The sequence below is a fragment of the Ahaetulla prasina genome, chromosome 6 (assembly GCF_028640845.1).
Source record: "Ahaetulla prasina isolate Xishuangbanna chromosome 6, ASM2864084v1, whole genome shotgun sequence".
Classification (NCBI taxonomy): domain Eukaryota; kingdom Metazoa; phylum Chordata; class Lepidosauria; order Squamata; family Colubridae; genus Ahaetulla; species Ahaetulla prasina.
Genome location: NC_080544.1, coordinates 96,249,162 through 97,402,594, shown reverse-complemented (window position 1 = coordinate 97,402,594; position 1,153,433 = coordinate 96,249,162). Strand labels below are relative to the sequence as shown.

Genomic DNA, 1,153,433 nt, shown 5'->3' with positions numbered 1-1,153,433 from the left:
GCAGATGTTTGAGAATTGACATTCATTATGATGCCGGTTCAAGCAAGTCTCTTTTTATCTTCCTTGATCTATTGGGGAATAATGTATAAATGAGCCAAGCAAAGATTTAAACTCTACAGCTTTCTGTTTTAACTGCTGAGAGAAGGAGCAATAGTTTTAATAGCAGGACTATCTGCATGCCAGCATCCTATTATTTAACACTTTGCTCAAATGTCATGTGGATATTAGTTTGCATATATACATATTGACTCTTAAGAAAAAGGAAAAGGAAAAAAAGATAGGTGAGAGAAAAATACAGCAACAGAGAAAAATGAAGAAGGAAGCAGAAATTAGAGGCTTGCACAAAGCAAGCTAAAATTGCTATGACTCTACAATAAATTTCATTCCATTATTTTTGTGTGTTTATCGTTCAGTGACATTATAATCTAATTATCCTGTACATGAGCAAAGAAGATTGTTTCTTTTGGCCCAAACATGTAGATTCTCCTTTTTCCAACCTAATTTTCTGAAGTGAAATCATAAATAATTGCCAGCACTCAAGAGTGGGGCATATTTGTGCATTAGTTTTATGCTTTCTGATGTACCAGCTCATTTTAGCCTCTGTTACAACAATTATAGTCATTTCAAAAGGTCTGAGTCATGTAATAGTTCTTTCAGCTGCAACAGGAGGCTCGTAGTATTATAAACCCCTTTGGGAAAATACAGGATGGTACGCAAAAATCTGGACACAAGCCATCTCTACCTATTTCTGTTCACAAAAGATTTTTCATTCTGCATGAAAAATGAGGCCCACATAGGCATTACACTAGGATGGTAATAATAGTGACAAAACTGCCAACAGGGTGGGTGGGTGCCACAGTTCAGTGTAACTGGGTAGCTCAGCAAAAGTTCAATAGTACAATTGGATGCAAGTTTGAAATTTTCCAGCAAACGTGGGAGTGGAGATCTTTGCATTGTTTTTCAAATATATCTAGTAGAGGAAGAACTCTTCCAATAAGTTCTCAAGGACAACCTGTGGTAGAGTCTCCAGCTAGAGTAAAGGGTGGAGCTTCAAATCCTTCCAGGTGTGCTGCCCTGCCTACACATGTATACCTAGTGGTAGGTTAAAAGTCTTTATTGAGTTGACTGAGCCCAAATATACAATCCCCAGCAGTTCTTGAATAACAAAACCCACACATCCCTTCTGAGTCCCACCGGAGGTTCTAATGAGCTAGCAAGAGGAGAGGTCTCAATCCCCGAAGTTAGGCAGAAGCCAGAACAAAAGGCGCTTGACAAGGCAAGAGTTCCAAAGTCTTGAATTAGTCTACTGGGCAAGATGCAGGGTCAAGGCACAAACCAGAGGTCCATATCACTAGTCCAATGCAAGAAACACAACAAGGCAAGAATACAAAGCAAGACAATCGGACAACATCCTTCTCTTTGGACAGGCTTAAATATTTAATGCTGGCATTGCCCCTTACAATGGGTGAAGCTGCCACCTCGTGAGTAGCCTTGCTAACTGCCATTGTTCCTGTCACCTCTCTGACCTGAATACCCTTGAATTGGGGAGAGGGGGTAGCTCCTCATCCACACTGGCTGTGGGCAGCTGCGCTGGGTCCCCATCTGGAGTCTCAAAGCTATCTGCAACTGAGACTCCCTCTGCCCAAGCTCAGCTGCTGCCCATCCAGTCATTCCAGCTGCAGTTGCACCATCGAACTGGAGCCTTCCTGTTCCACATCTCCAACAGTTCCTGGCCTCACTGCCCTGCCTCCCCTGTACCATCAGTGGACTGGCTCATCCACCTCCTCTGAAGTAGCATCCAGAAAGCAGATCAGAGGCGAATCCAGATATGCGCCTGGTGAGTCAATCACCCCAGGCGAGGAAGAGACAGAGGCAAGAACCACCTTAAGTTCCTTGAAGACTTTATCTGCCTGTTCCCAAAATCCTGCAGTGAGTCTGGCAAAATTAACGCAGGCACAAGGAATCAGAACCACACATGAGCTGATCAGAGTAATTTATTTATTGTTGCTATCGTGTTTGCAAGAATTTCACCAGAATAACTTCATAACCAACAGATAATTTTTTTCAAGGATCTTATGGTGTGGGGCAGATCTGGTCTCCATCACTTCCTCCTTGGAGGGTTTGCCAATTTCTAATTCCATGCCTACTTGATTTATTTAGCATATGGCGTACAATGTCAGGGAAACCTACAAATGCTAGACACAATGCAATCCTGAGACAGCCTAAATTACTAGTTCATTTTATCTGGTGCTTGCGTGCCTATCCTTGCGTGCCTAAACACTACAGGGAGTGGTTCACACCAATTGACTAGTGGTGCTTGGGTTGCTGGCTCTTCCAGGCTCCTCTCACTTTGCTTCGCCCTGTGTTTCGTTGTCTTGCCTTATGATCAGCCAGGTCCAGCACCAGCTTCCAGTCTCTGCATACCCAAACACAGCTACCCATTTATCTACACACAATATTGTATGCTTCCTAACTGCTGGGTGGGCAGTAGTCAGGGAATGAGCGGTGGGAGTTTACCCCATTGAGCCATTGGAGTGCAGATTATTTCTGGCTAGCAGTTCCAGTGTCATTAAGTCACTGCACCACTGTGTCCCCCTACTCCAGCTGGTGAGTCCACCATACAACCTGCACTGAACCAGCACTGATGGTACAGATGCTGCAGGGAAAGCCCAGTAGAAGGATTACCCTCATAAGTGATCCTTTGAGATGTAATTGACTCATGGGAAGCCTGCAGGGGTGGTATTGACTTATCTTAACTACCAGTTTGCAAATGTGAGCAACCACCTCCGTGCGTGCCACCTCTGTGCATACGTAGGACCTTCTGTGCATGCACAGAGCATAGAAAAAGGAAGTGATGACGTCCAGGTGGGTGGGCGGAGTCTCCCACAGCCCCAGCTACCAGTTCGCCTGAACCGGGTAGAACCAGCAGAATCCCACCACTGGAAGCCTGGCAGTTTCCCAACTGCTAGAAAGAGAATTGTACAGTATAAAAAATAAAAATCCAAGATACACACTATTTAGTTCCTTTGCAGAGGAATAGATATAAGGAATCACAATCTTCTGTTTTAAAACAATTTCAGAAGGAAATTCTCTTTCATCTAATGGAAAGAGGGCAGATAGGAGGAAAAATGTGTAGGAGAATATCTCTGCCAGGCATTAATAATAATAAATTCTACCTGTGACAGCAATTTGAGACATTGGAAATCTTGCAACTATGCCATTTTGAATTATTCACCACTTGGGAAATGCACTGATATTTCATTTGGCGGCTATGCAAGCATCTTAGGCGACACTCAAGTGCACAGTACAAGACAAGTTACCAACCAGGATGAGTCCATCAAATAGATTCTGACACCTTGGACAAGTACATTTCCCTGGGATTTATGTGCTAGCAATATTCTGGATGATAAAAAACGGGGAGGGAGGGAGATGCGGGACCTTGCTAAAATACCATCCCTACCACAGTGAGGTTAACTTTGGGAAAAGAGAAAAGAGTGCTGGATAGAGAGGGGTCCCCTTCTTTATCAACTGCAATCCAAGCCAGTTATGAAATCTTGGATGTTTGCCTTGGGTTAAAAGGGAAACATTGAAAGACATTAACCTTCATGTTAAGGAGGAAGAAAAGAAGAAAATAGCTGCTCTAAAATATTGCAAAAAAATAATAATAATCTCCCACCCCAACATTTTCCTGCTAATATTGCAAAAAAAGAAGAGAGAGAGACAGAGATAGAGAGACAGAGATACACAGACGGAGAGAAAGAGAGAGAGAGGGGGGGGACAGAGAAACAGACAGAGAGACACAGACAGAGAGACACAGACAGACAGACAGAGACAGAGAGACACAGAGACAGAGACACACACACAGAGAGAGAGAGAGAGAGACAGACAGAGACAGACAGACAGAGACAGACAGAGATAGAGAGACACAAACAGACACCAAGAGAGAGAGACAGAGAGACAGAGGGAGGGACGGAGGGAGGGAGGGAGGGAGGAAGAGAGAAGATTTTATAAGACCTAGACTTGCTAGGATGATATTCAATATTATTCTGCATTGTTATTTATTCTTCTTTCATTTACTACCTGTTTGTGGCCCCCACTCCAGGCAGAAGGCTCTTCAAGCTAATTTTGGCAAAGATGTCCAACCTTGCCAACTTTAAGACTTGTGGACTTCAATTCCCAGCATGGCTGGCTGGAAAATTCTGGGAGTTGAAGTCCATAAGCCTTAAAGTTGTCAAGGTTGGATACCCCTGACTTATAGATCATAGAAGGAAGGCAATGCTTGAAACCGGGATTTCTTCTGAATACCAAGACCCAAAAAGTATTGCCCATTGAGGAAAGTTGGGAAGAATTAAAAGTGCATTGTTTAGCCTGATGTCTTGACAATACTCAGTATTTGGGGAAGGAATGCCTTAAAACTTCTGGCAATACATGAAAAAAAAAATGCACGATGTGAGCTGTCATCTTCCCTGAGTCTTCACAATGCCCGGTGTCAGGTCGGCGCTCGGGGCTCAGGACCCCAGAGAGCACCCCAGAGTTTGGAGAGCTGGTTGAAGTTTTAAAGGAGATTCAGGTTAATGTTAGGGCTCCAAGTAACACCCCCAACGAATGAAGACTCCAAGGCTAGAAGTTCCTCAACGTTCCATTTTATTAGAGATGTCATATTGTCACATCTGGGAAAACCCGAATCTGAAAGCTTCCAGGTTTTTCCCACCCAAAAGAAAGTCCAAGTCTCTTCCCCCTGCACCCACATATCCATCACATGGCCCAATCAATGCACCATCCCAACTGGGGATGCCTCCCAGTTACGCCTCCCCAGGTGCAGGGCAGGTTGTTCCTGACTCTCAGAGAAAGGAATGTTATTATGGCTAGATATCTCCACCACTCCATACAATCCCTCCTCTCAGTTTCCCATAGCACTAAATGTGGCAGCCCTGAAGATCCAAAGAAAAAGATGGCTTCTAGGACTGACATGAGCAGAGGAAAAAGACTCAGCAGGATGCGAGAAGACAGAGTCACAGAATTTCAGGCAGCTTCCTTGGCCTAATAGAATAGAATAGAATAGAATAGAATAGAATAGAATAGAATTTTATTGGCCAAGTGTGATTGGACACACAAGGAATTTGTCTTGGTGCATATGCTCTCAGTGTACATAAAAGAAAAGATACGTAATTAAGAGGGAGCTGAAAGTAATAATCATCATCTGGAAAGGAAGAAAATATTTCCCTATTTTTCAGCTACTTTACACCCCCTTCGTGTGAATGCAACTATGTTAGTTATGTGTCATGTTTTCCTCTCCTCTCTTGAGCTCTTGTCAATGTCTTCATGGCCCTCAGTTTCCAAAGCCCTAGTTATTTTCAGATGACTAGTTCATCATATCACCTATTATTGCATAGAACAGGGGTGTCAAAATGGCGGTCCCTGAGCTGGATGGGTCAAGCATAGGCCACGCCCACCCCGGCTCCGCAAAGGCAAAAAACATCACGATACATCACGTGACGTGACCGAGTTTGACACCTGTGACATAGAAGAAGGTGATTTTTGTACTAAGGACCATTCAAAGGGACCACTTGTATTAACCGTTCAAAGTTACAACAGCACTGTAAAAATTGACTTATGATCATTTTTCATACTTACAACCATTGCAGCATTCCCAAGGTCACATAATCAAAATTCAGACGCTTGGCAACTGACTCATATTTATGAAGGTTACAGAGTCCTTGACTTGTGTGATCACCTTTTGCAAATTTCTGGGAAGCAAAGTCAACGAGGAAGCCAGATTCACATTACTGTAACAACCACGTTACCAACGTAACAACTGCAGTGATTCACTTAACCACTGTGGCACCACTCACTCACGAATGTTTCGCTTAGCAACCAAAATTTTGGCCTCAGTTATGGTTGTTAAGTCAAGGACTACCTATATTTGGGCACTGAGTGGTATGCTGAGATTGAAGCTAAATAGGCTGAGATGGGAAGGATAAAACCAAGATGGATAAATGAGAGAAACATTTCTGTTGGGAGAAAAAAAAGTCTGCATCAATTGACATTGAGGGAAAGCCAAGGAAAATCATTAAAACTGTAAAAAAGCAAAAGTTAGAATATTTTGGACATGTGATGCGACACCCAGAAAATGCAGCATCCTTCACTTAATCCTCCAGGGAAAGATTGAAGACAAATAAGGTCCAGGCAGAAGAAGATGATCATGGCTTCAAAACCTAAGGGACTGGTCTGGACAAAACTCAAAAGCACTTATTTGTGTGACTGTTGATGAAAATAGGATTGCCAACATAATCACGAATGTCCAATGACGGATATGGCACAAGAAGAAGAATCAATTTACAATAGAAAAATACAAATAGTCATCAACTTACAACCGTTTGTTTAGTGATTGCTCGATCTGACAATGCCACTGAAAAGAAAGCCTTATAATGGTCTTTCACCCTCTCCATCTCCATAATCATGTTATCAAAACTCAAACTCTTGGCAACTGATTCATATTTATGTTGGGGTCATGTGATCATCTTTTGCAACCTTCAACCAAGCAAAGTCAATGGGGAAGCCAGGTTCACTTAACAACCCTGTTACTAACTCAACAACGGCAGTTCTTCACAACAACGGTGGCAAGAAAGATTGTAAAATGATGAAAAGCTCACTTAACAACTACCTGACTTAGCAACAAAAAGTTTGTGCTCAGTTGTGGTTGAGTTGAGGACTGGACCCTAATACAACATGTTGTTGGGCTAAAACACCTAGGAATGGATTAATTAGACTTTTAGCGGTTTCTTACTCCTGCCACAATTCATCACCGATTAGGCATATCAGTGGATAGGTCTTCAGTTTAAAAAAAAAACGGCAAAAGTATTAGTTATAAAAAATGTTTAAAAAACAGCAAATTGTTCCCCATGAACCCTGTAAACCAATAGAAATGAACTAAAAGTGCAAATCTCTCCGATTCAGCAACTTTACTAAGTCTGGATAGTGCAACTTTTTGCTGCAATCTTGTATTTTATTGCTAAGTTTAAAATTATTCTAAGTTATTTAAATTGGACAGTATCTGGATAGGAGAATGTGAATAGGAGTTATTCATATAAAAACAGTGGTGAAATTCAAATAATTTAAAAACTGGTTCTCTGCCCTAATGACCAGCTGGGTAGGCGTGGCTCGATGGTCATGCGACTGTGTGGGCGTGGCTAACTCAACATCACTCACGTTGATGGGCGCTTCACGTTAGCTGTTACAATGTAATAAGGGTTAATCACTGAGGCAGTTTCTGTAAGCAGGACAATAAAGATTAGGCTAGAAACAACACCAGAATGTTTCCTTCCTGTCTTCCTTACAGGATTAGCCCTGCAATGCTCTCTACATGGGGCTCCCCTTGAGGGGCATCCGGAGGCTTCAGTTAGTCCAGAATGCGGCTGCGCGGGTGATAGAGGGAGCCCCTCGTGGCTCCCGTGTGACACCTATCCTGCGCAGACTGCACTGGCTACCTGTGGCCTTCCGGGTGCGCTTCAAGGTTTTGGTAACCTTTAAAGATGGTTTTGGTAAACCATCTTTAAAGCGCTCCATGGCATAGGGCCGGGCTATTTACGGGACTGCCTACTGCTACCGAATACCTCTCACCAACCCGTGCGCTCTCACAGAGTGGGACTCCTCAGGGTGCCGTCAGCTAGGCAGTGCCGTCTGGCGACACCCAGGGGAAGGGCCTTCTCTGTGGGGGCTCCCACCCTCTGGAACGAACTCCCCCCAGGACTTTGGCAACTTCCGGACCTCCGAACCTTCCGTCGCGAGCTCAAAACACATCTATTCATCTGCGCAGGACTGGATTAGATTTTAAATTTATATGGGTTTTAATGGGTTTTATTATTTATTATTTATACTGCTTTTTAATAATTCAGCTATGTAAAATAAGTTTTTTAACTGCTATTTTAGTCTGTATTTATATGTATTTTTACTTGCCTGTGAACCGCCCTGAGTCCCTAGGGAGATAGGGCGGTATATAAATATGATAAAATAAAATAAAATAAATAAATAAATAAAGTGGAAAAAAACAGAATAAGATTTCTTCCAATAACTGGTTCTCCGAACTGCTTAGAAAGTTAACAACCAGTTCTCCCAAATAGGTGCGAACTGGCTGAATCCCACCACTGCATAAGGAATATAAGGTTGCCTAATTGCCAGGCTATTCAAACTAGCATAAAATTTAACACTGAAGAAGAACCTCATAGCAAATTGCTGCCAAGGAATACAAAATTTCAAACTGTCGAGGCATACTACTGGGTTTTTAAAAACCCACTGGGAATCCTCTCAGTTAAATAAAAGAAATCCTTAATATTAAGCAGAAACTAAGAAATGCTTGCAGTTAAAATTAAGAGGAAATACAAGCTGCCTCAATCAATTCTTGCCATTCTTGAAGATTTTTTTGCAACACCATAAACCCAAAATTTTCTTTCAAGGGTTGTTCTAGGAAAACCAGATTAGCTTGCTTTGGGAAGCATGAATTAGATTTCAAATCCGGATCAAGTCCAAATCCTTGCTTATGCTTCAAATACTGGCCTATACTACCTATTGGCATAAAATTAATTCAAAATTGCTGCAGATCAAAAATGAGGTAATGCCTGAATAGTAACGGAAACGACTCTTTGGTGCTTACTGTGTACTGGCACACAGAAATTCATGACTGGCTGCACTCCAGTGATCCAAGCAAAACATGTTTCATAATTCTACTAGTTGGTTTAAGCTGTCAGGATTGACAGGCGTTACTTTGAACAACTAAAATATGTGCTGTCATGCGGAGCTACGTCTTTCATAATTATGGACCGTGTATGTCTGCCCAAGACCACCAGTGTTCAGAATATATGAACCAAAGGGCATAGCTATCTCAGATGACCCTCTCTATTCCTTTCTAGCGTGTCTCTGACTGTAGGCATTTGATTGAACTCCAATGGCCTTCAAGAATTTGAAAAGCTGTTAGATACAGAGAGGAAAGACCTGTTCTAGGTTCTCACAAGGACAGTTTTGCATTTAATGAGTGTAAGGCAGGGGTGCTATTCAACAGGTTCTGGAGAACCGGTAGTGGAAATTTTGAGTAGTTCGGAGAAAAGGCAAATGTTATCTCTGGCTGGCCCCAGAGTGGGGTGGGAATGGATATTTTGCAATATTCTTCCCCTGGAATGGGGTAGGAATGGATGTTTTGCAGTATCCTTCCCCTGGAGTTGGGTGGGAATGGAGATTTTACAGTATCCTTCCCCTGGAGTGGGGAGGAAATGGAGATTTTGTAATATTCTTCCCCTGGAGTGGGGTGGGAATGGAGTTTTTGTAATATTCTTCCCTGAAGTGGGGTGGCAATAGAGAATTTGCAGTATCCTTCCCCTGCCATGCCCACCAAGCCACGCCCACCAAGCCACACCATGCCCACCAAGCCATACCCACAGAACCGGTAGTAAAAAAAAATGAAATCCGCCACTGGTGTAAGGTGTAAGAAAAAGAGGTCTGGCTGAACATTAAAAGAAAGGACTTGGCAATGAGAACAATTAAAGTAGTGCTGTGTTGTGTCTCTAGAAAGAGTGAATTGATAAATTAACTATCAGTGCTATGTTAGTGCTGACTTTCTTATACTGAGGATTGGACACAGATTCATTCTGTCTCAGAATTTTAACATTCACACAATTTAGTTTGCTAAGGTACCATTTTAGAACAAAATGATAGGACAAAGAAAAATCTAGAAATGTTTTATCTGGCACTTGTACAAAGCCAATATTCACAGGGAATGCTAGAATTTATAATGTATTGGAAGAACTCATTCCAGATTTGTTGAATTCCTAGCATTCCTCATTTTTGGATAGTTGTTGAGGAATATCTTCTAAATGCCAGGCCAAAGAGATATAATGTAGGGGGAAATATTTTGTGCACTTTGGGGGAGGGGGGCCAGTTATAAAAGTATGATGTATGGTGATTGAATAATTTTAAATCAGATTTGCAAAAGTCTATGTAGCAATACATAATATACATGTATATTATGAGGTTCTCTTGTCTCATCCATGTACGGTTTGTTCCAGTAGCCCACTTATCAAATTGTCCCACATCTGATGTGGACGTTGTTAATCTAGGTCAGTGGTAGTCAACCTGGACCCTACCGCCCACTAGTGGGCGTTCCAGCTTTCATGGTGGGCGGTAGGGGTTTTGTCCCATACTGAAGCACTTTCCTTTTTTTAAAATTTAATTGACTTAAAAAAAAAATTCATAGCATTATTTAAAAACATTTTCATTAGGTTTTCATAAAATTCCCCATGACAATTTAAATTTCTGAAAATATACTATATGTATCGCCCGTATATAAGTTTAGTTCACGTTACGTAAGTGAAACTAAATGGCGCTATAGTGCGACTGCAAACAAAAGAACCTCATCCCAGAATAGCTTGCGCATCTCCCCCCCCACACCACGCAGCTGTAACAGACAAGCAGAGCTGGTAGCCGGCACCCCCCACCCCCCGCAAACCAAATCCACGATGCGCGAGAGGCATGCGCAGACGACGATACACGGCGCATTACTGTGGAACCGGTGGGAGGTTAGAAAATTTTACTACTAACAGAGATACAAAAGTGGGCAGTAGGTATAAAAAGGTTGACTACCCCTGATCTAGGTGACATCTGAGTTTATATGATTCTCCTAGATTATATCACTCTCATAAGATGATGCAGTGGTTAGAGTGCAGTACTGCAGGCTACTTCTGCTGGCTGCTGGCTGCCTACAATTTGGCAGTTCAAATCTCGTCAGGCTCAAGGTTGACTCAGCCTTCCATTCTTCCAAGGTGGGTAAAATGAGGACCCAGATTGTTGGGGGAAATATGCTGACTCTGTAATCCGCTTAGAGAGGGCTGTAATTCAGTGTAAAGCAGTATATAAGTCTAAGTATTGCTATTGCTATCTGCAGTGAGCAAATGAAGTTTTAGGGGTCTTTGCCTAAGAAATCCTACTGGTAACATAGGTACCAGCTGGAACTTGAATCCTGGTCTTCTGCATCAAAGTCCAGTGCCCAAAACACTCTGGATCATTCAGCCACTTTACAGGGAGGCCTCAGAGGCAGAAAGGCCTCAACAACAATATAACTTTTAGTGGCAAGATGCCGACAAGAACAGCTTATAATTGCACAGCACAACCAAGTAGCTGGAACCTTTTTCAAGAATGTCTGTTATGGACTAGATACTCCCAAACATGGGAGATTCCATAGAAAGTCATGGAGAATAGCAAGGCTGAGAACCTGGATTCTTCCAGATCCAGAACAAACCTGGATTCTTCCAGATCCAGGACAACAGGCAGGAACTGGCTAGTCAACCAGACATTTTGATAGAAGACAAGATTGATATAGGGGTCCCAAAGGACAACAACAGCAGGAAGACAGAAAATGAGAAGCTGGAGAAGTGCCAGGGCCTGAAAGGGGAAATAGAGAGGATGTAGGAAGTAAAGACCAAACAGATCCTAGATGTGGTAGAATTGGGGCTGGGCTTCCTAAGCTCCAACAGATCCAGAAATAGCATAAGAATGTTCTATCCAGAAGAGTTTGATGCTAAGAACAGCTAAGATACTGTGCAGAACCTGAAACTCCTGGACCTCTGGTAGAGGACCTGAGATTGAGGAAGACACATACCACTCATAAGGCTGAGAAGGGATTTTGTTTAATTAACAAAACTGCAGATATAATTGATAATATATGTGCTCATGTGCATACACTGTAGAAATAACTGTTCCTCCTTGTTTACTTCCTGCTTCCAAAATTGCTAGTGGTTAATCATTAGCTACTTCTGCTCCAGATTCCAATAGCATGTTGATGCCTTTATCAGGAGCAAAGCACAGAGAAAGCAAAAAGAGAAATTGTTTGCTACCAGAACATTGTATCATGGGTATGGCTTTAAAAACCCAAGGCTGACATGTACCATGAGCAATCAATGGATAATTTCAGTTTAAACCATCCTCATGACTGAGTCTTGCGATCGTCAGAGCCTTTTTTTTTTTACTTTTAAAAGCATTTTTTTACAACCTATTCGGCCGAAAAGGTTGTAAAAAAAATTTTAAAAGTAAAAAAAATGATCGCACGCCACAGCTGGTCACCCCCACACCCCCACACCCGCTGTTCTACTTACCCCATGCCTCCTTTTGGCGTGCACTGTGCATGCACATGTGCACCTCGCATTTGATGTGCGGTGTGCACTGTGCATGCGCGCATGCAGCGCGTGTTTGGTGTGCAGCGTGCATGCGCACCCAGCGAACTGGTAGTAAACCGGTTCAGATTTCACCACTGGATTGGAGATATAGAACACATTGACATATAAGGAGGAGTGTCTGGTTGTTGGTTGTTGGTGTTATCTTAAAAGTTATATACCATTAACATGTTATAAATGTGCAGATTTAACACACTGGTTTTTCTTAAATCAGGAATGAGCAGAAAAAAGGAGATTTGCAATGAATTAAGTCCAGTTGCGTACCAATAATGGAAATCACCACGTATTCAGAGAAGAAGAATACTCCTGGGAAAAAAAATGTTCAGGAAAAATCAAGACTGGACTTGCAAGCTTGGTTTGATACTGCTCATAATTCCAAGGCATGTTCATGCCATCTCTTAAATTTTACCATATATTCATTCACCAGTGTAAAGGTAAAGGTAAAGGTTCCCCTTGCACATACGTGCTAGTCGTTCCTGACTCTAGGGGGCGGTGCTCATCTCCATTTCAAAGCCGAAGAGCCAGCGCTGTCCAAGTGGCCGGCAGGAGTCAACACCAAAGGCGCACGGAACACTGTTACCTTCCCATCAAAGGTGGTCCCTATTTTTTCTACTTGCATTTTTAAATGCTTTTGAAACTGCTGGGTTGGCAGAAGCTGGGACAAGTAATGGGAGCTCACCCTGTTACATGGCAGCACTAAGGATTCGAACCGCTGAGCTGCCGACCTTTCGATCAACAAGCTCAACATCCTAGCCCCTGAGCCACCGCGTCCCCTAAATTCACCAGTGTGTGGTTCCCGAATTTTGGCTAACAAAGTTCTATCATTCCTGGTTTATTCTTATTTTTAGCTGTTATGTTGGGTCATCCTTTTACTTGTATTTTTCCACTGAATTGCCTAGCTACCTCAGGCTGTTTATGTCTTCATGCTCCTTAGGTGAAGTTACACCCTTGTTTGTATTTTGTAAGAGAGAGAGAGAGAGTTAGTTGAGAATGCAGGGGCTGAATACATTTCATAACTCAAGAAGTCGGATCTGCTATTCCAGTCTTGTGTGCCTGCAGCCTTGGCACTTACCAGGACTTCTAATTTTCTTTTTGTTTCAATTATAAGTAAACTAATAAGCAGGTAGTCAGCAAGTTGGAAAGCCAAGCACCATCCGACAACATCTTCTATATTTCCTACAGTGCCTCTGAGCTGCCCTTATCAATTCAGAAGACATAATTCAAAAATAATGACTACAGCGGGCTACAAGCCAACACTTTGCTTGGAACTATGTCTTCCTTTGGAGAAAAAGAACTTTTGGGATCAGGATGCCAAGAATCTCCCAGAATTTTAGAAAGAAGGATGAGGAGCAACCTCGTTAAATTACTTTGTTAGCCCTGGAGGCCATATTTTCTTTAGCATATTCAGGGCTGCCACACTTAGTGCAGTGGGAAAGTGTGAGGGGGTTTGCATTGAGTTGGTAGAGTTATGTAGCCATGACAACATTCTTTTCTCTGAGAGTTAAGGACATCTTGCCCTGCACCTGGAGGAGTGTGACTGGGAGGCATCTCCAGTTGGGATGGTGGATTGATTGGACCATGTGATGGACATGTGGGTGCAGGGGAAGGGACTTGGACTTTCCTTTGGGTGGGGAAAAAACGAGAGCTTTCAGATTCGGGTTTTCCCAGATGTGCCAATATGACATCTCTAATAAAAACGATCTTTGAGGAACTGGTTGTCTCAGAATCTCTTTTGGTTGGGGGTGTTACATACCTGACATACTTTTTAGTAAACACATGTATGGATTCATGTCACAAGAGCTGCCCTTTTATGAATCAATAAAGCCCAATCCATATAGGTAGTCGTCAATTTAAAACTAGTTACGATGGAATACCCCAAGGCTACTTACAACCATGATTCTAAATTTCAACAGCCACCCCTTCCCCATGATCACATGATTGCATTTTGGGCCATTGACAACTGCCCTGCATTTACAACCATTTGCAACATCCGACAATCACATGACTGCAATTTACATTGGGTTTGTTGTTTGCTCTTGCCAAAAATTGGTGTTTACTTCCAGTTTCTGCCCCCCCCCAAAAAAAAGTCCACCTCAGACTATAAATTTATTTAATCACCGTGGTAATTCCAATTTACAACTTTAAGGTTGCAAAATTGAGCTTGGCCACACGGGTACCCGTTTAGTGATTGGCATGACTTATGACCATAATTCTAGGCTTAAGTAAGGTATGGTTCTAAATCGGGAACTATCTGTAGTAGTTGAGAAATGGCTTAACATGGCCTGTTATCAATCTTCCAAATATGCCTGGATCTCAAAAAGAATTTGAATATAAAGATTTCTTTCTTTCTTTCTTTCTTTCTTTCTTTCTTTCTTTCTTTCTTTCTTTCTTTCTTTCTTTTAAAGTATAATAGTTCCATCTTCCATTAAACAGTGTGTCATCTGGGTACCTGTATCCTTTTGCAGTGATAATCAAAATTTACAACAGTATTCATTACATTAATTTTACTTCTCTAATTTTACAATGCTAATATTGAACATTATAAACATATTCACTTCTCCCTCTTAACATACTGTATCTTCTAACAAGAATATTATAGTAATATTAAACATAATAATCCTAACAGTCATAATCATCATCATCACCATCATCATCATCATCATCATCGTGTTTACGTCTCTTTTAACATGTTTTCTATATTTCACTGATCTTCTTCTTTTATTTCCCTATTTTTAACTTCTGTTTTTATTCCCTAACCATCAATAAAATAGTTCCCATGTTATATAATATTCAGCTTGTTCTTTCTCTATAACTGCAAGCGTTAATCTATTCATTTCTGCACATTCTAATATTTTCCTAATCACATTCTCATCCGTAGGGATCTCTTCACTTTTCCAGTCTTGTGCGAATACAATTCTAGCTGCAGTTAATACATGAATAATTAGATACGCATTCCCCTTACTATAGGTTTCAGGTAAACCCCAACAAAAATATTTCTGGTTTGAATATAAAGATTTCTTACGGTTTCATCCTTATCTATGTCCCTATGGGAGAACAGGAGCAAGGTGGACATTTTTGAACTTCTGGTTCAACGTTGCAAATGTATTTTATTTCCATATGTAGCTTGACCTTTCTAGAAGGCACAGCTACAAATCTGAACAGAATAAAAGAATAAAAATCAGCCCTCAGATCCATTCAGCTGGCTGCCTCTTTTTCTGTCGTGCCTTGCAGGAAAATAGAGAATTTCAGCTCCTGCTGCAACAACCAGGCAGGTGCACCTGGAAAAATTGGAAAGTCTCCTAAATCCGAGTGAGTCAAAAGCCCAGAGATAGAAAGTTGGAATTCTCCTCTTTCATTTCCAACTGAAAGGGTTGTACCATTTTGAGGAAAACAGTTTTAACCCTGCCTTCCTTTTCATTTTCTCGCCTGCAAAAAAAAAATCAACATTTCTGTGGGATTCATCCATTAAACTGAGTTTGCTTCAGCCAGACTGAAAGCATAGTCCACTCATTTGCAATTTGGCAATAGCAGATAATCCATTTGCCATTCTATCCATTTAAAACAAAAACAAAAAGACTTCCAACAGTTGGAAACCATATGTTAAGTGTTTGCTTTGCAAGCTTTTGCAAAGAATAAACACGGGTTGGCTTTGCAGGTAATGTGAGGCTTATTCAAAGGAGGAAAGGCCTTCCTGCTAATTTTCAAAAAGATGTTTTCTTTGTTCAGTTAAAGGACCTGTTTCCCTCCTGATAATTTTGGCAATGAACAATGAAAATCAATGCAGAGAAACCCAAACACCACTGAATTAAGTGAGCACGGTGCCCCCAAAATGCAGAAAATAATCATTAATCATAGGCACAGTCAATATTACCAATTCGGTTAGAGAATAGAATAAATCCCATCCTTGCAGGGAAAAAAATGGCATTATTGTGCAGCAAGAGAAGGAAAACAATACCTACTGTAGAAGAAGCCCTAAAATACTCTGAGAATGAGTTAAGAATAAAACAAAAGCCTCTTTCATTGGGAAGAATTTTTTTTTTGGCAGAAGATTATATACCTACCGTATTTTTTGGAGTATAAAAGTGCTCCATGGCTTAGGACCGGGCTACTTACGGGACCGTCTACTGCCGGCCTCTATCTCCCAGCGTCCGGTGCGTTCTCACAGAGAGGGACTCCTCAGGGTGCCGTCAGCCAAACAATGTCAACTGGCGGCCCCCAGGGGGACGGCCTTCTCTGTGGGGGCTCCGACCCTGTGGAACGAGCTTCCCCTCGGGCTTCGACAACTACCTGACCTTAGGACCTTTCGCCGCGAACTTAAAACCTATTTATTTCGTATGGCTGGACTGGCCTGATTTTAAATTCTAAATTTTAAATTTTAATTGTGGGTTTTAAATTTCTGTAATTTTTATGGGGTGTAATGTTATTTTAAATTTCTGGCGAATTTGAATCAGTTTTTTAAGGGTTGTTTTAATTATGGTGTATGTTTCTGTTTGTATTTTATCTGCCTGTTCACCGCCCTGAGTCCTTCGGGAGAAGGGCGGTATACAAATTAAAACATTATTATTATTATTATTATTATTATTATTATTATTATTATTATTATTATTATTATTATTATTATTATTATTATTATAAGACACACTTTTCCCCCTCCCTAAAAGAGGGTGAAAATTTGGGTGTGTCTTATACACCAAATGTAGCCCCGCCCACCCACTGGCCCCCACCCTTTGGCCTCTGCCTCCCAGCAATTTAGCTCCTTGCAGCAAACAGCAAACAGCTTGTTTCAGCTTTAGCACAGCCTCATTAGTACAAGCAGCTGATTGTCGGTTGGATCGGCTTCCCGACCAGGGGTGAAATCCAGCAGGTTCTGATAGGTTCTGAAGAACTGGTAGTGGAAATTTTGAGCAGTTCGGAGAACCGGCAGTGGAAATTTTGAGCAGTTCAGAGAACCGGCAAATACCACCTCTGCCTGGCCCCAGAGTGGGGTGGGAATGGAGATTTTGCAGTATCTTTCCCCTACCATACCCGCCAAGCCACACCACACCCACCAAGCCATGCTCACAGAACCAGTAGTAAAAAAAATTGCTCCCGACCCTCACCTGTTTCAGGCTGCAGGGATTGCCATTGCCTATTGTCGTGTTGGCCTCCGCTGTTTGCTGCAAGGAGGCAAATTGCTGGGAGGCAGATTTTTTTTCCCCCTGTGCTAATCAGGCTGTAATGAAAATGAAAATGAAACTAAAGCAGGCTGTTTCCTGCAAGGAGGTAAATTGCTGGGAGGCAGAGGCAGATTTTTTTTTCTTGTTTTCTTCCCCCCAAAAGGTAGGTGTGTATTATAGTCCGGAGCATCTTATACTCTGAAAAATACGGTAAGTAAAAATCATTGCTGTGAAAAGATTTTGCTGTGCTGTTTTGTGATTCTCTCCTTGCCCACTTCTGAATCCCACTGTGCCTGTACAGGGTGATCATGTCTGTGATTCTATCTCACCTCTTCTAATACTACTCGTAACAGAAGACCTTCTTTCTGTGATTTGTCAGCCTTATTGCTTCTCCATACTGTTCCTATCAATTAACTGGTTCATGAGGAAGGTAGGCTATTTCTGTCTTGTTGTGTTTGGATTAAAAAAAAATCATTGAAATAGGAAAAAGCAATTAATTAAGACATTGCGGCAGGGCCTTGGTTAGCTTTAGTCTCAGTCCATGTGCAAACAAATAGCAATAGCACTTAGACTTCTATAACATTTCACAGTGCTTTACAGCCCTCTCTAATCATTTTACAAAGTCAGCATATTTCCCCCAACAATCTGGATCCTCATTTTACCCACTTCGGAAGGATGGAAGGCTGATTCAACCTTGAGCCTGGTGAGATTCGAACTGCCAAATTGCAGGCACCTGTCGTCAGCAGAAGTAGCTTGGAGTACTGTATTCTAACCACCACGCCAGCAAGGCTCAGTATGACAAGTTGATACATAAAGCATGGATAATGTTGTTGCTAGTATCTGCTAGAACACATTTCTAAACCCTCTTTCTGGATTCAATTACAAGTAAACCCAGTGATGAAATTTTCCAAAGAGAAAGAAAGAGGGAGAAAGAGACAGAGGAGGAGGAAGAGGAAGAGGAAGAGGGAGGAGGATGGGGAAAGCTAGAGAAAAGGAGAGGAAAAGGGAGGGAGAGAAAGAGAAAGAGAGGCTGAATATAGCTGAAAATGATTTTCTAACAGTTTGGTGCACCTTTATTGATTATGCATGAGAGATACCAATTTATATACTTCTCACAATGCATATTATGATCTTTATAATCTTAAAAAGAGCCACAGAGCATTGTGGTATTCCATATTAAGATTTAGAAGAATGTTGAACATACTTGGAAGTTCTATTCTACAACATAATCTCCTTGTAGAATAAACAAAGAGATTAAATTTAAATCTCCTTAAATTTAATGAATACACAAACCTTTCAGCAATGACAATTTGGCATAACATTTGGGACTGGGCTGTCTTTAAGGAAGATTTTGTTGTTTTGAGATATATATATATATATATATATATATATATATATATATATATATATATATATATATATATATATATATATATATATATATATATATATATATATATATGTTTTCTGAGGTTTTCACGGTGTTTGTATGTAGGTCTTTGGTTATTCGGGTTTTCTCCGTAAAATTGGAAGTGTCTTGGCGACGCTTCGACGAAGTCTCATTCGTCATCTTCAGGCTTCAGCCGTGCTTCTGGGAGCAATGTGATCGCAGCTGTTTCTTCCTTTTTAACTGCTAGTGGGGGTTTGAACTGATTGGGTGGGAGCTTGGCTGTGCTCTGATTGGATGTGGGTTTTTTTGTGCTCTGATTGGCTGGGGGTGTGTGCTGTTTGGGTGGGGGCTTGGTTGTGCTCAGATTAGTCTGAGTTGCAGGGGGATTTGAGCTGGTGAGCTGCATTGCTGCTGTTTGGCTTCGTGGTCGTGGTCGTGCTACATCTTCATAGTGGGTGTCTGTCTGCTGTATGTATGGATTGGAGGAGTTTGAAATGGCTAATGTTGCAGCTGCAGTCTGGCTTTTGGTCCTTGGTCCTGCTTCATGATCAGTGTGGGTTTGGGTGTGCTTTCTGGGTGGATGTGTGGTGGTGACATCCTGTGTGGACCTCGTGAGTGTGGGTCTGGTGTCATTCCTCGTGTTAGGGACTCGTTTGTCAATTAGGGCGGGTTTCCAAATGGCTGGTAGGTGGGAGGTATCATCTCGTTTGTTCATGCTGTGTGGGCATTTTTCTATCTCGATGGCTTCTCTGATTATTATGTTGTTAAAGTGTTCAGTTTTGGTGATAATTCTGGTCTTTTTAAAGTCAATATCGTGTCCTGTGGCTTTAAGGTGTTGGACCAGGGAAGAAGTTGGTTCCTCGTTTTTGACTGAGTTCTTGTGTTCTTCAATGTGTGCACTTATTTTTCTGTTGGTTTGTCCGATGTATGTGGTGGGGCAGGCGGTGCATGGGATTTCATATACTCCTTGATTTTCTAACTCAATTTTGTCTTTGGGGTTTCTTAGGATGGTGAATATTTTTCGGTTTGGGCAGAATCCTGTCTTGATGTTGTGTTTGTGGAGGATCTTGCTGATTCTGTCTGTGGTGCCTTTTATATATGGGAGGAGGGCTGTGCCATTTTCTTGTTCTCTGTCTTGGATTTTAGTGGGGGGTTCTTTTTGGATTAGTTTGGTAATCTTATTTCTCTGGAATCCATTGGATGTTAGTACGTTAGTGAGAGTGTGTAGTTCGGTTTTTAGGTGTTGTTCGTCAGCTAAGCGTTTTGTTCTGGAGATGAGTGTCTTGGCTACAGAATTGATCCAACACATACTTCATCTATAACGGACAAAAATACAAACAAAGAGAAGGAGCACCCATGGGATCACCCCGCTCACCTGTCATTGCCAACCTCTACATGGAACACTTTGAAACCCAAGCTCTAGAAAAATCTGATCACAAACCCAAACTCTGGCTCAGATACATAGACGACACCTTCATAATCTGGCCACACGGGAAAGAAAAACTTGACAACTTCCTCACACACCTCAATAGCCTACACCCCAAAATACAGTTCACCATGGAAACAGAAGTTAACAACCAACTTCCCTTCCTAGATGTCTTAGTCTACAGGAAACCCAATGGCTCCCTAGGACACACCATCTACCAGAAGAAAACACACACAAACCGCTATCTGCACACACTCTCACACCACCACCCAGCACAGATCAATTCCGTAGCCAAGACACTCATCTCCAGAACAAAACGCTTGGTGACGTTTCGATGAAATCTCATTCGTCATCTTCAGGCTTCAGCTTCGTGCTTCTGGGAGCAATGTGTGATTGCAGCTGTTTCTTCCTTTTTAACTGCTAGTGGGGGTTTGAACTGATTGGGTGGGAGCTTGGCTGTGCTCTGATTGGATGGGGTTTTTTTGTGCTCTGATTGGCTGGGTGTGTGTTCTGTTTGGGTGGGGGCTTGGTTGTGCTCAGATTAGTCTCAACCAAGCCCCCATCCATATATATATATATATATATGAGAGGGGGAGAGGTTTTTCATGGAATTCACCCAAGATTTAACTGGGGATATTAGGACATGGACTATATGCTCCATATGTTAAGTTCTTCTGTAGTGCACTACTTAGTAGAAAACAAAATTTATGATGAAGAGAGATAGTTGCCTTATATTTTTCTTTTCCTAAAAATGTGCTGGTCCTACACCATTGAACCAAAGACCTTACTTCCTTATGAAATTGTTAGTCCAAAAAGCCCTAGAGCTCAATAAGGAATTTATCCATTTTTATTCAAAGATGGTTGTAAAAGTAGCTCAGAACAAGTGTACAACCTGCCAACATTTCGTATGTGAACATTAGAATGTGGATCACATCACAAGAGAATCCCTGAATTCTGTTACTTGTGGTTGAAAACCATGTAGTCATTGATTCCAAGACTATGTGCCTGCCATTTCCAACTATTTAATTCAGCTACTTGCCATGGCCCACATGAGATTCTCTCACAGCACACATCTTGAAATTCATGTTCTGTTGCATTGGTGCGTGCACAGCAGCTGCTCTAATACATCACATTTCCTCTGGGTAGTAAAATAACCCACTTTCTGATTTGCACAAGACATTAAGCCATCAACGATGTAAATTGGCTGGGTTGGCCGCACACTAAGCCACCCAAAAACAAATAAACAACACACAAAAAATTCAAGGTTAAAAGGAACGAAGCTTTGTGCACTCTGCACATGGAGTCATTAGGTGTTTAACAGCCTTGATTAGATGCGTTGTACAGTATGTGGACAGTATGTGGAAGAATGCTTGGAGTTAAAAGGCCTTTGCAAATTCTGATACAAAATGACCTGACTCCTAAATTAATGTGGCATTCAACCATTAATTAAGTCACACTCTCCATATTTCCCAAGAGTACTACAATGAAAAAAAAGAATGTCAAGACACTTGGAAAGGAAATATTTTCTGGAGGAATTTGATTCAAAATGCATAATTTAATGCAACTTTTACATGACCATTTTCAAAAAGGAATCGGGGGAATGGAATAGACTAGTCTTACTGGTGGACGCATAAAAAGATGGGATGAGCCACAAATTTGGGGACCTGAATTTGTTCACTCAGCCAGTTCCTGAGAATTCCCAGAGCTGCATGCAGACACCATCCCCCACCCCCCGATTTCTAGATACCCCTGAAAAAGTCACAAGACTTCCCACCCTGGAAAACATTACAACTATAGCGGAAATACCATTATAGATTTAATATCAAATCAACGACAACAAAAAATCAACTAAACATCACCTAACCCTGCTCTCAATCCCAAAATACAAAAATTACCCACAAAAAAAAATTTCTGATACAGTCCAGGTAAACTTAATACGACCTCATCTATTTTGCTGTATTATGTCTTACAGCTGCATCAATTGTCAGTTCCCAAATGCTATCAACGGGATGAAATTGCTTAGTATAATCCCATCTATTTTTCCATCATAGCTGCACCTGTCAGGCCCATCATTTCAAATAGGCCAATGCTAGATATCGGACACAACCTAATGGCTAATAAGTAATAAATCTAAATTACAAACATTCAGATGGTCACTTGATAGGAGTACATCTTTGCTGCCATCTCATAGTCCTTTAGATCTTCGCAGCCCAATTCCTGATTACTAGCAATCGGTAAAAGGAAAGGAGGCTCTCTTTGAACTGAATCAAGCAGCCAACAAAAAGTCTACACACTTTCTACTTGTCCCAAATTACACCTTGCTGGCTTCAGGCTAAACCAGGCAACTCTATGAATATCAACATCCAAATCTATAAAATATGTTTTAAAAAATCCTGAAAGTTATATTACTACATTGTTTCATAAATTCTGGAGGAGACAGAGAGAGAGAGAGAAAGGAAAGAGAGAGAAATGACATGCAACAGGACTGACATAAGCCTTCTTCAAAACTGCATGAACGTAACAGATTGTGTGAACCTACTTTGCACACCTAAAAAACGTCATCTGATTGTCAGTCAAATAGATTCTGTTTCTAAATCACCTTCTTATTCAAGAAGAAATCCCTAGAGTCACTTCAACCCAGAATTTATGAGGCACTTGCACTGCATAATCCAGATTGAGGACCAATCAAGAACTAAAAGTATTGTTAAGTCCACAAGCCTATACATACAGATACATATGAAGATCTGTATGTGTAGGTACATGTTCACATGTAAACATATGAAGAACGGCTGCAGGAACTGAGTATGTCTAGTTTAATAAAAAGAAGGACCAGGGGTACATGATAGCAGTGTTCCAATATCTCAGGGGTTGCCACAAAGAAGAGGGAGTCAAGCTATTCTCCAAAGAACCTGAAGGTAGGACAAGAAGCAATGGGTGGAAACTAATCCAAAAAAAAAAAGTGACTAGGTGGCTCGGTGGCTAAGACACGGAGCTTGTCGATCTGAAAGGTTGTCAGTTCGGCGGTTCGAATCCCTAGTCTCCTGCATGAGCAGTGGGTTGGACTAGATCCCTTCCAACTCTGCTACTGTTATTGTTACTTCCAGTGTTGAAGCATTCACAACTTTTACAGGGGTTGTCACAAAGAAGAGGGAGTCGGATTGTTCTCCAAAGCACCTGAGGGTAGAACAAGAAGCAATGGGTGGAAACTGATCAAAGAAAGAAGCAACTTAGAACTAAGGAGAAATTTCCTGACAGTTAGAACAATTAATAAGTGGAACGACTTGCCTGCAGAAGTTGTGAATGCTCCAACACGGGAAATTTTTAAGAAAATGTTGGATAACCATCTGACTGAGATGGTGTAGGGTTTCCTGCCTGGGCAGGGGGTTGGACTAGAAGGCCTCCAAAGTCCCTTCCAACTCTGTTGTTATATTATATTATAATATAATATAATATAATATAATATAATATTATATTATATTATATTATATTATATTATATTATATTATATTATATTATATTATATTATATTATATTATATTATATTATATTATATTATAATCAAGGAGAGAACTAAGAACTAAGGAGAATGGGTGGAAACTAATCAAGGAGAGAACGAAGAACTAAGGAGAAATTTCCTGACAGTTAGAACAATTAATAAGTGGAACAACTTGCCTCCAGAAGTTGTGAATGTTCCAACACTGGAAATTTTTAAGAAAATGTTGGATAACCATTTGTCTGAAATGGTGTAGGGTTTCCTGCCTGGGCAGGGGGTTGCACTAGACGGCCTCCAAGGTCCCTTCCAACTCTGTTTATTATTATATATTTATTTGATAAGATATTTACTGTAGTTTATATGCCATTACATTCCAGAAACTCTGGGCGCTTTATAATAGCCAAAAAAAAAGTAGTGTTAGAAAGAATGAATGAAAGAAAGAAAGCACATAAAAAAAAAACCCACCTAATAACAATATCCAGACCAATGTGCCTACACTTTTGGGGTAACAAGATCCTTCATTTCATCCTGCACCACCCTCCAGGAAAGCCGTTTTAAGTCTTCAAAAAAAACTTCAAGAAGATTGGGCAACCCAAACATAATGGAGTTAGCTGTCCCAGTGGAGGGGTTCATCCCAGAAAATGTTGAACCCCTGGGGTCCTTTCAAGTGACATATGCCATCATACCATGTTGCAACACCGTCAGAATGTATTTCAGAAGGATTGCATCATGATATTGAAGGATCCTTCCTTCATAATGATCCTTCACATATTGAAGGGTTGCTTAATTTCTGTCTTAAGAACTCGGTGAGTAGATGGAAGTAAAGCAATATTATAAACATTCCGTGACTGCTAAGTAGCAAATTGCATTCAAAAAGTTTAGCAAAGGAATGACATCAAAACATTTACCACCAAGGGGGAAAAAACCCCACACCATTTGGTAGGCTACAATCATCTTAATCTAGTCTCCAACCTTGGCAACTTTAAGCCTGGAGGACTTCAACTCCCAGAATTCCCCAGCCAACTTTGCTGGCTGCGGGGTTCTGGGTGTTGAAGTCCACCAGGCTTAAAGTTGCCATGGTTGGAGACCCCTGATCTAGTCTATACAGCAGCAACCAAAATAATTTTCTATAGCAACCAAAAGTTCTGGTCAAAGCATCCACTACCTACCAATTACAGTCTAAAGTAGCCTGTCTTTTGTTTGTCCATCCCCCAGCCTTGGTGTCTTTGCACAGAACTAGCCATTATCAAACTTTATGGCAGTTGCTACAAAAGAAACTAAGTGGCTTTTCTAAATAAGAGTTGGATTTTTTTTATTTTTTTTTGCAGGCCAATCTTATCTCCTCTTCTGATAATAAAAGTGCCGGGTAACTAGCAAATTACTGTGTTTTGTTGCTTATAAGGTATTATCTTCTCACTTACTTGATTCCTCACTGAGAAACATACTCTTGCTTTCCTCTCCTTTCTCTTCCTCCTCCTCCTCAAATAAACCTTCTCCGTGAAATAAAACTGCAAGGTTCCCAAGTCCTCAGAATGTCACATTGACTTCCATCCATTCGTGGCACCTTTTCACTCTTAAAATTTCAGGAAAATCCAACCATCTACTTCCTATGAACTGAAGCAGCATTTCTACCCCACCCCACCTCACCCCACCCCACCCGCCCATCACCACAAAACCCACAAAAACAGCAAGGGTGGGGGTTTTTCCCCTCGTTTCCCAAGAACTTTCACATATACCAGCTAAGCCACACCAAGTATACGTGTCCATGCAGAAAACGGCCCATTAACTGCCTTGAAATTTAATCCTGCTCAGGGCAGACAACCAACATGATCTCATCTGTTACACACATAGAGACGTATGCACAACACACTCACCTGGCAAGGGAGAATTTGGGAAGCCTATATCATTCTCTGCCATGTTCTATGTATAATAGAGTATGCGGTTGTGTGTACTTGTTGGGTTTGCGGAAAGAAGGATCCAGGTAGTGGAATCGGTGACGAAGAAAGTTTGACCTCCTGATTTCCTACGGCTGCATGTAACCGTACACCTTATTTCTTTTCTCCCTGGGAATAATTAGCAGCTTGCCTTTCTCAGTTACCTGGGCTTGCCTGACCTGTTTTGCTATAAAGTGACATCACCTCTTTTGATCTCTCCAGTTGAATTTACATGTTTTTCGGACACAATAACCAGATGACTGACTTTGGACTCAACCTATCCAACCTAGTCCCTCTCTCCTCTCCCTCCCTCTCTCCCTCCCCTCCTCCCATTTTTAATCTGCCCTGGTCTTATTTCTTTTTCAGAGAAAGCTGCCTGTTCAAAGTCTGCGATTTTTCAGCGCCTTTTCTGAGTTACTATGCTAAAACCTAGGGTTTTCTATAAGAAGCTGGAATGAATTTGGACTTGTCAGAAGAAGCCCATGGATATATTTCTATAAAGAGAGGGGGGAATGTAATAGGCTAGATTTAAAACAACTATTTGAAGATTCATTTTCCCGATCAAACTGCACATGCCAACCTTTTTATTCCCCAGAAAGACCTTTTCTCCCTGAGAATACCCTGTGATTATTCTTTTTCTCAGATGCAATGGACCGGGTGGGGGGGAATGCCCATTTTTGCAATTTTTTTCTAAACATTTACTGGAATCGTATTACTAATTCTAATATGATCATCATTGTGGTTAGTGTATTATTGCTAATAATATAATATCAATTATCAATATTATTGTTATTCATTTGGGTGATGCTCCCTGCTTTCCCAGGCACTTAAAGTGACAAAACATAGGAGGAGGATAAGAGTAAGGGTAAGGATAAGGATGGGGAGGAGGAGGTGGATAAAGGATAAAGGACAAGGAGGAGAAGGAGAGGAAGGAAGGAAGGAAGGAAGGAAGGAAGGAAGGAAGGAAGGAAGGAAGGAAGGAAGGAAGGAAGGAAGGAAGGAAGGAAGGAAGGAAGGAAGGAAGGAAGGAAGGAAGGAAGGAAGGAAGGAAGGAAGGAAGGAAGGAAGGAAGGAGAAAGAGAAAGAGAAAGAGAAAGAGAAAGAGAAAGAGAAAGAGAAAGAGAAAGAGAAAGAGTAGGAGAAGGAGAAGGAGAAGGAGGAGGAGGAGATTGATTTACATAAGGGAATATGTTAAGATACTGAGAATGAAGATATGAATTACTGATTTGGAGACAGTCACTAAAAGAACTAAGGGCCTGCAATAAAAATAATTCAATTAATACAGGTAGTCCTTGATTTACACAAGTTCATTTAGTAACCAGTAGAAGTTACAGCAGCACTGGAAAAAGTGACTTATAACCTGTTTTTACATTTATGCCCATTGCAGCATTCCCATCGGTCATGAGATTCAAAATTCAGATGCTTGGCAGCTGATTCAAATGCATGATGGTTGCAGTGTCCCAGGGTCATGCGATCAGCTTTTGTGACCTTCTGGCAGCGATTCGCTTAACAACAACTGTGGCAAGAAAGGTCGTAAAATGGGGCAAAATTCGTTCAATTGTCTTACTTAGTAACAGAAATCTTGGACTCAGTTGTGGGTGTAGGTCAAGGACTGCCTGGGTAGGATCAATAAAGGCTTCCTAGAAGCAGTGAACTTTCATTGATCCTATATAGGCAGTTCTAGGAAGCAGTGATCAGGAAGCAGAAATGGAAATAGATAATGGGCTAAGAAACAAAGATAAGAAGTTGTTAAGAGATAGAATATCAATTCCTAGCCGCAGATGTAGACCTGAAATAGCTAGATCATTTTTGTTTCTGTCTGAACTGAAGGTGGAGCAAAGCTCTAAATGATTCTGCTTCTCATTGCACTAATTACACCACTTACATTCTCCCTCCACTGTCATGCTTTACAACAATGTCTACCTCCAAGTGTGAAATTAAACAACACATCAAGTTTGTTAGCTGTGATAAGAAAGAAAGGAATATTCTTGAGCACATGCAAGCTCTACAGTTTAAGCTTCAGCAATTTTCTGACTTTGGCCGTCTTAATTAATTGGACAGGGGATTACTGAGAAATCCCAGCACTTAAAACTAGATTGGGAAAGAGGAATAGCATTTTAAAAGCAGACAAAGGAAAACTCCTTCTCTCCTGTTGACAAGGAAACTACGTGTTTTGTGTAGTTTACGAAACTGCCACGATTTGAGTTTGACTCACAGGGTTTTGTGTGTTTTATTTTTTCCAATTCTCACCTCTATCTGGATTAGAGGAATAATATTCGAGTATGCTTCAGACTGTCTACTTTATTGCAAATGGGCAATTTTACTTGCACGGTCAACCTAATAAATGAGCATTTGCAAGTGCCCCAGAAGGAAAAACCGATGTTTTTAACAAGCCAAGGAAGAATGTTGCAATAACCATATCAGTTGTATCACGTTTGGGCCAGTTTGTCACTGCCTCTGTCTTTTCTGCATGACCCCAAGAAAAAAGTAGAACAGAAGATAGGATGCATGTGGCTGTCAGCCTTGCGAGATTAGTCCAGGCAAGAAAGACACCTAGAAGTAGAAAATGAATGTCAGTTAGAGGGAGATCCAACCTGGAAATAAGAAGGAATTTCCTGACAGTGAGGACAATTCATCAATAGAACAGCTCACCTCCTGGACTTTCCAGTGCACCATTGCTGAAGGAAGCAACTGTTAAGTTCGGGTATTGACGAGGCAGGAGACCAGGTTAGTGACAACAGCTCTTTAATATAGTGTGACCCAGCAAAACTCTGGAGAAAAACCTCTCCTTATATACACTTCAGCCTGAGGCTGCAACCAATCAGGAACGAGATATTTCCCGCCTAAAACTCCCGCCAAAACTTACAGTAATACATTACACTCCTTCCCTCCCAGAAGGCACTTTGCCAATATTTGCATATTACTTCTCTACGTAGTCCTGCAGGTACGTGGGGCGTCTCCTGACTCTCCCGGACCTGCGCAGTTCACTTTCTGGAGTTGAGTCGAGCTTGCCGGAGGGACTTTTCGTTCCTCTGAGCTCCTCCTCCCGCCATCCGCCCTGGATTATTCGCCGGCTCGGACCTGCTGTCCTCTAGAGGGACCTGAGGGTGTCGCTGGACCTCGCCTGACTCAGATAAGTCTCTGTTTGGTTCTATGCTTTCTGTTTGTTCTCGGCTCCAGTCAGCTGTGGGGTTAATTAAATCATAGTCAGGGCTCGTCTCGCCTAATTCTGCCTTATCGCTCAATCTGTTTCTTAATTGATCTATGTGGCGCCTCCAAACTCTGCCATCGTCTATTTCCACTAGATAAGATTTGGGGCCCGTTTGTCTATGACTATCCCCCTCTTCCAGTTTGGGCCGTCGCTATAATTATGGGCCCACACTGAGTCTCCTATGTTTAATTCCCGGAGTCTATCTGGTTTTGTTTTGAACCCGTCCTGCACGTAGTTCGGGTGTAGCCGGTCTAGCGGGCACCTTAGCTTCCGCCCCATTAATAGCTCGGCTGGGCTGCGGCGGTGGCCACACAGGGGTCCTGTGTTGGGCGGTTAGGAATCGTCGATTTGTGCCTGCCAATCGCCGGGCCGCTTCGTGATAGCGCTTCTTCGCACTCGAACAAAACGCTCAGCAAGGCCGTTCGAGGCAGGGTGGAACGGCGCTGAGAGGGCATGTCGGATGCCCTCTTCAGCCAGGTACCCTTCAAATAATGCTGCAGTGAACTGTGGGCCGTTATCGGACACGAGGGTGTCCGGTAGCCCGTGCGTGGCGAAAAGGTGTTTTAGTGCTGAAATGACAGCTCCAGCGGTTGTGGATTTCATTAGGATGATCTCCAGCCATTTGGAGAATGCATCCACCACAATTAGAAATGTTTGGCCGTGGAAGGGCCGGCAAAATCAATGTGAATGCGGGACCAAGGGCCTTGGGGTTTCTCCCACTCCAACACTGGGGCCGTGGGTGGTAGTGGTCTGGATTCCTGACATACCTGGCATCGCCAACCCTGTCACCGATTTCCTGTCCATTAGGGGCCACCAGACATAGCTCCTGGCTAGCCCTTCATCCTTACAATTCCTGGGTGACCCTCATGCAGTAGTTCCAGGACTTTTTCCTCAGCTTCTCTGGAACTACCACCCTATCCCCCAGAGCAGGCACCCCTTGCACAGACAATTCCCTCTTTCTTTACAAATTCTCTAAAACGGTCGCCCGAGCGGGCCATCCCTTGAACCCAACCGATTACAGTTCTTAAAACAACGTCTCGGTAGGAGGCCGAGCCACTTCCTGCGATGTGACTGGCCCAGAGTCCCAAGAGTCAATTAGTAGAACGGGGTGCCCGGAGTAGGGTCCTCGATTTCCCGGCAATGGGCATCTGCTCAGTGCGTCCGCATGCCCCAGCTCTTTCCAGGTCGATGCTGCAGTTTGTAGAGTAGGCGGCCAAAAGATAGTCCATCTGGTCAGCCGGGTGATAGTGCCACTGGCGTTGGGCGGTCGCCAGCCAGTAACCCCAATAGTGGTCTGTGGTCAGTGATAATGTCAAAGTCTCTCCAAAACGTATTCGTGAAATTTTTCACCCTGACACTATTGCGAGAGCCTCCTATCTAGCTGGCTGTAATTCCTCTCAGCCGGGACATCGTTCGTGAATAGAACGCTATAGGGGCTTCAGTGCCGTTTGGGAGTCTGTGGCTAAGTACAGCTCCTACTCCATAGGGGACGATCACAAACCAATACTAACGGCAGTCTGTTGTTGTATTGTATTAACAGGCTATCGCTTGATAGCAAACTTTTACTGCCTCAAATGCCCTATTCTCTGACTTCCCCACGACCAAACAGTGTTTTTCCAAGCAATTTATGCAACGGTTCAGCAACGGTTGCCTTGTCTTTAAAAACACGGCGTAAAAGTTTACCAGACCCAGGAAAGCCTGGAGTTCTGTCTTGTTTTTGGGTGCTGGGGCTCTTTATCGCCTTGACTTTGCTCTCAGTGGGTGAATCCTTTTTGTCTATTCTATAGCCCAAAATTCAACAGATTCGACCCCTATCTGACACTTGCTTGCTTTAACTTTTAATCCTGCCGACCTAAAATGGCCAAAACTTTCCTTAATCGCTTCCCAGTTCTCTTAAATCTTCCCTGATACCAACACATCATCGAAATAGGGCACGACTCCGGTAACCCTTGTAGGAGTCGCTCCATCAAATTTTGAATAGCCCGGGCCACACTCACCCCAAACTGTAACCGGGTGCACTTAAAGGCACCCGGTGCGTTACAATGGTCTGGGCTTCAGCTGTGCTAGCATCTACGGGTAGCTGTTGGTACGCTTGTGCCAAGTCTAATTTGGCGAAAACTTGTCCGTGCCCTAGTGAGTGCAATAAGTGTTGCACTACTGGAACTGGGTAGGCGCTTTTGCAATGCTTTGTTCAAGGTAGCCTTGTAATCGGCACAAATTCTTATGGACCCGTCTGGTTTTATAGGGTGACGATTGGCGTCTCCCATTTGGCATGGTCAACTGGCACTAGTATCCCTGGCTGACTAATTTATCTAACTCTTTGTCGATTTTAGGTTTGAGTGCAAAAGGAACCCTCCTTGCCTTTAACCTAATGGGAGCTATTTGGGGTCTAAATTGAAGGAGATAGGGGTCCCTTGTACTTGCCTAAACGGTCCTCGAATCGTCTGCGAATTCCTCCATTAGGGCGTTTGCAGGTTGCATCCGCTCGGTGGACGCCAGTCACCCCATTCCCAACGCCTGAACCAGTCTAGCCCCAGCAAGCTTGGCAAGGTTCCTCGACTAACGTGATGGGCAGGGTCTTTTCGTATGTCCGACTTGACCTCGACGGTCGTTGTCCCTCGAACAGGGATGCGGTTGCCCTGGTAATCCTGCACCCGGAGCCGTTGTTTCTGTAGCTTGCGCTGCGATGCGGCAAGGCTTTCACAAAAGTGTCCCAGGACATGATTGTGATAGCTGATCCTGTGTCTACTTCCAGTCGGCACGGTACGCCTTCAATTGTCGGGTTTGTGAAGATCTTTTCTTCGATGCGGGTAGCTGCGTGGTCTATGGTAACAGTCATTCGGTTTGACTTCGCGCTCTTTCTTTCCTGGCCAATCGCGGTCGCCTTGCCGATCTCGCGCTCTGATTGGCTGGTTTGAAATTTCGGAATGTGGGTTTGCATCTCTGACTCAGAGCCGCTCTGATTGGCCGATTTGAATTTTCGCGGAAGGTTGGGGTGCTCGGCAGACTTGAGCCAGGTGCCCTTCCTTTCACACCGCCGCAAATGGCGCCCTGAACTTACATCTTTGGCGCTGATGTCGCCCGCAACTTCCGCATTCCTCCGGTCTTCCCTTGTCGATTTTCCGTGTAGTGGACTTCTTCCTCCTCTTCGCTGGTTGACTCACGATAGGTTTCTTCGTGGTGGACTGTGCTCGGCTTTGCGCCCGCCATCGGCGTGAGTCGCTTTTGTAAGGTGTCTGCTGCATGGTTGGACATCTCATGGGCTCTGGCTTCGTCCAGAGCGTTTGCCAATGTCAGGTTGCTCTTGGCTAGCAACCGTCTCCTCAAACGGATGTCTCTGACCCCCCGTATAAGTTGTTCCAGCAGCTCTTCGTCCAGATCGCGGTACTGCAATGCTTGGAGGCTTGTCTCAGGGCTGCCATGTAGTCGCTGATAGACTCGCCTTCTTGTTGCCTGCGCTCCCCAAACTCGCACCGTCGAACGATTTGGACGGGCTGGTGCGTAGTGATTCTTCAGGAGGGTCTGAAGGGTCTGCCACGACACGGAGTGTAGCGGTGTTGGCTCCACCAGGGCTTCTGCGACGGCGATGACTGCGGACCCACAGTGGCTTATGAAGTAAGCCCGTTTGCGGTTGTCGGAGACTCCTGTAGCTCGTTTGCCTCCAGGAAACTTTCAAACGGGTCATATATATTCCCCATGTTTCCTGGGCAGGGTCAAACGGAGTGGGTGGCGTGTAGCCGGTCATCGCTGCATTCGCTATCACCTTGCTGGGTTTGATTCTCGTAGTGAGTTCAGCTCTGTTCTGGTGCTCTGCCTCAAGATCCCACCTTCGTCGCCAATGTTAAGTTCGGGTATTGACGAGGCAGGAGACCAGGTTAGTGACAACAGCTCTTTAATATAGTGTGACCCAGCAAAACTCTGGAGAAAAACCTCTCCTTATATACACTTCAGCCTGAGGCTGCAACCAATCAGGAACGAGATATTTCCCGCCTAAAACTCCCGCCAAAACTTACAGTAATACATTACAGCAACCATTTGTTTGGGATCCAAAGGTGCTTTCTTTCAAGAGGCAACTGGACTTCCTTGTTTTTCTTTGAAGACATTTCGCTTCTCATCCAAGAACCGTCTTCAGCTCTTCAGTCAGAGCTGAAGAAGCTTCCTACATGAGAATTAAATGTCTTGAAAGAAAAGCAAGGAAGTCCAGTTGCCTGTTGGAAAAAAAAACCCACCTTTGGGACAACTATCACCTGGATGACTGAGAATCTCCACAGACATTTGCCTGGGATGATATAAGGACTCCTGCCTTGGGGAGGGGGTTGAACTAGAAGACCTCCAAGGTTCTTTCCAGCCCTATATTCTCTGACTCTATGAAGTTCTATGAAACCTATATCTTTAGTGTAAGGTTACATTAAAGACATCAAAAACGTCATCAAAAAAGCACAACAATGAATGTTCTTTCTGCGCCATCTCAAAAAGCTCAAACTGCCCAAGGAGCTGCTGATTCAGCTCTATAGAGGAATTATTGAGTCTGTCATCTGCACCTCTATAACTGTCTGGTTTGGTTCTGCAACCCAGCAAGACAGAAACAGACTTCAGAGGATAATTAGAACTGCAGAAAAAACAATGGCTACCAACCTGCCTTCCATTGAGGGCCTGTATATTGCACGAGTCAAAAAGAGGGCTGTGAAAATATTTACAGACCCCTCACATCCTGGACATAAACTGTTTCAACTCTAACCCTCAAAACGACACTACAGAGCACTGCACACCAGAACAGCTAGATACAAGAACAGTTTTTTTCCCGAAGGCCATCACTCTGCTAAACAAATAATTCCCTCAACACTGTCAAACTATTTATTAAATCTGCACTACTATTAATCTTCTCATTGTTGCCTTTACCCATCTCCTTCCATTTATGACTGACTGTAAATTTGTAGCTTGTATCCTTACAATTTATATTGACATTGATTGTTTCCTGATTGCTTATTTGTACCCTTTGACTATCAAGAATCATTATGATTCTTGATGAACGTATCTTTTCCTTATTTACACTGAGAGCATATGCACCAAGACAAATTCCTTGTGTGTCCAATCACACTTGGCCAATAAAAAATTGTTCTATTCTATTCTATTCTATTCTATTCTATTCTATTCTATTCTATTCTATTCTATTCTATTCTATTCTATTCTATTCACATAACCTTGCAAATCTAAAAGTACATTTCTGCCCCTTCTTCTTTACAATTCAAGAAACTAAGGAGGGTCCAGTTTGAGATGCTTGTCACATCCCTATTCCTATATCTTTATACAGTCACATATAAAGATTATATATATATATATACACATACATACATACATACATACATACATACATATATGTAGGTCTTTGGTTATTCGGGTTTTCTCCCGCGTAAAATTGGAAGTGTCTTGGCGACGTTTCGACGAAGTCTCATTCATCATCTTCAGGCTTCAGCTTCGTGCTTCTGGGAGCAAATATAACCTCAGAAAATATATATATATATACTTGTTTTCTGAGGTTTTCATGGGTGTTTGTATGTAGGTCTTTGGTTGTTCGGGTTTTCTCCCTTGTAAAATTGGAAGTGTCTTGGCAACGTTTCGACGAAGTCTCATTCGTCATCTTCAGGCTTAAGCTTCGTGCTTCTGAGCAATGTGTGATCGCAGCTGTTTCTTCCTAGCACTTAAAAGGAAGAAACAGCTGCGATGTATATATATATACACACACACACACACACACACATACATATATATACATACACATGTATGTATGTAAGTATGTATATGTATATATAAATTAATATATATAAAGATAATATATAAAAATATAGGGATATTGTCACATCCCTATATTTATATTTAGGGATGTGACAATATTCCTATTGTCACATCCTTATATATAAAAGATATAAGTGAAATGATTTTATTTACACTGAGAACTTATGCACCGAAGACAAATTCCTTGTGTGTCCAATCACACTTGGCCAATAAAAAATTGTTCTATTCTATTCTATTCTATTCTATTCTATTCTATTCTATTCTATTCTATTCTATTCTATTCTATTCTATTCTATTCACATAACCTTGCAAATCTAAAAGTACATTTCTGCCCCTTCTTCTTTACAATTCAAGAAACTAAGGAGGGTCCAGTTTGAGATGCTTGTCACATCCCTATTCCTATATCTTTATACAGTCACATATAAAGATTATATATATATATATATACACATACATACATACATACATACATATATGTAGGTCTTTGGTTATTTGGGTTTTCTCCCGCGTAAAATTGGAAGTGTCTTGGCGACGTTTCGACGAAGTCTCATTCATCATCTTCAGGCTTCAGCTTCGTGCTTCTGGGAGCAAATATAACCTCAGAAAATATATATATATATACTTGTTTTCTGAGGTTTTCATGGGTGTTTGTATGTAGGTCTTTGGTTGTTCGGGTTTTCTCCCTTGTAAAATTGGAAGTGTCTTGGCAACGTTTCGACGAAGTCTCATTCATCATCTTCAGGCTTAAGCTTCGTGCTTCTGAGCAATGTGTGATCGCAGCTGTTTCTTCCTAGTACTTAAAAGGAAGAAACAGCTGCGATGTATATATACACACACACACACACACACATACATATATATACATACACATGTATGTATGTAAGTATGTATATGTATATATAAATTAATATATATAAAGATAATATATAAAAATATAGGGATATTGTCACATCCCTATATTTATATTTAGGGATGTGACAATATTCCTATTGTCACATCCTTATATATAAAAGATATAAGTGAAATGATTTTATTTACACTGAGAACTTATGCACCGAAGACAAATTCCTTGTGTGTCCAATCATACTTGGCCAATAAAGAATTCTATTCTATTCTATTCCTTCTGTGGACTCAACTGCTACTTATCTGCCTGTTGTCAATTTTGCTGTTCTTCTGCTTGCCTCTCAATGTCACTCCTTATAAACCATTACATGGGCTCAGTTTTCTCCCCTGGGCAGCAAAAGCTGAACTTTTGCAAAGATTATCTCCAAAATCAACACTTACTTTTGCCCCTTAACCGTAAGGCAGATTTAGCTGTAGCATTAGGAAAAGTCCCAGGGCTGCATGAGACTATGAAAGGGAAAATCACATCAGGTATCCTATCTTTCTAAGAAGAAGAAGAAGAAGAAGAAGAAGAAGAAGAAGAAGAAGAAGAAGAAGAAGAAGAAGAAGAAGAAGAAGAAGAAGAAGAAGAAGAAGAAGAAGAAGAAGAAGAAGAAGAAGAAGAAGAAGAAGAAGAAGAAGAAGAATTCAACATGATCTGTGGTATATCTTTTTTCATTTTGAAGAAATATTTTTTTTTTTATTCAAAAAGTTTTACAAAATTTTTCCCCCCTTTCCCCCCCCCTCCCTTCACAACCCCCCCCCTCCGACTTCCCGGAACGAGCACAAGCTATAGTTAAAAATAAAACAAACATATGCTAAAAAATTTTCGTCCCAACTTAATTATACCCCTACAATCATCAATTCATTTTGAAGAAATATTTACTTTTCTTCTTCATCGTATAAGAGGGAAACCCAGTAAAAGGTTTGTATGTGGTAAACTGGGAATGAGCTGCTGAGTTGTTGTTGTTTTTAAACAAAACAAAACAAAGCTCCCAAGATTTATTTTATTTTGGCATTTTTACAGAGCTATCAACTGGAGCAAAGCAAACAGACTTAACAACCTTATTGTGCAAATACCCTGCATATTAAACTAATATATGCTGTAAAATATAGCACTACATAGGTGCCAATAGTACAGTAATTTGTTCCCATTTAGAACACTCTGTAAAATGTCATCTAATTAAGCAGGCTGAGTGTTATTATGTTCCAATATGCAAAGAAGGAAGAAACGCAGCTATTTTAGGTTGCTTTGTCTTGCTGTGTTTTTTCTTCTTCTTCTTCTTCTTTAAATATGGGGAATATTTTCCCAGGATATCATCTTACACACTAACAGAAAAATGCAGGATTCATTATTCTGACTAGATTATAGGAAGATTAATTATTTTATTAACATATATTTGTCACCCACTTTTGGGGGAAAAAATGAAAATAATCCCAACATTTTTGGTTTTTGGTGCTTTGGTGCTTTTATAAATCAGTCATCTTCCAAAGCATTATATTTTCTCATGCTCACGTTAGAGTCAGAACAAACCTATGATTTATGTTAAACCAAGAACAGTTAAATGAGAGAAAATTGGTCCAAGTTCATCAAGCAGCCTTCTTAGCCAAGTCTGACTAGCTTTCTCTGATTAATAGCTTTTTTATTGAAAGTTGTATACTTCTTAACATTATGCTGTGGTTGTTCTTGTTAGCACTATTATTTGCATCAACAAAAGACAGATAAGGACCGGTAGAGCACCATGAAATTTTGAATGGGTACAAGTAATTAAAAAATCCATCGCTTAGTGATCATTTAAAATCACAACAGATCTCCCCAGAGCTACTTATAACTCAGTTCTGAACTTCTGATAATTGCACACAAACACACACATACACACATATACCATGATCACATGATCACATTTTTGGAATTCGGCAACTGACACATAGAACCACAATTTTTGCCAATTTTTTGCTGGTTTCTGGCATTTACTTCCAGTTTCTGGAAAGAAATACCAGTTGAAGAAAACTGGTTCATATAACAACATTCACTTAACAACAGTGGTGGGTTGCCCCCGTTTGGACCGGTTCTATAGAACCGGTTGTAAAACCGATGGGAGGCTCCACCCACTGACCCAAACGTCACCTAAACTCTTCTGCGCATGCACAGAAGCTCGCTTCTCTCTCTCGCACACGCAGGCACAATGGAAACTGGTGGTAAAGGTAAGTAGAATGCACCCCTGCTTAACAACCACAGTCAAAAAGAGTTGTAAAATCAAACACAGTTGTTAACAACTGCATTGATTTATGACCCTAATCCAGGGCTCAACTACAGTTGTAAGGTGAGGACTACTTGTAATTTGATTTGAAGTAAATTCAAATAAATCAGCTCTACCACTGAGTTTCAAAAGGTGACTGAACCTGCAAACACGTCATTGTGACAGCCATTTTAGGATGTAGTCATACACTTCAGATACCCAGGTTTCCTAGATAAATCATTCCATTTCTAACCAATTCCAATTGCACGTGCATTTAGATCATCTTGTTTCTCCATTTGCTAGTGTTTGTTTTAAAATACACATAAAAGTGGTGAAATCCAAATTTTTTTACTACTGGTTCTGTGGATGTGGCTTGGTGGGCATGGTGTGGCTTGGTGGGCATGGCAGGGGAAGGATACTGCAAAATCTCCATTCCCACCCACTCCAGGGGAAGGATACTGCAAAATCCCCATTCCCTCCCCACTCCTGGGGGAACTATATTGCAAAATCACCATACCCACCCCACTCTGGGACCAGCCAGAGGTAGTATTTGCCGGTTCTCTGAATTACTCAACATTTCTGCTACCAGTTCTCCAAACTACTCAAAATTTCTGCTACCGGTTCTCCGAACTACTCAAAATTTCCGCTACCGGTTCTCCAGAACATGTCAGGACCTGCTGGATTTCACCTCTGATACATAAGTATATTTAATCCTACTTATTCTAAAACTTTGAATGGTCTTCTCTTAACAAAATATCAACAGATTTTCTGTTAAGCAACATTTTATATTCAGGAATGTTTTCCAGGCAAGAATGTGTTTATTTGTAATGTTCTCTCCCCCCCTACACACACACACACACACACACACACACACACACTAATACACTAACACATACAATCCTAGAGGGATAGAATCAAGATTATGTGAGGTACTACTGCCGCTCTATAAAGCCTTAGTAAGACCATACCTAGAATACTGCATCCAGTTTTGGACACCACATTACAAAAAAGATGTAGAACCTTTGGAAAGCATGCAGAGAAGAGTAACAAAGATAATCAATGTCCTGGAGGCTAAAACATATGAGCAGCTGCAGGAGCTGGGCATGGCTAGTCTAGTGAAAGGAGAACCAGGGGTGATAGGATAGCAGTATTTCAATATTTGAAGGGCTGTTACAGAGAATAGGAGGTCTATTTTCCAAAGCACCTGAAGGCCAAACAAGAAACAATGGATGGAAACCTATCAAGGAGAGAACCAACCTAACTTTTCTATCAGCTCTGAATGCAATGACTATTTTGAGTGCCTCACATTGCATTCAACTTTCCACCATCTTCTTTCTCCTGGCTCCCATAATCGTAATCAACTTTGTAAGGAAATAAACACAAGAGTTGGCTTCCTCCCATTATTCATCGTAAGCCAATATGACAGAAATTATTATTATTATTTATTATTTATTCAAATTTGTATACCGCCCTATCTCCCGAAGGACTCAGGGCGGTTCACAGGCACATAAAACATTTATATACAATTAAAATAACTATTAAAAAACTTATTCTAATGCCAAATATTAAAAAATAGAAATATAAATCTTAAAACCAAATTTAAACCCTTGTAAATTTAAAAATCTATAAATTTAAAATCTAAATTTAAAATCTAAAATCTAAGCCAGTCCTGCACAGGTGAATAAATGCGTCTTAAGCTCGCGACGGAAGGTTCGGAGGTCCGGAAGTTGACGGAGTCCTGGGGGGAGTTCGTTCCAGAGGGTGGGAGCCCCCACAGAGAAGGCCCTTCCCCTGGGCGTCGCCAGACGACACTGTCTAGCTGACGGCACCCTGAGGAGTCCCTCTCTGTGAGAGCGCACAGGTCGGTGAGAGGTATTCGGTAGCAGTAGGCGGTCCCAGATAACCCGCCCTATGCCATGGAGCGCTTTAAAGGTGGTTACCAACACCTTGAAGCGCACCCGAAGGCCACAGCTAGGCAGTGCAGTCTGCGCAGGATAGGTGTCATACGGGAGCCACGAGGGGCTCCCTCTATAACCCGCGCAGCCGCATTCTGAACTAACTGCAGCCTCCGGATGCCCTTCAAGGGGAGCCCCATGTAGAGAGCATTGCAGTAATCCAGGCGAGACGTCACGAGGGCGTGAGTGACCGTGCATAGGGCATCCCGGTCTAGAAAGGGGCGCAACTGGCGCACCAGGCGAACCTGGTAAAAAGCTCTCCTGGAGACGGCCGTCAAATGATCTTCCAAAGACAGCCGTTCATCCAGGAGGACGCCCAAGTTGCGCAGACCCCTTCCATGGGGGCCAATGCCTCCCCCCCACCAGTCAGCCGAGGACTCAGCTGACTGTACCGGGATGCCGGCATCCACAGCCACTCTGTCTTGGAGGGATTGAGCTTGAGCCTGTTTCTCCCCATCCAGACCCGTACGGCCTCCAAGCACCGGGACAACACTTCGATAGCTTCGCTGGGGTGGCCCGTGTGAAAAGTACAGCTGGGTGTCATCAGCGACAGCTGGTACCTCACACCAAGCCACTGATGATCTCACCCAGCGGCTTCATATAGATGTTGAACAAAGGGGCGAGAGGATCGACTCGCGGCACCCCACAAGTGAGGCGCCGGAGCCGACCTCTGCCCCCTGTCAACACTGCTCATGCGACCGATCGGAGAGATAGGAGGAGAACCACCGATAAACGGTGCCTCCCACTCCCAATCCCCCCAATCGGCGCAGCAGGATACCATGGTCGATGGTATCAAAAGCCGCTGAGAGGTCTAACAGGACCAGGGCAGAGGAACATCCCCTATCCCTGGCCCTCCAGAGATCATCCACTAAAATCTAAGGAACTATTCTCTCTTGTTCGAACCTGCTCAGGTGTGGTCTGCTCTCGTTGTGTCAGATGAAAGATTACATTCTATCTCGAAATCAGATTCCTCTACAAAGCATGCAAATCTTGAAACTATGCAGGGGTTAATTGGAAGACTGTGGGAAACATATGCCAGAGGAAGATGGTATATTTTCCCAGCGCAAAAGGACGTATCCATGGCAAAATGTCTTGCATTTACTTTTCTCTCACAAGCAGAAGGTGAGATGCAGACAAAATGAAGAAATTTACTGACTCCACAAGAGCCGAATTTCCGTGGGAAGTGATTTTAGCAGAGGCTTAATTAACTCTTAATTTTTTCTTAATGTGTTTTTTTAATTTTCATTTAGATCTGACCTGGGCATTTTAGAGTCCCCGGACCTCATCCAGTCTTTTGCTGTCCTTGTCCGGCCCGTATAAGGTTGATCAGAAATTAGAAAATAAATGTAAATAAGACATAACCTGTATTCTTACCAGTAGCAGATGATCAAAAGAAAGGATAAAAAATTTAGATTCATGATTTGATTTGGGATCACTTGATCTGAATTTCACTTGATTTGAATTTCAGGTTTCACGTGATTTGAATTTCAAGTTGATAAAATACTTGATCATAAAATGTTCAAAATATCAAGACACCCGTTACTATTTTTTATCAGAATGGGATGAAAAAAGGAGAAATGCTACAGACTTCACAGGCTTTTAACTCTGCACTGTTTTGGCCAGATTTCCACAAAAAATACTGAAATATTTCTCTGTACTTCCTCATGGAGAGATTTTGCAAAGATGAGGAAAGGACAGTATTGTAACAAGATTGTCCAGCAAGATTCTGTAGAGAAGCTGTGTTGAAACAATGTAGAAAATATCCTAATTTAACATAATTCTTAAAGTAATATTTAAAAATAAGCTGTTAGAAAAGATCAAACAGTACATACACTTCTGGGATACCCATTTTTGAGGTAGCAGTTTTATATACATTGGATTAATGAATACAGTAAACAAACAAAATTTTCTATGTCGCTTATTGATGTGTAAAGTATATTAAGGGATGTGGTGATTCAGTGGCTAAAACGCTGAGCTTGTCAATCAAAAGGTCGGCAGTTCAGCTGTTTGAATCCCTAGTGCCACATAATGGGGTGAGCTCCCGTTACTTGTCCCAGCTTCTGCCAACCTAGCAGTTCAAAAGCAAATCAAAAATGCAAGTAGAAAAATAGGGACCACCTTTGGTGGGAAGGTTCCATGCACCTTTGGCGTTCAATCATGCTGGCCACATGATCACGGAGATGTCTTCGGACAGTGCTGGCTCTTCAGCTTTGAAACGGAGATGAGCACCGCCCACTAGAGTCGGAAACAACTAGCACATATGTGCGAGGGGAACCTTTACCTTTACTTTATAGTATATCATTTGTAAAAGAAGTGAAAAATCACTTTCTTTTTATACTTTTGCTTCTTTTTTATAGTTCTTTTTTTCTGCATGCCGATCCTTTATCTTTTTTCTTTATTATCTCCATCAATCCCTCTTTCTGACCATGTATGTTTGTTAGTTTTTATCTTTATAGTCTGTAAAAAACTTAATAAAATAATTTTTAAAGTTACTTTTTACACATTTTAATAGCACCCATTTCTTACTTTTTCTGTCACTCAAAAAAGTTGCTTTAAGACCATTTGATAGCGATGACAGCTAGATAGCAATAGCGAGTGAGCAACGAGAGAAAATAAGAGAAAACACACAGACACAAAGAGAAACAGTCTGTGCCTGGATCAGAATGTAATAAGTTGAGCAGGCACTTTTACCAACAACAAAAAAGTACATGGTTTGTTTCAGAATTAATACTCCATCGGTGTTAAAAGATAACATCGCTGAAAAACAATTAACTCTTGAGGCCAAATTACATTTTTCCATTGCAAACCATGCATGAGGTCTTTTGCAATTAACTTGTACGCACATGTAACAAAAAATGAATGTGCACCTACTCTTTATATGATAAAACAATCAAGTCTTTGGAAAGACTAGAATATTTAAATTCTGCTTTCTGACCCATTTCCTGAATGTTGGCTAACTGCAACTTGCACAACTATTCTGGAAAGGTAAAAGAAGAGACAAGAACGTGCCCCTCCCCCCAGCTATCTATCTATCTCTTTCTCTCTATCTCTCTCCTTCTCTCTCTCTCTCCATGAAAAAAAAGAGAAAAATGTGCTAAACAAATAATTCCCTCAACACTGTCAACCTATTTACTAAATCTGCACTACTATTAATCTTCTCATCGTTCCCATCACCCATCTCCTTCCACTTATGACTGTATGACTGTAACTTTGTTGCTTGTATCCTTACGATTTATACTGATATTGTTTCCTGATTGCTTATTTGTACCCTATGACTATCATTAAGTGTTGTACCTTATAATTCTTGATGAACGTATCTTTTATTTTATAAAATAAAATAAAGTACATTGAGAGCATATGCACCAAGACAAATTCCTTGTGTGTCCAATCACACTTGGCCAATAAAAAATTCTATTCTATTCTATTCTATTCTAATCTATCCTGTCCTGTCCTGTCCTGTCCTGTCCTGTCCTGTCCTGTCCTGTCCTATCCTATCCTATCCTATCCTATCCTATCCTATCCTATCCTATCCTATCCTATCCTATCCTATCCTATCCTATTTATACTGGGTTTGGTTTTATTTTGCTTACAATACTTGAGTAAGGGTTTGATTAAATATTTCCTAAGTCTTTAACAAGTTACCTTAAACATTATAACATAGTAACAGTTTTATTGTAGAATTCTCTGGCAGCTGCATGCACGGTAGTATACAGTGTCTTTAAATAAATACATAATAGAAAATACATTGGGATTCTAGTCATTATTTTTTAAATTATATTAAACTATGATTTTTCAGAAGCTGTTCAGAACTGTGCTTTAATTTCCTTACCTGGAATCATGACAATGGTATATATAAGAAAACCTGAAAGACCAAGTTAGGGATATATATTTATTGAGAAAAAAATAGATTGTTGCTAAAATTTTACTCTGAGTTAATGGTGTATAATCATTCAAGATTATTCCTATGTTGGAGGGAACTGTATTTTGCAGGTTCATTTTGAAATCTGGTGGGTCCTTTTTCTTTCTTTTTTTAACTGTATATCCTTCAAGAACAAAACTTCCAGGCTCAAGGTCAAATAAAATGGATATAAGAAACATCTAGGGTTTTCTTTGGTGCCCCATGCTGTGCTGGAACACATTAAATTTTCATATATTCACATATAATCTGGCATTTGCAATAGATTTTCCCCAACAATTACAATTTCTATATTCACTGAAAACAGTCTGTGAAGTTCCATCTCAGTGACAGTTGAGTGCCTGTATTTTAAAAAGCATAAAGCTCTTTATATTTTTATAGATTCCACTCCAATGTCACACATTTTTTATTTTGCGCTCTCTACAAAAATGATACTTTTAGCCCCATTATCTTTCTTTTTTTAAAAAATAAATAAATAAGGGCAACTCAACGTTATTTCACACAGTTTGAGGTTGCAGATCAAGTCGCTTATATAAAACATTTTAATTAAGCTGCTGGTGAAAGAAAATAAAGAGTAAAGGGATGGGATGGAAAATAAAAGCAGGAATATTACTGCAAGGAAATGAATGCTATCCCTATATAGCAACAGAAAAAAAGTTTTCATGCATACGTTTTGGATGTACAGCAAAGGATCTGTGAAAAAGCTGCCTCCCTGTCACAAAGCTTCGGCGTGCTGTTGTGCACACAGTGAAGAATTTTCAACATATGAATAGATTCAGATCCATCAACCACATTTCCATGCCTTTTCCCATCCAAGCCAATTCCAGCTTTACGTTGCTGGCCTTCCGTTGCCAGGCGTAGACTTTCTACAACTTTCATATTCTTTTCCAAACAAGTAAACAAAGCAATTTCCTCAAACCAAGAAATCTCATCACTCCTCATTCCTATGACAATATTCTGTTACCGGGGTCTCCAAAAATGGCGATTTTTTAAAAATTTGAATTTATATCCCGCCCTTCTCCGAAGACTCAGGGCGGCTTACATTGTGTTAAGCAATAGTCTTCATCCATTTGTATATTATATACAAAGTCAGCTTTTATTGCCCCCAACAATCTGGGCCCTCATTTTACCTACCTTATAAAGGATGGAAGGCTGAGTCAACCTTGGGCCTGGTGGGACTTGAACTTGCAGTAATTGCAAGCAGCTGCTGTTAATAACAGACTGCTTAGTCTGTTGAGCCACCAGAGGCCCTTATTTTAAGACTTGGGGACTTCAATTCCCAGAATTCCAGATTTCTTAAAAGTCCAAAAGTTTTACATTTACTAAGTTTGGAGATCCCTTTTCAATTAGAATATTCTATTGCTATGTGCATTTGGTGGGGACAGTGATGGGTTGCTGCCAGTTCAGACCAGTTCAGGCGAACCGGTAGTTCCGACAATCAGGTGGCTCCACCCACCCACACCTGCCCTATCTTGTCCTATATTCCCTTCTTTCTGGCTCAGCTGATTCGTGCAACACAACTGATTTCCAAGCCTCTGCTGTTCTACTTACCGGGGCTGCCTTAGAAGGTAAGTGTGTTAGGTGTGTGCACGCAAAGCCTGCATGTGCACATTTTACGTGCACTCACAGAACCGGTTGTTAAACCGGTTGCAGCCCACTGCTGAGTGTGGGTCTCACCAAATGTGAAAACATAGTACAGGAGGGCAAAGTTCTCAGTCCCTTTTTGAGTCCCAATTCTCTACTTATCCATAATAACTATTATAACTATAATAACACAGGGGCCTCTGTGGCTCAGACTGCTAATGCAGTCTGTTATTAACAGCAGCTGCTTGCAATTACTGCAGGTTCTAGTCCCACCAGGCCCAAGGTTGACTCAGCCTTCCATCCTTTATAAGGTAGGTAAAATGAGGACCCAGATTGTTGGGGGCAATAAGTTGACTTATTATTATTATTATTATTATTATTATTATTATTATTATTATTATTATTATTATTATTATTATTATTTGAATTTTTATACCGCCCTTCTCCCGAAGGACTCAGGGCGGTGTACAGCTGGAGATAAAATACAAAATATGTACAATTAAAACAAATTAAAACATATCAAAATTACAAAAACGGCTAATAATTAAAATTAAATTTAAAATATTTAAGAATATTAATAAAACCCCAATTTAAAATCAAACTATTATGCCAGTCCCGCTTGAATAAATAAGTATGTTTTTAGCTCACGACGGAAGGTCCGAAGATCAGGCACTTGACGTAGGCCAGGGGGGAGTTCATTCCAGAGCGTCGATGCTCCCACAGAGAAGGCCCTACCCCTGGGGGCCGCCAGCCGACACTGTTTGGCGGACGGCACCCTGAGGAGACCCTCTCTATGAGAGCGTACGGGTCGGTGGGAGGCATAGGGTAACAGCAGGCGGTCTCGTAAGTACCCGGGTCCTAAGCCATGGAGCGCTTTAAAGGTGGTAACCAAAATCTTGAAGCGCACCCGAAAGACCACAGGAAGCCAGTGCAGACTACGGAGCAGTGGTGTTACGTGGGAGCCACGAGCGGCTCCCATTACTACTCGCACAGCTGCATTCTGGACTAACTGCAGCCTCCAGGTGCACCTCAAAGGCAGCCCCATGTAGAGAGCATTGCAGTAATCCAACCGAGACGTAACCAGAGCGTGAGTGACTGTGCATAAGGCATCCCGGTCAAGGAAGGGACGCAACTGGCGGACCAAGCAGACTTGGTAAAAGGCCCTCCTGGAGACGGCCGCCAGATGTTCATCAAAGGACAGCCGTCCATCCAGGAGGATGCCTAAGTTGCGAACCATCTCCTTTGGGGCCACTAACTCGCCCCCAACAGTCAGCTGCGGATGCAGCTGACTGTACCGGGGTGCCGGCATCCACAGCCACTCCATCTTGGAGGGATTGAGCCTGAGTCTATTTCTCCCCATCCAGACCCGTACAGCTTCCAGGCACCGGGACAGCACTTCGACCACTTCGTTGGGGTGGTCCGGGGTGGAAAAGTACAGCTGAGTATCATCAGCATACAGATGATAACTCACCCCGAAACCACTGATGACCTCACCCAGCGGCTTCATATAGATGTTGAACAGGGTAGGCGAGAGAATCGACCCCTGAGGCACCCCACAAGTGAGGCGCCTCGCGGACGACCTCTGCCCCCCTGTCAACACCGTCTGCAACCGGTCGGAGAGATAGGAGGAGAACCACCGATAAACGGTGCCTCCCACTCCCAATCCGTCCAACCGGCGCAGCAAGATACCATGGTCGATGGTATCAATATGTATAAATTTGTATATAAATATACAAATAGGATGAAGACTATTGCTAAGCCGCCCTGAGTCTTCGGAGAAGGGCGGGATATAAATGCAAATAAAAAAAATAATAGAGTAGGCATTCAGCAGTTACAGGACTAAGAGTTGACCATTTAATTTATTGGTATAGAATTCCTTCCAGTCATGCTACTGAATTGTCTGCAAAAATTATTGCATTATTTCCTTCCATTGTGACTTACAACAACAGAACAGAGCAGAACGGAACAGAACGGAACGAAACAGAACAGAATAATTTATTCGCCAAGTGTGATTGGACACACAAGAAATTTGTCTCTGATGCATTAGTTCTCAGCATACATACAAACAACAGAGTAATATAATCATAAGATAGGAGAAGGTAATAGGAAAGATGAAAAATTATCAGTCATCCAGGTCATGGTTGCCCCAAGAGTGCTTTTTCAAGAGGCCACTGAAGTTTTTTTTTTTTTGGTTTTCCTTGAAGACATTTTGCTTCTCATCCAAGAAGCTTCGTCAGTTCTAACTGAAGTTTCTTGGATGAGAAGCAAAATGTCTTCAAGGAAAAACAGAGAAAGTCCAGTTACCTCTTGAGAAAACACTCTTGGAACAACCATGACCTGGATGACTAAGAATCTCCATAGACATGTCCCAGATACTGTAGCTTTTAGTCCCTTCCAAAGTTCTCACACAAGTCTTAGGCCCCCCAAATATTTCATGCTCTATTTCCTATCATACAACAAAATATTCCTTTTGTCTCTGGCTCTGTGGCAATCTACAAGTAGGAGAAAGTTCAGTTATTCAATTTTTTTATATATATTTACCCTTCTTGAAACTTTCAAAATGGATGTTTCTTTTTAAAGATACAGCTCTAGTTTTTCCCGTCATGTTGCCCTCCATACAGAGCTTTTAAAAATACTTATCAAATGGAAAGTATATAATTTCAATGCTGCTGACACTACAAATGTAGGACGAAATCTACATTCCAAAACTGGTTGAAACAAATTGCATATTGCAAATGTCACTGTAATTTGGAAGGCAGTAGAAATTGGTATTAATGCTGTTGCATGTTGAATTGTTTTGCTATCATCAATAGCATTCACCAAGAGTTTTACTATCAATTTCTTCAGAACTCACAATGCACAATGCATCCAAGGAACTATGTTTCTGCAGAACAGATGAGCGCTATCCATGCATTCTGACAGATTGAATATAATGTCTACTATTCATGTAGAGAGCGGTTGTAGCAACACTTAACCCGTCGTGGCTCTGCTTTTCATTGCTTTTTGAAAAACCTAGGTGCTTTATAATTTTCTCTTACCACCAAATCAGCCTAAATTCCACTTCAGAAGCAGAGCATAATTCTAAGTTTTCCTAACTTTGACTCATTGCAACATCACATTTTTCTAACCGAAAAACTTTCGACAAAAGATAAATGGTCTTAAGATATTCTAAAGACTTTTCTGTTCTATGCAAGGGCCATAGCATATAGGTGAGATCTCCCTCCCTCTTCTCCTTCATTAGATTCCTGCTGTGAGCATCTACTGTCTCTCTAGCAAATTTATTTATTTATTTATTTTGTCAAATACATATAAAATAATATATATAATTATAAGCATGAACTGAATACGTAAAATATGCTTCTGTAACAGAATCATCAGTGCCTGGAACACTTTACCTGACTCTGTGGTCTTTTCCCATAATCTCAAAAGCTTTAACCAAAAACTTTCTACTATTGACCTCACCCCATTCCTAAAAGGACTATAAGAGGCGTGCATAAGCGCTCAAACGTGCCTACCGTTCCTGTCCTATTGTTTTTCTTTTTCTTCTTCCTATATATATATATGTATATATATATACCCACTATGAAGATGTAGCACGACCACAAACACGAAGCCAAACAACAGCAATGCAGCTCACCAGCTCAAATCCCCCTGCAACTCAGACTAATCTGAGCACAACCAAACCCCCACCCAAACAGGACACACCCCCATCCAATCAGAGCACAAAAAAACCTCCATCCAATCAGAGCACAGCCAAGCTCCCACCCAATCAGTTCAAACCCCCACTAGCAGTTAAAAAGGAAGAAACAGCTGCAATCACACATTGCTCCCAGAAGCACGAAGCTGAAGCCTGAAGATGACGAATGGGACTTCGTCGAAACGTCGCCAAGACACTTCTAATTTTACACGGGAGAAAACCCGAACAAAACAAAGACCTACATACAAACACCCGTGAAAACCTCAGAAAACAAATATATATATATGCTTATACTTCCTAATATTTACTCATATACATGTTTATATACTATATAATCTTTTTATATGATACTTATATATACTGTTGTGACAAAATAAATAAATAAATAAAATAAATAAAATGAATACAACTAAAGGGAACATTAGGACAGGGACAGTAGGCACGCTGGTGCTCTTAAGCACGCCCCTTATGTATGTGCTTGTATCCTGTGTTTATTGGGAAACATATCCAACACACTTTCCACTTCCTATTTTCCTCACAACAACAACCTTGTGAAGTGAGTTGGACTGCACCAAGACAAATTCCTTGTGTGTCCAATCACACTTGGCCAATAAAAAATTCTATTCTATTCTAATTCTATTCTGAAAGAGAGTGACTGGCCCAAAGTCAACTAGCTGGCTTTCATGGCTAAGGCAAGACTTGAACTCATGCTCTACTGGTTTCTAGCCTGGTGCCTTTACCACTAGACCAAACTGGCTCATGGAGTTGTCATGAAATCCAGAATTTGAATGTTTTCATACAATGGGGAGGAACTGTCAATCTCTTTCCCCTCCTCACATTTTTAAAACATCCCAGATTGAGCCAGATTATGTTTTAACAACATAAGTATTTTATTTTTGAGAAGATAAAAGATTAATTTTACTTTCTTCATTTTGTTTCTCTCTCCCGCTTTATTTTTATTTGTGCTGTTGTTATTTTCTGTTGTTTTTAAACCATGATACGCCTTTCATATCGGAAAAATAAAGCATCCTTCACTTAATCCTCCAAGGAAAGATTGAAGGCAAACGAGGTCCAGGCAGAAGAAGACCATCATGGCTTCAAAATCTAAGGGACTGGTTTGGACAAAACTCTGCAGCACTTTTTCGTGCAGCTGCTGATAAAAATAGGATCACCAACATGATATGGAAGAAGAAGAAGAAGAAGGAGAAGGAGAAGGAGAAGGAGAAGGAGAAGGAGAAGGAGAAGGAGAAGAAGAAGAAGAATGCCTTTCATACACTTCAACAATCATGTATTTCTCATCTCAAATGAGGGTAAATTCATAATCCAAGGACTTGGTCTATTCAACACATATCTTGGCCTAATTCTGCACAACAGTAGCATGTATTAAAATTAGGAATACATATGACTATTAAGAAGTATAAGCATATAAGCAGTAGAAAGCATTAAATCCTGACTTCTCAAGAAGGAGGAGGGTGCATTCTAGAAGAATAAGAGGCATCACAATCCAGCTATTTTGTATGAGAAAAAAAGGGTGAAGACCAGGGGTAAAATGCTCCTGAATCGGACTGGATTACGCAATCCAGTAGCAATCATGGCCAGTAGTTCGGCAATCCAGTAGCGATGGCAGAGCAAAGCTCTGCCCACCCACTCAGGGAATCATTACTTCCTGGTTTTAACCAGGAAGTAATGTGTTTTTTACTTTCTGCGCATGCACAGAAGGTTTTGCGCATGTGCAGGTCTGAACATGCATGTGACACAGGCGCATGCACTTCCAAACCGGTAAGGAAGGTAAGTAGATTTCACCCCTGGTGAAGACAAACCTTCCCTAGTAGTTCTCGGAGTATGTACTTGATGTAGACAGTAGAGGGTTTCAATTTGGCAAGATTCTGTCTAAAGTGTGGAAAAATAAAGAAATCTATTTAAAAGAATCACCACGTGTTTTTCTTGGTGTTGGAAGCCCAACAGCAAAGCTGAAAAATTATCTAAAATCTGGAGGAAAGATTGAAGCAAAATAGCTTGAGAGATTTCAAGGAAGCCAAATGCTAATTGATTGTTATCATTTGCATGGCAGTTCAGAAGATTTCAAAGGTGGTCTGAATTTGGAGTACATTTGAAAGTTTGGCTGGAACATCTGAGGAACTATGCGAGACAAAGATTGACCAAGTTAGTGAAATTTCTATGAAACTAAATGAAAAATACTTTTACATTCTTTTCAAGAACTGCATGATTCCATCAAGCTCCACAGAAAGAAATCATTGGACTAGATATGACATGCTCTTTTTTTATATAGCATGAATGACCTATTATGCTATTGTGTAAGTCACAAATGTAAGATTAAGGAATGCTGATATGATAGTTGATTGTTCAATTATCTTTAAGTCCCATTAAAGTTGCTAAGACTTCTCTTGTATTAAAAAGCTGAAGAGGTAGCTAAAATGGTATGACAATATTATTAGTAATTGAATTTCTCCAAAAGGGGTTATTATCCTTCAGAGTGATACTCTCTTAAAATCTATTTCACTCCAAGTTCTTTTCTCTCGTTCATGTTCTTTGAAGTCAATCCTCTTTGGGTTTTGTTTTTTTTTAAAGTAAGCTTTAACATAGGTCAGTGATCCATAAAATATCTACATCTGCAAAAAAAATTAGAAACTATTATGTACAGAATGTTGGAAATAGATTCTCAATGCAAGCAGTTGTGTTAACCAAACTCTTTACAGATTTGCCATGGGCACCAGAGAACAATGTCCATAACATTGTAGATAACATAATATCCAATTATGTTATCTTCAAGAGAAAGGAAGTATACTATCTCCGGAAAAAACTTTAACAGAGACGTATTTCATTTTGCTATATTCTGTGTTGGGTTTTTCTGCTTTTTTAATTTGGAAAGGATATCTGGTTTGCACACCTATATATTTTAAGTTATAAATCACAAGGGCCAACGTTTTTTAGCTACAACCCTTTTTTTTTCTTTAGATAAGAAGCTCTGTGTCCACAATTCATGTCTTTCTTGAAGTTATTTTATGGTTCAGGATTTCAGGATGGCTGGAGGTTTTTTTCCAACACAGAATCAAGGGCTGACAGGCAATTACATCTGAGATACAATAACTGCTAACAGATTAATATAACAAGCTTAATGTAAGTATTCAGAAACTAGTCCCACTGAGTTTGGCTGCATGGTAGTTGTAAATGGTCTTGAAAAAATATTGTTGTGAAAATATGTCCTGGAGTTTAAAAGGATGGAGGAGAAAGAAAGACAGCTGCTTACCCCTTTCATTATCAATTTTTCTTTGATGTTTCTCTTGCCCATAAAATTTGGATTTCACCATAATATTAGTGTTGTTTTTAATTTCATGCCAAGAAAATAGATAACTGCCATAAGTAAGCTATATTTCAAAGGGAACATTACAGGCTTTATCTTGACTTTATTATTTTATAATTTTTTTACGTGTATTAATTTGAGAGGATATGTAAGACATCCAAGGTTGATGTAGCTAACAATGAGTATGTTGGCCTGAAGAAACCTCAGTTCAAGTTCATCGCAGATAGCAATAGCACTTAGACTTATATACCGCTTCACAATGCTTTCCAACCTACTCTAAGCAGTTTACAGAGTCAGCCTATTGCCCACAACAATCTGGGTCCTCATTTTACCCACCTTGAAAGGATGGAAGGATGAGTCAGCCTTGAGCCTGGTGAGATTTCAACTGCCATACTTCTGGCAGCTGGCAGTCAGCAGAAGTATCCTGCAGTACTGCATTCCAACCACTGCACCACCACGGCTCCAGATGCATTAGGACCACTCACTTTTGCTCACCCAATCTGAGTTGTGAGCAATGTGGAATAGCCCCACAATCTTCTTGAGTTCTTTACAAGAAAAGGTGGAGTATAAGTGTAAACCCATATAAAGCACATAATTATGATTGAATGGAATAGATCTATTATTCCATCTTTCAACTGAGAAGTGATTTTTCTGGACAAAGTTCCTATTACTTGTTACAGAGCTTAGTCCCAATGCAAGATTTTGAGGAAGAACAGCTGATATAATGCTATATGTCCCTTCTTCAACTTCAAGTTGTGGGTTCAACAGCTAAAAACTCCAGAAAGACTTCCAGACAGGTGGGTGAGAGTGTTGTACAGTACACTTCTCAGAGAGGTGGTGTCTTGTCCCCCTCCCCCTCCGACGACTGGGTCTAGGAAGTCCGTATCAAGCGTGGCAACGAAGCCTCTGCAGCTTATCAAAGTCCTTCTAGGCTTCTCAGGGCAGGCAGGAGTCCAAGTTGTGACTTCAGCAAACTAGATGAGACTTTGCTTGACTCAAGGTTAGAATGCCAAAAGCAGGTCCTTTATATAGGCTGTGGGATATGGCTCCATGACTCAGCATTTATCCAGGCCTGCCCCTCCCTTCCTTTTGCTGGCATCACCTCTCAGATCTCTGGAAGCAAGGATCCTCCCACTTTGAATTCTCTTCAACTGGATCTTGAATTGAATTCTCTTCAATTGGATCTGCTGTTAGTGGCTGGCTTCCTGCTCACACACTGTAGGAGTGACATTTATGAGGCTTATCTGTTCATTCCCAACCTCTTCTTCGGGCATGGGGCCAGAGCCAGGGGCTGGAGGCATGACAGGCCGTTCATCTTCATTATCAGACTCGGAGTCTGATAACAGGCCCGGGTGGATACGGGAGGGGCCCGGCTGAGGAGAGGAGGGAGGACGAGGCACAACAGGTGGTTAAAGATGTGAACATGCTCACAGAAACAGCAGAAGTGGCCAATCAAGAAAGCATCATGGCAAGAGTGGTGAGTGCTGATGACATTGAGCAAAACAGGTTGTTACAACAGGAGTGACTGCCTACTCATCAAAACAAGATATGAGTTACCAGTCAATTCATAGTGGTTGATCTCCAATCCTAATACTGGGTTCTGGGAAGAAACTAAAAAGAAAATTCATGAACTTCAGAAACCACCACTATTGGAAGCAGAATACACAACTTTATGTGTTATGTATCTTTAAATGGTTTAAACGGTTTTGGCGGGAAACAAGCACGTTGCTGATTGGTTAAGACCGCCTGGTAAACTGTATATAACTGTATAGAGGTTTTTCCCCAGCCGCTTCGCTGGGTTCACCCTATATTAAAGAGCTGTTGTCACTACCCTGGTCTCCAGCCTCGTTACTTCCCGAACTTAACACTGGCGACGAAGGTGGGATTTCGAGGTTAAGAGCACCAGGACCGAGCTGAACGCACGGAAGAACCGAACCCAGCAAAAGTTCAGGGCGAAATCGCAGCGATGGCCAGCTACACCCCGCCCGCACCGTTTGACCCATCCAGGGAGAAATGGGGAACATACATGACCCGTTTCGAGAGTTTCCTCGAGGCAAACGAGCTGCAAGGGGTGCCCGACAATCGCAAAAGGGCGTATTTCCTGAGCCACTGCGGTCCCGAGATCATCGACATCGCGGAAGCCCTGACAGAGCCAACGCCGGTACAATCGGTATCGTGGCCAACCCTGCAAACCCTGCTTAAAAACCACTTCGCGCCAACACCGTCCAAATACGTGCGGCGTTTTGAATTTGGAGAGCGCAGACAAAAAGAGGGCAAATCCATCAGCGAGTACATGGCCGCCCTGAGGAAAGCCTCCAAAGACTGTGGGTTCCGAGACCTGGACGAGGAGCTGTTAGGGCAACTCATCCGTAGGGTCAGAGACATTCGCTTGCGGAGGCGGCTGCTAGCAAAAAGCAATCTAACGCTGGCAAATGCTCTGGATGAAGCCAGAGCCCATGAAATGTCCAACCAAGCAGCGGAGACTCTGCAGAAGCCGCTCGCACAAACGGCGAGCACAAAGTCAACCCCGGTCCACCATGAGGAAATCCAAACCGAATCAGACGGCGAGGATGAGGAAGGGGTTTGCCTAACCGAGAGAAGAGAAAAGGAAGACCGGGAAGAATGCGGAAGTTGCGGAGGGCAACACCAGCGTCAACGATGCAGGTTTAAGGACGCTACATGCCGGCGATGCGAGAAGAAGGGGCACCTGGCTCAAGTCTGTCGAGCACCCCAACCTTCCCGCCGAAAATTCAAACCAACCAATCAGAGCGCGGGATCGGCAAGGCGACCCATGATTGGTCCAAACAAAAAGGGCGCGAACTCAAATCAAACGACTGTGATCATAGGCCGTGCCGAAACCCGGGTGGAGAAGAAAATCTTCACCAAACCCAGAATCGAAGGAGTGCCGTGCCGGCTAGAAGTGGACACTGGGTCAGCGATCACAATCATGTCCTGGGACACTTTTGCGAAAGCGTTGCCAAAAGTCGCAAAACGCAAACTGCAAACACAACGGCTACGAGTCCACGACTACCAAGGGAACCGCATCCCTGTTCGAGGGACCACCTCCGTCCGTGTCGAGTACGGACCACACAGGAAGACCCTGCCCATCACGATCGTCGAAGGGACCCTACCAAGCTTGTTGGGACTAGACTGGTTCCGGGCATTGGGCATGGGAGTGACTGGCATCTACAGAAGTGACGTTAACCTTAAAGATGCACTCATGAGTGAATTTGAGGATGTGTTCGAGGACTGCCTGGGCAGGTACAAGGGGACCCCTATTTCCTTCAACTTAGACCCCAGGTAGCCCCATTAGGTTAAAGGCAAGGAGAGTCCTTTGCCCTTAAACCCAAGATTGACAAGGAGATAGACAAGCTCATAAATCAGGGATACTGGTGCCAGTCGACCATGCCAAATGGGAGACGCCAATCGTCACCCCAGTAAAACCAGATGGGTCAGTTAGAATCTGCGCTGACTACAAGGCGACGTTAAACAAAGCCTTACAGAAAAGCGTTTACCCGGTTCCCGTGGTGCAACACTTGCTGCACTCGCTGGGGCAAGGGCATGTCTTTGCAAATTAGACTTGGCACAAGCCTATCAACAGCTACCCGTAGACGCCAACACAGCCAAGCCCAAACGATTGTAACTCACAGAGGGCTTTCAAGTGTACCCGATTACAGTTTGGGGTGAGTGTGGCACCAGGGCTATTCCAAAATTTAATGGAGCGACTTCTGCAAGGGCTCCCAGGGTAGTTCCCTATTTTGATGATGTATTGGTATCGGCAGAAAATTTAGAGGAATTGGGGAGCGTTGAGAAAAGTTCTGGGCATTTTCCGTCAGCCGGTCTAAAGGTTAAAGTGAACAAATGCCAAATAGGGGTAGAATCCGTAGAATTCTTGGGCTACAGAATAGACAAGAGGAATTCACCCCACTGAGAGCAAGGTCAAGGCAATAAGAAAGGCTCCAGCGCCCAAAAACAAAACAGAGCTACAGGCATTCCTGGGCTAGTGAATTTTACGCGGTCTTTTAAAAACAAGGCAACCGTTGCCGAGCCGCTACATAAGTTCTGGGAAAGAATACTGTTTGGTCTTGGGGAAAGTCGGAAGCTAGGGCTTTCAAGCAGTAAAAACCTACTCTCGAGCGATAGCTTGCTAATTCAGTATCATAGCTCATTGCCATTGGTTCTAGTATGTGACGCCTTCCCCTTACGGGTGGGGGCTGTGCTCAGCCACAGACTCCAAATGGCACAGAAGCCCCAATAGCCTTCTACTCCAGAACGATGTCCTCAACAGAGAGGAACTATAGTCAGTTGGATAAAGAAGCCCTAGCTATAGTGTCAGGGGTAAAGAAGTTTCACGAATACGTGTTTGGCAGAGACTTTGAAATTGTTACAGACCATAGACCACTGTTAGGATTATTGGCTGGCGACCGCCCAACGCCGGTGGCACTTTCACCCCGATTGACCAGATGGACTATCTTTTTGGCTGCTTACTCCTACAAGCTGCAGCATCGACCAGGAAAAGACCTGGGGCATGCGGACGCATTAAGCAGATGCCCACTGCCAGGGGCAATCGAGACCCCACCCGGGGCACCTGTACTATTGATTGACTCTGACTCTGGCCCAGTCACATCTAAGGAGGTGGCTCGGCATCATACCGGACATTATTTTAAGAACTGTACTGGGTTGGGTGCAAAGAGGGTGGCCCGCTGCGCCGGGCGAGCGTTTTAAGGAATTTGTGAAGAAGCGGGGGGAACTCTCGGCTCAAGGGGGGTGCCTGCTATGGGGCGATCGAGTGGTGATCCCGGAGAAATTGAGGGAAAAGGTATTGGACCTTCTCCACGAGGGTCACCCAGGGATCGTAAGGATGAAGGGCTAGCGAGAAGCTATGTTTGGTGGCCTAATGGACTCAGAAATTGCTGAGAGGGTAGGGAAATGCCTGGCCTGCCAGGAATCCAGACCACTACCCCAACGGCCCCAGTCAGGAATGGGAAAACCCCAAGGGCCCTGGTCAAGAATCCACATTGATTTTGCTGGCCCTTCCACGGCCAAACCTTCCTAGTGGTAGTCGACGCTTTCTCTAAATGGCTGGAAATCATTCTCATGAGATCCATGACAGCCGAGGCCGTAATCGCAGCCCTACGGCACCTGTTTGCAACCCACGGGCTACCCGACACGCTAGTATCTGATAACGGCCCACAATTCACGGCAACACAGTTTGAGGAATACCTGGCAGATGCGGGCATCCGGCATGCCCTCTCTGCGCCTTTCCACCCTGCGTCGAATGGCCTTGCAGAGCGTTCCGTCCGGAGCGCTAAGGAGGCATTGTCCAGACTCCAGCCAGGCGACTGGCAAACAAAGATAGATTTCTTTCTGGCCGTTCAGCATAGAACCCCCAGCACTGCAACAGGCAGAAGCCCAGCCGAATTATTGATGGGACGGAAGCTCCGGGGCCCACTAGACCGTTTAAATCCCCAGTACACACCAGAAGGTTACCAGGGGGAACTGGGAAAAACTAGAGGAATGGAAATAGGCGACCGAGTGTGGGCACGCAACTATGGGGACGGCCCAAGTTGGCTAGCAGGGCACATCATAAAAGCAACCGGTCCAAAGTCATACTTAGTTGAGTTAAAAGACAACCGAGTATGGAGGCGACACATCGATCAAATACGAAAACGAATAGCCGAACAATCCGAGCTAAATGAGACAGACCCTGACCACACATTATTTGAACCCACAGCTGACCTTAACCCGGGAGAGGCGCAAGACTTAGCTGAGTCCCCGGAGGTCCAGCGACGCCATCAGGTTCCCTTGGGAAACAGCAGGGACGACTCTGCAAGTAATCCAAGGCCGGATGGCCTAGAAAAAGAGTCTGCAAGTAATCCAGGGCCGGATGGCCTAGAGAAAGAGCTGGGAGGAGCAAACAGCCCCTCCGACCAGCTCAACCCACTCCCAAGGACTGAACCGCGCAGGTCCGAGAGAATCAGGAGACGCCCCGGTTATTTACGTGACTACGTCGAAAAATAACATGTAAATAATATGTAAATATAGGTAAAGTGTTTTCTGGGAGGGGAGGAGCTATATAGGGTGAACCCAGCGAAGCGGCTGGGGAAAAACCTCTCCTTATATACAGTTTACCAGGCGGTCTTAACCAATCAGCAACGTGCTTGTTTCCCGCCAAAACCGTTTAAACCATTTAAAGATACATAACATTATGGACCTGTGCTCTAATAACAGAATAACAGAATTGGAAGGTACCTTGGAGGTCTTCTAGTCCAACCCCCTGCTCAGGCAGGAAACCCTACACCACTTCAGACAAATGGTTATTCAATCTCTTTAAAACCTCCAGTGTTGAGCACTTGATTTAATCACTTTTGAGTTCAGCTCACCTCCATAAGGTAAAGGTTCCCTCACACATGCGTGCTAGTCATTTCCGGCTCTAGGGGCAGTGCTCATCTCCGTTTCTAAGTCGAAGACATCGGACAGCTGTCCGAAGACATCTCCGTGGTCATATGGCCAGCATGATAAATGCCAAAGAGGCATGAAGTGCTGTTTTTCTATTTGCATTTTTTACGTGCTTTCTAGGTTGGCAGAAGCTGGGATGAGTAACGGGAGCTCACTCCATTACATGGCACTAGGGATTTGAACTGCTGAACTGCCGACCTTCTGATCGACAAGCTCAGTGTCTTAGCCACTGAGCCACCTTGTCCCAGGCTCCTCTCCTTAAACCAATGCAATTTTCACTATGGAAGGTTACTTCTACTTCTACTTCTACTTCCACTTCAATATTTTCTTGACTTCCCAGCCTTAGCTAAGGCACTAGGTTTCCACAGTGGACTCCATCAGACTCAACCCTGCTCAGTCTTTAAAATCAGAGACGGTAAGCTAGCTGCTACAGCTGCTTAAATAGCAAAGATATTAATGGTCCCTAAAATTCTGTAGACTGAACCAAAGTTGAAGTTATTTACACTAAACCTCATTGTGTTTCATGGCCATATTATACATTTATTTTCTGTTAACACTTCTAACACAATTAATATGATAAAGGTTGGCTATAAAATGATACTGTAGCACCACCACTGAGCATCTCCTTTATACTCTATTTCTGCCTTAGCTTCTGATAATTACCTATTCTGTGCCTTAGCAGGCCATTCTTTTGTAGGCATTTTGCATTAACTGAAATTTCATTATGGAAAACAAGAACACGGTCATCATTTAAATAGCTCTTCTGCCTGTCGTTCTGACGCACAGAGTATTCCAAGTAAATGACTAAACAGGGCTATATTTGTACTTTCCATAGTGTTTGTAGGACTACCAAAGCTTTCCTTGTACGTTTGCTTCCTTATTTGTCCTACAGATCATATTCACTATTTCTTAAGAAATATAATTTTGGGGGAGCTTCTTCAGAACACCATAAAAAAAGCACATTTTCCATTGGTTTCCAAGGCACTTAAGATGCACTCAAGACTCCTTTTCATTTCTTCAAAAGACACACTTGAGGGAGCAACAGGCTTCCTCCCTCAAGCCCAATGCTACAGCCCTTATATACATAATTATACACAGAGATGCTTAATGTGTCTTTAGATTCCTTCCCTTTCATGGCTCCATATCTATCGTTATATACAAGTGCCTCTTATGTGTGTGCAAAAGTTCAAGAGCACAACTCCCAATTGCTGTGTACTCCTCTGTGTTCATTTGTGAAATTCTGGAAGATTTTTTTTTTCTCAGAGAGATAGTGGTAGCTTATCTTTACTAATTTTGTTCATTTATAATTAACAGGTATAAGGATATCCAATTCCTCAATAACGCTGGGTAGAATGCAAATATAAACTATCAAACACAATTGAAAAGGAAGGCGGCCATCCACTGAAAACTGCAACATTCCTCATAGAAGGAGGCCACAGCCTACCCAATCCTAAATCCTTGAGATAAAGGATTCAAGATGGGGTCTTCAAGATGGGGTTAAAAGATAGCAAGGTCAGAGGTGTTCAATTCATGATGTTGTTCCAGAGGACAAGCACCATGACAAAGAAGGGAGGGTTCTTGTGTCCATCAGATGACACTTCAGAATGGGTAGAACTCAAGCATGTTAACCTTAGAGGATGGGAAGAAATAACAAGAGAGAACCTGTACCATGTTGGGTTTTGTAAGAGGGAAGAAAGACTTTGAATTGCACCCAGAATGTATTGCCACTAACAAAGGTGTTAACATGGGAGTATTATTATACACCCATAACGTTGTCAAAATATTCATGACTGCAAAATATTCATGACCAATAATCATGGTAACAAGATCAGCCAATGAATAGGCATAGTAACTAAGTCAGCCAATTGGGAGCTGAGATAGACTGGAGTCTTAGTCTGCAGCTTCTGATTCTGTGCAGAGAAAGAGAAACTGAAACCAAGCAATGTGTGTTAAGCTCTGAGCTGTGAAGCTGTGAGTGTGAACTTGTCTGCTGCTGGAACTGAAAGCAATCTCTCCTCTGCCTGTGAATCTGCTGTTGGTATTGTAAACTTACTTCATGTATTATCATGTATATAAAGAAGTTAATGAATCCTGATGCATCAGTTTATCTGTGTGTGCTTCTGGATTTGATTTTTGCAACAAACTCTGACAAACTTCTAGACCAGGGGTGTCAAACTTAATTTCATTGAGGGCCGCATCAGGGTTGTGTTTGATCTCGGGGGGGGGGGACAGTGTGTGTGTGTGTGTGTGTGTGTGTGTGTGTATGGGCGCATGGCCAGCTCGATGTCACTCATCAAGGCTCCGTTTTTGGCCGCGACAGCCCAGGCTCCGTTTTCACTGGCAGAGGGATGCAGGAGACTGTCATGACTGAAAATGGAGACCAGGTGGCTCCCCAAGCTCCATTTTTATTGGCAGAGGGCTGCAGGCAGCCATTGCAACCAAAAATGAAATCTGGGTAGGCCGTGTGTGGCCCTCTTGAGCTCCATTTTTACTGGCAGGGCACTGCAGTCCGGTCCTTTGCTGTTTCCAGGGCAGGCCTGTGGGTCAGATCTAAGCATCCCATGGGCCGTATCTGGCCCCTGGGCCTTGAGTTTTGCACTCCTGTTCTAGACCAATTAAAACTACTGAGTGACCTTCAAAGGCTGCCACATGGAAAGGATATTACAGCAATCCACACAAAAGATGAGCAAGGCTTAAATACTGCACAGCATCAGAAAGCATCCCAGTCCAGGAATGGTGCAATAACGTAAGACTAGTCTCTGTAAAATCTTTCCCATTCCCCTTTAGTCCATTCAGAACTAAAAATGGAGAATCCCTCAGCCTGAATGGTCTTGCTAAGACTTAAGTCTGTTTCCTCCCCATCTAGATCCAATAAGCTCCAGGCACTGGGGCAAAACCTTGACAGCATCACTTGGTCAGTCAGGCATCGAGTTTCACCAGAGTCTTCATAACATCTGACCTCAGGCCAATGGATGACCTCACTCAACATGCAGATATTAAATGAGATGAATAAGAACAAGTGACATCTCCCAAATCAGAGTCTTTCAGTTTGATCTCTGCCCTCTTGATTCGTTCATAAGGAAAGGTGGAAGACCGTAGAAACATTAAGCAGCAGCACCCCCAGCCTTGTACACTACCAGGCCACAGTTTATTTGGAACAGGGCTAAGCCAGCAGCAAGTAAGCATGTGTGTGGCATAGCCCCACATGTGTGAGTGGCAGGCGCTGATGCGTGCAGCCCCACTCACACAAGTGGCAGACGCTGGTGCATGCAACCCCACTCGCGCAAGCACCAGGCACTGGCATGCGCAGCCCCAGGCACTCATACGCCAATGCCCGCTGCTCACACAAATGAAGCAGTGTGCGCATGCACGTATGGCTGCCCCTCACACATAATTATCCCCTCTTCCCCCAACTGGAATGCTGTTGTAAGCAGTCCAGAAGAATACCATGATCAACTGTATTAAAGTCTGTTGGGCAGCCAGAATCTGCATAACACCCATCTTGGCAACAGCAGCCATCAAGTCTACCCAGTGCCACCACAGTGCTCATGGTATGCCATGGCTTGAAACCTGATTAAAAAGAGTCTAGATAATGTTTCTTCCAGAACTTTCTGTAGTGGGAGCCTCCCCTTTTTTCTGTTCTACACTTGCACCTGCATTTGTGTAAAAATATATCTCTCACAAGGAAAATCCTGATCAATAATGTCATGTTAGATTATTTCACCAGGGGACGGTTTGAAGAAACCATTTAACTTGTAGGTGATATACTTAAGAGGCAATTAAATTGCCATCGTCAAGTATCCAAAGAGTTGTCACAGAAATGAGGAAGCAAATTTGTTTTCTGTTGCTCCATATAGTAAGACCCGAATTGATGGTTTCAAATGACAAGAAAGGAGAACCCAAATAAGCATTACAAACAACTATATAATGGTTGAAGCAATAATAGCTTAGAAATTGGTGGGCTGTCTGTCATTAAAGATTTCAACAGAGTTGGAAAATTCACCTATCAATCTTGCAGTACCTGCACTGGGCTTCCATTAAGACTTCCATCGCTACATATATAACTTTGAATGTAGCTATCCTGGGGAAACCAGTAAATTCCTTTCTGACATATAGTATGGGATTAAATAGGAACTGGAAGGAGAAGAATTTCTGAAAACAATTTTATTCTTGAAGAAGTAGGAGCCATACACAATGAATATACAGTAGTGGCCAAAATTGCGGAAACCTTTTGGGAAAAGTGTATTTTCTAAAATTAGCTAATAACAACACTTTTTTTTGGAATAGTACCATAAAATTATATATCAATGGAAAGATAATTTAATCAAGAATGGAATGCAATAACTTTTATGAAAGATTTGCTATTAGAACAACAGTTACAGTATAAAGAAGAAAAGTAAAACACGTAGAAAAAACAAGATACCATAGAAAAAACGAGATATACAAAAATTATCACCATGTCAGTTAATACTTAATTGGGTAACCTTTAGCATGAATTACAGCCTTACAATGTCTTCCCATGGAGTAAACCATGTCTTTTACTTCTGCAGCTGTTATAATGTGAAACCAAGATTGAATGATTGGTTTGGCTGGAAAGGAGGAAGAATGCTGGGATATAGGACCATTGACAAGTAAAATGCTTGGAAGTTTTTATGCTAATTTGTTATGATAGATACGATTGAATTAGATATTGAAATAACCTATATGGATGAAAGAATATATGTATTTGAAATGTGGTAATTAGTGTAAATATGTATAGAGATAAGGAAGTGTATTAATTATATGACAAAATTTGATGAAAATGTTTAAATCGGAGGTGTCATGTTTTTAATTTGTATTATAAATAAAAAACTTTTTAATAAAAAAAGATTGAATGATTGCTTCTATTAATTGGGTTTTATTGCTAGATCGCTTCTGACTAACAAGTTTCTTTAGTCGGCTCCATAGATTTTCAATTGGTTAAGGTCTGGGCTATTCCCAAGCCATTGCAGCAGTGGAATATGATTATCTTGAAACTCCCCACAAAAGTGATATTATTAGCCATCAAGCCTCAAAAATACACTTTTCCCAAATGATTTCCACAATTGTGGCCACTACTGTAATTTTCTCCACTCTAAATTGAAGTCCTCATGAAGTCTTCTATCTCTGCCAGCCTTTCCAGGTAGACCAGACTGGAAACATGACTAGATGATTTAATTCTACTTTATTGTTATTGCTAGCAGAACCTAGCAAGTCTGAAAACACAAAGCTTCACAGAGCCTGGTAAGTTAGAGAGGGTCCTTTTTGAGTTCCTTTCTCTGTCCATTATATAGCTGCAGGCCTCTATTCCCAGGCAGCATCTCTTCCCCCATCTCCGTAGCCCATTCCTACACATCATTATATCTATTTTATCTATTTATTTATTTTGTCACAACAATATATGTAACTATCATACAGAAAGGTTATATAGTATATAAAGGTATAAGCATATATATATATGTTATCCCCTAGCGGAGTATTATTTGCACGATTCGCCTTTGCTATTCGGTACAGGAGCTCTTGCGCCTGCGAGGTGCCCCCGCCTCGCAGGAATGGCCCGTTTTACCAAGGGCCGGCCTCAATGACGGATCTTGGGATCCACAGAGGTGGCATGCGAAGAGGAAGAGCCTTTGGGGTTTTTTAGATAGGGCATTTTTAAGGGGTGGGAGGGGTAGGGCGGGTGTTGGGGGAAACCCGCCGGGTGGAAACCCGCCGGGTGGGGTATCAGTTCCTGCGCATGCTCATGGCGGTGAGTTAATAGGTCCGAAGGTTATGGGGGGAGTTCAGGTCCCATTGGTAGAGGGTGGTGCTATTTGCACGGTTTGGGGGAAGGGCAGATTTGGCGGAAGCGGGGGCTCGGATCATGTTACAGGGGCGCGCGTTCGATGCTTGCAGGCGATCGCGCGCCCCGAGCCTCCAGACTTCTCCCGTTCCCCGGATAGTCAAGACCCTCAGAGCCTGGGCCTTCGGCTGATGCTGTGTAATGCACGGTCCGTGGCCAATAAGGCCCCCCTAATTCACGATCTTATTCAGGGGGGTGCCGCGGACTTTATAGGCATTACGGAGACCTGGTTGGGCGCAGAAGGGGGCGTGCCCCTGGTACAGATGTGCCCACCAGGTTTCCGTGCATTCCATCAGCCGAGAGCCCAGGGCAGGGGTGGGGGGGTGGCGGTTGTGATTAGGGAGAGTCTGGAGCCGAGGGAGACCACTGTGCCTCAGATTGTCGGGTGTGAATCCCTCCTTGTGAAGTGGGGCCATAGATGTCAGATGGGCTTGCTGGTCGCGTACCTGGCTCCTTGCTACGTGACAGCTGCCCTGCCCGAGCTCCTGGAGGTGCTTGCTGGGTGGTAGTTGAGACCCCCAGACTTTTAGTCATGGGGGATTTTAACTTGCCATCTGCCGGCGCGCCATCGACAGCAGCTCGGGAGTTCACGGCTTCCATGACGGCCTTGGACCTGACTCAAGTAGTTGATGGCCCCACCCACACGGGGGGTGGTACACTCGATCTGATTTTTGTCTCTGGTCAGTGGTTGAGAGATCTGGACTTACAGGAAATAGTCATCGAACCTTTGTCATGGTCAGATCACTCTCTCCTTCGCCTGGACTTTCTGACCGCCATCCAACACCGCAGGGAGACGGAGCCGATGCGCTGGTTCCGCCCCAGGCGCCTGATGGACCCTGAGAGGTTCCGGACGGAGCTTGGGCCATTCCTGAGGGTCTGGCTCATGCACGCCTGAGGAACTTGTTGCGGCCTGGGAACGGGCCGCGCGGGGCCTTAGATCGTGTCGTGCCTTTGCGGCCTCTGACCCGCGCAGGTCCCAACCGCCCTTGGTTCTCCGAGGAGCTGAGGGGATGAAGCGCCGGAGAAGACGCCTAGAGAGCATTTGGAGGTCTAGCCGTTCTGAGGCTGATCGACACTAGTGAAGTCCTATACTAGGACTTACCTAGTGGCATTGAGGGAAGCGAGGCGTTGCTACGCCTCCCTCATTGCGCCGGCAGATAACCGCCCAGCCGCCCTGTTCCGGGTGACTGCCCTCCTTCATCAGGGGAGCGGATGACCCGCTGCAGGACGTGCTGAGGAGTTTAACGGTTATCTATACGATAAAATCGCTCAGCTGCGGACGGGTTGGACCAAAATTGCGGTGACCCTGGTGAGGTGCCCGAGGGTGGTCTTGGTGACATTGTCTGGGATGAGTTTGACCCTGTGGCTCCGAGGACATGGACAGGTTGTTGGGTAGGCTGAATGCCACCACGTGTTTACTGGACCCGTGCCCTCCTGGCTGGTGCTGGCCACCAGGAGGTGACACGAGGCTGGCTCCAGGCGATTACGACCGCTTTTGGTGGAGGGTGTCTTCCGCCGCCTTGAAAGAGGCGGTGGTGAGACCCTCCTTAAGAAGCCTTCCTGACCCGCTGTTTTAGGTAATTATCGTCCGGTCTCCAACCCGCTCGCGAAGGTTGTAGAGAGTATGGTGGCATATCAGTTTCTACACCTGGATGAAACCGTCTATCTAGACCTGCTCCAGTCCGGTTTCCGCCCGGTTACAGCACGGAGACGGCTTTGGTCGTTGGTGGATGATCTCTGGAGGGCCAGGGATAGGGGTTGTTCCTCTGCCCTGGTCCTATTAGACCTCTCAGCGGCTTTCGATACCATCGACCATGGTATCCTGCTGCGCCGGTTGGAGGGATTGGGAGTGGAGGCACCGCTTATCGGTGGTTCTCCTCCCATCTCTCCGGCCGGTCGCAGTCAGTGCTGACAGGGGCAGAGGTCGGCCCGAGGTGCCTCACTTGTGGGTGCCGCAGGGTCGATCCTCTCGCCTTCTGTTTAACATCTACATGAAGCCGCTGGGTGAGATCATCAGTGGTTTCGCGTGAGGTATCAGCTGTATGCGGATGACACCCAGCTGTACCTTTCCACGCCGGACCACCCCAACGGTTATCAAGTGCTGTCCCGGTGTCTGGAGGCCGACGGGTCTGGATGGGGAGAAACAGGCTCAAGCTCAATCCTCCAAGACAGAGTGGCTGTGGATGCCGCATCCCGCACAGTCAGCTAAATCGCGGCTGACCATCGGTGGCGAGTCATTGGCCCCGATGGAGGGGTGCGCAACTTAGGCGCCCTCCTGGATGAACGGCTGTCTTTAGAAGACCATTTGACGGCCGCTCCAGGAGAGCGTTTACCAGGTTCGCCTGGTACGCCAGTTGCGCCTTTCTGGACCGGGATGCCCTGTGCACGGTCACCACGCACTCGTGACGTCTCGCCTGGATTACTGCAATGCTCTCTACATGGGGCTCCCTTGAAGGGCATCCGAGGCTACAGTTAGTCCAGAATGCAGCTGCGCTGGATGATAGAGGGAGCCCTCGTGGCTCCACATAACACCCATCCTGCGCAGGCTGCACTGGCTACCTGTGGTTTTCCGGTGCGCTCAAGGTGTTGGTGACCACCTTTAAAGCGCCCATGGCATAGGGCCGGGTTATTTACGGACCGCCTACTGCTACCGAATACCTCTCATCGACCCGTGCGCTCTCACAGGAGGGACTCTCAGGGTGCCGCCAGCGAGGCAATGTCGCCTGGTGGCGCCCAGGAGGGCCTTCTGTGGGGGCTCCCACCCTCTGAACGAACTGCCCCGACTTCGCCAACTTCCGGACCTTCGGACCTTCCGCCGTGAGCTCAAAACATACTTATTTCATTGCGCAGGACTGAGTTAGGTTTTAATTAATGGGTTTTAAGTGGGTTTTATTTTTATATTTTAATTATTTTAATTGTTAGGCTTTATAATAAGTTTTTTAATTGTTTTTTAGATTGTATTTATCTGTTTTTTAAATGCCTGTAAACCGCCCTGAGTCCTGTGGGAGATAGGGCGGTATATAAATTTGAACAATAAATAAATAAATAAATAAATTATATTTATATATATATATATATATATATATATATATATATATATATATATATATATATATATATATATATATATATATATATATATATATATATATATATATATATATAAATATGAAGAAGAAAAGAAAAACAATAGGACAGGAACGGTAGGCACGTTTGTGCGCTTATGGTCCTCTTAGGAATGGGGTGAGGTCAATAGTAGAAAGTTTTTGGTTAAAGCTTTTAGGATTATGAGAAGAGACCACAGAGTCAGGTAAAGTATTCCAAGCACTGATGATTCTGTTACAGAAGTCATATTTTCTGCAATCTAGATTAAAGCGGTTGACATTAAGTTTAAATCTATTGGTTGCTCTTGTATTATTGCAATTAAAGCTGAAGTAGTCTTTGACAGGAAGAACATTACAATAGATGATTCTATGAGTTAAACTTAGGTCTTGTCGAAGGCGACGGAGTTCCAAGTTTTCCAAGCCCAGGATTTCAAGTCTAGTGGGATAAGGTATTTTGTTGTTTACAGAGGAATGGAGAACTCTTCTTGTAAAATATTTCTGGACACGTTCAATTGTATTGATGTCAGAGATATGGTGAGGGTTCCAAACAGGTGAGCTGTATTCTAGAATTGGTCTAGCAAATGTTTTATATGCTCTGGTTAGTAGTGTAGTGTTTTTGGAAAAGAAGCTACGCAAGATTAGGTTTACAACTCTTAGAGCCTTTTTTGCTATGTATTTGCAGTGGGCTTTGGCACTTAGATCATATCCTTGCATGTTTTCAAGATTTCAGCATGCAGATATGGAGATTTTAGTAAGCCCTCCTGCTTTTCCATATAGAAAATCCTTGGAATAAGTGCGGTAAAAGACTTGAGATATTAAGGTGTCCTTTCTAAACTAGGCCAGAAACTTCATAAATCCCAAATATCTAAGATTGTCAACATGTATAATATATACCAGGTTCCCACTCCTTTTTAACACCCCGCCTCACCTCCCAGCTTAATTTCAGAAAGTAAAAATATATTTTTCTAATTATACTGAAAATATCTACTTTCCTACATCCTTCATCAAAGCCTAGAGAAAAAAGGGGGAAATATAAAATTAACATATCTACAATTAAATTATTAAGATATACACAATAAGACCATGTTCAAATAATTCTTCATCATCTGCTCTAAAAATGACCCCAGTTTGCTGAATCTTCTATTTATTCTTTAGGGACTTCAGTATAACTTCCTTGGTTGCTTGGCAACCAAAACTCAATTGTTAGGCCAACATATTAGACATTAACTCCCACCAACGATGATTTTTCTGGGTTTCATATATAGCAAATAAAAGCAGCTTTATATATTTATGTATGTATATATGTATGTATGTATACACACACACACACCAATCAAGGGGTGTATATATGTATATACATATATACACATTAAGGAGTGGTATTTACCTACTTTTGCTACCAGTTCACAAACGGGAGCACGCATGTTCACTGCCTCACTTCGCTCACACACGCAACCTCCATGCATGTGCAGGACCTTCTGCGCATGTGCAGAGCATCAAAAACGGGATGTGATGATGTTTGGGTGGGTGGGCGGAGCCTCCCGCAGCCACTGAACTGGATAGAACCGGCTGAATAGCACCACTGATTTACATATAAGTAAGCACAGTGGGAAATAAAAATCGTACTCTGATCAAAAGTACTACCAGTTTTTCTTATAAATGTCAAAATGAAACCCTGATAATTGTTGCATACAGGAGAATACATAGTCTTTGGTGCAGCAATTTTTTTCAGGAATTGAATTGAATAGAATACTTATTTGGCCAAGTGTGATTAGACACACAAGGTTAGATTAGATTAGATTAGATTAGATTAGATTAGATTAGATTAGATTAGATTAGATTAGATTAGATTAGATTTCTTTATTGGCCAAGTGTGATTGGACACACAAGGAACTTGTCTCTGGTGCAGAAGTTCTCAGTGTACACACAAAGCAACAGAATCATCATCATCTCAATAAAAAGGGGGAGTAAAGAAGATAATAAGGATAAATAGTAATACTACAGTCATACTACATGAGTAAATTACACATAGACATTAGACAGCATTGTGAGAATTAGATGTTCAGCAAAGTGATGGCACAGGGGAAAATACTGTCCCTGTGTCTCATTGTTTTGGCTTGAGGTGCCCTAGACTAGGGGTCCCCAAACCCCGGGCTGTAGCCCACTACTGTGGCTGAGCTGGCGCATCCCCACTTTTGTGAGCAGTGGGCATGTCTGTGTGTGTGCTCCATTTGTGCAAGCAGCACGCATGCCCACCACTTGCGCAATGGAGCTTTGCGCCCATGTGCTTGCCAACCACTCATGCAGAACTATCTCTCCTCCCTCCCTGATCTGCAAAGCTGGAAAAGTTGGGGGACTCTGCCCTATAGCACCATCCTAAAGGGAGGTGTTGAAGCAGCTTATGTCCAGGATAGAATAGAATAGAATAGAATAGAATAGAATAGAATAGAATAGAATAGAATAGAATAGAATAGAATAGAATAGAATAGAATTCTTTTATTGGCCAAGTGTGATTGGACACACAGGGAACTTGTCTCTGGTGCGGAAGTTCTCAGTGTACACACAAAGCAACAGAATCATCATCATCTCAATAAAAAGGGGGAGTAACGAAGATAATAAGGATAAATAGTAACACTACAGCCATACTACATGGGTAAATTACACATAGACATTAGACAGCATTGTGAGAATTAAATGTTCAGCAAAGTGATGGCACAGGGGAAAATACTGTCCCTGTGTCTCATTGTTTTGGTTTGAGGTGCCCTAGACTAGGGGTCCCCAAACCCCGGGCTGTAGCCCACTACTGTGGCTGAGCTGGCGCATCCCCACTTTTGTGAGCAGTGGGCATGTCTCTGTGTGTGCTCCATTTGTGCAAGCAGCACACATGCCCACCACTTGCGCAATGGAGCTTTGCGCCCATGTGCTTGCCAACCACTCATGCAGAACCATCTCTCCTCCCTCCCTGATCTGCAAAGCTGGAAAAGTTGGGGGACTCTGCCCTATAGCACCATCCTAAAGGGAGGTGTTGAAGCAGCTTATGTCCAGGATAGAATAGAATAGAATAGAATAGAATAGAATAGAATAGAATAGAATAGAATAGAATAGAATAGAATAGAATAGAATAGAATAGAATAGAATTCTTTTATTGGCCAAGTGTGATTGGACACACAAGGAATTTGTCTTGGTGCATATGCTCTCAGTGTACATAAAAGAAAAGATACCTTCATCAAGGTACAACATTTACAACACAAATGATGGTCAATATATCAATATAAATCATAAGGATTGTCAGCAACAAAGTTACAGTCATACAGTCATAAGTGGAAAGAGATTGGTGATGGGAACGATGAGAAGATTAATAGGAGTGCAGATTTAGTAAATATGAGGGGGTCTGCATATATCTTCTCAGTGTTAAGAAATAAAAACTAAGAAATAGAAATATTTCCTTTTCCTATAATAGAGGAAATGCCCTCCAGGACATTTTCTCAATTTTGTGGGTCTTGTGTGGAGTCAATTAATTTTCCTATTTCTTCTGCTACAATTCTTCATCCCATCTCCAATTCACTAGGACTCCCATCCACAGCCCTTATACTTTAAGTTATATAATTGGTAGCCCCCAACCTACCAGGGTTGAAAAAAAAAAAACAATGTAAGGAAGAGAAATTGTTGTAGTGTCCAATGGTGTGTTGATTTTCCTACTCAGGCCACCTCTCATTATTTTATCTCATCCGTGTCTCAAATTCATTGATGGCCGAATATTTTATTCTCAGAAATATCCTAGCAATATACCATATACTTCTGAAGTGAAGGGGGAAAATATTGCTGTGGAGTTTTGGTAGCACAGTGGTTAGAATGAAGTATTGCAGGCTGACTCTGCCCACTGACAGGAGTTCAATTCTGACCAGCTCAAGGTTGACTCAGTCTTCCCTCCTTCCAAGGTCAATAAAATGAGGACCCAAATTGTTGGGGGCAATATGCTGACTCTGTAAACTGCTCAGATAGTGCTATAAAGTACTATGGAGCAGTATATAATTCTAAGTGCTATTGCCTACTGGTATATTGCACATATATTCCTAATTTGGGTTTGTGTGCATGTGAATAAAATTTGTGTACTTTATAGGGATGCGGTGTCTCAGAGGATAAGAGGATAAGCTTGTCAACTGAAAGGTTGGCAGTTCAGCAGTTTGAATCCCTAGTGCCGCGTAACAGGGTGAGCTCCCGTTACTTCTCCCAGCTTCTGCCAACTTAGCAGTTCGAAAGCACGTAAAAAATTCAAGTAGAAAAATAGGGACCACCTTTGATGGGAAGGTAACAATGTTTCATGCACCTATGGCAGTTAGTCATGCTGGCCTCATGACCACTGGCTCTTTGGCTTTGAAACAGAGACAAGCACTGCCCCCTTGAGTCAGGAACGACTAGCATACATGTGTGAGGGGAACCTTTATCTTTACTGTATACATTTACACATGATAAAGGAAAAGTTAAGGAACTACTTCCCTTGAAAGAGCAGCTATGGGGGAGAAAAGAATTTATTAAGTTTATGAAGTTCACAAGAACTAAGGTTCTATGGGGCAATATTCATATTAGAATATTCTAAGAATAGATCACAGACTGCTTTTTAAATAAGCCATTCACTTCTTAAACTAAATTAATCAAATCCCTAGGATTTCAGCAGCTCACTAAACAAAACTAGAATCCAGCTATATTTTTCTTGGGCATGCTTGAAAGCATGATGGCTCCAATTAAATCTTATATCCCTGTGTGAATGACTAATGACATCAAGGGCTGAAAAAAAAATGTAGTCAGGTCTACATGGTGATAATTTGACATTGGCTGGTGTCTGAGAAATAGAATTTAAAGCAGATGGCAGGACCTAAGTGACCTTGGCTATTCCAAATACTAAGCAGGGTTGGACCTAGGTTATAATTGGATGAGAGACCCCCGGGAATCCTGGGTCTGTGGCCTAGAAGGTCAAAAGATGATGGGAAGCCAATTTTTTTGCACCTTGTTGCCTGATAATTATATAGTATATAGTTACCATAAATTGAATTCAACTCAAAGAAGGTTTGGGATAGAGTCAGAAACAAAGTGTAAGTTGGTCTGAAAGATGAGGAAGACAAGATCAAGAAGAAAACAACATGCATAACATGATATCTTCCCAAAATCCCAAAAGCTTCAACCAAAAACTATCTACCATTGACCTCACCCCATTCCTAAGAGGTCTGTAAGGGGCGTGCATAAGAGCACAAACGTGCCTACCATTCCTGTCCTATTGTTTTCCTTTGTTATATCCAATTAATATAGTTATTACATACTCATACTCATATATATGCTTATGTGTTGTATAGTTGTTTCATGCTTATGCTTATATATACTGTGCGACAAAAATAAATAAATAAAATAAATAAATAAATATGACAATTCCCTGGAAGATTTTTCTATTTAAGAAAGACATAGCTGAAATATGCAGTTCTCTTTAATGTATACCAATCCATGGGGATTTAGAGATAAGTGGATGGAATCAGTATAGGGAATTGGTTTAAGCAGTAAGTACAAATTTCTCCCTCCCTCTCTCTCTCTCTCCCTCTCCCTCTCTCTCTGTCTCTTTGTCTTTCTTTCTGTCGCTCTCTCCCCCTTTTTATCTGTCTATTTGTCTCTCTCTCTCCCTGCCTCTCTGTCTCGGCCCCTCTCTGTCTCTGTCTGTCTGTCTGTCTCTCTCTCTCTGTCTCTCTGTCTCTCTGTCTCTCTCTGTGTCTCTCTGTCTCTTTCTCCCTGTTTATCTCTCTCTGTCTCTCTTTCTCTCTCACTCTCTCTCTCTCTGTGTCTCTGTCTCTATCTGTCTCTCTCTCTCTCTCTCTCTCTCACACACACACACACCTATGGCCTGGTTACAATGTGATTCCACAAGACAGAGTAAAGGAATAAATTCAACTTACTCTAGATGTTGACCTTATGTATAGCTACAGTAAAATACCCAACTACTGTATCTACTGTATAGATATAGTAAAATACCCAACTACTCAACTCACAACATTTAGTGATGATTCGAAGTTACAACAGCACTAAAAGAAAGGTGACTTATGACCATTTTTTACACTTCCAATCGCTGCAGCATTCCCATGGTCATATGATCAAAATTTGGACCTTGGCAACTGACTCATAGTTATGACAGTTGCAGTGTCCCGGGGTCATGTGATCACCTTTAGCGACCTTCGGAACAGGCAAAGTCAATGGGGAAGCCAGATTCACTTAACAACCACGTTACTAACTTAACAACTGCAGCGATTCACTTTAACAACTCTGGCAAGAAAAGGGCAAAAGTCACTTAACCAACATTTCACTCAGCACCTGAAATTTCGGGCTCAATTGGGGTTGTAAGTCGAGGACTGCCTGTATACGAACATTTGAAACAAGAAATCCGATCCTTCTTCTGCCTCTTAAACCATCAAACAGATGTGTGTGTTCTTGTTGTTTTTAAAAAAAATCCATAATGTGGAAAAAAACCTGACTGGAAATCAGCCCCTCACAAAGCAAGCAGATAAACAGGCGAATTTAACCTGATCTGCTTCTCCCTTTTTTTTTTATTTACATTTATATCCCGCCCTTCTCCGAAGACTCAGGGCGGCTTACAGTGTGTAAGGCAATAGTCTCATTCTATTTGTATATTTACAAAGTCAACTTATTGCCCCCCCAACAATCTGGGTCCTCATTTTACCTACCTTATAAAGGATGGAAGGCTGAGTCAACCTTGGACCTGGTGGGACTAGAACCTGCAGTAATTGCAGGCAGCTGTGTTTTAATAACAGGCTTCTTACAGCCTGAGCCACACCGCGGCCCTTACTCCCTACTGAGAAGCTGCCACCTGCAGTTCAATGAAGCCCATATGGCACAACTCTGGCTTTTCATTTCATTCTTGCCGCACACGCTGGAGCGATCTACAAAATCATAATTTGTTACAGCCCCATGACACAAACGTCCCTTGTTCAAGACAGCTTGATAAATAAAAGCCTGTGAGGAGGAGAAGCTCTTTCATCCTTTAAAAACTATTCTTCAGTCCGACACATCAGCAACTGCATGACATTCCAGATCGACAGCTAGTTCAGCGCACTAATCACTTCTTCTAATAATTCACACATTGCATTTCTAATTAACTTTACATTCTCATCGCCCATCTGTCTTTTTACATCCCCCACAATTGCTGAAACCGGGGTGGAATTCTACACTCAACAATCTTGACGACACCCTTTTCATTGCATTTCCTTTTCTTTCTTTCTTTTTTTAAAAGCCACATCACTGTATCAATTAGAACATCGTTAGTAGTCATTGTTCCTTCTTCACAAAGCAGAACACTGACATGAATAGAAAAAGACAAGGATTAACCATAATTTCACACTGAAACATTTACTTTACACAGCAAGGTTAAAAAAAATAATTAAAAGCCAGCAATCCAAACCAATGAAATCATAGGCTTTTCTTTCAAACATTTTGGTGAAATTCAATGGTTGGTTACTACTAACTATATCTTTAAAAAATGAAATAATAGCATTGTGTAACAAACGCATTTTCAGGCCCAAGAATTGCATGGGGTTTCCAAAAACATCTGATGGAGCCACCTCCAAAAGTTGTTAGTAAATTATAATTTATTTATTTTAGTCATAGGCCAGCACAGAACTAAAATATAACTATCATCCTACAAATTTTTTTAAAAAAAGTATCATTAGAATAAAATAAAGACAAAATTAGTAATATGAGATTACAAAATAAAGGAATTAAGACATGAGATAAACTCTCTTTTTATGATCCTGTAATCCCTTAGTTCGAGGTAGACTGGATGAGCTGACCGTTTACTGGCCGGATGCCCTTCCTGACACCACATGGAGTTCACAGCAGATATTTTTTTCTTTGAGCCCTAGGAGAGAAGCATCTGCCACTACCTAGGATTGAACTCTCAATGTTCTGAGTGGGAAACAAGTGTCTTTACCATTAGACTACCATGCCGCTCGTTTTTTAGAAAATGAGATAAATCTATAAAATGGCAATTAATTTTACAATAAATAACAATACAGGGCATGTAATACCAGAATTTATAAAACACAACCAGCATATAAAGCTATACTAGCTTAAAAGAGAAAAGAAAAAGGGGCTAGATCAGCAAATTGCCATTTTTAATGTGATAGAAGGGGAAACAGAATTAAATACATAACTATGTTTACTATATTTAATTTCGGCTGAACAAAAACTAAATGAATTTAGTTAAACTAAATTTTGGTTAAACTTTGTAGTGCATAGCAGTGGTGGGTTTCATTTATCTTTGCTACTGGGTTCCTTGCACGTGCGTGGTTCGCTTGCATGCGCACCACTTCTATGCATGCGCAGAGCGTATTTGATGACATCCAGGCGGGTGGATGGATCCTGCTGCCACCGCTACTACTGGTTCTCCTGAACTGGAGTGAACCGGTAGCAACCCACCACTGGTGCATAGACTATTTTGATGTCCCATTCAAAAGACCAGTGTGGTTCATAGTTCAGAAAATGTTGGGCACTTCTGGTAAGACAGAAAAAGGAGCAGAGACCAAAGAAAATGAAAATCAGCTTAGAAACCTGGATACAGAAAAACAAAATGGTAGCATGAAACAACCCAGGGAGACTCTATTAGAACCTGACAGATATTAAGGCTCTGAGGAGAAGGGGCCAGTTTCTTAGTGACTGCCTGACAGCTAAAAGCCTGACAGCTACCAATGTTTGCAAAAACAAAACAACAACCCACTATTAAACAAGAGTGGAGAAAAAGATTTTGCAAACCAGCAAGTTTGATGTTCTAGCCATGTGTATCCTAGTAGCACAAGGCTGCTCATTCACATTAACTGCTTACTTGATTCTTTCAGTCAAAGATTCCAGGAGATGCTGGGATTCCCCCTCACAAAATTTGCATTTCTTACCCTACACCAGGGGTCTGCAACCTTAAACACTCAAAGAGCCATTTGGACTCGTTTCCCACAGAAAAGAAAACACCGGGAGCCACAAAAACCCTTCCCATGCCTGACTATTCCTTGAATGGCCACAAAACTAGCATATGTAGTTGAATTAAACATTCTGTTTTCTTCTAAAACTTCTCTTTTCTTGGATTTATCCATGGTTGGCGTACTGGGGGTTGAAAAGCTCAATAAATAATAAATAAACCTGACTCCATAGTCTCTAATCAAAATCCCAAAATCTTCAACCAAAAGCTGTCTACTATTGACCTCATCCCATTCCTGAGAGGACTATAAGGGGCGTGCATAAGAGCACAAATGTGCCTACCATTCCTGTCCTATTGTTCCCTTCATTATATCCTATTAATATAGTTGATGCATAATTTTAATTATATATATATATATTCTTTAAGATATGCTGTTTTATATATGACATTTGTTTGTGTATACTGTTGTGACCAAAAAAAAAAAAAATTGTGTGCCGGCGGGTGTCGCATATTGGGGGTTGTGATGCATATTTTGAGTGACAGGGAGCCGCAGCAGAGGGTTGAAAGAGCCACATGTGGCTCCAGAGCTGCAGGTTGCTGACCCCTGTCCTACACTGACATTCTTGCCTGGATACACTGATAATGTGATGCGAGCTACCTTGGGAAGATACCCTGCTGTCCTCAGGCTAAACCTGAATTTAGTAGCAGCAGACAAAGGAAACAAATGTGCTCTAGCTTTTAATCCAAAATTAACATGTAATGACGTGTGTATACAAAGGATCACTTGTGGGAACAAACAGCACTATTTATTTCCTCAGGAAAACCATCCATGCACCGGTATTGCGCTGATAACATTTTGTGCAGTATTGTATTCCCTGCAGTAATTCATGGAAGAATTTTCGATAAGTGGAAATCTATGCATATCCAAAATTCTGCAAGATAATCTCTGGCTGAAAGACACGTTTGCAGTCATACTTAAAGCAATGATCGGCTGAAGTGTTTTCCTTCATAAGCCAGGAAGTACTTCTTTCCTTCCCCCGGATGCTTATTTCAAAACCACTTGTAAAAACCATTGAAAATGAAGTAGCCAGTTTGGGACCTACTCAATCACCACTGGGTACTTTCATTAGAGGAGAGATCAGCCAAGCAAGGCAACCCATGATATAAAATATGGCAGTGTTCTCAAAAAGTGAAAGTCCAAGGCAAAGCAATAGTGAAATTTTATTTTGCCCTTCAAAGCGCAGGGTCCTTCAAAGCCCAGGAAGACAATTAAGGTGACAATAAAAATTGAGAGAGTTGAAAGTGCTGAAGGCAAAGGGACGTTTCATCAGATAGAAAGGAGGTGGGGGGGAATTCTCATCTACAAACAGGCCCCTATAGAGATTGTTTTCCTATTATATTTCTCTTTAAAATAAGAGGATTTTGAAATGTTAATGGGTGTAGGCACATTTATTACAAGCACTGCTTAGTTTCTTACCAACTACAGTAGTGGCCAAAACAATGGAAACCTTTTGGGAAAAGTGTATTTTTGAGGTTTAATGGCTAATAACACCACTTTTTTTTTTTTTTTGAGTTTCAAGATAATCATATCCCACTGCTGGAATGGCCTGGGAATAGCCCAGACCTTAACCCAATTGAAAATCTATGGAGCCGACTAAAGAAACTTGTTAGTCAGAAGCGACCCAGCAATAAAACCTAGTTAATAAAAGCAATCCTTCAATCTTGGTTTCACATTATAACGGCTGCAGGACTAAAAGACTTGGTTCCCTCCATGGGAAGACATTGTAAGGCCGTAATTCATGCTAAAGGTTACGCAACTAAGTATTAACTGACGTGATGATTTTTGTATATCTCATTTTTTCTACGTATTTCACTTTTCTTCTCTATACTATAACTGCTATTCTAATAGCAAATCCTACATAAAAGTTATTGCATTCCATTCTTGATTAAATTATCTTTCCATTGATATATAATTTTATGGTACTACTCCCCCCAAAAAAGTGTTGTTATTAGCCAGTTTTAGAAAATATACTTTTCCCAAAAGGTTTCCGCAATTTTGGCCACTACTGTAGCTATGAGATTTTTTTTTTCATGTGTTCAAAATAAGAAGCCTAGTAGGTAACGGGATTAGGATGCTGGGTTGAAGATTAGAAAGCCTTAGTTTGAGACGCAAGGGCTGCCATGGGGCAGGATGTGCTCCCATCCTTTGCTCCATCACCTGCAAGCCCATCAAGAAGCCTGCAACTGGGTGTCCCCCCAGTAAAGTTGATGTCACTGGCTAATCTTTTCAACATGGAAGTGACTCGGTGCTTCTGACATGAATGTGATAAAATGTGCTCAGAACACTGAGACAGGGAAGAATTGAAAACAGCAACATATTCACTGATTGTTCTTGCTTAATTTTTTTTATTTCTTTTTGTCACAACAATATACACAAACATTGTCATAAATAAAACAACATATTTCAAAGAAAATATATATATTTTCTGCAATCAAGTTTGAAGCGGTTGACATTAAGCTTGAATCTATTTTTTGCTCTTGTAATATTGCGATTGAAGCTGAAGTAGTCTTTTACACGAAGGATATTGCAATAGATGATTTTGTGTGTTAAACACAGGTCATGTCGAAGTCGACGGTGTTGTAAATTTTCTAATCCCAGGATTTCAAGCCTGGTGGTATAAGGTATTTTGTTGTTTTCGGAGGAGCGAAGAACTCTTCTAGTAAAATATTTCTGGACTCGTTCTATTGTATTTATGTCAGAGATGTGGTATGGGTTCCAGACGGATGAGCTGTATTCAAGAATAGGTCTGGCAAATGTTTTGTATGCTCTAGTTAGTAGTGTAGAGTTTTTGGAAAAGAAGCTGCGTAAAATTAGGTTTACAACTCTTAGAGCCTTTTTTGCTATGTAGTTGCAGTGGGCTTTGGCATTAAGGTCATTTGATATGAGAACTCCAAGATCTTTGACAGGGTGGGGGTTGTCAGTAAGGTAATGACCATCAAGTTTATACTTGTTGATAGGATTCTTTTTTCCAATATGTAAGACTGAGCATTTGCTGATTTAGATTTGGAGTTGCCAAGTTTTAGACCAATCGGAAATTAAGTCGAGGTCTTCTTGAAGGGTAGAAGTATTATTAGTGGTATTAAATAGTTTGACATTGTCAGCAAAGAGAACACAATAACTTGAGATGAGGTCACAGAGATCATTTATGTATAGTATGAAGAGTGTTGGTCCAAGAACACTACCTTGGGGAACGCCACTTTTGACAGGAACAGGATTTGATATAGCATTGCCAATTTTGACCACTTGTTGTCTGTTTGACAGGAAGGCATTTATCCAATTGTGAAGAGGTCCCGAAATGCCATAGGATTTTAGTTTGAGGAGTAGTTTATCATGTACTACTGAATCAAAAGCTTTGCAGAAGTCTATGTAGATTGCATCTATTGCTTTTCCTTGATCAAGGTTGGTAGTCCATATGTTTTTGCAGTGGAGAAGTTGTAAATTACAAGACAATTTTTTTTCTGAAACCAAATTGTTTATTAGAGAGAAGGTTGTTTGTTTCGAGGTGGAGTGTAATGGATTGGCGTATGATGGATTCCATCAAATTGCTAACCAAACTCTTGATTCATAAATATTAAACTTCTACATAAGGCAGGTTGGAGTGTAGCAAGAGAAGAGAATATTTGTAGCTCATGGTTGAACTGTGGAGTCCTTGCAGACATTTCATTACCCAACTATGCACTGAAAATGTTACTTAGTTTGGTAATGAAACGTCTGGAAAAAAAACAAAAAACAACCAAGCTCAGAGAGCACCAAGGATTCCAAAGGACATATTGTTCTTGTTTTGTGGTTTGCAATTTTATAGCTGCAAAGATGAAGTGTATGATTAAACCAACTTACCTGCATTCCTCTGGTGAAATATTCCAAATAGACTTCTCAGAATAGAGATTTAGAAAGGGAGCCCAAGAGTTAACAATCTATACTGAGAAATCATTAACAAAAACCAAGATTTCATGATACCCACTGAAAGGATTAAGCAAACAATATTATTCACCTATCTTTATTGTAACCATTCAAAGCCACTAAAATTTATTTATTTTATTTGTCACAACATCATATAAAAAGGATTATATAGTATATGAACATATATATGAGTAAATATTAGGAGGTATAAGCATCAATATATATATAGGAAGAAAACAAAAACAAAAACAAAAAACAATAGGACAGGAACGGTAGGCACGTTTGTGCGCTTATGCACGCCCCTTATGGTCCTCTTAGGAATGGGGTGAGGTCAATAGTAGAAAGGTTTTAGTTGAAGCTTTTAGGATTATGGGAAGAGACCACAGAGTCAGGTAAAGTATTCCAAGCACTGATGATTCTGTTACAGAAGTCATATTTTCTGCAATCTAGATTAAAGCGGTTAACATTAAGTTTAAATCTGTTGGTTGCTCTTGTATTGTTGCAATTAAAGCTGAAGTAGTCTTTAACAGGAAGGACATTACAATAGATGATTCTATGAGTTAAACTTAGGTCTTGTCGAAGGTGGCAGAGTTTTCTAAACCTAGGATTTCAAGTCTGGTGGGATAAGGTATTTTGTTGTTTTCAGAGGAGTGGAAAACTCTTCTTGTAAAATATTTCTGGACACGTTCAATTGTATTGATGTCAGAGATGTGGTGTGGGTTCCAGACAGGCGAGCTGTATTCAAGAATTGGTCTAGCAAATGTTTTATATGCTCTGGTTAGTAATGTAGTGTTTTTGGAAAAGAAGCTATGCAGGATTAGGTTTACAACTCTTAGAGCCTTTTTTGCTATGTAGTTACAGTGGGCTTTGACACTTAGATCATTTGACATGTAAACTCCAAGGTCTTTAACGGGGTGGGGGTCATCTGTAAGGTAATGTCCATCAAGTATGTACTTAGTGTTTGGGTTCTTTTTTCCAATATGTAAGACTGAGCATTTGCTGGTTGAGCATGCATCATTCTGAATGATTCTCGTGAATTTATTTGCTTTCCGGAAATGCTCAAGTGAAAACAACATAAAGAGGTAAACACAAAAGCACAGCAAACAACTTTCAGTTTCACTGCATTCTAGATTTTTTTTCTTTGATGATAACTCCAAGATACCTTAACTGAAGCCTATCGAATAGATTAGAAATGGCAGGTTTGGAAGCTGTCAATTCTAGAATTGCGAATTGTGGCCTCCCCCATCCACCAATTGGTAGCACATAGGTAAGATGTTTTAGTTACCTGATTAAACAACCATGAGAACAATGTATCTGAAGAGCAGTAAAGTGGTATGTTAATTTATGTATTTTGAGATTCAACTGTCTGCCTTGACAATAACTACAACCAAGAGATTTTTAACCTATTTTAACTAAATAATGCACAGAGAGAGAGAGAAAGAGAGGGAGGGAGAGGGAGGGAGGGAGAGGGAGGGAGGGAGAGACTAGGAATAAAACAATGTGTGCTCCATAACTTTTATACAACATACTAGTATCATTTTTGTGATCCCAAGAACACCTTAGCAGGGGCAACCCTTTAAAGCTTAGCCTCTTCTGGAGAGTTTTAAAAGGTAAAATACTCCATTAGGTGATGGCATCTAACCAAACTTTGATTGATGTCCCTAAAGTTAAGCGGGCTTAGGCATCACCCATCCTTGGATGGAAGACCAGGGGAAATTCAAGGGCTGTAGGGAAAATTGGGGGGGGGAATCCTTGAAGAAGGCATGACAAATCATTAATGCATTATTGTCCATGAAATTACTGCAGGCAGAGCTCAACTTGAAGACCTATTATCCTTCAAGGGGAAAATTGGCATGTTATGCCTTGCAGAGTTATCTATTTCACCTCTTAGAAATGCAAACTTCTCCAGTCAAGAGGCCTGTTTTGTATCCTTCCCATGCTTACTTTGAGAATATGGTTTTCAACATGCTACAGTATGTGGGGCCTAATAGGACCTCAGGGCAACAGAACATATGCACTCCAGCACAAAATATTTGATCTCTTATATGCTACAAGCATCTTGAATTGGTGCATTTCTTATATAAAATATTTGTCCGATAGTCTAATAATCTGATTGCATCCAGAATGTGATGGCCTTCATTTGTCCCAGTTCCCATAACCATGCAGAGTAGGCTTGGGGCAACCTGGTTGAGCACTATAAGAATTAAAGTTGCTGAGAGTCTTTGTATGATTGTGGCAGAATACAAACACGATACATAAATATCAAAACCTAAAAAAAATTAAAAGGCACCCAGTTGAAGAAAACTGCTATGATAAGGTACCATTAGCTGAAACTCCATGTTGGTTGTGCATCAGGGGTGAAATCCAGCAGGTTCTGACAGGTTATGGAGAACCAGTAGCGGAAATTTTGAGCAGTTTGGAGAACCGGCAAATACCACCTCTAGCTGGCCCCAGACTGGGGTGGGAATGGAGATTTTGCAGTATCCTTCCCCTGCCATGCCCACCAAGCCACGCCCACCAAGCTACACCATGCCCACCAAGCCACGCCCACAGAACTGGTAGTAAAAAAAATCTGGATTTCACCACTGTTGTGCATGTGATACATCTGCCTTATGCAACCACCTGCTGTTCCCAGGTTATTTTAGATTCTAGATCTGGATGGATCTCTTTTAAGTTAAGACTTTGTCGGCCATGCAGGATAAACAAGACCAGAATCACAACCATATGAGTTAATTCTACTTTATTTGTAAAGATACATTGACAAAATCTTGCTAGTTGGAAAGTACATTTCTCTCCCTGCTCATTTTTCAACCCCAAACTTGGAAGGGTCATTCTTGAACCTCTTGCTACACCCACTATTCAGCTGCAGGCTATTATACATCTTGGCACAAATGATTTGTCCCAAAAGGATGTGCTTTCTGTGCAGAATGATTTCCAGAGCTTGGGGTATGAACTTAATAGCATAGGTTGTAGGCTTAACTTTTCAGAGGTTTTACCAGTACATAAGGAACAAAAAGGTAAAGGCCAGCGTGTAGTGGAATTTAATGTGTGGCTAAAGGAGTGGTGTAAATGGGAAGGCTTTGGTTTTATTAGTCATGATGTCTGCAACTGGTCCAATGAAAAATTGTACAAAAGAGATGGATTGCATCCATCAAAGAAAGGGACTGAGTTACTTAGCAATACATTCACAGATTTTCTGGATAAACATTTAAACTGAACAGTGGGGACAGAGAATTAACTGATATAGAAAATTTCTGTCCCCAGCAATCGAAAACTAAAAGGGTTATCAGTGCATGTAACATAGATGTCTGTATGGGTAAGACTATCAACCATGCTATCAAGCAAAACCAAGCATTTAACAGTGAGTGCCATACCATGTGCACTAAACCAACAGGTGGCAAGAAAGTAGGGCAGTCAACACAGGTTATGTAGACAGTAAACACAAGATCAATCCAAATGGACTCAAATGTCTATACACCAATGCACAGAGTATGAGGAATAAACAGGGTGAATTAGAAATCCAAGTAAATGAGGGTAGATATGATATTGTTGCCATTACGGAAACTTGGTGGGATGAAACTGACAAATGGAACATACAGCTAGAGGATATAAATTATTTAAAAGAAATAGACCAAATAAAGAGGAGGTGGAGTTGCACTATATATGAAATAACTACATCTCTACAGAAATAGAGCACAACAATGATGAAAATCATCTTGAATGTATTTGGGTCAATATAAAAGGGTGAAAACGATATTGCCATAGGTCTATACTATAGGCCACCCAACCAAACAGAGGAAGTAGATGAACTTTTGCTAGTCAGCTAACTAAGGTATGTAGGAAGCACATCACAGTAGTAATGGGGATTTTAACTACCCTGACATCAACTGGGAAACAAACTCTGCACCAAGTGGAAGATCCAACAGGTTCCTAACAAACCTAGCAGACAACTTTGTTTCCCAAAAATAGAGAAGGCGACAAGGGATCAGCCATATTGGACTTAATTCTCACTAACAGAGATGAAATGATAGAAGGTGTTGAAGCTACAGGAACCTTGGGGCAAGTGACCACGCAATATTGGAATTCAACATTAAGCAAATACAAGTAGTAGAACAAAGTCAAACTAGAGTCTTGGACTTTAAGAGCTAATTTCAATTAACTTAGAGAGAGCTTGAGAAGGATTCAATGGATGAGAATCCTCAGGGGGAAAACAACACAAGAAGCTTGGGAAATTTTGAAAAGTGAGATTATAAAAGCACAGTCTAACACAATACCAATGAAGAAGAAAAATAGTAGATCTCAAAAGAAACCAGCATGGATGCATAAAGAACTATCTGACAAATTGAAAAACAAAAGGACAAATATAAAAAGTGGAAAGAGGGCAAATAACTAAGGCAGAATATCAGCAAATAGCCGAGCCTGTAAAGATGAAGTGAGGAAAGCTAAGGCTCACAATGAACAAAGGCTAGCGACAAAAGTAAAAATAACAAAAAGCTTCTTCCAACATGTTAAAAACAAGAAAAAGTCAAGGAAACAATTGGCCCATTGCTGGGAGAAAGTGGCAAGAAGATGACAAGCAACAGGAGAAAGCAGATCTACTTAACTCATATTTTGCATCTGTCTTTACACAAAAGGAAAAACAATCCAACCTATCAAAAACAGCACTACAAAAACAGATTAGAAACACAAGTTAAAATAGGGAAGAAAATGGTAAGTGAACACCTGTCTACCCTAGACGAGTTCAAATCACCAGGACGGATGGATTACACCCCAAGGTTCTGAAGGAACTGGCAGGCGTGATCTCAGAACCACTGAACTATATCTTTCAAAGATCCTGGAGCACAGGGAGCTGCCAGAGGACTGGAAAAGAGCTGATGTAGTTCCCATCTTCAAAAAGGAAAAAAACAGATCCAGGAAACTACAGACCTATCAGTCTGACCTCAATACCGGGAAGATTCTGGAAAAGATAATCAAGCAACGAATCACGAACACCTAGAAGCAAACAAAGTAATAACCAAAAGCCAACATGGGTTTGTCAAAACAGATCATGCCAGACTAATCTTATCGCATTCTTTGACAAAATGACAAAATTAGTAGACCAGAGGAATGCTGTGGATATAATTTATTTGGACTTCAGTAAAGCATTTGATAAAGTAGACCATAACCTACTACTAGATAAAGTAGAAAAATGTGGGTTAGACAGCACCACCACCAGATGGATTCGTAACTGGCTGACCAACCACACTCAACATGCAGTCCTCAATTGAACTACATCCACATGGAGGGAAGTATGCAGTGGAGTACCCCAAGGCTCTGTTTTAGGCCCAGTACTCTTCAATATCTTAATCAATGACTTGGACGAGGGGATAGATGGGGAACTCATCAAATTTGCAGATGACACCAAGCTGGCAGGAATAGCCAACACTCCAGAAGATAGGCTCAAGTTACAGAAAGATCTTGACAGACTTGAACATTGGGCGTTATCTAACAAAATGAAATTCAACAGTGAAAAAAGTAAGGTTCTACATTTAGGCAAAAAAACCAAAATGCACAGGTACCGTATATGTGGTACCTTGCTCAATAGTAGAACCTGTGAGAGGGATCTTGGAGTCCTAGTGGATAACCATTTATATATGAGCCAGCAGTGTGCAGCAGCTGCTAAAAAAGCCAACACAGTTCTGGGCTGCATAAACAGAGGGATAGAATCAAGATCAAGTGAAGTGTTAGTGCCACTTTATAATGCCTTGGTAAGGCCACACTAGGAATATTGCATCCAGTTTTGGTCTCCATGAGATAAAAAAAATGTTGAGACTCTAGAAAAGAGTGCAGAGAAGAGCAACAAAGATGATTATGGGACTGGAGGATAAAATATAGGAAGAACAGTTGAAGAAACTAGGCATGGCTAGTCTAGTGAAGAGAAGGACCAGGGGAGACATGATAGCTGTGTTCCAATATCTCAGGGGTTGACACAAAGAAGAGGGAGTCGGGCTGTTCTCCAAAGCACCTGAGGGTAGAACAAGAAGTAATGGGTGGAAACTGATCAAAGAAAGAAGCAACTTAGAACTAAGGAGAAATTTCCTGACAGTTAGAACAATTAATAAGTGGAACGACTTGCCTGCAGAAGTTGTGAATGCTCCAACACTGGAAATTTTTAAGAAAATGTTGGATAACCATCTGACTGAGATGGTGTAGGGTTCCTGCCTAGGCAGGGGGTTGGACTAGAAGGCCTCCAAGGTCCCTTCCAACTCTGTTGTTATGTTATGTTATGTTATGTTATGTTATGTCTTATCTGATCATTCCCATGGCAATACCTCTTGGCCCAATCTTCCAATTCTTTCCTCATGTACCAGTACAGCCATGTGTTAATTTAACTGTGAAACATGGAACTACTTCAATAGGTAATCCTTGGATTATGACCAGTGCAATGACTGTCAAGCAGAAGAAAGTCAGGAAGCCCAGGCAGTTCAAAGCAAACTGATGTTAGATAAGAACAGAATTCAAGTTGGCCTGGACTTACATCTATTGTGGGTACAGGGGATTCGAAACTTATGTTGTGCTTGATCCCTCCCTCATAGACTTTTGAAAATACAAAGGCATCAAATGGATATCATCTACGGGTGTGGTCAACTATCTACCATAGCTATAATCTGGAGCCTAGAAGTCTGCTTTAAAGTAGTAGCTACCTGCTTCCCCCAAAGCTGTGGAGGAGTGAATATTTAAGGAGTAAGAGTCATTAAAATGTTAGTCAATTTTTAGAAAAGTTTTCCTCAACACAAATAACTTTGTATCCAGCCTGGAGCAATGCCATCTGACCTTTCGTTTTCTTTTGAGTTTTGATGTTTTACCACCTAGAAAAGAGTAAACTGCTTTGACAGTGATGTAACACAGAAAAACTTTTATCTGTTTTTTTGGACGGGGAAGCTAACCGCATAATTTTCCCACACAGGAAAATAGAAATATTATATTGATTTCTCTTCTACTGCAAAGGGAATTGAATGAATTTGACAGAAGGTATCTTCTAAAAAGCTTTGACTAGAAGGGCCAAACATTTACACATTGCAGCCAAAGCAAATTTTTAGCAAAATGCAGTGAAGATACTTTTGTTGTGCCTTTTTGCTCATTCCAAGTTAAATCTTAAGAGGTAAACTTCTTTCTATAGTTTCTAAAAGCGAGCGGATGGAAACTGCATGTGAATATCTGCCACCCAACCATACAGCAATCGGGCAAGAGAGCATTATCCACACTGACGTACACAATAATTGGGTGGAGGTATCTAACCCATGGATTGCTCCAAAAGGCTATGTTTCTTTGCCCTCCCTGCACCTACACAATGTGGGTCTGCTGCACTATTTAAAAGGACGGGCTAGAAAAGTGTTGGCAAACCTTTTTGGCACCGAGTGCTGAAACGGGAGTCTGCACATGCGCGTGTGTGCCGGAAACCAGAAGAGTAGCCGCCCTGCACACATGCACGTGCCGGGAAGATGATCTTCCGTTTTCCAGCATGTGCATGTGCACTAGCCACCTGGTCTTCCGGTTTCTGGCGCATATGTGCACGTAAAGACCAAATGGCTGGTTTGCATGCATGTCCTGGAAACCAGAAGATCATCTTCCCGGCATGTGCATGCGCACTGGGCGGCTGCTCTTCTGGTTTCCAGTGCTCCCACGCAGGTGAAGGCCAGCTGACCAGTGCACCAGAACCCAGAAGAGCAACAGGCAACAGCTCGCATGCCGGGAGAGATGTCTCTGTGTGCCACTTCCGGCACATGTACCATAGGTTCGCCATCACAACGCTAGAGGATCACATTGGTATAAATTGCAATTGTTGGGCTGAGCATTTGTTCTGAGCTGGAATCTATTGACACGTTAGAGTCACCTCTTGTGAAATTTTCTTTTTGCCTGTGAAACTCAAGGAAGTGAACAAAGTTCTCTGTGAACTTAGTTCATCAATATAGATCATACAAAGGAACAATGGATTCCATAGAAATAAACAATGAGTATTCTATCTCCATCTACCTCATTTGGGGCATGTTTGTTGCGAACATACAGTTACGGAGGCTCTGGGGGATACAAATTACCTCAGCCTGTGGCAGTCAGGATTCAAGCTCAGACTGTTGTGGTCCGCCAGCAGCCTGCAGACCTGGCAGCAGAGTCGGACAGTGAGGAGGCTGGGGAGGACAATGGACCAGTCCGGAAGTCAGGGGAAGGCCCGGACGAGGGCTCTGCATCCGAGGCAGAGATGGGGCTAGGGCTATCTGGGACCGATGCATGGACTCCAGAGCCTCCTGAGACAGACAGCAGAAAGGCAGAGGAACAGGAAGAACCTGTTCCTAGTGCATGCATGAGAAGAGCTGCCAGAAGGCAACAGCAGCTGAAGCAAAAAGGACGATTTGGAAGTAAGGCCAGAAGATGACTGGCCACACCCATAAGGCTTAAAAGAGCAGCAACAAGCCGTTGGGTTATTTGTGGAAAAGCAACATTGATTCCATTGCTTCTTGTTAGTATTGTGACCCAGGCCCAAGCAGGTAACAGGAAACTCAGTCTGTGAAAAAACAAATAAACTTTATTCAAACAGCTGAGAATTACTTCATTCCCAGCATTGTTCAACTCAAATTAAAACAAATGCCTCCCAACACAAATTCCTCAGTCCTATCACAAACCTTGGTCCAATTAGGCAAACTGCCAAAGGCCTGTCTTGGCAAATGTTCAGAAGTCACAAAAATAAATGCAAGATATAGACGAAGCAGAAGACAAAGCAGAAGACGAAGCTACCAATGTTGTTTTCTGGCAAAGCTCAAACACCGGTGTTGGTCTGTTTTAAGCCTTATGGGAGGGGCCAATCATCTCTTGGCCCTACTCCCAAGTTGTCCTTTTTGCTTGAGCTGCTCTTCTGGCAGCTCTTCTCATGTGTGTATTAGGAACAGGCTACTCCTGTTCCTCTGCCTCATTACTATCAGTCTCTGGAGGCTCTGGAGTCCGCATCTCACTTCCCGATGGCCCTGGCCTCACCTCAGCCTCATTGCTGTCCGACTCCATTGCCAGCTTCGTAGGCTGCTGACAGACCACAACAGTTAGCATCTCTTGAACTTTGTAGGGGTTTTGCTAAGAAAAGCCTTTGGCAGGTTGCCAAAGACAACAAAGGTTGCTGATAAAGCCGAAGGACTGTTTATGAAGAATTTGTTTTGGACTAAGCTGAAAATGAATTGCTTCTCAGCTGTTTTAATAAAATATGTTTGTTTTTGATTGAATTGTGTTTGGTAATCAGTACATGGGCCTCGGTCACAACACAGACATGAAGCACAAACCACATTGGTCGCTGCCTAATCTGTGGCAAGATGTGGAGAGAGAGAACATGTGAATATCATTGTTATCCTAGATGTCTTGGTGATTTTCTGGACTGTGTCAGGGTTAAGAGGTGGAAGCATATTTTTTCTACTCTTACCTGACTGAGAAGGTCCAGTCAGTAACGGCAAGAGTTACAGGTGGACTCCTTGAATGCTCTGCTAAGAAATGCCATCAAGCTTGATTTTCTTTCCTATCCTGTTTAGCATCTGTTTAAAGCTATTAAGAGGAATAATCTATTATTTGGTAGGAAGTATCATCAACACGTTGAAGAAATCCTGTTGTACATCTCCACCCCAAGCCACATGGGAGAGATACTGTAGAAATCCTGACCTAGTTTATGAAAGCAGTTAGACTCTAGTTGGGGAAAAAATAAATTTAGACTCAACTGAAATAAGATGAAAAGCTAACAAAAGCTCATTGATTCCCATTCTATACTATATTTGATGCATTTTCTCAGCAAAAGCAAATTCATAATCTGGGTATTAGAGCTCCTACTAGAGGAGCAGGATAAAGGTCTTGGCTATGAAGCTTTTTTTATTATTTTTCAACTTTACTTGGAACACAGTGCACTGAAAACTCATGCCTACACCTACTCTTTACCTAGATTATTGTAATTTACTCAACATGGGGCTGCCCTTTAGGACCACCGAGACACTGATACAAAATACAGCAGCTCACATGCTTACTGTTGAGGGTCCTCCTACAGGGACTCACTGGTTAGCACTGTGCTTCTGAGTGCAATTCAAGCAGTTGGTTGCTACTTAAAACTCTTATATTGCTGGGCTGTCTAAGAAATTGCCAGATAGGTTTTGACCAAGTGACCCAGAGACCTAGAGATTGCTTGCTATGGATCCCCATATCCAATTGAAGGATTTTCTGGGGAATTTCTGTAGGACCTCCTCTCTTATTGAACACTTTGACACAGTGGTGAAATCTAAATTTCTTTCCTACCGGTTCTGTGGGCGTGGCTTGGTGGGGCGTGGCTTGGTGGTGGTGGGGTCATGTGACTGGGTGGGCGTGGCTATGTGACTGGGGAATCAAAAGACAGAAACACACTAAACATGTCCTGCTGGAGCAGGGTTGGACTAGATGACCTCTAGGTCCCTTCCAGCCCTGAATTATCCTCTGAAGCTGCGTCTAGTGCCAGGTTTGAAGTCCTTCCTTCCTCTCCTTTTTCCTCCCTCCTTCCCTCTCTCTTTCTTTCTTTCTTTCTTTCTTTCTTTCTTTCTTTCTTTCTCTCTCTCTCTCTCTCTCTCTCTCTCTCTCTCTCTCTCTCTCTCTCTCTCAAATGAACACCCACCCCCCATCCCATTTTTTGCCTATACCTCCCATTTTTTGCCTAGCAGGCTTCAGCTTTTTTTAAAAGCATTTTTTAAAAGTCTGATGATCAGGCACCTCAGCTGGGATCGTCAGAGCCTTGTTTTAACCTTTTAAAAGCATTTTTTTACAACCTCTTCGGGTCAAAAATGCTTTTAAAAGTTAAAAAAAAAGACTCTGACGATCATGTGGCTCAGCTGGGCATGGGGGGGAGGGAGGGAGGGATTTTTGCTACCGGTTCTCCGAACCACCCGCCACCATTGCTACCAGATCAGCCGATCTGGTCCAAACCAGGAGCGTTTCACCCCTGCTTTGCCACTATTTAGCTGATCTATTTTTCTTTCTTTGGTTTAACACACATTCCTCTTTTTATTTGGTCCAGATTACTGCAACAGGCAAAGCAATTGCTTATGTGGGAGTACTTATATGCACACAGTAGCTAGGACCAAAATAAGTTTTGTTTGGGCCAAGATGGAGACCCCTTTGGTTTTTAGCTTCCAAAAAAACAGCCTGGCTAAGAAAAATACTTATGTTCAAGCAATATGTCAGGGTATTATATATGGCTGAGTAACGTGCCATTTGTTTACTGCAAGCGAAGTGAGAACAATTTTGATCTCCCAGCAATTATGTTACTTTTAAAATAGTCTTATGTAGCCGTGGATGAATCAGTGGCCTAATTTAGTACAAAGAAATCAACTACACAATCTTTTTTTTTTCTTAATTTATCTAGAGGCAGAAATAGGTTCCTGCTTTCCCTTTGATGCAGCTGAAATTTTCATTTAGTGGGATATTTGGAGAAATTAGGGGGTTACTACAATGTTTTTTGGACTACCAAGAAAAAAAAAACCCAGGAAAAAAATATGACTCTAAAAAACTTGTACTTTGGATGCTGAGTCACGAGAGCACAATCTGAAGATGCTTTGGTACCTCAGACAGACCGGACTGCATATAGCTTGAACGATATTCTCTTCCACCCACTGTTCAATGTAAGGAAATGAACTATGACAAATTTTGACTCGGGGTTGCTACTGCTATTTACTCTACAAATATTTACTCTGCAATGTCTGCAGAGAAGAGATTGGGTTTTTTTTGTGGGGGGGAATTATCTCTGCTAATTGAAATGCGGTTGTTGGTTACACTGTATTCGGCCCAGACCATCTTCATGTTACACAACCAAAGAGAATAGGCCAACCTGCATATTGGGATTCAGGAAAACACAAGAGGGGAAAACGGACAGGGGGACAGCTTTTATCACCTGTCAGTAACAATCCATCACAACGGCATCTCCAGTTTATGAATATGCAGTTCACAGAATGGCACATTTCACACCTGACAGGACATAGATTAGTTTAGTGGGTGGATATAAAAAGCATACAGATTGTGTGAATGAGCTGATCTTCGAAGGGATGGGTTGAAGATGCAGGCTGAGAACAAAGCATACTTTAGGAGGGAATTTGGACAGCTCCTTTACAAACCCACCAATTTAGTATTCTCTTTTTTTAAAAAAAAAGAGGAAGAGGAAGGAGGAGGAGAAGAAGAAAGAGAAGAAGAAGAAGAAGAAGAAGAAGAAGAAGAAGAAGAAGAAGAAGAAGAAGAAGAAGAAGAAGAAGAAGAAGAAGAAGAAGAAGAAGAAGAAGAAGAAGAAGAAGAAGAAGAATCCATCTTATTGTTAAGGCTAATCACTTTTTTAAAAAACCAAAGCTTTTCACAAGAATTCTACAGTTTGCCTACTTGTATAGGAGACAACCAGCACAAGGTCATAAGCAAAGCTGGCTGGGGCATTCTGGTAGTTGAAATCCACCAGGCTTAAAGTTACCAAGGTTGGAGACTCTTGGTCTAGCCTATCTTGAAGTTGGTTGACTCTTATCTGGCACCAATTTGTATTGACCATTAGTAGTTCAGTTTTTTGTTTATAAGTAGCATGGAATAAACTTGTAGTACTTTCGAGCTTTATCCTGGTCCCTAACTTCTTGCACCTGACAATTTGGCACTTAAACATGGGGATGTGAATATCCATGGAAGCATTGCTCAAGGAACCAAGCTCCTATTCACACTATTGCTTGTTTTCATTGTTTCTTTGCCTCTTTGTTTATTATATACTCCCCCCCCTAAAAAACTCTACAGGAATCTGCCTTTTTGAAATCAATACAGAAAATAAATTGATCACTCATTCCCACAATTTGTTATCTCTAAAGATGACTTGGCATCTAATCATCTTTATTGTCCTTCTCATTAATGTTCCAGTTTTGTGCTCAAAATTACACAAAGTTTGAGGTCAAATTTGATTACCGTATTTTTCAGAGTATAAGACACACCTTTCCCCCAAAAAAAGAAGGTGAAAATCTGGATGCATCATATTCCAAATGTAGCCCCGCCCAGCTTCTCAAAAGGAGGTTTCAGAGACTGAAAAAAGCATCAGAAACGAAGCTTCAGAAAAGAAGCCCCCAAACAGAGCTTCAGAGGTTTTTTTTCTGAAGCTCTGTTTCGGAGGCTTTCAGAGGCAGAAAAAAAAAGCAAAAAAAAAAAAAAAAAAAGCAAGGCACAGAGCTCACAACCAAGGAACCTGTTGCTAAAATTCACCTCTGCGAATAGCTGTATGGGGGTATTCTGGGAGGCTTTTTTCTTATTTTCTTCCCCAAAAACTAAGGTACATCTTATACCCCGGTGTGTTTTTTACTCCAAAAAATACAGTAATTAAAGCCTTAAATCTCTCTTATCCAGTAGGAAATGGATCCTTAATTTTTTCCTTAAGTGGCTGGGCTAGGAAAATTCTAAGCAATGTCTTAACATTGATAAGATTCTTGTGTTAATCCTTCTTAGATTAAAAACTGAACATCAAGTTTCCTTCTAGGTAATTCCAATTTTTGTTATTCAGTGAAGAGATTGTCTCTTTCCTTTTGCTTCCCCTCTTTTCTTCTTCTTTTTTAATTACACACCATAAAATACAGCAATCTTTTACACACAAACTGACATCCCTTTGACATAATTAAAATAGAAAAAAAATCACTAGAAACCTGAAGTGTTGTAGCTTGCTGTTGTATACTTCTTTTTACGCATGTAATAAATTATCTTCACAAATATTGCCCCCTTGTCTGTTCAGTATATTCAAAGCTGCACTCCAAGCCATCATTCTTGCCTTGCTTGAAAAATAGCTGGAAACGAATAGTTAAAACGTTTCAGCATAATGTCATAAATGCAATTAAATGATATTTTATTCCTTCATCGTAGTAGGCTAAATATGCAAATTCCCTAGGAAAGTATAAGCCACTTCTTATTTTTTCCACTTTTCTTTATATTTTCAATCAAGGGAAATACAAGAAAGCATTTCCAAAGATATGTTACTTTCCCCCACACTTTTCTTTCCTTTCCTTTTAATTCAAGGAAGCATTCCCAAAGATATGCTAATTTTTTTCCCACTTTTCTTTCATTTAAATTCCTCTGGTCATTTTGCCCAAGACAAGGTATCCAGAGTTTCCCCTTGAGGAATTGCATTTTTTTGAACTACAGGTTTAGATTGGTTATAGGTCACCATGACAGTGTTGACTTTTAGCAACCACATTCATAAAATTCCTGGCTGATTTGTCCACAATCCAATCTTTCAAATTTCTTAACGATACACCTTCTGCTATTATAATCAGGACCATCCTCCTTACTACTGGTTGTCCTATTCTTTTCTTTCCTTCCACCACCAGCATTAGAGCCTTCTTCAGAGATCTAGGTCTTTGCATACTATTTCCAAAATATGATAATTTGAACCTGGTCATTTATTTTATTTTTTTAAAAAAAGTTTTTTATTTTATAGACCAGGGGTCTCCTACCTTGGTCCCTTTAAGACTTGTGGACTTCAACTCCCAGAGTCCCTCAGCCAACAAAGCTGGCTGAGGAACTCTGGGAGTTGAACTCCACAAGTCTTAAAGGGATCAAGGTTGGAGACCCCCGTTATTGACAAACATACATTTAAAACATCAGCAACTTTTCTGTGAACCTGGTCATTTATGCCTACAGTGAAAACTCTGGGTTTGATCATTTGTTTAATAATCTACTTGTTTTCTTGGCTATTCATAGTACTCTTGGGAATCTTCTTCAACACAACATTAACAGAATTACAGAGTTGGAAGGGACCTTGGACGTTTTCTAGTCCAGCTGCCTGATCAAGCAGGAAACCCTATACCTGTGATGGCGAACCTAAGGCATGCGTGCCAGAGGTGGCACACAGTGCCCTCTCTGATGGCATGTGAGCTGTCACCCCAGTTCAGTACTGCTGTGCATGTGCGCACGCCTCCTGCCAGCCAGATGGTCTTCAGGGCTCTGCCAAACATACATGGGGGCGGGGCACATGTGGGGTGTGTGCACACATGCAAAGGGGGCAGGGCGTGGGGGGCCACACATGCATGCATGGGATGGGGCCCATGTAGGGTGCCTGTATGCACATGAACGGGGTGGAGCCAGTGCGGGTGCCCGTATATGCGTGCATGGGAGGCAGGGTGTTAAGAATAGTCTTGTCTCACAACCAATGTTGTGGGCTATTGAGCAGAGTACTCTTTGAGTTTACGCACAAAAATGACTGAGAATGATTGTGGACAATAACAGTTAACACACAAACTGGGTATGTTATATATTGTGATAATATTTTTCTTTTAGGGAAAAAGCAAAATTATAGTCCAAAAACAATCCAAGTCATATACATATAAAGTGAGGTAAAGATCAGTCCAGGGATATTTTTCAAATATAAAGTCTTCTTACCAGTTGTAGAAAAATACAATGAAACAGATCTTCTTCAGTTTCATTCAGGAACAAAGTTCAATATAAAAACAGTCAACAAATATTAAAGAAGCAATAAATAGCCATGATCAAGCCATGATCATGCATAGAGATCAAATATAGAGTTACAGCATATCAGCAGGTAAAAATGGTGTAATGTCCACACAAACCATCATTCAGCTTTCCTTAAGTACATTGGCTACAGAGCTCAGCCAATCAGGATGCATGACGATGCAACAAAGTTTTTAAAGCTACATAATACTTTTAGCTACAAACACAACGTTGGTTTATATATTTCCTGACCAACCAGTTGGGCAACAACAAATTCCTAACACAGGGCACATGTGGGGGGCTGCACACACATGAATTTTGGGGGTTTGGGCATGCATACACATATTCATACCCACTCACGCATGTTTTGGCCACTCAGTCTGGAAAAGATTAGTCATCACTGCCCTATACCATTCTAAATAAATGGATGTCCAATCTCTACTTAAAAACCTCAAACGATGGAGCACCCACAACTTCTGAGAGCAAACCGTTCCACTAGTTAATTGTTCCTTTTAGGAACAATTAATTAGTTAACTTTTTCCACCGGTGAATTCTTCATTCAAAATGTCAGGGGGAAAACTAGAGAAATTAAAACATTAACTTGGTGTCTCATGCAGCCAGATTATGAAATTTGTAATGATTGCAAAACAGCTCTGTCAGTTTAAAAGACTTACAACTGGATTGCATGTTCATAAATGTGTGAAACTTTCATTAGCTGGCCGGAAGAAAGAAAAGCTACTAAGGTTTTGCAAGTAATGAAATATTGCACAGCTCTGCTACTTCTCAAAATGTTTGCACTTAGTAATATGACTGAATATTGGGCTTAACAACAAAAATAGCTGTTCTGACTTCACCTGACAATGGATTTTCCACAGCTAATGACAAAATCTCTTTTCAAAGTGAGAGATTAACAATAGGATCAAACGTAAGTGAAGTATCCCATCTCCTTTACATGCACTTTTTTTTGGGGTGGGGGGAAGCCAGCAAAGTATCTTCCCCACAAATAAAGGTAGACAAATATAGACTGGAACGGAAGGAGAAAGAAGTTGATTAACCCATAGCACTTTCTGGAGAAAGAAACAAAAATGCTAAAAGAGACAGAAAGAGCCTGAGAGGGCAGAGAATGATGAATTAGTTTACTGAATATTTTATCCCCAATTTGTTCTAATGTTATTACAGATAAAAAACTTAGTTTTAACTCTCTAAATTTTCCACTTGCAAAAGTACCCCCCCCCGCCCAATGAAATCTGTGTTTCTGACTCTGAAGAATTGTTGTCTGAAATGTGTACAGAATGTATTTCAGAAATTTGTAGTTCAACACAAAGGAAGCAGAGGGAGAGAAGTTGCTTTGGGGGAAAAAAGCCAATAAAAAAGCAATAACGTAGGACATTTGATGCCCTGTAGCTACTGTTGACTCTTGGAGTGTTTCATAGGACTCAGATCCTTTATAATATCCAGCTATGTTACATAATCTAATACACTAAATTACTGTATCACCAGGTTAGTACCTTTAAAAAAAAACACTCCTGGCACTTTTGTAATGGGTATCATGTACAATGCTACATGTGGAGCCAAAAGGAAAAGGAAAAGGAAAAGGAAAAGGAAAGGGGAATAGAATAGAATAGAATAGAATAGAATAGAATAGAATAGAATAGAATAGAATAGAATAGTTTCTATAATAACAACAACAACAACAACAACAACAACAACAACAACAACAACAACAATGGAGTTGGAAGGGACCTTGGAGGTCTTCTAGTCCAACCCCCTGCCCAGGCAGGAAACCCTACACCATCTCAGTCAGATGGTTATCCAACATTTTCTTAAAAATTTCCAGTGTTGGAGCATTCACAACTTCTGAAGGCAAGTCGTTACACTTATTAATTGTTCTGACTGTCAGAAAATTTCTCCTTAGTTCTAAGTTGCTTCTTTCCTTGATCAGTTTCCACCCATTGCTTCTTGTTCTACCATCAGGTGCTTTGGAGAGTAGTTTGACTCCCTCTTCTTTGTGGCAACCCCTGAGGTATTGGAATACTGCTACCATGTCACCTCCAGTCCTTCTTTTCATTAAACTAGACATACCAAGTTCCTGTAACCGTTCTTTATATGTTTTAGCCTCCAGTCCCATAATCATCTTTGTTGCTCTTCTCTGCATTCTTTCTAGAGTCTCAACATCTTTTTTACATTGTGGTGACCAAAACTGAATGCAATATTAAAGTGTGGCCTTACCAAGGCATTATAAAGTGGTATTAACACTTCACGTGATCTTGATTCTATCCCTTTGTTTATGCAGCCAAGAACTGTGTTGGCTTTTTTGGCAGCTGCTGCACACTGCTGGCTCATATCTAAATGGTTGTCCACTAGGACTCCAAGATCCCTCTCACAGTTACTACTATTGAGCAAGGTACCACATATATGGTGCCTGTGCATTTTGGTTTTTTAGAATATAGAATGGAATAGAATAGAATAGATCTATTGACCAAGTGTGATTCAACACACAAGAAATTAGTTTCTGGTACATAAGCTCTCAGTGTACATACAAACAGCAAAGTAATATGATCATAATATACCAATAAGACAAGGTAGTAGAAAAGATGGGAAGGATAACAGTAATACATCCATATTATGTGAGTAAATATCATTAGACATAAGAGAGTACTGTTGAAAGTACTATTGAAAGTTTATATTGTAAGAGTGATGGCATAGGGGAATGATGATTTGACTTGATGTGATGATTAAAATTACCATTCTTTCATGTGGAATTAGTGCTTTTGATTCTTCTGGATCAATTTAAATCTTCTTGAAAGAATATTTTGGAGAGTAAGTTTCCAGTTTATGGATCTGCGTCAAAGCCATAATTACAATGGGCTAATGACAGAGTGTAGGAGGGACAGGATATTAATCTTCAAAAAGATCAGGACCAGGTTTCAATGACAGCACCCTGGAGACACTTGAAAGAGGCCTATTCCAGCAGAGTATCATTTCTACATCCCTGTTCCTTGTGCCAGAACAAAGTTTTCACCTATTGACTTTCTGAGTTTTTTTTATTATTTGCATTTATATCCCACCCTTCTCCGGAGACTCAGGACAGCTAACACTATGTTAGCAATAGTCTTCATTCTATTTGTATATTTATATACAAAGTCAATTTATTGCCCCCAACAATCTGGGTCCTCATTTTACCTACCTTATAAAGGATGGAAGGCTGAGTCAACCTTATTGGTCAACCTCAGTGTCCTTATTATAGCGATTTTCAAAGAAGACCTACAGTATCCAATAGGATTGAAGAAATATAAATGACAATTCAGGAATGATAGAACCTATGAAGTGAAGGCTGTGTTATTTTAAATTAAGGAAGAGATTTATGTTATCTTCATCATAAAGGTCTTAAAAATCTGGCTGATTTCTGAGATCTTGCGATATGTGATTTGTGGAACGTAAGAGATGATAAGATGGACTTGTCTGGGTACCTGGAATTTTTCTTATTGTTTCTACTGTTGTTTTTGTTTTATATTCTTATTTGATGTAAATTAGAGGTAGCTTGCAACTTACAACAATTTGTTTAGTGACAATTTGAAGTTAAAACTGGGGAAAAAAGTGATTTATGACCATTTTTCACACTTATGGTCACATGATCAAAAGTCATGTAAGTGACATCTATTTATGATGATTGAAGTGTCCCAGGACCATTTGATCATCTTTTGAGGCTTTCTGACAAGCAAATCAGAACAGATTCACTTAATAATCATGTTACTAACTGCAGTGATTCACTTAACAACTGTGGCAAGAAAGGTTGTAAAATGGGGCAAAACTCAATTAACAACTGCCTTGCTTTGCAATGGAAATTTTGGACTCAATTGATAAGTGATAAGTCAAGGACTACCTGTAGGCTTTTGTCTTCTAAATCTCATAAATAAATATTAACATAAGATATTCTTTTCTCTCCAATTATCAAAATAAAATCAACTCCATGAACTGGAAATATTAGAACTGGCTTTCTATTAAGTCCTTTGGTCCATCTTGCTCAGAATTGTTTAATTTTTTAAATTTGTTTTTTATTGATTAAATTTTTACTAAATGCACCTGTAATGGTCTAATGTAGTGATGAGTTTTCTCCATCCATTTCTCAGAAGTCATTGGGGCTTTCTGCATATTAGGAAAGTTCTCTCATATAGATGAAATGTTATTTCATATTTCTGAAAACTGTAATTGCTATATATATATATTTGCGCTGGCAGCTACAGATTCAGTACAACTAAAAGCTTCATCTATTTTCCCTCCCCCCTTGAGACAAACTGGTAGATGTTACACAAGTACTTGTTGAAAATATCATTTGATTCCTTTTCTTTCACCTCCCCCAAACCTGAATGTCAGAAAGAAGAATAGTAGCCAAGTGACTTATTCTACTTTGAGAAAAGTAGTGCAGCCTCAATCAACAGCCAGACTCAGATTCTACAATTCCAGAAACGTTTGCAACATAAGAAATACTTTTACAACTGTTGGATATGTATTGGATCAGCAACAAGGCAGCCCTCTGTTCCTGCTTTCTTGGTCCCTTCAGGAGGGAATCACTTAAAAAGGACATGGAAGGGTTTACCCTGACGTAACTTGTGGGCTTTAAGTGGCCTTCAATTATCTCCCTTGACAACTACATGTCCCCTGCTGTACTCAACTAAAATGTCATTGTAATTAGTATAAAAAAGGACAGCAACATGCTTCAAGGGAACGCACCCAACCTGCAAACTCATATTCATTTTAATGAATGCCTTGGATTTCCCTTTGGCTGTAATGATCAAAATGATGAGTGACTGGTGCTTTGCTTGTACCTACTGGAATAATGACAGTAAGCTACAGAGCACAGAAGGGAACAATTATCACCATGTCTTCTGATTAATTAGTGTTTTGCCTCTGTCCATGTCCTCCATGGTCCCTCTTTTAAGACTGAGAAGCAATCCATGGAAACAATTTTCTTTGAACAACCATGACTGACAATGTCAAACGTGACCTTGGTCATGAAAGGTTCGTGGCTAGTGTTCTCAAGCAATCATCGTTACTTGATTTTTTTTTAATAGGTTAACTACATTTAACTTTTAAGAACAGTCTTTTAAAAGGAGTTGCTGAACATTCTTGCCTCCAGAAGTTGTGAATGCTCCAACACGGGACGTTTTTAAGATGATGTTGGATAACCATTTGTCTGAAATGGTATAGGGTTTCCTGCCTAAGTAGAGTTGGAATGGACCTTGGAGGTCTTCTAGTCCAAGAGAGGGGGGGTTGGACTAGAAGACCTCCAAGGTCCCTTCCAAGTCTGTTATTCTATTTTGTTCTGTTCTGTTCCGTTCCGTTCCGTTCCATTCCATTCCATTCTACGCTGCGCTGCGCTACTCTACTCTACTTCTATTCTATTCTATTCTATTCTATTCTATTCTATTCTATTCTATTCTATTCTATTCTACGCTGCGCTATGCTACTCTACTCTACTCTACTCTACTCTACTCTACTCTACTCTACTATTCTATTCTATTCTATTCTATTCTATTCTATTCTATTCTATTCTATTCTAAGGTGTGTTTTATCATCAGTGTTCATTTAGGACAGGGGAATGTAATCTTTTTCAAAGTAAGGAGATGCTTAGACTTTAAATAGACAGCTGAGACACCACTCCAAAATGCTGACAAAAACTGGAGGTGAGAGGGCAAAAAAAAGAGGGTATAAATCAAGACAATTTAATTAAACATAATTAATATTTAATCATCAGAGTGAAATAAAATGCAACTGAGATTAACATCAAGATGTACCGAGAAAGAGAAGGAGAAAGTGAATAAAGTCATTTTTTTCTCTCCTTTCCAAATCATAAATACGAGGGGTCATTCAGTAAAGCTGAATGGAAAGAGTTTCAAATCAACAAACAAGCACTTTTGCACAGAGCACATAATTAACCTATTGAAATTTATAACCACAAGACACAAGTGCGCTTTAAAAGTGCACTGGGTAAATTAATGGAGGATAAATCTATCTAGGTTCTATTCATTTTAAAGACTCGTAGCTACTTCATGTTGTGGATAGTATGCCTCAAACTAGCACTTAAAGGGAATAATGGTTGGAAAGAGGTATAAATCTATCTTCTGCTTGCAAACATCTCAGCAGCTTTAGGTTGGCCACTGGGAAAAGCAAAATGATGGTCCAAGATGTTCCTTGGACTGATGCTATCATGAACAGAACCAGTCTAGCCTTACTTGTTATATGTTATACATTTTTGTGAGGAACATTAAAGATGTCATCCTGATTTAGAAAACAAAATAACAGGATTCAGGAGTAAACTCTACAATTAGCTCGCTAGGAACTTACAATGTAGATCAAAACTAGGAGATTGTTTGGATTTATCATGTACAATTCGTATTCATGCTTGTAAAATCATAGTGGATGTGTAGAGATGCATATGTGACATCTAAACCTCAATTGGGCAAATACCTCCGTTTTGCCTTGATAACACAAGGATAAAAATAGTGTTTATTAGTTGCCAAAACAAAAACAAAAAAATGAAGAAAGGAAAATTGGCATCCTGTATTAAGAAGTTAAATGTTATTCCAGGGAAGTGGGGGTTATTACTTATGTTTTTGGTATTAATAAAATCACAGGTTTCTTTCTTTCTTTTTTTTTTTTAAGGACAGTAACACTGTCAGATTGTTTCTTGTCACTGTTTAGCCTTTGATGCAAAGCTACAAAGAAAGCATGTAGAGATACATCAGAACTTGAGAGTAAGTCATATTTCAGTATGAAAGTGGCAAGATCAAGCAGAAAATCTGAATATTTGAAGGGCAAATAGTTTCAAGAGGACCATCACAAGTATTTCCGAGCTGAAGGTTAGAAGTTTCAAGAAGCAAAGATGGTTTTCGAGGGAGGGAAAGGAAAGAATTCACAGTCAGAGCCCAAAAATCAGGGCTCTGAGGAGGAAAAAGAAGATGAACAAAATGTGAATATTCCTAGCTCAAAAATACAATCAGGGTCTCATAACTATGAGCAGACACATTCTTGGAGGAAGGGAAAATATGTTTAGGTGTGAAATCTGCATCTCCAGGAAGTGGTTATGATAGGCTTCATAACAAGTTGTTCAAGAATCCTGGGGAAACAGGATTTCCAAGATCTCCCTCCCACCGATTTTGTTGCCTGGAGCATTTTGTCAATGGAGATCTTTAGTGTCAGTATAAAGCAAGAGTGGGAAGTCTGTGGGATCGTAATTCAATTTCTAGCTCCCGGTATCCTTCATGATCGACCACGTTGCCTAAGGCCACAAATATTTATAGTTCAGCAATGCTCGGAGTTGTACACCCAGCCCAGGTGTACAACCTACAGCTATTTTTTTTAAAAAAAAAAACATCATTAAAGGATCTGGAAAAGCAACTTACTGCTTAGATTTCTAAAATGAGACAATTTGCAAGAGAAAGAAAGAAAAACGTTGTAGTCTATGCTCTGAATTTGTTAAAATTATCTACAGAAAACAATGAAAACAATATGTCTCTATTGAATTGGATATATGTGAAAAAGGAATCAGGGAGCAGGGATTCAGAAAAGTCGTAGGACTTGAAAACACTTGCAATGGCCTAGTCATTTTGGCTGATCAATGTGTGAACACCCCAGTTTTTTAAAGCAGCATCCCCCAACCTTTTGGGCACCAGGGATCGGTTCAGTGGACAGAGGTTTTTTTCGTGGACCAGAGGGGGTATGGTTTTGCATGCTGCCTGCATCCCACAGATGAGGCTTTGCTTGTTTGTGAGACCCAGTTTGCTGGTCCGTGGCCCAGTGGTTGGTGACTCCTGTTTTAAAGTATAGCTTTTAGATGGATTTTTATTCCTATTACTTTCATTAGCAATATCAGTCAGATTTTTTTTCCCCTTTAAAACTACCGTATTTTTTGGAGTATGTTGTTGTTAGTTGCGAAGTCGTGTCTGACCCATCGCGACCCCATGTACAACATTCCTCCAGGCCTTCCTGTCCTCTACCATCCTCTGGAGTCCATTTAAACTCATGCCTACTGCTTCAGTGACTCCATCCAGCCACTTTGTTCTCTGTCGTCCCCTTCTTTTTTTGCCCTCAATCTTTCCCAGCATTAGGCTCTTCTCCAGTGAGTCCTTCTTTCTCATTATGTGGCCAAAGTATTTCAGTTTCATCTTCAGGATCTGACCTTCTAAAGAGCAGTCAGGGTTGATCTCTAGAACTGACTTGTTTGTTCGCCTTGCAGTCCAAGGGACTCGCAGGAGTCTTCTCCAGCACCAGAGTTCAAAGGCCTCAATTCTTTGGCGCTCAGCCTTTCTTATGGTCCAACCTTCACAGCCATACATTGCAACTGGGAAAACCATAGCTTTGACTATACGCACTTTTGTTGGCAGGGTGATGTCTCTGCTTTTTAGTACTCTGTCTAGATTTGCCATAGCTTTCCTCCCCAGGAGCAAGCATCTTTTAATTTCTTGGCTGCAGTCCCCATCTGCGGTGATCTTGGAGCCCAGGAAAATAAAATCTGTCGGTGTATTTTGGAGTATAAGACGCACCTTTTTCCCCCAAAAAAGAGGGTGAAAATCTGGGTGCGTTTTGTACTCTGAATGTAGCCCCACCCAGCTTCTCAAACAGAGGTTTCAAAGGCTGAAAGAAGCTTCAGAAAAGAAGACCCCAAACAGAGCTTCAGAAAAAAGGCTCCCAAACAGAGCTTCAGAGGCTTTTTTTCTGAAGTTCTGTTCTGGAGGCTTTCAGAGGCAGAAAAATGTTTTTTCTGAAATGGAGTTTCAGAGGCAGAAAAAAAAAAAGAAAAAAAAAAGCAAAGCACAGAGCTCACAACCAAGGAACCTGTTGCTAAAATTCACCTCTGAGAACAGCTGATTGGGGGTAATTCCAGGAGGCCAATCCACCTGCCAATCAGCTTTTTTTCTGATTTTCCTTCCCAAAAACTAAGGTGTGTTTTATATTCTGAAAAACATGGTAAGTGATTTGAGCCACAAATCTATAAACTTATAAATAACCACCTAACCGGTCAAAAGAAAATACGATCCTAAAGATCATCAAGTACCTTCCAAAAGATAAGCTAAAGTGGTGTCCTCATCTCCTAACTGTAATATCCTTCTATAGTGTTTAGCAATCAAAGTCTTGATTCTTATCAAGAATGGAAAGATTGACTAGATACCACCCAGAGGTCTTTCTGGCAACTGACAGACTCCAAAAGGAACTCTGAGAGAGGCAAATAATTACCTTTCTCTACCTAACTCTAAATTTCTCCCGCTTAAATCAACTGATATAGCCATTTCACATAAATCATCAAAATGAAGGTAAGGCATTTTGGCTTAAGCCTTAAAAATGACATTAAAAGCCAGCTCACATAAATATATATCTCAGATACTTTTTTTTGTAATGAGCTCCATTTATCTAGTAGTAAAGATGATTAATTCTCTCGCAGTGAAACAGATAGAACCTTCTAGAACCGTAAGTCGATCTGGTTTATCTGAAGGCCCATATGTTAGGGTTTTTCCCCCTTACAGGACCCATATGTTAACTTTTTTTCCCTTAGAAACCCACTAAAATGAAAGGCTTAACAATTGCTGCAAGTGTTTAATAAAACCTTTTCTGTATGAGCTGGATTTGGGTGGCAACATTTTAAAAGTGATCACTTGTGGCATGTTTTATTTAGTTCAATTTGTAATTGGACATTTTTACTGTGTTGTGTTAATTGAGCATTTTATTGTGCTTTTTGCACCTCATCGTATCTTCTTGCATCCAGATGAGCCAGAGAAGTCAAGGAAGAAACAAATGGATCAGTTGATGGCACAGGTTAAAGGTATGTTTTATGTATTCCATTGACTTTAATTGGTTATTTTATTTAGACTTTTTTAATGTTATTCACTTAGAGGTTCCACCAATAGGCAAAACAGAGTTCCCAGAGGAAGAAAAATGTCCCATTTTTGTTGTTGTTGTTGTTGTTGTTGTTGTTAGTTGCAAAGTCATGTCCAACCCATCGCGACCCCATGGACAACATTCCTCAAGGCCTTCCTGTCCTCTACCATCCTCTGGAGTCCATTTAAACTCATGCCTACTGCTTCAGTGACTCCATCCAGCCACCTCGTTCTCTGTCGTCCCGTTCTTCTTTTGCCCTCAATCTTTCCCAGCATTAGGCTCTTCTCCAGTGAGTCCTTCTTTTGTCAGGCCTGAGTTTTTTTATTGCAGAAGAGGTTTTTCTGGAACCCTGACATCTTTCTCATTAGGTGGCCAAAGTATTTTAGTTTCATCTTCAGGATCTGGCCTTCTAAAGAGCAGTCAGGGTTGATATCCTCTAGAACTGACTTGTTTGTTCGCCTTGCAGTCCAAGGGACTTGCAGGAGTCTTCTCCAGCACCAGAGTTCAAAGGCCTCAATTCTTTGGCACTCAGCCTTTCTTATGGTCCAACCTTCACAGCCATACATTGCAACTGGGAAAACCATAGCTTTGACTATACGCACTTTTGTTGGCAGGGTGATGTCTCTGCTTTTTAATATTCTGTCTAGATTTACTATTTTTGTTAGATTTATTATTAAGAGCTTTTTCATGTTATCCATAGCGTGTGATGAAACAGAGCTCATGAATGAACAGAAAGGTAGGGCTGTTCCAGAGAACTGGAATCACAAAACAAAAAATCCTGGAGGACAAGGATAACAGAAAGTGTTAACCTACATCAGGGATGTCAAACTCGTGGCCCACAAGCCAGATGGGTCACACGCTGGCCAGGCCCGTGCCCGGTTTAGTGAAGGGGGAAAAGTCATGCTATGTCATGCGATGCTGCCATGGTGGCATGAGTTTGACACCCCTGACCTACATAGACAGGATGAAAACTGGGGTGATGATGATCTAGAATTTAAGGGCACAAGTTCCAACAAGAACCCAAAGAAATCACTGATAGAAAACAACTGTATCAGGCAGAGCCATTTTCAAATCCTTCAAAAAAAGTGTATTTCCGCAACATTACAAACCAAGTTCAAAGCACTGCTCTGGGTCAATAAGAGAGATATGTCTTTGTCCAGGTTGTCCAGGTTTGCAGACCTGTTGCATAAACATTGCAACCATGTGTAGGTCAGCTCTCTTTTCTTCCACCAAAGCAAAATGGCCTCTCGTGAGTATGCTTGTGGAGACAAACAAGAGCAAACTTTACTTTCAACATGACATGACTATAGTATAATATCAGAAGCACAAACAATGAGGCCAGATTTTCTAGTCCTTACGTCACATCCCTGCTATCTTTTACATACAGACTAGCCAGCTACACCATATTCCTTACTTTAAAACTTGAATTACAAGAATCCTTTATCTATGTCTCTTGTATTGGTAGTTGTGTGACTTTTGACTATAGCGCAAAGCAGAACCTTAGCTTCCTAGTATGTATACTGTGTTAAGGTGATTTACTTTGGTTCTTGTTAATTGGAAGGAATATACATTTATTATTATTATTAGTTACAGTCATACAGTCATAAGTGGAAGGAGATGGGTGATGGGAACAATGAGAAGATTAATACCAGTGCAGATTTAGTAAATAGTTTGACAGTGTTGAGGGAATTATTTGTTTAGCAGAGTGATGGCATTCGGGGAAAAACTGTTCTTGTGTCTAGTTGTTCTGGTGTGCAGTGCTCTATAGCGTCATTTTGAGGGTAGGAGTTGAAAGAGTTTATGTCCTGGATGCGAGGGGTCTGTAAACATTTTCACAGCCCTATTTTTGACTCATGTAGTTTACAGGTCCTCAATGGAAGGCAGGTTGGTAGCAATTGTTTTTTGTGCAGTTCTAATTATCCTCTGAAGTCTGTGTCTGTCTTGTTGGGTTGCAGAACTAAACCAGACAGTTATAGAGGTGCAGATGACAGACTCAATAATTCCTCTGTAGAACTGGATCAGCAGCAGAATAGAGGAGTGAACTGAGACATTATCTGTATCAGCCAAGTCTCTCATTTTACTGAAGGAATATTTTGGTAATGATAATAGGATTCCAAAAGGGGGATTGATTGTGAGTCCAGTCACCCTCATTCTGGGGAGTTAAGGGCATCAGGCTAGAAATTGGGACACAATGAGTTCAAGTTCCACCCTAGCCATGAAAGCCAGCTGGGTGACTTTGCACCAGTCACTCTCCTTCAGCCCAACTCAGCACCAAAGGTGCTTTTTATCAGAGCTGAAGAAGATTCTTGGATGAGAAGTAAAACATCTTCAAAGAAAAACCAGGAAGACCAGTTGCCTCTTGAAAAAAGCAACCATAATCTAGGTTACTGAGAATCTCCATAGACATTCAGCTCAGAGAACTGTTGTTGTGGGGGAAATAGGAAGAGGAAGATGTGTTGGATATGTTTGCCTGCCTTGAGTTACACCTGAAAATAATAAAGGTGGGATACAAATAAATAAATATACATCCTCTTAGGCTGATTATCTAGATCTACAGACTCAGATGCCTCTTCCATAGTTTCTGTAGCAATAGCACTTAGACTTATATACCACTTCATTTCATATACTGCTTTAGCCCTCTCTAAGCGGTTTACAGACTCTGCATATTGCCTCCCAAAATCGGGGTCCTCATTTACCGACCTCAGAAGGATGGAAGGCTGAGTCAACCTTGAGCTGGAGAGACTCGAACTGCCAAACTGCTGGCAGCCGGCAGTCAGCAGAAGTAGCCTGAAGTATTGCATTCTAACTACTGCGCCACCATGGCTGTAGTTTAGTCACCATGCAGGACCCTGGTTTAAAATACTTAAAACTAACGTGTTCATAAGCAGCAATAATGTTAAGAGAACGTTAAGGCTGCTGGTGTTGAAACAATAGGCATTTTATCAGGATTCATCCCAGATGTTAAAGCTTCCTAAATAAACTCTCCAGGGTCCTGATAATGCCACACCTTTTGTTCTTAGCATTATAGGCAAGAATTTCATAAGCATTTCCTGCAGATCAGAATTACAGTGGTGCTTTGTGAATTGAACTATCTATCTATCTATATAACCGTACCAGTTACTATTTATTTAAGCAATTTATGTGGTTGCCCATCTCACTACTGAGACAATAGAGAAACCGCAAAACAACTCAAAATAACTAAGAGAAACGTCAACAACAAATATGATATCATGTGCCAGAGCTCCAAATAGATCCTTCCATCTGTCAGTCAGACTGAACATGCAAGCAATGATAAAACTAGCGAACAGGGTTCACCTATCATATTGGCCCAACTGCATTTTAGCAATAAATCATTTTAATTGCACCCTCATGTGCAAACCTGGTCTTTTGCACCTGATAGAAAGCTCTTGAAGGTTAAAAATAAAATAATGAAATAAAATAAAAAATAAACTTTGACAAATTAAATTGTACAATGCACATGTACATTGTACATCCAGAATATCAATCAGAATAAGAATAGAGCTGGAAGAGACCTTGGAGGTCTTCTAGTCCAACCCCCTGCTCAAGAAGAAATCCAGTCTTTTTTTAAAAAAAGCTTCCAGTGATGAATCACCTACAACTTCTGAAGGCAAGCTGTTCCACTGGTTAATTGTCCTCACTGTTAGGAAGTTTCCAGGTTGCTTCCCTCCTTGATTAATTTCCATCTATTGGAAGCTAATATAATATACTGTGGATGAGAATTGCAGCAGGCAACCAAGAGCTATAATCTACTGACCACTCAGCTTTTACCAGAATAAGGAGAAGAAAAAATAACCTTATTTTCTTCTTTATTTTAACAGGTAGCACTTGGTCTTGCCAGGGATATAGGCTGCAGTTTCTTGATCAGCCATTCAACATTCTCTGAGTCTAATTTTTTCCTTCCACTTGATGTTGCCTTCATTTTATCTTCAATGAAATAAACTTAAACCAAGTAAAAGAGAATAACTTTCCCAAGTATCTCAATCATGTATAGTTTTATTTCTAATTCACGAGCACCAGTTGGCATGTTAGCATTATTTTTAAGGTTTGCTAGGAACCAGCTTCTAGCAGAGTTTAAACTGTAATGTCACTAGCAATTGCCAATATAAATCATATTGATTTTTTTTCAAGCATATGCTCTGGAAAAGGGAAAAAAAATCGATATTTCAGGAAGTGGAGCACAGATGACTTCAGAACATCATAACAAATATAAGAAGCAGTGGAGAACTCCCCCAAAATAAAAATAGAAAACCAAGAATAAGAAATGAATATTTCTGAGCATGCTATTTTGATGCACAAAACAACCTGAGACATTTATCCTCCAACCTCATTCTATATGGGGAAAAATGCATTTAACTTGACATCGAATGCAATTTGACTTATTAAAAGGATATGGAAGAGTGAATTATAATCATTTTGCACAGTGAAATGCAGGGCAAAAGAGTTTGCTTCTACCTCTCATTTACTTCAGCCTAATTAAAGGACAATTTCCCTTAAAGTCACTGATGTAAATTTGGTGAGAATGAGATTTCGGATCAAAGCCAGACGTTAACTGCATAATGACTCTAGACTCCTGCTGTTGATAATGTCCCCCCCCCCACTCCCAATCTTTTCACAAGCCTGATGTGCATTTTGTTATGCAGCCAATCAATATAGAAAGCTGTAGGGGAGGTGTCTTGCTAATAAGCCCTCCATATGTAACAACATAAGGACCAACTTGTAGGGTCAAAGCACAATCAGGAACGGAGTATACTCCACCGGATCGGCTTCAGTTTTCACAGTTTGTCAAAATCTGAGTTGAAATATTAAAAGCAAACCCATATGGGTTAGATAAGTCAACATCGGTGGGAAGACGAATGACATAGGCTTGCTCAGGCAGAATATGAAACATACTTGACACGGCAGTGCTTCTGCAAAGGAAATCCCCTGGTTGAGCTTTTCCATCTGTCTAAGCAGAGTTGGGCTAAATAATTTGTATCATTTACTCAAGTTCCAGAATTAGCAAGTTGTGGGAGGCATCGTGTCAATGTATGATGAGATGAGTATGCTAGAATGCTAACAATAGAGGGGAAGAACGGCTGTTTTTAATGACAATTTAATTTATGTGATTGGTGCGGCTAAGTTTTTTCATACACCAGAATGGCATCCATATGTTTCAGGGGCCTCCCACCTTGTTCCTACTCCTGGAACAATTTCCCCTTAAAATATTGTTTGAGTCTGAATAACAAGATTCCAAAAGATTCCTGATGCATCCTATTTTGTCGGGTCCTTCATGAAGATGGAGGAATCAGATCAGGCTCACAATTTTCCATGTGTCTGTGTGTACACACACACATACACACAAAAGCAGATAAATTCACTGATTTAGTTTTAATTTCTTGTGCAATTAGGTGTATGTAATATATAAAAAAGTCCAGTACCTTCAGTAGTCCTTGACTTATAACCATTTGTTTACTGATTGTTCAAAGTTATAACGGCTCTGAAAAAGTGACCTCCAATCAGTCCTCACATTTATGACTGTCACAACATTCCCATGGTCACAGGATCAAAATTTGGGCACTTGGCAACTGTATTCACATGGTTGCAGCAACCTGGGACCATGTGGTAAGCATTTGTGAAAAAATGTAATAAAACTCACTTCTTAATAACCACCTTGCTTAGCAATATGGAATGGAATCCATAACATAACATAACAACAGAGTTGGAAGGGACCTTGGAGGCCTTCTAGTCCAACCCCCTGCCCAGGCAGGAAACCCTACACCATCTCAGTCAGATGGTTATCCAACATTTTCTTAAAAATTTCCAGTGTTGGAGCATTCACAACTTCTGCAGGCAAGTTGTTCCACTGATTAATTGTTCTAACTGTCAGGAATTTTTTCCTTAGTTGCTTCTTTCTTTGATCAGTTTCCACCCATTGCTTCTTGTTCTACCCTCAGGTGCTTTGGAGAACAGCCCGACTCCCTCTTCTTTGTGGCAACCCCTGAGATATTGGAACACAGCTATCATGTCTCCCCTAGTCCTTCTTTTTATTAAACTAGACATACCCAGTTCCTGCAACCGTTCTTCATATGTTTTAGCCTCCAGTCCCCTAATCATCTTTGTTGCTCTTCTCTGCACTCTTTCTAGAGTCTCAACATCTTTTTTACATCGTGGCAACCAAAACTGGATGCAATATTCCAAGTGTGGCCTTACCAAGGCATTATAAAGTGGCACTAACACTTCACGTGATCTTGATTCTATCCCTCTGTTTATGCAGCCCAGACCTGTGTTGGCTTTTTTCGCAGCTGCTGCACACTGCTGGCTCATATCTAAATGGTTATCCACTAGGACTCCAAGATCCCTCTCACAGGTATTACTATTGAGCAAGGTACCACATATACGGTACGGGTGCATTTTGTTTTTTTGGCCTAAATGTAGAACCTTACTTTTTTCACTGTTGAATTTCATTTTGTTAGATAGCACCCAATGTTCAAGTCTGTCAAGATCTTTCTGTAACTTGAGCCTATCTTCTGGAGAATCCATTCCCTGGAGAATCCATTCTGGAGAATCCATTCCCTATCATCCAGTCAGAACTGAAGAAATTTCTTGGATGAGAAGCAAAACATCTTCAAAGAAAAAACAAGAAAGTCCATTTGCCTATGAAAAAGCACCTTTGGGATAACCATGATCTGGATGACTGAGAATCTCCATAGGCTTTTTGCTTAGCAATAGAAATTCTGATCCCAATTGTGGTCAAAGTTGAGAACTACCTGTCCTGGGAAAGCTATAGCAACTGTGGTCCATGTCATGTATCCCTTTAAATCTCTCGTGAAGTTTCAGCAATTATTGTTTTTGTTTTTAGTTTTGGAGAGCAGCTGACTGCTCTCCTTTGGAAAGTTTTAGCAACAGTAACTGATTACAGTAGCATTAAATAATATATTTAAAATTGCATGTATCTTCCAGATGAACTCTTATATCATGGGTGGCCTTCAAGGTGATGCTACACACAGTTTTAAGCAGGTTTAATCAACAAGATCAGTGCACAGATCCTGAGAATTATAATCCAGCAACATCTAGCAGGTTGCAAATTCTGCTGAGTAATGCCATGGATAGCTTCAACTTTCAAGATATGATAAAGGAATTATGTAAAAGCAGAAACTGATGGTAGGTAAAATCAGTAATTACATCAGGATGAGTATTGCATCAGATAGGACATCAATTTTTAGACATTTTCAGCGGGGCAAGAGGCACAACTAACAAAATGTACATTATGATATCTTGGCACAAATCCTACAGCTAACCCTTTGTATATTGAAAGTTGAAGCCATCCAAGTCTCTATAGAAAGCTGAAGGAAGAATTTGTGACCCTCCAGATGTTATTATAGGATCTTTTCCCACTGATTTTGTTGATTGGTCCTGCTTAAAATTGTATTTAGTATCAACCTGAAACCCTCCCATGATATCAGAATGCAAGTCTGGAAAAGTGGGGTTTGTGTAGTGACACACCCTGCACATCAACATTTTTTTTTCATCATCTTAGCTAATGCAGATTCCTCTGATTCAGCCTGAGCATTAAAAAAAGCCAAGGATAAGCATGATATGTACAATTAATCTGAGACGCGTTGATTTTGACTGGACAAAACTTCTGTCTGTTCATTCTATCTAGTTCAGGGCTCTTAAATCCAATTGATTTCAATTGGATTTAATATTTGCCTTAAGCCTTTTCCAGTGTAAGCACCAAAGACAAGCACTTTTGAAGACAAGCACTTTTGAACCCGATGTTCAAAAGCGCTTCTCTTTGGATGGATTATGATTGCTTTAGTAACTAGTTGTTACTAAATATACATACAGAAGGCATTAATATTGTGGTCTGTCAGCAGCCTATGGAGCTGGCAATGGAATTGGACAGCGATGAGGCTGAGGTGAGGCCAGGGCCATCAGGAAGTGAGGTGCAAATTCCAGAGCCTCTGTGGTTCAGACTGGTAAGACAGTCTGTTATTAACACAGCTGCCTGCAATTACTGCAGGTTCTAGTCCCACCAGGCCCAAGGTTAACTCAGCCTTCCATCCTTTATAAGGTAGGTAAAATGAGGACCCAGATTGTTGGGGGCAATAAGTTGACTTTGTATATAAATATACAAATAGGATGAAGACTATTGCTAACATAGTGTAAGCCGCCCTGAGTCTTCGGAGAAGGGCGGGATATAAATGCAAATAAAAAAAAGAGAGCCTCCAGAGCCTGATAGTAGTGAGGCAGAGGAACAGGAGGAGCCTGTTCCTAATGCACACATGAGAAGAGCTGTCAAAAGGTACAAACAGCTCAAGCAGAGAGGACAACTCGTGAGTAGGGCCAAGAGATGATTGGCCCCTCCCATAAGGCTTAAAACAAGACAGCACTGTGTTTCAGCTTGCCAGAAAAACAACGTTATAGCTAGCTGCGTCCTCTGCTTCGTGTTTTTGTGACTTCTGGACATTTATCAGGAAGGGCCTTTGGCAGTTTGCCTAATTGGACTTAGGTTTGTGATAACCGAAGAATTTGTGTTTGGGAGGCATTTGTTTTACTTTGAGTTGAAGGACGCTGGGAATGAAGTAATTCCCAGCTGTTCGAATAAAGTTTATTTTATCACGGACTGAGTTTGTTGCTACCTACATGGGTCTGGATCACAACAATTAATGATAGAGAAAGCATTATTATCTCTCTCTGTTATATAGCAATAACAATGAATTCCCGAGAGATAAAATACCAGAAAAGACAGTAAAAAGACCATTAAAAATATATCATTTTGAATGAATATTTTTGGCCAATATATCAGTTATAAATTCTGATAAAAGAATTCATAGTTACAGCCTACAGGTATTCCTCAACTTAGAACCTTTTGGTGAGAGAGCTTCCGAAATTAAAATGGTACTTGAAAAAGTGACATGACATCATACATACAACTGTTGCAGCATCTCCATGGCCATGTGAACAACATTCAGATGCTTGGCAACTGGCTCCTATTTATGACAGTTGTAGTGTCCCGGGGTCATGTGATCACCTTTTGTGATCAAAGTCAATGGGGAAGCCAAAATCTCATAGTATCATAATAACAGAGTTAGAAGGGACCTTGGAGGTCTTCTAGTCCAACCCCCTGCCCAAGCAGGAAACCCTACACCACTTCAGACAAATGGTTATCCAACATTTTCTTAAAAATTTCCAGTGTTGGAGCATTTACAACTTCTGCAGGCAAGTTGTTCCACTGATTAATTGTTCTAACTGTCAGGAAATTTCTCCTTAGTTCTAAGCTGCTTCTCTCCTTGATTAGTTTCCATCCATTGCTTCTTGTTCTACCCTCAGGTGCTTTGGACAATAGCTTGACTCCCTCTTCTTTGTGGCAGCCCCTGAGATATTGGAACACTGCTATCATGTCTCCCCTGGTCCTTCTTTCCATTAAACTAGACATACCGAGTTCCTGCAACCGTTCTTCATATGTTTTAGCCTCCAGTCCCCTAATGATCTTTGTTGCTCTTCTCTGCACTCTTTCTAGAGTCTCAACATCTTTTTTACATCGTGGCGACCAAAACTGAATGCAATATTCCAAGTGTGGCCAATATTCCAATCTCTTACTAACCATGTTACTAGCTTAACAATCGCAGTGACTGTAGACAGTTAACTGTAGCAAAAAATGTTGTGAAATGGGGCAAATGTTACATTATCACTTAATAATGTCTCCCTTAGCAACAGAAACTTTGGGCTCAATTGTGGTCATAAGTTAAGGACTACCTGTACCATGTGTCCAAATCAATAATTAATCAACCACAGAAAACAATATGGTTTTAAAACTGCACACCCTCCTACATATATACCATTATTATCTATATCATTATTACTATCACCCATCTCCTCCCACTTATGACTGTATTACTGTAACCTTGTTGCTGGTATCCTTACGATTTATATTGACTGTTTCCTAATATTGCTTATTTGTTCCCTATGACTATCATTAAGTGTTGTACCTTATGATTCTTGACGAATATATCTTTTCTTTTATGTACACCGAGAGTGTATGCTCCAAGAGAAATTCCTTGTGTGTCCAATCACACTTGGCCAATAAAGAATTCTATCCTATTCTATTAACTTTCCACACATCCCTACAACACAGATCAAATCTTGGGCCGTGGATAGCTCAGGCTGTAAGGAGCCTGTTATTAGAACACAGTAGCCTGCAATTACTGCAGGCTCAAGCCCGGCCCAAGGTTGACTCAGCCTTCCATCCTTTATAAGGTAGGTAAAATGAGGACCCAGATTGTTGGGGGGGGGCAATAAGTTGACTTTGTAAATATACAAATAGAATGAGACTATTGCCTTATACACTGTAAGCCGCCCTGAGTCTTCGGAAAAGGGCGGGATATAAATGTAAATAAATTTAAAAAAATTAAAAAAAAATCTTAAGTATAATACTAAAAGCATATTACAAAGAGTTGTCATTAAACATTTGTTTCTGAACACAAGCAAGTCATCTCACCATATTAACCATTATACTTTATTATAAAAAGTTATACAATCATTGAAGGAAAGTATTCTGTGGAACATAGGACACTTCCAACGTTACAAGATTGGGAAACTGAAAATTGTAGGAATGGAGATACTCATATTCTACCTACTCATGTATAATGAATTCTAAGTTGAAAAAGAAATGGTTTATCTCATCATTCATGCTTAACTAAACTAATCAAATGCTTAAAAAAGAAAATATTCTGGAGTTGTCAGGGAACTCTTGACATCTTAGATGTCAAACTATTATTATTATTTATTTATTTGTCAACAAGTACAAGAAAACAAGTAACAGAGTAGACATAGACATGGACACATGAAAACAATTGGCACAAAAAAAAGGATATAAATTGGCAAAACATAGCCATAAACACATAGAATGTTTACATATAATTGGGAACAGTAGGACAGGGACGGTAGGCATGCTGGTGTACTTATGCACGCCCCCTTAGGGACCTCTTAAGAAGGTAAGAGGTCCATGGTAGACAATTTATGGTGAAAGGTATGGGGATTAGCGAGACTAACAACAGGATCAGGTAGAGTGTTCCAGTCATTTACTACTCTATTGCAGAGATAAGATAGAATAGAATAGAATAGATTTTTTTATTGGCCAAGTGTGATTGGACACACAAGGAATTTGTCTTGGGGCATATCCTCTCAGTGTACATAAAAGAAAAGATACCTTCATCAAAGTATTGGCCATTAGAGGACCTTGTTAGTGCTTGTTGGTAAAGGAATAGCCAAGGAAAAAACTTTCACTTGATTGCCAGATTTTCATTCGCTCTTTATATTAATTCAAAGCTTAGCTGTATCAGGCCAAAGATGCCAAAAGAGTTGAATGCTCTTGTATTTGTGTGGGTATGGACATAAGAGCCTTCACTGAATTTTGATTACTTAATATCTCTTCTTAATAAAGAGTGTAATCAGCAACTTAGGAAATCCTTAGAATCTGCAGTTGGGAAAACTTGTTCTGAGAGTTATCTCCCATAAAATAAACCAAACCAATCCCATGGATTACAACTCTAGAAAGAGTGCAGAGAAGAGCAACAAAGGCTAGAGGACTGGAGGCTAAAACCTATGAAGAATGGTTTCAGGAATTGGATATGTGTAGTCTAATGAAAAAAAAAGGACGGGGGTGACATGATAGCAGTGTTCCCACATCTAAGGGGAGCCCCAAAAAAGAGGAGGTCAACCTATTCTCCAAAAGACCTGAAAGCAGGACAAGAAGCAACCGATGGAAACTAATCAAGGAAAGGAGCAACCTAGAAATCGGGAGAAATTTCCAGACCATGAGAACAATTAATCAATGGAATGGCTTGACTCCAGAAGTTGCAGGTGCTCCATCACTGGTGAACTTTTTTTTTTAATTTTTACCAACAAGCAAATATTTTTTTTAAAAAAATTAAAAATTTAACACAAAATAGTTTGTCACGGAAGCGACTGCCTGTGAAGGCTGCTGGATTGGGATTGAAAGGCAAAAGCGGAAGCAGTATGCTCTATTCCATATTTGGGTAGACCAGGCTACACCAGTTTCACTGGAAAAACACTGGAAGTTTTTAAGAACAGATTGGACAGCCATTTGTCTGTAATAGTATAGGGTCTCCTGCTTGAGTAGAGGATCTTTTCCAGTTCTGTTATTATGTTATTCTGATATTTTGACTAATGAGAGCATATTCAGACATTCCCTAGTTAGAAAAAAATATAGCAATTTATCAATTTGATCCTTCCAGGAAATGCAGAGTAAAGTAGACCTTGACTTACAATCAGTTGTTTAGTGACCGTTCAAAGCTATGACGACACTGAGAGAAGTGACTGAGAACTGGTCCTTGCCATTACAACTGACAACAGCATCCCCATGGTCATGTGATTAAAATTTGAGAACTTGGCAACCAGGATTTATTTAGGATGGTTGCAACATCCTGGGGTCACGTGAACACCATTGGCAACCTTCCAAGCTGCCTTCCTACAAGCAAAGCCAATGGGGAAAACCAGATTCATTTGATGACTGTATGAGTCACTTAATTTCAGTGCTTTGCTTAATAACCATGGCAAAAATTCATAACATCAGGTAAAACTCACTTAACAACATTCCATTGGTTAGCGATGGAAATTCTAGACATAGATCAAGAACTACTTATAAGTCAGGGAACATCTAAGGAAAGAAATGCATGTTCTTTGGCCATTTCTGTGGTTTTCTCCTTCAATAGATAATTGCAATGCCACCTAACCATATAAACAGAATGAGTGAATTTTCTATAATTTTTTCCTTCATCTACATATCTCTAGTCCCAAGTATCGTAAAAGAAACGTTAATGCCAATTTTTCGCCTCTATGTCGTTTATCATCTTTCAGTGTGATGGAAAATAAATTGTTCTGGTATTTATTTTCCAAAAGAAGGAGAAGGAGAAGAAGAAGGAGAAGAAGGAGAAGGAGAAGGAGAAGGAGAAGGAGAAAGAACATTTCGAAACAATTGCATTGGTAATATAAAGGGATCCTGGAATTATATTTCTTATGAGTGCAATGATCTCTTCTCCTTGGCTTCCCATTCTTCGGGGAAATTATGGGGAAAATTTAAGGGGTGACACTGCAGTGTGCTGAAAACATAAACCCTGTACAAATACTTCTGCAGCCTTTCAGCAAGCAAATAAGCTCAAAACACCATCCAAAGAAAGTGAATCAGAAGCCTTTTTGTTATTCAAATGAAATTTAAGGAAATCTGTAATCCAGAGGTGTCGAACTCAAGGCCTGAGGACTGGCCCCAGCCCATGGGGTGCTTAGATATGGCCCGTGGGGCCACCCTGGAAACAGTGAAAGAGTAGCCCGTGGTGCCTCTGCCGAAAACTGAGTTTGGGATGGCCATTGCAGAGGGTTGCAGGCAGTCGTCACAGCCTAAAATGGAGCTCAGGAGCACGTTTTTGCTGGCAGAGCTCTTGGGCCACCACAGGCGCCCCTGACACGAGTAAGTGATATGAGCTGGTCATGTGCCACCAGCCCCCCCAAGATAAAACACAACCTTGATCAGCCCTCAATGAAATCGAGTTTGACATCCCTGTTATAAGGCAAAAGATATTATAATGAAGGGAGGGAGGGAGAAAGGAAGGTTAGTTCAAGTTTCAATATATCTTAAATCACAAGTCAATAAATTACAGCAAATGTCCAGTTTTCCACACAAGAAATAATATGTGGTATATGTGACATTATGTTTTTCCTGAATAATACAATTCCAACAATTATTCAATGTTCATTATCAGATTGTCGCAGGTGATCACTGGGGAAATCTGATCTTTTTGCTTCATGTACACAAGATTCTCACTTATACTAACATTTATATTGCCTTCATAAACATCCTTCCTGTTCTTCTAGATTAATTACCTCTGAGTCTTCTCATAGTTACAAAGGATCAGCAAATTTCTTAAAGAAACAGACAGTGAATTGCCTTCAAGCTTTCCTTCAGCTTCCTGACTGAATGGGGAAACGGTTTATTGGTGGAAGTAAAATTTGTTAAGAGAAAAATATTACTAATCTTGATCACATCTCTGTTCTTCTAGGAATTTCCTATTTTAGACACCAAGATCAAAGGTTGTAAATGTACTACTCTCTAAATACCTGATAAAAACCTTGTCTGATATTTTTTTTAAAAAGAAATTAACATTAATCCCCAAGTCCCAAGATCCTTCATGATGTCTGTCTGCTTTAAGTGATCACCTTCAGCTTAAAAGCAGACATAAAGTGATCACCTTCAGCCTGAGGGCAACATTCATTTTGGGAATAAGTCCCAGTTAACTCAATAAGCATTCACCACAGCCCTGCTCTTACTCATATAGTGACCAATGTTATATATCTAAAAAGCTGTAACATGGACAACAAGGTGATAATTCTTCCATGTTTGTTCCACAGCAGCTGGTATTTCAGATTTGGTGCCAATGATTCACGAGGTAGTGAACGTTTTAAAGCCTGATTTTCCTGAAATTTATGTAGTACCTTTCAAACTGATGTCAGTGGGCATTATGGTTTAACTCCATGTGCCTACACTGAGAAAGCACACAGAAAATGGTCTTTGTTATCACAGAAGTGCACAGGTCACAATTTAGGGAACAAACGCAAGCCTTGCCCATCTTCTGTGGCTTGCAGAACTGCAAGGAGTCTCGATCATTTTTCTTTATGATCCAGTCGATCACCCTTGAGGCAGCTACCCAGTGGACCTAATAAGAGGTGTCATTAAAAAAAAACAAACTTTTAGCAGCGATCTCCTGTATACTGTGATAACTGGTGAAAGTGACCTGTGATAGTGGGAATGTTGTGGGTCCTATTTGCTAAGAAGATACATCTGGCAGAACCCAGAAGAAGGGCCTTCTCTGTGGTGGCTCCCTCTCTCTGGTACATCATTCGTCTGGAAATTAGACTGGCTCCCACTCTAAGCCCTTCATGGCTTAGGACCAGGTTATCTGAGAGACCATCTCCTGCTGGTCACATCTACCCGACCCATCTGAGCGGGGAGGCAGGGAATGCTGTAGGTCCCATCCCTGAGGGAGATATACCTGATGGGACCCAGAAGAACGGCCTTCTCCATGGTGGCTCCCTCTCTCTGGAACATCATTCACCCAGAGATTAGAATAGCCTCCACTCTAATTCTCTTCTGGAAGGCACTGAAGACCTGGTTCTGCCTGTGGGCCTGGGGAACCCAAAGTGGGATGAAGCCCATGAAATGGCTCGTGTGATCTGCTGTCGCTGGGGGGGAGGGTAATTATATTACATTAATTTAATTTATATTATATGTTAATTAATTAATTATATGTTAATTAATTATATTACATTAATTTACATTAATTAATTAATTAATTACATTAATCCTGGACATAAACTGTTTCAACTCCTACCCTCAAAACGACGCTATAGAGCACTGCACACCAGAACAACTAGACACAAGAACAGTTTTTTCCCGAAGGCCATCACTCTGCTAAACAAATAATTCCCTCAACACTGTCAGACTATTTACTGAATCTGCACTACTATTAATCGTTTCATAGTTCCCATCGCCAATCTCTTTCCACTTATGACTGTATGACTATAACTTGTTGCTGGCAATCCTTATGATTTATATTGATATATTGATCATCAATTGTGTTGTAAATGTTGTACCTTGATGAACGTATCTTTTCTTTTATGTACACTGAGAGCATATGCACCAAGACAAATTCCTTGTGTGTCCAATCACACTTGGCCAATAAAAATTCTATTCTATTCTATTCTATTTATTTGATTTTTTTTTCATTAGTTTTATTAGTTTTTAAATGTGGTTTTATATTTTGTAAGCCACCTTGAGTCGCCATGGGCAAATAGGTGGCAATATATATTCAATAAATAAATAAAATAAATAAATAAACACTGTTTCGGAAGGCCCTGAAAATGTGGTTCTGCCAGTGGGCCTGGGGAATCCAGAGCAGGATGGAGCCCATTAAATGGCTGGTATGAATGTGTGTTGTCACTGCGGGTGGGGGGGTGTTAATATTTTATTATTTTTTTTATTTTTTATTTCTTTTATATTGTGCTTTTATGCCTTGTAAGCCACCTTGAGTCGCCATGTGCAAGTAGGCGGCAGTATAATTTTTCTAAATAATAATAATAATCTTATTTTGCTGCCCCAATTACTCTGCTGACAAACTGACAAACTTTCCACAGCAATATCATCACCACAAGTAGTCCTCGACATACAAGCATTTGTTTAATGAGCTGGCCTGCATTTATGACGATTGCAGTGTCCTGAGGGTCACACACGACCTTCTATGACCTTCTTTGCTTGGTGACCTTTTTTGCTTGTCACCAAAGAACCTTTGGTGACCTTCTGACAAGCAAAGTCAATGGGGAAGCCAGATTCATTTAACAATTGTGTTACTACGTGAACAACTTCAGTGATACGCTGAACGACTGTGACAAGAAAAGTTGCAAAATGGGCAAAAGGCAGTTAACAGCATTAAGTGCACATAAGTGCCTCTGCATGACAGAGTAGAGAAAGAACGTATATGAGGAGATAAATAGCTTTGCCCTTTAAGGTTTCTGCAGGATTCAATAAGACTCCTACTCCAAAAAACTTCTGTAATTAGTGCATTTTAATGAATTTTCTAGCATAATCATCTTATTAACAAAAGCTATCCAATAATAGGAAGGGGGGGAAAAAAGCTAAGATTGTGTAAAATAGGAGTTATTTTGCAAGTTTCATAAATCTTCCCTCACGCCTCCTCAATTTATGAGCAGGAAATCCAAAATTCACTTCAAATTTAACTTTAGGCAAAATTTCACTGGCAACACTAAACCTCACAGTTGTTTATTCTTAGGTCTCAGCATTCCGTGCAATTTAAATAGAGCATGACAGAATATAACAAAGATCCATGTATGACCTAGAGCAAAACAGTGACAGCCTGTGAATGGCAACTTTATAAATATGCAATTTTTAAAAGAAAATAAAGGGGGAATAATAACCTCATAACTATGCCCAGTTCTTCATTATTTTTTTAAATATCTCCTTAGCTAATTAAACGCCAAAATTCAAGAGTCATGATCCATAGAAATGTTTCTCAAATTTTGTAACTTAAGATGTGGAGACTTCAACTCCCAGAATTCCCCAGCCAGTCATGCTTCTGCCCGTGAACCAGTTCTGACTTCGAGGTAAGGACAAAAGATTCAGGGATAAGTTCTATTTAATTTAAAGAGCTATTGGAATATTAGCATGATAAAATATATTACATATAAACATATTCTTAAATATCATTTGATAAGCATCAACATAAATTCATTACCATTATTTGGATTTGGAACTATGTAGGGGCCAGAACGAATTGGAGTTTAATAGGAAACTACCGGAAAGTTCCATATATGTTAGCTAGACTTTGCTTTTGAGTCAGTTTTAACTCCTGATAAGTCCCTGTGGTTTTCTTGGCAAGGTTTTGTGGAAGTGGTTTGCCATTGGGCCGTGGTGGCTCAGGCTGTAAGATAGCCTGTTATTAAAACACAGCTGCCTGCAATTACTGCAGGTTCTAGTCCCACCAGGCCCAAGGTTGACTCAGCCTTCCATCCTTTATAAGGTAGGTAAAATGAGGACCCAGATTGTTGGGGGGGCAATAAGTTGACTTTGTAAATATACAAATAGAATGAGACTATTGCCTTACACACTGTAAGCTGCCCTGAGTCTTCGGAGAAGGGCGGGATATAAATGTAAATAAAAATAAATAAATAAAAATAAATTGCCTGTTTACTAGGGCTTAGAGAGAGTGCCTGGCCAAATCCACCCAGCTAATTCCGTACCTAAGTCATAACCAGAATTCTAAAGACAAAAGAACAGAACAAATTAGAAGCAAATGAAAAACCATTTCCATATTGTTGTCAAGAAGTCACTAAACTGAGTTAGCTATCGATATAATGATAGGAGAGAAAGACAGAGGGGCGGGGTATCATTGCTTCCACCATATATATATATACAGTACATTATACATTTTTCCATTCTTTAAACTTATTGGTTTTCTATTTTTCAGCTTTTTATCAATTCCACTCAACTGTGACTTTCTCAGTTTTTTCTCTTACCCCTTTATCCAAATATTTTTATTTATTTATTTACATTTATATCCCGCCCTTCTCCGAAGACTCAGGGCGGCTTACATTGTGTAAGGCAATAGTCTCATCCTATTTGTATATTTATATACAAAGTCAACTTATTGCCCCCCCAACAATCTGGGTCCTCATTTTATCTACCTTATAAAGGATGGAAGGCTGAGTCAACCTTGGGCCTGGTGGGACTCGAGCCTGCAGTAATTGCAAGCAGCTGTGTTTAATAACAGGCTGTCTTACAGCCTGAGCCACCCACAGCCCAGGCCGTGTTGTATATTATTTATTTTACAGGATCGTCCTCATTCATAATTTTATATGGTCAAACCAATTCAATCTATTTCTAGTGATTGAAAAAGTCCTCTCTGTTGAGCAATCATGCAAAGAGTCACTTCTACTTGATCTTCCTGGAGCTAAAGAAAAAGTTGGGAGTAAATGGTTCCATAGATACCAAGTCTTTGGCCACATAGTTGACAAACATTTAGATGGCAAAGCAGCATCTCGAACTGAACCCTGCAATCAGCTGTAGTACATGGGTGAAACCAGAAGTCTCCATAAATACTTGAGCCATTGCATTCACTAGGTTCAGCTTCCACATGTACAACCTATGCAGATCTCACTCAATAATTTAAATAAAATTATAACTAAGGCCTAAGTTAGAGAATAGAATAGAATAGAATAGAATTTTTATTGGCCAAGTGTGATTGGACACACAAGGAATTTGTCTTGGTGCATATGCTCTCAGTGTACATAAAAGAAAAGATACGTTCATCAAGGTACAACATTTACAACATAATTGATGGTCAATATATCAATATAAATCATAAGGATTGCCAGCAACAAGTTATAGTCATACAGTCATAAATGGAAAGAGATTGGTGATGGGAACTATGAGAAGATTAATAGTAGTGCAGATTCAGTAAATAGTTTGACAGTGTTGATGGAATTATTTGTTTAGCAGAGTGATGGCCTTTGGGAAAAAACTGTTCTTGTGTCTAGTTGTTCTGGTGTGCAGTGCTCTATAGCGTCGTTTTGAGGGTAGTAGTTGAAACAGTTTATGTCCAGGATGCGAGGAGTCTGTGAATATTTTCACAGCCCTCTTCTTGATTCGTGCAGTATACAGGTCCTCAATGGAAGGCAGGTTGGTAGCAATTATTTTTTCTGCAGTTCTAATTATCCTCTGAAGTCTGTGTTTTTCTTGTTGGGTTGCAGAACCGAACCAGTCAGTTATAGAGGTGCAAATGACAGACTCAATAATTCCTCTGTAGAACTGAATCAGCAGCTCCTTGGGCAGTTTGAGCTTACTGAGTTGGCGCAGAAAGAACATTCTTTGTTGTCCTTTTTTGATGATGTTTTTGATGTTAGCTGTTAGAGCATCCTTTTCTAGAAATAGCCATAACTGATACATATAATACATATACATATACATATACATATACATATACATATACATATACATATACATATACATATACATATACATATACATATAATTCTTCTAGACAAGGCATCTTATACTTTCTGCGAAGTATAATAATTCTTCTGGGACAAAAGTGCTCCCATTGCACCTACAGGCAGCTCTGAGCGCAGATTGTGTAGGAGGTTGTGTGCTCAAGGTCAGAAGAGTCTCTGAAAATTATGAGAAAGCAGAGACAATTGTTCTCAGCTAAAAAGCAGGTTCAAAAGCATTCATGCAGTTGTTTTAACATGCAGATGTTATTAAGAATTTGGCAAAGGAAGATAAAAAAGCACACCGCACAATTCTAGTGGCATCAGTTCCTCTTGAAATCCTGTGATCAAATGCTAATTTTCCTTCTAAAAAGGAACAGACTTAACTCTACCACTGAGCTTTCAAATTTTGTTTCCTCCTTCTCTCCTATCTTTCAGTTCAAAAGTCTATATAAAGCTTCACATAGGAAGAATTTCCATAAGAAGAAGAAAGGAAAGGGACATGAGGGTAGAATATGTAAAATAGCCAAATGAAAAAAAAATATATATTTCAAATAAAATGACTACAAATTTCTCACTACCAAGATATTTGCACAGCCCATTGACTGTTTTATATTTGTTATTGTATTCAGACATTACATTTTAACTAAAGGGGAACAAATATCTACTCAAATATAGACCTTGCTACTGATATAACACAGCTATAAGAAATAATATTCTTTTTTAAATTGAAGCTTCATTAACAAAAAAGTTGACTTGAAGAAATCTCCACTGAGATAAAGACCGTGACATTAGTCTTGCTGCTGTATATTTTTTTAAAAAAAACCTGTTCAGTAGAAAGTTCTCTTCCCCTTAATTATTTTAATACAATATACTTGTTTTCAAAGTCCAATTTAAGATGTAATGGTTCAGAGAAGTTTGGGGTTTTTAAAAAGAAACTGGAACAATACAACTAAAAATATTACTGCAGCCGAAAAGAAAATCTATATATGGGCAATTAGCTTTGATTATTTTAAACAGTGACAAACCAGACCAGTAATTAGAAATCATGCACAATATTAGCAAATGACTAAATGCTGTTGATTAGTTAGCAAAAGATTTCTTTATGAGTATTCTGAAGTAAACTGGATTGAACAGGATTTGTTTATTTGTTTTTCTTAACTAAGCCATTGTGAAATAGTGTTTTTATTTCCAATCCATTATAGTTCAGCAGTAGCCAGAGAATTGTAAGTTCCCCATCTTTGGAATAAATGAACTAGAATGAGCTTATATTCCATCATCTGTGTTTTGTAGAATACTGTGGCTTTTTGCTTTTTTTTTTTACAATTTAAAACTAGGTACTGAATATGCTGAAAAACAGAAGCTATGGTAGAAAGCATGTTTATTAAAGGAAGACAGTGCATGCAAAACTGTATATGCAGAGCAAAAAAGAGATGGCAAATGGAAACACAGAATAGAATAGATTTTTTATTGGCCAAGTGTGATTGGACACAGAAGGAATTTGTCTTGGTGCATATGCTCTCAGCGTACATAAAAGAAAAAATAACGGAGAGAGAGAGAGAGAAAGAGAGAGGGAAGCAGCTGAGAGAGAGAGAATAACCTACTATGCTGCTTTTGATGTGGGAGACCAGGGTTCAAATCCCAGCTGGTACCTACCTTATCAATATGGAACCATGGGCAAAGCCCCCACACACAATGTTTCATCTACCTACTTCAAGCATGAGAATGACACAATCTAAGAGAGTCATGCCAGTTTAGATGTTGCCCAGATGATCAAGATCCACAAATGTTAAAGAACTCTATAACAGTAATACTTAAACCCCAGAGAGCGGATATATGAAACGTATGAGGGAACTATGAATGGACAGAAGACCTGCACCCACACTAATTGAAAAACAGCTGCATGTGTAGCCAAAGCCCAAAGCTGGAATGTCACTATTCCCTCTATTACAGAGCATAGTAGCGGATATGTGGCACAAGATCACAGATAAGCTAATTACAGTCAACTCTCAAGACCCATTACCAGTGATCAGTGGAGAAGTACCAAGCAATAGAAGATACTAATAGAGCCCTCACGACAATCCATACAACCACAAACTCTTAAATTTTAAAATCTCTGAGAATAGAATAGAATAGAATAGAATAGAATAGAATAGAATAGAATAGAATAGAATAGAATAGAATAGAATAGAATAGAATTTTATTGGCCAAGTGTGATTGGACACACAAGGAATTTGTCTTGGTGCATATGCTCTCAGTATACGTAAAAGAAAAGATACCTTCATCAAGAATTCTAAGGTACAACACTTAATGATAGTCATAGGGTACAAATAAGCAATCAGGAAGCAATCAATATCAATATAAATTGTAAGGATACAAGCAACAAAGTTACAGTCATACAGTCATAAGTGGAAGGAGATGGGTGATGAAATGATGAGAAGATTAATAGTAATGCAGACTTAGTAAATAGTTTGAGAGTGTTGAGGGAATTATTTGTTCAGCAGAGTGATGGCCTTCGGGAAAAAACTGTCCTTGTGTCTAGTTGTTCTGGTGTGCAGTGCTCTATAGCGTCGTTTTGAGGGTAGGAGTTGAAACAGTTTATGTCCAGGATGTGAGGGGGTCAATAAGTATTTTCACAGCCCTCTTTTTGACTCATGCAGTATACAGGTCCTCAATGGAAGGCAGGTTGGTAGTCATTGGTGGTTTTTTTTTCTGCAGTTCTAATTATCCTCTGAAGTCTGTATACAGTACATGAGTACATGAGTTTGAGGAAGATGCATACTACCCATAGGAATGAAAAGGGATTTTTTTTAAAACAGTTACAATAGAAATTCTATACTTTTCATGACATGTTTTTGTTCTTGTGGAAGAAGGATTCATGGTCAAGTAAATAGCAAACGGAGCAAAACTGAATACAAGGGCCTTTCCTTATAGAACCTGCATACAGTAATTTCTTTTCCCCAATGGAGCAAATTTCTGACAGTTAATTTATTTGTTCAAGGCAACTGGATAAAATAATCAGCCTCTGCTGTTTTGCTGTCCTAAGGGTCTATTTTCTTACTGTTTCTTCATTAATCTGAGATTTTGTTTCTTTAACATAATCATTCCCATGTCAAGCTCTGAACTGTAGCACATAATCAGGGATGAATCAGGATTCACAAAAAAGTTTCTTTAGTGAGTTTTAATGCCAAGAATTAGGGTTTAGAGCACAGAATCTTTACAAGCTGAGATGGGAACCGGCTTCTAGCCCTCTTGTATGAATGATTTTATTATGTGTCTTTTGAACTAGTTTTTCCCTGAAATATTTGCATTAAGAGTCCATTTATTTGATAAGCCTGAAATTGGAACTTTCGTCTCTTGATTTCTTTAGAGATATTTCTATTTCTTGGGCTTGATATTGCTAATATAACAGCTATTTTATTTCCTGAAACAGATTTCAGGAAAGTTTCAGTTCAGGGGTGTCCACCTTTGGCAATTTTAAGACCTGTGGACTTCAACTATTTACAGAGATTCTAAAATATATCTCAATATAACTAGAATACTTCTACTGACAGAGGAAAAGGGTTAGCTACAGGGTTGGTTGGGGGATTTTGGGAGCTGAAGTCCACTAGTTGCCAAGGTTATGCAACTCCTGTTTTTAGTTTTGCTAGAACTCTCTGCCAGATCCCTAAAAATTTCTAGTCAGTTAATTCTGAGGTGACTGGAGATAGGAGACAAACTCCACATCTCTTCTTAACTTGACCGGGCTATTTACGGGACCGCCTACTGCCACAAACAGCCTCCCACCAACCTGTGCGCTCCCACAGGGAGGGCCTCCTTGGGGTGCTGTCGGTTAAACAATGTCAACTGGCAACCCCCAGGGGTAGGGCCTTCTCTGTGGGGGTTCCTGCCCTCTGGAACGAGCTGCCTCCAGGGCTTCGCCAACTCCCCGACCTTCGGACCTTCCGCCGTGAGCTGAAGACTCTTTTATTCCATTGAGCTGGGCTAGCCTGATTAAGTAATTTTAAATGGGGTTTTAGTTTTTTGTATGAGTTAGTTTTTTAATATTTTGGCCACTATTTATAAAAAAAATTAGTCTGTTTTTAATATGTATTTATTGTATCTTTTAAATTGGCTGTTAACCGCTCTGAGTCCTTCGGGAGAAGGGCGGTATATAAATGCAATAAATAAATAAATAAAACCTCAGTTGCCAAATTTTACCTTTTTAAAAAAAGTCCTTCTGTCCAACAGAAGGAGATTGCAATTGTCCTTCATGCAGCTATAGTTGCAGTAGTAAATGTAAATTAAAATTAGGTATGTCTGACTAACAATCAATGAGGAGTCAGAGATTACCCATCTATTCACTATAGCTCTATTTTTGTTTGTTTGTGCCTTTGAATCAATATTGACTCCTGGAGACTGCCTACACAGGACAATGCAGTTTTCTTGGCAAAGTTTTCTTCCTAATACTGAGAGATAATGACTGGGCACAAGGTCACCCATTTGGCTTTGTATTCTTCCAGTTTGGGAGAACCGGATGTTCAATTGCTGGCTGGCCCCACCCCTCCCCTCCCTCCCCTTTCCAGGAGTCCTCATGCACCCCATTTTGGCTCCCAGGTAAGTGCAGGGAGGCCTACTAGGCCCGTTTTTGCTCCCAGGAGGCTGCAGGGAGGCCAAGTGATGGCTGTAACATCCCCTGGCCACGCCCACTATGGCCACGCCCACCCAGCCGGTCATTAGGGCAGAGAACCAGTTGTTAAATTATTTGAATCTCACCACTGTTTGTATCTAAGGTGGGACCAGAACTCTCCCAGTTTGTAGCCTGGTCTCTTAACCATTGTACCAAACTGGCTCACTATAGCTCTCTTTACATCAGCTCCTTACTCTACTCTATTTTAGCTTCCCATCAATGAGGTTTTGGTCACAATCTGACGGCTAGCTTTTCAGTTATTTTGTCTTCCTTAATGCCAATTGATTTTGAAACAATTATGTCAAAGCTGACATAGCATGTCCTTTCTTTTCTAATGTAACTGTACAATAGTTTGAGGACAGGACTTTCTTATGAAAGGGAATGTCTGCATGACTTTTAAGCCAAGTATTTTCAACATCCAGATTTCTGTATATTTAGCACGTAGCACAAGACTGGAACGTGAGTCATAATAAGGAAGAAAAATGTCACTATTGTCCTGATTAGAGTTCCCTAAGGCAAAGTATTGCCTGTTTAAAAAAGCATCTTCCTAGTTATATGGCATGGGTTTCAAATATGATTCAACCCCAACATATCACTTCTTATAAGTAATGTTAATTTGAGGATCTTGTTATAGGTCCCTTGTGCAGCACTACTTAGCCCAATGCATAAGCACAAAGTATCTCAAAAATTAACAGCATTACCTATGCAAGAGAAAAGAGGGAGAGCTAATGATGGTCCCATGTAATCTATGTTTGCACATTCTGCTCTAAATTATCTTGATTCATGACTGTTGGACCACAAATACAAATGTACAATTCTTGGCTGAAGGAAAATCAGAAAACATCAAAATATGTTTTTAAAAATTATTTTCAGAAAGAAAGTCGTGAAATAATCTCCGACAATGTATTTGCACATGAATTACCATGGAGCTTTTAAAATGATAAATTAATAGGCAGATGCAATGGATGGATGGATGAACAAATCTGAAGATTACCAGAAGTGATCAGAAATAAAGTTATCTGACACTAAAAGCCCATCAATATGAAAAAGCTATTGACTGACTCATCTTGAAGAAATTAGCAAAATGTAGCTATCCTTTTTCTTCTGTCAGTAGGAGTACAGTAATTATGTCTGGATACTGAGATAGATTTTAGAGTCTCTGTAAATATTGAACAAGACCAACATGATTAGTGAAATGGTTATCATTAAGACAGATAAGATGTATGTCTAGAACATTTATGCCATCCTCAAGATTCTTCTTCTTCTTCCATGTCTAGCTCAAACTTTAAACTGCAGAATGAACTCAACAACTTGGCTTTGTCATTGGCCAAAAATAAGTCATTATCAGTACATGTTTCTGGGTAGTAGCTGAAATTCCAGCAGATGGGCGGGCTATATGTCTCTACACATTCACATAGCTAAGAGCCACCACTTGATCATATTTGCTTTACATTTAGGCACTACAACTCTCAACATATTCAGAGTCCTCCAAGTAGTATAAGGTAGATGAGATCAGGGGTGAAATCTACTTTCCTTCCCTACTGGTTTGGAAGTGCATGTACCACACGTACTCACTCCGCTCACATGCATGTCACATGCGTGCAGGGACCCTCTGCGCATGCGCAAAAAAAGGAAAAAATTATTTCCTGGTTAAAACCAGGAAGTAATGATGACTGGGTGGGTGGGCATAGCCTCACACTGACATCACTATTGGTTCTCTGAACCACACACCACCATTGCTACCGGTTCGGCTGAACCGGTCCAAACCAGTAGCATTTTAGCCCTGGGTCAGATCCTTCAGCCATATCCTCCTTTAATGTTATTCCTTGCTTGATGGAGCTGCCAAAAAAGTCAACACAGTTCATAATACTGCATTCAGTTTTGGTTGTCACGATGTAAAAATGATGTTGAGACTCTAGAAAGAATGCAGAGAAGAGCAACAAAGATGATTAGGGGACTGGAGGCTAAAACATGTGAAGAACAGTTGCAGGAACCAGGTATATCTAGTTTAATGAAAAGAAGGACTAGGGGAGACATGATAGCAGTGTTCCAATATCTCAGAGGTTGCCACAAAGAAGAGGGAGTCGGGCTGTTCTCCAAAGCACCTGAGGGTAGAACAAGAAGCAATGGGTGGAAACTGATCAAAGAAAGAAGCAACTTAGAACTGAGGAGAAATTTCCTGACAGTTAGAACAATTAATAAGTGGAACGACTTGCCTGCAGAAGTTGTGAATGCTCCAACACTGGAAATTTTTAAGAAAATGTTGGATAACCATCTGACTGAGATGGTGTAGGGTTTCCTGCCTGAGCAGGGGTTGGACTAGAAGGCCTCCAAGGTCCCTTCGAACTCTGTTATTCTATTCTATGGTCTCCTTCCTCCATCTTTTAATTCGAGTTTGTTCTTGTCTACCCTCAGGAATGTTTGTTCTTGCCAAACAGACGTTTTTGGATCTCCAGATGTTGCTGTATCTAGTATTCCTTACTATTGACCATGCTAGCCAGAGCTGATAAGAATTCAAGCAGAGGAACATCTAGAGAGTCCCAAGTTCCCTAATCCAAACAGACTAATATATGTTCTTCACTGTACCATAGTATTTTTCTTTTAAAAAAGGAAATGTCACTTCAGAAATTATACATTTTCTTCCTTTCTAGATTCAGCTTGGGAAACCCATGCTCATATTTGATTCCCCATAATTCCTGATTGTTTCACTAGGAACACAATGGAATCTACAGCACATTCATGAAGAAATATGTCATCACTTACAATTAATTCCAAATGCATCTTCATGTCCTATTCCACTCACCTCCACTCTCAAATTTCTGGTAATAGAAATTTGGTAGAGTTAGAGTGGTCACAGCCGCAGCAAAAAGATAAAGAGAAATATAGATCTTATTGTATGTGCTAGGCATTAGAGCTACAGAATTATATTTCTAAGCGTTTCTGATATCTTGCTTATTATTGCGCCAGATATATCTGATACTAGTCAGTTTTTGGAGAAAGGAGGATTCAACCCAGTGTCAGGGTTCCAAGTAACATACCCATAGCAAAGAAGACTATGAGGCAAGTATGCCTATGATCCGTATTTATTGGATATGTCATCAGCACAAGCTGGTGAAAACCGACTGTGACTACTCCCTCAGTTTTCACCTAATTAAAAGTAAATGTTTTTTCACTTTCTCAAAACAGTCACATGGTCCAATCAGAATACTGTCCAGTTGCTAGGTGACTCCAGTCCCCTCCTTCCAAGCACCTGCAAGAATGTCCTTGGTTCCCACGAGAAAGTATTTGTTTTGACTACTGTCAAAACTGCCTGTCAATCCTGAAGCTGGCCTGACTGAGCCATTTTGAGACTTCAGCAGTGACAACCTGGGGGGCGGGATGCTGGAAGTTCAATGCTACCATGAAATTATTGTGGGTAGTTAGGAAGGAATATTTTTCTACTGTGGCTCCCGTTTGTGAAATAGTCAGCTTACCCAAACTTACTGATTTTCCAAAAGTTTACTGAAAGAAAACTCTTATTACCTTATATATTTTTTCAATATATTATAATGCAAATTATAAATTTCCAAGAGTCTCAAACTTCTCACGGTCAAAAAAATAATCTTAATAAATAGATAAATGTAGGCAAAGGAATATATTTCTCCCAAATTGTGACTTTTGATCTAGTTAGTCTGAACAGGACCATCTGTCTAGAAGGGGGAAAATGTGAAAATTGCTACACAGTAAAATCTCTTCCCCACTTTTTATGTGTATTGCACACATGTTAAAACGGGACACTGTTTTGAACAGGCAATTTGTGTCTGCCAACTTGACATCATTGAAAACATACAAGCGCACACACCATAATGCCCGCACCTGTGAGGTATAACATTAGAATTATCAAAAAGAGGTTGTGACTGGGTTACTCATATTGTGGAAAATAGAGCTACTATCACAGTTAAGTTCAATTTATCTGGGAAAAGAATCCACTTATTTGCTTATTTATTAGCTTTATGTACTGCCCATCTCTAAAAAAATGTTTTGAGGAGGCCTAACTCCTCTTGTAGAATAGTGTAGAATCACTTATTGTATAGTGACCTTTTACAATAAGCTACTCTTAATTTTCAATCACTGTTAAAAAAAGCTATTTGAAAGCTTATTCTGACTCTAGCTAACACGTCTGGTGGTGCTGTAACATTTATGGTTTAATGAAGGATTAAGGGCAAAAGCAGCAACATTTGGAAGGCGTGTAGATAAGGAACTGCAGTTGGTTAAATATTTATTATTTAATTTCAGCCACACTGCACGGCCCCTGCTGGAGATGTTGAAAATTAGTCATGTAAAAAAATGGTTTAAAAGCTATGCTCTGGAAATGCACATTTTGCGCACTTCATTTCCTTTTATAGTCTCCAAGAACTATTACAATTTTAATAAACTTGTATCTGGGATTTGAATACTTATCCTCAAAAGACATGAATTTATTAACTAGAAGACACCCCAAACGGTAATAAAATGAATTCCCCAGTGGCCTGTTGCAAACGGGCTGTAAAAAATTACATTTTATTAATCTGTCACAATTAAAGAATACAGCTGTCCTATTTGCTTGCTTGGGACCACCTTTTTTTTCTTTGTTCATTGTCCCTTAAATTTCCAGACACTGTTTCTCTTCTTTAAAATTGCAAGGAAATTCTCTTTGATATCTTGGATTTTGCAATAAGGAATTGTTTACATATAAGAACCTGAACTTTTCCAAAGGTTTGAAGCAATTTCTCATTTTTGAAAAAAACAATTATATAGAATAGAATAGAATAGAATTTTTTATTGGCCAAGTGTGATTGGACACACAAGGAATTTGTCTTGGTGCATATGCTCTCAGTGTACATAAAAGAAAAGATACATTCATCAAGGTACAACATTTACAACACAATTGATGATCAATATATCAATATAAATCATAAGGATTGCCAGCAACAAGTTATAGTCATACAGTCATAAGTGGAAAGAGATTGGTGATGGGAACTATGAAACGATTAATAGTAGTGCAGATTCAGTAAATAGTCTGACAGTGTTGAGGGAATTATTTGTTTAGCAGAGTGATGGCCTTCGGGAAAAAACTGTTCTTGTGTCTAGTTGTTCTATATATCAGGGGTCCTCAAACTTTTTAAACAGGGGGCCTATTCACGGTCCCTCAGACTGCTGGGGCCAGCTGGATAGGCATGACTAGGTAGTCATGTGACTGGATGGGCATGGCTAGGTCATGTGACTAGGTGGGTGTGGCCAATTTAACAGTCCATTAAACAATGCACACAAATTAAAGTTTAATTTGTTTTGCTCCTGGGGATGTTTTATTTGCTTTTGTTTGCATGTTGCTCTTTTGGTTGACTTTTCTTTAGATCATTTTTTCAGTTGTTTAGGAGTGTAGTGGTCCATTTCAGGAAACTCAGTTTTTCAGCAATTCTTTTCAGCCCCAAGGAGCTTAAGAAATTTCTCTCTCTCTCTCTCTCTCTCTCTCTCTCTCTCTCTCTGTGTGTGTGTGTGTGTGTGTGTGTGTGTGTGTGTGTGTCTGTCTGTCTGTCTCTCTGACTCTCTCTCTCTCGCTGTCTATCTCTCTTTCTCTGTCTGTCTCTGTCTGTCTGTCTGTCTCTCTCTATCTCTCTTTCTCTATGTTCTGGAGGCAGGGGAGGTGAAACAGGCCCATTTTTGGCCTCCTGGGGCATCCCTGTTTTTCACCTCCCCCACCTCCAGAAGCAGTCTGCAGGGCAAAAACAGGCAAAAACAGCCCGTATTTTGGCCAAAAATGGGCCGTTTTTGCCGTTTATTGGCCTCCTGGGGTATCGGTGCACCCCATTTTTCACCTCCCCTGCCTCCAGAAACATTCTGCTGGCCAAAAATGGGCCATTTTTGCCCGTTTTTTGGGGCCTCCTGGGGCGTCTAGGCACCATATTTTTCACCTCCCCCGCCTCCAGAAGTCTCTACAGGCCAAAATTATTGGCCTTACCTTTCAGTTCCAGCCCGCAGGGCTTGTGATGTGGGCGGGGCAGCCTCATGTTCCTATGCGGGCCGGATTAATGGCTTCGACGGGCCACATGCAGCTCGTGGTTCATAATTTGAGGACCCTTGCTATATATGCATGGAAAGCTTTGTTTTCATCCTAAATTTTGAAGAAAAGTGGGTGCCATTTACATAATTTTTGAGCATAGAAATGTGTGTCCTTTTTTAAAGAAACTTCATAGAACTGAAAAGAACCATTTGAGCTGTCAAATGTAATTCTCTGCTTCAGTGTTTCTCAACCTTAGCAAACTTTAAGATGTCTGACTGGGGAACTCTGGGAGTTGTAGTCTACTCCATCTTAAAGTTGCTAAGGTTAAAAAATACCGCTCGGTGCAGGAATTTAAGTGAATGGGCCTCTGGTGGCTCAACAGGCTAATGCAGTCTGTTATTAATAGCAGCTGCTTGCAATTACTGCAGGTTCAAGTCCCACCAGGCCCAAGGTTGACTCAGCCTTCCATCCTTTATAAGGTAGGTAAAATGAGGACCCAGATTGTTGGGGGCAATAAGTTGACTTTGTATATAATTTACAAATGGATGAAGACTATTGCTTGACATAGTGTAAGCTGCCCTGAGTCTTCGGAGACGGGCGGGATATAAATACAAATTTTAAAAAAAGTAATCACAGTCAGAGGACGGTCTATCCTATGCAAACCCACCCTTTGACTTATGCGACATATGAAGGATGTCACATGAAACTTGTGAGAGCTCCCAGAATCCCCCAAACAAGCATCATGTCCCATAAGTCAAGAGCTCAGATTATTGATCTCCAAGGAGTATTTTTGTACTGAAATTGTAACTTCTTTCATAAAGATAATTTCAGACAGATCACGGGCCAAAAGTCAAGATTAACAATGAATGGGAAATTGCTGTGTTGAATTCAAACAATAGGTCTTTTCATGCAAATTTTATTTAGCAATAAGCTGCACTTCCAGTTTTGCAGTCTTAAGTTGCAATATTATATGCATTTAGTTTGAAAAAAGAAAAACCACTATTTTATTCAGCGAACTTGTTTGTGGGTAGGTATATTAGAATTGTCCTGCTATAGATGCCCTACAACAAAAGATATACTGTACATTTTTTTACTCTGAATCATGATTTACTTTTCATCTGTTGTTTTTAAATCAAGGGAAATGACATTGCAGATGGACTAAAATCCTCAGATAGTTTATTGGATCACAGCAGTGCAAAATTTAGTTATTTCTAGAACACTGAATTGTTGTGACACTGAACTTTAAAATGCTAGAGATGGTTAGGTGAACATGCAGCAGATTTAATACAAGGTTGCTTTGCATTTTCCATTATTCTGCATGGGTGAAACTATATATTCTGATTCAAAATACCCAAGGAATCCCTAATGAAAATGCTATGGAAAATTGTATGGAATAAAAATAAGATTGTCTTTCCATACAGAGAAGATCAAGCAAAGACATGAATAGGTGATTTGATAGAGCTTTAATCGGACTAGCATAAACTTACAACTAAATTAATGCAATATAAAAAAAAAATTTTGGTTTTTCTGCCCCTATGGCCATCTTGACAAACCTGGTTACCATCCAGATGCATGAACCAACTCCAAGAATTTCCCATTGCTGAGAAAATTAGGTGTTGAAGGCAACAAGTTGGAGCCTCCTAACCCTTTCTATAAGGGACGGGGTGGCTTAGTGGCTAAGATGCTGAGCTTGTCGATCGAAAGGTCGTCAGTTCAGCAGTTCGAATCCCTAGTGCTGCATAACAGGGTGAGCTCCCGTTACTTGTCCCAGCTTCTGCCAACCTAGCAGTTCGAAAGCACGTCAAAAATGCAAGTAGAAAAATAGGGACCACCTTTGGTGGGAAGGTAACAGCATTCTGTGGGCCTTTGATGTTGAGTCATGCCAGCCACATAATCACGGAGACGTTTCGGACAGCGCTGGCTCTTCGGCTTTGAAAAAGAGATGAGGGCCGCCCCCTAGAGTCAGGAATGACTAGCACATATGTGTGAGGAGAACCTTTACCTTTACCTTTAACCCTTTCTATAGAAAAGAATTCATGTTAATTTCAGCCTCAGTTAATTCAGTTCAGCTATATTGGGAAGAGGTCACTAGAAAACTCCTTTTATTTTATTTTTTTCAACATTTTTTTGTTGTTAATATTGATGCCACTACATTGAGACACATGGTTTCTATTATCTGGTCAACCACAACAGCAATGGTCTAATCTATATATGTCCCATCACTTATCAAGAAATCTCCAGAACGGTAAAGCGTACAAATGTGAAATTTGGCACGTATGTTCCTCTTGGCTTCTAGGTGCTTGCTAAGAAAAGATTTTTTGAAATGACCATCAGATCATTAGTATTTCATATACAGTATTATATTCACACACTTCCTCTCCCTACCTGAAAAGAACTCTGTTCCAACTGCCAGTTGCCTTATATTAATATGCTCTGATGCTACCCTTAGCTACACCGGGCATGGGTGTGGCCAGCATGTGATTCATCCGGCCTTGGGACATTCTACTCCCCCTCCCCTTCCCCCTCTGTTCCAACTGCCAGTTGCCTTATATTAACACGCTCTGATGCTACAGAGTTACATATTCTACATTAAGTTTCAGGCTTTAAGTGTCAATTTATCACACCCAATCACAGAGTTTTGTAGCGAAGCACGGGCATCCAGCTAGTCATATTATTTATTTATTTATTTATTTATTTATTTCGATTTTTATACCGCCCTTCTCCTGAAGGACTCAGGGCAGTGTACAGCCAAGTAAAATTCAATATATAAACATTAAGAGAAATTAAAAATCATATTATGATGTGGCCGAAATTTTAAAACAATTTAAAATCTTAAAATATAAATAACCCCAATAAAATTTCAGTCCAGTCCCGCTTGAATAAATAGGTGCGTTTTCAGCTCACGGCGAAAGGTCCGAAGATCAGGCACTTGACGTAAACCAAGGGGAAGTTCATTCCAAAGCGTAGGAGCTCCAACAGAGAAGGCCCTTCCCCTGGGGGCCGCCAACCGACATTGCTTGGCGGATGGCACCCTGAGAAGGCCCTCTCTGTGTGAGCATACGGGTCGGTGGGAGGCAAAAGGTAACAGCAGGTGGTCCCGTAAGTACCCGGGTCCTAAGCCATGGAGCGCTTTAAAGGTGGTAACCAGAATCTTGAAGCGCACCCGAAAGACCACAGGAAGCCAGTGCAAACTGCGCAGGATTGGTGTTACATGGGAGCAATGAATTGCTCCCACTATTACTCGCGCAGCTGCATTCTGGACTAACTGCAGCCTCCGGGTGCACTTCAAGGGCAGCCCATGTAGAGAGCATTGCAATAGTCCAAGCGGGAAGTGACAAGGGCATGAGTGACCGTGCATAAGGCATCCCGGTCAAGGAAGGGGCGCAACTGACACACCAAGCGTACTTGGTGGAAGGCCCTCTTGGAGACGGCCGCCAAATGATCGTCAAACGACAGCCACCCATCCAAGAGGACACCCAAGTTGTGCACCCTCTCCGTTGGGGCCAATAACTCGCCCCCCATAGCCAGCTGCGGCTGCAGCTGACTGTACCGGGGTGCCGGCATCCACAGCCACTCCGTCTTGGAGGGATTGAGCTTGAGTCTGTTTCTCCCCATCCAGACTCGTACAGCTTCCAGACACCGGGACAGCACTTCGACAGCTTCGTTGGGGTGTTCCGGGGTGGAAAAGTACAGCTGAGTGTCATCAGCGCACAACAATTATTTAATTGTTGTGTTACGGCTGGGCATAGTAAGGTATCTAATCTTAGTTTGTACCCCAGCTTTCACGAGTTATTATATATTATAAGATCAGCACAAGGCATCATGGTCAAGAAACTCATGTGGAAACTCAGGATATTCAAGAATAATCTTTCAACATGAGCAATAATTAACTGTGAGATCTCTGCTCCCTCTGCTTCTTCTTTTTCTACTCATTTGGAACCAGTAAGTTGAATCTGAGTTTTGTTTCCTTCTTAAGGTGAAGCGTATGAGCCAATTAAGACATCTGATGTTATTTTCTTCTCAGTAAGGATTCATAAATTAAGAGGGCTTTGAAGATCATGGTGTAGAGAAAGAGACTAGATGTACGCATTACTCATAGCTTTGATTGTGTTAATCAGGACAGGTTCCCACCTCAAACTGAGCCATAGATGTGGTTCACCAAACATTACATAAAGTCACAAATATACCTAAACATGATCTATGGATCAATTAAAAAAGAAATCCAAGAGGGATGTGGGATTTCAAAGTAGTATTAACTCACCTAAATTTCAAATTGTTGTGACCTGGTATTGTATTACATAACTAGGTGTGTCTTGGGAGCATTCCAAGAAACACAAATCTTTGTGTTTCTATTCACTATTACAATTTTCACCAGGATCTTCCTAGGTTTGATAGTTTTTGCTGTACTGCTTGCTGTATCTGAATTTCAGACTCGGTGACACTCCAAAGATCAGAAACATTCTTATTGATCCAAGAGAGGTTTGCTACTAAACAGAGAAACCAGCACTAAAATGAATGACAGGTTTAAAGAACTGAAGACTAAAAGCAAAAGAAAACATCTAGTTTGGGGAGAAAAGAGAATTAAATCTTAGCTAGAATATACTGTACATTCTGGATGCTTTCTTGTGTAATCCTGATCCAATATGGTTAACTCCTTCATACCATCAGATCATTCAGAAGGTACTAAGATATGCTACAGCAAATAAACAGATTAAGAAAATAGTTAAAGGACCAAGCAGAAAGCTGGACTTAAGAAAATGCCAGGGGAAGCAAAATGCAATGCTCAAGGAGACCTGTCTATGTAGTTTTATTGCATGTAATTAAAATATATAAACATCATATCACAAATATATAAATATCCTCCCTGTGGCTCTCCCACCAGTGTACCAAAGCATCACCAAACCTGTCATAAAAGATGCAATTGAAAACTGTCAGAAATAATCATAATAAAAAATAGTAATAAATGATCCGCATCAAACAAAAGAAACTTGACAATTTTTACTGATCAATTAATGTAGATGAGCTCACAAAAAGTTGCAACAAGTCAGGAGGTCCAGTTATATTCTTCTTGTTCAGGATAACAAGGGAACCAGCCTTTTCTCAGGGTTTCTCAGACTGTTTTTTGGGTTTGGTTTTTTTAAAAAAATTTTTTAATTTTTTAATTTTTTTAAATTTTTATTTACATTTATATCCCGCCCTTCTCCGAAGACTCAGGGCGGCTTACAGTGTGTAAGGCAATAGTCTCATTCTATTTGTATATTTACAAAGTCAACTTATTGCCCCCCCATCAATCTGGGTTCTCATTTTACCTACCTTATAAAGGATGGAAGGCTGAGTCAACCTTGGGCCTGGTGGGACTAGAACCTGCAGTAATTGCAGGCAGCTGTGTTTTAATAACAGGCTATCTTACAGCCTGAGCCATCACGGCCCTTTTGTCTTTTAATGACCCTGTAATCCTTTACATTGGGGTAGAGTCGGGGCAAATGGAGCAGAGTGTTTACTGGCCGGATGCCCTTCCTGTCACCAATGCAGAGTTTGTAGCAGATAATTACTCATTGTGCCTAGAGAGAGAAATATCTGTCACTACCTAGGATCAAACTCAGCCTCCTGATTGTGAGGCAAGAGCTCCACCTCTGTAGCCTGGACTATTCTTCTCTGAGAAATTGAAATACCCATTTGCAACATGGAACAACGAAAAATACCCCTATGAAAAACATTAGAAAGAGGTGAATTGGCAAAGAACTTGTCTCTGAGTTATTAAAACTCTTATGTCCTTGAAAGCTCATGTGGCTCTTTCAAATACCTGCTCCTTGGTATCTCTGCATATTTGTGTATATACAGACACAATAGTGTCAAAGGTGCTTTTTTTCCAAAGGCAATTGGACTTTGTTTTTTCTTTCTTTCTTTGAAAGCCTTTAGCTTCTCATCCAAGACATTTGTTCGCTTCTGAATTGAAGAAGCTTCTTGGATGAGAAGTGAAATGTTTTCAAAGAAAAAAAAACAAGAAAGTCCAGTTGCCTTTTGAAGAAAAAAATCACTTTTGGGATAACCTGTATGATTGAGAATCTCCATAGACATACCGGCAGTGATGAAATCCAATTTTTTTTTACTACTGGTTCTGTGGGCTTGGCTTGGTGGGAGTGGTGTGGCTTGGTAGGTGTGGCAGGGGAAGGATACCGCAAAATCTCCATTCCCACCCCACTCCAGGGGAAGGATACTGCAAAATCCCCATTCCCTCCCCACTCCTGGGGGAAGAATATTGCAAAATCTCCATTCCCACCCCACTCCAGGGGAAGGATACTGCAAAATCCCCATTCCCTCCCCACTCCAGGGGAAGGATACTGCAAAATCCCCATTCCCTCCCCACTCCTGGGGAAAGGATATTGCAAAATCTCCATTCCCACCCCACTCTGGGGCCAGCCAGAGGTGGTATTTGCTGGTTCTCCCAATTACTCAAAATTTCTACTACCGGTTCTCCGAACTGTTCACAATTTCTGATACCAGTTCTCCAGAACCTGTCCGAACCTGCTGGATTTCACCCCTGCATACAGGCACAATACAGACATTTTTTCTGTGCATAAACATAGACACACTGATAGCCAAAACAGCCTTCAAAGCACCTTCATGAACTTTCCAGAGTTCTTTTAATTCTTCATTCACACCACCTTGTTTTATGAAGAACTATTTTTTCCATGCCTTACAGCCTTAAAAGCAATTCTATAGAACATGGAATAGTATGACACGGCACATGTTACTGTATACTTCCAGCATAATATGAAAATGCATCTTACAAAAAAGGAAGGAGCAGCTGCAGTGGATAAAGATTAAATACTCTACACATATCTGTTTATCTAGCATAATAATAGCCCGAGAAAATAAGACAAACTCTAGCAAATCAGACTAATAGCCAGTTTGACTGCTTGCTTGAGTGGAAGAGAGGAAGATGAACACTGCATGTTCAAAATAAGACATGACAGCACATTCCAGTCAAGTTCACTGATATGGCAAGATCTCTTAATATGAACTCTGAAAGTATGCGTGCTCATTGTAGCTAGAAGCCACTGATAGCCTTAAACTCTTGGGTTTTGTTGATTTCTTTTCAAACTCTCCCAGTGGGCGGACATGCCGACTTCTCATAGTGTCAAAATCCATCATCACATTAAGAAAGATTTCCTTTTAGGTGTTGTGAATATCCCACAGCTGAAGCTGACAAATGAGAGAAGTATTTTTGTGGAGCTGAAACTAGAAAGATGAGAGAAGTATATATATATATATATATATTTGTCTTTCAGGATGAAATGTTTGTGGAAACCTCAGATCAGGGGTGGGGTTCAAAATTTTTAGCAAGGGGTTCTCTGCCCAGTTGTTGAGTGGCCGTGGCCATGGTACGCATGGCCTAGTCAGCCTCCTGCACCATTTTGTCACAACAGTATACACAAACATCGACATAAAACAACAACACATCATGTAAGAAAATATATATATAAGCAAAAGAATACAATAACTATGTTGATTTGATATAATGAAAGGGAACAATAGGACAGGAACGGTAGGCACATTTGTGCTCTTATGCACGCCCCTTATAGTCCTCTTAGGAATGGGGTGAGGTCAATAGTAGACAGTTTTTGGTTGAAGATTTTGGGATTTTGAGAAGAGACCACAGAGTCAGGTAGTGAGTTCCAAGCGTTAACAACTCTGTTACAGAAGTCATATTTTCTGCAATCAAGTTTGAAGCGGTTGACATTAAGTTTGAATCTATTGTTTGCTCTTGTATTATTGCGATTGAAGCTGAAGTAGTCTTTTACAGGAAGGATATTGCAATAGATGATTTTGTGTGTTAAATACAGGTCATGTCGGAGTCGGCGGAGTTCTAAATTTTCTAATCCCAGGATTTCAAGTCTGGTGGCATAAGATATTTTGTTGTTTACAGAGGAGCGAAGAACTCTTCTAGTAAAATATTTCTGGATGGACCATGGTGGACCATGGTGGGACCATGGAGGCATTTTTGCCCTCTTCCTTGAGCCTCCAGGAGGGCAAAAATGGGCTCCCCAGGCCTGTTTTTCACCCTCCCCAAATCTCCATGCGCGCCCTGCATCCAAAACAGGCCGCATGGGGACTCCTGGGAGGGGAAGGGAGGGGTGGGCGGGGCCAGCCAGGAGTGCGATTTGTGGGTTCTCCGAACTGCAGACTCTTAGCTAGAGGTTCTCACGAAACCCTGCAAACCCCCAACAGCCCATCCCTGCCCCAGATAGTCTAAAGTTTCATCATAAAGGCATGGTATGTGACTAGTAATTTAATGTACATTCTAAAATACATATTAGATAGATAGATATAAAACCCACACCCCTTATATATCATCTTATTTTAAGGGTTCATTAAATGCTCATGAGTTTGAAAAAGTCATTGTTGTTTTAACAAAGGAATCAAATATGACGGGTATCAAGTCCATCTGCTTTTAGGCCAGGAAAGGAAAGCAGCCCATCTAAAGTTTAATTACCTGAGGAGCCATTCTATATTGTGAAATGTAAGCCTCTGACATCCAGCATCCACTATTAGAACTGCACTGTTTATTTATCTCCTCATCATGCCAGGCAAAGATAAGTACATACGTTCTAAGAGACCTGGTGAAAATTGAAAAAGGATCCTGTATTATAGATAAGTTGGGGGAAAAATACACAACCTCAGGTTCTGCTCAGAATTTTGATTTTGGGAATGAAAAGGAAGTAAAAATGACAATTCATTCACTGGACTTTCTCACTGAACCAGATACTTTTTATTGGATATTCTCCCACCCACCCATCCCGCCGCCAAATTAATGAAGACACATTTATTTATCCAAACTAGAATAAAATAGATTTTTTTATTGGCCAAGTGTGATCGGACACACAAGGAATTTGTCTTGGTGCATATGCTCTCAGTGTACATAAAAGAAAAGATACGTTCATCAAGGTACAACATTTACAACACAATTGATGGTCAATATATCAATATAAATCATAAGGATAGCCAGCAACAAAGTTACAGTCATACAGTCATAAGTGGAAAGAGATTGGTGATGGGAACTATGAGAAGATTAATAGTGCAAATTTAGTAAATAGTTTGACAGTGTTGAGGGAATTATTTGTTTAGCAGAGTGATGGCCTTCAGGAAAAAACTGTTCTTGTGTCTAGTTGTTCTGATGTGCAATGCTCTATAGCGTCGTTTTGAGGGTAGGAGTTGAAACAGTTTATGTCCTGGATGTGAGGGATCTATAAATATTTTCACGGCCCTCTTCTTGATTCGTGCAGTATACAGGTCCTCAATGGAAGGCAGGTTGGTAGCAATACTATATTTGAATCACAAGAGTTTTTGAGTTTTGTTCAGGGAGGGTAGCACTGCCATATCCTATTTAAGGCTGTTCATTCACCTTTGGTTCACACTTTTGGTATCTCCTAGTTCAGTTCTCACCTGAGCTCAAAGAACTTTTTTCAAAGAACCCAAAGGTAGGACAAGAAACAATGGATAGTTGAAACAAACTAATTAAGGAAAGAACCAACCTAGAGCTAAGGAGAAATTTCCTAACAGTTAGAACAATTAAGTAGTGGAACAATTTGCCTCCAGAAGTTGTGGGTTCTCCATCACTGGAAATTTTAAGAAGAGATTGGACAATCATTTGCCTGAAATGATATAGGTAGGGGATTGGACTAGAAGACCTCCAAGATTCCTTCCAAATTTATTATTCTGTTGTTCTGTTGTTAGCTGTAATACACCCAACAGCCACATCCTGAAAAACCATCTCAAGCAGATGGGCTAAACCAAGTGAGGGTAGCTGATGACTCTTCTATTCTTAGTGAAATAGTGAATTTGTTTATCCCAACATGTGAACTCTGACCATGGTGGACTGAATGGAAGAAACAGATCAAATTTCACTTGTACACTTTCTGCTCCATCCTCAGCATTTGTTGGCAAGACCATGTCTCCAACACTAGCGTTGATTCCTCAAATATCAGGGCCCAGATGAATTGGTGAGGCATACAGTGGTCAGAATGGGTGACCACCATATGTCTCACAGTTGCTCGATAACGTACTGGAGTCTGGGAATAGACCGCAAAGTTAACCATGTAAGCATTTCAAAGATGCTGTAGAACAGGGGTGTCAAACTTGATTTCATTGAGGGCCACATCAGGGCTGTGTTTGACCTTGGGGGGCCAGGGTGGGCATGGCTAGCTCAACATCACTTGTGTCAGGGGCATCTGTGGCAGCTCAAGACCTCTGCCAGTGAAAACGAGCTCCTGATCTCCGTGTCCAGCTGTGATGGCCTCCTGCAACCCTCTGCCAGAGAAAATGGACACACGCACCCTCCCAAGCTCCAGTTTTGCTGGCAGAGGCACTGTGGGCCAGTCCTTTGCTATTTCCAGGGTGGCCCTGCAGGTCAGGTCTAAGCACCCTGCGGGCTGAATTCAGCCCCCGGATCTTGAGTTTGACACCCTTGCTGTAGAAGAAACCCTATACAACTGTGACATCCAACGAAAGGAACTAGAAGCTGCAGCTGCTGACAGAATCTACTAGCAAGCCCTGTACGATGAAGTTTCCACTGGCTTTGAAGACAGGCACTGCCACAAACTGATAAAAACTGTGAGCAGCATCACCAAATGGACTTCCAGTACCTCCATTACACTTCCAAACTGGGAATGTAGAGTCACCTCCATGTTCACAGATGACCTGCACATTTAACAGCATGTCTTTTTTGAACAGAAAGAACCCCCCCTCTCTTCTCTTTCTCTCTCTCTTTCTTTCTATGTGTAGGTGGGTGTACACGATCCCTGATTGCAGGAGAAATTGAATCCCAGATGCACAATAGCATGTCTTGTTTTTAACTCTCTTTCTCTCCTTCCTTCCTTCCTTCCTTCCTTTCCTTCCTTCCTTCCTTTTTTCTTTCTTTCTTTCTCTCTCTTCTCTTTTTCTGTGTATGTGTGTGTGTGTCTGTGTGTCCATGTTCACAGATAGACTGAACAATAGCATGTCTTTTTTTTCTCCCTCCACCCTCCCCCCCTCTGTATTTATGTGTGCATTCTTCCAATGGCTTTTATTTCTCAAGTATTAAATTCATTATATTGATGCTTTGAACATCAGGGTGTTTTAAAATTTTCTTTTGATCAAAGAAAGCTATAAAAATAGGATTTTGCCGAAAAAACATTTTTTTAACCACATAGTATAATTTAACCATTTATACGATGGTTCAACATAACATAATAACAGAGTTGGAAGGGACCTTGGAGGTCTTCTAGTCCAACCCCCTGCTTAGGCAGGAAACTCTACACCACTTTAGACAAATGGTTATCCTATCTCTTCTTAAAAACTTCCAATGTTGGAGCATTCACAACTTCTGGAGGCAAGTTGTTCCACTGATTAATTGTTCTAACTGTCAGGAAATTTTTCCTTAGTTCTAAGTTGCTTCTCTCCTTGATTAGTTTCCACCCATTGCTTCTTGTTCTACCCTCAGGTGCTTTGGAGAATAGTTTGACTCCCTCTTCTTTGTGGCAGCCTCTGAGATATCAGAACACTGCTATCATGTCTCCCCTAGTCCTTCTTTTCATTAAACTAGGCATACCGAGTTCCTGCAACTATTCTTCATGTTTTAGCCTCCAGTCCCCTAATCATCTTTGTTGCTCTTCTTTGCACTCTTTCTAGAGTCTCAACATCTTTTTTACATTGTGGCGACCAAAACTGAATGCAATATTCCAAGTGTGGCCTTACCAAGGCATTATAAAGTGGTATTAACACTTCACATGATCTTGATTCTATCAAGATTTAGTTTAGTTTGAGTATGTACTGAGCCAGTGATAAAGGCTGGAAACGTGTCATGTTTTGGGCATGATATGGTGTGTTGGGTTCTCACTTTTGATGTGTGAACTCAGGTAAGTATGCTTTATTCAGTAAACTGTGTTTTTAAAAGTATCGTGTAGAACAATGGAGGGCGCTTAAGCAGAGGGCATTTGCGCTCATGCGCAAAGCTCCTGTTGTGCCTCGCTCACCCCCCACACAGCTGGGCCCCTCTCATCTCCTGCTATCTCAGCCAGAGACTGATAGTACAGAAGAATGTCCTGGCATGCCTCCAGTCCCCAGCCCTGGCACCATGCCCGGACAAACTGAACAAACAAACCTCCCTCTGATAGCATGTGCGCCTGAAGCCAGCCATGAGCTGGGATTACCAACAGCTGGAGACGAAACGATGCAATGGATAGATCCACACTTCCGGAGAATGGAGAGGCGACGTCAGCAAAAGGAAGGGAGGGGCAGGCCTGGATAAGTGCTGAGTCATGGAGCCACACCCCATGGCCTATATAAAGGATCTGCTTTCTGGCATTCTCTGAGTCAGGCAAAGTCTAATCTGGATTGCTGAAGTCACACCTTGGATTCCTGCCTGCCCTGAGGACTCTGATAGGACTTTGGAAGAGCTGCAGAGGCACGCTTGATACGGACTTCCCCGACCCGGCCGTCAGAGGAGGAGTGGGACACGACAGCTCCACTTGCGCGAGTGGAGGTCTCTCGCACATGAAGCTCTATTCACACGAATGGCGCTTCACATGGAAGCCCTCCACTTGTGCGAGTGGAGTTTTATGAATGAATGCAAGCACCCTCCAATCCTGCGAATAGAGCTTTGTGCACAAGCACAAGCAGCCTCCTCATCTCAGAAGTGGAGCTTCACATGAGAGCGCTTGCCCAGTTCTCCTGTGACCCCGTTTTGAACACGCCGGGGCCCAATAGTGGGCCCCAGCCTGGGGCTTGGGGGCCCCTGGTATAGAATGCTTGAATTTCTCCATAGGATGTTCCCCGACATTTGCAAATGTTGTCATTTAGATAAACAACCTTCTTTAGTGTTTACTGTCCTTCAACATTGTACAGGCTCATTTCAAAGAAATTACTCAGTAATAACTTTCTCTACAGATAGTACTTTCATGTCTTTTATAAACTATTTCTCTTGCTCAGGCAGATGCTTTGAACTGTGGAATACAAACATCTAAATAAGGAAAAGGTTTGTACTCCTGGTTTGCCCTTAATACACTTTACTCATACTATATACAAAATTGAATTCTTGGCTGAAAGATCAGTGGAAAAGGTCGGTAGAAAATTTCTTAATTCTCAGAAAGCAAAGGGTTTTTGTTTTCTTTCCAAGACTTTGACCACTACTGAAGGAATTAATGCAACCTCATGTGATCCTTTTCAGATCTTCAGTTCAAAATTGTGCCCAGGAAGAGAATTTCTCTAGCATTCTTTTGCCTACAAGTTCTTAATCAATTTGACCGAAACAGAATTTTCTCTTAAAATTATTTCAGCAAAAAAACAGAATTTCAGATAAATACCCTAAGGTAATTGTGGTTCTCCTGTTTTGAGTTTCCACAGAGTATGTGAAAAATCTCCTGTCATTCATTGTGCAGTTCTCTCTCCAGAAGTCTGCAGTGTGTCCGGTCTTCCCTAATCCTACATTTTCACTGTCAAAGTGTGATGGGGTATTTTTGGGATGTAGCCCCCCGCCCCATCAAGATATGCAATACACATCAAAAAGGGCTGAAACCTTCATTAAGAGCCATAGTAGTGCAGTGGTTAGAATGCAGTATTGCAGGCTACTTCTTCTGACTGCCAGCTGCCTGCAGTTTGGCAGTTCGAATCTCACCGACTCAAGGTTGACTCAGCCTTCCATCCTTCTGAGGTCGATAAAATGAGGACCCAGATTGTTCGGGAAAATATGCTGACTCGGTAAACCACTTAGAGAGGGCTGTAAAGCACTGTGAAGCAGTATATAAGTCTAAGTGGTATTGCTATTACTATCACACTTGTCATGGTTGCCATTTTGAATTTTTTTAACCACAACCTGTAGTCATCCCTGCTTTTATCAGATCTCCAAGATTTCATCTAAAAAAACTCAAGGTGGTGGGCATAACAGTAGGATCAATGCCCTGCTCATTTTGTACATGCATGCAATGTTGATCCATATGCTCTTAACTAATTCTTATAAACTCCATCCTGACTTTTTTCCATCTCCTTTCCACAGATCTTACTGTCTTCAAAAAAAGACATTAGCAGACAACTCCTTTTATATGCTCTGGTGAACATAATGTGGAAATCCTATCCTTGAAAAATTCTGTCAGGATTTCTTCTCCAATAGAAGAAATGATGCAGAAGTCATCAAGCCATGCTTTCCCGTTAACCCAACCATAATTTCCCACTTAAATAGAAATAGTTTTATTTATATTATTTATCAACTTTATTTGCCGCCCATGTTGCAGTACAGGCAATTCTGAGGGGCCTTCATCAAGATAAAATAAACATTTAATGATTATAAATCTAAAACAGATTAAATGATAAAAATCAAACAAACTCAAAAACACAGGTTTGGAGGGGAGAAGTGAGGTGCCTTCTCTGTTAGTGTATCATCCACATCCAGTCAGCAACTTCTCCTTCAGGACCTCATAGCTGGTATAACCAGATTTAAGGCTTTTCCTGGAAGCTAAAAGAGAGAGGTAGATCTTACTTTCTTTTGCAAGAAAGGCCAGGAACCAGGTCAGAAAAGGCACTTCTCTTGGATCCCACCAACCAAAATTCAATGGCTGATGGGATCCACAGTAGGCCACTTTTGCCAACACAAGTGGAACAGGCCAATCTTATTGGGGAAAGACAGTTCTGCAGATATCCTGGATCTTTGCAAATAATTACCGTGGCTAAGACACTGAGCTTGTCGGCAGTTCAGTGGTTTGCATAACTTGTCCCAGCTTCTGCCAACCTAGCAGTCTGAAAGCACATAAATATGCAAGTAGAAAAATAGGGACCACCTTTGGTGGGAAAGTAACAGCGTTCTGTGTGCCTTTGGCATTTAGTCATGCCAGCCACATGACCACGGAAATGTCTTCGGACAGCGCTGGCTCTTTGGTTTTGAAATGGAGATGAGCACCGTCCCCTAGAGTTGGGAATGACTAGCATATTTGTGCGAGGGGAACCTTTACCTTTACCTTTACCTTACTTCATATTTGAAAAAAAATACAAGAAAATTGTGGCTTGTTAAGAAATGAGACTAGATGTTTAACCTTTCTTCCCTGTGAAAGGAGGAGGGAGAAAATTCAAACCTTGATCTCATGGTTGGAGGTTCTCGTAATGCTAATTTGGAGCAGTTCCATATCAGAATACAGATAGCATTATTCAGAATAATTTAACTGACAGCCCTTTGGGGCTTGGCAATGATATAACAACACACTTCACATCTGCATAAATGTTTGAAACCCAATTATCTAAAAACAAAACAACGCTCCTTTGTCCTCTTGGAAAAAAAAAAGTCAACATCAAGTCTGTGATGTGCATACATTTGTGGCTTGTATGCAATTCAAAGCCAGAAGATCTGTGACTCCTAGCAAACAGATGTTGCCTGCAGTCCTGTGGTTTCCCAATCAGTTGTGCATCTTGCATCCAGGAAGAGTGCTCAACTTCCAACAGCTCTCTAGGTGCAGGGTTGTTGTTGTTTTTTAACCAATGCTATTAAGCATGGCCCTCTTGAGTTGACACCGAGTGGAAATATCAGCAAAACATTAGAAGATGCAGTGTCATTAAGTTCTAAATGTGGGACTCCTGAACTAGATTCCAAAAAAAGAGAGAGAGAGAACCCAAATAAAGCTATTATCAACTTGATGCTTGGCATTTCGTGTGAATTAATGAGCAGCTTGGAAAAGTTGATGGCCCAGAGCATAGCCAAGGGCCATTAACCTCAGACAACCATTAATCCCCAGGAAGTGCCCTGTGACAAACAAAGAGAGCATGGCTAGTATGGAGATTTTCGTACAAATGTCATGTGCTAAATTTGTGTGGTGGGTATATGTTTGTGTGTCTAGAGCTATTTATTGACTAGACCTTTTTTATATTCTGTCACCATCTGCAGGATGTACAGCCTGAAGGTACTACACAAGAGACAAGGAGCCTGCCCAGCAAAGACAACAAATCTAAAGCCAGTCTGTTAAGAAAGAGGCAACATCAGGATGCTAAGAGTCAACCCCTGTGCAAAACTGATGGGTAGAAATATTGTGGATCTACATCAGGGGTGGCAAACTCGATTTTATGGAGGGCTACCTCAGGGTTGACCTCGGGGGCCGGGGTGGGCGTGGCCAGGGTTGGCATGGCCAGCTTGACATCATTTGTGTTGGGGGTGCCTGTGGTGGCCCGAGTGCTCTGCCAGCGAAAATGGGCTCCCAATCTCTGTTTTTAGCTGTGACAGCCTCCTGCAGCCCTCTGCCAGTGAAAACAGAGCTTGGGTGGAGCATGTGTGCCTCCCTGGGTCCTGTTTTCAACCATGACAGCCTCCTGCAGCCCTCTGCCAGGAAAAACAAAAACGGAGCTCTTTTTTCACTGGCAGAGGGTTGCAGGAGGCCATCGCAATCCCCCACCCAAGCTCCGTTTTTGCTGGCAGAGGCACCATGGGCCAGTCCTTTCAAGGGCAGCCCCATGGGCCAGATCTAAGCACCCCATGGGCCGAATCCGGCCCTCGGGCCTTGTGTTTGACACCCCTGGCCTACACAGAGGGATGATGCAGAGAGCTTGCCTTCCAAAAGATGGATGAGAGCTCAGGAGAACCGACTGAATTAAAAAAAAATAGAGTTATTCCCAGTCCTCTTGATTTGCTTTATTGGATAGGGCAGGTAGTCCTTGATTTACATCCATAATTGAGCTCAGAACATATGTTGCTAGGCAAGACAGTTGTTAAGTGAGTTGTGCCCTATTTTATTTTATGATCTTTCTTGTCACAGTTGTTAGCTGAATCACTGCAATTGTTAAGTGAGTAACACAGTTGTTAAATGAATTTGGCTTCCTCGCTGATTTTTGCTTGCCAGAAGGTCACAAAAGGTGATCGCATGACCCCTTGAACAGTGAAACCATCTAAATATGAGCCAGTTTCTGAATTTTGATCATGGGACTGCAATGGTCCTAAGTGAGAAAAATGGTCATAAGTCAGTTTTTTTTCAGTGCTGTTGTAACTCTCCTGCGCAGACTGCACTGGCTACTTGTTGCCTTTCGGGTGCATTTCAAGGTTTTGGTTACCACCTTTAAAGCGCTCCATGGCTTGGGTCCTGGGTACTTACGGGACCGCCTGCTGTTACCCCATGCCTCCCACCGACCCGTACGCTCACACAGAGAGGGACTTCTCAGGGTGCCGTCCGCCAAAGAATGTCGGCTGGTGGCCCCCAGGGGAAGATCCTTCTCTGTGGGGGCTCCTACTCTCTGGAACGAGCTTCCCCCTGGTTTACGCCAAATACCTGACCTTCGGACCTTTCGCCGCGAATTGAAAACACATCTGTTCATTCGCGTGGGGCTGGCTTAAGGCTTTTCTTTTAAATTGTTTAGATTTTTTAAATTTTAAATTCTATTTATGTTTTAAATTGGGGTTTTTGGATTTTTAAATATTTTAATTTTTTGGCCAATTGTATAATAAGTTTCTTAATTCATTTTTAATTGTACATGGTTTATGTTTTATCTTGGCTGTACACCGCCCTGAGTCCTTCGGGAGAAGGGCGGTCTAGAAATCTAATAAATAATAATAATAATAATAATAACTCTTAATGGTCAGTAAGTGAACTGCTGTAAATCGAGGACTACCTGTATAGGGTGGTGAATCGCTTTAGAGAAAGAAGGTATTTGGATGACTCTACCATGAGTTTCCTATTGATTGGAGCCTATTGCCTTCTCCATGGATGCAAAGTGATTTGATAAGAATGTTAGTGATGACTTGCCTCTTTGAATGGGGCTGTGAGTCTTTGGCTTCCCTAATGATTCTCTAGAGCTTTACTGTATTTTTTTTTTAAACAACATGGTTCACAAAAGCTGTCTTCATATTAGATGGAAGTGGATCAATATGACCAACTACAGAAGAAGGTTAAGGTCAGACTTTCAAAATTACTTTTTACAAGTCAACAATTTACAAATCTCTCTCTCTCTCTTTCTCCTCCCTCCCTTTCTCTCTCTCCCCACCCCCTCCCTCCCTCCCTCCCTCCCTCCCTCTCTCTCCCTCTCTCTCTCTCTCTCTCTCTCTCTCACACACACACACCTTGTTTTATATTTTTGTAGAGACATAACTGAAGTACTCTGTTATAACCATTTCTTCTCAGGCTTGTAAGATATCATTCCACCAAGAACTGTAAGCTCAGAATTCATCGTCATTTTTCAAGGAAGGTATTCTAGTGGTATGACAGAGGGCAGGGAAAACGCATCAAAAGCTATTTATGAGAATTCATCTGAGAGGGTGGTAGGTGTACCATAAATGTAGTGAGTTACACCGAGAAATTAATTGTACTGAGAGATCTTTATTCCCACAAGTGTAGTTCTCTTCATGGAATAACAGTGACCTAAATAACTGGGCTACTGTAAAGGAGAGCAAACAAGAAACTTGCAAAAAAGAAAAGAAAAGAAAGCTACCCTTATATCAAATGCACAGAAGCATTGTTGGGAAGGGGAGGGGATGCACGAGAGCTGAGCTAAAGGGGCTCACTGCTCAATTCTCCAAATGCTGTGGTTCTGAAAGTGCTTGAGGAAAAGCATTTTGCATATTTAAAGAAAGGCAAAATCCACTTTTGTAAATACGAACTGGATATTAAATAAGTCTGATGTTTACTGGACAGAATCAAAGCTAAGCTATGCTTTAAGAGAGGTATAACTGCTTAATGTGGGGGGGAAAAGTCATGATACTTGGTGTTGTATCTACCTTTAGAGCCCTACATGGCATGGGTCCAGGGTAACCAAGGAGTAGTCTCTCCCAGTTGGGACAAGCCCACCCCACTCATGCCACCAGAACAGGCCTGCTATGGATCCCCTCTGCTAAGGAACGGAAGCAGCTGGGGTTAAGGAGAAGAGCCTTTTCTGCTTGGCCCCTTCCTTGTGGAACATTATACCAGCAGAGATTTTAACAGAATCACACAGCTGGAAAGGGCCTTGTAGTACAACCCCTGCCCAAGCAGGAGACCATACACCCGTGATGGCGAACTTATGGAATGCGCGCCAGAGGTGGCATGCAGCTCCCTCTCTGATGGCTTGTGAGCCACCACTGCAGTTCAGCTCTGCCGCACATGCGCGCATGCCTCTCACTGGCCAGGTGATCTTTGGGTCTCTGCTGTGCATGTGCGGGGGCAGGGCAGGGCATGTGCGGGTGGGGTACGCGAACATGCGTGGGGCAAGATGCGTGTGCATGTGAGCACACATGCACGAGGTGGGGTGCATGTGCATGCGAGCACACATGCACGGTGGGGCATGTGTGCATGAGAAGGGGGCAGGGCGCATGCGCAGGGACCGCGTGCACATTGCAATTTGGGCATTTGGGCTTTGGGCACTTAGTCCGGAAAAGGTTACTCATCACTGCCTTACACCATTTCTGACAAGTAACAGTCCAGACTCTTCTTGAGAGCTTCCAATGATGAAGCTCCCACAGCTTCTGAAGGCAAGCTGTTCCATTGGTTGATTGTTCTCACTGTCAGAGAATTTCTCCTTATTTCTAGGTTGAATCTTTCCTCAATCAGTTTCCATCCATTATTCCTTGTCTGGCCTTCAGGTGCTTTGGAAAATAGCTTGACCCCCTCATCTCTGGTTTTGTGAACTAGCCTAGGCCCTGAAGGCTTTAACTGCTGGAGGTTACTGACATAGAAGAAGACCTCATCCCCATCCCATCTGGCTCTTAGTTCCCTTAGTTTGGTTTTAGTATATCAGTAGCAATATCTAGTGGTGGGATTCAAATAATTTAACAACCGGTTCTCTGCCCTAATGATTTCTTCCAACAACCAGTTCACCAAACTGCTCAGAAAGTTAACAACCGGTTCTCCCGAAGTGGTGCGAACTGGCTGAATCCCACCACTGGCAATATCACTGTGGTGCAGTGGCCACAATTCAAAATTGTAGACTAATTCTGCCCACCGCCAGGAGTTTGATCCTCACCGGCTCAAGGTTGACTCAGCCTTCCATCCTTCTTTGGTTGGTAAAATGAGGACCCAGGTTGTTGGGGGCAATATGCTGACTTAGAGAGGGCTGCAAAGCTCTGCAAAGTAGTATATAAGTCTAAATGCTATTGCTATATATTGCCCCATAGTGTTTTACAGCACTCTCTGAGTGGTTTACAATCTCAGTATATTGCCCCCAACATTTTGGGTCCTCTTTTTACTGATCTCAGAAGGATGGAAAGCTGAATCAAGCTCAAGTCCCATCAGGATTAAACTCCAGGCTGTGGGGTAAAGGGAGACAGGCAGATAATAATTTAATAAACAAATACACTGCCTTGAAGTTCTAAAATAGGCATTTAGGTTGACAAAGCTTTGCTTCAAAGTTTTGTTCGTATGAGAAATACAGGAGGCTTCGCCTTCGGTTGAGTGATTGTGATGTCTCTGAACTTTGAAATTTTATCTAGATCTATCACAGTCTTTCCCCCAAATACCAGGCATGTGTTTATTTCAGGTCTACATTTGCACCATCCTTGTGAACTTTTAATCCTACGAGTTACTACTTCAACTTCTCTGTCAATCTGTGTTGGGTTAGTATTTATTTATTTTATTTATTTATTTTGTCACACAGTATATATAAGCATAAGCATGGAATAACTATACAATATATAAGCATATACATAAGCATGAGTATGTAATAACTATATTAATTGGATATAATGAAAGGAAACAATAGGACAGGAACGGTAGGTACACTTGTGCTCTTATGCACGCCCCTTATAGTCCTCGTAGGAATGGGGTGAGGTCAACAATAGAGAATTTTTGGTTAAAGCTTCTGGGATTTTGGAAAGAGACCACAGAGTCAGGTTGTGTATTCCAAGTATTAACAACTCTGTTACTGAAGTCATATTTTCTGGAGCGGTTCACATTAAGCTTAAATCTATTGTGTGCTCGTGCATTGTTGTAATTGAAGCTGAAGTAGTCTTCAACAGGAAGGACATTGTAATAGATGATTCTATGAGTTAAACCCAGGTCATGTCGAAGGCAGCGTAGTTCTAAATTTTCTAAACCCAGGATTTCAAGTCTGGTGGCATAAGGTATTTTGTTGTATTCAGAGGAGTGGAGAACTCTTCTTGTAAAATATTTCTGGGCATGTTCAATTGTATTGATGTCAGAAATGTGGTATGGGTTCAAGCTGTATTTAAGAGTTGGTCTAGCAAATGTTTTATATGCTCTGGTTAGTAGTGTAGTGTTTTTGGAGAAGAAGCTACGCAAGATTAGGTTTATAACTCTTAAAGCCTTTTTTGTGATGTAGTTGCAGTGGGCTTTGGCACTTAGATCATTTGATATGAAAACTCCAAGGTCTTTAACAGGGTGGGGGTCATCTGTAAGGTAATGTCCATCAAGCTTGTACTTAGTGTTTAGGTTCTTTTTTCCAATATGTAAGACTGAGCATTTGCTGGTTGAGATTTGGAGTTGCCAAGTTTTAGACCATTCAGATACAAAGTCAAGGTCTTTTTGAAGGGTAGCTGTATTGTTGGTGGTGTTAAATAGTTTGACATTGTCAGCAAAGAGAACACAATTACTTGTGATATGGTCACAGAGATCATTAATGTATAATATGAAGAGTGTTGGTCCAAGAACGCTGCCTTGGGGAACACCACTTTTGACAGGAACAGGATTTGATAGAACATTGCCAATTTTCACCACTTGTTGTCTGTTTGACAGGAAAGCTGTTATCCAGTTGTGGAGGGGTCCTGAGATGCCATAGGATTTTAGTTTTAGGAGAAGTTTATCATGTACTACTGAGTCAAAAGCTTTGCAGAAGTCTATGTAGATTGCATCTATTGATTTGCCTTGATCAAGATTTGTAGTCCATATGTTTTTGCAGTGGAGAAGTAAATTACATGATAATTTTTTTCTGAAACCAAATTGTTTATTAGAGAGTAGGTTGTTTGTTTCTAGGTGGAGGGTAATGGATTGGTTGATGATAGATTCCATTACTTTGTAGGTGATGCAACATAGAGAGATTGGTCTGTAATTTTCAGCTAGGCTGGGGTCTCCTTTTTTGAAGATTGGGATGAGCGTGGCTAGTGACCAAAGTTTGGGAAGGGAACTGGTTGTGAAAGCTATTTCAAAGATTATGCTTAGGAGTTCTGCTATATTAGTGGAAAGCTTTTCTAAAAAGTATGCACATAGTCCGTCAGGTCCAATAGATAGGGCTGGTTTCAGTTTGTGAAGAGCTTTTTCAACATTATCTTCTGTGATATTTATTTGTGTTAGGTCGTTGTACTCATTGTTGGTACGATAGGGGAATGTCGGGTATGAGTCATTACTGTTAACAAAGACTGAGCCAAAGAATATGTTAAAGATGTTTGCTTTAGCTGTTTCATCATTATATTCTTTGCCGTTAGATTCTTTTAGTGGTGGGATGGATCTCGAGACTTTAAGTTTGTTGTTTACAAAATTATAAAAAGCACAATTGGAATTTGTGCGCAGAAGATCTTCTTCTTGCTTGGTGTGGTAATTGGTATTCCCTAATCAAGTCATCTTAAGGGCAGGATAATTGGGGAATGCAAGCTTTTCATCACTAAAGTGTAATTAAATATGAATGGGAAATTTTGCAATAGGCCTCCTAGGGTCTCAGATATCTATGGTAAGTCATTTGTATACATTATTCATAAAATAACATGGTGTTCCAGACCACTGGCCAAACATTTATGGGTTTGGGCATGAAGCAAATAGAAGGCTGATGTCTAATTATTATTTTTTTTACATTTTTGTTCCAAAAATGTGCATAAGACACATTTTGTAGACTTTTTCTCTGTATGGAACAATTTAATGATTTCTGCATTAAAGAAAGACCTGAGGAGAATAATTGTTCCATGTATCCACCGCACCACAATCTTTCAATGAGCTTTTCAATAGTGTTTTTATACTATATCCACCCTATTGCAAAAAGTCTTCCCTTTCCAAAGCTGTAGTTCTAGCAATTAGCTGAATGATTACTTTAGCATCTGCAAATCACTGCCAATGGATTGGATTTTCAAAGCTACTTTCAAAGAATGAGCTTTACTCGTGCTGTTCCACTGACCAATTAGCATCTGGCAACCGGCTTCCCCTACCCACTTATTGCTTTAAATCCTGCTTGTTACATACAGAATATATATTTAATGGCCTTTGCTTGGCATCCAGGATTATTATTATTTTTTTGGTGAAGATTATACTTTATATTATATACTTTACGGATTTTGGATTTCTGAACTGAAAACTCTCTAACTCACTCTCATTCTCTCTCTTTCTCCCTCCCTCCCTCCCTTTCTCTCCCTCCCCCAACCACAGAAACATTTATGATCACACACACATTGAACAATGTGGAAGCGCAACTTTATACTAATTCTAGCATGATTTTTGCTGGTCTGCAGCTGCCTCACTCAGCTATTAATTGTTACCATCCAGTGGTGGGTTTCAAAATTTTTTACTATTGGTTCTGTGGGTGTGGCTTGGTGGGCATGGCGTGGCTTGGTGGGCGTGGCAGGGAAAGGATACCGTAAAATCTCCATTCCCACCCCATTCCAGGGGAAGGTTACTGCAAAATCCCCATTTCCTCCTGATCAGCTGGGACTTGGGAGGCAGAGAATAGATGGGGGCAGGGCCAGTCAGAATTTTTACTACCGGTTCTCTGAACTACTTAAAATTTCCGCTACCGGTTCTTCAGAACTGATTAGAACCTGCTGAAACCCACTTCTGTTACCATCTCAAAATTAAGGATCTCAAAATGTCTCAAAACACTCATAAACATATTTTGCAAACAAGAAGATATGCCATAGCTGCTCTCTCAAACTAAACACAGCCTCCAAGATGGTGTCCAAATATCAAAATCTTTTTCTAAAAGTTGAGTCTCTCTCTCAAAAAAAAAGTCATCCTGAATTGTAACAGTTTAAAAATATATAAAATATATATTATATATTTTATTATATATATTATAAAAAAATATAAAAATAGTAATATTGAATCTTCTGAAATTAGGTTAATTTTTTAATTCCATTTTCCAGATACATAATTTGTCTATGCAATATACAAATTATATACACACACATTATATAAAAATTATATACACACACATATACATACATACATACATACATACATACATACATACATACATACACACATACATATATACATACAAAGAAGATACAGAGCAGTTCTGAGCATAGCTTTTGGACAACCCAAAGAAATACAACAAGAATACAAATTGGATAAAGGAAGCAGGCAAAAATAAAATAGAAGCTGAAATGGAAGAACTCATCCCAAAGTTGCTTTTCCAAAAGGCAACTGGACTTCCTTGGGGTTTTTTTCCTTGAAAATGTTTCACTTCTTATCCAAGAAGCTGTTGTGACCCAGGCCCAAGTAGGTAGTAAGAAACTCAGTCTGTGAAAAAAAAAATCTTTATTCGAACAGCTGAGAATTACTTCATTCCCAGCGTAGTTCAACTAAATTAAAACAAATTCCTCCCAACACAAATTCCTCAGTCCTATCGCAAACCTTGGTCCAATTAGGCAAACTGCCAAAGGCCTTTCTTGGCAAACGTTCAGAAGTCACAAAAATAAATGTAAGACGTAGACGAAGCAGAAGATGAAGCTACCAGTGTTGTTTTCCGACAAAGCCCAAAAGCCATTTTGTGGCGTTTTAAGCTTATGGGAGGGGCCAAATATCTCTTGGCCCTACTCCCGAGTTATCCTTTTTGCTTGAGCTGCTCTTGCTTTCTTGCAGCTCTTCTCATGCGTGTATTAGGAACAGTCTTCTCCTGTTCCTCTGCCTCACTACTATCAGTCTCTGGAGGCTCTGGAGTATCTCACTCCCCGATGGCCCTGGCCTCACCTCAGCCTCATCACTTTCCAACTCCGTTGTCAGCTTCACAGGCTGCTGGCGGACCACAACAGAAGCTTCTTTACAACATTTGCCTATCCCAGGTCCTTGGAAAGCACTCAATAGGTGAACAAAATTCCAACTCCAGTCTAAATCTGTTGTGGCATGTTGGCCGCTGGCGTCTCCAGCAGCTGAATCAGATGAGGTGGCGTAGGAGTCAGCACCAGCATTAAAGCAACCTGACAGCTCCAAGGAAAAAGAGGGAATTGAGCTGTCAGAGATAGAGACAGAGGTGGAGCCTGGGCCTTCCATCAGCCCTCAGATAGAGAGTCAATATCCCCGAGGTCTGTATGTGGCTAATGAGAAAGAGGAGGAACAGCTGGGTCCAGTGCCTGATGCATGGATGTGCAGAAGGCAGAGGAGAGGAGAGCAGTGAAAATCTATGGGCCAGTCCTTGGGACCACTTCTAGCAAGGCCCTACCCTAGCTCTGGGGATAAAAGGCAGAGGGCAGAGATGAATAAGTGTGGCAGACAACTATTCATCTCCCTGCCAGACAGACTTGTTAGCCTGCTATGAGAGAGAGAAACTTTTGCCAGGGCTGCTGGTGCTCCTAATAAAGGTTACATTTATTTTAACTACAGAGGATTTGTCAAGTTTGGGAGCCAGGTCAGAACAAAACCTCTGGCTAACTCTGCAACCAACCATAATAATAATAATAATTCTGACATGCAGGGATAATGTCCTTTCTAAGATTTGATGCTCAATCTATACATTGAACATCAAGAGGAAATGCAAGTGTTGGGCCACAAGGAGAAAACACAAGCCTGGTCAATCTTTCATGGGACTATTCAAGAGATAAGCAGTAATGCACATAAAGTGCCAAAGAGTTTATATGAAAAGAAAAAAAATGGTAGAAAGGACAAGTCTTAATTTTATTTGCTGAACTTTAGCTAGCTCCAGCAAAAACCCAGCTCAACATAATAAAAATTACATTATTGACATGTTTTTTCCCACTTTATCATTAATAATTGAAATCAATTAAAACAAAGTGACTATATCCAATTGTTAGATTGATGATGGCCATGGAAACAGTACAATGCGATTATATGATTATTCATCCATTTCATCTACCATTGCAAGAGTATGCAAGGCTAATTCCTAGTTTCTTCAATTGCTCTGCAACATTTTGGTCTGCTTTTTATCTCCAGAAAAGCCCTGTTTTGAGTCAAATTTGGGGGATAGCAAAAGGAGACAACATTTTCTTCTAACAGCAGCATCTATTTTGATCAGGGAGGAAAGGAGGGAGAGAGAGAAAAAGAGAGTGATTCTGAGAGAGAGAGAGAGATTTGAGAGAAAGAGAGAGATACAGAGAAAGAGGGAGAGAGATACAGAGATAAATAGAGAAAGATGAGAGATTTGAGAGAAAGAGAGAGATACTGAGAGAGATGAGAGAGAGATTTGAGAGAGAGAGATTTGAGAGAAAGAGAGAGATACTGAAAGAGAGAGATACAGAGATACATAGGGAGAGAGAGAGATACAGAGAGAGAGATACAGAGAGAGAGATGAGAGATTTGAGAGAAAGAGAGATGCAGAGAGAGAGAGAGAGAGAGAGAGAGAGAGATACAGAGATACAGAGAGAGAGAGAGAGAGAGAGAGAGAGAGATATGATACATTTGAGAGAAAGAGAGAGAGATTGAGAGAGAGAGGGAGGGAGGGAGGGAGGGAGGGAGATGGATCTTACAAATCTTTTTGTCCCATTTAGCTTAAAAATGGCTAAATCAAAAGGCTTAAAAGTAGTAGCTTTATATGACCTGTACACTTCTGTTTTATTTTACCCACCCTGAACTTTTAAACATGGTCATCGTTACCAGTCCCCCCGCCCCCCCCCCGCTCACTTATTTTAATGCCCCACTCCAAAGATTTGCCTCATGAGATGCAGACAGCCTATCAACCATTGCAAAGACTACAAAAAGCTCATCAGATTTTTGTAGCCTTTCCAATGGTCAATTTGCTGCCTGCTGCTCATAAGGCAAATCTTGGGAAGGTTATAAGAAATTTTATTTTCTGCTTCCAGTTGAGTGGAAGGGGGAGGAGAACCCCTGTGCATATACCATTAATGAAATAGGTTGGTAACTCTCTGGAGATGCTGCTGGCCTGAAAAGTTATCTAATTGAGCCACTTTCCAATCAACCAAGCACATGACCATAAATGAAAGGAAGGTAGCGAATTAAGTAGCATTATCACATAAACCAAACCATGTGGGATGCACATACTGCATCTATGATTCAGCTCCTAAACTAAGTCAAGCAATATAGTTACTGAAAGATAAATGAAGACTTTGAAATAGACTCTGAAAGAGATTTAATAAAGGATTGTATGATAAAATGGGCACAGAATATTCAGGAACCAATAATGTTGGAAACATGGGAGAAAATTTGGGTTAGAAATGTTAAATTTACGCAAGCGCAGAATTTAAGGGAAAATTTTTATAACATGTTTTATAGATGGCATTTAGATCCTAAGAAATTATCATGTATGTATCCAGATATGCAAGCGAAATGTTGGAGATGTAACTGTGATGATGCTACATATTTTCATGTATGGTGGACTTGTAAGAAAATTAAATCTTTCTGGATAAGAATTTGGTGGATTATGCAGAATGTTTTGAAGAAGAAGATAAAGTTCCTGCCACAATTTTTCCTTTTGGGAATAATAACAGACTGTACAGTGATAGAGACTAAATTGATTTTGAACTTAATAACAGCAGCAAGACTGTTGATTGGACAATATTGGAAGAAAAAAGAATTACCCATAATAGAAGAATGGATATTGAAAGTTTCCAATTTGGTTGAGATGGCTAAAATCTCAGCCTTCTTGAAAGACAGTACTCAAGAAAAATATCTAAACGAATGGAAGAACTGGATTGACTATATTCAAAATAGATATCAGATTAAGAGATATCAGATTGCCTTTGAATGAAGGATGTCGTTTTTGATTTTAATGGAAGAAGTGAGGATATGTGAAAGAGAAGGATTATAATTGTGTTAGATTCCAAAATTTTAATGTATGAATGTTTGTTTATTGAACTATACCTTGTGTTTGCTCCTGGAAGTCGGGGAGGGGTTTTGGAGGAGGGAGGGAGGAGGGAGGGAGGAGATGGATCTTACAAATCTTTTGTCCCATTTAGCTTAAAAATGGCTAAATCAAAAGGCTTAAAAGTAGTAGCTTTATATGACCTGTACACTTCTGTTTTATTTTACCCACCCTGAACTTTTAAACATGGTCATCGTTACCAGTCCCCCGCCCCCGCTCACTTATTTTAATGCCCCACTCAAAGATTTGCCTCATGAGATGCAGACAGCCTATCAACCATTGCAAAGACTACAAAAGCTCATCAGATTTTTGTAGCCTTTCCAATAGTCAATTTGCTGCCTGCTGCTCATAAGGCAAATCTTGGGAAGGTTATAAGAAATTTTATTTTCTGCTTCCAGTTGAGTGGAAGGGGGAGGAGAACCCCTGTGCATATACCATTAATGAAATAGGTTGGTAACTCTCTGGAGATGCTGCTGGCCTGAAAAGTTATCTAATTGAGCCACTTTCCAATCAACCAAGCACATGACCATAAATGAAAGGAAGGTAGCGAATTAAGTAGCATTATCACATAAACCAAACCATGTGGGATGCACATACTGCATCTATGATTCAGCTCCTAAACTAAGTCAAGCAATATAGTTACTGAAAGATAAATGAAGACTTTGAAATAGACTCTGAAAGAGATTTAATAAAGGATTGTATGATAAAATGGGCACAGAATATTCAGGAACCAATAATGTTGGACACATGGGAGAAAATTTGGGTTAGAAATGTTAAATTTACGCAAGCGCAGAATTTAAGGGAAAATTTTTATAAGATGTTTTATAGATGGCATTTAGATCCTAAGAAATTATCATGTATGTATCCAGATATGCAAGCGAAATGTTGGAGATGTAATTGTGATGATGCTACATATTTTCATGTATGGTGGACTTGTAAGAAAATTAAGTCTTTCTGGATAAGAATCTGGTGGATTATGCAAAATGTTTTGAAGAAGAAGATAAAGTTCCTGCCGCAATTTTTCCTTTTGGGAATAATAACAGACTGTACAGTGATTGAGACGAAATTGATTTTGAACTTAATAACAGCAGCAAGACTGTTAATTGGACAATATTGGAAGAAAAAAGAAGTACCCACAATAGAAGAATGGATATTGAAAGTTTCTAATTTGGCTGAGATGGCTAAAATCTCAGCCTTCTTGAAAGACAGTACTCAAGAAAAATATCTAAATGAATGGAAGAATTGGATTGATTATATTCAAAATAGATATCAGATTAAGAAATTTCAGATTGCCTTTGAATGAAGGATGTTGTTTTTGATTTTAATGGAAGAAGTCAGGTTATGTGAGAGAGAAGGATTATAATTGTGTTAGATTTTAAAAATTTAATGTATGACTGTTTGTTTATTGAACTATACCTTGTGTTTGCTCTAGGAAGTCAAGGGGGGGAGGGGTTTTGGAGGAGGGGGAGGAGGGGAGGAGGGATGGGAGGGGAAAAATTTAATTGTTTTTGTAAAACTTTTTCAATAAAAAAAAAGAAAAAAGAAAGATAAATGAAGACTTTTTGATTCTCAAAATGATTTATGGAATATACATCAGTGGTTGTCCAATATTTTTATCTCCTGTATTACACCAATGCAAGCTTACTTGGAGACTTAGGCTACCGTTCTATATTGGGAACTCAGGCAATATCAGCCTTTGACATTTTTTTTTTTTTTACAGTAGTCTCTGGAGCCTAATTTTAAGCAAGCTTATGGAAAATCAATAGTGCAATTTCTTGCCAATTTGTGGTAGGAAACGCATAAAAACCGAAATCTAAGTGGTATATGAGACTCAGCACATTTTTTGTACGTCGTGTCTTCTTGCATATCCATAGTTCTTATGGAAAAGTATAACAAAACTTTCAAATGTTGCTTGAAGGAAACTTTTTTTTTAGAATAGTAAAACCCACTATCTCTGTGATGGCGAACCTATGGCACACGTGGAACAGGTGGTACGTGGAGCCATATCTGTGGGCACGAGAGCGTTGCCCTAGCTCAACTCCAGCACCAGCCAGCTGATCTTTGGGCCTTCCGGGCCCTCTGGAAGTCGGGAAACAGGCTGTTTCTGGCTTCCGGTGGGTGGGGTAGGGAAGACCATTTTCACCCTCCTCAGGCTCCTAGAAATCCTCTAGAGCAAGGGGAGGGCAAAAAACGGGCCTTCCAGTCCCAGTGAAAGTCAGGAAATGGGCTTTTTCCAGCTTCGGGGGTGGGGAAGGCCATTCTCAACCTCCCCAGGCTCCAAGAAAGCCTCTAGAGCCCGGGGAGGGTGAAAAATGGGCCCAGCAGGCCCACTGTGCCATCAAGTGCCAAAAGCTGGGGAGCGTGGGGGGGGGGTTTGCGCATGCATGCATGGGGCACATTGAATTATGGGTGTGGGCACGCACATGTGGGACCCTCCTGCGCTCCCCCCACTTTTGGCACCTGAGGCCAAAAAGGTTAGTCAGCTCTGCCGCAAATCTCTTTCTGAAGACCTCAGGTGTATTCGTGAGAAAAGTCGCTTTTCAGAGTGTGATGGGTAGTATATAAATTTTATATATACCACCCATCACACTCTGAAAAGTGACTTTTCTCAAGAATACACTGAGGTCTATATAAATGTTATATATACCACCAATATACCTCTGTGTGTGTGTGTGTGTACACACAAACCAATATACACCCATATTTTATGGTATCCTGCTGCGCCGGTTGGAGGGGTTGGGAGTGGGAGGCACCGTTTATCGGTGGTTCTCCTCCTACCTCTCTGATCGGATGCAGACGGTGTTGACAGGGGGGCAGAGATCAACTCCAAGGTGCCTCATGTGTGGGGTGCCGCAGGGGTCGATTCTCTCACCCCTCCTGTTCAACATCTATATGAAGCCGCTGGGTGAAATCATCAGTGGCTTTGGGGTGAGATACCAACTGTACGCTGATGATACCCAGCTGTACTTTTCCACCCCGGGCCACCCCAGTGAAGCTGTCGAAGTGCTGTCCCGGTGTCTGGAAGCCGTACGGATCTGGATGGGGAGGAACAGGCTCAAACTTAATCCCTCCAAGACAGAGTGGCTGTGGATGCCGGCACCTCGGTACAGTCAGCTGCAGATGCGGCTGTCTGTCGGGGGTGAATCATTGGCCCCGATGGAGAAGGTACGCAACTTGGGCGTGCTCCTGGATGGTCGGTTGTCCTTTGAAGACCATTTGGCGACCGTCTCCAGGAGAGCATTTTATCAGGTTCGCCTGATCCGCCAGTTGCGTCCCTTCCTGGACCGGGATGCCTTATGCACAGTCACTCATGCTCTCATTACCTCTCGCCTGGACTACTGCAATGCTCTCTACATGGGGCTCCCCTTGAAGAGCACCCGGAGACTTCAGCTAGTTCAGAATGCGGCTGCGCAGGTTATTGAGGGAGCGTCTCGGAGCTCCCACATAACACCTATCCTGCGCAGACTGCACTGGCTACCTGTTGTTTTCCGGGTGCGCTTCAAGGTATTGGTTACCACCTTTAAAGCGCTCCATGGCTTAGGACCGGGCTATCTACGGGACTGTCTACTGCCGGCTTCTATCTCCCATCGTCCGGTATGTTCCCACAGAGAGGGACTCCTCAGGGTGCCGTCAGCCAAACAGTGTCGACTGGCGGCCCCCAGGGGGAGGGCCTTCTCTGTGGGGGCTCCGACCCTGTGGAACGAACTTCCCCTCGGACTTCGACAATTACCTGACCTTAGGACCTTTCGCCGCGAACTTAAAACTTATTTATTTTGTATGGCTGGACTAGCCTGATTTTTATTTTTATTGGATGGGTTTTTAAAATTTTGTGATTTTACGGGGGAGTACGTTTTTTAACATTTTGGGCATTTAAATTAGTTTTTTTAAGGGATGTTTTTAATTATTGTGTGTATTTATATTTTATCTGCCTGTTCACCGCCCTGAGTCCTTCGGGAGAAGGGCGGTATACAAATTAAATTATTATTATTATTATTATTATTATTATTATTATTATTATTATTATTATTATTATTATTATTATTATTATTATTATTATTATATACATAGGTAAAGGTAAAGGGTCCCCTCGCACATACGTGCTAGTCATTGCCAACTCTAGGGGGCGGTGCTCATCTCCGTTTCAAAGCCGAAGAGTCAGCGCTGTCCAAAGATGTCTCCATGGTATATATTATATACATAATATATATAAATAATTGATATATAAAATAAATATATTATTTAGTTTATAAATAAAAATTCCAATATGCTTCATAGCTCCTTGTTATACATTTTTATTATCCCATGAAATTAACCCTTATTATATATCCTAGGGGTGTGAAAATAATTAAAACGGAGGACACTGGGGGGGGGGAACCTCTACTGATAATTAGGAATGAAAGAAACTGTAACCTTAACAAATACTTTTTTCTTGTGCCACAGCATGTTTGCAGCTGATATTTTTCACTCTTTTCCCTAAATTATACTTTTATCACCATGTATTAGGAGCATTTAGAACTTGGTGTTTTAACCCACGGCAATACAATGCTTTTTTCCAGGTAGCTCATTCACTGGCCAAAAGCAATTCTAACGGCTTGGACATTGGAGCACATACAAATAACCTACCTTGAGTGCATGTTAGCCAGCTCATTCCTTACTATGGATCTAACCAGGGGTGCTATTCAGCAGGTTCTGACAGGTTCAAGAGAACCGGTAGCGGAAATTTTGAGTAGTTCGGAGAACCGGCAAATACCACCTCTGGCTGGCCCCAGAATGGAGTGGGAATAGAAATTTTGCAATATTTTCCCCCCAGGAGTGGGGTGGGAATGGGGATTTTGCGGTAACTTTACCCTGGAGTGGGGTGGGAATGGAGATTTTGCAGTATCCTTTCCCTGCCACACCCACCAAGCCACACCCACAGAACCAGTAGTAAAAAAAAAAATTCATCACTGGAACCAGCCACAGCAGAGCTGTTAGCTTTGATCACATGAAAAAGCTCAACATATTGGTAATCAGCTAAATCTGACAAACACCCTTTTAAGTTCTGGAGAACTGCCTTGTAGGTCTGTTTGCGCCTAGCACCAAAAGCCTCCGGCTAGGAAAATTTTATTCCACCCAACTGTTATATCAAAACTGATGTTTTTTCCTGCCCCCAGATGGATCACTTTTCAGATTATTATTTACTATTTTTCTTTAAGAGGAAAAGATTCAGACCTGCATGCTTAAATGTATGGAATTTGTCCGTGTGCCTTTGGCATGAAAGCCATGGAATGCATATTTTAATAATAAATATAGCAAATAGAAAAGTCAGACTAGTTGTGACTTCACCGAAAACTATACTATTGTCACAGTCCATTGGTTGCTGTTGTGGTCTGCCAGCAGCCTGCAGAGCTGGCAACGGAGTCAGACAGCAATGAGGCTGAGGTGGGGCCAGGGCCATCGGGGTGTGAAGTGCGGACTCCAGAGCCTCCAGAGACTGATAGTAGTGAGGCAGAGGAACAGGAGGAGCCTGTTCCTAATGCACGCATCAGAAGAGCTGCCAGAAGGCAAGAGCAGCTTAAGCAGAGAGGACGACTTGGCAGTAGGGCCAAGAGATGATTGGCCTCTCCCATAAGGCTTAAAACAGACCAGCAATGGCGTTTGGGCTTTACCAGAAAACAACATTGGTAGCTTTGTCTTCTTGCATTTATTTTTGTATCAGTGACTTCTGAACATTTGCCAAGAAAGGCCTTTGGCAGTTTGCCTAATTGGACCAAGGTCTGTGATAGGATTGAGGAATTTGTGTTGGGAGGAATTTGTTTTAATTTAATTGAACTACGCTGGGAATGAAGTAATTCTCAGCTGTTCGAATAAAGTTTGTTTGTTTTTTCACTGACTGAGTTTCCTACTACCTACTTGGGCCTGAGTCACAACAGTTGCTTCTCAGTGTGATCTTTCCTAAAAGATTCAATGAATTTTGCTTCAAATAGGATGTTTTATGACTATGTGTGTCATGCTAATACAATATTCCCCAAATGGAATTGACATTGCTAATCTTATATATTGTTGATACCCTATTTTTTTTTATTTCTGACAGAAGCACCTACAAATTATAGACATATAACATTCAACACCAGATGAATAAAATAGGTATAAAATAGGTCTTAGAAATACAGCACGTGTAAAAAATGCATAGGATAAATAGGATTAAAACTAAATGACTTTTGCCTAGTATTGAACCTTGTAGACAGCATTTGTGGCAAGCCATTCTTCTCCATTTTGGATGCTGAATGGAACACAGTGTGCAACACAACCACCAACTAAACTATGTATAATTATTGTAAATATGTATGTAACTGAACAATACAAACAGTATAGCCTCATATTAATCCCCAAAGCCTGCCTCAAACCACTAATTACCTTATTAATGAAGCAATTCCTTTGGTCTGAGTTTATAGTCGGAATTAAAGCCATCAATAAAGAATTTGTGTGTCTTAGCCACTGCAGCTGCATCAGTCTTAGTTATCGGAAAGGATTTCAGAACAATTATTATATGCTTTAACTTTTTTAGGGTTTAATATTTATATTTCTTTTTTTGTTTTGTTTTGTAAAATAATTTTTATTAAATATTTGTCTTTAAAAACAACACAAAAAACAATCACACATGTATAAAAACAAGACATGTCAAGACATAACATATTAAACATTGCATATCATTAATGGTAATTTTATAGCTTTCGTATCGACTTACGTATTTCGCTTATGTAATTCTCTATTCTATCATTTCTATTTACTACTCAATAGTAGAATAATCGTAGTACTCCAACATATACTCCTTGATTTTGCCCAAACTGAAAAATATCCACCATCCTAAGAAACCCCAAAGACAAAATTGAGTTAGAAAATCAAGGAGTATATGAAATCCCATGCACCGCCTGCCCCACCACATACATTGGACAAACCAACAGAAGAATAAGTGTACGCATTGAAGAACACAAGAACTCAGTCAAAAAAGAGGAACCAACTTCTTCCCTGGTCCAACACCTTAAAGTCACAGGACATGATATTGACTTTAAAAAGACCAGAACTATCGCCAAAACTGAACACTTTAACAACAGAATAATCAGAGAAGCCATTGAGATAGAAAAACGCCCACACAGCATGAACAAACAAGATGATACCTCCCACCTACCAGCCATTTGGAAACCCACCCTTATTGACAAATGAGTCCCTAACACGAGGAATGACACCAGACCCACACTCATGAGGTCCACACAGGATGTCACCACCGCACATCCCCCAGAAAGCAGACCCAAACCCACACTGATCATGAAGCACGACCAAGGACCAGAAGCCAGACCGCAACTGCAACATTAGCCATTTCAAACCCCTCCAATCCATACATGCAGCAGACTGACACCCACTATGAAGATGTAGCATGACCACGAAGCCAAACAACAGCAATGCAGCTCACCAGCTCAAATCCCCCTGCAACACAGACTAAACTGAGCACAACCAAAAACGTCGCCAAGACACTTCCAATTTTACACGGGAGAAAACCCGAACAACCAAAGACCTATATATATATATATATATATATATATATATATATATATATATATATATATATATATATATATATATATATATATATATATATATATATATTTTCTGAGAGTTTTAGCGGGTGTTTGTATGTAGATCTTTGGTTATTGGGTTTTCTCCACGTAAAATTGGAAGTGTCTTGGTGACGTTTCAACGAAGTCTCATTCGTCATCTTCAGGCTTCAGCTTCGTGCTTCTGGGAGCAGAAGCACGAAGCTGAAGCCTGAAGATGACGAATGAGACTTTCGACGAATGAGACTTCCAATTCGTTTCGACGAATGAGACTTCGTCGAAACATCGCCAAGACACTTCCAATTTTACACGGGAGAAAACCCGAACAACCAAAGACCTATATACAAACACCCGTGAAAACCTCAGAAAACATATATACGTAAAAAACACGTAAAAAACTCATTCCAGTTCATAGAGATCATAAAGAAACAAAACTTACAGCCCAGCGACCTACTCGTGAGCTTTGATGTCATATCCCTCTTCACCCAAGTGCCAATCAAAGAAGCCTTGACAGCTATCCAAAACAAATATAACCCCCCCAAGCACATCCTAGATCTGACCAACCACTGCCTATTCAACACATACTTCATCTATAACGGACAAAAATACAAACAAATAGAAGGAGCACCCATGGGATCACCCCTCTCACCTGTCATTGCCAACCTCTACATGGAACACTTTGAAACCCAAGCACTAGAAAAATCTGATCACAAACCCAAACTCTGGCTCAGATACGTAGACGACACCTTCATAATCTGGCCACACGGGAAAGAAAAACTTGAAAACTTCCTCACACACCTCAATAGCCTACACCCCAAAATACAGTTCACCATGGAAACAGAAGTTAACAACCAACTTCCCTTCCTAGATGTCTTAGTCTACAAGAAACCCAATGGCTCCCTAGGACACACCATCTACCAGAAGAAAACACACACAAACCGCTATCTGCATGCACGCACACCACCACCCAGCACAGATAAACTCCGTAGCCAAGACACTCATCTCTAGAACAAAATGCTTAGCTGACGAACAACACCTAAAAACCGAACTACACACTCTCACAAGCGTACTAACATCCAATGGATTCCAGAGAAATAAGATTACCAAACTAATCCAAAAGAACCCCCACTAAAACCCAAGACAGAGAGCAAGAAAATGGCACAGCCCTCCTCCCATATATAAAAGGCACCACAGACAGAATCAGCAAGATCCTCCACAAACATAACATCAAGACAGCATTCTGCACAAACCAAAAATATCCACCATCCTAAGAAACCCCAAAGACAAAATTGAGTTAGAAAATCAAGGAGTATATGAAATCCCATGCACCGCCTGCCCCACCACATACATTGGACAAACCAACAGAAGAATAAGTGCACGATTGAAGAACACAAGAACTCATTCAAAAAGAGGAACTAACTTCTTCCCTGGTCCAACACTTTAAAGTCACAGGACACGATATTGACTTTAAAAAGACCAGAACTATCGCCAAAACTGAACACTTTAACAACAGAATAATCAGAGAAGCCATCGAGATAGAAAAACGCCCACACAGCATGAACAAACGAGATGATACCTCCGCCTACCAGCCATTTGGAAACCTGCCCTTATTGACAAACGTGTCCCTAACACGAGGAATGACACCAGACCCACACTCACGAGGTCCACACAGGATGTCACCACACATCCACCCAGAAAGCACACCCAAACCCACACTGATCAGGAAGCACGACCAAGGACCAGAAGCCAGACCGCAGCTGCAACATTAGCCATTTCAAACCCCTCCAATCCATACATGCAGCAGACTGACACCCACTACGAAGATGTAGCACGACCACGAACACGAAGCCAAACAGCAGCAGTGCAGCTCACCAGCTCAGATCCCCCTGCAACTCAGTCTAATTTGAGCACAACCAAGCCCCCACCCAAACAGGACACACCCCCAGCCAATCAGAGCACAAAAACCCCAACCAATCAGAGCACAGCCAAGCTCCCACCCAATCAGTTCAAACCCCCACTAGCAGTTAAAAAGGAAGAAACAGCTGCAATCACACATTGCTCCCAGAAGCACGAAGCTGAAGCCTGAAGATGACGAATGAGACTTCGTCGAAACGTCGCCAAGACACTTCAATTTTACGGGAGAAAACCCGAATAACCAAAGACCTACATACAAACACCATGAAAACCTCAGAAAACAAATATATATATATATATATATATATATATATATATATATATATATATATATATATATATATATATATATATATATATATATATATATATATATATATATATATATATATATATATATATATATATATATAATATATATATATTCATAGGTTTTCATGGGTATAGGTATGTAGGTCTTGGCATTCAGCTTTTTCCCATGTAAGGTTGAGAGTATCTTGGTGATGTTTCGATGAGGTCTCAGTCATCATCTTCAGGCTGGTACCAGTATTTATAGAGAGACGGCAGCTCCAACCACTCTTTGCTCGAGAAGCATGAAGCCGAAGAAACCAGCCTGAAGATGATGAGTGAGACCTCGTCAAAACGTCGCCAAGATACTCTCAACCTTACATGGGAAAAGACCCGAAAATGCCAAGACCTACATACACACACACACACACAATTATAATATTCATTGTTCTTATCTACACATTCATATTCATTTATATTTACATCTCTTTATTTAATGTTGTTCAGTTACTTTAAGTTTCATCAATATTAAATTAAACATTTCTTGTTTTGATTTTGATTTTTGAGCCAAATGTACATTTTATTCCATATTTCATAATATTCTGAATCCTCTCTCTCTTTCAACTCCATTGTTATTTTATCCATCTCTGCGCATTCTAGAATTTTCCTAATTACTGTTTCATCTGTGGGTACATTTTTTTTGTTTCCATTTTTGTGTGAATGTGATTCTTGCTGAGGTAAGTATGTGCAATATAATGTATTGAAGGTTTTTGTTCATTTTCAGGTCCAGTATATTTATATTTCTAAGCCACCCAAAGAATATGAGAATGGGCAGATACAAACAATTTAAAATAATAAATACAAACAATCTACTTTGCCTTTTCCAGAGGTTTGGATTTGAATGTAGTAAAAACTGCTGGGACTAACAAGTTGAGAAAGTTTTTGAAAATGAGCAGGTTACGATCTTATGGGACTTTCTGATCCAGGAAGCATTATTGTTCATAACATGCCTGATATAACAGTTATTGAAAAGAAGGAAAGTCTGGTTCACTGATGTTGCTATTTCAGGGATTGATATTAGGATTGAGGAAAAACAATTGAAAAAAAATATATCGGGACTTCCTGATTAAAGTTGAACACTTAAAGAAAAAGAAAATCCATAGAGTCACCAATCAATGATTGGAGCCCCCTGGAGTGATACCTAAAGGACTTCTCCAATATCTGGGAATATTGAATTTATCAGACCTGAAGACCCTAATTTTACAAAAAGACCTGCTTTGAACTGCCTATAATCTTAGACACTGCCTTGATAATTCTTAGGTTCCAAATAAATTATTAAATTTCCACCAGTCTTAGACTGTGAATCGAACTGTAGATTACCCGCACATCATAATCTACAATAAGTAATTAATGTTTCTTCTCATCTTTTGACAACTCAATGAAAACTATTCGAATATTATGCCATAATCAGGGACCACGTAGTAAGGCTTAATGCAAGACACAAAGACCTTTACCCTTAGAATGTTGTAAACAATTGATTACCACACTCTTAGAATTTGGTGGAATGAAAATAAACAAGCCAATGTTGAAGGAAACTACACTTCAAAGTGTCCTTACCTTCTCAATGAAGGAAACGTAGACAGTGGTGGGTTTCAATTTTTTTTACTACCAGTTCTGTGGGTGTGGCTTGGTGGGCATGGCAGGGGAAGGATACTGTAAAATCTCCATTCTTTCTCCAATCCAGGGGAAGGTTACTACAAAATCCCCATTTCTTCCGATCAGCTGGGACTTGGGAGGCAGAGAATAGATGGGGGCGGGGCCAGTCAGAATTTTATTACTGGTTCTCCGAACTACTCAAAATTTCTGCTACCGGTTCTCCAGAACTGGTCAGAACCTGCTGAAACCCACCTCTGAATGTAGATATTACAACACTGTCATAATTTTTCTCTGTTTCTTTTTTGTTGTTTTAATTCCCACATGTATATCACACAATACACGATTTGTAACTATAATTCATTTACATTTTAGATATGATCACTTGATATTGTTTTACATACTTTTACTTCGTTGCAATTTTAGAAGTGATCATATTTAATATAAATTTAGTTGTTTACATTAAAATTAAACGTAGCTTATACCCTGATTAATTGTTCTAAGATTCCCACGAACATTTCTTATGATCTTTGTTTTCAGTAATACTAACCATCCATGTTAAAGATGGCATGAGACCCTGGTAGAAACACTTATCCAACGTCTCTACTTACCTGTCCAACTCTAATTTTCATTGATTCATCACTTCCTCTTATGATGCGTAACTGAATAAATCTTCATCTGCCAAACTAGCCTGCACAAAACCAGCACATAAATTCATTTTAAAGCTTGAAACTGAAGAAAAACAACAAATGATTACAATGGAACAATTAGTAGCGGGTTCAGTTTAGAGCATTTCATTTGATGATTATAGGCATAAACGTGACAAGGGATAATAAATATAAATCCGTAGGAATACCATCATATCCCAAAATAAGCCAGAATATCAAGATAAATGTGAAAGTTTAGAGAATTAGGGGTGGAGGGTGCAACTTTATGACCGTCATTAAACCAGCGATTAGCTAATGTAGTATTGATGTCTCCTAACAGAAATCAAATTAAAGTCTAGTGTGCACGTGTCTTTGATTAATTAATGTTTTTAGTGACAGTTGCTTTAACATAAATTTTCTTTAATGCTACAGAATGCAACCATTTATCAGTACAATGGCTCTATCATTCCTTTTAGCAGATTATGCAGTATCTGAACACAAGGTAGCCAAGGTTTACAAGCAATTCCAAGCAAACCTTCTGTTTTTCAGGAAGCCAACAAATTCCTTTGAATTATTTCTCCTAATAATTACACATTTACATGTGTATCGCATTACAAATCAGCTTCACCCCCCACCCACAATTTCACAAAATGTAAAATACATGCTTCTTAATAATATTCTTTGACTCTCTTTTGAAGTACAAATTGCTCTGTAACTTTGGCCATTAATGGCTAAATTGGAACATATTTGCAAATGGGAAACGTCTGTCCTAATCTCCTGAAAGAAATGTCCATGTACTTTCAAATCTGACATCCCTGAAGCCTATTTGTCTATTTAGAATATTCATGTACCGTGCTTTTTAGTCATGGAGCAGTTAATAAAGCAGTATTACACCAGAATATCGAATTATTTCTATAATTTAGAAATGAGAGGGAGGGGGGAGGGAGGGGGGAGGGAGGGAAGGAAGGAAGGAAGGAAGGAAGGAAGGAAGGAAGGAAGGAAGGAAGGAAGGAAGGAAGGAAGGAAGGAAGGAAGGGTGGGTTGCCCATAAGTCATAAGTGGTACACACACAGAAATCTTTTGTACGGAAGAGTTACATTTGCCAACAAAGCCAACATAGTCCTAGTCTGCATTAACTTTGGGATAGAATCAGTGAAATGCATTTACCTTTGCTACCAGTTCGGAAATGTGAGCGCACGCACGTCTTCTGTGCATGCACAGAGCCTTCTGCGCACGCATAGAAGGTCATAAACAGGATGTAATGACATCCCGTCAGGTGGACAGAGCTTCCCGCCACCGCCCCCCGGTTCCCACGAGCCGTATAAGATCCAGCCAGATTTCACCACTGGATAGAATCAAGATCATGTGAAGTGTTAGTACCACTTTATAATGCCTTGATAAGATCACACTTGCAATATTGCATCCAATTTTGGTCCCCATGATATAAAAAAGATATTGAGATTCTTGAAAGAATGCAGAGAAGAACACCAAAGACGATTAAAGGACTGGTGGATAAAAAATAATAATGAAAGAATGGTTGCAGGAATTGGGTATGGCGAATTTAATGAAAAGAAGAACTAGGGGTGACATGATAGCAGTGTTCCCCTATCTAACGGGCTGCTACAAAGAAGAGGGAGTCAAACTATTCTCCAAAGCACCTGAGGGTAGAACAAGAAGCAATGGGTGGAAACTCATCACAGAGAGAATCAACCTAGAACTAAGGAGAAATTTCCTGACAGATAGAACAATTAATCAGTGGAAAGAGTTGCCTCCAGAAGTTGTAGGTCAGGGCTGTCAAACTCCCGGTCCACAGGCCGGATACATCATGTGCTGGCCACGCCCACACCCGGTTTAATGAAGGGGGGGGGGAAAGTCCTGATATATCATATGACACTACCATGACAATGTGAGTTTAACACCCCTATTGTAGGTGCTCCAACAAAAAAGTTTTTAAGAAGAGATTGGACAACCATTTGTCTGAAATGTTACAGGGTTTCTTGCTTGAGCAGGGGGTTGGACTAGAAGACCTCCAAGGTCCCTTCTAATTCTGTTATTCGGTTAAAATCTGCGGTGCTTTTGCAGCCATCACTCTCAATCTAGTTCCCTGGAGATACTTTCAGTTTCAATTTTCAGTGATCTTGGATTTTCTGGATTATTTTCTACATGAGGACCTTGTAGTATCTATTTTCTTCTCTAGCAATTACCTTTGGCTACTCTTTCACTGTCCAGACTTACTCTGACTGTTCTCTTTAACACTTCATTGCTTATTGAACTTTGCAGTTTCCCTTCAAGCTTTTGAAGTAGGATAAGAGGATCTAGTTAAAAATGTAGTCGGTGTACATATCGGTATCAAAATAGAGATCTCGAAACTCATCACAATGTTTTCTGCTTGCAATTACAAGTTATTCTTTCTCAACTCTAGTATATTCACACAAACCATGATATAGAATTCTTCAGATTTTTCCAAACTGCCGAATTTCCCTTATGTCTCACAGAAATGGCTGGCATTGATTGAAGTTCTTGATTCAAAGGACTCTTTCCTTTGAGGTAGCAAGAATGAATACCGTATTTTTCGGACTATAAAATGCACTGGAATATAAGAGACACCTTAGTTTTTGGAGGAAAATAAGAAAAAAGCTGATTGGTGGGTGGATCAGCCTCCCAGAATACCCCCAATCAGCTGTTCCCAGAGGTGAACTTTAGCAACAGGTTCGTTGGTTGTGAGCTCTGTGTTTTGCTTTTTTTTCAGCCTCTAAAATCTCCATTTCAGAGGCTTTTTACTCAGCCTCTCAAATGGAGGTTTCAGAGGCTTTGTTCAGCCTCTGAAACCTCCGTTTCAGAGATTGGGAGGGGCTACATTCGGACTATAAGACACACCCAGATTTTCACCCTCTCTTTGAGGGTAAATAGTTGTGTCTTATACTCCGAAAAATATGATACATGCATACATGAAGTATAAACAGTTTGATTTAATGGTTAAGGTACTAGGCTAAAAAGCAGGAGACTGTGAATTCAAGCCCTTGAATTAGCTGGGAAAGCCAGCTGGGTGACTTTGGACCAGTCATTCTCTTCTCAGTCCAACCCACTTCACAGGGTTGTTGTGGGGAAAATAGGAGGAGGAAGGTGTGTTGAATAAGTTCGCTGCCTTGAGTTATTTGTAAAAATATAATAATGACAACAGAATAACAGAGTTGGGAGGGACCTTGGAGGTCTTCTAGTCCAACCCTCTGCTCAAGCAGGAAACCCTAAATCACATACAAATAAATAAAATAAACTAACAAATAAATACAGCACTTCCTGCTGTATTCTGAATAGGAAGGTTTACTCTTTCTACAGGCTACACTTATCTTTGTGACTGTTATTTTTATTTTTTATTTATTTATTTATTTTGTCACAACAGTATATATAAGCATAAGCATGAAAGTAACTATATAATATATAAGCATATATATATAAGCATAAGTATGTAATAACTATATTAATTGGATTTAATGAAAGGAAACAATAGGACAGGAACGGTAGGCATGTTTGTGCTCTTATGCACGCCTCTAACAGACCTCTTAGGAATGGGGTGAGGTCAATAGTAGACAGTTTTTGGTTAAAGCTTTGGGGATTTTGAGAAGAGACCACAGAGTCAGGTAGTGTGTTCCAAGCATTAACAACTCTGTTACAGAAGTCATATTTTCTGCAATCTAGATTAAAGCAGTTAACATTAAGTTTGAATCTATTGGTAGCTCTTGTATTATTGCAATTGAAGCTGAAGTAGTCTTTAACAGGAAGGACATTACAATAGATGATTATTTGAACAAATACTAAAGATAGGTTATTTCACCCAGTTACAGATTGGACTTCAATGCACTTTCCTTAATGGACAGTCAACATAAAGCCAACCGAAATTCTTCTCAAATACATAAACTAGGGTTACCAAATCTGTAAAGACCACTAGACAGCAAATACAGAGTTAAATTTCTGAATCTCTTTGCTGCCATCCAGTGATTGCCTAGGTTTCTGCAGTCCAAATCTGGAAGCCCCATATAAAACAATGCCTAAAACACATTGTTACCTAGCTGAGATGAAAGACAAACCTTGTCTGCCTGAAACATCTTGACAACGCAGAGGAAGATGGCTGCTTCTAGCTGACTTTGAAGGGGTAAGAATAAAAATTAAGCAAAACAGCACATAGATACCTTACATTGCTAACAAAAGACGAAGAAACCAGTTTATTGTCTGCAAATTTCTTCACTTTTTTAAAAAAAATTGAATTTATATCCCGCCCTTCTCCGAAGACTCAGGGTGGCTTACACTGTGTTAAGCAATAGTCTTCATCCATTTGTATATTATATACAAAGTCAACTTTTATTGCCCCCAACAATCTAGGTCCTCATTTTACCTACCTTATAAAGGATGGAAGGCTGAGTCAACCTTGGGCCTGGTGGGACTTGAACTTGCAGTAATTGCAAGCAGCTGTGTTAATAACAGACAGACTTAGTCTGCTGAGCCACCAGAGGCCCTGCAAAAATAACTTTCACTGCAAAAATAATAATTTTCACTGCAAAAATAACAGCTCCATTTCCCTTCAATTACTGTTTCAGTGTTCTGCACCTTGAAGGAGACATGGATTATTTTCAAACTTGTGCTTTCAAAAGAAAGCATACAAACCAGAGCTGGTATTCAGCCAATTCGGGCCAGTTCGGGCAAACCGGTAGCTCCAATGATCATTTGACCCCGCCCACCTGCCCCCCATTCTATTCTATCAATTATTTCCTGCTTTGTAGCTCATCTCAATCATGCAGCACAGCTGATTCTCCCCCCCTCGCTGTTCTACTTACCACTGCTGACTTGGAAGGTAAGCAGCTGAGCTTCTAAATGCTCCATTTTCAACACAGCACAAGCGCATTAGGCACATGCATGAAGTGCGCGCTCACCAAGCGTGCGATTGTTAAAGCAGCAGCATTGTACCACCGATACAAATGCAATTAGAGAAATAGGTACCACTGGTCAGAAGGTAAAGGCACTCCATAATGTTGTAGGAATTTAGCACCCACCCCCCTCCTAGAAGAATGAAATATTTTAGAAAATATTTAAAAAGGCAGAATATATTTCCCTGGATGAGAAATGGAGAAACATGTTTTAAAGACAAAGCAGCTCCCTGCAACTTCCTGCCACCCCCCACCTTTGTCAATGGGCCATTAAAGCCTCAACCAAGCTCACTCATTTCCCCCCACCTTTGTCAATGGGTCAGAGGTAGAAACTCATTCTCCCTACCTTTGTCAATGGGCCATTAAAGCCTCAACCAATCTCACTCATTTCCCCCCACCTTTGTCAATGGGTCAGAGGTAGAAACTCATTCTCCCCACCTTTGTCAATGGGCCATCATCATCTGCAACATAATAGGACCCATCAAGCAACAGAAACTCACCACATGGCAAGGCTCAGGCAAGCTTGAGGGACAACCTACAATGTTAGCTAAGACCCCTAGACCACCTGGGAGTTTGACGACCAATCAGGATATTCTTCCTGTGCCCCAGAAAGTTCAAAGCTCAGAAAAAGCATAAAGCCAGGGAGCACACAGGATCTCAGCCCCTTTTTCTGCTCAGGAACTCAAGCCATGTGATCCTGACCACCATTAAACCATCTTTCCAAGCAGTCTCCATGTTTCCAGTGTCTTTGTCCCCACTTGGAACTGAACCCAGATGGATATTTCTTCCAACAATGTCATGCTGGCCACATGACCATGGAAATGTCTTTGGACAGCGCTGGTTCAATTAGCATAGCCCCCTATACTCAACAACAACTAGCGGAGTAAAATCTGGAAGGACTCTCCAGATTTCAAAAGGAGGAAGAAGCATTTAATATTTCCATTAAATCCCAGAAGATAATATTCTTAAGGACTTCCCCACCACCACCTTTTTTTTTTTTTTTTAGATTGGGAAGCACAGCCATGTGGAGCTTCGGAATAATAGAGAAATAAATAATAGAAATCAAAGACATTAGCATATATCTCTCTTGGCCATCTCCAACAGTTAAATAAGCGCAAAACTACTATGAGATAAATTTGAAAGAAATGCTGAAGCACCCTGAGAATTAGGCAGAAGTATTATTTTCATAGAGGAAAACTTTTAGAAACTTCCAGAACAACTATAGTACAACATGAGTGAGCAGATGTGTAATATGATCTGCAAAAAAAAGGAGCTCTACGGTTATTAAAAGTGGGAGAACAACATTTCCTGGTTCCCTCTCTCTCCAAAAATACGTTTTGAAATTATACTATTAAAGCTAATCTGATCATTGGGAATATTTTAAAGTGTGTGCTAGGCTACATTTTCTATAAAACTCCACAATGTTGAATATGAAAGCACATGCAGTTGTTCCAATTTTTTTAAGCGGCAAAAGAAAAATACGTGAAAATGTGCAACACTAAAGACAGAATAACTATATTTCCTTGGCATGTTTGTATTAACCCGTTGAATCACCCACAATACACATAATAGAGATAAACATGCATGTATGTGGAAGGCCAAACCATACTTTCCATTCTGTATATAAATTCCAATAAATGTTGGCATATTACCATACTGATAATTTGAATGCATGAATGCACATGTAAAAACATGTTATTTATAAGCTTCAAAAGTCTGCTTTTATGCATCCTACACCTGCTGTGAAAGTAATAAATACAGATTTGCTTCAAATTTATCAGTTCATTCTGGAAACTACTAAATTTGTTTTCTTCATGGACATATCTTGTTTCATTTCTTTCTACCGTCACTTCTTTCCCTATTATTATATATATATATTTTTGATATGGGCAAAATACGGAGGGATGGAATTGCTTTCATAGCAGAGGTGTTTGTCAAATGCCAGACAAATAGGTTCAGAGATTATCTATACATACTTTTGTTTACCATTTGGCTTTCTGAAGTAAACAAGTAATATTCAACATTGGTACATATGCTTGTAAATGGAATAATTAAGCTGATGGCTGATTTTTTTTAATTTCTTTTTGTCATATACACAAACAATTGTCATAGATAAAACAACATATTTTGAAGAAAATATATATATATATGTAAAAAATATGCATCAACTATATCAATTTGATATAATGAAGGGAACACTAGGACAGGAACGGTAGGCACTTTTGTGCTCTTATGCATGCCCCTTATAGCCCTCTTAGGAATGGGGTGAGGTCAATAGTAGACAGTTTTTGGTTGAAGATTTTGGGATTTTGAGTAGAGACTATGGAGTCAGGTAATGAGTTCCAAGCATTAACAACTCTGTTACAGAAGTCATATTTTCTGCAATCAAGTTTGAAGCGGTTGACATTTAGCTTGAATCTATTTTTTGCTCTTGTAATATTGCGATTGAAGCTGAAGTAGTCTTTTATAGGAAGGATATTGCAATAGATGATTTTGTGTGTTAAACACAGGTCATGTCAAAGCCGACGGAGTTGTAAGTTTTCTAATCCCAGGATTTCAAGTCTGTTGGTATAAGGTATTTTGTTGTTTTTGGAGGAGTGAAGAACTCCTCTAGTAAAATATTTCTGGACTCTTTCTATTGTATTTATGTCAGAGATTTGGTATGGTTTCCAGACGGATGAGCTGTATTCAAGAATAGGTCTGGCAAATGTTTTGTATGCTCTAGTTAGTAGTGTAGAGTTTTTAGAAAAGAAGCTGCGTAAAGTTAGGTTTACAACTCTTAGGGCCTTTTTTGCTATGTAGTTGCAGTGGGCTTTGGCATTAAGGTCATTTGATATGAGAACTCCAAGATCTTTGACAGGGTGGGGGTCATCAGTTAGGTAATGCCCATCAAGTCTGTACTTGATGTTAGGGTTCTTTTTTCCAATATGTAAGACTGAGCATTTGCTGGTTGAGATTTGGAGTTGCCAAGTTTTAGACCAATCGGAAATAAAGTCGAGGTCTTCTTGAAGGGTAGAAGTATTATTAGTGGTATTAAATAGTTTGACATCGTCAGCAAAGAGAACACAATAACTCGAGATGAGGTTGCAGAGATCATTTACGTATAGTATGAAGAGTGTTGGTCCAAGAACACTACCTTGGGGAACGCCACTTTTGACAGGAACAGGATTAGATATAGCATTGCCAATTTTGACCACTTCTTGTCTGTTTGACAGGAAGGCATTTATCCAATTGTGAAGAGGTCCCGAAATGCCGTAGGATTTTAGTTTGAGGAGTAGTTTATCATGTACTACTGAATCAAAAGCTTTGCAGAAGTCTATGTCTATGATTTGCCCTTAGTCATTTGTTCCTTCTCTGTATCTTTCTAAAAGAAATATAATTGGAAATTGTGGCAAAGGACAGTCCTATGGATGGAAGGAAAAATATGATTTTGTTAAACCAAAACAGATAAGCAGATATGAGAGATATGAATTGACACCAAGCCATATCACTGCAACACTACTATAGAAAAAAGTAGAAAAAATATTTTTCTTACATCATTTTCATGAAATTTAGTAGCTTTGTCTGAAATTTTTATTAACGTCATTATTTGTGCGTTATGTATGTGCATGCATGCGTGTGTGTATACATATACTGTATATATACAAAAAGGAGAAAAAAGAAAACAAATGTTGTAACAACCACAATCCTTCAGAATTGTGCTGCCCCTTTTCCTTTAATGTTTTATTTATTAGAATCTCATCCGCCTTTATTACTTTATAAGTAACTCAAAGCAGCAGACACACCTAATATTCCTTTGTTCTCCAATTTTCCCCACAACAACAATCATGTGAGGTGGGTTGTGCTGAAAGAGAAGGACTGATCCAAAGTCACCCAGCTAACTTTGGTGCCTAAGGCGGGACTAAGATGGGTGATTGGCTCAGAGTTCCCCAACCAGCTTTCATGCCTAAGGCCAGACTAGAACGGGTGATTGGCTCAAAGTTTCCCATCTATCTTTCATGCCTAAAGCGGGACTAGAATGAGTGATTGGCTCAAAGTTCCTCAGCCAGCTTTTATGCCTAAGGCAGGACTAGAACTCACAGCCTCCTAGTGTCTAGCCTGGTGTCTTAACCCCTAGTTCAACTGGCTCGCATTTTTAGCAAGAAAGTTGATTAATTAGTTTTTCAGAGGATTTAGAGCTCCCCCACAATTATCCCTACTGAAGTAATGGCATCACTTCATTACCCCCATGCCTCTCTGTAGTTTGGAGGCAAAAAATAATGAGAAAAAATAAAATAAAATATTGTCTTCTCTGAAAAATGTTGCCAAATTGTCTATCAACCAAACAGCAACCTGGAGGTTAAGCTTTTAATTTATCTTCAGGATGCAATTTATGGTTGGACTTAAATTCCCCCCTCCTTTTTAAAAAAAGAAAAAAGAAGGTCCTTCGACAGGATCTGTGTTTAAATCATAGAATCATCTATTGCAATGTCCTTCCTGTTAAAGACTACTTCAGCTTCAATCACAACAATACAAGAGCAAACAATAGATTTAAATTTAATGTTAACCGCTTCAATCTTGATTGCAGAAAATACGACTTCTGTAACAGAGTTGTTAATGCTTGGAACACACTAATGCTTGGAACACACTAATGCTTGGAGACACTCTGTGGTCTCTTCTCAAAATCCCCAAAGCTTTAACCAAAAACTGTCTACTATTGACCTCACCCCATTCCTAAGAGGTCTGTAAGGAGCATGCATAAGAGCACAAACGTGCCTACCGTTCCTGTCCTATTGTTTTCTTTCATTATATCCAATTAATATAGTTATTACATGCTTATACTTATATATATATGCTTATATATTATATGGTTACTTTCATGCTTATGCTTATATATACTGTTGTGACAAAATAAATAAATAAATAAAATAAAAATAAATAAGAAGAAGCACCACATTCATCTGTATTATTTAGGGATGGAATGATCAGTATCCATACAATTACTAAAGTAGTGCAAATGCAAATGCAAATGCAAAAAGAAAAAAAATAGCCTTGAAGATTTAACATATTTATTATGGTGTAATTTTTATGGATTGGAGTCCAGCAGATGCAGGGAAGTGTTGTCCTCCAACAGCAATACTTTTAAAATAAAATAAAAAAATTAGAAAGAACAAGGTCAGTCTGAAACAAACAGAAAAAAACCCAGACACGTATCCAGAAATATTTGCATTGAGTTGAAAGGAATTTAATTCTGGGTAGACATGGAAAAACAGGATTGAGCTCTAAATACACATACAAACAATAATACAGTAAGTACTCTCAGAATCATAAATAAATAAGCAAAAAAGTAAAAAAGAAAGTAAATAAATTAATTAATTCCTAGATTTATAAACATGCATACAATAATACAGTAACTACTCTCATAAATAAATAAGCAAATAAGTAAGTAAGAAATAAATAAATTCCTAGATTTATTATGGCCAGGGGCTTGGGGGAATGAGAAGTCTGAGGATTGTATTTTCTTAAATAATTCAAAATTTAGTTATTACTTCCTATGAGTTGATACACTATGATCCTATGATACATCCCCCCCCCCATACTTTTCACACAGTTCTCATTGTGGTGTTTTTTTTTTTTCTCAATACTTTTATATGCAATGGTCAGCTAAATGACAGTATCTGACAACAGAGGTAGTCCTCAAATTACAATCTTTCCCATAGTGACCGAATTTACAGTGACGTATGACCATTTTTCACACTTGCGACCGTTGCAACATCCCTGTGGTTATGTGATCAAAATTTGGACACCTGGCAACTGGCATCTACTTATGACGGTGCCCCAGAAACGTGTGATCACCTTTTGCAACCTTCTGACAAGCAAAGTCAATGGGGAAGCCAGATTCACTTAATAACTCTGTTCCTAACTTATCAACTGCAGTGAGTCGCTCAACAACTGTGGCATTCTTGTAAACTTTGCTGATTTTTACACAGATTATAAAATGGGGCGAAATTCACTTAACGACTGTCTTGCTTAGCAATAGAAATTTTGGGTTCAGTTCAGTGGTGGATTTCAAAAATTTTTACTACCGGTTCTGTAAATGTGACTTGGTGGGCATGGCATGGCTTGGTGGGTGTGGCAGGGGAAGGATACTGTAAATTCTCCATTCCCACCCCACTCCAGGGGAAGGATACTGCAAAATCCCCATTTCCTGCTGATCAACTGGGACTTGGGAGGCAGAGAATTGATGAGGGTGGGGCCAGTCAGAATTTTTACTTCCAGTTCTCCGAACTACTCAAAATTTCCACTCCCGGTTCTCCAGAACTGGTCAGAACCTGCTGAAACCCACCTCTGGTTCAGTTGTGGCCGTAAACAACTAGATTTCACCTGAGCTGGGAAGAGGGTTAGGACCGAAATACCTGGCTCGGAAATTTCAATCCTGAACGTTAAACTAAGAAATCTTGGGAAATAGGGAAGATGCATCATTTCTTCTCTCTTGGATAAAAGAAATAATGTTTTATTATTATTATTCTATAATAATAAGTTGGTTCTTATAAATACACGCACGGTACATAGAGTTATGCATAGAACCTATTTCCCAATGCTCTAATGGCTATAACAAGAAGATTATAATTATGTGGTTTTTACATGCACAAATTCAGATGGAGATTTTCGCATGTTTTTTTCCCCCCCAAAAGCTGAAAGAGATTAGGGTGCTGCTAATGAAAGCTAACAAGTACAGTGCTTTTGCACATTTCTGAAACGCCAGAATTAAAATCCAGGTAATAATCAACATTATCATATTGCTCCCTTCTCCTCCTTTGCCTACATTTGTTCTCCTGAAATGGGGAGGAAGAGAACAAGGGGGTAGGGGGAAGGGGGGGATTGTTACTTACAAAGGGTGGCAAGTGGGAACATGGAACTGGAAGGCACTGATTTAAATTTATTAGAGTATGGCCTTGCATACAGAATAGTTAAAACGGGATCAGCATCTCTTGGGATTTATAATTAAGATGCTTATAATCCGCCGTGGGTTGCGGATTGTTTTAAGAAATTAGCCAAGGGAGGGAAAAAAGACATACTTGTGTTTGTTCTGGAGCTAAACAGCTTTACGAAGTTATCAGAAGAGACAATGTACTTCTTAAGGCAGAGCTACTTCTCTTTCATCACTACTTTCTATCAATACATAATGCAGGTAGTCCTTGATTTATGATCACAACTGAGCCCAAAATTTCTGTTGCTCCATTTTATGACCGTTCTTGCCATAGCAAGATTAAATGAATCAAAGCAGTGTGTTGAAAGAAATATCCTTCCAGTTCAGTTCCAAGCTGGGAGAAAGGCACTGGAGACAAAATGGAGGCTGGAGGCTGTCTAGAAAGAGGGTTCATTTATTGATGAAGTAGACCCACCAAGCACATGTGATTCTGGGTAGCTGACCACATGGAATTGAGAATGGGGGTTATTTATACCTTCTCTTGGTCTCTGAACTTGAGCTTCCTGTTTCTCTGCAAAAAATTCTTGTATTCTATTGGCTGTCGTAGGGGTTATAGCTGGCTTTGTAAGTTGTCTGAGCTATGTTTGGTTGAAGTTTGGCAGGTGATGCAATGTCCTTAGGAGATTGCACAATAAGGTGAGCTCTGCTGCTAGATAGTAGTCAGTTAATCCTACCTTTCTTCGGATCTTGCTGCAGGGAGCAATGGATTACCAAATCTGCATTTCTAAAGCTGCCCCAAGTCAGTATCTGCTTGGGTGGGCAGGGGGCAGGGAGCTGGCGCTAAGTTTCTTTCTCCTTTAAGATTTTTATTTCTTTTAGGGAAAATATTTTATCCTGCCTTTTTAAAATGTTTCTCAAAATAGTTCATTCTCCTAGGAGGAGGGTAGCTTCCCACAACTGGGAATTCCATCGCTGATTGTTGGGGGCGAGTCGTTGGCCCCCACGGAGAGGGCTCGCAATCTGGGCATCCTCCTGGATGTACGGCTGTCTTTAGAAGTACATATGACGGCCGTCGCCAGGGGAGCTTTTTATCAGGTTCACCTGATACGCCAGTTGCATCCCTTTCTGGACTGGGCTTCCCTGTGCACGGTCACTCATGCCCTTGTTACATCCCGCCTGGACTACTGCAACACTCTCTACATGGGGCTCCCCTTGAAGGGCACCCGGAGGCTTCAACTGGTCCAGAATGTGGTTGCGCGGGTGATAGAGAGAGCACCTCCTGGCTCCCATGTAACACCCCTCCTGTGCAGTCTGCACTGGCTCCCGGTGGTCTTCCGGGTCCAATTCAAGGTGCTTGTTATCACCTTTAAAGTGCTCCATGGCTTAGGACCAGGCTATTTACGGGACCGCCTACTGCCACCAACAGCCTCCCATCGACTTGGGCGCTCCCACAGGAAGGGCCTCTTTCGGATACCGTCAGCCAAACAATGTTGGCTGGCGACATCCAGGGGAAGGGCCTTCTCTGTGGGGGCCCCTGCCCTCTGGAACGAGCTGCCTCCGGGGCTTCGTCAACTCCCCGACCTCCGGACCTTCAAACACGAGCTGAAGACATTGTTGTTTCGACATGCAGGACTAGCTTAAACATAGTTTTAAATTGGGGTTTTTAAATTGGGATTTTTAAACGGGGTTTTTAATTGTATTTAAAAAATTTTAGGCCATATATTGAATTAGGTTTTTATATTGTTTTTTAATCTGTATCATATGTATTTTGATTTTACTGGCTGTGAACCGCCCTCAGTCCTTCGGGAGAAGGGCGGTATACAAATTTAATAAATAATAATAATAATAATAATAATAATAATAATAATAATAATAATAATAACAACAACAACAACAACAACAACTGTTAAATCAGTAGCATCAGGGGTGGGTTTCAAATTTTTTTACTACCGGTTCTGTGGGTGTGGCTTGGCTTGGTGGGTGTGGCTTGGTGGGCGTGGCAGGGGAAGGATACTGTAAAATCTCAATTTCTACCCCATTCCAGGGGAAGTTACTGTAAAATCCCCATTTCCTCCCGATCAGCTGGGACTTGGGAGGCAGAGAATAGATGGGGGTGGGGCCAGTCAGAATTTTTACTACCAGTTCTCTGAACTACTCAAAATTTCCACTCCCGGTTCTCCAGAACTGGTCAGAACCTGCTGAAACCCACCTCTGAGTAGCATGGTTGTTAAGTGAATCCAGCATCCCCATTAACTTTGTTTGTCAGAAGGTCGCAAAAGGGGAGCCCACAACCTCAGGACTCTTCAACGGTCATAAATATGAGTCAGTTGCTAAGCATCTGAATTTTGATCACGGGATCATGGAGAGGCTACAATGGTCATAAGTGTGAAAAATGATCCTAAAGTCTCTTTTTTTTCAGGCTTTATAACTTCGAAACAGTTGCTAAATGAACTGTTGCAATTGGAGGACTACCAGTAAAACCTTGCATGCTGGGTTTCCCAATAAATGTGAATTCCACTTCTTAATTTATGGAAGTAGAGTAAAATAAGTCAAATTTTTAGGACATCTTTTACAGTGAATGTAGAAAAGCAAAACTCAAGGATGTACATTGGCCCAGGCAAAGAGAAATCTAGTTCACATCCAAGCACCATTACAGATGCTCAAAAATCCAGCAATTCTCTGCTTTAGCCAAGAGGTGGCGATACTGGATGCGTAATTATTATCAGCCTATTAGGTTTCTGTTGCTCTCCTGCCCTCTTGAAGACTCATTCCGTCCCATTCAAATAACTCTTTTATTTCAAACTTGCCCTACCTGTCATTTTTGTGTTTCACACTCTCAGAAGGTTCTCTGTGTGGTAAACCGTTTTTTCTATTGCCGTTTTCACTCATCTATAAAAGTCGTTTTAGTACATCTGCCCTCGGTCAAAGCAAACACCTGTTGTCCAACCAAAAGCTTCTTAAAGGGAATCCGATTTGCCTTAAATGCTTTTACATATATTCTGCCAGCAACTCACATCAAAGGAACTTCTGTTGCCCCCGGCGCAGACAACGCTGGTTAGCCATTGACTCAGTCCCTTCTCTCAGCATGTTAGCAACATAATCTCAAAAGCTGTTTTGACTCACTGCTGACACACATCAGCAGATGCGCATTACCCTAATAGCAAGCCATCGGTCTCTGAAATCTATCTGCAAAAGCAAGAGAGCTATTCCTCAGACTATCCTCTGACATCCTTGGGCGAGCATTTGCAAATAGCTTGATCAGTATTTGTTACGAGATGATTTGCGACATTTTTCGGGGTGGGGTTGTTTTTTTTTACAAACTTTATAAAATATTACCTTCCCCCCTGACAATGGATAGAAGAATGCATGGCCAGCCACTGAAAATACTCATCACTCTGGCATTTTCTGCGCTACACAAATGCTCTGTAATGTACTTATGTGACCATGCAATCTACGTGAGCTGAGAGCCAATTACTAGGACCAATCTTGTGTTCATGTTTCAATTCTATTTTTTCCAGGCAGAGGTTTTGCTGTTGTTGTTTTTCCCAGCAAACACAAGGCACAGAGGATGCCAAAGAAATCTGCCATGGATTTCAATGAGTGTGAAACAAGAGCAAGCTTCATATAATGGATGATGTTATGGATGGGTAGCAACGAATGACAAATTCACAGCTGTATATCTGACACAATGACATCCAAAAAAGGAAGAATACATAGTGGGAAAAACTGCATACTTAAAAAAGGGCATATGAGAGGAGCAAGCTCCTGGGGAGGAAAGCTATGGCAAATCTAGACAGCGTATTAAAAAGCAGAGACATCACCTTGCCAACAAAAGTGCATATAGTCAAAGCTATGGTTTTCCCAGTTGCAATGTATGGCTGTGAAGGTTGGACCGTAAGAAAGGCTGAGCGCCAAAGAATTGAGGCCTTTGAACTCTGGTGCTGGAGAAGACTCCTGCAAGTCCCTTGGACTGCAAGGCGAACAAACAAGTCAGTTCTAGAGGAGATCAACCCTGACTGCTCTTTAGAAGGCCAGATCCTGAAGATGAAACTGAAATACTTTGGCCACCGAATGAGAAAGAAGGTCTTACTGGAGAAGAGCCTAATGCTGGGAAAGATTGAGGGCAAAAGAAGAAGGGGACGACAGAGAACGAGGTGGCTGGATGGAGTCACTGAAGCAATCGGTGTGAGTTTAAATGGATTCCAGAGGATGGTAGAGGACAGGAAGGTCTGGAGGAATGTTGTCCATGGGGTCGCAATGGGTCGGACACGACTTCGCAACTAACAACAACAACAACAACATATGAGAGGAATCTTGTCTTCAAAAAAAAAATAAATAAGCATGCGTAGGTAGTCCTCAATTTACGAGCACAGTTGAGCCCAAAACTTATGTTGCTAAGTGAGACATTGGCTAAGGGGATTTTATCCCACTTTACGACCCTTCTTGCCACAGTTGTTAAGTTAATCATCGGGGTTGTTAAATTAGTAGTGTGGAGTCAAAGGCCTGCGTGTGAAGAACGGCTGCAGGATTTGGGTCTGGCTAGTCTGAAGAAAAAAATAATTAGGATATGATAGGAGTATTCCAGTATTTGAGGGGTTGCCACAAAGAAGAAGGGGTCAAATTATTCTCCAAAGCACCAGAAGGCAAGACAAGAAACAATGGATGGAAACTAATCAAAGAGAGAAGCAACCTGGAATTAAGGAGAAACAGCTTAACAGCGAGGACAATTAAACAGTGGAACAACTTGCCTTCAGAAATCGTGAGCGCTCCATCAGTGGCGATTTTTAAGAAGAGACTAGACAGTCATTTATCTCAAATGGTATAGGTTCTCCTGCTTGAGCAGGGGGCTGGACTAGAAGACCTCCAAGGTCCCTTCCAGCTCTATTTCTATTTTTATTATTCCTATTCCATTCTATTCTATTATGCCGGTTTTTCAGTGAATCTGGCTTCCCCATTGATTTTGCGTGTCAGAATGTCACAAAAGGAGATCACATGACTCTGACACATTACAACCGTCATCAATATGATTCAGCTCCCAAGCCTCTGAATTTTAATCATGTGACTATGGGAATATTGCAACAGGAGATCACATGACCCTGACACATTACAACCGTCATCAATATGATTCAGCTCCCAAGCCTCTGAATTTTAATCATGTGGAAAAATGATTAATTTTTCCACATTAAGTGTGGAAAAATCAGGGGTGAAATCCAGCAGGTTCTGACAGGTTCTGGAGAACCGGTAGTGGAAATTTTGAGCAGTTCGGAGAACCGGTAGTGGAAATTTTGAGTAGTTCAGAGAACTGGCAAATGCCACCTGTTGCTGGCCCGACTAGGATGGGAATTTATTTATTTATTTATTTGATTTTTATACCGCCCTTCTCCCGAAGGACTCAGGGCGGTGTACAGGCAAGATAAAACAATACAATATACAGATTAAAATACCATTTAAAAAACTTATTTAAATTAGCCTAAAATTAAAAATTTCCATACTAAAAACCCCATTTAAAAATTGATAAAATTTCACATTAAATCTAATTTAAGCCAGCCCCGCGCGGATAAAGAGATGTGTCTTCAGTTCGCGACGGAATGTCCGAAGGTCAGGTATTTGACGTAAACCCGGGGGAAGCTTGTTCCAGAGTGTGGGCGCCCCCACAGAGAAGGCCCTTCCCCTGGGGGCCACCAGCCGGCATTGTTTGGCGGACGGCACCCTGAGAAGTCCCTCTCTATGGGAGAGGAGATTTTGCAATATCCTTCCCCCAGGTGTGGGGAGGGAATGGAGATTTTGCAGTATCCTTCCCCTGCCATGCCCACCAAGCCACACCCACCAAGCCACACCCACAGAACCGGTAGTAAAAAAAAATGGATTTCACTACTATGAAAAATTGTCATGTCATGATTTTTTGGTGATGTGGTAACTTTGAACGGTCACTAAATGAACTGTTGTAAGTCAGCAACTACCTATATATGGAATCTTTATAGTGGGCATTTGAAACAGTGCCACCTCTCAGATTTACAGAAATATTATTCTTGTAAATTCTAACGTCAGATATATCTGACATTAACTTAAAGCTCTGCTCAGCAAAGCAAGTTTTTTTTTTTAACAACAAAGAAACCACAAAGATGAACTTGTGACGTTTTTATACATAGGGCAGACAAAAAGCTGAACCCTGAGTTAATAGATGTAACTTTGTGGTAAGCACTTTAATCTTAAGAGTGAATGATTCAGCCCTGCTTGGACATTGATTTCCTTTTTTTTTTTTCTTCTTCTTTGAAATCAGTGTGTGCCCTAAAGTTCTCTTCCTAATCACCAAAATCCTCTTAGTGTGGAACGATCATGCTTTTATTTTTCTAACTTGCTCCCTCCAAAAGGAGAACAGCTTCTGAAATCCTCGCACACCTGAAGCAAAGGATTTGAGTACTGCAATTTTCAATCAACACTTACTGAAGCACTTCACACATGTTCTAAAGAATTTATCTCTTATGATAGACTCCTGGAATGAGATGGTTCAAAACTGGATAAACCGCAGGACAGGAAGGGACTTTGGGGGTGGGGAGGGGATCATATCTTTATCTTGGTGACAAAGTCAGCAGTTAGAAATGAAGAACACAGGTAAAAATGAAGGTGTACTATATAAAAATAAAAAGGAGGACCCTTGATTTTAAAAGGTCCAGATCCCAAAAGAGGTAGATCGTATATGTACAAGTGCAAAATTGGACCACCCAGAAAGAACTATCGTATAAGATGCTCCGGAGTAGAAGACACACATTAGTTTTTTGAGAGGAAAACAAGAAAAAAAAAAATCTGCCTCTGCCAACCAGCTTCCATCGGTATTCATCTGGTTAGCATCCTTGCAGCAAATAGCAAACAGCCCAGTCAGCTTCAGCACATTATTGCAGCCTGATTCAGCATAAGCAGCTGACTGGCGGGTGGATCGGCCTCCCGGAATACCCCCAATCAGCTGTTCCAGGTTGCAGGGATTGCTACAGACCATTGCTGCCTCCACGCCTCATGGTTTTGGTTTCCGTCCTTCACGTTTTCGGCCTCCGAATGCTCTGTTTAATCCTGTTCCAGGCTGCAGGGATCACCACAGCATATCGCTGCCGATTCGCCACCTCCGCGCATTGCATTTTTGGCCACCATGCGTCATGGTTTCGGCCTCCACATGCCCCAGTTTTGGCCTTTGCGTGTCACTTTTTCGCCAATTCCCGCTGCCTGGAACCACCCGAAAATGCAACACAGAGAGGCCAAAAACGGGGTGTGCAGAGGCCAAAAATGAAAAGCACGGAGACGGCGATGCACTGTGTTTATCCCCGCAGCCTGGAACAGGTCTAAAACAGCATACGGAGGCCAAAAATGTGATGTGTGAAGGCCGAAAATGGCCAAAGGGTGGGAGGCAGCGAGTGAGCAGGGCTACATTCGGTGCATAAGACGCACCCAAATTTTCACCCTCTTTTAGAAGAGAAAAAGTGTGTCTTATACTCCAAAAAATACGGTATTTGGACAACAGTCAAAGAGGAGAAGACACAAATAGAAATCTTTCTTTCTCCCAGGAAATTTTTTTCAGATATTCTTCAGATAAATAAACAACAACAACAAATGGTCTGGGATTCCCTGTAAAAGCAGTCACCCACTGTTATTTTCCACTGAAATTTATTGTCCATGGGGCACATTTAATTGGCATAACTCACAGTGCAGATCACCATCTAAATACTAGGTTAGTAATGGTTGCACAGCCACAGTTAAACCCTCTGGATTACCCCATGAATATTTGCTGGTTAGATGTAGATTCAAGAAAATAACTTGTACTCTTCTTTAAATCTTCCATATCAGTAATATAAATGCAGGTTCATTTGTACACATGGCCTTTCATCAAACATGTTCACTTCAGTACTAGAATGCCCCCACTTTCCCCCCCAAGTCATTAATAGGCTATTAAGACTAATGAAAGCCTATAGAATTCAGCAAGTTTCACTAGTCTGCTCCATAGGGAGAAATGTGTAATCCTTTCCTTTTTATTTTCATCTATTGTTGCCTTAATATGAATAGCTAATTAATATTCAAGGTCTACATGGAGCCAACTGAAATTGTATTAAGACTGTTCCAGAATCACACAACAGAGTTAAATTATTGCCAACTAGTCATGTTTATACATCAGGAGTAGACCATCTGTCGGTGGTTCCAGGGGGTACACTTATATTTTCTTGAAGGGGGGGGGACAAAGAATCATGACACTAAGCGAACCGAACCAGGGATCTATAGAATTCATAAGTTTCTTGGGGATATCCGAGTTTGAATTGGGTTCAGCTTATTTTAAGATGTATATACCAACTGTAATATGCTTCTCTCCATATATGGCTTGCAATATATGGTGAGTGAATATAGATTCCCTGCTTCACAAATTAGTGCAGAGCCCTGATTTAATTTGAAAAGATGTAGTTGTTTTTCCCTGTGTGGAAATTTCTTTACTAAGCTCCCATCCCGCTTTTTCTCCAAACAGCTCAGCATCATACATGCTTTTTGCTTGCTATGTTTTACACTTACAAGAATCTTGTGAAATAGGTTAGGTTCCAAGAGACTAATCGAAGGGATTTATGGATGAGCAAGATTTTGCACAAGAATCTCCTTGCTATTAGACCAATACACCTTAAGCACTATAAGACTATCCATGATAAAGTCAAAAGCTTATTTCCTGAGTGGGGTTATTTACAAACTATGACCTTTGTGATATTTTTTTTAACTGGAAATAATTTTTTTTTTATTCAAAAAGTTTTACAAAAAATTTTCCCCCCCTTTCCCCTAACCCCCATCCCTCCTCCCTTCACAAACCCCCCTCCCCCCTCCCCCCTGACTTCCCGGAACAAAGACAAGGTATAGTTAAAAATAAAACAAACATATGCTAAAAAAATTCCCAAAACTATTATACCAATTTTCCCTCTCTAACTCTGTCTTCCTCCTTACAAAATCAAAATCCTCCAAAAAAAAAAAAATTAACAATTAACAATAATAAAATATATAAATCAGTAGAACAAATTAATCCTAAAGTATTTAAAGCCAGCTAATGCGTAAAAGTCCAATCCAATTCAGAGAATATCTCCCTTATAGCTTCTATAAACATATAATTTTCCCCCAAAATCTTTCTTACATAAGATCTTTCAAGAATATTCTATTTGCAATTCAGTAGAACCATTATATAATTTGAATACAAAAAATTACAGTATCTCAACTTTATATTCAAAATCCAATATAAATCCAAATATTTAGTCTTTTATAATAGATGTGAAACATGTAATCAACCCATTTCTTCCAGATCTTTCTCACATAAAGTCTTTCAGGGACGCTAATATTTTTATCTGTTAATATTTCAAAAAAAGATTCTTTCAAGGATAATACTTTTATCTCTTGCCATTTTATTTGATGCATTAGTCTCTGTCTTTCCTTCATTACTCCTTTTAAAAAGTCAATCACAATATTTCCTAATAGTTCCTTATGTCAAACAATCCACAAGTTACTGCCATATATTCCATCAGTCCGGAAAGAAAACTCTTGGAAAGCATTAACCCTGTGAATTTTTCCAATTTGGGAGACAGCCTCTTGTAACACAGATTCAGACATTTCATCTAAACTTAGATCATCTTGTTTATTCACGATCATATCTTCATTTTTATCCATTTTTGTTTGTGCCTCCATTCCATCCAAGTACTGATTACACTGGTTAATTTCCTCCAAGCTCTCATCCAAAACATCCCCATTTTGTATCAATTCGTATTTTTGAATAATTAAATACATTCTTTCTGTATAATCCTATATAAAGTCACGAATCCATTCTTCTGAAAGAAACTTCATGGCGAAGTTCTTACGGAGAATCCCCTTATGAAATACTTAAACAAACTAATATAATCCAACAGTCCACAGTCCAACACTGTGATAAAATCTCCATTCACTTTCACATTCTCAGCAAATAAACGCCTTTTTTCCTTTAAGTATAGGAGAGCTCAATTCGTTATAATCCACAAATAGTGTTTCCCAGCTTCTTAATTATGCAGCTTGCTCTTTACTTTCACTTCCTCAAACGCCATTTTAAACAATCAGTTAAAGCAAGGGGGAAAAAAAGTTTCAGTTTTTAAAAGGTGGAAGTCAGGAAATCAAAAATACTTGCAATCCAATAATTGTTCACTCGTGCTTCTTCCGTCTGCATATAGAAATCCACAAAAAGAAATCATTTGAGCAGAGGTTGACACCTTCCTCTTTTCCTGCTTTTGCAGGCACGCACTGAAGACCGGAGATAGCAGGATTTCAATGGGATTCAAACCCTTTGGGACTCTGCATAAGAAAAACAAAGCCCCTAGGGGAATCTACCACTCCCCCCTGCAGCTCTATCCTCTCTGTTTCAACCAGAGAGAGAAATCGAAGCCAGGAACAGCTGTTTTTCACTGTTTTTACCGGCTTTTACGATATCCAGTGCGGAGTGCCTTAAGTTAGGCACCCAGCGAGAAAGGTGGGGCCAAACCGGAAGTCCAACTGGAAATAAATTTTGATCAGGTAGTGCATGCAAGCTGCCAATGTAGATCAGGACTACAACACATGTTCACTCCTGAACTTTATTATTGTGCAAGTTTTCTAAAAATGTAGAACACTCAATAGGACTTAGACTTATATACTTCTCCATAGTGCTTTTATAGCACTTTCTGAGCAGCATATGTCATATTTACAATGTCAGCATATTGCCCCCCAAAATCTGTGTCCTTATGGACCTTGGAAGGATGGAAGGCTGAGTCAACTTTGAGTCCATCTGGATCGAACTCCAAGCGGTAGGCAGAGTTTGCCTGCAATACTACATTCTAACCACTGCAACACCAGGGCTCCCATAATATCAAATAAAGTGTCTGTTAGTGTCTGTTTTCTTTTTAAAATAACTGTGATTTAGAATCAAAGTGGTTAGAGAGAGACTTTACATTGTCAAAAATGCACCTTAAGAAAGCGAAGTTCAAAATCAGTGTATTATATAATGAATACAATGTAATCAACCTGTTTTAACTTCTTACGTTGTTTTGAAACCTGCAATCAAATCTCAGACAATAATGCATCCAATTTTCTTCAATCAAAAAAAAAATATTCAATCCTATTTATTTTTTCATTCTAAAATCTTGCAACAATACATTACTACAAATGTATTACTACAAAATGTATTACTACAAAACCTTGTAACTTCATTCATTTTTATTTCCCCTAAATCAAGAAACATAAACTATCCTATATATTTGCAAGACTTCTATACATGTTATTTATAGAATACATTCTACTGTCACATTATAACTTACAAATTTCTGGGCAGAGAGTTCTTGATTGCATATATTAAATAGAGAAAAATTTAAAAAAGGATATATATCCTGTGAAAAGCCTTTAAGATATGTTTGGGTATGGTATGAGCATGGTAAAAGCTCTACAATTATTTAAGAATATAACACTAAGTAAATAGTAGTAAATTATATCAAAATTGTTAAACAAGAATCATGCCCTTTAGGTTGGATTGCCAAAAGAAAAGCCCACAGAATAATACTTATTTTAGGTAATTAGGTTATTAATTAGATAAATCCAGTTAGTTTGGATAAATTTTATACAAAATATTAAGCTTTTACTGATAGGTAGGAAGAGCATGTAGCATAAAGTTATTTCAAAAATAAACAATCAGAATAGTTAAAGTAAAATTCTTTTCATTAGTAAAATGTGATAGTTAAAGTTGGATCCTAAAATAGATAGGAAATTATTTTAAATTATCCAGGCATCCAATCAGAGGTGAAATCCAGCAGTACTGACAGGTTCTGGAGAACCAGTATCAGAAATTTGAGTAGTTCGGAGAACTGGCAAATACCACTTCTGGCTGGCTGCAGAGTGGGGTGGGAATGGAGATTTTGCAATATCCTTCCCCCAGGAGTGAAGCGGGAGTGGGGATTTTGCAGAATCCTTCCCCTGAAATGGGGTGGAAATGGAGATTTTGCAGCATTCTTCTCCTGCCATGCCCACTAAGGCACACCACGCCAACCAATGGATGCATCCAATGGATTATAATGGCATATAAAATGAAGGGAGAGAGGGAGGGAGACAATGGGCAAATGGTTACTAAGTAACAGTCAAGAAGTTCCAGATCAAATCAATTGGTAGGACCATTTGCAAATAAACCTCACAAACTTTCGGAATGCAAAATGAACATATGATAGTTTAGAAAAGATGGCATTTGGCAAGGTTAATGGAAAAGAATGGGATAATAGAGATTGAAGATTTTTTATATAAAAAACTTTACATTGCTTCCTTTTACTTCTAACAGTCTTAATCTTTAGTCTGTTCAAATAAACTTTAATGTCATAGAATTTGATTTATTTTCATTTCTCCTTTGTCCATTTCACAAATTTCTTCAAAGTTTTAACAAGACTGTTTTGTAAGTCCTATATATATACATCCAATGGATTCCAAAGAGATAAGATTACCAAGCTAATCCAAAAAGAACCCCCCACTAAAATCCAAGACAGAGAACAAGAAAACGGCACAGCCCTCCTCCCATATATAAAAGGCACCACAGACAGAATCAGCAAGATCCTCCACAAACACAACATCAAGACAGCATTCTGCACAAACAGAAAAATATCCACCATCCTAAGAAACCCCAAAGACAAAATTGAGTTAGAAAATCAAGGAGTATATGAAATCCCATGCACCGCCTGCCCCACCACATACATTGGACAAACCAACAGAAGAATAAGTGCACGCATTGAAGAACACAAGAACTCATTCAAAAAAGAGGAACCAACTTCTTCCCTGGTCCAACACTTTAAAGTCACAGGACATGATATTGACTTTAAAAAGACCAGAACTATCGCCAAAACTGAACACTTTAACAACAGAATAATCAGAGAAGCCATTGAGATAGAAAAACGGCCACACAGCATGAACAAACGAGATGACACCTCCCGCCTACCAGCCATTTGGAAACCCGCCCTTATTGACAAACGAGTCCCTAACACGAGGAATGACACCAGACCCACACTCACAAGGTCCACACAGGATGTCACCACTGCACATCCACCCAGAAAGCAGACCCAAACCCACACTGATCATAAAGCACGACCAAGGACCAGAAGCCAGACCGCAGCTGCAACATTAGCCATTTCAAACCCCTCCAATCCATTCATGCAGCAGACTGACACCCACTATGAAGATGTAGCACGACCACAAAGCCAAACAACAGCTATGCAGGTCACCAGCTCAAATCCCCCTGCAGCACAGACTAGACTGAGCACAACCAAGCCCCCACCAACACAGGACACACCCCCAGCCAATCAGAGCACAGAAAACCCCATCCAATCAGAGCACAGCCAAGCTCCCACCCAATCAGTTCAAACCCCACTAGCAGTTAAAAGGAAATGTCATAGAATTTGATTTATTTTCATTTCTCCTTTGTCCATTTCACAAATTTCTTCAAAGGAGAAAACCCGAACAACCAAAGACCTATATATATATATATATATATATATATATATATATATATATATATATATATATATATATATATATATATATATATATATATATGTAGGTCTTTGGTTATTCGGTTTTCTCCCGTAAAATTGGAAGTGTCTTGGCGACGTTTCGACGAAGTCTCATTTGTCATCTTCAGGCTTCAGCTTCGTGCTTCTGGGAGCAATGTGTGATTGCAGCTGTTTCTTCCTTTTTAACTGCTAGTGGGGGTTTGAACTGATTGGGTGGGAGCTTGGCTGTGCTCTGATTGGATGGGGTTTTTTTGTGCTCTGATTGGATGGGGGGTGTCCTGTTTGGGTGGGGGCTTGGTTGTGCTCAGATTAGTCTGAGTTGCAGGGGGATTTGAGCTGGTGAGCTGCATTGCTGTTTGGCTTCGTGTTCGTGGTCGTGCTACATCTTCATAGTGGGTGTCAGTCTGCTGCATGTATGGATTGGAGGGGTTTGAAATGGCTAATGTTGCAGCTGCAGTCTGGCTTCTGGTCCTTGGTCGTGCTTCCTGATCAGTGTGGGTTTGGGTCTGCTTTCTGGGTGGATGTGTGGTGGTGACATCCTGTGTGGACCTCGTGAGTGTGGGTCTGGTGTCATTCCTCGTGTTAAGGACTCGTTTGTCAATAAGGGCAGGTTTCCAAATGGCTGGTAGGCGGGAGGTATCATCTTGTTTGTTCATGCTGTGTGAGTGTTTTTCTATCTCGATGGCTTCTCTGATTATTCTGTTGTTAAAGTGTTCAGTTTTGGCGATAGTTCTGGTCTTTTTAAAGTCAATATCGTGTCCTGTGGCTTTAAGATGTTGGACCAGGGAAGAAGTTGGTTCCTCTTTTTTGACTGAGTTCTTGTGTTCTTCAATGTGTGCACTTATTCTTCTGTTGGTTTGTCCGATGTATATGGTGGGGCAGGTGGTGCATGGGATTTCATATGCTCCTTGATTTTCTAACTCAATTTTGTCTTTGGGGTTTCTTAGGATGGTGGATATTTTTTGGCTTTGTGCAGAATGCTGTCTTGATGTTATGTTTGTGGAGGATCTTGCTGATTCTGTCTGTGGTGCCTTTTATATATGGGAGGAGGGCTGTGCCGTTTTCTTGTTCTCTGTCTTGGATTTTAGTGGGGGGTTCTTTTTGGATTAGTTTGTTAATCCAAGCCCCCACTCAAACAGGATACACCCCCAGCCAATCAGAGCACAAAAAAGACCCCCATCCAATCAGAGCACAGCGAAGCTCCCACCCAATCAGTTCAAACCCCCACTAGCAGTTAAAAAGGAAGAAACAGCTGCAATCACACATTGCTCCCAGAGGCACGAAGCTGAGGCCTGAAGATGGCAAATGAGACTTCGTCGAAACGTCGCCAAGACACTTCCAATTTTACGCGGGAGAAAACCCAAATAACCAAAGACCTACATACAAACACCCGCGAAAACCTCAGAAATATCTATCTATCTATCTATCTATCTATCTATCTATCTATCTATCTATCTATCTATCTATCTATCTATCTATCTATCTATCTCCAGGTCATTCTCTTGTCTTATTATTTGTATTTCCCTTTTGATTTTTAAAACATCAATCCATTTCTTTTATATACCTGGTGAGCCTTTAACAATTATTGGCATTGTTTAACCAGTCTGTTAATCTGTTGATGTAAACCACACAATTCTGTCCTGCTCCACATTGTGGTAGCTATAACTTGTGGCTGAATAAACTCTGACATCGAAATGAATTTCTGAATTTCCCATTTTATCACACATAAATGTTTGTCCAAAGTGGTCCACACTGAATGTTCTGGCAGTATGGTGCATATTCCTAGCTAAAATGAATAGAATATCTAAATGACCTTATACCACGACAGAAATACTGTTTTCTTTGGTTGACAAATAGTACATGTCCTTTTCCCAGGAATATAAGTTCATCCTGGAATTAATTGCTTTAGTAAAAAAAAAAAAGATTAAAAAACCCATTAAAACTGTGTTTAGCAGCTGGATTTAACATCTGCCTTGACAAGGCCATTAATGCTTGATTAATTAGTTAATTTATGAGACTGTGGGAAAATATCAAGAGCACCTAAGTAATTTAGGAGCTGTAAAAAAAGCAAAATCTTTGCACCCTCAATCACATAGCTTTTTCATGTCACATGGCAATTTTTTAAAATTGTATCACCTTTCTTTAAATTTACTAACTGTAATTTGGTATCTTGCACATAGTAACAAAAAAAAATATGTTCTATGTAAAATATTTCAGTATCAATGTTATCATTTAGAAAAGCCAGAATATGGCTAAAAATATGTACATTCTACTTTTTAACTATGTTAAAAATTCATTGGGGAATCAAGAGGAAAGTCATAGCTCTTCTGAATATTTTTGAAATAAAAATAAATATTTACATGCTTGGGTAGAACTGATACTTAATACTTATATTTTTAAAAGAAGATAATGTTGGGAAGACAAACACTAACTTCTCTAGTAATTCAGCTCCATACCCCAAACATCATGATTTTAAGGCAGAATGAATTGTCATTATTCCTCCACTTCAAACCCAAAAAAGGCCTTAAATTTTAATTTAACAATATTCAAACTTTATGGATGTGCTTTATTTTGTTTTCAGTTGATCTATTTTCTCTAGGATCTCTGTAAGGGATCAACTATCATAATTCAGCTCATGTGCAAGTTTTCACATGTCCTTGTACAGTAGCCTGCAGAAGATAGATAGGTCGTTGCCATGGGTTTCAAAGAGAAGGATTCTCTTTCTGATAGTTATAATAGAAGAACAGGCTGAGCTGGAAGGTGGGGTCAAATGTGTCATTAGCTTAGACTCATTGCATTGTCACAACAAATCCAGCCTCCCCCCCAAAAAAAATTTAATTGACCCTTTGTTGTTAGTTGCAAAGTCGTGACCCCATGGACAACATTCCTCCAGGCCTTCCTATCATCTGCCATCCTCTGGAGTAGCTCAAGCCTACTGCTTCAGTGACTCTATCCAGCCACTTCATTCTCTGTCATCCCCTTCTTCCTTTGCCCTCAATCTTTCCCAGCATTAGGCTCTTCTCCAGTCTCTAGTTAAGTCTGAGTCTTAACTACTGCCAATTTAGCTTTGACTGTTAGTTGACTAGATTCTTGAATAAGATGTAGCAATAATAAACTCTTACTGTGTCTTGAATTCAACAAATACTCCTGGTATCAGACAGGTGAAGAGGAATACCAATAGGATTTAAATTTCAACAATAAATGTAAACAAATAGACAAGGGATAGGGCTATTCAAATGGATATTAAGCATGAAGGAAAACAGTTACTCTAGAGTTATATTCCTTTTTCTACTGAATTTCATCCCTCACCTTTTTCAGTTTTTGTTTTTCAATTTTGTTTGTTCTGTCAAAGACTTGGCTTTTACTTTGCCTTGTTTGTGCGTGGTTGGGTTTCTTCCAAAATCAATCAATCAATCAATCAATCAATCAATCAATCAATCAATCAATCTATCTATCTATCTATCTATCTATCTATCTATCTATCTATCTATCTATCTATCTATCTATCTATCTATCTATCTATCCATCTCTCTCTCTCCCTCCCTCCCTCTCCCTCCCCCCTTTCTCTCTCCCTCTCTCTCCCCAATTTTTCAGCTGCTGTCTCTTTTCTAGTTGCTCCTGAGTTGTGGTTGTTTATTCAGTATCTTCTTCATGAGAATAGTGGCTGCACAACTTCCAGGCAGCAATCTTGTCTTCCCTTCTCCTCCCCTTTTGTTTGATTGCTTCCTGATAACTGGGGAAGGCTTAGAAGGAAAGGAGCAGCCCAGGTGCTCATACCTGCTCAGGTGGGTTATTATTCCACAGAATCTAAAAATATTAACTTGACATGTCATCACACATTCCCAAGTCTTTTTAAGACACAACCTATATTTGCTCTTAAATAGTTACAAGTAGTATATTTTGCAGATAGTCTACGGAGGGTTATTTGCCTTTCTCCAAAGTACTCCATTTTGGGTTTTTTTCCCCTGAGATTGTCTGTTCCTTGATCCACAGTCAGATTTACTGTTGAATATACACAATCCTTTTCCATCTGTTTTGGGATGTTTCCTATCCGCACAATATTTTAGTTCATATTTTTCTAGTACAACAAATTTCCCTTCCGAGATCAGTTATTGACCTTTTGGCTGTATATACAGGCCTTTATTTTTAGTATCGCTTTCCTGTTAGCATTATCTAATGAATTGCATTTCCTTGAAATTACCTATTTTGAAAGTGATGTGTAACTAAACAGCAATAAAACTGTGGGCTCTTGACTAAATTATCCTATTTTATACAGTTGTAATTAGAATATTCTGCCACTCTCCCACCACCTAAAAAACCTGTTCTAAATTAAAATTATTTTCTGTCTTTTGCAGTTAATATTTAGCTTTGAAGTCCCTGCATTAGTGGGTGGGGGTGTTTCATGTGTGTTTGTGTATGTATTGGAGGGGGATCCTGTTAATTGACCTATGTCTAATAACCCTGATTAAGCCAGCCCAACCATCTGCAGTGGATTAGCCCACAACTCTCACCAACTCTGCCACTATCAGCATGTCTCAGGCAGCTCATTTTATCAAAAAAGAACTTAATGGGTTTAAGACTGGCTGTTTAATACAAGCATTGGTGAGACATCTAAGCATCCCCTACAAAGAAAGAGACAGAGACAGAGAGCATCAACTATTACCATGGGCAAGCACTGTAGAATTATTTATCGTGAGGGATCCTTGGTAATTCTCTGAACTTGGTTGATTTTCTTGCAGAAGTTTCATTACTCAAACTAGGTAACATCATCAGTGCTAGTTCTGATTGTTCACAAAATATCTGTCAGGAAACAATCAAGCTCAGAGAGTAACAAGCATGCATCATTTCAACCCTGAGATACAAATAGTATTTATTAATTGTTACCCAAGAACAGATATGGAGCATGGTGTAACAACACAAGTCCCTGAACAGCAGTTACCAATAATAATGGTTTGGGATCCAACCACTGAATCATAGTTAAGTTGATTGTGCTCTTCTTGCTTTTGTCAAATTCCAGTGCAAGTTAGCCAACCATAGGATCATCTAGAGCCGTGGTGGCAAACCTATGGCATGCATGCCACAGGTGGCATGTGGAGCCATATCTGTGGGCACGTGAGTGTTGCTTTAGCTCAGCTCCAGTGCACATGTGGGCGCTGGCCAGCATATTTTTTGCCCTTTCAGTACCACTGGAAGTCGGGAAATGGGCCGTTTCTGGCCTCCGGAGGGTCTCCTGGAGGGGTGGGGAAGGCCATTTTTGCCCTCCCCAGGCTCCAAGAAAGCCTCTGGAGCCTTGGGAAGGCAAAAACAGGCCTACCGGACCCACCGGTAACCTTTTTGCTATCACATGCCAAAAGCGGGGGGAGCGGGGAGGAGCATTGAATTATGGGTATGGGCACGCACGCATGCCACACCTCTACTCCTCCTACTTTTGGCACACGATGGGAAAAAGTTTAACCATCACTGATCTAGAGCAGGGGTAGTCAACCTTTTTATACCTACCGCCCACTTTGTATCTCTATCAGTAGTAAAAAGTTTTAACCGCTCACCAGTTCGTGGGGAGGTGCGCAAGCTATTCTGGAATGAGTTGCTTTTGTTTGCAGTTGCATTATAGCACCATTTAGTTTCACTTACATAACACGAAGTAAATTTACGCGTGGGCAATACAAATAGTATTTTTTCAAAAATTTAAATTGTCACGGGGAATTTTATGAAAACCTAATGAAAATGTTTTTAAATAATGCTATGAATTTTTTTTAAAAAGTCAATTAAATTTTAAAAAAGGAAAATGCTTCTGTATCGGACAAAACCCCTACCGCCCACCATGAAAGCTGGAATGCCCACTAGTGGGCGGTAGGGACCAGGTTGACTACCATTGATCTAGAGCAAACACTGGCATTTCCCTCGTTCCCTCACTTCAGGGGGGTCAAACTGGTGGCCAGCAGGCTGGATGTGTCACGCGCAGGCCACACCCACCCCAGCTCCGTGAAGGGGAAAACCATCGTGATACATCATGTGACAGCAATGTGACGTTGCAAGTTTGACACCCATGCTCTAGTTGCTATGTGACTTCAGTTGACCTCCACAGTGGGTAAGTAAATGCATATTATGAATGGAACAAAGAACAGATATTATAAACAATTCAGATCTGTTCCGATAGTATTCTCATGACCTCCTGCCCAGGCCCTCAAAAATCTCCAGTTGAATTGTCAATCATCGCTTGACATTCAGAAGCAGTAGACTGATCTCACTCCGTAATAGGTGACGATTTGGAAATAGCAAGAATCTCAATTTTTTTTTCCTGCAGGATGAGAGGGGGAAGTTCTGATTGCCTGTCAAACAGCTTAAATGATTGTTTTTATTCAATAAAACTAATGCTCTGTAAAGATTTTTCGGTCATTTGCTCAGGTTTGGGGAGTTTATCATGAAGTCACTCAATATGTATTTGCAAAGATGTAGCCAAGAAATGTCAGTCTCCCAGAAACCAAATTTCCATGATTACCTACCCACCATAGTGCTCTTTTACTCTGAGAAATTAATCCACTTAGTCCAAGGTAATTTAATTTCCCTTCCTCGGGATGGGTTGCATTGAAAAGACATTCAAAGAGGCAGAAAAGGCTGCAGATAACAGTAGGCAACACATTAAAATATATATATCCCAGTATAACCTTGACTTAAAAAGTGAGTCCTGTTTCAGTTCTGGGGTTCTTTCTTGTCCCACTTTATATCCTATCTTGAAATTTAGAAATCATCTTTTTGTGAAAAATAGGCCCTGAATTGATCCATAGAATTTCTTCTATGGCCACAATGACAGAAGGAGCAAAAAGTCGCAACTGTTAACCATGAATTTAATATTTCTATGGACAGTCTTGACTCTTGAGGGAGCATATGTGCTGATGGCAACCGTTGCTTCTGCAGGCCTTCAAGGTTTATGGAAAGTTCATCAGGAAGCACCCAAAGTCCCTGAGATGACACCCAATGTCCTTGGAAGACCTCCAAGGGAGGCAGATGGCTATTTCTGTACTTAGAATAGAATAGAATAACAGAGTTGGAAGGGACCTTGGAGGTCTTCTAGTCCAACCCCCTGCCTAGCAGGAAACCCTACACCACTTCAGACAAATGGTTATCCAACATCTTCTTCAAAACTTCCAGTGTTGGAGCATTGAAAACTTATGGAGGCAAGTTGTTCCATTAATCAATTGTTCTGTCAGGAAATTTCTCCTTAGTTCTAGGTTGCTTCTCTCCTTGATTAGTTTCCACCCATTGCTTCTTGTCCTGCCCTCAGGTGCTTTGGAGAATAGCTTGACTCCCTCTTCTTTGTGGCAACCCTTGAGATATTGGAACACTGCTATCATGTCTCCCCAGTCCTTCTTTTCATTAAACTAGACATACCAGTTCCTGCAACCATTCTTCATATGTTTTAGTTTCCAGTCCCCTAATCGTCTTTGTTGCTCTTCTCTGCACTCTTTCTAGAGTCTCTACATCTTTTTTACATCGTGGCGACCAAAACTGGATGCAGTATTCCAAGTGTGGCCTTACCAAGGCATTATAAAGTGGTATTAACACTTCACGTGATCTTGATTCTATCCCTCTGTTTATGCAGTCCAGAACTGTGTTGGCTTTTTTGGCAGTTACTGCACACTGCTGGCTCATATTTAAATGGTTGTCTGGAGTTCGCCAGCTTATCTGGGTGAAGTGTGCCAGTGTTTCTAGGTAGAGGTGTGGACAATAGCAAACATATAAATATAAGTGTTAAAGTCTGTTCAGGGTTCTCCCTTGCTAAGAGGGCCCCATCTTTATTCAGCTGAATAAACACATAAAGTTTATTGAGGTAAATATGTAGACTCTTTCTTTCTTTATACCAAGCCACATCTGAAACTGGCAAAAAACAGCATACCATGCATCTTCTTGTGAAAGGCAAATCCCTTTCATCTATTGGCAAATCCCTTTCATCTATCCCTTCCAACTAAGCCAGGAGTGGAATTCATTTACCTTCACTACCGGTTCACAAATGTGAGAGCCCCTCCGCGCATGTGTAGGGCCTTCCACGCATGCGCAGAGCATCAAAAACAGGACATGATGACATCCAGGCAGGTGGGCAGAGCCTCCCACAGATGCCATTATCAGTTCACCTGAACCGGATAGAACCGGCTGAATACCATCACTAAGCCCAATGGAGAATTCCCTAATTAAGAACTATTCCTGTCATAACATAAGAAGAGGTATGTGTTGTGACCCAGGCCCAAGTAGGTAGTATTAAATGTAGTCAGTTCAAAAACAAACAGACTTTATTAGAACAGCTGAGAATTAACTCATTCTCAGCGTAGTCCGAACTAAATCAAAACAAATTCTTCATAACACAATTCTTCAGTCTTATCACCAACCTTGGTCTAATTAGGCAAACTGCCAAAGTTTTTTCTTGGCAAAAGTTCAAAAGCAGAAGATGCCGACAAGAAATAAATGCAGCAAGACAAGGAGCAAGTCTTACCAATGTTGTTTTCCGACAAAGAGCCCAAATGTCATTGCTGGTCTTTTAAGCCTTATAGAAGGGCCAATCATCTCTTGGCCCTACTCCCGAGTCATCCTCTTTGCTTTAGCTGTTCTTGCCTTCTAGCATCTCTTCTCATGCATGCATTAGGAACAGGCTTCTCCTGTTCCTCTGCCTCACTACTGTCAGTCAGAGTGCGGGCTCCAGAGTCCGCATATCACTCCCAGATGGCCCTGGCCCCATCTCTGCCTCTGATGCAGAGCCCTCATCTGGGCCTTCCCTGGCCCTCAGGAATGGCCCATGTTCTTCCTCAGCCTCATCACTGTCTGATTCTGCTGCCAGCTCCGCAGGCTGCTGGCGGACCACAACACTATGCTTGTTTAACTCAAAGAGCTGCAATACCTGGTCCCACATTTTGTTTAAATGCAGAAGGGAGATTTGCAAGGAAAACCTACCTGCCCATCTCCCCTAAAGTGTAATTCAAAACATGTTGCCCTAACCAGGAGCTATTTAACCTTTTCATCCATCAATTTGTATATAATCCTCTTTAAAGTTCTTCGAGTTGGTAGAAATTACGACATCCTGTTATAGTGTGGATCACCACAAATCAAAAAAGAAGTTGAAGAACTGAAAAAGGTACAGAAAGAGGCAAGCAAAATAATCAAGGGACAGAGGCGTCCTTCTACAAGGAAGAATTATAAGCTTTAGGCCTTTTTTTTTAATTCAGTTTTTTAAAATGCAGAAACCCGCGGAAACAGCATGTACCTGTTAAATTGCTTTTGGCTCACACTGATGTGTATTAATAATTTATTCTATGTATAATTTTAAGCTCCCTTAATTTGCAGGAAAAGAAGCTGTTTTTGAAATATTTGGGGTGGCACCTTCCTTAATTATGAGTGGATAAGTCAGTGTGAAAATCCTTTCTTCGTTCACCTTGGTCCCAGACTTCATACTTTATTTTAAAAAATTACCAAAGTGCCTATATTTTATGCAAAACTTAGGCATGCATTATTGTTGCAACTTCTGGCACTGGGAAGTTGGAATCTTTGTAACAAACTTGCCAACACATTTGTTACTGCACAATGCCAAACGCATATACATACATACATACATACATACATACATACATACATGCAGTGGTGGGATTCAGCCAGTTCGCACCACTTCGGGAGAACCGGTTGTTAACTTTCTGAACAGTTTAGCAAACTGGTTGTTGGAAGAAATCATTAGGGCAGAGAACCGGTTGTTAAATTACTTGAATCCCACCCCTGCATATATGTGTTTGTGTATCCACATACACACAAACATGTATACATACTTTTGATAAGAAAAGACATAAATCAACTGTTCTGTGGTTGTCTTTAGCATAAGTTTTTTTTAACATGCAGGCTCTGTTTTAACAGTTTCAGAAGCATTATGTTCATAGTCAATCTAAACTTTACAATTCCCCAAATAAGACTCTCCTATTTTCCAGGCATCTTAAACTAACTTAGCAGAATAACAGTTGGAAGAGACTTGGAGGTCCTCAAATCCAACCCTCTGTTCAAGCAGGAAACTCTATACCAGTGATGGTTAACCTTTCGGGTGCTGAGTGCCCAAAGCATGTGTGAACTCCGAAAATGCAATGCGAGCGCCCCCCACGCAGTCATCCCACCCTCATGCATGTGCACGCATCGCCCATGCATGCAACCCACCTCCCTGCACCTCATTTTGGCTTGCAGATTGGTGCAGGAGGCTTTCCAGGACCAAAATGGGGCATGGGGGTCCTTGTGCTGCACCCCCGTGCCCTGTTTTGGCTTCCAGATTGGTTCAGGAGGCTTTCCAGGACCAAATGGGGTACAGGGGGGATGTGTGTGAACCCCCAAAATGCAATGCAAGCGCCCCCCATGCATGCAAACACACACCCTGCACATGGACTGCAGAAACCTGAAGACCAGCTGGCCGGCAGGAGGTGTGCACAGATGTGCTGTGGAGCTGGGCTGGGACGACGGCTGGTGTGGCCCCAAAGAGGGCTCTGTGTGCCATATACCATCACAGCCCTATACAATTTCAAACAAATGATTGTCCAATCTTTTCCTTAAAACCTTCAGTGATGGAGCCCTCATAACTTCTGAAGAATAGAATAGAATAGAATAGAATAGAATAGAATAGAATAGAATAGAATAGAATAGAATAGAATAGAATAGAATTTATTGGCCAAGTGTGATTGGACACACAAGGAATTTGTCTTTGGTGCATATGCTCTCAGTGTACATAAAAGAAAAAGAAAAAAAATACCTTCATCAAAGGTACAACATTTACAACACAAATGATGGTCATAGGTTGCAATTTAACCCTTAATGATAGCAACAAAAAGTTACAGTCATACAGTCATACAGGAAAATCATTCCACCGATTAATAGTTGTCACTGTCAGGAAATTTCTTCTTAGATCTAGGTTGATTCTCTCCTTGATGAGTTTGTACCCATTGCTTTTTTTTTTTATTTGCATTTATATCCCGCCCTTCTCCGAAGACTCAGGGCGGCTTACACTATGTCAAGCAATAGTCTTCATCCGTTTGTATATTATATGCAAAGTCAACTTATTGCCCCCAACAATCTGGGTCCTCATTTTACCTACCTTAAAAAGGATGGAAGGCTGAGTCAACCTTGGGCCTGGTGGGACCTGAACCTGCAGTAATTGCAAGCAGCTGCTGTTAATAACAGACTGCATTAGTCTGTTGAGCCACCAGAGGCTCATTTTTGTCCTGCCTTCAACTGCTTTGGGTAATAGGTTGACCCCCTCTTCTCTGAGGCAGCCCTTAGATATTAGAACACCGCTATCGTGTCAACTGCTACCTGTGCCATGCTTTTTCCATGGAGTGTAGGGGGAGAAGAATGGGGACAGGACCCTAAAGCTAAAGGTAAAAGCAGGTAGGGACCAACCTAAAGTTACCAGTAGCTGGTGTTTTCATTCTGGCCTTCTACAGGCAACCTGAGTGTGCTGCTAAATGGCAAAATGTCCAGACTCTATACAGGTTGAAATTGCTGCTGATTGCTGTCATTATAGGGAAATGGTTCTTTAACATCAGTATAGTTAACCAAGGTTTAAGGCAATGTCAACTATAGGCCGAAGCCCTGACAGAAGCCCTGAAGAGAATACCAGTGGATGTTTCTACTAACAGGAAGACAAGTGGAGAAAAACCCTTAGACCCACTCATAAGAGTCATGAAATGGCTTTTTATAGGGAGCCTTGTGTTGTAGGCAAAAAAAAAAAATGTTATTCAAGGGAATGGAAACCATGAATGTTAACCTTAACAAAACGTAGTTATAAGGCATACTAACAAGTTAACATCCCCAATTCGGGTCTGAGGCTGATGCTGAGGCCAACAAAGGACTCCAGACATGAGGTGCAGGTTTTGATTGCTTTTTACTGGGGTACCCCAAGGAAAAGGGCTCCTGGCCAAAATGTCAAGAACAAAAGATTAAGAAAGCTTTATACATTTTCACTAAAGAAGAAGGCGGGACAAGGCGGGATAATAAGAAATATCACCTAATAAACATTTTAGTAATAATTCTACAATTTGTTCTATTGGTCTCTAGCTGTCCCTATTCCTAAGCCTTGGGTAATGAATGCCCCAGGAGTTATCTAATACATATTTTATTTGCTACAGGCCATCTCTATTCCTAACTTTTCCTAATCTTCTTCTGCGCATGCGCGTTATGGCGGCTTCCTGAAAATCTTGTGGAGTCGGCGGCTGGAAATCCTTGGCCACGATGCCGTTCAGCCGCTCGCCCAGCTGCTTATCTTCGGGCTCCGGTCTTGCCATCTTCTCGGCCACCGAGCGAGGTCCTTGGGCCTCTTTGAACTCCCGTTGCCGAGCACGGAGCCGGAGTTTGCCCTTAGGCAGCGAACGGCGGCGGCCATGTTGGGGGGGGCTGAACAGCGGCTGGAAGTCCTCGGCTACGATGCCGTTTAGCCGCTCGCCCAGCTGCTTGTCTTCGGGCCCCGGTCTTGTCATTCTCTCGGCCACCGGCCACCGAGAGTGAGGTCTGCGGGCCTCATTGAACTCTCGGCTGCCGAGCACGGGGCCGGAGTTGGCCTTAGGCAGCGGACGGCGGCGGCCATGTTGGGGCCTGGAGACGCCCGGCATGAATCAGCAGTTTTCGGGCCGTTGTGGCCACAGATACCAATTGGACACCAACAAAGGACACTAACAATGGCTGAGGCGCCCGAACACCGACGGAGGACGTTAATGGTGGTATGCTGGACACCGGGTGCTCGGGTTGCTATTATGTTTTGGTGCTGGGACGGGACTCGTATGGGCATGAACAACGCCCCTCCCCCCTCATGGTCATGGACTGGAACATCGCTTTCTCCCTACTCTGACTTTTGTTATGCCCTGCCAACATTCCGCAACCGTCATCAGCGGTTCACCTCTCTTTGAGCTATTTTATTCCATCAGTGACGGAGAGGTGGTCGGCTTGGACAATTTGTTACAGCAGCAGAGCGGCATGTGGGGCCATATTGGGTCCAGAGGATAATCTGCCGACGTAGGGGTGGAGGCCATGGACGGCGTACATCTTGACGGCTAAGGATGGACATTTTGCCACGACTTTTGGGCCTATTTCTCCATGAGATATTCATTTGCCGATCTACTACGACTGCGAGGTTCCCCCGCCTCGCAGGAATGGCCCTCCAAGCTATCAAGGGCTTACCTTATGAAGGTCTTGGGACCCAGAGAGGTGGCATCGCGACTAAGAAGAATTTGTGGGGTTTTTAAATAGTTTTTAAATAAGGGTTTTTAAGGGGAGGGATTTGACGGGTGGGGGAGGACCCGTCGGGAGGATCCAGCCCTGTGCTAGTTCGCGACATTACGCCATCTTGTCTGAAGGCAGGGGAGGACGCTCCAGGTTTAGAGGGCTGTTCGATCTGTACGGTAAGTGGGAGAGGCAGATATGGCGGGGAGGGGCCGACGAGTTATGGGGGCACGTGCTCAAGTTTGAGAGCGATCACGTGCTCCGCCCCTCAGTCCCTACCTGCCTCGGGTGGCCATGATCCTCAGAGCTTGGACCTTCGGCTGATGTTATGTAATGCCCGGTCCGTGGTTAATAAGGCTCCTGATTTGTGACCTTATTCAGGGAGGTCCGCGGACCTCATGGGCATTACGGAGACCTGGTTGGGCCCTGAGGGGGTCCCCTTGTTGAGATGTGCCTCCAGGCTTCCGAGCATTTCATCAGCCGAGAGTCCAAGGTAGGGGTGGGGGTGGCGGTTGTTATTAAGGAAGATCTAGAGCCGAGGAGTTTAGTGGTTATCTATACGATAAAATCGCTCAGCTGAGGGACGGTCTGGACCGAAATTGGGATGATCCAAGCGAGGGAGAGGAGGCACGACTTGTTGAGCACATTTGGGATGAGTTTGACCCTGTGGCTCCCGAGGACGTGGACAGGTTGTTGGGGAGGCTTCACGGCACGACATGTTTACTGGACCCGTGCCCTTCCTGGCTGGTACTGGCCACTCAGGCGGTGACACGAGGCTGGCTCCAGAGGATTATCAACGCTTCTTTGTTGGATGGGGTTTTCCCTGCCGCCTTGAAAGAGGCGGTGGTGAGACCCCTCCTTAAGAAGCCCTCTTTGGACCCAGCTATTTTGGGTAATTATCGCCCAGTTCCAACCTTCGCTTTGTTGCGGCGGTTGTAGAGAGTGCCGTGGCGCGACAGCTGCCCCAACACCTGGATGAAGATGTCTATCTAGACCTGCTCCAGTCCGGCTTCCGACCCGGATACAGCACGGAGACAGCTTTGGTCGCATTGGTGGATGATCTCTGGAGGGCCAGGGACAAGGGATATTCCTCTGCCCTGGTCCTATTAGACCTCTCAGCGGCGCTCGATACCATCGATCATGGTATCCTGCTGCGCCGGTTGGAGGGATTGGGAGTGGAGGCACCGATATCGGTGGTTCCGCCCCAGGCGCCTGATGGACCCTGAGAGGTTCCAGACGGAGCTTGGGCCATTCCTGATTAATAGTTGTCACTGTCAGGAAATTTCTTCTTAGATCTAGGTTGATTCTCTCCTTGATGAGTTTGTACCCATTGCTTTTTTTTTTTATTTGCATTTATATCCCGCCCTTCTCCGAAGACTCAGGGCGGCTTACACTATGTCAAGCAATAGTCTTCATCCGTTTGTATATTATATGCAAAGTCAACTTATTGCCCCCAACAATCTGGGTCCTCATTTTACCTACCTTAAAAAGGATGGAAGGCTGAGTCAACCTTGGGCCTGGTGGGACCTGAACCTGCAATAATTGCAAGCAGCTGCTGTTAATAACAGACTGCATTAGTCTGTTGAGCCACCAGAGGCTCATTTTTGTCCTGCCTTCAACTGCTTTGGATAATAGGTTGACCCCCTCTTCTCTGAGGCAGCCCTTAGATATTAGAACACTGCTATCGTGTCAACTGCTACCTGTGCCATGCTTTTTCCATGGAGTGTAGGGGGAGAAGAATGGGGACAGGACCCTAAAGCTAAAGGTAAAAGCAGGTAGGGACCAACCTAAAGTTACCAGTAGCTGGTGTTTTCATTCTGGCCTTCTACAGGCAACCTGAGTGTGCTGCTAAATGGCAAAATGTCCAGACTCTATACAGGTTGAAATTGCTGCTGATTGCTGTCATTATAGGGAAATGGTTCTTTAACATCAGTATAGTTAACCAAGGTTTAAGGCAATGTCAACTATAGGCCGAAGCCCTGACAGAAGCCCTGAAGAGAATACCAGTGGATGTTTCTACTAACAGGAAGACAAGTGGAGAAAAACCCTTAGACCCACTCATAAGAGTCATGAAATGGCTTTTTATAGGGAGCCTTGTGTTGTAGGCAAAAAAAAAAAAAAAGTATTATTCAAGGGAATGGAAACCATGAATGTTAACCTTAACAAAACGTAGATATAAGGCATACTAACAAGTTAACATCCCCAATTCGGGTCTGAGGCTGATGCTGAGGCCAACAAAGGACTCCAGACATGAGGTGCAGGTTTTGATTGCTTTTTATTGGGGTACCCCAAGGAAAAGGGCTCCTGGCCAAAATGTCAAGAACAAAAGATTAAGAAAGCTTTATACATTTTCACTAAAGAAGAAGGCGGGACAAGGCGGGATAATAAGAAATATCACCTAATAAACATTTTAGTAATAATTCTACAATTTGTTCTATTGGTCTCTAGCTGTCCCTATTCCTAAGCCTTGGGTAATGAATGCCCCAGGAGTTATCTAATACATATTTTATTTGCTACAGGCCATCTCTATTCCTAACTTTTAGCTGAGGTCTGCAAGTTGCTTAACTCTTGTTACTTTTATCAGCTTTCTAACTACCCAGAATAGTTACAAGCTTTACACATGCATATTTTCTTGGATAAGCATTCTTTGTTCTTGCCAGATAGACTCCACAGTTACAGGCTTCCTGATTTACTTTCAAGTGTGTGCCATGACCAGGCTTTATTTTAGCAGGCAGCCCATCACCTTCTTAATACAATTTTTAGATGCTTATTTGTTACTTCTCTTATACTTAGTTTCCATCTGGTCACTTCACTCCAGCAGCATCTCCCAATAAACCTAACCATACCTTTGCTGCATCTCCCTCCCTCCCTCCTCCTTCTTTTTTTTTTTTTTTACATTTATACCCCGCCCTTCTCCGAAGACTCAGGGCGGTTTACATTGTGTAAGGCAATAGTCTCATTCTATTTGTATATTTATATACAAAGTCAACTTATTGCCCCCCCAACAATCTGGGTCCTCATTTTACCTACCTTATAAAGGATGGAAGGCTGAGTCAACCTTGGGCCTGGTGGGACTCGAGCCTGCAGTAATTGCAGGCAGCTGTGTTTAATAACAGGCTATCTTACAGTCTGAGCCACACCGCGGCCCACCGCGGCCCCTTCTCTTCCCTGATTTTAAGGGTTTTACCCCCCTTTTCCTTCCTTCCTGCCTGCCTGCCTTCCTCCCTTCCCCAATTCTAAGGGTTTTAAACCCTCCTCCTCCCTCCTCCTTCTTTTTTTTTTTTTTTACATTTATACCCCGCCCTTCTCCGAAGACTCAGGGCGGTTTACATTGTGTAAGGCAATAGTCTCATTCTATTTGTATATTTATATACAAAGTCAACTTATTGCCCCCCCAACAATCTGGGTCCTCATTTTACCTACCTTATAAAGGATGGAAGGCTGAGTCAACCTTGGGCCTGGTGGGACTCGAGCCTGCAGTAATTGCAGGCAGCTGTGTTTAATAACAGGCTATCTTACAGTCTGAGCCACACCTCGGCCCACCGCGGCCCCTTCTCTTCCCTGATTTTAAGGGTTTTACCCCCCTTTTCCTTCCTTCCTGCCTGCCTGCCTTCCTCCCTTCCCCAATTCTAAGGGTTTTAAACCCTCCCTCCCTCCCCTTCTCTTCTCTTCCCTTCTCTGATTCTAAAGGTTTTACCCCCTCACTTTTCCTTCCTTCCTTCCTTCCTTCCTTCCTTCCTTCCTTCCTCCCTCCCTCCCTCCCTCCCTCCCTTTCTTTCCCTTCCCTGATTCGAAGAGTTTTATCCCGCTCACTTTTCCTTCCTTCCTTCCTTCCTTCCTTCCTTCCTTCCTTCCTTCCTTCCTTCCTTCCTTCCTTCCTTCCTTTCCTTCCTGCCTGCCTCCCTCCCTTCCCCAATTCTAAGGGTTTTAAACCCTCCATCCCTCCCATCCCTTCCCTGATTCTAAGGGTTTTAACCGTACTCACTTTTCCTTCCTTCCTTTTCTTCCTTCCTCCCTTCCTCCCCCCCTTCCCTGCCTCCCTCCCTTCCCTAATTCTAAGGGTTTTACACCCTTCCTTCCTTCCTTCCTTCCTTCCTTCCTTCCTTCCTTCCTTCCTTCCTTCCTTCCTTCCTCCCTTTCTTTCCTTCCTGATTCAAGGGTTTTACCCCTCACTTTTCCTTCCTTCCTTCCTTCCTTCCTTCCTTCCTTCCTTCCTTCCTTCCTTCCTTCCTCCCTCCCTCCCTCCCTGCCTCCCTCCCTTCCCCAATTCTAAGGGTTTTAAACCCTCCATCCCTCCCATCCCTTCCCTGATTCTAAGGGTTTTAAACCCTCCTCCCTCCCTTCTCTTCTCTTCCTTCTCTGATTCTAAAGGTTTTACCCCTCACTTTTCCTTCCTTCCTTCCTTCCTTCCTTCCTTCCTTCCTTCCTCCCTCCTCCTCCCTTTCTTTCCTTCCCTGATTCAAAGAGTTTTATCCCGCTCACTTTTCCTTCCTTCCTTCCTTCCTTCCTCCTTCCTTCCTTCCTTCCTTCCTTCCTTCCTTCCTTCCTTCCTTCCTTCCTGCCTGCCTCCTCCCTTCCCCAATTCTAAGGGTTTTAAACCCTCCATCCCTCCCATCCCTTCCTGATTCTAAGGGTTTTAACCGAACTCACTTTTCCTTCCTTCCTTTTCTTCCTTCCTCCCTTCCTCCCCCCCTTCCCTGCCTCCCTCCCTTCCCTAATTCTAAGGGTTTTACACCTTTCCTTCCTTCCTTCCTTCCTTCCTTCCTTCCTTCCTTCCTTCCTTCCTTCCTTCCTTCCTTCCTCCCTTTCTTTCCCTTCCCTGATTCGAAGGGTTTTACCCCGCTCACTTTTCTTTCCTTCCTTCCTTCCTTCCTTCCTTCCTTCCTTCCTTCCTTCCTTCCTTCCTTCCTCCTCCCTCCTCCCTGCCTCCTCCCTTCCCCAATTCTAAGGGTTTTAAACCCTCCATCCTCCCATCCCTTCCTGATTCTAAGGGTTTTAACCGAACTCACTTTTCCTTCCTTCCTTTTCTTCCTTCCTCCCTTCCTCCCCCCCTTCCCTGCCTCCCCTCCTTCCCTAATTCTTAGGGTTTTACACCCTTCCTTCCTTCCTTCCTTCCTTCCTTCCTTCCTTCCTTCCTTCCTTCCTTCCTTCCTTCCTTCCTCCCTTTCTTTCCCTTCCCTGATTCCGCGGGTTTTACCCCGCTCACTTTTCCTTCCTTCCTTCCTTCCTTCCTTCCTTCCTTCCTTCCTTCCTTCCTTCCTTCCTTCCTCCCTCCCTCCCTCCCTGCCTCCCTCCCTTCCCCAATTCTAAGGGTTTTAAACCCTCCATCCCTCCCATCCCTTCCCTGATTCTAAGGGTTTTAACCGAATTCACTTTTCCTTCCTTCCTTTTCTTCCTTCCTCCCTTCCTCCCCCCCTTCCCTGCCTCCCTCCCTTCCCTAATTCTAAGGGTTTTACACCTTTCCTTCCTTCCTTCCTTCCTTCCTTCCTTCCTTCCTCCCATCTCTTTCCTTCCCTGATTCTAAAGGTTTTAACCCCGCCCACCCACGCACACTTTTCTCTACAATGTGCTTAAAGCTGGACAGCTGACAGTAAGACCTCTGCTGGGTGTTTTTTTTTAATTTTAACCTTGACAGACACATGTAGCATTTTCTTGTTTCATGACAGTTCTCAAGTGCCATAGTGCAAAGGCATATGAAAGCCGTGAGGCCCAAGGAAAGGAAAGGAAAAGAGATCTCGGAGCTTTGTAGTGTTTTGAGCCCTTTTTATTATCTTGTGGCAGAGATCAAGGCCACCTATTTTTCAATTGCACAATAAATCTGTCAGCAGGACTCTTAGGAACAGTAATTTTCTGTCTCCTTGAGGATTTCTATCTCCAAACTGGGCCCTCCTTACACTTCCTCCTCCCAGTCACCTTGAAATGAGTGGCAAGCTTGTCCTTTTCTATTATTATTTTTTTTGGCCTAGGTTTCTTTTTCTTTTCCTTCACAGCAGGAAACAAAACTTCCTCAGGGAATCCAAGTGCATCTTGTTCACCCATTTTAAGATCCTTTCCATCAAGGTACTGCATTTAATTAGCATGTTCCTTTCTCTCCCCTACAGCCAGCCTTTCTCAAACATGACATGTGCTTCCAGGCAGACTAAAGGGATCAAAAACATAGGCACCAACTCTGCACAACTAACCCTGGTTTGGAAATTTTATTTAAGCTGCAGCTGCCTCCTTTTGCCCTGTTGAAATCAGGAACACTGATTTGCTGGTATCAAAAAATAATGTGCAAGGATAATAATAATGCTCTTTTATTTGGAATAGATAGTTGTATCTCTAACTGTAGATGGTAATCAGATTTAATGCATCAGAGCTATTTCTGACTGTTGCTTAAATATTTGTTAGTCTTATAGGAAGTCAACACACACACACACACACACACACACACACACACAGGGGGAGAGAGAGAGAGAGAGAGAGAGAGAGAGAGAGAGAGAGAGAGAGAGAGAAAGCAGGCTTTCCTAGAATCAAATCATTCACTTCTCTCCACTACCAGTAAAACACTCCAGGAAATCCCTCCAACAGTTAAATTTTATGAATGAGATTCTTTTGTATCTATTGAGAAAACTGGAGTATTCCATTCAGTATTCATTTAGAGAAATCCAGGCCAGCCTATTCACAAACAAAATGCTTTCAGCCACAGTTCCCCCAGGCTGGAGATGATGGAATTAAGAATTTACATTCCCCCACCCAAATTCTAAGGACGAGATATGACCTTTAGGACATAACAGGACTTACCTATCACACTTAGAATAGCAAAAGATACAAGGCTCACTACATTGCACAACCTCCCTGGAGCATCTCAATCCCCAAACCCCAGAACCTTATAAAAATCCATCCTCTCAGCCATTTTGTCAGCCATCTCAGAAACATGCTGCTGTCCCTGAAGTTTCTGGAAACCAAATAAACAGAGAGTCTTTTTTCCTTGTAGCCAGCCTCTATTTTATTCCCAGCGTTTTTCTCTGCACAGAAACTGCACAGGATTTTTCTTCCAATGGTCTCACTATATATTTGTAGGCAATTCAGATAACTTCCCTAAGTGTACTTGGTAAAATTCTCAGCTTGGAAGTCTGTGGGAAATCTATATTGCCATTCACTTGTATGGCAGTACAACTCTTTGAGTGACCCACAAAATTGTTTTGGAGAAGTATATCTCAAAATTTTAAGATGTGAGTACTTCAACTCCTAGCATTCTGAAACACTGTTTCAGAGTTTCTAATCATCCAGAGAGAATGTGCTATCATTCAGTGAAAATGGAGATGAATTCTACTTCATACATCCCCCGCCCCCTGCAAATGGTAAGAGTGCTGCATTTTTGCCACAACAGTTTGTAAAATCTGTATGCATCATAACAAACATATTTGGGGATTTAAAATAAATAAATAAAATGGCCTTTAGTTATGTTGTGTTTGTTATGCTGGAGATCATAAGAATGACATTCCTCTTCCTAAATATATTATCCATTATTCTTCTAAGTATTAAGTGTTACTGGTTTATTAAAGCAGAGGAAAAGAATGTCATTGGGAATTGGAGAATGTTTCTCATATAAACATTAATTCTGAATTACTGTGATTTTTTTTTCCAAGTTGAGCAGTGCATTAGAAATTCTCCATGTTTTATTATTTATAAGAAATAAAACTTGATTTCATGGCAGCATCAGTCTCAAGAATGCATCTCATAAAAGCTATATGCTTAACTTTTCTCTCTATGTATCCTTTGTGCTACATAAAACTGTCTGCATAAGAGTGCTTTTTCTATAGTATTTCACCAACAAGACTGTTTCCTTGACTAATTTTCTAAAGCATAATTAAAATATTAATGCAGGGAAAAGCAGACAAGAGTTTTTCTTACATTTCCTTCTATCTTCTTCCAGAGACAAAAAAAAAAAGCATCGGAATGTGGGGTTTAATTTGGTTGGTTTGGGTTAATAAATATTTTTTTTTTTATTGAAAAGGTTTTACAACAATTACATTTTTCCCCTCCCTCCCTCCTAAACCCCTCCCCGGACTTCCCGGAACAAACACAAGGTATAGTTCCTTAAACAAAACAGTCATACATTAAATTTTTAAAATCTAACACAATTATAATCTTTCTCTCTCACATAACCTGACTTCTTCCATTAAAATCAAAAATAACATCCTTCATTCAAAAGCAATCCGAAATTTCTTAATCTGATATCTATTTTGAATATAATCAATCCAGTTCTTCCATTCATTTAAATATTTTCTTGAGTACTGTCTTTCAAGAAGGCTGAGATTTTAGCCATCTCAGCCAAATTGGAAACTTTCAATATCCATTCTTCTATTGTGGGTAATTCTTTTTTCTTCCAATATTGTCCAATCAACAGTCGTGCTGCTGTTATTAAGTTCAAAATCAACTTAGTCTCAATCACTGTACAGTCCGTTGTTATTCCCAAAAGGAAAAATTGCGGTAGGAACTTTATCTTCTTCTTCAGAACATTCTGCATAATCCACCAGATTCTTATCCAGAAAGACTTAATTTTCTTACAAGTCCACCATACATGAAAATATGTAGCATCATCACAATTACATCTCCAACATTTCGCTTGCATATCTGGATACATACATGATAATTTCTTAGGATCTAAATGCCATCTATAAAACATCTTATAAAAATTTTCCCTTAAATTCTGCGCTTGCGTAAATTTAACATTTCTAACCCAAATTTTTTCCCATGTTTCCAACATTATTGGTTCTTGAATATTCTGTGCCCATTTTATCGTACAATCCTTTATTAAATCTCTTTCAGAATCTATTTCTATCAACACAGTATACAATCTCTTTATATGCCCCTGAGTTTGATTTCTAATTAATAATAAATATATTCATTACAGATGAAATAAATTGAGATTTGGTGGATTATAAATGGGCTTGGAGGGATAGGAAGGAATTGTTCTACTTTATTCTGCCCTGGTCAGACTTCGTTTAAAAATATGGTGTATAGTTCTGGTCATGGTGGACATTGGCTTTTGAAAAGAATAATGACAAACTGGATAGTGTTTGGAGGAAGCCAATGATGATAATAAAGGATCTGTAAACTACCGTATTTTTCGGTCTATAAGACACACCTTAGTTTTTGGGGAGGAAAATAAGAAAAAAGTTGATTGGGGGTGGATCGGCCTCCTGCAATACCCCCAATCAGCTGTTCCCAGAGGTGAATTTTAGCAAAAGGTTTGTTGGTTGTGAGCTCTGTGCCTTGCTTTTTTTTCAGCCTCTGAAACCACTGTTTCAGAGGCTTTTTTTTTTCAGCCTCTCAAATGAATGTTTCAGAGGCTTTTTTCAGCCTCTCAATCGGAGGAATATTTTTAAAAAAGGTATCAAACTGGATTTCTTCGAGGGCTGGATCAGCTTTGTAACTGTCCCCCAGGGGCCGGCCAGGGTGGGGGTGGGGAGATGGAGGGAGATGGTACGGACACCTCCGGCAGCACCCTGCCAGTCAAAATGGGGAGTGGGGAACTGCATGTACACCCGGTGCCCCATATTTGGCCTGGGCAGCCTCCTGCAGCCTCCTGCCAACCAAAATCCCCATGGGGGTGCTGCTGGAGACCGTCCAGGGCAAAAATAGGGTCTGAGGGGCATCTGTGGGATTCCCGCACCCCATTTTTCACTAGCAGAGGCACCATAGGCTGGTCCTTTTCTATTTCTAGGCTGGCCTCATGGGCAAGATCTAAGCACACCATAGGGTGGATCTGGCCTGTGGGCCTTGAATTTGGTTTAAAAGATCAGAGTGTACTTAGCTCGCAGAAGTACAGTAGTTTACTGACGGGAGATAGGGCAATGGTCTAACAACTGCCACGAAAAAGATTGTAAAATTGGGTGTGGTCAGGGGAAGACCACTTAACAACCACCAGTATTTACAACCATAACTCCAGATTCAATTTTGGTTGTAAGTTGAGGACTAACTGATAAACACTCCGGTTTAGTTTATGATGAAGCAGGTAGTCCTTGACTCATTCATTTAATGACTGTTCAAAATTGTAACGGCACCGGAAAAAGTGACTTATAACCATTTACAACCATTGGAAAACCCCCGCGGGTTGGCAGCTGGCTCATATTTATGATGGCTGCCGTGTGATCACCTCTTGTGACTTTCCAATAAGCTGAGTCAATGGAGAAGCCATATCCATTTAAGAAACTTGTTGCCAATATAACAACTGCAGTGGTTCACTTAACAACTGTTAGAACGCAGTACTGCAGGCTACTTCTTTGGCAGTTTGATTCTCATCCGCTGACTCAGCCTTCCAGCCTTCCAGCCTTTTGAGGTCGGTAAGATGAGTACCCAGATTTTTGGGGCCAGTATGCTGACCAGTGGTGGGATTCAATTTTTTTTACTACCGGTTCTGTGGGCGTGGCTTGGTGGGCATGGCATGGCATGGCATGGCATGGTGGGCGTGGCTTGGTAGGTGTGGCAGGGGAAGGATACTGTAAAATCTCCATTCTCACCCCACTCTGGGGGAAGGTTACTGCAAAATCCCCATTTCCTCCCGATCAGCTGGGACTCGGGAGGCAGACAAAAGATGGCGGCGGGGCCAGTCAGAGGTGGTATTTACTGTTTCTCCAAACTACTCAAATTTCTGCTACCGGTTCTTCAGAACTGGTCAGAACCTGCTGAATCCCACCTCTGATGCTGACTCTGTAAACCACTTAGAGAGGGCTGTAAAAAGCACTGTGAAGCGGTATATAAATCTAAGTGCTATTGGTAAGTGCTATTAAAAAATGTCTTGGTTAGCCACAGAAATGTTGTCTCTATTGTGATCATACATCCTGGAATAGCTGTACTTTGAATTCAAATCCGATTGATCATATTACATCTTCAGAAAGCTTATTTAGAGTAAAGGTACTGCTCCCGAGTTTAATCTGCCTTCGTGATATTATTAGTCGAGCCTCATTGACTATATAGTCTGGAGCATTGAATAGAAGACTGCCTTCCTTTGTCAGCTCTGCTGTAATGCATCCATATACTCCAGAATCTCAATTACTAAAGAACACAAAAGCCTTCAGCTTTTTCTTCCGATACCAATACTTGGTATTGTGCATTACCCGAACTGCTCCAAGCATTTAAAAAAGACAGAAGTCAGGGGGGGAAATTACAATGAGTAGCCAGTAAAAAAACATAGGAAGTGGGGTTTTTAAAAAAAAACAAAAAAACTTGTCTTTTTCATGAATAAGCATTCAAAGCAGCAATAACTTGAAGAGGTTAATTGTTTTTTCAGGACTTGCATAACATCATTTTTTAAAAAAATATATATATATAATGACCAGAGATCGCTTCTTCCAAAGCCAATTCCACTTCTGAAACTGCTCACTCAACTTCTTGATCCGTCAAATATCTTTGGTTCTTCTCTTCCAATGAGATATGGCTGGGTGAGATAGCAGTAATAATGCTTCGGTCACAGTGAGAAGGAGAGAGATCTGAAGCAGCTCTCTCTCTCTCTCTCTCTTTTTTCCGTAATGCTGAAATGCCAGGATAAAAGTCCTGGTGGCCTTAGAGATGAAATTTCCTGAAATATTTCTGTCATTTGCAGTTCAACCTCCTGTCTCAGCCAGGTGAAAATTATTTAACAGATGGAGGTTTAAATGACTGGGACTATGCTAAGCTTTCAGATGCAGCTGTGGATTAGAAAATGTATGCTAGAGTGTCCAAAATCCTTGTTTTATATTCTTGTAACACATAACCTAGCCAAACAACCTGGCCAAAACCTCAAGTAGCTAGATGGGGAGTTTGCTATGTAAAGAGACCATCATGAATACACAGAAACAATCTCAATTGGATTTCAAATTCAGCTTATGTCTATTGCTCATTGGTCTATTACTCCATGTCTCCAGGATAGGATAGGATAGGATAGAATAGGGTAGGGTAGGGTAGGGTAGAGTAGAATAGAGTAGACTAGGGTAAGAATAGAATAGAATAGAATAGAATTTTATTGGCCAAGTGTGATTGGACACACAAGGAATTTGTCTTGGTGCATATGCTCTCAGTGTACATAAAAGAAAAGATACGTTCATCAAGGTACAACATTTACAACACAATTGATGATCAATATATCAATATAAATCATAAGGATTGCCAGCAACAAGTTATAGTCATACAGTCATAAGTGGAAAGAGATTGGTGATGGGAACTATGAAACGATTAATAGTAGTGCAGATTCAGTAAATAGTCTGACAGTGTTGATGGAATTATTTGTTTAGCAGAGTGATGGCCTTCGGGAAAAAACTGTTCTTGTGTCTAGTTGTTCTGGTGTGCAGTGCTCTATAGCGCTTTTGAGGGTAGGAGTTGAAACAGTTTATGTCCAGGATGCGAGGGATCTGCAAATATTTTCACGGCCCTCTTCTTGATTCGTGCAGTATACAGGTCCTCAATGGAAGGCAAGTTGGTAGCAATTATTTTTTCTGCAGTTCTAATTATCCTCTGAAGTCTGTGTTTTTCTTGTTGGGTTGCAGAACCGAACCAGACAGTTATAGAGGTGCAAATGACAGACTCAATAATTCCTCTGTAGAATTGGATCAGCAGCTCCTTGGGCAGTTTGAGCTTACTGAGTTGGCGCAGAAAGAACATTCTTTGTTGTCCTTTTTTAATGATGTTTTTGATGTTAGCTGTCCATTTGAGATCTTGCGATATGATAGAACCCAGAAATTTGAAGGTTTCTACTGTTGATACTGTGTTGTCAAGTATTGTGAGAGGTGGAAGTATGGAAGGGTTTTTCCTAAAGTCTACCACCATTTCTACGGTTTTGAGTGTGTTCAGTTCCAGATTGTTTTGGTTGCACCACAAGGCTAGTCGTTCGACCTCTCGTCTATATGCGGATTCGTCATTGTCTCGAATGAGACCAATCACTGTTGTGTCATCTGCGAACTTCAGTAGCTTAATAAATGGATCATTGGAGATGCAGTCATTGGTATACAGAGAGAAGAGAAGTGGGGAGAGCACACAGCCTTGGGGGGCCCCTGTGCTAATTAAGGTAGGGTAGAGTAGAATAGAGTAGACTAGAATAGGGTAGGGTAGGGTAGAATAGAGTAGGATAGAGGAAAGGATGGGATGGGATGGGATGGGATGGGGTGGGGTGGGGTGGGGTGGGATAGGACACTTTATTTAATCAAGTATTTATTTAGCAATAGCAGACTTACATGTGCTTTACAGCCCTTCCTACGTGGTTTACATAGTTAGCAATATCTATTACTGGGTAATATATTGCCCAGAACAATCTGGGACCTCATTTTACTGATCTCGGAAGGATGGAGGGCTGAGTCAACTTTCAGTCAGTGAGAATCAAACTGCTGGCAATCAGCAAAAGTAGACTGCCATACTGCATTCTAACCACTGCATCATCACAGGTCACTGTTGGACACAAAGAATTTGTCAGTCTAGTGAAAAGAAGAACTAAGGGTGACATGACAGCAGTGTTCCAATATTTGAGGGATTGCCATAAGAAAGAGGTAGTCAGCAGCTCGCCTTCAGAAGTTGTGGGTCACTGGAGGCTTTTAAGAAGAGAAAGGACAGCCACTTGTTTGGAATGGTTTAAGGTCTTCCGCTTGAGCAGGAGGTTGAACTAGAAGACCTCCAAGGTCCCTTCCAACTCTGTTATTCGGTTAATTTGTCTCTGCTCCAGAAACACTGTACTTACAAAACAACAGGGAAATAACAAGGGCCTCTGTGGCTCAGGCTGCTAATGCAATCTGTTATTAACAGCAGCTGCCTGCAATTACTGCAGGTTCTAGTCCCACCAGGCCCAAGGTTGACTCAGCCTTCCATCCTTTATAAGGTAGGTAAAATGAGGACCCAGATTGTTGGGGGCAATAAGTTGACTTTGTATATAAATATACAAATAGAATGAAGACTATTGCTTGACATAGTGTAAGCCGCCCTGAGTCTTCAGAGAAGGGCGGGATATAAATGCAAAAAAAAAAAAATGACAACAATAATGTGGGCTCAATTGTAGTTGTAGGTCAAAAACTATTCTGGTTATGGATGTTCTTATATATTGTTTTAATCTTAATGCTGGCTGTAGTTGGCAAGCTGCTGAAGGTTACCTATGATTGGATAAGGATACAAGCCTAACAAACAAACCAAGCTACATAGCAAATCTACTTTGATAACTCTATAACATTTCCCGCCCCCTTTATGTGGGACTGTAATAGTTGGGTGTATATTCTCCAGCCTGAAACAATTTTAAAAAGTAGAATACAAGATAGCAATAGCAATAGCATTTAGACTTATATACCGTGTTTTACAGTGCTTTACAGCCCTCTCTAAGTGGTTTACAGAGTCATCCTATTGCCCCCAACAATTTGGTTCCTCATTTTACCCACCTCGGAAGGATGGAAGGCTGAGTCAACTTTGAGCCTGGTGAGATTCGATCTGCCAAATTGCAGGCAGCCGACAGTCAGCAGAGAAGTACCCTGTAGAGAACTGCATTCTAACCACTATGCTACTGCAGCTCCTGGATCCTTTTGAAACCTGGTGTGTGTTCTGCTAAATCATCCGTTTGAACTAGTTCTCTATTTTGTGTGTTGCAAATTCATTCTCAGTTTAGTTTAACACAATGATGCTTTCTATAACCTGACTCATTCTTGCTGAAGATCTCCAACACAGTTAAAAGAGAACCCTTTGTTTTAGCATCTAACATATTCATTTGAACCTAGAGACGCATCTCAATACATTACGCCAACACAATTCTGTAGGGGGGTTCTGGATCTGGCTACAGGTGCTTCTTACACAATTCTTCATTGTCTCTAAAGAGGGAGGGTGAGATAGTCCTGAGAGCGCCTTCAAATAAATCATAGAATTAAGGTAAATGAATGCACAAGCCATGGATCAAATTAGATCAAGGCTGAATCTCTTCTTACTAATGGCCTTTCAGTACAGAATGAGAGAGTTGCAAGGGACCTTGGAGGTCTTCTAGTCCAACCCCCTGCTCAAGCAGGAGACCCCATGCCAATTTCTTTTTTGTCGCTCTTGTCTGCACTCTTCCCAGAGTTTCCATATCTTTTTTATATTTTGGTGACCAAAACTGGACCCAGTATTCCAAATGTGGTCTTGCCAAGGCATTATAAAGCAGTAGTATCACTTCTTGTAACCTTGATTCTCTCTAGCCTAGGATTGCATTGGCTTTTTTGGCAGCTGCAGAACATTGCAGGGGCGGGAATAGCTCAGGCTGGTAAAGCCTGTTATTAAGAACACAAAGCCTGCAATTACTGCAGGTTCAAGCCCGGCCCAAGGTTGACTCAGCCTTCCATCCTTTATAAGGTAGGTAAAATGAGGACCCAGATTGTTGGGGGGGCAATAAGTTGACTTTGTAAAAATATACAAATAGAATGAGACTATTGCCTTATACACTGTAAGCCGCCCTGAGTCTTCGGAGAAGGGCGGGGTATAAATGTAAACAAAAAAAAAAATAATTGCTGGCTCATATTTAAGTGACTGACCATTAGGTCAATCACCAAAATCCCTCTCCTAATTACTGCTGCTGAGCCAAATTTCACCTAGTTTGTACTTGTACATTTGGATTTTTCTTGCCTAAATATAAAACCTTACTTTTTTCTACACGGAATTTCGTTTTGTTAGATAGGGCGCAGTATTTAAGTCTATAGAGATCCATATGGATCTTAATCCTATCTTCTGAAGTGTTGGCTATTCCTGCTAGTTTTGTATCATCAGCAAATTTGATGAGTCTTCCTTCTATTCCCTCATCTAAATCATTTATGTTTATGAAGATGATAAAGAGTACTGGGCCTAAATGAGAACCTTGAGGTCCCCACTGCTTACTCCCTTCATATAGATATACTGTAGCTCCATTAAGGCCTACACGTTGAGTATGAATTATTACCAGAGGTGGTATTCAGCTGGTTCAGATCAATTTGCCTGAACTGGTAGCAGAAATCACGGGTGGGCCTGCCCCCCCCCAGCTCTATGCCATCCTACTTAGACACATTTTTGAGGTCAGGCACATGCACGGAAGGTGCACACATGAGTAAAGCGCATGCTGGAAGGCTGGGTGCATGTGTAGAAGGAAGGCGTACGCATGAACTGGGTGTGTGCGTGCATGAAGAGAGTGTGTGCATGTGAGGTGAACTTGTAGTAACATATGAAACCCACCTCTGATTATTACTTTCATTACTTCACATCCTATCCCATATCCAGTCACGCAATCAAAAAGTTTGTCCAATCGCTATTGGAGATACACTACAATTTTAATATATTTGAGTGGTGCTACTCCTATAGTCAAATCTGCATACTTTTTTGTTACAAAATTCTGCAGCCAGGTATTGGATTAGTTATATGCTCTGTATTGTGTAAAGAAAAATTACACTTTTTTTTTTGTTTGCACATGCTATTTAACTTATCTTTGCCATAGAGAGGCCCAAAGATCAGTGCTTTGACACTGATAATTAAAAACCTGAAATTTCCTCCCAGCTGTTTCTCGATGTTGAACTGATGTAGCCATGAGGGCTACGTTGTTTTTATTTGTTTGTTTTTCAAGATGGCCTCAGGATGTTCTGAACCAGGTTGGCTGAATACTGTTACTAGTTGTTCTTTCTATATTCTTTCGACTGTATTTCACTTATGCATTATATATTAGAGTTTGGATCTCTTTACACCACGGGATTTGAAAGATCTTATGAATACACAAACTTTTGCTCAGCCTGCCTACAGCTAACATCAAAGAATTGCTGCATCAATGACTCAGCCCTGCCTCTGTGCCAAGGAACTTAGATAACCAGAGTTGCCGTTTCTAACAGAACAACAGGTCACACTGGAAACGTCCATGAATTCAATGGTTTCATCAGAAAGCAAAAGGCATAAAACAAAGAGGAAGAACCGTTACCAAGGGAAAAATCAGATGAGACCGCCCTCAGCCCAAACCAGGAAAGTAATCTAAGAAAATATTTCAGACAAGTCCCTAGTTCACACAAAAATAAAGGGAGGCAGGGGGAGAAGCACATTCAAATTTGCAAAGTTCTCTTATTATAGTTTTGCAATAAAAGTAGTCCTTGCCTGATATAGCATTGGTTTTCTAGGCAGCCCTACCAGAATTGAATTCATGGATGTTTCCAAATGTCCAGAATGAGGGTTTCCTGGCTACACAAGGACAATTGTGAAAATCTTGGAATAGTAATAAATTGCAAGCTGATATTAACCAGCAGTATGTTATGACTATTACAGTCAGGCAAGGAGTACGATGAAGTGAGAAAGATCAAATGCAACAGAGTTGTAATTTCAAAATCACAGCACTGGATCATTCCACTGAACAAATAGTCCTCAATTCAAAACCTTTCATTTTAAGGACAATAAGCAATGGGTGGAAACCAGGGTTGGAATCAAAAATTTTAGTAACTGGTTGTCTGCCGGTTGCTGGGTGGGCGTGGCCATGGTGGCCATGGACTACTCGGCCTCCTGCATCATGGCAGGGGGTATTTTCACCATCCCCAAGCTCCAGAAGCTATCATCAAGCCCCCGGGAGGGCAAAACAGCCTCTCCTGGGCTCCAGAGGCCCTCCGGAGGCCAGAAACAGGCCCATTTGCAGACTTCCAGAACTTCCAGGAGGCCCATTTTTTGCCCCCCCAGGCTCCGGAGGCTTTCCTCGAGCCTCAGAAGTGCGAAAATGTCCTCCTCTGTGCTCCAGAGGCCCTCCGCAGGCCAGAAATGGGCCCATTTCCAGATGTCCGGAACTTCCGGGAGGCCCATTTTTCATCCTCCCCAGGCTCTGGAGGCTTTCCTCAAGTCTCCAGGAGGGTGAAAACAGCCACCCCCAGGCTCCAGAGGCCCTCTGGAGGCCAGAAACAGGCCCAGATTTCTGGAACTTCTGGGAGGCCCATTTTTTGCCCTCCCAGAGCCTCTGCACTGGCATCCAAAACAGGCTGCATGGAGACTCCTGGGAGGGGAGGGGCAAGGGCGGGCAGGCCCAGCCAGTCCTTGCAACTACTGGTTCAGTGAATCAGATATAAAATTAGCAACCGGTTAGCCCAAGCCGGTCCAAACCAGCTGAATCCCACCCAATGGAAACTAATGGAAACTAATCAAGGAGAGAACCAACCTAGAACTAAAGGGCCTCTGTGGCTCAGACTACTAATGCAGTCTGTTATTAACAGCAGCTGCCTGCAATTACTGCAGGTTCTAGTCCCACCAGGCCCAAGGTTGACTCAGCCTTCCATCCTTTATAAGGTAGGTAAAATGAGGACCCAGATTGTTGGGGGCGATAAGTTGACTTTGTATATAAATATACAAATAGGATGAAGACTATTGCTAACATAGTGTAAGCCGCCCTGAGTCTTCGGAGAAGGGCGGGATATAAATGCAAATAAAACAAAAAAGGAGAAATTTCCTGACAGTGAGAACAATTATTCAGTGGAATGACTTGCCTCCAGATGATGTGGGAGCTCCATCACTGGAAGCTTTTAAGAAGAGACTGGACAACCATTTGTCTGGAATGATATAGGGTTTCTTGCCTGAGCAGAGGGTTGGATTAGAAGACCTCCAAGATCCCTTTCAAGTCTGTTGTTCTGTTTAGTGACCTTTGGATTACAATGGCACTGAAAAAGTCACTTTAAGACTATTTTTCACACTTATAACCATTACAGCATCCCTGTGGTTACATGATCAAAATTCAGATGCTTGGCAACTGGCAAGTATATATGATGTTTGCAGTGTCCGTGTCCATAGGTGATGTGATCACCTTTTGTGACCTTCTGACGAGCAAAGTCAATGGGGAAGCTTTACAACCATATTACTATGTGTATGTGTACATATGTAACAACTATAGTGATTTATGAGAAACTTCCTAACAATGAGGACAATTAACAAGTGGAACAGCTTGCCTTCAGAAGTTGCAGTTGCTTCATTATTGGTGGTTTTTAAGAAAAGATTAGTTAGCCACCTGTCTGAAATGATATAGGGCCGTGATGATGAACCTATGGCACACATGTCACAGGTGACATGCAGAGCCCTCTCTGCGGGCACGTGAGCTGTCGCCCCAAATCAGCTGCGCATGTGTGGGCACCTCCCACCAGTGGTGGGTTGCATCCGGTTTGCTCCGGTTCTGTAGAGCCGGTAGTAAAACTCTTCTGGCATTTGGAGAACCGGTAGTAATGGCTGGCTGGCCATGCCCCCGAACAGGTTCTCCGATCATCAGAGGTTTGTGGTTTTTTTACTTTTAAAAGCCTTTCTTCAGCCAAAAAAAAAAGGCTTTTAAAAGAAAAAACCCTCTGATGATCGCGTGACTGAGCAGGGATCCTCAGAGGATCCTTTTAAAAACTTTTTTTCCTCTGGCCCACCCAATCCCCCCTCCTCACTTACTAATTAAGTAAGCTCCTTTTGGGATCGCTTTCCTTCGCTTCTCCAATCAGTTGCATCAGCTGCAACTGACTATGCCTTCCTGCAATCCATGTGCCTTTGCTGGCTGAAGAACTCTGGGAGTTGAAGTCCACAAAGTCAACAACTGCTTTGCTGGCTGAGGAACTCTGGGAGTTGAAGTCCACAAGTCTTAAAGGGACCAAGGTTGGAGACCCCTGATCTAAAAAATATAAAATAATAAAATATTTGTGCAGCTTTCTGAGAATTGGTGTGTTTCTGTAGTGTTTCACTCTAACTACACAAACACACAGAATCTCACAAAGCTGTATGTGGCATTTTTTTTTGTGTGTGTATGTCTGTTGTGTTGTGTTGTGTGTGTGTGTAAAGTGTGAAAGTTGGTTTTTGAGCTTTTTGTGGCTTTGTGAGGTTCCTGCTTGTTGCAGGGGCCCTTTTGGGTGAAGTGCAGCTGCTTTTACATTGTGTGTGAGTCAGTTGTGTTGTGTGTATGTAAAGTGTGAAAGTTGGTTTTTGGTACCTCTTATTGTTTTGTATACTTTATTATTTTTATTATTTATTGTTATTGGCCACGCCCACCCAGTCACATGACCGCCAAGCCACACCCAGTGTCACATGACCGCCAAGCCACACCCAGAAAATAAGCCACGCCCACAGAACCAATAGTAACAAAATTTAGAACCCACCCCTGCCTCCCACCAGCCAGCTGGTTTTCGGGTCTCTGCTACACATGTGTAGGGGGTGGGGCGCATGCAGGAGACACGCATGCATGCACAGGGGAGGAGGACACATGCACATGGATCATGTGTGCATGCGTGGGGCAGGGGCGCACATGAGACGGGTATGTGTGCATACACAGGATGCATGCACAGGGGCAGAGCATACACATGGGTCACACGTATATGCACATAGGGCAGGGCGCGTGTGGGGGGGTCACACCCGCATGCCTGGGAGTGCACGCGGGGGCGCATTGCGTTATGGGTGTGCACACACTTTGGGCACTTGGTGCTGAAAAGGTTAGCCATCACTGGTATCGGGTCTCCTGCTTGAGCAGGGGTTGGACTAGAAGACCTGCAAGGTACCTTCCAGATCCAGCCTGATTGATTGATTTACCTAATAACTGTGAAAAGAAAGGGACAAAACTCATTTAAACAATTGTCTCACATTAGCAACAGAAATTTTCAGCTCAATTGTGGTCGTAGGTCAAGGACTACCGTATTTTGGATTGATCAAATCCTACTTTGAGCTTTGTATCCAATTCTGGGCACACCACACCCTTCCAGAGAAAGTAGAGAAGGTTTCTAATTGTAGAAAAGTGCCATTGCAGGATAAAAACTGGGCGTGCTTAACCTTGAGAAAAGAAAGCTCAGGGAGAACACAAAGTGTGTGAAAACTGAGGTCACATGGAAGAAGGTAAAAAAAATCACTCTCTATCCTTTTAGAGGACACACAATATTGTATTTATGTTAGAGGAAGATGGATTCTAATTAAATGTAAGGGGAATAAATGTCCTGACATTTGGAGAAGTTTGACAGTGGGACTAATTATCAAGAAAAGTGGTAGTCTTTCTTCATTGGATGAGCTCAAACCAAGTCTAGACAACAAATGGGTTTTATTTAGATTCTGCATTGAGCAGGGGAGTCAGCGTCAATAACCTAAATAACCCCTTCTAACTCTTGCAATTCTATTATTCTATGATAGAGCTGTGGTGGCGCAGTGATTACGATGCAGTACTGCAGGCTACTACTGTTGACTGCCAGTTGCCTGCAATTTGGCAGTTCTAATCTCACCAGGCTCAAGGTTGACTCAGCCTTCCATCCTTCCAAGGTCGATAAAATGAGGACCCAGTTTGTTGGGGGCAATAAGCTGACTCTTTAAACCATATAGAGAGGGCTGTAAAAGCACTATGAAGTGGTATATAAATCTACGTACTATTGCTATTGTAAAATCTTCAATGTCTGTGCATTGCATCTATCAATGGTACCGCACCTTCCTGGCCAAGCACCACTTCAGTTCTCCAGAAATATTTGAATGTATTGTTATGGTACATATAAACAAGTGAAGAGGGGCTGGATGAAAATAGCAATGAATAGCAATTTCTCTCACATACAGACACACTCAGGCAGAGAGAGAGAAACACACACACAATTAACAGCATGTGCTTCTAGTATTATAGTAATGCAAATGTCCTTGAAAATTCAGTTGCTATGCAGCATCCCATTATGATATTAAATCTCAATAACCAGGAGTTAGACCAAACAATTAATTGATAATATGCCACGGGCACTTTGGGGAAACCATGCAGAAACATATAGCAAATATTTCAAGAGAGAAGAGAATGCACTGGGAGTTAATCCAGATAACAAGAAGTCCACATATCTCTCTCCACAACAACAAAATTCTCCCATTACAAAAAATAAACAAATCAAGGCATCAGCAATGACTTTTTATTGGAACAGGATTATTTTACAAATGCTTTTTTCTCCACACTCTTATTAGTTTAGGCAAAACAGCTCACTGTGGTGTTTTCCATTTATTCAGAACTATTTTTGAACAGTAATCTAATAAAAAAAATTCTGGAGCATCAAAACCTGCTCGTAAAACCAGCTTTAGGAATAACCTCCCCTTATCCACTTTTTAAAAACTATAAATAATGTGGCAAAGATGACCACAAACTACTTATGCCAACTGCTGTTTTTCAGACTATTTTCGTAATTCTACTTGATGATACATATCGTTTTTCATGAAAGTTACATAAATTAAATATGTCAGCTGCCAAACCTCAGGCAAACCTCTGCTTATTATCGGGAGTGAAAATTCTTAGCTGTGTCTGTTAGGTATGTGGAATAATATCAAAAGTTTTTTAAAAAATGTTATGGAGAAAATGTTCCTTATTTCCATGTTCCTTATCACATTTAATTCCATTTTAAAGAAATGAATTGGACCAGGGGAATAAAAGTAGATCTTAATAATACCACTCAATTACATCACAATGAAAAACTTTGTTTCCAGATTGGTGCAGTTTGTCAGGATCCATTTTACCGTTAGCTAAAATTGCCTGATGAATATTCTCTTTTATATTTGATTGCTGCATCCTGAATATTTAAACTAAACATTGCTCTGATTGCCATCTGACAAGCCACACATGAAACAGCCTTTAATTATCTAACTGTCATGGTAATGTATCAAATTATTGTTTGCTTGATGAAATGACAAAAGACAAAACGGCCCAAACGTGTAAGAACAAAAGATCACAGAACCAATCTCTTCATTCACTATCTATCATAGAGTTCATAGAGTTGGACCAGACCAAAACAAAACATCTTAATTGACACATTTCTGGCCCAGCTTCTTTTGAAATAACCAACAAATGTCCATCAATACATGGTTCCACTTGTGCCTGATCTTACAGTCATAAAGTAGCGGACACAGTGGTACAGAAGCTTAATGACACTGGATTTCCTGATCAGAAATTGTCTGCATTCAGGAGTTTGAGCCCAGCTCCATTAGATGGAGTGAGCTCCCGTCCCTCAGTCCCTAGCTTCTGCCCACCCAGCAGTTCAAAAGCATGCAATATGGCAAGTAACAGAATACAGAGTTGGAAGGGATCTTGGAGATCTTCTAGTCCAACCCCCTGCTCAGGCAGGAAACCTATACCATTTTAGACAAGTCGTTGTCTAATCTCTTCTTTAAAAAACCCAGGGTTGGAGCACCCACAACTTCTGGAGGCAAGTTGTTCCACTGATTAATTGTTCCAACTCAGGAAATTTCTTCTTAGTTCTAGGTTGTTTTTCTTCTTGAATAGTTTCCATCCATTGCTTCTTCACTTACCTTCAGATCCTTTGGAGAATAGCTTGACTCCCTCTTCTTTGTGGCAGCCCCTGAGATATTGGAACACTGCTCTCATATCAGCCCTAGTCCTTCTTTTCATTAAACTAGACATACCCAATTCCGGCAACCATTCTTTATATGTTTTAGCCTCCAGCCCCCTAATCATCTTTGTTGATAAATGGGTACCACTTTAGTGGGGAAAAATCTTAGCTGCATTCATGTCTGCAAAGAACAGAAGATGGCGCCGGACCTGGTTGGATGCAAGGCATCATGACATGAGGCAAGGCAAGACTGATGGAGGAGCTTGGAAGAGCCAGCAACCCAAGTACTGCGACGTAACTGGTGTAAAGCTGGTTTGCCCCCAACCCATGATGTACCAAGGATGGGCATGTAATCTCTGAACAGAATGAACTAGCAATCTAGGCTGTCAGGGCTGCATTGAGTATCTAGCGTGTGTAGATTTTCATACGCTAAATTGAATGCCATACGCTAAATAATACTGCACGATAAAGAAGAGGGCCATGAAAATATTTACAGATCCCTCACATCCTGGACATAAACTGTTTCAACTCCTACCCTCAAAATGACGCTATAGAGCATTGCGCACCAGAACAACTAGACACAAGAACAGTTTTTTCCCGAACGCCATCACTCTACTAAACAAATAATTCCCTCAACACTGTCAAACTATTTACTAAATCTGCACTATAAATCTTCTCATCGTTCCCATCACCCATCTCCTTCCACTTACGACTGTATGACTGTAACTTTTTTGCTGGTATTCCTTATGATTTATATTTATATTGATTGTTTCCTGATTGCTTATTTGTACCCTATGATTATCATCATTAAGTATTGTATCATCATCATTAAGTGTTGTATCATTAAGTGTTAAATTTGTACCCTATGACCATCATTAAGTGTTGTAAGTGTTGTACCTTGATGAAGGTATCTTTTCTTTTATGTACATTGAGAGCATATGCACCAAGACAAATTCCTTGTGTGTCCAATCACACTTGGCCAATAAAAATTCTATTCTATTCTATTCTATTCTATTCTATTCTATTCTATTCTATTACAACATAATAATAAATAAATAATTAAAAAGTCATATTTTTTTCCCAGCAATCGATCAGCATTGGCCTTCCTGTAAATGAAGTTAGTTGTTCTATGTTTTGAGATGATAAATAAAATTACAGACTTGTCTTTTTAAAAAAAAAGTTTTTTATTTAATAAACATTAAAAACATTGGACCCAGTGTGACCCTCCTGATCTTAACATATCCATACATATTCTTTCCATAACAACAAATATAATTACTATTTAACATACATGGCTACTTTGTTCTTATATACATATCTCTTGTCTTCATTTACTATCTATAGATAATAAATAGATAGTAGACTTGTCTTTTTTGTGATAGCCCTTCGAATCTTTAATGTCTTCAATAATGGGAGAGGAAACAGCTAGTGCTTTAGGCTGTGATTTTTCAGAATCACAAGGATTTTGACATGCATTCTTCAGGCCTTCTTTTTAGCATTTTATATTGCTGTTATGGAGGGCTCTTGTTTTATTGAGGACTCTCATTTTATTGAGGACTCTCATTTTCAACAGGAAATATACATTCCGAAATGTTTCATATGAGCTACTAGAAGTTCAATTCTGAAAGGATTTTCAAATTATCCTCTCTTTATCAGCAAAGCTATATTGAAACCTATGAAAGAAAACATGCTTCCATATTTACGCTTCCTAAAATTCATAAAATTTCAGTCTTTCTAGGAGCCATTTTTGCAGTGAGAGCTGATGTTCATCTTTATCATAATCTTCCTCACACAATAATTTTTATTACTGATATTCTTCCACTCATGACCACAATAAGGACTAGAACGTGTTTGCTAAATCACATGGTCATTAAGTGAGTCATTCCAGATTCTATTATCTTTTTTTTTTTTTGCTGCAGTCATTACACAAATCATCATAGTTGCTAAGCAAATCCCGCTTCCCCCATTGTCTCTGCTTGTTGGAAGCCAAGAGGGAAGATCACAAATGGAAATCATGTCGTAAGTACATGCCAGTTGCCAAGCATTCAAATATAATAATGTGATCACTGGGATGTTGCGATCATCGTAAATGCAAGGATCCATTGTAAGCCACTTTGTAGTACTATCATAACTTCAAATGAATGGTCATAAATCAAGGACTATCTGCATTCTACCTATCCTATTTGTCATGATGGTCATAAGTCAAGAACTATCTGCCTTCTACTTGACATATTCATCCCACATGAATTGTCATCCCAGGTGAACCTGAACCGGTGGAGATACTGTGCCCACCAAACCTGTTTCAGGGAGAAGCGACGTGGGGTTTGCAGGGCCTCCAGGTTCTTGTGGTCCGTCCAGACCTCGAACAGTTCCCTGGCACCCTCCAGAAAATGCTACCACATCTATAATGCCCACCGGACAGTAAAGACCTCTTTCACCCAGATAGCCCAGGCCCGCTCAGTACCAATCAGTTTAGCGGGACGTGTACACATAAGGTAGCAATTGGCCCTGCTCATTGGGATGCTTAGAGATAGATTGCAGTATTCTGGTCATAGGTTTGTCTTCCCGGCAGGTGACCGTCTAATTGTCACTTGAACATATCCAATGAAAGAATGTTCATTAAGCATCAGAATGCTTAATAGATATAGGTAATCAAGACATAAAGGAGCAAGAAAACTGTGATTTTCCCTATGTTCCAAATTACAATTTATGTCAAGCCAGTCGGCATATCTATCAGTGAAGACTTGTTGGTGGTTGCAATACAATAATATCTAGAGAACCACATATTTTTCACACTGCTTTAAGAAGTACCTTTTCACTCAGTCAACAAGAAAAAACAACAGGCAGTTCCTAAATGAGTAGAAAAAAGCCACCAGAAAATAAACATATCTTTAATACTGATCTCATTATTTCTACTTTAATTTTCTCCTTTGCTTTTTCCTTTACGGTTTATCTGTTTGTCGGTATTCTTTGTCCCAGAATTAATTGCAACAATTCTACTAAAATCATTTGAAATGAGCAACAGGTTTTCTAATTAAATTGTGAAGAAGACGAAATGCTTCCCCCCTCTAGTCTAACTGTACCCAAATTTATATTTAATTAAATAAACTCAGACGAAAAATGTAACCCAACCAAACCCGTACATTCCAAAAATAAATTGTTCTTCTAGCTATGAGTTTGTCCCTTATATCCCAATTGGTTTTCTGATCGCTTATGGAAGTTTTTTCAGTGGCATCCATTTGGAGAGACAGATGGGACTGAATGAAATCACAGCATATTTGAGCTTTGTTTTAATTAGAATGTATTTTAAAAAAAGGGATGTGATGGCTATGACAGTTCTTCCAGATATTGGATGTTATATACTAGAAATCTGAACATGTCACTGGAAGACAAAAATCACAAAACTCCATCTCACTTACTTTGGCCATGTCATGTGAAGGAATTCACTGGAGAAAGCAATTATGTTTGGAAGGAAACCAGACCACCAAAAAACACAATGGCTGGACACCATCAAAGCTGACCCAGCCACAGCATAGAAAACTGTCAGAGTTTGCAACAGCAATCACATGCAGAAAGCACACACAAGTGACTGATTCAGCAGGATTCAATAACTTCTCTTTATATATAATATAACACATGAAATAAATATACCATATCAAAAGCAGGTTTTCCAACGTGGTAGTAAATACAAGCAAAACACAAGCAGAGGAGAGGAGGTTCAGTTTCAGTTTTAGAGCTCAGCACAGCATGCAGCTTTAGTACAGAAGTTAAGCTAAGACACACCCAGGCTCCTTGCTGTCTGAATTAGCAAACAGCTCCCATTGGCTGACCTTGTTGCCATGTCTCTTCCAGTCTGTGAACATACTCATACATTGACATAAACCTCAAAGAAAAAATGCAGAATCAGAAGATGTGGAGAGGCTTGACTCATAGAAACCTCAAGAGTCGGACACAACTGAATGGATAACATCATCATCATCATCATACAGAGCATTGTGAAATGGAGAGCTAAAATGCTGACATCTGTATCATCCTACTTTATTTCCACTCTTTTCTGTTTGACAATACAGCTTACAACTGGGGTGAATAGGGGAATCTGGATTCACTTAACAACCCACATAATTCCTTGAATAACTGCAACGATTCACTTAACTCTGGAGAAAAGGTTGTAAAATCCCGGGCAGCTCACTTAGCAACCGCCTTGCTTAGCAACAGAAATTCTGGTCCTAATTGTGTTCATAAGCTGAGGACTACCTATATAAAATGCAGTGGCCTGATCAAGTTTAATGTATTTGGAGTGAAGATTAGTCTTTCTTTCAGATAAAAAAATAATGTATTTCAACGGAACATGCCTGCCTGAGATGAAAAGTAATGTCCATCTGCAAAAAAAAAAATATTGGGTCAAAATCAGAAAATGGCTGGAAGAAATAACTGACCAACCCATAGACTTGAAACCAGATACCTTTTTGCTGGGAATACTCAATAGGAAATATAGTAAAGAAATAAGGTATCTAATTCTACACATAATAACAGCCGCAAGAATGTCTTATGCACAGAACTGGATAAATGAGAACATAGCATTGGAGGAGAAAGTGATAAGGAAAATTCTGGACTGTGCTGAGATGGATAAATTAACAAATGAGATAAAAGAAAAGAAAGATACAGAATATTATATAGTATGGAATAAATTGTAATTATTGGATAGAAATTAGAAATGGTAAATGATGAAAAAGGGGAAAAGGTCACACACCAAAAAAGGGTAGTGCACGAAAGAAAATATATTGTTATAATGACAGGTATGATGGAATATATATAGAAATAAAGGATAATGGGACAAAAAGATAAGTATAATTAAAGAAAACGAGAGGCGGAAATGTAAATAATAGAGGATTACCGATACAAAGCTGATGTAAAGAAGGAATATATATTTTATGTTAGTGTTTGTTATGTCTTGTTGTTTTTTAAAAAATAAAGTATTTAAAAAAAAAAGAGATGAAAAGTAAGAACCACGTTTCTCTTTGACAACTCATGGTGGTCTGCAATGCTCACCATGAAGTAAAATGAAATAAGAAAGACCACTACATAACTACATATTTTGCCTTAAGAATTTGGCACGTACTATGCCTCTCCGTACCAGACACTACACGAGCTGTTAGATGCTAGAGAACATTCATAAACTTTCTTTCTGTACAAGAAGCCTGAGGACAAAGTAGAATGTGCACTACTAATGAGGAGGAGGTAAGATCGAGGGACTTAGAAAAGCAGCCTTAATACTGTAAAAAAATCACTGGACAAGATGAATATACAAACAAAGTGAAGCTGGGTGTTTGTTTTACTCATAATGCCTCCTCGGCTGGATCTAATAGCTAAATGGAGCTTTTGTGCATGCAATCCAGTGGTGGGATTCAAATAATTTAACAACTGGTTCTCTGCCCTAATGATTTCTTCCAACAACCAGTTCACCAAACTGCTCAGAAAGTTAACAACCAGTTCTCCCGAAGTGGTGCTAACTGGCTGAATCCCACCACTGATGCAATCCACATGTTACTAAACCTATTTTAAAAGGCAGTCAAAAGGTTTCAGGTATTCAGGATAATTCAAGAATGGCCACGTTGATAAGGACAGTGAATAAATAGCAATAGCACTTATACTTATATACAGCTCTACAGTGCTTTAGAGACCTCTCTAAGTGGTTTACAGACTCTGCATATTGCCCCCAACAATCTGGGTCCTCATTTTATCCACCTTGGAAGGATGGAAGGCTGAGTCAACCTTTGAATTTGAATTGCTAAATTTCAGGCAGCCGGCAGGCAGCAGAAGTAGCCTGCAGTACTGCACTCAGACCACTGCGCCACTGTGGCTCAAATGGAGGCATGATGACAGTACATGACCCAAGATGTTACTTTTATTGTAATTCATAGAATATTCTACAACAGGGGTGCCAAATCCCTGGTCCTTGGACTGACACCAGTCTGCAGCATGCTAGAAACTGGCCACGCAAACAACTGAAGCCCCATCCACAGGATGCAGGTAGCATGCAAAACCATGATCCCTCCAGTCTGTGGAAAAATCTTTCTCCACAGAACCAGTCCCTGGTGCCCAAAAGGTTGGGGCCGCTGTTCTACAATTCCTGTCCTGTCCTAAACAGGGATTATATGATTGATTTATATGCCTATATCTTTGGATTAGTAACTTAAAGTGGTTATGTTAATATAAACTGAGTGTAATTATACAGAAGGGATGCAGTGTCAATTAAAACGCTGACAGTTCAGAGGTTCGAATCCCTAGTGCCACGTAACAGGGTGAGCTCCCTTTACTTGTCCCAGCTTCTGCCAACCTAGCAGTTTGAAAGCACATAAAAAATGCAGGTAGAAAAATAGGAACTATCTTTGGTGGGAAGGTAACAGCGTTCCGTGTGCCTTTGGCATTTAGTCATGCTGGCCACATGACCACGGAGATGTCTTCAGACAGCGCTGGCTTTTTGGCTTTGAAACGGAGATGAGCACACCCCCTAGAGTAAGGAACGACTCGCACATATGTGCGAGGGGAACCTTTACCTAATTATACCAGAGCACAAAAGAAGACTATGTGAATTGGTATCCCCTGTCAGCAAGCAAGCAAGCGAGTAGCTCTTCTGCATATTAAACATAATAATAAGAGTTACTTGACTATTATGCATTGCTATATTCAAGTTGATATATTGTGGCCATTTCTCTCTTTCTTTAATAAATGCAACCATTTTAATCAAGTCTGCTCAGGAGGGCAGAAGATTAGTTAAGAAAGGAGGTAAATGCAATGTTAGATTAAGTATCGCTGGGAATTAAAAATACAATTTTGTATTATTAGCAGGTCTATATATTGAGGAGAGAATATGCAGTGTTAAATCAAACTTAGCACCATACAAAAAGAGAAGAAATAAAATGAATCTGATACACAAGACAGAAACAATCATGAATGCTTAAGCCAATTGTGTTTGTGATTAGCTTATTTCATTTTATGTACTTTTATGAAGATCTTCTTTTAATCCAGGAATTTATAATGCAAATCCCGTTTGCTCAACAACTGCAGTAAGTTTTGTGCAGCATATCAGGATCTGCACTCCAAAACTGGTGGAGACAGGACCTCTTTTATTGGGGGTAGAAGCTTGTAAGGGTTAAATTATTTTTTCAACTTTTACTCAAACTCCAAAATATGCAACAAAAGGTTCATGTTTTGGAGCTCCCTCATTCTGGGGGCTGAAGAAAAGTTAGTTAATCTTTGCAGGATTTTCCACCATTTAGTTTCACTTGGTTCACTGGAAGAAAACTTTACAGTATATAAATTACATTTATAATATATAATTTATATTTCTTTATAATATAACAAGCTCATAGACGTTGAGTTAAGACTCTATCATCTAGCTACTCCAATCCTGTTCCCCTTTTTTATGACCCAGTAATCCCTTAATTTGGGGTGGAGTCAGGGCGACTGGATAGAGCTGAGTGTTTACTGGCCGGATGCCCTTCCTGACACCATGCAAAGTTGGCAGCAGTTATTTTTTTTTCTTTGCACCTAGGAGAGAAACATCTGCCACTACCTAGGATTGAACTCTCAATCTTACGAGAGGGAGGACTAGGCCACCACGCCGCTCATCTAGCTACTGCAATATGGCTGGCAATACTTAGCAATACTATCCAAGATTTCAAATTGGATTCTTTCCCATCTTCAAAATGATTAGAATTATACTTTGGATCTTCTACATGTTTTGAGACTATCAACCTTACCAGACAGGAAACAAAAGGAGCTAATTCTACTTTATTGTAAGGCTACATTAACAGAATCTTGCAATCCTGAGACTACATTTCTGTCCTGTCTCCTTTACACCCTGAGAAATAGGAACACTTTCTTCTGAATCTCTGCCCTTTGTCTAGTTGCAGGCTATGTTATCTCTTACCTGACTATTCCCTAGTCAGCAACCTGTGGCTCTGGAGCCACATGTGGCTCTTTCATTCCTCTGCAGAGGCTCCCTGTTGCCAGTCAGCTCCACAATGGATAGGGCTTTCAGTTAGGACAGGTAGAGGAAAAAGGATGCCACGCAGGAGGAGACTCTATGGTGGGGGAAACCAGACTTCCGGCTGGCAGAGGAAAAAGGATGCCGTGCTAGGAGGAGACTCTATGGTGGGGGAACCGGACTTCCGGTCCTGCTCCAGAATTAAACGGGGGGCTTCCGGTTAGGACCTTTGTGGCTCTTTGAGTGTTTAAGATTGCCGACCCCTGTCCTAGTCAGTGTCTTTGTGGCCAGTCTTCCAAGGTCATTCTCAAATGCCACCACAAGTACCTAAACCCCCATCCATGCAATCTACATTCCATTACTCTATGAGTTTATTTTTTTCTTCACCAAATTCATAGAACACAAAATAGTTTCTAATTATCAAATAACCATTAGACAATATGCATGCGGTATGAGTTTGCTGATATAATGTTTTTGCAAGTTGGTTTTGGAATAATAAATTGTCCTTCAGCCTGCCCATAAAACTAGCAATTTTTTCATCAGCTTTACAAAACTGCTGAGTTTATCCATCCAGCATAATTATAGATTTCTATTATTCTGTCTTTAACTCGAGTTCTTGAAATCCATTAGTATCTCTGTAATAATAGTAATACATATTTCAAAGGATGAGGGGGAAAATAGCAACGGTTTGGCTGTTCCTTATGAGCAGTGATACATCTGTCAACAAATGCTTCAAATTAAGCGGCTTGTACACTTTTTTTTTTTCCTTTGTAGTCATGAATACCAATTCTCAATCCAACTCATTGGGCCAACTGGAACTTCGGTTGTCTCTTTGTAGAATTTGGCAGACTTTCTCCTTTCCAGCCTGCTATTTCCAATTTGCATAAAATGCCATGAATACAATATATCTATTATATTGATCAATGATTGTTACACAAGTAAAAGCTAAAATTCTGGAATTTGATGGACCCAGAAATCATAAGATGAGGGCTAGGGAGTGGAGCAGAAAGAAGTTTGAATGTGAACCCAAGGATAGTCCTCTTATTAAATCACAGTTCATTGAATCATTGTTCCACTTTATTGCTTTACTTTACTGTGGTGATGTCAGAAACAAGAAACCAAAAACAACATGAGGAATTTTTTTACTGTTGCTTGCACGTAGATAGGAATCTTGCCAGCCTAAAGCACATAGAATAATATAGTTGGAAGGGACTTTGGAGGTCTTCAAGTCCAAGCCCCTGCTCAGGCAGGAAACCCTACACCACTTCAGACAAATGGTTGTCCAAACTCTTCTTAAAAATTTCCAGTGTTGGAGCACTTTTGAGGCAAGTTGTTCCACTGATTAATTGTTCTAACTGTCAGGAAGTTTCTCCTTAGTTCTAGGTTACTTCTCTCCTGTTGTGCCTCGCTTGCTCCCCCCGCCGCAGCCGGGCTCCTCTTATCTCCTGACGGACGCTGATAGTGCTGAAGAATGTCCTGGCATGCCTCCAGCCCCCAGCCCTGGCACCATGCCCGGACAAACCGAACAAACAAACCTCCCTCCGATAGCATGTGCGCCTGAAGCCAGCCACGAGCTGGGATTACCAACAGCTGGAGACGAAATGATGCAATGGATAGATCCACGCTTCTGGAGAATGGAGAGACGACGTCACCAAAAGGAAGGGAGGGGCAGGCCTGGATAAGTGCTGAGTCATGGAGCCACACCCCATGGCCTATACAAAGGATCTGCTTTCTGGCATTCTCTGAGTCAGGCAAAGTCTAATCTGGATTGCTGAAGTCACATCTTGGATTCCTGCCCGCCCTGAGGACTCTGATAGGACTTTGGCAGAGCTGCAGAGGCACGCTTGATACGGACTTCCCCGACCCGGCCGTCAGAGGCGGAGTGGGACATGACATCTCCATTAGATTCCACCCATTGCTTCTTGTCCTGCCCTCAGGTCTTTGGAGAATAGGTTTACCCTATCTTCTGTGTGGCAACCTCTGATATATTGGAAAACTGCTATCTTGTCTGCTATCCCTAGTCCTTCTTTTCATGAAAATGGACATACCCAATTCCAGCAACCCTTCTTCATATGTTTTAGCCTCCAGTCCCCTAATCATCTTTGTTGTTCTTCTCTGCACTGGGCAGGTAGAAACTGGGGTTCACTCCATTGTGCGGCGCTCAAGGTTTGAATCCAGGCTGTCAGCTTTCCAGTTGACAAGCTTAGCATCTTTAACCATGGAGCCATTGTGCCCCCTGTAGAGGTTTATCTAAGATGCTTGGGCTCCTACATATCCTTCCTTACCACTTTTGATTCCTGAGCAAGAGGTTGGGCTCAATGGTGCTTCCAAGTGTTTGATTCTGTGATAAAAGTAGACAAAGGATTCTTGAGTGGCTCAGGCTGTAAGATAGCCTGTTATTAAAACACAGCTGCCTGCAATTACTGCAGGTTCTAGTCCCACCAGGCCCAAGGTTGACTTAGCCTTCCATCCTTTATAAGGTAGGTAAAATGAGGACCCAGATTGTTGGGGGGGGGCAATAAGTTGACTTTGTAAATATACAAATAGAATGAGACTAATTGCCTTACACACTGTAAGCCACCCTGAGTCTTCGGAGAAGGGTGGGATATAAATGTAAATTAAAAAAAAAATGGAATTGGAAAAAAAGAGCAATTGATAGGATTAACAGAGGATGTTATAAATTCATAAGCGGAGGAAGGATTTTTTTTCCAGCACTAAAGTCCCTTTTAAAAAATGAATATGTCTTTACAGCTTATCTCTATGGAGCATACTGTATATGCCATCGCTTTCAGGCAAGACAGGGTTGGAAAAAACAAATTTCAACTAGCCCATTTCCTGAACTGACACACTGCAATTGCCTAGTCATTTTCCTGATGTCTAGATGATTTTAACATTGCATCTCTGAAAATTTCCTCCTTCAGTGAAGAGTGCCACACCTCCTAAATATGACCGACTGTGCAAATAAGACTTGAGTGCTTATAGACGGTGGTCTAATTACAAATATCTTCCATAAAGTAGCAGTTTAAAGGAAAAAAACTCAGAGGCTTGCTGGAAGGTAAGGAAAGAAAAAGAGAAAGGGGAGGAGGGGAGGAGGGAGAGAGAGAGAGAGAAGTGAGAGAGGAGAAAGAGACAGAGTAGAGAAAGAGAGAAATTAAAAAGAGTGATAAAGAGAGAGAAATGAAAGAGAGAGAGGGAGAAAGAAAGAGAAAGAAAGAGAGCTAGAAAGAGAGACAATAGATGAAGAGAGTGAGAAAGAGAAAAAGAGATGAGAAAGAGAGAGAGAAAAAAATGAGAGACAAAAAGAGAGAGACAAAATAGAGGGCGGAGAAAGAAACAAGAAAATAATGAGAGAATGAGAAAGAGAGAGAGAAATGAGACAGAAAGAGATGTGATAAAGAGAGTGAAAAAGAAAAAGAGAGAAAGGGAGAAAGAGTTTGAAAGAGATGAAGAGAGCAAGAAAGAGTAAAAGAAAAAGAGAGAAAATGAGAGACAGAGAGAGAGAGACAAATGGGGGGGGAAGAAAGAGAGAAAGAAAGATGAGAAAGAGAAAAATGAAAGAATGAGAAACAGAAATGAGTGAGACAGAAAGAGAGATGTGATAAAAGCAACAGAAAAGAGAGAGGAGAGAGAGAGCTGCTGATCCTGTCAATTTTGGTGCTGAAATGTTACCATGCGCCCACTCAGCAGATGATTTCATGAGAATGTGGCCTTTAACAGAAAAGGAGGAGGAGAAAAAGAACACTAATACTTCCACATATAGCAGAAGCATGTTGCCTAAATTCAGCTTTTGTTTGAGAGAGAGGGAGCATGAATCAAGAATTCCAAAGCTTTAGCACACACAAGCAAGTTACAGTGATGAGTTGCTCCCATTCTAAACCACCCTTACAGAAGTGGCTAATTATTCATAACTTCCTTATGAACCCCCCTCTTGGGATTTGCATCCAAAAAGTCCGATTCATCTTGCTATAGCTTTGAAACACAGAACTCATGAGAAGAGAAAGATGTTCGGTTTTGATTTGTTAATGAAATGCTGATGCCGGCTGCTTTCAGATTACGGCGTAGAGGAAGACAGATTGTACACGTGCAAAAGAAAAAAAAACTAAAAACAAAATCATCACTTATCAAGTCCCTTAAGCACAATTTATACTTAGCTGAAAACAGACTCCAGATGTTGGGTAGCGTAGCAAACTAGTAAGGCTGCTCAGGCTTCAATTCAACATACATTTACTGGAAAAGACGAATATGTGAGGACTTAGTGGGAATATAATACAAAATGACCTAATCCTTATATCTCTGCAATTTAAGCAGAGATCCCCTAAATTTGGAAATTCCACAACCTGCTGATTTTGATACACCCAAAATACATTGCCCTCAAGGTTAAAATTAAATTAAATTATTAAAATTTATAAATAGGAGTACAGAAGATTTAGACATGCAAATTTTGAGGAAGAAATTAGGTAGATAAGAAGCATATTTAAGTTACAGCAACATTAACATTCAATAGTCACATGACCACAATTTATGACATTACTTTAAAATGGAAAACAATGTTTACTTCTAGACTTACTTGTGGACAATGGGTTCACTTAATGATATAGTGACCAGACATCCCGCTTTTGGCGGGACAGTCCCGCTTTTTAATAATTTGTCCCACGTCCCGCAGCAATTCCAAAAAGTCCCGATTTTTTTTTTGTTTCACTCCCATTCTGAAAATGGGAGGTGGCAATGCAAGAGGAGGAGGCGGAGAAGGGGGAGTGGCGGAGAAGGGGGCGCGAGAGGGAGGAGAGACGCCGCTTGACTTCACCCGAGAGGAAGAGAGGACCGGAGAGGAGAGCCGAGGAGAGCCGAGCCTGCCTGGAAGAGCCGAGAGGAGAGCCGAGCCTGCCTGGAAGAGCGGAGAAGCAGCAGCCGCTCCTCCTCCTTCAGTCAGGTGGCAAGACTCAGCAGCCCCCCCCACCCCGGTCAATGGTGTCCTGCTTTGCCATCGCTGAAATCTGGTCACTTTACTTAATGACCATAGCATTTCCTTAATGAGAATAGCATTCACTTTATATTTCCTGTATTCACTTAACAAACATTCAAACAGTATCATAAAATTAGATCAGTCACGTTGGTTCCTTGACTTAAAACCATCATGACATAGAACAAAAATTCCAGACTCCATTACGGTCATAAGTCTAGAGCTATGTCATCTAATCCCAGCACTAACATCTGATCCCATCTCCTGACATCAGTGTGTCAGCCAGCAGTGTGCTGCAGCTGCCAAATCAAGAATCAAGATCACTCAAAGTGTTAATACCAGTTTATAATGCCTTGATAAGAGCACACTTATAATACTGCACCCAGTTTTGGTCACCATGATATAAAAAACATGTGGAGACTCTAGAAAGAGTGCTGACAAGAGCAATGAAGATGATAGGGGACTGGAGGCTAAAGCATATGAAGAATGGTTGCAGGAATAGAATAGAATAGAATAGAATTTTATTGGCCAAGTGTGATTGGACACACAAGGAATTTGTCTTGGCGCATATGCTCTCAGTGTACATAAAAGAAAAGATACGTTCCTCAAGGTACAACATTTACAACACAATTGGGTATGTCTAATTTAATGAAAAGAAGGACTAGGAGGTGACATGATAGCAGTGTTCCAATATCTCAGGGGTTGCCACACAAAAGTTGGGTTTCAACCTATTTTCCAAAGCACCTGAAGGCAAGACAAAAAGCAATGGCTGGAAACCAATCAAGAAGGGAATCAACATAGCACTAAAGAGAAATTTCCTGACAGCTAGAACAATCAATCAGTGGAACAACTTGCCTTCAGAAGTTGTGAGTGCTCCAACATTGGAAGTTTTTAAGAAGATATTAGACAACAACTTCTCTGAAATAGTATAGGATTTCCTGCCTGAGCAGCGGGTTGGACTAGAAGATCTCCAAGGTCCCTTCCAACTCTGTTATTGTGTTACTTGCAATATTGCATGTTTTCAAACTGCTGGGTGGGCAGAAGCTAGAGATTGAGGGACAGGAGCTCACTCCATCTAACAGAGCTGGCTGGGCTCAAACTGCCAAGTGCAGACCATTTCTGATCAGGAATTTCAGTGTCATCAAGTTTCTGCACCAGTGTCCACTACTTTATGACTCTAAGGCCAGAACAAGTGGAACCATGTATTGATGAACATTTGTTGGTTATTTCAAAAGAGGCTGGGCCAGAAAGGCATCAATTAAGATGCTTTGTTTTGGCCTTGTCCAACTTTATGAACTCTATGATGGGTTGTAAATAAAGAGATTGGCTCAGTCATCTTTTGTTCTTACATGTTAGCGCCATTTTGTCTTTTGTCATTTCATTAAGCAAACAATCATTCCATACATTAGCATGACAGTTACATAATCAAATGTCTGAAATGGTATAGAGTTTCCTGCTTGAGTAGGGGTTGAATTACAACCATGATGGCAAACCAATGGCACACGTGGCAGAGGTGGCACACAGCACCCTTTCTGTGGGCATGCGAGCCGTCGCCCCAGCTCAGCTCTGCCGCGCATTTGTGCATGCCTCCCGCTGGCCAGCTGGTCTTCAGGTCTCTGCCACACATTCACGGGAGTTGGGCTGCATGTGGGGGGCTGCACTCAAATGCATGGGGGGGGCAGGGTGCACAAGGGGGGAGCGTGCATGCGCAGGGGGCGTGGAGCATGTATGGGGCCGCACACGTATGGGGGGCACACACATTGCATTTTGGGGCTCAGGCACGCTTTGGGCACTTGGTCCAGAAAAGGTTAGCCATCACTGGACTATAAGATCACCAAAGTCCCTTCCAACTCTGTGATTCTGTTATTTTTCACAAATATCATGAAAGCTTCATCAGTCAGAAGGAGGGAAACAATCACGGTTTCCCTGTTCCTTTTCATGTCCTGACATGAAGACATGACCATGTGACCTAAACAAATCTTTAAGTAGCCTGTTAGGAAAACAAACTTTTTTTAAAAAAAAGACAAACACAGAAGTAGCTAAGCCAAAATGCTGTAACAGGCTTGAATTGCAGCTGACATCATTTTGGATTTCATTCATTCATTCACTCACCCAACTTCGTCTCACAACAACTATCATCAAGAGCTCTGGAAGAATAATCTTAAACTCATTGCTTTGTGCAAAATTACTCAGTGACCCAGAAATTAAGGGGCCTTGGTCAAGTGTTAAAGATAATATACACTAGGAGGAATACAAGTTTTCTCTTTCACAAAAGAAAAGACTTACAGTAGTGAACTTTTACATACCGAATACTGATTCTAAGGTTTATAAATTTAAATATTATGTTTGCTTAACTACTGGGAATCCCAATATATCTATCTAAATAATGAATGAACCATGGCTGGCCAAAGTCATTATAAAGAATACAGTTATGTTCAGCTTTATATATTCATTACTCTTTTGCTCACGCAAGCCATTTTGCTTTAATTTCTTCCCCCTATAATATCTTTTGTTTAAATATTTTAAGTGTCACATGAACCCAAAGGTTGTTATTAAAGTTTTTCAGGGAGACTAGACGGGTTCTGAGGCAGAGAAAGGAAAATGTTAATTGGTGTTTAATATGAAACCTGTACAATTTCAGAGGTATGCTATTGAAATGCAGATGAGCTTCGATTATTCAAAATAGTGAAAGAAGCTGAGATTTTGAAATGTTAATTAAAAACACAAGGGACATGAAAGAGCCCAACAAAAACCAATGTGTTGGTTGTGAGGGGGGGGAAAAACCACCTGATTTTGAACAATATAACTTCAGAAACAAAAGACAAGAAGACAAGAAAAGGAGAGGGGAGTGGAGTGGAGGAAAAAGTATACAGTTCAAATTCTGGGTCTGCCTGAGAGAGAGAATAATTGTATTAGTTGCTCATGAGCAGTTTATTTATATAATGTGAAAAAGCACATTAAGTAACTTTCTGCATGATTCCACAGAGGTTAAAATGCATTTGCCTAATATTTGCGCATGCTAGGTTGAGCATGGAAAATATTTTCTTGCTGGCATATAGATTTTATCCATGCTGTGCTTTGCCCATAGATCTATTGTCCCATTCCTTCTTCGGAGGTTATATTCAGATACCAGATACAAAACTGAGAATGTTGTTTTGCAACATTCCCATAAATATGCATATTCATGCAGTCAGTTGTGAAGTTATTTGGAGAGGAGATGGGTTACTATTCTTGCCTGTTTAAATAATATGTATCATGCAATTACTTCCTACATATCTTCATATTCATAGCAGAGGGTGCTTCTTTTCTTAAATGCCTATTTTGTAGAAAAGGAAAGACAGTGGAATGAACTATTTAAAAAAACCATAAAAAATTTACCAAAAATAACAGGAAATCCTTATAAAATTCTATATATGGACAATGGCATTCTTGTTTGCAAGCACCCAAACTCAGACAGATTAATTTTTAATTTTCATTTTTTTACTTACTAGGGAAATTAGGACTGATAGTAAAGATACTGAAGTTGTTGACAGCTTTTGCCTTTTGGGAATCACCTATCAAGAGAAGGAAGGAAGGAAGGAAGGAAGGAAGGAAGGAAGGAAGGAAGGAAGGCTCTCAAGCTCCGTTTTCACTGACAGAGGGTTGCAGGAGGCCATCGCAGCTGAAAACGGAGCTTGGGAGCCTTCCTTCCTTCCTTCCAGTTAGAACAATTAATAAGTGGGACAACTTGCCTCCAGAAGTTGTAAATGCTCCAACACTGGAAATTTTTAAGAAGATGTTGGATAACCATTTGTCTGAAATGGTGTAGGGTTTCCTGCCTGGGCAGGGGGTTGGACTAAAAGGCCTCCAAGGTCCCTTCCAACTCTGTTATTCTATGCTATTCTATTTTATCCATACTCATTCAACCATTTGGTCAGCAGCCCCAGAACCACAAATCCTGGTGTTTCTGTTCACCAATAAACAGACCTTCTTTTCAATCAGCCTCCAGCCTCCATTTTATTTCCAGTGCCTTGCTCCCTGCTTGGAACTGGACCTGGATATTTCTTCCAACAGAAGAATAGTTCCTAACCAATAAAATCTAAATATAAGGCATCCTTCATTACAGTCTCATTCCTGATATCTATCTGCATGTGACCATGTTGTCTTCTTAGTAATGTATGGAAGTGATTTACCACTGTCAGCTTTTCAATTTAATAATAACAGAATAACAAAGTTGGAAAGGACCTTGGAGGTCTTGTAATCCAACTCTGTGCTCAAGCAGGAGACCCTATATCATTTCAGGCAAGTGGTTGTACAAACACTTCTTAAAAGCCTTGCAGTCATTTTTTTTTTTTTTTGCAAGAAAGCTTGAATGCCAAGGATTTATTCTACAGCGATGGGATTTGCCACTCGGTACTTAACCAAGTTTAATCCTGCTTTATACTGAGATCAGTTACTTTTGGATGACAAACAGAACCTTTTTTTAATGTAGGTTTCCCCAATTCTTATCTTTTTCACAGATTGTGTAGGCCTCTGTAAACCCCTCATTTGCTATTTTATATATACAAGGCTTCTTATTGGCAAGACCTATCAGAATGTTGCTAAATATTCTGCCGCTTCTGCTAAGATGTAGTTGGAAAATCAATAGTTTATCACAGCAATCTTTTTTTTTCTTTCTCTCTCTTTTCCCATACCTTCCTGGTAATCTCCACCTGACCTGTTCTGGTTGCTAAGGGAAACTAAAAGACTGCCAAATAAGTAGCACTCAGATAAGAAACAAATGTAGGGCATTTGCTCATTAGTGTATCTTGCATTCATTTCTTTACTATAACAATTGAAAAATGCCTTTCCTCTCAACTTTCATTTTCGTCTTTCTTTTGTTACTAAATGAATTCATACCGCTAGCTTCTGTCCACCAGTTCATGTCCACAGGTAATATGATGATTTTCCTTTCATTTTATAGACTTGCCTAGACAGAAAGCTTGTGAGCCCAAGATTGCATACTTCTTTCTTTCTTTGTGTAATGTAGGGTTTGAGCTATGTTGATAACTATAGTTATTATAAGTAACTAACTGCAAGAAACTCTCTTCAGGTAATGCACGCTTTACAGTCAAAATGTAGCTGGGCCTCCAAAGGAATTCTTAAAAGCCATGCAGTGTTCCAACATCTAACGGGCTGCCACAAAGAAGAGGGGGTCAACCTATTCTCCAAAGTACCAGAAGAAGCAATGGATGGGAATTAATCAAGGAAAGAAACAACCTAGAACTAATGAGAAATTTCTTCATAGTTAGAATAAACCAGTGGAACGAATTGCCTCCAGAGGTTGTGGGTGCTCCAACACTGGAGGATTTTAAGAAGAGATTGGACAATCATTTGTCTGCAATAGTATAGGATTTTCTGCTTGAGTAGGGGTTGGACTAGAAGACCTTCAAGGTCCTTTCCAACTCTGTTAATCTTCCCATTAGCTTTTTATTACATTTCCAGTGGTACACACCAGGGGTGAAATGCTACCGGTTCAGATCAGTTCGGGTGAACTGGTAGTAAAAAATGCTACGGGTTCGGGTGAAATGGTATTTCCAACAATCAGCTGGGTGACGATCAGCTGTGACAATTTATATTAGCTAGAATCGTCAGATTTCCTGCTTTCTAGTTAATCTAAATCACGTGGCACAGCGGATCCCCTCCCCGCCCTGCTGTTCTATTTACCTTTGCAGACTCGGAAGGCTTCAAAATGTTTTTTGTTTTTTTAAAGTGCTGTGTGCTGTGCCTCAGCCACACTTGGTAGCAGACTCACAGAACCGGTACCAGACTTCAGAGGATTTTACCCCTGGTACACACCTTCTATAGACCACTGATATCCTTGTGAGTTGATCATTCTCTTGGATAAAATACAAACATTGCAGAAGAGATAACTGCCAGCTGTTTTACTTGGCCAGCTACTCCAGCCAAATGCAGTGTGCAACCAGTAGAAAACATAATGCTAAATCACACATAGCCAGGTTACCTAAGGAATAGGGACTTCACTTGGTTTACTTTGTTTCAAAAATGCTGGCTTTGACATCGAAAGAAAACACAGTGGTCTACTAAGAGCAGCAGTTGTCACTGTGCAAGATAGCAGAATAACAGATTATGCCCCAAAGATCAATTAACCAAGTTCAAGCACACTTTTGGGGAAGCATTTGAATGAGGTCCTTCATCCACCAGTGTAATATAAACAGTCTTCGTGAATATTGGGCCGTGCTGTTTTCCTTTGAATTTTTGCCTCTCAACTGTAGTTGAACTGGCCATCTGAGAATTATTAAATTAATACCGAGTTTCCCAAAACAGATGTGTTTAACACCAGCTATGGAGTAATGATTACTATCTCTATGGAAATGCCCTAACTTTGCCAATTCCTTCCTTAAAGAAACACAACATTAGTTTCCAACTCCCTTTCATTACCTGAACATTATGCAGAGGGTTGAGATGACAATATAAATCATCCTAGCACAATGCAGGTTTATTGAACTAGGCATGTTGCTGTGATTCTTTTGAGGTACAGCTGGGAGTATGGAAACTAGAGTAGCAGGGTAATTGATCTGTGAATGCAAAAACCCATAGTTCAAATTGTAGACTCTGCTATGACCTCACTTCACAGCCTATAATGAAAAAATGAAGATGTATATCAGCTCCTACTGCACTAGCTTCTACTTTATTTAAGTATTTAAATTTAATCCAACTTTACTTTAGATGGAGAATACACAACGATAGAATAGAATAGAATAGAATAGAATAGAATAGAATAGAATAGAATAGAATAGAATTTTATTGGCCAAATGTGATTGGACACACAAGGAATTTGTCTTGGTGCATATGCTCTCAGAGTACATAAAATAAAAGATATCTTCATCAAGGTACAACACTTACAACAATTAATGATAGTCATAGGGTACAAATTTAACACTTAATGATGCAACACTTAATGATAGTCATAGGCTACAAATAAGCAATATGATATGTAGGAATGCTCTTTGGAGACCAGAAGAAGAGCCCCTGACAGACAAGCTGCAGCTGAATCTGCAGAAGGACTGGGATGGTGACTCTAATGATTCAGGAGGAACCCTCCCTAGTTTCTTGGACTGTAAAGGAGACCAGGGAAAGATTTACTTTCTGACTTGCAAGGTTGTACCAATAAAGAAGCACTCTTGACTAGCATTGATGATGTTACCTGGTTAAAGTAATGAAACATCTGCCAGAAAACAAGCAAGCTCAGAGAGCACCAAGAACACTTCATTGCAAGGTTATTTCAATGTAACCTTACAACAAAGTTAGAGTTAATACTTCTGAGTGTGCCTCTTCTTTGGATCACCTTGGCTGAAAAAGTACAAATCCAGCTAAAAACCAAGCCAATCAAACATAGAGAGCAGACTAAAATAATCTGATAAGCAACAAAGTCAACAAAACAAAACAAGGGTTTTAAATCATAAAGACCAACCCCAAGTGTGAGACCAAGTTTGACTTTTCAAAGCTTTCTGGAACTCTCAGAGACAGGATATCTTCATCTCTGGAGGAGTGCTGTTCCAGAGGGCATGTGCTGCAACAATGGCAACAGCACTTAGACTTATATACTGCTTCACAGTGCTTTACAGCCCTCTCTAAGCAGTTTACAGAGTCAGCCTCTTTCCCCCAACAATCTGGGTCCTTATTTTACCAACTTCGGAAGGATGGAAGGCTGAGTCAACCTTGAGCCTGGTGACAATCAAACTGCCAAATTGCAGGCAGTCGGCAGTCAGCAGAAGTAGCCTGCAATACTACATTCTAACCACTGAGCCACCACAGCTCATTAAATCAAGTCAATTGAAGGCACATTTTCTTGGTCCCACAAAACAGTAACATTTAATGGAAGGTACCTGGAGCCACAACCACTATGCTGGAACATGCTGGGTGGACAGAAATGATTATAGACATAGGGTCTCTCAGATATGCAACCTCCGTGCCATACAGAGCTTTATAGGTAATAATCAGGCCCTTGGATTGCTCTTGGAAGCTGACTGGCAGCCAGTGCAGCTTGCATAGCAGTGAAGACACAAGGGCCCACTGAGAGGAGCCCCTGACTGCTCATGCCACTCTATCATGAACCAGGTATAGCTTCTGAGTTGTCTTCAAGGGCAGTTCCATGTAGAGTGTTGCAATAATCCAAACATGAAGTGACCAGATCATGAGTTTGAAAGGCCTCCTGGTTCAGGAAAGGGTGCAACTGGTGCATAAGATGAATGTCTACAAATACCCTCCTAGACACCTGGTCTTGGGACCCTTCTGCGAGTCCAGAAGGGTCCCAAGGTTGTGCAACTGGGGAAGTGCAGCCGTATCCAAGACCCTGGTAACATCCTTAGGGATCAAACAACTGCAGCCACTTGCAGCAACTTGTTAGGGCTGAGCTGAAGTCTTTTCTGCCACGTTCATTTGCAGTGATTTAGATATTTATTACTTTATTACCGTATTTCACTTAAGAGATTGTATATGAACACTGTGTTCATACACTCCATGCATTACTGCAGTAGTGAATTGATTTGCATTCCTTGGGAATTTTTGTCTCAAATGTGAACATTCATTTTGGAAATCTGCATGATGCTAAATCCTGAAACTTCTGGGGCTATAATTTTTACACAGATTTTGGCAGTGAGACAAAGCCAGAGGTGGGCTGATGCCGGTTGATGTTAAGGATCTGCGCAGTTCAGCGAACTGGCAAATCCCACCTCTGGCTGGCCCCTCCCCTCCTAGGAGTCCCCTGAGCCCCATTTTCGCTTCCAGGGTGGGGCTGGGAGGCCTAGGAGGCCAAAAATGGGGTATGGGGTGGGGGGGCATCACAAAGCCTAACTAGCTGACAGGTAAAAACTGTAGAGCACAGTTCAAGTGAGTACAGGGACAAAAATTACAATCTCGTCTTTGTATATAGCCAATTAGAGGTATATACAATAGCACAGAGTGACAAAAATTACAATCTCACATTTCTATGTAGCCAGTTATTAGGAGGTGGAACCAACAGCCAAAGTTAATAACATTTATTAACATTTAGTAAAAGCCAATTTCTATAGGTACTCAAAGATGTGATAATAATTTGCTCTGCTTTGTAATTTTTGAGAAAAATCTATCAGATTTTAACGAAGACTAATATATTTAGAGAGGGGAAAGGCATAGAGGGCTGGGTTTCCTTGGTGACAACTCACACATTCCTGTAGGCAAGGACCATTTCATCCAACATATGAAATGGATTGAGTAGGCGGTGTGATGACATCCAGTCGAAGAGATACTGATTTTTTAAAAAAAAACAACACAAAATTGCATTTCATATGCAAAAATAAAACAAGAAGAAAGAGGAAAAAAAATGAACTTCACATAGTCGTTTATATTTTCCCCATTTTCCTACAATTTGATTGCATAATGTGACATGAATATATTGGCAAGACTATTTATGAGCATTAATTTGTTGTGAGTTTCGTGTGCGTGTGTGTCTGTGTGTGTGTAAAACACTGTGTTTGGAGTGGAGGTTAGGTGGAGGTTAGGTAGAGGCAAATGATACATGCGGGATGACGTAAGTCAAGTACATAATTGCACTGTCTGCTTGATGATCATTACATTCATGTTGGTTTGTCATTATTTGGAACAGAACGTTGGGTGTTATATATTTTTCAAAAAATAAAACTTTTATCCTTACATATTCATAAATGGTCTGATACATTAAATGTACATATATAAAATGGGACACAGTTTTTTGTCACATATCCCCATTTGTATCTTAGCCTTAACATATAGATCAGAGGTATCAAACTCAAGGTATCAGCTTTGGAAGCCATACTAGGCCGAAGGATTCCATGCGCTGCCACAATTCTCCTCTGTGGGGAAGGAGGGGAGGAGGGTGGTGGTGCAAGGGACGATTAGACATAACAACATTTTTCTGCTGGTCAAGGTCAGGCTGGGTTCGCATCTGGAGAAGGAGTGGCCGGAGTGATGCTTCAACATGGTACGGTTGAGGATTGGAGCATGTGACCGGCAGAGGGGTCATGAGGGTGGAGATTTGGGGTTTGTATTACTGAGGGAGGAACCCGGATCCCCAGATTCGGATTTCATCCAACTGTGCCAGTTTACCTATGCTAGTAAAAGAACTTTGAGAGATGTTGGTTTCGGACTCTTTTCTGCAGGAGGTGTTTTCTGGAACATTGACACTAAACGGACTGGATCCTGCGGGCTGCTTGGATCTGGCCTGCTGGGCCGACCTGGAAACAGTGAAGCCCCTGCAGAAAAGAGTCCGAAACCAACATCTCTCAAAGTTCTTTTACTAGCATAGGTAAAAGCTTCTGCCAGAGAAAATGGAGCTAGGGAGGCCCGCACATGGCCCTTCAAGGCCCCATTTTCGGCCTGGATGGCCTCCTGCAACCTTCTGACAGTGAAAGTCACACACCCTCCCCCCGGCTCTGTTTTTGCTGGCAGAGGACTGCTGGCGGCCATCCAGGTTGAAAACAGGGCCCGGGGTGGGGGTGGGGGTGGGGAAACCACATACATCCCCTCAGGCTCCATTTTTGCTGGCAGAGGGATAGCAAAACAAACTAAAAGCAAAACAAAACAAAAGGAGAAATGTTTCCCCTTTTGCATTTGACCAACCAAGAAGGAACAGGAAAGGAGAAAGCAAAAGAGGAAAGAAAAAGATGGGAAGAGAGCAAAAAAGGGAAAAAAAGGAAAGAGGGAAGGAAGCAGAAGCAGAAAGGAGAATGAAGAGGGAAGAAAAAGGGGAAGGAAGGAAGGAAGGAAGGAAGGAAGGAAGGAAGGAAGGAAGGAAGGAAGGAAGGAGCCATAAAGAAGAGGGCGTCAACCTGTTCTCCAAAGCACTAGAAGACAAAACAAGAAACAATGGATAAAACCATTCAAGGAAAGAAGCAACCTAAAACTAAGGAGAAACTTCCTAACAATGAGAACAATTAACCAGTAGAACAGCATGCTTTCAGAAGTTGTGGGTGCTCCATCACTGGAGGTTTTTTAGAAGAGATTGGGCCAGTGGTGGGTTCTAACCAGTTTTACCACCGGTTCGCAACACACACGTGCTTTGTGTGCGATCGCCGCGTGTATGCACGTTTTGCTTGCACGGGCGCCAAACTTGCATTTTGCGCAAGTGCATTGAGTAGAAAAACAGCTGAGGCATGGCAATCCACTCTGCTGGGTCTTACAGCTGAGCTAAAAACAAAGGAATAAAGATAGGTATAGTGCGGGGGCGGGCAGGAGGGCCCAGCTGATGTTAGGAGCGAACCGGTTCGCTCTTATATCAAGATTTCCACTACCGGCTCTCCCGAACCGGTGAGAACCGGTAGCAACCCACCACTGGACTGGACCAGCGGTGAAATCCAGCAGGTTCTGGAGAACCGGTAGTGGAAATTTTGAGCAGTTCAAGAACTGGTAGCGGAAATTTTGACTGGTTTCAAGAACTGGCAAATACCATCTCTGGCTGGCCCCAGAGTGGGGTGGGAATGGAGGTTTTGCAGTATCCTTCCCCTGCCACGCCCACCAAGCCACATCACACCCACCAAGCCACGCCCACAGAACCGGTAGTAAAAAAAAATTGGAGTTCATCACTGGACTGAACAGCCACTTGTCTGGAATGGTATAGGATTTCCTGCTTTAGCAGAGAGTTGGACTAGAACAGGGGTCTCCAACCTTGGTCCCTTTAAGACTTGTGGACTTCAACTCCCAGAGTTCCTCAGCCAGCTTTGTTGGCTGAGGAACTCTGGGAGTTGAAGTCCACAAGTCTTAAAGGCACCAAGGTTGGAGACCCCTGGACTAGAAGACTTCCAAGGTCCCTTCCAACTCTGTTATTCAGACATGAAAACTTGTATGTAAATAGGGGGGGTGAGTAGGAAATTTGCACTTCAACATTTTTTTTTTTTACATTTATATCCCACCCTTCTCCGAAGACTCAGGGCGGCTTACAGTGTGTAAGGCAATAGTCTCATTCTATTTGTATATTTACAAAGTCAACTTATTGCCCCCCCAACAATCTGGGTCCTCATTTTACCTACCTTATAAAGGATGGAAGGCTGAGTCAACCTTGGACCTGGTGGGACTAGAACCTGCAGTAATTGCAGGCAGCTGTGTTTTAATAACAGGCTTCTTACAGCCTGAGCCACACCGTGGCCCTATTTCCCATTCCTCCTGTCCATTAGTAAGAAGCCTATCTCCTGAAAGATTGAAGCCAACACATCTGATTGAAATTGTTTTATAGTACTGTTTATACTTAGGATTAATGATCTGGCTTTTTTTTCTCTTCATGTGATACGGTGACCACTGAAATTATGTTGTAGTGCCTTCTCTAGATTGTTTTGTATGTCTTCAATTCTGCCCCCCATCTAATTTAAGACAAATAACCCCTCGGGAACCTAGCCTTTCAGTAATTGAGCTGGTAACTAAGTAGTTCTGCCATCTGTCTCTGGAGACCTTGTTAGTGATAATACATCTAAAGACAGATTGAAGTAGTACTTCTCAGGTTTTGAGAGGTACAAATGATTATTGTTTACTTTAGGTGATACGCTATCTCCTTGGCTTTGACAGGCAGTCACATCTTCTGTCTAAGAGAGGTCATTTCCGCCTTTTTGAAATGCTGCCATTAAAGAGGATTGCTTTATTTATTCTTCAGTATGACTCTGAATACTCTACAGATTGTAAGAAGCAATAGGGAAGTACCTCCATTATCAAGGAGGACAGGAGAACCCTTAAGTCTTAGATTAAAATTATGAATGTTTCTCTACTTGGAGATCTTGATCACTGGACCCCCCCTTCTCTGGAATTTCTCTGGAGATTCAAGAAGGCAATCAAAGCTCGGTTATTTCAGCAGGCCATTGAGATTTGCAAAGGATTCCTTCTATGCAGAAGTATACACAGCCGCGGTGGCGCAGTGTCTAACCAAGTAGTGCAATATTGCAGGCTACTTCTGCTGATCACTGGCCGCCTGCAATTCGGCAGTATCAATCTCACCAGGCTCAAGGTTGACTCAGACCTCCATCCTTCTGAGGTGAGTAAAATGAGGACTCAGATTGTTGGGGGCCATAGGCTGATTCTGTAAACCGCTTAGAGAGGGCTGTAAAAGCACTGTGAAGCGGTATATAAGTTGAAGTGCTATTGCTATTGTTATACAGTTTTATGAGCGGTATATTTTTGAAAAACAGGGAGATTTTTTTTTAATGAAATGTTCATTGTTCAGTTTTTTTTCTGTTTTAATCCTGCTTATATATAAGATGAGTGATGATTCATCAAAACTTAGTGACGATTGCAATAGCTAATAAAATAAATAACTTCTTGTAGAAAATGAGATTAGGGTTTTTTAACCATCAACATGAAATGCGGAATGAGTTATAGTTATTCAAGAGCCAAGGCTCTACACTCTACAATTATACTGTAAATACTGTATTTTTCTGAGTATAAAATGCACCTTTTTCCCCCGAAAAAGAGGGTGAAAATCTGGGTGCGTCTTATACGCCGAATGTAGCCCCGCCCAGCTTCTCAAATGGAGGTTTCAGAGGCTAAAAAAAGCATCAGAAGGAGCCTCAGAAAAAAAGCCCCAAACGGAGCTTAAGAAAAAAAGTCCCAAACAGAAATTCAGAAAAAAAGCCCCAAACAGAGCTTCAGAGACTTTTTTTCTGAAGCACTGTTTTGCAGTCTTTCAGAGGCAGAATTTTTTCTTTCTGAAACAGAGTTTCAGAGGCAGAAAAAAAGCCAAAAAAAAAGCAAAACACAGAGCTCACAACCAAGGAACCTGTTGCTAAAATTCACCTCTGGGAACAGCTGATTAGGGGTATTCTGGAAGGCTTTTTTCTTATTTTCCTCCTCAAAAATTAAGATGCATCTTATACCCTGAAAAATACGATACTTGAATGGAACAATGAGAAATTTGTTGTAATTTGAACTTTGGGTTTGTATGGCATGTGGGTGGACACATGATGGGAACTTTAAGTTGCCATGTGTATCGCTTCACTTCAAAAGCATCTAATATAAGAGCAGGAATCTTTTTTTATGGCAAATAATTGATTATAGCTGTCTAAGAAGGGGATGTGCAAAATAAAACAAAAACCCCACAAATTAGCAATTGGAAATCAAGAAACTTTTTTCCCATTAAAATGCAGATAGATTCTGATAGAAGAGAATCCATTCTGCTTAGTTTTTTTTTTTGTCACAACAGTATACACAAGCATCAACATAAAACAACAACCATCATATAAGCATATATATGAGCAAAAGTATGCAATAACTATATTAATTTGATATAATGAAAGGAAACAATAGGAAAGGAATGGTAGGCACTTTTGTGCTCTTATGCACGCCTTATAGTCCTCTTAGGAATGGGGTGAGGTCAATAGTAGACAGTTTTTGGTTAAAGCTTTCGGGATTTTGAGAAGAGACCACAGAGTCAGGTAGTGTGCTCCAAGCGTTAACAACTCTGTTACAAAAGTCATATTTTCTGCAATCAAGATTGAAGTGGTTAACATTAAGTTTAAATCTATTGTTTGCTCTTGTATTATTGCAATTGAAGCTGAAGTAGTCTTTAACAGGAAGTCATTGCAACAGATGATTCTATGTTTTAAAGGTCTTGTCGGAGTCGGCTGAGTTCTAAGTTTTCTAATCCCAGGATTTCAAGTTTAGTTTAGTTTAGTTTAAGCTTAGTTTAGTTTAGTGTCAGGTTTAGTTGGCTAAACCTGAAACTGATTTATTTTTCTAGGGTTGTTCTATCTACAACCATAAGAGTTCAATAGTTCTTCTACTCAGACTTCTACTCTCGTTATGTTGTTACGTATCTTCTACCATAAATAAATAGTAAATAGTTGTTACATATCTTCTACCATAATCAAATCCAAAGGCAAAATTAAAAGAGGTATGTATAAATAAATATCATTAAAGAATTGAGGCTTTTGAACTATGGTTCTGGAGAAGACTCTTGTGAGTCCCTTGGACTGCAAAGTGATCAAACCAGTCAGTCCTAGAGGAGATCAACCCTGGCTTCTCTTTAGAAGCCCAGATCCTGAAGATGAAACTCAAATACTTTGGCCACTTAATGAGAAGGAAGGATTCACTGGAGAAGAGCCTAATGCTGGGAGAGATTGAGGGCAAAAGAAGAAAGGGATGACAGAGAATGAGGTGGCTGGATGGAGTCACTGAAGCAGTAGGCATGAGCTTAAATGGACTCCGGGGAATGGTAGAGGACAAGAAGGCCTGGAGGAACATTGTCCATGGGGTCGCAATGGGTCGGACATGACTTCGCAACTAATAATAACAAAAGTAAAAAAATAGGGATACACTGGATCAATGTTTCTATTGTTTTTCTTTTTCTACTTATGACTAAGTTGGTACCATACCAATTAACTTTATGAAAATAAAAGCAGGTGCAAGATACTTGCTTCAAAACAAATGGACCTTATTTTCTTGATATACCTAAAGCAATTACAATACTCATACTGGGAGGCACATTTTATTTTAAGTAAGAATGTGTGTGCATGTGTGTGTGTGTGTGCTTCCCAGTGGAAATTTGATTATATTAAAGCCACCTAAGCCTACATCATTTAATGTGTTTTCATTTATTAGTGATGCACAACATTCTTTCCCACTAAAACAAGGGAAACAATAATAATCTAAAACTGCAAAAAAGGCAATATATAAAACATGAAAATATAACAGATCTCAATTAAGTTTATGACTAAACCAAAGGATTAGGAAATTTTGATAAGGCAAATCCAACCAAAACCATTTTATCTGATGGTTTTTTGCAAGACCTCTGATCCAAGCCAATTTTCTAAAAGCTAAGCATATTTTAAGATTGAAAGCAGTAGTTGGGGGAAGGGAAAGTAATGGGTTAAGATGGGTTAGGGGCTCTTACTGCACCCCTTAATTATCTCCAGCTTTGGTTATAGCATCATCCAGAAGCTGGAGAAAAAATTTGGAACTGTCCTATTCTTATATGAAAGCATAATTTTAATTAATAGGTAGGAACTGACATGTCTCCTGACACAGATGCCTTTCATAATGTAACAAAGATTATCACAAGTGCATGTTTTCTCTCTCTCTCTCTCTCTCCCTCCCTCCCTCCCTCCCTCCCTCCCTCTCTTTCTCCTAATACTAGAGGATTAATACTAGAGTGAGTCTGCAACCTTGGCAGCTTTAAGACTTGTGGACTTCAACTTCCAGAATTCTGGGAGTTGAAGTCCACAAGTCTTAAAGTTGCTAAGGTTGGAGACCCCTGTACTAGAGTCTAATACTAGAGCCTAATACTAGAGCATTGTTCTCTACCTTGACCATTTGAAGATGTGTAGATTTCCACTCCCAGAATTTCCCAGCCTACATTTTCACTGGGAAACTCTGGGAGTTCCACACCTCTTCAAGCTGCCAAAGTTGGAAAACACTGGGTTTATTTTTATTTTTTTAAAAATGTATTTTTCCACAGCTTTGATTGCTATTTTTGTGGCAGCAGTATCTCCTTCTTCTGGGAGCAGCAGCAGGTCAAAAAAACAAAAGTATTTTTCACTCATCTATTTCATTATAGTTTAAATAATGTTATTTTAGTGTGAAAGCTGGCAAATATGCCCACTTCCTTCAGAGAAATAAAACATGGTTAACATTTTGCTTAAGAAGCCTCCTTTTCAGATTTGCACATGCACAAGTACAGCAGGGGTGGGTTGCTACTGGTTTGCACCGGTAGCAAACCGATAGCAGCGGTGGCAGGAGGCTCCGCCCACCCATCCGGATGCTTCTGCGCATGTGCAGAAGCACCGTGCACCTGCGTGAGTGTGTGCGCACTCACAAGCGAACCGGTAGCGACGGGTTTTGGAACCGCCCCTGAAGTACAGGTAAGGTAAGTTCTTGACTTCCAACCACGATGAAGTCCAACATTTATGTTATTAAGCTAGCCATTTGTTAAGTGAGTTTTGCCCCATTTTACAAGCTTTCTTGCCACAGTTGTTAAATGAATCACCACAGCTGATAAGTTAGTAACATGGTTGTTAAGAGAATCTGGCTTCCCCGTTGATTTTGCTTGTCAAAAGGTTGCAAAAAGTGATCACATGACCTTGGGACACAGCAACAGTCATAAGGGCCTCTGGTGGCTCAGACTGGTAAAACAGTCTGTTATTAACAGCAGCTGCTTGCAATTACTGCAGGTTCAAGCCCCACCAGGCCCAAGGTTGACTCAGCCTTCCATCCTTTATAAGGTAGGTAAAATGAGGACCCAGATTGTTGGGGCAATAAAAAGTTGACTTTGTATATAATATACAAATGGATGAAGACTATTGCTTGACATAGTGTAAGCCGCCCTGAGTCTTCGGAGAAGGGCGGGATATAAATTCAAATTAAAAAAAAAAAAAGTATGAACCAGTTGCCAAGTATCTGCATTGGGATCATATGATCATGGGGATGCTACAAAGGTCGTAAGAGTAAAAAACAGTCAAGTCACTTTTTCTCAGTGCCGTTGTAACTTTGAATGGCCACTAAATGAACTGTTGTAAGTTGAGGACTACCTGTAGAAATACACTTATGAAGGAAGGTAGAATAAAAAAAATCAAGGCAAGAAGCCTCATTGGAATTTAGAAACAGAAGAGCAGAGGTGTGAAACAAGGCCCGTGGACCATATCTGGCCCATGATGTGATCGGATCCAGTCCGTGGGGCCGCCATGGAAAATGTAAGGGGCTGGCTCATGTCGCTTCGGCCTGGTCTACCCAATGCAAAGAGAAAACATGCCAACAGTTTGGGGAGTGGCGTCAAGCTGGCCATACCCATCCAGTCATCCATGCCCACGTGCTCCCTCCCAAGGTCAACCACAGCCCTGATGCGGCCCTCAATGAAATTGAGTGACGCCCCTGCCATAGAGTTATGACATTTGCTATGAAAAAGTCCCTTTTTCCACATTGACATTTAAATGTGCCAGGATTCAGGAAGGGTTGCCAGATATATTGTATATTTAAAAGAGAGTGTAGATACTCTCCGTTTCATCTGCCTTCATTTTTGGTTCCTTTTAATAAAAATATATATATGTCAAATTGGAATCTTTAAAGCAAAAGAGTACCCTGGTAGCCTGTGCCATGTTGACCTAGATACAGTGCTTCTCAATTATTTTCTGTCATGCCCCCCTAGGAAGAAGAAAACATTTTTCGCGCCCCCCGCACGACTGTAAACACGGGGCTTAGCTTGTTATGACAGTGTTTGCCGAGGTCAAACGCGCCCCCCCCCTTTATGGAGCCTCGCGCCCCCCCTGGGGGGCCCGCCCCACTATTTGAGAAACACTGACCTAGAAGGTTATGAATGTTATTAGAAATACACCAAAAAAAATCCATTTTGTTCTAGCTTGAGAATTTGTTTAGTATTTTGCCTATTTTCCCGGAAGGAAGACAAAACTGAGATGTTATTATAGTATCCAAAACAAGGAACTATCAAGGAGGAAATAACAGTGGCAGGGTAACCTATTGTATATAAACAAGGAGCAAACTTTACACACATTAGCACTGATGATAAAACGTCATCAGGTAATGAAACGTCTACAAGCAAACAATCAAGTTCAGAGCACCAAAGACTCCACAACTATTTTCTGTTCCTTATTTGTTCTCATTTTCAGGTAAACATAACATTAACTCTCAAAACTAATAGATAATCTAGTCTTTATGGACCATCATGTCAAATAATATATAATCTGAGGCTTTTAACAAAATGCTTCCTTTATCTCTTTTAAAGCATTTACAGTACCTATAATAAGTGTTTACTTAGATGTGCATTTCCAGTGAAATTTCTTGAACTGATTCTGCTAAATACGCTGTCCTAAATGACAGGGCGAAGGGACTGTCACCCATTACAAATTTACAATAATATTTATGACATTGGTTATTTTTCAAAGCAGTTTTTCCTTTATGATTCACTAATTGCTTTGAAACCATTCCAATGATTCTGAGTTTTAGTGTAAGCAAGCCATTCACAGATGTCAAAAAGTTACAGTTTTGTAGTCATTTACAACTGACAAAATGACATTCCAAAATGACTTATTAAGAATTCAATTTTTACAGTTTTAACTAGATTTATGTTAAACCTACTTTAAAAACGACTCTCATTCCAAGGGAAGAAAAACATGTGGGTGATTAATGATGCAATTTCAAAGTAGGTTAGTTGGTTCTGGCCTAGGCCAATAAAAATGTATCTATTTATTTTACTTATTAAAAAGTTTATATAGCTGCCCATTTCACCAGAAGTGACTCTGGATGGTGTACAACAACCAAATAAAATTACAATATAAAATCAATCACTATAAAACATAATAATAATAAAAACAATCAGTATTAAAAAATTAATATTAAAATATACAAATAAAAGGAGACAGATTTTGGTTCTTTTCACAATATCTGAAAATCATGAAATAAGAAAATTATCATTAATTTATCTTTACACTTAGATTAAAATCCGTAATAGCACATCTCAAGATTCAGATTGCCAAACCAGGACCACTTTTGCGAAGAAAGATAAAGAAGAAATACAATTTCAATATTCTCCAAACTGAGTCTGCAAAGCAGACATCATAAACTGTTCCTTCTAAGTCTGCAATAACATAAATCTAATATAGTAATGCACAATAGTCTTCTATACATTTGTATCTCATAAACCATTGATATTAAGGCAACCAAAATGATCTTTTAATAGGCATATTCAAAGCACTCCTGGAGTTACATTATATTTACAGGGAAAGCTTCATTCTCTCAGAGGATCACATCTGCAGACACAACCTAAAGGCCTTTTAATAAGGCTTTGCCAGGTGGACCTAAAATTCAACTTAGTTTCACTATTTTTTCATGTTAATTCCTGTTTCATGTTATCCATTTTAAAGAAGGTTATAAAATAGTACTGGTTTCTCAAATAACCCAAATGAAGGTTTGCTTTGTTTTTAAATCAAGCCAATAGAATTAGGCTTCAGGTTTGCAATTATTAACTCTTTGGTATCTTCAGCTACTTGTTAAAGTAGTTACTTTAAGCCAATGTTTCTAAATCTTGGCAACTTTATGAAGAGTTGACGTCAACATCCAGAATTCCCTCAGCCAGAATTCTGCCTGGGGAATTCTGGGAGTTGAAGCCCACCCATCTTAAAGTTCCCAAGATTGAGAAACACTGCTTCTTATTCCTTGAAAACAAAAATTAATGCAAACCACTTGATACGCATAGTAACCAATATGAAAACATTCTCAAAAAAATATAGTAACTTGGGCGGGTGGTTGGACTAGAACACTTCCAAAGTCCCTTCCAGCCCCATGATTCAGCAATTCTATGACATAATATCTAGACTGTGCCCTTGGTAGGATGCGTGGTAGTACAGTTAAACAAGGCTTGTGGATTCTAGAAAGGTTCATAAGATTAGAATAGAATAGAGCTGGAAGGGACCTTGGAGGTCTTCTAGTCCAGCCCCCTGCTCTGGCAGTAGACCCTGTACTATTTCAGCCAGTGGCTATCGAGTCTCTTCTTAAAAACCGTCAGTGATTAAATGACCATGATCTCTGAAGACAAGCTGTTGTTGTTAGTTGTGAAGTCATATCCGACCAATTGCGACCCCATGGACAACTTTCCTCCAGGCCTTCCTGTCCTCTATCATCCTCTGGAGACCATTTAAGCTCACGCCTACTGCTTCAGTGACTCCATCCAGCTATCTCGTTCTCTGTCGTCCCATTCTTTTTTTTTGCCCTCAATCTTTCCCAGCATTAGGCTCTTCTCCAGTGAGTCCATCCTTCTCATTAGGTGGCCAAAATATTTGAGTCGAAGGCAAGCTGTCCCACTGGTTAATTTTTTTTTAATTTGAATTTATATCCCGCCCTTCTCCGAAGACTCAGGGCGGCTTACATTGTGTAAGGCAATTGTCCTCACTGTCAGGAAGTTTCTACTTAATTCCAGGTTGCTTCTCTCTTTGATTAGATTCCAACCATTGTGAGTTTCCGTTGATTAGTTTCCAATCTATTGTGAGCAACACTTACACTTTTTTAAAAAAAAAAATCTAAACTAAAAAAAAATTCCAGATTCAGAGTCTGGTATAAGAGTCACATACTTTAATTGAAACATTTTAAGTCTAGAATTCAGTTTTGTTACCACAAATTAAGTATAATCTCTAGCTTACTCTAGCCTGGTGAACAAAAATTTCTTCATTTCACCAATGTGATTTATCACAACACAATAGAAAGAGTTATCCAATGGCTATTTTTTTTTATTGAAAATGGGAAGTTAATATTTATCAATCTGATAAAATATCTCACAGAAATGTAAGAAGGGATCCAGATCTAATTTCTGTCCCTATATCTCATCACCCTTTGATGTCTCATTTGACTGCAAGCAAAGAGGGTCAATTGTTAATTCTTTTACTTTCCCACCCTCTTTTTCTTTTCTTTCAAAACTTTCCAGATAGACAAAATACGACAACAGCAAAGATTGCAGTGCCATTCATATGATCCAAGTAAGTATAAGATAATATAATTCATTTGTCAGCGTTCCAAGTAATACACCCATAGAAAGCAGAACTCTGAGGCAGGCACGTTCCCCAAAGAACGATTTATTGGCTACATCATATTGGCTCAATTGGTGAAAGCTGACTCTGAAAGTTCCTTCGGCTTTCACCTAATTACAAAGTAAAAGTTTCTTCCCCTTTTCCCCAGGTCACTGGTCACACTGTCCAATCAAGGTGCTGGATAGTTGCTTGATTAGTCCACTCCAGTGGTGGGATTCCCCCCAGTTTAACAACCAGTTCAGTGATCACGTGCTTCAGTGAACGCACACTGCGCATGTGAAGTTTGAAGAAATCTTCACTTCTGCATTTCTTCGGAGGAGAAACACAGCTGAGGCACGCCAATCTACTCTGCTGTGCGAATCAGCTGAGAAGATAAAGGTAGGAAAATAGTGTGGGCGGGCAAGTGGACCCATCTGATCATCGGGGCGAATTGGCTCACTCCCAGCTGATCGTTGGAGCTACTGGTTCGCCTGAACCCGTCCAAACCGGTAGAATATCACCCCTGGTCTACTCCTCCTCTGGCCAGCCACCTGTCGGAATGTTCTTGTTTCCCACAGGAAAACTTTCTTGTTTTGGCTACAAAACCCCATCCAGCTATTTCCTCCCTCCCTGTCCCTTCTTCTTATTTTATTTATTTATTTTATTTTATCACATTTATATACCGCCCTATCTCCCAAGGGACTCAGGGCGGTTCACAGGCAGGTAAAAAAGCACATATAAATACAAACTAAAATAACAGTTAAAAAACTTATTCTACATGGCCGAATTATTAAAAAGCAATATAAATAATAAAACCCATTTAAAACCAGTATAAATTTAAAATCTAATCCAGTCCTGCGCAGATGAATAAATGCGTTTTAAGCTCGCGACGGAAGGTTCGGAGGTCCGGAAGTTGACGAAGTCCTGGGGGGAGTTCGTTCCAGAGGGTGGGAGCCCCCACAGAGAAGGCCTTTCCCCTGGGTGTCACCAGACGGCACTGCCTAGCTGACGGCACCTTGAGGAGTCCCTCTCTGTGAGAACTTTGTGGCAACCCTGAAGCCTCCAAGATGGCCTCAACCAGGTTCACTTCAGGGTTGACATCATTGCAGTACATCTTATCTATGCATCCAGATCCAGCTGACCTGGTTCTGGCTGTCAAGATAACCAGCACATCTATTTATTTATTTGTTTATTTTATTTGCTAAATTTGAATTTATATCCCATAATATGGATTAAATGAGTGACTGATAAAATATATACAATGATTAAAATACTATATAATTAAGGGAAAAAAACAAATTGTAAACAAACCTAGTAGTCAAGGTACAATGACGTCAGGCTGAAAATTAATTTCAGTTAATTCTGAAGGTAATTATTTTATCCTAAAAGAATAATCACACGGTCTTATTTTATTTATTAGGCAAAGAAAGAAGCTGTGACAGCTATATGTATGGGGACCTTATATTATTCTACAGGATTAAAATACAGTCTGTTAGAATTAACAGGCTGAGTTGAGAATTACCATACAATGAGAGAAGATTAATTCATTTCTTTTTGGAATTAACGTGCAATGCTAAAGGATTACTTATAGTTCTTTTTAATTACTTTTGATCTCTACTGGAAAATAGTCACTACTTAAAAATATTCTGTTGCCTTATGAGCCCTTTTAAGATACCCCATTGTAGCATTTAAGGCTGTAGCTCCTTTCTGATTTGCTTAATAAATCCATATTTATAAGGCTTAAATGAATTAATTTGAATACTCTAAAATTAGACTGTGAATGAACTTATATGTACAGTAATACTAGGCCAACTCCCTAATATTTTTACACATAGTGTAAAATAGCGTCGAGTACGGACCACACAAGAAGACCCTGCCCATCACGATAGTCGAAGGGACCCTGCCAAGTTTGTTGGGACTAGACTGGTTCCGCATTGGGCATGGGAGTGACTGGCATCTACAGAAATGACTTTAACCTAAAGGACACACTCATGGGCGAATTGAAGATGTTTTCAAGGACTGCCTGGGCAAGTACAAGGGGACCCCTATTTCCTTCAATTTAGACCCCAGGTAGCCCCATACGGTTAAAGCAAGGAGGGTCCTTTGCCCTTAAACCCAAGATTGACAGGAGATAGACAAGCTCATCAGTCAGGGATACTGGTGCCAGTCGATCATGCAAAGTGGGAGGCAATCGTCACCCCAGTGAAACCAGATGGGTCAGTTAGAATCTGCGCTGACTACAAGGCAACGTTAAACAAAGCCTTGCAAAAAGCGCTTACCGGTCCCGTGGTGCAACACTTGCTGCACTCGCTGGGGCAAGGAACGCGTTTTGCCAAATTAGATTTGGCCCAAGCCTATCAACAACTGCCCGGTAGACGCCAACACAGCCAAGCCCAGACAATTGTGACTGACTCTACAGCATGATACTCATTTCTTTGGCTATATGCCACACCTTCCCACTGAAGTGGTACCCATTAATCTATTCCATTTCCATGTTTTTGAACTGCTAGGTAGGCAGGAACTGGGGCAAGTAACAGGAGCTCACCCGTTGCACAGAACTCAGGTCTCAAACCCAGGCTGTCAGCTCTCCAGCCCAGGGATCTCCAACCATGGCAACTTTAAGACTTGTGGACAGCAAAGCTGGCTGAGGAATTCTAGGAGTTGAAGTCCACAAGTCTTAAAGTTGCCAAGGTAAGCTGCTTCATCTGACAAGCTCAGGGTAATGAGTGTACTTGTTTTCTTTCATTCATTTTTCCCATTCATGTTTCAACCTCCTAGCTGTCCCTTTCCAAATTGTAAAAGTCCCCTTTGAAAAGTTCCTTCAGTTTTTATTTATTTTTATTTATTTATTTTGTCAATCATATATAACATAACAGGTAAAAGTATAAACATAATTTGGATACATGAAAAGAAAGTAATATTAGGATAGGGATGGTAGGCACACAGGTGCACTTATGCACACCCCTTTCAGACCTCTTAGGAATAGGTGAGGTCAACAGTAGACAGTTTAAGGTTAAATTTTGGGGGGTTTGGGGAAGAAACTACAGTCAGGTAGTGCATTCCAGGCATTGACCACTCTGTTACTGAAGTCATATTTTCTGCAATTGAGTTTGTATCTATTATTTGCTCAAGTATTGTAGTGGTTGAAGCTGAAGTAGACATTGACAGGTAGGACATTGTGGTAGATATTTTTATGTACTATGCTTAGGTCAGACTGAAGTTGGCGTAGTTCTAAGTCATCTAAGCCCAAAATTTGGAGTCTGGTGGCATAAGATATTTTATTGTGGGTAGAGGAGTGGAGGATTCTTCTTGTGAAATATCTCTGGACTCTCTCGATTGTATTTATATCCGATATGCAGTGGAGGTTCCAGACAGATGAGCTGTATTCAAGAATTGGTCTAGCAAATGTTTTGTATGCTCTAGTTAGTAGTACAATATTACCAGAGAAGAAGCTACACAAGATTAGGTTAACAACTCTTAGTGCCTTTTTGGCAATGTTGTTACAGTTGTTACATAATACAGCTCCTTATTATATACTTATTCCAGATATATCTTCTATGAAGCCCAGTACCTGTAGATTAATGGAGAAGGTGATCCAGAAGAAGAAGAAAAAAACCAAGTTATTTATGGTAGATAACTGCCCTCTAGACATCTCATAACTACGATGAGAACCCACACATCACCTGTGGCAATTTTACTGGAATTTTCTTTACTGGGATTTCAGTTGAAAGCAGTTGTTAAAAATAAAACATCCTTTAAAATCCTTTAGTATGCAGTTCATCTGGTCTAATAGAATGCCGGATTAATTCAGAGAAGCCTAAAGATAATGAACAGGAAATATATTTGAGTTCTGGTAAAGTAGAAAGCATGGGAAACTCAAAACAACTCTGCATTGATAGTGTCAGGGGTAAAAAAGTTTCACGAATACGTTTTTGGTAGAGACTTTGAAATTGTTACAGACCATAGACCACTGTTAGGGTTACTGGCTGGCGACCGCCCAACGCCTGTGGCACTTTCGCCCCGATTGACCCGATGGACTATCTTTTTAGCCGCCTACTCCTACAAACTGCAGCATCGGCCAGGAAAAGAGTTGGGGCATGCGGACGCATTAAGCAGATGCCCACTACCAGGGGCGATCGAGGACCCCACTCCGGGGACGCCCATACTGTTAATTGACTCTCTGGACTCTGGCCCAGTCACGTCTAAGGAGGTGGCTCGGGCGTCATACCGGGACATTACTTTGAGAACTGTACTTGGTTGGGTACAAAGAGGGTGGCCCGCTGCGGGCGGCGTTTTAAGAATTTGTAAAGAAACGTGGGAACTTTCGGCTCAAGGGGGTGCCTGCTATGGGGGATCGTGGTGATCCCAGAGAAATTGAGGAAAAGGGTGTTGGATCTCCTCCACGAGGGTCACCCAGGGATCGTGGGATGAAGGGTCTAGCGAGAAGCTATGTGTGGTGGCCCTTAATGGACTCAGAAATTGCTGAAAGGGTAGGGAAATGCCAGGCCTGCCAGAGTCAGACCACTACTAACGGCCCCGGTTCGGGAATGGGAAGACCCCAAGGGCCCTGGTCTAGAATCCACATTGATTTTGCGGCCCTTCCACGGCCAAACCTTCCTGGTAGTAGTCGATGCCTACTCCAAATGGCTGGAAATCATTCTCATGAGATCCATGACAGCCGAGGCCGTGATCTCAGTCCTACGGCACCTATTTGTAACCCATGGGTTGCCCGACACGTTAGTATCCGATAACGGCCCGCAATTCACGGCAACCCAGTTTGAGGAGTACTTGGCAGAAGAGGGCATCCGGCATGCCCTCTCGGCGCCTTTCCACCCTGCGACGAATGGCCTTGCAGAGCGTTTCGTCCGGAGCGCAAAAGAGGCATTGTCCAGACTCAAGCCAGGCGACTGGCAAACAAAAATAGATGTTTTCCTGGCCGTCCAACACAGAACCCCCTGTGCCACAACCGGCAGAAGCCCAGCAGAATTATTAATGGGCCGAAAGCTCAGGTGCCCACTAGACCGGTTAAATCCAAACTATACACCGGAGGGGTACAAGGGGGAACTCGAAAAAACAAGAGGGATGGAAATAGGCGACCAAGTGTGGGCACACAACTATGGTGAAGGCCCGATTTGGGTAGCAGGAAAAATCTTAAACATAACAGGTCCAAAATCATACTTGGTAGAGTTAAAGGACGGCCAAGTATGGAGGCGCCACATAGATCAAATACGGAAACGAATAGCCGAACAATCCGAGTTAGACGAGACAGGCCCTGACTATACAATGTTTGAATCCACAGCTGACTCAAACCCGGGAAAATCGCAGGACTTATCTGAGTTCCCGGAGATCCAGCAACGTCAACAGGTTCCATTAGAAAACAGCAGGGACGACACTGCTAATAATCCAAGGCCGGATGGCCTAGAGGAGGAGCTGAGAGGAGAAAACAGCCCCTCCGGTCAGCTCAACCCACTCCCAGGGAATGAACTGCGCAGGTCCGAAAGAGTCAGGAGACGCCCAGTCTATTTGCGTGATTACGTTGAAAAATAATATGTAAATATCATGTAAATATTGGTAAAGTGTTTTCTGGGAGGGAAGGAGTGTAATGTATCTTTAAATGTTTTGGCGGGAAACAAGCACGTTGCTGATTGGTTGAAGCCGCCGGTTAAACTGTATATAAGGAGAGGTTTTTCCCCAGCCCGGTTGCTGGGTTCACCATATATTAAAGAGCTGTTGTCACTACCCTGGTCTCCAGCCTCACTGCCCAAACTTAACAGTCACCCATTACAAATTTACAATAATATTTATGACATTGGTTATTTTTCAAAGCAGTTTTTCCTATGATTCACTAATTGCTTTGAAACCATTCCAATGATTCTGAGTTTTAGTGTAAGCAAGCCATTCACAGATGTCAAAAAGTTACAGTTTTGTAGTCATTTACAACTGACAAAATGACATTCCAAAATGACTTATTAAGAATTCAATTTTTACAGTTTTAACTAGATTTATGTTAAACCTACTTTAAAAATGACTCTCATTCCAAGGGAAGAAAAACATGTGGGTGATTAATGATGCAATTTCAAAGTAGGTTAGTTGGTTCTGGCCTAGGCCAATAAAAATGTATCTATTTATTTTACTTATTAAAAAGTTTATATAGCTGCCCATTTCACCAGAAGTGACTCTGGATGGTGTACAACAACCAAATAAAATTACAATATAAAATCAATCACTATAAAACATAATAATAATAAAAACAATCAGTATTAAAAAATTAATATTAAAATATACAAATAAAGGAGACAGATTTTGGTTCTTTCACAATATCTGAAAATCATGAAATAAGAAAATTATCATTAATTTATCTTTACACTTAGATTAAAATCCGTAATAGCACATCTCAAGATTCAGATTGCCAAACCAGGACCACTTTTAGAAAGATAAAGAAGAAATACAATTTCAATATTCTCCAAACTGAGTCTGCAAAGCAGACATCATAAACTATTCCTTCTAAGTCTGCAATAACATAAATCTAATATAGTAATGCACAATAGTCTTCTATACATTTGTATCTCATAAACCATTGATATTAAGGCAACCAAAATGATCTTTTAATAGGCATATTCAAAGCACTCCTGGAGTTACATTATATTTACAGGGAAAGCTTCATTCTCTCAGAGGATCACATCTGCAGACACAACCTAAAGGCCTTTTAATAAGGCTTTGCCAGGTGGACCTAAAATTCAACTTAGTTTCACTATTTTTTCATGTTAATTCCTGTTTCATGTTATCCATTTTAAAGAAGGTTATAAAATAGTACTGGTTTCTCAAATAACCCAAATGAAGGTTTGCTTTGTTTTTAAATCAAGCCAATAGAATTAGGCTTCAGGTTTGCAATTATTAACTCTTTGGTATCTTCAGCTACTTGTTAAAGTAGTTACTTTAAGCCAATGTTTCTAAATCTTGGCAACTTTATGAAGAGTTGACGTCAACATCCAGAATTCCCTCAGCCAGAATTCTGCCTGGGGAATTCTGGGAGTTGAAGCCCACCCATCTTAAAGTTCCCAAGATTGAGAAACACTGCTTCTTATTCCTTGAAAACAAAAATTAATGCAAACCACTTGAGACGCATGGTAACCAATATGAAAACATTCTCAAAAAAATATAGTAACTTGGGCGGGTGGTTGGACTAGAACACTTCCAAAGTCCCTTCCAGTCCCATGATTCAGCAATTCTATGACATAATATCTAGACTGTGCCCTTGGTAGGATGCGTGGTAGTACAGTTAAACAAGGCTTGTGGATTCTAGAAAGGTTCATAAGATTAGAATAGAATAGAGCTGGAAGGGACCTTGGAGGTCTTCTAGTCCAGCCCCCTGCTCTGGCAGTAGACCCTGTACTATTTCAGCCAAGTGGCTATCGAGTCTCTTCTTAAAAACCATCAGTGATTAAATGACCATGATCTCTGAAGGCAAGCTGTTGTTGTTAGTTGTGAAGTCATATCCGACCAATTGCGACCCCATGGACAACTTTCCTCCAGGCCTTCCTGTCCTCTACCATCCTCTGGAGTCCATTTAAGCTCACGCCTACTGCTTCAGTGACTCCATCCAGCTATCTCGTTCTCTGTCATCCCATTCTCTTTTTTTGCCCTCAATCTTTCCCAGCATTAGGCTCTTCTCCAGTGAGTCCATCCTTCTCATTAGGTGGCCAAAATATTTGAGTCGAAGGCAAGCTGTCCCACTGGTTATTTTTTTTTTAATTTGAATTTATATCCCGCCCTTCTCCGAAGACTCAGGGCGGCTTACATTGTGTAAGGCAATTGTCCTCACTGTCAGGAAGTTTCTACTTAATTCCAGGTTGCTTCTCTCTTTGATTAGATTCCAACCATTGTGAGTTTCCGTTGATTAGTTTCCAATCTATTGTGAGCAACACTTACACTTTTTTTAAAAAAAAATCTAAACTAAAAAAAAATTCCAGATTCAGAGTCTGGTATAAGAGTCACATACTTTAATTGAAACATTTTAAGTCTAGAATTCAGTTTTGTCACCACAAATTAAGTATAATCTCTAGCTTACTCTAGCCTGGTGAACAAAAATTTCTTCATTTCACCAATGTGATTTATCACAACACAATAGAAAGAGTTATCCAATGGCTATTTTTTTTAATTTGAATTTATATCCCATAATATGGATTAAATGAGTGACTGATAAAATATCTCACAGAAATGTAAGAAGGGATCCAGATCTAATTTCTGTCCCTATATCTCATCACCCTTTGATGTCTCATTTGACTGCAAGCAAAGAGGGTCAATTGTTAATTCTTTTAGAGAGAGAGAGAGAATTTTTTTTTTTATTGGCCAAGTGTGATTGGACACACAAGGAATTTGTCTTGGTGCATATGCTCTCAGTGTACATAAAAGAAAAGATACGTTCATCAAGGTACATCTTTTACTTTCCCACCCTCTTTTTCTTTTCTTTCAAAACTTTCCAGATAGACAAATGCGACAACAGCAAAGATTGCAGTGCCATTCATATGATCCAAGTAAGTATAAGATAATATAATTCATTTGTCAGCGTTCCAAGTAATGCACCCATAGAAAGCAGAACTCTGAGGCAGGCACGTTCCCCAAAGAACGATTTATTGGCTACATCATATTGGCTCAATTGGTGAAAGCTAACTCTGAAAGTTCCTTCGGCTTTCACCTAATTACAAAGTAAAAGTTTCTTCCCCTTTTCCCCAGGTCACTGGTCACACTGTCCAATCAAGGTGCTGGATAGTTGCTTGATTAGTCCATTCCAGTGGTGGGATTCCCCCCAGTTTAACAACCAGTTCAGTGATCACGTGCTTCAGTGAACGCACACTGCGCATGTGAAGTTTGAAGAAATCTTCACTTCTGCATTTCTTCGGAGGAGAAACACAGCTGAGGCACGCCAATCTACTCTGCTGTGCGAATCAGCTGAGAAGATAAAGGTAGGAAAATAGTGTGGGCGGGCAAGCGGGCCCATCTGATCATCGGGGCAAATTGGCTCACTCCCAGCTGATCGTTGGAGCTACTGGTTCGCCTGAACCCGTCCAAACCGGTAGAATACCACCCCTGGTCTACTCCTCCTCTGGCCAGCCACCTGTCGGAATGTTCTTGTTTCCCACAGGAAAACTTCCTTGTTTTGGCTACAAAACCCCATCCAGCTATTTCCTCCCTCCCTGTCCCTTCTTCTGCTTTGTGGCAACCCTGAAGCCTCCAAGATGGCCTCAACCAGGTTCCCTTCAGGGTTGACATCATTGCAGTACATCTTACCTATGCATCCAGATCCAGCTGACCTGGTTCTGGCTGTCAAGATAACCAGCACATCTATTTATTTGTTTATTTTATTTGCTAAATTTGAATTTATATCCCATAATATGGATTAAATGAGTGACTGATAAAATATATACAATGATTAAAATACTATATAATTAAGGAAAAAAACAAATTGTAAACAAACCTAGTAGTCAAGGTACAATGACGTCAGGCTGAAAATTAATTTCAGTTAATTCTGAAGGTAATTATTTTATCCTAAAAGAATAATCACAAGGTCTTATTTTATTTATTAGGCAAAGAAAGAAGCTGTGACAGCTATATGTATGGGGACCTTATATTATTCTACAGGATTAAAATACAGTCTGTTAGAATTAACAGGCTGAGTTGTGAATTACCATACAATGAGAGAAGATTAATTCATTTCTTTTTGGAATTAACGTGCAATGCTAAAGGATTACTTATAGTTCTTTTTAATTACTTTTGATCTCTACTGGAAAATAGTCACTACTTAAAAATATTCTGTTGCCTTATGAGCCCTTTTAAGATACCCCATTGTAGCATTTAAGGCTGTAGCTCCTTTCTGATTTGATTAATAAATCCATATTTATAAGGCTTAAATGAATTAATTTGAATACTCTAAAATTAGACTGTAAATGAACTTATATGTACAGTAATACTAGGCCAACTCCCTAATATTTTTACACATAGTGTAAAATAATATAGTAAATATAGTATTTATTTATTTTATTTATTTATTAAATTTTTATACCGCCCTTCTCCCAAGGGACTCAGGGCGGTGTACAGCCAAAAGATAAAAAACATAAAAAATATACAATTAAAACAACAATTTAAGACCGAGCATATTAGAAAAATGGCCAATTAAAAGATTTAAAATTTAAAATTACAAACCCTAAAATAATAAAACCCCGGTTAAAAGTTTTAAAAATATTTAAAAATATTAAGCCAGTCCCGCTTGAATAAATAAATGCGTTTTCAGCTCACGGCGAAAGGTCCGAAGATCAGGCAATTGACGCAATCCAGGGGGAAGTTCGTTCCAGAGTGTAGGAGCTCCCACAGAGAAGGCCCTACCCCTGGGGGCCGCCAGCCGACATTGTTTGGCGGACGGCACCCTGAGAAGACCCTCTCTGTGTGAGTGTACGGGTCAGTGGGAGGCATGAGGTAACAGCAGGCGGTCCCGTAAGTACCCGGGCCCTAAACCATGGAGTGCTTTGAAGGTGGTAACTAAAATCTTAAAGCGCACCCGAAAGACCACAGGAAGCCAGTGCAAGCCGCGCAGGATCGGTGTTACATGGGAGCAGCGAGTTGCTCCCACTATTATCTGCGCAGCTGCATTCTGGACTAGCTGCAGCCTCCGGGTGCACTTCACGGGCAGCCCCATGTAGAGAGCATTGCAATAATCCAAATGGGAAGTGACAAGAGCGTGAGTGATCGTGCATAAGGCATCCCGGTCAAGGAAGGGGCGCAACTGGCAAACCAAGCGTACTTGGTGAAAAGCCCTCCTGGAGACGGCCGCCAAATGATCGTCAAATGACAACCGCCCATCCAGGAGGACGCCCAAGTTGCGCACCCTTTCCATTAGGGCCAATAACTCGCCCCCGACAGCTGGTTGTACCGGGGTGCCGGCATCCACAGCCACTCTGTCTTGGAGTGATTGAGCTTGAGTCTGTTTCTCCCCATCCAGACCCGTATGGCTTCCAGACACCGGGACAGCACTTTGGCAGCTTCGTTGGGGTGGTCCGGGGTGGAAAAGTACAGCTGCGTATCATCAGCGTACAGATGGTAACTCACCCTGAAACCACTGATGACCTCACCCAATGGCTTCATATAGATGTTGAACAGGAGAGGCGAGAGAATCGACCCCTGCGGCACCCCACAAGTGAAGCGCCTCGCGGTCGATCTCTGCTCTCCTGTCAACACCGTCTGTGACCGGTCGGCGAGATAGGAGGAGAACCACCGATAAACGGTGCCTCCCACTCCCAACCCCTCCAACCGGTGCAGCAAGATACCATGGTCGATGGTATCGAAAGCCGCTGAGAGATCTAATAGGACCAGGGCAGAGGAACAACCCCTATCCCTGGCCCTCCAGAGGTCATCCACCAACGCGACCAAAGCTGTCTCTGTACTATGACTGGGCCGGAAGCCGGACTGGAACGGGTCTTGATAGATAGTATGTGTGTATGTATTAAGATATACAATAAAGTAAGATTGTGCCTTCATGATTTAGATTTGCAATTTTAATCCTTATCTTAGTTTGATTTTTCTGCAACTTTTGAACCAGATTTAAATTTTGTTTTGATTTTTTGCAAACTTCGGAATGGACATAAGAGTTATCAAAAAAGAAAGAGAAATATGAGGTCTACCAGATATTTCCTTTGGATCAGAAGAATGCAAGTATGGAGAAATGGTTTCAACTGTAGAAGAAACATGAAGAAAGATTCTGCCCTAAATCATCTAAAGTGATAATCTCACTACTAAGGGAGAGAAACATTATCCAAAAATAATGTACAAGTGACTCAATGGCGGGATTCGGCCGGTTCTGTCCAGATCGCGCAAACTGGTAGCGGCGACTGTGGGAGGCTCGGCCCACCCGTCAGGACATAATGCGTGACTACTGCGCATGTACGTGCACCTGCTCACATTTGAGAACCGGTAGGGAAGGTGAGTGAATCCCACCTCTGAAGTGACTCTATCTTCTAATTTTTCAAACTTCTTTTCCCTTTGAGAGAAGCTTCTTTCTGTTTTCTCGGGGGATTAAAATTTTGTTTTATATTATTTCCTGTAGTAAATTTAATTTTACTATATTGTAGTAAAGGTAAAGGTTTCCTTGTACAATTGTGACTGACTCTATAGCATTATACTCATTTCTTTGGCTATATGCCAAAGGTGCACGGAACACCTTCCCACTGAAGTGGTACCCATTAATCTATTCCATTTCCATGTTTTCGAACTGCTAGGTAGGCAGGAGCTGGGGCAAGTAACAGGAGCTCACCCGTTGCACAGAACTCAGGTCTCAAACCCAGGCTGTCAGCTCTCCAGCCCAGGGATCTCCAACCATGGCAACTTTAAGACTTGTGGACAGCAAAGCTGGCTGAGGAATTCTAGGAGTTGAAGTCCACAAGTCTTAAAGTTGCCAAGGTCAGCTGCTTCATCTGACAAGCTCAGGGTAATGAGCATACTTGTTTTCTTTCATTCATTTTTCCCATTCATGTTTCAACCTCCTAGCTGTCCCTTTCCAAATTGTAAAAGTCCCCTTTGAAAAGTTCCTTCAGTTTTTATTTATTTTTATTTATTTTGTCAATCATATATTTATTTATTTATTTATTTATTTATTTATTTTTTTATTTATCAAACTTCTATACCGCCCTTCTCCCGAAGGACTCAGGGCGGTGTACAGCCTCCATTTAAAACAATTAATATACATATTAAAATAACAATTAAAAACTTATTCAATAAAAGGCCAAATTAAAACCGTCGATTGACCATAAAAATACCATAAAAATATAAGATAACAGGTAAAAGTATAAACATAATTTGGATACATGAAAAGAAAGTAATATTAGGATAGGGATGGTAGGCACACAGGTGCACTTATGCACGCCCCTTTCAGACCTCTTAGGAGTAGGGTGAGGTCAACAGTAGACAGTTTAAGGTTAAATTTGGGGGGGGGGGGTTGGGGAAGAAACTACAGTCAGGTAGTGCATTCCAGGCATTGACCACTATGTTACTGAAGTCATATTTTCTGCAATTGAGTTTGTATCTATTATTTGCTCAAGTATTGTAGTGGTTGAAGCTGAAGTAGACATTGACAGGTAGGACAGTTGTGGTAGATATTTTTATGTACTATGCTTAGGTCAGACTGAAGTTGGCGTAGTTCTAAGTCGTCTAAGCCCAAAATTTGGAGTCTGGTGGCATAAGATATTTTATTGTGGGTAGAGGAGTGGAGGATTCTTCTTGTGAAATATCTCTGGACTCTCTTGATTGTATTTATATCCGATATGCAGTGGAGGTTCCAGACAGATGAGCTGTATTCAAGAATTGGTCTAGCAAATGTTTTGTATGCTCTAGTCAGTAGTACAATATTACCAGAGAAGAAGCTACACAAGATTAGGTTAACAACTCTTAGTGCCTTTTTGGCAATGTTGTTACAGTTGTTACATAATACAGTTCCTTATTATATACTTATTCCAGATATATCTTCTATGAAGCCCAGTACCTGTAGATTAATGGAGAAGGTGATCCAGAAGAAGAAGAAGAAAACCAAGTTATTTATGGTAGATAACTGCCCTCTAGACATCTCATAACTACGATGAGAACCCACACATCACCTGTGGCAATTTTACTGGAATTTTCTTTACTGGGATTTCAGTTGAAAGCAGTTGTTAAAAATAAAACATCCTTTAAAATCCTTTAGTATGCAGTTCATCTGGTCTAATAGAATGCCGGATTAATTCAGAGAAGCCTAAAGATAATGAACAGGAAATATATTTGAGTTCTGGTAAAGTAGAAAGCATGGGAAACTCAAAACAACTCTGCATTGATAGTGTCAGGTAGAAGCTGAAGAATTTTGACATTCTTTCCAAATTCTGCTATAAAATTCTAACCCATTCCAAGACACCAAGTGATTCCTATTCCCTAATCATGCCTATTTCAAAATATTAACATATGAAGTGAGGGAAGTCACCCCTCCTAGAAGAATGAAATATTTTGAAGAAATATTTAAAAAGGCAGAATATTATATTTTCTCTAAAGGAGAAACGTGTTTCTAAAGACAGAACTTCAGAGCTTCAGCTCCCTGCCCCCAGCAGATATTTGGTGCCCATTTTTTTAAATTTGCATTTATATCCCGCCCTTCTCCGAAGACTCAGGGCAGCTTACACTATGTGAAGCAATAGTCTTCATCCATTTGTATATTATATACAAAGTCAACTTATTGCCCCCAACAATCTGGGTCCTCATTTTACCTACCTTATAAAGGATGGAAGGCTGAGTCAACCTTGGGCCTGGTGGGACTTGAACCTGCAATAATTGCAAGCAGCTGCTGTTAATAACAGACTGTTTTACCAGTCTGAGCCACCAGAGGCCCTTTGAGAAAGACTGTGCCAATCTATTCCCAAACAAAACATCTTCAACTCCCGATGATGGGATTCAGATGGAGAGGACATGACTTTTAGGACATAGTAGCATTAACCTATTCTAACCATTATAGAATAAAGCATTTTGCTATTCTAACCATTAGAATAGCAAAAGACACAGGGCTCACTATATTGCAGAACCCCCTAGCAGCATCTCAGAACACTATAAAAATCCATGTAATCATCAAATCAATTTGTCAGCTGTCCCAGAACTACATGCTGTTGTTGGTTCTGCTCATCAATAAACAGAGTCCTTCTTTCCAATCAGCCTCCATTTTATTTTCAGTGTCTTTCTCCCAGCTTGGAACCGGACCGGAGCTTTCTTCCAACAGCTTCTTTTCCAAAAACACCACACTACTAACCAGAGCATATAAAACATTTGCTAGACCAATTCTAGAATACAGCTCACCTGTTTGGAACCCTCACCACATCTCTGACATCAATACAATTGAACGTGTCCAGAAATATTTTACAAGAAGAGTTCTCCATTCCTCTGAAAACAACAAAATACCTTATCCCACCAGACTTGAAATTCTAGGCTTAGAAAACTTGGAACTCCGTCGCCTTCGACAAGACCTAAGTTTAACTCACAGAATCATCTATTGTAATGTCCTTCCTGTCAAAGACTACTTCAGCTTTAATTGCAATAATACAAGGGCAACCAATAGATTTAAACTTAATGTAAACCGCTTTAATCTAGATTGCAGAAAATATGACTTCTGCAACAGAATCATCAGTGCTTGGAATACTTTACCTGACTCTGTGGTCTCTTCCCATAATCCTAATAGCTTTAACCAAAAACTTTCTACTATTGACCTCACCCCATTCCTAAGAGGACCATAAGGGGCGTGCATAAGCGCACAAACGTGCCTACCGTTCCTGTCCTATTGTTCTTCTTTTCTTCTTCCTATATATGTTTATATGTGTATATACTATATAATCTTTTTGTATGATGTTGTGACAAAATAAATAAATAAATAAATAAATAAAATAAGTAGCAACCACAAAAATCTACATTTTATGTTTATTATTTAACTCTTTCTCCCAGTTGCTGATCTCCTTCTGCAATTAAGCAACATACATTTTATTGGTTTATATTTAACTTTCTTGACATTAATGAATATGTAATAATAATTGCTTGGTCAGCCTCATGAGTGATACAGTAATTTCTCCTTCTGAGATAATTCTCATGAACATTGACTAGAGCATTACTTATGGAGCAAATCTGCTTGATTGAAAATAGATTTGGTGACCCTATTTTTAAAGACAGAGTCGCATTGTGGCAGATAAATTATTCCTGCAGAGCAGGAAAACCAGCAAAATGAAATCCATTGTTCACTAAAATTCCTGTAATCTTATGCCTGCTGGTTGAGACTGATAGGAATAGTGGATGCTTGTTTAAAGCTATCAAGAAGTATTTCAGTGGTCCTTTTTATTAGCACTTTATTTGAAAGCAATAATGGGCTGTGAAAAATGAATGGTTGCTATAAAAGCATTTAGCATGTATTTTATAAGCAATTAAAAATTACCCTTGAAGAAGCTTTTTTAAATGAGTGTTAATTGACAAGATAAGACAAGCATCCCAAAGTAGAGCAACTATCAAACATCTTCCCCTCCTAGGTTTTTTTTTAATGGCAATCTCATTAAAAGCCACTGTTATCTCTCTGGAATTTCCTTCTAAGAACAGATACATCATATCATCTTGTGTTTCTTTGCTAATTCTACTAAATTCCCACTTGTTTAGTCTCTAATGGTTTTACACATAGATACCCTTCATATAAAACTAGTACCTGTGACTAAAATGTCTAGAGTACTAGCTTTGTTAATGTTAATTTTTGGAATAAAAATGTCTTACTTAATTCTATCTTTGTGTTCCTTCAAATACCTCACAAATCCATCTTCCTTCCTTCCTTCCTTCCTTCCTTCCTTCCTTCCTTCCTTCCTTCCTTCCTTCCTTCCTTCCTTCCTTCCTTTCCACCTTCCCCTCCCCTCTCCAGCAGGCAGATAAGTGACTGCTGCAGGGTGGGGGAAGGAGCGAAGGATTATGAAAATGGCTGGGAAACTGTCATATAATATTAAAAATGCAGATCACATGACTCCATCAAAAGCCAATAGCACTAAAGCAGCCACAGCTTTCCTGAATTCCAGTCTCTTTGCAGTCCTAGGTCCTAGTTTTTGGACACATTCTGTAAGTTACCCCATTTGATTAAAAACAATTTTCCTATGATACATCATTTTGCCCAATCAAAAGGTCATGACAACAAGAGTTTTAGCCACATGTAGATTCAGTTTGTAAACAGTGGTCCATGTCTCCCATTAAAGTTGTACTGACAGTGATGGGACTAATCATATAAGCAAGTAAAGTTTATTTCTCCTTCCAGGTTTATAAAAGTATGGTAATAAGGGTTAATCAAGGTGTTGGCCAGATTAGCGGACCTGCAAAAATGTTGCCTAGCAACCAGAGATGGTATTCAGCAGGTTCTGACCAGTTCTGGAGAACCGGCAGCGAAAATGTTGAGTAGTTCAGAGAACCAGTAGTAAAAATTCTGACCCGCCCCCATCAATTCTCTGCCTCCCAAGTCCCAAGATCCGGAGGAAATGTGGATTTTGCAGTAACCTTCCCCTGGAGTGAGGTAGGAATGGAGATTTTACAGTATCCTTCCCTTGGTGGCCACACCCACAAAACCACGCCCACAAAACCGGTAGTAAAAAAATTGAAACCCACCACTGCTAGCAACTGAATGGAAGCCCCTCCACCCCAAAAAAAACTTATTTGTGATCCTACCTTCTTTCAAATAGTGTGATAAGAACTGTAATTTGTAGGAAGGGTTTTGCTCTAAAACCTGAGGAATCAGCCTAGATTTTTTTTTTTTAAATGATTCATTGGTACTTCCAATCAGATTTGTCAAGTTAATCCACTGGGCTCCATCTGTTTATTCAAAGGTATTCTGCCATAACCTAAACCCTTTTAGGCAACAGAATTAAGGGGTTATATATTTGCTCTCTAAGTCTGGGTTCTGATCTCGGTTTAAGGCTTTCGGCTGCTTGCTGTAAAAATAACTGTTTTAAATGGAATATTTTGTAGACCTAACCAATGCCATACTTATAAACTGATACCACCATTAATAGAAATTAGCTCCCCCAATGAGAGACTGGTGTGTTTCCATACAAGCATGAGTTAAGCATGCAATATCTATATCTTCTATTTAAAATTAAAATCCAGGATTATTATCGCAAGCATAACAACCAATACAAAAAATATATATCTCTTGTATTGTTAATTGAAATTAGGTGTTTTCTTTCCTTCCATTTCTTTTAATAGAATAAAACATTTGACTGTTGAAAACTGGTGGGGGAGGAGTACAAAACATATACAAAGTCTGGGAATGCTTTTAAATTGAGCCAATTTTATTGGGGAATAACATTTTTGTGAGTAGCAGCTCATTCTATTAGATGCATACTTCGTTTTGTAACTTATGGTGAAGCGTAACTTCTTGCCAAGAAAGAAATCACATATGCATAGGATTGCATACATTATTTGCTTACCTATTTATTTAGTCATTTCACCATCTTTCTACGCTGCTCAGCTCATACCACTTGGAGATTTTTTTACAATAATATAAAAAATACAGAAATCAAGCAATCACTTTAAGCTTAAACTCAGCAATAAATAAAATAGCAATAGAACGTTTAGATTCAGATCTTTTTGTAGGTTTTTTTCTTCCAAGCTATCAAGAAAGAAAGAAAGAAAGAAAGGAAGGAAGAAAGAAAGAAGGAAGGAAGGAAGGAAGGAAGGAAGGAAGGAAGGAAGGAAGGAAGGAAGGAAGGAAGGAAGGAAGGAAGGAAGGAAGGAAGAATAAATTTTACAGATAATAAAGAACAACTTTGCTACACCATCGACCAAAGGCTGCTGTTCAGAAATGATTGAAAACTGCTGATGGTTAAATGGAAAATTTCTACTAGATGCCAATTACTCTCCAAACTTAGATGAAACTGTTACATTTTGAATTTTATAATGTTTCTATGGTTGGGTCCATGAGTCTGTAGAGATTCTCAGTCATCCAGGTCGTGGTTGTCCCAAAGGTGCTTTTTCAGGAGGCAACTGATATTTGAAGATATTTCTCTTCTCATCCAAGAAGCTTCTTCAGCTCTGACCGGATGGTGGGAAATGGAAGTATTTATATTCCTTGCAGATATCTGGTCATTTGCATCCTTTTAGAGGGTCATTGAAGCACTTGGAGGTTTATCTGTGTCCTCAGGGTCACCTGAGTAGTGTTCCTGGTTACTGTAGTCTGCAATTTTTTTCCCCTCTGGAAATCCATTCCTACTCTCACACCATTCAAAGAGTGTTCATCCCAAATTGTATAACTAAATCCTTCCATTCCCCACTATCCTGTCAGAGCTGAAGAAGCTTCTTGGATGAGAAGTGAAACATCTTCAAAGAAAAAACAAAGTCCAGTTACCTTCTGAAAAAGCACCTTTGGGATGTTGGTCCATGAGCATGCAAAACAATTTTTTCTCTCGGAGTTTGAGGTCATTAGATAATTACACCTAGATCTAGATCTTCCTTCATTACCTGAAATTTGATAAAAAAGAATAATTATCTTCTTTTTGGCATCTTATTTCATATAATAAAAGAGAAATGAAAACACGATATTCTCTTGTCCTGACTGAGGAAGAGGGGCAGGACAGCATGGGCTAAAGCTCTAGTACTCCTGGAGTACTAGAAATAGCACTTAGACTTATATACTGCTTTACAGTGCTTTACAGCCCTCTCTAAGCTGTTTACAGAGTCAGCATAATGCCCCCAACAATTTTGGGTCCTCATTTTACCCACCTCGGAAGGATGGAAGGCTGAGTCAACCTTCAAACTGGTGGAATTTGAACTGCCAAATTGCAGGCAGCCGGCAGTCAGCAGAAGCAAGCCTGCAGTACTGGACTCTAACCATTGGGCCACCAAAGCTCAGTAGCAATGTGAAAGCTTTTTCTAGATTGAAAATGTAAGTAAATTTGCCATCTCCAAGGCTGGTGGTACTCCTTTCTTTCTGTTCTGGAGGTGAAATGGATCTGTTGATGATCTTGGGGAAAAGAGGAAAAATTTATTTGCTGCATAAAAACAACCTGATCAAAGGGGTAGGAGACTCCGGTAGCTTAAAGGTCAGAGAAAGAAACTTAAGAAGGATTCAGTGTAATTCATCAGACAGTTAAAAGTGGTCTTGGGAATTTTGTACCATCAGGCTTGCAAGATTCTATGGATGTAACTTTACAATAAAGTAGATTTAGCTCACCTAGTCATTTCACCTAGTCAGGAAGACTGACAGGGGAAACATAGAGGGAGAATAATTTGTCCCCTCATTTTATGTTGGCAGCCTCTTTAATGGACTGGCAATAGGATAGCCACTTTAGGAACTAAATTAAGAGTAGAGTAATCCGAGTTGCAGTCCTTCCTGCTTTAGGCATGAAACACCAAGTAGGTGATCTTGGGCAAGCCATTCTCTGGGCCAGTGTTGTAGGGAGAAGGCATACTATTTCTCAAAATATTGCCAAGAAGAAGGGTTTTCAAACTTTTTCTGGCTGAAGATACAGAAGGATCTTGACAGACGAGCATTGGGCACTATCTAACAAAATGAAATTCAACAGTGAAAAAAGTAAGGTTCTGGATTTAGGCAAAAAAAAAATGCACAGGTACCGTATATGTGGTACCTTGCTCAATAGTAGTAACTGTGAGAGGGATCTTGGAGTCCTAGTGGACAACCATTTAGATATGAGCCAGCAGTGTGCAGCAGCTGCCAAAAAAGCCAACACAGTTCTGGGCTGCATAAACAGAGGGATAGAATCAAGATCACATAAAGTGTTAGTACCACTTTATAATGCCTTGGTAAGGTCACACTTGGAATACTGCATTCAGTTTTGGTCACCACAATGTAAAAAAGATATTGAGACTCTAGAAAGAGTGCAGAGAAGAGCAACAAAGATGATTAGGGGCCTGGAGACTAAAACATATGAAGAACGGTTGCAGGAATTCAGTATGTCTAGTTTAATAAAAAGAAGGACTAGAGGAGAGATGATAGCAGTGTTCCAATATCTCAGGGGCTGCCACAAAGAAGAGGGAGTCAAGCTATTCTCCAAAGCACCTGAAGGCAGGACAAGAAGCAATGGGTGGAAACTAATCAAGGAGAGAACCAACTTAGAACTAAGGAGAAATTTCCTGACAGTTAAAACAATCAATAAGTGGAACAACTTGCCTCCAGAAGTTGTGAATGCTCCAACACTGGAAATTTTTAAGAAAATATTGGATAACCATTTGTCTGAAATGGTGTAGGGTTTCCTGCCTGGGCAGGGGGTTGGACTAGAAGACCTCCAAGGTCCCTTCCAACTCTGTTATTATGTTATGTTAAGAAACTATTTATTGGAAAAAAAATCCAAGAATCTCTGATAATGAGAGGTGTAGCTTCTGAATGTCAGCTGACAAGCTGCTCCCTTTTTTTTATCCCCACCCCCACTCACCCACTTCCCTTGTCGACAGTTTTCACCTAAGCCAGAAGAAAAAAAATCTGTACAAAAGATTTAAGAAAAATCTCTCTGTAAGGAACTAAGAGAGAAAATTTATCCTACACTTGTGGAGTTTTCCTTCTGTAGACTCTTAAAGAGAGGGATTCCCCCCCACACCCTTTACACTGCAAACCTTATTCAAATCTTCATGAAACCCAAGGATTCTAGAGACCCCAGTTTGAAAACCCACAGCAGCAGATGTCCACACTTGAGATAAAGAGATAGCTAGGTCTATTCATAGGCAAATGCCCTCACCCAAGATCCAACAAAGACAGGATTAGCCCATCTACCCATCTAGCAACAGAACTCACCACATGCCACCTGGGAAGATTTCATCAACCAGCAAGGCTCAACCAAGCTTGGAACTCAGGACAGAGTTGTCCCTGCATGGCCCCATGGGAGTCTGACAACCAATCAGAATACAAGTTCAAAGTCAACCAAGGCAATCTCAGCATCTCAGCACTTTTTCTGCTCAGGAACTCAAGCCATGTGGTCCTGTTCATCAATAAACCTTCTTTGCAAGCAACTTCCATGAATCCAGTATCTTTTTCCCCACTTGGAACTGAACCCAGATGGACATTTCTTCCAACAATAATGATGCCATTCTGTTTTTTGGTTTTTTTTTAAGGGGGAAACATAACATTCCTTCTCCTGCTCTGGAATGACCATGAAGTATCCTATGATCAGTTCAGCCAATTCAGTAAGTGTTGAGGAAGAAGACTGAAGACCGTAAATTGCAAGTAAGGGGTAGTAGTCTATTTTTCCACCTGAGTTGACTTGATGACTGCATGAACAAGTCCATTCAATAATGCAGATACAGTTTGCCACGGCTTTCTTCTGTTTGTTTGGGTTGTTTGCTTCCAAGTCTAGAGTACTAGAAGTCTCTACCAGGCACTGACCAAACTTGATGTTATTTAGCTTTCAAGCATGAACAAGATCAGACAATGGCTATCATGTTCCCATCTGCTGAGATCAAGCTACAGACATGTAATATAATTTTAATTTTTAAAAATGATGGATATGCCTTTCCTACTTTGTACATTTGGAAACAGCAATTGCTTCCTTCATCGATATCCATCATGTATTGTTCTCTGGAAAAGCACTAGCTGTGCTTTATTTCGTCTAACATTAATTTTGTATAGATCCACTGGCCATTCAAATTTGCTTCCAGCAGGATCCATGAAAAAAATTATTTAGATTTCCTAGGAAGAAAAGATCTCTTGATATCTATGGATCCCTCTTTTCCAAGCAGAAATTTCTCCTCCATCCAATGGGATGTAGGCTGTAAGTCTGTCTGTCTCTGTAGGCTTAAGTCTGTCTGTCTCTGTCTCTGTCTCTCTCTCTGTATTAATTTAGCCTTGCAAATATTTGCACAAACCTGGCATACTTTTTTTTTCATTTAATTACTGTGGTCATTTTGTTTTGCTCTCTTTCAATGACTATATAAATGCTCTTAGTTTTTATTGAGTTGTTATTGTTCTATGTCACCATGCACAAAGTAATCTTTAGGGCAGGGCAGTGTTTCAAAATTAAATGCAAAAAGGTCTTATTCAGAGGTACAAGAGGGCAAACACAGAGAATTCTTAAGAGCAGAGCAATCAAATCTGCAAAAATCAGAATAGCCAACTGATGGCAGAAGAGACCTTTCTCCCGTTGAACAAAAGTTTGGATTTTGGCCATCCAGTGCTGGCATTCCTCTTTAATGAATAATAATAACTTGCTCAGGCTTATGTTGGTTTGAGGAACTGCATGCAACATTTGTTTCACACATGCTGGAAAATATTTCTTTCTACCTGTTTATCTGAAGGGTTGCTGTGCTTTTCAGGTAGTAAATTAATTACCTTAAGAATTAAGAGCTGTCTCCTTAAGACATTGCATTGTGGGAGATGTAGAGAGATTGCATTATGGGAAATGTAATCCAGGACATGTGACCACTTCTGTGTGTCCGATTGGCCACTGAGACTCTCTGCTCGGGCTACAGAACAAAGCCCCAGCCATTATGAGTTGCCATGGAGGAGAGAAGCATGCTTTCTGAACAGGGGGACAGATCTACCATCATTTTACACTAGGAAATGGGACAGATTATGAAGTAAGGATGAACCTCACCTTGACTCACCATAATTGTAAGTCTATGATTTTGAGGACACCCAAATAAACTTGATCTGTATGAAAACCTGTTTGCTAGAGTTTAACTGCCTGTTCCCAGCGAATCCAGATGTTTTGGGGACATAACAGTTGCACAACCCTATCTAACCATCATAATCCATATACCAAAGAGGCAGCATGATGTAAGGTGTTAAAATGTTACTGGAGGTCTTAGGTATTACTAACTTTGGGCCAATCACTCTCCTTCAATTTCACTTACCTTATGGGACTTTTTTGGTGGAATAATGAGAAGAGGAAGTGCTTTGCAGGCTATCTTTAAGTCATCCCTTGCGGTCAGAATATTTGAAGGACCATCTCTCCCCTATTACATCCACCCGACCATCAAGGTGTCAAGGCAGGACATGTTACAGATCCCATCAAATAGAGATGGATGTTTAGTGGGACTATGAAAAAGGGCCTTCTCGGTGGTGGCCCTTTCTTTATGGGATATCATTCCCACCAAGGAGCAGTTGGTCCTCACTCTGTTGCTTTTCTGAAAGGGCCTAAAAACACAGTTTTGTCAGCAGGCCTGAGGACCACAAATGGAGAGGGACCGGACCAAGTGTCTGATTTGGTTGTATAGCTGCTGCCACAAGGGATGGAGGGTTGATTTTTAAATGCTGTTAAGCTACTGAATAAAAACTCCTGAGCAAAAAGGAGTTCTACAGTTCTACAGAATGAAATCTACAGTATAAATACGTAATATACAATTTTTTAAAAAATTGTTTATTCATTTGTAACAGACAATTTCCTACAGCTCTGTCCTTCTGCATAATTTTCTAATGACATAAACATGCAGGAACATTTTCTTTCAATAGGAAAATGCACCCTAAAAGAATTGCCAACGATTAGATTTAAAGAACTGGAATATTATACAGGCAAGAAAATGAATGACTCCTATAAACAAGCAGATGCTGTGTGCAATATCCTTGTAACTGCTCGAAAATGAGAGTGGGATGGAGAAAACCATTGCGAATTATCACCATCTCTTTGCTAACAATTCTGCTGCGAGTACTGTCATGCTAAAATCATGATTGCTTTTCCTCGCCTGGTTACAAAAAATGGAGAGGCCAACCAGGGGAGTCTCTTTGCAGAGCCCCTGGCCCAAATAACTACCCCCAAAGTAACCAAAGATCAGAGACAAAACTCAAGGGGAAAAGGCCCACCACCATCAAAAAGTATTTCCTGATGAAACGGTATTTCCTGATGGGAAATCTGAAAAAGGGGAAGTAACACAGACAGTTGACGACAAAGCTGACACCCTGTATTCCAAAACCAGGAAAATCAGTTGTGACATTTTTCATTTATTTGTAAATGCCTCTTTGGCACGATGTTCACTCAAAATGACAGTTGCATCTTATGGAACTGAGGAAGTGATGGTAAAATAGAAGAACACTGACAGCTGCTTTAATGAGATTCTGTGTTAAGACTACTGTGACACATTCCCCCTCCAACACACATGCACACACACACACACACACTTCTAATTTCAGCAACCAAGCATTTGATGTACAGAAACCCCACCTTGTCCTTTATCAAGATCCCTTCCTAGGTCATTGTGTCCTACTTTTAACCTAGCTCAAACAGTAAGAGTAATAATAATTAAACAAGAAGCTCACAAAAGCGTTTCTGCTCAGAACTTTACAGCAGAACACATGGATAATTTTCTGGCACCATGCCACATTGCTGGTATGTGAATTATCTTACTCAGTAAGCAATTCTGTTAAAATAGGAATTTTGGCCTGTCACTCAGAATTAATAGGTAGCATACAAGCCCACCTTATAACATAATCAGTGTTTAGCTTTCTTGCTCCACTTTGGATATGATTCTGAATTTTTAAAATGCCTACCAAAACATCTGTTACTATTAAGTATCTGTGTTTTGCATTGTGCTGGCTTGTTACCAGGGAATGTATATTTTCCTTTATGGAATTTTTCTCATGTGGGATTACTGAGGGGTAAAGCACCTCCAAAGTTTCCTTCTTTCTGGATATCGATTTGCAAAATTTATTATCATTCTTATTTTTAAAACTGAAGTTTTTCCAAAGTTTTTCACCGGTCCCTCAAATGCAAATAGCCAGATGAGTGTGTTCCAATGAACATTAATTAATTACCCTGTTTCCTTGAAAATAAGATCTCCCCGGACAATAAGCCCAATCAGGCTTTTGAGCGCATGTGTTAAAATAAGCCCCCCCTGAAAATAAGCCCTCCCTGAAAATAAGCTCTCCCTGAAAATATTTAAATGCATGCACAGCCAGTCCCCGCCATTTCCTCTTGTTAGGGTTAGGGAGACAAAGCTGGAAATCACGTAAGATGGCAAGAGGAGCCCCATCTTGCTCCACACACCCCAAAATAATAAGACCTCCCCGAAAATAAGGCCAAGCACTTATTTCAGAATTGAAAAAAAATATAAGACAGAATCTTATTTTCAGGGAAACATGATAGATGTATAGGGCTGCCCATCTCAAATGCATGACTCAATCTGAAAAACAGGTCAGGTCAGAACGAGTTAGGCACATATTAAATACAAAATCCTCAAACCCTGGAACTCTTCACTGGGTTTCCAAAAGTGTATCATGTAAAGATGTACTTAAAGTGGAAGATAGTTTCATAATAAGTTAGAAAAAAATTAAGAATACAGCATTCAAATGTTCTGTGGTAATTATGTCTTCCACTGTTGGTTTAATTGCAAGATATTTTTGACTCCAATTTCCTACCAAGTTTTGCTCAATATATCCAAAATCATTTGAACTATACAGAGACTACGTTTTGTTAACATCCTACAAAAGATTTGTTCTCCGAACAGCTAAATTATCTTTAATTCATTTTTTTTAAAAAAGAAAGCTCCAATAAATCAATGATAATGTGTCCACGGGTTGTCTTAATATTCCCCTTTTATTTTTTTTAATAAATTCAGAAACCACAAAGCTGAGACAAAAAGGAGGAGTTTTCAGTTCACATTTTATTATTACTTTAATTGGTCTACAATTGCTCCTGACTAATTACTGTCCCTACAGGGCAAGATATTAACCCAGTGTGTTGGCTTTTGAAAATGTTACTTTTTAAATAATGAGGCACTATTATTTGATGCTCTTCCTTTCTCCTTCCATGCTAGGGGCCGGCAATGTTTTTCAGGCTGAGGATCACATGTAGTCTTTGAACAGCATGCCTGTGGTTGCACTCCAAAAGAGGTAGGGATGAGACAGGACAGAGCAAGGGCAAAAACAAAGATTCTTCTGAATTAAATTAATACAGAGAATAGGACTTTTCCCGATGTACTTAATCGCTTTAATAGAGCATGAGTTAATAGCATTAAATAGGGGATAATAGCAAGGTTGTTCAAATGGACAAGAATAGTGGCACTTTTGTCATTATTTCACCCTGGACTTCCAATAACACCGGGATATGTATTATTATTTTCTGGAAGTTGGTGGCGATTTGGGGAAAAATAAAACGGGTTGTGAGTATTATGTTGGTTGTTGATTTTTATTTGCCTATTTACCTATTTAGTTGTGTTTGTTGTGCCAGTTGAACTTTAGAGGATGCAACTAGGCTTGCTATTACCATGATTTGTTGAGAAATAATCTCTGCTCTAACTTGCATATCATGGTAAACACTGCAGTTTGTGTGGTCTGTCTTGTTCTCTGCTTAACTTCAAGGACAAAGTAAGTTAAATCTATTACTGCTGCTTTATCATATCACATCCAGAATGAGGGTGAGATCCCAAATTGTGGATCTCTTCCTTAGTTCCATGATTACAAGAGAATCCTTTGGGGTGGGGGAAGGCAATAATAAATCCAACAAATCATCATCACCAACATCATCCAATCTTTAGCAATATTGTATAGGAATGTGTTGTGGCCCGTCAGCTGCCAGCAGAGCTAGCTGCAGAGTCCGACAAGGAAGAGGTTGAGGGAGAGACTTGGCCAGCTTCAGAGCCTTTGGAAGACTCTGATAACGAAATAGCATCAGAGACAGAGAAAGAGTCGGGGGCCTTTCATCCTCCCCCAGCTGGAGAGGCAGCTGCCTTCAGGGCCTGAGCTGAGTGACAGGGAGGAACAGATCGGGCCTATCCCAGATGTAGGTATGCGCAGAGAGGAAAAGAGAGGAGAGCAAAGGAAAGCATTAAGCCGGCTCTCAGGGAGAGGCAGACACAGACAATAGCCAACTCTTCTCTGGATGGGAAATAAATAGGATGCGTTTTGGGAGTGGCCGGTTATCAGAGACAACCGTTCATTTCTAGCATACAGCAAGCAAGTCAGTTTTCTTGGTTCCCAGTTCCCAGGTTTTTTGGGACTAATAGCATTTCCTTTTTTTTTTTTTTTTTGTTCATCCATGTGAATAAAAGACTGTTATTGTCCTGTTATAAAAAAGAGGTTTGTTTTACTCGGGAGTGAATGTCTTATCACTACTTGCGAAGGCTGGGTCAGAACAGAAACATTTGAAGCTGACTTGCTGCCTTGGTTTGAAGACCAAGTACAATAATTTACATTCACATATGGATGAAATGATAGAGTAAGAACAAAAGAATGAGGGCTGCAGTGAATCTAGACTCAGTTTCATGGGATTTAAGTCACAGCAAGGTGTTGAAATTCAAGAACTGTGCCGTAGATTTCACTGAAAAGGTGGCTGTGAGACTGAAGTTAAAGAAAGCAAGGCAGGTGACATCCAACAGGCCAAATGTGAGAGCAGGAGAGAGAATGGGTGGCACTTTTTAAAGAAAGCAAGATAACTCTGGATGACAATAAAGTTGGGAAATGATGCATTCAAAGAAGAATCTCCTAAGAAAAATGAAGGTGACTTCATCTGCCATCACTGATAATGATTCTAAGACTGTCAACAATTCAAAAAAGATCTTTTATCTTCTGTTTAGCAGAAGCATCATTCCCAGTGATAGTGTTACAAATACATTTTTAAATGATGGAAATGAGGCGTGTTGTTTTTTTTTACTAATACATAGCAAAAAGAAAGTCATTTAAATGCAGAGTCTGTGATAAATAATAAATGCTAACTGTAGCTTTAACATCTAACTTTCTTTCAACAATATTAAAGTCAATAATAATAATTTTATATAACAGTTTTTCCTCCCCATCTTTTTTTTCCCCACAGTGACAGGCCGACAAACGACAATTGATTTTGCATATCTCATTTCTCCCCTCAAGAAAAGGTTACATCTAACTTGAAAAGGAGCATGCAGGTTAAAAGCACCGAAAAAATTTCTATTCAAAACTATTTTAAAGCAGCCACATCTTTTCCTAGGACTATGTGGTAATTGTAGAGGGCAACTGTGCCATCCTGAGAAAATCCTTCACTGCTTTAAACAGCCATAGATAAATGCTGTTTGGGCATCCAATCTAACCCTTTTTCAAATTATTTCTGAAGCACCAACAGACCTCAGTTACCCCAAGTAATCAACTGCCATTTGAACATAATTTTCCACCAGAAATGATTTTCAAACAGGTGGATAAAGAAAGGTCAATCCGTGAAGTGGGAGCAGGTCCGTGTAACTGATTATTAGATAAGGTACGTAATTGTACAGCCAGATGAGCTAATAACTTTCCCCAGGGATATAAATGACCTGGTAATTCAAAACTGACAAAGTCAAAAGCAAGGTATAAACTGTTTTTTCCCCTCTTCCCTTCCCCCTTTTGCTCCTCCAGGTTAGGATAAATATAATTTCTCATGGCAGTGTGTATCTCTCTCTCTTAAGCCTCAGGTAGTTTTAACTTAATGAGATTAGTTTCAGCCGAGAGTGAAACCCCGTGAGATAGGATTAGCATCTCATCGGGTTTTGCCTCATCCAGCAAGTTCAACGTAGTCAATCTTGATGATGCTCACTTACAATTGGCATTCAGGCTTTGTTTTCAGATCTAATACTGTCTCCTAACTGCCATCAAAAGCTCTGGTGGAAAGTCAAGTGCTTATTTGGGGGGAGGGAGGGAGGGAGAGAGGGAGAGAGAGAGAGAGGGAGAGAGAGAGAGAGAGAGACAAAACAGCTCTGACTATATCCTTTCTTTGAAATGGATGATTCCATATTACAGTACCAGAAATACGGCAATAGACACGTTTTCAAAGTAAAAGAAAATTCAAAACAAGCCAAGAGATAGCCCTTCACGAGCCTACAAAATAACCAAGAACAACAATGTTTCAGAGAGTTCACATACAACTGGGAAAAAGTTATTTGAGATTCAGTTCCATCTCCAGGCTTAAACTTCAGCGGATGTTGTAAAAATTTTTGTAATAACATTTGGGGATAATTCAACGTTACTAAATAATATTTGGCTTAAGTAACCTTTTTATAGTTATGCAGAGTGTTAGTCCATGACTCTCAGTGTATGCTTGCCTCCAGAAGTTGTGAATGCTCCCAAAATTGGAAGTTTTTAAGAAGAGATTGGATAACCATTTGTCTGAAATGGTGTAAGGTTTCCTGCCTAATCGGGGGCGGGGTGGGGGTTAGACTAGAATACCTCCAAGCTCCGTTCCAACTCTGTTATTCTAATTTGTACAAGCCTGGAAGTAATTTCAGTCTTAAAGATTAGCCACTATGATGCAATGCCTATATTGCTGTTTACTATAACTATTGCTACGTATGGCATATGTTTATAGGCATTGCTGACGAAATGAATATGACAGCCAGTTCTTAGACAGCAGCTACCAAAATAGATCTGATTGTCAGATCTGTCATCTCACTGCTTCAGCCTTGCTTCGCTCAATGGCAGCCTGCCATAAAACATGGGGGGGGAGCTATAGGGAGTGGAGATGATAGAAAACAGAAACAACTCCAACAGTCGGCCAGAGACATAGGTTGAACAATCCAAGGACAAAGGCATGGAAATGGAATGCAACTGCCCATCAAAGAGATGCCAATCCTCAATACTGTTACCAAAACAATTAATCTGAATTTTATTGGACACTAGAGAGATGACCAGAAACAGGGGGGGAAAAAAACCTGGGCTTAAGTGGGGATTTTCAGCTATGGCTTTCTAATGCTGTAATCACTTTAGTAAAAATTTACCTTTTGCTACTAAAGGAGTCAAGAGTCTTTCTTTTCTAAACGCCCAAGCTGGGACTGACCTGACACTGTTAATAGAACATGGAGGCATAATTTCAAACCAAAGGAGGGAAGTTCAAAAGTAATGTTAGAAAGTATTACTTCACAGACAGAGTAGTGGAACCAACCAAATAAGAATTAATTAAATATTAATTAAAAGAAGCTCAAGGGGCTTAATTTCCCATTGTGTAGGTGAGAGAAAGAGGAAAAATAATTTGAATGCTGATTTCACTCTAAACAGGTCGTGTGTTTGATTCACAGCAGCTTCTGGAATTCTTTTGTAATGGCTTCTTTAGGGTTTTCTCCAGAAAACCAATTTTTTTTTTTTACTTGGGAAATCCATTTTTGCTGTTTCTTATATATGTGACCATGGGAACTCTATCTGTGGACAATTATTTCCATTGGATTTACCTGGAAATTATTTCGGTTTCTGTTTTGTGGGACTCAGTGTGGGATAGTGATGAAGGTGTGCAACTAGAACAAAAAGACTCAACTTTATGTCTACCCTTTTTTTTTTTTTATTTGAATTTATATCCCGCCCTTCTCCGAAAACTCAGGGCGGCTTAAACAGTGTTAAGCAATAGTCTTCATCCATTTGTATATTATATATACAAAGTTAACTTTTATTGCCCCCAACAATCTGGGTCCTCATTTTACCTACCTTATAAAGGATGGAAGGCTGAGTCAACCTTGGGCCTGGTGGGACTTGAACTTGCAGTAATTGCAAGCAGCTGTGTTAATAACAGACAGACTTAGTCTGTTGAGCCACCAGAGGCCCTAAACCATGGAACCTTTCATGATGTGTCTGGGCCAGTCACTTTCTGAAACTCATTTGCCTCACAGAATGTAGGTGGAATGAAAAAATATATACTCTGTATACTGCCTTGACCGCTTCATGGAAAAGCAGGTAATAAATTATTAAAATAAATACAGGGATAAATTTGAGCCTAACCCTAAGCCCAAGCTTAATTCTAGATGTTTTAAGGTAAAGGTAAAGGTTCCCCTCACACATATGTGCTAGTTGTTCCTGACTCTAGGAGGTGGTGCTCATCTCCATTTCAAAGCCGAAGAGCCAGCGCTGTCCAAAGACATATACGTGGTCATGTGGCCAGCATGACTGAATCCTTCAGGAGAAGGGCGGTATAGAAATCAAATAAATAAATAAATAAATGACTAAATGCCAAAGGCACACGGAATGCTGTTACCTTCCCACCAAAGGTGGTCCCTATTTTTCTACTTGCATTTTTATGTGCTTTCGAACTGCTAGGTTGGCAGAAGCTGGGACAAGTAATGGGAGCTCACCCCCTTACGCAGCACTAGGGATTTGAACCGCTGAACTGCCAAACTTTCGATTCGAGAAGATCAGTGTCTTAGCCACTGAGCCATCGCAGCCCTACTAGATGTTTTAGTCATTGACAAAGTCAATTTTGCCAGTGTTTTAGCCTAAGTTGGCTCCAATCAGGACTTAAATTATAGAATAAAATGCTAAACATGATTCAGAAATGTTAATTAATTCCTCATACCGAAGTATAACCACAGCACAGAATCTTTATATGTTAATAAATAGTAACTGCAGACATCTGAACAAAGAGCAATTTCGTTTAATTATCAGGGTAGTAATTTTAAGTCATGAATACCTGTGAATAAGACACTGGTAATCATTCCTTATTCCAAAGACTGAGGGAGTTAGAGAACGTAGCCTGAAATTAATACTTCTTTTATATTTTGTACTCACAGTTTAAAAGACTGATGCCTAAAAGGCATTATCTCCAACCTTATGCATGACAACAAATGACTATTAAAATTCAACCATTTTGTTGAATTTCTACATTTGCTTTGGACTTGTAAAGGAGGCAATTTTGAGAATTCGAATAGCTTTTAGCTATTTAGTCTGGTCCTAAACAACATCCTTCAAAAATAGCAGAAGTCCAGAAGAAATAGGTTGAACAAGACATATGTGATAAAGGGTGGAGTTAAGAGAATGGCTAGCTGGGAATTCCTGCAAGGGAGGAAGTGATGGAAATGTGACACTTACACACACACACACCCAAAAAAAATCGTTGGAGCTCTTATCTGGCTGTTCTCGGAGTGTTCAACTGGTCTGGCATGATTTTTGTAAATAGCAAGAAGCAATAAATAAACTTCCCTGATCACTAGTGTCTTCTAGTTCTTTGTGCCTTTGTGCCAAGACATTTATCTTGACAAACTAAATGAAAAGAAAGCAAAGATAGCACTAATCGTAATAGGCACCTTGGTTGCCATCCCAAAACAACTGGAGGATACCCACGGCATTGAAAAAATCACCAGTCAATTGCAAAAGGCAGCTTTCCTTGGAACAGCTTACATCGTGTGGTACCTTTAATATCATCAAACAACATCTACCTATGACAGGTCCTTGGGAAAAAGTCAATATGTGGATAAGAATGCCAAGTCCAGTCTAAAAATCTGACTGACTGCAATCATCCATAACGTACACAACTCTCAGAAGAGCACTGGCTGGCACTCGTGTGCTGAAGATGCTTTTCTGAAATGTGTTACACATTAATCAAGTCCTTTGATTTTGAGCCTCAATTATTCCCTGTCCAGCTAAATTCCAGCTGGCAACAAACATGGAAATCTGATCTGAAAAGCAAGGGTTCTTTTTCCCGAAGCCTGAAAATAAAGGGAGCAGTAGCTACTAGTGTCCCATTTGTATGAAATTAACCAGTAGCTAATTTCATACAAATTTCTTCAGTAGATCAAATCAGGAAGGAAGAGGAAGGAAGATTATTTAGTTTAGCCTCTTTCTAGGCTAGCAAGAGATCTGTTCTGAAATCTGCCTTACCATTTATCAAATGTTTCGTCTTCTGTAGAATAAGTTTCTCCTTCTACTAGACAGTCTTCTAGGTCCTTAAAAATTTCTAATGTCTTTCAGTGAAATTTTTGAGCTTACTTTATTTTGGAGGTGTGAGACATGACCAGGCTGAGCCCAAGGGAGGGGTCAAGGGCATCATCAGTCATGAGTCCCTTCATTCCCACAAGAGATCTAAGTCCAGCCCACTTTGAATTCCTTATCTACCACCAAATTGCTTTGGCCGTTTGTAGTTCAGATTCTTGTAGAGAGCTGAAGCTTACAATAAATTTTTATACCCATTTGAACTGCCTAGATCTCCTGATTTCCCTGGCGCTTGAATGGAGATGGCAGAGGCTGCTAGTGCGGATTGTTTGTGGCTATTTTGTTATACATTTACATTATAAAGTTTCCTCACGTGCCCGCAATTCCCAACATTAAGAAAAAAATAAGCTCTCATAATATCTTATTTGGGAATGTAATTGTAACAGTGGAAATACAGATTGAATACAAGAAAGATAATTGTAAAGTATTGATTGATTTGATTGATTTATCAAATTTGTGACGTTGGACAGTGTACAACAGTCAAATAATAAATAAAAACAATAGATATAAAAATATAAGAATCCATTTTAAAGCATTTATTAATGAAATCTGTACAGTCATCCATCTCACAAAAAGCAACTTTGAGCAGTGTGCAACAATCAAATAAACAGATTACTTATATATATAAAATATTTACTTATAAATACCCTTTGTATACCCTAAATGCTAAATAAATGCAGATCTTTCAAATTCCACCCATGAGAAAATTCAAAACTTCTCCCTTGGAGGGAAAATGAATGGCCACATTCGCTTTCATCATGACAAAAAAGAACTAATACAAATCCTGCATGCAGATGAAATATTACAAAAGAAACATTACAATTTTATGCAACACTAGTTTTAGATAGACCTGTGTCTTAAAATTGAAGAATATGCCAAAGAATTGAAAGTGACAGAAAAATGTGAAACCATATTATTCTTTATAAAATTAGGAGATTAAGAAAATGGAACAATGGAGAATACAAACTGTGCCCGTTCTATTGAGAATACTTTGAAACCAGTTGGATCAAGATCATTTGAACTTTATAATGCCTTGGTTAACACCAGCTTGGAATATTGCATCCAGTTTTAGCCACCATGATATAAATGAGTGTAGAGAAAAGCAACAAAGATGATTAGGGGATGAGGCTAAAACATATGAAGAATGGTTGCAGGAATTGCGTAAATTTAGTTTAAGGACTAAGGGTGACATGATAGCAGTGTTTCAAGATTTGAGGGGTTGCCACAAAGAAGACGGGGATCAACCTATTCTCCAAAGCACCTAAGGGCAGGAAAAGAAGCAATGGTTGGAAACTAATCAAGGAGAGAAGCAACCTAGTATTAAGGATAGATCTTGACAATTAGAACAATTAATCAGTGGAATGACTTGTCTCCAGAAGTTGTGGGTGCTCCAATGCTAGAGGTATTTAGGAAGAGATTGGATAGCCATTTGACTGAAATGAAATAGGGCTTCCTGCTTGAGCAGCAGGTTGGACTAGAGAACCTCCAAGATCCTTTTCTAATTCTGTTATTCTGGATCTGTAAAATTCAGGGAAATGTGAAGGAATCTTTTTAAAATAAGGTGTCGTGTCCCACTCTTCTGCTGACGGCCGGGTCGGGGAAGTCCGTATCAGGCGTGCCTCTGCAGCTCTGCCAAAGTCCTAGCAAAGTTCTCAAGGCAGGCAGGAGACCAGGAAGTGACTTCAGCAATCCAAGGTAGACTTTGCCTGACTCAGAGAATGCCAGAAAGCAGATCCTTTATATAGGCCATGGGGTGTGGCTCCATGACTCAGCACTTATCCAGGCCTGCCCCTCCCTTCCTTTTGCTGACGCCGCGTATCAATTCTCCTGAAGCGAAGATCTCTCCAGTCTCCAGCTGTTGGCAATTCACATTCCTCAGGCTCACATGCTGTGGGGGAGGGGGAGGGGTCTAGTTGCTCCGTTTGCCTGGGCATGGAGCCAGGGCTGGGGGCTGGAGGCACGTCAGGCCCTTCGGCCTGTCTGGGCATGGTGCCAGGGCTGGGGCCTGGAGGCATGCCAGGACATTCCTCAGCGTTCGGCAGGAGATAAGAGGGACCCGGCTGCGGGGAAAGCGAGCGAGACACAACATAAGGCTTACTTTTCAATCCAAGATCACTTAGTGAGCATCTTACTAAAAAGATTTGAGCCCGCCTGTCCTTGCTTTCTCCCCATTTCCCAGAGTCGCTTGACAGTGAGATGGGTGGCAAAGAAAAGAAAGAAAGGAAGGGAGGGAGGGAGGGAGGGAAAAAGAAAGGAAGGAAGGAAGGAAGGAAAGGAAGATGGAAAAAAAAGAAAGAAAGAAGGGAGGGAGGGAGGGAAGGAGAGAGAGAGAGAGAAAGAAAGAAAGACAGACAGAAAGAAAGACAGAAAGACAGAAAGACAGAAAGAAAGAAAGAAAGAAAGAAAGAAAGAAAGAAAGAAAGAAAGAAAGAGACAGACAATATGTTTCCTGCTACAGTGGGAAAGACTATAATAAAATGACCTTCTTCCATGTTCTTAGTATGAGGCCACTGCCTCACTTGGTAGAAGTTTTGTATATAATTACGTGGATTGTGTATACAGATAGTCCTTGACTTACAACCACCATTGAGCCTAGAACTCACTTAGTGTTTTGCTCCATATTACGACTTTTCTTCCCACATTTGTTAAGTGACTCACAGCTGTTGTTAAGCCAGGAACACAGTTGTTAAAATAAATCTGGCTTCCCCATTGACTTTGCTGGTCAGAAGGTGGCAAAAGAGGATCACATGACCCCGGGATATTACAACTGTCATAAATATCAACCAGTTGTCAAGCATCCTAACGCAAACCACGTGACCATGGGGATGCTGAAATGGATGGAAGTGTGAATAATGGTCATAAGTCACTTTTCTCAGTGCCGTTGTGACTTCGAACCATCTCTAAATGAACCGTTGTTAAGTCAAGGGCTATCTGTATACTGAATGTTTTCTTCTCTTTATGATGTTCTCATCGTATGGTAATTAAAAAATAAATCTGCTACGTAGGAGAAAGGGTTCCGTTTTGTCTCCTCAAGCTTCCTCCCATTTAAAAATAGGCTTAAAAAGAAGGGGCTTCAAACAGCAAAGCACTATGTACAACAGAATAAAAGCTGCAAAAGACACAACATGGCCATCCTATTCCTAATCATCTATATCATATTGATTCTTATGTATGATACTGTATGCCCATTACTAGGGATTAAGAATGTTATCTGCTGTGGGCTGATGATACTTGAAGCTTTGAATAGTTGTAGAATAACTGGGGGGCGGGGGACTTCCTGAGTGCTGAGAAGGAAGTTTTCTTCAACAACAGTCATTTGTCATGCTTCAAAATTGGATTTGAAGCCCATTTTAACTTAACAAAGGACATATCTACCTTGCCCATCCGCATTCCGTCTCAAAAAAAAGTCACACATGTACCCAGTTTAAGCCATTCAGTTTAAGAAGAACCTAAAGAATCTTCTTCTTTAGTTTTGCATTCATGAATATGTTTAACCTTTTCCTTTGACACCACATATCCTCTCTCATTGAAGCTCTGGAGATACGGTTTCCCCGTATCTCAATATGCAGCAGCTAAGGCCTTGCCAAGCAACAGGCTGTTGACAGACCACTTTATCAAGAAACACAAAAGGGGAGGATCTCAGTTTGACTGAAACCAGCTTAAAATGAAATTACCCAGATCCAAATAATACAGTCTAATCTTTAGGAAGTGTAATGTATTACTGTAAGTTTTGGCGGGAGTTTTAGGCGGGAAATATCTCGTTTCTGATTGGATGCAGCCTCAGGCTGAAGTGTATATAAGGAGAGGTTTTTCTCCAGAGTTTTGCTGGGTCACACTATATTAAAGAGCTGTTGTCACTAACCTGGTCTCCTGCCTCGTCAATACCCAAACTTAACATTGGCGACGAGGATGGGATATTGAGGCAGAGCACCAGAACAGAGCTGAACTCACTACGAGAATCAAACCCAGCAAGGTGACGGCGAATGCAGCGATGACCGGCTACACGCCACCCACTCCGTTTGACCCTGCCCAGGAGACATGGGGAATATATATGACCCGTTTCGAAAGTTTCCTGGAGGCAAACGAGTTACAGGGAGTCTCCGACAACCGCAAACGGGCTTACTTCATAAGCCACTGTGGGTCAGCAGTCATCGCCGTCAGAAGCCTAGCGGAGCCAACACCGCTACACTCCGTATCGTGGCAGACCCTTCAGACCCTCCTGAAGAATCACTACGCACCAGCCCCGTCCAAATCGTTCGACGATGCGAGTTTGGGGAGCGCAGGCAACAAGAAGGCGACTCTATCAGCGACTACATGGCAGCCCTGGGACAAGCCTCCAAGCATTGCGAGTACCGCGATCTGGACGAAGGGCTGCTGGAACAACTTATACGGGGGGTCAGAGACATCCGTTTGGGGGGGCGGGTGCTAGCCAAGAGCAACCTGACATTGGCAAACGCCTGGACGAAGCCAGAGCCCATGAGATGTCCAACCATGCAGCAGACACCTTACAAAGCGACTCACGCCGATGGCGGGCGCAAAGCGAGCACAGTCCACCACGAAGAAACCTATCGTGAGTCAACCAGCGAAGAGGAGGAAGAAGTCCACTACACCGGAAAATCGACAAGGAAGACCCGGAGGAATGCGGAAGTTGCGGGCGACATCAGCGCCAAAGATGTAAGTTCAGGGACGCCATTTGCGGCGGTGTGAAAGGAAGGGCACCTGGCTCAAGTCTGCCGAGCACCCCAACCTTCCCGCCGAAAATTCAAATCGCCAATCAGAGCGGCTCTGAGTCAGAGATGCAAACCCCACATTCCGAAATTTCAAACCAGCCAATCAGAGCGCGAGATCGGCGAGGCGACCGCGATTGGCCAGGAAAGAAAGAGCGCAAGTCAAACCGAATGACTGTTACCATAGACCACGCAGCTACCCGCATCAAGAAAAGATCTTCACAAACCCGACAATTGAAGGCGTACCGTGCCGACTGGAAGTAGACACAGGATCAGCTATCACAATCATGTCCTGGGACACTTTTGTGAAAGCCTTGCCGACATCGCAAAGCGCAAGCTACAGAAACAACGGCCCGGGTGCAGGATTACCAGGGCAACCGCATCCCTGTTCGAGGACAACGACCGTCGAGGTCAAGTACGGGACATACGAAAAGACCCTGCCCATCACGTTAGTCGAGGAACCTTGCCAAGCTTGCTGGGGCTAGACTGGTTCCGGGCGTTGGGAATGGGGTGACTGGCGCCCACCGAGCGGATGCAACCTGCAAACGCCCTACTGGAGGAATTCGCAGACGTATTCGAGGACCGTTTAGGCAAGTACAAGGGACCCCTATCTCCTTCAATTTAGACCCCAAATAGCTCCCATTAGGTTAAAGGCAAGGAGGGTTCCTTTGCACTCAAACCTAAAATCGACAAAGAGTTAGATAAATTAGTCAGCCAGGGATACTAGTGCCAGTTGACCATGCCAAATGGGAGACGCCAATCGTCACCCTATAAAACCAGACGGGTCCATAAGAATTTGCGCTGATTACAAGGCTACCTTGAACAAAGCATTGCAAAAGAGCGCCTACCCAGTTCCAGTAGTGCAACACTTATTGCACTCACTAGGCACGGACAAGTTTTCGCCAAATTAGACTTGGCACAAGCGTACCAACAGCTACCCGTAGATGCTAGCACAGCTGAGGCCCAGACCATTGTAACGCACCGGGTGCCTTTAAGTGCACCCGTTACAGTTCGGGTGAGTGTGGCCCCGGGCTATTCCAAAATTTGATGGAGCGGCTCTACAAGGGTTACCGAGTCGACTATTTCGATGATGTGTTGGTATCAGGGAAGATTTAAGAGAACTGGGAAGCGATTAAGGAAAGTTTTGGCCATTTTAGGTCGGCAGGATTAAAAGTCAAAGCAAGCAAGTGTCAGATAGGGTCGAATCTGTTGAATTTTGGGCTATAGAATAGACAAAAGGGATTCACCCACTGAGAGCAAAGTCAAGGCGATAAAGAGAGCCCCAGCACCCAAAAACAAGACAGAACTCCAGGCTTTCCTGGGTCTGGTAAACTTTTACGCCGTGTTTTTAAAAGACAAGGCAACCGTTGCTGAACCGCTGCATAAATTGCTTGGAAAAAACACTGCTTGGTCGTGGGGGAAGTCAGAGAATAGGGCATTTGAGGCAGTAAAAAGTTTGCTATCAAGCGATAGCCTGTTAATACAATACAACAACAGACTGCCGTTAGTATTGGTTTGTGATCGTCCCCTATGGAGTAGGAGCTGTACTTAGCCACAGACTCCCAAACGGCACTGAAGCCCCTATAGCGTTCTATTCACGAACGATGTCCCGGCTGAAAGGAATTACAGCCAGCTAGATAGGGAGGCTCTCAATAGTGTCAGGGTGAAAAATTTCACGAATACGTTTTTGGGCGAGATTTCAAATTGTTACTGATCACAGACCGCTATTGGGGTTACTGGCTGGCGACCGCCCAACGCCAGTAGCACTCTCACCTAGACTGACCAGATGGACTATTTTTGACCGCATACTCCTACAAGCTGCAGCATCGGCCTGGAAAGGAGCTGGGGCATGCGGACGCATTGAGCAGATGCCCATTGCCAGGGAAATCGAGGACCCCACCCGGGCACACCGTTCTACTAATTGACTCTTTGGACTGGGGCCAGTCACATCGCAGGAAGTGGCTCGGCCTCCTACCGGACGTTGTTTTAAGGACTGTAATCAGTTGGGTTCAAGGGATGGCCCTGCGCCGCGTTTCAAGGAATTTGTAAAGAAAAAGGGAATTGTCTGTGCAAGGGGTGCCTGCTCTGGGGGATAGGGTGGTAGTTCCAGAGAAGCTGAGAAAAAGTTCTGGAACTCCTGCATGAGGGTCACCCAGGAATTGTGAGGATGAAGGGTTTGGCTAGGAGCTATGTCTGGTGGCCCCTAATGGACAGGGAAATCAGTGACAGGGTTGGCCGATGCCAAGTATGTCAGGAATCCAGACCACTACCACCCACGGCCCCAGTTTTGGAGTGGGAGAAACCCCAAGGCCCTTGGTCCCGCATACACATTGATTTTGCCGCCCTTCCACGGCCAAACATTTCTAATTGTGGTGGATGCATTCTCCAAATGGCTGGAGATCATCCTAATGAAATCCACAACCGCTGGAGCTGTCATCTCAGCACTAAAACACCTTTTCGCCACGCACGGGCTACCGGACACCCTCGTGTCCGATAACGCCCACAGTTCACCGCAGCATTATTTGAAGGGTACCTGGCTGAAGAGGGCATCCGACATGCCCTCTCAGCGCCGTTCCACCCTGCGTCGAACGGCCTTGCTGAACGCTTTGTCCGGAGTGCGAAAGAAGCGCTATCACGGCGGCCCGGCGATTGGCAGGCACAAATCGACGATTCCTAACCGTCCAACACAGGACCCCTGTGTGGCCACCGCCGCAGCCCAGCCGAGCTATTAATGGGCGGAAGCTACGGTGCCCGCTAGACCGGCTACACCGAACTACGTGCAGGACGGGTTCAAAACAAGACCAGATAGAATCCGAGAGTTAAACATAGGAGACTCGGTGTGGGCACATAATTACAGCGACGGCCCTAACTGGAAGAGGGGATAGTCATAGACAAACGGGCCCCAAATCTTATCTAGTGGAACTAGACGATGGCAGAATCTGAGGCGCCACATAGATCAATTAAGAAACAGATTGAGCGATAAGGCAGAATTAGGCGAGAACAGCCCTGACTATGATTTAATTAACCCCACAGCTGACCGGCGCCAAGAACAAACAGAAAGCGTAAGCAAAGAACCAAACAGAGACTTATCTGAGTCAGGCGAGGTCCAGCGACACCCTCCGGTCCCTCTAGAGGACAGCAGGTCCGAGCCGGCGAATAATCCAGGGCCGGATGGCGGGAGGAGGAGCTCAGAGGAACGAAAAGTCCCTCCGGCAAGCTCGACTCAACTCCAGAAAGTGAACTGCGCAGGTCCGGGAGAGTCAGGAGACGCCCCACGTACCTGCAGGACTACGTAGAGAAGTAATATGCAAATATTGGCAAAGTGCCTTCTGGGAGGGAAGGAGTGTAATGTATTACTGTAAGTTTTGGCGGGAGTTTTAGGCGGGAAATATCTCGTTTCTGATTGGATGCAGCCTCAGGCTGAAGTGTATATAAGGAGAGGTTTTTCTCCAGAGTTTTGCTGGGTCACACTATATTAAAGAGCTGTTGTCACTAACCTGGTCTCCTGCCTCGTCAATACCCAAACTTAACAGGAAGCTTACCTTGATTTTCCTTCTTTGTATAGGGCACAGAAACTAAATTTCTTAAGCAATATGCAATTAGCATCAATTCATTAAATACAGCATTTCATCCATAGAAACAAATAGAGAATATTAACTTATCAAAATCCTTCCCTTCTCCTATTATTTTTCTTTTGGTGGAAGGAAAAAAAACCAAGCCTGATCTACTTTTATAACTAACAATCTAGATTATGTATGGCGAATCATGTTACAGGATTTATCTTGACTATTCAAAACTCATTTTGGAAAATCAAGGTTAATTTTCAAGTAAAAGATTCCATTTCAAGGTTAGAATAAAGAGGCAAAACAGAACTAGTAATCAGTGTGTAGAAATGTTTTCCTCTAAAATCACTGAAAGAGCTCCACTCTTTTGTAAGCATCATCAGACCAGTGATTATTACACCAAAATGTTGTTAAATTAAGACTGAACAAGCAAATAAAATCCTAGCAACTTGAAAATGAGTTATCCAAAGGCATGGATATGGAAACACAGCAATTAAAAGTGTCACAAAATTACCTTATGTCACTGTTGACAAAAATATATATTTCCACACTATAATCTAGTGTGAAATCAGCAAATTATTTTCCCTTTTTTTTTTTCCAGCTTATATGGCTCGTTTCTCCCCAAACACAAACAACTAAATTGGCACATATGGAAAAATCAGTAAAGTTTTTCAATTGAAGAAGAGTCCAAAGCCGAACACTGAGGGGAAATATGAAGCCGAGTAACCCTAAATAGAAGCAAACATAAAATTCTGACTGAATACCAACTAGAGGTAGTAGAAGTGGTGAAAGGATTTGCTGGTGACATGACCATTGCCCAGAGGACACCCAGTTGGGGACTCCTTTCGCATCCCTGTGAAGTTGCCTAACGAGGGTACCCATTTCTCTACTTATGGTCACCCATGGGGCAGCAGGAACTGGAGTGTATGATGGGATCTCATCCCATGGCAGTAGCGAGTCTTGAACATGAGCCTGTCGATCATCAGCCTAGCATTCTTACCTCAGTAGCCAATAAATCCAAAAATGCTGGAGAATTTCTGGAAGCCTGATACGCAGACAAATCAGCCATCAACCAGCACACAGAGATAAATAATATCTAGATTCCATTCAAAAGCAATAATCAAAAGGCCAAAAAGGAAATAAAGAGACCAAAACACCTCCTTATCAGCAATCAACACCCAGATGAGCAGAGATCAAGCACTAAGATACCAACAGATACCAACAGTCAAGAAGTAAATACCCTAATTAAGGAACCACCAACTCAAACAACAGTAAACAACAGCCAGATGAAAGAACCAACAAAAACTCCCACCAACACTGGCAGGGAAAGCCACAAGTACACAAAAAAAAAATGAGAGCAAAGCCCACTCCTTTCTAGCACTGATGATGATACCTAGTTTGGAAATGAAATGTCTGCAAGTAAACAGCCAAATTCAGAGAGCAATAAGGACCCCACCATTCAATCCGGGCTATTTACGGGACCACCTACTGCCACAAACAGCCTCCCACCGACCTGTGCGCTCCCACAGGGAGGGCCTCCTTGGGGTACCGTCGGTGAAACAATGTCGTCTGGCGACCCCCAGAGGTAGGGCCTTCTCTGTGGGGACTCCTGCCCTCTGGGACGAGCTGCCTCCGGGGCTTCGCCAACTCCCCGACCTTCGGATTTTCCGCCGTGAACTGAAGACTCTTTTATTCCGTCGAGCTGGGCTAGCCTGATTAAGTAATTTTAAATGGGGTTTTAGTTTTTATATTACTTAGTTTTTAATTTTGGCCACTATTTATATAAATTTTAGTTTTGTTTCTTTTGTATATTTATTGTATCTTTTAAATTGGCTGTTAACCGCCCTGAGTCCTTCGGGAGAAGGTCAGTATACAAATGCACTTAATAAATAAAAAATAAATAAAATAAAAATAAAATCCTGAGCTACAAATATTCTTTTCCAGTCTCAATGCTAATCATTTGCACAGTACAGTTTTGGATTTCATTTACCATCAACTATAGAAGATGTTGGTAATCCTCCTTTGCTTTTACATATTAGAACATGGTCATCTTTCGTTTCTTCAACCGAGTTTCTAAATACAGTCATTATAATCAAGAATGTATCCTTCCCTTTTTTTTTTTTTTTTGCATTTATATCCCGCCCTTCTTCGAAGACTCAGGGCGGCTTACAATGTGTTAAGCAATAGTCTTCATCCATCTGTATATTATATACAAAGTCAACTTAATTGCTCCCAACAATCTGGGTCCTCATTTTACCTACTTTATAAAGGATGGAAGGCTGAGTCAACCTTGGGCCTGGTGGGATTTGAATTTGCAGTAATTGCAAGCAGCTGTGTTAATAACAGACAGACTTAGTCTGTTGAGCCACCAGAGGCCCCTAGGCATGCTTAACCAAATGGCCCTTAAAAGGGGAGCAAGAGGAAAAGGCCAAACTATCAGAAGAGTATAACCGGATGTGAGACAATTTGCGGATGGCTCCATCTTATGTGCTACCTTAATGAGTTCCCTCTTCAGACTGAGGCACTTGAAATCACAGTAGACAGAAAAATGGAAGGTGGAAATCAAGTCAGCTCAATTACTAGATCGATGCCACAATTTAACTCGATATCTCTAGACTGCTTGGGTACTTCCAGCTGAAAACAAAAGGTACCATATTTTTTGGAGTATAAGATGCACTTTATTCCCTCCTAAAAAAAGCAGAAAATCTGGGTGCGTCTTATACTCCGAATGTAACCCCACCCACCCGCCGGCCTCCGCATGTCCTCTTCCTGGCTGCAGAGATTGCCACCAACAATGGCTTGTGTGTTAGGGCTCTCTGCATGTTGCGTTTTCAGCCTCCAAATGCTCCATTTGAGAACCCTTCAAGGCTGTGGGGATCGCCAAAGCACATCACCGCCAATCACCGCCCGAAAACGCGACATGTTTGGAGGCTGCACGGTGCCCAAAATAGCTACCTGGAAGAGCTGCTACCTTCTCTTACCCCTTCTGCGCTTCGACTGCTTTAGTCACTTCCAACGATCAGCTGTGCTTTTGAAGCTGTTTTTCAGCCCCAAGCAATCTTCTGTGTTTTTCCTACTTTTCTAATTGCTGCTCCCTCCGACGATCAGCTGTTTTTCAGCCCTAACCAGCCCCAACCTCAAAACCAGCAAGCGAACTAATGTGCTGAAGCTGACCAGGCTAAGGACACTAGCCAGATGAATACCTGGTAGGCAGAATTTTTTTCTCCTATTTTCTTCCCCAAGAACTAAGGTGCATCTTATACTCCCAAAAATACGGTAGGTCTCATCTGAGGTAAACTCAAGTGGTAATTCCGTGACTATCAAAGCAGTTTTATCAACAATCCAACATAGATTACTTTCTGTGTATTTCTTCTGGGATTTTTATTTTCAATTTTTCAGTGTTGCCTAGAATCCTAGTATGCACTGAAGGTCTCTCATGCAAGTATTAAGCAGCCATGATGTTGCTTAGCTTCATCACCCTTTCTACAAAGAACAGGAAAAGATGTAGCTCCTTTAAAGGGTTACTGACAGGTTTAATGACATGACTGTGGGAGACCCCAAAAACATTTGCCAGTTTTGGACCCAAATAGTGAACACCTCTTTGGCTGATTATCAAAGTAACTTCCAAAATCCAAACATTAGAAACAGATATAAGCAATTAGAACAAGCATACAACATTATTAGTTAAAATTAACAGTTAAGATCAAAGTTAAAACTTTGCACAAACAGTGTTTTCAGGTATACAGTATAACAGCGCATGTTACATTCTTTCGTCTCTTTTTTTTCCCTCCACATAAAATAAAATAAATAAACTGGAGAGAAATGTTGTTTGCAAAGAAAGAAGCTGCAGCCATTAAGGTAATGTAAAGACCGAAGACAACTCTTCTAAGCCTGAAGGGTTGCAGAAAGTTCAAGGGGATGTGAGATAAAAAGGCAAAGATTAAAAACGGACAGAAGATTGTCATGAGATTACCAATACAGGTAGTCCTCGAGTTACGAACCCGATTTGAGCCCAACATTTCTGCTGTTCAGTGAGACATTTGTTAACCCACTTTACAAACTTTCTTGCCTGAGTTGTTTTTTTTTATTTGAATTTATATCCCGCCCTTCTCCGAAGACTCAGGGCGGTTTACACTGTGTTAAGCAATAGTCTTCATCCATTTGTATATTATATACAAAGTCAACTTTTATTGCCCTCAACAATCTGGGTCCTCATTCATTAAGTCCTCATTCATTAAGTGAATCACTGCAGTTGATAAGTTAGGAACAGGGTTGTTCAGTGAATCTGGCTTCCCCATTGACTTTGCTTGTCAGAAGGCCGCAAAACGGGATCGCGTGACCTTGGGAGACAGCAACGGTCGTAAGTATGAGTCAAATTGCCAAGGATCTGAATTTGGATCACGTGGCCATGGGGATGCTGCAAAGGTCATTAACTGTGGGAAATGGTCGTAAGTCACTTTTTACAGTAGCGCTGTCACTTTGAATGGCCACTAAATGAGCTGTTGTTCTTAAGTCTAGGACTACCTGTACCTTCCCACTCGCTATGAGCCCTAGACTTTACTTCATATTGACTGATATACTCACCGTTTCCATTGCAGCAGATATTAGATTAAGAGCGCTTGAACTGACCTGAAATGCCACATTGTATGACAGCTAAGAAAATTAAAAGCCTTCGAGCGGTGATCTCGTCAGGTCTCTGAAGCCAAACAAACTAAAGCGTGTTAAAAACAGAGCAGGGAAGTTGCTTACGGGGCTGGATGTTGCTGAGAAAGACAAAGAGCTGGGAATTCTTCCCCATTCAAACTAGGTAAGTACAAGTCCCACCTGAAAAAAGGGTAAATACGCTGGCAAAATGTTTAAAAAGGATCTTTTCCGTGCAACTGAATGCAAAAGTAGTAACCAACAAAGGTGTTGGTTACCACCTTTAAAGCGCTCCATGGCTTAGGACCGGGTTATTTACGGGACCACCTACTGCCACCGTTTGCCTCCCACCGACCCGTGCGCTCTCACAGAGAGGGACTCCTTAGGGTGCCGTCAGCCAAGCAATGTCGGTTGGCGACCCCCAGGGGAAGGGCCTTCTCTGTGGGGGCTCCTACCCTATGGAACAAACTTCCCCCTGGACTCCGACAACTCCCTGACCTTCGGACCTTCCGCCGCGAGCTGAAGACGTACCTATTTTTCCGCGCAGGACTGGCATAGAATTTTTAGATTTTATTATTGGGTTTTTAATTTTTAATTGGGTTTTATGGTTTAACTGTATTGTAAATTGGGGCCAAATTTGAATAAGTTTTTTAATTATTGTTTTATTTGTATTGTGTTATTGATTGTTGTTTTTACCTGGTTGTAAACCGCCCTGAGTCCTTCGGGAGAAGGGCGGTATACAAATTATATTATTATTATTATTATTATTATTATTATTATTATTATTATTATTATTATTATTATTATTATTATTATTATTATTTCAGAAGCTATGTATGAATGGATTGGATCAAGTTGGATGCCTTCAGACATTGTGGGTGCTTCCTCACTGGAGACTTTTAAGAGTAGATAGGACAGTCACTTGTCTGAAATGTTATAGGACAGTGATGGCTAACCTTTTTGCCATTGCTTGTCAAAAGCGGGGGGAGCGCGGGTGGCTATGCCCCCCCACACCCATAATTCAATGCGCCTTGCCCCCCCCACGCAACCCCACTCCCACACTCCCTCACTTTTGGCACGCAATGGCACAATGGGCCCGATAGGCCCGTTTTTTGCCCTCCCCAGGCTCCAGAGGCTTTTTGGAAGCCTGGGGAAGGCAAAAACGGCTTTCTCCACCCCCAAAGGACCCCCAGAGGCCCATTTCCCAACTTCCAGTGAGTGTGGAAGGCCCAAAAATCAGGTTCGGCATGCACATGTGCAGCGGAGCTGATTTAGGGCCAATGGTTGCATTGCTCAAAGATATGGCTCCGCCTGCCACCTGTGGCACACGTGCCATAGGTTCACCATCATGGTTATAGGATCTCCTGCTTGAGCTGGACTAAAAGACCTCCAAGGTCCCTTCCAGCTCTATTCTGATTCTAATGATTGAATATTATTTTGTCATCATCTCAGTGTTGACTGTTAATGATCCTGTATAGTTTTCTGGCTCTACAGACTTGTGGTGGTGGCGGTGGCAGCAGGGAGGGGAGAGAGGATGTTTCTTTTACACACCACTTGTGCAAACACAGCTTTGCACATATGCCCATTAGCACAGCACGGTTCCTAACAGTTGACGTGCCCAGCAGCGGGCTGTGGACCGGGAGTTGGGGACTCCTGCCTTATAGAGATTTTTCCATGGTGATCAATCTCTTAATCAGCTTTTTCAATAGTATCTCTCTTGCCGTTATTTTAAGAGAAAGTAGTACAGAAGCACAACATAGGCAGGCAAGTTCTGGCCTGAATTTACACAATGGCTGAGTCCCGCCTCTTAATTAACCTGCTTATTGAATTAATCTGTTTTCTGAGTTTGCAAAATGCACTAAGTTAAAACAAAAATGAACAAAGGTCACACTAACTAGGTTGACCATATTGCTCTACCTGACCTTCTTCACTTGACTTTCTGCTAGATCGCTCCTGACTTAATTGAGCATGTGCGGTGAACACAATCACTGAACATTATGTAAACCTTAAATCTTAGCTGAAAGAATATGAATAGCAGGCCAAGGTTTCATCAAAATATGGAGCTTCCCTCCAGTCCACCTGAACAACTATTACTTTAATTACGCAGGTCTGAATAGTACGTTATGGGCAGTGGTGAAATCTGAACCTGTTTACTGCCGGTTCTCTGGCTGCGCATGCACACTGGTTAAGAGGACTGAAAAGAAAACCTGGAGAGATGAAACTGGGAACAAAAAAGTTAAGAAAAAAAAAGAAGACTGTTGAATTAGTTTAAAGAGAAGAAGGACTAGGGGAGACGTGATACCAGTATTCCAATATTTGAGGGGTGGTCCAAAGAAGAGGAGTCTCCAATCTATTCTCCAAAATACCTGAAGGCAGAACAAGAAGCAATGGATGGAAACTAATCACCTGGAGAAGCAACCTAAAACCAAGGAAAAAATTCCTGGCAGTTAAAACAATTGATCAATGGAGGAACCTGCCTCCAGAAGTTGTGGACACTGGAGATTTTTAAGAAGAAATTAGACAACCGTTTGTCTGAAATAGTAAAGGGTTTCCTGCTTGAACAGGAGTTTGGAGTACAAGACCTCCAAGGTCCCTTCCAATTCTGTTATTCTGAATTAAACTTTTCTCTTAGAAAAATGCAGCATAAGTTGTTTTAAAAATGCAGCATAAGACAGAATGTTTGCACACCCATGAAAGTCTATGCACAGATACATCCATACACATCAATTAAAGAATCAGTTTCCTCTACAAGCAAATCAAGTTTTGAGTTGTTAGTGAAAGTGACATCTGAATGTTGGGGAGATGGTTGAAACTACTGTTAATACTTGCACTGTTAGAATTGCACAAGTCTGCCAAACATGGTAGTAGGGACGCGGTGGCTCAGGGGCTAGGACATTGAGCTTGTCTATCGAAAGGTTGGCAGCTCAGCGGTTCGAATCCCTAGTGCTGCCGTGTAACGGGGTGAACTCCCATTAATTATCCCAGCTTCTGCCAACCTAGCAGTTTCAAAAGCACGTAAAAATGCAAGTAGAAAAAATAGGGACCACCTTGGTGGGAAGGTAACAGCGTTCCGTGTGCCTTTGGCATTGAGTCATGCCAGCCACATGACCATGGAGACGTCTTCAGACAGCTCTTCGGCTTTGAAACAGAGATGAGTACCGCTCCCTAGAGTCGGCAACGACTAGCACTTATGTGCGAGGGGAACCTTTACCTTTACCTTACCAAACATGGATTATTAAAAAAAATAATCAATCTTAGTTCACACATTGGGTTTAAGTCATTAAATCATTTACTTACTATCATTTTAGAATGATATAGAACTCTAGTCCTTATGGCTTGGTCTGACCAGCAAATAAAACCACATGGTTTATGAAACAAACCATACTTGAAAACCCTTGTTTTAATATCACATAAAAACCCTGCTTCGTGTGTTATTATAAGCCATTATATATTGCATTTAATTTTAGTGTGGCTTTATGAATCATAATTAATTGCTGAGCATTCTGCCCACCAAGCCAATTGTGGCTTGCTCATTAAGCCTTCGGTTAAAAGTGGCATGGGAATCCAAACACTTTTTGAAAAAAGTTAAAAATAAAACGATCACCTTGGATTTTTTTCTCTGGCACAAAATTGTTTGGATTTTAGAGTATTTCAGATGCCAGAATGAATGCTGTCTCCATATAGTGACCCATTTTCTTACAAAGTAGGACATCATATTCTGCTTCTGCCTGGAGAATTTGTACTTTCTAAACTATGCTATCAAGAATATATTACCAAATGTCCATTGCAAAGATGAAATATTGCCTTCAAAGACATAATTCAGATATTTTTCCTTTCTGTCTCTTCTTTCCTGCTTGTTCCATTGACTTTATCCTTACCTTAAAGAACAGGACGGACTTTCTTCTCTTTTGCAGTCAAAAAAAGAAAAACTCTGCTTACTTTTAAACAAATAAAAACTGGAAGCATCACTCATTCTAGACATCAGATAACCTTGACTATTCAAACTGTCCCTGCCATTTCTTTTACACTCGACTTTCCATGACATAAATAAATAAAAATAAACCCTTAAATGTGACCTTGGACAAAACAATACTCAATTGGCCAGCAAGTTTTCAGAAGCCTTTATTGTTATTAAGTAGCAATTCCACCCCCACCCCCATTTCAGTCTGCCACCGATGCTTGGCAGGTTAAAATTTTTCATTTTCGCACTTGGATGAAGCTCATTGAACTAGAGATTATGGAGATAGCATCTGGTGTTTGGTTTATTTATTTATTTTTAGCTATTTATTTGGTTATTTTGCGGCAGGAACTCTCCACCTCTTTTCTATCGTTAAGGGGATAAAAATCACCAAACACGGTCTCAATTTTAAAGACGGCTCCAGGGCTTTAGTCTACTGCTGTAGCGAAAGGTTTTGAAAGGAGGCTGATATTCCCACCACCGTTCAGTCATCAGAGGAAAAGAAGCCTCCATGTTGCCTTATGTTTGTTACATTTGTGATTATGGCTGTTCACTTAACTGGAGGAATAAGCACCATTTAATTCATCAGCGATTGTTACTGAGGGCCAAATTACACAATACATTAAGTGCATAATCACATGTGATTTGTTTAGGTAGGGAACGCAAATAGGATTGAGATCTTTTCCCTTTCTCTTCCATTCACAAAATATAATTCTGCTATTTGCTACTGGAGGGGGGGAAAAACTATTACCATTGATAAATTTCCTTTTCGTAGCAAATTTAAAAAAAACCATGGTTTTTATTGGGACTCTACCCTCTGGATACTATCTTGTTTGTTTAGTCTTATTTATATTCAGCCTTCCCCATAACTGCTTAAAAACAACTAGGCACATTAAAACACTCATGTTTTGGTATATGATGCAGCACATCTTTTAAAGCCATCCAAATGATCCTCAAACTATTTATAGAATTTCATTAATATTTAAGACAACATCCTTCTTCCCCTACCCCCCTTTTTTTTTTTTTTTTGCTAACATTCAGCACTTATACTCCTTGAGCTCGTCTTTACTAATTTCACTGCACAGGCCAATTTTGCACCAGCAGATTTTTTGGAAGAGGTGATAAAACTTCAGTTCTCTTAATGGCCAAACTTAACAGGAATTCAGGTCCAATACATCAAGAGGGCACTAGGCATTAAAAGGTGGAGGCAGTCAAATTCACCATATTGCTTAAAGAACTCTTGGAAATTCCAGAAGGAGAAAAGGAGTATGGGGAGCAAATAGACATCAATCAAGAAAAGAAACATTGTCAAATCTACCAATAAGATAAAATACAGGAGAAGAGTTGGCAAGAGCTAGAGGGCAGAGTTAAAACCATCACCAGTTTAGAATCATTGCATTGCCACAAGAGCAGAGGTGGGTTTCAGCAGGTTCTGACCAGTTCTGGAGAACCGGTAGGAGAAATTTTGAATAGTTTGGAGAACTGGTAAATACCACCTCTGACTGGCCCCACCCACATCTATTCTCTGCCTCCCGAGTCCCACCTGATCAGGAGGAAATGGGGATTTTGTAGTAATCTTCCCCTGGAGTGGGGTGGGAATGGAGATTTTACAGTATCCTTTCCCTGCCACGCCCAGCTAGCCACACCCACCAAGCCATGCCATGCCCACCAAGCCACGCCCATAGAACCAGTAGTAAAAAAAAATGAATCCCATCACTGCACAAGAGATTGTAAGTCCCTCCCTTCTGGGAATTTCATTGACTCTTATCTAGCACCAATTTAGTGCTGTCTTTTAGTTAACTAGATTCTTGTATATAGGTTTCAATAATTGGTTTGGACTTAAATTATTAAATTCTTAGATTGTGAATCTAACTGTATCAATAACAATAGACTCATATACCACTCCATGGTTCTTTACAGCACTCTCTGAGTGGTTTACAGAGTCAACATATTGCCCCCAACAATCAGAGTCCTCATTTTACCGAGGACCTCTGAAGGATGGAAGGCTGAATCAACCTTGAACCATGTCAGGATCAAACTCCAGGCTGTGACAGAGTTAGCCTGCAATACTGCATTCTAACCACTGTAGACTACCCACAAATCATCATCATCCTCATCATCCAATCTCAGATCTTTGTGAAGGACTCAATAGGTGGATAAAAATGCCAAATCCAGTCTAAATATCTAGCTGATCATGAGACCAACTTTAATAATAATTGTCATGCTTAATCTCAGGCCTTACTTTTTTTTTCTTCCTAAAGACTACTTTTACTTTTATTCTTCCAGTTAGGAAGGATAAACAAAAAGAAGTCCTTTTATTGTTTCATCCTCTCTGGGTTTCATTTTTTCCCCCCCTTAGATAGCACTCTGCATCTTTTCCTTTCCCAGCAGCTGACTCCTAAATCCATCTCCCCAAATCTTCAAAATTTTATTAGGTGCCTGTAAATCCCCAGGCAAGAAGGCAGACGACAACTTTCATAGCACTAAAGAAAAGATATGCATTCAAAAGGGGTCTTGGTTTTTTTTTCTTCCTCTCCTTTTATATATATTCTCAGCGTGAGACTAGGGTTATAAAATTGTTAGCATCCTCTAGGGTGTACTTAAAACCATGCCATCCATGTACAAGATCAATGAAGCTTGTGTTTTTGTTTTTTTGTTTTTGTTTTAAGAAAAGCTAATTGCAAATTATTATTTATGCATAGAATTATCATCAATTCACCCAGGGAATTCAAGTCAGACAGCAATTTCCCTGGGAAGGCAGCTGACACTGAAATTACACAGTGCTTGCTTGGAATCAATATTACTCATAACATAATAACCCAATCTGAAAGCTCTATCTGGGACAGGGTTGTTTTTTTTAATCCTGAATTGTTTACTGGTCCCAGATCAACCAATAGATAACAATGTTGTGCATAACACACACATATAAGGTATAGAATCTTTTTAAGCACTGGCTAGTCATCTCAAAACTTGTTTTCTTTCTTTGAAATTCCCATGATTTTTCAGCCAATCAGCAAAAAAATTCTCATTTCTAATTAAATTCCAAGTTAATTAAAATTGTGTCACTTCAAGGAGAAATCCACTGTGTTCAATCACAATGAAAGTATTACGTACATTTTTTTCCTCAAAGCTCCAGACAAGCTAATCACGTAGATCAATAGAATTTTTTATAAAGATCGGTAAATTTTTCAGCCACCACATAGACCAGGGGTAGTCAACCTTTTTATAACTACCGCCCACTTTTGTATCTCTGTTAGTAGTAAAATTTTCTAACCACCAACTGGTTCCACAGTAATGAGCCGTGTATCGTCGTCTGCGCATGCCTCTTGCGCATCGTGGATTGGGTTTGGGTGGGGGGGGCGCCGGCTACAGCTCTGCTTGTCTGTTACAGCTGGGTGGAGTGGGGGGAGATGCGCGAGCTATTCTGGGACGAGGCTTTTTTGTTTGTGGTCGGACTATAGCGCCATTTAGTTTCACTTACATAACGTGAACTAAACTTATGCGCAGGCGTTACAAATAGTATATTTTCAGAAATTTAAATGGTCACAGGGAATTTTATGAAAACCTAATGAAAATGTTTTTAAATAATGCTATGAATTTTTTTTAAAAAGTCAATTAAATTAAAAAATGGAAAGTGCTTCAGTATCGGACAAAACCCCTACCGCCCACCATGAAAGCTGGAATGCCCACTTGTGGGCAGTAGGGACCAGGTTGACTACCACTGACATAGACCCTGAGAACTCATCATTTCATGAACCAGAAATTTGGAAGCAACGGTAAATAGCAGAGGGTGGGTGGGAGAGGCCTCCTTAAATGAACCCGTTTACAAAAAGAAAGAAAATTCTTTGGAGGCATCCATCAAAAGCATTAATTAAAAAATGGCACAAACATCTGAGATCATTCTCTTTCTTCAGACAGGAAATTTTCATTGTGCTGCTGAAAAGTGGGAGTGAAATGACCCAGGAAAAACCTATGGATGGAACAAACTTGTGCTTTCTGACATCAAGCTAGGACTACAGCTAAGGTGGAAACTGTTGTGGGGCATTACATGTATATCATATAACATGCTACACATGTAACATTACATGGAGGGAAGTATGCTGTTGGGTACTCTAAGGCTCTGTTTTAGGCCTAGTACTCTTCAACATTTTCATCAATGATTTGGATGAAGGGATAGATGGGGAACTCAACAAATTTGCAGATGACACCAAGCTGGCAGATATAGCCAACACTCCATAAGATAGGCTTAAGATACAGAAGGACCTTGACAGATTTGAACATTGGGCGCTATCTAACAAAATGAAATTCAATGGTGAAAAAAGTAAGGTTCTACATTTAGGCAAGAAAAACAAAATGCACAGGTACAGTATATGTGGTACCTTGCTCAATAGTAGTAACTGTGAGAGGGATCTTGGAGTCCTAGTGGACAACGGTTTAAATATGAGCCAGCAGTGCCAAAAAAGCCAACACAGTTCTGGGCTGCATAAACAGAGGGCTAAAATCAAGATCACGTGAAGTGTTAATACCACTTTATAATGCCTTGGTAAGGCCACACTTGGAATAGTGCATCCAGTTTTGGTCACCTTGATGTAAAAAAGATGTGGAGACTCTAGAAAGAGTGCAGAGATGAGCAACAAAGATGATCAGGGGACTGGAGGCTAAAACATATAAAGAACAGTTACTGGAACTGGGTATCTGATGAAAAAAAAGGAAAAAAAAGGAAAAAAAGGAAAAGGAGTGTTCCAATTTCTCAGGGGCTACCATAAAGAAGAGGGAGTCAAGCTATTCTCAAAAAAAGCACCGGAGGGCAGGCCAAGAAGCAACAGGTGGAAACTAATCAAGGAGAGAAGCAACTTAGAACCAAGGAGAAATTTCCTGACAATTAGAACAATAAATCAGTGGAACAACTTGCCTCCAGAAGCTGTGAATGCTCCAACATTGGAAGTTTTGAAGAAGAGATTGGATAACCATTTGTCTGAAGTGGTCTAGGGTTTCCTGCCTAAGCAGGGGGTTGGACTAGAAAACCTCCAAGGTCCCACTCTGTTATTTTATTCTATTCTATTCTATTCTAGCAGACTATAGAGTGACCACAATAGCCTCCTTGACTTACAACAGTTCGTTTAGTGACCGTTCGAAATGACAACGGCTCTGAAAAAAGTGACTTATGGCTATTGTTCACACTTACAACCAGTTGCAATATCCCTACAGTCACGTGATCAAAATCCAGAAGCTTGGCTACTGACTCATATTTATGATAGTTGCAGAGTCCCAGATTCTTTTAACAACCGTGTGACTAGCTTAACAACTGCAGTGATTCACTTAACGACTGTGGCAAGGAAAGTCCTAAAATGGGGCAAAACTCAGTAAGTTTCTGTCTCGTTTAGCAACAGAAGTGTTGGGGTCAATTGTGGTCATAAGTCGAGGACTTCCTGTATTCAGTCCATTCTATTTTACTGCTAGCATGACATATTGCACATTATTTAATGTGTAATGCTGAAGTCCTAAATACCCAATAAAGCTGAGTCCCATCAAGCCTAACTCCTAGGAGTTAGTAGTGTTAAGTACCACGATTTGAAGCAATTTAAGCTCTATATTCAAGCACAGAATATAAAGAAACATTTCAAAGTGCAATGTTTCCTTTAAGGCAGTGATGGGGAATGTAACAGTTACAACTGATCACTTTTTTTTCACATTTTCTCTATAAACAAGCTTTGAAACCTCTGAAATAGAAAAACACCAGCTGCATATCATTCTGGGAAAAGGTGTGAATATATGTAAAAGGAAATTATAATTACAAAAGAACACTTTGTAAAACAAAACTTTAGGTTTTTTTTCTCTTAAAAGCAAATAAGCATTTATTATTTTTGATGCTTTGTGTTTCCCAACATTTGCATTCAAACTTTTTCTTGATTTAGATTTTTGAAGCATGCAATCAACAACTGTAACTGAAGTGTAATGTTTTAATGTTTTAGCAATCCAATGCTCTGAAATCCCATGTATATTATCCATCCAATCCAAAGATGCGGAAGCAAAAAGAAAGGAAAAAGTCCTGTTCAATCGTTTGGGATGATATCCTGACCTATAAAACTACATTTCAGAATTAGCCCAATGACTTTATTAGAAACAGTCTCTCTTGATCTTTTACTACATGGAAAGTCTCGGAGCATAAGAGCTACAAGCATTGGTTGTCCAGTCATGCTATAGCCAATAGAGTGGATAATATGGCTGGACTAGAGCTAGGAAAACTGTAGCTTCTGTCATAAAAACTAAATGAGACAGTCATTCTCTCTCATTCTGACCCAGCAGTCCCCAACTAGTGGTCCGTGGACCACTGGTGGTCCATGGGAAAATTTTGGTGGTCTGCAGAAAAATTATTTGCATTCTTTATATTAGACTAAATGGGGAGAAACAGGCTCAAGCTCAATCCCTCCAAGACAGAGTGGCTGTGGATGCCGGCATCCCGGTACAGTCAGCTGAGTCCACGGCTGACTGTTGGGGGCGAGTCATTGGCCCCGATGGAGAGGGTGCGCAACTTGGGCGTCCTCCTGGATGAATGGCTGTCTTTCGAAGATCATTTGACGGCCGTCTCCAGGAGAGCTTTTTACCAGGTTCGCCTGGTTCGCCAGTTGCGCCCCTTTCTAGACCGGGATGCCCTATGCACGGTCACTCACGCCCTCGTGACGTCTCGTCTGGATTACTGCAATGCTCTCTACATGGGGCTCCCCTTGAGGGGCATCCGGAGGCTTCAGCTAGTTCAGAATGCGGCTGCGCGGGTGATAGAGGGAGCCCCTCGTGGCTCCCATGTGATACCTCTCCTGCGCAGACTGCACTGGCTGCCTGTGGCCTTCCGGGTGCGCTTCAAGGTTTTGGTAACCACCTTTAAAGCGCTCCATGGCATAGGGCCGGGTTATTTACGGGACCGCCTGCTGCGACCGAATACCTCTCACCGACCCGTGCGCTCTCACAGAGAGGGACTCCTCAGGGTGCCGTCAGCTAGGCAGTGCCGTCTGGCGACACCCAGGGGAAGGGCCTTCTCTGTGGGGGCTCCCACCCTCTGGAACGAACTCCCCCCAGGACTTCGTCAACTTCCGAACCTCCGAACCTTCCGCCGCGAGCTTAAAACACACCTATTTATCTGTGCAGGACTGGAGTAGATTTTAAATTTTATATTGGTTTTAAATGGGTTTTATTATTTATATGATTTTTTTAAAAATTGGGCCATGTAGAATAAGCTTTTTAACTGTTATTTTATTCTGTATTTATATGTATTTTTATTTGCCTGTGAACCGCCCTGAGTCCCTAGGGAGATAGGGCGGTATATAAATATGATAGATAGATAGATAAATAAATAAATAAATAAATAAATAAATAAATAAATAAATAAATAAATAAATAAATAAATAAATAAATACTATTTATCTTTTAAAAAATTCATATTAGTGGTCCGCGGGATTCACAATTATAAATTTAGTGGTCCCTAAGGACTGAAAATTTGGTGATCCCTGTTCTAACACATCTTCCACTCTATTGGACAAAACAGAGTGGGGATCAGGAGGAGAAAAAGAAAACTGCCTTGAGCTTCCTGAATTAAAATATAAATAAAATAAAAATATAAATGTAGGAAATAGAGAAAAATAGTGGCCTAGTGGTGAAGACGCTTGCCTCCCACTTGGAAAGTTCATTCACAAGTAGCAGCAGGTATTTCTCTCTTAGGGCACAAAGAAAAAAAAATCTGTTGTGAACTCCACGTAGGCATCAGGAAGGGCATCCAGCCAGTAAACACTCAGCTCCATCCAGTCACCTTGACTCTATTGCAGGGGTCTCCAACCTTGGCAACTTTAAGACTTGTGGACTTCAACTCCCAGAGTTCCTCAGCCAGCAAAGTCTTAAAGTTGCCAAGGTTAGAGACCCCTGCTCTATTGTGAATTAAGGGACTACAGGGTTGTAAAAAGAAAATAAATGAATGAATGAAATGTAGGAAATAAGTGATTAACGTTCCTCCCCAGATCCATCAGAGACTTTTGGATTCTCGCTCAGAATCACATTACCACTTCTTTTATTTTGGTTGGGTTCCAAACAAGTTAAATCTTATACCCTGGTTTCACAGAAAATCTGTTGTGTCCAAAACCACACTGTGTCTAGATAGCAGTTTGCAGTACATGTCCTGGTTCATGCAAATACAAAAAGCAGTTGTATTTGTGCAACATGTATACAAGTCTAACTATGGGATACATAATGTTTGGGAGCTATGTAAAAACAGCCATCCCCATATATTTGTTTGAATGTATTTGGATACAAGGAAACGCAAGTGCAACTTTCCATCAAGTCTCTGCTCAATCCAAGGAGAGGGACAAGACAGTAAAAGTCTTGGGACAGGCTAATTAAGACCATCCACGGACTTATTCTCATAATTTAAATAAAATTAAAATAAAAAGGCATCCTATTGTCTTATCATTGCTGTATGGCTAATAGAGAGCAGTAGATGAAGCGCTTTGAAAAATCACAAATATGCAGCACAAGATAACATGTTGCATTGTTCCACCCAGAGGTGGGTTTCACATAATTTTACCACTGGTTCGCCGTGCACCGAAAATGTGGGTGTGCACAGGCCTTCCACGCATGAACACGGCCTCCCATGCATGCGCTTTGCTCACACGCACTGCTTGCACGCATGCACGTGGCTTAGAAACTTGGCTAAATAGGACAGCATAGTGCCGGGGTGGGGGTGAGTGGGTCCACCTGTAGGTTGCTGCTACCAGTTCACTTGACCTGGTCCGAACCGGCTGGTTCCACCCTGAATTTTATTCTGAGGCTATTGTTTCAGAGCTCTTTAATTTCTTCTGCTGCCATTGTTTTAACACCATCACTCTTAAATGTTTTCTGAAGAACAAAACTAGAATTAACAGAAATGGTTCTCTGGATTTATATATATAACAACAACAACAACAACACAACAACAACAACAACAACAACAACAGAGTTGGAAGGGACCTTGGAAGTCTTCTAGTCCAGGGATCTCCAACCTTGGTCCCTTTATGACTTGTGGACTTCAACTCCCAGAGTTCCTCAGCCAGCTTTGCTGGCTGAGGGCTCTGGGAGTTGAAGTCCACAAGTCTTAAAGGGACCAAGGTTGGAGACCCCTGTTCTAGTCCAACCCCCTGCCCAGGCAGGAAACCCTATACTATTTCAGACAAAAGGTTATCCAACATTTTCTTAAAAATTTCCAGTGTTGGAGCATTCACAACTTCTGCAGGCAAGTTGTTCCACTGATTAATTGTTCTAACTGTCAGGAAATATATATATATACACACACACACATACAAACACACACACACACACACACACACATATATATACACATATACATACATACATACATTCCCATCCATGTACTAAGTGTATCCAACTGTACTCAGTTTTGGCTGTCCATTACCAGCTGCCATGGTGGCATCCCTGACTGAACCTTTAGAAGTTGCAGGGAAAAAAAGGTATTTGCAATTCTAGAATTGCAATTGCAATTCTAAATTTTAGAATTCTAAATAGTAGTAACATTGGATTTATATAGCTTCTCAAGTGTTTTACACCACTCTCTGGGTGGTTTACAGACTCAGCATATTGCCCCTAACAATCTAGGTCCTCATTTTACCGACTGCGGAAAGATGCAAGGCTGAGTCAACCTTGAGACAGTCAGGATCGAACTGGTAGTGGGCAGAGTCAGCCTGCTCTACTGCATTTTAACCACTGTGCCACCACGGCCCCTGGTTTACTTCTAAATTACATTTTTAATTCAGATGTCAGGAAAAGCCATAGTTAAGCACAGAAGTGATTTTGAAAGTCATCATCGCCAGAGGAAAAGTTAGCTTTTCTGTGAAATCCAGATCTACCAACTGCTTAATAGACATTTCTACCTTCAGATAAAGGAAGCTGAATTAGTAATCTCTAAAATATTTCAGTAGCCTTACAAAATTTATTCTGTTTAAGTTGGAGTGATTCTTCATTTTAATTAATTCCTTTTTTTTGGGGGGGGGAAGTCTTATTTTTCCCCACTCACACTTTTTTCTATTTAACGTTTTATTTAATAGTATCTTAGGACCATTAGAAATGGGGGTAAAGATATACAGTATTAGAAATGTTCCTTCTTTAAAAAGAAAGCCAGCAAATATAATATGAATCACTAAAATTGGTAGGGTTAAATATTCATAATCTGCAAGCTAATGGCCCAATTTAAATCAAATTTACATGTTTAAAATTATCATGAAGGACTATAGAGCATGGGACACAGTGAATTGCTTACTTTAGGTTTTTCAGTTGTAGAAAGTTCTACATATTTCAAAAGAACAAGTGAACTTCAGCAATCAAAAAGGAGGAAAGAGAATATTTAGACCCAATTCCTATAGTATGGATGGAATAAAAGGGGTGCAGTAAAAATAACATAAGCCACTGCTCAGTTCTCTTTTGCTTTAACTCTGATTATGTTTGCTTGCACAGCCAGCCAGATGTTTAGACTGGATTTGGCAGTTTTAGCCACCTACCAACTTTTTCCCAAAGTCTTGGGATAGGCAGATGTTGTTATTTGATGGTATTAAAGTTTTCATTGCAGAATGTAAACTGTTCCAAGTGAAGTTGCCTTTTGCAATTGAGTGAAGGTGATTTTGTTAATGCTCAAGTGGTACTCCAGTTTTTTGGGGATTTTTTTAAATATTATTATTTCAATGCATATGCTGGCTGAGTCCCAGCAACTCTCTCTATATTGCCGATGGCAGTTCAGTCCAGTGGTGGGTTTCAAAATTTTTTACTACCGGTTCTGTGGGTGTGGCTTTGTGGGCGTGGCATGGCTTAATGGATGTGGCAGGAGAAGGATACGTAAAATCTCTATTCCCACCCCACTCCAGGGGAAGGATACTGCAAAATCCCTATTTCCTCCCAATCAGCTGGGACCTGGGAGGCAGAGAATAGATGGGGGCAGGGCCAGTCAGAATTTTTACTACCGGTTTTCCGAACTATTCAAAATTTCCGCTACCGGTTCTCCAGAACTGGTCAGAACCTGCTGAAACCCACCACTGGTTCAGTCTCAAAAAAACAAAAACAAAACAGGCTTTGGAGTATTCAGAAATACAAATGTAGCATCAATCTCCAGTATCTTAAAGCAGCTTCACCTTTTCCCAAAACTGTACTGCTAATGAACAAACTATATTGAATTTACTATCACATTGAGTTTAGCATGATTAGGGAAACTCAAGTGATGATAGAATACAGAACTACTTTCTACTAACTTGGTAGAAAGGTAATGTATATCTTTAGAAATATACAGGTGTAATATACTATATACTGTATAATATACTGAAGGGAGCATATATACTGAAATACTAGAATTAGGATTAGTAGAAAACTTACTAATGATATTTGATGTCTTGTATACCTGATTGGTCTCTTGTTTGTATAACACTGACATATATATTGTACCCTTTTGTGGTTAGAACATAAATATGCCATCATGGATGGTTATTGAGGTCACATTGACTAAATTCCTGAATTGTTATTGAAACCTCATCCCAATGACAGTCTCTGGAAATTGTCAAAGTCCATCATTTGATCTCTCCCCACCCCACTCTGGCTGAGAACATGTATGTCATCCTCCAGGAAATCAAGTGGTAATTAAGAAGACAAAAGGGGGAAAAGACAACACTGCAGAAGTATGTAAATCTAGAGTTAGATTACATTAGATTGATTTTTATTATGGGAATACACGAGATACACAAATCAGATTCCAGAATACGCAGATGCCAGAGTTGAGGATTTACGACTTTTTGGGTATAAGAGGACATTGCTTTCTCTCATGAATTCGTATTCCTTCCTAGCATATATCTATGTGTTTGGAACGACTAACCATTTTAATCTGATCAGAATTAAATGCTATTTTACTCAAGCCTCTGTTTATGCCTTATACACTGTAAGCCGCCCTGAGTCTTCGGAGAAGGGCGGGGTATAAATGTAAACAAAAAAAACAAAAAAACAAAAAAAAAAAAGTCTCTTGATTGGCAGTTATGAGCTTAGACATATTAATAACTGAACCTTACAATACAATATATTGTATATTATATAATATACAGTATATTATATATTGTACAGGTATAATGTCCTATATACCTGTATAAAGGTATTTGTCTATCAGAGGACATTTTGTATACTGTACTGTAATGGTACAGCATACCACTTACCCCATCAACTGTGACCATGTTTGGAAAACTGAAGCATATTTCAGATACTTTATTTTGTTCATTTAACACATTTCTCTCCAGTGACAATCCTAAAGATTCTCAGCAGCTAGCAAAGAATATAAAAAGCCGTTTAGGATATCCATAGTGCAAACTTCACAATAGGCACAATAAAGACAATACCAACCAAGTACAAAAATGAAAAAAAAGAGAACCAGAATAAAGATGGCATTATACAATTAATGGATATTTATGCACTAATAACATCCGGGCTGAATGAATCAAACTCCCCTGATGTACTCCAAATGTGGCTGTCATGAAAGATGCTTAATCTTAGATAGTCATTTCATTTGAATGAATCAAAGGAACTTTTCAGTCATGGTATATCCTGCAAATTTACTCTCTTAATGCTCTGTACAATAGCATATCCCAAGGGCACTGATAATTGACAAGCATTTCTAGCCAACTCAGCATTTGAAATCCTATGAAGATACTACTGCATTACTCAGAGCCAAAAGTACATTACTGGACAGACTGCATTTTACTTTTTTTTTTTTTTTGCATTATATTTTATTCTTCTTCAAATGCTGAATACCACATTGAGATACGTTGCATGATAAGTAATGTCTAAAATAAACAAATCATGGGTCACAACCACAGGGGCAGGCTTCACTTGTCAGAGATTGAAGGACACAGCTCTGATAATGTATGTTTACTGCAGATATAGGGAGGCCTTTCATTATGAGGAAAGGTAGCTACCACAAACTAAGATTCAATCCATTTGTATGTCTAAAGGTTGAAATAATTTCTCCTCTCCTGGCCTCATAATGGACTGAAAGCCACTTGTTCTGCAAAGTGAGAAGCTGTTGTCATCTGTACTTTGTCACTTCAGAGGCTAGGTTTCATCTCACACCCTCTTTTCCTAACCTTGGCTTGTTTTAATCCCCATATCTGCATGTGCCTAAAGAACCTCATTAAAAGTAATGTCTACCAGAGGACATTCTGTCTCTGATACTGCAAAGCAGACTTTCATCTGGTTGTATACACAATGGTTACAAGTGGCATGTAATTGCATCAGTTCACAAAGCAGGAGTAGAATTATTTTGCACAGGCATTCTGTATCAACAAAGACTAAAACAGATATTTCTATTTTTAAGCCCTCCTCCCTATCTCAGCTTCATCTGAAATACATCACATGTTTAAAGTTATAATAATAAAATCACATATTCACCCAAAATTATGGTGATAGAAACGTTCCCTGAGGTTGGGCTCCAGCTCGAGTCCGAAAGTTTGGAAGTCTGGTAAGATTACACTACTAACCAGAGCATACAAAACATTTGCTAGACCAATTCTCAGATACAGCTCATCTGTCTGGAACCCACACTGCATATCAGACATTAATACAACTGAGTGAGTCCAGAAATATTTCTCAAGATGAGTCCTCCACTCGTCTGCTCGCAACAAAATAAACAAAATAAATAAAATAAAATTTGAAAATAAAATACCTTATGCCACCAGCTTGAAATTCTGGGTTTAGAAAATTTAGAATTACGCCGCCTTCGGTATGACCTGAGCATAGCTCATAAAATCATCTGCTATAATGTCCTACCCGTCAATGACTACTTCAGCTTCAACCACAACAATACACGAGCACACAATAGATACAAACTTAAAGTGAACCGCACCAAACTTGATTGCAGAAAGTATGACTTCAGTAACAGTTGTGCCTGGAATGCACTACCAGACTCTGTGGTCTCATCCCAAAATCCCCAAAATTTTAACCTTAGACGGTTTACTGCTGACCTCACCCGATTCCTAAGAGGTCTGTAAGGGGCGTGCATAAGAGTACCAGTGTGCCTACCATCCCTGTCCTAATGTTCCCTTTAATTGTATTCATTTTATGTATTCAATTCATGCTTATACTTATATATATTATTTAATATGTACTTGACAAAAGAAAGAAAGAAAGAAAGAAAGAAAGAAAGAAAGAAAGAAAGAAAGAAAGAAAGAAAGAAAGAAAGAAAGAAAGACTAAACCTCTGGCCCCAGGGACAAACCCAGATTGGATCCTACAAGTCTAATACTCATCAGGTTGCTACATTCCAACCTGCTATTCCAGGTTGCTGAATACAAAACCTGAAAGAGGTGCCACATAGTTTGAAACATGAGCATAAATATTCTTTACGCCTACATTTTATGGCTGCATTGTTTCCCTATCATGTTGTACGGTTACTGGTCAACCTTTCTTGCTCATAGTTCAAAGTAGATGGACGACCTCCCTATAATGAAAGCTATTAGCAAAAGACAACTGGGAGCGATCAACTATCCCAGCTTAGGCAAGGTGACAAACTTCACCAAAATTATGTGTGCTTCTATGTACATGGTTTATATTTCAGAACAGAACAAGGAAGGAATGGAATCAGCCAAAGACTATAAGCCATAGTTCTTCTCCTTATTCACCTTATTTTATGGAAGAGAAAGATTAAGGTCTGAAGAATTTTCTACTCATACTTAACTTTACTTGAAGGACTCTCCTTCACAGACGGGTTTTTACATTCATGTCAGGGACTAAAAGAGCAACCAGAATTTTATAGGTGGAAGAAATGTGTCTGTCCATAAGAACCTAATAAAGCATATTTCAAACTTGGCAACTTTTGGCTGGAGAATTCTGGGAGTTGGAAGTCCACATATCTTAAAGTTTCCAGGTTTGAAAAACACTGAACTAGTATATATTGGCTTAATGCTATTCGGTGTCAACAAATTAACAGGGTGTACATTCAAATGTGTGGGACGCGGTGGCTCAGTGGCTAAGATACTGAGCTTGTGGATCAGGTCGGCAGTTCAGCAGTTCAAATCCTTAGCGCTGCATAATGGAGTGAGTTCCCATTACTTATCCCAGCTTCTGCCAACCTAGCAGTTCGAAAGCATGTAAAATATGCAAGTAGAAAAATAGGGACCACCTTTGGTGGGAAGGTAACAGCGCTCAGTGTGCCTTCGGCATTGAGTCATGCCAACCATATGACCACAGAGATGTCTTTGGACAGCGCTGGCTCTTTGGCTTAAAAACAGGAGTTGAGCACCGCCCCTAGAGCCGGAAATGACTAGCACGCATATGTGGGGGAACCCTTTACCTTTTTATATTCAAATGTAGTGCAAGATCCGATGTAGAGCAAGGGTGTCAAACTCATGGCGTCACATTGTCATCACATGATGTATCGCAACTTTTTCCCCTTCCCTAAATAGGGCATGACCGTGGCCAGCACATGACGCATCCTGCCCACAGGCTGCAAGTTTGACACCCCTGATGTAGCGAAACCTGGCCCATAGAATTGCCAACAGTTGAAACACTACTAAATGGATAATATCATCATACTCAGGTGGATACGGAAACAGGAACAATAAATTAGCCAAAATCATTCTCTCTGCAAGGAACTGTAAATGTATACAAATAAATAAAAACAAAGTCTCTGGTTTTCTCTCATTCAAAAGATTCTAAACCTTGACTGTTCTCCTTACATCGCCAGAAATGTGGAGTATTCGATCGTAATTAATCAAAATATACAAAGCCGCCTTAAAAAAATTCTGGGAAGAGTCATTTTTTTTTAAATTGAAGGTGTTTTTTTTCTTTTGTGAAAAAAGTCAAAAGAATACCAGCCAATCAAAATTTTAACTACCCTATTAACCACACAGGTATTTGTTAAATAAACATTTTGGCAAAGAATGAATGAAAGCAGTAAAAAAAATGATACCAAACCAGCAATGTAAGCTAAGAACAAACATCTCCTATGCAGGAAAAGCATTTCTGGCCAAGAACTGGAAATACAGACCTATCATTTATCACCTACAAGCTTTACTATTCTCACTTTCAGCAAAATTATACACTTTGCTCATCCCCCAAAATGTAGCTGAAGTACTTTTCCACAAACACTGGTTGGCTCACTTGCAATGTGCTCAGAAATAAATTAAAAAAATAAACACAATAGTGTAGTGAAAGGGAAGATAGGGTGCCATAACTCTTCCCCCTTATCATCCGTCTCAAACAACTGCACTTCTCGGGAACAAGATGATGTACTCAACACAAAGACCACTGTAAAGATAACATACAGCCACATAAACTTTCCCTTGCACTGTGCTTAGTAAGCAAGCATGTCTCTTTGAAGAAGACAAGCAAAAAGTTATAAAATATGCTAAACTTGACATGAAAACTGCTAAGGCGCATGAGTTTTTCATCAAGACGAAATCCCATTCCTCACTAATTATATTATATAGATATCTAGTTAAAGCTTTGTCAAAATAAACCTTTCTAACCATTAACTATTCAGCAGGCGTTGTACATTTGTCTTTATAATATATGTCTTGCACAATACAGAAGAGAAACTGCATCACAGTTGCTAAAATTTTGCTTTCTTTCCATAAAATCTTATTAGATTATGCTAGATTGTAAAATATGGGCCTTGCTTATTCACTCAGAATAGTAGAATATGTCTCCCTGAACCAAAGCCATTAAAAGGGATAATTTATATATTTACTACCTTTGTATAGCCCCGTCTCATTATTGCAAATACAGGTAATTCTCGACTTAGGACCACAACTGAGTCTACCTCATAACAATTAACAATTTCCATTGTTAAGTGAATTTTGCCCCATTTTATGACCTTTCTTGATCCAATTCTTAAGTGAACCACTCCAATCTCGATTGCAGAAAATATGACTTCAGTAACAGAGTTGTTAATACCCGGAATGCACTACCAGACTCCGTGGTCTCATCCCAAAATTACCAAAACTTTAACCTAAAACTGTCTACTGTTGACCTCACCCCATTCCTAAGAGGTCTGTAAGCATGCCTACCGTCCCTGTCCTAAAGTTCCCTTTAGTTGTATTCATTTTATGTATTCAAATCATGCTTATACTTATATATATTATTTAATATGTTTTTGACAAAATAAATAAATAAAATAAATAAATGAATGACAGCAGTTATGAAGTTAATAACAAGGTTAAGTGGATTTGGCTTCCCCGTTGACTTTGCTAGTTAGAAGGTCACAAAAGGAGGTCACATGATCCCAGGGCAACAAAAACGTTATAATATGAACCAATTGTCAAGCATCTGAATTTTGATCACCTGACCGTGGGGATGCTGCAATGGTTGTGTGAAAAATTATCATAAGCAGGGGTGGGATTGAAAATTAATTGCTACAATTAATTGGTTCTCTGCCCAGTTGCTGGGTGGATATGGCCATGTAGGCGTGGCCTAGTTAGCTTCCTGCACCACGGTTGTGGCGGGGAGGGTTTCATCTTCCCCAGGATCTGGAGGTTTTCCTCGAGCCTCCGGGAAGGCAAAAATGGCCTCCCCTGGGCTCCAGAGGCCTTCCGGAAGCTGGAAATGGGCCCTTCCCAGATTTCCGGTAACCCTGTTTTTCGCCCTTCCCAGGCTCCGGAGGCTTTCCTTGAGCCTCTGGGAGGGTGAAAATGGCCTCCCACAGACTCCGGAGGCTGGAAATGGGCCCATTTCTGGACTTCCAGTATTTCCAGTAGGCCCCTTTTTTGCCCTCCAAGAATCTCCTTGTGGGCCCTGCACCCTGCACCTTGGCATCCAAAACGGGCTGCATGGAAACTCTTGGGAAGCGGGGTGGGGTGGGGATCAGCCAGTCCTTGCAACTATAGTTTGGCGAACCAGATTAAAATTAACATCCGGTTCACTGGAACCGGTCCGAACCGGCTGAATCCCATCCCTGGTCATAAATCACTTTTTCCAGTGCTGTTGTAACTTCAAACAGTCAATAAATGAACACAAGTTGACGACTACCTTTACTGAAGGGGTTTTTGCAATCAAGAAAAAGAAAAATCAAACCCCAACATTTAGAATAAAACAGTATAAAATAACAGGTTGAATTTAGAGAATGAGAGAAAGAAGGAATCTTTAATAATAACAGCCATACATTGTCTGGGTGAAGAGGTTGGCATTCAATAGAGAAATATGTAATAATAGGAGCCTTATGAATTTTAGGATTGGGGAAATGTATTCCAGAATGAATGTACTGATCTCTGAGAAGGTTTCCATGACAGTAAATCCAACATGTTGCTACGTAGTTCATTGACACTCTTTCCAGGTGACCACAGCGATCAATGCTAGCCTAAAACAACAAAGCGACCTATTTGATGCCATTGTTCCAAAAATTGGTTAGAGCAAAATCTCAACTTGCTTGCTAATTCCAGTTAGCACAAGTTTTTTTTTTCAGAAATAGTGTCTGTATGAAAACCAAGTACTTTATTCTGAAATCTAACCACCGCAGAAGAAGCTGCAAATCCTTAACTAAATGCAAAGCATATAGAAAGCATTACAGAAAAGTAAATATAAGGTTAGCAGCCCCTGAATCTCAGTAACTAAGCTGACCTTCTTCAGGAAAGGAAATAGTTTGTCTGTCAAACAAAGCTGATAACAGGCTGTCCTAGATTCAGGGGACTGCCATTGCCAGTGATAGATTTTTGAAGAAACTCAAACTGTAGGAAGCCTCAGGTATTTCAGATCAATTCCTAAGTAGCTATACCTTCAATTCTCCACCTTGTCAATTTAATCTCAGTGCATTGGTCATCATCCCCCATGATGCAGAGCTGGTTGCGGAACTCTGGGAGTTGAAGTCCACAAGTCTTAAAGTTGCCAAGGTTGGAGACCCCTGCCCCATATCATTACCCCTAAACATTGGTTCAGAACATCCATAGCTTCTTCTGTTTCAGGTGCTTCATCATCAGACTTTGAGGGCAGGATGTTAACATGGGGGGGGCTCTGGCATGGTAATTATTAGTATGTGAGTATCCGTTTTGTGATTTTACTTAGCCTTAGTACAATTTCATTTGGTTTTTTTTTTCTCAATTTAATAGAATCATTGGCTTTTATCTTGTTTGCCACTCAGTGTTTCTTGGCTAGATGGGTGGTCATATAAATTGGATGACGGATGACACCTACTACAAAACACTTGAGGACGTCCAGTCCAGTGGATTCATTTGGATATTAAACAATACTGGGGATAAAATTCGGACCAACTAATAATGCACTTCAAGAACTTGCAAGAGTAATAAAATTTAAAATGGACAGCTAACATCAAAAACGTCATCAAAGAAGCACAACAAAGAATTTTTTTTCTGCACCAACTCAGAAAGCTCAAACTGCCCAAGGAGCTGCTGATCCAGTTCTACAGAGTCTGTCATTTGCACCTCTATAACTGTCTGGTTTGGTTCTGCAACCCCACAAGACAGACACAGACTTCAGAGGATAATTAGAACTGCAGAAAAGAACAATGGCTACCAACCTGCCTTCCATTGAGGACCTGTATACTGCACGAATCAAAATGAGGGCTGTGAAAATATTTACAGATCCCTCACATCCTAGACAAACTGTTTCAACTCCTACCCTCAAAACGACACTACAGAGCACTGCACACCTTAACAAGAACAGTTTCTTCCCGAACGCCATCACTCTGCTAAACAAATAATTCCCTCAACACTGTCAAACTATTTACTAAATCTGCATTACTATTAATCTTCTCATCATTCCCATCACCCCTCTCCTTCCACTTATGACTGTATGACTGTAACTTTGTTGCTTGTATCCTTACGAACTATATTGATATTGTTTCCTGATTGCTTATTTGTACCCTATGACTATCATTAAGTGTTGTACCTTAGAATTCTTGATGAACGTATCTTTTATTTTATGTAAACTGAGAGCATATGTACCAAAGACAAATTCCTTGTGTGTCCAATCACACTTGGCCAATAAAAATTCTATTCTATTCTATTCTATTCTATTCTATTCTATTCTATTCTATTCTATTCTATTCTATTCTATTCTATTCTAATCAGTGCTGTGCTGTGCTGTGCTGTGCTGTGCTGTGCTGTGCTGTGCTGTGCTGTGCTGTGCTGTGCTGTGCTGTGCTGTGCTGTGCTGTGCTGTGCTGTGCTGTGCTCCCAGTTCCCAACTGCAGATATAGTCCAGGAAGATAGATGGGGAACTCATCAAATTTGCAGATGACACCAAGCTGGCAGGAATAGCCAACACTCCAGAAGATAGGCTCAAATTACAGAAAGATCTTGACAGACTTGAACATTGGGCGCTATCTAACAAAATGAAATTCAACAGCAAAAAAGTAAGGTTCTACATTTAGGCAAAAAAACCAAAATGCACAGGTACCGTATATGTGGTACCTTGCTCAACAGTAGTACCTGTGAGAGGGATCTTGGAGTCCTAGTGGACAACCATTTAGATATGAGCCAGCAGTGTGCAGCAGCTGCTAAAAAAGCCAACACAGTTCTGGGCTGCATAAACAGAGGGATAGAATCAAGATCACGTGAAGTGTTAGTGCCACTTTATAATGCCTTGGTAAGGCCACACTTGGAATACTGCATTCAGTTTTGGTCGCCACAATGTAAAAAAGATGCTGAGACTCTAGAAAGAGTGCAGAGAAGAGCAACAAAGATGATTAGGGGACTGGAGGCTAAAACATATGAAGAACGGTTGCAGGAACTGGGTATGTCTAGTTTAATGAAAAGAAGGACTAGGGGAGACATGATAGCAGTGTTCCAATATCTCAGGGGCTGCCACAGAGAAGTGGGAGTCGGGCTGTTCTCCAAAGCACCTGAGGGTAGAACAAGAAGCAATGGGTGGAAACTGATCAAGGAAAGAAGCAACTTAGAACTAAGGAGAAATTTCCTGACAGTTAGAACAATTAATAAGTGGAACGACTTGCCTGCAGAAGTTGTGAATGCTCCAACACTGGAAATTTTTAAGAAAATGTTGGATAACCATCTGACTGAGATGGTGTAGGGTTTCCTGCCTGGGCAGGGGGTTGGACTAGAAGGCCTCCAAGGTCCCTTCCAACTCTTGTTGTTATTATTATTAAGATATTGCTATATTGTATAGTGTATTACAGCAGCCCAGAACTTTTTGGCCACCAGTTCCACAGATGATGGTTTTCCCAAGGATCGGGGTATGTGATTACATGTGCTTCCTGTATCCTGCATGTGCGCAGATGTGGCTTTGCTCGGTTGTGCAGCCTGGTTCCTGAGGGCCACTGACTGGTGCCAGTCCACAGCTCAGGGGTTGGGGACCCCTGGTATAATATATAAAGCCACTAGGATACCAAGGATGGCCAAACCATCTCCACCAGAGTGCCATCTGTCAGGTTGATGATGGCTAATTTTGTCCTAAAATAAAGCCTAAATCCAAAATTTCAAACATTGAGGTCATCAGGGGCTCTGCAAAAAACATCTGCACCAAAATTACTCGGGCCACATATTTTGTCCTCTAAAAGGTGTATTTATGACAGGATAAAAGTTAATGGGATTGTCTGGATTCAGTTTCTTGATGAACTTCTCTCTGAATGCCCTCAGGCTGACCTTCTGTGCTTCAACACTGAATCTTTTATTAGACAAATAGGCATGGTGGGGTGCTGTGCTTCTTTTCACCACTATAAATAATTCCTTGGGTATCCCTAATGACTGGCTTTTACCCATTACCAGAAAATTATATGCCACGTTTAATTACGAGCACTTGACTCGGATGTCCTTTGAGAACTTCTTAGTTACTTTAGGTCTGGTTGCTTTACTATGGACCAATGCATTAAAGAACACCATCTCACTGAGAAATATTACAATTTGCTTAAAGGTGCCACTTATATTGACTTTATAGACTTAAGGACAGTATTTGATTCAACACCATGTGAAAGACGGGAGAAAATTAACTACCACTTCAATCAAGTGATGTCTCTTTAAACTAATTTTGATATTACCATTCAAACCAAGTTGGTAAGTGCCTACGCAACCTAACTGAATCTATCACAACTTGCAAAGCATGCAAATTAGGCTGCATCTTTGTCCTACTGTTGTTTAACCTTTATATTAATGGCCATGTTGATGCCAACTCAAAATCCTATTCTCCATCCATTATCCATTTCCTTATTTCTATTTGTCCTTCCTTTGATGATGGGGCCATTTTGTCTGGAGACCTGTTATATTTACGGGACCACCTGCTGCCACCAATAGCCTCCCATCGACCTGTGCGCTCCCATAGGGAGGGCCTCCTCAGGGTGCCGTCAGTCAAACAATGTCGACTGGCGACCCCCAGGGGGAGGGCCTTTTCTGTGGGAGCACCTGCCCTCTGGAATGAGCTGCCTCCAGGGTTATGACAACTCCCTGACCTCCGGACCTTTCGTCGCGAGTTGAAGACGTTTTTGTTTTACCGTGCAGGGCCGGCTTGAAGTAATAGTAATTTTAATAGGGGTTTTATTATAGTTTTATTATTGTTTTTAAGTCTTAACCTGGCCAAATTGAATTAGTTTTTTAACAGGTTTTTTAAACTTTTATGTTATATGTATAATGGTGTTTTATCTGGCTGTAAACCGCCCTGAGTCCTTTGGGAGAAGGGCAGTATAGAAATCAAATTAATAATAATAATAAAAAAAAATAGGTCTCCAAAGATGTCTTAAAGCTTTATTTCTGGGTTATACTAGAGAATTCTTTGAGATTAACTACTCCAAAATAAAGGTAATCTTTAGAAAGGGTTTTAAGTGTGCCCAACTAGGTCATTGAGCAAGTTACCATATTTTTCGGAGTATAAGACGCACAGGACTGTAAGACGCACCTATTTTTTGGGGTGACAAAAACAAGAAAAAGAAATGTGCCTCTGCCTCCCAGCAATTTGGCCTTGATGCAGCAAACAGCAAACAGCCTGCTTTACTTTCATTTTTGTTTTCAGCATAGCCTGATTAGCACAAGAAAAAAAAATCTGCTCCCAGCAATTTACCTCCTTGCAGCAAGCAGCAGAGGCCCAGGCAGCAATAGGCAATGGCAATCCCTGCAGCCTGAAACAGCTGAGAGTTGGGGAAAATCAACTTGTCCTAATTAGGTTGTGCTGAAGCTGAAATGGGCTGTTTCTTCTTGCTGCTGGGAGGTAAATTACTGGGAGGTAGAGGCCAAAGGGTGAGGGCTAATGGGTAGGAGGGGCTACATGCGGTGTATAAGACACACCCAAATTTTCACCCCCTTTTAGGGGGGGGGAAGGTGCATCTTATATTCCAAAAAATACGGTAAATCTTTTAAGGAGTTGGCTATTCAATTTCAATCTCCTACCAGTTGGACAATTTAAGTAAGAGAGTTACTTAGAAACCCCTCAAAAGGATCTCTTTGCAATTGTTAAATTTGTAAGCCATTTTGTAAATATCCCTGGTAGCAATTAAATTGTTTAAAGAGAATGTTTGGGATATGATGCAATATAGTGCTTAGCTGCATATCACTCTATAAGGAGAACCCAAGTTTAGATGTCATTCCATTCCATATTGCAAAGATGTGTTCACCATTTCTTGAATAAAAACAGTCAAAAACTGACCTATTCTTTGTTAGCTCAAATAAGCCATTATGGTCAGAAGTTTAGGAGACCATGATAACAAAGGCCTGGAAAACCCATATCATGAAGAGTTGGACCCAAATTCAATTCCGTTCAGAGTTATGTAAACTTGTAAGGCCAAATAATAGTACAGAACTATGTACAGAAACACTTCTTTACATAGGTTAAGTTTTCAATAATGGCAGTAGCACTTATACTTACATACGCTTCACAGTGCTTTATAGCAGTGGTGAAATTTGGTGGATGTGGCAGGGGAAGGATACTATGAAATCTCCATTCCCTCCCCACTCCAGTGGAAGGATATTGCAAAATTAAAAACACAGGTCCTGAAATCCATTCTTTTCAGAAAGTTGCGACATGTCTCACACCTCATAATGTGTACAAAAAAAATACCCCAAATGAATATAGTATGGCACTGCAAGCACAAACTCTCACCAACAGTGCAAGTTAGGAAAAAACGTCTTCAAAAATACAAACATTGATAAAAAGGTATGAAAAATCATGTTTTTAATTCTGTGTTGATTTTTAGAATGACAAATAAAATGCACTGCACACCAGAGCAACTAGACACAAGAAGAGTTTTTTTCCCAAATGCCATCACTCTGCTAAACAAATAATTCCCTCAACACTGTCAAACTATTTACTAAATCTGCACTACTATTAATCTTCTCATCGTTCCCCATCACCCATCTCCTTCCACTTATGACTGTAACTTTGTTGCTTGTATCCTTACAATTTATACTGATATTGTTTCCTGATTGCTTAATTGTAGCCTATGACTATCATTAAGTGTTATATCATTAAGTGTTAAATTTGTACCCTATGACTATCATTGTTGTAAGTGTTGTACCTTGATGAAGGTATCTTTTCTTTTATGTACACTGAGAGCATATGCACCAAGACAAATTTCTTGTGTGTCTAATCACACTTGGCCAATAAATTCTATTCTATTCTATTCTATTCTATTCTATTCTATTCTATTCTATTCTATTTTAAATAGGACAGGTTTTTCCAATTTGTAAGGTAAAGATTTGGCAGTGAATGAAAGCAATGGCATTAAGATTATCTTCATCTTCATCCAGGAAACTACTACAAATCTGGATACTGAATATATTTTCCTAACACAAGGACAGCCATTGCTTTTCTCTTTTTTTAGCATACCTTCTTTTAACATTACTTTGAAAGGGAGCTACAGTTAGCCCTTGTCACACACACCTGAAGCTATTCTCTTTGCTCTTTTGACCAATTCCTGCATACTATTTCTGTGCAATCAGCCTTCTCCAATCACTGCTTTGTGATCTTAAGAGCTCAGTACGCAAAAATGTCAGCATCGCTTAGCAATCTGGAATGACCCAGGCATATTTCATTTATCTCAATGACCTTCTACTTCTGCTTTACTATGGCTGCTAAAAATCCTCTCCAGAGAAAAAGTGAAGAATTCATACAAGACACCTAACAGCTTATCTGACTTCACCTTTCAACTTGATTTCTGTTCTGGTTGTCAAACTTTAAATGTCAAGAAGTGGTTTAGTGAGTCTTATTCAGAGTCTTCCCAATTCTGTTCATACTTTCCACCAAGTGAAAGGTTCTTCTAGGAATGTGCTAAAGGTATTTACAAATGGATATAGCTCAAAACAGAAATGCATTTCCAATAACTTGTTTGCTAACATTCTGAGAGCCCTTAGCTCAATTCAGTGTCTGAATTCTTAGCAAATCTGGTTCCTGGATTTATAGGACTGAAGAATATAAACCTCTAAAGAAATCAGGAAAACAATTTACTACTAAAATAATGCATCTTCCCATCCGTCCATCCATCCATCCATCCATCCAATAATGGATGCTCCAAATGGCAACAATTCTCCATGGATTGAACTGTCTGTTGAACTGTGGTGAGAGGGCTACTGACAGGTGCTGGTAGATGGACTCTGTGCTTCAGTTACTGTCACTTTGTCATATGAGTAAGACAGTTATGCATGTGCACAACATCTGCAAGCAGCCAATGGGAGCCCCTTATTCATTGTCACTATGGTCACTGCTGCATCTGCAAGGCTTATGCGCGGAGAAGATGGAAAATACTACTTTGACAATGCACCAAATAAGTAAGAAGATAGGAAGTCTGAGCTATGGACTTAGGTATTATATGAAAGCATCAAGAGGGCTCCATAGGAAGAGTGAAAACAATCCACTCACAACAAATACATTGCAATACAAAGTCTTCCCCTTATGTACTATGTACAACAACTTGCTGTGGGCAAAATCACAAATTCAAAAGGGCAGAGTTAGCACTATGATTGCCATGACCAGCTCAGACTCAGAAGATTGACATCAAGGAGTTTGCTCTGGATCAAGAGTGAAATCCAGCAGGTTCTGACAGGTTCTGGAGAACCAATGATGGAAATTTTGAGCAGTTTGGAGAACTAGCAAATACCATCTTTGGCTGGCCCCAGAGTGGGGAGGGAATGGGGATTTTTCAGTATCCTTCCCCTGGAGTGGAGTGGGAATGGAGATTTTGCAGTATTCTTCCCCTGTCACACCCACCAAGCCACACCCATTAAGCCACACCACACCCACCAGGTGTTCACAGAACCGGTAGTAAAAAAAATTGGATTTCACCACTGCTCTGGATGTACTGGAAGTCAGCCTCAAAAGGCAATAAGCAATCTAGCACTCAAGACTGACTTCATCAGCAATTATGAAATGTAGCTGCACTTATGGTCTTCAGGTCCTGCCTGAAGCTCTTGAACATGCCATGCTTGGTCAGGTAAAACAAAGGAACTCTATTGCAACAAAGTTACAATCATAAGTGGAAGAAGATGGGTGATGGAAACGATCAGAAGATTAATAGTAGTGCAGGTTTAGTAAATAGTTTGACAGTGTTGAGGGAATTATTTGTTTAGCAGAGTGATGGCATTTGGGAAAAAACTGTTCTTGTGTCTAGTTGTTCTGGTGTGCAGTGCTCTATAGCATCATTTTGAGGGTCAAGGCCATTGTGCTCTGCAGCTGCCCCAAGAAGGATGAGGAGGTGTCTTCTGTTTCAGAGGGTGACTGATTGGAAGTGTGGTGGACATGCGGGAGAAGGGCGAGGACTTGAACTTTATTTTGGGTGTGAGAAAACCCAGAAGCTCTCAGACTCGTATTTTCACAGATGTGCCAATATCTGTGAAATATCTTTATCTCTAATAAAGTTTAGCTTTGAGGAAATTCAAGCCTCAGAGTTTGATTATGTTGATTATGTTGGGGGTGTTACTTGGAGCCCTGACATTAGCCCAATTAGAAAGCACAGTAGTACCTTGGTATTCATTGTTAATTGGAGGCACAATGAGTACCAAAAACAATGAGTACCAAAAAAAAAATTCCCATAAGGAATAATGTAGTGAGTTACAAGTGAGTACCAAATAAATGATGAGTACCAGGATAACATTAAACGATGAGTACCAGGATAACTCAAAATGAGTTGAGTGCCAAATTTGATGAGTTTCAAAGCAGCTGAATACCAACTGGTACCTCTGTATGCATAAGCAACTCACACAGAAACCTCCCTAACTCACCTGGGAATAAGAAGAATATTCTGACTGGCAAGATTTGGCTACAACAACCATTTTCAATAAAAGGCCCTAATGCAGGAAAAAGAGAAGCAAAGAAAAGAGAACAACCAGCTGTAAGGTGAATAGACTTAGGGGCAGTGGAGATTAGTGCACCGTTGGAAAATCTGAAAGATCAGATTAGGGATTAAGCATCATAGAGAAAATCTATATGGTGGTTTTTGGGGGAAACCCAGCCAGGTAGGGAAGAGGTCTCAAGCAGGGAATTAGCCTTGAATCATTACATAGCTGCAAGAGAGCCAGGAATGTGTGTCCCTGCTCCCACCAAGCTCCATGAAGCTTTAACTAGCTTTTCCCAAAGGAAGACAAGTATCTGCGTACACCCATGTATTATAAGCAGAATATAATAAAGCAATTAGTTTGAAGGTTACATGTGTGGATCTGTTAGCTTGCATTTTACAGGTTGCTATGAGTCAAAAACAACTCGATAGTATATAACCAAAGCAATCTTAGTTTTTCTGTGAAATTGATTCTTGGTCTGGTCTACCCAGCGGGGCTGACATTACATGACCTAGCTACATCTGTTGCTTTGGAATCTCGCTATTCGGAGCTTGTTTGCAGGCCAGCGCATGCGTGATTGGGACTTTACTGAAGCATGCATTAGTTGCACAAACACTCTGCCTGCCATTGCCTGTACCTGTTTTAAGCCTTATCTGTGGGCATGTTTGTGTAGTTGGCTCGGACTAAGGCAATGATGTCATGACCTACATTTTGTCACTTTGGCATTACCCTAATTGGGAAAAAGATGCCTACACTCCTAACTATAGAAATTGAGGCCATATCCAATAGTGTTCTTCACTGCGATAGAAAATGTTTCTCTTCATATAATTGGAGGAACCTACATTTTCACATGTACCTTCTTCCATCAATTTAGAATCCTCCAAACTGCAACAAAATAGAATATGTAACAGCTATCTACAGAAGATAAAAGGATTTTGGGTGTAACAGACTCAAGTTGTATAAATAACAGGAATACTGTCTGACATATCGAGGAAAGCAATGAATAGCAAGAATAGCACAAAGAGTTTGACATTTGTAAGCAAAAAATCATTACTTTGCCAAAAAAATAACTAAATAAATGAATGAATGAATGAATAAAGAAAGAAATAAAGTTAAGCTTACTTTTTCATTCTTTTCGTTTAGGCATAGCATGAAGCAACAGGATAAACCTAACATGTATGAAAATCGAAGAGTTCTTGAAAGCAATGAATTGAAATGTGGCCAAGGGTGGATTCACATAAACATGCTTGTCTCTAGATTGTTTTTCAGTATTATACACAGGATGATTGACATCTAGAGGGGAATACAAAAGCCCATGAAGAACATTGGGCAGATTCAGACAGTATATTAAATCCAGGTTAAGAAAACACAATGGTACTGCTCACAAAATATATCCTGCCCATTCAAATAAAATATACAGGTAGTCCTCAATTTATGATCATTCAATGTTATAACAGCCTCACACCCAAAAAAAAAAAAAGTTGTTACAATCCAGTTTTGAAGTTCTGACAGCATGTCAAGTAAGTTTTTTTATATATATAAACAGCTGCGATCACACATTGTATGGTATTTGAAATTTAGGCTATTTTGAATAAGTTTTTTAAAATGTGTTTTATTGTAATATATTGTATTATTTTATTTGCCTGTTCACCGCCCTGAGTCCTTCAGGAGAAGGACGGTATAAAAATTAAATTATTATTATTATTATTATTATTATTATTATTATTATTATTATTATTATTATTATTATTATTATTAACAGGACTTAAGTGTGCTTGGCAACTGACCTCCATTTATGGTCATTTGCAGTGTGTCACAGTCACTGTTTACCAGGGTTTACTTCTAGCAAAACTTGGCCAATAGCTAACAATGGGTTTGCTTAACAACTGCACCATTGCCCTAACCACCATGGTGTTCACTTTATAACCGCCACATTCACTTAATAACCACTGCAAATAAATAAATATATCATAAAATCAGGTTGGTCATGTGATCACCTACTTTACAATCTTTGCAACATACAGCTAGAGCTCAGTTAGGATTGTCTGTTGAGGATTACTTGTATTGTGACTGAATAGGGCTGCTTGTTTGATAAAATATTCTCAGACAATGACTTGCTCCACAACATGCTGACAGCATAATCCTATTTTAGTCTAGCCTAGCATGTTGCATAAACTCAGTCTGTCAGCATTCCGAGTAATTCACCCACTGAAATCAGAACTCCGAGGCAGGTAAGATTCCTCAAAGAACATGTTTATTGGATACATCATATCAGCACAGCCAGTGAAAACCAACTCCAAAAGTTTCCACGGTTTCATCTAATTAAAAGAATAAACTTCCCCTCTTCCCCAGTGTCATCAGTCCCATTATCCATTATTTTATGATGTAAAAAAGATGTTGAGACTCTAGAAAGAATGCAGAGAAGAGCAACAAAGATGATTAGGGGACTGGAGTGCAGAGAAGAGCAACAAAGATGATTAGGGGACTGGAGGCTAAAACATATGAAGAACAGTTGCAGGAACTGGGTATATCTAGTTTGATGAAAAGAAGGACTAAGGGTGACATGATAGCAGTGTTCCAATATCTCGAGGGCTACCACAAAGAAGAGGGAGTAAAGCTATTCTCCAAAGCACCTGAGGGTAGAACAAGAAGCAATGGGTAGAAACTAATCAAGGAGAGAAGCAGCTTAGAACTAAGGAGAAATTTCCTGACAGTTAGAACAATTAATCAGTGGAGCAACTTGTGAATTCTCCAACACTGGAAGTTTTTAAGAAGATGTTGGATAACCATTTGTCTGAAGTGGTGCAGGGTTTCCTGCCTAAGTAGGGGGCTAGACTAGAAGACCTCTAAGGTCCCTTCCAACTCTGTTATTTATCCTATCCTATCCTATCCTATCCATCACTGGCTCTCCTCCTCTCCTCCTTCACCAGCTACCTGTTACAATGACTTTGGTTCCCACAGGAAAACTTTTTATTTTGTCTGTAAGCTGGGATATCTACTTCCCCCCTCTCCTTCTTTCTCAGGTTTCATGGCAACTGAGGCAGCACAAGATGGCTTCAGTCAGGTTTGCTTCAGAGTCGACACAGCCATTATGAGAAATAATGAACCTGTGTGTAATGAACCCAGGAAAGAATGATGAATAGGTGGTATGTAGGAAGACCATAGAGTGTAGGAAGACCATTTTCCTACCACTATTCTGCAATTTTCTGGGGGAGGGGGAACAAAAATGGATAAAAGGAGAATATTTGTAGTTCAGGGTTGAGATGAGCTTGATTGTTTTCTTGCAGACATTTAATTGCCCAAAGCAGGTAACATCATCAGTGCACTGGGGATATACTAGCACATTATAGAAGAAGGCAGTATCAAAAGCCTACTGAATAAAGAGCACACTTTCTGAAAGCCTTAATATGAGCAGGCATTATATTGATACATTATCTCTATAAAACTAAAAATTATGAGGAAAAAACATGCCTAAATATTGTAACTATGTTTTTTTCTCATAAACATACTGTTGCAATGATAATATCGGAATCTAGGAGTAGATTCTTAATAACAGAAGCAAGGGTAAAAAATTCCACATTGATTTTTGAATGCTTTTGATGACAATCACGATGAAAAGTATGAATTTATTACTATAAAATGCCTTGGTTGTGGTCAAAAGATTATCCAGGTGCACAAAACTGCAATCAGTGTCCATGCGAACAATGAAGGTGTGATTGATTGGGGTTTTGGATATGCACAAAATGGAAGGAAAATGACTGGTGATTCTAGCCATTGTTTGTTTATTCTCCGCAACTTTAGCTGAAAAGAATCAGAATTATTTTTCTACTCCGGAGACCTGAAATTCATACCTATTATATGTAAAAGGAGCTGAACAATGCAGAGTCTAATTTCCTTCCTCACCAAAAGGAGAATTCAGTCTTGTTCATCCAAGCACTGTTCCACAGGTTCAGCTGTGGAAATTTTAAATGGGAAAAGGAGGTGAACACTGAGAAGATTTGAAACGAGCATTTGTTTCCTTCGACAAGACCTGAGTTTAACTCACAGAATCATCTATTGTAATGTCCTTCCTGTTAAAGACTACTTCAGCTTTAATTGCAATAATACTAGAGCAACCAATAGATTTAAACTTAATGTCAACCGCTTTAATTTAGATTGCAGAAAATATGACTTCTGTAACAGAATCATCAGTGCTTGGAATACTTTACCTGACTCTGTGGTCTCTTCCCATAATCCTAAAAGCTTTAACCAAAAACTCTCTACTATTGACCTCACCCCATTCCTAAGAGGACCATAAGGGGCATGCATAAGCGCATAAACATGCCTACCGTTCCTGTCCTATTGTTTTTCTTTTCTTCTTCCTATATACATATATGCTTATACCTCCTTATATTTACTCATATATGTGTTTATATATTATATAATCTTTTGTATGATACCTACATATATTGTTGTGACAAAATAAATAAAATAAATAAATAAACTTCAGCACATTCAGTCCTATAAAATAATAGTCTCCCCCCCCAAAAAAAAATAATATATCCTAAACTTTTGCATTTGCATTTCCTAGACCTTTATTTCAGTAGATATACTAATTGTGTCTCTGGTCTAAGAAGTTGCAAACAGATGCAACAGAAATGTTCTTGTATGCTTCAAGAACCTTTGCCGTTCAATTCTGATAACATTTAAAAGTTGCATAGAGGGACTACTTGGGCATCCTCACACACTTCAAAATGCCTTTTTGCCTTTCAGTATCAAGTGCTGCACAGCCCTTGTTAAATTGATATCAAATTTGGTGGGGCAAAAGGTTACAGTTTGTTTCTTTTTACAGTAAAACGTGTCATCAATCCCATTGCTTGGATTAGTTTGTGCTCCATAGGGTTTTTTTCTTGTGAACCCAAAACAAGTTAACTCAATCATCAGGCTCCATCTATAGTATGTACAAATGCAAAAAGGAAGTAAAAAAAAATACAATGCAACTGATAAAATGTTCCCCATTGGTGCTGTTGAACTGTGGGAGTGTTTATCTGTTAAAATCATCATTTGGAGGTTTTCAAGTAAAGATTGGACAACTGCTTGTATGGTCCATACGAAGATGCTATCTTGGGCAAAATGATGGACTAAAAAATGTTGAAGATGCATCTTATGTTTCTGTAATCAGGTACCCTCCAGATGTGTTGGAGTGTAACTGCTATACTGTCTGGGAGTATGGGAAATTGTGGTACAATAGATCAGGAAGACACTAGCCTGGAGACTTAACCTAGTTCAGTGATGGCAAATCTTTTTTCCTCTCAGGTGTCAAAAGCATATGTGCCTCCCCACACCCATAATGCAATGCCCCCCTGCATGCCCTGCCCCCCTGCGCATGAGCGTGCGACACCCCCCCATGCTTTCCCGCCGTCCTGCACTGGCTTGTGCAACACCCCCCCACGCTCCCCATCCCCCCCACACATGCACACGCGACATCCCTATACCCCGTTTTTGGCCTAGCAGGCCTCCCTGAAGCTTCTGGAGGCCGAAAATGGCCTGTTTCTAGACTTCCAGTAGGCCCGTTTTTCACCCTCCCAGAGCCTCTGTGAGAGCCCTGTATTTACCTGGTATCCAAAATGGGCCGCGTGGAGACTCCTGAGAGGGGAGGCATGGGCATGCATGCACATCTCCCGCGTGTACGGCAGAGACTCAAAAATCAGCTGGCCGGCGGGAGGCGCGCGTGCATGCGCGGTTGAGCTGATCTAGGGCATGCTCACAGAAATGGCTCCATGTGCCACCTGTGGCACACATGCCATAGGTTTTTTCTTGTGAACCCAAAACGAGTTAACTCAATCATCAGGCTCCATCTATAGTATGTACAAATGCAAAAAGGAAGTAAAAAAAAAATACAATGCAACTGATAAAACATTCCCCATTGACGCTGTTGAACTGTGGGAGTGTCTACCTGTTAAAATCATCATTTGGAGGTTTTCAAGTAAAGATTGGACAACTGCTTGTATGGTCCATACGAAGATGCTATCTTGGGCAAAATGATGGACTAAAAAATGTTGAAGATGCATCTTATGTTTCTGTAATCAGGTACCCTCCAGATGTGTTGGACTGTAACTGCTATATTGTCTGGGAGTATAAGAACTTGTGATACAATAGATCAGGAAGGCACTAGCCTGGAGACTCCTGAGAGGGGAGGCATGGGCATGCATGCACATCTCCCGCGTGTACAGCAGAGACTCAAAAATCAGCTGGCCGGTGGGAGGCGCGCGTGCATGCGCGGTTGAGCTGATCTAGGGCATGCTCACAGAAATGGCTCCATGTGCCACCTGTGGCACACGTGCCATAGGTTTCCCATCACAGACTTAGTCTATAATATTTTCTACACCATAATATGTATTAACAAAATAAAATTCACTGCACAGAAAAGTAAGGTTTTACACTTAGTCAAGAAGAACCAGAAGTACAGATACAGAAAAGGTGGAACCTGATTCCATAGCAGTAACTGTGAAAAGGTTCTTGGAGTCCTAGTGGACAATCACTTAAATATGAGCCAACAGTATACGGCAATAGCCAAAACAGCCGATGCAATCCTAGGCTGCATTAACAGAGGGATAGAATGAAGATCACATGAAGTATTAACACTGCTTTATAAAGCCTTAATAAGAACACACTTGGAATACTGCATCCAGTTAACCGTGCCTTCAGAAGTTGTGAATGCTCCATCATTGGAGACTTTAAGAGACTCCACAGCCAGTTATCTGAAATGGTATAGGGTCTCCTACTAGACCAGGGGGTTGGACTAGAAGACCTCCACGGTCCCTTTCAACTCTGTTATACTATGTTATCTAGGATAGGTTATTAATCTATTTAGATGAAAATACATAGAATACAGTTCAATTTGTCTATATCTGCAAAATATTTAATGTAAAAGGCTACATTATCAATTAATCATTAATTGCACATAGATTTAAAAACCATAACCCAAACATATTGAAAACAAATAATTAAATTGCCTTATACATTGTAAGCCGCCCTGAGTCTTCGGAGAAGGGCGGGGTATAAATGTAAACAAAAAAAATAAATACTCTTCTGGATCACTAACTGAAGGCAATGGTGTTAAGCAATAAAGTTAAAATTATTATGACAAACCCACCAATCATATTACCATGAAGTCTATTTGTAGGTTGTCTGGTACCATTTTAATGAATGCAGGACAGCATTAAAATCCAGCATATTAAAAAAAAAAAGAAATACCATATTAAAAATAATATGCCTTTGTGCAGGATGAATCTCATTTATTTGCATTATGCAGATTAATACGTCAGACCAATTATTTCCCAGTTTTCTCAGAATTTAATAGAGCATGAAACAGAACCAAGCAAGCCACATAGCAAGTTGGTATCAGTGGCAAATAAAACTTGGTAGTAAATCATGTTCTGATTGCTGCAAAAATTTAAGAGCAGGATCTTACAGACTTAAGTGTTCTTATTAAGGAGGAGCTTTAACTGAATTCAGATCAGTATTTACTTTCAGAATAAACTTCCACTGGAAACTAGAAGCTTTGCTATTCCAATAGATATCATTAAAATGTTCTATGGCAGAAATTTAATCAACCAGAGCGATTGAACCACATTTAATGAGACTTATTTCAATCACAACAAAGTGCAAATTCCAAGCACATTATAAAGTAAATGCAAACAGGTTATTCACATGTACAAGTAGTCCTCAACTTATAATAGTTCATTGAGCGACCATTTGAATTACAACGGCACTGAAAAAAGTGATTTATGACCGTTTTTCACACGACCATTGCAGTATCCCTAGGGTCACATGATCAAAATTTAACCACTTGGCAAATGACTCATATTTACAATGGTTGCAGAGTCCTGGGGTCGTGTGATCATCTTTTGTGATCTTCTGATAAGCAAAGTCAATGGGGAAGCCAGATTCACTTAACAATCATGTTACTAGTTGTTAACTGCAGAAAAAATAATTGCTACCAACCTGCCTTCCATTGAGGACCTGTATACTGCACGAATCAAGAAGAGGGCCGTGAAAATATTTACAGACCCCTCACAACCTGGACATAAACTGTTTCAATTCCTAACCTCAAAATGATGCTATAGAGCCCTGCACACCAGAACAACTAGACACAAGAACAGTTTTTTCCCGAAGGCCATCACTCTGCTAAACAAATAATTCCATCAACACTGTCAAATTATTTACTGAATCTGCACTACTATTAATCTTCTCATAGTTCCCATCACCAATCTCTTTCCATTTATGACTGTATGACTATAACTTGTTGCTGGCAATCCTTATGATTTATATTGATATATTGATCATCAATTGTGTTGTACCTTATGATTCTTGATGAACATATCTTTTCTTTTATGTACACTGAGAGCATATGCACCAAGACAAATTCCTTGTGTGTCCAATCACACTTGGCCAATAAAAAAAAAAAATTCTATTCTATTCTATTCTACTAACTTAACTGGGGTGAGTAACATCATAAAGTGGAACAAAATTCACAAAATTAACAACTGCCTCACTTAGCAACAGAAATTTTGGGCTCAATGGTGGTCGTAATTTGAGGACTACGCGTACCAGCTGATCCTATTTCATATCTTAGTCAGAAAACAGGATCAGCAATGTAAACCAACTCTTCTTCTTTCTATGAGTTTTACTCTCTACACAACCCCAAAGCACGTTCCTTTGGAGATCTGTTAATTTTCTTCAAAATTAGGTACTAATTCATTATATTCTAATTGACCTCAAGTTACTCCCAAATACATTTATTTAAGGGTATAACTTTATTGCTGTATATGCTCCTAAATAGGTATTGCTGAGGTTAGTTGGGCTTACAGCTTAATAAAGCTGCCACTGAACCATTAAATCCAGTGTGGGGTTTATTTCTGTACAGTCACAAAGTCAGGCTAAAACTCTACTTATATTACTTTCACCTAAATTAAATATGTTCATGTGATATTAATCTCATCTATGCTAGATAAAACCTTGCTTTATACTGACACATTCAATCATAAACTAGCCACAGGTCTGTACCACACCAAATGCTAAATTGTTGTTGGCTGCTTTAGTTTAATGTATTATGCAAAGAGTAATTGTGTTTGACAAAAGGCATAGTAAAACATGGTTCCCCTGGGGATTCAACAAACCACAAATGTTTTGGTTTACATAACCCACCAAATCATCAAATATGGCTAGCAAACCACCATTGACAGATTCTGAAAATACTTCAAACCCACCAAACATTTAATCCCACTAGGGCAGTGATGGCAAACCTTTTCGGCACCAAGTGAAAAGGGAGCTTGCACGTGCAGGTCTGGGCCATAACTCGGAAGAGTAGCTGCCCAGGGCGCATGCACGTGTCCAAAAATGAACTTCCGGTTTCAGCTACTGTACTTCCGGTTTCAGGCAGCTACACTTCTGGGTTTCTGGTGCGATGTGCACACCACAATCGGCTGGCCGGCACACATGCTCACACAGGAAAATGGAAGACCAGTTCTTCTAGTTTCCGACTGCCGCATGCAAAAAGGCCAGATGATCATCGCACACGCATGCACACCAGAAACCCGGAAGAGGAATGGGCAATGCTGCACGTGCCAGGCAGCATGCCTCCATGTGCCACATCAGACACGCATGCCATAGATTCGCCATCACGGCACTAAGGTTTGGCATGTTGAATGAACCCAACTTAAACCAGTCTTGTGCAATCAGAACGCCAATGAAAAAATGCCCATGATCAGAGCGGATGGCACAAACTTGCCAAACTAAATCTATAACCAGAGTCTATGGAGAGAGTCATCCAGGTAATTTTTGTCCCAAAGGTGCTTTTTCAAGAGGCAACTGGACTTTCTGGTTTTTCTTTCAAGACGTTTTGCTTCTCATCCAAGAAGCTTCTTCAGCTCTGATTGGATGAGAAGTGAAACATCTTCAAACAAAAACCAGAAAGTCCAGCTGCCTCTTGAAAAAGCACCTTTGGGACAATTATAACCAGAGCTTCCACAGGAAGATTTTTCTGACGCTCCTGTAAAGATGAAACAAGCAGTTTACCTTTGCTGCAGCAGGAATTCTTCGTCCACAAAAATGGAGATTTATCTATCCTCACACTGAAAGAATGTATAGGAAAAGTAATGGAGCTAGCAAAGATGGCAAAATCAACTGTTTTAATTAAAGAATATATGTAGTTTTCATTCTACTTGGAAATTGCTTCTAAGCTTTGTGCTCAAGACGGGGGGGGGGGAGAGAAATGAAATCTTGACTTTGGGATTTGCCCTTTGATTTGTTTTTTTACAGAAGTGGCTAGTATGTAAAAAGTAAAAACGTGAGGCTCTAATTTTTTTTTATCCTATTATGCTGAAAAAGTTGGAAGTCTGTGCTTTTCTTTTTTTTCTTCTACCCTGTATTTTTCTTTTCCCATTTTTTCCCTATTATGTTTATTTTCGTTTGCACCTTAATGAAAATGTGCTTAAATAAAATGTATTTAATTAAAGAATAAAAGATGAACCTGGAAATTGACAGAGACCAGTTAAAGATTGGTTAAACAAAACAACCCCACAAAGAGGACATGTTGTTCCTATTTACAGTATTTGTTTATTTTAGCGTAGTGGTTATGATGGTAACAGTATGCTATTTGGAGTTGGTTTTAATTGGGGTATCTGATTTAAGTAACTTTTTTCACCCTTCTATAGCACCTATTCATTGGCCTGTACTACAGTAGGTGGCAGCACCTACCCAACCTTGGCCGATCTCAAGAAAGCTGTGCAGCAACAGCCTTGATCAATAGTTTGATGGAAGACCACTAAGAAACCCCGGCATATAAATTCGTTGCAAGAAATCCTGGAGGAGTCCAGCGACCAATATTTCTTGAATTGTTGCTAAGCAAGGACCTACCCTGATTAAACCTCGCAACCTGGCTCTATAAATATATATATAGAGAGAAATATAGATATTTGCAAGCCTACGCTCAACTGAGCCCTACCTCGGAGAGATCTCGTAGGAAAATCAGAACCCAATCTCCGCAATACCCAAGCACAAGATCAGTTTAGCGGACCGTTTCCTTTCCCCCCCCCGAGTTGCATTGCACAACCGCTCCTCGGTTCGGCCAAGAGTTTCAAGTTAATCCCGTTGCCCGATTTAAGCTAGAAGCCGTGGCACGAGCATTTTTACGTGGCTTTTCCTCTCTCTCTCTCTCTCTAGTCTTCTACGGCGCGCTGGACAATTCCCAGCCCGCTGCCCGGTTTCACACAGCGCCAGGTCGCGGAAGGCTCCAAGGGACACGCGTGTTTTTGTGTGTTTTTGTTTTTAAACCAGTAGTTTGCGAAAAGTCGTGTGTAGACCGGTGCGCACAACGGCAACCCTTTACTCTCTTCAAACTCTTCTCAAGGGGAAAAAAATAATCCTCAGACCTCCCTCTGTGCAAAAGAGCTCCGCCGCCTGCATTGGGGTTCGGGGAGTGTGTGTGTGTGTAGGGAGGCAGCTCTAGGATCCTCCACTTTCTCCCCATTCCCCCCCCCCTTCTTCTCACGGCACGGTCGGCTCATTCTAGCCTCTCCAGGGGAAGGGGGAGAGGGAAACGACCCAAGCAAGCCAAGCCCAACCGTGCGAAACCCCTCTGGCTCTGGAAATGCCACTATTACACATATAAAAACGGCTGCTGCAGGAGCAGCAGCGACGCGCGCGCGCCCTCCCGTCGACCTGGTCCCGGAACGTCGCGCGCCGCCGCTGCGCAGCTCTTGTGAGTGAGCGAGCGAGCGCGCGCGCGCCTCGCCTGGACTTCTTCCAACTTTCCGCCCACCAACTATGGTCTTCGGCTCTTCCCTCAAACCTCCCCCCCACCCTCTGCTCTCCCATCCCCTCGGGGTCGCCTGCGTTTACCTTAAAAAGGAAGGAGGCCGGACGCTGTACGGCGACACTGGGCTCTCCGGAGGGGGGGGGAGAAGAGGAAAGGGTTTCAGCAGCCGTAAAGCGGGAGGGAGGGAGGGAGGGAAAGAGAGAGAGAAGCGGTTTTTTTCCCCTTGCTCGCCCTCACGCCGCCCAACACACACACGTACACACACACAAACCCCGTGGCTGCTGTGTGCTTATGGTACAAAAGGACCGAATGGACAGGAGCGGCCAGAGGGCAGCGGGAACTTTCCTCAGCGAGTCGGGAGAAGGGCGAGCTGAAAAGCAGAAAAGGGAACGGAGCTAGCGGAGCCGGAGCGAGAGAAAGATTCCCCAAGTAGCAAAGCTGGTTCCCGAAAATGGAAAAAAACGTTGATTCTTACGTGGGGATTTTCGGACACTTTTTTAACTTATTTTATTTATTTGTCAAGCGTGTATAAGATAACAACTAAAAGTATAAACATGATTTTGAATAGATGAAGAGGATAGGAGTAAAAAGGGAGGTCTGTGCCTACCTACCGTCCCTGTCCTAATGTTCTCTTTAATTGTATTCATTTTACGTATTCAACATACATAACCCACCACTTTTTCCAGCCCTGTGATACTGTGAATTTCATAGATTTGAAGGGACTACCTTGACATAGTTGTCAGGCTTACATTCTCTGAGGAAGATGACAACTGTGCTAGAAGATAAACCATACTGGACAGGTCTCGTCAGAGGAGCCAGAAAAAAAGTGTCTCTCCCATAAACAATATGGTGAAAAGTAATTTATAGAAACCCATACTGGGTTGGTCCTTATCCAAGGCAACAAAGACCAAGCTAGATGTTGGGAGTTCCTGGATGCTGGTGACAAATAGACTGCTGGAGTTAGGACTGTTGGCTGAGCAAACACAACCAGGAGCTGCAGGTCTACTGGAGCAAAAAAAGTGTTACATCATTCTCAAATATAGAAAAACTGAAAATAATAACAAAATAATGATCTGCTATTACAAATAAAATCCAATGAGAAGAGAATACCTAAAAAGAATGTGTCCGTTCTAGAAAGAACAACATTGAGAATCAGAAATCATTCAGCGCCCGATTGCAGAATAAAATAATGTAAACTGTAAGGATGATATTGAAATGGGACTTGGCAGAGAAAAAAAATACTACTCAGAAATGTTGCAATTACTGGAACAGCATGCAATAAAGTTCAACTTCTGTTTTGCTACTCCCCACTCAGTTACTATATTCTTCGCCTCCTTTTCTTTCTCATGTACTAGCCGCTACCTCCTACATACTCCAATCTGTTTTATCTTTTAAAATCTTGGTACATAATTATTATGGCCCATAATTTCTTCCAACTCTGAAGAAAAATAATCAGAAACCATGGAAAACAGCTACATGTGATGCTCTGGGGCCACACATTTTTTTAAATGTAAGAGCAAATTCCTTTGGATTCTCAAATGTACTCCAGAGTAAATAAAAACATTTGCTTTGAAATGAATTGTGACCTGCCTGGATCTTCTGCAAAACAACAAGATTGACAATTCAGAATTCCTTCTGTTTTGTAGATTCATTCATTGCTGCTAAAGTTGCTATTATAATTTGCTACTTTGGTCTCATCCCCTTCTCTCATCCAAGGAACCAGTATATTCTTTCTTGTCTGTGAAAACCACTGTCTGATTAATCACTGGATATCACAGTGTGTTGTTGTATCCTCTGGAATTCACACTCTTTTGAGAAAAAATAGGAAGTTCTTAGGGAGTGAAGGAACAATGAGATTGAACAGTGGAGTTGACAATGGAATTCAATAAATGGAAGAGACAGACGTGTGACATGAAAAAGAAGTATATTTTTAGGGACTACATGATGTGCTCGCTGTGTGAAGTGAAAATGTCCTTTCCTGGTTAGCTGCTGATTGTCCTCCCTACCATATTCTCAATTGTGGAGCTGCTTAGCAAGCAGAGACTGTTGTAAGCCTATAAGACAGTTTGTTTCAAAGGAACAAATCTGAGAATATTAATAGGAGTTTGCTAGGGAATTTTAAGGAAGAAATCCCTTGATATTGTTATTATTGTTATATCTTTTTTATTCATTAAACAAGAAACTCAAGTCAACTGAACATTTAAAAATGTATCACAAATATCATTGACTGGCATTGATGGTTGATACGGGTTGCTGCCAGCATCCTAGGTATCAACCAACTATCTTAAAATGTATGATGTTCTGAATAGCGCAGTTTTTTGCAGTTCCGCTGGTGTTATTGCAGGAAGCTGCAATTTCTTCATCTATTTTGTAAAATTCTTGGACATGGTACCAAGTGCTCCAATGACAATGGGTATCACTGTTACATGTTTCATCCATAGCCGTGTAGTTTCAATGGCCAGGTCGTGATATTTTGTGATTTTTTCCAGCTCTTTTTCTTCACCTCTGGCATTTCCTGGTACAGCAATATCAATAAATTGTATGCTTCAGTTTTCGACAACTGTGAAAACTTGTTGTTCTGGTTATTATTTCTATTATTATTATGTCATTCCTATCACTGTAACAGTGACTCCAGGTGGATTATAGCATAATAAAAAGATACTACAAAACAATTAAAAATTATGAAAAAAAATCCTAAAAAAACAATTGACACCAGGGCAGAGATCTTCTCTCTAACCCATCAGCCATTCCAAGCACTGGGTTGATCACAATATAAGATATTGGGCCCTGTACTAAAATAGTTTTTTAAAAAAATGCTAAAAATGAGAAGTGTTAATTCAAAGCTATAAAATTATGACTTCAATATCTATAAAACTACAAAATAATTGTTAAATTATGTATAAACCCCATGTAAATAATATAGAAGTGTCTATATATTTTAAACAGTACAGTGGTACCTCTACTAGGAGATCTTCAAGAAATTCTTGCTTTTCTTACCAACAAACTTTCTCTTTCACAAAGTGAAGAAAAGTATTTCAGGTTTCCTTAAGTTAATCAGTGTTTGAGTTTTAAAGAAAAGTAAAACTGAGTGTAGCTAAATACACGTTTTAGAGTTTAAGAAACTCAAAGCAATCATAAAGAAGATTACATGGGAAAAAATTAGAAGGAAAGAAAACCACTGAACTTGGAAAGGAGTGCCTAAAAAAGAAAGCACTTGAAAGCAGAATTTTAAATTCCTTCAGTGAAGAAAAATGGAAAGCAGTAGAAGAAACCAATGACATCTCAAACACATTTATTAAAATTCTGAAAATGAATAATAAAAAAAAAAGTATGGGTAATGTGAAGTGTGAGCTCCAAGGAGAAGTAGACGAGTAGCCTGGAATTGTACCGATGGTGTTTGAAAAGCTAAAATTCCAAATGACCTGAGGTACAAAAAGAAGAGAAATAGTAAGTGTATCAGCTGCTCAGCAAAAGAGAAAAATGCTAAGAATTTGCAAAGAAAAGTAGGAAGTAATGGGCCTCTAGTGGCTCAACAGACTAATGCAGTCTGTTATTAACACAGCTGCTTGCAATTACTGCAAGTTCAAGTCCCACCAGGCCCAAAGTTGACTCAGCCTTCCATCCTTTATAAGGTAGGTAAAATGAGGACCCAGACTGTTGGGGGCAATAAGTTGACTTTGTATATAATATACAAATGGATGAAGACTGTTGCTTGACATAGTGTAAGCCGCCCTGAGTCTTCAGAGAAGGGCGGGATATAAATTCAAATAATAATAATAATAAAAAAGTCCTCTTATTTAACCCAGTTCTTAGAAGAGAACATATGCTCCAAACAGGAATTTAATTTTAAAGAAAAGTGCTAAGGATTGAAATTAATAAACCTAAGGAAATTATGTTTTCTTGGATAGTCCTGACTCTCTATATGCCCTTTGAAATCCCACAAGATAAGAAGTTTAAGTTAGTGCGGGGTGATGACAGAAATCATCCAAGCTGACTTTAAAAGACAGATTGTTGTATAAAGGGAGCTGATGATGTAATATCGATATATCCTTCTATTCCAAACACCCAACACAACAGCAAACAGTTAAATTTGTCAGAATAAAGGTTGGGCCCAATGAAATTACTTTTTGAACCATGTTTTCATCTCCCTTGCTGGTTCAATCTAGATACTAATATATTACGAGATACAAGAGACTATTACAACCTACAAGTAGTTCTCAACTTGCAACCATTCATTTAACAACCATTTGAAGTTACAATGGTGCTGAAAAAAATGACTCAATCTTCTTACTTACGAACATTGCAATGTCCCCAATCAAAATTTGGATGCTTTGAAGTGCAAGATATTTGGGAACATCTGGCTGGTGGGATGGACCATATATTTATAACGGTTGCAGCGTCCTAGGTTATGATCATTATTTGCATCCTCGCCAGAGATCTTCTGACAAGCAAGTCAATGGGTGAAGCTCAATTCACTTAATGACTGCATGATTTGCTTAATAGCCTTGGCAAAAAAAAAATGTAAAAAACTGTTCTGACTCAATTCATGACTAACTAGTGGCAGAAGTTCCAGTCCCAGTTATAGTCCTACGTTGAAGTCTACTTGAAGATACTTCCAAGATACTAGACACTATCAACAAAGTAAACACATTCCCACTATCCGCAAAGGTATTTAAATATAATTAATTTGGTAATAAATTTCTTGCCATTTATATGGACTGCAGTCCTTATTTCCATGTGATAGGTACAAAAGTAGAATTTGAACAGTAGGATCCAAAAAGCCACCCCTAAGCCTATTACCATGATCCAGTTTTGGTCACCATGATATAAAAAAGATGTTCAGACTCTAGAAAGAGTGCAAAGAGTAGCAATAAAGATGATTAGGAAATCAGAGGCTAAAACATACAAAGAATAGTTGCAGGAATTGGGTATTCTAGTTTAATGAAAATAAGGACCGGGGTAAAATGATAGCAGTGTTTCCATAACTAAGCGGCTGTTACAAAGAAGAGGGGTGTCAACTTATTCTTCAAAGCCCCTAAAGGTAGGACAAGAAGTAATGGATGGAAACTAATCGAGGAGACAACCAACTTAAAACTAAGGAGAAATTTCCTGACAGAACAATTAAACAGTGGAAAGATTTCCCTCCAGAAGTTGTGGGTACTCCTTCACTGGAGATTTTAAAGAAGAGGTTGAACAATCACTTGTCTAAAATGGTATAGGACAGGGGTCTCCAACCTTGGTCCCTTTAAGACTTGTGGACTTCCTCAAGAGTTCCTCAGCCAGTTTTGCTGGCTGAGGGACTCTGGGAGTTGAAGTCTACAAAGTCTTAAAGGGACCAAGGTTGGAGTCCCCTGATATAGGATTTCCTTTGTGAGCAGGGGGTTGTAGTAGAAGACCTCCAAGGTTCCTTACAATTCTGTTATTCCATGATGAAAAAAACAACAACACATTAGCACATCCTTTGCTAGCAGAAGTTTCAATGTCAGACTGGAAATACCAGAGATTATGAACAAAACCGAATGAATCTACGATCTCCTTTGTTGTAAAGAGGCTTCGTCTGTAAATGATACACCTGGGAAGGGTTTTTGTTTTGCTTTGTTTTTACAAAGTGCAAATGTACAAAAGATAGCAATGGCAATATCAATAATTGATGGTGGCACAGTTACAAAGACGGTGTTTTGTTATCTGAGACTTAGAGGGAAGCAGAACCTTCATTCCAACTGAGCCCTTAATGGCTTTCTAAAACCTAATATCCACTCTGACAACTGTTGCTGAAAGAAAGCTATGTTACAATAATGTAACTTGCATGTCTGCAGTATTTATCACTTCTTAGGCCAAAACAGCTGGAGAGAAGCTTTCAGCTCAGAGAAACCCAAGTCGAGCTAAGAAATGTTAAAATCCCTTCAACTGCTTTGAAGGCCGACAGAAAATGCAATGTTTCTTTCTTCATTTGGAATCAATTACCCATTAATCAATTGTCACCAAGGTTAGACAAGGCTTAGAAGCAAACACAGTAATGCTGATAATACCAGAGCAACCCTCCCTGCAGTATGTTTATTAACTATTAGCATGAATTTTATTTATTTATGTACTTATTCATTCAGTTTACGTGGCTATGCATCTCTCGGCATCAAGATATGGCTTCCGGCCGCTAACAGAGATTAAAACAACATGATAAAACCATCATAATGAAAACAAAATAAAAAACAAATATAAAAGCTGACCTAATAACGTAGTCAACATAACTAAATAGGGGCTCAATCACACACCCTTGGCCCTAGGCCATAGGATTCAGCCAATTTGGACTGATGCAGGAGAACTGGTAGTTAAATTGCTGGGTGGCCCTTCCTTGCCCCTTCCAGGAGTCCCCATGCACCCCATTTTGGCTCCCAGCTAAGTGCAGAGAGGCCTACTAGGACCAAAATGGGGTGCGGGGGGGCACAGTGTCCCCTCCCCGTGGCCTGTTTTTGCTCCCAGGAGGCCGCAGAGAGGCCTACTAGGCCCAAAATGAGGCGTGGGGGCCGCGCCGCATCCTCACCCCCCTATGGCCCATTTTTGCTCCTAGGGGGTGCAGGAGACCAAGTGCTGCCTGTCACACTCCCTGACCATGCCATGGCCATGCCCACCCAGCCAGTCATTAGGGCAGAGAACCAGTTGAATTATTTGAATCCCATCACTGCCTGTAGGTTTAGGTCGGTGTTCTATCCTTAGAACAAAGGTATACCTCAGTCGGCTTGTCAACACGAACTTTTATTAACAGCAACCAAACAGAAGGAACAACATGGCAAGCAAACTATCTGACAGCCGCTTAAATAGCCGGCTGTCAGGCAGAAGAAACCAATGAAAACTCTCCAATTTCCCGCTTCTTTGTTAGCTCGCGCCACAACCAATCAGGGAACCCTAGTAACAAACTCCGGTCGTAACTGCGAGGACATAACACCCCTCTCCTCCTGGATGGCGCAGGCGTAGTCAGATAAATACGCCAGCCTGCGCTGACTCCGCCCTGAGCGTCTTAGTTCTGTAGTGGGCATGGCCATAGGAGGAGAAGGAACTTCACCCTGCGCTTCCACTGGAGGCTGCGTCACCGGACTCTGGGTCAGAACGCCAGGCAAAGGAGTGTCCGAAACACCAGGTAAGTTTTCCGACGAGAACGCTCCGGCGGGTTTTATGGGTTGAGTGTCCTCCGATGGTAGGTGTCTGGTAGGGCTTTGGTCGGCTCTTGTAGTAAGGCCTGGTTGTGAAGGCTCCGGTTCCGGGTCTGTTAATCGTGTTGCGTGGTCCTGTAATTCTAAGTCCGTCATGCCATTCATGTTAGGGACAGGTCGGCGCCGTAGTTGGTTCACATGACGTCTCCAGGTTCGTCCGTCCTCCAACTGGACCCTATAGGAACATGGCCCCGTCAATTGGAGGATTTGTCCCGGTAGCCATCGACCTGGTCCCCCGTAATTTTGGGCAAATACTAAATCCCCCACAGCAAAAACCCTAGGCAGTCCTTGTTCCTTGTGCTGACCACCAGCAGCGTATAAGGGATGCAGGCGGTCAAGTACTGTCCGGAGACGTCGGCCCATTAAGAGCTCTGCAGGGCTGAATCCAGTGGTAGGGCAAGGGGTAGTGTGCTGAGCTAAAAGATATTGGTTGACTCTCTTGTGCCAATCAGCTGGGCCTAAACGGCCTAGCGCCTCTTTGGCCGATCTCACGGCTCTTTCCGCAAGGCCGTTAGCCGCCGGGTGGAAAGGAGCCGTGGTGGCATGGCGAATGCCCAGTCATGCCAGGAAGAACTGGAAGGGTGCCGCTGTAAATTGGGGCCCATTATCTGACACCAAGGTGTCAGGTAGGACATGGGTAGCAAATAGGCGGTCGAGGACCCTTATAATGGCGTCTGAGGTGGTGGATGGCATAAGTGCCAACTCCACCCACTTAGAGTAAGCATCTACCAGAATAAAAAATTGACGCCCAACATATGGACCTGCTAAATCCACATGGACCCTTGTCCATAGCCCTCGAGGCCTTTCCCATTCTTGAACCGGTGCTGCAGGGGGCACCGGCCTGGACTCTTGGCACGCGGAACATTGATCTACCCAGCGCTCAATTTCTTGATCCATTTTGGGCCACCAGGCGTAACTGCAGCCCAGAGCCTTCATTCGAACTACCCCAGGGTGAGCTTCGTGGAGGCATGATAGAACTGTCTTCTTTAGGACCGAGGGGATTACCACTCGATTCCCCCACAACAGACAGCCTTGTAAAACTGACAATTCAAACTGTCTGCTGTGGTACGGTACGAACTCAGGTGATGGTGGGCCTTTTGGCCACCCCCTGCGTACCCAGTCGATGACTTGGGACAAAATTGTGTCCCTAGTGGTCTCTCTACGGATATCTATTGCAGAGATTGGGGAATCCCATTCCTCAATCAACAAAATTGAAGCTGTGGGTGCAGGGTCTCTGATAGGATAGGGCAAGGGGCATCGGCTAAGCGCATCAGCTTGACCGATAGCCTTGCCCGGCTTATAAATAAGATGGTATGAATAAACAGCTAAGAATTCTGTCCACCGGGACATGCGCGGCGATAGGATAGGCGGTGTTGGGCGATCGCCAGCCAATAAACCCAACAGAGGCTTATGGTCCGTGATCAAGTAAAAAAAATACCCATAAACGTAATCGTGGAATCATTTGATTCCTGCAACAGCCGCTAATGCTTCCCGGTCCAGCTGACTGTAATTTCGTTCTGCTGGGGAAAGGGTCCTTGAGTAAAATGCTACGGGAGCTTCAAATCCGTTTGGCAGTAAGTGGCTAAGTACAGCCCCCACACCATGCGGGGACGCATCGCAGGTCAAAATTAAAGGGAGACTGCTGTCATACTGGACAAGGACAGCCTCCGAACTAAGCAGGTCTTTAACAGCTTGGAATGACGCCGCAGCAGCCTTGTCCCAATTCCAAGGGGCTTTGGAATCTAAAAGGCGGTGTAATGGCTCTGCCACTGATGCCTTATGAGGTATGAAAATAGAATAAAAGTTTAGAAGCCCCAGGAACGCTTGCAGTTCAGCTCGACCGGTAGGAGGTGGGGCGTTTTTTATAGCCTCCACCTTCGATTGGGTGGGGTGGATGCCCTGGGCATCCACTAAGAATCCCAAAAACTCTACCTTGGGCACCCCGATTTGACACTTCTCTTTTTTAAGTTTTAGCCCCGCCTTTCTGAGGCGGGTTAGCACTGCCCTTAGTTTACCGACAAGTTCTAATTGATCATTAGCAGAAATTAGAACGTCATCGAAGTAGGGCACAACACCCTCAAGCCCATGGAGCAGACGCTCCATAAGACATTGAAATATGCCAGGGGCCACACAAACACCAAATTGGAGCCTCGTACATTTAAAAGCGCCCCGGTGGGTGACAATAGTCTGCGCCAACGCAGTGGCTTCATCCACCGGGAGCTGCTGATATGCTTGTGCTAGATCTAATTTGGCGAACAAGCGACCTTTGCCTAACGAGTGGAGCAGATGCTGCACCACAGGCACAGGGTAGGGGTTTGCCTGGAGTGCCTTATTTATCATACCCTTATAATCGGCACATATTCTGACAGAGCCGTCCGGCTTCAAGGGAATAACAATAGGGGTCTCCCATGGTGAATAATCTACAGGTACTAGAATGCCCTGGGCAATTAGTTTATCTAGTTCCTTGTCCACTTTAGGGCGAAGCGCCAGCGGCACCCTCCTAGCCTTGAGGTGTATGGGCGCCACTTGGGGGTCTAAATTAAAGGAGATCGGGGTTCCTTTGTAATTACCGAGTTGCCCATCAAAAACGTCAGCAAATTCTTCAGCCAGCACATCAGGAACTTCAAGGCCAGTAGTGTGGACACCAGAAATACTAAGCTTTAAGGCATCGAACCAGTCGAGTCCAAGGAGACACGGTAAATTTCTTCTGACGATGATTAGCGGCAATTTATCTGAAAAGGAATCACAGGTCACCCCGAAAGAACCCACCCCCAAGGTTGGAATTATGTTCCCCTGATAATCTTTCAGGGTCATGGAGCAAGGTTGTAGGCGGCTCTTAGAGAAAGAGGGAACTAGTTTCCTCACAGTGGCCCAAGCAAATAAAGATCTGGAAGAGCCAGTGTCTACCTCCATCTGACATGGTGCCCCTTCGAGAGACACCGTGATGTAAATTTTCTTGCAAGGGAATATAGATGTGGCATGGGTGATAGCTACTTCCGAATGCTCATTATTTTGTGCCTCAGAGATCCAATTCCCTCTGCGGGCAGGTTTCATTTTGGAGGATCGACTATAACCCAGGGGCTCAGGTTTCCAAACAGGATCTGGGAGGGCAGCCCTACAAACTTTAGAAATGTGACCTTTTTTTCCACAACGGCGGCAAACGGCCGCTCTGAAATGACATTCTGCTCGAATGTGATTGCCTCCACAACCCACACAAACGCCCTGAGGCGGCATGATTGGGGCAGCCTTCCTCCGTGTCTGCGCCAATTTTAACTGTCTCACGTCCTCCTCTTCCCCTGAAGAGGTCTCCCAGTCAGAATTTTCGCAATGGACATCCAACATTGGTGCTATAGGGCCGGAATTCGCTTGAAAACTGCGAAGCTCAGCAGCAGATTTTCGGACGACTCAGTAGCCTGCGCTTCATCCAACGCAGCCTGAAATGTCAAGTCCTTGCGGGACAAAAGGCGCCGTTGTATCCTAAGGTCCCTAACCCCACAAATCAGCTGGTCGAGCAACACATCGTCCAGCTCGGGAAATTGACAGTGTAAGGCAGCAGTCCGCAACGAGGCGACGTAGTCGGAGATAGATTCTCCATCCCTTTACATTCGTCTCCGAAAAGCTAGGCGATGGGCTACTCGTGACGGAGCCGGAGCATAATGCTCCTTCAGCCGAGTGATAAGGGTATCCCATGGCAACTCAGCGATTGGTTGCGGAGCAAACAGAGTCTTAGCAGTGGCAAATACCGTACTGCCACAAGAACTGAGGAAGTAGCCCTTCTTGCAGGCAGGAGACAACCCAGTGAGATCATTAGCAAGCAGAAAGCAATCAAATCGCTCCAGATAATCAATCCAAGAGTCGGTCGCTGGAGCGAACGGAGGAAATGTCGGGAGGAATGAGGCCATGGTTCAAATATATATATATATATATATATATATATATATATATATAATTAAAAAAAAATCCTGAGGGACAGGATAGCCCCTAGGTTAAGGATACAATTTTGTGACGGTGCGGCAGGCTTGGCTCGCCACATGGAATCCGCCCGTCCTCGTCGCCAGTGTTCTATCCTTAGAACAAAGGTATACCTCAGTCGGCTTGTCAACACGAACCTTTATTAACAGCAACCAAACAGAAGGAACAACATGGCAAAACTCTCCCAAGCAAACTATCTGACAACCGCTTAAATAGCCGGCTGTCAGGCAGAAGAAACCAATGAAAACTCTCCAATTTCCCGCTTCTTTGTTAGCTCACGCCATAACCAATCAGGGAACCCTAGTAACAAACTCCGGTCGTAACTGCGAGGACATAACAGTCGGGTCTAATCTCTAATTCTATAGGGCAGGCACTACAACAGAACAAGCCTGCCAGTTCACATTTCCTAACGACAGGCTCTGGAACAGGGATGTCTAACCTTGGTCCCTTTAAGGCTTGTGGACTTCAACTCCCAAAGTTCCTCAGCCAGCTTTGCTGGCTGAGGGACTCTGGGAGTTGAAGTCCACAAGTCTTAAAGGGACCAAGGTTGGACACCCCTGCTCTGGAACACCTCTCTTCTGCTAAATCACACATGAGGGGAAGGCAGGGGTGAAATGCTCCCGGTTCAGATCGGATCGCCCAATTCAGTAGCAATGGCGGCGAGTGGTTCGGAGAACCGGTAGCAAAAATCCCCCCCACCCCCAGCCAGCTGAGCCATGCAATCATCAGAGGTTGTTTTTTTTTACTTTTAAAAGCATTTTTTTGGCCGAAGAAAAAATACTTTTTAAAGTAAAAAAAAAAGCCTCTGATGATTATGCGGCTCAGCTGGGATCATCAGAGCCTTTTAAAAGCATTTTTTCTACAACCTCTTCGGCCGAATAATCAAAAAGGACGCGATGGCTCAGTGGCTAAGAAGTTGAGCTTGTCGATCGAAAGGTCAGCAGTTCAGCAGTTCAAATCCCTAGTGCCGCGTAACGGGGTGAGCTCCCCTTACTTGTTCCAGCTTCTGCCAACCTAGCAGTTTGAAAGCACGTAAAAAATGCAAGTAGAAAAACAGGGACTACCTTTGGTGGGAAGGTAACAATGTTCCGTGCACCTTTGGCATTTAGTCATGCCAGCCACATGACAGTGGAGATGTCTTCAGACACTGCTGGATCTTCGGCTTTGAAATGGAGATGAGCGCCGCCCCCTAGAGTCGGGAACGACTAGCATATATGTACAAGAGAACCTTTACGTAATAATCAGAGTTGACTTTGCTTGCCTTTGGAGATCAGTGAAAGTTGAGTACCAAAGGCAGGTGACTAACCAATTAAAACATTAAAAAGTGCAACTATATAAAAAACACACTATAAAAACAACATAAACACCAATTAGTTGTAACTTTTAGTTCTGTTCATGGAAAGGGCAAGATTTCATCTCATTTTCTTTTTCTTCTCCCTTCAACACCTATATATAATATTTTGCATAGTAGAACTGCAAAGATCTTATTTGTTGTTCTGGTGCATGGTTGATTATTTTTAGATAAAAACAAATCAGTTTGCACCTTGCTCTGTAAATCCTATTTTTTAATGTCATTTCTGCAGCATCAGTTCTTTACAGTTAAATAATTCTCAGCTAACTTCTCTAGATAGAAAGAAAAGAAACAGTTTTTATTTTCATTCTTAGGGGCTGCTGAACTCTATCTTACACGTTCAGTTCAAATACTGGAAGTGCAGACTCAGGCTGGAGTGAATGACAAAATGCTTTCATTAATCTGCCTTGAGGAGATTCTTTTCATGCAAATGGAGCGTGCTATAATAGGGTTTGTTAGATTCGAGATCACATTTTTTATACTGACATCAAGGGAATTCCTGTTTCAGCAATGAAGCACATAGCATTTTATAGCATCGTGAAACCATATATAACCACAGAGTCGTGGGTGGTTGGATATTCTTGTTGCTGATTGATTGCCAACATTGCATGTGGAATTTAAGGATTCTGATTGGGGGGGGATTGATTCCTTATGGCAGGGGTGTCAAACTCAATTTCATTGACGGCCACCTCAGGGTTGTATTTGACCTCGGGAGTGGGGGGACGTGGCCAGGGGGGGCATAGCCAGCTCAACGTCACTCATGTCAGGGGCACCTATGGTGGCCTGAGTTGTCTTGTTGGAAGTAATGTCCATCTGGGTTCAGTTCCAAGTGGGGAAAAAGATACTGTAAACATGGAAACTGCTTGGAAAGATGGTTTAATGGTGGTCAGGATCACATAGTTTGAGTTCCTGAACAGAAAAGGGATGAGATACTGAATGTGCCTTAGTTTTATGTCCTCTCTGAGCTTTGAACTTCCTGGGGCACAGGAAGAGTATCCTGATTGGTTGTCAGACTCCCAGGGGGTGGGGGTCTTAGCTAGCTTTGCTGGCTGATGTAATTTTCTCAGGTGCCATGTGGGGAGTTTCTGTTGCTAGATGGGTCCTATTGTGTTGCAGATGATGGTCCATTGACAAAGGTGGGGAGAATGAGTTTCTGCCTCTGGCCCATTGACAAAGGTGGGGGAAGGCAGGAAGCTGCAGGGAGCTGCTTTGTCCTTAAAACGTGTTTCTCCATTTCTCATCCAGGGAAATATAATATTCTGTCCTTTTTAATATTTTCTAAAATATTTCATTCTTCTAGGAGAGGGGTGGGGTGCTAACTTCCTACAGTCTGCCAGTGAAAACGGGCTCCTGAGCTCCGTTTTCAATTGCGACAGCCTCCTGCAACCTTCTGCCAGTGAAACAGAGCTTGGGAGGGCTGCCCTCAGCTCTTCCAAGCTCCATTTTCATTGGCAGAGCCACTGCAGGCCAGTCCTTCACTGTTTCCAGGGTGGCCCCGCGGGCCAGATCTGGCTCCCGGGCCTTGAGTTTGACACCCTTATCTTATGGGTTCTACTCAAGTGCATTCAATGTGTAGAAAGGAAGGCAACATTTATTGACAAACTACCAAGAGACTCAAGGTATCTACCTCATTGCATTATATATCACTAAGCTAAAACTTGTCTCCTAATTGATTGCCTCTTGACATATTTAATAAATAAATAAATATATCACAAATGTAGTAATGTAGTAATTCCAACAAACCATCCAATTTTGTCACAGAAGTGTAATAAGGTAAGGGGGCTGGAATACACACTCATAAATATCAAGTGTTGACATATTAACTGCAAATAAATCATGGTTACATATGGCTAAATTTTAGAAACAGATGTTCATCGCATCTTTCTAAGGTCTTTGGGTAGGTAGCGATATATTACAGCAACTAACCAAATTAAGCCATAGATTTGGGGAAAAAAAGAAAGAATAGTATATATGGTAACGATAATGTCAAAGAAGGAAATTAGAATGATGAGGAATCATTGAATCATTTTTATTATGAGATGTCTCCAGAAGAAAATATTTCCTTAGACAAGAGAAAGCAACTCTCCCAATATGTACTTTTGGACTTAAATCTGAAAGATTGAAATTCTAATTCCCAATGAGCCACTGCTTAAATTTTGGGAAATTTATCACACAGATTTATTCTGAAGCTGACCTAAAATGAGTTTATGAATGTTACAAATTAGTTTCTTGGAAAAGGGGCTCCGAATAATTATGTAAAGAATGTACTGCATATAAAAAAGAAAAACAATGTAGTGAATAAGATACTCAAGGGACCAAGAACTCTTGACAATAATTTGCCCAAATTAAAAAACAAAACAAAACTAGGTCTTGACAATACACATCTAAGTTGTCAGTTTGAGGCTTTTGTATTTTACTATTGTGTGTAGATTTATCACATTCATTTTCCCAAGAAGGAAACTTATCTTTAGTTTAGGATTTCTGTCACTATCCTTGTGAATTTATAAGCCTAGAAAAAGAAAGTCCACTACCATTACATAATTTTAGGTTTGGTTTTTTTAATTGACCAGCAAAACAAAGTTTCTCTAAGTCTTCATCACTACCAGCCATCAGCATCTTGTAGGTTGCTGATAATTGTCCTGGCAATTTAAATCCATTTTCTATTTCTTCTATTGGAATGCATCAGAATGCATCATATATTCTGCAATCCATTTAAATAAGTAATAAGAGGCATACAATCTTCTCTAGCAAAGAGATGTGAACACACCTGTGTCATCCCCACTGCCCAATTTACTTGAACACTTAACTTGAAAAACCATTGCTCAATACTGTTGTTTCACTGATGGTAAGGATCCAGTTTGGGTTTCATTGATATAGGAAAAGACAATCAAAAAAATATTTCTAATTTGAAATGACCCCATGAGTGGGGGAGAGAATGAAGACTGGACAAAAGACAAAACGTGAAGGACAATCAGTACACATGGAACAGTTAATGTTAAAAAGATGGTATATGTCCTTTAATAGAAGAATGTGCTTTTGGTAGCATTGTAAAATGCTAAATTGTAAATTGTAAAATGAGCCATGTAGGGGAACAGAAGGAATTAAAGTATATCTGTAGAATTAAAATGTGGCAAATCTTCAAGAGTTTAGGCCAGTGATGGCTAACCTTTTCCTGATTGAGTGCCCAAAGCGCACACATGCCCAAACCCCCCAAATGCAATGCACACGTGGGCCCCATGCATGTGTCCCTCATGCATGTGCGCGTGGCTCCCCGGATACAGTGTGCTCCACCGCATGCCTGCTCCCCGTGCATGTGCCATGCCCCCATACATGCATACGTGGCCTCCCTGCATGCGCCCTCCGCATGATCATGTGCCCCCCGCATGCGTGCAGGCCTTCCTGCACATGCCATGTCCCCTGTGCATGCACGGCCGAGACCCGAAGGCCAGCTGGCTGGTGGAAGGCAGGAGGTGCGTGTGCATGCAGGGCAGAGCTGAACTGGGGCGACGACTCGTGTACCCACAGAGAGGGCATTGCATGCCACCTCTGGCACACGTGCCATAAGTTGGCATCACGGGCTTAGGCCATGTGGGCTGTGTAAACTTAATCACAGAAAGTGCAGCATTTAATCTCCATTTATTTTGGTCTGGCTGGCGTTGAATGCCACTCTTCTTGACTTGCCTAGTTTCACATATCTGGAGCATTAGAATTTAAACCTTAGCATAAGGTTCCAATTACTGGAATATGTCGTGATGCCTCCTTCTTCCCATTCAAGCACACGGACAAATATACACTTTAGTGATGGAGTTAGCAAATTACACTAAAATCATCCTTGTCTACAACTTGCAGAATGTATTGTTCCTACAGCCTAATAAAAAAAATGAATTATTGATTTTTGTGCGACTTGTTGCCAGGAAAATATTTGCTTTCAATAAAAAATTGATTTGAAGTAAATTAGGTCTCAAAGTCCCTTCCAATTCTGTCACAGAACTCACATGCTGTGCTTTGTACTTCGGACTCATCATCTAGGACTTTAGTCAGTGTAGTTCATAAACAATGGTTTATGGATTACTGTAAACCATGAATTCTGGCTTATTTAACAAGAAGGGTTTATAAAAAATTGCTGCTTATCGTGAAGCATAAAGCCTGTTTGTCTTTAGGCGATAATAAGAAAATGTAGTAGTATAATACAACTGGGTAAATTTAGCTGGGAATATATCACTGATATTGCAGAGAGTATCTGAGAATTATCATTTACTAGATTGGAATGCCTCTGAAGAAGTGTATGAATTGAATGGCTGGATTCATACATTATAAACTATGGCTTCAGTTGGCTATGGCTGGTTGAGCAAATCTAATTGACTCATAACACCAAGTCCTAAAACACATTTTGCAAGCCCCAATGGCTAAATATATACAATTTGCAACTATATGCAAACATATAGCATTAGGACTGTGTTGGAGTGCTGTAAGTAATCTTTTGGAATACCGGGTCCATTTTACATTTTTTGTAGAAAACACAATTGCTACCAACCTGCCTTCCATTGAGGACCTGTATACTGCACGAGTCAAAAAGTGAAAATATTTACAGACCCTTCACACCCTGGGCATAAACTGTTTCAACTCCTACCCTCAAAACGATGCTACAGAGCACTGCACACCAACAACTAGACACAAGAACAGTTTCTTCCCAAACGCCATCACTCTGCTAAAAAAATAATTCCCTCAATACTGTCAAACTATTTTCCTAAATCTGCACTGCTATTAATCTTCTCATCGTTCCCATCACCCATCTCCTTCCACTTATGACTGTATGACTGTAACTTTGTTGCTTGTATCCTTACGATTTATATTGACTGTTTCCCTATGACTATCATTAAGTGTTGTATCTTATGATTCTTGATGAACGTATCTTTTCTTTTATGTACACTGAGAGCATATGCACCCAGAGAAATTCCTTGTGTGTCCAATCACACTTGGCCAATAAAGAATTCTATTCTATTCTATTCTATTTTATTCTATTCTATTCTATTCTGTTCTGTTCTGTTCTATTCTATTCTATTCTATTCTATTCTATTCTATTCTATTCTATTCTATTCTATTCTATTCTATTTGAAAGCATGTTTATTTATTTATTTGTTAAAATTATTTGCTGTCCACCTTGCTTTAGGGCTTCTCTGGACAGCTTACACGAGTAAAAATGGGGAGGAAACGATAACAATGTAAACATAACAAAACTAAAGCAATAAAATAATGAAAATAAATAATGAAAAAACAACGATATGAATTAAAAGATTGTCGGGGAGCAGAAAACTCAAAGGTGGGGTCTGCTAATTGTACATTACATTTAAGAACATTATTTACTATTTATTAATTCTCCAGATGCAATTAAAGGAAAGATGAAAGAACAAAATTTAAGTCAGATGAAAGGAGGGAAAAGTTTTAAAAGATTGAAAAGGAGTTTACTAGAATCAAAAAGCCAGGTTGTTCTAGTGGTGAAGATCAATTCTGAAACCAGGAGTCCGTGAGTTCTAGTCCCTCCTCCGGCATTAAAGACAGCTGGTAACTAGTCACTCTCTTTCAGTCCAATCTACATCACAAAGTTGTTATGGGGAAAATAGAGGAAGAAGGAATATTAGATATGTTTATTGCCTTGAATTATTTACAAAAGCAGTAAAGATAGGATAAAAATCTAATGAATAAATACCAAATAAATAAATAATAAACTTCACTGAAAAATTTCAGAATAGCAGTGATTGAAATCTGCATATTAGGACATTGTATCAGTTTAAAGTTTAAGTCAGTAGTCAGGTAAGTCAATAATAAAGTTAGGTTATTATACACAAAATAAGTTATAACATAAAATCTGAGATAAAAGAACTGGAGTAACTTCTGTCTAGTCTAGAATATTTTGTACATTTTGCAGATTATTTTAAAAAACAGAATATTATGATGTAATCTTAAATTAGGAAAAAATGAAACTTTGTTTATAATAGAAACCTGGTAAGATTGTCATTCAAAAACTGTTTCTTCATTATTAAATTCTTTATCAGATTCTTTTTATCAGATATTTATTTATTTATTTATTTATTTATTTCAATTTTTATACCGCCCTTCTCCCGAAGGACTCAGGGCGGTGTACAGCCTAGTAAAAATACAATGTATAAACATTAAAAAGAAATTAAAAAGAAATATTATAACATGGCCAAAATTTTAAAACCATTTAAAATCATAAGACATAAATACCCCAATAAAATATCAATCCAGTCCCGCTTGAATAAATAAGTGCGTTTTCAGCTCACGGCGGAAGGTCCGAAGATCAGGCACTTGACGTAAACCAGGGGGAAGTTCATTCCAGAGCGTAGGAGCTCCAACAGAGAAGGCCCTTCCCCTGGGGGCCGCCAGCCGGCATTGCTTGGCGGACGGCACCCTGAGAAGGCCCTCTCTGTGAGAGCGTACGGGTCGGTGGGATGCAAAAGGTAACAGCAGGCGGTCCCGTAAGTACCAGGGTCCTAAGCCATATAGTTTTATCACTGATGCATATTCCATAATTTGTCATCCTTATTGAGAAGAAATTGTTCATAATTTCCAAGAAGAAAAGATAAAAATCCCTAGCAGTTGTTACTAATACTATGCCTGTTCTGTAATCATCATAGAAATATATGGTTTAGTAACATTTAATAAGAAAATAACACTCTGAAATAGAAACCTACTATTACAATAGTTTCCAGTCTGTTATAAATTGATCTCCAATATTGCTGAGCTTGCCACCAATATAAAAAACTGATCTTAATTGATTGCTACATTTCCAACAATTTCAAGGAAATAAATTATCTGTTTTTGTGATCAATATTGGAGCAATATGCCATCAGTCAAATGCCAATTTTCTCTAAATGTAATTATCTGTAACTATAAATTTTATCTTTGTTGTTCACTGATTTTCCCGCTGTTGCATGTCAATATATATTTGAATTCATCTATTTAATCATAAAGTGTTTGATAGCTGACTTTCTGAATCATAGTCAACAGCAACTTAAAAATAAGCCGCAACAAATAATCTGGATTTTAGTGCAATAAATTTTTCATATAAAGTAAAATCTCTCAATATGCTGCCTTATTTTTGTGATTCTTTTGGGATTGTAGTACTGTATTCATTTGTAATACTGAAATCAATGAGGTGGTACTGATCTTTCTGAAAGGAAAAAAAATCAAATGATTTCCTTGTTGACATTTTGATCTGCCTATCTAAACTATTGTCCTTCCATTGTTCCAGTTGGGTTTTATACACATAGAAAATCACAAAGTTTAAGCGGATCTTTCTGTAATAAATACTAAGTTCTAAAAGTATGGGGCAGTAGAAAAACAATTAATCCAGATCTTGCTTTGATATTTAAAAGATTAGAGACTCTAGAAAGAATTCAGAGAAGAGCAACAAAGATGATTAGGGGACTGGAGGCTTAAACCAGGGGTGAAATCCAGCAGATTCTGACAGGTTCTGGAGAACCGGTAGCGGAAAATTTGAGTAGTTCGGAGAACTGGCAAATACCACCTCTGGCTGGCTCCAGAGTGGGGTGGGAATGGAGATTTTGCAGTATCCTTCCCCTGCCACACCCACCAAGCCAAGCCAAGCCACTCCACGCCCACCAAGCCATGCCCACAGAACCGGTTGGATTTCACCACTGGCTGAAACATATAAAGAACAGTTGCTGGAACTGGGTATGTTTAGTTTGATGAAAAGTAGGACTAAGGGTGACATGATAGCAGTATTCCAATATCTCAGGTATTGCTACAAAGAAGAAGGGGGGGTCAATCTATTCTCCAAAGCACCTGAGGGCAGGATAAGAAGCAATGGGTGGAAACTAATCAAGGAGAGAAGCAATTTAGAACTAAGGAGAAACTTCCTGACAGTTAGAACAATTAATCAGTGGAACAACTTGTCTCCAGAAATTGTAAATGCTCCAACACTGGAAGTTTTAAAGAAGAGATTGGATAACCATTTGTCTGATTATTTTCATGAAGAAAATAAATATAAATACTATCAAACATCAGTATATATCTTGCAACCTTCTTCAGAAGAAATAAATCCTGAGGTGAGGCACTGGATTTCCTTACCATTCAGAGAACTCCATTTCTTGGTGTGTCTTTTAATAACCCTGTACCGTAATCCCTTGCATCGGGATGGAGTTGGAGCAACTGAATGGAGCTGAGTGTATACTGGCCGGATGCCTTTCCTGTCACCAATGCAGAGTTTGCAGCTGATAATTTAAATCATTGTGCCCAGAGAGAGAAATAACTGTCGCTACCTAGAATCAAACTCACAGCCTCCTGATTGTGAGGCGAGAGCTCCACCTCTAGGCCACTGCACCACTTGTTCAGAGAACTCCAATGAAGTAGGTAAAAGATGCTCACTCAAAGTAATATTCTACAATTATTGTGGTATTTTCTCTGTGAGACATGAAAGCCAAAAGGGCATGTCCAGTTTGCCTGCAACACAACAATGCTTTTGTTCTGATGTGTGAAATGGCATGAAATAAAATTCTGCATTTTTTTGGGGGGGGGGGGAGGGATGTTTCTGCATTTTTTCAATTCTCATTCAATTTGATGACAGTTGACCCTTATTTAGTTAAGTGCCAACCAAAAGATACATTTACATAACCATCATTTTGAATTCATTGGCAATATGAAGCATTTGGACCTTTCGTATTTAAAGCTGATTATATGATAAAGAGAGTCCCCTTTTACTGGGGACTTTCCATGCTGAGATATGTAGGCCCTGAGGAAAACCACAAAGTAACAAAAATTGTTTAAAAGAAAGCAAAAACACACCCAGTAATACATATTACTTCCATTGGACATTTGTAAGTTTACAAAATAATCATTGATAAACTAGCTTAGTTTGATGCTATGGGAAAGAGGCAAATATTCATTTTGGAATAATATTTAAAAATATTGTTTTAAAAATATTATTAATTATTTTTTTAAAAATCAATGCCATATGTTGTGAGAAATACACTCGCGAGTTTCTCAGTTCCCAAGTTGCTTTTGTTTCTAAACAAATAGAAGATATGATATACCGATTACCCTTCCAATATATGTAATGGAAACAATATGTTTTTAAAAAGTAAGCTTTCTTGATTTGTGGATATACTCACCTTGTATGTCCATTATGAGCAAGCTAAAGTTAAATAGACTCAGATTTGGTTTGTCTTTTTCGCCAGCCTCATTTTGGATCATTAGACTCCTTCCAATTATCGTCCAGACCTATGCGACCTAATTTGAACTAATGGAAATTAAAAATTCAACTCACCTGAGAACACCATAAGGAGAAAGGTGACATATTACAGATAGTCCTTGACTTGCAACCACAATGAAGCACAGAATTTCAGTTGCTAAATCAGACATTTGTTAAGTGAATTTTGCTGCATTTTTATTATCTTTCTTGCCACATTTGTTAAGTGAATTACTGAAGTTGTTAGTTTGATAACACGGTTGTTAAGTGAACCTGGCTTTTCCATTGATTTTGCTTGTCAGAAGGTTGCAAAAAGGGGATCACATGACTCCAGGACCAGGGGTGGGTTCTACTTACCTTTACTACCGGTTTGCAATGAGGCCGCACATGCGCGCTTGCTTTGCTCTCCCTCGTGCAATGCACTTCTGCACAGAAGCTTCCTGATGACATCTGGGTCGGTGGGCGGAGGCTCCCGTCGGTTTTGCTACCAGTTCTTGCGAACCGGTCCGAACCGGGAACAACCCACCATTACCTGGGACACTGCAACTGCCATAAATGTGAGTCAGTTGCCAAGCACCTGAATTTTAATCACGTGACCATGGGGATGTTGCAACTCAAGTGTGAACATTGGTCCTAAGTCCCTTTTTTTTTTGGTGCTGTTGTAACTTTGAACAGTCACTAAATGAATTGTTAAGAAGACGAACACATATTCTAGACCAGGGTCTCAATTTCATTGAGGGCTGCATCAGAAGTGTGTTTGACTTCGGAGGGGGCATGGCCAGGGGGTGTGGCCAGTTGAACATCACTCGTTGCCTGTGGTGGCCTGTGGTGGTTCTGCTAGCGAAAACAGGATCCCGAACACCATTTTTGGCTGTGATAGCCTCCTGCAACCCTCTGCCAGTGAAAACAGAGCTCGGGAGGGCTGCATGTGGCCCTCCCGAGCTCTGTTTTTGCTGGGAGAGGCACTGAGGGCTGGTCCTTTGCTGTTTCCAGGGCAGCCCCATGGATCAGATCTAACCACCCTGTGGGCCTCAAGTTTGACACCCCTATTCTAGACTATGACCCATATAGAGGTCTTTTCACCTCTCATCTCATGTGTGAATTTTGCTCTAGCCCAATGGCAATCTTCACCTTGGTCTTCATCTTTTGTTTTCTCTTTTTATACAGGATAATTTACAAGGACTGAACTTCAGCATAAGCATTAACAGATTCCTTGGGGTGCATTGACTGGTTCAAGTCACTCTCTTTAAACCCCAGTCAGAGATGCTTTGCATGCATTCAGCAACAAATATTGGCATTTACATCTTTTTCGATGGCATGCATAATCACTTCTTGTAAAAGAAGAGGCCAAACTGGTGGAAGTGACTCCAATTTTGTCAACTTTATTAGACTTGCATCTGTTCATGTCAAGTCTCAATTTTCTCCATTCCTTCGTTGCCCTTTCCCAATTTCATTCTCTTCACCAGCCAAAATTAAAAGGCAGTTTACTCAATTTAATCTGTTGGGGTTTCTTTTCCCCGAAGAGTTTCTAGCCTGATTCGGTGATCCTGATGCAGGCTAAAGCACTTGAGCTCTTATTAAGCTTTCTAATTTCAAACACACTTTTGTGATTGCTATTTAGATGAGGACACTGGCATCTGAATCCCACTTGATTTCTTTTGTGTTGGCCCTGGCAGAAAACATACTGTAGGAACCATCAAGATAATAAATTGCTTCCAAGCTGATGGTGAGCTGGGAGAAGGTATGTCTGCTTTTTAAAATATACCCTTCTCTCTCTCTTCCTTTTAGAGTATTGGGATCAGCAACAGGAGACATGCTGTGTTTCCAGATGGTGCAAATGAAACGTGGAAACGATTGGAGAAAAACAGAGGAGCAGGAGGTTCTCATAACATCCCATTGGGAATTCATCTCATCTCCAAATCTGATATTGGTTGGTTAATGAAGGTCATTTAGTAATTTCCCACGTCCTCAATTCACAATACTTGTAGCAGGATTTGCTTTTATTTCCAGGGGTACAGTAAAAAAAGTATGGCTGATTAAGGTTTGTTCCTTTTGTTCTACCAATGCATTAAACAGCAGGTGATACTTACAAATTTATTCATCCCCATAGGAGTTATTTGTATAGTGAAAAGATCATTGTGTGACTTGATTTATTTATGTAATGGGTAGGAATGCTCAATAGAAGGAAACTCGTTTTGAGGAGGGCAGATCATATCACAAGAATCTGAACATTGAACATTATAGAACGCAGGACATAGAATCATAAGGCTGGAAGGGACCTCAGAGGTCTTCTTCTCCAACCCCATGCCCAAGGCAGGAGACCTTATCCATCATATGGTTGCTCAATGTTGTCTTGATGACTTCCAGTGATGAAGCACCCACAATTTCTGGAGCCAAGCTGCTCCATTAATTGTTCTTACTGCCAGGAAATGTTTCCTTACTTGTAGGTTGGATCCCTGTTTAATTGGTCGGCAGTTTGGTGGTTCGAATCCCCAGTACAGGTCGCCTGCGTGAGCAGGGGGTTGGATTAGATGACCTCCAAGATCCTTTCCAACTCTGTTACTGTTACATATCTTCCACTGTTACTTCTTGTTCTGCCCATAAGTGCTTTGAAGAATAAGTGCTTTTCTCTTTGACAGCAACTCAATAGTACAGGAAGACTGCTATCGTATTCCCCCTCCTAATCCTGTCTTCAAACAGGCTAGACATTACTTGTCTCCCTCAACCATTCATTTAACCTCCAGTCTTGTAATCATCTTCTCTGCACACTTTCTAGGCTCTTAGCATCTTTTTGTATTGTTATGACTATCCAGAGTTTTTCTTGGCAAAAATCCAGACCCAACACTATATTGCAGATTTGATGTGGCCATGCTCCAGTCTCTCAGCTGAATTACATCTTCCATTTCATGCATATCCCTCCCAGCCAAGGAAGGGCCAATCCCTTAAAAAGCAAGAGGAAAAATCCCATTAAGCTGCCTTATTCCAAGCTGAATTTGCAGGTAAGTATCTTTTAAGCAAAGCAAGGAGACAATTGGCTTAAAAAGAGGTGAAGTCAGACGGAAAGATACTTGTTTATTTTCTGGAGAAATGCTACAGGAGAAAGTATTTAACCTTTCTGTATTTTATTTGTTTAATTTCAGATGTATGATTCCACTTTTTCTCCAGAAGCTCAAGACAGTTTATACAGGAATGTTTCTTCCACATAACCTCATAATAATCCTATGAAATATGTCAGACTGACAGTGAGTAACTGACCCAAAGTTATCCAATGTGTTTCCATGATTAAGGAGTCCTTAAACACTACACTATGGTGTGCCTGTCTACTCTCACAAATAACTACTTTTGAAGACTGAAATTCTAAATTTACCAGGCTTAAGCCCCAGCGAACACAGTGTGATAGCTGAATAAGTACAAAGAATGTTGTTGAAATCTTCTGAGTAACCATAGTTACAGTTCTAGATGCAGTTACCTGAGAGTAAGCTCCTTACAATTTAATGCAAGTTACCTCTTGGTTACCAAGAATTTCTCAAAGGAAACTATAAAAGAGATATCAGCTAATCAGTCTTATAACATGGCAAAATAACTCTTTTCTCCAGTATTCATTTACTGGAGAGAGGACAGAGAAAGTTGTCAATTTTTCAAATAAGAAGGGTTTTTTTCCCCTCTGTCTTCCTTAACCTACAAGTAGTTTGTCAATTTAAAGATTACCAGCGTATCCTGTAATTTGATTTACGGTTTTTGTACAGAAGGTATTTTATCTTGCTTCTTCTCAAGATTTTTGGCAGCAGCAAAATCTTTTTTATTATTTTTATATGTACTGGGCATTTATCTGTAAAAACAAAGACATAATTTTCAAGAAGACTTTCCTCATTCCATAAAATACATTCAAAAATAATCTCCAATGAATGTCATACTAAACTAGAGAATAAAATGCAGCTTGTAGAATAGGCCTGCACACTTGTGAGCTATGAAATTTCACACCAGTTGCTTCTTGTGGCCCATTCGGTATTTAGCACAAATTCTTAGATATGCATCACTTAGCAATTAGGAAAACAATATAAGCCTTGTACTCCAAGCAGATACATTATATATGTGGGATGCCTGATGCTTTCTGAGCTTGGTTGTTTTCTTGCAGATGTTTCATTACCCAACTAGATAACATCATTAGCACTATAAGGGAGTATGGTTTGCTCTAAGTTTTATATATTTTTATTATTTAATTATTTATTTATTTATTTATTTTGTCACAACAATATATGTAGGTATCATACAAAAAGATTATATAGTAAATGAACACATATATAGGTAAATATAAGGAGGTATAAGCATATATATAGGAAGAAGAAAAGAAAAAACAATAGGACAGGAACGGTAGGCACGTTTGTGCGCTTATGCACGCCCCTTATGGTCCTCTTAGGAATGGGGTGAGGTCAATAGTAGAAAGTTTTTGGATAAAACTTTTAGGATTATGGGAAGAGACCACAGAGTCAGGTAAAGTATTCCAAGCACTGATGATTCTGTTACAGAAGTCATATTTTCTGCAATCTAGATTAAAGCGGTTGACATTAAGTTTAAATCTATTAGTTGCTCTAGTATTATTGCAATTAAAGCTGAAGTAGTCTTTAACAGGAAGGACATTACAATAGATGATTCTGTGAGTTAAGCTTAGGTCTTGTCGAAGGCGACGGAGTTCCAAGTTTTCTAAGCCTAGGATTTCAAGTCTGGTGGGATAGGGTATTTTATTGTTTTCAGAGGAATGGAGAACTCTTCTTGTAAAATATTTCTGGACACGTTCAATTGTATTGATGTCAGAGATGTGGTGAGGGTTCCAAACTGGCGAGCTGTATTCTAGAATTGGTCTAGCAAATGTTTTATATGCTCTGGTTAGTAGTGTGGTGTTTTTGGAAAAGAAGCTATGCAAAATTAGGTTTACATTATAAATTAGTTTATATATAAGTGACCTGCCCTGCAAAACCTAGTAGCTTTAGGAAAAAAGTGAGTAATCTACAATTTAAGCTGTCCAAGAGCCACTATTTGGCACAAACAGGGAGAAGACTATCAGAGTACACCCATGAACACCAACTGGCAGTCAGAATGCATGATGAAAATTGATTGCACAATACATAGTCAAACTGCTTCATAGTTTCAACTGGGAGATGGCAAAAAGCAGATTTAATACAGAGATATATATCATAAGCTTTTGCAAAAGGGTTCTCCCAAGAAAGAGAGAGAGCATCTTATAGGTCCAAATACATGGTTTAAATCAGGAGTGTCCAAATTTGGCAACTTTAAGACTTGTGGGCTTCAACTCCCAGAATTCCTCAGCCAGAAAAGCTTTGCTGGATGAGGAATTCTGGGAGTTGAAGTCCACAAGTCTTAAGGTTGCCAAGTTTGGACACCCCTGGTTTAAATACATTTTAGAACAATCAGCAAAACAATTAAAACGCCCCAAACGCCCTCTCTTATCATTGTTTATCAGATGTTACATAAAGTTTTTGGCTTATTCAGCAACATATTCCCCAATTTGATATCCCCAATTCTATATCCCCTTTCCACATGTCCTTAATAAAACAATTAATTGGAACATGTCAGCATCTTTGCTACTAATAAATGAACTTCAGTCAGCCTCGGTCAACCTGACCCAACTCAGAATGTACTAACCAAGTTTATGGCTTTGTTTTCTCAGAAAAAGTGTCATACATAGTTCCTTATCTTAATGCCTTACATAGCTAATTAGCTTACGTTTAGCTTAGGTCATGAGAGGCATAGATATGGAGTCACCAAGGCTCTTGTTCTTTACAGGAATGCTTCTATTTCTCTCAGTGAGCATCCTACACCAAGCTAAGTCTAAAACGTAGAGAATTCTTGGAAGCCTAGTGCACAGACAACTCAGCTATCAACAGACACATATAGATAAACAGCATCTACATACCATTCAAAAGAGACAATCAAAAAGGTCAAATATCACAACATCTGCCAGTAATCAACCTGATAACTAGAAATTAACACTAAGCAGTAAACTATAGTCAAATCAAGGAATCTACCTACCCGGTAATCAAAAGCCCAAGAACGCTCCTACCAACATTGACAGGGCAAGCCACTTTATATAAACAGAGAGAAAACTCCACTGATGATCTTACCTGGCTGGGTAATGAGATGTCTGCATGAAAACAAATGGATTCACAGTTCAACCCTGAGCTACAATTTATTTATTTTTTTTAATTTATTTTGTCACAACAGTATATATAAGCATAAGCATGAAGTAACTATATAATATATAAGCATATATATGAGTATAAGTATGTAATAACTATATAAATTGGATATAATGAAAGGAAACAGTAGGACAGGAATGGTAGGCACGTTTGTGCTCTTATGCAGGCCCCTTAAAGACCTCTTAGGAATGGGGTGAAGTCAACAGTAGAAAGTTTTTGGTTAAAGCTTTGGGGATTTTGAGTAGATACCACAGAGTCTGGTAGTGTGTTCCAAGTATTAATAACTCTGTTACTGAAGTCATATTTTCTGCAATCAAGATTGAAGCGGTTAACATTAAATCTATTGTTTGCTCTTGTATTATTGTGATTGAAGCTGAAGTAATCCTCAACAAGAAGGACATTGCAACAGATGATTCTATGAGTTAAACATAGGTCCTGTCGAAGGTGGCGGCGTTCTAAGTTTTCTAAACCCAAGATTTCAAGTCTGGTGGCATAAGGGATTTTGTTATATTCAGAGGAGTGGAGAACTCTTCTTGTAAATATTTCTGGACACGTTCAATTGTACTGATGTCTGAAATGTGGTATAGATTCCATGAAGGGCGAGCTGTATTCAAGAATTGGTCTAGCAAATGTTTTATAAGCTCTGGTTAGTAGTGTAGTGTTTCTGGAGAAGAAGCTATGTAAGATTAGGTTTACAACTCTTAATGCCTTTTTTGCGATGTAGTTGCAGTGGGCTTTGGCACTTAGGTCATTGGATATGAAGACTCCAAGGTCTTTGACTGGGTGGGGGTCATCTGTAAGGTAATGTCCATCGAGTTTGTATTTAGTGTTTGGATTCTTTTTTCCAATGTGTAAGACAGAGCATTTGCTGGTTGAGATTTGGAGTTGCCAGGTTTTAGACCATTCTGACACAAAGTCAAGGTCTTTTTGAAGAGTAGCTGTATTGTTGGTAGTGTTAAATAGTTTGACATCATCAGCGAAGAGAACACAATTACGTTTAATATGGTCACAGAGATCATTAATGTACAATATGAAGAGTGTTCATAATATTAATAATAATATTAATATAATTAATAATAATAATAATGTATAATATGAAGAGTGTATTCTCTTCTATTGAGCTATGTTTTTTCTAGTGGATCTTGTGCAGTGCAGGCATACTTTCCAAACAGCTGAGAAATTACCAAGGGCAAAGAAAGTCAAATAATAGTTAGACTCACAAGAGGGTCATTTGAGTTTCGCCTAGAGAGTAGCCCCAGCAGGCTAAACATTTGTACTTGGTTTAATAGCATCCACAGCAGGGATAAGAAGACCTAATCACTTCATTAGAATAACATAATCATTAGAGGATGTTTTTCCAATGAAGGGAATATTTTTAGATAAATTCCCTAGGATAGCATGAAGACAAACATCAAGATGAGGAGTGGTGCCAATCTGCAAAGGTCACAAGTCTACTACGCAAGAAAGTTAGTAAAAAGGTAGTGAGGCTTTGCAGCATAGTTCATCTTACCAACTGAAACCTTCATAAAATAAGGAAGGGAAGATGTTTAAAATTTTATCAGAGGCTTCTAATTAAGGCTTAGTATATTGCACTGGAACATTGCATCTCTTTGAAATTTAAGTAGCATATCAATAATTAGTAGATTGTGAGGCCCTGCTCATGCTTTTTCATGCCTTAGTCACCTCCCAATTGTACTATGGCAATGTGTCTTGTGTAGAGTGTCCTTGAAGAGCAACAATTAGCCCAGAATGCAAAAACACAGGTTCTTATGGCTGTTCCCCTTCATTGCTTTAAACTGCATGGATTTACAGTAATCTTGAAGGTGTAATGGTGAAAGTGCTGCCTATCACCTATAACAGGGGTCTCCAACCTTGGTCCCTTTAAGACTTGTGGACTTCAATTCAGCAAAGATGGCTGAGGAACTCTAGGAGTTGAAGTGCACAAGTCTTAAAGGGACCAAGGTTGGAGACTCCTGACCTATAAAACTCCACATGGCATAGAACAAGGTTATGTGAGGAACAGCCACCTGTTCTTGTAGAATAAGGGAGATGACATTGCCCAAAACAGGCAAGAATCATCCAGATAAAGCAAGTTAAAAATACTCTTTAAGTCCTGGGAAGGAAGGTAATATTCTGAAGAGGCTCACATAAACACCTCCCTGGCTTACTGGAATGTAAGAAACATACAGCACAATGAGGCTTATAAGATTTTGTGACTGTGACTATCACAATAAAATACAGTTTTAGTCTTCCTGTGGGGTTGATTTTTATGGTTTGGTCTACCTAATGTGACTGAAAGTTCCCAAAGGTATTAGCTCATCCTATATGTTGCAACAGGGCCGAAGGGGTTATGGTGTATTTCAGCCATTTTCCCCATTGATTGCTGCTTGATAGTAATGACATGATTTATTTTGGTTTGCTTCTACAAGTTTTGACTTTTTTTCATTGCGCATCACAAAAGCCTCATTGTCTGACCTAGGTAGCTATTTAAACGTTTTAAATGCTTATGAAAAGGTGAGTAGGTTTTTAGTGTGCATGCATGTTTGTAAAATATTATTAAATATTGTAGGTTTCAAATATGGAAAGATATAAGCCAGTCAATAAATATTTGAATTGTGCATTTTTGGAAATATATTTAGCAATTCTGTTTATGTAAAGCATCACAGAGAAAACAAACAGTACAATCACCATGTACTTTACTGCTCAACTATATAACTTACAGGAAACAGGAAACTCTATTCAGAACAAAGGAACATAGAGTATATACCACAGATCCAAACTTGTAAACACTGCCATCTACTGGCTAAATACTTTTGTAAGTTGTTGCCTAAAAATACATTCCAACAATGAATTCCAACATTCATTGTAATGAATTCCAACATTCATTCCAACAAGTATATTGGATCTGTACCTGTTCTGATCTAAGGAGTCTGATATAGTGCCATCATAACTTTTTAGTATAAGTTAATGTACATGCAGAGAGAGGGAAAATAGGGGAAAAGAGTTTGGAGGATGGCCCTTACAGACAGAAAGAAGATCCATTTCCAAAACAGCAATCTGATAAATGAGACTTGAACCTTCATTTTTTAAAACTCTCAGAACTGAAGAAGCTCCTTGGATGAGAACTGAAACATCTTCAAAGAAAAACCAGGAAGTCCAGTTGCCTCTTGAAAAAGCACCTTTGGAAACTTAAGTTTATTTCACTGCTTTGTTTTCTGGAAAACATCTGCTTCCTCCCCACCCCTTAAGCTACTACTGAGTCATGGTGTATAAACTTTATTACAATTTTTCCAAACTCTCAGCAAGTTCCATTAATGTGACAAAATCCACATTGATTGTCTTTTTTTTTTTTTTTTGCATTTATATCCCGCCCTTCTCCGAAGACTCAGGGCGGCTTACACTATGTTAGCAATAGTCTTCATCCATTTGTATATTATATACAAAGTCAATTTATTGCCCCCAACAATCTGGGTCTTCATTTTACCTACCTTATAAAGGATGGAAGGCTGAGTCAACCTTGGGCCTGGTGGGACTTGAACCTGCAGTAATTGCAAGCAGCTGTGTTAATAACAGACTCTCTTAGCAGCCTGAGCCACCAGAGGCCCTGTTCTTCTGTAGAATTCTATAAGGGAGATATTTATATCTTGAGAGGCATTACATAAAATACATGCCACTGACTGTCTATAAATCTTCATCTTCAGTGTTCGTATCTACTGCACCAATATAAACAAGATCTTTGGTTGCTATCAAGAACAACCATGAGGGCTAGAATTCTATGTCATTAGGTCAGCAAGGTTAGAGCTGGGTATAGCTTTGGATTCAAAAGCAAAAAAAGTGCTTTGGCACATGTGATTGTGGGCTTAAAGCACCTGCCAGTAGTTCCTTAAAAGAGGTGTATCTTTTCTGGGGTTTATTTCACTTTCCTCTGCAGCTACATCCTAATTCTAGGGGGTGGAAATTTGAATTTGGCTTAAGGATTCAGAGGCATCTGCTACATTCCTACTCCAGCACATTTCAAATCATCTTTGTGTCTTTTGAAATCCAAAGGGCCTTATATCTCCAACATAGATATATGAGGGAATAGTAAAGAAATAGGAAAGGTATAGGAATAGTAAAGACAGGCAGTCCTCGACTTACGACTACAATTGAGCCCAAAATTTTTGTGCTAAGTGAAACATTTGTCAAGTGAGTTTTGTCCCAAGTTATGGCTTTTCTTGCCATGGTGGTTGAGTGAATCGCTGCAGTTCTGAAATTAGGAACATGGTTGTTAGGAAGCGAATCTGGCTTCCCCATTGACTTGGCTTGTCAGAAGGTCACAAAAGGTGATCACAGAGGAATTACTAAATCTGTGATCTGCACCTCTATCACTGTCTGGTTTGGTTCTGCAACCCCACAAGACAGACACAGACTTCAGAGGATAATTAGAACGGCAGGAAAAAACAATGGCTACCAATCTGCCTTCCATTGAGGACCTGTATACTGCACGAATCAAGAAATTCCCTCAACACTGTCAAACTATTTACTAAATCTACACTACTATTAATCTTCTCATCATTCCCATCATCAATCTCTTTCCACTTATGACTGTATGACTGTAACTTTTGTTGCTTATCATTAAGTGTTAAATTTGTACCCTATGACTATCATTAAGTGTTGTATCATTAAGTGTTACATTTGTACTGTATGACTATCATTAAGTGTTGTAAGTGTTGTACCTTGATGAAGGTATCTTTTCTTTTATATACACTGAGAGCATATGCACCTAGGCAAATTCCTTGTGTGTCCAATCACACTTGGCCAATTAAAAAATTCTATTCTATTCTATTCTATTCTACATGACCCCAGGACACTGCAACCATCATCAGTAGGAACCACTTGCGAAGCGCCTGAATTTTGATCACATGACAATGAGGTTGCTACAAAGTGTGAAGAACATAAGTATGAAAAACGATCATAAGTCACTTTTTTCAGTGCCATTGTAACTTTGAATCGTCACTAAATGAACTGTTGTAAGTCAAGGACTACCTGTAATGGGGCAAAAGTTTAGACACCCCTTGACTGAATCCCTTGGATGAGCTTGTGCATTGCTGCTCTTCAGCCAAGGCTAAATTCTCACCTTTATTTCTGCCTCTCTTTTGGCCTTTGCAGTGTATCTATTAAGTTGTTAGCCATTATTTCAAATGGTGAGCTGCACTGACACAATAAGCTATAAATCTAATAAGAAACCAACCAACACATTTAAATTGCCCACTACTTGCAGGAAGATGGCTGTCTGCCAAGGGAAGGAGGGAGGGATGATTGGGAGATTTAGAATAATTTTCCATATCAGATAATGGAATATATGAACTCTGTATGATAAAGCGGAGCCAATTCCGTTTGTTTGTTTAGTTTCCTGATTCAATCTCAAACGTGTTAAATGAGAGAAGATGTCATCTGGCATATCTTTTTTTTCAGAAAATCAGAATTAGTTGAGGAATCACTGAATACAGAACATGACTGGTCTTGCTGTAATTTACAGAAGAGATAGTTGTTGCCATACTGATGTCTTTTTTCATGCCATGAATTTTGGCCTGTTATATATTCAAGAGATTCTTCCCGTATAGTAAATTCTCTTATTTCTGCAATGGTCTTACACATAGAAACAGACCGGTGAACCAATAATGTCAGATTAGTGAGTAGAAATAACATCCACATTATTGCTTTTCAATCGCATCACAGTATGTTGGCATTGTTTTAACAACAGCAACATCAAAAATAATATGTCTGTCTTTTGCTCTTTGCTGCCATTCTCTAAATTATATTCAACTTCTGGCTGAACTCTTACACTTGGGAATAGTTCTACAAAAAAAATATATGTCCCACACAGCTTTTCTTTATTTATTAAATGGGTTTTTAAAATCACAGTAAGATAACAACATCATAAAACTCAGTTATGTGACTATTTTTAGATGTTTCTATCTTCTTTTTAATTTTGTTATTAGGAGAAGCATAAGAGCTCTAAACTCAATCCTTGGTTATTGTAGCCACATGCAGACTTCTCAGTTTGCAAGAGTTCCGTTGTTTCTTAAAATGCAGAGATTATTATTTCATGTAATACTCCAACAGAGAACTATTCGTGCCTTTGGTACTGGGTCTGTATTGTCCAAAGAATAGCAGAGTCTCTCTTCCCATCTTCCAATAACAGCTTCCAATAATGGGAATTATTAATTAATTAATAGACTGCCTTTATTGTTTATTTATTTTTATAAATAAGACAGCAATCGCACAGTATACTTCCTCCTCCTATCCTCCAAAATAATATCCCTGTAAAATGAGTTGAAGAGAGAGAGAGAGAGAGAGAGACTGGCTCTCAATCACCCAGTCAGCTTTCATACCTAAGGCAGGATTAGAACTCACACTTTCCTGGTGATTAGCCCAAAATCATTCAGCCAGTTTTCATGCCTAAAATGGGACTAGAACTCACAGTATCCTAGTAACTGGCACAAAGTTATCCAGCCGGCTTTCATGACTAGGGTGGCACTAGAATTTACAGTCTGTTTGCTTCTAGCCTGCTGTCTTAACCACTAGACCAAACTGGCTCTCTTGATGTTATTTATGTGAATAAGGTCTTGGACTCAGGCTCCATAATTTTTAGTTAGATCTGAGTTGGACACCCCTCTGAAAATAGAGAAGACCTGGCCTGAGCACCACATGGTGCTATTCTGCATAGACAGGACTCACCAGGATGAACCTGAAAATATTTTATAGAGCAAAATTATACATGACAGCTCTGGAAGAAAAAACATGCAAATTTGGAACAAAAAGACCTGCTACTGAACACTTGGTGCTTCTTCAGATTTCATTGCCTTTTTAGAAATCAGTCAAAAGCTCTGATCAATGATTGGTGCAATTAGAAAGATTATTTAAAACTGCAGCAGTGGCAATAACTGGGATTCTGAATGACTTCGTACAACATGCTAGATTTCTCACATTGCTCTGAGTTGGCATCGTGAAAATGGTTGCTGGCAGAAAATTGTCTCCATTACCATTAGGTTGGCTGGAAAGAGAACACTTATAAGGAAAGCCATGGCTGGTCTCCATGTGTCAGCAGCTGCCACCACTGAGTCATTTGCTAAGGGATATGTGTAAGTATTGAACCTAATGTTGATCAATGTGCAAACAAGTCTGGCTGTTGGATTGTGTCCTCCAAGTCACCAGCTGTGGATACAGGAACTGATCGAGCAAAGGAACGCTATTCGGAAGGATGCTTCTTGGTGTGTTTAATGGATGCATATGTGTCCATGAAAACATACTGTGGGAAACCATCACCCAACTTCCTAGAAGAATGAAATATTTTGAGGAATATTTTTAAAAAGGCAGGATAAAATATTTCCCCTAAAAGAGAAATAAAAAATCTTAAGAGAGACAGAAACTCAGAGCCCCAGCAGATATTTTGTGCTCATTAAGAAAGACTGGGCCAGCCAATCAACAAAACAAAAGACCTTCAGCTCTAGGGTGAAGGGATTAAGACATGACCCTTCAGGACATAATAGGATTAACCCTAAAACATAGAGCTCACTACATTGCACAATCTGCTAAGGACATTGCATCACCCTCAGAAACGTCAACCAAATTTAACTCTGACAACCTATTGAGCCAGCTATGTCCCCTAATATAACACCTACATGGCCCCATGGGAGTCTGACAACAGCCAATAGAATACATGTTCTTGCACAGGAACAGGAAGCTCAAGTGCAAAGCCCAAGAGAAGGTACTGTATAAAACCCCCTCACTCTGAACTCCATATGGTCAGCTGCACCAGAACCATGTGCTTGGTGGTTCTGCTTCATCATTAAGCCATCTTTCCAATCAGCCTCCATGTTTCCAGTGTCTTTCTCCCAGCTTGGAACTGAACCAGATGGATATTTCTTTCAACAGTACAAACAGCTCCGATACTATTTCAAGATATTGTTGCAGTTGTATACCTGAGAAGCTAGCATTTCCTGGCATCCTATCAGCTTTGCTATTGTGAGAGGAGAGGGAAGGAGAAGGAAAGGCAATGGCAGGCACTTTTTGGAAGGAAAATCTGTCTTTAATTCTTTCTCTCTTTGGGATTTCTTCTTTTTTTTTCCTTTTTCACTAGTGGGCAGCGTGTGAAACCATTGCACTTTCCCACATTGTAACATTGTGCTTTGATGTCCCCCTCTGGGCCATGTCTCTGCAAAGAAAAAATGTTTAATTTGGTTGGTTTTTCTGCTTGTTACTGGCTGCAGAGCTTCCAAAGTACACATTTCCTTCAATTTCCTCCCACACCTGTTCCAAGGTTGCAGCTTTCACAGGCTACTCTGCCATGCGGTACCTGGCTGAAAAAGGAGACAAGGAAGACACAGCATTTTCTTACCAGCCTATTGTAGATATCAATGTAGATTGATCTCCTATCTAATCTAGAGTCTACTCTATGACCATTGATATGGAGTGAAACATAATTCTTTTACAAGCAGGCATGCATTTTCAATATTTCTCTGGCTTTCAGTTTGTAAGGGAATATCTCTAGCAGTGGGTTTCACATTTTTTTACCATTGGTTCGCTGTGCGCATACGCACCTTCTGCACATGCGCCCAGCCTTCCGTGCATGTGCTTTGCTCACATGCGTGCCTTCTGCACATACGCCCAGCCTCAAAAACATGCCTAAATAGGACGGCATAGCATCAGGGTGGATGGCTGGGCTAAACAAGTGGCTAATTATCTCCGCTACCAGTTTGCCTGAACAGGTATGAACCAAGTGAATACTACCTCTGAATATCTCTAGTATTGTCTTTATGGGATAATAGGCTGCTAAGAAAATTTCAGCCACCTATGCTTTATCCTCCTTGTCTCCTAATTTAGCCAGATTCAGCATGGCAGAGTGGTGTGTAAAAACTGCAACTTTGAAACAAGTGTGGGAGGAGGTAGACGAAAACGCGTATCTTGGAAGCTTGTAGACCTTGTAAAAGACATTTAAACAACTGAAGCACCACTTGAATACCATCAGTCAGTTGCGAAAGGAAGCTTTAGTTGGAACAGCTTACATCCTGCAATGAGATATCTGTAACACTATCAAATATCCACTCATATTTTTTCCCCTTATGGCTCATTATATTGTATGATATTAGAGAACTCTTCTGCAAAGTGATAATTAAATTAACTTCAGATCCTCTTAAAACTTCATTTGGTTGCCCTCTAAAGTTTGGAGTACTATATTTTCCCGATGCAAAAATAGGACGGTTCTGCATTCTTATTAAATACAAGTTTTCTCTTCAAACAGATTAACTGTCAGCTTTGGAAGCCATACTAGGCCGAAGGCTTCCGCGCTGCCACTTTCTCCCATGTGGGAAAGTGGGGGGGAGGGGTTAGTAGGAGGGACCATTAGACATAATAACATTCTTCCTGCCGGTCAAGGTCAGGCCAAGACTGCATCTGGAGAAGGAGTGGTCGGAGTGATGCCTCGAGATGGGACGGTTGGCGATTGGAGCATGTGATCGGCAGAGGGGTCGGGTGGGTGATTTTGGAGTGTGTTTCACTGAGGGAAGACCCCAATCTTCTAGATTCGGATTTCTCCAATTGTGCCAGTTTCCCATTCCTAATAAAAGAACTTTGAAAGATGCTCGCATCGGAGTCTTTACTTGAAGAAGCGGGTTTTCTGGAATATTGACATTAATTGTAAGTTCTCATCGCAGAGAATAATGTGTGATCTAGAATATGTTGCTTGATTTCGATTTTGTAATGAACGCAACTCTGTGAAAAGTGTTGTTAAATGTTCTTACTTCATATCAACAATACAGCCAAAATAAGTGTACGTCGACCCTGAAAACACAGTACTATATAATTGTATATATTGTGTTAGTGGGATGGAGCGGATGTGAGAGAGAACAAATGAAAAATCAAGAAAAAAAAAATCTGTTTCTTCACTTCAGGAGCAAAATTGAAAATCATATGTGTGATGAAGTGAATAATGTTTTATCCCAAAATGCAATTTTCAGTCAACCTTTACCCCCTGGATCAGTCAAAATAAGGTTTTTAAGTAAGGTACTTGTGCTGTTAAATTGCATATTCGCACTTTGTACCCAAAAGGCAATTATAAAAACTTTCTAAAGAAATTTCCTACCTACACTAGTTGTTTATTTTTAGCAAAACCCAATTGTTCTCTCTCCAAACATTAGACAAGTGGCTAATTATCTCCATTGTATATGCAAAAGGATTATTGTTTTCTAGGTGACTATGAAAGGTAGAATCAAGAAAAAAGTTAATGGCAATGCTAAGGAATAGGCAGAGAAATTAAGAAGAGGAATAAAATTAAAAGTAAAGAGCCAATTATGTGATCTGACTTCCATCCAAGTTCTTGAATGAAATGGAAAATTAGCAGTTGATTTTTTTAAAAAATGTTATCTGCAAATGAAATGTTTCAATCAGCTCTGATTTTAAGCTTCTTTTAGTTGTTCTGATATAATCTGGATTATATCAGAACTTCTTTTCCTAAAAATAGACTATTTTTTAAGAAAGTTTTTTATTTTATGGACAAACATACATTTAAAACATCAGTAATTCCTTCCGTGTGACGTCTCAGTGTTTTCTTCCTGGCTCCATCTTTTTATTGTTTCTTCTTTCTTCACTTCAATTTAAACTATTACCATTTTTTTACAAATACATTATTATCATTTTCTTATATAATTATCCATTGCTTATCTGTACCTTTCTTCTAACCAATTGTAAAATTTATCCCATATTTTAAAATATACTGAATTCTCTCTTTCTTTAATCATCAAAATTAATCTGTTCATTTCTGCACAATCTAAAATTTGTGTAATAATTTCTCCTTCCAGGGGTATTTTCTCTGCTTTCCAATTTTGCACAAAAACTATTCTTGCTGCTGTAATTATAGAATTATTTTTTTTATTGGCCAAGTGTGATTGGATACACAAGGAATTTGTCTTGGTGCATATGCTCTCAGTGTACATAAAAGAAAAGATACGTTCATCAAGGTACAACATTTACAACACAATTGATGATCAATATATCAATATAAATCATAAGGATTGCCAGCAACAAGTTATAGTCATTACCTGTATAATCAAATAAATATTTTCTTTACTGATTTTCTTTGGTAGAATCCCCAGTAAGAACAACTCCGGTTTTGAGTTTTTTGAAGCTTCTTTTCCTAAAAATAGACTATTTGAAGTCTATACACTAGGTGCTTTTTTTTATTTGCAATCTCTAAATTCAGGGAGATCCAAATTGAAGATCCCTTTGGTCATAAAAATGGACTGAGTAGCTTCAAGCCAGTCCCTCTCAGTCCATTGTACTTCTCAAGATTGCTTGTGTGGATAAAAAGAGGGAAGGTGGGACTGTTAGCAAGGGACGTGGTGGCTCAGAGGCTAAGATGCTGAGCTTGTTGATCAAAAGGTCGGCAGTTCAGCGGTTCGAATCCCTAGTGCTGCGTAATGGAGTGAGCTCCCGTTACTTGTCCCAGCTTCTGCCAACCTAGCAGTTTGAAAGCACGTAAAAAATGCAAGTAGAAAAATAGGGACCACCTTTGCTGGGAAGATAACAGCGTTCTGTGTGCCTTTGGCATTTAGTCATGCTGGCCACATGACCACGGAGACATCTTTGGACAGTGCTGGCTCTTCAGCTTTGAAACGGGGATGAGCACTGTCCTCTAGAGTCGGGAACGACTAGCAGATATGTGCGAGGGGGACCTTTACCTTTACCTAGGACTGTTATGTGTAGAAGAATATAAAACAAATCTATCTGCTGTGGGTTTTTTTATATGCAGCTGAAACACTCTCACAATTGTTCTCATCTTAACTGAGGGCAGAACTAATTTCCCTTTTCAAATCTCACTGGAAAGGTTTGAACTTCACAGGTCTTCAGATTTCTTTGCTTCCCTGCCTGGCTCAACTTAACAATTGTTTTCCCTTTACTGCTTTCCCCCCCCCCCACTCTTTCCAGTTCTCTTTCCCCCCACCCTCCTTCTCTCCCTTCTTGGTTGTCTTTAAGTTTTTAATACCTGCCACTTGCCCTTTGTTATTCATCTACCTGGGGCCTTAACTCTTCAACTTTGCTCCTCAACAATTCCAGCTGTGGAGATGAATTGCAAGCATCATTTAATACCTCACAGATGCACATTGCCAAAATTGGTAAAGCGGTTTCTTGGCATTTGGAGGCAGAAGACACAAAAATGGAGAGCACAGGGGGACAATGGCTATTGAACATCTTTATGGGGAGCTTCCCTCCCTCTGGGACTATTGTGGAAAGTTAGGGATTGAAGCTGCTGGTTTCTGACCGGCACAAAATTAATGAAAGCTGCATCGTGATCCTGAATATAGGCTTAGCGTTTTTTTTGAAATGAGTCAAAATGATGCTTTCTCCAAAAGTCCTCCAAAACTGCAATAATACATGAGCACACAATAGATACAAAATCAAGGTAAAACGCTCCAAACTAGATTGCAGAAAATACGACTTCAGCAACAGAGTGGTCAATGCCTGGAATGCACTACCTGACTCTGTGGTTTCTTCCCCAAACCCCCAAAACTTTAACCTTAGACTGTCTACTGTTGACCTCACCCCATTCCTAAGAGATCTGTAAGGGACGTGCATAAGCGCACCAGCTTGCCGCCCATCCCTCTCCTACTGTCCCCATTTATTCGTACCCATTTCCTGTATTCATATCCATGTTTATACTTATTCCTGTTATCTCGTACATGTTTGACAAACTAAATAAATAAAAATAAAATAAATAAAACCCAGAGGCGAAAAGTGCAAATCAGAGTCTTGCTCATGTATAGCTAAAGGTAAAGGCTTCCCTGTCCCAGTCATATCCGATTCTAGGGTCTGGTGCTCATCTCAGTTTCTTGGCCAAGGCAGCCAAAATTGTCCAAAGACATTTTCCATGCTCATATGGTCAGCATACCTATATGCCAAAGGCACAAAGATCCCCTGAAGTGGGATACTTAGCAATAGCACTTAGACTTATATACCGCTTTACAGTGCTTTACAGCTGCTCTCTAAGCAGTTTACAGAGTCATTCTATGGCCCCCAACAATCTGGGCCCTCATTTTACCCACCTCAGAAGGATGGAAGTCAGCCTTGAGCCTGGTGAGATTCGAACTGCCAAATTGCAGTCAGCTGGCAGTCAGCGGAAGTAGCTTGCAGCACCGCATTCTAACCACTGAGCCACCACAGTTCAATGGTACCTATTGACCTACTTGCATTTGCATTCTTTTGAACTGCTAGGTGGGCAGGAGCTGGGAGCTTGCCCCGTTGTGCAGCACTCAGGTCTCAAATCCAAGCTGTTGGCTTTCCAGCTGATAACTTGGCATCTTTAACCACTGAGCCATCACACCCCAGACTGATGTACAGGACACATTATTAAAGGCAATACTGTCAGTTGTCCATTTGCAATGCATCCATATAAAGTACTGTATAAAAAAGAAAGAGTATTCTGAAAGATGGGGACATGCTTTTAATGTCATTCAAGCGATCACCTCTCTGCAAGTATTTATTTATTTTTATCCTGCCTTTATTATTTTTATAAATAACTCAAGTCAGTAAGTATCTTCACTCCATTTATACTCTTCAGAGCGGCCCCATGTCAGGCTTATTTGCACCCATATTCTCTTATACATGCACATTGTTTTGCCAGCTGGGGATCATAAGATCTGGGATTCACAGGCAACACAAGTGGAGAAAAAGTAAATTGAAAAATGATAACAGCAATAAACAAAGCAAACTTCATTCTTGGCCAGATCCAGAACTCCCAGAAATGATAGCAGACCCTAAAGCTGACGTGGGTGTAGCACCTTCCCAGGTACCAAGTGTAGGTGAGCTATGGTTTCTTGCTAACTTTTTTACTTTTCACTACTCATTCACCAGGTCTAATTATAATTGGGTGATAAGCTTAAAACTTATACCTTCTTATCAATTGAACAGGAATGAAGGACATTTCAGCTAGAAATACTTTCCCGGGCTTGCATTTGCTTATTGGCCATTCTGCAGTTCAAGGGTGGACAACTATGGCCCCTTTACGACCTGTAGGAAGTTAGCACCTATCCCTCTCCTAGGAAAATAGGATATTTTGGAAAATATTAAAAGGGCAGAAACTCAGCCCTCCCCCACACCTTTGTCAATGGGCCATTAAGGCCTGAGCCAGTCCATTCTACATAATAAAGTTAGGATTAGCCCTCTACCCATCTAGCAACAGAACTCACCACTTGGCACCTGGGGAGATTTCATCACCTAACAAGGCTCAACCAAGCTTGGGGCTCAGGACAGACTACAGAGTTGTCCCTGCATGGCCCCATGGGAGCCTGACAACCAATTAGAATACAAGCTCAGTCAAAGCCCAACAGAAGGCATAAAACCGAGGCACTCTCAGCATCTCGGGCCTTTTCTGCTCAGGAATTCAAGCCATGTGATCCTGTTCATCAATAAGCCTTCTTTCCAAGCAACTTCCATGTATCCAGTGTCTTTTTCCACACTTGGAACTGAACCCAGAAGGATATTTCTTCCAACAGACGGGTGGACTTTAATTCCCATAATTCCATGCTGGCTCGGAATTCTGGGAGTTGAAGTCCACAGGTCATAAAGAGGCCATAGTTGCCCATTTTCTCTCCAGGTGGTCATCCTTGAGGTGTATCAAGTTTTACTAAGCAGGTTCTTTTAAAACAAGGTAAAGGTTTCCTCTGTCCAGTTGTGTCTGACTATAGATGGCGGTGGTTGTCTCTGTTTTCTAGCCAAGGGAGCCAGTGTTGTCTGAAGACGGTGGCTCAGGCTGTAAGATAGCCTGTTATTAAAACACAGCAGCCTGCAATTACTGCAGGCTCGAATACCACCAGGCCCAAGGTTGACTCAGCCTTCCATCCTTTATAAGGTAGGTAAAATGAGGACCCAGATTGTTGGGGGGGCAATAAGTTGACTTTGTAAATATACAAATAGAATGAGACTATTGCCTTACACACTGTAAGCCGCCCTGAGAATATCCCGCTCTTCGGAGAAGGGCGGGATATAAATGAAAAAAAAAGAAAGAAAGATGCTTTTATGGTCATGTGGCCAGCATGTCTATAGGACAAAGCATACAGAATGCTATTACCTTCCCACTGAAGTGGTACCTATTTATCTAGTTGCACTTGCATGTTTTTGAATTGCTGGGTTGGCAGGAGCTGGGACAGGAATGGGAGCTCTCCCATCATGTGGTACTTGAATCCCAAACTGCCAACCTTCCGCTCAACAAATCCAACATCTAATGTCAACCCTGAAGCTGACCTGACCGAAGCCATTTTGAAGCTTCAGTGTTGCCACATTGGAGTTGAGGGATAGGGAGTGGGGAATAGAATTAGATTGGGTTTTTTAGACAAAATAAAATACTTTCCTCTTGGAATTAAGAACATTCTAACAGCTGGTCAGAGAGAGGAGGAATGACGTTACTAGGTGACCGGATGGCACCTTGATTGGACTATGTGACTGATTGTTTAGGGAAGGGAAAAACTTTTACTTTTAATTAGATGAAAACCGCAGGAACCTTCAGGGTCGGTTTTCAATATGATATATCCAATAAAACTATTCTTTGAGGAACCTACCTGCCTTGGACTTTTGTTTGCTATGGGTATATTACTTGGAACCCTGACCAAGTCTATTTCTAAGGATAGACAGATACCTACAAAACCGTTTAATGTACAGAGGCATCTTTAAAGATGCAGCCCACTAAACCTCTTTGCCACTCTCCTGTAGTGTCACTGCACACATTTTCATATATAAATGATCTATCCTCCACAGCATTAAGATTTTAAAATTTCCTACTGGGAAGATGGGAGAGGCTTTCTGTTTTAAATCCAATTGCTACATCATTAGATGAATTCCGGAGAGATCACAGCATGAGAGGAGCAGAGGATTAATTTATAACCCTTCCTTCCCCAGCACTAACATTCACAAAATAAGCACTTAAGAAGGTGGCAAAAAGTCCTTCTCTAACCAGCATTTTTATTTCCCTTTCACCATGTTGATAGGGACCAGCAAAAGATGGTGGACTGCTATAAGAAACCCCTGGCCTTTACTGGGAAACCTCCAGAGATCCATATGTGGACAATAGGAGAAAGCTTTTTAAAGGCCAATTTAGGTGATAGTAGAATATCTCAAATCATATGTTTCAAATTCTGAGGTAAATTATGCTATCTATTCTAGTTACACAGCCTAGAAGCTGAAAAGGCACAGTGCCACTTTAGATGCTTTTAGCTTTCCCAATTTTCTGCCTGCAGAACTTTCAGATGCAACAAGTAAAAACCCAGGTAATAAGAATTCAGGTAGCGCTGATATTTGAAAGGGCATCATCATTTATTTACCACTGATGGCAAATAAAATGCAAAACAAAACGGAGCTTCTCTGAGGACAATGTAGTGATGAGGTAAGATTAAACTACATCAAACAATGATGAGAAATAATACCGCCTGACATATTAATAGATCTCAGGGAAGCTGAGAGGAATAGCTGCTTTCCTGCAGAATTAGTAAAATGGAAACAGGGAACATTTGTTGCCCAGCGAAATGTTCATACCCTATTTCCCTTGTAGTATGAGCAAGAGAGGCTGTGGAAGTGCCACAACCACTTCCTGTCAGGGAGATTTGCTTATTTTATTTTTTATTTATTTGGAAAGTTGGCAGCCCAGGTTTCAGGCCCAGAGCTCCCATCCTCATCCATCTGCAACCTAGTAGTTCGAAAGCATGTAAATGTGAGTAGATAAATCATGTGAAGTGTTAATACCTCTTTATAATGCCTTGGTAAGGCCTCACTTGGAATACTGCATCCAGTTTTGGTCAACATGATATAAAAAAGATGTTTAGAAAGAGTGCAGAGAAGAGCAAGAAAGATGATTAAGGGACTGGAGGCTAAAACATATGAATAACAGTTGCAGAAACTGGGTATGTCTCCCCTAGTCCTTCTTAATGAAAAGAAGGACTAGGGGAGACATGGTAGCAGTGTTCCAATATCTCAGGGGCTGCCACAAAGAAGAGGGAGTCAAGCTATTCTCCAAAGCACCTGAGGGCAGGACAAGAAGCAATGGGTGGAAACTAATCAAGGAGCAAGCCAACACAGAACTACGAAGAAATTTCCTGACACTGACAACAATTAATCAATGGATTCTCAAGAAGTCGTGTGTGCACCAACACTGGAAGATTTTAAGAAGAGATTGGGTAACTATTTGTCTGAAATGGTATAGGGTTTCCTGCCTGAACAGGGGGTTGAACTAGAAGACCTCGGATTCATAACTGGCTGACCAACCGCACTCAACGTGTAGTCCTCAATGGAACTACATCCACATGGAGGGAAGTATGCAGTGGAGTACCCCAAGGCTCTGTTTTAGGCCCAGTACTCTTCAACATCTTCATCAATGACTTGGACGAGGGGATAGATGGGGAACTCATCAAATTTGCAGATGACACCAAGCTGGCAGAAATAGCCAACACTCCAGAAGATAGGCTCAAGATACAGAAAGATCTTGACAGACTTGAACATTGGGCACTATCTAACAAAATGAAATTCAACAGTGAAAAAAGTAAGGTTCTACATTTAGGCCCAAAAAAACCCCAAAATGCACAGGTACCGGATATGTGGTACCTTGCTCAATAGTAGTAACTATGAGAGGGATCTTGGAGTCCTAGTGGACAACCATTTAGATATGAGCCAGCAGTGTGCAGCAGCTGCCAAAAAAGCCAACACAGTTCTGGGCTTCATAAAGAGAGGGATAGAATCAAGATCATGTGAAGTGTGAATACCACTTTATAATGCCTTGGTAAGGTCACACTTGGAATATTGCATTCAGTTTTGGTCGCCACGATGTAAAAAGGATGTTGAGACTCTAGAAAGAGTGCAGAGAAGAGCAACAAAGATTAGGGGACTGGAGGCTAAAACATATGAAGAACGGTTGCAGGAACTTGGTATGCCTAGTTTAATGAAAAGAAGGACTAGGGGAGACATGGTAGCAGTGTTCCAATATCTCAGGGGCTGCCACAAAGAAGAGGGAGTCAAACTATTCTCCAGAGCACCTGAGGGTAGAACAAGAAGCAATGGGTGGAAACTAATCAAGGAAAGAAGCAACCTAGAACTGAGGAGAAATTTCCTGACAGTTAGATCAATTAATCAGTGGAACAACTTGCCTGCAGAAGTTGTAAATGCTCCAACACTGAAAATGTTTAAGAAAATGCTGGATAGCCATTTGTCTGAAATGGTGTAGGGTTTCCTGCCTGGGCAGAGTGTTGGACTAGAAGACCTCCAAGGTCCCTTCCAACTCTGTTATTATTCTATTCTATTCTATTCTATTCTATTCTATTCTATTCTATTCTATTCTATTCTATTCTATTCTGAATAGGTACCACTTCAGTGGGAAAGTAACAGTTCTCAATGATGTCATGCTGGCCACATGACTGCAGAAATGTCTTCAGATAGTGCTGGTTCAATGGCCTTGAAAGGGAGATGAACACCACTCCCTAGAGTCAGCAACGACTAGTGGAGTAAAATATGCAGGGCCTCCTTTACTCTTCTCCCTTTTAATTATTTATCTATCAGATTTACATCGCTACCCTTCTTACAAACATGACTCTGGGCAACTTTTAATAAATGAAGACGGTATGAGAAACTTTACTATGGAGCTGCTCATGGTTTTATGAATACAGTAAACTCACCGCCCGGCTCTGAAGACGGGCAGAAATATCCTTATCAACTCATCATGGATCTGATGGAGAAACAGAAGGAGACAATAGACTTAGGGAATGTCTCGAAGCTATGTATGGCTTACCACCAATCTGTGCTGGGCAGATGCCGTATTAATTTTCTACAGTGCTCCCATTGTCAAGTCATTATTTTTTAGGGGGGAAAGCAAGGCTGAACTAACTGTAGGGTGGGTGGGTGGTGGAAGAGAAGAAGATAATAAGGAGCTGCTGCTTCTGCCTCCACCACACATTCAGGGTTGATCCTAAATGACATGAAAAATGGACACGGGAATAAATAGGTTCCACCTCATCTCTAATTATCATCTTATTTCATCATGACAGGAGATGTCTTAAGTGTGTCTTTCTGAGCCTAAGAACATTTTGGGGAATGTTATTAGCAGAGATGCAAAATAAAGCAGAACTCTTCCAAAAGAAGCACACCAAAGGAGTCTTACCATCTGTCTCACCTAAAGCAACTTTTATAATGAGAGAACAGCCTTTCCCTTCTCCCTGAATATTTTAACAGGAGCTCTGCAAGGAGAAGATGCCTTATTACAAATCGTCCATATTTCCGAGGTCTTTAAGAAGGGCTCTGTCATGTTTTAAGGAAAGCAAGGGCTTTCTCAGCTGTTTTGTTGCCATCGTCTTGGCGCTCTTCCGAGCCGCTTCAGTTTTAAACAGTTTGTTCAGACTTGTTGTATATTTAGAGAAAAAGCCTTACAGCAGCGCAGGATTCAAATTAACTTTGAAAAACAACACAAAAAAGGGCTTAATGTGCTTTGAAGTGCTTTTCCATTTCTGCCTGCTTGCAGCATAACCTTGGCTTTGACTTTTGGGAGGGGGGGAAGCAGTTCGTACATATCCGAGTAACCATCTACAACATAATGCTTGGCACGATTGTCTGACCCATCTGGAATCCTGATCGTCTGTTCCGTCCTCTTGAAACAACTTTGCAGTCATGAATAAGAGACGTCCTAATGGAAAGCAGCAAGATATCTAGCAAACAAGACCCACATCAATATTAATCGTGCGACATGTATAATGGAAGACAAGTAGTAAAACAGGGCAATGGCTTTGGAGCAGAACAGAATGCCTTCGTTTCTGATGAGAAAATGTGCACAGGGATCTCAGCTCCTCATGTGGGTTTTGACAATTTCAAAAATACAATGGTTAGTTCTTTAATATTTGCTGCTATTTGTTATTGGACCATCCAGAGTTGTGTATGGGGTTTGGTCAGAAAAATCAAGGTAATGGTTGCACAATCAAAACCCCAACACCAATTCCTGAGTGATTTTCCATATTATTTTTTTCTTGTATCAGCTTTACGTACAATATTCTGTTCAGATCACACCACGCACACAGTCTCAGATGCTGCAAATGAATAAATAGCATACATTACATGCTAGCATTAACAAATACCCAATGCAGGAAAAGCTTCCTAGGCATGGCATTATGATTAGGGAACTAGAGGTTAAAACATACAAGAAACAGTTGCAGGAATTGGATATGTCTAGTTTAACGATAAGAAGGACTGGGGCAGTGGTGGGATTCAGCCAGTTCGGACCTATTCAGGAGAACCGGTTGTTAACTTTCTAAGCAGTTTGTAGAACCAGTTGTTGGAAGAAATCTTATTTTGGTTTTTTTCCACTTTACAGGGCTAACCCTGTAAGGCAGGCAGGAAGGTGTTCTGTCCCCCCAACCACAGTCAATTAGAAACGTAAACTGACTAGATGTGCCAGCAATTTATTCTTGCCAAGTCCTCATCTATCAGAGCGATTGCAGTCCGAGCTGGAACAATCCCAAAGTTCAGAAGGAAACGAAACAGAGTCCAGGAGCCAAAGTACAGCCAACGTTTTCAACAGTCAATTGTTTTTTCGTCACAAGAACTATAGGGCAGCCCCTCCTGCTTTTATATCCTTTGGGGTGTGGCTCTGTGACTCAGCATTCTCTAGGCCTGCCCCACCCTTTCTTTTGATGTTGCCGTCTCTCCTGTCTGCAATACCAGGGGTCCAGCCACGACTGATTGTCAGCAGCTGGGTCTTGAGGCATGGCCTGAGAGGGAGGAGACGCAGGAGACAGAGGCCTCGTCATCTCCTCCACCTGGCCTGCCTCTGGGACTTGGAGCAGAGCCAGAGTAGAAGGCTCTGCAGAGGGAAGCCCTGTTGGCTCTTCCCCCTTGCTCTCTGAGTCACTTTCTGCCAGGAGGCCAGGTTCGGGGGGGAGGGGCGAAGACACAACAGAAGAAAACATTCTGGTGTTGTTTCTAGCCTAATCTTTATTGCCCTGCTTATAGAAACTGCCTCTTTGGTTAACCCTTATTACATTGTAACAGCTAAGGTGAAGCACCCATCGACCTAAGGGCTGTTGACCATGCCCACACAGTCACATGACCACTGAGCCACGCCTAACCAACTGGTCATTAGGGCAGAGACCCGGTTGTTAAATTATTTGAATCCCACCACTGGACTGGGGTGATATGATAGCAGTATTCCAGTATCTGTGGGGCTGTCACAGAGAAGAGGAGGTCAACCTATTCTCCAAAGCACCTGAAAGCAGGACAAGAAGCAATGGGTGGAAATTACTGTAATCAACCAACCTAGAAACAAGGAGAAATTTCCTGACAGAACAATAAACCAGTGGAATGCCTGAGAAGTTGTGGGTCCTCCAACACTGGAGGTTTTTAGTATAGTATAGCCTTTATTGTCATGGTACATCATGTATATAACGAAATTGGTTTTAGCCTCACTGGTGCAATCCATGACAAAAAGTACAAACAACATAAGTAGTATAAAGAATAATCCTTATGCAAGTAATTAGGGGGGAAAAAGAAAAAGGAAAACTAGTCATACGTTTCCACGTGTGCGCTGAGTGATTGTGGTTGCGTTTAAGAGTCTGACAGCCCAAGGATAGAAACTATTTTTAAACCTATTTGTTTGGCTGGCTGTGCTTGGATGTCTTCTGCCCAATGGTAGAAGTGCGAAGAGACACTGACCAGGGTGTGAATCATCTCTGAGCATCTTGTTAAAGCAGCGAGACCTGACGATGTCATCCAGTGGTATTAGAGGGCAACCAATGGTTTTAAGAAGAGATTGGACAACCATTTGTCTGAAATGGTATAGGGTAGTGGTAGTCAACCTGGTCCCTACCACCCACTAGTGGGCGTTCCAGCTTTCATGGTGGGCGGTAGGGGTTTTGTCCGATACTGATGCACTTTCCTTTTTTTAATTTAATTGACTTTTAAAAAAAAAATCATAGCATTATTTAAAAACATTTTCATTAGGTTTTCATAAAATTCCCCATGACAATTTAAATTTCTGAAAATATACTATTTGTATCGCCCGCACATAAGTTTAGTTCACGTTATGTAAGTGAAACTAAATGGCGCTTTAGTGTGACCACCAACAAAAGAGCCTCGTCCCAGAATAGCTCGTGCATCTCCCCTCACACCACCCAGCAGTAACAGACAAGCAGAGCTGGTAGCTGGCATCCCGCCCCCAAACCTACTTTATAAATCACCATTACTTTTTACTACTAACAGAGATACAAAAGTGGGCGGCAGGTATAAAAAGATTGACTATCCCTGGTATAGGGTTTCCTGCCTATTCCTGACTGACTAGAAGACCTCCAAGGTCCCTTCCAACTCTGTTATCCTTTTTATCTCTGACTCTTTGTAATGTATTAGTGAGTTACAGTACTTGTCAAGTATACAAGAGCTGATTATTGGAATCCATTATTGGTTGGCACTATAGGAGAATTAAATCCAATCAGAAAAAAAAATCAGTTTCAATGATCTATGTTTCAAGGAAGAAAAATTTCTTTGGAGACCACAGATGGAGGGCTAAATGATATTTTTAATTTAAAGTGAAAGAAGAAACATAATTCTCACCCACAGTTGCAGCATGAATCTGTCACAAGCTAGCAGAAAAAATAAAAGTAACACATGCACCCTTACACTATACACAAGCTCAGTTAGGAAGTTTTCCACACTTTTAACATTTATTTTGAAATGGCTGTTTTCACACAAATAATCGAATTGTTTAATGTGCACCTACATTAGATAGCAAACATCTATGATGCCATAAAATTTGCAAGCAACCAACTAGAGGCTAATATTTTGAACAGGAAAAAAGCATTTTATTCTGTCCCCTTGCCTCAGTCCGAGAGATGACTTAATTAGCCAGCACTATCAGCTCTGGCAGCAAACTAGCAAGCATCTGCCAAGTGTCTCTGTTATCTCCCTTGATGCCAATGAGTCAACAAACAGTACTTCAGCTGTAGTCAAGCAGTTGATTTGCCTGCTACGAAGAGGCATAGCAGCCCTTGCTGCTTTTATATCCTGTGAGGTGTGGCGCCATGACTCAGCCCTTCCTAGGCCTGCCCCACCCCTGTTTCTGTTGTTCCCGCCTCTCCTACCTACGAAACCTAGGGTCCAGCCAGACCTGATTGCCATCAGCTGGGTCTGGAGGCTTGGCCTGGGGGGGAAAGAGTCAGGGGACGGAAGCCTCGTTATCTCTTCCACCTGGCCTGCCTCTGGCTCCTGGAGCTGAGCCAGGGAAGCCGGTACTCCCGAGGTTAGTCCTCATGGCCCTTCCCCCTCACTTTCCAAGTCATTTCTGGCAGGGGGCCCGTCTTGGGGGGCGCAGACACAACACATTTACATTGTAGGTGAAATCCAGAAGGTTCTGACAGTTTTGAAGAACCGGTAGCGGAAATTTTGAGTAGTTCGGAGAACTGGCAAATGCCAACTCTGGCTGGCCCCAGAGTGGGCTGGGAATGGAGATTTTGCAGTATCCTTCTCCTGCCATGCCCACCAAGCCATGCCCACAGAACTGGTAGTAAAAAAATTTGGATTTCACCACTGATTTACAGAATAAAAAAAATTAAACCACAATACTGGTGGACATTTTTGGATAAGGAAAATCCTTCTCCTTATCAAAATACTTCTGATAAAATGGCATGTTGAACCAAAGGATTGTCTCTGTTGCAGTGTATTTAAAACTCTTTAAATACATCAACTAAATCCTTTATTCCAAGACTGTAACTGTCTGTCTGTCTACCTATTAATCTATGGATGGTGAATAAAATACACACTAAGAAAAGCCTACTGTTCAATTGCAAAAATTCTATTTCTGAATATCTTTATGGACAATTAGATATTCCAGGTCATCCTTAGCCCATCCACCCTTGCAGGAGAACTAATGCTATTAAAATTTAAGTTTGCTTAAAATTTCTAAAATACAATTTACCCAGCATGTTTACCTGAAATTTCATGTTTACATATAACCATTCTTAATTCTTTTCATGACCCTGTGGAGTTGTGCCGACCAAATGGAACTGAGAATTTACTGGCCGGATGCCCTTCCTGATTCCTAGGTGGAGTTCACAGCAGATATTTTCTCTTTCCATCCTGATAGAGAATCTTCTGCCGCTGCCTAGGATAGAACTCACAGCCTTCCGAGTAGAAGGCGAGCGCCTTCACCTCTAGGTCACAGCATCTGTAGATTTTTCTTTTCTTTATAAGCTTAGACACCAAATACTAGTTCCCTGAATATGAAAACTTGGGAAGCCTTCACACTCTGTGTTTATCACTTGTGTTAGAAGCCATGGTATAGATTGGATGTAATTTTTGAAAGTGTTTAGTTTGGTCACTGAGTAGAGTACTGAGTGGAGCCTTGGTCAAAACCAGTTCAACTGAACAATAAGGCAAGTAGCAGAGTCAAATGAGGTGGCATCTACTGAACCACATTGCACATGGTTTCCCAGTTCATCAGTGAGGGTTATTCATTAATCCTTAATCATTATTTTTTTTGCATGCAACATCACTTCCCATTCCTTTCATTTTAACTGTTGATGTGAACTCAATTTCACACATGGTGACATCGAACTATGGGAAGCAAATCTAGTTCCGTTCAACATAGCAATGGCAATTGCCTTAGATTTATATACCACTTCACAGTGCTTACCGCCGTCTCTAAGTGGTTTACAGAGTCAGCCTATTGACCCCAACAATCCTGGTCCTCATTTTACCAACCTCAGAAGGATAGAGGGCTGAGTCAACTTTGAGCCGGTCAATATTGTACTGCTGGCAATTGGCAGAGTTATCTTGCAATCCTCCATTCTAATCACTACACCACTATGGCTCATACTTTCCACAATCTGACAATAAACATTCCCTTACATACTTGCAAACATTTTTTTTTTTTGAGAGGAACAACAGGGAAGCCTACTTAATTTAACCTTATTGTTAAAAACTTTTTTTGGGGGGGGGTCAGAGAAACAGGTAGCAAATAAGTAGGGAAATGGCTAGTTCTGATTTTTCCGGTGCTTGTTACTAACTTGTGTAGGCTAGTAAAACAAAGAACTTTTCTATCTTGCTATATATTTCCAACTGCTAATATAGTATTTTGATCTTAAATGGCTTATAAAGCAGTCAGTTTTCATTATTTGTGCCTTACAAATACAAGTTAGCATATTTGCAGGCTCTTTACTTCAATGTCATTATTTCCTTGGGTTTTAGAATACCTGATTAACATTGCTGGATCATATCAAAAGCCCGTCTCAGCCAACTTTCTGGTGGCAGGTTGACCAGACAGAAAGCAACCGAGAAAAACAGTTGTTTATCGCTTGAAGGCTGATCGAAGCACATGAAATTGTAGCCATGATGTTTTTTTTGACGGATGAACACCACACAGAGAGGTGTTTCCTGATATATTGTGACTCCCATTTTTGCATCATTTTTGCACTGCTACTACACAATGATGAATGTTGATCAGCATGAATCACCATGGTTCAGAGGTGGGTTTCAGCAGGTTCTGACCAATTCTGGAGAACCGGTAGCGGAAATTTTGAGTAGTTTGGAGAACCGGTAGTAAAAATTCTGACTGGCCCTGCCCCCATCTATTCTCTACCTCCCAAGTCCCAGCTGATCGGGAGGAAATGGGGATTTTATAGTAACTGTCAGGCCTGGAAACCATACTAGGCTTTAGGTTTCCAGACGCTGCCACATTTCTCCCCTGAGGGGAAGAAGTGGGGTTGAGGGGTATGGTAACATTCTTCAAACGGTCAAGGTCGGATTGTGTTCACATCTGCAGAAGGAGGGCAAGAAGAGGTTTCGAATAAAGTGGAAGAACGTTGGACCATGTGACCAGCAAAGGGGTTAGTGGGGTGGGACTCTTGGGGTTTGTATAATTGGGAAAAGAATCCGGAAGTTTCAGTTTTGGAATGTCACTCATTGTGTGCCAGTTTTCTTATGCTAATAAAGAACTTTGAAAGACAATGGCTTCTGAGGTTTTTTTTATTCAGAAGAGGTTTTTCTGGAACCTTGACAGTAACCTTCCTCTGGGGGGGGGAAATAGAGATTTTACAGTATCCTTCCCCTGCCACGCCCACTAAGTCACGCTCACCAAGCCATGCCATGCCCACCAAGCCACACCCATAGAAACGGTAGTAAAAAAATTTGAAACCCACCACTGCCATGGTGGTGGTAGAGACCCATTTGTACTGATTCAGCATGTTTTTGTCATCATCTGCAGAGAGAATTGATTCCTTTAGTTTCTGTCACATTTTCAGCCTGTTAGATCTCATAGAGACAGAATCCATTCACACAGCAGCATTGGGACAGAAGTTGGTCAAACAAGATTTTGGGCTGCTTTCTTACACTTTTTGTTTGTTTGTTTGTTTATCTTGTCCTGGGATGGGAAGAAGTTAATTTGGACGTTTGCTTCCTTTCTAAAGTTGCCAAATTAGTCTTCTTTTCCATACATGTTTTTCTTATTAGTTTGTGAGTCAGTGTATGCATATCAAAAGGATGTGATGACTCAGCAGTTAAAGACGCTTTAACTGGTTCTGGATGCTTTGATAGGTTTGAGACCCAAGTGCTGCATAATGGGGTGAGCTCCTGTCATTTGCTCTAGCTACTGCCCATCTAGCAGTTCGAAAGCATGCAAATGTAAGTAGATAAATAGGTACCAATTCAGTGGGAAGGTAACAGCATTCCATATGCCAGGCCAGTGGTGGGTTTCTACTGGTTCTACCCGGTTCGGGAGAACTCGTAGCAGTGGCAGTTGGCTCCTCCCACCCACCCAGACATCATCACAGATGCTCTGCGCATGCAAACCTATAACAAAGATAAGTGAAACCCACTACTGGCCTAGGCATATAATCATGTTGGCCACATGACTATGAAATGTGTTTGGACAACGTTGGCCCCCTCAGCTAAGAAATGGTGATGCACACTATCCCCTAGAGTCAGCCATTACTGGACAGGTTAAACATTTATCTTTATGTGTGCATCATATATGCATTTAATTTCTTTCTTTCTTTCTTTCTTTCTTTCTTTCTTTCTTTCTTTCTTTCTTTCTTTCTTTCTTTCTTTCTTTCTTTCTGCAGCTGGAAAACTGGGTTTCCACCCTGCTCTTAAATTTTCTCCTGTAAGGATAGTAGGGCCTTATTTTCAAAACATTGTAAAAGGGAGTTGAGGCCTTGCAAGACCTCATGGAGAGAAATGCAACATAAGCTGTTCTGTGGTTTTCCTGCTGGGAAGACAGATTGCCTTTGCTGTTTTCCTCAGCAGAGTTAAAGGCAGAAAGGGTGACCTGGATGGGAAACCAAACTGAACCAGTTTGGGGAAGGCTTCAGGGAGGCAGAGACCTTTTTCCTCTTCATTGACATCTAACAGTCATCCCCAAATATGATTTCAAAGCCGTCACAGAAAATGACCTCAATTTCAAACAAGCCTATATTTTTAGGATGTTCAGTGCTAAATATGATCTTAGTTGGGTAGAACTCAATAGGAAAGAGAGCTTCACTCTCCAAAATTACACTAAAATAAATCCATATCAGATTGTTTCTTTCTTTCTTTCTTTTTTTATAGAAAAAGGTACCTCAAGCAAAATATGCGGAATTGTTGGATAACAAGAAATATGGTGTTTTCCTCATCAAGGAGAATAATAATGCTTCTGGTGGTTTCATATAAGCCAACAGACATTGAGATCTATGGTCTAATTCCAAAATAACATTTTGGTGTATTTTACCAGAAGATTAACTTCCAGAATATCACTATCACACCCCTAAATGGCTGGATCATTGTGGTTTAGAGAATAAAAAGAATGTCCCACAATTCTCCAGAATATTCCATTCCTCAAATGGGATTGGCCTGAGCCAGTTTTAAAGGGTTTTAGGATGCCCAGGTACATTAAGCTCCCAAGCAGAAAGTCTGGATGAAACAGGCTAGGGTAAGGTAAAGGTAAAGGTTCCCCTTGCTAGTCATTGCCAACTTTAGGGGGCGTTGCTCATCTCTGTTTCCAAGCCGAAGAGCCAGTGCTGTCCGAAGACGTCTCCGTGGTCATGTGGCCGGCATGACTCAATGCCAAAGGCGCAGAGAACGCTGTTACCTTCCCACCAAAGGTGGTCCCTATTTTTTCTACTTGCATTTTTACGTGCTTTCAAAACTGCTAGGTTGGCAGAAGCTTGGACAAGTAAGGGAAGCTCATCCCGTTACACGCCAGCACTAGGGATTTGAACCTCTGAGCTGCTGACCTTTCGATCGACAAGCTCAACATCCTAGTCCCTGAGCCACCGCGTCTCCTTAAGCTAGGGTAGAACAAAATAAATCAGGCTGTCAGGTCATGTTTCAAAATGGAGTTTCACTGCATGGTGTCTTTTATATTGCAATGTTTCTCCTAGATAGTATCTTTAATTTTGACTTCACCTTTTCTAGATAATTCATTTAGAACACAAAGCTTTTAACATCTTGTTTTGCAAAACTTTGTCTGCAATATAAATCTTTCACGGAGTCGCCAACTGTTACGTTTTGAATTATGCCTCCATATCCCTTCAGCTGGTTTTCCAGTACAGCATTTAAAAAAAAACCGAGATAGTGATTAATGGTTAAGATGTGAGCTGCAGATTCATATCAAACTGACTATATTTGGACTAATCTTTGTCTATCTAGATTCAAGCAACCAAAGCATAAAGGTCACTGTGGTTGTTAGCCATGAGACATTGCTCATCAATTGATCGCAAACTCTTTTAAACCTGCCCAAGTTGGTAGACATCTGCTCAGATGTAGCAGGCTTTCCTTGTTCAGTCATATCTCTTGACCTATTCAATTTCATCAGATAACCCAAAGCTGTAGCACCATAGTTTTGTTTCCATGACATAGTCAGAGTTAACTCCTTGATGGTTTAGGGAATCAACCAATTTCATACACTACAACAAGTCATAAACACAGGGTTGGCTCCCCCAATGAATTAGATTAGAATGCAGCTCAGAGTTTTATGCCTTACTACGTCAAGCAAATCGATCTTCTGAAAAGACAATATCTTAGGTTCACTCACTTTCTAGAAATTTAATTTTAGAACAGCAATTACATTAGCACCTAGATGTAGATACCACCCCATAGTGATTTATAGCACACTCTGGCTGGTTTACAATGTCACCCTATTTCTCCCAACAATCCAGGTCCTCGTTTTACTGACCTCAGAAGGATGGAAGGCTGAGTCAACCTTGAGACCCATCAAGATCAAACTCCAGGCTGTGGGAAGAATTTGCACACAAAACTGCATTCTAACCACTGCACCACCAGGGCTCCTTCAAAAGCAATTTCAGCAAACATGTTACTTTTCAGAAAACACACATTCAGCTTTAGGCAACACAATATTTCTGTTTCCATCCACCATAGCAATTGCACAAATGGCTAGCCCATTTATTTCAGAACATTAGAACTTGTCCCATAACAGCAAAACATATAGACCAGCAAAGATGCTAGTGTTTCCACCATGTTTAAAATTATAGCTCTTTCTTAATCCTTTATTTTATGCACAGTATCCATCAACAACAATGTAGATAAAGTGATTTAATTGGAATTTATGATTGGATGGGGAGACATAGAACCCAATGAGCATTTGAAAGGCAGAATGGAGAGTTCCAGTCTGTAAGACTCTGCATTGCACTGACACTATGATAGTTGCTCTGGTTTGGGAGACACTGAGATACCTGACTAGGTGGCTCAGTGGCTAAGACACTGAGCTCCTCGATCAGAAAGGTCAGCAGTTCAGCTGTTCGAATCCTTAGTACAGGTCTCCTGCATGAATGGGGGTTGGATTAGATGACCTCCAAGGTCCCTTCCAACTCTGTTACTGTTACCTATTACCTGTCATCAGAAGTAAGGAAAGGGATTTTCTTTCTTTGAGTTGTATTCCATCAAATGTCTTGCAGATGTATTGTCTGAATGGCCTACATTTTCAAAATGCATTAGGAAAATGGATAATGTATGAGGAATCAGTCCATTATTTCAGCTTTATCTTTCTCATGGAAATGCATTATTTTTCCCTCTTCAATAAGTGCAAAACTGTATGTGTGCATAGGCATCAGAGGTGAGTTTCAGCAGGTTCTGACCAGTTCTGGAGAACCGGTAGCGGAAATTTTGAGTAGTTCAGAGAACCGGCAGTAAAAATTCTGACTGGCCCTGCCCCCATCTATTCTCTGCCTCCGGAGTCCCAGCTGATCAGGAGGAAATGGGGATTTTGCAGTATCCTTCCCCTGCCATGCCCACCAAGCCATGCCTACCAAGAACCGGTAGTAAAAAATTTTTTAACCCACCACTGATAGGCATATGAAGAAGATAGGTATGACATGAAATGCTAACTGTAAACTTTCTTTCGTCCATTTCAAACCTTTGGTTGTAGAAATAGGCATGAAAGAAAATGGTATCATTTGCAATTTAATTTTCTGAATGCCGAGGTTTCGAAAAGGAAGGGGAAAATCATATCCACATATCTCCTGTGTTACATTTTTTTGAGCGATTTCTCACCTGTTTATGTTTCAAGTTGATTTTATGTTTAAATGCTAGTTTAGAAGTTTCAAAACTGTATGCTTTATATACGACATTCCACTCTTTTGAATCAATAGGAATAGTAACTAACGAGAGTCACTTTGGATGGTGGGAGCATATAAATTTAATAAATAAATATATAAAATGGAAATAGCAAAAAATACTGTAATGGGTTTTCTACGGAGGGGTGATGGCTTTAATTTCTGTTCTATATGCTTGCACACAAGTATTCGATCTGGTGGTTTTTACAACTCTGCATATTCATAACGGCGTTCTTCCTTTCATTCACAATGGTGTTTGCCTTCCACATCACTTTGTAGATCTGTGGGATGAATCTTCCCTGCATCAAAATGAGTTCATCAACATGTCTACTTGTATGTCAGAATGGGATTCCAAACTGAGCATCTCCATCGGAAATATGACTATTGCCTTCCACTGCCAACTATGCAGGACCGGAATGAGAAACTGTGGCCCTCCCTGACTTTGTGAAAAGAATAACAAAAGGGCCGTGATAGCTCAGGCTGTTAAGAAGCCTGTTATTAGAACACAGAGCCTGCAATTACTGCAGGTTCAAGCCCAGCCCAAGGTTGACTCAGCCTTCCATCCTTTATAAGGTAGGTAAAATGAGGACCCAGATTGTTGGGGGGGCAATAAGTTGACTTTGTAAAAAATATACAAATAGAATGAGACTATTGCCTTATACACTGTAAGCCGCCCTGAGTCTTCGGAGAAGGGCGGGAGATAAATGTAAACAAACAAACAAAAAAAAGCTATCAAACTTATAACTTTGTGTATGCAGGGAGGTGGTTCAAGAACACAACACGCTTTTGATAGAATTGCTAGGAGGGTTATGCTGGAATTTGGGAGGAAACAATACAAAAAAACGGAGCAGTACTCACAGGAAATAAGTCTAATTATGTTTAATTGAAAATAACTTGATGAGATTATGCCCCGTGTTTTCAATCATGTTCTCTTTTGTTATATTGCTATTTACTATTAAGCAGTAAATTCTCTGGCATAATTCAGAGTTGAGTATTTCCAGCATTCTGTTATAATGCAATGATTGATAGATAGACTCCCCACTCAAATCATAGGTTGAGTATGGTATCGTAGTCAGATTTATCTATATTTAACTAAACCAGGGACTGTATATATAGAAAAAGCTATAAATAGACTGGGCTAGACTAGAATAAATAGAAAAGAACAGCATAGAATAGCATATCAGAGCTGGAAGGGACCTTGCAGGTCTTCTAGTCCAACCCCCTGCTCAGGCAGGAAGCCCTATACCCGTGATGGCAAACCTATGGCACGCGTGCCACAGGTGGCATGCAACACCCTCTCTGTGGGCATGCAAACCGTTGCCGCAGTTCAGCTCCACCGCACATGCGCGCACGCCTCCCACTGGCCAGCTGATCTTTGGGTCTCTGCCATGCATGCATTGGGGGTGGAATGTGTGTGGGGGCCACGTGCGCATGCACAGGGGCGGGTTGCATACATGGGGCCACACACGCATTCATTTTGAGGATTTGGGGCATGCATGTGTGGATTTGCGTCCATGCCGGCACGATTTGGGCACTGGAAAAGGTTAGCTATCACTGCCCTATACCATTCCAGACAAGTGGCTGTCCAGTCTTTTCTTAAAAACCTCCAGCGATGGAGCACCCACAACTTCGGGGGGCAAGTTGTTCCACTGATCAATTGTTCTGTCAGGAAATTTCTCCTTAGTTCTAGGTTGCTTCTTGTCTTGCCTTCAGGTGCTTTAGAGAATAGCTCAACCCCCTGTTCTTTGTGGCAGTCCCTGAGATATTGGAACACTGCTATCATGTCACCCCTAGTTTTTTTCTTCATTAAACTAGACATGCCCAATTCCAGCAATCATTGTTTATATATTTTAGCTTTCGGTCCCCTAATCATCTTTGTTGCTCTCCTCTTTTACTTATTCTAGAGTCTCTAAAGAGATTTGTGTCTGGCATGAACTTAGCATAGACATTCATTTGGTACCAATAATGTTAAGAAGTCCACATCAAGATGCTTTCTGATGTATTTCAATGTGTCATTCTAGCTTATGGCCATCTTTATATATACAGAGAGAGATATTATGTACTTTTAGTTGGCTCCCATTAGTCACATTTCAAAATACAACCTTCCAATTCAACAATAGTTATCCAATGGCAAACAGTTCTTTTTATTGGTTTACATTTGGCAGGTCACAGTCACAACCACATCAGGCAGAAATTGCAAATAGACCACCTTGAATTTTGAAGACTTTCCCTGTTTTAACTTCTACTAGGGAGAAACAGGCAGCCGAAAAGTTGATTCATTTTGATCACTGAGATCATCAATCTTAACCTGTATTAATTTTAAATACAGATAAAAGAAATGTTTGGAATATAAATACATACATACATACATACACACACACACACACATATATGTATGTATGTATGTATATGTATATGTATATGAATGAATGTACAGGTAGTTCTCGACTTACAACAGTTCATTTAGTGACCATTCAAAGTTGCAACAACACTGGAAAAGTGACTCATTTTTCACACTTAATAATCATTGCAGCATCTCCACAATCAGGTGCTCAAAATTCGGGCCCTTGGCATTCAATGGAAACAAAATGCTAAGAAGTTATAATATTTATGGAGTTACTGTAGAGAGTTAGCACCCATCGCTCTCCTAGAAGAATGAAATATTTTGGGAAACATTATAAAAGGCAGAATATTATATTTTCCTGGATGAGAAAAGGAGAAACATGCTCTTGGAAAGCAGCCCCACTTTCCTTAATAGTCCCAGCAGGACTGGGCCAGCCTATCTACAAGACAAAAGGCCTTCAGCTGCAGGATGATGGGATTATCCTTCAGGGCAAAGCCATTCAACCACAATAGGAACTGCATTGCATCAGCCCAAGTTTCAACCAAGCTTGACTCAGAAAACCTACAAAGTTAGCTATGAACCCTGCATAGCCCCGTGGGAGTCTGATAGCAACCAATAGAATACATGTCCTTGCCACAGGAATAGGAAGCTCAAGGGCAAGGCCCAAGAGAGGGTATAAATAACACTCATTCTCTACTCCATATGGTCAGCTGCCCAGGGCCTAAAATCCATGTGGTCCTGTCCACCAATAAACCATCTTTCCAATCAGCCTCCAGGTTTCCAGTGTCTTTCTCCCCACTTGGAAATATCCATCTGCCCAGCTGAATATTTCTTCCAACGTTACTTACCAAGCACATCTAAATTATATTAAAGTAACCAAAATATCTTTACAATCCCCAAGGCGTGTTATGACTTTTGAGCACCCTTAACGTCTGGAAATTGAAAGTTGAAAAAATTGACATGCCCTGCTAGGCAATTGACTTGTATTTATGACATTTGCAATGTCCTGGAGTCATGTGATCCCCTTTTTGCAACCTTCCGACAAGCAAAATCAATGGGGAATCCAGATCTATTTAACAACCATGTTCCTCATTTAACCACTGCAACGATTCCCTTAAGAACCAGTGCAAAGAAAGGTCATAAAATGGGGCAAAATTCACTTAACACCAGAAATTTGGGTCTCAATTCTGGTCACAAGTCGAGGACTACCTGTATTTGCCAAGTTTGCTGATCACATTTATGCTTGATCAAATGTTTTCTTTTTGTAGAAAAATGCTTTTTTTTCTGGCGGTGGTAGAAAATATGATTCGAAACCATCTTGCGTGTGTCTGTGTGTGTGAAATAATTTGCAAATGCTTTTTTTTTTTTTTTGCCAATATTTGGAAATATTATTGGGAAATCAAGGATCCTAATCCTATACACTGTAAAAGTTTGGTGACATATCCTACCCTGTAAGTATACAACGGATCATAGCTTATGATTAATGTATTCATAACTTGAACATTTCCCAAAGAGAATTTAATCCAAATATAGGTTGAGGTCTATACAAATATATCTGATCTTGTAGAAGCATACAAAAGTCTTCAAAAGCCAGATTGATCTCAAGAAATAACTCTTTATTCTGAGACAGTTACCATTACTTCATTTTTTAAAAAATGACAAAACAGCAATAAACACTTCGGCTCTTTAATGAGCAGATAACCAGGTCTCTTAGCATTGGAATAATTATAATGTTCATTATTCAGATTAGCTTTTTATTTTTTCACTCAGTAGAGCCAGCGTTAGTGGCCCAGAAGTACAAAGAATTTTCCCCATCAAGTTGTATACAATTTGTTGTATGTGTAATAAGCTTTCAATCTTGAAAAAGAGTAACTGAAAAGAAACATTTTCTGTTACTGCAGTTAGTTTGTCAGAGAAAGTTCTGCGCGTTATCTTACAAACTATCAAAATTGCTAGTCATTTGAAAAAATGCAAAATAAAATAAAAATCACATAACTGTACTCTAATAGAAATATAATACAGGAAAAGAGAAACTGTAATCACCAGGGCTGTGCTCTTTAGTCCATCTTAATTTTTTCCTCTTTTTTTCATATATAAATGTATGATTACACATACAAACTTTTTTTTTAAAATGACCACGGCAGACCATTTTTTAAAAATAAAATAAAATTGAAAAGTAACTGTAAGGGCAAAGGGGCAAAATCATCCTTCATTTTAGCCTCTTTTCGTTTTCAGATCCAGACAATATTAAACAAGATGCAAAATTAAACATTTCCAGATTATTCCACATGATTATTCCAATTGCAGTATCTAATCAAGTACAGGAATCTCCTTCCTTGTACACTCTGTGATTCACTGACAATACACAAAGCCAAAAAAAAAAAAAAAGGGAATAACTTGGAAATTGTGTTAAGTGAATTTGTCCTCATGCAATATAATTGGCCACATGAATACGAGAAAAGTTGTATTTGTTGTGATCATTTTCAACAAGGTCACTCTGGCGACATATTCCTAGCAAATAAATCTTGGAAACTTCCTTTTTCTTTTGATGTTGTTGCGGTTCTGTTCATTGAACTAATTCTGATGTACGTGGAAGAGATTGTAATGAAACTAGAACCCAAATGGGGCTGACTTCATCAAAAGATGCCCTATTAAAATGTTGTAACTTAATAGCATGGTGGTGATGGAGTAGGGAGGCATTATTCTTATTTACCATTACTTCACATTGTTTCACATTATTTAGTTCGCTGCTGAACCCTTGGAGGAGAGTTTCTCAACATGTTGCCCATCAGATATCTTGGACTTCAGTGTCAACTTTCCACCAAAAATAAGCCCAACGCATCTGGAGGACATTAAGTTGAGAAAAACTGACTTGTACCATCAAGTCTCTCTAGAAGCTACTGCAGAGACCTCCATTAATGGAAGGCAGGAGTTTACGTACAATTTCTTTTCTCTTTTTTCCCCCTAGAAAACAAACCTTCCTTCAATTAGGCCAATCAAGGAAATAAGTTTCTGTTGGACACTCCAATGACATGAGAAAAGATTTTAATGACAGCTTAATCAGCAGCACACCCACCAAGCATAATAAATTATCATGCACGTTGTGCGAAAAAAATATTCAGTTCCTTTATTCCCACAATGTTTATAACGACAGCACTTTGTGTGGTCATGTTGAAGCTGCCAGATTTCCAGAACATGGTTACTTTAAAAAAAAAAAAAACCAAAACAAGAAACTGGCAGATCTCAGCACATGAGCCTGTGTCTAAGGCCTTGAACAGCTCTGAAGCTTTGGATACTGATTCAAAGGTATAAATATGGTCTACACAAGAAAACAGTTCCAAATAAAAACCGGTGCAAATGATGTGACATTCCATCAATGTGTCCCTTGTGCATATTTATAGAACTTTTTTTTTTAAAAAAAATTTCAGTTGTAGTTTCTCTCCCACTCCTGTGTTGCACTTGCCTAATTCCATCATGTAACTTAAACCCTCAAAAAAATTAATAGAGTGTGAATGTAAAAAGTACCATTCAAGACAATTGCTTCAAGCAATTGCTAAAGTTATGCTTTCTCTTTTTTTTTAAAGTTCATTTGTATATATGTACAATTCATTTTTCCCCCAACTCCCTCGAGTTCTCGATATGTATATTCACATAATATTCCTCCAAATTTAAATAATAACAGTCTTGTAGGGTTGAAAGCCAAGTTAAGTCTTCAGCAATTATAACCCACTGGAATCCACCCCAAAAATAAAAGTTCATATCCTCTTGTTTGGCTATACCCTAGTTGTTGAATGTGAATGAGGATGTGGCTGGGGCAGAATGCTGTTCTGTCCACCGGTAAATGTATTAAATGTGTGTAAGGGTTGAATCCCAGGTATAGTGTTTGGAATCATTGTAATCGTGTTGGGGGTCATTAAAGGAATATCATCAGGTGACCTTCTCATAGCTAGTGTGTAGTCTGGGGGGCAGGCGGTCCTAAGAACCACCTCATGTGGATGAATGGATTCGCATTCATGACCCAAGTCACTGTGCTTCATCTGGAGGGACATTATTTCCTCTTCTTGTGCGTGGGTGAGATCATTGGCAGTTGTACGCTGAGGACTACATCGCCGATGGACATCATGTCTCCGCTTGTCCTTTTTGTAGTATAACGCTGCAAAGGCTAAAATGTTCAAGAACAACAAGGATGCCCCCACAGCAATGGTGACACTCAACTCCGTGGAATAGTCTCTTTGATCTCCTGAAATTAGACTCGGTGGTTGTTTAGGATCATCTTGCTTGGCTGTAGGAAAAGCTGATGTTACAGGTACCAAATTTTTCCGGGTTGGCCTGAAAGTAATATCAGTTGATGGCACTTTAGTTGTTGTAGAGGTATACTGTGAAATGTCATTAAGATTGTGCAGGTGAGGTACTAGTTCCAACCACAGGTTCACCTTGTTAGCTCTGTAATGTTCCTTCACGCGTGGTTTTAATCCAATGTGAAGATAAAGTTGATCTTTTTGAGAGTATCTGGTCCACGCTACCTCCTCAAAACGATTAGGTTTTGTGTGAATGAACTTAGTATCTTGTGGAACTGGTTGATTGGGATCCCTAGGAGGAAAACGGGAAATGTCAAGCTTTTTTGAAAATTGGTATTTCTTTTAAAAGTATTTTACCTGCTTAGCAGAACATCTCACAAAACACAGTCTTAAACTAGGATGAATTAAGAATATGACTAACATTCAGCCTTAGTCATATTAAGAATAGACCGCATGCAATTAATGGAACTAAATTCACTGCTAAATTAAAGCTCATTATTTGGAATATCTTAAGCATTTTAAATCTAAGTCCAATCTTACCTAAGCACAGAGAAAAATATAATGAAAAGACTCTGTTCAGGTTTCATTATATCATATTCATCATCATTATCATTATTATCAGCTTCATAACAATAATATAAGAGTACAATAATATAATATTGCATTAGCAAAATCAAGGTTCAAACAAGTTCAGAATCATTTTCCTATGGAGCTAGCTAGGTATCTCTAGTGGAAATTTAGTTTGGTCTAAATCAGGGGTGAAATGCTCCCAGTTCGGACCGGATCACCTGATCTGGTAGCAATGGCAGCGAGAGGTTCGGAGAATCTGTAGCAAAAATCTCTGCCCCCTCCCTCCCTTGCCCATGCCCAGCTGAGCTGCGTGATCATCAGAGGGTTGCTTTTTTACTTTTAAAAGCATTTTTTCTTCGGCCGAAAAAATGCTTTTAAAAGAAATAAAAAAAGCCTCTGATGATCCTGTGGCTCAGCTGGGATTGTCAGAACCCTTTAAAAGCATTTTTTTACAACCTCTTCACCTGAAGTTGTAGAAAAAATGCTTTTAAAAGGCTACTCTGGCGATCCCAGCTGAGTTGCCTGATCATCAGAGGCTTTTAAAAGCATTTTTTTAACAATCTCTTCGGCCAAAGAGGTTGTAGAAAAAATGCTTTTAAAAGTAAAAAAAAAAAAAGTTGGCCACGCCCACCCAGTCACATTGCCCACCCACCCCAAGCCATGCCCACAGAACCGGTAGTAACAAATTTTATATTTCACCCCTGGTCTAAATCCAGTCTACAGTGCACATTGTATATTAGTCAAGTCTGACCGTTTTTATTCAAGTTATTTAACAAATTCTGCAATTGTTATTTTTATTTATTTATTTATTTATAATTTAATTTCTATACCGCCCTTCTCCTGAAGGACTCAGGGCGGTTTACAGCCATATTAAAACACAGAATATAAATAAATTTAAAAAGAATTAAAAACAAATATTTAGTAGGCCGAATTAACTAAAACGGTCATAGACCGACATAAAACCCCTTTAAAATTACAATTAAAATACACTTGCTAGTGTATTTTAGTGTATTACCTGCTTATTTCCATGAAAGTACGGTACATTTTAAGCCATCGGTATATTTTTATGCAAAAATCATATTTGAGTGTTTGTAAACATTCTCCAAATATATGTACCTTTCCAAGCTAGACTTCTTTCAAATCCCTGGTTTAGCAAGGTATACCGTAAAGCCAATTCCTGTCCTTGGCTTGTTTATTTGTATTTCTCTCTTTCCTGAAGCTAATTTTGATGAAGATAATAGTTTTGAAAGTGAAGATTTCACTTTACCCAATCTTTCATTAATAATCCATCCAATATACTTTTCAAAAAAACATTTAAAACAATGTTACATTAAATGCAGTAGAAATGGATGTGTTTGCAGCCATCAGTCGGCCAATTATTTTCATGCTACCTGCTGGCAATACTATAAGTACAAGAAGGAAATTCAGAATATTCCAAGATTCTGAATTTATCAACTCATTGTAATCCCTGCAATGACCTTACAATGCAGGGTTATTTGCTCACTTGTCTCAGTGCTGCTGCAGATATGTTATCTATGCATTAATCAATTCAGTGCAGTTTGTCACTTTATAGTCACTGGTACATGTGCTGAAAGTTATTTACCATTAGATCTTGCTAGAATTCCTTCAAATGAGATCTACCCACCTTTCTCAGACATCTGTCTCTTACTCCTTTCTGCCTGAAGCAGAAAAACAAGGAGTTTTTCTATATGAGAGAAAATGGCCAGAGCATTAAAATTCAATCATCTGTAAATTTTAATGATCCTTCATCAGAAATAGCTTTTTCCCCCCAGTGTGTGCTAGTGCTTGTGGGAATATCTGCATTAGATTCTGAGAGTTGCCCTGGCTCATTATAATTTCCCCAAAACTATTTAAAATGTCCATGCTTCAATTTCCACACTGTCCTTCTTTAACAACCTACAAGTACAGATAGTCCTCGACTTATGACCACATCTGAGCCCAAAATTTATGTTGCTAAGAGAGTTTTGCCCCATTGTATGATCTTTCCTGACACAATTGTTAAGCCAATCACTGCAGTTGTTAAATTAGTAACACGGTTGTTGAGTAAATCTGGTTTCCCCGTTGACTTTGCTTGTCAGAATGTCGCAAGAGGTGTTCACGTGACCCTGGGACATTGCAACCGTCATAAATATATGCCAGTTGCCAAGCGTTTTAATTTTTATCAAGTGACCATGAAGATGCTGCAATATTTGTAAGTGTGAAAATGGGTCATGGATCACTTTTTTCAGTATCGTTGTAACTTTGAACAGTCACTAATTGAACTGTTGTAACTCGGGGACTACCAGTATATATTTTTTTCTCTGCAATGTTGTATGGTGCGATGGGGAACTGTGATTTTCTTGATTAGTTCTTGATCTACATTAACATCTAGGTACTCCTCCAGGACTTACCCAGTCTTTGCAAAGTTTGTCCAATATGTCATCACCACCGCACTTAGCATGATGTCATTTTTTGAAAAATTACAAGGAAACAATTCAGTGGGACCAATCATGGGAATTCCTAATACATATGGAACTTCATCTCCATGAGCAGCATCTGCCCATGCAGGAACCTGATCTGTTTGGCAATGGTGATAGAAGGCATAAAAATATGTAGGCGATCCAAAGTTTGAATGAAGATCAGCGGTAGCCACTGCTGGTGCAACCCACTGGTGATCAGTAAATAAAGCCAAGAGTGTTTTTCTTCTTGTCTCAGGATTGTGTCTGTCCGCCCAATCCGTATACATAAATTTAATAGTTTCTCTCAAGATGTCTTTGCCTTCTGGGTACCCATATAAGTTATCGACAAAGTTTGAGACAGCAAAGTCAAAATCACTAGCAGATATGCCATCTTCACTGTCAACAATGTTTTCCACAAATTTGAGCCCTTCTCCTTGGTTAACACCCAACATAATGTCATAATTGAGGAATTCTCCTTGTTCCATCAGTATCTGAGGGTCATCTGGTATCACATCCCCATCAATAACTGGACCAAAGGCTATGTGGTATCGGGCCGGCTGAATATCCTGATCGACAAGTTCTCTATACGGCTTCTTCTGTAGACATTCTACTAATTCTACGGTATCCGATACATTGCAACCAACTTTTGTTGCCAACATCCTGGCGTATTTGGCAGGCTGAAAACTGACTGCCCAGCTGGAAAGAGCTGTTCCACTTTGAGCTATTGCTCTTTGGAAAAGTCCTGTGTGATAAAGTAGAGGATAAAGTTAGGGTAAAACGTTACTCAGTGAGGATAATAGATCACATGCTTAAAGTATCTGAATTAAGATTTCAGCATTACAAAATAATTAGCTGGCAACAAGTACTACTACCATACAGCCGAAGAACACTGGCAGATAGGGGACATTTTGTATAATGTGGTATTCATGATCCAATGATCCTCTCAAGACAACTACTGAGACTGTGTATAGCAGGAGTAGTTGTTACAGCTCCTCTAACATCCTTCACTCTTTCTATGGATAATTAGGAAAGAAAATATAGAGAAGGACGAGGAAGAGAAAAGTAGGAAGAGGAAAGAGTTGATTGTTTGAAAAATGGGCAACTAAACTATACGACATACTTATGTCCAAATATGAGCTACACATAATTATTATAAAATAATCATGAAAGAGAGCACAATCTATTGGAAGGCTGCTTCCATATAAAACTTTGAAAAGAACTATTAGCAACTACAAACATACTGATTTTTTAAAAATTCCAATTATGCATTTAACCCAGCTTTGTGGCACACTTTATTATCCAATTTGAAGGAGCCCCTATTTCAAATTTCTAAACATGGGGTTCATGTTTTATGAAAAAGGCTTCCATCCCAGTTTCCAGAAGACTGAATAAGGAAACAAATAGTGTAAACTACAGTTTTGGTAATAAGCCAAAGTAAGTGTGTCAAGGAATAAAATCTCAGATCATTTTTTGCACTTTTTTTTTTTAATTACAGAGACATTTAACACCATTTTAGTCCATCTATGTGCAGTAGTAAACTGCCAATTCAGAGATATTTAAGTGGGGACAAGAAAGAAAATAAATACATGAAATGAGGCACAATTGATTGCACAGTGTTATTCTAGATTTTTGCATATGGCCTACAGAATTTAGTGCATGTTGAAATAGTGTTGCAAAAAGATTAATGTACAACGATTTGTTGCTCTCTTTCAAGGTATAATTCAGGAAGAATATGCCACCTTTTGAAAAATCATTACACAAAATGCTACAAGAAGTATTTTTTTTAACCAGAAAGCCTCATGAATCTCTGCTTAATTTATTTTATTTATAGCTTGTTGCTTCTCTGTTGGTTACACCACAGAATTTAATATAAACCATAGAAAACCATTCAGTGACATCTTTTCTCATGTTTCCTAAATTTGGATTAAGCCAAAAATTGAACTGATTTTAAAATCTTATTCTAGCTGTCAGGGTTCTGTCAGGGATGCCCTAATTATGGTAAATCTTGAGCCAAGCTTCAAAAGAAATCCAGGTATTTATTAGGAGTTTCATGTCGGCACATTCCCAAGTGAAGCCAGCTCTGACCCTATGTAATTTGTGACCCTGTTTCCACCCTCCCCCCAGGGTGTGTTATCAATCACATTCACCAATGGAGCAATTTCGCAGGTTGCAGAGGTCACTCCCCTTTAACTGCTGCAGGTATCTTTGGGATACAGCCTTGAGGGAGATAAGCATGGAATGTGCATCTGTTTTTTGCTACTGTACAGTTTTGCCAGTTTCCCATCCCCCCGGCCTATGGCAACTGGAGAGCAGGCCAGGAATGCTTTGTGAGTTGACACTATCACTCTGTTCAAGCATGGTAAGGAATATTACAGGTAGTCCTTTACTTCCGACAACATTGAGCCAAACCTTTCTGTTGCTAAGTGAAACAGTTTTTATGTGACCTTTGCCCCAATTTATAATCTTTCTTGTCACAGTTATTAAGTGAATCACTGCAAGGTGTCAAGTTCGTACCATGGTTGTTCAGTGGATATGTCTTCCCCATTGACTTTGCTTGTCAGAAGGTTACAAAAGGTGAGCACATGTCCCTGGGACACTGCAACCACCATAAATACAGGACAGTTGTTTCAAGCCCCCAATTTTGGTCATGTGACCACAGGAATGCTGCAACGGTCATGTGAGAAAAAGGTCATAAGTCACTTTTTTCAGTGCCATTAAAGCGGTTTGCCATTGCCTCCTTCCTACAGTAGTAGTGGCCAAAATTGTGGAAACCTTTTGGGAAAAGTGTATTTTTGAGGTTTGATGGCTAATAGCGCCACTTTTTTTTGGGGGGGGGGAGTTTCAAGATAATCATATTCCACTGCTGGAATGGCCTGGGAATAGCCCAGACCATCACCCAATGGAAAATCTATGGAGTCGACTAAAGAAACTTGTTAGTCAGAAGTAACCCAGCAATAAAACCCAGTTAATAGACGCAATCATTCAATCTTGGTTTCACATTATAACAGCTGCAGAACTAAAAGACTTGGTTCACTCCATGGGAAGATGTTGTAAGGCCATAATTTATGCTAAAGTTTACCCAACTATTAACCAACATGGTGATAATTTTGGTATATCTCGTTTTTTCTATGTGTTTCACTTTTCTTCTTTATATTGTAACAACTATTCTAATAGCAAATCCTTCATAAAAGTTATTGCATTCCATTCTTGATTAAATTATCTTTCCATTGATATATAATTTTATGTTATTACAAAAAAAAGTGGTGTTATTAGCTAGTTTTAGAAAATACACTTTTCCCAAAAGGTTTCCACAATTTTGGCCACTGCTGTAGATCTGAGAGAGGGTGACTGGCCCAAGGTCACCCAGCTGGCTTTGTTTCTGAGGTGGGACTGGAACAGTCTTCCATACCTGTCCAAAATAATAATAATAATAATAATAATAATAATAATAATAATAATAATAATAATAATAATAATAATAATAATAATAATAATAATAATAATTATTTAATTTTTATACCGCCCTTCTCCCGAAGGACTCAGGGCGGTGAACAGGCAGATAAAATAATACCATATATTACAATAAAAACACTCTTTAAAAAACTTATTCAATATGGCCTAAAATTTAAAATACAATACAAAATATAAAATAAACCCCAATAAAATCCATATTTAAAAACCCTATTTAAGCCAGTCCTGCTCGGAAGAATAGATACATCTTCAGCTCGTGGCGAAAGGTCCGGAGGTCAGGAAGTTGTCGAAGTCCTGGGGGAAGCTCATTCCAGAGGGTAGGTGCCCCCACAGAGAAGGCTCTCCCCCTGGGGGTCGCCAGCCTACAGTGTTTGGCTGACGGCACCCTGAGAAGACCCTCTCTATGGGAGCGTACCGGCCGGTGGGAGGCATGTGGTAGCAGAAGGTGGTCCTGAAGATATGGTCCTATGCCATGGAGCGCTTTAAAGGTGGTAACCAGCACCTTGAAGTGCACTCGGAAAACCACAGGTAGCCAGTGCAGCCTGCGCAGGATCGGTGTTATATGGGAGCCACGAGTGGCTCCCTCTATCACCCGCGCGGCTGCATTCTGAACCAACTGAAGTCTCCGGGTGCACCTCAAGGGGAGCCCCATGTAGAGAGCATTGCAGTAGTCCAGGCGAGAAGTGAGTGACCGTGCATAAGGCATCCCGGTCTAGAAAGGGGCGCAACTGGCGGACCAGGCGGACCTGGTAAAAAGCTCTCCTGGAGACGGTCACCAAGTGATCTTCAAAGGACAATCGTCCATCCAGGAGAACACCCAGATTGCACACCCTCTCCATTGGGGCCAATGAGTCTCCCCCAACAGTCAGCCGCGGTTGCAGCTGACTGTACCGGGATGCCGGCATCCACAGCCACTCAGTCTTGGAGGGGTTGAGCTTGAGCCTGTTTCTCCCCATCCAGACCCGTACGGCCTCCAAACACCGAGACAACACTTCAACAGCTTCATTGGGGTGGTCAGGGGTGGAAATGTACAGCTGGGTGTCATCCGTGTACAGTTGATAACTCACTCCAAAACCACTGATGACCTCACCCAGCGGCTTCATGTAGATGTTGAACAGAAGAGGCGAGAGAACCGACCCCTGTGGCACCCCACAAAGGAGGCGCCTCGAGGTCGATCTCTGCCCCCCTGCCAACACCGTCTGCGATCGGTCGGAGAGATAGGATGAGAACCACCGAAACACGGTGCCTCCCATTCCCAATCCCCCCAACCGCCGCAGCAGGATACCATGGTCGATGGTATCAAAAGCCGCTGAGAGATCTAGGAGAACCAGGGCAGAGGAATAACCCCTGTCCCGGGCCCTCCAGAGGTCATCCACCAATGCGACCAAAGCTGTCTCCATGCTGTACTCGGGTTGGAAGCCGGACTGGAACGGGTCTAGATAGACAGATTCATCCAGGTACCGGGGTAACTGGTGTGCCACCACACTCTCAACAACCTTCGCCACAAAGCGAAGTTTGGAGACTGGACGGTAGTTGCCCAAAACAGCTGGGTCCAGGGAGGGCTTCTTGAGGAGGGGCCTCACCACCGCCTCTTTCAAGGCGGTGGGAACAACACCCTCCCTCAAAGAAGCGTTGACAATCCCCTGGAGCCAGCCTCGTGTAACCTCCCGGGTGGCCAGCACCAACCAGGAGGGACATGGGTCCAATAAACATGTGGTGGCATTCAGTCGCCCCAGCAACCTGTCCATGTCCTCGGGAGCCACAGGATCAAACTCCTCCCAGATGGTCTCAACAAGACTAGTCTCCGTCACCTCGCCCGAAACTACCCAATTTTGGTCCAAACCATCCCGAAGCTGAGCGATTTTGTCAAACAGATACCTGCTGAAATCCTCAGCACAACCCTGAAAGGGATCATCGCAACCCTCCTGATGAAGGAGGGAGTGAGTCACCCTAAACAGGGAGGCTGGGTGGTTCTCTGCTGACGCAATGAGGGTAGAGACATAGGCCCACTTGGCCTCCCTCAATGCCACTAGATAGGTCTGAGTAAAAGACCTAACTAGTGTTCGGTCAGCTTCAGAACGGCTCGACCTCCACGCGCTCTCTAGGCGTCTTCTCCGGCGCTTCATCTCCCTCAGCTCCTCGGAAAACCAAGGAGCTGGTTGAGACCTACGCCGGGTGAGAAGCCGCAAAGGCACTACACGGTCCAAAGCGCCCACCGCGGCCTGTTCCCAGGCCGCAACAAGCTCCTCGGCCGAGCCGTGGACCAGATCGCCAGGGAGCGGCCCAAGCTCCATCAGGAACCTCTCCGGGTCCATCAGTCGCCTGGGACGGAACCAACGTATTGGTCCCGCCTCCCTGCAGTGTTGAGCGGCAGTCCAAAAGTCCAGACGAAGGAGAGAGTGGTCTGACCATGACAAAGGTTCAATGACTAATTCTCGTACTTCCAGATCACTCAACCACTGTCCAGAGACAAAAATCAGATCCAGTGTGCTTCCCCCTACGTGGGTGGGGCCGTCAATTAATTGGGTCAGGTCCATGGCCGACATGGAGGCCATGAACTCCCGAGCCGCCGTTGATGACACACCGGCTGATGGCAAGTTGAAATCCCCCATGACCATAAGCCTAGAGGTATCAACTGCCATCCTGGCTATCAACTCCAGCAACTCAGGCAGGGCTGTTGCCATGCAGCAAGGAGCCAGGTACGTGATCAACAAGCCCACCTGCATCCTACGCCCCCACTTCACGAAAAGGGATTCACAACCGGCTATCTGAGGAACAGTGGCCTCCATCGGCTCCAGACTCTCTCTAATAACCACCGCCACCCCTCCACCCCTACCTTGGGCCCTCAGCTGATGAAATAATGAGGCTCATGTTTGCACAAACAAAAAAATGGAAACAATTCTTCCTTCCCTGGTGTGTGTGTATGTCTCTCTCTCCTCTCTCTCTCTCTCCTCTCTCTCTCTCTCTCTCTCTCTCTGTGTGTGTGTGTGTGTGTGTGTGTGTTTAAATAATTTCTAATTTGCTATTGAATCTATCAGGAAATGCATTTGTTATATTGCTCTAGGTTTGCTACACATTCTTTTTTCACCAATTGAAAGTTTTTCTCTTACACATCCATGGTTCAAAGGTGAAACCTCAAAAGCAACCTGGAGTAGATTAGGAATTAATGTTGTGGAGCTAGAGAAAGATTAGACTACTTTATCGATTCAAAGATATGACTGTTTTGCACAGCCCCATATATTTGGAAGCACTTCTCTTGAAGGATTAGAGCAGCATTAAGCAATTAACTGTGGAGGCCAGTCAGGAATTGTAAAATAAGGTATTTTAATTGAATGAATGCGACTTCAAGAACCTGACAGGTGAGAATCAAAAAATAAATTGGAAAATAAGACTCCTTCTCTGCAGGGAAGGGATGATCTCCCTGTCTGGAAACAGGACCATGCAATTTAATAGTTCTCAGCATCATTTCAAGGCAATGGAAAGTTTAAAAGTAAAAAGACCTTATGCAAGTACGGGTTATACCTGATTTGCAACTACTATTTGACTACTATTTGAAGTTGCAATGACACTGAAAAGACTGACATATGAGCAGACCTCACTACAGAGCCTTGGGACGTTATTAAATATTGGCAAATCCTTGAAACTTTGTCAGATCTCCTGATGCTTCTTGAAAGCTCAGCCACCAAAAATTGCTTGTAATCTCACACACGAGAGAACACTGAAGTTAATGATACCTAGCAGAAGAATCCTGAAATCTCAAATGAAAACACGTGATTTCCCCCCCCCCCCATTTTCTCACATGAGATCCTGGAAAATTTCAAGACGACAATGCAGAATCTTGTGAATTTGGGTAATTTGCAGCTGGGCATTTTGCAGGATTGTATGATGGTCCTCAAGGGTTCAAAAGATTTCTGACCAGTGTTTGCTTCTGGCAAGATACATTCATAGCAGGGGTGAAATCCAGCAGGTTCTGACAGGTTCTGGAGAACCGGTAGTGGAAATTTTGAGCAGTTCGGAGAACCGGTAGTGGAAATTTTGAGTAGCTCAGAAAACTGACAAAAACCACCTCTGGCTGGCTCCAGAATGGGGAGGGAATGGGAATTTTGTAGCATCCTTCTCCTGGAGTGGGGAGGGAATGGGGATTTTGCAGTATCCTTCCCCTGACATACCCACCAAGCCACACCACGCCCATCAAGCCACCGGTAGTAAAAAAAAATTGGATTTCACCACTGCTTCATAGGTTTTTGATGCTTTCCACATTTGCAAAAAACCCAGCAACCCCTATTTGAATAAAGGCTATTGATTTTATAAAGCAAAATAAGTTTTAATACAATGCAGATACTCCTCAACTTACAACCACAATTGGGACCTGAATTAACATAAATCTCAAGGCCCTCACTTGACCAAACCCAATTTTATGACATTTTTTGTGATGGTCATTAAGTGATTTCACAGTGGTTAAGCAAATAATGTACTTGTGAGTTTAACCATTTCTTCTGAATAGGTGGTGGTGGTATTTTTGGCAGAAACTGGCAAAAACCATTGCAAATTGTAATCACACGGTTGACGGACTCTGCAAACTGTCATTAAGGCAAACCAGTTTCAAGTGTCCAAAATGAATCTGAGGTGTGAGGTCTGAGTGACACAACACTTTATGACAGCCAGAAGCACTTTATGGACTGTAAATAGCAATAAATAGGATTTACACTTGTGAGTTAGCCTGCAGAAGCAAAACATCTTCAAAAGAAAAAAAAACCAAGAAATTCCAGTTGCTTCCTGAAAAAGCATCTTTGGGATGCGGAGATCTTTCAGAAGTTACAGAATTTCAGTATTAGGGCTCACCACACAGACTAGAAAAGCCTCCAACTCATAAAGTAGAGCAGAGGTGGGTTTCAGCAGGTTCTGACCAGTTCTGGACAACTGGTAGCGGATATTTTGAGTTGTTCGGAGAACCGGTAAATGCCACCTCTGACTGGCCCCGCCTCCATCTATTCTCTGCCTCCCGAGTCCCAGCTGATTGGGAGGAAATGGAGATTTTGCAGTAACCTTCCCCTGAAGTGGAGTGGGAATAGAGATTTTACAGTATCCTTCCTCTGGAGTAGGGTGGGAATGGAGATTTTACAGTATCCTTCCCCTGCCACGCCCACCAAGCCACACCCACCAAACCATGCCCAGCCACACCCACAGAACCGGTAGTAAAAAAATTTTTGAAACCCACCACTGAAGTAGAGGACAAATATATTAGGCCTTAAACCCAATATGTTGATCCCCATCTTTCCCTCTTCCTAGTTACTGGAATGAGGTTGGAATTGTAGTTACCCTCACATAAATGCTTATTGCTGTAATTTTGAATATTTGCCAAGGAGAAGGAGGAGGGGGAGGGGGAAGAGGAGGAGGAGGATCAATAAAAGTCAATAAAAGAGGATCTGTCCTGTCTGAGAGGGAATGAAAGGATTGGAGAAAAAGCAATAGCAATAACACTTAGCACTTATATACCGCTTCACAGTGCTTTACAGCCCTGTCTAACCAGTTTACAAAGTCAGTGTACGCGCCCCCCCCACAATAAAAAGAAGCAAAGAATCCAGTAAAGAGATGGGTTAAACTCTACTTGTTAGGCAGAATATGATTTTTTTTAAATGTCAAACTACAATTTCCATTGGTTGATGTGGTTTTTAGTTTACTAGGTTTTTTTTTTAAATCACCCACTTTACCACTTCTTCTGAATTATGTAGTAGGAAACAGCTAGCAAACTCTAACAGACAGTCATTCAGAAGTGGTTACTGACAGAGCAAGAAGCTTGTTCCAACTACCAACTGCTCTCAGTAACAACTGAGTGGGACTTGGAGAACTTGGAAAAGTTCACCAGAACATTTTAAGGGAAAGTATTTTGAACCTGAGCTCAGAGTTTTACTTCCCTGTCCCATTTTTCCGGCAGACCATCATTTACTAAATACACCCAGTCTTATAAGAGTAATTTAGGCTTGTTTGCCAAATCAGAATTGGTAATAAATCTGTCCCAAGTGATGGTTCTGGTTTGGAGGGCAAATGTCAAGAGACGTAAGTTGTTATTTGAATGTAATTACTAGTCATAGATTGTCACAAAGAGATTGAAATTACACAAATTAAAAGAAGAGAGAAGACAGAGAATGAACAAGTCATTTATATACCAGCTTTAAGTGGAAGCTTTTTTGCATAGGCTTCTATGAAAGGCGCCATAGATTGTTACAACAAAACAATCCACTCAAGAACTAAAAATAGATGATAATTTACAAATGTGATGATTTTGAGAAATATATGTGCTAAATGGAGAAATAAGATAAAGACATGAAATAAGATTAAGATTGGCGGTCAGGGCGGATGGTGATATTGATCATACATTAAATATTATGTAGAGATGAATAATAAAAAAGTAGGAAAAAAATTATGGCAGAAATTGAAATATACAAATTATATTTTTGATGTTATACACTGTATAAATTTTGGCTTGGTCAGTACTCTATTCGGGAAAAAACCGTACTGTTTGTTTGTATGTTTTTGTTTGTTTTAAAAACATTTTTTTAAAAAAAGAATTAAAAATAGACTGAAATATATATAGAAGGGCCTCTGGTGGCTCAGCAGACTAAGTCTGTCTGTTATTAACACAGCTGCTTGCAATTACTGCAAGTTCAAGTCCCACCAGGCCCAAAGTTGACTCAGCCTTCCATCCTTTATAAGGTAGGTAAAATGAGGACCCAGGTTGTTGGGGGCAATAAGTTGACTTTGTATATAATGTACAAATGGATGAAGATTATTGCTTAACATAGTGTAAGCCGCCCTGAGTCTTCGGAGAAGGGCGGGATATAAATGCAAATAAAAAAAAATGATTTCCCATGAAAATCTCAATTTGTTCAAGCTGTGATAATATTGTAGTTCAATACAGAGCATAATTTCCCACCCACCCCCCAAAAAATATTTCAATTTTCTTTATAATGTTGAGCATTGATTTAAACCAAGCTATTTTGGACAACCCTTTATTGTTTAAGTGTTTCTCTTTTAATTCACAATGTTCACAATATCTGTAAGCTTTCCTTGATTCTATGGAAGGGTTGGATTTGATTAAAATAAATCCATATTAACAAAACATGAGAAATCTATTACAGTTTCTCTTCTTGCGAGTGAGTCTGTAGAAAAGAAGAAGTAGGTAGTGGTATTGTTTTTGTTTTTTTAATTTAATTTAATTTAATATTTTATTTTATTATTTTATTTTATGGTATAAATGTGCTAAATAGGAGAGAAAATTATTTTCCCAGGCTTCCAGCTTTTCATGCAGCAAAGAGTCAGACATACTGAGTAAAGGAAAAAGCATAGTAATAACCTTCTGTATCTATAATTTTAGTCTTTTCCTTGGATACAAAGTGAAATTCACAACAGATTCAAAATAAAATGAAATAGGTGCTCGTTTTCTTCATAGTAAATCGGTTTGCCATCCTCCTACTATTAATTGTGCCTTAAATAGGTCTCCAGTCACAAACTAGATTTTAAATGGTGCAAATGTCACTAACTCTCTCTCCAGAAAATGTTCCTTATTACATAACTTGATTGACGTAGATGTAGAAATAAAAATAAAATATATACCCACTTTCTCACAAGAAAAAGTTTTTCTAGCCTGAACTTTATGTTTTCATCAGATTCTAATGAGGATCAGAAAAAAAACACCTTGTTCCATAGTTTAAAGTTTTAAAGTTTAAAAACTTTAGAAAGTGTTGTTGGATCAAACTGAAGGCATAGCTTTTCAAATTGACAGTTTTAATGGAGTCTCAAGTGCTTCTGAAGTACTTTGAAAGATTACAACCTTAACTTGACTTTAAGAATGGGCTTCTTCCAAGCATCAGAAACATCTGGATACTTCTTCCGAGTATTATTAGTAGGCATCAATAGCCATGATTTCATTTAATCCTCATTTCCAACTACCTACCCTGGTGACCATCATGACATCACATCATTGTATAAAAAACGGCCAAATGAAATATCTCCTTTGAATCCCACCACATTGTTTCATTAGATAATGGTGGGTTTCAATATGGGATGGAATTAAAAAAACAACACTTTTTTTTTGCTACACCCAGTATATAATTTAATCATGAAAAAAAGAATCAAACTGAAAAAGCAACTAGCATGAGGGATTCAGAGTCTTCAACCTTTCCTTCATTCAATAAATACCGTAGTGACATATAGCTCAGTTTATTTAGGCTGTATCGTGGATCACAGCTGATAATTTTTCAAATTATTGTTCACTACTTGGAAAATATTCATATAGTTTATGAATAACTGGGACTTATTATGGCATCATTATTTTTTTCTAATTTTTATTTACTTTATTTACTACTTACTGTGAAATACTTTTTGCTACAGAAAAGCAATGTATTAAATAAATAAATTAAAACCTTACTTATAATTTGCATCTGCGCTATTCAGTTCACACTCTTTCTGGAAGTATGACTGAAGGTTTGTTTGTTTGTTTGAATTGTCAATATCCCCTTTTTGTGCTTGTGAAAGTACTTGTGACAGTAATTATTATACATATTCCTGAAGCCTAACTAAATTAGACTAGCTAAACTAAACAAACAAACTAAACTAAATCTATCACACAGAGACAAATGTATGTACATGTAGAGGAGAGGGGGGAAAAACGGTTTCAGCAGAAGAAATATATAGAAATTCAGTGAGCATAAAAGCTGGGGTGTCAAACTTGATCTTATTGTGGGCTGCATCAGGGTTGTTTGACTTCTGGGGGGAGGAGGTGTCGACAGGGTGGGCATGGCCAGCTCGACATTACGTGTGTGGGGCATCTGTGGTGGCCAAGTGCTAAGGCAGGACTTCCCTCAGATCCTCCCTCACTCTCATTATAAACTCCTCCCTTTTCATTTTCCTTCCCTTTTCACTCTCCTTTCTTCTTCCTTCCCCCCTTTCCTTATTTTTCCTTCCTTGCTCTCTTCCAATCTTTTTTTTTTCTTTCCTCTTTCCCTTTCTTCTTTCCTGTTCCTTCTTGCATGCTCAGATGCAAAAGGTGAAACATTTCTCCTTTCGTTTTGTTTTTGGTTTGTTTTGCTAGACCTCTGCTGGCAAAAACAGATGTCTCCGGAGCTCCATTTTCTCTGGCAGAGGGCTGCAGGAGGCCATTGTGGCTGACCCACAACCACAAGGAGGAACGCATGGCCCTCCTGAGCTCCATTTTTGCTGGCAGAGGCACCACAGGTTGATACTTTGCCGTTTCCAGGGCGGCTCTGCGGGCCAGATCTAAGCACTGCATGTGCCGGATCTGGCCCACGGGTCTTAAGTTTGACACCCTTGGCATAAAGTGTAGGTACATAACCTCAAACCAGAAGTGGACTTATTTCGGGGGGGCATTATCTAGATACATCAAGAACATATATGCAAGAGCATCACAGAGTAGGTATGGTGGTGGCATGCAGACACCAAAATCATCAAAATTTGCAACCTGCAATAATACCTTTGGTTGAATTGCTCCAACGGTTACCTTCAGAATAATGGGATAAAGTCAAGAGATTGACACATGAACCACCGGCGCCAGATCCAAAAACAGTTATTCTCAGCGGGTCGCCCCCAAAGAACCCAATATTTTCACTAGTCCATCTCAAGGCCTGAATGAGATCAAGAAGGCCATAGTTCCCTTTAGCTGCTTGATCCCCAGTGCTCAAGAAACCTGCAAGTGAAAAGAGAAGAAAGAAAGAAAGGGTGGGGGGAAAAACAACCATTAGAGTAAAAAAATTACTGCATATTTCAGATTACGGCTGTGCTGTTATCATCAGGTCAACCACTTTCAAATGTATCAGGAGTTAAGCACTACATAAATACATTTTGTTCTTTATCCACTTTGCAACCATTTACAAGTGACTCATCTTTCCAACTACAAATCCTTGGGTATTTATTGTAATAACGCTATGCATTATAAATGACTGCAGGCGCTTTTGAAGAAGGTAGGCTGATTTCAGTACAGAATGGCAGGCTAAACTGACACTTCCCTTGCAATTTGTTTTATCGCTCAGGGAGGCCGTAAGTTGAAGCTCATTAGATGTCATTTACATTTCCCATTGAGGGGACACTGGGAAAACCGGTCTGGCTGAGGTTGTTTTATTTATTTATTTACTTTTAAGATAATAAAGGGAAGAAGCTGGAGGAACAGAGCACCAGTGAATCACGTACAGAAATTCATTTCAATTCCTGACACAAATACAAATAGAAAAATAATAATAATAATAATACAAAATACAAAAAAACAGTAGACACAAACTGTCTACTGTGGACTTCACCCCATTCCTAAGAGGTCTGTAAGGGGCGTGCATAAGCGCACCAGCGTGCCTGTCCTACTATCCTCATTTATTTATTTATTTTATTTTGTCACAACAATATATGTAGGTATCATATAAAAAGATTATATAGTATATAAACACATATATGAGTAAATATAGGAGGTATAAGCATATATATATATATATATATATATATATATATATATATATATATAAATATATATATAAATATATATATATATATATATATATATATATATATATGAAGAAAAAAGAAAAACAATATGACAGGAACGGTAGGCACGTTTGTGCGCTTATGCACGCCCCTTATGGTCCTCTTAGGAATGGGGTGAGGTCAATAGTAGAAAGTTTTGCTTTTAGGATTATGAGAAGAGACCACAGAGTTAGGTAAACAATTCCAAGCACTGATGATTCTGTTACAGAAGTCATATTTTCTGCCATCTAGATTAAAGCGGTTGACATTAAGTTTAAATCTATTAGTTGCTCTAGTATTATTGCAATTAAAGCTGAAGTAGTCTTTGACAGGAAGGACATTACAATAGATGATTCTGTGAGTTAAACTTAGGTCTTGTCGAAGGTGACGGAGTTCCAAGTTTTCTAAGCCTAGGATTTCAAGTCTGGTGGGATAAGGTATTTTATTGTTTTCAGAGGAATGGAGAACTCTTCTTGTAAAATATTTCTGGACACGTTCAATTGAATTGATGTCAGAGATGTGGTGAGGGTTCCAAACAGGCGAGCTGTATTCTAGTCTTGAACAACTTGTAACTAACAATACAAGACTCAACAACTGCCTTGATCTCATCTTCTGCAACAATTCAAACACAATTTATGGACTAAAAATTAAAGAACCTTTTTCCAACAGTGACCACTGCATGATTGATTTTCGTCTCAATATACGTCCATACTTAAATCGTCATAACAACAGTATTCCCAAATACAACTTCAAAAAAGCCAATTACGACCTTATAAACAACGATCTTTCATTTCTGGACTGGCAAAATCTGTTTGCAACCTGCATAACCGCTGAAGACCACTATAGAGTCTTCCTACTTGAAATCAATAGAGTCATTAAACTATATGTTCCACAAATGATTACCATGATCAGGAAAAACAAACTACCCATATCAATAAAAAAGCTTCAATCAAAAAAAAAACCCCTCTGGAAAAGAAACAAAAAAGGCTATGTTGCCAATTTCAAAAACTGCTACAGAAATATATGCAACCAAATAAAAACTGAATGCACAAATTACCACACCAAGCAAGAAGAGAACCTTCTGCGCACAAATTCCAATTGTGCCTTTTATAATTTTGTTAACAATAAACTTAAAGACTCAAGATCCATCCCACCACTAAAAGATTCTAACAACAGTTAAAGCAAACCTCTTCAACATTTTCTTTGGCTCAGTTTTTGTTAACTCCGATAATACATATCCGACATTCCACAAACGTACCAGCAATGATTATGATGACTTAACTCATATAGATTTCACAGAAGATAATGTTGGAAAAGCTCTTCATAACCTAAAACCATCGCTATCTATTGGACCCGATGGACTATGTGCATACTTCTTAAAAAAACTTTCCATTAATATAGTAGAACCCCTAAGTATTATCTTTGATAAAGCTTTCACTACCAGTTCCCTTCCCAAACTTTGGTCACTAGCCACAGTCATCCCTATCTTCAAAGAAGGAGACCCCAGCTTAGTCAAAAATTACAGATCGATCTCTCTTTGCTGCATCACCTGCAAAGTCATGGAATCAATCATCAACCAATCCATTACCTCATACTTAGAAACTAACAACCTACTCTCCAATAAACAATTTGGTTTCAGGAAAAAATTATCATGTAACTTACAACTTCTCTACTGTAAAAACATATGGACTACAAATCTTGATCAAGGCAAATCAATAGATGCAATCTACATAGACTTCTGCAAAGCTTTTGACTCAGTAGTACACGATAAACTTCTCCTAAAACTAATATCCTATGGCATCTCAGGACCCCTTCACAAATGGATATCTGCTTTTCTGTCTAACAGACAACAAGTGGTCAAAATTGGCAATGCTTTATCAAATCCTGTTCCTGTCAAGAGTGGCGTTGCTCAAGGCAGCGTCCTTGGACCAACACTCTTTATACTATACATTAATGATCTTTGTGACCATATCTCAAGTAATTGTGTTCTCTTTGCTGATGATGTCAAACTATTTAACACCATAGACAATACTTCTATCATTCAAAACGACCTTGATCATCTAACCGCTTGGTCTAAAAATTGGCAGCTCCAAATTTCAACCAGCAAATGCTCAGTCTTACATATAGGAAAAAAGAACCCAAACACTAAGTACATACTAGATGGACATTACCTTACAGACGACCCCCATCCCGTTAAAGACCTTGGAGTTTTCATGTCAAATGATCTAAGTGCCAAAGCCCACTGCAACTACATAGCAAAAAAAGCTCTAAGAGTTGTAAACCTAATCTTGCGTAGCTTCTTTTCCAAAAACACCACACTACTAACCAGATTCATACCCATTTCCATGTTTATTCCTGTTATCTTGTACATGTTTGACAAACTAAACAAATAAAAATAAATAAAAAATTTTCTTCTTGAGTCCAACCAGAGGACCAACCAGTGGTGGGTTGCTACTGGTTCACTCCGGATCTGGTGCACCGGTAGCGGTGGTGGCGGGAGGCTCTGCTCACCTGCCTGGACGCTTCTGCGCATGCGTGCACAAGCGAACCGGTAGCAAACTAAATTGAAAACCACTACTGGGACCAACTCCTGTTGGTTCATACAACATGCTGGATTCAGCCCCAGCCTCCCTGGACATTTTTTTTCTTCCCCAAATTGTGTGGATTTCTGTAATTTAAAGGCTTCAACTGATGCCATTAGCAAACTTTGTCTAAAAGACACAGAAAATTGCAAATACTAATCTTTAACCTACAGTTCATACAGTCAAAGCAGAGAACTGGGATTAAATCCTTCAATTTTTCCAGAGGGCAAAAGTTCACAAGTTGCTTTAGAAAGACTAGGACTCCATAAACCTTTCATTAAGATTTTTTTTTCAAATAACATACTTCTGTTCATAACAGGGTTTAATTACAGAAACTGGGGAAGCAACCTTTAATTATGAGGAAAAGAAAAAAAAATCCATTTTATCTGTTAATAAAAAAAATGAGTTGGCATATCTATAATGCCCTTTACATAATGGGTGACAAGAATGATATCTTATTAATAACTGTAATAAGAGAGGAAAAAATGAGGGAGTTTAGGGCTTTCTATGTTCTTGAGCTTAGGGAAGAAAATTGCTCTAATAACTTAAGAACTTCAATGACACATAATTATAGTCTATTGGCCCTAAGCATTTGAACACTTTGCTAAAGTTTGTTCTATGATATTTATATCAAAGCAGTAGATAACACTTGGCAGTAAACAAATATATATATATATATCTGATAAAACCTTTTCAGTTGAACAATAGGAATTCATTTTATGGCTGTAATGCAAACGTTTCCCAAAAACTTATTTTCACACATGTGACATCTGAGAGACATTTGGAGATATCACAAGACACACTGATGAACAAACATTGATGTTTACTTTCCAAAATGTTCTTTAGTAAGCGAAATATATTTTTTAATGGCTCAAATCCTGAGAAATAATTACATCTCCTGTAATTTTTATTTAGCATTTATTTGTTGTGCTATCTTATATGTCACTACTCCATTTCAGAATTCTCTGAGTGACTTACAAATAATACCACAGAATTTAAGATAAGAAAATCACCAAAGTAAGCAGACACCAAGGTTATGGAGGTGCCACTCTTCAGGCAGCAGAACTTTCAATTGTCCCGAAATCTCTCTCTGAAGAATAACAGAATTGGAAGGGACTTTGGAAGTCTTCTAGTCCAACCTTCTGCTCAGACAGGAAACCCTACACCAAGAATCAGGAAGGACTTGGGCTGAATTGAAGGCTGTTCCAATTGCTTTGCTGAGAAAAATAAAAGTTCTATTTTGTTTAATTTCATCAGATTGCTTTGGAGTTGCCAACTACTCTGTTTTATGTGGATGTTTTTGATAATGGAGTGTTCTGCATCATGGAAAACCAACAACGATAACAAAATCCTTTCACAGTTCTGTGAAAAAAAGATACACCACAAAGTTACCAATCATTCCAGACCCTTAAAGGAAACAAAATCCTTACTACTCGAATATATCTTATGTATCTAAAAACTATGCATTAAACTGTGTCGATTGGCCAGGATCCATTAATTTCCAGAATCAAGATCAAAATGGGGGCAAACACCTCACAAACATATTTAGCATTGATATCCCTTATCCAACCAAGTGATGCAACGGCTCTGATGTCTAGAAGAAGAATTCTGCTTTGCTGAAGTTTTGAAAAGTGAATTTTGTTTTCAAGAGAATGAAGTACTCCTAGAAATGACAGTGTTTTCAGCAAACTGTGATCAAACTCAAATAATAACTCACTGGGGGAGATGTCAGCATGCATTGTGTCCTTGCATTCTGACATGTGGCAGAAAAACACAGTTCATTGCATTTCTATGACGATGTTGCTATGCATGTTCTTTATTACCTGAAACTACACCTCTACCTACTCCCGGTGGACACCTATCTCTCCAAAGACGTGCATTCCTACTCTTATTATCATTTATTTAGGTGAAGTCTTCCTAACTCTAGAATCCTTGGAGAAAATTTCTTTGCACGTAAAATCTGCATAAATTAGAGAGGGAAAACACACTCACAGTTCTAGATCTTCTAGGCCAGGAGTGTCAAACTTGATTTCATTGAGGGCCGCATCCGGGTAATGCTTGATCTTGGGGGGCCGGGGTGGGGCACGTGGCTCGGGGCAGGGCTAGCCTGGTATCATTCGAGGCTCTGTTTGTTTGTTTGTTTGTTTGTTTGTTTGTTTGTCAACAAATACAAAAAAACAAGTAACAGAGTAGACACAGACATGGACACGTGAAAATTTTTTGGCACAAAAGAAAAAGATATAAATTGGCAAAACATAGCCATAAACACATAGAATGTTTACATATAATTGGGAACAGTAGGACAAGGGTGGTAGGCACGCTGATGCACTTTTTTCTTGACTGTGATGGCCTCCTGTAGCCAGTGGTGAAATGCTCCCGGTTCGGACGGGATTGCCCAATCTGGTAGATATGGTGCCGGGTGGTTCGGAGAACCAGTAGCAAAAATCCCTGCCCCCCCCACCCATGTCCAGCTGAGCTGCGCGATCATCAGAGGGTTTTTTTTTTACTTTTAAAAGCATTTTTTCTTCAACCAAAAAAAATGCTTTTAACAGTAAAAAAAAACAACCTCTGATGATCACGCGGCAAAGCTGGGATCATTAGAGCCTTTTAAAAATATTTTTTTCTACAATCTCTTTGGCCGAAGAGGCTGAAAAAAATGTTTTTAAAGGGTTTTGGTGATCAGGCAACTCAGCTGGGATCGTCAGAACCTTTTAAAAGTATTTGTTTACAACCTCTTCAGCCGAAGTAAAAAAGTAATTTTTACTTTTTAAAAGTAAAAAAAAAAAAAGTTGGCCACGCTCTCCGAGTCACATTACCCCACTACCAAGCCACGCTGGTAGTAATAAATTTTACATTTTACCACTGCCTGTAGCCCTCTGCCAGCCAAAACAGAGCACGTCATCTCCCTGGGCTTCCGTTTTTGCTGGCAGGGGGATGCAGGAGGCCATTGCGACCAGAAATCGAACCCAGGCGGGCCTTGTGCGGCTTCCCTGAGCTCTGTTTTAGCTGGCAGAAGCACCATGGGGCGGTACTTCACTGTTTCCAGACTGGCCTCACGAGCCAGATCGAAGCACCCTGTGGGCCGGATCCGGCCCCCGGGCCTTGAGTTTGATACCCTTGTTCTAGGCACTCAACAGAATTGGCACTGTGCTACAGAAAGTAAAAGGCTACTGAGCAGAAAAAGATTTTAAATTCCTTTAAATGACAGGATTCAGTTTCAGTCTCCTGTACATTCTACAAATCAGAATAAATGCTGGTTTATTCTGCCATTATAACAGGGGTACCCAAACCCTTGGGCCATGGCCCACTACTGGGCCTTCAGCAGGGGTGGGTTCTACTTAACTTTACTACTGGTTCACAACAAGGCCGGACACGCACATGCACATGCACAGAAGCTTCCAGATGATGTTGGGGTCTGTGGGTGGAGCCTCCCACCGGTATTACAACTGGTTCTTGCGAACCTGTTGTGGCTCCAGCCCCCCCCCCCCGGGCCTGGCCCCCGCCTGAGAGTGACTCAGAGAGTGAGGGCTGGCTTCCCTGGCTCAGCTCCAGGAGCCAGAGGCAGGCCAGGTGGAAGAGGTGATGAGGCCTCTGTCTCCTGTATCTCCCCCCGCCCAGGAAACGCTTCCAGACCCAGCTGAGGACAATCAGTCCTGGTTAGATCCCAGGTTTCATAGACAAGAACAGCGGGAACAACAGAAACAGGTGTGGGGCAGGCCTAGAAAGTGCTGAGTCATGGAGCCACACCCCACAGGGTATAAAAGCAGGAGGGGCTGCTATACTGCTTCGTGACGAACAAATCCAACTGTCTGGAGAGAACTTGAGCTGAAGTGCTGTTTATTCCTGACTTCCTGGTTGACACGCTGGCATCAAGAAAGATAACAGAAAAACCTTGGCAGACGCTCACTGGGTTGCTGCCAGAGCTGATAGCTGCCGTGGACTAAATTGCCAGCTAATTGAGTCATTTCTCATGCCTCCCGGACTGAGGTAGGGGGGACAGAACAGAACCAGTCCGAACCGGGGGCAACCCACCACTGACCTTGAGCCATTTGGAACTGGGTTGCAGGAGTGGCGGGTAAGCATATGCATTACTGTTTGTGAATTATGACCATTCTTCACACTTACGACCATTGCAGCATCCCCATGGTCACATGATCAAAATTCAGTTGCTTGGCAACTGACTCATATTTATGATGGCTGCAGTGCTTTGGGGGGGGTCATACGATCAGCTTCTGCAATCTGCTGGCCTGCCAAGTCAATGGGGAAACCATATTCACTTAACAGCTATGTTACTAACTTAATAGTGACAGTGATTCACTTAACTGGACACAACTCACTTAACAAATGTTTCACTGGGCAACATAGATGTTGGGCTCAATTGCAGAGGTGGGTTTCAGCAGGTTTTGACCAATTCTGGAGATCCGGTAGCGGAAATTTTGAGTAGTTCGGAGAACCTGTAGTAAAAATTCTGACCGTCCCCGCCCCCATCTATTCTCTGCCTCCCAGGTCCCAGATGATTGAGAGGAAATGGGGACTTTGCAGTATTCTTCCCCTGGAGTGGGGTGGGAATGAATATTTTAGAGTATCCTTCCCCTGCCATGCCCACCAAGCCACCCCACCAAGCCATGCCACACCCACCAAGCCACACCCACAGAACTCGTAGTAAAAAAATTTGAAACCCACCATTGCTCAATTGTGGTCGTAAGTCGAGGACTACCTATTGTTGTGGTCCATCAGCAGCCTATGGAGCTGGCAACGGAGTCGGACAGCGATGAGGCTGAGGTGAGGCCAGGGCCATCGGGAAGTGAGGTGTGGACTACAGAGCCTCCAGAGACTGATAGTAGTGAGGCAGAGGAACAGGAGGAGCCAGTTCCTAATGCATGCATGAGAAGAGCTGCCAGAAGGAAAGAGCAGCTCAAGCAGAGAGGACAACTTGGGAGTAGGGCCAAGAGTTGATTGGCCCCTCCCATAAGGCTTAAAACAGACCAGCACCGGTGTTTCAACTTTGCCGGAAAACAGCGTTGTAGCTGCATTGTTTGTCTGCTTCTGCTTCTGCTTCGTGTACGTCTTTGTTTTTGTGGCTTCTGGACATTTGTCAGAAAGGGCCTTTGGCAGTTTGGCTAATTGGACTAAGGTTTGTGAGATAACTGAGGAATTTGTGTTGGGAGGCATTTGTTTTACTTTGAGTTGAATGACGCTGGGAATGAAGTAATTCCCAGCTGTTTGAATAAAGTTTGTTTTTCCATAGATTACATTTATTACTGCCTACTTGGGCCTGGGTCACAACACCTATTCTACACGTATGTCCACACGTAGAAAGTGGTACTCAATAAGATGGACTGTACCGTTTAAACAACAACACTGTTTAGAATATTGCCTGGGTAAAACACTAAGAAGAATCCACAATATCAGAACATGAAAGGATATTCAGATACAAAGCTGTGTAGGCTCTTTTGCAGCTGGGTGTGTATTGAATATAGCATTTGCACTTCCCTTATACTGCCTGCCTCTGGAGGCCCATCAGTTAACCTTCTTCCCCCTGGCTCCATCTGGAGCACTCTGAAAGACACCCCACAATCCTTATTTTGCTTATCTCCCACAAAGATGAAAGACATATAAAGAAATACATAGTAAAGGTTTAATGCCCACCAAGAGTAAATAAAAGAAATGAAATAAACTTTTTACAGAAGCCTTAACAATCTGCTGAAAAAAGGCATAGAAAAAGAATTATCTAGAAAACAGGCTATTTATGGTTTTATTTTGGAAGCCCATCCTTGTTGAAGGAATAAATGAAATTGTTGGCATAAAGTAGCCCTCGGCTTTTACATTTATAATTCAATTACAAACAAGGTGTTCAACAATCTAATCTGTGTAGGATGTACTCAAATGCAACAATTTCCAAGTGAATAGACTTACTTAGAGTCTATAGAAAGGTATTCCCAGTGCAGGCAGTTCTCGACTTACAACAGTTTGTTTAGTAACCGAAGTTACAATGGCAGTGTAAAAAGTGACTTATGGCCAGTGTTCACACTTACGACAATTTCCCGATCACACGATCAACTAACTCATATTTATGACAGTTACAATGTCCTGGGCTCACGTGATGACCTTTACGACCTTCTGACAAGCAAAGTCAATGGGGAAACTAAATTCATTAACACCTGTTTTTACTAATTTAACAACTGCAGTGATTCCCTTAACCACTGGGGCAAGAAAGGTCATAAAACGGTCACTTAACTCTGCTTAGCAACAGAAATGTTGGGCTCAATTATGGTCATAAATTAAGGACTACCTGTAGTAAAGATTGGCAGGCAGGATAGGAATCAGTAAAAAGAGGCAGACATTTTCATAAAAGGGTTATTTTCTGATAATAATAGCAAGAGGAAGCACACTTAGATTAATATACCATTCTATAGTGCTTTACAGTACTCTAAGAGTGGTTTGCAATGTCAGCATATTGCCCCCAGCAATCTAGGTCCTCATTTTACCAACCTCAGAAGGATGGAAGACTGAGTGAGCCTTAAGATCAGGATCCAACTTCAGGCTTTGGGGAGAGGTAGCCTACAATCCTGCATTCAAACCACTGTGCCACCAGGGTTCCTATAAGCAGGGTTGGGCTGCTGGGGGTTTGCAGGGGTTCAGGAGTACCTCTAACTAAGAGTCTGCAGTTCAGAGAACCCCCAAATCCCACTCCTGGCTGGCCCTACCCACCTCACTCTGCCCCTCCCAGGAGTTCCCATGTGGCCCAGTTTGGATTCAGGTAAGTGCAGGGGATGCATGGAAACTTGGGCGGTGGGGGGGGGGGAATGGGCCTACCGGAAGTTTGGGAAGGCCTGAAACGGGTCCATTTCCAGCCTCCAGAGGACCGTCAGAGCCTGGGGGGCTGTTTTCACCCTCCCGGAAGCTCAAAGAAAGCCTCTAGAGCCCAGGGAGGTGTGGTGCAGGAGGCCGACTAGGCCACGCCCACCATGGCCATGCCCACACAACAACTGGGCAGAGAACCCCTTGCTAAAATTTTTGAAGCCCACCCCTGCCTATAAGGTTGATCAGGAACACTTCAGCTCAACAATGGAAAGAGGTTCTGTTCTGTCCTCCCTCGCCTCCGTCCGAATGATGGCTTAATTAACCGTCACTATCAGCTCTGGCAGCAGAATAGCCAACATCTGCCAAGAGCCTTCGTTATCTTTCACGACGTTGATGAGTCATCTAGAAACAAACTTCAGCTCTTAATCAATGGATTTGCCTGTTACAAAGAGACACAGCAGCTCTGGCTGCCTTTTGTATCCTGAGGGGTGTGGCTCCATGACTCAGCACTTCCTAGGCCTGCCCCACCCTTGCTTCTGTTGTTCCCTCCTCTCCTGCCTACGAAACCAAGCCTGATTGCCGTCAGTTGGGTCTGCAGGCGTGGCCTGGGGGGGGAAGAGTCAGGGGATGGAGGCCTCGTTATCTCTTCCACCTGGCCTGTTTCTGGCTCCTGGAGCTGAGCCAAGCAAGCCGATGCTCCCGAGGTAAGTCCTGATGGCCCTTTCCCCTCACTGTCCAAGTCACTTTCTGGCAGTAGGCCCAGCTCGGGGGGCACAGACACAACAGGTTCCAAGATATTTCCCTCACTTTTTATTCAACAACAACCGCAACAAATCCTACCAAACTTACTTTTCCTACTATCCTCATTGTTATGTATTAACAGTTGTGCCTTTAAATATTTGAGCGGGAACTCAGCACGTTGCTGATTGGACGAAGCCTCCAGCAGAACTGTATAAAAGGAGAGGTTTTTCCCCCAGCCTGTTGCTGGGTTCACCATATATTAAAGAGCTGTTGTCACTACCCTGGTCTCCAGCCTCGTTACTTCCCGAACTTAACATTGGCGACGAAGGTGGGATCTCGAGGCTAAGGAGAACCAGAACCGAGCTGAAGCACGCTAGTTCCGAACCCAGCAAACTCAGGGCAGAAACGCGGAAATGGCAAACACGCCACCCGCACCGCATAACCCGGCAAGGAGAAATGGGAACATATATGACCCGCTTCAAAGCTTAGAAGCCAACGAACTACAGGATCCCTGATAACCGCAAACGGGCTTACTTCCTAAGCCATTGCGGGCCCGAGGTAATCGAGATTGCGGAAGCCCTGGCAGAGCCAACGCCGATACAATCGGTATCGTGGCCGACTCTGCAGACTTTGCTGAAGAACCATTTCGCACCGACGCCGTCCAAATACGTGCAGCGGTTCGAATTCCGAGGACGTAGACAGATGGACGGCCAGTCCATCGGTGACTACATGGCCGCGTTGAGAAGAGCGCCCAAGGACTGTGGATACCGAGACTTAGACGAAGTGCTACTCGAGCAACTCATCCGAGGGGTCAAGGACATCCGCCTACGGCGACGACTGCTAGCCAGGAGCAACCTGACACTAGCCACCGCTCTGGACGAGGCCAGAGCACACGAAATGTCTACTAAAGCAGCAGAGACTCTGCAAAAGCCTCTTCAATCCAAGGCGAGCGCAAAGCCAACGCCAGTACACCAGGAGGAGATTCAGTCCGAATCCGAAGGTGAGGGCGAGGATGAGGAAGAGGTCTGCCGGACCGAGAAGCGCGACACTGAGGACCGTGACGAGTGCGGAAGCTGCGGAGGGCAGCATCAGCGCCAACGCTGCAGGTTTAAAGACGCAACATGCCGGCGGTGTGGGAAGAAAGGACACTTAGCTCAGGTTTGCAGAGCGCCCAACCTTCCGCCGAAAATTCAAATCGGCCAATCAAAACGCTGAACCGGAAAGGCGGCCCGCGATTGGTTCAAACAAGAAAGGCGCCAAGTCTAACCAAACGACTGTCATTATAGGCCGCTACCAACCAAAGTGGAAAAGAAGATTTTTACAAAGCCCAAGATCGAGGGAGTACGGTGCAGGCTTGAAGTAGACACGGGATCAGCGATCACCATCATGTCCTGGGACACCCTGGCGAAGTCACTGCCGTCCGTCGCAAGCGCCATTTGCAAGCACAGCGGCCACGAGTGCACGACTACCAGGGAATCGCATCCCTGTTCGAGGGACCACCTCCGTCCGAGTCGAGTACGGCCTCACAAAAGACCCTGCCCATCACAATCGCCGAAGGAACTCTGCCCAGTCTGTTGGGACTAGACTGGTTTCGTGCCCTGGGCATGGGAGTGACTGGCATCTACAGAAGTGACTGCAATTTGAAAGACATTCTCTTTAACGAGTTCAAGATGTCTTCAAGGACTGCCTGGGCAAGTACAAGGGGACCCCTATTTCCTTCAACTTAGACCCCAGGTAGCCCCCATTAGGCTTAAGGCGAGGAGAGTCCTTTGCCCTAAAACCAAAATTGATAAGGAGCTGGACAAGCTCATAAATCAGGGGTTTTGGTGCCAGTCGATCACGCAAAGTGGGAGACGCCAATCGTCACCCCAATCAAGTCGGACGGGTCAATTAGAATTTGCGCTGACTACAAGGCGACGCTTAACAAAGCCTTACAGAAAAGCGCACCGGTTCCCGTGGTGCAACATTTATTGCACTCTTGGGGCAAGGGCAAGTCTTTGCAAAGTTAGACTTGGCCCAAGCCTACCAACAACTGCCAGTAGACGCCCGCACAGCCGAAGCCCAAACGACAGACGCACAGGGGGCATTCAAGTGCACCCGATTGCAATTTGGGGTTAGTGTGGCACCAGGGCTGTTCCAAAACCTGATGGAACGACTACTGCAAGGGCTCCCAGGGTAGTTCCCTACTGATGATGTCCTAATTTCAGGGAAAACATGGAGGAATTGGGGGAGCGGTTAAGAAAGGTCTTGAGCATTTTCCGGACAGCCGGATTAAAAGTCAAGACAAATAAATGTCAGATAGGGGTCGAATCGGTCGATTTCTTGGGCTACCGGATAGACAAGAAAGGAATTCACCCTACTGAGAGCAAGGTTAAGGCAATTAGGAAGGCTCCAGCGCCCAAAAACAAAGCAGAGCTGCAGGCATTCCTGGATTGGTTAATTTTACGCGGTCTTTTAAAGAACAAAGCAACCGCTATGGAACCGCTGCATAGGCTCTTAGGAAAAATACTGTTTGGTCTTGGGGAAAGTCAGAAAATAGGGCTTTTGAAGCAGTAAAGAACCTGCTCTCAAGTGATAGCCTGCTCATCCAATATCACGACTCACTACCCCTAGTGCTGGTTTCATGCGTCCCCTTATGGGGTGGGGCTGTACTCAGCCATAGACTTCAAACGGCACAGAAGCCCCTATAGCGTTCTACTCTAGAACGATGTCCTCCCCAGAGAGGAACTACAGCCAATTAGACAAAGAAGCATTAGCCATTGTATCAGGGGTCAAAAATTCCATGAGTATGTCTTTGGGCGGAATTTTGAAATCGTGACTGACCACAGACCGTTATTGGGATACTGGCTGGCGATCGCCAACGCCTGTGGCACTTTCGCCACGCTTGACTCGATGGACTATATTTTAGCCGCTTACTCATACAAGCTGCAGCATCGACCGGGAAAAGAAGTGGGGCATGCAGACGCATTGAGCCGATGCCCACTGCCAGGGGCGATCAAGACCCCACCCGGGACACCCATCCTCCTTATTGACTCGTTGACTCTGGCCCAGTCACATCAAAGGAAGTGGCTCGGCATCATACCGACATTGTGTTAAGGACTGTACTCGGTTGGGTACAGAGAGGGTGGCCGCTGCGCCGGGCGAACGGTTCAAAGAATTTGTTAAAAACGTGATGAGCTCTCGGCTCAAGGGGTGCCTGTTATGGGGTGATCGTGTAATAATTCCTGTTAAGTTAAGGGCAAGGTATTGGACCTCCTCCACGAGGGTCACCCAGGCATCGTAAGGATGAAGGGGTTAGCTAGAAGCTATGTATGGTGGCCACTCATGGACGCAGAGATTGCTGAGAGGGTAGGGAAATGCCAAGCTTGCCAAGAGTCCAGACCGCTACCCCAACAGCCCCAGTCAGAGAATGGGAAAAGCCCCAAGGGCCTTGGTCAAGAATCCACATTGACTTTGCTGGCCCTTTCACGGCCAAACATTCCTAGTGGTGGTGGATGCATTTTCCAAATGGTTAGAGATCATACTTATGAAGTCCACCACAGCCGAAACAGTAATCGCAACCCCGCGCCACCTATTCGCAACTCACGGGTTGCCGGACACTCTGGTGTCCGACAATGGGCCCCAATTCACGGCAGCCCAGTTTGAAGAGTACCTGGCAGAGGAAGGCATCCGACATGCCCTCTCTGCACCTTTCCACCCTGCGCCGAATGGCCTTGCAGAGCGTTCCGTCCGAGCGCTAAGGAGGCATTGTCCAGGCTCAAGCCAGGTGACTGGCAAACAAAATAGACTTTTTCCTAGCCGTCCAGCATAGAACCCCAAGCACAGCCACTGGGAAAAGCCCAGCCGAATTGCTAATGGGACGAAAACTCCGTGCCCACTTGATCGCTTGAACCCCATTACACACCGAGGGTTACAAGGGGAGCTAGAAAAACAAGGAAATGAGCATAGGCGACGGGTGTGGGCCCGAAACTATGGGGACGGCCCTAGTTGGCTCGCAGGACAAGTAACAAAAGTAACAGGGCCAAAATCGTACGTGGTAGAGCTACCAGACAACCGAATGTGGCGGCGCCACATAGATCAGTTAAGGAAACGAATAACTGACCAAACCAACCAACAGAGACAGGTAATGACCAATACCACTTTGAATCCACAGCTGACAATGACCCGGGAGGCGCAAGACTTAGCTGAGGTCCCAGAGTTCCAGCGACGCCATCAGGTCCCCGAGGGAAACAGCAAGGAAAATTCCAAAATTAATCCAAGGCCGGATGGCCAAGAAAAGAGTCGGCCAATAATCCAGAGCCCGATGGCCCAGAGAAAGAGCTGGGAGGAGAAAACAGCCCCTCCGACCAGCTCGAAACACCACCCAGAACTGAACCGCGCAGGTCAGAAAGAACTAGGAGACGCCCAGGTTATTTGCGTGACTACGTCGAAAAATAACATGTAAATAAATATGTAAATAAGACCAAGTGTTTTCTGGGAGGGGAGGAGTGTTATGTATTAACAGTTGTGCCTTTAAATATTTGAGCGGGAACTCAGCACGTTGCTGATTGGACGAAGCCTCCAGCAGAACTGTATAAAAGGAGAGGTTTTTCCCCCAGCCTGTTGCTGGGTTCACCATATATTAAAGAGCTGTTGTCACTACCCTGGTCTCCAGCCTCGTTACTTCCCGAACTTAACACTCATGGTTTCTCACTCCAGGCTAGAATGAATAGCTTTAAACCATTCTTAGTTCTACTAGGGTTAAACCAGTATTCTTCCCTCATTCCATTACTGGTTTTTTTTTTATTTGCATTTATATCCCGCCCTTCTCCGAAGACTCAGGGCGGCTTACATTGTGTTAAGCAATAGTCTCATCCTATTTGTATATTTATATACAAAGTCAACTTATTGCCCCCAACAATCTGGGTCCTCATTTTACCTACCTTATAAAGGATGGAAGGCTGAGTCAACCTTGGGCCTGGTGGGGCTTGAACCTGCAGTAATTGCAGGCAGCTGCTGTTAATAACAGACTGTCTTACCAGTCTGAGCCACAGAGGCACTTTCTGTTCTGTTGCAGCTTTTGTCACCCACAACTTCAGAAGGAAACCAGGCAACTAAATGAAGAGGAATTGTCAGAAGTGAATTTGAAATTTTGTAAACACAATGTATTCCTGAATACATTTGGATTCTAGCTCTCATTTTTCCACCAGTCCAGCTACAAATAGAACTGTCAGGCCTGGAAGCCATCTTTTTTGTTGGATCTTCCGTCCTGCCACATTTACTGCTATAGGAAACTGGGAGGGGTGGGATTTTATGGAGCAAGGGTGATATATAGTCATAATAGCATTCCTTTCTCAGAGAGTCAAGGACATCTTGCCCTGCACCTGGACAGGTGGAACTGGGAGGCATCTCCAGTTGTGATGGTGCTTGGGTTGGTTCATGTGATGGACTTGTGGGTGTTGGGTTGAGTTGAATTTTCCTTTGGGTGGGAAAAACCTGGGAACTTTCAGATTCGGGTTTTCCCAGATGTGCCAATATGACATCTCTAATAAAATGGAGCTTTGAGGAACTTCAAGCCTCTGAGTCTTATTTGGTTGGGGGTGTCACTTGAAACCTTCACAAGAACATTCTCACCTGGAAGCTATGAACAACATAATTCTACAATGAGCTTTTTTTTTTCTGGGTAAGTAGATTTAGGATTATAGCCTCAGCCATTATTCCTATGAAATAAAACTTTTGTACCAGAAAAAGTGGCAGATTGCATCTCTGCCTAGCATTTTGAGAGGAAAAAATCTCAAGAAACCAACCTGGATCAAACTGTAGAGGGTTTCTGCACAAATGTAAGTTGCACTGGAAATTGAACAGTATCAGAGGTGGGTTTCAGCAGGTTCTGGCCAGTTCTGGAGAACTGGTAGAATAGAATAGAATAGAATAGAATAGAATAGAATAGAATAGAATAGAATTTTATTGGCCAAGTGTGATTGGACACACAAGGAATTTGTCATGGTGCATATGCTCTCAGTTTACATAAAAGAAAAGATACCTTCATCAAGGTACAACACTTACAACACTTAATGATAGTCATAGGATACAAATAAGCAATCAGGAAACAATCAATATCAATAACACTAACTACATGGTAGTGAAAATTTTGAGTAGTTCGGAGAACCGGTAGTAAAAATTCTGACAGGCCCCACCCTCATCTATTCTCTGCCTCCCAAGTCCCAGCTGATTGGGAGGAAATAGGGATTTTTTATTTTTATTATTTCATTTTGTCACAACAGTATACATAAACATCGACATAAAACAACAACACATCATAAAAGAAAAACATATATATAAGCAAAAGTATGCAACAACTATGTTAATTTGATATAATGAAAGGGAACAATAGGACAGGAATGGTAGGCACTTTTGTGCTCTTATGCATGCCCCTTAATTTTGCAGTATCCTTTCCCTGCCGTGCCCACCAAGCCATGCTAACCAAGCCACACCCACAGAACTGATAGTAAAATTTTTCGAAACCCACCACTGAACAGTATGTATAGGTAACCTGTAACTTCTTTGAAGTACATTCCTTTTAATCTTAAAGGCCCTAACAGCGCTTAAGTTTGTAGTTGTATATTATTCTGAACAGAACCTCTCCTGTGCCCCCATTTCTCTTAAGCCTCTCCTGTGTCTCCGCTTCTCTTAAGTAATTTAGGTGAACAAGAACGTGTTTGATGGAGAACCCACGTGTTCCTTTGCTGCTAAAAACTCTGTAACTTGAATATGAATTTTTTTCCAAGAGAATCTCATGCTTCATTCCCTTTCATTTTTGTGGAGCCCAAAAACCCAAAGGTCTGTCCTGAGGGTGGCCTTTGAAACTTTTCTTCCTGAAGACCTTCGGATCCTCGGATCTAATGTGCCCTGTGTGTGCATGTCTTTTCATTATTAATTTTGTTTCTGAGCAGCCAAATAGCGATGTAGACACACCGTTTCCAAGCATCTTGTACAGATCTCCTGTTCCGATACAACCTACATCAACCGTATCGATCTCCCTGGCTTCAGCTGCAAAAGTAACCTAGGAGAAACAACCTTGCCTTCATTTAACATTGGCCAAATTCATTTCCTAGAGGATCGGTTGCTGAGCTTTCTGAACAAGCTGTGTCTCTTTTCTTAAGGGCTTTCCGTGAATTGCTCGGGCAGAAAGATTCCCTGCTGCCAAGATAGAGGACAAAAAAACAAAACCAACAAAAAACAGAGATCTGGGGGAGGATGGATCGAAAAGATGGCATTTACAATTTGCTTGAATTTGTTGGCAGTTCTATCGGGTCCTGAAATAATCCTACGTTGGCAAATAATAGACTCAAAGAAGCTGCGCATAAAATCAAATAAATAATAATGCACTAGTGCAGTGATGACTAACTTTTTCTGGACCAAGTGCCCAAAGCGCATGAATGCCCGAACCCCCAAATTACAATGCACGTGCAGCCCCTGCCCATGTGCCCCACCCCCATGTGTACGTTCCCCTTCCCTGCATCCCACTCCCTGCACGCCCCTGCGCATGCGCAGCAGAGACCCAAAGACAAGCTGGCTGGTGGGAAGCATGCACACATGCACAACAGAGCTGAACTGGGGTGACAGGTCGCATGCCGTCAGAGAGAGCACTGCATGCCACCTCTGGCACGCGTGACATAGGTTTGCCATCACGGCACTAGCGACTAGTGGAGATTATGTGATATAACTTTCTTTGAAGAATGCCTTCAGAAAGGGGGAAATTATACCTTTCTTCCTCCAGCTTTATCTGTTTGGGTCTCCCTCTCTCTGTCTTCATGAACTTCCAAAACAATCCTTTCCACGGGAACACACCTACTTTGCAAACATCATAGGTTGATGGTGTTGATGCTATATTAGTTTGAGGCCAAGAATATATCTTCCTTGGCCGAACTACAGTTATTCCCAGAGCTGGATCAACCACAAGCCAACATGATCATGAAGTATTTACGATTTCAAAGAAGGAAACCTTTTGACGCTAAAGGCCAAAATCTTGCCTGACAGTACATGGCAAAGGTGAGGATCAAGTCTCAAAATACGAACCTTTGAACCAATCTTCCCCTCTGTCATCCCTGCCTCTAAGAAGCAGAATACAAATGTGTGTTTTTCAGACTCCAGCAAGTTTTCTATACTACGTACAGTTTTGTCTGAAGCCAATCTCTGCTACTTTCAAAACCAGATATAGGTTCATGGAGATTCTCAATCATCCAGGACACGGTTGTCCCAAAGGTGCTTTTCCAAAAGGCAACTGGATTTTTTTATTTTTTTTTTGATAACCAAGATAGTCCATTTGCCATTTGGAAAAGCATCTTTGGGACAGATGTATCTCATAAACTGCACCATTGGTTGACATCTACCAAATCAGATGTCAGGCCTGGGAGCCATCTTTTTTGTTGGATCTTCAGGCCTGCCATCAGAGTTTGGAACGTCACAGAAGAAATTGATTGATTGATACGTCACACTTCTTAACTGCCCATCTCTCTTCCAGATACCAGTCACTGGGTTTGGACTGACGTGTTTGTGTGTTGTGTGTATCACAGGGGTGGGGATTCAAATAATTTAACAACTGGTTCTCTTCCATAATGACCGGCTGGGTGGGTGTCGCCATAGTGGGCATGGCCAGAGGGTTTGACAGGCCTCCTGCACACACACCCCGGGAGCAAAAATGGGCCGTGGAGGGGCACTGCCGCACCTCCATGCCCCATTTTGGGCCTCGTAGATCTCGCTGCAGCCCTCTGGGCGCAAAAACAGGCCAGGGGGGCTGTGCTGCACCCCCACCCCATTTTGGGCCTAGTAGGCCTCCCTGCAGCCCCGTGGGAGCAAAAACAGGCCAGGGGGGCATGCTGCACCTCTCATACCCTGTTTTGGGCCTAGTAGGTCTCCCTGTACTTACCTTGGAGCCAAAATGGGGCTCGTGGGGACTTCTGGAAGGGGTGGGGCGGGGCCAGCCAGCAATTTAACAGCCGGTTTGGCTGAAGTGGTGCGAACCGATTGAATCCCACCACTATGTATATGTGTTAGAGAGACATATGGCCTATTAAATCCACATCCATTCTGTCCACGCAATAGTGGTAAAATCAGTTGCGGAGCAATGATGTACTGTAGTCTTCTTTTGTCCAGTTACAGCCTTTTCGTTTGTATTTAAACAGCTGCTTTGGAAAAGAGGCAGATTGCAAATGTAAATTCATGTACCCAATTCAATTGTGTTCAACTCCTAGAGTATTTTTGACTTATATAGGTTTTTCCCAGAGCCACCTGAAAGATATTGCACCATAATGAATGAATACATAAGGGGGAAAAATTACCCTGTTCCACTGAGCAAATGCTTCAGATACAGTCCATAGCAATATTTCTGTCTCTGTGGATAAAAAGTAGGAGCTCTAATCCCCCCCCCCTCTTCCGTACACACACTTTAAGGAAACTTAGCAACAAATTTGTCTTTTATCAAAAATCTTGCCGCATTGGTGGTTGCTCAGCTTACGGCTATTTCAATTTTCACTTAAAGAGAATGGGAATCACTTTTCATAAAGCAGGGGAGTAGATAAAGCATTGATTCAATTTCAACCTCTCTCATTTTAAAAAAAAATCACTGAGATAGAGCTTTATTGTAAAAAAAAAAAAAGAAGAAGATTTAACAGAAGTGTGCAACGGATAGAAATCATGCTGCTCGTTCCTGTTGCTACCAAAGAAAGATAGTAGTGATACGAGACTCCAAACTCTATCTGGGCTTGAAAAAGTGTCTGATCTCATATGAATCTACATAAGTCTTGAAAAAGCTCCTTCGAGGGACACCTGCCAGGAGTGGTGTCCAAAAAAAATATCAAGCTGTTGCATATGCAACCACATGATTGAAGTCTCATCTTTTTAAATGTGCATTGAACATGACACATGTATGTTAAAAAAAAACCAGGGCTTTAACTGCGAAAGTTGTAACGTGACTTTTTTTGGCATCTCCTCCACTGGTTTTGGTTTCTCCTTCTGAGGTCTTGCTTGATCCTCCCCAGTTTATGAGCTCACGGATTGCCTTTTCCCTGATGGTCCACCAATCATAGATAACTTTCCTAAAGATATTTTCCTTCCTTTCTGATGTTATGTTCTTTAATGCTCCTCCTGTGGTATTTTCTGTGATATCATCCTAAATCTGTTTACATATAAAGCTGTGCATGCTCCAAAAATACAGAATAGAATACAGAATAACGAAGTTGGAAGAGAACATGAGGGTTCTACTCGAACAGGAGACCCTACACCAGTGAGGGCGAACCTATGGCATGCAGAGTCCTCTCTGCAGGTGCCACGCAGAGTCCTCTCTGCAGGCACATGAGCCATCGCCCAGATCAGCTCCTCCCTGCATGCGCACATCTCACCCTCCCGCCAGCTGATTTTCAGGTCGCACGTGGGGGACGCACGTGCAGGCACGGGGGGAGTGGGGAGGGTGCGGTGCACCCCCTTGCGGCCCATTTTGAGCCTAGCAGGAGCCCCTGTGCAGGGGGGCTCAGGGGGGTCATGCATGCATTGCATTATGGGTGCAGGCATACATGCACTTTGTCGTGCAATTACACACACACTTTTGTCAGACAACAACAAAAAGGTTAGCTATCACTGCCTTATACCTTTCTGGACAAATAGCTATCCAGTCTCTTCTTGAAAATCTCCAATGATGGAACACCCACAACTTCCATAGTAAGCCATTCCACTGTGTTGGTTCAAGGAGGGTAAGGTTGGGGCTATTCAAATCCCATGAAGGCATATGCTTCTTGGATCCCATCAGATGACCTTCTTTAATAGGTAAGGCCAGGAGCATGTCACTACTGAACATGACATGTAAAAATAAAGGGAGAGAGATAATCTCCAATAATTAGGTGCAAAGCCTTGTATCATTTTGTAGGTGATAACCAGCACCTTGAACTATATATCCCAGAGCTTCCTGGTATGAGTGAATTTGGTGAAGTGGAGATATTACATGGACATCCCATGGCATGGCTTGCCCATTACAGCTTGCACTGAAGCATTGTAGACCATGACTGACTTGTAGAAGTGCCTCATGGTCCAGGAATTGGCAAAATTGGCTCTTACCACATGAATATGAAAGAATAAGCAACAGGTGCTTAGGTGATGGTCCTAAGATGGACCCTCAATCAACTAGATTTGTATAGTCAGAGTCCAAACTCCGAGTGGATGGGACTGAACAATTTTATGTGATACCAACAATATTAAGTGGTTAGAATACAGTACTGCAGGCTACTTCTGCTGGCTGCCAGCTGCCAGCAATTTGGCAATTCGATTCTCACCGGCTAAAGGTTAACTCAGAGACTGCCATCCTTCCGAGATGGGTAAAATGAGGACCCAAATTGATGGGGGCAATAGGCTGACTCTGTAAACGGCTTAGTAAAGCACTGTAAAGCAGTATATATAAGTGCTATTGCTATTCTTCACAGCAGCCCTGGATTCACTCTTTATTTTTCTTCCACAGTATTCTAGATGTCTCTTCTGCTGTTTCAACTCCTACTGTTAAACCTATCTTCTACTATTCTAAAACAGCCTGTTGAAACCAATTTCCTCTGTAATTCTCCATAATAATTTAAGCAAATACAAGATGTCAAACAGTACTCCCATATTCAGAGAGGAACGGAGAGAAAATGAGAAAGAAGTGAGATTGAGAAAGTGTCAATTCCATTCCAATTAATTGAAGTTAGAGTAATTCCCGCTACAAATATGTGAATTACACATTGGTGCCCTTCAATTAAGGAATAATAGTCATGAAAGTAAGTTATGCTCATAGATTAGATCTCGCCTATGAAAAATTACCAGTTAACTCAAAGTACCATATTTTTTGGAGTATAAGATGCTCTGGACTATAAGATGCACCTACTTTTTTTGGTGAGGAAAACAAGAAAAAGAAATCTGCCTCTGCGTCCCAGCAATTTGGCTTTGATGCAGTAAACAGCAAATAGCCTGCTTTACTTTCATTTTCGTTTTTAGCATAGCTTGATTAGCACAAGAAAAAAAATCTGCTCCCAGTAATTTACCTCCTTGCAGCAAGCAGCAGAGGCCCACGCAGCAATAGGCCATGACAATCCCTGCAGCCTGAAACAGCTGAGAGTCAGGAGGCCAATCCAACGGACAATCAACTTGTGCTAATTAGGCTGTGCTGAAGCTGGAATGGGCTGTTTCTTCTTGCTGCTTGCTGCAAGGAGGTAAGTTGCTGGGAGGCAGAGGCCATAGGGTGGGGGCCAGTGGGTGCGTGGAGCTATATTTGTTGTTTAAGATGTACCCAAATTTTCATCCCCCTTTTAGCGGGGGAAAGGTCCCTCTTATACTCCGAAAAATATGCCTCTGGAGTATAAGGCCTCTGAAGTATTAGCAAGTAATTTAGGAATGATCTCATTGCATTGGTTTCCTTTTCTATTTGGTTCTTTTCTTCCCTATATCCTTGGTGACAACATTCAGATTCTCATAGAAATATTAAGCACCATTAATTATATAGCATCTGTTTTCCAAACAGGCATTATCTTTGGTTGAAACAAGCAAACAGAAAGCATAATACCAAGTTGGAAATCTAACTGCTTAATGGCCAACACGTAAAGCAATCAGTCATATATTTCAGACAATCGAGAGCAGAGCCAGTTAAGGCTGAAAAGGGGGTAAAATTCAGCCGGTTCTATCCGGCTTGGGTGAACCAGTAGCGGAGGCTGCGGGAGGTTCCGCCCACCCATGCGGATGTCACAACATCGCTTTTTTGTGACAATTTTAAGCCCCTGTACATGCGCAGAAGGCTTTGTGCATGTGTGGACGTTGCCGCACATGAGTGAAGCGAGCGTGTGCATGGCGCGTGCACATTTGCGAACCAGTAGGGAAGGTACCGGATGCTGTATGTGTGAAAGAAATAGGAAATTCTACAGCACACCTCATATAAGAAGAGCCTAGGGATAGATGTCTCTGTTCCCCCCTCCCCCAATACTAGGTAGCATTAGCCACAGAGGAAGGAGAACCACTACAAAAGAGTGCTTCCAACTCCCCAGAGATGGTCCTGAATGATACTATGGTCAATGGTATTGAAAGTTGCTGATAAATTCAGGAGGATTAGGATGAACATACCTATGTTGCTCAAACTCTCCCCCATAGCAGTGGGGGACAGTTTGAGCAACACAGAGCTTCCCCAGTGAGAGGCCTGGATGAAGAGACTGTGCAATTCTGAGCTGGATGGGGGAACAGGGAAGATATCCAGGGTAGCCACACCATAGAGGTTGTAGAAAAAGTGCTTTTAAAAGTAAAAAAAAAAAAAGGCTCTGATGATTGCACGGTTCAGCTGGGCATGGGTGGGGGAGAAGGGATTTTTGCTACTGGTTCTCTGAACCACCCACTGCCGTTGCTACCGAATTGGCCGAACTGGGAGCATGTCACCCCTGATATACATATACATATACATATACATATACATATACATATACATATACATATACATATACATATACATATACATATACATACACACACACACACACACACACACACACACACACCCCTACAATAGAACTTCTGGTCACGACCATAATTCATTCTATAACTTTGGTCGCAACCCGATTTGGTCGTGACCCGAACCTAATTTCCCTGTTGTAAACAAACAACAGGAAATGTGGCACTTACACAAAACTGGCGTGGAAGGGGAAATCGGCCACAGCCATATTTGATCGCCACCCGAGTATGTGATCGTGACCAGATTCAAAAATTTTGTGAATCTTTTAGTCAGAACCCGATTTGATTGTGGTCAGAAGTGTTTGTGACCAGAGGTTCTACTGTATGTATGTATGTATGTATCAGTGGCGGGCTGCTCCCGGTTCTGTTCTTGCGAACCCGTAGCAATGGCGGCAGGAGGTTCCGCCCACCTGCCCAGATGTCATCATGAAGATCTGTGCATGCACAGAAGCTTCTGCGCACACACACTTCCATTGTAAACCAGTAGCGGAGGTAAGTAGAACCCACCCCTGATATGTATGTATGCATGTATGTGTGTACGTGTGTGTGTGTGTGTGTGTGTGTGTGTGTGTGTGTGTGCGTGTTTATGTGTGTGTCTTATGTATAATTTTTTATTTGGATTGGTGATAATATGCCAACAACAAGCTTTTGCTCATTCCTCTTGTATAAACCTGTTTTTCTCTACAATAATGCCTGTAGGAGATGATCAGGCTGAAACTGAGGGGTCAAACATGTCATAAGTCTTGAATCCCTTCATGCTCACAAGACATATAAGTCCAGTTGACCTTGAATTCCACTGACTCTTATCTACCACAAATTTGCTTTGACCTTCAGATTCTTGTAGAGAGTTTAAGCTTGCAATGAACCTTAATATTCATCTGAATTGCCTGGATTTCCTGATTTCTCACACTTGACACTGCCAAGTTTACTCACTTGGTTTTCCGAGCTGAAAAGGATATTTTTAACATACACTGCAATTCTTCTTCCTCTCCTGAGGCTTCAGTTCATTTTGAATAAATCGTATCCTTCAGTTGCTATAGGTGAATGATGAGAATCATTCACACCATATCTCTGTTATATTTATAAAATCATATTTATCTTCCAATAAGAATTCAAGCTCATCTTATTTCTTTCCCAAACTTCCCTTCTGCCATTTTCACTACAATCACAATAGATAGTCAGGACTGTGCTGTATGTGAGGTGATGACAACTGTAAATAACAAAAAATGCCACAGAACAGAGGTCTCCAACTTTGACAATTTTAAGACTTGTGGACTTCAACTCCCAGAATACCTCAGCCAGCAAAGCTGGCTGAGGAATTCTGGGAGTTGAAGTCCACAAGTCTTAAAGTTGCCACGTTTGGAGACCCCTGTCACAGAAAAAGAATGACACACATACTGGCTATTATCTGGATGTCATTATAAGAAGTAGTTGGATCTAAATCAGGGGTGTCCAAACTCGGCCCCTTGAAGAGTGGTGGACTTCAACTCCCAGAATTCCCCAGGTCAGCAACTTGCTCGTATTTATAGCTCATGTTGACTGGGGAATTCTGGGAGTTGAAGTCCACCACTCTTCAAGGGGCCGAGTTTGGACACCCCTGATCTAAATCTTCATCTTTCAGTTTAGGCTACGAATCTTAGAGAAGATTCATCTTGCTGGGAAAAAAGCTTTCCACCTATACCTGAAAATATTTCAAAAATGATATGGCCAATATGGTCATGAAATTTTAACCTGCCACCTGAGCACCCCATATCACGAAAGTTAACTTCATACTGGTTGGTGAATAAATACAAAATTCATTTATACCAATTTGCCCCAAATAGATAACACACAAATTAAGTACCTAATGACAGTTCTGTAGGGGACCTATTGAGTCTTTTCCAAGGTTGGCTTGATTAATTGTCTAGCCTTTACTTCTCCTTGATTCTACTAAGTGATAGACACAGGTTTTTATATTGCTCCTTCTAGGGAAGTTTTAGCCATCCCTAATAAAGAAACAAGACTCCTGTTTTGAATTGGAGAACAAGAAATGTGACAGGCACAAACAACCAGACCCACATGTTCAGAGTTAAACTAGATTCTTTATTGTTCTATACCTATTCCATGGGAATCTTCTCAAATTGGCAGATTTGCCTCACTAGATAAGGCTCAAAGTCATTTGGGGGGAGGTGTCAGATCTTGCCCTCTTATGTTTCCATAACAACTCCATTCTAATTCTCTATTTGATCCCTCCTCTTGAGTGGGACTGTCAGGGTTCCAAGTATCACCCCCAATGAAAGAAAACTCTGAGGCTTGAGTTTCCTCAAAGTTCCATTTTATTAGAGATATCATATTCCCTCACACCCCATTTTCCCTTCCAGCAGTCTTGCTAGGCAAAGCAAAAAATGGGGTGGGGGGGAGTCGTTTTTCCTCCCAGTAGGCTTCAGGGAAACTTCAGGGAAGCCTGCTGGGAGGAAAAACGGACTCCCCCCCCCATTTTTTGGCTAGCACCCAGCTGAGCTGCGCAATCATCAAAGGTTGTTGTTTTTTTAAAACTTTTAAAGCATTTTTTCTTTGGCTGATGATCGCGCGGCTGAGCTGGGCATGGGCGGGGGGGGGGGGCAGGGATTTTTGTTATCAGTTCTCCGAACCACCCGCTGCCATCGCTACCGGATCAGGTGAGCCGGTCCGAACCGGGATCATTTCACCCCTAGGTTGGAGTAGATGACCTGCAAGGTCCCTTCCAACTCTGTTAATCTGTGAAAAAAAAGGAAACCACCAGTTCTGCTGTCAGGCCTGGAAACCATACTAGGCCTTAGAGTTCCAGATGCTGCCACATTTTTCCCCTGATGGGAAGAAGGGGGGTTGAGGGGTATGGTAACATTCTTCAAGCGGTCAAGGTCGGATGGTGTTCACATCTGCAGGAGGAGTGGCGAGAAGATATTCGAATGAACTGGGAGAACGTGGGACCATGTGACCAGCAAAGGGGTTAGGGGGTGGGACTCTTGGGGTTTGTATAACTGGGAAAAGAATCCGGAAGTTCAGTTTTGGAATTTCACTTATTGTGTGCCAGTTTCCTTATGCTAGTAAAGAACTCTGAAAGACAATGGGTTCTGAGGGTTTTTTTTATGCGGAAGAGGTTTTTCTGGAACCTTGACATTATTCCAAAATGGACACTGAACGCAGATGGGCAGTTTGGGAAAAGGAAGCCTTTGCAGTGCGCTGGGCACTCCTCTCCTAGAGACACTTCCTTGAAGGGGGAAAGGAACCATTCAAGGTGTGGATAGACCACAAAAACCTCGAATACTTAAAAACCTCTCGAAAGCTTTCTCCCAAACATGTTCGATGGGCTCAGTTTTTCAAACGGTTCCATTTCACCCTCAAATACATCCCCGGCGACCAAAATCTACTGGCTGACACCCTATCTAGGAAACCGCAATTTGACAGCCAACGCGAAGAGGTAATACATGTGATGATTCCTGATAGTGAACCAGCCAGCCAAGCACTTACTCGACCGTGATCACGCCGTAGTGCTAACATCCCACCAATAAACTACTAGCGGAATTAAAATCAGCACTCGCTGACGATGCTTGGTTTAAAGAAAACTTGCCAGACCTCACCTTAAGGGATGGATTACCCTGGAAGGGAACCAAAATTTATGTACCCGTCGCTATGTGGCTGCCTATACTACAGAGAAGCCACGACTCTCACCTAGGAGGTCACTTTGTGTTTTTGAAAACTGTCCACTTGGCTAGACGGCAATTCTGGTGGCCAAAAATGAAATCAGATGTCGAAGACTATGTGCAGAGCTGTGCCACCTGCGCCACCATGAAGTCTAGACCTGGGAAACCCCCTGGACTCCTACAACCCATAGCCGAACCCACCAGACCCTGGGAGAAGATTGCCATGGATTTTATTGTTGAACTCCCACCTAGTGGGGGAAATATGGTGATATGGACCGTAGTAGATTTGTTCTCTAAACAGGCCCACTTCACTGCATGCAGCGGATTGCCATCGGCGAGAAAATTAGCAAAGCTCTTCGTGAAACACATCTACAGACTGCATGGAGTTCCTAAAAGAATAATATCCGACAGGGGTGTTCAATTCACAGCCAAGTTCTGGAGAGAGTTCCTACGGTCCATTGGGTCATCTCAAGGACTTAGTTCTGGGTTCCATCCTGAGACCAATGGGGCGGCTGAAAAATTGAACTCGATGGTGGAACAATACATACGGTGTTATGTAAATTACCAACAAGAAAACTGGTCAGATTTGTTACCATTTGCAGGGGTCACATATAATAATGCTGTACACAGCAGCACGGGGTTAACCCCTTTTCAAATAACCACCGGCATGGACTTCGTTCCAATGCCTGAACTCCCCGTGCAACCCCCCACTTCCATTTCCCTAACGGACTGGATGAATTCATTAAAAAAAGGTTGGGAAAATACAAAAAAGGCCTTAGCTGTAACAGCTCGGAATTACAAAGCCCAAGCTGACAGACACCGTTCCATTCAACCCCCTTTTCGCATTGGAGATAAAGTCTTATGATCTACGAAGTATCTGAGGTTGAGAATACCCAGCAGAAAATTCGGTCCAAAATTTTTGGGTCCTTTCCCCATTGTAAAGATTATTAATCCCGTTACCGTCCAACTCAAGCTCCCTCGAATTTTGGGGAAAATACACCCGGTATTCCATAGCAGCTTATTAAAACCTACTAGACAATCTGGACTGAGACCTCAACCTGCCGCTCCCCCACCACCCTTGATAATCCAAGGTGAAACCCACTATGAGATCAAGAAAATCCTTGTCTCTAGACTATACAGAGGTCAATTACAATATTTAGTCCACTGGAAGGGATATCCATTATCTGAATCTACTTGGGTCAAAAGTTGGAAAGTAAATGCGGACAATTTGATTAAACAATTTCACGACACTTTCCCTGACAAACCTAGAAAACCTCTTGGAGGGGGTAGAGGGGGGTAGAAGGGAAGTGTGGACCACTGGCACTCTTCTTTATTAATTCTTTGTTTTCTTTCCTAGGATATAGCTTCTTTTCCAAGGGGGGATACCTGTCAGGCCTGGAAACCATACTAGGCCTTAGGGTTTCAGACGCTGCCACATTTTCCCCTGAGGGGAAGAAGGGGGATTGAAGGGTATGGTAATATTCTTCAAGCGGTCAAGGTCAGATGGTGTTCACATCTGCAGGAGGAGTGGCGAGAAGATATTCAAATGAACTGGGAGAACGTGGGACCATGTGACCAGCAAAGGGGTTAGGGGGGTGGGACTTTTGGGGTTTGTATAACTGGGAAAAGAATCCGGAAGTTCAGTTTTGGAATTTCACTCATCGTGTGCCAGTTTCCTTATGCTAGTAAAGAACTCTGAAAGACAATGGCTTCTGAGTTTTTTTTATGCGGAAGAGGTTTTTCTGGAACCTTGACATCTGCAAACATTGGCTCCCCTGTCCATCTGCTCTTTACTATTTCAATATTTTCAGCAAAGTTCAAGCAGAGTATCCTTCATACAACTTCATGTATTATCTTGACCTTAGGATTGATAGACAACAAATTTTGCCACTGATAAATAATGTAGAAATACAGTTTTATCTTGAGAAATTCTTTGGCAAAAAAGCCTCAGGTTTCCTTGGAAACTCCAAGGAAGTAACTTGTATCTAAGCACCCAATAAATAACAACTGTCAATAATATCTAGTGTCACTCTCCTACTTTTTTCAATTATTTATTTTTTAAAACTGTGGATAGACCTTAACCTTAGCAGTAGATTTTTTTTGACGACATAACGTATTTATTTTAATTATTCCTGTCAGTAGAACCTTACAATAACGAATGTAACAATAATAACCTTGGCCTCTCATCTAAAACTGCTGTTCTCTGCATCACTTAAAAAGGGAAAGAAAAAATCCTGAGAGCTGAGATGATGCAAATGGCAGCTAATTGCATTTGATTTTTAAAATAATTATTGTTTTGTATGCTTCTTAGGGCAAAATGTGAAGCTTATTGTTTGAAAAATCAAACAAACAAACAAGAAAGTCCAGTTGTCCCTTGAAAAAGCACCTTTGGGACAACCATGACCTGGATGACTGAGAATCTCTACAAACTTTTAGCTATATAATTTGGGATGAACACTCTTTGAATGGTGGGAGAGTAGGAATTTTTCTAGAGGAAAAATTGCACACTGCAGGAACCAGGAGCACTACTCGGGTGACCCTGAGGACGCAGAAAAACCCCTTAAGTGCTTCAGTGAGCCTGTAAAAGGATGCAAATGACCAGCTGTCTGCAAGGAATATAAATCCTTCCATTCCCGACTATTCTGTCAGAGCTGAAGAAGCTTCTTAGATGAGAAGTGAAACGTCTTCAAAAGGAAAAAACAACAACAAGAAGAAAGCCCAGTTGCCTCCTGAAAAAGCATCTTTGGGACAACCATGACCTGGATGACTGAGAATCTCTACAGGCTTTTATTATTTGAAATAAAAACCATTTGAAGTTTTAGGTCTGACAAATTATGCAAGGTGTTAATGTCAGCCTTACCAGGTAGACCAGTCAGGAAATATGGACGGATGAACTAATTCTACTTGTAAAGTAATTGTAAAGCTACATTAACAGAATCTTGCAAATTTGAAACTGCAATTCCGGGATAGCTCAGGCTGTTAGAAGGCTGTTATTAGAACACAGTAGCCTGCAATTACTGCAGGTTCAAGCCCGGCCCAAGGTTGACTCAGCCTTCCATCCTTTATAAGGTAGGTAAAATGAGGACCCAGATTGTTGGGGGGGCAATGTTGACTTTGTAAATATACAAATAGAATGAGACTATTGCCTTATACACTGTAAGCCGCCCTGAGTCTTCGGAGAAGGGTGGGATATAAATGTAAATAAAAAAAAAATTCTCCCACCATCATCTTTATAGTCCAATAATTTAGGGAAGGTCCTATCTTGCTCTGCTCACTGAGCAGCGGTGGGCTACATTTCCTCTTATCTGACCATTTCCTAAGCAGCATCTCGTTGTCCTGTCTCTCAGGTCCTTCCCTCATAACATTACATTTAAAGAAGCTCTTTGGGCTTATTGGTTTTAATTAAAAAAAAACCCAAAACCTTTCCTAATTTTAATTTATGCAGCATAATATATCGTATTTTTTGGAGTATAAGACATACCTTAGTTTTTGGGGAGGAAAATAAGAAAAAACCCTCCCAGAATACCGCCAATCAGCTGTTCCCAGAGTGCATTTTAGCAACAGGTTCCTTGGTTGTGAGCTCTGTGCCTTGCTTTTTTTTTTTTTTGCTTTTTTTCCTGCCTCTGAAACTGTTTCAGAAAAAACTTTTTTCTGCCTCTGAAAGCCTCCAAAACAGAACTTCAGAAAAAAAATCCTCTGAAGCTCTGTTTGGGGGCTTCTTTTCTGAAGCTCCGCTTCTGATGCTTTTTTCTGAAGCCTCCTTTTGAGAAGCTGGGTGGGGCTACATTCGGAGTTTAAGACGCACCCAGATTTTCACCCTCTTTTTTGGCGGAAAAAGGTGCGTCTTATACTCCAAAAAATACGGTAATTATTTACAGTGGATAGAGGGTGGGAAGGAAGGATAGAAGTAACAGTAACAGAGTTGGAAGGGACCTTGGAGGTCATCTAGTCCAACCCCTGCTCATGCAGAAAACCTGTTATAGGAATTTGAACTGCCAAATTGCTGACCTTTCTGATTGAAAAGCTCAGTGTCTTAGCCACTGAGCCACCTAGTCAGTCTTAATTGAAACCCTTTTATGTAGTAGGAACACGTAGCTAAGAGCTATGTGTAAGTAAAATAATTGCTCAGCACTTATTTATTTATTTAGCCTATGGCATCTACATAGGTAACGCATCGGTCACGCAATCACTGATATACAAATTCAGTTTAAGCAAAGCATCAACAGACAGACAATAGATAGGCAGATAGATAGATGATAGACACTACACTACATTACACTACAAGAGATAAAATATTACATTAAGATAAAACCATAATGAAATCACTACAATATGGAGCCATAAAATTGCAATGGGTTGGAAGTGATATCTAAGGAAGCTAACCATCTAACTACCCAGAATTAAATAATCATAATAATTTAAAATATATTTTCTCTCAAAGTACACATTTTAAATCTGCAGTTCTGTGCCTCTGCAGAAGCATTTTGTTACTTTTCTGGTAACTCACTGAGAACTACTGTGAAGCATATTTCAAAGTTTCATTTTGGAAGGAGATAAGCAATTTGGTCTGGAATTAATTCACAAATATCAAATTAATCACACCTTGCCAGCCTGACATTTGTTGGTCTCATTAGGCTAACCTTTAGTGGAACCAAAGATTCAGCTTGTGATAGGCACACGGCTGGAGACCTCTTTAAAATATCTCATTTAACCTAAAAGTCTGTTTCCAAAACTTGTACAACCCAGTTATGGAGTGGGGATTAGCATCTAACCAATTTTGGTTAACCTCTAAAGATTAAGCAATTTGGACCTTATTCAATGTCTTATCCAAGATTGAATAAGAGATTGTAGAGCTACTAGATTCTAGATTAAAGTGGGAAATTGGAAAAAAAAAATCCCAGAAAAAGCTAATGGCAAATCATGTAGATATAGTTGCTGAGAAAACAATTTCGCATGTACTTAGGGGTTAAATATATATGTATACTAGCTGGATGCCCATGCTTCGCTATGAAACTAAGTGATCGGCTGTGATAAATTGACACATAAAGCCTGAAACTTAATGTAGAATGTGTAACTCCATAACATCAGAGCGTATTAATATAAGGCAACTGGCAGTTGGGACAGAGTTCCTTTCAGGTGGGAGGGGGAGTAGAATGTCTAACTCCTTAACATCAGAGCATGTGAATATAATACTGTATATGAAATACTAATGATCTAATGGTCATTTCAAAAAATCCTTTCTTAGTGAGTACCTAGAAGCCAAGAAGAACATATGTGCCAAATTTCAAGTTTGTACACTTTACCGTTCTGGAGATTTCGTGATGAGTGAGTGGTATTTTGCTTTTATATATATAGATTTAATCAAGTTCTTAAAAGAAAAGAACAAAAACCCGTTCAGAGAAGGCAGAGACTTTAAATGCAGAATGTTTGGGGTTCAATCTCTGACATCATCAGAGCTAAGAAAAATTGTTTCACACATAAATCTTTGAAACTTGGTCATTCAGAGCAAGGGTCTCCAACCTTGGCAACTTTAAGACTTGTGGACTTCAAGTCAGCAAAGCTGGCTGAGGAATTCTGGGAGCTGAAGTCCACAAGTCTTAAAGTTGCTAAGGTTGGAGACCCCTGAGTCAGAGTAAACAGTATTAAACCAGATAAATCCATCATCACATTCAATATAAGGTAGCTTCCAATATTCCAGACTTTGTCAATCTAAGGCTAAATTTTTGCTTGAGATTTTCTGTACACAGTATATTCACTACAAGAATTTTGATATCCCTGCTACTAATTCTAGTTCCTGCTTTAAGATATCCTCAATCACTGGTTATATTAACTTGAAAGTGGTAAGGTTGCCAAAGCATGGAGTTTTACTTGTAACTTGTTGGATTCCCTGTACAAAATGAGACAAATGAAGTTTCACTAGCTGAGTCTGATGGTGTGCTGTTGTCAGGATCCTGTCAAATTACTGAACGTGGTGGCTTAGTGGGTAAGATGCTGAGCTTGTCGATCGAAAGGTCAGCAGTTCAGCTGTTCGAATCCCTAGTGCCGCATGATGGGGTGAGCTCCCCTTACTTGTCCCAGCTTCTGCCAACCTAGCACTAAAAAATGCAAGTAGAAAAATAGGGACCACCTTTGGTGGGAAGGTAACAGCGTTCCGTGCACCTTTGGCATTGAGTCATGCCGGCCACATGACCACGGAAACGTCTTCAGACAGCGTTGGCTCTTCGGCTTTGAAATGGAGATGAGCACAGCCCCCTATAGTCGGGAACGACTAGCACATATGTGCGAGGGAACCTTTACCTTTACAATCTTTTAGCTTAGCTCAAATGTTTGAAACACAATTCAGAAATGTTGGATTAATAACATTTGATCTCAATAGATGAGCTCATTACTTTTGGCAACAACTGATTTTATATTTTTAAAAGGAAAAAAAAACTATCGCAAATTTGCTATTGCTGAAACTGATTGTGTGAGTGATTCTTAGTGGCACTTAGCATAAAACAAAGTCTTGTATTTAAGAACACCCACATAACATAAAAAGAACAGAATCTCTTTGCTTAGGATCCATTGTAATTTTATTCAGTTGTTCCATACATATTTTTTCTATACATTTTGTACCAAAATCCTTCAGCATTTCATTTCAGCGGGATTAAAGGTTTAAGGAGAAGTGGGTACTTGTTTGGAAATAAATCATTTATTATTTCCGATTCAATCTTCCTGTGCATGTTTATGGCATCAAATTATGCAGGGGTGCCATAAAGGTGATGAATTCATCAAGGCAATGGTCTGCTTCATCCATTTTTAAATATTTGTAACAGTGGCCTTTGGTATTAACTAAATAAAAACGAATGCTTTCATCCAGACATACTTTTATATTAAATCTATTCTGTTCCCTAGAAATAAAAAGCTACTATAGGAATAAAAGGGACGCAGTGGCTAGTGGCTAAGACGCTGGGCTTGTTGATCAGAAAGGTCGGCAGTTCAGCGGTTCGAATCCCTAGAGCCACGTAATGGAGTGAGCTCCCGTTACTTGTCCCAGCTTCTGCCAACTTAGCAGTTTGAAAGCATGTAAAAGTGCAAGTAGAAAAATAGGGACCACCTTTGGTGGGAAGGTAACAGCATTTCCTGCGCCTTCAGCATTTAATCATGCCGGCCACATGACCACGGAATTGTCAGACAGCACTGGCTCTTCAGCTTAGAAATGGAGATGAGCACTGCCCCCTAGAATTGGGAACGACTAGCATGTATGTGTGAGGGGAACCTTTACCTTTACCTTTATAGGAATAAAAATCCCCTAATATGTTAGAAGTTAGACATAATATGATTTCACAAAGTGTATTGGCATTCTCACGAGTGATGTTTTTTTTTTTAAAAAAAAGAATCCCAAATCTTTGGATTGTAGAAATATTTTAAATAAGACCCTTGAGGAAGCTTATTTAAAATATTTAAATAAGGGTCTTATTTAAGGAAGGCCCAAATCTTAAGGTAATAGGCTCTCAGATTATTTTAGAGCTAAATAAAAGGCATTTGGATGGAGAAATAGCATTTCAAATGAAATGTTGGTTACTAAGTACTTGTTGAATATAAGATAAATATAGTAAATCATAACAAGCCAAAACATTTAATTCTGGTCAATTTTCTCCTTTCCTTTCCTTTCCTACTCTTTGTGCAAGAAGATTGTGTATTAACTAACGAAAACCAACTTTGTCAAAGGTTAAAATTGGACAATTAATCCCCATCTCCTGTTGGCAATCCAGTAAGACACCATGGTTGGTGGGATCCAAAAGCTATCAATGGGTTCAAAAGGACAATCATGAGTGCTTTATTGTGAGATCTGTGTTTACATCCAAGAGGTTAATAGTGTGCATGGGACTAGGGCTGTACAAATAACAAAATATATAACACATATTCTTCATTGACATTTTTTGGTGTTGACCTTACTTATATTACAAAGGTAGTGAAATGGCTGTCCATGTGCCATCAGAAGCATAGACTAGTATAATAAATGACAATCAGGAGGATACTGGGAGTGCTTAGGATTGAATTTCCAGGCTAAAGATTTGGGACTCAGCACTCAAAAGGACCTCAAAAAGAGCAACAAAAACTGTTAAGAACACCCTACATCTGCTTTCCTCAGTAGAACCAATCTTGCAAGCAGCTAAATACCTATATATCTACACAATATATACATCATCCCCTTCAACTACAACAAAATGGCTTTTATTCCCAACTCAGTATATCAGCATCAAGGCAGCAGAAGGCAACTCTACTTTTACTGCTACAATTATTATGGGGTTATGATTTAAGTAACCTTATAGACCAGTACTACACATGCTTAGACTATTTGTTCAAAATAAATTCTGGAATGGCAAATGGCTTTTGGTTAGTCCGATTCTGTGTTCTTATGGAGCAGGAACATAGAGGCCACTATGAAGGAGGAAAGGTAGTAGTTAAAAAATGTTAATAAAACTCCCACCCCCCCAAGACTATGATGAATGGGGCTCCACTGATCCGGTATGTTCTACCTTGAAGGGAACCTGTGTTTAAGATAAAAAAACAATGAAATAGATAGTTTTGGTAGAACTAAATCAATTCAGGAGACTGGAAAAGGTGACTGGAGCTAAATCCTGAGTGTATCAAGATTCATATTCCATAGTTCAAAAGTCATTAGATAAAGGTAAAAACTTTAATATTCCAACCCCTGATCCCCTTGAGGTGTTGTGGCCTGCCAGCGGCCAGCAGAGCTGGCAGCAGATTTAGACAGTGAGGAGGAGGTTGGGGAGAAATGTGGGCCAGTCCTGGAGTCAGGGGAAGACTTGGACAAGTCAGAGTCAGAGAGGGGGCCAAGGCCATCTGGTAGTTCTTTGCTGCATCCAGAGTCTGACATCAGCAAGGCAGAAGAACAGTGTCAGCCTATTCCCAGCGCGCACATGCGCAGAGCTTCCAAAAGACAGGAACAATTAAGAAAATAGGGTCGACTTGGGAGTAAGGCTTGGAGATGATTGGCCCCTCCCATAAGACATAAAAGAGAAGTGAACAGGACATGAGCTTTTGGAGGAAGCAATTAGTTCATCTGGTTGGTAAAAGCTCTGTTTGACTCTGTGCTAAGTTTGGCCTTGCCCTGCATTTGGCAATTAGTTCTCTGGCAACATTCCAAAGGAGCAGTGGTGAGTTTCAAAATTTTTTACTACAGGTTCTGTGAATGTGGCTTGGTGGGCATGGCATGGCTTGGTGAGCGTGGCAGAGGAAGGATACTGTAAAATCTCCATTCCCACCCCACTCCAGGGGAAGGATATTGTAAAATCTCCATTCCCTCCCCAATCCAGGGGAAGGGGAAGATTACTGCAAAATCCCCATTTCCTTCTGATCAGCTGGGACTCAGGAGGCAGAGAATACATGGGGGCGGGGCCAGTCAGAATTTTTACTGCTGGTTCTCAAAATTTCCGCCACCGGTTCTCCAGAACTGGTCAGAACCTGCTGAAACCCACCTCTGCAAGGGAGATAAGGTGAGTGTTTGTAAATACTCCCCTGATAGACTGTTTGAGAAGCCTTTTGGACTGGGAATGACAATAATTCACAGCCATTTGAATTAAAGAGGTTTGCCGGGACTACGTTTGTGCTGTATAGTTTCTAAGGAAGCCTAGGTCAGAACATGAGGTTGCCAAAAGAGTAGAGTCAATTTATTTATTTATTTATTTATTTATTTATTTATTTATTTATTTATTTATTTATTTATTTATTCATATTTTTATACCGCCCTATCTCCCAAGGGACTCAGGGCGGTTTACAGCCTATTAAAAACACCAATACATAACTATAAATACAGAAATAAAACACTAATTAAAAAACTTATTAGATAAGGCCAAATTAAAATTTACAATTAAAATAATAAAACCCCATTAAAACTACATTTAATTAAAAACCTAGCCCAGTCCTGCGCAGATAAATAGATGTGTCTTAAGCTCGTGGCGAAAGGTTCGAAGGTCGGGAAGTTGACAGAGTCCCAGGGAAAGTTCATTCCAGAGGGTGGGGGCCCCCACAGAGAAGGCCCTTCCCCTGGGTGTCGCCATTATACTAACAGATAATGCTGAGTTGGGATAGAGATGTTTTCCTAGCTTTTGTTCTCTCTTATGAAATGTGCATTTCAAAGCTACAACAGCTATCTTAATCTGTTCCCCATGTCTGACTGGTGAGAAACTGTGCTGTCAGTTTTCATCAGTCATGTTGCAAAAAAAAAAAAGTGGGCGGGGGACAGGACTTGAGAACTACCTGGGGAGAATCATTTATTTATTTTGCAGTTTAATGTAAATCACATTTGGATAAATTTGCTCTGATAAAACATAGGCCTATACAAAAATTGCATATTTTCCCCCTGGATTTTGTATCAGGAAAAAAAAAGATAAAATTGCTCACGAAATTGGATATATTAAGAAGACTGTGTATGAAAAAAAGTATATTATGGGTAATTGAGGAAAGATTGAGATCTTACTGGGAAATGCGGCATGAAATGCATACATTTTACGGCAGAGTTTATTAATTTTAAGCTGATGCAGAAACAAGAGAGAATGAACTTAGATTGACAATATGAGATGCTGAACAAAACTGAAGTCACAATAATCAACTTGACTTAAAAATTCAGGGACTGAATCACTAAGTCTTCCAGCTTTTTCTGCCTGTTTACCCTGATCATTTGGGCTTAAAATCCCAAAATATATTGCATTTCAAATAGGCAAACCCCACCACCACCACCAATAACGAAGGACAAAGGCAAGCAGAAAGAAAGGGAGAGGATGAGAAATAAACTGAAGTTGTATAACCTGAACATCGCCACAGCCAGTTATTAGAACAAGTAGAATAGAATAGAATAGAATAGAATAGAATAGAATAGAATAGAATAGAATAGAATAGAATAGAATAGAATAGAATTTTTTATTGGCCAAGTGTGATTGGACACACAAGGAATTTGTCTTGGTGCATATGCTCTCAGTGTACATAAAAGAAAAGATACTTTCATCAAGGTACAACATTTACAACACAAATGATGGTCAATATATCAATATAAATCATAAGGATTGCCAGCAACAAAGTTACAGTCATACAGTCATAAGTGGAAAGAGATTGGTGAGGGGAACGATGAGAAAATTAATAGTAGTGCAGATTTAGAACAGAATATTTAGAACAGAATCCTAGGCCTAGAAAACTTGGAACTCCGTCGCCTTCGACAAGACCTAAGTTTAACTCATAGAATCATCTACTGTAATGTTTAATTGTAACAATACAAGAGCAACCAACAGATTTAAACTTAATGTTAACCGCTTTAATCTAGATTGCAGAAAATATGACTTCTGTAACAGAATCATCAGTGCTTGGAATACTTTACCTGACTCTGTGGTCTCTTCCCATAATCCTAAAAGCTTCAACCAAAAACTTTCTACTATTGACCTCACCCCATTCCTAAGAGGACCATAAGGGGCATGCATAAGCGCACAAACGTGCCTACCGTTCCTGTCCTATTGTTTTTTTTGTTTTTGTTTTTGTTTTTGTTTTTCTTTCTTTTCTTTTCTTCTTCCTATATATATATTGAAGCTTATACCTCCTAATATTTACTCATATATATGTTTATATACTATATAATCCTTTTTATATGATGTTGTGACAAAAATAAATAAATAAATAAATAGAATAGAATAGAATTTTTTATTGGCCAAGTGTGATTGGACACACAAGGAATTTGTCTTGGTGCATACACTTTCAGTGTACATAAAAGAAAAGATGCGTTCATCAAGGTACAACATTTACAATACAAATAATGGTCAATATATCAATATAAATCATAAGGATTGCCAGCAACAAAGTTACAGTCATAGAGTCATAAGTGGAAAGAGATTGGTGGAGTAATAATAAAAAAAAGTAGTAATACAACAGTCAGTGATATAATATTAAATATTTCTTTGGTTCCCATTTGAAAATGAAAACTAGGGTTGAAAGAAGGAGAGAAGATATTTAGTTCCATCTTCAGCTTAACGTAATTTTGAAACGGGCCATAGAGGAATGAACACTGAACAAAAAAATTCAAGAAATGAAAATTCAATGAAAAATTTCAATATCTGTTGAAAAAAGGTAATTTCTTTATTTTTTCTCCCCTTTTTTCCTTGCACTTTTTCCATTTCTTTTTTTTCTCGTTTCCTTATTACTTTTTGTTTGTTTTTTGTTGTATGAAAAAATAATCTTAATAAATATAATAACATTCAAGTTGGCATCTCTGATCTCCTGTTTAAAGAAAATGCCTCATTTATTTTTTACCAATAGGTAATCAATTTTGAGCGTTATGATATTTATATTTTAATCGTGCCATGAACAGGTCATTTAGGTAGATGAGATATTGATTATGTTAAAAAAAAACTTTCATAGGTCCATGAAGTTGGAAGGGATCCTGAGGTCTTTTAATTCAATTCCAAGGGAGAAATCTCCATACAGTTAGTCCTCAACATACAACTGTAATGGAACTTGCCCATTATGGTCATAAGTGGTGATGGTGGGTCACCCACATTTTATATTTTTTACAGAATTTAATTGAATCACTCCAGTTGTTAAGCAAATGTCGCAGTCATTAAGGAAATCCGTTGTTCACTACGGGGCGATCTTACTGAAAACTGAAAATAAAACATTTGTTTGGCAAAAATGTCATAAATTGCAGTCATGTGGCTGCAAATGACCACAAATGTTGGCTAGTTCTGAGTACCTAAAATGCTGTCATGTAATTGCATGGGCAGAAGCTGTCAGGACTGACAGGTTCAGAAATGACAGTTGTAAGTCAAGGACTACCTATACCATCCCAGAGAAATGCCAGACCCCTTTTTGTTGAAAACATCCAAGATGAAGCACTCACACATTCAAGAATCAGGTTGATCCTGTCAGGCACAAGAAATCAGGAACCAAGGTTGCTCAAATGAGTACAAGTATATTCTGTGCTATCGCTCTAAAAAATCTGAACTACCAATGAGCAAGGACAATTGGCAGTAGATAAGGACCAATGGATTCAAGGAGGGCTGGACTTAGATCTCTATAGACTCCAAATTAATAACACACTTGACCCCTCCTTCAGGATCAATCTGGTCATCTCCTACAATACTACATGAATTTCAAACAATTCTACAGGATCAGTGCAATGGTGAAATCTGAACCGGTTTACCACCGGTTCGCTGGCCGCGCATGCGCACTGCATGCCAAATGTGTGCTGCATGCACATGTGCGGTGTGCACCAAATATGCGCTGTGTGCGCATACACAGTACATGCCAAAAGGAGGCTTGGGAAAGTAAGTAGAGCAGCGAGGGGGGGGGATCAGCTGTGCCGTGTGATTTAGATTCACTAGAAAGCAGGAGATCCTGCTTTCTAGTGATTTTAAATCCTGCAGCACAGCTGATCATCAGAAATACTGGTTCGGAGGAACAGGTAGCTTTTTTTTTTTTTTTTACTACCGATTCATCCGAACTGGTAGTTTATATCACTACCAGTTCACCTGAACCAGTGTGAACCGGTAGCATTTCACCACTGGATCAGTGTGATCAACAAAAAAGATTTTCAAATAATATCTTAGTGGCCTTTTCTCCTTAGCATATTGAGATCCTTTCTGGATCAATCGGTACAAGTTTAGAAATGGTGTCCAGATGCAGGAATGAATAAATTTGAAGTTAGTATCCAGAGTAAATATGCTGGGAGTTAATTTGAATTTTAATCGTTTTTTTTTTTTTGAAGAAATACAAACTTCAAAATTTGGAAAGTTTTTTAAAGTTTTAAAGTAGACCACCTTGAAAAGTTCTATTATATTTGAAAATGTGTAAACATAAAAGAAAGCTAAAGATGTGTTTCTTCATCAAAACAGTGCCAATTGGGCAAATGCTGTAATTTACATAACTGAAAAAAAAATTTTTTTTAAAATTGTAGTATGTGTGCCATCTTTCAGATCCTCTCTTTTCATACATATGATAAAGGACCATCTCCTTTTTAATTGCCTTTTTTGGTTCACTGGCAGCTGGCAATTGGTTGAACTTTTATAATTATAATGAGATGTGTCAATTGTCATGGAATATAGGATTGGTTCCTGCAATTGACAGAGCAGTTCTGTATTCTGCCAGAAGTTTAAACAGTTTTGTAAAGGAATTTCTTAATGATTGCATTGATATAAATATAAATTCTATCTAGTGTGTCCGAAAGGCTAAGTATATGTTTCATAGATTTTAGTTCTAATCCATTTTGAAATTGGAGAAATATAGAACAGAGGAACAATGGGGCAAAATCCATTCAGAGCAGGAGTGGGCTTCAAAAATTTTAGCAAGGGGTTCCCTGCCCAGTTGCTGGGTGGGTGTGGCCATGGTGGGCATGGCCTAGTTGACCTCCTGAACCACAGCGGGGGGGGGGTGCTGCCCTCCCCGGGCTCCAAAAGCTTTCCTCGAGCCTCTGGGAGGACAGGAACAACCTCCCCAGGCTCCAGAGGCCCTCTGAAGGCTGGAAACGGGCCCATTTCTGGCCTTCCCGAACTTCCAATAGGCTCATTTTTCATCCTCCCCGAGTCACCGTGCGCGCCCTGCATTACCTGCATCCAAAATGGGCCAAGTGGGGACTCCTAGGAGGATGGGGAGGGCAGGGCCAGCCAGAAGTGGGATTTGGGGGTTCTCCAAACTGCAAAGAATCTTAGCTAGAGGTTTTCCTGAACCCCTATGAACCCCCAGCAGCCCATCTCTGATTCAGAGTACAATGTATGTTGTTCTGTTGAAGGGCATCCGGAGGCTACAGTTAGTCCAGAATGTGGCTGCGCGGGTGATAGATGGAGCCCCCCGTGGCTCCCGCATAACACCCATCCTGCGCAGACTGCACTGGCTACCTGTGGCCTTCCGGGTGCGCTTCAAGGTTTTGGTGACCACCTTTAAAGCGCTCCATGGCATAGGGCCGGGTTATTTATGGGACCGCCTACTGCTACCGAATACCTCTTACCGACCCGTGCGCTCTCATAGAGAGGGACTCCTCAGGGTGCCGTCAGCGAGGCAATGTCGTCTGGCGACGCCCAGGGGAAGGGCCTTCTCTGTGGGGGCTCCCACCCTCTGGAACGAACTACCCCCCGGACTTCGTCAGCTTCCGGACCTTCGGACCTTCCGCCGCGAGCTTAAAACATACTTATTTAATTGCGCAGGACTGAGTTAGATTTTAAATTTATGGTTTTAAATTGGGTTTTATTCCTATATTTTTTAATTATTGGGCTTTTAGAATAAGTTTTTTAATTGTTTTTTATATTGTATTTATGTGTTTTTTAAGTGCCTGTAAACCGCCCTGAGTCCTTCGGGAGATAGGGCGGTATATAAATATGATCAAATAAATAAATAAATAAATAAATACAATAATATGCTGGATTGCAAGGAAGTCTATAGATTGGAGCTCCTAGTTTATATAGGATGGTATGAAAGAACATATACTGTACCTGCACATGTAACATACTTCCAAAATGTATTAAACATGTACTGCTGCATTTGGCACGGTTATTATAACTACTGCTGGGAAGTAGTCCACATCTTCTCTATCTTATTAAATACTATTTTGTGAAAGCTTCAATTGATCAAAGCCATGATGGGCAGTGGAGATTAATAGCTGTCAGACCTGGCATATTAAAGATCGAAGCTCGGAAGGTAAGAGGGGTAAATGGAAAGAGCATGAATTAATGGATGAAATAAATAATGTAAATCAGAAAATATTGCATGTTGTTATGAAACCAAGAAAGGCTAAAGATATGATAAATCTGAATGAGACTGATTCTGGATGTTGTAGGATTGATGAAAATGTACAGGAAAGGTAAAGTTATATCTTAATAATGAATGGAACGGCTCCAATGTATGTCAAAAATTATGAATTAGTCTCTGTTAGTATATATGAAAATAGGAATCCATATTTCAGTGATGGTTGCATGTTATCTTCCTGTAAATGGTGATAATGGAAGATCCAGAGAAGAATTGCAGGGTGCTGCTGAAAGTGATTTATGAGAAGTAACATTCTGCTAAATAACATGAATATATAGGAGGAACAAGATAAGGCAACAAAAATGTTTGGGCCATTTTGAAATTCAAAAAAGAATGCTAGGGGTGACTGATGGGCATCTGCTTAGGAAAGAAAAAGTCTGTTTCAAATACATAGTTTAAGCATAAGATTTATGTACACACAGAAAAAGAATCTGCACATTTCTAAAATGTGGTTTGATTGTTCATGGTGAAAGACAGAGAACCAGTGAAGAATATATAGACAATGAGTTCGGAATTAGAGATGAACAAGTTTTGAACAAGGAGAGAACTTGAAAAAATGAACACGGAACAATGGAAAGATATGGAGAAAAAATGAGAAAGAAAGTAAAATGGCTATTGGTAGAGGGGAAAAAATAAGTCCTGCATGAAAAAATTACAGGAAGATTGATTGATTTCCCAGAAGATAAATTTGTGTTCTTTCATAGAAAATATAATATAATATAATATAATATAATATAATATAATATAATATAATATAATATAATATAATATAATATAATAATATAATATAATATAATATAATATAATATAATATAATATAATATAATATAATATAATATAATATAATATAATATAATATAATATAATATAATATAATATATAATATTGTTTAATATATATATTAAACAATAGATTTAAACTTAATGTAAACCGCTTCAATCTTGATTGCAGAAAATATGACTTCTGTAACAAGGTTATTAACACTTGGAACATACTACCTGACTCTGTGGTCTCTTCCCAAAATCCCCAAAGCTTTAACCAAAAACTGTCTACCATTGACCTCACCCCATTCCTAAGAGGTCTGTAAGGGGCATGCATAAGAGCACAAACGTGCCTACCATTCCTGTCCTATTATTCCCTTTCATTAAATCTAATTGATATAGTTATTACATACTTATGCTCATATATATGCTTATATATTATATAGTTGTTACATGTCAATGCTTATATATACTGTTATGACAAAATAAATAAATAAATAAAAATATACTAGGTAAAGGAAAAGGTTTCCCTTGTCCAGTCATGTCCGACTCTAGGGGGCAGTGCTCACTTCATTTCTTAGCCAAGGGAGTCAGCATTGTCCAAAGACATTTGAATGATCATGCGGCCATGATTACATGCTAAAGGTGCATGGAATGTTATTACCTTCTCACCAAAGTGGTACCTATTTATCTACTTGCATTTGCATGCTTTTGAACTGCTAGGCGAGCAGGAGCTGTGGCAAGGAACAGGAACTCACCCATAATGCAGTGCTCGGGTCTTGAACCCAGGCTGCCAGCTTTCCAGCTGATACGCTCAGCACAGGTAAATGGGGAAATTTTAAGGTATGTGAGAATGGAAATGGGTTGTATGTTGTCTATGGAGAAGAATTAATATCAAGAAAGAAGTGAAAATGTCTCCATGTAGAACTTAGGAGTTGTTTAAGCCAAAAACCAACAGAAACATTGAAGACAGTAGGAAGAAAACACCTAAAATTACACATGCTCCTATCAAAGAAGATAAGAGCAAAAACTGATGAAGAATGAATGGATGTGGTTGGATATCAGAGTGAGTGACCAGTATGAAAAAAGCATCTTGAGCTAGTTTGCTCATATGAAAAAACAAAAACAAAAGACGCTTGAATTGCAAGACCAATATAGCTCTATTCAAATTACATTTCTTATTCTGAATCTGTAATATTCTACACATTTAAAACTATAAAAAGGTACTTCATTTAACTTGGTAACATGTCAAGGTTGTACCAGCTTCTGCTTCTTTGTGGATTAAATGAAACACAAAATTTGACCAACTGTACTACGGCTTGCAACTCTGGAGGAAGGAAGAATGAATGGATCAAAAGAAAGAGGTGAGGAATATAAATAGCAAAAGACAACAAATAGAGCATTGGTTAGATGTTTGTCATGATTGGAAAGCATGGAAAGGTATTGTGATGGTATTGGTATAATTTAGTTGTAGTTTTTTCTTATTTCATGACTTTTAGTTAGTAGGTACTCCTCAAATTATAACAGTTCATTTAGTGGCCATTCAAAGTTTACAATGACACTGAAAAAGTTAACTTATGACAATTTTTCACACTTAAGACCATTGCAGCATCCCTATGGTCACATGATCAAAATTCAGATTCTTAGCAATTGATTCGTATTTATGACTCCTGCAGTTCCCCGGGGTCATGTGATCCCCTTTTGCGACCTTCTCACAAGCGACGTCAATGGGGAAGCCAGATTCACTTAACAATCATGTTACTGACTTAACGGCACTTAACAACTGTGGCAAGAAATGGAGCAAAACTCACATAACAAATGTCTCACTTAGCAACAGAAATTTTGGGCTCAATTGTGGTTGTAAATTCTGGACTACTTGTATTTGGGTAACTCTTTTTTCTTTTCAGCACCCTGCATAACACTGCTTAAAGCAAAAAAATAACAACAACCCCCAATGTGCATTCATGTATGTAGCAAAATTGTTCAGAGATAAGATTAGATTTAGGATTAATTTCCTGCGTTACTCTAAGAAATTCTGACAGCCCCCTTTTCCCTGGAACAAGAGATCTGTCAAGGAAATTTTAGGTTTTGGAGATAATTTTTGGCATCTTTATTAAAATCTAAGGAAAAACTCAAGGCACCAGAAAATATTATGTTGCAGTAAAACAGAAAAAACCTGTACTGGAAATTGTAACCAAATAAACTTATCCTGCATCAATAACATGAGAATTTTTGTACGTATTTATTGCTAAAAAAGGTTTGTGTAGTTCTTTATCTAGAAAAGGTTTGTTATCTTTAAGTGAGCATAAAAATTATTCTCCCATATGCCTTTTTAAAAATGGATTTTTTTCTATGAATGTGTTTTTTGCAAGACATGATTTCGGAATGCTATTTTCTCTTAATATATTAATTTCTGAATGTACTTTGTATGCATTTTATGACTGCATCACAAAATTGAGAACAAAAATGGAAAGATAATTTAATTCCACTTCATTTATTGGTTAGGGAATGCAAATTAGTATGATGTAGCCAACACATTTCTCCACCAGAGTCTGACAATTTGGGAAATGCTGTAGTGCAGAAATATGTTTACGTATTAAGACACTGATGCCTCAATTTTTGACCCAACTTATGCCCGTACTGTTTACAATATTGTTTAAACAGTATAATAAAAGCTATTAAAACAAAGCACAACTACAAAAATAATCAGATATGACAATCCAAATGAAAAGAAAGCTGACAAGCGGGACTTGATGAAAATGACAAAAGAAATTACAACTACAGTTAAAAATTAGGAAGTCCCTAAGCTCCTTTTGAATATCTGAGCATAACCCAGAAAATAATCCAAGTTCAATCCCTGCTTCTCCAAATAAGAAAAAGAAATCTACTAAAGAAACACTGTAAATCAGTATTCATACATTACGTAGAAGGAACAATGGTTAAGCTCCAAAAAAAAATCTATATTTCTATGAACTTGTTTTGCCAGCTACCTAAAACTCAAAAGAGAAGGTACAAAGAGAAGTTCCTTAAGTATGAAGTTTTATAAATTTGGTACTCTTCTTAAAATGACTCTTGCCTGATGATGTCCAATCGGTGATCTGAGGACCACCAGTGCTCAGAATATATGGTATATCAAAAATCACAGATCATGCAAACATGGTATTTCCTTTAACATACTGATTTGTATTTAATTTTGGACTCCTATGAATGGTACCTAAGGGGATGGCACATATGCCATGAATTCATAGTGTCAATCCTTGGCTGATATGGTGGCCCTTAAACATATGGAGATTGTCAACCTTTTTAAGCTTAAATCAAATGACCAAAAACTTTTGCTGAATTTGAGTCGTTGGTGCTCACTTGAGATTGGTAGTTTGCTCACAACGTTTCAGAATTCAGCTAGTATCATCATCAATTGGAGTAATCAGTTGTTGAATGTCACTCACTTATTCACCATGATTGAGTTTTAGTAGCATTCTATGTCATTGGCTCCAGAGGTGGGTTTCAGCAGGTTCTGACCAGATCTGAAGAACCGGTAGCGGAAATTTTGAGTAGTTCCGAGAACCGGGAAATACAACTTCTGACTGACCCTGCCCCCCTCTATTCTCTGCCTCCCGAGTCCCAGCTGATTGGGAGGGAATGGAGATTTTACAGTATCCTTCCCCTGGAGTGAGATTTTACAGTAAAATGGGAATGGAGATTTTACAGTATCATTCCCCTGCCATGCCCACCAAGCCATGCCATGCCCACCAAGCCACACCCACAGAACCGGTAGTAAAAAAAATTTGAAACCCACCACTGATTGGCTCACTTCTAAAAGGAGATCTCTATAAATGGCTGGACCAGAAAAAGGAGAACTTAGTAAATATGTTACAGTTGATTTATCTAGCAAGTGAAGCAAGAATTCATATTTTGGGGTAAATGAAGCAACTCACATTCAGTTGATCGCTTAGAGAAGGCTGTAATGCACTATGAAGCGGTATAGAAGTCTAAGTGCTTTTGCTAGTATCACAATAATTTGCATGTTGCATTTATTTATTTAGATTTAGATATTGCCTCACTTCAAAGAAATTCGGGACAACATGTTGCAATTAATATATTTGTAGCATAGATTCACTGGAGATCATGTGCATATGGATATCCTTCAAATGAGGAAAATACACACAAATTCTATCATGAAATTCTGGATGGTCCAATTGCAATGCATTAACATTAGTTGAGGGACCATGTGCACAGTGGTTTTAAGTCTACATTCTCTCCAGCATAATCACATTAACTACACTATATCTAGAATGACTGACATAGAAGAACAAAAGACCTATCTAAATCTACTAAAGTCACCTAACTCTAAATTGGTTACTCTCCAAACGGTTTTTATTCAGAGGCCACCTTATGAAAATGTAGGGAACTGACCCAAAAAGGATTCAGGACAGCAGGTCACCAATTTCATTAGCTCCACTTTTTTTAGTTTCTCATTTGTTATATTCTGCATCGTAACTTTTCTATTTTTTTTTTACTGTTCAAATTATTCTGGAATACTAATCACCCTTTCCTTATCTCTTTTTTTTGCCTCTTTTAACAAATTTGCTATTACTTATTGATCAAGAAAGCAAGTGAGAACAAACTGCGTAGGAGCAGGTGGAGGATGTGGCCAGGAAGGGCTTGCACAGGTCCATTCTGTATGGCCATTCCAGGATCAAAAAGCTCTTATGATGATCATTTATACCCTAATCTCGTGATGGCGAACCTATGGCACGCATGCCAGAGGTGGCATGCAGAGCCCTGTCTGATGGCACAGGAGTTCTTGCCCCAATTCAGTTCTGCTGTGCATATGCGCACACCTTCCATTGGCCAGCCAGTTTTTGGGTCTCTGTCGCGCATGTGCATGCGCAGGGGAATGCAGGGAGCCACACATGCATTGCATTTTGGGGATTCGGGCGCGTGCACGCTTTGGTCTGGAAAAGGTTAGCCATCACTGCCCCAGTAATTTCTCATTCACCCTGTATGAAGCTGCCCATGAAAAGTATTTAGAACTGTAACTCTTCCAGTAAGATCAAGAAGAGGGGCCCAGGGCTCTGATTCCTGACTCCTATGGTATTTTACCATTTGGCACGTCAAAGCAAGCCGTATCAGCGGGCAGCTTTCTCTCTCAATCTGAACAATAAGAGAGAAAGCTTAACCCATCTCTAACAGCAATTCCAGAACACCATTAATTTTGGCTCCTCCAGTGGGTTTTTAAGGATGAAGGAAAGACTGAAAGAAGAATCTCATGCTTCTTTTTTAACAGATTGATAGGGTTGGAAGGTACCTTGTAGGTCACCTAGTCCAAACCCCCACCCAAGTAGGAGACCCTACACCATTTCTGACAAATGGCAGTCCAATCTTTTCTTAAAAGTCTCAAGTGATGAAGCTTCCACAACTTCCGAAGGCAAGCTGTTCCTATTGGTTGATTGGTCTCACTGTCAGGAAATTTCTCCTTATTTGTAGGTTGAATCTCTCCTTGATCAATTTCCATCCATTATTCCTTGTCTGGCCTTCGGGTGCCTTGGAAAATAGCTTGACCCCTTCCTTTCTGTGGCGGCCCCTCAAATATTGGAACACTGCTATCATGTCTTTATCATTTATATATCCAAACAGATTGAACAACAGAAATGTCTAAATAAACAAGGTAAATCCAATGAGAACTTTGCAAACCTAATGCAGCATCATGAATAACATGAAACAGTGGGGATTAGTTAAAACTTGGAAAGTTCATTTCATGATAGCTCTTCCCTAGAGCCCCAGATGGAGCATAAAAGTACTAAAGGGATTACTTTGACCTGGAGGCAGCTAGTAGATATAATTCATCATAGTCGTCTTCCATTCCAACTTACTTAGAAGGGTTTTCTTTTCAGCAATGCAATTGAATGGAAAAAAATAAATAAATCCGATTTTCCCCCTACCCTCCATATAATGCATTACAACTATGTTGCATTTGCAGTCTTCAATGAACAGCACACCACTGTTTAAATTCTATTTTGCTAAGGAAAAGCTAAATTATAATGGATCCCATAGAGAGACGTTTCCAAAGGTCACTTGTGGCTCAAGCTGAGAACAGCTTTGTCTTCACTAAGCTAAGACTTTATATGAGGGGGTTCCTTATAACTATGATTTATTTAAAAAAAAAATAAAAGTGGGATATGTTTTTAATGCAATTGCATGTTTAATTCCTCTACATTTTTCCGCTAACAATGGAGAAATAACAACAAGAAATAGATACTGCATTGTTTCTGCGATACCTATTTCACAAACAGATAGTGTTTGAGTTAAAAAATGTTATCTCCTCCTCCTCCTCTTAGTTAAAGTATCAAGTTATGTTGAAAGTATCAATGGCATTATAATAAACTTTTATTCTTACTAGTCATGCTGAGTTAGAGCTACTGACATCACTGACCACATACTGTTTTCTAAAATCACTTTTATATGAACAAGGATGTTATCTATATCTATAAATGCCAAATAACAGTCACTCATGAAATCTCCAGAACGGTACAGCCTACAAACTTGAAATTTGGCACGTATGTTCCTCTTGGCTTCTAAGTGATTGCTAAGAAAAGATTTTTCGAAATGATCATCAGATCGTTAGTATTTCATATACAGTATTATATTCACACACTCTGATGCTAAGAAGTTAGACATTCTACTCCCCCCTCCCCACCTGAAAAGAACTCTGTTCCAACTGCCAGTTGCCTTATATTAACACGCTCTGATGCTATGGAGTTACACATTCTACATTAAGTTTCAGGCTTTAAGTGTCAATTTATCACGCCCAATCACATAGTTTGATAGCGAAGCACGGGTGTCCAGCTAGTAATACATGTTTCCTTTGTTTGGAAACTCTCCAAATAGGAGAAAAAGGTGGGAATAGCAAAGTACAATACACTGAAAACTGAATGTATCATCATATGTCTGTCAGTTCAGAAATAAGCCCTATTGAGACATAGTCCTGGGTAAGTGTTTATAACCTTCCAATTTTAAGATAAGCCTTCATTGAGATATTGAACAACAACAAAAAAAAAAGATTGGAAATCGTAGAAGGTATTGCAAAGAGAACCATATAATTATGTTGTGTCTTCTATATAAAAATGCTTGAGCACGCAGAAAAACAGCAGAGAACAAAAGATAACAGGACAGGTTAGCCAAAGAGACTGAGAGAAATAGAATTATTCCTGTAAAGAACATAGCCTAAATAACTCCATATTTACACTTCTCATGACCTATGCTAACCCTAAGATAATTAGCTGTGTAAGGAATTAAGAAAGGGGAAGTATGTATGACGCCTTTTCTGAGAAAACAAATGTGGTTGGTGCATTCTGAGTTGGGTCAGGCTGACCAAAGCTTATTTTAATAGTAGGAAGGAAGCTACCATGTTCCAATTAATTGTTTTGTTAAGGACATGTAGGAAAGGTATATCCATTGGGGATTTCTAATCCGGGAATATGATGCTGAAGACAAAACTTTATGTAACGTCTTATAAACAATGATAGGAGAGGGCATTTGGGGCATTTTAATTGTTTTGCTGATTGTTCAAAAATGTATTTAAACCATGTATTTGGACCTGTAAGTTGTTCTCTCTCTTTCATGGGAGAACCCTTTTGCAAAAGCTTATGATACATCTCTCTCTCTCTCTCTCTCTCTCTCCCTCCCCCCCTCCCTCTCTCTATACAGTATAGATAGATAGATAGATAGATAGATAGATAGATAGATAGATAGATAGATAGATAGATATAGATATAGATATAGATATAGGTCTTTGGTTATTCAGGTTTTCTCCCACGTAAAATTGGAAGTGTCTTGGCGACGTTTCGACGAAGTCTCATTCGTCATCTTCAGGCTTCAGCTTCGTGCTTCTGGGAGCAATGTGTGATTGCAGCTGTTTCTTCCTTTTTAACTGCTAGTGGGGGTTTGAACTGATTGGGTGGGAGCTTGGCTGTGCTCTGATTGGATGGGGTTTTTTGTGCTCTGATTGGCTGGGGGTGTGTCCTGTTTGGGTGGGGGCTTGGTTGTGCTCAGATTACTCTGAGTTGCAGGGGGATTTGAGCTGGTGAGCTGCATTGCTGTTGTTTGGCTTTGTGTTCGTGGTCGTGTTACACACCCCCAGCCAATCAGAGCCCAAAAAAACCCCCATCCAATCAGATCACAGCCAAGCTCCCACCCAATCAGTACATACATACATATAACATGAATAAACGTGATGATACCTCCCGCTTACCAAACATCTGGAAGCTTGCACTAGTCAAGAAACGAATCTTAGCTACAAAAATTGACACCAACACACGACAGGATCTCGAACTCAGAACCAGACCAGGGCCCAAAATGCTACTTCCCACACAAACATCCACACATGACAAGTCCTTGAACTCGGAACCAGACCAGGGCCCAAAATGCTACTTCCCACACAAACATCCACACATGACAAGACCTCGAACTCGGAACCAGACCAGGGCCCAAAATACTACTTTCCACACAAACATCCACACATGACAAGACCTCGAACTTGGAACCAGACCAGGGCCCAAAATACTACTTTCCACACAAACATCCACACATGACAAGACCTCAAACTTGGAACCAGACCAGGGCCCAAAATGCTACTCCCCGCACAAACACCAACACATAATAGGACCTCGAACTTGGAACCAGACCAGGGCCCAAAATGCTACTTCCCACACAAACATCAACCCCATTAACCAATTAGCAACACAGCCAACCAATCAGCTTGCAACAGCTAGGCCTGCAATTCAAAACACTCCATTAATCAATCAATATGTAGCAACACAGCCAACCAATCAACTTGCAACAGCTAGGCCTGCAATTCAAAACACACACACCCCCCACCAGTTAAAAGCAGCAGTTAAAATCCACACTTTGCTCACATAAGAACAAAGCCAAAGCCTGAAGATGATGAGTGAGATCTCATCGAAACATTGCCTAAATACTTCCAATCTTACACGGGAAAAGACCCGAACATACCAAAACCTGCATGTATGTATGTATGTATGTATGTATGTATGTATGTGTGTGTGTGTATGTATGTATGTATATATATATATATTCCAATCTCACACGGGAAAAGACCCGAACATACCAAAACCTGCATGTATGTGTGTGTGTGTGTGTGTGTGTGTGTATGTATGTATACATACATACATACATACATACATACATACATACATACATATATATATATATATATATATATATATATATATATATATATATATATAAAATAAATCTGCTTTTTAATTGTTCATGGTCTCCTCATTGCTTTCTATGAGGTTTGTTTTTTTCTAAATCTCACAATTGGCGCCCAATCGGGACTTGAAGACATCCATCTGGAGAGGGATTTTACCTGAGGAGCCGGGGGTACCAACGCTGATCTTAGCGTTCCGGGAAGGACAATTCTTTTCCAGGGGGACTGCTCTTCTTTAACCTGATGTGACGGAGACCTGAACAACAAAGCAGGGGGCTTCCGGGTGGCGCCATCTTTCTCGCTGGGTGCCAATTTATGGCACTCCGCATTGAATACCGTAAAAGCCGGATTTAACAACTGATCCCGGCTTCATTTCTCTCTCTGGTTGAAAGAGAGAGACAGAGCAAGGGAGGTGGGTAGATTCCCTAGGGCTTTGTTTTGTAATACAAAGTCCTGAACGGTGAATCCCCTTATTTACCCCTCCCCCACCTCCAGTATTCTCTGCGCTCCTGAAAAAGCAGGAAAAGAGGAAGATGTCCACTTCTGCTAGCAATTGATTTTTTTTGTGGATACGAAAAGCAGGCGGAACAAATGTGAGGAGCAATTATTGGTTTGCAAGTATTTTTGATTTTCTGACTTCCTCCCCCCCTTCAGTTTCGTTTTAGAGAAACTGAAAGCAGAGCGATACATCAAAGGGAGCTTTGCTGTTGAATCGAAACTGAATGGAGATTTTATCTTATTGTGTTTGACTGTGGACTGTTGGATTATATTACGCTGTTTAAGTACGTTACAAGGGGATTCTCAGCAGGAATTTTGTTATGGAGGTTCTTTCAGAAGAATGGGTTCGGGACGTTATACAGGACTACACAGAAAGAATGTATTTAATTATTCAAAAATACAAATTGATAAAAAATGGGGACGTTTTGGATGAGAGTTTGGAGCAAATTAACCAGTGCAATTATTCGGAAAATGGAATGGAGGATATACAAATAAAAGTGGATAAATATGAAGATTTGATCGTGAAGAAACAAGGTGATCTAAAGAAGTTTTCTTTAAATAGTTTGGATGAGCTGCCTGAATTTGTGCTACAGGAGATTGTCCCTCAAATGGAAAAGACTCACAAGCTTAATGTTTCCCAAGAGTTCTCTTTTTGGACTGATGGAATATACGGCAGTAATTTTTGGATTTCTGGACATAAGGAATTACTAGGAAATATTGTGATTGACTTTTAAAAGGAGCAACGAAGGAAAGACAGAGATTAATGCACCAAAAAATGGCAAGAGACAATAGTATTATTTTTGAAACAAGGTTTTTAAAATATTAATAGACAAAAATATTTGTGTCCCGAAAGAATTATATGGTTATATGGTTATAGAAGCTATAAGGGAGATATTCTCTGAATTGGATTGGATTTTTACGTTTTAGCTGGTTTTAAATATTTTAGGATTAATTTGTTCTACTGATTTATATATTTTATTATTGTTTATTGTTAATTTTTTGAAGGATTTGGTTATGTAAGGAGGAAGTCAGAGCTAGAGAGGGAGAATTGGTATAATAGTTTTGGGAAAAAAAATTTTTTTTTTTAGCATATGTTTGTTTTATTTTTAACTATACCTTGTGTTTGTTCCGGGAAGCCAGGGGGGGAGGGGGAGGGGGTTTGTGAAGGGAAAGGGGTTGGGGGGAAAGGGGGAAAAAATTTTTTGTAAAACTTTTTGAATAAAAAAAAAAAAACAAAGCAGGGGAGCCCGAGCCGTAAGGGACCAGGAAAACAGTGGACTGACCCAGGTGAGTATAAGTACAGGATGCTTAGGGGTGTCTCCCTGGGGTGATCTGACTCCTTGAATGTTTGGTGCTGTGTGTATGTTGAGATGCATTAGACATGATTAGTACTCACGTTGAACATGCTAACCTGAGCTTTCCACTGCAGTTTCGTTTCTGGGTAACTGGAGTGGCCAGAGTTGTTCAGTGGATTGCATTTCTTTGTGGCTATTGTCTCACAATGCCTCCATTTCAACCTCAGCTTTGCTGGTATCAGAAACAATTAGAAAGGAGCCAGATTTATCCATTCAATATCTAAGCTCTCACCCTGACAGAAAAGGGCTACATCTGATTAAAATGTAGAGATCTTTCAGAACTTACAAAATTTCAGTTTTAGGGCTCACCACATAGCCTCGAAAAGCCTTCAGCTCATAAAGTAGAGGACAAATATATTAGGCCTCAAACCCAGTATGTTGATCCCCTACCTTTTCTTCTTCCTAGTTACTGGAATGAGTCTGGCATTGCAGTTGTCCTCAAATAGGGGCATTGGTTGCTATATTGGGTCCTAATTTTGAATATTTGTGGTAGGGGGGAGGTGGAGGAGGAGATGGAGGAGGAGATAAAGTCAATAAAAGGGGATCTGTTCTATCTGAGAGGGAATGGAGAAATAACAATAGCAATAGCGTTTAGACTTATATACCGCTTCACAGTGCTTTACAGTCCTCTCTAAGCAGTTTACAGAGTCAGAATATGGCCCCAGCAATCTGGGTGCTCATTTTACCCACCTCGGAAGGATGGATGGCTGAGTCAACGTTGAGCCACTGAGATTTGAACTGCTGAACTGCATGTAGCAGTCAGCTGAAATCAGCTGAAGTCTGCAGTGCTGCATTCTAACCACTGCACCACCATGGCTCAGGGTCTAAGTGCTCTAACTTAGCATTAAGTTAGCTCCAAAATATGGGTTCCTCTGTGAGGACATTTTTTTAAAAAAAAGCATACTGGAGTTGGGGCAAGGAGAATGTTTTTAACTAAGCCCTTTGAATGTTGCAATACATAAATGTTGTTTGCTAATTTATTTCTACTGCGCATCAAGTTTTTTCAGTAAAATAAAGCAGACCAAAGAAAAGAAAAACCAAACAAGCACATTTTTCTGAGAGGAAATCTTTCTTAAATCACTTAGGCAAGCTTTCAAGCAAAGGCACTCTGTCCAAACAATTTCATAAACAAAAGAGAAAAAATAACTAAGGGACCAACTCCCTGCACCTATGAAGAAAATTCTGGAGTATTGTCTTGATAATACAGCCTGAATATTGAATTTTAGAAAAAAGCAATTGATACAAATCACTGTGGACAGATTTAGTCATATTTCTCTTGGATTAGACTTTTGCCCTGAATACCATTTTTTTTTAAAAAATCTATTAAAGACAAATTACCCACTCTGTTCCCAATTTCTGAAATCCTTTTCATGACATTGACATCAATACACACAGCTGCTTCCCTTTCTTTGAAGATACGCCCAAGCAGACTCCACTAGAGGCTCATCTCTCTTTATCAGCCCCTGTCAATAATGCAATAGATTATTCCAGGCCAAGGAACTTGATGATGAAGCTTGGTTATAGATCTTCAAAGCAGCTGTGTTCTCTGCAGAGCGTGTTCCCTGTGATATCTTGTCAAGGATTTGCTTGACCAGCATGTGAGTTCAAATAACAGATATTACCCCTCTGAGTGTTATTAATGGTTAGCCAAAAGGTGTTTCTTAGCATAAACTAAAGCAGGGGTCAACAACCTGCGGCTCTGGAACTGCATGCGGCTCTTTCATCCCTCTGTTGTGGCTTCCTGTTGCTGGTCGGCTCCACAATTGATAGGGCTTTCAGTTAGGACATGCCGTGCTAGGAGGAGACTCTATGGTGGGGGAACCGGACTTCCGGTCGGCTCTAGGATTGAATGGGGGCTTCCGGTTAGGATCTTTGTGGTTCTTTGAGTGTTTAAGGTTGCCGACTCCTGAACTAGAGGAATACTCCTAATCAGAAAGAGCTACAGTGAGCAGGAAAGTACATAATTGAAGATAGATTTTACAAATCCCACTGGAAAGAAATTACATTTTGTCAGCTCCTGCGGGCTGGATACAAAGGAGTAATATATTTTAAATATTACTAATTATTAAAACAAGTTCCCACATTCAAAATTAGCTCAATGAAATAACAAGGAATATTACCATTATATTATGATTGCCCTTGCTTGGCCATATAGGAAGTTTAGGAAGATAGCTGAGAGCACAAAAAAGGCCCTCTTAATAGTCTTCATTATGGGGAAAATATGCACTGATAGGAAAAGGCAGGTGTGTTGATACACATACACAAATAAGTGCATATGCACATATACATGAAAACATACTCCCATTAAATTGGCCCCAGGAATCTAGCTTCAGTAAAAACATATACTGCAAGGAATAAATTCTTTAAAAGCTCAGGAACATCTCCTGGATGGAGCTGTCAAATATCTTCTCAAAGTAGAATTGTATCAGTTTCCCTAGAGGAAAGAATTCTTGGTTGGGGCAGAAGTAGAATGCAAGCACACCAAAAGGCAAATAAACAGAAAGATTTTCATTTTCATTCCCATGGAAATTTAAGAAGGAAAAGTGGGTTTCAAAACAATCTACTGTATTATTATGTAAAACATATTTTTATCTGCTTTCATATCTGTTCCAAACTTGAGGATCTTGAATAATCTTCTCCTTCTCCTTCTCCTCCCCTTCCTCCTTCTTCTCCTCCTCTTCTTCTTCTCTTCCTCCTCCTCCTCCTCCTCCATCATCATCATCTTCATCATCTGACATGCACACTTATAACAAAGCATCTAGGTAGCTAGTTCCTTGCATGTTCTAGAGCGGGGTCCCCAACAACTGGGCTGCAGACCACTACCAGACCATGGTCTGTTGGGAACCAGGCCACTGAAGCAGTGGGCGAGTGTACGAAGCTTCATTTGCGCAGGTGCAGGATTTAGACTGCGAGTGCAAAACCACCCCCACCTCTGCCAAAAACCACTGAAGCTGATGCCACTAGTTCACAAAAGCAAAAAGGTTGGGGATTCTAGCGAATCTGTTCTCTTGAGAACAGAGGAAAACCCTCTAGCAATCTGCTTTAAAGCATCTTCCCCCTTATTAAGTAGCCATGTTTGATTAGGGCTTGCCCTCCTTCCAAAGTAAGAGCCAACTTCATTTTCATTCAGCTACGCTTAGAATCCTCTTGACCTCAAATCGACAAATCTTATTCCTGCATGAAAAGACATGAAGGTTCCTTCTTGTGTGTTGTACTGGGTTAAAGGATATTCTGTCTAGTATTGAAGTGAACACGATAGTTGTTTCATACTTCATTTCCTCCTCTTTTACCTGGCAGTTGTCCATCACTTTGAATGGTGAGTGTTCATCTGTGCAGACCTTCAGGACTATGAATGTAGCAGCTCTTTTACACCTTCTGAAAGCAGGGTTAACTTTTACCAGGCTTCTTTTCTTTAAAGAAAAGAAGGGGGATTTGTGTTTTGTTTTTTGAAGAATTGGGAACTGGAATATTTTAGGCCTCCGTGGAAAGGATTATGGTGATGAAGACAATGACAATGATGATGATGATGATAGCAATAGCAAAGCAAACTTATATACTGCTTCCTAGTGCTTCAAAGACCACTCTAAGCAGTTTACAGAGGCAGTATATGGCCCCCCAACAATCTGGGTCCTCATTTTACAGACTTCGGAAGGATGGAAGGTTGAGTTAACCTTGAGCCAGTGAGGATCAAACTGCTGGCAGTCAGCCGAATTAGCCTGCAAAACTGCATTCTAACCACTGTGCCATCACAGCTTGATGTCAACTCTCAAAACGACTCTAGTTGAAGCCATATTTTTCTTGCTTGATGATGACGATGACGACAATGATTTTGTAGGGATTCAGTCAGAATCAGAGATTCAATCAGAACTTTTTTAAATTCAAAGAGGTGGCAGCATGCTGCTTGTACCATCATCACCCCTTTAATATTACTTCTTTTGTCAATATTTTCTCTTTTTTCCCCCATCTAGGAAGTAATTGGCCCAGTAAGTGTAAATGGGGGACATGCTGATTTTTATATGCTAACTGACTCATTTTATTGATACCTTGAATGAAAAATATGGATCTATCTACTCTTTTCAAATATTGAATCAAGATTTGAATGGACTACATCCAAGAATAGAACTTAGGACAATTCTGTCCATTGCAATGCATCAGCTAGAAGTCTGTCTGTCTGTCTAACTATCCTATTTAGTTTCTATGTTTGTTATATCAAGAGTCTCTTGATAAAACCGATAAAATCATCTGAAAGATCAAACATAATAAAAGCAGAGACATATAATTGTCCAGTCTTGAATAAAAGAAAAGGATAAAAGAAGAAAAAGTGAGGGGCAAGAATGCAGAGGTGCGATTCACTTACCTTCCCTACCGGTTTGCAAATGGGAGCGCATGCTGAGGGCACTCCTTTGCTAGGATGTACTTCCTCTGTGAATGCCTTCCATGCAGGCTCTTGGCTCGCGGATTACATCCAGGCGGGTGGGCGGAGCCTCCCGCAGTCGCCACTACCGGTTCACCCAAACCGGACAGAAATGGCTGAATCCCACCACTGAATAAAAGACAGCAGAAGTCGAACTGAGGGTGTGGATGGAAAGATGACTTTTCTTGTTACTACTAGTTGCAATTGATTACCGAGGGAGATCCCAAATAAAACACCATCACTAAGAAAACCTCTCTTGCCTCACTAAACTAAGGACTCATAACCAGAGAAAGACTTATCAGCAGTCTGAAGTCCCTGGACACTACCAGAAGAATGACCGATCAATAGAAGAGAATACATGTAGCTGGGAGTGGAGTTCTTGATGCTCTTTGGGCTTGTTTGATTGCTTGTAGATGTTTTATTATCCAACTAGATGACATCACTCACACCGAACTCCACAACAAGGGATCAGCTTGCAAGGATAAGACCAGAAAATTCAATCCATAGCCTCAACGTTTGATACTCACTAGATGCATTTAGGAGTTCAAGGATTTAGTTTATATATACAGAGAGTATACCGCAACCCAAGACTGACAACACTACAAAGCCTTTATGGAAACACTGATGTAATACATTCCTGAAAGGAAGTAGAAGAAACAGCCTCCATCCCCTCAGAAGCATGTCTTGGTTTAATGAAACTGATAGGAATGAAATAACATGTGCAACTCGGAAAGCTGTCCCTTTGTGTGTGAGAAAAAAAAATGTATTACATTTCTTAAACCTTTTCCAGTCCAGTACACAATAAAAGAGTTTAAGGGCAACATCTACACTTACCCAATTTGGTATCTTCCAGCTATAATTATAAAGCAGTGGAGACAAACATAATGCTTTGGTGTTAGCCTTTTTTTTACATTGCTGTTTGGTTTCCCCCCCCCCCCAGTTTAGTAGCAAAAATTGTGAATGTGTCTTTGCACAGGGAGTGAGGGGGATCAAATTCAAAGAAAGAAAGACTTTTCACAGCACAATCATTCTAGCCTCAGTACATAATGCTTTTGATTTTTTCTCAGAAGGCTGAGATTAAAAGAAACTTTAAGAAAACTAGCATATGTTTGAAAGCCAACATTAACAATCATATATCATATTGTTTAGTGCAGGGGTCTCCAACCTTGGCAACTTTAAGCCTGGTGGACGTAAACTCCCAGCTTTGCTGGCTGGGGAATTCTGGGAGTTGAAGTCCGCCAGGCTTAAAGTTGCCAAGGTTGGAGACCCCTGGTTTAGTGGTTAGGGTCGCCTCAAAAACCTCATCAACTTTACCAACTCTATTCTCTATCAAGAATAGGAAACAACAGCCAATGACTTAATAGCTAGTCATTAACACCCCACTCACAAAAACTAAAAGCGACATACAACCAGGCACCATATAAATACTATACATAGAATAGCCCAAAACATACATTCTGTGAGAGCAGGTGTGTCAAACTTGCATTGTCACATTGTCATCATTGTTGTGACCTAGGCCCAAGTAGTTATTACCAGTCACAATCAATCTGAAACAAACATATTTTATTAGAACAGCTGAGAATTACTTCATTCTCAGCTTCGTCCAAATTAACTCCAAAACAAAGTCCTCTAGTCTTATCACAAAACTTTGTCTTCTTTGGCACCCTGCCAAAGGCTTTTCTTGGCAAGTACCCCATGAAGTTCAGAAACAGGAGAAAAAGAAACAATTGTACCAATGTTGCTTTCCTACAAAAACCCCAAGAGCTGTTGCTGCTCTTTTAAGCCTTATGGGAGGGGCCAATCATCTCCTGGCCTTACTTTTGCTTTAGCTGCTCTTGCCTTCTGACAGCTCTTTGCATGTGTGCACTAGGAAGAGGCTCCTCCTATTCCTCTGCCTCTCTGCTGTCCACTTCTGGAGGCTCCAGAGTCTGTGCATCACTCCCAGATGGCCCTGGTCCCATCTCTGCCACCAATGCAGAGCCCTTGTTCGGGCCTTCCCCTGACTCCAGGACTGGCCCATTGTCCTCCCCAGCCTCCTCACTGTCCGACTACGCTGCTTGCTCTACAGGATGCTGACGGCCCACAACAGTCATGTCACGTATTGGGACTTTCCCCCTTCACTAAAATGGGGATGGATGTGGCCAGCATGTGACACATTTGGCCTGCAGGCTACAAGTTTGACACTCCTGCGCTAAACAGAAGTTCCCTGAGGATGGGCTCCAGCATGAGACTGAAAGCTTGGAAGATTAAACCTCTGGTCCTGGTGACTGACCCAATTGGATCCTGTAGCATCAAGAATAGTTTTAAGCATTTGATTGCTTAAACTATGTTTAAATACCTGTATTTTTAAAAAAATTTAGTAGAATCAGCAGGATGCTAATATACCTAATGTTAAGTCTCCTTGTGTAGAGATGGGAGAGCATTTAAAAGAAAAGAATAACCCAAATTGGAATTTATGCAAAAGTGCCACCCACTTTTGCAGATATTTTCATAAATTATGAAAAAGGGAGAGGTATTCCTAGACATGGAAGATGGAAAGAAGTTTTGTGAGTCAAGAAAGCGGAGAAAGATGGCCAGAGGCTGGTTTCCTGTTGTTCTTTCTGAAAAGTTCTGTTGCTCCACTTGTGTTCCATCGTATTACCTTTATTGAAACATGATATAGTAGGTTCGAGAAATATTCAAGAAGTTTGGCCCTAGAAATGCATTCTTCCACATTCATTGTTCTGAAGCTTCACTGCTGACATCACCAAAATGGAACCTTTTATCGTCCTGGCACCTTTCACTAATTTTCTCAATTTTTTCATCACATCAATCAATGAAATCAGCAACCAGATGTATTTTTCATCAGTAACCAATCATGAATTTAGATTTATATTGATTACTTTTTCCTGTGTAACTTAAGAATCATGGGTTAATGATAAATAAATATTCTAAATTAATTCATTAAAACCAACAGACTTCTTCATAATAAGAAAGTATATTCTTTAGTTAATTTTGGGCTAAAATTTTGAGCTAAACAGCCCAATCACTTTTTCTTATCCATCTATCATTCATATAATTTAGAAGAATATTTTGCCCTGAATCAGCTTTTACTTCAACTTACTCCTTGCTTTTCTATTCACTGACATGGAATAAGCAATGATCATCAGTTTCTGGATTCCTAGAATTTGTATGTTAAAATTAAACATATAGTCAACACATCTGGGGGATACAGCTGTGGGAAAAGTCAACCAAGCGTACTAAATTCAACCACAGGTCTGGGACTGAGGTTTTACAGGAAATGGCCTGAATTATGTGATGAAGAAGGCTATTAATAACCATGGATGACAATTGTTCCAATTTACCAGGTGACAATGAGAACAAGAATTAAATCTGATTGTTTACAGAATTCTACATGATCTAGGAATGGACTAGCAATTCTGCTGTTGTTTTCTACCCTGCTGGCTCACTGAAATTTAAAAATCAATGTTACTGCATTTCTATAGATCAGGGGTGTCAAACTCAAGACCTGTCGGCTGAATCTGCCGCGTGGGTGCTTAAAATTGGCCCATGGGGCTGCTCTGTAAACAGCAAAAGATTGGCCTGTGGTGCCTCTGCCAGCAAAAATGGAGCTTGGGAGGGCTTCACATGTCCTTCTCAGACTCCATTTTTGGCTGTGACAGTCTCCTGCAGCCCTCTGTCAGCAAAAATGAAGCTCGGGGGGGAGGGGGGGCTCCATTTTCTCTCTAAGCGGTTTACAGAGTCAGCATATTTCCCCCAACAATCTGGGTCCTCATTTTACCCACCTGGGAAGGATGGAAGGCTGAGTCAACCTTGAGCCTGATGAGATTCGATCTGCCAAACTGCTGGCAGCCGGTGATCAGCAGAAGTAGCCTGCAATACTGTACTCTAACCACACTGCCACTGACAATGTTGTCAGTATATAAGGGTTCATGACTTGGAATAGACATGGTAAGAGGTCAGCCAATGGGGACTATTTGATGACCCAGACAGCATGGAGCCTGGGCATGGCTTAGCTTCACTGATCTGTATCTATTTGAGTGCTTCTGTTGTTCTGTGCTTCTTGATTCTGTACTTCTGAATTTTGAGTTCTGGTTCTGGCTGCTACTGCATGGGTATTGTATACATGCATAATGCTTTATATTACTGTATTTAAAGAAGTTTCTTATATAAATGAATCCTGCTGAATTATTTACTTGTATGCTGGTTGGATTGCTCCAATCTCTAACATATATGGTGTGCACATTGATCAAAGCAAATTTAAGATCTGTCTACTTTTCCAGAAAATATCAACTGCAGCTGGCTTTTATTAAGCTTATGAAATATCTCAACATCTTTTGAAAGCATAAACTTCAAGTTCTCAATGGAGAAACTTTGGCTCACATTTTCCATTATTTCTCCTGCGTAAGCCTCACTGCAATTGTGCAGATTTCATCAAATGTATCTTTTTCTAATACTTTGCACAAATCTGGCCGCTGTAGAATAAGGGAATTACAGCAATCTCGAAGGACAATGCAAAGCTTACAAAGATTTCCATGTGTACCATAGTCCTCGGATCAGGACAGGAAAATCTTTAAAACATTTGTCTTTTTAACCAATCAGCAGAGATGGTTTTTAATCGAGTCTCCTACAACACCACAGGCGTCCCCATAATGAAACCATAATGGGCCAGTTGTGCTTTTAATGACACCAACATAAATCTCTGGCCATTTCATAGACTTCATATGAGTTGTTCTAATTCATACCGAGGGAAATGAAATACGGTCATTATACTTCAATGTGTATAAATATAATTGCTGAAGCTAAGATTGAATTGGGGGGTGGGGAAAAGTCTTCTGCCCAGCCACCAAGAATATTTTGTTTCATTTTTTTTCTTGCCCTTAAGTACAAGATATTTGTTGCGCGGAGTGTTGAGCATCAGTAAATTGATATGCAATGTTTGATTTTATATGATGATAGAATAGAATAGAATAGAATAGAATAGAATAGAATAGAATAGAATAGAATAGAATAGAATAGAATAGAATAGAATTTTTATTGGCCAAGTGTGATTGGACACACAAGGAATTTGTCTTTGGTGCAGATGCTCTCAGTGTACATAAAAGAAAAGATACGTTTGTCAAGAATCATAAGGTACAACACTTAATGATAGTCATAAGGTACAAATAAGCAATCAGGAAACAATCAATGGTGAAGATTAGATTACCCCAAGACCTGGGCTAAAGATCCCTCCCAATTCCTTTCTTGATACAAAGTAGCAGCAGTATAACACTAACTTAAAACATAAAGCTTATAACCTGTAAAGAAATGCAGAGTTGACCTTGGAGAAGATATGAGATAGTCATTAAGGGAGAAAGCATAGTAGAAAGAAGAATTGGGACATTAAGGAAAGCCTTGGATATAATTTTACAAAAGTCCTGAGATTGAAGCAAGTATGAAAAAGAAACTGGAAATAATTCCACCTTGATTTTGCTTAGCATAGATGGGAGAGAGAGAAACTAGGATACGGTTCAAAGTCTTTTTCTTAGAACAGAACAGAACAGAACAGAATAGAATAGAATAACAGAGTTGGAAGGGACCTTGGAGGTCTTCTAGTCCAACCCCTGCTTAGGAAATCCTACACCACTTCAGACAAACGGTTATCCAACATCTTAAAACTTCCGATGTTGGAGCATTCACAACTTCTGGAGGCAAGTTGTTCCAATGATTAATTGTTCTGTCAGGAAATTTCTCCTTAGTTCTAAATTGCTTCTCTCCTTGATTAGTTTCCACCCATTGCTTCTTGTCCTACCCTCAGGTGCTTTGGAGAATAGCTGGACTCCCTCTTCTTTGTGGCAGCCCCTGAGATATTGGAACACTGCTATCATGTTTCCTGCCTAAGCAGGGGGTTGGACTAGAAGATCTCCAAGGTCCCTTCCAACTCTGTTATTCTATTGTAAGTGATTGAAGTTACAGGAACCTTGGGAGGGAGTGGCCATGCAATATTGAAATCAACATATTACAAGCACAAGGAATAGTAAAAAGTCAAATTTAACAGAAGTGCTTGTAAAGAAATTAGAAAATAATCTAATGGGATTTTCAGTTTTAGGCTTATATTCTAAATGAACTAAAAAGACTTTAGAACTTGTTGCTCAGGATTTAGCATCAAGGATTTTAAAATTCAGTTGAGACCCTCAAATGGCTACAAAACATAGAATTTTAAAAAATGCATATTAAATGTTGGAAAACCTTGTATCAACATATTTTGGTAGCCTACAGCAAGCTATTCTATCTGTTATCACTCCATCATTTTTAACATGGGAATAACTTAACTCAAAATCCTCTCGAAAAGATTACTGGACTAAAGTACATAAGCCAGTCTTTAGTACAGCAAACCATATTGTATAAATGGTACTCATCATTATTTTCCTTGCTTTTCTCAGTGGCCTTGTAGAAGAGATGAATTAAAGCAAGAAGAAACTCTGAAAATTTTCAGGATCTCATTCAGAGGCCGAGAAAGTGGATCTGATTATTTATGTGAGAAGGAAGGGATTGTTTGTTCATAGTTACTACTTCTACCACAGCCCATTTTTAATTCCTGACAAAAACCGCCTTCCTGAATAAAAGATAATGGCACCTCACGACAAGGCATCATTTTGACGGTCATTCCAGAAGAAATGAAGAAATGTGGACATTTCAAGGCTTTCTAGATTAAAAACTTTTGACAAGCATATACGTCCCTCTGTTTCAGCCTCAAATTATTCCTTCTGAAAAAATCTTTTAAAAAATGGAAAATGTGTCTTTTTATCAACACGCTGCTATCCGCAATTTGATTTGAATTTGATTTGAGGAAACATTACAAAAATATAAACAATTATGAAATTTTTATGCATGTTTTAATGTCTAGGAGAAAACCTAGACTTTACACTGACACCTACTTATATAGATGAGTTTTAGGACCTTCTAATGTTAAGAAAGGGGATGTGGTGGCTCAGTGGCTCAGATGCTGAGCTTGTCAATTGAAAGTTCGGCAGTTCAGCGGTTCGAATCCCTAGTGCCGCATAACGGGGTGAGCTCCCGTTACTTGTCCCAGCTTCTGCCAACCTAGCAGTTTGAAAGCATGTAAAAAATGCAAGTAGAAAAATAGGGACCATTTTTGGTGGGAACGTGACAGCATTCTGTGCGCCTTTGGCATTGAGTCATGCTGGCCACATGACCACAGAGATGTCTTCAGACAGTGCTGGCTCTTTGGCTTTGAAACGGAGATGAGCACTGAGTCATAGAGTCGGGAACGACTAGCGCATATGTGCGAGGGGAACCTTTACCTTAATGTTAAGAAAAACTCTGCTGGCTCATGCAAAAGGCCCTTTTAATCTAGCATGTAGTTTCTCATGGGACTAACCCAATATCGTGAGTGGCCACAAGCAGAATTTGGTTATCTGGTGACAGATTATACCCATCTAGAAATAAATGGAGGAAAATAGCTCTTCATAGACTTACCTTCCATGTATTTTCCCAAATAATTTTTCAAAGTCAACCAGGTGGCTGTTAAATAGTGAATCATACAAGTTAATTACATGCTATGTCAAGAAGGTCCTCTTCTGCCTGTTAAAGTTAATCCTCGATTTACGACCATAACTGAGCCTTGAATAACCATCTTAAGTTGTTGTGATCAAAAGTCAAGGCAGCACATGATTGGATTCAAAGCTACAAATCTTTTTTGTAAGTTTTTGTGAGAGTAGTTAAGTGAACACAACAGTTGTTAAGTGAACATAGTGATCATTAAGCAAATCCATTTTCCCCAATGGGTGTTTTTGCCAGGAAACCAGCAAAAAACATCAGAAATAACAGTTATGTGACCACAATCAGCTATAAAGGTGAGCTGGTTGCCAAGCACCAATATGTGATCATGTTGACTCTTTGTGTGTGTGTGTGTGTGTGTGTGTGTCCATCATCATTCAAAAAATTATGCTGTACATAGATCTGAGGAGGTCTATCATAATTTGAAATGGTTGTCATGCAACCAGTCGTACCCTGAGGAGAACCTGTAGTGTTAATTAATTATTTACTTTTGAAATTTTATTTTATTTACTTTGGAAAAGTAAAACACACAATACACAATATCTAGGTACAACTTTGAAAATCCACAGATTAAATAAATAAGCATAAACTAGAAATTATATAAACAAAATCTTCTTAAAACCTAACCAAGTTTTGATCTGCTTTCAGAAGGTAGTCAGAGTTGGAGCCAATTGATACTGAATGATTTTTTTAAAATCAGTGCTGATAGTTAAGTTCTTGAAAAAGCTAAGGATTGTATCTATTTAGTCCAAAATACAAAGAAATATGCAGACAACACTGTAGATTAGGGCAGGAAGTTGAAAAATCACATTCCAACCGATGTCCAAACCGGTCAGTCCTAGAGGAGATCAACCCTGACTGCTCTTAGAAGGCCAGATCCTGAAGATGAAACTCAAATACTTTGGCCACCTAATGAGAAGGAAGGACTCACTGGAGAAGAGCCTAATGCTGAGAAAGATTGAGGAGAAAGAAGAAAGGGACGACAGAGAACGAGGTGGCTGGATGGAGTCACTGAAGCAGTTGGCATGAACTTAAATGGGGATGGTAGAGGACAGGAAGGCCTGGAGGATGTTGTCCATGGGATCACGATGGGCCGGATACGACTTCGCAACTAACAAAAAAGCTCAGTTTAAGTCAAAAGTTCTTTTTTAAGGAGATAGTCCATGAGCTGGGGAAACCCAGTACACAATAGGTGTTTAATGTTTATATCCCTACCAATTTCCATAACAGCCAGAAATGGCCTAGTTTAATATAGAAGCCCAGTACTAGCACAGTGAATACTTACATTAAAATGACAAGAACACAATTCTTTACTAGTACAATGATTCCCTTAGGGAAAGACATAAAAAAAAAATTCTCGAGCAGGGTAAATAGGGACAACTGGAACTTAGAAAATAATGTTGCTGGGATCAATGCCAGTTGACGGGGCCAAATTAAATCATCAGACGCAGCATTCACTCATTCTGAGAATGCTACAAACACACCAGCCTCACACACCGAAAGAAAGAGAGGTTTACTGCCAACCACTTCTCCTAATTGGAATTTGGTGACATTGCTTTTAAAGATTTCTACCATTCTATTACAGAACTGCAGCTGAAAAACCCTGGAGAAAGAAAGTCTGATATTTGAAGTGCTTTAAATTTATAATACAGACATATCCAAAGATTTTGTGGGTTTCCCATAAGACTTATCCAAGGCAACACTTGGACAAAGAGAGCTTAACCTAGAAATGTAGGGCAAATGTATTTCTATTGTGGTTGTCCAAGTAGCTATATATTTCATTGAATTTTGTCATATATTTTGCAGTACATAGGTGCTTCGGTTACTTATGGCCTACCATCTATGGACTTTTTCAATGGAAGAGGGACATGGTGAAGCAATGGCTTAATGACACTGGAACTACCGGCCAGAAATGGTCTGCATTCCAATGGTTCGAGCCCAGCTTTGTGAGGTGGGATGAGCTCCCACCACTTGGTCCCTGGCTCCAGCTCATCCAGCAGATTGAAAGCATGCAATATTGCGACTACATAAATGGGTACCACTTTGGTGGGAAAAATGTGTGTATGTGGACATGTGATGCAACACAAGGCAAGTGAGGAGAGACTGGTGGAGGATTATTGAAGAGCCAGCAACCTGACCACTGCTAGAAGCTAGTTCACCCCTTGCGGTGCACCAAGCATAGGCGCACAAGTGCTGCACATGATGAACTAGCAATTTAAGCTCTCAGGACTGCATTGTGTCTAGTATTTGTAGTCCCAGTTCCTCATATGTTTTAGCCTTTTATTTGAATAATAAATTTGAATAATAAATAAATAGCCTCCAGTCCCCTAATCATCTTTGTTGCTCTTCTCTGCACCCTTTCTAGAGTCTCCACATCTTTTTTACATCGTGGTGACCAAAACTGGATGCAGTATTCCAAGTGTGGCCTTACCAAGGCAATATAAAGTGGTATTATCACTTCACAGGATCTTGATTCTATCCCTCTGTTTATGCAGCCTAGAACTGTGTTGGCATTTTTGGCAACTGCTGCAACATTTATTTTAGTGGAAAGGATCCATACTTCTTTTTTCCTGGGTTAACTTTATCAACATCCACATTTTTTCTAGCAGTGAGATGAAATCAACTTGAAGTATTTTTCTTTTAAAGCATTGGTAGCAAAGAACAAAATTGACAGGCTTTCATCCTTAGATAAAGTAAGTCATCCCACCGGTATTTTCAGACCATGAAAAAAAAAAGGGGGAGGGGGTATAGAAGGCCAGAGAAAGAGGTGGAAACAAGGAAGGTGTCTCTACCATCTTCCCAGATGTGTGTCAACTTAAAAATCAGTGGAGGAATTTTTGAAATGCACAGAGAACAAGACACACTAATCTTAAAGTCTCTTTCAAAGGGATGAAACGTGTAAGAAAACAGAAGAGTGACTTTGGCAGGAGAATAACATCGTGGGCTCTCAAAATGAAAACAGTTTTGTCTACCCTCAGCAGGGTTTGAAGAGTTCAATAATTCAGGTTTTAGAGATTAGATGCTTGGGCCTGTTTTTCAACATAACTCTTTTCGTGAACTTTCGAAGATTGGCTGGAATCCATAACCTGGAATGCAGATAATAGGATTAGTGCAGAGCTTGAGGTCATCAGAAAATCACAGGAATATCTTTTATAGACCTGAAATAGACCATTCCTGCCAAGTCTGATCTGCCCTCACATGCAACAATACTCTACACACTTGAAGGTATGTCATTCCCTGCCCTGATACACAAGAGTCACATTGCCGATATTGGTTGAGATGGTATCAAGAAGCTTTTACATAATGGTATGATTAAGAAAGATGATAGATATAGATAGATAGATAGATAGATAGATAGATAGATAGATAGATAGATAGATAGATAGATAGATAATATTAATTACTATTATTATAGTAAATAATAGGCCCATTCTTCAGAACAAGCTATTACCAGAGGGAACAGAACAGCACAGATATGTATACAATCATACCATGAAACATGTTCAAAACCTAATGAAGTTGCATATGAAATGTTTTGTGTTTAAAAAACACACATACACACAAGTCTTGTCACAGTAATTTGGTCTTGTCAATATTTCATTGAGTAAATAACTGGGTGAATAATCATCTCTTACGCTGCTACCTGAAATTAAAAGCATAAATGCAGTTATATTTATCCCAAGATAGAGTTCTATAAAAGGTGTCTCATAATAATAAATATACTATGAGCTAAGCTAACGGGTAAAAACATGAACCAGTCCCCTGCTCAATTGCTTTAACCCAATGATGGCTAACCATTTTGCCATTGTGTGCCAAAAGCGGGGGAGTGCGGGGAGAGGGGGTTCATGCTTACACCCATAATTCAGTGCACACCATCCCCCTGTGCATGCATGCGTGACCCCCGGCACTCCCCGCACTTTTGGCATGTGATGGCCCGGTGGGCCCAGTAGGCCCGTTTTTCACCCTCTCCAGGCTCCAGTGGCTTTTTAGGAGCTTGGGGAGGCCAAAAACGGCCTTCCCCACTCCCCAGAGGTCCTCCAGAGGCCAGAAATGGCCCGTTTCCTGACTTCCGGTGGGCCCGGAAGGGCCGAAAATCAGCTGGCTGGCGCGCACATGCACGCTGGAGCTAAGCTAGGGCAATGCTCACGTGCCCACAGATATGACGCCGCATGCCACCTGTGGCACACGTGTCATAGGTTCACCATCACGGCTTTAACCCATTATTAATTGTTTCAGATTTGGTTTTAAGCACTGCCTTTGTCTTTTTTTGGGGGGGGAGCGGGGTCTGGAACCTTTAAATAAATAAATATAACTAACATAACCTCTGACTTAATCTATGGGCTAAATGGTGTTTTTGATTAAGTATCATCAAATCCTCAAGGATTCTTAACAGCTTCAGATTTTGAGGGTGTTGAGGATGGGATATTTTAAGTGTTTATGATCTAGCAATGGGAAGAGCATTGAACATTGCTAAAAAATAAGGTGGAATAGAGGGTGAAAAACTGCCATAGTCTCTTGTCAACTCGCAAAGCATCCCTGGCCTGCTCTCGAGTTGCCATAAGCCAGGGGTGATGGGAAACTGGCAAAACTGCACAGCAGCCAAAAACAGATGCACATTCCACGCTTATCTCTCTCCCTCAAGGCTGTATCCCAGGGATACCTGCAGCAGTCAAAGGGGAGTGACCTCTGCAACCTGCAAAATTGCTCCATTGGTGAATGTGATTGATGACACACCCTGGGGGGAGGAGGAAACAGGGTCATAATTGAAGTGTAAATTACTTAGGATCAGAGCTGGCTTCACATGGGATTGTGTCGACATGAAGCTCCTAATAAATACCTGGATTTCTTTTGAACCTTGGCTCAAGATTCATGATTTAATTAGGGTTAGGGTTAGGGTTAGGGTTAGGGTTAGGGTTAGGGTTAGGGTTAGGGTTAGGGTTAGGGTTAGGGTTAGGGTTAGGGTTAGGGTTAGGCATCCATTGGAACCCTGACACTCATTTCTGCCTTGGAGGGTCTGATTCCTGAGAATCTTATAACAATTAAAACAAGCATCTTGTGTTAAATCAGATGGCCATTACCAGGAAAGAAGATAAACAGGAACATAATTTGCAATAAAATGTTCATATGCTAGAAAACTCTTCTCCAAAGGATAATTTTGACAAGGATCATCTTACTATGCAAAAGATAACACATTCTGATTCTATATTATCAGCAGAAGGTACAGTCAAGAATAGATTGATGAAGGTATCTTTTCTTTTATGTACACTGAGAGCATATGCACCAAGACAAATTCCTTGTGTGTCCAATCACACTTGGCCAATAAATTCTATTCTATTCTATTCTATTCTATTCTATTCTATTCTATTCTATTCTATTCTATTCTATTCTATTCTATTCTATTCTATTCAAATATTTGTTTCTTGGGAAATGGACTCTTATTATATGATTGTGAAGTCCTTGGTGCTTGAATCTCTGCATTAGCTTGCAGACATTTCTTACCTAGTTAGGTAATGAAACATCTGCAAGCAAACAACCAAGTTCAAAAAGCACCAAGAATTCCCCAATTCAACCCTGAGCTATGTACTGTATATTCTCTTCTCCTGCTATTATTTGAATGTGTTCAGTCCCAAAGGTACTTTTTTCAAGAGTCAATTGGACTTTCTGGTTTTTTCTTTGAAGACTTTCACTTCTCATCCAAGAAGCTTCTTCAGAGCTTCACTGAATCTAAAAAATATCCAAGTAGCACATAAATTTTCTCTTCCTGAAACTATTGTATGCGACCTATCCCTTGACACTACTCTTCGATTCTTACTATGCTACAGAGCCCCCGACTATGACATTACCCATGCAAATATGCTAACCTCAATGCTAACATGGGCTACCTCTTGCCCATATCCTCTCATCTTCCTGGGTGACCTAAATCTACCTCTCATTAACTGGATAACTAATGAATGTTCAACTGACCCAATCCATGCTACACTATACAATGCTGTTACAAACCTAGGTCTTGAACAACTTGTAACTAACAATACAAGACTCAACAACTGCCTTGATCTCATCTTCTGCAACAATTCAAACTCAATTTATGGACTACAAATTAAAGAACCTTTTTCCAACAGTGACCACTGCATGATTGATTTTCGTCTCAATATACGTCCATACTTAAATCGTCATAACAACAGTATTCCCAACTACAACTTCAAAAAAGCCAATTACGACCTTATAAACAACGATCTTTCATTTCTGGACTGGCAAAATCTGTTTGCAACCTGCATAACCACTATAGTCTTCCTACTTGAGATCAATATATATGTACCACAAATGACTACCATGATCAGGAAAAACAAACTACCCATATCAATAAAAAAGCTTCAATCAAAAAAAAATCCCTCTGGAAAAGAAACAAAAAAGGCTATGTTGCAAATTTCAAAAACCGCTACAGAAATATATGCAACCAAATAAAAACTGAATGCATAAATTACCACACCAAACAAGAAGAGAACCTTCTGCGCACAAATTCCAATCGTGGCTTTTATAATTTTGTTAACAAAAAACTTAAAGACTCAAGATCCATCCCACCATTAAAAGATTTTAACAACAAAGAATGCAATGATGAAACAGTTAAAGCAAGTAAAGCAAAGCTTCTTCTTCAGAAGCTTCTTGGATGAGAAGCAAAATGTCTTCAAAGAAAAACCAGAAAGACCAGTTGCCTCTTGAAAAAGCAACTCTGGGACAACCATGACCTGGATGACTGAGAATCTCCATAGACTGTATTCAATATTATTTTAAATCCAGTCCTAATCTAACATCACACAACCAGAATATCCTCCATTAAAATCATTATCCTCCTTTAGATTATTTTTTGAGATGATATTTCTTTAAATCAAATGAAATTTACAAAGTTCTTAAATTGTTGAATTCAGATACACCATGCTAGCGTGGGCAGCACTTGAAAGAATGTTAAGACCTGTCCTAGAATTGGAAATAATTGTTCTAAAGGCAGGACACTCGGCCGCAAAATATCACTTTTGCTTCCATCTACAGAAATAGTGATATAGATAGAACAGAACAGAACAGAATAAAATTCTTTATTGGTCAAGTGTGATTGGACACACCAGGAATTTGTCTTCAGTACATAGGTGCATAAACTCTCGGGGTACATAAAAACTATAAGTGATAAATCATAGATAATAGATAGATAGATAGATAGATAGATAGATAGATAGATAGATAGATGGATGGATGGATGGATGGATGGATGGATGGATGGATGGATGATAAGATAGAGTGTGTCTCATTGGATCTGATAAAAAGCACAACTATCTCCATGCCTCCAAAGAGTTCATCCAAACAGAATAGAATAACAGAGTTGGAAGGGACCTTGGAGGTCTCCTAGTACAATCCCTTGCTTAGGAAACCCTAGACCACTTCAGGCAAATGGTTATCCAACATCTTCTTAAAAACTTCCAGTGCTGGAGCATTCACAGTTTCGGGAGGCAAGTTGTTCCACTGATTAATTTTTCTAACTGTCAGGAAATTTCTCCTTAGTTCTAAGTTGCTTCTCTCCTTGATTAGTTTCCACCAGAGGTGGTGTTCAGCAAGTTCTGACCAGTTCTGGACCGGTAGCAGAAATTTTGAGTAGTTCGGAGAGGTGGTAAATACCACCTCTGACTGGCCCCGCCCCCATCTATTCTCTGCTTCCCGAGTCCCAGATGATAGGGAGGAAATGGAGATTTTACAGTATCCTTCGCCTGCCATGCCCACCAAACCACACCCATCAAGCCATACCACGCCCACCAAGCCACACCCACAGAGCCGGTAGTAAAAAAAATTGAATCCCATCACTGGTTTCCACCCATTGCTTCTTGTTCTACCCTCAGGTGCTTTGGAGAATAGCTTGACTCCCTCTTCTTTGTGGCAACCCCTGAGATATTGGAACACTGCTATCATGTCTCCCATAGTCCTTCTTTTTATTAAACTAGGCATAGTTTAATGCAACCGTTCCTGCAACCGTTCTTCATATGTTTTAGCCTCCAGTCCCCTAATCATCTTTGTTGCTCTTCTCTGTACTCTTTCTAGAGTCTCAGCATCTTTTTTACATCGCAGCGACCAAAACTGAATGCAGTATTCCAAGTGTGTGGCCTTACCAAGGCATTATAAAGTGGTAATAACACTTCACGTGATTTTGATTCTATCCCTCTGTTTATGTAGCTTAGAACTATATTGGCTTTTTTGGCAGCTGCTGCACACTGCTGGCTCATATTTAAATGATTGTCCACTGGGGCTCCTAGATCTCTCTCACAGTTGAGCATGTTACTAATACTACCAGTTGAGCATGGTACTACATATACTGTACCTGTGCATTTTGTTTTTCTTGCTTAAATGTAGAACCTTACTATTTTCTATCTGAATGTTCTATCTGAAAGATGAGAAAGAAGATGGGGATAAAAGTATCTTACACAATCAAAAGTAAACAACCAGCTAGGAGATCAGTTATCAAAACAAAGGACGGATGTGAAATGTATCTTCCATTGAAAAGACAATTGCTTCTAACCCTTCAAGTAGAAAAAAAGAAGTAAAGAAAATGAAATTGACTGCAATATAAACAGCTCATTTTTGATACCGAGCAATTTCCAGAATAACTTCATAATGACCCCATAGTGTAGCTATTATAAATCTACAAATCCTTTGTCTGGTGAGAAATATATACTTGCAGTATTTTGCCTTGTTAATAGAGAATGGCCAGACATATGGTGTTTTTCTGAATTTTGAAAGTCGATACCTATCAAAACTAAATAGATATTGATTGGGAAATATGATTGTAAGTTTAAATTCTTTTTCTCTTGTTCCACCTGTTTAGAAGATAGAATCCAATTAAGAATCACCTTGATGGAAAAGAATCAATTTAAATCCCATTTGGCTGTGATACTATCTAATCTTTAACCCTAATATAATTTCCCTGGATCCTCACACCTCAATTAAATCCCAAGGGAAAATATTTTAAGAGAAGCCCTTCCATGAAAATTTTGTAGAATATAGGATAATAAAAGTAATAGATAAAATATAAATTACAGTAGCATTGTCTACCAACTCTAAAACTCAAAGAAATTCAGAAAATTCATAAGGAAAAATTGCAGACACATCTAAATGATTTGGATTATTTAGACAAATTGCAATTGGCATTTCAACTGGTAAATGGTACTAAGAACCTCCAAGAGTCAAAGAGGGTTGGGCTACATATAAATTCAATTAATTAATTATTTAATTAATTAATAACAATAGTAACTGTTCTGGTGTAGGATAAGGTGTGAAAGAATCTGGGAGCACAATCAAAAGAGGAATCAGTCTAGAATTGCTACGTAGTCACCAATGTATTAAGTCCAGCTCTTATTTATAATGCCTTGATAAGGCACACTTGGAATACTACATCCAGTTTTGATTGCCACATATAAAAATACGTTGGAAAGAGCGCAGTTAAGAGCAACAAAGATGATTAGAGGACTGGAGGCGAAAACATATGATGAAGAATTGCAGAAATTGGGTATGGCACAATGGTTAGAATGCAGTATTACAGGCTAATTTTGCTGACTTCCAGCAGTTTGATTCTCACTGGCTCAAGGGCAACTCAGCCTTTCATTCTTCCAAGGTTGATAAAATGAGGACCCAGATTATTGGGAGTAATATGCTGACTTTGTAAACCACTTAGAAAGGGCTATAAACCACTGTAAAGCGATATATAAGTCTAAGTGCTATTATTTATTTATTTTTATTTTTATTTATTTATTAGATTTTTATACCGCCCTTCTCCCGAAGGACTCAGGGCGGTGTACAGCCAATTATAAAAAACAATACAATATACAATTAAAACAAAGAATTAAAAAACATATTCTATAGATGGCCGAAATTTAAAATAATTAAATTTAAAACCCTTAAAATTCATAAAATTGTAACCCCAGTTAAAAATAATATTTAAAAATTTAAGCCAGTCCCGCTTGAATAAATAAGTACGTTTTCAGCTCACAGCAGAAGGTCCGAAGGTCAGGCAATTGACGCAAGCCAGAGGGAAGTTCGTTCCAAAGGGTAGGAGCCCCCACAGAGAAGGCCCTTCCCCTGGGGGCCGCCAGCTGACATTGCTTGGCGGACGGCACCCTGAGAAGACCCTCTCTGTGTGAGCGTACGGGTCGGTGGGAGGCATAAGGTAACAGCAGGCGGTCCTGTAAGTACCCAGGCCCTAAGCCATGGAGCGCTTTAAAGGTAGTGACCAAAACCTTAAAGTGCACTCGAAAGGCCACAGGTAGCCAGTGCAGTCTGCGCAGGAGCGGTGTTATATGGGAGCTACGCGTAGCTCCCTCTATCACCCGCGCAGCTGCATTCTGGACTAACTGAAGCCTCCGAGTGTGCTTCAAGGGGAGCCCCATGTAAAGAGCATTGCAATAATCCAGGCGAGAGGTAACAAGAGCATGAGTGACCATGCATAGGGCATCCCGGTCAAGGAAGGGGCGCAACTGGCGAACCAAGCGCACCTGATAAAAAGCTCTCCTGGAGACGGCCGCCAAATGATCTTAAAACAACAGCCGTCCATCCAGGAGAACACCCAAGTTGCGCACCCTTTCCCTTGGGGCCAATGACTCGCCCCCAACAGTCAGCTGTGGTTGCAGCTGGCTGTACCGGGTTGCCGGCACCCTCAGCCACTCCGTCTTGGAGGGATTAAGCTTGAGCCTGTTTCTCCCCATCCAGACCAGTACAGCTTCCAGGCACCGGGACAGCACTTCGACAGTTTTGTTGGGGTGGCCCGGGGTGGAAAAGTACAGCTGCGTGTCATCAGCGTACAATTGGTATCTCACCCCGAAGCCACTGATGACCTTGCCCAGCGGCTTCATATAGATGTTGAACAGGAGAGGCGAGAGGATCGACCCCTGTGGCACCCCACAAGTGGGGCGCCTCGCGGTCGATCTCTGCCCCCCTGTCAACACCGTCTGCGACCGGTCAGAGAGATAGGAGGAGAACCACTGATAAACGGTGCTTCCCACTCCTAAACTCTCCAGCCAGTGCAGCAGGATACCATGGTCGATGGTATCAAAAGCCGCTGAGAGATCTAATAGGACCAGGGCAGAAGAACAACCCCTATCCCTGGCCCTCCAGAGGTCATCCACCAATGCGACCAAAGCTGTCTCTGTACTATATCCGGACCGGAAGCCGGACTGGAACGGGTCTATATAGACAGCTTCATCCAGGTACTGGGGAAGCTGCCATGCCACCACACTCTCTACAACCTTCGCAACAAAGCGAAGATTGGAGACTGGACGATAATTTCCCAAAATAGCTGGGTCCAGGGAAGGCTTCTTGAGGAGGGGTCTCACCACCGCCCCTTTCAAGGCGGCGGAGAAAACCCTTTCCAACAAGGAAGCATTTATAATTCCCCGGAGCCAGCCTTGTGTCACCTCCTGTGTGGCCAGCACCAACCAGGAGGGACACAGGTCCAGTAAACATGTAGTGGCATGCAACCTCCCCAGTAGCCTGTCCACGTCCTCGAGAGCCACAGAATCAAACTCATCCCAAACAAACAAGCAATATTACTATTGCTATGTCTAGTTCAGGAGTCAGCAACCCATGGCTCTGGAGCCACATGTGGCTCTTTCATCCCTCTGGTGTGGCTCCCTGTCACAGCCACAATTTTGAGAGGAGCTTTCGGTTATGGGGAGGAAAAGCATGGCACCCCAGGGAGATACTCTATGGCAAGGGGCGGGTTTTCCAGTCAGCCCCACAATTGATAGGACTTTCAGTTAGGACAGGTAGAGGAAAAAGGATGCCACGCTAGGAGGAGACTCTATGGTGGGAGAACCGGACTTCTGGTTGGCTCCAGAATTGAACGGGGGACTTCTGGTTAGGACCTTTGTGGCTCTTTCGAATGTTTAAGCTTGCTGACCGCTGGTTTAGTTTAATGAAAAGAAGGACCAGGAGTGATATCATAGCAGTGTTCCAATATTTGAATGACTGCCAGGAAGAAGAGAACGTAAACTTATTCTACAAAGCTTCTTAAGGCAAAACAAGAAGCAATGGATGGAGACCAATCAAGGAGAGAAACAACTTAGAACTAAAGAGAAATTTCCTAACACTTATAACAATTAATCAGTGGGACAGCTTGCCTCTAGAAGTTGTGGGTGCTCCAACACTAGAGGATTTTAAGAAGAGATTGGACAACCATTTGTCTGAAATGGTATAAAGTCTCCTGCTTGAGCAAGGGTTGGTTTAGAAGACCTCCAAGATCCCTTCCAACTCAGATATTCTATTATTCTTGAATTCCCTTAGCCCTTATCTAGGACCAAAATAGTGCTAACCATTAGTTGAGTAGATTCCTGTGCCAGGCATGAGTTGTAATAAATCAGTTTAATTGGAACTTCATGTGTAGTCCTGGTCTTTTGTGCTTGACATCTGGTTGTCTTTAAAAAAGGTCTAGTTAGTTCTCCTGGACCTCTTACTTGCTTGCAGTAACATAAACAAGTCCTACAAGATGAGGCATTGGGAGCTCTGCTGTTGGTTGTTGACAATATCCCACAGAGTTTCCTCTTGCCATCCATGCTGTTCAAAATCTATATGAAACTGCAGGAGAGAATAAGTGGAGTGTGAGGGTGGGATATCATCAATATTGTGATTATACTAATCTCTATACTTCGTACCATTCAACTCCAAGAAAGCAATGGGTGTTCTCTGAATCCTGCCGAAATTCAATAATGGTATGATGGAGAACAAGATGAAATTAAATCCAGACAAGATAGAGAAGCTGTTGGAAAATAGGCAACCTGTATGTAGAGTCAATATGTTTTCCAAAGATTGCACACCCATGAAGATGGCAAAACATAGTTTAGAAGTGCTTTTGGATCCACAGTTAGTGCCGGATTCATATTTGTCAGTTATGGCAAAAAATACTTTGATAACCATGCCTGTGACAGGCCTGAATAATCAGATCCACATATGAAGAGTTCAATTAGCTATTTCATTGCTCCTTCTTATAACATAGAAAACTTCTCAGGCTGGCAATTTCCACCTATGCCAGACTAGATAAGGTTCAGCAGCAATCAAACTTTGCCATCTTGTGTCTACACAGCTATTCCAGACTAATTCCTTGCTTAACTCTTCCCTCTGGCTCAGCCAGGCTCTCTCCTACAGCTTGATGTCAACTGCGGCTATTCCTAAACCAGTTATACTTAGTGACAATTGTTCTTGCCATAGTTGTATCTCATTTTCACTACTGAAAAGCACTCCATGTGGATCTATGTTGGCTTCAAAATTGCTCCAAAACCTGCAATCATGCAAAATGTTGCAGCTTAGTGAATAACTCTTGCCAAGTTACAAGAATTATATGATACCTATTCTGAAAGAACTACAATGATTTTTGGTTGCTTATTGGGCAAAATCATATTGACTTGAATGATTTAGGATTGGATTATCAAAGAGATTGCTTCTTTCATCACAATCCAGTGGTGGGATTCAGCCAGTTCGCACCACTTTGGGAGAACCGGTTGTTAACGTTCTGAGCAAACTGGTGGTTGGAAAAAATCATTAGGGCAGAGAACCGGTTGTTAAATTATTTGAATCCCACCATTGTCACAATCCCATTAAGATCTTCAGAAAGGGTTGTTCTGAAGATGCCCCAACTGACAAAGGACCATAAGAAGAGCAGGTGGAAAGGACTTATCTAACACACTGCCTGTAAAAATACATCTCTTTTCTAGGATTTAATTTTAATATAATTTTATTAATGATTTCAATGTATGGTTATTTTTATATATATTCTGTTTTCTTTAATAAGTATTTACTGGAGTAGATGGGGTATTCCTCAAATCAATTAATAATAAAGAAATGGAATAATGAATTTCAAAGTACATTGATATAAGAAAAATAGACTATTTATGGAAAATAGACTTAGAAGTAATTTTACCAATAGTTTTTGCAATAGGGTAACCAGATAACGAGAACAGATTAATTAACAGATTAATTGCCATTTTGTGTTGTTTCTGATAAGCAAATCTTCTGGCCTTTTCAATTTTACTCCTTAGTTTGCATATTAGATGTTTTTAATTTTACATTACCTGCTTAATATCAGCTTTATTTTGTCTCCATTCTGTAGGTTTAATTAATTCTTGTTCTCATTAAGATAAATTGAAACCCCTTGCAACATTTGCATGCTGAATATATTATGGTATAGTGTTACTTTTAGCTGAAGAAGCAAAACTGTTCTCTTAAAATATTTAGGTCATTCACCGAGCAAGGACAGCTGATAAAACATCGCCCTTGCCTTTCTTCATGAACATTAATGATTGTCCATATGAAATGTTAAAAAAAAATACAGAAGTTGCATTGCTTTGAGAGGTATATCCCCTTATAATCACTGAAATCAAAGTCATGGACAAAGCCCAGATAATAAATTGGCCTGGATTAATCTTAGAAATTGTATAAATTCTATTTCCCCATTCTTTTTAGGAGTGAAAAGATACCAAGCAAGAATGAAGTGTTATCAATATTTATTTTTTATTTATTTTTATTTTATTTACATTTATATCCCGCCCTTCTCCGAAGACTCAGGGTGGCTTACATTGTATAAGGCAGTAGTCTCATTCTATTTGTATATTTATATACAAAGTCAACTTATTGCCCCCTCAACAATCTGGGTCCTCATTTTACCTACCTTATAAAGGATGGAAGGCTGAGTCAACCTTGGGCCTGGTGGGACTCGAGCCTGCAGTAATTGCAAGCAGCTGTGTTTAATAACAGGCTTCTTACAGCCTGAGCCGCACCGCGGCCCTTATGGGTCATGGAGATTAAAAATAATAATAAATAATACTTTCTTCAAGACTGAAAAAAATGCACCATTCCTGTGAATGTTCATTTTCTCAGTTCTATCACTGGGTAAATGAATTCTATAATGACAACAACAACAACAATAATAATACTGAGCAACCCGTATCAACCATTAGCACCAGTCAATGCTATTTGTGATGTATTTTTGAATGTTCAGTTGACTGAGTTTCATTTTTAATGAATAAAGTAAATAATAATACCGAGTTGCTAAATTAGTCCACTGCTCATTATGTAAAAAATACGACATACCTGTATCCAAAAAGTCATGGGAGCACAAAGTAGAAAAAGTTATTGAAAATGAGACAGTGAAGTTTGTGGGACTTTCGAATACGGACGGATCGTCATTTGGAACATAACAGGCCAGATATCATGGTTGTTGAGGACCGCGTAAAGTTTATTGATATCGCGAGTTGAGTTGAAAAAAAAGAACTGGAAAATAATCAAGAAATATCGTGACCTGGCCATCAAAACTATGCGGCTATGGATGAAATGTGTAACAGTGATACCCACTGACATCGGGTCACTTGGTACCATATCCAAGAATTTTACAAAACACATCAAGAAATTGCAGCTTCCTGCAATAACATCAGCGGAACTGCAAAAAAAAACCCTGCGCTACTCAGAACATCATATATTTTAAGAAGATACTTGGTTGACACCTAGGATGCTGGCAGCAACCCATATAAACCGCCCTGAGTCCTTCGGGAGAAGGGCGGTATAAAAATCTAATAAATGAAATGAAATAAACCATTAGCCCCAGTCAATGGTATTTGTGAGACACTTTTAAATAATCAGTTGACTGAGTTTATGTTTAATGAATAAAAGAAATAATAAATGTATATTAAAGGGACATGTATATTTACCTCTGTTCATGAAAAATAATTAATCTCTTTTTTTCCCCACTTCTCCTACAAACACATTAGGACAAGATAGTGTTAATGGAGTTCCAGAGAAGCAATGGAAAACTAAAGATTGCTCCATGGAGAACAGAACTGGTGACTACAGCAGAACAAGGACTCAGCAAATGGATCAGAATTCCACTAAGGACAAGTAAGAGAATCACATTCCATATAGATTCCAATTGTAAAGCAATGTGAAAAGGTTTAGAGTGGCAGGAGCTAAGGGATCATATCTTGCCCAAGATGTGGTCAGAGCTTTCAAACACACATTAAGTTTGCATACTTCTCTCTCAATCACTTCTGGAAATTGCTTGTTAATGTTTCATTTTTTATATTAAGAAACTTCAGAAAGGCATGTTTCATTGCACTGAGTGCTTCATCCTTCAATCCTTGATGTAAAAAGTTTTATAAAAGTTTTGAGGACTTAAAAGATATTTATTTTGGAATAAACAGCAAAAGGGTGATTAGAACATTGATTTTGGAAATTATAAACAGATTAAGGGGCCAGATAAGACTTTGAAATTAATGACAAGAATTCTTCTTCTGGGTTGTTTTGAATTTTACATTCAAAAAAAGAAGACTTTGAAATCAATTATAAGAAGCCTTCCCATGGGAAAGTGTTGATTAGAGAAAAAAAATGATAAGAGGGGATTTTGAAGGTTGGACTCTAGAGGGAACCAGAAAAAACAAAATATTATAATTAAAGGAGAATAGAACATTAATATGGATTGAAACAAAATATTCTGTGAAAGCTTCAAGGATATTTGAAAACAATGCAGGCAGATGTTTCTTTCAATATTGTCTGCTACTATAAAAATGGAACTTTAAGAGGTTATAGAAGAGGAACAGATTTCACTGGTCAAAACTGAGACAGATGCTGATTTAAATGAAGCAGTTCATGTATTAATAATTTAAAGAGATATACAAATAACAAACCAGAAGGGTGACCTGTATGTTACAAATGAGATCTATTAAAGTTTTGAAGGAGTATTTGAGAAGAGATTAAGAAAAAAAATGAAAAGAAATCAAGCACCGGGACATTATTTAAAGGAATTAAAAATTAAGATCATTAAAAGCAGAGGTAAAGTATATAGAGTCGGGTTATTTGATCAAGTTTGGAATATCTACATTATTGTCTCTGGTATCTCTTAATGGATTTTTGCTGACAAGACTTCAAAGATTTTTTCACAAATAAGAGATATTGGAAGAAGAGATTTTGATAGATTTTTTAGAGAAAGTGATAAATGATTATATTAAAAGTAAAGGAATATAAAATTGGTTTATTTGATTAAGGTTATGTATGTATGTATGTATGTATGTTTACATATAGATAGTTTTGGACTTACAACAATTCACTTAATGACCATTCAAGTTTACAACAGCACTGAAAAAAAGTGACCTATGATTGTTTTTCACACTTCTGACCATTGCAGCATCCCTATGGTCATGTGACCAAAATTCAGAGGCTTGGCAACTGACTCATGTTTATGATGGTTGCAGCGTTCCAGGGTCATGTGATCACCTTGCGACCTTCTTACAAGCAAAGTCAATAGGAAAGCCTGATTCACTTAACAACCGATACTAACTTAACAATTGTAGTGATTCACATAACAACTGTGTCGTGAAGTGGAGCAAAATTCACGTAAGAAATGTTTGCTTAGCAACAGATATGCTGGGCTCCTTTGTTGTTGTAAGTCAAGGAACACCTGTATATTGATATTTCTGCTAACTTGATGGATTTTTGCTGATTGGAATTGAATGACAGGGTTTTAAGAATTTGGGAGAGATATGGGAAGAAGAGATCCTTTGTTGTAGTAGAGGTGATAAATTATTAAAATTATTTGCACTTGCCTTGAAGAGAGAAATTATTTCTTTTTTTCTTATCACATGTTTTTGCATATTTTGTACTTTTTAACATTCTTTTTAGTTTATAACAAGGTTTTTTAAATCTTTGCATTAGTAAACTGTAATAAAAATTATTATGAAAAAAAATAAGATAGTCTCATCAACTTTGGAATTTTTGGAAATAGCAGAGATTAATATTTTTATGTTTGGTCTAGCATCTAGTAAAACAGCCTTCAGCAGACTGACTTTTCACTTAACCCATGGGGCAGACTTCAGGGTTGGCTGAATTTATTTTAAAAGGAGAGAATTTGGATTCAATCTCAGGGCTTCTCAAAATGTCCTTAAGGTTCTTATTTGCTAGTTCCCCTATTAGACACCTGACAGGCTTTAGTGTCGATCGGTTTATTTTTTACAAGGTTGATTGATGCTCTCCACTACTTTAGCAGACACCTGGAGAACTAGAGTTTACCTTAATTTTTCACAAGGTAGTGAAGTTAGAACAACATTTAGGACTTGACCTCTTTCTTGATAGAGTTGGTTAGTGGCGTTGTGACAGCTAGACATCCTTAAGAGTCTGAGTCCCAAATAAAACTAATATCAGCTTATGGTTGTTGAGATGGTACCTCTGAAGCCACTGTGGGACATTTGAAAGTGAACTCTGAAAGCCTGGAGATCCATTGTGATTAGCCGTATCTAGAAGAATAGTTGACTATGTCAGAGTTTGTTCCAGCAGACACAATCAGACAATTCAGCAAGATTCAAAACTTCTTTACATACATACATACATACATACATACATACATACATACATAATAACACATAATACAATACCCTTGTAGGTTTTTCCACATTGTAGAGAAGAGAAATATCAAGTGCAAACACAACACAAAATGGAAGCACAAAATGGAGAAGGCAAAATGGAGAAGAGAGAAGCTAGTGCCCTCAAGCTTATATACAGAACAGTTAAGCCACGCCCAGGCTCTAAACTGTCTCTTTTTTAAAAAATTTACATTTATATCCCGCCCTTCTCCGAAGACTCAGGGCGGCTTACAATGTATAAGGCAATAGTCTCATTCTATTTGTATATTTACAAAGTCAACTTATTGCCCCCCCAACAATCTGGGTCCTCATTTTACCTACCTTATAAAGGATGGAAGGCTGAGTCAACCTCGGGCCGGGCCTGAACCTGCAGTAATTGCAGGCTACTGTGTTCTAATAACAGGCTTCTTACCAGCCTGAGCTATTACGGCCCTCTTATGGCCACATACAACAAATACTATGTTTCAGTTACCAAACAGTCCCCCACTGGCTGACTTTTCATGAATATACTGACAGACTAGCAAAAATTGAAATGAGGGGTGGGGGTGGAGGGCACTTTTTTTTTACCAAAAAAAAAAAAAAAAGCAAAGCTGGCTGAGGAATTCTGGGAGTTGAAGTCCACAAGTCTTAAAATTGCCAAGATTGGAGAGCCCTGCTCTACATTTTCCTTTTTTCGGGGGGTGGGGATAAAATGGTTTCCCATCATCCTGAAACTTAGACAATGTCCTATGTCTAATTGAAGCAGCCAATTTAGCATCTCAGCAAGTTCCATCATCTCCACTATCCATTCCTCCTCCATTTTGAATAAAATTGAATGTTTTCACTTTTGTGCATATTATAGTCCCACCCTAATTCTTTCCAGCTGGTTATCTCACAAGAAAAGTCTCTGGTTTCAATTGTATACAAATCTTTAAAAACATCTATATTGTTGTATGTAATTGAGTCCAAAAATCCCTGCCTTTTTTACATTTCCACCAAACATAATAAAATGTCCCTTCATGTTGATTACAGTTGCAGCAGATATTTGAAGAGCTTTAGGTATTTAGTATCATTAAAACTTAATTAGGGTGTAAGAATTAGTCTTAAGTGAATAATACCTCATTAACAGAACTTTGAAAATTTTTAGTTTCTGGAGACGATGCACAGCCCCTTTTTCTTTGACATCCTAAAAAAAAGTTTAGAATTTAATATAAAACAGACAGTCATGTAGCGTGCTGACTTCAAATCATTCTTGCTACTTGATATTCAGCATATTTATCAGAATGCTAATGCAGATGACATCAAACAAATCACACACACTGTACACCAGACTGGAAAACCTTCAAAATGAAATCTATGATGTGATTGACAGCAGTTTAATCCCAAAAAGAAGAAAAGGTGTTTTTTTTTTAATAAACACACACACAACCATTTTAATTTTCTCTGCGGCTGTGATCAGATTCAATCCAAGTTAAGGTATAGTCCTTTTAATTTATTAAACTTGATAATGTTATTACTTATAGGATATCAATTTTAATTTTAATTGAATTTGCTAATAGTATTAGTATTATTTTAGTTTTGGTTACCATCTCTTTTTTTTCCCCCAGGAAAAGAGAGCTCTACAAATCACAAGGAATGTCTGAAGAAAAATATACGGGGGTATTGAAATCTTAATTCACTTATCTGCCCAGATAACTAATTGGGCCAAAGCAGTGGCGGGTTTCTATCAGTTCGCCCTGGTTCGGGAGAACCAGTAGTGGTGGTGGTGGGAGGCTCTGCCCACTTGCCCAGACGTCATCACGGATGGTCTGTGCATGTGCAGAAGTGCCACACACGAGCGAAGTGAGAGCGTGCCAGAATGCGGTAATGAAGGTAAATGGAACCCACTACTGGCCAAAGTGCTGTGTACAACCACAAGGCCAGTTCAGAGAACAGGAGACATCTGCTATCATTTGTTCCAGGTCCAATTAAAGAATGCAGCCCCTAGGAAGTATATTTACTAAATCGCCACACCTACCCTCTGGAATTATCTCCCTCCAGAAATTGGTGCAATTCCAGCCTTATGTCATCCAACTATTGAAAGGTGGGGAAAGGGTGATTGTAGCACCGACTTTTATCCTTTTACCTGTTTTGTTTTGATCTTTTTGAATATTTTGCCCTTCAAAGCACTTATATCTTTTATATGTAACCTCTCCTTCTCTCTTTCACTCACTCTTTCTCTATCCCTGTCTCTCTTTTACTTTCTCTCTGTATCCCTCTCTGTCGGTCTCTCCTTCTGTCTCTTTCCCTCTCTCTCTCTCTCTCTCTCTTTCTCTGCTTGTCTTTCTCTCTCCGTCTCTCCTTCCCCTATCTCTCTCCTTCTCTCTTTCATTGTCTCTCTGTCTCCCTCACTCTCTCCCTCTCTCTCTCTCTCTCTCTCTGTGTGTGTGTGTGTGTGTTATAATTGTGTTATTTGTTTGGGAATGACAAGTGATGTAAACAGACAAGCGATGTGTTTTGTCATTCTATGTTTTGGGTTAGCTAGTTATGTAAAGCCTAGATAATACATTCTAAACTTGATCAGTAGTCCCAGAAAGTTAAGATTCCTCTAGAAAAGAAAATCAGAGGGAGGAATGGGATGATAAAAGGAAGGAAATATTATAACATTAAGTTGAAGGCCCCATTTGTATGTACTTAACGAGCCATTTCCCAATACCTCTTTGGGGAGCTGGATTGAATGCTGCAGTTGTAAAGGGCTACAATTTTTCTGATATCTCACCCAGCACACTATTTGGCTGGATTGGGAGAAGATGAGGGCAATGCATCTAAAAAGCAATTCCCAGTTTTCTCTTTTGGGGACTGTGTTGAATGAGGCAGAAATGGGAAAGCAGACGGTGAATTTCAAATCTTTCTCTATACCCACCAAATCTATTACTTGGCTGTGGCAGAGCTAAGAAAAGAAGATGGCAGCATACCAAACCCAGTTCAGGGAATGAAACAATCTATTGTGTGAAGTCCTTTGGGGAAAAGAGTAACCAAAATAATGGAGCTGAACCACTCACCCGCCATGAAATTTTACGAGCTTTTAAAAAGCTTAGCAACAAAGACATTAAAACAGTATTTGCCATTAAGAAATATAGGATTCTCATGGCATTGTTTGCCTTCGGTCTCTTCAAATGTATTATCCTGAAGTGAAATTCAAGGGCAGAAGAAGAAAAGAAGAAGAAATCTCTCCCGAATGGATCTGGATTGCTGCCAGCGTTCCAAGAATGCTGCACATGCCACAGCTCTAATAAAAGGAATTGCATTAAGCATTACCTACAAAGAGCTTCCAAAGATTTAGCTCAATAGCCTGCCCCTCCTTGTCTGATGCATAGCACAATAGATGGCATTCAGGGCTACATGCATTTCCATAACCATCATGAGATGGAATTTATTACTCTCTATGCAAATTGGGGAAGTCTTGAAAATTGTATAGCTAGTTTTGGTGAGCTATCAAGAAATTCACTCCCCTCTTTCTTTCCTGATTCCTTCGTTCTCTTTTGAACTGAAGAACTCCAACTGGAATATAACCTAAATGTAAGGACTGATATATCTCTTGACACAATGCTCCTGCTGAAATGAATTAATATTTGAAAATGCTGCAATCATACAACAGCAATAGCAATACTAGGAAGCATTATATAATGCTTCCTGGTGCTTTACAGCCCTCTCTAAGCGGTTTACAGAACCAGCATATTTCCCCCAATAATCTGGGTCCTCGTTTTACAGACCTCGGAAGAATGGAAGGCTGAGTCAGCCTTGAGCAGGTGAGAATCAAACTGCTGGCAGTCAGCAGAATTAACCTGCCATATTGCATTCTACCCACTGTGCCACCACAGCTCTAATAATACAGTGTTGAGCATATGCTTTCACTATAATTAATTAACTGTAATTATTCTGAACAGGATTACCTAGAGGTGTAAGAAGGGAGTGATCTTTGGGAGAAATCCAAGTTTTCTTAGCCCAGAAATTGATGATGGTAATAATGGCAGAAAACAAGTCAAATAGAAACTGGTTTGATTAACTGGAATTTCCTTCCTTCCTTCCTTCCTTCCTTCCTTCCCCCCTCTCTCCTTTGGTAAGGAGCAATCATCCTTAAATGTACAAATGTTTCTTATTTTGACTTTTCACATACATTACCTATTTAAAATTAAATAGTGATTCATGAATATATGTGTTTAGAAATGAAAGCAAACCTCCATCTTATTCCTACAGTTATGGTAGGGCTATTATTTGAGGATAGATGAGGAGATAGGAAGGGATGTTAATTTTATTAAATATTTAAACATAAATGTTATTTTTTTTACCCAATCTGTCTCTTCTTATTTTATTTTCTTCTTTAATGCAGCTATTTATTTTGTTCTTTCAAATATTTTAATAAATAAATTATAGCTAAAAGCCCACCCCCACTGCTATCTATCTACTGCATAAACCTCTGGCCCCTGATTCTTCAGAATTCCATTGAATATCAAAAATGACACTTGTGGTGAAGATGAAGTCTTGAACAAGAAAGCCAAAGGTAGCTAAGACAAGTATTTATCTCAATATCATTGTGTTTATGTTCTACCTTTTCTCTAAGGGTACCACGGCAACAACCGTGTGAGGTAAATGGCACTAAGAGAGATTGACTGGCCTTACGTCACCCTGTAAGCTCTGCGGTATAAGTGAAATTAAGTTGAATTAAAGTCTCCCTAATCCATTATACTATGACTGGGAAATGTTCAGAAAACTGATGGGAAAATATGTTTGCTCAGATTTTCTCCTGCTTTGTAGCTATGAAGAATCATCAAAGCTAGCTATGGGTCAAAGGTTGGTATCCTTAGAGACTAAGAATGGGTGTCCAAGGTTTATTGGCTTATCTCAACTCTTTCCCTGTGTAATATAAAATGACAAATTTGGCAAGGGAAAAAGTCACGGTTAACATACCCATCAGGAGCAGAGAGACCAAGCCTGAAGTAAACCTCAAATCAAATTGTAACCTCTTTTAATGTAGGCTGGCTTGAACTACAGCCTGAAATGGAAGCAAGATTATACATTGTAAGTGGGGGTGTTTTCTTTCTTTCTTTCTTTTTGATAAAGAAAATATGAAATTCTAGATATAAACTCCAGTAAATTGCAATATTCGGTAGAATTGAATTTAATACCTTCAAAATACAGCAGAATTTCAAGTACAGAGAAGCCATCCGAGACAGTATTTGTGACTTCAAAGAAAGCAGCATTAAGATGATCATGCAAATTCATCTGACCTATATTTATATATTCAGAGAAAAAGAGATGTCCATTAATGACTATCTACGTAAAGCCAAGGGTTATAATCAGTGATCTTTCCCACATACCAAAACAGCCCCAACCCTATTGGCCTTCAAACTACTGGGGCAGGATGAATGGTATTTTTATCTCAAGGGGGTGGGATGCGATGATATGAACCTGAGTTCCTGCTTCCTATGCTTATTTGGATTTTTAATTTTTTAGCTTGTTCGGTTTTGGAGGGAATTCTTTGCCAAGATTCAGTGTTTGGCAGCCATGCAAATTCTTTCATTAACTAACTAAGTGACTCCCTTTTTATGACCTTGTAATCCCTTAATTCAGGGATAGAGTTGGGATGACTGAATGGAGTTGAGCATTTACTGGCTGGATGCCCTTCCTGATGTCACATGGAGTTTGCAGCAGATATTATTTTCTTTTCAACCTATGAGAAAAACATCTCCCGCTACCTAGGATTGAACTCTCAACCTGGATGGTGAGCATCTTCTTCATTATGTCACCACGCTGCTCATTAATTAACCAAACAGACATACTAAAAAGAGGCATAATAGACTATAGTGATTCTCAATTTATTTTATATATAGTTTTTAGACTATTTAGACTAAAATTTATAATCTAAACAGTTTATAGTAAATTTATAGTTTTTAGACTATTTAGACTGTGTTCTATTCTGTATACTTTTATAAGTATACAGAATAGAATACAAAATAACGGAGTAGATTGTAGATTAACTAGTCCAACCCCCCGTTCAAGCAGGAGACCCTATACCATTTTTGACAAGTGGATGTCCAGTTGCTTCTTGAAAGTCTCCAGTGAGGAAGCACCCACAACTTCTGAAGACAACCTATTCCATTGGTTGATTATTCTCACTGTCAGAAAATTTCTCCTTAGTTCTAGGTTGAATTTCTCCTTGATCAGTTTCCATCCATTGTTCCTTGTCTGGCCTTCAGGTGCTTTGGAAAATAGATTGTCCCTCTCCTCCCTGCGACAGCAATTATTAGAACACTGCTATCATGTCACCCCAGTCCTTTTCTTCACTAGATTATTCATGCCCAGTTCTTGCAACCATTCTTCATATGTTTTAGTGTCCAGGGCCCTAATCATCTTTGTTGCTCTTCTCTGCCTTCTTTCTAGGGACACAACATCTTTTTTATAGTGAGGTGACCAAAACTGGATGGAGTTTTTGTCACCACGCCACACCCATTCTAGTTGTGGTCTTACTAAGGCTTTATAGAGTGGTATAACAAATTCATTCATAACCATAATGTTATATTAAAAATGTTTCTTGTTCCTACTGAGTCAATACACCTCAAGTGTCCTCCAGAGGTGGGTTTCACATAATTTCACCGCACACTGAAATGCAAGCACGCAGCAGAGGTGGGTTTCAGCAGGTTCTGATCAGTTCTGGAGAACCGGTAGTGGAAATTTTGAGTAGTTCGGGGAACCGGTAGTAAAAATTCTGACTGGCTCTGCCCCATCTATTCTCTGCCTCCCAAGTTCCAGTTTATCGGGAGGAAATGGGGATTTTGCAGTAACCTTCCCCTGGATTTGAAGGGAATGGAGATTTTACAGTATCCTTCCCCTGACACGCCCACCAAGGCACACCCACCAATCCATGCCACACCCACAGAACTCATAGTAAAAAATTTTGAAACCCACCACTGGTTCCAGGGCTTAGAAAACGTGGCCAAATAGGATGCCATAGCACCACAGGTCACCACTACTGGTTCACCCAAACCAGCTGAATACCCACCACTAGTGTCCTTCCCTCCCTGTCATGATATTTTATGCAACTTTGGATGTCTTATTGAGTAGTTTACCCTTAGATTGCATCTTTAAAACGAACGCAAATATCCATATTGAGACCTTTGCTTTTCATAATCTGGGTGTTGAACTGACAATGCAAGGATATGAGATTTATGCTTCCCCATCTAAGTTTGTTTTATGGCAGCCATGTGAGATTTCATTTCACGGAAAAAGCTGGATTGATAAAGAGATTTAATTGTCTGTCAGCATACCTTATGGTGGGGTTGCTGCATTTATTTCAAGATAGAGAATTTCATTACTATTACAATTCTCCAGGCAGCCCTCAATCTTAAAAGCAATGTTTAATTAATGCAGCCTCAGTAGTACAAAGAAATCTGCTGCTTTCTCTTTCAGGTCTTCCTATGAATTTAATAGATTGTTGGTTTTCGATCCCCAAAGAGATCAGATTTCCTCTTCACTCCTCAATCATCAATTTACCTGTTCCATTATCTTGAATTCCTTGCATCATTTAAACTGTCCAATGAGCTGATCGAGGTACAGTTAATAACTTCAATTATCTTCTCTCTCTTCACGGAAACCTTAAGAAAGGCGATTTCTCCCACACTCTCCTATATGTGTCTATATCAGGGGTGTCCAAACTTGGTCCCTTTAAGACTTTTGGACTTCAACTCCCAGAGTCCCTCAGCCAGCAAAGCTGGCTGAGGAACTCTGGGAGTTGAAGTCCAAAAGTCTTAAAGGGACCAAGTTTGGACACCCCTGGTCTATATCGTCGTGTCTCTCCCACGAAATTTCTATTCGTGCTTTCATTTTTCTCCACATTTAGCATCTGAAAAGCCCTTTTATTGCTTAACAACTACACTTGAAAGGATATATATGCTTGTGATTGAAAGCTGGATTGGATTATCTGTTGGGAAGGCATAATTTTGTGCAAAGCCATTACTGCCTCTTTTCTGCACCTGTAATATTTGGAATTAAGATGACCTTATAAACATTTGGTGCCTGTCAAAGCAAACACATTCATCGTGTTGTAGAAAGTTCTTTATGAAATTTGGCTATGCAAGTTTTCTACTCTCTCTGTGTTTGTGTGTGTGTGTCTGTGTGTGTGTGTGAGAGAGAGAGAGAGAGAGAGAGGAAGGGAGGGAGGGAGAGAGAGGAGGACAGAACGAGGAATGGAGAGAGTCAGTCAGAGGTGTTTCATTCATTTTTAAAGATAAATAAATAATTACAGTATTGGAAGAATAGAAATAGGATTATAGACACTTATATCAGTTTGTGCAAAAAGGTAACAAATAGAAGAATAAAAATGCATGCATTTAACTGCTTTTGTGTATTTTGTAAGCTGCCCAGAGTCTAATGGAGTGGCTGGGTATAATACATTTAAATACAGGAACAACAACTGCAAATACCCTCAGAGGGAAAATTCCTGATAGGTTTGCATAATTAAAACCCTGATAGATGTAAATTACCAAAGTCTATGTTTTGTTTAGTTCTAAAGAGCAACGGAGTATTTCTGTCTCCTCTACTTGAGTTTCTAAATAAACATACTGAATTGTACCTTAACCCAGGCAAATGAATACAGCTGAAATTAACTAGAATTTAATTAGCAATAGACCAGCTGGAACTGCCTGCCTTCTTTTAAACTAGTAACAGAAAAGATTAGCCAGCCTGGAAATCACCAGATTGCTTTTTTCCTTTTTTTGAGATTTGTTTTTCAGGGCTTCTTAGGTTCAAAAAGAACAGTTATAAGTTTCCCATCCATAGAAATAGCAGGAGTTACTGAGATTTTACATGAGTGCAAACCCAAGACCAAACAATTTGATGTCATGTGATCAGTGGTAAGCTGCTGCTGGTTCAGACCGGTTTGAACAAATCGGTAGTTGAGACTTGCAGGTGGGCCCACCCCTGCCCACCCCACCCTCCCGGGCACAATCCCCTCCTATATTGCTGTGTTTTTGATGCCACACTCATGTGTGGATGGCGCACAAGAGCCAATTGCCGTGTTTTGTGATGCCGCACACACTCAATTTCCAGTTGCTGGGCAAATCGGTTGTTACAGTATGTGATGCCCACCTCTGCATGTGATCCTCAAAAGTAGTGCTTTTCAACCTTGGCAATTTTAATGTTGTATGTTGGCTGGGGAATTCTGGGAGTTGAAGTCCACACATCTTAAAGTTGCAAGGTTGGAAAATACTGTTAGGAGGTTCATCCTGTGTCCAAACTGAGACTGTGATTTTGACTGGCAACACCATTAGTGACTTGAATTGGGTCTTGGTTCCACACTGGCGCAACAGATTTATTTAACATATAAATATATGGCTCAGACTGTTAAGACAGTCTGTTATTAACAGCAGCTGCTTGCAATTACTGCAGGTTCTAGTCCCACCAGGCCCAAGGTTGACTCAGCCTTCCATCCTTTATAAGGTAGGTAAAATGAGGACCCAGATTGTTGGGGGCAAAAAGGTGACTTTGTATATAAATATACAAATAAGAGAAGACTATTGCTAACATAGTGTAAGCCACCCTGAGTCTTCGGAGAAGGGTGGGATATAAATGCAAATTAAAAAAAATAACATCCATATGAGCTCTCTAAGAAATCCCAGGAAGAGATTTTTTCATGTATTCTCTTATTTTGAGTCCAATTGATGGCCATCACTAAAGAGTTTTCTCTCTGATGGGACCCAGAATGTGGAACTTGTTTTCTTGTTACTTTAAATTGACAGTTTTTAATGAACGTTGTGTTGTTTTTCTAATTTTGTCCTTGTTTTTATCTGTGATTGGCTAATCTGAGAACTAAACAGAAAAGTATACTGTGAATTCAATTAATTCTTGCTACTGTCTCCCATGTGGCCATTTATCAAGATAGATAAGACTAACTAGTGCCCCTCTAGTTAGACTACTTAGACTGCACTAATGATGCTACCTAGCTTGGTAATGAAATGTCTGCAAGAAAACTGTAATGTATCTTTAAGAGTTTTGGAGGGAAATTAGAGCGGGAAATAGCACGTTGCTGATTGGCCGCTGCCTCCGACTGAACTGTATATAAAGAGGGGTTTTTTCTGTTGTTCGCTGCTGGGTTCACTATAAACTAAAGAGCTGTTGTCACTCATCTGGTCTCCTGCCTCGTTATTGCCCGAATTTAACACTGGCGACGAAGGTGGGATCTCGAGGCAAAAGAGCGCCAGGAAAGAGCTGAGCTAACCAGGAATACGCGCACCCAGCAAAATAAGGGCGGATAGCAGCGATGTCCAGCTACACACCGCCAGCGCCATTCGACCCAGCTAAGGAAAAATGGGGGTCATACATGGCTCGTTTCGAGTGTTTCCTCGAAGCGAACGAACTCCAGGGGGTCTCCGACAACAGGAAGAGAGCGTACTTCCTAAGCCACTGCGGTTCGGAAGTTTTCGACACCGCAGAGTCGCTTTCGGAGCCAACGCCGGTACAGTCGGTACCATGGCAAACCCTGCAGACCGCCCTTCGGGCTCACTACGCACCGACGCCATCAAAATTCGTTCAAAGGTTCGAATTGCGGCAACGGATGCAACGAGAGGGCGAATCGATTCGTGTGTACATGGCAGCGCTGAGAAAAGCCGCCAACCATTGCGAATATCGAGACTTGGAAGACGCATTACTCGACCAACTCATTTGCGGGGTCAGAGACATCCGATTGCGACGGCGGCTGCTGTCCAGAAGCAACCTAACACTGGCAGTCGCCTTGGACGAGGCCAGGGCTCATGAGATGTCCACCCAAGCGGCAGAAACCCTGCAAACGCCGATCGCGCCGGGGACGGGGATAAAAACAACCCCGGTCCACAATGAGGAAGTCCAGGCCGAGGAGTAAGGCGAGGAAGAGGAAGAAGTCTTCCACACTGGGAGGCCAGAGAAAGAAGACCGGGGCGAATGCGCGAGTTGCGGGGGACAACACAAACGACAAGACTGCAAGTTTAAGGATGCGACTTGTCGGCGGTGCGAAAGGAAGGGGCACATAGCGCAGGCCTGTCGAGTGCCCCAACCTTCCCGCCAAAAATTCAAACCGAGCCTACTGATTCAATACAATGGCACGCTACCATTGGTGTTAGTTTGTGATGCATCTCCCTACGGGGTGGGGGCTGTGCTCAGCCACCGGTTGCCAAATGGCACAGAAGCCCCTATAGCATTTTACTCCCGAACAATGTCATCGGCTGAAAGAAACTATAGTCAGCTAGATAGAGAAGCCTTGGCCATAGTTTCCGGGGTAAAGAAGTTCCATGAATATGTATTTGGCCGTGATTTCGAAATCGTCACAGACCATACACCCCTACTAGGTCTGTTGGCAGGCGACCGCCCGACGCCCGTGGCACTTTCGCCTAGACTGACCCGATGGACTATCTTTCTGGCTGCGTATTCTTACAAATTGTTGCATCGGCCAGGAAAAGAGTTAGGGCATGCAGACGCTTTGAGCAGATGCCCACTACCAGAAACTATCGAAGACCCCACTCCGGGCACACCCGTCCTGCTAATTGACTCTTTGGACTCGGGTCCAGTCACTTCCAAGGAGGTGGCTCGGGCTTCTTACAAGGACATTACAATAAGAACTGTAATTGGTTGGGTGCAAAGAGGATGGCCCGCTGCGCCGGGCGAGCGGTTTAAGGAATATGTAAAGAAACGCGGGGAGTTGTCGGCTCAAGGAGGGTGTCTGCTCTGGGGGGATAGAGTGGTGATCCCGGAGAAATTGCGGAAAAAAGTTTTGGAACTCCTGCACGAGGGCCACCCTGGGATCGTGAGAATGAAGGGTCTAGCAAGGAGCTATGTGTGGTGGCCCTTGATGGACACGGAGATTAGTGACAGGGTAGGAAAATGCCAAGCCTGCCAGAAGTCCAGACCACTACCACCAATGGCCCCAACTCGGGAGTGGGAGAGACCCCAGGGCCCATGGTCTAGGATCCACATCGATTTTGCCGGCCCCTTCCATGGGAAAACATTCCTAGTGGTAGTCGACGCCTATTCCAAATGGCTGGAAATCATTCTTATGAGATCCATGACAGCCGAGGCCGTAATCTCAGTCCTTCGGCACCTATTTGTAACCCACGGGTTACCCGACACCCTAGTTTCCGACAACGGCCCTCAATTCACAGCGACCCTGTTTGAGGGGTATTTGGCGGAAGAGGGCATCCGGCATGTCCTCTCGGCGCCGTTCCACCCTGCGACGAACGGCCTTGCAGAACGTTTCGTACGAAGTGCAAAGGAAGCACTGTCCAGAATCAGGCCAGGCGATTGGCAATTAAAAATTGACACCTTCCTAGCAGTACAACACAGAACCCCCTGTGTAGCAACTGGCCGCAGCCCAGCAGAGCTACTGATGGGGAGGAAGCTTAGGTGCCCATTAGACCGGTTAAACCCAAACTACACCCCAGACGGGTACAAAGGGACAAACGGTAAAACAAGAGAAATGACAGTGGGAAGTCCAGTATGGGCACACAATTACGGAGAAGGCCCAAATTGGGTAAAGGGGACAATCCTTGAAACAACCGGACCCAAATCGTATCGGGTAGAGATAGAGGATGGCCGGGTTTGGAAACGCCACATAGACCAATTAAGAAAAAGAACAACCAAAAGTCCAGAAACAGGCCCTGACTATCCAATGTTGGAATCCACAGCTAACTCAAACCCGGGGCAAACGCGGGACTTATCTGAGTTCGATGAGGTCCAGCGACACCAACCGGTCCCTCCTGAAGAAAGCAGGGACGACTCTGCAAATAATCCAGGGCCAGATGGCCTAGAGGAGGAGCTGAGAGGAACAAACAGTCCCTCCGGCCAGCTCGACTCACTCCCAGAGAATGAATTGCGCAGGTCCGAAAGAGTTAGGAGACGCCCAGTCTACTTACGTGACTACGTAGAGAAATAAGATGCTAATTTGATGCAAATAGGGGTAAAATGTTTTCTGGGAGGGAAGGAGTGTAATGTATCTTTAAGAGTTTTGGAGGGAAATTAGAGCAGGAAATAGCACGTTGCTGATTGGCCGCTGCCTCCGACTGAACTGTATATAAAGAGGGGGTTTTTCTGTTGTTCGCTGCTGGGTTCACTATAAACTGAAGAGCTGTTGTCACTCATCTGGTCTCCTGCCTCGTTATTGCCCGAATTTAACAAAAACACCAAGGTACTCCTCTGTACAACATTACCTGAATATAGAGTGTATTCAAGTCTAGCTTTTATACTAGACAAGACATATGCCTCCATCCTGAATCCTGAAATATTGTCTTAATTATTTATAGTGCCATTCTTTTAGACATGGTGTTTTCAAAACCTAATGGAAACTTGTTCTATCCCACAAAATCACACTGAACATATCGAAGCATCTCTTTGTTATTTGCATTGCATCTCCTTCCATAGTAGTCCCAGCATCTCTTAAAATGCATAGCTGTTCCATTTATAAAACGCATTTGGGATTCGGAGAGGAGAGAACTTTTTTTTTTAATATTGCCTTTTATAAAAATGGTGGGTTGGTACCATTTGGAAATTTATGTCGGGCATGCTTTATACTTTCATTAAAAGATTAGATGACATACAGTAGGGAGTCTTTTATTCATAATATGCTAGTAGGCTTGAAATTCTTGATTTGGATAGTTTAAAACTGTGACGCTTACGGTCAGATTTACGTATTGTATACAAAATTGTACATAGTAATATTTTTACCTGTAAATGACTTTTTTAGTTTTATTTGTAAATGTAATGCATGTGAACAACCTCTTTAAACTTAATGTAAATTGCTTTAAGTTTGATTATATATAAAACAATTGTAACAGAATTGTCAAAAGTCTGGAATATATTATCTGATTCCGTTGTCTCAGCTAACAACTTTCATAGTTTTAATTCCAACTGAACCTCTGTGGACCCCATCTTCCATATTCAAGAGGTTTCTAAGGGGACATGTGTAGGTAAGTGGTGGGTTTCAATTTTTTTTACCACCGGTTCTGTGGGTATGGCTTGGTGGGTGTGGCATGGCTTGGTGGGCGTGGAAGGGGAAGGATACTGTAAAATCTCCATCCCCACCCTACTCCAGGGGAAGGTTACTGCAAAAATCCCCATTTCCTCTCTATCAGCTGGGACTTGGGAGACAGAGAATAAATGTGGGTAGGGCCAGTCAGAATTTTTACTACCAGTTCTCCAAACTACTCAAAATTTCTGCTACCGGTTCTCCAGAACTGGTCAGAACCTGCTTAAACTCACCCCTGGTGTAGGTGCACTAAGATGCCTATTGTCCCTGTCACATTTTGTTTATTTATTTTTCATTTTGTTTGTTCAGAATTGTAATTTTTGTTCGATGACTAAAGCCAATAAATAAAGAAATAAACAAATACCTTGCAAATTAATCATGCTATTACACATGGTAGACAAGAATGTAATTTTGATTTCAGAAACTCATAGCACATGAGATTATAAAGTTCCCTGCAAGAAAATAGGTGTGTTTCTTCTACACCTATCATTAGGAACAGCACAAAATCTGCCAACTCACTTAGATAACAGGTTGGAGGCTAAAAGGCTCGGTAAAGATCATCTCTTTCATTTCCACCAGGCCTTTAGAGAGCAAATTTTCCCTGCATGTGATTTCCCCCTGGTCTGTGATTCTGAATGACCTGGGCTTGTTGGTAATAAGGCATCGATCTTCAGTTTTTCTGACTGTATTTATATATATATATGTATGTGTATGCATGTATTTCTCTAGGCATTCTGTTTAACTCTCTACACAATTTGCTGCAATTTTAAGTCAGCTGGTTCATTGAATCAAATATAAGTGCACTTAGTAGAACACAGGACAAGACAGAAGCCTGTGACAGCATCAAGTATCCTTTTTACCCTGTGATTTAATCCACTTAGGTAGCCTGGACTGAATCTTCTTTACATAGTGAAATGGTAAATATTTCGCCATATAAAAACTCCAGGAAAAAGTCTCAACTCTCCCCTTAAAAAGAAAAAAAGAAAGAAAGAAAAGAAATGCTAATTTCTTTTTGGGTTAAAATCATTTTTATTTCTACGTAGTTTTGTCCATACTGTTTTTTAATTTGATCGTAGGGAAAATCTTTCTATTATTAAAAGTTATGCTTATTTGCAAGCCCTAGTCTCTGGCTACCATGAGCTATTTCAATGATTCTCTTCAGACCCCTAATTAGTTGGAATGGCTTTGGCCAATCTTGCCAATTTCAGTTTATCCTTCATAGTTTTAAGATGACCCTGTATGCACTTGATCCAACACCTCCAAAGATCCTTCATGACTTCCCGTTAGGATTTGTGCCAATAATTTTAAGATTAATTTGTCTTTAATGTCATGCTCTGTTCGAGCGCCTCTTAAAGCTGCTATCTGCACCTTTTGCTTAAAAAGAAAAAAAAGGCCAATGTCATCCCTTGATCAACCTGTAAATTAATGCCCTTCATTTCCCTCCCCCTGGCTTTTTGATTCTAGGGAATAAAGCAGTACTTTGCCACCTATTGTTGAAAGGTCTCTTTTTGTCACCTTCTCTTCTAAATTTTCTGCAAGTATAATGATAGCCTGGCTATTGAATGAGTGTGTCATTATATGCCATACTGCTGATCAGATTTTATGGACTTGCTTATGATTGGGCGCACTTGATTTGATCTCCTCCTTCAGTTAGAATCCTTTTACTGGAATCAGGTGAAAGTGGTTCAAAGTGAAATTTGAATTGGGTTTTACATTTCAAGCACCCGGATGAAAATTCAAGTACAGTACTAAAGAGTTACAATACCTGAGTTACAAATCAGAAAGTTGTCATAGTTAATAGTAGTAGTGGCAGCAGCAGCAGCAGCAGTAGTAATCATACAGCAGTAGTAGAAAAGGGCCAGATTGGTTCAAATTTTGCAGTTGTCGCCTGATATGTTACAAAGAATCTTTGGGAAGTTCAATAGAACCAAATGAAAACTAGAAATGAAGTTACGCGCAGTGCAGTGTGGCACTCCAGTGAGCTTATAAATGAAGTTACTTCCTTGTTTTCGGTATAGTTGTGCTTGTTGGATACAGTGACAGAAAAAAAATCCAATCCTTAGGGACAAAGATTAGATCTTAGGAGTGTCCTGTTTCTTCCAATTAAGCTTCCTATATGCAGGAATAGATGTTATATATTTATGCCCAGGGATGTGTAAATAAGGACTGAAGAAATCTTTGTTGCATAACAGCTCTTAAAGTCAAATTATTTATTTTATTGCAGAACACTGAACTTTTTCTGTTTTATGGCCTAAAGTTAAATGGATGTCACTCATGGTCTGGGAATAGACTACTATACATTTATATTAAAAATTCAGAAAGTACAGTATACACCAAGGTGCAGTGTATTGCCTCTGCCCATAATTGCATCTTTTTCTCTTTTTTTCTTCTTTTAACAGAAGCCAATGCATTTATTATGAGTGACACCTCAGCCCTTGCAAATCTCACTAAAAAAAGTTGGCTTGGTTTGACATGATGAGAATGACAATGACGATAATACAATATTTTTTAAAGTCCTCTTGGCTCTTTCTTTTGAATTTTTCAATAAAAAAAAGATAATGAAAATACAATATACAGAGTAACATGGTCAACAGCAAAAAAATGCAACATCCCTCTGTCATTTCTCCTTTTTTCCTTTATGGTTAAAATACATGGGAAAATGCCCTTCCCAATTAAAAAGTATATACTTGTGTTGTACATAAAAAGGTATCCATAAACACCTAAACGTAAACATTTTCCTTCTCCAAAAAATATTCTAACCCTAACCCTAATCCTAACCATAGCCCTAACTAATAATAGGATTATGCATTTTTTTGTTTATTTCTAATTTACTTAGTTGATATATCATTCCAATCAGCAAGTGACTCTGAGCAGTTCATATACTCCATTTGGTAATTAAATTTAAATATAGACACAATAGGTGTAACAAACTATGATCAAGCCCAACAAAAAGCAGTGGCTTAACTGGCTGTTAACCATCTAATGTTCAGGGAGAGTAAATAGGTGGTCTATCTTAGAATCACTACATGGGAGAAAGCGGTGGAGGACAGATTTTTGAAGCCTTTGTCTGTCTGTTCCCTAGAGACTGCAGTTAGTCTAGTAAGATTCTTGTAAATAGGTGACCAACAGTAAAGAAACTACTTTCATCTAGTCACAGAGTTATTCTGGTTCCTTGTGACTAACAACAATAAGAAACTATCCCTCTGTTAAGCCCCAAAGAATTGTTGAGATAACTAGAGTGAAAAGGGAAAACTATAGGACACAATGTGATCTCTAAGAAGAGAGATCACAAGGGGAGAACTATTCCAGAGGCAATGATGCTCCTGTGAGTTGGAATTGGGTAAGGAGTTAGATAGAGATCACCTTTCTAGCAGGTTTTTTGTGAGAAGGTGACCCCCAAAATACTAATTCCCAAGCAGGGGTGGACTGCTTGGGGCTTGCAGGAGTTCGGGAGAACCTTTAGCTAAGATTCTGTGCAGTTTGGAGAACCCCCCAATCCCACTCCTGCCTGGCCCTGCCCAACCCTCCCTTCCTCTCCCCTTTCAGGAGTCCCCACCTGGCTTGTTTTGGATGCAGGTAAGTGCAGAGTACACAGAGAGGCTCGGGGAGGGTGACAAACAGGCCTACCGGAAGTTCTGGAAGGCTGGAAATGGGCCTATTCTGGTCTCCAGGGGGCCTCCGGAGCCTGGGAAAACTGTTTTCACCCTCCCGGAGGCTGGGAAAAAACCTCTGTAGGTAGTGGAGGGCAAAAATGCCCCCCCCCCATTTTGCAGGTAGCCAACAGCTACAATGGCCACGCCCACCGAGCAACCGTGAGAAAATTTTTGAAGCCCACCCCTGTTCTCAACCCCTGGATAGCTTGATGGGTGACAACCAACACCCTGAATATCACAAAGGAAGATATTATGGAAGATAATTTAAGCAGTTAATTCATTATTTTAATAAGAGAAGCTTATTAAAGCTTATTAAAAGCTTATTCCTGAAACTTCAGGAATTGTACTAAATTAAAGATTGGAAAACAAATGCTAAACAAAAGAAACTAAAAGCACACTTTGTGTTTTCAATAAAGTTATTGAAATCAATCTTGAATAAGGATATTCAGATCAATAAAATGCTTTAAAATGTCTGTAAATAGTAATGAAGATTTGGGTTTTTTAGGGATGGGATGAATTAGGTTATCTTATTTAGACTTTAATGATACAGATATTAAATTAAATGGGCTACAGAAATCAAAAGACAGATTGCAAAAGCATTTTGATTTCCTGAAAAAACACACCCTTTTCAATCATTTGTTTCCCAAAAGATAGCTCAACATACCATGAGATGATTTAATTTGCTGTTCTTAGATTAATTACATCTTGCTGGAAATAAATCTTGAACTGGCATGAGATTTGAGACTCTTTTGTAAAACCAATTATAATGCTAAAAAGCACAAGCAAAGCAAAACAAACAAATTTCTGAATCCTTAACATGAAAACATAAAAAAGTACTTCTGAATAAATAAAAATAAATTATTTTGAAATGGGAAGCTCAGTTGCTAACTTCAGACAAGAATAGAATAGAATAACAGAGTTGGAAGGGACCTTGGAGGTCTTCTAGTCCAACACCCTCCCTAGGCAGGAAACCCTGCACCACTTCAGACTAATAATTATCCAACATCTTCTTAAAAAATTCCAGTGTTGGATCATTTACAACTTCTAGAGGCAAATTGTTCCACTGATTAATTGTTCTAACTGTCAGGAAATTTCTCCTTAGTTCTAGGTTGCTTGTCTCCTTGATTAATTTCCACCCATTGCTTCTTGTCCTGCCCTCAGGTGCTTTGCAGAATAGCTTGACTCCCTCTTCTTGGTGGCAGTCCCTGAGATATTGGAACACTGCTATCATGTCACCTCTGGCCCTTCTTTTCATTAAACTAGACATACCTAGTTCCTGCCACCATTCTTCATATTATATTGACTGTTTCCTAATATGATTTGATTGCTTATTTGTACCCTATGACTATCATTAAGTGTTGTACTTTATGATTCTTGATGAATGTATCTTTTCTTTTATGTACACTGAGAGCATATGCACCAAGACAAATTCCTTATGTGTCCAGTCATACTTGGCCAGTAAAGAATTCTATTCTATTCTATATTTTTTAGCTTCCAGTCCCCTAATCGCCTTTGTTGCTCTTCTCTGTACTCTTTCTAGAGTCTCCACATTTTTTTTACATTGTGGCAACCAAAACTGGATGCAGTATTCCAAGTGTGACCTTACCAAGATTTTATAAAGTGGTATTAACACTTCACGTGATCTTCATTCTAGCCCTCTGTTTATGCAGCCTAGAACTGTGTTGGCTTTTTTGGCAGCTGCTGCACACTGCTGGCTCATATCTAAATGGTTGTCCACTAGGACTCCAGTTACTAGTAAAGAGCAAGAGGGAGGGAGGGAGGGAACTCAAACTAAAAACTAACTAAATAAATAAATATTCCAATAACATGACATTCCATCTATTTATTTTTAAAATGATGAAAAGGAAAATTATTTTCTTTTAGTTAGGGGTGTTTATTAGAATAGAATAGAATAGAATAGAATAGAATAGAATAGAATAGAATAGAATAGGATAGGATAGGATAGGATAGGATAGGATAGGATAGGATTTGTTATTGGCCAAGTCTGATTGGACACACAAGGAATTTCTCTTGGTGCGTATGCTCTCAGCGTACATAAAAGAAAAGATACTTTCATCAAGAATCATAAGGTACAACACTTAATGATAAGTCATAGGGTACAAATAAGCAATCAGGAAACAGTCAATATCAATATAAATCGTAAGGATACAAGCAACAAAGTTACAGTCATACAGTCATAAGTGGAAGAAGATGGGTAATGGGAATGATGAGAAGATTAATAGTAGTGCAGATTTAGTAAATAATTTGATAGCGTTGAGGGAATTATTTGTTTAGCAGAGTGATGGCATTTGGGAAGAAACTGTTCTTGTGTCTAGTTGTTCGGATGTGAAGTGCTCTATGGGGACGTTTTGAGGGTAGGAGTTGAAACGATATATGTCCAGGATGCGAGGGGCCTGTAAATATTTTCACAGCCCTCTTCTTGATTCATGCAGTATACAGTTCCTCAATGGAAGGCAGGTTGGTAGCAATTGTGTTTTCTGCTGTTCTAATTATCCTCTGAATTTGGTTTTTATTATTATTATTAAATAACTATTGTACATAGGTTTTGTAAAATTTTATCTTTTTAATATTGTAAACCAGCCAGAGTTACTTTGTGATAAGATGGACTGTCAATAAATTTAATAAATAAATAGATAAAATAAATAAATCTTTCATAATAAAAAGTAGAGTACATCAGGGAAAGTTGAAAGTGGGAGACAGAAAGTGAATAAAAGTTAATGAATGTGATGAAGTAATTTGATTAGCTGCTAAAAGGTGGAATTTTGGAGAGAGAATGGAAGAAGCTGAGGTAGAGATAGAGACAGAGGGAGGGAGCTGGCAAAGTTTGAAATTGATTTGCTAGGCAGCAGGGAAAGTTGAAGGCTAGAGATGGAATGGAAGACTGCCAAGAAAAGGTAACAGTTGGAAATCTCATCAAAATCTTACACATTTGTATGAATTAGGTACCACCGGTGGTCCTCGATTTACAATGATTTGTTCCAGCATCCCCATGGTCAGATAATCAAATGTCATATGCTTGGCAACTGGTATGCATTTATGATGGTTGCACTGTCCTGGGATCATGTGATCACTTTCTGTGACCTTCTGACAAGCAACGCAGAAGCCAGATCCACTTAACAACCATACGACCAATTTAACAATTGCAGTGCTTCACTTAACAACTGTGTCAAGAAAGGTCATAAAATGGGGCAAAACTCACCTAACAATTCTCTGTCTTAGCCACTGAAATCTGAGGCTCTATTGTGGTCATAAGTCAAGGACTGCCTGTATTCTTATTCTTCATTTACCCCTGACAATCATAACATTTTTAGTAGGTGTCAGTGGAGGTTGGGCCCGTCCAGCCATGAGATTCACTTACTTTACCTACCGGTTCACAAATGCCCGCACGTGCACGTGTTTGCTTCGCTTCCTTGTGCCTCATCTGTGCATGTGCACTGCCTTCTGCACATGGCAGAACTCGCGCATTACATCCGGGCGGGTGGGTGGAGCCTCCCCCAGTCACCGCTGCCGGTTCGCCAGATCTGCAGAGAACCGGCTGAATCCCACCACTGGGCCCGTCCATTAAAGTTTAAAAAAATAAAATGAAAGAAAAATAGGGAGGGAGACGGGATGCTTCTTAAAGAATGTTCTAGATTGCTGAGGGGAAAAAAAATAGGTCAGGGGTAAAATGATCATTTTACCAACATTTTGGTAAACCAACATTTTGTGAATTTTGAACAACTCTTCACATAAGAGATTTGTAACAGAAAAGCTTGAAAGGTCCATCAGGGACCAACTATAGTTAAAGTCTTCACTGAGCTGGTTTTATCCAAGATAGTGGCTCAACACCAGCACAACATGCAATGAATCAGATATAAAATAATCTTGGCAGACTAAAGCTGTGCAGGGAAAGTCTTTAAAAGCATCTGGGAGAGCTATGGTTTGAAGAAGAGTTACGAATTAATCCCCAGAAAGCAATGGAAAACAACTCTCCCTATAATGAGCTTGGTAGAGTCTGGAGGATAAGAGCTGTCTTAGAACAAAAGATGCTGAGTTGTCCAACATCGTTGGCTGTACTTCCCAGACAAAGAAAAAAGAAGAGGCAAAGTTTGTTTGGAACAACACATTTCCTGGTTTGGCGTGAAGATTGTAAATATAAAGACTCAGGATCCCAGCACAGCTGAACTATTATTCATGTAAAACTTGTTTTTCAGAAAATCACAGATCAGGGAAATTGTTTTCCAAACAATGTATGCTTTGTGCTAATGACAAGAATCATTAAGAACTCAAACGCGTAGAAAGTGGAAAATTAGACTGTTTAAAAATGCATTCAACCCTGGCAGTTAGATTGATTGATACATACCTTCACAAGAGATTTACTTACTTATTTCATGTTTTATCTCTATTATATATAAAAATTAATAAAACAAGTTAATTCAGCGCATAGATCTACTCATGTTTGTATATTGAACTTATGCCTATGAATTCCAGTGTCTTTAAACATTTGGTTAAGAACTGAATGATGAATGGTAGGCCATGATTCCTGATATCTACTAAACCTCCTCTAATGATAGCAGTCTTCAATATTTGAGGGGCTGCTCAAATATTGAAGAGGAGGCCAACTTATTCTCAAAGTACCTGAAAGTAGTAGTAGATGCTCCAATATTGGAGGTTTTTAAGAAGAGATTGGACAATCATTTGTGTGAAATGGTATACGGAAGGGATGTCAAACTCGCAGTCCGCGGGCTGGATGCATCATGCGTAGGCCATGCCCACCCCAGCTCCATGGAGGGGAAAAACATTGCAATAAGGCGTGTGACCGCAATGTGATGTCATGAGTTTGACACCTGTGGTATAGGGTCTACTCCTTGAACAGGGGATAGGACTAGAAGACCTGCAGGGTCCCTTTCCAACTCTGTTATTCTGTAATGCTGTTAAACGCTCAAATATCCAACCTTTTCTAAATAAGTAATTTTGACTAAGGGAGGGAAAAAAACAACACCTCCAGATAGCTAGAATGATCAATGGAGATAAAACTACACATATTTTTCTTGTTCTGATGGATTGATTCAAAATTCTTGTTTTTCAGCACAATTGACTCTAATGGGTAGTAAAGGTCAACAAATACAGCTGAGAGGAGGTCCTCTTTTGTCCCTGGAGAAGTTCAACAACAACCAGATAAATTTTCTGTCTCTTCTATTACTTCTTATCCAATTTTCATCCTCTTCAACTGTAAACTTTAAAATACTTTGAAAGTAAAAGTTGCTACTTCCATCCAAGAAGAAGAAGAAGTACAAGAAAAACAAGTTACTGTAGGACCAACCTCAATTTATTGATGGCCTAAAGATGTTTTCAAAGTTGTGTAGCCACAAAACTAGTCATTAATATCTACAGGCAGACATTAATTGTTCCATGTTCAAAGAACAAGAAGCACTGGTAAGCACAGAGCCACTAAATGCAGAAGAAGATATATCTGAAGTACTGGGTCATTAGAAAAGACGAATGGGGATATTTTTTTTTAATTCTCAGAGAAATAACATGTTTTACATTAGTTGCATGGCCTTATTTCTTCACCATCCCAATTATCTGCATTATTCTGTTTATGTTATTAGGGCTAATGGCACTTGAGACCTCTAAAAGCCAAGTTTACAAACATGATGAACACTTGTGTCGGACCAGTAATTTTCCCTTCAGTGAGAACTTTTAAAGCACCTGCAAGTGCTAGTTTTTGTTTCCAGAAATTAAATCCCACACTAACATATGCCTATGAAATGCATTTAACAAAGTCTTATGTGAGCAAAATTTCCCATCATAAGTACTTAATGTCTAATATAGAGAACTTTCTCATTCTTAACTGGGCTAGAAAACAGTGGTTTTATCATTGTAGCATTCTTATTAAAGCAGGATATGTATGAAGTGGTTCCCATCACAATGGCAAAACTAAGTATGAACCCTGATACAGTGAAGTGTCTTACTTTATAGAAACCAGACATACTTTGAAGGACTAACAGGTATCAGGACTCCATTTGATCTGAAACTTGCAGTTATGAATCTCCATGTTATTTTATTGAAAGACTGTGCTCCTGTAAAGGCAAACACCAATTTGCTATGGCAGATTTAATTTTCTTTTCTTTATTTCAAGACTTTACATGGTTACCTTAGGAAGCCTAAACCTGTCTGGCTGACAAAACAATGATAAAAATGACAGGAAGCTATTAAAAACACAACAAAAACTCTTGGTACCCAAAGGGTAACTCAACACATACCAGCACTGAACTTTAATGGGCTCCACCCTCATTCTATCCAAATGCTGCAGGAAGCTTTTAAGGCTTTCCTGAAATCTAGGAGTGTGTTATGGTAGTCCAACAGGGAAGTGACCAGGGCTTGAGTAAGTGCAAGCAAGGTTTTCCAATCAAAGTCCATGCATAATTGGAGTACAAAATGAATCTGTGCAAAGAACCCACTAGCCACAGCAGCCTACTCCTTAAGCAGGAGTTGTAAGTCCAATTGCACATCATTATTGCCTGTGGGAGTATTGTCTTCACAAAGTCAGAGATGAAACCTCACCAGATCCAGGAGGATCAAAAATCCAAGCAACATTATTTTACTAGGGTTTATTGGAAACGGTTCTTCACAAACCAGAAATTACAGCCTCCAGGAACTGGGCCAACACAGAGATACAGTTCCTTGATCAACCAGGGATAGAGTTGTATAAATGAGTGTCATCGGTGTACTGATTATACAGTACTCCATACCACCATCTATAGGACCATCATGTCCCATAGATATTGGGGTTAGGGATGGGGTGAGAGAGCCAAGTCTGAGGCACTCCACATTAAAGGGGCCTGGCATTTGATTTTCCCCTAGAACCAGCCACAGAGGAACGAGGAAAACCACTGCAGAAAACAGTGTCTCCTATTTTCAAATCCCAAAGCCAGTCCATAGGCTATAATGGTCAGTGCTACCAAACCCGCTCCCCAAGAGATCCAAGCAGAGGTGGGTTTCACATAATTTTACCACTGGTTCACCGTGCACTGAAAATATGAGCGTGCGTGCACGCTCACTTCGCATACCTTCTATGCATGTGTGCGGCCTTCCACGCATGCGCTTTGATCACGCACACAGCTTGCACGCATGCGCGCGGCTTAGAAAATGTGGCTAAATAGGATGGCATAGCACCAGGGTCGCCACAACCAGTTCGCTTGAACTGGTCCGAACCTGCTGAATACCACCACTGGATCCAAGACAAACTTATGAATAACAGTCAATCATCACCCCCTGCCCTGAAAAAATCCCAAAAGGCACATCTTCAAGGGACCCCTTGTGGGGGATTCTAAGTTCCCCCAAACATACATACATACGTGCTTATGTATGTGTAGCACATTACTTTAATTGAATTAGATTAAAAGTTGGCTAAAGTCTACCTATCATTATCCTTGAGTAAAGCCATAAAACTGAGATTACCTCCAATCTAAACGGTTTGAGTGTTACAGCAGAGCTACCTCAAGGCTCCATAACTGACTAGCCGTGCCTGTTACAAAAAATACTGTGTTTAATCAACTATCGTATGACAATCACATTGATCTGCTGTGATTTACAACTGACAAACGGTGTATTTTTAAACATTTCGCTACTACTGAAAAGTTTCATCAAAGAAATCTGATTCCCTCTCTCCTCCCTCCCCCCTCTTTTTGAAGGCTTCTGTGGAAAAAAATAATAACCTGCTCAGTTCTGGGTCATCTTTCTGACAGGTTTGAAACCTCAATTGACTTTTGTATGTTCCCCAAGTTTTATGTAATTGGACACCTGTTAAGTGAACAGCTGTAACATCTTTGTTTATATGCTTTTATAGAAATGTCTGTAGCTGCCTCCCTGAGTACTGTCAGTCATGGAAATACATGAGTGTCACCATCTTTGAGAATGCCTCAAGCACTGCAAATGAGGCTCTCTCTTCTCGCAAGCTTTCTCTTTGATATCTTCAGGCCTTCGCTGTACACATGGGTCCTTTGTGTGCTAAGTGCAGGGATTTGAGTGATGGGTATAGATATTTTGTCACTGGAAGAGCAGCTGTGATGTATTTATACTTGAAAGCCATTTTAAGAGTGTGTCACTTTGCATTAGAAGCACTAATTCCTTGATATTAATATGCTGTCTAGTTGAGCAGTCTTGGAGGCGCTGAGTTGCCTTATTTATTGGCGTATGCAACAAAATCCTGCAAGGTCAAAAGAAAATTTCCCCTGCACATGTACAGATTTTTGTAGGAATACACAACACTTACCAACTTAATCAGCAGTTTTGGAATCATTCAGAATGCAATAACTTTAACTGCCATTCTAAGTCAGCTGGAATAATGTAGTAATAAGGAGTTGGCCTTAGATTGGGAAACTTGGAGTCAGTTCCCCACTGAACCACAGAACTTACTATAAGTCTTTGAGGAAGGAGTTTTGTAACAGTAACGGAGTTGGAAGGGGCCTTGGAGGTCATCTAATCCAAGCCCCTGCTCTACTAGGGGTTCAAACCACCGAACTGCCGACCATTCTGATTGACAAGCTCAGTGTCTTAGCCATTGAACCACCTAGTGAGGCTTTTGGCATAGGACCGGGATATCTTCGGGACCGCCTTCTGTTACCACATGCCTCGCACCGGCTGGTACGCTCCCATAGAGAGGGTCTTCTCAGGGTGCTGTCAGCCAAACAGTGTAGGCTGGTGACCCCCAGGGGGAGAGCCTTCTCTGTGGAGGCACCTACCCTCTGGAATGAGCTTCCCCCAGGACTTCGACAACTTCCTGACCTCCGGAACTTTCGCCGCGAGCTTAAAACATATCTATTCTTCCGAGCAGGACTGGCTTAATAGGGTTTTTAAACATGGATTTTATTGGGGTTTATTTTATATTTTGTATTGTATTTTAAATTTAGGCTTTATTGAATAAGTTTTTTAAATAGTGTTTTTATTGTAATGTATTGTATTATTTTATCTGCCTGTTCACCGCCCTGAGTCCTTCGGGAGAAGGGCGGTATAAAAATTAAATAATAATAATAATAATAATAATAATAATAATAATAATAATAATAATAATAATAATAATAATAATAATAATAATAATAATAATAATAATAATAGTTGTTGTTGTTGTTGTTGTTGTTGTTATTATTATTGTCCTCTTGTTGCCCAGTCTACTTTCCAGATTTTGTGCTGTAGGTATAAAATAAGAGGAAAACTCCATATAACCTGGTTTGACTCTCAAGGGAAAATAGAGGCTATAAATTTAATGTAGTGTTAGCACCCACCCCTCTCCTAGAAAAATGAAATATTTTAGGAAATATTAAAAGGGCAGACCTTTGTCAATGGGCCATTAAGACCTGGGCCAGTCTATTCTACATAACAAAGATCTACCTCCTTCAGGCAGAGCCATAATAGGAATCCCAAAGCCTTTTCATTACATCATCACCCAGCAAGACTCAACCAAGATTGGGACTCAGGACAGCCTACAGAGTTGCCCCTGCATGACCCCATGGGAGTCTGACAACCAATCAGAATACAAGCTCAAATTCAAAAGCCCAGAAAGGATATAAATCTCAGGCACTCTCAACATCTTCCCTTTTTTTTCCACCCAAGATCTTCAAGGCATGTGATCCTGTCCACCATTAAAACCATCCTTCCAAGCAGCCACCATGTTTCCAGTGCCTTTCTCCCCACTTGGAACTGAACCCAGAAGGGCATTTCTTCCAACACTAGATAAACATGTTCCATATGTAGATTTATGGGCCTGACAGTGTCTTCAAAGTTTTAATTTCTTTTGCGGTATCCTCCTGCCACGCCCACCAAGCCACACCACACCACTCCAACCAAGCCACGCACACAAAACCAGTAGTCAAAAAAAATGGATTTCACCACTGGTATAAATGCTTGCCAGGCTGTTACTTATCCTAGATTACATGGCACCTCATTATTATTCAATCATTTATATCCCACCTTTATTTTTATAAATAACTCAAGGCAGCTAACATACCAAATGCTTCTTCCTCCTCCTATTTTCCCCACAATAACAACCCTGTGAGGTAGGTTGGGCTGAGAGAATGTGGCTGGCCCAAAAGTCACCCAGATTACTTTCATGCCTAAAGTGGGACTAGAATTTATGATCTAAATCATGAGTGGGGCCAGTCTTAGGGATTCTTTGGTCAGGCTGTTTACTGAAGGCTCTTTGGCAATTTCTTGACTGGGGTATTGCTTACTTGATTGTTGGTCTGAAGTATTCTATATTTCTCATAAAGAGTAGGCCAGTCAATGGAGCACTTGGGATGTTTATTATATATTGTGAAAGGGAGTTCATGATATTAATTGGCAGAATTGTTTTTTTGAAAAACGGTTTATGATCTATGAAAGTCCTCCTCAACTGAGGCATCACTCATGCCTTCAAGATTCACCCTTTGGTATTGTGGCTGAAGGCTTCTAGGAGTTGACGTTCAGAACTTTGGTGAACACGAGGGGACCTTGGTTCTCTCTGAGTTTGTTTGCTTTCTTGCAAGAATTTCATTACCCAAACTAGGTAACATCATCAGTGTCAGTAAAGAGTGCTGTTTGTTTTATCTTTCTGTGTGAATGGGGCCAGTCTTAGGGATTCTTTGGTCAGGCTGTTTACTGAAGGCTCTTTGGCAATTTCTTGACTGGGGTATTACTTACTTGATTGTTGGTCTGAAGTTAACCTTGGAGTTAATCTACTAATCTGAGTGCTGTTTACTGGTGGAGAGATGCTGGAGTCTTTTGCTCTTTGGGGCCGGTTGATTAGAATAGAATAGAATAGAATAGAATAGAATAGAATAGAATAGAATAGAATAGAATAGAATAGAATAGAATAGAATTTTTATTGGCCAAGTGTGATTGGACACACAAGGAATTTGTCTTGGTGCATATGCTCTCAGTGTACATAAAAGAAAAGATACGTTCATCAAGGTACAACATTTACAACACAATTGATGGTCAATATATCAATATAAATCATAAGGATTGCCAGCAACAAGTTATAGTCATACAGTCATAAGTGGAAAGAGATTGGTGATGGGAACGATGAGAAGATTAATAGTAGTGCAGATTCAGTAAATAGTTTGACAGTGTTGATGGAATTATTTGTTTAGCAGAGTGATGGCCTTCGGGAAAAAACTGTTTTTGTGTCTAGTTGTTCTGGTGTGCAAAGCTGGCTGAGGAACTCTGGGAGTTGAAATCCACAAGTCTTAAAGGGACCAAGGTTGGAGACCCCTGGTCTATAGACGTTGCTAATGTCTATGTGTCTATTGATGGCTGATTTGTCAGAATGCCAAACTTCTAGAAATTCCCTGGCATTTTTGGACTCAACCTGGTCTTGCATTGTCACATTTTCCCAATTGAAACTGTGGTTAAATTTGTCTATATGTTATGAAATTGGTGGATATCAAAGAGCCATGATTTAAAAGCCATTTATTCTTTCCCAAAATTCATACCCGTTTTGTTATAAGGTACAATTGTGCCCAAATGGTCTTTCTAAATTAGTTTTATGCAGTCCGTGTAGTAGCAGCTTCTTTCTGCAAAGCATCATGGGAGAAATTATCTCATGATGTCTTCCATTGGGATATCATGGAAGCATGTGAAGCTACAGAGATAATTGTGCAATAAAAGGCAGATAATTATATCTTGTTTGGATTAGTTGATAATTAAATAAATGAAAGAGCACCACACTCCAGTAACATAATTCTATTTTCTCTTGTAAAAAAAATTCTAAAGAAATCCTCTTTCCAAACTAATCGCCCTTCATTATTCCAATATCTTCTGAACTTCATCTATAGACGCCAGTACTACTTTGATATAAAAACATAATGGGTAAATAGTTATGATGTAAAAATTGTAAAATACCCTGCAGATTTATCTTGCTTACTTTCCTTGTTTAATATAAGAATCTACCTTTTTGAGCTTGGGAGGGGGAAGAGATCTTTCTTACCTCATGGGTCATCTTAACCCAGTTTTTTTTACACTGCGCAGAGCATCAAAACAATTTAGTAACATCATAACATAAATAACATCATCTTAGTTTTAATTGATATAGTAATCCTGAGGCGAATAGGAAGATATAATGTTGGATGGTAGTTGGCAGAAGGTCTTGTTATGAAAGAAAATATTTGCTTAGGAAATATTTATATTTAGAAGAATGACTCTGATGGATGCTGTCAGAAAGGCAGTGGCGGGATTCAAATAATTTAACAACTGGTTCTCTGCCGTAATGACTGGGTGGGTGGGCGTGGCCACGGGGTATGACAGACAGCACTCGGCCTCCTGCACCCTGCTGGAAGCAAAAACGGGCCACGGCTGGGGGGGGAACACGCATCTGTGCCCCCATTTTGGGCCTAGTAGGCCTCCCTGCATTTACCTGGGAGCGAAAATGCGGCGCCTGGGGACTCCTGGAAGGGGAGGGGCGGGGCCAGCAAGCAATTTAACTTCCGTTTCGCCTGAACCGGCCAAAACCACCTGAATCCTACCACTGCAGAAAGGGTATTGTTTCCTGTACAAAATAACACTATGAAATATTTTTATTAAAGACATGGAATACAACCTAGTAATTGGTTATATTGGGTTTTTTTTTTTCAAATTCAGATTAATTAAAAGTTTCCCTCCAAATTGATCAGGAACTACATTTCAGTAAGTTCAATAGCTACTTCCAGTAGGTGGAGGGGTGAAATAAAAGCTATGGATTACTGGCATGTTAGTATGACCATGTTGTTCACCTGTGTTAATCCAGCATTTGGAAGAATTGTGGGTTTAAAATAAAATACGTTGCCCAGAGTCAGATAAATCAGGCAAATCAATAAATACCCAAATACTGCTCACTCTGAGGAAGCCATCAGTGCTGACCATCAACAAGAAACATTTGTCTAGTTTGTTTTGTGCTTCTCTCCTTCCAAACACTAACAACTTCCAGGGAATTTCCTTCAGAATGTAGTGACTTTTCCTGTACTCTATATAAAAATATCTCCTCACAAATCAAGAGGAAGCAGAGTCTTGACTAAGAAGCGGAGAAGATTTACATTCTTCTGCTAGGCCAGTTATTACTCTCCTGAAAACCCCACCACATCAATATAATGAATCCCTCAACCTCTGCCGCCAGCACAATTTTTCTTCCCATCCTCATTGGCTCCCAACTTTCTGCTTGACCTTTTACAATCTGCGCGCAGCAGAACTTCATTACCACCTTTTAATGATGCACAAATGGCACACAACACCAAGGTCACAGCAGATCCAAGGCGAGAACTTTTGAAGCATTAGTAAAACAGCAGCGGGACTTCATTTAAAGACGTATCACAGCTGGGTGGAAGAATAAAACTGTTGCATTAGCAAAGGATTCCCATAGCCATTCCTGCAAAATAGGAGACGGGGGAAAAGGGGAATTTTTAGGATGTCATTGCTTGGCTATCTTTAATAGAGTAACTCTGTTCCTAGAACAGGAAATGGGATTTCTTTTATATATATCTATATATTAAGAATTAATGAATGTACTTGCAATACAATGTAAGAGAATTGTCTGAATGACAGGAAGACAATAGAACTTGGATGGGAACATTCAAATCAATGGACATACAAATGAAAGTCTTGGGTACTTAAGTTTGCATTACATTTCCTTCATTTTACAGTCATGATTACAAGTAAGTTTGATGAGGACAGGAAGAAAAGACTAGGTTGAGGCTAAAATAATTACTTGGTGGCTGAGCTCTATGATTCATGCTTAATAACATTCACTGATTTGAAATTGGATTTTGGTGGCCCAAAGTAAAATGTTATTTTCAAACCATATTTTATTGGTTTGTATGTAATAAGTCTTCCTCCATCATTCTGTCGATGTCCCAAGCAATATGCATGTGAAAAGATACGCAATCATGTTTATTTTGTTGAGACTCATAAAAACTGCATTAAATTCATGGGATTCTGGTAGATTCACTGAACTGAAGAGCAAATATTTTCAAAAGAAGATGTGAAGTCCCAATTCTATATAACTTGAATGAGTCCTCTAATCATCATAATGGATGGGAGGGGAGGGGAGGGGAGGGGAGAGAAGGGAAGGGAAGGGAAGGGAAGGGAAGAGAGAGAAGAGAAGAGAAGAGAAGAGAAGAGAAGAGAAGAGAAGAGAAGAGAAGAGAAGAGAAGAGAAGAGAAGAGAAGAGAAGAGAAGAGAAGAGAATTCTTTATTGGCCAAGGAATTTGTCTCCATGCATAAGATCTCATTGTACATACGTGCAACAAGTGATAAATCATGATCATAATCATCATAAAATACATTCATCATAAATCATAAGATGCAACACTTAGTGATAGTCATAGGATACTAAATAAGCCATCAACATAAACCATAGTACCATGTATCCCTGAAAACCTACCCAAAAAATAAGTCCTAGTTAAGGGGGTGGGAGTGGCCAGCACAGGAGGCAGCCCTTCCCTTCCTCAGTCACCTCATGGCTGCTGGGCCCCTTATCCGCAGCCTGCGGATCAGCTGATCCAGCAAAGCCTGGGAGTTCTGTCTCTTTGGCTGCCTGAAGATGTTTCCAGCGCACTCTTGCTAGCCCCAACAAGAGTACGCCTCCCCATGGCGCCAGGCAACTGTGCAGCTGAAGTCCCCTGTTCTGCAGTTCACCTTGTGGCTATGGTGGCAACCAAGGTTTGCGCTCTGCCAGGCCTGGAGCTCAGGTGTTGCTTAGGCAGAAAGCCATGTGGCCCGTCAGAATTGGCTCCCCACCCTGCCTCTACCTGGCTGCTGCTGCTTGAGAAAAGGACAGGCAATTGTGGAAGATTGTGAGAAGCATGTGCTTATGACAGAAGCAAAGCCCATCCTGTCCCTTTCAAGTGATCAAATGTCTCTCTCTGTGTGAGAGAGAATGAGAGCGAGAGAGCGAGAGAGCAAGAGAGAGAGCAAGATAAACGATGGAAGGGAGTAGCAAGAATTGCAGGCAATACTGTTTGAAAGGGTTTCCTCTCTGCCATCTCTCTCTCTCTTTCTCTCTCTCTCTCTCTCACACACACACACACACACAGAGAGAGAGAGACATTTGATGAGAAATGCCACAGGGCAATTGGGTAAGGGGACTGACCCTTCCCCGTCTTCAGCTCGGCGCCTGCTCAAGGTGCCCCCCCGAGGCATGGCCTCCTGACAAATGGGCTCCCTCGCTGCGCCTTCTCTCTGGGCCTCGCCTGCCTCAGAAGCCAGGGATCCTGCAGGAATCCCGGTCACTTAAATGCCACCCAAATCCTTGGGTGTGTTTGCAACTCAAGCGTCCTGCCACTTTTGGCTGCGCCGGTATGTCAAACCTCATGCTGCAAGGCTTGTTGTGCCATTGCGCAAGAAAGAAAGAAAGAAAGAAAGACCAGGGTCTCTGCTGCTTCTGCTTTTGGCCTGACTTGTTTTTCTCCCCCAAACTCCATGCGGGAGCGGCGGCACCGCCATGAGGTTTGTCATGCCGTGGTAGCCTCTTGGCACAGGACCCTGCAAGGCTTGTTGTGGCATTGCACATATGAACGGCAGCACCACCACAAGCTTCATCATACCTAGTCACCTTTGGCACCTGCCTCATTTGCGGTGGCTCTGCAGCCACCTCGCCTTCTGCCTGGCCCAGCCCACCACCAAGACCCAATCAAAAACCTCTGAAAACCTGAGCACCGCCAGCCTGCCAGGGCCCCTTTGTGAGCGGCCACTGGTGGAGCCATTCTGCCTCACCTGCCACCATCCCACACACAGCCAAAATGAGAGTTGCAGCACCCGCCAAGACCCAAAGAGCACCAGGCTCAGTGTAGATATAGCCCAGTGCCTGCAGCACCAAGTAGGCATGCAGGCCAATGCTCAGCAGCCCTCCAAGGTTGGATCAGATTTCTCTCTCCCCAGTGGCAGTGGTGGAGCTTCAGTGCCTGGCCAGTGGGGAGTTTCTCACCCACCCTGCCGGCTGCCCCAGCTGCTGCTGGGACACTTCTCGGCTCTGCTGCTGGCGTCATGGGTAGAGCTGCCTTTGGGCTGCTGAGCACTGGCCTGCATGCCTATTCAGTTCTGTGGGCATCAGGCTTATAGCTATGCTGAGCCCAGCACTCTTCGGGCCATGGTTGGTGCTGCAGCTCTCTTATCGGCTCTGCATGGGGCAGCATAAACTGAGAAAAGGAAGAAAGGCAGGAGAAAATCCAACCCAATGCAAGCGCTGCCTCCAGCTGCCTCTTCATCATGGTGAAACTTCTCTTTGAAAGGACAATCTCCAGGTGGCGGAGGGGAGATTACCACCCTTGCTGAAGACGGCAGCCTGAGTGACACCTGCGAAGGAGCTGTTTCATGGATGGTGGGATGGTCTGCTGCGACCCTTCAGGAAGCTGGTGCAAGGGGGTGCTGGCCCTCCATGTTGTGACTCCAGCCCCCGAACCTGTGAGGAGGAAGGGCCATCAGGACTTACCTCAGGAGCACCGGCTTCCCTGACTCAGCTCCAGGAGCCAGAAGCAGGCCAGATGAAAGAGATAACGAGGCCTCCTTCCCCTGACACTTCCCCCCCCACGCAGGCCACGCCTGCAGACCCAGCTGATGACAATCAGGCTTGGTTTCGTAGCAGGAGAGGAGGGAACAACAGAAGCAAGGGTGGGGCAGGCCTAGGAAATGCTGAGTCATGGAACCACACCCCACAGGATATAAAAGGCAGCCAGAGCTGCTGTGTCTCTTTGTAACAGGCAAATCCACTGATTGACTAGAGCTGAAGTTTGTGACTCACCAGTGTCGTGGAAGATAATGAGGGCTCTTGGCAGACGCTGGCTCTTTTGTCGCCAGAGCTGATAGTGCCAGCTAATTAAGCCATCATTTGGATAGAGGCGGAGGAGGACAGAACACTCCACCTCATACCAGTACATGGGGTGGGGAATAAGACCCTCCCCAAAAAAAGCCCTAGCCATTTTTTGGGGGGGGGGGTCAAAAGAAAATAAGATCCATTTTTATTTTCGGGGAAACATGGTAGGATACTAAATAAAACAATTAATATAAATCCTAAGATGAGAAGGATAATAATAATAATACAGCCCTACTAGGTAGTTGACAGTGTTGTAGGAATTAAGTTTTTTAGTAGAGTGATGACATGGGGGGAAAAACTGTCCTTGCATCTAGTTGTTTTGGCATGGAATGCCCTATAGCTTCATCTTGAAGGAAGAAATTGAAATAGTTTATGTCCAGAATGTGAAGGGTCTGTAGATATTTTCACAGCCCTCTTTCTGGCTAGTGCAGGTCCTCAATGGAAGGTAGGCTGATAGCAAGTGTTTTTTCTGCAGTTCTAACTATTCGTTGAAGTCTGTGTCTTGTTTGGTTGCGGTACCAAACCAGACAGTTATAGAGGTGCAAATTACAGACTCAATAATTTCTTTGTAGAATTGTATCAGCAGCTCTTTGGGCAGTCTGAGCTTTCTGAGTTGGTGTAGGAAGAAAATTCTTTGTTGTGCTTTTTTGATGACACTTTTGATGTTAGGTGTCCATTTTAAGTCTTGAGATATTATAGAACCTAGAAACTTGAATGTCTCTACTTTGATAGTGTGTTGTCTAGTATTGTAAGAGGTAGTAGAATAGGAGCACTAATAGAAAGGCATGACACAATATCCTATATTAAAAATATCGTATTAGATAGGAGATATCTTTGCAATTTTAAAGTTTATTTTAAATGTGTTTTCATTTATGTGATTAGCTGAATGTCATTATGTTATCTTGGTATTCCAAAATATGATGACCTACTCCATATTGATTTATGTTTTATGTGTTTCATTTATATCTCATCCTTATGAATTTTATCTAAAGGTTATATGAGTGGAAGACTGCTCGTAGACTTAATTCGTTTCTTCCCTACAGTCATCTATAAAATTCACTTTCTATAGCAGGGAAGGGAGAATTTACTAAATTAGCTTTCTTTTATTTCCTTCTATTACTTATTTCTAATTTTTTTCAATCCATATCTGTCATTTTTCTTAAAAAAAAAAGTCAACATAAAAATATGTGTTATGTCAATTTATACCAATATGCATATCTTAATCCAGTATATGCTTCTTGAGCATTTTCTCATATAATCCTTTTTTTACAGACTTTTTCAACACATGAGTCATTTCAATTTTCAGTGTCTTATTTTGTTCTGAAAATTCTATTGCAGAAAAATTGGGATGTGTAACCAAGACACATTTCTTTTTCGGCTGAAAAATGTTAAAGGTTATCATGATCCATTCACTGTAACCTTCCATACTCTATATGTCTATCTTTGCAAGCCAACCCTGCTTTCAATACTTTCGTACCCATATTCATACACTGAGGTTTGGGTCCTAAAGATCTCACTTCTTAGTTTTATAGCATCTCATCAATTCCATCCAAAAACAACTTTCTCGGTCAACGTTTCTCTCCTCTAGTCCCAGTTATTCTTCCTTCATATATTTGTTTTAAGATTTAATTCACATTCCTTCTTTCTGTTCAGCTACACCAGCTCCTATTTTTTATTTGACAAGACCACTGGTACTTCTTTCACAGTGGGTGGTTACTTTTATATTTCATAATGATTTAAGAACTGCAAGTGGTGAAGGACCAGGTTAGGATCATCATGACGAAAATCTATTTATGTGATTGCTAGGAGTTACTAAGACAATGACTTGATGGCAAATAATCATCACCACCCATTAATTCTTGATGCTATTACTTTTTGTTTTGCCTTACATGCATCCTAAGTACTCCAAGCACAATGTGTTCAGTATTTATATTTCTCTTGACAGTCTCAGTTCTTACTTCCACAAAGGATGAGTAGAAACATACTCTTACACACAGCTATTTTTGCTTCATTTGACACATATTTATACTGATACATTGCTGCAGATCATATACTATTCACTACCTTTCTACCAATGTGTGCAACTTAACACATACGTTGATAGAATATGTGAGTTAAGAAAAAAGAAGAGGGGGTTTTATGGGCCATCAATGTTTGCCGTAAGTTGAGGACTACCTGTAATGAAATCTTGATAAGCCTTGGAGCATTTGCAAAAGGGGATCATTGTATAAATACTTGGAACATTGCAAAATACTGACTTCACTGAGACCCGTCAGAGAAGGCCCCTAGAAATCCTTGTAGCATAGAGAAGGTTTTATCCTGAAATCTTTTCAAAAAACCCCACAAAAACAGGTCATAATTGTGGCACAGTGAGAAAAAAGCTCCCTGGCCTATTGATATTAAAGAAAGCTTGTCATCTTTTTAATTTCACCTGTCAGAAATGGTGTAGCATCTCCTGCTTTGGGGGTGGTGGTGTTGGGGTTGGACTAGATAACCTACAAGGTCCCTTCCAATTCTGTCAACCTGTTAATTTAGAATGTATTTAAATTCCTTTATGGGTCAACCTATTTTCCAGAACACCAGAAGGGAAGAAGCAATGAATGGAAACTTAAGAAAGAGAGAAGCAACCTAAAACTAAGGAGAAATTTGTTGACAGTAAGATCAATCAACAAATTTGGCCAGTAAATATTTGCTTTTAATTGTTTTTGAATATTGTTATTTATTATATTTATATTGTATTGGTGTGTGTATTTTAATATTGGCTGTAAACCGCCCTGAGTCCTTCGGGAGATGGTGCGGTATAGAAATGTAATTATAAATAAATAAATAAAGTGGAATAACTTGCCTTCAGAAGCTGTGGGTGCTCCAACATTGGAGGCTTTTAAGAAGGGACTAGACAGCTATTTGTCTAATATGGTATAGGTTCTCCTTTTTGAGCAGGGGGTTGGATTAGAAGATCTCCAAGGTCCCTTCCAACTCTGTTATTCTATTAGTCTGTTTTAACATTTCTTCTTTCCATCCTTAGGAAGTACTGTACATAAATTCTTCTAATTCAGTTCTTCTAATTGCTGTAGTTTATCACCATTTCTATACAGCTTAACTTTGTTAATTCATCGACAATGACGAATCCGCATAGAGACGAGAGGTCGAACGACTAGCCTTATGGTGCAACCAAAACAATCTGGAACTGAACACACTCAAAACCGTAGAAATGGTGGTAGACTTTAGGAGAAACCCTTCCATACTTCCACCTCTCACAATACTAGACAACACAGTATCAACAGTAGAAACCTTCAAATTTCTAGGTTCTATCATATCGCAAGATCTAAAATGGACAGCTAACATCAAAAACATCATCAAAAAAGGACAACAAAGAATGTTCTTTCTCGCCAACTCAGTAAGCTCAAACTGCCCAAGGAGCTGCTGATTCAGTTCTACAGAGGAATTATTGAGTCTGTCATTTGCACCTCTATAACTGTCTGGTTCGGTTCTGCAACCCAACAAGAAAACACAGACTTCAGAGGATAATTAGAACTGCAGAAAAAATAATTGCTACCAACCTGCCTTCCATTGAGGACCTGTATACTGCACGAATCAAGAAGAGGGCCGTGAAAATATTTACAGACCCCTCGCATCCTGGACATAAACTGTTTCAATTCCTACCCTCAAAACGACGCTATAGAGCACTGCACACCAGAACAACTAGACACAAGAACAGTTTTTCCCCGAAGGCCATCACTCTGCTAAACAAATAATTCCATCAACACTGTCAAACTATTTACTGAATCTGCACTACTATTAATCTTCTCATAGTTCCCATCACCAATCTCTTTCCATTTATGACTGTATGACTATAACTTGTTGCTGGCAATCCTTATGATTTATATTGATATATTGACCATCAATTGTGTTGTAAATGTTGTACCTTGATGAACGTATCTTTTCTTTTATGTACACTGAGAGCATATGCACCAAGACAAATTCCTTGTGTGCCCAATCACACTTGGCCAATAAAAATTCTATTCTATTCTATTCTATTCTTTCCATTTCAACCATTGGTCTTTAAAATATTAATTTTCAGATCCATGTACTCTGCTGCATTGTAAAATCTGCTCAGCACAGACTGCAAATCCTTCAGATTCTCAGCCAGCTAAATAGCATTATTAGCATACAAAAGTAGATGCTTGGACAAATTTCGCTCACCGTTATCATTTTTAACCCTCTCAATCAGAATTCTATCAAACGGTTTCCCATGCACATTTAACAAACTAATTCTGATATAGTTTTTGCATTTACTCTTGCTACTTTTCCTTTTATATGAGGTAACAATAATCATATTCTTCTTATCATCAGAAACAGATGCACTCTCTTTAATAAGTGATAGAACTAATCTATAAGTAAACATCATCCATATTTTAACCACCCATCTGCAAATTTTCAGTACTTTCCCAGCCTTTATGATTTCCATTTCATGGTTGCTTCTTGGAAACTAATACTTATAATATATATATTTCATTTCTGTTCTTGGACACAGTGCTAGTGTCCCAACATAAATTTCTAAAATGTATCTTCCAACATTCCCTCAGTTTAGTTCCATCTCAGGTCATTCTTTGATTTTTTTGAATCCGATTTGTTCTGCTGAAGGATCCTAATTTAGGTCTTTTCACCCATTTTGGGTGAAAGGACCGGGTTATTTATGGGACCGCCTGCTGCCACCGGCGGCCTCCAATCAACCAGTGCACTCCCATAGGGAGGGTCTCCTCAGGGTGCCATCGGCCAGACAATGTCGGCTGGCGACCCCCAGGGGGAGAGCCTTCTCTGTGGGGGCACCAACCCTCTGGAACGAGCTACCACCAGGTATCCGCCAACTCCCTGATCTCCGGACCTTTCGACGCGAGCTGAAAACATTTCTGTTCCATCGCGCAGGACTGGCCTAATGGTTTTTAAATGGAGTTTTTATTGGTTTTATAGTGTCCAGCCAACTTTGAATTTTCGCTTTTAAATTGGTTTTAATTTTTGTATCAATTGTTTTATTCTGGCTGTAAACCGCCCTGAGTCCTTTGGGAGAAGGGCGGTATAGAAATTTAAATAATAAATAAATAAATAAATAAAATAATTTTGTTTTCAAAATTTCCATTAAAATGGTTTTGCCTTTACCCTGCGTAGGATGAGCCTAACCTCCTTCACAGTTTCTTGCTAGCTTTTCATGTATTTGTGCACCCAGGTAGATGCCTGCGATGCAACACATTCTTAAGAAGGAGTGCTTTATTCTAGAGGAACAAGAGACAACTCAGTCCAGACAATTTGTGTGAGAGAAACGGGTGAAGATAGCTCCACCCTATTAATTTTCAGAGTAATATAGTAGCTTGCTTTAGTGGGTAGGAGTGGAATAATAAAGGAATCTGTTTAGAAAAATCACAACTGTGCCTTTCTTGGTTTTTATGAGGCTAACAACATGCAACCAAAATAATGCGTACTTGTTTTGTTGATAACTAACTGAGGTAGGTGAAAAGTTGAGTTTCTGTTATCCATAGTTCTCAAAGGAGAAGTGGCATATATGGAAAGAAGAAGTCTTTAAAAAAAAAAAACCAAGGAAATTTTGTTCTACCTACAAACATACAAATGAGGAATAAAGTCTTCAAGGCACGATTCATGGGAAGATGGAATGGTGCAGGACACAATTTACCCATTTGCAGAAGGCCTCAGAGATAATGGATGAGGATAGAAGGAAAGGAGATCAAAAGCTTTCCTTGCCAAATAATCACTAACTGGCTAGCCAGCTGCCAGTTGTTTCAACAATAGGGAGACAGGCAGTGATGGGATTCATATTTTTTTTTACTATTGGTTCTATGGACTTGGTGGGTATGACATGGTTTGGTGGGCATGGCTTGGTGGGTATAGCAGGGGAAGGATGCTGTAAAATCCCCATTTCCTCTCGATCAGCTGGGACTCAGGAAGCAGAGAATAGATGGGGGTGGGGCCAGTCAGAGGTGGTATTTACCGGTTCTCTGAACTACTCAAAATTTCTGCTACCGGTTCTTTGAACTGGTCAGAACCTGATGAATAGCCACCACTGGAGACAGGAAACATTGCTGCTATTACATGTCTGAAAGGCTGTAAAAATATGGAAGAGCAGGAAAAAAACCATGATCTCATTTGTACTTTCAAAGCAGCTATCTTCTCTGAAAGGTAGGAAGTTACTTTTAGAGATATGCAAAGCGATTAGATGGCTTGTAAACTATACTCGTAAAGTTTGAGGCTGAAGAAAGGAAAGTCATTTTGCTGTGTTTTATCAGTGGTTTCATTAAACTGGAAAAAAAATGGAATAGAATAGATTGGCAAACCTATGGCGTGGGTGCCAGAGGTGGCCCGCAGTGCCCTCTCTGATGACACGTGAACTCTCACCCCAGTTCAGCTCCACTGCACATACACATGTGCCTCCCACCAGTCAGCTGGTCTTTGGGTCTTTACCACATATGTGCGGGGTGGGGCACATGTGTGGGGCACATGTGCATGTGTGGGGGCGCGGCACATGCAGGGGACTGCGTATGCATATGTGGGATGGTGGAGTGCATGTGCAGGGCCTGCATATGCATGGGGCCCACACATGCATTGTATTTTGGGGGTTTGGGTGCATGCACGCCCATGTCCGGAAAAGGTTAGCTATCACTGGAATAGAACTTTCGTATGTCAAAACCTGGGAGATTTTTGCAAAATATAGATTAGTGTCACTCTGCATATTAGAAAGAAAAGGCTACTAATAAAATAGAGGGATTTTGGAATATCACTCAATACCTTGTAGCATAGAATCCAGATATTCTAAGTAGGGGAATCCCACAAACTGTCCTACATTTTGGTAAGATAAAAATCAAAACTGTGTATGGTCCATCAAACTGGACATGACCCCAGTATATGATGCAGCTATGAAAAGCAAAAAAAAATCAAATGTAATCTTAGGCTGCTTCAACCAAAATATGGTATCAAGTTCAAAAGAAATCATTGTCCCTTTTTTCTGTACTGCTCAGATCCCACCCAGAATATTGAATTTACTATTGTCTCCTAGAAAGGACATTGGTGAACTGGGGCATGTCAGAATGCCCCGAAGAAGAAAAAAAAATATTGGGTATAATTAGCCCGAAGAAGAGAAAATGATGGTAAGTTATGACAGGTTTCTTTAAATCTCTTAATTGCTATTTTGGATAAGATAAGGCAGAATTGTCCGTGGTTGTTCCAAGGAAGAAGAAATTGTAAGGAAGGAGATTTTGGTTAAAATTCAATAGAAACTTTCTAATACAGGTAGACCTTGATTTATAACCAGAATTGGGGCCAGGATTTTCACTGTTGGTAAATCAGTTGCATCCGATTTTACAAGCTTGTTTGCCATGGGTGTTAAATGAATAGCCGCAGCTGTGATGTGAATCTCATGGCCATTAAACAAATCTGGCTTCCTCCATTGACTTTGACTGGGAAGGTTGCAAATGGTGATTGCATGATCCCATGACATCGCAACTGTTGTAAGTACACGCTGGTTGCCAAGGAGCTCAAATTCAGATCACCTGATCGTGGATATGCTGCAATGGTTGACACTGCAAAGAGAGACTGTAAATCACTTTTTCAGTGCTGCTGTAACTTCAAATGGTTGTAAGTTGAGGACTACTGAGGAACTGGTCGTGGCCTGGGAACAGGCCGCGGCCGGGGCCTTGGACCGTGTCGCGCCTTTGCGGCCTCTGACCCGGCGTAGATCTCGACCGGCCCCTTGGTTTTCTGAGGGGCTGAGGGAGATGAAACGCCGGAGAAGACGCCTGGAGAGCACCTGGAGGTCCAGTCGCTCCGAAACTGATCGGACACTAGTTAGGTCCTATTCTAGGACCTACCTAGTGGCAATGAGGGAAGCGAGGCGTTCCTACGCCTCCACCCTCATTGCATCGGCAGATAACCGCCCGGCCGCCCTGTTTCGGGTCACCCGCTCTCTCCTACATCAGGAGGTGCGGGATGACCCTTTGCAGGGACGAGCCGAGGAGTTTAGCGGTTATCTATACGATAAAATCGCTCAGCTGAGGGCGGTCTGGATCGAATTTGGGATGATCAAGCGAGGAGAGGAGGCACGTCTTGTTGAGTCCATTTGGGATGAGTTTGACCCTGTGGCTCCGAGGGGCGTGGACAGGTTGTTGGGGAGGCTTCACGGCACGACATGTTTACTGGACCCGTGCCCTTCCTGGCTGGTACTGGCCACTCAGGAGGTGACACGAGGCTGGCTCAGAGGATTATCAGCGCTTCTTTGTTGGAAGGGTTTTCCTGCCGCCTTGAAAGAGGCGGTGGTGAGACCCTCCTCCTGGACCCAGCTGTTTTGGGTAATTATCGTCCAGTCTCAACCTTCGCTTTGTTGCGAAGGTTGTAGAAAATGCCGTGGCGCGACAGCTACCTCAATACCTGGATGAAGACGTCTATCTAGACCCGTTCCAGTCCGGCTTCCGACCCGGATACAGCACGGAGACAGCTTTGGTCGCATTGGTGGATGATCTCTGGAGGGCTCGGGACAGGGGTTATTCCTCTGCCCTGGTCCTATTAGACCTCTCAGCGGCGTTCGATACCATCGACCATGGTATCTTGCTGCGCCGGTTGGGGGGATTGGGAGTGGGAGGCACCGTATATCGGTGGTTCTCCTCCTATCTCTCTGACCGGTCGCAGACGGTGTTGACAGGGGGGCAGAGGTGGGCGCGAGGGGCCTCACTTGTGGGGTCCCTCAGGGTCGATTCTCTCGCCTTCTGTTCAACATCTACATGAAACCGTTGGGTGAGATCATCAGTGGTTTGGGGTGAGATACCAGCAGTACGCTGATGACACCCAGCTGTACTTTTCCACCCGGACCCCCCCAGGGAGGTTGGTGAAGTGCTATCCGGGTGCTGGGAAGCGGTAGGGGTCGGGAGGGGGAGAAACAGGCACAAGCTTAACCCCCCCAAGACGGAGTGGCTGTGGATGCCGGCACCCCGATTCAGTCAGCTGCAGCCGCGGCTGGCTGTTGGTGGCGAGTTATTGGCCCCAAAGGATAGGGTGCGCAACTTAGGTGTCCTCCTGGACGATCGGCTGTCGTTTGAAGATCATTTGTGGCCGTCTCCAGGGGGCCTTCCACCAGGTTCGCCTGGTCCGGCAGTTCGCCTTCCTTGATCGGGATGCCTTATGCACAGTCACTCATGCGCTCGTTACCTCTCGCTTGGATTACTGTAATGCTCTCTACATGGGGCTCCCTTGAAGTGCGCTCGGAGGCTTCAGTTAGTCAGAATGCAGCTCGCGGGTTATAGAGGAGCTACGTGGCTCCCATGTAACACCAATCCTCGCAGGCTGCACTGGCTGCCTGTGGCTTTCGAGTGCACTTTAAGGTGTTAGTTATGACCTTTAAAGCGCTCCATGGCTTAGGACCTGGGTACTTACGGGACCGCCTGCTGCTACCACATGCCTCCCACTGACCCGTCGCTCCCATAGAGAGGGACTTCTCAGGGTGCCGTCCGCCAAACAATGCCGGCTGGCGGCCCCAGGAAGGGCCTTCTCTGTGGGCGCCCACTCTGGAATGAGCTTCCCCAGGTTTCTTTAAATCTCTTAATTGCTATTTTGGATAAGATAAGGCAGAATTGTCCGTGGTTGTTCCAAGGAAGAAGAAATTGTAAGGAAGGAGATTTTGGTTAAAATTCAATAGAAACTTTCTAATACAGGTAGACCTTGATTTATAACCAGAATTGGGGCCAGGATTTTCACTGTTGGTAAATCAGTTGCATCTGATTTTACAAGCTTGTTTGCCATGGATGTTAAATGAATAGCCGTAGCTGTGATGTGAATCTCATGGCCATTAAACAAATCTGGCTTCCTCCATTGACTTTGACTGGGAAGGTTGCAAATGGTGATTGCATGATCCCATGACATCGCAACTGTTGTAAGTACACGCTGGTTGCCAAGGAGCTCAAATTCAGATCACGTGATCGTGGATATGCTGCAATGGTTGACACTGCAAAGAGAGACTGTAAGTCACTTTTTCAGTGCTGCTGTAACTTCAAATGGTTGTAAGTTGAGGACTACTTAGTAAGAAAGTGTATTTGTCTCACTATTGGATTCTAACACTAGTGTGGGAGGCATGCTATCTCTGAATTTATCATTAACAGAACTAGCCACCTTCATAGATTCCCACCATTTGCTTAGTCTGTCTGTCTCTTTATCATCTTTCTCTCTCTCCCTCCCTCCCTCCCTCCCTCCCTCCATCTATCTATTTATCTGTTGTGGTCCGCCAGCAGCCTGCAGAGCTGGCAACAGAGTCGGACAGTGATGAAGCTAAAGAAGAACATGGGCCAGTCCTGGAGGCTGGGGAGGCCCGGAAGAGGGCTCTGCGTCAGAGGCTGAGGTGGGGCCAGGGCCATCGGGGAGTGAGGTGCAGACTCCAGAGCCTCTAGAGACTGACAGTGGTGAGGCAGAGAAACAGGAGGAGCCTATTCCTAATTCACGCATGAGCAGAAGGCAAGAGCAACTCAAGCGAAGTGGACAACTCAGGAGTAGTGCCAAGAGATGATTGGCCCCTTCCATCAGGCTTAAAAGACCAGCAACGGCATTTGGGCTTTGCCAGAAAACAACATTGATAGCTTCGTCTTCTTGCATTTATTTTGTATCAGTGTCTTCTGAACTTTTGCCAAGAAAGGCCTTTGGCAGTTTACCTAATTGGACCAAGGTTGGTAATAGGACTGAGGAATTTGTGTGGGGAGGAATTTGCTTTAATTTAGTTGAACTACGCTGAGAATGAAGTAATTTTCAGCTGTTTGAATAAAGTTTGTTTGTTTTTACACTGACTGAGTTTCCTACTACCTACTGGGGCCTGGGTCACAACTCTATCTATCTACCTACCTACCTACCTACCTACCTACCTACCTACCTACCTACCTACCTACCTACCTATCTATCTATCTATCTATCTATCTATCTATCTATCTATCTATTTATCAATCTATCAATCTATCTATCTCTATCCACCCTGGCATCACTTTGACATTTTCAAACAATGAATGCCATTAATTAATCCCATGGGTCATGCAAACTTCTTGATGTTGTCAGTAATACTATGTCATTGGCCTAAGTTCCACTGGTGTGGTACAAAAAGAAAGAAGTGAGCATCCTTAAGCCTACAGTTCTAAAAAAAAAAACACCAGGAAGTTATGTCCTTTCAGTAACATTTAGCAACTTGCTGGTTCTTACCATGCCCAGTATGCTATTCCTGCTTGTACTATATTAATAATGAACTACAGCGAAGATGTGCAAAAATGGGAAAAGACTAAAAGATTTATTGTGCAAAGATGACTTTCAAGAGAATGGAAGAAAATGTCTGATGATTCTATTTATATGCTGACCAAGGTTAGTGCTCATTAAATAGGTCTTTCGATTTCTTGGTCAAAATGTAGGAAATGGTGATGATGTAGTTTCTGTTCCTGATTCTCTACGTTTAGTATTCTCTCCCTGGATAGATCACAGCTCAGCCAATCTAGGAGTTATTACTAAATGTCAAATCAACCCTACTTAATTTTGTTGTGATTAAAAAATACAAAACACACGAGTTATGACTTACTTCACTTCTAATTACAATTTAAAACCAATTTAAAACCAATTATGTTCTGGTAAGTTTTCTTTCAAACACTAATAAACACAAGATAGCAACTGGGACAAATGTTTGTGTGTTTGTGTGTGTGTGTGTGTGTGTGTTTACGCGTATATGCACAAAGAGCAAGCAAACTGAAAAACATTAGCCTACAAACACAATACTTTTGGTAGGGTTTAAAATTATAGAATAATAACGAAATTACAGAATAATAACGAAGTGATTAAGCATCATTAAGCAAAAAAAAAAAAATGGAGGGGGGGGGCTATTTAGCCAGCTATTAAGTAATGGCACTGCATTCATCTTTAAAATAATCTCCCTATTAAAAATGCATGTTTGCACACTCCCAAAAATAAATCAATGATTACACAAGTGATTTTTAAAGCCGGGTCAGGCCTTTAAAAATATGTCAGGGCAAAAAAAGATACTGTGTCCAGCATGAAAGATTTATTGGCTCATTGATAACTCCTCCTCTACAAGACCAAAGCAATTCATATAATGCGTCACTGAAAGTCTATAAGTATTGGCCAAACCTCACTTGAACTTATCATATACCAGTGTTGGTAAATCTTTTCGACACCGAGTGCTGAAATGGGAGCATGTGCGTGCCAGAAACTGGAAGAGCAGACACCCAGTGCGCATGTGCATGCTGGAAAAATGATATTTCAGTTTCCGGTGCATGCATGCACACCGGCCACCTGGTCTCTGGCGCGCATGCATGTGTGAAGACCAGCTGGTCAGTGTGCATGCATGTGCCAGAAACTGGAGGATTGTCTTCCTGGCACATGCATGCGCATTGGGCAGCTGCTCTTCCGGTTTCCAGGATTCCCGTGCATGTGAAGACCAGCTGGATGGTGCGCCAGAACCCAGAAGAGCAACAGGTGATGGCTGGTGTGCCTGGAGAGATGGCTCTGTGTGCCACTTCCGGCGCACATGCCATAGGTTCGCCATCACAGTCATATACCCTAGAACAGGGGTCTGCAAACATGGCTCTTTTAAGACTTGTGGACTTCAACTCCCAGAATTCTGGGAGTTGAAGTCCACAAGTCTTAAAAGAGCCAAGTTTGCAGACTCATGCCCTAGAACATTGTTTCTCAACTTTTTGCAGTTGAAGAAGGGTGGACTTCAACTCCCAGAATTCCATAGCCAGAATTCTGGGAGTTGAAGTCCATCCCTCTTGAAGAGGCCAGAACTGAGAAACTCTGTCCTAGAATGATTCCAGCCTCTCTGCAATGGACAGAACTATTAGGGTCACCCTATATATAAAACCTGCTGTGTCAGATCATTGGTCAGTAAGATCCAACCCTGACTAGGGATAGTCCTTGAATTTTGACCACAATTAGGACCAGAATTTCTGTTATTAAGCAAAGTGATATTAAGTGTGATTCATGCCCGATTTTACAACCTCTTTTGCCACTATTGTTAAATGAATCACACGGTCATTAAGTAAATCCAGCTTCTTCCATTGACTTTGCTATTCAGAAGCTGGCTGGGAAGGTTGCAATTAGTGATCATGTGATACATGATACTGTAACCATTGTCAATACAAGTTTGTCAATACACGAGAATTGTAAAGCACTTGAATTTTGATCACCTGACTGTGGGAATCCTGTGATGGTTGTGAGTACCTGTTGTAAGTCACTCTTTCCAGTACTGTTGTAACTTTGAACCATCGCTAAATGAACGGTTGTAAGTTGAGGACTATCTGTACTCTGACAATAAATAGTTCTCTAGGTTATCTGATGGCATCTTCATTGTAGTATGCTTCCCTTGTCGTTGATCTCTAAAGTTGTGGAAGCCCTTGTTTCTTCTTAGAAATTGTGTACTCTATAAGGAAAGTCATAAAAGGATCATCATAGCTACCAATTACTTCTCCATGGAGCCCTCAAAATCTACAAAGTTGATAAGAATAGCTTTATTAAGTTGGCTGTGTCTCATATGAAGAATGAAATAGATAATGTTCAACTATAATAAAAATTACTAACAATTATCAACAGGGATAGACTTCAAAAATTTTAGTGAGGAGTTCTCTGCAGAGGGGGACAGAACAGACTGGTTACTGGGTGGGCATGGCCATGATGGGCATGGCCTAGTCAGTCTCCTGCACCGTGGCAGGGGGGGTTGCCCTCCCCGGCCTCCGGAGGCTTTCTTTGAGCCTCCAGGAAGGCAAAAATGGCCTCCCCAGGCTCTGGAGGCGAACTTCCAGTATGCCCATTTTTCCCCCTCCCCAAGCCTCCGTGCACACCCTGCTCTTACCTGCATCCAAAATGGGCCACATGGAAACTTCTGGGAGGTATGGAGGGAGGGCAGCCAGGAGGGGTATTTGGGGGTTCTCCGAACTGCACAGAATCTCAGCTAGAGGTTCTCCCGAACCCCTGCAAACCCCCAGTAGCCCATTCCTGATTATCAGTCATCTCCAGACTATTACAGTCAGAAGGTACAGTGAGGAGGATGGTTATAAGCAATGGACTTAGGTCAGGAAATGTTCAGGTTCAAGTCCACTTTTAGAAGCTCATTGTATGACTCTGGACAAATTGTTCTCATTTAGCCCAAACAACTTTGGTACGAAGGGAAAAAATAAAAGGAGTACTATATTCAGTTCTTTAATAACATAGTAATGAATAATGGGCGCAAGGGAAGAATTTCTGTACATCCTGGTAGTTCTCAGAGTGTGAAACTAATGATACCCCGTAGTAGTTCACTGCAAATGACACTATCATCCATAAAAGACTATGATGTCATCAGTAGTGAACCACATGGGGTAATATTCTATCTGTTCCACCTACAATGATGCTGAGATCTCCTGCAGAGAAACACTGGTCTCCAACAGTAGGAGTAATAAATTGATACCATGCTTCTATTTTGCCTCTTTCTTTTTCCAAGAAGGAAATAATAACGAATAAGAAGAAGTGTATTAATTCACTTACCTTCACAGACCTGTTATATTTTCCTCCGCTTCCTTCCAAGTTTGCACGCTTTCCATTTTAAAATATAAGGCCATTTTTATTTCGCTAAACAAACTAATAAATCAAATCATTAAGCCTCTAATTAAGCCAATGGATGGCTGTTATGAAACGCTAAAGCAAGAGAGGAGAACTCATTCTGCTCTATGTGTTTCAGCACTGTGACAAATTTTCCACGTTGGAAAATTTCGGTCCTGCTTTGTTATAAATGATTGTTTTGAGTAAAGTGGGCCAAACAGCAATGCTCTTTAATCAGCTATATAATATCTCAATCAGTTTGTAGAGTTGCAAGTAAAAAAAACCAAAACATTAATGTGCCTGTGATTCAACCAGAGTTCATGCTAATAGATAAATAAAGAAAAGCTGCTTTGATTAGAACAGGGGTGTCAAACTCAAGGCCTAGGGGGCAGATCCAGCCCACAGGGTACTTAGATCACACCCATAGGGCCACCCTGGAAACAGTAAAGGACTGGCCCATGGTGCTTCTGCTAACGAAAACACTGGCAGAAGGTTGCAGGAGGCTGTGGCAGCCAAAAACGGAGCTTGGGAGCCTGTTTTCGCTGGCAGAGCACTCACACCACCCCAGTTGCCCCAACACAAGTGACTTGAGCTGGCCACGCCCACCCTGGTCATGCCTCCTGGCCCCCCAAGGTCAAACACAACCCTGATGCAGCCCTCAATGAAACCGAGTTTGACATCCCTGGATTAGAACAAGAAAGTCTACGCATATAATATCAGTGTACAATTAGTAGGATAATTCACATCAAGGTAATGATTTGGGATAGTGTGGCTATTTACTGTTCTCATCAAGATCATGAGATCCTGCAATATGAAGCTACACAACTGCATGCCAATATTATCTTAATAGCAATGGCACCTAGAGTTATATACCGCTTCATAGTGCTTTTTGGCCCTCTCTAAGCAGTTTACAGAGTCAGCATCTTGCCCCCAACAATCTGGGTCCTCATTTTACCGATCTCAGAAGAATGGAAGGCTGAGTCAATCTTGAGCCGGGTTGGAACAAGCTCCTGTCAGTGGGCAGAGTCAACTTGCAATACTGCATTCTAACCACTGGGCCACCATGGCTTTTTATTGCATCTGATATTTGTCCCTCTGATATTTAGAAGCAGCTCTGATGCAACTGGAATGCAAAGGTTGGACCATGCTCAATAATTTAATAACTCTTAAAAATTCCAAACTAGATATCTTGTATCACATACCGTATTTTTCGGAGTATAAGATGCACTTTTTTCCCTCCTAAAAGAGGCTGAAAATTTGGGGTGTCTTATACTCAAAATGTAGCTTTTTTAGCCCTAACAAGGTGCTAGCGAGTGAAGCGCTTTGCCTGCTCCCTCCAACTCTCAGCTCTGAAGTTTTTTTCCCAGCCCTAATGAGGCACTAAAGAGTGAAGTGATCTCCGTGCTTTGCCTGCTTTTCTCATTGCTTCTCTCTCCAAAGATCAGCTGTGCTTTAGAAGCTGTTTTTTATCCCCAAGCAGGGGATAAAAAAGAAGCAAACTAATGTGCTGAAGCTGACCAGACTAAGGACGCTAGCCAGATGAATACCTAGTAGGCAGATTTGTTTTCCTATTTTCCTCCCCAAAAACTAAGTTGTGTGTTATACTCCGGTGCGTCAAATACTCCAAAAAATACTGTATATTTGGTATGACTTTCACTCTTGAACTTGAGACTTCTTTCTCTGAGCTTAATAAGACACAAGGCTTTATTAATATGGGGATGAATTAACAGAACACTTCTATTCTGAAACTGTTTCTGTATTCAATTCAAGGAATGGGAAATTATGCTTCAATGACACAAAGTAAGGAATGTGTGTGGTAGTCTGAAGTTACACAGCAGGTGATTGAAGCAAATGGTATAAATTTCAGGCTGAAAATAGCCACCTTATGAAGCTTATGAAATAAGATCACAATTTAGAAACTTATTTGCAATACTCGTGACAGCCTTCAGGCAGAATACAACATTATTGAGAGTGAGGATGTTGCTACTGGTTTCATGTTACTATGGAATTTTTGCTTTTTATTCTTTCCAGCTCAAAAGAACATTAAAAATAAATTACCTAAAGGGGATTAGTCTTCTAACCATCTGTCTATCTCTTTACCCCTTGACAAAAATAATGCTCCAAAAATGAAACAGAACTAAAAATGGAACAATTGGTTTGGAGGGAAAAGGTGGAAAAGGACTGGGTTCAAAAATGAGCTGAATCTGACTAGGCCAGGAGTCTGCAAACTTGGCTCTTTTAAGACTTGTGGACTTCAACTCTGGGAGTTGAAGTCCATAAGTCTTAAAAGAGCCAGGTTTGTAGACCCCTGGGCTAGGATATGTCTGTCTATCGCCTCTCTCTCTCTCTCTCTTCCATCAATTATTTATCTATCTGTCTGTCTGTCTGTCTGTCTGTCTGTCTGTCTGTCTGTCTGTCTGTCTGTCTGTCTGTCTGTCTATCTATCTATCTATCTATCTATCTATCTATCTATCTATCTATCATAAAAAATCCAACACATTTCTGAAACGAGAGAGACTGCTGGGCAATCTATGTTTTGGGATACTGTGAACTCATCTATTCTAAGCCACACCCCGTTTCTTTCTGGGCATGTGATCCAGAGTCGTGATGTTAATAAGGGCTAGGAAAGAATTTCAGAAGTCACGTTCTGCATCTTTTCTATTCTTTTTTTTACAGTCTGGTCACTAGCCAGCCTTTTATCACATGCCCAGAATGATGCATTGATGTTCAGTTGTGCTGCTTTATCTTTTGACAGGATGTTTAGCAGTGCCAAAGCACCATATTCTAAAAAAAAAGCATTTCCCATATGCTAAATGCCAACAAAGAAATTTGCTATCTTATTTATTTCATGGTGTTTTTCCCATCAAAGAAAAAAAAATCCCACTCCCCCCCCAATTCAGATTTACCGTTCATTTTTTTAATCTTTTACAGATTTTTGGATGTAGTTCTCTGAACAAGAAATGTCTCTCTCATAGTGGAAAGGAAATGGCGTATCAGGGAACAGGAGTCAAATAAGTTTTTACTACTGGACTAAACTGGTTTAGATTATAATATTATCTGTACACAGCAGTTTCTCATGGTAGGTGCTATCTCCCAGCTAAGCACTGATCTCAAAAAAGCTAAGAAGAGTTAAATCTTGTCAGAATGTGAGTCAAAGATTAGACTTGAAAATAAAATACATACATTAATATATGCCAGAAGACCACAATTATTTTCTTGCATATTACAGAAAAGACCTACTTGGAAGAGTTCATATAGAATATAATTTTTTATTGGCCAAGAATGATTGGACACACAAGGAATTTGTCTTGATGCATATGCTCTCAGTGTACATAAAAGAAAAGATACTTTCATCAAGGTACAACACTTACAACACTTAATGATAGTCATAGGGTACAAATTTAATACTTAATGATACAACACTTAATGATAGTCATAGGCTACAAATAAGCAATCAGGAAATATAGCCACAAAGTCTTTACTTTGTGAGACTCTAGAAAGAGTGCAGAACAACAAAGATGATTAGGGGACTGGAGGCTAAAACATATGAAGAATGGTTGCAGGAACTGGGTATGTCAAGTTTAATGAAAAGAAGGCCTCGGGGTGACATGCTAGCAGTGTTCCAATATCTCAAGGGTTGTCACAAAGAAGAGGGAGTCAAGCTATTCTCCAAAGCACCTGAGGGCAGGACAAGAAGCAACGGGTGGAAACTAATCAAGGAGAGAAGCAACTTAGAACTAAGGATAAATTTCCTGACAGTTAAAACACTTAATCAGTGGAACAACTTGCCTCCAGAAGTTGTGAATGCTCCAAAACTGGAAGTTTTTAAGAAGATGTTGGATAACCATTTGTCTGAAGTGGTGTAGGGTTTCCTGCCTAAGCAGGGGGTTGGACTAGAAGACCTCCAAGGTCCATTCCAACTCTTATTCTATTCTTAAGGAGACTTTACATGTATCCATTTGTTAGTGACTGTTCAAAGTTAGGCACTGAAAAAAGTTACTTATGTCCATTTTTCATATTTACGACCATGGCAGCATCCCTGTGGTCACATGATCAAAATGTGGATGCTTGGCAACTGGCATGTATTTGTTACAATTGCAGTATCCCAGGCCAGGGTCACGTGATCACATTTTGCAATTGTGGGAAGCCCCTCCCCACCCCAGAAGAATGAAATATATTGGGAAATATTAAAAAGGCAGAATATTATATGTCCCCAAAGAGAGAAATGGAGAAACGTGTTCTTAAAAGACAGAAAGGAGACTCCGTCTTTCGTAATACCCACCCAGGCAGATATTTTGTGCCCATTAAGAAAGCCTATGTACAAAATAAAAGATCTTCAGCTTCAAGGTGATGGGATTAAGAAAAACAGGACATGTCCCTTCAGGACATAATAGGATTAACCCACTACCATTTAGCAGAAGACACAGCTCCCTACATTGCACAATTTCCTAAGTGCATTTCAGACATTGCACAACTCCCCCTTGCAGCATCTCTGAAACTTACAAAAATCTATATACGCATCAAATCAATTGATCAACTGACCCAGGACTGCTGTTGGTTCTGTTCATCATTAAACCATCTTTTCAATCAGCCTCCATGTTGTTTCCAGCACCTTTCTCCCAGCTTGGAACTGAACCGGATGGGATTTTCCTTCCAGCACAATGTTCCGACAAGCAATGTCAATAGAGAGGCCAGATTCACTTAGGAACTGGGTTACTGCCATAGCACTGCAGTGGTTCACTTAACAACTGTGGGGAAAAAAAGGTTGCAAAATGGGGCAAAACTCAACAATAACCTTGCTTAGCAATAGAAATTTGGGAGCTCAGTTGATGTTAAAAGTCAAGGACTACCTGTATGCCAGCTGAAGCATAATAAAAAGCAACAAGTCTCAAATGTTTATTCAGGCATGCTTACGCATTCAAACCAGAATTAGTTGTTTTTTTTCCAGGTTACCCTTGGCAACATTCTGTTAGCAGACTCTACTGAGAAAAAACAATCCTTATGATGTAAGGATTGTGTTGTGAGTCTTCAGCACCTTCAAACATTTTCATAACAATAATTAAGAAAATAATATATTACATTAATAAAAGAGAAAAATCCATGCAATTGCTATCTGACTGGCAATCCTTCTGAATCACAAATCTGCTGAAAATAAATAGCATCAGCTACTTAACTTTAATGGTACCATTTATTTTAATGTGTCTCAATATCCTGCAGCTCTGGAAAACAGAAACCAAAAGCAAATCAGTCTATTTTGTTGTCCAGGCAAATGCTGCATTCTCACCAACCTTCCTGCAATCAAATGGAAATGCAGAAACGTAGCTCTTTGAAAATTAACATTTCTGCCAAGAACATTTTTTTATGTACTTGCTTACTATTTAGGTAGTTACTGTATATTTATTTCTAAATAGTAAATTCCACTATCAGCATGTTGGTTTCTAAAAGGGAGTCTGTGTGTTTCAATCAATTTGAAATCAAACTTTTATATAGCAAGATCATGCCAGCCTTATAATATTTTATATTTGGATTTTTATGTAATATGGGAGAAATGGTACAATTGGATCAAAAATAGAAGAAAAAAAAGGAGACAGAACTCTAAATAGAATGTGAAATTAGTATAAATGTATAGAACATAGGTGAATACACAGTCATGTGTAAGCAGTGAATAAGAATTGTTTAACTGTAAAAACCTAATAAAAGAAATATTTTAAGGAGGGGCCGTGGTGGCACAGGAGTTTGATCCTGACCGACTCAAGGTTGACTCAGCCTTCCATCCTTCCAAACTCTGTAAAATGAGGACCCAGATTATTGGGAACAATATGCTGACTCTGTTAACTGCTTAGAGAGGCTGTAAAGCATTGTGAAAGAGGTATATAAATCTAAGTGTTAGTGCTATTTTCAGAGTTGAATGACAAACTGTTGGAAGTTTTCTAATGAAGTAATTAGGACCAAATGTTTGTTGTTGGGCAAATTTATTTAATCTCTTTGATGGAAGCTCTTACCTTATTAACCTTGCGAAGAAATGGTTACAATATGCCACTTTCTGATATCAAATTGAAAAACTGCTGAAATTCAGATCAATTGGCAAAGATTGATCAGTTAATTCTTTCCAACTTCTTATCAATGTTTTATTCAGCATCCACTGTACAGTTCAAGCAATTCCCTATTCATTTATATCTCAGAAATTTTATTTGATTTTTTTTTCTAGTTTGAAAAATGTAATTATTATAGTATTAGTATTGTATAAATTCCACTTCTCCGGAGTCTTATTGTCCCCACAACAATCCTGTGAGGACAATTTGCTGAGAGAAAGTGATTGGCTTAAGGCAGGGGAGTCAAACTCAATTTCATTGAGAGCTGCATCAGGGCTGTTGTTGACCTTGGGGGCCTGGCCGATTGGGTGGGTGTGGCCAACTGGGTGGACGCAGCCTGCTTGATGCCAAACTGCTGGCATGTTTCCTCTTCTCACTGAATAGACCAGGCTGAAGCCACGCTGGACTAATGTTTCCTCTTTGCATTGGGTAGACCGAGTCAAAGCAATGTGGGCCGGCCCCTTACATTTTCCAGGACGGCCCTGCAGGTTAGATCCAAACATATCATGGGCCACATCCAGCCCACTGGCCTTGAGTCTGACATCCTTGGCCTAAGGTCACCCAGCTACTGGGTGCGACTATAGCTATGGACAGTTTCCCAATTTCTAGCTTAATGCCTTAGCCCAGAGGTGTCAAACTCGGGGCCCATGAGTCGGATGCGTTACACACTGGCCACACCCACCCCTGGATTAGCGAAGGTGAAAGTCATAACATGTCACATGACGATGAAATGATAATGCAAATTTGACACTCCTGTCTTAGTCACTAGACTGGCTCTCTCAAATCATATTTAGAGACCACCCTTCTCTGTCATAGAACGACTCCTAAGCCTCTGGGAAGAGAACTGAACATTACCAAAGTACCAATATTTATTTATACTGATATCCCCCCAGGACATAAATATGAGTACAAAGTGCAGTATTTATTATTGTTCTTATATGGTAGCAACTAAAACGCCTTGGTTGCACACAGAAATGTATGCAAGGCATAATGCACAGACATGTTTTTTTATATATATAAATTTTATTCCTAAACACTTTTTTTTGTTTTTTGAAAAACAGTGCATCGTCAGGGTATACCATTTACAAATAAAAAAGACCAAAAAAGGCCCAGACAAGTTTAAAAGATGCAAAAGAGGTAGATCTATTAGTTTCACTTTCTCTCCCACATTCTTGCTTGTTTGTTTCTCTCCATCTCATTTATAATATCTAAACTCTGCCAAGGATTTTTTGCTTGTTTTGCTTTTTTTAAAGAACTGTAATTCCCATTCATGCATACTAGCCAAATTCATTAACTACAGTCATTTGCTTTATAGATAGGGCTATGTTCTACTGCTTGCAATGTAGTTGTTAGTAGAAAAAAAAAAGAGAGAGGAAAATCTAATTCTATACAGCAGTTATGACTGAATACTAATTACACAGGATTAACCCATACTTTAGGGGCTAAACATTTAGAGGCCCCTATATGAATGGATCGATTAGTCACTTTGACTTTCTCCCACTCCATTAAGAGAGGGAACACACACACAAGCGCATGTTCTTTCCTTCCTATTTACAGACATTCGCAAGCTTTGATGGGGACTTCTAAAAAAGAAACAAAACAAATTTATCACTCATCCTTAAAGCATGTCACTTCTAAAAATAAAATACTTTTATTTTGGACCTTTATTAGTACCAGGCTTAAGGCAAACTAATCAAACACATTTTTCTTGGCATAAGGCAATGTAAGTGAATGTGGAACTGGGTTTAACTAGCTACATAGAACAGAACAGAACGGAACGGAACGGAACAGAACAGAACAGAACAGAACAGAATTTTTTATTGGCCAAGTGTGATTGGACACACAAGAAATGTGTGCATATAAAAAGTGTACATAAAAAAGGATACGTTCTTTTTTTTTTTTTATTGAAAGAGTTTTATAAAAAAACAAAAACATTTTTCCCCCTTTTTTCCCCCTCCCTCCCAAAAAAACAAAACAAAACACCCCCTCCTCCCCACCCCAGCTTCGGGTCAATCACAAGGTAAAGTTATACATAAACCAAACATAGAATAAAATTTTCCCTTCCAATCCAAACAACCACATCCAAAGCTTTTCGTCTCCCAACCCCCTCCCCATTACATAAAATAACTTTCTAATTATTCAAAGGCAATCTGATATTTCTTAATCTGATATCTGTTTTGTAAATAATCAATCCATTTTTTCCATTCAATTAAATATCTTTCCTGGGTCACCACGCCTTCTTGAGTCTCTTGAAGTTTTTCTATCACTTCTATTTCGACTTTCAAAACTATAGAAAGAAAATCCTTTGCCTTTAAAACAGTGTCAATTCTATATCTCCTTCCTTGATAGAATAGTGTCAGTCCAACTGGCACCTCCCATCTGAATTGAATCTGATGTTTTTTAAGTTCTTGTGTAAAAAAAGCAAATTCCTTCCTGTCTCTTAACATCTTTGAAGGAATCTCTTTCAACACCTTCAACTCCTGTTCTCCAATTTTTAAAGTTGTCTGATATGAAACTTGCAGAATTTGATTTCTCATAGTCCTTTTCACAAAATAAACCACAATGTCCCGAGGAAGCTTTCTCTGTCTTGCAATCCAAGAATTAACTCTATATATTTTATCAATTTGGTAAGCTACCTCTTGGGGGTCCACTTCAATAAATTCAGCCAGTGCTTCTGATATAATTTTTCTTAAATCTTCTCCACGCTCTTCTCGCATACCACGAATTCTAAGAGCTCCTTCCATAAGTTTATATTGTAATATCACAACCTGATCTTCATTTTGATCCACTTTTTTCTGAACACCTTTCATTTTGTCTTCTAAATGCTTATTTGACTGAGAGATCTGTTGCATTTCCACTTCCAATCCTTCAATTTTTTTACTCAGTCCTTGAACTGCCATAAGAATATCTTCTCTTATTTTTGCATTAAAATTCTCCATCATCTCTTTTTGCCTATCTTCAGAAAGTTTTAATTGTTCTTTCAATATTTCCTCAAGACTTGGTTCAGATCCCCTTCTTCCAGAAGGCTTTAAAGGTTTAGCTGCCATTCTGTCTTCAAAAGAATCAGGAATTCAAACTTAATAACTCTCCTTCCCTCCTTTCAGTATAAAAAAACTCCGTTTGTAACAATCCACAAATAACGCTGCTTCATCGTACTAAAAAATTTTTACTTTCACTTTTAGACGCCATTTTAAAAGTCAATTAATCAAAGACAAAGAAAGGTTTCAAGTTTCAAAAAGGGAGTCGGTACTTGCCGTGCTGATTCTGCATCAAAGATCGAACGCTTGTGAAATTCCCGTCTGCTTGGAATATCAATCAATTTAATAAGCCTTCTAGAGCAGAAGCGACATTCCTCTCCTTTTCCCTGATAAAAACAGGGGCGTGCTGAAGTTGGAAGGAGTGGAATTCGGTGGGGTCATAAATCCAGGAAAATTCGCTCTTGAGAGCAAACCCCCTGTCAGACCTGCCACTCTTCCACAATTCTGATAACCTCTTTCACCCAGAGATTATGCTAAGCTCAGTGAACAGTGATTTATTTTCTGTTTCACTGACTTTTACAATCTTCTAACACGGAGTGCTCTGTTAGAGCACCCAACAGGAGGGTGACGTCACTGGAAGCTCATAAAAAAGGATACGTTCATCAAGAATCATAAGGTACAACACTTAATGATAGTCATAGGGTACAAAGCGCCTAATGTTTGACATTCTCAAATCAAATCAAACAAAATAATCTGTCTGTCAGTCTCTCTCTCCCTCCCTCCCTCTCTCTCTTTCTCTTTCTCTCTCACACAAAAACATCCATCCATCTATCTATCTATCTATCTATCTATCTATCTATCTATCTATCTATCTATCTATATCTATCTATCTATCTATCTATCATCATCATCATCATCATAACCAGATGTATACATAACCTATGTATATGATTTCTAACAGGCCCAGAGGATTTAGAAATAGGCATGCGTAATTATTTGTCTTCACTGAATAATAAATTACTTTTACTGAAATTGAAAAGCCTATTTTTAAAAGAAAAATTAAAAAACAACAACATAAAGATGTCAAATCTATCTTCTAAAGAGTAAGAAAAACATAGAAATTGGCAAAGCCATTGAATAGAATAGAATAGAATAGAATAGAATAGAATTTTATTGGCCAAGTGTGATTGGACACACAAGGAATTTGTCTTGGTGCATATGCTCTCAGTGTACATAAAAGAAAAGATACCTTCATCAAGGTACGACATTTACAACACAAATGATGGTCAATATATCAATATAAATCATAAGGATTGCCAGCAACAAGTTATAGTCATACAGTCATAAGTGGAAAGAGATGGGTGATGGGAACTATGAAACAATTAATAGTAGTGCAGATTCAGTAAATAGTCTGACAGTGTTGAGGGAATTATTTGTTTAGCAGAGTGATGGCCTTCGGGAAAAAAACTGTTCTTGTGTCTAGTTGTTCTGGTGTGCAGTGCTCTATAGCGTCGTTTTGAGGGTAGGAGTTGAAACAGTTTATGTCCAGGATGCAAGGGATCTGCAAATATTTTCACGGCCCTCTTCTTGATTCTTGCAGTATACAGGTCCTCAATGGAAGGCAAGTTGGTAGCAACCATTTTTTCTGCAGTTCTAATTATCCTCTGAAGTCTGTGTTTTTCTTGTTGGGTTGCAGAACCGAACCAGACAGTTATAGAGGTGCAAATGACAGACTCAATAATTCCTCTGTAGAATTGGATCAGCAGCTCCTTGGGCAGTTTGAGCTTACTGAGTTGGCGCAGAAAGAACATTCTTTGTTGTCCTTTTTTAATGATGTGTTTGATGTTAGCTGTCCATTTGAGATCTTGCGATATGATAGAACCCAGAAATTTGAAGGTTTCTACTGTTGATACTGTGTTGTCAAGTATTGTGAGAGGTGGAAGTATGGAAGGGTTTTTCCTAAAGTCTACCACCATTTCTACGGTTTTGAGTGTGTTCAGTTCCAGATTGTTTTGGTTGCACCACAAGGCTAGTCGTTCGACCTCTCGTCTATATGCGGATTCGTCATTGTCTCGAATGAGACCAATCACTGTTGTGTCATCTGCGAACTTCAGTAGCTTAACAAATGGATCATTGGAGATGCAGTCATTGGTATACAGAGAGAAGAGAAGTGGGGAGAGCACACAGCCTTGGGGGACCCCTGTGCTAATTGTACAGGTATTTGATGTGATCTTGCTTAGCTTCACCTGCTGCAGGTGTAGCAGGTGCAGCATTCTGCAGTCTTTAAAGTATTTCTACTGAGAATCAATACTTCTTTGAATGTGTAGTTATACATTTTTATCACATTTATTGTTGACATATAAAGCAACATTATGTTCAGCATTACTATTCTTAGTCTCTTGAGGATGACTTGCTGTTATGTTCTTCTAAATCCAAATTAAATCTCAGTTCTAGAATGTTCTGTCTCACACATTGTGAGTTGAAGTTTGTGAAAAATGTCTTTCTGCACATCAGACCTTTTATAAAATTTCTATCTATTTAGTCCCTTTCTCATTCAACTTTGTCACTGTTTTTAGATAATCATTTGAAGAAAGAATTCCTTTATTTTTAGAAGTACTCCATACATATATATAATTTAATAAAGGGTGATGCAGATTTTCAAATGGATTGTGAAACCTTTCAAGTTATTGCTTCTGCCAATAAATAGTATTTTTATAGGAAGCCCACTGTTACAATACACACACATTTAAGATTGTGTGTTTTTCTAGCACTTTAAAGTAAAAATTAAGTGTGTATTTGCTCTTAATATTTTGTTCATGAGGAATCAATTAGCAATACAGTTAATTACCATCTATAAAACTGTTAATTTTCTCAAATAACAAGTAATGGCCTTTTAATTTGAAAGCATAATCAGCTGAAATAGATATCTCAAAAACACAGATTTCATGGGTTGAAATTTCTGTCAGTGTATCCCCACGCCAATATTTAGAAATTAATATATGCTTAACAAGATGTAAAACTTGTCTACTACTGGAAAGAAGTGATGAATACACATCGAAATATATCTTGGGAAAAGACCAGAGTGGGCAAATGGATTACTAATTAGATTTCAGGTGAATTTTTGAATTGGTCATGTTTGTAGCGTGATATTAATCCAACCTAATTCATCGATGCTATCCAATGTTGGTTCCCTGAGGAAGGATGTGGTATAAACTTGTTAGCAACCATGTTCCCATGGGCAAAATGTATACAGGCAATTGAGAATGTGTAATATTATGTGGGAGACACATAAGAAACTGTTGTGACCCAGGCTCAATTAGGCATTTACAAGACACAATTAGTCTTAAACAAACCTCTTTTATTATAACAGCTGGGAATTACTTAATATCCAGCTTAGTCCAAATTAATTCCAAAACAAGTCCTTCAGAAAAAGTCCTTCGGCCTTATCACAAACCTTTATCTTCTTTGGCACCCTGCCAAAGACTTTTCTTGGCAAAGCCCCATTGTTGTGTCTGTGCCCACCGAGCCGGGCCTGCTGCCAGAAAGTGACTTGGACAGTGAAGGGGAAGGGCCGTCAGGACTTACCTCAGGAGCACCGGCTTGCCTGGCTCAGCTCCAGGAGCCAGAAACAGGCCAGGTGGAAGAGATAACGAGGCCTCCATCCCCTGACTTCCCCCACCCCCGGCCACGCCTGCAGACCCAGCTGACAGCAATCAGGCTTGGTTTTGTAGGCAGGAGAGGAGGGAACAACAGAAGCAAGGGTGAGGCAGGCCTAGGAAGTGCTGAGTCATGGAGTCACACCCCACAGGATATAAAAGGCAGCAAGAGCTGCTGTGTCTCTTTGTAACAGGCAAATCCACTGATTACGAGGTGAAGTTTATTTCTGAGTGACTCACCAGCATCGTGGAAGATAACGGAGGCTCTTGGCAGACACTGGCTATTCTGCTGCCAGAGCTGATAGTGACGGCTAATTAAGCCATCATTTGGACGGAGGCAAGGGAGGACAGAACACCCATGAAGTTCAGAAATAAGAGACACCGACTAGAAACAGATTTAGCAGATTTAGAGTTGCTTTCCTACAAAGAGCCCAAGAGCCTTTGCTGCTCTTTTAAGCCTTATGGGAGGGGCCAATCATCTCCTCACCTTACTCCAGAGTCGTCCTTTTTGCTTTAACTGCTCTTGTCTTCTGGCAGCTCTTCGTATGCGTGCACTAGGAACAGGCTCTTCCTGTTCCTCTGCCTCTCTGCTGTCTACCTCTGGAGGCTCCAGAATCTTAGCATCGCTCCTAGATGGCCCTGGACCCATCTCTGCCTCCGACGCAGAGCCCTTGTCCGGGCCTTCCCCTGACTCCAGGACTGGCCCATTTTCCTGCCCAGCCTCCTCACTGTCCAACTCTGCTGCCAGCTCTGCAGGCTGCTGGTGGACCACAACAGAAGCGATGCTGCATAGGGAACAGTCAGATAAGAGAGTAGATAGCCCACAGCTGCCTAATGGGCAAAAAAAGAAAGAAAAGGAACTTTTCTTCCATTTTCAGGCTGTAAAAAAAAAGATGGCAGGCATTTGTACTTGCAAGCATGGGTTGGATTCAGCCGGTTCAGACTGGTTCGGGCGACCTGGTAGCTCCAATGACCAGGAAATATAATATTCTGCCTTTTTAATATTTCCTAAAACATTTCATTCTTCTAGGAGAGGGGTAGGTGCTAACTTTCTACAATTGCAATGATGATACTATCTAATCATCTCATCCTCAGCCATCCCCTTCTTCATTTCCTTTCAATCTTTCCCAATATCGAGATCTCTCTCAACAAGTCCTCTCTTCTGATTTGGTGGCCGAAATATTTACGCTTCAGCTTCAGTATCTGTCCTTTCAAAGAAGAGTCAGGGTTGATTTCCTTCAGGATTGACTGATTTGATCTCCTTGCAGACCAAGGGACTCTCAAGAGCAAGACTCTCCAAACTTGGCAATTTTAAGTCTTGTGGACTTCAACTCTCAGATTTCCACAGCCAGCATGGCTGAGTGAGGAATTCTGGGAGTTGAAGCCCACAGGTCTTAAAGTTGCCAAGTTTGAAGATGTCTGTCCTAGAGTCTTCTCCAACACCGCAATTCAAAAGCATCAATTCTTCAGTACTTAGGCCTCCTTGTGCTCCAGTTTTACAGCCATACATGATTACTGGAAAATCAGCTATTTTAATCCAGGCCAAACAGGAAAAATAAAATAAAGCCACCTACATCTAAATGCTTTATAAACTCATAGCAGAATTGTTCAATTGTACAGTATATCCAAAGTACATCTGAACAGATGATTCAATTATTTGAATAATTTAATTCAATTTACAAGCTGTTCTATCTCAGAGGATTAGAACAGTTTTGCCACTGACACTGCACATTTCTGCTCTCGGGGGACTCGCCATCATGATAATTTAAGTCACCTAGAACTAACAGCACAATACTGTACACATAAATAATTCCGCTCCTTTTAAAAAGGATTTACTCCTACCTAGATGCATAGTAGATTGCTATCTTCAAGGGGTGGGGAGGGGAAAGTCATTAAGCTCGATATTGCTTAGGTATAAAAATGAAAAACGATGAAGACACTGAACCCTGTCCCATTTCTTAAATCCTTTGTCACAGTATTGCTCAGCCCTCCCTGCTTATGCTTTTAGTTCTAGTTTCTTCCATTCTGTGATAGTGGTGAGAGCAATTAACCAAAGGAATGGCTTACCTTCAGAAGTTCTGGGTATTCCATCACTGGAAGATCTCAGAAAGAGACTGGACAACTGTTTCTCTGAAATGAAATCGGGCCGTGATGGCAAACTTATGGCACGCATGCCAGAAGTGGCACATAAAGCCATCTCTCCAGGCACGAGAGCCGTTGCCCATTGCTGTTCTGGATTCCGGTGTGCCGTCCAGCTAGTCTTCATGCATGCGGAAGTGCTTGAAACCAGAAGAGCAGCCCCCCCCCCCAGTGCGCATCCACGTGCTGGGAAGATGATCTTCTGGTTTCCAGCATGCACATATGCACCATGTGGCTGCTCTTCCAGTTTCCGGTGCTTGCTTGCACACTGGCCAGCTGGTCTTCACGCATGCATGCACGCCAGAAACCTGTTGTGACTCGTCCTCCCTCCTCTCCTCAGCTGGGCCCCTCCCGTCTCCAACCGGGCCTTTTATCAGACTCCGAGTCTGATAATGAAGATGAACGGCCTGTCATGACCAGCCCCCAGCCCTGGCCCCATGCTCGGAGAGGATTCAAGCAGTGAAAGGAGAAGTCCGATAAACTTCACTCATACAGCGTGTGTTCCTTTGGCTCAGCCTTCAGAGCAGGAAGCCAGCCAGGTGGTGGAATTACCTGGGCCTACTCCCTCTGACCCCTCCCTTTCCCAGACACTGACAGCAGATCCAGTGGAAGACAATTCAGAGTAGGTGGACCCTCGCTTCTGGAGATCTGAGAGGCGACGCCAGCAGAAGGAAGGGTGGGGCAGGCCTGGATAAATGCTAAGTCATGGAGCCACACCACACAGCTTATATAAAGGACCTGCTTTTGGCATTCCAACCTTGAGTCAAGCAAAGTCTTATCTAGGTTGCTGATATCAGACCCTATCGCTGAAGTCACAACTTGGACTCCTGCCTGCCCTGATAAACCTCGAAGGCACTTGGCAAGCTGCAGAGGCTTTGTTGCCAAGTTTGTTATGGACTTCCTTGACTCGTTCGTCGGAGTGGGGGTGGGACACGACAAAACCGGAAAACCAGATGCTCAGCATGCATGTGTGCTGGAAACCGGAAGATCATCTTCCCGGCAAGCGCATACACACCAGGTGGTTGCTCTTCCAGTTTCCAGCACACAAACGTATGCTCCCATTTCGGCACTTGGTGCTGAAAAGGTTCGCCAACATTGGTATAAGGTCTCCTGCTTGAGCAGTGGGTTGGACTAGAAGATCTCCAAAGTCCCTTCCAACTCTCTTATTCTATGCTCTATGAATTAAATTAGTTTACCTTATTGTCATTGCATCTCATACAATGAAATTAAATGCCATCGTCAGTGTACATTGCGCATAAAAACACACACACACATCCTCTACATTCTACACAATTGAATTGAAAACCCCTGATATTGCATTAATATTGCACTATACAGTAGAATTCAATATACTGTAGTTACTGCTCTGGGATAGAAGTTGTTTTTCAGCCTATTTGTCCTTGTTTTTATTGCCCTGTACCATCTGCCAGATGGTAATAGTTCAAAAAAAGGGTGCCCAGAATGAGATGGATCTTTAAGAATGGTTTGAACTTTCTTAAGGCAGTGGGAGCTATCAAGCTCTTCCAAAGAGGGGAGAGGGCAACCAATGATCCTCTGGGCAATGCCGTGAACCCTCTGGAGCACTATCCTATCTGCCAGTGTGCAATTGGCAAACCATACACAGGTGCAGTAAGTTAAACTACTCTCTATGGTGCAGCGGTAGAAGGTCACCAGCACTTAAAAAACAAGGATGGAAAGGATAATGGTAGAATGCATGAGAGAACTGCATCAAGATGGCGTAACATGATGTATTCTTCCCAGTCAACCCAGCCTTCTTTCAGGAATATCTATAGTAACCATGTTCATTTAATTCTACCTCCAATGTTCAACTTTCCATGGTCTATGACCATATTTTAACCTTGAATAAAAGAGGGTATTGTGTCATTAGCTTAATGTTACCAGCAAGGTGGTTTTGGTTTTATCTAACTGATGCAAATTTTTGAATATTGCGAGCATAGTGTGAGTTTTCTAACAAAATGGCTGCCAGGGAAATAATGCCATTCAATTAATGGCTGCTGCTATGAGTCATGATCAACTACCCGAATGCAAATTTATCCACCAGTCTTCTTTTCCAATGGGAAAAAGTTACTATTACATCTTACTTTTGTCCTTCCCAAGATATATGGGTGTATTTCCTAATTAAATGCATGATGGGTTGAAAATGCAAATTAAGTTCTTTTCTAAGAAATATGGACACATTTGCAGAGGCAGTTTGTTTCATAGAACGATAGTTTCATATTTCCATTCTTATTTTATTCTTATTTTTTGTATGTAAGAAATCAAAATGGCAGGAATGGAGTGGGCACCAAGGATGGTTTTGGAATACAGTTATTCAGTGTATTTATAGATCCAGTATTAGAAAAGTTATTCAGAGTTTGTTTCTCTGTAGGATTTCAGGCTGAAATTTTCCTAAATCAGTGTTTCTCAACCTTGGCAACTTTAGGACTTCAATTTCTAGAATTCACCAGGTAGCCAGTTGAAGTCCTTAAAGTTGCCAAAATTGAAAAACAGTCTACAGATAGTCGGAATAGATGCTTAGAACCAACATGAAAACTGTTAGGTCGTGGAATTATGATCTATCCCCTTATTCACAAAGAGGATGATCTTGTTAGAGAGTGGGAATATTCATTGTTAGGGCAATGACAAAAATAAGACACTATAGAAGCCCAAATTAGGAACCGAAAATGTCAGCTACTTAAAACTTCAAATAAAAATAAAAGGAAGGAAGGAAGGAAGGAAGGAAGGAAGGAAGGAAGGAAGGAAGGAAGGAAGGAAGGAAGAAAACCACATTTCAGACTGAGAAGATTCTGTTACTAAAGCCAATCTTAGCAAAAGTAGTTTTAGATGCACCTGGCATCTCCTTCTTAGGCTGCCCTCTTCAAATAGTTAATACCTTTTTGCTGATGGAGCTATATTTTTGAGCTGTTCCTCCAGTACTTACTTCAATGCTCTGTTGGTACTAGGCAAAACTGAGGGAGGGCACCTCAATGCTTCATCTGAATCAGCATACTATAGTATCTGGAAAGGTTCTTACTGCTATCTATTCTTGGGCTCCATACGGTATTTCTCCCAACAGCAATGGGCTTCATCAGCTGCAATTTCACTTCATTTTGAAAAAAAAAAAGTTTTAATCCAGGATTTGCGCTTGCTGGCAGGATAGTGCAATGTTGTTCTTTACAAGTGTTCAAACTGTATGATAAACCTAGGCAACCGAAAACAGGAGCCACAGTGGCTTAGTGGTTAGAGTGCAGTACTGCAGGCTGCTTCGGCTGCCAGCAGTTTGGCAGATTGAATCTCACCAGGCTCAAGGTTGATTCAGCCTTCCATCCTTCTGAGGTTGGTAAAATGAGGACTCAGATTGTTGGGAGCGATATGCTGACTCTGTAAACCACTTAGAGAGGGCTGGAAAGCACTGGAAAGTGGTATATAAGTCTAAGTGCTATTGCTATTTCTCAGGATACATTCAAAGACAAAGGCTAAAAATTGGTTAAACTTTACTAACTAATATGAACCAAGGTGTTCTCTCACCACCTCTATCTGCCAATTCTCTGAATTTTTAAGTGCTTCTTTAGTATCTCCCAGTGGATCTCATTTGCTTCTGTACTTGGTAATGTTTAAACACACTGCCTGTTGCAAGTACTGGCAGGGGGAGGGAGGGAGAGAGAGAAATGGGGAGAAAGCGAAAAGCAATTGCTTGCAAAAAGGGACATTTGGGCTGTCTTATGCATTGCAGTCTAGGGTGACCGACAGATGGCCTAGTATAATGAAGCTTGTGAAAAGAGCACAGCTTTATTTAACAGACTGTGTTCCTTAAATAAGCAGGGTAAACAAGATGGGTCTAGAAGAATCATATGAAGTGGGTGAGGCAACTCAAACAGCAAACTGACACTAGTTGTGATGTAACTGTATGATATATTGCTTGAACCATTTGATTTAAAAATAAACTTGAAAAAGAGCTAGGTTTTTTTTTAATAAATTCACCAAAGAAAGAAAAAAAGTATGTCTGGAGAAGAACTAAATGTAGTAGACTACTACATGTACTTTGGCCAACGGATCTCAATGGAAGGCAATACAATCAAGGAAATTGGACGGCATATTAAATGTGGTTGCCAGGCCATTCGGCGAGCTAAGCATAATTTTCGAGAGCAACTTCCCCCAAATGCCTGAAGAGAAAAGTTTTCAATCAGTATGTGCTACCTTTTGTAATATTTACCAGTGAATCACGGACACTAACCACACAATCGATACAAAAGCTACAAGTGGCGCAAAGAGCTATGGAAAGATACATGCTTGGCATTACAAGACAAGATAGAAAGATCCGCACAAGGATTAGAGAACAAAGGAAAGTATACGATATCATCGAGAGAGTAAAGGAATTGAAATGGAAACAGGGTGGCCACACAGCAAGAAGAACTGATGGCAGGTGGACCAAGGCAGTCATAGAATGGATCCCACTTGATAAAAATCATCCACAACAGAGACCTAGAACAAGGTGGATCAATGACATCAGCAAGTATTGAGGACTCAATTGACAAATGAAAGCTCAGGATCATATTGGTTGGAAACATGTGGAAGAGGCCTTCATCCTGCAGTGGATAGATGATGGAGGAGAAGAAGAAGGAGAAGGAGGAGGAGGAGGAGGAGGAGGAGGAGGAGGAGGAGGAGGAGGAGGAGGAGGAGGAGAAGAAGAAGAAGAAGAAGAAGAAGAAGAAGAAGAAGAAGAAGAAGAAGAAGAAGAAGAAGAAGAAGAAGAAGAAGAAGAAGAAGAAGAAGAAGAAGAAGAAGAAGAAGAAGAAGAAGAAGAAACATTACTTAGGATATATACTAAACCTCATCATTCCATGTATCTGAAGAAACTGAGCGGTGTTCAGGGAAGCTTAAGTCTTCTAATCAAATATATTAATTAGAAAAGATGCTACCAGACTTCATTTATTGCACCAATTTAACACAGCTCTTCTCCTATAATGCTAGAATATAAATTCCTAAATCAAATTAAATAAATAAAACCCATTCTTGTAATACCATAGAAATAGAATGACTGTGGCAAAAGAAAGCAAAGGTAGTACCAACTCTAATAGGTGCCTTCAGTGAAAGCTTAAAACACCTGGAGCACCACTTGTACACCATTGGCATTGTACAAATTCACCATCAGTCAATTGCAAAAGGCAGCTTTACTCAGAACAGTTTACATCCTGAGATGATACCTCTGAACACCATAAAACATCAACAACTGCCTATCCCAGATAGGCAGGACTTGATAGGTGAATAAAAATGCCAAATCCAATCTGAACATCCGGCTGACTGTGTGACAAATCATTTTTTTAAGTTTAGGATTAAAGCATTAGTAATTATTAATGACTATTATTTAGTTAAGTTTACATTTATCTATCCCTGTATCTATATTACTAAAGTTTATACTTTATTATTTATTTGTCAATTTTGTATATCAGCCTAATCACATAGACTGAAGTAGGCAATAAGTCCTGTTCTGTGCCATATTGATTTTTTGGACTGTTCAGGTGAGGTTGTGATTTTGATGCAAACCCGTGCAATTTCTTTTATTGGTTGTTTCCTTTCCTCATAGCATTCTGAGTTGGTTTTCTCCATTATATTTCTTCATTCGGGCATACCATCTTGCCCGTTCTATAGCTGATCTTCCATAACAAGATTATGGTATACCCATGCATATCCTTTGGCTTCTGATTGGAGTTCTTTGTTGTCCATTAGATGATTTCCACATTCCTAAGAACCTGATGTTTCCCTCAGTAAGCCTTGCATGGCTATTGATATTCTAAACCATTACTCTTTCCTCTTATATTAAGTCTTTCATCTCCCCATCCATTGTCCTTGTCTCTAGGGGCTTAGACCTTTCCCACCAGCAAGCTGGCCTTTGGTTTTCACCCTAAAATTGCTACTCATTGTTTAATGTCAGTGTTAACATTTAGTTGCATTCTACAGTAACCTTAGCTGAGTCAATTCACAACTCAAGAATGGCTAATCAAGAATCTGGGCTGAAAGCTTTTGCACTCTGCCAATTTTATTTTTGATTAGCTAGACCTCACTTGATTAGCTAGACTTCAATAAAAATATTGAATTATTTTTAATACACATATATAACAGAAGTCTAACAAGAAACTATGCTTTATTACATATTAGCTAGTTGAAAGGAATGATATTCAGAGGTGGGTTTCACATAATTTTAACACTAGTTCACCACACACCCAAAAATGCACATGCATGCCTTCCACGCACGCACGCAAGCATGCGCTTTGCTTGTGCACGCGGCTTATTAAATGTGGCTAAATAGGATGGCATAGCACCGAGGCAGGTGAGCAGGCCCATCCACAGGTCGCCAATACCGGTTCACCCGAACCGGTCTGAACCGTCTGAATGCCACCACTGATGTTATTTAAGCTTAAACTCTTAAATGTCTTGTGAATCAATTATTTAAGCAAGTGCCTCCTTCTGAGCAAGGCTATGTTTTGAAAGCTTCGAGCAAGATCCTCCTTTAGCTACTTTCATTGTTAGGCGTAAGTTATATAATTTTGGAAAAATTATTTTCATTGATGGCCTCCTAGTTATATAAACTCCTATTAAAGGAGTATACTCAGACCAGAACATGTATTTTATTTGGGGCCTGTATATGTATATTTGTTTGTTAGAGAACTCTAACAAAAATACTGACTGGCATATGTCACCAGAGAAATTATCTATAAAGATAATATAAAGGTATTTCTAATTAATGTTGATGTCAATGAGCCCAGCTCTTCTGTTTGAGCAGGGATTTGGACTAGAAGTCCTCCAAGGTAACTTCCAACTCTGCTATTCTGAAATACTTATAAAATATTTGTTGGAGATGTGAAAAACATGAAGGGACATTTTACCATGCATGGTGGACTTGTAAAAAAGCAACAGAAAAAGGTATATATATCTATACATACATACATACATACATACATACATACATACATACATACATACATACATATTTCAAAGAATCAAAGAATCAAAGAATTTTGAAGATTAACACTGAGATAAAACTACCATAGCTAGAAGAGCTGAGATATCTTCAATATCATCTTCTATTTTGTCCAAGTCCAGGCTCTAATTCAGTGGTCTACCATAGAATAGAAAAGAATTTTTTATTGGCCAAGTGTGATTGGACACACAAGGAATTTGTCTTGGTGCATATGCTCTCAGTGTACATAAAAGAAGGATACCTTCATCAAGGTACAACATTTACAACACAAATAACAATCATGCTACATTCCTTGCAAATGTGAAGTCCTTGGTGCTCTTTGAGTGATATTACCAAGTTGGGTAATGAAATGTCTACAAGCAAACAAGTTCAAAAGGTCACAACAACTCCCTACATTTTTTGTCTTAACTGGATTCCTTATAGTCAACTGTTGTCAGTGATCTCTTCTAAACAATACTAAGAAAGACGAAGACAGACAAAGAAAAACAGTTCAGAATGACCAACAAGAAAAGAAAGAAGTTCATAAGGGCCAGTGAAAACAGCAGAAAGAAGGAAGATCAAGTCAAGTTATAGTCGCTTTTCCAGACCTGCATAATAACTATTCTTATTGCACTACCCCTTTTCTCTCTATATATAAGTGTGTGTGTGTGTGTGTGTGTGTGTGTGTGTGTGTGTGTGTTCCAGCATAACTCTGGAATGCCTCGAGCAATTTCAACCAAACTTGATACACAGATGACTTACTCTCTGGAAACAAATATGTGGGGAGTTAGACACCCCTAACACCCCTTGGGGTTTGTGTTCTGTTAAGCTACAGCCTGCTGTGCCTTAAAATGACTACCACTGTACTGCCTTAAAATGGCTTCTACTGTACAGCACAGTGGAGTTGCCATGGCAACGGCTTCACAGTAGTCCACAAGAGGATTCCCTTTGGTAAGGGGGAAAATCCAACATGAGAAATTATGTTTGGTCCAGACATTTTCAACAAGGCTTTGATTATTCTTGAGGACAAATGTATGTCCATGATCAATAAAACATTACTGTAACTCGGCCTGCTTGCACCACTACGAGACCGACATAACATACTTCATGCAGACTACATACGAGAAAAGAACTACAACGTCAAACATCTTAGTGCATATATCGCAGACAAGAAGCCACTATTAAATCAAGATCAGAAAAAAGCATACCAAATGATCATGGATTAGCTACCAAAACAATAAGGTGGTATCATTTTACTTGATGCTTCTGGGGGCATAGGGAAAACATTTTTAACTAATTCTCACCAAAATCAGGGCTCAGCATGAAGTTGCTCTTCCTGTCTAATACAGGATTGGGATAAATAAATATCCGGACAATGCCAGATTATGAGCTAGTTTTAAATAAAAGGATTCAATAAATGCTTGGGAATGATTCATGTTCTCAGTTCCACGACCAGCTGCCAGATTCTTTCTCCCCCTGCCCAAAGTCAAAGAGTTGGTGGCCATGTTTGCACAACCTGATTAAATAATTATTGAATTAGCCCGTTGCTGGGTTATACCACAGATTGCATTATAAGCTAATCAAAAATTGCTGTATGGGCATTGAACCACAAGAAAATCCCAAACCAACCCATTGAGGGTTAACATTATATCACCCTCAGGCTTATTGTATAAACACAGCAACTTGGTCTTCAATGAGTCAATTGCATTGAAAGTCTGTACATATCTATCAGTCTATCAAAGATAGATACCTATCTATCAAAAGCTACTGTCCCTGTTTATGTGACTGTATTTATATGTGCATTGCAGTTTTCCCAGAATATGGCAGATTGTTGAAACAGCTGCACTAGCTGCAAAGTGCCTTCAAACAGAAGCTAAAATGTTTAATATGGTATACAAATAACATTTGCTAACATATTTTCACAGGCCATCATGAAATTAACAGGACAGCATTTTTATGTCCTCCTCTGGATACTTGACATCAACAATCTAATATTATTATTTTTTCTATGGTAGTTTTGTTACTATTTAGCCCTAGGCTTCATACATATTATCTTTCCCTGAGAATCTTAATTTTAAGTTCTTGAATTATAGTTTAATTGGTAGATTAAATAATTGCTATGTGTTATTTATGTAGTTGTTATTTTTTTTTCTTTTTTGTAGGCTGGCCAAAGCTATCTACAATTGGGCATCTCAGAAAATCAATTACAGGTATTTTGGTGTCTTCTAGATGTTTTTGCCAAAAGACTATGAACCACAGTCTTCACTAAATCCAAAGGCATTATTGGGAATATTGTTCTAATACCTGGAGAACATCAGTTTACCTACTTGTGCTATAGATTATGGGTATTAGGCATAGAATCCGAGGGGGCAACTTTAACTTAGTTATCTTAATTTTATTCACTGAACATCCTCCAAATCCTACTGCCCCACCAAAAAAGGAAGGGGATGCAGACTAACCCAAAAGTAAAATAAAGGAAACCAAGTCAAATTGGGGAAAATAGAAACTGGATATCCATAATTTCAAAGAAAAAACAATGCCTGGGACTGCAAGATTAGCCATCAAATGCCTGCCTCAAGATTTTCCATTAGTGGTGAATAATGAGTTAGTGGTGAATAATGAGTTAAACTCAAATAAGATTTATATTGTAGCGCTGTAATTTTAGTAGTCTTTTAGTAGTATAAAGTAGTATAAAAATTAGGGACGTGGTGGCTCAGTGGCTAAAACGCTGGGCTTGTTAATTGAAAGCTCGGCAGTTCAGCGGTTCAAATCCCTAGTGCCGTGTAACAGGGTGAGCTCCCGTTACTTGTCCCAGCTTCTGTCAATCTAGCAGTTTGAAAGCACGTAAAAATCAAGTAGAAAAATAGGGACCACCTTTGGTGGGAAGGTAACAGTGTTCCGTGCACCTTTGGCATTTAGTCATGGAGGCCACATGACCACCTAGACATCTTCGAACAGCACTGGCTCTTCAGCTTTGAAACAGAGATGAGCACTGCCCCATAGAGTCGGGAACAACTAGCACATATGTGCGAGGGGAACCTTTATTTTTATCTTTAGTATAAACCCAATCATTCCAGATGGAGTTGACTCTGAATAGCTATGCTTAGGATTGTACTGTGTAATGTTATCTTGTGGTCAGTGTCCTAAATTAGCAACACTTCCTTTGTGGCCAAGAACAAAAGATTCTCAAGTGTTTCAATGACACAGCAGACCAGCCTGAAGACTTCACCAAACACTGTGTTTCTCCAGAGAAACAGAAATGTCACTACAGATAAGAGTCTGCCATGGTTTTTTGTGATAACGTCTACATGGATGAAAGAACCTCTGAATTTTAAATTCTAAACTGTAATTCCCTTCCTTTTCATGTCAACTTCACACTTATCCCTGTGAATGTGTAAACAGATCAAAGGTTGAAATGAGGGCAAGAGATGTTATCTTAGGATAAATTATGACTTAAATAAGCTTGCATTGTGTCATCCCAGACTTCAGGATAAATAATGGGAGCATCTTTAATACAAAAAGAAAGCAGAGACATGGGCAACACGTAATTAAAACAGTAAAGAAGATGAGTTTTAGTAGATACTAATTGATGTGTTTGGCTGTTAATTACTAGACTGACTTGCTAGCTCTTGATTTCATGTTAGAGATTAACATAAGAGCCTTTTCATGTACTTAAGATTTAATCAAGCAGGCAGTGCCGAACAAGCATCTTTCCAGAGTATTTTTCATTACAGTACACTAAGCAAAACATTTATACTCTTGGATCAGCCTAAGTTATCAGAGGCTTGATGGGATTAAAATAATTCATCTGTGCTAACACACTGGACCATTTCTTACCCTAAAAAGTAGATGAACCCAAGGAAGCCAAAATCTCCCAGAGGAGATGATTTATGCTTTGTTATTCAGCAATTGTGAAGTCAGCAATTGTGAAGTCACTGCATCACCCCGCATGCTAATGACATTCTTGTTGATAAATATTCAGGGTTTTTTTCCCCTAAGTTTTGACGCCACTGAATATTCAGTCTTAGGGGAATCATTGTTTTGCTGGGTTTATGGAGATAATTCCATAAAATGGGTCTCTTCTATAAAGCAAGCATTAATGAGTGAGCCCCCTTCATGGATTACTGCCTTGTCGTTGTGATGAGGTTTGCATAGCTCAATGAAGCTATGAGCTATGCCATGCTGGGCCACTTGTGAGTCCATTGGACTCCAAGACGATCAAACCGGTCAGTCCTAGAGGAGTTCAACCCTGACCGTTCTTTAGAAGGCCAGATCCTGAAGAGGAAACTCAAATACTTTGGCCACCTAATGAAAAGGAAGGACTCACTGGAGAAGAGCCTAATGCTGGGAAAGATTGAGGGCAAAAGAAGAAAGGACTTCAGAGAACGAGGTGGCTGGATGGAGTCACTAAAGCAGTCAGCATGAGCTAAATGGACTCCAGAGGATGGTAGAGGACAGGAAGGCCTGCATGAATGTTGTCCATGGGGTCGTGATGGGTCGAACACGACTTTGCAACTAACAACAACAACAACAACGATGAGTGAGCAACGGGGAAAAATGTATTTGGAATATCTGGATATCTATTATTATTATTCTTTTATTCATTAAACATGGAACTCAGTCAACTGAACATTTAAAAATGTATCACAAATACCATTGACTGGGACTAATGGTTCATACGGGTTGCTTCCGGCATCCTAGGTATCAACCAAGTATCGTCTTAAGATGTAAAATGTTCTGAGTTTTTGAAGTTCCACTTGTGTTATTGCAGGAAGCTGCAATTTCTTGATGTATTCTATAAAATTCTTCGACATGGTAGCAAGTGCCCTGATGACAATGGATATCACTGTTACATGTTTCAGCTATAATCGCATAGTTTCGATGGCCAGGTCATGATATTTTGTGATTTTTTTCAATTCTTTTCTTCGACTGGTGTCTCCCGGTACAGTGATATCAATAAATTATATGCTTTGGGTTTTGACAACTGTGATAGTGGGTGTGTTGTGTTCCAAATGACAATCTATCTGTTTCTGAAAGTCCCACAACATCTTCACCTTCTCTAGATCCCCTCACATTAAGAATAAAAAGATAGGAAAGAATAATAAAAAAGAAAAAAATTTTAAAAACGACTTCCGGTTTGGCTCTGCTTCGTGCAGAAAGCAGCTATGATTTAAAGTAAATTTTTAAAGGTGGGAGGTTATGTATATTTTGCATATTTTAGCTTGTGATTGTTGGTTATAATACCCGGTATTTGCTCTGGGAAGTCTGGGGGGGGAAAGGGGAGGAGGGGGAAGGGGGGGAAATGATACATGGATTGATTATTAATGTACAGTAATTTTTGAAGATATGAAATTAAAAAAAAATAAAAAAATTAAAATGATATTGGGGATGCTCGACTGCCATTTCAGGAAGAAAAGGAGAGAGGAGTAGAAGGAGGGAAGAAAGTAGGTAGGAAAGAGTAGAGAAGGAGGAGGGGAATAAGAAGGTTAGATAGGGTGGAAGAAGGGTGGAAGAAGGGAGGAGTGGAGAAGGAGGAGAGGAAGTAGTAAAGTGAAGGAGATGAAGGATGGGAAAGTAGTAGAGGGTAGAGAGGGAAAGTAGTAGAGGGTAGAGAGGGAGGTTGTGTAGAAAGGAAGTGGCAATCGGGCAGGCCTGAATCAGTTATAAATAAAAATTAATGATTAATGATGGATAATAGTTTGTACATAAATATGATGTTGGAAAATGGAAATAAAAATTATTCAAAAAAAAAACAAAAAAAAAACATCTTCACCTTCTCATTTTTGACAACTTTTTCCACTTTGTGTTCCCATGACTTTTTGGATACAGGTAAGTCGTATTTTTAACATAATGACCAGTGGATTAGTTTAGCAACTCGGTCATGTCTAGCTTTGTAATCAGTTTGCATGATTTTGCTGCACTCACATATTAAATGTGAAACAGTTTCAACTTTGTCATTGCAAAGTCAGCAGTTTGGATTGTCAGTGGATTTTTGTATCTTCGCTTTCATGGCATTAGTTTGTAGTGCTTGTTCTTGAGCAGCAAATATTAAACTTTCTGTTTTTTTCTTGATGGTTCCTCTCTTAAGCCATGCCTGTGTCAAGTTGTTATCACATTTTCCTTCAATGTTTTGCAAATGCTGTCCATGCAAAGCTTTGGTTTTCCATCCATTTAATCTATCATCCAACTGTTTTCCCTTATATTCTGCCTTTGTTTCCGTTGTTTTTATAATGTTCTCCATTTTCACAGCCTGCAGCAATTTTTCTGTACTTTGGTTCACATAGTCATTCAAACTTCATTTTTCTTCTTCTACGGAGAAGAAATATGGATTTGCAATACCCCTCTACCCCCTATTCTTCTTCGCGGGTACAACCTGTCGATGCCAGTTTGTGGATGTAAAGCATGGTACATATTCAAAAGTTTACATGTTTTCTGATCCAAGTTGTCCAGTTCAGCCAAAGTCCAGTTGATGATTCCAGCTGGGTAGTGTATCACTGGAACTGCCCATGTATTAATGACTTATTTTTTTATTATTATAAACTTGTATTCTTTAAACATGAAACTCAGTAACTGAACATTTAAAAATGTATCACAAATATTATTGACTGGAGCTGATAATTGATACAGGTTGCTGCATCCTAGGTAGCAAACAAGTACCTTTTTAAGATATACGATGTTCCTTCTTTTTCTTCTTCTTCTTTATTACTATTACTACTACTACTACTACTACTACTACTACTACTACTACTACTACTACTATTATTATTATTATTATTATTATTATTATTATTATTATTATTATTATTATTATTATTATTATTATTATTATTATTATCAGCATCAATGGAGGATGCTACAGTGGGAAAACTATAAGTTTATGATTTACTAATCCATCTATTGACCAAATACTCTTAAAGCAGTCATAAAAGTTAAAGGGAAAATCAAAATGAAAGCTTTTTTTTTTAAAAAAAAATAGGTATTTAAAATCAACACTGTAATAAAAATCACTGCAGCCTCAGACCTGAAATAATTTGCCTGCCTTAACAGAGATATCACTATGCAAAAATGCATACAGGTCATCCTCAACTTTTAACCCACAACTGAACCCAAAATTTGGGTTGCTAAGTAAGACAGTTGTTAAGTCTTAAGTTGTTAAGTGAGTTTTGCCTCATTCTACAACCTTTCTTGCCGCAGTTGTTCACTGAATGACTGCGGTTGATAAGTTAATAACTTGGTTGTTAAGTAAATCTGGCTTCCCCATTGACTTTGTTTGTCACAAGGTTGCAAAGAGTGATTACTTGGGACACAGCAACGTTCATAAGTATGAACCAGTTGCCAAGCATCTGAATTTTGATCACATGATCGTGGGGATGCAGCAAAGGTTGTAACTGTGAAAAATGGTCATAGGTCATTTTCCCCAGTGCTGTTGTAACTTTAAATGGTCACTAAATGAACTGTTGTAAATCGAGGACTACCAGCATAAAGAAGAGTAGAGTATTATGGGAGGCCAATGATTGTATTCTAAGAGACGGTCTGTCCAAGTGGACTTGTACCGTTTTAAAGCAGGGCTTTAAAACTCACGGCCAATGGGCCAAACGCATCACACGTTGGCCACACCCATGCCCAGTTTAGCAAGGGTGAAAAAAGGTCCTGATACATCACGTGACGACGCAGGTTTGATATCCTGTTCTAAAGGAATATCTTATTCAGTTAGGAGAAGGGGGGGTTATTATAATGCTAAGAATGCAGCTAAGTGACTCAATGATCAGCCAGCAAACCATCTAAGCCTGCTGCTAAAAAGTGATCTAAGCCCGTGATAGCGAACCTGCATGCCACAGGTGACACACAGCGCCCTCTCTGATTGCACAGGAGCCATCGCCCCAGTTCAGCACCGACGCGCATGCGCGTGTGCCTCCTGATGGTCTTCTGGTCTCTGCCGTGCATGTGCGGGGGTGAGGTGGGGCACATGCGGGGGCATGCGTGCATGCAAAGGGGCAGGGTACATGCAGAGGCCTGCACACATATGCGTGGGGGCGCATGCATGGGGTGAACGAGCATTGCATTTTGGGGGTTCGGGCGCACACGCAGGTGCTTTGGGCACTTGGTCCGGAAAAGGTTAGCTGTCACTGAACTAAGCTAACCACGTAGGTGGAATATAATTAGTGAAAATGAATTTTGAAAAGTGCAACTTTTGTGAGGTCAAGTTAAACTTTGAGTGCCTTGTCATGACTGTCTTCAAAGGAGTTTAAAAATACTACGTTCAATTTAGAATTAAGTTGGATTTAATTAAATGTGTTTGAAATGATTAGTTTCCCTGTATTTGACAATTTCTCCTCTTTCTGCCCTGTCATTACTTTGGTTTATTTTGGGAGCTGGATTCAAGTGTTTCGCTTTGTTTTATTTATTTATTTACTTATATCTTACTTTTATTATTTTTACAAATAACTCAAGGTGGCAAACATATCTAACACACTTTCCTCCTCCCTGAGAGGTAAATGATTGACCCAAGGCAGTGTTGGGATTCAAAAAATTTTAGTACCAGTTCTGTGGGCGTGGCTTGGTGGGCATGGGATGTCTTGATGGGCGTGGCATGGCTTGGTGGGTGAAGCTTGGTGGGCGTGGCAGGGAAAGGTTACTGCAAAATCCCCATTTCCTCCCAATGAGTTGGGACTCGGGAGGCAGAGGAGATGGGGGCAGGGCCAGTCAGAGGTGGTAGTTACCAGTTCTCCGAACTACTCAAAATTTCTTCTACTGGTTCTCCAGAACTGGTCAGAACCTGCTGAATACCACCTCTGGCCCAAGGTTACCTAGTTGGCTTTCATGGTTAAGGTGGAACTAGAACTCATGGTCTCCTGTTTTCTAGCCTGGTGCCTTAACCACTAAATTAAACTGGTTTTCTTTCTTTTTTTCTAAAGACAAGAAACAATGGATGGAACCTAATCGAGGAGGGAAGCTACTTGGAATTAAGGAGAAGCTTCATAACACTGAGGACAATTAACCAGTGGAACGGCTTGCCTTCACAAGTTGTGGGTGCTTCCATCACTGTAGGTTTTTAAGAAGAACCTGGATAGCCACTTGTCTGAAAAGCAGGGGTGAAATGCTACCAGATCGGACGGGATCATGCGATCCGGTAGCGATGGCGGCTGCTGGTTCAGAGGACTGGTAGCAAAAATCCCTGGCCCGCCCCCCCTGGCTCTGCTGAGCCGCACCATCTGCAGAGGTTTTTTTTTTTTTTTACTTTTAAAAGCCGGTTTTGCTTCAGCCGAAACAGGCCTTTAAAAGTAAAAAACAGCAGAACCTTATTTGTACTCTTACTTGTAGAAAACATGTTTTCTACAAGTAAGAGTAGAGATTCTAAGGCACTTACCTGATTACTGATGAACGCATGGCTTTTTTTCCAGCCCAAAAGCTCCAGTTTCACTTTCAGCCAGACAGAATCAATCGCTCAGCTAATCTATTTCCTCGGTGATCAACTGGCTGGCTTTGCTGACTGAGGAACTCTGGGATTTGAAGTCCACAATAAAATAAAATAAAATAAAATAAAATAAAATAAAATAAAATAAAATAATAAAATAAAATAAAATAAAATAAAATAAAATATTTGTGCAGCTTTCTGAGATTTGGTGTGTTTCTGTAGTGTTTCACTCTAACTACACAAACACACAAAATCTCAGAAAGCTGTATGTGGCATATTGTGTGTGTGTGTGTGTGTGTGTTAGTTGTGTGTGTGTAAAGTGTGAAAGTTGGTTTTTGAGCTTTTTGTGGCTGTGTGAAGTGCAGCTGCTTTTACATTGTGTGTGAGTCAGTTGTGTTGTGTTGTGTGTAAAGTGTGAAAGTTGGTTTTTGAGCTTTTGTGGCTATGTGAAGTGTGAAGTGCAGCTGCTTTTACATTGTGTGTGAGTCAGTTGTGTTGTGTTGTGTGTGTGTAAAGTGTGAAAGTTGGTTTTTGGTACCTCTTATTGTTTTTTTATACTTTGTTTATTATTTTTATTATTTATTGTTATTGGCCACGCCCACCAAGCCATCTGACCACCAAGCCACGCCCACCAATTAAGCCACGCCCACAGAACCGGTAGGGAAAATTTTTAGATTTCACCCCTGCTGAAAAGGTATAGGGTCTCCTGCTTGAGCAAGGTATTGGACTAGAAACTTCCAAGGTCCCTTCCAACTCCATTCTGATTCTAATTCTTTAGGCTATTACTACAATGGAAAAAAATGATTGGTTTCACAAACGCACATATAAACCCACCCAAATTGCCTTTTCTTAATGTTCAGTTATAGTACTCCTTGGACAGCAGCTATGAAGTATAGCCTTTATATTCAAAGATGCTCCCATTAAACATTTGCCTTCTTTAAATTAGTGGGAGAATAACAACACTTATTTGCTGATGAACCGACCTACTGCTACAGCAACCACCATAGATTTCAGTGCATAATTATCACTGGACTACCTCTGCACCTCACGAGGGTCACTCATCATCTCAAATGTTAACATATTTCCAGTGACACTAGAAAAGCTAATGAAAATGACTGCAGGGTGTTCTGTGCTTATTTACATATTTTAACAAGAAACATGCGGGAAAATAAATTGCATCGAGAAATCATTTATCCACAGGGATTAGAGATGCTTTTGTCCCATTAAACTGTATCACCATTAATTTTAATTGCCTCTCTTTGGTCACAAACATGAAGAAAACAGCCCTGGTGGAAAAGAGTAAGATAAATAGACTTTGAGAACAAAATTTAGTTGAATAGTGTCGATGTTTTCTGTTTATATTCATTGTCTTGCAATTGTGTTAAAATGCAATTATTATATTACAGATTTGGGAAAGTGGTAGTCCCTCTCAATAAAGAGTACGTAATTGCATCTGGGATAAAGTATTCATTTCTGCTTATTTTAATGTTATAAAGTGTTTCATAAATTGTAGAGAAGAAGAGAAGAGCAATTAACATAATTATAAACCTGGAGAGTGACTTATCAAGAAAGATAAGAATTTGTATGTCTGTGTAACTCAATTGAATCATGATTATGTGATGCAGCTCGGGTTACAAACAAGCATTTGCATGCTTAAGAGAGGATGTGAAGGGATATTATGATAATGAACTGGTTGAATAAAGAGGATTTAACAAGAATAGTTAAAGTAATTATAGTTTGTGCTAGGTCAAGTAGAAATGGAAGAAGGAGAATCTTAAGAACTTGAATTGTCTATATTTATTCTGCAAGGGGTTATGAAAGCTTGTTCCTTGTTTTGTTTTGTTCAGATATGTACACCTGTGTACAATGCATTTATGCTGAATATTAGATCAACCCTGACTGCTCTATAGAAGGCCAGATCCTGAAGATGAAACTCAAATACTTTGGCCACCTAATGAGAAGGAAGGACTCCCTGGGGAAGAGCCTAATGCTGGGAAAGATGGAGGGCAAAAGAAGAAGGGGATGGCAGAGAATGAGGGGGATGGATCAGAGGTGGGTTTCAGCAAGTTCTGACCAGTTCTGGAGAACCGGTAGTGGAAATTTTGAGTAGTTCAGAGAACCGGTAGTAAAAATTCTGACTGGCCCCACCCCATCTATTCTCTGCCTCCCAATTCCTAGCTGATTGGGAGGAAATAGGGATTTTGCAGTAACCTTCCCCTGGATTGGGGTGGGAATGGAGATGTTATAGTATCCTTTCCCTTGAGTGGGGCGGTAATGGAGATTTTACAGTATCCTGCCACGCCCACCAAGCTACGCCACACCCACCAAGCCACACCCACAGAACCGATCGTAACAACCCACCACTGGACTGGATGGAATCACTGAAGCAGTAGGCGTGAGCTTAAATGGACTCCAGAGGATGGTAGAGGACAGGAAGGCCTGGAGGAAAATTGTTCATGGGGTCGCAATCGATCAGACACGACTTCGCAACTAACAACAATAAATTAGATCAGAACTGCTTCCATTGATCTGGCTGAGTAAGTTGGCAAAAACCCATTTTAACACCTCATTCAGAACCTTAGAACTGACTTGGGGATTAAAATTGCTACCTTGTTCCTCTCTATCCCATCATTCATTTTGCAATCCTTTAAAGCCTTGTATGGGTAGAGTTGAGAAGCACTTAACTTAAGTGAGCACCTCTGCTTTACAGGAAAACAAGACTACACACTGCATTCTGTATCTTCATCCAGATTGCATTTTATAACTTGAAAACTTGATACTTATGGAAGTCTTTGAAAAGACAATTTATTTCTTTTGAAAATTGACTAAAGAAATACTGTACTGAAGAAGATTTAATGAAGTATGACTGGTCCCATGTCCACATAACTTATTGGCCACTGAGTATTTTATCTGCAAAGTTATTGACAAACATATTTCAAGGACTTGCTATATGATAATGGAACTGATAGAGGGATATATAGGATCACAATGCAAAAAAAGAAATCTGCATATTTGTGAAACCTGAGATCGTTCATTTGGAAAGATCCTAATGAAGTGCTTGGGTATCCATGTTTTAGCTTTACACCACAGGTGTATAAATATGTGTAGCACAATATTCTTCTCAAGCTGTCCTGCACAGAGTTCATTTTTTTCTTTTAACAATTCTGTAATCCCTTGTATCAGGGTTGAGTCAAAGCAACAGAACGGAGCTTGAGCGTTTATTAGTCGAACACCTTTCTTGATGCCTATGCAGCGTTCACAGCAGACTCATTGTGCCCAAAGAGAGAAATATCTGCCACTACCTAGGACTGAACTCACAGCCTCCTTATAGTGAGGTGGGAGCTCCACCTCTAGGCCACTGTGCTGCTTGAGAGTTTTGGTTCATTGATCCCTCTTTATTTTTTATAAGTTAAAAGCAGTTTTCTAAAGTCTGAGAAAATATATATATTTAATTCTTTCCAGAGATCCCTCCTATAGGCTATACTAATGAAACAAGGATGCAAAAAGTTATCACTAGACTATGGCAAAATGAAGTAGAAGTTGTTCTGTCCCCCTCAACCACAACCCAAAAGACATGCGAGCTGACTATATTTGCCAGCAATTTATTCCTACTACAGATATCGGTTCTGGCAACGAACCCGTGATTGCCTGCCATGTCCTTCTATCTCTTCAGTGCAACCGCAGTCCGTTGCTGGAGCAACCCAGAGTTCAGAAATAAACAGAAATCCAGAAGCCAATTCCTTAGTCTCGCAATAAAGCAGCCAAAGTTTCCAAAAGTCAGTTTTTGTCCATCATGAAGCCCAATGGCAGCTCCACCCACTTTTATACCCTATGGGGTGTGGCTCCATGAGTCAGCACTCCCTGGGCCGGCCCCTCCCTTTCCTTTGCTGCGCACATTTCCCTCGGCGTCGCTGCCTTGCATCTAGCCAAGATTGATCCTCCTCAGCTGCCTCTTGCCAGGGAGAAGGAGGGGTCGGGAGAAAGAGTTCGTGTCAGCTCCTCCTCCTCTACCTGGCTTGCCTCCGGAACCTGGAGCGGAACCAGAAAGGAAGTTCCTGCAGAGGGAAGCCCTGTCGGCTCTTACCCCTCACTCTCTGAGTCACTATCTGCCAGGAGGCCAGGTTCGGGGCCCGCAGACACAACAGAAGTTCTCTGAATTTGGGTAACTGAGTTATCATCATGGCTGGAGTAAGGGCAATTTATGCTCTAAATACAGTTCAACTATAGTATCCCTCAATGAAAATGAAGCTATCATGCCGTAAGTTGATTAATTGGTATTCATGGATGTCCTCTGCTAGTCTTCTGCCTGTTTCTCCTACATAGTGGCTGTTTCAGTCTTTACACTGTATGTTGTAGATGACTCCCGTTGTTTTTCTTCTGGGGCTGCTGGGTCTTCTGGTTTATTTAGGAAAACATTACTTGGTTTGTGTGCTATGCTGATTCCATGTGGCTGTAACAGACTGATGGTGGTTTCTGAGATGCATGGCATTATTATAGTTTTACGACTAATAGAACATATCCATGAACACCAACTAGCAGTCAGAAGAATTGATGAAAAGTCTTTAATTTCACAACATATGGAGAGACTTAACCATACTTTCAACTGGGAAAGTGTGACCATCGTAGACTAACATGAGTCCAAAAATTCTAGAAAATTCCTGGAAGCCTGGTACTCTGACAAATTGTCGATCAATATACACGTCAACACGAACATGATTTGCACACTTTGCAAAAGAGATACTCAGCAAGCCAAAAAGGCAACAAAAGACCAAAACACTCCCCCCACACCAGTTATCAACAGCCCAATGAGCATATATTAACACCAAGGTTAACATCAGATCAACAACCAAGAAGTAAACAATACCCAAGTCAAGGAACTGGCAAACAATCTAAACATCCCAACCAAAAACTCCCCCACCAAAACTGAAAGGGACAGGCCATTAGAATATAAATTGAAAGCTGTCAATGTATTCCTGACTGGCAGACACATGATAAGGTCAGCCAATGAATAGGGCTTAGTAACAAGGTCAGCCAATGGGAGCTGAGGCAGTAAGGAGCCTGGGCTTAGCCGTGCTTAGCTCTGAGTGCGGTGCTGAGAATCAAAAACTGAAACTGTTCTCTCCTCTGCCTGTGTTTTGCCTGTAACTACGACCACATTGGAAAATCTGCTTTTGGTATTGTATATTTATTTCATGTGTTATTATGGATATAAAGAGAAGTTAATGAATCCTGCTGAATCGGTTACCTGTGTGTGCTTTCTGGATTTGATTGCTGTTGTAAACTCCCCGGCTCCCTACTAGCACTAGTCTGGGTAATGAAACATCTGAAAGATAACAACCAAACTCAGAGAATAACGAAGTCCTCTCATTTTAACTCTTACCTATAAATATTCTTCTTTATTGGCAACCTTTTTAATGGACTTAAAAAAAAAACTATGTTGAAACATAGCAGATAAGAACAATTACCAAAAAAGGAGAAAAAAAAGCAACTAAAATCAGATATGGCAGTAAAAGAATTGATAACAGCATGTGTGTGTTTGGAACGGTGTGACACCTCCTTCCTTCAGTACCCTAAGCATGTGTTCATTTTCCTGAATGGTTAATACAGGGTTGGGCACCAGAGAAAAGTTTTTGGAGAAGCAAAATGTTTACACATCCACCATATGCTGAAGCGTATCAAATAGGCATAAAGTAGAAGGGAATGGGGGGAGATGAAAGGGGAGAGGAGGGAAGTGAGCAGGAAGGGAGGGAGGGAGGGAGAGGATTAGGGGGAGAAGGGAAGGGACAATCCATGGTATTTTTTCAGGCCTAAATAATGTTTCAATTGCTGGAAATCATGCTAAATATTTTTAAGAGGGGGAACATAACAGTGCTATTCTATGAGAAAGCAACAATCCTAAGCACATATATTCAGATCCATAGCAGTTTCTTCCAACTGAGTATCAGATTTTAACCTCAAAGGTATATATATCCTGAATAAGATACAAAGGCAAGTGCCAGAAGCAAACTGTGTAATTTGCTAAACACTTATCTACAAAACGTCTTTGGTTTGTTCCTGGCCACGTAGTGAAATTAATAAGAGCTGTTGCTATATGAAATAGTCAAGATTACAAATTCATTTTGCAGCTGGAGCAGCTACAGAATGTTTACTAATGTCTGTTTCAAATCAAAATGCCATTACCTCAAGAAGACTTCTATATTGTTACATCTATCCTGAGTTGTGCGATTAATCAAGTTGCCAATTGCATAGACAATTGCTCCACACCTGTAACATCAATCTATGGTTGACAACCAAGATAAAGTGTTACTGACATAACTCATTCACTTTATTCCTACATAGATCTGCCTTTGTGCATCCTTCTTCAAGGGAAGAAATATCCAAGATTGTCAGAAATCCGTCTGTGATGGTTCACTGTAGAATTAATGGCACAACCTAGACAGAAAGGAATAGTTTTCTTAAAATTCAGGCCACTTTCTTAAACAAAACATCCCAATTCTTCAATTGTAGCGTTTCATCCCCCTAAATGGCACTGTTCAAAAATTAAATTGGAGGTAATTTCAATAAAGCTATTAGTAGAACAATATACATATATTTAAGAAAATAATTTTAAAGGAATCCAGAATGGCTCAGTGAGGTCCTGTTGTTGTTAGTTGCAAAGTTGTGTCAGACCCATTGCGACCCCCATGGACAACATTTCTCCAGGCCTTCTTGTCCTCTACCAGCCTCTGGAGTCCATTTAAGATCATGCCTACTGCTTCAGTGACTCCATCCAGCCACCTTGTTCTCTGTAGTCCTTTTCTTCTTTTGCCCTCAATCTTTCCCAGCATTAGACTCTTCTCCAGTGAGTCCTTCCTTCTCATTAGGTGGCCAAAGTATTTGAGTTTCCTCTTCAGGATCTGGCCTTCTAAAGAGCAGTCAGGGTTGATCTCCTCTAGGACTGACTGGTTTGATCGCCTTGCAGTCCAAGGGAGGCCAGTGAGGTCTAAGAATGCTTACTGGGGATAGAAGGCTCAATTCAGAAATACTCATTGAAAGCACTAAGAATTTCGAAGACTAATGAATATTTTGGAAACATAAAACAAAAGAGTTTAGAAGAACCTGTAGCCTGAAAACTTCTACTGCAATCAGAAAAGAGATTCACCAAAGAAAAGATGGACTGATATGATCACTAGTAATTCAAGTAAGAGCATAATAGAACTCAAAGTACTACTTATTAACATATGACCCTGGCCCCGTTATATTCCTCAGAATGTAAAGCAGCTGGACAGTAGCAGTGAACTGATGACAATCTAGCATCTTCTTGAATATATTCAGTAAAGAGGAATCAATGATTGCTATGGCCAATTGGTACATTGTTAAACTATTTTTGTTGTTAGATTGTTTCAAACAATTTGAAAATTATATTTATGTAACTTAAAGGCTATTTTTGTCTTTTTTTTTTGCTTTAAGATCACACTATTGGCTCTTATTCAGTTGGCAATCAAATTACTACTTTAAGATGTTTTTATAAGTACCATTACCAAACCAACTATTGCCATTCCTGCATTTCTTTCTTTGATTTTCATTTCCTAAGTAAAATACTTTGTGATTGCCTTCATTAAATTTCACTTTGTTATTTTCAGTCCATTTCCTTAAATTACCAAGAACATTTTGAATATTTTTTTCTAAGATATTAATCATACCACTTAATATTGTATAACCTGCAAAGGCAAATATGCAGTTTCTCCATCTTTTCATCCAAGTTATTGAAGAGTAGAAAATTTAGATCTAAGGTCTTACTTAATTCTACTTTTGATGAAGAAAACATTGAACATCCGGTAAGCATTGTTTTGAGCCCATTACATCCACTTAATTATCATGTCACCCACACTTTCCTTAATTAGCTTGCTAATCAACATGATACTTTGTCAAATTCCTAGCTGAGAATAAGTTTTCAGTATTCCATGATCTAGTGTAAAGTCATAATTATTTTTTCTTCTATCCTTAATTTTTTTTCTTCATTGGAGTTTTATACTTCTGCTTTTAACATTTCCTTCTTGAACTTTTCCAATTAGCTCATCCTACCATGCAATAGTACTTACTGAATTTATTACAATCCATGTTTCTAAAGTCCAAAACTCCCCTTTTACAATCCTATAATCCCTTAATTTGGCGTTGGTGCGACTGGATGGAGCTGAGCGTTTACTGGACAGATGCCCTTCCTGACACCACACAGTTTGCAGTAGACACTTTTTCTTTGCACCCTCGGAGAGAAATATCTGTCACTATCTAGGATTGAACTCTCAACCTTCTGAATGGGAGGTGAGCATCCTCACCCCTAGGCCACCATGCCAGTTTTTATGCTAATATGAAATTATATTAACATAAATAACTCCCTCATTACACAGTCAACCCCCTCCCATTGTTCTTATTATTTCTAATTCGTCAACTCTTTCCTTATTGTTCAGTATCATCAAGGATAGCTGATCTTCTTGTGCCTTAAGTGGATGGATGTCAGCAACATGTCAACAATTTGCAGAGAAGACCTAGCTAGTCAGAATTTATCTTGTGACAGATGTCAAGGCAACTAAAGTTCCCATTGCTATGACATCATGCCTTTTTGCATGATTTACAGTTTGCTTTTGGGAGCCATGATTTCAGTCGTGGGGTTCAAATAATTTAACAACCGGTTCTCTGCCCTAATGATTTCTTCCAACAACCAGTTCACCAAACTGCTCAGAAAGTTAACAACCGGTTCTCCCGAAGTGGTGCGAACTGGCTGAATCCCACCACTGCATTTATCTCATCTCTGTATTGAACGGTGAAGATGTGGCAAAACAGGAAAGGTAAATCAATAATTAGTAATACAGTATAGACATTCCTCAATTTATAACAGTTCATTTAGTGACCATTCAAAGTCACAAGTGGCACTGGAAAAAGTGACTTATGATCATTTTTCACACTTATGACCATTTCAGGATCCCCAGGGTCCATGTGATCAAAATTCAGACAGTTGACAACTGATTCATACTTTATGTCGGTTGCAGTGACCTAAGGAAGCCCGTTTTGCAATCTTCTGACAAGCAAAGTTAATGGGGAAGCTAGAGTCACTTAACAAGTATGTTACTAACTTAATACCTGGAGTGATTCACTTAACAACTATGGCAAAAAAAAGTCATAAAATAGAGCAAAACTGATTTAACAAACATCTCACTTAGCAACAGAAATTTGGGTTTCAGTTGTGGTCCTAAATCAAGGACTATCTGTAACTAAGGTTACCATCTACAGACCAGTTGCTCTAGCATCTGTAGTCATGAAAATCTTTGAAAGGCTAGTGCTTTCCTACTTGAAAACCATCACGGATCCGCTGTTAGACCCCTTGCAGTTTGCATACCGAGCAAACCGTGGCTCTGCACTACATCCTACAGCATCTTGAATCTCCAAAGACCTATGCAAGGGTCCTTTTTGTAGACTTTAGTTCAGCATTCAATACCATCATTCCAGACATTCTTCTAACTAAGCTAAACCAGCTACAGGTACCGGAACAGACTTGTAAGTGGATCACAAGCTTCCTAACAAACAGGAAGCAGCAGGTGAAGCTAAGCAAGATCACATCAAATACCTGTACAATTAGCACAGGGGCCCCCCAAGGCTGTGTGCTTTCCCCACTTCTCTTCTCTCTGTATACCAATGACTGCATCTCCAATGATCCATCTGTTAAGCTACTGAAGTTCGCAGATGACACAACAGTGATTGGTCTCATTCGAGACAATGACGAATCCGCATATAGACGAGAGGTTGAACGACTAGCCTTGTGGTGCAACCAAAACAATCTGGAACTGAACACACTCAAAACCGTAGAAATGGTGGTAGACTTTAGGAGAAACCCTTCCATACTTCCACCTCTCACAATACTTGACAACACAGTATCAACAGTAGAAACCTTCAAATTTCTAGGTTCTATCATATCGCAAGATCTAAAATGGACAGCTAACATCAAAACATCATTAAAAAAGGACAACAAAGAATGTTCTTTCTGCGCCAACTCAGTAAGCTCAAACTGCCCAAGGAGCTGCTGATCCAGTTCTACAGAGGAATTATTGAGTCTGTCATTTGCACCTCTATAACTGTCTGGTTCGGTTCTGCAACCCAACAAGAAAAACACAGACTTCAGAGGATAATTAGAACTGCAGAAAAAATAATTGCTACCAACCTGCCTTCCATTGAGGACCTGTATACTGCACGAATCAAGAAGAGGGCCGTGAAAATATTTACAGACCCTCGCATCCTGGACATAAACTGTTTCAACTCCTACCCTCAAAACGACGCTTTAGAGCACTGCACACCAGAACAACTAGACACAAGAACAGTTTTTCCCGAAGGCCATCACTCTGCTAAACAAATAATTCCTCAACACTGTCAGACTATTTACTGAATCTGCACTACTATTAATCTTCTCATAGTTCCCATCACCAATCTCTTTCCACTTATGACTGTATGACTATAACTTGTTGCTGGCAATCCTTATGATTTATATTGATATATTGACCATCAATTGTGTTGTAAATGTTGTACCTTGATGAACGTATCTTTTCTTTTATGTACACTGAGAGCATATGCACCAAGACAAATTCCTTGTGTGTCCAATCACACTTGGCCAATAAAATTCTATTCTATTCTATCTAATGTATCAAATTAATTATTTTTTAAACCTCAGACTCCTTTCTAGATTTAACTAGTATGGCAACACACACAATTGCATAATCACTATGTTTTCCTTAATCTGACTCTGTTACTTCTCTGTATACCAATGACTGCATCTCCAATGATCCATTTGTTAAGCTACTGAAGTTCGCAGATGACACAACAGTGATTGGTCTCATTCGAGACAATGACGAATCCATATAGACGAGAGGTTGAACGACTAGCCTTGTGGTGCAACCAAAACAATCTGGAACTGAACACACTCAAAACCGTAGAAATGGTGGTAGACTTTAGGAGAAACCCTTCCATACTTCCACCTCTCACAATACTTGACAACACAGTATCAACAGTAGAAACCTTCAAATTTCTAGGTTCTATCATATCGCAAGATCTAAAATGGACAGCTAACATCAAAAACATCATTAAAAAAGGACAACAAAGAATGTTCTTTCTGCGCCAACTCAGTAAGCTCAAACTGCCCAAGGAGCTGCTGATTCAGTTCTACAGAGGAATTATTGAGTCTGTCATTTGCACCTCTATAACTGTCTGGTTCGGTTCTGCAACCCAACAAGAAAAACACAGACTTCAGAGGATAATTAGAACTGCAGAAAAAATACCTACCAACCTGCCTTCCATTGAGGACCTGTATACTGCACAAATCAAGAAGAGGGCCGTGAAAATATTTACAGACCCTCGCATCCTGGACATAAACTGTTTCAACTCCTACCCTCAAAACGACGCTATAGAGCACTGCACACCAGAACAACTAGACACAAGAACGGTTTTTTCCCTAAGGCCATCACTCTGCTAAACAAATAATTCCATCAACACTGTCAAACTATTTACTGAATCTGCACTACTATTAATCTTCTCATAGTTCCCATCACCAATCTCTTTCCATTTATGACTGTATGACTATAACTTGTTGCTGGCAATCCTTATATTTATATTGATATATTGACCATCAATTGTGTTGTAAATGTTGTACCTTGATGAACGTATCTTTTCTTTTATGTACACTGAGAGCATATGCACCAAGACAAATTCCTTGTGTGTCCAATCACACTTGGCCAATAAAAATTCTATTCTATTCTATCTAATGTATCAAATTAATTATTTTTTAAACCTCAGACTCCTTTCTAGATTTAACTAGTATGGCAACACACACAATTGCATAATCACTATGTTTTCCTTAATCTGACTCTGTTACTTCTCTGTATACATAAGTGATTGTGGTGCCAATCAATTATTCTGCTAGCTCAAGCAACCAACCAATTAGAAAGCATCTCTTGTTCAAGTCCTTAATTTTGATGATTTAGTTGCCTGAAAAATAAACAGATCATTAATGAGATCAAGAGCATTTAAGAGAAAGGAACAGCTACTTTAAAAGAAGGATGTTGATGCATTTTCAGGTGAATATAATATCTGGCCAGTTTGTTTCAAACTTAGGATTTATTTTGTAGAGCCTGTAAATATAAATAATAAATAAAATGAAACTACCATTGATTTAATGATCAGTCCTAATATAGTGCCGGCTAAGAGTAAGTTTAAAGGGACACAGTGGCTCAGTGGCTAAAATGCTGAGCTTGTCAATCGAAAGGTTGGCAGTTCAGCAGTTCAAATCCCTAATGCCACATAACAGGGTGAGCTCCCATTACTTGTCCCAGCTTCTGCCAACCTAGCAGTTCGAAAGCACTTAAAAATGCAAGTAAAAAAAATAGGGACAACCTTTGGTGGAAAGGTAACAGCGTTCCGTGCGCCTTTGGCGTTTAGTCATGCTGGCCACATGACCACGGAGATGTGCTGGCTCTTTGGCTTTGAAACGGAGATGAGCATCGCCCCCTAGAGTCAGAAACGACTAGCACATATGTGTGAGGGGAACCTTTATCTTTAAGAGTAAATTTCTATCATGTTGGCCTCAGGTTTTATTTTTTTTCTTCATGCCTTCTTCCTCAGTGGAGAAGATATAGTGGGGGTTTAAGCAGAAGCATCTACTGTAATATCTTTGTATTTTACAGGTCTCACCTCTGTTCCTCACTCTGTGAACCTTAAGCAACACACCCTGGCAGAGATAATCTTCTCAGGATTTAAAAAGAGTGATGTGTACCACTATGAGCCTGGAAAAAGTAAAAAAGCCAAGTGCTGTGAATTCCATAAGGGTATATCGAAGGCCATGAAGTTTGCTAGAAATTGTGTTTCTAGCTAATATTTCAGAATGCTTTACCTCCCTATCTTTAAAGCCTGCCACTGAGAACTACTTCCTTAGATATATTAACCTTCACTTCTGCCTTCTCACCTATCCCCTCTTGTGTGCGGTATAGAATTTCTTGATATTGAAGGTTCAAGTCAATTTTAATCACGTTTTGATACGAGTGTTTCTGCAAGGGAATTTTATTGCCTCTCACTATCCAGCTTGCATTTGATTAGCCTGTCTGCACTGTTACGGGGCAAACCTCTCACACAAAGTTAAGCATCTGAACATGCAGACACTCATGAGTGGGGCTGCAGTGAACAATTGTAGAGGTGTATTTTTTTCCTACTTCTTGCCAACATTATTGCGAAAATTCAGCATATCCATCAACTCAATCAGAAACACGTAACAATCATGTAACACCCATCCTGCACAGACTGCACTGGCTGCCTGTTGTCTTCCAGGTGCGCTTCAAGGTATTGGTGACCACCTTTAAAGCGCTCCATGGCTTAGGACCGGGTTACTTACGGGACCGTCTGCTGCCATCTTCTATCTCCCACCGACCTGTGCGTTCTCACAGAGAGGGACTCCTTAGGGTGCCGTCAGCCAAGCAATGACGGCTGGCGGCTCCCAGGGGAAGGGCCTTCTCTGTGGGGGCTCCTACCCTGTGGAACGAACTTCCCCCTGGACTTCGACAACTACCTGACCTTCGGACCTTTCGCCGCGAACTTAAGACTTATTTATTCCGTCTTGCTGGACTGGCTTGATTTTTTGAAAAATTTTTAGATGATTTTATGGGTTTGTAATTTTTATTAATTTTTATAGGGTTGATCGTATTTTAATATTCGGCCAAATTGAATAAGTTTTTTAATGTTTGTTTTTAATATTGTATGTGTTGTTGTTGTATTTTATTCTGGCTGTAAACTGCCCTGAGTCCTTCGGGAGAAGGGCAGTATACAAATTAAAATATTATTATTATTATTATTATTATTATTATTATTATTATTATTATTATTATTATTATTATTATTAGTATTATTAGTATTATTAGTATTATTAGTATTATTAGTATTATTAGTATTATTATTATTAGTATTATTATTAGTATTATTATTATTATTAAAAGCACCTGTGAAAAGCTACCAGTTATGTGGTTTCGGTGAACAAAAAAAGCTTGACACTCACTGTGACACAGAAACTGAAACCAATGTTGTACCGTTAAGTTTATACGCTCACAGTGTACACGTTAGAAACTTACTAGATGATTCTTAGAAGCAACTTGGTACAAAATATTAGCTAACTGAGGGCAACTTCATCCCTGGATTTTCGTATTAGCAAACAAATGCTTATGGTAAATAGCTACATGCAGTGGTGGAATTCAAATAATTTAACAACTAGTTCTGTGGGCGTGGCTAGGTGGCCATGTGACTGGGTGGGCATGGCCAACTTGATGTCACTCATGGCAAGGGGGGCGGTACCTTGCTGTGAGTGATGTTGTTGGCCACGCCCACTCAGTCACATGACCGATGCTTCAGAGACTGGGTGATTTCCTACCTCCCCACCCTCCGCCCTTAAGCTGGCAAAATAAAAGCCCATCTAAAGAGTATTGCCTGCCTGATGAATACTGGCAAAAGGAGGTTGGGGGGGGGGAAAGAGAAGGGCCCATGGAAACGCCCCATTTTCCATGCCACGCTGGATCAGGATGGGGAAGGGGGGGAGCAAAAAGTCTACTCAGTCCATATGTACTCGACAGCATGATGGCAAATCTCTCTTCCAGCTTGCCGGTTCAGGCATTGGGAGTTTGGGGAATTTTCTTCCAGCGCTCATGCAGGGAATCCCTGGAACAGCAGCATATTGCATATTTTTCACTCCAAGCAGCCCGGACTGGAAAACACATGGCTGCAGTGCATTTATTGAAATTTTAATTGATCATAGACAGGACGGCCCCCTGCCAACCCCCTGACATACCCATCAGAATTACAGGAACACTCAAAGGCATATATATGTTAGGATAGTGAATGCTGCTTCTTCCTAACTTCTACTGCATTATTTAAGACATCAGTCCATTGCAGAGGTCTTCAAATTTGGCAGCTTTAAGACTTGTGGACTTCAATTCCTAGAATTCTCCAGTCAGCTATGCTATGCTGCCAATACATTAAGATGATCTATTGCTCAAGTCTCTATACAAGAATCTGGTAAACTAAATTTCACTGCTATATTGACACCAAATAGCAAAATTCAAGAGAGGATAGACTTAGACTGTTTGTACCCTGTTTCCCCCAAAATAAGACATCCCCTGATAATAAGCCCAATCGGGCTTTTGAGCGCATGGCAATAAGGCCAAGCACTTATTTCAGGCTTCAAAAAAATATAAGATAGGGTCTTATTTTTGGGGAAACATGGTAGGAACTTAATGACTCTAAACTGATGACATGTTTAATTCCGCTTCCTCCCCCCAGTTCTGCCTGCTCTTCTACTACACATACTAAGCACTAGAATAATATGAACAATTCAGCCAGAGTTGAGTTCTTAATCGTTTACACACAAAAGACAGAATCTTGCCAAACTAAACGTTTGCTACTCTCAGCCTAATGGATATATCCTAGCAGATTCTAGGGACTGGCTATCTAAACTCTCTTCCTCTGCCTGCTATCCAGCCCCAGGCTATGGTGTCTCTTGTCTCCCACCACTTTCTGGAATATGCTTCTTCCTTTCCAGGAAACTGCTGCTGCACTGTAATTCATTGCACTAGCTCCCCCTCTGTGGGCTCCATCTCTTACAATATAGAATATGTCTTAATAGTAGCTTATTAAAAATTGTCAAATTCGTGCTTGAATATTTTATTATAGCTATCCCAGGGATCAAAGAGCCACCACACACAAGGATGTGTGTTGATTCTGAATGCATGCAACTACTGAATTTAATTTTACAGTTTTCATTTTTTCCCCTTTTAACTCTTTATTTTTGCTTTTAAATTCACTCCTCTCTTTTCTTACTTTAAGAGTTCCAATTTGCATATGCTGTAGCATCAACACACATGTGTGTGCAATAAGAATAGTCAAAATATTTGTGTCTCTATCAAGTTATTTCAAGCAATATTTCTACCAGAGCATAATTAAGATAACTGCAGATTTTCACTAATGGTTAAAGATGAAAAAAATAAGATAGGGTCTTATTTTTGGGGAAACATGGTAGGAACTTAATGACTCTAAACTGATGACATGTTTAATTCCGCTTCCTCCCCCCAGTTCTGCCTGCTCTTCTACTACACATACTAAGCACTAGAATAATATGAACAATTCAGCCAGAGTTGAGTTCTTAATCGTTTACACACAAAAGACAGAATCTTGCCAAACTAAACGTTTGCTACTCTCAGCCTAATGGATATATCCTAGCAGATTCTAGGGACTGGCTATCTAAACTCTCTTCCTCTGCCTGCTATCCAGCCCCAGGCTATGGTGTCTCTTGTCTCCCACCACTTTCTGGAATATGCTTCTTCCTTTCCAGGAAACTGCTGCTGCACTGTAATTCATTGCACTAGCTCCCCCTCTGTGGGCTCCATCTCTTACAATATAGAATACGTCTTAATAGTAGCTTATTAAAAATTGTCAAATTCGTGCTTGAATATTTTATTATAGCTATCCCAGGGATCAAAGAGCCACACACCAAGGATGTGTGTTGATTCTGAATGCATGCAACTACTGAATTTAATTTTACAGTTTTCATTTTTTCCCCTTTTAACTCTTTATTTTTGCTTTTAAATTCACTCCTCTCTTTTCTTACTTTAAGAGTTCCAATTTGCATATGTTGTAGCATCAACACACATGTGTGTGCAATAAGAATAGTCAAAATATTTGTGTCTCTATCAAGTTATTTCAAGCAATATTTCTACCAGAGCATAATTAAGATAACTGCAGATTTTCACTGATGGTTAAAGATGAAAAAAAATATAAATAACACAAAATACTAAGGCTGTATCCTTCAATTGTTTTATATAACCCAACTAAGCAAAGCTAAGACTTGCTGGACCAGAAAATAAATGTAAAATCATGGGACACTGCAAGTACCGACATAGCCACCGTTACACATGATTTTATGTTTCAAATGGTAAGATTAGAAACTTCTTTTAGCCACGTCATATGGGGGAATTCACTGGAGAAAGCAATTGTGTTTTGGAAGAGTTAGCTATAAAAGGAAACTAGGCTGTCAAAGTGGCTGGACAATGTCAAGGCTGACACCAGCCAAAGCATAGAACCGCGATGGTGAACCTATGGCATGAGTGCCATAGGTGGCATGCAAAGCCCTCTCTGCAGGCATGTCAGCTGTCGCCCCATCCCAGCTTCACCGTGCATGTGCGCACACCTCCCATAGGCCAGCTGGTCTCTGCCGCACATGCTGGGGGGCGGGTTGCATCCAGAGGATGCGCATTCACAAAGGGGCACGTGCATGTGCGGGGGATGCTTGCATTGCATTTTGGTCCCTCTCGCGGTGCCCCTGCGCCCCGTTTTGGCTTTCAGGTTGCTGCAGGTGGCTTTCCAGGTCCAAAACACAGGGGGCACTCACATTGCATTTTGGGTTTGCGTGCGCGCACCTGCTTTGGCCACTCGGCACCAAAAAGGCTAACCATCTCTGGCATAGAGCAACTCAAAGTAGTAGTGCAAGATCAAAAGACATGGAAAGACCTGGCTCATAGAATTGGCAAGACTCAGACATGACTGAATGGATAATATCAACGTCAGTGAGATGGCATTCAGCCATGAGGTATTTCCAACAATTATGTGAAATATCTATTACTAATGAGTAAGTGGTCACAACCCACAAGGTCTTCAAATTTGGCAGCTTTAAGACTTGTGGACTTCAACTCCTAGAATTCTCCAGTCAGCTATGCTATGCTGCCAATACATTAAGATGATCTATTGCTCAAGTCTATATACAAGAATCTGGTAAACTAAATTTCACTGCTAAATTGACACCAAATAGCAAAATTCAAGAGAGGATAGACTTAGACTGTTTGTACCCTGTTTTCCCCAAAATAAGACATCCCCTGATAATAAGCCCAATCAGACTTTTGAGCGCATGGCAATAAGGCCAAGCGCTTATTTCAGGCTTCAAAAAAATATAAGATAGGGTCTTATTTTTGGGGAAACATGGTAGGAACTTAATGACTCTAAACTGATGACATGTTTAATTTCGCTTCCTCCCCCCAGTTCTGCCTGCTCTTCTACTACACATACTAAGCACTAGAATAATATGAACAATTCAGCCAGAGTTGAGTTCTTAATCGTTTACACACAAAACACAGAATCTTGCCAAACTAAACGTTTGCTACTCTCAGCCTAATGGATATATCCTAGCAGATTCTAGGGACTGGCTATCTAAACTCTCTTCCTCTGCCTGCTATCCAGCCCCAGGCTATGGTGTCTCTTGTCTCCCACCACTTTCTGGAATATGCTTCTTCCTTTCCAGGAAACTGCTGCTGCACTGTAATTCATTGCACTAGCTCCCCCTCTGTGGGCTCCATCTCTTACAATATAGAATATGTCTTAATAGTAGCTTATTAAAAATTGTCAAATTCGTGCTTGAATATTTTATTATAGCTATCCCAGGGATCAAAGAGCCACCACACACAAGGATGTGTGTTGATTCTGAATGCATGCAAGTACTGAATTTAATTTTACAGTTTTCATTTTTCTTATCTAAAATAAAATAAAATAAAATAAAATAAAATAAAATAAAATAAAATAAAATAAAATAAAATAAAATAAAATAAAATAAAATAAAATAAAATAAAATAAAATAAAATTTTACTCAAATTTTTAACACATACAACAGCCATATGGCAAGCAGGTGACACGAAGTAGCTAAGTTTACAAATTTTAAATACGTAATAAAGAAGAGTCAAGAATAAACAGAATATCGTACAAAGAGAATAAGGAAAACCAACACAATCCCAAATATCTTTATCACTTCCTAGTTTTGGATCTCAGAACTCTGGGTTCAGCCTGACCCAACTCAGGGCCGCAACAGCTGCAGCCGCTCTCCCATGATCTATAACCTCCCTTCTTCAATTCCTGGGTCATCTGATTCCAGGAGGGCTTTGTGTTCCTCCACATAGGCCGTAGCCTCCGCAATTGTACTGATTTTTTCGTAATGCCCTCCCGGAAAATCATCAATCCTCTGGCATCAGCCATCTGAAGCCCACTCCTTCTGGTACAATTTGCTTGACAAAAATAATATTTCTTTCTTTTTCACGTACCTGTCTGGGAATCTGCCTCAGAATGGCTATCTCCTGCCCCTGTAAATCAGTGCCCCACTCCTATGTTTTCTAAGAATTTCATCTCTCGTCTCTCTTCTCACAAATTTGACATGAACCTCTCTTTTCTGCACTGCCTGCTTTGGCCACTCGGCACCAAAAGGCTAACCATCTCTGGCATAGAGCAACTCAAAGTAGTAGTGCAAGATCAGAAGACATGGAAAGACCTGGCTCATAGAATTGGCAAGACTCAGACATGACTGAATGGATAATATCAACGTCAGTGAGATGGCATTCAGCCATGAGGTATTTCAACAATTATGTGAAATATCTATTACTAATGAGTAAGTGGTCACAACCCACAAGGTCTTCAAAGGGAAAATATATAAATAACACAAAATACTAAGGCTGTATCCTTCAATTGCTTTATATAACCCAACTAAGCAAAGTTAAGACTTGCTGGACCAGAAAATAAATGTAAAATCATGGGACATTGCAAGTACCGACATAGCCACCGTTACACATGATTTTATGTTTCAAATGGTAAGATTAGAAACTTCTTTTAGCCACGTCATATGGGGGAATTCACTGGAGAAAGCAATTGTGTTTTGGAAGAGTTAGCTATAAAAGGAAACTAGGCTATCAAAGTGGCTGGACATTGTTAAGGCTGACACCAGCCAAAGCATAGAACCGCGATGGTGAACCTATGGCATGAGTGCCATAGGTGGCATGCAAAGCCCTCTCTGCAGGCATGTCAGCTGTCGCCCCATCCCAGCTTCACCGTGCATGTGCGCACACCTCCCATAGGCCAGCTGGTTTCTGCTGCACATGCTGGGGGGCGGGTTGCATCCAGAGGATGCGCATTCACAAAGGGGCACGCGCATGTGCGGGGGATGCTTGCATTGCATTTTGGTCCCTCTCGCGGTGCCCCTGCGCCCCGTTTTGGCTTTCAGGTTGATGCAGGTGGCTTTCCAGGTCCAAAACACAGGGGGCACTCACATTGCATTTTGGGTTTGCATGCGCGCACCTGCTTTGGCCACTCGGCACCAAAAAGGCTAACCATCTCTGGCATAGAGCAACTCAAAGTAGTAGTGCAAGATCAGAAGACATGGAAAGACCTGGCTCATAGAATTGGCAAGACTCAGACATGACTGAATGGATAATATCAACGTCAGTGAGATGGCATTCAGCCATGAGGTATTTCCAACAATTATGTGAAATATCTATTACTAATGAGTAAGTGGTCACAACCCACAAGGTCTTCAAAGGGGAAAATATTGTGGATAATCAGTAGGGTTTTATAAGTAAAGCAGAGATACTTTGGGGTGGGTGGGTTGGCTTTGAATTGACTTTTTGACTCCTAGCAACTCACTGGCAATAAGTACTGCAATTTGCTTGGCAAGGTTTTTTCAAAAATGGTTTGCCATTGTATCCTTCCTAGGGCTGAGAAAGACTGACCATCTTTGATATAATCCAGTTGTGTCTTTTCCTGGATTGTGAGCCCCTATGCTCAAGTCACTCAGGCCTGGTCATCTCACCTCTGAACTACTGCAACACATTCTATTGGGCCTATTCTTGAAGAGTGTTTGAAAGCTACAGGTGACATAAAATGCAGCTGTGCTGACAGTTCCAAGGGTCCGTAGGGTAGCCCTTGTAACACCTCTGTTGTGTTAGCTGTGTTGGATGCCAGTTTGTTTCCGAGTCCAATTTAAGGTGCTGGTTATCACCTTTAAAGTCATTTATGGCATTGGTTCAGGTTGCTTGAAGACCATATAACCCCATTGGGATTGACTCACCCTATTCAAGCTGAAAGAAGGGGCATGCTATGGACCCCATTGATCAAGGAATTCTGGATGGTTGGGTTCAGGAGAAGACCTTAAAATCTGGTCCTGCCAATTGGCCTGGGACTCTAATGGAGGCATTGCATACTGGAAACCAGAGGCAGGTTTCACATAATTTTACCGCTGGTTCACACCGAAAATGTGAGTGCATGTGCGCGCATGGTCTCTTCACTCGCACAAACAGTTTATATGCATGCACATGGCTTAGAAAACATGGCTAAATAGGATGGCATAGCGCCAGGGCAGGTGGGCGGGAGCGGGCCCACCCGCAGGTCACCACACCAGTTTGCTTGAACCAGTCTGAACCGGCTGAAAACTATCACTGCCCTCCACCCTACATTGTTCCTTCTTTAACTAATTTTTGTTCCTTTTAATGTTAATATTTATCATTTTAATGTTTTACATTGTCATTCTTTATCTTGTAAACCACCCAGTGTCACTTGATAGTGAAATGAGAAGCATATAAATATAATAAATAAATAATCATGGCTCCTTACAAAGGTTGCTGCTCAATAACTTCAGCTATAATAAATTTTCAAGTGCTTCTTATAGTGAAATCAGAGCACAAAACACAGAAGGGAGGAAGAATTACACAGACTTCTTTAATGTATTTTTAATGCAAGGAGTAGAAGTAAAGTACAGGATCTTGGAAACCGAGATAGGAATTCCCGGCTCAATTTATTAGCGAGCTCATTAAGGTAGAGTATTTTGAACAACCGAAACATTTCTTCCTGGGCTTTTGGCAGCCCAGACTGAGCTCGTGTTGTGAGATCACCTCTTAATGATCTTCTGTCCCATTTGTTGTTGCTTATGTCTAAGGTTACTTTCCTAACTTTCCCCAAATCTCTCAGAACTAGAATAATGTAAAGCAGAGGTGGGCAACCTATGGAGATAGAAGTGCTTGTGAATCCTGGGATTTTTTTGGGGGGGGGTGTAGGGGGGCAGGCTTCAAAATTCCTCACAGACTATGACTATGTAAAACTGATAGCCTATTTTTCACATTTTGAAGGGGGGAAGAGAACCGAAACTACAACCTAAGATGTTGAATTTATATTTTACTGACAAAGAAATAAAGGGGGACTAGTATAGATCTATTTCAAGCTATTTAGATCTTGTCAGCTAGGTATAAACTTCTGGGCTAATCACAGAATCTGGGCTAATCACAGAAAGGGAATGGCTAGCTGGCTACAGCTAAATAGCTTGAAATAGACCTATACTAAGGTAAAGGTTCCGCTCGCACATATGTGCTAGTCGTTCCTGACTCTAGGGGGCGGTGCTCATCTCCATTTCAAACCCAAAGAGCCAGCGCTGTCCGAAGACGTCTCCGTGGTCATTTGGCTGGTGTGACTCAATGCCAAAGGTGCACGGAATGCTGTTACCTTCCCACAAAAGGTGGTCCCTATTTTTCTACTTGCATTTTTTACGTGCTTTCAAACTGTTAGGTTGGCAGAAGCTGGGACAAGTAATGGGGGCTCACCCCGTTACGCGTCAACTAGGGATTTGAACCCCTGAACTGCCAACCTTTCAATCGACAAGCTCAGCATCTCCCTTTATTTCTTTGTTGGTAAAATATAAATTCAACACAAAAATAGTTTGTTGGGAAAGTGACTGGCTGCAAAGGTTCCTGGATTGGGGCTTAAAGGTGAAAGTGGAAGCAGTATGCTCTGTCCCATATTTGGGTAGACCAGGTTTCACCAGAAGAACACTTATTTACAACCTAAGATCAGTGAAAAACATAAAACGGATCTCTGTACAATACCAATATTTCCCACATGTTAGACTAGTGATGGTTAACCTTTTCTTGACCGAGTACCCAAAGCGTGTGCAGGCATGCGTGCGTGTGCACCCAAACCTCCAAAATACAATGGCCCATGCCCCCATGCATGTGCCCTGCACATGTGCATGCATGCCCCCTATACGCCCCCATGCATGCACGTGCCCCCTGCATGCCTCTGCCCCATGCATGCATGCGCCCCCCCCCACGTGCCATGCCTCCCGCATATGCACAGCAGAGACCCAAAGATCAGCTGGCCCGCGGGAGGTACACTTGCATGCATGGCGGAACTGAACTGGGGGAACCACTCATGTGCCCACAGAGAGGGCTCTGCATGCCACTCTGGCAGGTGTGCCATAGGTTGTCTATCACGTTTGCCGTTTGCACTTCCCACCACACACACGCCAAATTTGAAAAGTATTCCTCGGTCATCGAATGTTTGCCTGCTACTGATTTACAACATGGCATAGGAGTAGATAAAATTTGGATGATGCTGAATTACAGTTCTACTCATTCCCCAATCAATATTGTTGCTAAGGCTTGCTAAAGGTTAGACAACAGGCTTGTCCATCCCATAGAGGGCAAGGGCCAAGTTAAAACCTTAAAAGTATTTGTGGGCTACAAAGAATTTGCTTGTGTACCATCAGATGTTTGGTAGTTAGTGGTGGCAGGGATGGAGCGGATCGTAGTGCTTGGCAGTGTGTCCTTCAAAGCGGAGGTGGCTGTGAAAAAGGATAGAGCAGGGGCAGCTGTGACATTTAACAGCAATGGATTTCTTAAGTTTTCAAAATATGCACTATACTACGCAGGCTTGATTTAGAGTACTGTACAGTAACTGCTCCAATGTTTATTTACAGGCCAGGAATATTTCTACGAGAATAGAAGAGGCAATAACGATGATTACAGCAATTATAGAAGCATAGCAATGCCAACAACAGAGAGGTTGCTTTTGAGCATTTCTCTCTGTCTCTCTTCTCTCTCTCTCTCCTGCCCCTTCTCTCCCTGTGTCTTTCTCTCCCCCTTTCTCTCTCTCTTTCTCTTTCTACATGCACAAACACACACAGACACACATTCTCTTCCCCAAAAAAACGACAAAAAGTTTTTCCAACTCTGCATTTGGTGTTAGAAATAATAGAAGAATTTCTAGGTCATCATGCTGAATAAAACATGCCTCCGTGTAAATTTGACAGGGCTCATTATGCAAGTCTCCGAGTCTGACGTTGGGAGTAAAAAGAAATTGTGAAATTCATAAGCTTACATGGGAATTGCTGAAGCAAAAGCACTTCCTGTGGCTTTTCATTCTGAGACTTTGCTTGCCAGGTGCCAGAAGCAAATGGCATAATCCCCATGCATAAAACATTTGCACCCCGCCTTCCTTTCTCAAATTCAGGGCACCTTAAAATCGCATCTCAAAGAAAGAAACTAAACTATTTTTTTGAGGGAAATTGATGCAAACCATCCTGCATTCCTTCAACTACTGTAGTAGTAAGAAAACTGAAGCATTGTCACAGATTGGCCCTTGATATGATTTGCAACACAGAGAAGAGGCATATGTACCAGAAACAGTCATTTGTATAATAGCCTGCATTTGATTGTTAAAATCAAGCAAAAAGGGGAAGCCTTTAAAATTCAACAAAGGAAGGTGTTGATGTAAGGAATGCAGAGAATGTTGTGTCCTCCCTCGCCTCCATCCGAGTGATGGCTTAATTAGCCAGCACTATCAGCTCTGGCAGCAGAATAGCCAGCGTCTGCCAAGAGCCTCCGTTATCTTCCATGACGCTGGTGAGTCACTCAGAAACAAACTTCAGCTCTTAATCAGTGGATTTGCCTGTTACAAAGAGACACAGCAGCTCTCGCTGTCTTTTATATCCTGTGGGGTGTGGCTCCATAACTCAGCACTTCCTGGGCCTGCCTCACCCTTGCTTCTGTTGTTCCCTCCTCCACCTGGCCTGCTTCTGGCTCCTGGAGCTGGGCCAGGGAAGCCGGTGCTCCTGAGGTAAATCCTGACAGCCCTTCCTGCTCACTTTCCGAGTCACTTTCTGGCAGCAGGCCCGGCTTGGAGGGCGCAGACACAACAGAGAAGTAAAAAAAAAGCAAAAAACCAAAAGCATCAGTTAAGCCGAAACAAATAAAAGAGTCATAACTAGAACATTTCAGAAATGAAGGGACCACTGGGGGGGTGGGCAGGGGGGGTGTTGTCTCTAGGACCTGTACTCCAAATGGGATCACAAGCAAAAAGTTTCTTTAGCTACAGATGTTAATAAGGAATTGGGGAAGCATTGTTTTGATTATTTGAGTCCTACTGTCAGCTTTGGAAGCTATACTAGGCCGAAGGCTTCCACACTGCCACTTTCTCCTGTGTGGGAAAGTAAGAGAAGTGGGGGTTGATACAAGGGGCCATTAGATATAATAACATTTTTCCTGCCGGTCAAAGTCAGGCCAAGACTGCATCTGGAGAAGGAGTGGTCGGAGTGATGCCTCGTGATGGGACGGTTGGTGATTGGAGCACATGATCGGTAGAGGAGTCAAGAGGGGGTGGTCTGGGGTTTTGTACTACTGAGGGAAAACCCGGATCTCCAGATTCAGAGTTTATCCAGCTGTGCCTGTTTACCTATGCTAGTAAAAGAACTTTGAAAGATATTTGCCTCGGAGTCTTTTCTGCAGGAGGGGGTTTTCTGGAACATTGACACCTACGTTGTTTGAAATTTTACATGAAGTGAAGCCTTGTCTAAATGTGGAGATGTGGTGTTGGTTATTTATGAATGTCCATTAATGCAAACGTATGTATGTCCTTCACACAATGACATCATTCTGCAAATGATGCAATTTCCATCCTTTGTGTCAACGGACATCATGCAACATCATTTGCATGATAACATCTTCACCCATCTTTACATCTTTACTGACAGAACATTATTTCTGCCACTCCATAATCAATGTCAGCCAGCACATATGACATGCTTGATATTATCTGCCTAATGATGTCATCACAGGATGGGTGGAAATCTAGATGGAAATCTGATCCATTGTGTTCAACGTACCATTGTACTGACATCTGCTAAATTAAGATTTTAATGTTGTGGAATTAACTCCTTGAGGTGGGCCCAGCCAGGATAGGAATTTTCAGATTGGTGTTATGTGGTCCCATTTAATTGACCCATTTAAAGAATTTGGTAGCTGCCTTCTTCATCAGCTTCCTCCTTGAATTATGTTTATCAGCAGTGAAATCTCCAGGCAATCTTACTGTTGTGCCTTGTCCTCCCTCCTCTCCTCAGCTGGGCCCCTCCCTCCTCCTCCCGGGCCTGCTATCAGATTCAGAGTCTGATAATGAAGAGGAACAGCCTGGCATGCCTCCAGCCCCCAGCCCTGGCACCATGCCCAGACAGAATGTCAGGAATGAACCAAAAAACCTCACTCCTACAGCGTGTGAGCAGGGAGCCAGCCACGTGCTAGAATTACCGGCAGCAGATCCAGAGGAAGGGAATTCACAGTGGTTGGATCCCCGCTTCCGGAGATCTGAGAGGCGACGTAAGCAGAAGGAAGGGAGGGGCAGGCCTGGATAAGTGCTGAATCATGGAGCCACACCCCACAGCCTATATAAAGGATCAGCTTGAGTCAAGCAACTTTGAGTCAAGCAAAGTCTCCTTTAGTTTGCTGAAGTCACACCTTGGATTCCTGCCTGCCCTGAGAAATCTGAAAGGAATTTGGCAAAGCTGCAGAGGCTTTGTGGCCACGCTTGATACGGACTTCCTAGACCCGGTCATCGGAGGGGGAGGGGGACACGACACTTACATTGTAAACTCGGTGCTCTTAAAAAACCATATGTCAGGAGTATCTGCAACATATGTTTTTTTTTAAAAAGGCAAAATGGAAGCCACAATGGTACAATTGAAACTTCTGGTTTTTATGAGTGTCTAGTGAACAGAGGGGACATGGTGGCTCAGTGACTAAGATGCTGAGTTTGTTGAACAAAAGGTCGGCAGTTCAAATCCCTAGTGGTTCAAATCCCTAGTGCCGCGTAATGGGATGAGCTTCCGTTACTTGTCCCAGCTTCTGCCAACCTAGCAGTTTGAAAGCATGTAAAAAATGTAATTAGAAAATTAGGGACCACCTTTGGTGGGAAGGTAACAACGTTCTTTGCGCCTTTGGCAGTTACCATATTTTTCGGAGTATAAGATGCACCCTTTTCCCCCAAAAAAGAGGGTGAAAATCTGGGTACGTCTTATACTTCGAATGTAGCCCTGCCCAGCTTCTTAAACTGAGATTTCAGAGGCTGAAAAAACCATCAGAAATGGAGCTTAGAAAAAAAGCTCCAAACGGAGCTTCAGAAAAAAATCCTCCAAATAGGGCTTCAAAAAAGAAGCTCCCAAACAGAGCTTCAGAGGCTTCTTTTCTGAAGTTCTGTTTTGGAGGCTTTCAGAGGCAGAAAAAGGTTTTTTTCTGAAACTGAGTTTCAGAGGCAGGGAAAAAAAGCCAAAAAAAGCAAGGCACAGAGCTCACAATAAAGGAACCTGTTGCTAAAATTCACCTCTGGGAACAACTGATTGGGGGTATTCTGGGAGGCCAATCCACCTGCAAAATCGGCTTTTTTCTTATTTTCCTCCCCCAAAACTAAGGTGCATCTTAAACTCTGAAAAATATGGTAGTCATGCCAGCCACATGACCACTGAGACGTCTTTGGACAGCACTGGCTCTTTGGCTTTGTAATGGAGATGAGCACCACCTCGCATATGTGCAAGTCGGGAACGACTAGCACATATGTGCGAGAGGAACCTTTACCTTTACCTTTAGTCAACAGAAGGGACTGTGTTGTAGTTCAGCAACATTTGGAGGTTCAAGATATAGCAAGATGCACTAGCAATGGAAGATCATGAACTGCAAATCTGTTTCTTGAAACAGCACTTCTTCGAACAAAATTTAGCTTCCTAAGATCCAGCTTGATGTAGAATTTCATTGTCCTTTTTTTTACCCCTCGCTGCTGTAAGAAATTGATGTAAAATTTATGATATCTGAATATTTATACGAAGCATGCTTCAAACACGGTGGAGAAATGGAAAGAAGATGTGTGGCATATTCTGCAGTTTTCCAATAATTTAAAAGTGATTTGCATTTTTTTTCTTAAATGTACCCTATTGACATGTTTAGGAAAAGTACATATCAAATCTTTTTAGGGGAAAGAAAATCATATAGAGACTAGTATTTCTGAAACCCACAAAAGTGAAAAAGCTTAGTGAAATTAAACTCTACAAAATCACTTTTCTCTTAGCTCTTTCCTAATTCCATATGCACATTTCGTTCCTGCTGGTATATATTGGTATATGTTGTTTGAATCTCGCACACAATGAAATAGGATATTCCTATGTGAAGGTGACAGATTATGGCATTTAAAATAAAGCAAGAGAGAGAGGGTAGCCCACCAATGCGTCCCCCCCTTTTTTTAAAACAGTAAGACATTAATAAATACTTAATAGCTCAGTAGGACTATCCAGACATTTTGGACTGGTGAGCACATCTGGAATTTATCTGGCGTATTTCAAATTGTGGGCACTTGGATGGGTTGTTGAGGGCTACCATTTCCAAGATGACAGCTCTAATGGTCATAAAGAGCTAAAAAACACCACTTTATCAGAAAGCTATCAGCCAGTCTTCCTTTGCTGATCCATTTCACATATGATCTCGCTCTGCTTCCTTCTATCTACTATCTTCCCTTTATCCTTTTGCTCGGCAATGGGTACATTACCTAGCTGGATAATAGATTGCACCCAACCACCACTTTCTTTCTTTCAAAGTTGACAAGGCACATAGAGGGCCAAAAATATACCTGGAAAAAAAAAGTTGATGCTGGAAGTAGCATTTAATAGAATGCCAACTTCTCCTTAAAAATTAAGGAGAGGAGGGTGTCTGGCTCATGTCCCTAATCCAAGGCGGGAGGGGGAGGGGGAATTGTTCTGACCCAGCTCCCAAACACAAAAAACCCTCTGTAGTTAAACAAATGTTCCCTTTATTAGGAGTGCCAGTAGGCCCTGCAAAAACTGTCTGTCTGTCTGTCTGTCTGTTTCTCTCTCTCTCTCTCACCACAGGCTAACAAGTCTGTCCGGCAGGGAGATGAATACTTGTCTGCCACATCTATTAATCTCTGCCTCCTGCCTTTTATCCCCAGAGCTAGGGTGATGCTTTGCTAGCAGCAGTGGCTCTTCCATCCCAAGTATCAGCCAATAGATTTCCAATGCTCTCCTCTCCTCTGCCTTCTGCGCATCCAAGCATCAGGCACTGGACCGAGCTGTTCCTCCTCTTCCTCATCAGCCACCTCCATACCTGGGGGCTGTTGACTCTCCATCTGAGGGCTGATGGATGGCCTATGTCTCTATCTCTGACAGCTCCATTCCCTCTTCCTCCCTGGAGCTCTCAGGTTGCCTTGATGCTGGCCTGGACTCCCTGACGCTACCTCCTCATCTGATTTAGGTGTCGGAGGGGCTGGTGGCAGACAGGTCACAACAGGAATCCTCTAACTCTACACAGCTTTCTCTTCTCTCCTTGAAGGACAACAATACGTCCAATACATGGTAACCTCTTTTTACAATATGGTTTTTCTGCCTCAAGGTCCATGAATAGCATAAAAGACTGAATTCAGTTAGGTATCCTCTATATGGGTTCTTTGCAGCATATTTGATGGGCAGCTTGGGATATAACAGGAAAATAGAAGTGCTTTGCCGTCATTCTAATTTTGGACTACGTGTGAAACATAAGCAGCATGCAATGGAGCACCTAGCTAAGCATGACCAGTAAATAAATAGCAAGCTAGATAGGTGGGTACTGTAGATAGGTAGATTATAGACTGAAAACCTTAAAAAAGGTTTTTTTATGGAGAAAGTTTCATATACAGCTGATAACTAACTAAAAGATTTCCTTTATCTCTTCTTCCCACATTGCACATCATAAGACAGAAAAGTCTTAAAAATATATATTTCTCCTGAAAAGGAAATTCTGCTAACATGCATTGAAGAAAAATTGGGCATGATCTATGGTTCAGCAAGAACTAAATTCCTGCTTCATGTGAATAAATAGTTGTTCATTTTGATGCTCTTAACACTAGATTTAGCAATAGCAATAACACTTGGACTTGTATATCACTCCATAGTACTTTTCAGCCCTAAGTGGTTTAAAGAGTCAGCATATTACCCCCAACAATCTGGTCCTCATTTTACCAATCTCAGAGGATGAAAGGCTGAGTTAACCTTGAGCCGGTCAGGATTGAACTCCTGGCAGTGGGCAGTGTTAGCCTGAAATATTGCATTCTAACCACTGGCCCCCAGGGGAAGGTCCTTCTCTGTGGGGGCTCCTACCCTCTGGAACGAACTTCCCCCTAGCTTGCGTCAATTGCCTGACCTTCGGACCTTTCGCCGTGAGCTGAAGACGTATTTATTTATTCGCGCGGGACTGGCTTAAATTTTAAATTTTATATTTTAAATTTTAATTTAATTGGGGTTGAATTAATTTATATTTAATATGAATTTTAAGGGTTTTTTAGGTCTAAACGTTTTAAATCTCTGCCAATTATATAATAAGTTTTTTTAATTTCTGTTTTAGTTGTACATTGTTATTGTTTTTATATTGGCTGTAAACCGCCCTGAGTCCTTCGGGAGAAATCTAATAAATAAACAAATAAACAAACAAATAAATAAATAAATAAATAAATAAATAAATAAATAAATAAATAAATAAATAAATAAAATAAACTGTGCCACCACAGCTCTTAAGATTTAAACATATAATTGGATATTTTTATCTGGGACAGGCAATATGATGATCAAGAGTATGAAAGGGCCCACAGACACTTGTCATGGTAACTGTCAAGTTCAAGGGAAGGACGAAGGGAGGAAGGAAGGAAGGACGGAAGGAAGGAAGGAAGGTAAGTAGGTAAATGTCAGGCCTGGAAGCCATCTTTTGTATTGGGCCTTCAGGCCTGCCACATTTCCTACTGTGGGAAACTGGGAGGGGGATTGTATGGAGCATGGGTGATATATAGTCATAATAATATTCTTTTCTCAGAGATTCGAGGACATCTTGCCCTGCAGCTGAAGGGCTGGAACAGGAGGCCTTTCCAGTGGGGACGGTGCTTTGATTGGGCCATGTGATGGACTCGTGGGTGCTGGGCAGGGACTTGGGCTTTCTGTTGCATAGGGATTTGGGTTTTCCCAGATGTGCCAATATGACATCTCTAATAAAATGAAACTTTGAGGAACTTGTATCCTCAGAGTCTTCTTTCATTGGGGGTGTTACTTGGAACCCTGACAGAAAGAAGGAAGGAAGGAAGGAAGGAAGGAAGGAAGGAAGGAAGGAAGGAAGGAAAGAAGGAAGGAAGGATGCTTTGTTGTCTCACATGCATTCTAAAAAAATAAATACAGCTTGGTATTTATTTGAAAGTGAACTTATCTACACACTAGGGTATCAAGGTGTTTTGTCCAACACCTTGAGATAAAAAGTAGAACCACAAATATATCTGTTGACTAAATACCTGGTATTGATTCTCCATGCTAAGAATCAAGAACCTAGAATTGTAGCAGCAAGCTACAGTAGATGCGCCCACACTTTGGTGAGAGGAAAACCCCTTAAGTTGAGGAATATGGAAAGCAATAATCTCCTTATCAAATAGTTAACATTTGTCCATAACACAGCTTTGTTTTGTTTGAATTTCAATTCCCAGCCTTAAGATGACTCTTTATGATGACTCAGCCAAGGACAAGGTAGCTGCCTCCCCATACGCTAGCATTACACTAAATCCTGAATTAAGTAGCCTTAATTAGAATAATTATGTAGCAATAGTTGTAATGGAGGAGGAGGAGGAGGAAGAGGAGGTGTAATTTTTTTATTATGCCAAATGAAATTTTTATGGTTGTCATTTCCATGGAACTAATATTTATAAACATTGAAATTTTGACCTTGAGGGATTGCATTCTGGTAAATGATACATTCACTTGTAAATAAATCTCTGCTAATTTTCTCTAGCATCGCTATTACAATTGTATCCATTAATGCATTTTTTATATGGCAGTATGAAATCACAGGGATGAGAGTGGCTCAGTGGCTAAGATGCTGAGCTTGTCAGTCAAAAGGTTGACAGTTCAACAGTTTGAATCCCTAGTGCCGTGTAATGGGGTGAGCTCCCGTTACTTGCCCCAGTTCTGCCAACCTAGCAGTTCGAAAGCACATCAAAAATGCAAGTAGAAGAAATAGGGACCACCTTTGGTGGAAAGGTAACAGCGCTCCGTGCGCCTTTGGCATTGAGTCATGCCAGCCACATGACCACAGAGACATCTTTGGACAGCGCTGGCTCTTCGGCTTTGAAATGGAGCTGAGCACTGCCCCCTAGAGTTGGGAACGACTAGCACATATGTGCAAGTGGAACCTTTACCTTATGAAATCAAATAGCAGAAATTTATGGGACAGAAACAGTGAAAATCAAAGGAGGTTTTCAGGATTGCTAAAAGTAATCCATTACGAACATTAGAAGAAAACAAAATTTCAGTAATGTTGACCTAAATCTTCTCCCCTGCTGAGTTCAAGAGGTTTCAGGAATTTGGGGTATGGAAACTTCCTGCTGTTTAGCATGTGTGATTTTTATGGTGGAGTCAAAAGATACTACTATCAAACTTAATTTAATTTTGTTTGGGGCACAGTAGAATGGAATTCCATATACGTAAATGCTATGCAAGTTGAAAAGGGTGCATTTTCATGGGGACTTATGGGATAAGTCCCCATGAGACATATGGGAACTTAATTTGCCTAAATTAAAGAAAGTTGTGGATGTGTATGAGTAGGTAAATAGTTTCCTGCCTCATTTATATGGGTGTGAAGGACCAAAAACTAGAGGAAACACAACAGGCCAGGAAGACAATGTCAAAGACCTTATGATGAAGTGATATTGAATGGTTGGTCCATGATCTCCTGATCAGTGTCAATACTAAAAGACATTTAGTAAATGGGTTTTGTTTGGATTTTAATGGGGTTTTATATTGTTATGTATTTTATATTAATTATCAGCCAATTTGAATAAGTTTTTTAATTTTGATTTTATTGTATTATATTTATGTATGCTATTTTTACCTGGCTGTAAACCGCCCTGAGTCCTTCGGGAGAAGGGCGGTATACAAATTAAATAATAATAATAATAACAATAACAATAATAATAACAACAACAATAATAATAATAATAACAATAATAACAACAATAATAACAACAACAATAATAACAATAACAATAATTATAATAATAATAATAATTATTATTATTATTATTATTATTATTTCCAGAGACTGAGAAGTTCGTGAGAATGATGAAATGAGCATTACAACGTTGTCCAACATATACCCTGTTTCCCCAAAAATAAGGTATCCCCTGATAATTAGCCCAATCAGGCTTTTGAGCACATGCGCTAAAATAAGCCCTCCCTGAAAATATTTAAATGCAGAGCTGGAAATCAGGTAAGATTGCAAGAGGTGAAGCTGAAATCAGCACTTTTCAACACTGGTTTAAAATTCACCTTCCTTGCCCTTCCTAACAGATGCCAATGAAAATCAAAGCATCCAATTCTCAGGCTACATTTCTTTTCATTCATTAAAGTTGATGGAAGGGAAGAGTGATAGACAAGTGTAAATCACCTACATTGTACTATTATTTTCTTGTGATGTGGGACAAACCATGACATGTCTTGTGCAAGTCTTTGCATCTATCAAACGATGCAAGAGTTAATGTGAAAAATAAACTTTTTATCGAAGGAAAGACTGAACCTCTCTTTTTCATAAAGGTTTATTGTAGTTTGCTGCCTTCAAAAAGAACTGAAGGAAAACTACATCTACCCTATCTTATATTCTTTTTGAACCCTGAATTAAGTGCTTGGCCTTATTGCCATGCGCTCAAAAGCCTGATTGGGCTTATTATCAGGGAATGTCTTATTTTGGGAAAACAGGGTAACAAACTGTGGTTAAAGTCCATAGCCATTTTGTGTTTCATGCTGTATATATTTACTCCTTGGAACCTGTTAATCTAAAAAAATATATCTAAATTTCAACGTTAAATATAAAGTATCAAGGACAACTCTTAATATTGATTTTTATGATTTTTTGCCTGGTTTTTTAAAAAAATATGCCTGTTTCTTCCATTGACTTTCCTTTAATAAATGTTGGGTCCAATATAATTTCGCATCCCTTTAAATTAAAACCTCCCTTTGAATGAATGCTGAATGCTCTAGAACAGTAGGAAATAGAATTCATTAGACTCCATTCTTCAGTGGCAAACTGAGACAGGTAATTGATGGAGCAATATAACTCATTATTAATGGGGCTGCCTCTGCTAATTCTATTGTATGCACGTTTACAGATTACAGAGGTTATTTCATTATTCCTTGGCTTACTATTTTGTTTTGCATGCATATGCCGTGATTTGTTTCAGTACTTCATCCAGTACTGAGAGAAGCAACTTAGAACTAAGGAGAAATTTCCTGACGGGACGGTCTGGACCAAAATTGCGGCGATTCAGATGGGGCGTCTGAGGGTGGTCTTGTTGACATTATTTGGGATGAGTTTGACCCTGTGGCTCCCGAGGACATGGACAGGTTGCTGGGTAGGTTGAATGCCACCACGTGTTTACTGGACCCGTGCCCCTCCTGGTTGGTACTGGCCACTCAGGAGGTGACACGAGGCTGGCTCCAGGCGATTACGAGTGCTTCTTTGTTGGAGGGGGTCTTTCTGGCCGCCTTGAAAGAGGCAGTGGTGAGGCCCCTCCTCAAGAAGCCTTCCCTGGACCCGGCTGTTTTAGGTAATTATCGTCCGGTCTCCAACCTTCGCTTCGCGGCGAAGGTTGTAGAGAGTATGGTGGCATATCAGTTTCCCCTACACCTGGATGAAACTGTCTATCTAGACCCATTCCAGTCCGGTTTCCGGCCCGGTTACAGCACTGAGACGGCTTTGGTCGCGTTGGTGGATGATCTCTGGAGGGCCAGGGATAGGGGTTGTTCCTCTGCCCTGGTCCTATTAGACCTCTCAGCGGCTTTTGATACCATCGACCATGGTATCCTGCTGTGCCGGTTGGAGGGATTGGGAGTGGGAGGCACCGTTTATCGGTGGTTCTCCTCCTATCTCTCCGATCGGTCGCAGACGGTGTTGACAGGGGGGCAGAGGTCGGCCCCGAGGCGCCTCACTTGTGGGGTGCCGCAGGGGTCGATTCTCTCGCCCCTTCTGTTCAACATCTATATGAAGCCGTTGGGTGAGATCATCAGTGGCTTCGGTGTGAGATACCAGCTGTACGCTGATGACACCCAGCTGTACTTTTCCACACCGGGCCACCCCAACGAAGCTATTGAAGTGCTGTCCCGGTGTTTGGAGGCCGTACGGGTCTGGATGGGGGGAAACAGGCTCAAACTCAATCCCTCCAAGACAGAGTGGCTGTGGATGCCGGCATCCCGGTACAGTCAGCTGAGTCCACGGCTGACTGTTGGGGGCGAGTCATTGGCCCCGATGGAGAGGGTGCGCAACTTGGGCGTCCTCCTGGATGAACGGCTGTCTTTTGAAGATCATTTGACGGCCGTCTCCAGGAGAGCTTTTTACCAGGTTCGCCTGGTTCGCCAGTTGCACCCTTTCTAGACCGGGATGCCCTATGCATGGTCACTCACGCCCTCATGACGTCTCGTCTGGATTACTGCAATGCTCTCTACATGGGGCTCCCCTTGAGGGGCATCCGGAGGCTTCAGTTAGTTCAGAATGCGGCTGCACTGGTGATAGAGGGAGCCCCTCGTGGCTCCCATGTGACACCTCTCCTGCGCAGATTGCACTGGCTTCCTGTGGCCTTCTGGGTGCGCTTCAAGGTCTTTTTAACTACCTTTAAAGCGCTCCATGGCATAGGGCCGGGCTATTTACGGGACCGCCTGCTGCGACCGAATACCTCTCACCGACCCGTGCGCTCTCACAGAGAGGGACTCCTCAGGGTGCCGTCAGCTAGGCAGTGCCGTCTGGCGACACCCAGGGGAAGGGCCTTTTCTGTGGGGGCTCCCACCCTCTGGAACGAACTCCCCCAGGACTTCGTCAACTTCCGGACCTCCGAACCTTCCGTCGCGAGCTTAAAACACATCTATTCATCTGCGCAGGACTGGATTAGATTTTAAATTTTATATTGGTTTTAATGGGTTTTATTATTTATATTGTTTTTTTAAAAATTGGGCCATGTAGAATAAGCTTTTTAACTGTTATTTTATTTTATATTTATATGTACCTTTTTTATTTGCCTGTGAACCGCCCTGAGTCCCTAGGGAGATAGGGCAGTATACAAATATGATAAATAAATAAATAAATAAATAAATAAATAAATAAATAAACAGTTAGAACAATCAATAAGTGGAACAACTTGTCTGCAGAAGTTGTGAATGTTCCAACACTGGAAGTTTAAAAAAAACAAAACTAAAGGAAATGGCGGGAAAAGTCAGTATTATGTATTAAGTGGAATCAATTAAGTGGTAGGATTAGAGGATGGATGGATGAATGGATGGATGCTATTCAGCAAGTTCTGACAGGTTCTGGAGAACTGGTAGCGGAAATTTTGAGTAGTTCGGAGAACCAGCAAATACCACCTCTGGCTGGTCCCAGAGTGGGGTGGGAATGGAGATTTTGCAATATCCTTCCCCCAGGAGTGGGGAGTGAATGGAGATTTTGCAGTATCCTTCCCCTTTCATGCCCACCAAGTCACGCCCACAGAACCGATAGTAAAAATTTTTTTGAATTCCACCACTGGATGGATGGATGGATGGATAAAAGGAAGGAAGGAATAGAAACCTTACATGTGGATGAATGAGATGATGATGATGATGATGATGATGATGATAATGATGGAAAGAAGCAACTCAGGGAGGAGAAACAGATAATGAATAGCAAAGTTCAAAGGAGGACATTTACATAAAGTTATCTTCAAATATCATGTTTTTTATTTCAAAGTCTTAACCTGGTGATTGGGTTCCTCTTCTTTGTGCTTAGGAACTATGCAGGGCTTGGGAACACCAGGGCTGATCTTGGGAAGCTGAAAAATGGCCAGTAAAAACCATGCTATTGCCAATAGGATTGCATAGATATTTCTATGTAGATACCAGATGTCTAGCTCACCATCAAACCTCAAAAATACACTTTTCCCAAAAGGTTTCCACAATTTTGGCCACTACTGTACATATTGGCAACATCCACAATTTTGGCCACTACTGTACATACAACCTGAAGTACTGTAGGTCTGGAATTAGGACATAGGATGATTTTGATGGTCAATCAGCAAGCATTTAGGCATGCTTGTTGCTAATTAAAGACATGAATCTGGATGGCTGTTTTTAATCAAACAAAAGTTCCCTTGACTTGATAAAGTGCTGTTAGGAGGAGTTAAAATTAATTTGTAATTTGTTTTGTGCTTACCCTGTTTTGTGGAAATGGACTGCTCTTCAATTTTTCATAAGCTGAATGCAAGCAGCAGAGATTTAATTTCAGGCATCACTCTAAGAGGTCTGGATAGTTTGGTGAACAAATCATGATTACACACCATGATTGAGCATTGAATAATTGGAGTGCCATACTGAACTATGTAGCATGCAAATGCTAACTGACACCCACTGACTGAATCTGTATGATGAGAAGAATTCTGTGATATTTTGGAATAGGCCATTAAGTTGAGATTGAAAATAAAATGTGAAAATGGTCTCCAGATGCTCAGTCACCATTAAAGCTTTTTCTACCTTCCCATGAATAAATTAAAACAGAGGAAAGGATGAGATAATCATAAGCTTAGGTTTTGAAGCTTTGAGAATTCATCAATTACATATTGACAGATACCAGGTTAAAGTAGTGTTTCTTATCTTTAGCCATTTAAAGATGTGTGGACTTCAACTCCCAGAATTCCCCTGCCAGCCATGAAGTGAAAAAGTTATGAAAAACTTGATTCTTCAAAAATATGTGTCCACAAGTGTCTGTTTGTGTGTGTGTTGTTTATTTTAATGTACCAACAGAGGAGATACTGTATTTCAGTGTGTTTGTAATATTAGGTCTCCAAGTGAATTAATTCATAAAAAATGACTTTAATTCATACTGAAATTCATAAAAAATGATTTTAATAGCCCTGTCTAAAATCAAATTAGTTGGAGATGCAATTATTGTTAATGCTATTGTGAACAATAAACAATCTTTATGGAAACTAAGCCAAATCAGTTTATAATCATCCATCATGAATGCTGTAATGTATCTTTAAACGTTTTGGCGGGAAACAAGCACGTTGCTGATTGGTTGAAGCCGCCGGCTAAACTGTATATAAGGAGAGGTTTTTCCCCAGCCCGGCTGCTGGGTTCACCATATATTAAAGAGCTGTTGTCACTACCCTGGTCTCCAGCCTCGTTACTGCCCGAACTTAACACTGGCGACGAAGGTGGGATATCGAGGCTAAGAGCACCAGGAACGAGCTGAACGCACGGAAGAACCGAACCCAGCAAACTCAGGGTGGAAACGCAGCGATGGCCAGCTACACTCTGCCCGCGCCGTTTGACCCATCCAGGGAGAAATGGGGAACGTACATGACCCGTTTCGAGAGTTTCCTCGAGGCAAACGAACTGCAAGGAGTTCCAGACAACCGCAAAAGGGCGTATTTCCTGAGCCACTGCGGTCCCAAGGTCATCGACATCGCGGAAGCCCTGGCAGAGCCAACGCCGGTACAATCGGTATCGTGGCAAACTCTGCAAAATCTACTGAAGAACCATTTCGCGCCAACACCGTCCAAATATGTACGGCGTTTTGAATTTGGAGAGCGCAGACAGCAAGAGGGCGAATCCATCAGCGATTACATGGCCGCCCTGAGGAAAGCCTCCAAGGATTGTGGGTACCGAGACTTGGATGAGGAGCTGTTAGAGCAACTCATCCGTGGGGTCAGAGACTTTCATTTGGAGGCGGCTGCTATCAAAAGCAATCTAACGCTGGCAAACGCTCTGGACAAAGCCAGAGCTCATGAGATGTCCACCCAAGCGGCGGAAACCCTACAAAAGCCACTCACGGCAGCGAAAATCAACCCGGTCCACAACGAAGAAATCCAGACCGAATCAGACGGCGAGGATGAGGAAGGAGTTTGCCACACCGAGAAGGGGCAAAGAAGACCGGGATGAATGCGGAAGTTGCGGAGGGCAACACCAGCGTCAACAATGCAAGTTCAAGGGCGCTACATGTCGGCGGTGCGAGAAGAAGGGCACCTGGCTCAAGTCTGTCGAGCACCCCAACCTTCCCGCAAAATTCAAACCAACCAATCAGAGCGCTGGATCGGCTAGGCGACCCGTGATTGGTCAAAACAAAAGGCGAATTCAAATCGAGCGACCGTGATAGTAGGTCGTGCAGCAACCCGCGAGAGAAGAAAATCTTCACAAAACCGAAAATCGAAGGAGTGCCGTGCCGACTAGAAGTGGACACAGGGTCAGCGATCACAATCATGTCCTGGGACACTTTTAAAGCTTTGCCGAAAATCGCCAAACGCAAACTGCAAACACAGCGGCTAAGAGTTCAAGACTACCAAGGAATCGCATCCTGTTCGAGGGACCACCTCCGTCCGCCGAGTACGGACCACACAAGAAGACCCTGCCCATCACGATAGTCGAAGGGACCCTGCCAAGTTTGTTGGGACTAGACTGGTTCCGTCGTTGGGCATGGGAGTGACTGGCATCTACAGAAATGACTTTAACCTAAAGGACACACTCATGGACGAATTCAAGATGTTTTCAAGGACTGCCTGGGCAAGTACAAGGGGACCCCTATTTCCTTCAATTTAGACCCCAGGTAGCCCCATACGGTTAAAAGCAAGGAGGGTCCTTTGCCCTTAAACCCAAGATTGACAGGAGATAGACAAGCTCATCAGTCAGGGATACTGGTGCCAGTCGATCATGCAAAGTGGGAGACGCCAATCGTCACCCCAGTGAAACCAGATGGGTCAGTTAGAATCTGCGCTGACTACAAGGCAACGTTAAACAAAGCCTTGCAAAAGCGCTTACCGGTCCCGTGGTGCAACACTTGCTGCACTCGCTGGGGCAAGGGCACGTTTTGCCAAATTAGATTTGGCCCAAGCCTATCAACAACTGCCTGTAGACGCCAACACAGCCAAGCCCAGACAATTGTGACTCACAGAGGTGCTTTCAAGTGTACCCGTTACAGTTTGGGGTGAGTGTGGCACCTGGTCTATTTCAAAATTTAATGGAGCGACTTCTGCAAGGGCTCCGGGGTAGTCCCTATTTTGATGATGTATTGGTATCAGCGAAAATTTAGAAGAATTGGGGAGCGTTTGAGAAAAGTTTTGGGCATTTTCCGGTCAGCCGGTCTAAAGGTTAAAGTGAACAAATGCCAAATAGGGGTAGAATCAGAGAGTTCTTGGGCTACAGAATAGACAAGGAAGGAATCCACCCCACTGAGAGCAAGGTCAAGGCAATAAGAAAGGCTCCAGCGCCCAAAAACAAAACAGAGCTACAGGCATTCCTGGGTCTAGTGAACTTTACGCGGTCTTTTGAAAAATAAGGCAACTGTTGCCGAGCCGCTACATAAGTTACTGGGAAAGAATACTGTTTGGTCTTGGGGAAAGAGGAAGCTAGGGCTTTGAGGCAGTAAAACCTACTCTCGGCGATAGCTTACTGATCCAGTATCATAGCACAATGCCATTGGTATTAGTTTGCGATGCTTCCCCTTACGGGGTGGGTGCTGTGCTCAGCCACAGGCTTCCAAATGGCACAGAAGCCCCAATAGCCTTCTACTCCAGAACGATGTCCTCGACAGAGAGGAACTATAGTCAGTTGGATAAGGAAGCTCTAGCTATAGTTTCAGGAGTAAAAAAGTTTCACGAATACGTTTTTGGTAGAGACTTTGAAATTGTTACAGACCATAGACCACTGTTAGGGTTACTGGCTGGCGACCGCCCAACGCCTGTGGCACTTTCGCCCCGATTGACCCGATGGACTATCTTTTTAGCCGCCTACTCCTATAAACTGCAGCATCGGCCAGGAAAAGAGTTGGGGCATGCGGACGCATTAAGCAGATGCCCACTACCAGGGGCGATCGAGGACCCCACTCCGGGGACGCCCATACTGTTAATTGACTCTCTGGACTCTGGCCCAGTCACGTCTAAGGAGGTGGCTCGGGCGTCATACCGACATTATTTTGAGAACTGTACTTGGTTGGGTACAAGAGGGTGGCCCGCGCGAGCATTTTAAAGAGTTTGTAAAGAAACGTGGGGAACTTTCGGCTCAAGGGGGGTGCCTGCTATGGGGGGATCGAGTGGTGATCCCAGAGAAATTGAGGAAAAGGGTGTTGGATCTCCTCCACGAGGGTCACCCAGGGATCGTAAGGATGAAGGGTCTAGCGAGAAGCTATGTGTGGTGGCCCTTAATGGACTCGGAAATTGCTGAAAGGGTAGGGAAATGCCAGGCCTGCCAGGAGTCCAGACCGCTACCCCCAACGGCCCCGGTTCGGGAATGGGAGAGACCCCAAGGGCCCTGGTCTAGAATCCACATTGATTTTGCCGGCCCCTTCCACGGCCAAACCTTCCTGGTAGTAGTCGACGCCTACTCCAAATGGCTGGAAATCATTCTCATGAGATCCATGACAGCCGAGGCCGTGATCTCAGTCCTACGGCACCTATTTGTAACCCATGGGTTGCCCGACACGTTAGTATCCGATAACGGCCCGCAATTCACGGCAACCCAGTTTGAGGAGTACTTGGCAGAAGAGGGCATCCGGCATGCCCTCTCGGCGCCTTTCCACCCTGCGACGAATGGCCTTGCAGAGCGTTTCGTCCGGAGCGCAAAAGAGGCATTGTCCAGACTCAAGCCAGGCGACTGGCAAACAAAAATCGATGTTTTCCTGGCCGTCCAACACAGAACCCCCTGTGTCACAACCGGCAGAAGCCCAGCAGAATTATTAATGGGCCGAAAGCTCAGGTGCCCACTAGACCGTTTAAATCCAAACTATACACCGGAGGGTTACAAGGGGGGACTCGAAAAAACAAGAGGGATGGACATAGGCGACCGAGTGTGGGCACACAACTATGGTGAAGGCCCGACCTGGGTAGCAGGAAAAATCCTAAACATAACAGGTCCAAAATCATACTTGGTGGAGACACAGGACGGCCGAGTATGGAGGCGCCACATAGACCAAATAAGAAAACGCATAGCCGAACAATCCGAATTAGACGAAACAGGCCCTGACTATACAATGTTTGAATCCACAGCTGACTCAAACCCGGGAAAGTCGCAGGACTTATCTGAGTTCCCGGAGGTCCAGCGACGCCAACAGGTTCCATTAGAAAACAGCAGGGACGACTCTGCAAATAATCCAGGGCCGGATGGCCTAGAGGAGGAGCTGAGAGGAGCAAACAGCCCCTCCGGTCAGCTCGACTCACTCCCAGGGAATGAACTGCTCAGGTCCGAAAGAGTCAGGAGACGCCCAGTCTATTTGCGTGATTACGTTGAAAAATAATATGTAAATATCATGTAAATATGGGTAAAGTGTTTTCTGGGAGGGAAGGAGTGTAATGTATCTTTAAACGTTTTGGCAGGAAACAAGCACGTTGCTGATTGGTTGAAGCCGCCGGCTAAACTGTATATAAGGAGAGGTTTTTCCCCAGCCCGGCTGCTGGGTTCACCATATATTAAAGAGCTGTTGTCACTACCCTGGTCTCCAGCCTCGTTACTGCCCGAACTTAACAAATGCCATTTTTACACTATTACTTAGAACAAATTGAGTGATAGTTTTGAGAAAAAGCGATTCAAATTTGCAATATTTGAATCTGGAATTTATCTTCAGTCCCATTATGTGACATGTTTCTGAAATAGTCATCTGGTAATTCTTTAGTATGGTAATGATATTTATACAGATAAATAAACTGAAATATATTTGTAATAAGGGAAAATATCAATGGATTTGCCTTATATGGATGGAATGGGAGTTGTAATGAAGCATCAAATCCACTTGAGAAATATGGGGTTTTGGAAGGCCTTTAACAACTGATAATTTATATAAAGTATTATATAATATTACCAGAAAAATAAGCAGTTAGATTAAACAGATTAGACTGGACAGATAAATAGAGAGATATAATATAATATAATATAATATAATATAATATAATGTAATGTAATGTAATGTAATGTAATGTAATGTAATGTAATGTAATGTAATGTAATATAAAATAAATAGAATAGAATAGAATAGAATAGAATAGAATAGAATAGAATACAAACAAAATGTTAAAAAGTTAGGATATTTATGTAATTACTTACCAAACACATCTAAATTATATTAAATTAACCAAAATAGCTTTACACTCCTCAAGGCATGTCACGACTTTTGAGCACCTCTAATGTTTGGAAATTGAAAAGTTGAATAATTTGACACGCCCTAAAAATACAATACAAATACAATATAGTATAGTATTACATAATATTAAAAACTGACTGAGTGTCTTTGAGCCAGTCACACACTCTCTCAGCCCAACTCACCTCATGGGGTTGTTGTTGTGGAGAAAATAGGAGGTATTTGGTGTGTTCACCAACTTAAATTGTAAAACACTTGGGATGCAGTGGTGCAACACTTTAATGACATTGGAACTACTAGCTAGAAATGGTCTGCATTTTGGTAGTTTGAACCTGGCTCCATCAGACAGAATGAGCTCCTGTTGTTTGATCCCTAGGTCCTACCTACCTAGCTGTTGTGGCTCCCACCCCCGAACCTGGCCCCATGCCGGAAAGTGTCTTGGAGCCGGGCCTGCTGCCAGAAAGTGACTCAGAGCCGGGCCTGCTGCCAGAAAGTGATTTGGACAGTGAGGAGGAAGGGCCATTAGGACTTACCTCGGAAGTACCGGCCTCCCTGGATCAGCTCCAGGAGCCAGAAGCAGGCCAAATGAAAGAGATAATGAGGCCTCCTTCTCCTGACTCTTCCGCCCCCCCAGGCCATGCCTGCAGACCCAGCTGACAGCAATCAGGCTTAGCTCAATCCCAGGTTTCGTAGGCAGGAGAGAAGAGAACAACAGAAGCAGGAGAGGGGCAGGCCTAGAAAGTGCTGAGTCATGGAGCCACACCCCACAGGATATAAAAGGCAGCAAGAGCTGGTGTGTCTCTTTGTATCAGGCAAATCCACGGATTGACTAGAGCTGAAGGTCGTGACTCACCAGCATTTTGGCAGCTATCGAGGGCTCTTGGCAGACGCTGATTCTTTTGCTGCCAGAGCTGATAAGAGCCAGCTAATTAAGCCATCGTTCGGACGGAGGCGAGGAGGACACAACACTAGCAGTTGAAGAGCATGCAATGCTGTGTCTAGATAAATGGGTACCACTTTGATAGGAAAAAAAATACTTGTGTTCATGTGCGCGGACAGCCGAAGCTGGTACTGGTTGGATGCGAGGCATCAATTTGTATTCATTCCATGTATTCATAATCATGTTTATACATTTCATGTATTCATAATCATGTTTATACTTTTATCTGTAATCTTATATATGCTTGACAAAAATAAATAAATAAAAATAATAATAAAATAAATAAATGCCATGAGGCGAGGTGAGACCAGAAAAATCAACAACCTGAGCACCGCTAGTTAGCTGGTGTAAACCTAGTTTGTCCCCATGGTGCACCAAGGATAAGCCCACAAGCACCAAACAGAACGAACGAGCAATTTAGGCTGTCACAACTGCATTGTGTCTAGCATTTGTAGATTTCCCTGACATTGTATGCCCTATGCTAAATAAATGTATATTTTTTTTAAAAGAAGGTCATTAAAAATTTGGTCACACTGCAATGACAATACAGTGCCTTGATTGTAAACGCATCTTGTTCCAATTCAGACTGTGCTTCTAGACCATTCTCAAGATAACGAAGAAGCTGAAATTAGTTCAAAATAGTATTTGGATAAACTCCTGACCACTACCCCTGTTCCTCAGGGATCTTCTTTATGCTGTTTGGGTAGGGGAGCTATAGGTTTATTTTGAAAGAAAGAAATGAAAAGCTATATTTTAATTTATTGTTTAAACCTGACCAAACCTGTATAAGGGGACTCTTTTACAGGAAGTGACGAAGTTCCAGTGACCAAGAAAAGGGCAGATTTGATTTCTGCTCTAGATGGAACAGAGAGATTGGAAAAATAGTAACGCTAAGCTGAATCATTTCCTTTTTTTTTCTTCTATGAAATGTCAAAGCTAATTTGCTTGAGAAATTCAATTAAAAAAAGGGATTGTAAAAATGTTAGTGAATGAGGTAGAGTACTCCTGCATTATTTTTTTCATTCTGAGATGACCAAAGTGAATATATTGATTAATTAATTAATCAATCAATCGATCAATTAATTAACATGTCAATTAATATTCTGTCCTGAAGGAAGATAATCATGAGGGAACGCCTGCTGGTCTATTATCACGTTGGCTAATTATCTTTTTCTTTATCTGGAAATACAAGTAGTCCTCGACTTGCAACCATTTATTTAGTCAGCGTTCAAAGTTACGACGTCATTGAAAAAAGTGACTTATGACCATTTTTCACATTGCAACCATTGCAGCATCCCCATAGTCACATGATCAAAATTCAAATGCTTGGCAACCAGCATGTATTTATGACAAGTTGGCGTATCCCGTGATCATGTGATCACCTTTTGCAATTTCTAACAAAATCAATAGGGAAGCCAAATTCACTTAACTACCATGTTTCGAACTGAACAACTGCAGTGATTCACTTAATGACTGCGGCAAGAAAGGTTGTAAAATGGAGCAAAACTCACTTACCATCTGTCTTCCTTAGCAACAGAAATTTTGGACTCAATTATGGTCGCAAGCCGACGACTACCTGTACTTATAAATCCTACTCATTATTATTTTTTTCTTCCCACAAATTTGATAGAGGATTTCAAAAGGCTATTTGCGACAAGCTTTTGAGAAGAGAGAGTTCACTGGCCAACAAAAGATTCCTTTTTTCTGCCTTTCAATCTCTTCAAAAACAGAGAGAGAGAGAGAGAGAGAGAGAATCAAAAGAGGGAGAAAGCCTTTCAATGTTTTATGCGATATTCTGCCTTGAACTCTTGCGCCTGGTGCCCCCGCCTCGCAGGAATGGCCCGCATTATCAAGGGCCGGCCTCAATGACGGGTCTTGGGACCCACAGAGGTGGCATGAAAAAAGAGCCTGTGGGGTTTTAGATAGGGCTTTTTAAGGGGTGGGAGGTTAAGGCGGGCGTTGGGGTAGCCCGTCGGGAGGGAGCCAGTCCTGCGCCTGCTCGTGACGGTTTTTAATAGGTTCGGAGGTTAGGGGAGATTGCTTCCTGTTGGTGAGGGCGGCCTGATTCCCACGGTAAGTGAGAGGGGCAGATATGGCGGAAGGGGAGGATCATATCGTTTTGGGGGGGCGCGCACCCGATGTTTGCAAGCGGTCGCGCGCCCCGATCCCCCGTCCTTTTCCCGTTCCCCGGATGGTCATGACCCCCAGAGCCTGGGCCTTCGGCTGGTGGTATGCAACGCACGGTCCGTAGTTAATAAGGGCCCCCCAGTATACGACCTTATTCAGGGGCGCCATGGACCTTATAGGCGTTACGGAACCCGGGCGGGGCCCGGAGGGGGGTGTCCCCCTTGTTGAGATGTGCCCGCGGGGTTCCCGTGCATTCCATCAGCCGAGGGCCCAGGGTAGGGGTGGGGGGGTGGCGGTTGTGATTAGAGAAAGTCTAGAGCCGAGGGAGACCACTGTACCTCAGATTGCCGGGTGCGAATCCCTCTTTGTGAGATGGGGCCATAGGTGCCAGATGGGTTTGCTGATCACGTACCTGGCTCCTTGCTGCGTGACAGCTGCCCTGCCCGAGCTCCTGGAGGTGCTGGCCGGGGTGGCAGTTGAGACCCCCAGACTTTTAGTCATGGGGGACTTTAACTTGCCATCGTCCGCTCGCCATCGACGGCAGCGCGGGAGTCCATGGCTTTCATGACGGCCTTGGACCTGACCCAAGTAATTGATGGCCCTACTCACATTGGGGGTGGCACCCTGGACCTGATTTTTGTCTCTGGTCAGTGGTTGAGAGATCTGGACTTAAAGGAAATAGTCATTGAACCTTTGTCATGGTCAGATCACTCTTCTTCGCCTGGACTTTCTGACCGCCATTCACCGCCGCAGGGAGACGGAGCCGACACGCTGGTTCCGGCCCCAGGCGCCTGATGGACCCGGAGGGGTTCCGGACGGAGCTTGGGCCATTTCCTGAGGGTCTGGCTCACGGCTCGGCTGAGGAACTTGTTGCCTGGGAACGGGCCGCGGGGCCTTAGACCGGTCGTGCCTTTGCGGCCTCTGACCCGGCGCAGGTCCCAACCGCCCTTGGTTCTCTGAGGAGCTGAGAGGGATGAAGCGCCGGAGAAGACGCCTAGAGAGTTCCTGGAGGTCTAGCCGTTCAGAAGCTGATCGGACACTAGTGAAGTCCTATACTAGGGCTTACCTAGTGGGAATGAGGGAGGCGGGGCGTAGCTACGCCTCCCTCATTGCATCGGCAGATAACCGCCCAGCCGCCCTGTTTGGGTGACCCGCCCTCCTACACCAGGGGAGCGGGATGACCCGCTACAGGACGTGCTGAGGAGTTTAACGTTATCTATACGATAAAATCGTTCAGCTTCGGGATGGTTTGGACCAAGATTGCGGTGATATGGGTGAGACGGCTGAGGGTGGTCTTGGTGACATTTTATGGGATGAGTTTGACCCTGTCGCTCCCGAGGACATGGACAGGTTGTTGGGGAGGCTGAATGCCACCACGTGTTTACTGGACCCGTGCCCCTCCTGGTTGGTGCTGGCCACGCAGGAGGTGACACGAGGCTGGCTCCAGGCGATTACGAGCGCTTCTTTGGTGGAGGGTGTCTTTCCCGCCGCCTTGAAAGGGGCGGTGGTGAGGCCCTCCTCAAGAAGCCTTCCTGGACCCGCTGTTTTAGGTAATTATCGTCTGTTCCAACCTTCGCCACGGCGAAGGTTGTAGAGAGTATGGTGGCATATCAGTTTCCTTGCACCTGGATGAAACTGTCTATCTAGACCTGTCCAGTCCGGTTTCCGACCCGGTTACAGCACGGAGACGGCTTTGGTCGCGTTGGTGGATGATCTCTGGAGGGCCAGGGATAGGGGTTGTTCCTCTGCCCTGGTCCTATTAGACCTCTCAGCGGCTTTCGATACCATCGACCATGGTATCCTGCTGCGCCGGTTAGAGGGATTGGGAGTGGGAGGCACCGTTTATCGGTGGTTCTCCTCCTATCTCTCTGACCGGTCGCAGTCGGTGTTGACAGGGGGGCAGAGGTCGGCCCCGGGGCGCCTCACTTGTGGGGTGCCGCAGGGGTCGATCCTCTCGCCCCTTCTGTTCAACATCTATATGAAGCCGCTGGGTGAGATCATCAGTGGGTTCGGTGTGAGGTACCAGCTGTACGCGGATGACACCCAGCTGTACTTTTCCACACCGGACCACCCCAACGAAGCCATCGAAGTGCTGTCCCGGTGTCTGGAGGCCGTACGGGTCTGGATGGGGAGAAACAGGCTCAAGCTCAATCCCTCCAAGACAGAGTGGCTGTGGATGCCGGCGTCCCGGTACAGTCAGCTAACCGCAGCTGACCATCGGTGGCGAGTCATTGGCCCCGATGGAGAGGGTGCGCAACTTAGGCGCCCTCCTGGATGAGCGGCTGTCTCTAGAAGATCATTTGACAGCCGCTCCAGGAGAGCGTTCTACCAGGTTCGCCTGGTGCGCCAGTTGCGCCTTTCTGGACCGGGAGGCCCTATGCACGGTCACCACGCCTCGTGACGCCTCGCCTGGATTACTGTAACGCTCTCTACATGGGGCTCCCTTGAAGGGCATCCGGAGGCTACAGTTAGTCCAGAATGCGGCTGCTGGTGATAGTTGGAGCCCCTCGTGGCTCCCGTATAAACACCTATCCTGCGCGGTCTGCACTGGCTACCTGTGGCTTTCCGGGTGCGCTTCAAGGTTTTGGTGACCACCTTTAAAGCGCTCCATGGCATAGGGCCGGGTTATCTACGGGACCGCCTACTGCGACCAGATACCTCTCACCGACCCGTGCGCTCTCACAGAGAGGGACTCCTCAGGGTGCCGTCAGCTAGGCAGTGTCGTCTGGCGGCGCCCAGGGGAAGGGCCTTCTCTGTGGGGGCTCCCGCCCTCTGGAACGAACTCCCCCCAGGACTCCGTCAACTTCCGGACCTTCGAACCTTCCGTCGCGAGCTCAAGACACATTTATTCATCTGTGCAGGACTGGCTTAGTTTTTTAGATTTTAAATTTAGAGGGGTTTTTAAATTGATTTTAATATCTATATTTTTACTTTTAATTAATTGGGCAGTAGAATAAGTTTTTTAATGATTGTTTTAATTTGTATATTGATGTTTTTATATGCCTGTGAACCGCCCTGAGTCCTTTGGGAGATAGGGCGGTATATAAATTCAAACAATAAATAAAATAAAATAAATTCTTCTTGTGCCATATCAGTCATTGGACATTGGCGATCATGTTGGCGATCATATTTCTATCAACAACTCAGTGGTGGGTTGCCCCTGGTTCTGTCCGGTTCTATAGAACTGGTAGTAAAACTGATGGGAGGCTCCACCCACCCGTCCCGACGTCATCAAAAAGGCGGTGCATGGGATTTCATATACTCGAAACGTCACCAAGGCACTTCCAATTTTACACGGGAGAAAACCTGAATAACCAAAGACCTACATACAAACACCCGCGAAAACCTCAGAAAACACACACACACACACACACACACACACACACACACACACATATGTAGGTCTTTGGTTATTCGGATTTTCTTCCACGTAAAATTGGATTCCAAAGAAATAAGATTACCAAACTAATCCATAAAGAAACCCCCACTAAAATCCAAGACAGAGAACAAGAAAACGGCAAAGTCCTCCTCCCATATATAAAAGGTACCACAATCAGCAAGATCCTCCACAAGCACAACATCAAGAAAGCATTCTACACAAACCAAAAAATATCCACCATCCTAAGAAACCTGAAAGACAAAATTGAGTTAGAAAATGAAAGAGTATATGAAATCCCATGCACCCCCTTCAGCACCACATACATCAGACAAACCAACAGAAGAATAAGTGCACGCATTGAAGAACATAAGAACTCAGTCAAAAAAGAGGAACCAACTTCTTCCCTGGTCCAACACCTTAAAGCCACAGGACATAAAATTGATTTTAAAAATACCAGAACTATTTCCAAAACTGAACACTTTAACAACAGAATAATCAGAGAAGCCATCGAGACAGAAAAACGCCCACACAGCAGGAATAAACGAGATGATACCTCCTGCCTACCAGACATTTGGAAACCTGCCCTTATCGACAAATGAGTCCCTAACATAAAGAATGATGCAAGACCCACACTCACAAGTGCCACACACCATGTCACCACCACAGATCCACATGGAAAGCAAACTCAAACCCACACTGATGATGAAGCACGACCACGGACCAGAAGTCAGACCGCAGCTGCATCATTATCCATTTCAAACCTCTCCAATCCATACATGCAGCAGACTGACACCCACCATGAAGATGTAGCAAGACCACGAACGCGAAGCCAAACAACAGCAATGCAGCTCACCAACTCAAATCCCCCTGCAACTCAGATTAACCTGAGCACAACCAAGCCCCCACCCAAAACAGAATACACCCTCAGCCAATCAGAGTACAGCCAAGCTCCCAACCAATCAGTTCAAACCCCCACTAGCAGTTAAAAGGAAGAAACAGCTGCGATCACACATTTCTCCTAGAAGCACGAAGCTGTAAACACTTAGCCTGAAGATGACGAATGGGATTTCGTCGAAACGTCACCAAGACACTTCCAATTTTACGCGGGAGAAAACCCGAATAATCAAAGACCTACACACAAACACCCGCAAAAACCTCAGAAAACACCCACCCACACACCCACACACACCCTCACTGACACATACATGTGTGTGTGTGTGTGTGTGTGTGTGTGTGTGTACACAATATGTATACAGTATCTCTAACCCAAAAAGAATTCCAGAGTACCTTAACAAATCTGAAAACATGAGATATTTCTTCTGCCACCATGGTTTCTTATAACTTAGATTTTTATTTATTTATCAAATTTATTTGCCATCCATCTCACAAATCAGGCAACTGTGAGGGACTTGAATATTTTTTGCCATCTGAAGGCTGAAGCTTTTGTGGAATGATCAGTCTAGCATTTTCTTCTCTGAGATGCTTTTAGCAAAAACTGCTTCATATTAATATTCTTTCTCACTTTTACTAGGCCAACAAATTCTGACAGCTGCCACCCAAGCAACAAACGCAGTACACATGCTTAGTTCCTTTGGGAATGTTAACATTTTTAACATAGTAAATACTTCAAGTCAATAGTGCACCTTACGCTTCACAAGCCCAAATAAAACTCCTAATGACACCTGCAGTTTAATTATGATAATAAAATAAAATGTAATCAGATTGTGATCCAAGTAGCACATGAAATAAACTCTGCTAAATATATAGCAGAAATATATTTAACAAAACCATTATTTGTTTTCTTGAATACATACAGTATTTCAACCCAAGCAAATAAAACCATTTTCTTGCACTAATGGATGGTTGGTAAATAAATTATCCTTTTATTAACTTCTGCATTGAAAGTTTTAACATGTGCATTAAATGGGAAGGCAAGCTTGTCCTAATTCTGAAATATATTTGCCTATTTAATCATCAGTCCAGCTTTAAATATCAGGATAATAAACCCAGTTAACAAAACACTTCAATAAATCACCAAGTGTTTGTTTGGACAGTTAGATAATCTTTGCAATATTTTAAGGTTCAATTCTAGGAGCAACATTTTTAAAGCAATTATAAAGAATGCATATGATTTAACATTGGGACTACTGAGCTTTTGAAGTTTGCTGAACTTGGTTAATTTCTTGCAGAGGCTTCGTTATCAGGTTAAGCACCATCATTGGCACATGGCTTACATGACAAACTTTTTTGTGTTCAATTTATATTTACTGACAAAGAAATAAAGGAAGACTAGTATAGATCTATTTCAAGCTATTTAGTTCTCATCAGCTAGCCATACCCTTCGAATCCCAGAAGGTTATGGCTCGCTGATGAGAATTAAATAGCTTGAAATAGATCTATACTAGTCTCCCTTTATTTCTTTGTCAGTAAAAATATATAATATATGTATAGGTATATTTATTTATTTATTTGTGTGTCAGTATTTATTAACTGCTTCCTTCATAGGTTGCCTGGACTATGCATGTCGAGTATGACTACAGTGTTGGAGAAATTTTTTGGCACTGAATGCTGGAACAGGAGCATTTACGTGGGGGGAGGGGAGCGTTGGAAGCTCCCTTTTGCACAAGTGCAGGAGCACCGGAAACCGGAAGAGCAGTTCCCCAGCGCTCATGCTCACACTGGGAAGCTGAGCTTCCGGTTTCCAGGATGCGCATGTATGCTGGTCACCTGGTCTTCCAGTTTCTGGCACACATGCACGTGGGAAGACCAGCTAGCACGCATGTGCACGCTGGAACTCGGAAGAACAATGGCCGATGTCTGATGTGCCTGGAGAGATGGCTCTCGTGCCACTTTTGGCATGCATGCCATAGGTTCACCATCATGACTATAGTATATCCAAATTAATCTTTAGAAATAAATAAAATATGAGATAATGAATGAATGAATGGAGAGGGAGAGAGCGAGAACCTGCAGAAAGAGAAAATCATGAGAGAAAGAAGGTAAAGATGAATATTGAACTGTCCACTTTAACAAATAGCCACCAAAGGGAATTTAGCCCAGTTAAATTACTTCATCAGGATAGCATAATATTATGGTAATAAGATCAAACACTTATACAATGCTTACTAGATAGTGTAAGTATTTATAAAACTGGAATACTTCCTTTTTTCTTACAGATTAATACTAGACCAACAATCATCTGGTGAACATTACTCCAATCAACGAACTACTCAGACAAAGAATCAAACAGTAAGCAACAGCCTAATCAAGCATTCTCCCACCAATACTGAAAAAGCCACTTATATATAAACAGACAGCAAACCCCATTCCTTTCTAGCAATGATGATGTTATCTAGTTAGGTGATGAAATGCCTGCAAGAAAGGAACCAAGTTCAGAGACCACACCAAAGACCTCACACTTATTCATATATTTACTTAAAAACATTTGCACAACTGAAGCAATCTCTCCACTCAGATTTGAGATCCGGCTTGGATTTTTTTTTCCAGCCCATAAAGTGCTGTATCCATAGGATTACAATATTTTCTTATTCTTTTTTAATTTTTAAAAACAGATTTTTGTTTCATAAGATGTGGTGATAATAACAGAACGCAGTAAGGAGAGTACCATTTTCTGGTCTATAATTACACTGAGGAGAATACAGCTTCACTTAAGGCAATAGCATCATTACAGGAATAACATAACAGTATGTGCACGTATTTTAAAGGCCTGCAAGAATGATAAATGAAAAATGCTAATTCCTGATGCCTAAAGACCGTTATTGCAACATAAAGGTCATTTCTTCAATCTGGTGAAACATCCTCAGCTGAGAATGGTAAATTAAAAACTTTAGCTGCAACAAAGACATACACATGTAGACCCAGGCAAGGTACAAAAAAAAATTAAATTCTTCATCAAGCTTGATTACTAGAATTGTAATGGAAAGCCGAGTTTCAATAATAACTTTTTAAAAAAATAAAACACTCATGAACCTCATCACTAAAGGCAGTATGAAAGCTAAATTAAAGAGATACATTCTGACATCTTTTCTAAGACCAGAGAGACTTGGGGCCAATCACAATTCCATCCCACTGTTTAGAAGTAATTAAAGAGATGGCCTCCCATGAAGAAGGAAAAAGTCTGGAGAGATTAATTATGAGAAAAGTGAGGCAATAAAAATCCATGCCTTAAACTTGAGTTATGTATAAACCCAAATTTAAAAGCTAAGAAAGGAGGATTGAGAAGCCCTTAAATCATCGTGATATTTGACATACGAATCCTACTTTCCTCTTATCCATTCATCTAGTTATTTCCTCATTCAAAGACTGTCTTCACATTTCCAAGTCTAATCTGTATTGGAATGGAACATTTAAAGAATGTGAGGAGAATGATTATTTTTGCTCAATCGTAATGTACCCAATGGAGGAGCTGATCCAATCTTGCGGATTAGGAATGGGGAAATAAACCGGGATAGGTTGACTATAATGACACACACATTTGGAAATTGCACTTCTCCTGAACAAGTTGCACAAGTTGTGATGGCATTTGCAGGAACATCGCAACAGCTACTCTTTCATTCCCATGTGATTCTAATCAGAAAATGCAGGATTTCAAATCACATAAAGTAGGGATATACTGTAACATGGCATGGGTCTAGTCAGGGGTGTCAAACTCATGTCATAACGGTGGCGTCACATGATTATCACGACTTTTTACGCTAAACCAGGCATGGGCATGTCCAGCGTGTGACACATCCGGCCCGTGGGCCGCGAGTTTGACATCTCTGGTCTAGGTTATCTGAGGGACTGCCTCCCCCCATTTATATCAGGATCAGTACAGAAGACAGGCTGTGGGTCCCACCTGCCAAGGAATTACGTCTGATGGATCTTAAGAAGTGGTCCTCCTCTGCTGCAGTGCCCATCTTGTGGAATCTTCTCCATCTGGATGTGAGATTAGCTCGATCCCTTTCAACATTCCATAAATCCCTTGAGACTCGGCTATGCTATCAAGCCTGGGAGTTCCAGGAGACAGGGGAGATTTTGTGATACTCCCTTATTGTGGTTTTAATATCATCCTCTACTGTTTTATAGTTCTTTTTTCATTTTGTTTCTATGGAGCCTCACCAGTACAGAGAAATATGCAGCATGTCAATACCCTGCAGTGGCGGGATTCAATTTTTTTGAACTACGGGTTCTGTGGGCGTGGCTTGGTGGGCGTGGCATGGCTTGGTGGGCGTGGCAGGGGAAGGATACTGTAAAATCTCCATTCCCTCCCTACTCCATTTTGCCCAGATGTTGGGTTGCAGTGCAGGGCTCTTGAAAAGTGAACATGCAGATGATTCCACTTCTATGAAATTCTTTCTTGAGGACAATGAGATGTCTTCAAAGAAGTGTTTGTGTTTAAATGCAGGAAACTGTCTGTTTTAGGTGCTCAGATGGGTTCTCTGAAGGAACTTAGTAGCTTCCAGTATATGGGATGGTGCTATGTGTAATTAATAAAGAAATAGGTGAACAAATGACTGCTTGCTGCCTTTAATGAGTACCATTTCATCCATTGGATTTTTCAACCTTGTCTAAATCGCAGCTCTTCAGATGTGTTAGGAGTGGAACTCCTACCCTAAATTCCTATCCAGACTGACCAAAGGCAATGGCACCTGAGAACTTCAGACTCCAATTACTGGAAAATCTGTAAAATGCTATTTAACATTGGAATGTATTCCACCAAAATGTTCGTTCTGAGTGACATACCATTTTTAAATGCTGATGCGACTGACCAGATCGCATCAACCTACCTTCTATTGCAAAATCAGGAAAAATATTCGCATCTGATTAACGGTGATAGTTTATCTGGGATACTTCCATTGAGGAAAGCTCTCCTGAACCATGTGGAATCAGCCAGAGAAAATAGGGAGGGGGACCAGCTGGATGGGATTGGAGATGAAAAAATAAATGAAACAGAAAATATTTGTGCATGAATTTGCTTAAGTTAACTTAGGATTCAAACAATGGCTGTAGGGTCTCCAAGCAATATCTGGATGCTGCTTTAGTCTCTATCAAAATCAGCAGATTGCCTGCAAGTGTTTGATTTTAGGAATAAAGCCATATCTATGCTTTCAGTAACCTACGCTTCATCCACATTTTTTATTTATCATAAACTTGACTCACAGTTTTCTCCTCTGCTATGCCACACAATTCTCTGCTGAGGATACCACTGCTATTGGGGGGGGGGCATATACAAAGGCACAGTGGGTATCAGTTTTCCTTTGGCATGTAATGAAGAATAGGCTTACTAAATCTGAGCCAAGCTTGCATTTGATGACTAAAAAAGAGCCGAAAACGCATAATTCTTTGATGAATTGTAGAAAATACTTTAAGGATTATGTTTAGACAGATAAGATGTATTATTCTATATGAAAATCATGAACTGAACAGATGGGTCTCACACCATCTGATGTATCAGTCATGGGGTTATGAGTATGTCTATACTCATGAGTATGAATATGTCTTATCTGGTTTTCAATCAATCAGAATAGAGCTGGAAGGGTCCTTGGAGGTCTTCTAGTCCAACTCCCTGCTCAAGAAGGAGACCTTATACCATTTCAGATGGGTGGACTCCTCCAGTGATGAAGCACCCACAACTTCTGAAGGCAAGCTAGTCCACTGGTTAATTGTCCTCATTGTTAGGAAGTTTCTTCTTAATTCCAGGTTGCTTCTTTCCTTGATTAGTTTCCATCCTTTTTTTCTTGTCTTGCTATTCTGGTGCTTTGGAAAATAATTTGATCCCGCTCTTCTTTGTGGCAGCCCCTCAAATACTGGAATATCACTCCCAGTCCTTTTTTAAAAAAAATTGAAGTTCTAATAGAGTTCTCACATTGGAGTTTTCACTCAAGGAATAAATGATCAAGCTCAAGTTATCCTACTTCAGACACATCAGGTGAAGATTCAGGTCCCTAGAAAAGGCTCTAATGCTGAGAAAGGTGGAAGACATGAGCAGAAAAGGACAATCAATAGCAATGTGGGTGAACATAGTTATAGTAATGGTGAGTTCACCATTCGAAGGCATAGTTTGTCTTAAAAAAATCTAAGTAGTCAGTAGGAGTCACATATGAATTGACGGCAGATAATGATGTAGGAAAAGGAAGCAGCAATGATGTTAGCAGCTTTATGTCTAGCTGGATGGCCAAGTCACAATTATTGTTTTTGGAGCAACTTGGCAATTCCATACTACTACAAAAACCAAAGAACTATATTTTTAGTTAAAAGCCTTAATATGCTTTTAGGGTTTACGATTTGCACAGATCCAAGAAATAATGCATGGCTGTGAGAGGTGGACCATAAGGAAGGCTGAGTGTCAAAGAACTGATGCTTTCAAATTTTGGTGTTCGAGAAGACTCTTTAGAGTCCCTTGGACTGCAAGGACATCAAATCAGTCAATCCTAAAGGAAATCAACCCAGCTGAAAGGACAGCTACTTGAAGCTCAAAGACTTTGGCCACCTAATGAGAAGAGAGGACTTATTGGAAACACCCTGTTATTGGGAAAAAGGAAGGAGATGGCAGAAGATGAGATGGTTAGATAGTGTCATTGAAGCAATAGATATAAATTTGGGCAAACTCCAGGAGGCAGTGGAGGACAGGGTGTCTGTGGTAGTATGGTCCATAGGGTTGTGAAGAGTCAATTATTACTTAGTGACTGAACAAGAAAAACAAAAATTGCCTGAGGCGCTTCCAGATTCTTGTCAGCTAATACTAAAACCAACTTGGTTGGTTGGTTGACCAACTTATTAGCTAATACTAAAATAGATTACAATCTGACATCATGTAAGGCAACTTCCAGTTTTCCTAAACTATGGAAAATTTGGAAAAAGCCCATTCTACATCACATTCATTGCCTCAAATCATAATGGAATGCCTTTTCAGAAATGGTTTTGGAGCATCCCACAAGTAATTCTATTTTTTGTCTACTGGTTTGCCAAACAAGTCATTTCAGGCAGTGTTTGGGGTGGGGGTTGGAGTTGGGGGGGCTTTAGGTCTGAAATGATCTCTTCCCTTAGAGCAGCGGTTCTCAACCTGTGGGTCGGGACCCCATTGGGGGTCGAATGACGATTTGCCAGGGGTCACCTAAGACCATCGGAAATATGGGAAGTATACTTGCGAGTCGAAGAATCGCGCTCCAATGGTTGACTCCACAAGCCAGCTGCAGGCTCTTCAAATCGCTAGCCGAATTCGGCTTCAGGCGCGATGAATTAAAAAAGAGAGAAATCTTTGCTCTGATGTCTCCCTCTCAAGCCAGCTGCAATCACTCCCAATCGCTAGCCTAATCTGGCTTAATAGACTTAATAGAGGAGGAGTCTCCGCTTTAATGCCTCCGTCCTCAAGGCAATCGCAAGCAGTTCAGATCGCTAGCCAATACGGCTTCAGGCGCGATAAATTCAAAATGAAAATAATTTTACGGTTGGGGTCGCCACATTGTGGGGAATTGTATTAAAGGGGTCGCAGCACTATAAAGGTTGAGAACCACTGCCTTAGAGGCTGCTCTGGTACATTAGAGCTAATCAAGAAGCTTCATTCTTCTCCTAAGGGTTTAAATAAAGAAAATGGGTTTTTTTTTAAATCTTGCTATAACCCAAAACTAACAACAAAAATGTGGGATGATTGAATAATTAGCAGTCACTATTCTTTTCAAATGACTTTTGAGTTTTACACAGAATAGCCATGTCTATACTACTTTGATGTCTACGTTTTTTTCTTTATTCTTTCCCTATGAAATATAGCATTTCATGTATTTTGCGACAATAAATCTATTATTCTTTACGGTACGTTAAGGCTTTCCTGTTGTTGCTGCTGTTGTTTTGCTGACTACTGATTACTTTAATTTATTAGCAATTGTCTGATCGTTTTATTTAAAGCTTGCCGTAAGTGTTGTTTTAATGTCTATTTTTGTTACAGTGTAGTTAGTCTCCTCAGATTTCTGGTGCCTGTTTTTCCTTTTTTTAAGGGAATTTGAAAAGTAAGGCTTGGTCCAATACCACTCTTGCTCTTCACAAAAACAATGTTACTACCATGACAAACAGCCATGGTATTGTTTTATCCAGCACAACCGATGGCTTCTGGCCTTTACAACTTGTGAAGAATGTGCTATACAGCTTAGTTATTTATTTATTTATTTTATTTATTTTGTCACAACAATATATGTAGGTATCATACAAAAAATTATATATAATATATATATATTATATAATATATAAAAAATATGTTAAAAATTATATATGATATATAGGTATCATACAAAAAATTAGGGGTCCTGAGATGACATAGGATATTAGTTAGCTAAGCAACTTCTTGTGCAAACTTTCAATTTGTATCTCTGCCATACTTAACATAGAATTCAACACAGAATTAAGCTGCTAAGATAAACAATAAAGATTAAAACTGCAAATCAATACATAAACATCTGAAACTGAAGCCAAAACACAATACAATCAACCCTCAAATCATTTACTTGTTAGGGTCAGCCAACATAGTGGCTTGATGCCTGGAGGGAAAACAAAACAAAACAGGTTTTTAAAGTCTTATGGAAAGCCAAGAGCATTGAAGGCCTCTGAATCTCAGGAGATACGGTAACCCAACACAAAAGGAATATCTCCTGCATTCTACCATATGACATTGTCTCATGACATAGAGGGAATCTGAAACATTCCCCATTCTGTTGGCTCTTGAAAGTTAGGCAGATATAATCAGAAGTAGGCAGTCTTATAACTAACTTAGCCTTATGCCATGAAGGGCTTTATAAGTGGGTAATAACCACCGAGTTGAATTCCACCCAGAAAGAGCGCCCAGCTTGTAAGAAGCCAGTCCAGTCTGTGAAGTGGTGATCTTACATGGGTTCTGCTAAGGTGAATCTAGAACTATAGATGACACCACATTCTACCAATTGAAGTTTCTGAAGAGTCTTCAAAGGTAGCACCTTATGCAGTGTGAAACAACAGTCCAAATGAGAGAGAAACAAGAAATGAGTAAACTTGAGCAGAACCTCATTCAACCCATGAATCCATTTCTTTTTTTTAAAAAAAAAAATGGGGATGGTTTTTCTTTTTTCTTTTTTAAAGAAAAAACACTCCACCACAAAGCAGGAAATGCCAGTTGTTTCAGGTCATCCTAATAATAATAATAATAATATCAGAGTTGGAAGGGACCTTGGAGGTCTTCTAGTCCAACCCCCTGCCCAGGCAGGAAACCCTACACCATTTCAGACAAATGGCTATCCAACATTTTCTTTAAAATTTCCAGTGTTGGAGCATTTACAACTTCTGCAGGCAAGTTGCTCCACTGATTAATTGTTCTAACTGTCAGGAAATTTCTCCTTAGTTCTAAGCTGCTTCTCTCCTTGATTAGTTTCCATCCATTACTTCTTGTTCTACCCTCAGGTGCTTTGGAGAATAGTTTGACTTTCTCTTCTTTGTGGCAACCCCTGAGATATTGGAACACTGCTATCATGTCTCACCTAGTCCTTCTTTTCATTAAACTAGGCATACCGAGTTCCTGCAACTGTTCTTCATATGTTTTAGCCTCCAGTCCCCTAATCATCTTCGTTGCTCTTCTGTGCACTCTTTCTAGAGTCTCAACATCCTTTTTATATCGTGGCGACCAAAACTGAATGCAATATTCCTAGTTAAGTTTACTGCAGGAATTAAAAGAACAGCTACAGGTAATCTTCCACTTACAACAATTCATTTAGCAACCATTCAAAGTTACAACAGCGCTGAAAAAAGTGACTTACAGGTAGGTCTTTGCACTTGTGACAGTTGCAGACTCCTCGTGGTCGTGTGATCAGAATCTAGTCACTTGGCAAGCGAGAGAAGTATTTATAATGTTTGCAGCATCCCAGGGTCATGTGATCCTCTTTTGTAACCTTCCCAGTTGGCTTCCAACACACACAGTTAATGGGGGAAGCCAGATCTGTTTAACAACTACATGTCAACTCTGAAGCTGACCTGACTAAAGCCCTTTTTGACAGCTTCAGTGTTGCCACACTGGAGCTGAGGGATCGGGAGGGGGGGATTGAGATAGAAAGGAATCTGTAGTCAAAACAACATATTTTCTCTTGAGAAGCAAGGACATTTTATCACCTGGTGAGGAAGTAAGGTGGAGTGATGCTACCCGGCTGCCAGTCCACACCATGATTGGACCATGTGACTGATGTCAAGCCTGGAAACCATACTAGACTTTAGGGTTCCAGACGCTGCCACATTTTTCCCCTGAGGGGAAGAAGGGAGGTTGAGGGGTATGGTAACATTCTTCAAGTGGTCAAGGTCGGATGGTGTTCACATCTGCAGGAGGAGTGGCGAGAAGATATTCGAATGAACTGGGAGAACGTTGGACCATGTGACCAGCAAAGGGGCTAGGGGGGTGGGACTCTTGGGGTTTGTATAACTGGGAAAAGAATCCGGAAGTTCAGTTTTGGAATTTCACTCATCGTGTGCCAGTTTCCTCATGCTAGTAAAGAACTCTGAAAGACAATGGCTTCTGGGTTTTTTTTATGCAGAAGAGGTTTTTCTGGAACCTTGACAACTGATTGTTTTGAGAAAGTTGAAAACTTTTATTTTTACTTAGGTGAAAATCATGGGAGACTTCCGAGTCGGTTTTCACCAGATATGTGCCAATATGATAATTCCAATAAAAGTATTCTTTGAGGAATCTACCTGCCTCGGAGTTTTGCTTGCTATGGATTTATTACTTGGAACCCTGAATCTGCGTGTGTCACTTAAAAATTGCAATGATTTGCTTAACAACTGTTAGCAAAGAGGTAGTAAAATCAGATGTGACTCCTCTAACAGTCACTTTGTTTAGCAATGGAAATTCTGGTCCCAATTGTGGTGTAAATCAAGGACTACTAAGCATTCAATGCTACAACCATTAATTTAGTAACATTCCAAGTTACAGCACTGAAAAAGTGACTTACGTCTGTTTTTCACACTTATGACTGTTGCAGCAGCCCTATGATCATGTGATCAAAATTTGGATGCTTGTCAACTGGTTCATATTTATGACATTTACAATGTCCCGGGGTTATGCGATTATCGTTTCTGACAAGCAAAGTCAACAGAGAAGTCAGATTCACTTCACAACCTTGTTACTAACTTAACAACTGCAGTGATTCACCTGACATCTGTGACAAGAACTGTGTTGTAAAATGGGGACAAAACTCACTTAACAACTGTCTTGCTTAGCAACTGTGTCATAAAATGGGGCAAACTCAGCGGTGAAATTCAATTTTTTTTACTACTGGTTCTATGGGTATGGCTTGGTGGGCGTAGCTTGGTGGGCGTGGCAGGGGAAGGATACTGCAAAATCCCCATTTCCTCCCCAATCCTGGAGGAAGGATATTACAAAATCTCCATTCCCACCCCATTCTGGGGCCAGCCAGAGGTGGCATTTGCCAGTTCTCCGAACTACTCAAAACTTCTGCTACCGGTTCTCCAGAACCTGTCAGAATCTACTGAGGTTCACCCCTGGGCAAATTCACTTAACAGCTGTCTTGCTTAGCAACAGAAATGGTCTTTCGTGGTCTTAAGTCAAGGAGTCCCTGTATATTAATCTGATATAGGCTACCAGTGGGCATGTTGCTTAAGACCTCTGAAGCTGACACTCCTTCCATACAGTGCAAACCGAGTTGACTTGTTTTATGTACCCCAAATGCAAGAAGGCATGGCAGTTTCAAAATTACAGTGTTTTAATCCTGTAATAATATTAAATTCCAGTTATCATCCCCCCTCCCCAACCCACCCTCGTCTTTCGGTTTGTCTCATTCTGAGCCCTCTTTTCTCAGCTTATGTGAAAGCCATTCCATCTACTTTTCTTCCATTATCCTAAGTACTTAAATTTCATTTTCAATGAAGCAAGGCCTTAATGAATATTTATGAATAGGTCCTGCAGTGTTCACTCAATGTGTAGACTTCCCCCTCGCAGCGGGCTGCAGCTTTACATTATGCCTTTTATTACTAAAATGTTAGCCATACAAATCGATGTCACAATGAAGAAAATAAGAAAATAACAGCTTCTCCTGTAAATTTAACACTTTCGTCAGAAGAGTTTCATGGCTCACAGGGTTTCAGGGCCCGGAGCACAACCCAGGTCATACTTTTAAAATGTGAGACATTTTACTTTTAAAACATCCAAGTTACTAAACATATATATATATATATATATATATATATATATATATATATATATATATATATATATATATATATATATATATATATATATATATATATATATATATATATATATTTGTTTTCTGAGGTTTTCGCGGGTGTCTGTATGTAGGCCTAACCAAAGACCTATATATATATATATATATATATATATATATATATATATGTATGTATGTATGTATGTATGTATGTATGTCTATATATATATGTAGGTCTTTGGTTATTCGGGTTTTCTCATAAAATTGGAAGAGTCTTGGCGGCGTTTCGTGAAGTCTCATTCGTCATCTTCAGGCTTCAGCTTCGTGCTTCTGGGAGCAATTCGTGCTTTTGCTCCCAGAAGCACGAAGCTGAAGCCTGAAGATGACGAATGAGACTTCGTCGAAACATCGCCAAGACACTTCCAATTTTACGCGGGAGAAAACCCGAATAACCAAAGACCTACATACAAACACCCGCGAAAACCTCAGAAAATATATATATATATATACACTCTAAAATTATTTCCTAAGGTTGTCAAATTTCAGGAAGAAAGTTCTCATGTGAAAAGAAAAAACTTCATGTGAATTTTTTTTTTTAAATATAATTAAATGATACCTTTCTTTGATAAATAAAGATACATAAAAATATCACATTTCTGAGAAAAAAAAGAGACTTGGGAAAATCCTTCCATATTATGGGTAGATATTGCAAGAGGTATAGACAAGAAGTTAGGTGCATTCTTGTTTATTTAGTCCTTCTAAACTCTTTCTTTTCATGTTACAAGATACAGAAAGACAGCCTGAAACATATTAACACACATTCTTTTAATGTTTTTATTTTAATTAATTTTTAAATCTATATGCTATTCAACTTACTGTCACATAACTCTGGGTGGCTTACAACATCATAAAACCCAACATACAAAACATTAAGTATTAAAAGGAAGACAGTTTAAAAACCAAAGTTTAAAATGCAATGGGGGAGGGCAGAGGTCGTCAACCTTAAACACAAAGAGCCATTTGGACCTGTTTCCCACAGTAAATACCAGAAGTCACAAAACCCTTCTCGTGCCTGACTATTTCCTGAGCAGCCACAGAACTAGCATATGTAGTTGAATTAAATGTCCTGTTTTCTTCTAAAACTTTTCTTTTCTTGGATTTATCCATGGTTGGCCAACCGGGGGTCGAAAAGTTCAATAAATCGCGTGCCAACGGGTATCACATATTGGTAGTTGTAACACATATTTTGAGCAAAAGGGAGCCACAGCAGAGGGATGAAAGAGCCAGATGCAGCTCCAGAGCCACAGGTTGCTGACCCCTGGGGTAGAGGGTAGGTGGGTGGGGAATCTTCTTCCTAATCCACTAACCACTTCTAGCATTTGCTAATATTCAATCAAAGAGAAGGTGACACCTCAAAGAATTTAGGCACAGGAGATTTCACAGTCATCATTTTGAAAGTCTGCATTTGTACCGTGCTGTTTATCTCACACTTTCTCACTTCTGTATATGTTGAGGCAAATCCATGTTTGCATCTTACTATTTTGATCTCAAGACTGTTGGATGTACACATTTCCTGACACCAACTTGTTTCCTTTTTTAAAACTATTAAATTTCAAAAACAAACATTAAAGTACAAACTAACATAGAAGTAGTGGGGGGAAAGGAAGGGGACTAGCAGGAGACGCTAAAAAGTGACCAGACAAAACACATCAAACAAGTATATAACAAAAGTGATCTCGAACATTTTTCAATACAGAAATAATAAATAATACGATACGACAACCTTTCTCTACGTTTAAATGAATAATATGTTTAAATGGTTAAAATGTTTAAAATATCTTAAAACACTAATAATCAACACTAAAAACCAATATTTGTTTTATATTCTTGTCTTAATTTTAACCCAACACACAATAATGTCAGGCCTGGAAGCCATCGTTTGCATTGGGCCTTCAGGCCTGCCATATTTACTGCTGTGGGACACTGGGAGAGGGGATTGTATGGAGCAGAGGTGATATATTGTATAGTCATAATAACATTCTTTTCTCAGAGAGTCAAGGACATCTTGCCCTGCACCTGGAGGGATGTGGCTGGGAGGCATCTTAAGTTGGGGCAGTGCTTTGATTGGACCATGTGATGAACTTGTGGGTGCTGGACAGGGACTTGGACTTTCCTTTGGGTGGGGAAAACCTGGAAACTTTCAGATTCAGGTTTTCCCAGATGTGCCAATATGACATCTCTAATAAAATGGAACTTGGGGGGGGGTGTTACTTGGAACCCTGACAAATAAATTGACAAACAAGGATATCCATATATTGGAAAAACCAAATATTTCTCTAGTCAAATCAGACCTAATCATCAAATCTCAAAGTCAAAAAATGATTCTTCTCTTTATCTTGTAAGAAATCTACCAGCGGTCTATATGTCGTAAGAAACAGAATCAAATAATTATTCAACCAACTTGTTATTTTCTTGGTGCAGAACACAGAAGGAAACACTTGATGGCCTTATCATTTCTATTTTTGTACTAAGTATATAAAGGGATTAAAGGAGGAGTAATATCACACCGACCAGTGCGCTCTGACAGAGAGGGCCTCCTCCGGATACTATCAGCCAAACAATGTTGGCTGGTGACCTCCAGGGGGAGGGCCTTCTCTGTGGGGGCTCCTGCCCTCTGGAATGAGCTGCCTCCGGGGCTTCGTCAACTCCCCGACCTCCGGACTTTCCGCCGCAAGCTGAAGACACTGTTGTTTCGACGTGCAGGACTAGTTTGAACATAGTTTTAATTTCAGGGTTTTAATCAGGGTTTTAAACGGGGTTTTAAATTGTATTTAAATTTTTAGGCCGTTATTGAATCAGTTTTTTATATAGTTTTTAAATTTGTATTGTACGTACTGTGTTTTTACTGGCTGTGAACCGCCATGAGTCCTTCGGGAGAAGGGCGGTATACAAATATAATAAATAATAATAATAATAATATAAAGCCAACTCTTTGGGATTGCCCATAATAAATACCCCCTGTATGGTTTCCACTGACTCCTTATTCCCATATTGCCACTGGTTTAGTGCTGTTGCTGTTGTTGAATATCCAAGATGGATGGAAGGATGGATGGACAAATGATAGATAGATAGATAGATAGATAGATAGATAGATAGATAGATAGATAGATAGATAGATAGATGATAGACAGACATTTAACTCATTTTAATGTGCTTCCTTTCATTCTATGCAAGCAAAACTATTTTGTTGAAGAATACACTCACTTTTGCCATAGTGAGGGTGCTTACTTCATACATTAAATTTATTTTTTTATTAATTGCATAGTGGATGATGTCAACAAAGGCAGGCTGCCAAGGTTAATGTGAAAATTCAAAGAAAACTAATGATCAGTTACAATGTGGGATGTCCTGCCCATGACAAAGAAATAAATTAGATTTAAAAGCAGGATGACAATTAATCACGTAACGGTCATACTGAGATTAGGAAATGTCTTGCATTGCTCTCATTACTGTTGATAGTGATTGATATTGTGCATTTGTTTGTAGTGTGCTTATGCTTAGTGATGGGTATGCATTACATTTTTTTACCTGTAGCCTTCTTAGTTACAGACATACATAAGCTTTAAAAACCTTTTGCCGTCATCACAAAACCTGCAATGCTATTTGTCCTTCCTCAAATGGCTTTCTACGGATGATGGTGAGAGTGACATTAACTATAATAAACACTGCCAATAGGAAATTATTTTACAAATTTGTCTGGAGAAACATTTCATGGAAATAAAGTTATTTGGGAATACATGTTATATACAACATTTGAGAACTGGACTTTTTAACAGTCAATGTACTTTTCAAATAGACAGCTATTTAAAGTTACAACTTTAAAACATCTTAGGGAGATATTTACATGAGTCAGATTCGAACAGCTCAACACAACGGTCAGATACGGGAGATTCTATTCTATACCCTATAATAGATATCTTTGCGAATCAATATAAAATGTTTTATAGGTGGCATATGCCACCTGAAAAATTGGCAAAAATGTTTAAGGATAAATCAGCTAAATGTTGAAAATGCCATCAGACACCAGGATCGTATTATCGTATGTGGTAGACATGTCTAGAAGTGAGAAATTATTTGGATTAGAATTAAAACATGGTTAGAATAAATTCTTCAACAACATATTGGTTTAAAACTTGAGCTTTTCCTACTGGGTATACTACCAGAGAAAATTTGTAAAGAAAATATATATTTGATTATACATGTATTAACTACAGTGAGGATAGTATTTGGGCAAAGATGGAAAGCAGAGAAAATCCCTTCGGAAGGGGAAGTAATTAAGAAAATATTAAATTGACTGATAATCAAAGAAAAAGAGGGGTTGGAATATTTTAAGATATGGAGACAATTTTACCATTGGTTAGAGAAGAGATATATAGAGAGAGCAAATGTTGTAATGAAACAATAGAAGAAGAAAGGGGAGAGTGAAGATAGATAAATGCATTACTAGTGAGCAAGAGAATGTTACAATAAATGAATAATGTGGGGAGAATGTTATAACAAATGAATAGAAAATATCAAGAAATATTGAAGATAGGAGTAGTAAGAAGTCGTTGTCACAGGAGAAGCACCTACACGATACACTGAATGACTGATTATGTATTGCATGTTTGTTTGTTTATAAAATAAAAAACATGACCCCAAAAAAATAGATATCTCTGCATTTGTGGAGTGGCAGAGATAGAAGACCTGGCTCACATCCTATTTGATTGTTGCCTGTATAAGAGAGTGAGAAATAGGTACCTTGGTCAATATACTAAGCAAATGATCCATTGGAATCCCCATATCAAAACAATTTATCTTATGTGCAGCCAGAATCTGAAAATAATATTTAACCCAGCACAGTACCTGAACAAAATGGTTCAGCTGCGATCAGCAAAAGGGGTTAGATTGTAGAGATGATTGGGGTAGATTGTAGAGATGATACCAAAATATAATTTTGTCATATTTTATCTATATATTAAATTATTGTATTTTATTCCAATTTCATTTTAAATTATATTTTATCCAATTCAATTTTAAACTGTTTTTATCAGATTTTTTAGTGATAATTTGTGTCGGGAACTCTGCACTTTGATATGGCTCAAGAGCTAATCGATAAACTAACAGTCAACGGATTGAACTTGGACCTGGGAAACACGTGTTCCAGTCTTCCTCCAACCACAGTAACTAAGCATGTTCTTTTGCTCAGGCAGTAGGTCAACAACCAGGATTGTCACCTTAGACATACAGGTATGCTACTGGAATAAAAGTAAAACGTAAGTCAACTAAACGAATGTGTTTGATGAAATGGCCTCTAGTGTTTGAGTAGAAGAACTTTTTTGGGGAACAAAAAAGACTAGTCATGAAATCTTTGAAATAATCTTGTTAAATCAAACCTGCATGGATTTGTCACACATCATTGTCACAGTTAGGAAATTGTACTTGTAATCGTGTCATGAATATGTTCTTAGAAACACGATCACGTTTGCAAGTAAATAACATTTCACAGTGATTTCTTTATTTAAAAAAAAGGAATTATGATTTAGGTCCAAAGATTTGATGCAGGCAGATTCCCTTGAACCTGTTTTTCCGTTTATAATGTCAACTAAATATTGACCTACTCAGTATCTATGAAAAACTTCAGACTTTCAGCTCCAAGTTATTGAGGGGTACAGAAGTTCTCTTTGTTTCCTAAAGGTAATCAATACATTCTGGGAATTCTTTAGCAAAAGGCAGAAAATGTGAGGCATGATATTAAATTCATAAAAGGCAAAAGTTAAACTCTCTTTGACAGTATGATAATGCTATTCAAATATTGAGGTGCCTTTATCTTTATTTTTTAAATGCAGGTTTAAAATTATGAGAAGGGACATGGTGGCTCAGTGGCTAAGACACTGAGTTGTCAGTCAGAAAGGTTGGCAGTTCAGCAGTTCAAATCCCTAGCGCCGCGTAATGGAGTGACCTCCCTTTACTTGTCCCAGCTTCTGCCAACCTAGCAGTTTGAAAGCACGTAAAAAATGCAAGTAGAAAAAATAGGGACCACCTTTAGTGGGAAAGTAACAGCGCTCCGTACGCCTTTGGTGTTGAGTCATGCTGGCCACATGATCATGGAAACATCTTTGGACAGCACTGGCTCTTTGGCTTAGAAATGGAGATGAGCACTGCCCCTAGAGCCGGAAATGACTTACACATGTGCGGTAGATATCTTTAAAATTATGAGAGATTTCCTCATCCCAACTTAGGCAGCCCTGATATTTAACAGATATCATAAATTAAACCGATAAAACAAAACATATTTAAACAGAAAGTTCATTTAATTATTGTTTTGGCCCACTGAACCTCAATATTCATCAAGTATGAAAAAATGCTACAACTTAGTTTTTAAATGAGCCAGGAGAATTACAGAAAAACAGGTTTCTGATATCATATTGTACGGAAATATATCTTTCATCCCAAGGACAATAAAGGAAATCAGTACCGTTCTGGTCTCTTTCTGATTTTTGAAATGCAAAAAAAGATGAATAATCCATTTAGAAGAAAATAACTTCTTTGAAACAAAGTCTTCACACGTGGAGCTTTCAGCAGCTTGCTAATGAGACCACCGTTAGACCCTCTGTACCAAATTAAAATCAGTAACTTGCTTTGTCATCCCCTCTGACAATGTCCCTCAGTTCCTAACTACTTCCATTCATCTGTGAATCTTCAAAGACATTTCTTTATGGCTTCACTTATAGAATGTGCCTAGGTTCTTTGAGGTGTCACCTCCTCTTTGATTGAATATTAGCAAATGCTTTATAAATAAATCTAACAGCCAAAGGCCTTTAACATGGCAACACCCAAAAAGCTAAGAACAATTTTGATCAGCGGAGAACAGAGTAACTACTCTGTTGGAACCCATTTCATATTTCAAGCTGTCATAAGATCACTCAGTGTGTTTTGGCTTGCATTTGCCAAACAATAAGGGCCTAATAGAGCTATAGGCTTGATTGAATAAATTTATTTAATATAGTTTATTTGTTTGTTCCCCTCTGTGTTTTGTTTGCCTCTATATATTGCCTTGCAACAGAATACCTTATGCCACCAGACTTGAAGTTTTGGGCTTAGACAACTTAGAACTACACCAACTTCAGTCTGACCTAAGTGGAGTACATAAAATTATCTGCTACAACGTCCTAACTGTCAATGACTACTTCAGCTTCAACCACAACAATACACAAACACACAGTAGATACAAACTTAAGGTAAACCGCTCCAAACTCGATTGCAGAAAATATGACTTCAGCAAGAGAGTGGTCAATGCCTGGACTGCACTACCTGACTCTGTGGTTTCTTCCCCAAACCCTCAAAACTTTAACCTTAAAATGTCTACTGTTGACCTCACCCCATTCCTAAGTGGTCTTTAAGGGGCAGAGTGCATAGGCGCACCAACGTGCCTACCGTCCCTGTCCTAATGTTCCCTTTTATTCATATCCATTTCATGTATTCATAATCATGTTTATACTTATATCTGTTATCTAATACATGCTTGATGAAATAAATAAATACATACATACATACATACATCTTCTTCTTAGAGGATTCAGTGTTGTGTTCATAAAACTCACTTAACCAGGTCAATTACAAATCACAGAATTTTATAATTTTTAATTTTAGTTTGCTTTAATCTTTAAAACTCCAGATCCTGAAGATGAAACTGAAATACTTTGGTCAACTAATGACAAGGAAGGACTCACTGGAGAAGAGCCTAATGCTGGGAAAGATTGAGGGCAAAAGAAGAACGGGACGACAGAGAATGAGGTGGCTGGATGGAGTCACTGAAGCAGTCGGCGTGAGCTTAAATGGACTCCAGAGGATGGTAGAGGATAGGAAGGCCTGGAGGAACGTTGTCCATGGGGTCGCGATGGGTCAGACACGACTTCGCAACTAACAACAACAATCTTTAATCTTTGAGGGTGATACATTCAGATGGTGTGATTAGTTTAGTTTACTGTGTATGAGAGATGAATCTAGCCCATTTTGGTCCACAACTTCATTGCTCATACTAGTAGGTCAAATATCACCTACAAGAAAAAAATGAAACACAAGCGTATCACCCTCTTTTATACCCTTGTTACAGGCATTTTGTGCCCCCAACTCAGAAGAAACTCCAACTTTTGAAGACTAATAGCTCCTAATAGACTGTGCATACTTCTAATGTATATCTGTTCCTAACCAGATACATATGTATTTGTTCCTTTAACCATAATCCAGATAGTTCTCAATTTAGAACCATTCATATAGTGATCGTTTGAAGTTACAATAGCATTGAAAAAGTGCCCTGTGACCATTTTTCACACTTATGACCTTTGCAATATCTCCATGGTCATGTAATCAAAATACCAATTGGCCACTGGTATGTATTTATGACGGTTGCATTACCCTAGAGTCACCTGATCACCTTCTTAGCAACAGAAGTTTTGGGTTCAATTATGGTCATAAGTCGAGGATAGCCTATAATGACAACATGACAAAGCATTCAGGGTACCATTACAAGTTCGATTCATGCTGGTGTTGCAGCTTAGCATATAAATACAGAAGAGACAAAGTTTACACGTATTTCATTTGTTCTTCCTTGTGCCCTTCCTTGAGTGTCCATAATTTGAACCCCCTCGACCCTATCCAAGCCAGCAGCCCATAACTGTGTCTTGCAGTAATGGGTTCCCTTTGTCTCATTTAAATTTTCTTCTGATCAGTTTCATCAATTGACTCTTAGTCCTCCTATTTTATTCAAACTATTCATGATTTTTGAAAATATCTTGATGGTGTCATCTTCCCTTTTTTTTTTTTTAAGGTACAATCATTTTCCATCTTTTTCTTATAGGAAAGGTCTTTGGGGCCACTGATCATCAGGATTGCCCTCTTTGTGACCAAATGCATTCTGGACACCCAGAAAATGAATTAATTTGCTACTCAGGTGAAGCATGTTGGGTAACCCATACCCAATTATAGAAAGCATTTTGTAAGTCAACCGTGGATAGAAAGATATTACAGAGGGTGGTAAGCACAGTACAAAACATTGCGGGCTGTCCCCTGATATCACTAGATGATGTCGCTAGGCCTCGCTGTCTTAGAAGAATGAGGATAATCCTCAGGGATGACTCACACCCTGGTCAGCGCTTCTTTATTCTCCTGCTGTCATGAAGAAGATATAGAAGCATAGGCAGCTGCACAAATAGGCTGAAGGACAGTTTTTATCCATGGGCTGTCAGGCTTCTGAATGGAAAATAACTTTACAACAACATAGTACGATTGACTTGCAGGGCCGGCACGATATGCAATAAGTTCATATGGTGCAGTAGGATTGTGTGTTTATTAGTAGGATTCACTGGGTTAGGGATTTTTCTTTTCTTTTACTGTCTTTCACTGTGAGTTGTATTGTGTTGGGCGTGTCCATGAAGGGAGGCTCAGCCAATCTCATTGCATACTTGTTGTACTCTGACAGTAAAGATTTGTCTTCTTCTTCACCTGCCTTTAAGGTTAGTTCTAGTCTCTTTCCTCCCCATCCTCACCCTTGAGGATTGGCCTTCTTCACTTTTTCTTGTTCTAAAGGGAATTCCACGGATGCAGTGGCTCAGTGGCTAAGACACTGAGCTTGTTGATCAAAAGGTCGGCAATTAAGCGGTTCGAATCCCTAGTGCTGCGTAAAGGGGTGAGCTCCCATTACTTGTCCAGCTTCTGCCAATCTAGCAGTTCGAAAGCACATAAAAAATGCCAGTAGAAAAATAGGGACTACCTTTGATGGGAAGGTAACAGCCTTCTGTGTGCCTTCAGTGTTTAGTCATACCGGCCACATGACCACAGAGATGTCTTTGGACAGCGCTGGCTCATTGGCTTTGAAATGGAGATGAACACTGCCCCCTAGAGTAGGAAATGACTAGCACATATGCGCGAGAGGAACCTTTACCATTACCTTAAAGGGAATTCTGTATAGTTTTGGCTTCATGCTGTCCCTCCACTGTTCCTGTTTCTAATTTGGGAAATTCTTCATCAGCATGACTGGTTCAGCCCGTCTTTAAATAAAAACCCATTTTTCAGGGTAACTTCTAAAGATGGAACTGGAGTATTACTTCCTTCACATGCATGCTTTGTTATCTAGATTAAATAACTGAGGTCAGCCATGCTTTGCTCCTATTAATTTGATCAATTGTATTTATTTCTGGACTAGCTATAAAAAGCTGGTACAAGTCTGATCTCTAAGAGAAATAAATCTGGGGCCAGAATTTCCTTAGCTCAGTGATTCTTGGACTACAGGGTGGTATGTAGACATCGCGGTTCAAGATTGTGTGGTTAAATTTCAGCAGCAATTTATACAATTAGGCTAGATTTTCTGTTTTTGTTAAAATAAACATTAAAGCGTCCACGTTAAACTTCTGATGGGTTATTTTTATTTTTTTTTAAATTAAAAAGGCCATCCAACTGCCGGTGATAAAGAGCTAGCAAAAGCATCAGATTGTAATTACCTTATTTGGGGTTTTCTTAGCAATAGCAACACCTTACTACTGCATTAAATTTTGATAGAGGCCACATACATGCAGACTAATTTGATTTTAGGGCAGATTTTCAGACTTTAACCCATTATGGCTTTCCACCAGTCTAGTTACGCATTTTCCTATGATCAACCAGGTTCACTGGTATATCTGAAAGACAAATTGTGACCATATTTCCAGTATCTAAATGTGGGAGACTATGACATAGCTGCAGAGTTTAGAGTTTTTGGTAGCTCCTTGCTGCTATTTTTTTTTAAATTTGCATTTATATCCCGCCCTTCTCCGAAGACTCAGGGCGGCTTACAATATGTCAAGCAATAGTCTTCATCCATTTGTATATTATATACAAAGTCAACTTATTGCCCCCAAACAATCTGGGTCCTCATTTTACCTACCTTATAAAGGATGGAAGGCTGAGTCAACCTTGGGCCTAGTGGGGCTTGAACCTGCTGTTAATAACAGACTGTCTTACCAGTCTGAGCCACAGAGGCCCTTCCTGCTATCCGGGAGGCCCTCTGGATTTCTGCAATCCAGATGTTGTAGCCTTCACAAAGTAATATACGTAAGAATGGCAGCCTTTTGTAGTAAACATATTCTAAAATAGGAAGCAGAAGAAATCATGTTGTGCCCGAAACAATGAAATGTTTTTCATTGCTTAATCAGGATCATTGAAACATGTTAAATATTCCAGGAGAGAGAGGCAAAAGTTAATTTTAAGCACTTACTGTCAGCAAGGCTGCATAAAGAACCTTGTTGAGATAAGGCAAAAATTCCTTTTCAGAACACTGCCCTTGAGACATTTGATTTAATGGATTACTCTATTAAACTGAGTTACTAAACATCTATCTTCCAAGCCTGTGATTTCTCTTGTGCACAATATGCAAACATTATTTGTGTTGCAGAGTCATATTTCCTACCTGACAACTTCCCTGAAATACCTTCGAGTCCTTTACTCACACAGTTGTAAGCATCTTGGAGACTCAAAACACACACACACACACACACACACACACCCGCCCATAGAACTGTAAGTGATAGGAATTGTTTGGAGTTTTTGTTCTTGATAAAATAAGAACTGAACCACATCCCAACTCCCACATGCCCCTGGCCAGGTGAGTCCTTAAAAAACTTTATCCCTCACACTGTTGAATTATTTATCAAAAGTTATATACAAACAAAAACTAAATAATGCCATTTGAGGGTTTTTTTTCCTTCCAGTAAGCACAGAGGCTACAGGCAGACTGCTAATCTCACTGCAAAATTTTTACCATCTTGCCAGAAAAACAAATGGAATTTTACTCCCCATCCTGGAAAACATAGAAGTGGATATTATTCATCCTCAAAGAAGAATGAATAGTCGGGGGAACTGGTTTTCTTTTTTCCCCCCTTCTTTCTTCTGAGTATCAGAATTTCGGTCGGTAGCAAAAATGGAAATGACAGTGTGAAAGATGCGAAGCAGTGATATTAATAGTCCACTGCTCCCGAGATCTGATCAAAGCAGAGGACTACAAATTTGACCAACCAGGACTGATGGACAATTAATATCACTGCTTCGTTCTTGCAGCAATAGACTCAAGTTTACCAAATCATGAGTTCTAATTAGAGATTCCTTTCCATTATAGATTCAAAGCCAGGTTTGTATGCTGACTTGGAAGAATGCTATACATTCATTATGCTACTTATATCTATATCTAATACCTTATATCTATATCTTATACTTATATCTATATCTTATATCTATTCTATATATCATGACTATTTCAGCTTCAATTACAACAATACACGAGCACACAACAGATACAAACTTAAGGTAAACTGCACCAAACTTAAATGTTTGTTTGTTTATAAAAAAAAAAAGAAAAGAAAGAAAATGAGTAAAGTCAAGTCACTATTTTTGTAAAAAGCACAAAGAGTTTTCCTTGAAATATCAGCAGAAAGAGACTTGACAAAGTGGCATACATTAATTACTCATGGCTCCTTTGTTTATTCTTATATTGGATTATTTTCTTAAAGAGAGCCAAGACATATTGACATTTGGACATCAAATAAAAGAACACAGCAGTCAAATAGGCATAGACCTCTCAAACTATCAAGTTCTAGACACAAAGTCAATAAGGTATGCAGATTTCTTGAGAATAGAAAAAGAGGCCATGAACTGAGAGTTTCTACAAATTATTCAGAAATTCCCAATTCCAAGTTTATAGCTAGGAATCCCATCAATATTTGGGATCGTGTTTTACTAGGAGCAGGGAGTAAAGTCTATGATCTCAGTTTATGAGATTTTGACCATAGCTTCATTTTCCTCTGCTTCATAGCCTCTTCTTGACACAAGAAATCCCATCTATAGAATCATGAAATCAGATTTATTAGCTGTCATTTTTCCACAAGAAAAATGGTGTAAAGTGCTACACTTGATTTTAGCCAAAAGACCAAAAAACTTGCACTTAGTTACGAGATTTAACATATTATAACTATAAAGAATAGAATAGAATAGAATAGAATAGAATAGAATAGAATAGAATAGAATAGAATAGAATAGAATAGAATAGAATAGCTTTATTTGACCAAGTGTTATTAGACACAAGGAATTTGTCTCCGGTGCAGAAACTCTCAATGTACATATAAAGCAGAGGTGAGTTTCAGCAGGTTCTGACCAGTTCTGGAGAACCGCTAGCGGAAATTTTGAGTAGTCCGGAGAACTGGTAGTAAAAATTCTGACTGGCCCCACCCCCGTCAGTTCTCTGCCTCCCAAGTCCCAGCTGATTGGGAGTAATTGGGGATTTTGCAATATCCTTCCCCTGGAGTGGGGTGGGAATGGAGATTTCCCCTGCCACGCCGACCAAGCCACGCCCACAGAACCGATAGTAAAAAAATTGAAACCCACCACTGATGCAAAGTAACAGAGTAATAATCATAATATGACACCAACAAGAGGGGAGTAATAGAGAAAATGAGAAAGAATATAATAATACTACATCCGTACAACATGGGTAAAAAACAATACAATAAGGATTAGGTGTTCAACAAAGTGATAGCACAAGGGGGAAAACTATCTTTGTGTCTAGTTATTTTGGCATATAATGCACTATAATGCCATCCTGAGGAGAGGAGTTGAAACATTTTATGTCCAGGAAGTGAGAGATCTATAGATATTTTCTCAGCCCTTCTGATCCTCACAATATACAGATCCTCAATGGAAGGCTGGCTGGTTGCACTTGTTTTTCTGCAGTTCTAATTATCTGTACCTGTCCTGTTTAGTTGTTGTCCCAAACCAGACTGTTCGTTAAAGTTAGCTTAAGTATTTAAAGGATAAATAAATAAAGGCTAAAGGTTAAATATAAGGATTTATTGATAAATAGTAAGTTATTATTTATAAATAAATCCTTATATTTCACCCATAGATTCTTGAGAATTTAATCTTTAAATCAGTGGTGAAATGCTCCCAGTTCGGACCGGTTCGACCAATCTGGTCACGATGGCGGCGGGTGGTTTGGAGAACCGGTAGCAAAAGTCCCTACCCCCACCCAGCTGGCTGCGTGATCATCAGAGGTGTTTTTTCTTTTTTTACTTTTAAAAGCATTTTTTCTTCGGCCGAAGAGGTTGTAGAAAAAATGCTTTTAAAAGTAAAAAAAAAAAAGTTGGCCACACCCACCAAGCCACACCCACAGAACTGGTAGTAACAAATTTTAAATTTCACCCCTGCTTTAAATACAGTTCCTACTGAGTTGGAAAGGAATTACAGCCAGTATTTCTAGACTGGGGAGAAAAAAACAACGCTAAACTTGGTCTTGGTTAAGAAGAATTGCAGCCATTAAGATTAATTACCAAAACTCAATTTTCTTTTTCAAACGATCCCAATACCTATTGAAAATAAGATATAGCATAGATTTTAAAAAATCAAGTACATCTGGTTTGATATGAGACCAAGTATTAAAATCAAGATTTTACACAATTCAAAACAGAAAGCTAAATTAACAATTCTAAATTTTGAAGTGAGTTTTAATGTTAGTTGTTTAATACGAATTTTAGACTGGACTATATATCCCTTTATGACCTGACTACCTCTGTGGAATGAGTGGGACTTTCAGATGGTCTACATAAATATCTTTGGGTCGTTAGAATCAAGAAACAAATAATGTTTATTTGTTTATATAATTTAATCATTTTTATTAATTTAGTTAGTTTGTCAAACATATACAAGATAACAGGTATAAGTATAAACATGGACATGAGCACAGATAATGAGTACAAATAAATGGGGACAGTAGGACAAGGACGGTAGGCCATAAGGTCCTCTTATGGACCTCTTATGGACCTCTTAGGAATGGGGTGAGGTCCACAGTAGACAGTCTAAAGTTAAAGTTATGGGGGCTTGAGGATGTAACCATGGAGTCAGGTAGTGCATTGACCACTCTGTTGCTGAAGTCGTATTTTCTGCCATCGGGTTTAGAGACGTTGACTTTGAGTTTGTATCTATTGTTTGCCCGTGTATTATTGTGGTTGAAGCTGAAGTAGTCGTTGTAGCAGACAATTTTGTGTACTATACTTAGATCAGACTGTAGGTGGTGTAATCATGTAACACGTAGCAGTGTACTTACATGTCTGGGATAAATATAGAAAAACAATAAGCTCAGGTTTCTTCTCTGTTCTAGATCCTTATCAAAGGGTTGTTTCTATAAAAAGGAAGGCACTAAGGAATTCACTTATTGAGAAACAATTTATGCAGATTGCAAAACTTAATTATATTAATAAGATTAAGATAAAATCTTACGAAACTCCTACATCACAGCAGCCCAGTCCCCCTGAATTAGCTTTGCATAAATTAAAGGCAGAAAGGATATTACACACTTTTTACTGGAAAGGTCATCTGATTCTAGGAGTGGGCTTCAGATCCTTTAGCAACAGGTTCGCTGCTCCATTGCTGGGTGGGCGTGGCCATGGTGAACCAGCCAGGGGTGGCATTTGGGGGTTCACCGAACCCCAGCAATCCTTGGCTAGAGGATGCCAAATCCCCAGGAGCTCACTCCTGTCTGATTCCCTAAATGGAAGAATTCTGGGAGAATGCGTCAATGTCCAGTGTAATTTGTACTTGTGTCTGACACAAAAACATTCCTACAATAAATTCCTAGGCTACAACTTAACACATGGATTTGTAGCACAAACAAAGTTTGGCTTGCTAGATGCAAAGTTTATATTTTAATTTTATATGATATTTAAAACACAACAGATTCTTAAGAATATGGATTGGATTTATTACAACCTACAATTTTGCTCAATATTCATGCTAAGTTGACTGTGGTTCTCAATATTCATTTTCAGCTTAGAGTTTAATAGTGATTTTAGTCAGTTCAAGTGGTGTAATACATTCAGTTACTTACAACTAATTAATGTTTTATTGGAAAATTATAATCACCATGACATTTTAAATCTCTTGTGTATTCATTGGTATTTTCCTTTTAAGTCCTTTCCCTTCTTCTTCTTATCTTCTTTTTATGTTTGTTTATATATCTTCTTTAATGTTTAATAAAAATACAAAAAAGTTAATTATACGCACAGCACAACGAGAACGTATATTGAGATGTAATATTCGAATGAATATGGTTTGTTAAGTACTTAGAATTTTTACTTTATTTCATGCATGTTTCATGGTGTTTACTGCTGAGAATTAGATGCCAAAATTGAAGATCTATTGATGACAGCTTTACGAGGTAGACCAGAGAAGGAAACAGCCAAATGAATTAATTGGATCAGGGGTGTCAAACTGTGACCAGCCATTTCTCTGTTGTAATACTGAGAAATGAAGAAATTTGAACATTATTTCTTGAGAACACCAAAACAAGCAATGGGAACTCTGGCATAGCTGTGTTGTGACCCAGGCCCCAATAGACAGTAGGAAACTCAGTCAGCATAAAAACAAACTTTATTCGAATAGCTGAGAATTACTTCATTATCAGGGTAGTTCAACTAAATTAAAGCAAATTTATCCCAACACAAATTCCTCAGTCCTATCACCAACCTTGGTCCACTTAGGCAAACTGCCAAATGCCTTTCTTGGCAAAAGTTCAGAAGACACGGATACAAAATAAATGCAAGAAGACGAAGCTATCAACGTTGTTTTCCAGCAAAGCCCAAACGCTGTTGCTGGTCTTTTAAGCCTTATGAGAGGGGTCAATCATCTCTTGGCCCAACTCCCAAGTCATCCTCTTTGCTTGAGCTGCTCTTGCCTTCTGGCAGCTCTTCTCATGTGTGCATTAGGAACAGACTCCTCCTGTTCCTCTGTCTCACTAGTCTCTGGAGGCTCTGGAGTCTGCACCTCAGTCCGCACCTCGACCGATGGCCCTGGCCCCACCTCAGCCTCCGACGCAGAGCCCTCATCCGGCCTTCCCCAGCCTCCAGGACTGGCCCATGCTCTTCCTTAGCCTAATCGCTGTCCGACTCCATTGCCAGCTCCACAGGCCGCTGGTGGACCACAAAGTTGTGACTTTGGTGTAATGGCTGCAATAGTCATAGCAGTACCCTGTCATATGAGCAAATTTATTTCCACTGTTGCCATGGTTAATTTTTTTGGCCAAGTTTAAATTTTAATTCCCTTCCAATAAACACATGATGTTCTTAATTGCTCCTCCATGTTGTTTTACCATTTCAATTGATCCTATTCCCAAGTGTGCTTTCCCAATGCATTTCCTTGTTTGTTTTGATTTATTTATGTTAGTAAACAAAACAAAGCATGGACAATTTGGGGACAACCCAATCAAAGGACCCCCAAGGACAGCTGCTGTATCCAGATGAAACCAGTATCAGAATGTAAGGCAATGCTTGTCAATTGGACTGCAAAATGGGAAAGAACATAGAACATTGAATCATATGGCTGGAAAGGATATCAGAGAAATCCTAGTCCAACCTCCTGCTCAAGGCAGGAGACCTTATACCATCTCGACCAAATGGTGGTCCAGTCTACTTTTGAAAACCTCCAGTGATGGATCATTCACAACTCTAGGAGACAAATTATTCCATTTGATCATTGTTCTCATTGTCAGAAAATTTCTCCTTATTTCTAGGTTGGATCTCTCTTTAACAAACTTTCACCTATTACTTCTTGTCCTATCCTCAGGTCCCCTGAAGATAAGTCAACCCCCTCGCCCTACTCTATGACAGGCCTTCCAGTTCTGGAAGAAGCTATCATGCCCCACTTTAAGTCTTTTTTTAAAAAAAAGAAGTCAGACATATCTACCTTCATCATATGATTTAGCCTTCAGACCCTTTATTATCTTTTTTAGTCTTTGCACACATTCTAGGGTCTCAGCATCTTTTTTGTATCATGGTGACCAGAACTTTAAGCAGTATTCCGAAGGTGACCTTCCTAGGATGGTATAAACCAGTATTATCACTTCACACAATCTTCATTCTATCCATCTGCTAATGCAGCCAAGACTTCATTGGCTTTTTCACAGCTGTAGCACACTGCTGACTCATATTTAAGATGGTGGCTTTAAGTATGAGAACAGTAATCACTATCCCAGTTATTACTGTTTAACCATGTACCACCTATTCTATACCTATACATTTTGTTTCTTCTGCCTAAGTGCAAGACCTTACGTTCCTCACCATTGAACTGCATCTTGTCGGATAGGACCCCAAGCTCAAGTCTGTCAAGATCCTTCTGAATCTTGAATCGACCTTCCAAAGTGTTGGAAATTTCCCCAAGCTTGGTGCAAATTTGATGAGCTACCCTTATATCCCCTCATCTAGATAAATTGTAAAGATGTTGAAGAATACTGGGCCCTAGCAGAACTTTAAGATACCCCATTGCGTATTTCCTCCTTGTACAGCACATGCTCAGTTCCACTGAAGACTACACATTAGGTCCCGTTGGTCAGCCAATTGCAAATCCATCTGGTGGTCATACTGTCTATCCCACTGAATTGTCTCTTATCAAGAAGTAGGCTGTAATCTACTTTGTCAAATACCTTACTGAAGTCCATGTCTACTATGTCCACAGCTTTTCTCTGATCCACTAATTTAGTTACTTTATCCAAGAAGGCAATAAGGTTTGATTGGCATGATCTGTTTTTAATAAACCCATGCTGGCTTCTAATAATCATCTTGTTCATTTCTAGGTGCTAACAAAGCCTGTTTTATTATCTTTTCCAGAATTTTCCCAGGTATTGATGTTAAATCAATTGGCTTATAGTTTCCTGGATCCATTTTCCACACACCCTTTTTTTCCCTCTGGTAGTTCCCCTGTGCTACATGAGCTTTGAACTGTGGACAGAACTGTTGGAACTGTGCCCTGAAGGTATGAAAGTTTTTCAATAATAGACCAGAAGGTTTTTATACCAACAGGATTTGGTGGCGTCGCCATCATAGTTGTCATTCGTTCCCAGTCGGCAAGAGAAACACATTTTGGAAGGGTGAATAAATGAGGGCACTTTGTGGGAAAGCAGCCCTTGAAGTTTAACAGAAGCAAACCCAGCCAAGACAAAGAGATGCTTTCATATGCTACAATTTTCTGCCTTTTCTACCAGTATCAATGCAAGAGCCTTTCCTTTCACTTGACAAACAGAGGGAGCTTTGCTGAAATGATACTGAGTCAGAACCAGTCAACAGAAACTGTCATTGGTCATATGATCAGCAAGAACTGTTGTTGCTATGGTGACCACACTATGATAAATTAGTCCTGTCTCTGCTAAGCATTCTGTTTGCCTAGATGACTTTAAAGGTGTTGTGTCCATCTCCCTCTCCCTCTCTCTCTCTCCCTCCCTCTCTCTCCCTCCTTCCCTCTGCCTCCCCTTACTTACCCAATTAAACTTACTAAGAAGATTTGTTGATACTAAGAACACAAACATACATTATTCTTGTTGGTCATGATAGGATCAGTGACTTCATGCTGTCTCAATTGCAGAAGTGTAGAAGGACAGCTGTTTGGGCTACATTACAGCACTAATCGTGATATATGGATTCTTTTTTAAAAAACCAACAACAACAACACAAGGTATTCCTAGCTGGATTTATTTCATGTCTTACTCTTTTTCTATTTGTTAATAATTGAGACAAATGCTAAATTTTAGGAAACTGAAAGGGGAGAGAAGAAGAAGAGTTATAACTTGAGTCACCATTGGTGAATAGACAGCAATATAAATTCAATAAAGAAATAAATAAACTTTTTTTTTAAAAAAAGACACCTATTTGAATCTAACAATTTGAATATGCTAGCTATATATATTATCAACCCTAGTCAAATACTGCAGCATGTGGTCCTCTTCATTTAAGGCTGTGTACCATAATCAATCAACCATGTTAGTCCAGGATTGAGAATGAGAAACCCAAGTCTTACAGTTTACAGACTAGAAATGTTATTGATTTTCTCACTTGACCATATCCACCCAATCAGTTTCTGTGCATGCCTCACTGGAAGCATTTCATTATAGTGAATAAAAAACCCACACAAGTCTAGAAAATCCAAATTGTGTAATTTTTGAAAATACACGAAGTGCCAAACAGATGTAATGTAGTTTATAACAGTTTAAACAATTAAGATTTAAGATGGAGTCCCAAACCGCCTTGTTTCTACATAAGAACCAAATGAAGAGGGAAGGCTGACTAATTCATTTAACTTTCCCTACAGGCCAATGTCCTATTCTGGAGCTGGAAGGGTAATCTTTCAGGTGATGGAGAAAGGGTAAAATGGTGGATTTGCGCTTATTAAAAGAAAATAGAGCAAAGCAAAGTAGGAAGCTTGGAAACTAAATAACAATAAAACAATAAAAATTTATCTTGGCTTTTGAACCAGCAATGTTTAACCTATTAATAATGGATGGAAGATGAACAAAGAGAGACTCAACCTGGAAATAAGTAGAAATATTCTAACAGTAAGAGCAATCAACCAATGGAACATATTGCCCTCAGAGGTTGTGGGAGCTTCATCACTGGAAGCTTTCAAGAAGAGATTAGACTGCCATCTTCAAATGTGTAGGGTCTGCTTGGGTGGGGAGCTGGACTAGCTGATTTTGTTCCAACTTTGGAAGAAGACTTCCAACTTTGTTAATCTTTATCTGACCTGTTAGGTATGAGTTATATGCTATGTCTAGACAAGATCTGACTCTTGTTCCTTTTCTGCCCATCAGTGAATTTCATACACCAGTTGATAATATATCCATTTAATTTGGCTATCTTGAACCTTTTTCCTGACCAAATGAGTTAGGGATGTTGATTAGTAGTTGACAGTTACCTCTGGAAATGTATGCTGTAATCACAATAAAGTTATCACAGCTGGATCTGTCATGAGCCAAAACTTTATGAACATGAAATTTTAACACTAGTGGTAAAAAAGTCCAGGATTTTTTAAAAATCTGACTTAAAAAGCTGCCTGACAAGGCAGCTCAACCAGTAAAAGTGGATATCCTTTAAAAACAGTTACATTGGTTGACATCAGCTGACTGAGATTAGCTAAGAACATACAGTAACTACAGTTATAAACCAACGTTTGTAAAATATCTGAGCCTGATAGACTTTAAGTTAGTTGTTTATGGTTTTGTACATGGTCAGAATCCTTGCTGTTTAGTTAATTTATAATTTCACTGTAGTGGAAGAATCTAGAAAAAAATGTACCTGTTAAAATTACTGATTAATTTCCATGGTTCCATTTCCATGGTTCATGAAATTAGTTTGGTGTACCATCCAGTGATGAATCTAAATTTCTTCCCTACCGGTTCTGTGGGTGTGGCTTGGTGGGCGTGGCTATGTAACCATTTGACTGGGGGATCAAAAGATAGAAACACACTAACAATGTCCTGCTGGAGCAGGGTTAGACTAGATGACCTCCAGGTGCCTTCCAGCTCTGGATTATCCTTTGAAGCTGCATCTAGTGCCAGGTTTGTAGTCCTTCCTTCCTTCCTTCCTTCCTTCCTTCCTTCCTTCCTTCCTTCCTTCCTTCCTTCCTTCCTTCCTTCCTCCCTCCCTCCCTCTCTCTCTCTCTCTCTCTCAAAGGTGAATCCCCCACTCCCCACATTTTTTGCCTAGCAGACTTCAGGGAAACCTGCTGGGAGCAAAAACGGACTCCCCCCACCCCCGCGCCATAGCTGTGATCGTTGGAGCCTTTTTTTACCTTTTAAATTCATTTTTTTACAACCTATTCGCCCAAATTGGTTGTAAAAAATGCTTTTAAAAGTAACAAAAAAAGGCTCTGGTGATTGTGCGCCACAATTGTGATCGTCAGAGCTTTTTTTTTTTTTTTTTACTTTTAAAAGCAGGAAGTAACAACACCCGGGTGGGTGGGTGGAGCCTCACGCCGCCATTGCTACTGTTTCTCCAAACCAATGGTCACCAACTGGTGGTATGTGAGAAAATTTTGGTGGTCCCCAGAAAAATATTTGCATTTTTTATATTGCACTAAATCAGGGGTCCTCAAACTACGGCCCCTTGGATGGATACATCCAATGAATGTTTGTGTTGCTGCAGAGAGTCTTTTTTCGGGGTCTTTTTTTGTGGGGCAGAGGGGGGCAGAAATTCCGAGTTGGGGTCTGCTTCGGCCTCCTGCTGCCAGAGCTTTGGGCAAAGGCTGGAGGGAAGTTGTGCTGGTGGCGAAGAGCCGGAGGCCCTTATTCCAGTGGGACTGCATGATGGCCTGGAACTGGCTGACCATCTCAGCCCGCTGAGCCTCCAGGCGCCAGTACCCGGTCTTGCACTCCCGCAGGTCTTCCCTCTGCTTGGAAAGCCTATGCTCCTAGTCCTCAGTGAGGTGCTTCTGCTGAGCCTCCTTCTCGGTCAGATCCAATTTGAACTGAGCTGTTTTGCCAATTCTTTCTTGTGGTGGCTACTTAGCTCCACCAACTGCTTCCTGTTGGGCCCCTAAGGAGCCCAGGCGGGCAGGCAAGAAGTGGCTGGGAGGGGAGGGGTGAGTAGAGGCTGGCAAGGTGCTCGTCAACATGAGTGACATCAAGTTAGCCACACCCACCAATCACATGACCACCTTGCCATGCCCACCCAGCTAGTAATTAGGCAGATCATATTAGTGGTCCGCGGGATTTAAAATTATGAATTTAGTGGTCCCTGAGGTTGGTGACCCCTCCTCCAAACCACCTGCCACAATCGCTACCGGATCGCCTGGTACTAGATTGCCAAACCAGGAGCATCCCACCCAAATTAAAACACTGGAATTTTTTCCTTCAAACACTTGCATCTTATAAGAGTGAAATGATTGGACTAGAAATGGACACTGTATTTTCGACTTAAAAAAACAAAACAAAACAAAACTCTAATGGCACAGATAGTTTGTTGTGGTTAATCATGATGCTAGAAACCAGGAGGTTGCAAGTTAAAACAAACTTTTTAAAAAAATTATCTTGCTTGGAAATGTAATGGTATTTCAGAGCACAGACCAAATGAATCTCATATCTGATAAATATAGACCATAGAATAATAGGGTTGGAAGGGACCTTGGAGGTCTTCTATATTATTCTGGACAAATGGCTGTCCAATCTCTTCTTAAAAACCACAGTGATGGAACATTCACAATTTTTGTAAGCTGTTCCACTGATTAATTGTTCTCACTCTCAGGAAATTTGTCCTTAGTTCTAGGTTGGATCACCTGTTATTTTATTTTTTCTGATCTCAGGTGTTTTGGAGAATAGGTTGAAACCCACTCTTCTCTTACTTCCTTTTTTATATAACAACAACAACAACAACAACAACAACAACAGAGTTGGAAGGGACCTTCAAGGTCTTCTATTCCAACCCCCTTCCCAGGCAGGAAACCCTACACCACTTCAGACAAATGGTTATCCAACATCTTCTTAAAAATTTCCAGTATTGGAGCATTCACAACTTCTGCAGGCAAGTTGTTCCACTCATTAATTGTTCTGACTGTCAGGAAATTTCTCCTTAGTTCTAGGTTGCTTCTCTCCTTGATTAGTTTCCACCCATTGCTTCTTGTTCTACCCTCAGGTGCTTTGGAGAATAGTTTGACTCCCTCTTCTTTGTGGCAACCCCTGAGATATTGGAACACTGCTATCATGTCTCCCCTAGTCCTTCTTTTCATTAAACTAGACATACCCGGTTCCTGCAGCCGTTTTTCATATGTTTTAGCCTCTAGTACCCTGTGAACATGACAACATGAACTCCCTGTATTTGGGAATGGAAATGTCCCTAAAACTCTCTTAATGCCTTCCTGGGGTACTCACAACTCTCTCTGTGGCCTTAAACAGAAGCCAAGGTATCTTTATCAAGGGCCAGAATGAAGTTAAATGTGGCAAGTTTCTCTTAGTTAAAGTATTTTAATAAAAATAACCTTGACATTTGCACACTGGTAGCTAAAAATAAAGTTTTATTATTTTAGACAGATCTAGGACTTTATCCTAAAGTAGAGCAAGCCTTACTTAAGCAAACTTTCTTTATTCAAATAGATTATTTTGCAGAATGGGGAAGCAACTATCCAGTAAGGTGCTTAATTGCTTGCATGATTGCATTCACACATTGCTTTAATTCATGTAAGAAGAAATTAAGCCTGTTTCCCAGGTTAAGATCTGCATTGATATCAGTATTTGGAATATTTTCATTTTCTCCTTCTGCAGTTAGGTTACTTACTTTGCACCTCACGCCTATCATGGTTATATGCACAGGAGGAAAAAAGAGCAGATTTCATGGATCTAGCAACACAAAATAAAAATAAAAATAATAAAAACACTACCGAAGGAAGCAGCAGGTTAGCAGAGCCAGAAGAAAGAATAATAAGGCACAGAATTACAATAACAGTAGGACTTTTCCTGAAGAAATGTACAGCTCGCAAGCAGGTGAAACACCTATTTTAAAAAAGAGGCAGGGTTTTGATAATCAAGTCAAGATTATCACCTCGACTTTTTTTGACAACTTCCCCTCCATGCAGGCCCCTGTCTCTAAATCTCTGAACCCATTTTGCACACTCAAAAGCATCCAGAAATTGCACCATCAAATAAAACCTAGCAATTTGGGCAGCATTATGTTCGACTTTTTTCCCTTCCACTCCTAGCATGTCTTGGCAAAGGCAGGATTTTTTTTCTCTCTGTACCCAATTCTGCTTGGTCATATTCTTACAACTAATTCCTCCCAATTGATTTGTAAATCTCCTGCTCTGTGAGTCACTGTGAAAGAAAAACTACCGATGTGATGAAATCTGCCTCATAACTTTGCCCAAAATGTACCTATCCCTGTAAAATATGGCTCTGTTTTTCTAGATTATTCTCAGCCTGTTTTGAAATTTCTTCCACATTTCAGAACAGAACAGAATAACAGAGTTGGCAGGGACCTTGTAGGTCATCTAGTCCAATCCCCCACCCCAATGGTTTAGGAGAGACCCTAAATCATTTCTGACAATTGGCAGTCCAGTCTCTTCTTGAAAGCTTCCAGTGGTGAAGCTCCCACAACTTCTGAAGGCAACTTCTGTTCCGTTGGTTGATTGTTCTCACTGTCAGAAAATTTCTCCTTATTTCTAACTTGAATCTCTCCTTGATCAGTTTCCATCCATTATTTCATTCCATCCAATAATTTAACAACCGGTTCTCAGTCCTGATGACCAGCTAGGTGGGTGTGGCCATGGTGTACCTACATGTCCAGTAGGTATGATAGGCAGCATTCGGCATCCTGGGAACAAAAACAGGCCATGGGGGTCACCCCACTACCCATGCCCCATTTTGGGCCTAGTAGGTCTACTTGCATTTACCAGGGAGCAAAAACTGGTTGGGGAGGGCGCCACAACTTCTCACTGCCTGTTTTGGGCCTAGGCGGCCTACCTGTACATACCTGGGAGACAAAACAGGGTGTGTGTGGATTTTTGGAAGGGAGGGGAGGGCAGAGCATGGCAGGGCCAGCCAGCAATTTAATAACTGATTCAGCCGAAATAGTGTGAACCAGTTGAATCCAATCAATGCTCGTCTTGACTTCAGGTGCCTTGTAAAATAGCTTGATCCCCTCCTCTCTGTAGTAGCCCCTCAAATATTGGAACACTGCTATCATATCTCCCCTGGTCTTTCTCTTCACTAGACTAGCTGTGCCCAGTTCCTGCAACCGTTCATCATATGTTTTAGCCTCCAGTTTACGAATCATCTTGCTTTTCTCTGCACTCTTTCTAGTGTCTCAACATCTTTTTATAGTGTGATGACCAAAACTGGATGCAGTATTCTAGGTGTGGTCTTACTAAGACTTTATAGAGTGGTATTTCTTCCACATTTCTTTGGTGGGGTTTGGGGGGTTTCTTTATTGCTGGAAGTGGGTAAAGTCTATTGATGCTGATGCAGTTATTGGCTGCTGCATAATATTGTATCACAGTAAAGTACCTCTGGATAGTCACATGTCAACATCTGGAAAACCTCAACAGGACGAGTTTCCCTAAAATGGATTTAATAGAAGGGTGGAGTAGCTGGGAAGTTGAAGGCCACTGGGGAGAGGATTGCCGTGGTTGCACAGTGGTTAGAATGCAGTACTGCAGGCTACTTCTGCTGACTGCTGGCTGCCTGTAATTTGGCAGTTCGAATCTCACCAGGCTCAAGGTTGACTCAGTCTTCCATCCTTCTAAGGTGGGTAAAATGAGGACCCAGATTGTTGGGGGGGGGGCAATACGCTGACTGTGTAAAAATTGCTTAGAGAGGGCTGTGAAGTGGTTATATAAGTGCTAAGGCAATAGCCTTAGACGTAGAATAACTAAAATTGTCACTTTGAATGTACACTAATCGACATACATTAAAATGAAATTTCATTGCATACAGCTCTCAAAGGGTCTTCACCTTCAATATACACTACATAAACATGACAAAATAAATAAATGAAAAATACAAAATTATGCATATATTATATGACACAGAGAAACAACACAGTGTAGTTCAGATGTATACATGTACTTGGACAGAGAAAAATGCAGCATTCATGCTAGAAACCACAATTCACTCATGCTATTTTCACCAAAATGTCCTTCAACTAAATAAGAACCAGCAGAAAAAAAAAGTGTAGCAGGCCTTAAGTAAATTACTCTGAGAGAAGAATGAACAGGAACAATGGGAAATTCAGATCCAGCAAATAGACCACTGAAGCTTCTAAACATGATTTTGGGACAAACCAGATATGCATGCTGCGTTTCAGACTGACATTTGCACCTTATTTTGGAAACAAAGATGGGGTTTGGATGTCAACATAGCCTTCACTGTTTTCTCCAACCTATGTGACAATTAAAATGAGTAAAACAATGAGTAATGTTAGGTTTCATGTTTCACTCATTTTAATTGTCATATAGGTTGAAGAAAGTAAAGAAAGCTATGCTGTCTGTCTGATCCACTACATTCCCTTTCCCCTTTCAAAATAATGATTTGAGACAAGTGGAATAATTAATGATAATACAATACTAATATTCTAATAAAATCTAATCATAGAATCATAAAGTATTTTTTAAGAACTAAATGAGGTATGAACTGAACACACAATGTTTTAAAGCCATCCATTTATATCATCAGGCTGAAGCAGAGGTGGGTTTCAGTAGGTTCTGACCAGTTCTGAAGAACCGGTAGAGGAAATTTTGAGTAGTTCGGAAAACCAGTAGTAAAAATTCTGACTGGGCCTGCCCCCATCTATTCTCTGCCTCCCAATTTCCAGCTGATTGGGAGGAAATGGGGATTTTTGCAGTAACCTTCCCCTGGAGTGGGATGGGAATGGAGATTTTACAGTATCCTTCTCCTGCCATGCCACCAAGCCACACCCACCAAGCCATGCCACACCCACCAAGCCACACCCAAAGAACTGGTAGTAAAAAAAATTTGAAACCCACAACTGGGCTGAAGGTGTTACTTATGCACTGATGTTAACTACTATTTCTGTCCCAAAGGATGACCCTCTTCACCCATCACTCCACACCAGGGGTCTCCAACCTTGGTCCCTTTAAGACTTGTGGACTTCAACTCCCAGAGTCCCTCAGCCAGCAAAGCTTGTGGACTTCAACTCCCAGAGTCCCTCAGCCAGCAAAGCTGGCTGAGTAACTCTGGGAGTTGAAGTCCACAAGTCTTAAAGGGACCAAGGTTGGAGACCCTTGGTCTAGATATCAATCTCTGCCTTTTAAAGTTCCTATTTTTAACATTATTTTTAGTATTATCCAGGAGAAGCCTGACACACCAGGCTAAGCATGATGTGTGAACTTAGATATCACGTCATGTATATTTTAACTCTGGGCAAGTTTGCCCTTATGCCAACTTGAGTAATTTGTTTTAAAGAAATGCTGCATATGACATCTATCCCGGTTGCCAATAAAATTCCTTTCTTCTCATGGCCACAAAAATATTTAAAGGGGGTTCGTGATAAAGAAAAGGTTGAGAACCACCGATCTAGTGATAACTGGATATTTGCAACTAAAATATGGTAAAAGGGTATATAAAATATAAACATGCATGATAGTCCTTCAAAGGGGCCTCTGGGGCTCAGACTGGTAAGACAGTCTGTTATTAACACAGCTGCCTGCAATTACTGCAGGTTCTAGTCCCACCAGGCCCAAGGTTGACTCAGCCTTCCATCCTTTATAAGGTAGGTAAAATGAGAACCCAGATTGTTGGGGGCAATAAAAGTTGACTTTGTATATAAATATACAAATAGGATGAAGACTATTGCTGACATAGTGTAAGCCACCCTGAGTCTTCGGAGAAGGGCGGGATATAAATGCAAATTTAAAAAAAAGGATTGCAGTGTCTGCTGGTAAATTGAGAACCCAAGAAGCAATTAAAAGCAGAATGAATAATGGAGGAGGATACACTTGGACAAGTAGACAATAGGTAAGATAAGGCTAGAACAATCTTGTTCGATAAAGCATCTAGCAGACATGATTCTGTTGATAATTCTGAAAGAGGTAGATCTAACGGAAGGAAGGAAGGAAGGAGAAAAAGAGAAAGAAAGAAAGAAAGAAAGAAAGAGAAAGAAAAAAAGAAAGAAAGAAAGAAAGAAAGAAGGAAGGAAGGAAGGAGAAAAAGAAAGAAAGAAAGAAAGAAAGAAAGAAAGAAAGAAAGAAAGAAAGAAAGAAAGAAAGAAAGAAGGAAGGTAGGAAGGAAGGAAGGAAGGAAGGAAGGAAGGAAGGAAGGAAGGAAGGAAGGAAGGAAGGAAGGACAGGTGGTATTATTGGATTAAACAATTTTAAAATCAACTCTATGTCAGGCCTGGAAACCATACTAGACTTTAGGTTTCCAGACGCTGCCACATTTTTCCCCTGAGGGAAAGAAGGGGGGCTGAAGGGTATGGTAACATTCTTCAGACGGTCAAGGTCGGATGGTGTTCACATCTGCAGGAAGAGTGGTGAGAGGATATTCGAATGAACTGGGAGAACGTGGGACCATGTGACCATCAAAGGGGTCAGGAGGGTGAGACTCTTGGGGGTTGTATAACTGGGAAAAGAATCCGGAAGTTCAGTTTTGGAATTTCACTCATCGTGTGCCAGTTTCCTCATGCTAGTAAAGAACTCTTAAAGACAATGGCTTCTGAGTTTTCTTTATGCAGAAGAGGTTTTTCTGGAACCTCGACATTATTCCAAAACTCCTAATTTTCTTTTGCTAACGGTACCCTCACCTCCGCTCAGAGGGGGCCCGTTAGGGGGGTGCTGGGCCCCAGCCTCCGCAACCTCCACAGCGGAGCAAAGACCCAGTGAAGATGAAAGAGCAGCAAGCTGAAAACTTAGAAATAGCAGAGAAGCTTGAATCTGACAATTTAATTGAAATCACCTACTTCCCGTCGGAAGATATGACTCCAAAACCCGAAGTGGTAGAGCCTGCTTGTCAGCTTGGAGCACGGCCCAAAGACTCTGATTCATGGGTAAGCTGTCGTTCGGGAGAAAACATTTCCCCGGGGCGGAATGGAGAGCCCCCTCCCTCTTCTCAACCTCACTGGAGGACAGTAAAACCCGGAGAATTGGGAGAGTCACTGGATTGGGACCTGAGAAACCCCCTGAAATCCCAGTCCCTATTAGACCTCCCTGAAACTTTTGAGCATTTGGAAGTGAGGCCTCGTATAAGCTCAGCTCACCCACCTCGAGAGCCTTTAGCTCAGCCTAAATTCACCTTCCCTCCCACCAGAGAGGGAGAAATTACTGAAGCTCAAAGCCGTTCCGATGAACGCAGGAGGACCTCCCTTCCCTCCTTCAGACGGCAGGGAGTTCAGGCAGCACCAGGGACTTGGGGGGAATCGCAACTCCCCCCTCCAATTGACTTTTCCCGCCAACAGAGGCCTACGTTGCCTCCAGCTGCTTCTATTCCTCCTGGCTGGGCATTTTATCCTGGACAAGGGTGGATCCAGTACCAATGGCAACCAGCCAGTTCAGCACCTTTCTTTCCTGGGGGCCCCAGGCCGAGCTTTGCCTCGCAAGCTGAAGCATTTCAAGGACTTCCTTCTCAGCAGCCAGGGGGAATTCCACCCCCCTTCACAACTCAGCAACCAGCCACAACAGCAACGGCCGTCCCCCAAATCCTTCTTCAACCGCAAGCAGGCCAGCTAAACCCACCTGCACCCCCTCACCCAACCCCTCCCCCTTTCAAACCAACCTTTGATGGGAATCCACACCACCTGGCTTACTTTCTCAGCAGAATTGAGGCTTACGTTGAACAATATAGACATCAATACCCATCAGAAAGAAGCCTAATCAACGCCATCTCGGATGGTATGAATGTGGGGCTAGCCTCAGAATGGATAGCTCAACTACACAATGAACGTGCACCAGAACTAAACCATGTTCACGCATTCATGGCACTGCTTCGCAACCGGTTTCAAGATGATGACCTAATTGCAGAATGTGAAACCACCTTAAAAACAATGAAGCAAGGTAACAAGCCCCTAAAACAATTTGTATGGGATTTCAGAAGGGTTGCTGGCAATCTTAGACATTGGCCAGAACGCATTGTCCTCCACTACTTCAAAGACGCGATTGATCAAAACATCAGAAAAGCCTGCTCCACCAGAGGAATCCCAGAACAACTAAATGACTGGTACAACGTGTCCATCGCTCTGGACAGAGAATTCAACCCCCTCCAAAGCCAATCACCAACTACAACTCCACAACGACCACCTACAAAACCCTCCCTCTTAAGACCAACCACACCCTCCACCTTTCAGCCTTCAACAATAATCAAATGCTACCGTTGTGGAAAACTAGGACATCGGGCTTCAGTTTGCCTAGCCCCAACACCCCTCCCACAGTATCGCCCACCAACTGCTACCCAACCACGCAGACCCCCTCGAAGGAATCCGAATACCAGTCGCTTTGCGAGACAAGCCATAAACCTCCCTACTGACCTTCTGTCATCTAATTCACCTCCTGACGACTCAAACCAGGCAGAAAACGACCCAATGGTGAGTGCACCCATTCCTCCATTTGCTATCAAAGTAAATCTGGTAATTCCAGACTATACAGTCTGGATGAGAAACAGCTGCAGTATCTGTGGGCAAATCTGTTGACAATAATATAATAATTTTTACAATGGGGAAAGGACCGAAAAATTTTGGACCAAATTTCCTGCTGGGTATTCTCAACCTCAGATACTTTGTAGATAAAAAGACTTTATCTCCAATGCGAAAAGGGGGTTGAAGGGAACGGTGTCTGTCAGCTTGGGCTTTGTAATTCCTGGTAATTCCAGGGGGAGGGGCCAAAAAAGATTTAGAGGCTATTGTGGACACAGGATGCACCAGATGCCTAACTAATATTCCTTTTTACTTACTCTTTTGATGTATCCAAATTATGTTTATACTTTTACCTGTTATCTTATATATGATTGACAAAATAAATAAATAAATAAATCTTCTTCCCTCCCCCCTCCCTACTACCTACCTACCTACGTATCTTATCTTATCTTATCTTATCTTATCTTATCTTATCTTATCTTATCTTATCTTATCTTATCTTATCTTATCTTATCTTATCTTATCTTATCTTATCTTATCTATCTATCTATCTATCATCTCCACATATCATTTGACTGGAAAGTATACTGCCTTGTAAAATGTAGATATTGCATTGACAGGTTAGTGTCAATGTATTTTCTTAGTTCAGACATTTCGGCTGGTGTCATTGAATACATTTTGGGTTTTGGTAATTTTGCCCCCGGGTGCAATTCAATTGCGCAATCAGTTTGTCGGTGGGGGGGTGTGTGTAAGAGGTTACATTCATCCTCGCTAAAAACTTATCTTATCTTATCTTATCTTATCTTATCTTATCTTATCTTATCTTATCTTATCTTATCTTATCTTATCTTATCTTATCTTATCTTATCTTATCTATCTATCTATCATCTCCACATATCATTTGACTGGAAAGTGTACTGCCTTGTAAAATGTAGATATTGCATTGACAGGTTAGTGTCAATGTATTTTCTTAGTTCAGACATTTCGGCTGGTGTCATTGAATACATTTTGGGTTTTGGTAATTTTGCCCCCGGGTGCAATTCAATTGCGCAATCAGTTTGTCGGTGGGGGGGGTGTAAGAGGTTACATTCATCCTCGCTAAAAACTTCTGATAAATCCATGTATGCATGGACCTCTACGGTTGCCCAATGTAATGTAATGTAAAAATTATTAATCCTCAAGCTCCCTCGAATGTTGGGGAAAGTACACCCGGTATTCCATACCAGCTTATTAAAACCTGCTAGACATTCTGGTCTGAGACCTCAACCTGCCGCTCCCCCACCACCCTTGATAATCCAAGGTGAAACCCACTATGAAATCAAGAAAATCCTTGACACTCTATAATCTTGAATTTGTCTTTAAGGAGTAAAGATAAAAGAATAAGGCAGTAAAAAAATATGATTGTTACGGTTAAAAAGATTAAACATCCAGCTAAACATTGAAGCACAACTAATTATTTAATTTAAAAAAAACTTTAAACTATTTATGCGGGCTGATTTATCCAGCTGCACTAAACCAGATCAAAACAGAAAAAGTCTCAGCACTGAGGCATTTGTGACACTTTTTTTTTTCTTCAGGTGAAAGGTTGCATTTCTGACAAAGTCCTGGGTGACAGAGAATGGCTGAAGTTCCAAAGGATCAGAAAACAATGCGCTGGCCACTTTGACCACAGAAAGCAACATGCCAGTTGCTGTAAATTGTATTTTTCCCTGGAAAAGATTTAAGAGGACCCGGAAAGCATCTTTCCCACATTTTAGTGCCCATCTTCCAAATGTTGCTTAAATAAAAATACCAATTAATACTGGTGCGTTCTGAATTTGGGAGAATATGATGAGATGATATTACCAGGATCGTAGGATTTGAAAAGGGGTTAAATGAATTGAAATGATATTTTTTAATATAATAGACCCCAGAGAAAGAGAGAGAGGAGAGGGGGATGGAAGGAGGGAGGGAGAGAAGGAGAGGGAGAGAGAGAAAGAGAGAGGGAGGGAGGGGGAGGGGGATTGGAGAAGGAGAGAGAGAGAGAGAGAGAGATGGAGGGAGGGAGAGAAGGAGACGGAGGGAGAGGGAGAGAGAGAAAGAGAGAGGGAGAAAGGGAGAAGGGGGAGGGGGAGAGAGAGGGAGGGAGAGAAGGAGAGGGAGGGAGGGGAAGGGAGAGAGAGAGAGAGAGCTGAAAGCAGTCTTCTAATACTTGAAGGGCTGTCACAGGGAAGAAAGTGTTGATTTATTCTCCATAACACCTGAGGGTAGAACAAGAAGTAATGGGTAGAAGCATGTGGAGAAGGAGATGCAATCTGGAAATAAGGAGGAATTTCCTGACAATGGGAATGATTAATCAATGGAACATAGCTTGCCTCCTGGATTTGTGTGTGCACCATCACTGGAGGTTTTCAAGAAAAGATTGGACAATCATTTGTCTGGCAGGGTGTTAGTACTTCTTACAACCATTACCTGGATGACTGAGAATCTCCATAGACATATTAGTACTTCTGCCTTGGGCAGAGAGTTGGACTAGAAGACCTCTAAGGTCCCTTCCATCCCTAAGATTCTAAGAAGTTGAAAAAAATCTAGCCTTTTCCTCAATCTAGAAAGAAGAGAGAGAGATCAAAAAGTGATTAATGTCTAGGTTCTTGCTTCAGTTTACTGAAATATTTGTCTGAGCCCAATTGTATCATTCCTTTTGCAGATAGATACTGTAGGAACTGTTATTCCTTTCTACTGTAATTCTGTGTTCCTTGACAATTTTCTTCACAGTGTTGCATGGCTAAACTTTTAAGGGTGTGGCAGGTGGGGGAAAATGGTAGCAGCAATCCAAAATGTCACCCGCTCTTCCATTTGCACTTCTATTCTTCCCACTTGTCACAGAAAATACTTTCATCAATGCCATGCTTTTTGCACAGATATTCTTTTGAGTCTTTCTCCAAGAACCAGACCAATATATACGCAAAAAACCATTGTTATTGCTTCCTCCAGACATGAGGCTCTCATATTAAACACAGAATGACTTTTAATCAAAAGTGACCTCCCTGCATTTTTTTTTAAATCCTCTGCATGAGATTATATCAGATTTCTGATACAAAAATCTTGACCTTTCTTTTTAGCTTGTTGATTAAATTACTAATAATATTGGGGAAAAGAGATTGAGAAATTAAATCTGGGGAATAAAATGAGAAAATAATAATAATAATTTGGGACAGAAAATGAATGGGTTACCTACCTACCTTACCTACATTAGACAATAAAATCACCAATTCCTTCCTTCAACCCCATCAAAAATGAGCCATCGTGTGTGTTTTTTTAATTTAATACCCCAAAAACAGTTCATACCTCTGTTTTAAATAAAAAACAAAGAACAAATGGTTTTCTTCTCTCTCTCTCTCATTGCCAAAAAGGCACTAAGAGTTGTTAACCTAATTTTGTGTAGCTTCTTCTCTGTTAATTTTGTACCATTAACTAGAAGATACAAAATCTTTGCTAGACCAATTCTTGAATACAGTTCATCTGTCTGGAAGCCGCACTGATAGCGGACATAAATACCATTGAGAGAGTCCAGAGATATTTCACAAGAAGAATCCTCCACTCCTCTACCCACAATAAAATACCTTATGCCACCAGATACCAAATTTTGGCCTTAGACAACTTAGAACTATGCCGACTTCAGTCTGAAGTAAGCAAAGTACATAAAATTATCTACCACAATGTCCTACCTGTCAATGACTACTTCAGTATCAACCACAACAATTCACAAGCAAATAATAGATAAAAACTCAAGGTAAACCACTCCAAACTCGATCACAGAAAATATGACTTCAGTAACAGAGTTGTTAATGCCTAGAATGCACTACCTGATTCCGTGGTTTCTTCCCCAAACCCCCAAACCTTAAACTTAAACTGTCTACTGTTGACCTCACCCCATTCCTAAGAGGTCTGTAAGAGGCATGCATAAGTGCACCTGCGTGCCTACTGTCCCTGTCCTAATATTCCTTTTTACTTACTCTTTTGATGTATCCAAATTATGTTTATACTTTTACCTGTTATCTTATATATGATTGACAAAATAAATAAATAAATAAATCTTCTTCCCTCCCCCCCTCCCTACTACCTACCTACCTACGTATCTTATCTTATCTTATCTATCTATCTATCTATCTATCTATCTATCTATCTATCTATCTATCATCTCCACATATCATTTGACTGGAAAGTGTACTGCCTTGTAAAATGTAGATATTGCATGTTATACTTTAACCTATTAATGAGGATGACTACATTTGATACCTGAATCTCACAATTCAGCAGTGGAACCAATTATGTAGGGTTCACTGGATACATTGCTTGTTGGGGATACTTTATCACTAATTCCAGAATGAACAGGTGTTTCCACTCAATTACCTAAATGGTCCAAATTTATGACAGTGGGAACCACAAGACCATCCAAAGCATTTAAAGAGACACTTGGCAGACTATGTGCTCTTAACAAAGCACTCCACCCTGCTGTATTGCCAAGAGATTCAGCATGGCTGCTTCAAATGCCTTCCCGTCGTTTTCATATGGGTAGACCAGCATAATGGCCTTACTATATTAATAGTTTCAGCAGAGGTGTTGTCTCTGTGTACAAATGTATATAAATACAAGCTGGGAATGTACTTGAAGCAACTGCATCAAGTCAGACTTCTGGAACATATAGCGGTCTCCCAGCTTTAAGTGTGATTTGGTCAAGTCAACCTACTTTGCAAAGTGCCCCTTTCCATTATACATTATAGAGCTCTCAAAAACATCCAAGGACAATTTTACATAAGGGCATATATATAGATGGTGACCACATTCCTGGAGTTCTGGAAGCCTCTTAAAACTTGGTTTTGGTCTCAGAGCTTGGGTTAATAAGATGGAACTGATATGTGTTTTATAGTGGCTGTTTTAGTCCAGACTGTCTTGTCTGTTTTACGTTTTTTGCATTAGATTTTGCAAGCTGCCCACAGTTTGCTGGAGTGGACGGCCATTATAAATTCAATGAAATAAAATAAATTATAAGCTGAACACATCTATCAAAGAACGATTATGTCCATATTCCCCATCTCCCAAGGAAAATAATGCCTGTAGAGTCTCAAACTATTTCAGTGCACTGCCAAAAATAACGTGAACAAAATCATAGGAATATCACAGCCAGTGAAGATCTGAGTAGTGGAAACAACTGAGAACAATCTGCTATAAAGGCAATCTATATATACTGAAATTCACATTGTGTTTATCTGTTTGTCAGTTTTTACCCTCAAGTTAGCTCAAAGAGTGCATTAAGGTAAAGATTCCCCTTGCACATATGTGCTAATCGTTCCCGATTCTACGGGGCAGTGCTCATCTCCGTTTCAAAGCCAAAGAGCCAGCGCTGTCCGAAGACATCTCCATGGTCATGTGGCCAGCATGACTCAGTGCCAAAGTCGCACGGAAAGCTGTTACCTTCTCCCAAAAGATGGTCCCTATTTTTCTATTTGCATTTTTTAAGTGCTTTTGAGCTGCTAGGTTGGAAGAAGCTGGGACAACTAATGGGAGCTCACCCCATTATGTGGCACTAGGGATTCGAACTGCTGAACCTGCCGACCTTTCGATTGACAAGCTCAGCATCTTAGCCACTGAGCCACCACGTCCCATAAGAGTAAATTATACCACAAAAATTTTTGAATCAAGGTACCTAAAATCTGTTAACTTAATGACCCATTAGTCCTATGGAATTAAAATTTCTATGAAGTTCAGAGCAGTTGCATTCACAAAGTTGTGAATATTCAGCATTCCCATCTGGTTACGACTATGATTTTAGACACTTACTGCCAGTGTCCCACAAGTGAACTCAGTGGGGAAGCAGTGGGATGTCAGAAGTCACTCCCCTGTCCACTACTTTTTTTTGTCCACCAGCAGTCTATCGGTTTATGTGTTTAGGTAAGTAAATATTATTTTTTATTTATAATGTATGAAGGACAATGGGACCATCCAGCATTGGGTAAAAAAATATATGGTGAGACTAAAATTTAATGTTCATTCTGGCCACATCACATTGTCTCTCCAAGGATGACCCAGTGGGTCCCAGAGTTGTCTACTATATCCTACTGCTGGTTGACTGTTCATCTGAATAATCAGAAGAAATTGAAAACGGTTTGAATTGCATATTTTAACTTACTGCATATGTTTGTTTGCATTTTTCTCCCTATAATAAATCTCATGCATTGGCCTTGAATGCATATAGCAATAGCAATAGCACTTAGACTTATATACCGCTTCACAGTGCTTTACAGTCCTCTCTAAGCGGTTTACAGAGTCAGCATATTGCCCCCAACAATATGGGTCCTCATTTTACCAACCTCGGAAGAATAGAAGGCTGAGTCAACCTTGAGACTGGTGAGATTCGAACTGCCAAACTGCAGGCAGCTGGAAGTCAGCAGAAGTAGCCTGCATTCTAACCACTGTGCCACCACAGCTCTGTCTCGAGGGTATCATCAAGGTAATCCATTTAAGATAGCATCCAACTCTCTTTTCTGATCTAATCAAAACCTTAAAGAACAGCTATTAAAAAAAAGTCTGCAAGAGAAAGTCACCCTAGACATGAAATGACAATAAAACTAAACTATTCATGTAGAAAAAATATTGAAAAGAAAGTTTATTACAAAAGAGCCAGTTTTTCTTTCTCGTTTGTTATGGTGCTGACAACATTTCCTTTACATAGCATGTTCCGGGTGGTTTGATGCACTTGTCTTGCAGGATTTTATGCTTCTCATGTAGATGACTCTGCTAGAAGGATATTTTCTTTTGGTTCCTGTTTTATCTCATTCTTAATACTATTCTTAAATTTCAGCCAAGAAAAAGAAAAGGAAAGGAAAGGAAAGGAAAGGAAAAGAAAGGGGAAGTGGAAAAAAGGGGAAGGGAAGGGGAGGGAAGGGAAGGGGAAGAGAAGGGGGAAGGGGAGGAGAAAGGAAGGCAAGGCAAGGCAAGGCAAGGCAAGGCAAGGCAAGGCAAGGCAAGGCAAGGCAAGGCAAGGCAAGGCAAGGCAAGGCAAGGCAAGGCAAGGCAAGGCAAGGGAAGGCAAGGGAAGGGAAGGGAAGGGAAGGGAAGGGAAGGGAAGGGAAGGGAAGGGAAGGCAAGGCAAGGCAAGGCAAGGCAAGGCAAGGCAAGGCAAGGCAAGGCAAGGCAAGGCAAGGCAAGGCAAGGCAAGGCAAGGCAAGGCAAGGCAAGGCAAGGCAAGGCAAGGCAAGGGAAAGTGGAAAAAAGGGGAAGGGAAGGGGAGGGAAGGGGAAGAGAAGGGGGAAGGGGAGGAGAAAGGAAGGCAAGGCAAGGCAAGGCAAGGCAAGGCAAGGCAAGGCAAGGCAAGGCAAGGCAAGGCAAGGCAAGGCAAGGCAAGGCAAGGCAAGGCAAGGAGCGGAGCGGAGCGGAGCGGAGCTGCTTGTCCAGGGATGAACTGAAATATTAATCTAAAAAGTCAAGGAAAAAAGGTAAATGTGCAAGTGATTTCAAGACATGATGTCATTTAACCTAAGCTGTGGCCACAATTATTTCATTATAGCTGACCAGCTCAAGGTTGACTCAGCCTTCCATCCTTCCAAAATTGGTAAAATGAGGACCCAGGTTGTTGGGGGCAATATGCTGACTCTATGAACTGCTTAGAGAGGACTGAAAGTACCATGAGGTGGTATATATGTCTAAGTGCTATTGCTATAGCTGCATATAAGTCTTTCTTTCATTCCTGGACATTCAGGGAAGCAAAGGTAAATGAGACAACCATGACAGATCAAGATGCTGGCAAGCAGATAATATGGAGGACTTGGAATTGGCCATAAGCACTCCAAATAGAGGTTTCTCACCAGATGATTATACAAAAGTGGTCTCTAGTGGGTTTTTGTCCAAGTCCCTATTCAGAACCTCCAAATGGATACTGGGTTCTCCCACTTCGTTTCTTAAGCAGTTACAGAAATCTCTTGTGAATTACTTATAAGTCATTAAGTACCTTCAGAATGACAGGTTTTCATCACACCAGGTGAAAAAAGTTTCATGTAACTTTAAGAACTTATTTTTAAAAATATTCTGAACTAAACTGAAAAAGGGTGATTAAAATGTTGATTTTAGAAAGATACAAATGGACCAAGGGGCCAGATGGATTGGAAATAAGATTTTGAAATTAATTATAAGAATTCTTCCTGTGGGTTGTTTAAAATCCTATTAAAAATATATGAAGATTTTGCATCTAAATATAAAAATCTTCCCATGGGAAATTGTGTGGATTAGAGAAAAACATGATAAGAGGAGACTTTGAAGGCTGGATGCTACAGGCAACCAGAAAGAACTAAAAATTATAATTAAAGGGGAAGTGATCCACTAATACAGAATGGAAAAACTATTATAACTTTGCAAGAACTCAAAGGTATTTGTGACCAACGCACTCAGAAATTCCTTTTAAGGCTGCCTGCTACCATGAAAATGGATTTAAAAGATGAGACAGAAGAGGATACAAATGAGAATCAGATTGTTTTAGATTTGGATTTAAAAATGACAAGTTACAAGACTAATACAAGTTATAAATTACAAGAATTATAGAAGTTACAATGGATTTACAAATGAAACTGGCTGATGTTTTAAAAGGGACATATAAATAATAATCAAAAGAGTGAATTGGATTACTTCCCATCTTGGACTACAAAAAAGATGTGTTAGATTTATAAAAAAAAATCCAAAGAAAAGACAAAGAGAAAATGAAAAGAAATTGGCTTGTTGGCCACTATTAAAAAGATTTTGAAATGTAAAAAGGAATATAACATTAACTTATTTGATCAAGATAAAACTAGCTTTTATTTTTTTTAACTAGAACAGAATGACAAGATTCTAAAGATTTGTTTATAGATAAGATCTGGGGAAAGATTTTTCTCACTATTTTTGGATAAACTGATAAGCTATAGTGTTAAAAGAGTTACAAAATTGGTTTATTTGATTAAAGTTAATATATAGATGTTGTAATTTCTGGTATGTGTTAACTTGTGGAGGAGTTTCTGAGAACAGTCAAAGAGAAAATGACAATGAAATTAATTTGTGGGACACTATTTAAAGGAATTAAAGATCAAGGTTCTTTATATATTGTTTCTGGTAGCTCTGAATGGATTTTTCTTAACTAGCTTTGAATGATAAGACTTTAAAGTTTGTTTATAAATAGGAGGTACGATGGGAAGAAAAGATTTTTGTTGCACTTTTAGAGAAAATCGTAAGTTTTTATTATATTAAAAGGAAAGGAATACGTAGTGTATTTTTTGGACTACAAGGCACACTTTTTTCCCTCCTAAAAGAGGGTGGAAATGTTGATGTGTCTTATACATCGAATACAGCCATTTTTGGGCTCCTGAAGTCCTGCCCCGCTCAACCCTTTTTGCAAAAACGGGCCCATTTTTTTGCAAAAACAGGGTGTGTAGAGAGTTTAGGAGGCCTGCAGAATGCTCCTGGGGGCTGGGGAGGGCAAAAACACCCATTTTTGTGAAAAATGGGCCCATTTTTCTCAAAAACAGGGGTGTTTTTGTCCTCCCCCAGCCCCTAGGAGCACTCTGCAGGCCTCCCAAACCCTTTGTGTGGCCCATTTTTTTGCAAAAACGAGCCCATTTTTGCAAAAAAGGGGCACACAGAGGGTTTGGGCAGCCTGTGGAGTGCTCCTGGGGGCTGGGGAGAGCAAAAATCCTTTTTTTTTTCTTACTTACCTCTTTGACATCTTGGTGTATCTTATTAGTCCAAAAAATATGAGTATCTGATTTATTTGATTAATGTTGAAATATTTGAGTTGTCTCAAATGTATGGAAAATAAATAAACAAATGAATGAATGAAATATACATGTTGTTATTTCTGGTAACCTTTAATGAACTTTTACTGTTTAGGACTGAACAAAGAGGCTTTATAATTTATTTATAGATAAAAGATGAGATATGGGAAGAACAGATCTTTTACTGAAATATTAGAGAAGGTGATGATTTAGTCAGATTTTTTTGTACTTGTCTTAATCAAGGAATCACTTCTTTATATGTCTTAATTCTTTTCTCCTTATATCTTTTTTCTTTTCTTTTTCTCTCAACTTTGTTACTTTTTATTTTTTTCTTACAGCATATTAGTTTTTTTTTATTTTTAAACTTTAACCCAAAACAAATATATTAATGAACTCTTTTCCTTCTTTCCAGAACTGTGAGCTGTATGGTTTTCTAATGCTCTGAGATCCTGCGGTGAAAAAAAGGGCAATTGTTTAGGGGAAAAGTATTTCTCACAAATGAGGGCAGAAATGGGAAGTTCAGAGAGGTAAACCATTCCTGGTTCTACCCCTAAAGATGAAATGATGCTGAATCAAATGTTGCACTGAGTCTTGGCAGTGGGATTTCAGGCCAGGTTGGAATTGGGGAAACTTAGAAAATGAAAAATTTATACCCCCAAATGTTCCCACTTCTATTATCAGCACTGAGGACTGAAATGTGGGCCAAACTATGGCTACATTCATCCTCGTGATTGACCAACATTCTAGTAATGTTGCCTGCTGCTCTCCACCTGGTTAGTGGTGCTAGATATAATAACCAGGGACAGCATCTTTTAGTCTGGTGGTCCTTTGCTCTGTCCTTTCTGTTATTCCTCTGTTTCCCTCTATTTCTTCTCTCTCTTATTCTCTGAAAACTTTGTTTCAGTGGTGAAATTCATTATTATTATTTTTACAACCAGTTCTTTCCACCCCACTCCAGGGGAAGGATACTGCAAAATCCCCATTCCCACCCCACTCTGGGATCAGCCAGAAGTGGTATTTGCTGGTTCTCCAAACTACTCAAAATTTCCGCTACCAGTTTGCCAGAACCTGCTGGATTTCACCCCTGCTTTGTTTCCTTTCTTCAAAGCAGCTTGTCTAAGGGATGCTTATTAATAGAAGTTTGCAATGATGAATTGGAGGGATTGGAGAATGCTATCACACCCAAATGAAAACAGTTTCGCATCATTATTAGAACACAGTGCCAGCCATTCATTCAAAAGGCAAGGTATTAGTGTGTCCTCTCATCCATCTTTTCTTTCTTTCTCACACTGGCCCTTCTCATGCATGGTAAAGGAAAACAAACAGATAAAAACAAAACAAAATGTATTTCCATCATTGAGAGACCACTGACGATAATGACTTAATCTGGATCATAACATCCAGCAGTTTGCATCAGAAAATAATGTATGGACAGTTTTACCAGGGTTACAGAGTTAAATAAACCATGAAATGACAGAGGGTGAGAATTGAGTTGGTCCTTTTGGAAAACCAGGTTTTACTGCAAGAGCCGTTATTCATTTCATGAGATCATTCCAAACCAAAGACTTAATGCAACTGCCTGAAAACTTGAAGAGATCCTTTGAATGATAAAGTAATAAATAAGGCAGGAGGGCAGGGAGACAGAGGAAATTAAACACTAGCATTTTATGAGAGCTGAAATGAAAAGTAATGTCTCCAGTATAATAAGACATCAACAGATGATAGTGCACGCACAGCAGAAGCTCTGAGATGTTTTTAGCATCTCTTCTTTCATCTTCTTTGGGAAGAAGATTCTATGAGAAAAGGTTGGATTTTTAGTGTTGATAATATGGATGCCTGGAGTGAGTATTTGTCAGCGAACGTTTAGCAATGCATCATGGTTGTAGTTTTCACAGCTGAAAAAGTGTTTCCAACTGAAAATCATCATTATATGCAGGTTGATTATGGTGCTGACCAGTGGTGGATTTCCAATATTCTTACCACTGTTTCACCACATGCACGTGCTTGCTTCATGCACGTGCGCGCCTTCTGTGCATGCACCCAGTCTTCCATGCATGCTCTTTGCTTGCTTGCGCACCTTCTGCGCATGCACCCGGCCTAGAAAATATGCCTAAATAGGATGGCATAGAGCTGAGGTGGGTGGGTGGATCCACCCGCGATCTCCGCTACCGGTTTGCCTGAACTGGTATGAACCGGCTGAATACCGCCTCTGGTGATGACTATGCTAACATGAGCACTGTGTAGTGTTGGGACCCCCAAAAAATATATATCTGAAGATGGTAAACCAAGATGAGCTGCTTTGTGTAATCAAGAACCTGTAATAGCATTCAACAAGTTTCACTTAAGACAGGTTGATGAACAGATTAAGCAGTATCAGCAAATCATTCAACGAGAAATTGATTTGACAAGCTTGGCACTTTTCACAGGAGCATGTGGGCTATTTTACTGATATTGTTCAATATCGGAAGTTTGTGCATGTTGAGATCCTTACATGCTGACAGGAGAGATGAAAGCTTCAAGAGTTGAAACTGGCCAACAATTGTTGTTACACTACAAAAATGAAGGCGAGGACTTTCTACGCAGCATCGTGATAAGTGACAAAACATTGGCTCATCATTATGACCTAGAAATGAAATGTCAGTCCATGAAATATCATCACAAAGTTTTATCGGTGAGGGAAAAAAAATAAATACACAGGCTTTGACAGGAAGATTTGTGGTAACATTTTTTGGGGGGACACAGATGGTATTATTTCCACCACTGTCATAGAGCATTACATTGCCACATTCATGATCTGAAATGATGAAACAGGGTTTGGAAGCATTTGTTTGCTACAATGTAATAATGCTAGGCCCTCAAGAGGACCTGTAAACTTGTATATCACACTATATCACCCTCATCTAGACACAGTTCAGACTTGGAACCATTCCATTCCAATTCCAATTCCAATTCCAATTCCAATTCCAATTCCAATTCATTCCATTCCATTCGATTCCATTCTATTCTACCCCTATTCTACTCTACTCTACTCTGCTCTCTATATCCTAAACCCTAACTCTATTACCCAAATTGAAGGAATGCCTTCATGATCCTCTTTTTTTTTTTTGACTCAAATGAAGAAGTAGAAAGGACTCTTGGGACCTTATTGAAGAGACAACAAGTGGAGTTATTTCATGATGACTAAGGACCTCTGGTGGCTCAGACTGCTAAGACAGTCTGTTATTAACAGCAGCTGCTTGCAATTACTGCAGATTCAAGTCCCACCAGGCCCAAGGTTGACTCAGCCTTCCATCCTTTATAAGGTAGGTAAAATGAGGACCCAGATTGTTGGAGGGGCAATAAGTTGACTTTGTAAATACACAAATAGAATGAGACTATTGCCTTATACACTGTAAGCCGCCCTGAGTCTTCGGAGAAGGGCGGGATATAAATGTAAATTAAAAAAAAAGGAAGACTTGTGGTAACATTTTTTGGGGGGACACAGATGGTATTATTTCCACCACTGTCATAGAGCATTACATTGCCACATTCATGATCTGAAATGATGAAACAGGGTTTGGAAGCATTTGTTTGCTACAATGTAATAATGCTAGGCCCTCAAGAGGACCTGTAAACTTATATATCACACTATATCACCCTCATCTAGACACAGTTCAGACTTGGAACCATTCCATTCCAATTCCAATTCCAATTCCAATTCCAATTCCAATTCCAATTCCAATTCCAATTCATTCCATTCCATTCGATTCCATTCTATTCTACCCCTATTCTACTCTACTCTACTCTGCTCTCTATATCCTAAACCCTAACTCTATTACCCAAATTGAAGGAATGCCTTCATGATCCTCTTTTTTTTTTTTGACTCAAATGAAGAAGTAGAAAGGACTCTTGGGACCTTATTGAAGAGACAACAAGTGGAGTTATTTCATGATGACTAAGGACCTCTGGTGGCTCAGACTGCTAAGACAGTCTGTTATTAACAGCAGCTGCTTGCAATTACTGCAGATTCAAGTCCCACCAGGCCCAAGGTTGACTCAGCCTTCCATCCTTTATAAGGTAGGTAAAATGAGGACCCAGATTGTTGGAGGGGCAATAAGTTGACTTTGTAAATACACAAATAGAATGAGACTATTGCCTTATACACTGTAAGCCGCCCTGAGTCTTCGGAGAAGGGCGGGATATAAATGTAAATTAAAAAAAAAGGAAGACTTGTGGTAACATTTTTTGGGGGGACACAGATGGTATTATTTCCACCACTGTCATAGAGCATTACATTGCCACATTCATAATTTGAAATGATTAAACGGGGTTTGGAAGCATTTGTTTGCTACAATGTAATAATGCTAGGCCCTCAAGAGGACCTGTAAACTTGTATATCACACTATATCACCCTCATCTAGACACAGTTCAGACTTGGAACCATTCCATTCCAATTCCAATTCCAATTCCAATTCATTCCATTCCATTCAATTCCATTCTATTCTACCCCTATTCTACTCTACTCTACTCTGCTCTCTATATCCTAAACCCTAACTCTATTACCCAAATTGAAGGAATGCCTTCATGATCCTCTTTTTTTTTTGACTCAAATGAAGAAGCAGAAAGAACTTTTGGGACCTTATTGAAGAGACAACAAGTGGAGTTATTTCATGATGACTAAGGACCTCTGGTGGCTCAGACTGCTAAGACAGTCTGTTATTAACAGCAGCTGCTTGCAATTACTGCAGGTTCAAGTCCCACCAGGCCTAGGGTTGACTCAGCCTTCCATCCTTTATAAGGTAGGTAAAATGAGGACCCAGATTGTTGGGGGCAATAAAAGTTGACTTTGTATATAATATACAAATGGATGAGACTATTGCTTAACACAATGTAAGCCGCCCTGAGTTTTCGGAGAAGGGCGGGATATAAATTCAAATAAAAAAAAAGAAGCTTTCTCATTGTTGGCTTAAATGTGTAGCAAATGGCGGCGATGATAAATGTAGATAAAGAAATTTCAAGTTCAACAAAAGAATCTTTTGCAATCCTTTAAGAGATCCTCTTTTTTTTCTAAATTCACTATCCAGTGCATAATCATAATCATTCTTGGGAAATTCTTCTCCTTAATTTAAGGTCAGGGACACTTTAATTTGGATTCCTATCCTCAGGGAAAAAAATTCTTGATGGCCTAAATGGCTTTGCCCAGTTCTAGGATTCCAGACTTTGATGGGTTCTATAAAAGAGAATATATTCTTAAATTCATCATGCTAATGTGAGTTTATTCTTTGCAAATAATAAAATGAAATAACTTTCCAAATGGAAAGTTGTCTCCTCTTTTCTGGTCAGGAAAAAAGTGTCTTGGAAGCAATATTTTTTGTTTTGCTGCTACATCATAGAGCTAGAACCTCCTGGGGTATCTAGTTTGACCTCTCTGCTTTGCTTCCCGCTCCTGTTTGTCAAGCTTTCCAAAGAGATCACCTAAGGTTAGATTAAAACAACAACAGCCATTTTAACAGCCAGTTAAAGCAAAGGAGGGATGCAGAGACAGTTGACCCAGATGCCAAGAAGACACGCTTCCTCATGTCAGCTAAACATCTGGTCTCATGGCTTTGCCTGCAGAAACATAATCTTGGTTCCTGCAAATGATACATCCACTCATGAATGTTCCATGTTTCCAAGACTGATTGATTGGTGTGTGCCATCAACTCTGAGTGACCACATAGATAGATTTTCGGCATGATGATCTATTCATAAAAGTAAATTCAAGTCTGATGAATCCTAGTGACCACATAGGCCAGGGGTCCCCAACAAGCAAAGCCCCATTCGTGGGATGGAGGCAGCACACTAAGCCCCTTCCAGTCCATGGAAAAAAACTCTCTCCACAGACCTGGTCCCTGGTGCCCAAAAGGTTGGGGGCCAATGACATAAACACATCTATATTCTTTTCTCTGGAACCGTATGGAAGTGTTTTTCCATGCCCTCCTTCCTTAATTGTTTTCTGATTTTTCAGTTTAGTGTACAATCCTGGAATTTCTTGGTAATCTCTTAGAGGAATAATAAATCCAACTGCTTAGCTTTCCATATCTAGTCAAGCATAGGACACCTGCTATATGACATGTTTATTATTTCCCTTGATTCCACACATCTGTCCTTCCTTCCTTCCTTCCTTCCTTCCTTCCTTCCTTCCTTCCTTCCTTCCTTCCTTCCTACCTACCTACCTACCTACCTACCTACCTACATTTGTCATTTTCCTTTTCTTTTTTCTCTGTTTTCTTTATTCTGTATTAATTTGTTACTTTTTATATTTTCTTTAAAATTTTTAATAATAAACACACATACATTTACAAAGACATAAATTTTCCTTCCTTCCTTCCTTCCTTCCTTCCTTCCTTCCTTCCTTCCTTCCTTCCTTCCTTCCTTCCTTCCTTCCTTCCTTCCTTCTTTCCTTCCTTCCTTCCTTCCTTCCTTCCTTCCTCCTTTTCTGCCTAGCCCCTGATTTTCCTCAATTTCTTCTCTTAAAATTTCATTCTCTGAAATCTGTCAGTCTCCACCTACCTATTTGATCAAACCTTCTGTTCAATTCCGCTCTGCTTCAATGAAAAAAGCTCAAAACTGCAGGATTTCTAAACATGGATGGCCAAACACCTCCCCCCTCCAATTCTTTTATTTCGTTTTTACAATTAAGTATGGTATTGCATGCCCAGTTCAATTAGCTTTGTTATCATTTGCTTTGTGGATAATGTCATGCTATACCAAAATGAAGACTTAAAAGCTTGCAAACAGTGCTGAGGTCTTCTCTCTCTCTATATATATATATATGCCAGAAAAGGGAGGGCAGCTTAAGACTTGGCTCTCGAGATTGTAAAACGCAGGCTACATTTCTCTTTGATGTCCCCTGCTGGCTAATTTAGAAATGGCATTTGGGAGCTCTGCAGGAATCTCTCCTTTATAAACCTGCAGTTAAATACCTAGCTGAATGATGCATCTCACAAGAAAGTCATAGCTGTGCCCAGCGTTTGTATATAATACAAGCAAGGGAAAACTGACAGTCAAAGCTTCAAATATGATGCATGACCTGCTTCTGGAAGAGACAGCAGAGAGGATCTGCAAAAGTGACCACTATACTGATTCAAAAATAAGGAGACGTTGGAACTGAAAAATATACCGCCTTTTAAACAAAAGGAAGGGAGATCATTATTTATATTCGGGGATCCCAAAACAAAGAAAATATCGGCAAGAATGAAAGAACTGATGAGATCAGAACTCTCTCCATTCTTCCTGCAGTATCTTGAGCTTGCCAGGCTGGTACAGTTCAGGCAAAAGCTGTATCAACAGGCTGGGGACCGCATTATTAATTTATAAGCTTCAGTAATAGGATTTAAAACACAAAGTCAGTGCGATCAGCTAAGTAAGGACAAGAAACACAGGTTGTAAGGAAAGTCAGCTTGCATACTGAAAACGTCAGATCAGAGCTGAGCTTTCTTCACTTTCTGTCAAATTTTCTCTCAGATCTTTCTCCCCTTTTCCCCAGCACAAGGCATAACGTAAGATTATGAATCCCAAAGGTATGAGGATTTGAGCTGGCCAATCGTTTAGAACAGCCATTTATAGGAGGTTGGGTGGGGGACCCCACTCCATAAACTGGAAGGAGGTTGGCTCAGAAAGGAATTGTTAACATTTAATTTCATCAACATGGTACCCAAAAGGGCAGTAAACACAACTCAACCCAGGCAGATTGATAAGCTAAACAAGTCTGAAGAGATTCTCAGTCATCCAGGTCATGGTTGTCCCAAAGGTGCTTTTTTCAGGAGGCAACTGGACTTTCTTGTTTGTTTGTTTTTCTTTGAAGACATTTCACTTCTCATCCAAGAAGCTGCTTCAGCTCTGACAGGATAGTAGGGAATGGAAGGATTTATATTCCTTGCAGTTAGCTGGTCATTTGCATCCTCTAAAACAGGGGTGTCCAAACTTAGCCCCTTGAAACGTGGTGGACTTCGACTTCCAGAATTCCCCAGCCAGAGTGAGCTATAAATATGAGCAAGTTGCTGGCTGGGAAATTCTGGGAGTTGAAGTCCACCACTCTTCAAGGGGCCAAGTTTGGACATCCCTGCTCTGTAAGGATGAGCTTTTTGGATGAGAAATAAAATGTCTTCAAAGAAAAAAACAAGAGAGTCCAGTAGCCTTCTGAAAAAGCCACCTTTGGGATAAGCTAAATAAGGTACAGGTTAAGGCTTATACTTTGAAGGAACTCTCAAAAATTTTAGATTTTTCCCAATTAGTAAGAGATTTATTATAAATCCAAATCTGAAAGTCCTCATAAGTTAAGATCCTCATTAATTGGTCTTATTGATCTTACTTATTGAGTTTGTCTAGCCACCCATCTCGTGTCGGTGACTCTGCCTGCATTTACACCTTCTGTTCAAAGAGGGTCTTCCTCATCCCATCACGGACTTGTTCCACATCTTGGTGGCATTTCTGCCACGTTCAACTACAGGTAGTCCTCAATTTACGACCACAAATCATCCCAAAATTTAGGTTGCCAAGTGAGACATTTGCTAAGTGAATTTTGCCCCATTGTACAACTTTTCTTTCTTTTCTTTTCAGTTTCTTTTCTGTTTTACCCAATCTATCATTTCATAATTGTACATTTATGTTTATAATCATTGTACAACTTTTCTTGTCACTGCAGTTGTTAAATTAGTATCAGGGTTGTTAAATGAATCTGGCTTCCCCATTGATTTTGCTTGCCCGAAGGTCGCAAAAGGGGATCACAATAACCCCGAGACACTGCAACCGTCATAAATATGAGTCAGCTGCCAAGCAGCTGAATTTTGATCACGGGGATGCTACAATGGTCCTAGGTGGGGAAAAATGTGCTTTTTAAATGCCATTGTAACTTTGAATGGTCACTAAATTAATTTATTTATTTATTTATTTATTTATTTATTTATTTATTTATTTATTTATTTATTTATTTGTCAAACACAACAGTATATATAAGTATAAGCATGAAATAACCATACAAATTGGATATAATTAAAGGGAACATTTGGACAGGAACGGTAGGCATGCTGGTGCTCTTATGCATGCCCCTTACAGACCTCTTAGGAATGGGGTAAAGTCAATAGTAGATAGTCTTTGGTTAAAGCTTTGGGGATTTTGAGAAGACACCACAGAGTCTGGTAGTGCATTCCAGGCATTAACAACTCTGTTTCTGAAGTCATATTTTCTACAATCAAGATTGAAGCGGTTCACATTAAGTTTAAATCTATTGTGTGCTCGTGTATTGTTGTGATTGAAACTGAAATAGTCTTCGACAGGAAGGACATTGTAACAGATGATTTTATGAGTTATACTCAGGTCATGCTGAAGGTGGCGGAGTTCGAAATTTTCTAAACCCAAGATTTCAAGTCTGGTGGCATAGGGTGTTTTGTTGGAATCAGAGGAGTGGAGAACTCTTCTTATAAAACATTTCTGGACACGCTCAATTGTATTAATGCCCGAAATAATGTCTGGGTTCCAGACAGGCGAGCTGTATTCGAGAATTGGTCTAGCAAATGATCTGTTCTAAATTGAATATTATCTGTACTACCCAACCTTACTCTTCATTAGCACTTGTCAAATAGAACTTCTAGCGCAGGAGTTCTCAGTCTTGGTTTAAGATGAATGGATTTAAGAGTTCCAGAATTTCCCCAGTCACCACCCTGAACAATAGTCTACGGCTGAAGTTAAAAAATGTGGCTTAGAGCCTCACCTATTCTAAATCAGATTCTGATAAGGTACCACACGCTATTCATGATTGCGTTTATTGGGTATGAGATGCAGTAGGAGTTTGTGTTCCACTTTTGCACACTTACTGCATTCTCTCCCAGAAAATGTGGACAGAGAGCAGAACTCTGAGTACCCAGAAGTTTATTTTGGGTACTTTTTTATTTGAAAAAAAGATGAATCAATAAAGCAAAATAATAAAATACTGACTAAAATTTAAAGCTGCCTATTCCCTGTAGGAGGAGTACGTGGTTCTATAAAAATCAAGCAGGAAGTTTTGCCCTACTCTGGTGTGGAGGATGAGACAGGTGTAACATGAAGGGCATCCTTATTTTTTATAATTACCTTAGCCCTAAGGTCCCCAATGTGGTGTCCTTAAACATACTACAGGTGGCCCAAACAGTGTTGTCTTCCATGATTTCTCCTTTGTTCCTTGCCATACACTAAATAAATCTACCTTCCTTCCTTCCTTCCTTCCTTCCTTCCTTCCTTCCTTCCTTCCTTCCTTCTTTCCTTCCGTAATTCTTCCTCTCTCCCTTTTCTTTCTTTCTTTCTTTCTTCCTTCCATAATGCCTCCCTCCCTTCCTCCTCCCCCTCCTTCCTTCCTTCTGTAATTCCTCCTCCCTCCCTTTCCTTCCTTCCTTCCTTCCTTCCTTTCCTTCCTTCCTTCTTTCCTTCCTTAATTCCTCCCTCCCTCTTTCCTTTCCTCTAACGAAAGAAAAAGATGCCTTTCCTTTGAGAACATTTACTGTTTTCTGCTTAGACCGCAAGATCATTTTATATTTTATTGTGCCTTAGAAATGCTAGGATGATATACATGTTTTGTATATTTTCTCTTCCTTTGGTTGCTTTTTTAAAAAAATTTTTAATAATTAAGTCAATAAGCAAGGTTCTTTTGGCTGTGCTCCAAATGTTTAGCCATGGAATGCTAATAAATCACGGCTCAGCTTTTCTTAATAACTTCAGCAAACTGAGCATCGACCATATTGCGGTCCCCACAGGTGTGTTTTTGTTAGCAGTAAATGTTATCAACAAATCGAGGCAGAGATTTTCAGTGGAAACTATTTGACTACTGTGTTATTGAAGCAGTTTACAGCTGTCATGCCTCTTAATAATAATGATAGTTCCTCTCCTGATGTTTGTGCCTCATAAACTGAAAAATAAATGGATTCGTTATAACAATTTTTTAAAAACTGAATTGCTTTAATTTTCAATAGGAAGTCTACGTGTTACTAATGGATGCTTTACTTCGTTGCAGTTATTTTCCATTTGTGCAATAAAACCATCAAACAGGAGATTATGTTTTTTTGGGGGGGGTAGTAAACAAAATATTGTTTACTAAAATCTGTACTTATCATTAAATGTCAGACTTTCCTTAACTGCATCCCTGGATTTCAAATTAAACCCAAGTAGACAACTCAGAATGATGTACCAAGGTGACGTGAGTCCCTCATAATACTTTATAACAGTGGACACCAACTGGTGGTCCATGAGAAAATTTTGTTGGTCCACAGAAAAATTATTGGCATTTTTTATATTGCACTAAATCAGGGGTCCTCAAACTACAGCCCTTGGGACAGATACATGAAATGAACATTTGTGTTGCTGCAGAGAGTCTCCCCCTTTGGGGTCTTTTTGTGTGGGGCAGAGGGGGGCAGAAATTCTGAGTTGGGGTCTGCTTCAGACTCCTGGTGCGGAGCTTTGGGCAAAGGCTGGAGGAAAGTTGTGCTGGTGGCGAAGAGCTGGACGGCTTCGTTCCAGTGGGACTGCATCATGGTCTGGAACTGGCTGACCATCTCAGCCCGCTGAGCCTCCAGGCGCCAGTACCTGGTCTTCCCTCTGCTTGGAAAGCCTATGCTCCTAGTCCTCGGTGAGGTGCTTTTGCTGAGCCTCCTTCTTGGTCAGAGCCAATTTGAACTGAGCTGTTTTGCCAACTCTTTCTCATGGTGGCTTAGTTCCAACAACTACTTCGTGTTGGGCCCCTAAGGAGTGGCTGGGAGAGGAGGGGCGAGTACAGGCTGGCAAGGGGCGAGTACAGGCTGGCTGCCTCAACATGAGTGACATCAAGTTGGCCACACCCTCCCAGTCAAATGACCACCTTGCCACGCCCACCCAGCTGGTCATTAGGCAGATCATATTAGTGGTCTGCGGGATTTAAAATTATGAATTTAGTGGTCCCTGAGGTCCGAAAGGTTGGTGACCCCTGCTTTATAACATCCCCTTTTAGAAAAGATAGTGTTAGATGGAACGATCATTGTGTTGCATTTGTAATGTATTTTTAACATTTAGAAAATACACAACTATTAATAGAAAGCAAAAGAAAAGATAGCAATAGCGGCAGAACTTGGACTTATATACCGCTTTACAGTGCTTTACAGCTCTCTGTAAAGTGGCTTACAGAGTCAGCATATTTTCCGCAACCGTCTGGGTCCTCGTTTTACTGACCTCGGAAGGATGGAAGGCTGAGTCAACCTTGAGCTGGTCAGGATCGAACTCCAGGCTGTGGGCATTCCTGGCTGCAGTGACGCCTTTTAACAGCCTCCAATTTGTTGAAGTAAATGACATAGAAATTGGACAGAATGGAGAATCACAAAAGCTAGAGGCAAAAGTCAGAGGGCATGAAGAAAAAAGAAAGCTGAAAGAAGTATAGAAATAGTCATGGGCTAGCATGGAAAGCTCCCAATAAAAGAATGCTAAGTATTTTCTCTGTATGTACAGTGTGCCTGTGTGCGCATCTCTCTCTCTATTTATCTCTAAATGTTCCACCCACCCTGGACTCTTCTGCCTTGATAAAAGGAGAAAACTGGAAGAGCTAATGCTTTCCTCAACTGAACTGAAAAACAAAAAGAAGGGTAAAAATAATACTATGATTATTGGATTTATTCATAGCTTTTCCTGTGAGACTTCTGGAACATATCAAGTGAAATGCTCCACTTGCTGCCATGCTTACCATAATAAATAAATCCTCCATTTTGTCTCCTTAACATAATGACAACCTATTTTCCAAAAGCAAAAGGAAGAAGGTGTGCCATTTTTGTTCCTTGGGATATTGGACATGGACACTAACCTAACATAACCTGGAAAGTTTAATGGCCAAGAATTCTTTGGCGCCGTTAAAAGGATAGCTGTCTTGATTTGCCTTTCAGTATTTGGTCATGGATTCCAGTTTTGTATATTAATAAGTGGGCACTAGATTGATTTTCTTAACTTGTCATTTTCTGAAAATGTGCAAAGTAAGTGAACCATTCTAAATGCAAAATAACAGCACTTTCATTATTATAATGTAAACCCTTTTGGACATTAGTAAAGCAGGAACAGAATAGATATATCCAGTGGATGCAGGAAATCATCATGATACAGAACATAGACTAAGAGAGTTGGAAGGGACCTTGGAGGTCTGCTACTCCAACCCCCTGTTTGAGCAGGAGACCCCATGCCATTTCAGACAAATGGCTGTCCAGTCTCTTTTTGAAAGCCTCCAGTGATGGAGCACCTACAACCTCTGAAGGCAAGCTGTCCATTGGTTGGTCGCTCTCACCGTTAGGAAATTTCTCCTTAGTTTTAGGTTGCTTCTCTTCTTGGTTAGTTCCCATCCATTGTTTCTTGCCTTGCTTTTTGGTGCTTTGGAAAATAGTTTGAGACACACACACCCCGCCCCCCCCTCATCATTGTAGGAGCCCGTCAAATATTGGAACATTGCTATCATGTTTCCCCTAGTCCTTCGTTTCATTAGACTAGACATACCCAATTCCTGTAACCGTTCTTCATCCACCCAGCCTCAACCTTTCTACTCTTCATGGGTCTAAGGTGCCCGTTGTCCTATTGATTTCCAAGTTCTTGACAGCCCTGGAGAATAAAGGCCTTTAGCTACATGGAGAAACTCCACAAATTCCACATGACCTGAGTTTAACTCATAGAATCATCTGTTACAATGTCCTTCCTGTTGAAGGCTATTTCAGTTTAAATCACAACAATACACGAGCACGCAATAGATTTAAGCTTAATGTGAACCGCTCCAATCTTGATTGCAGAAAATATGACTTCAGTAACAGGGTTGCTAATGCCTGGAATGCACTACCAGACTCTGTGGTCTCTTCCCAAAATCCCCAAAACTTTAACCAAAGACTATCTACTATTGACCTCACCCCATTCCTAAGAGGTCTGTAAGCAGCGTGCATAAGAGCACCAGCGTGCCTACCGTTCCTGTCCCAATGTCCCCTTTGATTGTATCCAACTTCGTATAGTTATTACATACTTATGCTTATATATATATATACTTATACATCGTATAGTTATTTCATGCTTATGCTTATATATACTGACGTGACAAAATAAATAAATAAAATAAAAATAAATAAATAGAAAAGGCTCCCCATTAAGAACTGTCTTTGCACAATGTTTCTTTTAGCTGCTCTACCCGCTAATTTTCTATTCAACTGAGCACCGAGAGCTGCTGCAAGTACTTAAAATATAGAAGACAAAATGGAATTTTAAAAGTAAATTAAAACGAAATGCAAACATTAATCAGCTGTTAAGAAATCAGCCCAATAATGTGCATCTTGGTTCTACTTCTAAGACAAAGGTTAAATAGAATTACCATGGGTGAATATTTCACAGCTGGGAACAACACTGAAAACCTTCCTGCACATGCTGAAGATACAGGACTTGGAGAATGGAAGCATCTTCAGAAAGGACCATTATGTGGATCATAATGCCTAGCCAGCTTTTTAACACAGAGAGGCTGGTGCTAGATATAGATACATTTTAATCTGCTTGCAGCATGTATTTTTAAGCCGCATTTTTTGCACTATTCCATGGATAGAAAGCCAGTGTTGTTATGAGTGACATCTGTACTAATTCACGAGTCATCTTTACGGTTGAAAGGGGAAGGATATTGGTACATGAAGTCAGTTCACACAGCAACAGTTGCCCTTTGATGCAGAACAGAGAATGAAGGTTGCCCAACAGAGGGAAGGAAATGGACCAGTTTATATCAGGAAGAAAGAGCAGACATAAAAACGCAGGAAGAGCAAATATAAAGAAGTGTGATCAAAAGAAGAGAGAAGGAGAACCCAGGAAGGTAGAACAAAAAGGGGAATTGTGATAGGCCAGAGAGAAGGGCAATTACATCAGGGCTGGGACATGCTTGCTACCCCTTGCAAAAGAACCAAAGCAAACAGAGATGAAAGATATTTCAGTTCTTGAGGTATTTGAATACATTGCAATAGTATGTATTTTTTTTTAATTGAAAAAGTTTTTACAAAAAAAAAAAACTTCCCCCCCCTTTCCTCCCTCCCACCCTTACCCCCTCCTTCAAAATCCCCTCCCCCCCACTTCCCGGAACAAACACAAGGTATAGTTAAAAATAAAACAAACATATGCTAAAAATGTTCCCTTCTAACTCACTTATACTCCTGCATTTCTCATCAAATCCTAACCTCCCCCAATGCAATCAGAAATAATACATCCTAATCATTCAAAGGCAGTCTGATATCTCTTCATCTGATATCTGTTTTGAATATAGTCAATCCATTTTTTCCATTCATTTAAGTATCTTTCTTGCGTATTGTCTTTCAAAAAGGCTGAGATTTTTGCCATCTCAGCCAAATTGGCAACTTTCAATATCCATTCTTCTATTGTAGGTAATTCTTTTTTCTTCCAATACTGTCCTATCAGTAATCTTGCCACTGTTATTAGATTTAAAATCAATTTAGTCTCAATTACTGTACAATCCGTGATAATTCCCAGTAAAAAAAATTGCGGTAGGAACTTTATCTTCTTTTTCAAAATATTTTGTATAATCCACCAAATTCTTATCCAAAAAGTCTTAATATTCTTGCAAGTCCACCAAATATGAAAATATGTAGCATCATCACAATTACATCTCCAACATTTTGCTTGCATATCTGGATACATACACGATAATTTCTTAGGATCTAAATGCCATCTATAAAACATTTTATAAAAATTTTCCCTTAAATTCTGTGGCTGCGTAAATTTAACATTTCTAACCCAATTTTTTTCCCAAGTTTCCAATAATATTGGCTCCTGAAAATTTTGTGCCCACTTTATCATACAGTCCTTTACCAAATCCCTTTCAGAATCTATTTCAAGTAACACATTATAAAATCTCCTTATATGCTCCTGAGACTGATTTCTAATTTGCTTTACCAAATTTTCCTCATTCTGCACTATGCCAATTTTCTGATCTTCCTTCCATCTAACACGTAGTTGCCCATACTGAAACCAAGTATAATTTTTCCCTTCTTCTTTTAATACGTGCAGAGATTTGAATTGCAAATTACCTCTTTCAGTATACAAAAGATCTTTATATGTGATCATTTCCTGATTCTGTTCTATATTTATATTCTCTATTGTATTCCTGGGACTCGCCCACATATTTTTAAATACCCAGTTTCCCCCAAAATAAGACATCCCCTGATAATAAGCCCTATTGGGCTTTTGAGCACATAGCAATAAGGCCAAGCACTTATTTCAGGGTTCAAAAAAAATATAAGACAGGGTCTTATTTTCAGGGAAACACAGTAAGATAAGGAGAATCAGTAGAGTTGGAACTCATGGTTCAATATCCTTCAGTAGCAGTAGTAGACTGGTGGGGGGAACCCCAAGAACGAACAAACCCCATGAAAAATGCCCTAAATCTAAACTTATTTTACAAAATAAAGATACAGGTAGTCCTTGACTTCAGACCATTTGTTTAATGATGATTCGGAGTTACAACGGCACTGAAAAAACTTATTTAATGATGCAAATTTGCAGGAATGGCAGAAAGGTATTAACAACTTTATCTGGATGGGTAAAAGACCGAGAATAAAGTTAAAAATAATACAGGATACATGTGAAAGAGGGGGTCTTAAAATGCCTAATCTAATATTATATTATGAAGCAGCTGCCCTGTCACTAATCAGTGATTGGTTTAACCTAACAGAAGAAAGAACACTAAATATAGAAGGTTATGATTTGTTATATGGATGGCATGCTTATTTATTATATGATTAGAAAGTGGATAAGGTTTTTAAAAGCCATATACTTAGAAGTGCTTTGTTGTGGGTTTGGAAAAAGTATCAATATAAGTTAAATTATAAAATACCTATATGGACAATCCCCAGACATGCGATAGAGAACATAAATATAGAACAAAAACAAGAGATGGTTACCTACAAAGAGCTTCTTTTTATGGAAAAGGGTAAATTACAATTGAAACCTTTAAATATAACGAAAGAAGAAAGGATAATTCATACTTGGTTTCAATATGGACAGCTGCAAGCTAGATGGAGAGAAGACCAGAAAATTGGTATCATGCAAAATGAGGAAAATTTGGTAAAACAAATTAGAGATCAAAGTCAATCACATATTAAAAGGTTATATAATGCGTTAATAGAAATAGACTCAGAAATGGAATTAGTTAAAGATTGTATGGTAAAATGGGCACAAAATATTCAGCAACCTATAATGATGGAAACATGGGAAAAAATCTGGGTTAGGAATGTTAAATTTACACAAGCACAAAATTTAAGAGAAAATTTTTACAAAATGTTTTATGGATGGCATCTAGATCCTAAAAAACTGGCCTGTATGTATCCGAATTTGCAAGCTAAACGTTGGAGATGTGATTGTGATGATGCTACTTATTATCATATATGGTGGACTTGTAAAAAAATCAAAGCATTTTGTATAAAAATTTGGTGGGTTATGCAAAATATTTTGAAAAAGAAGATAAAGTTACTCTGTAGTTGTTTTTATTGGGAGTTGTTATTATAGACTGTACGGCAATAGAGTCTAAATTGATCTTAAATTTAATATCAGCAGCTAGACTATTGGTAGCACAATATTGGAAGAAGGAATATCTGCCTACCATGGAAGAGTGGATATTAAAAGTAGCGAATTTAGCGGAGATGGCAAAAATCTCAGCCTATCTGAAAGACTATTCACAAGAAAGATATATACTGGAATGGAGAAGATGGATTGATTATATTCAAAACAAATATCAGACCAAGAAGTACCAAATAGCTTATGAATGAATAGAAAGTAAAAATTGTATTTGTATATTTTTCTTTATGTAAAAGGGGAGTTAAGGCTCTTCGGGAAGGGATGGGAGTTTATGGATAGTTAGCATATTCTAGCTTATGATTGTTAGATGTTATACCCTGTATTTTGCTCTGGAAAGTCCGGGGGTGGGAGGGGGATTGCGTGGAGGGGAGGGGAGGGGAGGGGAGGAAGGAGAGGAGGCATTTGTGGAAATTTTCTGTAAAACTTTTTAATAAAAAAAAACTTACTTAAATGACCCATCTTTGACCTTATGAACATTGTAACCCCTCCCCATGGTCACATAATCATGATTTGCGTGCTTGGAAACCAGTTCACACAACAGTTACAGCATCCTGCGGCCACATAATTATGATTTGCAACTTTCCCAGCTGGCTTCTGACAAACAAAGTCAATGAGGGACACCCAATGCATTTAATGACAGACAACTTGTTTCATTTAACAACTGCAGGGGAAAAAAAAATCATAGTGAAATTAGCTCCGGCCATGTGAAAGCTTGTTTTAATGACCACATAATTTAACAACCAAAATTGTAGTTGTAGGTCAAGGATTACCTGTATCATTTCTATACTATGTCCTGGATACCATTTTCTCTATTGCTTGTTGCAACCGTATTTTAATGGCCTGAACAGCATCCAGTATTTTCATTCTTGATTTTAATCATCCAGACTGTCTTATCCAATGTCGCTTATAGTGCAGAGAAGTTGGATGTAGCATCAGTGCAGGTGGAAGGAGTATTCAGGAGTGTTCTTTAAAGCATAAAAAATAGGATGCCACCTACAAAACTTGAACCAAAGCTAAAGGGTGGATCTCCACCTATTTAACAATACTTTAAATATTATACAGTTCTGTTTAAGGTTGAATTAACTGATGAGACTTGATAAATGTGCTGTTTGGGAGAATGCAGGAGGGCTGTGCCAAGCTTTTTTCAGAATGGCTTCTCTTTAGTGCGACTTCGATCACATCAGCAGACTGAAGCAGAATTGCAAATCAAAGTGGCAAATTGAGGCAGGTGGCTTCAAAGCACATTACAGTCTTTTGAAGGGCTTTGCACATTCAGTGGCCTTTCTGCTACTTCTGAGGTTGTTACAGACAATATACAATTCTCTAACTTCTATGCAGAGAAGCAGTTGAGAGGCGTAATGGGCTCTTTCATCTTTACATGAATACTGGCCAATGAGTTTTATCATCTAATGAAAGTCTGCCTCTCAAACCCCTTTAGAGAAAGCTAAACTACCTGGGGTTGACATTCAGCTCATATACTCTTCACTGTGGCCAGGCATTAACCTTAACTTCATTCTCTTAAACCAGGGGTATCCAAATTTGGCAAATTTTAAGACTTTTGTATCTCAATTCCCAGAATTCCTCAGCCAGCCATGGGAGCTGAAGTTCATAAGGCTTAAAATTGCCCAGTTTGGAGGCTCCTGCCTTAAACTAATGGAATGACACACTTCTATTGTATGGACTGATCCTGCCAACTCAAGTGAGAGTTCATCGCAGTTCTCAACAACCTGAATATCACTTCAAGGATGACCAATCCAGTACACATCTTGGAACCCAATCTGACTTCTAAAGTGATAGGAAGTCTCTTGACAGGGGTTGAATAGGTTTCAAGATGGCCTAATTGATTTTAGGAATTTCCGCCTGCAGAAATAGTGAATGGCCTTGAAACTCAGAAGGAAGATTCTGCTATTATAGCTTTACAATAAAAGTAGAACTGACTTATATGGCACTGGCTTTATAGTCTAGTCTACCTTGAAGGAAGTATAATATCTTGCCTATCTCTGTGACATTGAATCTGTGTCAGCCTTCTTGTCGAGCCCATCTCCGACTCAACACATGACACTACAGGGATACGGATCATGGGAGCAGCCCCTAATGAAAGATCCAAAGGGATGACATATCAAGGACTTGTTTGAGGGCTGTAGGGATCTGTGTTTGGGAAGCATGGGAAAGGAATCAGCACACTAATGGCTGGGATAGAGGGAGATGAGGGCTGGGCATTACAAAGAGCTGCTTTAGTTCCGGGATTTAGCTGATGATGTGGCAGCTGAGGCTGTTAGACGAAGAGGGAGAGAGCGGCCGCGTGTCCAATCAACAGAGCAGTTCAGCCATGGGGCGGGGCATAAGCAGCACAGGATGTTTAAAAGGGGCTGAGAGGCAGAAGCTCTCAGTGCTGACTTTATACAGAGAGACCTCGACTTTTACTGGGACCCGGTTTGTAGCAGACCCAATAAACGAAGTCACTATTGGAAAGAAAACCAAGTTGGCTTGTTTCTTCTCACGGCGTCTGACACAATTGTGGCTGAGCTAGCCGAGACTGCTTTTGCTGGTTGTGCGACTACTAACCCTGCTGGAACCAATTCCTGTCAATCATAAGGGAACTCTTCCCAGGTGGGACCAAGCTTGCCCACTATTCTGAACTTTCTAGTAATTTAGAAAGGTAGTAATAAAAGCAGCAAAACTGCATCATCCTTCATAGGTAAGCCGAAGATCATTCTTCCAAATCCTTCCCGTATGAGATCAAGAGTTGCCATATATCCTGCCCATCCTGGCACCCACTAATGCTAGTAATGAGGAGGGGTGCCCAAGTTTGATAACTGTCTGTACCAAGATTCTGGGTACCCCAGAAAACTCAGTGCAAAAGAAACCAATTAGATACACTTCTCAACCCAAGCTTGCCATTCTAGCTGAAATAAGTGGATTACTAATTTTTTTAAAGCAACAGAAGGCAAGGCAAGAAACAATGGTGGAAACTAATCAAATTGCAACCTGCAATTAAGGAGAAACTTCCTAACAGGAAATTTAACCAGTGGAACAACTTGTGGGTGCTTCATCAGTGGATCATTTTTAAGAAAAGACTGGACAGCCACTTGTCTGAAATGGAATAGGGCAGTGATGGCTAACATTTTTGCCGTCGCGTTCCAAAAGCGGGAGGACCCCAGGGGGGTTGTGCGCACATGTGCCCACACCCATAAATCAATGCGCCCTGTCTCCACATGCATGCATGTGCGACCCACCCCCCACTCCCCCCACTTTTGGCACATGATGGCACAGTGGGCCCGGTTGGCCCGTTTTTCGCCCTCCCCAGGCTCCAGAGGCTTTCTTGGAGGGCAAGAACCGCCTTCCCAATCCCCCTGATGCCCCCTGGAGGCCAGCAAAGGTCCATTTTCCAACTTCTGGTGGGACCAGAAGGCCTGTTTTTCACTCGCCCCAGGTTCCAGAGGCTTTCTAGGAGCCTGGGGAGGGCAAAAACAGCCTTCCCCATTCCCCGGAGGCTCTCCGGAGGGCGAAAATGGCCGATTTGCCGACTTCCAGTCCCATCGAGTCAGGAATGATTCCCATGGACCCTGCCGTTGCTTGAGCAGGGAGGATGATGCTGAGGAGGAGAAAAACCATGAAGTTTTGTGCCAGGCAGCTGGCCCTGCAGTGGCAGCTTGAACGGCCCGACTAAAGTGCTCGCCGGTGAATGTTGGCATGGGGGCCTCAGCTGCAGTGCTGCTTCAAGCAGCCACCCCAAGCACAAGCCCAAGCTGGGCTGGCTGCTCCATCTTCACTGGCAGCTGGGCGATGCAGCACATGAGGCATTAAGTGGGTATTGGCTGCTATTTGCTGGTGGCCAGCCTGGCGAGGAAGCGCACGGTCTCAGCTCTGTGCTTGGGGAAGCGAGAGGGAGTGGCGTGACAGTGGCTTCCCTGTTCAGTCCCAACAAGTGATGCATGGTGCCTGCACCAGCGTCCCAAGAGAAGGAGAGAAGATCGCTGCTTGCAAGCAGACAAGCAGAAGTAGCAAGTGTATGTGGGAAAAATAAGAGGCCCTGTTGTCCCTCAGAGCCTGCCGCTGCTTGAGTGGTAGGGGGCAAGGAGAAGAGCGAGACTCAGGAGTAGCTGGCTGACTCAGGGCTGCTCAGAAGCCACCCCCGCTGCTGCCAGAAGTTTGGATGCCTCAACTTCAGATCGCTCCCTCCTTCTCTCTCACACACACAAAAACAGAGGTTGGAGAGCTCTCTCTCTCTCCAAGCACCCCATGCACAGCCCATTTGAGGAAAGGGCACACAAGGTTGGGCGCGCTTGGCTGCAGGAGGAGGCGCGGCGCAATGGGGTTGTTTTGTTTGCTGTGGTGGTGCTTCAGGAGGGCAGGTGGATGTCTGCAGCTGACAACTATAATGAATATATCTGCTTGCCCTCCCGAAGCACCACCACTGCCATTTGCTTTCATTTCATGGCATGAGAAGGAAGAAAGTGAATGGTGCCACTGTGGTGGTGCTCCGGGAGGGGAGGCGGACGTCTGCAGCGAGGTGGAGATGGAGGGTGATGAGAGTGGCGTTGACGGACCCTTCCAAGCACAGCGCACGGAGTTGGCGGACAAGGCGGCCCTGGCGCATCTGTTGAGTGGGTGACCGGATGGGCAGGGCCACCAGGGATGATTGCTACCGGTTTGGTGAACCAATGTCAATCATCACTACCAGTTTGCCTGAACCCGTCTGAACCGGTAGGATTTCACCCCTGTCCCAGAAGGCCCGAAAATCAGCTGGAGCACTGGAGCTGAGCTAGGACAACGCTTGCATGCCCACCGATATGGTTCCACGTGCCAGCTGTGGTACTGTGCCATAGGTTTGTCATCACGGGTATGGGGCCTCATGCTTGAGCAGGGGATTGGACTAGAAGATCTCCAAAGTCCCTCCCAGTTATATTCTGATTGACTGACTTTTTAAATAGTGTTTAAATTCTTTCTTTAACTTGGTGCCTTAGTTCAATACAATTTCCGTATTGCTACTAACTCTGCCTTACAAGAGCTGGAAGAATATTAAAAAAACTGATGACTTAACCACTCTCTTGCCCCATGGAATATTCTGTTTCACATTCAAGCACCCTGTGGTTTCTTTGCTAATAGGATGAAAAGGAAAGATCGCACAAAAGTGGAAGCCTCACTCAAACCAGAATATGAGATGTTTTCTATGATGTGTCACTTTCCTTCCAGATTCATGAAAAATCTACCAGAGGTATCAAACTGTACCCCTAGCAGCGGCAGCAACATGGCAGGAACAGATGTCATCTTCACCTGCTCCAGCAACCCGGGCATTAATTCGTTTAGCTAATTAGTTCTTTAATGCCCCTAAGTGCTCTTTTTTGCTACCAAGCTAGTTGCTCTTTTACATAGCTCTGCTCGCATTAACAGGACCTTTTTGGAAGGTCTGGCTAAGCTAATCTACAGAATAGAACAGCTTAAAGTGCCCATAATAGGCAGCCTCTTTAATCAAATTAAGCACTTCATTAAGGAAAATTCTTCTTTTCACTAGTTGATGGTTTGGGGAAATTAATACTGGATGACAGCTGATCTCTCAGCCCTTTCATAATTTCAATCTGGTATATCCTTGTACAGAATAAAATTAGTGCCAGGTTTATTTTTGTCTCTCTCTCTCTTTCAGATAAAGTAATATCAAAGATCTCTCCTGGCAATGCCAGTAGTTTATTTTGCTACAGAACGGTCCGCCAATTGTACAGCATGGAATATTTTTGCGAATTGTAAAATGTTATGGGAAAAGAATCGCCTACGTGTATTCACCAACCATAGAGTATCAGATAAAGCTGGATTAAACATTGGATGGCATCAAAGGGATACTGAAAACTTTTTGCAACTCATATCTGATGCTTTCCCTTTAATCAGGGGTGGGCTTCAAAAATGTCAGCAATGGGTTCTCTGTCCGGTTGCTGGGTGGGTGTGGACATGGTGGGCATGGTCTAGTCAGCCTCCTGCACCATGGCAGGGAAGTGTGTTTTTGCCTTCCCCAGACTCCAGAGGCTTTCCTCGAGCTTCTGGGAGGGTGAAAACTGCCTCCCCCAGGATCCGGAGGCCTGTTTCCGGCCTTCCAGAAGTTCCAGAAGGCCTGTTTTTTTCCCCCTCCCCGACCCTCTATGCTGGCCCTGCACTTATCTCGCATCCAAAACGGGCCACATGGAGATTCCTGGGAGGGGCACGGCGGGAGGGGCGGGGCTGGTGGGGTGGGGCCAGCTGGGGTGGAATTTGGAGGTTAGTCCTTGTCTTATAATCACAACTGAGGCCAGAATTTCCATTGCTAGGCAAGGCGATAAAGTGTAAAGCGAAGCTCACAATTTTGTGAACTTGTCTGTCAAGTTAAGTGAACCACTGCAGTTGTTAAGTGAATCACATGGTCACTGAATTAATCCAAGTTTCCCCTTGATTTTGCTTGTTGGAAGCCAGCTGCAAAAGTCGCAAATGGCAATCATACGATTTTGGGATGCCGCAACAATGATAAATACATGCCAGTTGCCAAGTTTTGATCACATGGCCGTGGGGAATGTTGCAACAGTTGTTAAGTAGGAGGACCGTTTGTAAGTATGAGGACAGGCTGTAAGCAGTAGTGTGTTTTAATTTCGGCCGCTGCTGGTTCGCTCGTGGGCGTGCACACTCAAGTACGATGCTTCTGTGCATGCGTGGAGACGTCCGAGAGCCTCCTGCCATTGCCGCCACCAGTTCGCCCAATCAGGTGCAAACAGGTAGCAACCCACCACTGGCCGTAAGTCATTTTTTTTAGTGCCACTGTAACTTTGAACAGGGGCTAAACAAAAAGTAGTTGTAACCTGTATTGAGTTTTTATTATTAAATTCAGAAATCTTCTTCTAGATAAACAGACTGTTGGATTTGATGATAGAAACAGTGTTGCAAACTATATTAAAAAAGAGAGAGAGAGAGAGAGAAAGAGGAAAAAATAAATTGCAAGCAGATCTATTCTTCTGTCTCTCACAGAAATGTGGGCCACAATTTATTTAAACTGCAGCATCTTATCAAAATTCTGTATGCCTTTACCTTTCATGCTTTTCTCTAACCTTCTTTTATTGTATGGTTCTTTTTTTAAAAAAAAACAACAACAAATTTGACCTATATCCCGTTAATGGCTCGAGGAACCTTACAAAGATACAACTAAAGCAGTATTAAAAGCATGACAGATATAAAATACAGAGTAGCTATAAAATAACTAATTAATGCAGTAAATAAGACCAACACTGAAAGAGATAAAAGCTCCCCAGGTGAGGGATTTTATATGGCTATCTAGCATCAGTATTGGATTCAAAAGGAGCTCAAACTATAAACCTGTTCCATAATCAAAAGTTATGTCTCATAAGAACAGGTAGGGCTCAAGTCCAGCTCATGAGCTGAGTATCACCCTGTTTTGAGTTCATATTATTCTTCAATATTCAATCCATTACAGCCTGGAACCATACAAGTATTGTAGAATATCATCACTTCAAATCTGTAAATAGATCTTCCCAGAAATTTCATACCACTTCATATAAACCTACGATAGTGGCCAAAATTGTGGAAACCTTTTTGGGAAAAGTGTATTTTCTAAAACTAGCTAATAACACCACTTTTTGGGGGGAGTAGTACCATAAAATTATATATCAATGGAAAGATAATTTAATCAAGAATTTAATACAACAACTTTTATGAAGGATTTGCTATTAGAACAGCAGTTACAGTATAAAGAAGAAAAGTGAAACATGTAGAAAAAGTGAGATATACAAAAATTATCACCATGTCACTTAATACTTAGTTGGATAAACTTTAGCATGAATTACGATGTCTTCCCATGGAGTGGACCAAGTCTTTTAGCTCTGCAGCTGTTATAATGTGAAACCAAGATTGAATGATTGCTTCTATTAACTGGGTTTTATTGCTTGGTCACTTCTGACTAACAAGTTTCTTTAGTCAGCTCCATAGATTTTCAATTGGGTTAAGGTCTGGGCTATTCCCAGGCCATTCCAGCAGTGGAATATGATTATCTTGAAACTCAAAAAATAGTGGTATTATTAGCCATCAAACCTCAAAAATACACTTTTCTCAAAAGGTTTCCACAATTGTGGCCACTACTGTGTGCAGCTCCAAAGGACAATTCTTAACCTGACAAGCAGAAGTTGTCCAGTACTCCTTGACTTACAACAGAGGAGAGTTTCAGCAGGTTCTGACCAGTTCTGGAGAACCGGTAGCGGAAATTTTAAGTAGTTCGGAGAATCGGTAGTAAAAATTCTGACTGGCCCCACACCCATCTATTCTCTGCCTCCCAATTCTCAGCTGATTGGGAGGAAATGGGGATTTTGCAGTAACCTTCCCCCGGAGTGGGGAGGGAATGGAGATTTTATAGTATCCTTCCCCTGCCATGCCCACCAAGCCCCGCCCACAGAACCAGTAGTAAAAAAAATTGAAACCCACCACTGACTTACAACCATTCATTTAGTAACGATTCAAAGTTACAAACAGTGAAAACAGGACTTGGGGTCCTTGCACTTAGAACTATCTATCTAGAACTATCATAGTATCCTCATAGCCAAGCCATCAGAATTTGGGTCCCTGGTGAAAAGCATGTATTTACGATGGTTGAAGTGTCCCGGGGTCATGTGACTGTCATTTGCAACCTTCCCAATCAGCTTCTGACAAGCAAAGTCAATGGTGGAAGCCAGATTCACTTAAAGACTGTGTGACTCACTTAACAACTGCTGTGATTCTTTTAACAACCATAGTAAAATGTCATAAAATAGGATGTAACTGTAGGAGATTACCATGATGAGCCCAAGAGCTTCATAAGTTTGGAGTCCCTTCATGCCCACAAAAGATCTAAATCCAGTTCTTCCTGAGTTCTGTTGATTCTTATTTATCGCCAATTTGCCTTGACTGTTAGTTGTTAAGATTCTTGTTTAGAGGTAGCACATAATAAAGTTGTACTCATTTGAACAATCATGGTGATTCACTGAACCACCACGTTTTGCTTGGCAACAGAAATTTTGGTTTCAATTATAGCTATAGTACCTATACTACTTTTAGAAAGGGACAGGGGAACACCACTGTAGCAACACAACTCTTTGAATCTACAAGCCTATCCCCTAAGTATAATGTATCTCCTGATGTTTAGCTTGCTGATTCTCCATGTGAACCAGTGAACCCAGGAGAAAGGTAGTTGTTTTCACTGATATGGGAAGTTTGCAAAGGGTTGTTTACATAACGGGTCCTTGAATCTTTATCAGCCTAGAAACCAGTTCTTATAATAACACAGTCAACAATTACAGGAGTATCTGTAGAGCTGCTTTTGTGTGACAAATCACCCATCAAAGTGGCCAAAGGCCTTAAACATCGTTTATAAAAGTTACACCTTATCCTGTTGTTCAGTGCTCATAAAGTTTTAATGGAGTTTGCTATAGATAAACCTTGTGTTATGCATGATTTATGTTTGCATTCATTTTTTCTCTCTCTCTTTACATAGACTCACAGACATATACTATACATAGATACATATGCATATCGACAGTACCGTCTTATGTCTAAAAATACATGTAATAGGGCTTTATTACCATTATCCTTGTCGTCTTTCTTTTTACCTTCTACTATTATCTTATATGATTATATTACTTTGCTGCTTGTATGCACACTGTGAGCTTATGCACTGGAGGCAAATTCCTTGTGTGTCCAATCACGCTTGGCCAATAAAGATATTATTCAGTATATTCTATTCAATATACATGAAATACATAAACACACACACACACACACACACATCAGTGGTGGATTTCAATTTTTTTTACTACCGGTTCTCTGGGCATGGCTTGGCGGGCGTGGCATGGCTTGGTGTGGCAGGGGAGGGATACTGTAAAATCTCCATTCCCTCCCCACTCCAGGGGAAGGTTACTGCAAAATCCCCATTTCCTCCCGATCAGCTGGGACTTGGGAGGCAGAGAATAGATGGGGGTGGGGCCAGTCAGAGGTGCTATTTACCGGTTCTCCGAACTAATCAAAATTTCTGCTACGGTTTTCCAGAAGTGGTCAGAACCTGCTGAAACCCACCTCTGACACACATCCTGTTGCCAGACATAACTTATTCTATTTTTTTAAAAAAAAAAACCACAAGCGTGCCCAGTCAAGAGTAGTTAACAATTAAACAGAAACGTAGATATAAATAGTTTCGGTTCTTCACAAGTATGCCATTCTGTCACACTGATTAACATCTTCCCTTTGTTCTTTTTTGTTCTGAAGGAAAGCAAATACATTCTCCTTATTTGTGTTGCACAAACTGCTTTGGTTAACAACACGGTCCTGAACCACAGTTCATATTAATTTAATTATGTAAAGGTAAGACTTAGCAAAGGAATAAAATAGCACATCGAGCTACCGCTGAGTTTGTGAAGTTGAACAGCGAGATGGAAATTAAACTCCTCCCACTGCACACAGGGTGGACATTGTGCACAAAAGTTGGATTAAGAATGGTGAGAACTGAATGCAGAGTGAAAACAAGGCAAAAAAAAAATTAGCAGCAGCCTTCCGTGAAAGAAATAAAGGTGTCTGGTTTTTCTTAGACTTAGGTAAGGGCCAATGGCACTAAAGGGTGAGTTGGACTTAGTTTGCTTGTGGCTCATGGGTGGGATTCAGCTGGTTCGGACCGGTTCGGGAAAACCGGATGCTAATTTTAACATCTGGTTCCCCGGACTAGTACTTGCAAAGACTGTCTGGCCGCCCCACTGCCCCCCCCACTCCTCCCAGGAGTCAACACATGGCCTGTTCTGGACGCGAGGTAAACACAGGGCCCATGCGGAGGCTTTGGGAGGGAGAAAAATAGGCCTACCGGAAGTACTGGAAGTCTGGAAACAGGCCCATTTCCAGCCTCCAGAAGGCCTCCAGAGCCCAGGGTAGGCCGTTTTTGCCCTCCCACAGACTCGAGGAAAGCCTCCGGAGCCTGGGGAGGGCAAACCACCTCCCCACCCACCCACCCCCTGTGGTGCAGGATGGCGAGTAGGCCATGCCCCCATGGCCCCATCCACCCAGCAACTGGGCAGAGAACCGGTTGCTAATATTTCTCAATCCCATCCCTGTTGTGGCTACATAGTGATTCTAGGCTGAATCCCCTTTTCACTCTATTTTTTTTTTATTTGCATTTATATCCCGCCCTTCTCCGAAGACTCAGGGTGGCTTACACTATGTTAGCAATAGTTTTCATCCTATTTGTATATTTATATACAAAGTCAGCTTATTGCCCCCAACAATCTGGGTCCTCATTTTACCTACCTTTCCCAGGCTCTGCTGGTCCTCCTAAAAATATACACTGCTGTAATATTATGATTCTATTTCAGTTTCACCTCTTTTCCTTGAATCGTGTGTGTGTGAGGTGGTGGGGAGAGGCATCCACAAATCAAGTCTCTCAATCAAAGCATTTCTTCTTTTTCTCCTGCTTGGGCTCCAATATAGTTGCTGCTCTCTCCACCAGTTCTTAATAGCAGATAAAATCAATCCAAGTCACTTTTAATATCCTCCGTATTGTGTACAGAGGGGAGGTGAAGGAATTAGGAAGGATGTTATGTATTTTTTAAATTTATATGCCACCTGCCTCACTATTCAAAATGAGTCTGCATATAAGTGGTACAACTTGCCTACAGAAGTTGTAAATGCTCCAACACTGGAAATTTTTAAGAAAATGTTGGATAACCATCTGTCTGAGATGGTGTAGGGTTTCCTGCCAGGGCGGGGGGTTGGACTAGAAGGCCTCCAAGGTCCCTTCCAACTCTGTTGTTGTTGTTGTTGTGGTGGTTGGACTAGAAGGCCTCCAAGGTCCCTTCCAACTCTGTTGTTGTTGTTGTTGTTGATACATACATACATACATGAAAAGCATGAAAATTATAATTAAAGGTAAAAAAAAAAAACAAGGGCAGAGATGATATCAGGGTGGACTTGTATTTTTTTATTTAACAAATCACCTCCAGCACAGCACGGCACCATCGGGGGGCCCAAGTTAACTGCCAGAGCCAGGTTTTAAAGCCCTTCACAAAGGCCAGAAGGATGCAGACCGATCTCACCTCTGGTGGCAAGATGTTCCAAAGGGCAAGAGTCAAATCAGAGAAGGCTCTTCTCCTTATAGAAAAGTTATAGTACGAGGATGAAGCTTTTAACTTCCATACTGAACTTACTTTTAGATGTTTGCATTCTGCATACATATAATTTCAATACAGATTTTCGGGGGGAGGGGAATAACAATAGGAGATTTGCTATTGAATATGAATGGATAGGCCAAAGGTTCAAGATCTAGTTCAGTGGTAGTCAACCTGGTCCCTACTGCCCACTAGTGGGCGCTCCAGCTTTCATAGTGGGCAGTAGGGCTTTTGTCCAATACTGAAGCACTTTCCTTTTTTTTTTAATTTAATTGCCTTTTAAAAAAAAATTTCATAGCATTATTTAAGAACATTTTCATTAGGTTTTTATAAAATTCCCCGTGACAATTTAAATTTCTGAAAATATACTATTTGTATCGCCCACGCATAAGTTTAGTTCATGTTACGTAAGTGAAACTAAATGGCGCTACAGTACGACCGCAAACAAAAGAGCCTCATCCCAGAATAGCTCGCGCATCTCCCCCCACACCATCCAGTTGTAACAGACAAGCAGAGCTGGTAGCCAAGGCCCCCCCCCAACCCAATCCACGATGCGCGAGAGGCATGCGCAGACAATGATACACGGCGCATTACTGTGGAACCTGTGGGCGGTTAGAAAATTTTACTACTAACAGAGATACAAAAGTGGGCGGTAGGTATAAAAAGGTTGACTACCCCTAATCTAGCTGAAGGTGTTCCCCTGCTGGACAGCAAAGGAATGGATTTCTTTGATCACAGTCAATCAGGCCTGTGCTCTATCCCGAAGTTACAATTTCTAGTCAACCTGTAAGAAAGATTTACAGGCTGATTTTTCATGCAAGTGGTCTAGGCGTGTGCTTCTGTTCTAGTAAAAATAAAATAAATCCTTAACATGCCAGAATACCCAAGAAATCATTTGGGTCATAGGACTGTGTAAAAAAGAAAAGAAAAAGAAACCACTTTGTCAGAAGTGGTGTTCTGAAGGTTGCAAAGCTTTATACTCCAATAAATCTGTTTATTTTAAGGTGTAACAAGACTTCTTCTCTTTTTTTCACAGTACGACGAATTTCAAGTCAAGCAAACAAGGTCTACTGTCTCTATAATCGAAGTTTACTTTAGCTTCAAATATTGTTTGCTGAGAAGAGATTAGGGAACCTTTTCTTGCAGAACCTCTGGTTGTAGAGAAAAGGCGAAAAAACCTTCTTAAGGTCATGCAGCATGTATTTGCGAAGTTGGATTGTTTTGGTTGGTCAAGGCACCGAGAATGTTTCTATCATATCCTTACAACCCTTCAGAAAGTACATAGTTTCTTGCAGAACAATCTGAAGATTTACTAAACTTTATTAGAAAGATTTTGCAAGAAAGAAGGACCCAGCTGCTATTAACCGAGGCTATAGTTATCTTCATAATGAAGTTTACTCTTCAATGGATGCCGTGAGTAGAGCTCAAATGTGGAAAGATTCACATCTTTTATTTCCCTGTGATTCTATGACCCTGGCCAGGAGAGAATGCAAGGGCCTGCAGGAATGTTAATTTAGCTGCATGAGTAGACAATGTAAGCTTTCAATGGTGTGGAAGATACGATGCACAATGCCAGATAGCTCAACAAATACCAATCAGTAGTAGCTGAATGGACATTCCTGCTCTTCTAGTTTGCCCCAGAAGAAGCAACACAGAATCTTGTCCCATCTAAAAGTGACTTTCTCCACTGTTAACTTGAAAAGTTTTCCACTTCATCTTTGAGCTCACGGAAAACAAAGCAGCATGTTATTGTATTTGCTATCCCAATTACTGATATCTATCCTGCCTCTAGTATGGGTTAAGTCTGGTCAGTATAGTCAGTTAAGGTTATTTCACTCATGGGCTGAGAATGAGACAAAAGCAATACTAAGGGGACACTCCCAATGGTGAAATCCAAATTTTTTTACTACTAGTTCTGTGGACATGGCTTGGTGGATGTGGCAGGGGAAGGATATTGCAAAAATCTCCATTCCCATTCACTCTGAGGCCAGCCAGAGGTGGTAATTGCCAGTTCTCTGAACTGCTCAAAATTTCCGCTACCGGTTCTCCAGAACCCGTCAGAATCTGCTGGATTTCACCCCTGCATGTAAACCATTTTTGCAACCTTCTGGTAAGCAAAGTCAATTGGGAAACCAGATTCACTTAACAACCGTGTTACTAATTTAACAACTGCAGTGATTCATTTAACAAATTTGGCAAGAAAAGTCTCAAAATGGGGCAAAACAAATTTCTCACTTAGCAACATAAATTTTGGGCTCAATTGTGGTTGTAGGTTGAGGAGTACCTGAACTCAATATACAGTATATCTTTAGTACATCTTATTGAACATAACATGGAATATAAAGTGTTGCTAAGTGACTGTAGGAGCCCCTTTTCCTTCTTCCCTCATTGCTCCTTTCCTCCTGTACTCTATCCAGCTGCTGTTTTCTTTTTCTTTACAGCTAGGTTTAAGGGTGGCTGCAGAAGCAGCAGGGCCATTCTGCAATAAATTATGGGATTTGTTGGGATACAACTTTACATCAGGACGCTATTTTGAAAATTGTGGTTGGGTTGTCCTGGCCAAATTGGAGTTGTTAAGAGGTACGGACAGGCAATAAATAAATATTTTAAAAAGACAAACAAATCTTTTTTTATGGGGTTGTTGAGAATCTTGAAAATATAAGCCGAATAGCCCATTTTGTCTGATGGCCATTTTTCTCAAGAGTGTAGTTCTGCTTTTAAGCAGAGAAGTGATGAATTTTAAGTGAGTAATACTTAATTCATTCTATAGACTTCTCCTCCAGTTTGCCATTAAGCTTCTGAAATGCAGCTTGCTTACTTTGTGGAAATTTGCAGCCATTAAAAGCGCCAATAGCTGATGAGAAACAATAAAGCAAGGAAAATGGACACAAAGTGAAGTATCTGTCACTTCAACCAAGAAAAGTGAGAGTTGGCAGGAGGCAGCACACAAATCTAGCCATAATTTTGTTGAATAATACTTGTGTTTTCATAAATTTTCCTCATTTAATTACACCAACGTTATGAAGGCTTTTAACCACAATACTGAATCATTGTCAAAAACTAAAACCCTAGTCTTAAGGCAAAAATAATCTCAAAAGAGAAGCACAAGAAATGTGGAATTCTTCTGGGTTTTATATAGAGCAGAACGCTTACACAAAATATGTGGGTCCCCAGATTCTGTTAAGACTATCAGACAGGGGTGAAATGCGACTGGTTCGGACCAGTTCGCCTGAACCAGTAGTAAAAATGCTACTGGTTCACCTGAACCAGTAGTAAAAAAAAAAAGCATTAAAAGGTAAAAAAAAAAAGTTCCGACCATTGCACGGCACAGCTGATCATGAGAACTTTTTTTTTTTTTTACTTTTTAAAGCATTTTTTAAACTACCTATTGCCCGAACTGGTATTTTTGTATAAAGTGTGATAGTTTGTTTTTCACCTCTCTGTGACTCTGTGAGGTTCCTGCTTGTTGCAGGGGCCATTTTGTGTGAAGTCCAGCTGCTTTTGCATTGTGTGCGAGTCAGTCGTGTAGCTTTTGTGTTATTTTTGTGTAAAGTATGATAATTGGGTTTCCCAGTCATATGACCACCAAACCATGCCCACCCAGTCACATGACCACCAAACCATGCCTACAGAACCGGTAGGGAAAATTTTTGAATTTCACCACTGTTTACATGATAGCAATAGCAATAGCAATTAGACTTATATACTGCTTTACAGTGCTTTACAAACCTCTGTAAGAGATTTACAGAGTCAGCATATTGCCCCCAAACAATCTAGGTCCTCATTTTACCGACCTCAGAAAGATGGAAGGCTGAGTCAACCTTGAGCGAGTCAACGCTGAAACTGACCTGACTGAAGCCATCTTGGAGCTTCGGTGCTATCATTTGGAGCTGAGGGATAGGGAGGGGAGATTAGAGATAGCTGGGGTTGTGTAGTCAAAATAAAATACTTTCCCTTGGGAACAAAGGACGTTCTCACACTTGGCTGGAAGAAGGAGGAGTGATGTCACCAGACCAGCAGATGCGGCCTTGATTGGGCCATGTGACTGATTATTTGGGATTGAGGGAATTTTTTTCCCCTTTAATTAGGTGAAAACCAAGGGGCCCCTCAGAGTTGGTTTTCACCAGATATGTGCCAATTTGATATTTCCAATGAAGCTATTCTTTGAGGAATTCACATACCTCTGAGTTTTTGCTTGCAATGGATCTATTACTTGGAACCCTGACAATCGAACTGCTGGCAGTGAGCAGAATTACCCTGCAATACTGCATTAGAATAGAATAATAAAGTTGAAAGGGACCTTGGAGATCCCTTTCCAACCCCCTGCCCAGGCAGGAAACCCTATACCACTTCAGACAAATGGTTATCCAATCTCTTCTTAAATATTTCCAGCGTTGGAGCATTCACAAGTTCTGGAGGCAAGTTGTTCCACTGATTAATTGTTCTAACTGTTAGAAAATTTCTCCTTAGTTCTAGGTTGCTTCTCTCCTTGATTAGTTTCCACCCATTGCTAAATTCCACTCATTCTAAACTACTGTGTCACCACAGCTCCTTCATTCATAATCCCGGACACTGTAACCATCATAAACATGAGTCGGTTGTCAAGCATCTGAATATAAATCCTGTGATCATAGGGATGCTGCAAAAGTTGTAAGCATGAAAAATGGTCATAAGTCACTTTTTTCAGTGCCGTTGTAACTTTGAACGGTCACCAAGTGAACTGTTGTAAGTTGAAGACTACCTGATACTATTTGGTGATTTGGTGATGCTATATTCTCACTACAGCACTTGAGATCACTAAAAGATAAACAAGACCAGAGGCAAAATAAACACACACAGCTCATAATAAGCATTTTTAGATAAAATATCATTCACATAGGCATCCTCGAGAGAAAAAAGTACATTTACTGAGTTTGCTTTGAGAGACAATTAAAATGTGAAGTTTGAGAGAATGTACTTTCAGGCTGTAATTCTGAGACATTTATCCAGAAGGAAGGACCTTTGAACTTAATGGAATTTATTTCCAAAAGAATATCTGTAGGATGCTATTATCATTTAAAAATATTATGGAAATACACTTGTTAAAAGGGGGAGAAATGAAAATTACATGTTAAACATGTACAACAATGAACTTAAGATCTTTCCATTTTAGGATAATAAGATACAAAATGAAGGGAGAACTGAAATTGTAATGAAGGTTGGATGTTGAATGGGATAATCTGTTCACCCTGAAGTAGACTATTTCTGAAGCTCTATGTGATCTAGAACTTCAGAAATATTCTACTTCAGGGTGAGCAGATTATCCCATCCAGCATCCAACCTTCATTGCAATTTCAGTTCTCCATTTTGGAGAAATGGTTTGTGTATAACCGTACTTTAAAGCACTTATACATGTGCTTTTCATAGATTAGTATTCATTCTAATGCTGGCATTTTTCCATCTTTCCTCATTTCCAAATAGCTCCAGCTTTTAATTAACCTTTTCATCAGTGAAACACAACAGAACTGTAAACAGAGCAAGATAAATTATTGTGTATAGAAACTATTAGTTTCTTTCAAAAACTTCATTATTATTTTTAGCTTTTTTCCCCCAGTTATGGACCAGTAAGTAACAAAACAGCTTGGTCTGAACAGACAAAGAGAGAGATCGGAAGATTCAAAGCAACCACAGACCATTACTTATATTTTGTAATGGCTACGCAAGGTTAGAACTGCTGGAATAACCAGTGCCCTGGAAAGGATGATAAATCAACCACTTAAAATATGTTACAGCTCCCAAGTGAATAAAAGTCAACTGCTTACAGTGATGGGGTTTCCCTTTTAAAGTATGTAATGGGTGGGGTAAAAAAATCATCCAGCAACGAGAGAAATACAGTGCCTAAGGAGAAGAAATTTGTCACCCATGATGCAAATAGATTAAAGACAATGGACAATCACATTTTAATTAAAAATGTGACAGTAAATGATAATCTACTAAGCAAATTGCCTATCTGTACATCTATTAGCTGTCATGGCAATGAACTGCAACAAATTTCCCCAACACTGCTTATGTCTCATTTCCACAAATAAGACAAAGGCAATTTGTCACACTATATGAAGGAAGATAAAGGAGAACATTCACAAATCACAAGAATCCAGGTCAACTTTTTAGGCAAGAATAGGACAATAACTCTTCATTTGAACGATAAACTTAGGACTGCATGCTTTCTACTTCACCAGCTCCTGTTCATTAATGGAATGAATGGCTTTTCCAGTGAAAATGAGAATTGCTCATTGTGTGCGTGTATAGAACATTAAAACAATAATCAGATATTAAAGCACATTTATAATAGCTAAATGCAAGAACAGAACAAACTGACCCTGAGATGGAAATTAGCCACTGGATCGCTTTCAATCTTACCACTTTCCATTGCTCTTTACTGAGATATACTATCAGGATTTTTTTTTCAAACACATGCACAGAGAAAGCATGTATTTTACATTGCCACAATGTAAAAAAGATGCTGAGATTCTGTTGCAGAGAAGAGCAACAAATATGATTAGGGAACTGGAGGCTAACACACATAAAGAATGGTTGCTGGAATTGAGTATGTCTAGTTTAATGAAAAGAAGGACTATGGGAGACATGATAACAGTGTTTCAAAATCTCAGAGGCTGCCACAAAGAAGAGGAAGTCAAGCTATTCTCCAAAGCACCTGAGGGTAGAACAAGAAGCAATGGGTGGAAGTTAATCAAGGAGAGAAGCAACCTAGAACTAAGGAGAAATTTCCTAACAGTTAGAACAATTAATCAGTGGAACAACTTGCCTCTAGAAGTTGTAAATGATCCAAAACTAGAAGTTTTTAAGAAGAGATTGGATAACCATTTGTGTGAAGTGGTCTAGGGATTCCTGGCTAAGCAGGGGGTTGGACTAGAAGACCTCCAAGGTCCTTTCCAACTCTGTTATTATTCTATTCTATTCTATTCTATTCTATTCTATTCTATTCTATTCTATTCTATTCTATTCTATTCTATTCTATTCTATTCTATTCTATTGAAATTCATAGGCTATAGTGTAGCTTCCGACAACTCCATGCAAACAATTTCTGCTATCACCATATAGGCTTGGACAGATCTGTGATCTGAAATCACAGGTCAACTTTCCCAAGCCTGCTCCACCATCCTCCCATCTCAAGGAGATTTGTGACCACAGTTTTAGAGTTTCCAATCAGAATGCACTGTGTTAAAATTTGGGAAGTTCTGTTGCTACAGTGGAGGAAGCTGTCCTAGAAAATTCTTGCCAATCCATGTCAGTGATATGGCTTGCAGGTCAACATTATTGCTTTTCAATGGAGGTGTGTCTATAGTAGGGATTTCCAGCCTGGAAACAAAACACATTTGTCCTCAGATATATTTTTTCCAAAACTGGAGCAAATGGATCTCAGGACCCAACTTGGCCATTCCATATGGCAATAGTATTGGTGATCATAATCATAGAAAACAACAAATGGACCATTCTGAGTGTTTCAAAGCAGACACAAAATGTTATGTTCTGAGGATGGAAAGAAACATTCAAACCATACCAAGGTTTGTTCCAACAGAATACAACTGATTTGGGCTGTTCCAATGAAAGATTTTCAGTTCCTCAACCTAGATAACTTCACTTCAAATTTGTTTGTGAAAATTAGAAAAAAAAATACTAGAAAATCCAAAAACAAAACTTCATAGGAATATCTGTGCAGAAAGCATGTTAAGTTCACCCCATTTGACATGGCCATTCGCCATCTTCCAACTCCCCGACCTCCGGGCCTTCAAATGTGAACTGAAGACTTTATTATTTCACCGAGCGGGACTAGCCTAAGAACGTATTTTAGCGAAATTTTAATGGGTGTTAATCGGTCTTTGACCGTTTTAGTGATTCGGCCATTAAATATTTGCTTTTAAATTGTTTTTAAATAGTGTTTATTTATTATATTTATATTATAGTGATATGTGTATTTTAATATTGGCTGTACACCGCCTGAGTCCTTCGGGAGATGGTGCGGTATAGAAATGTAATTATAAATAAATAAATAAAATAAATCTTCTCCCTCCTGCTGTTGGCCTGGGATTGAGGCATGAGCGAAGGTGGAGCTTTGGGATACGTGTGATAAGCTTGAACCACGAGGAGTGTGTGTTTGAAGCATCCTGGAGAACCATTTTGTGGCTTTCAGAATGTTTTAAGTTGCTGGCATTCATGAGAATTTACAGGAGGAAGGCTGCATCAAGAGAAAGGGGTCTGCTAATAGGCTCTGCCAGCACTGGGTTTGCCTTCAGCTCTTGCTGAAGCCTGGAAGATGAGTCTCCAGGTGCACTTCCAATGCAAGCTGAAGAGTGCACTCTGCACTTCTGGGAAATCTTTATTCTTTGCTTCATCCAGTTCTGCTGCCACCCCAAATAGCACCTCTCACACAGCATCCACCTTCACCTAGAATGCCACCACCATCTATCCTGCCTCACTTGGTGATGGAGAATACTATACCTCACAATCCCAAGATAGGCAAATTGGGGAGCTAAAATGCTCCTGTAGTCATAAGTCCAAGTGGGTTGCCAAGAACCCAAGATTTGGTCTCATGACTTTAGGGGTGCTGCAATGACTGGAACTTTGAGGACCAGATGTAACTATCACTTGTTCAATGTCATTGATAAAATACATTCCTCAGCTACTTGAAACTATGTTTTTGTCTACATTTATACAGCTACAAAACCTGCGCCATCCATGGAAAAGTTAACTCCACCCTTACTTCAAAAGCGTCTCAGGAGCTATCAACCACTGCTATAACCACTTGGCATCTCAGGTGTGCCCAAATCAACAAAATCTATTCAAAGCATTCACAAGCAAAGCCAGAGTTAAAGACCCCAAAAGCTAGAGAAGGCAAAACCATTATTTTTTTTTATTTTTATTTTTGCATTTATATCCCACCCTTCTCCGAAGACTCAGGGCGGCTTACACTATGTCAAGCAATTATGTAGGTCAAGTCTTGTAGAGGTTTGGCAGAATGTATCAATTTATCTTCTGAATTGGCAATCAGAAGATATGGTGAAAATTCCTTAATTTCACAACACATTTACAAACTGTTACTATTTCAGTTAGAAACAGTAGGCTTTTAAAACCAAGCCAGGCCCAAAAAATTGCAAGAGAATTCTTAGAGGGTTGGCACTCAGACAGCCCACCCATTAACAGACATACTGAGACAAATGCCACCTACAAGTCATTAGACAAAGCAGATAACCAGAGATCAACAGAGATCAGCCTCTGTGGCTCAGACTGGTAAGACAGTCTGTTATTAACAGCAGCTGCTTGCAATTACTGCAGGTTCAAGCCCCACCAGGCCCAAGGTTGACTCAGCCTTCCATCCTTTATAAGGTAGGTAAAATGAGGACCCAGATTGTTGGAGGGGCAATAAAAGTTGACTTTGTATATAATATACAAATGGATGAGACTATTGCTTGACATAGTGTAAGCCGCCCTGAGTCTTCAGAGAAGGGCGGGATATAAATGCAAATAAAAAAAAACAAAAACAAAAAACAAAAAAAAACAAAAGAGTCAAACTGCCCTAAGGATATTCTTACTCATTCCACACCTATTAACTAACTTCCAGATAAGAAGGATCAACGAACAAATAAACAAATAAAAATATACAAGGAACAATCAAGAAAGAAACAGCATCCCAATCAATGTTGATAGAACAATCTACCATAACTAAACTGTTAGCAAACCTCACTCCCCCTTGCACTGATGATGTGACCTAGCTTGGTAATAAAATGTCTGCAAGAAGAAAAGCAAGCTCAGAGAGCACCCTAGAATCCAACGATAACATTTGATCTAATCAACTCCTCCTCCACTAACACTTTACTCTGACAATATACTATGGAATAGAATTCAGACTGCATTAATGGATACCAACGATTTCCATCTTCCCCTTTCTTTTCACAATAGCAACTCTGACAACCGTCTTAAAAAAGGAGAAAAAAACCAGGTAGATTGAGAAATATGTCTACTGTCTTTTTTCTAACAAAAATTGAAACAGATCACTAGCAGATATAAAGGCTTTTTGACCCTATTGTGAGATGTAGAGAGAGAGAGAGTGAGAGAGAAGAAATTCAGAAAAGTATGAAGCTTAATTTATGTGGACAGATAGACTTAGACTGAAAAAATTGCCAAGCAGATTTTTAATAGAATAAGTGACTCTATTACCACACAGATATTACTTGAATTTATGAGAGCAGATGCAACTGGAATTTCTGTCACTAAGTGATTCTGGTGTAAAGTGTGATATCATCCAATGGCCTTGTTTAGAAACAACAAAGCCAGCAGTCCCTGTTGCCATCATTAAGCAAGGACTGCACAGGTTGTTAAGTGAGGACCTCATGTGACCATTATGTGAGAAAAGACAACGAAACCATAACCCTGGCAAGCAGTACGATGGCTGAGAGCTATGGGCAGGCAGGCAGATGCCACAGGTGGGCACTACACAATACTGACAGGACGATGCTATGGAATATGGGTGGGCAGGCACCATGAGCAGGGTCCACTGAATGCAGGCAGGTGGGTACCATGAGCAGGTACGGGCAGGCAGATACCATGGATTGTTGCAAATGAACATTATGGAGTATAGGTAGGTGGGCGTCACATGTGAGTGCTACGGAGTGTAGGAAGGTGCAACATGTGGGTGGTACTTAATAAGAGCAGATGGGCACTTCAGAGTAAGTACTCCCAAGCAGGAGAAGGCCTTGTGATTTCCTGCTGGCTTCCCCAATGACTTTGCTTATGGGAAGCCAGGACAGGAGGCTGCAAATTGTGATCATGTGATTGTGGGACACTGCAATCACCCTTATTAGCTGCTTGCCAAGAACTAAGAACTGTGCTGCTCAGTGTTTGTCTTGGGTCATTTCATACCACATTGGTTCCACTCCCTAGTTCTTCACTGTTTGGCAATATTGATTTATTTATTATAACATTTATTTGCTGCCCATCTCATGTCAAACAAGTCGAGTGGCTTTCGCATAAACTCTGGGTGGCTTACAGCAGGTGCAGAACTGATCTGATGATACGTATTACTGCATTATTCTAAATTAATATTTAAAAAGCAGTTCCTGTAAAAGAAAAACAACAGCAGGCGACTATTTTATTAATGCCTATTTTTAGGACAAATTGTTTTTATATCAGCAGGTAACAATCTACCTTTGTTCAGATTGAGAATAAGGAGGGCAAAGAAAGTAGGGAAGAAAATGTTAGTTATATATGAAGATATGCTCTATACTGGAACACTGTAGGCAAACTACAGGGCCGTGGTAGCTCAGGCTGGTAAGAAGCCTGTTATTAGAACACAGCAGCCTGCAATTACTGCAGGTTCAAGCCCGGCCCAAGGTTGACTCAGCCTTCCATCCTTTATAAGGTAGGTAAAATGAGGACCCAGATTGTTGGGGGGGCAATAAGTTGACTTTGTAAATATACAAATAGAATGAGACTATTGCCTTACACACTGTAAGCCGCCCTGAGTCTTCGGAGAAGGGCGGGATATAAATGTAAATTAAAAAAAAAAACTATTATGTGGAAGAAGCCAAAAAGAAAGTATTCATATAAATCTAAACACAACTGGGCCATCAATTTAGTCTATAGCAATGTGGCTCATCAAATTGATGCACTCCCAGGCAGCATGCTCACTGGCTTCATTTGGAAATATAATCCAAAATCAAAATGCACAAGTACAGTATATGTGGTACCTTGCTCAATAGTGGTGACTGTGAGAGGGATCTTGGAGTCCAATCATTTAAATATGAGCCAACATTATATAGCAGCTGCCAAAAAAGCCAACACATTTCTAGGCTGCATAAACAGAGGGATAGAATCCAGATCACGTAAAGTATCAATACTGCTTTATAATGCCTTGGTAAGGCAACACTTGGAATACTGCATCCAGTTTTGGTCGCAGATGTTGAGATGTTGAGACTCTAGAAAGAGTGCGGAGAAGAGCAACAAAGATGATTAGGGGACTGGAGGCTAAAACATATAAAGAACGGTTGCTGGAACTGGGTATGTCTAGTTTGATGAAAAGAAGGACTAGGGGTGACATGATAGCAGTGTTCCAATATCTCAGGGGCTGCCACAAAGAAGAGGGAGTCAAGCTATTCTCCAAAGCACCTGAGGGGAGGACAAGAAGCAATGGGTGGAAACTAATCAAGGAGAGAAGCAACCTAGAACTAAGGAGAAATTTCCTGACAGAACAATTAATCAATGGTCAACTTGCCTCCAGAAGTTGTAAATGCTCCAACACTGGAAGTTTTTAAGAAGATGTTGGATAACCATTTGTCTGAAGTGGTGTAGGATTTCCTGCCTAAGCAGGGGGTTGGACTAGAAGAGCTTCAAGGTCCCTTCCAACTCTGTTATTCTATTATATAGCTGATTCTCTGTATCAGACAGGAAGATGGGGATAGGTAATAAGTAATCTTGTACACAGTTCTTCCATTTGGTTGGAAAACTTCCAAATCAGATTTTGATTAAGATAATTTGCTCAGTCAAAACAGAGTTACTGCTCTCTTTTTATCTAGTTTATCTGTCAATTGCGTTCAATTTGTTGTGGACATCAACAACATATAAGAAAGCTCGTTGTTGGGCTTCACACACTGCGATTGGGTTTTCATATCATGTTTGAGAGGATAATAGGATGGAATTGTGCAAGGCTAATTTTTATAAGGTTGTTATTAGTTTTGATTGGGCTTGGTACTTTTGATTTATGCATCCTCCCCAAGGATCTAAGATAATAAGGTGAGATTGAACTCATGACTTCACATAGTCTCTTAAAACCTGGATATGCTAGCAACCCTGGGGTATTCAGGGGATGGGTGAAATTGTGAGGTGGTTCAGTATCATTCATTCCCTTTGTCTGTTATTTCCTATTTGTTCTATTTTTATAGTTTGTTGAAGTGCAATGGCTCAGCGGTTAAAGACGCTGAGCTTTTCAGTTGGAAAACTGACAGCCTGGGTTAAAGACCCGAGCGCTGCATGGCGGGGTGAGCTCCCGTTACTTGCCCCAGATCTTGCCAACCTAGTGGTTCGAAAGCATGCAAATGTGAATAGATAGATAGGTACCACTTCAGTGCGATGGCAACAGCATTCCATGCACCTCAGCATGTAATCACATGACCCTGGAAATGTCTTCGGACAGGCTCTCTCAGCTAGGAGACAAAGATGAGCACCAATCCCTAGAGTCAGACATGACTGGGCAATGGAAACCCTTTATTTTTAGCTTTTTATAGTTTGTAAATGGTATTTATAATTAATGAAAAGTGTCTTAGCTTTGATGTATGCTACTCAGAGTTGCTTTTGATGAGTTGGATGGCTGTACCAATTAGATAAATAAACACAAAAATTTTAAAATAAAGGTATTGTTATTGTATTGTCATCCTCAACTTATGGTCGTCTTTAGGTTCAAAGATATGATGGCCTTGGAAAAAGCAACTTTTTCCAGGGCCTCTGGTGGCTCAGACTGGTAAGACAGTCTGTTATTAACAGCAGCTGCTTGCAATTACTGCAGGTTCAAGTCCCACCAGGCCCAAGGTTGACTCAGCCTTCCATCCTTTATAAGGTAGGTAAAATGAGGACCCAGATTGTTGGGGGCAATAAGTTGACTTTGTATATAATATACAAATGGATGAAGATTATTGCTTGACATAGTGTAAGCCGCCCTGAGTCTTCAGAGAAGGGCGGGATATAAATGCAAATAAATTTAAAAAAACCTTATTGCCTGTACTTGCACTTATGAGTATTGCATCATCCCTGTAGTCGCATGGTCGCAATTGGGGCCCTTAGCAACTGGCTTACATTTATGACCACTTGCAGCATCCTGTGGTCACATGATCATGAAAAGCAATTGTTTTCCATGATCCATGAGTCTGAGTAATGCAGATTACTCAATGCATTCTTTGTGCAACTGAGAGATAAATTCTAGAAGCTTCATTGAATTAAAAGAATGTGTGGATAGGACTCTGATTGGAACAGAACATTACTACTCTGCCTTAGTAGTACGGATGCATATATAACATTAACCCAGGATGAAATTTTTGAAGAACAAAGCTAATAAGCATGCTAAAGTAAGTACATCCTCCCCCAGTCTTGTATTGATTTTACACACACACACACACACACACACACACACACACACACACACACACACACACACCTAAATGTCTATGGAGATTTCAGGTCAACCATCCAGGTCACGGTTGTCCGAAAGGTGGTTTTTCAAGAGGCAACTGGACTTTCTGGTTTCTCTTTGAAGGCATTTCACTTCTCATTCAAGAAGCTTCTGCAGCTCTGACTGGATGGTGACTATATCCTTCCAGTCTGATTGGATTCTTCCATTCTTCACCATCCAGTCAGAGCTGAAGAAGCTTCTTGGATGAGAAGCGATATGTCTTCAAAGGAAAACCAGAAAGTCCAGTTGCCTCTTGAAAAAGCATCTTTGGGACACATACACATGGGAGGGAGGGAGGGAGAGAGAGAAGGAAAGAGACGAGAGAGATAGAGAAGGAAAGAGACAGGAGGAGAGAGGGAGGGAGAGAGAAAGAATGAGACAGAAGGAGGGAGGGAGGGAGAAGGAAAGAGACAGGAGAAGGGAGGGAGAGAGACAGGAGAAGAGGGAGGAGGGAGGGAGAGGGAGGGAGGGAGAGAGAGAGAGAGAGGGAGGGAGGGAGAGGGAGAGGGAAAAATGCTTCAGCATATATTTTCTGGAAATACCAGTTCCCTTGTATATGCATTACTGGTTAGGTTTGTGCATTTACATTATTACCACAAACTTTTCCTGCACAGTTTACAAAGAACAAGAGGAACTTGATTTAGTGCTTCATTATATGTTACTCTGTATTCAAACTTAGCTGAGTATTATGGCCAGCCAGAACTAAGGTTGAATCTCATAAATTGTAGGCAGAACTGGGAGAACTTTACTTATCCAACCTGTCTAATTGAGAGACCAACAAGCTCTTTCTCTTCTTAAAAGCTAGCCATGAATTTTACGGCTTTCTCTTTGACCAAGAGTCAACAGTAGTTTAGAAGCAAGAATGGTTTCTCAAGATTGATAGTCCTGCACAGAGAACACAAAGGAACCATGATTCTTTATATAATGGATAATGGTATCTCCTTCCCTATTAAGAGTTGAGAAAAGGGAAACAATAAAATGCGGTGATAAGGTAGTCCACATTGGTTTATTATTCTTTACAGTAATGAATAGAAATCATTCACTTTTATACCTAGCATTGGGTAGGAGCTGATTCTACACCTAAGTGAACTGATAGTAAATATGAGACTATTTATATAGACTTGTCAACAACAAGTGCAGTAGAACATAGATATGCAGTCTGTGACTCACTCTACCCGGCTATGTCAACCACACATATTCACTTTCCTGATTTCTATCTGTGATAAATTGTCATGTCACGCTTACCTCTTTTTGCCTTCTATCTTGAATTTGCAAATATCTATGAGTTTTCCTTGTGTTAGTTTGCCTCTCCGCTTATTTTAAATCTAGAAATAATTTGGGATTTGTAGGATGGGAATTTCAAAGGTGTTTCTGTATGTACTAAAATTTCAAATGCGATTAAATGAATTGAAAATATGAAAAAGCAGTAATAAATAGTAATATTTAATTCATTCAGATTAATGTTCATTTTTTCACATGAAGATCAAACAGAATGAAGAAAATGGGTTTTAAGATTGAGGAAAAGGTAAATACTTGGGTATTACTCTGAGAACTATGAACTGTATTTAATTTCAAATCATGGGTAAAATATAACTTTGTAATCATACTTACATTTGCCGAATGGGAAATCAAAAGTTTGCTTTTGTTTCTTTTTATCTTTTCCTTCTACACTTTTGTCATTTTCCTTTTCTCTTTTTTTCTCTTTGTTTTCTTTATTCTGTATTAATTTGTGTTACTTTTTATATTTTCTTTAAAACTTTTAATAATAAACATGCATACATTTACAAAAACATCAATTTTCCTTCCTTCCTTCCTTCCTTCCTTCCTTCCTTCCTTCCTTCCTTCCTTCCTTCCTTCCTTCCTTCCTTCCTTCCTTCCCTCCCTCCTTCCTTCCTTCCTTCTACATGGTTTTGGTCCCTTGACTATGTACCTCCAAACACCCTTTAAGGCTAGGGACCCCTTAGGGCTGGGGATAGCTCAGCCGGGGACACCTTTTAAGCAGTGGTGGGATTCAAGTAATTTAACAACCAGTTCTCTGCCCTAATGATTTCTTCCAACAACCAGTTTGCCAAACTGCTCAGAAAGTTAACAACCGGTTCTCCCGAAGTGGTGTGAACTGGCTGAATCCCACCATTGCTTTTAAGGCTAGGGATAGTTCAGCAAAAGTTGTCTACCACTATGTTAGATTAGGGATAAAAATGTACTGCTTGTTAATTGAGCTCTTCAAAACAGGTCAAGAAGACATGACATGCTCCACAAACCCTCCTTTGGAGCATGTGTTAAAAAAATTCTTAAGTTAATGATAGATGTATGGTCTTTGGCATCCATGTCTATCTTCCTATTCACATATTTATCTTGCAATTTAGGATGAAAAAACCTACCACTTTTCAAGATACAAGCTGAAACATATATTGTGATCACACTGAAAGCAGGCCCCAAGCTCACTATTCAGCAGTTTGCTTTTACAGCTTGTACAATTTGAGTAATATTCAGACAGCTGTTCTTATCTTTGCTACTTCAATTCCCTTGTGCCAAATTTAAAACCAGACTTGCTCCATCATACTAAAACCCTCTTGACAAATCTTCCTGGAATGTCAAAAGTTTGACTGAACAATCAAATACATTCTATAGATAAACCATCAACCATTTCACATGCTTCTAGAAAGCACAAATTCTATTTATAACAATTCCTGCCCACTCTGGAATTCCTTGTATGTTTCAGAGGAGACGATTACCAGCTTCGTTATATTTGATATGTGTTACATTTATAACTGTCAATAGGAACTATTATATTCATTACTGCGTTATAAGGTAAAGGTTCCCCTCGCACATACGTCCTAGTCGTTGCCAACTCTAGGGGGTAGTGCTCATCTCCGTTTCAAAGCCGAAGAGCCAGCGCTGTCCGAAGATGTCTCCATGGTCATGTAGCCAGCATGACTCAATGCCAAAGGCGCACGGAACGCTGTTACCTTCCCACCAAAGTTGGTCCCTATTTTTTCTACTTGCATTTTTACGTGCTTTCAAAACTGCTAGGTTGGCAGAAGCTGGGACCAGTAACGGGAGCTCACCCCATTACACGACAGCACTAGGGATTAGAACTGCTGAGCTGCCGACCTTTTGATCGACAAGCTCAACATCCTAGCCCCTGAGCCACCACGTCCCCTTGTGTTATACACTGCGTCCCCTTGCGTTATACACCAAGTTTAACTAAAGTAGTGCCTAACAGATGGGACAGCATTTTCTATGAAATCCAGTTCAACAACTTTGGGATGTAGCAAACATGTGTGTGTGTGTGTGTGTGTGTGTGTGTGTGTGTGTGTGTGTGTGTGAAATTGAAACAGAGAAAACACTTAAAATATCTTCAGTACACAACTAAAAATCGATGTCTACATCAATCCTAAATCTGCACAAAATCTGCCTCAGCAACCCTTAATAAATTTATGCAATTCATCATCCCTCCATCCATTCATTCATTTTAAGCTGCTCATCCTCTTAATAATAGTGCTAGGCTGCTGAAACCCAAACCAGTTGATCCTATTTGGCTATTTATGTCTTCTAGCCCTTGCATAGTTATCTTTTTAAAGTTATAAGCCGCCCAGAGCTACTCTGTAATAAGATGGTCAGTCAATAAATTTTACAAACAAACAAACAAATATTTCTAGACTTCCACCTCAAATATTTCATTTTCAACAAAATATCACCAGTGCAAATGCACGGAAACCCCTTTTTGTTGTAATTGTGTCCTGATAAACTCTGGATTCAGGGTTTTTCCCTGTACTGTGTTGTGCATAACAGCTATTAAATCAAGCAGAAATCTAATTCCTTCTCTTTTTTTATATCCACCATTAGCTTCATAAATGTCTGTAATAGAACTAGCAGGGTAGAAAAAGAAAACCCCATTAAATTGGAACAGATTGGACCAGTTTGTTTGCTTTTTTCCCTTCTTAAATATTTTACTAGAGTCCAATTGTATGGTTGGATAACACATTAAGCACTGGCAAGTTTGTCTTAATGCTATACTTTCCTGAGGTTGCCTGAGGTGTTTTAATTTAAGGTCTATCCTAACCCAAAAAGTGAAATATTATTGGTTCAGATCATTTCTGAGATCTATGTATGTATAAAAAACATGAAAAACTAAAGAGAAAGGAATAACAATAATTTTTCTTTTTGTCAATACGAGCTGGAAAGAAAAGCAATTAGGGCATCCATACAACAAACAAAGGGAAGGCGGTGGCGGGGGGGGGGGTGAGGAGGGGAGGAATCCAAGCTACTGATAAACCTTACTAAAATCTGTTGAAGCAACGGATAGAAACTTATGAAGGAGAATTTATGAAGGTCTAGAAATAAGGAAAAAAAATTCCTGACAGTGAGAACAATTAATGAGTGGAATGATTTGCTGCCAGAAGTTGTGCGTGCTCCATCACTGGAGGTTTTGAAGAAGAGATTGGACAATCATTTGTCTGAAATAGTATAGAGGCTCTGCTTGTGTAGGGGGTTGGACTAGAAGATCTGAGCCACAGAGGGGCAAGCAGCTGCTATTAACAGCAGCTGCTTGCAATTACTGCAGGTTCAAGTCCCACCAGGCCCAAGGTTGACTCAGCCTTCCATCCTTTATAAGGTAGGTAAAATGAGGACCCAGATTGTTGGGGGCAATAAGTTGACTTTGTATATAATATACAAATGGATGAAGACTATTTCTAACATAGTGTAAGCCGCCCTGAGTCTTCGGAGAAGGGCGGGATATAAATGCAAATTTAAAAAAAAAGACCTCCAAGGTCTCTTCCAACTCTGTTATTCCATCCCACCCCATCCCACCCCATTCAATAAGACTGTATGGAATAAAAGCAGGTTTGCTTTTTTAATTGTTTATGTATGTTAAAAACCATTTCTGCCCCACTTCCCATAAAAAGACACCCTAAAGCATTTTATGCTCAAGTGTTATAATTATAGTTAAAAACAAAACAAGCGATAAAATAGAAATTGAAATCAAGAAAATGAAAACTATAGTGCAGTGGTGAAATCCAATTTTTTTACTACTGGTTCTGTGGGCGTGGCTTGGTGGGTGTGGCAGAGGAAGGATACTGCAAAATCCCCATTCTCTCCCCACTCCTGGGGAAAGGATATTGCAAAATCTCCATTCCCACCCCACTCTGGGGCCAGCCAGTGGTGGTATTTGCCGGTTCTCTGAAATACTCAAAATTTCCACTGCTGGTTCTCCGAACTGCTCAAAATTTCCGCTACCAGTTTTCCAGAACCTGTCAGAACCTGCTGGATTTCACCCCTGCTATAGTGGAACATCAAAACAGTGCAATACAAAAAAAAATGAAATGTGCAACAGCATAATTCATTATTAAAAAGCCTAGAAGAATAAATTTTAAAATAAAATTTAATTGGAATAGTTCGTTTTGTTTTGCTTTTTTTAAAAAATCTACTGCATATCACCAGAGTTACAGTTAGAAATGCATGCAAAGCTAATGATCCTGTTTTCCCAAGACATGAAAAAAGAAAATTGTAGACAAAACCAGCATCTAGAATTAGGCTTTAAAATAAACTGAGCACCAGTCAGTGTTAGAATAGAATAGAATAGAATAGAATAGAATAGAATAGAATAGAATAGAATAGAATAGAATAGAATTTTATTGGCCAAGTGTGATTGGACACACAAGGAATTTGTCTTGGTGCATATGCTCTCAATGTACATAAAATAAAAGATACGTTCATCAAGGTACAACATTTACAACACAATTGATGGTCAGTATATCAATATAAATCATAAGCATTGCCAGCAACAACTACAACTAGAAAAACTACAGTGTGATGTCTTTTTACTGCCAAATAAATAACACTGCTTGTTTTATCCCCATCTCAAGTCCCATCACAAGACCTTCACCTGATGTGACCCTCACCTGACTATCACAAGACCCATCACAAGACTCTCACCTGAGGTGACTTTCACCTGACATGGCCTCTGCATCACAAGACCACAGGAAGCTCTGATAAGCAAAAGAACATCAACATTCCCTAAATTCCATTGAAGACATTATCTTGCCTAGTAATGTTCAGAAACCAACCCACAAGATTGGAGAACGAATGTCTACCCTCATCCTACACCCAGGCTACAGATATTCACCACTACACCACACAAGTGTTGTACTTTATGATTTTTGATGATTCTTGATTCTTATGATTCTTAATTCTAGATTATTTTCTTTTATGTACACTGAGAGCATATGCACCAAGAGAAATTCCTTGTGTGTCCAATCACACTTGGCCAATAAAAAATTCTATTCTATTCTATTCTATTCTATTCTATTCTATTCTATTCTATTCTATTCTATTCTATTCTATTCTATTCACTATTGCAAAGGATATATTGGCTAGACCATACTCTCTAGCTAAGGGAGAGTTTTATAGATCATTACAAGTGTGGGAAATGGAAATATAGCCTATTGATCTATTAGAATCAATGAGGCCTGAAGTGGAAAAAGCAGGCCCTAAAAAGCTACATGAACCAAAGTTTTAGGTAGAAAGATTTCAAAGTGTATCAGAACTATTTGTAATCCTGCTGAGCCGTTGCTCTGAAATGTGATTTTGCAAAATACATAGTTCTGAAATATATTTGGACACAGAAGGACGAAACTGCGAGAAATAAGGAACTGAAAGTAGCCGATGGATAGAGGTTTGAGATGCGCATGGGTATATGTGGAAACTGTCTGTCAGTAAGAAAGAACAAGGAAGTAAGTTGTGAAACGCGTGCAGAAAAGTATAAAACGAACATCTCGGGATGAGTTCAGGCCATAGCTACTCCTTGCCGGACTCAGCTATGTCAGTGGACCTCATTGCAATGGGTTATTGATATAAGTTGTGTTATGACGGCTGTTCATGATTCAAATTGCTCATGAAATAAACCTCTGAACCTTAAAGTGAGAATTATTGTTTGTGTTGCTGTCTCCTGTTTCTTTTATTGGGATATTTTTATGACACCAGAATCAAAAAGCTAGTATAATTTTAAAAGATCTAATAAGTGTGTGTGTGTGAGAGAGAGCGAGAGCGAGAGAGAGAGCGAGAGAGAGAGCGAAAGAGAGATCCTACAGACTAAGATTTTGAAACCTCTGCTCTTTCTGCTGAAACATATTTATTCTCTGATAAATCAATACATGAGCTATACTTACAAAGGATTACATTTTTCTAAACTGCAACAGAACACCATATGAAAAGCCTTATTGAAAAGGAGATATAGGTCCTTATCGTTCTCCAGCTATAAATGTCCTTTAAGGTAAAGGACTGCATCTTGGTTCAACCCCAGTATGCTTTATTGCTGCTAGCTCACTTTCTTCATGAGATAACATACAAGTATATCAGGCCTATGGTGAATACACATAAGCAATAGCATTAATGCAATATTTTGAAAAGAGAAAACAATGCTATAGGTTACTTTGTTTAGCGCCGAGACTAAAATCAGCTATATGTAAAAAGAGAAAATATTGTTACCAACTATTCAAATGCAATTCTGAAGAAATCTGCTAATTATAATTAGCAATATAGAAATTATATAGAAGCAATAAAGAAATATATATTCTATAGATTAAAATATAGAAATTATAATTATAATAATGTACCATCCCTTGCTGGAAAATCCTGATTCAAAATGTGGATTTGGAAAAAGTATTGGACTGAGTTTTTGTGAAAACAAATAAAGTTAAATGCACCATTGAAAAAGCTATTATAATAGAAATGCTTGTGTGATTTCACATTTTATGAATTGTTTCTTATAATTTTCCATGGGACAACTAGTCAGTCAAAGTCCTTTCACAGAACACTCGTCAAATAGGAAAAGACACCTCTCTGTCTTCAATAAAGGACAAAAGAGTATCTTCATTCTATCTCAGGGGTCCTCACAATCGATCCATGGCATGCCAGAAACTGAACCGCGCAAACAAGCAAAGTCCCATCCACGAGATGCAGGCAGCATAGGAAACCACGCCCCCGCCTCCGGTCCGTGGAAAAATCTCTCTCCACGGAACCGATCCCTGGTGCCGAAAAGATGAAGGCCCAATGCACTATTGAATTAGAAGTTGATTTTAATTTAGAACAGCTAGTCCAACTAGCTAAGACAACTGGCAGGAGTAAACAATACATCTAATACAGTCTGGAGCCAGAAACAACGGAGCTTTAAGTGATCAAATTAAAGAACCGATTCTGGCATACTATAGTTTTGCTATCATTAAATTGTTAAGCTTATTGTAAGCAAATGGAACTTCACTTGGTAGTTAGAAAGCTTCCTGTCCATGGATGAAATCTACTTACCTTCCCTAGCATTTCGGAAGGGAATGTGCCACCCATGCACTATCACTCCGCTTGCACGTGTACCACATGGCTGCACGGACCCTCTGAGCATGCACAAACCCTTCTGCGCATGCACAGAGGGTAAAAAGCAGGTTACTTCCTGGTTAAAACCAGGAAATAATGATGACTGGGCGGGTGGGTGGAGCCTTGCGCTGCCATTGCTACCGATTTTCCGAACCACCTGCTGCCATAGTTACTGGTTCGTTTGAACCGGTCCAAACTGGTAGCATCTCACCCCTGTTCCTGCCCCATTTAACTTTTTATATTAAACCAGGGGTGTCAAACTCAAGGCCCAGGGGCCGGATCCGGCCCACAGGGCGCTTAGATCTGGCCCACGTGGCCATCCTGGAAACAGTGAAGGATTGGCCCACGGTGCCTCTGCCAGAGAAAATGGAGCTTGGGAGGGCCACGGGCAGGAAGCCCTCCCAAGGGCAGGAGGCTGTCGCAGGTGAAAACAGAGCTTGGGAGCCCATTTTTTCGCTGGCAGAGCACTTGGGCCACCACAGGTGCCGTGACACAAGTGACATTGAGCTGGCCACGCCCCCCCCCCGGCCACACCTACCCTGGATTCCTGAGGTCAAATACAACCCTGATGCAGACCTCAATGAAATCAAGTTTGGCACTGCATTGAAAAGTAAAAAATAAAAAAAATGAAGTTTTGATGTTATAAACCAAGAGTTTCTAATATAAACTTTATTTGAACACCTTAAGCTTTCTTAGATTATTACAAGTGATGGTGGCAGGAGACCAGAGCTTTATATAAGCAAGGAAGAGTTAGGAACGTGGCAGGTGATTATTTGGTCAATCGATACTTTATAACTGTTGATGTCTCAATGGAATATCCTTTTGCTACCCAGGAGCTGGAATTTTGCAAGTGAGTCATTGCAGGTTTTCAAAATCCCAACTATCCTTGTCTTAAAAGGCTGAGAAACCTTGTTCTAATTTGTCACTAGAAACCAAAGCAATATGAAGCGTAGATAAAAAGACAGGGGAGATTTTACAATAACCCACATCTCATACTCTGGAAAGCAAATCAATGAGATTTTAGCTTTCCTTTTCTGGTTTCCACACACATTTTTTTCTCAAAAAAAGAACATAATAAAACCAAAGGTCAGTAATTATGAAAGCATCATTAAAAAACACTTGCTCAAAAATGTGCAGTGACATTTGGTTTTGCTGAAACAACCCAGTAAAATGAATACAATATTTTTTCCATCCATCATTTCTTTCTCTGAGCTGTTTACCAATACGTCTTGGCTAAGACTTAAAAATCCACCTTTGTAGAGAGACGACTTCCGGTATCCAGCGGCAACGGACGTCTGGAAGGCTTCCCCTGCCTCCAGCGCCCGAATCCGGCCGCCGCCGAGGCCCCCAGGGGCCAGGTGTTCCGAAAAGGACACCTGCCGCACGGACGGCTCGCCAGGGGTCTCCCAGCCGACATACAGGACTGTGGGGACCGATGCTGGCGCGTCCTAGGCTCGGCGGGGTTCGGAGGCCACAGGCCGCAGCCATTATTTTGGTCGTCGCCTGGGCCGCTGTGCCCGGTGATACCGGGGCATTGGATTTATAACTGCAGCAGCCTGGTGGTGAACAGGGAACGGAGAAGAATTGAGGAGGAGAAGGGAAGGGAATATTGGTAAACGTGAGTGGACTGCTCCGGAGTGCGGGGGGGTTTTTTCTCCCCTGCGGTTGGAAGGAGCACGAGTTATTCTGGAGAGAGGAGAACTTAAAATAAGAAGATTACCGGTTTTGTGGAGCTCTGGAGAGAAGAGGTGATGGAGAAATTTAGGAGGGAAGGTTTGAGGCCCCTCCTTGTGGGGAACAGTGGTGGCGCCCAGCTTCCGCCTTCACTATGAGAATTTTGATGACATCACTTCCCTTCGGCTTCCTGGTTGACTAACTGTACTCTGGACTCGTTGCTCCTGTGAGTGCCCCCTGGTGGATCCGGAGGAAATTACAAGGATACTGTGCTTGCCTGAGGATTTTGATTCTTTTTTTTTTCAAATGGCAAAAGGTCAGAGACCAACTGCTGGAGAGATGGAGAGAATTCTGGAAAAGTTATCCAATATGGACAAGAAACTGGATGATTTGCAAAGAGGCCAAACGGAAATAAGAGCAGAAATTGTGACTATCCAAAAGGATTTAAAGGATACTCAACAAGTCTCAGCAGAAAACAAGCAGAAAGTGGAAGGTCTGGAGGGAGAGATGCGGGCAGTGCAGAAAAGAGAGGAGACGACAGGCAATGCTGTGCTTGGACTACAGATGGATAAAATGTCTTATTTCCTTAGGTTTCAAAATTTGGAAGAAGTGGACCAAGAAGACTTGAGAGATGTTGTGACTAAATTGTTGGGAGAATTTCTTGGGAGAGGTGTTGATTTCATGAATTGGGATGTGGATCGAGTTTATAGAGTTAATTTGCAATATGCACGCACGCATGCAGTTCCCAGAGAGGTTCATGTCAAATTTGTGAGAAGAGAGACGAGATGAATTTCTTAGAAAACATAGGAGTGGGGCACTGATTTACAGGGGCAGGGAGATAGCCATTCTGAGGCAGATTCCCAGACAGGTACGTGAAAAAAGAAAGAAATATTATTTTTTGTCAAGCAAATTGTACCAGAAGGGAGTGGGCTTCAGATGGCTGATGCCAGAGGGATTGATGATTTTCCGGGAGGGCATTACGAAAAAATCAGTACAATTATGGAGGCTACGGCCTATGTGGAGGAACACAAAGCCTTCCTGGAATCAGATGACCCAGGAATTGAAGAAGGGGAGGTTATAGATCATGGGGCTGAAGCGGCTGCCGCTGTTGTGGCCCTGGAGTTGGGTCAGGCTGAACCCAGAGTTCTGAGATCCAAAACTAGGAAGTGATAAAGATATTTGGGATTGTGTTGGTTTTCCTTATTCTCTTTTGTACGATATTCTGTTTATTCTTGACTCTTCTTTATTACGTATTTAAAATTTGCAAACTTTGCTACTTCGTGTCACCTGCTTGCCTTATGGCTGTTGTATGTGTTAAAAAATTTGAGTAAAATTCTTATTTTAGATAAGAAAAATGAAAATTTACCATACCTGATATGTATTTGTATAAACCTTTTTTGACTAATAAAAACTTTTTGAACAAAAAAAAAAAATCCACCTTTGTTGCTTCAAATACTTTTTATATATTACCCCTGCATCCAAAATTTTAGTTAAGCAATTCACGACAGCAATAGATGCCTGTGACCATATTTTTTTACAGAAAAAAAAGGAGGAAACTGGTTTACTTGGGAGATGAATCATAAAGGTCAATAAAAATAGGGAACTCCTACTTGTTTTTGGTGTGTCCACATTAATAACATTTCAAAATCTGCCTTCTAATTTCTTGGAAGTTTAGCTTCCGAGAGAAAAAAAAAGAATGTATTTTCCTACACTTATATTTCTTTTGTTACTGTTATGAGCTTATTTCACTGTCAGAGGAAAAGGCCGCCTTCTGTTATTTTTCTTTGACACAATATTTTTCGCCTGACTAATTCTGATCTGAAAAACAAAAAGTTACATAGAAGCTATCTTCCATCAAGTTATCTCTCCAGTAATTGCAGCACTGGAACAGTCGTGGGTTTCAATTTCGGCCGCTACTGGTTCGCTCATGGGTGCGTGCATGCTTGTGCATGTGCATGACACTTCTGTGCATGCACCGAAACTTCTGTGCATGCGTAGAGATGCCGCCACTACCACTGGGGATCCGGGGATAACCGGTATCAACCCACCACTGCATTGGAAGCTTGTGAGACTCAGACCATTAAGAAATAATGTTACAGTGAATAATATCCAATGTCCACGTATGTTCCTCATCAACTTTATGATCAAGGGAAGTGTCAGAAACACTCATCCCACCCATGGGAATTCCAGAAAAGTTTCTTCTATTTTAAAATAAGAACCACCCATCAAACCAAATGAGAATGGTTCTTAAAAAGCAGGTATTTTTTCTATTGCAGTAGACTGTTTCTTTGCAAAATCCATATGAATCAAGCTGGTTCATCTCAGAAATGATAAAGCATGTTAGATCTGATCAATATTTGAATGGGAGATTAAAGCATGAAACTAGAACAGCAAGAGATTAGACTACAGCACTAGACTGAAACAACTTTGGAATGCTTTAAGATGCATGGATGCATGGACTTCAACTCCCAGAATTCCCCAGCCAGAACACAGGTTAAAGCTCTCCAGGTTATGAAATTCTGCTGTAGAGTGTGGAACTTGACCAGTGGTGGGATTCAAATAATTTAACAACCGGTTCTCTGCCCTAATGACCAGCTGGGTAGGTGGTGGCTCGGTGGTCATGTGACCGTGTGGGCGTGGCCAACTCAACATCACTCATGTCAATGGGTGCTTCACCTTAGCTGGTACAATGTAGTAAGCAGTGGTGGGATTCAACCAGTTTGCACCACTTCGGGAGAACCGGTTGTTAACTTTCTGAGCAGTTTGGTGAACTGGTTGTTGGAAGAAATCATTAGGGCAGAGAACCGGTTGTTAAATTATTTGAATCCCACCATTGGTAGTAAGGGTTAACCAGAGAGGCAGTTTCTGTAAGCAGGGCAATAAAGATTAGGCTACAAACAACACCAGAATGTTTCCTTCCTGCCTTCCTTACAGGATTAGCTCTGTAAAGTGGAAAAAACCAAAATAAGATTTCTTCCAACAACCGGTTCTCCGAACTGCTTAGAAAGTTAACAACCGGTTCTCCCGAATTGGTGCGAACTGGCTGAATCCCACCACTAAACTTGACCAAGAAACATCCACAAATATCCCCATGAAGTGATCAGAAGTCCGGCTCCACTCAAAGAAGACTTTATCTAATAAGCTAGTCTAATTACAACAATGATATTATTAATGATGCTAATGATGGCCAATTACCTATTGTATGTGCCATTCTTAAAAGGCGGCTAGGAACAACAAGCTGCCCAACAAGTTGAGTACAGCCTTGTCTTCTCCTTTCATTCCTTCCAAGAACTGTTCTGGCAGAACAATAGCAAGATACAAATTGGGGGGTGGGGCGCACAATGCAATTTCTGGTTGACAGCAATGGGGAGTAGCATTTTGTATTAGGCGGTGCAGAGAAAAGTTACTATTTCTAATGCTGTAGATGTTTTGTATTTGGGAGAATGAGATCATTCCTGGCACATCAGGAATTACTGACCCTGAACTGCCAGCAGAACAGGCTTTGGCTGGGATCAGCTTGCAGGCCAGTAAAGAGGAGGGGGAGGAGCTGCCTGCTGTGGTGGATCTCAGAAATGGGATCTCAGAAACGGGGTGGCAGAGAAACAGAGGTCTGCCAGATTGCTTGGGAAAAGGCTCCGCCACTCAGGATGGGCTGTACTGGGAGCTATTGAGTATGGCAAGCAGGCATTTCTGGGAACAACATATTGGTCATGGTTGCATGCTCATTCGTGTTTCCTGAGATTCTGAGTTTCTATAACCTGTGAACTAACATGGATGTACTTTAAGTTTGCCTGGGGGATTTATGTTCATTTTTTGTTTGTTTGTTTGTTTACATTTATATCCCGCCCTTCTCCGAAGACTCAGGGCGGCTTACAGTGTGTAAGGCAATAGTCTCATTCTATTTGTATATTTACAAAGTCAACTTATTGCCCCCCCAACAATCTGGGTCGGACTTACTGTTGAGCAGCTTGCTATTTGTGTTCTGGACTATTTAGCCATTGTCTGGAGAATTAATCTGGCTTTCTCATGGCTGGCTTCAGTAGGGACAGTTCTAAAGCCAGGTGAAGAGAAATGCTGGGAGGAAGACAAAGACAACCCTCCATAAACCACACTGACATGTGAGTGGGACTGAGTGGGACAGCACAGTACAATAGCACACAAGGCTCTCCTGTCGTCCTCTGTCGCCTGGATTTTAATCAAATTCATGCTCATTGTGTCAATGACACTAGCTGTTCTGACCTAGGCTTCCCCAGCAGCATGAAGCTGACTCCTCGTCCCGATAAACCCTTTTTATTTAATTTGCAGTGAATTCTTCTCCAGCAAAGTCTTTCCTCTCCCACAGTCTTCCAAGATAGTTCACAATTACCGATCTTTATCAGACTTGTAGAGTGGCCAGGCCGATAACTTTCAGACGCGCAATACTTGGCAAGAGTGCAGGAATGAACTAATTGTCTCCTGCAAACTCCACTCCCCTTTCATTCCTCTTTTATTTCCTCTGGGAGGGGCCATTCATTGTCCATTTGTGGCCTTACTCCCAAGTCGACCCTTGTTCTTTAGGTGTTCCCTTCATCTGGCAACTCTGGGCATGCGCACACTGGGAACAGGCTCCAGCTGTTCATCTGCCTCACTCATGTCTCACTCCAAAGGCAGCTGATAACTGGCATATGACCTTGGCCTCCTTTCTCCCTCTGATGTAAAGCCCTCATCAGAGCCTTCCCCAGACTCCAGGACTGGCCCATATTCCTCTCCAACCTCCATGCTGTCCAAATCTGCTGCCAGATCTGCTGGCCGTTGGCGGGCCACAACACTATATAACACCATCTCACTTTGCTATCCCCTTCTCCTTTTGCCTTTAGTATTTCCCAGCAAAAGGGTCTTTTCCAATGAGTCCTCTCTTCACATTTGGTGGCCAAAGTATTTCAGCTTCAGCTTCATTTTTCAAAGAACAGTCAAGGTTGATTTCCTTTAGAAATCAGGTTTCTACCTTCGGTTATCTTCTAAATTTATTGAGGAATTTGGTACTATGAATTTTTTTCCCCATAAGAGAAATGTAAAAATTTTTGGACTGAATGAATGATTGGTTATCTTTCTTAAATTCTGCATCCAACTCAAGACAACTATATAAAAAAAGAGAACTACATAAAAAAATATTCCTCAGCAAAATTGTACAAATGCTTTGGTGTATAACTGTTTTATCCTTTTATCCATTTTAAAATGCATCTAGAAATATAACACCCAAAAAAATATTTGTGAAAGCCTTCTAAGATCACCTTTGCAAAAATTCAAATTGGGCAATTTCATTCAGGTTTAATGATACCAATTTAACCTTCCCATAGAATAAACAACTTAATAGGCAGAGAGAATTCGGGTGAAGAGATGGAAACTCTATTTTAGTTGGGTTCATTCCATTCAGTTTGTCAACATCTGTAAGTATGTACCCATTAGTAGAAATGCTTAACTGTATATTGCACGCTTTTATCACCCCAAGGGGGTATTTTTCTGTTAGTTTTTTTTTCTCAGTTCCCTTTAATGTTACGTTTTTTAATATATTTTAGGGGAAAAAATGAAAATGAGGTCTCCAAAGAAACCAGACTAGGAGATTACACCCAGTTTTCATTTAAGAACAAAAGAACGACTCTATCAAATTAAAGTGAGGCCGTTTTACGATTACAATTAGACACAATGGTTAGAACGCAGTACTGCAGGCTACTTCAGCTGACTGCCTGCTGCCTGCAATTTGGCAGTTCGAATCTCACCAGGCTCAAGGTTGATTTAGCCTTCCATTCTTCCGAGGTGGGTAAAATGAGGACCCAGATTGTTGGGGGGGGGGACAATATACTGACTGTAAACCGCTTAGAGAGGGCTGTAAAGCAGTGGTATAAAAGTCTAAGTGCTGTTGCTATTGCTACTCCAACAATCTTTCTCTTACTGGTCAAGCAGATGATTCTGTTTTGATTGCAAGCAGGAGAGGAAAGTTCATCATCCTCACCCTGTTTTTTTTCCCCCTGCAGTTAACTTCTGGTGAACACGCTGTCCCAATGTGGGAAATAATGCTGAGGATCAAAATCTCTTGACCTACATGGTTCTATATGGATTTATCCAGTTCCCCTGGATAAATTATCAGTTATTTGTAATAACTGAGATGCCGTGCTCCATAACATCCACTTCTTTCTGAAATGGATAGACACATTTCATATTTTTAACAAGTACAGGGAACTGTAGGTAAGAGTACTGAAAAAAAGAGTACCTGGACGATCGGCTGTCCTTAGAGGATCATTTGACAGCCGTCGCCAGGGGAGCATTTTATCAGGTCCACCTGATTCGCCAGTTGCGCCCCTTCCTTGACCGGGACGCCTTACGCACGGTCACTCACGCCCTCGTCACTTCCCGCCTGGACTATTGCAATGCTCTCTACATGGGGCTCCCCTTGAAGAGCACCCGGAGGCTCCAGTTATCCCAGAATGCGGCCGCATGGGTGATAGAGGGAGCACCGTGTTGCTCCCATATAACACTCATCCTGCGCAGTCTACACTGGTACTGGTAGCCTTCTGGGTGCAATTCAAGGTTTTGGTTACCATCTTTAAAACGCTCCATGGCTTAGGACCGGGATACCTTCGAGACCGCCTTCTGCCACCGATTGCCTCCCAACGACCCGTGCGCTCCCACAAAGTGGGCCTCCTCAGGGTGCCGTTGACCAAACAATGTAGGTTGGCGACCCCCAGGGGGAGGGCCTTCTCTGTGGCGGCACCAGCCCTGTGGAACGAGCTTCCTCCGGGATTACGACAACTCCCTGACCTCCAGACCTTCAGACGCAAACTGAAGACTTTATTATTTCAGTGCGCTGGACTAGCCTAAGAATAAAATGTTTTAACTAAATTTTAAGGGTTTTTAATGGGTTTTTACCATTTTTAGTGATTTGGCCATGATAATATTTAGTTTTAATTGGGTTTTTAATGCTTATTTATTATTTATTATATTGTTTTTTAATATGCCTGTGAACCGCCCTGAGTCCTACGGGAGATGGTGCGGTATAAAAGTATGATTAATAAATAAATAATAAATAATAAAAGACCTTGTGGGGGATTTTTTTTTTTTTGGATCTCATTTTGAGCTATCAATTTCGTGACCATCAAGGGATGTTCTGCAAATAAACAGCAGCATTTATGAGTTACAGGATGTAATGCAACACCATCAAAGGTGTAAGTTCTCTATTTCTATCAACACCACGGATGAATTAATAATTTAATTGAGTAATTAGTTAAACTTATATTCTACCATTCAAGCTGACACCAGTCGGAGCCTAGAAAAACTGAAAGAAGTACAGCAAGAGCAAAAGATGTGGAGAGACCTGGCCCATAGAATCACCAAGTGTTGGACAAGGCAGAATAGATTACATCATTCTGCACCAAACAGTGAGATAGATGGTATATCTTAATGTGTAGCCATTTTTTTTCTCTCTAGGTCTTCAAATTATATTGTAGATCAAGAGGGAAACCTATACACAAGACCCTGTGTCCCATTTTAAACCTACCTAGAGCTTTATATCTAAATAAAATTCGTGATCTTGGGATGATTTCAACAGTAGTTCTTGAGTATCTTTAGTTTCTCTTGACACTATTATGAAGCCAACCTGCTTAGTCGTGTAGACTAAATAGAATTTCTAATATGCATGTCTTAGTTTCAAATGGGATCCTCAAACAAAGGAAGATCCTGTCCCAAATATCCCTCCGTTTTATACAGGAAAAACATTTTTTAAAAAACCCAAGATCCAATTTGTTCCAAAACTTCAGATTCAAGGTCAAAATCTATTCATATCTGGAAGATCCAAGGAAGCCAGCATAAATCTTGTAGTGATCCATTTAAGAAAGAAATAGCGAATTTTGAAGTAGAAATATTGTGTAAGATTGCATATATGCTGGCAGGTGTGCAGCTATTTAAAGTTTAGTGTCTCTGATAACTCTTGTCTCTGATGTATATTTTCTCAGGTTCAGTGATTGTGAGAGATTATGGGGTGGCAGGGAGAAGAATGAAGGAACGGAGACATAAACAATCCAGACATATCAGGTAAGCCAGTTGACAGGTTGTCTCATAAGGACAACTGACAAGGTGGCCAGAAACCTGGGAAGAGTTTCTGCATTAACGAACCTGTATGAATAACGCTGGGAAATTTCCTCTTACAACTTCCAAGATTCTTTATTTACCAGAGACTAGCTTTCAACACACCTTCCTGAAACCTCTGTTGTTCTTGCTTTCTTGATGTGGCAAGCAGAATGCGGCTTGACAGATTCTGTGCCTTAGTTAATAGAATGACCGTGTTATGGTCAACTTAGAATTGTAACCTTTCTTCTGTATTTTCCCCACTGGAGATGTTTTTGAGCTGCTCTCCAGGATGTTCATAGCTTTCTGTTTTTATCTGCTCTACTACTAAAGGTTTTGCACATGAGTTTTTAAACTTGAAAATGAATACTGACCTTTTCTCTCTTTCTTTTCGTTTGCCAAATAAGTTTAATTTTGTTTTATACCTTGAGAAAGGGATCTAGCTTCATTTCATTTTTATTAGCTTCTTTTTCTTGCCAGTAAGGTTCATATGGACTGGTCTTTATTTCTGTAACATGCCAAGGTTGGGGGAAGAACGCCAGACAAAATCATTCCCTTGGACGTTTAGTGGTCACCATACTAAATACCGAAATGTTATAATAGATTGCTTGGCAATCCAGCATGTACAGGTAGTCCTCGACTTACAACCAGTCGCATAATATCCATTCGAAGTTATAGCAGACTTAAACAAAATACTTACAACCAACATTTGAAAGTCCAAGGTTTGCTCCTCCCATAGACACATAATTGCATTTTGGATGATCAGCAATCATTACATATTTACAGTCATTTTCAGGATATTGTATGCACATGACCATGATTAACAAGATTTTTCCCCCGGAAATCAGAAACAAACACTGGTTTTTGGCAGAAAATATCATAATTCATGATCACATGACTGTGGGACACTGAAAATGGCTGTAAATGTGGTCCTTTTGCCAACTGGAAGGATGGTAGGTGATAGAACTTCAAATTCGTGTATCTTTGTACCATCACTGGAGGCTTTCAGAAAGGGACTGGAGAACCAGTTGTCTGAAATGGTATAAGGCAGTGATGGCAAACCTTTTCAGCACCAAGTTCCCAAACTGGAATGCACGTGCGCGCCAGAGCCTCGGAAACTCAAAGACCGGCTGGCTGATGGATGCATGCACATGCTCACATGGACTTTTGGTTTCCAGCACACGCTTGCGCACCTGCCAACTGGCCTTTGTGTGTGCCAGAGTTCAAAAAATCCAAAGACCAGGTGGCCGGCGTGCGCAGGCACAATTTCTGGAGCTCCAACACTTGCGGAGATCAGCCGGCCAGCATGCATCCATGTGCTGGAAGAGAGCAGCTGGCAAGAGAACCCACAGAGAGGGCTCTGCATGCCACCTGTGGCACACATGCCCTAGGTTCACCATCACGGGTATAAGGTCTACTGCTCAAGCAGGGAGTTGGACTAGAAGACCTCTGAGATCTCTTCCAACTCTACTTTGAACAGGTACTAAGTGATAGGTCATGAGTCAAAGAATTGTTTCCTTCTTAGTAGCTATCAACCTTTCCAGGTAGGCCAGACCACGAAACAGACACTATATGGTACGGATAGAAGATATTGTAAGGATAATAGGAACACTACTTTTCACTCTTTTATCCTGTAATGGTGGGATTATTATAAGGGATAAAACAAAATCTTGAAACCCTGCCAGAGCTTTTCTCTGCCTCCTCTTATGTCATATCAAATCGAGACAGGGTTATTTTGAGTCTCTTTCTCACTTCCCTTCTTCCTCAGGATGGGATTGTCATTTACTCACTTTTAGCAACTTTCCTAATAACTCTCACATTTCGTTGTCAATGTGGAAATCAACACTCCATTTGATGTCCCAAAGGTCCATTTGTTGGCCCTTTCAAAAGGCAAATGGACTTCCTTGTTTTGCTAGAAGACATTTTGCTTCTCATCCAAGAATCTTCTTCAATTCTGACTGAAAGGATGGAGAATTCCTTGCAGTCAAGGGGTCATAATATTCCGGCAAGAAATATAAATCATTCCATCCTCCACCATTCAGTCAGAACTGAAGTCAGAACTTCTTGGATGAGAAGCAAAACATCTTCAAGGAAAAACAAAGGAAGTCCAGTTGCCTTTTGAAAGAAAGCACCTTTGGGACAACCATGACCTGGATGACTGAGAGTCTTCATAGATACTACATTTGATGCAGTAGCTTTGGGATGGGAAGGGCCCAGTCCTCTGCCTCAGTTAGCCAGTATTTGGCCAGTAGTGGCCAAAATTGTGGAAACCTTTTGGGAAAAGTGCACTTTAATTAATTTAAAATTAAAATTAATTAAAATTAATTTTAATTGTTTTAATTAATTTAATTAATTTATTAATTTATTTATAATTTTAAATTTTAAGGGTTTTATATCGGTCTATGACCGTTTTAGTTAATTAGGCCTGTTAAATATTTCGTTTTTAATTCATTTTAAATTTGTGATTTATATTGTGTATTTTATGTGTTTAAATATGGCTGTAAACCGCCCTGAGTCCTTTGGGAGAAGGGCGGTATAGAAATTAAATTATAAATAAATAAATAAAATAAAAAATAATTTTTTGTGGTTTGACGGCTAATAACACCAGTTTTTTTAGGGTGTTTCAATATAATCATATTCCACTGCTGGAATGGCCTGGGAATAGCCCAGACCTTAACCCAATTGAAAATCTATGGAGCTGACTAAAGAAACTTGTTAGTTAAAAGTGACCCAGCAATAAAACCTAGTTAATAAAAGCAATCCTTCAATCTTGGTTTCACATTATAACAGCTGCAGAACTAAAAGATCTGGTTCATTTCATGGGAAGACGTTGTAAGGCCATAATTCATGCTAAAGGTTACCCAGCTAAGGATTAACTGACGTGATAATTTTTGTATATCTCATTTTTTCTACGTGTTTCACTTTTTTTCTTTATACTGTAACTGCTAGTCTAATAGCAAATCCTTCATAAAAGTTATTGCATTACATTCTTGATTAAATTGTCTTTCCATTGATATATAATTTTATGGTACTACTCCCCCCAAAAAGTGGTGCTATTAGCTAGTTTTAGAAAATACACTTTTCCAAAAGGTTTCCACAATTTTGGCCACTACTGTAGAGAGAATGTTTTAATCAGATCAGGTCATCACTATTTTTTTTCAGGTTGTTTTATTTCGACTTCTATTATTTTATGCTGATTTTATTTCTACTAAATTGTGCTTTTCCCCCTCTACTTCAGTTAAAGGACTGAAAATTGTTTCACTGTAGTGAGATATAAACATAGTAGGACATGGACAGGTTGTTGGGTAGGTTGAATGCCACCACGTGTTTACTGGACCCGTGCCCCTCTTGGCTGGTGCTGGCCACTCGAGAGGTGACACGAGGCTGGCTCCAGGCGATTACGACTGCTTCTTTGGTGGAGGGTGTCTTCCCGGCCGCCTTGAAAGAGGCGGTGGTGAGGCCCCTCCTTAAGAAGCCGTCCTTGGACCCGGCTGTTTTAGGTAATTATCGTCCGCCTACAGGACCGCCTACTGCTACCGAATATCTCTCACCGACCCGTGCGCTCTCACAGAGAGGGTCTCCTCAGGGTGCCGTCGGCGCGGCAATGTCGTCTGGCGACACCCAGGGGAAGGGCCTTCTCTGTGGGGGCCCCCACCCTCTGGAATGAACTACCCCCCGGACTTCGTCAGCTCTCGGACCTCCGGACCTTCCGCCGCGGGCTTAAAACGTATTTATTTAATTGTGCAGGGCTGAGCTAGATTTTAAATTATTGGTTTTAAATTGGGTTTTATTTGATATTTTAATTCTAAATTTACGGGCTTTTTAGAATCAGTTTTTTAATTGTTTTATATTGTATTTATATGTCTTTTAAATGCCTGTACACCGCCCTGAGTCCTTCGGGAGATAGGGCGGTATATAAATTTGAATAAATAAATAAATAAATAAATAAATAGTAAATAAATAAGCAAATGGCTGTATTTCTGAGAATTACTATTACTTTCCTGTTTGTTTTGCCATGGCTTTCTGTTTTCCTGATGGAGCGTAAAAAGTGACCTTTCTGGACAGCTCAGGTAGTTTTTAATGAATCTCACTTTTTTGGCATTGTTCAAGATCGTCTTTAATTAGTCTGCTCAGCATCATTCACAATGAAACAGGAAAAACTCTGAAAAACATGCTCAGGTGTTCTCCATAGGAAAATATTCTTAACCTTATCCAGACTTAAATTGGACTGGACTGGAATATTGTCCTGCTCACCCAATAAGTGAAACACAAAGTTTCCCGACAAAGCCATAGTATTTATTAGGTAAAATGCAAATAGTGAGACAGTCCTCGACTTACAACCACAATTGAGCCCAAAAGTTCTGTTCTTAAGTGAGAACATTGGTTAAGTGAATTTTGCCCCGTTTTACGATCTTTCTTGCCACAGTTGTTAAGTGAATCACTTCGGTTGTTAAGTTAGTGACATGGTTGTTAAGTGAATCTGGCTTCCCCATTGACTTTGCTTGTCAGAAGGTCGCTAAAGGTGATCACATGACCCTGGGATACTGCAACCGTCAATAATCTGAGTCAGTTGCTAAGGGTCTGAATTTTGACCACAAGACCATGGGGATGTTGCAACAGTCATAGTGTGAAAATGGTCATAAGTCACTTTTTTGAGTTCCATTGTAACTTCAGACGGTTACTAAACGAACTTTGTAAATCAAGGACTGTAATATCTAAATATATCGTAGCAACATTGGTACAGCAACCAAAAGTGGCTCAGTGATTCAATCTGCATGTACTAGCAGTAATCTACTCTCAAGATAATAATGAAAACTCTTTTTGACAATATTTTATTGAAATTAAAATAAGTATCTTTGGTTATTAGCCATGACAGTTGCATGTAATTATGAGATGCCAGGTCAGTATATCATGGAGTAAATATTTGCTAAGTGGAAGGTTGCAATTTCATTCATGCCCTATGTGTGGCATTTAACTGGGCAAACAGATCGTCACATGTTCTTATTTTTAATTTGATTTCCCTAGTTGTTTTGTATCACGAGCTAGCATGTCCCAACCTTACTCTCCAAATGAACGATTCAAAATCTGCTTCGTAAACGTCATTTTCCAATTGTTAATCAACTCTACCTGCCCAATGTAATTCTTCTCTGGTCCTCCCTTAAGTGTATATTAAGTGACGTCTTTGACATAGCCAACACATGTTGCAAAGGATTTTGTCTTCTACTAGCATAAATGCTTTCCTATGGACTCAGCAAATTGCAGGTGAAATGCTCTATCTTTTTACCAATTGTAAGCTAAGGCCAAAATAATTAACTTGCAAAACCTCCAAAACAGAACGAAAGAGAAAAGAACGCTCTTGCAGAAACATTAACACCAGCACAATTCTCTTAGGCAATATTCAGTATTAAAATTCAATCTTAATCCCAGCAGTAATTAAGAGAAATTACTCTCTCCTTTCCTATATCCGTAACATCGCACAGGGTTCCACAATGTTATATACTTCCTAAAAGACAGGGCAATGATTTGTTGAACACGTTTTTAATATAACAGTAAGCTAGCCATCAATTTCTTGTAGTATAAAATTATCTGGTTATTCTCGATTCTGTTACTTATTCAACAAGTCATTACTTATTTTTAGAAATAGTAATATTAACAACTGCATCTAGCAATGCAGCAACAATAGCATCACCAGCAAAATAAGTCATGTTTTTTTCTTTTTATATAGGGAATGCCTATGGAATCAAAGTCACATAAAACTTAACATGATTTAAAAAAAAAAGTTTTCAGAAATCAAAGGTATAAGGATTTTATGACTCATCTTCTAGAACAGGGGTCGGCAACCTTAAACACTCAAAGAGCTATTTGGACCCGTTTCCCACAGAAAAGAAAACACCAGGAGCCACAAAACCCCTTTTGACATCTAAAATGAAGATAACACTGCATATATCATTTTTTACCTTTATGCTATGTATAAAAAAAACTATAGTCTGTTGCATTTATGAAATCAATGAACTGCTACAGAGAAAACAAATTTTTATTTCTGTATCCAACAAAAACATTTTGAACTCCGAAAAAAAGATGGGTTGAAAAGCTTAATAAATCACGTGCCGGTGGGTGTTGCACATTGGCGGTTGTGACACATATTTTGAGTGACCAGGAGCTGCAGCAGAGGGATGAAAGAGCCACATGTGGTTCCAGAGACTCGGGTTGCAGACCCCCGTTTTCCTTTCCCGTTTCCCAAGGAACAAGTTAGTTTATCCAACAACGTCAACAAAACTAGGTACAAAATAGTTTACATGCTATGTAAAATAAAAAGTGACAAGCAAACAGAAGACAGTTGTAATCAGGATCAACAACAACAACAACAACAAAAAAAAACACCAATCAAGCCAGCCAAAAATGCCTCCAAATTCAGGGAAAAGGTGATTGAAAAGTGTTCAAGATTACTTCCAACCCCACCAATCATCTTTTTCAGTGTATGAATATTATAAATATAAACAACATGTTTTAAACGAAAGTGAGATATGTCTATAAATAATGAAGAAAACTTCATTTGGGATTAAGGTTTTAGAAATAGAATTGATGGCACTGAGATCAGTTAACTGATCTCTTATTCAGGGGAAGAATCCAAATCAAAATATTTCCTATTATTTCCTATTAAAGTATTTCCTATTAAAAGTATTTTCTATTAAAAGAGGGCTGTGGAAATACTTACAGACCCCTCATATCCTAGACATAAACTGTTTCATCTCCTACCCTCAAAACGATGCTATATAGCACTGCATACCAGAACAACTAGATACAAGAACAGTTTTTTTTCCCGAACGCCATCACTCTGCTAAACAAATAATTCCCTCAACACTGTCAAACTAATTACTAAGTCTGCATTACTATTAATCTTCTCATCATTCCTATCACCCATCTCCTCCCACTTATGACTGTGTAACTATAACCTTGTTCCTTGTATCCTTACGATTTACATTGACTGTTTCCTAATATGATTTGATTGTTTATTTGTACCCTATGACTACCATTAAGTGTTGTACCTTATGATTCTTGTTGAATGTGTCTTTTATGTACACCGAGAGCGTATGCTCCAAGACAAATTCCTTGTGTGTCCAATCACACTTGGCCAATAAAGAATTCTCCTCTATTCTATTTGACTGTCTGTCTTCTTTCCATTTGAACGCATGAAGGTCCACCCCTTTTTTTGGTTCCTCTGTCAAGCTGCTCGTACTGCTAAGAGATCTCTATAGCAGTGATCCCCCAAACCTTTGGGCACCGGGGACTGGTTCCGTGGAGAGGATTTTCCACAGACCGCACGGGGTGTGGTTTTGCATGCTGCCTGCATCCTGTGGATGGGGCTTTGGTTGTTCGTGTTGCCCAGTTCCTGGCATGTGGCGAACCTGGGATGGTCCACGAACCAGGGATTGGGCACCCTTGCTCTATAACACTCTATTCAAATTTACTTTCCTATAACTTCAATCTGTTATTCAATATTCTGCCCTCTGGAAGGAGGGAGAAAAGGTTTTGATTTTTTATGATATCTATGAGATATCTTTCCAGATATTCAAAGTGTGGTATTTTATCTTCATTCAGATGTTGTTGTTTCTTTCCTTTTCTGCTTTTGACTTTTTGACAGGCTCATCACATTGCTGGCTCATCTTTAGTATCCAATCACCTACTATTCTGAAGGCTTTTTCACAAGTGCCATTACTCATATATACCGTATATATTTGTATTGATTTCTGATATAGTGAGTCATCTATTAGTACAACTCTTCTGTCCTTACTGACCTTTGGAAATCTACCATGCTATTTCCCAAGGGAGCTGACCTATCCTCCAAAACACCTGAGGATAGAAAAAAAAAGTAATGGATGGAAAATTATCAAAGAGCGAACCAACCTAGAACTAAGGGGGAAAAAATCCTGACAGTGAGAACAATTATTCAGTGGAACGAGTTGCCTTCTAAGTTGTAAATGCTCCAATGCTGGATGTTTTTAAGAAGAGATTGGGAAGCCATTTGTCCAGAATGGTATAGGGTTTCCAGTCTGAGTAGGTTGGAATAAGAGACCTCCAAGGCCCCTTCCAACTTGGTTTTTCTGTATTCTGTCCTACCTCTATTTTATTTTTCCTGGCTGATTGGAATTTTATCCAGAAGGGTATGGAATCTCTTCCTGAGTTCTAATGGTGGAGAATATTTCCTAAATCTCTTGCTTTTGTTGTTACGCTCATCCACAGAACATGTTCTTCTCTTTGTCTTCTTTATTCAGAGTTGCTTCTAGTGTCAGTTTCTATTGCAGCAACTCTTCTTTGGACCATAAATCTTCACACATTCTTATCAGCTGAAGTACTGTATAGTCATTCATTGTATAGAGACAAATAAAGGCCTTCTCCATTATCTCTAAACTGACAGCTCATGTACAAGAGAACCATAGTAACAAATCAGCACATGTCAGAATATTCTAGGGTAGGGAAGGGACCAGCTCAGCATTTTAAGGACCATAAAAGGTAACGAAGTGGCTTTGTATGTGCAAAATTGTAAAGTTTAATCAGGCAGGGCAAAAGCATACTTTGAACTGATGAGAAAGGGACCAAACTCTGTGAGGTATGATCCAATCGGGGTCGATCCCCGGGACCATTTTGTAATGACCATAATAGCAATAGCAATAGCACTTGGACTTATATAGCGCTTTGCAGTGCTTTACAGCCTTCTCTACTGAGTCAGCATATTGCCCCCAACAATTTGGCTCCTCATTTTACCCACCTCAAAAAGCTGAGTCAACCTTGAACCTTCTGAGAGTTGAACTGCCAAATTTCAGGCAGCCAGCAGTCAGCAGAAATAGCCTGCAGTACTGCACTCTAACTCTATGCCACCGTGGCTCACTGCGCCACCATGACTGGAATCTGCACCTGTAAGTAAATGAACTAACTTTATCTGTGGGGGCCGCGGAGGCTCACATGTTAAGAGGTTGGCAGCTCGGCGGTTCGATTCCTGTGAGCGAATAAACCGTGCAAGGACAGGAAAGGAGCCTCCCCCGATTGCCTACTGGCATTCAGATGTCCTACGGGTAAGATAACACCGCTCAAAAAAATTCCTTTCAGAGAGGCAGCCAGCAGCTTCAGTAATCCCTGGCTAATACACGTGCCATACACTAAATAAGTAATAAACTTTACCTGTTGGTTAATGAATAAACTTTAGCTGTTGGTCTCCTCTACTCATTGGGCACAGAGTCCTTATTTATAATAATTATTTCAATCCTTCGTTTTCTTCAAGAATCACAGCAAGATTGTATTTCTAGAAATATATTACCATGTTTCCCTGAAAATAAGACCCTGTCTTACATTTTTTTGAACCCCGAAATAAGCACTTGGCCTTATTTTCAGGGAGATCTTAGTATTTGGGGGCGCGTGGAGGAAACCAGAGGAAATGGCGGGGCTCAGACTGTAAGATAGCCTGTAATTAAAACACAGCAGCCTGCAATTACTGCAGGCTCGAATCCCACCAGGTCCAAGGTTGACTCAGCCTTCCATCCTTTATAAGGTAGGTAAAATGAGGATCCAGATTGTTGGGGGGGCAATAAGTTGACTTTGTAAATATACAAATAGAATGAGACTATTGCCTTACACACTGTAAGCCGCCCTGAGTCTTCGGAGAAGGGCGGGATATAAATGTAAATAAATTATATATATATATATATATATATATATATATATATATATATATATATATATATATATATATATATATATACATATATATATATATATATATATATATATATATATATATATATATATATATATATATATATATATATATATATTTGTTTTCTGAGGTTTTCACGGGTGTTTGTATATAGGTCTTTGGTTGTTCGGGTTTTCTCCCGTGTAAACACCCAAGTGCCAATCAAAGAAGCCTTGACAGCTATCCAAAACAAATATAACCCCCCCAAGCACATCCTAGATCTGACCAACCACTGCCTATCCAACACATACTTCATCTATAATGGACAAAAATACAAACAAGTAGAAGGAGCACCCATGGGATCACCCCTCTCACCTGTCATTGCCAATCTCTACATGGAACACTTTGAAACCCAAGCTCTAGAAAAATCTGATCACAAACCCAAACTCTGGCTCAGATATGTAGACGACACCTTCATAATCTGGCCACACGGGAAAGAAAAACTTGACAACTTCCTCACACACCTCAATAGCCTACACCCCAAAATACAGTTCACCATGGAAACAGAAGTTAATAACCAACTTCCTTCCTGGATGTCTTAGTCTACAGAGAACCCAATGGCTCCCTAGGACACACCATCTAGCAGAAGAAAACACACACAAACCGCTATCTGCACGCACTCTCACACCACCACCCAGCACAGATCAACTCCGTAGCCAAGACACTCATCTCCAGAACAAAATGCTTAGCTGATGAACAACACCTAAAACCCGAACTAGACACTCTCACTAACGTACTAACATCCAATGGATTCCAAACAAATAAGATTACCAAGCTAATCCAAAAAGAACCCCCCACTAAAATCCAAGACAGAGAACAAGAAAACGGCACAGCCCTCCTCCCATATATAAAAGGCACCACAGACAGAATCAGCAAGATCCTCCACAAACACAACATCAAGACAGCATTCTGCACAAACAGAAAAATATCCACCATCCTAAGAAACCCCAAAGACAAAATTGAGTTAGAAAATCAAGGAGTATATGAAATCCCATGCACCGCCTGCCCCACCACATACATTGGACAAACCAGACACTTCCAATTTTACACGGGAGAAAACCCGAACAACCAAAGACCTATATATATATATATATATATATAGGTCTTTGGTTGTTCGGGTTTTCTCCGTGTAATGGGTCTCATTCGTCATCTTCAGGCTTCAGCTTACAGCTGGGAGCAATGTGTGATCGCAGCTGTTTCTTCCTTTTAACTGCTAGTGGGGGTTTGAACTGATTGGGTGGGAGCTTGGCTGTGCTCTGATTGGATGGGGGGTTTTCTGTGCTCTGATTGGATGGGGGTGTGTCCTGTGTTGGTGGGGGCTTGGTTGTGCTCAGTCTAGTCTGTGCTGCAGGGGGATTTGAGCTGGTGAGCTGCATAGCTGTTGTTTGGCTTTGTGGTCGTGCTACATCTTCATAGTGGGTGTCAGTCTGCTGCATGAATGGATTGGAGGGGTTTGAAATGGCTAATATTGCAGCTGTGGTCTGGCTTCTGGTCCTTGGTCGTGCTTCATGATCAGTGTGGGTTTGGGTCTGCTTTCTGGGTGGATGTGCAGTGGTGACATCGTGTGTGGACCTTGTGAGTGTGGGTCTGGTGTCATTCCTCGTGTTAGGGATGACACCAGACCCACACTCACAAGGTCCACACAGGATGTCACCACCGCACATCCACCCAGAAAGCAGACCCAAACCCACACTGATCATGAAGCACGACCAAGGACCAGAAGCCAGACCGCAGCTGCAATATTAGCCATTTCAAACCCCTCCAATCCATTCATGCAGCAGACTGACACCCACTATGAAGATGTAGCACGACCACAAAGCCAAACAACAGCTATGCAGCTCACCAGCTCAAATCCCCCTGCAGCACAGACTAGACTGAGCACAACCAAGCCCCCACCAACACAGGACAAACCCCCATCCAATCAGAGCACAGAAAACCCCATCCAATCAGAGCACAGCCAAGCTCCCACCCAATCAGTTCAAACCCCACTAGCAGTTAAAAGGAAGAAACAGCTGCGATCACACATTGCTCCCAGAAGCACGGTTGAAGCCTGAAGATGACGAATGAGACTTCGTCAAACGTCGCCAAGACACTTCCAATCTTACACGGAGAAAACCCGAACAACCAAAGACCTATATACATACACGCGTGAAAACCTCAGAAAACAAATATATATATATATATATATATATATATATATATATATATATATATATATATATATATATATATATATATATATATATATATATATATTCAGGGAGAGCTTATTTTCGGGGGGGGGCTTATTTTAGTGCATGTGCTCAAAAGCCCGCTTGGGCTTAGGGGATGTCTTATTTTAGGGGAAACAGGGTACAGGTCACAAGTGAAAACTTGCACACACTCCTGTCTGCTTCTTTTCATCATCGTTCCCTAGAACACCACCAACAGAAAGTATTTTATTTCTTCTTTTTTTTTTGAAGGTTTCTAGGTCAGCCAAGTTCTTGATTGAGGGAAAATTTATTACAGATTCCCCATTAAAATCCCATGCTGGACTTTCCTGCCAAACCTTTGTTAATTCTTCTTATTCAACCACATTCTGGAACTTGGCTGTCTTACGTGCCTGTAACAGACTCTGCTTACTCAGCAGGAAGCAGTCACTCAGTCACTCATAATGGGCAATCAGTAACACTCATGATATCACCCTTGCAATCTGCAGCTATTCAGGGGATGGCTTCTTCACCCCATACAGCTCAGCACATAAAAATTCTCTCATCACTGCCCTCCCTGTTGAATTTTTCTGGTAAGATTTTTGAACCTTGAGCACTTTAAATAAGCTAAAACTAAAAATTTCAATATCTTCAGCAAGTATCTGTAGGAAATAAGGTCTGAGAAGTCTAGATTAGATTATATTAGTTAGAGCAGCCTATTGCTAGGCATAAAATTAAAGTTTTCCTCTGTCCAGTCATGTCCGACTCTAGAGGCAGTGCTCATCTCCATTTCTTAGCCAAGGGAGCCACATTGTCCTAAAATACTTCCATGGTCATGTGCCAACATGACTATATGCTGAGGTAAAAAGAATGCTGTTATATTCCACTGAGATGGTACCTATTTATCTAATTGCATTTACATGCTTTCAAACTGCTAGGTTGGCAGGAGCTGGGGCAAGTCACAGGAGCTCATCCCATTGCATGGTGCTGAGGTCTTGAACCCAGGCTGTCAGGTTTCCAGCTGACAAGCTCAGCGTCTTTACATTCTGAGCCATCACGCCATACAAAATGCCTGTATGCCTGTATGTATGTATGTATTAGTAGGCATACATTATCACTATTAGTGCCTTAAGATCTGGAACCCACTGTCAATCCAGGTTCAAGCCCAACAAGGTAGTCCACATTAAGAAACCAATGCTATATAACAATGCTTTCTCCAACCTTTCTGGCTTTGCGGACTAAAAGGGGGATGAGTGGTGGGCGAGCCCACACATGCCTACAGCTCTATTTGTTCAAGTGGAAAGTGCATGTGTTCACTGCTCACACAAATGGATCTGTGCGTGCTTGCCCAACAAGGATGAAAGTGGAGTGCTGCTATCGCGACCTGGTTCCGAATGGGCCACCGTCCGATACTGAGTCACAACGTGGGGGTTAGGAATCTCTGCTACATTAAGTCAGAATTACTTTTATTGTAACAGCTGTGGTAACAGAAACTTGCAAATCTGAATGAATGTTTCCCTTTCTTCCCTTTATATTTATATGAACTAGGGAGGGATTTGATTGAGATGTTTTCCACAGTCCTTTCTTGGCCTAGGTTCAAGCCCTCCTTATTTTAGCAGTGCCTATCATCCTGTCCTTCAAGGTCATTCCCTATGCTCTCTAATCAGGCCACACTGTTTTATAAATGGAATTCAGGTGCCATCAAAAGATCAGCATGAGAATCTGGAGGAGGTCCATTACAACAAAAGGATAGAACCAAAACAAAAATAGGATTTATATTTTGGGATATACTTATAGAGAGAGGTTGAATGTTTAGTCCCCTAACACTTGATATTAATTGTTATCAGCACTGCAATATCCAAGCCTCACACTTGAATTTTCTACTCCACTCAGGAATGTGAATCTAATGCCTGGAACAGGATTTACAGCCATGCTCAGAGTCCAACTCCTGACAGTGAATAATATAATATTAACGATTAAGGCTGTTCAGAGCTTTGAATTAGACTCTGATGCTCCTTTTCTCCTTTGAATTCCAAACACTGCACACTTCTATTAATTATGTCATGATTTACATAACAGGGTCATAACATGGTCACAACAGGAGTGGATTAGGATGGCCGTAGATACAGATCCAAATGAAATAACTGCTAGAACAAAATACTTCAAAAGAGCAACCCTCAAAGATAATGATTGATTTGTGTGCACATTCTAGAAAGTCTATCATTTGTCCTTCAAGATAAAATAATCCAATCCCAATTTATTTGGTAAGAGGCTCTTCCTCTTGAAGTATCCCACTGCAGAACATTCTAAAACTCAGCAATAAACATGTTTTGCATATACACGGGCAAGGTTTCCAACTGTGGCATCTCATAGTTAAAAACCTCACTCAACACAAATGAATAGAACAGAATAGAATTTTTTATTGGCCAAGTGTGATTGGACACACAAGGAATTTGTCTTGGTGCATATGCTCTTAGTGTACATAAAAGAAAAGATACGTTCATCAAGAATTCTAAGGTACAACACTTAATGATAGTCATAGGGTACAAATAAGCAACCAGGAAACAATCAACATCAATATAAATGGAAAAATCTTTGCCTGAAAACATGGAAAGCTACAGTTAGTCAAGAATGAAGAACAATTAGTTGTGACATTGTTTGGCAAGTTGAGTTGTGTTAAATATTTGACTATGTTTGAGCTCCAAAATATTTGAGGGTTCCAAAATTATGTTGCAAATAATGAGAATGCATCTATTTTCTCCACATGCATTTATACTTCCTTCCTTCCTTACCTTTCTCCTTCTAGTTGTATCTTAAACTATTTGATGGCGTCATAGATGGAAAAGTTGGCTTTAGTCCTTAGAACAGGAGATAGACTACAAGAGGGAAAACGTTATTAAGTACCCGGGAGTACAGATAACTAACAATCTGAACTGGTCTCTCCACACACCATCTTTAGTGAAGCGTGCAAACCAGCGTCTGCATTTCCTGCATCGGATAAGAAAAGCACATCATTCTCCTTCTGTCCTAGCTACTTTTTACAGAGGCACGATTGACAGTGTTTTAACAAACTGCATCACTGTTTTCTTTGGTGGCTGCCGTGCCTCAGATAGAAAGTCCATTCAGAGAATGGTAAGGCCAGCTGAGAAGATTATAGGAAGCTCGCTTCCTGATATTCAGGATACTGCTTTAAGCGCTATGTGCTTAGAGCTCAAAGCATTGTTAGAGACCCCACGCACCCACTCCACGGTCTGTTCCTGTTGCTCCATTCTGGGAGTATTTCTAGGACTCTCAGATTCTGTAACAGCTTTGTTCCTTATGCCATCCATCTGGTAAACTTGCATGATTCGTTTTTCTCACCAAGTACATGAATACATCCGAACTAGATTGTGTTGTTTCTCTGTGACATATAACACACGTGGGTATATGCATATATAACCAAGGGATCGGTGGCTCAGTGGCTAAGATGCTGAGCTTGTCGACCGAAAGGTCGGCAGTTCGGCAGTTCAGCAGTTCAAATCCCTAGTGCCACATAACAGGGTGAGCTCCCGTTACTTGTCCCAGCTTCTGCCAACCTAGCAGTTCGAAAGCAGGTAAAAAATGCAAGTAGAAAAATAGGGACCACCTTTGGTGGGAAGGTAACAGCATTCTGTGTGCCTTTGGCTTTTAGTCATGCTGGCCACATAACCATGGAGACGTCTTCGGCCAGCTGTGGCTCTTTGTTTTTCAAACCGATATGAGCACCGCCCCCTAGAGTCGGGAACGACTAGCACATATGTGCAAGGGGAACCTTTACCTTTAGCTTATATGCATAATTTTGTAATTATTTATTAATTTTGTCATGTTTACGTAGTGTATATTGGAGGTGGTGACACTCTGAGAGCTGTATGCAACAAGATTTCATTTTAATGTATGCTGATTAAGTGACAATAAAGTTATTCTAAGTCTTTAAAAGATCTACGGCCACACTATTAAAAATGCTACTGTTATTTTCGTTTTTAGCACCAGAAAGAGGTTAAAAGCATATTTAGAAATTAAGAAGTATGGTAAAATGCACTTTTATGGATCTTAAAAGTGCCATAAGGCATTTAAGGAACTTTTATTACTCTAGTAGCAAATCAATACCCTCTTTCTTAATTGAAGTTTGACCATTCCTTTAATCAATTCAAAAGGACAAATTCTTAATGCTAGAGGGTCAACTAAATTGCATTACAACATGAATCTCCAATGCGCTGCTATGCATCTCCCAAAATAAGGCAAAAAGCAGAATTTATATATAATACAAACAGTTTGTTTTACAAAAAATGTCCTTAACCAAGAAATACAAATCACAACACCCAAACATATGTAAATATTCTTAAGCAGTTGCATGTTTAGATAATGCATTTTTTAGAAAAACCAATCAAAATTACACGTTAGGGCAAAAAACGGGACAAATATAATCAGCAGAGACATGCATGAGCCAAACAAAAAGTGGATTCCTACATCACTATTCATGTTTGTGTTATTGTGTATTAATATGGCTGGATTTTAATTCTTGTAAGATATTTTTCCCATTCTTTTTTTAAAAAAGATTTCTCTTGTATATTGTTTACTTCATTAAAAGCAATACAAAGTATAAAAAGAGAAAAGGTTTCTTATTCCTGTGTTCAAAAGCCTGCACTGTATAAAAGTAGAAGTCCTTATTATAATAGCATTAAAAGGCTCCAGGGTATTTTTTACAGCTTTATTATTGCAGTATGTGAGCAGTTGAAGATACATAGCCTTTGGCCTTATGTTTCACCAAACACATGAGACGTGGGTTAATGTACCTGCAAAGTATGCCCAATAATGTTCTTGTCCCTTAATAAATGCATCATGTCCTAAAATCTCACTGCTTTCAGTTATAATGAACATTTTTCTAGGCATTTTTACTTTGAGATAGGGCAAGGTCAAAGAACAGGTATGGCAGTTTCCAGGAATGTTTGTTATTGTTTTGCAATAGGATAATGGGAACTTGAAATCCTGGCAATTATACCAAATTTATCTTATACCAAACAAAGTCAATGTAAGGTTATTTTGAGTTTCTTTCTCACTCTTTCCCATTCCTTAGGATCGAGTAATCTTCTGAAAATTCAACTGTTCTATTAATTCTTCCTAATTCCCAAAGCCATTTCTTCAAATTTCTTCAAATCCTACCCAAGTAGAGACCATGGATTTAATCCAGATTTAGTAACACAGTAACACAGAGTCAAGCCAGTGAAATCAAATTTACTCATGCTAATCAAGTTTCTTTAGGATTATTTCAAAAGAAGTTACTTTGTTTTGAATCAAAATTGCCACATTCTCTGGCCAAGTCATGCTTCCTTCTTAAGAAGTTGTGAATGCTCCAACACTGGAAATTTTTAAGAAAATGTTGGATAACCATCTGACTGAGATGGTGTAGGGTTTCCTGCCTGGGCAGGGGGTTGGACTAGAAGGCCTCCAAGGTCCCTTCCAACTCTGATGTTATGTTATGTTATGTTAAGATGGGTCTACTTCAGGGGTGAAATCCAGCAGGTTCTGACAGGTTCTGGAGAACCGGTAGCGGAAATTTTGAGCAGTTCAGAGAACTGGCAAATACCACCTCTGGCTGACCCCAGAGTGGGGAGGGAATGAGGATTTTGCAGTATCCTTCCCCTGGAGTGGAGTGGGAATGGAGATTTTGCAGTATCATTCCTCTGCCATGCCCACCAAGCCACACCATGCCCACCAAGCCATGCCCACAGAATCGGTAGTAAAAAAAAAAATGGATTTCACCACTAATCTACTTGAAGTCCAACATCTAGCCCACCATACCTTCAGTTTTATGCCTAAATACATCTGATGGAAGCAATTGTTAGGGCTAAGATCACTATTCTCACAACTTCACGAGCATTGCCGTGCATTTAATTTCTTATAAATGCTATTAAAATCCAAGCAAAAGACGAATGTCCTTCTTCTTCTAAATTCTTTACTAGGATGGCATCATTTACATAGGGGCCTCTGGTGGCTCAACAGACTAATGCAGTCTGTTATTAACAGCAGCTGCTTGCAATTACTGCAGGTTCAAGTCCCACCAGGCCCAAGGTTGACTCAGCCTTCCATCCTTTATAAGGTAGGTAAAATGAGAACCCAGATTGTTGGGGGCAATAAGTTGACTTTGTATATAATATACAAATGGATGAAGACTATTGCTTGACATAGTGTAAGCCGCCCTGAGTCTTCGGAGAAGGGCGGAATATAAATGCAAAAAAAAAAAAAGGCAAGGTTATGGAAACATTTTATTTCCTTTAGATGGTTGATCCTATGTTATCCAGCAAAAGAGTTGTGAACCTCTAATAATAATTAACCCCTAATAATTGTGGCTTATTAGAATAAGAAGCTGTAGAATTGACCATAGAGCTGTAGCAAGGAGCCAAGTCATACCAGAAGCCCTGTAAGATTTTGAGCAACGAAGACAACAGCTGCCAATTTATTCCAGTCTAATCACTTTTGTTTCATTCATGTTTGACTGTTTGCTGTTTGCTGGCTTTAAAAAGAAGGACTTACTACAGTTCACAAATACCTTTATCAACGTGATAGAAAAACTGGTATTATTTAAGGAATAAATAAGAGAAAATGAAGCCAATGTTGGTCATTTCATTAGAAGGCATTGGAAAGTACATCTTAAGCATTCTGTCTAATACCTGAATATTCAGCCAATATTTTCAGTGCCAGAATTATTGTCTGATATTGTCTGCCTTAAGCGTAACCAATAGAATGTATCAGTTCGGAATGTCTTTACCTACTTTACTTATCTACTGGGATAGATAGAAATAATTTGGTTCAGTTAACTCCATAGAACTTTAATTCCATCAACTTTCTTGGTAAGGATAATGAATATAAGCCAGGCACTGAGGCAATTAAATAGAATTCTTTTAGCCTCTGTTTAGATAACCCTACCCGGGACGCGGTGGCTTAGTGGATAAGATGCTGAGCTTGTCGATTGAAAGGTCGGCTGTTCAGCCGTTCGAATCCTTATTGCCACATAACAGGGTGAGCTCCCGTTACTTGTCCCAGCTTCTGCCAACCTAGCAGTTCGAAAGCACATCAAAAATGCAAGTATAAAAATAGGGACCACCTTTGGTGGAAAGGTAACAGTGTTACATGCGCCTTTAGTATTGAGTCATGCCAGCCACATGACCATGGAGACGTCTTCGGACAACGCTGGCTCTTCGGCTTTGAAACGGAGATGAGCACCGTCCCCTAGAGTCAGGAACAACTAGCACATATATGCGAGGGGAACTGTTACCTTTACACTTAGATGACCTCAACTGCTTCACGTGGGGCAACCATGCACAGAATTTTGAATTCTCAAGTACAACCATGGCCACTGATTATCTATATGGATAACATGGGAACAAGATTCAAGCGGGATACAGAGGTAGCAATCCATGACCTCTAAGTGCCTAGGTCTGCTGAAGGCACAGAAGTGTTCGCAGTATTGACAATCTGTGAATCTAATAAGGAGGTTTTGGTAACTATCTTTAAAGCGCTCCATGGCATAGGGCCGGGTTACTTACAGGACCGTCTACTGCCACCGATTGCTTCCCACCGACCCGTACGCTCTCACAGAGAGGGACTCCTTAGGGTGCCATCCGCCAGGCAGTGCCGACTGGCAACACCCAGGGGAAGGGCCTTCTCTGTGGGGGCTCCCACCCTCTGGAATGAACTTCCCCCAGGACTCCGTCAACTTCCTGACCTTCGAACCTTTCGCCACGAGCTTAAGACACATCTATTTATCTGCGCAGGACTGGACTAGAATTTTAATTTTAAATTTAGTTTTTAATGGGGTTTTTATTATTTTAATTATAATTTTAAATCTGGCCTAATTCAATAAGTTTTTTAAATAGTGTTTTTATCTTGTATTTATTCTTGTGTTTTTATCAGGCTGTAAACCGCCCTGAGTCCTTCGGGAGATAGGGCGGTATAAAAATTTGATTAAATAAATTAAATAAATAAATAAGGTCTTCAAAATTTTTAAAGAAAAGAACAATCGTATTAAGGACATCTAATTGAAAAAACAAACATATGCTTAAGGCAGAATATTCATGGTGCTGTATACAGTCAGGAAATACTGCGTGTTTTTTTGTGAATGAAGAAGATGAAACAAAGTATGAAAATAAGGCTGGTACTGATAATCCTCAACTTATGACCACAATTGAGCCCAACATTTTATGTTGCTAAGTGAGACATTTGTTAAGTGAATTTCGCCCCATTTTTTTTTTACATTTCTTGCCAGAGTTGTTAAGTGAATCATTGCAATTGTTAAGTTAGTAATACGGTTGTTAAACGAATCTGGCTTCCCCATTGATTTTGCTTGTCAGAAGGTCGCAAATGGGGATCACATGACCCCAGGACACTGCAACCCTCATAAATATGAAGCAGTTGCCAGGCATCTCAATTTTGACCACGTGATTCTGGAGATGGTGTAAGGGTGAAAAACAGTCATAAGTCGCCTTTTTCAGTGCTGTTGTAACTTTGAATGGTCCCTAAACAAATTGTTTTAAGTCAAGGACTACTTATACAAAGCATGGTCCCTTCTGATTTGTAAAATGTTGGTGCCAGCAAGCAAGCCAAGGAAAGAAATCTTCAAGTACTTAAGTAATACTCTTCGGTCATAAAAAAAAAACATACTTGCCGAGTTAATCTTCCATCTATATCAGGATTTATGTTTAGGCGATGGACTGTTTTACCCAACCGTTTATGGAGTGAATATGGTACCACTTCCCCCTCGGTTGCTTTTATCTTCTGCTAGCATTTCCATCTGTATTCTACACGAAGCTGCTTCAGTAAAGATATTTCTGTTTATCAGTTACAGGGCACTTCTATGCAACCTTGGTAATATGAAATTCTTCACAGTAAGCATTGTTGAAAGGCGTGAGAAGGAGAAATAAGGAAGGGAATAACAATTTTTGTTTGCTGAATTTCAAATGAATTTGGGTAGTCAAACTTGCTATAGGTGATAGAAACACACAGTGGGAAAACCTATTTGTGTATCGGCAAGTTTTTTTTGTTTTTTTTTGCATGGGATGAAAATCGCTCGGAAAAAAGAATGCTTTCTCGCCATATTTTTATTCGCTCTCCTCGGAGTCCTGACATATAAGCCAATAATGAAAACAATAACTTTAAAAGCAAAATCCTTGGACTCAGCAATCATTTCTCTTTTCTGAACAGGTCTCTGGACAACCTACGCCGTCCTGTACCATTTAGGATTTCAATTGGGCATGGAATGGAATGTCTTGGGAATTTGGGTTGCTACTTTGTATAACAACTAAGCTGCTAGTGAATAGGTGTTTCTCAACTTACAACAGTTCATTTAGTGACCGTTCATCGTTGCAACAGCAGTGAAAAAAGTGAGTTGTTTTTTCTATTTTTCACACTTCAAGAGCCGAGGTGGCGCAGTGGTTAGAATGCAGCACTGCAGGATACTTCAGCTGACTGCAAGCTGCAGTTCGACTGTTCAAATCTCACTGGCTCAAGGTTGATTCAGCCTTCCATCCTTCCCAGGTGGGTAAAATGAGGACCCAGATTGTTGGGGGTAATATGCTGACTCTGTAAACCGCTTAGAGAGGGCTGTAAAAGCACTATGAAGCAGTATATATAAGTGCTATTGCTATTATGATCGCTGCAGCATCTGCATGGTCACGTGGTCAAAATTGTCACGTGACGGTTGGCAAGGGACTCATATTTACAATGGTTGCAATGTCCCAGGGTCATGTGATCACCTTTTGCGACGTTCTGGCAAGTAAAATCAATGGGGAAGCCAGATTCATTTAACAATCATGTTACTACTACTTTACCATTGATTCATTGAACTATGGTGGCAAGAAAGATCGTAAAATGGGGCAAAATTAATTTACAAAACGTTTTGCTCACCAACAGAAATTTTGGACTCTATTGTGGTCATAAATCAAGGACTACCTGTGTTTATCAGTGGAAGGATAGCTTACTAAATATCAAAGGTATTTGTGTTGGACACACCCCTTCAACCTTAGATGTGCTCATTGGGACCATCAGATTATTAAAAATTAATGTTGATTACTTCCTGTTTTAATCTGGAAGCTCACCCAAATTCAGTGTTTTCCTTCTGAAATCTTTCAAATAATCCTTTGCCTATAAAACATGAGAATGGGATAGACTGAAAATTGTAATAGACTCACATTTTGCTATGGTGCCTGTTGTTGCTTGGATTTGTGTTTTGTACCGTGTTCAACTAATTCTTAAAGCCAAGCTATCAAGGCATTTTTGTTTATTATCCGGTTTGTCACAAAGACTAACACCAGTATAACCTGAGAACGTATGACTAGGTGTGAAGAACCTATTCGCCAAAGCACCTGAAGGCAGGACAAGAAGCAATAGATGGAAACCAATCAAGGAGAGAAGCAACTTAGGGTTAACCAGAAATTTCCTGAGAATAATTAGTGGAATGACTTGCCTTCAGAAGTTGAAGGTTGAAGTTGAAACACTGAAGGTTTTTAAGAAGAGATTGTGCAGCCGCTTGAATGAAATAGCATATGGTTTCCTGACTAAGCTGGGGGTTAGTCTAGGAGATCTCCAAGATTCCTTCCAACTCTATTATTCTATCATTCTGGAGCAAAGTCACCCAACTGACTTTTGTGCCTAAAGTTTTTTCCCCTAAAAAAATAAACTCGCTTTAGCCTGCCACTTGTAGGCCATCACTCTGCTAAACAAATAATTCCCTCAACACTGTCAAACTATTTACTAAATCTACACTACTATTAATCTTCTCATCGTTTTCATCACCAATCTCTTTCCACTTATGACTGTATGACTGTAACTTTTTGTTGCTATCATTAAGGGTTAAATTGCAACCTACGACCATCAATTGTGTTGTAAATGTTGTACCTTTAGTAATAGTAATAATAGTAATAATTTAATTTCTATACCGCCCTTCTCCCGAAGGACTCAGGGCGGTTTACAGCCAAAAATAAAACCAACAATGAATAAATACAATACAATTAAAACCAATATTAAAAAACTTATTAAATTTGGCCCATAATTAAAATACATTAAAAAACCCTAAAACCCCAATTAAAATTAATATAATTATGCCAGTCCTGCGCGGAAGAATAGATACGTCTTCAGCTCACGGCAAAAGTCCGGAGGTCAGGAAGTTGTCGATGTATTTTTTTTCTTTTTTTTCTTTTATGTACACTGAGAGCATATGCACCAAAACAAATTCCTTGTGTGTCCAATCACACTTGGCCAATAAATTCTATTCTATTCTAATATACTAGAGATTCTTGAATACTTCAGAATGAGGTATTAATACTTAATATATAAATAAGTCCTTAATCAATTTTTATAACACAAACAGGAAGGACTCTTGAAAATATCCGCCTGTAGTTTATTCCTCAGTTCAAATAAATTCCTTGGCATTTGAACAGCTTGTCACATAATTATACATTTAAGGTCATTTCAAAGCAAAAGGTATATGATTTCCTTGGCAGGAATTTGAGAGATGTAAGTTAAGCATAAGGTATGTCAAAAGAATTGCCAACTTGTTTATTCTCTATTGGAGTTTAATGCAAATTGTTCCATTACGCTCTGCGATTTCCTACCTTTGGCTTTTAGGGAAAGCAGTTACCTAGAGACTGCCCATCAAAATTCAGGAAATGAATAAGGGCTCTGTTTTGACCTCAGCCTTAACAAGAATTTGGCATCTTGAATCTTCTTTTCCCATTCTTTGCTGTTCTGGAGCTACCGTAGCCTTGGACAGCTCGCAATGTCTCTCTATGAAGATGACTATGATATGATTATCAATATATAATTGTACCCAGAATACACAGTTTGATGAAAATTTGAGTGTTATATAAATAAAATGAATAAAACATGAAAAAAAAAAGAATTTGGCATCTTGAAACTTATGACTTAACTTATGAACTTACGGACCCTCACCTTCAATGTAAGCATCCCTGTAACTTTTTTGCTTGTATACTTACGATTTATATGAATATTGATTGTTTTCTGATTGCTTATTTGTACCCAGCAGGTTCTGGAGAACCGGTAGCAGAAATTTTGAATAGTTCGGAGAATCAGCGAACCACCTCTGGCTGGCCCCAGAGTGGGGTGGGAATGGAGATTTTGCAGTATCTTTCCCCTGGAGTGGGGTGGGAATGGAGATTTTGCAGTATCCTTCCCCTGCCATGCCCACCAAACCACACCCACCAAGCCACGCCCACAGAACCGGTAGTAAAAAAAAATTGGATTTCACTACTGCCTATGACTATCATTAAGTGTTGTACCTTATGATTCTTGATGAATATATCTTGTCTTTTTATGTAAACTGAGAGCGTATGCACCAAAGACAAATTCCTTGTGTGTCCAATCACACTTGGCCAATAAAAAATTCTATTCTATTCTATTCTATTCTATTCTATTCTATTCTATTCTATTCTATTCTATTCTATTCTATTCTATTTTTTCCATATTTTCCTTCCTTCCTTCCTTCCTTCCTTCCTTCCTTCCTTCCTTCCTTCCTTCCTCAGCTATAGCAGTGATCCCCAACTCCCGGTAAGCAGCCTGGTGCCACAGAACCACAGCCTGTGTTCAGTACCACAGAAATGGTAGGCAAGCGCGCACAAAGCTGCGTTTGTGAAAACAGCACGCCTGCGAAACCATTCCCTCTCTCTCGCTGTCTGCAAACCAGAAAAGTTGGGAGGCCGCTGATCTGGGGTTGTCCATTTCTGATGAACAGGTTGCAGCAAATAATTACCTCCAGCTTGTGAGTCGCCATTTGCACCGATACCGCATGATAGGGAACAGTCCTGGCAAGGAGACAAAAACCGGCCACTATCACAGGCCCTTCCTTCTCCTGCAAGCCGTCTGCTCATCCCTGCAAACGGCTCTGAAAACAGCAGCATAGCCAAACAATCAAAGTCACATGCTGTGGACACCTGGAACAGAATTCCCCTTTGAAACTGAGTTAGAAAGAAAATAACAGTGATTATTCTCACAACCATTTGGCTAATTGGCTTTAAAGCTGCCTGATGGGAGGCTGATATTCCCTATCAGCTTATGGAGGATTCTTCCATAATATCTTAGGTTTTCTGCTTACTGCTCTGGAGCTGAAGGAACTGAGTATATTTCGCACAAAGCACAGAACACTGAATAGGATGTGATAGCAATCTTTTGCTATCTGAAAGTAAACGGTAAAAGAGGTTAAAGAGCAGAATTATGTCTCATGGGGTGGTGTTAAAGGGTAATAGATTTCAGTTGAGCAGAAGAAGAAATGTCTTGACTGCAAGAGCAGATTGACAATGGAACCAATTACCTAGAGTAGTGAGACCACCACACTGAAGATGTTCAAGCAAAAGGCAAACGACAATGCGTTGGTTTCTACTTTGATAGAGATACTGTAAAGGTAGTCATCATAAGTCCTTGACTTACAACTGTTCAATTAGGGACTGTTCAAAGTTACAACAGCACTAAAAATGTGACTTATGACCGTTCTTATAGTTACAACCTTTGCAACATCCTCATAATCATGTCACCATAATTCAGATGCTTAGCAACCGGTTCATACTTATGACCAATGCTGTGTCCCAGGGTCATGTGGTCACCTTTTACAACCTTCTAACAAGCAAAGTCAATGGGGAAACCGGATCCGCTTAACAACCGAGTTACTAACTTATCAACTGCAGCGATTCATTTAACAACTGTGGCAAGAAAAGTCGTAAAATGGTGCAAAACTCACTTGACAAATGTCTCACTTAGCGACATAAATTTTGGGCTCAGTTGTGGTCGTATGTCGAGAACTACCTGTATAAGATCCTCTCCATAAAAAATTGAAGCTTCAAGAGAGCTTGAAATCTTGTTCTCTATTCGTACACCAAGGTTTATTTATTATTTATTATTTATTTAATCATATTTATATACCGCCCTATCTCCCAAGGGACTCAGGGCGGTTTACAGGCACTAAAAACAGATAAATAGAATATAAATACAATATAAAACATTTAAAAAACTTATTCTAAAGCCCGTCCAATTAAAAATAGAAATAAAACCCAATTTAAAACCCAAAATTTAAAATCTAGCTCAGTCCTGCACAATTAAATAAGTATGTTTTAAGCCCGCGGCGGAAGGTCCGAAGGTCCGAAAGCTGACGAAGTCCGGGGGGTAGATCGTTCCAGAGGGTGGGAGCCCCCACAGAGAAGGCCCTTCCCCTGGGCGTCGCCAGACGACATTGCCTCGCTGACGGCACCCTGAGGAGACCCTCTCTGTGAGAGCGCACGGGACGGTGGGAGGTATTCGGTCGCAGTAGGCGGTCCCGTAAATAACCCGGCCCAATGCCATGGAGCGCTTTAAAGGTGGTCACCAAAACCTTGAAGCGCACCCGGAAGGCCACAGGAAGCCAGTGCAGTCTGCGCAGGATAGGTGTCATATGGGAGCCACGAGGGCTCCATCTATCACCAGCAGCTGCATTCTGGACTAACTGTAGCCTCCGGATGCCCCTCAAGGGAGCCCCATGTAGAGCATTGCAGTAATCCAGGCGAGACGTCACGAGTGCGTGAGTAACCGTGGATAGGGCATCCCGGTCCAGAAAGGGGCGCAACTGGCGTACCAGGCGAACCTGGTAGAACGCTCTCCTGGAGACGGCCGTCAAATGCTCTTCTAGAGACAGCCGTTCATCCAGGAGGACGCCCAAGTTGCGGACCTCTCCATCGGGGCCAATGACTCGCCACCGATGTTCAGCCGCGGATTTAGCTGACTGTACCGGGATGCGGCATCCACAGCCACTCTGTCTTGGCGGGATTGAGCTTGAGCCTGTTTCTCCCCATCCAGACCCGTCGGCCTCCAGACACGGGACAGCACTTGATAACCGTTGGGGTGGTTCGGTGTAGAAAAGTACAGCTGAGTATCATCCGCATACAGCTGATACTTCACACCGAAACCACTGATGATCTCACCCAGCGGTTTCATGTAGATGTTAAACAGAAGGGGCGAGAGAATCGACCCCGCGGCACCCCACAAGTGAGGCACCTCGGGACCACCTCTGCCCCCTGTCAACACCGACTGCACCGGTCGGAGAGATAGGAGGAGAACCACCGATAAACGGTGCCTCCCACTCCCAATCCCCCAACCGCGCAGCAGGATACCATGGTCGATGGTATCGAAAGCCGCTGAGAGGTCTAATAGGACCAGGGCAGAGGAACAACCCTCATCCCTGGCCCTCCAGAGATCATCTACCAACGCGACCAAAGCCGCCTCCGTGCTGTAACCGGGTCGGAAACCGGACTGGAACAGGTCTAGATAGACAGTTTCATCCAGGTGCAAGGGAAGCTGATATGCCACTATATTCTACAACCTTCGCCGCAGCGAAGGTTGGAGACCGGACGATAATTACCTAAAACAGCCGGGTCCAGGGAAGGCTTCTTAAGGAGGGGCCTCACCACCGCCTCTTTCAAGGCGGCCGGAAGACACCTCCACCAAAGAAGCGATCGAATCGCCTGAGCCAGCCTCGTGTCACCTCCCGAGTGGCCAGCACCAGCCAGGAGGGGCACGGGTCCAGTAAACACGTGGTGGCATTCAACCTACCCAGCAACCTGTCCATGTCCTCGGGAGCCACAGGGTCAAACTCATCCCAAATAATGTCGCCAAGACCACCCTCGAGCGTCTCACCCGCATCACCGCAATCTTGGTCCAGACCATCCCGAAGCTGAACGATTTTATCGTATAGATAACCGTTAAACTCCTCATCCCGTCCCTGCAACGGGTCATCCCGCTCCCCCTGATGAAGGAGGGAGCGAGTCACCCGAAACAGGGCGGCCGGGCGGTTATCTGCCGATGCAATGAGGGAGGAGGCGTAGCTACGCCTCGCTTCCCTCAATGCCACTAGGTAAGTCCTAGTATAGGTTGATCCTCATCTCCTTTTTATGACCCCATAATCCTTTGCGGGGTGGAGTCTGGGCAACTGAATGGCGCACAGTGTTTACTGGCCAGATGCCCTTCCTGTCATCAATGCAGAATTTTATTCAGCAGATAAATTCTCATTGTGCCCAGAGAGAAATATCTGCCTCTACCTAGGATCAAACTCTCAGCCTCCTGATTGTGAGGTGAGAGCTCCACCTCTAGGCCACCGCACCACTCACACCAGGGCTGATCATGCCTCCTACATAATGTCCCCAGAATGCTCTGAAGCCCATAATGGTACATATATCTTATTTTACATTGTGAGAATGGGGCAGGTGACATCTCAAATGTGCTTATAACTCTTCTTTTGCTATGCTAGGAAAGTATGAATTGAAATACACAACTGAACATCGATGCCATTATGACTAGAAGGTGGAGGAGGGCAGGCACAGATTAAGAACACTAGGGGGAAAATAATTTTTGTCTCAGCACATAATCTATTCAGGGTGTCCATCTCATGTATTCAGCCTGCAGTGCGCAGCAGTTGTCCACTTAAGCATCTCTCATCAATAAGCTACTGTTGACTGTAAACTCGTTTTGTCATTTTGATGGTACAGATTCAAGCATGACAATCTTCTCCCTGTGCTCTTCGAGCTCATACACGAGTCCTTTGAACAAGCCATTTCAACACCGTAAATCAAAGCGGTCTGAAAAAACCAAATGCTAATCCTATTAAGCATCCAATGAAATTGGGGCATTGTGAATCTAAGCGCAAGAGTGGTTGAAATTCCTCATCATCTGGCTTAAAGAATGTAAGGGTGTATCTTTGCTCAGAATTTTGAACGCGGCCCTAACTGAAGAGCAGAGGCTCCCATAAGCAGCTAAGACAGAAGAACCAAAAAAAAAAGGGGACCACCTGCCAACTATAGGCACATTCTTAGGATCAGCCAGCTGGCAGCTTAGAGAAGAGCCCATGTGCATCCAGCTCCCATTCAGCCTTTACACTGCAGATTAAATACAATTTTCACCTCGTGCCGGTTTTCCCATACTGCAGGTCAGTACTACCTTCTGGGCTTTTTATCCTTTGACAGAAGGTTCCCTGCTTTTTCCCTAAGCAACTTTGCAAATAAATCCATATTCAGTGATGTGCTTGTTCTGAACGTCTTACAAAAAGCGGCATTGCCAAAAAAAAAAAAAAAGGGGGGGGGGGCGGGAGGAAGAGTATACTCATTCATCAAAGCTTCCTGCAGAAAAATACTCTTACAGCAGGCAAATGATCACTTGAAAGCCTAGCCTGAGCTTTATCTATAAGGATTAAAGAGCATAATTATAAAGTTGTTTGGAAATGGTATTTGACTCCAGTAAGATTGTCACAAATGGATAAAAAAATTAGTAAAAAATGTTGGAGATTTAAGATGGAATTGGGGACTTATGAACATATGTGGTATAAATGTGACAAGGTTAAAAAGTTTTGGCAACAATTGGAGAAAATGATATTTGAAATGATGGGGAAAGTAATAATATTGAGAGTGGAAACTATATTATTGTTGGTAATTAAGGAAATAGAATTAACAAAATATGAAAAAGAATTGATTAGAATTATGATTATAATAGGTAGAATTATAATAGCTAGATATTGGAAATTAGATGTGATTTTTAGAATAGAAGAGTGGAATTCTGAAATGTGGAAATTAGCCATAAATGATAAAATGACATGTGATATTAAAATTAGAAGTGGTGTGTATAAAGAAGATATTTTCTGGAAGACTTGGAAACCATTCGTGGACTATGCGCTTGGAAAATTGGATGCTTCGGTACCTGTACCTCGAGAACGTGGATTTTGGCAATCATGAGGACATATCCGAAGACCCAAATCTTCCTTTTTTTATGTATAGCACAAGGGTGTAATAATGTATTTTCTTTTTTGTTTGTTGGAAAAAAGTAATAAAAAAAAGAAAGAAAGAAAGCCTAGCCTGAGATCGGTACTAGGAGCCATTGCAATTGAACGTAAGTAAACACTGCCACCTTTGACTGATGACCACAACTGAGCCTGAAACTTATGTGGTTAAGTGAGATGTTTGTTAAGTGAGGTTTGCCCCATTTTACGACTTCCCTTGGCCGCATTTGTTAAGTGAATCGCTGAAGTTGTTAAATTAGTAACACGATTTGTTAGGTGAATCTGTCTTCCCTATTGTCTTTGTTTGTCAGAAGGTTGAGAAAGGGGATCGCAGGACCCCCCCCTGGGAAACTGCAACCGTCGTAAATATAAATTAGCTGTCAAGCATCCAAATGACCATGGGGATGCTACTATAGTTATAAGTGTGAAAAATTGTTGTAAGTCACTTTTTTGAGTTCCACTCAAAAAACTTCAAAGTCGAGGAAGTTATAACAGAGTTGTAAGTCAAGGACTACCTATAGTAGGAAACCATGAAAGGAAACAAGTGGTCACAAACTGTAGTTTATGAAGCCTCTTTGAAGGCAGACCCAACATAGAATTTTACATTAACTGAGATCACAGGCAAAATCCTACTAATGTTTGATTTACCAGATAACAAGACAGCATACGCCTATTTTTCAACATTCTTGGACCCCTGCTCTTCCCATCAATTATGCCAATCTCTTCAGATAAAAACTGGGTTTCAATGAGACAAATGTTACCTCCTTCACTGGTTTTAAGGAAGTTTCTATTTAGGTCCCTCTGCCAGAAACAGAAATGATTTCATAGTATGGCAATTTGGTACAAACCCCGAATATTAATTTTTCATTTGTGGCATCAATAAACACTAAGTTTTCCATTGGACATCAGGACATTTTATATAACAAACAGCAAAATCACTGTTCTGTCTCCTTCCCCGCTTCAGAGTAACAAGCTGGCCTTCAGCCAGTGGATTCACGGCTCTTATCAGTTCTGGCAGAGAAATCGCAGCTGCCTGCCAAAGTTCAAACAAATGACTCACGTAGCAAGACTTTCAGCTCTTTTTGAAACGGTTTAGCTAAACTTTTGCTTCCCGTGGAGTGAGAGCAGTCCCAAAGCTCCTTATATATCCTGTGGGGTGGGGCTCCTGCCCCACCCTTCCCTTTGATGACGCCACCTCTCTAATCTTCTGAAGCACGGGTCAATCCAAGCTTGATTATTATTATTATCAGCTGGGTCTGAAGGCGTAGCCTGGGGAAGGGAGGAATCAGGGGATGACAGCCTCATTACATCCTCCGACTGGTCTGGTTCTGGCTCCCAGAGCCGAGCCAAAAGAATCGGTGCTCCGAGGTAAGCCTTACCGGCCCTTCCCCATCACTCTCAGTCACTGTCGGGCATGGGGCTGGAGTCACAACAATCACATTTCAATCATTTAAAATGTTTTAAATGATTTTAAGTGTTTTGATAGGAACAAGATAAGACTCAGGCGGTATATATGTTTGTCTGATTCTGTGTCTGACACACATACACACACAGACACAGAATTACAGTGTGCAGACTATGCTGAAACAATCCAACACATAGTGGCAAGGCAAGAAGAGAATAAACTGAATGGCAGATCTAAGTAGCTAGCACTGTGTACAGGAACATCTGCACAATATATGGGCCAGCTAGATCCTCCCAATTCCAGATGGGAGATCCCACAGAAGGCAGTGGAGAATAAGATCATGAAGATCCTGTGGTCTTTCAGATCCAGAAGGACAGTCAGTACTGGCCAATCAATCACATATCGTGGTAGTAGATAAAGAGCAGAAGACAATGTTGTTGATAAATGGAGAAGTGCCAAGTGACAACATCATCAGGAAGTGAGAAGCTGAAGAAGTACCAGGCCATTGTTGTGGTCTTCCAGCAGCCTGCGAGCTGGCAATGGAGTCGGACAGCGATGAGGCTGAGGAAGAGCATGGGCCAGTGCTGGAGGCAAGGTAAGGTACGGATGAGGGCTCTGCGTCAGAGGTTGTAGAAAAAATGCTTTTAAAAGTTAAAAAAAAAGTTGGCCATGCCCACCCAGTCACATTACCACCTCCCCACCAAGGAGAGTAACAAATTTTACATTTTGCCCCTGCTTAAGACTGTGACTTCTAGACTATGAGATTGGTTCCAGCAGAGCCCAGAAACAACACCAGAGATTGCTGTCCAGAAAAGTGTTAAAGCACAGCTAAGATGCCATGTAGAATCCTCAAACTTACATGTGTCTGATAGAAGGTCCGAGACTGAGGAAAACACAAACTAGCCATAAGGATGGAAAGGAAGGAAACAAGTCCTTGCGGATTTTATTCTTCTAGTCGTAAGGGACTATAAGGGTTGGCGCTCATCTCCGTTTCAAGGTCCATTGAACTGGCCCTGTCCAAAGATGTTTTGGCATTCATGTAGCCAGCATGACATCACTCATAGGGGTTAGAAGGAAAAATATATACCTTTATATCTTGCTTATAATTTGCTCCAATTCTAAATCCTAAAGCTTCGACACTGCTAGTATAAAGCTGGGCTAACAGTTATGCCTTAGAACAGGGGTGTCAAACTCAAGGCCCACGGGCCGGATTCAGCCTGTGGGGGTGCTTAGATCTTGCCTGGGGGCTGCCCTGGAAACAGCAAAAGACCAGCCTATGGTGCCTCTGCCAGCAACAATGTAACTCTGTAGCTCCCAGGCTCCATTTTCAGCCATGATGGCCTCCTGCAGCCTTCTGCCAGCATTAACGGAGCTCAGGGTATCCCCTGAGCTCAGGGTATCCCCTGAGCTCAGTTTTCACTGTCAGAGAGCTACAGGAGTCCACAACAGCCGAAAACGGGGATTGGGGGCGTGCATGCAGCCCCCTGAGCTCCAATATTTGCTGATAGAGGACTAGTAAAACAAACTAAAAGCAGAACAAAACAAAAGGAGAAATGTTTCCCCTTTTGCATCCAAGAAGGGGAGGAAAGGAGAAAGGAAAAGAGGGAAGACAAAGAAAAAGAAGGAAAGATGGGAAGAGGGCAAGGAAGGAAAAGAAAGGAAAGAGGAGAAGGAAGAAGAAAGGAGAAGAAAGAAGAAAAAGAAGAAAAGAAAAGAAGGGAGGGAGGGAGGGAGGGGAGGAAGAGAGGGAGGGAGAAATGGGATTATAATGAGAGGGACGGAAGGTCTGAGGGAAGTCCTACCTTAGCACTTGGCCACCACAGGTGCCCCCCAACACGAGTGATGTCAATCGGGCCACGCCTCCCCTGGCCATGCCCCCCCCCAAGGTCAAGCACAGTTCTGATGCAGCCCTCAATGAAATCGAGTTTGATACCCCTGCCTTTGAATAAAACCTACAGATGGAATGACTTTTTCCTCCCATTTGTGAATTACATTCATTTCCTTTTACCTGGTATTACAGGGGAAAAAATGAAGATGCTAAGAAACAAGCTTTACGAAACAATTTGCAAACAAAGTAAGAGTTTACCCCCTTCTCCGTTTTGTCCAATATTACACTGCATTAAACAGGACAGATTCAGATGATTAATAATTCATTTGCAATCAATACAAGTAGCACATTTGATTATGAAAGTGCAAGCAGAGGTAATGAATGCACAGTGGCACACAGGGAGAAAGAGAAGCTGGACCAAGAATAAGAGTGTTGTGGAGAAAAGGAAGATACTCCACTAATATAAAGTTCTCACCACATTTAACTGCTCCTCACATTCCTGAATTTACTGAAATTATTTAAACATTTACTGAGAATTTGAAGATCAAGCATTTCCTCTTGCAAATTAGAGGCAAATGAGAAAAGAGCAAATATGACTATAAACACAACAAAAGAACTAGAGAGAATGAGTTTTGTCTGCGCCCCCCAAGCCGGACCCACTGCCAGAAAGTGACTTGGAAAAGTGAGGGGGAAGGGCCATCAGGACTTACCTCTGGAGCACCGGCTTCCCTGGCTCAGCTCCAGGAGCCAGAGGCAGGCCAGGTGGAGGAGATAATGAGGCCTCCGTCCCCTGACTCTTCCCCCCCAGGCCACGCCTCCAGACCCGGCTGATGGCAATCAGGCCTGGCTGGATCCTAGGTTTCGTAGGCAGGAGAGGTGGGAACAACAGAAGCAGGAGTGGGGCAGGCCTAGGAAGTGCTGAGTCATGGAGCCACACCCCACAGAGTATAAATGCAGACCTGGCTGCTCTTCTGCTCCGTGACAAGCAAAAATTGAGTTGAACTCTTTGACTCTTGGAGAATTGAGCTGAACATTCAGCCTGGACTGCTGACTTCTTGGTTGCCTGGCAACCCCAAGATAAAAGGGAGACTTTGGCGGGCAGCTGCAGATTCCCTGCCAGGACTGATAGCAGCCCTGAACTCAATTACTGGCTCGTTTAGCCAGCTTGCGTGGCTGAGGTCGGGAGGGGACAGAACAGAATGTGTTTTTTTTAATCCAAGGAGTTTGAAAAGTTCCTGACCAGGAACTTCAAAATTATATAATCCATGGTATTGCTCCCAATTCACCAGGAATTTACTTTCCTTTTTAAAAAAAAAAGGAAAGTAAAGTTTTTCAATTTGCTTGCAAATGCAAGAATTAAAAATAAAGGGATTGTCATGCATGTAATGTCAGCTTTGGAAGCCATACTAGGCCGAAGGCTTCCATGCGCTGCTACAATTTTCTTCCGTGGGAAAGGATGGGAGGAGGGTGGTTGTGCAAGGGATGATTAGACATAATAACATTTTTTGCCTGTCAAGGTCAGGCTGGGTTTGCATCTGGAAAAGGAGTGGCTGGAGTGATGTTTCGACATGGGACCGTTGAAGATTGGAGTATGTGACCGGAAGAGGGGTCATGAGGGTGGAGATTTTGGGGTTTGTATTACTGAGGGAGGAACCGGAACCCCCAGTTTCGGTTTTCCTCCAACTGTGCCAGTTTACCTATGCCAGTATAAGAACTTTGAAAGATGTTGGTTTCAGAGTCTTTTCTGCAGGAGAGGTTTTCTGGAACGTTGACACGTAACAGGAGATTGTACAGAGCTGATGAGCTGAGCTGCATTTGACTTAATAGGTCACCTGCTACACAAGCCTAATTAATTAAGGTTGTAAATCTTTCAGGAAAGAAAATCCTTTAAATGGAACAGAAGTTACTTCCATGTCCAAGATTTGACTGCAGCATGTGTTTTTTGTACACTGCCCAGATCCGTTATATGACATAGGAAGTTTTTAAATATTATGCATATTGATTTTGTATATAAACAAACATACACACACACACACACACACAAGCAGCATGGTGGTCTAGAGGTGAAGATGTTCACCTCCCACTCAGAACATTGAGAAGTCAATCCTAGGCAGCAACAGATGTTTCTCTATCAGGGCACAAAGAGAAGATATCTGCTGTGAACTCTGCATAGACGTCAGGAAGGGCATCCGGCCAGTAAACACTCAGCTCCATTCAGTCACCCTGACTCCAGCCAAAAGCAATGCATTACACAGTCGTAAATACACACACACACACACACACACACACACACACACAGAGAGAGAGAGAGAGAGAGAGAGTATATACATATCTCTGTGTGTAAGTAAATCCATGCCTTCACCTATTTCCCTAAACCAAGCAGCCACAAATCTGTAGGAGGAATGGAAAATGCCAGACCTATTGAACAACATGTTGTTTTGCTAGACAATATCAGGGTGATTGCCCGCACCTTAATATGTACAGGCTCGCATAGCAACGACATGGAATGCATCACAAACAAGCCAAGAATTGATTCTCTGAATACTGCTTACATTTCAGAATAACTGTTTTCAATGAAGTAGGTCACACAATTTGGCCAGCGTGCAAGAAAAACTGTTGAATGCCATTGTTAAAGGATCCGAGCCAGTCACTGCAACCGTTGTCGCTCTTAAAATGCAGGAGGCTCAAATAAAGTCAGTTTCTATTACTGCTGCATTAATGCGTTTTGCTATTAATTTCTCATCTTTAGTTTTACATTAATGTACCTTTAATTAGGCAATAATATATAATCTTCCCTTCATTTATCATTTCTGCTTGAGCTGGGGGAGGAGGGGTTGGGAGCCTGAGGTGGCACTGAAGAAGCAGACTAAATAAAATGCCAGCTCTTGACAGCACTTTTAATGTGTCATAAAAGATAATAGATATGCCAGTCACTCATATGCTAATGATTTAACATTTTCTTAAGTTTTACTTGATAATATAATATGAGCTGTAAAAATAAGAAGACTCTAAGACAATGTTGGGTAGTGAGAAAAAGATGTTATTGGAAAAGTAACAATATTGGATAAAACAGGTTTTCTTTATCTTTTAAAAAAATCCCACAGGAATTCATACTGCATCCTTATATCTGAGACATTTTAGATCTATCTATCTATCTATCATCTATCTATCTATCTATCTATCTATCTATCTATCTATCTATCTATCTCCATCCATCCATCCATCCATCTATCCATCCATCCATCCATCCATCCATCCATCCATTTAATCATTTGTGTGTGTCTCTGTGTATGGCTTGAATCAGTCGTGACTCCTGGCACCTGCCTCAACAAGTCTGCATTTTTTGGCAAGATATTCAGAAGTGATTTGCCATTGCCTGGTTCCTAGGGTTGAGAGAGAAGGACTGGCCCAAGGTCACTGAGCCGGCTTTGTGCCTAAAGCAGGACTACAACGCATAGTCCCTAAATCTTCTAATCTGATGAATTCACCACTACACTAAACTGGCTCGCCTATCTAATCTTGCTATCTAAATTTAAGCACTAACAGAAGGCGTAAAGTAACTATGTTCACAAAGTACTTCTACTGTACCATTAAATAGGAAATTTAGCAGTGATTTATAAGCCTCATACAGATTAGGCTACAATCCATTCTTACCCAATTAGGCTAGTCTTTCCCTAAAGCCCTTCTGAAAAGCAATTCTACCAGTAACAGAATCTTGTTTATAAGCAAAGAATTAAGTTTGTTGAATGTTCTTCTAAAGGGCCAACTTTCCGCGGTGGCTCAGTGGTTAGAATGCAGTACTGCAGGCTACTTCTGCTGATCACCGGCTGCCAGCAGTTTAGCAGATTGAATCTCACCAGGTTCAAGGTTGACTCAGCCTTCCATGCTTCCGAAGTGGGTAAAATGAGGAGCCAGATTGGGCAATATGCTGACTCTGTAAACTGCTTAGAAAAGGCTGTAAAGCACTATGAAGCGGTATACAAATCTATTGCTATTGCTATTTCCATCTTTGGGTTCTTTCCAGAGCGGTTACAGTAGCCATCAATTTATATCATTCATTTAGTGACCGTTCAAAGTTACAATGCCACTGGGGAAAAAAAACCTGACTTATGATTGTTTTTCGCACTTAATTCCATTGCAGCATCCCCGTGGCCACATGATCAAAATTTAGGTGCTTGGTACCTGGCATGCACTTAACAGAATAAATGCAATTTATTGGAATTTATGACAGTTATGTTGGGGTCATGTGATCACCATTTGTAAGCTTCCCAAGTAGGTTAAATGGGGGAATTCGGATTTGCTTAATGACTATATGATTCACTTAACAGTAGTGATTCACTTGACAATGTGGGAAAAAGGTGACAAAAAGAGGCACAACTCACTTAACTGCCTTGCTTAGCAACATAAATTTTGGGCTCCGTTGTGGTCATAAAAGTTGAAGACTACCTGTAGTGACCCAGAACTGAACCACAGTCCAAACAGCAAAGACATCTTTGTGTCAGAATCCTACTCAGGTGAAATGGTCATAATTACAGTCAGTATCAAAGCTGTAATGGTTTATCAGGAAGGAAACCGGAAACCAGGATAAACAGAAAACTGTACTCAGGATTTTGATAGCAATCTAACTTTCTCTGCATGGCATTGCCCTGCCCTGAAAAAAAAAAAGAGTTTTACTTTCATAAACTCAGCTGTTACTGGATTTACATATGACAGCAATGCAACTTTTGAACAAATATAAGTACTATGCCAATTGTGATAATTTCCCATGTTCGATTAGCAACATGTCTATGGAGATTCTCAGTCATCCAGGTAATGGTTGTCCCAAAGGTGCTTTTTCAAGAGGCAACTGGACTTTCTGGTTTTTCTTTGAAGATGTTTTGCTTCTCATCCAAGAAGCTTCTTCACAGCTCTGATGAGATGTGAAATGTCTTCAAACAAAATCCAGAAAATCCAGTTGCCTCTTGAAAAAGCATATTTGGGATATATTAGCAACAATTATTCATGTTTTGTCCTGTCTTGATTATCTCAAGACAATCTTTTCTTCTTCTTCGTGTGCCATATCCATCATCAGACGTTGGTGGTCATGCTGGCGATTCTATTTTTATCAACAGCCTTACAAAAAGGTGCTGCTGAGTTTTGTCCAAACCAGTCCCTTAAATTTTGAAGCCATGATGTTCTTCTTCTGCCTGGACCTCGTCTGCCTTCAAGCCTTCTCTGGAGAATACAATCTTATGGGTCTACTTTTTAAAAGTTGTAGAAATTGCAATTGGCTATTATTCGGTGCAAATGACAGGGATGATATACAGGCAATCCTTGAGCCCAACATTTCTGTTGCTAAGTAAAACAGTTGTTCAGTGAGTTTTGCCCGTCTTTATGACCTTTCTTGCCACAGTTGTTAAGTGAATCACTGCAGTTGTTAAGTGAATCATGTGGTTGTTAAGTGAGCCTGGCTTCCCCCATGGACTTTGCTTGTCAGAGGGCCATCAATATGAACCAGTTGCCAATCATCCAAATTTTGATCATGTGACCATGGGGATGCTGCAACAGTCGTAAGTGTGAAAAGCAGTCACTTTTTTCATTGCTGTTGTAACTTCAAACAGTCACTAAAAAAATGGTTGCAAGTTACAATAGTGGCCAAAATTGTTGAAACCTTTTGGGAAAAGTGTATTTTCTAAAACTAGCTAATAACCCCACTTTTTTGTTGTAGTAGTAGTAGTGATGGTTAATGTACAGGGATTATTGAAGATGTATAAATATAATTAATGTAGGGTCGGGTCTGACCTGTTGCCATTTTAGAACGGTGGGGAGGGAAAAAAGAGAGAGTAGGAGGTAGGAAAGAGGAGAAGAGGAAGGAAGAGGGGTAGAAGAGGGAGAAGAGTGTAGGGTGGAGGGAGGAGAGGAGGTAGATAAGAGAAGGAGAGGAAGGTTTGGAAAGTAAAAGAAGGTAGAAGAGGGAAGAAGGTTAAAAAGGGGGGTGGTGACTGGGCAGGCCCGACTAATTGTATATAACTGTACATTGGATGAATTATTTGATAAGATTGTAAAAATAAAACTTTTTTATAAAAAAAAAAATAAAAAAAAATAATTATATATCAATGGAAAGATAATTTAATCAAGAATGGAATGCAATAACTTTTATGAAGGATTTGCTATTAGAATAGCAGTTACAGTATAAAGAAGAAAAGTGAAACACGTAGAAGAAATGAGATATACAAAAATTATCACCATGTCAGTTAACACTTAGTTGGGTAAACTTTAGCATGAATTACAGCCTTACAACGTCTTCCCATGGAGTGGACCAAGTCTTTTAGCTCTGCAGCTATTATAACGTGAAACCAAGATTGAATGATTGTTTCTATTAACTGGGTTTTATTGCTCGGTCGCTTCTGACTAACAAGTTTCTTTAGTCAGCTCCATAGATTTTCAATTGGGTTAAGGTCTGGGCTATTCCCAGGCCATTCCAGCAGTGGAATATGATTATATTGAAACACCCTAAAAAATTGGTGTTATTAGCCATCAAACCTCAAAAATGCACTTTTTCCAAAAAGGTTCCCACAATTTTGGCCACTACTGTAAGGACTACCTGAAATGGCTGATTTGAATAATTTTCACTGATTGTCAACTGCACTCCTATATCATTTAAGATAATAGTGTTCAGTTCTAAAGCTTTAAATAACTTAGGAATTAAAATAGAAGGGACCATTTTTCCAGATATAAAACTGTCTAACATAAGATCTGTAGGAGAGGATTTTCTGCAGATGCCTGAAATGCCCCATTATTGTTCATTTAACATGTGGGAAAAGGTTTTCTAGGTCAAACCCAAGTCTGAAATGTTCTCCCTTGAAAAGTGGTTCTCAATCTCCCTGCCATTAGAAGAGCAGACAAGGTTCAAATATTTCATCAGCCTTATAAATATACATTAATTTGTGAACTGTTTTTAATTTAGGTTTATATTTTCTACTTTATGTTCTTCATTTTAATTATTGCCAGTCACCTCACTCAATTGAATACAGTTACATTGTTACTAACATCAGTCAATGAAATAAATATCAGAAATAAATGAATCAATGAAACCAATATTACTCTCGAATTTTGCCTGGAAATGACTGATGCTACAGCTTCCATTGATTTGTGTCTGATGAAGCAATTTTCTGGACAGTTATCCTTCTAGTCCAGCGGTTCTCAATCTGTGGGTCGCGACCCCGTTGGGGGTCAAATGACGATTTGCCAGGGATCACCTAAGACCATCGGAAATATGGGAAGTATACTTGCGAGTCGAAGAATCGCGCTCCAATGGTTGACTCCACAAGCCAGCTGCAGGCTCTTCAAATCGCTAGCCAAATTATAGTGCTAGCAGCACTATAAATGTTGAGAACCACTGTTCTAGTCAATGTAATATCTTTTGATTGCTGAATTGCTGGACAGTTCCTCCCTTGCTTTGTTGAGATCAGGACAAACATTGATTTTTCTACTCCCATAATATGCACACATGTAAAGTTATACGGTATATGACCTTGCAACCACATTAATGCAAAAGAACACTGAACATTCATATAAGAATTAGAAAAAAAAATCAAGTACCCATAAAATAAAAACAGACAGACCCATCCATTGCAATGGCTTAACCACAAACTTGTTGACTTCCTTCTAACAAAGGTAGCGTTAAAGGGTGACCTACTTTGAATGCAACCGTTTGATGGATTGACTAGTTCCAGAAAAAACATTAGCAAAATAAATCATAGCAGCTGCAGGCAACAAACATTGCACAAGCACATGCCACGAAGTGGTGACTTCATCACTACCCATTCATTCCTTATTAACCAGCTGGCCCTCAAGGGCTCCGAAGGTGGCGTACAGAAAATTAAGACTCCTCAAAGCAAATTGTTTTATGTTTTATCAAACATAAAAAGACTGTGAAAGGTGTATAAAGACATTTCAGGAAATCTGATGCAATAATATGTTCAGAATCTGTCTCTTAATAGATGTCACCTTTTGACACATCTCACTCATGATTTTAGATAGATGGTAGAATTTAGAGGCAACCATCTCGTTCAATGGATGAGGCATCTAAAACTCATTTGCCATTGGACATCATCTGGGCTGATTTTTCAACTTCTTGATCTAGTTTACAGCTCTGCCATTTTTTACGATTGTTCATCCAAACTCTGTCTGATTCTGCTTAGCTTTTTGAAACCAGCTAAAATTGATTAGGTACATTATTTAGATCTGGATGGGAATTACTTATATCTAAATTCCACCAGTGCACAGGAGACTGAAACATTCTCTGAAAAGCAATGAATTCTTTATTCAATCTTTACAGAATACTTCATACTGAGGGGAAAACAGGGCCGTGGGATTTAAACCTGTTTTCCAGCTCTTGGAGCAGAGCAGCCAAGAAGGAAAACTGAATTCAGTCAAATATGATTAAGACTAACTATGTGAGTGGAAGAGTGCCTTCCAAGCAATCCGTTTGGTACCTGAATTAATCCTGGATGCTCATGTTTAAATTAAAGTTCTTCCTGCCATAACTGTCTTAGGGAACCAATGCAAATGAGGTCCAACTTCTTCTTCTTCTACTTTTGTAAACAAGTTTTATTAGAATTTTTCTTTCATCATACATATTTTATGAACAGAGTGTTGACCGGGTCACATCTCCAACTTCTAATGTTGTTAAATGCCTGTTAAATATTGCCTGTTTGAAGAAAGTGTGTGAGGAGAAAATCTGCTTGGGCAGAATGGACAAAAGGGAGGAATATTGTGGAGCAAATCTTGGACTGAAATCTCGTTCTAAGTCAGCTGGAGATCCAGGAGGAAATAAAGGAACTCTTATTTTCTAAGGCAATTGTAAGTAAATTAACTTCTAGTTCTAATAGAATTGAATGGAATCTTTAAGCAAAGCTAAATAAAAACAACTAGAGATTCTTTTAGAAACCATTAAGTCCAATTCTCTCCCAACCTTTCCCTCTGCTTTCATAGTTTCCCTTTCAACTTCCCCTACCATTTCCATAGAAAGTAACACCAGTGCACAGAGAAGTTTGAGAAAAGCTGAATTTATAGCTAAGCAATGTCTTTTTATAGCTTAAATAGTAATGTCAGTGCTTGAGCAATTGGCTTCCACAAATAAAAACTGGGACTTGTTAAAATGTGACAGTGAGACTTCTCTTTTGAAAGCACTCTAAAAGACTTCTGCTTTTCTTGAGGTGCCTGTGTCAGACCGTGATGACCAACCCTTCCTGCGAAAAATTATGAAGGAACCGTATATTAACAAATTTTCAAGGTTAACAATGGTGTTCAAGCTGAACATATATTCTCCCACTACACAAATATCTCCATCTCTGCTCTCTCTAAAATATTTTTAGTCACAAAAAGGAATTATCAAGTTTTGTTCTTTGTAAATTAACCAGGTTATGTTGTACTGGACATATTGCTGTAGAGCCTATATTCCGGTTGTTGGCTCACAAAAAGAAAGAAAGAAAGAAAGAAAGAAAGAAAGAAAGAAAGAAAGAAAGAAAGAAAGCAATTGTAACTCAAGGCCCACAGGCCGGATGCGGCCTGCGGGGTGCTTAGATCTGGCCTGTGGGGCCACCCTGGAAATAGCAAAGGCCTGGACTGAGGTGCCTCTGCCAATGAAAACAAAGCTTGTAAAAATTCTGACCGGCCCTGCCCCTATCTATTCTCTCCCTCCCAAGTTCCAGCTTATCGGGAAGAAATGGGGATTTTGCAGTAACCTTCCCCTGGATTGGGGAGGGAATGGATATTTTGCAGTATCCTTCCTCTGGAGTTGGGTGTGAATGGAGATTTTACAATATCCTTCCCCTGCCATGCCCACCAAGCCACACCCACAGAACCGGTAGTAAAAAAATTTGAAACTCACCACTGTAGGGGGTGACGTGTGAGCAGTATTCCAGTATTTGAGGGGCTGCCACATAGAAGAGGGAGTCAACTGATTTCCCAAAGCATCAGAAAGAAGGACAAGAAACAATGGATGGAAACAGAGGTGAAATCCAGCAGGCTCTGGAGAACCGGTAGCGGTAATTTTGAGTAGTTCAAACTGGCAAATAGCACCTCTGGCTGGTCCCAGAGTGTGGTGGGAATGGAGATTTTGCAATATCTGATTCCTTTCCCCTGGAGTGGGGAGGGATTGGGGATTTTGCAGTATCCTTCCCCTGCAATGCCCACCAAGCCACACCCACAGAACCGGTAGTAAAAAAATTTGAAACTCACCACTGTAGGGGGTGACGTGTGAGCAGTATTCCAGTATTTGAGGGGCTGCCACATAGAAGAGGGAGTCAACTGATTTCCCAAAGCATCAGAAAGAAGGACAAGAAACAATGGATGGAAACAGAGGTGAAATCCAGCAGGCTCTGGAGAACCGGTAGCGGTAATTTTGAGTAGTTCAAACTGGCAAATAGCACCTCTGGCTGGTCCCAGAGTGTGGTGGGAATGGAGATTTTGCAATATCTGATTCCTTTCCCCTGGAGTGGGGAGGGATTGGGGATTTTGCAGTATCCTTCCCCTGCAATGCCCACCAAGCCACGTCAACCAAGCCACACCACACCCACCAAACCATGCCCATAGAACCGGAATTTTAAAAAAAATCTGAATTTCACCACTAGATGGAAACTAATTAAGGAGAGAAGCAACCTGGAATCAAGGCAAAACTGCCTAACAGTGAGAACAATTAACCAGTGGAACAGCTTGCTTTCATAAGTTGTGAGTGTTTCATCACTGGAGGTTTTTAAGAAGAGATGGGACAGCCACCTATCTGAAATGGTATAGGGTCTCCTGTCTGAGCAAGGGGTTGGATTAGAAGACCTCCAAGGTCCCTTCCAGCTCTATTCTGACTGAATTTCTGTTTAGCAGTCCTCAAATTCTACCGGGCCAAACTGAATGCATTGTTTTCTATCATCCTACTGTGGGAGTATAAAAATATTACCTTTCATCACTGTAGTTTATATTGTTGGGATGACTCAGACTCTTTCAGCTATATGCACCTACAGTGAAGAAGAAATAGAGGGTATGACATCTATTTGTCACTTGTTCTTCTGCTTGACTAGTGTTTAGATACATCTTTAAGGGTTTTCAAATTCTGTAGCTCTTGGTACCTGATATGCTCTTTTTGGGTCTGAAAGTTCATATGAATTTCTTTTCTTTTTAGCTTTTTGTACATTTTTTACTTGCTTTACTTTTTTAAAATAACTACTGGATTATGGCTGTAATAAACTTTTGCATTGTACTGGGTGAAGTTCATGCAACGTCTTGATCTATCAAGGTCCTTGAGATTCTGTAGTAAATAGTCCGAAGTGAGAAATGAGAATTCAGAAGGTGTCATTAACATCATGGAGCAAAAAACAGGGAAAAGGTTTTAAAGACAAGAAGGAAAGGGAAAATTATTCCATTATTCCTGATTTATCTCCAGCACTATTTCAGCTTGTCTGGGGCCAGGAACTGAGTATGTCCTTTTATGGTTAATGGGCAAGCTGTAACTTTAGCACCACATTCAGCTCTCTGCCTAGTAACAATTTCATTTATAAATAAGTCCGTTAGATCAGACATTCATCAATCAGTTAGGTGGGGAGAAATTAAGAGAGAAAAGTATAATGCAGAACTTGCAAAGAGAGGAAGAGAAAGACATATTGGCTTTGGCCAACTTATCCCAGCATAAGTAATAGAAGTAATTATATAACCACAATATCTTCCTTGCTCAAATAATTGGGAGGGAGGGAGGGAGAGAGCAAGGAAGCTGAAACTCTAAAAATTCTCTCTGGTGAAGCAGAAGTCCAAAATAACAATTTAAAGAGTTTAAAGCAGTTAAATACTAGGATTTTCAATTTTTGCATAGATGCCCCTTTGTGACCCATTTTAACAACTATTTTGCTTCCTAATCTTAAATTTTCCTTTAGAAATATGAGAATTCAAGGATATCAGACTGTTCAATGTACCCTGTTATGAAAATGGACAGTGTGCCCAGGATTTGTATTTCAACGATCTTAGCAATCTTAGAAACAAAAAAAAAATTTTTTTAATTAAAAATATTATCCTTATTTGCTAGGGGTAAGGAATAATCACAATGCTAGATATGAACAAAATGTCAACAGAGGCTTCACAATGAAAGCACCTATTCTTCAAGTAGCACAAACTTACAGGGCTGGATTTATTATTGTGTGCCTTTATAAGCCATTATCTAAGCCAGGGGTGTCAAACTCAAGGCCTGTGGGCCGAATCTGGCCTGCAGGGTGCTTAGATCTGGTCCGCAGGCCTGCCCTGGCAAAAGAAAGGCCCGCCTGTGGTGCCTCTGCCAGTGAAAATGAGCTTGGGAGGGCACCACGTGGCCCGCCGGGCTCTGTTTATGGCCTCAACAGCCTCCTGCAACCCTCTGTCAGTAAAATTGGATTTCACAAGGCCTCTACAGCCTAAAATGAAACCTAGGCAGGCTTTGCGTGGCTTCCCCAAGCTCTGTTTCCACTGGTAGAGAGATGCAGGAGGCCGTCACATCCGAAAAGGTAATCTCAATGAGTGATATTGAGCTGGCCTTGCCCATCCTGGCCATGCCCTCTTCCCCAGCCCCCTGAGGTCAAACCCAACCCTGATGTGACCCTCAATGAAATCGAGTTTGACACCCTGGTCTAAGCCCATCAATAAATAGAAATACAGTATAAGTGCTGGGGACAGAGGCATGAGGTAACTAGTTCCCCAAATGGGCCTAGGATTTAACCTTCAAGTCCCATCATTGGCATGATGATAATGGCTTTTTTCTCTCCTCCTGCAGTTATTCAGTTCTGATATGTAAAAAGAGATTATAACTTCTACAGTGCAATTTTTGTTGTTAGTGGGAATTTTATGGTGTTATTCATTTTCATCATGTTGGGAATACGTTAACTTTTGTACACTGGCTACTCTGTAAGCTTCCAAGATGTGTCAGATTGTAGGCAAATGCAAGTTTAATAAATGAATTAAATAAAAAAACCCAAACATTTCTTTTGCATGACGTTTTGCATGACGTTAGTGCAAGTTTAGCACTAAAGATGTTGTAGAATGGATGAACAATGGGACACCGCAGAGAAGATGCAACATTGTCCTATTTGATTTTGTACACTTCCTCGTTCTTCATCCCCCAGGTTCATTCCTTTCATTTTCTGGATTAGTTTATTTTATTTTTTCTCCACATGTCCTTTCTTACACAGCTCTTCTACCTTATGCATTTTTTATCTGCACTTCTCCTAGAACAGTGTTGGCAAACCTTGTCAATAAATGGGACCGCACGTGCCGGAAACTGGAAGAACAGACGCCCAGTGTGCATGCGTGTGCCAGGAAGATGATCTTCCGGTTTACGGCATGCACATGCGCATTGGCCAGCTTGTCTTCGCACGTGCATGCGTGCCCGAAACCAGAAGATCATCTTCCTGGTGTGCGCATGCACACTGGGTGGCTGCTCTTCTGGTTTCCAGAGCTCCCGCATGCGTGAAGACCAGCTGGTCGGCCTGCCTGAACCTGGAAGAGCAACGGACAATGGCTTGCGTGCCCAGAGACATGGCTCTGCATGCCATTTCCGGCACGCGTGCCATAGGTTCACCATCATGGCAGTTTGGCAAGCCATTATTTCTTGTTCTGGCATTTTCTTTTTCCACATCTCTTCCCCTTGTACACATTTGATCCTATTCTCCAATCTCAGTTTAATGGAAAGGATGCTAGTTGCTTATTTGAGATCTCAAAAATGACCATCTGTTCTTTTTCTGCAATATTTTCAAAACATTTTCATTTCTAGTCTCAGAGAACTCAATCACACAAGTTCTCATGCAAGAACGTGGAGGTCTGGTGAGATTTCAATATTTCTCCCCCCACACACACACAAATCTCATGAGTGCAGCTTAGTGGCAGCATTTCCAATTACAACATCAACTGACATCTCAATTTGGGATTGAGACATTTTCATCCTAATCTACTACAAGTGATTATTAAATCAGATGATAATAAATACCACTGCAATAAAAACCCTATCATTTTTTAAAAATAAAATGCTGTTAATCATATGAAAACTTAAATGGATAAATGAAATAAAGACTTAGAAAATATTTAGTCCTAGATCATACATACATATAAATTATACACATACACACACACACACACACACACACACACACACACACACACACACACAGAGTTCTTGGCTCACAATATTCAATCATACCGTGTTTCCCTGAAAATAAGACCCTGTCTTATATTTTTTTGAACCCTGAAATAAGTGCTTGGCCTTATTGCCATGCGCTCAAAACCCCAGTTGGGCTTATTATCAGGGGATTATTTTCCGGTTGGGTCTTATTTTCGGGAAAACAGGGTAGAAAGGTCACAGAGGCAATCCGATCCAGAGCCGAAATGCCTGACTTCTCCTTGGAAAGAACCTCAAACTCCCTCTGGAACCCAAGAGGCACTATCAATGGGTGAGCCAAGCTAACAGTCCCTTTTTCCTGGTTGACGTGGGCGATCCCAATGAGTTGGAGAGCAACCAAAATGTGGCCTGTCTAGGAAAACAGATTGATGGTAAAATCCTCCAATATCAAATCACACCGCAATTGTCCTGAGACAAAAGAACTCAAGATCTATCAACCATCCTCTAGTGAATGTTGAGCGTTCTATCGTATAGGAGAGGTCCATGGTTATTTTAGAGGTCAAACTCCTGAGCTGACCCAGGAACTTTATTGCCAGTGATAGGTTAAAGTCTCCAAGGGCAATCAGACTCAGGCACTCCACTGCTAACCTGGCAATGGAATCTAGCAACTCAGATAGGGATGTTGCTAGATACCAGGGAAGGTGGTAGGTACATCAGCATTATTCCCAACTGTTGGAAAAGGAAGGAAAATCTTTTAAAGATTAGGAAGCCCTCAAAAGACCTGTTGAGTATGCACATTCTTTGGGCCATGGATAGACATGAGGATGCTGCTATCTCTTCTTACAAGAAACAACATTAGAAACATTTTCTCCTCCTCTGCAATAAGTGAAACAAAGAACACAACTCTCACCCGGGTCACCACTTCTTTACCCACCTACGGAAGGAGGTGGATAAAGAAGGAGATATAGAAGCATAGCCAGCCGCACAAACAGGCTGAAGAACAGTTTTTATCCATGGGCTGTCAGACTCCTGAATGTGAAATAACATCATAACTATGTAATAGGATGGATTTGCACGGCATAACATGTAAGATGTTCACACTGGTGTTTGGTTAATATGATTTATTGTTGTGTCCCACTCCTCCGCTGACGACCGGGTCAGGGAAATCCGAATCAGGCGTGCCTCTGCAGCTCTGCCAAAGTCCTAGCAAAGTTCTCAAGGCAGGCAGGAGACCAGAAAGTGACTTCAGCAAGATATATTAGACTTTGCCTGACTCAGAGAATGCCAGAAAGCAGATCCTTTATATAGGCCATGGGGTGTGCTCCATGATTCAGCACTTATCCAGGCCTGCCCCTCCTTTCCTTCTGTCGCCGCCGCCTATCAATTCTTCTGAAGCGAGGGTCACTCCAGTCTGCAGCTGTTGGCAATTGACCTTCCTCAGGCTCACATGCTGTGGGGGAGGGGGAGGGGTCTAGTTGCTCCGTTTGCCTGGGCATGGAGCCAGAGCTGGGGGCTGGAGGTATACTAGGACATTCCTCAGCGTTCGGAAGCAGATAAGAAGGCCCCGGCTGCGGTGAAAGCGGGCGAGACACAACAATTTATTGGGTTAGGAATTTTCTGTCTTCACTGTGAATTGTATTGTGTTGAGGGGGGATGCACTGAGGGAGCTCAACCAATCACACTGTACTTACGTTGTGCACTGACAATAAAGATTTGAAACCAAAACTTGAAACTATGAGTCTGCTGCAGGAAAATGTATAAATAGAGTTTAGGATTGAGTTCAGATTGTGCACTTATTCTTCAACAGCATACAGCACCATCTAAAAAAACAACAACAGCTAATTTCTTTATCCAGCGCATATTAATCTTCTCTGAATAAATCATTACCTTTATGCACCTCCATATTACTTGTTCCGTAGTATACGGACAAAGATATGTTATATGTATGTAGACTTAGTCCTCATTTATATATTGTCTAATTCCCCACAATAAGGCAGTGGTTAGAAAAGTCATGAACAATTGATTTGGGGAACTTGCAAGTGATTGTATCCTCATGATGAACAGATGTCTCACAGTTGAATTCATGCTAGTTCTAAACAACCTCATATTGGCACTGTCACCTGCCTTCCCAAGCTTTGGTTAGAAGAAAATAGAAGCATTGAAAGTGATGTGGCAGCTCAGATAGGCTTAAAATGTTTCAAAAATATTTCAATATTATTTTTTTTAAAAAAAAAACAGATCTTTCTTCTTTCTTAATGCCTTGGTATACCGATGGTTTCAGCAATCATTCAAAATTATATTGCTTCAGTTCAGGACAGCAAACATAATTCAAAAACTCGAAGGCCTTAGAAATATCTGCTAAGATCATAATGAAAAATAACAGTGTCACTTCTTAAATCATCAAAGTTTAGGAATGATCACGAATTCCAAATTTGTCATGATAAAAAAATATCAGGAGGATTAACTCTGAGCCATAGAACAGGAAATCAGTAATACTTCATGCAAAAAGTTGGAACAAGAAAATCAGTCTCTTCCTCAAACCCAGAGGCAGAATATTTCCAATTTGCTAGATAGTTAATTTTTTTTCATTAATAACTTGGATTTATTCTCTCGTAAACGAGCGTGTGGAATTTAGAGTATGTGTCCTAATGAATTAGACAAATAAAATGTTGAAACAGAATCACACAAAGTTGGATTTTTGTATTTCGCAGAATAATCACTCCCAACTGCTCAGATGATTTTCTATAATATTCATTGTAGAATTATTTGCAATTTCTACAGTACTTGTAAGCTGCTTTGGGATATTCTACCTAGAAAGGCAATTTGTATTAAACCTCTGGGGTAGTCAAAGTCAAGAAGTAGGGATAGCAGGAAAACAAGGAACGCTATTATTGTGAAAGCTTAAAATAATGATCTCGAAAGCCTACCATAGTTTATCCACATTATCTTATTCCAAACAAAATTCAGAAAGGATTATTTTGCATTTCTTTCTCATATTTTCTCAGAACTGGATAATAATTTCTGAAACTCTTCCTGTAACAATTCAACCATTCCTGCACAAGCTTGGGCTACATTCTTTCACAAGTTATATGTAGTTGCAATGAATAAATTATTCAAAATTATTTAAAAAACATATTCCCATATGTTAATGAAGTGCCAATTCTAGGAAATATTAAAAGATCTGGACAGAAGCCTCCTAATTTATTTCAGGAAAAAAAAGGCTAGATAAGAAAGACAGCGTCATTGCGCTCTGCATTGAAAATTCCTAGGTTCAACACACTGGATTCTAACCAGACCATAGTCCTCTAACTAAGAATTACGTTGCCATGAAATGTATGATTAATAGTATATTGTGAGGGAAATAGGAGAATGAAGGAGGATTAGGTATGTTTGCTACCTTGAGTTATTTATTAAAAATAATAAAGGTGGGATAAAAATAATATAGAATATTTGTTTAAATGGGAACCAGTTATTTTAATTAGTAACCAGAGACTTTGATCAAGATACTTATATAAACAACGACAACAAATAATTAAAAATGGAAGCTTCAGATTTCAAACTAAATAGCCATTTTTCAACAATTTAAGGGGGAATAGGTTCCTTTCCTTTAACTAGACCTTCCAGGTCTTTCTTATAGAACACTTATAGCAGTTTAAATTAGCAGTAAGAGTTCCCAAAGAAGCTCAGAAATCTTGCTAACTTCAATTTTTCCAAGTATATTACATATGCAAAATTGGGGCAATAAATAGTAAGAGGGAAGTCTATTGTGATTGGATATCTGTGATTACAGTATATGGATTATCCAGTGCCAGGGAATTGATTTATTTCATATTTCATTAATGGGCTATGGTTATTTATTTATTTGTTCAATTAATACGGCCACCCATCTCAGTTTCATCACTCTGAGTGTGTTGATCAAATTCTCCAATTAGGAATTAAAATAGCTGGTCCCCATTTAAACATATATTTTATATTTTACATTATTTTTATCCCACCTTTTTTATTATTATTTTTTATAAAAAACTCAAGGCAGCAAACATACCTAATCTCCCTTCGTCCTATTTCTCCTCACAATATATCAATCATGCATTTCATGACAAAGGGATTCAATATATATTTATATTACCATTAAAATATTAAAAACATTTAAAAACAATAGAAACAGTAAAACAAGCAAAAACACTAAAACCATCCAAATTAAATATACTTAGAAGCCAGATACTTTGCCAGTAATGAAACCCTTGACACATTTAGCACCTCAAGGTTTTTAGGGCCTAGCAAGGTTGTGGCCAATGCAATCTCTGAAGGGCAGTGGTGGGATTCAAGTAATTTAACAGCCGGTTCTCTGCCCTAAAGATTTCTTCCAACAACCAGTTTACCAAACTGCTCAGAAAGTTAACAACCGGTTCTCCCGAAGTGGTGCGAACTGGCTGAATCCCATCACTGCTAAAGGGTATTTCATAGAGCAGGGGCCACTGAAGAAAAAGCTTGTCTTCTGGTCTCCACCAGCCCACATTATTTGACTAGCAATCTGTAGCATGTTCATTCTGCTGGTCCTGTTGGACGGGCAGTGTCTCTTGCAAAAAGGTGGTCCTTCAGGTACCCTGGTCCCAAACCATATGTTGTGCCTTCCAAAGCAATAGCTATCCTTGTATATCTATTGCTTTGGAAGGCACAACATATGGTTTGGGACCAGGGTACCTGAGGGACCACCGTTCAGAAGGAGTGAACTATCAGTGTTCTTCTACCAGTCTTTCCCTAATACCTCGTTTCTTCAAAAATATATATTAGAGGAAAAAATATGAAAAAATGAAAGCCAGTACGAAATGCAGTCAGTGAATCCATGATTACCTGGGTTTACATTTCGATAGAGCTGTATGTTCAGCTTGTAATGAGCTCAGGAGAAACTTGACTAATATAATCTTCTCTGCCTCTTTTCAATGCTTTGTAGTATTACTACCACATGGCTGTTCCACTAAGCAAGGGAAACTAAGGGTTGGATTAACAAATGTGTGACCAGACTGTATAGTACCACATATTGCATATAGTTACTTTTGTTCTGTTAAGTAAAAAGTGTCCCCAAATTTATAATTACATTGTTCTGTTCTAGATAATATCCTTCATTTATATTTATATTTTAGTTTATAGATTTAAAATGTAAAGGCTGAATTATGCACAGTAAGTAGAACTATCCTACATCCTGTACCCAGAAGCACACAAAACAGAAACAAGAAATTTATGCTAAGCAGAAAGATGGTTTTGCAAGCTGACCACCCACATCGTTTTAAATTAATGCATAACACGTCTCCAGAGATTTTGAGTCAATATTTAATTGCACTGAGGAAGTGAAGAATACATTAAGTAGTCATGCAAAGATATGTGATACAAATCAAAGCAAAGGTCTGGATACTGAACTTTGTGTTACACACAACTATTAAATTGCATTGTTCATGTTGCCAGCAAAAAAGGGAAGGATTCCCAGGTGAAGAAATATATAGCTTCCTCACATTTCAAGAACTGAAGATTGATTTCATTCAAAGCCACACCAAGGGAAGTGAAATTTCAATTTTAAAAATCTTTAAACCAGTGCATCCTTTGTAATACCCGATAAAAGCAGAGAGATGATTTCCATAAAAGAGCCAACAATAGGAAACCACAAGACCACGTTGAGTGTTGAAGAAACAGTCTAAAGTTAAGCCACATGACCAAGCAATCTTCCCTCAATTTAAGGCAAACCAGAGTTTATAAATTACACATCACTTCATCATTCTGCATTACATACTCTTATGCTTCTAAAACTGTTGATAACTGCCAGTAGAATTAAATCCATTTTACGATGCGCTTCAGAGGAACTCAGAAAACAAAAGGTCAAATTCATTATTTAGAAGCATTTACAGCTACTAATCTAAGCCTTCTGGAATCTAATGCCCCAGACTGGATAATAAAAAAGAAAGAAATACAAATACATGCAGTTACCACATTGCACAACAGTCAATTCCAGTAGACCTCTCTTCAAGAAAACTACATCACTATGTCCATGAAGTCACCAGAAACTGCAACTGATTTGAAAAAGATTTTATTTTTTCCAGCTATGGCCAGTTTGATTCCTAAACCTATACTGTGACTAAGAAACAGACTTTCCAATTTGATTGTATTCATGTAAACAACACAGCCTCAATGTACTTTTCCATAACTAAAGCTACAAAATATTATCCCTTTGAAATAGCTTCTTCTGGAAGCTGGAATTCTCTTAAACTGTAATAATACATTTCTGCTTTAAGGTGCCATGCTAAATATAAAAGCTGACACTGGCAGTGATTAACACTTCTCAAACATTCTTATTATCCAGAAATGCATAATGAACCTGTCAGAACAGTATTCATGTTTCTGTCTCCTGGCAAACAGAAAACAATTGCATCTCATCTTACACTTGCCATTCGCTTTAAATTACTTGACAATATGTACAACTAATTACTGTAACGTTCACAGCAAATACATGCAGGCAGCAACCACATATAATTCCAAAAGATGGGAAAACATTTTTTTCTTGGTTATCAGAACAGAATGCAACTGCGTGTGACTCCACACAACGATCAATTCAAATCATCCAAATAAATAAATATTTCCTTTAATATACAGCAAAACACTAAAAAAAAAGAAGAAGAACCACATTCTCTACATCTAAATCCACCTCAACCTCTACATCTATATCTACAACCTTCTCATCAACAGAAAGAGAACCACACAAGGCGAGTGTTAAAGTAAAATCTTGCTTACCAAGTACCCCAAGTCGGTAGTTGACGGTGATGACTATCACATTGCCATAACTTGCGAGCACACTGCCATCATATAAATTTCCAGTGCCTTCCATGTAAGACCCTCCGTGAATATATACCATGACTGGTTTAGGTCCCCCACTATCTCGAATGTCTGCAAGAAAAACATTTAAAAAAAAACATGATATCTCAAGAATGTTATAACGTGCATAGACATCTTAAGTTGTTTTCCTTTTTTCCTAAGCTGTTTTTTTTAATGTTTCCCAAGCAACATACATAAATTATTACAACTTTATGTGCTATTGGCTGAGGTAGGTAGCATCTATCCAAACTTGGAAGATCTTGGAAAGGTAATTATTGTAGGATTTTGTTAGTACTTGGACGAAGAATCATCAAGAAGTCTCAGGTCTCTAGGCTAGAGTGTGAAGCCAAACAAAAAAGGCAATGGCCAAACACTTTTTTTTTTTACATTTAAACAATTTTCAAGCAAGTTTACCTTTTCATTTACTGAACTTTAATAGCTATTACGGTGTTTTCTTTTTAATAAGCATCAGATCATGACATTTTAATGTTATTATGAAGCCTGAACAGGACTGTTAAAAAAAATGGAAATTAAGAATTATTGTATTTTGGAGCTGTTTCAATTTTTCTTGCTTCTAGATTCACCATCTGAATTCAAGAAACATCCTACAGAAATCTGGGTTTCTTTCCCTCCAGAACACCTCTACACTGAAAATCCAGAACAATAAATATCAATTGTTTAGACAATCTAAACTTCGTATGTGTACAATTTATGTGGCCACTGATTTTAGAAAACGGACTCTTAAAAGCAATAATTTAAGGGACCAACCATAGCACTCGAAGTCACAAACACAAATCTGACTCTTAAAAGGCAACATTAACCAGCAGAGCTCGTCTGACCATCTGGATCAAAAAGAGGGAGGGATAGCAAATTGTTTTAAGGCCTTACAAAAGCTTGAAAATGTACTGCTTCCTCAACAACAATATAGCTTCCCTGAGATCACAAGTAATATCAAGGAATCCAGAATTCCAACAGAATCTACCATCCTTGGATATGCTATGGTAACTGGCTGGATCTGAGAAACACTATTTTAGATATTTGTTTATCTGTCCAGAGCCTAGAATTGTTGATATTCCTGCACTTTGTATAAACTGTGCACTCCGGACATTTAATTAGGTTACAATTGCAATCAGAATGTCGGTAGGTAGATAGAAACATCTTCAGAATGCAGATAGAGCTGAGAAAGTTATCCTAAAAATGAGCTAGAATTTTTGGCACCTAGAGAAAACTGAGCAATAACAGTTTAAAATTGACCACATAAAGTCAGGAATGGCTTTCGAGACACTTTATGAAGAGATTTCTTCATGCATTATCCTAAATTCATAGCAGATTTAAAAAATCAATAATTGCTTTGGATGATTGCTTTGTATCAACATCCTCATCACCAGTTTCCTTAGTTTATTTTGTCCAGATTAGGATGCAAAATATTGAACAATACTGATCAACTATTCCAATGTATGCCTCTTATTAGAATAGAATAGAATTTTTTATTGGCCAAGTGTGATTGGACACACAAGGAATTTGTCTTGGTGCATATGCTCTCAGTGTACATAAAAGAAAAGATACGTTCATCAAGGTATTAATTCATTAATTCCTTGTGTGTCCAATCACACTTGGCCAATAAAAAATTCTATTCTATTCTACTATCTGTGCAATGTATGGGTGCAGACACATCTAACTCTTTGCAAAGAAAGTCCTCCAAGAAAAAGCTTGGGGAAATTAATAAGGAAGCAGTGTATGCCTACAAGGCTACCCTTCCAGCCAGTTGTTTCCTTCTAATGTTGTCATAAATTTCTAATTAAGCCATCTGGCTAGGTGAGAAAGGAGAAGAGATAGCAGAATTGTAGTCTATAAGTAATTTTTGAAAGGAATGGAAGTCCTTGCAAATCAGGCAAAAAAGCTTCAGGGCTGGGAACAGCATGAAATTGTTAGATTTCCAGAAAAAAATCATCTAAATTTTGAAGGATCAAAAAAAAGATGGATGGTTTAAAAGTAGTCCTTGACTTACAACCATTTATTTAGTGTGCATCTGAAGTTACAACAACACTGAAAAACATGACCTTCGGTCCTTGCGCTACAACCGTTACAGCATCCTCACAATTACAGTGATCAAAATTTGGGCACTTGGCAACCAATATATATTTACAATGGTTGCATTGTAACCTGGGGCCATGAGATCACCATTTGTTCCGAACTGGCTTCTGACAAGCAAAGTCAATGGGGGGAAGCCAGATTCCCTTAATGGCCACATGCTTCATATAACAACTGCAGTGGTTCACTTAAGCAGCCTGGCAAAAGAAGTAATAAAATCAGGTGCAAGTCATTTCATTTCTTAGCTGCAGAAATTCTGGTCCCAATTGTGGTCATAAGTTGAGGACTACCCGTAAGTATTTTTTAATAGGAATAAACACAATAAAGGGATGTTTAATCTGTTCGGCATGGAAGTTTATCATGAAATTGGTCATGATAAAGTCAGGATCAACAAAGCTTAATTGTAGCCTATGACTATCATTAACTGTTGTATCATTAAGTGTTAAATTTGTACCCTATGACTATCATTAAGCGTTCTACCTTATGATTCTTGATGAATGTATCTTTTCTTTTATGTACACTGAGAACATATGCACCAAGACAAATTCCTTGTGTGTCCAATCACAATTGGCCAATAAAAAAATCTATTCTATTCTTTCCCTTGCCACTGCTATTCCATTTACATAGAAAATGCACTAACTTTATCATCCAATTGATTGTAAGGAGAACAGAAAAGAGAGAAGATTTGTATTAGAACAAGAACTTATGCATTTATAGAGTTATGGTGATTTATTTCAAAATAAATCATGCCTTCCTATTCAGGTTGCTTTAATTGCTGGGGTGTATACATACATACATACATATATATATATATAGCTCCCACCCAAGCTCCCACCCAATCAGTTCAAACCCCCACTAGCAGTTAAAAAGGAAGAAACAGCTGCAATCACACATTGCTCCCAGAAGCACGAAGCTGAAGCCTGAAGATGACGAATGAGACTTCGTCGAAACGTCGCCAAGACACTTCCAATTTCTGTGGAGAAAACCCAAATAACCAAAGACCTACATACAAACACCCGAAAACCTCAGAAAACATATATATATATATGGGTGTGTGTGTGTGTGTGTGTGTACACACACACACACACACACACACTATATATATATATATATATATATATATATATATATATATATATATATATATATATATATATATATATATATATATATTCTGAGGTTTTTGTGGGTGTTTGTATGTAGATCTTTGGTTATTTGGGTTTTCTCCCGCATAAAATTGAAAGAGTCTTGGCAATGTTTCGACGAAGTCTCATTTGTCATCTTCATATATATATATGGGACAAAGTTTGTTAAGGTTATATAATAATCTGGATCTTAAGACAAAAAGCTGATTTGAAGCACAGTGGGAGCAGAAGTCACACTGCCAGCAACTCCTTAAAGAAACTTTGTCTTTGCATGACTACCTAGGGGGAAAAAAACCACACCACATTTGATTTAAGAAGGTGCTGGCAGATAGAACAGTGCACACCCACCTCCACTCTGAATCAGCTATTCCCCTTAAAATTTAGATCACCAAACGTCTTTAATGTTTGTTAATAGGCCAACTTAATACCCAAATAGATCTGAGAAGGAGAGCTGGTTGTTTTTCCTTAGTTAAATTTTGATTGGTTTGATTAGTTTTAAACCAAGAAAAGAAAAGAGCTAATTTAGTTGGAGAAGAAAGGAGAAGAGGGATAAGCTCTTGTTGATGAAATACAGAGCCCCTATTTGACAAAACACAGAGAGACTATAATCAGCAGCAAAACCAAAGCTTAAACCTTAGCAATGCCCTGACATTTCCAAACTTCTCTTTAGTGAGCTAAAGCCACTCCGATGATCATGTATATAGGTCAATGTACATTGGTTATGTAGGTCAATATTAATGGTGTCTTGCAGGAAACAATAAATAAAGCTAAAACTCTACCATGAGAAGTTTAGAATGTAAATATCACCAGGAGGCCCGATCAATACAGGAGCAGAAAGCAGGGTTGGCCCTGTTATTAAGCTGAGTGAGATAGCTAACTTGGTCTGTCAGTTAAAGGGAACAATAAACTATAAGTTACCTCCTAATAACGGTCTTGGAAACAGCCTTATTAGTTTGCTTCTTGTGTCTGAGGATCATTCAAGATGCTGTTTTTCAACTGTATAGTCCTAAACAATTGAAGTACAGGGTATGCCTCTTCATTAACCAAATTGCTTTTAGAGGTCTCTTTATAAACTATGATTGGGGGGACTGAATGAAGTCTTATGTACAGCACACAGGTTGCACACAGGCGCCCTTATTGTTTACATTTGGACAGCTGATGAAAATCATAAAAATTCCACGGAATGTCTATCAGTACCCTATGGTATTTTATTGCCATGAAGATGTTCTGCTGCGATTAATAAAGAATATAAACTGACTAAACAACCGAGTGCCTGGACAGAAGAACAAATAGGAATGTATAGCTCACCAGGTGATAGCCTTCTCTTTAGAGGAATATAATGAATATTTCTTAATTTGGATGCCTTTCAGGACATGCATTAAGATCAGTGACTGTATCAGTTGGTTTGGTTCAGCAACCAGGAGAAAGGTTCTCAGTGATAGCATTCCAGTTGTGGAACTCCCCACCCCTCCAAAGAGAATTGAGGCTGGCCATGAAACCATCACCTTGGTTTCGTGGGATCCTAAAAGCCAGTTTGGCTTAGTGATTAAGGCACCAGGTTAAAAACTGGGAGACTGTGAGTTCTAGTCCTTCCTTAGCCATGAAAGCCAGCAGGGTGACTTTGGGGTCAATCACCAGGAGACTGTGAGTTCTAGTTCCACCTTAGGCAAGAAAGCCAGCTGGGTTAATAAGATAACAACTACTCTGGAATGCCTTTAAACTTGCCTTTTGGTTTATGTTATGCAAATCTCCGCATCTTTCTATCATTGTTCCTCTTTTAGAAGGGGTGTCACTGGCAATTTGTGCATTAAACTACAGGTTGAAATGACATTTAGTTTTGCCTGTAGAATCACCTATTTGATGTGTTTCAACATTAATTAGAATACCTAGGGTATAATTCTCACTTCCTCCAACGTTTTCCTCCAAGATGGCTTTTCTACCCATAGCACTGGCTTCTTATTTTCCTACCATGAATGCAAAATGAAGGGACCAAAAATAAATTATTAATTTGAGAACCACTAAATGACTGGCTCACAGCAGAAGCTGTAAGCAGCTAATTGTATGCTTGTAGGTAGCGCAGGAGGAGATTGTTTAAGAATTCATCTTTAATTAAAATTACATTGAATTACAGAGCACCGACTGTGAATAGTAATGAAGTCTTGGTAGCACCATTTGGTTTATCTGGGCAAATGGGGCAAATGGAATAATGGTCTTTGGAGAAACAGCCACATCTATTTCCTGAACCTTGTATTCTAGCAAGAAATCAAGTTCAAGTTATAAAGAGCTCTGTGAATAAATTCAGCCTCCATAATGCTTTTTTTATGACTTCCTTCTGAATATTATGCTCCAAAAGGTTAAGGACAGGCAGTACTGCAAACTTCTCTCAATTTATCCACATGCCATAGCAGATAAGAATAGAGATGAAATAAATTTTCTGCATGCTACACTGTCAAAAATATCATTGCTGACCTACAAGAAATCCACCTCTTTGAAAGAAAGTGGTTCTTGCCACTCAGAAAGGACACAGGGAAAAAGAAATTGAGAGGATTCATTTTTTTCCCAGAGTTCTGAAAGCTCTGACAGTACCTCTGAAACACGTCGTAGACATATCTTATCTCCTTCAGCTTATATAAAAGAATTGGGCATTAAAACCAATTTCAATAGAAATAGATGTCTACATTTAGGCACAAAGAATTATTTGTAGCGAATGAAAGCGAATATACATGTCCCAGGATAGAGTTGCAGGATGCAGTCTAGCTTGGTCACTGGGACCAGAAGTTTAGTCTTCCAATTAACAACTAACAAAAGCATGAGTATGGAAAAAGAACAACTTAATGGTGGTGTGTGGATATGTTCTCTATGAGATTAATGAGGGATCCATGAGTAGAATCTGATTACAGTGAAGAGGACTTCACAAATATATGTGAAACCTTTCATGTGCTCCTAAAACTACATAAGGAGCAACATTTGAACAAGCTTTGTATGTTTAGACTGAAGAGAAGCACAGGAAAAAACCTTCAAATATCTGAAGGAAAAAAATACTGATGATGGAACAACATTGTTTTCTGTTTTTCCATAGGGCAGACTTTTAAAAAAGGAAGTACAGATCTGGACTAATCCCTCTCCAAAAGCAAATTCTTGTTAAAGATGAAAATCTTTGTTCACTCAAATTTTCTAAACAGCAACTAAAGACTAGCGAATTACAGATATGTAATTATTTTATCCCAATGAAGGATGAGGAAGGAACCACAAATCTCTTTGTGTTTAGTGTAATGCAATCTTGGCATTAGTATTGGCCAATAGCCTATCAGCTCAACAGGCTTCCAGAAAACATTGGCATTTTATGCAACTGATTGTGGACTTCCTTTTAAATGAAGGGAGGCAAGTTGTATTATCTTGAAACAAATGAACATGAATCAACCTGACAGAATTATCCTTTGGTACATCCCCAGTTAAGTTGGAAGTTGGTCCAGATTTTGATGCCATTTCAAACCAGACCCATGTATTTTATATCTAACCAAGCAAATACAACTTATAGCCTTCAAAGCCTTGCCACTGTTCTTCAAGCTGTTCCATAATTTATGATGAACTTTATAAAACTATTAAATACATAAAGGAGAAATTTCACTAACCATGTAATTGAAATGTGACTTTTATTCTTGACCCATCTAATTCTTGATCCTGGACCCATCCATTATCTAGACTGGGTCTCCCTACATGCTAGTTAAAAACCAACTGGGACCTTCAGCCCAAGAAAGGTTGTATGCTCAAGAGTTGTTCAGGTTATTTATGAAATGTTAAAGCAAGCCTGCTTTTTTCCTCTCTTACATTGCCATGTCAGAAGGAATAACTTCAAAAAGAATTCATAATCGGAGGAAGCTGCTCATAAATCTATTTGTGCCATTACAAGGTTCTGCTCTTGACATTTGAAAATATATTTCCACAGTACTTCATGTAATTAGGATGTAGATGCCTGCAAAGAGGTAACAACAGCAGACTTCTTCCCGTGAGATTGTATATTAGCAAAGGTCCACGAGACTCTTGATATTTCCTGTTCATTTGAGTAGCCAGGGCAGATTCAATTCTGAAAACTTAAATTAACAACTGCCTCCTCTATGACACACTTCACTAAATTCAAAGTACCTAACTACTGGAGGGCATTTGCTCTGGCATGATGTCATGTCCTCCCTCTCCTTTGAAGTGAGGTTACCTAACTAGACAAACAAGGCCTCCATGACTCTGGACACACAGAAACAACAGAGTGTGCACTTCATCAGATGCCTGTATTACAAACATTTCTACTAACCTCATTATTGCATTTCTGCATTTTTACTTTTCTACCTGTGCTCTATTAGCACAGGGCAGCAAGTAAACAAAGTCTAATAGTTACATAAACATGCTATTAAATATGGTTGAATAATTGAACTTTCAGGAAGATCTCTCAGGATGATGACAGGTCTTTAGTATTAGCAATAGCACTTAGACTTATATACCGCTCCATAAGCTTAGTCCTCTCTAAGCGGTTTACAGAGCCATCATAATGCCCCCAACAATCTGGGTCATCCTTTTATCAAGCACGGAAGGATGAAAGTCTGAGTCAACCTTGAGCTGGTCAGAATCGAACTGCTGGCAGTGGGCAGAGTCAGCCTGCAATAGTGCGTTCTAAAGCCACCACCTTTATTCATAAAACAAGAGCTACCTTAGGAAGATCAATTCTAGTACAGACACAAAGGTTAATTAAGTTTCAGGAGGACAACCCAGATGAATAAATTAAATCATGAATGGGCAACTTTTGTTTTATTTCTTCAGCCTCAAAGGAAGAGTGAAGTGATGATGTCACAAGAGTGGTTTGTGGCCAAATTTTTCTGCTGTTATTAAGAGCCATGGGGGAAGGTTTCAAATGGCAAATGATTTAATTGTAAGACACACAGAGTGATGGATGTAAGAGGGGAGGGGGAGAGAGAGAGAGAAAGAGAGAGAGAGAGAGAGAGAGATCTTGCAGAAATGGAGGCAAAGAGCCCTGAATTGTAATTTTTGATATATTTGATTAGTCCAGAAAGAGAAGTAAGTAAAATATTGAAAACACAAACTTTCAAATATATATCCAGAGCTTCCTGAATGGTTTAGTGGTTCCTCTATACCAGGTTCCTCTTTTCCCACTGTCTATTCCATGTATTAATTACAGAATCCTTCGATCAACGATGCCAAAGAAAACAAATTAAATCCAAGGTGGCCACTTTAAAATAGTGAGAGATTCATTACAGGCCATTGGAAATTAGTCAAATTAGTTCTAGTCTTCTGGTTCATGGAAGAGAGAAATTCTGTCTTCTTGCTTGGACCAATTATCTTTCTATCAGTCAGATAGGACCTCCCAGCTATGTTAGAACCACAACCTTCAGAAATTCTAGCCAATAAATCCAGATGACACCCCATCAGGAGAAGTCCTGTCTTCTTCCCATATAAAGATCCCACTAAAGACAAATCTGGCTTGAGCAAGGAAATATATAAGATAGAAGAGAATATTTGTAGCTCAACGTGAAACTACAGGATCCTTGGTGCTCTCTGAGATTGGTGGCTTTCTTGCAAATATTTCGTTATGAAACTAGGTAAATATCAGGGCTATGATGTTACCTAGTTTGGTAATGAAAAGTCTGCATTTGAAGATCCCTTCAAATACATGGGCCATGGTGCTATTTATGCTAAGCTCACTTTCAAGCTGATGATTTGATGAACTACATTTAGCATAAATTTACCATAAATATTGAAATATGCAATAGAAGGGTTTTAGACTTAAAAGAAGTTTTCTGGAAAGAAAAACAGTAATTAAACTAAGAAAAGACTTCACATTATGCGCTACCAGACAATAGAAATTCTGGAAGACTCTTTGTTGCTTAAATTTATATGGGAGCTTCATTCATGAATGCACTGTCAGAAGTTATTCTTCCCATATCTTTAAGTATTACTAATGCAATATGCAATACACTGATAATGCAGTGCAAACTTCCCTAAGGAGGGAAATGTAAAACAGTAGCAAAATGAAAGCTCAAATAATGTGAAATTTTAACTTGTGATATTTTCATGGATATAAAAAGAGATTTAAGGCTTTTTGTATCATCCATTCATGCAGTATAAAAGTGTACTTGAATCCTGAAGCATGGAATTGACTGAGTACCTCAGATTAATACACATAGTCCCACACACAATTCTATTTCCAAAAAAATACAATTATTCTCATTTTCCCATGCCAACCCATAGGGGCCTTGCTTCAGATTCAAAAGGTGAATCAAATTAGATGTGCTCTCAAAGCACACTTTGTTTCATGACATTGTCATCCTAGCGATTCTAATAGAAAACATACTACTCAATGTTAACTACAATCAGTAAATTAGGGTAATTAATTTTGTATGTTCTTTCTACTAGTCTTTCAGGAACATAGTTACAAAACAGATAATTAACCTGAAATGTGTCTACTATATTAGTGTTTCTCAACTTTGGCAACTTTAAGATGTCTGGACTTCAACTCCCAGAATTTCACAGCCAGAATTCTGGGACTTGAAATCCAGACATCTTAAAGTTGCCAAGGTTGAGAACAATGTGTTATATTGTTTTGTGAAGATGAATATAAACTCTTCTATATGTTGATCTTGATTTCTGGTGACTTCATGATATGCCCGTTTAGTTTTCTTCACAAACGTTTTTTTATTCTACATGTAGATACAGAGAGAGAGAGACAGACAGACAGAGAGAGGGTGGGAGAGGGAGATATTTTCCCATTTGATCTTTGAACCCTAGATTTCCAGATGTTCTCCCATCCGAGTAATATTCAGATCATATCACAATTTTTGGGATCAGTAAATGTCAACTATATGTTAGCTTGACAAGAATTGTAGAAGAGACCTTCCTATAATTAAAATTGAGATATATGTTTGATTAGAGCTCAGTTTAGGGAACAGTTCAAAGCTTTTCTTGATACTCTTTGGATATAGAGGTATCAGCATTTTTTTAAAAAAAGGAACAGAGGCAAAGGAACATTGAAAAGAAAAACAGTTCACCTCTTCTTACAGAATTGGTTTAAATACAGTAAAGCAGTGCTACAAAATGGGGAAAGGACATGGTGTCTGACTGATCCACTGATATGACTTTTTTTTATACAGAATAAGAATTTACACTTGAATTTAGTAAGCAGATTTAGTTACCTTCCTTGCTGTCATATTTTATTAGGGTTTATTTGCTCTCTGTCTCATTTCTCCTTGGAAATCATTCTGCTTTTCGATCGCTCCATGCAACATAGGGTGTGCGGGGTGGCCAAAAAGGCAACAGTCAAAAACACAAGAGCGCTACTTTCCTTTCCCTCCTATAAAATTAAAAGGAGGGGGGGAACAGAAGTGTGATCATTGTGTTTTCTCTTCCAAATATGAGACCATTTGGAGAAATGTCACATTATATGTACAGCCCCCAAATCATAGGCTTGTTTAGAATTTATAGTAGACCTTCCGAACAATGACAATCATTTGTAGAAGAGACAAAGGGATCTCAGGTAGGGATGTCCATAGTGAATGATAGAAATTGGTCATGATGGTTTGATCAAAGCTTCTCTTGTGTGTTTTGTGTGTCGCAGGACTAGGGGAGTAAGATGGGATGGTTGGACAAGATAGAAAACATGTGCCCACTTTTCAGCTCAAACCCATGTAACTCAAGTGAGCTCATCTATGTCTCTTATAACTTCTAATTCCTTTCTTTATTTTGGCCAAAATAAGTATTTAAGTGCAACGAAGGATGAACATTCTACATATCTTTACAGATGATGAGACATCTGCCAAAATTGTCAGCTTGGGTCACTGCTCTCAATTATAATTTTATGATCTTTTTTTCCAAATGATTTGCAAGTTCATTCAGAAAATAATGAGAAACTATAGGTACAGAAAAGTCAGGGTAGCACAATTTGCTCAGAATAATCTCTTAGATGTTTTCCTAGTTATCCAGCAATTAGAACTGCACATACTGTATAAATAATGACCCCCAAATCAAACAATCAACTCCATCGCTAAGCAATGCAGTCATTAAGTGAGATATTGCAGGACCCCAATGGTCTTATGACCTCCCTTGTGCTGTGGTTGTTAAGGGAGTCACCCATGGTCATTAAACAAGGCATGGCATGACTGCAAGTTGGTGATTTTACTTTTCTATTGACTACTCTTATTTAAAAGTTTTAATAAGAGTTATATACAAAAAAGACACTGGGTATGCAAAGCATGATCACATGACTGTAGGATGCTGCGATATACTGATTGTGAAGTGTCTGAATCTCAAATACATAACTGCAGGGATGCTATGACAGTCACAACCATAAATATAAGGATCTGTCCTTTTTCATCACTAGTGTAACTGTAAATGGTCTCTCAATTGAGACTACTTGCATCGGAATTAACCTAATCTAAGGAAGTTCTATTGCTTAGGCAAAAGGCAACTAGATAGATAGATAGATAGATAGATAGATAGATAGATAGATAGATAGATAGATAGACAGACAGACAGACAGACAGACAGACAGACAGACAGACAGACAGACAGAGGAGTCAGTGAAATATTTGGAAATGAATATTCTGCTCCATTTCTCAAAGTTTAACAAAGATTCTGAAACGTCTACAGATAATTTGTCACAACTTCAGAGAACTTCACTATTACTAACTTCAGTAGTCGTCTGTTACTAATAGAAGTAACAGACGACTACTCAATCAATTTCATAAAAAGAACGGAGTTACTTCTGATACCTCTCCTGTTACTGCTAGCTAAGTTTATTTTGCACAGAGATGTTCTTCCATTTTTTCCCCAAAGAGTGAAAAGTACTGATTAATCTGACAGATGTTTTAGTATTAGTGCCTGCCCCACGATTATGTGACAAATTAGAAAAGCCACAACAGTCTGAAGGGTGAAGAGCTGATCTTTGAAGTAATTTCTCAACAAGATCTGTAAACAGCACAGTCTTTCCCAAACTGCGAGCCAAATAAAAACTAGAATTAAAAAGGTAAAGTTTCCCCTCTCACATATGTGCTAGTCATTCCCGACTCTAGGGGGCGGTGCTAATCTCCGTTTCAAAGCCGAAGAGCCAGCGCGGTCCAAATACATCTCCATGGTCATTTGGCTGGCATGATTAAATGCCAAAGGCACACAGAACGCTGTTACCTTCCCACCAAAGGTGGTCCCTATTTTTTTCTACTTGCATTTTTACGTGCTTTCGAGCTAGGTTGGCAGAAGCTGGAACAAGTAACGGGAGCTCACCCCATTACGCGGCACTAGAGATTCGAACCTCTGAACTGCCGACCTTTCGATTGACAAGCTCAGTGTCTTAGTCACTGAGCCACCGTGTCCCTGCAAAAAACTAGGATTAGGAACCTCTTAATATTTCACAATATCCATTTATTAATTTTTGATCGTATAGGAAAGGCCAGTGTTAATGAGGGAATTGCTCTCAGAGTTTTGAATGTTAATAGGTTTATGGAAATAACTAATAACTTGTCATAGAATGTGTAAGAAAGTGTGACTGTGGGTAAAAAGTAGCAGAGAACATAATTTTTAATGTGTGAGTTGGATCCCGAAGGTATTTTCTTACCTGAAAAGATATCACCTTAGGATAGGTCTGTGAACCGTCTAATTTACAAAGCTAATGTAGTCACCATCTAATTATGGTGACCTGTCTGGAACAGATCGACTTCCTTTATTTTGCTATTCATGTGAGACTGTAAGAACATGAGTGTTTTCAACAGTCTAATAAACATTTACCCTGTGGCTTGTAAGTCTTTTAAATAACAATCCGTTTCATAAGCCTTGATGGGTCACAATTTGTGGGGGGTCTGTAGAAGAGCACTGTTTGAAAAAGGGGAATGTTAAAAATCCAATGCTCAAGGGGAAAGATGGAAACTGCTGTGAAATCTAAAGGACTCAAGTGTGATTTTGGAAGGATATGGTCATGTGGTTTTCATCATCATCATCATCATCATCACTCCAAATGCACTCTGAGAACAGTAGCATTTGGTCCCACTTGTTCTGTTTTCATTTCAGCCAGATTTTTTTGAGCTACGCTGCTACACTACTAAATAAATTAACTGTGGTTTGAAGAATTTTTAAAATTATTTTATTTTATTTTAAATTATTGGACACCTTGAGTATTCTAGGGACAAAGCGGCAGAGTATGTATTGAAACAATGAATAATTTTATCTCAGACTTGGTATCTTTCTAGGAATATGAAGATTCTCTGTCATCCATGTAGAGTTAACTGGAAGTTGAGATATGGTAACTGAAATTTCCATTCTTTTCTTTGGTTTGAAAAGCTTTGCTGTTTTTCGATCACTCCGTGCAACACAAGGTGTTCTAAGTGGCAAAGAACAAACGTCAAATATACAAGAGCCCTACTTTCATTTCCCTTCTATAAAATTAAAAGGAGGGGAAAAACAGAAATGTTATTATTATTGTGGTTTCTTTTCTAGTTATGAGACCATCTGGAGAAATGTCACATTATATCTGTGGCCCCCAAATCATAGGCTTGTTCTGAATTTCTGAACTTGTTCTAAATAATGACAATTTGTAGAGTTGACTGAAAGTTGAGTCACGGCAATTGGACACACTCTCTTTCTTTCTCTCTCTCTCTCTCTCTCATGGGTTTGAAATGTTTTGCCGCTTTTCTATCATTCCATGTGACTCCAGGATGTTCTAAGTGGCAAAAGGCAATAATAAACAACACTGAAGAAGCTACTTGGATAAGCAGGGAAATGTTTCAAACCAAAAAAGAAAAGAAGTGCAGATGCCATGACTCAACTTTCATACCTCTTTCTGTGAAGTATTTAAGAAGTGTAACAGTTAAATCTGAGGATAATTTGGTACGGAAGGTACAGTATTAGGTTCTATAATGCATGAGGTCCTGATTAACCAATACTGTTAGTTTTCTTCTATTGTAGCAACCACAACTGGGATTAGCTATTCAGTTGTTAAATGAAACGGTCTCTAAGTGAAACTGTGACCTTGCTTAAGAACTGACTTCAATATTCCTTTGCTTTGCAGCCCTGGAAAGATTGTAAATGTGAAGATTGATAGTAAAGTGACTTTTCCATTGCTGTGTAATTGCAAAGGCTCGCTAATCAAGGCAGTCATGATATGAGGACTTTCTGTAAGGCGCTTCATGTTTTAAACAAATGTGTGTGGCAGGAGGGCATCTAGTTTTGAAAATGCTGTTTTTTGTTTGTTTATATAATGTCAGAATGATCATTCAACTTTCTCGCCGCCCCTCAATAAATCATTATATGCCTAATGATTAGACATGTACATATACCTGAATAATTTCAAATCACTGAGGGTCCATCCTTTTTTTCTACTCCTGAATGTGCGTCTTGGAAACATTGCAAAAAGTATAGTTTTCTTCCTCTAACATCAGAAAAGAATGGCCCTAAAGCTTTTTTAGAGGCTAAGAATTAAGTACCCAAACCTGGAATGATGATATCCTAAGCCTGCGCTTTGAATGGAAGATTCCTGCAAAGTTTATGACCTCTTAAAGAGCGTCAGACTTAAGAGATAGAAGCTTGGAGTGAGGATATTACAGTTTGACCCGAATGAGAGAGGGCTAAAATGAATTTGGTTCCAGTGGTTGCACTAATGGGAAAATTAACTCACTTTTCTAATTATCTCTCTGCCTTTGACCCCCTCAATTTTCAGTTTATTCTTTTTATTTAAAGGGATAAATAACTCAGCTTCTTCAGTCAACCTTTGAATTAATGACACAGTGGAATTTGGGAGTTCATGGGTGCATGGGAAGGCTCTTGAAAGCAGGGAAAAGCCAAGTTTTACAAATTAACTGTGTTCAAAGAGCAAGAATATTCTTTAAGGGGAAAAAAATATTTAAGTAGCAAAATATATTCTAGGTTGAAGAATATATTACAGTATCTCAGTTAAGCATTTTTCCTTGGTATTTAATTTAATTTAATGTGCAATAGAAATGACACATAAATACACACACAATCACACATAGTCTGAACACATAATTGAATAATTTTGAGTATCAGACAAGAAATACACAGCTGGTCTGTTCCAGGATCCCAGAAAGGAAGGGGATGAAGAGGTATAATGCAAAGATGCTGGTAAAAGTAAAATGTCTCAGGAGAGTTTTCAAATGAAACCAAACCAATTATTTATATATCTTAACAGTTGACTAGCTCTATTATTCCTATGGTCTCATGTAGGTAACAAGATCTTATTCATCTTGTCAAGCCTTGTAAACTCACTAGATCAGGTCTGGTTAGTTTAAGAATGAATACTAGAGGTTGGTTAGACTGGAACTTGAAGGAACATTCCAGAAGAAGTCAGAAGAAACTGCTTCCATGTTTTTGTCAAGAAAACTCAGTATTTATGACTATGGAGTCATAAATTTTAGTTTTCACTAAGAGTATATGCACTTAGTTTTCACTAAGAGTATATGCACCAAGACAAATTCCTTGTGTGTCCAATCATACTTGGCCAATAAAAAATATATTCTATTCCTTCAGAATAGTCTTTATATCATTAAGAACAAGAATAATGTACTTTTTGTTAATTAGTAACCAGTTTGGTCTACCCAGTGGTTAAGGAACCAGGCTAGAAAGCTAGAAACTGTGAGTTCAAGCCTCGCTTTGAGCCGAGGTGGTGCAGTGGTTAGAGTGCAGCACTGGAGTCTACTTCAGCTGACTGCTAGCTGCAGTTTGGCAGTTCAAATCTCACCAGTTCAAGGTTGACTCAGCCTTCCATCCTTCCGAGGTAAAATAGGTAAAGTGAGGACCCAGATTGTTGGGGGTAATATGCTGACTCTGTAAACTGCTTAGAGAGGGCTGTAAAAACACTATGAAGCGGTATATAAGTCTAAGTTTTATTGCTTTAGTCACCAAAGCCAGTTAGGTGACCTTAGCCCAGTCACCCTCTCTCAGTCCAATTGACCTCACAGACCTGTTGTTGTAGGGAAAACAGGAGAAGGAAGGTGTGTTGAATATGTCTGTCACCTTGAGTTATTTGTAAAAATAATAAAGGCAGGGGATAAATAGATAGATAGATAGATAGATAGATAGATAGATAGATAGATAGATAGATAGATGATAGATAGATAGATAGATAGATAGATGATAGATAGATAGATAGATAGATAGATAGATAGATAGATAGATAGATAGATAGATAGATAGATAGATAGATAGATAGATAGATAGATAGATAGACAGACAGATGATAGATAGATAGATAGATAGATAGATAGATTAGATAGATAGATAGATAGATAGATAGATAGATAGATAGATAGATAGATAGATAGATAGATGATAGATAGATAGATAGATAGATAGATAGATGATAGATAGATAGATAGATAGATAGATAGATAGATAGATAGATAGATAGATAGATAGATTAGATAGATAGATAGATAGATAGATAGATAGATAGATAGATAGATAGATAGACAGACAGATGATAGATAGATAGATAGATAGATAGATAGATTAGATAGATAGATAGATAGATAGATAGATAGATAGATAGATAGATAGATAGATAGATGATAGATAGATAGATAGATAGATAGATAGATAGATAGATAGATAGATAGATACAAATGTTGGTAGGTAGGTATTGTAAGTAGATAGGTAGACAGACAGACATCTAAGTTTTCATGCGACTGTTCTCCAATTAGAAGAATGTTAAGCTTAAGGATCTCTCACTTCCCTTCATTTTCCCTTTCTACAACAGTAAAACTGCATTGAGGATACTGAGATGTGAAGCATCGGAGTAATATGGTTGCTTAGGAAACATTTTTATAACAGCATTTATCACACTTTCAAACACATTTCTATAAAAATGGAAATAAGTGGGTGACAAAAAAGAAACAAAACACATTGCCTTGATACTGAGTGAAATCGATCAAAACAGAGGTTAGAAAACATGCAAGAAGCAGAGTGTGTTTCCAGAGTGTGTTAGTTCTCATGGACAAAATTCAGTCGGGATGCAACACACCAAAAGTCGGTCCCAAGGAAAGAAAAATAAAACACCCTATTTTTTTTAAAAAAAAACCACTGTTATTTAAAGAACTTAACAACATTCTTTCTTTAAAAAAAAAATGTAACAACAAGCAAGAAGACAAAACACATCAAAAATGGGATTTTTTTTAAAAAAAAACACATCTTCAAAAGAAGACAAGAAGGAAAAAAAAAAGAAGGGAGAAAAAAGTTTTCCTTGTCATGCAAATCAGTTTGGCAGGGGGAAAAAATATACCTTCGTCTTCTGCACCTTCGTTAGCACCTAAATCATCTGTCTGTTTCTTTGTTAGGGGACCTAGGATTGAGAATGGAGAAAATGGAGGAAAAAGACAATTCAAGAATATACAAGATTGAAGAAGAAGAAAAAAAGCCAATATTAAACTTCCAAAGATGTTTCAAGAAAAACTCTCCAGAAGGGAGATAAGTAATTATTATCTTATTATCTTCAAAATGTGTTTTCCAGTGAAATATCTCTCAATGGATATACTGAGATCCTTTTTAATCAACTTCTATATAAAAAGCAAATATGCAGGTCCAGAAATTATATTAAACTTGAACACAAATATTTTTAATTGAAAAAATAATAATAAAAGACCCGTTATACTGTATACAAAATAACAATCAAGGAATGTTTTCATCTGCTGAATTGACAAATTTATTTATGAGCACTGAAACATATACATTTCAGGGAACAACCGTTTAGCTTTTGGTCTGCATTACAGAGATTCCAAATTGAAAAAGCAAGATAAAGGTTTTTTTTAAAAAAGGAATTTGTTTTAAAAGAAACATTCTAACACATGCAAATTGAATTTCATAAATCCAGCCACAGTAATTAACAATTTCCAATGCTAAGTAAGGACTTGATTTTTTTTTCATCCCAGTGTATATAATTTAAATGCTGTTCTGAACATAAAAATCCCTCTGAACTTTAGAATACCTGCTGACATTCTTGTTAAAAATGAGAGATACCAAAATAGGGATTAAAAACCAAGAAACTGGAAGGGTTTCTTTCACAAAATTCATTACCGTCTTAGCAGGCCAAGGCATTGCAAACTGATTCATAAGAATAAAAGAATTAAGACTTAAAAACATTCAGTGTCAGGATACAAAAAATACCATTAACCAGTGCAAGATTAATCACATTTTGCAAATGAAAATGGTTACTGTTTTCCTCAAGCATTCTGTGCTCTGTATTTTTTTTCCTAATTGCTCCAGAAGGAAACTCAAAGGCCATGAAAGATATCATTTGAATATACCACATCTTTTTATAATTTGAAAGCACACCCCAAAACAACTAAAATTCAGCATCACATTTCTTTTACTCTTTCTTCACGCTAACATAGTTCTGTCACTTGCATGCGTCACAGGGGAACATTTCTCCCTGCTGATATACAGTAGAATCATAGAACATTCAGTTTTTAAAAAAGCAGCCAAGCACCAAGTTAAAAAGAAAAGAATACAAATCTCATGCATAAAATGACAATTGAAAGAAACTAAGGACAAAAGAAAAATCAGAAGGGAGCGATAAAGAGTCACCAGAACATGGATAGGCAAGAGGCGCACAGCAGTCCAAAGAAACATTAAAAGATTTATGCATCAAATATTCTGTTTTCATCATATATTTTTTTCACATGACTGTAAAATAGTAAAGCAATTGGAAATCGGCAGTGTAAAAAAAATAATCATGGGAAATTAGAAAGTACTGTAAGTGGAAGAGAGGACTGAGAAATATAATCAAATACACTTGTAGGATTCCTGCCCCCCCAAAAAAATGTTTGTCGCCTGAGGTAAAAAGTAACATCTCTTTACATGTTCATTTCAGATGCAGACCCAGCTTCACAATTCAGTGTTGCTGGAGAGAGAAATAGGGGCCATATTTAATTCCACAAATCTTCACCCGATTCATATAATCTTGTAATAAATCATGCTGTTGGAGATGGAGATAGTGATCATCAAATGCATACTACACGCCCAGAAGAACATCTTCAATCATTAAAGATGGTGTCCTTTCTTGCCTCACTTTTTGAGTTATGGCTTACTTAAATCTGTACTCTACTCCTCTGCTCACAACAGAATACCTTATGCCGCCAGGCTTGAAATTCTGGGCTTGGACAACCTAGAACTATACCGCCTTTGGTCTGACCTAAGCGTAGTACACAAAATTATCTGCTACAATGTCCTACCTATCAATGACTACTTCAGCTTCAACCACAACAATACACGAGGAAATAATACATACAAACTCAAGGTAAACCGCTCCAAACTCGATTGCAGAAAATACGACTTCAGCAACAGAATGGTCAATGCCTGGAATGCACTACCTGACTCTGTGGTTACATCTTCAAACCCCCATAACTTTAACCTTAGACTGTCTACTGTAGACCTCACACTATTCCTAAGAGGTCTGTAATGGGCGTGCATAAGCGCACCAGGGTTGGGGATCCCTGGTGTAAAATACAATCATTTATATAACTGTTTACCCTATTGTAAATCGTAAAGCTTAATCCAACCAGTGAGGTTTGTCGAATCTGTATTCTCATTTAGCGCAATATCAACCCATAATTAAACTCAGCCACCTAAAACAAAACCCAAAACAATATGTACACCGAGACACTGAATTAGAACTACCTAAACCCAACAAATGTAACTTGTGGTGGTGGTGTTTTTGCTGTAAATAATATCTCATAGTCTGCTTAACAAATGAACTTAGCCATTTGTAAAAGAAAGCCCCTTGATTGCTATGACGTTGATCAAGCCACAAAGCCGTCTTGCATCTGACTCCTGCCACAACTATCTCATGATACTTATTAGTACTAATGGGAAAATGGACCACAGGTCAGTGACCCAGGAGTGCAATGCAAGGAGCAAAAGGAATTATGGCGCCTCATAATAACAATTAATGGCTGGGGTGTAGAAACAAGAATACTGCTGTATGTGAATTAGGAGAAGCTCCTTGTGAACTCTATATTCATTTCATTTAAATTTGCTCCTCGGTCTCATTTTCTACTAAAAATATAACTCAGCCTTTCACCCTGCTCCTCAGAGACCTACCAGGTTCAAAGGAACCAGCTTTAAAGAGGAAAATATATCATTTTGTATCTTGTCCGAATTAGAGTGTGTGCCTGCAGGAAGACATGTGAATGACTATAAGGCATGTGATCAAGGCACCGACATACCAATATTATTGGTGCTTAATTATTATGGAGCATGTAATTCTTCTCCAGTTAATGAGATACCAAAGCAGATAACATTTATTCGTTTAAAGGGATTAAAGCATAACCATAGGGGGGAAAAGTTAAAAGACCATAAACTCTGATTTAGGTACACCAGATACACGCAGGGGCAGAAGCGGAAGCTGTTTTAATCATTCTGCTTAAACTTCCAGCAGTTCCTGTGTCTCATATAAAAACGAAGTTAAAATTTACAATAAATCTGATAACACAGACTTAACTGGAAACCAAGAAAGTCAGTTTATTTCTCCATCCAAAGATGCCATGAATACTAACTGGAAGGGTTGGTGGAGAACAGTAGCCAACTGAAGAGAGAAAAGTAGTTTTCCAGCAGTGCCAAATTAGAAGAGCAAAGCAATAAACAACTAGGGCCGTGATGGTGAACCTATGGCACGTGTGCCACAGGTGGCACGCATAGCCATATCAGTGGGCATATCAGTGAGCCTCTCTAGGAGTCGCTGGAGGCTGGGGACAGCAAAAAAGACATTTCCTGTCCAACTGGAAATTGTTAAATTGTTTAACAACTTGGGGGGGGGGGCTCTGGGGGCTGGAAAAGGCAGTTTTCACCCTCCCAAGACTCAAGAGAGGTTCTGGAGCCAGGTGAGAGAGAAAAAAGGGGTTACTGGGTCATCGCATGCCAGGAGCCGGGGTGGGGGGAGAGTCACACACGGATGCAGGTGGCGGGGTGCATAGACTTATGGGTGTGGGCATGCACGCACGCAATCTCCCCACCCCCCTGTCCTGGCACGCAATGACAAAAACGTTAGCCATCAGCCTTTAAAATTTGCTCTTTTTAAATGTTGTTTTAAATTGTATATATTTTGTTTTTATTCTGGCTGTACACCGCCCTGAGTCCTTCGGGAGAAGGGCGGTATAAAAATTTAATAAATAAATAAATAAATAAATAAACTAGGGTGTTTCAAGCAATCTTTCATAGGCATGTTGACTTACAACAGTTCATTTAATGACCATACAAAGTTACAACAGCACTGAAAAAAGTGACTTATGACCATCCAAGCGGGACTGGCTTAATTTTTTAAACTTTTTGAATTTTAATAATTTTAATTGGGATATTTTAATGAATTTTATGGGTCAAATTTGACGGTTTTAAATTTTCGGCCATTTATAGAATATGTTATTTTAATTTTGTTTTAATTTGTATATTGTACTGTTTTTAATCTGGCTGTACACCGCCCTGAGTCCTTCGGGAGAAGGGCGGTATAAAAATCTAAATAATAAATAAATAATAAATAAATAAATAAAAATTTTTCACACTTACGACCATTGCATGGTTGCGTGATCAAAATTCAGAGCTGACTCATATTGATGATGATAGCAGTGTCCCAGGGTCATGTGATCCCCTTTTGTGACCTTGTGATGAGCAAAGGCAAAGGGGGAAGGCAGGTTCATTTAAGAAATGTGTTACTAACTGCTGCAAGTGATTCACTTAACACCTGTGGCAGGAAACGTCATAAAATGGGGCAACATTTCCTTAACAACTGTCTTACTTAGCAACAGAAATTTCAGCTCAATTGTGGTCGTAAGTCAAGGACTATCAGTATAAAAAAATCTAAACTGCCCTATGTTTCTCTGATACAAAGTACAGTTAGGTAAATCCCATCCAAACACCTTATATTTTTATTCAGGAAACTGCAAAATTAACTATAGAAGCTTGTAATTTAAAAAAAAACCAGTTTTATAATAAATGACTAGCGCAACTGTAAAAATTAGTATGACAACCTGATCGGAAGTTGTAAATAGCATTAATATATGTCAAAATATGACTTCCGGTTTCCTGGATAGTTCCTCAGGCCATCCCCAATGAAACCAGATTCGGTTCTTATTGTTGTGATCCAGGCCCAAGTAGGTAGTAGGAAACTCAGTCAGTGTAAAAGGCACACTCTTCCCCTCAATAGATCTATGGATCACCAAAATACCTTGATGGGATATATAAACAGAATGAGAAGAGAGGCATCTCTACATCACCAAGCAGCAAAATAAATATGTTGTGACCCAGGCCCAAGTAGGTAGTAGGAAATTCAGTCAGTGTAAAAACAAATAAACTTTATTAGAACAGCTGAGAATTAATTCATTCTCAGCGTAGTCCAACCAAATTAAAGCAAATTCCTCCCAACACAAATTCCTCAGTCCTATCACCAACCTTGGTCCAATTAGGCAAACTGCCAAAGGCCTTTCTTGGCAAATGTTCAGAAGACATCGATACAAATGCAACAAGAAAAAAGCTATCAACATTGTTTTCCGGCAAAGAGCACAAACGCTGTTGTTGGTCTTTTAAGCTTTATGGGAGGGGCCAATCATCTATTGGCCCTACTCCCGAGTCGTCCTCTTTGCTTGAGCTGCTCTTGCCTTCTGGCAGCTCTTCTCATGCGTGCATTAGGAACAGGCTCCTCTTGTTCCTTTGCCTCACTACTGTCAGTCTCTGAAGGCTCTGGAGTCCGCACTTCACTCCCTGATGGCCCTGGCCCCACCTCTGCTTCTGACGCAAAGCCCTCATCCGGGCCTTCCCCAGCCTCCAGGACTGGCCCACGCTCTTCCTCAGTCTCATCACTGTCTGACTCTGTTACCATCTCCACAGGCTCCTGGCGGACCACAACATTTATAAGTCTTCCGCAAGGTCTTTTGAATTTTTTTTTAGCAATATTCAAATACCTTTTCAGGGTAAGCAATAAGGCTAAGTCAAAAAAAAATAAGTAGGAAGCAAAATAAATTGAGGTTAGGAAGTAAGGAAAAACACCTAACACAATGTCTATGGAGATTCTCAGTCATCCAGGATACGGTTGTCCCAAAAGTGCTTTTTCAAAAGGCAACTGGACTTCCTTGTTCTTTTTTCTTTGAAGATGTTTTGCTTCTTATCCAAGAATCTTCTTCAGTTGTAGCTGAATGATGGAGAATGGAAGGGTTTATATTTCTTGCCGTCATCTGATTGTTAGCACGAGAGTGCTAATGACCAGAGGATGGCAAGAAAAATAAATCCTTCCATTCTCCATCATTCAGCCACAATTTAAGAAGCTCCATGGATGAGAAGCGTAATATCTTCAAGGAAAAAAACAAAAAAAGTTTTTGAAAAAGCACCTTTGGGGCATCCAATACGAACCATTGAATAGTAGCTTCACTGACTCCATATCTTTCTATACTTGCAAGCTACCCTTGATCATACCTCTTCCATACACGATGAATATATTGCCTTCTGTTCTTCTCAGCTCTCATTTTATTTAATTACGGTGGAGGGCTTCTTGAGTCCCCATTCATACTGAATTAAACTTACTTTAGTTACTGCTGGTGGTCTTAAGGTTTACTTTCGTATCACAAAATAATCAGAAGCATATGTTCATTTGCAGCCATTTTACTCCTTTTAACAAAAAAATGATTCCACTACCTCTCACTGATATCATTTAAACATTTACTTATCCATTTTCCCATCTTTAGTTAATAGTCTACCCAAATACAAAAAGTTATCTATTTATTCTAATTCACCATTTATATACAACCTACAGGCAATGTACTCTTATTTTTATTGTCAAACGCAAATACTTTGGTGTTTGGTACATTAATTCTCAAATTCATATTGCTTGTTGCTTTGTACATCTGTCTAACATTTGCTTTGGGTTATTCAGGTTCTTGGCCAATAACATGGCATCCTCTGCGTATAAAGATACACGTACATTACATTATTGTCCTCAACCACACTGCTCAAACATTATCACAAGCTTTCTTCACACATCCATCTATAAATACATACAATAACTCATCAGACATCAGGCATAACATATCCTTGCTTTATTCTTTGTTCAAAGCTGAACAGTTCACTGAGTGTTATTGTAATATGCACTTTGCTTCCATCATACCCTGGTTTTTATCCCATTCAGCAATTGATCTTTACCTACATATTTGTAGAAAACATTTCGGAACTGTACATTTTAAGTACAGAAATACATTTTAAGACAACAAATGCACAATACATTTTCTTTCCCTCATTGTACATTTTTCAATGACTTGCTGAGGAAAGAGCAAAAATCCATGTTGCATATTGTCTCATCTGCATAAAGCTGAACTAAATTTCCCATTTTTAATTTGTTGTTTATGGTTAATGGTGGGATTCAGCTGGCTCTGGCTGGTTTAGGCGAACCAGTAATTAAATTGCTGACTGGCTCCGCCCCTCCCCTCCCTGCCCCTTCCAGGAGTCCCCAGGCGCCCAATTTTGGCTACCAGGTAACTGCAGGGAGGCCTCCTAAGCCCAAAATGGGCCGCTGGGGTGGTGTGGCATGGCATGCCCCCGGTGGCCCATCTGCACACCCAGGAGGCTTCAGGGAGGCCTACTAGGCCCAAAATGGGGCACGGGGTGGCGCATACCCCCTGCAACCCGTTCTTGCTCCCAGGGGAGTACAGGAGGCCAAGTGCTGCTTGAAAGACCGCCTGGCCATGCCCATCATGGCCTCACCCATCCAATCGGTTATTAGGGCAGAGAACCAATTGCTAAATTATTGGAATCCCACCACTGTTGATGTTGGTTTAAGAGCATGCAATACCATTCCAAATTCCATTCCATTCCATTCCATTCTTTGGTATCACTTCCTCTACTAGAATACTGGCAAACAGTTTTCTAGACATACTGAATAAACCAATTCCCTGCAGTTTTTCCCTTGGCCAAAGGGAATAAAAATAGACTCCTTTCAATCATCAGGGTTAAATACAGATCTCACACTTGTGTTAAAAAAACTCTGTGAAGATAATTCACCAATGAAACACTACCGTAGCCACTGTCTTTTATACCAGCTGGAGATTTTGAGTTATTTCTAGCAATTAATTATATCAAAGTGTCTCATTAAAAGTTATTTCATTTTAGGTAAAGTATGAATTTATTCCGTAATTTTTGTGACTATACAATGAAATTGTGTCTATTTGTGTTTTGCTTAATATTTTAATTGAAGACGTTTTTACAAGATCACATCCTATACTGAATCTTTAACATATTTCATACCAGAACATAACGTTTTTCTATATTTACATTTCAACTTTACTATACCTCAACATTACAGCAATTATGACCTTATTTTCTGCATATTTTTTTCTTGGCCTATATCATTTAAAATATATTTCAATTTTACCACATATTAAAATCTTCCCCATACAAACCACTAAAATACTTTTTCCTGCATTCCTCTATTTCATTTTCCACTTTTTTCTTTTGTCTTTGACCTACAAAAATATTGTACATTTTTCACTTTTCAGTTCAGTAAGATGTCTTTGTTAGATCTGTAGAATGTAAAAGGCGACTTTGATGTTCTCCTCAGAAAGATACCTATTAAATTGGGTGGTTTAAAATATCAAGCTGCCTTTTTTTAAAAAAAAAATAGGAAATTCCATTTCCATCCACAAGAGAAAGAGCTGCAATAAGAAATGGGTCTGTTAAGTATATATTAGTGGAAATAAAAACATCTCTTAGGGTTTAGCCATTTTGATTTACAAGTATTCATGAACGAAGGTGAATATATGTGTCCCAGAATAATGTTCAGTTCAATCTGGGTCAGTCACCAGGACCAGAGGTTTTATCTTCCAAGCTTTCAGACTCATGTTGGAACCCATCCTCAGAGAACTTCTCTCTAGGCAACTATTAGAGCAGAACAACTATTCAAAATATATAATGGGACATAAAATAAGATATTCAGAATATTTTTAAATGTCATTTTAATAAACGCATTTTATTAATTATGAGCCTACTCAGTGGTGAAATCCAATTTTTTTTTACTATCGGTTCTGTGGGCGTGGTGTGGTGGGACTTGATGGGTGTGGCAGGGGAAGGATAATGCAAAATCCCCATTCCCTTCCCACTCCTGGGGCCAGCCAGAGGTGGTATTTGCTGGTTCTCCGAACTGCTCAAAATTTCTGCTAAGGGTTCTCCAGAACCTGTCAGAACCTGCTGGATTTTATCCCTGAGCCTACTCATAATTGACTACTGAGGTGTTTTGAACAAGTATTTACTTTGAGTGGGATTGTATGATTATGATTAGGCAACATGTTTTACACACTTCATTTAGCTACCATACCAGTGGTGAAATTCATCCTGATCTATCTCAGGGGTCTCCAATCTTGTCAACTTTAAGACTTGTGGACTTCAACTCCCAGAATTCCTCAGCCAGCAAAGCTGGCTGAGGAATTCTGGGAATTAGAGTCCACAAAGTTGCTAAGGTTGGAGACCCCTGATCTATCTGGCTCGCGTGATCCAGTAGGCCCGGTGGCGTCAGGCTCCGCCCACCCACCTGAATGTCATCATGTTCCATTTTTGACCCTCTGCACATGTGCAGAAGGCTCTGTGCATGTGTGGAGGAGGCGCACGTGAGTGTAGCGAGTGCATGCTCTCTCTCTCACATTTGCGATTCAGTAGCGAAGGTAAGTGCATTTTACCTGTGGGCCATACTGTTCCACCTAAATTTGATTCTTATACATAGAAAGTATAAGAAGATTATAAAAGGAAGTTTAACTTGGTGGATACACTGCAGCCTTGAAGTCCTTCTCAGCATGAACAATTCCATATCAAACAAGTTTCAATAGCCTACTTTATTATTTTATTCATCAATTTTATATGCTTATCCTGCTCATATTTTAATATAGTTCTTATAGTCAACTAATATTCTTAGTTGACCAGATATGTGAATTTAATGTAAGTTCTATTGCTGCATGGTTCATATGGAGGAGTTATTCGATCATATCTTGAATAACCATAAATTAATGGGGTCCACCTTTAAAAAAACCCCAGTTTTTTTTAGAGAAAAATTATTGTTAGCAAGCAAACCAAGGTATTGAAGAATGAAAGCCTCCAAGAAATTGGAAAATATCTCCTAATCCAACCTGTAGCAGTTTGGTATATTATATACAATATGTGTATGTTTACGTATATAACATACACACACACACACACACACACACACACACACACAAATATAATTTCTCATTTCTATAATAAATATATTAAAAAATTTTAATTTTTAATTGTTGTTTTTTAATTTGTATTTATATGTATTTTAACTGCCTGTGAACCGTCCTGAGTCCTTAGGGAGATAGGGCGGTATATAAATTTGAAAAATAAAAATAAAATAAAATAAATAAAATAAATAAATAATGATTCAAAAGCAACTGAGGAAAAAAATAATCAATTTTGATGAAATATACTTTTTTCAAATATTACAGGTGATTAAGCTATTATGTGTGTTGTGTGTTTTAGCCTTTAATTCTTAATAAAATTAATGATGCCATTCAAACTACCTGAACATGAAAAGCCCTGGATCCAGATGCCAATCCTTCTGAGTGATAGATTGAGGGGGTATGTGTGTCCCTAATAGTATGAGAAAGGTTAAATGATGCTTATTCAACAAAGTTTTCTCTAAGGTGAGGTTTCCATTATTGAGTTTGAAGACAGGTTAAAAATCTGCTGATGGTGCCCTATTTCCTTGTTAAAAGTTGGTGCTAACCTATCGGCAGTGTACAGGATGTTTTCTTCGATTACCTGGCATTATAAAGGTTGGCACAGGCACCAGATAAACTACGTTCAGAAAAATTGAAACATGTAGTATTGATCTTACATATAGAAATGTCCTTTGATCGGGCGCTGCAGGAATTTTTGAACGAAGTCTTGGCCAACTCAGTAGGATTTTGGAAGCATATCATAAAAAAAAGAGCCTTAGGAATTTACCCTTTAGCAGGATAACTCTCTGAAAACAAAGCACAATGGGGCTAGATTTCATTTCAGGAGAGAATCTTGCAAAACAAAAAAAACAAAATGAAAGACTGGGTTGAAAAATGGACTGCATCAGGCGAGTGTCAGGCAAAAGCAACAGGAACTACTCAATGAAGACTCTCAACAATAGTTTTATTGCTAGTCAACTATTTTACAAGAATCTCTCCATATTGACCGAATTCCTTGAAAATGGCAAGGCTTCAAGGATTCCAGCCTGTGCCACTTACTGATTCTAAACTCATGCCCCTCTTAACCTCTCCCTCCAATCTTGCCAGAGATTCCACCATATCCTACTTCTGCAGAGAAAAGGCAAGTCATTAAAAATCCCCAAATGCATCTCTAGATGGACAGTTCAAAAATTTTCTCCCTCATTATATGTCTTCCACCTGCTTCCTTCCCAACATGAGAGTTATGTTTAATGGTTCAGAAAGTATTCCAGGAGCCATAGTCCTCACCCTTTCCCTATTTTGTTCATTAATTGGATTAATATGTGGATTTCAAATCCCTCAGACAGGATTATTGCAAATAATTACTTCTAACACAATATCTCAAGGAACTCAACAGTCTATCTTTCCTTTTAGTTTTATCTTTGGAGCCACTTCTAGTTTTTTGTATTATTTGTATGCAAGCAATCAAGGTGTTGTTGTTTTTTTAAGGAACTATTAGACTACAATTGTGTAATCCTTCTGATAACATGGCATGGTTTAGCTCTATTTTTCTATATACGATAGACAGTTGCAAGTTGTTAAAATAGGAGATAAACTGTAATCTATGCATAAAACAGACATATGATGCCTATCTAGAAACTGCAGGTAAATTCGTGTTTGGAAGTCATGGATTATCAAAAGTATTAATACCAGTGGTAAAATCCTCCGAAGATCATCACCAGTTCGCTGCCCGCACATGCGTGCAGTGTGCCAAAAGCAGCTGTGTGCGCATGTGCAGCATGTGCCAAAAGTACACTGCATGCACATTTTATGTGCATGTGCAGCATGCCCCAAATGCGCACTTCGCATGAAAAAAGAAGATTTCACTAGGTAAGTAGAACAGTGTGGGGGAGAAACAGCTGTGCCGCACGATTTAGCATCGCTAGAAAGCAGGATTTCACTATATTAAAACAATATATATTTTGGTTACACAATTTGTTCCATTAGCAGCATCTATACCTCCCAAAGTACTATCAATATTTCCACTTGTTTTGATTATATGTAAGACAACAGTATTCTTTATAAACAATTAAAGAGCAGTGTAATGTGATTATTAAATAGTTACAATAACTCTGAATAATGAGTTTAAACATCCCATATTAACAAACTAATGGATACATTTTTAAAGACCATTAAATATATTTCTTTTGATCTAAGATTAAATTGATTCAACCCAAGATTTTTTTTCTTTCTGTTTTTGGACATAAAGGGTTAGCTGATTATTTTGGAAATGTAAAGTCAGTTAGGAGATACTTATTTGAATGGCATAGTTTTATCCCACAATTGCCTTGTTTTGGATTGATATCTCCTCTTGACATTATGTCTATCTTACATTCAGGTTCTCTTGAAATCCTTATATCCATTACTTTTAAGATTTTAATCTTCCATTTATTTATTTATTTATTTATTTGATTTTTATACCGCCCTTCTCCCGAAGGACTCAGGGCGGTGTACAGGCAAAAGTAAAAAACAGACAATACAATATACAATTTAAAATGCAAGTTAAAAAACTTATTATAATTAGCCTAAAAACTTTAAAATATATAAAAAACTAAAACCCCATTTAAAATTAATAATAAGAAATTTAAAATCGATAAAACTTAAGCCAGCCCCGCGCGAGTGAAAAGATGTGTCTTCAGTTCGCGGCAAAAGGTCCGAAGGTTGGGTGTTTGGCGTAAACCCGGGGGAAGCTCGTTCCAGAGTGTGGGAGCCCCCACAGAGAAGGACCTTCCCCTGGGGGCCGCCAGCTGACATTGCTTGGCGGACGGCACCCTGAGAAGTCCCTCTCTGTGAGAGCGTACGGGTCGGTGGGAGGCATGCGGTAACAGCAGGCGGTCCTGTAAGTACCCAGGCCCTAAGCCATGGAGCGCTTTAAAGGTCATAACCAAAACCTTAAAGTGCACTCGAAAGGCCACAGGTAGCCAGTGCAGTCTGCGCAGGAGCGGTGTTACGTGGGAGCTACGCGTAGCTCCCTCTATCACCCGCACAGCTGCATTCTGGACTAAGTGAAGCCTCCGAGTGCACCTCAAGGGGAGCCCCATGTAGAGAGCATTACAATAATCCAAGCGAGAGGTAACGAGCGCATGAGTGACTGTGCACAAGGCATCCCGATCAAGGAAGGGGCGCAACTGCCGAACCAGGCGCACCTGGTGGAAGGCCCCCCTGGAGACGGCCATCAAATGATCTTCAAACGACAGCCGTTCATCCAGGAGGACACCTAAGTTGCGCACCCTATCCTTTGGGGCCAATAACTCGCCTCCAACAGTCAGCTGCAGCTGCAGCTGACTGAATCGGGATGCCGGCATCCACAGCCACTCCGTCTTGGAGGGATTAAGCTTGAGCCTGTTTCTCCCCATCCAGACCCGTACGGCTTCCAAACACCAGGACAGCACTTCAACAACTTCATTGGGGTGGCCCGGGGTGGAAAAGTACAGCTGGGTGTCATCAGCGTACTGCTGGTATCTCACCCCGAAGCCACTGATGATCTCACCCAGCGGCTTCATATAGATGTTGAACAGAAGGGGCGAGAGGATCGACCCCTGCGGCACCCCACAAGTGAGGCACCTCGCGGTCGACCTCTGCCCCCCTGTCAACACCGTCTGCGACCGGTCGGAGAGGTAGGAGGAGAACCACTGATAAACAGTGCCTCCCACTCCCAATCCCCCCAACCGGCGCAGCAAGATACCATGGTCGATGGTATCAAAAGCCGCTGAGAGGTCTAATAGGACCAGGGCAGAGGAATAACCCCTGTCCCTGGCCCTCCAGAGATCATCCACCAATGCGACCAAAGCTGTCTCTGTGCTGTATCCGGGTCGGAAGCCGGACTGGAACGGGTCTAGATAGACGGCTTCATCCAGGTATTGGGGTAGCTGTCGCGCCACAGCACTCTCTACAACCTTCGCAACAAAGCGAAGGTTGGAGACTGGACGGTAATTACCCAAAATAGCTGGATCCAAAGAGGGCTTCTTGAGGAGGGGTCTCACCACCGCCTCTTTCAAGGCGGCAGGGAAAACCCCTTCCAACAAAGAAGCGTTAATAATCCTCTGGAGCCAGCCTCGTGTCACCTCCTGAGTGGCCAGTACCAGCCAGGAAGGACACGGGTCCAGTAAACATGTAGTGGCGTGAAGCCTCCCCAACAACCTGTCCACGTCCTCGGGAGCCACAGGGTCAAACTCATCCCAGACAGACTCAACAAGACGTGCCTCCTCTCCCTCGCTTGGATCATCCCAATTTCGGTCCAGACCATCCCGGAGCTGAGCGATTTTATCGTATAGATAACCACTAAACTCCTCGGCACGTCCCTGCAAAGGGTCATCCCGCACCTCCTGATGAAGGAAGGAGCGGGTCACCCGAAACAGGGCGGCCGGGCGGTTATCTGCCGACGCAATGAGGGTGGAGGCGTAGGAACGCCTCGCCTCCCCCATTGCCACTAGGTAGGTCCTAGAATAGGACCTAACTAGTGTCCGATCAGCTTCGGAACGACTGGACCTCCAGGTGCTCTCTAGGCGTCTTCTCCGGCATTTCATCTCCCTCAGCCCCTCGGAGAACCAAGGGGCCGGACGAGATCTGCGCCGGGTCAGAGGCCGCAAAGGCACGACACGGTCCAAGGCCCCAGCCGCGGCCTGTTCCCAGGCCACAATTAGTTCCTCAGTCGTGCCGTGGGCCAGATCCTCAGGGAATGGCCCAAGCTCCGTCAGGAACCTCTCGGGGTCCATCAGGCGCCTGGGACGGAACCAACGTATAGGTTCCGTCTCCCTGCGATGGTGAATGGCGGTTCGGAAGTCTAGGCGAAGGAGAAAATGATCGGACCATGACATTGGTTCTTTTATATATGTACTTTCATTTGCCATGGTATGCATGGACAGATATATTTAAACAACTTGACTGATCTTTTTTAAAAACAAAACAAAACAATGCACATAAACTTTCTCCAGATAGATAGATAGATAGATAGATAGATAGATAGATAGATAGATAGAGAGATAGAGAGATAGAGATAGAGGTCTCTGAATGACCCAATCACTTTCATCTCATCGCCACCTATCCTTTCATGTCCCTTAATGAAATAACTTTTTTTCCTTGGACTGCATTTATTGGAATACAGTTCTTCTCAAAACTCTTCCCTGGTTCTTTTGTTATCATCACCATGAATTGTAATATACAACTGTTACCAACCAATGAATTCTTAGTTTCATATATCACCATAATAATATTAATATCACAACTTTATACCTTTGGCATATATTTGTTTTGCTTTTTCATTAAACTAAGATTTTCTATATGTGTTCATCAATTCCATTCCATAATATAAAACCACATTCAGTTAGAGGTGCTTACACTCTTTTCCTGTCTCTCAGTTTCATACTTATATGACATATTCATTCTTTCTTTCTTTCTTTCTTTCTTTCTTTCTTTCTTTCTTTCTTTCTTTCTTTCTTTCTTCCTTCCTTCCTTCCTTCCTTCCTTCCTTCCTTTTTCTTTCTTTCTTTTCTTCCTTCCTTCCTTTCTTCCTTCCTTCCTTCCTTTTTTTCTTTCTTTCTTTCTTTCTTCACTTCATTCTGATCTTTACATTGCAAAGCACAATCTTCTATATGCCATGATCTTCACCAAATAACTCCATGAAGTTTAAATTTCATTGCCCATTTACAGCTTGGCTCAAATGAAATTATAACTTAATGTTTGTTAGAAAAAATAGATTAGACTAGATTATCAACCTTAGTTGTATTCGTGGCCCATGGAACAGTTCCTCATAATAGTAAAGAATAGTAAAGAAGCATGTAAGTCTTCATGTCACAAGCATAACCAAAGTCCAATTTTATCTCAAACATACTGCTTCTATTCTACATAAGCTAAGATCTCTAAATTAGAGGCTACCTGACAAGCCAACATTTTCTAGTGCACATCTACCCCATAAGAAGACATGTGCAGTGCCTTGCTACATTTTTTTTTTGTTTACATTTATACCCCGCCCTTCTCCGAAGACTCAGGGCGGCTTACAGTGTATAAGGCAATAGTCTCATTCTATTTGTATATTTTTTACAAAGTCAACTTATTGCCCCCCCAACAATCTGGGTCCTCATTTTACCTACCTTATAAAGGGTGGAAGGCTGAGTCAACCTTGGGCCGGGCTCGAACCTGCAGTAATTGCAGGCTTTGTGTTCTAATAACAGGCTTCTCTATTGCCTGAGCTATCCCGGCCCCTTAGGGTACACGGAAGTTCTACAATGCTAAATTTCTTCAGACTCTTTCAATAAAGGTGACAATAAGTGAAGTCAATGCGTAGAAATAAATTCTTAAACCCCGTAAAGAAGGGATGGAAAAACAGAAGGCTCTCCCACAAAAGGAAATTGGCATTCATGAAGAAATAATGGCAAAATATGTTCATGCAGTTGCAAAGAAAGCAATATTGACGTGCTCATGAAGTTACCGAGAATTGAGCTCAAATGAAGGTATTTTATTTTCTTCTGCCACTCTGTTGTAAATATTTGTGTGTCAGTACCTGCATATACCAACATGCACTATTTCTGATCTTTCAAACCATATCATATTCTATGGGAGCCTCGGTACTCTTGAAACTTGGTTGTTTTCTTGCAGATGTTTCATTACCCAACTATGTTACATCAGCAGCATTAGAAGGGAGTGGGATTTTCTATTTTATTTATATGCAAGTGGCATCCCCTGTCAGTGTTGGTGGAAGTATTTTTGGTGGTTCCTTGATTAGGCTGTAGTTAACAGTTGGAATGTTTAACTGAGTTGGTAGTTTCTTGATTGGGCTATACCAGGGGTCTGCAAACTTGGCTCTTTTAAGACTTGTGGACTTCAACTCCCAGAGTCCCTCAGCCAGCAAAACTGGCTGAGGAACTCTGGGAGTTGAAGTCCACAAGTCTTAAAAGAGCCAAATTTGCAGATCCCTGGGCTATTCATTTCAAGGGTGAAATGCTCTAGGTTTGGTCCAGCTCGGACCAAAGATCATCTGAACTTTTTTTTTTTACTTTTTAAGCATTTTTTTACTACTGGTTCTCTGAAACAGGTAGTTAAAATGCTTTAAAAAGTAAAAAAAAAAAAAAGTTCTGAAGATCGCGTGTTGCTTAGCTGATCATTGGACCTTTTTTTTCTTTACTACTTTATAGGCCTTTTTTTACTACCAGTTCTCTGGAACCAATAGTAAAAATGATTTTAAAAAGTAAATAAAAGGCTCCGACGATCACGCGCCACAGCTGTGATTGTCAGAGCCTTTTTTTTTACTTTTAAAAACATTTTTTTTGCAACCTATTTGGGTAAATAGGTTGTAAAAACACGCTTTTAAAAGGTAAAAAAAAAGGCTTCGACAATCGCGCACCTCACAGCTGATTACACATCCCCCGCACACTATTCTACTTCCCCCATGCCTTCTTTTGGCGTGCACTGCATGCACACATCTCACATTTGGTGCGTAGTGGGCACTGCACATGCGCAGCCAGCGAACCGGTAATAAACCGGTTCAGATTTCACCACTGATTCATCTATACCCAGATGTTATCTTGTGCATATTAAGTATCCAGTGTGTGATAAGAAGATCCACTATCTGATGAGAATTTGGCAAGCTTATTTAAAGAAACACACAAACACCTATTGCATGGTGCTAAAAAAGTAATTTATATGTCTTAAGGGCACCTATGTTAATTTTCCTTTTCCTAATGTCTTGCTTTATTACTGAGCTGGGATGCACCTAACCTTATGCAGGTGGCAGCTCTGCAGAGAGAGTTAAATTTGCAAATGAATTTAGCTCTCTAAGTTATTACCTTTTCCTCCCACTTGCCTGAGAATTCCAACCCATAATCAGAACTAATTAAACTAATTGCTCACTGTAATAGTATTATTTTACTATGCTTGCTCCACTCCAAGTTTACATACATACACACACACATGCACACACACCACCAAGGTAGGTGTGTGTGTGTGTGTGTGTGTGCGTGTGTGTGCATGTGTGTATTATTTTAACACAGCAGGCAGACACAGGGACACACACAAGGGCAGTTTATGAAATCACAAGAAGAGTCTAAAACATGAATGATGGCATTGTGTATTTTGCAATGCACGAGATGTATAACTTGTGCCATCAACATCTTGCACACCTGATTGTGAAAAAGATAACTGGTTCTTTCCATTTATATGTTTCCCAAGGTGGAAAAAAAACCCTTCATTTTTCAAGACCTTTCCTGAAAAATGGAACTCATTGTTAAAAGAAGGGCATTTCACAGGATAATCAAACTCAGTACTGATCAGTCATGGTGTCTTAGGCTTTTGGACAGGAATCTTTTCCAACTTACAGAAAAGATTTCCAGTTTATACAATCTGAAACCTTTCACCTATAATACCTGTGCTTTATAACTGACTGAAGGTTTTGGAGTCTATCAAGACTAAGTGACAGGTTGAGCAAGGTCAGTTTTATTGAGATTTAACATACACGAAACAAAACCATTGAAATCCATTGTCTTTAAATAAGCTTTCACTCAAAGTATAATCAATTTTTCATCCATTCTATGGTTTGCTTTGAGTACAGGAATCCGTTCCCTTGAGAATGAATGTGTTGTGTCTTGCCCGCTCTCACAGCAGCCGGGGCCTTCTTATCTGCTCCCGAACACGGAGGAATGTATGCCTCCCGGCCCCAGTCCTGGCTCCATGCCCAGACAAGCTGAAGAGGAGGGGGCACCTCCCGGTCCCAGCCCTGGCTCCATGCCCAAGCAGGCTGCAGAGGAGGGAGCACCCCCCGGCCCCAGCCCTGGCTCCATGCCCAGGCAAACAGAGCAGCTAGACCCCTCCCCCTCCTCCACAGCATGTGAGCCTGAGGAAAGTTTATTTCTAACAGCTGCTGATTGGAGTGACCCTCGCATCAGAAGACTGGATAGGCGGAGGCAACAGAAGGAAGGGAGGGGCAGGCCTTAATGAGTGCTGAGTCATGGAGCCACACCCCATGGCCTATATAAAGGATCTGCTTTCTGGCAGTCTCTAAGTCAGGCAAAGTCGAACTTATCTTGCTGAAGTCACTTTCTGGTCTCCTGCCTGCTCTGAGGACTTTGCTAGGACTTTGGGCAGAGCTGCAGAGGCAAGCCTGATTCGGATTTCCCTGACCCGGCCGTCAGCGGAGGAGTGGGACACGACAGAATGAATGAATGAATGAATGAATGAATGAATGAATGAATGAAATACACCTGAACATATGCACACATATCTATATAACTGTGCAAACTGAGATTCCAGTACAGGTAGTCCTCAACTTACAACCACAACTGACCCCAACATTTATGTTGTTGTGACATCTATTAAGTGGGTTTTGCCCCAACTTACAATTTTTCTTGCCACAGTTCAGTGAATCACTGCAGTTTTTAAGTTAGTAGGTTAGTTGTTTAGTGAATCTGACTTCCCCATTGACTTTGCTCATCAGAAGATGATAAATGGTGATCACATGACCCCGGGATATTGCAACCATCATAAATATAAGTCACTTGCCAAGCGTCTAAATTTTGATCACATGACCATGGTGATGCAATGAGCATAAGCGTGAAAAACAATTGCAAGTCATTTTTTTTCTCAGAGCCATGGTAAACTTAGAAAAGTCACTAAATTAACTGATATAAGTCAAGGACTATCTTTATGGGGATCGGAGGTCTTTAGACCACTATTTCCCACTACCGGCATCCCTTAACAATCTCTCTAAACTTCTTGATATTAACATTCCCATTCACTTTCACCCCATGCTGGATGAGATTGCCCCAAATAAAGGATTTGGGAACCAAGCAAAGCTTTTTACATTAACCTAAACTCTGGATTCAACTAATACATATAACATATACTGCCTACTTCTCAAATAAAATACTTATATGCAAGGAATTCCCATATTATTAGCCTAATCTATGCTCTGCTAGGATAGACTTCCTTTCTGAGAGCTGGATGACCCAGTTAAATTCTGTAGAGAATTTAGTTCTTACCTAAATGAGAATATCAGACTTAATTAATAATTCTATTAATAATCTGCAACTCCTACGGATAACTAGAGGCTGAGAGTACTCTAATTCCCATATTCCAAAAAGTTCCACTTCCAGAGAATAAAATAACTATCCAGGACTATGTAGGCTGAAGCTATAGAATAAAGTTTTGTATCGTTTCCTGTTTCAGTGAAACATATTATTCTTAGCTAGGATCAACTGTTCTTGCCAATTATGGAAAATGCATCACTTGTCTGTCACTGGTATTCAAGTTTCTTTAGAGAGTGATATATTAAACATGCCATTTGTTCTTGTTAGCAGAAAAGAGGAGGCAAGTAGAGATAAAATTGGGGTGTGTTTTTTTTAAAGAAGGCACGAAGCAAAGTACACAAAAAGGTGCTTTCCATTAAATATGATTAACAAAATAATAAGGCAGAGGGAGTAAAATGTGAGGCAGGTGTTCAAACCATTACAGAATAACAGAATAATAGAGTTGGAAGGGACCTTGGAGGTCTTCTAGTCCAACCCCCTGCTCAAGCAGGAAACCCATTTCAGACAAATGTTCTCCAATCTCCTGGTTTATGATGCTTTTTACCAGTTTTTGGCTTTTTCTTCCAGTTTCTGGCAAAAAAATGCCCATTGGGAAAAATCGATTCACTTAATGATTATCCCAAAAAAATTTGAACCCCCCCGTCTATGTGATGCCCTGACTTATGACTGCAATGACTTATGACCATAATTCCAGGCTCAATTACAATCATACGTCGAGGACTACTTCTAGTCAGGGGAAGTTTAGTTTAAAAAGTGACATATATAATTATTGGGAGGGCAAGATAGACAATCTTTTTGGTCTAGGAACTGCACTTCCCTTCTCATCTGCCCCACTCTTGGGAGTGTTTTGATGTTTCCAGAATTGGTGGAGACAACATTTTTAGATTGTTTTTATTGTTTGGGGGAACGTCTGAAGGAGCGTAATTGTTACCATAAATCTTGCACCAGTTTAGATACCCATTTTGGCATTTAAAAACATGAAAAATGAGAAAGCCTGACATTTTAGGAGAATAGAATAGAATAACAGATTTGGAAGGGACCTTGGAGGTCTTCTAGTCCAACCCCCTGCTAAGGCCTTTTAGTCCAACTCCCTATAGCAGTTCAGACAAATGGTTATCCAATCTTTTCTTAAAAACCTCCAACGTTGGAGCATTTACAACTTCTGGAGGCAAGTCTTTCCATTGATTAATTATTCTGTCAAGAAATTTCTCCTTAGTTCTAGATTGGTTATCTCCTTGATTAGTTCCCATCAAATATTGGAACACTGCTATCATGTCACCCCTACTCCTTCTTTTCATTGAATTAAGACATACCCAATTCCAGCAATTGCTCCTTATATGTTTTAGCCCCCAATCCCCAATTATCTTTGTTGCTCTTCTCTGCATTCTTTCTAGGGTCTCAACACTCATCACACTGGTAGATAGTAAGGTGAGATAGAAAAGGCCAAACATCTTTTTCTGCATTGCAGTCCCTTTTACAATCATGTTGCTCTACATCTAGTAGTTGGTGTTTTTTTCAATATCTCTTCAGACAGTAGATGTGGTTATTTTTAATGCCTTTGGTAAAGTTTTTACAGAATAACAGAGTTGGAAAGGACATTGGAGGCCTTCCAGTCCAACCCCCTGCTCAAGCAGGTGATCCTATACCATGCCAGACAAGTGGCTTTCCAGACTCTTCTTAAAAGCCTCCGGTGATGGAGCATCTACTGGTTAATTGTTCTCACTGTTAGGGAATTTCTAGTTCTTCGCTCCTTGGTTGTTCCCACCCATTGCTTCTTCAGGTTCTTTGGAGATTAGGTTGACCCCCTCTTCTTTGTGGCAGCCCCTCAAAAATTGGAACTCTGCTATCATGTCTCCCTTAGACCTTCTTTTCACTAGACTAGCAACACCCAATTCCTGCAACCGTTCTTCATATGTTTTTAGCCTCCAGCCCTCTAATCAATTTTATGGCTGTTGCCTGCACTCTTTCCAGAGTCCCTACATTTATTTATTTATTTTTATTTATTTATTTTGTCACAACATCATACAAAAAGATTATATAGTATATACACATATAAACATATATAGGAAGAAGAAAAGAAAAACAATAGGACAGGAACGGTAGGCACGTTTGTGCGCTTATGCACGCCCCTTATGGTCCTCTTAGGAATGGGGTGAGGTCAATAGTAGAAAGTTTTTGGTTAAAGCTTTTAGGATTATGGGAAGAGACCACAGACTTTTTTATAATACGGTGATCAAAACTGGATGCAGTATTCTGAAAGTACAAGTAGGTGTAAGTACAAATACAGATATTCTCTTCTATTGAAATCTAGCGCCAGATTTCTTAAACCTTAAAATGATGACTCTAGCAACAAACTCTTATCTATGAACCACAGTATTTGAGTGGCTCTGACTTCCTTTTTTAAAGGGCAGCTATTATGCCAGAGACAATTCTAAGAACTACAAAGGATGAAGTGTTAGAAACAAAGCCGTCAGCAGCATCTGAAATTGGTTTGAGAAACACTGAAACCATCATATTGTTTGGAATCAGCTCAAGAGAAAAAGAGGAGGATATTAATTTAATAGATAGATAGGTGGAACTGTCTATCTAGGCTGATTTTCATCCCCCCCCCCCCAGTGTTTAAGCACCCCCGCAAAAAAATATATCAAAGCATATAGCTCAGCTATAAGTTAAACACACATACAAACACATACAACTGTTTTTTCTAGATATAAATTTAAAATAACTCTGTTGAAAAGGAATTAGAATAGAATAGAATAGAATTTTTTTATTGGCCAAGTGTGATTGGACAAACAAGGAATTTTTCTTGGTGCATATGCTCTCAGTGTACATAAAAGAAAAGATACGTTCATCAAGTATCATAAGATACAATACTTAATTATAGTCATAGAGTACAAATAAGCAATCAGGAAACAATATCAATATAAATCGTAAGGATACAAGCAACAAAGTTACAGTCATACAGTCATAAGTGGAAGGAGATGGGTGATGGGAACGATGAGAAGATTAATAATAGTGCAGACTGAGTAAATAGTTTGACAGTGTTGAGGGAATTAAATTCAAAGAAAAGAGCGTAAGAAACTGCACAAATGGGTATCGACAATAAGCATTAAAAAAATCACGTAACTGTTTTGCATGCTCATTTTCAGTAAGTATTTATTTGCTCAAAGAACAATTATAAATAGTCAATTGAAATTTGCCCAAACTAAGAAGAGACACCTTTGCAACGCTTTTTGTAGAATAGATAACTCACATTTAGAGCAATCTTTCAGAGTTTGTATCAAAAGGGACTGAAAGAGTTAAACTGATGCAGGGAGGAAGGCAAAATAATGGTTTTGTTAAGTAAGGCTACACTCCAGTAAGAAGCATTGACCAAATTGTTTAAAAAGGTCTTACAAACTTGATTTTTTTCCTTTCTGTCCTGTCCCAAAACATCTATTTAATATAAAGCAAGGACATAATTAAATGATCTTATGTTGTGTTTAAACAACATGGCTGCATTAGTGGCTGCCTTTAAATGCATACATGGCTGCAAATACCTCATTCTTGGATAATGTTATTAAACCCTAACACATGGACAGAACTGAAGAGCTGTTCTAATTATGTTTGGATTATTATTTTTGCCTCAAGCATGGTATTGACAGGTTGGAAAAAGAAAACATTACTTGTTCCAAAACATATTAGACCTGGAAAGTTAAAACGAAATAACAATTTCATTTTTTGAATGAAAGTGTCATTTTAAAGCAGTATTCCTCTCAATAATTTTAACCTCTTTATTGGGATTTCAACGTTAATACAGACTAGGAGGCACTGTGGTTCTGAAAGAACAGGATATTGGCTATATATTCCTTTCCTCCTGTATCATTTCGTGTGTCATCTGAAAGTTTTCAAATGTTTTCAAGCAAGAAAAATAAGAAAGTGCTTAATTCAAATCACTGCTGAAAGAGTACAAATGAAGTTCAGAATTAACATTTCATTATTTCAGGAATACACTTGGAGTTATTTCATTTCATTATTTCATTATTTCAGGAACACACTTGGAGTTATTAATGTTTGAACACTGGAAATATTTCTTTTTATCTTTATTTTTTTTTTCTTCAACTCAAGTCACTGCAATGCAGGCAACTATTTTTGGCTACTACTGGTAGAGAAATCAATTAGGATATGTTTAACAAAGAGATGGAGTTTCTCCTTCCTCAAAAAGCCACCACTAGACCCAACTGTCCCATACAACTTTTATGTGGTGTGGAAGGTGGTCTTCCAACAGCTTCAGAGGATCCTGGATGAAATGGATTATCTGGACCTCTTTTAGTCTGGATTTGTATCTAAGTATAGGATTGGAATAGCTTTGGTCACCCTTTTGGGGGACCTGTGGCAGGAGTGGAACAGGGGTAGTGCAATTTGGCCTTGGAGTACAAAATGAAGCAGGGCACAGGCTGATAGAATTTTATCAAGAGAATACGATGGTCATAGCAAACACTCTTTTCCAACAACCCAAGAGACGACTCTACACATGGACATCACCAGATAGTCAACACAGAAATCATATTGACTATGTGCTCTGCAGCCAAAGATGGAGAAACTCTATACAGTCAATAAAAACAAAACTGGGAGCTAAAATTTGCAAAAATTTGCAAAATTTAGGCTTAAATTGAAGAAAGTAGGAAAAAGCACTAGACTCAGATATGAACTAAATCATACTCCTGATAAATATACAGTAGAGGTGAAAAATAGATTTAAGGAATTAGATCTGATAGACAGAGTGCCTGAAGAACTATGGACAGAGATTCGCAACATTGTACAAGAGGTAGCAACTAAAAGCATCCCAAAGAAAAAGAATAGTGCATCCATCTTTGTTCTTCTTGAATTCTCAGGAGCTTTCAATATCCTTGACCATGGGATTCAGGGATTGGTTGTAGGCTGCACTATGATGTGCTGGTTCTCTTCCCTCCTTAGGATCAGTTTTAGTTGGTGTTGATGGAAGGGAAGAGGTGCCACCCTCAGCCCCCTGCTTTCTACCAATGGTTCACTATCTTCTCCTCTCCTGTTTGAACACCTGCACTAAACTGCTGGGCAATCCAGTTTATCTAGTTAATCCAACGGCTCAGGGTTAGGTATCATCAATATACTGGTGATTTCCAGTTCTACATCTCCACCCTGGGGCAACTAAACGATGCTGTGGAGATCCTGTATTGATGCCTGGTACAGAAGCATTGTTGGAGACACCGAGTATCTGAACTCATGTTAAGCTAGTAGCCTGGTAGGCACTAAGCAGATACTAAGCAAGATGCCAGTAGGCATTCAGTCATTCCTGATGGGCATTAAGTTGGAAATCTCAGCCCTAGCAATTACCTTAACATTAAAATTATTCAGTGAGGCTAAATGCCATTGCCAGTGTCACTACTTTTTGCCAATGAATGAGAGTGGCTCTGTCTCAGTAGTATAATATACGTTATGCCTTCAGCAGGATCCAAGATACCTAGTATTTCCAGCTAATAGAACTAAAAAGCAGGTGATATGAAATCTGTCTTTCTAAATACCAGGGTCAGTCAGAGCAGATGCTACTTGACTTGAGTGACAAAGAATCAAACCAGAGACACAGCATCTTCCTATCCTGATCAAGCTAAGATGGCATATGCTCGTAGCCACCAACTGCTAGAAGAAAGGAAAATCCTCCTTTTAAGAACACGACAGTGAATTTCCATGTTTCCTGCTCAGTCTTTTAACAATGGTTCCTGTGCAAGATGGATGGCTCAGTCCTTTTCTTCTACCCCAGCAAGAAGCTGATTTGATTAAAGAAGCATTAATTGCTCTATCTAAGAGTAGGCAGATGATCTGCTGAAGAGTCCCTGTAATAACAAAAACTATATTAACACACTATGGGGTAAAAAGAATTGCATTATGTAATAACCGCAGACATAAAAGCATTAAGCACATCATTAATAACCATCTGTCTTGTAAAAAGGTGCCAAGGGTAGCATTGGGATATCTTCTGTTCTATACATAAGCCAATCGACAATTGTTGCTGTTGTTTAAATTTCTCTGAGATTTGTATTTAAAAGAATTATTCCTCCAGGGCTTTGCTGGGAATGCAAAGGATTCACAGAAAATTTAATGCGATTTTATTCAGATTCCTTCTACATTTTAACTGAAGTTATTAGAACCCCAAGCCACATCTGCTTCACAAGAACTAGGGCCAAAACATGGAGTGTGCTTCCATTTTTTTTTAAAATCAAGATTTGTAAATGCATTTATAAGCTGGGTTTAAGAGCTTGATTATTTCAAAGTTGTTTAACGTTGTTAAAGTTTTTAATGCTTTAGGGATTTTTTATATTTGTGTTTTTACGATGCCGTACGCCTCCCAGAGTCACTTAATAGTGACAGGGGTGGCATTAAATTTAATAAATAAAATATATAAACATATGAATGGAAGGAAAACACTTTTCTGTATACAGGTAGTCCTCGACTTACAACCACAATTGGCAGCAGAATTTCCATTGTTAAAAAAGGCAATTAAGTAAATTGTGTCTGATTTTATGACCTATTCTTCCACTGTTGCTAAACAAATCAGTTAAGGCTCATGACTTACAAACCACAGTAGTTAGCTTCAAACAATACTTTTAAGTTTCCATAATCTTACTCACATCCTCACATCCAGGACACAAACTGTTTCAACTCCTACCCTCAAAATGACGCTATAGAGCACTGCATATCAGAACAACTAGACACAAGAACAGTTGTTTCCCGAATGCCATCGCTCTGCTAAACAAATAATTCCCTCAACACTGTCAAACTATTTACTAAATCTGCACTACTATTAATCTTCTCATAGTTCCCATCACCAATCTCTTTCCACTTATGACTATATGACTATAACTTTGTTGCTGGCAATCCTTATGATTTATATTGATATATTGACCATCAATTGTGTTGTAAATGTCGTACCTTGATGAACGTATCTTTTCTTTTATGTACACTGAGAGCATATGCACCAAGACAAATTCCTTGTGTGTCCAATCACACTTGGCCAATAAAAATTCTATTCTATTCTATTCTATTCTATTCTATTCTATTCTATTCTATTCTATTCTATTTTATTCTATTCTAATCAGCCACAATTTTAAAGAATTATAATAGTTTGCCATTTTATTTTATTTTTCTGACAGATTCTTGGCCTTTTACCAGCTACAAAGTAAGGAAGAATAGCATAGCATCGCATATTCTTTTCTAAACTATGAAGAGAAGTAACATTTCAATTTAGTTATATGGATGGCTGAACATTTTATTTGGTTCATTTTTCCATTTTAAAAAATTGCCAGTATTCTTATATTTCTTCATAATTGAAATGAAATGAATGGCTTGAAAAAACAAATTAATGCAAAGGGCATTTTTTACTGGCAAACAGCAAGTAAATTGTAAAGTAAATCAATCCAATGGGTGTCATTTGCACTAAGACACCATCTAATGAATAAGGCAAATTGCATATGTGTGTAAATATGTCATTATATGAATGAGATAAATCTGCATGGAAATTTGGTCCACTGAATATAAACTCTATTCCACTGGGGCTTGGAATGAAATGTGGAAGAAAATAAGGCGGGGAGATTTCTATTTCACAACTTGAAATGATGACTAACATGATAACAATGCAGTCTTAGATATTTCTCTTCTTTACTGCTACACCTCATGCACTCCTGAATAGAACAGAATAACAGAGTTGGAAGGGTCCTTGGAGGTCTTTTAGTCAACCCCCCTGCTTAGGTAGGAAATCCTACACCACTTCAGACAAATGGTTATCCAATCTCTTCTTTTAAACTTCCAGTGTTGGAGCATTCACAACTTCTGGAGGCAAGTTGTTCCACTGATTAATTGTTCTAACTGTCAGGAAATTTCTCCTTAGTTCTAGGTTGCTTCTCTCCTTGATTAGTTTCCACCCATTGCTTCTTGTTCTACCCTCAGGTGCTTTGGAGAATAGCTTGACTCCCTCTTCTTTGTGGCAGCCCCTGAGATATTGAAACACTGCTATCATGTCGTCCCTAGTCCTTCTTTTCATTAAACTAGACGTACCCAGTTCCTGCAACTGTTCTTCGTATGTTTTAGCCTCCAGCCTCCTAATCATCTTTGTTGCTCTTCTCTGCATTCTTTCCAGAGTCTCAGCATATTTTTTATATAGTGGCGACCAAAACTGGATGTAGTATTCTGGATCTGAGGCAAGCCTATGTTCTGTAATAGAAGTCCCACCACAGACATGTGCATCTGTTGCTTATTCCTGGCCCACATGCTTATGTCTGAATGCATAAAGCTGTCTCATGTGGAACATGGGACCTTTCTCACATTGTACAGAGGGGAGGAAACAGCACTATACTAAACTATCAGCAATATGTTTGCAGATAAAAAAAATCAAACCAAAATTCATTATGATAGAGACATAATCTACTCAGTTTCTTTCTTAATTACTCTTGGGATGTAGTTTCTGTCTATTTCATTAATACAATCCACTCTAACACGCCTATCAGCTGGGCTTCAAACAAAGGGAATATAGGTTGGTATAGCACGGGTGGGAGGGTGGTCCTAGCTGATAGTTGGAGCAAACTGGTTCGCTCTCAGCTGATCGTCGGAGCCACCGGTTCTCCCAAACTGGTCCAAACCACCTGAACCCAACCTGTTAGATTCGGGCAATAACGAGGCAGGAGACCAGATGAGTGTCAACAGCTCTTTAGTTTATAGTGAACCCAGCAGCCAACAACGGTAAAACCCCTCCTTATATACAGTTCAGCTGGAGGCTTCAGCCAATTAGCAACGTGCTATTTCCCGCTCTTATTTTCCCTCCAAAACCCTTAAAGATACATAACACTCCTCCCCTCCCAGAAAACATTTTACCCCTATTTACATAAAATTAACATTTACTTTTCTACGTAATCACGTAAATACGCAGGGCGTCTCCTGACTCTTTCGGACCTGCGCAGTTCATTATCTGGGAGTGAGTCGAGCTGGCCGGAGGGACTGTTCGTTCCTCTCAGCTCCTCCTCCAGGCCATCCGGCCTTGGATTACTTGCAGACTCGTTCCTGCTTTCCTCAGGAGGGACCGGTTGGTGTCGCTGGACTTCATCGAACTCAGATAAGTCCCGCGTTTTTTCCGGGTTTGAGTTAGCTGTGGATTCAATCATTGAGTAGTCAGGGCCTGTTTCGTCTATTTCTGGTCTTGTGATTATTCTTTTTCTTAACTGGTCTATGTGGCATTTCCAAACCCGGCCATCCTCTATCTCTACGAGATACGATTTGGGCCTGGTTATTTCTAGGTTTGTTCCCTTTTTCCAATTTGGGCCGTCACCATAATTGTGTGCCCATACGGAACTCCCGACTGTCAATTCCCTTGTTTTGCCTGGTGTTGTTTTGTACCCGTCTGGTGTGTAGTTCGGGTTTAAACGGTCTAACGGGCATCTAAGCTTTCTCCCCATCAATAGCTCTGCTGGGCTGCGGCCAGTCACTACGCAAGGGGTTCTGTGTTGTACCGCTAAGAAGGTGTCAATTTTTAATTGCCAATCGCCTGGCCTGAGTCTGGACAATGCCTCTTTCGCACTCCGGACGAAACGCTCTGCAAGGCCGTTCGTCGCAGGGTGGAAAGGCGCCGAGAGGACATGCCGGATGCCCTCTTCCGCCAAGTACCCCTCAAATAGGGTTGCAGTGAACTGCGGACCGTTGTCTGAAACTAGGGTGTCTGGTAACCCGTGTGTTACAAAAAGGTGTCTCAGTACTGAAATGACAGCCTCGGCGGTCATGGATTTCATTAGAATGATTTCCAGCCATTTGGAAAATGTGTCTACCACTATTAGGAATGTTTGGCCGTGGAAGGGGCCGGCAAAATCGATATGGATTCGGGACCATGGGCCCTGGGGTTTTTCCCACTCTCGGATTGGGGCCGTTGGTGGTAGTGGTCTGGATTCCTGGCATGCTTGGCATTTCCCAACCCTATCGCTAATCTCCATGTCCATCAAGGGCCACCACACATAGCTTCTGGCTAAACCCTTCATTCTCATGATCCCAGGATGGCCTTCGTGCAGAAGTTCCAGAACTTTTTCCCACAATTTCTCTGGGACCACCACTCTATCCCCCCAGAGCAAACACCCCCCTAGCACCGATAATTCCCCGCGCTTTTTAACATATTCCTTAAAACGCTCGCCCGGCGCAGCGGGCCATCCTCTTTGAATCCAACCAATTACAGTTCGCAATGTAATGTCCTTGTAAGAAGCCCGAGCCACCTCCTTGGAAGTGACTGGGCTAGAGTCCAAAGAGTCAATTAACAAGACGGGTGTGCCCGGAGTGGGGTCTTCGATAGTCGCTGGTAGTGGGCATCTGCTCAAAGCGTCTGCATGCCCTAATTCCTTTCCTGGCCGATGTAGCAGTTTGTACGAATAGGCAGCCAGGAAGATAGTCCATCGGGTCAACCTGGGCGAAAGTGGCACGGGCGTTGGGCGGTCGCCAGCCAGCAACCCCAGTAAGTGTCTATGGTCTGTGACGATTTCGAAGTCACGGCCAAAAACATATTCATGGAACTTCTTTACCCCGGAAACTATGGCCAGGGCTTCCCTATCCAACTGACTATAGTTCCTTTCAGCCGAGGACATTGTTCGGGAGTAAAACGCTATGGGTGCTTCTGTGCCATTTGGTAGCCTGTGGCTGAGCACAGCCCCCACCCCGTAGGGGGATGCATCGCAGACTAGCACCAATGGCAGTGTGCTATTGTATTGGATCAATAGGCTATCACTGGGCAGGAGGTTCTTTACTGCTTCGAATGCTCTAGCTTCCGCCTTTCCCCAAGACCATGCAGCATTTTTTCCTAGTAATTTGTGTAGCGGCTCGGCTATAGTAGCCTTATTTTTTAAAAAAACCGCGTAAAAATTTACCAGATCCAAAAACGCCTGCAACTCTGTTTTGTTTTGGGGTGCTGGGGCCTTTCTGATTGCCCTAACCTTGCTCTCAGTGGGGTGGATCCCCTCCCTGTCTATCCGGTAGCCCAGGAATTCTACGGATCCTACCCCAATCTGGCACTTGTTTAATTTGACTTTTAGACCGGCGGACCGGAAAATACTCAAAACTTTTCTCAGTCGCACCCCTAGTTCTTCCATATTGTCGGCGGATACCAGTACGTCATCAAAGTACGGTACCACCCCGGGGAGCCCCTGCAGAAGCCGCTCCATTAAATTTTGAAATAATCCTGGTGCCACACTGACCCCAAACTGTAACCTGGTGCATTTGAAAGCACCCCTGTGCATTACGATTGTTTGTGCTTCGGCCGTGCTGCTATCTACGGGCAACTGCTGATAGGCTTGGGCCAAATCTAGTTTGGCAAAAACCTGCCCCTGCCCTAGCGAGTGCAGCAAGTGTTGCACCACTGGGACGGGGTAAGCGCTTTTTTGCAAAGCTTTGTTTAGCGTCGCCTTGTAATTGGCGCAAATCCTGACTGACCCGTCTGGTTTCACTGGGGTGACTATTGGCGTCTCCCACTTCGCATGGTCGACTGGCACTAGTATCCCCTGGCTTACTAGTTTGTCCAGTTCCCGGTCAATCTTGGGCTTCAGGGCGAAGGGAACCCTCCTAGCCTTTAAACGGATAGGGGCAACTTGAGGGTCTAGGTTGAAAGAGATAGGGGTCCCTTTGTACTTGCCCAGGCAGTCTTTGAAGACGTCCTCGAACTCCTTCATGAGTTCGTCCTTGAGGTCGACTTCATTTCGGAAGACTCCTGTCACTCCCATGCCCAATTTCCGGAACCAGTCCAGTCCCAACAAACTCGGTAGAGTCCCATCGACGATGGTGATGGGCAGAGTTTTTTCGAACTGTCCATACTTGACGTGGACGGTCGTCACCCCTCGAACAGGGATCCTGTTCCCTTGATAGTCCTGCACTCTTAGCTTCTGCAGCCGCAGTTTGCGTTTCGCGATGGCAGGCAAGTTTTTTTCTAAGTTTATTTTATTTATTTATTTTATTTATTTTATTTGATTTTTATACCGCCCTTCTCCCGAAGGACTCAGGGCGGTGTACAGGCAAGATAAAACCAACAATACAAATATACAAGTTAAAATACCATTTAAAAAACTTATTTAAAATTAGCCTGAAGTTAAAAATTACCATCAATTAAAACCCCATTTAAAATTGCTAAAATTTTACTTTTAAAAATCCAATTTAAGCCAGCCCCGCGCGAATAAAAAGATGTGTCTTCAGTTCGCGACGGAATGTCCGAAGGTCAGGTATTTGACGTAAACCCGGGGGAAGCTCGTTCCAGAGTGCCAGCCGACATTGTTTGGCGGACGGCACCCTGAGAAGTCCCTCTCTATGGGAGCGTACGGGTCGGTGGGAGGCATGTGGTAACAGCAGGCGGTCCCGTAAGTACCCAGGTCCTAAGCCATGGAGCGCTTTAAAGGTCGTAACCAACACCTTAAAGTGCACTCGAAAGGCCACAGGCAGCCAGTGCAGTCTGCGCAGGAGCGGTGTTACATGGGAGCTACGCGTAGCTCCCTCTATCACCCGCGCAGCTGCATTCTGGACTAACTGAAGCCTCCGAGTGCACCTCAAGGGGAGCCCCATGTAGAGAGCATTACAGTAATCCAAGCGAGAGGTAATGAGCGCATGAGTGACTGTGCATAAGGCATCCCGATCAAGGAAGGGGCGCAACTGCCGAACCAGGCGAACCTGGTGGAAGGCCCTCCTGGAGACGGCCGTCAAATGATCTTCAAACGACAGCCGATCATCCAGGAGGACACCTAAGTTGCGCACCCTGTCCTTTGGGGCCAATAACTCGCCTCCGACAGCCAGCTGCGGCTGCAGCTGACTGAATCGGGATGCCGGCATCCACAGCCACTCCGTCTTGGAGGGATTAAGCTTGAGCCTGTTTCTCCCCATCCAGACCCGTACGGCTTCCAAACACTGGGACAGCACTTCAACAACTTCATTGGGGTGGCCCGGGGTGGAAAAGTACAGCTGGGTATCATCAGCGTACTGCTGGTATCTCACCCCGAAACCACTGATGATCTCACCCAACGGCTTCATGTAGATGTTGAACAACAGGGGCGAGAGAATCGACCCCTGTGGGACCCCACAAGTGAGGCCCCTCGCGGTCGACCTCTGCCCCCCCGTCAACACCGTCTGCGTCCGGTCGGAGAGATAGGAGGAGAACCACCGATATACGGTGCCTCCCACTCCCAATCCCCCCAGCCGGCGCAGCAAGATACCGTGGTATCGAACGCCGCCGAGAGGTCTAATAGGACCAGGGCAGAGGAATAACCCCTGTCCCTGGCCCTCCAGAGATCATCCACCAATGCGACCAAAGCTGTCTCCGTGCTGTATCCGCGTCGGAAGCCGGACTGGAACGGGTCTAGATAGACATCTTCATCCAGGTATTGGGGTAGCTGTCGCGCCACGGCACTCTCTACAACCTTCGCAACAAAGCGAAGGTTGGAGACTGGACGATAATTACCCAAAATAGCTGGGTCCAGGGAGGGCTTCTTAAGGAGGGGTCTCACCACCGCCTCTTTCAAGGCGGCAGGGAAAACCCCTTCCAATAAAGAAGCGTTGATAATCCTCTGGAGCCAGCCTCGTGTCACCGCCTGAGTGGCCAGTACCAGCCAGGAAGGGCACGGGTCCAGTAAACATGTCGTGCCGTGCAGCCTCCCCAACAACCTGTCGACGTCCTCGGCAGCCACAGGGTCAAACTCATCCCAAATGGACTCAACAAGTCGTGCCTCCTCTCCCTCGCTTGGATCATCCCAAATTCGGTCCAGACCGTCCCTCATCTGAGCGATTTTATCGTATAGATAACCACTAAACTCCTCGGCTCGTCCCTGCAAAGGGTCATCCCGCACCTCCTGATGTAGGAGAGAGCGGGTCACCCGAAACAGGGCGGCCGGGCGGTTATCTGCCGACGCAATGAGGGTGAAGGCGTAGGAATGCCTCGCTTCCCTCATTGCCACTAGGTAGGTCCTAGAATAGGACCTAACTAGTGTCCGATCAGCTTCGGAGCGACTGGACCTCCAGGTGCTCTCCAGGCGTCTTCTCCGGCGTTTCATCTCCCTCAGCCCCTCGGAGTACCAAGGGGCCGGACGAGATCTACGCCGGGTCAGAGGCTGCAAAGGCACGACACGGTCCAAGGCCCCAGCCGCGGCCTGTTCCCAGGCCACGACCAGTTCCTCAGTCGTGCCGTGGGCCAGTTCCTCAGGGAATGGCCCAAGCTCCGTCAGGAACCTCTCGTTGTTCCAAGACATGATCATAATTGAAGATCCAGTGTCCACTTCCATTCGGCACGGCACTCCTTCGATGAGTGTTTTAATAAAGATTTTTTTCTCTAGGCGCGTTGATGCCTGGCCCCCTCTTACACCAGTCTGGTTCAGCTTCGCGCCTTTTTTAAATTGACCAATCCCGGGCCGTTTCGCGGTTCCCGCGCTTTGATTGGTCAGTTTGAATTTTTGGCGGGAAAGTTGGGGCGCTCGGCAGGCCTTCGCGATGTGCCCTTTTTTTTCACATCGCCAACACGTGGCATCCTTAAATTTGCACTGCTGCCGTTGGTGTTGGCCTCCGCAACTCGCGCATTCGCCCCGGTCTTCCCTCTCCGGCCTCCCGGTATGGAAGACTTCTTCCTCTTCCTCCTCTTCCGACTCGGCCTGGACTTTTTCATTGTGGACCGTGGTTGTTTTCGCTGCCGCCCCTGGCGCAACCGGCTTTTGTAGGGTTTCTGCTGCTTGGGTAGACATCTCGTGAGCCCTTGCCTCATCCAGGGCGATCGCGAGCGTCAGGTTGCTTCTAGACAGCAGCCGCCGTCGCAAACGGATGTCCCTGACCCCACAAATTAGCTGGTCGAGCAGCGCGTCTTCCAAGTCTCGATACTCACAATGGTTCGCGGCTTTCCTCAGTGCTGCCATGTATACACTGATGGACTCGCCCTCTCGCTGCATGCGCTGCCTTAATTCGAACCGTTGCACAAACTTGGAAGGCGTTGGTGCATAATGGGCTTTCAACGCAGTCTGCAGAGTTTGCCACGGTACCGACTGTACCGGCGTTGGCTCAGACAGCGATTCTGCGGTGTCGAAGACCTCGGGACCACAGTGACTCAGGAAATATGCCCGTTTCCTGTTGTCTGAGACTCCTTGGAGCTCGTTGGCTTCAAGGAAGCACTCGAAGCGAGCCATGTATGACCCCCATTTTTTCTTTGCTGGGTCGAATGGCGCTGGCGGTGTATAGCTAGACATCGCTATTTGCCGCCTCTTACTTGCTGGGTTCGTAACTCCTGGCACCCTTCTTGCCTCAAAATCTCATCCTCATCGCCAGTGTTAGATTCGGGCAATAACGAGGCAGGAGACCAGATGAGTGTCAAGAGCTCTTTAGTTTATAGTGAACCCAGCAGCCAACAACGGTAAAACCCCTCCTTATATACAGTTCAGCTGGAGGCTTCAGCCAATTAGCAACGTGCTATTTCCCGCTCTTATTTTCCCTCCAAAACCCTTAAAGATACATTACACCACCCCTGCCTCCAATGAGCACCAGAAGACCTCTAAAGTCTCTTCCAAATCAGTGATTCTGACGGGATAAACCCCTGAAATAAATAAATAGTCCAGGCAGTTGCCAGGAGTCAAGACTGACTTAAAGGCACATACATACATACATACATACATAGACACACACACACACACACAAACAGATATGGATACAAGAGGCAGTTTGGTGTAGTGTTTAAACCATCAGGATAGAATGTGGGAGATTATGAGTTCTAGTCCCACCTTAGTCCCACCTTAGCCATGAAAACCAGCTGGTAACCTTGGGCCACTCACTCTCTCCCAGCCCAATCCACCTACAGGGTTATTGCAATGGGGGAAATAGGAGGAGGAAGATGTGCTGGTTATGTTATATTATTGAATAATATAATAATAAGGGAAGGAAACAAATAAATACAAAATAAAATAGGAAAAAGAAGACTTATGCAAAGGGATGTCTTTACAAATGGGAAAACAGCAGCAGACATAAAATAAGTCTTCAAAGAAGCAAAGTCATGTATTCACAGGCAGCGTTGCGATGCTATTTTATGAATAATGTGATCAGTTCAAATGAGACATGATTAAGAGAATAACAGTGACAAGGGAAACAGCAATGAAAAATTGACAAGTAGCATAATTAAAGACTATCCTCGATTCAGGATAATTCATAACCGAGAATGTGAATATGTTAAATCCCAACAACTAAATTCTATTTTTTTCTGTCATGCCCATGAATGGCACCTCCACTGGTACAGTTTGAACACTGCATTCCAGCAACACATAAATAAATAACAGTAAGAGGAGATGACACAGGATTGTGTTCTTCTGAAAAGTATGAAAGTCAAAACACTCTGATTGACATTAGATGACAGCAGGTCAATACTGTTCTAAAATCGGACTTATTGTGCAATGTTGTTTGAAGATTTCATTCATCAAAAATACAAATGTCAAGCCAAATTCATTGAACTCTAATGAAGAAGGGTTTTAAAATGAGAATATTTAGGGTATGTTTTCATGAGATTAAGCATTCAAAATTAGCAAAAATAAATAGATGGATTTTGATATCCCTGCTCTTTGGTAATTGTACCCAATGAAAATTTGGTAAAATTTGCAACATTGAAAAGAATGGTTTACCCCCGACAAGAATAACCAGAATGTTCAAGAATAAATCCGAAAAATGCTGGAAATGTCATCAGATACCCAGTTCATATTACCATATGTGGTGGACATGCATAGAAGCTAAAAGATACTGGACTAGAATCCATACATTTGGAAAAAATGATAAAAGAAACATATAGACTTTAAACCAGAGGTTTTTTTATTGGGGATCATACCTGAAACCTACAATAGAGAACTGAGATATTTGATTGTGAATGTAGTAACAGCGGCCAGGATTGTGTTTGCTAAAAATTGGAAAAAATGAGAAAATACCAGTGCAAGATGAAATTATTAAGAAAATAATGGAATGTGCAGAAATGTGTAAATTGACATTTGAAATTAGAGAGCAGGAAAATAAACAATATTATAAGATATGGGATTCAATTTATCAATGGTTAGAGAAAAATATGTTAATGAAGTTTGAGAGAGGTTTTTATAATGGAAAAATTGTTGAAATACATACTGATTTAAGATGATGAAATGAATGATGTAATATGATTAACATAAAATTTAGAATACTTTACATGAAATGAGGGAAGAAATACTTATAGTTAATTAAATGATTAACTGACCACAATACTTGGATATATATCAGATTGATAAAATGTAAAACTAGATAAATCATATGTTATGTATATGCTGAAATTGCACAAAAGATTTGTAATCAACCAACTGACACACTGTATTTGTATTGAAGATGTTTTTATGTTTGTTTGTCTAAAAAATAAAAAAAAACTTTCAAAGAAAAGAAAAGAATGGTTTTATATGCTGAAGTCCAATAATATGCATTGTTGTGCATTATGACTTAGCAAATAAATTCCTTGTGTAAAAATCAAAATCCCGCATGCAAAGCTTACCTAGATGGGATCATAGCTTTTGTTACATCATAGTATTGAACATCAATATATGTTCTTTGGCACAAATTCTTTAAAACTGGGGGCATTTTATAGTCAATTGCCAGACTGGGTGGAAGCACCTAAGCAGACTTGATTGATCACAGAAAGTTACATAAGGTTAGACCTGATTAATGCTTGAGATGACACCATAAGGTCATTTACAAGTTCATTCTGTCTCCATGACCAGAACTTCGTGGTTTTTCTCTACTACTCCTGATGCTACTTTTGCCCCAACTTTAGACTCCTATTTCTTATTCCTCATGATTTCTGATGATCATCACTCTTTCTAGTTTAAACTTTATTTCAGACGTAGAGAGCCTTAAAAGAATGAATAGCTACAACATTTTTCATAGCATTTCCAGGTTTCCTCTACCTGGATAAAGGTTGGTCTCTTCAAATTCTACTGGAAATGATCTAAGCATGAATTGTCAGGAGAACACTACAATACATTTTTTCCCTCCAATTTTCTCTACAAATTCAATCCTTGAAGAAGGTTGGAGAGAGTGACTTGCCTAAAACATATGTTTTCATGGCTGAGAATCAACTGGAGCCTAGCTCTAACCCAGGGGTCTGCAACCTTAAAACTCCAAGAGCCATTTGGACCAGTGGTTGGTTGCCCCTGGTTCGCACTGGTTCTATAGAACCAGTAGTAAAACCGGCGGGAGGCTCTGCCCACTGACCCGAATGTCATCAAAACTGATCTGCGCATGCGCGTGCAAGCACGATGCGAACCGGTAGTAAAGGTAAGTAGAACCCACCCCTGATTTGGACCCATTTCCCACAGAAAAGAAAACACCAGAAGCCACAAAACCCTTCCCATGCCTGACTATTTCCTGAGCAGCCAATAAACTAGCACATGTAGTTGAATTAAACATTCTATTTTCTTCTGAAACTTTTATGGGATTTATCCATGGTTGGCCTACCGGGGGTTGAAAAGCTCAATAAATTGTGTGCCGGAGGGTGTCACACTTTGGCAGTTGTGACACATATTTTGAGTGACAGGGAGCCACAGCAGAGGGGTGAAAGAGCCACATGCGGTTCCAGAGCCACATGCGGCTCCAGAGCCACAGGTTGCTGACCCCTGATCTAACCAGTCCTGGCCAACTACATTAATTACATGTATGTTAATTTTATGAATGTTAATTTTATAGAATACTAATTATAATATTGACAATTAAAGAAACACTTCAGAGTCTAGGATTCAAAATTGGGAAAATGGGCCATATAAAATATAATTATAATTAATATAAAAACCGGAAATATTTCTGTTGGGCATCATACCAGACAAATATAATAAAAGAAATGGATACTTAATAATACATGTGTTAACAGCGGCCAGAATCGTGTTTGCACAACATTGGAAGGGTGAGGAGATCCCCACAGAATAAAAGATAATAACAAAAAATTTAGAATGTGCAGAAATAGAATAGAATAGAATAGAATAGAATAGAATTTTAATTGAAATGAATAAACTAACATTTAAAATTAAGGAAAAGGAAGACACCGTATATTTTGAGGTATGGGATCTGTTCTATCAATGGTTAAATAAGAGGATCAGGAGTTAGAAGTTCAAAAACCATAAGAGAAAGATTAATCTTCTTATTAGGATTGTTTGCCGTACCTAATTAACTTTGTTTAATTTTGATTAGTATTATCAATGAATTGATGTTGTGAGGGAAAAGCACTGTTATTATGTGATTACTATTAGAGAATACTATTATCATTACTGTGATGCTTATTATTCAAAAGAACTGTAACCAGACAACACACTGTCTATATGGATTTTGAATATGTTGCTCTTTTTTATTTATATTAATAAAAAGGGAAAAAAAAGAAAAAATTGGAAATCACATTTTAAAATGTGGCTGAATTGTGTTCACGTTCTTTTCCTGCAATGAGAGAAAGCATAACAAACGGGGGAAAAATGTGCAGCTTGAGGAATACAAGTATCGTTGTAGCAAATGCTACAACCTGTTCTAATCCCCCCCCACCTTCCTTCACTGCCTCGTTATTTTTGTGGCTAAGCAGCAAATAAATTAGTCAGCAGCTTAATTAGCATCGGTATAAGGGAAACTGGAGCCTTTCCAACGTTTTGAAATCTGTTCTTTTCTCCTCTTTTTAATCATTCCAAGCCGCATTAAGGTGACTAATAAAAATGTGTTATGGATTTTGTTTCTGTTGCTGGCCAATAGTAATGATTGATCTATTCATGAAAGAGAAATATACAATTTTTATGAGGTTACACTCATTTGTCCTATGGTCAAATTTTTTAAAAAAAAAAAAACAAGCGAAAAAGGCAGTTAGTGGTACAATGCCACTAAATTACCATGTAGCTCAATTTCTTTCTTTTTTTTTTTCACCCTTCAGCATTTTAGTACTTGGATCATATTTTCTTGCAATAGAAAATGTAAATTGTTGTGTGCATTTAGTCTTTTTTGGGGGAATTCCAAACAGTAAACCTCAGAAGATTTCCTTTGATTCTACCTTTGGAGTGGGATTTTAGTCCACTCTGGCAGAACCTTATGATCTCTGTGTGATCCGGAATCTGCAGAGGTTTCTGATCGCACAAAAGCTTGCAGTCATGTTCATTTCAAAACATTAATGTTCTCACTGCAGATTTTCCAAACGAACATTGCAATAGGAATAGCACTTATATATCGCTTCGTAGTGCTTTACAGCACTCTCTAAACCAGATCTGTCAAACTTGCAGCCCGTGGGCCGAATGTGTCACACGCTGGCCATGCCCACAGCCGGTTTAGCAAAGGGGGGAAAAGTCACGATACATCATGTGACGCCTCTGTGACGACACGTGTTTGACACCCCTGCTCTAAGCGGTTTACAGAGTCAGCATATTGCCCCCAACAATCTGGGTCCTCGTTTTACAAACCTCAGAGGGATGGGGGGCTGAGGCAATCTTGAGTCCATCAGGATCAAGTTCCAGGTGGCAGGCAGACTTAGCCTGTGATACAGGTGATCCTCGACTTACAACAGTTCACTTAGTGACCGTTCAAAGTTACAATGGCACTGAAAAAAAGTGACTGATGACCGTTTTTCACACTTATGACCATCGCAGCATCCATAGGGTCACATGATTTACATTCGGATGCTCAACCACTGACTCACATTTATGACAAGCAAAGTCAATGAGGAAGCCAGATTCACTTAACAACCGCATTACTAATTTAACGACTGCAGCGATTTACTTAACAAATGTGGCAAGAAAAGTTGTGCAAAGGGGCAAGACTCACTTAACAAATTTCTCACTTAGCCACATAAATTTTGGTCCCAATTGTGGGCGTAAGTCGAGGACTTACTGTACTGCATTCTAACCACTCTACCACCATGGCTCTGTGCCACCATAGGAAGGGCAAAGGCAGACAAATGAGACTCTGATAAAGTTCTTTGGATTTTCCAAATGAACTGTTGTGTTTGCGCCCCTCGAGTTGGGCCTCCTGCCAGAAAGTGACTCAGAAAAGTGAGGGGGAAGGACCGTCAGGACTTACCTCGGGAGCACCGGCTTCCCTGGCTCAGCTCCAGGAGCCAGAGGCAGGCCAGGTGGAAGAGATAACGAGGCCTCCGTCCCCTGACTTTCCCCCCCGCCAGGCCATGCCTCCAGACCCAGCTGATGGCAATCAGGCTTGGCTGGACCCTAGGTTTCATAGGCAGGAGAAGCAGGGGTGGGGCAGGCCTAGGAAGTGCTGAGTCATGGAACCACACCCCACAGGATATAAAGGCAGCAAGAGCTGCTGTGCCTCTTCGTAGCAGGCAAATCAACTGATTAACTAAGAACTGAAGTACTGTTTGTTCCTGGGTGACTCATCGGCGTCAAGGGAGATAACAGAGACACTTGGCAGACACTCGCTAGTTTGCTGCCAAAGCTGATAGTGCCGGCTAATTAAGCCATCGCTCGGACGGAGGCAAAGGAGGACAGAACATGAACATAGGATGATTGAAGGCGGAGAAATTGGACTCCAATGAAGTTCTTCACAGCCTCTTCATAGATTCCCTTTTGGAACATCTGAACGACACTTGATCTGAACAACATTATGATTTTAACCTTCCTGTAAAATGTTCAGGTTTATTTCCCGTATTTATTTTTCACATTTTGCACAGTCAAAAGATTATTGCTAGTAAAAAAAATATATGGATGGCATAATTTCATATTCCTATGAAATGGACTAGGGTTGAGAGAAAATGACTGACCCAAACTTATGCTGGAAGCTCCATTACACAGGAAGAGTTTAACCTTGAGTTCTAGACTTTATTTGCTATAATACATTTGCTTTTTCAGTCACATTGATAGGATTAAAATGTCTTTGTAAAGTCCTTGTAAAGTTTTATGGCAGGAAGAAAAGCAAACTGGTTCACCAAGGCAGAGATCATGATGTGTGTCAGTGAGAAGCTTTCAGATTATCCTTTATGATAATCTTTCATTATTACCCATGCTGGCTAGTCATGATAGACATTGAAAATATCATATTGGTCTAAAGAAAAATCCTCCTTCCAGATATTCCACAGAGGAGCCATGTTGGCACATTGGTTAGAATGCAGTACTGCAGGCTACTTCTGCCGGCTGCTGGCTGCCTGCAATTTGGCAGTTCGAATCTCACCAGGCTCAAGGTTGACTCAGCCTTCCAATCCTTCTGAAGTTGGTAAAATGAGGATCCAGATTATTGGGGGCAATATGCTGACTCTGTAAACCGCTTAGAGAGGGCTGTAAAAACACTGTAAAGCGGTATATAAGTCTAAATGCTATTGCTATTGCAGCCAGTCAAGAGGGAAGGTGAGGGTACTGCTCACTGCATAATCTTGCATTCTTTATCCTTGGTCTAAGATATTTACTAATAGCTATCACCTTACAGTAACAAAATAGATTTAAATACATTCAGGGAGTATCTCAAATTAAGAAAGGTGAGGTATCTGCTAATCAGAAGTGAACAAAGTGTAGCCCTCTTGATCTCTTACGGGACTGCCTGCTGTTACCTTATGCCTCCCACCGACCTGTACGCTCACACAGAGAGGGTCTTCTCAGGGCGCCGTCCGCCAAGCAATGCTGGCTGGCGGCCCCCAGGGGAAGGGCCTTCTCTGTAGGAGCTCCTACTCTGTGGAACAAACTTCCCCCTGGTTTGCGCCAATTACCCGACCTTCGGACCTTTCGCCGTGAGCTGAAAACGTATTTGTTTATTCAAGCGGGACTGGCTTAAATTTTTAATTCTAAACTATTTTAATTGGGGTTATTATTTATAAATTTTAAGGGTTTTAAATTTGACTGTTTTAATTCGGCCATTTATGAATTATGCTTGTTTTAAGTTCTTATTTTAATTGTATAGTGTGTTGTTTTTTTATGACTTGGCTGTGCACCGCCCTGAGTCCTTCGGGAGAAGGGCGGTATAAAAATCTAATAAAATAAATAAAATAAATAAATAAATCTCTTATTACTGCTTAATCTCAATTACTATTGATCCTGGCAAGGGGAACCGGTGGTGTCGTTGAAGGGGGTTATAGTTAACAGGCTGTCACTCAATTTTGGAGACCTAAGTCCAATATAACTTACATAGTACAGGTGATCCTCAACTTACAACCACCATTGAGCCCAAAATTTCTGTTGCTAAGCAAGACATTTGCTAAGTGAGCTTTGCCCCGTTTTACACCTTTTCTTGCCACGGTTGTTAAGTGAATCACTGCAGCTGCTAAATTAGTAATATGTTTGTTAAGTGAACTTGCCTTCCCCATTGACTTTGCTTGTCAGAAGGTCGCAAAAGGGGATCTCATGACCCTGGGATACCTCATTGTCATAGATATGAGTCAATTGCCAAATATCTGAATTTTGACCTAGTGACCAAAGGGATGCTGCAACGGTCGCAACTTTGAAAAACGATCATAAGTCACTTTTTCTGGTGCCGTTGTAACTTTGAAAAGTTACTAAATGAACGGTTGTTAGTTGAGGACTGTATCGTACTATGTTCCAGAGAAGAAAATTGGGAGGAATTGTAGAAGACCCAGGAAATAGTCTGGAAAGAGAAGAAGAATCACTATCAAGGCAGGAGTCAGACAAGCAGAGCTTGAATTCTTTTTAACCAATTAATTTGAAAAAAATAATAATATTCAGGCAACTTTCTCCCTGATTCACATGAAGATTAAGTGAGGGAGGGGGAAGCCTACTCAGATTTGCAAGTTTCTGTCAATAGATGTTCCACTAAAGTAGCTGTAGACCTACATGGCATTGGTTTCTTGGTCTTCTTAGGCTACTTTATAGGGCTTATTGGAACAGAGAGCAGGAAACTATGGCCATAATATATAGAGCAGGGTCTCCAAACTTGGCAACTTTAAGACTTGAGGACTTCAACTCCCAGAGTTCCTCAGCCAGCTTTGGTGGCTGAGGAACTCTGGGAGTTGAAGTCCTCAAGTCTTAAAGTTGCCAAGTTTGGAGACCCCTGATATAGAGAAACCAATATTCTGAAGCCCCTTGAAATGGCAATTAGTAAAAAACAGGAATACACATTTGAAGAAATGTATTTTCCTATTTTCTGGATTGTTTGGAAGACTTTTCTGTCATTTATAGACTTTTTAGCTATGCAATTTGGGATAAACACCCTTTGAATGTTGTGGGAGTATGAACGGATTTCCAGAAAAATCCCAGACTATAGGAATCATTAGCACTACTCAGGTGACCCTGAGGACATGGAAAAATCTCCAAGTGCTTCAATGCCCCCTCTGGCAGGATGTAGATGACCAGCTGTCTGCAAGGAATATAAATCCTTCCATTCCCACCATCCAGTTCAGAGCTTCTTGGATGAGAAGCCAAATGTCTTCAAAGAAAAAACAACAACAAGAAAGTCCAGGTGCCTCCTGAAAAAGCACCTTTGGGGCAACCATGACCTGGATGACTGAGAATCTCTACAGACCTGTCATTTATAGTTTCTAGTTCTTCCAACTTTTTAATCTTTGAAAATAGCATTTCAGCTTTAGCTTCGACAACATAGAAGCAGAATGGAAAGGATCAAGCTTATATGGCAGAAGCTTGTATTCTATCTGCAGATGGCCCAAATTACAACTGCCCACAGCTCCTGGTGGGCAGGGATAAGGAGGACTCCTGCTGAAATTTTGGACAGCTTTTGCCTGTCAATCTGGACAATACAGATCAAGACAGACTATTCATTTAACTGAGTTGGTCTGTTCTTACAGGCTACAGAAAACAGCTTCTGTGCATCTAAGACAATTTCCTGATTTTAAATGCTTGCTTAGAAGAAAAATAAAACAGTTTTTTTTTTAAAAAAACACCACTTTATATCCTGCCTGCCTGCACGGTGGATGGACTATTCAGCTGGGGGCTTCAAAATATATCCAGATCTTCAGGTCTAATGTCCAAAATTTCTGTTCCTTTTCCAAGTATCTGACATCACAATCAAAAAAAGTCAAGAAATGCCATAAAAGGATGTTACTCACACTTGGCCACTTTGCAACAAGGGCTCTTGTCTTCTTGTGGCATTTTGACAAGAAACAGTAGCTTTAACACTTGCAAAGTTTAAGAGACCTTTTGCATGTTCTTTTCTTTTTTTTTAATCACTAACGAGATCATATTTGAAGCCCTGTTTGCAATTTTTGGCAGACGGATTATTGGAAGCATATTGCAGAGCCTGAAAATGTACAACAAATGTCAACTCAAGTGACTCGGGGGCAAGAATCTAAATTGGAATGAAACTGTTCTAAAACTAGCATCTAAGCTTCAGAGGCACAGAAGGTGCTGAAATATTTTGTATATACCAAAAGAGGGAGGGAGGGAGGGGGGAGGGAGAGAGAGAGAGAGAGAGAGAGAGAGAGAGAGAGAAGTGGATGCTAACAAAAGTTTTTAGCAAACACGGATCACTTCAGACAAAAGCTAACTTGGGGCAAGAAAACTATTGCATACCACCAATCTCTACTCCACCTATATTCATTCAAGATCAGGTGATCATACTCAAACCCACACAGTTATGAAATCTCACCAGCTGAATAAGGAGAAGCCCTGTATACAGACAGTTCAAGGATTAAACCATGTTATTCATTTCAGGAACCATTACTTTAACGAGGGCATAAAGAAGATGGAGATTTACTACAGTGCTGGCTGGGGAAGTCCAAACATTTTTAAGTGGCCAAGGTTGATGCCTCCCATGTGACGTATTCTATAATTTTATGGTTTTGGATCAGCCACTATTTCCCACCCTAATATGGCAATTTTGTAAAGATAAAAATGGAAGAGGATATTCCAATGTATGCTGCCTTCAGCTGTTAGAAAAATAAACTAAGGAAATCTAATATAAATAAATATAAACAAATATAAAAATAAATAAATATAAATATAATTAATAATATTGTTTATTTCTCATGTATGTATCCTGATATCCAAGCGAAATGTTGGAGATGTGACTGTGATGATGCTACATATTTTCATATTTGGTGGACTTGTAAGAAAATCAAGGCCTTTTGGATAAGAATTTGGTGGATTACCAAAAATGTCCTGAAGAAGAAGATAAAGTTCCTGCTGCAATTTTTCCTTTTGGGAATTATAACGGATTGTACAGTGACTGAGATTAAATTGATTTTGAACTTAATAACAGCAGCAAGGCTGTTGATTGGACAATATTGGAAGAAAAAAGAGTTACCTACAATAGAAGAATGGATATTGAAAGTTACTAACTTGGCTGAGATGGCTAAAATCTCAGCCTTTTTGAAAGACAATACGCAGGAAAGATATTTAATTGAATGGAAAAAATGGATTGATTATTTACAAAACAGATATCAGATTAAGAGATATCAGATTGCCTTTGAATAATTAGGATGTATTATTTTATATAATGGGGGGGTTAGGAAATGAAAAGATTTGGATGAGGTTAATTGGATTAGAAGGGAAAATTTTATTCTATGTTTGGTTTATGTATAACAATACCTTGTGATTGACCCGGGAAGCTGGGGGGGAGGGGTGAAGGGAGGGTGAAGGGGGGTTTGTGGGGGGGGAGGGGGGAAGGGAGAAAATGTTTTTGTTTGTTAAAACTTTTTCAATAAAAAATAATCATAATATTGTTTATTTCATTATTATATAAAACATAATAGAGGTAGTCCTTGACTTACGACCACAGCTGAGTCCAAAATTCTTGTTGCTAAGCGAAATTAATTTTACCCCATTGTACGATCTTTCTTGCCACATTTCCTAAGTGAATCACTGCAGTTGTTAAATTTGTAACGTGTTTCTTAAGTGAATCTGACTTCCCAATGACTACTGGTCAGCCAAAAGATGTTCACATGAGCCTGGAACACTGCAACCGTCATAAATATCAACCAATTGCCAGGTGTCTGAATTTTGGGACCATGGGGATGCTGCAAACAGTTGTAAGGGTGGGAAATGGTCATAAGTCAACTTGTTTCAGTGCCATTGTAACTTTGAATGGTCACTAAATGAAGAGTTGTAAGCCAAGGATTACCTGTATAAATAACAAGTAAATAAAAAGGTAAGTGGAGATCTAATATCCAGAGAAACTACGTTGGCTAGGAATGTTTGGAGCTGAAATCCAACAGATATGGACAACCCCAAGTAGGGTCACTGGACTTAGAAAGTAGAATGACAATTTTGCAATCACAAAGGGCCTCTGGTGGCTCAACAGACTAATGCAGTCTGTTATTAACAGCAGCTGCTTGCAATTACTGCAGGTTCAAGTCCCACCAGGCCCAAGGTTGACTCAGCCTTCCATCCTTTATAAGGTAGGTAAAATGAGGACCCAGATTGTTGGGGGCAATTAAGTTGACTTTGTATATAATATACAAATGGATGAAGACTATTGCTTGACAAAGTGTAAGCCGCCCTGAGTCTTTGGAGAAGGGCGAGATATAAATGCAAATAATATAAAAAAAAACAATAACTGAGGCTGGCATAGGGAGACAACACTTCCATCTTTCTGAAATGGTGGCAAAATGGTCAGCCAAAGGAAGCTTTAAAAAAGAGGAAAGATTGTTTATTTCTAATAATTTCTGAGAGAGAGAGAGAGAGAGAGAGAGAGAGAGAGAGAGAGAGAGAGAGAGACTGGTCTAAGATTACCCAGCTAGCTTCATGCCCAAGGCAGCACTAGAACTCCCAAACTCCTAGTTTTTAGCCTGATGCTTTAACCAGTAGACCAAACTGCTTCTTGCCCAAGCTCTGATAGCATTGTGAAAAGTATATAAATTAACAATGAATCAATTGAGACTATTTTTATTAGTCACAGACTAGGGTTACAATTAAAAACACATAAATTAAAAAAAAAAGTAAAAACAAAACAGGATAAAGATGTTGCACCTGATGACGGATTCATAGATGGCAATCGACACCTGTCTAATTTAAACAACTTTTTGCCTGTAGGACGTGACACACGCATAATTGGAATAATAACAGAACAACGATAAGCAAACTTACTGCAATACTGAAAAGAAAACCAACATTTAAAATTTTCTTTTAACCATGAAAAGATCCTAAACCTTTCTTTTTTATCCCGAAGCAAAAAAAAAGAAAAAGAAAAGAAAACTGTGCAACAAGGATTTGTTACGATCCCTGATTCTTCATTATTAGTGATATCTCCAAAGCAACATGTATTTTATGAAACCAGTAAGATGTAGTGAAGTGGAAAACACTCATTCTGAAAGGCAAGGATGCTGCAGTTGGTCAGGCTGTATTACTTTTGAATCAGAATACTTGGACTGCAAAACAACGGCAACAACATTTTAGTGATATACTTTACAAAAAAATGGAAACAGAAAAACACATTTTAAGCAACTCGGGATGCTTGTAGCCCTTTAATTTTTCAACTTCAATGCATTTGGCTGGGCAAACTTGAAGTGAAAGATTAATTTTGGTCATCTAACTCAGCTTTGACTCATCTAGTCATCCAGTACTGTCTACCCGGCACCAGTTCTCTAGGTTCTTCAATAGAGTGTGAATTTTCCCGTCAGCCTCTTGACTGCAAAGGATTAAACCTGGTGCCTTCTACATAAAAAGTTTGTGCTCTACTACTAAGTTACACTCCCCTGATTGCAGAAGAATGGAATTGAAGAGCTGGGGTAGAAAATTAATCACAGAGCATAAGGCCGTGCAAAATACCAGTGGCATTATTTCAGGGTAACCCACCATTTCCAGAAGTATGGACTTCAATCTCCAGAATTACACATTGGCAAAAAGAATCAGAACACAAAATACAAGCTAAGTGGACATGACCTTGTAGATGACCCTCATTCCGTCAAGGACCTTGGAGTACTCATATCAAATGATCTAAGTGCCAAAGCCCACTGCAACTACATCGCCAAAAAGGCTTTAAGAGTTGTAAACTTAATCTTGCGTAGCTTCTTCTCCAGAAAGATTACACTACTAACCAGAGCATATGAAACATTTGCTAGACCAATTCTTGAATACAGCTTGCCTGTCTGGAACTCACACCTCATTTCTGACATAAATACAATTGAGCGTGTCCGGAAATATTGCACAAGAAGAGTCCTCCACTCCTCTGCTCGCAACAAAATACCTTCTGCCATCAGAGTTGAAATCCTGGGTTTAGAAAATTTTAAACTCCATCGCCTTCGGTTTGACCTGAGCATAGCTCATAAAATCATCTGCTACAATGTCCTACCTGTCAATGACTACTTCAGCTTCAACCACAACAATACACAAACACACAATAGATACAAACTTAAAGTGAACTGCTCCAAACTCGATTGCACAAAATATGACTTCAGTAACAGAGTTGTTAATGCCTGGAATGCACTACCAGATTCTGTGGTCTCATCCCAAAATCCCCAAAACTTTAACCTGAGACTGTCTACTGTTGACCTCACCCCATTCCTAAGATGTCTGTAAGGGGTGTGCATAAGAGCACCAGCATGCCTACTGTCCCTGTCCTAATGTTCCCTTTAATTGTATTCACTTTATGTATTCAATTCATGCTTATACTTATATATATTATCTAATATGTACTCGACAAAATAAATAAATAAATAAAAATAAAATTTAAAAAATTCTCAGTCACTGTTCTGCCTGAGGAATTCTGAGAGTTGCCTAGAATACTGGCAACACTGCAGTACTTAATTCACTAGTAATAAACTCCAAAGTGGACTCACAAAGCAACAACTCCCTCTGCCTTGACCCAGGTACTTGCCAAAGTAGAGTAGCTATGAGACGTTGGGTCAATATAATGAGCCTCTCCCTTTATTTTATTCAGTTAAAATATTTGCAAAGCAAAAATAACCCAGCGTGGCTCAGGAACGGAATAAAACCCAATGACTATAAAACATAACCATAAAACAAACAATCAAACAAAAAAACCCGGCTCCATAATCATCCCCAAGTTTCAGTTACCTTCATTGCACACTATACTCCTCCCATACTCCTTTATACAATTCAGTCTCCAATTCTTAATGGAGACTGAATTTGGAAAGCCAATTCCTAATGGCTTTCCAAAAAGCTAAAAGGATGGGGGCCTTCAGGGGGCCTAAGGGAGGACGGAGGGTATTGCATAAGGTAGGGCAACCATGGAAAAGGCATGCTTCTGAGGTTCCACTAGGTAGCAGTATTTAAAAGAAGGAATCTAGGGCATTCTATGAGTGGTGCAGTGGTGTAGAGGTGGAGCTCTCACTTCACAGTCAGGAGGCTGTGAGTTCGATCCTAGGTAGAGGCAGATATTTCTCTCTCTGGGCACACTGGGAATATATCTGCTGAACGAAACTCCATATTGGCAACAGGAAGGGAATCTGGCCAGTAAACACTCAGCTACATACAGTTGCCCAGACTCCACCCTGCAAGGGATTATGGGTCATTAAAATTAGAATTAGAATAAGAGTTGGAAGGGACCTTGGAGGTCTTCTAGTCCAACCCCCTGCCCAGGCAGGAAACCCTATACCAATTTAGGCAAATGGTTATCCAACATTTTCTTAAAAATTAAAAAATTAAAAAGGTTGGAGCATTTGCAACTTCTGCAGGCAAATTGTTCCATTGATTAATTGTTCTAACTGTCAGGAAATTTCTCCTCAGTTCTAAGTTGCTTCTCTCCTTGATTGGTTTTCACTCATTGCTTCTTGTTCTACTCTCAGATGATCTGAAGAATAGTTTGACTCCCTCTTCTTTGTGGCAACCCCTGAGATATTGGAACACTGTTATCATGTCTCCCCTAGTCTTTCTTTTTATTAAACTAGACATACCCAGTTCCTGCAACCGTTCTTCATATGTTTTAGCCTTTAGTCATCTAATCATCTTTGTTGCTCTTCTCTGTACTCTTTCTAGAGTCTCCACATCTTTTTTACATCATGGTGACCAAAACTGAATGTAGTATTCCAAGTGTGGCCTTACCAAGGCATTATAAAGTGGTATTAAAACTTCATGTGATCTTGATTCTATCCCTTTGTTTATGCAGCCCAGAACTGTGTTGGCTTTTTTGGCAGCTGCTGCACATTGCTGGCTCATATTTAAATGGTTGTCCACTAGGACTCCAAGATCCCTCTCACAGTTACTACTATTGAGCAAGGTGCCACATATACTGTACCCATGCATTTTGTTTTTCTTGCCTAAATGTAGAACCTTACTTTTTTCACTGTTGAATTTCATTTTGTTAGATAGCACCCAATGTTCAAGTCTGTCAAGATCCTTCTGTATCTTAAGCCTATCTTCTGGAGTGTTGGCTATTCCTGCCAGCTCTGCAAATTTGATGAGTTCCCCATCTATCCCCTCATCCAAGTCATTGATGAAGATGTTGAAGAGTAATGATGAATCTTAATGATGAATCTCAGGTGTTCTCTCTGATTTAGTGGGATGGTCAGAAATTCTTAAGGAGAATTTCTTCCCTTTTTGGTTATTCAAAGATAACCAAGTTCTGGGCATTGTTGGGCTTTAAAGCTGATAACAGAACCTTGAATTGCATGTGGAAAACAACCTAGAGCTAGTGCTGCTGACATAATAGAGGTCTAATGTGAGTGAACATAGAAACACTCAATACTATATCAATGAGGATTCTCAGTCATCCAGGTCATAGTTGTCCCAAAGGTGCTTTTTGAAGAGGCAACTGGAGTTTTTCTGGTTTTTCTTTGAAGACATTTTGCTTCTCATCCAAGAATCTTCTTCAACTCAATACTGTGCACACTACTGTATTTTGGATCAGCTGTAACTTCCAAACGGTCTTCAAGGGCAGAGCCATGTAGTTATCAAAGCCAAAAATGACTAAGGACATGTGAACAAGTGTAGCTAAGACCTCCCAGTCCAGGAAAGAGCACAGTTGGTAGGCAGGATGGATCTGAGCAGTTACCATCTTTAAAGCCCTTTATAACACAGGAATGGGATAAAACAGCCAACCCGTTGCCAAAACTAATTTATTCCTCTGACCCAATCATTTGATGTGTCTGATTGTTAGTGATGCTATTGGCCAGATCTCTCCATGTCTTCTGATCTTGCACTACTTCTCACTGTGGGTCTTCCCCTCCTTGAAATAATCATGGAATGTGGACTAGCCAACAGGTTTTCTCGACAGTAGCCCGTTTTATGGAGCACTCTGAAATATAGATTGTCCCACTTTACAGATATTTTGAAAACAGATCAAAATTGCATTGTTTCTAGAGATGATTGGCTTGTAGATTAAGTGAATGGTATCTCAGGGGCACCAAGTATTATCTGCTTATTGATATCTGATTGGTATTATGTTATTTACATTTAATTTAAATATAATTCCTGGGTGCCTAAAAATGAATCATAAGGTCCCACCATCTATCCTAAAGGTAAAGGTAAAGGTTCCCCTCGCACATATGTGCTAGTCGTTCCCAACTCTAGGGGGCGGTACTCATCTCCGTTTCAAAGCCGAAGAGCCAACGCTGTCTGAAGACGTCTCTGTGGTCATGTGGCCGGCATGACTCAATGCCAAAGGCACATGGAACACTGTTACCTTCCCACCAAAGGTGGTCCCTATTTTTCTACTTGCATTTTTTACGTGTTTTCGAACTGCTAGGTTAGCAGAAGCTGGAACAAGTAACGGGAGCTCACCCCATTACATGGCACTGGGGATTCGAACTGCTGAACTGCCGACCTCTCGATCGACAAGCTCAGCGTCTTACCCACTAAGCCACTGTGTCCATCTATCCTAGTGTCGAGTAAAGTGTCACATTTAGATGGCCTTCCAGAAGCTAAAAGAGTCATGGCCTGCTAGATCATTGGGGTAATCCATAAGGCAGGGAAAACCCACTAGGTCCCACTAGATGACAATATTTTAGGAAGGGACCTGTAGTGTCATCACCCTATCAAACAGCTTGTTAATACAGTCAGAACTGTGACGGGGATAATATTCTATGGGAACTGATACTAGGAGGAATTGATAGCTGAGTCTGCATAAACAATTGTGGTCTACTCAATGAAGTTGGCATATTCAGTAGCTGAAGGTGTCTAACACACTGACACCTGTGAAACAATGATAATATGAAAACAGCACATTCTCTGCTTTTCAATAAAGCAAGCTATAAATCTAATTTAATATCCTAGTCAAAAGGGTCATTTTTACCTCATTTGTGTCATGGTCATGTATATTTGTTATGTTTTGCTTGATTACTCTTTTGCCTCTGGATGCTTCAGCTAATCAAATATTCACATTGTGAAATATTGAAATAAGCAGAAAACAATCGAGAATTCAAATCAACAGAACACTGGGACAATCTTTTCAAATTTCATTTTGCTCCCTCCAATAGCAACTTGCAGATTTAATTGCAGCCTGGCAAAAAATCTAAGTCTGTAAGATTGATTTTTCTCCCAATTGGATCCCACTAAGAGTTTGATAGGAAATAGCCTCCTTAATTTTCTCCCTAACTCAACAATTTTCCATCAACAGATATCATTTAGAGCACAGCTAGGATTTTTGAAGGGTATATTATAATACCCTCTATTGCTGCCACTCCCAAAATTTCCTAACACCCAGACGTTAGGTTGGTCCAGACAATTGACATAAACTATTCATCATTTTTAAAGAGTTTCTGGTTGTCTTGCTTTACTTCTCACTCTATATAATGTGTTCTCTTCCAATATTTGAGGAGCTATCACAGAGAAGAGAGGATTGACCTATTCTCCAAAACACCTGAGGAGATGACAAGAAGTAATGGATGGAAACCAATCAAGGAGAGAACCAACCTAGAATTAAGGAGAAATTTATTGATGGAAAATTAATTAGTGGAATAGCTTGCCTTCAGAAGTTGTGAATGCTCCATCACTGGAAGTTTTTAAAAAGAGATTGGACAGCCATTTGTCTGAAATGATGTGGAGTCTTCTGCTTGAGGAGGGGTTTGGACTAGAAGACCTCCAAAATCTCTTCCGTTATTCTGTATTCTATTCTTCAGAAACCTAACGTACAGTAGTAATCAGAGTCTCAGACCAGCATCAGGAAGATTCAAGTTTTCATTCAATTCCAGAAAATTTCTTCTTGGACTGATGAATGTTTAGGTAATCATTTTAAGCCATTGTGGGAGGAAAAAAACAACCTGCTCAGAAATCTCAGCCCTTTACAGTAATTCAGTTGATATATTGATCCTAAATTGAAAATGATGTCCATTCCCTGCAAATCTTGTACCAGAACTCCTGTTCATCTTTATAAAACCCAATAAAGAGAAAGTTGTGAGGTACACACTTATAAAAATAGAGGGGAAATCAGTTTGAGTTTGGACTCCTAACCAAAGAACTGACATTGGTGGGAGATCAGTCACTATCTTCCAGTTCAAGCTATCTCTTGTTGGTAGGATTTAAAAAAAATCAGGGATTGGTCCCATATTTTCCTTGGTAGATGAAAGAGAGAGTGATACAAAATACATAGATAAATAATCAGTCTGAATTATTGGGGTTCTTGTTGCTCTATGAGCTTGGTTGTTTTCTTGCAAATGTGTCGTTACTCAACTAGTAACATCATCAGTGCTAGAAGGAAGTGGAGTTTGGCTTCTGTTTATATACAGTAGAAATGGCTTGCCCTGTCAGTGTTAGGGGAATGTTCTTAATGTTCATTAATACTAGACCAATCAACAGTAAACAATACCTCAGTCAAGGAAGTACCAACTCAAACAATCAAACAGCAAACAACAACCAAATTAAGGAATTGCCAAGAAGAAAAGAACACTCCCACCAGTGGTGGGTTGCTCCTGGTTCGAACCGGTTCTATAGAACCAGTAGTTATACTGGCGGGAGGCTCCACCCACCAACCCGCATGTTGTCATAGGCGATCTGGGCATGCGCAGAAGCGCGGTGCGCACGAACAATCCCATTGCGAACCAGTAGTAAAGGTAAGTAGAACCAACCCCTGACTCCCACCAACCCTGACAGGGCAAGCCACTTGTGTATAAACAGAGTTTAAACCCTGCTCCCTTCTAGCACTGATGATGTTATCTAGTTAGATAATGAGATGTCTGCAAAAAAACAGCACAGAGAGCAACAAGGACCCCACAGTTCAATTGAGTTACAAATATTCTCTTCTATTGCAATCAGTCTTGTACTTGAAGAATTTTCCAGTCATTAAAAAGTGAGAAAAAAAGACCTTGTAGCCAACATTTCAAAAATAATTTTATCAGACATTTGGGGCAGTTTGTCCTATACTGTGTGGGTAAGTGTGAAAAAATCTCTCTACTCAAACAATATCTCAGCATGTGGCAGTATTTGGTTAAAGTGATCTCCTCTTAGAAACTAAGCAATGTAACACAAAATTGCTCTGTAGATGGGTGACCACATCAATTTGCTTAATAAAATAAATGAATCTGAATTGGAGGTAGACCATCAACAACTCCCAGGACTCTAGGCCAAAGAGCAAATGTGTTGTGTTGTTCCCTCAGATTATTACGGCATTCTTTTATGACATTGTACGTTGTTTTTCTATATAATATTTTCTTTTTAATCTTGTGAAATTTCCCAAAGTTGTTTGGGAGTCGGGCAGTATAAAAAAAAAATGGCAAATCAATAAATAACAAAGGCAGCAATAGCAAACAAATAGTTTTTCCACTGTTGTCAGGAAAACTTCATGGATGTGGCCATGTAGTCACTAGGAGTTCAGCTCAACGTGATGGAGATTATACTCTTTATTTAAATTATAATCACTAGGTCTAAATTTGCATTTAGACATGTCTATTAGCATATGAAATTTTATGCTAATCTGTGTCTTCTTGTCCTTTTTGGGCAATGCAGAAGTGGCCAACTTATAATGAAGTAATGTATGAGATCCAAAAATAGCTACAAAGCCAGAAGAATCTGCCCTTACTTAGCATCCTCACCAATTCAGTTTTGGGGTCAGACTTTCCTTATTTCATCAAGCACCTTCTTGGTGTTTAATGATAGAATAGAATAGAATTTTATTGGCCAAGTGTGATTGGACACACAAGGAATTTGTCTTGGTGCATATGCTCTCAGTGTACATAAAAGAAAAGATATGTTCATCAAGGTACAACATTTACAACACAATTGATGATCAATATATCAATATAAATCATAAGGATTGCCAGCAACAAGTTATAGTCATACAGTCATAAGTGGAAAGAGATGGGTGATGGGAACTATGAAACGATTAATAGTGGTGCAGATTCAGTAAATAGTCTGACAGTGTTGAGGGAATTATTTGTTTAGCAGAGTGATGGCCTTCGGGAAAAAACTGTTCTTGTGTCTAGTTGTTCTGGTGTGCAGTGCTCTATAGCGTCGTTTTGAGGGTAGGAGTTGAAACAGTTTATGTCCAGGATGCGAGGGATCTGCAAATATTTTCACGGCCCTCTTCTTGATTCGTGCAGTATACAGGTCCTCAATGGAAGGCAGGTTGGTAGCAATTATTTTTTCTGCAGTTCTAATTATCCTCTGAAGTCTGTGTTTTTCTTGTTGGGTTGCAGAACCGAACCAGACAGTTATAGAGGTGCAAATGACAGACTCAATAATTCCTCTGTAGAATTGGATCAGCAGCTCCTTGGGCAGTTTGAGCTTACTGAGTTGGCGCAGAAAGAACATTCTTTGTTGTCCTTTTTTAATGATGTTTTGATGTTAGCTGTCCATTTGAGATCTTGCGATATGATAGAACCCAGAAATTTGAAGGTTTCTACTGTTGATACTGTGTTGTCAAGTATTGTGAGAGGTGGAAGTATGGAAGGGTTTTTCCTAAAGTCTACCACCATTTCTACGGTTTTGAGTGTGTTCAGTTCCAGATTGTTTTGGTTGCACCACAAGGCTAGTCGTTCGACCTCTCGTCTATATGCGGATTCGTCATTGTCTCGAATGAGACCAATCACTGTTGTGTCATCTGCGAACTTCAGTAGCTTAACAAATGGATCATTGGAGATGCAGTCATTGGTATACAGAGAGAAGAGAAGTGGGGAGAGCACACAGCCTTGGGGGGCCCCTGTGCTAATTGTACAGGTATTTGATGTGATCTTGCTTAGCTTCACCTGCTGCTTCCTGTTTGTTAGGAAGCTTGTGATCCACTTACAAGTCTGTTCCGGTACCTGTAGCTGGTTTAGCTTAGTTAGAAGAATGTCTGGAATGATGGTATTGAATGCTGAACTAAAGTCTACAAAAAGGACCCTTGCATAGGTCTTTGGAGACTCAAGATGTTGTAGGATGTAGTGCTATAAAACACTACATAAAATAAATGATATAAAATGATATAAAACTTGTGCTGATAAGCCTACTGTTTTAAACTTGCTATCCTCCATAAGAAAAGAAAAGGAACTTCAAAATATAGATAACCTTGAAAGTGTTCTCTTTCTTTTTATATCATTTGTTATATCATTTGTTATATCATTTTATATCATTTGAGTCTGTCATATGCACCTCTATAACTGCCTGGTTTAGTTCTGCAAACCAACAAGACAGACAGACTTCAGAGGATAATTAGAACTAAAGAAAAAATAATTACTACCAACCTGCCTTCCACTGAGGACCTGTATGCTGCATGCGTCAAAAAGAGGGCTGTGAAAATATTTACAGATCCCTCGTATCCTGGGCATTAAACTCCTACCCTCAAAACGACACTATAGAGCACTGTACACCAAGAACAACTAAACACAAGAACAGTTTTTTCCCAAACACCATCACCCTGCTAAACAAATAATTCCCTCAACACTGTCATTCCACATTCACTAAGGCTGCATTACTATATTACTATATTACTATATTACTATAACTATTACTATTACTAAGGCTACATTACTATTACTATTAAACTTCTCATTGTTCCTATCACCCATTTCCTCCCACTTACGACTGTATGACTGTAACTTGCATAGTATGATTCGATTGCTTATTTGTACCCTATGCCTATCATTAAGTGTTGTACCTTATGATTCTTGACGAATGTATCTTCTCTTTTTATGTACACTGAGAGCATATGCACCAAAGGCAAATTCCTGGTATGTCCAATCACACTTGGCCAATAACGAATTCTATCTATCTATCTATCTATCTATCTATCTATCTATCTATCTATCTATCTATCTATCTATCTATCTAAGATAAACCATCCTGAGTTATGTTTGATTTTTCTTTTTAGTCCTGTCTCTTCTTCCTGTTGATGCCTTCATCTTAATTCACAGGGAACATGTTGTATTCCTACTTAAACCCTTCAACATTACAAAGCAAAATACCAGATTTTTTTTTTGCACCCAAAGCATAGTGTCTTAGAGATGTCACTGTCTGTTTTGTTTCTCCAAAAACTATGGCTGGGTTGGATTGGGAGAGAGAAATGGCTGTAGATGGTAAGATTTCAATCTACATTTTTATCAGACCAAATGAACTCCTTCTGATTCCTGCAGAAAAGGCCTTTTTCTTAAGCAATTTCGAGAGTTTATCTCTCTGTGCATTTATTTGTGAGTCCTCTATCTCTTTGGGAACTTTAAAAAAAAGATGTATAAAATGGACAAAGATGCTGTTCTTATGGGTCTCCAAAGTCAATCGTGATTCCTGGTGACTCATAGATAGTCCATTCAGTCTCCCTAACAACATTTCAGAAGTGGCTGACAACTACTTTCTGGTAGTAAAATTAAGATATGAAGTATAGCAAACGATATTGCTAAGTCATTTGGATGGTTGTTTAGTGGTAGCAGTCAAAGGACATTATACAGGTATTTGGATTTTTACTCTTTTAACTATGTAGCTATGTAAACAATCTTAAATTTGTAAGATACTGTCATCTGAACAGCTGTATAAGGAGGTTGGGCTGATAGTCTGAAAGTACTTTTCCCCCCCAACAATATGGTTAGTTCAGAATGGAACAACTCTCACTATGGCCAGCTCACCTTGGTCAATTTGCCATGGCTAACTCACCACATAAGAAAGGCTGAGCACCAAAGAATTGAGGCCTTTGAACTCTGGTGCTGGAGAAGACTCCTGCCAGTCCCTTGGACTGCAAGGTGATCAAACCGGTCAGTCCTAGAGGAGCTCGACCCTGATTGCTCTTTAGAAGGCCAGATCCTGAAGATGAAACTCAAATACTTTGGCCACCTAATGAGAAGGAAGGATTCACTGGAGAAGAGCCTAATGCTGGGAAAGATTGAGGGCAAAAGAAGAAGGGGATAACAGAAAATGAGGTGGCTGGATGGAATCACTGAAGCAGTAGGTGTGAGCTTAAATGGACTCCAGAGGATGGTAGAAGACAGGAAGGCTTGGAGGAACATTGCTCATGGGGTCACGATGGGTCACACACAACTTCACAACTAGCAACAACAAACTCACCACAGGACAACTCACTGTAGAACAATTCAAAAATTCAATTCATATTTGATTTTGTCCCTCTTTTGGCATCCTTTCTTTAACGATTATATTTCACCATTTCTACACTATGTTAGTGTAACTTTTGTTCCCTGGCAAATTGTACCAGAGCGAGTTGGCTGCGGTGAGTTGTACTCCTTTTTTTTTTCTTTTAACGACTCTGTAATCCCTTGCACCAGGGTGGAGTTGAGGGTGACTGAATGGTGCCTGAGCATTTACTGGTAGGAGAAAAAGGTTTATTCCCTCCTTGTTGATAAAAGAGGTAGAATTGCAAAACCTTCTGCCTTTTCAATTTAACGTGGAAGCATTAAAAACATATTGCAGCTCTTTCATAACCTGAGCTCACAATGCCACTACGGATTTATGTCCCTATTTCTTGGCTGATAGCATGCATGCTTTTGTTCCATTTTTTAATACCCAGATCAAGCCAGCTTTTCACTGAGATCTTTATTTTTTTTTATTTTAGCCATTTTGTTTATGAAGAATATGAAGTGCTTTCCCTAATCCTAACCTTGAAAACTATTTGATACAGATCCCGACTGTACAATTTTAAAATAAGCAGCTACTAGAATTCAGCCATCATAATCTCTTCCTGCACAAGAAACACTGCACACACAAAAAAATGAAAGCAATACTAATGGACAAAAATTCTTTAATCACTGATTCCATATGATGTGGGTAATTCAGTCTATTGTCATGGATTCAGTATCAACTGCAGGACCACTTCTTTTCTGTTGCCTATTATATTTTTTAGAAATAATTTGTGGAATGACTGGGTCCATTGATCAACCCAACTAAAATTCAGGCTGTACACTCTGTTGATAAAAAGCATAAATCCTATCTTAGCATCTCTGAAATAGCAAGCAACTGTTTCAAATCTTGGGAGTGGTTACCAGTCTCAGAACAGAAACCATAATAATAAAAACCGCAGTTACCCAGTGATTAAAAGATTTGCTCCGTCCATCCATGTATGATATAAGTTTCTACTAACAAAATCATCTTCCTACTGATGTTTGTTATACTGTATGTAAAACAACTTTAAGGAACAGAGAAAAAGGATCCAGATTTTTTTCCCCCTTTCTCCATTAAAAAGCGAAAAATGTTCCAATTTCAAAACAATATTGTATTTTTTTTTTAAAAAATAGCCTTGTAACAAGAAGAGAAAATATCAAAATACAAAGGTTTTTTCTCTCTTTCCCGCCTCCTCAAATTTTGGTCCCCAAACACAAGCTCTTTTCTGAAGATACATAATAATATAACCAAAATATGTTTCCAACTGAGGGAACACAGATCTTAAAAGACTTTCATGCAAGAGGATGAGAAACCAACTTAATTTGAGGGATGGTCCCTGATCCTCAAAGAGAAAAAAAAAGTGTTAACTTTTTGGAAGGTTCCCATAGTATCGGTAATCACATATACTTTACAAAAAGGAGCAGTTACCCTTTAATTCAATCAGCTGATAATACAAGCAAAAAATGAACAAGTAATCCATAGAACTAATCTTCTGACCATTAGAAAGCATTATATCAAGGGAAAACCAAATGGTACCATTTCTTCCTTATATGCCAGTTTTCTATGAATAACATATGAAGAACGATTGCAGGAACTGGGTATGTCTAGTTTAATGAAAAGAAGGACTAGGGGAGACATGATAGCAGTGTTCCAATATCTCAGGGGCTGCCACAGAGAAGTGGGAGTCGGGCTGTTCTCCAAAGCACCTGAGGGTAGAACAAGAAGCAATGGGTGGAAACTGATCAAGGAAAGAAGCAACTTAGAACTAAGGAGAAATTTCCTGACAGTTAGAACAATTAATAAGTGGAACGACTTGCCTGCAGAAGTTGTGAATGCTCCAACACTGGAAATTTTTAAGAAAATGTTGGATAACCATCTGTCTGAGATGATGTAGGGTTTCCTGCCTCGGCAGGGGGTTGGACTAGAAGGCTTCCAAGGTCCCTTCCAACTCTGTTGTTGTTGTTGTTGTTGTTGTTGTTGTTATTATTATTATTATTATTATTATTATTATTATTATTATTATTATTATTAGTGGTGCGGTGGCCTAGAGGTGGAGTTCTCACCTCGCAATCAGGAGGCTGTGAGTTCAAGCCTAGGTAGAGGCAGATATTTCTCTCTTCAGGCACAATGAGAATATATCTGCTGAACAAAGCTCCACACTGGCAACAGGAAGGGCATCTGGCCAGTAAACACTCAGCTCCATTAAGTTGCCCAGACTCCACCCTGCAAGGGATTATGGGGTCATTAAAAGAAGATAAAAGAAGATGATGCTAGTTTTCTATGAATGTTGTGACACCTAACCTTAGCAGTGAGTTGGGTGATCTCCTGCCTGAACAGTGAAATAGCTCAGATGAATGCCTCTCAGGGAAAAACAGCTTAACAAAAAGGTCCTTCTGTTTAGCTTTCAGAAAAGAAAATTTTGCTGCAATCCTCAGCCACATTATGTTCCCACATATATCACAGCACTGATTAAAGTCTGATCATCTCCTCTACTCTGTTAATTAGAAAAGGAAATGAGCGGCATATCTCTGATGTCATGGTTAGTAAATTTCAGGAAGGAAGGAAGAAACAAAAGAAAGCAGTAGATCCTTCCATACAACTGTCTAGCAAAAATTAATCAGGTATTCAAAGTTTAGAAATTTATAGCTTACTTGCCATTTAGAAAGGTTTTACGGGAAGAGGGCTAGGAATGAACTTACCACAAACATTTTATTGGCCTAAATCCCGGTCTCAATTTTTGCCATCAAAAACCACGTGTCTCTGTGTGTGTGTGTGTCTGTAAACTCACCCACTCACCCATATGCCATCTGTCCCCAATGTAATGAATTAAGTTACAAAGATTTATTATGCAGAGAACTAGATATATAAATCTTTGTCCCTCAGCTCACTGCATTGGGACAGGTGGCACGAAGAGAGCCAGAGATGCCTTGATGGTGAAGACAGGAGATATGGTAAGATTTATAGAGCCTTCAGTCAGCTGGACAAGAGACCAGGAGAGATTTATATGGTGTTTTCTGGAGGGAACAGGCAACCTGGGGAAATTTATTGGCATTTTCCTAACGGATGAAGAACCGCTGCTACACGCACACTTAGTCAATCTGCAAAATGGAGTTGTGGACAGTGGCTCCACTGTAATTTCAGGACAGGGCAGAGCTGGCCAGTTTGAAGCAGGACATGATTTTGAGTCTGAACCATTGTAAGGGCTAGCTAGACACTTAAGGAAAAGAAAAGTCTGATATAACAGGTCATATTACTAGATCAGTACCTTTTTTTAATGTCTATCGCTGTTGGTCTTCCCTTTCTAAGCAGCACATGCCCCCAAGTAAGTTGGAATGGCAAATTCTAAAAAAACACACATCATGATACCAATATTCCTGTATTTGAGGGCTGCCACAAAGAAGAGGGGGATGCTACAAAGCACCTGAAGGCAGGACAAGAAACAACGGATGGAAACTAACCAAAGATAGAAGCAACCTGGAATTAAGGAGAAACTTGTTAACAGTGAGGACAATTAAACAGTGGAAGAGGTTGCCTTCAGAAATTGTGGACACTCCATCAATGGAGGTTTTTAAGAAGAAACTAGACAACCACTTATCTGAAATAGTATAGGTTCTCCTGTTTGAGCAGGGGGCTGGACTAGAAGACTTCCAAGGTTCTGTTCTGTTCTGTTCTGTTCTGTTCTGTCTAGTCTAGTCTATTATTCTATTCTAATTCTAATTCTAATTCTATTCTATTCTCAGTTAACATTGACTTTTCTTTGTAAAAGACACCATATAATGAGGAAAATTATGGCCCTTCCTTTCACCTATCACAACCCCACTGCTACACCTATCCCGAGAGTAGTTTGGTTCATTCTCTGAAGAAGCTGTGCATGAGCAGTCATTAACATAGCACTTAAGTTAACACACGTCGCTTAACCCAAAAGTGCTTGCCAAAAAGCAGTTGGATTTTCTTGGTTTTTTTTTTTTCCTTTGAAAATAGCAAGAACACTTAGACTTCTATACTTCCCAATGGTACTTACAGCACTCTCTGTGCGTTTTACAAATATCAGCATATTGCCTCCAACAAAAAGGCTCCTCATTTTACTGACCTCGAAAGGATGGAAATCAACCTTGAGTTGGTCAGGATCAAACTCCTGTCATTGGGCAGAGTCAGCCTGTAATACTGCATTCGAGCCACTGCACCACCATAGCTCTTCTCGTGTTTCACTTCTCATATAAGACTCTTCTTCAGTTCCAAACTTTGAAGCCTCTTAGAGGAGAAGCGAAACATTTTCAAGGGGAAAACAACAACAAAAAGAAAGTCCAGTTGTCTTTTGAGACAACCGTGACCTGAATGATTGAGAATCTACATCAGGGGTAGTCAACCTTTTTATACCTACCACCCACTTTTGTATCTCTGTTAGTAGTAAAATTTTCTAACCGCCCACTGGTTCGGGGGAAGATGCGCGAGCTATTCTGGGATGAGGCTCTTTTGTTTGCGGTCGCACTATAGCGCCATTTAGTTTCACTTACATAACGTGAACTAAACTTATGCGCGGGTGATACAAATAATATATTTGCAGAAATTTAAGCTGTCACGGGGAAATTTATGAAAACCTAATGAAAATGTTTTTAAATAATGCTATGAAAATTTTTTAAAAAGTCAAATTAAAAAAAAGGAAAGTGCTTCAGTATTGGACAAAACCCCTACCGCCCACCATGAAAGCTGGAACGCCCACTATTGGGCGGTAGGAACCAGGTTGACTACCGCTGATCTACATAGACACACTGTGCTTCACCAGGCTTTTTAAAACTTTATTGACTAAATAAGCCACAATGGAGGGTTCCAGACACTAAGCCAGAGTGGTTTAACTCAAGCAGCTTCATTCAAAGACCCACTGGTAAGCAGTGGTGCTTATCAGGTTTTCAATAGTCTTTCCCAGGACTACCTGGAGAGCAATTGAAATATTTCACCTTGTAAGCATGAAAGCGTTTGCTTCAATCTAAACTATTACTGGTTGAGGATACCTACTCCACTTTCTTCTAAGAAGTACACTTGATATTTGCGTTATTTTTTCCAGTGTTTCTTCATTTTTACAGTCTTTTTGACACCTAATGAAAATACCCATGTAATGGAAGTTATTTCAAGCTACAAAGGAAATCTATAATCAATAATAATGAACCAGTCTTTCATATTTCTAATTCTCGGAGCCAGGGCAGTGTGATTCCTCTGTTGTTTCAATTATATGTGTTCCTTCCTTCTGCAAACTGTCCATCTTACCTGTCAATCATAGGCCTCGATGAAATGAAAGAGTATATAAGGCTTGCTTAAATGAGAAAGCCCAAGTCAGAGTCTGCACAGTAAAGCTGGAAGCAATATACGTGCAAAGGTAACATTTGTGTAGAGGAAGCAGAAATGCTTCTTGTTTTATTTATCTGGAATGTTTCTTTGCTGACATCTTTCTACTATAAAATCAGAGGAGTCTCCTATACAGACATTACATGTCCTCAGGCATGTTCCTTAGAATGCCTTTTTTTAATGTGTTTTTTTTCCCATAGTGATCTAAAGCAATGGATTAGAACTAGGAGAGATGTTATTTAGGAAAGGATTAAAGGTAAAGGTTCCCCTCTCACATACGTGCTAGTCGTTGCCAACTCTAGGGGGCGGTGCTCATCTCCGTTTCAAAAGCCGAAGAGCCAGCGCTGTCCGAAGACGTCTACATGGTCATGTGGCCGGCATGACTAAATGCCAAAGGTGCACGGAACGCTGTTACCTTCCCACCAAAGGTGGTCCCTATTTTTTCTACTTGCATTTTTACGTGCTTTCGAAACTGCTAGGTTGGCAGAAGCTGGGACAAGTAACGGGAGTTCACCCCGTTACACGGCAGCACTAGGGATTCAAACCGCTGAGCTGCTGACCTTTCGATCAACAAGCTCAACGTCCTAGCCCCTGAGCCACCGCGTCCCTTTTATGAAAGGATTACTACAGGAATATAAAAATACATAAAATAGGAAGGGATAGAATTGTCAATCAGCTTCCCAGTTTTCAAACCATCTTATTTCCAAATATCAGTGGTCTTATTTCTAGAGCAGGGGTGTCAAACTTAAGGCTCGCAGGCCAGATCCGGTCTGCAGGGTGCTTAAATCTGGCCCATGGGGCTGCCTTGGAAACAGCAAAGGATCAGCCTGCAGTGCCTCTGCCAGCAAAAATGTAGCTCCCCCGAGCTCCATTTTCACCAGCAGAGGATGGCACTGTGGACAAAAATGGGGCCCGGGGCACCACATGCAGCCCCCGCCCAGCTCCGCTTTTCACTATCAGAGGGTGGCAGGAAGCCGTCACAGCTGAAAACGGGGCTTGTGAGCCTGTTTTCACTGGCAGAGCGCTCAGGCCACCACAGATGCCCCCCCCCGCAACACGAGTGATGTCAAGCTGGCCACGCCCACCCTGGCCAAGCCCCACAAGGTCAAACACAACCCTGATGTGGCCCTCAGTGATATCGAGTTTGACACCCCTGTTTATTTATTTTATTTTATTTATTTATTTTGTCACACAGTATATATAAGCATAAGCATGAAATAACTGTACAATATATAAGCATATATATATAAGCGTAAGTGTGTAATAACTATATTAATTGGATATAACGAAAGAAAACAATAGGACAGGAATGGTAGGCACGTTTGTGCTTTTATGCACACCCCTTAAAGACCTCTTAGGAATGGAATGAGGTCAATAGTAGACAGTTTTTGGTTGAAGCTTTGGGGATTTTGGGAAAAGACCACAGAGTCAGGTAGTGTATTCCAAGTATTAACAACTCTGTTACTGAAGTCATATTTTCTGCAATCAGGATTGGAGCGGTTAACATTAAGCTTAAATCTATTGTGTGCTCGTGTATTGTTACAATTGAAGCTGAAGTAGTCTTCGACAGGAAGGACATTGTAAGAGATGATTCTATGAGTTAAACTCAGATCATGTCGAAGGTGGCGGAGTTCTAAATTTTCTAAACCCAGGATTTCAAATCTGGTGGCATAAGGTATTTTGTTGTATTCAGAAGAGTGGAGAACTCTTCTTGTAAATATTTCTGGACACGTTCAATTGTATTTATGCCTGAAATGTGATATGGGTTCCAGACAGGCGAGCTGTTCTAGAGCAATTTCACTGTTTAAAAAAACATTTAAAAATTGCTTAAAGATTCTTTATTCAATTCAATCATGTCCAATCCACACACATGGAGAAATCCCTGCAGTTTACTTGGAAAGATTTTTTCTGAAGTAGTTTGCCATTGCCTCTTTCCTAGGGCTGAGAGAACGTGACTGGCCCAAGGTCACCCAGATGGCTTTGTGTCTAAAGTGGAACTAGAACTCACAGTCTTCTGGTTTCTAGTCTGACATATCTTAACCACGACACCAAATTGGCTCTCCTTTATTTCCCTTACTGCACATCTAATCTATCTGTGTAACTTTTATTAATACTGTATGTTTAAGGCATTTCTGATTAGGGGGCTGCGCTGTAAATGTCCAAGAAACCCATTTCAAAAGATAATAGCTTGAGTTTACATGCAAAATCACTTAGGCCCACTTTTAAATGCAATTTCCCTTCATGAAAACCTGAAAATAACTACCCCTTCTTCTTCTTAAAGACTTCCTCAAATCCAAATTGGTTATTTGGATATTTCTGAATAGCTTTCATCGATAATGCAGAGAAGTAATTTACCATGACTTTCTTCTAGGATGTTTTTCTGACTTTTCAGTGTAGCTTCAACACTCTCATCCATTCTCCCATCTGAATGCTAAATAGATCCAACTCAGCTTAGCCATTTTTGAGGGCTGGTGAAGGTTAGCTAGATACAAAGTGACCATATCAGCGAAATGTTGCGGATACAGTATACTCAGTTTTCAGTAAAGCATTTGATAAAATAGACTGCAACCTACTTCTTGGCAACCTAGTAAAATTTGGGTTAGACAGCACCATCACTAGGTAGGTTTGTAAGTGGCTGACAAATCATACTCAACGTGTAGTCCTCAACTGAACTACATCCACAGGCAGGGAAGTAAGCAGTGGCATATCCCAAGGTCCCGTTCAATATCTTTATAAATGATCTAGACGAGGGAACTGAAGGGGAACTCATTAAATTTGCAGATGACATTTTTTTTTTGTAAACAAGCTTTATTAAAAAAAATTCTTTCATCGTACATATTTTATGAACAGAGTGTTGACCAGGTCACATCTTATACGTCTTATATATATTATTTTTTATAATCTATACCAATCTTCCTGCTTTTTCCATATTCATCCTTTTTATATAATTCTTTATCACAAATTCATCATTTTTCACCATGTCTCTCTCTTCCCCCCACCCCCCCCAAGTACATTTTACATATTTCCAATTTTGGCCATAATATTCTTTTTCCATATTTCTGTATCTTATCTTAATCTCTTCTTAATATATAATACATAAACAATATCACTATCCTCCCATTAATTCCTAATTTCTTAAAATAATATCAATTAATTATCTTATTTCTCCATTTGCAGAATATATTTCTCAAAATCCCATCCCACTTTTTAACTATACACAATATACTTCATCATATTCAATTCTTACATTGAAACCCTTTAACTTAATTGACATACACATCTTACCCTTAATCTCTTCTTAATACAGAATACATAAACAGTATCACTAGCCGCCCTTAATTCCTAATTTCTTACAATAACATCAATTATTTCTTCATTTACAAGAATATATTTTTCAAAATCCCCATCCCACCTTTTAACATTTCAGTTTTGTTTCTTAATTTAACTTGCCTTCATAATTAAACTCAATTGCCATTTCATATTTCATCTGCTATTTTGTTTTGCTATAAGCAATATACATCATCATATTCATTTCTTACATTAAAATCCTTTAACTTATTTGACCATCCACAATTAATAATATTAATACAGTTCCCTTAAATCTACTAATATATACCTCATTCCCCTTCCTCCTTCCCACTATTCTTAGAATAGAATAGAATAGAATTTTTTATTGGCCAAGTGTGATTGGACACACAAGGAATTTGTCTTGGTGCATATGCTCTCAGTGTACATAAAAGAAAAGATACCTTCATCAAGGTACAACATTTACGACACAATTGATGGTCAATATATCAATATAAATCATAAGGATTGTCAGCAACAAGTTATAGTCATACAGTCATAAGTGGAAAGAGATTGGTGATGGGAACTATGAAATGATTAATAGTAGTGCAGATTCAGTAAATAGTCTGACAGTGTTGAGGGAATTATTTGTTTAGCAGAGTGATGGCCTTTGGGAAAAAACTGTTCTTGTGTCTAGTTGTTCTGGGGTGCAGTGCTCTATAGCGTCGTTTTGAGGGTAGGAGTTGAAACAGTTTATGTCCAGGATGCGAGGGATCTGCAAATATTTTCACGGCCCTCTTCTTGATTCGTGCAGTATACAGGTCCTCAGTGGAAGGCAGGTTGGTAGCAATTATTTTTTCTGCAGTTCTAATTATCCTCTGAAGTCTGTGTTTTTCTTGTTGGGTTGCAGAACCAAACCAGACAGTTATAGAGGTGCAAATGACAGACTCAATAATTCCTCTGTAGAACTGGATCAGCAGCTCCTTGGGCAGTTTGAGCTTACTGAGTTGGCACAGAAAGAACATTCTTTGTTGTCCTTTTTTAATGATGTTTTTGATGTTAGCTGTCCATTTGAGATCTTGCGATATGATAGAACCCAGAAATTTGAAGGTTTCTACTGTTGATACTGTGTTGTCAAGTATTGTGAGAGGTGGAAGTATGGAAGGGTTTTTCCTAAAGTCTACCACCATTTCTACGGTTTTGAGTGTGTTCAGTTCCAGATTGTTTTGGTTGCACCACAAGGCTAGTCGTTCGACCTCTCGTCTATATGCGGATTCTTCCCCTCTTTTAACCATTTTCTCTTGGTCTCTCCAAAATTCCACTTCTTAATAATTTCCTCCTTTTATCCCATTCTTTTAACTTATTTTTTTTTTGTATTTATTATATCTTTTCTCCTGAATCCTTTTTCTCACTTTTAAATATATTACTTGATTAATTCTCCCCAAGCTTTTTCCTAATCTCTTTCCACTATTTCCTTCTTTTCCTTTTGATTGATTCTTTTTGGGGGAATATTCCTCCCTATCCACTCTTTTTTTGCCACTGTTAATCCCAGTGAAATCATCTAACTGCTTTTTGCATTCAATTCCTTTTTCTTCAATATTATTTTCTTGCTCCTTATTTATGCTCTCTTTCCTGTTCTGTGTGTTCCAGCAAAATTTATGACTTTTTATTACCCTTTAATGATTCAAACATGTTTTTAAACATCTCAGTTAATTCCTCACACAGCCAAGATGCCATATTGTCAATTTAAAAAATTGTTAAAACTTTTAATTTATATTGAATTAAAATTTTAAAGTCCATATAGTCTCTTTTTAATTCCAAATAATGTCCAATTCAAATATTTATCCAATCCATTCCAAGTAAAATCTTTATCTTCTACAACCATTGAGGATTGAAGCCAAGCAGTTCAGAAAAACAGATACTCCTTAAAAGTTCTCACAGTTTCTGAATTATCTTTTATTGGTCAAGGTCACAGCTGTAATTTTCTCTTCTATCTTCCAACCAATATTGCAGTACTCTCTTTCCACCAGCAGATGTCTATCTCAAATCCACAATATTCACAGACCAACTACGTATCAAAACTTTCAAACATATTTTTAATCCACATAAAAAGTACTTTCTCTCGGGTTTCTTTTTCTTTTATTATTTTTAATTTCTCCAAATCCAATTTTAAATCCAGTTGTAAAATTTTCTTCCTTGGGCTTTGGTATTTTAACCTCTTCGTTCTTCTCCCTCCATTAACTTTCCCAAGTGCCAATTAACTGCTCATTTCCACTCCGGGACACCTTTTAAAGTTATTAAAAATTTTCTTTTTTACCTGTGAGTTGGCCAATCACTCACCTGGTACCAACATTCCATTCAGACACCGCTCCTGCACAAAAAAGTTAGTCTGGTTGCCCCATCTTCAAAGCGGTCATTTTTCAATGGCCACCACTGCTGCCACTGTTTTGAAGAGCAGCCTCCGACCTTTCAAGGAACTTGCCTATTCTTGTTGGTCATCTGAGGCACCTCTCCTTCTTCAGCGACCCTACAGGACGGTTCCAGTCCGAAGACCCCCCCGACAGCAGTTCGTCCGGCTGGATTTTTGCGGAGCTCATTGGAGCCCGCTATTTTTCCAGCCGGTCTCACCGCGATGCTTCTGGTTTTCCAAATTTGCAGATAATATTAAGCTGGTAGAAACTCTACTGGTATTATTCTATATTCTATGTTTTATGTACCGCTTCCTTGCCAATTTTGCTGCTTACTGGTCTTTACTCCTTCGTGCATTGTTCCTCTTCCATTTTTCTTTTTTGCTTCCTTAATTTCTCAGAAGCACAGCATTTTAATCAACTGAATTTCTACTGTATTTCTTGCAAATGTCTGTCATCAAGGCCACCCAGCCAAACAGAAAACCGTTTTGTTATGTTACAGCTGAAATTGTTTTAGCCTGTTATTCCAACATAACTAAGTCTTTAATCAAGTGTGGACATATACATTTGTGGATGCCGGCATCCCGATTCAGCCAGCTGCAACCGCGGCTGGCTGTTGGGGGCGAGTTATTGGCCCCAAAGGATAGGGTGCGCAACTTGGGTGTCCTCCTGGATGACCGGCTGTCGTTTGAAGATCATTTGACGGCCGTCTCCAGGAGGGCCTTCCACCAGGTTCGCCTGGTTCGGCAGTTGCGCCCCTTCCTTGATCGGGATGCCTTATGCACGGTCACTCATGCGCTCGTTACCTCTCGCTTGGATTATTGTAATGCTCTCTACATGGGGCTCCCCTTGAAGTGCGTCCGGAGGCTTCAGTTAGTCCAGAACGCAGCCGCGCGGGTGATAGAGGGAGCTGCACGCAGCTCCCATGTAACACCTCTCCTGCGCAGGCTGCACTGGCTACCTGTGGCCTCTCGGGTGCACTTTAAGGTGTTAGTCACGACCTTTAAGGCGCCCATGGCTTAGGACCTGGGTACTTACGGGACCGCCTACTGCTACCACATGCCTCCCACTGACCCGTGCACGCTCTCACAGAGGGACTCCTCAGGTGCCATCCGCCAAACAATGTCGGCTGGTGGCCCCAGGACGGGCCTTCTCTGTGGGGCCCCACACTCTGGAACGAACTCCCCGGCCTTACGCCAGATATCTGACCTTCGGACATTCCGTCGCGAACTGAAAACATATCTCTTTATTCGCGCGGGGCTGGCTTGAATGAAATTTTAAACTTAAATTTTTAGCAATTTTAATGGGGTTATTGGTTTTATGGTAAATTTCTTAAATTTTTCAGGCTCATTTAATAAGTTTTTAACTGATTTTAATTTTGTATATTGTATATTGTTCTTTGTTGGTTTTATTCTGCCTGTACACCGCCCTGAGTCCTTCGGGAGAAGGGCGGTATAAAAATCAAATAAATAAATAAATATAATTACCTGCAGGGAATATTTAAGCAATGAAGACAAATTGAACAATAGGACAGTTAAGCCACCTCTGTGTTCAGTGACAGAGACTAACACAGGTTCACAAAAGAAACCAAAGATAAGGGAATATGCCAGCATTTGTCTCTGGAGTGCTAAATCAAGCAAACGTGTATGCTATTTATTCACACTCTTGTAAGTTATTATGATTTTAAATATTAAAATAGATTTAAAACCAAAATAAGAAAAAATATATTCAATTGTCCACCATTGGGGCAAAATTCACTTAACAACTGTCTCATTTAGCAACAGAAATTTTGAGTTCAATTGTGATCAGCAACTACCTGTATATTTTCAAATATAATTCTAAGTCAAGCTTTAGCTTCTTTCACAATGGACAAGCAGTGTTAAATTACTGTATTTTCTTTAGCTGCTATTTTATATACTTACCAAATTTATATAGCTGTCTATCTCATGAATGTGACTCTATAGAGCAGGGGTGTCAAACTCAAAGCCACGGGCCAGTTCTGGCCCATGGGGTGCTTAGATCTGGCCCAAGGGGATGGCCTGGACCAGCCCATGGAACCTCTGTCCATGAAAATAGAGCTGGGGGGGGGCTACGCTCCATTTTCACAGACAGAGGGCTATCAAAACAAACTAAAAACAAAACAAAAGGAGAAATGTTTCCCCTTTTGCATTTGAACATGCAAGAAGGGACAGGAAAGAAGAAAGGGAAAGAGGAAAGACCAAAAAAAAGAGAGAAAAGAATGGAAGATGGGAAGAGAGCAAGGAAGGAAAAATAAGGCAAGAGGGGAAGGAAAAAGAAAGAAGAATGAAGACAGAATGAAAAAGAAGAAAAGGGAGGGAGGGAGGAAGGAAGGAAGGAAATTATGAGAGTGAGGGAGGATCTCAAGGAAGTTCTGCCTTAGCTCTTGGTCCCCTGACACGATTGACATTGATCTGGCCATGCCTATCATGGCCATGCCCACCCCTGGGCATGCCCCCTCCTCCGTGGCCCTCCAAGTCAAACACAACCCTGATGCGCCCCTCAATGAAATAGAGTTTGACACCCCTGCTATAGAGTTATCTTTTTCAGAATGTCTTTGCTTGCTAATTTTTACAACTTGTGTCTGTATTCCTGACACTTTCTTTCAACCTGAAAACTCTCTTAAGAATCTTAAGCCTCTGCTTAAGTAGCTAGGTTTTCCTTTCAGCTTAAATATTTAGAATGCTTCAGAATGATTACACTACAAATGGGACTAGTAAGGCTAGGAGATTAATTAGTACACCTTTTATCACTGATTATGCCTCATTTAATCTAGGACTTGCCATTTATTGAGTTTAGAGAGTGACGCTGCAATTGCTTCACTTCACTTGAATCACCATTTTATAATTCATTTATTATCTGTTAATAATTTCCTAGCTTGCTACTGTTTTTCTACGACTTCTCATCTATTTGTTTATATAATGGGGACCTCTGGCAAGGCGAGCTCCAGAATCCACCATTAAATCAAAAAGCACACACTGTTTACTCTTAACATAATCTCTTCTTAATCTTCAGTATTGAAGTTAAGGAAGGCTAATGAGCAACACTACTCCCCTCCCCCAAGTTTAAAGAGCAGGGAAATGCTTGATAAAAGAATTATTTTCTTTCAGTCATGTCAGAACAACAACGGCTTAGTTCCAAGAAAAGAAAAAGAAAGAAAAGCCCATAGGAGGTTATTACAGATCTCAGTATTCTGGCATTTGGAAAGAGAAATATTTTAGATGCATTAGGTAATTGGAATGTTATTAGAGATCTTTCCATTTTTCTTTTCCTACTCCAATGTTTCTCAACCTCTCAACCTGACCAATCTAGAACTAAAGAGAAATTTCCTGACAGTTAGAACAACTAATCAGTGGAACAACTTGCCTCCAGAAGTTTTGGGTGCTCCATCACTGGAGGTTTTTAAGAAGAGATTGGACAACCATTTGTCTTGAAATGATGTAGCATAGTTTTCCTGCTTGAGCCGTGGGTTAGACTAGAAGACCTCCAAAGTCCCTTCCAAATCTGTAATTCTGTTACTCCTATTTTAAGATGTGCGGACTTCAACTCCTAGAATTCCCCAGTCCACAAATCTTAAAGTGTTTGAGATTAAGAAACATTGCCCTACTCTGAGCCTTTTTTCCATGCTTAACAGTCACCTGGTTTTTTTTTTTTCTCTTTGCCAATATGCATCTTAAATAAACTCCCAATAATACTAAAATAAATAAACAACAAACTCCACCAGAATTAAAGTAATGAAGAACTTTCCGCTGTCAATTTTGTGTCTTGGAGTGGCAATCTGGCCACATGTCATAATCAATCTGAGTATTGAATATCTACCAGCATACTTGGCTGAAAGAATGGTGTGCATAAGAGCACAATAGTGCCTACCGTTCCTATCCTATTGTTCCCTTCATTATATCAAATTAATATAGTTGATGCATATTTTTTTACTTATATATTTTCTTCAATACATGTTGTTTTATCTATGACAATTGTTTGTGTATACTGTTGTGACAAAATAAAATAAAAAAAAGTGCAGTTTTCATTTTTCAGTATTAAATAGTATCTCCTATTTGAGTGGAGAAAGTGGAGTTAGTAGTAAGGAAATACAGTGAAAGCAATTAACTGCCACATCCCTACAGGCATTCTGATTAAATGGGTCAGACCCAGTAAGTGAAACTGGGATTCTTCTACACCTGTTATTCAATTGTTGTTTTTCCCCTTTTTGGTGCAGTCTTGTCTGTCCAGCTTTACCCAGTAGGCAGTGACTGGACCCAGTTAAGCAAACTCAGAAGAATCCAAGAACTTCTGATACTAAACTTTGAAGCCAAGATGAAAAAAAACTAGGACCACCAGCCTAATACCTAATACTCTTTCGTCCTCCTATCTTGCCCATAACAACAAGCCCGTGAGGTGGGTTGATCTGAGACAGAGTGATTGGAACAAAGTCACCTAGTCGGCTTTCATGCACAAGACAGAACTAGAACTCACAGTCTCCTGGTTTCTAAGTCAGCATCTTAAGCACTAAAACCAAACTGGCTCTCTATGAGAAAGACCCATTTCTATCCGTTCTTAGATGTGTTTTTACTGAATTAATTATTTCGCACCAACTAGCTTGCAGGAGCTAGGCAGAATAAAGAGCTAAAACGACACAATTCTCATATACAGAGTACATACAGTTTAAAAGTAAATGTAATGAGGATGTATGTGCACTTAAATTCTTTGAGAATAGATTTCTGGGATCTGGATAGGACTATCTTTCATTCTTCCTATCCCTCCTTTGCCCGAGATCTGAATTTGGAAATGAGAAATAATCTATTCGGCTAGTTTTTGAAATACCACTGTTTACCCCAAGCCAGAAATCTCAGGAGCAAAATAGATGTAAAATGGATTAGTGTTGAGTACATGCCATAACTCATGCATTTAGCTATGCGCAGGAAACTACTGTCCCTTGCTTTTCTTGTAATGACAATTAATAAGAGGCAATATGACTTGTTCAGCATGCTGCAAATCCTTAATTCTATACTGTAATTATCTTTATTGTGTCATTTAGCTGCTGCTGGGCCATGATGAGAACAAAACAAAAATGGCACTTAACACAGAACAATTCAGAATATTTTCCTTTTCTTTACACACAGACAATCTGGAAACAAAAAAATGTAGCTAATCAGCTAAACCATTCAAGGCCTTGAAATTAAGTTATTATTAATGTTAATGTTGTATATACTTGCTCCTCTAAAATATTATACTCAGGATGAAAAGTGGCTAATAGACATACACGGATCTTCAATTATTTTTTTCTAATAGGGCTTGACAATTAATATGTTCCAAGATTTTATTCAGTCTATATTCGAAATCTTTGTGATATCCACTTCCCAGACTAATGTACAAGTTGTAACTCTGCTGCCTTTTGGACTTTCCACTTAATTTTTTATGTTGTCTCTCTCTCAGCTTAGAAGCATCAAATTTGTCTTTAGGATTAATATCTTCAGAAATGTCTGTTTTTCAAGAAAATATATCCATATTATAAGTATTATAATAAACGGAGCTCACCCAAAAGTTTATCTGACTCTTAAGAAATTAACAATCTACTTTTCTATAGTATGTGGTGGGTTTTTGTTGTTGTTGTTGTTTTGTAGCAGCCAGATACACAATGATTTTACCAGGTCTGAATTTGTGCACAGAAGCATAGAGATAACTTGAGCGAAACAGATTTGGCTGTACTGTATAAACCATTCTGTACAGATAAACAGCTGTGCACCTGGGTACAACAATTGTTCAGTGAACCAGCAAGCAACATGAATTTGCTGGAGATTCCCTCTAGTACATTTGTTGTTATAATTTCTCTTCGGGCATGACTGCTTTTATTTATTTAATACATTTATATGGCCACCCAATCAGCATGTGATTCTGGATGGCAAACCATTAACAAAACAACAACACCTTATTAAATGAAAGAAAATGTGATGGAGTGTTGTCTGGATTCCCAGGAGGGAGGGGCTGCATTCCAGAGTAGCAAGAGACAGTGCAGTTTGTGTGGGTGAAAGAGGGTGAAGACAGCTGCTCCCTAACAGTTCTCTTATGTATATGATTTAAGATGAAAGTAGTCTGCTTTAATTTGGCCCTAACCCAAGTCAAAGTTTGAGGGAAGCTTTGGAACCTAAAGTGCAAGACTTACAACTTCTTACCATTCTACAGTAAGACACTGTTCTGTTTCTACACTGCTGGAGATTGCACAACTCTTTCCTAGCCACTTACATTCAATTTACTGCATACACAGATCAATAAGAAATCATATTTACCATGCACTTTGTCTATAAGTATATTACATTGGGACAACTGCAGTAATGGGTTGCTACCGGTTCTCCCCAGTTTGCAAGAACCAGTATTTATTTATTTATTTATTATTTAAATTTATATACCGCCCTATCTCCCAAAGGACTCAGGGCGGTTCACAGGCATATAAAACATCAGTGTACAAAATTAAAATAATCTTTAAAAAACTTATTCCAGTGCCCTATCATTAAAAATATAAATATAAATATTAAAATCAATTTAAAACCCCTATAAAATTTAAAATCTAAGCCAGTCCTGCACAGATGAATAAATGTGTCTTGAGCTCGCGACGGAAGGTTCGAAGGTCCGGAAGTTGACGGAGTCCTGGGGGGAGCTCGTTCCAGAGGCGGAGCCCCACAGAGAAGGCCCTTCCTGGGCGTCGCCAGGCAACACTGCCTAGCTGACGGCACCCTGAGGAGTCCCTCCCTGTGAGAGCGCACGGGTCGGTGAGAGGTATCTGGTCGCAGTAGGCGGTCCCGTAGATAACCCGGCCCTATGCCATGGAGCGCTTTAAAGGTGGTCACCAAAACCTTGAAGCGCACCCGGAAGGCCACAGGTAGCCAGTGCAGCCTGCGCAGGATGGGTGTTATACGGGAGCCACGAGGGGCTCCATCTATCACCCGTGCAGCCGCATTCTGGACTAACTGTAGCCTCCGGATGCCCTTCAAGGGAGCCCCATGTAGAGCGTTGCAGTAATCCAGGCGAGACGTCACGAGGGCGTGAGTGACCGTGCATAGGGCCTCCCGGTCCAGAAAGGGGCGTAACTGGCGCACCAGGCGAACCTGGTAGAACGCTCTCCTGGAGACGGCCGTCAAATGATCTTCTAGAGACAGCCGTTCATCCAGGAGGACGCCTAAGTTGCGCACCCTCTCCATCGGGGCCAGTGACTCGCCACCGATGGTCAGCCGCGGATTTAGCTGACTGTACCGGGATGCCGGCATCCACAGCCACTCTGTCTTGGAGGGATTGAGCTTGAGCCTGTTTCTCCCCATCCAGACCCGTACGGCCTCCAGACACCGGGACAGCACTTCGATAGCTTCGTTGGGGTGGTCCGGTGTAGAAAAGTACAGCTGGGTGTCATCCGCATACAGCTGGTACTTCACACCGAAACCACTGATGATCTCACCCAGCGGCTTCATGTAGATGTTAAACAGAAGGGGCGAGAGAATCGACCCCTCGGCACCCACAAGTGAGGCGCCTCGGGGCTGACCTCTGCCCCCTGTCAACACCGACTGCGACCGGTCGGAGATAGGAGGAGAACCACCGATAAACGGTGCCTCCCACTCCCAAACCCCCCAACCGGCGCAGCAGGATACCATGGTCGATGGTATCGAAAGCCGCTGAGAGGTCTAATAGGACCAGGGCAGAGGAACAACCCCTATCCCTGGCCCTCCAGAGATCATCCACCAACGCGACCAAAGCCGTCTCCGTGCTGTAACCGGGTCGGAAACCGGACTGGAACAGGTCTAGATAGACAGTTTCATCCAGGTGCAAGGAAACTGATATGCCACCATACTCTCTACAACCTTCGCGCGGCGGGTTGGAGACCGACGATAATTACCCAAAACAGCCGGGTCCAGGGAAGGCTTCTTGAGGAGGGGCCTCACCACCGCCTCTTTCAAGGCGGCCGGAAAGACACCCTCCACCAAAGAAGCGCTCGTAATCGCCTGGAGCCAGCCTCGTGTCACCTCCTGCGTGGCCAGCACCAACCAGGAGGGGCACGGGTCCAGTAAACATGTGGTGGCATTCAGCCTCCCCAACAACCTGTCCATGTCCTCGGGAGCGACAGGGTCAAACTCATCCCATACAATGTCACCAAGACCACCCTCAGACGTCTCACCCGTATCACCGCAATCTTGGTCCAAACCATCCCGAAGCTGAACGATTTTATCGTATAGATAACCGTTAAACTCCTCAGCACGTCCCTGCAACGGGTCATCCCGCTCCCCCTGGTGTAGGAGGGAGCGGGTCACCAAACAGGGCGGCTGGGCGGTTATCTGCCGATGCAATGAGGAGGAGGCGAGGTACGCCTCGCTTCCCTCATTGCCACTAGGTAAGCCCTAGTATAGGACTTCACTAGTGTCCGATCAGCTTCTGAACGGCTAGACCTCCAGGAACTCTCTAGGCGTCTTCTCCGCGCTTCATCCCCTCAGCTCCTCGGAGAACCAAGGAGCTGGTTGGGACCTGCGCTGGGTCAGAGGCAAAGGCACGACCGGTCTAAGGCCCCGCGCGGCCCGTTCCCAGGCCGCAACAAGTTCCTCAGCCGAGCCGTGTGCCAGACCCTCAGGAAATGGCCCAAGCTCCGTCCGGAACCCCTCCGGGTCCATCAGGCGCCTGGGGCGGAACCAACGTGTCGGCTCCGTCTCCCTGCGGTGGTGAATGGCGGTCAGAAAGTCCAGACGAAGAAGAGAGTGATCTGACCATGACAAAGGTTCAATGACTATTTCCTTTAAGTCCAGATCTCTCAACCACTGACCAGAGACAAAAATCAGGTCCAGAGTGCCACCCCCAACGTGAGTAGGGCCATCAACTACTTGGGTCAGGTCCAAGGCCGTCATGGAAGCCATGAACTCCCGAGCTACCGTCGATGACGAGCCGGACGATGGCAAGTTAAAGTCCCCCACGACTAAAAGTCTGGGGGTCTCAACTGCCACCCCAGTGGCAGTGTAGTAAACATTTTGAGTAGTTCAGAGAACCAGTAGTAAAAATTCTGCCTGGCCCCGCCCCCAATCTATTGCTGCCTCCCGACTCCCAGCTGATCAGCTAGAAGGAAAAAATCAAGACTCACTTGTCGAAGAAGAGGAAAAAAAAACAAGACACCGTCCCTTTAAATTGAGAAGCCAAGAAGCCTCCCAGCTGATTGGCTTGCTTCTCAGCCAGGAGATCGCTTGGCAAAGAAGAAGGGGGGGGAAAACATTTTAAATTGACAGAGCGGCTAGAAGCTTGTTTCTGGGTCAGCTGAACAACAAATTGGATAAGAGAAGGAATTCTTATATGGTTCAATGTTTTTGAAGTTTTGGGGTTTGTGCAACATGGGTTTTGTGTTTCTAAAAAGGTTTGGGCGATTTCCATTGTGAAGTATCCTGTCTTGAATGAGTTTTCTGCCTGCTTGTAAATGGAGCCGAACTTCCGGCTTCCACTTTATATTATCTGTAAGCACCCGTAGCTGTTTTCTGCTTACAAAGTTTCCTTTATGCAGCTGGCAGGAATGTAGAATTCCAGGCAGGTTCCTTGCTAGCAGTTTGATTATTCCTTAATTATATGGGATATTTTATTTGGGAAATTTGTTTATTTGGGAAATAAAATATTTTATTTGTTGTGTTCCAACAGAGTTATTAACACTTGGAACACACTACCTGACTCTGTGGTCTCTTCTCAAAATCCTAAAAGCTTTAACCAAAAATAGTCTACTATTGATCTCACCCCATTCCTAAAATGACTATAAGGGGTGTGTCTAAGAGCACAAAAGTGCCTACCATTCCTATCCTATTGTTTCCTTTCATTATATCAAATTAATATAGTTATTGCATACTTTTGCTCATATATATGCTTATATGATATGTAGTTATTTTATGTTGATGCTTGTGTATATTGTTGTGACAAAATAAAAAAAAATGAAGAGTGTGGAGTTCGATTCCTTCCAAGAACAGATTAGTGGGGTGGGGAGGAAATGGGGATTTTGAAGTAATCTTCCCCTGGAGTGGGGAGGGAATGGGGATTTTAGGCTTGCTGTCAAACATCAGCCATAATACTAATGACTGTTTTGAACAATATGCAAGTTGTATTACATGAATGGCTATTTTATAGAATAGAATAGAATAGAATTTTATTGGCCAAGTGTGATTGGACACACAAGGAATTTGTCTTGGTGCATATGCTCTCAGTGTACATAAAAGAAAAGATACGTTCATCAAGGTACAACATTTACAACACAATTGATGATCAATATATCAATATAAATCATAAGGATTGCCAGCAACAAGTTATAGTCATACAGTCATAAGTGGAAAGAGATTGGTGATGGGAACTATGAAATGATTAATAGTAGTAATTATATGTGAAATTATGACTGAAACCTATATAGGTTCATACTGTCAGGAAGTTTGTCCTTAGTTTTAGGTTGCTTCTCTCTTTGTTGAGTTTCCATCCATTGCTTCTTGTTTTGCCTTCTGGTGCTTTGGAAAATACTTCCCCACCCCCTTCTTTCTAGCAGCCCCTTAAAAGCCTGTTGCCTATCACACTCTTGGGCAAAGCATGTGAGCCATTTCCTCCTTTCAGTGGTCCATGAAAGTGCATCTATAGCAGAGGTCTCTAACCTTGGCCACTTTAAGACTTTAAGACAGCAAAGCTGGCTGAGGAATTCTGGGAGTTGAAGTCCATAAGTCTTAAAGTGGCCAAGTTTGGAGACCCCTGATCTATAGTATGTAGATAATAAAGTTAAAAAAAGGTGAACAACATTTTTGCAGAACTATAGATACGTTGAGGCTGGGTGTGACAAGGAATGGCTGGGAGGGGAGGGGCCAGTCAAGGTACCCCTTGACATGAGAGACATTGAGTTGGCCATGCCTACCCAGTCATATGACCATCAAGCCACACCCACTGTCACATGACCATCAAGCCACACCCAAAAAATAAGCCACGCCCACATAACCGGTAGTAAAAAAAAATTAGAACCCACCCCTGGACAACTGGTATTTCATAAGCAGTACTATTCCAAGCTACATAATTAAGTTGCTCTCGACAGTTTGTTAGCAAACCAACCAATGTCTTCAAGAAACCACTTTGTTTCTAGTTCAATAGTATTTCCTCCGTCTTCAAACAGCAACCAGCTACTCGCAGCCCTTAGAACCATGGCCTGAAAGTGTGTCTGCCAGAATCATCTGAGGCCTACATAGCCTGTGTATCCTAGGCAACCAAGGAATGGCTAAAATACCTCAGTTTTTGTTATAAACGTGATGTGGAATGTAATCAGAAGGGCTTCCTTTCAGGACAAAACGTCTCTCCAGGATGAGTATTTTGACATATATTATCATAGCTGTTCTTTCTTCCACTCTGGTTAAGTGCTCTCACAACTTCTCAGAACCTCATCCTTCTCCTAAAAGTGTTACGGTCCGTTTCTTTAAAAAAATATATATGAATTACTAGAATGACAGTCCAGCGTATGAGGCTTGGGGGACAATCCCATCGTCAGCAATCTCTGTGCTGACTCTCAGACATGTAATTTCTGGAAGGTTAAAAAGCAGCTGCGGTCAAGGGCAGCTTTACTCAGCTTCCACTAATACTTGCCAGGAAAAAAGTAAGATTATCTATCTACACACATGGCTTGATCACAACTAGGTTAGATTTATTGCAAAATACTCTGGCTGGGTCTCCTTTTGAAAAATGTTTGAAAACATCCATTGGTGCCTAAAGGAAACACCTGGAATTCTGAGAGATTCCCAAATCTCAAATTATGAATCATCCTAATATTAGCATCACGATTCCTTTGCATTGATAATCAGATTTGAAGCTGGCTGCTTTTAAAACATGTTCCTAATATTGGATTAAAATTTCTGATTCCTGATTTCAAAACAATGGTAACTGTTTTCATGCATTTTGGGCAGAGGTGGTATTCAGCAGGTTCCAACCAGTTCTGGAGAACCGGTAGCAGAAATATTGAGTAATTTGGAGAACCGGTAAATACCACCTCTGAATGGCTCCACCCCCATCTATTCTCTGCCTCCCGAGTCCCAGCTGATCGGGAGGAAATGGAGATATTACAGTATCCTTCTCCTGCCACGCCTACCAAGCCACGCCCACAGAACCGGAAGTAAAAAAAATTGAAACCCACCACTGATTCCAGGTTACATTCTGTCCATTTCGGGAGCCACCCAGAGAAACTTTTACAGCTATAAGCATAATAAATAATAATAAATTCACGCTTTTTAAAAACTTAGCACACAAACTGAACGTACGCATCACCTTTTACAAAATGAAGCAGACAGCCACGAAGGGACTCATATGCACGAAGAAGAAAGATAACCTCTAGCTGATTACTTCAAATAGCCGCACCTCCTCAAGCTTAGTGATGGATAGACTCACTCAGATCAGAAGATTGCATGAGGCATACAACAGGATTATGAGGTACTTAAACATATATCAAACTAATCACTAAGCAACCAAGTGGAAGGCAATACATTTCCAGCAAGGTATTCAGTGAAATCTTGTATTGAGGAAGCACAACGGGAGAATATCAGATTGTTCCAGATATCTGGGCAAAGGATGATTAAGGATTTTATTTGGTCCACTTCTAGCATAGATTGGATATCATCGACCATTGCTGTACAGTCTCAGAATGTCTGATCTGAAAGACCTGCAATATGGGAAAAGACAGGTAGCTCAGGGCTGAATTGATGGGTTCTTAAGCTTTGAGCTGGCTTTTCTTCTTCGGACATGTTGTTAGCAAGCTACAGTAGGTTCACATCATCGGTGAAGAAGACCTTTTAATTAATCCACTCCAACTTCCCACTCAAAATGGGAATCCATAAACTGACCATGACTGATGATCTCCAGCCCCTGTTTCAAAACCTCCAGCAACATTTAGAAATTTAGAATAACAGAGTTGGATGGGACCTTGGAGATCTTCTAGTCCAATGCCCTGCTTAGGCAGGAAACCCTACACCACTTCAGACAAATGGCTATCCAACATCTTCTTTAAAATATCCAGTATTGGAACATTCGCAACTTCTGCAGGCAAGTTGTTCCACTGATTAATTGTTCTAACTGTCAGGAAATTTCTCCTTAGTTCTAAGTTGCTTCTTTCCTTGATCAGTTTCCACCCATTGCTTCTTGTCCTGCCCTCAGGTGCTTTGGAGAATAGCTTGACTCCCTCTTCTTTGTGGCAGCCCCTGAGATATTGGAACACTGCTATTATGTCTCCCCTGGTCCTTCTTTTCATTAAACTAGACATATCCAGTTCCTGCAACTGTTTTTTTTTTTATTTCTTTTTGTCACAACAGTATACACAAACAATTATCATAGATAAAACAACATAACTTGAAGAAAAAATATATATATATATATATATATATAAGTAAAAAAAATATGCATCAACTATATTAATTTGATATATTTTAACCTCCAGTCCTCTAATCATCTTTGTTGTTCTTCTCTGCACTCTTTCTAAAGTCTCAACATCTTTTTTATATAGTGGCAACCAAAACTGGATGCAGTATTCCAAGCGTGGCCTTACCAAGGCATTATAAAATGGTATTAACACTTCACTTGATCTTGATTGTATCCCTCTGTTTATGCAGCCTAGAACTGTGTTGGCTTTTTTGGCAGCTGCTGTACACTGCTGGCTCATATTTAAATGGTTGTCCACTAGGACTCCAAGATCCCTCTCACAATTACTACTATTGTACCTGTGCATTTTGTTTTTCTTGCCTAAATGTAGAACCTTACTTTTTTCACCACTGAATTTCATTTTGGTTTACTAAAAGGAGTTCAAGATAAAAGACATCATTGTTCTAGTAGATGTTCCCATTGCTTAATAGATTTTAATTTTCAGCTTTACTCAGTGGTGGGATTCAGCCAATTTGCACCAGTTCAGGAGAACCAGTTGTTAACTTTCTGAGCAGTTTGATGAACTGGTTGTTGGAAGAAATCATTAGAGCAGAGAACCGGTTGTTGAATTATTTGAATCCCACCACTGGCTTTACTCTCTTTTCTTACAAACTGAACCATTAATCCTTGGTATAGATAGAATACCCTCATTTCAATAGATAACAAACTTGCCCCCTCTTGCATGTGAGCCTAATAGATAATTGTAGGGTGCTGATATATTTCACTTTGTCTTCTCTATTGCAGAGCTCCTCAGATTCTTCTCTACACCAGTTTCAGCTCTTCCATAACATTTTGACACATGACACAACAGGCAGACTGTATTACAGTTATTCTTAAACGTTCTTAGTTTTCTACATTTGGCTTTTAAAATTAGCATAAAAAGAGCCGTGGCGGTACAGTGGTTAGAATGCAATACTGCAGGCTACTTCTGCCAACTGCCTGCTGCCAGCAATTTGACAGTTCGATTGTCACTGGCTGAAGGTTGACTCTGCCTTCCATCCTTCCGAGGTTGTTGGGCGCAATATGTTGACTCTGTAAATCACTTAGAAAGGGCTGTAAATCACTGTGAAGTGGTATCTAAGTCTAAGTGTTATTGCTATTCCTATCCACAAGTATATGGGGAAGGATGTGTATCAAACAGGTGTCACAGAGTAAAAATTCATGTTTCCCCAAAAATAAGACCCTGTCTTATATTTTTTTGAAGCCTGAAAGAAGTGCTTGGCCTTATTGCCATGTGCTCAAAAGCCAGATTGGGTTTATTATCAGGGGATGTCTTATTTTTGGGGAAACAGGTTGTATTGAGCTTTGCTTCTCATTTTTGAAAGAGTACAGTCAAATTCAGTGTAGTGTGGACAGAAATTCAGAAATTCATAGATAAAGAGAAAAGATGCCTTTCCTCAAGGACCGATATATCTTTTTTTCCCTTTAAAAAGGCTCTATGTATATTTGTATTAATGCAAAGTTTCACTAATTCTTTTTCTTTCAGCAATTATTTTAAAAAAATAATTTATACCTTGTGAATGGGCCAAAGATAAGTTTAAAAAGCTGTTGGATGTTTTCCGCTTCGCAGTTTCTATAGATTGATTATTTAAAAGCATCAGTCCCCAAGTCAAAAGAAGAACTAAATTTTAGAGGTGAATTGTTCTAAAGTAGTCTTAGAAAAATTTCACCTTTGCCAGTTCCAATTCATCTGATACGGCAGTTCCTATACTAAATGGAGTTCAATGTTCAATTCTGCACCACCCTTTCCCCCCCCTTTTTTTTAGCAAATTACATATTCATATGGAAATTGGATCTGATTTATTCTCTAGGCAACAATGACACAGATTAGAAATAATTTGATTCATCTAGTTTGTTCTGACCGTTATTCTAGGGCTTGTTAATTCCAGTTTAGCTAAAATTACTAAAATTAATTCCAGAAGGAGAATGTTAGCCATTTGCTAAAACATTTAGTTCTCTGATCTATATACGCTGTCAACGTGTGCTAGTAAATTGTTAACTATTAGGGTGGTGGAGTAAAGGACCAAATATTTATGTGTGCTGATTGTATGAACATAATTTGTTGGCATCTATTATCAATGTAAGTATAACTGATAGTATTTAAGTACAGCTAGTCCTTGACTTACAACAGTTCAGCTAGTGACTGTTCAACATTGCAACAGCAGTGGAAGAAGTGACTAATGACCATTTTCACACTTACGACCATTGCTGCATCCCCAATGGTCATGTGATCAAAATTTGGGCGCACGGCAACTGACTCATATTTATGACGGTTGCACTGTCCCGGGGTCATGTGACCATCTTTTGCAACCATCTGACAAGCAAAGTCAACAGGGAAGCCAGATTCACTTAACAACTATATCACTAATTTAATAACTGCAGTAATTCACTTAACAACAGTATGTCTCAATTAGCAACATAAATTTTGGCTCCATTGTGGTCGTAAGTTGAGGACTATCTGTATATACTGTATTTTTTGGAGTATAAGATGCACCTTAATTTTTGGGGAGGAAAATAAGAAAAAAAGCTGATTGGCAGATGGATTGGCCTCCTGGAATACTCCTAATCAGCTGTTCCCAGAGGTGAATTTTAGCAACAGGTTCCTTGGTTGTGAGCTCTGTGCTTTGCTTTTTTTTTGCTTTTTTTTTTCTGCCTCTGAAACACTGTTTCAGAAAAAACTTTTTTCTGCCTCTGAAAGCCTCCAAAACAGAACTTCAGAAAAAAAAGCCTCTAAAGCTCTGTTTGGGAGCTTCTTTTCTGAAACTCTATTTGGAGGCTTTTTTTCTGAAGCTCTGTTTGGGGCTTTTTCTGAAGCTCTATTCGGGGGCTTTTTTTCTGAAGCTCTGTTTGGGTGCTTCTTTTCTGAAGCTGTTTGGGAGCTTCTTTTCTGAAGCTTCTTTCAGCCTCTGAAACCTCCGTTTGAGAAAGTGTGTGGGACTACATTCGGAGTATAGGACTCACCCAGATTTTCACCCTCTTTTTGGGGGGAAAAAGGTGCGTCATATACTCCAAAAAATATGGTATGTTAAGGATGTATAGAAGCGATATGTGAAATACCTGTGATCAGAAAACTGTAGGCGTAGAATAGATAGCACAACAATAATGCAATAATGAGTGATTTTTAGAACCTTGGAGCTTAAAATCTGAGAAGAAAAATCTGAATTGTGGAAAAATTCTTTGTCAAAGCTGAACAGATAGAAATTCTGGGTTAAATAGCAAAGAAGTAAGCAATCTCTGTTAGAAAGGAGTTATCCACATTTCCAGGTTGCCCCATTGCCAGGACAGATCAATCACCATTTTTGGAGGTCTCTGGCTCACCGCAATTTATTTAGCATATGGCATAACGAACATGGACTTATAATGTACATTAACATTTCACCTAAATTAAAAGCACAGTAAAATAGGAATGTTAAAAAGATCTATGTTCAGATACAATGTCTAGGTCATCTAACCATTGAAGTGCAGCAGCTTCAATCTTGATTGCAGAAAATATGACTTTTGTAACAGAGTTGTTAATGCTTGGAACACACTACTTGACTCTGTGGTCTCTTCTCAAAATCCCCAAAGCTTTAACCAAAAACTGTCTACTATTGACCTCACCCCATTCCTAAGAGGTCCGTAAGGGGCGTGCATAAGAGCACAAACGTGCCTACCGTTCCTGTCCTATTGTTTTCTTTCATTATATCCAATCAATATAGTTATTACATACTTATGCTTATATATATATGCTTATATATTATATAGTTACTTTCATGCTTATGCTTATATATACTGTTGTGACAAAATAAATAAATAAATAAATAAAAACAAACAAATAAATCAATCAATCAATAAATCATATAGATATAATCGGAAACTTGGACCAGTACAGGCAGTTCTTGACTTACAATCACAACTGAGCCCAAAATTTCTGTTAAGTGAGACATGTGTTAAGTGAGTTTTGTCCCCATTTTACAACCTTTCTTGCCACAGATGTTTAAGTGAATCACTGCAGTTGGTAAGTTAGTAACATGGTTGTTAAGTGAATCTGCTTTCCTCATTGACTTTGCTTGTTGGAAGGTTTGTAAAAGGGGATCACAAGACCTTGGGACACTGCACATACAGGCTGCCACAAAGGCCATAAGTGTGAAAAATGGTCATAAGTCAGTGCCATTGTAACTCTGAATGGTCACTGTTGTAAGTCGAGGACCACCTGTATATGCCCTCAGCTTACAGCGGGTCATAATGTGATCTACAGTTTGATGTGGGACCTTCAGTGTGACTACAGGAATGCTATATCCAATTTATACCCAAAGTTGCATTAACAGAGGGATACAATCAAGATCAAGTGAGGTACTAATACCACTCTATAAGCCTTAGTAAGACCACACCTAGAATACTGCATCCAGTTTGGTCACCACACTATAAAAAAAGATGTTGAGACTCTAGAAAAAATGCAGAGAAGAGCAACAAAGATAATTAGGGGACTCGAGACTAAAACGTGAAGAACGGCTACAGGAACTGGGCATGGCTAGTCTAGTGAAGAGAGACCAGAGGACACGATAGCAGTGTTCCAATATTTGAGTGGGCTGCCACAGAGAGGAGGAGATCAAGCTATTTTCCAAAGCACCTGAAGGCCAGACAAGGAATAATGGATGGAAACTGACCAAGGAGAGATTCAACCTAGAAATAAGGAGAAATTTTCTGACAGTGAGAGCAATCAACCAGTGGAACAGAAGTCGCCTTCGGAAGTTGTGGGAGCTTCATCACTGGAGGCTTTCAAAGAAGAGATTGGATTGCCATTTATCAGAAATGGTGTAGGGTTTCCTGCTTGGGCGGGGGTGGGGGTGGGTTGGACAGGATGACCTACAAGGTCCCTTCCAATTCTGTTAATAGGTTAAATTTTTAAATACAGTGAATCCTGGCAGATGCTATGTGACAATATCCAGTATTGTCCATTGCTAGCGAGGTTGTTCAGAAACCTGGCAGCTTTTCTGTATGATCACCTATATATCTTCCTGAGTCTGGGCGTTCAGCAACCCATTTGGCTTTCCATTGGGAAACACTGTTAATGTTGTTAAACAGGTGTTGTGCAAGTGCCCGTGGGGGGCTTCCTAGATTTGAACCTTCCAACTGCTAAGTGGGGAAAGTCCAGAGAGCATGGGTGGGAGAGAATGGCTCACAATTTTTCTGTATTCTCTCAATAGTGCATCTTGCTCATTACAAACAGAATCTTTAGGCCAGCTTTCTTCCTCTGTTTTCAAAGTGGACGTTTTCCTATTTCTGTTGGCTGAAGAGCTGCTCTCGGTTTTGCTTGCTTCACTTCACTTTCTTTAAGAAGACCTCTTTGCTTCGATTGGCTGCTTTATGGAGAAAAGGATGCTCCCAGCCTCGTTTGTCCAATTTCTTCTGAATAAAGTCAGTTACAGCAAAGGCTTCTCGATAACACACATGCCTGACCTTCAGAACATCTCCAATTTAAAACCTGGAAATCTTCCTTAAAAAAAAAAAATACTGTTTTATTTCCATGATGCATCTACTTTCCCCCTTGGTTTTTCCTTTTTTTCTTTTTTTTTCTGTCTCTCTCTCTTTAAGAAAGTTCACCTGTGCACTGCTTCAAAGCTGCTTATATGTGCATTTGGGAGGTTTAACGAAAGTGACTGGTAATTGGTTCCTGGAGCAAAATGGTGAGCGGATGCAGCAGTGAAGCGGAGGATGTTGTAACCTGCAGCTTGAACTGAATAATTTGCAAGCTGTTCCTAAGTGTCTCGTTCAAGATAGGATATTATTAAGACATTTTAGAGACAAGCTAGTATGAACACAAGACAGGGGCCGCTTACGGATGCCCTGCTATGCAGCCCAACAACTGCCAGTGCCTAGTTAAAGAGGTAAAGGGTGAAGGGGTCCATGCGGGCTTTTACCCCACTAGTCATGACAGACTTTAGGGGGCGGTGCTTGTCTCCCTTTCTTAAGCCAAAGAACCAGCATTGTCTGGAGAAGTTTCCGCAGTTATGTGGCCAGCATGATATCACACTGCAGCACAGAGTGTATGGCGAAACATGGAACGCTGTTACCTTGCCACATGCTTGTAGGTGGTACCTATTCATCTACTTGCACTTATTATACATGCTTTCAAACTGCTAGATTGGCAAGAGCTGGGACAAGTTTCAGGAACTCACTCTGCCTTGTGACCCTCGGGTCTCGAACTATTAAGCTGTAAGCCTTTAATGGTCTAATACTTACTGTCCTAACCACTGAGCCACCATGTCCCTTTTGGGTAAGGTGGGATGCTCTTTAAATGGCCTGCACCATCTCAGCCAATCATACATGTATTGACCCCCCCCTTTTTTTTACAGAACTGATTGCAAAGATAAAAAAGCAATAGCAAATTAGATGACAGGTTCCAGAAAGATTCTTATCCTTTCCAGTTCATTATCTTTGTTTTTGTAATAGCTGCTGCATGAACAGTTGTCACCCACCATCCAACCTGCTAATGATACTTATTTCTATTAAGAACGTATATTTATATCCAAACATGCCAGGTGGCAAGTATTTATTCTTGTGAAAAAAACACACACCTGCATATTTCCTTTAATAGAGTTATACCTGTTTTCATATTGTTCTATAATATGCAAATATTAAAAAAATGAAAAAGATTTCTCTGCAGTGTGTACAGCTACTCCCTACTAGGGACAAAGTTTCAACTGTACTTAGATGCTAAGAATCATAAGATTATTCAGACATCACAGGGAGATTCAAAAACTGAAACCCCTTCAGTACCCCTTTCATAGCCCCCAAAGCAATTTCTTTTTGATGGCAGAAATTTAAAGACCATTGCTGAGGTTGATCAGAGATGGTGTGGAAGGGGTGGTGCATTTATTTTTATTATTATTTTTTATTTTATTTTGTCACAACAGTATACACAAAAATAATATATAAGTAAAAGTATGCAACAACTATATTAATTTGATATAATGAAAGGGAACAATAGGACAGGAATAGTAGCACTTCTGTGCTCTTATGCACGCCCCTTATAGTCCTCTTAGGAATGAGGTGAGGTCAATAGTAGACAGTTTTTGGTTGAAGTTTTTGGGATTTTGAGAAGAGACCACAGAGTCAGGTAGTATATTCCAAGCATTAGCAACTCTGTTACAGAAGTCATATTTTCTGCAATCAAGATTGGAGCGGTTAACATTAAGCTTAAATCTATTGCTTGCTCTTGTATTACTGCGATTGAAGCTGAAGTAGTCTTTAACAGGAAGGACATTGCAATAGATGATTCTGTGTGTTAAACACAGAATTTACTGGATTCAAACTCTTGTGTCTGTCCAGTGTTGGGATTCAAATAATTTAACAATTGATTCTCTGCCCTAATGTCCGGCTGGGTGGGTGTGGCCATGGTGGGTGTGACCAGGGGGTGTGACATGCAGCACTCAGCCTCCCGCAGCCCCCTGGGAGCAAAAACGGGTGGCAGGGGAACACGCCCCCCCACACGCCCCGTTTGGGCCTAGAAGGCCTCCTGGAAGTAAAAATGGGCTGCACCCCCCCACGCCCTGTTTTGAGCCTAGGAGGCCTCCCTGCAGCCTCCTAGGAGCAAAAACAGGCTGCAGGGGGTGGCGCCGGACAACACCACCCCCCCGTGTACCTTTTTGGGCCAAGGAGGCTTCTTTCCTTGCATTTGGGAGCCATAATGGGGTGCATGGGGACTTCTGGAAGGGGTGGGAAGAGGAGGAGCCAGCCAGCAATTTAACTACCGGTTCACCTGAACCGGCCTGAACTGGCTGAATCCCACCATTGAGTCTATCCAACACATCCACAAACAGGGAGGCAAGATGTCTCTCTCCACCCTTCTTGCTTGCAACCAAGCACAGAATCTCTCCTAGGCTCCAATACTGAAGTGCAGGAGATAACCAGGCTGAGCCCAAGAGAGGGATCAAATGCACTATCAGTTTGGAGTCCCTTCGAGCCCATAAGAGAGCTACACCCAACCCTCCTTGAATTCTGTTAACTCTTCTCTACCGCCAATTTGCCTTGACCGTTAGTAGTTCAGATTCTTGTTTAGAGATATCATGGAATAAACTTGTACTCACTTGAACAATCCTGATTTCTGATTTCTTGCACCAGCACAGAATTACTCTAAAGCTACTAAAACAATACCTCTACCCAATTATCTAGGTTACTATAGCCAACTACTGTACATATTACAGTAGTATCCAGGATAAAATATCCTTGAGATAGCAAATGGAAATGTGCTTATGGCTGATTCTCCCACATTATGAATATGTTGTAAGCATGGAGAATCTATGCCATCTTATTTTTAACACAATTCATCTATATATCCATTCCAGCCCACTTCTGCATCAAAAATGTCACAAATCTCTTATTGAAACTCTTTTTAGTTTGTAATACCTGGTTTGAAATCCACTTTAAAACCTATTTTAGAAGCTGCAAAAATGAAATATTTACTTAGGTAATATAATGCCCAAATCCAAACAAACAATAATTCTACTCTGTTCTGATCATACAGGAATGATGCATCTAGTTTTGGATTCCATATTTTAAATTGAGATACAATGTTGGTTTTATTTTATTTTATTTAAAAAAAATAGAGGCATTAAAAATAGCTATCAAAAGAAGTCTAAATCTAATCAAAATACATAAAAACAACTGGCTGCTAGTATCAGACCGGATCATTAGTCATATGTATGAATACATAGGTTTGTCTTGCATAAATATCCTTTAGTCCATCTAGCATTATGTCTTACAAAAAGATCTCAAAGGCTTTTGAATGGAGTGCTTCCTATCCATATTATCTAGTAGTTAGTAGGAATGAAAGCAAGGTCTTCTGACAGAACGTGTTCTCCATCACTAAATTAGAAAGATGTTCAGTGCCATTGTTGTGCTACTATGTTACATGGTTAGAATAGAATAGAATAGAATTTTTTATTGGCCAAGTGTGATTGGACACACAAGGAATTTGTCTTGGTGCATATGCTCTCAGTGTACATAAAAGAAAAGATACATTCATCAATTAGGGGATTGGAGGCTAAACCATATAAAGAATGGTTGCTGGAATTGGGTATGTTTAGTTTAATGCAAAGAAGGACTAGGGGTGATATGGTAGCAGTGTTTCAGTATCTCAGGGGTTGCCACAAAGAAGAGGGAGTCAAGCTATTCTCCAAAGCACCCGAAAGCAGGACAAGAAGCAATGGATGGAAAATAATCAAGGAGAGATGCAACTTAGAACAGAGGAGAAAATTCCTGACAGAACAATTAATCAGTGGAACAACTTGCCTGCAGAAGTTGCGAATGTTCCAATACTGGATATTTTAAAGAAGATGTTGGATAACCATTTGTCTGAAGTGGTATAGGGTTGAAATGTGTTTGAATATTAGTAGCTCAGGTTGGTAGATAGCAGTTGTGAGCTGCTGCCAGTTTAGGATTGGTTCGGGTAAACCAGTGGTTGCGACCTGCAGGTGGGCCCGCCCCCGCCCCGGTGCTATGCCATCCTATTTAGCCTCATTTTTTAAGCTGCACACATGTGTGCAAGCCATGCGCATGTGTGAAGTGCATGTGTGGAAGGACATGTACATATGCACGCTCACATTTTTAGTGCTGGGTGAACCAGTTGTTAATTTATGTGCTGCCCACCTCTGGTAGTTAGGCTGTTAGTTTGAGCTCGAGTTTGGCAATTTGGTTGCAAATGTTTCATCGCCATTTGAAGAGACATCATCAGTATGTTTTGAGTTGTGCTCGTCTGTATGGTTTAGGGTTTCTTGCCTGAGCAGGGGGCTAGACTAGAAGACTTCTGAAACCTCTTCCAACTCTATTATTCTTTTCTCTTCAGTGATTGCCATTGCATTGTGGAGTGCCACTTTATACCCAGAAAATCAGATTCATAAATGTATTTACTGCTAGTTCTCAACTTCCTTTAGTAAAAATCTGAAGTTACAACAGTACTGGTTGTATTGGTTCTCACACAACTATCATAGCATCCCACTACTGGGTACTTGGCAACCAGTAGGTATTTATGATGGTTGCAGTGACCCAGAATCATACCATTATTATTTGCAATCTTCCCAGCTGGTTTCCAACAAGCAAAATCAATGGGGGAAGTCGGAGTTGCTTAATGGCCAAGCAATTCACTTAAAAACTGGAGTGATTTGCTTAACAACTGTGTCAAAAAAGGTCATAAAATCAGGTGGACTCAATTAACAACCTTCTTGTTTAGCAACAGAAATTCTGGTCCCTATTGTAGCTGAGAACTACCTGTATTGACTTCATCCTTTGTTGCTATTTCAACTCTTTCATTTTTAAGCCGAGAAAAGTTGTTAGTTATAAAATTCACAGTAATCATTTGAATGGCTTCTAAATTTGATGCAGCTGAAGATCTAGTGCAAATCACAAATGGTGCTCATTTGCAACTACATAGCAAAAAAAGCTCTAAGAGTTGTAAACCTAATCTTGCGTAGCTTCTTTTTCAAAAACACCACACTACCAACCAGAGCATATAAAACATTTGCTAGACCAATTCTAGAATACAGCTCGCCTGTTTGGAACCCTCACCACATCTCTGACATCAATACAATTGAACGTCTCCAGAAATATTTTACAAGAAGAGTTCTCCATTCCTCTGAAAACAATAGAATACCCTATCCCACCAGACTCGAAATCCTAGGCTTAGAAAACTTGGAACTCCATCGCCTTCGACAAGACCTAAGTTTAACTCACAGAATCATCTATTGTAATGTCCTTCCAGTTAAAGACTACTTCAGCTTTAATTGCAATAATACTAGAGCAACCAATAGATTTAAACTTAATGTCAACCGCTTTAATCTAGATTGCAGAAAATATGACTTCTGTAACAGAATCATCAGTGCTTGGAATACTTTACCTGACTCTGTGGTCTCTTCCCATAATCCTAAAAGCTTTATCCAAAAACTTTCTACTATTGACCTCACCCCATTCCTAAGAGGACCATAAGGGGCGTGCATAAGCGCACAAACGTGCCTACCGTTCCTGTCCTATTGTTTTTCTTTTCTTCTTTCTATATATATGCTTATACCTCCTTATATTTACCCATATATGTTTATATACTATATAATCTTTTGTATGATTCCTACATATATTGTTGTGACAAAATAAAATAAAAAAATAAATAAATAAAACATTCAGGTACAGAGTTCTTCTCCTACCCCATTTCTAAGTCTGTCTTTAAAAAATTCATGCACATAGTCATAATTTGAGCCTTCACTCCTGTTTAATTAGCCCAATTAAAGGTGTAAAAAGGCTGTTTTTCCCCCACATGTGAGTTAAAGAAGAAAAAAAGGGGGAGGTGAATATATTGATGTGCATCTGTTAAAAACAGCACAATTTGCCAAATGTATTTGCATTGGCATCACAAACACAGCAGAAAGCAAGGCCTATTAGCAAATTTCAAGCAGCATGTGGATTGCTTTTATAACACAATCCAATTCTCAAGTCTGCTACACCTACACAGCTTATGCTATTTGCTAGAACAATTTAAAACATTTAAAAAAGCAACTGCAACTAAAAAAAAAAAAAAAGCTTGTTGAAAATAACTCAGCTATAACCTTTACAAAAAGTGTTTGATTTTTAAAAAACAACTCTGTCCACATCGTGTGGACCACATTAATATTGCCCCAAATTTAGGGACAATGAAACTGAATAGATGATTTTCCCCTAGTTATGGAGGAAGAACTTGTTCAATGCAAAACTCTCACTTAGTTCTGATAATAGTAGTGCAACCAAAATGGCTCAGAGGGACAAGATCGGGGTGGACTGCTGCCAGTTGCAACAACCAGTTCGCAAATGTGAGTGCCTAGATATCTTCAGCGCATGCTTGTGGCATCAAAAAAATAGTGGTTATATAGGCCGTGATAGCGCCAGGGTGGATGGGCGGGGCCAGCCCTGGTCAGAACTACAGGTTTGCCTGAACTGGTCCGAACCGGCAGCAGCCCACCACTGGACAATATCCTTGCTCTTGCTTTCCCTTGGGCATTCATTCATGAAAGTGGAGATGCCAAGGAGTGTGCGCATCACTGGAGACAGGATTGTACTACATCGAAAAAGAAGGACCCTTGCAGCATTTTAGCTAGGCAGTAACTAAACCAAAAGGCCGTGTAAACTGATCTGTCAAGATGAAGCACTTTCACATGGTTTCATCCATCACCCTTGACATGGCACATATGTGGATGTGAGTTCCTCTACTTCCGTAAGCGTCACAACAGTGCCAATTTGCCTTGATCCTCTTGTTTTCAGAAGCTTCAATGGTTAAGAAGTTCTAGGGTGATCCTGTCGTGTCCCACTCCTCCGCTGACGGCCGGGTCAGGGAAATCCGAATCAGGCGTGCCTCTGCAGCTCTGCCAAAGTCCAAGCAAAGTCCTCAGGGCAGGCAGGAGATCAGAAAGTGACTTCAGCAAAATATGTTTAGACTTTGCCTGACTCAGAGAATGCCAGAAAGCAGATCCTTTATATAGGCCATGGGGTGTGGCTCCATGACTCAGCACTTATCCAGGCCTGCCCCTCCCTTCCTTCTGTTGCCTCCGCCTATCAAGTCTTCTGACGCGAGGGTCACTCCAGTCGGCAGCTGTTGGCAATAGACCTCCCTCAGGCTCACATGCTGTGGAGGAGGGGTCTAGTTGCTCCGTTTGCCTGGGCATGGAGCCAGAGCTGGGGGCTGGAGATATTTCCTCCTCTTCAGCCTGTCTGGGCATGGAGCCAGGGCTGGGGCCGGGAGGCATACTAGAACATTCCTCCGTGTTCGGAAGCAGATAAGCAGGCCCCGGCTGTGGTGAGATTGGGCAAGACACAACAGCTCCCCTGTATAGTTACTGCATGTTTGTGTTTGATTTTTGACTCCTGGAGACTGCCTGGATAAGTCCCAGCAAGTTTCTTGGGAAGATTTTTGGAAGTGGTTTGCCACTGCCTGCTTCCTAGGGGCTGAGAGAGCGTGACTGGGCCAAGGACATCTATCTGGCTGTGTGCCTAAGGTGGGACTGTATATCCTGTTCTTAGCCTTGTTCCTTAGCCACTAGAAGAAATCCACTCTCATGGATTGCTACTGGGTGAGGCTCTGTTCACTGGGCATCTTAGATGTGGAATACCTCGCCGGAGAGATTGCCTGCCATTTTGATGCCAGATTAAGGTGTTTATGAACTCTATAAGAAGTGAGATTTTTGCCAAGTGAGTAGATTCAATTATCCTTCTTTAAAACAAGATACAGCAAAGGCTATAGGCTGGCACCAAGAGTTCTCCCCAAAACTATAACTCTTGCCTTGCATAGTAAGGTCAATCTGGGCGTGACAAGAGAGAATTGCAACCAAACAGTGGTGGCACAGTGCTTAGAGTGCAGTACTGCAGGCTACCTCTGCTGATGGCCAGCTGCCTGCAATTTGGCAGTTCAAATCTCACCAGGCTCAAGGTTGACTCAGCCTTCCATCCTTCTGAGTTCGTTAAAATGAGGGCCCAGATTTTTGGGGGCCATATGCTGACTCTGTAAACTGCTTAGAAAGGGCTGTAAAGCACTGTGAAGCGGTATATAAATCTATGTGCTATTGCTATTAACAAGCAGAAGCAGGAAGATGTGCAATTAATTAAGTTGGATCCCAATGTACATAAATACATTTCTGTACATAAGTGCGTGTGTGTGTGTGTGTGTGTGTGTGTGTGTGTAAAAATACATTCAAAATACATACACAGACACAGACAGTAGTAAGAGTAAAGCAAACTCTGGATTCTAACTTTGCAAAAGAGGAGTGTTCCCACCCCATCCATCAACTCTTTTGCACCTACCCTTTGCCTTTTTAAATTTTTCAACTCCCTCTTTTAAAGAATCGTATTGGTTCCATCTAAAAAAAAAATCTCTATCTTCCACTGGCTGTTGATCCATTCACTCCTTCTTCACTACACTTTTATCCTCATTCCTTCTCTCTGTAAGACCAAACCACTTCAGCATACTTCATTATGGCCTTCACTTTCACATCCAGTTCACATCCATTCAGCACCCATTCATTTTTGACCCTGTATCCTTACTTTTAGAACACACAGTTCTTAAGTTAGTCCATTCTCATTGTCTTCATCTTATTTTTCATATTTCTTGTAACATGGCTAGTTCCCAATATCAAGTAAAGATGTGGGTAAAACACAAGTTCTTACATAACAACCATTTTCACTTCTTTCAATAAATGTTTATTCTTTACAATGGACCACATAACCTTTCTACAGCAAACAGATGTCTTTAAAGTTTTCCACCTTCAGTAAACTTTCTACCAGGGAATGAAACATTCATCTTTCTTTCTTTCTTTTTTTGCCATTTCTGTATAACTGGCAAACATTTACTCCATGTTCCATGTCAAACACATCTATCTTGGTGTTCAAGAAATTAAATTTCAGATTCCTTGTTGCATTGCATGAATTATCTACTATTCTCTGCAAATTATTTGGATTTTGTGGGGAGCAGATAGAGAAGGAGTTCAGTGGGTGTGAGAAAAGATGACATAATCCATTTGGGGAGGATCGTAGTTGTGAATTTAAAAAAAATATTTCTATAAGGCTCTACATGAAATTTCTATAAGAGTACAATTGAGCCCAAATTTATGTTGCTAAGTCAGACATTTGTTAAGTGAGTTTTGCCTTTTTATGATCTTTTTTTGCTCTATCCCTCATTTGCCTCCTCCCTCATTGCATCGGCAGATAACCGCCCAGCCGCCCTGTTTCGGGTGACCCACTCCCTCCTACACCAGGGGGAGCGGGATGACCCGTTGCAGGGACGTGCTGAGGAGTTTAACGGTTATCTATACGATAAAATCGTTCAGCTTCGGGATGGTTTGGACCAAGATTGCGGTGATACGGGTGAGACGGCTGAGGGTGGTCTTGGTGACATTTTATGGGATGAGTTTGACCCTGTTGCTCCCGAGGACATGGACAGGTTGTTGGGGAGGCTGAATGCCACCACATGTTTACTGGACCCGTGCCCCTCCTGGTTGGTGCTGGCCACGCAGGAGGTGACACGAGGCTGGCTCCAGGCGATTACGAGCGCTTCTTTGGTGGAGGGTGTCTTTCCGGCCGCCTTGAAAGAGGCGGTGGTGAGGCCCTCCTCAAGAAGCCTTCCTGACCCGCTGTTTTAGGTAATTATCGTCCGGTCTCCAACCCGCCGGCGAAGGTTGTTGAGAGTATGGTGACATATCAGTTTCCCTTACACCTGGATGAAACTGTCTATCTAGACCCGTTCCAGTCCGGTTTCCGGCCCGGTTACAGCACGGAGACGGCTTTGGTCGCGTTGGTGGATGATCTCTGGAGGGCCAGGGATAGGGGTTGTTCCTCTGCCCTGGTCCTATTAGACCTCTCAGCGGCTTTCGATACCATCGACCATGGTATCCTGCTGCGCCGGTTGGAGGGATTGGGAGTGGGAGGCACCGTTTATCGGTGGTTCTCCTCCTATCTCTCCGACCGCAGTCGGTGTTGACAGGGGGGCAGAGGTCGGCCCCGAGGCCCCTCACTTGTGGGGTGCCGCAGGGATCGATCCTCTCGCCCCTTCTGTTCAACATCTACATGAAGCCGCTGGGTGAGATCATCAGTGGGTTCGGTGTGAGGTACCAGCTGTACGCGGATGACACCCAGCTGTACTTTTCCACACCGGACCACCCCAACGAAGCTATCGAAGTGCTGTCCCGGTGCCTGGAGGCCGTACGGGTCTGGATGGGGAGAAACAGGCTCAAGCTCAATCCCTCCAAGACAGAGTGGCTGTGGATGCCGGCATCCCGGTACAGTCAGCTAAATCCGCGGCTGACCATCGGTGGCGAGTCATTGGCCCCGATGGAGAGGGTGCGCAACTTAGGCGTCCTCCTGGATGAACGGCTGTCTCTAGAAGTCTCCAGGAGAGCGTTCTACCAGGTTCGCCTGGTGCGCCAGTTGCGCCCCTTTCTGGACCGGGAGGCCCTATGCACGGTCACTCACGCTCTCGTGACGTCTCGCCTGGATTACTGCGCTCTCTACATGGGGCTTCCTTGAAGGGCATCCGGAGGCTGCAGTTAGTTCAGAATGCGGCTGCGCGGGTGATAGAGGAGCCCTCGTGGCTCCCATAACACCCATCCTGCGCAGGCTGCACTGGCTACCTGTGGCCTTCGGGTGCGCTTCAAGGTTTTGGTGACCACCTTTAAAGCGCTCCATGGCATAGGGCGGGTTATCTGGGACCGCCTACTGCGACCAGATACCTCTCACCGACCCGTGCGCTCTCACAGAGGGACTCCTCAGGGTGCCGTCAGCTAGGCAGTGTCGGTTGGCGACGCCCAGGAAGGGCCTTCTGTGGGGCTCCCACCTCTGGAACGAACTCCCCAGGACTCCGTCAACTTCCTGACCTTCGAACCTTCCGTCGCGAGCTCAAGACACATTTATTCATCTGTGCAGGACTGGCTTAGATTTTTAAATTTAGAGGGGTTTTAAATTGATTTTAATATTTATATTTGATATTTATATTTCTATTTTTAATAATTCGGGCGCTAGAATAAGTTTTTTAAGGATTATTTTAATTTGTATATTGATATTGATGTTTTATATGCCTGTAAACCGCCCTGAGTCCTTTGGGAGATAGGGCGGTATATAAATTCAAATAATAAATAAATAAATAAATAAATAAATAAATAGTTATTAAGTGAATCATCACATATTAAATTAGTGATGCAGTTGTTAAGTGAATATGATTTACTTAACAGCTGTGGCAAGAAAGGTTATAAAATGGGGCAAAACTCAACAAATGTCTCCCTTAACAACATAAATTTGGGGTTCAATTGCATTTTATGAGCTGTGATGGCGTAGTGGTTAGAGTGCGGTACCGCAGACTACTTCTGCTGACTACCGACTGATTGCAATTTGACAGTTCGAATGTCCCCAGGCTCAAGGTTGACTCAGCCTTCCATCCTTCCACGGTCGGTAAAATGAGGACCCCAGATTGTTGGGGGCAAGAGGCTAACTCTGTAAACCATTTAGAGAAGGCTGTAAAGCACTGTGAAGTGGTATATAAGTCTAAGTGCTATTGCTGTTGCTTTTGTCATTTCAGCCAAAATTAGTTTTTTTCCCCTCAGCCTAAAATTAGACATTGTTTTCACAATGCATCTCTCTCTCTTTTACCAATGTTGAATGAAGAAAAGAAGACCAGGCTTCACTCGGCAAGGGGGAATGGAGAAACACTTTATTTTATGCGAAGGCCTGGTGCTTCCCTGTTCCCTGCTCTCTGAGAGAGAAACTGAGGCAGATGCTTCTTTGCAATAACCATATCCTTTTATTTTCTGCTCTGGTACTGTACATTGGCTACTATTAATTTTAAAGTTTCTATGCATTTTGTAGGTAGTAAAGGCAGCACTAAAACTGTTCTTCCCCACAAAACGTGCAGCTCTAATACCATTTTTAATACAGGTCCAGGTCAGGGTTTCAGCAGGTTCTGACCAGTTCTGGAGAACCGGTAGCAGAAATTTTGAGTAGTTTGGAGAATCGGTAGTAAAAAATTCTGACTGGCCCTGCCCCCATTTATTCTCTGCCTCCTAAGTCCCAGCTGGTCAGGAGGGAATGGGGACTTTGCAGTAACCTTCCCCTGGATTGGGGTGGGAATGGAGATTTTACAGTATCCTTCCCCTACCACGCCCACCAAGCCATGCCACACCCACCAAGCCACACCCACAGAAATGGTAGTAAAAAAATTTGAAACCCACTACTGGTCTAGGTGCTGAAAGAAATAAGGGCAGTTCTCTTCCTGCTGTTAAGCACAACTGTAGGTTAAGCAAGATGGTTGCCTATCCTTTGAAGGCAAGAGGTGGTTAATTAGGTGGGCGGGGCCACATTTTGCTTAACAAACTTTTATCATTGGCAGCACAGTATGGATGAGCAGAATAGAACCACGGAATTATGGAACAGTTCCTAAATTCCTGCACAACTTGATACTTCGACAAAACATGAAACAGTCACAAGGAGGTGCAAAGGTGAGGGATGGTGCCCATGGATGGGAATTGGGGCAATGTACTGCAGTGAAATGGCAAGTTTACCAGGAAGGAAAGTGGAGGGAGGCAAGAGGCATCCCAGCCCGGAATGGGACAGGAGACAAAGGAAGAGAGATAGAATAACCATTGCCTAAGATCTCTCGGGACGTAAGCATTAGGCCAACAGTAGTAAGGGTTTAGTCTGGCAAGATTCTGTCTGCTATGTGTAATCAAAGAAAGTACTGAACTTTGGCTAAATTGTTCGATGTCATCCCTGAACTTAGCCTGACTATCAGGGTTCCAAGTAACACCCCCAACGAAAGAAAATTCTATTTAAAAAAAAAAATCAGAGAAAGATGGCTTGCTGGTCCCAGTTTCTGGATGCTCCAGTACTGGTTGAAATTTGGATCCATATAGAAATAGCACATGGTTCAAAGCGGATGTGGAGGAGGAGGAGGAGGAGGAAGAGGCGGCAGCAATATAATGGCACTGAAGCACTGGGCATTTTTCTTTCAAGTATGCACAGTCCTCCAACATTCCATTCGCAAATCCACATTGGAAATGGGCTGCTCCAAATGATCTCCCCTTGAAATAAGCCCGTTCCAAATAGTCCGGAGGTCAGGATACTGTGAATTTTTTGCACATCCCTTTCCATTCTGAAGAACACATTTTGCTCAGAATTTAGTTCAGTCTAGTGATAAAGGCACCCGGCTACAAACCAGGAGACTGTGAGTCATAATCTCACCTTAAGCAACACCGTCCCCCACCTCCACAAAAAAAAAAATGGACTAATGGGAAAATGCTAGGAAGAACAAAGATGTTAAATAAAAAGATGGACAGGGAAAAATATATCTAGCCCACCCATCCAACAGCAGCCATCAGGGAACATCTACACTTCCGGTTCTTATGCTGCAGTTAAAAGCATTTTGGTATTTGATGGGGCCCAAATGATGACACATTACGATGTCACAACACAAACTCCACCCTTTCTTGATGTGGGTTTGAAAGAGCGTAGCTTGCATCTGGGTGAGTAGTGGTATTCACTTACCTTTACTACCGGTTTGAAAATGTGAGTGTGCACACCATCTCTGCGCATGTGCAGAGTATCTGTAATGACATGCAGGCAGATGGCTGCCACTGCCGCTACTGGTTCGCCCAAACTGGGTAGAACCGGTAGAATCCCACCACTGATCTGGATGTACACTTTTTTCCTTGTTGCCCCCACCACTACTGCAGATCCTCACAGCTGCAGTATCCAATCACAGCTGTGTTGGAGAAACAGAAGAAAGGTGTGTGGGGGGGAGCTCTCTTGCTTCTCACTACTGCTCTTCAATGCTTTCATCCATTAGTAAATAAATTAAAGGCAGAATATATGCAGAGAACAAAGGGAAGAAAAGGGAGCATCTTTTGCTCCTGAGGACAAGCAAAGAGAAGAAATGAATTCTTTGCAAGCTTAAACTTTGTTCTGAAGCACAAAAAGACTCTGGAGTATTCAGAAGGTCAACTTTTTTGTTTTGCATCCAAGCCTAACGCACAGAAACATCACCTGGAACTCTTGCTAGAGAGCAATTAAATGAGGGCAAAATCAAATATTCACAACCCTAATGTGTTTTGCTCGATGCTCCTAGCTCAGTGGTTCCCAACCAGTGTGCCGCGGCACTAAGGGGTGCCGTGAGATCTTTTGAGGGTGCCGGGAACTTTTGAGCTACGGAGATTTTAAATATCTATTTCCTTATAAGGGTGCCGGGAACTTTTGAAAGGCTTTCCAAGGGTGCCTCAAACAAGAAAAGGTTGTGCCTCAAACAAGAAAAGGTTGGGAACCACTGTCCTAGCTGGTGCATGTTAGTGCACGGCTATATGAAGTTCCCACAATGGCTTGTGGGAATATGTGGCTGCATTCACATAAAATATTTAATTGGTGATGGAATGAACCCATTTTATTATTAAGCTAAGTTCCATGCCACCTTTACAACTCTAGGGGCAATATATAAGAATCTCAAGTAGCAATTTCATAGCACACTCACAGTCCATCTTGTCTGCTGGCAACTACAAGTCCCTGCAGTTTTCGTGACAATGGGATTTTTTTTTTTTTTTGGCAAATGTTTTGCTCTTGCCTTCTTCCTAAAGTTGAGAGAGAGAGCCATTGGTTCAAAATCAACTAAATGTTCTTGTGTCTGTGTGGGTGTCTAAGCAGTGGTGAAATCCAGTTTTTTTTACTACCAGTTCTGTGGGTGTGGCTTGGTGGGCATGGCAGGGGAAGGATACTGCAAAATCTCCATTCCCACCCCACTCCAGGGGAAGGATACTGCAAAATCCTCATTTCCTCCTCACTCCTGAGGAAAGGATATTGCAAAATCTCCATTCCCACCCCACTCTGGGGCCAGCCAGAGGTGGCATTTGCCGGTTCTCTGTACTACTCAAAATTTCCACTGCCGGAACCTGTCAGAACCTGCCGAATTTCACCCCTGTGTCTAAGGCAGGAAGGACTAAGCGCACACTTTCCCTACTTGCAATCCGGTGCTTTTAACTTCTATATCAGGGGTGTCAAACTCATCGAGGGCCGCATCAGGGCTGTGATTGACCTCAGGGGGCTGGGTGGATGTGGCCAACTGGGTGGGCATGGCCGGTTTGACGCCACTGACTGAGCATGGCTGACTGGGTGGGCATGACCGGGAAGGCATTGACACCACTTCCCAAACTGCTGGCATGTTTCCTCTTCACACTGGGTAGACCGGGCCAAAGCAACGCTGGCCTGATGTTTCATCTTCACATTGGGTAGACCAGGCTGAAGCAACGTAGGTAGATTGGGTCGAAGCGACACAGGCTGGCCCTTTACATTTTCCAGGATGGTCCCATGGGCCATATCCAACCACATCGTGGGCTAGATCCAGCCCACGGGCCTTGTTTTTAACACCCCTGTTCTATATTATCTAGCTCTCAGTAGTATAAGATTTTTGTTTAATTTATCTATAGTGAACTAACAGGATTGTTCGGCTTTTTGTACATGATAATCTCTAAGCATTGTAGCTTGAAAGCTATCAACCAATGTGGCAAACATTAAAAAAAAAAGAATTACTCTGGAGTAACCTGTCCTACCACTAGTTTCTGTACAGGGAGTCTTCAACTTACAACCAGCAACTGTTTATAGTTACAATGGAGCCCACAAAAAACCTACTTATAACCTGATTTTGAGGTTCTGATGTCACACACTCTCATTTTGGGCACTCATCACCTGATCCAGCCATTTATAGTGCCCCACAGTTACATGACGATGACTTGCAACAGTTTTGATCGAAACTGATGTTTATTTCCACTTTATAGCAAAATCTGGCTAATAGCAGACAATGGGTTCATCTAACAACCACAGTTTCTGCTTAACAATTGCTGCAAAAAAAAAAAAAGTCATAAAAAGGGGTCCAGTCATTATCCACTTCAGGATAATCGTCACACCTCCTCAACTTGAACCTTAGACAAGAATGATCCACGGCTCCATTTTATGAGAAAAGTATATTTAACTGAAAGTCAAGTGAAATACAGTAAGGCAAAACCAGATCTAAGGTTTGCATGCCAAATTCTCCACTTCCAATTTCCTCACTGATATTATCCCTCATCATGTAACATCATGTTGAAACTTGATGTTGTTGGAACAGTCATCCTTGATACGTAGCTACATTCCTTTGTGGGCGGTTGTCCTTGAATTCATGTCTCCAGCTGGATGTTGTGACCCAGGCCCAAGTAGGTAGTAGGAAACTCAGTCAGTGAAAAAACAAGCAAACTTTATTTGAACAGTTGAGAATTACTTCAATCCCATCATAGTTCAACTAAATTAAAGCAAATTCCTCCCAACACAAATTCCTCAGTCCTATCACAAACCTTGGTCCAATTAGGCAAACTGCCAAAGGCCTTTCAGAAGTCACAGATACAAAAATAAATGCAAGAAAACGAAGCTACCAACATTGTTTTCCAGCAAAGCCCAAACACCATTGCTGGTCTGTTTTAAGCCTTATGGGAGGGGCCAATCATCTCTTGGCCCTACTCCCCAGTCGTCCTCTTTGCTTGAGCTGCTCTTGCCTTCTGGAAGCTCTTCTCATGTGTGCATTAGGAACAGGCTCCTCCTGTTCCTCCACCTCACTACTATCAGTCTCTGGAGGCTCTGGAGTCCGTACCTCACTCCCTGATGGCCCTGGCCCCACCTCAGCCTCATCGCTGTCCGACTCCATTGCCAGCTCCAAAGGCTGCTGGCGGATCACAACACTGGCACAGTGAACAGTGGCATCTTCTCCCCCCAATCCTATTTCGTTTCCATCCCCCCTGTAGCTCATGGCAGACTGGCACCGAAACAAAGAGTAAGGTGAGTGTGAGGTGGCAGTTTTAACACTATCACAATTTACAGCCGTATTGCCAGGTTCAATTATGGTAGAAGTCAACTAAGTGCACCAGTTTTGCTTCGAAGTCACTTTAAAGGCAGGCATAAATAAAGCATCCTGTATAATCTAACTACTTGGTGGTAAAGGTTTCCAAGGACATTAGGTTTAGGAGAACTAATCTATGAGGACCTCAAATAAATTAAAAGCAAAGGTAGATTATTGTGAAAATGCTTGTTCTTTATTGGAAATTCATGGAAGAAGAAACAAAGTATTTATTTCTCTGGTCTTTGTTACTGCTATCATTTCCTTTTTAAAAAACATTTATTTACCAAAAGCTGTTTAAGAAGATAAAAGGAGACATTCATACTGGGCAACTAGTAGCTTTGGTTAATGAAGTAAGTTCACTACAGATATTCAGAAACACACAAGTACTCCAATAAATATTCAAGGAAGGAAGAGGCCTTCTTCCTTCGATCTAGTTATCCTGAGGGCCCTAAGTAAGGGAAGACTGCCATCCCTGTGGAATAACACTGTGCAAGAGCCTAAATAAGAAAAAAGTTACAGCCATCTGTTTATCAGCAGTCATTTAACAGAAAGTAACTTGCAGATGTAGCTAGAGGGGAAATCAAACACTAGAAATGAATTCACACCAGCAAATTGAACTGGCAGTTCATTAGTGCCCATCAGAGCAAACTGCTCAGTTATGGCCCTTTCCATTTATTGCCTTTTCCATCTTCTGCAGCAACAATAGGCTGTGAAAGGCACGGCAATTATTTATGAAGATGCCATCACAAGTTACCGAAGGGAATGGAAGATTCCTTTAAACAAAGGCATCGACAAATCATTTCAACTTCAGGATGTTCCTATGCAGACTCTACTCTGTGGTTCTACGGCTGAAACTAAGGGTGTCTGAGGACGTTCACTCCTATGAGACACATTTAAGCCATTTAGGATAAAGCAGTATACAAAAAAGGAACCACACACAACTCGACACTGGGGTACCCAAGTTAGACTTTCTGAATTTTCAGGTGTATTTTTTTTAAAAAAAAACTATCTTCCCCTTATTTTAGGGCTTGACCAGAGGTGGTATTCAGCAGGTTCTGACCAGTTCTGGAGAACTGATAGCGGAAATTTTGAGCAGTTTGGAGAACCGGTAAATACCACCTCTGACTGGCCCCGCCCCCATCTATTCTCTACCTCCCAGTTGATCAGGAAGAAATGGGGATTTTACAGTATCCTTCCCCTGGAGTGAGGTGGGAATGGAGATTTTACAGTATCCTTCCCCTGCCATGCCCACCAAGCCACGCCCACAGAACCGGTAGTAAAAGAAATGGAATCCCACCACTGGTCTTGACCTATGTATTTTTGTGCTTTTCCTTTCTTGGAAACTTCTATTTTATTTATTTGTTTGTTTGTTTACATTTATTGGCTCCTCCTACCCTCCTACCACAGGATAACTCTGGGCAGCTTACAATATTAAAAAGGTAAAACTATCAAACTAAAATACTACAAAAATGAAAAAAAAATACAAAATACAACACAGTCCTCGACTTACGACTAAAATCGAGTTACATTTATGTTGTTAAGTGAAACATTTGCTAAGTCAATTTTGCCCCATTTTACGACCTATCCCGCCACAGTTGTTAAGTGGATAACTTAATCATGATTGTTAAGTGAATCTGGCTTCGCCATTGATTTTGCTTGTCAGGAGGTTGCAAAAGGTGATCACATGACCCTGGGACACAGCAACGGTCATAAGTATGAACTAACTGCCAACCATCTGAATTTTGATCATCATCATCATCATCATCATCTTAATATCAGAGTTGGAAGGGACCTTGGAGATCTTCTAGTCCAACCCCCTGCCCAGGCAGGAAACCCTACATCATTTCAGACAAATGGCTATCCAACATTTTCTTAAAAATTTCCAGTGTTGGAGCATTCACAACTTCTGCAGGCAAGTCGTTCCACTTATTAATTGTTCTAACTGTCAAGAAATTTCTCCTTAGTTCTAAGTTGCTTCTCTCCTTGATTAGTTTCCATCCATTGCTTCTTGTCTTGCCCCCAGGTGCTTTGGAGAATAGCTTGACTCCCTCTTCTTTGTGGCAGCCCCTGAGATATTGGAACACTGCTATCATGTCTCCCCTAGTTCTTCTTTTCATTAAACTAGACATACCCAGTTCCTGCAACCGTTCTTCCTATGTTTTCGCCTCATGATCATGGGGATGCTACAGTGGTTATGTGAAAAATGGTCATAAGGCACTCGTTTCAGTGACGTTGTAACTTTGAACGGGCTCTAAACAAACTGTTGTAAATTGAGGACTACCTGTACACAGCCCTAACTAAAAGATGGGGAGGAAAGGAGTATGATGAACGGGGGCAGGGGGGGAGTTGGGATCGGTTAATAATCTATCGACCTGTCTCAATGTGATGCCATGTTTTTTTGAAGGGCTGCTGTCAGGGTTCTGGCGGATGCCCTTATTAAATGGCCTATGGCAACTTGAGAGCAAGCCAGGGATGCTTTGCAAGTTGACAGCTGCAAACTAAAATCCCCTTCCTTTAATTTAATAAATAAAAGGAGCATAGAATGATTTTACAACTCAGTCTTGAAAAGTATGACTAATTTCTATTTTCCTAATATGGGATCAATGATATGATCCTGTCCAATCTTTCAGAGGAACCCTAGTTTACCCTATAGCTAAAATTTCACACAATGCCAGCTTCTCATGAAATCTGGCATGAGAATATGAAAATGTTTGCGGTGTTGATATAATGGCAGAAGATTGTACAATGATGATTAAAGTTATACTTAAAGTGACCAGATTTCAGCGATGGCAAAGCGGGACACCATTGACGGGAGGGGGGGAGGGCTGCGCATGCGCGTTGAGTCTCACCACCTGGCTGAAGGAGGAGCAGCTGCTGCTTCTCAGCTCTTCCAGGCAGGCTCGGCTCTCCTCTCGGCTCTTCCAGGCAGGCTCAGCTCTCCTCAGCTCTCCTCTCGGCTCTTCCAGGCAGCGGGCGATCTCGCGCCCCCTTCTCCACCACTCCCCCTTCTCCGCCTTCTCCTCCTCCTCTTGCATTGCCGCCTCCCATTTTCAGAATGGGAGTGGGGAAAAAATCGGGACTTTTTTAAAATGCCAAGGGACGCGGGACAAATTATTGAAAAGCGGGACTGTCCCGCCAAAAGCGGGACATCTGGTCACTATAGTTATACTTCATATATATACCTGAATGTGTGAAATACTTTGCAGTAGATCGGATACTGTTTTATTATTTGCACTTTAGTAGTTACCCCAGAAATTCAGATTATGTGTTTATAAATACTCTGTTACTTCAGATCCTTTTAAACTAAATTGGTAAATAAATGAGATATATAGGATCCATCCCAGAGGTTGGACATTGGGACCAGAAATTTAGTCTTTTGGGCTCGTGCTAGAAGCCCATCCTCAGGGAACTTCTCTCTACTGGAATGTCTGTTTTGAGCTATTCTGTGTGTGGTGTTGATATGGTGCCTGGTTGTGTGTGGCTTTCTTCAGTTGTTGATTGGGATGTTGATGGCCTACTATTAAGCCATTGGCTGTTGTTTCCTTGTGCTGCCACCTCTTAATTGATAAGCTGGTGATAAATCAGGACTCCTGTTCACTGACAAGAGAATGTTTCCAAGGCTTCAATCATTTCCCTGGCTATTCAGCTTCCATGCTGCCACTTGTGATGAATTTTTGAAGCCCTCCCCTGTTTCAGAGTTGTAGTCCTAGGCTATTCTGAAATAGGGGTGGGCTTCAAAAATTTTAGCAAGGGGTTCTCTGCCCGGTTGCTGGGTGGGCAGGGCCTAGTCAGCCTCCTGCACCATGGCAGGGGAGGGCGTTATTGCCCTCTCTGGGTTCCGGAGGCTTTCCTTGAGTCTCCCAGAGGGCAAAAACATCCTCACCAGGCTCTGGAGGCCCTCTGGAGGCTGGAAATGGGCCCGAATTTTCCAAACTTTCGGTAGGCCCATTTTTCGCCCTCCCCGAGCCTTCGCGCACACTCTGAATTTACCTGCATCCAAAATGGGCCATGTAGGTACTCCTGGGATGGGAAGGGCGGGTGGATGGGGTCAGCCAGGAGTGGGATTTGGGGGTTTTCTGAACTATACAGAATCTTAGCTAAAGGTTCTCCTGAACCCCTGCAAACCCCCTTCAAACTATACGTGTCCTTACAGTTCAGTATGATCTTTTCCCCTCCCATCTCAGACAGATGCAAGAATTTGTTCCGAAAAACAATAAAAATGCATGGAGTTCTGCTTAATGACTCTCACTATAATTTGTGAAAGGAGATATAAAAAGAAAACCCAAGGCCTGTAAATTATATACACAACTTGCTTTACGTTGGCAAATTGCTTCAGAGAAAGGCTCTGCTCATCAGCTTCTTCAGAAAATAGACAGTTTCAGATGGGCATCAAATCTTTCTTCAATTAAAGTTATGCCCTCCAATAAAATTAGTTGCAGGAAATGTGGCCATTTGAGAATTTATTTCTGCACTCTAGCAACTCAGTTTTCCAACAAAGAATAATCTGATGGCATTAAAAGTTGTGTGAATATTAATGTACACTTGTTACAAAGTCGGGTAGGAACTCAGTTTCTAAATAACAAGATGATATGGTCTCTTGCCATATAAATAAGTAACTGCTCTTCAGCTCGGTAGGAGCTCTAGGATCAGAAGATTTCATTCACCGTGTTAAATTATCCATATCTCCAGTTTTAAACTGTGATATGGCATTGGCACACAGAAAACTTACTACCCCAAATTTGTGACGCACAAACTGAAATTAAAGCTTTCTGAACTAGTTCTCCAAAACTTCAGCACTGTCACTGAATTGTAAGCTGAATGTGAGAAAAGGGGGAATAGATTTATTTATTTTTATTTATTTATTTGTCAAGCATGTATTAGATAATAGATATAAGTATAAACATGATTATGAATACTTGAAATTAATATGAATAAAAGGGAACATTAGGACAGGGAAGGAAGGCACGCTGGTGCGCTTATGCATGCCCCTTACAGACCTCTTAGGAATGGGGTGAGGTCAACAGTAGACAGTCTAAGGTTAAAGTTTTGGGGGTTTGGGGAAGAAACCACAGAATCAGGTAGTGCATTCCAAGCATTGATTGGAATCTGTTACTGAAGTCATATTTTCTGCAATCGAGTTTGGAGCGGTTTATCTTGAGTTTGTATCTATTATTTGCCCATGTATTGTTGTGGTTGAAGCTGAAGTAGTCATTGACAGGTAGGACATTGTGGCAGATAATTTTATGTACTATGCTTAGGTCAGACTGAAGTCGGCATAGTTCTAAATTGGCTAAGCCCAAAATTTCAAGTCTGGTGGCAAAAGGTATTTTATTGCAGGTAGAGGAATGGAGGACTCTTCTCGTGAAATATCTCTGGAATTTCTCAATTGTATTTATGTACGATATGCAGTGCAGGTTCCAGACAGATGAGCTGTATTCGAGAATTGGTCTAGCAAAGGTTTTGTATTCTTTAGTTAGTAGTACAGTATTACCAGAGAAGAAGCTACAAAACCCTCCAGGAAGTTAAGCCATGTCTTTCACTCTACCGAAACTTGTGTGCCATTTAATATCCCCAAAAGCCAAACATCATTCATACACTTTCTGGGATAAAGAGCAAGCCTAATCCATCCAAGATTACCAATTATTTTCTTGGTGCTGATCATACTGTCCGAAAAGAGGTCTTAAACCCCACCTCCTCTCATCTTTGACCTACACTTACACTAAAATCCATAATTCCTGAAAACAAGACTTCCTCTAAATGTTGAACTGCAAATCCTAGCCATCTTCATTATCATCTGGGAATTACAGTTCTGCAATATTCTGTGGATGCATTATAGATTCTCAATCCTGCTGTAAGAAAAAAAAAACCTTAAATAACAAACTCACCCGAGCGTCTGTATCAACATCCTGTGAATTGTAATGCGACCTATCAGAGTTCTGCTCTGTATCGCCACTAGAATTTTAACAAAATTTTCAACGAGCTAAAGAATAGCAGCACCACATTTATTATCCATAGACTCTGTGTTAATACATAATTTATAAATAGGAACTCTTTATTTTAAAATGTTACCAATTAACTAAACAACTACTGCATTTGCAATTAAAGAAGAGTTGCCACAAAATTGTCAGGCGCAAATTACTAATGCTGTAACCTTTAATGAAGCGCGATATATACGAAGAGCAAAGGAAGGGAAGGAACAACACAAATGGGAGAGCGAGAAGACCTTTAATGGAATAACTTCACAATGGCATCAATATTCCATGGATTTGCTAACATATTCCATAAGAAAAGCTATTTTAAAGCCCTTTCTGAAAAATATATGCACTTTTGGGTTTGTTTGTTTTTTGCAACCTGTTGCTTTTTAAAGAAAATAAAATCCACATGATATATAGACACTATAAAACTGTAAATGAATTGAGTTACTGGATATCTTTCTAGAACTTAAACTGAAAGGTACCTTAAACAGCATATCCATGCCACTGATCCAGCCAATCTTGGCACCTTAAACAGCATAGAGATTGTTCATAGCCATTCCACTGATCTAGCCATTCTTCAGGGCAAAGCAAACAACTACACACTGACAGACTCCAAAGTCCATAAAGCTGTGAAGTGGAAAGATTGTTTCCACTCCCATTTATAAGGAAATGGCCATGGAGTTGGTCAGACCTTCTATTCACGTGAGCATCATTGCAACTGTAGAAGGGTTAAGATATGCAGAGCTGGTTTATAATGATGCAAATATTTTTAGATTAAAAGACAAGTACAGAAGGATGCTGGGTGGCTGCCCACTGATCAAATTGTTGTGATGTGGGTTCTTTTCTCATCCAAATTTTGAAATATTTGCTAACCTGGTCACTGGGATGTCACTTACTGTCTCATCTCTAATGGCATGTTTTATTTCCATCTCTCTCATAATTCAAGTGGTCAGTATTAACAGTAGTATTCTACCCAGAGTTAAAAGACATTAGCAGCTATATAGTTGGTGGATTCTCTTACCAATACAATAAACTGGATTATTGAGCTATCAGTATTACTGCATGCTTATTGGCTGCACCAGTATCATTCACAGAAACAGATTGTCTTGGGTGGAAGGAAGCTGTTCCTTACAAGCAAAAGCAAAGGCCAACTCATGCGCAAAGAGAAGCACTCAACCTTATGGACCAGAAAGACATTTCGGCAATGTCAACAAATAAAGGGCTCGCAATGATCAAAGCAAGCCTTGTGTTAGCAATCAACATCTTGAATTGAAAGCTCTGATGATCTATGAGTCTAAAGACTCAGTTCCTGACAATTAGTTTGTAGTACAGTGGTTCTAATGGGAAGGCTTTGTACAGATGTAGTCCAATACTCAGAAGGAGCTTTCTCAAGTAGGTAGTAACCTGCTCCCTGATTTTTAAATGTATACATCTTCTGACCTTTGTGGGAGGAACCCTGTAGCACTTCCTAGGAAATGGTTCTATGTGTGATGCTTGTGAAGCCAGAGGTCTATATAACTTAAGGAAGCAAGAACACAACCCAGAACTGGCGAAGACATCCCAGCTCTAATTTAGTATCCAAGTTTGACCCATTTCAAAAGTTTGGAAAAAGTGTGATAGACCTCATGTTGTTGCAACACCTTTCAGCCATTCATTAAAGCATCTGAACAATTGTTAGACTTCTGTGTGAGTCTGAGAGAAGCTCTAAGAAGCTTTAAGAAGCAGGTTAAATTTCAATGAATGGATCCTTGAAATCATTATGCAAGCTTCTCCAGGCCACTCTGTTGAAAAGAAGAGAGGTCTTGCTCTCTGTAACACTTTTTCTAAATCATTTTTAACAATGCATGGCATTATACAATAGTACCTTTCGACTAATAGCCTTCTATTTCAAGAGGACCCTGAGGTAAATATATTGTTCCAGATGAAGAAGGCACGTTAAATGATTAAACTATTATTAAGATCAGAAAAGCTGAGCTTCAAAAAAATGTGCCAGTATGAAGAAAACAAAAGATGAAAGCCAAAGCAAGATTCACAAATAGAACTAGACAACCCATGACCCCTTGGGTCATCATTTCACAGATCTTTCCTTGTCAGATTCTTCAATAACCTCAACAACGACAGAGCTTCTAATGTATTTGAAAAGTTCTTAAAAATACAGGAATCTATCTGTCACGCAAGTAGCCCACGTTGAACTAAATAGCACCATCAAACATCAGGAGCTGACCAGAGGAAATGTTTTACGACAGTATGCAGTGTGTCATAAATGTTTTATGATCATTTTTATGTTGTCAAATGTTGTATAAATTTTGCCAAATTTCAATTCCACAAGAATCATGGGATCCTGGATTTTGAAAGCCGTTTGTAAAATAGCCCGTTTGAAGCGTTTTGGTTCAAAATATTTTGCCCTGTGATGCACCATTTCACCCAGTTAAAGGCTACAGACTGGACAGCTTTTGTAGTATATAGATTTGAATGGAATTTATGATATCAAATAAAATTCTGTTCAGCCACTCTGCTTCTCCATGATACACTTAAATATGACTTACTCAACCTGATTGTCTGGATTCAAAAGGCACACTGAACGATAAACTAACCTCATGGACTTTTCCCAATGTTTAAATGTGTTTCCCAGTGTTAAAATGTGGCATTAGGTCAGGGATACACAATCAGAGTTTCAGCTGGTCAACTGAAATTCTCACGTAAGGTCATAACTGCCGGAAAAAGCATCTGGTGGATCTACCAACACATGAAACTGATGTATTGTGAATGTATTTTGGAAACCTAGTTTCTGGTGACTCAGTAAACTATGCCTTCAACATTGCTCAACACATTAGGAAATACAACCACTGCATCAAACAATGAATATAGTCATTTCTTATAGCATTGATAATGCTAAAGTTACAAGGCTGAACTGACTCTGGCCAGTTTACAATAAAAACTTAGAATAAAAATATCCATACACTAATCCATTCAAAATATTTTTAGTCCTAAAATTACTAACATAACATAAATCATTGTCAAATATTCCCATCACAAAAAAAGATTCTTCCAGACTCAAACGAGGTGATTCTAAACTGTCGTAAGATACTAAATCATATGATTAGTTAATGGTATTGTATGAATCCAGCCAAACATTTCAACTTACGTAGTGCTGAAAATATGTAAACTTTAGTTCTATGCTCCAAATAGTGCATAATCAAAGCTGCTGGATCCATTAGGTCCATAGAAAGCATCTTTTAATTGAGTCAGTTTTACACTCCCATATAAATTCCAATTCTACAGCTGGAATCAGAAATTTGCCAACAAGAGAAGCCCAGACTAACCTGGAATCTTAAAATAGACCCTGTATTTTTTTCTAAACCTCTTAACTGTAAATTAAATGAGGATGAAAATTGTATTTTGAAAAATAAATTGGCAAATTGGCAAGTTTAATGGTAAAATTTATTGACAAAATGATATTTTACTGTCTCTCTCACTCATATACATGCACCAAAGCAAAACAAACAAATGAACTGAGCTGAACACCTCCCAAATAACATTTAGTAACTGCATGTCCGCTACTGTCATCAGCAGGAAGCTGATGATACGCTAAATTGATGATAGACACAAACTCTGCTTCTCAAACACTGTCTTACTTGAATCTAGTATATGTTTCATATATACAATCATTTGCAAAAGTAGACTCTTTAATTCCATGTAGGAAACAGATAGCATTGAACTGTCTTTCAGCAAGAAAGCCTTACTTACTATACTGTAGAATTAGATGTGAAATAGGAAAAGATACTCTGAAGGCATCTAAACAAGTTCCTCCAGGGGTAATTTTTTGTTCCATTGAAGGCCTCTGTCCATGTACCCATAATATGAGATGGATCTAAATAATTTTGATAGATTTTTTTTTAATTGATACCTTTCCATTTTCTCCCTCAGTTGTTGGTATCGAAACAGCCTCGGTGATGATACCTTACTTGTAGACCAGGGGTCTCCAACCTTGGTAAATTTAAGATTTAAAACTTCAAAATCCTAGAATTCCCCAGCCAACATGGTTGGTTTAGGAATTCTGACAATCTTAAAGCTGTCAAGGTTGAAGACCCCAGTTGTAGACACTTTATTCCAAGTCAAATGAAACATGCTTCTGATTTCCACATTGAAACCAATGGACACATCAAAGCACTATAAAAAGCTCTTGTGATTAAGTCTTACAATACATTTATGTAAGATATTTTGCTTTTTTTTAAAAAAAAACTATCTTTTACCATATCTTCCAGGGCTTGCTTTTGCACAAGAAAATAACACAACAGTTCTCTAGTCATGACCTCTTTCAGAGTTTGATCATATCAAACTTAATTACACTCTCACTGGGTGAATTCGAACAGCATGCTGTTAAAGTAAATGGTTGATATGAAGTTCAGTTTGTTGTGTGAATTCAGCCTCTAGGGATGTTGACTAAGTCTCCTAATGATCTACAGCAAATGTTAAGATAGCTTTATGAGGCAACCAAGAGTGTGGATATGAAAATCAATTTACCAAAGATGAAATAACATCTGACAGGAAAATGGAAGCCAATGATTGCAAGTTATACATAAACAGAGAAAAAGTAAAGCAATTTGATACACTTGTGTAGCTGGCTAGAATGTTTGCTAAAGATGGGGAAAAGGGATAGAAATTGTTGAATAAGTACAAATACCTGTAGAAAGGTGGTGGATAGCACTTGGCCTGTTGCATAAAAAAAATAATTATCAATGTTTGTCAGAAGTAGTAAAACCGGCTATGAGTAAGTCTGCCTTTGCCAATTTCACTGGATGGGTATAAGAGCCGAGTCTGCTAGTATAATATAAAAGTATAGTATAGTGCAGAGGTCTTCAAACATGGCAGCTTTAAGACTTGTGGACTTCAACTCCCAGAATTCTCTAGCCAGCTATGCTGGCTGGAGAATTCTGGGAGTTGAAGTCCACAAGTCTTAAAGCTGCCAAATCTGGGGACCCCGGTATAGTGTTTCTCAACATTAGCAGCTTTAAGACGGGTAGACTTAACCCTTTGACAGTTGAAGTCTGGCTATCTTAAAGCTGCCAAGGTTGAGAAACATTGGTATAATGCATTTATGTGTGAGATATTATTTAAGTGTGCGATTAAAAACCAGAGAAAGGCTCGGAAATGCTGAATGAACATGAATTCAATCACCAAGTTTGAGATTAAGAAAGAAATTCATTGAAGTCTTTTGGTAATGCAGAGAGGAAGAAATCAGGGGAAAAACGTTAATGGCCAATTAGGATAAGAAAATGATCAGGAAAATTCTGTCTGAAGGGAGTTAATGAGATTCTCGAAAAGAAAGTGGAGAGAAATTTAAAGAACAAGTAATAGATATACTGTACTGGTGCTACAGAATGATGATACTAATATTTCTAATCTTTGTAGATATTGTTTTTAGCTTCGCTGTATTCTGCCCAAAGTCAATTGTTCATGAGATTGGCGGCCATATAAATATGATAAATAAAATTTCATTGTCAGGTTCACCAATAATTGCAAGACAGTCTTCAGATCTTCCAAACAGAGTATTTAGTATTTATTGAATTTTAGAGAGAGATTATATCATCTGCAGAAGCTACACTATCTGGTAAATGTAGCTGAAACAGTAGGATTCAAGTCAAGCTTGACTGTTTTTTTATATTAGAGATTAATTGACATCTACTGTATGTATAGAATAGAAATTTGGATATTAATCTGTTCCTGCACAGGGGTTATAAATTTTATATATCTGGGGCACTTTTCTAAATAGTGAGTTTTGTTGCTGTTGTTGTTTTTGAGAGAGGGGAGGTAGGTAATACAGCCCTTAATATTTCAAACAAGATCTATCTATTCCCATCAAACTCTATCACTGCAAAATATTAAAAACAAACTTGCTTCAACCCAAGTTTTCCCTCTTTCTCCAGTTCTCTAGCTGGATATTTGCATACCAGTCACAAAATGTATATCACCCATATGTGAATTCCGATGAAAAGCAGTTCTGAATTCTCTTTGAATCTGTACTGACATCCTGTATAGTGTGGGATCTTTTTTTTTTTTTTTAACATTGAATGTCTCTGTCTCTGAAGAAGATTCAGATTTAGTGAAATTCCATATTGGATTAAACATACATATTTAAAAAGCGGTAGATTTTTACAGAGTTGTCTTTTTTCTTTATGTGCTGTGCATTCTGGATTCACTCTCTGCGAGAGTTTCTAGATGTGCATTTGTTTACACCAATTCTGCAGTACACAGGGGATATGCTTCTCTCCAACATCCAGGCCCAAACAAACTCTCATTATTATTAAAGAGAGGATGAGAAAAAGTTTAATTCCTCTAAAGCAACTTTCTCTAACTTCTGGATACATGGGGACTTCAACGCCCAGAATTTTCAACGGGGACTTGGCAATTCAGCAGTTCTGGAGGGTATCAAACTGAGGAAGGTTGTGATAAAGAAACAATGCCTAAAACTAATTGTCATTCATTCTCCCAAAGGCAAAATACTTGTGAAAGTTGGGGAAAACTCTTGAGGGGATTCAGGAATTTTAAAGGTCTGCAATGGGAAGATAGAGCAAAAGGTACCTCGTGGGCAATTTTGGGTTTGCTCATTGTCAGCAGGAAAGAATAAAAAAAAAAAAGAAGAAGAAGGAAGAATTGCACACAATTGCACACATTTTATATTTTATTGAACTGGGCTGCAAATAATTCATTAAACCACGGGAGCTATGTCCTATTCTCCCACACCATTGTACAACCACCGAGGTTCTTCTTTTAGTAAATTTTATTGAGAAACATTCAAAGAGAACTGGAAATCCTATATTGGCCACTGCTGCCTTGAAAGAAAGCAAGACAGAAAGACGAAGTGTACATGAAATGGTAGAAAGAGAAAAGGGCTCTTTGAGAGCGGCGGCACAATGTGCGTGAGATGTCAGTAGCTACTAATTGCTATTAGGATTTGAAATGGAGAAACCATAAGGCAGGTCAACAAAAGGCTAAATGCAGGTAAGACTACAAAACCCAATTCTATCTCACAAAGCAAGCCATTGCACTTAGAAATAAAGCTCTGAGCTTGAACTTTGGGATTGGAAAAAAATCAGACTGTATCTGACTAGAGACATATTCTAGTTTTTTTAAAAAAAATATAAGGTTATCCACATTTGACAATTTACTATGTTTTAGATGGAATTAAGAGAAGAATATTTCTGGACAGCTATTTGTCTTAAATAGTATACGGCAGGGGTAGTCAGCCTTTTTATACCTACCACCCACTTTTGTATCTCTGTTAGTAGTAAAGTTTTCTAACCGCCCACCGGTTCCACAGTAATGTGCCATGTATCGTCATCTGTGCATGCCTCTCACGCATCGTGGATTGGGTTTGGGGGGGCGCCGACTACCAGCTCTGCTTATCTGTTACAGCTGGGTGGTGTGGGGGGAGATGCATGAGCTATTCTGGGACAAGGCTCTTTTGTTTGCGGTCACACTATAGCGCCATTTAGTTTCACTTACGTAATGTGAACTAAATTTATGCATGGGCGATACAAATAGTATATTTTCAGAAATTTAAATTGTCACGGGGAATTTTATGAAAACCTAATGAAAATGTTTTTAAATAATGCTATGAATTTTTTTTTATTTTTATTTTTTGAATTTTAAATTAAATTTTAAAAAAGGAAAGTGCTTCAGTATTGGACAAAACCCCTACCACCCACCATGAAAGCTGGAACGCCCACTAGTGGGCTGTAGGGACCAGGTTGACTACCACTGGTATAGAGTTTCCTGCCTAAGCAGGACTAGAAGACCTCCAAGGTCCTTTCCAATTCTGTTATTCTATTCTATTCTATTTTATGAATACAGGTTTTTTTAGTATGTTGATTAGTAATATATTTTAATATATTAATATATTTTACAGTTGGTGTTATTTGTTTAAACTTAGAGAGAGATGCTTTTATTGTTATTATTTCTGTACTAAAAAATTGGAGGTCATTTTGTAATATTTGTTCGATGTATAATTTTTGACACTTTTAATTAGTTTTTGTTATTTTCTTTTTCCTTTATGTGTTAGTTTGTATTTTAATGCTTGATATTGAATTCAATAAAGATATAAAAAATAAAAACATAGCTGTGAGCAACATGACCATGCCAGTAGCAATTCTTCTTCTGCTCAGATTATTTCTCTTTTGCAAAAAGAAAGCAACCTCTAAATTTAATTACAAAATCCATAATGATTATGTGGGGGAAAAAATCTTCCATGTAGTTGATTACAAAAATGACAGCCTTATCTATAGATTCACTGTTAGCACTTAACATTTGATCTTAGGTCTCTGGGGGTAATCATACTTGGGAAGTATTGACATTCAAGGCTTCTTGCCAGTCCTGTCCAACCTTCATATCAGCAGAAGGATTCTGATAATTGATGTTCCACCAGCTCTTTGAGAGTAAAGAACTCAGATGCCTGGTTAATAGACATGTTACAAGAGCAATAGCATTTAGGCTTCTATACTGCCCCATAGGGCTTAACCGCACTCTTTGGATGGTCTAGCAACAGCAATAGCACTTAGACTTATACACCGCTTCACAGTGTTTTTACAGCCCTCTCTAAGCGGTTTACAGAGTCACTTATTGCCCCCAACAATCTGGGTCCTCATTTTACCCACCTTGGAAGGATGGAAGGTTGAGTCAACCTCAGATGCAATCTGCCAATTTGCAGGAAGCTGGTAGTCAGCAGAAGTAGCCTGCAGTACTGCATTCTAACCATCGAGCCACGTTTACAATGTAGAAGCATTGTTTGCATATTGCCCCCATCTATCTGGAACCTCATTTTACCAACCTCGAAAGGATTAGAAGGCTGAGTCAACCGCCAGGATCGAACTCCAGGCTTTGGGCAGAGTTTGCATGCAATTCTGCACTTTAACTACAGTGCTACAAAATGATCACTCGCTAAAAGGTGATGGGGTGGGGGGAATCATATGGGGAGGTGACAAAATTGAGAAATTAGCAATTATTTAAACAGGTACAACCAAAATGGTATTCTTGCCAGTCGGAGCCTAAACCCTGTATTCTGGCAGAGAGTGCTGTTCCAAACAGGTCAAGACTCCAGTTTTCAGATTTCGTACATGCAATGATTCATTAAGAAAAACAGCCAAGCAAAATTTGGATAATTCCTTCCTTCCCTTTGAAGTGGTTCCTGTTTTCTCTTCTCGAGTTCCCCAGGGTAACCTTTTCTCCATTAAGGCTGTTGAATTTCTAATTAAAAGGCAAAAACCGGTTAAAGATCTCTTGCTAAAATTCATGTTTTTATAATTTGAACTCGCTCAGTCAAAAATAAATGACTGGATCCAACTGGATTTATTGCCAGGTTCGGTTTATTTCATTTATTCATTTACAAAGTAATTTATTATTCATTACTATGTGAACCATTTATTATTTTTTCTTCCATTTGGGGTATTTCAGTCATTTGATGGACCGAGGCTATGTAACAGAATAGTCCAGATGTGTGTTAACTTCCAGATGAGCTTCCAGATTTATCACAGCAACAACTGCAGCATTAAGAAAGGCCCCTTTCTAAGACTTTTAGAGAACTGCTACTCTTGAATACAGATAGCGCTCAGCTATCAGCTGAGGGGAAAAAAAGAAACCTTCTGTCATTTTTCCTTCATTCAGATTATTATGTGGAGGCATATCCAACACTTCATTTACAATTCACATCACCCTTAGTAGGACAACATTCAGGCAAAAACAGGAATATTTTAGATGGGCAAACACTCCAGTTCTAGATAAATCTCAGCAATTCCTGAGGAAAACAGTGTAACGGTCTTGGATTATGTCCAAGAACTCTACTTAAAAAATCTAAATACCATACGTATTGATTCTTTTCTTACTATTTTTGGTGCCTTTGAGTCAGTCTTCACTCCTAACAACTATCTGGACAAATCCTGAAAGTTTCTTGGTAGGATTTTTTTTTTACAAATACTTTGCCACTGTCTTCTTCCTAGGAGAGAGAGCGGGAGAGGGAGGGAGGGAGGGACTGGCCTAAGGTTACCCAGCTAGCTTCATGCCTAAGGCAGCACTAGAACTCCCAAATTCCTAGTTTTTAGCCTGATGCTTTAACCACTAGACCAAACTGGCTCTTGCCCAAGCACTGTGAAAAGTATATAAATTAACAATGAATCAATTATGTTTTATTTTATGCATTCTGAGAGCATATGCACCAAGACAAATTCCTTGTGTGTCCAATCACACTTGGCCAATAAAGAATTCTATTCTATTCTATTCTATTCTATTCTATTCTATTCTATTCTATTCTCCAGAGCTGTCATGGTGAACCTATGGCTGCAGAGCCCTCTCTGTGGGAACATGCACCATCGCCAGCTACTCATGTGCACCGGCCAGCTGGTTTTCGGGTTTCCGCCACTCTAGCACGCATGAAGACCAACTGCCCAGTGTGCATGTACGTGTCGCAAACCCAAAAACCAGGTGGCTGTGAATTGCATGCAAACTCTGCCCAAAGCCTGGAGTTTGATCCTGGCGGTTGATTCAGCCTTCTAATCCTTTCGAGGTTGGTAAAATGAGGATCCAGATAGATGGGGGCAATATGCAAACAATGCTTCTACATTGTAAATGTGGCGCAATGGTTAGAATGCAGTACTGCAGGCTACTTCTTCTGACTACCAGCTTCCTGCAAATTGGCAGATTGCATCTGAGGTTGACTCAGCCTTCCATCCTTCCAAGGTGGGTAAAATTAGGACCCAGATTGTTGGGGGCAATAGGTGACTCTGTAAACCACTTAAAGAGGGCTGTAGAAACACTGTGAAGCGGTGCCTAAGTCTAAGTGCTATTGCTATTGCTAGACCATCCAAAGAGTGCGGTTAAGCCCTATGGGGCAGTATAGAAGCCTAAATGCTATTGCTCTTGTAACATGTCTATTAACCAGGCATCTGAGTTCTTTACTCTCAAAGAGCTGGTGGAACATCAATTAAGTGGTGCTTATCAGCTGGTCTTTGGGTTTCCTGCCCATGTTCCAGTTTGGGCACTCGGTGCCAAAAAGGATCCCCATCACTGGTCTAGAGGGAGTGCATTTTTTAAAAAAAAATCATAGGGTAAAAGAAGATAATCATAATAAACTCCATGAATACTTGGCTACAGCTAGGTAACATATAGAACTAACCCTTTACTTTTAAAGAGTATAGTATAATTGCTAGAATGCTTTATATAATAATGTATATTTCTATCTCTTAGACAGTACAAAGTTCTAAAGATTACTCTGCTATCTAAACATGCAGAAAGGAAGGGAGGGAAGATTAAAGCAGATCAGGGAAGCAAGACCCTCAGGAAAGGGGCCTCTGTGGCTCAGACTGCTAATGCAGTCTGTTATTAATAGCAGCTGCCTGCAATTACTGCAGGTTCTAGTCCCACCTGGCCCAAGGTTGACTCAGCCTTCCATCCTTTATAAGATAGGTAAAATGAGGACCCAGACTGTTGGGGGCAATAAGTTGACTTTGTATATAAATATACAAATAGAATGAAGACTATTGCTAACATAGTGTAAGCCGCCCTGGGTCTTTGGAGAAGGGCGGGATATAAATGTAAATAAATAAATAAAAAGACCTCACCAGTTTCAATCTCACCTCTGCTGTGAATATTGAAGATGATTTGAAGCAAATATCAAATAGGGACACCCATTTATGAATCCATCGCAACGTTTATAAAGTCAAGTACTTTAATGATAGACATGAGACATGTTCTAGACAAGTATAGCTGGTGGTGGAGATAGCAGAATAACGGAGGGGACCTTGGAACTTTCTCCTGAAGCAGGAAACCTTACACCATTTCAGACAAATAGTAGTCCAATCTTTTCCTACAAATCTCCACTGTTGGAGCACCCACAACTTCTGGAGGTAAATCGTTCCACTGATTAGCTGTTCTCATTTCCAAATCCATTTGCACCACTCAGGTGACCCTGATGACACAGTTAAACCTCAGGTGGCCTAAACGATTCACTAAAAAAATGCAAATGACCAGCTGTCTGTCAGGTTTATAAATCCTTCTATTCCCCACCATCCAGTAAAAGCTGAAGAAGCTTCTTGGATGAGAAGTGAAATGCCTTCAAAGAAAAACCAGAAAGTCCAGTCGCCTCTTGAAAAAGCGCCTTTGGGACAACCATGTCGTGGATGCTGAGAATCTCAATAGACCGTCAGGATATTTCTCTATAGTTCTAGGTTGGATCTCCCCTTGGTTAGTTTCCATCCATTATTTCTTGTCCTGCCTTCAGGCACTTTGGAGACAATAATAATCATTATCTCGATATAGAGTAAGTGCAGTTAGATCTTCAATATGCCACTTTTTTTCTTCTTTCTGAAGCAGATGCAACTATTTTATATGAATGACCATTTGGGAGAAGGAGATTAACATTTTCTGTACAGCAAATCTAATATGAAAGCTATTATCCATACAATGCTTTCTGATTCCCCCCCCCAACTAGGAAAATATTGTCCAGCGTGACCTACATTCTTGACCTGATATTTCTTGCTCTCAGCTGCCAAATAGCGCAGACAGATGCCCTGCTTTATTTTTATCAGGATTTTGTTGCCTGAGTGGTTTATGAGCATGGTGAAAAATTGCAAGAATGCAATTTTCATTCTCTTCTCCAGAAAGTCATCGGAAAGAGTGTATTACCCACCAATAAAGCATTTGAGCATAGAAAGCTATTTATTCATATTGAAGGAAGGTATTACAGTATAATTTGTAAGTGAGAAGGGAAGGGGAGGGGAGTGGAGGGGAGGGGAGGGGCGGGGAGGAGAGGAGAGGAGAGGAAAAGGAAAAGGAAAAGGAAAAGGAAAAGGAAAAGGAAAAGGAAAAGGAAAAGGAAAAGGAAGACAACAGAGGTTCTAATAAGGTCCTAGTAAGGCAATAGAGCTTTTACTGGAATTAAGTCATTAAAAGTCTTTTTCTATAGATTACATCTACAATAATAGTAATACTGAATCTACTTAAAATACAGCTCTATTTTGTTCATAGGCTCTTGTCCCTAGGAAATGGATAAGACTGGAATTTTGGATATAGTCCTGTAGTACTTACTTGAGATAAATCCCACTGAACTTGATTATTTTTGTGGGTTTTTTTAAAATAGGAAGTGGGAGTGCGAGAGCAATCAAAAGAAATACCGTTGCTCACACAAGCCTTCCCTGTTTCCTCCTTGTCCCCAAGATTCATATCATTTTTCAGTCAGTTCCACCCATCTCTAAAAGTACCATTTTTGCTTTATTGTGGAATTTCCTATTGTGCTTTGTCACATTGGTTGGAAGCAATGGAACATTTTGCAGCTTTGCAGAGATTTGGAATAAACCACCGCGAGGTAGTTAAGTCGGCCAGAAGAAATGGGAAGCAGAAGGTACCCTGGGATCTGAGAGAACCCAGTCAAATGAAATTGTGAAACGTTTATTAGGAGGAAGATGTTTTGAAAGCTTTATAATCATTTCTCTAAAAATCAATGCATAGCTATTACAGAGGAGGGAGAGCAACTATCCAAAATCAGTTTTGTTTAAAGCAGAGATGCACAGTCCATCAACCAATGGGGCCACACACATCTCCAAATATTAAAAAATAAAAATAGCTCTTAGATTTATATACCACTTCACAGGACTTTACAGCCTTCTCTAAGCGGTTTACAGAGTCAGCATACGTATGTGTGTATGTAACTCCTACCCTCAAAACGACGCTATAGAGCACTACACACCAGAACAACTAGACACAAGAACAGTTTTTTCCCGAAGGCCATCACTCTGCTAAACAAATAATTCCCTCAACACTGTCAGACTATTTACTGAATCTGCACTACTATTAATCGTTTCATAGTTCCCATCACCAATCTCTTTCCACTTATGACTGTATGACTATAACTTGTTGCTGGCAATCCTTATGATTTATATTGATATATTGATCATCAATTGTGTTGTAAATGTTGTACCTTGATGAACGTATCTTTTCTTTTATGTACACTGAGAGCATATGCACCAAGACAAATTCCTTGTGTGTCCAATCACACTTGGCCAATAAAATTCTATTCTATTCTATTCTATTCTATTCTATGTGCGTACATACTTATTTATGTATTTATGCATCTATGTATTTACGTATTTATCTATTTATTTTATAAAATTTATAGCTGTTTTCTGCTTACAAAGTTTCCTTTATGCAGCTGGCAGGAATATGGAATTCCAGGCAGGTTCCTTATTAACAGCTTAATTATTTCTTAATTATCTAGTAATATTTTATTTGGGAAATGAAGAAGGGGGAGTTTGATTCCTTCCCAGAACAGACTAGTGGGGTGGGGAGGGAATGGGGATTTTGAAGTAACCTTCCCCTGGAGTGGGGAGGGAATGGGGATTTTAGGCTTGCTGTCAAACATCAGCCATAATACTAATGACTGTTTTGAACAATATGCAGGTTGTATTACATGAATGGCTATTTTATATGTGGAATTATGACTGAAACCTATATAGGTTCACACTGTCAGGAAGTTTGTCCTTAGTTTTAGGTTGCTTCTCTCTTTGTTGGGTTTCTATCCATTGCTTCTTGTTTTGCCTTCTGGTGCTTTGGAAAATACTTTGCCCCCCCCTTCTTTTTAGCAGCTCCTTAACACCCATTGCCTATCACACTCTTGGGCAAAGCACGTGAGCCATTTCCACCTTTCAGTGATCCATGATAGTGCATCTATAGCAGAGGTCTCTAACCTTGGCCACTTTAAGACAGCAAAGCTGGCTGAGGAATTCTGGGAATTGAAGTCCATAAGTCTTAAAGTGCCCAAGTTTGGAGACCCCTGATCTATAGTATGTAGATAATAAAGTTGAAAAATGGTGAACAACATTTTTGCAGAACTATAGATACGTTGAGGTTGGGTGTGACAAGGAATGGCTGGGAGGGGAGGGGCCGGGCAAGGTACTCCTTGACGTGAGTGACATTGAGTTGCCCATGCCTACCCAGTCATATGACCATCAAGCCACATCCACTGTCACATGACCATCAAGCCACACCCACAAAATAAGCCACACCCACAGAACCTGTAGTAAAAAATTTAGAACCCATCCCTGCCCCAAAACTACTTGCTCTGCTGTAGCTTCCGAATGGTCTTCAAGGCTAGCCCTATGTAGAGTACGTTACAGTAATCCAGTTGTGAGATGACTAGGGACTGAACAACTAAACGATTGCCCAAAACAATCTGGGTCCTCATCTTACTGATCTTGAAAGGATGGAAGATTGAGTCAACCTTGAGCTAGTTAGGATCGAACTATTGGCAGTAAGCAGTGTTAGCCTGCAATACTGCATTCTAACCATTGTGCTACCGGCTTGTCAAGGCAAAATTGTAAGGTTTACATTTTTTATCTTAGTTGGGAGAAAAAATATCCACAGGATTTTGAGGGAGGCAATGAGAGCTAATATAGTTTACTGCGAGTTCATTGTAAAATTCTCCTCAATTCATCAAGAGTTGGGAGGGGGGAAGCTGAGAAATAATGCTATTGTAATTGTTCAGTGAGCTTCATTTGCATCAATTTTAATAGAGTGATTGCTATATGTATTTTGAAATTTAAATTCCCTATTGTAACAGCTGAAGATAATGTTTGCAGAATTCAACAAAATGGAGTCTAGTTTTGTTCTTATTTCTTTAAACCTACTCTCAGATTACAAACCCTGGTTTGATGTGTTTTGTGTGTAAGTGTGTGTTCCGTACACATGTGGTTTTGCATACTGCGGGCATTGTGCTTGTACAAAGACTGTACGCTATGACTCAATGTTTTGTGAAAACCCAGAAAATGGATTCATTCAGTAATCAGGTTAAGCATCTTGTGTGGTGCAATCTGTAAATACATAAAAGCTTTGCAGTTCACAATACAGGAGGAGTACAGGCTGTTCTGCAGACTTTTTTAAAAATATTATTATTATTATTCCCTTAATCATTTCACTGCAAAAGAAATCCAAGGACTTTCGCTGCAAGTCTTTGTGTTAATTGTATTTATTAGTACTTGACTGTGTGTGTATGTGTGTCTTCAGTGGGACAGCAAGAATTATTGACATAGTTATCTCGAGTTAATGTGGTAGCAATAACGCGAGTCACTGGAGAGCAAAAGGAGCACTATGGGTACATAGGCCTTCCTGCCTATGGGCTACGGTTATAAATAGCTGTGGCCTTGGCGAGGGAGACTTGGCTGACACCATCGAGAAAAGAGGTGTATCTGACTTTTCTCTTATTCTGCTAGGTGCACAATCAGGGAAAACACAGAAGAAGCTAAGACTACGGATGAACGGGTGTTGAAAAATGCCTTAATCTCACAACACATGGACAAATATAGTTTCATCTAGGAAACTGTGAGCATCCTAGATCAAGCCAAGTCCAAACACGCCAGATAATTCCTGAAGGCCTGACACTCAGACAAATCAGCCATCAACAGGCACACAGAGATAAACAATATCTACATACCACTCAAAAGAGGCAATTATAAATCCCCAAAGGAATCAAAAAGACCAAAACACATTCTCACCAGCAATCAACATCCATATGAACAGAAATTAACACCAAAATTACTACTAGATCAACAGTCATGATTTATGGTTTTATTATGTTCTAAAAAGCCACCAAGAATCACCTTGCAATTAGATGGGCAGCAAACAAATTTAATACATAGAATACATACATAAATAAATCAAGTAAACAATATCCCAATCAAGGAACAACCAATGCACACAAACAAGCTAAAAGTAAACAGCCTAATCAAGGAACCCTCAAAAACACACCCACCAACATTGACAAGGCTAGTGACTTTGTATATAAACAGCAAGCAAACCCCACTCTTTTCTAGCACCAATGATACTATCTATTTGGGTAATGAAACATCTGCAATAAAACCACCAAGCTCAGAAAGCATCAAGGAACCCACAAACTAAGACTTCTTCAGCTGTCAAAGAAGAAAAGTGTCCCTCCTTCTCTCAACAACTTGATCCCACCAATTCAAGTTGTCTTCATTCATTGGTGATTTCATTTGTTTTCATGTTTGTTTGTATCAAAGCACATTAAGATGATCTACGGATCCTCCATAATCTCTTCTGCTTCACCACCTTGAGCAGAAGTGGATATATTTGCCCCAGAAGTGCAAGATACTGTACCTGCTCTGTAGACTGCAGGAATATTTGCATTTTAAAGATTCAGCGACATACCAACACAAAACAATACGATCCTTATGGAGATGTCATACTGACCAGTTTTCAGATAGTGGGAAAATGAAATTCAGCATGATATAATGGTTACAATGCTATACTGGTATGGAAAAGACCAAAGTTCTCATCCAGCCTCAACTGCAGAATTTCTTTCTTTTTTTAAAATATAAGTTTTTATTATTTTTTAAAAAATATAATCTTCTCTTAAACAGTGTGTCATCTGGGATCATAGAAACAGGAATATCTCAAAACATAATTAATGATGAGCAAATAGATCTTTCAGATTAATCTTATCTGAGAAAAAAGATGACTAGCCTTGAAGCACAGCATTCTAGGAAGAGAGAGGTTCAAGTCTTTAACAAATGATAAAATGCGAGTTTAATTCAGTTTCCATGATTCGGTATTTTAACCCTTTGCCTTGTTTCAATAAACCTAACTAACAAGACTCATGATGAATCATTCTTTTTGGATTATACTCTGCTGTTAGGGGCATGGCATCCTTATATGTATAAGAAAGCAGGCCTTACCCAGATAAAAAATGCTGTAGATTAGAAGTGCAAGTTGGCAATGAGAGCCTCCCATGGGGCAGGAGGTTGTAAATGCATTTTACTTTAATGTATTTAAAACTCTGTCTGTTTTGAAAATTTTCCTAAAGTTGGAAAGAGTTGAAAAGATGGCATACTTCTCCTCTCAATGTCCTGATATTCAAAGTGTAAAAATCTGTGGAAATATCACTCATCACAACTTTAGCATTCACATGTACAAAACTCAACGTCTTCCCAAATATTCTTTTATCAATGTATGCCAGTATTATCTATTCATAGTTGCTGAAACTTTAGGGTTTATTTGTTAGAATGTCTGCTTTCTAACCTTTCTCAAGCCAAGGTGCCAGTGAATGATTTTCCAGATGGAAGATGGAAGATACATAACTTCTCATTGAAATTTCCTCCTTCAATGGGCGGGCAAAATTCCTGACAACCATTTTACCGATCCATGTTTGTTGAAAAAGCATAAGCTTATCACATACAATATATGTTTCTCTAAATCAGGAGTCTCCAAACTTGGCAACTTTAAGATTCGTGGCTGAGGAATTCTGGGAATTAAAGTCCACAAGTCTTAAAGTTGCCGCGTTTGGAAAACCCTGATGTAAATAATGAGATTGTGCATGTTTTTTTTTTTTTTAAAAATGTGCAAAACATTTGAAAAAGAGTACGGGAGGGGTTACGGCAATGTTGGAAAATGAGGTTGTACATTTAGGCTGGTCTATGACCCGCAATAAAAATTTGATTGTTTGGTTTGAAGTTGTACATAAATATGCATGCAGAGGCTAAAATCACAAAATCAGTTATATGTTTCTATGAAAGAGTCACCTGATTCACCATACATACTCCAACTTCCTGATGAAGAACCTCTTTCAAATTTTTGGCAGACCCCCGATAAAGACCTATGAAAGGGGCTAGCTGCATTTATGAAGCTAAAGTGATCTGGTCCCTCTGGTGTGTGTTTTTTTTTCATCTGCAATTTTTCCTCTGCAATTTTTTTTCTCCGCAATTCTCATTGGCTTCAATGAAAGAAAACTTGATTTTGATTTTTTTAGGGAACAAAATGCATGATTTTTCATGGCAGAATTTTTTTTATTAATTCCAAGCATGTTTTGTAGGATTGAATGCATAATGTTTCCAACTCAAACTCTCCAAATTCAGAACATCCTGTTTTCCATTCCAGATGCCCTGTGGTGAGTTTAGCCTGGTTGTTTTGAGTGCAAAATAACTGTTTTGAGCCTAAAATGGGTTGCTCCAATCATTATGGAAGTATTTTGAGCTCAAAGCAGCTCTTGTTCAATCTCAACATATTTCTAAGACACACAAGGCATCCTACTAAACATTCAGATCAATTGTTTTAATGCTACACGCAGGAGGCCCTTCGCAGTGGTAACTCCTAGAACTTTCATTTGGTGCTAATACTGCTATTATTCTGAAATGTCCTTACAATGACTCTGTTTCAATGGCCTTTGAATTTTGTATGAAATATTATCTTTTTACTTTTTTTGCTGTGCATGGCTCAGATTGGATGAACTATCATTTTTTTTTTATTTTTTTTTATTATTATTATTTACATTTATATCCCGCCCTTCTCCGAAGACTCAGGGCGGCTTACAGTGTGTAAGGCAATAGTCTCATTCTATTTGTATATTTACAAAGTCAACTTATTGCCCCCCCCCAACAATCTGGTTCCTCATTTTACCTACCTTATAAAGGATGGAAGGCTAAGTCAACCTTGGGCCTGGTGGGGCTTGAACTTGCAGTAATTGCAGGCTGCTGTGTTTTAATAACAGGCTTCTTACAGCCTGAGCCACCACGGCCCTTTTCATTGCTTAAACTCCAAGGGACCTCTTCCACTGGGAATGTTTCAGATTTGAAAACATAGGCAGCTAGGAAGCTTTTCAAATAATAAATAAATTATAAATAAAATTATAATTTTATAATTATAAAATTATAATAAGTCATGGAACAGAAACAACCAACAATACTGACCTATAGCTAAGGCAAGAGGAAACCAGAGTGTTGCATGCAATGTTACAGTAGAGACAAGAAGAGTTTGCTCCTGATGCCATCAGATAATCTGCAGCAAAGACCCTTGTGCATCTCCTCTATGGAGTTCAATTAGATCCATATTAGCAATAGCAATAGGACTTAGACTTATATACTGCTTCACAGTGCTTTACAGCCCTCTCTAAGTGGTTTTACAGAGTCAACATATGGCCCCCAACAATCTGGGTCCTCATTTTACCCACCTCAGAAGGATGGAAAGCTGAGTCAACCTTGAGCCTGGTGGGATTTGAACTGTCAAATTGCAGGCAGCTGGTAGTCAGCAGAAGTGGCCCGCAGTACTGCACTCTAACCACTGCGCCACCAAGACTCTTGGTGTATTCCAACAATAGTTTCCTGTAATCAGTTTAATCAATACTTTTTGTACTTTTGACAGTAGTGCTCCAGATCTCTAGAGATGTGCTGAATGTAGTGTGGGGTCTTTAGTTGTTCTCTGAGTTTGATTGTCTTCTTGCAGACATTTCATTACTCAAATAGTGCTAGTGCTCAAATAGTGCTCAAATAGTGCTTACTCAAATAGTGCGTACTCAAATAGTGCGTACTCAAATAGTGCTCACTCATCATAAGTGCTAGAAGGAAGTGAGATTTGCTCTCTGTTTAAATCAAGTGGCTTTCCCTGTCAGGAGGAGGAGCATTCCTGGTGGTTTTTTGATTAAGATGTTGTCTATTGTTTACAAGTTGTTGCGTACAGTAAAAAACTGCCTAATCAAGGAGCTACCAAGAATACTCCCACCAACACTGACAGCAGAGGTGGAATTCAGCCAGTTCGGACTGGTTCAAGTGAACTGGTAGCTCTGACGTTCAGATTGCCACTCCCACTCGCATCCGCCCTATCCTTTCCTTTATTTCCTGCTTTCTAGCTCATCTCAATCGCGAGGCACAGCTGATCCTCCCTCGCTGTTCTACTTACTGTTGCTGACTTGGAAGGTAAGCAGCTGAGCTTCTAAATAAGTCTATTTTCAGCGTGAAGCGTGCGCTCACCAAACCAGTTGTTAAACCGGCAGCATTCCACCATTGCCTGATACGGTAAGCCACTCGTACATAAACAGGGAGCAAATCCTTCTGCCTTACTGCACTGATGATATTATCTAGTTGGTAAATGAAACATCTGCAAGGAAACAACTAAATTCAGAGAGCACCAAGAACCCCACAGTTCAACCCTGAGCTACAAATATTTTCTTCTGTTGCTGCTAAATATAGTACATTTGGTGCTAAATATAGTATATTTGGTGCTTTGAGCAGGAACTTTGACTGAGCTGTTGATCTACCAATTTTGCTAAACTTCTACCCAGTTGGCTTGGCCCTCCTAATATCAGTCTGAAAGAAAGCCTCATTGCACAAATTATTACACTATGAACTTACATCAGAGCTTTTATTATAGAGCCATGGTGGCACAGTGGTTAGAATGGAGTATTGTAGGCTAACTCAATGCTCACTCCAAGAGTTCTATTCTGACTGGCTCAAGGTTGACTCAGCCTTCCATCCTTCCGAGGATCCAGAATGCTGGCGGCAATAAGCTGACTCTGTAAAACTTAAAGCTTAGAGAGGGCCGTAAAGCACTATGAAGTGGTATATAAGTCTGTGCTGTTGCTATTGCTATAAATACAATCAAGTTATCGAGCCTCCGAAAGAATGAGTTACGGATGTATAAATGCACAAGGATCTGAGTCCGGCTTCCAATGACTTAAGATATTAGTATGGAACTGGCTAACAAAGTCCTTAGTTGGAATTGCCTAGCAATATTGTGGAACCTTGTCTCAGGCTTGCTTTAATATATTGTCATTTAACCTAATGAGGGACCAGTTTAATAAAGTTAATGGGAAAAGCAACATGTTCAAAGAGGCTGAGACCCTCGAATAGCTAGCAGTGTTTTACTTCATTGAGCACACTGGAGGAACAATGGAGTAATCTCCTTTTACCCTTTTTAACCCAAAATGTCTAGGACATCCAGCCAATTATGTCTCCTTGTTACTATCGGAGAATTACCCAAACACGACATACAATGCAGCTAAATTCTGCACTGCAGCATATAAATCCAAACATAAGATACTTTTTCCAATATTCCTATAAAAATCCTTGAGTCTGGTTGCACATAATTTTAGCACAATTAGTAGGCTCACATTTTAGTGGGCTCACATTGTGTTTGTTTTTCATCTGTCCTATTTTTAATCAGTGTGAATAAAAATGATTTTTTTTAAAAAAATGAATTTTTTTATATTTAAATCAGATTTTTTTTAATTTAAACAGATTTTTTTGATCTTTATGAAATTTATTTTAATAAAATGCTTTTGGAATAAAAATCTATCTAAAGATAGTTTTCTATTTTAGGTACATGAATAATTTAGTTCATTCCTGCATGAAATGGAGCTTAGTTATGTAGCATGAGGCTGTATATTCTGCAATATTTACATTTTTGGTAAACACATTCAATGAATCCAAGCTCTGCAAGCTGAAATAACATGTACTGCATTGATGCAGTCACACAATTTCACAGCAGAGATGATAGTTGCTCTTTAAAAATTATGATTTAAATTGAGTTGATTTAAATCAAGCCTTTTTTCTAGTGATTTAAATCATGACTTAATTTGACTTGACTTAAAACAAACCCACCCTATTCAATCCAGGAAAAAAAATGGGGGGAAAAACTTAAAAATAGGAGCAAGAAAAAAATAAATAAATTCTTAAGAACCTTGAGGAGCGGGGGCGGGAGGCAGATCAAAAGATGCTTCTTTCATAATAGGTGAAAATTTCGGAGAAATCGCAGAGCAGGTTTGGACAAATCACTCAAGTAATATACACTCTGAACTGAATACTCTCATTTCTCTTTGCATGATAAACAGTTTCTTTTTCAGTTTCTGTGCTGTGACTTGTACACTTAGAAATGATAGAGGTAGACCTTGGGAATTTTAAAATGTGTGGCCTTTAACATGGACTTTAGTGTGCTAGCTGGGGAATTCTGGGAGCTAACATCCACAACTCTTAAAATTCCCAAGGTTGAGAAACACTGGGCTAGCCCCTGCTTTGTTTCCAGCAAAGCACATGTCATTAAGTAATGTCTGATCCTGCCTTTCCTGAAAACATTAAAACACAAATAGCAATTGCACTTAGACTTATACGCCACTTCACAGGACTTTCCAGCCCTCTCTAAGCAGTTTTACAGAGTCAGCCTATTGCCCCCAACAATTTGGGTCCTCATTTTACCGACCTCAGAGGGATGGAAAGTTGAATCAACCTTGAGCCGGTCAGGATCCAACTACTAGCAGTCAGCAGAATTAGCCTTCAATACAGCATTCTAACCAGTGGAGCATCATGACACTTAGATCCTGTCCCCTTCTGATAACAGCCTTTTGCCTCGTCACAAACCCCAGGTTTCACTAAACTGGATTGTCAGCGTTCCAGAAAAACCCCCAACTCCAAGTAAAAACTCTGAAGCAAGCATTTTTCAAAGTTCTATTTACTAGAATAGGTAAACTGGCACATCTAGGAAAACCCGAATCTGAGAGGTCTGGGTTTTCCTTAAGTAAATCAACCCACCCACCCCAAAACCATCCCCTCACTCCTCAGTTGATCACATGCTCCAATCACCATCCGTCCCATCATGAGACAGCACTCCAACCACTCCTTCTCCAGGTGCCAGATTGTCCTGACCTTGACCAACAGGAAGGATGCTATTATGTCTAAAGACAACTCCTCTACTAAATCCCCCCTCCTACTTTCCCACACATGAGAAGGTGGCAGCATGGAAGCTTCCGGTCTAATATGGCTTCCAAAGCTGTATACTTTTAAGTTCAGAAGATGAGTTCTAATGGGTTCCATTATCCATTCTGGTATTGCATCTTTATACTGACCCATTTTCCTTGCAACTTTCTCCTTTTATTGTACCAGAACAAGGTTGCAATTCTAAAGTGGTTAAGCATCCCGCTTCCATTTCTGTTTAATGGACAAGATGAGGATCTCGGTGGAATTCCTTGTGGTAAAAATTAAGTGCAGAGGATTTTAAAAAATAATAAAAAAAAGAATAGATGGAAACATTGACCCATAGTCAACCTAGTGACTGAAGAAGCTTGCTTTATTTTTCATACCAGGAATGGCTTATCAAGCATTGAAATTACTGGTCAATTCACCTTCATGGTTCAGCGGAGCCAGGAACTGATGCTCTTTGTGCAGTAAAAGAGTTTTAAGTCCACATTACTGAGGGGTTTACTCATTTCATTATTTCAGGCCTCTTTCTTGTATGATCACTACTTCCATTAATGCAGAATGTGGAGGGTGAGTCAAAGCTCCCTGTTAAATCACATGCTTTGCTTCACAAAGTCCCGAGTTCAATCCCTGTCAGATAGAAATTGCTGCCTACCCTGTGACCTTAGAGAGCTGTTCCCTGTCAGAGGAGAAGCTACGGAGCTTGATGGATCTACGGTATGAAAGGAACGTTTTCAAAAGAGAATGCCTCTGCAGTGTTTTTGTTTCTGTGGTATTTAAGAAACTGTCTGATGTAGCTCACTTGCTGGTCTATCTATTGTGTTACACACTGCAATTTCGGCATTGATTTTCTGTTGAGAAAAGAGTTTGCAAGCCCATTGTTAGCTTATTATATAATCATCTGCGAACAAAAATGACCCATTGGAGCAGTTGTGAGATGTTGTTTATGACTACCTACTGTCTCCCTAAGAGTCCCCATAAGGGATAGCAGATTTGAAATTCTCTTTAAATGTATATATATATTGCAGCTACTTGGCTGTGCTTTTTTATCAATTCCAGAGCCAACAGGAACTCATGCTCCCCCCCTAAATCTTCCTGCTCCATGTATGAAGAACAGGCCTGTACTGTGTGCTCATCCATCCTAGTTTTATGCGCAACATTCTAAGGACCTGATTAGTGGTTTGAAATACCCCATCCAATTCAACACATTAAAAAATTGCACCAATTGGCAGGTATAATACCTTGATTAATCTATTATTTTTCTTTCCTGTCAAAACTGTCAATCAATTGATTTTTAAAAACTTCTTTCAAACGTAGGATCAATCATTTGGTTGCACGTCCTATTGTTCACTGGATGACAGCAAAGAGTTAGTGGTTTTATAACTCTGGGTTGTCATCTAACGGTGTTCTGGATTTGTGCTGCCAAGAAGTAGACAGCGGATAAATGGTTAAGTGACCAGGAGGCTATCAGTATATATTTGAGGAAAAGACTTAGCTGTACAGATCACTATGGAAACTGTAATCAATTTTCAGGCCATAATGTGAGGAGAAGAAGCAAGGCTTCTTTCGGTACAGCAGCGACTAAAAAGGGAATTTCCTACTTGGCACATTGCCAAAATACAAAAATCCAGTTCTTTCAAATATACTGTCAAATAAAGGGGAAATCAGTACATTTAGACAGTTCAAAGGAGTATAAAGATTTATTGCAAGCTTAAGCTCTCTACAAGAATCTGAGTTACTAATAGTCAATGGGAATTACTGAGAGTTAAGAAAAGCATTCAAGGAACTTAGATCTCTTATGGAAACTCTGGGACTCATGTCTGATAACGCATTTGACCTCTCCCTCAGTCAGCCTGGTCATCTTGTACATATACTTTCAATTTCATGCATTCAATTGGAAATAGGCTTTGAAGTGTTAGCACAGCCCTAACCCTAACCCTAACTGGGTATTGTAAGTATAAAATCAGAAATAATATGCAATTCTATAATGATTTTACAAAATAAAATCTATAAAATCAGAATTTTCAGAATATAATCTGTAAAGAATTCTAAATATTAATAAAGAAATCCATTGATGATGAAGGGTTTTATTCAGGGGTGAAATCCAGCAGGTTCTGACAGGTTCTGGAGAACCGGTAGCAGAAATTTTGAGCAGTTTGGAGAACTGGTAGTGGAAATTTTGAGTAATTCGGAGAACTTCTAAGTACCACTTCTGGCTGGCCCCAGAGTGGGGTGGGAATGGAGATTTTGCAATATCCTTCCCCCAGGAGTGGGGAGGGAATGGAGATTTTGGAGTATCCTTCCACTGTCATGCCCACCAAGCCATGCCCACACAATCGGTAGTAAAAAAAATTGGATTTCACTACTTGTTTTATGGTTACAAGGGGATATAAAGCAAAATTTACAATGGTATAAAAACAATAAGAAATGGTTAATGGATCCACGAGGAAAGTGAAGGGCAGTAGTGGAACATAGAGATAAAGTTAGGAGCTTAGTTTTATGTTTGCGGGGTTATGTATTGTGTTTTTATGTCTATTTTATGTGTATAATTTTAATAAAGTTTATATACAAAGCAATTTCTAGTAACAACAAAGAACGTCTGTATACTGAAACAACAAAAATATAAGGATATAGTGTCCTATATTATATAAAGAAGTAAAAAGATATGCTACCACAACAAAAAATAAGAATACCAGAGGTTATATCAATTTTATCAGTCAATTTTTCAGTCAGTCAATCAATGCCAAGCTATGTCCAAAAGGACTAACAAAAAAATATCACATAATGATATTTTGTCATTTTAAAATGTAATAAGGACAATAGGGACAAACTCAGTCTGGGCCAGGGGTCTCCAACCTTGGTCCCTTTAAGACTTGTGGACTTCAACTCCCAGAGTTGAACTCTGGGAGTTGAAGTCCACAAGTCTTAAAGGGACCAAGGTTGGAGACCTCTGGTCTGGGCAACAAACAAAGGGCTATATTCACCATTTCAATGGCTGAAAACCTCTGTACCTCTCACCCATTTGAACTTCCTACCGATTTCTATGCTTTCAAAGACTTCTTCTTATCAGCAATCGTTAGGAGAGCCCTGAAGTCCAATTATTACTTACTTACTTATTGATTGATTGATTTAAATTTATTCACAACCAATCTTGCAATCTTGAGGGCGGTTTAGAATAAAGCAATATTGTTCTGTCCTCCCTCGCCTCTGTCCGAATGATGGCTTAATTAGCCGTCACTATCAGCTCTGGCAGCAGAATAGCCAGCGTCTGCCAAGAGCCTCCGTTATCTTCCACGACGCTGGTGAGTCACTCAGAAACAAACTTCAGCTCGTAATCAGTGGATTTGCCTGTTACAAAGAGACACAGCAGCTCTTGCTGCCTTTTATATCCTGTGAGGTGTGGCTCCATGACTCAGCACTTCCTAGGCCTGCCTCACCCTTGCTTCTGTTGTTCCCTCCTCTCCTGCCTACAAACCTGATTGCCGTCAGCTGGGTCTGCAGGCATGGCCTGGGGGGGAGGAGAGTCAGGGGATGGAGGCCTTGTTATCTCTTCTACCTGGCCTGTTTCTGGCTCCTGGAGATGAGCCAGGCAAGCCGGTGCTCCCGAAGTAAGTCCTGACGACCCTTCCCCCCCACTGTCCAAGTCACTTTCTGGCAACAGGCCCGGCTTGGGGGGCGCAGACACAACAAATATTGTAAAAGATTAAAGCAGTAAGGTAATAAATACATTAAAATTAACAAAGAAGTAGCTAAGATGGTGGCATTAGGGTATACAATAGAGTGGAGGAGAGATCTTCTAATGCGGTAACTACCTCTAGGAATGCATGCCGTGGTCCGGGCGCTAGGCCAAACAACAGAGCCAGGTTTTAAAGCCTTTACAGAAGGCCCAAAGGATAGGAGCAGATTTCACCTTGGAGCTGGGCAGTGGAGCATTTCAAATTTTTTTACTACCGTTTCTATGGGCGAGGCTTGGTGGGATGACACGGTTTGATGGGTGTGGCTTGGTAGGCATGGCAGGGGAAGGATAATGCAAAATCTCCATTCCCATCCCACTCCAGGGGAAGGATACTGTAACATCTCCATTCCCACCCCACGCCAGGGGAAGGATACTGTAACATCTCCATTCCCACCCCACTCCAGGGGAAGGATGCTGCAAAATCCCCATTCCCACCCCATTCCAGGGAAAGGATGCTGCAAAATCCTCATTTCCTCCTGATCAGCTGGGTCTTGGGAGGCAGAGAATAGATGGGGGTCAGTCAGAATTTTTATTACCGGTTCTGTGGGCGTGGCTTGGTGGGCATGACATTGCTTGGTGGGTGTGGCTTGGTAGGCATGGCAGAGGAAGGATACTGCACCCCACTCCAAGGGAAGGTTACTACAAAATCCCCATTTTCTCCCAATCAGCTGGGACTTGGGAGGCAGAGAATAGATGGGGTGGGGCCAGTCAGAATTTTTACTACCGGTTCCCCGGACTACTCAAAATTTCCACTACTGGTTCTCCAGAACTGGTCAGAACTGCTGAAACCCACCTCTGAGTGGGCTTTATGCAGAGGTGGGCTGCTGCCAGTTTGGACTGATTTGGGTGAACCGGTAGTTGCGGCCTCTATCCCAGCGCTATCCCGTCCTATATCGCTGTGTTTTTGAAGCCGCGCACAAGCGCGGAAGGCCACACACTCACATTTTCAGTGCTGAGAGAACCGTTTGTTAAACTGGCAGCAGCCCATCACTGGTTATATGGTATTCTAAAGGATGGACACATGGTAGAGAAGGGTCAACTCCTGGACCCCACCAGCAAAAAATCCTTGACTGACCTGAGTCTGCACAGTGCCTCTATTGTCTAGACAAGTAAGGTGAGTCCATCCCATTGGGATGAGACAATTCCTCAGGTAGCATGGACCTATGCCATAAAAAGGTATAAATATTGTATAAACTGGGTTTTTTCCCCCTCTTCCTATTCTACAAATACGCTATAGTTCAAAACAGCTTCCCCACCTGGCATCTTGCCAAATGCATTGGACAATAATTCCTCATCATCCAGTTACAACTGCACTGAAAAAAGTGACTTATGACCATTTTTCACACAACCATTGCCGCATCCCTGTGGTCACCTGATCAAAATTCAAATGCTTGGCAACTGGTTCGTACTTACAACGGTTGCAGTGTCCCAGAGGGTCATGTGATCCCCTTTTGTGACCTTCTGACAAGCAAAGTCAATGGGGAAGCCGGATTCACTTAACTGTGTGTGACTAACTTAATAACGGCAGTGAATCACTTAACATCTGTGGCCAGAACAGTCACAAAATGGGGCATAATTCACTTAACAAACGCCTTGCTTAGCAACAGAAACTTTGGGCTCCGTTGTGGTCATAAGTCGAGGACTAGCCATAATTTGCCTTAACTTGAGTTTCTCCAGTTTTGTTAAGCCAACAGCTCCAAAAATTTCAGGCGAGTGTAGCTAATGTTTGCCCTGGAATTCTGGGTAATTTTGTTTTTTTTCCCTGGAGGGCCGTAAGTGGAGAAGGTTGCTCCAGGCAACAACTGTTTTCATGCTTTCTTTAATAAAGGAAAAAGAATGCAGCATTGGAAGATCAAGGTAGTAGCCAGCTAAATAATAATAAAATAATAATAATAGTTCTTTCTGTGCTGCACATTTTTGGAACACGATTTTCAATGACATATTCAATTGTGCCAAGACGGTACTTTGTTTTACCTCCCAGTCATAGGTTCTATTCCAGTGTTTCTTGACATTTAATGCAGAACCCGGTTCCCATAAATTAAAATCTCATCTGAAGCCTTCATTTTCTTAAACAGAGGGGCAAAAGTGGTTGACTTTGCAATCGTATTTCATTGTTTGTTTTACAGGCGTTTCATTAGTATGGAAAAACAAAGCCATGCGGAATTAAAACCAAAATAATAAAAACTAAACGAAAGCATTTAGAACAAATGGTCTTATTTTGTGCTAAATATTTTGTGTTAAATAACAAAACAAAACAGAAAGATACAAATTGAGATGGGTCCAAAACAAATGTAATGAATAATATCTTACTGTTTAAAATGCTATTACTGCACAATGGTTAAGTAATGACTGATAAAAAGGCAATAGCAATAACACTTAGACTTATATACCACTTCACAGTGCTTTACAGCTCTCTCTAAATGGTTTTTCCCCAAACGCCATCACTCTGCTAAACAAATAATTCCCTCAACACTGTCAAACTATTTACTAAATCTGCACTACTATTAATCTTCTCATAGTTCCGATCACCCATCTCCTTCCACTTATGACTGTAACTTTGTTGCTTGTATCCTTACAATTTATATTGATATTGATTCTTTCCTGATTGCTTATTTGTACCCTATGACTATCATTAAGTGTTGTACCTTAGAATTCTTGATGAACATATCTTTTCTTTTATGTACATGACAGCATATGCACCAAGACAAATTCCTTGTGTGTCCAAACATACTTGGCCAATAAAAAAATTCTATTCTATTCTATTTACAAAGTCCACATATTGCCCCCAACAATCTGGGCCCTCATTTTACCGACCTGGGAAGGATGGAAGGCTGAGTCAACTTTGAGAGGTGAGAATTGAATTGTTGAACTGCTGGCAGCCGACCGTCAGCAGAAATAGCTGCACCACTACGGCTAGCCAAGGCAGCTATTTAATAGAAAAGCATAAAATAACTTAGCCAAGTTTCAAATCTTCTGAATTGGCAACGCATCACTATTGTTAGTTATAGATTAGAAGCAGTCCTTGGTTAATGATGTTTTGTAAAGTGTAATGCCATGTGGCCAATGGTTAACAATGGGAGTCACTGCAGTCTTGGTTACGATTGTTAAGCAAAGATATCATGAGACTACAATCTCTGATTTTCTGCTGGCTTCCCCACTGACTTCACTTGTGGGAAGCCAATGGGAAATGACTGAAATTGCCATCGTGTGATTGTGGCTTGCTACAATATCTTATAAATGAAATAATTTATGAAGAAACAGTGGGCAACTTTCCAGAAATGCCAGAGAACCAGGAGTCAACCATATTATCAATTATTGGCTAATGGAGAAGCAGCAAATTATCTTAGCCAATCAGTGCTCATCTATTGTCTGGTAAACAAATGCATTGTCCCACTTGTTTGAATTTCATAATAACAACTCTCTCTTTGTTTGCACAGATTTGTCTTGTGTGCCAATTGTGCCAATTTGTGGACCAAGAGTCCTTGCTTACAGTCACTCACATCTTGGTCACTTCCCAATGGATATCTGTACATCCTTTATCAGTTCTAATTTCTGGATAGACTTCAAGAAAAGAGAAGGAGGAAAAGATAGTGAAGGATACCTTGGAATCTGCAGGAAGGAAGCATTGCTTTGGCTCCAGTCATTGGTTTTCATGGGCTTGTATAAAACATACATCATGAAATCCGTGACTTATATATCTGCATTCAACATCAGGACAAGGGTGCGTAAATCCAGTTTAAGCTGTGATATCATCAGGAATGTACACTATATTTTTCCATCATTATGGCAAATATTTGTAAACATCTATGACCTCATTCTTGTAAGAAAAATATCTTCTCAGTTGTACCACTGATCAAATTTTCCTGTTTTCTTTACCCTTACTCTTTCCTTTGCGAAATGTGAATTTTAGTTGTATGGCTTCTTGACTGTCCTAGGTCCTTTTTGATGACAAGATGATCACAGGAAGACTTAGCTTGATCAGAAAACTGGTACTCTAAGCCTTTCAATGATGCAAGGGACTTTAGGGACATCCTAATCCATTCTACATCTTCAAACAACCTTGTACAGGCCTTCAGTGTTGTCAGTATTTAATTGTCATGTTTTCTTTCCACAATATTGTGTGAAGAGTCATCTACCATAGAAACGGTGAAACGATTTCATTAATTTCATGTAATTGGATACAGTGGGGGGAAAAACCCAGCACTGTAGAAAGAATTCAATCATAGCAAATGAATCCCCTGAATTAAACAGAACTTAGATGAACCAGCAGCATCGCCATCTATGAAATACATGAAATAAAATAATAATGTACAGGTGAAACTACAGTTGTAGAAGAACACAGAAAAAAAATGGCCCACTAATGTAATTGTTCCTAGAAGCGTTGATTTATAGAAGCCTTTATTTTAAATTTGTATCATTTTATATTCCAGGAGAGTGCAAAAGTTGGCTTGAAAACTCAACATTAAGAAAACTAAGATCATGGCATCCGGCCCTCTCAATTCCTGGCAGATAGATGGGGAAGAAATGGAGGTAGTGACAGATTTTATTTTCCTGGGCTCCAAGATCACAGCAGAGGGGGATTGCAGCCAAGAAATTAAAAGACGCTTGCTCCTGGGGAGGAAAGCTATGGCAAATCTAGACAGCATTCTAAAAAGCAGAGACATCACCTTGCCAACAAAAGTGCATATAGTCAAGGCTATGGTTTTCCAGTTGCAATGTGTATGGCTGTGAAAGTTGGACCATAAGAAAGGCTGAGGCCAAAGAATTGAAGCCTTTGAACTCTGGTGCTGGAGAAGACTCTTACAAGTCCCTTGGACTGCAAGGCGAACAAACAAGTCAGTCCTAGAGGAGATCAACCCTGACTGCTCTTTAGAAGGCCAGATCCTGAAGATGAAACTGAAATACTTTGGCCACCTAATGAGAAGGAAGGACTCACTGGAGAAGAGCCTAATGCTGGGAAAGATTGCGGGCAAAAGAAGAAGGAGACAACAGAGAATGAGGTGGCTGGATGGAGTCACTGAAGCAGTAGGCATGAGCTTAAATGGACTCCGGAGGATGGTAGCGGATAGAAAGGCCTGGAGGAACGTTGTCCATGGGTTAGACACGACTTCGCAACTAACAACAACATATTCCAGGAATGTCCATAATGTATGGAAAAATAAGTGAAGCATTGAATAAAAATAGGTGGAATTTCAATTACACTACGGGATTACCACCTTGATATTTTTACCACACCTTATGAATACTCCAAGTACTGTTTTTTTGCTTCTACCCACTGTTAATGGAATACTGAATAGCTAAGACAAATCAGATACATTTCTAATTATCTAAGTGTGGTGTGTACACAATGCAACTAAGCAGGTTCATTAAAGACCTAAAGGCTGCAACCACAACCAATATGCTACATTTGTTGATTTCTTTACTGGTTAGATTTATATTTCATATTTTCTCCATGAGGAAGATCTCTGTCCTCCATATTTGTCCAGCAAGGCATGTTGAACTGAGAGAAAATGATTGGCTAAATATTATCCATGACTGAGGGTAGATTTGAACCTACTGAACTTTCAGCCCTAGTTCAAGGCCTTAATCACTATGTCATGTCGGCTGATCAAAACCCTAGCTTTGTTAGTTTTAAACTGGAGGCAAGGTTAGTGTGCGTATGTGTGTTTTGGGAGCTATTGTATTGTAAGACTCCATTCCAAAACGTATTTTGTGGCTTAGTGTGCTATATGAACCCAATACATTTGTTTATTTTATGGTCTATTATACCACAGGAGATGAAGAAAATTAAATCTGAAGGATACAATTAAGGAATCATGTGGTATAAGTACAGGTAGTCCTCGATTTAAAACAGTTCATTTAGTGACTGTTCAATGTTACAACAGCACTGAAAATAAGTGACTTATGACTATTTTTTCATTATTTATGATGATTATAGAATCTCGGGATCATGTGATCACATTTTGCGACCTTCTGACAAGCAAAGTCAATGGGGAAGCCAGATTCACTTAACAACCGTGTTACTAACTTAACAACTGCAGTGGTTCACTTAACAATTCTGCCAAGAAAGGTCATAAAATGGGACAAAACTCACTTAACAAATGTCTCACTTAGCAACAGAAATGTTGGGCTCAATTGTGGTTGTAAGTTGAGGACTACCTGCATACACAAATTTTCATTCATAATTAAAAATGGATATTCAAGAATATCCATACCAGGAATAAATCCAAATTATCTGGAATGTCAAGATCTTGGGAAAGAATTTAAGCAGCACCTCTGTGAAATGTCTAAAAACCCCCTGAGTTTACTAAGAGCAGATTCTTGATTTTACTGGTCAACCAAATTCATTTTTTAACCCGAATAACCAGATCTCTGAGTAAGATGATGTATCAAGGTGAGATCCAAAAAAATTATACAGTACTTATTTTGTTTATGGGGATCCAATCTCCAAAAGATATTGTTTAGAATGATGCCTACAATAACACTATTATAAATCTCTTCCTGCATTTTAGAAGATATTTCAAGTTAGGGAGAAGTTAAGTGCCAATTATCCATCAAGACATCAGTCTTCCTCAATTCTCATTTTAAAACTTGGAAGGAAGGTCATAAAGACATTTTATATCACCTTGCCATAAGCTACTGTCTGCTGTTTTCATTTATTTTCTTGGCATTTTTCAAAAAACAAACGAACAACTCTGGCATTTCAAAAAAGAATTTCCTAATCTTTTTAGGTTAGAAGGGAAGAAAGAAGCCTATATCAAATAAAGCTTTTCTAATTCCTTGTGCTAAGTAACTTCTTTGAATCATTATAGTTTACAATTGGGGCAAATGAAAAAAAGTAACTTCTTGTTATCAAGTTTAGTGAGTGTAAAGCAATTTGTACACTCAAGTTGTAAGTTTAGTGAGATAAAGTAACTGTCAACCCTGAAATGAGCCATCTTGGAGGCTTCAGGGTTACCACAAGGAAGAAGGGACAGGGAGAGGGAAAAGAGATAGCTGGGGTTTTGTAGTCAAAACAAAGCGTTTTCCTGTGGGAACTAAGGACATTCCAACAGGTGGCTGGGGAGAGGAGGAGTGCAGTAACCAAGCAACAGGTCAGCACCTCAATTGGACAATGTGACTGATGACTTGGGGAAAAGGGGAAACTTTTACATTTAAATTGGGTGAAAACCATGGGCACCTTCAGAGTCGGTTTTCACCAGTTGTGCCAATATGAAGTATCCAATAAATTGTTCCTTGAGGAATATACCTGACTCAGAGTTCTGCTTTCCTTGGGTGCATTAGTTGGAAGGCTGCCAGTAACATCTGCTGTTGATGTAGAGTACAAAATCCTGATTAGAGCAGGGGTCCCCAATCCCCGGTCCATGGACCAGCAGTGGTCCATGGCATGACAGCAACCAGGCTGCACAAACAAGCAAAGCTCCATCCATAGGATGCAGGAAGCATGCAAAACCACACACCCTGCTGTCCATGGAAAAACCTTTCTCCATGGAACCACTCCCTGCTGCCACTGGATATATGAGAATTTCCAAAAAGCGTACGTATTTTTCAGCTTATTTAATGGATAATAGCATAATGGAATGGAATCTAAAAGTCCAAGTGCAGAACAGATATTCTTGCTATATTTTATGCTTTAAAAAAGAAAAGAAAAATGCTTCTATTGAGTCAGATCATTACCCAGAGCTACCTGCATTTAATAAGAACACCTCTTGACCTTTTCTAGGTCAATATTCTGAACTTCCAACTGAATCTGGCACTATTTAACTTTTTGGGAAATACGGGAACCATAAGTTCCCTTTAAGAACTATCTAGTAGATTGTTGGGTTATTTCCACTTCTTCTGCAGCCCACCAGAACTCAAAAAATAAACCAGTGGTATTCAGCCGGTTCTATTTGGTTTGGGCAAACTGGTAGCGGCAGTTGCAGGTGGCTCTGCCCACCCGCTTGGACGTAATCACGTTCCATTTATCCATGTTTTTGATGCTCTGTGCATGTGTGGAATGCCCTGCGCATGCACAGAGGAGGCACATGCGAACCAAGCATGCACGCACGCTCACATTTGCGAACCAGTAGCGAAGTTAAGTGAATACCACCCCTGAAGTAAACCTTTGAAATTTGTTGCCTCCCTATAATTGATGCTTTCTATGGGCTTTACAGTCATGCTTGTGTAGAACTGTGTCTTTGTACATTAGGCTGCTGTCTGCCACATATAGTCTCTATTCCATAAGACAAAGCTATTGTTAGCAAGATGTCAAAACTGAAAGTAGCATCCATAACAGAAGAAAACGTGAAGAGCAAAACAATTCAAAATTTCTACATAGCTGCCACAAAGAAGAGGGGGTCAGCCTATTCTCCAAAGCACCTGAAGGGAGGACAAGAAGCAATGGATGGAAACCAACCAAGGAGAGAACCAACCTAGAACTAAGGAGAAACTTCCTGACAGTTAGAACAATTAATCAGTGGAACAATTTGCCTCTAGAAGTTGTGGGTGCTCCAACACTGGAGGTTTTTAAGAAGAGATTGGACAACCATTTGTCTGAAACAATATAGAGTCCTGCTTGAGCATAGGGTTGGACTAGAAGGTCCCATCAAACGCTGTTATTCTGAATTCTGCACATCATTAAGTTCCCAAATTTGTAAATGCTCAGCAAAATATTTTCTCAGCATTAACAAAGCTTCTTCACCTTAAACAGAGAGATTAACAATGCAGTCCCACCTAGTCATTAATTCCTTGACCATCAACGGGTCTGTAGTGCAGTATCAAATTAAGCACATCAATGTTCTGAAACTCTGAGTCTTACAGACTCTGGTTTGTAAGAATATCAAAAAGAGAACTTTGAGATGGGCAGCGTGCCTAGTTTTGTCCTCAATGTTACTCCTATACATTACACAATCAAAGTCAAGACAGATCTTTAATTCAGAACTGGGCCATTCCAACTGTAGGGGTCTGAAAATTAAAATATGGTGTTGAGGCCTGTTGGCCGTTCCCTCCAGCAGTCAAATCAGAGGAGGAGGAGGCATGGGAGTCAGGGTCAGCTTCAGAGCAACTTGGGAGATCAGAGGGGGAAGAGGGAATGGAGCTGGCAGAGAGACAGACAGAAGCAGAGCCTGGGCTTTCCGTCAGCTCTCAGATGGAAAGTCAACAGCCTCCAGGTCTGGAGATGACTGATGAAGAAGAAGAGGAACAGCTGGGACCAGTGCCTGAGGTGCCTGTGCAGAAGGCAGAGAAGGGGAGAGAAATGGAAAATAGGCAGATCTAGGGGAAGGAAAAGCCACCGCTGCTAACGAGGCCCCACCCTAGCTCTGGAGATAAAAGACAGGGGGCAGAGATGAATAGGTGTGGTAGACAACTATTCATCTTCCAGACGTATGGATTTTTTGGCATTCCTAATAAAGGAATCTTTTGAGTTCATGTCAGAGGGTTTCTCATGTTTTGGAAGCTGGGTCAGAACAGAAGGGTTTGTACAAACTGTACTGGATCATATCTTGTCAACCTATTTTAAGTCAACAACTCAGATTTTTAATATAAAATTGGTCTCCCCTTTGTCTATCAGGTAACCGAGTAACTTCCATAAATTGGAAACAATCCTGACTTTAATAGCATAGGATTATTTTTTTTTCAAAATTGAGAATTTGCCCGCTGCTTCTTTCTAATACGCTTTGGGAGAACCCTGCTCTATAATCTGACACTAGTTACTACCTGTATTATCATATTACTGCATTATCATATCAGTCCAGCTAACGCTGGGGCCTAATACAGATGTAGCTCAAATACAGTCTTTCTTTATTTTCCTTCTAATCATATGAAGAATTTTTGAAACCCCAAATCTTCCAGAATGGACAAATGCAACTATTACCTCTAGGTATTTTTAGCAGTATTTTTTTTCTGCTTCCCAAGAACTTCTTTTAAAATTTGTACCATGTTTCATTTTTGTCATGTACTGGCTCTGATAATGGGTCATTCTGTTTTGCACCTGAAGACAGAAGTTAGTTCAGACGGCACAAGACAGGTCATGTGGTACTTATTGACCCTAACTTAATGGTCATCTTTGTAACATTACTCTCCTGAGGCTACTATCATCCTACCTAATGGTAGACCAGCTCTGAAATAAAGTGTCTATAAATGGGACAGATTCTCCATAGCATAATAATTTCCTCTATAGAAGGAAGACAGTGAGCTAGCACGCTCGTCCCTATGACTCAACAAAATATGTTCCACATTATATAGGTCACCGAATCATGATTTCAATTACAGAAAAGCAGATTCCAGTTGAATCTTTTAATAGTTAGCCAGAACACTAAGTGGGACCAATTGTTCCGAGAGTAATGAATTGCCCCCATCGTTGGTTGTGTTCAAGCAAAGCCTAGACTGCTATCTCTCAGGGACTGTTGGTTTCACACACTAGTCTGATGGAGACAATGATTTAAGCAGCCCCTTCCAATTCTTTGGTTTTGAAGGGATCACAACTCCAGTAGGACCAAGGCAGGGCTTTTGTCTGGTCTGCTGTGAACTGATTTTCCAATGATGGCAAAGACAGGATAGTCTTATAGTCCCAAAATCTCATGTGAGCCTCCAAAGCATTGGTTGTAGTTCCAGGATCACTTCTCAACATGGCCAACAAATATAATTTTTCATATAATTTAATAGTCTTATAGTCCCAAAATCTCTTTAGATTTTGGGACTATAAAAATCTATATTCCTTTCAGTTGAACTAAAGAAAACTTATTTTCTTTAGTTCAACTGAAATGCAAACATAATGGCATTAAAGATGATTAATGTGATTACTCAAGTGTTTCATAGCTTGACTGTTCCATCATGTGAAAAATTACATTTGATGGTCACTTTGAGAAGGACGCGGTGGCTCAGGGGCTAGGACGTTGAGCTTGTTGATTGAAAGGTCAGTAGCTCAGCAGTTCGAATCCCTAGTGCTGCCGTGTAACAGGGTGAATTCCCGTTACTTGTTCCAGCTTCTGCCAACCTAGCAGTTTCGAAAGCACGTAAAAATGCAAGTAGAAAAAATAGGGACCATCTTTGGTGGGAAGATAACAGCGTGCCATTCACCTTTGGTGTTGAGTCATGCCGGCCACATGACTATGGAGACATCTTCGGACAGCGCTGGCTCTTTGGCTTTGAAACGGAGATGAGCACCGCCCCCTAGAGTCGGCAACGACTAGCACGTATGTGCGAGGGGAACCTTTACCTTTACCTTGAGAAGTGATCCTTTGGAGGCTCACATGAGATTTGGAGGTTGCCTCTTGAAAAAGCACCCTGGAGACAACCATGACCTTGATGACTGAGAATCTTCATAGACATTTGGCCTCCACTGATGTTGAGACTACAACTCCCATGGCAATATGGGAATTTTGAGCGAGGGGAAAACTACATTAGAAATTAAACTCAAGAGCCTTGCTCGCAGTTCAGACAAACAAATCGAAACCCCAGCAGTTCTGAATTACATAGCAAGTGTACCCTAGATGTTTTTTGAATATATGAAAGGGTATCACAAAGAAGAACATCAAGATTAGTTGTCTTTCATCTAAGTGTCCCTACATAGAGTAAGCAGGTTTGAGGAACCGAAAAGCTGATTACAGAAGAATGGTAGAGAAATCACTTCTGAATCAAGTTTTTCTACAGCAGCATAAATTCTCAAGAGTTGGCTATAGGTTTCCTGCACTAGAGATGTTCAAACCAAGCATAGAAAGGCATTTGTCATGAGCTCTTTATTTTGAACTCTTGCCCTGAAGTTCTGGTGGCTGAACTCAATGACTCCCAACCATCCCTGTACTTCCGATTCTACAAAAAGGAGAAAAGAAAATACCATCATATGTCTATGCTGAATACCATAATACACCTGCATTTATTGTTAGTATGAAAGGGAACTTCTGGACATACAATTGAAGGAGGAATCCATACTGGATTCAAGAGACACTTTTACAGCACAGTTAAAAAAGATATATAGGTCTATTATGAGAGATGCCAAAGGCAGTTTTAGTGCCTAGTTAAATAAATATATTTGCCTATTATTGACGGTAACAAAAGTCTTGATCTCTCCCTCCCCTCACCTGAAAAGCAGACTTGGAGAAGAGAAATGTGAGGTAGAAGCTATTTTATTTCAAACCATAGTCTGCCAAAACGACCTTTTATAGACTAAATGTCTATGCCAGGCACAAAGAATCAAGATCATCCATAAAGTTGCAGCATAGAAGATGTATTCAACTCCATACACAAGAATCTGGTCAACTGACAGTCAGCCCTAAATTACTGCTAGATCAAGGTCAATGGAATTCACAGGGAGCTGGACTTGGACCTCTTGTAGCAATGCAAAGACTCTAAACTGATCACACGTTTAACTCCTCCCTCCAGCTCTGCCTGCTCTCCTCCTACAGCCTGGTTTCATTACAGGCTTTTGCAGGATATCTTCAATTCAGATATACTATGGCATACCATACTGTTTGGTGATTAGAATCAGGCTTGGATGAAGAGACCTGGGTTCAAATGACTAGAGAAACAACAACTCTGTACTGGGTGGTTTTGGTTCCATCATGTATGTATTTATTTAATTACCATGTTGTCTTTCCACCAAGACATGCTCAAGGCCAATAGTAATTCTAATGATAACACCATTCCAGTTGTATCTGTTTCAAAGGGATATTAGGAGAATTAAAAATAGAGGGCAATAAAGGGAAAAGAGAGAGAGCACATATGATGTTCGCTACTTTAGGTTCTTGTGAGTGGGACAACATTTCAGCTTAGACTGACTACTACATGTACCAATATTCCCACGGCAGATGCAAATGGATTTTAGAGTGCCTGTAGATGCTTCTGGTTATAACAACCAGTGCTTCTTCTGCATTTATTTTCATTTGAAGTAATTTCTGCATTTATTCAGATATATCTAAATGTGTTCAAACTATGGAATTCACCAGAGCTTATATATTATGGTGCACGCTGCAGCCAACCCTGAAATTTATTATTTCCACTTCAAAGACAACATATCTCTCTCCATTACGTCTACACCCATCCATGTGTTTCTAAATCTGGGAACTAACTCATTAGATATACTTATGCTGCTATATTTCTGTCTACATAAAATGCATATTAGGGCAGAATTTAGCCATAATAGTTATGAAACAATGCCATTACTCTAATGTTTGGAGCTGTTTTGACAATCTCTGTGGGAGCTTCATCTTGTTATTTTAAGACATAAACTAATATTCTATGTGAAGTAGCAGAGATCAAAAGAGATTAACATTATAAACTCCCCTCATAGGAAGAGAAAAAATGGGGGGGGGGGTTTGGAGCAAATCCTCAGCTTTCGTAAGAGAAAAATAAGTCATTTACATATAAGCAGAAAGTTCAGGCACAAGAAAATTTGTAATAAGGAAATGATGTAGATCAAAGTTGACACTTTTAGATAATAGTCTATTTTCTCTGAGTTTTATAAAATGATGTGAGTTATTGTATGGATTATTATTCATATAGAATGGTAGGTTTCACTTTGAACGGTAATGTTGTTTATATTTAGAGGCAATACAGATCAAAGGCTCTTCTTCCCAGCTTTCAATTTTAACTTTTCAAACTGCAAACCAAAGAGATCTGAAGGAGAGGAATAAATATAGGGAAGGTGGGGGAGAGAGACAGAAAGAGGTTTTAAATGTATGACTAAAACACTCCATCACTGGGATTAGCACTGTATTATCTAAAAATTAAAATGATGGGTTGGAGTGTAAGGTATTATTTTATCAAATCTAGTTTGTTTGCCATAGGAATATTCTTTTTATTGTGTCTATAGTTGGCAATTAATCCTAACTGCTCCTATTCATTGATGAATGCCTTAAATTAATAGATTTACTGTAGAGTGAAAAATAAAAGAAAATAACCCATGAATTATGTTTTATATAGCTGGGTTTATGTGGAGTCATATTTTGTGTAATATATTAATTATTCCATTAATTGTTTCAATGGAATACAATTAATCATTGATGAATAGATTATTTGTACTGTACTTTTCCACACCGGGCCACCCCAACGAAGCTATCGAAGTACTGTCCCGGTGTTTGGAAGCCGTACGGGTCTGGATGGGGAGAAACAGGCTCAAGCTCAATCCCTCCAAGACAGAGTGGCTGTGGATGCCGGCATCCCGGTACAGTCAGCTGAGTCCACGGCTGACTGTTGGGGGCGAGTCATTGGCCCCGATGAAGAGGGTGCGCAACTTGGGCGTCCTCCTGGATGAACGGCTGTCTTTTGAAGATCATTTGACGGCCGTCTCCAGGAGAGCTTTCTACCAGGTTCGCCTGGTGCGCCAGTTGCACCCCTTTCTAGACCGGGATGCCCTATGCACAGTCACTCACGCCCTCGTGACGTCTCGTCTGGATTACTGCAATGCTCTCTACATGGGGCTCCCCTTGAAGGGCATCCGGAGGCTACAGTTAGTCCAGAATGTGGCTGCGCGGGTGATAGAGGGAGCCCCTCGTGGCTCCCGTGTGACACCTATCCTGCGCAGACTGCACTGGCTACCTGTGGCCTTCCGGGTGCGCTTCAAGGTTTTGGTAACCACCTTTAAAGCGCTCCATGGCATAGGGCCGGGTTACTTATGGGACCGCCTACTGCTACCGAATACCTCTCACCGACCCGTGCGCTCTCACAGAGAGGGACTCCTCAGGGTGCTGTCAGCTAGGCAGTGTCGTCTGGCGACACCCAGGGGAAGGGCCTTCTCTGTGGGGGCTCCCACCCTCTGGAACGAACTCCCCCCAGGACTCCGTCAACTTCCGGACCTCAAAACCTTCCGTCGCGAGCTTAAAACACATTTATTCATCCGCGCAGGACTGGATTAGATTTTAAATTTATATTGGTTTTTAATGGGTTTTATTATTTATACTGCTTTTTAATAATTCGGCCTTTTAGAATAAGTTTTTTAATTGTTATTTTAATTTGTATTTATATGTTTTTACTTGCCTGTGAACCGCCCTGAGTCCTTCGGGAGATAGGGCGGTATATAAATGTGATTAATAAAATAATAAAAAATAAAATATTTAAAGTAATTTAACCTGGCCATAATCTTGGACCTTCCCATTTATTTAAATCTAGGATTTAACAATTTCACCTCACAATTTCCATTCAGTTTCTTTCTCAACTGGTATCTTTTAAAACAGTATTTCCCAGCTTGATCTTTTCCAGATGTTTGAGGACTTTGAATTTCTGACTTTGGAGCTAGCATGACTGCTAGTTAACATTCTTCAGGTACTTTCCCCAATTTATCTGGGCAGCAGATAATAAAGGGGTTATTATCAATCAATCAATCAATCAATAATAGATATTCATTACAGTACTTCATCGTAGGCGAGAGGTCTTCAGACTTGACAGCTTTAAGACTTGTGGACTTCAACTCCCAGAATTCTGGGAGTTGAAGAATAGAATAGAATTTTTTTATTAACCAAGTGTGATTGGAAACACAAGGAATTGGTCTTGCTGCATATGCTCTCAGTGTACATAAAAGAAGAGATATGTTCATCAAGAATTCTAAGGTACAACACTTAATGATTGTCATAGGGTACAAATAAGCAATCAGGAAAGAATCAATGTCAATATAAATCGTAAGGATACAAGCAAAAAAGTTACAGTCATAAGTGGAAGGAGATGGGTGGTGGAACAACGAGAAGATTAGTAGTAATGCAGATTTAGTAAATAGTTTGACAGTGTTGAGGGAATTATTTGTTTAGCAGAGTGATGGCGTTCGGGAAGAAACTGTTCTTGTGTCTAGTTGTTCTGGTGTGCAGTACTCTATAGCATCGTTTTGAGGGTAGGAGTTGAAACATCCTATCTCCAGGATGTAAGGGGTCTGTAAATATTGTCACAGCCCTCTTTTTGACTTGTGCAGTATACAGGTCCTCAATGGAAGGCAGATTGGTAGCAATTGTTTTTTCTGCAGTTCTAATTATCTTCTGAAGTCTGTATCTCTCTTGTTGGGTTGCAGAACCAAACCAGAATTGCAAATAACAGACTCAATAATTCCTCTGTAGAACTGGATCAGCAGCTCCTTGGTCCACAAATCTTAAAGCTGCCAAGTCTGCAGACTTCTGGCTGGCCTAGGCGAACTTTGATGGTCATAATGAACTAGGAATTACTTATTATGTTTCTCTGAATTCCTTCAAATGAAAATATTTTGTTTTTTCTCCTGTTCTCTCTTCATAATGACTAGGAGCATATGGCTCCAGGGAAGTGTGTCAAAATAGGCAGTGCCCTATCAAATCCCGCTCCTGTCAATAGCGACATTCCCCAAGGTAGCGTTCTGGGACCTACACTCTTCATATTATACATTAATGACCTCTGTGACCATATTATAAGTAATTGTGTTCTCTTCGCTGATGATGTTAAACTATTTAATACTACCAACAATACGGCTACCCTCCAAAAAGACGTTGACTTTGTGTCGGAATGGTCAAAAATTTGGCAACTCCAAATCTCGACCAGCAAATGCTCTGTCTTACACATTGGAAAAAAGAATCAGAACACTAAATACAAACTCGATGGACATTATCTTGTAGATGACCCCCACCCCATTAAAGACCTTGGAGTTTTCATATCAAATGACCTAAGTGCCAAAGCCCACTGCAACTAAATTGCAAAAAAAGCTTTAAGAGTTTCAGACTTAATCTTGTGTAGCTTCTTCTCCAGAAACATTACACTACTAACCAAAACATATAAAACATTTGCTAGACCAATTCTTGAATACAGCTCGCCTGTCTGGAACCCATACCTCATTTCGGACATTAATACAATTGAGCGAGTCCAAAAATATTTTAGAAGAAGAGTTCTCAACCTCTGAATACAATAAAATACCTTATACCACCAGACTAGAAATACTGGGTTTAGAAAATTTAGAACTCCGCCGCCTTCGATATGACCTGAGTTTAACTCATAGAATAATCTATTACAATATCCTTCCTGTTGAAGACTACTACTTCAGCTTCAATCACAACATTACACAAGCACACAATAGATTTAAGCTTAATGTGAACCGCTCCAATCTTGATTGCAGAAAATATGACTTCAGTAACAGAGTTGTTAATGCCTGGAATGCACTACCTGACTCTGTGGTCTCTTCCCAAAATCCCCAAAACTTTAACCAAAAACTATCTACTATTGACCTCACCCCATTCCTAAGAGGTCTGTAACGGGAGTGCATAAGAGCACAAACATGCCTACTGTTCCTGTCCTAATGTTCCCTTTGATTGTATCCAATTCGTATAGTTTTTCTTTTTTTATACTTATGCTTATATATATGCTTATATATCGTATAGTTATTTCATGCTTACACTTACATATACTATTGTGACAAACAAATAAATAAAAATAAATAGATTACCGCCTGGAGTAGTTTCTTCCCTTCACAGAAGGTTTCCAAACAGAGGCTGGATCATTCTCCATCAGATATGGTGATGTAAATCATGCAGGATAGGATAGGAGGATAGGATAGCAGGATAGGATAGCAGGATAGGACGATCTCTCAGACCCCAGGTACTTATTATCATATGTGGTGGATTTATATGAAAGCAAGAAAATATTGGAAGAAAATACATACCTGGTTGGACAAGATTATTAAGCAACATATAGATCTGAAATCATAGTATTAACAGCTGCAAGGATTGTATTTGCAAAATACTAGAAAAATGGGAACACTCCATCAGATGAGGATGTAATTCAGAAAATATTAGACTGTGCAGAGATGGACAGATTAACTTTAAAAATAAAAGAAAAAGATACAGAATATTACTTGATATGGAATAGATTATATGTGGTTAGAGATAAGAGGTAGAAATTAGATGAAGGAAGATTATTGGTATGTATGAATTAAATATAAAGATGGTTTATAATTATAAATATGTCAATATAATTAACAGAATTAGAAATATGCTAATATAAAGAGAAATGTAGCCAAAACTATTCTGTTACATTATTACTATTGTTACCAGTATATTTGTTAATATTTCTTTTAGTTCTCTCTTTGCTTTGCTTTTGTAAATGATATACCCGGACAATACACTGCATTAAAAATGTTTATGAATAATAACAATAAAAAGGATATGACGATCTCTTAGATGCCTTCAAACCCCGTGATTCCATGAACAAGTCTACAAACATTATAAATGAATAAAATGAATATGATGGTAGTAGCAAAGAGAGCACGGCCCTGAGTTTTCCTGACATGACCACTCCCGGTTCAAGAAGTATGCATTTCAACTATAAGACTATCTTATACATGGGAGGCACGAAATTCTAAAAGAAAAGAATTTTAATCCAATCAACAGAGATGTGTTTTGCAACAATGCATGGCAAGGAGGATGGAGGGGTGGAAAACCATGAGTCAGAAAATTTACTTAAGTCCTGACAGCTTTATGCCTTTAGCAATCAAGCCACAGTAGAATTTAATTAACAGAAAGCTGATCATATCTAATTAGGAGAGAAGTAAACCATAATCATATGCTTCTGGCATTTATTATGCCCTTTACTCCAGACAAAACTGGCCACATGCCAATTTCATGTTAACCTTCTCTTACAATCAAGAGCAGAAGTTCAGTACTTCAGGGAAGGAGACCACATCAAGGGAATTATTGCAGCAACTGTTCAGCTTTTCCCCTAATCTTTAATCATCCGTAGCAATGTATGTGGAGATTCTCAGTAATCCAGGTCACAGTTGTCTCAAAGATGCTCTTTCATACGGCAACTGGACTGGGTGTTTTTTTCCCCCCTGAGGAAGAAGCACAAAACGTTTCGTTTCTCATCCAAGAATCTCTGTCACTGGATGAATTTGGATAAGAACAACTGATGAAGCTTCTTGGATGAGAAACAAAACGTTTTATGCTTCTTTCTCAAGCGGGGGGGGGGGAGGGGAATAAGTTCAATTGCCTTTTGGAGAAGCACCTTTGAGACATCTTTAAAGCGCTCCATGGCTTAGGACCGGGATACCTTCGAGACCGCCTTCTGCCACCGATTGCCTCCCAATGACCTGTGCGCTCCCACAGAGTGGGCCTCCCCAGGGTGCCGTCAACCAAACAATGTAGGTTGGCGACCCCCAGGGGGAGGGCCTTCTCTGTGGCGGCACCAGCCCTGTGGAGCGAGCTTCCTCCGGGATTACGACAACTCCCTGACCTCCTCCTTCAGACGTGAACTGAAGACTTTATTATTTCAGCGCGCTGGACTAGCCTAAGAATAAAATGTTTTAACTAAATTAAAGGGTTTTTTAATGGGTTTTTACCGGTTTTAGTGATTTGGCTATGATAATATTTAGTTTTAATTGGGTTTTTAATGCTTATTTATTATATTGTTTTTTAATATGCCTGTGAACCGCCCTGAGTCCTACGGGAGATGGTGTGGTATAAAAGTATGATTAATAAATAAATCTGTAGCAATGTTTGTGACTTTAAGATGTTTGGGTTGTAACTCAAAATTCTGCAAGTCCGCACATCTTGAAATTGCTGACATTGAAAAACACTAGACTATAGATGTATACCACATTTTTCGGACTATAAAATGCACCGGATTATAAAACGCACCAAGATTTTGAAAAGGTAAAAAAGAAAAAAAAAAATTGCCCTCCCCGTCCCCGAGGAGCATTCTGTAGGCTTCTCAAACCTTCTGCGCATCCCGTTTTTGTAAAAAACAGGTCCATTTACATACAGAGGGTTTGGGAGGCCTGCAGAGTGCTCCTGAGGGCTGGGGAGGGCAAGAACACAATGCGGATGGGGGGGTTGGGAGGCCAAAAATGGGCCCATTTTCCACAAAAACAGGGCCTGCAGAAGGTTCGGGAGGCCTACAGAGTGCTCCTGGGGAGGCCAAAAATGCTCCCGTTTGTGAAAAATATGCCCATTTTCATGAAAAGCAGGCCCCCATGCCCTCCCCGGCTCCCAGGAGCACTCTGCAGGCCTCCCAAACCCTCTGCAGGCCCCATTTTTGTGAAAAACGGGCCAGTTTTTGGCAAAAACGGGACACGCAAGGCAGGGTTTTGGGAGGCCAAAAATGGCTATATTCGGTGTATAAGACACACCAACATTTCCACCCTCTTTTAGAGGGGAAAAAGTGCTTCTTATACTCCAAAAAGTACGGTAATTGTTATGACAACATGCATCTCTTAGAAGGCATAGATTCAAATGAAAGAGAAGTACTAAATCCAGATCATGATATCAATGAACTGCCAATAGTGAACAGGGAAATACCATGTGAGGAAAATTATTAAAAGAGTGACACTCTCTTTGGATAATAGATAAGTGTTCTGGCTAATTATATTAGTTCTTTCAAATCCGGCTCTTACGCACTTTCTACTATTATGAAAGGATTACCTTCCTATACTTATCTGTGTCGGGGTGGGGGGGAGTGCATGATATTTTCCACAGCTCACACGTTTAATTCTAGATAGTTGTGGCTGATTATCAGCTGAACAGAGGGTGCAGCTAGAGATGGGACATGTTTCAGCCAATCAAGGTAGACCAGGCTAGGATACCAAAGTCATCCAGGCTTAGCCTATTTTTATTAACAGATTTTAACAGCCTCTTGCAAGTCAGAATGAACTTTTCTCCTTCCTCCTTTTATTTATCTTTGTGAGAACTAACAATAGCAATAGCACTTAGACTTATATACCATTCCAAAGTACTTTACAGCATCCTCTAAATGGTTTACAGAGGCAGCATACTGCCTCCAACAATCTGGGTCCTCATTTTACTGACCTCAGAAGGAAGGAAAATTGAGGAAATCTTGAGCCGGTCAGGATCGAATTCCTGGCTGTGGGCAGAGTCACTCTGCAGTATTGCATTCTAATCACTGTGCTACCACACCCTTACAGAACTACAAAACGTCTTGCTTGAAATACTTTTTCAGATTACAGGTCTGTTCCGGACTCGAGTTTCTTTATCTGGCTGTGGTTTTGGCATAAGGTCTTCCTCCTGTTCGTCAAAGCCATTCCTTCTATCCATTACACAGCAGGACCAATGCTGCATTCTTTCATTTCCCTATGTGGATTCTATAGCAGAGCATAGAATGTGCATGCTGTCTATTTGTCACATGCCTGCTTTGATCCCAATTCCTGTTCAGAATTTTCTCTGACCAATTCCTTTCCAGAGCAGAATACTATAGCTTTCACGCAGCAGGTCAAAAATTCTTCTGCTGATAGAAAGCAAGCCCATCTTGCAGAAGACTAGGTTAGTATCATGAGAAAAGGATATAGCAGAGCTAGTGAAGACTCAAAGAAAGACAACTAAGATGATCAAGAGGGTGGGGCAGCTTCCTTATAAGGAAAGGTTGTGACTTTGGAGGTTTTTTTAGTCTGGAAAGGAGATGAATAATTGGTCATATTTTTGAGCCATGCAAAATTATGTATTTTGTGGATGAAGTCAATAAGGAAAAATTTAGTTCTTAATACGTCTAAATAATCATAGGGAAATGTGTTAGAGTCTTTAACTTTATTTGTATTACTGATTTTTACAATGTTTACTGAAATGGCTTTGACACTCAAATTTTGAACATGTAAATGCCCTTTGCAAAATATTAGAACCAGACCTGATTCAATAAAACTGAATTTTGGAAAAATTGGCAAAGGAAATTTATTTATTTATTTATTTATTATTCATATTTGTATACCGCCCTATCTCCCGAAGGACTCAGGGCGGTTCACAGGCATATAAAACATTTATATACAAATTAAAATAATCATTAAAAAACTTATTCTAATGCCCAATTATTAAAAATAGAAATATAAATATTAAAACCAATTTAAAACCCCTATAAATTTAAAATCTAAGCCAGTCCTGCACAGATGAATAAATGTGTCTTAAGCTCGCGACGGAAGGTTCGGAGGTCCGGAAGTTGACGGAGTCCTGGGGGGAGTTCGTTCCAGAGGGTGGGAGCCCCCACAGAGAAGGCCCTTCCCCTGGGCGTCGCCAGACGACACTGCCTAGCTGACGGCACCCTGAGGAGTCCCTCTCTGTGAGAGCGCACGGGTCGGTGAGAGGTATTCGGTAGCAGTAGGCGGTCCCGTAAATAACCCGGCCCTATGCCATGAAATAGCTTTTACATAATGTGTAACTAAACACTGAGATACACGACCAAGCGATGTAAAGACCAGCTTGGCTGGCTTCATGAAAAGAGTTGGACCAATTCATAAAAGTCAAAATTATGAGCTTTGATGATAGATGTCTCAAGGACATCTGCTGGGAGACTAGGACCCCGAACCCGACCCTGGCCCCTGGTGTCTGGACCAGCACCGGTCCGCAGCATGTCAGAAACTGGTCCACACAAACAAGAGAAGCCCCATTGATGGGATGAAACCACACCCCCTCTGGTCCACAGAAAAACCTCTCTCTACGGAACCGATCCCTGGTGCCCAAATGGTTGGGGGCCACTGGCTTAGACTACTGGACTAAATAGGCAAATGGTCCAATTCAGCAGGATTCGTTAAGTTCTTAATATGTCTAAATAATCATAGAGAGATGCGTTTGAGTCTTTATTTATAATACTGTTGTTACAATGTTTATTAAAATGGCTTTTACACTCACATTTTGAACATATAATACTCTGTAAGCGCAGCATTTCAACATTCAAATAAAATACGTAAAGTAGAATGAATGATCCTTATATAAAATCAACATGGTACTCTTCTCTAGCTTCTAGGCTTTGGAAAGTAGACTCTTCACATCAATTGAGTTAATCTATTTAGCTGCTGGACCAAAAGAAATAAATTAGGATTATCACCCCATCAGGTCTTCTTCCTATTTATTTATTTAATGACCTGGAAGTATTTGAAACTGATGATATATTTTTGATCATCTAAAGGCATTCCCTATGAGTTTTTATCTATTGTGGGCCTAGGACCTAATCATTATCTGCAGTGGATTTTTCAGATCCTGGGAAAGTAGATAGTAGTTTCAAAAATATTACACAGCTGGATTGTTCTTCCTGTATAAGAGAAGTGTGTAACAATTACTCTATTTTAAAGGGCAATCAGCAACCAGAACAAGAAATTTGTATCTTAAACAAATTGCTGATAAATGGGGTACTAAAATACATCTATCTGATTTCTAAGATTCTATAACCTCACACCAATGTTTTTCCTTTCCACATTTTTTTAATAACACCTGTAAGAATCCAACCTTCTGGGATTGTGTGGGGAGGAAAAGGATGTTACCATTCCAGTAATCAGGTGTCTTTTCTGGATTTTTTTGGGACAGCGTCAGCTGGAATTTTGAAGCTAGTTGGCAGTTTACCAACTAGAGTATTTACCAATCTGGAAGGAAACAGTTTTGGGAAGATTGGTCTGAATTGTACTTCATTATTTCTCACATCTATATCCATTGTGGGTTTTTTTCTGGAAGCTTAAAGGAATATGCATCTGCATCTTTCACTTTTTACACCCACAAAAGCAATGCTGGGTATCCCAAATGTGCTTTTTTCAAGACACAACTGGACTTTTGTTATTGTCTGTTTTTTCTTGAAGACGTTTCACTTCTCATCCAAGAAATTTCTTCAGTTCTGACTGAATGGTGGAGAAGGGAAAGATTTATATTCCTTGCAGACATCTGGTCATGCTGAGTAGGTCATTTGGGGTCCTCTATGCTGAGCTGAGGAAGAATGAAGCCCCACAATCATAGTGCTCTGCAACGGGTGGAGATTTGATCTTAGGGGTTTTTTTTAATCCATGTTCTGTTCCTTAACACAGAAGTAATGTGGTTGTGAATTGTTATTTTAGGCCTTGCAAAATACAAGGGTGAAGAAGGAAAAGGAGGCTCCATAGCAGGGGTGAAATCCAGCAGGTTCTGACAGGTTCTGGAGAACCGGTAGCAGAAATTTTGAGGAGTCTGGAGAACCGACAAATACCACCTCTGGCTGACCCCAGAGTAGGGTGGGAATGGAGATTTTGTGATATCCTCCCCCCAGGAGAGGGAAGGAAATGGGGATTTTGCAGTATCCTTCCCCTGGAGTGGGGTGGGAATTGAGATTTTGCAGTATCCTTCCCCTGCCACGCCCACCAAGCCACGCCCACCAAGCCACACCCACAGAACCAGTAGTTTAAAAAAATTGGATTTGACCACTGCTCCATAGCAACCTCACAATGACGTTTTTGGAAAGCTTACACCTAGATATGTTCAAGCTGTACAGTTTCCACATACAGTTTCCATACAATTTCTAGCTAATGACCAGCAGAGCTAATGGAACAGTTTTCCACATGGCAGCTGAATCTTTTATAGAGTTACAGCTTTTGCCTCACGATTCTCTAAAGAAAAAAGAACTCCCTGGGCATTTCTGTTTTGGCATGAAAGTCACTAAAAATATTTTGTCTGTGTGGCCTGACAAATGGAAAGGTCATCATTCAGCTAAGATGGCCACAATCTGCCCGTGCTAGATAAGTGGCTTCTTCTAACTGCAGTGCAGCAGCATCAATGGAGATTTACCGAATGATTCACTATATATTGGAAAATAGCTTCAGATTGCCTTTCCTCACAACAAAAAGACTGATAGGCTTGTCACGAGTCACCAGGTGCAGCTCCCATGATATTAGAAGAATGGTTAAATGTTGTTCAACAACAGACACATATGGACATCTTCATCTTCATATGGAAAAAAAGAAAAGCAGGGCCATTTACAGCTCTAATGTCTAAGACAGGGGTGAAATCCAGCAGGTTCTGACAGGTTCTGGTGAACCGGTAGCGGAAATTTTGAGTAGTTCGGAGAACCAGCAAATACCACTTCTGTCTGGCTCCAGAGTAGGGTGGGGATAGAGATTTTGTAATATCCTTCCCTCGGGGTGGGGAGGGAATGGAGATTTTGCAGTATCTTTCCCCTGCCATGCCCACCAAGCCACGCCCACAGAACCAGTAGTAAAAAAATTTGGATTTCACCACTGGTCTAAGAACAAGTTTTTGTTGCAGACAAATGGAGCCCTGTAAGAAAATTAGCTTTTTTTCTTTCATGCCATGCTTATAAATCTATAACCACGGTGCTCAAATCACCAAGAGAGCTAACTCAATGCAATAAGTAGATCAGAGTTCATATTCATTCTATTACTTTTCTTTTGCTCATCTTTAAAAGCAAGCTGCGGGATTTGAAAAGCAAGGGAAGAAGAAAACTTTGCTTTCCTACAGTATCTGATTTAGCCACTTGTCAAGGGCTTAGGTGGTGCCATAAAACAAGCAAGCAAGTAATCTCTTCTAAAAGTCTACTGCTCTGTTGTATACGATCAGTTCTCATATTAGATTTTGAAAAAAAATCAGAATTGCCATTGGAACACATCCACCCAACACTTACAGAGATATATTTCTCTGTAATGATATGGTTCCTATCCATTCCATGGTTATATTTACCACAAACCTTTACTGTATATATATTTGCTCAATTCTGTATTTTATTTTGATTTATTTATTAAATTTATTTGCAGGCCATCTCACCACAAGGGTGGTTGTATATTTATCTACAATAGTATTCTGTTCAGGCTTTATATTTACCTTTTATACTATTCACTCCCAACAGTAACAGTAACATACAGGGAGAAATAAAGGATGAGAAAAAAGGATGAATCTTGTAGATGGTTTGTTGTGGAGGTAAGGCACCAGGCTAGAAACTGGGAGAGTGGGAATTCTAGTCCTGCCTTTGGAGGCCGAAAGATGGGTGGCCTTGGGCCAGTTGCTCTTTCTCAGCCCTAGGAAGTAGACAATGACAAGCCACTTCTGAAAAATCTGGCCAAGAAAACTGCAAGCACTTATTCAGGCAGTCCCCAGGTATCAACACTGGCTTGAAGGCACACCTACTAGAAACTCTACATACACTGGAAAATGTCTTACCCCAGCTTATCACAACAGTGTGCACTTTGTCAGCCAACACATGCTCAAGACTTTATATTTTCCTATTCTCTGCTACCTTGTACTTCTAAAGCAGAGATGCTGAGAATTAAATAAGGAACTTCCTCATGTGAAGCCTTTAAGTTGTTACCTACCACATTATACCATTGTTTCCTATGCAAGAATGTTGAATAACATCCATCTCTTTCTTACACATACAAAAAAGCGGGGTTTACCTAGCCTGGTAAGCCAGAATTCTGCTTTATTAAAGTCTCATAGGGTTGTTCTCTTTCCTCAAATCTCTCAGCTGCATGTTTGAAAGGGGAAGCTATGCAAGCCTATTGTTTATAGCAGGGCTGTCAAACACCCAGCCCACAAGCTGGATGCGTCACAGGCTGGCCATGCCCATGGCTGGTTTAGTGAAGGGGGAAAAAGTCCCGATACGTCACACGATACCCCCGTGACGATGTGAGTTTGACACCCCTGATTTACAGTATTTGCTTTAAAATCCTACACTGTGTAAGAAGACATAGATATAAGATGTAGATGACCCTCACCCCGTTAAAGAGTTTTCATATCAAATGATCTAAGTGCCAAAGCCCACTGCAACTACATCGCCAAAAAGGCTTTAAGAGTTGTAAACTTAATCTTGCGTAGTTTCTTCTCCAGAAAGATTACACTACTAACCAGAGCATATAAAACATTTGCTAGACCAATTCTTGAATACAACGCGCCTGTCTGGAACCCACACCTCATTTTGGGCATTAATACAATTGAGTGTGTCCAGAAATATTTTACAAGAAGAGTTCTCCACTCCTCTGTTTACAACAAAATAACTTATGCCACCAGACTTGAAATCTTGGGTTTAGAAAACTTAGAACTCCGCCACCTTCGACATGACCTGAGTTTAACTCATAGAATCATCTGTTACAATGTTCTTCCTGTTGAAGACTACTTCAGCTTCAATCGCAACATTACAAGAGCACACAATAGATTTAAGCTTAATGTGAACCGCTCCAATCTTGATTGCAGAAAATATGACTTCAGTAACAGAGTTGTTAATGCCTGGAATGCACTACCTGACTTTGTGGTCTCTTCCCAAAATCCCCAAAGCTTTAACCAAAGACTATCTACTATGACCTCACCCCATTTCTAAGAGGTCTGTAAGGGGCGTGCATAAGAGCACCAGCGTGCTTACCGTTCCTGTCCTAATGTTCCCTTTGACTGTATCCAATTCATATAGTTATTTCATGCTTATGCTTATATATATGCTTATATATCGTATAGTTATTTCTTGCTTATGCTTATATATACTGTTGTGATAAATAAATAAATAAATAAATAAATAAATAAATAAATAAATAAATAAATAAATAAATAAATATCTGAGACCATTTTCTCTGGGTAGAATCTCTCCATGGAAACAGTTTGTCAATTTTAATTATTATTACTGAAGGCATGGGTTTGTGTGCATGTATCTATATAAGATCCGTGATTGTTTTTATTTATTTATCGTATTTACATGCCCCCTCCATCTCGCAAAAAACAACTTGGGTTGGCGTACAATAATTCATAGAACAGCGATACAGGTAGTTCTTGATTTACGATCATAATTGAGCCCAAAGTTTCTGTTGCTAAGTGAGATATTTGTTGTTTTGCCATATTTTACAACCTTTTCTTTTTTTTTTTTTTGCCACAGTTCTTATGTGACTCTGGCTTCCCCATTGACTTTGTTAGTCAGAAGGTCACAAGGGGTGATCACATGACCCTGGGACACTGCAACTGTCATAAATATGAATCTGTTGACAAGCACAGGGCTTTTGATTACGTAACAGTCATAACTGTGAAAAACAGTCAGGTATTTTTCAGTGCCATTCCGACTTTGAATAGTCACTAAATAAGCTGTTGTAGGTCAAGGATTACCTGTATGTAAAAAGAATCATTATAACAATATAAAAGTCATTCTTAAAAATGAAAAAAAAAACACTATAAAAATCTAAAATTATTTATGTTGGAACTATAAACCATTCAGATTGAAGTGGCATAAGTAAACATAATAAACAAACCCATTTTTAAGCCTGTTTGAATTCATGTAAGTAGGTGAAGGGTGATTATATATTACAATGTTTTGCCTCAGAAGGTGGGTTTCCCCACTTACAGTCAAAAAGTCAGAGTTGACTGTCATGTTTCACTTCTGGTTTCCAGTTCTGATAATAGACTAGGAAGAAGCCACCATTCACAATTTGCATGCCTTTCTAAACCAGGGGTCTCCAACCTTGGTCCCTTTAAGACTTGTGAACTTCAACTCCCAGGGTCCCTCAGCCAGCAAAGCTGGGAGTTGAAGTCCACAAGTCTTAAAGGGACCAAGGTTGGAGAGCCCTGTTCTAAACAAACCAGAGCAGGCATTTCCACAATTCATTTAGCTGCTTTTTTTTTTTTTTTACTGCAGGAGCCTGGCAAGAATAACAGAGTTTCTTCATGATTCAAGTGATGGATAAACAGCACTGTGATGTTGACATACTTATAGCAAGAATAAGGAACAGTGACAAAATTCATTGTTTTTTTTTGTCTTTTATGCCTCTTCCCAAACAAAGAAAAATGCTTTAAAAGAAGGGAAATGCTGCGAGAGCTAATTGGGATACCTTGGCAGTTTCCATCTCAAATTTGTATACTGAGTTTTCTTTAGGCTTCCAAAGGAGAAAGTGTTCTGGCTCAGCCACGCAATAAACAATATCAGTAGGCTACAATTTTGTCCCCTTAAAAGCAAGAACCAAATTTAATTTCTGCATTGTCCTTCAGGCTCGGCTAGCCCTTCTTTTATTACATGTAAAAATTATACACAAGAAGCCAGTCTGAGCAGCTTCAGGCTGTTTGTTTGTTTGTTTTTTAATATTTATTTATTGTGTGGGTTATTTTCCCTCTCCAAACATCAGTATTTCAGTTATACTTTTTTTTCTTCTTAAAAAAATAATTCTTTAGGACAGGGGTCTCCAACCTTGACAACTTTAAGACTTGGGGACTTCAACTCCCAGAGACCCCTGCTTTAGGGAACCTCCTTGAACATTGGATATGGAAAACGGATGCTGATGTTACAATGTTAGCATCTTCTAAAGATGTTCAAAGTGTTGGCAGCTATGTGTTCTGTGTGGACATGCGTGCATTTGTGACATTAGGAATATGAATAGAATAGAGCTGGAAGAGACATTGGAAATCTTCCAGTCCAGCTTCCTATACCTATACTAGTGATGGATAGCCTTTTCCGGACCAAGTGCCCAAAGTGTGTGCCTGAACCCCCAAAATGCAATGTACACATGGTACATGCCCACACACCCCGCACATACCTGCATGTGCTCCATCCTTGTGCATGAGTGTGTCCCCACACACATGCCCACCCCCCACGCATGCACACATGCCCCGTGCCCCGCCCCCTAAGCATGCATGGCAGAGACCCGAAGACTAGCTGGCTGGTGAGAGGCACGCATGTGCATGTGCAGCAGAGCTGAACCTGGGCAACGGCTCGCGTATCATAGAGAGGATGCTGCATGCCACCTCTGGCACACATACCATAGGTTTGCCATCACGGGCAAACTCTATAATCTCAGACAAATGACTTATAAATTTAAAAATTCTATAATGGTAAAGGAGATGATTTTATTTATAGGAAATACATTATAGGGGCAGGTAAAACCTAACACTTAACTAATTAGATCCTATCAGAGGTAAATTTCAAGTGTTCTATGCCCGGACAGATAGATAGAAGGAAATGACTCAGATTAGCAATCTCTCAGACAAGAAGTTGGTAGAATAGTAAACAAAGAAGGCCTTTGTGGTCATTATGTTATGAAATAAAATGTCAATGTCACTGGATTTGGATGTCCAGCACTGAGATAATCTTAGAGAGTCTTGGAAGCTTTGAGTCTTCTCCTCTGCTTAGGTCAACTCCAGATGGTTAAAAGGTAATGGTAAAGGTTCCCCTGCACATGCGTGCTAGTCGTTTCCAGCTTTAGGGGTGGTGCTCATCTCCGTTTCTAAGCCAAAGAGTCATCGCTGTCCGAAGACGATTCCATGGTCAGGTCATGTGGCCGGCATCAACGCTGAAGGCACACGGAATGCTGTTACCTTCCCACCAAAGGTGGTCCCTTTTTTTCTACTTGCATTTTTTACGTGCTTTCGAACTGCTAGGTTGGCAGAAGCCGGGACAAGTAACGGGAGCTCACTCTATTACGTGGCGCTAGGGATTCGAACCGCTGAACTGCCAACCTTCAAATCGACAGCTTAGCATCTTAGACATCATATCCCTATGAGCCATCGCATCCCTAGATGGTCACTGCTGCTATTTAAAATCTTCTGAGTCCAAGGATGGCCATGAAACCTGTCATAAGCTTGAGCAGATGTGTCCAGGAATGTAATGAGGAAACTGTTAAAGGTAAAAATAGAGGCATTAAGCCCCTCAGATGCTAAAGGGCCTCTGTGGCTCAGACTGGTAAGACAGTCTGTTATTAACACCACTGCCTGCAATTACTGCAGGTTCTATTCCCACCAGGCCCAAGGTTGACTTAGCCTTCCATCCTTTATAAGGTAGGTAAAATGAGGACCCAGATTGTTGGGGGCAATAAGTTGACTTTGTATATAAATATACAAATAGGATGAAGACTATTGCTAACATAGTGTAAGCCGCCTTGAGTCTTCAGAGAAGGGCGGGATATAAATGCAAATAAAAAAAAATACCACTAAATATGCCCTTTGATTTTCAACTAGGTATTTCAAGTTTAATTTAAAGTAGGCTAAACTCATGACATGCAAACCCAAGAAAAAAAGCCCATCGTTAACTTTACTTTTTTTAATCCAGGGCTAAAAACAAAATTCTCAAAAGAAAGCAACTGTGTGTCACCCTATGTGAAAAGCTTAGACCTAATATTTAAAAGGATGCACTAGATGGAAAACATAATTCATAATGCTGCATTACAGTCATTTTAAGGTAGCATAATCTCATGTAGGAGCAAGAAAAAGATTAAGTATGGGGCAGCATGGTGATTCTGCAGGCAGAGTTCCTTTCTAGTTGCCACATTTTTCTCTACCTCTTCTTTGTGAAAAATGTTCAAAAGTGTAAAATGGATTTTAGTGCAAAGGAAAACTAATTCATATCATATAATCAATGTATAAAGGAATGCTAACTGGACAGTTTGTGTTTGTTTCACACGTTAATATTTTTTTGTTCTCAGCATGATTCGCTTAATGTTCATGGTGATTTGCTTAACAACCACAGCAAAACAGTGCTGAAATTGAGCACAGTATATTTAACAACCACGTCAGTTAGCAATGGAAATTCTAGTCCAAATCGTGCTAGTAAGTTCACGACTACCTGCATTAAGGAAAATATTCAAAAGAGCTTTTTTCTTATATTGAACACACACTTTTGCAGCAGTTAGACGTGTTCCAATACAGGATTAGCATCAGAGACTATCATTAGAATTAATTTTATATAACAGCTTGCAAATAAGCAGTCATTAGAGGGGGGGAAAAATCTTCCCCTTCCAAAAAAATGAAAAAAATCAAAAATGATTTTCATCCCTGACATAGGCCTAGTGGTTTCCATCAATCAAGGCTGTATTTGGTGGCTTTATGAATTGGAACAACCATGTATTCCCCTCCCGTTATAAAAAAAAAGATTAATTATGTCAAAAGTTTAGGCTATAACAAAACTGTAGCACAACCAGATAAGAATTCAGAATTCAGAATCAGAATACCAAAAGACAATATTAGATGTGAGAAAATCAGGAAGAAGATCAGAGATGGGCTTCAGCAGGTTCTGACCAGTTCTAAAGAACTGGTAGTGGAAATGTTGAGTAGTTTAGAGAACCGGTAGTAAAAATTCTGATTGGCCTCGCCCTCATCTATTCTCTGCCTCCTGAGTCCCAGCTGATCGGGAGGAAATGGAGATTTTGCAGTATCCTTCCCATGCCACGCCCACCAAGCCACGTCCACCAAGCCATACCCACAGAACCGGTAGTAAAAAAATTTTTGAAACCCACCACTGAACAAGATGCAACTACTATTAAAAATGTCCTAATGTCCTAAGAGTTCCATGAATCAGGATATTATATCAACCAGATTTCTATGTTTTTTTTTCTTTCTAGCATCTAAAATGTTAATGAGTCTTACGTTGCTACCTGGGATGAGATGAGTTTTCATGAAAACTCTGAAGAAAAGAAATTAATCTTTCTTGATTTATGAAGGCCATGAATCATATTACTAGCACTTGGAGACAAACCCAGACGAGATTGGAAATCTCATTAAAATCATTACAAAGTGACCTTGTGCATATTTTTTTAATATAATTTTTGGGTAGAGGATAGTACGTAACCCCCTGACTGTAAAATGCTCTGGGGGAAGGGGGAGGGACTGCTCTTGCAGTGGATCAGATAATCTGCTTCCTCCAGAGCGCTTTGTAATTGCCCAGAAGGAAAGGTTAGAGAATGGATAATAGTTAAGCAACAACTCTTTGAGAAAACAGGAAAATCAGTGTCCATTTCAACATTTATGGCACCTGCACCTCCCACAATAAATACTGAAACAGGGCCTAATCCAGCTAGTGTTCTTGGCAGTTCATACAAGCTAGATTTCGCAGAGATTCAGATTGGTCAACAGCATTCACCATATCAAATAATAGCATTCATCGTATCAAAACCCCAACAACCACAGCAACAAAAATAACACTTAGACTTATATATTGCTCCATAGTGGTTTACAGCAGGGGTCTCCAACCTTGGTCCCTTTAACCTTGGTCCCTTTCCCTCAGCAAAGCTGGCTGAGGAACTCTGGGAGTTGAAGTCCACAAGTCTTAAAGGGACCAAGGTTGGAGACCCCTGGTTTACAGCCTTCTCTAAGTGGTTTACAGAATCAGAATATTGTCCCCAACAGTCTGAGTCCTCATTTTACCAAACTTAGAAAGATAGAAGGCTGACTTACCCTCAAGCTCTAACAGGATCGAACTGCAGACTGTGGGCAGAGTTAAGTCTGTAATACTGTATTTAACTACTGCACCACCAGGGCTCCTCATTTAATGAATATATTTAGCACTTGGAAGTGTTCTCTGTAGCTATTTATGGACCTCTTTTCTTGGAGCTAACCCTAATCAAACAGAAAACTTTCCTTTGTTTCCTCTTTCATTCTGTCACTCATCTATCCATCTCTGACTGGGTGCACAGAACATTTAGAATCCTACTGAATGCAACAGAATTCAAAGAGAAAACGGAACAAACGTCTGATCAGTAAAGCAACTAGCAGGTTGGGTGACAATGTTAAAAAAAATCTTCATAAATAGAATGGATTAAACTTGCAATTTAAAAATGGAGGCAGGAGAAAACAAATTTTGCCTATCCAAGCTAAGCCCTTTGATGAACATTTGTGAATATCTCACTTGGGGGAGGTGAACAATGTTTGCCATCAACTTATATGTTAGGTACTTCCTTTCAAACAAAGATATCCATGTTCATTTTTGATGGGATGACAAACTGCATATTTCTGCACAAGGACACATGAAAAGAACTTAAAACCAACTTAAAGATACTACTGTGTAGGTGACTCAAATAATTAGCCAGTGTGTCTTTAATACAACTCTTACAGCAATAATAGTTGGTGGGTTTTGGGGGTTTTTTTTTTGAGGCTCACGGAGGTTCACATTTTGAAGCTCACATGAAAAAGGATGTCTATACTTTAATGTATAGCAAGAGGTACAGCACTTAGGTGAGCTCTGAAACAGTTCCTTTGAGTAAGTTTTTGAAGCCTCCACAGCTTTAATCTATATGTCATCTGACAAGGATCATTTCCACTTTTATTTTATGTATGCATATAGCAAAGGTATGCTAAGTACTCATTAAGATGGCATATTAACTATAACCTTTCAGAAGATGGTAGGATAAAACCTGAAATAGTGCACTGAAACTGGAACACGGAAACACGTTTTGTGAATGTCCCAAAGGTGCTTTTTCAGGAGGCAACTGGACTTTCTTGGTTTTCTTTTAAGACATTTTACTTCTCATCCATTGGCTCCTGAAAAAGCACCTTTGGGACAACCGTGACCTGGATGATTGAGAATCTCCATAAACACGTTTTGTGAATCAGACTGTTCTCCAAATGATGCACCTCAGCCCAGAGGTGGGTTTCACCTATTCTTACCATCGGCTCTCAGAGTGTGCACATGTACCTTCTGCGCATGCACCCATCCTTCCGCACATGTGCTTTGCTCGCACATGTGCCAATTTTCAGTTCATTACAGCCATAAAGTAAAGGTAAAGGTTCCCCTCACACATACGTGCTAGTCGTTGCCGACTCTAGGGGGCGGTGCTCATCTCCGTTTTAAAGCCGAAGAGCCAGCACTGTCCGAAGACGTCTCCGTGGTCACGTGGCCGGCATGACTCAATGCCAAAGGCACACAGAATGCTGTTACCTTCCCACTAAAGGTGGTCCCTATTTTTTCTACTTGCATTTTTACATGCTTTCAAAACTGCTAGGTTGGCAGAAGCTGCGACAAGTAACGGGAGCTCACCTTGTTACACGGCAGCACTAGGGATTCGAACCGCTGAGCTGCCGACCTTTCGATCAACAAGCTCAACATCCTAGCCCCTGAGCCACCGCGTCCCCCATTACAGCCAGAGGCCAGAACAAATAAAAAACATTCAGTAAATATACAATTAAAAATTCAAGAATAAAATAATACATAAGAGATGAAATCTATGATAACATCCAGTTATCTGTTATGTAAATTAAAATTAAAATACAACTGACATCAATCCTGTATAATACCATTCCTATAATTAAAATACATGATCTCAACCAATAGGGTCACTTCCTAATTTACATGCGTGGAGAGCCATCAAGTATGTGAGTAAATGTATTTTCCCATAACTGTTATATATATCTCCAAAAAGTTGGCATCAGTTGACATCTATAATTTGGTAACCAATTTTTTTCTTGTGGACATTGCAGCGACACAAAATTTTGCCACTGCACGTGTAGTAGCCGGATTTGAGTCTTGGAGGAGAAAGTCTACATAAAAGTCGTCTGTCCTCCCTGGCAATCTCTCTAGTAAGGGGAGAATATATATTGACCTACATACTCTGTATAACTCACAGTACAATAAGACAAGTGAGATATCTTCGACTTCTCCTGTAACACATACCCGTTCTGCTATTGGTGTTTCCTTGTACCTACCATGGAGAAGTGCTGAGGGGAGAATATTAAATCTGGCTCTGAAGAAAGCTATTCTTTGTTTTGGGGAGATCAGATCATTCAGATATCCTGCTGATTCCCACACACTCTGTTTGATTTTGTGCCTTTTGTGCATACGCCCGCCCTTGAAAACATGGCTAAATAGGTCGGTATTACACCAGGGCAGGTGGGCGGGTAGGCGGACCCATCCCACGGGTGAAATGCTCCCGGTTCGGATCGGATTGCCTGATCTGGTAGCGATGGCAGCGGGTGGTTCGGAGGAGCGATAGCAAAAATCCCTTTCCCCCCCATGCCCAGCTGAACCACGCGATCATCAGAGGGTTTTTTTAACTTTTAAAAGCATTTTTTCTTCAGCCGAAAAAAAGCTTTTAAAAGTAAAAAAAAAGCCTCTGATGATCACGCGGTTCAGCTGGGTGCTAGCCAAAAAATGGGGGGGGAGAGTCCATTTTTGCTCCGAGCAGGCTTTCCTGAAGCCTGCTAGCCAAAAAATTGGGGGTGGGGGGGTGGTTTTGAGAGAGAGAGAGAAAAAAAGAAAGAAAGAAAGAAAGGGGGGGCAGGCAGGGAAGAAGGAAGGAAGGAAGGAAGGAAGGAAGGAAGGAAGGAAGGAAGGAAGGAAGGAAGGAATACAAACCTGGCACTAGATGCAGCTTCAGAGGATAATCCAGGGCTGGAAGGGACCTGGAGGTCATCTAGTCCAGCCCTGCTCCAGCAAGACATTGTTAGTGAGTCTTTTGATCCCCCAGCCACATACCCACGCCCACTCAGTCACATGACCCCACCACCACCAACCCACGCCCACAGAACCGGTAGGAAAAAAATTTAGATTTCACCCCTGGCCCACCCCCACCTGCAGTCTCCACTAATGGTTCACCCAAATCGGTCCTAACCGGCTGAATACCACCATTGCCTCAGCCTCAAAAATCTCCAGAGGTAAACTGTATCCTGTTTTTCCCCCTCTTTTAACAGCTGTTAAGATTTCAATCAAAAGAGTGATGGATGGGCTGCAACTAACTACTGAAAATAGTACTATAAGCATCAATAACATTGATCAGCTGTTAGTGGCCAACTGTGTGGATCAGCTGGCAGACATTCTGATAAGAGAGGTCTGAATTAAACTCCCTCGGTCTGGTTTCCAGATAGCCGTATTTGAACCTACATGGCTACATTTTGCAGAATGGTATGCAAATTTGTGAATGCCCAGATGCATGAGGTACCGAAGTCCTGCAATTTGGGACAATTTTCTTGTTTTCTAAAGAGTCTAAATTACTGGGATTAAAGTGTTTACTTCTGTATTCTATATATAAACATGAGTCAGCTTCCCAGGGAAAGAAACACTTCAAGGCCTAACGTACTTATGTTGAATAATGAAACTCTTCAAGATCAATTTTGATACAGACAATTAGTGAGAAGAATATAGTATTCATTGTTGACTTTCAGATGAGCTTCACACCTTTTTCTTCCTCCAATTTAGGATTCTACGCTATTAATGTTGCACCTTGGGTTGAAATTTGAAGGCTACACCTTATTTGGCAAAGGGATACAATCATGCACAAGACCCCCGGTTGAACATCTATTTTTCAAGAAGTGGTTCAAGTTACAGTAGACTTGTCTGAAAAAAAAAAGGGGGGGCTGTCAATTTTTAGCTCCTGGAGCTACAGTATGAACTGTACAATTAGCATTGATCAGCCGATGTCATTGTGATAAACAATATCGACTGGTAATTAATTGCTACAAATCAAGCTACTGTGAAAAGATAGAGCTTTGGGGTTTAATTGAAACATTGCCAATGGCGGGAGAAGACAAGTTCTAAATAAATGGAACTTGCTCACTGAAAGCAAGCAGATCCAAAAGAATTATGGATACTTCCACGTCTTGTGAATAACAAACTGAACTAGACAAGATTGTCTGGTATTTCTAAATTGAAGTTACAGGAACTTGCGGCTTTCAAATAGAAGTGAATTTCCTCTCAAAAAAGAGGTGATGATGAAGAATGGACAACTGTGGAAGAAGAATCAGAACTCTTGCCATTTGCGCCTTCCAATTAAAAAGTAATTTTGTTCCAAAGTTGGAGACAATGGAAGGATTATCTAATACAGATGCACTGAACTAAAATTCGACTCTGAATGTTTTCTATCATCACGATGGATTTATATAAAAGCTCAGGTGATTTTTTTTAAAAAAAATTCTTTGTAAGATGGACTCATCGCCAACTATTTCCATAGAAACCAATATTTTGTATAGAACTGCTTTAAAAGTCAGAAGCATGCTGTTAGCAACATCACTAACAAGTTACTTTGCCTGATTATTACTTAGAAAAATATAGAAAGGAAACCCATCTACTAGGAAATTACAGACATGCATATTGCTGAATGTTTTTCTATGGCTTACAGATGTAATAAAAATTCCCACCAATGTTTGATGAGGGGGAAAAAAAACCCAATTAAAGTGTGTTAAATCTTTGGAAGCTTGGTATGAACTAAAAACTCACAGAAAAGGAAAGAAAGCAGAAAAATGTGGCCCTCCTCATCACAAAAATAGCTTGGAAAAAATGTGGCCATTTTCAACTGCAAAACAACAGTGTAATTCTATTATAGATGACCAGTAGTCATTAACCAAATGTAAAATCAGGATTTAGGCATTTTATGGCCCAGATCACATCCAGCCCTTTGGATATTCCTGTCTGGCCCACATGGATTGCTTTTATTTTGGAAAATAGTGTCTGCTAATTTTTTAAAAAATAAGCCCATAATTTAAGGTGTTTATGGACCTTCATAGCCTTTATTGGTTTGGCCCTCCACAAAAATCCCAGTTTCTGATATGACCCCTTGCAAAAATTAATTGCCTACCCTAGCATTACCTCAGCATTTGGCACAGTGGTTAGAACGCAGTACTGCAGGCTACTTCTGATTGCCGGCTGCCTGCAGTTTGGCAGTTCGAGTCTCACTGGCTCAAGGTTGACTTCCATCCTTCCGAGGTCAGTAAAATGAGGACGCAAATTGTTGAGGGCAATATGCTGACTCTGTAAACCGCTTAGAGGTGGCTTGTAAAGCACTGTGAAGCGGTATATAAGTCTAAGTGCTATTGCTATTCGCGGTATATAAGTCTAAGTGCTACTGCACTATCCTGTCAGAGCTGAAGAAGCTTCTTGGATGAAAAGCACAACATCTTCAAAGAAAAAACAAGGAAGTCCAGTTGCCTCCTAAAAAAAGCACCTTTGGGACAACCATGACCTGGATGACTGAGAATCTCTACAGATTTTATGCTATTGCTATTAGATGCTTCTGCTTCTTTTGACTGCCATCTACTGGGCATTTATATTTTTGCAACCCAAGCATCTTCCTACTCTGTTCCAAGAACTGTTGGCTCTACCAGATAGAAGCTATTTGGTCCTATGGTAGACGTCTTTTGTAGCTCTATTAGTTCAGCATACTAGAGGACTTTCTTGAACCAAAACATCATGAACCATGGTTTAAAAATGCTTTAGTGAGCCATAGCACTGTCCTATTACCCAAGGAATTTAAATATGCCAAATTTAAATAGTAAATAGAAAAGAAGAAAAGATAATGAGATTACTATTACAGAAACCTAATTTTTGAATGAAGACAAAATCAAGTTTAAACACAAATATTATTTTCATGGATGGGTTACTCTCTGTATTATGGAAAAATATTATTGGTCTGGTTCGGTTTTGACTTGATGTACCTTAGTATGCTTGGAGAATTGTAGCTTTGCCAACAAACTGTAGCTTAGCGCAGTGAGAATCTAGTCACTGTGTTGTCATGTTTATCTGTTTATCTTCCACTTGTGAAGTTTCAAGTGGAAGTCTTATAGCTGAACAATTAAAGCTCTCATACAAGACTGAGTGCTAGGGGAAATTAAATCAACTCTATCTACTATCATTCAAACTTCAGCTGCAGGGCAAATTTGTACCCTTCAGGATCATAGAGATTAAACTGAGATATCTTTAAAACCTTTCACTTCTAGGTATCTAAACTCTTTGCAAACCCAATTCCTTTGCTATAATGCACTGATGAGTTCTCCTTTATTCCGAAATAGCTTGCACACCTGTGATCTGAAACTAAAGAGGATGTGTGTATGTGTATATGCATGCAGGGATGAAATGCTACCTATTTGGACTGGTTCACTTGAACCAGTAGTAAAAAAAATGCTACCAGTTCGAGCAAACCGGTATTTCCGACGATCAGCTGTGCTTTCTAGTCCTGCTAACCCTAAACCCTGCTTTCTAGAAAATCTAAATTGTGTGACACAGCTGTTCCCCCCTTGCTGTTCTACTTACCTTTGCAGACTCAGAAAAGGCTTCTTAATCCTCCTTTTTCAGCTCTGCGCAGTGGTGCCTGCGGTGTGCATGCACATGAAGTGTGCATTTGGTGTGTACCGCGCATATGCAAAATATATATTTATATATATATATGTAGGTCTTTGTTTATTCGGGTATTCTCCCGTGTAAAATTGGAAGTGCCTTGGCGACGTTTCGACGAAGTCTCATTCGTCATCTTCAGCCTGGTTTTTACAGCTTCGTGCTTCTAGGAGCACGAAGCTGTAAACAGCAGCCTGAAGATGACGAATGAGACTTCGTCGAAACGTCGCCAAAACACTTCCAATTTTATGCGGGAGAATACCCAAATAACCAAAGACCTACATACAAACACCCATGAAAACCTCAGAAAACAAATATATATATATAATAACAATAATATAACAAATATATATCTCCTCTCAATACAGATCTCCCTTGAAGTCTCTACAAACTAGCAACAGGCATGTCAGCAACTTGCAATCGTGGAGTTGATTTTGTAAAAAAAAAAAAAAAAAAAAAAGTGGGGAGGCACTTGGAAGTATTTGAAGAGAATTAGAATCTAAGCCAGGGAGAAATTTGTCCGTTTTCCTTGGCCCACCCTGGAACGGTGCTGATGGGGAAAAAAATTAAACCTGCAGCTAATGAGATACAAAAAAAATTACAAAACTATATGAAATGTATCTAGAAAGTCGTACAAGCTGCATTCCCATTTTTGATTTGCTTGAATAAGTCCAACCAACTTCCAAATTTTATGACTCCTCTTCCACCACCACAGATTCTTCTGCCTTTGAAATCTACAAATAGCTTGTCACAAAGATTGGCCCTGTTTACAGACTATGTTGACATTGCCACCAATTTCCCCAATGTACCACGAGGGTGATAGCATTACAGAAAACATTGTTGTAAGTTTTAAAAAAAACTTTAAAAAAAAATGGAAATATAAGGATAAGAAGGGGAGCAATAGTAGCCTTGGAAGCAAAATTCTCCTATTTTCAGTCTCCCTCCCAAACTCCAAAATTAAGGAGTTGAAAAATCAACTTCTAATTTTGATGGTTTGATTTTGGACAGGGTGACCAGGTTAAGGGTGGAACCAGAAATAGTTTGCTTGCTAAAGGCTCCCACTTCCTAGTTCTATCCACGTTTAAAGAAGAAAAAGAAAACTTGCTAAGATCAGCCATCTTGATACCAAATTTAGCAGTTGAGTTGAGTTACTGAGACCGCATCAGCAAGTTAGTTCCAGGATAATTTAGGAAGCCTGTAAAGATAGTATGAAGGGCTCCTAATGCTACAAAGGCATCATACCAGCAGGAACATGGAAGGCAATGAATATGTTAGATACCATGGGGAGCCAAAAGCCACCAGCAATAAATTAAATATTTTTGCAAGAAATAGAAGGATGATATGCGGAGTTGTGAAACTGTAGGCAGCGTTACCAGATATCCAGCAAAAGCAAGGCCTATCCTCCTTTTTGTTCTCATGTTATCTGGTAGGCATAGCCTTAAAATCAAATATTGTTCAGCCATTTGAGTATCTAACAAGTATTATTTTCCCAAGAGGCACTATCCACAATAAGTACTAACTGCATGTTAACAAGCTCTGCTCTATGACCTTAATTAGCTGATTATAGGTGGTCCTTGACTTACAACCATTCATTTAGTGACCATACAATATTACAATGACGCAGGAAAAAAGTGACAAATGACTGATATTCACACCTACACGTGTTGCTGCATCGTCACATGATCAAAATTCAGGCTCTGGACAACCAAGCATGAATTTATGATGGTTGCAATAGCCCAGCATCGCATAATCATCATCTGTGATCTTCCCAGCCGGCTTCAGAGGAGCCAAGTCAATAGGGAAATCCAGATTTGCTTAACGGCTCTGTGTTTCATTCAACGATCACTGTGATTCGCTTAACAACCACGGCAAAGAGGTTGTAAAATAAGTGTGACTCATTTAACAAGCCCTTGGTTAGCAGCAGAAATTCTGGTAGGTAGAGGATTAGCTGTGATACCCACTGCCAGTTTTTACTGCTTTCTGAAATAGACAAGATCTTTATTTATTTATTTATTTATTTATTTATTTATTTATTTATTTATTTATTTATTTATTTATTTATTTATTTATTTATTTATTTAATTAATTAATTAATTAATTAATTAATTAATTAATTAATTTATATACCGCCCTTCTCCCGAAGAACTCAGGGCTGTTTACAGCCAAATAAAAAACAGATTCCACAAAAATTAAAAAACATTTTAAAAAGCTAATTCGATTAGGCCGAGATAAACTAAAACTATAATACAACCCATATTAAAACTACATTAAGCCAGCCCTGCGCGATAAAACAAAAAGGTCTTTAGCTCGCGTCGAAAGGTCCGGAGGTCAGGGAGTTGACGTATCCCTGGAGGCAGCTCATTCCAGAGGGCAGGAGCCCCCACAGAGAAGGCCCTCCCCCTGGGGGTCGCCAGTCGACATTGTTTGACTGACGGCACCCTGAGGAGACCCTCCCTATGGGAGTGCACGGGTCGAAGGGAGGCTATTGGTAGCAGCAGATGGTCCCATAAATAACCCGGTCCTATGCCATGGAGTGCTTTAAAGGTGGTAACCAACACCTTGAATTGCACCCGGAAGACCACCGGAAGCCAGTGCAGCTTGCGCAGGAGAGGTATCCCATGGGAGCCTCAAGTTACTCCCTCTATTACCTGCGCAGCCGCATTCTGGACCAGTTGGAGCCTCCGGGTGCTCTTCAAGGGGAGCCCCATGTAGAGAGCGTTACAGTAGTCCAGGCGGGAAGTGACGAGGGCATGAGTGACCGTGCATAGGGAAACCCAGTCTAGGAAGGGACGTAACTTAATCAGTTACGGCAGTGAAGGCTTTTACCCAGGGGTGGGCTTCAAAAATTTTAGCAAGGGGTTCTCTGCCCAATTTCTGGGTGGGTGTGGGCCATGGTGGGCGTGGCCCAGTCGGCCTCCTGCATCACAGTCGGGGAGCGTTTTTGCCCTCTGGGAGGACAAAGTGGCTCCAGAGAGCTGCACCCATTTCTGGCCTTCCCAAACTTCCAGTAGGCCCGTTTTTTACCCTCCCCAAGCCTCTATGCGCACCCTGCACTTGCCTGCATCCAAAATGGGCCGCATGGGGAAGGGTGAGGCAGGGTGGGCGGGGCCAGCCAGGAGTGGAATTTGGGGGTTCTCTGAACTGCAAAGAATCTTAGCTAGAGGTTCTCCCAAACCCCTGTGAACACCCAGAAGCCCACCTCTGCTTTTACCTCATAACAAAACTAGCTTTTCTGATGCTAGGAAGATTAATGTTATGTATATTGTATGTAGACATTTGGCTTTGTTTTGTTCTGTACTTTCTCGCCATAATTTTTGTAGCAGATGCCAAGAAAGTTAAACAGTGTGTATCCCATTTTCCAATGGCCTGTGTCCTAAGTTGCCTGCACAGATATCTGGTAAACCTAACTGTAGGCAGCAAGGGAAAGGACCCTTGGAATTTCTTGTCAAGTCTTTATTTCTTTTTGAATTGGGTCTCCATAAAGGCTGCCTGTTGTAAACTTCTCAGGGTACTCTATGCAGTCAAACAAAGATGAAGTCTTTATCTGATAGATAGATAGATAGATGGCTAGATCTATCAAGTTATATTTCCATCCATACACATTTTGCTCCTAGAATTCAACTGTATGCAAAATGTCTCAGAAGAATCTATACTGGCTGTTTGCACACAACATAAGTAAACTGCACTGTCTGGATTTGTTCCTAGCTTAAGATTCACTATTTGGATTTTAACTTAAAATGTTGGGCAAATCCAGCTATTTCCATGAAATTTACTTTCTGCAAGTTTATGTAGATTTGTATCTTTCAAACTTAAATAAAGCTGTTTATGCAAACCTCCACAATGGAGAAAGTATTCATTTAAGTCACATTTTTAAGCAACTACCTTTCTTTCCAGACTAATCTGCAGATTTATCCTTTGGAATATAATCTTGCTAAATTTGATGGTGCAATTTTTTTGTCTGAATTTACTGAAGTATAAAAGAACTATTTGCTTTTTGTTCAAAACCTCCATACAAAATGTGTATCTGAGGGGAAAATGCAGACTAAGTAGGCATGAATTTGGTGAAATCGCACATGAACTTAAATTTATTTAGATCTTGGTATGGAAACTGGATAGAACAAAGTTATGGAGGACCATATATATAACTCTGAAACTGCTGAAAAAATAAAACAATTCACACAGATGTATTAAGAAGAAATTTCTGTCAGGTTCAATTTATTTCTCAGTAAGTGGGATTAAAAAAGATACCATTTATTTTAAAGGAACAATGTATAAACTGTATTGGGGATAGGATTTATCATCAAGGTAAATAAAACAGCCTATTCAACTCAATCCACTTTTTTTTTCAAAGCAAGCCCCACATTCTGTGATAATGCTTCTAATCCTAGGATTTTAATTCTAGTGTTTAAGCACCACAGCACTATGGCAGACAGCAGATTTTAATATTGTGTTAGTTATCTTGATTTAAAGCCTAATAATGAAGAGGATACGCCATGAGTGTCAAACTCGCCGCATCACGTTGCCATCACATGACGTACCGTGATGTTTTTTTCTCCTTTGCGGAGCTGGGGTGGGCGTGGCCTATGCATGACGCATCCGGCCTGTGGGCCAACAATTTGACACCCCTGCATATGCTTACATGATGACTGACAGCAAGACAGTTAGCAGAAAGAATCTGGAAATCAGAAGGGAAAAAGCAAATGTAGAAAAAAATAGTTATACTAGGTTGATGCATTCCATTTATTTATAGTCCTTTCTCTTTTCATTCTTCCTTGACTGACTCCTAATTTCTCTGGAGTTTTGAGGAAAGCAATTCATTAGTTATTTTGGGAACTTGTACTGGTAGGGTTAGGACTCGGGATGCTGAAGCAATTTCATAATACACTTCAAGGAAGCAGTTCTCAGAGGCATTGAGTGTTGTGTAATATCTCTTCTTGCCTTCCCTCACACAGTAAGAAAAAAGGTAAGCCTGGATAATAGAGGATTTCTTATGCGACTGAATGAATCCATCCTTGTTGCAGTTGCTGAAAGAAGCCAACAATCACATTCTGAGTAATTTTCAAAGGAGTAGTTGAAAGCATCTGGCCAAGCTTATTTGGATTTGGACATTATGCAAGATGGGGCCTGGTCAGTACTCAGATGGGAAACTGCAAGGGGGTACCAAACTTTAGACTGGGGGGAAAAAACTCAGAAAAAAAAACCATGCAAACCATCTACATGACTTTACATCAGGGGCATCCAACCTTGACAACTTGAAGACTTATGGCCCAACTCCATTGTTAGCTGTAGAATTCTTGGAGGTGAAATCCACAAGTCTTAAAGGTTGGTCACCCTTGATATAAGTCATCAGGAGCTGGACTTGACTTAAAGATTTTACCTCTTCCACATTTCCAGAGAAATAGATCTGCACTTCAGGTTCACTACTAGTTAACTATTGTTGACTAATGTTTTTTTTTAAAAAAAACTATTTTTCTCTCCACATCCTTCATTAATCAAAGGACAAAGAGGTGAAAAGGGTCAAGCTTGCATTAGTAAGTATTGTAAGGGGAACACGATGGCTCAGTGGCTAAGATGTTGAGCTTGTCGATCGAAAGGTCGGCATTTCAGCGGTTCGAATCCCTAGTGCTGCGTAACGGGGTGAGCTCCCGTTACTTGTCCCAGCTTCTGCCAACATAGCAGTTCGAAAGCCTGTAAAAAATGCAAGTAAAAAAATAGGGACCACCTTTGGTGGGAAGGTGACAGCGTTCAGTGAGCCTTTGGTGTTTAGTCATGCTGGCCACATGACGTTTTCAGACAGGCTCTTTGGCTTTGAAATGAAGATGAGCACTGACCCTAGTATCGGGAACGACTAGCACATATGTGCAAGGGGAACCTTTAATTTTAGCTTTTATTGTAAACTGAGTAGAAAGCACACACAAAAAATTGTCATCAGATTTTAGCATGATCTGACATATTCCAGGGTGAGGAGAAGGGGGAATCTATTCAATAATGAAAATAAAACATGGCTCCTTCAGGAGATATTTTTGCCCAACTATAAAAATGCTATACATAGCAATAGCACTTAGACATATATACCATTTCACAGTCACTTACAGCCGTCTCTAAGCGGTTTACAGAGTCAGAATATTGCCCCCAATAATCTGGTTCCTCATTTTACATAGGAACACAAAATTAATATATCCTATGACTGTCTACTTGTATGGAAGAAATAAGGCTCAGTGAAGATTCAGTTTTACTGCATTCAGTTTTGGTCGCCACGATGCAAAAAAAGATGTTGAGAATCTAGAAATAGTGCAGAGAAGAGCAACAAAGATAATTAGGGGACTGGAGGCTAAAATATATGAAGAACGGTTGCAGGAACTGGGTATGTCTAGTTTGATGAAAAGAAGGACTAGGGGAGACACGATAGCAGTGTTTCAATATCTCAGGGGCTGCCCCATAGAAGAAGGAATGAAGCTATTCTCCAAAGCATCTGAGGGCAGGACAAGAAACCAGTCAAGGAGAGAAGCAACTTAGAACTAAAGAGGAATTTCCTGACAGAACAATTAATCAGTGGAACAACTTGCTTCCAAAAGTTGTGAATGCTCCAACACTGGAAGTTTTTAAGAAGATGTTGGACAACCATTTGTCTGAAGTGGTGTAGGGTTTCCTGCCTAAGATGGTAGGAAGGTAACCTGTTTTGTTTTATGATAAACAAGAGAAAAAAATGAGAGAAAAAAACTTTACCTACTCACATTTGTTCACTGAAATTAAATACTGTTTTGTGGGTTCAGATCATAAGATCATGATTTTACGGTAAAATATTGCAAATGGTTTCATCCTCCAGGGTAGGTTTTGAAAACTGAAGCACTTTGTCACTGCAAACTTAATAGGTATGTCCCAAGTGGAAACAATAAAGTACCCATTTTCAGCAAGAGGTGGGGACAGGGCAGAAATTCTGCTTGCCCTGCAGCCATTTCCATTATCTATATATGCTTTATTCAGGATTCCACCCTAATAATGTATATAATAGTCATATTGCTGTGGAATATTATAATAGCTTCAAAAATACAAATACGTATATAGTTGAATGCAAAAGTTATTAAATGTATTGTTCCAAGTCATTAGGTATATCCCTGTTGAATGGAAGAATGTTTTTGAACTTAGGAGGTTGTAGCAGGGGTGAAATCCAGCAGGTTCTGACAGGTTCTGGAGAACCAGTAGCGGAAATTTTGAGCAGTTCGGAGAACCGGTAGCGGAAATTTTAAGTAGTTCGGAGAACCGGTAGTAAAAAAATTTGGATTTCACCACTGGGTTGTAGCATTTGGTTTTTTGGGGGGGTCGTAGGACTCAGGTGGGCTTGTTGATCACGTACCTGGCTCCTTGCTGCGTGACAACAGCCCTGCCCGAGCTGTTGGAGTTGCTGGCTGGGTTGGCAGTTGAAACCCCTAGACTGTTGGTCATGGGGGATTTCAATTTGCCATCAACTGGCGTGGCATCCTCGATGGCTCGGGAGTTCATGGCTTCCATGACGGCCATGGACCTGACTCAATTAGTGGACGGCCCTACCCACATCGGGGGAGGCACTCTAGACCTGATTTTTATCTCTGGCCAGTGGTCGAATGATCTGATTTTAAATGATTTAGTTGTCGAGCCTTTGTCATAATCAGATCATTCTCTTCTTCGTCTGGACTTTCGGACCGCTACTCACCACCGCAGGGAGACGGAACCAATGCGCTGGTTCCGTCCCAGGCGCCTGATGGACCCAGAGAGGTTCCTGACGGAGCTTGGGCCGTTTCCCGAGAATCTGGCCCATGGCACGACTGAAGAACTAGTCACGGCCTGGGAACAGGCCGTGGCTGGGGCTTTGGACCATGTCGTGCCTTTGCGGCCTCTGACCCGGCGTAGGTCTCAACCAGCTCCTTGGTTCTCCGAGGAGCTGAGGGAGATGAAACGCCGGAGAAGACATCTAGAGAGTGCTTGGAGATCCAGCCGTTCAGAAGCTGACCGGAGACTAGTTAAGTCATATAGTAGGACCTACCTAGTGGCATTGAGGGACGCGAAACGTTTTTACGTTTCCTCCCTCATTGCGTCGGCAGATAACCGCCCGGCCGTCCTGTTTCAGGTGACCCGCTCTCTCCTTCAACAGGAGGGGTGGGAGGACCCATTACAAGGGCGTGCCGAGGAGTTTAACGGTTATTTATATGATAAAATCGTTCAGCTTCGGGACGGATTGGATCAAAATTGGGTAGATCCAGGCGAGAGGTTCGAGACTTGTCTTGTTGAGACTGTTTGGGATAGTTTTGACCCTGTGACTCCCGAGGACATGGACAGGTTGCTGGGGAGGTTAAATGCCACCACATGTTTACTGGACCTGTGCCCCTCCTGGTTGGTGCTGGCCACGCAGGAGGTGACACGAGGCTGGCTCCGGGGGATTACAAATGCTTCTTTGCAGGAGGGGGTCTTTCCTGCTGCCTTGAAAGAGGCGGTGGTGAGACCCCTCCTCAAGAAGCCTTCCCTGGACCCAGCTGTTTTAGGAAATTATCATCCGGTCTCCAACCTTCGCTTTACGGCGAAGGTTGTAGAGAGTGCGGTGGCACGTCAATTACCCCAGTACCTGGATGAAACTGTTATCTAGACCCGTTCCAGTCCGGCTTTCGACCTGGATACAGTACGGAGACGGCTTTGGTTGCGTTGGTTTATGAACTCTGGAGGGCCAGGGACAAGGGTTACTCCTCTGCCCTGGTCCTATTAGACCTCTCAGCGGCTTTCGATACCATTGACCATGGTATCCTGCTGCGCCGGCTGGGGCTTTGGACCATGTCGTGCCTTTGCGGCCTCTGACCCGGCGTAGGTCTCAACCAGCTCCTTGGTTCTCCGAGGAGCTGAGGGAGATGAAACGCCGGAGAAGACATCTAGAGAGTGCTTGGAGATCCAGCCGTTCGGAAGCTGACCGGAGACTAGTTAAGTCATATAGTAGGACCTACCTAGTGGCATTGAGGGACGCGAAACGTTTTTACGTTTCCTCCCTCATTGCGTCGGCAGATAACCGCCCGGCCGTCCTGTTTCAGGTGACCCGCTCTCTCCTTCAACAGGAGGGGTGGGAGGACCCATTAAAAGGGCGTGCCGAGGAGTTTAACGGTTATTTATATGATAAAATCGTTCAGCTTCGGGACGGATTGGATCAAAATTGGGTAGATCCAGGCGAGACGTTCGAGACTTGTCTTGTTGAGACTGTTTGGGATAGTTTTGACCCTGTGACTCCCGAGGACATGGACAGGTTGCTGGGGAGGTTAAATGCCACCACATGTTTACTGGACCTGTGCCCCTCCTGGTTGGTGCTGGCCACGCAGGAGGTGACACGAGGCTGGCTCCGGGGGATTACAAATGCTTCTTTGCAGGAGGGGGTCTTTCCTGCTGCCTTGAAAGAGGCGGTGGTGAGACCCCTCCTCAAGAAGCCTTCCCTGGACCCAGCTGTTTTAGGAAATTATCATCCGGTCTCCAACCTTCGCTTTACGGCGAAGGTTGTAGAGAGTGCGGTGGCACGTCAATTACCCCAGTACCTGGATGAAACTGTTATCTAGACCCATTCCAGTCCGGCTTTCGACCTGGATACAGTACAGAGACGGCTTTGGTTGCGTTGGTTTATGAACTCTGGAGGGCCAGGGACAAGGGTTACTCCTCTGCCCTGGTCCTATTAGACCTCTCAGCGGCTTTCGATACCATTGACCATGGTATCCTGCTGCGCCGGCTGGGGAGTTTGGGAGTGGGAGGCACCGTTTATCGGTGGTTCTCCTCCTCTCTCCTAAAGTCATTCCCACATACCACCTTTTAATGACAATTTTTGTACATGCAAATCAATACATGTGTATAAATTAGCATTAATTAATGCTATTTGGTGTCCCTATTTATCTCATCTTCCCCTATGGGATGTCATGTTTCTTTTCTGTTTTTCTGTAAAGGTTATCCTTATTTTTTTCATCCCTTCTAAAGTAACCTACATAAATAGCTGCCACAATGGGGGGAAAACCCCCACCATCCTGGCACAGATGTTAGTCTGGATTTGATGTTTTCTTCCAGGAGAGAAGAAAAAAGATGTATGATTTTGGCATAATATTTGCAGCCAGTTCACTAGCTGTGGTAATACTTCTGATATTTCTATGAAAATAAAGTGCATAGCTGTAAAATAATTCTGAATTCACCCATATTAAGGATTTCTGCAATGTGCTCCAAACACTTCATTTTCACCTGCAATTATGTTATAATTCAGTTTTTAATGAAATAATTATAGGTACACACAGCAGATGCATAGATATAATTATGGTAATTGTATAAATACCTAATTTTCAGTGAACACTTACTTAGAAGAAGCCTCTTAAAATGGGTAAAATGTCATCTACAGAAGTTTCTCAGTCACAGAATGCTGTGCATTTAACATGACATGGGATTACTTCCTATTAAATTTCTTGCAGATCTTCCCTTTCCCAACTCACTTTCAAATAAAATACCGCGTACCTGAAATCAGATAGCAAATCATTTCTCAGAGCCTCAATTTTATGCCTATCAGAATTGCACATCTGGAGCCAAACTCATTTGATCCAAATCTGTCTATTTTCAGAACAACTCTATAAATTAGGTGAGGCATAAAAACAGGGCATTGTCACTTATTATGGCAACTCTTGGTTTTCCTAACCATGGACTACTGAATTAGTTCAACTGGCTGGGTTGGCACCATAAATCAACCACACTGATTGGATTTGCACAATGTAGGGCAGCTTGCTTAACCATGGTGTACTGAATATACCATAATTGGATGGTTTCATGCATCATCCCACATCATAAATCACTGTTGACATATGATTGGATTTTCATGACATGACAGGCAGAAGCTAAACAAACTCTATTATGGCTAACCACAACCGAACGTCACTGTAAGTGCCATCTCTTCAGTAGTGACTTGGGGATTTCCCAAATTCTAATACTAGAATCACAATCTTGATTCTCACGATAACTCATTCTCAGCCAACTTTCTTTTCTATAAACCTGAAATCCATGCACCAACTTTCTTCCTGTTCTTCTGCTGTATGGCTCCATTCTTCCTCTCCTGGTGTTGGTGTTGCTTGCTTACTTATTTGTTTGTTTGGCATTTCCTGACTTTATTATTTTTTTACAAATAATTCAAGGTGGTAAACACATTCTACATCCTCTTTTATTTTCCCACCTCCACCATCTGCATAAAACATAAGGTGGCCGAATGTCTATGGAGATTCTCAATCATCCAAGTCATGGTTGTCTCGAAGGTGCTTTTCTAAAAGGCAACTGGACTCTGCTTTTCATTTGAAAATGTTTCACTTCTTATCCAAGAAGCTTCTTCAGTTCAGTAACCTCTTTAATTCATACGGCTGTAAATTACTGTCATTTACAGTCCGCAAGGCTGGTTAAACAGTCTTTCAGAGGAATGCTATCAACACCCACCTATCTCATGTGGAACGCTGCCAAAGAGCTAATTTCCAGACACAGGGCAAGGCTAAACTTGGCACAGAGTCACAAACTTGGCACAGAGTCACAAACGCTCTGGAACGAACTTCCTCCTGGACTATGTCAAGTCCCTGATCTTCGGACCTTTCGCCGTGAGCTGAAAACGCATTTATTTATTCAAGCGGGACTGGCATAATATTAATATTTATAATATTTTTAATATTTTAATATTTTAAAATTTTAACTGGGGTTTTATTATTATATGGTTTATAATTTTAAATTTTAAACTTTTAAATGTGGCCATTTTTTCTAAATATGCTCGGTTTTAAATTGTCGTTTTAATTGTACATTTCTGTGTTTTTTATTTTTTGGCTGTACACCGCCCTGAGTCCTTCGGGAGAAGGGCGGTATAAAAATTTAATAAATTAAAAACAAAACAAAACAGAATTTTCAAATCTTGAATCAGCCAAATGAACTAATTGCTTCCCGCAAAAGCTCATATCCCATTCACTCTTCCTTTTATGTCTTATGGGAGGGGCCAATCATCTCCAAGCCTTACTCACAAGTTGACCCTGTTTTCTTAATTGTTCTTGTCGTCTGGCAGCTCTGCATGTGCGCACACTGGGAACAGGCTCCCACTGTTCTTCTGCCTCGCTGATGTCAGACTCCGGAGGCTGCACATACTGTAACTAACAGGTGGCCTTGGCTGCCTCTCAACCTCTGTTGCAGAGCCCTCGTCCAAGCTTTCCCCAGCCCCCAGGACTGGCCCAAGTTCCTCCCCAACCTTTTCACTGTCGGACTCTGCTGCCAGCTCTGCTGGCTGCTGGCGGGCCACAACACCTTCAGGATAAGGTGGCTGAGTCACGTTATAGTCTTTACAAGTCCTATTTTATTTTATTTTATTTATTTTATTTCTTAAATTTATATGCCACCCATCTAACTATCAAACAGCATAATGTGATGCTATTTGATAGTTAATCAAACTATCAAACTAATCTAATGCAGACAGGGTGAATGGACACCCCAGGCATATTATTACAGCAGATACTTTACACTAACACAAGGAAAGGAAAAGAAAGATTCCCATGCACTTTTCAGCCAGTAAAATGTGAACATCCTAATTCCTACTTAGTTCCAGTCAAGCTTCCTGATAAACGTATCAAGTCAGTGTCAGAGAGCCCTCAGGAATAAAAAAGCATTACATGGGAAGTACCATAAAATCCATGATAATGGCGGTACTTTAAAACTGTTACCATCTGTTCTCTACCTATTAGCGCTGCGATCCTTTACCCAAAAGACATGTATTACATCTTTTTATACTTCATGCATATTCTTTCAGACAACATCCATAAAGGTAAAAAAACAACCACCTCTGATGATCAGGCAACTCAGCTGGGATCGCCAGAGGAGCCTTTTAAAAACATTTTTTTACAACCTCTTCAGCCAAAGGGATTGTAGAAAAAATGCTTTTAAAAGCATTTTTCTACAACCTCTTCAGCCAAAGGGATTGTAGAAAAATGCTTTTAAAAACATTTTTTTACAACCTCTTCAGCCAAAGGGATTGTAGAAAAAATGCTTTTAAAAGCATTTTTCAGCTGAAGAAAAAATGCTTTTAAAAGTAAAAAAAAACAACCACCTCTGATGATTGCATGGCTCAGCTGGGCATGGGGGGGCCCAGAAATTTTTGCTCCCGGTTCTCTGAACCACCATCGCTATCAGATCGGGCAATCCAGTCCAAACCGGGAGCATTTCACTCCTGGATTGAACCCGTCTTCTTTGTGGCAGCCTCTCAAATATTGGAATGCTGCTATCCTGTCATTTGCCACAGTCTCACCAATGAGCCCCCCCCACCCGGAAAAAAAATGCAGTTATGGGAAAAGAAACCTACATACTTCCTTTCTTTGTTTACATAAGAACCTCACCACCAGGGAAAGGAATTTTGGTGGCTTTGCCACACAATTCAGCCTGCTGGAAATTACTGACCATTGACTTTGCTCATCAGAATTTGGCTTGGAAGCCTGCAAATTGTGATCACATGACTGTAATGCAAACCAGTTGCCAAATGCATCAATTGCGATCATGTGATCATGGGGGTGGCATAACGGTCATAGCTTTGAGGACAGGCACTAGATCATTTTTTCAGAAGCCATCATAACTTTGAAACTGTTGTTAAATGAATGGTGGAGGAATATATGTGTGTGTGTGTGTGTGTGTGTGTGTGTGTGTGTGTGTGTAGGTCTTTGGTTATTCGGGTTTTCTCCTGCGTAAAATTGGAAGTGTCTTGGCAACGTTTCGACGAAGTCTCATTCATCATCTTCAGGCTTCAGCTTCGTGCTTCTGGGAGCAATGTGTGATTGCAGCTGTTTCTTCCTTTTTAACTGCTAGTGGGGGTTTGAACTGATTGGGTGGGAGCTTGGCTGTGCTCTGATTGGCTGGGGTTTTTTTGTGCTTTGATTGGCTGGCTGTGTGTCCTGTTTGGGTGGGGGCTTGGTTGTGCTCAGATTAGTCTGAGTTGCAGGGGGATTTGAGCTGGTGAGCTGCATTGCTGTTGTTTGGCTTCGTGTTTGTGGTCTTGCTACATCTTCATAGTGGGTGTCTGTCTGCTGCATGTATGGATTGGAGGGGTTTGAAATGGCTAATGTTGCAGCTGCGGTCTGGCTTCTGGTCCTTGGTCGTGCTTCATGATCAGTGTGGGTTTGGGTCTGCTTTCTGGGTGGATGTGCGTGAGTGTGGGTCTGGTGTCATTCCTCATGTTAGGGACTCATTTGTCAATAAGGGCGGGTTTCCAAATGGCTGGTAGGCGGGAGGTATCATCTCATTTGTTCATGCATTTTTCTATCTCGATGGCTTCTCTGATTATTCTCTTGTTAAAGTGTTCAGTTTTGGTGATAGTTCTGGTCTTTTTAAAGTCAATATCATGTCCTGTGGCTTTAAGGTGTTGGACCAGAGAAGAAGTTTGTTCCTTTCCATTTGGAAACCCACCATTATTGACAAACGAGTCCGTAACACGAGGAATGACACCAGACCCACACTCACAAGGTCCACACAGGATGTCACCACCGCACATCCACCCAGAAAGCAGACCCAAACCCACACTGATCATGAAGCACGACCAAGGACCAGAAGCCAGACCGCAGCTGCAACATTAGCCATTTCAAACCCCTCCAATCCATACATGCAGCAGACAGACACCCACTATGAAGATGTAGCATGACCACAAACACGAAGCCAAACAACAGCAATGCAGCTCACCAGCTCAAATCCCCCTGCAACTCAGACTAATCTGAGCACAACCAAGCCCCCACCCAAACAGGACACACACCCAGCCAATCAGAGCACAAAAATACCCCCAGCCAATCAGAGCACAGCCAAGCTCCCACCCAATCAGTTCACTAGCAGTTAAAAAGGAAGAAACAGCTGCAATCACACATTGCTCCAAGAAGCACGAAGGTGAAGCCTGAAGATGACAAAAGAGACTTCGTCGAAACGTCACCAAGACACTTCCAATTTTACGTGGGAGAAAACCCGAATAACCAAAGACCTACATACAAACACCCGCAAAAACCTCAGAAAACAAATATATGTATGTATGTAGGTAGGTAGAGTCTTTTGTTGTTGGTTTTCTCCGTGTAAGAGTGTCTGGCGACGTTTCAACGAAGTCTCATTCGTCATCTTCAGGCTGGTGTTTACTGCTTCGTGCTTCTAGGAGCAATTCATTGCTCCTAGAAGCACGAAACAGTAAATACCAGCCTGAAGATGCCGAATGAGATTTCGTCGAAATGTCGCCAAGACACTTCCAATTTTACGTGGGAGAAAACCCGAACAACCAAAGATAGATAAATAGATAGATAGATAGATAGATAGATAGATAGATAGATAGATAGATAGATAGATAGATAGATAAAATAGTACTGGAAAACAGGAAGAGCCTTCTAGCGTTTTTTCAGGCTAACAGATTTTATGAGAAGGAATAAATCTGAAAATATGCCACCATTCACTTTTTGATTTTTGGCTATCATAGACTAACTCCCTTCTCTTTATGTATTATCTGCTAATATTGTAATGTGGAAATGTGGAAGAAACTGAGAAGAAAGAGGAAGCCTTGAAAACAGAAATCTGAAACCTACACTGAAGCTAGCCAAATGCTATTTATTCATAAAGAAATGCAATTAGTAGATTATTAACATTTTAATAATTGAGACATTCTTAGATAAATGGATCATTAAGATAGCCAAGCCATATTCTTCAGCATATTTAAATTGGCCAGACCTGAATAACTTAAAATTTGACATTGTTTTATTGGCATGGGACATAAAACAAAGGTTAGATATACATAAATAAAAATGAAGAATGATTGCATGTAGACATCAGGCACACTGGCAGACTTATTTAATCATAAAGTAATGTAGCCAATCTGCTGGTGGTACGTACATATTCTTGCAAAAAATGACTGGTGTAAGTACAGTGTTCAAAACTTTGTGTTTTCTTATTGGTGAAGTCTTTTCAACAGAGAATTTATACTTCGAAACCATTAGCTATATCCTGTAGTTTGCAGCAATCAGAGATAGGACATAGTCTACATTTGGATAGCATGTTTAACCTATAATACAGTATAATAGCAGCTTAAAATCCACACCATTCCCATTTCTCAGGAGAGAAATAAAGAAAAATAAGTGGGACATTGCCGGGTTAAATTTGCTAAATAAGTCATATTTATGGCTAACAGTGTCATGTGAATGCATCCTAGCTTTGAATCAAAGACATGCTTTAAATAGCAATTCCAGAAAAGACATTTCAAGAGTAAAAATCTAGGATTTTCAGATGCTTAATAATAAGCATGCATATAAAACTTAGAAAAATAAATAAATCACAACCCCTGCAAATACTAGCTGGGGAATTCTGGGAGTTGAGATCTTAAAGTTGCCAAGGTTGATGAACTCTGTCCTAAACGATAGAATCAGACATAGAATAACAGAGTAGGACCCTGGAGGTCTTCTAGTCCAATCCCCTGCACAAGAATGAGACCCTATACCATTCCAGACAACTGGCTGTCCGGTCTCTTCTAAAAAGCCTCCAATGATGGAGCACTCACAACTTCTGGAGGCAAGTTGTTCCACTGGTTAATTGTTCCCATTGTTAGGAAATTTGTCCTTAGTTCTAGATTGTTTCTCTTCTTGGTTAGTTTCCATCGATTATTTCTTTCCTTGCCTTCTGATCAGGGGTGAAATCTAATTTTTTTTGCTACCGGTTCTATGGGTGTGGCTTGGTGGGCGTGGCTGTGTGACTTGGGGATCAAAAGACAGAAACTCACTAACAATGTCCTGCTGGAGCAGGGTTGGATTAGATGACCTCCAGGCCCCTTCCAGCCCTGGATTATCCTCTGAAGCTGCGTCTACTGCCAGGTTTGTACTCCTTCCTTCCTTCCTTTCTTCCTTCCTTCCTTCATTTCCTGCCTCCTCTCTCTCTCTCTCTCTCTCAAAAATGAACCCCCACCCACCTCGTTTTTCCTCCCAGCAGGCTCTGCTAGGCAAATCAAAAAATGGGGGGAGTCCGTTTTTCCTCCCAGCAGGCTTCCCTGAAGCTTTCCTGAAGTCTGCTGGGAGGAAAAACGGACTCCCCCCATTTTTTGGTTTGGCTAGCAGAGCCTGCTGGGAGAAAAAATGGACTCTGCCCACCCCCCACCCCATTTTTTGGCTAGCACCCAGCTGATTTGCGTGATCATCAGAGGCTTTTTTTTTGCTTTTAAAAGCATTTTTTCAGCTGAAGAAAAAATGCTTTTATAAGTAAAAAAAAAAACCTCTGATGATCACGCGGCTCAGCTGGTCATGGGCGGGGGAGAGAGGGTAAGGATTTTTGCTACTGGTTCTCCGAACCACCCACCGCCATTGCTACCGGATCGAGTGATCCGATCCAAACCAGGAGCATTTCACCCCTGCTTCTGATGCTTTAGAAAATAGGGTGACACCCCCTCTTCTTTATGGCAGCCTCTCAAATACTAGAACATTTCTATCAGGTCTTGTTTTCACTAGACTAACATAACATAACATAATAACAGAGTTGGAAGGGACCTTGGAGGTCTTCTAGTCCAACCCCCTGCCCAGGCAGGAAACCCTACACCATTTCAGACAAACAGTTATCCAATATTTTCTTAAACATTTTCAGTGTTGGAGCATTCACAACTTCTGCAGGCAAGTTGTTCCACCAATTGATTGTTTTAACTGTCAGGAAATTTCTCCTTAGTTCTAAGTTGCTTCTCTCCTTGATCAGTTTCCACCCATTGCTTCTTGTCCTGCCCTCAGGTGCTTTGGAGAATAGTTTGACTCCCTCTTCTATGTGGCAGCCCCTGAGATATTGGAACACTCCTATCATGTCTCCCCTAGTCCTTCTTTTCATTAAACTAGACACACCCAGTTCCTGCAACCGTTCTTCATATGTTTTAGCCTCCAGTCCCCTTATCATCTTTGTTGTGCTTTTCTGCACCCTACATATATAGAAAAAGATACCACAAGAATGCCAGACATTCCTCTAATACCCTGTTTTCACCAAAATAAGACATCTCCTGATAATAAGCCCAATCGGGCTTTTGAGTGCATGGCAATAAGGCCAAGTGCTCGTTTAGGGTTCAAAAAAATATAAGACAGGGCCTTATTTTGGGGAAAACACTGTACAAATGAACTACTTACTTGCATAGGAGTATCAATTAACATTCTACAACTGATTAGTGATTTCTGAGTTCTTAAAATAATGCTTTGGGTCTTTTCTTGCCATGAGCATGGGGAGTTCACAGCAAGTCAATTGAGAAGAAGATTGTTATGTAAGAAAACTAGCTGGTTTAAAAATATATGCTGAGGTAGGCAAAGGAATATATCCTATCCTCTTAAACATACTTCTTTCTCCAGGTAAGAATTTGTGTTCCTGCTTCTGAAGCACACGTTGTTTTCCAGTCTGTTCCAAGGATGTTGAAGAAGTGGGGCTATTAATAATTACGTTACACTCATGGAACAACATCCACAAGTAGAATATTATCTTTTCATACAACTGTCAGAGAAACAATAAAAGAGATCCATCAAAATTATTGGGGCTTAAGGGTGGCAAGATGACTTTGTTTCAATTATTCTATTTGGAATGTAAAATCTTTGAATTGAATTTGACTTCTGATGACTTTTTTTTTAATTTCTTTTTGTCACAACATTATACACAAACAATTGTCATAGATAAAACAACATATTTTGAAGAATATATATATATATGTGTGTGTGTGTGTGTGTGTGTGTGTGTGTGTGTGTGTAGGTCTTTGGTTATTCGGGTTTTCTCCCGCGTAAAATTGGAAGTGTCTTGGCGACGTTTGAGAAAGTATATGAGAAAGTATTGCAGACATCCCTGGTGCAAGCAAGCATCTAGGATGGATTTCTAGGATTTCTTCCACCTCATAATGACGGGTTCCCCTCATGTCAACAGGGGGAGGGGGGAGGAGGGGTACCCCATAACATAGACATCCTGAGTGGACATAGCAAGCTACTGTGAAACTCTGAATTGTTCTTCCCAATAAAGGCAGGAATTTTAGCCTAACAGCAACAGGGTTTATGATTTTTTTGATTGGAAACAGTCCAATGTATTTGGGTGCTAGTTTTTTGCAGGGTACTTTCAGACTCAGGTATTTGGTGGAGAGGTACACTTTTTGGCCCACATAAAAGGGGGTCTGTGGTCATCTCTTTTTGTCAGCTTGGGATTTGTATTTTTCCCTCGCTTTCCACAAGGCTTCCCTAACGTTCTCCCACACACGTTGCATGCATGATACCCATTCTTGTAATTCTAGACCCTCGGGCCTCTGTTGGGGGCACTCAGGTATAAGTACAAACTCAGTCCCCGTGGCTATTTGGAAGGGACTGAATCCGGTGCTACTATGGACGGCGTTGTTATATGCCACTTCCGCAAAGGGTAAGTCCGCCCAGTCTGTTTGCTGGTGTTTAACATAGTACTGGAAGTATTGCTCCACAATGGAATTGGTCCTTTCAGCTGCTCCATTGGTAGCCATTTGGAACATCAAGCTAAGCCCCTGAGATAACCCTATCATGGCCAGGAATTTACAGCAGAAATTGGTGGTAAACTGAACCCCTCGGGCAGACACAATCCTTTGTGGTACCCCATGTAATTGATAAATATGCACAATGAAAAGCTTAGCTAATTTCCTGGCTGACAGTAACCTTGAACAAGGCACAAAATGGGCCTGTTTTGAGAAAAGGTTGATAACCATCCAGATTACAGTGTTTACCTGACTGGTCTGTAAATCCACAATGAAGTCCATGGCTATCTCCTCCCATGGCCTAAGAGGAGATGCCACGGGTTGTAGGAGACCAGCAGGTTTACCTGGCTGTTTCTTCATTATGGCACAGGTCACGCAACTACGCACATATTCTTCGATGTCCTTCTTGAGCCCGGCCCACCAGAATTGACTGTTGGTCAAATGTAACATTTTGAGAAAACCGAAGTGGCCAGCTGCTTGGACATCATGAGACTGTTGCAGCATCTCCATTTGGAGGGCTTTCGGTAGGTAGATCTTGGAGCCTTTCCAGGCCAGTCTGGCCCTCTGACTAAGGGTGTTTTGATTGGCTTGGAACCACTCATATGTCAGAAGGGCTGTCTGAATATCTCTGGTATTCTCAGTCTTATGGGACTTTGAATGAGCAGTGGCCCCTGTCTGATTTGCTATACTACCCACAGGTGACGAAGCCAGGATTATGGCCTGTACTACTTTCTCACGGTCACTGGCATGTTGTGGCATTCAGGACAAGGCATCTGCCAAGAAGTTCCTGCCACCAGGGATACTGTATATTTCAGTCAAAAGTTAAAGCGTTTGAAATATAACCCCCATCTGACCTGCTTAGGCAAGAGCTTACGGTTTGGAGAGCCTCCAGATTTTTGTGGTCTGTCCAGACCTCGAATGGTAAGTCACCCCCCTCCAAAAGGTGTCTCCACATCAGCAAGGCCCACAAAACAGCAAAGGCCTCCTTTTCCCATACAGCCTGGTTCAGTTTCATTCAACTTGCAGAAGATATATGCACACAGTTGCAGCTTTCCTTCCTTGCAAAGAGAAATTGAGAACTGCTGCCACTGCTACGTCACTGGACTCCACCTGCACCACAAACTTGGTTTGGTGGAGTCTGGATGTTTTAATATTGGTTCTCATGCAAACAATGCCTTCAGGTGCTCAAACGCTTGCTGGCAAGCCAATGTCCACTGTACTGGTTGATCTGGACGCGACTTTTGGACTAATTGTTTGGTCCTCAATAGATCCTTTAATGGAAGAGCCACACAAGCAAAGGATGGGATGAACTGATGGTAAAAGTTTGCAAACCCCAAGAAGCTTTACAGTTGTTTTTGCATTATTGGGGCTTGCCAGTCCAAAATGGCTGTTCTGTCCCCCTCACCTCAGTCCGGGAGACATGAGTGATGACTTAATTAGCCGGCAATTCTGTCCATGGCAACTATCAGTTCTGGCAGCAAACTAGCAAATGTCTGCCAAGTTTCTCTGTTATCTCTCTTGATGCTGGTGAGTCAACCAGGAAACCAGGAAAAAACAATACTTCAGCTCAAGTTCTCTCTCTAAGCAGTTGATTTGCTCACCAGAAGTGTAATAGCAGCCCTTGCTGCTTTTATACCCTATGGGGTGTGGCTCTGTGACTCAGCACTTCCTAGGCCTGCCCCACCGCTGCTTCTGTTGTTCCTGCCTCTCCTGCCTACAAAACCTAGGGTCCAGCCAGGCCTGATTGCCATCAGCCGGGTCTGGAGGGGTGGCCTGGGGGGGAAGAGTCAGGGGACGGAAGCCTCGTTATCTCCTCCACCTGGCCTGCCTCTGGCTCCTGGAGCTGAGCCAGGGAAGCCGGTGCTCCAGAAGTAAGTCCTGATGGCCCTTCCCCCTCACTTTCCAAGTCACTTTCTGGCAGGGGGCCCGGCTCAGGGGGCGCAGACACAACAATGGCCTTTACTTTTGCAGGGTCCATCTCTACCCCCTTTGGAGAAATGTGGAATCCCAAATAGTCTAATTACGACTTATGGAACTCGCATTTCGACAACTTGATGTAGAGTTTGGAGGCTAATAGTTTGCTTAGGACCTGGCATACTAAGACAACGTGTTTTTCTAGGGACATAAATCAATATGTCATTCAGATATACAAGCACACTGTTGTATAGATGTTCCTACAAGATTTCATTGATCAGTTGCATAAATACAGTGGGTACTCCTTGTAGGCTGAATGGCATCACCCTGAATTGATAACTGCCCAGCGGGCAGTTGAATGCCATCTCCCACTCAGGCCTAATTCGGACCCTGTAATATGCCTCTCTGAGATCCAATCTACCCTCCGCCATGTGGGCTAGTGTGTCTTTCATTAACGGAAGGGGATACAGATGCTCCACACATACAGCGTTGATCCCCCTAAAATCAACACAAAGGCACAGCCTTCCATCCTTCTTTTCCCAGAAGAGAACCGGAGCGGCTACCCTAGACCGAACGGGTTGTATAAAGCCCCGTTTTAAGTTTTTTTCTATGTATGCTCTCATCTTCGTTAATTCCTTGGGTGTGTGTTTGTCATTGAATACATTTTTGGCTTCGGTAGGGCTGCCCCGGTAGGATTTTGATAGCGCAATCAGTGGTGCGGTGAGGCGGTAAGTTGTCACACTCTTGTTTACTACAGACCTCGCTTAGGTCTTCATATGCCTCAGGGTGCCCAACTGGCTTCTTGCAGGTGCATAAATCCTTCCATTCCCCACCATCTAGTCTGAAGAAGCTTTTTGGATGACAAGCAAAACATCTTCAAAGAAAAACCAGAAAGCCCAGTTGCCTCTTGAAAAAGCACCTTTGGGACAACCATGACTTGGCTGACTGAGAATCTCCACAGTCAGTTAGCAGTGGTGATTTTGGCAATTCTGGTTCCCACTGTGAACTGAAGACCTCAGGGGTCAATTAACTGTGTACCTCACTTAATTGCAACTTCCTGCCAGCTTCCCCATTGACCTTGCTGCAAGAAAAGCCAGCTGTTTTGCTTTTAGGAATAAATATTTCTTCTTTCCTCACAGCTGTCTGGATCTCAATTTTTATTTATTTATTTTATTTATTCTTGTTATTCTTGCAACCCTGGCTCGAGTTGGAACCCTGAATTATTCTTCTGACAACATAGAGTTACCATTATAACTTTGCGTATCCTTCAAAAACCACTAAAGTGTATTCTCCCTTTTATATTCACAACAAAACAGTGCAGAAATTCAAAAAAGTGATTGCCTCCAGGTCCCCAAGCTTGGAAAACCAGGTCTCCTTAGATTAATAATTGGTTGAGTTCACACAATGTATTTCCTAAGGCCAGGCAATGACCTAGCAGTTGCTTTCACACATCCTGGTATGTTTGGTGTCTGTTGTTCTTTGATTAATTTGAGGGGACTTGCCTTGATGTAAAAAACCCCAGTCTGTTTGGTTAGTATGTTTCAATATACTATACACATTCAAAAAAATGTGCAAAAAGCAAACCAGGTGTGTTGTTCAATCACAGCTATTCAGTTTACTATACTAGCATCTATCAGAATCAATTTTAGAATGTCACATATGGGAGAAAGTTTTTTTTTAAAAAAAAAATTCCTAAATTCAGTACTAATCTTCGTACTTTTTGGTTTCTTCCAGATGGGTTAGTTTAGAAAAAAAACAAAACTAAGGCGATTAAAATTTAAATTTGATTATGATTTTTTGAGCCAGCTAAGTAGCTATCTGCAATGGCAATGTAGAAAACTATTATTATTCCAAGGAGTTTTAATGATACATTTTTATGCCTCATCCTTGTTAAGAAAAGCCTAGAGATATGGAACTCATTCTGAGCTAACCTGCTTGTCTTTTTACTCTAGTTTACTGAATAAAAGTGAAGAGGGTGGGAAACATCACATAGCTGTAAATCTTTGAAAATCTCAGATTTTCAATTCCCAACACAAAGTCAAGATCAGAGACTTGCAATCTCGTGACCAGAGAAACAGGGCCAGGAAGTAACGGTGGCAGATTTTAATAAAATCCCCAGGACTAGCCTTTAAGCTAGGAGATTCTGCATAGAATCTAGAATTGGGTATTGTGAAAACTAGCCACCTAGACATCTCTGCTGTCATTATAAAGAGCTCCTGACAGCTTGTGAGAGATTTGGTTATCATTTTGCCTGGTATTTATGCTTTCTGTGTTACGCTTTTAAATCTGTTTCCTTGAGCTAATAATAAAGCTTAAAATCCCATTGTTCACTGATGTGCTTATTGTCTTTTGATCCAAAATAACCAATCAGGTGCCTGGGCGCCGGATCACTGCCTTGACACTTGGCAAAAAAAACCCCACACCTAATTGTCATAATTATCCAGTTCCACACTTAATTAACAGTCTAATCTGAATGCGATGAAGTATTTAATGGATTTACATCCTACCTTCTGTTTAGGATGTTTATAGGGGTAAACAATACCCCTATAAACCTCTTCCATATTCTTTCTTTTTACAGAGCAGGGTGGATTTCTTTTGATATAAGCATGCATGTTATAACAATGGCATACGGATAATTCCTGCCAGATGCTACTGTACATAAGACTTCCGTAAGAATTATCGAATGTAACATAGAAAGAGCCAACATACTAGCTAAAGACCTTCAATAGCTGCCATAATTTAACAATAAGGTATTAATTACTTGGAAATAATGAAATTTCCTATGTATCCTCTCATCCAAAACCAAGATGAAATGTATTTCACACTTACTACAGCAGCAATCCAGTTACGGTTTTTTATTTTTTATTTATTTTTTTCTTCATTTAAAAAAAAAGAAAAACACTTAATGGATTCTAGGCGAAGCAACCAGAATGAAGATGGTATTTCATGCTATCACGTCATAAATGTGATTATTCTTACCTAGGTCTTAAAATAGACAGCCCACTTTATTCCCTCACACAGTTCAATGAACCAAAGGTCAGTAGCAAATATTCAGCATAGTATTAAACAAACTCAAAAAGTTTGAAGAGCATTTAGAAGTCAAACCTCTTCACTGCTCCACAGTCCAAATTCACCAGCTACTTAACAACAGATATCTCTTTGTGGGTATGTGATCAAAATATAAAATACAAGTAAAAAATAAAGATTGTGGGAAAGGGGAACAGAAAAGTGTGGGATGAAGGAAAAAATAGGGGAAAAAATACATTAACTTCCAGCTCTTTTTAGCGCAGTAGAATAAAATTATTAACACTGCAGCCTCAACTTTTTACTTTTGCATACTTAGACCAGTGGTGGGCTGATACCGGTTAACCCCGGTTCGGGTGAACCGGTAGCAGCAGCAGCAGCAGCAGCAGTAGGCTGCGCCTACCCTCCCAGACATCATCAAATACACTCTCCGCAGGTGGAGAAACTTCTGCATATGTGCAAAAGTGGCATGCACACGAGCGAACCAGTAGCAAATGTAAGCGAAACCCACCCCTGACTTAGGCTATACATTTCTATAACAACAAGCTTATCTAATCAACAAAGGCCCAAGTCAGAATTTCACTTTTTTCTTTCTTGAGCACAAAATCTAAAAGCAGCTTCCAAGTAAGAAACAAAACTGGATGTGTTCTTTTCTTTGATTAAAAAGGTTTATTTGGCCATCCCTGCACCTACCTAGATACCTCTTTATCAACTTGCTGATATCCCTGATGCTTTAGGGGCATTAAAAAAAAAGTCTGATTGGCTTTTGCACCTTTAAAAATGATAAAACCTCACCTCTTTATTTATGACTATGCGAAATCAATGCTTCCTTAATAGGAGGCGAAAGTCACTCAACTAATTACACGTGCTTGATAAACAGCACAACAGCGAAAGCTTGGGCTGCAATGCACATTAGTTGAGGCATGCACATTGCTGCAGTCATTTTCATACAAAGTGGATAGAGTGGTGCAGGGTGGGTATTGTTCCAAAGAGCCTCCTGATTTCCCTCGACACACATTGTTCTGGTCATCTGCAAACCTCAAAGGCAATAAATGGTATTTTCATAATCCCACGTACAAAGAAAGGGCTGCAGGAAAATTAAATCTCCTAAGAAATGAATTGAACTTATCATCCTTGCAGAAGCTGCTAGAGCTCAGCTAAGACCAGCATTGTGTATGCTGTAGTGCCTCTGAAGTTACAACTGGCCATTTTTATAAGAAGGGTGTTTTAAAATTTATTAATATAGTCAGAAATCCTCAGGGTGGCCACAACTTTCTCTAAACATTTTATTCATGGGTCTAAAACAGCTTATGCTATGCTGAAGGTGGGCAAATAGCAGTTGCAGGATACCTACAAGGCGGTAGTTTTTAAAATTTATTTTTATTGCATTTCATTAAATGCTAAAAAAAGGGGGGAAAGGGCAAAACACAAAAAAATAATAGTTATGGTAACATATACATTGTCCAGGGGTGGGGAGAGCACATAAAGAGTGCTTTAATTAAAACAAAGAAAAAGAAATGGAAAACACTCACCCCCATTAACTGCCTTGCTTAGTAACAGAAATTTTGCTCCCAAATGTGGTCATAAATCAAGGACTACTTGTACTTGTCTACATAAAATCTACATCGATAGACAATCTGCTCATAACTGACAAATGCAATCAGGTCTTCAGTCCATTGAATAGATGGAGCCATACATTTTTCTTTTACCAGATTGCAATTATTGCTTCCATTCTGTTACAACCAATAACTGTTAAAATATCTGGAGGTTTCTTAGCATAGAGGTTCTCCTTAGAACTTACTTTAAAATAGGTGTGTACATTACATCTATCTTAGAAACATAATGAGAGGATAATTATGCCATGTGTCAGAATTAAGACTGTGACAACATGAAATGTACAGTATTAACATATAATGGCCCAGTGATCCTCTTTAAGGGGAGGTGCCTCCTCCTGGGGAAGCAGGTGATTGAGGTCCACCTAAAGGTCCATGCTGAGGAATTTGCAGATTTTCTAGAAGACAAAATCGCTTGACTTCATTCCCAGTTAGATGCCGGCATGGTTGGTGGTCCGGTGGAAGCCCCTGAGGCAGGTTCTCACCCTGTTATCTGGGTATAGTTTGACCCTTTTGCTCCCGAGGAAGTGGACAGGATCCTAGGGAGTATGCATGCAAGCAACTGTGTTTTAGACCTATGTCCCTCCTGGCTTGTGAAAGCTTTCCAGGAGGTGACAGGTGGGTGGACTCTGGCAGTGATTAATGCTTCCCTACAGGAGAGGGCATTGCTGGATTCCACTGTTCTGACCTAGGCTTCCCCACCAGCATGAAGCCGAGTCCTCGTCCTGATAAACCCCTTTTATTTAATTTACAGTGAATTCCTCTCCAGCAAAGTCTTTCCTCTCCGACAGTCTTTCAAGATAGTATACAATTACTGACTTTTATCAGGTTTGGAGAATGGCAAGGCTGATACCTTTCAGACTCCACACTATAACTGACAATACTTGGCAAGAATGCAGGAACAGATCTTCACCCAAACGAACTGTCTCCTGCAAACCCCCCTCTCCTTCGCTCCTCTTTATTCCCTATGGGAGGGATCATTCACCATCCACTTGTGGCTTTACCTCTGAGTTGACCTTTGTTCCTTAGCTGTTCCCTTCTCCTGGCAGCTCTGGACATGTGCACACTGGGAACAGGATTCAGCTATTCTACTGCCTCACTGATGTCTGCCTCCAAACTCAGCTGACAACTGTCAGACGGCCCTGGCCCCATCGCTGCATACAATGCAGAGCCCTCGTCAGAGTCTTCCCCAGACTCCAGGACAGGCCCATGTTCCTCCCCAACCTCCTCACTGTCGGAATCTGCTGCCAGATCCACTGGCAGGCCACAACATCCACTCCACGTTGGATGTCTCCAATCTTCCCGCGGCAGCTCCAGAGGTTTCTGGATGAAACGGATTATCTCGACCCCTACCAATCAGGATTCAAGCCTGAATTTGGGAAAGAAACAGCATTGGTCGCACTTTTGGATGATCTTTGATGGGAGCGGGATGGGCATAGTGTATCCATCCTTGCTCTACTTGACCTTTAGGCAGCTTTCGATACCATCGACCATGGTATTCTCCTGGGATGGCTTCGGGGGATGTGAGTGGAAAGCCTTGTACTATCCTGGTTCACTTCCTTCCTCTGTGGCTGCTCTCAGTCAGTGTTGATAGGAGGGGAGAGATCCAGCCCTTGCCCACTGTTTTATGTGCAGGGGTTGGATTCAAAATTTTTAGCAACCAGTTCTCTGCCCAGTTGCCGGGTGGGCGTGGCTATGGTAGGTGTGGCCTACTCATCCTCCTGCACCCCGGTGAGAGGGCATTTTCATCCTCCCCAGGCTTCAGAGGTTTTTTCACGCCTCCGGGAGGGTGAAAATGGCTCAATAAACTCTCCTCTCCTGTTCAACATTTATATGAAGCCTCTAGGTAAGATCATCTGTCACCATGGACTGGAGTATCACCAATATGCTGCTGATACTGATGCTGATGATACTCAGCTGTATGTTTCGGCCCATGGTGAGTTAAGTGATGCCATGTCCTCCTTCTCGCAATGCCTAGAAGCTGTTAGGGGCTGGATGGGGAGCAATGGGTTGAAACTAAACCCTTGCAAGATGAAGTGGCTCTGGGTTTGGGGTTTGTTGGCTCAGGGAGAATTGCGACCTTTGGTCTTGGATGGGGTGGCACTACCCCAAACAGACCCTGTGCATAATTTAGGGCTTTTCCGGGATTCACAACTCCTGCTTGAAGAGTTACGTCCTTTCCTGGACCAATAGTCCCTACTCACAGTCACTCATGCCCTAGTCACTTCCTGTCTTGACTATTGCAACATGCTCTACATGGGGCTGCCCTTGAAGAGCTCCGGAAGCTCCAGTTGGTGCAAAATGCAGCGGCCTGCATAGTTTTGTGCAGATCCCAGTGTGCATATGAATCACCTCTTCTGCAGGAGCTGCATTGGGTACTGATTTGCTTCCGAATGCAATTCAAGATGATGATGGGAAGCCTACCATAGTATTCTCAATCCTAATCTATTCAATTAGGTTAGGATTGTGGTCAATTAGGGGAAATTCTCATTCCCATTCTTAAATTAAGAAGTTGTTATTAATATTTTGCTGTATCTGAAAATAGGATATTAAGTAGTCCGCCATCAAGTAATACTAAACAGAATGGGACAACTCACCACAGCCAACTCATCACAGCCAAATTGCCATGGCCAACTCACCATGGAAGAATTTAACAATTCAACTATTTAAAATAAAATTTAAAAATATTTTATTTTTTGTCATTTATATTTTATTCTGTAGCTCCTTTTGCATCATTTCTTTAATGATTCTATTCCACTATTTCTTTGATATTAGTGTAACTCTTGTCCCACAGCGAGTTGCCCTGCGAGTTGTCCATGTCCAGTGGCTGCAACAAATTGTCATACACCCTAAGTAAAGCCTGGACTGGTAGGAAATGCTTAAGTGTAGTAACCTTTACTCAGTCAGTGACTGAGTAAAGTAAACAGATGAACAAATAAAAAGTACAAAGCTGTAATCCCAGAGCAAAAAACAACTCACGGGAAAAAATGAAGGAAGATAATAGGATATTATCACACTAAGAGTGTAACACTAACATCAGAATTATTCTCAAGAATATAATATTTTTAGCAATAAGCTATCATCTAGAATATAATAGAAATAAAACCAGCACAAACTAATTTAAAAAACTATATAAGATAATGGCTGGCTGACCACATATCAAATATTTTAGAATAATAACTCCTTTTGTGGATCGTTTACTGTGACCATTTTTCTCGGAAAAAAATAAAAGACAAACCTGAAAAAGGTCAAATCTGAAAGAGCTCATAAGAATAAAAAACCTTAATTGTTTATAGCTTTCCTTTAGAAAAGTAAATTCAAGAGGAAAGCCAAGAAAAATGTTACAAAAATGCACATTCTGATAAAATACGGTACCTAAAGTAAAATAGAATATGTAAATTCATTTTTTTTTAAAAAAATGATTCAATTTCTCTATTTTTCACATGAATGTGAAAGACTGTATTAGGTGATACCATTTATACAATAAAAGTTAAATGCTCAAAATACAAGTGGTTCTCAACAGTGGTGGGATTCAACCAGTTTGCATGGCTGAACCGGTTGTTAAATTGCTGGCTGGCCCCACCCCTCCACGCCCCTTCCAGGAGTCCCCATGCGCCCAGTTTTGGCTCCCAGGTAAATGCAAGGAGGCCTACTAGGCCCAAAATGGGGCACAGGGGGCTACGACGCGGCCCCCCCACGGCCCGTTTTTGCTCCCAGGAGGCTGCAGGGAGGCCTACTAGGCCCAAAATGGGGGAAGTGGGACAGAGCCCCCCCCCACAGCCCCTTTTTGCTCCAGGGAGTTGCAGGAAGCCAAGTGCTGCCTGTCACAATCTTTGGCCATGTCCACCATGGCCAAGCCTACCCAGCCAGTCATTAGGGCAGAGAACTGGTTGCTAAATTATTTGAAGCCCACCACTGGTTCTCAGCCTATAATAGTTCATTTAGTGAGTGAATTTGCAATGGCACTGAAAAAAGTGACTTATGATCGTTTTTCACACTTATGACCGTTGAAGCATCCCCACGGTCACATGATCAAAATTCGGGTGCTTGGCAACTGGTTCATATTTATGACAGTTGCAGTGTCATGGGGTCATGTGACCACCTTTTGCAACTTTCTGACAATGGGGAAGCCAGATTCATTTAACAACCATGTTGCTAACTGAACAGCAGAGATTCACTTAACAACCGTGGCAAGAAAGGTCATCAATGAGACAAAATTCACTTAACAACTGTCTCACTTAGCAATTTCGACTCAATTATAGTCGTAAAGTGAGGACAAAATGAGGTTTTTGAAACACAAATAAATCCAAATCCACAGCTTTGTGAAATAAAGGATTGTCCTTCGTATTAGAGAATGTATGGTCACTGTAGGCTAGTAAAATAGTTTGTCCATTTTTGGCAGCATAATAGAACACAACACAATGCAATAGAACACAGTGCAATAGAATAGAACTCTGGAAAAATCCTGAAATATCATTTACCAATTGAACTTTTTGCCACAGATACCAACAGATTTTTAGCATCACTGTTTTAAACCAGAGAGGAGGTTCTACTGACATCTCCCCATACGTTCCATATCTGTTGACATTTGCCCCTACAGTAGCTTCCAGGTCTGAGTAAGAGAGCATGAAAGACAATATGGGCTCATCTCGCCCTCTAATGTGCCTGTACATCAACTGTCCATATATTAATTCTTTATGAAAAGTCAACCAGTGTTTGTAGCAATATAGAGAGATTGTTTCCTCAGGAAAAGGATCTCAACTGAGTCTGCACATTGAGGATCTTTAATGTGGGATGGAATGTAGAAAGGAGGTAGATTCCCACGCAAGGTTATGTGTATAAGTGTGAAACAATAAATAACCCAGTTTGGAAGAATAGCCTCATGTCACACTTGGTTTGGGGCCTGAGATCAGTTCTTGCAGGCTGAAGATTCTACTATCTGCATCTCCAATACAGTCTGTAAACTGTTAGGGAGGGACTGTCTTCACCTTCTTTCTCTGACACATAATACTTTGAGTGAATTGCATCCAGGGGTGAGATTCAAAAATTTTAGAAACAAATTCTCTACTCGGTTGCTGGGTGGGCCTGGCCATGGTGGGCATGGCTTACTCGGCCTCCTGAACCTCCTGCAGGGGTGCGTTTTTGCCCTCCTCGAGCTCTGGAGGCTTTCCTCGAGCCTCCAGGAAGGTGAAAACGGGCTCCCCCAGGCCCTGGAAGCCCTCCGAAGGCCAGAAACGGGCCCGTTTCCAGACTTCTGGAACTTCCAGGAGGCCCGTTTTCCACACTCCCAGAGCCTGCACACAGGCACTGCGCTTACCTGGCATCTAAAACAGGCCACGTGGAGACTCCTGGGAGGGGTGGGGCAGAGTGGGCTGGGCCAGCAAGTCCTTGCAACTACCAGTTTGGTGAACCAAATGTAAAATTAGCATCTGGTTCACCTGAACTGGTCTGAACCAGCTGAATCCCACCACCGAATGCATCTTACTCCTATGGAATGGACCCTCTACCCTCCTGGGAATCCATGTCTAAGGGATTCTAATCAGGCTTCTAAAGGGCCGCGGTGTGGCTCAGGCTGTAAGAAGCCTGTTATTAAAACACAGCTGCCTGCAATTACTGCAGGTTCTAGTCCCACCAGGTCCAAGGTTGACTCAGCCTTCCATCCTTTATAAGGTAGGTAAAATGAGGACCCAGGTTGTTGAGGGGGCAATAAGTTGACTTTGTAAATATACAAATAGAATGAGACTATTGCCTTATACACTGTAAGCCGCCCTGAGTCTTCGGAGAAGGGCGGGATATAAATGTAAATAAATAAATAAATAAATAAATAAAGAAGAGTTGGGAAAAAAAGAGATGTGTCTATTATTAATTCAAGATGATAGCAGAACAGTGGTTTACACAGCTGTTTAAATTGCTAAACGTTGTACAGAATTTAGATAAACTTAAGATAATCTCTTCGAAAGTTTTAACCACAGCTTGTTTTTTTTTATGACTTAGCTCATTGCAATGCCCAGCCTGTTTAGTTAGTTTATGATTCAATGTACTGTACAAACCTAGAAAATAAGCTAATTCAAGTTAATAGGTTAATGGTATATTGTATCTGATATAGCTCTCTATAGACTCTACTGGTTAAGAAAGAAAGTGCAAATTAAGATAAAATCTAGCAACTTTAGCAACACTGAAAGAATGAGAGGAATAATCAACCTCCATTCTCATTTCTAGATCCATTTTTTAAAAAAACTTTCTTAATAGAAGAACAATTTTGAAACAGCAGGCAGGAAGAATCTTTGAAACAAATCTGCAATATTTTTCCCTTCTGTTTTCTGAAAAAAAAATTAAGTTCACAATCCAAAGGTAATCATATTAATCTTACATCATTGTTACAGTGTTTGTTTTTAATTAGTAAACAAGCAAATAATCTTAGTCTTAATGTTGGAACAGCACTTTCAAATGTCACAGAATATAGAAAATATTATGGTGCCTGACTGGCATTTAACGTGGTTATAATTGTTTTTTAATGCAAGGACTATGTAACTATATTCTACATCGCTTTTCTCTAACTCACCTCAGATTTCTATATCTTACGCATAAAGTAAAATATATTGACACACTTTTCAAACATGTAAATAATGAATCAATTTGGAAAATTATTTGAGGTGTTATAAGCTTACGAAGCAATGAATGTATGTATTCATCTTCTTTGGATAGTATGCTGCCATTAATTAATTGTGGTATTAGATCGCATTATGTCCCACTTCAAACTTTAGTTTAGCAATGGTTAACAAACTACAACACAAGCAATCTGATTAATATAAGCCAAGATTTTCTTGCTGGATGCAATTCATGATAAAGAAGAATTAAGGAAGAATATTTTCCTTCTGTTTTCTGAAAAAAAAATTAAGTTCACAATCCAAAGGTAATCATATTAATCTTACATCATTGTTACAGTGTTTGTTTTTAATTAGTAAACAAGCAAATAATCTTAGTCTTAATGTTGGAACAGCACTTTCAAATGTCACAGAATATAGAAAATATTATGGTGCCTGACTGGCATTTAACGTGGTTATAATTGTTTTTTAATGCAAGGACTATGCAACTATATTCTACATCGCTCTTCTCTAACTCACCTCAGATTTCTATATCTTACGCATAAAGTAAAATATATTGACACACTTTTCAAACATGTAAATAATGAATCAATTTGGAAAATTATTTGAGATGTTATAAGCTTACGAAGCAATGAATGTATGTATTCATCTTCTTTGGATAGTATGCTGCCATTAATTAATTGTGGTATTAGATCGCATTATGTCCCACTTCAAACTTTAGTTTAGCAGTGGTTAACAAACTACAACACAAGCAATCTGATTAATATAAGCCAAGATTTTCTTGCTGGATGCAATTCATGATAAAGAAGAATTAAGGAAGAGTATTTTCCTCCCAAAATTATTCCCAGGTCCATAAACCAAACAATCACCTGAACCCTATCAATACAAATGGAAAACTCACAAAAGTTGACCGTTTCCATTTTTAATATTCAGGAAATTAAAAGTAAAATAGGAAAAACTATGGGGTGTTTCCACAACTATTGATTTGTGAAATAAAGTTGAATTTTTTTTTTTTTCAATGAATAGATTTGCAAAGCAAAGAAAGAAAACAATCACAAAAAAGCAAATTATGTCAATGGCTCGTCTACGATTGTATTGGTGATAGTTGAAGAACGTAAAGTTGCCATAAAGTTTAAATTGAATGCTCAGGTTTCTAACTGATTGCCAGAACACTTTGTTTTGGTAAACAGTCAATTAAGACTGCAAAGCTAAACAAAATGGAAAATACATGGGAAAACAAATTCAAAATCTTCACTATAACTCCTCCAAAAAACCCCAAAAATCCTAATCTGAAAACATTTCTCAATTGATGATAGTCCACTGTATCTCCATCTCTGATAGCCAATACAAAACTGCATATTACTAGAAATATAAATCCAATACGAAGTGTTATGTACACTTTCAGTCCGAATGATATGAAACAATAAACTTGGTAAACAAAGTAATTACTTTGCAATCCATACTTTTTCTTCTTCCAGAAGAACGTAACTATACAGTAATTCTATCTCTTTGGAAACAGCATTCAGTCTTTTAATAAGATACCCGGAGGGGAAAAAAAGAGTAATTTTATACAGCAACTACAAAATTCGTCTCTGTTGCATTCAAGGGAATCAAGGCTATAAAAGCTTCAGGCTCATTAAACTCTCTACTAAGTCACTGGCTCTACATGTGAAAAACACACATTACTGCTGAACTCCACTTCTTTATCAGATGATTACATGCAAACAACTCTCCAATACCCTGTGCATTAATGCTTCAGAAGGGGAAATGAATTTTTGTTTAATTCTCTTGTTTTTAAAACATTTGTCCTATTTCGCTGGTTTCCAACCCTATTAATTACGAACAATTTCTTCTTTCTGTAACACCACCATCAACAGCAACAACCTAATTCTCTTTTAGGATGGCAGTGTTCCTCCCTACAGTTTTGAACAATTTAGTTTTTGGTGTTGTTGTTTTTTCGTTTTGTTTGTTTGTTTTCCAACCCAGGATTTGTTTGTGTCCACTTTTATACATACCTCCTTTTCTACAAATTTTCTTGCCGGGTTTTCTGGCACATTCCTTGGATATTCTTTTGACTGAAAAATGAATAGAAGACTAGAAAATAATATGGAGCTCCAATGATAGACGGTAGGAGCATGCAATACCATTAGCTTCGATATGGGCTGCTTATTATATGTATCGTTTGAGCGCAGTAGAATCTCCTTCTTGCCTATCCATGCAATGGATCGAGATGTTGATGCATCTGTCTCAGGAGTCAATGGGAATGAGAATTAGGTACCAACTTTGACCTAAGGATAAACGTGCTGAAAAGGAGTCTAGGCTAAGAGAAGAAAAAGGACAGCATTGGCTAAAAACTGATGCATACATAGAAAAGCCACATGCACACAGGTTAAAAAAACAAAAACGGGGAAAGAAATTAGCATGCAGACAGAAAAAGCCGTGCTGGCTACCAGTACACATGATTTCATCGTTTAAAGAAATATCAAACAGAAAAGTAAACAAAAGTTTTCCCCTGCTCCTTAAGTAAATAACTCACCATCTTCAGTCGGGACATATATATTCAAATAGAGACAGTCTTCATTCTGATCTTGTACGAAAGTAGAAACTATATCCAAGTTATTCGTAAACCAAACAGGAAGCATGACTTCCGGTAATCTGCCCTCAATGATGTTTTGGGGACATACTGGTGCAAATTGTGTTGCATTTTTGATGTCTGGCCATGGAGAAGGTGGCTCAGGCGGTTGAAATCGGTGTTCTCCAATAGGCGGGGCAGCATAAGGAACTCCAAGAAACTCGATCACTGGCCCCAAAATTTCATTGTTCAATTCCTTCTTCATTCCCCTCACTTTCCCAAAATTGGTGGTCACCACGGGGTCAATATCATCCAACTTTTGGGATGACACGGCAGCCGTGTGAATCAAGAACCCAAGTACGCAAAAAGTAAATGTGACATCCAATCCCATGTGCAACAAGCGAGCTTGTGTTGCCCTCCACACACAGTTCAGCCATACAGATATTGGAAAAGCCATGGTCCCACATGAGTTGTACATCTATGGTTAAAACAAGGTGATTTGTATCCAGCAAGGCAGAAAGGAGGGTTTCCCCCTCCCACAGAAACCCGAAAAATCAAAAATCAAATAAGTCTGAGAATACCCCAAAGGTTCTTTGTATAGTATCTTCCAGTGATTTCATTCTTGCTGATACAGCATCTTCAAAGTCCTATTTATCAGGCTACATTCGATTGACAATTCAGTTTTCCACTGTAGCAAGATGAAGAGAGCATCCATTTAATACAGATTCCTCATTTATAAATCAATTCCAGTTAACTTCGGGTCTATAGCCTGGAGAAAATGAAAAATAAATCATTAGTATGAAAGAACTAATATAGGCAGAATAATAACTACATGTTTTACAAGTTACTGTGTGTATATTAATAGTTGCAAGAGCCATGTAAAAAAAAAACCACCAACCCACAAGTAATTTATAGTTTCCTGAGATGGCAGGTAAAATACTGATTAACCGGCTATTTATTATGTCATTTGCTGAGTTTCTTTAGAGAAATGCAGCATTTAATTTCACTTTTCTAAAACTGGACACATGGATTTAAGGGCTGGAATAAATGTGCATCCAGTTTATTTGTAATGCTGCATTCTTTAACTAACAAAGAGGCTTGCGATCAATTTCAAGCTGATTAATATTAGGCAATTTGGAACCACAAATCAATTATAATTTTATACAACTCAGAGAGAGGCAGGAAACATTAAGATGTTATGAAACTACTACCGAGTACCTCGGTGATCTAAAGTATGTTACCAGTAGTCAGCAAAATAGAATTAGTTTTTCCAATTTACAAGTATATTGTATACTAGTACAATACAGTAGTTCTGAAGTAACTTCGGAAATATGGTTTGTTCTGAAGAGCCTAATTCTTACTTCTGAGGCCCCTTCAGTCATCCTCACATATGGATATGAAATAATAAAACATATTGTTTCCTTATGAAATCATCCTGCATTGTTGAAGAAGTTAAAGAAAAAATTACTACCAGATTTTTTTGAATCATTTGGCTTAGTTCTGGAAAAAAGTTTCTGACTTCAATACATTAAAAATAGCAACAAAAATCACTTTAGAATAGATAGCAAACTCCTCATCGTCTCGTGAAGCAAGGAAGAGTTACAGTTACAGGTAGTCCTTGACTTACGACCACAATTTCTGTTGTTAAGTGAGACATTTGTTAAGTGAGTTTTGCCCCACTTGTTAAGCGAATCACTGTAAGTTAATAGTTTGTTAAGTGAATCTGCCTTCCCCATTGACTTTGCTTGTCGGAAGGTCACAAAAGGGAATCACATGACCCAGGGACACTGCAACCGTCATAACTATGAGTCAGATGCCAAGAGTCTGAATTTTGATCACGCGTCTATGGAGATGCTGGAATGGTCATAAGTGTGAACAACGGTCATACGTCACTTTTTTCCAGTGCCGTTGTAACTTTGAATGGTCACTAAATGAATTGTTGTAAGTCAAGGACTCCCTGTACATGCTTTTTGGGAGCATATCCCATCTTTCATATAACAAGCTAACTCATCAAGATTAAAGCAACAATAACTCTCAATCAACAGGACTGATAACAGATTAATTAGACCCAAAACATATTAAACTCCAAAAAACACAGATACTATCTCTTGGCAGTCAATGACTGATGAATACATCCAACTCTTAAATAAATCTGAGGCATTTCTTACAGGAAGATATTGTCCATTCATGTCCCCATAAATACATATATGTCTAATATGTCATTATACAGAGGGAACTGCAGGGAAAAACAAGCCTTCTTTAAATCCCAAAATATACTTAGGACCAAAACAGTAAGAAGTGTTTCTGTATCTTCCTGGATCCTACGCTTACCAGTATTTTGAATTTGGCTGGAAACAAATAGATGATCATTACAGCTAATGCTTTGGCCACTTAATGAGAAGGAAGGACTCACTGGAGAAGAGCCTAATGCTGGGAAAGATTGAGGGAAAAAGAAGAAGGGGATGACAGAGAATGAGGTGGCTGGATGGAGTCACTGAAGCAGTAGGCGTGAACTTAAATGGACTCCAGAGGATGGTAGAGAACAGGAAGGCCTGGAGGAACGTTGTCCATGGGGTTGCGGTGGGTCGGACACGACTTCGCAACTAACAACAACAACAGTTCTTTCAACCCTGATGTTCTCAGATCTCTGTGAATTATTTCTGGAAGTTGTATTTTCAAGGGCAGCATAACATAAAGCACATTACAGTTCTATTCACCACATACAGAAAACACACAGCCTGTAGTATGAACCTTAGAATTCAACATGAGTTCCTAAACTCAGAAGATACTCAGAATCACCTAGGTGTTCTAACATTTTTTGTTCGACTTTTCTGATACAAAAGCTTTTATTTGGTTTTACTTTCTTTCTCCTTAAATGAAGCTGGAAATGGGCAGTTATTCAGATCAGTACGTAAGGCTTTCAACGGCAAAAGTGCCTTCTGTGAAATAAGCTACATAGCCAAATTACAGTAGTGGCCAAAATTGTGGAAACCTTTTGGGAAAAGTGTATTTTCTAAAACTAGCTAATAACACCACTTTTTTGGGGAGTAGTACCATAAAATTATATATCAATGGAAAGATAATTTAATCAAGAATGTAATGCAGTAACTTTTATGAAGGATTTGCTATTAAAATAGCAGTTACAGTATAAAGAAGAAAAGTGAAACATACACAAAAATTATCATGTCAGTTAATACCTAGTTGGGTAACCTTTAGCATGAATTATGGCCTTACAATGTCTTCCCATGGAGTGAACCAGCTCTTTTAGTTCTGCAGCTGTTATAATGTGAAACCAAGATTGAAAGATTGCTTCTATTAACTGGGTTTTATTGCTGGGTCACTTCTGACTAAGAAGTTTCTTTAGTCATCTCCATAGATTTTCGATTGGGTTAAGGTCTGGGCTATTCCCAGGCCATTCCAGCAGTGGAATATGATTATCTTGAAACTCCAAAAAATAAAAAAAGTGGTGTTATTAGCCATCAAACCTCAAAAAATACATTTTTCCCAAAAGGTTTCCACAATTTTGGCCACTACTATAGGCTACAAAGATAAAAGCAGAATTTATTTATTCATTCATCAAATTTATATGGCTGCCTAATACAACAATGAAGTAAAACAATAAATATTAAAAAACAGTCATTATTAAAAATATAAAAATATTTTTTATTAAAATATAAAACCAAATGTATAGGAGAGAGTATATATTTACTGCATCCATGAAGCCATTGTAGATTACTAGGGCCACTGAAAATCTACTGAAAGAATTCTGGGATTGAGACCAAGGAACCCCATTGTAAATCTGGTGTATGGTAACAGTCCCCCAAGTATGGTCTGCTCTTTGTCTCCCACCATATCTCCCCATGCCCACTATAATACAGGGGTGAAATCTACTTACCTTCCCTACCGGTTCGGAAGTGCACGTGTGTGCTTGGACCCTCTGCACATGCGCAGAGGGTAAAAAACAGGTTTTAACCAGGAAGTAATGACGACCGGGTGGGTGGGCGGAGCCTCATGCTGCCGTCGGTACCGGTTCTCCAAACCACCCACTGCCGTCGCTACTGGTTCAGCCGAACCAGTCCGAACCGGTAGCATTTCACCCCTGCTATAATACTATAGCCCACCTCCACCCTTCCAACAGCCCCTAATACCAGGACTAGGGATCTCCCACTGTCTTTTCTAATCAACCCTTAGAAGGGAAGCTGGGCACCTCAAAGAACTTCAGCTAAACTATTTCTAAGCAACCTCACAGTATCCAGGCACCATCTCCCTACATAATACAATACCTCACCTATGCAACAACTCATTCATGCACACTAAACATTCACAGGCTCTCTCTCCTGCTACTTCCACAAGTTGTAGAGGGCTTTCTTGATTCCTGGGGGAAAGGAATCCACAGTAGCCTCATACTCCACTCTACTCCACTCCAATCTCTGTCTATCTGTCTGTCTCGCCACTCCCACCTTCAAATCCCCAGAAGAGTAGATGGAAAGGACCAGTCAATAAAACAAGTGTAAAGCAGCTGAAGCCCAGCATCCACTATCAGCAAAAAAGCAGCAGCAGTTACCAGAGGCATCCAGCATACAAGTGTTCAGTGCAGCCCAGACTGCTCTCCAGAACAACAGTCCAAATGTTGATGCCAGGTCCAGAAAACTGTTGCCAAGTCCATAAATAGGACAGTGCAGCCAGCCAAGGATGGCAAACAGGTGTGGCTCGCAAAACGCCATAGATCAACAGGCATGATGATGCTCCAGAATGGTGCACTCCGATCTCCAATAGTCCACTCCATCCAGGTAAATGCCCCCAAAAACATTTTCAAACGCACCACACAAACAATCAGGAGGACATCCTGAGTGTGGCTCCCTATCTCTCTCCCTGCCATTTTCCTAAAGAGGCCGAAGCCAAAAAGAGACTTTTGAAAACTTTCTGTGCTTCCTGATTCCTAAATCCTTATATGTGTGATAATTATGCAGGTAACAGTTTTAGAAGAAAGATTGGCGGTATCTGATTGCCAGATCAAGTGCAATGTTCTTATGATTATTAGACTTTTTTTCCTTCCTTCCAACTAAAGCCCCTCAAAACATCCTAATTAAACCAAAATAGAATAGAATAGAACAGAATAGAATTTTTTATTGGCCAAGTATGATTGGACACACAAGGAATTTGTCTTGGTGCATATGCTCTCAGTGTACATAAAAGAAAAGATACGTTCATCAAGGTACAACATTTACAACACAATTGATGGTCAATATATCAATATAAATCATAAGGATTGCCAGCAAATCCTTATGATTTAAAAGCCCCAGAAGAAGAAATAAAAACAGGAGTCATCTACAACGTACAGTGTAAGGGATGCAAAAAAAGCCATTACATAGAACAAAGGGCCTCTGGTGGCTCAGACTGGTAAGACAGTCTGTTATTAACAGCAGCTGCTTGCAATTACTGCAGGTTCAAGTCCCACCAGACCCAAGGTTGACTCAGCCTTCCATCCTTTATAAGGTAGGTAAAATGAGGACCCAGATTGTTGGGGGGCAATAAGTTGACTTTGTATATAATATACAAATAGATGAAGACTATTGCTTGACATAGTGTAAGCCACCCTGAGTCTTCGGAGAAGGGCGGAATATAAATGCAAAAATAAATAAATAAATAAGCAGAAGACTGACAAAATGAACCCATGACTAGCAGTCAGAAGATATGATCAAAACTTTTTAATTTCATAACATATGGACAGACTTAATCCTAGCTTCAGTTTGGAAAATGAGACCAATCTAGACCAAGCCAAGTCCAAAAACCCAGGGAATTTCTGGAAGCTACAAACTATATCTATCTACTATGTCAGTGTTGGCAAACCTTTACGACACCAAGTGCCGAAACGGGAACACCAGAGATCGGAAGAGCAGCTCCCCAGCATGCATGCGTGTGCCAGTCACCTGGCCTTCTGATTTCTAGCACGCATTCGCATGTGAAGACCAGCTGTATCGGTGTACATGTGGACGCCGGAAACTGGAAGCTCAGCTTCCCAGTGCATGCATGCATGCCAGGGAGCTGCTCTTCCAGTTTCTGGTGCTCCCACGCATATGAAAACCAGCTGGCCAGTCCACTGTGCACACCGGAACCCGGAAGAGCAGCAGGCAATGGATGGTGTGCCCGGAGAGATGGCTATGCGTACCACCTCCGGCACATGTGCCTGTTGTGTCTCGCCCGCTTTCACCGCAGCCGGGGCCTTCTTATCTGCTTCCGAACGCTGAGGAATGTCCTAGTATATCTCCAGCCCCCAGCTCTGGCTCCATGCCCAGACAGGCCGAGGAGGAAGAAGTGCCTCCAGCCCCCAGCTCTGGCTCCATGCCCAGGCAAACGGAGCAACTAGACCCCTCCCCCTCCCCCACAGCATGTGAGCCTGAGGAAGGTCAATTGCCAACAGCTGCAGACTGGAGTGACCCTCACTTCAGAAGAATTGATAGGCGGCGGCGACAGAAGGAAGGGAGGGGCAGGCCTGGATAAGTGCTGAGTCATGGAGCCACACCCCATGGCCTATATAAAGGATCTGCTTTCTGGCATTCTCTGAGTCAGGCAAAGTCTAATATATCTTGCTGAAGTCACTTCCTGCCTGCCTTGAGAACTTTGCTAGGACTTTGGCAGAGCTGCAGACGCACGCCTGATTCGGATTTCCCTGACCCGGTCATCAGCGGAGGAGTGGGACACGACAGTGCCCTAGGTTTGCCATCACAGTACTATGCAAAAGAGATAACCAACAAGTCAGAAAGGGAACAAAAAGACCCGAGCACCTTTTTGCACCAGCAATCAGCACCCAGAGGAGCATAGACTAACTCCAACATTAACATCAGACTAACAATCAAGTAAACAATACTCCCATCAAGGAACTGCCAAACAAACCAACAGTAAACAGCCAACCAAAGAACTTCTAAGACCACTCTCACCAACACTGTCAGGACAAGCCACTAAAACAAGGGTCCCCAACTCCCAGGCCATTCGGAAATGGGCTGCACAAATGGTAGGTAAGCGCGCAAGAGCCGGGCAAGCAGGCAAGTACGTGCAGCTGCACTCGACAAAAGTTAAGAAAGAGAAAGCTTCTAAGCAACTCCTTCCCCAAAATCACATCAGCCATTCCTCTCCTGTTTTAAATAATTAACCCTGAAATAGACTTTTGGCTCAGACCAAGCTTACTTTCAAATCAGGAGCCTAACAGAATATAAAAAACCAGCAGAAAAATCCTAGCCATAAAGAAGAGGGAGTCAAGCTATCTCCAAAGCTTCTGAGATCAGGACAAGAAGCAATGGATGGAAACTAATCAAGGAGAGAAGCAACCTAGAACTAAAGAGAAATTTTCTGATGGTTAGAACAATTAATCAACAGAACAACTTGCCTCCAGAACTTGTGAATGCTCCAACACTGGAAGTTTTGAAGAAGAGATTGCAAAGGACAACCATTTGTCTGAAATGGTAGAGGGCAGGAGTGTCAAACTGGATTTCTTTGATGGCCGGATCAACATTTTACTTCTCATCCATGGGCCAGTGGGGGTGGGAAGGGGGAGTGGAGTGGCAGGGAGATGGGATGGATGCCTCCTGCAGCACTTTCTTGGCCAAAATGGGGCACGGGGGCTGCACGCCTTATTTTTGCCCTCCCTGGTCTCCAACAGCACTCTGCCTGCCAAAACTGGGCATGCAGAGGCCTCCTGAGCCCCCCATCCCGGCCCGTTTTCAGTCTCCCCGGCCTCCAGCAGCACTCTGCTGGCCAAAACCCGGCTGCGCACAGGCCTCTGGAGGTCCTCACATGGCCCGTTTTGGCTGGCAGAGGCACAGTGGGCCGATCCTTTGATATACTAGGCCAAACGCACGGGCGGATTTAAGCACCCCGCGGGCCAGATCCAGCCCATGGGCCTTGAGTTTTGACACTCCTGGTATAGGGTTTCCTGCCTGAGCAGGGGGTTGGACTAGAAGACCTCCAAGTTCCCTTCCAACTCAGTTACTCTATATTCTAGCCCATATTATTTAGGTGCTATACCGTATCTGAGTAACTTTCTAGCTTGCCAGTCAATGTTCTAAAATTCCAAATTCTTTTTTCTGCTTTTCCACTGTAATAAAAGCAACGTAATAGAGTTCTCTAAAAAACATTGTTCATTAAGAATCATACTCCTTTTGTTTTTTCCTCCCAGTGCATTTTATTACCCATAAAAGAAATATACAAGAAAATACAGTTCCCCTTTACTGGAGAAAGACTGTTTTTATTAAAAGGAGAATTAGCAGTTTCTAATGAGAATGTATTTTATCAGAGTCCTACATAATTTTGCAAAGCAAATTCAAAAGGCGAATCTGCTTAAAAGCCCATCTGCTTTGGCATTTAACTTATTTTACAAAGGAGATTATAAAAGTGGCATAGAATAGGAGGGAGGGGTGCATATTTTAGTATTTTTGAACAATTTTTCTCCAAAGGCAATAAAGCAATAAAAGGAGCTTTTGGACTATTTCACTCATGCTTTATCATCTCTTTTCTAATTTTAATAACATGTTTTCTGTAAAACTGTTTTAATTAACTGCATTAATACAGTTTTCTGCAAAACTGCATTAAGGCAGGCATATATCCATCATTCTCCACAAGGGATCAGAAGATTTGTCTGGAATGTAGAGAATTAGAGATAATCTTTCTTTTCCTCTTTCTCTTTTCTGAAATACTGCAAATATTTAAATTCAACATCTATTCAAAATACCTTGACAGATACTTCTTAAAAGATAATTATTTTTTTATAAAGGTTAAAATTTCAAAGAAAATAAGAATGGTACTCATTGTTGTGGTTATAAATATGGAAATATAAGACATATATTTATTTAGATATAGGCAGATATATATATGTAGGTCTTGGCATATTCGGGTCTTTTCTTGTGTAAGGTTGAGTGTATCTTGGCGACGTTTCGATGAGGTCTCACTCATCATCTTCAGGCTGGTGCTTTTGGCTTCGAGCTTCTGTGAAAGATATATATATATATATATTCTGAGGTTTTCGCGGGTGTTTGTATGTAGGTCTTTGGTTATTCGGGTTTTCTCCTGCGTAAAATTGGAAGTGTCTTGGCAACATTTTGACAAAATCTCATTCGTCATCTTCAGGCTGGTGTTTACAGCTTTGTGTTCCTAGCACGAATCACACATTGCTCCTAGAAGCACGAAGCTGTAAACACCAGCCTGAAGATGACGAATGAGACTTCGTCGAAACATCACCAAGACACTTCCAATTTTACACGGGAGAAAACCCGAATAACCAAAGACCTATGTGTGTGTGTGTGTATCTGTATTTGGTAGATGCATTTGTTTCATGTTTATTTGAGTGGTGCAGTGACCTAGAGGTGGAGCTCTTGCCTCACAATCAGGAGGTTGTAAGTTTGATCCTAGGTACAGGCAGATATTTCTCTCTCTGGGTACGTATCTGTTGAATATAACTCCACACTGGTGACAGGAAGGGCATCCAGCCAGTAAACAGCTCCATTCAGTTGCACAGAGTCCACTCCGCAAGGGATTATGGAGTCATTAAAAGATGATGATTTGTTTCATGTTTACTTAGTACTTAGTAATCGATATAGTTATTTGTGATGGTTGCATATCATTTATTGAGTTTTTATTGATTTTTATTTTATGGTTGGGAGTTGCTTTTACTGTTCTAAGTGCATCAGCCAAGGTTGTTATTATAATACGGGCAGCTATGTAAGTATTTTAAAATAAATGCACAAATAGATGAAATTTCTAGAGTGATTGAGTCCTAGGTACGATAACTGTAAGATTTTAATGGAATTTTGTAAACTGACAGTTATAATGGCAAAGACAGCTGCTACCATTTCTTCCCATTTGATGGTTAGCAAGACAGGATAAAGGACCTTTATCAGAATGGAGCAGAACAGATCTTTTTTAGGGGGTCCATCGTAACTTCTAATGGTCACTAAGTAAATAGTCGTAACTCAAGAATTACTTGTACTCTATTCATTTTTTCAGTCCTTTTTTTATATTAAAGCTATCCATGCTAAATATTTACAGACCCCTCACATCCTGGACATAAACTGTTTCAACTCCTACCCTGAAAACAATGCTACAGAGCACTGCACACCAGAACAACTAGACACAAGAACAGTTTTTTCCCGAAGGTCATCACTCTGCTAAACAAATAATTCCCTCAATACTGTCAAACCAGTTACTAAATCTGCACTACTATTAATCTTCTCATAGTTCCTATCACCCATCTCCTCCCACTTATGACTGTATGACTGTAACTTTGTTGCTGGTATCCTTGACTGTTTCCCTATGGCTATCATTAAGTGTTGTACCTTATGATTTTGACGAACGTATATTTTCTTTTATGTACACTGAGGGCGTATGCACCAAGACAAATTCCTTGTGTGTCCAATTACACTTGGCCAATAATTCTATTCTATTCTATTCTATTCTATTCTATTCTATTCTATTCTATTCTATTCTATTCTATTCTATTGACACATGTTGTATACATAAAAACAGGATTTATGTTGTGCAAAAATATACTTTCTGAATCTGCCTTCCATTACTTATGAAGGTTGAATAAAAGTTCAAACAAGCTGAGGAAAAAATAAATTTCTTCTCTTTATTTCTGGATCTGCATAATATAACAATATAGTATTCTATAGTATTCTATGCTTCCACTGTATTGTATCTTCACTTGAACAACTTCGTTCCAAAACTTTAGGCCCAGACAATTTTTCACTTCAATGGATCTGTTGGAAGAATCTCTTCATGCACAGAAAGGTGTGAAATACTTTAAGCCATGCACTGAATAATGTACTGGCCAGCCTTGATCAGTTTTATTTCCACACTGGAACGTACATTAAAAAAACCTGACATAGGTTGCCCTATAGCTGTATATTGTAATGAAAGTTCACCAGCACATAAGTTTTCCCTAAAGGTAAAGGTTCCCCTCACACATATGTGCTAGTCGTTGCCAACTCTAGGGGGCAGTGCTCATCTCCATTTCAAAGCTGAAGAACCAGCACTGTCCGAAGACGTCTCCGTGGCCATGTGGCTGGCATGACTCAACGCCAAAGGCGCATGGAACGCTGTTACCTTCCCACCAAAGGTGGTCCCTATTTTTTTCTACTTGCATTTTTACATGCTTTCGAAACTGCTAGGTTGGCAGAAGCTGGGACAAGTAATGGAAGCTCACCCCGTTACACGGCAGCACTAGGGATTCGAACCGCTGAGCTGCCGACCTTTCGATTGACAAGCTCAATATCCTAGCCCCTGAACCACCGCGTCCCTAAGTTTTCCCTAGTGAAGACATTATTGCAAGACACTTGATAAGGTTCCACAGAACATACAGCACAAAACATTTTTTTCTAACAATTAAAAATGTGGCTTTTATTTTTGAAAACATAAATTTAGGAATCATGCTTTTTAAAAAAATAATAATTCCTGAGGCTGACTCCCAGAACCTCAATACATAAATCTTGTTCTGTTGCTAATGAATATATAAATTCATTCAACTTTTTGCACAAAGAATTTATCAAAATTAACGACCTCTCCATTAAAAGGACATCATTCATTACTATAATGTCATGCTGATTTGCTTAATGGTAAGTTCACTTGTTAATGGAAAAACAAGATTTATATATGAAACCAAGTAACTGGCACCAAAATGCACTGAAAAATAAATCAGGTAAAATAAAAAAAATCAGGACATTATTAAATAAGTTTCTATTCTCTTTATTACTAGCATATCCTAGTTATTCAAAAAAGTATTCCTTATTTTTATTCAATGCCTGGGGAAAATATTGGACCATATGCAGGATATTTGGGCCTTCAACCCTCTGGATACAGATTTGCACTACTAGCTGCAAGTACAAACAAGGAAATACAAATTAAAAATCAGTTTATTATAGCCCTATGGCCAGATACAATTGAGTTTCTACTGATCCATAATTGAACCCATATAGTACCTCTATTAACACTGACAAGGCAAGCCACTGGAACAGAAACTAAAAACAAACTCAACTCTTTACTAACACTGATGATGTTGTCTAGTTTGGGTAATGAAACGTCTGCAAGAAAACAACCAAACTCAGATAGCACCAAATATTCCTCATTTTAGCCTTGAGCTACAAATATTCCTACGTATCTTTATTGGTACATAGGAGTACTCTTAAAACTGAAGACTTCTGAGGGCAATTTATATTGGCTAAAGCAATAGACTTATGAAATTTCAGAATCATAATGGTGATAAATAGGAGAGTGGAGCAAATGCTTTTGAAAGAATATGATAAATACTAGAGTGTGAAAATTTGCTTAAATTTATTTGAAGATCTATATTCCAAATTCATTCTATGCGGCACTTCTCTAACAGTCTCAAAATGAACAAACACAAACTTTCCATGTTTTCCACTAGCATGAAATACTTGAAGGTATACTCATCCTATTCAGTTCCCAGGCATGAATTTTAGGGTTTAACAAAAAATGAAAACCATGTTTTTGTATAATGAATCTTGAGCTCTACAGCAAGTGCAGTGCTGTTTTTATGCCAATTAGTATGAGAGATAACAACACAGCATCATCTGCATATAGGAAGATTGCACTATAGATAGTCTTCACTGAACAATCGCTTATTCAGCGACCATTCAAAATCACAACCGTGCTCAACAAAGCAGATTTCCAATGGGTTCTCCTAGTTGCAGCCACTGTAGTTTCCCCATAGCCACATGATAAGAGTTGTGGTGGCACAGTGATTAGAATACAGTACTGCAGGCTACTTCTGCTGCCTGCCCGCTGCCTGCAATTTGGCAGTTCAAATCTCAGCGGCTCAAGGTTGACGCATCCTTCCAAGGTCAATAAAATGAGGACCCAGATTGTTGTGGAGCAATATGCTGACTCTGTAAACCGCTTAGAGAGGGCTGTAAATCACTGTGAAGCAGTATATAAGTCTAAGTGCTATTGCTGTGATCATGATTTGCATGCTTGGCAACTGACTCACAATTATGACATGGTAGCAGCCCATGGTTAGTGTTCACCATTTGCAATCTTCCCTGCTAGCTTCTGACAAGCAAAGTCAATGGAGAAGTTGGCTGGAGGTCACAAACGGTAATCACACAACCACAGGGTGCTGCGATGCCACAGGATTCACCTAAATATGAGAACTGGGACTGCCCCAGCGGCTGTCATAACTTGGCACAATCACATGATGTTGCACTTTATGCACGTGGCACATAGCAACAGAATTGCTGGTTCCAATTATTATAGCTAAGTGAGAACTACCTGTTATTTCTATCCTTTAGGATGATGAGCTTGAATTTATTACTGTTATTATTTTAATAAAAACAAATTGATTTAACACTGACAATCCACTTCACTTTATTATCATGTTAATCTGGATGTAGAACCAAAATTACATTAAAAAGTTTTTTTCCTGCTTTCTCTCTTTCTTAAACTATCCCTACGCTTTAATGGAGCATTTACAAACCAAAAAAGGAGTTATTTATTTTCCAAATTTCTTAATGCAGAGCAGAACTATGACATTTTATCCGGTGTGTAGGCAGCCAATTTTTTATTTTTATTTTTCCCATAACAAAAAGAAAAAAGATTGGGGGGGGGAAATAACTCTTGTCACTTACATGCAAAGTTTTAGACAGCTAAGTAATACAGAATTAAATCTAAAATGACAGATGTGCTGGCTTGGAATATAATGGGTACTGAAGTGAATGTTTATTCGTTTTAGCAATTTATAGTTAACTCTTAAACTGTCTGAATACTTCAGTCAATTTGCAGATTTGCAAATATGTAACTAGGAGGGGAGTAAGAATGTATACGTAGCAATAATAACTACAGAATACAGGAGCAAATTTGAAATGCAGACAGGCTTCATTTTAAAGGAACCTTTGACGATGGAAAATAAGAGGAAGAAATCATGAAGAAATTATTAATCAAGGTTTGTATGCATTGAGTTTAACTTCATTAGCCTATCCATGAACTTTTATCAGCCTCAATAGGAAAAACTCTTCTTTATGTGTTGGAGTTGTTACTTGACTTCATAGGCTTGGTATTTTTTTATCCATTCAAATGTATATGACACTCGGAAACTGCCCTACAATTTTCTTGACAAGGCTTTTCAGAAATGGATTGCCATTACATTCTCCTTGGGGCTGAGAGAAAATAACTGGCTCAAGGTCACCCAGCTGGACACCAAGTGGCACTATAAATCATGGTCTCCGGTCTTCAAGTCTCATCTAGAGCCCTAGTAAGGTGTTGTCTCCCATTCATTCACAAACCAAGTCTAATTGTCCCTAGATTCCAAGCCTAGAAAAGATACAATTCAGTGTTACTACTGTCTGAAAAATTGAAGTAGCATGGGGATTGGCTTCTCACACAGCACACGCAGTAGTTCAGATATAACATTCCCCCTATATTCCATATTTCATTTTTATAATAAAGATAAATGTTTCTAATTCTCACATAGCAAATGATGACAAAGACAGTATACTGTATGTTCAAATATTTTGACACACAAAAAAAGATCTAAGAGTTGACAAATGGGTGTGATGACAAATTGATTTCCCTCCACATATGCTATACAAGTAGTTCTCGACTTACAATCACACCTGGGACCTGTGATGGAATGTAGTCTGGATTCCCAGGAAGGAAGAAATTCCAGAGGGCAAATAGACAGAAAAGCTTAGAGAGTTTTTAACAGGGGAAACACAATTAAGAAGGGTCCTTCCCTAGCAATTTGGGGAGGCAAGGAATGTTGTGGGTCCTGTCCCCTAAGGAGATACATCTGGTGGGACCCAGAAGAAGGTCTTTCTCCATGGTGGCTCCCTCCCTCCAGAAATTAGATTACCTTTGCACACATTGCTGCCTTCTGGATCAATTGTAGCTTCCAGATCATCTGGAAGCCCATGTAGGGCACACTTCAGAACAATCTAATCTAATCTAATCTAATCAAAAAGTGACTAGTGAGCAAACCTCTTGATTCAGGAATTGGTACACCTGGCACATAAGATAAATTTGGGCAAAGACTCCCTGGCCATAGTTGCCACATGCTCTTCCAATGGGAGCCACAAGTCCAGGAGAAGCTCTTGAAATAACCAGTACCTCCAATTGTACCCCAAAACCTATAGGTAGCCAAAGCACCTTGTCAGCCCTGGATGCCATTTTTTTTCTTTGGATCTTCAGGGCTGCCACACTTAGTGCTGTGGGAAACTGGGAGGGGGGAATTGCATAGGGTTGCATAGATATCTAGCCATAACATTCTTTTCTCTGGGAATCAAGGACATTCAGCCTACACTTGGAGTGGCGTGAGTGGGAGGCATCTCCAGTTGAGACGGTGCATTGATTGGGCCATGTGATGGACATGTGGGTTCAGGGGAAGGGACTTGGACTTTCTTTTGGGTGGGGAAAACCTGGAAGCTTTCAGATTCGGGTTTTTCCAGATTGCCAATACAACATCTCAAATAAAATGGAACTTTGAGGAATTTCTAGCCTCGGAGTCTTCTTTCATTTGGGGTGCTACTTGGAACCCTCTTACAAGAGAAGCATTAATCAGATGAATTGGAACTGGCCATCATTAAGCCAAGGACTACCTGTGTGGTTATATCCCACACCAGATAGATAGATAATCTGTCCCAGAGGTTTTGTGTAGATGTTGAATAAAATGAGGGAGAGGACTAAGCCTTGGGGCACCTCATACTGGATACTGGAGTTGCAAAAGTGTCACCCTATTATTCCTCATTACCATTGATTGGGGACAGCTACCACACAGGGCCTCCAATCAAAAACTCTTATAGACAACTCAAAAGATGGCACGATCAATGCTATGGAATGTTGCTAAGAAGTCTAGCAGAGTCAGAAGAGTCCAACACCTTATTTACTTTCATTCACAAACTCCTTCCATTCAAGCTTTAATATAGGTCACCGACAAGAATGTTGTTGTTTCAATCTCATGCCTATGACTAAAAACTGACTGGAAAAACCCAGATTAATCCCTTTTTTCCCTTTTCTCAACTCTTCTCAAGAAGGAGAATTTTGAACCCAAATGGAAGCGCCCAGAACCTATGAACTAAGGGAGGGTGAAGATCTTCAGAAGATGTTGCACCACAAACTTCTTTAGGATGGTGAATACAAACCACTCTCCTATAAAAGCATTCACCAGTCCTCAGATCTTGAAACATGTCCCTTGTTGGCAAATGGAACAAGGTAGAAGAGAGGGAGCTTGCTTTCAGAAGCTCAAGGTGATGTATGCTGCACCCTTTCTTCCTACTTTTTCAACAACTCTGTGGAGAAGACTGGTCTGAGAGACAGTGATGGTCTAAACCACCCAGCATCAGCCACTACATCAAACTGGCTCTAAAATGAATACACCACATGAATTAACCCACACAGGAAACTTAGTTCTAAAGGACCTACAACACATGAGTTTATATTGCTATATGCATCTAACAAATCAGAGACAGTTATGTATGAGGAGTTAGTTCTACACCATTTTCACTTTCATAATCTGCATGCAGAACTGAATTTCTGAGCTGTGAAAAGTTATCATTTTCTTTTTACTTAACACAAACATAAACCAGCTAAAAACAATTCTGAACTATTAAAATTCCAGGTGTCCAGGAATGTATATATTGTATGCCTTTCCCTGAAAAATATTAATCTCTCTTCTTTTGTTGGATAGCAAGTGTGCTTCCTTTTCTTGAGTAATGAAATTTGAAAAAGAACAACCCTTAAAGTTGCTAGACATATTAGTCTTGGTTCAATGAAGGATTAATTTGTTATAATTTGAACTAAATTTAGTAATCTAGGACTAGTCGTGGAATGACATAAATAAGATTTGACCTTCTAATGTGGTGTTTAGCAAATCTATCAAAGCTTTCACATTAGGAAACCCTGCCAAGAAGGGTAGCTACATTCCCTCCCTTGTCCCATTTAGCATTTTAATAGGAAGGAAACATATCACATACTGTAAGCTATTTGCCTGTTGCATCTCCCTCCAACATACAGTAGAACAAAAGGCCATTAAGAATCTTGACCTCACAATAACAGACTGATGGTTAGAAAGAGCTCATTCCTCTGACCTGCCTGTCACCCCAATTTTCTTTATTTGATTACTTACTCTAGCATGTCTCAGCAGCTGCACAACTTGCTAAGCCACACCCCAACTAAAGCCAATGTAGTGAGTGTGGAGCCATGGAAACTCACACTGCTTTAGGTATACTGCATTTGAATTACTAAATTTCAAAACTCTACTGCATGGCAGAAAAGCTTTCTGTATCTTTTTCTACTCTTCAAGAAAAAATGGCATGCCTACTTTCTCTAGAAGAAGAGCAGGCAGAGCTGGGAGGTAGAATTAAACATGTCAGCAGCCTAGAGTCCTTACGTTGCCACAAATGATCAAAGTCTACCGCCCCTTGAATTCCTTTGATCCTTATTTAGCACCAATTTAGTTTAGCTGAATGTTAGTTGGCTAGATTCTTGTGTATAGGCTTGAACAGTAAATCTTCTGAACTAGAACTTATCTGTGATGCTGATCCTTATATCTGACACTTTCTGTCAGTTTACCGTACCACACATGAATTTTTGCAGAGATTAAATGTAAATTATTATCTCGCTATATAAGTCACCTTCAGTAGCTGAAAAGAGAACAGGGTATAAATCTAATGAATAGAAGAATGTATAAAAACGGTATGTAAAATTTAAAATTTAATTGAAAGGCAGAGGGAAGGCTTTCTGCATGCTCCTCTGTTCCTCCAAGCGAGGCCGCAGAGCCATGTTTCATGCCTTTCCAGAAGACTTGGAGAGTGGGGACCCATCTCACCTCTGGGAGCAATAGCAGAATAGACTTTCTTCCTTGATCCCACCAGTTGCAATTCTTTGGCTGATAGGATTCTCAATATACCTTCCATGTCCCCCCTTCCTAGGACTATGCTCACCTAGTCATTCATTCACACATTTCGTCCATCCAACATTCTAAGGCAGGGGCATCAAAATCACAACAACATGTTGTCGTCACAAGATGTATCACAACTTTTCCCTCCTTCGCTAAACCAGGGGTGGGGGTGGCCAGTGCGTGACGCATTCGGCCTGCAGGTACCGAAATTTGACACTCCCTGTTTTAAGGAAAGACCATGAATCCTTTGGGAAGTGACCACATTAGGATCTTGGGGCGTAAGTCAACAAGATTCTCCCACAGAGCACTTATAAACTCTGACACTGAGCTAGAGCTGAGTTTCTCTTGTACATCTGTGGTTATCACATCACTTGTGTGTTCCAAAGCTCAATTTCATAATTACTTTGTTTTATTCTTAATTAAAACTTCCTCATTGGCACCTGTAAGGCATAATTAAGACTAATTAGCCCCATGCCTACTTGTCTGTCATTGCTAGTTTTGAATGCATTTGTGTGAGAACAAGTCAGTATGTTCATGCAAGTATGTGTGTGTGTGTGTGTGTGTATTTCTTCTCAGCTGCTTCATAGAGAGAGGAAATTAAATAATAAACACAGAGGCAAGACTGTTTTTATGAGTTTTTAGAATGAGTAAGTGGCTGCAAGGCCCATAAGGTTTCAGACAAAAAAGCAATATGGCTAAAGGTAACATGCTGATACCTCTCAGATCTATAAAGTCTGTGGTAATGACAGCAGTAAAATAGTGCCACAGAAATGTTTCTTACACACATGAAAATAAAAATAGGTGTAGTAGAGAACAAATTTGTTATTAGAAAGGTGTGTGTCTCAAATTTTCCTAAAGCTTTTCTATAAAATGCCTACAATGATTTATTTTTCTGCTTGAATTCATGCTAATCTTATTATTTGATAGCTTGACTTGGTTTCCAATTCCTTTAGCATTTTCTGTGACAAATATCCCCTATTTAAACCTGCAAATAAACTAATTTCGAGTCATATTATGATCATGTTCTGTTACTCCTCCTCCTCATTATTCCCACAGAAAGCATCAACATTTTGAGCTCTACGCAGTACCATGAAGAGGGGAGCCATTTTAATAAACTGAGGTGATTCAATAAGATTTCTGTTATTCACTTTGACAAAAAAGGCTGGTTGGTCTGAGGGCCAGACTACAGTAGTGTCTTCAGGAAGAAGGCATGAAAGTCATAATAGTGATTGTAACTATGCAATCAAAATCTTGCCATTTCTTATAACCATCACAACACATGTAAAAAAAAGAAGGGGGGGCAAAGTTTTGATCAAACAATTAAGGTCATTTTCTTCACTTCGTTAACACACTCCCTGATTGGACACATCCCTGGGCATCCAGGACCCATGTCTATAAGAATTCGTACAAACCAAAATTTTGTCAGAATGACAATATGCAAATATGGTGACTCAAAATAGGAACTCAGCCTTTACATATTTCTGCCCTAACGTCAGGCACAAGAGCTTAAAATGTGGGATTTTTGTCCTAACAAGGAATAACAGATTTGGAAATGGACCTTGGCGGTCTTCCAGTCCAGCCCCTTGCTCAGGCAAGAAACCCTACACCATACAGACAAGCACAACTCAAAAACACACTGACAATGTCTCCTTGAATGGTGATGAAACATTTGCAACCGAATTGCAAAGCTCGGAGCTCAAACTAACAGCCTAACTACCAACCTGAGCTACTAATATTCAAACACATTTCAACCCTGTACCATTTCAGACAATGGTTGTCTGACAGACAGACAATCTCCTCTTAAAAACTTCCAGTGTTGGAACATACAGAACCTCTGGAGGCAAGTTGTTCCATTGATTAATTGTCTGTCAGGAAATTTCTCCTTAGTTCTAGGTTGCTTCTCTCCTTGATTAGTTTCCATCCATTGCTTCTTGCCCTGCCTTCAGGTCCTCCTCCTCTTCTTTGTGGCACCTCTCAGATATTGGAACACTGCTGTCATGTCACTGCTGCTTGATATCAACAAAGAGTTTTTGATAGTTTTTGTTTCATCTTTCTTTCCACAGTGACAGATAAACTTCCAGAGAGCTAAATTCACATGTTATGCAAAGTTTTAACTACAGTTTGTCGAACAAACCAAAACAAGTATATAGGCATGCAAAGTAACCTGCTTCTTTCACTTGCTTCTTGATTTGTTGCTTCCTTTCTCACTGACATTGTCAGTATGTTGAGAGATTTTCATAAACCAACCACATATTTTGCAAAGCCATGCTTAAAACCAATACACTAGTATCTGGCAAAGGATTCAAGATGGGATTTCTGTCTTAAAATAGAGCATTATTTATTCACTGATCCCATCAACACATCTTGCACATCAGGATAAGAAATGAGCAAACTGCATTATTACTTCGCAAAGCATCTTGACCTTGTCACAGGCTAAGTTCATATCTATCTATATATGTACTAAAACTCTTATTGTCATGACCTTTATTTGAGCAAAACAGTGCATCAGAGGGCAACAAGTTTTGGACCAAGGTACAGTAAATGGGCTAAGTATCCAAAATCGGGGACTCATGACTCCCACAGGAATGAAATTTGGCAAAGCTATTGCTGTTTCAGGGCTACTAGCTACAGCTGCACTGCTGGGCTGCTGTTGCAGTCATGTGATTTTCATTTTCAATGTTCCATGACAGTTTCCTAGCCAGACTCGCAATCCCTTGCTCCCTCAACTAGTCCCCCCTGCAGCAGCCACTTATCTGTCACAAGGGAAGGGAAGTTTATAATTGTTCCTGCAAAATTCCCACACACACAAAAACAACAACCAACCCTCAATGGGGAAACCAACAAGAAGTCAGACATCACTCCTGTTCCCCTTGCTTGTTTGCTCACTCACTTGGTCATTCTTTTTTCTCTGCTTAGATAAGAAAATAGCTCTGAAATAGTCATGGAGTGACCCGTGCCACGCAAAATCACAAGCTTGCCAACTGCACTTTAATCTACTGTGTATTGTAAACACTATTCATGTGGTTAGGTTGTGGTTCATCAAGGGGTGAACTTCCAAAATTGGGTTACTTGAGCAAACAACCAGAACAAAATGTGATGCAAATATCACCGCTAATACAGAACCCATCATAAAGTTTAAAAATGTGAGATGGAAAAGGAATATGTTATGGTTCTAAGCGGTTGCACTAAATCTCATTACATTATGGTTGCTAGGCAATATCACACACTAAATTACACAAATTCAGAACTGGGCAAAACACAGGTTGGGACTTCCAAATTCTTTTTTTGCAAATTGCAGCGTATCAGAAAAGTCAGAAGTATTAAATGGCTGACTGCCATTTATGATAAAATCTAGTGATAGAATTCCATTTAGTGATAGAATTCCATTTAGTGATAGAATCTAGGGTAAATACCATGCTCACATGTTATTTAGCACAGCGGCAAAAACATGGCTGTGTTTCAGACAGTATCCAATTTAAATCGCAGCACTGTTTTAAAAGTATGAAGTGGCTTCGGGCAAGGTATTCTAGTTCAGTCTTAATCTGCCTGTCTGCAACAGTGGAAGCAATTTTAAGGGGATTTCAACAATTCACATCTATTCCAGAACTGTATTTTGAAAGCATGGGGAGTTGAAACATAGCAATTGTTCTTTCTTTCTTTTTTTTAAATCATAAAAATATTTTTTTAAGCAAGATATTGTGATTCCCAAGCTGAAAAGATAAAATACGAATACAATTTTAAAGACTGTAAAAACAGACAGTAGACATCACCATTAATCAATTTAAGCAACAAATTTGTCAGGGTGAATAGCCAACAAAATTATCAGGTACCCAATAAATCTAAAATATAAAACGTGTAAGGTATTCTAATGCAACTTTTCCAAGTAGCTGCGTTTTTCTTGGAATTGCACAGCTGCCTTCTGTGCTGTCCATGGGATCTTTAAAAAAGGACACTGTTGTTTTAAATAGCTTCAGATCAGAGCTACATTCACACATACAGTAACACATCTGAAGGAGAGGGGTTTTTTGGCGCTGAATATGAAACATCAAGAATCCCTAAAATCTTTAGCAAAATGTTACAAGGATTATCATGAAGAAGGCATTTCTTCTGATATTACCTAGCACTTGGTTCTGTAGAAAGTGGTTAAGACTACAACTTACAAACAACCATTTTCACTTTGCAACAGAACATATATCGCCCCCTTACTTGCCTATTACCTCTTGTATGTTTCAGGAATTTCCTGTCCATTTCTACCTTTACCGCAGTACACAAATGAATTTACTTGCTCAAGTGGTTTACCATGCATGAATAACTTGCAACTGCTCACGATATAAGTTCTGTTGCAAAGTGAAAATGGTTGTTTGTAAGTTGTAGTCTTAACCACTTTCTACAGAACCAGGTGCTAGGTAATATCAGAAGAAATGCCTTCTTCATGATAATCCTTGTAACATTTTGCTAAAGATTGTAGGGATGCTTGATGTTTCATATTCAGCGCCAAAAAACCCCTCTCCTTCAGACGTGTTACTATGTGTGTGAATGTAGCACTGATCTGAAGCTATTTTCTCAGTGATAATCCCTACTTTAATCTTTGATACATTCATTTTCGGAGCCATAGTCCTTTAGCATCATACAATCTGTGTACAGAGTACAATTCCATAGGGAGTCGTAAAGCTCAGATTTATTCAAATTAGTAAATTGCCACATTACTAAGTAAATAAAATATTAATATATTCAGCTATTAGAATGTCAAAATGCTAAATTAATAAGCTATTAAGGCATTAAAATACTTAAATTATAACCCTATTTATCAATCAGTCTATCACATTATTATTAGAATTACAGGCCAATGTCAAATATTTAAAAGTCCATAAAAAGCAATATATAATCCAATCATTCTTACTCCAGCAGACCTTGTGTTCCTCTGTATAGTGGTGCTATATGTGGCACACTGCCAAATAAAATTTTATTACTTCCTATGTAGCATTTAGAACAATTATCTGCAAGTATATATGAATTCAGAGAAACTGGGGTTGCTTTCATAGGAGGAGGGAGGGGTCTCAAGATTCAGTGAACTCTATAAATATATAGAGAATATGGGGCATGGAGTCTACGGACAAGTCTTTTATTGATCAACTTGTTCTTCTATTAGTTCTCAAAGATTGCTGGAGATGGCTGCATAAGACTCCAGGTTAAAACCGAGTTTCATTCTCTGCTATGAATTTGTAATTAAACCAGAGTTCATACTTACAAAGGGACTGAAGAAGCCACACATTATTAATATAGGGCCTATAGGGGAGTTTTCAGGGCTTCCTGAAAGAATTGCGAAGATTTGGTTTTAGGAAGTTAGCCCCCCGCCCCCCTCCTAGAAGAATGAATTATTCTGGGAAATATTAAAAAGGAAGAACATTATATTTCCCTGGATGAGAAAAGAAGAAACGTGTTTTTAAAGACAAAGCAACTTCCTGGGATGGGATTAAGACATGGCCCTCAGAACAGGATAGGATTAGCCCTCTACCCATCTCACCACATGGCACCTGGGAAGAATACATCACCCAGCAAGGCTCAACCAAACCTGGGACACAAACCACCTACAAAGTTATCTAAGACATCTGTTCCCTGGGAGTCTGACAGCCAATGGGATACATTTCTTGTACAGGAACAGGAAACTCTAAGGCAGGGCCCAAAAGAATATATAAATCTCGCTCTCTAGCGCTCTCTCTCTCTCTCTCTCTCTCTCTCTCTCTCTCTCTCTCTCTCTCTCTCTCTCTCGATAAAGAGATAGGTAGCTCTATTCATAAGCAAATTCCCTGCAGCAAGGTCTGAACAAAGATAGGATTAGACCTCAGCCATAATAGGAGTTGCCCAACAACCTTTCAGAACACAAGCTCCTTCATTGCATCATCTCAGTTGCACCACCCCCAGCAAACTTCAACCAAACTTAGCAAAGACAACCTATAGAGCCAGCTATAACCCCTACAACAGCCAAGAGAATACCTGCTCTTGCACAGGAAAAGGAAGTTCAAGTTGAAAGCCCACGAGAAGGTATAAATACCCCCCACGCTCAACTCCATGTGGTCAGCTACCGAGAATCACACGTGCTTCGCGGTTTTGCTTCATCAATAAATGGACCCTCTTTCCAATCAGCCTCCAGCCTCCATTTTGTCTCCAGTGCCTTTCTCCCAGCTTGGAACTGGACCTAGATATTTCTTCCAACAATGCCATTAGACTTTACAACTTCGCAAAGGGTAATCCCTGAAACATTTTCTCCTATTGTTAAATGAGGATCATGGGTTGTTAAGCAAATACAGGTAGTCCTCAATTTATGGCCACAGCTGAGCCCAAAATTTCTGTTGTCAAGTGAGACATTTGTTAATTGAGTTTTGCCCCATTTTACAACTTTTCTTGCTACAGTTAAGGGAATCACTGTAGTTATTAACTTAGTAACATGTTTGTTAAGTGAATCTGGCTTCCCCCATGTCTTTGCTTGTCAGAAGGTCGCGAAAAGGTGATCACATGACCCCAGGATGCTGCAACTCTCATAAATATGAACCAGTTGTCAAGCATCCAAATGTAGATCATGGGGAAGCTGCATTGGTTATAAGTTGAAAAATTGTCATAAGTCACTTTTTTTCAGGGCTGATGTAACTTTGAACGGTCACTAAGTGAACTCTTGTAAATCGAGGACTACCTGTACACTATACCATCCATCTAAAATTAATGGTTAAGAAAACTTCAAAAGTAATTTTAAAAGTTACTCCAAGTGAATTCAAATCACTTCTTGGTTGTAAGTGTGGAAACAACGATTTGCCTACATTTGATTATTCAAAAGTTGAAAATAACGATAAGCTGATAACAGAGAGACACATTAAAAACTTTTCTAATCACTCTGTTAAAGGAGTGTTTGGGAAGTTGTCTAATCCCACCTCTTCTCTTTGATGACCAAACAGATGGGGTACTTGGATTGTCTCAAAGGTGCTTTTTCAAAAGGCAACTGGACTTCCTGGTTTTTCTTTGAAAATGTTTTGCTTTTCATCCAAGAAGCTTCTTCAGCTCTGGCTTAATGGTGGGGAATGGAAGGATTTATACTCCTTGCAGACAGCTGGTCATTTGCATTGCTTTAGCAAGTTGCTGAGGTGACCTGGATGTTTATCTGTGTCATCAGGGTCACCTGAGTGCTGCAAATGGGTGTGGAGCCTTCTTGGGACTGTTGAAAGGACTGTGTTGTTTACTAGAGATAGACGATGTCATATCCCTCCCCATCTCTTGACAGAGGGTTGTTCAATTCTTGAAAAGGCACCTTTGGGACAACCATGACCTGGATAACTGAGAATCTCCATAGACAACTGATCTGATTGGTTCTCACACAGTTCAAACATTGCAAAATAAATCCATCCAATCAAGTTCTAACCTCTCAGGCAACCAAGAACAAGTTATTGGTCTTCTCAATGTTATTTTGATTCCTTTTGTTCTCTTACATAGCCTAAACAACTTTTGTTTTCTGCTTAAATCTTTGGTCCCAGAAGATATTTTTCAAATGTGGCATTAAAAATTAAATACACTGGAAATGTAGCAAACAAAACATGTCAATCAAAACCCAACAGGTTGAAACCTCGCCAGTCTCCCTGTGTGATGTGAGAGCCATCTTAGAAATGGATGCAGGCTTCAATCTTTGAAGAAAGACAAAGTGGGGCCTTCCTTAAATAAAAAGAAGACCAAAAGGGAACATAAATTAAAAATTACATTAAATTCTTAAGAGAAGAACACAATTTTAATACCAGTAAGAAATTTAAAAATACATGGATCGATGGGAAAAGCAGTTTGGAGGCAAGCAAACCATCTGATGATATTAGCTGAATAAATTATTTGGGCTGTATGTTAAGTTCCAACATTTTGGATGGATAGCAACATCTAAACTGAGAAGCAGGGCAAGAAACAATTACAAGAGGTGAAGCATTGACCATATTATTACCAATTTAACGTAAGGTCAATGTAACTTCAATTATTAAAAAAAGGATTTGGGGAATATGTAGAAAATTATAGGTTGGTTTAAGTTAATGTCTATTCTCAGAAACCTGGCACAGAGCATCAGGACAAGACAAAAGTATTAATATACAGAAAGGCAAGGTAAAATCTATCTTACTATTCTTTAGAGTTCTTGAGAATATGAATAAAAATGTGAATATGATCCTAGTCAGATAGCTTATTTGGATTTTCAAAGGGCATTTGGTAAAAATTCTTCACTAAATATTTTATTAACTAACTTAAGTTTTACAAGATGACAGAAGACTACATATATATCTGCGATTAATTAAAGGAGAAAGCTGGTCAAAGATGTAAACAAGAGTAAACAAAAACCCACGCTGGATGCTTTTTCAACTTATTCAGATTTTTACCAGATGTCAGAATAAGTAGTGAAAGAACCAAGATTGCTCATGACAACCAATTATTTCAGGTGTTAAAAATATTTATATAACTGTATTTCCAATATCACAGCCAGAATAGAGAGTGCTTTTATATTTCTGTCCATTTAATAGACTTCCAAGTTTTATTGGCTTGACCCTATGGGGTCCCCTTGACCAATGTGAAATGAAGGATCTACCTATCGCAAAAGTTTTGTCTGATCTATTACAGCTTAGTTTGTTTACTGTACTGGACATTTAATAATGTCTAAATACCACACAAAAAATCATAGATAGAACATGATTGTGCCAGACCAGGGATGTCAAACTCAAGGGTGTTTAGATCTGGTCCATGGGGCCATCCTGGACACAGTGAAGGATCAGCCCACCGTGCCTCATGCCAGCAAAAATGTTTTCACACGCCCCTCCAAACTCCGCTTTCGCTGGCAGAGTGCTAGCAAAACATACTACTAGCAAAAGTGATTCCCACCCAGTCCCACCCAGGCCACCATAGGTACCCCCAGCCCAAGTAATGTTGACATGGCCACGCCCATCTTGGACATGTCTACCTGGATATGCCCATCCGGCCCCCTGAGGCCAAACGCAACCCTGATGTAGCCCTCAATGAAAATGAGTTAGGTAGGAAAGAAGGGAAGGAGAAGAAAGGATAGGAGGAGAAGAAGAAGGAGAAGATAGAGGGTTAGAAAGGATGGTAGTGAGAAGTGGGAAAGAGGAGGGGAAGTAGGAAAGCGAAGAGAAGGATGGTGGGGAAAGTCGAAGAAGGATGAGAAGAGTAGAAAGGATTAAGGGAGGGAGTGGCGGTCGAGTAGCCTGGATTGAGCATAATTTGAGTATAGGATCGATTGTTGTATAAGTGATTGTATTGTACACTGGTCAAATTGTGGGAATTATTATGGGGAAAAAAAATTAGAAAAAAAAAAAGAAAACGAGTTTGACACGTTTGCTAGACAGTGATTATTCCTTGGTTCTGTTTCATGATTAGCCAGTAGCTGTTCACATTTATACAATTTCACATTTATTAAGCTTTATATGAAGAAAAATGTAGAGAGGGATTGAACTCAAGAGTACTGACCTGAGTGATTTTTAAATCACTTCTGGCAAAGTAATTCCAATGCTTTTAATGTAAGTAACTGAAAACTAATTCCCGTACATCAGTTTCTTCCTTCATTCAATCAGCTTATGTATTTTGTATCCACATTGCAGCTAATACGCATTCTTATTATACTTACTACATATTTATTTTAACTTACTTTAAATCCAAGATCACTTTCATGCATTAGTCAAAAGCATGCTCTGGTTTTCGAGGCAGTGTTAACTCAATAAGAAAAGTGATCATATACTGTATACTATAGATAGTAATAGCCATAGGACACAGATACATTCATACTCTTGGGTTGATTATGAAAAACCAAAATTTCCAGATCACTTTCCTAAAAAAGATAACTAATATAGCAACAATAAATTTATAAAAGAAAAAATATGCAATGCAATAAAAGAAAATATCAATATTTTAACAGAGCAAAGTATAAAAGGTAAAGGTTCCCCTTGCACATATGTGCTAGTTGTTCCTGACTCTAGGGGGCAGTGCTCATCTCTGTTTTAAAGCCAAAGAGCCAGCGCTATCTGAAGATATCTCCATGTGGCCAGCATGACTGAACACCAAAGGTGCGCAGAACGCTGTTACCTTTCCACCAAAGGTGGTCCCTATTTTTCTACTTGCAATGCTTTCTAACTGCTAGGTTGGCAGACACTGGGACAAGTAATGGGAGCTCACTCCGTTATGCAGCACTAGAGATTCGAACCGCTGAACTGTCGACCTTTCAATCGACAAGTTCAGCATCTTAGCCACTGAGCTACTATCCCTATTAGAAAAAAGTATAACAACCCCAAAAAATAAAACTTATCTCAAAGAGTAAGTAAAGGTAAAGGTCAAGGTTCCCCTCGCACATATGTGCTAGTCGTTGCCGACTCTAGGGGGCAGTGCTCATCTCTGTTTCAAAGCCGAAGAGCCAGCGCTGTCCGAAGACGTCTCTGTGGTCATGTGGCCAGCATGACTCAACGCCAAAGGCGCACGGAACGCTGTTACCTTCCCACCAAAGGTGGTCCCTATTTTTTCTACTTGCATTTTTACGTGCTTTCGAAACTGCTAGGTTGGCAGAAGCTGGGACAAGTAATGGGAGCTCACCCCGTTACACGGCAGCACTAGGGATTCGAACCGTTGAGCTGCCGATCTTTCGATCGACAAGCTCAACGTCCTAGCCCCTGAGCCACCGCGTCCCTCCTCAAAGAGTAAAGAAAGCTTATTAATACTATACATGTTAGTTTATACAAAAATAAAAATGATATACAATAGATTTTTGATGGACTTGAATTGTTTTCTCCATCCAATATTCTGACACAATTTTAGAATAGATTATAATTTAAATTGTGTATTAGTTGAAATGTATAAAAGTACAAGAACAAGTAGCTAACGGCTACTTGTGGAACAGTATAGCAACCACTAAATATATTTCAGAGCTTATGAACAATTTAGAAAAACTCTGTTTCTCAGCAATTTTTTAAAAAACCCTTGATCAAGAGATAAAAGCAAAGTGAAAATTGTAATCTTCAATGTTTGTAGTTTCCATTAATATTCATCAGTGATAATTTTAAATTTTCTGACAAAATTAGATTGCACTTGCAGCCACAGTACAATTTAAAAGAAATTTGTCCACTAATTCCATGCCAGGTCCCAAAATTAACTTTACAAGTTAATTTACATTTAAAGGCATCCATAACCGTTTTGCTTTTTTGCAAATGTAGAAAATCTCAAACTGGTAATATCTTTTTCAGCTCACGAAAGTTATCTATTTTAATAAGGTTTGTTAATCAGAAAAGACACTACCAGATTCCTGATTTTGTGCCGTGATAGGCTGACACAGCTCTTGCCTTCCAATGTCTATGAACATAGAAGTCATTTATTTCAATAGACTTTCATTTCAATAGACTTTTCCCTAAACTTTCCCTAAACTTGCCTTAAGGAAAACCCTCTGATAAACTATTGTACTATTTATTGTATATCTACAATTAGAGGTTGATCTTTCTATTCTTCCTCTCCTTTGCAATTTGTGGTATACTGTATATATCACAAGACAGAATTCTAATCGAGGGGTCTCCAACTTTGACCACTTTAAGACTTGTGGACTTTAATTCCCAGAATTCCCCAGCCAGCCAGCTGGCTGTCTACAAGCCTTAAAGTGGCCAAGCTTGGAGACCCCTGTTCTAATCAAATTTGTGTGTGTGTGTCTGTGTGTGTGTCTGTGTGTATACAAGCAAAAACAAGATCAACCTGTTTTTATTAAACAAGTTCTTGACTTTTTTTACCTTATTAATTAAATTTATTTGTTAAATTTACTTAATAAATGAATGAGATATAAATTAAAAAAATAAATAAATTCCCTTGTGTGTCTTTTAGCCATGTTAAATCAGGGGCACAACCTAGTGGGAACTCTGAGAAGATTCAGGTCAAGATATGCGAAGTTCTACTTAAACCTGTGTATTTAAGCATGTGTAAGTAAAGCTTATACAACCATCAGAGGTGGGCTTAAAATTTTTTAGTGAGGGGTTCTCTGCCCGGCTGCTGGGTGGGTATGACCATGGTGGCCGTGGTGGTGGTGTGTTTTTGCCCTCCCCAGGCTCCGGAGGCTTTCCTTGAGCCTCCAGGAAGGCGAAAATGGCCTCCCTAGGCTCCGGAGGCCCTCTCGAGACCAGAAACAGAACTTCCAGTAGGCCCATTTTTCACCCTCCCCGAACCTCCAAGTGCACCTTGCACATATCTGCATCCAAAACAGCCCGCATGGGGATTACTGGGACGGGTGGGAGAGGTGGACGGGGCCAGTCAGGAGTGGGATTTGGGGGTTCTCAGAACTGCATAGAATCTTACCTAGAGGTTCTCCCAAATCCCCAGCAACCCATCTGTGACCACCATGATTGAAGTTTATGCATCCAAAGCCCAGGGTAGAATGAGACAGTCAGAGGGAAAGAATTCTAATCCATGTTCAATTGTTGATAGAGTTCAATTGGACTCTATCTCGGTAGTAGCCAGATTACACTCTCAGCATCTCCTGTCAGAAGAGCAAGTGATTTTTCCTCACATTCCTGACAGAGTAATTAGTAGTCTAGTAGGTACACCTATTCCTCGATTTACAATCAGAATTGAGACCAGAATTTCCACTGCTAAACCAGGTGGTTATCAATGAGTCATGCCTGATTTTAATGGCACTGCAGTTGTTAAATGAATCATGCGGTTGTTACGTAAATCCAGCTTCCTCTACTGACTTCGCTTGTCAGAAGCTGGCTGATAAGATGACAGATAGGGAACCCATGGATGCTGCAACCACCATAAATACAAGCCAGTGGCCAAGCACCTGAATTCTGCTCCTATAACTGTAGTGATGTTGTGACGGTCGTAAGTGCAAAGACCGCTTATAAGTCATTTTTTCCAGTAACATTCTAACTTCAAAATCATTGCAAGTTGAGGACAGCTATAGTCCTGGGCTACTTAGATAAGTAGTCCAGTTAAGGTCCCCTGGTTGCGGAGACAATTTACAGATTGCTATGGAGTTGGGGGAGTCATTTCAAAACACATCATAAAATGATATGCAAAACATAACATCCAGGCTATTGGTAATTATAGCAACCATCTTTCAGTATTCAACAATCCACAAGCCGCTATTTGTTTATTAGGTCAGACCGCCTTCGGTCTGACCTAAGCATAGTATATAAAATCATCTGCTACAATGTCCTACCAGCCAATGAATACTTCAGCTTCAACCAAAACAGTACAAGAACACACAATAGATACAAACTCATGGTAAACCGATCCAAACTAGACTGCAGAAAATACGACTTCAGTAACAGAATGGTCAATGCCTGGAATGCACTAACTGACTCTGTGGTTTCTTCCCCAAATCCCCAAAACTTTAACCTTGGACTGTCTACTGTAGACCTCACCCCATTCCTAAGAGGTCTGTAAGGGGTGTGCATAAGCGCAGCGCACCAGCATGTCTACCGTCCCTGTCCTAATGTTTTCTTTTATTCATACCCTTTACATGTGTTTATAATTATACTTGTATGTCATAAAATATACGCTTGATGAAAATGAATGAATGAATGAATGAATGAATGAATGAATGAATAAATAAATAAATAAATAAATAAATAAATAAATAAATAAATAAATAAATATTAGGTACCAAAAAAATAGTCTTGTACTCTCTTATTTCCCAAATTCCATCTGCAGAAGTCCTAATCCAGTCACCCAATAACTGCTGAAAAAATAAATTAAAAAAAAGAAGTAAGGGAGGGAGGGAGGGAGGGAGGGAGGGAAGGAAGGAAGGAAGGAAGGAAGGAAGGAAGGAAGGAAGGAAGGAAGGAAGGAAGGAAGGAAAATAATAGATTCTTTACAAAACCAACTCCAGTGCTTTAGAACTCTCTTATGTTGAATATTGGCAAATTCATTTCTTTCTCACGCATATTTTTAAAAATATCCTTTCAAGATGTGAATGCGGGATTTTTGAATTGCTTTATTTAGCTGCATTGGCCGAGATGAAGTTTTCAAAAGGAAAAACGGTAGAGATGGACCATAGAGGAGCCCGTATGGTAGAAAGCAATGATTTCCCCAACCTTGGGCAGCTTGGGAGCAGCAGTGCTTCTGTTAAAATTGTATGTCCCACACCTGATTTCCCCAGACAAGTTATTAAATACCCTTCTATAATATTGCTTGACAAGTGGTTATCCAAGCGTTATTTAAAGGCTGCTAAGAAAGTGGAAGCTGGTGCCTTCTAAGGCAAGCTGTCTTTCCCAATAACTCAATTTGCTCTTGAAGAATGCCCTGGGGCCAATACTGTTCTTGGACCCTTTGCTGGTTGGTTTTTGGTGAAAGTGGGGAGGCAGAGTGGTTGATGAGCTGAGAAAGTTATGGGGCAGGACATTTCTTTTCTCTAAAAACTGGAACTAATAGCTTCCATTCAGAGTCAACCCCACCCGTTTTCAACTGCCGTTTGAAGTTTAGCAGCCCGGCGCAGCATTAACTATAAAGTAATTTATAGTAAGGTAATTATGGGGGGGAAAACAGTGCGTGTTGGGAAAACATGTAGATCTTCAAAGGCAGGTGTAAGAAGCAAAGTTGAATCACGGAAAAGTCAGCCTGATTTCCTCTTAATATTAGTAATTTTACACTCGGTTGTCAAAGGGGATTTACCCTTGCTGCTTTTATAGAAAAACGGGGAGAGATTTCCCTTGATTGGGGAAGTTGTTCTCTGGTGACACGATGCATCCTTTGGTCCAGTTTTGAAAAAGCACGACTCGTTTCACATAAAGGGATGTAGAAAAAATATGAAGCAGAAATGATTCTTCACCAACTAGAATTTGTAATGCTGGGCATCCCTATGTAAACCTACTGGGAATACTGTGTTCAATGGAGTTTACTATGTAGCTAGTGTGATTTAGCCCTGCAACCCTATTTAAAAACGTATTTTATTTATGCTCGTAGGTCACTCGCTTATGCACCAATGAATCTGTTTTTACTGCATATACATAAGCTTATTTATGCACATGCAGTTTACCCATCTCTTTCTCTCTAATTCTCTTTCTCTCTTTTTCCTTTATTTTTTTCCCCCTTTTGGCAACACTGCTGCACATTCCTTCTTTAAACAGCACCACTCATTTTTCCTTTGAAAAAAATAAAAATCAATATATTTCTATACATCTCTATAAGGAGAAAGGCGAGTATCTTTTACCAACTATTCCTTGAGCTTGTTTGTTTTTAACAACAAGAGACGGTTACAATTTTAGATTGTTCTATGTATTGCTAGCAGGCTGAACATGATACTGTTTACCAGGAAAAAATAAATAAATTGCATTTATATAGGGTTTTTGTTGTTGTCGTCATTGTTTTAAAAGAGGATTTTCCCCTTGTCGCATTTACTAATGAACTCATGATTATCTATTGTTGCCATTTCAGTGACTCAACACATCACGCTGATCCTTATTCAGCATTAAGAGTTTTCTCTTTATTTCTGCTAGAAAACCCAATCAATAAAGCGCTTAACAAATTATTCAAATGAAGCTGGACAATTGCAATGAAAACCATGCAGAGTATAAAGGAACATTGTTGGCTTACATAGGGAATTACAGCTGGATAATTATGTAATGATGAAAAACCATTTATTTATATACAATCATTTTATCTCACATAGAACTTAGTCAATATACAAAATCCAACTTATGAAAACAACATAATGTTATACTGGTAATACTTAAGGATAATACTAATACTTCTGCCAATAATTCCATATTTTTCAGCCACCAAATGTCTTCCCCTCCCCAAGCCCCCAAATTTTTACAAGCTTCAGAAGGCCATGTGCGTGAGAACCTCTTCATCTTGACAAATAAGCTGAAGGGAACACCCACCAATGGGTCTCCTCTCACTGCCTACTGTATTGTAGTAGGAGCAGACCTTCAACAGTCCCTCTCTCTCTCTCTCTCTCTCTCTCTCTCTCTCTCTCTTTCTCTTGCAGATATCTAACCCAGGGGTGAAATGCTACCGGTTTGGACCGGTAGCGATGGCGGCGGGTGGTTCGGAGAACCTGTAGCAAAAATCCCTGCCCCACCCACCCATGCCCAACTGAGCTGCACAATCATCAAGAGGTGTTTTTTTTTAACTTTTAAAAGCATTTTTGCTTCCACTAAAAAAATGCTTTTAAAAGGGTCTTAAAGAAAACAACAACAACAACAAAAGTGCATATAGTCAAGGCTATGGTTTTCCCAGTTGCAATGTATGGCTCTGAAGGTTGGACCATAAGAAAGGCCGAGGGCCAAAGAATTGAGGCCTTTGAACTCTGGTGCTAGAGAAGACTCCTGCGAGTCCCTTGGACTGCAAGGTGAACAAACAAGTCAGTTCTAGAGGAGATTAACCCTGACTGCTCTTTAGAAGGCCAGATCCTGAAGATGAAACTGAAATATTTTGGCCACCTAATGAGAAAGAAGGACTCACTGGAGAAGAGCCTAATGCTGGGAAAGATTGAGGGCAAAAGAAGAATGGGACAACAGAGAACGAGGTGGCTGGATGGAGTCACTGAAGCAGTAGGCATGAGGTGAAATGGACTCCAGAGGATGGTAGAGGACAGGAAGGCCTGGAGGAAAGTTGTCCATGGGGTCGCGATGGGTCGGACACAACTTCTCAACTAACAACAAAAAGAAAAAATGTTTTTAAAGGGTTCTGATGATCAGGCAACTCAGCTGAGATCCTCAGAACCCTTTAAAAGCATTTTTTCTACAACCTCTTCAGCGGAAGCGGTTGTAGAAAAAAATGCTTTTAAAAGGCTCTTCTGGTGATCCCAGCTGACTTGACTGATCATCGGAGGCTTTTAAAAGCACTTTTTACAACCTCTTCGGCTAAAGAGGTTGTAGAAAAAATGCTTTTAAAAGTAAAAAAAAAAGTTGGCAACGCCCACCCAGTCACATTAACCCCCTCCACCAAGCCACGCCCACAGAACCAGTAGGAACAAATTTTACATTTCATCCCTGATCTAACCCTAGAGAATTTCTCGAAGCCTGGCACTTAGGCAAAATAGGCCATCAACAGGCACATAGAGATCAGCAACCTCTACATTCCATTTAAAAGAGACAATCAACAATTGACTTTGTATATAAATATACAAATAGAATGAAGACTATTGCTAACATAGTGTAAGCCGCCCTGAGTCTTTGGAGAAGGGCGGGATATAAATGCAAATAAAAAAAAAAACAAGTTAAAAAGGAAGGAAAAAGATTAAGACATTTCCTCACCAGCAGTCAACAACCGGATAAGCACAGATTAACACCAGGAGTAACACCAGCTCACCAATTAAACAGTAAATAACAGCCTAATCAAGGAACTACTAGGGAAATAACTTTCCTACCAACACTGACAGGGCAAGCTACTGTAGAGAAATAAAGAGGCGACCCTGCTAGCACTGATGAAGCTACCTAGTTAGATAATAAAATATCTGTAAGAAAACAGCCAAGCTCACGGAACACCAAGGACCTCATGGTTCAATCCTGAGCTACAAATGTTCTCATCTATTGAGAAGAATATTTCAAGTATTTCACAGTTGCTTCAACAATGTAGTCTTTCCGAAACGGTGTATTTTAAAGGTGTTGCACTGAAACTATAATCGTTTACAGTTTGCAGGGCAATGGATGTCTGAAAGTAATCAAATTGGGGGGTATGTGATGTCTAGCTGATGGACCTGTCAATCAAGGCATGCTAATATAGGCTCTTCCTCCCAAATCAGCAAAATCTTATTGAAATAAATTCTTAAGAGGCATCCCTGGGTTAATGATATTACACTTTAATTTGAAAATAAATAAATAAATATAGGCTAAACCATTGACCCGCAAAAAAAGGCTTACTTCAGTAGCAACGGCACTTAGCCTTATAGACTGTACTGCTATTAAACTATACTGCTTTTCTCTAAGCAGTTTACAGAGTCAGCATATTGCCCCCAACAATCTGGGCCCTTATTTTATCAACCTCGGAAGGATGAAAGGATGAGTCAACCTTGAGCTAGTCAGGATCGAACTGTTGGCAGTCAGCAGAATAAGCCTGCATTACTGCACTATAACTACTGCGCCACCACAGCACAGTTTTGAATGTGGAATATTTGCAGATATTGTCATAACAATATGACTGGGAAAATGTATCATATTTAAACGCACCCACCTCTCTTATCTTCCTAGACTTTTTTCCTTTGTTTTTAGTAATCCTAGTCAGCACTTCTTTACTCTCCTATCATCAGGCAGGAGAAACATAGCCAGCCAAATGAACAGGCTGAAAAATAGCTTTTAGCCTATGGGGTGTCAGACTTCTGAATGCAACATAACACCACAGTTAGGTTTAATATGTTTAATATGTTTAATATATTTATTTTATTTATTGAGTTATTGAGATGTTATTTTGTGTTGGGGGGGGCTGCACCAAGGGAGGCTCATTCAATTTCATTGTACACATGTTGGGCATTGACAATAACGGTTTGGTTTGGTTTGGTTTGATCCCCAGAATTAGATATATTCAGCCAAATGTTCAACTCAAGCACAATTGCTACCAACCTGCCTTCCATTGAGGACCTGTATACTGCACGAATCAAGAAGAGGGCCGTGAAAATATTTGCAGATCACTCGCATCCTGGACATAAACTGTTTCAACTTCTACCCTCAAAATGACGCTATAGAGCACTGCACACCAGAACAACTAGACACAAGAACAGTTTTTTCCCGAGGGTCATCACTCTGCTAAACAAATAATTCCCTCAACACTGTCAGACTATTTACTGAATTTGCACTACTATTAATCGTCTCATAGTTCCCATCACCAATCTCTTTCCACTTATGACTGTATGACTATAACTTGTTGCTGGCAATCCTTATGATTTATATTGATATATTGACCATCAATTGTGTTGTAAATGTTGTACCTTGATGAACGTATCTTATCTTTTATGTACACTAAGAGCATATGCACCAAGACAAATACCTTGTGTGTCCAATCACACTTGGCCAATAAAATTCTATTCTATTCTATTCTATTCTATTCTATTCATACAATCACAATGAGATTAATCTTGTCCTTTTTTCCCCCTAAGATTAGGAAAAACTTTTGAACCAGATTTGAAGTTTTAAGAATGTCTCGTGGACACCAACACCCGCTAAAGTGTCTATTAAGAATTAAAACACCAGAATAAATCTATTTGCTTTTACTACTAATTTTTGAGATTATTTTTTTTTTCCAAAGTGGGAAAACTCCAGTCTAAATTTTAAGAAAAAAGCAGATCAAGTTAGAGACTGGGATGGAAGCGAATTGGATGCTCTGTAACACAGCTGACAAGTACCATTTCTTTTGAAAAGCGTTTAAAAATGCTGGCATACTTATAGCAATGTCAAACTCTTTTGAGAATACTATTTTATTCCAACATTCCCTGAAACCATAATGTGACGTGTTCTTGGAAACAGTGGAACAAAAGAATTAGTTCCTTTAAAGAATTTCAACCTGCTATAAATGTGTCAGATTTTTTTTTTTCAAGTTGAAAGAGTGAAATAAGTACCATTTCACCATCATCTAAAGCAGAAATGTTCAGTCTAATGTTCTAGAAATAAAATTTTTTTAAAAAGTCCCTGAAACCTTTAGGATTGTCTCCCAGAAATCTTCCAAAAATCATTAAATGCCAAATGTTAACATTAAAGAGAAGGGGAAAAGAATTTAATACACAATTGCAAAGTTATAATTGCCTTTTTAAAAAAAATCGTAAATATAGTTTAAGACCAGAAAAGACCAAGTCCATAAAACATGATTCTGTAGATGACCAGAGTGAGCTTGAAGGAGGGCCCAAATGCATCATCAACCTTGAGTCCCTTTGTCCTCATAAGAGATCTTAATCAACCTCACCTTGAATTCCACTGACTTATATACCGCCAATTTGCTTGGACCGTTAGTAGTTTAGATTCTTGTAGAGAGCTTTAAGCTTGCAATAAACCTTTATATTCATTTGAACTGCCTGGGTTTCCTGATTTCTCCAGCTTGATTGATCCATTTTATTATTAAGCATCCAATATAAATCATCCATGCCAATTGTTGTTTTTGTTGCTGTTTGTATGTTTGCTTTTATTCATACAAGGTTTATGCGTATGTGAGTGTAGGTAAATAATGGAGGAAATCCAGAGTGGGAAAACAAACAGACTTTGGTATTCTTAATTTCCAAAAGTATTAAAGGACATAGGTAGATCTCAAAGACATTTATGGAAATAACAATGCTGATGGAACTGTTTGCCTTCATTTGTGATGATGGAACTGTTCTTCAGTATGGAAGCAACTCTTTAAAAATAGAATCACTTTCCACGAGATGGGCGTCCATATATACATTTGATAAATAAATAATAAAATTTAAAAATAAAATACTATACTGTTCAATAGAACAAGGAATCCTTTTAAGTGCACAAGAATTGGCTGTGGATACCTGGGTACCTATGGAAGCCATGCTGTCTGTTCTTCCCCTACTCAATTTCATGCGTGTGGTTAACAGTTGATACTGCAAATATCATTATTTTATATACAGTAGTGCAGAATGCGAGTTCAACACTTAGCATCCTTGGACGGGTAGTAGAGTTTTGTACTTTAAAGAAAGACCTGTAGGGAATCTCAGCATGGCAGGTTAGAGACAGAAGAGGAAAAAATACATTGGGAGAAGGCAATGACACCTTACACCAACATGATGATGGCAAGCAAGCTATTGTATATGTTCTGGTATTCATCAGAACTCAAGCTCAGCCCCAGGGAGTCTTTACTACAATTGCAGAAATGTGTATCCCTTTCAAAAAAAAAACCAATTATAGCAATATAATCTTTATGTAATCTAAGAAGGTTACAAAAATTGTTTTGGAAAAAGGGGGAAAAAACCCATTTTACTCAATTGCTGTATCTCAGTTGTTGGTAAGCCATATGTTTTCACAACGCAACCTTCAACTTCCATTATGATGTTTTTACAGAGGTTTTGAATAGCACCCTCTGAGATGCTCAAACCTAAAACAATTCCGTAAAAATCTGAGTTAAACGGATCAAAACATCAAGTGGACTGCAGATATTTTCAAATTTAGAGAAAGTCTGCTAACAATTAAAGCTCTTTTCACAACACATTTATTTAGTTGGCGTTTCTGGCATCTGTTTGATTACATCAAGCCAGCCTGCATTATTCTTTTTTCTCTGCTTTTACAACAATAAGCAAACATTTCTAATGTTTGCAAGGGAACACACCATTACACATCCAGTATTACAGACTTCCATTTTAAACAGAACCTGTAGAGAGTAAGGGGATTAAGGGAATCCTAACTGTAACCTTGTCAGAAATAGATATGTATGTATGTATGTATGTACATACATACATACATATCTATCTCTGATATGTATACATATCAATCTTTCAATCATATAAACTTTCAATCTTACACGGGAAAAGACCCAAACATACCAAAACCTGCATATATATATATATATATATATATATATATATATATATATATATATATATAGGTCTTTGGTTGTTCGGGTTTTCTCCCGTGTAAGATTGGAAGTGTCTTGGCGACGTTTCGACGAAGTCTCATTCGTCATCTTCAGGCTTCAGCTTGCTGAAGCCTGAAGATGACGAATGAGACTTCGTCAACGTCGCCAAGACACTCAATCTTACGGAGAAGACCCGTACAACCAAAGAGCTATATACAAACACGTGTGAAAACCTCAGAAAACAAATATATATATATATATATATATATATATATATATATATATATATATATATACACACACACACACACACACACACACACACACACACACACACACGTTTTCGTAGGTTTTCACGGGTAAAGGTATGTAGGTGTTGGCATATTCGGGTCTTCTCCCGTGTAAGGTTGAGAGTATCTTGGCGACGTTTCAATGAGGTCTCACTCATCATCTTCAGGCTGGTGCTTTCGGCTTTGTGCTTCTGTGAGCAAAGCGTGGTCGGAGCTGCCGTCTCTCTATAAATACTGGTGAGGAGGTGGGGAGTGTTGCTGTGAGCAGGTTGGTTGGCTGTGTGGTTGCATCTTGATTGGTAGATGGAGTGGGTATTTGCAGATTGGTCGGCTGCCTTGCAGCATCCTGTGTGGGTGTGGTCCTAGACTTTTGTATATATGTATGTATGTACGTATGTATGTGTGTATATATATAGATGTTTTCTGAGGTTTTCGCGGGTGTTTGTACGTAGGTCTTTGGTTATTCGGGTTTTCTCCCGCGTAAAATTGGAAGTGTCTTGGCGACGTTTCAACGAAGTCTCATTCGTCATCTTCAGGCTTCAGCTTCGTACTTCTGGGAGCAATGTGTGGTTGCAGCTGTTTCTTCCTTTTTAACTGCTAGTGGGGGTTTGAACTGATTGGGTGGGAGCTTGGCTGTACTCTGATTGGATGGGGTTTTTTTATGCTCTGATTGGATGGGGGTGTGTCTGTTTGGGTGGGGGCTTGGTTGTGCTCAGATTAGTCTGAGTTGCAGGGGGATTTGAGCTGGTGAGCTGCATTGCTGTTGTTTGGCTTCGTGTTCATGTTCGTGCTACATCTTCATAGTGGGTGTCTGTCTGCTGCATGTATGGATTGGAGGGGTTTGAAATGGCTAATGTTGCAGCTGCGGTCTGGCTTCTGGTTCTTGGTCATGCTTCATGATATATATAGATATATAGATATACATATACATATATACATATATACATATACATACACATACAAGCTCAGCGTCTTGGCCACTGAGCCATCCCATATAGATATAGATATAGATATAGATATAGATATAGATATAGATATAGATATAGATATAGATGTATGGGATGAGGTGGCTCAGTGGCCAGGACGCTGAGCTTGTCGATCGATAGGTTGGCAGTTTAGCAGTTCGAATCCCTAGTGCCGCATAACGGGGTAAGCTCCCATTACTTGTCTCAGCTTCTGCCAACCTAGCTGTTCGAAAGCATGCAAAAAATGCAAGTAGAAAAATAGGGACCACTTTTGGTGGGAAGGTAACAGCATTCCATGAGTCTTTGGTGCTTAGTCATGCCGGCGTCTTCAAACAGCGCTGGCTCTTTGGCTTTGAAACGGAGATGAGTACCGCCCCCCTAGAGTTGGAAACGACTAGCACATATGAGTGAGGGGAACCTTTATCTTTACCTTATGTATGTATGTAATATTTATTTATTTATTTATTTAATTAATTAATTCATTGGCCACCCACGTTACCACAGGGTAGCTCTGGGCAGCTTACTGTCATTAAAATAGGTATACATATATACATTAAAATATTTTTAAAAATTAAAATCAAACTTGGGAGAGGAGTTGGAAGAAGTGGGATCTGTTGTTACTCGATAAACCACCTTCATTGTGCTACTTCCCCATTGGAGTTGCATTGCTGTTCGCCCATTGGATCCCCAATTTAACCTTCCTAGACAAGGCAACAAGTGGTTAAAAAACCATTGTTTCTGCCCAGAATGTCCAGATAAGTTTCATAAGGAGTTTAGACAACTCCTTACTTTCACTGAACTATAAGAAGGAGAATAAGGTACAAAACAAACAGACTTGAAAAATTTTGTTATTGCTGCTTATTTCAATAATAGTCATTGTAGCCTCCCTATGCAGTTGATACAGTGGTGGGATTCTACCAGTTCTACCCGGTTCGTGTGAACCGGTTGCAGCAGCGGCGGGAGGCTCCACCCACCCACCCGGACATCTCACGGATTCTTGCACATGCTCAGAGGTGGTGCACGCGCTCACATTTGAGAACTGGTAGTGAAGGTAAGTGAATACCACTACTGAGTTGATATCTTGGTTTGGTCTACTTAATAGGATTGATTTATCTCACTGAGATGATAAAAGATCATAATCAGTGAATAAGTATTCAGCATGTTTGAGAACATTAGACAAATGTGTATGGAACTATTGTATTGAACCTTGGTATAATTTTACAGTATATACGTTTACTCATAAATCTTATTCTCAGATACATTGAGTACAGAACTGTGACATCATTGTCATTAGAACAAGAACATGTATACTACTTCGTTGAGATGTGGAAGGGAATGTTTGAAGCTTCTGGGATGCAGAATAGCTTTTTCATCTGTTTCACACTGTTCTCATCCTAATTTCAGATACAATGGTCCAGAAGGGGAAATAATCGGAGATGCAATCCTAGTTTTAGTTTTAGTTTTTTTACATTTGTATCCTGCTTTTTCTTTGGGAGTTGAAGGCAGCACTTTGTCCCATAAACCCAGGCTGATACCTAGTCAAACATTGAGCTGAATTGTTGAGCTTCCTGGTTGCAATCAAATATCCTAAATATTACAATGTACAGCTGGCAAACTTGGATTCAAACTCCATCCGTTATGTTGACTTGTATGGTCTAATTTCCCTGTGGAAGAGTGATACTTTATTGGACAAAGATATTCCAACCTTTAGACTGGAGCCTATCAACAAGTTAATCAACTATAATAGCCTCAAGAAAAAACACTAGTAGTCGGAGGGGTAATACATACAAGGAGTCCTCAACGTATGAATAGAATTGAGCCCCAAATTTCCATCACTAAGGGAGGAAGCTGTTAAGTGAGTTCCATCTCATTTTATGACCCTTTTTTTTCCTGCCACGATGGTTAAACAAATCACTGCAATTGTTAAGTGGATTATGAGGTCATTAAGTGAATTGGGCTTCCCCCATTGACTTTGTCAGAAGCCAATTGGGAAGGTTAGCAATGGTGATCACATGACCCTGGGACAGTGAAACTGTCATAAATATATGCCAGTTGCTGCGCACCCAAATTTAGATCAGGTGACAAGCGGGATTTGCAACGGTTGTAAGTGTGAAAAATAGTCTTAAGTCACTTTTTTTCAGTGCCATGATAACTTCAGTCACTAAACAAATCACTGTAAGTCGAGAACTGCCTGAATTACTTTCTTGAGTATAGCCATTCCAGAAACAAAGTACAATTGCAATATTAAAATAACCCCAAATATAGAAAATCTGAATCCCCAATTTCCGTTTCCACACCTTTATTATAGAAGGATCTATCTAATTTGTCCTGTGGCACTAAGATGCCAGAGACATTTCTCTTCCAGGGCTACATCCTTACAAATAGAAATACTTAAGTTCTATTCAGTGTTGTGAGCCAAACACTATATTATCAGAACTTTCATCAGAATAGACCTTGGAGGTCTTTTAGTCCAGCCCCTGTTCAAGCAGAAGATCCTATACCATTTCAGACAAGCGACTGTCCAGTCTCTTCTTTAAAAACTCCAGTGAAGCGTCTGAAGGCAAACTGTTCCACTGGTTAATTGTCCTCACTGTTAAGAAGTTTCTCCTTAATTCCAGGTTGCTTCTCTCCTTGATTAGTTTCTTGTCCTGCCCTCTGGTGCTTTCGAAAATAAATTGATCCCCTCCTCTTTGTGGCAGCCTCTCAAATACTGGAATACTGCTATCATGTCCCCCCTAGTTCTTCTTTTTTCTAGACTAAGGTACAGGTAAAGGTTCCCCTCGCATATATGTGTTAAAGAGTTTCCGGTTCTAGACGGCGGTGCTCATCTCCGTTTCAAAGCCGAAGAGCCAGCGCTGTCCGACGATGTCTCCATGTTCATGTGGCTGGTATGACTAAACGCCGAAGGTGCACGGAACGCTGTTACCTTCCCACCAAAGGTGGTTCCTATTTTTCTACTTGCATTTTTACATGCTTTCGATCTGCTAGGTTGGCAGAAGCTGGGACATGTAATGGGAGGTCACTCCTTTACATGGTGCTAGGGATTTGAACCACCAAACTGCCGACCTTTATGATTGACAAGCTTAGCATCTTAGCCACTGAGCCACCGCATCCCTAGTTCTCTAGACTAGCTAAACTCAAATCCTGCAATTGTTCTTCATATGTTTTAGTTTCCAGGTCTTTAACCATTTTAGTTGTTCTCCTTTGCACTTTTTCCAAAGTCTCAACATCTGTTTTGCAATGTTTTGTAACCAAAACTGGATGCAGTATTCCAGGTGTGGTCTTACTAAGGCTTTATAAAGCAGCACTAATACTTCACATGATTTTGATTCTATGCCTTCTGTTTATACAACCCAGGATTGTATTAGCTGTTTTGGCTGCTGCCATACACTGCTGACTCATGTTTAAGTGATCATCCACTAAGGTTCCAATGAGGATCTAAACCAAGAGGGCAAGTTATTCTTAACTCATTGATTTTTGTTATTCTAAATATTCTGAATTTTTTTTATCCTAAATTATTCTGATGTGGGTCTAACTGCCGTTTATAAACTTTCCTATAGAGTTTTCCTATAGTTTTTCTTGTTCTTAATATTTAAAATGCACAAAAGTCTTTCTTTTGGATTATAATAGGAATCAGAATTGAATAAATTATGAAGTAATGTCTGATCCCAGATCTTGCCCCATGAACCCAAGTTGCTACAATGATAACGTCCTGGAGTTGCTGGGCACAGCCATATAAAATAAATTCAGATAAATAAATGGCCCAACCAGATGCACAAAAGGCTTAGATTGCAGTTTACAATCTGTTCATGAATAAATGTTTTCTAGTGTGAATTACGTATTGTTTATTGACAAGGAACAAGCAGCTGTATAAATGCAAGAAGAGCAAGCATCTTGAAAAGAACAGAATTGCTTGGAAAAATATTTCCCAAATGCCTCAGATAAGTAAGTATTTTATCTTAACAGTTAAAAAAAATAAATCTCAAGCACACTAAAGATTCTTTTTTGATATTGAAAATAACCACAAGGAATACGTATAAGCATTTGGACAACAACTGCATTACATTAAAGATGCGGGTCCAAAATCTAAGGCAAGCCAGGATTTTTTATTATTGTTATTTTATTTTAATCTTTTTAAAAGATTGCTAAAAAGCTCGAGGAGTGATTGTGGTAGCTTATAAAGATGAGGTTTCCTAAAGCAAGATTTATGGTCATTAAAACCAAGCTGCTTATATTCATAAAGTGTTTTAACTTAATTACTGCCATATGATTCCTTAAAATGATTCAAAATTAGATCGTTCTCCAGATTCCCAGGTAACTTCTAGCTTTCATTAACAGTCAATTAATATTAAGTAATATAACATTAATTAAATAGGCTGAAGATTGGTTTTGCTCTTCTCATGCAAAAGCAAATTTCTAATTCAGCCCAATGGAAAAGGGGGAGAAAAATCCTGCATGGCTATTAATTTCCTTCCTTTTCCTTCCATTCTTTATCTATGATATAAACTAATAAACTGCCTATTGGGTTTTTTTCCCCCTAAAGGGAGTCTTAATCTCTGAAATAATAATAAGGTAGGTGAAATTGTCAATAGATGAAACTGCAGACACATGACAATATTTTAAGAATAATTTATTTACCCAATTTATTTTTCTGTGCCTCTTTGTAAAGCTTAAACGAGATTATGGTTGCTGCAAGTTCAACATGCACACTGAATGAAGCTCTGTAATCATGCAGTTCAATTCTAAGCCCAATTTTTCCTGCCTCTACACAGTAAAGCATTAACATTTTAGCAGGAATTACTAATAACGCAAATCATGTCAAAAAGGTTACAATCTAGGAGCTCAAACCTATGCATGCTTACCAAGGAGTAGATCCACCTAGTTCAAAAGAATTTCCTTCCCCAAATGAAAATGTTCAGGCCATCACAGCTCTAAATATTATTTTTTTTTCATTCCCCCAGTCAGCCATATGATCAAAGACGATTTTCAGAGTGTTAATTTAAACCTTCCTGATCCGAAGTGGAAAAGCCAAAATCCACATCCCTGCAGATCAGCAACCCATACTGAGCAATTCTGAACTTATAACTTTGAGGCGGATTTCATAAATTGGAGGCTGGAAAGAGAGCTACAATAAGGATTCTTATTCCCCAGTCACATAATTTCTGATCGTCTCTCAGATATGAACATTTCAAAAGCTGTCATCCCGGGAGCCTTTTCAACTTGTAGACAAATCTCTTCGGTGTCATGGAAACCCTATGATGACTACCAACCCATGCTCCAATCCTACCCCCCCCCCAACACAAACACACCCCAAAGTCCTGGATACAATTCCCGGCAGTCCCTTTTCTCTTCAAGACCCACGTCCATTCCACATCTCATTGGGCGCCTTAATGAAGCCCATGTGTTTCCAACAAAAACCCACAAACATTTCCCCATGGCCCTCTTCACCCCTTCTCACAATGGCACGAGTGACATTCCCCCTTCTCCCCAGTCCCCACCCACCCATTCCCTTTTTCCTGAGCCTTCAAACAGCGCCCCTGGAGGACCCATCCAAGAATCCCACCCCCGGCTCTTACTGGAATTGCAACGGGAAAGGCATTGGAACTCCGAAAAAAGATCCACACGCTTCCCTGCGCGCTTCCCAGCCTGCTTCGCCCTACTCCAGGGTGACCAAGCTCCCAGAAGATGGCATGAAGATGAAGATAGGCTAGATAAATCGAGTCGCGTGTCAATGAATAATAATAATAATAATAATAATAATAATAATAATAATAATAATAATAATAATAATAATAATAATAATAATAAATACCCCCGGGATCATCAGGGTCGCAAGAAGCAAGTTGCAACTCACGGGCCAGGCAGGCAGGCTGGCTCAGTTGGAGAAGCGAGAATGCCAGTCGCTCGACCCCCGCCCGCCGCTGACACGGTGCAACCCAGGCCCCGCGGTTGCCAAGGGGTGCACGGCTGTCTGTCTGTCTGTCTTGTCTGTCCGCGGGCGCTGTGTGCAAGCGAGATGGATTTGACACGCACACCTTCCAAGCCCCCTTTGGCAAGCCACATGCAGCACACCAACCAAAGCAGCGGAAGAGCAGATCCAGCGAGGCTCAAGGCGTCTCGGAACCGCGTCCGATATAAGGGCAAGCGTGCGGGCCTTGCTTGGACCCCCCCTCGGACCCCCACCCCACCAGCACAGGCAGCCGGTTGCTACTGCTGCAGCCCAGACTTATTGGCCGCAAAGTTTCGCTGCAGCCGCAACCCAAGGAGACGAAACAACGAGGAGGGGGAAAAAGGGAGGAGGGACAGAAAGAGAGAGAGAGAGAGGCAGGTTTCGGGCTCGGTTTTCCGAACGATGCAACCCCATCCTCGGTTGCCCCTGCAAGAGACTCGGGCGCTTGCAAAGATTTCTGCCCAGCACGAATCGGCAGAAGGCGGCATCCCCACCATCGAGGCTGGAATAAACTCCCGCATCCTTCGGGTCCTATTTCACAAGCACACCGGCTTTTTTGTTGTTTTTCACGCGTCCCCCGAACCCGCTGCTCCGGCAGAAAAGTAGCTCGGCTGACTTACGTCCCCGCAAAGTTGTTTGGGGGGGGGGAAGATGGGAGCTCTCCCCCCACCCACCCTCTCCACCCCCGGCCTCAGCCGAGGCTCCGAGGTCCCAGCCAGGTTTTTGCCGATCTCGGGGACTCACCGTCGGCTGCTGCTACTACTTCGGCGGTTAACGCGTTCGCCCCGGCCGCTACCAGCCCCCGGCCGGGAGACAAGGCAGCGCCAGGCTAGTTTCTAACCCCTCGCCGCCCTCCTGAAGCATTTCCCTCCGTTCCCCCCGCCCCCCCCCCCACACACCCCGCTTTGGCCTCCTGACAAAAATAATAATAAATTCCTCTTTTCTTTGAAAAAGAAGCAATAAAGGTAAACCTTCTCCAGCCAATATTTCTTTATGATCTGGCACGGCAGGTTTAACACCCCCCAACCTTTCCTGAACAGAGCATTTTCTCTTGATAAAGAAAGAAAATAAAAATCAGCAACCCCACCAAACAAAAACAAGAGGGGGAGGGAGAGAGAGAAAGCCTTTTGGTTAATTGAGAAAAGAGGGAGGAAGGAGGGAGGAAGAGAAACGAAGGGCGAAAGTATTTACCAATTCACAAAGGCTGCCTTTTTTTTTTTTTCCTTTCTTTTTAACGCAAAGTCCATGGCTTAAAAAGCGTTTAATTCGTCGGATCCCACGCGTTAATTATCCACCTTTCAACCAAAGAGGTAGCCGCGAGGCGGGTTCTTAAATTGATCCCCCTGGACGCTTCCAAATCGTCGCGATTCATCTCATTTCTGCCCCGCTTGTCCTCTTCCCGAGACTGCGAAATTTAAGAAAGGGGCCAAAACCCCGCTATCCCATCCGGAATTCGTCGGCATCGAGCTTCTGAACCGAGCCGCCGCCGCCGCCACCTCCATTTAAATCCACCATCAGGCAAAAGGACCTAGGAGGAAAACGATCAAACGCGACTTCTTTTCGGATGCAACCCAGATAATCCGACTAAATCCAATAGATTTGCCTCGAATCTGAAATTGCCCTCTAAATGGAAGTCCCTTCGCTTGAGGTCCAGGGAGAGGTGATTTCGCACCACGCACCGCGTCAGAAGAAATTTTCTCTGGGTATACGGGTAGTTTAATCTCGCTCTCTCGCTCTCTCTTTCTCCTTCCCTCTCTCTCCTGGATGCATAGTGCTCGCTAAAAAGGAAAAGAGAGAGAAAGAAGACCGAGAACGTTGCTTTTCCTCTATTACAGTTTTCAACTCCAAATTGCTGCGAGATGAAAAATGGTACAAAGGTACCCCTAGTGGCCAAGAGGGGAATAACATGAGCTTTCATCCCTCCTTGTCTCCCTTCCTCCCTCGCTTTCTTCCTGCCTTTTCCAAGACAACTCATCTGTTTAGAGCATTTACTGTAAGGAGCCTATTCTGCCTGCTTAATTAGCTCTATATCTAGATGCAGGAATAAATTCTGGTGCCATCCAACATTAAAGGAATGAGAATTTTAAATGTCCTCCTTTGCTACTTGGCGAGCACCAAGGTTCAACCCTGAGCTACAAATATTCTCTTCTATTTTCTACCGATCGTAGGTCAAACAAATCCCATTTTACAGTTGAAGGCAAGGACTTATACTAAATCAGCATCTGAATATAATCCTCAACTTACAATTTTCATTTAGTGTCTGTTCAAAGGTGCTGGAAAAAAGAGACTTGGTTCTCATCCCCATGGTCACATGATCAAAATTCAGGCGTTTGACGACTGGCATATAATATAATATAATATAACAACAGAGTTGGAAGGGACCTTGGAGGCCTTCTAGTCCAACCCCCTGCCCAGGCAGGAAACCCTACACCATCTCAGTCAGATGGTTATCCAACATTCTCTTAAAAATTTCCAATGTTGGAGCATTCACAACTTCTGGAGGCAAGTCGTTCCACTTATTAATTGTTCTAACTGTCAGGAAATTTCTCCTTAGTTCTAAGTTGCTTCTTTCCTTGATCAGTTTCCACCCATTGCTTCTTGTTCTACCCTCAGGTGCTTTGGAGAACAGCCCGACTCCCTCTTCTTTGTGGCAACCCCTGAGATATTGGAACACTGCTATCATGTCTCCCCTGGTCCTTCTTTTTATTAAGCTAGACATACCCAGTTCCTGCAACCGTTCTTCATATGTTTTAGCCTCCAGTCCCCTAATCATCTTTGTTGCTCTTCTCTGCACTCTTTCTAGAGTCTCAAGATATATTTATGATGATCCTGGCAACATGTGAACACCATACACAGCCTTCCTTGCCAGCTTCCAACAAGCAAAGTTAATGGGGGGAAAGCTGGATTAGGATTCACTGTGTGACTCACTTAACAACCAGGACTAAAAAGTGTCATAATGTGTGACTCACTGAACAACTGCCTTGCTTAGCAATGGAAACTCTGGCCCCAATTGTGGTCTTAAGTCAAGAGCTACCTGTACCCTGTCATCCATATTTCTATGATATTGACCATGACTTCGCCCCAGTCTATGATTTGAATGATCCTATCCCAACTATTCTGTATTATGAAGCAGGGGTCTCCAACCGTGGAAACTTTAAGACTTGTGGACTTCAACTCCCAGAGTTCCTCAGCCAGCAAACCTGGCTGAGAAACTCTGGGAGTTGAAGTCCACAAGTCTTAAAGTTGCCAAGGTTGGAGACCCCTGTTCTGAAGCATATCTAACATTTTCCCCTGTGAACATTTCACACTCTTCCTCTCCCTTTTCAGGAGCAGATATACTAAAGTGATCAGATGAATCTTGATCATCATGAAGTAAATTTTAATACCTAGATAATATCCATATGTGGAGCTAGAGTACATTCCAACAGAGGAGAATATATACGTAGTTCGGGGTTAAACTATGGAATACTTGGTGCTCTCTGGGCTTGGTTGTTCTCTTGCAGATGTTTCATTGCCCAAGTAGGTAACATCATCACTGATTTTGCTAACACCATGTTGTTGTCAGCATTGATAACATTACTTACTTGGGTAATGAAACATCTGCAAATCAACAACCAAGCTCAGAGAGCACCAGGGATACCACAGGAAATACAGTGCCTATTTTCAGTCAGTTAGCACCATCAAAATATTTACCTGCCCACCAGTGGTGGATTTTTTTTTTACTACCGGTTCTGTGGGCTTGGCTTGGTGGGCGTGGCTTGGTGGGTATGGCAGGGGAAAGATACTGCAAAATCCCCATTCCCTCCCCTCTCCTGGGGGAAGGATATTGCAAAATGTCCATTCCTACCCCTCTCTGGGCCCAGGCAGAGGTGGTATTTGCCGGTTCTCTGAACTACTCAAAATTTCTGCTACCAGTTCGCTAGAATCTGTCAGAACCTGCTGGGTTTCACCCCTGCTGCCCACCCGGGTGGACAAACCATTTAAAATCACTGCCACAGCTAGGATGGTCTCAAAATCTGTTAGCCAACATGTAAAAAAATAATAATGCATTATTGCTTTATCATCACTAAATCAAAGTCTGACACTCTAAACAGACCCAACTGAAATCAGAAGCTTCTAGACTGAGTTTATAGATAGAGCAGGATTTTTCTTCTTGTTGTGCTTTTTCTTTTTTAAATGTATTTCCAAAATGAACATGCTTTTCAGCATGGATCTCTTTTCTTCCAGTAGGTTTTACAGTGCTATGGCAGAGCAAGGAGAAAAATGTACCAGTTCAGACTGCTGAACACATAAAAATGCACAACGGGCCCCATAAGCAAATGTAGCAGCCAGAAGCATCCATCAGAGGTCAAAAAGGAGCAATGGATGGAAACAGCATTGTGTGTCATGATGCAAGTACCACTCCTTCTGCAAGTAGGTTGCGACTGAGAAGGGAAGAGCTTGTGTTGCTTCCTTCATTTTGACAAATGCCTCTGAGGCTGCAGAAGTCTCTACTTGCAATATATTCTCTTTCGTAAAAGGAATTCCGTGCTCAGGACAATCTTCTTTACAGAAATTATGGGCTCCAGGCATGTAGATCTTTACTGGATGGTTTTATCCAGCTGCAGTTTTATTTCTATCCTGACACTCATCACCTTCACCAGTGTCCTACCTTGGTTCTCTCAACTAGGTCACTATGAAATGATAAGGTCAGTCAGGAATTGCATGATTCAAGAGAATCCACAAAGATAATTGTTCTTAGAAGATGACAGTTAGATAGATAGATAAATAGATAGATAGATAGATAGATAGATAGATAGATAGATAGATAGACAGATAGACAGACAGACAGACAGACAGACAGACAGACAGACAGACAGACAGACAGACAGACAGATCTGCAGAGAGTGCAGAGAAGAGCAACAAAGATGATTTGGGCACAGGAGGCTAAAACATATGAAGAATGGCTGCAAGAACTGGGTATGTCTAGTTTAATGAAAAGGGGAGACTAGGGGAGACATGATAGCAGTGTTCCAATATCTCAGGGACTGTCACAAAGAAGAGGGAGTCAAGCTATTCTCCAAAGAGGGTAGGACAAGAAGAAATGAATGGAAACTAATCAAGGAGAGAATCAACTTACAACTAAGGAGAAATTTCCTGACAGAACACTTAATCAGTGGAACAACTTGCCTCCAGAAGTTGTGAATGCTCCAATACTGGAAGTTTTTAAGAAGATGTGGGATAACCATTTGTCTGAAGTGGTATAGGGTTTCCTGCCTAAGCAAGGGGTTGGACTAGAAGACCTCCAAAGTTCCTTCCAACTCTGTTATTCTCTTATAGATAGATAGATAGATAGATAGATAGATAGATAGATAGATAGATAGATAGATAGATAGAATTATAAAATGCATTATATATACTTCATATACTGTGTATATGAAGGCAAAATTGAAGGACTGAAAGAAATAGGAATTGTGACTGGAGACTTCTAAATATCGAAGCGGGATGGAATATGGCAACTCTAGAAAATATGAATAGTAAGATGGAAATAAAGGAAAAATCCATGAAGTGCCAAACTTTTTCTAACTGCCTCTCTAATGAAGCTCATTGATGACGGAGATACAGTAAGCTGCAGGAGAAAACAGTGAAAGCCTGGGTAACTGGCAGCTTTTACATTGGCTAGATTTATATTTCCAGTGGGGCTTTTTAAGATGCTGGCTAGAGATAACAGCAGAAGCATATTTTAATCAATGTGTGCAATTAATTTGTTTGGTTGGTTTATACAGCTGCCCATCGCACCAATTACTAATTCATGTATGTTGTGTTTACTTTAAATTCTATATATTCTGGGTTGAAGTTCTACTCAAGAGTAGACTCATTGAAACCATCAAGATTTCAATTCAGCATATCTACCTTAAGTTCCATGGACGGCAAAGAATATCTTCTAAGCATAATTAAACCTAATTTTAAAATTTGATTTGAAATAATCTAAGAAAGAAAAGAAAAAAACTTTTCAGAATAAAATAGAGTAGAGTAGAGTAGAGTAGAGTAGAGTAGAGTAGAGTAGAGTAGAGTAGAGTAGAATAGAATAGAATAGAATAGAATAGAATAGAATAGAATAGAATAGAATTCTTTATTGGCCAAGTGTAATTGGATACACAAGGAATTTGTATTAGGTGTACAGGCACATAGAGATAAAAAAAAATCTATATTTCACTCAAAAGGCTAAAACCTTTCTGAGATTTGCTTCAAATATCCAACATTCAGAAATATACTGTCTCCAATCAGGAATGTTATTTCCAGCACCCTGATAGATTTAGCTACTGTTTGACATCTCTATGAATTTCTCTATCCATTTCCAAAAGCTATCTTCCTCATAGAACCAACGGTATGCTAAAAGATAAATATTCAAAATCTTTTTCCTAGGAAACTGCTCATATATCATACCCATTCAACAGGAGTCTCCTTTTCCCGTTTACACAATTTAAGTTACATTTTTTCCCCCCAATGTGACTAAACAGTGTCAGCTTCAAAATACTCATGTTCAGCAAGGCATCCCAAATGCATTCACAAGTCCAGTGTGTAAGAGAACTCCAGGCAAGATAAACCTGTCAGGAAATTTGATAAAATCTTTTCTGCTCCTAAGGTTTGGTGGCAGACAAATGTAGACTAATGTTTGTAGTGGTGGCAGGATAATTTTGTACAAAGTTTGACTAGTCTACCTGAAATATCAGAATCAACGTGCAGGATATTTATTTTAAATTTAAATTGTATCTACGGCTTCAATAAAATGTGATGCAGTAAGAGCCTGCACTGGTGGTGAAAGAGATCATTCATAAGAAATCATTCACAGATACACACACACACACAGAGACACACATTTTCTATTGGTTAATATTAGACTCTCCGAACTTCCCTCTTTTGGGGGGATGCGGAAGCCCTTTAAATCATAGCTATGACACACTGTGTTAAGGGAAGATGGAATGTTTATATTGAAAAATAAATTAAATTTTTTAAAAAATCACAAGTTATGAAAATCGACAACCTTACTGCATCTTCAATGGAAAAGAACAGTTGGAAAAAGTAGTATAATCCATAAATTAATGGTAACACATTTTTCAAAATCCCAAGGAAAATCTCACATGCTTCCATGAACACCCAAGAAATCAAAGGACACCATTCCAAGGGTGCTTTTTCCCAAAGGCAACTGGACTTTCTTTGGTTTTGCTTGAAGAAGTTTCACTTCTCATCTAAGAAGCTTCTTCAGTTGCCACCATGAACTGAAGAACCTTCTTGGATGAGAAACAAATCATCTTCTAGGCAAACAAAGAAAGTCCAAAGGGGAAAAGCACCTTTGGGACAACCATGACCTGGATGACTGACAATCTCCAAAGACACAGAACACCATGGATGTAATACTATCCGACCCACTTTGCTTCCTCATTTTGCCTATTGCCACTTTTGTCTTCTCCCAGAAAGTTAAGTAGGTTATCTTTTTATCTCATATCGGGAACCACAGGGTTTAAGAAGTACAAGAGCACCTTGGAAATTCAGAGGTAGGTTTTTCTGTATACAAGTGTTCCTCAATTTACAACCGGTCACTTAGCAACTATTCGGAGGCTTGACAGACCTACCTGGGGAATAGTTACAATCATCACAAGTTGCAACCATCATGGACAAGCTCCATTGTAGACATAACTTGGAAACTACCTGTATACACAACTTGAAACCTCAGGTTTGGTTATTCACAGTTCAGGATCCATATTCTCTTGTAGCACTATGCATAATGTTATTCTGACTGGGAAATTTAAAAAGTTGTGGTGGCTCAGTGGCTAAGTTGCTTATTCTATTCTATTCTATTCTATTCTATTCTATTCTGATGAGATGGGATGGGATGGGATGGGATGGGACGGGACGGGATGAGACGAGACGAGACGAGACCAATCTACTATGGGAAGATTCTTGGGTCTAAAAGCAGGTTTTAGAGGGCTACTGTCCCTCAAAGACTGCAGGCTATTTACTCCTTGATATATAGGACTATCCTCTGTGAAGAAGGAACCTAGAATTGTTTTATTCTCTAGCCATCTCTTTTGTGCTCCTTACTCATTTTTGTTTTTCCCAACTGAAACAATCCAACGTTTATTCTGTTTCTTTAGGCGGGGATGGGTAACTCGAGACATATTTTTTTTCCCCAATTCTGCCACTACTGTCTTATTTTAAAGGAATAAATATCCCCCAAAAGGAAAAATGGGCATAAATATTTCACCATAGCCCCCTCCCTGCAAATGCCACTATGGCTCTCAGAGGCTAAAAATGAGGATGAGAAAAACGTAGCTTTTCTCAAGCTTGTCACCTCTTAGAGAAGGCTAGACAATTGCTTGGTTATTTTGCTTACTTATTTTACATCTTTAGAATAACAGGGTTGGAAAGGGCCTTGGAGGTCTTCTAAAGCCAACCCCCTACTCAAGCAGGAGATCCTGTACCATTTCAGAGAAATGCTTATCCAATCTGTTCTTCAAAAAACTCCAGTGATGGAGCACCCACAACTTCTGAAAGCAAGCCATTCCACTGATTATGTTGTGTCTGCGCCTCCCGAGCCGGGCTTCCTGCCAGAAAGTGACTTGGAAAGTGAGGGGGAAGGGCCGTCAGGACTTACCTCGGGAGCACCGGCTTCCCTGGCTCAGCTCCAGGAGTCAGAAACAGGCCAGGTAGAAGAGATAATGAGGCCTCCGTCCCCTGACTTTCCCACCCCCAGGCCACGCCTTCAGACCCAGCTGATAGCAATCAGGCTTGGTTGGATCCTAGGTTTCGTAGGCAGGAGAGGAGGGAACAATAGAAGCAGGGGTGGGGCAGGCCTAGGAAGTGCTGAGTCATGGAGCCACACCCCACAGGATAAAAAAGACAGCCAGAGCTGCTGTGCCTCTTTGTAACAGGCAAATCCACTGATTAAGAGCTGAAGTTTGTTTCTGAGTGACTCACCAGCGTCGTGGAAGATAACGGAGGCTCTTGGCAGATGCTGGCTATTCTGCTGCCAGAGCTGATAGTGCTGGCTAATTAAGCCAACACTCGGATGGAGGCGAGGGAGGACACAACAGATTAATTGTTCTAAAAGTCAGGAAGTTTCTCCTTATTTCTAGTTTGGTTCTTTCTTTGATTATTTTCCATCCATTGCTTCTTGGACCTGACAGCATTATGTGCAACTTGCTTCATTACATAGGCATTTCAAAGTGTCTATCTTAGTGTACTACTTTCTCCTAGGTATGGCGCAAACTCTAAAATTCCCAACACAGCACACATCAAGTTTAATTTTGGAAGGCCTTTGGGGTTCTTAGTATTCAAAGATGTGTAAATATCACATGTCCGTGTAATAAATTGCCTTGGACGCAGAGATGATTTTTAATAGGAAGAATCAGCTATGCAACGTCAATAAGCTGTTTAATAAAAGATGAAGCCTTAAGTAATTGGGGTGTATTGATGGTCAGGCTGGATGAAAATCTCAGGGCACCAAATATTCAGGAAATCCTGATAGATTTCATGGTTACTAACAGTCACCGTGCTGTATATGAGAACAGGGCTGTATAATTCGATGGGCATCACATGAAGATGTCTCCATAATCTTTGACAGATTAATCAATTATTAATATTTAGAATATTGGAATAGTATATACATTTCATAACCTTCCTTAGCATTTTTATCTGTACAACTGCATTATGGAAACTTTGTACACTCCAGTCAGGCACTCCCGGTGAGGGGAATAAAAAGCAGCTTCCTTTATCATGGTGTTCATTACTTCTCAGCTTTGTAAACACTTCTATTTAAAATGACTTTTTTTTTTTTTGAAAAATCGCTTATCTGATTAATTGGACTAACTTCAGTAATTGATCAAGGGTTGCTTGTTTGTTTGATTTAGTTGACTGAGTGAGTTAACTGGGTAATTACTGCTGCTAAAAGCTGAAACGTAGGGTGGAGAAGATAACTGGGGAATGTAGCCAGAAATGGAAAAAGACAAACCTGCTGATGAGTGAAGTTTGAACCAAATGTAAGCTAAGTTTGCAGAACTCAGAATTCTGCAGAATTAAAGAAGAGGGAGGGAGGGAGAGAGGGACACGGAGAGAGAAAGAATATGTAGCACATTCATGCACACATGTACAATTTTATAAGGTCATTAACTTATATCACACTGCAACCTAAAACACACTCAAGGATAAACAGATTACCATAGCTCAAACATTGTATAGGACCGTGAAGGAGAGCCTATGGCATGAGTGCCAAAGGTGGCACACAATGCCCTCTCTGATGGCACATGAGCTGTCACCCCAGTTCAGCTCCGCTGCGCATGCATCGGTACCTCCTGCCGGCCAGCTGGTCTTCGTGTCTCTACTGCACATGTGCACGGGCTGAGCACATGCGTGGGACATGTATGCATGTGCAGGGGTGGGGCGCATGCGGGGAGCAGGGGGGCAATGTGCAAGGGCACACACATATTGCATTTTAGAGGTTTGGGGCACGCATACATTCGGGGGCGCACAGACATTCGCATACATGTGCTTTGGGCACTCCATCCGGAAAAGGATAACCATCATTGGTATAGGGCATAGAAATCAAAAAAAAATTTTAAAGCACTATTAAAAATGGAGATTTGCTTTTCAGCATTGTTAGAAAACATTTCCATAGTCATGTGGTCGAAAGACTCAAGGGCACTATTATCTACTAAAGTGGTACCTATTTATCTACTCGCGTTTTCATGCTTTTGAACTGCTAGATGGGTAGGAGCTGGGGCAAGTAACGGGAGCTCATCCCTTTGTGCAGTGCTCAGGTCCTGAATCCTAGCTATCATCTTTCCAGATGACAAGCCCAGTGTCTTTAACTGCTGACCCATCCTACTGCTGTATACTATATGGCTTACCCAAAAAATATCTCTTTAGGGAAATGAGTATATGTATGTACTTTATATGTACAAAAGCTAAAACGATATAAAAGGATCACAAAAATAGTCCTACTGGGCAGGTCATCCATGTCACAATTCATTTTTATACTAGTGGAAGTTGTTGAAATGGTTTCAAGGGCCACCATACCTGGAGCACGTTCCAAGAGGATGATTAACCTCTCTTCAGAGCTACACTTTTTATGTTAATTACCACTTTTGTTAGGGAGACATCAATAAAAATCTGTCTGATTGCAATTTATAATTGTGTATCATTATTAGAAATATATAAGTTGACTGAATGTAACAACTATGATTCATTGTATTAGTTTTATTTGTATTAGAATATATGACACTCAGATGCCACACTGTTCATGCATTGATTTGATAGGCTTGTAAAAAAATAAAATATTAAAAAAAGTAAGAAACTGTCCATTAATCTCACAATTTAAAAAAAATTGAAGGAAAATCAACTTTTATTTATTTTTTACCAATTTTCATTCAATTCAATTCTCTGATGACTGAGAATTAGTTTTATATATTAGTTTCTTAAGATTGTTTTTTTTTTAAAGTCCTGCTCTTCATTGAAGGATCATTCTACCAATGGTCTAGAGCAGGGCTGTCAAACTGTCAAACTGCAGGCCGGATGTGTCACACACTGGCCACGCCTACACCTGATTTAGCGAAGGGGAAAATAGTCCCAATACGGCACGCAATGACAATGTGGCGCCGCGAGTTTGACACTCATGGTCTAGAGGGTTCCTGGCTTCAGTCATCAATCCCTACAGAAGACATATTGAGGGAATCTTCCCAAACCCCTCCCCCATACTATTTTTTTTCCACCTTAGGAAGCTTCAGAGTGGAAAACTGAGATGGGTCATAATTAATCAGATGCCATTTTATGGGGACACTCATAATGTGTTCTCAAGATTCCAGCGATATGTACAAACAAGGTACAAACAAGGTTGCATAATTATCTGATGATTAGCTGATGATACTCAGCTGTACATTTCCACCCTGAACCACCCCAACGAAGCCGTTGAGGTGATGGGCCGGTGTCTTGAGGCCGTGCGGGTCTGGATGGGGAGGAACAGGCTCCGGCTCAACCCTTCCAAGACAGAGTGGCTTTGGGTTCCGGCATCCCGGTACAGTCAACTTACACCATTGCTGACTGTTGGGGGGGAAGTACTGACCCCCCAGGGGAGGAGTGCGCAACTTAGGTGTTCTCCTGGACGATCGGCTGTCCTTAAAGGAACATTTGACAGCTGTCGCCAGGGGAGCATTTTATCAGGTTCACCTGATTCACCAGTTGCGCCCCTTCCTTGACCGGGATTCCTTACGCACAGTCACTCATGCCCTCGTCACTTCCCGCCTAGACTATTGCAATGCTCTCTACATGGGGCTCCCCTTGAAGAGCAGCAAGAGGCTCCAGCTAGTCCAGAATGCAGCCACGCGGGTGATAGAGGGAGCACCGCATTGCTCTCACATAACACCTATCCTGCGGGGCTTACACTGGCTGCTGGTGGTTTTCCGGGTGCAATTCAAGGTTTTGATTACCACCTTTAAAGCGCTCCATGGCTTAGGACCGGGATATCTACAAGACTGCCTTCTGCCGCCGATTGCCTCCCAAAGACCTGTGCGCTCCCACAGAGCGGGCCTCCTCAGGGTGCCGTCGACCAAACAATGGTGACCCCCAGGGGGAGGGCCTTCTCTGTGGCAGCACCGGCCCTGTGGAACGAGCTTCCCCCGGGGTTATGACAACTCCCCGACCTCCGGGCCTTCAAACGTGAACTGAAGACCTTATTATTCCAGCGAGCTGGACTAGCCTAAGAAATATTTTAGTGAAATTTTAAATGGGTTTTAAACCAGTTTTTACCATTTTAGTGATTTGGCCATCAAATATTTGGTTTTAATTGTTTTTATATTGTTATTTATTATATTGTTGTATTTTAAACATGGCTGTGAACCACCCTGAGTCCTGCGGGAGATGGTGCGGTATAGAAGTTTAAATAATAATAATAATCATCATCATCATCATCATCATCATCATCCGAGGGAGATGGGTGATTAAGAAATATGAAATATAAATAAATAAAATAACCCTAATTAGATAAAGAAACCATTTTCCTATAGACATCTCATTGGTGAAATGTATTAAAGTTAGACAGATAGATTCTTTTTTTAAACAAATAATGTAACCAAGTTCCATTTAAGTAACGAAAACAACATAACAAAACAGTGCACAGTGAAACAGCGGGAGGAAGAAAAATAACTTTTCTACTTACTGTTTTTCCCATTATAAAGGCTGTTCCTTAGGGCCATGTGCTTTTCTGCCATTCTTGACTTCCTGTGTGACTGGAATAGTTGATTGGAAATGTAACACAGAAAAAGCTCTCATCTCCAAGAGCTCTCCGTACTGTTCTATGTCTGGATCTTTTCTCTCTCTCTCCTGAAGTCAATTCTCCCAGGAGTGAAATCTAGTTACCTTCCTTTCCGGTTTGGAAGTGCACGTACCACGTCACATGCAAAACCTTCTGTGTATGCGCAGAACATAAAAAAACACATTACTTCCTGTTTAAAACCAGGAAGTAATGACACCCGGGCACTCCAGGCATCATTACTTTGCATTACTTCGCTCCACCATCACTACCAAATTGCCGAACCACCGGCCACGATCGCTACTGGATCGTGTGATCCAGTCTGAACCAAGAGCATTTCACCCCTGAATTCTTCCATTAATCATTTTTGATCAAAGCTTATCTGACTGAGACCATAGGAATATCAAGAATGTAAACAAATATTCATTATCAACTAATATTATGAAGCTTAGAGGTGAGAGGAAAACTGAGGCTGATCTTACAAGATATCACTGGAAGAGAATATAAAAGTTTTGAAATATGATTGTCTGATAGTACTACAGTTTCCTAGAATTTAAAAAAATGTCAGACCTAGAAGCCATCTTTTTTGTTGGCTCTTCAGGCCTGCCACATTTACTACTGTGGGAAACTGGGTGAGGGATTTGTGTGGTGCCAGGGTGATATATAGTCATAATAACATTCCTTTCTCAAGGAGTAAAGGCCATCTTACCCTGCACCTAGAAGGCTGGAACTGGGAGGCATCTCCAGTGAGGACGGTGCTTTGATTGGACCATGTGATGGACATGTGGGTGTTGGGCAGGGACTTGAACTTTCCTTTGGGTGGAGAAAACCTGGAAGCTTTCAGATTTGGGTTTTCCCAGATGTGCCAATATGACATCTCTAATAAAATGGAACTTTGAGGAACTTCAAGTCTTAGAGTCTTCTTTGGTTGGGGATGTCAAGAACCCTGACATCAGGGCTGAAATCCAGCAGGTTCTGGAGAACCGGTAGTGAAAATTTTGAGTAGTTCGGAGGACCAGCATATACCACCTCTGGCTGGCCCCAGAGTGGGGTGGGATGGAGATTTTGCAATATCCTTCCCCCAGGAGTGGGGAGGGAATGGGGATTTTGCAGTATCCTTCCCCTGCCACGCCCACCAAGCCACAACCACAGAACCGGTAGTAAAAATATTTGTATTTCACCACTGCCTGACATATATATAGTTTCCCCCTGTGTCTCTGTAGGAGTCAGACAGTACCAAGGAGGCCATAATGATGATAGGGATCTTCCACAGTTGCTCCCTAATGATTGACACATTACATGGCATAAAACACATTACAGGTAGTCCTTGGCTTATAACCGTTTGTTTAGTGACCTTTGAAGTTACAACAGCCCTGAAAAAAAGGGACATGACCATTTTTCACACTTATGTCCGTTGCAGTTTCTGCCTGGTCACATGATCTACATTTGGATGCTTGACAATTTGCGACCTTCTGACAAGCAAAGACAGTGGGGGAATTCTGCTAACAATCGCAGTGTTACTAACTCAACAACCGCAGCAATTCACTTAACAACTGTGGTAAGAAAGGTTGTAAAATGGGGCAAAACTCATTTAACAATTAACAACACAAATTTTAGGCTCAATTGTGGTCTAGGACTAGTTGTACCTTTGATTTTTAGAGGTTGAAAACAGCTATTAAGATTAGTAGCCACTTATAAAGCTTGTTCCAATATTCTTGAAAATTAATTATCAGATTTTTTTTATGCACCACGACTGGCAATATCTATCTGTATAAATCCATGCAAAGAAAGCCAATCCGGTGAGGTGGTTAAGGCACTGGGTTAGGAACTGGAAGACTGTGAGTTCAAGTACCATCATAGACACAAAATCAGTTGGGTGAGCTTGGGCCAGTCACTTTATCTCAGCCCTAGGAAGAAGGCAATGCAAAACCACTTCTGAAAATCTTGCCTAGAAAATTTCAGGGATTACTGTTAGGTGCAAGAAACCAGGAGCTAGGGTAGATTAAAAAAGTAGTATAAGTTTATTTCCTATACACAAGAGTTTGGACTACTAACAGTCAAGGCAAATTTGTGCTAGATAAGAATTAACAGAATTCATCGTGGGCTGGACTTAGGTCTCTTGTAGAATAGAATAGAATAGAATTTTTTATTGGCCAAGTGTAATTGGACACACAAGGAATTTGTCTTGGTGCAGATGCTCTCAGTGTACATAAAAGAAAAGATACGTTCATCAAGGTACAACATTTACAACACAATTGATGGTCAATATATCAATATAAATCATAAGGATTGCCAGCAACAAAGTTACAGTCATACAGTCATAAGTGGAAAGAGATTGGTGATGGGAACTATGAGAAGATTAATAGTAGTGCAGATTTAGTAAATAGTTTGACAGTGTTGAGGGAATTATTTGTTTAGCAGAATGATGGCCTTCGGGGAAAAACTGTTCTTGTGTCTAGTTGTTCTGGTGTGCAGTGCTCTATAGCGTCGTTTTGAGGGTAGGAGTTGAAACAGTTTATGTCCTGGAAGTGAGGGATCTGTAAATATTTTCACGGCCCTCTTCTTGATTCGTGCAGTATACAGGTCCTCAATAGAAGGCAGGTTGGTAGCAATTATTTTTTCTGCAGTTCTAATTATCCTCTGAAGTCTGTGTCTTTCTTGTTGGGTTGCAGAACTGAACCAGACAGTTATAGAGGTGCAAATGACAGACTCAATAATTCCTCTATAGAACTGATTATAATTATTATTATTATTATTATTATGATAATTGTTATTATTATTATAATTATTATTATAATTATTATGATGATGATGATAATTGTGGGAGCACAGTGACTCCAAACTTATGACACATTTGACCCCACCCTCAGACTCAGCCTGGTCATCTCCTACAATTATTTCAGGCAGCTGCCAGGATTCAATACTCAAAGGCAAACGAACAAACTGAAAATCCACAGCAAGTAAGAATTTCCTTTGGTGTCTTTTTTATCCATGCAGAGAGTTCATTATGTTAAAACACAAGGAAGGGGAGGAAAAAATAAAAGGAATGGCAAGTTTCTAAAACAGTCTGGTGAAATGTATTCAAGTTGATGACCAACTTGATATGGACCTGTATCATTTCACATCCGACATAGCAATATTGCTGCATCAATAACAGATACTTTTCAGTCTGAATATTGTTTCCTTTGTTGTGCCTTTAGGAGCAGGGTGATTCTTAATCAAACTAGCAGGAATGCTTTGTGCATGATATAGCATGTTTATACTATATAATAGGAAAGCTATGGCAAATCTAGACAGCATACTAAAAAGCAGAGACATCACCCTGCCAACAAAAGTGCATATAGTCAAGGCTATGGTTTTCCCAGTTGCAATGTATGGCTGTGAAGGTTGGACCATAAGAAAGCCTGAGTACAAAGGAATCGAGGCCTTTGAACTCTGGTGCTGGAGAAGACTCCTGTGAGTCCCTTGGACTGCAAGGCGAACAAACAAGTCAGTCCTAGAGGAGATCAACCCTGACTGCTCTTTAGAAGGCCAGATCCAGATCCTTATGCTTATATATAATGTTGTGACAAATAAAATAAATAAAAATAAAATAAAAAGATCCTGAAGATGAAACTCAAATACTTTGGCCACCTAATGAAAAGGAAGGACTCACTGGAGAAGATCCTAATGTTGGGAAAGATTGAGGGAAAAAGAAGAATGGGACGGCAGAGAATGAGGTGGCTGGATGGAGTCACTGAAGATGTAGACCTGAGCACCAGGGGATGGTAGAGGATAGGAAGGCCCTAGAGGAACGTTGTCCATGGGGTCACGATGGGTCAGACACGACTTCCCAACTAACAACAATTCATGAATATACTACAATGTACAGCAACATTGTAGATTGTACATACAGAGTTCCCCAAAATGTCCAGATTAGCAGCCTGGAGAAGGGGGGGGGGGAAAGAGGGGATAGTTTTGTGGGAGGTCTAAGCACATGCACATGAATGGGCACCAAGCACCCATGATGCTTGCATAAGTGAGACCCTGAGCACCCATAGTGACTCAAAGGAAAGTTCTTCTTTTGAACAACTTTCAGGACTTTATGGGAACAATTTCCAGGGCTTTATGGGAACATAAGAAGAAAACATTAGTCCAAAAGATAAGCCTAAGAAGAAATGGAAAAAAAAGTCCTAAAGTTCATGCTATTGGATGTCTTCTGAAACAACTTAGTTCAGCTCTTACAGCAATCGCATAAAAATATAGACTATAGAAACAAACTGCCTGAAGAATATGTTAAAAGAATTCAGTGCTCAGTCTGGAGCATTGTTTCTCAATTTTACAATATCTAGGTGTATAGATGTCAACTCCCAGCATTCCATAGGTAGAATCAATGAAAATGTAGGAGTTGAATTCCACATACCTGAAAAATTGCCATGGTTAGGGGAAAAAAAGAGGATTAGCAATGTAGCTTGCTTCCATGTGGACATATCTGTAGTTCTGAGGACCTCACCTGACCTTTGGCTGGTATTTCCATGGTCCCCATCCCTAAAACAGAATTAGTTTTTCTGGATAGCCTCCAGGTTTAAGTATTCTTTTCATAAGTTCTCCTTCAATACACTTTGCTGCTTTATGAAGCTATTGGTTCTTCAAAGGGCTATTTCACCTCAATAAATCTTCCATGAAAGTCCCTTTTGAAAGGCTTCAACAAACCGAAATCATTCTCTGACTTCTAAATGCGGGAGTGAAGCAGTTTTGCTGCTCTACTCCATCAATAAATGGGACTTCTACACATATGCAATGGATGTTCGTAAGCCAGAAGGTCACGTTGTAGATGGTGGCATATCAGAGTGGGAAAAGCATTTAGACTAGATCTAGTCCCAGTGCTTCTCCCACTCTAATAAATAATAAATCTATTTATTAGATTTATTAGAATTTTCACAGAAGATTTATTCTAATTCCTAATTAGAATTAGGAATATATTCCTGATGCTTTATATTTTTTAAGGTGAGGTAAAAATGCATTTTTCTTGTAACGGATGACAATTGTTTTTTTTTTCTCAAGTGAACATTCCCAGTTATGGAATTTATTTTATTTATTTATTTATTTATTTATTAAACTTTTATACCGCCCTTCTCCCGAAGGACTCAGGGCGGTGTACAGCCTTCATTTAAAACAACTAATATACATATTAAAATAACAATTAAAAAGCTTATTCAATAAAAGGCCAAAATTAAAACCGTCCAATTGACCCTATAAAATACCCAGTAGAATTACAATTTAAAATTTAAAATTTAGAATTTAAAAATCAGGCCAGTCCCGCTTGAATAAATAAATAAGTTTTCAGTTCCCGGCGAAAGGTCCGAAGCTCAGGCAATTGGCGTAAACCGGGGGGAAGTTTGTTCCAGAGGGTAGGTGCTCCCACAGAGAAGGACCTTCCCCTGGGGGCCGCCAGCCGACACTGCTTGGCGGACGGCACCCTGAAAAGACCCTCTCTGTGAGAGCGTACGGGTCGGTGGGAGGCATGTGGAAACAGCAGGCGGTCCCGTAAGTACCCGGGCCCTAAGCCATGGAGCGCTTTGAAGGTAGTAACCAAAACCTTGAAGCGCACCCAGAAGACCACAGGTAGCCAGTGCAGACTGCGCAGGAGTGGTGTTACCCGGGAGCAACGTGGTGCTCCCTCAATCACCCGCGCAGCTGCATTCTGGACTAACTGAAGTCTTCGAGTACACTTCAGGGGTAGCCCCATGTAGAGAGCATTGCAATAATCCAGTCGAGAAGTGACGAGAGCATGAGTGACCGTGCATAAGGCATCCCGGTCGAGAAAGGGGCGCAACTGGCGGACCAGGCGAACCTGGTAAAAAGCTCTCCTGGAGATGGCCGTCAAGTGATCTTCAAACGACAGCCGTCCATCCAGGAGAACGCCCAAGTTGCGCACCCTTTCCGTTGGGGCCAGTGACTCGCTCCCAACAGTCAGCTGCGGTTGCAGCTGACTGTATGGGATGCCGGCATCCACAGCCACTCCATCTTGGATGGATTGAGTCTGAGTCTGTTTCTCCCCATCCAGACCCGTACGGCCTCCAAACAACGGGACAGCACTTCGACAGCTTCGCTGGGGTGGCCTGGGGTGGAGAAGTACAGCTGGGTATCATCAGCGTACAGATAATAACTCACCCCAAAGCCACTGATGACCTTGCCCAATGGCTTCATGTAGATGTTGAACAGGAGAGGTGAGAGAATCGACCCCTGCGGCACCCCACAAGTGAGGCGCCTCGCGGCCGATCTCTGCCCCCCTGTCAACACCGTCTGCGACTGGTCGGAGAGGTAGGAGGAGAACCACCGATACACGGTGCCTCCCACTCGCAACCCCTCCAACCGGCGCAGCAGGATACCATGGTCGATGATATCAAAAGCCGATGAGAGATCCAACAGGACCAGGGCAGAGGAGCAACCCCTACCCCTGGCCCTCCAGAGGTCATCCACCAACGCGACCAAAGCTGTCTCCGTGCTATACCCGGGCCGGAAGCCGGACTGGAACGGGTCTAGATAGACAGCTTCCTCCAGGTACTGAGGAAACTGCCGTGCCACCACAACTCTCTACAACCTTCGCCACAAAGCGAAGGTTGGAGACTGGACGATAATTACCCAAAATAGCTGGGTCCAGGGAAGGCTTCTTGAGGAAGGGTCTCACCACCGCCTCTTTCAAGGCAGCGGAAAAGACCCCCTCCATCAAAGAAGCATTTATAATACCCTGGAGCCAGCCTCGTGTCACATCCTGAGTGGCCAGCACCAGCCAGGAGGGGCACGGGTCCAGTAAACATGTAGTGGCATGCAGCCTCCCCAGCAACCTGTCCACGTCCTCGGGAGCCACAGAATCAAACTCATCCCAAACAACATCAACAAGACGAGCCTCAGTCATCTCATCCGGATCATCGCAATCTTGGTCCAAGCTATCCCGAAGCTGAGCAATTTTATCGTATAGATAACCGCTAAACTCCTTGGCACGTCCCTGCAAGGGGTCATCCCGTCCCCCGTGGTGAAGGAGGGAACGGGTCACCCGAAACAGGGCGGCCGGGCGGTTATCTGCCGACACAATGAGGGAGGAGGCGTAAGAACGCCTCGCCACCCTCAGTGCCACTAGGTAGGTCTTTGAAAAAGACCTAACTAGTGTCCGATCAGCTTCGGAGCGGCTGGACCTCCAGGCACTCTCTAGGTGTCTTCTCCGGCGTTTCATCTCTCTCAGCTCCTCAGAGAACCAAGGAGCTAATTGAGATCTGCGCCGGGTCAGAGGCCGCAAAGGCACGACACGGTCCAAAGCCCCAGCCGCGGCCTGTTCCCAGGCCACCACTAGTTCTTCGGTTGTGCCGTGGGTAAGATCCTCAGGGAACGGCCCAAGCTCCGTCTGGAACCTCTCAGGGTCCATCAGGCGCCTGGGACGGAACCAATGCATTGACTTCTTCCTATTCTTTTGATACTTTATTGGGATTGAAATTATGTGGACATATGTACCAAACTGTAGTTTCCAGCCTCCATTAACCCTGACTGTGCTTCTGGAGCTTCTGAGAATTGACCAACATCTATTAAGCTAGCCATATGTTAATGGCAGGCCTTTAAGAAAAATTATCCTTCTAAATTTATATTATTAACCACATTGGAAATTGGGATGAAAAAAATACCATAGAAATAGCTAGACGAAGGAGCTAAAATGTAATAGGGTTGAATGACCTTGCATAGAATGATTCTATTCATTCCTGAAGCAATTTCTACTGCTCCCAAAGCATTATTGTTTCCATTGGGTCAAATATTCACATTATCCTCACATTTAATGTGTGTTTCTGTGTTCCATGTATATACCCATTTGTAAACCACATTAAAATAATAAACAAAACATTAGTGGGGTTTTTTTTAGATATATTAAAATAATCTCTCCCTAAAACTCCCCCATCTCCTATTTACAAACTTAACAGCAAAGGTATATCTCTTTACATTTAGATCATACACATTTAGATTAGGAGTGGTATTCACTTATCTTCACTACCAGTTCGCAAATGTGAGTGTGCGAGTGAGGACCTTCCACGCATGTGCAGAGCATCCAAAATGGGACGTGATGACGTCCGGGTGGGTGAGCGGAGCCTCCCACAGTCTCCGCTACCAGTTCACCCAAACTGGATAGAACTGGTTGAATACTACCACTGATTTGGATATATGTAAATGGAGTCCATTAGCCGGGGCACATATGGTGTCCATAACTGGGCCACATTAAATTCTTTAAAGGTATGGCCTTTTTGGAAGCCCAAATCTTGTTTTAACTTTATGTATTTACTTGGGAAATTTATTTAGCCAGGATTAATGTGACTCTGGGCAGCATATATCAACTGAAAAATTTCAAAAATTCAGTTACCATTAAAACAAGTAATAGATGATTGAGGACCTTCAATCACATTTGACCTTCTATCACTCTGACTTCAAAACCTTGGAGAAGAGCCATGTTTTAATGCCTTTCTAAAAGCCAACATGGTTGGAGTATGTCTGAGTATGACAATGATATATTTGCATATTTGCCTATAATTGAATAGATTCCATAGCTGTATACCTACGCATGAAATATACATACGGATCAGTGGTGGGTTGCTCCAGGTCCTGTCCAGTTCTATAGAACCAGCTGTAAGAATGGCGGAAGGCTCCGCCCATCCGCCCGGACATCATAATATATGATCTGTGCATGTGCATGTGCATATGCGTTCCTTTTGCGAAGCAGTAGTAAAGATAAGTAGAACCCATCCCTGATACAGATGAAATTGAGTCCATTAACATCAGAATCAGGTGACATTTTAAATTGTGACTCCAATTAAATCACATTACAACTGTGGATGTAGTATTATGGACCATCTGGAGACCATTTCCAATCCCTTGATTACTCTTGGGAAGCACCCAGGCAGGCAGTGGGGCGTCCTCAAGTGTGGAATTAGTCTCGAATCCTTGCTGTGCCAAGAGAGCCTCCCTTAAGTTCCACAGAGCCTCAAGTACCTAACCCTAGGCAAAGACTGGCAGTCTAGGGAGATTCCTGTATAATAGGCAGAATATAATACAGTAGTTAATAGTTAACTTTACATGTATGGATCTGGTTTGCTAAGTTGTGCCTGACAATTATGGTACTTTGAACGATAGTGTGCACTTGGTTAAGATTTTTCAAACTATGTGGCACAAAAGCTAGGATTCTTCTAATAATTGATAAGGTTCTGTGAGAGACTAAATCTATCTATCTATCTATCTATCTATCTGTCTGTCTGTCTGTCTGTCTGTCTGTCTGTCTGTCTGTCTGTCTGTCTGTCTATCTCAAATGCAGGTAATTTTCTCTCATTAAAATTTTGTCTCTAGAACAAGAATTCTTAGATTGATTGATTGATTGATTAAAAGATTTTGCAGCTCGAAGACTGTTGCTCTAGATCAGCCTTCTTCAGGTCAGAATCCTCCATAGTTCTCAGTCAAAGGAAATTATATTCTAAACAGATTTGTAGAACAAGAGTTTGGTGATGGCTGTTGGGAACAATACTGAACTGCCTGTGAACAAATGAGTAAATCATCTGGGCTTCAAAGAACGAAAACTTTTGTTCGTTGTGCTAACAAATCACAATAAAAGAAACTGCAGCTTAGCAATCACTATTTGGTCACAGAAGAAGAGAATGCTCTAATATCTTGATCAGTAGTATATGGCAAAAGACTGTGGTTCAGAGGTTGGAGCCCAGAGCTAGGAGCTAGGAGCTTTAATCCCAATACATTTCAAGAATATGGATTCACTCTAAAAGACTGCTACAGACAGAACTCTTTTCAACCCATGGATCCTTTAGGGAATCAAACAGCAAAACTCCTTCAGGCAAAAAATGTAATGACCAAAGGAGAAAGGAGAAATTTGCTCGGGTTATGTATCAATTTGCCTTTTCCAAGCTGCCCTACAAACCATTTTGCCACTGACTCTCTGCATTTTGTTCTGCAGTTATCCAGTTAAAAGTTTATGCGTACGAAAAATGCATGTATTGGAGAAAGCACACAAAAATAGGGAGTTCGGTGAAAATCAAATGCAAAAGGATATTACTTTAGGGAAAAAGTGTTTGCAAAAATATGTGCATATTACGGAAGGTAATGTGTACATTGGGAGTCATGTACCTGAAAATGCATACAAATTTTGTGCAAGCTTGAAAGACAAATTTGCAAACGGATGCCGGAAAGAAATGAAACTAATTTAAGATCGGGGAAAAATTGAGAAAAAAGAAAGAAATGGAAACTAACAAGAGTGTGTGTATCCCTAGCTTTGCCACAACTCTACAACCTACGCTTCCCACACTAAAGAGCTTTTATTGATGGTATGCTTATTTCACAAAACTTTAGGCACAACAGCCAATGTTTCTCTGAGGGATATGCAGTTTTTCTCTCTCTTTAAAATGTGTCATTTTGATTTAACATTTCAAATTGGATGTATAAGTATTAAACTTCTACGACTTGCAAATGGTTTGTAATAGTGATTCATATGTTACAACTCACACAGAACAGATCAGTCCGTCAGTCCTTTTTAAATAAATCTTTATCTGATAAATCTATAGAGAAAAATAGAGATTGTCCCATACATTTTTGAAGCTTGAGAGAAAAAGTCTAAAGGGCTGGATTTGACCATTGGGTGTCCTTTAATAGTACTTTAGAATATACTGTCTAAGGCAGGTGAGAAGTCACTTTTTCTTATGGTAAAGCTGGTTCTGGATTATAAATTGCATCCCTTGGGAAATAAATAAAATATGTTTGAACATTTGCAAGATGTACCAAGGCTTCTGAATTTAATGAGTGGAGCTGAGTCTTAATGTTTGCATAAAAGCACAAGATGTGTTTATGGAATAGTATATTGTAGGAGACAATCCACCCATTTTGCATTTTGCATATGCAAAGGTACTTCTGAAACAATCCACAGTACTCATAGAAAGGGATGGAGAAAATACAATACCTAAAGAGTTCTCACACTATATGGTTGTGGCTATTAAAGAGATTGGATAAAAATCATGAAGGCTACATCCACTTACAACTAGTATCCTAAGACTGGATTCATATTAAATCCAGGTTGGCAAAACTCAGTTGCCCACACTTACCTAGCACACTATGACATATTAGGATTGATTATAGTGGCCTCATTCATGCTGCATGCTAGGACAAAGGCTGGTCTCTCACAACATTGAGAATTATTATATTCCCAACTCTGCCTAGTCTAACATGTTATGGGAACCTATTTATGTTGTCTTCAAGATCTCTATCTTCAGCTGAATGCCAAAGATTGAGAAAACTTAATCAACTTGCCAAAGGTAATGTGTTGAGAAACATAATGATAAAATAATGCATTTGAAATGTGAACTACCTTGTTTCATTTAATCAGGAATTATAGGCAAGAACTAAGGCTATAAAAGATAGAGGTAACAACGATAAGACATCTTCCATTTAAGAGTTTCTCCCATCTCTGCTATGGCCATTACTTCATCACTATACATAGATTAACTTCATTAAATTGCTATCTAAATTGCTTAACTTCATTAAACTACTATCTATATAGATTTAGCTTCATAGCCTAAATTACTATCCATCACGTAGGCATGAAAGGTGTTTGTAGAATGGAAAGTTGATCCATTCATCTTCCAGATTTGGTGGTCCACAACTTTAATTTTCTCTACTATTATTGACAATAGTGTCTGCAGGCAAAAAAAGCACTCCTGTCCAACACATTCTGGAGAATGTCCATCTCAAATCCAAGTTCTTCCCCTCATCAAAATATCCGAGCATCCAGGGAGAAAAAATGGAACCAGCAGAGTGAAGGCTTGGGGAACAAATACGGCAACTTTTCCTACTCTCTAATTCTCAATATCAACAAAGAATGCATAGGGAAATCTGGGGATTGTAATCCCAACACACTGAAGAATATGAAGTCGGAAAGGGGTAGCATGAAAACAGGAAGCTTGCAATAGCAACAATGGATCACAAGTACATGTGTAAGGTAGCAATAGCAATAGCACTTAAACTTGTAGACCATGCCAAGCTGTGAGCAGAGTTTGCCTGTAATACCACATTCTAACCACTGCATCACCAGAGCTCTAGAAAATCCGGAAGATCTAGAACAGGGGTCTCCAACCTTGGTCCCTTTAAGTCCACAAGTCTTAAAGGGACCAAGGTTGGAGACCCCTGATCTAGAAGATCTAAACCAGAAGACCATTCTGATTAAGAACACTGCAAATATAATGTCTTTGAAAGTATGTGAAACTACAGTATTCCAGATATATAAGCAATATTAATTTTTTTCTTTTTATTAATATAAATAAAAAAGAGCAACATATTCAAAATCCATATAAACAGTGTGTTGCCTGGTTACAGTTCTTTTGAATAATAAGCATCACAGTAATGATAATAGTATTCTCTAATAGTAATCACATAATAACAGTGCTTCTCCCTCATAATATCAATACATATTAATTGTTAATACTAATCAAAATTAATCAAAGTTAATAAGTTACAGCAAACAATCATAATAAGATTAATCTTTCTCTTGTGGTTTTTGAAGTTCTAACTCCAGTTTTTCTTATTTAACCATTGATAGAAGAGTTCCCATACCTCAAAATATTCAGTGTCTGTCAGGGTTCCAAGTAACACCCCCAACAAAATCAAACTCCAAGGCTTGCAATTCCTCAAAGCTGACTTTTATTAGAGATGTCATATTGGCACATCTGGGAAAACCCAAATCTGAGAGCTTCCGGGTTTTCCTCACCCAAAAGAAAGTCCAAGACCTTGCCCACTTCTCCCACATGTCCACCACTGCTCCAATGAATTCCTTCATGTACAGAAGACAACCTCCACTTTCTTCTCTGCACAGCTGTCGGATACCATGGCCTTGAACTTATCTGCAAAGTTTTGTTATGGCTAATTCTACTTCACTCATGCAATCCCCCCTCCCAACTTCCCACGGTAGGATTGTGGCAGGCCTGGATCCTGACAGCACCAAAGTAATATGGCTTTCAGGCCTGACAGTGTCTTCCTTTTCCTTAATTTCAAATATTAGTTTATTCATTTCTGCACATTCTAAAATTTTTGTTATTATTTTTTCTTCTGTGGTAATCTCCTCACCCTTTCAATGTTGTGTGAACACGATTCTGCCGCTGTTAACACATGTATTATTAAGTATGCATTTCTTTTACTATATTTGTCTGGTATGATGCCCAATAGAAATATTTCCGGTTTTAAATCTATCAGAGTCCAAACTGTGACTTTCCATTTATAAATCAAGTCAGAACATAGAGGATAATAATGAAACATAAACTCACAAACAATATTCAATACTTTATTACAATGTAATGTATATCTACCCTTTTCATAACTGGCTAAAAGTTTTTATCTCAATTCTGGGATTTATCTCAATCTTTACTAAAAGATTAGATTATATATTCTGCATATTTGTATGTCTGTAGAGGGGATGCAGTGCGAAATATTAGTTCTGTTGTACGACAAACTTATTAATAAAGCTTAGGAAAATTGTCAGATTCTGATGCATGTTTCACATAATTTATCGTAGGTAGAAGAGCACACAATGTGCCTTTTAATCATAAATTATTGTTTAAGATAATTAATCAGGCTTTTCACAGCTTAATAAAGGAAATGAGTCATTGATGAGAAATTGGGACAACATCATTTTGGACATAACAAAGGGAGCAGGTAGAAATGATGATTAGTAGAGGAAACATAAGCTGCCCAGAGTCACTCTGAACAGCAAAATGGGAAGCATATAAATTTAATTTTAAAAAAAATTAATGAGTCAGAAGAAAGAATTTCATGAAATCTTGAATGTGTCAAGGCAAAGGAATGGAAGCTCCACTTTTACTGAACAGCTATTACTCAGCCTAGAGGTTTGGGCTGAATATCACAGAACAGAAAATTTAATTCTGGAGAACAAGTTGACTAAATGACAGGAAGCATTGCGAAAAAGGCAAAATAGCATAAAATGCCTCTGGAGGGCTCTCTTCTTAAGAAAGGGATTCATTTATTAGATAGATAATGACTCCGAGCTTTCATGACAGTCTTAGAGATAAGTTTACCCAAATAAAAGCTTGAAAAGAGCTTGGGGAACTGATTAGGATGAAGCAGTTCCTGAGATGTCTAGTTCAAAGTCCAACTAAACATACAGTATACATACATGTATACATACATGTATAAAAGATAAAGGTTCCCCTCACACATACGTGTTAGTCATTGCCGTCTCTAGGGGGCGGTGCTCATCTCCGTTTCAAAGCCGAAGAGCCAGCGCTGTCCGAAGACGTCTCCGTGGTCATGTGGCCGGTATGACTCAATGCCAAAGGCACATGAAACACTGTTACCTTCCCACCAAAGGTGGTCCCTATTTTTTCTACTTGCATTTTTACGTGCTTTCGAAGCTGCTAGGTTGGCAGAAGCTGGGACAAGTAAAAGGAGCTCACCCGGTTACACGGCAGCACTAGGGATTCGAACCGCTGAGCTGCCAACCTTTTGATCGACAAGCACAACGTCCTAGCCCCTGAGCCACCGCATCCCTGTACATACATGTATACATGTATACATATTGATATACATGCATATCAATTGGTATACATGTATACATATTGGTATACATGTATGTATATCAATAAGAAATATCACCAACCATCTGAACCGCAGAGGTCTCCAATGAGCAATGAAACCCAATATACTGAGAAAGAAAGACTGTCAAGCCTGAATTTGATTGGGATGTGGGGTTGTTTTTATCCTTGGACATCCAAGCGGGAAGTCACTTGACACAGTTTAGAATTGTAAAGGGATGGAGCCTTCAGTCAAAACTTCATTCCTAACTGATGAGTCAGCCACATTCCACCATCTGGCTGACCGGAGGAGAAGGAGGAGAGATGTCGCTGAGCAACCAGCTCCCATCCTGGTTGGACAATGTGACCAATGTTTTGGAAACTTGAGAAACTGAAAACTTACAGTATATTGAAGTGAAAAGCCCGGGAGCATTAGCACTGGCTTTTCACCAGTTAGTGCCAATATGATGTATCCAAATAAATTTGTACTTTGAGAAACAGGAAAGCCTCCGAGTTCAATTTATGATGGATGCATTACTTGGAATCTGGAATTTGTAAGGCTGATCCTTATCTAAGTTGTTGTTATAGTTGCAATCTCATAGGTTGAACAAGTACCCTTCCATTTTTAATTGCTCTGTGGAAGGAAGAAATATATAGACGAGCTTGAATACAGACGAGCTGTATTCAAGCCCAATTCTTGAATACAGAATTCAAGAATACAGAATACAAACAAAATACCTTATGCCACCAGACTTGAAATCTTGGGTTTAGAAAACTTAGAACTCCGCTGCCTTCAACAGGACCTATGTTTAACTCATAGAATCATCTATTGCAATGTCCTTCCTGTTGAAGACTACTTCAGCTTCAATCACAACAATACACAAGCACACAATAGATTAAAACTTAATGTTAACCGCTCCAATCTCGATTGCAGAAAATATGATTTCAGTAACAGAGTTGTTAATGCCTGGAATGCACTACTTGACTCTGTGGTCTCTTCCCAAAATCCCCAAAGCTTTAACCAAAGACTATCTACTATTGACTTCACCCCATTCCTAAGAGGTCTATAAGGGGCGTGCATAACAGCACAAGTGTGCCTACCATTCCTGTCCTATTGTTTCCTTTCATTGTATCCAATTAATATAATTATTACATACTTATGCTTATATATATGCTTATATATTGTATAGTTATTTCATGCTTATGCTTAGTTGTGACAAATAAAATAAATAAATAAAATAAAATATAGGAGGGAAAGCCACATCTTCATTTTGTAAAGCTTGATGGTCTCAGTATGTTTGTAAGTACCCTGAGAGCTTATGCACCAGAGACAAATTCCTTGTGTGTCAATCACACGTTAAAGAATATTGTATTGTCTCTTTGGTAGGTAAAAGAACAAAATCAGACTTTGCTCCTAGAACCTCTTCTCTTTCTAACCGGAAACAGAGACAGGCTTAGACTCAGTACATTAACTTATGCTTGGTTTAGCTATGGATTACTGAATGAACTACAATTGCCTGTGTAGATAAGACATAAATTCTCAAATGCAGTTGGCTGAGTTACATAACTTGCAACACTGAAACTAACAAATAACATTATGACTTAGTGCAATGTGCAAGTCCAGGTCAAAGAGTTTCTCCATCTTTTGCCCTTTATATGCTATTTTCTATTTAAGCTATTCTTCATGACAAGGTCATCTTCTGACTTAATGGAGCATTTGAATTGTATAAAAGGACCATTTCTCCTATGAGTCCATCTTTGACAGGCCTGCAGAGCGGGCACCATCATACTTTCCCCAACACTGTGTTAAGATAAGAAATTCTTTTAGTTCACATTATCTCCATCAATCAAGAGAGATAGCCAGAGGTAAGACCAGAGAAAGATAGAAAATCTTGTAAGGCAAAGAAAAGGGAAGAAGCATGTATATTTATATCCTTACATTTGCACCAAATAATATCAAGTTTAGAGCGAAATTGCTGTGATAAACAAAAATAATGCTTTAAACATGAAAATATGCAGTGTGCATGGTAAGAAAATGTAAATATAGTACAAGTTAATATTTCAAAAGTTCTTAGCATGCATTGCCCTATTCTATGGAAGCTATTTCAGCTTGCTGATTCTTCTTTTGTGTGCATTCTGTTCATTAAACATAAAACCTCGGCACTTATTTTCATTTATCAAACATTACACACCTTTAACCTATAAATTTATAAGCAAACCTGTTGCTTTCATTTTTTTAAAAAAAATTATACTAAAGGATTTCCCTTTTCTCTGAAGGAAACAGATTCTGGATAAGTCTGATTGATTGACGGGTTGATTATATTCATCTATCTATCTGCCTACCTATCTATCATATATTGGCATACTGTTCTTCCAAATAAGCATAAATATGAATAATAATGCTTTAAAATAGACTGTATTGTTCAAAGCCTAATGTAGGGATTTTATTACATTACAAAACAGACATTGCTAAATTTCACAAAGCCATGATAAAAACAACCTAAATTCTAAGTTTCCACGGTCATACAACCCATGGTTATGTGATTTAGTTTTATGATGGCTTTACTGAAAAGCAGCATTTACTTCCAGTTTCTGGCAAAAAACATAGGGAACCATTGGTTTGCTTAACAACCCTAGCGCTCATTTAATAATCACAATAAAGGGTTGTAAAATCAGATTAGTCAAGTGGTAGGTTGCCCCCGGTTTGGACCGGTTTGCAAGAACTGGTAGTAAAACCGGCGGGAAGCTCCGCCCACTGACCCGGACATCATCATAGGTGATCTGCTCATGCAAACCAGTAGTAAAGGTAAGTAGAACCCAACCCTGGGTTAGTCATGTGACAGACTCATTTACACCATCACAAGTTTCAACCATGATGGACAGGCTTCATTACAGTCATAACTCAAAGTTATGTAAAGAAGATGTTGACACATCAATTTGCATCAGCTTGACAGTCTTCCTGGGTAATATAAATGCTTCCATTCAGCATGGCCTCTCCTTCTTAATCTTGCTTTAGGAAGAATCTAAAATTCCATGTCTATACCCTGATATTTTTTTTAAGGATTATGCATTGTAATGAATGGCTTCTGAACTTTGAGCTCTTGGAAATGTGTCCTACGGTATTTTATATTAGGGTTGGGGGTATCAGCTTTATTCTTGTGGTTAATGATAGGATTTTGCTGCTAAGGTTTTGTTTTATATTATAAAACCACCACGAATTTGTTTTTATTGGGACTGAGTGAGTTATAAATGTGACAAATAAATAAATGAAAATAAATTATAGCATCAGTTAGCAAAACCAAGAATTACTAAGGCTCTAAAATGTTTATGCTATTTTATTGATTTTATAAAGGTTTTTATGTTGCTTTGAACTTGGTAGAGGATTATAACAGCATATAATCCATTTTCTGTCCTCTCCATCATCTTTATTTCATTCTTTCTCTTGTTATACTACAATCCCAGAATTATTGCTGTACGTTTTTTTTCCCCACAACTCTCTTTCTCCAATATTTTTCTTTTTTGGCTCCCTTGGTCTATTTTGGTCAATTTTCACCGCTCCTCCCCATGCTGCATGTTATCCAAGCAGACACTTTTACGAGGAGTGAAATTTAGCTAAGCAAATGGGGTACTGCAAAAGAATGATCATCAGCAATATTCAAGAAGGTAAGGACACTGAAAGGCAGAGGTAATTTAGGATATGACTAGTAAAAGAAGAAAAATAAATAACCCAATAGGCAATCTCTTGTTGATTATGAGCAAAGCCTTCCTGTAATGAGATCAGTTATTCAATATAATAATGTCTCAAAGGAATGCTGGAAATCCATTTCTTCAGATGCTTACAAGGAGAATAAAGGAAGTGATCGAAAGCACGCCGGAAAGGATAGAAGTAACCAAATGAAGCTTGAGCATTTTCAACTTCCTCCTTCCCTATGATGCTCATTTTGAAAGTGATTCCTAATGCTCTCCTTTTAGACTGCATGTAGACTCCCCTGATGTTAGATTCTCACTGGGTGTAGTCTGATTTTGTTATTTGTTTATCTCTCTCTATAAAAGTGAAATACAACTCACGCTTCATCACAAAATCTCCAGAACCGTAAAGCAAACAAACTTGAAATTTGCCATGTATGTTCCTCTTGGCTTCTAGGTGCTCACTAAGAAAGCATTTTTCAAAATGACCATCAGAGCATTAGTATTTTCTATATTATGATTAACACGCTCTGATGCTAAGGACCTCTACTCCCCCTCCCCACCTGAAAAGAAATCTGTTCCAGATGCAAAACACAAGCAGAGGAGAGGAGTTTCAGTTTCAGTTTTACTTTCACAGCAGGAAGCAGCTTTAATACAGAACACTTGAGCTAAGCCCCGGCCAGACTCCTTCCTGTCTCCTTCTTGTTCACACAGCAAATACTGTTTCACTTTCCAAACAGCCCTCTGATGCTAAGGAGTGCTACTCCCCCTCCCCACCTGAAAAGAAATCTGTTCCAAATGCAAAACACAAGCAGAGGAGAGGAGTTTCCGTTTCCATTGTACTTTCATGCAGCAAGCGGGGGATAGGATAGGGGAGACTTCTGCCTGCTACAAGAAATAAGCCAGCCACGATATCAGCCTACTCTTCTTCGTGAGCTAACTTGCCTCTTCTTTCTCCATCCCTATTATCAACTTGTTTTTATTTAGTCTTTTAATTTGGATTGCCAGTTGACTAAGACAAATGCCACTCTCCCACTCCCCCAGAAGATGGAAGGAAAGTAATGACAAAAGATTATCTGACAGTGAACCTTTCCAGAGTTTCTATGAGTCTACAATATTAATAATGCAAGAACTCTCACATGTATTTTTTTTCTTCTTCTTCTAGGTTTCTCAGGGCATGTGCGTGTTTCCTGTCGCTCTCATTTAAATTGTCAGCTCTTCTTCTTTTTGGCAGAGACTGCCTCTACAGTACATTTCTTGCTTTCAGCAGCTCTTTCAAAGACAGCTCAGCATGTGTCTTTTCTCTACCCGCCCCTCCCCCCGCATTTTTTTTTTTTACAATCCTGCATTGTCATAAATATTTTGAACAAATGTTCCAGAAGACTCCCTAGAGCACCAAGGAAAATAATTCACACCAACCTGGAGTGTTTTTTTCCCCCCCTCTCCCTTCATTATTCCATTCCATAACTATCTCTGGATTTCAAAAAGGAAACTCAATTAAGAGGAAGTACATATATGAAAGGCAATCAATTATTTTAACCACAACTGCAACTTGAGGATATCAAAGGGCAGATAGTAATTTTTTAAAAAAATAAATGCAACATAAAAAAGATTGTAGTGATGTTTGTTTTTTTCTGGGCCTTAAACTTTAAATTTAACTTTAATTTAAATTTAAAATTTAAATTAAATTTAAATTTAAACTTTAAATTTAATTTCTGCTGCATTCAGTTTAAAGATGAGAATGGTTAAGTGTTTGGTTTTTGGAATACATGGAGCTGTTCCAGATAACAGGGATGAGCACCTTTTCGGTGGTCAGGACGAGGGGTGAAATGCTACCAGTTCGCATTGGTTTGGGTGAACCAGTAGTGATAAAAGCTACCAGTTCAGGTGAACCGGTAGTTAAAAAAAAAAAAGCTACCGGTTCATCCAAACCGGTATTTCCAACAATCAGCTGTGCCGCGTAATTTATATTCACTAGAAAGCAGGAAATCCTGCTTTCTAGCAAATCTAAATCATGTGGCACAGCTGTTTTCCCCCTTGCTGTTCTACTTACCTTAGAAAAGGCTTCTTTTTCCGCACGAAGCGCATGTTTGGTGCGCACTGTGCATCCTCACGTGCAGTGTGCGTTTGGTGCATATTGTGCATGCACACACAGCGTGCTTTTGGCTTGCACTGCACATTCACAGCATGCGTTTGGCGCGCAACGCTCATGTGCAGGCAATGAACCAGTGGCAATCCACAGAGGATTTGACCACTGTTCAGGACCCACATCCTATAGTAACAGTGGCATTGTTAATGGCATCTAGATCGTTGCCATGGAGGTGCAGTGATTACAGTGCAGTACTTCTGCTGACTGACTGCAATTTGGCAGTTCAAATCTCACCAGCCTCAAAGTTGACTCAGCCTTTCCTCCTTCTGAGGTGGATAAAATGAGGAGCCAAAATTGTTGGGGTCAATATGCTGATTCTGTAAACCGCTTAGAGAGGGCTGTGAAGCACTCTAAAGTGGTATATATGTCTAAGTGCTATTGCTATTGCAGAGAAAATGTGTGCTTTGTGCTGTTCAGGGGAGTTAAAAACAGACTTCAACTAAACCCTAGCAAGACTGAATAAGAGCTGTGACGGTGCAGTAGTTAGACTGCAGTATGGCAGGCTAATTCAGTCAACTGCCAGTAGTTGGATTATCACCATTTCAAGGTTGACTCAGTTAGTTTATTTATTTATTTATTTATTTATTTATTTATTTATTTATTTATTTATTTATTTATTTATTTATTTATTTATTTTTTATTTTGTCACAACAATATACATAAGCATCACACAAAAAGATTATATAGTATATAAACATATATATGAGGAAATATAAGGAAGTATAAGCATATATATATATAAGAAGAAGAAGAAAACAATAGGACAGGAACGGTAGGCACGTTTGTGCTCTTGTGCACGCCCCTTATAGCCCTCTTAGGAATGGGGTGAGGTCAATAGTAGAAAGTTTTTGGTTAAAGCTTTTGGGATTATGAGAAGAGACCACAGAGTCAGGTAATGTGTTCCAAGCACTGATGATTCTGTTACAGAAGTCATATTTTCTGCAATCTAGATTGAAACGGTTGACATTAAGTTTAAATCTATTGGTTGCTCTTGTATTATTGCAATTGAAGCTGAAGTAGTCTTTAACAGGAAGGACATTACAATAAATGATTCTATGAGTTAAACTTAGGTCTTATCCTTCCGAGGTGGGTAAAATGAGGACCCAGATTGTTGGGGATGATATGCTGACTTTGTAAACCTCTTAGAGAGGGCTGTAAAGCAATGTAAAGCGGTGTATAAGTCTAAACGCTATTGTTATTGCTGAGTAGCTTTGGATTTTGAGCCTTTTTGCTTCTGGGACTTAACTATTGATATGGGTAGTTTGTTTTTCTTGGTCATGGTAGTCATTTGTGGTACATATAGTTTAATGACTCTATTGATTTCAAGTAGGAAGACTCTATAGTGGTCTTCAGCGGTTACGCAGGTTGCAAAAAGATTTTGCCAGTCCAGAAATGAAAGATCGTTGTTTATAAGGTCGTAATTGGCTTTTTGAAGTTGTAGTTGGGAGTACTGTTGTTATGACGATTTAAGTATGGACGTATATTGAGATGAAAATCTATCATGCAGTGGTCACTGTTGGAAAAATGTTCTTTAATTTGTAGTCCGTAAATTGAGTTTGAATTGTTGCAGAAGATGAGGTCAAGGCAGTTGTTGAGTCTTGTATTGTTAGTTACAAGTTATTCAAGACCTAGGTTTGTAACAGTGTTGTATAGTGTAGTATGGATTGGGTCAGTTGAACATTCATTAGTTGTCCAGTTAATGAGAGGTAGATTTAGGTTACCCAGGAAGATGAGAGGATATGGGCAAGAGGTAGTCCATGTTAGCATTGAGGTTAGCATATTTGCATGGGTAATGTCATAGTCAGGGGCTCTGTAGCATAGTAAGAATCGAAGAGTAGTGTCAAGGGATAGGTCGCATACTATAGTTTCAGGAAGAGAAAGTTTATGTGCTACTTGGATATTTTTTAGATTCAGTGACTTTTTGTAAAAGATAGCAACTACCTTTGGTACTTGATGGGGTTGCACTGCCCCAAACAGACCCTGTGCACAATCTGTAGGCCCTTGTAGAATTATGACTCCTCCTCAAGGATCAGGTGTCTTTCATGGAAAAGATGTTGGAGGCAACATATGACAAGTTCTACAAGGCAATATTTCATATTCATCACATTCACTTGAACAATGGGCCCTATCCAACAAAATGAAATTTAATGTGGAGAAAGGCAAGGTTTTACACCTGGGAAGGAAAAACCAAAGATACAAGTACATATTAGGCAAGACCTGGCTCAAAAACAGTAACTGTGAGAGGAACCTTGGAGTCCTAATGGACAATCGCTTAAACAGTGAGTCAGCAGTGTGCAGCAGCAGCCAAAACAGCTAATACAATCCTGGGTTGTATAAACAGAGGCATAGAATCAAAATCGCATGAAGTATTAGTACCGCTTTATAAGGCTTAGTAGGATGACACCTGGAATATTGCATCCAGGTTTGGTCCCCACATTATAAAAAAGTTGTTGAGATTTTGGAAAAATACAAAGAGCAATTAAGATGATTGAAGGCCTGGAGATATGACGAATGGCTGCAGGATTTGGGTTCGGATAGTTTAGAGAAAAGAAGGACTAGGGAGGACATGATAGCAGTATTCTAGTATTTGAGAGGCTGCCACAAAGAGGAGGGAGTCAACTTATTTTTCAAAGCACCAGAGGGCAGGACAAGAAACAATGGGTGGAAACTAATGAGAGAAAGAAGCAATCTGGGATTAAGAAGAAACTTCTTAACAATTCCCCAGTGGAACAGCTTACCTTCGGATGTTGTGAGTGCTTCATCACTGGTAGTTTTTAAGAACAGACTTGATAGTCACTTGTCTGAAATGGTATAGGATCCCCTCCTTGATCCCCAGGGGACTGGACTAGAAGACCTCCAAGGTCCCTTCCAGCTGTATTCTGATTCTGATTCTGATCATAAAGTTACAAATTGTGCATAAGCAAGGACTCTGTAGCTCTGGAGTTGCAATCTGTACAGAAGAGGTTTGCAATATCCTCTGTGAAAGATATCTGAGATATCGCCACACTTAATCATAGAACCAATGTTTAGGGTAAATGTCATGGGGCTGTGGGGAAGAGGTTCTTGAAACAAGCAGCACACAGCACAAAAGATTTCCCTCTTAACCATATCATTTCCCCCCCCTTACTTCTAGCCCTGTAGGATAGAAAAAATGTCAGTTTCTCTGAGAGTTTTACTTTCACAGCTAGATAGCTCTGTAAATGGCATCCAGCTAAAGCAAATAAACAAACATCTTCAGATCTCCCTCCCTCTGTTGTTTGCAATAAAAATGTTGGAATGCAATAAAAATCACTTTATGATTGCAACTGCTCTGCAATTAAGTATTTTCCTGCCTGCAACATAATTCCGCCCCCCACCCCCGTCCGGAAGTATATGTATCTAAAACAAATGTGTCAAATCCATGGCTCATGGGTTGCATATAGCCCTGGTCAGTTAGTGATGTGGCCCTACAAAATTGTAAACTTTTATTATTATGTATTTTTTATATATTAAGTATTATACATTTTACATGTGGGCCAAGAAAATTCCTCTTTACTCAAGCTAAATGACATTTAGGCAAGCTAAAAGGTAGTACACCCACAGGTGGAGCCATATTGGTGGGCATGCGAGCGTTGCCCTAGCTTAGCTCCAGTGCAGTGGTGGCCAGCTGATTTTCTGGCCTTCCAGGTCATTTCTGGCCTCCGGAGGGCCTCCAGGTTGATGTGGAATGCCATTTTCGCCCTCCCCAGGCTCCAAGAAAGTCTCTAGAGCCTGGGGAGGGTGAAAAACGGGACTACCAGGCCCACTGTGCCATTGTGTGCCAAAAGTGGGGGAAGCATGGGGCATTATCCTTGATCCCCATAGCACAGAGAGTGGGGCGCATTGAATTATGGGTGTGGGCATGTGCGTGTGCGATACCCCGCTTTTGGCACACGACAGCAAAAAGGTTAGCCGTCACTCATCTATACCAACGTTTCTTAACTTCAACAGCTTTAAGACGTGTAGACTTCAATTCCCAGCATTCCCTAGCCAGTTGTGCTAATAACCTGATTTATTATTATGTAGGCTGCTATGCTAAACTAAAGTTGATCAAGAACTTCAGACAAAGTTAGTTGGCAACCCTTCAAGGCTAGCAGAATGTTGAGCTTTGAATTCTCTTCTGCTTTAGGAATTCAGGGCAGGATAGAGTGAGGGACCTCTTCCATCTTTGGAATTTTTCCCAATTAGGTTTATCAGTTACAAGTATAGCTTGTACCTCTGCCACATTTGACAAAATGTCACACTGGGTTTGACTGTGACATTCTGTTCCCACAAAGGTTATACCCGTTGTCATGAACTGCATGTGGCTCTAAACTTAGGTACTGCCCAAGATGGTGACCCTCCCCCCCCAAATAGTGGCAAATTGGCCCATTAAGAAAAGCATGATTTTCTGTTTTTTAAAAGAATAAGAAACTTTTTTTAAAAAATCTGATATGTAACCCATAAATAAACTTAATAGAATAGAATAGAATTTTTTATTGGCCAAATGTGATTGGACACACAAGGAATTTGTCTTGGTGCATATGCTCTCAGTGTACATAAAAGAAAAGATACCTTCATCAAGGTACAACATTTACAACACAAATGATGGTCAATATATCAATATAAATCATAAGGATTGCCAGCAACAAAGTTACAGTCATACAGTCATAACTGGAAAGAGATTGGTGATGGGAACGATGAGAAGATTAACAGTAGTGCAGATTTAATAAATAGTTTGACAGTGTTGAGGGAATTATTTGTTTAGCAGAGTGATGGCCTTCGGGGAAAAAACTGTCCTTGTGTCTTGTTGTTCTGGTGTGAAGTGCTCTATAGCGTCATTTTGAGGGTAGGAGTTGAAACAGTTTATGTCCTGGATGTGAGGGATCTGTAAATATTTTCACGGCCCTCTTCTTGATTCGTGCAGTATACAGGTCCTCAATGGAAGGCAGGTTGGTAGCAATTATTTTTTCTGCAGTTCTAATTATCCTCTGAAGTCTGTGTCTTTCTTGTTGGGTTGCAGAACCGAACCAGACAGTTATAGAGTTGCAAATAACAGATTCAATAATTCCTCTGTAGAACTGAATCAGTACACTCAATACACTGAATCAATACACTCAGAATGGGGATTCTTATGGGAAGGGGGGGAAATTAGATCCTCCTCTTATATTCAAAGAAGGTAAAGTCCCATTTTGTTATTCTATCAACCCCTACTTCCGTTTTGATCACTGAAGTTGATTAACTCTGGTGTAGTGATTCAACTGCTGGATTTCAACAGGAAAAACCTGGTTGGAATCTCAATTCTGCCATGACATTCTCAGTGTGATTTTGGGCTAATCGTTTGTACTTTACCCTTTCCTTAGCCTTCAGGAGCTATGATGAAATAAAATGGAGATTAAGCACACTACTCTAATATCCTTCAAAGAAGATATTGATTCCTAATGTAATGAATGATAAAACAGTGAACTGCAGCTTCTCTTTTTGGAGCATATCTTTGATATGTGCAATAACCGTTTGCCTAGTTTTCCTTTTATCAAAATCTTCAAAGAAATTACTGAAACTGTAAGACATATGCAAGGTGAATTGTGGAAATTAAGAGAAGCTGCAACAAACTAAGTTCCCATTGCAAAATGGATAGCTAAATGTCTACAGAGATTCTCAGTCATCCAGGTCATGGTTGTCCCAAAAGTGCTTTTTTCAAGAGGCAACTGGACTTTCTGGTTTTTCTTTGAAGACGTTTCACTTCTCATCAAAGAAGCTTCTTCAGCTCTGAAGAAGCTTCTTGGATGAGCTCATGAAGTTTCTTGGATGAGAAGCGAAACATCTTCAAAGAAAAACCAGAAAGTCCAGTTGCCTCTTGAAAAAGCACTTTTAGGTTCCCATTGATGTGAAATGTATCTGTGAAAACATAGATACCTTTAAATATACAAATCAATTGTTTGAAGAAAGGCACATGTATTGATATGAGGTCCTTGGTGTTCTCAGAGCTTGATCGATTCCTTGCAGATGTTTCATCATCCAACTAACATCATCAGTGCTATAAGGAAATGGGGTTTGCTCTCTTTTTATAGATTAATAGCATGCCCCAGTGTTGGAGTGTGTGTTCTTGGTGGCTCCTTGATTCAGCTGCTGTTTACTATTAGCTTGTATGTCTGAGTTGGTAGATCCTTGATTGTCTCACTTAGCAAGAGAAATTTGGGACTCAGTTGTGGTTGTTAGTCAAGGACTACCTGTAAAGCAAAACTTCAACTATCTGAGTTGTGCATAGAACAACAACTTAATCAGTGGTGGTATTCAAGTAGTTTAAGAATCGGTTCTCTGCCTTAATGATTTCTTCCAACAATCAGTTTGCCAAACTGCTCAGAAAGTTAACAACCGGTTCTTCCGAAGTGGTGCGAACTGGCTGAATCCCACCACTGAACTTAATCATCTTGAAACTCTTGGACAGACGCCTTTGAGACTCTCGGACAGACCCCTTTGTTTATTGCTTGCATAAGCGCATCAGCGTGCCTACCGTCCTTGTCCTAATGTTTTATTTTATTCGCATCCTTTTCATGTATTTATAATTACGTTTACATCTGTATCTGTCATAAAATACATGCTTGATGAAATAAAATAAATAAATAAATAAATAAAAATATTGGACTAGCCATCTCCCAGACCTCTCTCGGTAGTCTATGATCCATTGCCTGGTGGCTTGTAATGGATGGATGCCTTTAGCTCTAAATGCCTCCAAATATTCTAGATTGAAATAGGCAAGAGTTCAATCATCATTTATCAGCCCAGGAATGGAGACTTATGTCAGGTCCTCCTCGCTAGTGGCAGAAAAGACCTTCAGAAGAGAGTGATTGTCAGTGCAATTTGCAGGCTAAGAGGAGCTTCATATGGTGACCTGATAAATCACCTTGCTGTATGGCTTATAAGTTTCCCCTTGGAACATCAGTCATTAGGAATGATCTAGCTAAAGCTCCCATCTTTCATGAGCTGTTCATCATCATAAAGATACTTCTGTCATTGTGATGGTTCCTTTTTGACCACAGACCATTGGCCATCTAGTATCATTATTGTCAAGTTTTAACAATTGGGATGCTAGTTACCATAAAGCAAGCATTCCCTAACAGCTGGAGAAAGGAAAACCGTACCATTTATTTTACCAGGTAAGAGTTCTCAAGTTTGAGAGCCTGCAGCCAGTCAAGATGGAGGGGAGACCTCATTGCTTTGATAAAGAAAATATTATGTACAAAACGGTTAATTTTGAGTTACAATTGATACCAAATCTAGCAAATTTTATTTTCAAGGTTCTGAGAGCTTCCTAGACTTGGCGTTACTAACCTCATATTTCTATTATTTTATATGTCACTGTTTTCAAAATGATTGATATTTTTAATATACCCAGCATATATACATTGCTATTCATTTTGTTTGTATACAGGTTTTTCCTTCCCTTTTCCTACCATACAGACAAAGAACAGGGATCGTATCTATGCATGCAGCAGAATTAAATAAGAATTAGGGCTAGAAAAGCATAGTGAACAATTTGTAGTTTTAAATTTCAAGTGAACAATCCTATTTTAATATTCAGTTACAGACATTAATTCTTATATGCACAATGTTTAGCTTAAGGCATGGCTTATAGATAGCAATAACTGTTTTGGTATAAATATTGGTTTATTTACTAGATTTATCGAGTCACCCACCTTAAAAACTCTGGTTCATGTACCGTAACAACAACTACAAAAAGAAATAAAAAATAAACCACATAGAGAACCACATAATGTTGAAACACTCAAAACATACATACATATAGACAGACAGACAGACACACACACACATGCACACACACACACACACATTTTAAAATGGTGATCACTGTAAGAAAACACAAAAACATCCCAAAAGGAAATTCACTCAAGTGGACCAAAAATTTGGGGGAAAGTTGGGTCTTAATCGCTTTTCTAAGGATGGGAAAAGTTGGGGCCTGGTGGAAAAATTAAATAGACCCCCCAAAAGCATGCTTCTGTTCTGTCCTCCCACGCCTCCGTCCGAGTGATGGCTTAATTAGCTAGCACTATCAGCTCTGGCAGCAGAATAGCCAGTGTCTGCCAAGAGCCTCTGTTATCTTCCACGACACTGGTGAGTCACCTAGAAACAAACTTCAGCTCTTAATCAGTGGATTTGCCTGTTACAAAGAGATACAGCAGCTCTCGCTGCCTTTTATATCCTGTGGGGTGTGGCTCCATGACTCAGCACTTCCTAGGCCTGCCGCACCCCTGCTTCTGTTGTTCCCTCCTCTCCTGCCTACGAAACCTAGGATCCAACCAAGCCTGATTGCTATCAGCTGGGTCTGAAGGCGTGGCCTGGGGGGGAAAGAGTCAGGGGATGGAGACCTCATTATCTCTTCCACCTGACCTGTTTCTGGCTCCTGAAGTTGAGCCAGGGAAGCCGGTGCTCCCGAGGTATGTCCTGACGGCCCTTCCCCCTCACTTTCCAAGTCACTTTCTGGCAGGAGGCCCGGCTCAGGGGGCACAGATACAACAGCTTCCTTGGTCCCTAGAGTTTAAAAGAGGGGATCTTTTACTTTGTGGGGGCAAGTTGAGAGAAGGCAGTCACACAATTAACCTAGTCCATTGATGGCGAACCTATGGCATGTGTGCCAGAGGTGGCACTCAGAGCCCTCTTTGTGAGCATGTGTGCCATCGCCAGCTGCTCTTCCGGGTTCCGGCACACACCAGCCAGCTGCTCTTTTTCCGGGTTCTGGTGCTCCAGCACGCGTGCGCACTTCAGTTTCAACACTCAGTGCCAAAAAGGTTAGCCATCACTGACTTAGTCCTATGCCACGTTGGATCATCATCTCTGATCAAATCTTTAAATCTGCTGAGAATTAGTACACCTCATGAAGTAGTTGTGTTCCATGGAGAGGACTAACTGTGCCCATAACTACACATCCTACTCTGTTCTAGAACAACTGAAGTTTCTGGATGGCTTTCAAAAGCGGCCCCCAAAGCATCAACAGCAATCATAACAGATTCGACTAAATCATAACAGATTCAACTAAACATACAAAGCTACTTCTCAATTTAAACGTAGCCAAACCGGGTTTCAAAAAATAAAGTAAACTTAACAGAGTCAACCCAGACAAAAAGAAAAGAAAAGAGAGTATCTGCAGGACCAGGAGTGTGAAGGCATTTTTTTATATATTAGGAGCCACAACTCCTTGATCTACTGAAGGTAGTGAATGAGATCAAGAGCCTGTTTGGCGTAGTGGTTACAGACAACAAGCTAAAAGCAGATACCTTGAGTTTTAGCTCTGCGTTGGACAAAAAGTCAGCTGGAGGACATTGGGTGCCTCCATCTCTCTCAGCCCAAATATGAAATGCTGTCATCAAGAGTCAAGATTGACTTAAAGGCACACAAAAAAGAGTGGTTACAATCAAAGCTAAAATAATTGATGGCACTTATCTAGCGCACTCCAAAGAACTGGGTAAACCATTAAAAAAACACTTACTTTAATTAGTGCTTACATTAAAATGTAATTACATTAATTCAATTAAATTAATTAACTGAATTGTAGGGTAATTATTCTGTATCTTCCACTTCTGCCCCATCAAAAAATTAGCTCCCAAATTTTGGTTAGCAGCGGGTGGCACGTATAGACCTACCTTAGATGGCATATTCCTTGTGTAAGTGATTTGAATCTCTATTATTTATCTTGCCCTTTCTCCCTCACCTTCTGATACCTATCCATGTAATTTCTAAGCAGAAGAAAGTGATCATGGAGGAGAACCTACTCTATTATCATTCAATGTCTCCTTTGAAAATAACTGATCGAATTGGTTAAAATTCTAATTTTTATTGCTTGATGATTTTTTCCCCCTTATGAGATTGAAACCATTCAAATATCCAATATTATACTTTGGGGCATGTGTACAAAAGAGCATTCCCAAAGGATCAATGTTGTCACTACTGATATCTGTAAAAGTCATGCCTTCAAAACCTGTGTTGAATATTACAAAATCCATTTAGATTTTAGTTTAAGGAGAATTAAGGAATACCTCAGGAGGATAAGGACTGGATGGAGGATTTCTCTGAATTTTACTGCCCAGCTGAAGGCTAAAAGGAGAAAAACATTTTACAGCTGGATGACCAAGATCAAATAATGTGGCAGGTCTAATTAAGCACACAGCTTCTTTTATTGACATTTGATCAGAATGCTAATTGAGATTTCATGCAAAAATAACTGGAGTGAAAACGGAGGAGGAAAATTAGAAACTCAGCTGGATATCCTGCCATAGTTTTTTTAAAAAAAAGCTTGCATTTTTTAATATTTTATTTTCTGAAACTTAGATATCAATAAATGCCTCTTTTTAGATTGATTGATTTATTAAAATTGATACCCCACCCAATTCCTATGACTTCAGGCAACTAATAGGGAAAGAAAACTACCAAGATTTTTTTAAAAAAACAAAACAAAGCATAATTCAAATATGCATTTAAGAGTTAACCTGACCCATGCCACAAGAATTATACCCTACCAAAAAACCCACTACTTTTTCATGGCTTTACCAATGTTAGAAATGTGGAGCTGTCAACTGGGAACGTTAAATTCCAATTAAGACAATTTATTGCTCAAGCCTTTACACAAGAATCTAGTCAACTAATGGTCAGCACTAAATCGGTATTAGATAAAGAGTTAATTCAAGGAAGGCTGGATTTGGATTGCTTGTTATTTCATGGTAACTCCAGATTGATTCATCTTTTGACTCCAGCCTCATCTTCTTCTCCTATATCAACCTATATAATTTCAAGAGACCTATCTCTGAAAGGATTTCTTCTAAATCATCCCCCCCCCTTTATCTGTTATAAACTGAGTCTGATCAAACTATAAATTGGTAATCTTAGTCTAAACCATTTTGAGATTTATGGATTAAAATAAATACTTTTTATTACTCCTAGAAACAAGCAAATCAGAGTAGTGGTATAAAAATGTTAACACAGTTCTAATCATTTTGTAGTGGTAACTTCATAGGAGGTGGAGTTTCCTTATAGTTTCTGCCCATCACGGTCATAATCTTATGATGGTCGTACGTTGGGTCACCCACATTGCTGACCCAATTTTGCAACCTTTTTTGTAGTAGTTTTTAAGAAATGCATTAAATTTTGCTGAAAATCGGAAGTAAACCCCCCCCTTTTTTTTTGGCAAAAACGATTGTAAAAATTGGTTATGGGTCATGGGATGTTGCAAACAGCCCTAAATCTTGGCCTGAATGCCAAGCATCCCAACTGCAGTCAGGTGAACATGGGGAGGCAGCCCACATTGGAAGCTTGAATTTGAGTTGTAAGTACTCCCAGGGAGGTGTTGAGAGCAAATTTACTTTAATCAATTCCAATGACCACAAATTTTAAAAAAGGGAGGATAAGGGCTTTGTTTTGTTTTGTTGTTTTCTTTTGTTTTGTAGTACTGAAGGGACATAATAATAATAATAGAATAGGTAGAATTAGTGGGACATAATAGTAGAGTCAGTAGAAATGGTTTGACTTGCTGTTTTGCTTCTGTAAGAATTGCTTTGCTAAGAATTGGAATTGCTTCTGCCACTTGCTTCTACCAGTGATCTAACTTCTGTTATCTTGTTGTTGTTGTTTTTGTATAACTCGGTGCCTGGTGCGTATCTCAAGAAGCTGGGTATGTCATGGATTGGCAGGGTTACATTGGGCAAATACCTGTGTTGCTAAGCACCCAGCTGTCTTGCTAAGCACTAAACTGGCCTATTCCTTGCTGCAATGCCAAAGGAAGCCATGGGCCAGGGGGCCAGAATTGGGTACTAAGCTGATGTCTTTGAAGGTATAAAAGGACACCATACTATCCCCAAGGTTGGCTTTTCACCGCATGATCTTTGTCTGTATGTAGTGATATGGTCTACCCAGCTCTTCTTTGTACAAATAAAAGCTGATATTTTTCCCAAGCCTCTTCTTGGGTCTCTCTCTTTGGCATCCTGGTGACTCAAGTACATTTTGGGACCTTACATTTTCATTTTTCAGAATTCAAACTTCCAGATTTTGCAAAGCATCCTTCAACTGAAAGTCTAGGAGCTTAAGAGAAAGAATTTCTACGGAAATTACTTTTCCATAGAGAGGAAAAGCTATCACTCCAGATGCTTGTCCCATTTCTTCAGAAAACCAACAATGGAGTTAAAAAAACAGAAAGATGTGGGCAACATCAGGCCTGAAGACTGGGAAAGGAGCGTCTAGTCCCATTTTCATAAAGATTCAGGCTTCCTTACATGACGTATTTTTTTCAACATCTGTTCTAAAATTTTCCAAATATAAAAGATTCCATCAGAGGAGGAAAAAAAGAAAGAAAATACTACTACTATCTTGCTCCCAAGAAAAGTGGGGGTCACTGTTATTGGTAAGATTTACAGGCCACAATTACACAACAGAAATAGGTGTGCATGTATGTATGTGTGTCTGCATATGGGGGGGGGGAGAGAGCTGCCTCTGACTATTGCTGAACGAAAATGTCAAAGGAAAAAAAAAGCTTTAAAATGAACTGGCTTATAAAAGGGATATAAATTGTCACATTTCGCCTTTCTTTGGTACACTCTCAGGACTTTTTATTTATTTATTAATTTTATATGCTGCCCATCTCCCCAATAGGGCAACTTTTTTGGGCAACATATAAATTCGGGGAGGGGGAGAAATAAGAAGAAATCTATATGGGAAAAAGTTTTGAATTTTTGTTCCATTTCTGGGAAGTTTTGCTACCTTCTGTACTTGTGGGGCTGAATAAAAGTTGCTTCTTTACTACGGGAATGAAAATGATCTTGGGAG

The 1,153,433-nt window shown here is 40.5% G+C and overlaps 1 protein-coding gene and 2 long non-coding RNA genes across 4 annotated transcripts; 1 reads left to right on the top strand and 2 right to left on the bottom strand.

Annotated features, from left to right (window-relative positions):
• Positions 1 to 150,385: 150,385 nt before the first annotated feature.
• Positions 150,386 to 361,588, bottom strand: LOC131200983 (uncharacterized). Its single transcript, XR_009155751.1, has 3 exons — positions 361,541 to 361,588; positions 176,123 to 176,202; positions 150,386 to 150,652 (listed from the first exon to the last, which is right to left on the bottom strand). It is a non-coding gene; the product is annotated as an uncharacterized LOC131200983 (long non-coding RNA).
• Positions 294,928 to 315,553, top strand: LOC131200982 (uncharacterized). Its single transcript, XR_009155750.1, has 4 exons — positions 294,928 to 295,546; positions 298,684 to 298,759; positions 300,678 to 301,091; positions 314,446 to 315,553. It is a non-coding gene; the product is annotated as an uncharacterized LOC131200982 (long non-coding RNA).
• Positions 361,589 to 424,703: 63,115 nt separating the features above from the next.
• Positions 424,704 to 1,060,816, bottom strand: NLGN1 (neuroligin 1). Of its 2 annotated transcripts, none has more exons than XM_058188586.1 (5): positions 1,060,277 to 1,060,816; positions 828,712 to 828,864; positions 442,649 to 442,861; positions 429,640 to 430,429; positions 424,704 to 426,950 (listed from the first exon to the last, which is right to left on the bottom strand). In XM_058188586.1, exons 1-5 carry the CDS (start codon positions 1,060,788 to 1,060,790, stop codon positions 426,134 to 426,136), a joined length of 2,487 nt encoding a protein of 828 aa, XP_058044569.1. In that variant the 5' UTR covers positions 1,060,791 to 1,060,816; the 3' UTR covers positions 424,704 to 426,133. The 2 variants fall into 2 exon arrangements, with proteins under 2 accessions (XP_058044569.1, XP_058044570.1); XM_058188587.1 differs by having other exon boundaries at positions 442,676 to 442,861.
• Between the last annotated feature and the right edge of the window lie 92,617 nt (positions 1,060,817 to 1,153,433).

What these genes read in the sequence shown, in the direction of transcription:
- NLGN1 (XM_058188586.1), bottom strand. Translation starts at nt 1,060,790, where the DNA reads ATGTACAACTCATGTGGGACCATGGCTTTTCCAATATCTGTATGGCTG. An exon ending in TTGGAGCAATTCAACCAAAG is followed by an intron (nt 430,430 to 442,648) that starts GTATTATTGCAG and finishes TTTATCACACAG; the next exon opens with GACTTTTCCAAAGAGCAATA. An exon ending in ACAAACTTTGCAAAGACTGG is followed by an intron (nt 426,951 to 429,639) that starts GTAAGTCCTGGA and finishes TTTTCCTCCTAG; the next exon opens with GGATCCCAATCAACCAGTTC.